Below are 1,153,433 nucleotides of genomic sequence, written 5' to 3'. Positions count from 1 at the left end.
GTAAGCTGCAAACCAAGGATTATCCCACACATCTGGTGAAGAGAGCATACAAAAGAGCGGGGAATAATAATAGGGACCAACTACTACAACCACGCACTAGGACGTCTGACACTGAACAAATTGTGTGTGTGACTACCTTTAACCCACTATCCAATAAGATTCAGAAAATCATCAAAGATGAGTGGAAAATCCTTATATCTGGTGGTTTACCTTTTCAGCAGCCACTACATGCGTTTAAAAGAGCCACAAACATACGGGACATGGTTGTCCACACAAGACCCAAAGAAGAAAAAAACAATTCCCTAACGACACAAACCACACTATGGGGCCTCCCACCACCAAGAGGACACTACCCATGTGGCAACTGCAGTGTCTGCTGTTTCACCAAAAAGTCAACCACAATAGACCTAGACCTTAAGACTCCATGGGCTCAAAGATCCCTAACCAACTGTAACAGCAAAAACGTGATATATTTGATTAGATGCCCCTGTAACCTTAAATACGTGGGAATGACATCTAGAAAGGTCGCCACAAGAATCTGTGAACATAGGAGTACGATCCGTTGTAAACGAGAGGCTACTAAATTGACTAACCACTTCCTTCTGGAAAAACATTCGGCAGATGACTTAAACTGGACGGTCATTGAGCAACTATCTCCATCGTCCTCCAATATGACACAGAGATTGCTCCAGACCGAACAACGTTGGGTCTGGAGATTACACACGGACACCAATGGTCTTAATGATGAGATCCCCTGGTTCACACTCAATAAATGATTTCTCTGACTAATTTATGAGTCCTCTCTTCCGTCCGCTTCTGCTCTATCTTTGTCTTTCCCTTTCCCCCCCCCCCCTGGTTGCATTTCTTCTACAATATCCATGTCTTTCCCTCTTCTTCGTTTCCCCCTAAAAAGAAAATCCTTCATCTCCCGCTCTCCTCTCTTTTTCTCGCCTTTTTTATTTTTTAGTTTTATTTATCATTAATATTTTTAATTTTATTTCTCTCCCCTTTTTCCCCCCCCCCCCTTTTTGTTTTTCCCTTCCCCCCCCCCTTTCTTCTACTGCCCCCTCCCCCTGGTTGTCACCCCCTCCCTCCCTCTCTTTTCCTTTTTCTTCCCGTTCTGTCTCTCTTTCCCCCCCCCCCCCCCCGGTTGGATTTCTTCTACAACACCCAACCCCCCCCCGTCCGTTTTGTTCCCCCTTCTCCCTCCTCCCTTTCTTTCGTCCCCCCTTCTTTCCCCCCCCCCCTCCTTCCTTTTCTTTATCCTTTCCCACGTTTTCCTCTTCTTTTTTTTTCTTTCTTTCTTGGCCCTTTGGGCTACGGGACCGCTGGGAACTACATTTCCCAGCGGCCACTGGAAACGCGAGCCTTCCGCTGGTGGCGCTCGGGCCGGAATCTTCCGGCTCGGCCCCACCCTTGCACTCGCCCGCATTCATGCCGGCGCCCCGGCACTGCTGGGGCGCCCGCGGGTGCGGTAAAGCACATCGAGGCCATCAACCTAAAGAGGCCCGCCTTTGCACTCGATCACATTCATGCCGGCGTCCCGGCTTGGCCGGTGCGCCCGCCATTACGGCAATCATATCGAGGCTAGAAACGCAAAGAGGCCCGCGGCGGAGATTAACATCAATTGAACTCCAATTTACGCGCTAACAGGGCGCACCTGGAATTTCTTACAGCCATAAATAGACCGTTCTCCCTCAGCCACTTGTCACAAGCGGTCCAAGGAGAGGACGAAGTAGGCGCACGGCGAGCGTTCCCCTTTGATGTAGTGAGTGGCACACCGGATCACAGGCAGCACAGATAAGCCCTTATTGCTTTTAATCTTACTTTTTTTGTCTATAGTCACTTCGGTTTCTCTTAACCAGTATTTTTCTACCAGCAATAGTGGGTTCCTAATGGGAACTTTCTTTCCCCCCCCTAATGCTCCCTCTGTATCTATTCTGCCTACTTCTGTTCCTCTCCTCACTTCGTCTTTATGTTCATCTCTATCCCTTAGTGTGTGACTATAAGGGGACACTCCCCCTCCTGGATACCAGAGGCTAGCTGCCTCTAATAAAAAGGGTAAGAACTATAATTCCTCTCAGTGATAGGACTGTCCACTTGTGTAGAAATACCCACTCAGTCACTCCACGCATGTATTTTACCTTTTTTGAACATATGTGTTTCGTGCATGAATGCATCCCCTTGACACGTGTGTTGTTGGTTGGTTTTGCAGTGCTGTGTGCCACCAGAGTGCTAATTAATTGTTTTTCTCCCCATAGGCCGCCTCAAGGTAATTCCTTGGGTAATGTAGATCATTCATTTTTCATTTTCTCACTCTTTGATTTCCCCATAGAGTATTTTCCTCCAACGTGAGACGTAGGGATCCTAGGCCCTGACGAATGCCCCGAGACCTTCATTGGCTCACTTTTGAGGGCAGAAACATGTTGGCTAGTAATTAGTTAGGTGACCCTGTGAGTCCTTGTCCTCACAGAGGTGTCCCAACCCCCCTTTTTAACTACACCAGTCAGACACCACCATTAAATTTGTTGCTCTTCACAGGTGTCTGCTTAGGTGTTTTTAGTTTTTCAGTAGATTAGCTGGATCCCGATCTTTCCAGAAACAAGTTTATTTACGCACTCCCTCCTGTTCCTTTAACAGTGAGGTTGAGTCCGCCCAGGTGGCACTGTCCTACCTGGGTGGGTCTAGGTGGTCAAATGATGAAGCATGACACTATATAGTGTGTGAGACCACCTAGTCCGTAAAAGGAAATCCCTTTCTTCCCACCCCTCGCTGTTCCACTCGGTAATTTCCAACTGACATTCCACTGACTTTACCCTTCCAAATAGGAATACATACAACCCAGGGCTACGCTAATATCCGCGACGTCCGCTTTTAGAGAACCCCGTACTTTCGTGTGTATTTTGAATTATAGGGAGCCAAGTACGGAGTGTTCCTCCATATTTATCCCCCCTCCTCCCTCTTCCTCTCTCCATGTGTAATGATAGTTGAGCAGCTGCTAGCTGCGAGAGTCCCCCCTCTAGTGAGTAATTATTGCTCCTTTGTCCAGGACCACACACCAACACTAAGGTTGTTTGTCCTCTTCCCTTTCTTTTCCCCTCTCCCCCTACTGCCTCATATCGGTGCTCTTTCTTCTCCAGTATGGCGGAAGGACTCTCCTTCAGTGATGAGGATCTGACAGCCATTCTGTCGGCCCCCTCACTTCTTGGTGATACCACCCTCTCCAAGAGTTTGTCCCAGTTGGGCGACTGGGATACACTAGTAGAACTAAAACGATCTCATGTCAAAACTATTCTCCACGGGGCCGTTCTGACTGAATACCTCCGGAGCAATACAGCACCAAATGGACTGTTGGTCACCAATGCCCCACGTATATTCCTTGAAGATCTAGAATTTAGAAAGGATTGGGCTTTGATAGCATGGAAGTGTACTAGAGATTGGCTCATCCTGATCATAAAAACAGCGACAAGGTTATCCGAGGCACTCCTAATTCAGATAAAAACGAGTGAGAATAACCTAAAATCAGGGATGAGCATTCTCTCCTTTAAAAAGAAACTAGAGGAGGTAAATAAAAATATGAACGAGCATAAGGAATATCTCACTCAGCGAAAGATTTCTAAATTCCAAAAAGATCTCGATCGGTTCTCCCACGAGAAGATATACCCTTATACCAAATCGGATTATGTAGCGAAAACTAACAACATATCCGACACCTCATCTGGTGGTAACACCAGTTCAGATAATGATAGTTCATCATCAGATAATTTGCGGCAACGTCGTGGACAACGTGGGCAACGCCGGGGAAGGTGGAATCACCCACCTATGTTACCCCCCTGCCATCCATACCATAATCAACAATGGGGTTGGCCTTCCCAATATGGACTCCCACCTCAATACCAGGCGCCCTTTTTCCAACACCCTGCACAATGGTCTTTTCCTGAGCCACCGCAGCCTTTTTTAGACAGAGGCAACGGGAGGGGAAAAGGAAAAAGGAAAGAGGTACATTGGAGGCCAAGAGAGGACACCCCAGAGAATACTGCACAAAGGGAACCCCTCCCAGGGACAAGCAAAACACTGTAACGAGCCTGACGGATAATCAAACAGATAACATTATCAATCTGAGTAACCGGGTTCTGAGTGAAATTGAAACTAAGGCACTGAAAAGGGCTTAAACTTTGTGCCCACGCCCAAAATTGACTTATTTAAAACCCGAACAGAACTAGCGGGTTTGTTTCGAAAGATACGCTTGAAAACGTTCTTCTTGGAGAAACATTACGAGGCTTTAGACAAAAACACTGGCCTACGCCCAAAGTCCACTTTCTGCCCAACCACGGGACAGATGCCCCCCGAGGTCCTGGCTTTTGAGAAATCAGTATCCCTAAAAGTCAACGCACTTACTGGGGACCACCAAAAAAACATACCAGAATATGAGTACGGCCGAGCTTTCAGCTCTGAAAGGCCTGACATCTGACCCCATGATAATCATTAAACCAGCAGACAAAGGGGGAGCAACGGTAATTTCTCCACTTAAAATGTATAGAGATGAGTGCGAACGTCTGTTGGGTAATACCCACCATTATAAACGCTTATCTCGAGACCCCACACCTGATATTCAAGACGAAATTTCCTTTTTCGTGATGAAGGGCATAGAGAACGACTGGATTACTCGACATGAGGCAGACTTCCTGATACAGGCTAACCCTAGGATTCCCTATTTTTATATTCTCCCAAAAATGCATAAAGGGAAAATTCCCCCACCAGGGAGACCTATTGTATCCGGGATCGGATCGGTTCTAGAACCCCTGTCTCAATTTGTGGATTTCTTCCTTCAGCCATTGGTCAGAAGAATTCCTACTTACCTAAAAGACACGACGGATGTGTTAGTCTTATTAGACTCTGTGGCTTTTGACACAACTGGAGAACTGTTGATCACCCTGGATGTAGAATCCCTATACACCAACATTCCCCAGGAGGCCACTCTGCAGGTCATTAGCGACCTTTTGGAAGCCAATAGAGGAGAGTCACGTACACCGCCTGACTTCATACTTGACTTGGCACATTTGGCTCTCACAAGGAACTATTTCAAGTTTGAGGATAACTTTTTCCTGCAAATACAGGGTACATCTATGGGTAGCACTTTCGCACCTAGCTTGGCATGTCTCTATGTTGATCACTTTGAGAGACAGGTAGTCAACCACGATGACAACCCGTTTTTCCAGCAGATTAAACTCTGGAAACGATATATAGATGACATTCTATTGGTCTGGACAGGAACTAGAGATGAGGCGATGAATTTTGTAAATTGGTTAAATACAGCTAACCCTTTCCTGAACTTCACCATGACCATAGGTGACAACCAACTAGCATTTCTTGACCTATCAATCTATGAAAGCAATGGGGCTCTAGCCACAGAGGTCTATTATAAACCGACAGATCGGAATAATCTGCTCCAATTCAAAAGCTTCCACCCAAGGTCCCTGAGGGAGAATCTCCCTGTTGGTCAATTTTTACGTCTACGACGGAATTGTTCCACCCTCACAGACTACCGCAAACACGCTGAGAAATTGGTTAGTAAGCTGCAAACCAAGGATTATCCCACACATCTGGTGAAGAGAGCATACAAAAGAGCGGGGAATAATAATAGGGACCAACTACTACAACCACGCACTAGGACGTCTGACACTGAACAAATTGTGTGTGTGACTACCTTTAACCCACTATCCAATAAGATTCAGAAAATCATCAAAGATGAGTGGAAAATCCTTATATCTGGTGGTTTACCTTTTCAGCAGCCACTACATGCGTTTAAAAGAGCCACAAACATACGGGACATGGTTGTCCACACAAGACCCAAAGAAGAAAAAAACAATTCCCTAACGACACAAACCACACTATGGGGCCTCCCACCACCAAGAGGACACTACCCATGTGGCAACTGCAGTGTCTGCTGTTTCACCAAAAAGTCAACCACAATAGACCTAGACCTTAAGACTCCATGGGCTCAAAGATCCCTAACCAACTGTAACAGCAAAAACGTGATATATTTGATTAGATGCCCCTGTAACCTTAAATACGTGGGAATGACATCTAGAAAGGTCGCCACAAGAATCTGTGAACATAGGAGTACGATCCGTTGTAAACGAGAGGCTACTAAATTGACTAACCACTTCCTTCTGGAAAAACATTCGGCAGATGACTTAAACTGGACGGTCATTGAGCAACTATCTCCATCGTCCTCCAATATGACACAGAGATTGCTCCAGACCGAACAACGTTGGGTCTGGAGATTACACACGGACACCAATGGTCTTAATGATGAGATCCCCTGGTTCACACTCAATAAATGATTTCTCTGACTAATTTATGAGTCCTCTCTTCCGTCCGCTTCTGCTCTATCTTTCTCTTCCCCTTTTCCCCCCTCCCCCCGGTTGCATTTCTTCTACAATATCCATGTCTTTCCCTCTTCTTCGTTTCCCCCTAAAAAGAAAATCCTTCATCTCCCGCTCTCCTCTCTTTTTCTCGCCTTTTTATTTTTAGTTTTATTTATCATTATTATTTTTAATTTTATTTCTCTCCCCTTTTTCCCCCCCCCCCTTTTTGTTTTTCCCTTCCCCCCCCCCCTTTCTTCTACTGCCCCCCCCCCCCTGGTTGTCACCCCCTCCCTCCCTCTCTTTTCCTTTTTCTTCCCGTTCTGTCTCTCTTTTCCCCCCCCCCCCCGGTTGCATTTCTTCTACAACACCCAACCCCCCCCCCCGTCCGTTTTGTTCCCCCTTCTCCCTCCTCCCTTTCTTTCGTCCCCCCTTCTTTTCCCCCCCCCTCCTTCCTTTTCTTTATCCTTTCCCACGTTTTCCTCTTCTTTTTTTTTCTTTCTTTCTTGGCCCTTTGGGCTACGGGACCGCTGGGAACTACATTTCCCAGCGGCCACTGGAAACGCGAGCCTTCCGCTGGTGGCGCTCGGGCCGGAATCTTCCGGCTCGGGCCCCACCCTTGCACTCGCCCGCATTCATGCCGGCGCCCCGGCACTGCTGGGGCGCCCGCGGGTGCGGTAAAGCACATCGAGGCCATCAACCTAAAGAGGCCCGCCTGTGCACTCGATCACATTCATGCCGGCGTCCCGGCTTGGCCGGTGCGCCCGCCATTACGGCAATCATATCGAGGCTAGTAACGCAAAGAGGCCCGCGGCGGAGATTAACATCAATTGAACTCCAATTTACGCGCTAACAGGGCGCACCTGGAATTTCTTACAGCCATAAATAGACCGTTCTCCCTCAGCCACTTGTCACAAGCGGTCCAAGGAGAGGACGAAGTAGGCGCACGGCGAGCGTCCCCTTTGATGTAGTGAGTGGCACACCGGATCACAGGCAGCACAGATAAGCCCTTATTGCTTTTAATCTTACTTTTTTTGTCTATAGTCACTTCGGTTTCTCTTAACCAGTATTTTTCTACCAGCAATAGTGGGTTCCTAATGGGAACTTTCTTTCCCCCCCCTAATGCTCCCTCTGTATCTATTCTGCCTACTTCTGTTCCTCTCCTCACTTCGTCTTTATGTTCATCTCTATCCCTTAGTGTGTGACTATAAGGGGACACTCCCCCTCCTGGATACCAGAGGCTAGCTGCCTCTAATAAAAGGGTAAGAACTATAATTCCCTGCAGTGATAGGACTGTCCACTTGTGTAGAAATACCCACTCAGTCACTCCACGCATGTATTTTACCTTTTTTGAACATATGTGTTTCGTGCATGAATGCATCCCCTTGACACGTGTGTTGTTGGTTGGTTTTGCAGTGCTGTGTGCCACCAGAGTGCTAATTAATTGTTTTTCTCCCCATAGGCCGCCTCAAGGTAATTCCTTGGGTAATGTAGATCATTCATTTTTCATTTTCTCACTCTTTGATTTCCCCATAGAGTATTTTCCTCCAACGTGAGACGTAGGGATCCTAGGCCCTGACGAATGCCGCGAGACCTTCATTGGCTCACTTTTGAGGGCAGAAACATGTTGGCTAGTAATTAGTTAGGTGACCCTGTGAGTCCTTGTCCTCACAGAGGTGTCCCAACCCCCCTTTTTAACTACACCAGTCAGACACCACCATTAAATTTGTTGCTCTTCACAGGTGTCTGCTTAGGTGTTTTTAGTTTTTCAGTAGATTAGCTGGATCCCGATCTTTCCAGAAACAAGTTTATTTACGCACTCCCTCCTGTTCCTTTAACAGTGAGGTTGAGTCCGCCCAGGTGGCACTGTCCTACCTGGGTGGGTCTAGGTGGTCAAATGATGAAGCATGACACTATATAGTGTGTGAGACCACCTAGTCCGTAAAAGGAAATCCCTTTCTTCCCACCCCTCGCTGTTCCACTCGGTAATTTCCAACTGACATTCCACTGACTTTACCCTTCCAAATAGGAATACATACAACCCAGGGCTACGCTAATATCCGCGACGTCCGCTTTTAGAGAACCCCGTACTTTCGTGTGTATTTTGAATTATAGGGAGCCAAGTACGGAGTGTTCCTCCATATTTATCCCCCCTCCTCCCTCTTCCTCTCTCCATGTGTAATGAAAACAATTTTGAACACCAATTTGGAAAACATCTAACTAAGGTCTCTAATAAAACATACAGCAGTTGGTACCTAGAAAGAAAGGCAAATGAATTTTCATTAGCAATTTTATAATTACCCTCCTCTGATTAAGTCAGCATTCAGGATCAGTCTTCGTCTTCAGGACATCAGTCAGATCGCCATCAGTCTATCTAAGTTAGAGGCAAGACACTCTCCTCGTAAAGAGAAGAGTGTAAGGGACAGTAATATGGGCAAGGATGGTTTGTCTAAGTCTCGAGTCACAAAATAGTGTGACAGAGTTTCGGGATGCAATCATTATGATTCCCTACCTAATGATGATTATTTCCTGTGTCATGGGTTTTTATCCCTTTCTAGTAATTCATTCCCCCAAAATTCTATTGGTTAGTCAATACACCCCATCATTGTTAATCTATCAAATTATACATTAAGTAATGCATTTGTCATCTCTCGATTTTGTTTGGTCTTCTGATTGGTCTTCATAATCGGCTTTCCGTAGGTGGCATATCCGGGGTTACTTCATCATCTTGGCACACGTCTCAGGTTAAAAGTTCTCTTTCCCTCGTCTCATTGTCCTTGGAAGTATCTACAAATGTTTCGAAGCACATCATTTTATACTAAAAGATGCTAGCATGCGGATGGGAAAATGTCCCCATGTTTCAAACTAATACAGAAAGAACAATAGCTGGGTCATGGTCGTTTGCAAGTCCGCACACTGAAGAGACAGGAAAAATACGCTTTTAATATGAGAGCTACACAGCTTCTGCTTGGCTCATGCTAACTTAAGATATACGAGTTCTAATGAATGCAGTTCTATACGTTTTAATGTACTCAGTTAGGCAAACTATAAACGATTATTTCTTACAGTTGACATTAGTTTATACATATTAACGATTCTCCATATTTGTGAATACGCTTTAATGAATGTTTTATTTAGTACAGCATTGTTAGACACAAGCATTTCACGTCTATAATATGTAATATTAAATACGCTCTCTCAGTCCCTCCTCTGATGACGCTCGTCATCACAAATCTTCCAGGTTTTAATTCTTCACTTTACGCATAATGCGCATTTCAACATCTTTTCCTTTATGTGAGCTTTCCCATATTTCATTAAACATTTTCTCTCTTTCACTTTCTTCGTTTCTTTTTGTTCTGTTAGCCAAATTTGTCTTCACTTTATTATTAATTTTGCATGCTCCCCAAAATCCCAGTAAACAAATCAGAACAATTAATAATCCCATCATAATTTTTGCAAGTACCCCATTCCAAATGTTGGTAAACCAGCTTCCCACTCGGGCAATTCCCTTTCCAAATTTCTCCCAAACACCAAGGGGCATATTTATACTCCGTTTGCGCCAAATTTGCGTCGTTTTTTTCTACGCAAATTCGGCGCAAAACTAACGCCATATTTATACTTTGGCGTTAGACGCGTCTAGCGCCAAAGTATGAGTAAAGAGCGTCATTTTTTTGCGTGAACGCCTTCCTTGCGGTAATGAGATGCAAGGTAGGCGTTCCCGTCCAAAAAAATGACTGCGACGCAAATGCGTCGTATTTATACTCCCGGGCAAAAATCACGCCCAGGAGTGGGCGGGCCAAAAAACCCCGCATTTGCGCCTCTTTTTAACGCCTGGGTCATGGCAGGCGTTAAGGGACCTGTGGGCTCAAAATGAGCCCACAGCTGCCCTCCCATGCCCCCAGGGACCCCCCCTGCCACCCTTGCCCACCCCAGGAGGACACCCAAGGATGGAGGGACCCATCCCAGGGACATTCAGGTAAGTTCAGGTAAGTAATTTTTTTTTTTTTTTATATTTTTTTTTGGGCATAGGGGGGCCTGATTTGTGCCCCCTACATGCCTCAATGCCCAATGACCATGCCCAGGGGACATAAGTCCCCTGGGCATGGCCATTGGGCAAGGGGGCATGACTCCTGTCTTTACTAAGACAGGAGTCATGTAAATGGTATCTGGGCGTCGTTAAAAATGGCGCAAATCGGGTGGAGGCGATTTTTTTGCGTCAACCTGACTTGCACCATTTTTAAGACGCCCTAACGCCATTTTTCCCTACGCCAGCGCTGCCTGGTGTACGTGGTTTTTTTTCCACGCACACCAGGCAGCGCCGGTCTGCTTGCGCCAGCTAACGCCATTCAATAAATACGGCGCCCGCATGGCGCTTCAGAATGGCGTTAGCCGGCGCAAAATTTTTTGACGCTAAACTGCGTTAGCGCAGTTTAGCGTCAAAAAGTATAAATACGGGCCCAAGTTCTTTTAGATCCTTCAAATCTATACTATCTCTAGTCAAGTTAGTAAGCATGTTTCTAATTTTCTTACTATTGTCAGGTATATACGAGCAGCAATGTCGTTCATTAAGCATTTTGCACACACCTCCACTCTTTGCTAAAAGAATGTCTAAAGCAAGCCGGTTTTGAAGAGTCATAGCTCTTTCTGCAGCAAGTTCAGTATCCATCAGAAGTATAGCTCCTGTAAAGTTTGTCAGCATGTTATCCACAATAGTAGACAACTTTTGAATTTTCATAGAATTTAGAATAACCCCCACTGAAGGGATTATAGCTCCAAATATGTCACCAATGACAGCCGCCACTGATTCTCGTTTTTGTCTGGTATGATGTAATTCAGACGTTTTAGGTAGTTGTTTTAAGTCATCAATCTGGTAAATCTTTGGGAATATTATTCCCAAATAACATGTCCCATACCATCCCTTAGGGAGACGGTAATATGCATTTAACCCACAGATGTAATAGATTCCAGGAATCGCTGGGTCTTGTCCATTTAACATAAAGGTCCATTTGCTCTGAAACAAAAACACATGCCTACATTCACTCGTTCCCACAAACAAATTATCTTGATCAGATTTTGGTCTATATACTGTATACAGAGTCTACCTACGTGTAATGCATCTATAGCTAACTTGCCTTGTGTTTTAATTTCAGTATAAGCATAATCATTTGCATAAGTGCGTTTTTCTAAACCTTTTTCTAATCTTTCCTTTAATGCCTTTCGTCTATCATCGGTGTGATCTAAAAAGCTTTTCTCAACAGGAGACAGTAAGCATGTTAAGTTATTGCGATGTGCATAAGCAGTTCCAAATGTTAGTGTTGGCTCAAAGAATCCTCTAACTAATTTTATATCATGCTGTTTAGCTAACTTATTTAAGAATTCAATAACAGGCACAAAAGAAAACACAACGTCTAAATTTGAATAAAAATATTGCACATGCTCTTGATCATAAAATCTTGTTAGTAGCAAGCTACAACTGATCCCATACGTAAGAGGGAGGCTATGATAAGTAACTCCCTCCTGCACAGATGAAGGAATTTTAGTGCACACATAACAGTCTTTCGCATTCATAGTTTCCACATACTCATTTAATAGGCGATAGAAAACATTAGTAGAAAGCTCCCCTTTTGCATTAGTTCCCTCATGCAGATGTCTTGTGTCTTGCTCAAATTTCTCCCATGGTGATAGTTTATTAGTTGTAGTAGTAGTCTCAGGTTTTGAAGTTGCATTAGTAGTTTCACTCTCTCTCCATGGCATTCCCACAATCACTCCCACAATCATTATTGCGCATACAGCACCTATCATAAGTCCTAACCAACCACACACTTCACTTCCTTTGTTACTATAAGCCATGTTTGTATAGAATCAAATAGCGGATTAACAATCAACTCTGAGTAGCAAACTCTTTCTGCGTAATTTACAGCGTCTTCACTCACTCCAGGACCCTTTTCGTCAATTCAGGTTAGCAGCTTGTCGTAATCAGGTTTCTATAAGTCAAATCCAGGTTTAATGTCACTTTCCGGTAGTTTTATTTCTTCTCTAAGATTCTTGTTTATTATTTTTCAGCTTTCGCAATTTTCGATGTTTTTATCTTCAGTTTTCTTGTTGTATTTTCTTCAGGTACCGTAGTACTGTCCTGGTATTTCTCGATCAAAACAGAATGCTAAGAATTCTTGTTGCCATTCAGAGGTTGTAGCGTATGCCCATTCAGGACCGGTATATCTTCTGTTTGCTATTCTTTTTCTTTTTATTCTTCGTTCACCTTGCTGTTCTCCTTCACTCAGATCGTCTGCTCGTGAGGTATCGCTTTCCTCTATTATTGTTTCGTTTGCTATTTCTCTTATTCTAAAGTGTGATTTGTCACCTCTGTTCGTCTTACTTCGGCGTTTTCCTTCAGTACCTTGGACAGCACCCTCCTCTGATAATATGGTGTTTTCTCCTGATAGGCTTGGAACTCGTTCGGCAGATCTTGATTCGTTCTGATTTAAATTTGCCACTTCTTCATCTCTCTCTCCTTGTTCGACACTGTATTCAGATTCTGAATTGTATTCGTCTGCTTCTGGGAGAACCTCTCCTTGACTTTGTTCTCCTGCTGCCTCCACTGAGATTGGCACTTCGTCACCTCTCTCGAACTCACTGATAGTTTGAGGGACACGGCTGTTCTCAGCGGGCTCTCCTGTAGTCTCAGATCCTTCTTGACTTATCTCTGACTCTGAGACTTCTCCTCTTGAAGTTGCTGTACCGGAATTTTCAAGTTCCTCTTCAACAGGACACGCTACCCTTTTTGTATGACTGGCATGTATCCAGTTGGGAACCCCGGCACACTTCACAGCAGTGGTGGTCGTCAATATCACTTGATATGGCCCTTTCCAACGCGGCTCAAGACACGATTTTCTTACGTGCTTCTTGACAACCACCCAATCTCCAGCTTGCAGAGAGTGTCCTGGTTCGCCGATTGGTGGTAACGTGTTAGCTTCCACCTGGTGAGAGAAAGAGCGAATCACGTCAGCCAAACTTTTGCAGTAATCCAACACCATATCATCTGTAACATTCACTAGTGCATTTGCAGGTACCGCCGGTAACCTCATTGCTCTGCCCATGAGGATTTCATGTGGGGACAATCCCGTTTTCTTATCTGGCGTGTTTCTCATAGACATCAGCACTAGAGGTAATGCATCTGGCCACTTCATGTTTGTTGCTGCACACATTTTTGCTATTCTTGATTTCAAAGTACCATTCATCTGCTCGACTAGTCCTGATGCTTCAGGGCGATAGCTACAATGCAGCTTTTGTTCAATGTTGAGTGCGGCACACAGAAGTTTAATCACCTCATTGTCGAAGTGTCTTCCCCTATCCGATTCTATAGAAACCGGAAACCCGAACCTGGGTATTAATTCTCTGAGTAGTAGTTTTGCAACTGTAAGACTGTCATTCCTACGTGTGGGATATGCCTCAATCCAATGGCTAAAAACACACACAATCACCAGCACGTATCTCAGACCTCCACAAACAGGCATTTCAATGAAATCCATTTGTATCTTATTAAATGGACCACCAGCTCTCCCAATGTGGCTCAAAGTTACCACAGTTCCTTTTCCAGCGTTCATCTGTTGACAAATGACGCATCTGTGACAAGTAATCTCTGCGGCATGTCTGAATTTTGGATTGAACCAATCAATCTTAAATGATCTGATCATGGCATCTCTTCCCAAATGTGCCTGCCCATGATACAATCGGGCAAATTGTGACAGAAGACTGTTTGGCAAAACTAGTTTTCCCTCTCCTGATACCCAAATATCGTCTGCTCTCTGTACACACTGCATTTTCTGCCAGGAACGTTTTTCTTCCTTACCAACGTGGCTTTGTAATGTCTTTAATTTGTCTAAAGTATCAACCACTCGTAATGCTAGACTTAAGGCTGTGTCATTCTCAGGTTGTGGTAACAGTTCCCACTGTTCTTTAAAAGATATACAGTTCAATGCACACAATCTGGCAACTTGGTCTGCATAACCATTCCCCATTGACACAAAATCTTGTGATCTGGTGTGAGCACTGCACTTCACCACAGCAATTTCGAGAGGCAACTGAATCGCATGTAACAAATCTCTTATCTCTTCTCCATTTTTCACTGGTGAACCAGAGGATGTCATGAACCCTCTTTGTGACCAGAGTTGACCAAAATCATGTACAATTCCAAATCCGTATCTGCTGTCTGTATAGATTGTGACTTTCAGATTTACAGCAGCATGGCAGGCTTTTGTGAGAGCTATCAATTCTGCCACTTGTGCAGAAAACACTTTCTCGAGCCAGGAGGCCTCGACTATACCGGATATGGTACATACTGCATAACCAGCTCTCAGGGTTCCTGATGAATCTCTTAGACAGGACCCATCAACAAACATAATGTAATCGCTTTCCTTTAACTGGGTATCTTTTATATCTGAGCGAGGTTTGGTACTGAGCTCAGTTACCTCCAGACAATCATGCTCAAACTCTTCCCCATCCTTTATTTCTGTATTTTCAATGGGAAGTAGAGTTGCCGGGTTCAGTACAGTGCACCTTTTCAATGTGACATTTGGTGACCCCAGAATAATTGTCTCATATTTGGTAAGTCGGGCATTTGTCATGTGTTGTGTCTTAGTTCGTGTCAGCAGAATTTCAACAGAATGTGGAACCAATACTGTCAAGGGGTATCCCATGACTATGCCTTCACATTGTGAAAGGCTTTGACCAACTGCTGCGACTGCTCGCAAACAACCCGGTAAGGCTGCTGCGACAGGGTCCAAAGTAGCTGAAAAATATGCTACAGGGCGATTTGATTCTCCATGGACCTGTGTTAAAACAGACAAAGAACAAGCATCACGTTCATGACAGAACAACAAAAATGGTTTCTCATAATCAGGCATTCCTAATGCTGGAGCCCTGCACATGCATTCTTTCAGCTCTAGAAATGACTCAAGCTCTTCTTTTGTCAATGTGATTGTGTATGGTTCATCCTTAACTTCCTTTCCTGTCAGTTTTGTTAATGGTTTTGAAATGATCGAGAAGTTGGGTATCCACTGGCGACAGTAGCCCACCATTCCCAAGAACATTCTGACTTCTCTCTTTGTTGTTGGCGGATTCATTTGTAAAACAACTGTTATTCTCTCTTTTGATATTCTTCGAGACCCTTTTTCAATCAGATGCCCCAAATATTTTACTTCTTTTTGGCAGTACTGCAGCTTTTTAGGTGACACCTTATGTCAGTTTTTCCCTAAATGATTCAATAAGGCAATGGTATCGTATTTGCAGCTTTCTCTGGTTTTGGATGCAATCAACAAATCATCAATGTACTGCACAAGAGTCGAATTATAAGGTAGCACAAGAGGTTCCAAATCCTTCTTCAATATCTGATTGAAGATGGATGGTGACTCAGAAAACCCCTGAGGAATTCTGCACCAACTGTATACCTTATCCAGGAATTTGAAACTGAACAAAAACTGTCTGTCTTCGTGAAGTGGAATCGAGAAAAACGCTTGTGATAGGTCTACTACGGTAAACCACTCAGCATCACAAGGAACCTGGTACATTATTACTGCTAGGTTGGGAACCACAGGGCAGCATTTTATCACGATTTCGTTTATTTTTCTCAAATCCTGCACAATTCGAACTTTCCCACAGGGCTTCCTCAAACCCATAATTGGAGAGTTACACGGACTGCTCAGGACCTCTTTCAAAACTCCCTGTCTGAGAAAATCTGCAATTATCTGTGTTACTTCAATAAGGACATCCTGAGTCATGTGATATTGTGACACTTGTGGGAACACTGCGTTCGGCTTTATCTGCACCGTGACTGGTTTCACTCCCTTTATTAATCCAACCTCCTTTCCAGTCAAATCCCACACCTTCTCTATCACCGATCCTTGCAGATCAGCAGGTAGATCGATCAAGGTGAACACTGGGAAAAGGGTAATTAGAGGGTAATCTTCATTCATCTCTCCTTCTTCTTCCATGAGTTGACCTTCATCTGACTCATCATCACTGTTTGTCTGAACCTCTATTCCACCATTGGAACAGGTAATTGAACATTTGGTTTTGCATAATAAGTCTCTTCCTAACAAGGATACTGGACTTGAATCGCATACAACAAATCTATGCAGGCCCTGGAAATTTCCAATTTCAACCTGCACTGGGTCAGTGATTGGATTAGTCAGGTACTGATTAGCCACACCAACCACTCGTATGGTGCGCCCTGAGAGAGGTAATCTTGGTACCTCTGCACTGCGAACAGTAGAGCGTGTAGCTCCTGTATCGACTAAAAATGAGACTTTGTAGCCCATTACTTTTCCCTCCACATATGGGCCTCTCTGGTCTACCTCTAAGGATGCGGTGAGTCTGCACTCTTCACTGTCTGAGCTATCATCTGACCAGTCCTCATTCATCTCATTTTCACCTCGTAATGGGAATTGTTGTACAGTGTTGTTTTGATTTGATACTTGACCTGTGACCTGTTGAGGAAGCATCACCTGTTGCTGTCCCATTGGAGCTAGGGGTAACTGCATTTGCTGTCTAGGCACCATAGGGATCTGCTGTTGCATTGGTTGTACTGACACTGTTTGGAAACGCGGCATTTGCATTTGCTGCATAGGTTGCACCCCTGACATTTGCACCAAATTATTTTGATAGTTCTGATTCGGGTGTCTCATTCTTGAACCTCGTGAATTTTGCAATGTACCGGCATTGATACTCTGCTGAACTGTACCATCCTGTATTATATTTGGACAATCCCGTTTCCAATGTCCCACGCCCCCGCACGCATGGCATGGTGACATCTTTTTCACTCCTTGACCATCACCTTGAACAACAACATTATTCATGTCCGAACCACGGTTCACCAACCCTCGGCCTCTACCTCTTGGCTGTGCCTGAAACACACCATTCAATTGCAGTTGTTGCTGTATCATTTGCTGAACACCATTTCCCTGTATTCCAGCCTGTGCAGCCCTTATCTGCATCACCATTACCATTACCTTCTCCTTCAACTTTTTCTGCTTTAACTCAATTTCGTCACTACAGTATTTCGCGTACTGTAATTCTTCATCAATCGTTTTAGCTTGCCAACAAATCAAATGATTTTTAATCATTTGGCTGACCTCCGGTCTCAGCCCTTCGACAAATCTGAACACAAGATGATTCATGTCCTTCGGTTCAATTGTGTCAGTACCACTGTAATGTTTGAATGCCTTCAACAATCTTTCATAATATGCATGTATTGACTCTTTAACCTCTTGAGAGGTCCGGTCGATTTTCTGCCAATCAGTCACCTTCGGCGACACCTTTTGTTTCAAAAACTCAATTACTTTATGATAATATTTCATCACCTCTTCAGAAGGTGCTCCAGTCACTTTATCCCTTGCTGGTTCCTTTGTGGGCCAATCTACCCCTCTCTTGCACTCAAGCCACAAGTCTGCTGGAACAATAATCTCAAACAAGGTATTTAAGTCTTCCCAGAGACATTTCGCAAGCTTCACGAATCTATCTGTCTGTTGATACCACTCGATCGGTTTTTCTCTTAACCTGGGATAATCATTCGTAAAGGACAAAATGTCTCCCCTGGACCAAGGCACATGCACCAAAACACCACCAGCTGTTTCTCTCATAGGTAGGATTTTCACTGTCTCTAGGTTTGGTGTGACTGTTGTTTCATTAGATACTGGACTATCTCTTTTCCCCTTATCTCTTTTCTTCATCCATCGGCCTTCCCATTTCTCTAGTGCTCCCCAAATTTGCGCGCTTTGCAGCAGCTCTTTCAAATGTGTCTTCATGCCTGCAGATCTCATGTGTTCAAAATCTTTTGAGTCAAAATCTAATCTGTAACTTCGTTTCAGATGTTTTGTGTTTCCAATGTCGATATTGTATTTGTCTGCCAAATTCGTTAATTTCTGGTGTACTTTGCCTACCTCTTTGGTGATTTTAGGGCATAGGTACCTTAATTCTGCCTCAGTGTAAGACTCCAACCTATTTACTCCCATTGTTCCATCCACCAATTCAGCAGCTTCTGCTCCTAGTCGTACTAGATTTAGGTATTCATCGTGTTTCTCTTTCTCAGGTTCGATTGCCGTTGCTGTAGCCTTTTGTGATGTGCAAGTTTTCTCTAACCACTCATTTAACTGTTGTACTGTAAAACCCTGCAGTGAAATGTTCCCTGCATGTATCATTGGAGTATATGAGGTATTTGTACTCATAGTTTGGGGAGTCAGGACTCCCAATCCTGCTTGTCGCATTGCCTCAAGAGGTGCCCCTATTGGACTAAGGTCCATTAAGGGTCTTGATTGTTCACAAGCCTGTCCTCTCTGTGCCATTATTTGTGGGGTTATAATAGGCCCTCCTCTTATCATTTCATTAGTTATGACTCCCTGTTCACACATCCTTGTTTTCTCCTGTGCATACAACGGCACCGGGGGACCAACTGTAATGGGTAGTGATATAGCGGCAGGTGTCTGGCCTGCTCCCAAGTTTCTTGGAGCTTCAACACCATAGGTCTGATCTAATAATCCTGGTGCAGGTTCTTTTAAAGGACCCGCTACTGGGTTATACCCAGGTATCAGTCTTGGCGGTTGTGACACTAACTGCGGAGTTGACTCAATCTGCATTAACCTTGGCTTCGTATATATCGGGTCTGGCTGCACCACCAAGTTCGTAGTAGTCTCAAGCACTGGAACATCGGGATAAATTCTTTTTATCTGTGGTGGAGGCTGTAACTGTATCGGCGGGTCTGGAGCAGTGGGTACACTGACACCATTCTGTATCAAAGCTGTATCGCTAGTCTGCACTGTATCAGTAACACCCTTTTCTTTCGTCTGGTTCCCAGGATCCAAGCTAGTACTTGGAGCACTGTCGTTCACCGCGTATGGTGGCGGACGATCATGTAACAATCTATCCATAAACGCCTCATCATCTGAGTCGTCCTCTTCTTCCCAAGATCTTTTATTCTCTTTGTTTTTGCCTGGTTCTTTGTCAGTTTTGTAAGAAGCTTTCTTTCCCTGTATTTCCTCTCCCTGGGTTATTGCCGGAAACAGCTTCAACCCATCCACTATTCCTCGTCTCCACATTTTGTTCTCATTGTCCCATCTAGCCTCTGCATAGGATTTTTCTGCTCTTGTCAATCTCCTGTGAAATCTTTCTTGTCTATGTTTAAGAGCCATCAGGTCCCAAATTGCCAAAGCCTCATATTGTGCTGGTCGAGGAGGTGGTTTCTGCGTACTTAACATCCACCTCAGATTTTCTAACACCTTTTGATTAAACGTTCCATGTTCGGGAAACGCTAGACACCCTTCTTTCTCTGTTAGTTTACACTATTGTTTTATCCATAAATACGGTGCGACACCCTTTTCCTCCATAACCGTGTAAGCTGGTGTACCCTCAGGTGGTGTAGGTTCCCCATCAGTTGCAACGATATATACATCTCCTTTCAAAGCGCTTTTGAATGCCTTAACAAAATTCATTTTATTTTATTTTTACTCAGAAAAACGGCTTAGTTCCCAGGACACTCTTCACCTACCCTTTGCTCAACCTATTGCCTCTCACGGACGGCAGCCAATCCGTGCGCGACCCCTCTCGACATCTGACCTATCCCAGCGCGGCACCACTGACGTCACACTCACACACTGCAGCTGACAAAGTCTTGCGGCTTGTCCACACCTTACTAACTCCTTACAACTCATACAAACTAATGCAAATTATTGCTAGCACTTAAATGACAACACAAATCTGCCGGTTTACTACATGAAGGGTAACACATTCGCGTCAGAACTTTACAGAGATTTCACTTGAAGCCTCGGCCACTACTCTCTCCTTCTCAGTTCCCTCATACGCAAGCAGAATTTGACCTGCAAATCCTACTCTCGACTTGTCAATGACTCCTTCTAGTGCACTTTAGAACTTGTCAAATCTCCATCGAAGGTTACACACATGCATCATAACTCGAAACTCGACCTGTCAACCACGCCGATTGACCTATTAAACCGCACAGATTACAACATAAACCCTTTTAACATCATACTCCGGAGTCTTAGACCTCAATAGGCCCGTATACAACAACCAACCACGTGGATAATTTTGAGCAACAAGCGCTGCATTCACATGAAGTACGCCGACTTCCCTACTCTCATGCTGTGGAGTAAGCCCACTCCTTCTAACCAACACTTAATTTGGCCTAATCATACTCAAATATTCACAATCACCTGCAAAAGTGCATAAGATTTAATAAGCGCAAAAGTCCCTAACCACACATACTATGGCGCCGAGAACATTCCCAACTCATTTAGGCAGGCTCCGAGATCCCGGGAAAGCCCATGGCAGATCTAGCAACTCATCATCTTTCCAGTTTGCATTATCACAAGAAAACAATTGAACAGTGAAAACTCCGTCCTAGGGCCCCCAAGGGCCAAACCGTACTCTGCTACCAGAACTGCTAACGCGTCCGTCTATGTTAATTTATACACATCAGGACTCGTTTTAGGCCAATGAATCTTTGGGCCCAGTGGTGAGACACCGTAGGACGAGATAACTGATCAAAATATCAATCAATATGTCAATAACATTGTCAAAGTTTAACACCAAAATATCTCTTACTGTAGTCATTAATAAACATTCGGCGCAATCATGACCTTTCAGTCATGAATAACCACACCTTTGAAGTTTATGAGTTTTATTCCCTATTGATTACAATCTAGTAGCAAAGGCATTAATCTCAAGGTCAATAAGCATATAAGCACGATTACAAGATGACAACCACAATAAGCTTTCGATAATGCAAAGATCCGTAGCATAGACAATCAGATAGATATAAGCAGTTTATAACACATCGAACTTTCTAAGATACTAGTTCAGCATAGCACCATGTCAGTCACGTCAGTTTGTCAGTCAGAATGAATACCTCGTCTAACCTCTAATTAGCATTAGCATGTTGGGCGTCATGCAAAACAATTTTGAACACCAATTTGGAAAACATCTAACTAAGGTCTCTAATAAAACATACAGCAGTTGGTACCTAGAAAGAAAGGCAAATGAATTTTCATTAGCAATTTTATAATTACCCTCCTCTGATTAAGTCAGCATTCAGGATCAGTCTTCGTCTTCAGGACATCAGTCAGATCGCCATCAGTCTATCTAAGTTAGAGGCAAGACACTCTCCTCGTAAAGAGAAGAGTGTAAGGGACAGTAATATGGGCAAGGATGGTTTGTCTAAGTCTCGAGTCACAAAATAGTGTGACAGAGTTTCGGGATGCAATCATTATCATTCCCTACCTAATGATGATTATTTCCTGTGTCATGGGTTTTTATGCCTTTCTAGTAATTCATTCCCCCAAAATTCTATTGGTTAGTCAATACACGCCATCATTGTTAACCTATCAAATTATACATTAAGTAATGCATTTGTCATCTCTCGATATTGTTTGGTCTTCTGATTGGTCTTCATAATCGGCTTTCCGTAGGTGGCATATCCGGGGTTACTTCATCATCTTGGCACACGTCTCAGGTTAAAAGTTCTCTTTCCCTCGTCTCATTGTCCTTGGAAGTATCTACAAATGTTTCGAAGCACATCATTTTATACTAAAAGATGCTAGCATGCGGATGGGAAAATGTCCCCATGTTTCAAACTAATACAGAAAGAACAATAGCTGGGTCATGGTCGTTTGCAAGTCCGCACACTGAAGAGACAGGAAAAATACGCTTTTAATATGAGAGCTACACAGCTTCTGCTTGGCTCATGCTAACTAAAGATATACGAGTTCTAATGAATGCAGTTCTATACGTTTTAATGTACTCAGTTAGGCAAACTATAAACGATTATTTCTTACAGTTGACATTAGTTTATACATATTAACGATTCTCCATATTTGTGAATACGCTTTAATGAATGTTTTATTTAGTACAGCATTGTTAGACATAAGCATTTCACGTCTATAATATGTAATATTAAATACGCTCTCTCACCAGTATAACAAGAGGCTGGGAGTCAGCTCCCTCTAGTGTCGTCTGGACCCTTCCCCAGGTTGGAGGCTTTCGGAGGGTGCCAGCCATCGGGCTGGGGGGGTGATTGGGCGTTTGTCCTGGTTGCTGTGGGGCCCGTGGAGAGCGCTGGTGGCGTTCGCAGGGGGCAGACTGAGATACTTGGAATTATATGGGCTATGCCCAGATGTAGCTGAGAGGTCCCCTGCTCCACGGACTGCAATATAGGGAAGACAGATAAATCGTAGACTAAGCTGCAGTTTGAGGCACCGAAGACCCATAGAAGCAAAGAATGGTGCAGAGAAGAGCTGGGAGCGGTCTTGGAAGACCAGGAGTCAGATGCTGAACCTGAGCTGCGTCATATCCTAGCAGCAATGCAGAATAACTTGGCTACAATCGATGGTAAAATCAATTCACTATCTTACAGAATGTATAGAATGACTGAATGACTGGATAACCAGGTGGAGCGTATGGATGAGGTCGAACGCAGAATGTCTGCGGTGGAGGACGAATGTAATAACGTGTTCCAGACACAAACACAAACAGACAGGTCAGTGGCTGCACTGCGGGCGAAGGTAGAAGACCTCGAAGCCCACTCTCGCAAACGCAGCATACAAGTGGTGAGCATAGTAGAATAGATGGCTATTGATAATAGGGAACTTTCCGTGGAGTGACTCCTGATCAGACTACTAGGCCGTGAGACTTTTTCAGACATTTTTATAGTGGAACGAGCCCACCGCTCTTTGGCACCCAAGCCGCCCCCAGAGAGCCGCCTTGTCCAGTGATAGCCAAGCTACTAAATTATAGGGATCGTGATGCAGCCCTACAGAAAGCACGAGAACTTAAGACATTGCAGTATGAAGAGTCGGACATTTCCCTATACCCAGACTTCAGCCAACAGGAGGCTAGAAGATTGTTTGTGCCTATGAAGCGCCGTCTCCAAGAACTTAATTTGGAGTATCACATGCTTTATCCAGCAAAACTCAGAGTCACAGTGAATGGCAAATCAATGCTATTCATTGACCACAAGCAGATACAACAATTTCTCAAACAGAGAGACTCTCCCGGCAAACAATGAAGTATACGGGCCCCTATGCCTTAGGGGGCACGTGATTATGGATTTGCCAGACTTGCAATCAGGTGCTTTCATATGTGCCTTCATTCGGAACAAGATTCAACAGCACTGATAATGATTCGCTTTTAAGGAACTATGTGTAACATAAGAAGTTTCTGGAACTATAGAGAATCAGGTTATCCTGAGCATATGAGACTTAAAGTTTAACACAATTTGTTTGGTATAGCCGCAGAAGGGATAGGTCACAAGTGGGGTGCAATAACATACTATTATTATCACCAATTAATCAAGGGCTGTTAAAGTCGTGGCACAGCGGCACATGGGAGGGCTAATCTTACTACTGCTAGGCAACATCTTCCCCTGTGTGCACTCCACAGAGTTTGTATACATTAATGGGGGGGAGATGGGTGGTATTGGTGTGGATTATGTTACATTTGACATGCCATTTGGGGGTTTGCTTGTCAAGGGAGTGGGGTGGGTGATTGGGGGTGTTTTTTTATTTAATGCTGTTTCCTCCATGCAATTATAGTTGACACTATGTCAGACATCGTTGGGACCATCACCACATGTGCACACTCCACAGGGCGAGGGTTGAATCAGAACAGGGCACAGCCACTTCACGCATGTTCTTGAGGCTTCTGATGTGGAATGTTAGGGGCCTCAACGACTACAAGAGGGTGAGGGCAGTTATTGCATATCTTAAACGTAATTGTTAGAAATGGGGTCTCTAGTTGACAGTCGGTTTGCACCCTGGCCAAGTAGGGACCCTCACTTTAGTCAGGATAAGGGAGATACCCACTGAGATAACCCCTGCTCACCCCCTTGGTAGCTTGGCATGAGCAGTCAGGCTTATCTCAGAAGCAATGTGTAAAGCATTTGCACATAACACACAGTAATAAGAGAAAACACTACAAATGGACACCACACCAGTTTTAGAAAAATACCTAATATTTATCTATATAAAACAAGACCAAATACAATAAAAATCCAACATACAGTAATTAAAATATGAATTCTGCAAGATTTACTCAAAAATACAGTTCCTTGAAGTCGATAGCTCCACCTGGGGCTATCACGGCATCGTGATCAACAAAACCAACAGTTCAGGCCGGCCATGGCTTTGCGGGCCAACTACGGTGTCGTGAAGACACACAAACAGTACCTTGGATTTGCAGGGTGTCGTGATCCTCACAGTGAACTCCGAGAGCGTCGTCGCTGACTTCCCGGTGTCGGTATCAGAGTCGGTGCAGGAGTCATCGGGCCCTTGAGGTCACACTCATTGCCGATCGAACTCCAGGCTGTGTGAAGTCTGGTGCGCCGGCAGTGCTGCGATGCGAAGTGGGACGCTGCAACCTGTGGTGCCCACAGGTCACGGTGCAGGCAGCGGCTCGGTGACGGCATCCAGCGGCGTCGGTGAGACCAGGGCTGCGGTGTGAATTGGGGTGGTGTGACGTGCAGTGTCCACAGGTCACGATGCAGCCAGCGTCGGGGTCGTTGCTGAAGCGCTGTTGTCGGTAGGCCCAAGCCAGCGGTGCGGGATAGGACGGTGCTTTGTGACCCTCACAAGCGGTGTCCACAAGCCACCGTGCAGGCAGGATGCCTGGTGACGACACAGGAGTCGATGGTGCTGGCGTCGTTAGACCGGGGGTGCGGGACGGGAGGGTTCTTTGTGTACCTCACTATCAGTGTCCACAGGCCACGGTGCAGGCAGTGGCGCTGGTGTCAGCAGGAACAGCGTCATCGGGGATACCCAGGCTGCGGTGTGAGCAGGCAATGATGGACTGCAAGGCCCACAGATCGCGGTGTGAGCAGCGGCTCGGTGAAGTCGTCCGATGACGGCGTCGGGGAGACCAGGGTCACGGTGAGAAGCAGGGCAATGCGACTCTGTGTGGCATCGGCAGGTCACGCTTCAGGCCAGCGGTGTCGTTGGCGGCGTTGCAGTGGTTTCTTCTCTTGAACAGTACAAAACACACAGTTCCCAGTGCTGCAGGTCGAGGAAACTGAAGTCTTTGGTGTCCCTGAGACTTCCAACAGGAGGCAAGCTCACTCCAAGCCCTTGGAGAATTTTCTCAAGCAGGCCACACAACAAAGTTCACCCTTTGCACTCTTTTCAGGCAGAAGCAGCAACTGCAGGCTAGTCCAGCAAAGCAACACAGCAACAGGACAGTACTCCTCCTTCAGTTCTTCAGCTGTTCTCCTGGGCAGAGGTTCCTTTTGGTTCCAGAAAGATTCTAAAAGTCTGGGGTTTTAGGTCTTCTTCTTATACCCAGTTCTGCCTTTGAAGTTGTCAAACTTCAAAGCAAAGTCTCAAGTGTTTGCAAGATCCTTCCGTGTCCAGGCCAGGCCCCAGACACTCACCAGGGGATCGTAGACGGCATTGTGTGAGGGCAGGCACAGTCCTTTCAGGTGTGAGTCACAACTCCTCCCCTCCCCTCCAGCGCAGATGGCTAATCAAGCTATGCAGGCTACACCCCAGCCCCCTTTGTGGCACTGTCTAGAGGATTGGTGTGAACAGCCCAACTGTCAAAATGACCCAGATGGGGAATCCACAAACAGGCAGAGTCACAGAATGGATTAAGCAAGAAAATGCCTAATTTCTAAAAGTGGCCTTTGCAAACTAACAATCTAAAAACCAACTTCACTAAAAGATGTATTTTTAAATTGTGAGCTCAGAGACCCTAAACTCCACATTTTTATCTGCTCCCAAAAAGAATCTGCGCTTTATTGATATTTAAAGGCAGCCCACATGTTAACCTATGAGACAGATAGGCCTTGCACAGTAAAAACCAAATTTGGCAGTATTTCACTGTTAGGGTATATAAAACACACTAGTATATGTCCTACCTTAAACATACACTGCCCAGGGAGCTACCTAGTGCCTAACTTAGGGGTGCCTTACATGTAGTAAAAGGGAAGGTTGAGGTCTGGCAAGTAGGTACACTTGCCAAGTCGTATTGGCAGTTTAAAAACTGCACACACAGACACTGCAATGGCAGGTCTGAGTCATGTTTACAGGGCTACCAATGTGGGTGGCACAACCAGTACTGCAAGCCCACTAGTAGCATTTGATTCACAGGCCCTGGGCACCTCTAGGGCACGTCACTAGGGACTTATTAGTAAATCAAATATGCCAGTTATGGATAAACCAATCAACAGTACAATTTACACAGAGAGCATATGCACTGTAGCACTGGTTAGCAGTGGTAAAGTGTCCAGAGTCCTAAAGCCAACAAAAACAGGTCAGAAAAAATAGGAGGAAGGAGGAAAAAGACTGGGGATGACCCTGCAAAAAGGGCCATTTCCAACAGTAATCAAGTGGACATAGCAGTTCTACAAGAAGCACATCTAGCTCCCAACAGCCCAGTGCTTACCACTCGTCGATTACAGTGCAGTTTAGTGGCAGCAGGCTTTAACTTACACTCCCAGGGGGTTCTGATATGGACTAGCAGATATTCAGGGGTACAGTTCCAGGAACTCGCCCGAGACACATATGGCAGGTATGTTATTACACACTGTAGAAGCAAGGACTTAACATTCACCTAAACCGGCATTTATGGCCCCAATTAGGACAACCCCCAGTTCTATAGGGACCTGTCAACATTATTGGCGAGATGTAATAGCACAATGCAATTTTGGGATGGCGATTTTAACTGCATAATAAACCCAACAGCTGACCATTCGGCCGGACCCCCTCAGCGCCCCTCAGAGGCGGCCTGTGCATTGCATACAATGGCAGCAGAAATGGGTTGGACAGATGTATAGCGATGTAGATACCACACATTAGACGCCTACACACATTATTCAGCAGTGCATAACATAAAAATATGAATAGATTATTGGCTTGTGTCCAGAAACCTAGTCCCAAGAATAACTGACTGTGTAACGATGCCTGGAATGCTTTCGGATCACTCACCAGTGCTTGTAACGCTGGAAACATATGGAGGCAAGGTTGGTCCATTTCTGTGGTGGTTCCCACCCTATTCACTGCTAGACATGGGGCAAGCAATAGAGGAATATTATCGTAATACTATAGGGACAGTCACTAAATTCATCGTATTTTTGGAGGCGTTTAAGGTATTCTTCAGGGTAGTCACAATAGCTATGCATGCAGGGGTCCTGAAATCTATACTGTAAAGGGTACGTCCGCGGTCGTAATAAGGCAGATTGTACCGCCAGCCTGTTGCCGGTACAATCGCCAAAAAAGACCGCCAGGGTTGTAATGAGGCCCAAAGTCTCTGAATACTGCAATAATCCTCAAGCTGAAGTGAAACACTTGGGCAAATATGCAGTAGCTCATACTTATGGAGAAGGTGAACGCCCTGGGGGGGTGTTAGCGGCTCTGATGAGACCTAACAGAGACTTGGAGGTGGTACTGGAAGTGGAGACAGCAGGGGGACAATGCGTTAATGACTCTCAGGGAGTCCTAAATAGATTCAAAGACTACTATAAGGAACTATACACCACTAAGACAGCACATAATGATTCAGGCATTACAGATTATTTCGCACATATCATGATGACATGGCTAACTAATGAAGATAGAGAGCGCCTTATGTCTCTGAGCGCCTTATGTCTCTGCAACAACGGCCGAGATTTGAAAAGTACTTAAGGAATTGGCTGCTAGTAAGGCCCCAGGTTCAGACGGACTAACAGTGGCATTTTATGAGGCATACCAAGAGCTTCTTATTCCTCATTTGCAAACTTTGTTTCGTTAAATCGCTACTGATGCTATCCTGCCATCAACCATGAGGGAAGCTTTGATTGTCACAATGCTCAAACCTGGTAAATCTCCTCAGCACTGTTCATCTTTTAGGCTTCTATCTTTGCCAAATGTAGACACCAAAATATACGCTAAAATTCTTGCAAACAGGCTGGCCCCCCTTTCTTCCCCAACTGATCGGCCAAGAGCAGTTGGGCTTTGTCCTGGGTCGCTCTCACACAGTGAATCTCAGGACAATTTTCGGTACATTGTAACAAATAGACCCAGCGGTCCGGGCAGTTGCGGTATTTCTAGATGCAGAAAAAGCTTTTGACTCTGTAGAATGAAATTTCATGTTTGCGGTGCTGTGACGCATCGGAGTGGGGGATGTATTTCTACAAATGGTGAAGACCCTTTACACTGAACCCGTGGCCCGGGTGAGGGTTAACGACACAGTATCTGACACCATAGAAATTACAAGGGGAACACGGCAGGGTTGTCCCTTGTTCCCGCTGCTATACGCTCTAGTGGCGGATTCACTAGCATATGCCATACGCAAATACCACAAAAACAGAGGTATCCGCTTCCCTGGGTACACTTTGTCGATTTCCACTTATGTGGATGACACCCTGTCGTATATACAAGAGCCAGAGTGCAATCTCTCTCCCTTACTCCGGGAGATAGTCCTATTTGGAGGTTGCTCGGGGTAAAAGTCAAATTGGAGCAAATCACTGATATTCCCTCTCACACCTGCCACAACACCAGTACAGATGGATTTCCCACTTAAGTGGACAGAGGATCCCATCCAATACTTGGGGATTCAGCTGCATGGTGATCCATCAATGGTTTTATTGGAGAATTATGGCAGAGCAATACAAAAGTTGACAGAGGCAGTAGACAGATGGAGCAGTCTTTCTCTCTCCCTAATGGGACGTATAGCCCTCATGAAGATGGTGCTCCTGCCGAGATTTATTTTTCTTTTCCTCAACATACCTATACTGCTCCCCAAAACGATGTTTAAGATGCTGAGATCTCTGCTGGTTAAGTTAGCCTGAGCGGGAAAACAACCCAGAGTCAGTTGGGATGTGCTCACGTTACCATATGAGCTTGGCAGATTAGAGGCCCCAGATTTGAAGATCTGCTATAAAGTCACTCGGGGCATGATAGCCCATAGTTGGATACATGGGCCACATGACACCCGTATACACATATTGAGCATGACATTTCATACCCCCAAGAGGCGGCATGGTGTTATAGATTCAGTGAACACCACAGTACACGCTTTTCCGAGACTGTAGAATGCTTACTGGGGAAGAGTGTTTCACAGATATAGAGTTGAAGACTCCACTTTTGGAATATCAATATTACAGAGCTAGGCATTCCTTTCATGAGATAGTAGAAGACGATTTCACTGAGCTTCCCCCGAGCTGCCTACTCTCACATTAGTGATACAAGGAACATCAGAAAAATAAATTAGTGACTAGGGGCCAGATGTACGAATAATTTTTCTAGTTGCAAAGGAGCCGATTCACAAAATGGGCCCGTTTGCGACTAGAAAAATGCTTTTTAGGATGTACAAAGTTTTGTGATTCGGTATTAGAAAGGGGCGTGTCAAGGGCGTCCCTTCCTAATAACCAATCGAAATGGTATGTATGATTGTTTTGTGACTGCGAATGTGGTCGCAAAACAATCGCAGTTAACACCAGTTTCAAATTGGTGCTAACCCATTCAAAAGGGAAAGGGTCCCAATGGGACCCCTTCCCCTTTGTGAATGCATGCAAAAACATTTTTGCAGAGCAGGCAGTGGTCTCAGGGACCACTGCCTGCTCTGAAAAAATGAAAAGAAAACGTTTTCTTTTTGTTTTCGAAAAGCATTCCATTTTCTTTTAAGGGAAACGTGCTGCATTTAAAAAAAAATACTGCTTTAACTAAAAGCAGTCACAGACATCCCTGTGAGTGCCACCATTCCCAATGGAGTTGCGAATTGTGACCTACCTCAGGAATATTCATGAGGTAGGTAATTTGTGACCCCATTGTGAATCGCAGACAGTGTCATTCACACTGTTGTACATCCGGTTTTGCGAATCGCAGTTTGCGAGTCACAAAATCGGATCTTCGTACATGTGGCCCTTGGCTATACGCTCTTGCACAAGAGGCACAGACACCTGGGGTACTAAAGGCCAGATTAGATTGACAGAGGGACATAGGCAACACAATATCTGACGAGCAATGGCTCTGCTGTTGCTCGAAGACCTGTACTATCTCCTTAAACGGGAGGCACAGTGATCCACTTTAAATATATTAACAGAGTTCATTACACCCCTGCCGGGCTATGGAAATATGGACTCCGAGACTCAGCCGAGTGCCCAAGATGTGGTGCGGGGGAAGCAGACTTCCTGCATATGGCCTGGGTCTGCCTAGGCATCCAAAAGTTCTGGTCAAAGGTAATTGCTGAGCTGGAGCGGATAGCGGGTATGAGGTTCAGGGCTACATCACTGCTGGCCTTGTTAGGATACGATAAAGATGTGGGGAAGCTAGTTGCTATGGGTTTGCTGTTGGCAAAAGTGCCGGGTGGCAATACAGTGGGTTCGGGGCCACTACCTACACTGAGTGACTGACCTATTGTAACACCCAGACTGATACATACAATGAACCATCCCCACCACAACTCTGCCCAAATAACTACTGGGGGCCATAGAAAATGTATTTCATTGGTAAAGAGACAGGTGAGGCAGAAGGCTGAAATTCAGAGTAACAACCATGAGCAGGTATTCGAGACACCAGCGTCACAAATGGGGGGACCCGGGAAGGGATCATGGGGAGGTGGTGGACAACTAAGGATGCAGAAAATTAAATGGATAAGGTACCTTACTAAACTGTGAATGTGAAATAACATTGTATACGATTCTCTGCCTGTAAGATACTGAGACACTTTGGATGGGATTGTCATAATGTATTGTAATCAACGTACTAACTGCTGATATATGAGCTATAAGTGGAAGATTTGGCACTTATATCCTGTACTTGGAGGATTATGGTTGAAATTGCAAATAATATATATTTTTTAAACTATGTATTTCCTTTTTAGAACAGAAACCCATATCTCACCCAGATCTAATGCCTCCCATCTGCTTTGTTTAGCAAACTTTTTAGTTGCACCATGGGCATGCTCTCTGAAACGTCCTCTTGTATCTGAAACATCTTCAACGCGTAAGCAACATTTCTGAAAACAACTGTATATTAAATGTTCTTATTTTAAGTTTCCAGACATGTTAAGTTTCTTAAGGTGCTCTCTTCACTCAGGAGCAAATGGTGACTCCCAACGAATCAGACCAAGTGCTTACCTAATGGCCTGAGTAGATGCATGTGTATTGAAATTGCACAGTTTACGAAGAATTTAGTCTTTGGTTCTCTACATTTAATTCAATTTTTCTTCTTCAATTATTTCTGTGTCTTATAAGAGAGTTTGGGGAACTTTTAGGCACTAGACCAAGATTTAGTGAACAAATTTCATATGTCCCAAACATGGGCGTTGCTTAAAGGGGGAGGGGTGTTACAACACCCCACAATAAGTGTATTTTGTGATAAATAGTTGGGTACAGGAGCTTTCAATCGGATATGGTGAGGTGTCTGTCGGAGTTCACCAGGAATTTTTACACACAGACAAAAATGTACACACACATTTTATCCCTCTCTGTTTGGAAAGACTTCAACATTTTTTGTTTATTCCACAAAACAATGCACCCTCTCTCACTTAGTACGCCTACCATACACATTCCTCTCCCTTTCCACTGCCTCTTAAGCCCCTCTCGTATGCATGGCTTGTCGTATAATGTACTTTAACATCTTGTGCCAGCGAAATTGTCAGAAATCTGAAGCTAATAATCCCTATATATATATATATATATATATATATATATAGGGAGAACAATAAAGGGGCAATAAACATCCCAGTTTAAGGCCACTGTAGGTAGGAATTCTAGTGAAAAATCCCTGGTCTCCTCCAAGGAGCACCTGACACCGGGTAAAATAGTGCAGGGGTATAATTAGCCCACTAATGTCAGTGATTAGAAGTGGCAATCTGTCTCTGTTCTAGCATGTAATGCAACACATTCCCTCTCTGTCTTCTGTGTGTTTCACAGGTGAGAGGAGGCCACTGTTTGGCAGGCAGAGGATGCGGGTCATCGAACGCTGCATGTAAGTAACCAGCAGTGCTTAATTTGTAAAATAATAACTGCCAGTGCCCAAGACTTTCACAGGAGGCCATTGCTCCTTGTTCCTCTTTATGTCCCTGCCAGCGCTGCCAAATACCAGTACCAACAAACACCTACTTGCCATCAATGTCCTACAAGTGTTACAGTTTGGACTGGTACAGGTGACCCAAAGCGTTAAGAATGGTCTAATACTCTGGTATTATTATTTTAATTGTATATGCAATTATTAAACATTTTGCATACCTGGTTTGTTTTCAAAGGAATAGACTGACAGCGCCACCATGTGGTAAACTGCCTTAAATATGTGCAGGTGTTTTGAAATGTGTGCCGGTGCAGGGCACCAGAAAACACCGGCACAAAATAAGCACTGGTAAACAGGGTGTTTGTGTTGGTTCGGGCTAGCTACAGTAAAATGTGCACACGACAACTGTTGGGCTGTTTCAGGCCACACATATTCACCCCTGCTCCTGTCCTTGACATGCGGGTGCTACAAGGTTTCCAACTTTACCCTGGGTTTATTAGTAGTCTGACTGACCAGACCATTCCAGACTTGAGCCCTCCCCTTAGCCCCAGTTCCCCATGTTGTAATCATGTGGAAAGCCCTAATACAGGCCAATCCCCAGTTTCAAGGGGCTACTTTAAAACATTAATGTCTCCTCTCCCCTTGGTAGGCACTATGAGAATGAGAATGCCCGCCTGGAGGAGGACATCCAGCATGTGATCTCCAGGGCAGCGGTCGGCGAAGCCATTCATGCCCGCCTAGTGTCTGAGTATCAGCACCTCCAGTTGGAAAAGACAAGGTGAGAGTTAATAGTTGGTTTGTGAGGGATAAAGAAGACTTGTATGGGGGGGTGATGCGAAGAAGCAGAGTTACGCTTTGGGCGAACTTGAGATGTCTAGAAGAGACTCATAGGACCAAGTAATACAATTTATTTTTAAAATTATGTTTTACTGATAAACAACAGTTACAGTTGGTGGAGCCCATTAGGGAAGAAGAATTGAACAGTGTACATCACAAATAGTACATCTGCTGTGAAAACATGAAGTAAAGTACACATGAAGCAATAATACACAGGCAGACTCAGTCAGGAGTCAATAGGAATGGTGGAAGTGTGGTGCTGTAGTAATACAATTTGGCGGAGTCTATGAACTGGGGCAGAAAGGGGGTGGGAGGACCAGAAAACTGCGGCAGGACTTGTCTGTGCAGAGTACGTCGGTGGGGTAGGGGGTTGGCAGCGGTGCAGTGGAGGGGCACGCAAAGGGACATATAGTGGGTCATTTAGACAAACGCCTGATTTTGAGGTTGACGGACAGGTTACTCCATCACAAACGTGATGGATATCCTATCTGCCGTATTATTATCTCCATAAGATATTATGGAATCGTAATACGGTGGACGCAATATCCATCATGTTTGTGATGGAGTAACCCCATACGCCATACTCCAAATCAGCCCCATAGAGAGGACCAAGTGTTACCGTAAGAGGTAGGTCCTGCACCCCAACCCAAAGGCCCAGGAGTCATGGCATGTAATGCACAACGTCACGTACCCCATTAGACATCTCACCACCTCCAATAGATGACTTTCTATTAGCAAAAGGTTTGGCACGCATTCCTGTATGGAATATAGACAGCAGTGAGAATTGCAACAGGAAATAAAAACAAACAAAAAAAATGCAAGTACATGCCCCATAAGGCAAAAACTGTACACCGACTAAAATAAAAAAACGTAATACAGGGTAGAAAAGTCAGAGTTCTAGTGACATATCAAAAATAACGCACCTCTCCCTCCGTGGTTAACTGCCAATGGTGTGAAAGTAGCACCAGGGACCAAGGCTATGTGTGGTGCACTGCACCCTATTTATGCCTGTGCTTCACTGTCAAGTTCAGGTAGAGGTTAGGATTAGGGTTAATATAAATAGATTTAATTGCATCCAAACCAACTCATATCAATGTATTTAATTTTTGGTTTACGCTATAGACCTGACTTACAGAGGTGTAACAAAGGCCCCTGCAGCTCCCGCGGTGCGGGGGTGGGACTCTGAGCTCCAGGGGCCCTCCTCAACACAGTACTCTGGCCTGATAGCTCCTGCATGAGTTTGGAGGAGGGCCAGACCATGTACTTTGCAGGGAGCCCCTAAAGTTTTGTCACGCCACTGCTGACTTAGAGGATGGTGATTAAGTATAATTTGACTGAAATGGCGGATTCAGCCTCTGCATGTCCAGCCGTAAAACCCTATTTAGTGTAGCCAGGTGGTGGACGTACAGCTGGGAGGGATGCCATCAGTTCTGAGTACTAGGCAGTGGTGGCTGGTGACATTTGAAAGTGGTAAGGCATAAAAATTTGGTATGACTTTTATGTAGCAAGTGAAGTGAGCAAGCCTAATAGACAAACTTGGGGTCCAGTGTGGGTCCTCCTCCCAAGAACAAATTTAAAAAATGGACAAAGGGTGCATTTGAAAGCAAATGAATTTAGTGAGAAAGCATGGTTTATAAACCAGTGCAAATGTATAGCCTTGAAATATTAAACACATTAAAAACAGCCCTATATCTTACTGCAATAACAAGTTCAACGATTATTTTAATGTGCAAATTGTACAGCGTGACAACTTCAGTACCTTTAAAGTGTGTGCTTGTGCAGTGTCTTGTCCTGAATTAAATATTATTGAAGCCTGTGGAAATAGTATGGCCTTCAGTTATGTGTGTTTTATGTTAGCTATGTATGCCCTTTTTCTCTGCACATCTCATCCATCTTTATTTTTTTAATCTCCTCTTTTTCCTCTTCAGCACCCTCTTTTAACTATCGCCTGAATGCATTTCTTCACATCTCACTCATTTACCATCTCAAACATACACTGCACTCATACACATTTGAGCACTATATTTCCTTTTGCTTTTGCCTTCTAAATATTTTGACCTCTTTGCACAACCTTCGCACACATTTACACTGAATTTCAATTGTAGCTGGAATACATGACCATTGGTCTGTGTGCTCTGCCGAGGCCCCAGCACACTGACAGGCACTGTGCTTTGCCAGCTTCAGCCTCAGTGCCAGCACACTCGCTCAAAGCCCTTCATAAACACTCTGCACACAAGAGTAATAAAATGCATGAAAAGAAATGCAGAAACAGAGCCTGGTGAAACAGCTAACTCTCTGGGCAAATGCAACATTAAGTAAATATGAAAAAAGAGAGGAACAAAATCACTGACACACACTGCCTAACCGTTTTTAATATTCATTGTTTGCAAATCAATCCATGTTTTTGGCATTAATGTTAAGGCATAAAGATAGGAACAGTTTTAACCCATACAGCAGATAAATGCCTTTCCTGTAAGCATGTATTTCTCACTTTGAGCTCGACTCAGATATGTGGATAAACTTTGCAAGGGAAATCAGAACCCTGCTCGTCTTTTGGAACAACTTAGCAGAGGACCTGGGGTGTCAAAGTGGGGAGGTTAAGGTGACAAGGGGTTTCAGTACAACATAAAAATCACAAGATTAGCATAAGAACACTTAACAAGGCACTAAACCAGACGTGCTTGCATTCACGCTTACTGCGTGACGGATGGGAAAGGGTGAGATCAATGTCTGTGAATGACAGATGCCTGCCCTCGCATAGGGATGAACAACCCAACGCCCAAAACTATGACGCTAAAAGCGTCACTGGCCTATAGTACTGTTGACCACAATGGAAATGAAGGGCTTTAAAAAGCTAAGCCCTGCATAGTGTGACACAGAGCAGAGACGTTGATTTACTGCCTAGCTTCCGTCTCCTACTTCAAAGCGAGGCAGGGCAGGCAGTCTGGGACAGACATCCCAGAGTTAAATACATCTTTTTGTTTAGAGATACGATCGTATCTCTAAACAAATGGATCTATTTAATATTTTTTTACTGTTGATGTGCAGGAATTTCAGAGGGGCGCAGCCCCTTAGCCTTAGAGGAGAAACCACCCCTGGTCCTATGGTTCTGAGCTGGATCCGTCATTCCAGTCTATGGAAAATCATCTCCACCTTTGCAGGTTTACTCCATGATAGACCACCATGGAAAGGGTGGTTGACTGTAAAAAAAAAGATGCAGGTAGTGTCTCGAATATGCTGGAAACTCCCAACCCACTATGTCGATTTCTTTATTACAGAGAATAATTCATATATAAATGCAGCAGTGCTACAAAACAGAATCCGTGTTAAAAATAGGTTAAAAATGTTGACAATATACAAAAGTTAAAGCCTTTATATCCTGTTCACACAATGTTTATCTACAAACGAGTCATTCCTACTACTACATATAATATTTGGCAAATTCAAATCAAAACAAAAGGTCTGAATCAAGTCTATTATTTAGGAGAAATAAAACACCTTAGTAAAAAGATCTTGCCCGTATAATCCTAATATAACTTCCATTTCCAATTGTGATGTCAAAGTGCTTCAAAGAATATAAAGTGACTTGTGCATCATTATGTCCTCTAAATTCCAAGTTTCTTTAACACAGGACGGAGGGCCTTTTTTCTCTCACCCATGAAAAGTACACAATCTAATAAGAGGTGTAACAGTTAATATTTCAGTTTAAATTCAACAGACAATGGCCATGGTTTTCATGGACTTCTCTCCTGCAACCTACAGTTCTCCAGCTTAGTTCAACACCTACTCCAAATCGTAATATTTTACTCTTTAGCCTTCCGAATGATATCCTATACGTACACTGAAATATCCCAGTGTCCCCAAGACTAGTTGTCATGAGCACAGTGCTTAATTTGAGCCAGTGGTTTCTGATGCTTACCACCAGCAATCATTTGTCAACACTGACGCTTGTGACAGCCTACCACAAGGTGGTGCTGTCCGGCTAATTTACAGATGACCACAACAGCATTTAAGCATTATTTCAATATACATTAAAAGTGGCTATTGTCTGCCGCCCAAGTCATTCTTACAGCTTTGGGGGCCTGGAATAGTCCGAACTGTCACACTTCTAGGCAGCGTCGCAGGACCAATGTTTGGTGCAAGCTTAAGTGGCCTACTGAGTAGAGCCTTGGCACTTATGTTTTTTTACAAATTGAGCACTGCCTCAGTGCTACTGATTACCGCCATGGTGAAGTGGCAGATATGGTAGTACTTACAATGCTGTCGACTTTGGGGGTATATCTTGAATGCACACATGTGGTAGTGGACAGTTGGCCAGTAGTGACAGAAGTGGGCTGATCTTCAGCCAGAGACCTCATAAAACATCTTTTCCCATGGTGGTTTCCTTCACTATGGAGAGGAACCCTCCTTTGCCTCGGTGAATTAGGTCCACATCCATGGAATTTCTCCTGCAAAGGTTGATGGACAGACAGACAGCCAAACTGTCAACTCTTCTTAAGTGACTTGCAAGCTGTTTTTATTTAATTTAATTTAGTGCGGCATTAATAAAAGAACTTTGCACTACACAAAACAATGTAAAAAAATAGGTGGAACATAACACTGATTAAAATAAATGTATTGAAACTACCAAGATAATATAAAGTTACTCATCGACCTCGCCCTTATCACTAAAATAATAAAAAATGAATCGAGCAACAAGGTTCGTTAATTCTTACATATTCCAATAGTTCTCAGTTCCATGCATTTCTCAACGAATTGGCCGTCCAAAAGGGATTTAACTATGCAGCACAGAAGGCCAAATTTACAAGAAAGTGGTACATCAGCTGTGATGCACCACTTTCCCTGCGCCCCCCTACCAGCATATAACGTCACGGTGGTAGCGTTGTATTCACAATACGGCACACCATAGCGCAAGTTAGGACTGTAGCATCATAATTTATAATGCTATTGCGGTACTTTGCAGGATTAGCACCATAAATAAAGGCACTAATCCTGCAAAGTAAAGGGAGGCCCATTGAAAGTAATGGGAGCGCCATTTTAATGCCTGCTGTGAGCAGGCGCTAAAAATGACGCTAAAAATGGCGCAGTGAAATGTAGTAAATTTCACTGTGCCATTTTTAAAGTCTCCCTCCGCCGGAACGCCCCCCTTGCATACATTATCTCTGGCGTAGGCATAATGTGGCGCAAGGGGTTGCAAAGTGGCACAATGCAAGCATTACGCCACTTTGTAAATATGGCTAAGGAGTATGGCCTCCTTAACTCCACATTAGCACAAAAAAATTATGCTAGTGTGGCTCTAAGAGGCGCTAGGGCCTTGTAAATCTGGCCCAGAGTATTTTTTCGTGCTAATCAAATGACTTGGAGTACCTGTGCCTCTCTTGAAATGCACTGGAAGGAGCAATGGGTGGGCTGGCACGCTTGTTTATTGGGCCTCCATCTTGGAAGGCCTCGCTGACCAGTATCTGCTTTATCTTGGGCCCACAGCTTGGCTCCATGCCAAAACGTTAATGATGATTTGAAAGAGGACCTCGAAGAGCTGGAGCACACCCTGTGGAGGAGTCGCCGTGAGAGCCAACGCATAGAGCAGGAAGTACAGAGGCAGGTGAGGACTTGAACATTTAAGTCCTGTTTTATTTAGGCAGCGTGCTTAAAGGGCGCCATGGCGTGATGGTGGTCACGGGTGCATGGTCCTGTTCTTGGGACTGTCTGTGGCTGTATGAGTTATCTGTACTTTCAGAGGGTAGAGCACCAATTGCAGGAAGTTGTGTTTAACTTGCAGTTGATAGGTTCAGTTTTGGTTATGTCAGATTCGCACCCTTATTTTTCTGAAGTCGATATAATGAGTTTAATTGGGATGGGTAATAACAATGGCCTTAACTGAAGTGAAAATAGATACTTCCGTTTTTTATGTGCTTCATTTAAGAGGTCTCATTACAATTCAGGAGAAGCAGCATGAGTTTGCCTCCAGTGCCTCTGGGTGAGTCAGTGGACATACAGACACAGGTGACACCTAGTGTCAGTGTTTAGCTATAGCATGGTATTAGCTGAGGTCCAGGCCGCTAGCAGTATGACATAGGCTGAGATCTTGAAGGAACTACTCACCGGTGCAGTAGGGACGAACAGTGAGTGGTCACAGTAATGCATAGCTCCTGAAGGGAGCAGACACTAATGCAGAAGTCACACAGTATGGTCAATCACACCAAAACATCTTGTGAAGTCCCGAGAGAGCAGACCTGGTGCAGCAGTGTGACCCTAGTGTCAAAGCACAGCACTGAAATGGCCAGATTTACAAGCTCCTTGCCCCCTAGTGCATTGAGTTAACCTATACTAGCTCACTAAAGTAATTTATGGTAACCAATAATAACATCATTACTTTCAATGAAATGAATGCTCAGATTAATTTAAAAATTGTATATTAACCTTTTTGTGTTAACATAAACTATCAGACGTTAAAATAGTGTTTGTATCTCATATTTTTAGATGCACTAACATGTTTTAACATGGCTGAGATTATTAATGTAGCTTCTATTACTTAACTCATGTTAACTTAACATATGCCTAGTTAACTTATGCTAAAACAATTTTTATTAATCTCTCTTAATTTATACTAACAAAATTATATTGACTTCACCTATCTTAATGTATCTCGTAGTCATTATGTCAAAAGCGTGGTTATGCAGTCATAAAGGAAATGTGCCACCCTAACAACAAATTAGCATAATTTATTTTACGCTAATGTAGCATTAGATGGCCAAAAACGCTGCATCATACTTACAAAGTGGCGCAATGCATGCATTGCTCCACTTTGTAACACTTTGCACTACATTATGCCTGCTCCATGCGTTCCCACTTTAGGGGGACCAAAGAAATGGCACAAGGAAATCAAAAAATGTTTGCGCTACTCCTGCAGAGTGCATTAATAGAGTCAGGAATTCTGATGCTATTGCCCCCTACCCTGTGCCATGGTGCACCAGATGTTAAATAAGGCGCACACATAGTGGAGGTGTGGGGGTGAAGGGGTGCAAGGAAAGTGGAGCCCCATTCGGTTCAGCACCCCCTTTCTTAAATCAGCCCCTTTGTGTTTTTACTCCTGTCACTGCTAAAAAATAGCAATTCCCCCATTCACTTAAATTATTTTACATTTTGTTCTAGGAACAAGCAAATCGGGAGCTGAGTCACACCATTCACCTCTCGAAGAAGGAGGTAAGAATCTCCTCCCTCCCGGGCCTCCAGACCTGGGGTCTGGGAGATCTGAGGGGCAGAAGCTTTCAGGTGACTCAAAGTGGTAAGGAAGTACAGAGCTCCTTTATGGGGAATGGAATATTTCCCATAATGCACTCCCTCAATGGTGTGGCACCATCCCTTTGAAAGCCTTCTTTCATGGTCTAAAATCCCTCACCGTCCTGTAGGATAACATGCATCTGCTGTACCTAGCAGGTCACAGATTTAAATTCAGCAGGGATGACTTGGCTTCCAAGATGGACATAACAAGTAAATTTAATATTATTATTCAACAACCAAGAGTCCTTCAGTTAGTAGTATGTGTCATGTAAATAGTCAGAGTTAGTCATCCTGTCCCTCATCCTCACCAACTCTTTTGACTCAACAACCCTGCCCGCCAAGCTGTTCAAGCAGCTACCGAATGTTTTGTTTTCGTGGCACTGATGCCATGCCTGGGCTGCAAGTGCAAGGCCAAGCCCGCACAACACTGACCAGAGAAGGAAATTCTCTTTTATTTGTTAGTAAAACATCTGTAAGGGCCAGATTTACAAGAAAGTGGCCCATCAGCTGTGATGTGCCACTTTTCTTGTGCCCCCTTACATGCACCTAACGACACTATAGTAGCACCGTATGTACAATATGGCGCACCATGGCCCACATTAGGATAATAACGTCATAAGTTATGACGCTATTGTGGTTCTTTGCAGTCTTAGCGCCATAAATAATGGCACTAATTCTGCAAAGTAAAGGAAGGTGCCATTGAAAGTAATGGGCATGTCATTTTAACGCCTGCTCTAAGCAGGTATTAAAAATTATGCTAAAAATGGCACAGGGAAATGTTGTAAATTTCACTGCGCCATTTTTACGTGCCTCCCACCGTCGGAACCCCCCCTTGCATACATCATGCCTGGCGCAAGCATAATGTGGTGGAAGGGGTGCAAAGTGGCGCAATGCAAGCATTGCACCACTTTGTAAATATGGCAAAGGAGAATGGCCTCCTTAACACCACATTAGCATAAAAAATAATGCTAGTGTGGCACTAAGAGGCACTAGGGCCTTATAAATCTGGCCCTACGTTTCTCCACTCTCTTCTTCACACCTGCATACCACATCGCCTCCCAGCCCAGCATTCCACAGACAAAACAAGACATTGGAGGGGTTGTGAAAGGTACAGCATAGGAGAAGAGGGAAACTGACAAACAACAGGTGCATTATTGATTACCCAGGTAAAAAAGATTAGCATGCTATTAATTCATTTTACAAGAGAAGAAGCTAGAGTATTAACACAGCAAGTGCATAATCGCGCCAGTTTGCTCCAGGCAAGGTCACCATCCATTTTGCCAGCAGGATAGCTCCCTGAATTGGGTGCTTGGCACTGAGATATGCTGTGATGTGGGGGTCACGATTTTGTATCCTGAAAGAGGGGAGTCAGAGTTCAGTTGTTCCAAATTGTGGGTAAATTGCATATCATTGAACCTTAGCCTGTGAGTTGGTTCTTCTATTTTTTTATACATTGTAGGCCTCTACTAAGTGTTGCATAGTGGTGTGTGTGTGTGTGTGGTGGGGGTTAATGTCCACAGACCTAATTACCATTACTGTGCAACAACACCCCACCACTACTGTGCAATTATTCCCCTCGGAATGTGGATGTGGACAGGGAATTACCATGTGGTATTCAATTTACCATCTGGTTTGAGCAGGTGGTAAATGTGTATGGGGGCTTCTCTGGGGGTGACAATATATGGGGAGGAGGATAGGGCAGGGAAGGTGGGAAAATTGTTCTGGTGGGGAGAGCCTTGCATAAGGAGCAGGTTGGGGGAGAGAGATGGGAAGATGGAGAGAGACCTACACAGAATCTAAAATAATGGAATACATGAGGGAGCAAGAAAAAGAAGATGGGGAGGGAGACATGGGTGAGGCAATGGAAAAAAATAACTGACAGTAAGAATGATGTGGAAGGAGGTGAAGGGAAGTGAGATGAAATGCTTACAGAAAGAGGTTAGAGGAAAAAGAATAACATACCAATAGAAAGGAGGAGCAGGTGTAGGCTGGTAAAAAGCAAACAGACAAGACAGGGGTCCACGGGGAGCGTAGAGGGAGTAAAGCAAACAGGTATGAGCAAGATGGAGCTGAAGGGGGGAGGGCACAGAGGCGAGAAAGCAACATGGGGAAGAAGCACCAGGGCGAGAGAGAACAACACTTTGCACAGAGAGTGCAGAGCGGTGAAGGGAAGCACATTCAGGAGGCAGCTGAAAAGCAAAACACATGCACTCTCATGGAGTGCCTAATAAAAAAGAAACCAGCATTTGTAATGCAATAGGTCTTGCATCTGCTTGAGTTAGAGCTATTGGCATTGTAAATTCATAACTATACTTTTCTTGCCACATAAATTGTTCAACGCTGCCTCACAATTTAGTCTTTTCCTGCCATATAATTCCAGTAGCCCTGCATATAAATAAAGCACTTCCATTTACCTTCTTCCTATAGCTGCAGCAAAAAATTTAAATGTTGTCATTTAGCATCCTAATTTAAATCTGCCATGCTAATTCCAATAGAATACAATTTTCCCCACTCCACCATCAGAGTTGCTGGCTGGCTAACACAATTCCCCCAAAAAAGACACAAGACAGCCACAGAGGAGAAATAAACTAGAAGGGTCACTTAAACATATCAAGAGTGTTCAAACATATCAAGGGTCACTCAAACATATCAAGAGTGTACGAAGGGTGTAATAAGGATGTTAAATTGGCCTGAATTATGGTCATAAACGTAATAAGGAGAGATTATTAAAACATATACAATTATCATTTAAACCTTTATCAGGAATAAAAGTTTGGCATTAGACTATAATGCTCAAGGCAGGCCCTAGAAAGTACCATAACAAAAACATCATGTGTAAGAAACATGGTCATGTAACCATATTATTACCCCTATAGAGCATAAGCCCGCAAAAAAATAGAAAAAAATAATAATGCAGTGTAACCATATATTTAGCTCCAAAACAGCATTGTTAGAGCTTGCAGACCTATTACAATGATATTACAAACAAGACCTCTAAAACAAAACTTCTCCTAGCTGTAAAACAAAAGTTCTAACCAAAAGAACATTTAAAACACCTTGAATGGTGGGAGGGGTTATTATTTTGGGGTCCCCACTAACTATGTTAGTGGGGACGCAGAGATGATATATAGAGAAAGCGCACATTGTGGTCAATGTTTTGAAGATGCTCCAATTGTCCTAGGACCACTACAGGCTGAGTTATGAGCAAAATGTTTTGTAAAAATAATGCCCTACAGAGCATTATGTGGCAAGTTTCCGTGCCAAGAATATTTTAATATGTTGACATGACTGTAATTCTCAGAACAGCCCCTAGAGAACAGCACAATGAAAATAATATTTGTAAAAAAACACAGTCATGAAACTATATAGTTAGCCCCTAGAGAGCAAAACCATACAACAAAAATGGCAATACATAATGCAGAGTAATCATATATGTAGGGCCTAGAAAACATATTGCATTGCATATTGTCAGGAGTAGCAGGCCTGTACCAATGGTATTACAGAGAAAGCACTTAAAACACAAGTTATTTCCAGCTGAAGGACAAAAGCTCCAACTACAAGAATGCTTAAAAATACACTAAATGGTGGGAAGGGTTAGTATTTTGGGTTCCCCACTAATCTAGTATGGGGACTCAGAGATGCCCTAGACAGAAAGAGTGTATCTTGATAAACGTTTTGGTTGTGGTCCTATTGTCCTAGGACGGCCACAGACTGAGTTATGGGCAAAAATGTTGTGAAAAAGAATGCTGCAAAGCATTATGGGTTGCGTTTTCCTGAGTACAGTGAATATTGTAGCATCAGCTCTCCCGCAGAGCTGGGGGAGCTGAATTCCCTTTGAGGGTTTCTTTTTTATGTAAAGCATTTACCAATGTCCAGTGTTTTAAGGGTAGAGCCACAAGAAATGACTGATTAGATAACTGTGAACAATATGAACAGCGCTTCAATACCACAGATCAAGTTCACGCTGTTGTGCTCGTTCGTGCTGTGAGCACCATGGCTGCCAAGCAGCACGAAGGGGACAGACAAAAGAAATAGTTCAACCATGCTGAAGTATATTGGCAATGTAACGGGCAGTCTGCAAGGCGTGACAAAAACAGCCTCAAGGTAGGATGAACGTAAAGGACTTACCAATGACATCAAGGGATTTTTGAAAGGCAAGCACACAAACGAGTGAAAGAGATGGCCGTGACACGAGCATGGTTAAAGCCCACAACACTTACAACAGGTCAAAGCACTTGCGCGCTTGACCTAAACAGCAGTCCTAAAGTAAGCATTAAACAACACAAGTAAATTAGTAATGCTTCAAGTGAAGGACAAGACATCAGATAAACAAGGCAAACCATTAAATAAGAAGCAGGTAAACTACAGTGACAGAAAAGTCAACCAGTTTTAGGCAGTGGGAGTCCTGCAAGCTCCACCATGTTCTCGGCAGCTGTGCTGTTGGTAGGCTCAACCTAACAATGGTTGCAAGAGAAAGGAAGAAGAGGAAGAGTCAGGTTAGAACGGTGACAGAAGAATGAGGGGGAAGAGGAAGGCAGAGAGAAAGTAGACTGAAGGGAAGAGAGTGGAGGAGATTGCTTTATATAGAGGAAGATTGCATAAGAATGATCATAGGAAAAAGAGAGATAGTATCAGGGGGCAATGAGTGCAGGAACGGCCGTGAACAAGAGGGTGTCAAACTGACAGGGAATGAGAGATTAAGGCTGAAGCCAAAAACTGGCCTTACACGTTGGTATAGAAATGCTGCTTCTCAACAGGACTCCAAACAGAGAAACATTAAATACTGCTGGTTTGGGAATGGGTGTGGGAGCCAAAGCCATTACACAACTACCTCTTTGGTATGTGACTGTTTATAAAGATGATACCCATCATCATTATTTGTAACACAAAAACACAATGCTTGCATGGCCGTAGAGGATGTTCTGCCTGCTCAGCGCTATTAGTAAGTGGTATAGCGCACAAAGAGCCCAGGTGCTTTCCCTTCCGTCTCTGGATTGTGCCCATGCAGAAATGCCAGATGTAACCATGAAATCTTTCACTGATTGTTGGGCGGCCATGTCGCTTCTCACTGATGAGAACCTGCTTGCTGTTTGATGTCTAGCCCTGCTGCTCCTCGCAGGCTTCTACTTTCCTTAGGAAGTTGGATTATTGCATCTGCGAAGACCAGAAAAGAACCAGTAAAGTTGATACATTCTTGGTCACACCTTCACTAGACTCACTTTCTTCATGTACTCGTTAACTACTCTACCTCTTTTTTTCATATGTGTTTTTTTACTGAGGCAGCATATAAACTGCTAAAACCTTACCACTGCTCCAGTGAGCAGAAATATTCTCACAGACCTGGTAGACTACATTTGTGATCTTCCTCTATCTTTTTTCCTTCAACTATAGTTCACACTCCCAGCTGCTTCAAACAACGCCAAAAATGTGTAAACCTGCTACAGGAGATACTCACCATACTCCTCTCTTACCGCTCTCACGCAACAAAACTACCAAACCTCACCATGGACTCCTATCCTCATCCCATCAATTGGGATCCGCTCTTCTCCAAGACGAATATTATCCTACAAGAAATCAGCCGTCTGTCCACTGATGTGAAATGGATGCTCTCAGCCCTACAATCTACGGATCTAATTATTCCCCGTGTTTTGCTGCCCTTCTGTTCATACAGATATCTTTTCTCCCTGGAACAACAAGGAAACAAGACCCACGAGATCGACACAGTACATCACTGTAGAAGTTATTCAACCTCTCCTAGCAGAATATTGCAATCAACCTTGCCAGAGACATGACTAAATGATTCATAGCATACCCACCGTATCTGGCCGAAAGAAGAATCAACAACCCTTCAAAATAAGAAAATCCAAGCTAAACAACCTCGCCAAAATTCATACTTCAGTTCCCTCTGTTCACTATTTGCAATGCTCCCTTAAATGCATTTTCCCTAACTGTAGATCTATGGCAAAACACAGATTACAATTTCAAAACTCGTCACAATCATAAACTTTCACATCTTATCTCTCACAGAGACCTGGCTCCAAAAAGTCTTTCACCCAGCACAAGACCTGATTCCTCAAGCATACTCCATTCTTTGTCTAGAGAGGCCTGAACAAATTGGAGGTGGAGTGGCAATCATCCTACAAAAACTCCATTAAGTACATAATAAACAAAAACAACAATGTACACACTTTACAATGCCTCTAAATTGAAATCCAGTACACAGACTCCACTCTAAGTTCCACTTAATCTACCACCTTCCTGGAGGCAGCCGCTCTATCGTAGAACACGAGACAGAACTTACCCTTCACTAGCTATCATACTCACCTGGACCACATCTTCCTTTGTGAATTTAATTTGCATTGAAATGCAATTAATGACTCACATGTCTCACAACTGAGCACCTTTGTAAACGACAACGACCCCTTCCAACTATCCATCACTCCTACCTATATGAAAGGCGCAGTCCTAGGCCTGGTGATCGCTAACAAAGATTAAATCAAAATTGAAACACTAATTCTAGTATAATTTTCTGACCACCTGCTAATTCAATTCTCTCCTCCTGTAAAATGATCTTGAAGGGCCAGGATCAACACTCCAAACAATGGGCCAGAGACTTTTCTACTATCACCTCAAAGGATCTACATACCAACATATGGTATGTTATGTTAACAGATTTTATAGAGTGCACTATACCAAAATGTCTCGAAGCGCTATGATAAGCAGAACAGAGCAGTTAAAAGTAGTTCAAAGGTTGCCTAGTCACTTCTGCAATCTAAATTCTATACAATGAATTTACTCCATTGGACCCCGGCTAGACTCCATAAACTAAGTCTGCAAGATGATGACATCTGTTGGAATTGTAAGCGGGAGACTGGTTCTCACCAGCATATGTTTTTCCAGTGCCCACTACTTGACTCCTTTTGGAACCCAACAGCTATCTGAGATTTTTCCAACTCCTATTATCCTCGATTTCCCTATAGTAGTCCTAGATCCTTGGGCCTCCAGATATACTCTTTCTTTAAAAGATAATGATATGGCCTTACTTGACTTTTTGTTAATGATCGCAGTAAAAGTTATTCTCTCAGATTGGAAATCTTTCAATCATATTTCTCACCATACATGTTGGGCGTGTGTTTCATTCCTTAGGAGTGCAGATAATTCTCAATCTTCTTGTTGGGTTTACCCTCATATATCTAATGTGATCCTGCAGTCATTGGACAAATACATTGCCCTAAAGTCGAACACATCATAATCTCTATTTGAGATCTTGCTGTCACTGACCATTGTCTCCAACTATGGCTTCTACTCTCCTACTGATCTACCCCACTTAATTTTTCCTCTATTCTTCTCCTCCCCCTTGAGTCTTATGCTGCGATACCCATGCATAACAACTTCACCTTTGTCACACAACAACAACCCTCACGTTATATTCTAATCTCTTGCTCGAACAATAATAAATTATGTCCACCCTGTTACGAATATCTATCGCTTCGTACAATTTTCTGTCAATGTAAACTTTAGAATTTAAGATGTGCACACGTCATGTTCATATTGACAAGTATTAGTACTGCTCTGTCATTATATTTTGAATCGCTGTAATTTTATTTTAAAAACAATAAAAATTATATTTCCAAAAAAAAGTAGGTTGAAGGACAACTACGGGATCTGGGAAGAAAAGAGCCATGTTTTCAGCAGTTTTTTTTAAAACAGAAAAGGAATCAAATCCAGACATGTGGGCCGGAAGGGTATCCCAAAGTTTGGCAGCGGCTACTGAACTGGAGCAACCGCCCCATATGGCCATCTAGAATCTAGGAATTAATGCCTTCTTCAAAGAGGAGGATCCAATAAGTCTGCTAGGAATGTAGCAGTCGAAAAAGAGAATTGAGTTGACTTGGTCCTTTCTGATGTAAAGCAAGGAATGTCGTACAGAGTGCTTTAAAATGTATTCTTTTTTGACAGTGAGCCAGTGAAGAGAACGAATCCCCTCCCTGACTGAAAGGTGTCTGGGGGTGTTAAGGTCCAAACGGGCTACTGCGTTTTGAAGCTAATTGAGACAATAGGTTTTAATGTTAAGATAAAGAGAATTGCAGTAATCCAGTTGTGAGGTAACCAGGGTAATAATGACAGATTGGCGCAATTCCAGAAGAATGTAAGGAAAGATCTTCCATAGGATCCTGATAATGAGGAAGCAGGTGCTTGTATTGCGTCTGACCTGGATGTAAAAGCTCAGAGTGTTACCAAAGATGACACCCAGGTTTTTGGCTGTCTGTACCGGAGAGGTTCACAGTCCTTCGGCCACAAGATAATGGACCAAATCGATTCCACATACCAAAAACTAGAACCTCGTTTTTTCTGCATTCAAATTTAGAGTATTGTCATTCATCCACCTGCTGATGGTCATTATACATTGGTAGAACTTCTCTGCAACCGATGCAGGGTCGTTTGAGATGGACACAATAACCAGGGTGTCATCGGCATAAGATAGTACAAGGAACCCAAACAAGCTCACCACTTCTGCCATTGGGGACACATATATATTAAAAAGAGTCAGACTTAAGGATGAGCACTGGGGCAATCTACAGGAGAAGCTAAAGGCTTCTGCTCTGAATCCCCCACAACTGACAGTTGCGGAGAAGTTTCAAGGCGGTACCACAAACACTGACTTGCTGTAGACGTCGGTCTAACCGAACCAGTGAGATGGTGTCAAATGCCTCACATAAATCAACCATTACCAAGATAGCCACCTCCCCAATCAACCTGATGCCAGATACTGTCTGCAGCAATGATGAGAGCCGATTCTGCACCATGGCCACTCCTGGACCCGTTTTGCGAGGGGAAAAGGACATTGTGAACATTAAGGAATTTAATTAGTTCCTGATTCATGTATTTGTTGATTATCTGAGCAAGCAGTGGTAACAGGGATATGGGGCTATAATTTTGTAAGTATTCAGGGTTGGCATTACCTTTTTTAAGAAGGGGAGTCACAAAACCTCCTTTCCAGAGACTAGGGAAGATTCCTGATTGCAACGTGAAAGTTAGTAATTTATGCAAAACATTGGCAGTCGAATCAGGGACAAGATGGAGAGTCTTTGGAGGACAGGGATCCAATGGAGAACCAGATTTGATGCTGAGCACTAAGTCCTTAGTTTACTGCTGGGAGATGGAGGGAAATTCTGCAAGTTAATTGAGATGGAAACAACTGGCGGTAGTTTCAAAAAGAGGCTCATTTTCTCCCAGCAGATTGAAATATGCATAGATATCTAGAATATTTTCCCTAAAGTAAAAGCGACTCTGTCATAAAAATCTTGAGAAGGCTGTATGGAGCCCTGGGATGAGGGAGTGGATACCTCTTTCACTGCATTAAAAAGTGATTATGTGGAATTGTTAGCTGCCCTGATTTTTTCTTGTCTGTGAAAAAGGATGTTTTAGCTGACTTAATAGCTCATTTGTAGCACCATATGAGAGTCTTATGCTGCTCTATTTCAGCAGGGCCAACGTTAGCTCTCCATTTCCACTCTTGTCTGCAGCATTCCTGCATTCTTGTCGCAGGCCCTTAAGCTCATCAGAGAACCAGAGTGCAGAGGATTTAGATCCAGTAAACCTGTTGACCTTCATAGGTCCTATAATCTCTAGGGCATTACTGACCCAGGCATGGACGCCTTCTGCCGAGAAATCATTAGGCCTAGTTCTGGAAAGGTTGAGCGCCTGTTCATGACTTTCCGATGTAATTTTACCCAGATGTCTACAAATTAGAGACTTGAGAGTATCCACAGCAACCCTGAGTGGAGGTTGTGGAAGGAGGACTGTCAAGGTAATTGCCAGGTGGTCTACCCAACTAACGAAATGGGCACAGTAATAGTCAGGTCATTATGATGAGTGAATATACAGTCAAGGGTATGGCCAGCAGCATGGGTAGGAAACGAGACCTGGTAGGAGAAACCTAAGTTAGATATTAATTCAAGAAGAGAAGCTGTATCTTCACATAGGGAATCATTAAAATTAAAATTAAAATCACCTAGAATAGTAAAATGATGGTGCACCAGAAAAGGCCCCAATGTCTGTGCCCAAGCCTCTGGGAAGGTAGACCGTGTACCCAGAGGGTGGTACACCAGGAGGCCAAAGAAAATACTGTTGGCAGAAAATTTAATCCTGAAGAAGGCTACCTCCGTGGAGTCTTCTTCACACTTGGTCACAGAGTCTAAGGTACAGCAAAGCGTGCCACATGCTATAAAATGGCTAATCCGCCTCTCCTATGACCTCAGAAATTGAACCTGATCCAAATCACTGTCTCACGTTTCATCATTTCAATGGGTAGATCACATTACTCATCAAAATTTGAACTCCTTCTCCACAATTTTTAGTGAAGCTGTCCATTTCAAACTGAAGCAACTAAAATTGAAGCTGACCACATGATGGTTCAAGAAACAACTAAACTTTGACAGAAAGGTAATAATAATAGTTGTAAGCAAATGGCGACAATGTCCCACCATTAGTAACCTAGAGAAGATCCAAAATGACAGAAGAAAGTACAGGAAACACAGATTTGAAGCCAAAGCATCATATGTATGATCAGATATCAACCTAGGAAAAAAGTGACTTAAAAAATGTTTTGACATAGATAGACAAGCAACCAAGCCTTCGTCAATCACACTTCCAAACTTTACACCTGATAGAACCAGTGAGAACTTTATCTTAGTTTCTAAAGAGTAAATTGCGAACACTGTCTCAGGGATTCTCCATCCATTCTAGCCCCTTTGTGATCTTACCCAAATCGACTGCCACTTGATCAGAATTCAAGGTCGTTTTGGAAACCGACCAAGCAAAACCACCTCCAAACTAAAAACACTATCTCTTTTCTCTGATCTCATTCCCACTTCCAACATAGAGAACTTAGGCTCAGCCTTTGAACCTCTCTGGGCTAAACTTATTGGTTTCAATCTTTATCACAAGGTGTGGTACAACATATATTAAAATTGGCAAGAGCAACCCCCAATTTTGAGAAAACAAGGGTCTGCTCAAGAATACATAAAAACATTCTCAAAACTTCCCTTCTGAGCTAATGCCATTGAAAGCTGTGGGGAATCTCAACTAAAACAAATTATCAACAACAACAACCAACTTGACCATTCACACTCCGGTTTCAGATCAGGCTTCAGTACTGAAATGCTAATACTTCACATTTTTATGATGCTCTTCTAATGTTAGCCAAGGGGGAATCCTGCCTCCATAGCATCCTTGATTTCTCTGCTGCTTTTAACACAGTCAGTAATTCCACTTTTCTCAAAACCTTATTATGCGAAACAAGAGAGTATGGAACCAAGCCTTAGAAAAAAATGTTAATGCAGCCTGTACATTGGCAAACAGATACTGAAATGCAGCCAGGATACTGGGAGTAAATCGTTTAAATTTAGGTAGGATTATCATTTTGATTAGTGCAGTCCTGCCTACTGTGGAGAATGGCAAATGAATCCACCTATCTAATTGGCAGGTGAACTTCTCAAGCGTTGAATAACAATTGGCTCTGACTACTGTGTTATGAACTCTATTAATCTTAATTCCAAGATATTTAATCATATATTCTCATCACTGCAATCAGAAATCTATTTCAGAGTTGTCTATACTAGGTGTAACTGGGAACATCTTCCACTTTTCCCAGTTTATTCTTATTCCAGAGAAGATTCCAGACTGAATTATGTCTCTGTTTATAAAAGACAGGGTTTCTTCTGTGTGCCAGGTGAACTGCAGTATGTCACCAGGATACACTGATATCAGTATCGTGCCTTGATGGAATTGCTTTCCTCTGTGTTCCTGATGTTTCCTGAACCAGTAGGCTGTGGCCCACACAAATATCAGTGGGGAGCAAGAATAACCCTTGCTCGTCCCTCTAAAGATCTCTAGTGGCTAAGAGATTACAGCACAGGTTGACTATAGCAGCCTGGTAGGACTGATGAAGGAGTTGCCTAAGCAGGCACACTGAGGTCTAAACAAATGTATCAACAGTAGACGTGAGTGAGAGGTGGTGCAAGGTTAACAGTATGCCCTCTCTTTACCACATAAAATATCCAGAGTATTGCAACCCTGCCTCAGCTGTGACTGTGCTTTCCTGTACAAGTGGCCAAAAGATTTATAAAAAGAAGGTGCACCCTGTCACCCACAATGTGTTGGGTGCTTTATCATAGGGATGAATTATACTATGGGGCAACCCTGTATTTATAGGAACTTGTGTTAGCAGATAGAGAGCAAAAGTTCCTTCAGAATTATTTAACTGAACTTTCAAATGTAATCTAGGGCTCACTCAACATATTCCTATACAGCATCAATGTTAAAAGAAACTCACAGTCACATTATCAAAACTATATGGAATCCTTTAATGCAAATAAGCATCTACTTATACTGTACTTGGTATCAATACAGAAGAAAAAGTAGTCTAGAAAAAAGTGTAAAAGGACGCAGTGCATATGAGCTGTGCTATGGTAATAATGTTAAACGACAACACAATTAAATGCAAATGATTGACTGCATTTAATACTTCTGAGTAAGCTGTTGCCTTGTCAAGCCTTCTCTGTAAAGCATTGTTTAAAAAAGTTAAAGAAAAAAAGTAAAATACTTGAGGAAAAGCAAACATGTATCTTAGGATCATTGAGTTCCATTTTTTCAATCCTTATAAACAGCATGGTTTGTTTTTAAAATGTTAGGCCGGAAACTCTGAACCTGAAGCATCCAAGAATCTGAGTGCATGTATAGCTTCTCTGTTGAAGTCTGTGATCTAGGGATTAGTGTAGCTACCACTCAGGAATATAAGCTTTATGAAGCAAGCAAGCAGCCTGTTTGTTTACCACTTTCGAATGGAATGTTGCTGTTCACCAGGAACTAAGTAATGCCTTCCCTCTTCCAGTCCAGATATGTTAGTACCAGTCACATTTCAATTTGGATTATCAAGTCATTTACATTTCCAGATAGTAGAGTGAGCTGTTTGCATCTAACTGTACCTGACATTAATCTCTGCTATATTTTTTATGAATCTTACATTTAAGGTTCTTTGTAAGTCTAGAATTGGAGTAGAGTCTTTGAAAGTTCAGTATGCCAATAGTTTCTTAACGAATCGGGCACCTTCTCAAGCATCAGTGAATCGAGCATGCTTTCCATTAAAGATTAATTTCAGAGTTGCTGGGTGGAGCATAGAAGACCTAATTTCATGTCTCAACAAATGTGAAAGTCGTTCTGGCCGTCTGCACCACAGCAGTGAAGTCTGAGTACAATGCGATTGATGACACTTGGTATTTCTCATTCCCTTTTCCCTACCCAGCTGATGGCTGTATCTCAATGAAAGTCGTTTCATTTGACAATGATCAGTCATAGAGGTGGTGGTTTTGGTGCGATACATTACATTTATTTAACATCATCCATCCATCTCAAAAAGCTCATAGCCTGCACCGACCTCACTGGCCACTGCTTATGGCAAACTCTTGATTAAAAGCCTTTGCTCTCTCCTGATAATTCAAACAGTGCCCTTATTGGGGCCAGCCCCTACTCAAGCTTGAAGCTTACATATCAACAGTTAAATATTTTTGTAATACAGGGAATTCTACAATCCCTGTATAAAAACCTGTCTCTAATTTCTTTATAGTTCATGAGATTATGCAACCCCTATATAAACACTTGTCTCTAATTTCTTTATTATCGGTGACTTGTGACACACCCAATCTTTAATTATTAAGAAAAGACCCCAGAACTTGACTGTGGTAAGTTATTGCAGTCACGTTCTGATGACACAATACCTACTACCAGAGCCAGCAGCTGAGGTGTAAGGCAGGCCAGGTCACGGAGCAGCTGTTCAAAGTAACGAAAATGAAATGTTGATTTTCTTTCTTCTTCAAAGAACAAGATTATTTTTGGCATTCCTGGATAATTATAGCAAAGTTAGAATCTTTCTGCATGTTTCTAAACAGTCTGATCTGCTGCAGCTTTTTTTCTTTAAAAAAATACTCATATTAAATATCTTTTCGCAACAAATATCTAACAGGTTTTTGATGTGTTAGACTTTACACTTGACATTCTATTTTTATCAGTTTGCAAACATACTCTCTCTGGAACATGCAAGAACTACACACCAAGGTTTTACATGATTTGAGGGAAAGGTGATGGTGTGATCATGTATTATATGTACCCCCTGCAGTACATGTTAAGTACATTGAAAGTCACCACAGAGTTCAATAACCTTAAAAAGGAACAAGGCCAAAGGCTGAGTTCCTCTACATGGTCATGGAACTCCTCGGTGACTTGCAATAGCCTTATAATGTACAGCACGGGGTACCTTAATCCTTATATAGTAAGCGACTTGTGACGCATACGGTCACCGATTTTAAAGAGATGATGTCAGAACTCAAGTCATATCTTATTACAGTTGAGTTCTGACTTGACAATTCCTGTTGCCAGAGCCAGCCACGGAAAAGTAAGGCTGGTCACAGAGCATAAATAAATCAACTGTATCAGGAATAAAATTCAACAGCTTTTCTTACTCCTGCTCTGTTTTTAGCTAAACATTTACTAGACTAAAGGAGATATTTATGACAACATCTTTGCCGTATTTTTTATATTTATGACTAGTACTTATTCTTGGTTAATAAATTCTTGTTTTTTTAGAATTATTTTTGACTGGCCAAATCAAGGTTGCAAGTCCAACGCGTTTATTTTTAAATGTATGCAATTTAAAACTTTTTGTGGGACATAGTTTAGTTAAAAAATAGCTAATTATCTATATATTTTACAAATCTAGTTTAATTCTCACACCTGGCCATAACTTCGACTTGAGCCATTACCTTTCCTGCACTATTCCACAGCTGGGCAGATATAACCAGCATGAGTGTTACAGTCTAGTTGTTGTAATTTTCATTTGTAGTGTTGGCCAAAGTTCAAACTTCATTTTTTTCCACTAACATTTGCTTACTAAATGTTTTTCAATTTGAATGGTTTGAACGAAATGCTTTTTGGGTCAATCTCTGAGCTTTGACCTCTAGCCATAAGTTGAGCCAAGTACACTTTAGAGCACTTGTTGCTCACCTTTATTTGTGAATTGCTGAGAGTCGCTGTTGTGAAAGCTCAAGTACAACTCGTGATTTACTAAATCATCCTCTTCTACTAATTGTGTAACATTCTTAGAGTTTGCATTTTTCTTTTTGACCCTATGGTTTGTGTGTTTATGCCATGTGTATAGGGGACCATACATGGACATAAATCCCCTCTGTTCTCTCATTTTATTTTCTCCCTTTTTAAGGTTTTCGCAAAGCGCCAAGAAGTGCGAGTAGAGAAACAGCGGCTCTTGGAATTGAAGGTGTTGATGGTTGCACGAGAGGTAACTTCAGAAGAGGGAAGGGTGCAAAGGGGAGAGGTTACAGATGAGGTGGGGAACAAGGCATGGGTTAAGGGAGGAAAGGTTAGCATGGAGGACGATGTAAATTGGGTGAGAATGACAGAATCATGGGGTGCAAGAAAAAAAAAGCTTAATGGAACAGGGAGACAAACAGGAGAGGAGATACAGTGAGGGGGTGAAATTAATTTGGATGGGGGACAGCAAGGATGCAGAAGTAAAAGGAGGACCAGGGGTGCAGAGGTGCATGGTGAAGAATACTGAAGGGCAGAGGGAAACAGAACAAATAAAGGGCGCGTGGGTCAAAGGGCGCATACTAGAAATGGTGTCAGGCGGAAACAATTGTCCTGTAACTCCCAGTGGCTGTATATTAGCCATCCCCGTACTGAGACCAGTGCTTTTGTGCTTTCACATTCTCTGTAATGCCCTGTCCCTCTGTGCTAACTGGTCCACATGATTTTCGTAGCATGGTTACAGTTACTTGTCAATGCCCAATCCCTATATAGCACATGACCTTGTGAAGATTTATAGGTCGTGATCAACAGAGTCTGAAGACAATTGGCGCCGCTCCCCATAATGTAGCTCCACCTGAGTGTCGGCAAGTATAAACAGCAGAACTTTACAATGGGAGGGGAACGGGAGTGAGGGGGACAAAGGCAGTTCGAATGACTCTGATTCATTAATCATATGTACTTCATACTTCAGATGATTATCAGTAATGTTTTCAAAGGTGACTGCCAAAAGTTTACTTAAGGTAAATAAAACAAAGTTTTACTATGTTGTAGGACCATTGGAATACGTTCAGAAAGTGAAGTGGTAAATATGCTTACCGACTTTGCAATTGAGGGTCACAGTGACCCTAAGCCTCGGATAAAGGAAGCCAATAACAAGAGTGGAATTCCAGTCAGATAGCAAACCTGGAATTCAGGGGAGCAAGTAGACCAAGCACAGCATGCAACACCAATACGTTATTCAGAGGGGAGACAAAGTTCAGCAAACACAACCAAATGGTATTCTAAGAGGCAAGTCAAGTTTTAGGCAACAGGTCAGTAAACAGTACCACATCATAATCTAGAGAGCAGATAAATCTTAAGGCTATGCGGTCACAGAACCGAGGGAACAGAAAAGAGAAGAAAAAACAAAGGTGAGAGAGGCAAACAGTGATGAATGAACTTTACCAAAATAAAAGGATCCTGTACATCATGGAAAGGCTGCCAGACACCATTCCAAGTGGAGTCATTTGCTAATTTAGCCATGCTACCACTCATAACTTTGAAGTACCTCCACTTGATCTCCTTCAGTGATGTTTATGATGCTCAAGCCACCACAGACTGATCCTTCACAACCCTTAATGCATTCCTGACCACATTCTGTGATCACCAGTCCAAGAAGTGAATCCTCAAGTTTGCATAACTCCCTTACTCCTTACAGTGTTCCTGGTCCCCATATCTCTTGCTTTGGGATGACTCCTTGGGCAAAGGAACATGCATCAGTTTCCACAATGAAAGGAACCTTACAATGGGAGCAGTAGTGAAAGAGGTTTTCAGTTTGTGAATGCTTCTTGCTGAGTTGTGAACCAGTGAAATGGAAACCCTCTTCTGGAAGTAGAAAACGATTCAATAAAATTACAATAACAATTAGAAAAACCCAAGAACATCTGCATCTCCTTCACATTGTAATGTCTAGCTACCCTTTCCTAGGGTGCATACTGATTCCTTTATCTGAGGGGACAAATCCCAAAAAAGTTCCATTTGGACTTCAAAGGTGCATTTCTCTAATTTAGCATATACGTTTGTAGTCATCTCAACCAGTCAGTAAACAGTATCAAATTGTAATCCAGAAAGCAGGTCAGCATGAAGGTTCAGTGAATCAAGGGAACCAAAAAGGGAGCAAAATGACAAAGTTGAGGGACCCAACAGTGATGAATGAACTGATCGAAAATGTAGAAGCCAACACAACACGGAACAGTTTCCAGACACCTTCCCAATGGAAGTGTACTGCTTATAAAGCCCTATTACCACTCATGACCTGGTCATTGCTTCACTTGGCCTTCACCAGTGCAGTGATGCTTTCGATGCCACAGCCACCACAGGTTGGTCATTCACAACCTTCCAGGCATTCCCGACCATATTCTAAGGTCACCAGTCCCAGAAGCCCAACATTCACCAATTTTAAAGAAATTACGTCAGATCTCAATATTATTCCAGTTGAGTTATGATATCACAATTCCTGCTGCCGGAGCACACATGTTATTGTAAACAATACATACTGCAATGTACCCATTCGTCAGCATTACATGAACTAACAAAAAAATGACGTTTCCAAGTGGACCAACGAATGTGATGAAATGACTCAATAACATAAATGAGGAGGTGGCATCTAGGAAACACGTTGCCTATTTCGATCCTCAATTATGCACAGAATTATTGTGGGTACGAGCCCTATTGGTGCAATACGTGAATAACACATACCTGGCAAGGATGCTCCAAGATGCCTAATTTCATACGCAAGCTTCAGTTTAACAGAAGCGGGACAGGCATATTTTCGAGCAGAAAAAGAGAGTTATGTGAACTACCCGAGTTCGTATAACTTCTGTATTCCTAACCAACACTATATAAAGTTCAAGGAATGTATGATAGGAGGTCTTGTGCTGAGGGCTCTCAAGGAATGTGAACAGACAAGGTTTGACGAGGTATATGTGCATGTACCTAAAGTACAGCTTAGCACCCTCAGACTGTGTGTGCCTTCATCTTAACTGAGCAGACACGTGAAAATCAACATTCTAATAATATCTACAACACTTTAAAAGCTGCAGAACGTTCACTTAAAGAGACCACATTCAGTGTGAATAGTGGACGAGACATTAAGGGCCAGATGAATCAAACATTTGTGCATTTGTAAACGGTGCGAATCGCAAAAATCGACCGTTTGCGAATGCAAAAATGCCTTTCAAGATGCATGAAAGGCATTCGCAATGCAATTTTAAGCACTTGATAAAATAGCGATTCCCTGAAATTGCGACACCATTTAGAGAATCGCAAATTGCGATTCTCTAATTAGGAAATCGCAAATAGGGAATTCCTATTTGTGATTTCCAAAGCACACGTATCAAGCATTTCCTAAATGCGAATTGGGCATTTAGGAAATGCAATTACCACCAAATCCAAGTTGGTGGTAAGCATGTGCAATTTAAAAAAATGCATTATAAATGCATTTCTAAAAATGACATGTAGCGCACACATGCCCCTAGGACATGTGTGCGCTTCACATGTCTGCAAATATTTTTTCAGGTGTATCAGAGGGGGCCTTAGGCCCTCAGCATCCTGGGGTTTGCATTACCTAATTTGCAAATGCCTAACTGGAATTCGCAAATTAGGTAATGCAAAACCATTAGTGCCTATGGGCCTACAGGCCCATAGGGATGAATGGAGTCTCATTCCCTAATTGCGATTCGGTAATAGCAATTGCGAATATTAAGAAATCGTCATTATCGACTCGCAATTTTCATACATCCCATTATGTATTTCTTAAATAGCGATTTCTTAAAATTTGCTATTTAAGAAATGCAAACCAGGAGCTTCATACATCCGGCCCTAAATCTTCTCCTTTTTCAAGGTGTATTAGAGAAAATAAAAAAATCTAAGAAAGAGAAACTCGGACAAAAGAGAAAGAAAAGAAACAAGAATAGAAAACAAACAGGACACAACTACTGTTATTTTCCAATGAACATCACATTTGCTCTCTCAAATGTTGTGGGTGCCCTGTGACCCCTGTGTATTTACGAACAGACATGCCACCAGCATCCACTGACAATGTCACCCCTAATGTGTCAAGTTCAAACAGGATATATTTAACCACATGTTTAAAATCAGACATGTTCCTGGGATAGACTTTGTCATTTGTGGATAGCATAGGTCCTCTGTTTTGATCTACTTGCAGTAGATTATCTCGAAAAGGAGCACCAGTCTTTCTGAACTGAGGTAGTTTTTACCAAAATCCAATCCCCAGGTCTGATAGTTGACTCCTTTGCATAATGATTAGCATCAGCATAGTTTTTCATTTTTTGCTTTGCTCTATGGTCATTTTTGAAAAACGCTTTATAATCAGGAGGCCCACGGCGCTGACTTTGGGGCAGTTTTATCTGACTACCTCACCCAAACATTAGCTCAGTTGGTTATTATCCCGTTCTGGTTGGTGGGATCGCTTAATAAATATGTAACACTTGACATTATGATTGATGGAACGTAAATTGCATTACTTTGACTCTCTGACTAGTTGTTTTGCTAGTAGCCATGAACCTATCAGTGATAGTATTTGCCTGCAGATACAATATTGTAATTTACATATGATTAATACCAAGATTATGCATAAAATGTCAAAACGCTAATCCAGTCATTCCCAAACTGTGGTCTGGGGACCCCTGGGGGTCAGCGAAGTCTCCTCAGGGGGTTTGCAACTGCTTAGAAAAATAAATATTCTTAACAGATTAGGTCCGCATCTTTAAGTATTGACTCAGTGGGGGGGGGGGGGGTCGCCAGATTCCAGTAATGATTCATTGGGGGTCCCCGGCTTTCAGTAATTCTAAAGTGGGGGTCCACAGAAGTCAAAAAGTTGGTGTACCACTGCACTATTCCATTAAATGGTATTCATTTTCCGAATCAAGTGTGACATTCCCCATTCAGCACATAGGTCATCTGACTCCAGGAATCCTGCCACAACGGCGTTGGATATAACTTGTGGGACCATCGGAATGCAAGACAGTCAGTCAATGTGGATAAACAAATAGTGTTCCACATCTGTTGGCCCATAAAAATCTACAGTTTCAGTAGATGCGTTTATGGTCCGGGAGTTCCAACATCATTCATTGTTTCTGGGGATGTGGCCTTTCAGTGCTTTGGCAAAGATAACAAGATCGTATTGTCTCTTCCACTAAGCAGTCCAAGCCAGAGACTCAGACCTGTTCTCGTGATTTTTTTGGGAGTTGAGATACCCCTGTGACTTTTACAAGCAGTTTCAGCCACTCTTTTTCATAATATTTAATGTATCACAGCCCCCGTCCCTATTAACAATAGATGTTTTGTTGACATTGTCAGTTCACACTGTATTTCTTTACAGGCTACCATCTTAGTACTTTTTATCACTTTTTGCATCCTCATTGCAGATTCTGCGTGCTACTGTTTATTTTACTGAATAGTTATGATTGCTTCTTCTAGTGGTATCTTCCTTTGAAGCTCTCTCTAATTCTTACTCTCTTATTCTTTCTAGTGCTGATTGTCTTATAATGACGTTTATATTTTCGTTAGCAAAAGTGGTGTTTTCTCTAAAAATGGGCAAGGAATGGCATGAAATATAGTCTGCTAGGATGTAATCCTTGGCTGTTTTGTGACTAATCTTGTAGTCATAACCATTAAATCTGATTCCCTAGCTTACGATTCTCTGTGGCATTTTCGGTTTGTACTACCATAAACTGTGAGCAGTGCCTGATGATCTGTGGACATTGTAAATGGCTTGGTATACAGGAATAGGTGGGGATGCTTACAAGTCCAAAGAACAGCTAAACTTCCCTTTTCTGCTTTAAAGTATGGCGTTTCCACTTCTGTTAAACTGAAGATTACGTATGAAATTATGCATCTTGGAGAATTCTTGCTATGCATGTGATATAGAAGTATTGCACCTATAGGGCTTGCACCCATAATAATTCTGTGACTAGTTAGGGATCGAAATAGGCCAAGTGTTTCTTAGTAGCAACTTCCTCTTTTATTTTATTGATTGCTTCATCACATTCGTTGGTCCGACTGGTAACGCCCGTCTTTTGTTAACTCACGTACGCTGCAGAATGGGCAAATTCTGTTATGTACTGTGTACAATAACTTGCCATTCATAAAGAGGATCATACTGCCAATAAATCAAAAGATACTTTGGTTTCATCAATTAAATTACATTTGTCAAGATCTGGCAGCATTCCTTTGCTTGGAAATATATGTCCAGAAAACGTATGCTATGTCTATCAAATGGACACTTATCTGCAGTTAATATGAGGCCTGCATCCACAAGCCTTTTACATACTTCACCCAGAGCGTCATCGTTTTCTTTCTGACTCCATCCAGCTATAAGGATGTCATCATTGCAATTTTACAAGTTTTTTTTCCCTGGTTTATAATTTTTCTGAGTATTTCTTGAAGGAGTTCCATTGCTGACGATATTGCAAAGTTCAGCCACTTGATCTTAAAAGAGAAAAGGCCTAAATATATCAAGTAAATAGTGACACATCTCAATGATTCACCTACCCAAGTTGATGAGATCCTTTTCAGAAATCTAATTTTGATAAGGTAACATCTCCATTCAAACTGCTGATCCTGTCTCGTAGTAAAAGCCTTAGGTTTTGTTTTCGTTGAATCGTTTTTTATAGTGTTCTCATATCTGCACATACGCAAATTTTATCAGTTTTAATTTTTGTACTACCACAATGGGGTCTCCAAATTCCTTCAATTATGTCCTGCTCTGATAAACTATTTATTTAATCTTCTACGTTCTTTCGTAGATGGTCCAGCCCTCTTCTATGATTCTCTGCTATCGGACCAATAGCGTCATTGGTGTGATATTATTTGCAAGTTCTTTAGCTTTCCAAATCCTTCCAATAATTGAGAGAATCTCTTTGAAATTCAATGCTTTTCTGTTACCTTGAATGTCATGGCCGCCAGACTCATGTCTTGTATAGTGACATTGCTCAAGGATATTTCATCTTTCAGTACATTTATTTCTACTTGCAAAGCTGAATTTTCATATGTTATAATTCCTTAAAAGTTGCCCAGATTGATGACTGGGTGATGTGCTCCAAGTTGATATATGTATATATAAAGGATGGCTCAAGTGTTAGCTTGTGACTCGTCCTTCTCATACTCTGATATGTTTTATTACAATTTGCTCTTCTGTCAAGAACACAAATCACTTTCTGATGTCCTAGCTGTAATTCTGCTGACGCTTTTTAAAAAATGTACTTCAGTCTAGTAAACTCATATATTCATATTATCTTCTGTCCATCAAATACACATGTTCTGTAACTTGTTTTTTCTGGTGAGATGAACAGAGTTCTGTTTCATCTGGCTCGCGTTCTCTCATTTGTCTATTATACTATGCACCTTGTCTATTTTTTCATATTTCGTTAAAATGTCTTCTGGTTTTACATGCAGATGGAAAGTGGGTGCCATTCCCAACATTTATAACATTTTTTCCGGAAGCTGGACATGATTCCAAGTGGGGAAATGTTAGTATGTTTTTGTAACATAATTTGTTCTCCTATTACATTTTCTTTGTTTGTTTGGGTTTTGTTTTTATATTAATCTGAAACACTTGTTCTATTATTTCTTTCATCCTACTTCCATGCCTCGGGCATGTGCTACTGCTCATGCCTTTATTTTGCCATCTGTAGAATATTGGCTAGTTCTGCACGTTCTTTTAATAACTCAGTTCTGAAAGCAGTAAAATGGCCTTTTATGATCTTTAATAGTATTGCCTCTTCCTAATTGTATTTGTGAAATTCAGTGAGTGACTCATTTACATAGCCTTGTTACAAGCCATTCATGACCAACTCTTATTTTTCCATTCAGTGTTAAAAGTATATAGTTCATAGTCAATATTTCTCTGTGGGTGTAACCGTTCAATTGAGCATTTGAGTGTATTTGTACAGGTTTGTATCTGATCTGGTGGATAAGTGACTAGTAGAACTACATTATCCCCTACTAAACTTATCAACATGCCTTGTGCCTGCTCGACCTTATACCATTTCCAGTTTGCTTGTAAATAAAGTTGAAATGTACGTCTCCATTTTGCCCACATTAGTCCCAACATTTGAGTATCTGACATACTGAATAGTGCACACACCTTGTCATGCTGTCTCGTCCTTTGCAGTGTTGTACCATCCTTAATGTTTGCGTCTACTATCAAGCGTTAAGCTTGATTATTTCTTTCTGTGGATCCTATGTGGCCATTGTTGCCTGGATCTCATAGCAAAGGAATAGACATAAATCAAGCTAGATTGTACAAGATATGCTTTCAGCATCGCAGCCTCAGACTGTTGCCATCATCTTGACTGAATGCCCTCTTCAAATATATATTAATGTCATCAAGAACATTCTACACTTACTTAAAGAGGCCACGTTCGGTGAAAATACTGGGCAAGATATGATAACATTAAACTTCCAGTTCCTTGATATCAGTGGTGTCAAATAAAAGATGAGGATGCTTGTTTAATGCCTATTTTTAAGGACATCCATCTAAGATACAGTAATATCCATTTACTCTCAATGGAATAGTCTTGCATTTTGTTGCCAATTTCCATTTGCAGCCTCTGTTTATTATTACTTTCTATTAACAACTATTCTTTTTATAGCACCAATTACATTTTATGGCCTGTGAATATACAACCAGAACTATATAATGTTCATTATCATTGTATTACTTTCCCCATATACTTGGCCTCTTGCTATGCATGACCATAATACCTGGATTACTTAATGGTAATATTCATTACTCCGATTCTTCATTACTTGTCCCATTACTTACTATTGGAGTGAAGGTGCCTATATAGAATCCACTACTGTAAAGTTGTTTTATCTCTATTAGTGGTTGAAGGACCGCCCATAAGTCGCACCCTCACCCAACCCCTATCCTGTTTATGTCAAGCCCTAAACTAGAGCTGGTGAAGGAACAGGATGAGATGAGGACAGTCTAATGTAATGGGACCAGTCAGGAAGAATTGGAGTAATGAAGATTACCGGTAAGTAACCCAGGCATCACCTTTTCTTCCATCCTCATCCCACTTCTTACTATTGGTAGTATGCCAAGGCAATACCGTCTTCATCAGCCCTAAAAGACCACAAAACTGTACATTTTAGGGAAGAATTTTATGGTCATTCAATCCCTCTACTCATCTTAATCAGGCTTGTGTTTTCTTTTCTCCTTTACACCATGCCAACATATAGAAACACAAGAAAAAATACAGTCATGTGCCAGCAGGAACTAAAGGAAAAAAATAAGATTCCTAAGTAGACATTGATCCTATAATCAGCTTCTCCCATGAGAAGCAAAGGATAACTCAGAACGTTGAGCAACATTCAGTCTGTAGTGTGACACAAAAGTTGAAGAGGAGGCCCAAATTCCAGCTCTACAAAAGTCCCGGATGGAAACACCTGCTCACTCTGCCTTTCAAGATGACATATCCCTAGTAGATTGTGCATTGATACTACCTAGTATTCCCTTACCTTCTGCCTGATATCTTGAGAAAATAACCATAATAATTTATCTTGCTAGAGTGGAAGGGTCACAATTAATGAATAGACTTTCAGATTTTCTAAACTCTGCTGAACTTGTGAGATACATATTTTAGGGGCCTTTGCCAAATCTAAGGGGTGTAATAACAGATCAATATATTCCCCTGCTGTTGTAACCCAGGAATAATTATCTCTTGGTAGTACTGACCTTTGGTAAAAACTTTGGATCCAAAGAAAGGACTATTCTGTCATTGAAAATCTTCAAATAAGGGTGACCACAGACCCAACTATTTAGCTTGTCTAACCTACTTATAGCAACCAGAAAATAACACTTCAGGGTGAGGAACCTCTCTGACACCTCCTCTAAAGGCTCATAAGGATGTTTCTGGAGGTGGGAGAGGAATAGAGCTAGGTCCCAGAAGGGAAAAGGTGCTCAGACTGTGGGTCTTAGGAGTTCAAACCCTCCCAATAGCTTGGATAACATCTACTCTGCCAGAGGAATATTATCCCAGGGAGATCAAAATGCCTTAATTGAAGACCATTGGAGTCTAAGGGTAGAGGTGGCTAGCCATTTATCATACGCTCCTGGAAGAATTGAAAAATGTGAGGATTGGGTGCAGAAACTGGGGCTAAAGATCTTGAAATGCACCAAGCATCAAATGTAGTCCAGTGATATTCATAAGATTTATTGGCGGACATCCTTCTGGATGCTTCAAGAGACAGAGAGGCTGATAAGGAGAGACCCTTATTCCACATACTCTTCCTCTCAAGCTCTAAACCAACATTCTTCATCAGATTAAGGTATATAGTGGAAGAAGTGGATAACTCAGCAGTCGTGGCTCGCAGGGTTACAAATGGAAGGGTGGCGTGCGTGGGATAGTGGGGGTAATATCAATAATATTAAAAAATAAATGTAAAAAAAAAATTACCTGCGTGCCGCGCTGCTGGCGGTCCTCCATTTCCTCAGTAGGGACATTCTCCCAGCCAGCAGTGCGGCCAATCCTGACACTGCTCAGAGTTGGCTGCGAGCGCCCAGCCAGGATGCTCCTAAACAGACTAGGAGCCGTGCCTGCTCTCTCCAGCCCGGCAACGCATTGCCAGGCTGGAGAGAGCACAGTGCTCATGTGTGTTTGGCCGGCCTGAAACATCTGGCCAAACACACATGGGCACTGAGAGGAGTGCACAGTGCACTCACATCGTCCCCGTAATCCCCAATGCCCCACCCTTTTAACAACGAAAGGATAATAAACTTAGTTTATCATCCTTTGATTGCTAAAGGATTTGCAACGGTTGCTGCTGGCGGGGGGGCAACGCTTCTCTGCCATAGCAGAGGAGCCGCCACTGTAACTCGGAGGGGAGGGGACCAGAAGAAGAATTCACTTGTCTTCTCCCAGCAGAAGCCTGAGCTGGGGAAACCATGGTCTCCTTACCCAGAATGGAAGAATCATGATCATTTCTATCATTCTCTCTGAAGCCTTGCAAGGATCCTCAGGTTTAGGAATATTGGAGGAAAGGCATGCAGCAGGCCGGCTAGCCAAAGGCTCCTCAAGGTGTTCATGCCCATTGTCCCCTCCCAGATCCTGGAATCTCGAGAAAAAATGAGGCAACTGGGGGCTCAGGTAAGAGGTGGAAATGTCTACTATGAGGTTCCTCACCTTTCACAAATTTCCTAAAGTACTAGAGAGCTGAGAACAAAGTCCTGGGAGGGCAGAATTACTCGACTCATATAGTCTGCTTCAGAGTTTAAAAGCTATTTTGATGTGCATAGACGGGATATTCTGTGAAATGTTCTACCACTCCAAGAGCCGATGAGGTGAGATAACTGATTTAGAGAATTGGAGCTGGTCCTGTGCTAGTGGTATAAATGTGACATTGCTACCAGGTTGTCTGTGCATATCACAACTGACCCCTCTTACTTTAGATGAGTCGCAAATTAGTTGATTCTCAAAGAACTGTAGAGCTTTGCAAACTGCCATTAACTTCCTCCAGTTGGATGAGTTGGTCCAGGCTTTGAAAAATCATAACTATGTTACTAGACCTGCAGGTCTTGTAAATTGAATAATCTACTTGATTTAGCTGAAATGTACTGGACCCATAAACTGGTCTCACATTGTGTAATCCTAGGCAAATATTTTGATTTATGATGCCGCCTTTTTCTTTATTATCACATATGAGAGCACCTTCAAATATCCAAGTTCACATTTTCTGCTGTAAAAGAACGTTTTTTATTTACTAGACTAAACATTTGATCCATGTATAATAAGAATCAAGCCCATGTATAGGGTACACATAACTCCTGGTATGCCTCTCAGTTCACTAATAGCTTTGTTTTTAGGGCAGGGGCAGAAATATTTCCCAGTTCATGTACCGTTTTAATAAATATATTACTAAGTGCACTCACATTCATGGATAACTCATTGAAATGGACACAAACGTTGCCACTACATGCAGTTTTAATGATCAAGCTGGATAGTTCAGAAACAATGTTTGAAAATTTGGTTTCAGCTAAAATATTTAACAATTGCACATCACCAAGTGTAATGTTCTGATTTGTCTTCTTCTTATAAAATCGTTTTTACCACACAGAATTACAAAAATGTGCCTACACAACTAGTGAAATATATTATGAAATGTTTGTACACTTCACCTATTAGCTATTTCAGTGTTGTGTTAGAATAAAAGCCAGACATCTTTCAGCCTTCATTTCACAGCTTTGCACAGCACGATTGTCACACAGTTCACTTTACAAAATCCTCTAACTCCACAGTCAGGGAAAGAAAAATAAATATGGGAAAACAAACTGACTTTTGACCTCTGTCTCTAAATGGCGAGCAAATGTGACAAGATAAAAACAAGAGTCAAAGGCATTTGTTTTGCTCATTCACTTTGTGAGTGAACAGAACATCTGTTACTTGTCAGCTTGCCTGAAAGATGAGTAGGCCCTAGATATAGCTCACCCTGATGAAATCTGACTCGCCATGGCAAGTGAAGAGTAGATTTTTCTAGGCCTGTGGTCTGCTCTGATGCACTCCAGAGTCCTTGTGCTGTCTGGTTTCCAAGGACTGCCCCACCCTCGGGTTGGGATATGCAAAGGGAGTTCCTCTCTTAAGGGACAGGGTAGTTAACCACCAAACAACGCATTCTTGAACTGGTTTAGTCACAGCAATTGAGTGTTTGCAATCCTCATGAAGATGTTGCTAGTGGTCCTAACTGTGGTGAATCCATTGGCCCAGATGGAGCCGGGCCCATGGCACTATGCTCATTGTTGCTGATTAGGAATAAAAAAGGGCAAATACAATGAGAAATACATCCATTCTCCCCAAAACGTGAGCTTAAATAGACAAAACTCAGGGCTGTCTCTTTCCATATTTCCATGGATCTGCAGCCACTCTCTAGCTTCCAAATTCCCAATCAAGTCCTGTACCAGACTCCTCACCTTGATCCTCCTTGAATTGGGAAGAAATACTAATCCTTGGACTGTATCAAATACCGCCGGTCCATAATCCAGTCTCTGGGATGGTAGAAGAAGGGATTTTGGTTGGTTGATCAAACATCGACCTCCTGGAGTGTCTGCACTGTCAAGTTTGTGTTCTCTAAGGATTTGTCTTGAGAGAGAGCCTGAACTTGCAGGTTGTCCTTTTAGGGATGAACTAGAATTCCTCAAGAAGGGAGGAAACCAGGTTCTGGAAGAAGTCTCCATGCAAACTGGGAGAATCCGGAACTGCCAGTGGTGGGTCCCCACTGCAAGCTTGAGGAATTTCTGAGAAACTGGAGCTACAAGAATATGTAGGTATGGATCCTGCAGCTCAAACTTTGTCAGAAAATCTCTAGAGGAAATTAGCATCATGACCTGCTGAAGCATATTCATCTTGAAGTGTGCTTTTGGGATAAATGTGTTTAGAAACCTGAGTTCTGTTATCCGTGTACACTAAAGATCTTCCTGATGAGGAATATCTTTGAAAAGCAACTGTAGCCTCTCTCTTGAAAGGGGACTTTGAATATTGCTCTTTGGTTAAAAAAATAAAGAGATTCTGTCACCCAATACCTTTCTCTTTATCATCTCTGCGGTCAAGGTGTGTGCATAAAGAGTGTGTTCTGAAGCTCTGGTGAAACGTCATTAGTGTAACTTTAGGTGACAATTTGCAGAACCCACTCGTCAGAAATCCACTCCTTCCAAGTTTGGTGAAATTGGAGAAGGCGACCTCCCACAAGAATGGAAGAAATCCAAGCTTAGTCAGGAGTTCTGCTTCACACCCTCTTTACCACTTAAATGGGAAGATGAATGGCCTGATTTTGAACCCATAAGTTGAAAACAGGCTCTATTCTGGTAAAAGTCTGTTCTCTTCCTCATATCGTGTTCACACTTTTTTCCTTCCTTTATGGTATAGTTTTTGATTCCTCTGGCAGAAAAGCTGAGTGTGCTTTTGGCTTCTGAATGACAATTTTAGTACCACTTCCAAATCTTAGCTAAAATGCCTACTACTGGAAAAGCAAAAAGAACAGATGATGGACAGAATATGGAGCATATGAAACATTCACTCCCAGCCACAGATCTGGGTTTAATCCATAATTTTGTATTTCTTCTGCATTCCGTCCTTTATCTGTTCTTCTTGCTTTTATCGCCTTAAGTGGGAAGGTTATGCCCAGACATAGGTCCTGTGATCACTGTACAACTGGATTCAAGCTTGCCTGAATGATGAAGGCTGATACCCCAAAGCAGGATGCTTGTTTCAGGTCTACTGAGGACATGGCCTGGCAGTTCAAGCTGGACTGTTCCCATTTGGAGAAGGGTCAATACTGATTTGCTTATGGCTAGGTCCAATCTGTGGTTGAGAGGTGAGCAAAAAAACTGATGGATTAAACCCAGATCTGTTACTGGGGATGAAAGTTTGATTTGTTCCACATTCCAACCTTCATCTGTTCTTTTTCCTTTGGTTGCCCTAAGTGGGAACGGAATGCCCAGATGTGGGTCCTGTGCTCACTGTGCCACTGGATTCAAGCTAGTGTGGCTGAAGAGGGGTGATATCTGGAAACAGGTCCCAGGATGCTTGTTTCTGGTTCAGAGAGAAGCTGGCCTGGCAGTTCAGGCTGGACTTTTCCCATGGGGAGCAGGGTCAAGACTGATTTGCTTATGGCTAGGTCCAAACTGTGGTGGCAAGGTGAGCAAAAAAACTGACGGATTAAACCCAGATCTGTGATTGGAGGAGAATTTTTGATCTTCTCCACATTCCATCCATCACATGTTCTTTTTGCTTTTGTCACCCTAAGTGGGAAGGGCATGCCCAAATGTGGGTCCTGTGCTCACTGCGCCACTGGATTCAAGCTAGTGTGGCTGATGAGTGGTGATGCCCTGAAACCGATCCCAGGCTGCTTGTTTCCAGTCCAGGGAGGACCTGGCCTGGCATTTCAAGCTGAACTATTTCCATGGGGATCAGGGATGAGACTCATTTGCATATGGCTGGGTCCAAACTGTGGTGGTATGGTGAGCAAAAAAACTGATGGATTAAACCCAGTTCTGTGACGGGGGTGTATGTTTGATTTGTTCCTCATACCATCCAATCATCTGTTCTTTTTGCTTTTGTTGCCCTGAGTGAGAAGGGTATGTCCAGACATGGGTCCTGTATTCACTGTGCCACTGGATTCAAGCTAGCCTAGCTGATAAGGGGGTGATACTTGGAAGCAGGATGCTTGTTTTGGTCCACAGAGGAACTTTCTGGCAGTTTAGGCTGGATTATTCCCATGGGGAGCCGGGTCAAGTCTGATTTGCATATGGATGGGTCCAAAATTGGATGGAGTGGTGAGCAAAAACTGATAGATTAAACCCAGATCTGTGACTAAGGGTGATTGTTTGATGTGTTCCACGTTCTGTCCATCATCTCTTCTTTTTGAATTGTCACCCTAAGTGGGAAGGATATGCCCAGACGTGGGTCCAATGCTCGCTGTGTCACTGAATTCAAGCTAGTCTAGCTGATGAGGGGTGATAACCTGAAACCGATCCTTCAATGCTTGTTTCCAGTCCCAGGAGGACTTGGCCTGGCAGTTTGGGCTGGACTGTTCCCACAGGGAGGTTCAGGACTGATTTGCATATGGCTGGGTCCAAACTGGGGTGGTGTGGTGAGCAAATAAACTAATGGATTAAACCCAGATCTGTGATTGGGGTGAATCTTTGATTTGTACTGCATTCCATCCATCATTTGTTCTTTTTGCTTTTGTTGCCCTAAGTGAGAAGGATATACCCAGGCATGGGTCCTGTGCTCGCTGTGCCACTGGATTCAAGCTAAACTGGCTGTTGACGTTTGATAACCTGTCCCAGGATGCCTGTTTCCGGTCTAGAGAGGATCTGGCGTGGCAGTTCAGATTAGACTGTTCCCATGGGGTGCAAGCTTAAGACTGATTTGCATATGGCTGGGTTCAAATTGAGGTGCATGGCGAGCAAAAAAACTGATGGATTCAACCCAGATCTTTGACTGGGGGTGAATGTGTGATGTATAATGCACTCCGTCCATCATCTGTTCTTTTTACTACTGGAAAAGGGTATTCTTAGGAAGCATTTTTTTGAGCTGCCTCGACTTTCTAGTTTTTCAGGTGTAAGTAGTGCCTGGTGGCCAGAGCTAGCAGAAGCTAAAGCAGAAACCCTTAGGGTGTCAAACATAATGTCCGAAAGGAGTGCTTTCACATGGTTACAAAAGCATGTCTAGAACAGACTGATTAAAGGGAAAAAACAACTCCATTTGTATGACCTGGGGGCCTTAGACAGTAGACCACTTAACTGCAAGCACAGTCATACTCAGATATATAGCCTCTTAAAGTAAAGCAGTTAAGTAAACTTGCCCTCTCCCTTGAGAAATAGGATTATATGTATTATCCACCTTACCTTTGTAACAAAATAAGAAAACACAGACACTGGAAAGGCCAACTGCCTATGTTATAAAAGGAAAAGGTGGGAGGGGCTCTGTAAGCACACTACCATGAGAGGTTGGCCTGATGTGCATGGGTCAGGCAGGTAAGAGAAGCTAAATCAGCATTTAACTTTGCACCTTTGAATTCATATGCTGATGCGATGCCAAATGCAGCCCCCTCAGTTTAAATATATACACATGCAGTGCAGTAAAGAAACTCCTCACACTGCTAACACATCAGAGGTGGTGCATGATGCCCTCGCAGCCACTAAAACAAACAAGGAAGTGGCGTCCTCGCAGTTTCTTCATAAGCAAAGGCAGCAGTATTTGGGCACCTGCTATATGTTGGAACAAGGGGTGCCCGAGCAGCCACTAACAAAGGGCCAGACTGCAAACCCAGAGCAGCCCTGGCAAATGTTTCAGACGAGCCCCCATAGGGTGCATAGCGAGCGGGCCTAACCACTACAATGGGGCTTAATTTGGGAGAAAATGGCAGAAACCATGCATTCGGCAACACATTTTTTATTATATATTCAATTGTATTCTTTTTTTAAAGGAAAGTAAGAGATCGGGAAAGTAAGAGATCACCTTACAGTGCACCAGGATAGAGCAATCTTAGGGCTCTTCAATGAGTCCCTCGCATTCACCCTCTAACAGAGCCTCTCATCTCTCCATAGCCCCTCTCTCACATGTATTTCATTTACTTTATAGCACTTCTCTTACCAGCATAGGGTGTTGGAGTGCTTTACATCACACACATAAAGACAAGGAAACATGCATGTGTAAATCAGTGTATAGAAAATGTTACATAAAACAAAGGGGGCTACAAGGTGTAGGATTCACATGTCATTCATACTGGTAGGCAAGAGTGCTTGGTCTGTGAAAGCATAAACTCAGGACTCAGAGAGTAGCACAGTGGTTAGGGTTGACTTTACTAAAACAATCTCTTTTTACCCAGACAAATCCTTTTTAGTTAAATTAGGATAATCAAAGATGGGGGGAAAGCATACTTTTTTAACCTGTACCATGCAGTTTGCATGCAGCTCTTTGATGGCAGTTCATAGTTCACTGTGCTATATTATGATTGTAATTAATGAACTCCACAGTAACAAAAGGAGCTCTGTGACAAAAGCTGTATCTCACTGAGCTAAGCACATAAAATACTGTTACATGCACTCTTCTGCACTGCTACAAAACCGGCCCTTAGAAACAAAAGCGGCCCTCCACCCTTCCAACCTCCTGGGGAAATGCCCAATGCCTGGTCCGGCCAGACTGCCCTTGGCAATAATAAGCAGGGTTGCTGCAGCTGCTTTGTAGATAAAGTGAGAAGCCCCCGTGCAGCCCCTAAAGAACAATAATACACAGTCCAGGGAGGATGGTGGCACCTCCGCTCGAAACCATGCTGTAAATCAAAACTCTGAAAGCGGCACACATGAGAGGTGCCATTTTCCTTAGGTACTGTGTTGGAATAAATCGAGCTATGCTCCGGGGCCCCGCACCACAAGAATTACATTAGTAATAAAGAAATACCTACCTTAATTGGCGTACAAACGTTCTAAAGGGAAGTGCCACCTCAGCCTCTAACCGCCCTGAAGGCAGACAGGGCATAAACAAAACAAGCATTGGAAAAGCCAATAGGTCTCCGCAACCTGAGAGCAATAGGCATTGCCAGTGTTAATGTCTACAGGTGTTTTTCAATGCATTGTCAATGCTGATGGCACACCAGCGCAGCTTTACGCACTTGTTGCCAGGTGAGGCCTGCCCTCCTCGCAGCGTGTAATGTGCCCTCGCCACTCCGGGGCCCGGGGCACTGAAAGGAGCGCAGCAGACACACATGGGCATGGAGAAGCAACATCTCCACAGCAGTTCTCATGGCATCATGAAATAACAATGTTATTTACATTAGTTGGCATAATGTAAGCAATTGTGTTTTGTTATTGTGGTCTCCTTGCATGCATGGAACAATATATATGTTCCTACTGAGTATGTTTGTTTTCACTGTATATTTCTTGTTCCACCACGTGAAAGAGATTAAGAAAAGGTATAGAAACGAAATGCATAGTGGTAAATATAACATAGTCGCTGTTGTTTCCATGTGGTGGTCCACCTTTAATTTGATGGACGTGACAATTGAAAAGCAAGCCCACAGGCATGATAAACTAATATGTCAAAGGGAGATGTAAATATAAACTTGCACTTCTGTGTATTTCATATATAGGCTTTGTGCATGTTTGAAAACTCTAACGTGAAACCGATGTAAAGCCTTTTTTAGTGAGTATTTTGAAAGTAAATCAGAATTAAAAGTAATGTTGCACTGGCAAATCATTACGTTCATTTGAACGCTGATTTGGTGGTGAAACATGTTTGAGACTGTACCAAAAACACACACTTAAATCGCGCTTCTATCACTGTAATGGAAAGAGCTTATTTAGGCATATATTTACAAAGCAATTAAAAGTCTTTGTTTAAGCATACGTTTTGCAATTAAATCATATGCAATTAAAAGTAATCAAAGTAAACAATAAACGCCGTATGTTGAAAGTATTTAACTCTGATTTGCCGGTGCAACATTACATTTAATTATGAATAAGTGTGAAAATGTGCTTCAACAAAGGCATTGCACGCTTGTTTGTAAACATGCCGCCAAATAAAGTCTTTAAATTGAAGTGATAGAAGTGTAATTTAAACACATGTTTTAAAAGTTCATCACGAGCACTCAGAATCACAAGTATATCATACCGAAGTGTGAAATAGCTAAATAGACACCCTCAGAAAACAGCGTCTGGTATTTGACCTCGGTCTTTGAATGCACAGCACACATGATGAGATAAGAACAAGATTTACAAGCCTTTTGTAGAATCAATTAAAAGCCTTCATTTAAGTGTATATCTTTAAAAAAAAATCACATGCGCTCAGAATTAAAGTAATGTTGCACCGGCAAATCGAATTAAAAAATTAAAACAGTATGTTGAAAGTATTTAACTTTGATTTTCCGGTGCAACATTACATTTAAATATGAATTCTTGTTAATTACTTTTACAACATGCGTACAAACAAAGGCTTTGCATCACTTGATTTTGTGTGTGAACACGCACCCAATTAAAGTCTTTAAATTGAAGTGACAGAAGTGTCATTTTGCCATGTGTTCCGAAAGTCAATCACGGGCACTCAGAATTAGAGGCATATCATATCGATGCCAGACATGACTGTTGACGTACACCATTCATGTGTGAAATAGCTGTGCATGCACTCTGAATAAACAGCATCTTGCATTTAACCTTGGTCTTTGAATGTACAGCAAATGTGACGAGATAAGAAGATTCACAGGCCTATTTACAGAGGAGTTTGGAGCAGCCAGTGAAACACAAGTTCTCATGTTAAGTGCTCCTCAACAAAGAAAAAAGCTGTTCCTGAAACAGATCCTAAAATAGAAGCAGTGGAGGGATAGTATAATTGGTCCATGTTTTCAGGGAGGGCTAAACACAGGAAGAAGCATGACAAATGCATGCTATGGACAAATGGGGAGAAAGAATATGATAGCAATGATGAAGACAGCAAATGGGAAGTATATCAGTGGGCTGAAGCCCACAAATTATATACAGGTCTCTTCAAGACAGCACATGTGCAGTCTAGCCGAGACCTAAAAACAGGACCGGGGTTGGAGGAAGGAGGAATTTATGGGAGGTCTTTTGACCTCTAAAAGATAGTGAAAACAACTTAGCGGTGGTGGACTCTATAGAGTAAATGGCTAGTACCTGTATATCATTGGACCTATATAATGCCCATTCCTTATTTGTTACTAGTCTCAACATTCCTAATCAGAATTTTGCTAAGCCCAAATAATTCCCAATCCCTGTATTTTAACACATGCAGGACACATTGCAAATGTATTACATAACTCATGGTGCATATGTGTTAGCCTGTTCTGTGGAACAACTGCTTACTTTGGTACTACATTTCATCTCCCTGTTACTTAGAAAATTCTGAAGAGAGAGAAATTAAGAGAAGAAGTGAAAGAGAGACTACGAAAAAAGGTGATGGGACGTTTTAACTTATTTAATGCACAACACAGTGGTATAATCCACTAATGGCAAGGGATGATTCAGTCATTTTTCACATTCTGTAAGTACAAAACAGAATAGTTTATTTCAGATACATTGTAGGGTCCAATTAAACAGACTACAAACTAACATAAAAAGCTACTGTTCATTTGCATGCGTTATAGATGGTGCAGTTAACTACACCATAGATTAACATAAACTTGTATAGTCTTATCAGACGCATTACCAAATAACAAAGGATGTTACTGTCCAATTAGATAACACCGTAAACTAAGCTTAAATAGTATATTCCAATTAGAGATCACAGTGCATGCACATAAAGTGTAGGCTAACATATAATGTTACTGTCTAATTAGACACATGAGAGATATAATGGTACAGTCCAATTGCATGCATTACAGCCTAAAATAGAAAGGTGTAGTCTAGTTCAGCATACCAAAGATCAATAGAGGATAGTTTATGCAGTCTGTTTAGACACTCTACAGGCCAACATAGAATATTACTGCTGACTTTAATAACTTTAGACCAATGTCAAATGACTTAGTTCTATTCACTGCACTCCAAAATAGAATTGTCTAATATAGTTAGATATACTATAGAGTGGTAAGGTTCAGTTGGATACACAGTAGGCCAACACTTAACTACAAAATAATACAGTTTTATTAAGAACCTTATTCCTCTTTTAATTTCAGAAACAAAGTCACACAGAGGAGCTGATCAGGGCCATTGAGGAATACACCTGTAGAATGGAGGTATGTGGCAGGCATGTGACTGGCAGTGGGATCAGCTTCAAAACAGGATATTGTAGGTGGACTTGTGACATTTGTTGGTCGGTGGTAGATAGACCTTCTTGCCCTGTTTCCATTTTCTCTCTCTTCTGTTCTTGTAAGTTGGCGTTAGCTTTACTATTCAACCCAACGTTCATGCAGGCAGGGTACCCGAAAGTGAATTTCAGGTATTCCACCAGTTAATGCTATGTGAACATCTTCACTTTATTTTTATTAGAAAGTCCAACCTCAGCAAAGGTGGCATTAGCACACTTTAAGTTAAAATGAAAATCTTCAAGAAACTCTAGAATTGATGGCCAGATGGTGAAAGCATGCATTGCAATATGTCCAGAGTAATATGAAACCCAATGTGTATGTAAGATCTGGGCAAATACAGGTTCACAAACACAGCTGAGGCATGTATACATAGTTGACAAGTACACAAGGTTTGTCCATGAATATGAAAACAGTGAAGCTCTGGATGTAATCAGAGTGTATGCCTGCAGGCCAAACTGACTAATGTGTACTTTGAACAATATTACCAAGTGCATGAATTCTGAATGGAAGTTGCCCCGTTATTGTCATATGAGACCCAGGGCCAGCTGTTGAATCCAGGACTTTATTGGCAAAACATCCACCACTGTACATTCTCCTCTATCACGAAGTTCATACTAGAGAACAGGATTTACTGCCCCAATACGAACTTGCTGAACCATCCCTATGTCAACTTTCCAAACCAGTTAATTATCTTCTTAACATGAGATGTTGCAAGATAAGAAACTAGTAACAACTTCATTGCCTCAATGCCCCTAACTATAACTTTGATTTGAAAAGAGTTTGTTGATGCAAGCTTTGTGTAATGTGACTTTTCATGGCTATCCAACAGGTTCTTCGCAGGAACATCTCTTCCCGGAAGGATGAGGTGGCAAACAAGGAGCAGGAAATGGTCATGTAAGTGTGCCTGCGGTGTTCTGAAAGGCAGCACACCTGAAAAATTCTAATATGTGCTGGGCTTGAGGCTATTTTGGGACGTGGCAGGTCTGAGGTATTTTGCAACCTGTTACGTCCAGGCCAGACTTTGTTGGTATCATGCAGAGATGACATGCCTGAGTTTTCATGTCTAGGGCATTAGAACATGTGCTACCCGCCCATTCTGGTGTTGCTATTCTTGTGTACTGTGGGAAGTCGCATGCCTAAGGCATTTTTGGAAATGTCATGTCTAAAGCATGTGAGGAGTACCATTATTGTTCATTGCAGAAAGGGATATGTCTTTGGCATTGTAGGAGTTGCCATGTCTATCGCATTTTAGAAAGTCTCATGCCTGAAGCACTGTAAAAAGTGTAATATTTGGGTTTCTGTGGGTCTTGACATGCCTGTGGCATAGCTGGAACTTTGAACACTGCTGCAGTCTGGAGTGATGTCAAATCAGGTTCATTGTGGGAAGCACCACATCTACTGTAGTCTGGGAGCTGTCAAATCTAGGACATTCTGAAAAGTAGCACAATTGTTGCATTCTGGGAGTTGTTGTGTCTAGAGCACTCAAAGAGTCATTGTGTTTTTGAATGTAGTAAGAATCATCAAGTTAGTGTCGTTCAAACAATTATTTTGTTTGGGGCGTTGTAAAAATCATTGTGTGTGGGGCATTATAAGATCATTGTCTTTGGGGCAATATAAGAATCATTAAATTTGGAGCATTCAAACAATCACTGTGTTTGGAGCGTTATCATATTCATTGTGTGTAGGGTATCATAAGATCATTGAGTTTGGGATAATATGAGAATCTTTGTGTTTGGGGCATTTGAACAATCATTGTGTTTAGTACATTCAAACTATCATTGTGTTTTTGTCTGCAAACAATCTTAATTATGGGGGTGTTCTAAGACGTTTTACGTTTATAGCTCCTAAGAATCATTGCATCTGAGGTATTTTAGGTACCATTATGCTTTGGATATTCTAACTATCATTGTCTTCAGGGCATTCTAACAACCATTGTTTTTAAAGCTCTGAGAAAGTGGGTTATTAATTAGGGTGGGCATTAACGATAGCAACTTGTCAAGGGGAGCACCAAAGTCACTAAAAGTAACCCGAGTTCAATCCCCTGTACCAAATGTGCAGAGCAGACAGGCTTAACTTAAGGCAATGTGTAATGTACTTATGCAGTACCAAAAACAGTTATACCTACTTTGAAATTTAATAAACAAAATAACACCAACACAACAAAAAGCCAATGTTTTAAAAGTTTTACGTGAGAATATCTCCCAAAAGCACAAATTGCCAAAGAGAGTCTATGGTTGTTATAGGCTAGGACCTACATGTGATTTCAGGCTGATCGCAAAGAAGCATAAATCAGATACATCAACCAGATTTGTCCCGTCAAAGATTTTACCTTCTGGCTTAGGAGCCGACATATTTTGGCAGAGGTTTTGTCGTCAAGGTGACTGAGTACTTTACACTTCCGCCTTGACTGCACCTCCACTTGCCAAATCATGAAATGACTTCAAAGCTGGCAGTCATTTCTTAAAGCATTGACAGAAACCATTGTCACAGCGGTTCCTGTAAATTCTTTGTTTTTGCAGTTTGGTGCAGGCCTTGATCAACATGATGGAGCCCTGCACCAAACTGTATTCTTTTTTATTTTCAAAAAGAGAATCCTGAAGCTGGATTTTCTTTTTGAAAATAAGAAAGAAAATAACCCCAGTCATGGGAGTCAATTCCCATGGTGATGGGGGCATTCTTCGTTTCTTACTGCCCTGTACCGCCAGGGTTTGCCTGGCAGTGACAGGCAGAAAAAAAATGGACCTATGGCCATCTATTCTAATTGGGCGAATGGACACATAGCTATTTCTCCGATGGCCCTTAATTCGTTGGGCAATTGGAGCAATTTGGCCACTGCAGAGATGGAGTAGTCTCCACTGTGGTCAAACTGTGGTCCGTATACTTTTAAATTTGGCAGACGGACAATGATGTTGGCAGTAAGAACACTCAGTCGCCCTTATGACGGAATATGCTTACGACCAACATTTAAATCAAGCCCTTAATCTTTTAAGTCCCACCTTATCTGGGAGCTGGAGCAGCTCCTCTGGGTCACCTCTGAGGCCCCCAGGACCTCAAGGACAACATGTAGGGGCCAGGACTCACTCCAACAGAGGCCAGCATCAAGGTCCACAGTTGGTCTAATTGCTACTGGTCAGCTGGGCACACCAGAGAAAAGGCCTCTTGCAGCTTGTTATGGCCATGTAGGCACAAATGAGGTTAGCCAACTGACCCCTGGAGTCCAGTTCTTTGTCCTGGGTACACAAGAGAGCAGGTCCAGTCCTTTCCAGTCCTTCAGGGCTCCCCTCGGGCCACAGACAGCTGGTCCAGTCCTCTTCTAATCTTTTACAGGTCCAGAAAGTGATCTGAGGAGGGTGACTTGAGATGCCACATTTATGGATGGCACCAGCTAGTAGGTGGAGGTGACTCTTCCCTAATTGATCCAATAAAGTTTCCAAGGAGTAGTCCTATCCACTTTTTCAGACGTTCCTGTTTGCCTTATTGCAGATAATCCCATTGTGCCTCTCACTCCTACAATCCAAGGTGGAGAAACTCTTTCTCCCTTATGGAGAGCTCTTGTGTCCACCTACAGACATGGTCAGGCAGGGAAAAGATAACTTTATATAAGGTAATTTTCTCAAATATGTTTTAAAATCTAAGCTCCCCAGTTAACTGGACTTTTAGTAAATATGAAAACTAGTCTTTAAAATGACTAGTTTACCTGGTTCCTATCAAAAGGTACAGGTTAAAGTTTATAATTTGCAATTCATCATTCTCTAGGATCCAGCTGCAACTTACCAGTAAAAATAGGTGTTGGGCTAGTCACTGGAGGAACATGCCCACTTTAATTTTATGCATGTTCCACCTTTAAATATCATGTACCTTACCTTGTGGGAAACAAGTTGTACTTAGGGGTGACTTATTAATATTTACAAGCATGGTTTTCTGTCGGTCAAAGGGGGTTATTGTGACAAGTTGGACTGCAGGTTTAAACTACAGCAATCAGGCCATACAAGGTAGGCAAAAAGCCATGTTTTGCATGCCAACCCTGTGGATGGCACAATAGGCACTGCAGTCCACAGGTGGCATTTAACCTCTAGGCCCTTGTTGCATTTTCCGCACCATACACTAGGGACCTACTGGCAAGTTAACCATGTCAGTCAGACGTAAACCAATTTAAATGTGCTTAAAGTGGAAATGCAAGAATTTTTCCTGTTTAGCTGGGGTAAAGTGCACAGAAGTTTAAAACCAGAAAAAACAATAGGATCCAGAAAAAGGTCATAAATCTGGGGTGACCACACAGAAAAGGCAAATCTCCCACATGAGCATTCTAAGAATTTTTTTTTTTTTTTTAACCAGAATATTTTATCATATGTCAGCAGAAATCATACAGTCAGATTCAGAATAGGAACTGATAGCTGAAGTGTTCACTCATTCCCCATCAATTGCACACGTATTTCCATCAAACTAAAGGGACATTTCTATTATATAAACAACTTTCCCCAAACATCCCCTCCCCCACCAACTGTTAGGCCTTCAACATATACCACCCATGACATCATGCACATATTTTCATTAGTACAGTAGGGTGCTCCTTTCAGCTAATCATCTATCATTTAGTGCAGGGTCCCTGCTTTCTACATCATTTTTGGTAATCTCAGGAGGCTCCCCAGAGCATTCCCCTCAGAGTGTTGACCATTTTGAAGCCTTCAACTTTGGCAAGCATGACCTTGAGGGAGCCCCTTCTGACAAACATTTCACCAGTGGGCACCACAGTGCTTTAAAGTCCAGAGTACTCTTGGACATGTTGCATGTTAGCTTTTCCATCAACATAATGTTTTCAGAGGCAGTGTTGCCTGTATGCACCATTAGGGGTTTCTTTTTTTTCCAAAATGCCAACACAGTGGTCTCTGCAACTCCCATGCAAATTCATAGTAGCACTATATTCCCTTTAGTCTGTCTCCCAACAGAACACAGGACAGCTTGTCCAGCATAGAGTATCTCTTCTTCCAGAAGGGTTTGATTTTAAGACATCCGCATGAAATGTGGAGCATGTCCTCAACCATTCTGCAATCCCTCCAACACTTTGGACTGACTGTAGAGTAACACCTGTGTAGTTTGGTAGGGTAGGGATTCCAGTCAAACAGTAATTTATAGTGGGCTTCCCTGCCTAATATGCTATGTGTAGTTTTGGTGAGGTCTTGCCAAGTATGTAAACTCTCCCCCCATCTGCGAGCTCTGTTCCAAGACATTTGCCAATTTATATCCATATGTGTGGGAACTACCCATGGATGCCTTCAGAAGAAGCTCATATAATGTGGAGATGATCCCCTTTATTCCATTGGCTTGTCAAATAAACGTCTCTGTTGGGGAAAGTTCCCTTGTTACTGCCTCTCTGGGTGAAGGATCGGAGGCAGTGTCGTAAGTGAGCGCAGTGTAGCATGCCTCTTTCTCCCATTTAGAACTCTCTATTTCAGTCATTAAAAGTTTTAATTACCCTGTTATGATATATATATTGATCTCCATGAGGTAAACACCCGTGGGCAAGGCCTGGAAAGGGACCTGGCAAGTGCTGGCGGGAAACAGGACTTGAAATGGTTTGGGGTGTATGGAGAGGGATGTGTGGCTTTTTTGTTGTTTATTCATTGTACCACAAACTGTCAAAATGGTGCCCACTGGGGTACTAAGGAGTACATCCACAGGTGTGTCTTGTCTGGTTTCCAGATTAGGTCCCAAAGTGTGGGTCCTGATGTGGCTCTGTCCATGTTTTCATATTCACAGATGCTCCATCCTGCCAGAGGCTGCTTTGTAACATGTGTAGAGTCAGCCCTCCCACTCAATACTTTATACAAAATCCTTGGTCTCCCTCTACCCCAGATATATTTTGAAGTAGGGACAATGTTTTCTGGTATCACTATGGTCCAGGCCTGAAATAAACAAAGTAACTTTGGGAGTATTTTCATTTTAATGCTATTGATCTTGTCGGTCCTGATAAGGGCAGGTTTGCCCACCTCCGAATGTCCTCTCGACCTCTGTCAGGAAGGGAACCAGATTGGCTCTATATGAATCTAGAACATTTGCCCTGATCTGCACCAGAGAAGTATTACCTATGGAGGACCATTTAAAACAAGTGCCGTCCTTAATTCTGTCTACCCCTAACTGTGGAAGCGTCAACTTCAGTATCTCAGTTTTAGATGTATGTTTAACCATGTGACACTCTCAGGGCTTTTGTGTACGTTTTGCAGATTGCAGCAAACTAAGAGCCTGTTGGAGACTCAGGCTGCGGTGGGACTACAGCCCCCAACCACCTTTAATATCAGGAGAGGCGGGCCCTTTCATTCGCTCTTTTAAGCACTTGGTGCCTCCCACAGCATGGGATCCATTTTGTGGATTGCAGCAAAACTGAGGTCCTGTTGGAGATTCAAGCTGGGGTGGGACTAGGTACCCCAGCCACCTTTGATATCAGGTGAGGCGGTGCCCTGTCACACGCGCTTTTAAGCGCTTGGTGCCTCCTGTGGCACGGGACACGCCTTGGCATGCGCCCAGCCAAGACCTGGTTGGGGGGGGGACAAAGAGGGGTGGCGGGGGTTCCCGGCCTATGCCCTTATTAATAATTAGCTCGTTATTTTTTTGAATGAACTTGGTTACCCTGGAAATTTCCCAATCTGTAGAGGTGACAATATGGTAAAGAAGGTGACTGGGAATGCCCTTTCCCAGCACTTCTGGCGAAACCAACTAGAATTGACCACATGCTGGAGTGTGTTGTGGGCGTCTTAAAAACAAAAATGCCTAAGCTCTCCTTGAATCTTGGTCTGAGCTCTGGGTCTGGGGTTGGGCCTCACTGTATCCTGCCTTGTGAGGACCCGACTGCTGAGTCTAGGTCGGTACTTGCTAGTGGTTTCATCTCCACCATTTCGCCTATTGGTAACAAGGCCTTTTGTCAAAAGGCAGCCAGTCCCCTTTTGCCGGTTGTGCATGTTTTATCCCCGGTCCCTCCTAGGAGAGCCAAATGCGGCAATCGGCCAAAGAATTCCGATAATAGAATATTAGCCCTGCGGGATACTGAAGAGTTGACCGTGGACATGGAAGCTTCTTTCTCTTACCCGATTTTGAAAATAACTAAGAAGGATATTCTAGGGTAGTGGAAGGTATTGTGACCAGCTTATTGGCAGGGCCTTTTGAGTGATTAATGACATTTTTGGAGACAGGGATATCACCTTTGGTTTCGGGTTTAAACACCATTGAGTTACAGTTGGCAACCCTTGCCTCGGGGTGGTCTCTTCTAACGATGCAGACACCAAGTGCGAGTTGAGGGGTGTGAGTTAAAAATAAAGATTGGCAAGCTTTTGTTTCTAGGTATGATATTATCGCATTGCAGGAGACCTGGGCCACAGACCCCATATGTTGTGAGGGCTTTTCGGGCTTTTTTAGCCCAGCCACACCCTCTATGAGGGGCAGGGCTAAGGGATGGCTTGCCATTTGGTTCAGTTTGAGTTTGCAGGTCGATGTTACGGTAATAGGCCACAGGAGCCCGGCTCTGTTACCCTTGCGTGTACAAGCTAAACTGTCACGGTTTTCTTTTTATATTGTTAATTTTTATAATAATGAATTTCTGAGCAGCAACTGCCCTCATTTTAGTATTCTTTTTAATATTTTAGCCACATTACAGGCTTCAGGGGACGTTGTTAAAGCTCAGCTGTTAGTCTTTTTGTGTGGGGATTTTAATGCAAAGTTGGGGGACTGTAATTTGGACATAGGAGGCCTCAATGATGTGCTAATTGGATTGGGCAAAGATGGAAGTGAGGTAGAACTAGCGGCATATATTGCTGCTTTGGTCCTGGTCAATCTCATTAGCAGTCGCAGAGGAGATAATCCGACCAGGCCGTCCTTTAGAGGTCAGGGTAAGGATTCAGTCATTGTCTATATGTTTGTAACCCAAAATTTCGCGCCCTGGTTCTCTGATGGGGAGGTAGTTCAGAACGAGTGTGGGGACCATACTGCCCTCTTAGCTAGGGGGTTATTCCTGATAAATAGGCACACTCCCCACAATAAATCTGTAGGTATTACCCAACATTCTGCAGATGGTTTAAGTGTTACTTGGCATCTTAAAGATCCAGAAGGGACCCTGGACCTTATGCTTAAGGCGATACAAGGCCCTTTTTAAAAATGCTTGGGAAGTGCGAGTGGTGGTGATATGCTCGAAATGTATGACTGTTTAATGGAGGGCTTCAGAAACTTTCTCCTCAAACCCATTTGACTCAGTGAAGGAGGTCAGCATTGGTTTGATGCTCAATGTTCATTTGCCAAGCGCAGACGGAGGAAGGCTCTTACTGCTATCCCACGGGTCAGGGATGAGGTATGGGCGGCACGCTTGGCTTATAAAAGTGCTTTGGATTGTAGAAAGAGGCCCCTACTGAAACATGATTGGGAGCGCTTAGATCATGCAGCTGTGGGGAGAAATAGTAAGATCTTTTGGGACACCGTGAAAAAATTCAGAGATAGAAATGCCCCCAAAAGCCTGCTTTTGCACTGTAACATTTTGGGGTCAGACTGGGTCTCCCATTCTAGTGCCATATATTAGGTGGAGGAGGACCTAGACATGGGTATCTCCTTGGAACTAAGGTTGCGGAATTCTTAGCCCCTTTTTGTTTCCCTATGGGAAGTTCAGCAGGCTATACAGCAGTGTTCGGGGGGTATGCACTGGGGCACGATGGGGTACTAATGGACCTCATAAAATGTAAAGTAGATCTGTGGGGCCCATTGATTACTAACATGTTTAATAGTTCGTTTAATGTTAAGATTCCCTGTTCATGGGCCCTTTCTACCATTGTCCCCATATTTAAGAAGAGAGACCGTTCTTCACCGAAATGTTATAGACCGATTTCCCTAATTGACAGTGCTGTCAAAATTATAGGCAGGGTGGTATTTAATTGTATTTCCACCTGGGCCGAAGAAAATATTATCCTGGGCCCCTTCCAGTTTGGTTTTGAGTCAGGGCGGGTACTGTGGAGCAGTGCCTACATCTCATTGTTACTCAGTAAATACACATTGATTGGGAAAGGCCCTCTGTACCTGGCCTTCATGGATCTCACCACAGCTTTTGACTGTGTGATCGAACCAAACTGTGTTTGATGTTACTGGACTTGGGGATGGAACTATTATGTAAATGTTGCAGCCAATGAATGTTTATGGGGATATGACTACTGCATTTTCCCTCAAACAAGGGGTTCACCAGGGTTGCATAATGACTCTGCTACTTTTATCCATTTATATAAATAAATTATGTTTCAAGTTGACCCAGACTTCTGGGGATGTCCCCAGGATTGCTCGCATTCAGGTCCCGGCGCTCTTACATGCAGATGATACGGTGCTGCTGGCACATACTCCCAACACACAGTGGTTGCTGGTTGACCGTTTCATTTCTTTTATGAGTAGTTTGGGCTTGTCCACTAATTATGGGAAGTCACACATAATGGCGTGTGGGCCAGGCAAGGGTACCTTTACCAGGCTCACAATTAAGGGCCAGTCTCTGTGTAGCGTAAATGATTTTAACTATCTAGGAGTCAATTTTAATTCTATTGGATCTTGGCAGCCCTTGATGTGTCAAGTATGTTTAAAATGGAGTAGAGCAACTGGTGCACTATTTAATTTGCCTAGTGGAGGGTTGAAGGGCTCAAGTCTCCCTCTTTTAAATTATTTACAATGTTCAGTGTGTCCCAGCTGCTACATATGGGGCCAAGATTTGGGGATTTTGTAGTACCCGGTCCCTTTACACTGAGGAAATCTGCATTTGTCGGCGGCTGTTGCAGGCACCGCTATCTAGTTGAAGTTTCATTATGCACTCAGAGGTTAACTTAAAATATATTGTGGGCAGGGTTACCCTGGTTCCCTTACTGTTTTGGGTTAGAGTATGTTTGAACCTGGCAGCGTCCCTTTGCAGGGACATAATAAAGCATTGCTTTATTTTACATAGGGGGCGTTCCATCCCCTGGATCAACTATGTGTAATGATGTAACATGGCTCCATGCCAGAACACTGGGCATGGAACCAGCTTGTTCTGAGGTTCTGTCATGCAGGGTTCTCTGCATGACAGTTGATATGCTGGCTGTTGGTTGAGGCTGTAATAAATACCTCCTACCACATATCTTCATCTGGTGTGGATTCACTTTATTACACTGGCGACGAGGATGGGCGGAGAAAGGAACACAGAGGAAGGGACAGCCTCAACAACAACAAAGAAGGAAGAGCTTGGATTATTTAAGAGAAAAACGGAGATAACTTACAGAGACGTGCTGGGAGAGGATCGAGCGTCTTGCAGCATGTTCTAGCGGAGAAAAGTGTGAAATTGCGGTTGTAGGGGCTTTGTGGAAAGCTGTTTGAGCATTTACTGAGGATCAAAGTGGTCTCTGTATGCTTCACGACGTCAGAAGGTCAGTGAGCAATTGGAAAAGGACTGAAAGCTGTGGGAATTGTTGGCGGCCATCTTGAGTGTGGTGAAAGGAGAAAAACAAGCCAGATTGACTGAAGAAAATAGACTGGATGTTTGGTTGCGGCCATTTTGAGTGAGGAAAACGATCCGAAATTGCTCAAAGAGAAAGCAAGCCCAACTGCCTGAAGAAAACGGACCAAATGTTTCGTGGCGGCCATCTTACATGAGGAAGAAGGACATTTTTTTATTTAAAAAAAATTTGTTTTAACAGCGCTATTGTTGGAGGACATCGAAGAAGAACATCGACGGTCTATTGGAAGTTGAAACTTAGACGGAGACTGGATAAGGATCACTATATTGGTTTGTGGTCACGGGAATACACATTTCTTTGGAAACTTTATTGCACTTGTGGAATACAAGTATTGGGCGTTGTAAAATGAATTAAACTGAAAAGGTCGTCTCTGCGGTGACAAACACACCTGAAGACCCGTGTTTGATATAGCACACCTTTTGGACTTTAAGTACTTTTAGCAACTAGTAGGGTTTGGAATATATTGTGGGGAAGAAGTGTTTTACACCTCTTGTGAGTATGCAGAATGTTACGGCGGCGCCGTTTTTCTTGTCAGATCCAGGAGAACCGGTTATTAAGTGGAAGAAATGGAAAAGGATTTTTGAGAATTATGCCAGGGTGTGTGGTACGAATTTGAGTGGTGAAAGGAAGCAGGCACTTTTGTTACATTGTTTAGGGGGTGAAGGACAGGAGGTGTTAAAAAATCTACCTCCATTGTCGCAAGCTGATCAGAGGGGGTTGAATGAATATGAAATATGTGCAAGACAACTAGATTTACATTACTTGCCAAAGATTAGTACTATTATGGAAAGGTACCATTTTGGTTTGCGGGAGCAAGGGAAAGAGGAGAGTGTTGAAGAATATATTATGGCTTTACGGAAGTTGGCTTCAAGTTGTAAATTTGGGGCGTTGGTAGAAGAAAGGATTAGAGATCAGTTTGTGCTGAGGTGTTGCAGAGATAAAGTGAGGGAAGAACTCTGGCTAAAGGGCGAGCCACCGTTGGATGAGGTTGTTAGTATTGCAAAAAGGGTAGAGCATATGTTAAAGTGTGTTGGAGAACTAAGTAAAGCACATAAAGAAGACAAGGTCAGTGTAAAAGCACAAGAAGTGGAGTGTCAAGTCATACAAAAAGATGAGAAGGAAAAAAAGTATGAGGGTGTCCGTGAGAAAGGTGTTGTAATAGAAAATAGCGCAGGAAAGACACAGGGGAATAGGAGGTTTGCAACACCTTTTCAAGGAAATTGCTACAGATGTGGAAGATTTGGACACATGGCTAATGCAAGTGAGTGTCCTGCTAATAGGATTACTTGTAATGTTTGCGGAAAAAGAGGACATTTTGGAAAAAATTGTAGGATGAGGAATAGGAGAGATTCTAGATCAGAAATAAAGGAAGTCAGTTTTCAAGTTAGTGAGAGTGAGGTGGAACATCCCTCTGAGTGGGTTTTGGTGGGGGATGTTAGAGTCAAAATGAAATTTGATTTGTGCTCTCACATCACGTTTCTCTCAAAGGATTTTTTTATGAAGAATTTTCAAGGAAGGAAGAAACTGTTCAAACCTAATATTAAACCTACGGGTTATGGTGGGTTGCCAATTAAGTTATTAGGTTATTTTGATGACTGCATTGAGTACAATGGTAGGTTCACTGATGCTAGGATTTATGTTGCTGAGAGGGGTGATAATTTGTTGAGCTGGAGTCATCAAGCACGCTTGGGTGTCATTCTCAATCCTAATGCACATCCATTTGTTCAGGTACAATCTATTGAGGGTGACGAAAACAAGTTTGTGAGAGCTTTTGGTGAATTGTTCAGTGACACCTTGGGGTGTTTAAAGGGATACAATCACCATATTAAGTTGAAACAGGGCGCAGTACCAGTTGTGGCAAAAGTTAGACGCATTCCCATTTGTGTCCAAGACGCTGTACAAAAAGAGATAGATAAATTGTTGTCCACTGGTGTTATACAGCCTGTAGAGGCAACGGAGTGGTTAGCTCCCATTGTTGTGGCACGTAAACCAAATAATGAAATCCGTCTATGTGTGGATCTTCGTGCCTTAAATAAAGAAGTGGTGGTTGACAAGTTCCCACTTCCCAATATTGAGGAATTAGTATCATCGTTGGATGGTGCTTGCTATTTTACCACTCTGGATATGGCATCAGCATACCATCAGGTTCCGTTGAGTAAAGAGTGTCAAGAATTAACGGCTTATATTACGCCAATGGGGGCCTTCAAGTTTTTGCGTATGCCGTTTGGGCTGGTTTCTGCGGCCTCAGTATTCCAGAGGATTATGGAAGATCTTTTTAAAGGCATTTCAGGCGTAAAGTGCTACCAGGATGATGTATTAATATGTGGGAGAAACGTGAGAGAACATGATGAGAGGGTGCATGCTGTGCTTAAAAGGATGCTTGATGCTGGGTTATCTCTTGGGCGAAGCAAATGTAAATTTGGAGTCACTGAACTGGACTATTTGGGTCATCATATTTCACGGCAGGGGGTGAGTCCTAAAAAGGATTTGGTGGACACTATCGAAATGTTAAAAGAACCGTGTACAAAAGATGAGGTTTCTTCATTCTTAGGTATGGCAGAATTTTATAACAAATTTATACGAAATTTTGCAGATAAGACAGTAAATCTAAGGAAGTTGATGTGTAAGAATGCAGAGTTTGTTTGGACGGAAGAGTGTGGTACAGAATTTAAACAAGTAAAAAATGATCTCACGAATGCACCAAACTTACAAGCTTTTGTACCTGGGAATCCCACTTTCATTGTTACTGATGCGAGTATAAAGGGGCTGGGTGCTCTTCTTTTTCAGATCAGGAAGGGCCAAGAGGTGCTAATAGCTTGTGCTTCAAGATGCTTGAAAGGGGCAGAGATATGTTATTCTGTTATAGAGAAGGAAGCGTTGGCAATTTTCTGGGCCATAAACAAGTTCAGAAAATTTGTGTGGGGATCTTCTTTCGTAGTCAGGTCTGATCATAAACCCCTGAAAGAAATTTTTGAGAAGAAGGGTTTGGACTCGATTTCCTCGAGGATCAGGAGATGGGTCATTTCCTTACAGGAGTATAACTTCATGTTTGAATACATTCCGGGAAAGACAAATGTAACGGCAGACTGTCTGTCGAGATTGGTGGAGGTGGTAGAGAATGATAAATCTCAGGATGAAAATGATCAATGTGATGCTGAGTGTGGCATAAGAGTTTGTGATGTTACGCTGGGGACTGTAAAGGAAGATGAATGGAGGGATGAGTTGCAAAAGGACAGTGAATTGTGTTCTGTGATGTCTCTTTTGGATCAGCATAAGTCTCGAAGTCTGGTTAAACCTTGGTCGTTAGTTGCGAATGAGTTAGCCGTTGTTGATGGTGTTCTAATGAGGGGCACAAGAATGATTCCCCCATTGAGTTTGAGAGAAGTCATCGTGAACATGGCTCATGAAGGGCATATGGGCATTTCTAAAACCAAAGAGCGCATCTGTCAGGATTTCTGGTGGCCTGGATTAGATTTGATGGTGGAACGTACTGTTAGGGAGTGTACACCTTGTCAAGCTAGTGATAAGGTACTCAAACCAAGATGTTCACCTATGGTTTGTAGAAGTTTACCAAAAAGTCCATGGGATGAATTAGCTATCGATATTGTGGGGCCATTGCATGGAGAACATCAGACTCCTTACCTGTTGGTGTTGCTGGATTTGTATTCACGATGGGTGTAGGTGAGTTTGGTGAGAGAGATCACTTCTCAATCTGTGATCAGTTTTTTAGAATCTGTGTTCAAACGCGAGAGTTTTCCTAACTCTATTCTTTCTGACAATGGTCCGCAGTTCTGTTCTGCTCAGATGGAGGAGTATTTTGTAAAATGTGGAATTGTACATAAAAAAATTGCGTTATATCATCCAGAGGCGAATGGTGCTTTGGAGAGATTTAACAGGACTTTAAAGGAGAGTATACAATTAGCAAAGGTAAACTGTTTAGATTGGAGAAAAGAACTGCAGGGTCGTATAACAGCTTACAGGTACACTCCTCATGCATCAACGGGGAAGACTCCTTTTGAACTGCTCAGGGGAAGGTCTCCAAATACTTGTTTGTGTCCTGGCTGGATGGTTGCTGGGAAGGGTTTGAAAAACAATGGTATTGGGGAATGGAGAGACAAAGAAGTGTCTCTGCAAAGCAAAAGGAAGATTTATGTTGATAAAAGGAATAATGCGAAAGTTACACATTTTGAGGTTGGAGATAAAGTAAAGGTCAAAGCTCCTGTTGGGTGTCAAAATTGGTCAAAATATACCTCTCCAAAAACTATCATTAAGCTGTTTAAAAATGCTGTCAAGACGGATGATGGTCGCATCTGGAATCATAGTCGTGTAGCACATATTGGGGGGTGTGGTGTGGCCGACAGGAGAGATGATACTTCTTATCGTTTTCCCTCTGACATTGATTTAAGGTCTGATAATACTCGTAGGAGTGTCAGAACACGCAGGTTTCCTTTACATTTGCGTGATTTTGTGTAGTTCTTTCTACCCTCTTTTTCTTTCTGTTCAAATGTGTTTTTTGTTCTCATGTTATTTCTGTTCTAATGTAAAGAGGAAGAAGTGTAATGATGTAACATGGCTCCAGGCCAGAACACTGGGCATGGAACCAGCTTGTTCTGAGGTTCTGTCATGCAGGGTTCTCTGCATGACAGTTGATATGCTGGCTGTTGGTTGAGGCTGTAATAAATACCTCCTACCACATATCTTCATCTGGTGTGGATTCACTTTATTACACTATGTATCCAGAACTTTTTGCTCACTGGGATTGGAGGACCTTTTTACAGTCCCGGCGACTATTAAAAGAGGCGACAAGCTGAAAGTAAATCTTCGTTTCTTCGAGCACTGTGCCGTAAATAGGCTGAAATCTGAATTAAGCAAAGTGTCTGTTTACATTATTATAGATCCTTTGAAACTTGTGAGCCCACGTTATATATGTCTTTACCCCTCACGAATTGGGAGAGGTCCCTTTTGTTCCACTTTAGAGCAGGCACAGTGCGGAGGTTACTTTGCTTCCATGGCAAAATTAGCTCGCTTGGAGATTCTGTCCTGCCTTATCCTTGTGATGATTAGTGGGAGTAGTCTTTGTTACAATCTATGTTCTTTTGTAGATTTTTCAACTCTCAGTTCAGAATCTTTCTTAAACCATTGTTGAAAAAGTTGGGGCACCATGGGTGCAGAGAAGTGCTTTTTCATCTATAAATGTTGAACGGCGAGGAAATATGTCTGAGAGTAAGTTCCTTTCTTTGTGCTGCAGTAAGATGTAGAAAGTCCATGGAAGGGTAGGATGGGATATAATTAGTCATTTGCACTTTATGTTATGGACGATGATAGGTGCCCTTATGGAATTTTGGGCTTACTGCCTATTTTAGGTTCCCTTTTTAGACTATTACTTGGTTTTATTTATATGTATGCCTTGTACATCAGGGAGTTTTGTGGGGGAATATGGTTGTGGTGATTATTGCTGCTATTGCATTCAGCTATGAATTGTAGTTGAGCTTGTTGTGAATTTTTCCATGCATTGTATGATGTAATTGTTTTTATATTCTTTTATGGTCAGCACTTGGCCGAATAAAGATTTATGAAATTGAAAAAATGGTGTGTTTATTACTTTTTGGTATTCACAAACTACGTGTGGAGATTTATGACTCCATATACTTATGTGTGTGGAGTTCTCCACCCCGAATGTGGAGTCTCCAGATGCGGAGAACTCTGCACACATAAGTATAGGGAACGCGGAGTCATAAAACTCTGCATGTAGTTTGTGAATACCAAAAGTAGTAAACATACATAAAAGCGTGAGTTTGCCTTTGTGATTCGAGCCCAAAAAGCCTCCTAAATGGGACTATAGCCTAGGTAGGGATCTCACCGGGTTTGTCAGTGTTACAAGTACATTGACTGCAAACAGCATAATCTTGTGCTAGTCCTGGCTAAACTGCAATCTTGTAACCCTTTTGTCTTAGCTTTTACGATTCACTAATGGTTCAGTGCTTGAGGCGAACAAAAGAGCAGAGAGGAGAAAGCCCCAAAGTGTCCACCTCCCCAATGTAAATGGCCAGGAGATCCCTCCATTAAGTAAGACCCTTGATGTGAGTGTTTGGTCTCCCTCTGGCGCTAGTGTCATGAAGTTCAGACCAAGGCCACCCCTTTTTAAGCATCTTTGCTAAGAAGCATCATCCCACCCGAAAGCTTATTAGCGCAACTGCAATCACTGATGTTACTTTCTTTTTTGCTTTCTCGACCAGTTGGGATATCCTCCTAATATTGTCGTGGGTTTGGGTGTGTTTATAATCCGTAATTGATAAGGGTGTGTGCGATCTAGAAGTATATATATTCCAGTCTCATTACTAGTATCCTTGTAAAGATTTTCACACTGAAATTTAGAAGAGCCGTAGGTCTATAGGATGAGCAGTTCACACGATCCTTCCCCTATTTATGTATTGGAGATATAGAGGCTTCAGCCATCCTGGGCATCACCTTTCTGTTTTTTTAGAATGGGTTGAACACCCTCACCAACAAATGTGATAATACAGTAATCCTGCAAAGGACTTCTAAAACCCTCCTATGGAGCCATCAGGCCTAGTGCCTTATTTGTTTTCAGCATTTAATTGGCCTCTTTCGTTTCACCTTCTGGTATGGGGGATTCTAAATCAGAGGCCTGCTAGGGTGTAACACTTGATATATGTGGCATTTGTTTAAATATGTGTTTTATAGTATCTCTGTGATCTGTGCTGCCACATATAGCTGTGAATAATAATCAAAGAAGGCGTTTACTTTCCTTTCTTCCATAGTGGCTCTCTTGCTGTTAGGTAGGGCTATTTCTTTAATGAATCTCCGCTCTTGTTTGAGTCTGAGCCCCAAATTTAAGAAAAGTGGTGCTGCATTATATGCACCACTTTTCTTGCGCCCCTTAGCCCCTCCCCCCCCAATGCCACCATATGTGTGCTGTATTAAACATACAGTGCACCATGGCGCAGGTAAGGGACTGTAGCATCAAAAATGTTACGCTATTGTTGTACTTTGCAGGAATAGCACCAAAAATGTTGGCGCTAATCCTGCAAAGTACATGGAGGCCCATCATAGATAATGCTGTGCCTTCTCTTAACGCCTGCTCTGTGCAGGCGTTAAAAAATGCAGCAAAAAAATGGCGCAGTGGAATCTCACAGATTCTACTACGCCATTTTTGCGCCCCCCCCTAACGGGGAAGTCCCCTTCCAGACATTATGCCTGGCACAGGCATAATGTGGCGCAATTGGTTACAAAGTGGCGCAATGCATGCATTGTGCCTCTTTGTAAATCAGGTGCGGCAAATTAGACCTCGTTGAGCCACATTAGCATCCTAAATGTGGCGCTAAGCATTCAGGGGGGGAGGCACCTACAACAGTGTGCTTGGTATTGCGTTTACTTCCTCTAATGTCTGTTCAGTTCAGGTTTTCCTCCTGTCTCTTTGTGACTTTTTGCTCACTTTGCAGCAGCCAGATGGGTCCTTCACCACAGTTTCTTTGAGTTTTTCTCTGGGCCCCTCATTATGTCGTTCCTCTCGGAGTCTGTGGACGCAGGGTCCCTGGCTGATTCTCCCATTGCTTTGGTTCATAAAGAATTTGAGGCATCCACCGGCTAGTCTTCGAGTTTAATACCCATGATTTGTGTTGCATCGTCCTTGCCTTGTTCAAATCCCATCAGTGACGGCTCTTCTGCTAGGGTGGAGGAGTGTTGCCCTAACCCCCACCCCACCTGCAGCAACCACTGCAAATCCTTTCACAAGGAAAGGATAATAAACTATGTTTATTATCCTTTCCTTGTGAAAGGGGCGGGGCCTTGTGGGATGACCTGGACGAAGGGAGTGTACTGTGCACTCCCCCCAGAGCGCATGTGTGATTGGCCGGCCGTCTTGGGCCGGCCAAAACACACATGCGCAATAGGCTGTCTCCAGCTCCGAACCCTCCCCCCGCGTGCCGCCCCGCCCCCAGTTACATCCGCAAGCCACGACTAAATCCCATACTAAAAAGGAAACAACCCGCAGAAGCGTGCCATGCGTTGTTATAACTTCTCAGTTGTCGCCTGGAATTATTGTTGTCTGGCAGCATGGAGGGGGAGTATCCTGAGACAGAGAGCATTGCAAACCATTCTCTCTTATCTGGCCACGTTTTCGTGCTGTTTCTATCACCTTCTCTTCGACCTTTGACTTGAAACCTGTGAATATATCACAAGGTCTAGTTATTTCTTCACTTTTTCGCAGCCAAACTCTATGGGCTGTCCAAGGTGAGTTGTCTCTGGCTGCTATCTAGTAAGGCAGAGAAGAGATTTTTATGAATGTTTCTAAGCCCCAGCCTTCAGCATTCTTGTGGAGGCCTCACACTCTAATGTTCTCTCTTCCTGTACAGTTTTTGAGGTAATGACCTCATTTTGCACTAGCAGGGTCGAGAGTTGCTCTTCTTGAAGTGTGCTTTCTCCTCCAGCATCTTTGTATTTGCCCTTCCATCTCAGCGACACTGCTGCCAGCTATGCCTGTATCTGCTCTCAATGTACCAATCCCACCTCCTTCCCCCAACCCCTCCGTTCTGACTGTAAAAAAAGCAAGCTCCATGAGATCATGAGATATCAGTCTTAAATTTAAAATCCTCTCGCAATTCACTTTAAAAGACTGAAAGCTGGCAAAGAGGTCAACTTTCGTCAAGGCTAGCTTTGTATGTTCACCTGTGTCTTGTTATCGGCACATGGGAGCTTCATTATCTATAAGGGACTGGTGCAAGAGGCAGGTGTATGTCTCTAGGTAGATTGACCCCAACCACGCCTCCCAGCAGGCAGTTTTAGGGTTTACTTTAACAGCTTACAGTATCTCTTCAGAGCCTGCCAGCTCCAACCTGAATCACATCTCTTTTGCTCGAGCTTTGTCAAATGTGGTCCGCGCCCGCAGGTTTGTGCTCCACTGGGGACCTGAAACTTCAAATTAATCCCCCCTCTCTTCATGGCGCCCATCTATTGCCCCCTGAACTCCTCCTGTTTGCCTTCAGGTCGTCGCGTTTTATTCACTTCAGGGGCATTACGAGATTAGGTCCCAGGCTCTCTTATATCTGTCCAAATTGGGAGTGGAATCAATCACTGCAGGATACTGGGCCCTGCGATGGCCTGGAGGCACCTGTCTCTTTGTGCCTCTCAATCCGTAGAGGTCACCCTGGGCCCTTACTCGCAGTTCGCAGAAATGGAAGGCAGCATCCCGGCATCTGCCTACATCGAGGATTTACCTCGTTGCTGTCCCTGGCACCACCCAGAGTCCCTGCTGCCACTCTTCTGAGACCACATTGTGTTTTATCAGTGGGCATCCCTGGTTCCAACCTCTACGGTTAGAATCCCGTGATGTCCTCCTTGGAGCAGCTTCAGAATGCAGCTACATAGGTCCGCCTCATGGCTCTGCCCCAGAAACATTAATTTTGAAGCATCATTTCTCCACTTCTTGTTTGGGGCAGCTGGGCTGAAAGTTCTCTTACTAGCTCGGTAAATCTATGCCTACCTGCCCTTGTACATTTTTCAACCAGCTCAGTGCATTTTTCTCTCAGTAAGCTGTCCAAACCTGTAAGTCCACTAAAGGTACTCAGAGCTTGGCTGATGGAGAAGGTGGCACTTCTCTTTACAAGGGTCACCAGTGGCCTCTTTACCCAGGCTATGGGAGAGTGGCAGAGATGGCAGCATAAGTTTCTAGTCAGGGGCAAAGGCCTCCGAACATCTTTGGGGGGATATTATCTCCATACTCATTCCTGGTCAAATAACTGGTGTCCTTTGCCTTCATTATGTCTGTGCCATACATGAAAGTCACTTATAAATGTTTGTGGATAGGTAATTGGTGAAATCCACTGAACTCCACATTTTGGGATGCTGCGGGAACCCGCAGCGTCCCTCTCACGGGCTGCGATCGGGTCGGTAGTCCGTGTTTCGGGTGGCCTATCCTGCCGCAGGCCGTTCTTTGGGCCGTGACCTGTTTTTTTTACTGCGGCGTGGCCCATGGATTCTCTGGGCTCTGGGTCGCGCCATGTTTGCTTGTGGCCCCTGTAGTTTTTCTTACCTGCATGCTGGAATCCTTTTTCTTTTTTCTTTCTTCTTTTTCTTTTTTCTTCTTGTGGCCATGTTTTCTTTTTCCCAAGTGTCTGTGGTTCTTTCCCTGCATGCATTACTTACTACCTTTTCTGCAATGCATTTTCTCTACTCTTCTGTATGTGACTTTCTCAATCCAAGATGGTATCTTTAGTTCTTCCTGCATGCCACTTCCTGTTTGCCAGTATAAAAGCACAGAAGGTCTTCTTTACCTTGCGTTGCAAACAATTCCGTCCTGGTGGAGATCCTCGCTCCTACTCCCCATGATTCTGGACCTCTATCCTGTTTTTGCCTGCAGTTTTGTTGTACCTGATTCAAAGTTTTTTTTCTGCTTCTCTTTTTGACTCTCCTCAGGAGTTCCTGTGGTCTGAGGTTTTTTTGCATATTTAGGGTTTTTCCTCTGGGACCCTTCTGGAGGGTACGGCCTGCTAGGCATAGTATTGTCAGCAGCACCGTGGCTACTGGAAGGGGTCGCCCTTATCTTGGCCAATCCAGAACAAACAAGAAACCAGGTGGTGCCCTGAGACTTACAGACTGCAGCGGTAAGAAGAGTGCAAACTGTGATACATTTGTGTGTGCTGCTCAAGATGGTGGTTTCTAGTATGCAGGGCTGATGTCCTTTTCGGCGTCATAGTCTCTACATATGCATATTCTGTCCCGTGCTCCAAAATTAGATAAGCCTGTTGGGTTTGAGAAGGTAGCCATCCCCATGATGTGATGCTGCAGAAATTCCAACTTCACCGAGAGGGCCAGTTCCCCATTTCCTGTTTTGTAAATACACATTTCAGAATGACCAGCAGAGCAGCAAGCACAAAACACGAGGGGAAAACCCCTCTCCAGGATTATGAAGGGGCCCAAAGAAATTCAGCGTTTTCAGACCACCTGATCTGTCAAGCTGGCCAGCAGAGGAAGATAAATACGGACTTCTCCAGTGCTTTGTTCATTGTTTCATCTCACCACTGAAGAGGTTTTGTGGGATCTTCCATTAAAGAGGTGTGAAGACTGTTTTGGGCACCTTCCTGGGTTATAAAAAAATCATATTTCCTTTAGGAAATCTCTGTTGAATTTTTAATGCCCTTCTTGTGTGCCTGAATTCCACATACAACTAGTAAAACTCTTATCTTACTTATGTATAACCTTCTGAAACTTATCCATGGTAACACCTGCTTAGTCCATGAGTCTTGGCTCACTCCAGACTTCTGCATAGTAACCTGTGTTCGCAGCTAAGGTAAGGTACGTAATATTGTTTGGTGATGTGCCACAGTTGCTGCTGTTCAATTTCTGATCCATGTCTTCCAGGAACATTCTGGGAAAGATAATTTTGTGCAACAACCAGTAAGGAAGCTCTCTTTTTGTGTTCTGTGGAACCCCCAACACTAATACCCCCCTTTTCTTTTACTCCTGTAACAGGGACATGCATTCATCAGTCTTCAGTTTTGAGGTGGCCACGGCTGACATGGTGAATATTGATCTTTTTGTCTTGCAAGACCTGCCCACAAGCTGCCCTCCTCTGCTCTTTTTATTGCCAGTTGTGAACCATGGATTGTGCTCAGATCAAGCAATGTCTCTAAATGCCTGCCCCTGCTGCCCTATCACTGAATTTGAGTTTTTTAGACACATTATGTAACAGTAGTGTGAAAGAACCGCGTGGTTTTAACCCCAATTTCCTTATAATGGACAGATGGTGATCGGAGCCGCCATGCTCTCCAGAGGAGGCAGGACTCAATGGAACTCGTTACGGAGGTAAGACTTTCAAGGGGAATGTAAAATACAGAATACTACCGCAATTAGCAAGGCTAATGACAATGACTCATTCTAAAGCTGCAGTATTCAACATAGGGCCAGGAGGGGCTAGATCCATGCCCGATTTTCAGAATACCCAAGTAAGATAAATTAACACACAGTAGGCTTAATGGAACTCATATACAGAATGAGTGGTTATCCTGAAAACCTGGCATGGGTCCGGCACTCTTGGACATCCCTTGCCTGACGTGGAAGGGACAGGACCCCGGGGTCCACTCCCCCACGGTTCCAGTATTGAGTGAGCTTTTGTATATCTTAAAGGGTAGATGTGAGGCAGAAGCAAATAGGAGGAGGTGTTTGGTGAGCCAGCACTGTATTTAAGAAGGGGTAACAAACTAGCAGGTGGAGCAATGAACCAAGAAGTTTGGGCGTGGTCTATCACAGGAAGGTCTGTATTTCAGCAGCGAGCCTCACTTTGGATACTGAAGAATTGGACAAACTGAGCTTCTGGGAAGTAGGGGCACGTGCCTTTCTGAAGTCCAATGCACAGCCCATTTAAAACCACTGCAGTAGTCAGAAAATTAAAATACCCCAATCCTCACTGTGATCCGTCCTGTAGAGTCCTGCTGGACTCATACTAGTGTTTCTATAATGATTGATTCCACCAGCCACTCCTTGAAGACTGGCTTCCACACTCACCCTACACCCATCCATCATAGGTATCACCGGTGAAGTGCCCCTGCTAATAAAAGAGGCCGTGCTCACGTTCTTGTGGCCAGTTACCAGTACAGCTACCATGTGTCCGTGTCATTCCTGAGCTAGCATGAGGGCCTAGGGCCCCCAACACTACATTGGTGACGAGGCGGGTCTGACCTCACCTGCCAAGGAACTGGGTGCACAGCATTTCCTCGTGGGGAAGGAATAGCACCAGGTCGAGTGACCACGTAGCCTGCGAGAAAAGGAGGAGGCAGTGCTGACATCGGATGGACCCCGGGCCATCGATTTAGGATTTGGCCCAGAGCTTACTTTGTCCTATGCCCGATGTGTGGACATAGACTGCCCCCCACTGAGGACTTAAAATAAAAGTGATGAGGGGCCCCGTGACCCACGGCCGCAACTACTGCGAGGCCATGGCAGACCAAGACAAGTGCCCGTTCACCACCAGGTGTGAGGTGAGCCTCATGGGCAGAACAGAGGTGAAGCTGTGCGAGAGGCTTGTGAAGAAAAGGGGTGAATCGCTACAATGATACAGAGCAACAACCCCGGGCACCTACACTGCCCAAGTGGGGGGAAGAGACTGTGTCTGCAACGAGGAGAAAGAGCAGTGCAGTGCCCCAGTAAGAGGCACACCTGCTGCCTGCTGAAGCTCTTCCCTAGGTGAGACAAAGACAGGTTGACCCACGACTGCCTAGTCGTGTTCCGGTGATGAGAGACAACATCTGCCTGCATGTGATGGAAAAGGAAAATGCACTTACCTTGGGAGGGAGATGAAAGAAGCCGCATCTGCAGGGCAATATATTCCCCACATCTCTTCCAGTGACGCCTGCGTGGGCAAAACGACCCGCAGTCTCAAAGAAGACTACCACAGCCTCCAGGAATGTAAGTGCTGCAGCGCCACCTAGTGCTGGCTCAATGAACCGCACCAGTGCAAAGTGGCCAGTGTACATGAAATGGCCCGCAAGGTGGGGAAGGAGTAGCTGCAGCGCTGCAATAAGTGTCTCCCCGCCCCAACCTCACTTACCAGGTCAAAGTGAGAAGATCAAGGCGGAATTCTGAAGGTGCAAAACACCTGCTCCTGCATGCCTAGTGCCCGGTGAGGACAGCACCACCCAACCCAGTGTTGGCTGCCTGTCGTTCAATGAGACAGAGAGACCGGCAGTGCCCTTGTCCCAGGCCGCAAGCACAGAGATTATGTCAGAAGGAAGTCAGAAAGGCTGCTTAGTGTACTGCGCACCTCTGGTGGTTGCCTGATGGTCAATGCATCACAAAAGGAAGTGAGTACGCTCGCTACTGCGCCCCAAGCCGAGCAGCAGCACCATCACACAGTTAGAAAGGCACCATTGGGCTTGCCTACACTACCTGCAGCAGCTGGGTGGACTGTGAATCCCTGTACATAGAGACTGACGACCCCCACTGCTCATCAGCCTGTAAGTACTGCCTGAATCCTGTCTCGCATGAGAAGGCTGAGTGTGCACTGGCCTGAAGAAAGAGGCCCACGGAAAGGAGAAGGAGAAGCAGAAGGGGAGAGGGAGAGAGAGAGAGGGAGAGAGAGAGAGGGAGAGCGAGAGAGAGAGAGAGAGAGAGAGAGAGAAAATCAAAGCAAAGCAATTCTAATTGAAAGAGGCCGCACGAGTACAAGATTTGGAGCATGTCACTTGAAGTGACCGACTCTGCTAAGCAAACTGGAATGGAGGAAGGAGCAAGCAGTCTCAAGGCACAATCACTATGCCCTAGAGTGAAGAGAAGAATAAGGAAAAAGGTAACCCTCCAGTCAGGGAGCAGAGCACCGAGAAGATCCCTGAGGAAGGAACAGGGCTGGCAAGAGGGCCACGCGGACAAAGTCAAGACCTGCTGACAGGACTAAACCAGCTAGAGGCCGCACGATACATCATCCTAGGAGCAGGACACAACCAGCGAGACATCCATGTGAAGAAACATGTGACCCGTGGTACAATGTTACCTCATGCAAGAAAATGGAAACAAAGGAGAGAGGAGTGTGGCATGAAGCCACGGTGTGAAGAAGGTTGGAAGAAGAAACGTGTGTGACAGACGTGTCATACAGAAGATCCGGAACACCACAGGTGCGCAAGAGAAAAGGGAGACGAGCGATAAGACTGAGGACTCATACCAACACCGAAGAGGGCATCAATCAACACATGCCAGCCACCTGGGTGCACAGATGTCACTGGAGACAGCTCCACGGCTATACCGACTATAAGCTGCCAGTAAGCGTGAACCACGTCCAGGCCCCACGCTTCACAGTGCGACCGTCCAGACACCTGCCACCAGCTGCTTCACATGGATGGCATTCCTACTGGTAACTGTACATGCTGAACAATAACTGCAAGTGGCTACGGAGCCCACCTGGTCATCCTTTCTCCAAATGAGACATCGCCACCTGTTGATCAAGTTTTAGATGGTAAGATTGTCATCATTACCAGGTGTATCACCAGAGCCACCTAAGGAGCATAGCACCACCAGTGTGGAGCTACACATTCACAAAACAACCAGGTGTCCCTGACCACCCAGAAGTCCTCTGCGGGCCCTGTGAATCTGAGATCAGCCATAGTGAGCACACTCGACCATTGAACCATCCACCCTTGGGATTGCAAGAGGCTTGGACATGACTCTGTTGGGAGTTCCGCAGCGACCACTTGGCATGGCCTATGATAGGCCCTGCACAGCCCATGTGGTTCCATGGCAATCCAGGGGCAAGGGCCTCAAAGAAGTCCAGGTGAGAGGGGAATCCTGACAAAAGAGAGATGTGTCAGAAACAGCTCCACAACAGACACCAGGAAGCACAGAGGTTGCGGATGGAGACTGGTCACCCAAAGACTATCGGATGAAGGCCTGTGCACCTGAGTCCTGATGACCCGAGCACACAGTTCCTGCGACAGCCACCCTTGTTGCTGCATGTACGACTTGGATGTGGTGCTATTGGCAGTTCCTCAGTGACGCCTTTGTGCGGCCTATGGGAGGCCCCACACAGTCCTGTGGCCACCCGACAGAAAGGGCTTCAAGGAGATTCCTGTTAGAGGGGTATCCTGGCACAAGAGGGAAGTCTGAAGCTGCTATACCAGTTGGTGCTCGTAGGCATCATGGCCTTCAAGGAAGATGCCCATTTATCAATGTCGTCCTCAGTCTTTGCAGGTTTGCCATCCATGAAGCCTGAGACCCTTCAAAGAGATCTTTGCAGTGGACTCCCCCCACCGCCTCTGATGCACCCACACTGAACTATGTAGATACATTCCACCACTGCTCAGGATGCAGCATCACAGTGGACATTGTAAATAAACTCCAATACCATGAGCCCAGGCGGGACAGGAGCAGCAGTGCCCAGGGGGACTGTAACCTCATGGACATGCAATTGAAAGATCCAGACTTCATCAACACTGCCATTCGTGCCCGAGCAGTCTAGTTAAACTACAGAGGTGTGCCGTTATACCAGGTGTCCCCAGCTGTGCCTGTGAAATCATGTCCGGCGGACTGCCAGAAGAGACTCAGTGGTGTTTATTTTAGTGTTCATTCTTTCCCACAGGCTGGACTTGTTTGTTTGTTTTTTCAATTAGGTTTAGGAGGGATATAGAGTCCTGCCTGACTCATAGTAGTGTTTCACACTCATACCACACCCATCCATCACAGGTGTCACCGGTCAGGTGACCCTGCTAATAAAAGAGGCTGAGCACAACTGCTCGTCGCCAGTTACCATTACCGTAACCATGTGTCTGTGTCATTCCTGAGCTAGCATGAGGGCCCCGTAACACTACACATCCCTCTAACTCCATCAAGTCAGGGAAGCAAGTAAACTCTATCCACTCTACATGAGGTCCCTTCATCCTGTCTTCCTCCTATCTGTCTCTCCATCTTTTAAACCTTTCATGCATCCGTCCGTCTTTTCATGCTTCCACCCATCCATCCTTTCACCATTCCATTCATATACCCTTTTGTCATTAGTCTTGTATCCATCCTTCCATCCTCCTGCTCACACGTCCAAACATTCATCCATACTTTCATCCATCTATTTATGTTCATCTATCCGCCAATTCACATTCCTTATATTAATCCACCAATCTATCCTTTCACCCTTACATCCAGCCGTCCATTCATCCATCCACCCATCTATCCATCCTTTCATCATTCCAGCCACTTTCTTTCATCCACCCATTTAAAACGTGCTTTACCTTCCATCCATCAGTCCGTTTACCCTCTCATCCAACCTTTCATCTACAGTTTCTTCCTTATATTCATAGGTACTTCCTTTCGCTCTTCTTTCCAACCCTCTCCCTCTCTCTCTTTCATTCATTCTGTTAATTTATTCGCTGTGCTTAACCCCTGATCTCTGTTATCGTTTTTCTTTACTTTTTGATTTTTTTTAAAGAGTTTTTGTCTGTAGAGCTTCAGACCAGATAGGCTCCTAAATAATTATAAATGTAAACATCAACCCCGATAAGGGTGAAGTGGTGGGGGCTTCTCGGCGCTGTTTATAGCACATGTTGCCCTCGCCATTTTGTGCCAACAAGATGGTTCGGCTGTTTGAGCCTTCGCTACTGATATCTGCTGTTTAATTCCGGTAAGGCCATCTTAACATTCCATTGTTCCCAGTAAACTGAGTACCAGTAAATCGGATAGTTGTAACACCTTTTATTTGCAGCACATATGAAAAGTTGAAGTGTGGCAGGAAGTAGAATGTCAAAAAGCTAATACTTATTACCTGAAGGGAGTGTGTGACGCAAAAGACTCTAGGGACTAGAGTTAATAAAATGGGCGTGTTAGGGACGGTTCAGTGGTGCTTGGGATAAAACGTGAAATGATAACAATAAGAAAGGGGAAATGAGCAAGGCATATGGATACCAACCAGTAACACCCGCACAGAGGGACGCTACAGCTCACTACCGAGCCACCAAAGGGGGTGGAGGCGTTGTGGGGTGGGACACCTGAGCTTTGGAGAGAGAGGGAAGTTGATAAAGTATCGTGGGCCTGAGTGCTATCTAGTTTTGTTGACGTAGAGACTTGTCTTGTTTCCTCATTGCCTCTGGCCCACAGGTGCTCTTCTCTCCTTCCTATGACCTGGACCAGGCTGCTGGTACTGGTTGTGCTGCTTTACCTGTTTCTGCTCTCTGTGGCATTCTTCTGGCTCAAAGCCTACAAACAGATACACCTCGGGAGCCAGCCTCATGGCCGGCTGTATGAGGGTGCAACTTCAGGCCCGGGTGGACTGCTGGGTCTGGTCCTGTGGAGCCTGTTCGACTTGCCACCCTGGATATCTTCCTTCAGTCTCAGAAGTGAGGAGCTCTTGCCTCTGTGACAGGACAGCCAACAACTGACGACCCTGAAACCGGCCAAAGACTGTGCAACAACAAAGTGGTAAATAAAGTATTGGAGAATTAGGTATATTATTAAGCATGTAAACAATGCAGAGTGTTTTTTCAAATGTCATTGTGTTATTTACAGTTATAATCCGTGCTTTATTTTCCGAAAGGAAATGCGCATAATTTAATTTTTATATTTAATTTCCTCTTCAAATCATGCTGCATGTGCAGTGCAGTGATTTCTTGTAGTATGGGGTTCCTATTGACACTGATCTTGATATGGTAGAGCAAACAGAAGCTGGGATAGAGTCTTCTGTATTCGTTAGTCCCCATTGCTGTCTGGTTGGAGAATATGCCTGGTTATAAAGCAGGTTAATGCACCACTTATTTGGTGGGTCTAATTTGTTAACTTAACTCCGAGTTTCAAACCTAAGACCTCATTTAGACTTTGGCAGGAGCTCGGCCCTAAATTGGTGGTACTTTCACTCATCAAACATGCAGCTTTTCTGTATCAACGGAGGTAGGGGAATAGATAGGTTTCCGATGGTGGCACATTAGTTAGCTCCACCGCCAGAAATCGTTGACTTGGCATTTCCACTACCGGACCACAAGCCACAGTCAATGAAGCCCCGCCCTGGTTGAGGCATGAACACTATAGGAAAACCAGCTTCTCTAGGTGGTGGCTTTTGCTGGACAATATATTTTTGCTCGTTTTAGAACCTTGCACTTTAGCCCTGTTAATCAGTAGCAAAGTGACTGTGCTTCCCCTTTTAACATGGGTGTATTGGCACATTCCTAATTGTTATATTTAGCTTACATATAACTCCCTAGTATGTACCTTTGTAATGTGCCATCCACTACACTGACAGTGTAAAACACAGCTTAAGGCCTACCATTATAGCCTGACTGTGGCTGTCTAAAGACTGCAATTCGACCTGTCCAAATAAACCTCTTTGACAGATCACAGCCACTCTTTTAAATATTAATTAGACACCCCTTTGTACCTCTTCCACCTTCAAGGTAAGGTGCATGCTATTTAAAAGTAGGATATGTAGAAATTAATTGTTCACATGTCTCTATACTGACTAGCACCCAAAAAACATTTTTCACTGTGGCAGGCCTAGCTGTCTTATGTGAAAACCAGACTACAGGTAAAAAAAAAAATTAATGCTGTATCTTGGGAATGGGACTAACTAGGAACAGACAGAACAATTTTATAGTTATTAAAAATCTAATTTAATGGTGAAGTCGGAGTTTTATTACATAAGAAGAAAATGTATTTTATAGTTACCTTTTCACTGCCTGAAGTTCCTAGAGACTAAATTTGCATTTGATGTCCCACTTCTGCCAGTCAGTAATTAGCATTTAAATAGGTGTTGAAAAGGTGCTAAGTGTTTCCCAGGATCAAACAATATGTTGACTTGAAGGGGCAGAGATAACTCATTTGAACCTGATAGAATATGCAGGTTGGAAGTGGAAGTACTCCTTTTGACAATACAGTGTCAAAGCCTGCTTGAATGTCAAATCCTTCTTGGCAGGTCTGTTGGGTTTTCACAAAACACTGGAGAGTACACTTGAAAGGAAAGTAAACATGATGTCAAAAAAGTATTGTGTATCAACTGTCTGGTTGGTAGAAAATCCTACTTTTCTACCAGATTTCTGTCTCTGGGTTTATTGGGGGTATATTGACTGCCCCAACTTGATTTTAGTGTTAATTGGGGGAGGCCACTAAGATGTCCATAGTAAAGCACACACACTCACACACACACCTGCCCACATGTTGCGTTCTGCTTATGTTTTCCTATTCATTTCTGTGCATAGTTTTTGTGACTATGATTGGTGACTTCAGTCACCTCTTGATTTCAGCAGCATCAACCAACTGACCAGACTCCTTGCTCTCTGCTTGTCATCCGTGTTCCATGGGCAGCCATCCCAGTGTTTCATGATATTTTCTTAACTTTTTGTTTTGCTGACACATGTAAGTACAACACACTGCACTTGTTTCAGGGCTCCTCCAATGGTGATGGCTAGATATGAAAAATGGAGAAGCTGTGGGTAACCCGGTACTCTCATCACTCTGTCTGTCTCCGGTTCCCACAGAGGTCCGGACTTAGGCTACACACGACCCACATGTGCAGCTGTAGCATATTAGAGCATATGCATAAGGCATGCCTCCAATCAAAATAGAAGACACTCAGAGGGGCTGACCTATCAGACACATGGATGCAAACTTTCTCCTGATTGACTCTCTGTATCATAGGGAGAAGAAAACTTTAAAGCTTAGGAAGAGCTTATTTTTAAAGAACACATCCTGTCTGATTTGCATGAGAAATCTCAAATGTTGCTCCAATGCGGGGAAAGTACCCAACATGTGTTACTATAACCCTCAATGAGTGACACTTGGCAAGTATAATGAGGAGAATCAGAAGAGGTCTGAACCTGCTATCTGCAATCTGAGAAGAGCCCTGTAGGGCTGGACCTGCTATCCCTTGTACTCAGGGCAAAAAAGTGGACTTACAAGGTCATTGGGCTGACCCTCTGTTCAAGATACAGGGACACAACAAGGTACAGGAGGCCTTTTCCTGCAACTACCCAGCTGATAAATGGCAAGCGGACCTGGACTGGACCCTACTGTTGACCTCTACCCAACACACTGGGGGCCTGATTACAACTTTGGAGGAGGTGTTAATCCGTCCCAAATGTGACGGATATACCACCAGCCGTATTACGAGTTCCATAGGATACAATGGACTCGTAATATGGCTGGTGGTATATCCGTCACTTTACCATCACTTTTGGGACGGATTAACACCTCCTCCAAAGTTGTAATCAGGCCCTGAGTGTCTATGCTGCCCCTGAGGTCGTAGAGGACTTTAGAGGTGTACTGCTGTGGTGATTTGGGACTTAAGGATCTAAAGTCAGAAGGTAAAATCTTTGACCAGAGTGAACTTCATTGGTGTATATGATCTGTGCTCCACCGTGGTCAGCATCAAACTGCATCTAGGTCCCAGTCTACCACCACCATTGACTATCATTGGCGCTGTATGCTTCATGGTGCTATGTCTATTTAAAAATTGATATGTTTGGTTCTACTTATTGGAATTTTGCTGTTTTTGTGTATTTTGTACATTAATGTTTACACTATGGCCCTCATTACAACTTTGGCTGTCAGCTGACCGCCACGCCAGCAGTTGTATCGTCGCCAGGCTGGCGGTGAAGACCGCCATAGTATGACCACAGCAGTGATCCCACCCACCCACATACAGCCAATGCCCCGCCAGTGCAGTCCGGCAATCGGCGACGGCGGTTGCCATCTTCAGGCCGGCAGAAGATCATTCACCGCCCACCATATTATGACATAGCAGACCACCAGGATTTCCAGGGCGGGACCACCACCACGAAAAGCCTGGCAGAAACGAGCCCTATAAAAGGAGACACTCGCCTCCAGGGACACAGAGGAGTCCACAACCGGCATGGAACCCGAACTGGCAGTCTTTCCAATGCTGTACCACAAGATGGAAGTCCAGGAGCAGCAACGTCGACGAAAACAACAACTGAGTACAGCCGCCTAGCACACAAGGGAGAGAGGGGAGAGTGATACAACACACACACCCGCCCGAACTGCGACGCATACATACACCCCAAACAAACACCTGTCCCGATATACACACACACCACTACACACAAACTACAGACATGCACACCCAACAACACACACCTTACACACATACCACACACATGAAGAACAATCAGCTGTAAAATACAACAATCACATAAGACATAAGAAACGAAATATACCTATGATGCAACCAATGTATTGTGCTGGGTATTGATCTGAAAATAGGCACTTATGAAAGCAAAAACTATAAACAAAGGGCTATTGGCCAGTCCAAAAGTTCTGTAACATCTCGGGTACAAATGGCCCGCAATTAGGCCCAACTTGACTCCAGACTTGAACCTAATTGACTCCACTGGGCGGGGGGTGTGATTGGCTACTTTGTGCCCCGTAGAGGGTTTTTTTTTTGTGGGGGAGGGACACTGGAAGCACTAGGGGGGGCCACTGGATGCCTGGGAGCTTGAGGGAATGGGCTGGGGCAGAGGAACCTGGTATTTATGGACAACACGGGGTGGGGCATGAGGAGGGAAGAGGTCAAGGCGGGCAAGGAAAAGTTTTTTTTAGGTACATTGGGGCTGACTGTGGGAGCAGGTATGGGAGTGGAGGTAGAGGGAGTGGTCGTAGGACCTGTAGGTGTGCTGACCATGGCTGTAGGTGCATGCAGAGTGTGCTTGTGTGAGGTGGATTACTGTTGAGTGTCTGCGTGGGAGCGTTTCTATTTTAGGAGGGGGGAGAGAGGGAGGGAGAGGACAAACAGGTTGTGTGAATGTATATTGGGGTGGTGTCTGCAATTAAGGTGGGTGTGCTGCATGTGGTTGTGATGGTGGTGGTGGTGACTGCCCATATGGTGAATGGGGTGTAGTCTGCGTGTCTGCTGATGTGATGACTGTGGGCTAGGCTAAACAGGTGGCAGGATCTGGGACTGAGGATACGGTGCTTGCAGGTGTGAGTGCTGATGTGACTGTGAGGAAGGAGGTGGAGGGGGAGACAGTGGAGGCAGTGGCTGTTGTTGTGTGTGCTTCTGTGTGTTGGCTGTGTGTATGCTTGTGGTGTGATCTGTGGTACGTGTGATTTTCTTTGCGAGTCCTGTCTGTTGTTTTGGGTGCATGCTCGTCTGATTGTGTGCTTGGGATGGGTGGGGAGAGAGGGGGTGGGACTGAGTACAGGTAGTTGGAGGGGGGACGGAAGAACTCGGGACACTGGCTGCCATCAAAGAAGAGGCCAGAGCCTGAAACAATCTCTGTAGGCCAGCCAAGCCAACGTGAATGCCCTCCAGGTAGGAATTGCATTGCCGCATCTGGGATGCCAGCCTCTGGATGGCATTCACTATGGTTGACTGCCCTACAAAGATGGACCTCAGGAGGTCAATAGCCTCCTCAGTGAGGGCAGCAGGGCTGACAGGGGCAGGGACTAAGGTGCCTGCGGCAAAGGAGACACCCACCCTCCTAGGTGAGCGGGCACAGGCAACTGGGTGGGTGGCCACTGGGAGGGCGGTGCTGGAACAGGGGGTGGCGGAAGATAATGTTGCTGGGGTGGTCCCAGAGGGGTCCACCACCACCAGGGAGCTCCCATCGGAGGAGGAATCAGTCAGTTGTAGCAGCTCCTGTCTCCCCCGTGGTGCTCCCCTCATCCTCCAATCCACTGGTCCCCTCGGCGTTGGTGGACACTGCCTCCTGGGTCTGTGGGCTGCAGCTCCCCCACTCACCTGTGCCATTGCTTTGTCACCAGATGATGCTAATACACACAAGGACAGAAAAAGAAAACGAGGAAGGGTAGGGGAGAAAAATAGGGAGCACAGGGTCAATCACAGCAAAAACAGCACATATGGCATACACATCATAATGACTCACAGGTAAATTACACTATGCAGTGACAACCACAAGACTGCACCATTGTCTGGGAACAACAACTGAACATGTTATCTGAAGAAACAACCATCCTCCATAAGCAACTCTGTACTTTGAAATCTGCACACCTATTAAGAATCACTAATCCATGTCTGCCTGTTGACAAAGGTACAGCTACACTTACTCCATTACAGTGTCTGAACAACTTGCAATTACCAGGACATAGCACTTAAATAGTGGACATCAGAGTATCACTCCTACACGGGAGAGTCAGGAAGTAAGCCCTTACTAATGTAGAAACCTTAGCAAATAACTTATACCAATTATACATACCACTCACCATTGCAATGCAGAACTATTCAACATTACCAACAATGGCATACTGAGGCATGCATTGACTAATACCTTGGGATCCAAAGAACAAGCCAGTCACAAGGAAAATAAATGGAACACTGTGAGTACTCACCCCCTTGTGGCTGCTGTGCTGCCCTCAAGAGCCCATCCAACTCTGGGTCGGCCACTGCCAGTATGCGGGCAATTAGGGGGTCAGGGTCCGACGGGCACAACTACCTTCCAGCTGGGCCTCTGCAGTCTTCTGGGACCACCGTCTCAGGTCCTCCCACCCCAGGGTTCCATTGTCCTTGACGATAGCACACCATAACCCTTTCTACTGATGGGCACTGACCTGCATAGGAGACACAGACAGAAGTACGCCATTGACTACATACTTCAGTCAGTTACAGTAATGGACTACATACTGTATTGATCTCACAATCATCATACAAATCACTTGTACCTCTGTGTACATTTTCCACATACCAGACAATACTCCCTAAAGGACACACTGCATGCACACACATTCATCAGCATACAGCCATGTCTCATCTAAAATACCCAAATGTGCTCACCTGTTGATCTGGAGCCCCATACAACTGTTCATATAAGGGTAGGACCCCATCCACAAGCTTCTTGAGTTCTTTGGATGTGAAGGCTGGGGCCCTATCCCCAGTAGCCTGGGCCATTGTGGTGTCCAGACACAGGACACAGCAGCTCATGCAGTGGAGGTCTTGAAAGGGTGAGAGTCATGAGTAAAGTGAAATGGGCTTATGAAAATGGCAGTCACGTCCGCGCTGGTAATCACCGTCACCACCGGCAGTGATCATCATTGGCCCCTATTCTCCATAGATATCAATGTTAAGCAATGAGAAGCTGCATGGTGGTTCTGACAGCGCTCCGCCATGACGACTAACGCCGTCGGAGTGAGGTCACTTCCACCCAACCCCTGCATGCAGGACAGGCGGATGTCATTTTCTGTAGATTGTTATCATTGTAGTCAATGCTATTTGCGTCACAGGTAGTTATAGTACACACCAAGTCAATTCCTGCACATTAACATTGTACATTTGGTGGCAGATATCTGCCACACAATATTAGTGCACATACCAGTGCACTGCTTGAATTTGAGTAGTTTACGAACATTGAAAATGTTATGATACAAATAACGTCTCACTACTGAGACTACCACTGTGGAGCAGTATCACCATATAATTTTATTGGATGGTAATAGAAGTCTGTTTGCATGTTGAGGCAACCAGAGCAGAATTAAAACATTGGTTGTCTGAAATGTATGTGAAAGCTCTATTTACTGTGATTTTGTGTGTTGAAATCCTTCATGCTTTCTCACACTTGTGATGTTTGGTTTGTTTTAATACCAACCACTATGAAGGAAGAGGAATGTACCTGTGTACAGACCCCTAGTTGACTTGGCTACAATGGAGGAATGCCATATTATTCTCACCTATCGTCTGAACAGGGCGACAATCATTGAACTGTGTGCACAATTGGAGCCGGATCTCATTCCTACTCTTCGTAGTCCTCCTGCAATACCTTCTACAGTACAGGTGCTGTCAGTGCTCCACTTCCTGGCCAGTGGATCATTTCATGTGACAGTGGGATTGGCTGCAGGTATGTCTCAGCCAGTGTTTGCTAAAGTGTTGAAAAGTGTTCTGAAAGCCTTGCTGAGACACATGTACAGCTATATCACAATCCCCCAAAGTGATGATTTGCCCACAGTAAAGGCTGCTTTCCATACAATGGGACATATTACACATGTGATTGGGGCCATTGATGGGACCCATATTGCTTTGGCCCCTCCCAGGATGAATGAGCAGGTGAAATAGGAAGAATTACCACTCCATTAATGTGCAGATGGTGTGCATTGCTGATCAGTATATTTCTCATGTTACTGTCACGTTTCCAGGATCTGTACATGAAGCCTAAGTAATGAGGAACAGCAGTGTCCCCCAGATGATGGCACAACTACAGAAAGAAAGATACTGGCTCATTGGTGAATATGATGTTTTAACTCAATGTATGTCATAGTCTCCTACCTTTGAGTTGTCCTCTGTAGTATTGTACACATGTGATGTGAGATGCTTACTATTTCCAGGTGACTCCAGCTACCTGAACCTATCCTGCCTTTGACACCAGTGAGGAATCCGAGGGCAGAGGCTGAAAATCGCTACAATGAGGCACATGGTCAGACCAGAAGAGTGATTGAAAGGACATTTGGCCTTCGGAAAGCCAGGTTTAGGTGCCTGCATATTTCTGGTAGATCCCTACTCTACTCCTCTGTAAAGGTCTGCCAGATAGTTGTGGCCTGATGCATGCTTCTCAGTTTGGCCCTAAGTAGGCATGTGCCAATTCTGCTGGAGGAGGGGGAGGCAATGCACCTGTGCCAGCAGAGAAAACTCAGGACAGTGATGAAGATGGGGAGGAGGATGATGTAGACAACAGGTCACATCTGATACACAGTACTTCCAATGGTAGGCAGGTAAGTCTGTAGTTCTGTTCATACCACTATTTTCATGAAGAGCTGTGTGGCAGCTATGATGTACATAGCTCTAATGGGTGCATCTTAAAACCTAAAACTGCAGGGCCTCCAATCCAATAGCTGCAGCAGATTTAGAGGGCTGGTTAGTTCTCTGGCTAGTGGAAAGGGCCCACTGGTTGTAGACTCATGCATAATTGTGGCAATTTCACTGAGCTCTCCTGCAATGGAGGCCATGTTGGCATTGTGGGCCTGCAACTGCTGCATGGCCTACTGGTGTTGTTCACTCTGCAGCCTCTGGTTCTCCTGCAAAGTGGTGAGTACCTGGCACATCCTGTCCTGGGATTTCTGGTATGCTCCCAAGGCTTGTGACAGTGCCTCCTGGGCAGTCGGTTCCCTGGGTTGGCCCACCCCTTGGCGCACAGATACCCTCTCACTGGCCCTGGCCCTCTGTGCCTTGGTCCCCTGAACTATGTGCCCATTCCCACTTGCACCAGGACCTTCTTCATCTTGCCTGGAAGGTGTTGACTCCGGTCCCTGTACAGTTGGGCACCCTGCAGGTTGACGTGTCCTGGGGACAGAGGTTTGGGGACGTTGGGTGACTACTGTTGTAGTGGAGTCCGATGTGGGGTGGGCTGTGAGATGCTTGTGGTGTGTGACTGACCAGAGGTGCCTGATGGGCCAGGGAGATCTTTCAGATCCAAACATTCAGAGTAGCTGTCATCATTGGGGCCTTCTTCTGGTGGAGAACTGGGTAGACGTGGCGCATGCTGCTGGCTGACATTAGCTGAGGTACCTGTGGACCTGTAGTTGTTCATATCATTCTCAGATATTAATATAGCTAATGTAGAGAATTAGTGCAGGGTGCTTGCTCCCCAGGTATGGCATTGGCAATTGACGATGATTTTTTACTGTCTTGCCCAAAGCATTTTCACATTAATATTTTTAATGATAAAGTCATGTTGTACATATGTCTTTGCAGTAACTGTCATTGCCATACCCTGGTTTTGCTATTGCCACCTCAGGTGTTCCAGGTGTGGATTTGTTCTGCATTGACAGGTTTCCCTATGGGATGGGTGTTGTAATTTCAACCTTTGGTTTGTGTATGGTGATGCATTGTGGGATTGGTAGTGCTTCAGGCAAACCATGCTTTGATGTTGGAGAGGTGTTATTTTAGTGTGTTGTGCATGCAAGGGAAATTGATATGGGTGGTTAATGGGGTGGGTATGAGTTTGGGATGGAGTGGGTTACAGGGAGATAGGGTGACAGGGAGACATGTCATGCAAGTGTACATGGTGATAGGGCAGTATGGGTGACTTACCAATGTCCAGCCCTCCAGATATTCCAGTGAGGCCCTCAGGATGCAGGATAGCCAAGACCTTCTCCTCCCATGATGTCAACTGTGGGGGAGGAACTGAGGGACCACTGTCAGTCTTCATGACGGCAATGTGGTGCCTGGATGCCATTGCATGCACCTTCCCTCGTTGGTCGTTCCACCTTTTCCTTATGTCTTCCCTTGTGCGTGGATAGGTTCCCATAGAGTTTACGATTTTTTGCCATAACTCCATTTTCCTGGCAATGGATATCTGCTGCACCTGTGTGCCGAACAGCTCTGTCTCTACCCTGGCGATTTCGTCTACCATGACCTGCAACTCCTCATCAGTAAAACGGGGGTGCTTTAGTAGGGACATGCTGATTGTGTAGTGGGTGTAGTCTGTGTGTTGTGCAGAGGGTGGGGGTGCAGGGTGTGTGTGTATATGTGGGATTCTGTGAAGTAGTGATTGTGTGCAGTGGTGTTGTGTGTTCAGTGTAGAGATAAGATGTGTGGTGTGTGATGCGTGAAGGATGTAAGGGTGGCTGTGGTTTGTGTGTGCAGTTCTAGGGATATATGGGCTGGCAACGTGTAGCAGATTTTGTGCATTTGCAAGGAATTGTAGGTTTTGTGGGGGGGTGTTTTATAGTGCTGTTGGTGGGTGTGTACGGTGTGTGTATGGGTATCAGATGTGGGTTTTTCAGTTTGGCCAATGTTGGCTTTTGTTGTTGTGAAGTGGCTGTATCGACTACAGAGGTCCGCACCGCCAATGGGTGACAACCATTGATGGACCGCTGTGGTGATTCTTGCTTTGGAGCAGGGTTTGTTGTTGCTGTGGCGGTAAGGGTGGTGGGACCGCCTCTCTCCTGTCATCGTTGGATCTGGCGGTGTTGTTTTTGGGCTGCTTTCTTGCGGTTTTGTGTTTGTGACTTATAATACAGCGGGAGGATTACCGCCTATATGGCAGTCTTTTGGTGGCCGTCACCACGACGGTCTTTCGATTAGACCGGCAAAGTTGGAATGACCACATATGTTTCTAACTGAGTTTGTCATTTTTATCGTTTTGCCTTCTGACTTTCTTACTATTCTGGTACAGCATAAAAACTTTACACATTGCCTCTTGGTTAAGCCTGTTTCCTCTGTGTCGTAGCTACCAGGGAGGTGAACTCAGATTAATTAAGTGCCTTTAAGGGTTCACACTGACAAGGCTTGCAACTATTCTTTGAAGTGAGTAATCACCCACTCCGATTAATAATCCATTTTTTTACAAACACCCCCACAGATTTTTCCTTCCTGGAAACCTTCGTTAAAACTGATGGATTTGCACTCGTCTTTCCACCAAACCCCAACCCCACTACAGGCAGTGTGTACCCACTCAGCCTGGTCAAAGGGGAAGTGATGACATTGAGAGATTGCAGCAGCGAGGAAGATCACCATGGAAGCTGTGGTTGTTGTGTGTAAGGGTAGCGTCCACACAGCAAGGGCATCCGTTGGGCGGCCTGCCAGAAAGTGAATGAGCTCCTTAATCACGAACTGTGTCCCTTGCAGTTGCGTGTCAGCCTTCTCTGTGGGCAGCTGTCTGACGAAGTTAGAAAAGGTAGAGCAACAAACAGATACTGTAGGTCAGCAGTTGCTCTTGGGATACATTGGTAATACCAGTGGACACAGCTTGTGATAAAGTGAGTGAGTTTTACAGCAATCTATTAGGGTCTGGTTCACAAAGGTAACTTACACTTTTGAGTAAGTTTACACTTTTTAATAAGTTTACTACATTTCTGCATTCACAAACTGCACTTTTGTAGTAACTTACACTTTTGTGTAACTTGCACTTTGTAGTAAGTCCAGCACCACACATGGCCAGCCACTGGTACTGCAACACCCTCCCATATATAATAATGGAGGTAGGGACTTACAAGAAAATTTTAAGTTACTGCCAAATCGTAAGTGCAGTTTGTGAATATGGAAAAGTAGTAAATGTACTCAAACTTGTAAGTTACTTCAAAAGTGCTGTTTGTGAATAGCAGTTGGTAGTACGTTTTGTAGTACTGGTATAGTACGAAAGAATTTGCCATAAAGTGTAGTTTGTGAAAGAGGGCCACTGTTGAACTACCACTGCAAAATGGTGACAAAAAACTTAGGCCCTCATTATGACATTGGCGGTAAATCAACCACGGTAAACCATTGGCGGTACATACCGCTGCGCTCAAAATACACACACACATACAAAACAACACTACATTGGACAATACCAAACACACACACCTGACACCCATACACACACCACACCCACACTCCCACAGCACCATAAAACACACACCCATATTACCCACAACTCCTTACAAATACAAACCATTGGCACAAGACAGACACCACGACTACAGACAAAACCAGAGCCACACACGACCTACATCTATACACCACCCACGCACCATACATCACACATCCCAACACATCACCCTACACACCCGCACCTACACAACTCACACAACACCCATGGCACCACGAAGACACCCCAGATTCTCAGAGGAGGAGCTAAGGGTCATGGTGGAGGAAATCATGTGGGTAGAGCCTCAGCTATTTGGAGCACAGGTGCAGCAGATATCCATTGCTAGGAAGATGGATCTATGGCAGAGGATCGTGGACAGGGTCAAAGCGATGGGACAGCACCCAAGAACAAGGGACTACATCAGAAAGAGGTGGAACTACCTACGGGGGAAGGTACATTCCATTGTAGCAAGACACCAACTTGCTGCACAGAGGACTGGCGGTGGACCTCCACCTACCACCCCACAGCTAACAACATGGGAGGAGCAAGTCTCGGCAATCCTGCATCGTTAGGGCCTGGCCGGAGTAGCAGGAGTACTGGACTCTGGTAAGTCAACTCTATACTACTATCACCCCCCTTACCTGCATGCCATTACTATCCCCCACCCTCACTCCCATCACTTCACCACCTCACACACACCCCACCATCACATCTCACTCATCCCAATGCCTGGCCCTGCATGCCATACCAATGCATGGACACCTATCACTAAGGCATACACACTAGAGAGAACTAATCATCCCACCATACACCAGCGTACAAAAGTAAAAGCTGCCAGGGCAAATACAAACAAAGAGGGCAATCCACCGATGCACAATATGTCACACATAGAAACAATAATACTGCACTTACATCCCCACAGGTATCCCAGCCAATGTCAGCGGCGAAGAGGTGCCAGCAATATCCAGTCCCCCTGTTGAAGAGGCCCACAGTGATGACAGCAACTCTGGTCGTCTGGATCTGGATGACCAACCTGGCCCATCAGGGACCGCTAGACAGTCGGTTACCCAGGCACAGTCACAGACAACCACAGAGCCTCACCCATCTGGAAACACCACCACAGCACCCACCTAGCGTACCCATACCTCTGTCCCCAGGACACGTCATCAGCAGTGTGTCCATCAATACAGGGACCCCAGAGCACACCTCATACCCAAGACAATCAGGGACCTGGGGTCATTGGCAGTGGGCACACGGTTCAGGGGACAGAGGCACAGGACATCCTTGGAAACTGGGAGGAGTGCTGTGCGCCAGGGGGAGGACAGGCCCAGGGAACTGACTCTCCAGGGGGCACTTGCAAAGATCCCAGGAGCCTACCAACATTCCCAAGATACGCCAGGCCAGATCCTGGACAACGTGCAGGAGAACAGGCGGCTGCAGGAGGGACAGTACCAGGGGATCAGGGAGGACTTGCAGGACGTCAACAACACCCTGGTCTCCATAGATGGCAGACATGGCCAACATCATGAGGGAGGCAGCCTCACAACAGCGGGCCTCTGCCAATAGCCAGACATCTGAACTGCCTTCCACCTCCGCTGCTGCTAGTGGACAGGAAGCCCCGCCACAGGACGAACAGGCCACCAGCACCCATCCCGCTGCAGAAGGTGAACCACCCTGCAGACGTTCTCTGCGATCCAGGCAGAAGCCAGAGACACATGCCAAGACCCCCGCCAGGAAATTAGACTCTCCTGATTGTCACCCTTATGTCCCACCCTCTCACCCTGTCCACCTTGGACTGCCATTGCTCCCCTTCCTATGTCCCCTTGGACAAAACACCTGTGCTACAAATAGACTGGAACAATACCCTGGCCTTTCCTCCATCATCACCCCCATCCCAATGCACTTTCCCCTCTACTTCTTAGCACTTAAATAAACACCCTTTAAAAAAATACAAGTACGGAGTATGTCAAACTTATTTAAGTATGTATTCGTTTAACCAGGTTCAAACATTGCAATTCAAATCTACAGTAATGTTCAAATCAGAAAGACCTGTAGTTGCCTGCAGTGATCACACCAGGAGCGATAGTGGGGTGCCAACATCTGCAAAATGAGTTGCCAAAGGGTACAGTGAGTGGGCATAGAAGTGGGAAATAACAGCATGCCATTCCAAAGATAATCTAAATAATGACAATAAATGTGAAGTAACACTGTCTTACCTGTATGTCATTGTAAGTATTGTTGAATCACTGCAGTTCTGTTGTCCTCTGCCTCCTCATTCTCACTGTCCACACGGTCCACTGCTGCCACAAGGCCATCTCCAGACTCCTCCTCCTGCCGAAAAGGCACATGGCGTCTCAAGGCAAGGTTGTGCAACATGCAGCATGCCACGATTATCTGACAGGCCTTCTTGGGTGGGTAGCACAGAGATACCCCAGTTAGATGGAGGCACCTGAACCTGGCCTTCAGGAGGTCAAAGGTCAGTTCGATTATCCTTCTTGTTCACCCATGTGCCTCATTGTAACGTTCTTTTGCCCCTGTCCTGACATTCCTAACAGGGTTCAGTAGCCATAATAAGGTTGGGGTAACCTGAGTCACCTGCAAATATCGAGGGACAACATTTAGGCACACACTATCCTATAGGGCCCACACCATACCCATACACCAACATCTACTGGGTGGGAACCAGAGCTCACCTATTAGCCACACATGGTGCCTCTGTAGTTGGGCCATCACATTTGGGATGCTGCTATTCTTCAGGAAAAAAGCATCATGCACCGACCCAGGATACTTAGCACTGACATGGGAGATGTACTGGTCCACCAAGCACGCCATCTGTACATTCATGAATGGAAATTCTTTTGATTTCTGTACACCTGTTCATTTTGCCAGGGGTGGGGGACAAATGCAATATGTGTTCCATCAATTGCCCCAGTTATGTTGGGGATATGTCCCATTGCATAGAAGTCAGCCTTCACCGTGGCCAAATCCTCCACCTGGGGGAATACAATGTAGCTGCACATGTGTCTAATCAGGGCAGACAACACTCTGGTCGGCTCTATTGAGAACATTGTCTGTGGCATTCCTGCTGCCAAGCCCACTGTCACTTGGAAAGAACCAGTTGCCAAGAAATGGAGCACAGATAGGACTTGCACAAGAGGAGGGATCCCAGTGGGATGACAGATAGCAGATATGAGGTCAGGCTAAAGATGGGCACACAGCTGTGACTGTGGCCCTGTCAAGTCTATAGGTGAGGATAATGTGCCTGTCCTCCATTGTTTCCAAGTCCACCAGGGGTCTGTACACGGGGGTATGTCTCCATCTCCTATTCATCTGCAGCGGTTGCAGTCTAAGGGACAAAAGAGTGAGGAGCCGGTCACAAACTGAACATCGGAGTCACAACAGTACAATGCTTGATGTTAATTTGTAATGGGTAAGTGGTATTTGTCCTGTATGTCCAATTTTTAACTGTGACACAGTTATTAGCCAGGGCGGCCCCCCCTCCCAGCCCCTGAAATGGTGTCCGCCTGTCCTGTGTGGAGGGACAGATGGAAGTGAGATAATTCCGCTGAAGTTGTACGCCTTTGCGGTAGGCGGTCGGTAACCGCTGTGCAACTCCTCATTGGTTAACATTGGGTCCCATGGGGTACAGTGGCCAATGGTGATGTACTCCGGCGGTGACGGCATGCAACGCTGCGGACGTGACTGCCATTTTCTATCTGATCACTCACTAGCTACCTGACCTTTCATAGGAGAGAATCTTCACTGGATATGCTGCTGTGACCTGAGCCTGGAACCTACTATGGCTCGTGTGACTGGGGAAAGGGCCCCTGCCTTCACCTCACTGGAGTTGGAGCAACTGGTGGATGGGGTCCTACACCAGTATGGACTGCTGTGTGGGCCTCCAGACCAACAGGTGAGTACACTGTGAGCACAATGCATGTGGCATGAATGCATGGAGTGGTGTCTGTGTGAAGGCCTTGTGTAAGGGGGGGTGGGTGGATGTCCCCTGGGCGGCGTACAGCTTGTGTGCTGGGCCATGTGAGTGTGTAAATGACGATGTGAAGGGGTATGGTGGGCCATAAGTGTAACAGGCAGGACGGTGTGACTGATCCCATTTCCTTTGTGTATTTCTATGCAGGTCAGCACCCATCAAAAGAAGGGTATATGGCGTGCCGTCGCAAAGGACGTGCGGACCCTGGGGTCTATGGCAGGCGGATCACCCACTGTCAGAAACGGTGGGAGGACCTGAGATGCTGGGCACGGAAGACGGCGGAGGCCCAGCTGGGGATGGAGGCTCAGCTGGGGATGGCCTCCCAACGAGGAAGGGGTGCCCGTCGAACCCTGACCCCCCTGATGGCCCGCATACTGGCGGTGGCCTATCCGGAGATGGATGGCGCTTGAGGGCATCACAGCAGCCAAAAGGGGGTGAGTACAGTGCCCATCATTACAACTTATGCATGGTAGGGGGGTACCCGGGTAGGGGATGTGTGTCATTGGGTACCCCTAGGCCAGGCCTGACATTGCAGAGTAGGTCCCATGTTGGTCAGGGTTCTGAAGTCATAATCCTGCTACCTAGCTCGTAGGCATCCACAACTGGTCAGGGCTGTGCGGGTCCCAGGTGTGCTGCATTTGGTGGTATGTGCCCCTCCCCATACCTTGGTGGCTAGCATTATAACTGGCAGTGCAATGCATAGTGTGTAGGGCTGTTCCCTATGTGTGACGGTGTGTACGCCAGCGGTAGTGTTGGTGCAGCCATTGACCCAGTGTATCCTTTGTCTCTTCCCCCCCTTTTCGTTTTGTCACCCTGTCCTTATGTGCATTAGCATCATCTGGCAGAGGAGCAGAGGCACCGGTGACGGAGGGAGCTGCATCCCACAGGTCCAACGAGGGAGAGCCCACCGAGGCTGAAGGCACCAGTGGGATGGAGGACGAGGGGAGCACCACGGCGGAGACAGGAGGGGACAGTTTGGACACTGATTCCTCCTCCGATGGGAGCTCCCTGGTGGTGGTGGACATCTCTGTGACCACCCCAGCTACAGGTACAGCTGCCACCCCCGTACCAGCACCTCTCTCCCAGCAGCCCCTCAGCGAGTTGCACGTGCCCAGTCACCCACGAAGGTGGGCATCTCTTTTGCCCCAGGCACCTTAGGCCTTGCCCCAGTTAGCCATGCAGCCCTGAGTGAGGAGGCTATTGACCTCCTGAGATCCATCTCTGTAGGGCAGTCAGCCATTGTGAATGCCATCCAGGGGCTGGAAGCCCAAATGCAACAGACTAATGCATTCCTGGAGGGCATTCACACTGGCCTGGTGGCCCAACAGAGATCAATCTCTCTCTGATGGCAGCCATTGTCCCTGTTTCCACCCTCCCCCCTCCAACTTCCTCTTCCCAGTCCCATTCCCCTCAACCCCAACCTATCCCAAGCACACAGGCAGACAAGCATGCACACTAGACAACACACAAGAGTGGCACAGGCAAACACAAGCACCACACTTCATCCCACAGGCTCTCACACAAACACCACCCAGATGCATATATACCAACATCCACAATTTCCACTGTCTCCCCCTCCTCCTCCACCTGCCTCCCAGTAGCGTCTACATTCACACCTGAATGCACTACATCCTCATCCACTACCAGCATCACCACCACACCAAGCAGAACACACACCTCACTGGCAGACACCTCCACAACAGCCATGCACATGTTCCCTGTGTCCGGTCCCACTTTGTCACCTCCCCTCCCAAAGTACACAGATGGAAGCACTCAGACACCCAACAGCCATCCACCTCACAACAGCATCCAGTCCATGTACTTGCACCCAAACACAGCAGACAGACAGACACCTCCTACAACTACTCCCTCTTCCTCCACTTCCAAACCTTCTCCCTCTTCCCGCCCCAAGTTCCCTAAGAAGTTTTTCCTCTCCACCATTAAGCTCTTCCCTCACCCCCTCCTCCCCATTCCCCCTTTCCTTCACATCTGGCCAAGGTGGCAAAAACCCAGGCAAGCACCTCAGCCACCCAGTCCACGGGCTCAGTAGTCTCAACACCCACTCATGGTGGGAAAGGATCCAGGGCACCAGGCATTCTCAAGGAAAGGGTGCCTGCCCCAGCTGCTGCCCGGAAGGGCAAGGAGCTATCCCCAGCTGCTGCCAGGACAGGCATGGAGCATCCACAGCTGCTTCCAGGAAGGGCAAGGAGCCATCCACAGCTGTGGGCCAGAAGACCAAGGAGTCATCCCCAGCTGCTGGTAGGAAGGGCAAAGTCATCCCCAGCTGCTGCCAGGAAGGGAAAGGTGCCTGCCCCAGCTGCTGCCAGGAAGGGCAAGGAGCCAGCACCAGCAGGCAGGAACTCAGGGACTTAGATGGAGCCCCCACCACCAACCACAGTTATGCAGCCGTTCGAGGCTGCAGGGGATGGGCTGGAGCTTCCCCCCACCACCACCACCAATGGGCAGCAGCCTGAAGCTGCAGGCAGTGGGCTGGAGCCTCCCCCCACCAGCGGCTGCAGCAGCACCACCACCACCACCACTGAGCAGCCGTCACCGCCGGCGGACGGTATGAAGTCCTGCCTCAATGGGCTGCTGTGCGGCCTAGCTCCTGTGGGTATGACACCCAGCTGAGAGACTGTGACCTTGCACTCCCCAGGATCAAGAGCACAGGGCACAATGCCCCCTCCGGAACCAGTGGGTTACACACCGACCAAGCCCAGTCTTCCCAGGATCAGGAGCACAGAGCACAATGCCCCCTCCAGAACCAGTGGGTTAGACATCCACCAACCCCAGCCTCCCCAGGATGAAGAGCACAGGGCACGTTGCCCCCTCCAGGACCAGTGGGTTAGACGCCCACAACCCCAGCCTCCCCAGGATCAAGAGCACAGGGCACAATGCCCCCTCTAGAACCAGTGGGTAAGACACCTACTAACCACAGCCACCCCACGATCAAGAGCGCAGGGCAAGATTCCCCCTCCAGAACCAGTGGGTTAGACACCCACCAACTCCAGCCTCCCCAGGATCAAGAGCACAAGGCTCGATGCCCCCTCCAGAGCATGTGGGCAAGTCTCCCACTTGAGAGACTGTGGCCTTGCATTCCTCAGGGCCAAGCACAGGGCATTTTGCCACCTCCAGAGCATTTGGGCAAGTCACCCACTTGAGAGACTGTGGCCTTGCACTCCTCAGGACCAAGCACAGGGCATGTTGCCCCCTCCAGAGCATGTGGGCAAGTCACCCACTTGAGAGACTGTGGCATTGCACTCCCCAGGACCAAGCACAGGGCATGTTGCCCCCGCCAGTACCAGTGGTGTTGTTCCATCTGCTGGCTGAGGTGCCCCCCGTTCCCCATCCCCCTGAGGTGCCTGCCTATTTTCCAACTGATGCCCCTGCAGTGTTCTCTCCATGGTGCAGGTGACAAGTGGGGCCTTGGACTTTGGCCTGTGGCCCACACACAATATGGACTGGGCAGTGTCCCTTGAACTGTACATATGTATATACCATTACATTGCATTTTCATTTTTCTACTGTGTTGTTATTATTACACTCACTTTTGCACAATCCTGTTGTCCTTGCATTATTCCTCAGGGGTAGGGGGTAAATATGTTTTATTACTGCAGTTGTATGTGTGTAGGGTGGGAGGGTGGAGGTTGTGTGGGGGTGCCACTCTCTTTTTCCTCCATCCCTCCCCTGTGTGCTAGGTGGCTGTACTCACCATGGTCGTCTTTGCCGTCATTGGTGTTCGTGGTGGAGCAGGACATAGAAAATCATTGGGAATATTTGAAGTTCGGGCTCCATGGCGGCGTGGTTCTTCCCTGTGTCTCCAAAGGTGAGTTCTTTCCTTTCTGAGTTCTGTTTCCACCAGGCTTTTGATGTTGTTGGTACCACCCCAGAAAAGAAGGCGGTTTCTAGGGTCTTAATATGGTGGGCGGAACTTTGACTTCCGCCTGGCTGTAAGTGGCTACTGCCGTGGTGGCTGTTGTATCCGCACTGGCGGTCGATGTGGTAAAGTGGCTGTCTATCTGAGTTCTCACTGCCATGGTCATAATTTGGTTGTAGTTATCGCCAGCCTGTTGGCGGTATTACCGCCACTTTATCACCGACCGCCAGGATTGTAATGAGGGCCTAGGTGTTTAAACTATGTGGACATACAGCTTGTTATCTCACTTTTCACATTTCATCTCTGCCAAATCATTGCTGGCTCTCCATATTGTTGTGTTCAAATGCAGTGAATTTAAAAGCTGGTAAATCACTTGGCCATGCACACCATTCCATACATCCCATTTCAGACACAAGACACCACCAAGCAGAACATTGCTACGTAGGTTCCTGCCATGCAGTGTCTTACAGTGTGCGTGAGTGCCTCGAAGTACACCCTTTTTCTCAGCAGTGGTTTACAGCGTGTGCTTCTATCACGAACTATACTGTCAGTGTCTGTTCTTTCAGGAAGAGCTATAGCAATGCCAGATCCCTTAAGGCCATACACTGTGTCACTGTCACTTTACTCTCAGTGGTGGCCTGTAAACAGGAGTTTCTTCTGTGGATTTCCTTTTCTGTTTTTCATTACTGTAGGACCATCAGCACTACTCAGCCAGTGCTATCATACTCCTGCAGTGTGATATTTCTCCAGCAGTGCCCTGTCAGTTCTCCAGCAATAGTAGAACAGCAATAGTGCCATTGGTCATCTGTTATGATGATGCTCAATTCTCTCTGCCACTCGAGCCTCGCCTTGAAGAGGACCAGGTGTCTCACTTCTTGTGTATAAGTATATATTTGTGTTATTATACATGCTGGAGTGTTGTGCTTCAGAATATAAGATAATGCCTGTATCTCCAGGGGCTCCTGCATGTCCTCAGCCAGAAGCTGTGATGGTTATCTTGTTCAGTCCATGAAAGTCAACACAGAGACGCAGTTCTTTTGATTTCTTTGGAACGAAAAAAGAGGAGCCCCAGCAGGAGATGAAGAGGGGGAGATTAAACCATTCTGTTAATTATCATCTAGGTATTCTTTAAGTCTTTAAGTACCTTCTTTTCTTGTTTGGTCAACAAATACCTCCATCCAAATGGAACCACTTCTCCCGGAATCAAAGGAATGGCGCAGTCATAGACTGGATGTGGAGGTAAAATGGGTTTGCTAGGCTTCTGGAATACATCACAGTATTTTTGATAACAACTTGGTACTCCCTGTATCATGTTAATAGAGCAGCTCGGATCTTTGGAAGAAAGGATTGAACCTTTAGGGGACCAATAAGAGTTTGTGGAGTAACAGTTCTGTTGGCAAAACTGTGATGATAAAGATATTGTTCATGTTTCCCAATTAATCTATGGGTTGTGCCGAGGCAGCCAGTGAATTCCTAATATCATGGTATGATTTGGAGAGGACATTAAATCAAAGGTAATGTGTTCCTGACGTCTTCCAAAACGCAGACAGAGGGTAGATATAGTATCTACCACTGGTTCTGACGTTAGCGGGGAACCATCTACTGTGTGGACTTGTTCCGGCATCTCTTTAGGAACTCGTGGTATACCTCTTAGGCCCAAGTCTCATCCAAATATATACCACCAGCTCCACAATCCAATAGTGCAAATACCTGCTCTTCTTGATTCTGGGAACACTGTACGGTAACGGACAGTATAAACAGCTGTGGTTTTCTCTTTGGAGGAACATATTGAAGGTAAGTCTACTCCTCCCAACCCCTTCCTCCTCACAGGGGGCGGGAGCTGGCGTTTCCCATAGGTCTGGAAGGACGGACAGGACACATCCGGATCAAGTGACCAGCCTTGACACAATAAAGACAAGGGCCCTTTTGTTGCATATCTTCTCTTTCTGATTCAGATAATGGACAATGGACTAGGTCTATCTGCATGGGTTTTTCTTCTGTAGACTTATTCTCCTCAGGGTGGACTTCGTCAGAATGACAGGCTGTGGAACGGGGTAATCTGGACTGATACTGTAATCGAGTCTTTTGCCTTTCCATCTTACGTTCCAGTAACCCATACTCTATGTTCAATGCTTGATCCATTAGTTCTTTCAGGGATCCTAGTTGAGTAGAATGGACCAATTCATCCCTTCTTTCTTCTTGAAGTCCTTGGCGAAACAGGGTTACAAAAGTGCGTTCCAATTAGATGCTAACTGTTTAAATCGGGTTATGTATTGCAATACATCCTGATTACCTTTCTGTATATCGCATAATGCTTCTTCAGCAGCAGCCTCCAACCCAGGTCGTTCAAACATCTGTTTAAAGTTTTTAAGAAAGGCAGGATAATTGGATAACACTGGATCCTCAGCAGATACCAAGGGGGTTGCCCAAGCTAGTGCGGGACCAGACAAGGCACTGATCAAATACCCCACCTTGGCTTTGTCAGATGAAAATTTGAAAGGTGGAAAGACAAAGAGGCCAATAAAAGAGTCAAAAAATTCCTTTACTTTATGAGGATCTCTGGAATATCGTGGTGTTGAGGTGGATACAGGAGGTATATCCATAGGTCAAGAAGTCAAGGCTTGCCGTAGTGTGGCATTCTCAGCACGCAGCTGTTGTAATTCTTGGGCTTGTTGTTGCACAGTATGAAGCATGGATTGTGCATTCTCTATGACATCATCATGTGGTCCCTCCATGGGTTTCACGCAATGCTGATTCTTTTGGCGTTGCAATCTGTCAAGGTCTGCACGTCTCTTAATGCTGTAGGTTGCAGTACTTGGAGGGACGCCTGGTTTCTTACTGGTTCTGGTCTGGCAAAGACAACGGCGAACCCTTCTAGTACCCATGGTGTTGCCGACTGAAAAAAAACACAGAGGCAGCCGTACCCTCCAGAAAGAGTCCCAGAGGAAAAACCCAAGTAATGGGAAAAAACCTTTATCACAGGAACTCCTGAAAAAGAGGAAAAAACTATTAAAAAAAGGCACAAAATAGAAGTCAATTATGCAGGGAAGAAGCAGGAGCGAGTAGAAAACTGGAAACAGGAGTGAGGATCACCACCAAGACGGAAGTGTTTGCAGCGCAAGGAAGGAGGGAACTGCAGTGCTTATGTACCATGAAACAGGAAGTGACAAAACAGGAAGAACGTAGGACACCATCTTGGATTGGGAAAGAACACTTAGAAATGAATGAGAATGAAGACCAAGTAGAAAAGTAAAAGGAAAAAGGCATGCTGGGAAGACAAACATCAAGGAAGAAGCAATATGGAAGACCAAGAACAAAGAAGACATGAAGACAGAAGAAAAAGGAGAAAAAAGAAGAAAAAAGAGAAAGGACTCAAGTAGGTTAGTAGGAAGGGAAAGTCAGGGAGGCTGCCAGGGGCTGCAGCTCGACCCAGAGAATGGAGTGTGCCTCCTGGCCCGCACTGCAGCAAAAAATGGCAAACAAGCACAAAAAAACAGGCCGCTGCAGTTCCGGCGTCCTGTAATGTGGACTGCCGGCCCGACCGCAGTCCGAACAAGGGACGCCACGGTAGTCCGCGGCATCACACATCCGTGAAGAAAAGTTTAGGTCATGGAATTTGCCTCAACGTTTTCGATGGTCAGATCCGGCATTAAAGTAAGCTGAGGTAAATAGGGAGGCAGCAAATTGCCCCTTACCTCACCGCTATCATCGGAGCTCTATCAGGCGAGCTGCCATTTTCCGTGACATCAAGCTCCACCCGTCTAGTAATTTTGATCTAAAATTTAAATTTTACTTGCACAAAAGCACTTTTTGTAAGGCAGGGTGACTTGCCAGCAAATAGCAGCTACCAGACCCTAGAAAAGAATTAAAGGACAGCGTGTTGAGGACAACAGAGTGCACGGTGGGGGGAAGCAACAGGCGTGTCAAGAGAGCAGCATAAGCATTTGACACTTGGCCCACGAGAAGGAATGAAATAGATGAAGAAAAAAAGTTAGGAGGAGTAGGGAAAGCAATGGACGAACTTGGGTGGCGGGTAGGTGGATGAGAGAGCAACACTGAGTATGCATGGGGGACTGGTGTTTGGGGGAGGAAGCAGTACATGTGAGAGAGTGAGTTTGAATACCAGTGCACTCTAAAGGAGTGCTGAAAAAAAAAAAAGTAGCTTCCTGAGTGGAAGAATACAAGTCATCCAATAAAAAGGATGGTAAAGAGCCTATGGTCCATGGGAGGGACGAAAACAAGAAGAGGAAGGTAAGCCTTTGAATTGGAAGCAAGCAAACAAGAGTGACAATGAAGCTAACCAATGGTAAGGAATTGACAGGCTGTAAACACATGCCAGCCTGAATCTTATAATTTGATGTCATCAAAAATATTTAAGCCCCGAGCAAAAAGGCGTGTCCTCTGAAACGCGTATTGGCTGGCTGTACACTTGTACTTTATCTGAATTAAGGCCCTCATTATGACATTGGCGGTAAATCCCGCTTACCGCCATGCTGACTGCTGCAACATAATGCTGCCGCGGCGGATAACCGCCAACCATATTATGACACACACATACCAATCCGTCACTATACAGCCACACACAAGTCCGCCAGCCCAAAGGTCAGTGATAAACTGGCGGTAGCAAAACCCACACCGTTACGCCAACAAAACTACGCTCACAGCATTATGACCCATGAATCACCGCAGCGGACATTCAATGGCGGTAAATCATTGGCGGTACATACCGCTGCGCTCAAAATACACACACTCAATCAAAACAACACCACATTGGTCAATTCAAACTACGCACACCTGACACACACCACTCCCACACCACTATGAAACACACACACATATTACCCACAAACCTTTATGAAGACAAACCATTGCCAACAGAGAGAGAGCAAGAGCACCCACACAACCAGAGCCGCATAACATCATCACCTATACACTATCCACGCACCTTACATTACACACCCCAATACATCACCCCATGCACCCTCACCCACACCACTCACACTACACCCATGGCACCACAACGACACCCCAGATTCTCTGAGGAGGAGCTAAAGGTCATGGTGGAGGAAATCATCCGGGTAGAGCCACAGCTATTTGGATCACAGGTGCAGCAGACATCCGTTGCTAGGAAGGTGGAGCCATGGCGGAGAATCGTGGACAGGGTCAACGCCGTGGGTCATCACCCAAGAACAAGAGACGACATCAGGAAGAGGTGGAACGCCCTACGGGGGAAGGTGCGTTCCACAGCAGCAAGAAACCAACTAGCTGTACAGAGGACTGGTGGTGGACCCCCACCTCCTGCCCCATAACTAACAACATGGGAGGAGCAAGTCTAGGCAATCATGCATTCTAAGGGCCTAGCAGGAGTAGGAGGAGGACTGGACTCTGTTAAGTCAAATCTCTATTACTATCACCCCCCCACCTGCATGTTATCACAAACCCCCATCCTTACCCTCACTCCCATCACTTCACCACCTCCCACATACCCCACCATCAGAACCCACTCATCCCAATACTAAGCCCTGCATGTAACACCAATGCATGGACACCCCTCACAGAACTGCATGGACACCTATCACCACTGCATGCACACTGGAGAGAATCACCTAGGCAAATCTAACAGGGCAACAACAACCATAGAGGGCAACACACCCATGCACATGATGTCACAAGCAATAACAATAACACTGCATTTACATCCCCACAGGTCCCCCAGCAAATGTCACTGGAGAAGAGGTCCCAGCAACATCCAGTCCCCTCCCCAGAAAAGGCCCACAGTGATGACAGCAGCTCTGCTCGCCTGGATCTGGATGTACAACCTGGCCCATCAGGGATCACCCGGACATTCGGTTACCCAGACACACTCTCACACCACCATAAAGCCTCCCCCTCAGGAAACACCACCACAGCCCCCACCCAGCAGGCCCATACCTCTGTCTCCAGGACACGTCAATCAGCAGTGTGTCCACCAGTACAGGGACCCCAGGCAACCCCACAACCACAGGACAATCAGGGACCTGGCAGTGTGCACACGGTTCAGGGGACAGAGGCACAGGACAACAGAGAAGCTTGGAGGACCGCTGTGTGCCAGCGGGAGGACAGGTCCAGGGAACCGACTCTCCAGGAGGCACTCACCGCGATCCTGGAAGCATACCAACATTCCCAGGATACGCTGGGCCAGATACTGGACAAGTTGCAGGAGAACATGTGGCTGCAGGAGGGACAGTACCTGGGGATCAAGGAGGACTTGAAGGACATCAACACTGCCTGGTCTCCATTGCAGGGGTGCTGGCAGACATGGCCAACATTATGAGGGAGGCAGTGACACCCCACCGGGTCTCTGCCACTAGCCAAATCAATGAACAGCCCTCCACCTCCACTGCCTCTAGTGGACAGGAGGCCCCGCCACAGGACCAACAGGCCACCAGCACCCCTCCCCCTGCAGAAGGAGAACCACCCCACAAACGTTCCCTATGATCCAGGCAGAAGCCAGAGACTATTGCCAAGACCCCTGCCAGGAAATAAGACTCTCCTGATTGTCCCACTCTGTCACCCTGTCCACCTTGAACTGCCATTGCTCCCCTTCCCATGCCCCCTTGGACAATGCACCTGTGATGCAAATAGACTGGACTCTAACCTGGACTTTCTCCACCATCACCCCAGCCCATTGCACATCCCCCTCTTCTTCTTAGCACTTAAATAAACACCCTTTGAAAAAAGTATGGAGTATGTCAAATGATTTAAGTATGTATTCATTTAACAAGGTTTACACATTGAAATTCAACTGTACAGAAATGTATACATAGGAATGACCTGTAGTTGTAGTTGGCTGCAGTCAACACACCAGGAGCGATAGTGGGGCACAAATATCTGCAAATAGAGATGCCAAAGGGTACAGTGAGTTGCCATAGAAGTGGGAAAATCAGCCTGCCAGTGACAATGTCAAACACAGAACAGTCATTTAAATGTGAAGTTACACTGTCTTACCTGTGTGTCATTGGAAGTATTGTCAAATCATTGCACTTCTGTTGTCCTCATCCTCATCCTCTGCCTCCTCATCTTCCCTGTCCACAGGGTCCACTGCTGCCACACAGCCATCTCCCACCTCATCCTCCTTCAGAAAAGCGACGTAAGGCAAGATTGTGCAACATACAGCAGGCCACAATGATCTGGCAGACCTTCTTGGGTGAGTAGTACAGGGATCCACCTGTTAGATGGAGGCAACGAAACCTGGCCTTCAGGATGCTAAAGGTCCTCTCTATAATTCTTCTTGTTCGCCCATGTGCCTCATTGTAACGTTCATCTGCCCTTGTTCTGGTATTCCTCACAGGGTCAGTAGCCATGAGAGGCTGGAGTAACCAGAGTCACTTGCAAAACTGAGGGACAACTGTTAGCCACACACCAACCCTTTGGGCCCACACCATACCCATACACCAACATACTGGGTGGGAACCAGGGCTCACCTATTAGCCACACCCTGTGCCTCTGGAGTTGAGCCATCACATATTGGATGCTGCTGTTCCTCAGGATAAAAGCATCAAGCACAGACCCAGGATATTTTGCATTGACATGGGAGATGTACTGGTCCACCAGGCACAGAATCTGCACATTCATGAAGTGAAAGCTCTTTCGATTTTGGAAACACCTGTTCATTCTGTCGGGGGGGAACAAAACCAATATGTGTACCATCAATTGCCCCAATAATGTTGGGGATATGTCCCATTGCATAGAAATCAGCTTTCACTGTGGCCAAATCCTCCACCTGGGGGAAAACGATGTAGCTGCGCATGTGTTTAATCAGGGCAGACAATACTCTGGTCAGCACTATTGAGAAAATAGGATGAGACATTCCAGCTGCCAAGCCCACTGTCACTTGGAAGGAGCCAGTTCCCAGGAAATGGAGCACTGATTGCACTTGCACAGGAGGGGGAATCCCGGTGGGGTGACGGATAGCCGAGATTAGGTCAGGCTCTAACTGGGCACACAGCTCTATGATTGTGGCCGTGTCCAGTCTATAGGTGGGGATAATGTGCCTGTCCTCCATTGTTGCCAAGTCCACCAGGGGTCTGTACACGGGGGTATGTCTCCAGCTCCTATTCATCCGCAGCGGTTGCAATCTATGGTGCAAAATGGTGAGCAGCTGATCAGTATCTCTTATTTCTAACCACTACACTTCACTGCAGATTGTGATTGTAACAGTATTTTGTTGGAGAGGTCCAAATGGTGCATATGTATACTGTGCCAAAGGTAGGAGCCATGGCCTGTTCTCCCCCGCCCCTGAAATGGCGTCCTCCTGTCCTGTTTTGAGGGACTGGTGGAAATTAGGTTATTCTCTGAAGTTGTGCGCCGTTGCGGGAGGCGGTCGAAAACCGCCGTGCAACTCCTCATTGGTTAACATTGGGCCCTATGTGGTACAATGGCCAATGGTGATGTACGCCGGCGGTGACAGTATGTATTGCCACGGACGGCACTGCCATTTTCTATCTGTTCACTCACTTGCTACCTGACTTTCAACAGGAGAGGACCTACACTGCATGTGCTGCTGTGACCTGTGTCTGGAACTGGCCGTGGCTCGTGTCACTGGAGAAAGGGCCCCTGCCTTTACCTCGGCGGAGTTGGAGAGACTGGTGGATGGGGTCCTACCCCAGTACCGAATACTGTATGGGCCTGCAGACCAACAGGTGAGTACACTGTGAGTACGATGCATGGGGCGTGAATGCATGGAGTGCTGTGTGTGAAGGCCTCATGTGGGGGGGGTGGATGGGCCCTGGGTAGTGTGCAGCATGTATGGTGGGCCATGTCTGTGCTAATGGGGATGGAAAGGGGCATGGTGGGCCATGACTGTAACCAGCAGGACGGTCGGACTAATACCTTTCCCTGTGTCAATTTCCCTGCAGGTCAGCGCCCATCAGAAAAAGCGTATATGGCGTGCCATCGCCAAGGACATGCAGACTCTGGGGGTCTACAGCAGGCGGAGCACCCACTGTCGGAAACGGTGGGAGGACCTGAGACGCTGGGCACGGAAGACGGCAGAGGCCCAGCTGGGGTTGGCCTCCCAACGAGAAAGGGGTGCCCGTCGAACCCTGACCCCCCTGATGGCCTGCATACTAGCGGTGGCCTATCCGGAGCTGGATGGGCGCTTGGGGTCATCACAGCAGGCACAAGGGGGTGAGTACAGTGCCCCAATATACAACTAGCGCCTGGTGGGGTGGGATCCGGGTGGGGGATGTGGGCCTGTGGGTGTCCCTAGGCCAGGCCTGACATTGCAGAGTAGGTCCCATGTTGGGCAGGGTTCTGATGTAAAATACCTCCAACCAAGCTAGTAGGCATCCACTACTGGGCAGGGGTCTGTGGGTCTCAGGTATGCTGCAATTGGCGTTAGGAGTCCCTATCCATGGCCTGGTGACTAGCATTGTGACTGGTAGTGCATTGCCTAGTAGGTAGGGCTGTTCCCTGTGTGTGTGTGTGTCGTATACTCCAACGGTGGTGTTGTTGCTGCCATTGACCAGGTGTATCCTTTGTCTCCCCCCCTTTTTGTTTTGTCCCCCTGTCCTTATGTGCATTAGCATCATCTGGCGGAGGAGCAGAGGCACCGGGGACGGAGGGAGCTGCATCCCACAGGATCCAGGAGGCCGAATCCACTGACAATAAGGGCACCAGTGGGATGGAGGGTGAGGGGAGCACCACGGCGGAGACAGGAGGGGACAGTTCGGACACTGATTCCTCCTCCGATGGAAGCTCCTTGGTGGTGGTGGACACCTCTGTGCCCACCCCACCTACAGGACAGCCGCTACCCCGTACCAGCACCGCCCTCCCAGCAGCCCCTCAGCGAGTTTCCCGTGCCTGCTCACCCAGGAGGATGGGCATCTCCTTCGCCCCAGGCACCACAGGCCCTGCCCCAGTTGGCCCCGCTGCCCCGAGTGAGGAGGCTATTGACTTCCTCAGATCCATCTCTGTTGGGCAGTCAACCATTGTGAATGCCATCCAGGGGCTGGCAGCCCAAATGCAACAGACAAATGAATTCCTGGAGGGCATTCACACAGGCATGGAGGCCCAACATAGATCAATCCAGGTTCTGGCCTCCTCTCTGATGGCAGCCATTGTCCCTGTTTCTAGCCTCCCCCCTCCAACTTCCTCTACCCAGTCCCATTCCTCTCAACCCCAACCTATCCCAAGCACACAGTCAGACGAGCATGCACCCAGGACAACACACAAGAGTGGACATGGCAAACACAAGCACCACACTTCATCACACAGGCACTCACACAAACACCATCCAGATGCAGACATACCAACATCCACTGCCTCCACTGTGGCTCCCTCCTCCTCCTCGTCCAACTCCCTTCCAGTTGCGTCTACACTCACACCTGCATGCACTACATCCTCATCCTCTACCCCCATCACCAGCACACCAGAACACCTAACAGCACACGCCCCTCACTGGCAGTCACAACCCCCACTTCCATGCATACGTCGCCTGTGTCCTCTCCCACTTTGTCTGTCACCCCCCCCCCTGAAGTACACAGAAGGAAGCACTCAGACACCCAAAAGCCATCCACCTCACAACAGCATCCAGCCCATGCACCTGCACCCAAACACAGCAGACTGACACCTCCTACCATCACTCCCTCTTCCTCCACTCCGAAACCATCTCCCTCTTCCCGCCCCAATGTCCCATGGAAGCTTTTCCTCTCCACCATTGACCTCATCCCTAGCCCTTCCCCCCGTCCCTCACGTCAGGCCATGGTGGTGAAAACCCAGGCAAGCACCTCAGCCACCCAGTCCAGGGGCACAGTAGTGTCCACAACTACACCAGGTGGGGGAGGATCCCGGGCACCAGGCAGCCATACTGATAGGGTGCCTTCACCAAGTGCTGCAAGGAAGGGCAAGGAGGCAGCCCCAGCTGCTGCAGGGAAGGGCAAGGAGGCACCCCCAGCTGCAACAAGGAAGAGCAAGGAGACACCCCCAGCTGGAAAAAGGAAGGGCAGGGAGCAATCCCCAGCTGCTGAGAGGAAGGGCAAGGAGCAGTTCCCAGCTGCTGCCAAAAAGAGCAAGGAGCCATCCCCAGCTGCTGGCAGGAAGGGCAATGGACCTGCACCAGCAGGCACAAAAGTCAAGAGGCCTGGTGCTGGGACTCAGTTGGAGCCCCCACCACCAACCATGGTGGTTCAGCCGTCCGAGGCTGCAGGGGAAGGGCTGGAGCCTCCCCCCACCACTGCCAGCACCGCCACCAGCACCACTGGCAGCAGCCCTAGAGCGCAGCCATCTGAGGCTGTGGGGAAGGACTGGAGCCTCCCCCCACTACTGTCCGCACCACCACCAGCACCACTGGCAGCAGCAGCAGCCCCAGTGGGCAGCCGTCCGAGGCTGCAGGGGAAGGGCTGGAGCACCACTGGCAGCAGCCCCAGTGGGCAGCCGTCCAAGGCTGCAGGGGAAGGGCTGGAGCCTCTCCCCACCACTGCCAGCACAGCCACCAGCACCACTGGCAGCAGAAGCAGCCCAGTGGGCAGACGTCCGAGGCTGCTGGGGAAGGGCTGGAGCCTCCCCCACCACTGCCAGCACCCTGCCAGCACCGCCACCAGCACCACTGGCAGCAGCAGCCCCAGCGGGCAGCCGTCCGAGTCTGCAGGGGAAGGGCTGGAGCCTCCCCCCACCAATGCCAGCACCACCAGCAGCACCACTGGCAGCAGCAACAGCCCCAGTGGGCAGCCATCGAGGCTGCAGGGGAAGGGCTGGAGCCTCCCCCATCACTGCCAGCACCACTGGCAGCAGCAGCAGCCCCAGTGGGCAGCCATCTGAGGCTGCAAGGGAAGGCATGGAGCCTCCCCCCACCACTGCCAGCACCGCCACCAGCACCACCACTGCCACCACTGAGCAGCTGTCACCGCCGGCAGACAGTGTGTAGTCCTGCGTCCATGGGCTGTAGTGCAGCCTGGCCCCAGCAAATCCTGTGGGTATGACACACAGGTGAGAGACTGTGACCTTGCACTCCCCAAGCTCTGCATCACAGGGCATGTTGCCCCCTCCAGAACCAGTGGAGAAGACATCCACTCACCCCATCCTTCCCAGGATGAAGCTCACTGGGCACAATGCCCCCTCCATAACCAGTGGAAGAAGCCATCCATTCACCCCTTCCTTCCCAGGATGAAGCTCACTGGGCACAATGCTTCCTCCAGAACTAGTGGGCAAATCACCCACTTGAGAGACTGCGGCCTTGCACTCCCCAGGACCAAGCAGTGGGCAAATCATCAACTTGAGAAACTGTGGCCTGGCACTACCCAGGACCAAGCACAGGGATTGTTGGCCCCTCCAGGACCAGTGGCGTTGTACCATCTTCCGGCTGAGGTGCCCCCCCTCATTCCCTGTCCCCCTGAGGTGCCTGTCTATTTTCGTCCTGATGCCCCTGCAGTGTTCTCTGCATGTTGTTGCAGGAGTGAGGTTGGGCCTTGGAATTTGTGATGTTGCCCTCTGGCCCATGGACATTGAGGACTGGGCAGTGTCCCTTGCATTGTAAATATGTATATATGTTTTGATTTGGATGCACGTATTTCACCTATATTTATCTTATAACAGCCTTTTTACACTATAGTACTTGTCCTTGCATTATTTCTGCGCAGTACGGGATATATATGTTATGTTACTGCATCTGGTTGTGTGTATGGTGTTGGGGGTGGGGGTGTTGCATGATGCGTGTCACTCTCTTTTTCCTCCCACCCTCCCCTGTGTGCTAGGCGCCAGGACTCACCGGGGTCGTCTTTGCCGGCATTGGTATTCGTAATGGAGCAGAAGAGCATGGGGAAGACATGCAGCTAGGGCTCCATGGCGGTGTGGTTCTTCCCTGAGTCTCCAGAGGTGAGTCGTTCCCCTTCTGTGCAGTGTTTCCGCCAGGCTTTTGATGTTGTTGGTACCGCCCCGGAAAACGTGGCGGATAGGTGTGTCATATTACTGTGGGCGGCACATTGTCTTCCGTCTGGCTGTTGGTGGTTACCACCGTGGTGCCTGTTGGTTTCGCCCTGGCGGTCAGTGTGTTAAAGTGGCTGGCTGTCTGAGCGTTTTCCGCCGTGGTCATAATTTCATATTTATTACTGCCGGCCTGTTGCGGCATTACTGTCGCTTTATCACCGACTGCCAGGGTTGAAATGAGGGCCTAAGTGTTTTAAGAAATAAGAATATGGACTATTGTGAATTACAGTTAAATGAATTAAGCAAAACAATGAAATAGGATAAGAATTGAGTGTGTACCTCCTTCTGAAGGACCTCAACTAGCACTAAACCAGTGGAGCTGGTTTGGAGGAAAAAGCACCAGGATATAGATCCCTGATCCCAATATTTTCTTTTTTGTCACCTTTTGGGTATTTTCCCCTCATTCTTGGTTTATGTGTTGGTATATACTGTATTTTATTGTGACATACGTAGTTCTAACAAATTAGTGATGAGGGTGTGGAATGGCAGAGCGATGGATGTGTTAAATGAGTGAGAATATGGTTCTTTTTTGTGTTTTCATTGAAGGTTTCTGTACTGCAGAATGCTTGCACTGTTTAATATGGAAAACATTCTTTTCTCTGACCCTCCATCCTAATAATTTGTGTTTAAAAAACACTGCAGATCAACCAACTATTGGCCAGAAGCTCTGCCTCACATGGCTCCAGGGCCTTAGCCCCGTGGAACACCAAGCCCCTGCACCAATCCCTGATGGGCAAGTTCTCACCGCCACAGTGGAGGCCATATCCTGGCCAATCTGCAAACCCCACTAATATGTTTGGTCATCTTCTCCCTCCTATTTCTTTCACATCCTCAGTGCATTGTATCACTTTGGCATTTGCAATGGGCAATGGTGGACACAGACATGAGTGTCAACTGCCTCTCAGTTCTCCATTATCGTATGCCTCATAAATTCTACAGAACTCCCCCTACTTACAATCTCACTCACATCACACAAATGCACATGCTACCTCCACACAGTGTACAGCAACCTCATCACACACACACACCTACATAGTGCTTTTCAGTTTTCTCTGTCATTTGGATTTTAGTGGTGTATACTGTAGAATCCTACCTGTGAAGCTGCATGCTTCTGAAAATCCAATAGTATTTGGACCAGAGCCCTTAAATCTCCCTATGGTGGTCTCTCATACCTTAGAAGCCATTTGGTAACCCGTCAACTGGTATGTGCCACATGAAGGGAGAGAATGCATAGGACCTTTTCAAGAAGATATTACAAAACTTTCAGAAGAACTCCAGCCGAAGCAGTTTCAAATTCAACTTCTACCTGCTCCTCAAAAGGCATACCCTTTGTTTCCACACTGTGGAGCCACCACTACATGTGTTGTCTACATAACTATCGTTAATGGGCCTAAGCTGTCACTGCAACCTAACCTTCCAGTTCAGAACCACAAATGAAGACAGCAAGATTGAATACAGATTTTATTTGTTGTTTCACAACTTATAGATGTCTTTTTGCGAGACTTATTGCAGTATTATTTGAAACATAAAGCTTTATTTACAAGTGGTGTGCCGAAACAAAATATGAATTGGTGTTGAAAATGTCGGTCTTAACATGATCTAGAGCCATGTGGAACTGGTGTGTTAAGGACAAAGAAGGCCCTTCTTGCAGTTGTTGGTTCATGCCCTGGCAATCACTTCTTTCCTTTCGTAAAACAACCTGCTGCTCTACCATAGCGTCTGACTTAGGGCAACCAGCTGACACTATTTTTGGCCATGGGGTTGTTATTCCACATTTACAAATATGGTGTGTAGAGGGAGTTAATAATCATATATTATTTCTCTTGCGACAGAAGGTTTCTTTCAGATCGACACCAAGGAGTGGCCGTGCCAGTGAAAGATGGAGGACAGGCTGTGGAGAGTGTTACTTAATGAGCATAGGAATATTTTCCCCTTTCTGGAGAGTGAGTCCAGCGCATCACTTGTTTTGAGGATTGTGCTCCACGCCAGTTGAGCACCGCTCATTCACTCTTGTTCGACCCAATGTGGCAGAAGAGGACGAGGGATACCACCATAGCAGCTAGCTGTGAAGACAGAAGGGCACAAGAGGCAGAGTTATGTTTAGTAACAGGCAATAGGACAGAAGTTATGAGCGATATCTTAACATAGAAAAGACCCAACTGAGGTCAGTAAAGAGGTTGGAGCGCTATGTCGAGCAATATGTTTTCCAGATGCCTAAAATCACTTGAGCAAATATAACATAGAAGTGGGACCAGTCACCCCACTTGGTCATCAATTAGGAGTAGCCAGATGCAGAAGCTGCAACCCCTCACTTGTCCTTTGCTACTCATGGCAGTACCTTTGCTATCCTTGTTCTCAGAAGTCACAATGGAAGCAGAAGGAAAAGAGTGCAAACAGGAAACCAGGACACCAATCCCGAAGGTCCTTAAAATCAAACAGGAGGGTGTACAGGGGCTAAACGCAGGGCAACGGGTCAACCCTATAATGTGAATGATGGTCAAGGGGTGCATGATGTCACTTCTGCTACATTTGGCATTTTGAAGAATTAATGCCCACATACCCGCCGCTAACCAAGTTAAGAGCCCCACAACAGAAAGTCAACATGTAGCCTACTTGTGGTCTAGTACAAAAAGCATTGTATTGATCAGGCAGTAGGTAGCCCCATGGCCCCAAGACAATTTGTTTATTGCCTCAACAATAGGAGGCCTCTGTGTAAAGGGCAGAAAGTACATGCATCATTCAACAGCTCTTCCCCCGAGCCTCAACAGAAGAAGCACCCAAAGCTACTTATCCCGCGGACCTATGCTCTCAGCACAGCCAGGCTTTATTAACAACCTTCTACTGCCTGAAGAAAGGCCCTTTGAACAGAAAGCAGGTGATCTACTACCCAGTGCCGGGCACCATGTCTGTTGCGCAGGTAGCCACAACTATTCAGCATGTTCCTTGTTAACACCAATTAGTCAATGGTAGGCTTCCCTCTGTTCAATCAGTGCTTTTCCACAATGGCCTTTTTATCTGACCCTCACCATGAGTAAATGGGACCTTTAAGGAATGGTAATATGACACAATACGAGACAAGGACATCAGACTAATGGCCAGAGAGTTTGACGTCAAAAGATGGTATTTCCCTTTAGTAGTGGTCAGGCGCGCTTACAGGAAGATTCCACTTTATCCCTCTCTGGATTACAATGAGCATTCCAAGTCCTCAGACTTACTGGATGGATGAACGTGGAAGTCCGTTTTATGTTTCAGTTTATTGTGTCTGTTCTTTGTTGCAGGTGTTCGAGAAGTTCCTCACATCCTATGGTTAAAGGCTATCCTAGGAGTAGCTATTGGCCAAACTGTTTTTATTCACTGTTTAAAATCACATTTTTCTAGAGTTCTTGTAGATGCTACAGTTGCAAGGTAATGGCCTGGTGTTGGTTTAGTGAGACAACGTTGGCCCTTTGCAGCTGTAGACAGATTTGCTGGGGCTAGGTCCCGGTGGTACTGCATTTTTATCTTCCCCTTTAATGTTTGTAGGAAAGTGCCCTCTTTCTTGGCGTGGTTACTCCCATTTTCTCCCTGTTGTCAGTATGTTTAACTGTGTCCACTGGGATCCTGCTAACCAGGACCCCAGTGGTTATGCTCTCTCCTGTAAGTTTTGGTAACTGTACCTTTTTCCCCACATTTGGTATACTGGTACCCACATGTAAGTCCCTAGTATATGGTACCCAGGTACCCATGGCATTGGGGTACCAGGGGATCCCTATGGGCTGCAGCAGTTATTCTGTCACCCATAGGGAGCCCATGCAAAAGGTTCGGCATACCTGCTATTGCAATCTTGTGAAACGGGTGCATGCACCCATTTTCACTACAGGTCACTGCACCAGGTCACTGTAAGTCACCCGTATGGTAGGCCCTCTCAGTCCAGAGAGCAGGGTGCAGGTGCCTGTGTTGAGGGCACCCCTGTGCTAGCAGAGGTGCCCCCACAAACTCTAGTTAAATTTTTCTGGACTTCGTGAGTGCAGGGATGCCATTTTACGTGTTTACTGGACATAGGTCACTACCTATGTCCAGCTACATAATGGTAACTCTGAAACTAGGCATGTTTGGTATCAGACATGTCAGAATCATACCCCAATACTGTTGCAAGTATTGGAAGTATGATTCCATGCACTCTGGGGGCTCCTTAGAGGACCCCCAGCATTGCTACCACCTGTCTTACTGGGTTTTCTAGGTAGCCTAAGCTTCTGCCACCCCTCAGACCGGTTTTTGCCCTCCTTCTGCTTTATCTAATCAAGCCCAGGAAGGCAGAACAAAGGATGTCCTTTGGGAGATGGAGGTAACACCCTCTCCAATTGGAAATAGGTGTGACTGGCTTGGGAGGGGTAGCCTCCCCAAGCACTGGTATGCTTTAAAGGGCACATTTGGTGCCCTCTGTGCATAAAGCAGTCCACACTGTTTTAGGCACTCCCAGTCCCTGCTCTGGCTTGAAACTGGACAATGGAAAGGGGAGTGACCACTCCCCTGTCCATCATCACTCCAGGGGTGGTGCTCAGAGCTCCTCCAGAGGGTCCCTGATTTCTGCCATCTTGTTTCCAAGGTTGGCAGGGAACTCTGGGAGCATCTGAGTGGCCAGGCAGGTGATGTCAGAGCCCCCTCTTGATAGGTGCTTACCTGGCTAGGTGACTAATCCCCCTTTCAGGGCTATTCAGGGTCTCTCTTGGGTGGGCCCTCTGATTCGGCTTGCAAGATTCCAGCAGGATTCCTCTGCAATCTGCACTTCCACTTCTGGCCTCCAGAACTGCGACTGGACCATCCAGGACCCGACAATCTGCCTCCAAGAAGAAGAACTCTTCTGCAACATTGTTTCCAGGGCTCCTGCCAGCAACTCCAAAATTTCCACTGGCTGTGCATCCATTGAGGGTGGCGTGTCGTCAGTGTGCACTAGAACAAAGAAGGAATCTCCCTTGGAGTGAAGGAGTCACTCCCCTGCATTCACAGGCGCCTGCTGCAATGACAACCGGCTGCATGGATCTTCCCTCATTTTGAGCTCTGGAGTAATCCTCTTGGTCCTCTCTGCCAGCTGTCCAACTTTGGTCGAGGTAAGCCTTTGCCTTCCCATGCAGGACAGTACCCCCGTGCAACACATCTCTTGCAGCTGCCATGGCTTGTTTGCATCTCCATGGGATCTTCAGACTCCGTGTGGTTCCAGTCCCCAGCACTCCTTCCTGCGAAGCACAGCCCTCTGGGTGGTTCTCCTGTGGCCTGGGATCCCTTTCTGTAGTGCTGTGTGGGCTCCTTCTGCAACTTCTGTGTCCCCATCCTGCGGGACTCCTGTGGGCTCTGCCTCTGCTCCTGTGGACTCTCTGTGTCGCTGATGGCCCCCTTTGACTCCCCCTCCCGGGTTGAGTCCTTCTGAGCCTTGTTGGTCCCCTGGCAGCACCACTTTTTCACTAACAGTGAGTTTGTCTTTGCCAAGGCTTGCTGGTTGAATTCCTGCACAACACCCGTCTGAAATCTTCACTCCAGTGTGGGACATTTTCTGCGTCCTTCAGGAACTCTTCTCCTGACCTGATCATCATCACTGTCGACCAACTCCTGCAAGTACAGCTGGGTGGGTAGTAGCCTCTACTCCTCCTGGACTCCACTGTGACTCTTGGACTTAGTCCCCTCTTTCCACAGGTCTTCCCCTCCTGGAATCCACTGCTGGTTTCCTGCAGTCTTGCCTGGGTGTTGTGTCTTTTCCTCTTTTTCTTCCTTTTGAGTGGTTTGGGGAAATTCAAGTGATTTACTCCTGCTTTCCTGGTTGCTGGGGGTACTGTGTTACTTACCTCTCTGGTTTGCTAGTACTCCAGGCTCCCCTCTACACATTCCACTTACCTAGGTGGGGGTCCTGTGTGCTCATTCCATTTTTTTAGTATATGGTTTGGGCTCCCCCTAGGGTCACTATTGCTTATTGTTATTTGCACTGTTTTCTTATCTTTTCTATCCCTATTACTGTTTACTAGTGTATATATTTAGTGTATTACTTACCTCCTATTGGAGGGTTGCCCTTCTAGTAATTTGCGGTATTGTGTGACCAAAAATAAAGTACCTTTATTTTTGTCCAACAGAGTGTTTTCTTTCATGTGTGTAAGTGCTGTGTGACTACAGTGGCTTTGCATGAGCTTTGCATGTCCCCTAGATGAGGCTTGCCTGCTCATCCGCAGCTACCTCTAGGGAGCCTGGCTTCTAGACACTGCCTACACTTCACTAAGAGGGGATACCTGGACCTGGTATAAGGTGTAAGTACCCTAGGTATCCACCACACACCAGGCTAGCTTTCTACAATGTTACATGGTCAGAGGTTACTTTTTAATCAAATGGGCAGGTTACTTTTTAATCAAATGGGCAAATTGTGTGGTTTTATTTGTAGATGGTGTTTTGGAGGTTGTATATTGAGCTTGTTTTTCCTACACACCACAGGTGGGCTTGTCCTCTTTTATGGGCCATGTGTGGACCTATTTCTTTTGATTTGGGAGCTGCACATGGCTTGGTTCTTCTCTTTTTCTCATTGAAGTCTGACTTGAGATCTTGACTTCTGGTCCATACTAGGCCCGGTCTCTTTTATTCTTGGTTGCATCCAGCAAGGTCATCCACTTTTTCTCTAGGACACACTTGACCAAACTTTCTTTTACTAGACCACAGATGGGTAGGGCTCATCCCTACATCTCAGACTTGTATTAGCTAGATTATCATCTTTTACTTTGGGCGTCATTTGAGATATTGTTGTGCTTCAGGGCTGCGCTTTTGCAGGTCTCTTATTCAAGCCTAACTTGAACAAGTTGTCTTCTCATGTACACAGCATTTGGGCCAAGTTTTTTTCTTCTATGTGCAATTGGGACATGTTTTTTTTACTTTTGGCCTCACTTGAGGCAGTTTTTCCTAATTTGTGGGCTGCATTTGGGGCAGGTTATTTTCTTCAAGCCACACTTGGGTCTGATTACCTTTTCTTCTGGGCTGAACTTGGGGCAGTTTTTTTCCTTCTAGTTCCAATTGGGTCAGGTTATTTCCTTCTATTTGCACTTTCGCCAGGTTATTTTTTATTGAAGGCAACACAGTTTATTTTCTTCTAGTCATGCTTGGGCAACGTTCTTTTCTTCTAGATGCACTTGGGTCACATTTGGGTCAGTTGCAATTCGCTTGAAGGCTGCTCTTGGGGAGAATATGTTTCTCTGGGTGCACATAGACCAGGTTATTTATGTTTGGTTGCAGTTAAGCCAGCTTCTCTTTTCTAGTGGGCTGCGCATGTGTGAGGTAATTTTCTCCTATTTGCACTTTGGTCAGGCTCTCTTTCTTGAGGGTTGCACTCGGGCTTGGTTAATTTCTTCTAGTCAAACTCGGGCCAAGTTCTCTTCGCTGTGGGCTACACTTGGGCCAGGTTCTCTTCCCTGAAGGCTGCACTTGGGCCAGGTTCTCTTTGATGAGGGCTGCACTGGGGCCGGGTTCTTTCTGTCTGGTCATAGTAAAGCCACGTTCTCTATTTTTGCTGCCTGTAATTTGGGCTACGTTCTCTTCTCTCGTTGACTTCACACGGAATTCTTACAAACGACACCGGGGCCAGTTTCTCCATATTCCTGGGCCTTGATTCCTCTTTTTTTCAGGGCTAGGCTGAGTGCATTCCACTTTCATTCAGGACACAACATCTGAGAATTAGATTACAGGAGAGGCCTGTTCTGGTCAGGATCAAGCAGCATATGCCTTCATCCACACAACTCCCACTTAACTAATTTCCTTTCTCTAGGCTGCTAATCCATTTTATGCACCATCCGAGCCTTTCAGCCAACAAATAATCAAACAACTGGCCCTATCGTCCAGACTTCTGACTTGCCTGACAACTCTCCTTAAACACTGCCTTCAGGCAGCCATCTAGCCATCATGTTTCAAGCCCTTTGTAATCTTGCCCTCACTAAAAAAACACTGCTCACCCTTCATGTCCTGCAAACTTTTGTCATGTCCCCTGCTTTCCCTTTTAGTAAAAACAAATCTGGTGCAATTAGCATTCATTTGTGTCACCATCTTTATTAAGTTCTATGACCTACTTTATCCCCTTCAGCGTGACTTCTTTGCACTCCACTCCACTGAAACCACCCTCTTGCATGTATCCATCTTGTCCACCTCTCGCTTTTGTGCACACTTCTCAATCTCTCCCACCCTGCTATCTATCTTGGTGTCATCGACTGTCCTCGACTTATAACTGGCTTATATCCTTTCTCCCTCTAATCCCTTTGTGCTCTTCATGTGCTGCTATAAAGTGGCCCACAAGGCTCAGTTCTAGGCCCCCCCTGCTTCTTTTTTTACACATCCTTCCTTGGCAACATCTTATCCTCCTTTTGACTTCTCTTGTCATCCTTATGCAGTTCACACACATTTCTTTCATTCCCTTAGTTTACTCAACATTTACAGAAACTAATCTCACACTGCCTCACAGGAATCTGTTACGGGTAGCGACTTGCTCACTCATGTTGGATGTTTCTAAAAATGAAAAAATGTTTCTGCCACATAAGCACCTACTATTCCCCGCCTTCCTGTTCACTTACCTCCTGACACCCTGAATTCAACATCGTTTGCCAGAAACCTGGGAGAATACTTGAACTCCTTAGTACATGTGGAAAAAATCATAACCACACATTTGGTCCACTCCAACACATTTATACACTGTGATGATTTATCCTATAGAGACAGGAGGCAAGGGCTGTGCTTTTGAGACTTAATGGCTGCAATTCTATTATCATGTATGATTGACACTTATACGTTGTTAAGAACATACTTTACTTTTTTCATAAATCATCTATAAAAGGGTCATAAGTCACCTTTGACAGGTCATAAATCACTTTCGACAGGTCATTTAAGGTCATAAATTATTTCGAAAGGCTTTACTCTTGGCCATTAGCTGTCATAAATCATACAGGTTTCAATAGTTGTTATGTCATCCATCATGCATATCAATTCTGTGAGGTCAATAGAGTCTCTGTGTTGGATTTATCCTCTGCCCGTGATGTGGTGGGGGTCACCTATCAGTGCTGTTAGGCTCAAGTTTCTACCTTGTATGCTCCCTTGTGCCCTGCCATCCGGCAAGTCTGGACTGTGCTGCCATGCTCCTCGTACTCCCCCTGTTGGCTGACTCACTCTGCTGTAAGGTATCCCGAGGTAAGTGGCCTTAATCCGGCACACCCCCTGCTGGTGTGCCTTGTTTTGCCAACAGTTGTTCCTTGTTTTAATTCTTGTTCTCCACCTACTGTAACATAGTTTCTTCTCCAGGTGTGGGTGGGTTTCCGCTTGAATAGCACACTGCTCCCGCTCCTCGTATTGAGTGTCTTTTTGCTATGTTGCTACCCCCTCATCCGGGGTTCAAAAATACCAGTCCTCTGATTGGCCCACAATTTGCCCACCCTTTGTTACCTTCCTGGTGTTGTTTTGACACCACAACCCAAGTTTCCTGTGAGGGGGCCTCCCTTGCACGCTAAGGTACCCAAAATAGATTTTTCGGGGCCAAAGCAGTTGTTAACGCGTCGGCCCTCTACACCCCCTTTTGGGGCGACCTCTGCTATAACCCTGCACTTGGTACACTCCAACAGATACACACTGTGATGGTTTATCCTATAGAGACAGGAAGTGAAGATTGTGCATTGGGGACTTCATGGCTGGAGTTTTATTATCATGTATGATTAGCACTTAAACGTCATTACGAACATACTTTACTTTGACATGTTTCGTAATTCATCTTTGACAGGGTTGTAAATCGCCTTTGACAGGTCATAAATTTTGACAGGACATAACTCATTTAGACAGGTCATTGAAGGTCACAAGTCATTTAGACAGGCCACTAATTATTCACTCTTGGCCATAAGCCCTGTCATAAATCACACAAGTTTCAATTGTCATGTTGTCCATCCTACATGTCAGTTCTGTGAGGTAAAAAGAGTTTGTGTTGGACTGCTGTTAGGCTCAACTCGCTAGCTTGTATGTCCCCTTATGCCCTGCTGCCTGCCGGATCTGGGCTGCGAGTGCATTTCTCCACGTACTCCCCCGTCGACCAATGCACCCTGCTGTAAGGCATCCCCAGGTAAGTGACCTTCATTTGCCACACAGCCCTGCCAGTTTGCCTTCTTTTGCCAACACCTGCTCCTTGTTTTACCCCCATGGTGCCTGTGGGGCTTATGTCCCCAGACGGTTCCCCTTACTTGCAGAGGTTTCTCTTTTTAGCAACAGCCAGCCATTGCCATGACTGACCATAGGTTCACACAGAACACTCCAATGCCTTCGTCTGAGAGGTGCACTCCATCTCCTGCGTAGAACTTCGGGCGCCTCAAATTAATCAGCCCATGTCTAATACTCTCCAAGACATTTGCCTTGCAAAACCTGCTGACTGTTATGTTAAGTTTTCTCCTGGAGTTATCCACCACCCCATTTCATAAGGCCTCCCTCCATTTCTGCTTGGTGATCTGACCTTATGATGGTGGTGCTGCTGAAGGCTCTAGCTGCCTCTGTTAGTCCAGTTTGAATGTCGCGCAGGAGGTCTTTTCTCCCAAGCTGGATGGGGTTGCAATGCCCAGGTGCATTATTAGACTATCTGAGTGTTATGCAGCCATAGCTTAGAGCTTGGTCAGGGTTGTTGCCAGCTGCCTCCATCTCATTCCTGGGATGCCCCACCCCCTTATGTTGGTGGCCTCTGCCTGCTTTGCCCGACCACTGCGTCTGTGGTTCTACTAAGCATGCATCCGGTGGATAAAGGAGTGACTGACCACCCATGCTGTCCTGAGCCTGTCCCTTGTCAAGGCAACAACAGCAACTGTCAACTTGCCCATTCCCCAATCCATGCTTGGTCATGATAGCTGGTGCCTCACGTAGGTTTTGTAAGCGTGGAGTACCATCTGCCCATCACTTTAATCCCTGCTTCTGGCATCTCGTGCTGTGCGGCCATTGTTGCTATCCCTATCTTGAATGGGTGAGATTGAAATAAGGATGCCGCTAAATTGAAATATGCTCCGTAGATCCCCACTCGCCTGAACAATAGCCCCTCACAGGGGTGAGCCACTCTGCCATGTAGGAATACAAGCAGCAAACTTGGCAGTACTTGGGATCAGCCAAGCGCTTCAGTTTTACCCAGGCCTCCTTGCCTTGCTGGTCGGTTTTTGACTTTCTCAACAGTAACTCATCTTGCCCAGAGCCCGATTTTACATCCGTTGTTTGTAAGGATGCTGTAACTGCCTTCTTGTTTGCAAGGGCCACTAGCTCCCTCACCCTGAATGCTCCAAAAACCGCTGTGGTGAAGGCTGCCTTGAAAAGGGTGACCTCCAGATGGGTCTAGGGCAACTAGCTCAATTGCATCCATGACCTGGATCTGCTTTCTGAAGTCCAAGGGTGACTTTGAGTCCTGCTTTTTTCCTTCCAGGCGCCTCCAGCCTTTCATCACTGCCATGATATAGTGGGATGCTGTAGGGTCTTTTCCTGAAATTAATTTGGCAAAATGTGCTACTGCAGCTATGTGGGTTTGTGCCCATGATTTTGACGACTTCTAGTCGTATGCCCACCTGTGGAATGTTTCCACTGCTCTGGCTTCTGTGTCCCCCAGTGTCTGGAGCCCTGTCACCTCCATCACTGTGTTTGTGTATTTCCTGTAGCGCACTGCAGAACTGGGTGGGAGTGTGTGTTTGATCAGATTGGAAAAGCCTGTTCTGCCAACTTCCAAATAGCTTGAGGGAGAGGGGGCATCTGCTGCCTTGTGTCTGGTGCTAGTTTCCTGAACTAGCTCAGCTGGAAACAAGAAAATGCCAGGGTGAAGCTGTCACCAAGCGCTGGATGGGCAAGGTGCCCCAGAGCTGAAGCCAGCTCTCCACACATGCTGGGGCTTCGAAGGGGCACTTGAGGGGGGCAAGAGGTGCCCCAGCACACAAGCAGATAATCTTAATGGCGGCCTCTCCTGGCAGTCCAGCAGTCCTCCAGCAATATAGCCATCAGTGTATGGTTACAAATCCCACACAGTATCTGGGCAGAAATGTGTCAGGGAGTAGCTGGCAACAGGGCAACACACAGAAAAGCAATCCTGATGAGTCCTTTGGGCCACCCAGTAGACACCTGGAAGCAGGGCAACAAACAGAAGAGCAGTCCAGATGAGTCCTTTGTGCAGTCCAGCAGTCCTTCTGACAGAGGTTCGGTACCAGTTCCAAAAGTGCTCTCCAAATCAAGAGGCTACATCCCCTCTACTTATACTCAGAAATGCCTTTGCCTCAGGGGGTAACTTCAAACAAGGCCTTTCATGTGTAGCACCACACCCTTTCAACCCAGCCCTGTCTTCAGACATCAGTAAGGGGTAATCAGTCCATTGTGTGAAGGCAGGACACAGCCTATTCACATGTACGGTGTAAACGACCCTCCCTCTCCCCAGCCCAGGAGGACTATCAGTATGCAGATGTCTCTTCTGTCACACCCAGCCCCTCCTGTGTGATGGTGGTCTGGAAAATATGCACCAAGTGAAGCTGTTACTCTGTCCCAGATGTGGATTGGAGTCAGGCTGCAAGGCACTAGAGTTATAAGCTCAGAGAAATGTCCACTTTATTTAAAAAGTGGCGTTTCTACATTGGTGATAACAAAATCCACTTATACCAATAAGCAGGATTTCTCACTACCATTCTAAACAGACCAGACATGCCCACTCTATCCCTCATAGATCAGAAGATACCACTTAGGCATGTATAAGGGCATTTCCAAAGCAATCCTATGAGAAGAGCAGCACTTACAGTAGTGAGGAACTGAATAGGCGTTTTTTCACTACTAGGGCACGGAGCACATAAAGACATGTGTCCTACCTTTTACATACATAGCACTCTGCCCATAGGGTGATCTAGGGTCTACCTTAGGGGTGACTCAGGTGTAGTAAAAAGGGAGTTTAGGCCTTGGCAAGTGGTTTAGCTTGCCAAGTCAGTGTAGCAGTAAACTGTGCACCCATGTCCTGCTGTGGCAGGCCTGGGACAAGTTTGAAAGGCTACTTCTGTGGGTGGCACAGTCAGTGCTGCAGACCCACTAAAAGTATTTAATTTACACGCCCTAGGTATATGGTATACCACTTTACAAGGGACGTATAGGTAAATTACAATAAGCCAAAAAGGTGTAAGCCAATTATACCAAGTTGTATGGGAGAGAGAACATGCACTTTAGCACTGATTAGCAGTCGTAAAGTAACCACAATCCTTAGGCCAACAGAAAGAGGGTCAGAAAAATAGGAGGAGAAAGGCAAAAAGTTTGGGGATAACCCTGCAGAAAGGGCCATTCCCAACAATGAGCATACCTTGTAACGAATGAAGATAACGGGTTCCCCTCAATGGTGACTGGACAGTTTTGTCTCCAAAGATTTCAGCCTCAATAAGTACATCGTCTATGCCACATCCTCTGAGATAACATCCTGCACACCGCAACACAACATTTGTCATGTGGAAAACGCCCATCATTGGATAAAGATGATCAAATTCTACTGGATTGCTCATAAAAATGTCAGCTACAATACAAAAAACACCTTTATTGCAGAAAATGGGCAGAATAGGCTGGTTTTCACGCTCAACACACACATATAGGAAATTTGATAGAGCTGTGTATACTGTTGCATAGTTTGTGACCGGAGATGGTAACACTGGTAAAAACCCAGCCTTCTTCAGTGGGACGGTATTCTGGGAGATAAGAGGATGAATTCCCTCCCACAGAGGAACTGGCTTTTCTTCATCCTTCTATCTGCACCGAATAAGCAATATGATAAATTCAGTTATATCAGCTTTGTGGACCGCAGCATCAGGTAGAAGAAGATCCATGTCCTCAGCCACTTTGGCACTTTCTGGTAGATTGGGACGTGTTGATGGCTTGTAGTGATTTTGCACACGTTGGCAAGGCAGTTGGGTTATAAGTTTGCAACTTTGTTTGTTTATTCCTACAGCTGACACAGCTTGTTTTCCAGCAGCTACTTCGTTGGTACAGTCTTGAAAAAACACTGTGGCAGTATCATGTGTGCTGGATGTCCCAGACAATGAAGAGCTGTCTTCAAAATCAAAATTATCAAGGGAAGAAATTGTAAATTCTTTCCTGGTACAGTTACTTGAAAGTTTTGTGCAGTCAAATTCACAAGATTTTACAGCATGACACGTTCCTGCTCCGTACTATGTCATTATAACTTGTTGATACACCAATCCTATTCATTGAAGTGATAAGCTCTCTACTTTTGAACTTGCCATAGATTGCGTGGGCAGTCATCATGATTTGGAAAAGACAGTAGATTTGCACAGCATAAGCCTGTCAGTTAGTGGGATTGTCTTCCAATACTTCGCTAATATCTTCGAAGCCATCATCAATGTTGTTGGCTTTTGTTCCGAACTCAAGAACTTTAGTTTGTAAAATTTTTGATTTGCTGATATTAAATAATTATGTAAAAAATATTAAGACTACATCAGGCATTCTTGTTGACTCTCATGATTTGCAGAGCTGCTCTGGGGCAGCACAATGTTTGTCATTAAGTCCAAAATCTAAATCTTTCAGGATATTTCTTAAATGGCTCCTGCTGATTTTACTGTATCCTGTGATCATATGTGTTAGAAATGAGGTCTTTGGTTGACAGTCAGGTTACCCCCTGTTCATGCAAGGACCCTCATTCTAGTCAGGGTAAAAGAGAATCACCCTCAGCTAACCCCTGCTTACCCCCTTGGTAGCTTGGCAGAGCAGTAGGCTTAACTTCAGAGTGCTAGGTGTAAAGTATTTGTACCAACACACACAGTAACTTAATGAAAACACTACAAAATGACACAACACCAGTTTAGAAAAATAGGAAATATTTATCTAAACAAAAAAAGACCAAAACGACAAAAATCCACAATACCCAAGTCCAGTTATCAATAAAAATGCAAAAAGAGTCTTTAAGTAGTTTTAAACACACACTAGCGCTGCTAGCGTGAAAATGTACCTGGTGCGCGTCAAAAATAACCCTGCACGGGCGAGTGCGCGTCAAAAAGGGCTTGCGAGGCGTTGATTCCACTTACGAGCGGGACCATGCGTTGTTTTTCCTTTCACCAGGTCGGGCGTGTCAGTTCTTCTGCTCTCCGCAGGAGAACTGAGCGTCGATCCGGTCAGCACTCTTGGGTCCGGGCAGGCCTTGCGTTGTTTTTCTTCAGCCGCAGATAGGAGTTGCGTCGATCTTTTCCCCCACACAGCACTCTGTGCGTGGATTTCCTTGTCTTTAGACTGGCAGCTTCTCCTTTCAAGGTCCCAGGAACTGGATGGACACCACATGGCAGAGTAGGGGTCTCTCCAGAGGCTTCAGGTGCTGGCAGAGAGAAGTCTTTGCTGTCCCTGAGACTTCAAACAACAGGAGGCAAGTTCTAAATCAAGCCCTTGGAGATTTCTTCTCAAGATGGAAGACACACAAAGTCCAGTCTTTGCCCTCTTACTCTGGCAGAAGCAGCAACTGCAGGATAGCCCCACAAAGCACAGACACAGGCAGGGCAGCTCTTCTTCCTCAGCTCTTCTCCAGGCAGAGGTTCCTCTTGTTCCAGAAGGGTTTCTAAAGTCTGTGGTTTTGGGTGCCCTTCTTATACCCAATTTCTCCTTTGAAGTAGGTCTACTTCAAAGTAAAGTCTCTTTGGAATGCGAAATCCTGCCTTGCCCAGCCAGGCCCCAGACAATCACCAGAGGGTTGGAGATTGCATTGTGTGAGGGCAGGCACAGCCCTTTCAGGTGTGAGTGACCACTCCTCTCCTCCCTCCTAGCACAGATGGTTCATCAGGATATGCAGGCTAACCCCAGCTCCCTTTGTGTCACTGTCTAGTGTGAGGGGCAACCAGCCCCACTGTCAAACTGACCCAGACAGGGAATCCACAAACAGGCAGAGTCACAGAAATGGTATAAGCAAGAAAATGCTCACTTTCTAAAAGCGGCATTTTCAAACACACAATCTTAAAATCAACTTTACTAAAAGATGTATTTTTAAATTGTGAGCTCGGAGACCCCAAACTCCACATATCCATCCACTCCCAAAGGGAATCTACACTTTAATCAAATTTAAAGGTAGCCCCCATGTTAACCTATGAGAGGGACAGGCCTTGCAACAGTGAAAAACGAATTTAGCAATATTTCACTATCAGGACAAATAAAACACATAACTATATGTGCTACCTTAACCATACACTGCACTCTGACATTGGGGCTACCTAGGGCCTACCTTAGGTGTGTCTGACATGTAGGAAACGGGAAGGTTTAGGCCTGGCAAGTGGGTACACTTGCCAAAATCGAATTTACAGTTAAAACTGCACACACAGACACTGCAGTGGCAGGTCTGAGACATGATTACAGAGCTACATATGTGGGTGGCACAACCAGTGCTGCAGGCCCACTAGTAGCATTTGATTTCCAGGCCCTGGCACCTCTAGTGCACTTTACTAGGGACTTACTAGTAAACCAAATATGCCAATCATGGATAAACCAATTACATACACATTTTGTAAAGGAGCACTTGCACTTTAGCACTGGTTAGCAGTGGTAAAGTTCCCAGAGTAACAAAAACAGTAAAATCAGAGTCCAGCACACATCAACAACCTGCGGAACAGAGGCAAAAAGTTAAGGGAGACCACACCAAGGACGAGAAATATAACAATATGCTGTTCTCAGTTGATTTGACTCCTGAAGGTCCTGCTGACAAAATAAGTAACTCATTCTTTTTGTTAGACTGACAAAAAACAATTCTGCCATTGTACATTCTCACCAGAAAAATCTTAATTTCATTATTATGGATCAATACAGTTTCACCAATGTTGACCATTATTTTGCTGATCTCACTGAGTGTGAACCCATAGCCAGCACTCAAGAGTCGCTTTAAAACTTAATTTGCTTTTTCAAAGAGAGCACACTTAACTGAAGGCTGGGGAGTACGTTGATGCTGGGAGGTCCTTGTACATTCATATTTTCTCTTGTATGCACACATTCAGTTCGGGTGGGCATACAAATCTGCAAATACATTACCCTCGCTGTTTAGATCAGCAATTCTGCTGAAAATTTCATCTTGGAAGAAACTAGCTGCTAAAAGAAACATGTTTGCCCTTTGAGACTCACATACTCTGGACTTTGCTCTTTCATCAATCCCTGTGGCCCTTGTTATGACTAAACCACAGATAACACATTGAAGATCCTTTGCTTTCTGATCAGTTGTTGAAGGTGGACGATGGGTAGCCATTGATCTTTTAAGTGGATAGGCACTGGGTTTGGTTGTCGTCGCTTTCTCAGAAGACTCAAATTTTTGTTTTGATTCACTGGTTTCTGCTTTTTTGACAATTTGTTTCCAGGCTTTTTTCCATTGTATATGACTTGACTTGTAGCACTTGTTGTTACAGTGATAAATTATTTGATCCTTTTCACTCATCATCTTACCAAATTTCTGCAGCATCTCAAACTCTCTTCTGTCCAGCCGCAGTTGATGTTAGCTTTTCTTTCAGATTAGTTTGGCATGTGATACATTTTTCTTTGTTGAAGGAGTCCTCAGATTTCTCTGCCAGGAGGTAAAGATCCTTTGCTACCACTTGATTCGCTCATGTTTACAAAGTTGAATCAAAGGAAATCTTGAAACAAAAACAATATTAAAATAAATTACCAATATGATGGCAAAAACACATTATAGAGCCGCCATTATGGAATATGGCAGAAGGGTTGCTCTGAGGAGTTACTTTATGTTTCTATAAGACTACTTGACCCCAAAACCTATGTTTTGACACCAAAATGAAGTATATAGGGCTCATGGTTCCTGAACTATTACAGCAACACATCCACCATTTAAAAAAAATGTTGTCCAGAAAAAATCGGCCCTGATTAGCAATGTCTACCCAAGCTAAATTACTTCTCTAATGATAAAAAACACAAATCAGGAATTAACATCTCCGGACAACAATTATTTTATGGAGATATTTCAAGGGGCCAGGGCTAAATACCTTTAATGGTAGAATTCTGGCAGTTCTCAGCACTGCTGCAATACCTTTAATGGGAGAGTACCGGCACTTCTCAGGTGCAAACAGGTATACTCAGAAGAGTGAGTACCTGCACTTGTTTATTTCCATTTAAATCACTGCACATAAGCAAGCTCACAACGGGGTGATAGTCAGAGAGTATATCCTGAAGAGGCAGCTCAACCCATTATGTTATGTGAGTGGGTATTTTTACAACACAGCATTCATCAGTTGCTTCAGGGGGCATGCAAGAGTACATGAAGTGAGACATGAGCATGTACACTTCATCAACAAGAAGGTACTGCTTCAGGTTATTTAAAAAATACAGAAACCTTCAGCCTCGCTGACGCAGCTCTTGCTACAGCATGACTGAACCCTGGGGAGTGCAGTGACTTGTCACTGGTCCAAGTGTTTCCCGGTATCACCTTCTTCATAACAACAAAGCATGAGGACCTTTGGGGCTTGCATACACTGTACTTTCCTGATCTGTACCTTGGCTGCAAGCCGAACTGTCGCTCTGGAGCAAAGAGGATGAACTACCAAAATGCGTATATTTTACAAAGAAGCAAAGATGACATTAGGGCCAGACATTCGACACATGCCTTGTTATTGTTCACGCAATACGGTAAATGGGCAAAATGCTTTTTATGTTCTCGCTTCCAATACTCTCCTTCGGCAGGGCAAATAATGTTTTCACAACTCTCTCTGGGGCTGGGAAGAGTGGGGTCAAGTCCACTACTGTCCTGAGTGGAGGAGAGCCACATGCTTTCCACCAGGCTTCCGTGCAGAGTTTTAAGGAGGAGCGCAAGATGGCCAATTACAGCCAACATAATTGTCTTCTGTGGGCATAGTCCTACATACCAACATTTTGAAACTTTAAAGAGGGAGATTTTGAAACATAATTTTGGAACTTTAATTTCCTCATTGAATCGAACTGAAGCAAATACAATTGAAGGCAGGAGACACCTAAAATAAATTCAGTTTTGGCTTAAAAATCGGGAGTCACTCATCTGAATCGGATTTGTCGGCATGTATGCATAGTTATTGACATGATAAATGTACAACAGAAGCCTGGTTGTGGACTGTAACTGCCCTATAGGGGCATGTTTACTGGCACAATACCTGTGCATCTTAGGCAACTCTACTGACACAATATGTAGAGGGGGGAATCATTACTGGCATAACAAGACACATTTTCCGCTGCATTCACAGAATGTGAATAATTTGCACAGTTTTGTGTAAGGAAAATTACGTAAAATGTTGGAAATTACAACTGCATGAAATTGGGCACAGTGTTTTGCTACAGAAAACTGGTAGTTGCAATAAATGCCTCACAGCAGACAGGATGGAATAGAAAATGAGTTGCAAGAGGCCTTTTTCTCAGCAACCCAGACCTCTCGTCACTATTTCGAGTGCCTTTCAAACAAGGTTTACTCTCACATTCAATTTTCACTCAAGATAACACGAAGTTGCATTTTGTATAATTTCTATGGAATTAAGAGTACGTTTCTGATAACTTATGAAGCTTCAAGGAAAATGGGCTATGTTGCACACTCTTACTTGAGACCTAAATTAGAGTTTGCTGGATGGACCTCCAGGCAGCTGGGACTGCGAAAGCATTGCCTCTGTTGCCCTTGTCCAAGCTCATGCGGTTCACCCTATGTTTTCTGCCAGCATGGCAGGGTTTAATTGCTGAATCTAATTCTGACCACACAGAAGCTCTTTTGACTTTCTTGAAAAACACAATTTCAAAGTACTCCTGAGAAGCTATGACTGTACCAGGTTTACAGAATTACTCACAAGTGTAAGTATTTGTATGTTTAATAAACCAGCATCTGTATATTTGTGAGTGCTGTAAAGTATGGGTACTCGCAAACATTTTCCCAGGGGCCACAAAGTGAGGTCTGTGGTGTCCCCGAGGGCCTCATTAATGCCAGCACGGTGGCAGTGGGGCTTTTTTTTATGCTGTATGGGAGTCACAGTCCTCTACCGCACCTTGGGGGAAGCCTTCTCTGCTTGCTATCACTGCCTTGGGAGAGTCAAGTGTGAAAAGGAAGTAAATTAGTTTTTGAATTGGAATGAAATAGAATTGTGAAACCATAACACCTGGGATTAATCATAGCTTCCACACTTGACCAAATTGTGTGATCCTAGGCAATTGTCTAATTTCACTTTGTCTCCTTTGCATATAAGAGCACTTTGGAATACATATGGTCAAGATATACGCTGTATAAAACTTTCTCTTGTGCCTGCTTTATTAAACTATAATGTTGTCCACCTATAATAACAAACCAGAGCACTCATGGTTCTTTGTGTTAACTATCTTGTTTCTTAGTTTAGTACTGGCATTGCTGCCAGATTGGGAGGAGGCATGACTGTTTCTGTGTTCATTTTGAAAACTGTCACGGTTAGAAAATACATCTCAATGTACTTAAAGCATCCAATGTACTAAGGTGAAACATGTTAATAAAATACACTTTTTAAAAACATTTTTGAAGAGACTTTGGGGGTGATTCTAATTCTGGCGGGCGGCGGAGGCCGCCCGCCAGAATTCCGCCCCCATAATACCGCTCCGCGGTCAGAAGACCGCGGAGGGTATTATGAGTTTTTCCCTGGGCTGGCGGGCGGTCTCCAAAAGACCGCCCGCCAGCCCAGGGAAAAACTCCCTTCCCACGAGGATGCCGGCTCGTAATCGAGCCGGCGGAGTGGGAAGGTGCGACGGGTGCAGTAGCACCCGTCGCGTATTTCAGTGTCTGCAAGGCAGACACTGAAATACCTTGCGGGGCCCTCTTACGGGGGCCCCTGCCGTGCCCATGCCATTGGCATGGGCACGGCAGGGGCCCCCAGGGGCCCCGCGACCCCCCCTACCGCCATCCTGTTCATGGTGGCTTTCCCGCCATGAACAGGATGGCGGTAGGGGGGGTCAGAATCCTCATGGCTGCGGAGCGCGCTCTGCAGCCATGGAGGATTCAAACGAGCAGCGGAAAGTCGGCGGGAGACCGCTGACTTTCCGCTTCTGACCGCGGCTGAACCGCCGCGGTCAGAATGCTCGTTGGAGCACCGCCAGCCTGTTGGCGGTGCTCCCGTGGTCGGTGGCCCTGGCGGCCACCGGCCGCCAGGGTCAGAATGACCCCCTTTATTTTTACAATTTTGTTGAAAGATGTCTTAAAAATGAACGTGGTCCTAGAGTTAAATGGTGCAACACACCTTATTTGCTTTTTTTCTTTTATTTAGGTTGGTGTAAATAAACGCTTGCCTTTTAATTGACAGCTTTATGAATGTTCGTGCTCTCAGCAGCCCACTGCGATCTTTCACCTGGGGACCGTACTTTGTGTATCACTGCTTTAAAGTAAGGCATACGAATTCATGAATTTGCACCAAGTAACGATTTTTTCCACGAAAAGAAAACACCTCCCCTAGTCCCTCACTACCCACTTATTTTAGTAGTGGCCCTCCCAATTCAACCCTAAAGACCGGATTTGCTCCGATTCCTACTCTTAAAATAAAACTGCAGTGGTTTAAGAGTGAGAAACTACCTGCAAATGGTGGGGCTGCCACCTTTTCCATGTCCATACATGGCAATACACATAGGGGCATATTTATGGAAAAGTGGTGCATCATTCATGATGTGCCACTCTTCCAGCGCCCCATTATGTCCCCTTAATGACATTATGTGTGCACCAAATTTACAATACAGTGCACCATGACGGTCTTGTCCACATTAGTGTCATAAGGTATGGCGCTAGTGTGGCGCTTTGCTGGATTAGGGCCATAAATTATGGCACTAATGCAGCAAACCACAGGGAGGCCAATTGTTTTCAATGGAAGCATCATCTTTATGCCTGCCTTAGGCAGGCATTAATAATGATGCTACAAATGGCGCAGAGAAATCTAATACATTTCACTGTGCCATTTTTCTGGGCCTCCCTACGGGGGAATTCCCCCCTTGTATATATCATGCCTGGCTCAGACATAATGTGGCGCAAGGGTTTACAAAGTGGCGCAGTGCTTGCATTGTGCCACTTTGTAAATATGGTGAGTGGGAAATGCCACCGTAACGCCAAATTAGCATTAAGAAAATGACACAAATTTAGCACATGATGGCACTAGGGACATCATAAATATGCCCCATGGTTTCAGTAGAAGACTCACAGAGTGTGATTCACAAAGGTAACTGACACTTTTGAGCAATTTACTCTTACACTTAGAGTACTTTAAATTACATTGACATTTTGTAAATAGCCAAAAGCAGCAAGCATATTCAAATGTGTAAGAGTAACTTAGATATGTAAATTGCTCAAAAGTGTAAGTTATCTTTGTGAATGGCCCAGGCAGTTTGTGACTAGCCCCTGGGCCCTTCAGTTTGGTGAAAACATGTAAGTTACACCTTTGGAGTAAATTTGCACTCTGATTTTGTGAATAGTCAAAAAGTAGTAAACTTACTTAGAAGTGTAAGTTACCTTTGGGTATCAGGCCCACAATTTTTAAACTGAAAGATGGCATTGTTTTAGTTTCCTGCAATTTAGCATTTCCTCCACTTCAATGCAATGTGAAGCAACATTCTTTTTGATTTTCTTTCCAATTCACTGCTTATCTGTTCCTCGATGTTGGCATGTGTGAGTGTCGGCACCGTAAGCCGCCCCTATGAGGGGATTCACTTACACTTAAGATGACAATAAACCGGTGTAATTTTATATGTGAGTAAATCCACATCCAAGTGCAAATTCAAGTTTTATAAATCGCTACAGTGAATTTGTATTTGCAATTATGCCTCCTATTAACACCTGAGTGTCACCAGGAGCGCAGAGTGCATACAAACAGGGGAAGAAATCAATTTGACAGGCATTAGATAGATTTATGTAATAAGGTAAAAAATGGGCCTTGGCACCATATTAGATATATTCATGCAACAGGGTAACGGGACAGGGCACCACATTAGATGTATTTATGTGGCACCATATTAAGACTTTTCTTTCGTGGACACAGTTTAGCATTGAACAATACACTGAAATCAGAAAGTCCACAAGTACCTCTAGTGCACAGATCCCCAGGGCGACGCCACCGACAATCTTGCCGTTCTTGTTCAGAAAGTTCTGGAATGCAATGTCGCAGCCCTGGGAAAGAGAGAATCGGAAATGGGTGAATATATCTGCTGTCACAGGCAGGGTGTCACCAGGGGCAGAATGTTCCAGTTCGGAGAGTGACTGAGCCCCACCGCCCACAACAGAAAGTTCACCCAGAGCAGAGAGTGGCTGGGGCCTCCTCATGAAGGACTGGCTTCTCCTGTTCCGAGGCTCACTGAACTCTCATTCATTATGGACAGGCTGCCCCAGTTCTGAGGGTGAATAGTCTTCCCCTCACTGGGGGAGTGCTCCTCCAGTTCTGAGTCAGACTGACTAACTGTCATGGGCGGCTCCTCCATGAGGGCAGAGGAGCGTTGTCCCCCGCCAGCAGTGGCAGCTGCAAAACCTTTACAAGGAAACAATAATAAACAGTGTTCAATTGTAAAGCGCCGGGGCCACGGGAGTTACAAGTGTGAGGGGGAGTGCTCAGAACTCCCCCTCAAAGCGCATCTGTGTTTGGCTGGCCATCTCGGGCCAGCCAAACACCCGTGCACACAGGACTCTCTTCAGCCCAGCAACACAGTTGCTGGGCTGGAGAGAGCATGCACAGACTCCCAGTCTGCCTGGGAGTGCCCTGGGTGGGCGCTCCCAGCCAATCCTGGTGCTTCTCTGAGCAGTGTCAGGATTGGCCGCAGGGCAGGTTGGGAGCCTGTGCCTGCCTGCAGCCAGCAGAGGAGCGGGGCAAGGCTTTCAGGTAAGTTTAATATTTTTTATTTTTTTATTTTAATAATATTTTCTCCCCCTGCAACCCCTACTGCCCCCTCGCCCCCTCCCCATCCCACGTGCCATCCCGTCCCTTTTAACTCTGTGAGCCACAACTGCTAACTGTGTGGCTAGGGACTGGCTTCTTCGGTACTTAAGGTGACTGAGCTCTAGTTCACTATGGACAGACTCTGGCAGTCCTTAGGTTCACTCAGTTCAGCTGCGTGGAGGCCTCTGATTGCCAATGTCCCCTCTGCCTGTCTCTTCTTCTCCTTGGGATTTATTGCGACAGACAAATCGGAGGTAATCATGCAGAGAAGAGGGAAAGAGAAAGAGAGTGAGAGTGAGAGAGGGGAGAGGCACAGAGAGTGGCTGGATAGAAATTGAGACGAGGAAAGAGGCAGGGCTGGTTTGAACATTATTGTAGGGCTCCTTTTGGTTCCCCAGTCTGGCTCTGGTGCTGGCTTACATATTATTCTGACAGTACAGTGGTGCTCTCGTAGTCCAGACAAGTGTGGGTTTTCCTGTACTGACTCACGGGCATAGCTCACGGTAGGGAAAAAGGGCGGGGCGTGGCAGAGAGGGTGGGGGGGCCAAAAACAAACACAAAAAAACTAAATATAAGTAAAACTTACCTTTATCCAAGCCAACCCGCGCCACTCCATCCGCTCTCCTTTGTCGTTGCAGGCAGTGACTTCCAGCCTGCCCTGTGGCCAATCCTGGTGCTGCTGAAAGCAGCATCAGGATTGGCTGGGAGCACCCAGCCAGGGTGCTCCCAGGCAGACTGGGATCCTCTGGCTTGTCTCTCCAACTTGGCAATGCAGTGTTGGGTTGGAGAGACTCTACTGTGCATGTATGTATGGCTGGCCTGAGACAGCAGGCCAAACATACATGCGTATTGAGGGGGAATGCTGTGCACTCCCCCTCCGTCCCCGTCACACCCATGGCCCACTCACTTTTATAGTAAAAACATAATGAACAGAGGTTATTATGTTTTTACTATAAAAGTTTTGCAGCTCCTGATGCTGGCGGGGGGGTTTGACGCCTTAGCGGAGGAGCCACCCCTGCTGACTCGATTATTCCTATCACTACCAGAGCCCACTCTAGTCACTCTTCTACAGCGGTAACACTAAGTGAATCCTAAAAAATGCACTTGTGCTGGAGGACAAGAGAGTAGTCTAAAAACACCATAACATAAAGTGCAAGGTCACTCTAAGGGGTTTCCTGGAGCTATATATAACAGATGTGTACTGTTCTCTAACTCAATGGGATTTGTTTTATAGACTCCAGGAAGATGAAAAGATGAGTGGACCTACTGGCATTCGATCCATGGACCACTGGGTCAACACAGCTCCCCATAGTAAATGCATTATTCTCATGGCCATCGATCGAGTGGCAGAAATGCTGGCTGATTTGCTTCTTTTTTGTACTGCCTCAACCAGTGGTTCTTAACCTGTGGCCCGGGGATCCAGGACAACTACTCAAATTAAACAAAATTAGTAGATTATTAAAGTGTATACACATAAAAAAGCAAAATGCAACATTCAAAACATTAAAAAGGCTCTGTAAATTTGAATTCATTTGAAATTTGGGCCTAAAAATTAAGTTGGTATCTTTAGCTTGATTGCTGGGAGTGGTACAAGTACAGCAATCAGTAGTACAGGGATTGGAAGCCTCAATTAAAGCACAAGTATGCGTTGACTCAAAGGGAATAATGCTTTAGGTGAAAAAAGGCAAAGTGATATGTGGATGAGCTTGTCACTTCATCGTTTAGAAATAAAAACAAATTTTAAAAAGCTCCACCCTTCCCATTAACATTTAGATTTTTGTACATTTTTTGTTTGTTAAATTAAGACAATATGTTAAAGGTTTTGTATTTGTTTGATGTATACGTGTTTCTCCAGGTTTGTGTGTTTTTTGATATTCACATAGTAGGTATTGCATAGGCCGTGGTCCCCAGCTTACAACAGTCATTCAGTGGGGTCCACCAATGGTAAAAGGTTAGGAACCACTGCTCTAAATTGCAACATTACTTTTGCCTGTATAACCCATTTATATTCACTTGACCATACTGGCTGTACACCGTGACTTTTTATTCTTACGTCTCATTAGATGTCATATTTGTCCTGCTTCCATGCATGTCCACTGTGTTCTCATAGTTCTATGCATGGAGTATAGCCAGTGCTCCATTGCCACCAGCCTGTTTAACCCTTTCTGACCTGCCCTACAGACCAAAGACCAAAATGTTTCTTGATCCACTCTAGCTTGCTCCACAGCTTCTCTCCAAAACAATATGTTTGCCTTTAGCCAGAATGGACAAAAATCCCTAAAATATGCTGACCTTCACATTCTCGTCCACAGTGCTAAATGTGCATGGATCCTTGTTGGAGCAGCAGACAGGTGGCAGATGGTTGTTCTTTTTGTAGTATACTGACTCATTGAAATCTGAGTAGTTGCGGAAGCCGCAGCACTTCAGCTGGAGCAGAAGAGACAATTGGTTAATACCAGACACATGATCACAAGAAATGAAATTAGAATACAAAGAAGGGACAGGGCTTCTCTTAGACAATCGGTATAATGAACATGAAGTAACAGTTGTAGTTTATTCCAATGTAAATAATAATACACAGAGCGAAACAAGACTAACATAAATGTAACTCAGCTCAGCCCACTGCAGCCCAGCACACAGCTCAACACAATTCTACCTAGCCTTAAGTCTTACTCTAACTCAATCCAATTTTACTCAACCTAAACTTAACCCAACCTTAACCTCATCTACCCACACAGGAACTGACATCACTGAATTTCCATCATCCATCTCAACAGGAATCCATCAGCACAGGAAGTGCAATCACTCACTGGTTTTAAGTCAAAACTGTCTCTACTTAATAGAGTAGAGGCTGCAGCGCAGACATTTGCTACAAAATGAATGGGGGAGAGCCCCAGTATCCAAACTATACCTGGGCTAATCAACAGTAGTAATAAAGAACTGATATATAGTAGGGACAAATACCCATGAACTATGCATCACAGTGAAGACCCGAAGTAATCACAAAAAATATTTTAATTCATGAATATATTCTTTATACAAATCAATATTTGTCTCCTTTTGTCTCGCCCCTCCTCATAAACCACAAAACATATAATAAATACTCAAATACACATCACTAAAACAAATATATACATATGTATCACACCAAAATATACATAAGAATTTACAAACCAAAAAACAGGTACTAAAGTGCACACAAATTAGCACTATAGGCTTCCAAGTAAAAATTCACTGTTGTGGGCTGCCAAGCGACTTTTTCAAAAGCAGTCCTCCAATTGAGGTAGTGGTGATTAATACTGTCTGTAATAGATAGTTATTAAATATACTTAAATGCGGTATAATCATATCGCACCAACAAAGCCACAAGAACCAGACCGCAAGTATTCTGGTACACAGAAGAGCTTAGGCTCACCAAATGCCACTGCAAGCAACCAGAATGACACTGACAAGAGCAGGTACAAATCTGACCTCAGACTGTACCATAAGCAAATCAGAGCCATCAAACACTCCACTCCTACTGACTTCATTCAAAGCAGCACCAAAAGTGCCACAGAAATCTTTGCTATAGTGTAAGACTTCACCTCTCCATCGGTAATCTCCACCAGCCTAGTCACCTCCCAGGACCTATGCATCCAGCTGTCCTTATTTTTCTGCAACAAGGTCACCAGCATCAATGAAGACTCCAAGCCTTGAAGCTTCCACCCTTGCAGCTCTACATCCCATCAGTACTAACAGACAAAGGGCCACCCTGACTAAATATCATCGTGCAATAAAGAGCAACAACTGCAGAACACTACTGAACCCCTGCCCTCACCACATCTTTATTAAAGAACTAGACCCCTTCAGCACAACACTCACCCCAATCCTGAATGAATCAATCATCACAGCCACCTGCCTGGAAACATGCCACTGTACTCCCCCTCCTCAAGAACCCCTCTACAGAACTCAAGAAGCTAGACAACTATTGGTCTATCTCTCTAGTACCCTACCCAGCAAAAGTCATAGAAAAGATGATACACAAACATCTAGCCACCCACCTCAATGACAACCACTTCTTCGACAACACTCGATCAGAATTCAAGTCCAACCACATTACAGAGATCACCCTCATCACTACCATGGATGACATCCGGTTGCATGGACAGAGGTGATTCCATGGCCCTCATCCCACTGGATCTTTCCTCAGCCTTTAACACTGTCTCCCACTCGATCCTTACCCAACAACTGCGCAATGCCGGCATCCAAGAACCCATGCTTTTCTTGATGTGTTTCTTTCTGATTGGCTGCACCCAGCCAATCAGCCTGGCATTCTTCACCTCATATGCCCTCAACATCATCTGTGGAGTTCCACAAGGATCCTCCCTCAAACCCACTCAGTTCAACACCTACATGACCACACTCTCTAGCATCATCTGCTCCCACTGAATCAACATTAGACCCTATGCTGACAACACCCAGCTCATGCTCTCCGGTTTCTGAGACTGCATGACTGAAGTTGCCAGGTGGATGAAAACCAACTGTCTAAAGCTTAATAAAGACACACCTTGCTCTGGGACTTTACCTGGAGGTCTGCCAAACTCAGACCCACACCTCTTTTAGCAACCCACAGAAAAAAACACAGAATAGTAATCCACAGCCAACTCACCATGATCGGCCAAGTGAATTCAGTCTCATGCTTCTGCTTCCACACACTCAAGAAAATATTCAAATGGCCCTTCACTAACACTTCCAGAATCGTCCCCCAAGTTCTCATCATCAGCAAGCTGTACTGTGGCAAGGAACTCTATGCTAAAATCACCGCTCAACTGACCAGAAAATTCTTGACCAAATAAAACTCTGTGGCCCAGGCCCATCCTCAAACTCACACTCAACCTACACATGAACTTGAACTTCAAAGAGCTGCACTGGTTCCGAATCCATAAACAAGAACTTTTCAAACTCCTGAAGCACACACACAAAACCTTGCACAGCATTGGGCCCACATACCTCAACAACCATATAAACTTCCACAAACCTACCAGACACCTTCGCTCAGCCAAACTTCTACTTGTGCACACCCCCTGCATATGCAGAACTAGATACAGCAGTTGTGACTTCTCATACCTAGCTCCCAAAGCCTGAAAGACCCACCCCTGCCCTTCAGAACCCTCCTTATTTCTTGAATTTTGACGAAACAGAATACATGGCTCTTCACCTAGCCTTGACCCTGGATCGGCCCCTACAGCTCGTGCTTCAGTGCCAGGATATATTCCTGGGTGAGTTGTGTGCTATTTAAATAAACATAACAGAACATAACATAACATAAAAAAACTCAACTCAACCCAACCATAACACATCCCAAATTTACCTTAATCCAACCTTAGTTCAACTCAGCCATAGCTCAAATAAACTTAACCCAATCAAACTATTGTAATAAGTTCTGGAAGTGATAAGGCTACCATCAACCAATGGTCTTAGCATGTATGTTGAGACTGTGCTAGCTTCAACAACTGACTTTCATAGGCCACAGGATAGGGGGTGGCTAGGACCCCCTGGACATCATAAAGTATCGCAAAGGGCAGGCTACTATTAAATGACCTGTGAGAGAAAGAAGAGGGGCTAACATATGTAATTCCCATAATAGGAGATAAAACAATCTTGTAGTTGCCCCGTAGTGCTCAGGTAGTGTTTAATAGAATATAGATTGTCTGCAGGGACATACAATCATGCAGGGTGGGATCCCAAGGACCCCCCTTCCCTGATCCAGATACACTTCTTGCCTTGTCGATCTCTCATCCCTCATGTGCTCACCTCATTCATAGTGGTGTTCCAGATTGTGGTAATATCACTTTTGTCTTCCTGCCCATAATCTTCTTTCAAGGTTTTTGTCGCCCAGGTGCTGAGGTACTCCACGAATATCTGTGACTGAACAGGTCATGAAGCAAATATTTTCATTATGTTATGTGACAATCCCAAAATAGATAATTCAACTATTTCCCCTCATTTCAGCACCCACTTAAACCGTCCTGACCTGTACTGACAATTTCACCTGTTTTTCTCTTAGGGGATAATTTACACAGCCATGCTGGAGTAGTACTCCTGTTTAAATCTTTTACATACCCTTACCTATCATTGTGACTTGGTCCCACAACATGTAAAATTGTATTAAAATTGGGAATATTCAAGGAATGTTGGTATGCATAGAAAGGACTGTGCCCTGTTTGTAATGTTAGTAAAAGTGGATTGATTTTTCTGCACCAATTCAAAAAGGCATGTAAAAGTAAGTAAAAATGTACTCCTGCAGTACCACTTCCTGTACTCTTAAATGCTTTTGTGAGTAGGTCCCTTGCTTGTTTAGCCAATGCGCTGTAATTGGTTAATGTTGTTCATTCACCAAACAAAAGACTGCGTTGTTACACAAACATGCTACAACCAAAAACCAGGGTTATCTGTAACATGCAGATAGGTCTGTTTGGCCCATGCGGGTTGTTAGCCAGTGCAAGAGTGGTACAGTTTGGGTTGTTGCAGTGTAGAGACATTTTATGTGTTAGTCTATTAAATGTGTTGGATGTAGCGCACAGCTACCTCCAAGAGGTAGTGGAGCACTTTCCAGCAGGTATGGCACCTGATGCTACAGCTGAAAGCGGTTGCCCCCCAGTTGCACAGCATACCCCTCTCAGTGTACCCCACAAGAAACACTTCTGTGCCAAGATGATCTGATGCAGAAACCAAAGACGTATAGTCTGCAATACATCTCTTGGACCAGGAAATCATCCAGTGCTTTATCACTTTCAAAATCCTCACCTACGCACACAGAGCCCTCCACAACTCCGTACCTGCCTCCCTTAACCAGCGACTGAACCTCCATGTACCCTACGCTCAGCCCAGCTATCTTTTGCAGAAGTACCCCGCATCAGGAAAACCAGAACAGGAGGACGCTCCTTCTCCTACCTCGCCGCCACCACCTGGAACGCCCTACCCATCCACATCAGACAAACCACCTCCCTCCCCAGCTTCACGAAGGAACTGAAGCCCTGGCTTTTTTAATCCACCTCCGGGACACGCTACACCCCCAACCCCTAGCACCTTGAGACCCTGACGGGTGAGTAGCTGAGCTTTATACATTTTTATTGATTGATTTCTGGACTTACAGGTCTATTTAAGAAGGATATTCCAATTAAAGCATTATCCAGTGTATCCTAGGGCACCTGTGGACACAGATATCACTGTGCTCTCCGTTCTGCACAGAGGTTACCTGATGCACAAGCATCCTTTTACTAAAGTCAACACACTATAAACACGAACTGTGTAGAAGCAGTGCTTAATTTGTGCCTGTGTTTGCAAGTGGTGGGCACTGGAACTCATTTTTGCGGACCAGGATTTTTTTTCATTATCAGAGTTTGACTCAGAGTGAGAGAGAGGGAGAAATAAGGAGGAAGTAAAAGGTGGGACAGCAGTTTGAGGAGGAAAGCTAGGGTGGTGGGCAATTATCTCACGTTAATGCCCCATAGTGCATTCATTATTTTGCAGTACAATTCTTTAACAACATCTCTGTCTTGGGAGGCAGTGTTACTTCAAAAAATAATTGATTTAAAACAAGGGTATTCCAGCATTCGCTGGTGAATTTAAAGCACAACCCCCTACTATTAGCCAATCGATGTAAACATCCCTCCAAATTACAAACAAATTGCCAGAATTTACAGAGATATGAATAGGAAAATTGAATTAATCTTTATACATCAGAAAAGTCTGAAAGCAAGCCTGCTTGGCAAAAACGGAGATACTGATCTTTCGCTTTTAAATTATTAAAGACATGTTGAGTAGGGGTCTGCATTCAATAACAGTTTGAGCACACAACAGAATAGGTAATGTTAACTATGCCCTTGTGATCAACACAATAAATTGAATGCAAATGAGGGAGTGTAATTCTACATTGAGAATTCATTTCTTTACACTCCGAATACATACAATCTGACTTTGATAGCAATTACTTTTCCTTTCTGCTTCTGTGATTAGACATGTGGGAAGGTTGTGGAATGTTTACTTGAAATGTTTGAAGTTTGCTTTAATTTGTAATGGACCAATATTTGTAGTAGATAAGATCTTCAAATTAGTTACTAAACATATTGCAATGAATCTACAGAATATGGTGCAAGGTGCTGTATTAAGCTAACGCAAAGCACTCTAACAAAACAATTAGATTGTTTTTATCCACCACCGCCTCTAAGTTCTGGACCAACCGTCACCCAACTACACATTCCAATCACAAACATTCAGCTGCATGTCTGTGGACACTGCCCCGCCAACCCAGACACCAGAAAACAAGACCCATATTTGGAGACTTGAAAAGAGTCAATTCCCTACTGCTGCTCCTGATGATGTATTTTTTCACGTGTTCAGCGCTTCCTTAATCTCTAGCTAGGCTTCTGCTATATAAGTATGCCTACAAGGGTGCCTTCAGTGTGTTTTCAGGTTGCTCAGAGATAAGCTGACCAACCGAGTTGTGAAACAACGCTATCACCTTGTTATGCAGGCTGGAGTCAGCGTTTTACCTTGATAAGGCTGGGTGAGGCCTACCAGGTGGCCCCTACTTGCAGCATACTCTTTTTGTTCAGGGTTGAGCAGGGCCAAGCGGGTAGACACTCATTCAGGCACTAGGGTGGTCTGTATTTGACAGCCAGTGCAAGGTGGCTCCCTTAATAAGTGGAGCAAGGCAGGTGGAATCACGACCTGGAGGTGGTCGTAGTGGTGTCATGGTTGGCCATATTTAAAGGATGGCGCTACGAAAGGACTAGTTAGATGATGTCCATCTGTGCAAGGTGTCATAAGGCATTACAAAAATCTTCCCAGGTCTGGTGCACCTCGTCATCAGTATACATCTGAAGTACTCAGTCAGGGGTTGAGGCTTTCCTGCCCTTTCTGCTGCTTGTAAATGATACAATTCTTGCAGGTGGTCATGCATAAAAGTTGGGATGATGTATGTATTAAATGTAGAGACTTTGAAGTATTTTAGAATATTTTCAACCGCTTTCTGTTTTTTTGTTTATTTATTTTTAGTGTTGTTTATCACGAACCAGCCACTAAGGACTTCTGAGCACTTTTTTACAGAGATCTGTGTTGTAAAATAAATATAGCGTAACATTTGCACAGAAATTAGTTTACATAGCACTTAGCAGTGCCAGCGTGAGTTGTTTGTAACAACATATTTGTAGTGGAATACGTGGGACAGTATCCCACTAATCAGCCAACATGACACCGAAACTCACCAGCCATGTGAAATGTGAGAAATTAATAAAACCATAACAGCTCATGTGAATTTGTTGTTTTTAGATGTTGGCTACACACAGATTTAGCTGCTTGTTGGGAACCTATTTGTTTTCCAATATGTGACATATACTAAATGTGGGCTTTGGTCAGCCCCTTGCTAATGATTGGATGTCTTTGTTGTCCATCTCACATCTCTGTTTCCTTGCATCATAGTGTAGGAGAGGGACTTTTTTATCCTCATCCCTTTTCCTTTCTACTCCCTTAGTCCCCACTCCACCCAGAATACACTCCACCCATTCCCAGCCCCTGGCACTTTTAACTCACTGTGTGGTCATTTTAAAATAGTTTGTAACCATTTTTAAGATTGCTGCCCACACCTGTGCATGTGCAGGCATGTGTACTGGGATGTTTTTATATATACACAAATCCAGGTCAAAGATGGCCACTGTGGGTGCCGAGCAACCACATCGGCCATTTTTAACAGGATTTGTTAAAATATCAAAATATTAAAAATACTGTATATTTAAAAATGCATTCAAAGATGGTATTTATAGATACACGAGCAGGGGACACCTTCACCTGTTTCCATAGTCACTAACATGTGTTGGACTTTTTTGCTTATGCAGGGTCATCCCCAATCTTTTTGCCTCCTGCCTCCTATTTGTTCTGACCTGTTACTGTTGGCTTTTGAACTCTGAGCACTTTACCACTGCTAACCAGTGCTAAAGTGCATTTGCTCTCTGTGTAAATTGTATGGTTGATTGGTTTATCCATGATTGGCATATTTGATTTACTAGTAAGTCCCTAGTAAGGTGCACTAGAAGTGCCAGGGCCTGTACATCAAATGCTACTAGTGGGCCTGTAGCACTGGTTGTGCCTCCCACCTAAGTAGCTCTGTAATCATGTCTCAGACCTGCCACTGCAGTGTCTGTGTGTTCAGTTTTAACTGTAAATTCGACTTGGCAAGTGTACCCACTTGCCAAGCCTAAACCTTCCATTTTCTTACATGTAAGGCACCCCTAAGGTAGGCCCTAGGTAGCCCCAAGGGCAGGGTGCAGTGTATGTTTAAGGTAGGACATATAATAATGTGTTTTATATGTCCTGACAGTGAAATATTGCTAAATTAGTTTTTCACTGTTGCAAGGCCTGTCCCTCTCATAGGTTAACATGGGGGCTACCTTTACATCTGATTAAAGTGTAGATTCCCTTTGGGAGCTGATGGACATGTGGAGTTTGGAGTCTCTGAGCTCACAATTAACAAATATATCTTTTAGTAAAGTTGATTTGAAGATTGTGGGTTTGAAAATGCCACTTTTAGAAAGTGAGCATTTTCTTGCTTATACCATTTCTGTGACTCTACCTGTTTGTGGATTCCCTGTCTGGGTCAGTTTGACAGTTGGGCTGGTTGCACCTCACACTAGACAGTGACACAAAAGGAGCTGGGGTGTAGTCTGCATTTCCTGATGAGCCATCTGTGCTAGGAGAGAGGGAAGGAGTGGTCACTTACACCTGAAAGGGTTGTGCCTGTCCTCACACAATACAGTCACCGACCCCCCTGGTGAGTGTCTGGGGCCTGGCCAGGACAAGGCAGGATTTCACATTCAAAAGAGACTTTTACTATGAAGTAGGCCTACTTCAAAGGAGAAATTGGGTATAAGAAGGGACCCAAAACCACAGACTTTAGATCACTTCTGGACATCAAGAGGAACCTCTGCCTGGAGAAGAGCTGAAGAGCTGAGGAGAAGTCCTGCCCTGCCTGTGACTGTGGTTTGTGGAGCTATCCTGCAGTTGCTGCCGTGACTGCCAGAGTAAGAGGGCAAAGACGGGACTTTGTATGCCCTCCATCTTGTGAAGAAATCTCCAAGGGCTTGATTTAGAGCTTGCCTCCTGTTGTTTGAAGTCTCAGGGACAGCAAAGACTTCTCTCTGCCAGCACCTGGAGTCTCTGGAGAGACTCCTGCTCTGACAAGTGGTGCCCTATCCAGTCTCTGGGCCTTTGAAAGGAAAGCTGGTGGAAATCCAAGGAAATCGGCTTCGGACGACTTCTGACCGACGCCGCTGCTGAATCCAGTGACGCCGCCTGCAGCCGACTCTGTGATCTTCGCTGGAACGCGACGACCTTCGCAGGCCTGACGCCTCTGCAGCCCCGCTGAAGTCCGCGACTCTGTGGAAGTCGCCGCACCACGTCGTGACCGACGCCGCTCGAAGTGCGCAGATTCAACGTTTCGCACATACGCCACGATTCCCGACTTCGCGCATCGACTTGTTTTCACTCTTCACCAAAGGTACTGTACTTGGGGGTCTACTCCACTCCAGGTCCGGCGCCGCTGGTGTCGGATTGTTGAGAACGACTCCGTCACGACGCCGTGTTAACACCTCATCGAAGCATTTTGTGTTTCTAAGCGCTATTTTTTTGTTTAATCTTTAAAAATTCATAACGTGCCTTTGTATGTCGGATGTTTGTCGTTTTGGTCTTGTTTTGGTTAGATAAATACTTCCTATTTTTCTAAACTGGTGCTGTGTCATTTTGTTGTGTTTTCATTAAGTTACTGTGTGTGTTGGTACAACTACTTTATACCTAGCACTCTGAAGTTAAGCCTACTGCTCTGCCAAGCTACCAAGGGGGTGGGCAGGGGGTAGCTGAGGGTGATTCTCTTTTAGTATGACTAGAGTGAGGGTCCTTGCTTGACCAGGGGGTAACCTGGCTGTCAACCAAAGACCCCATTTCTAACATTGGTGATCAGCGGTTGGGATTTAGACTTGTATTTTTACTTGACATACAGCAATTAAGTGTACACTACTATTTTGAGTGCAGACCACTACCTGACCACATATTACTTGTTTGGTGATCTTTTGCTTTTTCTCTTGAGGACTCCTTTTTGTTCTACTTCCATGATTTTGCTGATCCCTTGACTGATTCTTTTTACTTCATTGGGAACTTATTTTCTGCCTTTGGAACTTTGCACTTGTGACCATCATGTCTCAATCTGGAGATACAATAGCTGGAGCTGTCTTTGAAATAGAGAAACTGAAGGAGTACTCAGTTGCTCAATTGAAACAGTTCCTTAAAGATCTTAACTGTCCCACTGAGTGCTCCACCAGGGAGTGGGAGCTGCAAAAGGCACAGAGGGCCTGAGTGACAGTCAAGGAGGCTAGAGGGCACACAGAGGAGGAGAATGTGGGTGGGGAAGTGCAGAGGATACACAGTGGTGTAGTAGAGGTACCTGTTACGCCTGGGGGGAGGGTCCCCAGGAGGGGTAGCAGGGTGTCACCCAAGGGTCTGACTCCTGAAGAGTTACAGGACAGACAGGCAGAGAGGGCTTACCTGTTAAAGTTCAAGGAGTTGAAGATGCAAAGGGTGAACTAGTTGGAAGAAAGGAGGAGGGACTTAGAGATCAAAAAGAGGATTTGGACTTATGAGCCCAAAATGAAGGAGCTGGAAGTCAAAGGGGCTGAGTCCAGCTGGAAAGGTGGCAGCAACAATTTTATATCCAGTGCTGCTGAAGAAGTGCACATGCTCAGAGATGTGGTGCCCTACTTGAAGGAGGGAGTTAACACATGCCAGGAGGTTCAGGGGTATGAGGTAGCTCCAGTGATGCACAGGGTCCCTGAGGTGGATTGGGGAACTGGCAGGGGGAGTCATATTCCTACTGGTGGGAGGAACTCTCTACTGACTCTAAGTGAGAGTGACAGGAAGAGGGGTTCCCCCCCAGGTAGAAGTCCTGATTATGGAGTGTGAAGACATCCCAGAAGAGTGTGGGTTGAGTGTCAGGGACAGTCAGGCACTGTTTCACCAGTCTCAGGAGGGTGATGTGTGGTGCTTTTTCAATGCTTAGTCACTGGATGGTTGGGTGAAGGGTAGTTTGGTTAATTCATGTGAGGGGCTGAGTGATGTAATTGCTGGAGAGCATATGTCTAGTCCTTATTTTCCAGAGCTACGCCAACACCAGGTGGAGTGTGAGTTCTCTGACCCCAGGGAACTTACACTGGAGGCAGACCTCTGGGTGAGTACCAGAGAGTCTGAAGAGGCATTTGGGGGGGGGGGGGGTGCTCTTTAGAGGAGTGGTCTAGGTATTTCCCAACCAGGTGAGGTAGGGAAGGATTGTAGTGTCCCAGGTAGGTCCCAGTGTAGTGGGATGGGTGAGGGACCCCATGTCCAGTCTCAGAGGAGAGAGAATGGGAATGGGCTGCGGCCCAAGGTGCCTGAGATCCGGTCCCAGGTCCTGGAGGGTTTCATGAGGGAACACCAGGAGGGGAGCCTAGCCTGTACCGTAGGGCCATCTGTTGAGGGAGACCCCACAGTGTCAGGAGAACTTGGGGGGGCGGCTGTAGCCAGCGCCCCACCAGTTATGGTGTCTGGCAGTACCACTCCTAGTGAGGGGTTGCAGAAGTCCAGACAGAGGGTTGAGAGGGGGTTGTGGACCCCAGTGGAGAACCTGGAGGGTCAGAGGTCAGCTCTGAGTGCAGAGCCCCCCAGGAATGACCTTGGTGAAACCATTTCTAGGTTGGGGGGAATCAAGACTCTGTCAGATGGGCAGAGGTCAGGAGACCTGCGCCAGCCAGACTCTTGTGTGGCCCTTGGGGACAGTGTGTCTCTTGAGGGGGGTAAGTGTGCCCCCCTGGAAGTCCTGGTGCGCCAGGCAATGGTTCAACCGCAGGGTGGTGACTCTGGGTTGAATGATCAGGTTGAGGGGGTAAACTCTGACCTGATGGGGGGTAGGTGTCCTCCCAAGGAAGTCCTGGTGCGCCAGGCAGTGGTTCAACCGCAGGGTGGTGACTCTGGGTTGGATGACCAGGTTCAGAGGGTAAACTCTGACCTGGTGGGGGGTAGGTATGCCGCCCAGGATGTCTTGGGTTGCCAGGCGGCGGTCCAGTCTGTGGGTAAAGAACCTGGACTGGAGGATCAGGTGCAGGAGTAAACCCTGACCTGAAGGGGGGGATGTTTTGCCCAATCACCCCCCTTGGTGTGATCTCAAGGGGTACTCTCCCTGAGGGGGGGGTGCTGAACCCTGAGAGTAGGGGCAGGGAAGAGAGAGACTCACCCCTGACCCCAGTGCAATCTAAAGGTACAGACCCTGAATTGGAAGGCCAGGTTCAGGGTGCCACCCCTAACCTGGAGGAAGGGGCTACTGCTAACAGTGCCCCTACCATGTTGTCTTCTTGGGGGGCCACTCCTAGCTAGAGGGTGCAGGACCCCAGAAGGGAGGGCAGAGAGAGGGAAGCCTCACCCCTGGCCCAACCTGAAGGTACAGATCCCAGGTTGGAGGACCAGTTGCAGGTTAACAGCCCTGCACTGGTGGAAGATTTTTGCAGGACTGCTTCTACAAGCACCCTGACAGTTTTTGACTCTGTGGGTGCCGCTCCTGGAGGGAGGGTACAGAGCCCCAGAAGGGAGGACCAGGGTCAGGTTGTCATACCTGACCTGGTGGAAGAGATAGTGGTCAAAGGGTGACAGGCACCTGTGGCTACCGCCCCCCAATCTACACAGTCACAGTGGCTAGAGAGGCCTGAGGTCGGGCTCTCATCCCTGACAGTTGTCAGGGGTCATTGTGGCTTGCTGTCCTGGTGGACAGAATTGCCCCTGGGGGGGGGGGGGGGGCGGGGCGAGAGTCACACCCTGGGGGTGGAGTGGGCAACACCACTGCCCATTGGGATACATCTGTGAGCAAAGTAAAGTTAGGTGCTGCACAGATGGTGTCTGCAGATGTGGAGAAGGGTTCCCCATGGGTTAGCTTAGTAGGCCCTGAGAGTATGGACAGAGGGATCCAACTGGAGTCAGGAAGGCGTAGAACTGGAACATGCCCCTGCTGTTGTGGGCCTGGGTCCTTGTTCTATCGCCTCAATCAGGGAAGTACATCAGACTATTGATTGTTCTCCCCTGGCTTTAGGCTGGTAGGGGGTCGTGTTGGACTTTTTTGCTTATCCAGGGTCATCCCCAATCTTTTTGCCTCCTGCCTCCTATTTTTTCTGACCTGTTGCTGTTGGCTTTTGAACTCTGAGCACTTTACCACTGCTAACCAGTGCTAAAGTGCATATGCTCTCTGTGTAATTTGTATCGTTTGATTGGTTTATCCATGATTGGCATATTTAATTTACTAGTAAGTCCCTAGTAAGGTGCACTAGAGGTGCCAGGGCCTGTAAATCAAATGCTACTAGTGGGTCTGCAGCACTGGTTGTGCCACACACCTAAGTAGCTCTGTAATTATGTCTCAGACCTGCCACTGCAGTATCTGTGTGTGCAGTTTTAACTGTAAATTCAACTTGGGAAGTGTACTCACTTGCCAAGCCTAAACCTACCCTTTTCTTACATGTAAGGCACCCCTAAGGTAGGCCCTAGGTAGCCCTAAGGGCAGGGTGCAGTGTATGGTTTAGGTAGGACATATAGCAATGTGTATTATATGTCCTGTATTATATGCCCTGACAGTGAAATATTGCTAAATTAGTTTTTCACTGTTGCAAGGCCTGTCCCTCTCATAGGTTAACATGGGGGCTACCTTTAAATCTGATTAAAGTGTTGATTCCCTTTGGGAGCGGATGGACATGTGGAGTTTAGGGTCTCTGAGCTCACAATTTAAAAATACATATTTTAGTAAAGTTGATTTGAAGATTGTGGGTTTGAAAATGCCACTTTTAGAAAGTGAGCAATTTCTTGCTTATACCATTTCTGTGACTCTGCCTGTTTGTGGATTCCCTGTCTGGGTCAGTTTGACAATTGGGCTGGTTGCACCTCACACTAGACAGTGACACAAAAGTAGCTGGGGTGTAGTCTGCATTTACTGATGAGCCATCTGTGCTAGGAAGGAGGAGAGGAGTGGTCACTTACACCTGAAAGGGCTGTGCCTGTCCTCACACAATGCAGTCTCCGACCCCCTGGTGAGTGTCTGGGGCCTGGCCTGGGCAAGGCAGGATTTCACATTCAAAAGAGACTTTTACTTTGAAGTAGGCCTACTTCGAAGGAGAAATTTGGTATAAGAAGGGCACCCAAAACCACAGACTTTAGATCACTTCTGGACATCAAGAGGAGCCTCTGCCTGGAGAAGAGCTGAAGAGCTGAGGAGTGCTGCCCTGCCTGTGACTGTGCTTTGGGGAGCTATCCTGCAGTTGCTGCTTCTGACAGAGTAAGAGGGCAAAGACTGGACTTTGTATGCCTTCCATCTTGTGAAGAAATCTCCAAGGGCTTGATTTAGAGCTTGCCGCCTGTTGTTTGAAGTCTCAGAGACAGCAAAGACTTCTCTCTGCCAGCACCTGCAGTCTCTGGAGAGACTCCTGCTCTGACAAGTGGTGCCCTATCCAGTCCCTGGGCCCTTGAAAGGAAAGCTGGTGGAAATCTAAGGATAGACTTCGGACGACTTCAGACCGACGCTGCTGCTGAATCCAGTGACGCCGCCTGCAACCGAATCCGTGATCTTCGCTGGAACGCGACGACCTTCGCAGGCCCGATGCTGCTGCAGCCCCACTGAAGTCCGCAACTCAGTGGAAGTCGCCGCACCACGTCGTGACTGACGCCGCTCGAAGTGCGCGGATTCAACGTTTCGCACAGACGCCGCAATCCCCGACTTCGCACATCGACTTGTTTTCACTCTTCACCAAAGGTACTGTACTTGGGGGTCTATGCCACTCCGTGTCCGGTGCTGCTGGTGTTGGATTGTTGAGAACGACTCCGTCACGACACCTTGTTAACACCTCATTGAAGCATTTTGTGTTTCTAAACGCTATTTTTGAGTTTAATCTTTAAAAATTCATAACTTGGCTTGTGTATGTCGGATTTTTGTCGTTTTGGTCTTGTTTTGTTTAGATAAATACTTCCTATTTTTCTAAACTGGTGTTGTGTCATTTTGTAGTGTTTTCATTAAGTTACTGTGTGTGTTGGTACAACTACTTTACACCTAGCACTCTGAAGTTAAGCCTACTGCTCTGCCAAGCTACCAAGGGGGAAGCAGGGGTTAGCTGAAGGTGATTCTCTTTTACCCTAACTAGAGTGAGGGTCCTTGCTTGACCAGGGGGTAACCTGACTGTCAACCAATGACCCCATTTCTAACAACATGCATACCTCAGTCTACTGCTGAGACCTGGCGAAGTTGCCGCACAGTTGTCACTCACTAAGACCAAGCAGGAGAAAGTCCTTCCATGTGGTTTATGACCAATAAACATACTCCAGGTAGCAGGCTTGTTCCTGTGTACAGACCCTTGCTAGTACCAATGACTTACCACTGCAGAGAATGCCAGTACCACCACCGCGCCAGCCACCTCTGCGATGAAGATAATGAGGATTATGATGAAGAACTGTAATGGAAGAAAGAGAGTCTTGGTACAAAGTATTAGGACAACACAGGGATCGTTCTTTGTTAGTCTGAGAGAACATTAACCCAATCAATCAAATTTGACACTTCTACCTATGGGACCACTGAGAGTCTGAGCCCTATTCTTTGGCTGTGCTACCACCTCCTTTAACTTCTCTGCTTTTGGCCCAAGTTTTAGGATAGTTAGAAACTGAGATTACCCAGGATCTGAACACTAGCTCCCTGCCCCTCCCCTCAAGACTGATCAGCTTCTTACCCTTATCTCAGGACTCTCCGTCTTCATTTCAGAACTTGCCTAATATTGAGTCTCAAGGTTTGCCACCTACACCCATGAGATGACCTGGGACTTTACCTCTAATCCCAGGATCTTTTGACTCTTTTCCTGGGAACTCTCAGGGTGCTTTCCTCAGAGTTTTGTATCCCTAGACTGCTCGGGCCCTCTCCCAAGTCTCATGTTTACATATATCTTTCTCAGGATTCTCCAGCAACTCTCAGGGTCAACTCCCAAGTCTCATAGCTATCTATCTCCACCCCTGATGCCACCCGGGACCACTAGAGTCCTGGGCACAGTCTAAGGAGTCCCTTTCTCTGTCCCTTCAACCTCCAGAGTCCTACTGCAGAAACCTATCTGTATCCGGTCTACTCACCACCATCAGTAGGCACCTACTCTCCTTCATGGCACCACAGCAGCCCAGGAACCCCATGAGGAGCAGGAAGCATCCAATGGCGATGCAGAGGTACCCCACGTTCGTCAGCTGCACCAGCTGTGGGGCGGCCGTCCCCAGGATCTTCACAAAGGAGCCTCCATCAACCTTGACCCATATTCCAATACCCAGCACTGCAATGCCACCCACCTAGGAGGTCAAAGAAAAAGGGCACAGCGAAGCACAGAGGGTTACTCGCTGGCACCATTAAGAGTCACATGAATGGGAGGTATTGGTGAGAACTGTTTGTGTGTAGAAGGGTGAGGTATGAAAACCTACAGTGCTCCAGGTCTTTAGGAAAAGTTTGTAAGAGTCCTAAGGTGCCCAAAGCTCCAGGCCACAGGGGACATGCAGTGTAAGCACTGCAAGCGCACAGCCCCAGGCCCCTGCTGGCTGTTTTTAGTGCTGAGGGTGCAATGCTTCTGGAGCTGTATTATGTAAAGTGCCCCTGGGGCCCAATGGGTGTTTGCACCCGCATTGCCCTCCCCCAGGGCACTTTGGTATTACGGAAGTGGCTGCAGAAACTTGTGCGGTTCCTTCTGTAATACAGATAGTGCTGGTGCACATATAGCGCCAGCGCTATCATTAGGGTGCATTCCCTCATTTGCATCGGGGGCATGGCCCCATGCAAATGAGGGAAGCTCTTTGCCTCTGCGCCTGTGCCAACGTGGGCACAGAGGCAAGCATGCCTCAGCACAATATAAATAACCCAAGGTTAGCATTCTAACACTTACCATTACTGAAGCCAAGGCACCAAGTTACACATGCTTGCGTTCACTCCTACTGCCTGACGAATGGGAAAGGCTGGGATCTATGCCTATGAATGATGGATGGCTGCCCTCACGCAGGGGTGAAGAATCCAACGCCCAAAATCATGACGCTAAAAGCATCAGTGGCCTATAATAGAAACTGCCATAGACCACAATGGAAATGAAGGACTTTAGAAAGCTAAGTCCTGAGTCGTGTGTCAGTGTAGAAAGTTTATTTACTGCCTGGCTTTCATCTCCTACTTCAAAACGAGGCGGGGCAGGCAGCCTGAGACAGACAGTCCAGACTTAAATGCATCGATTTCTTTATAGGTACGATCGTATCTCTAAACAAATGGAGCTGTTTAATATTTTTTTTATGTTGATGTGCAGGGATTTCAGAGGGGCGCAGCACCTTAGCATTAGAGGAGACACCACCCCTGGCAGAAGGGAGATCCAGTCCTTAGAGGCACACTACTCCACTATTGTAGGTGGGGGCCACAAAATCAGGTCACTAGGGATAGTCCTTGTAGGCACAGATCCCAAGGTCATTGGGGGCTTGCTGCTGAAGCCATGGGACAGACCAGAGCTCAGGCCGGCAGGACACACTGTTCAAGTACTGTAAGGAAGGGCCGCAGATATCAGGCCACTAGGATCAGGGTGCTGCAGCAGTGGGACAGTACAGGACTCTGTCCATAGGGACACGCTGCTCCAGCACCATATGCAAGGAGCATAGAGATCATGTCTCTAGAGACAGGTTGTCCAAGTCCTGGGAGCACATTTCCCATGGTCAGTGGGGACATGCTGCTGTAGCAGTGGGACAGAGCAGAACTCGGATTCATAGGGACATGCTGCTCCAGTACTGTAGGCATGGGGTTCGGATACCAGGTCACTAGGGACTGGCTGCTACAGATCTGGGGAGAGCAGATTCTAAGGGCACTAAAGATAGGCATTGCTGCTTGCTCAGTTATTTATAAAGGAAGCTTCCAGTTTTTGTCTTTTGCTAATTCAGACATAAAAAACGTCCATTTCTTCATATATTTATAGATATGGAAAAATGAAAATAGGCATTCTTTTGGATGACTCCCAAAGCTGTCAGTCATGACTCCCAAACCAACACTTGTGCAGGATGGCATACAGTTGAGGAAAATGAAAAGGCACTAGGGACATATTTACATGCGCCGCCTTAGCATCAAATTTTTTTTACGCTAAGGCGACATTAAGGCGGCCCCCACCTTGCGCCTAATTTACAAAGTGGCACCCCTTGCATCACATTATACGTGTGTCAGGTATAATGTATGCAAGGGAGGCGTTCCCCCATGGGAAGTCCCCAAAAATGGCATCGTGAAATTTACAAGATTTTACTGCGCCATTTTTTCCATCATTTTTAAGGCCTGCTCAGGGCAAGCGTTAAAATGACACTGCCATTATACCCTATGGGCCTCCCTGACCTTTGCTGGACTAGCGTCAACATTTTTTATGCTAATTCAGCAAAGCGCCCGCACAATAGCGTCAAAAATGTTGACACTATTGTGCTAAAGTGTGGCATGGTGCGCTGTATAGTAAAAAGAGTGCTACCATGGTGACGTTAAGGGGCACAGGGCGACACAAGAAAAGTGACACATTGGAGCTGATGCGCTACTTTCTTGTAAATATGCCCCTAGGTCTCTTAATGAATATTTAAACAGCTGCAGCTGTGCAAGTGTTTGTACTACATTGTGACTGTTTATGTCTGAGTCTATTGCATAGAATTAATGCGACATATATGGCTTCTTATAACACTAAAACCCAACAGGCATCCAAATGTAAATGTACACTTATTGGTTAAATACATTTGTAAATACACTAGTTGCAGTGTCATTGGTTCATCAAAAAATACAAATACATACAAATATATCTGTAAAAACTGAAGAGCCTACGAGGATGCTAATAGTAGAAAAACTCACATTTTTATACATTCTCGTCATCCAAAAGCATCAGAGTAGAAAAAGATAATCGTAGGTAGTGGCTGCCTACACCCAAAAGTGGTAAGATTACCAGGCATGTGATGCTTGTGGCAGGAATGGCTGTTCACACCCAAAATCTCCCTACGCTGCTTCTGTCATACTTACAAAAATGATGCCGTTAAATACAAACATCATGGTCTTCAGAAAGGAGAAGCAGCCCATCTTATCTTTTGTCCTGCAACAGAAGCGAGAATGTGAGCATTGCAACCAAAGTATATTTTATTTTATTTGTTTATTTTGTACAGAGCAGGCCCCACAGCCTCATACCGGTGGAGAAAGAACAACGGTATAAAAAAAATGGAAATCTTGTAATAAAGGTAGTTTTATAGACCAGAAAAAAACGTGATGCTCTGAAATGAATGGGGCACTTCTGAAAACATCAATTCATTATTAGTCTTCTAAAAGTCAATATTTTTTTGCTCAAGCTTTCCGAAATAGAGAATAACATTGTCCCACTTGCTTGTGGGATCTTCCGGGAGCATGTACAAACTTCACAGAGAAAGGCTAAGAAATAAAACATTACCTTGTAGCTTCTAACAGTAAAGACTTTGAGATATCATCAGCTCTTAAAAACATAGGGCCACATTTCTGGGGATTTGGCGTAGGGTAGCCCAGCAGGTAACCTTGCTGCACTGCCCTATGCCAAAGTGAAAGGACAAGAATGTGGCAGCATAGCGCCAACGCAGCCACACTTGCACCATAGTGCAAGGGTGCCTGTGTTCTCAGCAGGATTGTTTTTGTGCAGGAAGGGGCATCTACCTGAACAGAAACAAACCACAGAGGTATTTTTCCTCTTTAGTACACATGGAAAGAGTTAAAACACAGAGAAATAAAAATGTTCTCCTCGTTATTCCTGCTCTGGGGAGACGTAAGGTTTTGGTGCATCCCCAGGTGTACATCCTCTCCTAATTTTGGGGATATGTGAAAATCCATGGGTGTTGGTGGGAAAACCCACCGCAATGCTCATAGAATGCCTCCCTGGCACAGAGTTAGGCAACACAGCAACTTGCATTGCCTTGCTAAACTCCATATCTATGAGACGGTCCAAAGCTACGCAAAGCGTGGCCTCATAGATATGGGTTTGTAGTCTGCGCTGCCAAAGAGTCAAAAAAGTGACGCTCTGGCAGCACACAGGGTTCATACATATGCCTCTACGATTTCTAAGTCCTTCCTTTTACCTTTGGGTGACACTACATTAGCCATGGAGGGTGAATAAAGCACTCGTGTGAAACACTCCCTTCTCAATTTCCACTTATTCATTTCACATAGTTCTGTGTTAAACATTTGAGACAGCAAAACAAACAAACAGTGCTCATTACTACGATTCAAATGTGTTTGTTGGGATGTTAATATATTCTATCGTTTTTATTAAGCCAAATCTAAAGAAAAATAATTTCGGACTTGAGAACAAATATATAAACAGTTAAAAATGAATCTAAAAATTGCAAATGTGCATTGAATGCAGTTCCATATCTGCTCTGAATTCAATTCCTAGATTGCATCTACAAAATGCAGATTTAATGTTCGTTGCACAATGTGAAAAATGCAGGATGCCTAGGCCCTTGAAGTGGAAACATTCACAATCTTATGTGTGTGTTGGCCACTATATGTTTCCATGGACAATAGCTAGCCGGGTTATTTCTCACACATGCTAAGCATACTTTCACGTTGTTTACTATGTCAGCTGTTTATTTTTCAAAGGTGAGGTTGTTGACTATGTAATTGCCTGTTTAGTGCACTCTTAATTGCACTGTGGTTGCAGGCATGCCCTCATTTACATGCCAGCTGTACTGCTTATTGCTGCTCGTCTCTCAGATTAAGCCGTGACTCTGCACTCTTTCTGGGTCTGGCTCAGAAGCAGCTTGGTGTCAGGCTTATGCAGTCACGACAAATCATAACTAACAACCATTTGCAAAGTCACTAGGTCTGTGTTGGCTCACAACTTTTTGAATTTCTCATTTTAAAAAAAAATATATTTGTAAAAGTGTATTACAAAAAGTGTTTTGGTTCATCAAACAATCTAATCCATTTTGGTTTCATCACCTTTGGCAGTCCCTTGCTTTAAAACTGACCACTTTTTCTATGTAAGTGAATGTTATGAAAGACCAGAATGCCATCGCTCACAGTGAAGTTGGCCTGAGGTTAAAGTGGGCTGACCTATTGCCTTATGTTGCCTGCTGTAGTGGGCCTACAAGAAATATGTGAATGACATAAAATGACACACTAACAGACCAATGGATGAAGAGGACTTGTTGAAAGTCCCTAAAAGTAAGTACATTACATATATAATTTTACTAAAATCAAAATGCATATGTTTACACTCACAGAGGTGATTTGAGTCAGCTTACTTCAGCTATAGGCTCTCTTCTACTATGAGTAATGGCATTTTGTTTGATCATTTGAGCAGATACATTAAAAAGTAGACTTCAGTGTCACAATTGATAAGGCAGTACATTACTTTGCCAGTGATTTTTTTCTTTCAAATTTTTTAACGTTGTAGCCATCTTTTTGTGTTTAAACTATGTCTTCTGGTTACACTAATTCAAAGTTAATAATACCTTTTCTTTCCACCAATAAGAATCAGATTTTCCTGTGATGCACAGTAGAATTCAAATGGATGTATGTACCTGTTGTAAGTGCCTTTGCCTGCTAGAGAGCACTTGTACTGATCTCTTAAAATTATATAGAGTGGTTATTATTTATGTGTATTTTTGTGTATTGAAAAAACATACCAAACATGTTGAGGCACCCGAATGTTTTATTTTTTTCTTCTTTTTTTTTGTAACATAGTTGCAATAAACATAAAAAAATTAACCATTGTACAGATTTCCTAAGGCCAGACCAATTTTCTTTGCTAATGCTTTTTTAGAGATGAGGTAATTTCCAATTAAATAAATCGAAATACTATTTGAATTACGCTTCCCCCAATCATATATATCATATATATATATATATATATATATATATATATATATATATATATATATATATATATATATATATATATATATATATATATATATATACATATGTCCAGTTAAAAAACAAGGGCAGTTCAACTTCTAGAAACACAAACGAAATCAATTAGAGACAAATAACGAATTCCAGGATATGATGGAATAACTGGACTTTCTTCCACAACAGTAGTAGATGTAGAAAAGCCAACAACTGTAATTTCCTAGGACGAACTAGCCAGTTGCAAGCTGCCTGAGTAGCATCTTTAAATGCACACTGCGTCTCTGCAAGTCTCAATACAGGTTTCAGACACTTTTCCTTAGGAGTACCATCAGTCAGTTTTTTGTGGGTGGTTGATGTTGAGTCTATTTGTATCAGCCCTCCACTAAGACGTTTGAGTTTTTTGAGGGTTGGTGGGGGGTTCGTGATGAGAAACTAATCAGTTTAAAAATCTCTATGAGGAGATCAACCTAAGGGTGTAGCGAAGGCCCCTGCAGGGCAGGGACACTCCCACCTTTCAGGGTAGCCCCACTCAGCCCTAGGCCTATGGATATCTGTGATATAGGGAAGTCTTAGGGGCCCCTCACAACATTCTGTAGTGGGGCCCCATCATTTTGTGTTACCGGATCTACCCCCTCTATTTTCCGGAGGAGATATTGTTTGACTAGGACTTTCTGAAAATAGTCTCAGCAGCCAACTAGGAACTAGTACATATAAAGCATGGGAGGCAGCTTATACCCTTAGGGAGCCAGGGTTGGGCTTAGTGTTGGTGCAACCAGTGCGGACGTACCTGGTGCTGACCTGTGAAGGGGGGTGGGGAATGCTCTGTTTAATGTTTATAAATACCTCATGGGTTTAAAAGCACCTGCTGCAGAGTTCCTCCTGTGTCAAACTGTTTCTAGGGACCAATAAAGATGCTAAGATAACTCTGGTAATGCTCCTGGTGGAGGGAGATCAAGTTTTTCTAGTGGCAGCTTTGACTCATCATGAAGTAGCGCCGACGGCTAATAGGCAGGGGCATAGCTTGGACAGTAATATTGAGGGAGTTTGAGCTTCACGTTTTCCAACAATCACCCAAGCATATAATGTTCAAATACATTATACAACAAGCAGGGCGCACCAGAGGGTCTTAAAGGGCAGTGGGAAGTGAGCGGAATGTGGATTGGTACGGGTACTAAGTGAAGGAAAACACAATACTTTGTGAACTAACCAACATTTTTGAAGACTTTCAAAACAGAGAAAGGGAGAGAGTGTGTGTGTGTGCGTTTTTGCCTGGCGTATATCAAAATCCCTGGTGAAATCCGACAGACACATCACCATCCGCGACTGAAAGCACCTGTACCCAACTATTTACCAGAAATTACATTTTTTGGGGGGGAGTAACACCCACCTCCCCTGAAACTACCACCCCCTCTGTAAATATGTCTGCCGCACAGAAGGGTACTGTGCAGACCAGAGAGCTATATTTTGTGTGGCTAGCTTTGTAGGGTACTACTTTTGTCACAGTCATCTTTTGTTACTTATAGGTTACAATACTAATATAGCACAGTGATCTATGAATTGTCATCAAAGAGATTCATGCAAACTGCATGGTATAAATTAGAATGTTATTTTCCTCAGTCTCTCATTATTCTAATATTACAAAAAGGGTTCATTATCAGTAAAAGCCAAATCCAACCACTGTGGCAGATTTTTGATCCTATGTTTATGCTTCTCCAGACCAAAGTATCTTAAAATATACCGCTTACTAGCATCTATAAGATGTAAAAGCGTGCGTGCTCACTATTCCAGCGTACTTGTTTGCTGGAATATGTACATGTACACTCCTATTAAAAGTATTGACCCTAAAAAAAGTGCCAGTACTCTCCCTTTCAAATTAAAGACGTGCCAGTACTGAGTTCCTGCTCATTTAAAATACTGCGCTCTCCAAAATCCGTCAAGCTTTAATGAAGGCCTAAGCGACGAACAACGTGGAAAACGTGAGGTGCGCGTTGCCGCCATCTAGTGGAATTTTTTTTTTAACATCTCAGAGGTTACTATTGATTTTTTTCAGCCTTTGTCTTTCACATACATGAAAACACGGACATTTCTTGGCAGCGAAATGAAGTGAGAAGTATATAATTTCAAATTATGCTTTGCGAGAAAATGTTAATGTGACTGAAGATATATATATATATATAGATATAGATCTATATATATATATATATATATATATATATATATATATATATATATATATATATATATATATATATATATATATATCTAGGGTCGCAGATAGAAGAACTTTAGCCACTTGCCAGGCTTTGATTTGAAGTGCTGCGCTTCATGGGAAAAACAGTGCAGCAGGCCCCAGCGGGTGTATTGAAAGGGTGGCAATATTTACGTCAGGTGAAAAACACACTCAGGGGACCGCCTTCATTACATTCCCACGCGCAGCGCTGTGATGCTGTCTGCTATGGCAACGCCTCTTGACATCCCCTGATACAGTTCAGAACCAAACTGTCTGCTATTTTGGTGTCGAAGTGAAGTGAGGTTAAAAAGGACTCCCATGTTTATGTTTTTTCTTTGGAGTTTTATATAACGCGAACTCGAACCGAAGGTATTGGAGGGCTTTACATGTGGACCGTTACATTACACGAGGACACATTTATTTTTTGGTAGTCACCATAGATTAAATGATTTACCCAGAATCACAGGATGATGAGCTAACACCGAGGCCTAGTACACCAACACCAAAGTAGGCAGCTATGGCCCTCATGCCACAGCCTCTCGTGCTTATAATTTTAAGTACAGGGGTTGTATCACATAAAGTGCCCTGTTTACACTTGCTTTGTGCACCCAGGGGCACATTGATACTATAGAAGGGGCTGTGACACTTGTGCGTCCCCTTCTGTAATACCAATAGCACTGGCACCAATAAAGCACCAGTGTGAGTACCAGAGGATGTGGTCCCATGCAAATGAGGCAATCCCTTTGCCTCTGTGTCCACGCTGTGTCATACGCACGGGCGCAGAGGCAAAAAAGCTGTCAGGAGGCACACTAACAGTGCACCACATAAAAGGTGGCATGCTGTCAGTGCGCCCCTTGATGGCAGCCCTCTAGAGGGGGGACAAGGGGTTCCCATGGACCCCCAGACATCCCCTTACAGGCAGGTGCAATTACTCCCTAGGGTTCAGTAGTGGGTACAAATTAAGGAAGGTGAGGGTGATTTGAGGGTGGGCAGAGGTAAAGGGAGTTGAGGGTGACTTGAGGGTTGAAGGGTGGGGAGAGGTAAAGGGAGGTGAGGGTGACCTGAGAGTTCAGGAGTGGGAACAGGTAAAAAGAGATGAGGGTAAATGGTGAGGGTGACTCGAGAATTCAGGAGTAGGTAGAGGCAAGTGAAGGTACGAGTGACAAGGGTTAAGGGGTGGGTAGAGGTAAGGGAAGCAATGGTGACTTGAGGGGACTATGGAGGTAAGGATAGTTTTAGGGTTTGGGGTGGCTAGAGGTAAAGGGAGGTACAGACACATTTTGTGTTCAGGGGTTTGTAGAATTAAAATGAGCTAAAGGTGATTTTAGGGGACAGGGGTGGGCACAAGCAAGGGGCAAATCAGGATTTGCTTATGATACAGCAGTGTGCCTACTGATTTAGGTGTCTAATTGAACTACCAACTTTTAAGTCAAGAAATCAGAGTATGCAAGCGTGTGTGTGTGTGGGTGTCTGTGTGGAGCGACGGCAAAGTGAACTTTTTTTTTTTTCTTTTCTAAAGTACAATAGACCTCACGGTGACAGCACATAAGCTGTCTCAGCCGAGGCCTAAAAAGTGCCTTTGCTCCACACATTCCCGATCTGGGGCGGCGCACTTGTGGGCAAACCATCTGGCCTTCAGAAGAGCTTTAAAGTCTTTGTTTTTTAATTCCCTCACCCCTTTGTCGGTCCTGTATACATTTGTGCTGCTTGCCTTACTTTGTTCGTCTGCGTGTCTTTGTGTCCCAGACCATGAAGCTACTCTGGCGTAACAGAGCTTTATAAATAATCAGATAAACTAAATACAAATAAAATATATATCTTATCTGATACAATAACGCAACCCGCGAGTGTCCCATAACAGGCATCAGTTACATCACGTGGCAAGCACCGGTCTTTACTGTCGTATGACACCCCCTTTGGGGCACAGTGACATTGTTTGGATGGATGGTGAAAGCCCTTTGCCTCCTACAATCCCTTCGTTACACACCACTCTCCAGCACTGCCGCACACACATGCAAAGCAGAAAGGTAGCATTTCTGGCCTTTGTGGATAGCAAGGAAAGCTTCTGATGTTAGTATACTTATCAACCCGAAAAAGGAGAGCTGTACTGGCAGACGGTACTCTCTCTAATGTACCAGGTTCTATGCTCACCAGAATCGAAGCTCCTTGTCTCTATGGCCCTGAGGACCGGGTGCCTCCCCTGCCCATCACAACCAGTCCGTTCCTTCCACCGGGAGCGGGACACCTTGTTCTGGTCCTCAGAGGCTCTGGGCTCTCCATGCCAGTCCCTACTGATCTGGAGTCCTGTGCACCCTAACACTCGATCGGCTTCTCCCCTGTGACCTGAATTTCTGCCTCCCCTGGAATAGAAAACCTGGTCACTACTGCCTAGAGGCTCTATTGCCCCATGACTGGATGAACTTCTTCGTAGGGCCTGATGAATCTGCGTGCCTCCAAAGACTGGGAAAGCAGTGACAGGACCCCCATTGAAGGAACAGTCCACCCCTAGGCAACCGGGCTCAATGACCACCTCCAGTACGGGAGACGCCCACAGAGGCCTGGTGCTCTGTCTGACTAGGCCTGGAGCAGCATGCCCCTTGTGACTGGAGCCAGTGCTTTAAATGGGTCGGTACTCTCAGGTACTGAGTACCGGCACTTTTTTATTTTGAGAGGGAGAGTACTGGCATATCTCAAGAAAAACGTAATACTTTTAATTGGAGAGTACCGGCACTTCTCAGAAACAAGCAGGTACTCTGTTACAGAGTACCTGCAATTCTATTTTTTTTCTCATTTAAAGCACTGACTGGAGCACAGTTCCCCAATCCAGCCTCACGCTGCGCAGGAGCAGCATGCCCCTAGTGATCTTGGGCTCAGAAGTTGGGAAGCATGCACCTAGTGACCGGAAGCTCAGCAATGGTGAAGCATGCCCCTAGTGTCCAGCAGCTCAGGAATGGGGAAGCATGCCCCTAGTGATATGAAACTTAGCAATGGTGAAGCATGCCCCTAGTGACCGGAGGCTCAGGAAAGGGAAAACATGCACATAGTGACTGGAATCTCAGGAATGGGGAAGCATGCCTCTAGTGACCGGAAGCTCAGGAAATGGGAAGCAAGCCCCTAGTGACGAAGCAGCTCAGGAATGGGGAGCTTGGCCCTAGTGACCGGAAGCTCAGGAATGGGAAAACACGCCCCTAGTGATCTGGGGCTCAGAAATTGGAAAATGTCCGTATTGACCGGAAACTCAGGCATGGGGAAGCATACCCCTAGTGATCTGGAGCTCAGGAATGGGGAAGCATGCACCTAGCGACCGGAAACTCAGGCATGGGGAAGCATACCCCTAGTGATCTGGAGCTCAGGAATGGGGAAGCATGCACCTAGCGACCGGAAGCTCAGGAATGGGGAAGCATGCCCCTAGTGATCTGGAGCTCAGGAATGGGGAAGCATGTCCTTATTGACCGGAATCTCAGGAACGGGGAAGAATCCTAGTGACCGGAAGCTCAGTAATGGGGAAGCATGGCCCTAGTGACCGGAAGCTCAGTAATAGTGAAACATGCCCTTAGTGACCGGAAGCTCAGGAACGGGGAAGTATACCCATAGAGACCAGGAGCTCAGGAGGTATGCACCTAGAGACCGGAAGCCAGGAGCGGGGAAGCATGCTTCAAGTGACCAGAAGCTCAGTAATAGGGAAGCATGCCCCTAGTGACCGAAAGCTCAGTAATAGGGAAGAATGCCCCTAGTGACTGGAAGCTGAGATATGGGGAAGCATGCCCAAAGTGACCAGAAGCTCAGGAACGGGGAACCATGCCCTTACTGACCGGAAGCTCAGGAACGGGGTAGCATGCTGCTGCTGACCGGAAGCTCAGGAACTGGGAGGCATGCCCCTAGTGACCGGAAGCTCAGGAACGGGGAAGCATGCCCCTAGTGACCAGGAGCTCTGTGATACACAGTGCGGGAATACCCACCCCTAGCGACCTGCTCCTCTGATCTCCCCAGGAATGGGAATGGAGAAGCGTACCCCTGTGACCAGTTCTGTGAACCCCCAATTTCCTCATCCTAGTCAACAAGTGAGATGTTCCAGTGACCTGGAGCTCGGTCTCTACAGGATGTGTATCGAGCATCAGGGCCCTAGTGACAGTGAACACTACAAATTCCCAGATCACACCCCCGTCCAGAAGCAGCAGGCCCCTAGTGGCAGTGACCTCACCCCTGCCATCACCTCGTCGCAGGATCAGAATGCCTCTAGGGACAGGTAACTCTACCAAGCACCGGCCCGCACACCCGCCCCGGGGGAGCAGGCGCCTTTAGTGGCCAGGCGCTGTGTCCCTAAGGCCGGGTCCCAAAGTACGGTCCTCTGTGTCAACTCACCGGAATAGACCCTCCTAGTGAATGGGAGCGTTGTTCTCCCCGAGTCTGAAGTAATCTGTCCGAACTGACCCTGGTGCTCTGGTATCCCCAGTGCAGATGTCTCCCTCTGGTGTCCTGGAGCTCGATGCCCTGACACAATACCAGTGACTGCAGCTCTGTAGTACTCACACTGGGACAGCTCCTGTCTCTCACCAGTGATCCGGAGACTCAGCCACCTCATCTTACCTAAAGTTTATCCAGGAGAAGAAGTCCTTACGGGCGCTTGGATACCTCGAGACATAGGGCAAAAGTTAACCAGTCCTCTTAAACAATAACTTTTTTCAACCACAAAAATGTTCCAATAACTAGCTTGCACAAAAAATTAACCCTTTGGTGTCCACCATACTCGTCACTTACGAAGACTTTATCCTGCCTTCCCAGTTTAAGAGCCCAGTCCAGAGACGGACTGAACTTGCAAAGAAAATGTAGGGCCATTCCACTACACTGGAGCGGGGAGCTGGAACAGGGGTCATCAAATCTGCAGTACTGGGGCAGATTTGGTTACTTTTCAGGTAAACTGATAGGGATGGGGCAGAGTCGGTCACATGTTGGTTCACCCAGAGCCTGTGCGTGGTTGTCTTACCTTAAACAGCTGCAATAGGAGGTGTGGGTGCCTTTTCAGGCGTCTCTTCTTTTAATGGTGCTTCTCTTTCCTTCTGTCTCTTCACTTCACTTCAAGATCTCCTTTCTTCTGTATCTCACTGTGTCAGCCTTTATCTCTCCATTTCTTATCTGTTTGTCTCTTCACCTATTATCTTCCTGCTTTTGTCGATCATCTTTCTGTATCACTCATTCATCACCTCTTTACCTGTCGCTCCTCACTCCTTCATCACACCTCCAATACTCTCTTGCTTTTTTCTCTCTGTTAATGTCAAACCTGTGATTTTCCTTATTTCCTCAAATTCTCCGTCTGCCTCTAACACTCAATTTCTGCTTCTCTCTGTTGCAGCCCCCGCTCTAAATCTGTGCCTATCTGGCACTCATTCCTCTCTCTGCTTCACATTGCCCCTTACTGTGCACCTTCCAAACCCTCTGGGACTCCGGCAATCTCACTCTTTTTCCTTCTGGTGCTTGTAGTTGAGGTCTCCTGCTCCACAAGTCTCCCACTCTTCCTGCTCCTTCTCAGTCTCGTGGTATATTGTTGCCAGGACAAGATAATGATGCAGCACCAGGTATCCCCTCTTCCCGCTGTCTGTTTCCTAAGCCCTGCTAGTAAATGTGAAGCCAGCGGTATAAAGTCAGTGAGTCATGTTGTTGAGGCTGAAATCTCTTCTCCTAGCTACACCATGAGATGTACCTGAAGTGCGTCTCTGGGATTCCAGATCACAGCTGATGCCTCCCAGGAGGACAGCCAGGCTCTGTACGCACATCTTCATCTTCTAACTTTAACCTTTTCCTTGCCACACTGGTCACAAGACTGGCAATCAATCAATAGGGTCAGAGAGCAGTGCTATGCAGGGAGTGTTTTTTGCATTTATTGAATGTTGTTAGGTTTAGTGCAAACATTTATGTTTCGAGATCTCATTTCATGTCTACAACCCTCATTGTGGCTACTTCATGTGTGTTTTGCCTTAAGGTGCAACAGGAGCTCTGCCTGACTCAGCCCCCGTTGTGGACAAGAGTTATGTTTTGAGAGGGAATCTGCACACCGCACTACACAACCAACACTGGGTGTCGTCTTAGTCTCGATCTCAATATGAGATGTGGTATCCATCTACTGCAGAGCACTATTAAACTAGAGGTATCTAGGGATGAATTTCATATCTGATGTGAGAGATTTGATCACCCTTCCTTGCTATCCTGTAGAATTAATGAGAAAAGTCCCTAAATGTAAAGGTTCTGCAGTACTTAATTTGAGCAGGTGGTTGCCGGTAGTGCCCAGAGGCATTTATTTTTGGGGACCGGCACTTATTTATCCTCTTCACATATTGACCAAGAACAAGAGAGGGAACGCACACAATGGTAAAGAAGGACACTTGGAGGGAAGACTGTCACAAATGGAGGGAGCAGAGACTGACAAGAGTGCAATAAAGGGGCAGGGAGGGTGCAGTAGTGGATTAAAGAGGCTGGAGATTCAATTGCACCTGCCGCCAGTTTCTGAGCGGAGCTTTGGCACCGGCACTCATTCTGTAACAAATTAAGCACACAGTAGTTAAGGGCAGAGTCAACCTGGTCAAAGACTTGTCTGTTGAAGGGGCTATCATCTATTTGCTGCATTTCTGGTAGTTTGTTTCCAAGAACATTCTTCCACACTTCATGGAAGAGGACACATTCACCTAACACAGGAAATAATCCATTCACAGTACATCTTTGCAGGCCGAAGCCATCTCCTGTCTGCAATAGAAACCTCCATTCTGTCTAAAAAGACATCCCTGGACTATAGGAATTGTTGCAAAACCTTCCCAATGGCAGATTGTCTGCTATACAAATGGCATTGACACAACATAACAGAACAAAGCACTTCTGTGTGGAATTTCACTTTCTTTGCTCTCTGTTTGTTTTGACTCAGCTTTGCTTCGTGGTTGAAAGCGCTGTGACTTAGTATTAAGTACTTAGTGGATTGATAGTGTGGTTCTGCAGTTTGTGGGTAGATAGGGATTTTCGCCATTGTTCTCTATAGTTGAGACACAGAATTTTGAAATTGATTCTTTGCCTCAAAAGGAGCCAAGCGATATCTGGAGAATGTGATCTTCGAAGTTCTGCTTTTTGTGATTAAGGCTCACTATGGCACCAGGGATCCATCTCTCCATTGTATGTAGGAACAATTTTTAGTTGGAGGGGCAAAAGACAATTTTTGGAACGTGGGGTGTTAGAGTCAAGGAATAGTAGTGAATTGCTGTGCAAATGTAAATACCATAACTTTTGTTACAAGACCCAACATCCCACTTTTGGGACCCGTAAAGGTAGGGAAAGGTGATAAGACATCAATTTATAAAATGAGACATAGGGCCTCAGCTTTAGGAGGAAGAGCTAAGGGACCCCTTTCACGACTTACATGATAACATCTCATATTTGACATGGAGAAAAATGAATTACATTTAAAGTGGGGGTATAGCCCAGGGATCTCAATCTGTCTCTGTTAGTTGAAAGAAGTGTATAACAACATAACTTACATAGTGTAGTCTTGCATTTATAATAGAATATGAATCCTTTAGGTAAAAGAAAGATAAAATGAGATCTGAATGATACATCCATGATTTACAGACTAGGTGAGCTGTTCACATGGACATAGGACAGCTTAAGATCTCTACAGTGGGTGAACTACTCACACCTGACATTGAACAGTTTGACATCTCTGAATGAAATACTCATGCCTGACACAGGACAGCTTGAGATCTCATGATTGGGTGGGCTTCCCACACCTGACAGAGGAAGTCCTGAGATATTTCAGGTGAGTGAGCTCCTCACAGCTAGCAAGGAAAAGTCTGAGATCTCAGGACTGGGAGAGCTTCTCACACCTGACGTGTAAGTCTGCTTTTCCTGCGACTATTTGGGTTGCAGATTGTAACTTAGGGCCTGATTTAGATTTCGGCAGACGGGTTACTCCGGCACAACCATGTCAGATACTCCGTCTGCCTAAATGTAAATCCCAGTGGAAATAATGGAATTTATATTTCGGCAGACGGGATATTTGTCACTGTTGTGACGGAGTAACTTGTCGACCCAACTCTAAATCAGAGGGCCTGATTTAGAGTTTGGCGGATGGGGTTACTCTGTCACAAATGTGACGGATATCCCATGTGTCGTATTATGATGCCATTATATCCTATGGACACAGTAATACGTCAGACATGATATCCGTCACGTTTGTGACAGAGTAACCCACCCATCAAACTTTAAATCAGGCCCTCAATCTCTTGCCGCATTGCAGAAGACGTGTACAAAATAGGGATTTAATTGGGTGAGGGACAATTTCAGCTTTCATCCATTTTAGAAATATGATTCAATGCTTATCACTGGTATGTTTTTCAACGCTTGCCCTCTGTTTTATTTTCTCTTAGTTATTTTAAAAACTCAGTAAAACTTTGAACATAAAAAGAAATACCGTGAGTTTGATTACATTTTAAGACCATATACAAAATTCACCACAAACAATTGTTTGAATTTCGGACGATGGTTCAGCCTGTCTGTTGGAGAAGATCACAACTTTCTGAGCGGCACAGCTGCAGCCGGGCAATGTGCGTAACATGAGTGTAATTAAATCTTCAAGAAATTTGATTGCAGCAGTTTGTAGTGGACATCAGAGAGTTTTCTTGTTGGGTAAGTGACATGTATTGCATAAAGTGTATTTTTTAGTTAGGGACACTGTGCAGAAATCATAGTTTCGAATCAGTTTACTTATTTTTTTACTGGTTGTTGGTCTTTTACAGAAGCAGATTGTGGTGCAAACACAACAGACTCGCAGCACTTGTACAAAAAAATGGGTGTTGACAGAAATTCTCGGACTGCTGAAGGAAGTGCAAACCTAGTGGAGAGCACAACCAAAGATTTTTCTTGACCTTACGATCCAGACGGTGGAAGAAATTCTGTTGATGGATTCTTCTGTAGATTTATCACTTGCTCCACAAATCGGTTTTTTTTTCCTGTTAGAATCAAATTATACATCAACCACCACAATTTCGCGATACATTTAGAGAGGTGGCATTCATATTAATACTTTGAAATATATAGCTGTTGAGATTATGTATTTGTAGGTCCATAGATGCTAGTTTACATTTCTGGCCAACTAAATAACTTTTCTTTTATCCACTTCAGAACTGTGAAAGGCCCTGCTGGTATTCGAAGTGTGCGAAAGCAACAAGCATCTGAACCCACTGAGCTGCCTCGCATGGATATTAGCTGTACCCATCGAACGTGCAGTCGTTGTGCCCTTCCCATGAGAAACTTTTACTGACTGTTCACTGCTCCTGACAGGTCCTCCTAAGCACAGGATGTCTATATTATGTGGCAGAAGGAAAATAATGTTCTTCCCACCCCGCCCCCACCCCCGCAGAATGTGGTGAGGGGCCCTGACACTCGCATATATCTCACAGATATTTATAGGCTTGCTGCACCGGAGGAGCTGACTGCAGGAACCAGCATTTTGCTGTTTCTCCAGAAAGACCATGTTGTGCCTTGGTCAAATGTGCCACTGTTTTTGTTTTGTTTGTTTTGTTTTTGATGTTTTTAAATAACGTTAACTTGATGCGAAGGTACTCGATCACTTTACACGAGCAACCGTTACATTTCAAACACAGTCTAGAATGCATGCTGCGCCCTGCTTCTTAGAGCAAGCACCCCAAAGCCATGAGGCCCTACTCATGGTTTTGAGGCACTTGCTGTGCTGCACTCAGCCCCTACCCCGAGATGTCCAGTGCTAAATCTCAGAGCAGGGTTGGATTGACAGGGCGGGCAATCGGCCAGTGCCCGAGAGGATAGTGGCAGAAGCCAGCTAGTGGGCTGGTATTTTCTCTCTGTGGATAAATGCTCCACATAAATGAACTGATTTTTCTAACAAATCGACTGCTGCAGCTGAAGGTGAAAGGTAGCCTGAGTAAGCTACATATTATGCCCATTAATTGTTATTTGCAGAATGACAATTTGGCGGCCAGAGGACGCACATCATTTGGTGCAACTTCCTCCATCCCAGTGGTGAGGATGCTTTTGTTCCTCACAGCAGGTCACAACGATCTGATAGAGAAGCCACAGGTCCCTGCTGTCAGGTTCCTCTTCTTAGATTGGGAGTTGCATTCAAATACTGTGCAATGGAATGAGAGAAAATCACACAGAGAACTGCACACGGTATAACTTTGCAATTAAAAGAAAATCTGAATAGACAACAGATTAAAAAACACAGTTCTGACAGTGATGCTGTATTAAAAAAAAAACGTATTCACCCTCCATCCTGGAGTCAGAAGGGAGAGAAAAGGGAATTGAGATAGAGACAAAAGGAAACAAAAGACAGGATGAAGAGCGGAGAGACAGAGTGGGGAAAAGAACAAATTGAGTGGAGAGAAGGGTTCAATGATAGATTGGTATATAGAGAGAGTGAAGAATGTAAAACAAAAGTGAAGAGAAAAGGAGATGGCAAATACATAAACAAAAGTGAACAGTGAATGATGAAACAAAGGGTGGTTGGGGACAGGGCCAGCCTTGGGCTTGGGCAAGCTGGGCTCAGGCCAAGGGCGCCCAGGTTTAGAGGGGAACACAGTGAGCACACCTAATTATTATTATTATTATTATTTTGTTATTGCAGGCAGCAGCTCCTGTTCATTTTCCCTGTAAAACTTACCACCCTCTTCAGTTGTCTCCCTCCATTTTCTCCTCTCCTCTCCTTCCCTCTCACTCTCACCCCCTCCCCAATCTTCTCACCATTAATTTAGCATATAAACAGGTGATTCAGGAGAGGGGGAGGTGGAGAAATGTGTGTTCATAGGCTGGTTACTGCTAAGGTATTCAGCCAGAACTTCACTGACCAGTGAACACAAAATGCCTTGAAAATGGCAGGACATAGACTTTTCATACCCCAATAATGCGCCCTTTCTTACCAAGTCTTGATCCAGAGCATCCACTGCTAGGTATATTTTGATAAAGGTAGAGAAATATACACCACTTAGAAGAGGCAGAAGTTGAAATGTAAGGGTAGGGCAGAAATAGAGGAGGTGCCACATTTGATTTTGCCCAGGGCTCTATTTGAGCAAAGGGCGACCTTGGAGGGTGATCTGTAATGGAATAATGGTGATTCCAATCTTTGATTATGATGCTACTGGCCTTTGAAACTTAAAATAAAAATAATTGACCACACATTTCTCTCCTAAGTAAGCCTCTGGTGTTAACCATACAATGATTCATGAAAGGTTGCCACAAATGTGGTCCACTTTTTTTAGGTTGACCATAGCAGTGCACAAGCGCTGCTTTTCTCATGGGTTGGTATCTATGTGAGCTTTTAACCACGCCCACCTCATGCCCATCACTTTTACTTGTTTGTGGGCTTCCCTTTCAAATATCCTTTGATGACATTCGTAAATGCTTTAGGTTTGTCACTCCTTGGGGAGGAGGGGGCGACCCTGTTACATCGATAATTGCATGTTCGCTGATATGTTTGACTGCGAGCAAACTTCTTTTTACTTGTGTTTCTCTTCTTTACTCTCAAGGCAGCCGTAGCGCTTTGAATTGACTTGCTTATGACAACTGTTTTACTTTTCGTTTTCAATTTATGTGGCAAGTAAAGTCCAGTTACGGATTTACACCGCCAAATGCCTTATCGCGAGCAAACATTAGACCCATTGCATTGCAAATCCTTTTTTTGGGGGTATCCAGGCCAATTTTCCGTCCCAATCCTATCCTGCCTCAGGGGGTCCTGATGTGCACTCTACCCCTAAGAAAACCGGTGTTCCGTCGGTCTGTGCTACCCATCCGTCCTGGCTCGCTCTGACCCTTACAGGCAGTTCTGTGTCTTGCCACTGGCAGAGTCTGCTCTCCCTGTCACACTGCTCTTCCATGCACCTGTGCCACCCTGACCCGCCTCTTGGTCGGATGACCCGGCGCCTGAGTGAGTGGTCTTTGTTCGGCCTCCAGTCTTAGAGAAGCCCACCCCTCCGCCCCCAGGCCCGCCCCCGTGTCTGACCGCTCCTCCCAGGCCGCACTGCCCGGGGAGGCCTGCAGGCGGCAGCAGAGCCCCGGCCTCGCGTAGAGGAAGTGTCCGGCCGGCGAGGGAAACGGAGGAGGGGCCGGTACGGAGAGGCCGGGGAGAGAGGAGCTGTCCCAGCCGGGGATCCGCAGGCCATGGCGGCGGCCGAGAGGAGAGCCTTCGCGAACAAGATCAATCGGTAAGGAGCTGGGTGACCCAGGCTCCTGGGCGAAAGTGTGTGGAGAGACAGGAACACAAGGGGAGAATGGGAGACTGGGGGTGACATGCGTGGCAAGACACCGGGAAACATACGGGTGAGCTGGGCACCCCTGGGAGATACCTAAGGGAAAGATGTATACATATCAAGGGAAGGAGAGCTGGATGTTTGGGGGCAGAGATGTTGCCCCGATCCAGACGTGTGGGTGGGGATAACAACTAAAGTGAAGCTGGGAAAGACACCCAGAAGTTAGTGTGAGGAGCGGGGGAAAAGAAAAGAGAGCAAAGGTAGGAAACGCATGGTAGGAAGACACCGGTGAAGCCTAGGAGGGGGTGTCGGAAACTGGGATTCTGTGCAAGGAGGCACAGATGTACTGGCGTTTAGAAAGATATTTAGTGAGTTGAGAAGTATGGTTGTGAAAGGGCTGAAATCTTGTAGACAAGAGTATAGGGGCCGAGTTTTAACCCAGGTGGAGGGCAGAGAATGGTGTTAGAGTGATAACGAAAGTAGCAGGTGAGATCCAAGTGGCAGACTGCGTGGTTGTATTCCCAGGTAAGCAGTTTTTGGTGGGGTGGGGCAATGGGGCATTGGTGGAGATTTGAATTCTGATATGAAGTAGCGGGGGTTAGGAGAGGTATAATGTGAAACATGTCTTTTTGGGAGATTATTGTGTAGTAAATACATATTGAATACTACTCGGTTTGTGTAGGTTCAAAGTGGCAGAGTAGGTGATGTGCTATCTTTGATTGTGTTCTGTGTTGGTGGCCAGAGAGGTGGAAGGGGTCCCCCCTTGGGCAGAGTAGGGGCCAGGGTGAAAATCTGGCAAAGAGAAGGCAAGATGATTGAGGGTTAGATGAGAAGGAGACGGGGGTCAATCAGAATCTTGTGTTGCAGTGTCTATAGAGGACAAAAAGGGATGAACATGGGGAAAGGAGTATTGGAGTGGGTGGGCTTGCCCTTTGGTATCAACATTTGGGCTCTGAGGGCATCTCTGTTTAGGCTTTGATGGCATCTCCATTTGGGCTCAGATCGTGTCTCAATTCAGTCTCTAATGGCTTCTATATTTGGATTCAGTTTTGCACTGGGGATCATTTATGGTGTATTGTTTTGGCCTCTGTGACAGGGTTTGGGCTTTGTGATGGCGACTGTGCTTGGGCCTTGTGATGGCGACTGTGCTTGGGCTTTGTGATGGCGACTGTGCTTGGGCTTTGTGATGGCGACTGTGCTTGGGCTTTGTGATGGCGACTGTGCTTGGGCTTTGTGATGGCGACTGTGCTTGGGCTTTGTGATGGCGACTGTGCTTGGGCTTTGTGATGGCGACTGTGCTTGGGCTTTGTGATGGCGACTGTGCTTGGGCTTTGTGATGGCGACTGTGCTTGGGCTTTGTGATGGCGACTGTGCTTGGGCTTTGTGATGGCGACTGTGCTTGGGCTTTGTGATGGCGACTGTGCTTGGGCTTTGTGATGGCGACTGTGCTTGGGCTTTGTGATGGCGACTGTGCTTGGGCTTTGTGATGGCGACTGTGCTTGGGCTTTGTGATGGCGACTGTGCTTGGGCTTTGTGATGGCGACTGTGCTTGGGCTTCGTGATGGTGACTATGATGTCGCCTGGGCGCTGTGATGGATCTGGGCCTGGGCCTGGGCTCTGTGATGTTGCCAGTGCTTTTCCCCTGTGATTGCACCTGGGCTCTGTGCTTGCACCTAGGCTGTGAGATAAGCCTGGGATCTCTGATGGCTCCTGTAATGGCGCTCTGTGATGGTGCCTGGGCTGTCTGATGGTGTCTGGGCTTGGGCTCTGTGGTGCATCTAGGTTTTGACTCCACCATAATGTCTAGGTTTCGGCTCCCAGCAGCATCTGGTTTAGGCTTTGGTGGGTCAGTTTGTGTCCTGATGGCATCTGGACTGTGATGGTGCCTGGTTTTGGTTTCTAACCACATTTTCAGTTGGGCCATGAATGGCACCTCTAGTTGCTTTCCGATGTCATCTCTGATTGTATCTCCATTCATTGACCATTATTTGTCTCCGATTGTGGCCTGAAGGGTTCTCAACTTGTAGTCAGGGAGCATCTCTTTGGTCAGAGGGACGTCTGTTTATTGTCAAAGGGGTTGTCTCTGTGGCTTAGAGGGGTGTCTGTGTTTGTGGCAGTGGTGGAGAATCTCTCTTTGTGGCCATCGTGTGTTAGTTTATGCTCAGTGACGGTGTGTGTATGAATGTATCTGTGGCTAGAGTCTGTGTCTTTTTGTGAGTGGAAGGCCAACGTTTTTTGCTGGAGGGTTCTTATACTTTTGTGAACAGGCTGGGAAGGACATCTCCATTGTTGGTGAGGGTTGTCTACCTTTGAGGCTGTGGCGAGCGCATCTCCAGACTGGCTTTTTCTTTTAGGGGTGTGTCTCTCCCTTTGCAACAGCCTACGGCGCATATGCTTTTGTGGCTGCTGGCTGAACATCTACATTTGTTGCCAGTAGTGGCTTCTCTGTGTCTGGCTGTGGCTGGTGGAGGAATCTTCCTTTGTGGAGGGGACACATCTCCTTTATGTGGCCAGAGAATGTTCCGCTGCATCTGTGGCAGAGGAGATGTCTCGTTTGGTGGAGCGTCCTCATATGGCGCTGGTGTGGGGACATCTCTTTTTAAGGCCAGGGAAGGCACGTCTTTCTTTCGGGCCAGAGTGAGTTCGTCCCCCTTTGGGGCATCTCCCTTTCTGGCTGGATGTTATGTCTACTTTTTTGGATTTATGGAGAGTCTCCATCTTCTGATGAAGGAAGCGCCCCTCTTTGTGAATGGAGTGGGTATCTCCCTTTGTGGCTGGTATATCTTTTTTTTTTTTGTGGGAGAATGGAGAGTCTCGTGTGGCAAAATATGGAGTCTCCTCTTGTGGCACTGGGGGTGTCTAGAGGGAGGTTGCTTCATTTTGTGGCTGATAAATCTCTTTTTTCCTGACTGGAAGGGGCATCTCCCTTTATGGCCAGAGTGGTGGTCTATTTGTGGGCGGAGGAATAGTGTACACAGAGATTTTATTTAATAATGTTCAGGAATCTTCATAAAGTGATGTAGAAGACGCACAGTGCACTATCCTTGACTAAAATAAATAATTTGCTAAAATAAATACTTTGAAGAACACAGAGCACTCTAGGGAGACCAGTCTCCAATATGGTAAGATTGAGTCATATTGTCCCTGCCGTCAAATTGCTACGCTGGCTACTTGTGACCAGTAGGATGTCTTTCAAAGTTGTCTTCCATTTAAAAGTATTGACTGGTGCTTGGATTCCTACAATTGAAACTCAGACAGTATAACCAAAAGAGAAACCTCATTTCAAGAATGGCCTCACTCCTGATAATTTCTGCACTCCATAAAGCCTGTGTTGGAGGTAGCTGTTTCTCAGTACAGGCATGCAAATTATGGAATACACAGGCAATGAAAATTGGATCCATCAACATTTCAGAAGAGTCTTAAAGTCCTGCTCTTTCCATCATTCAAGAAGACAAAGGTTCTTAACTTTTAGAGTTCTGTGGACCCCCACTGAATCCCTACTGGAATCTGTGGACCACAGCATAAATGTTTTGTAAGATTTTAAACTCAAAGCAATATACAGAAACAAGTGTAAATCAAATGTATACATAAGTGGTGAATTATTTTAATTCAAAAACAGAGGTAGAAAATTTGAAATTATAATTTTAATGGGAAGGTTGAATCTTTTCTAAATTTGTTTTTCAACTTTAATTGTAAAAGCTGAAGTTGTATACTTATCTCTAGCAAATAGCTCATAAGGAATACCCTTTATTTGTTGGTTCTTCAATTGATGGCACCCATCATCATGTATTTGCTATATTTGCACTGCTCCAACAAATCTAGCTAATGATACCAACTTAATTGTGGTCTCCAATTTCAAATCCCTTCGCATTTATACCAAGTATTACATTATAAAATTTTACAGTATGCTTTTTTATTTGCATATATACTTTATTAATCTGCTAATATTATTTAATTTCTAAACAGTTGCAGGCCTCTTCAGTAGATGTTGTGGTCCCTGGGGCTCCAGGGACCCCAGGTGAAGGACCATTGATCTGATTTAAAACTCACCTCTAGGACTACAGTCCAACTGATTTGTGTGCGCTGCTTGCAAACCAATCCTCTTGTTTTTCGCCATGTGTAAAATGTGATCACATGCCTCTGCGCCAAGCTTAAAGCACACAATTTCAACAACAAGCATGGTAACAGTACCTTAATAAGTGAGAATGTTACCAACATTGTTCTCTCACCCATGCGCTGCAGAATCAGAACCCCTGACCCCTAGTGTGACAAGCATTTTGGAACTACCATAAAAGACTTTAACTGCTATCGAAATGATGCAATACAACTCTACATGGATATGTGAAAGACGTCCAAAATGGGGAAAGAAAACTGGTGGGCATGCTATTGGCGAAGCGCAGGAGACGTCGTAGAATACGTTGTAAATCTGACTGGCAGCAGGATGCAGCATATTGCCAAGAAAAGTTACAAACCTACTTGGACTTGATGCCTGCAGGATCACGCCTTCAAGATATCTGGGCTCCCCCGGTGTCTTACCATGGAGTGTGCATTACTGACTCGCCGGAAAGGAGACCTTATACATGTAATGTTGCTTTCACTGAAGTTGCCTGAAGGTGTAGTCTTCATCCAGACACAGCACCCATGTCTTAACTGATGTTTTGAGTGCATATGTCGCACCACTTTCCTCTTAGTCACCCCTCCCTGTGGGCTCTCGCTTTTGCCTCCCTCGTGCCTTGTTACCCTTGCTGCCCCATATAGGAATCAGATGTTCTACTTTATGTGAAGACCTGTCATGTTTTGCATTTTGCATAATGTATGCCTGATTGTGCTGCGTACTGAATCACATCCCTCCTCCCCTGTGTTGTTTCTGTGATTTTTGCAAAGTTCTTAAAGTAAAAAAAAAGAAATGATGCAATGTAATACTAATACAAATTAGCAAAGATGTGCCTTCAGTGAAAGCTAGCACAGGTGAATTGAAGAGAAGTGTGCATGATGCGTTATTCATAAGTTGACAAGGTGTGTATACAGGACCAGAGCTCCCACTATCGATGCTTTGGGTTGCAAGAAACGGTAGGTGCCACATAGAGCAAAAGCCACCTCAGAGTACCGATGAAAGGAGGTGTTAAAAAGAATTAATAAAACTGGTAACTTATTCAGAATATTGGTAGATAAGAGAGGAAAAGTCCAAAGAATGAATTCCTTGTGGAACAATATGGTAGAGTGGTGGATGCTAATTTGCGATAGTTCTCTAGATCCACAGACCTTGGCCTAGGTGTTGGATCATGTTAGGTGACCGGTCGACGACGATGGATTGTAAATGAGATTGAGAAGCAGAATATGTGATTTTTTTGTTGCCTTCTGCCAGCAGGGGCTCAGCTTTGGGGGTGGTGAGTGTTTGGGGGTTACACCCCCCCAATCTATTTTGTGATAAATATGTGGGTACAGGTGGTTTCAGTCTGGTATGGTAAGGTGCCTGTCGGATTTCACAAGGTTTTGTTTACACATGCATACTCTCTCCCGCTCTCTGTTTGGGAACAGAATTTAAAATTTTTTGGTTATTTCACAAAATAATGTGTTTTCTCTCACTTAGTACTCCTACCAATCTGTATTAGTCTCCCTCTCCACTGCCCCTTAAGCCCCTTTAATCGCTCTGCTTGTCGTAATATATATTTTAACGTTATGGGATCAATTTACTAAAATTTTGCGTTGTGCTTCCATCACAAAAGTGAAGCAAATCAACGCGAAATCAATTTTGCCAATTTACTTTCCAGCGCAAAACAAGTTGCGCGCTGGAAATTCGCTTGAAAGTTATGCAAGAAAGCGCATAGCGCTGATTTGCATTACTCAGCACCAAGGGGGCATTCCACTCGTGGCGCCTGGACTGTCCCATGCAACCTCCAGTGGTTTTTGACGGAAAACCCTATTTACTAAAAAAAAGTAGACAGTTATGTGTCAAAAAATAACACTAGTTTCAAACAGGCAATATCAAGGAGAAATGCTTTTATTTCTCCTATCTTTTTTGACTTTGCATGTGTACTGCACACATACAAAGTAGGAAAAGTTTTAAAGTTAGTCTAAACATTGTGTTTTGTACTGGAAGACTAACCTTCCAGTACAAAACCTATGCTAGACTCACGTAACTAGACTTGCACTACAGTGCAAAGAAGTGTGCCTGGGGAACGGCAACCTGATTGTGCGCTATGTAAAGGGTAGGAGCATGGATGTCATTTAGGGGTCGCAGCTGTGACCCCTCGCTTGACCCTTATGACCACTGGCGCTGTCTCTGCGACTCCTGGCTTCAGAGGTAGCAAAATCAGTGCCAGAAACATAGTGGCAGGACGTCGTTATGGACGATGGTTGGCGCTCCACAGCTTTGTTTCCTCCCATTTTTAATACACTGATGGTTTATAATGTTTAATCAGTCACGATTAGTGTAATAAAAAAATGGAGTACAATTACCTTGATTAGACCCTCCCTCACAGCTGGGGTAAACTGAAAAAAAGCTTTTAAACGTATATTGGGAGTGAATGTGTAAGCATGTGTTTTTGAGTGGAACTGAAGGTCAGAATAGGTATGTGACATAATTTCTGCTACCCATGGCATTTTGGTGAATTGACGTTCATGTGGGGGAGAGTGCCATAACTATGTAAATCTGGCGCTCTCCTCGCACAGCACATAATTTTTGTCTGCTGCATGAGAATTTGGTAAATAGACCCCTATGTGCCAGCATGATTGTTCTCATAACCCTCCAATCGTACTGACCAAGCTACACGCCTGTCGTTTGTGACCGACCGCAGTATGCAACAGAGGATTTCAGAATTTTTTTTTTTTGGGGGGGGGCATTTTTTTAAAAGAACCTGGCAGGGGACTTTAAGACTTGATTCTTGGACACCTAATGGTCTCCCTAAATCTCTTTTCAGTGTGTACGGAAATAAGGTTGAAGCTTTACTTGTTAGGTGGATACTGATCGCAAATCCCTCTTTGGCTAAGGAAGAAGGGCGCTTTTTCTTTATATAGTGACAGGTGTGCTTTGAGAAAAGTGTTTTAAACGGAGTTTTCTCCTGGACCAGGAGCCAGTAATGTGCAACGAGGACAGGTGTGATATGGCCACTGAGTTTCACTCTCGTCTTTGCGAAACCAGTGTTTAAGGCTATTACCAATTGTACAATATTCGAAGCAAGGATGATTACTGCAAGAATTGGTAGCATAGTAAAATGTTGTACACACATGATTATTAGTAAATAAGTTATTAATCAAAGGTGTCCAGGACACGCACAAAAATGCAAATAATGGATTAGCGTGGCAAGTATCCGACGCCTTTTAGAATTGTGCATGGCGTTCTTTCTGTTGTAAATTGCGGAGAGAACGTTAATGAAAAGTGGGGGTGTTGACTTAGTCGAAGGCACTATCGACAGTGAGTTGCCCCTCGAGAAGCCAGGCCGCTCTTGCTCAGTTGACAAAGTGCGCAGTGAACACGGAACGTGCAACCCTGCGTGCGTTCGTGGAACCGCCTTGTTTGTCATCGAATGCGGCCTTTTCTGTCATCCTTTCCCAGCCCTGTCCGGTTCCACTAATGTAATTTTGCACATCCTGCTGCAGCTTCCTGCGTTGAAGTTTCTGATTAGGTGTTTTTTTTTTTTTTAAAGTTTTCCTCTCATTCTTGTTTGAAAGTGGCTTTTGGGACTCACAGAATCCTTGTACTGACCTCTTTAAAAACCGAGAAAGTACAGTTTTATGTTTTTATAGACACAAATATTTAATTTTTATGTTGATTGCTTAAAAATTTGGAGTAGTTTCTAGCACTGTGTGCACGAGGGACCACAGTTTTTTCGCCCCGGATCGACGGCCCTTCCTTCCTTTGTGTGCGCCAGCAGCAGTGCTGTTGATGGGCCTAGCAGATGGCTTTGCATTATTCATTAACCACGCCTCCATCCCCCGAAGAACGACCTTCTCTCAAACGGTAAATAATAATTTAGCTTTTCGTATCTTGTATCGACGTTGTGGAGCTTTACATGCACTAACTTCTACCGTTCCATTTTATCCCTCTCCAGTCTGGTTGGGAGGAATTCCAGCCTGCGACTTGAAGTTAGGCTAGATGTTTGTCGCAAGAGTCCAGCCCACAGGACTGTATTACTTGAAGTTTAGCCATTGACCTACAGATAATGCACACGTCTCTGGATAAGGTGCTTTATCTCAATTAGTTACTCTCCCAAGCACTGGAACCTGCGAGCTGCTTAGAAGACGTACACATTTCTACATTATTGTGCCTCAACTCACTAAACTCCATTTTCATGGTTAGAGCCTGTGATCTGGTTATACTCCAAGGTGTTTTACTCTCCTGCCTACAGGAGCTATTTTAGTAGCATTGGGGCAAGTGACCTTCCCGAATTACAGTTTTTGGACTCCAAACCCCATTTTCCTCACTTCGACTGGGTTTACAGAGTTAATTTGTCTCAGGGTTCCTTCACCTCTATACGTAGGTCGTGGAGATCCCGCTGGGTCAGGTTGGACTGGTCCAGCTTCTTGATAAGGCATTGTAGGCTCACAGCTGCCAAGAGCTGGTGTTTGTCACCAGGGGTGTGTTATGTACTTGTGCGCATTCCACACTGTAGTAATGCCAAATTAACAAGAATGGAATAATTGAAGAATTCTCTCACACATTACTAAATAGTATTAGATTACTTTATTACAGTGCATTCACTGCAGGTCCCAAAAATCTATACGCTCTTACCTCTTCTTTACATCTCATGTAGGCACACGGATGGGATAATAATAAAAATGCCCATCCCTACAGATCTCTCCACTTCTCTCTGCCTCCATCCATGCTAGCCCAAGACCACAACTATACACACCAACTCAGATTGGACAATCCACTGCAGTAACCAGCTAAAGAGACTATGGGCCTGATTCTAACTTTGGAGGACGGTGTTAAACCGTCCCAAAAGTGGCGGATATACCACCTACCGTATTACGAGTTCCATAGGATATAATGGACTCGTAATACGGTAGGTGGTATATCCGCCACTTTTGGGACGGTTTAACACCGTCCTCCAAAGTTAGAATCAGGCCCTATATCTTGTCAAATCCTATAAGGGGACCTGCAGAGCAATTAAAAGCTAAGAGCATACTGAAAACCATAAAACCGTGTCTGTCTCTTACTCTTAATCTACCAACACTACCAAGCACTGCTTCCCATAACACAGTAAATGCACCTCATAGCTCATCACACATGACAAGGAAACACTTCCCACATTTGATAAAAACAACATCCTTTAACTGCACACCGTACATGGTGAAGCCTGCTACTCATGAAGACAAGCGCTTCAGCCCCCCACCCCCTTAGGGTTAATAAGCGATATATAAATGTGCTATATAACATAATACAATACCTGAATTAACATCATTCATTCATCTAATGTCTTCCTTTGTGTCTACAAGATGTGCTTGTCTGTGGTCACTGGAAAACATATCCTCTGATGAGAGGTGCCACTCCCCCAATATTGGAATCCATACCCTCTTGTTAGAACTGCTCCCAGGTTTAATAGGAATGTATACCCTCTGATAAGAGGTGCCTTTCAGTGAGTATAGGAACCGGCAGGAATGTGTACACTGGCAGGAGTCGCCGGTCTGTTACTAATAGAATATACACCCTGTGATGAGAGGTGCCGCCCAGTCTGTATGGGAGTAGGTACTCTATAGTGAAAACTGCACTCACATATAATAGGAACGCATACCCTCGGGTGAGAGGAGCCCCTCAGTGATTATTGGAATCTATTCCCTCCGATGAGAGGTGCGCATCTCAGTGACCATCTGTATTTGAATACCCTGTGGTGATTTTTTAGCAACCTGTGGATTGAGCAAGCTGCCAGTGGTTGACAGTAGTGTCCTTCACCTTACCTTGATCTCTTCTCACACTGTGACATACATATTGGGATGTCGCTTCTTGTTATTTCTAGTTAAGCCTCAGGTGAGATCTGGGTAGCGAGAGAGCATTCGCACTGAGAGTCTCAAGAGACTTCTGAGAACATCTCCAAGACTACTGTGCCTGGCGTGGGCAGGTGTGCCCTAGCCTCAGCCTTTTACGACGGCCGACAAGCGGCACGGATCAACTAAGCTCTCCTCTGTTCCATTCGTGTCCGACACATGTCTGCACTGTGGTCATGCGTGTCCTGCCGGTGTGGGGGCACGCTGTCTTATAAAAGGTACCAGATTTCCATCTCACTGTTTTTAGCGTGTCATTTTAATGCTGCACAGTGGTGACATAGATCATACAACGAGTGGGATGGGCATATTCTGTAGTAAAGTTCTGGTTTAGTTCTCTAGCGCTGTCTCGCTCATCATCTGTAGAACAGTTCTGGTCATATTCTGTAGAGCACTGATGATCAGTAACTGCAATCCTGGTGATATTCTGTAATACTAATACTGTAGTGGTCTACCCGTAGAGTGGTACTAGTCATAATCTGTACAGTGCTAATTATCATGTTCTGCTTTGCTGATCATGTTCTGTAGAGCGGTGCTGATGATATTCTGTAATAACGTTAGTGATGCTGCTCATATTCTGTAATACTGTCAGCAGTGCTGGTGATATTCTGTAATATTAAACCTGTAGTGGTCTACCTGTGGAGTGGGGCAGGTCATGTCCTGTAGAGCACTGATGATCACTTTCTGCTGTGCTGGTCATATTCTTTAGAGCGGTTCTGGTGATATTCTGTAATACTGTAGTGGTGCTGCTCACATTCTGTAGTACTGTTAGTGATGCTAGTCATACACTGTAGATTGCTGATGATCACGTTCTGCTATGCTGTTCATGTTCTGTAGAGCGGTGCTGATGATATTCTGTAAAACGTTGGTGGTTGTTCTCTAGAGCAGTACTGCTCATATTCTGTAGGGTGCTGATGATCACTTTCTGTAGTGCTGGTGATATTCTGTAATACTGTTGTGGTCTGACTGTAGAGCGGTGTTGGTGATATTCTCTAATACTGTTGTGCTGTGCTGTAGAGTGGTGTGCTGGTGATGTTCTGCAATACTATAGTGGTCTGTCTGTAGAGTGTTTAAAGGTAACTTGGTTTTCATTGCAGCTCCCCACCACTTTTTGCCTGGTTTTTAGATGCAACTTTGACTGACTGAAGTGCACTGAGTTCAAGCTAACCAGGTCCCCAGTGCCAGTGTTCCTTCCCCAAAACAAGACACCTGGTCACTTGATCCCCAAGTGACCAGGCCCTTTAGCGCCTCTGTAATTCCTTAGAAAATGGTACCCCTGGTACTTGGGGCCTCAGGTACTAGAGAGGGTCCCTAAGGGGTGCAGCATGAATTGTGCCACCCTAAAGGACCCCTCACCAAGCCCATAGCAGGCTGTCATTGGAGGCTGCATGTCTTGGTGCAGACAAAAATGAAGCATGACATGGCACACAACCTATGTGCCATGTTCCCTAACACTGCATGCGATAAATGTAAGTCGCCCCTCTAGCAGACTTTGCAGCCCTAAGGCAGGGTGCATTATATTACATGTGAGGGGACATTTGCAAGATCAGACATGTCCCTTGTATGTCTTTGTCAATTTTTAGACATGGTAAGTGAATAGGGATGCTATTTTAAAAATATGTGGTGGATACTGGTCAATACGAGTTCCCCAGCTACATGATGGCAACTGAAGATAGGGACGTTTGGTATCAAACATCTCATATTGATAAGCCCACACTCATTCCAGTGGTGGAAGTATTAATACATGCACCCAGAGGGCACCTTGGAGGTGACCCTGAACTACCAGCCTCTGGTGTGCCCGCTCATTTTGATATGTTCACACTTTTTCCAGTGGTGGATTTATCAATACATGCACCCAGAGGGAACCTTGGATGTGCCCCCTGAACTACCATCCTCTGATGTGCTTGCAGACTAGTTTGAGCCAGCCGCCACCACCAGACATGAGTCTGACCCCATACAATGAGATTCTTTGCTGTTGGGCGGTCAAATACAAAGTCTGCTCTGGAAGGGGTGTTATACACCCTCACCCAGCAGAATGACCTGCAAATCTACATTCCAAGGCGGGAAGCTTCAAAGAAGCCCACCTCTCTTGGTATGCAGATCTGGCTTCCGTCAAAAGGGAAATGCCACTATCTCAGGGCCTGTTGCCACCTGGACAGGAGAGACCATGAAGAGTTGCGAAAGCAGAAGAGGAGAAAAGAAGCAGCTGACCTGGTACTAACCCTGCCGGCCTGTCTGCATCTCTTATTGAAAATCTGCACCAAAGTTCACTCTTCCTGCAGCTGTACCTCCAGAAACCTGGGATGACTCGCTGCCTTTGAAAAAGACTCAAGACCTCCAGTGAGCAGCAGACCTGTTCTTCAGCAAACTCCAAAGAAGGGACTCAGAAGCCTCCCAGCTGCCAAAGCCAGACACCTCTGCACCCGCCTTCTCCAACTCGACTTGAAGTGGACCACCGGTGCCAGCAAGAATCCCCAGCACTCCAGAGTCTGAGTCCATCGTGGTTTCACCCTTCCTGGACTCTCCGTCGACGCCTGTAGCATGTGCATGCAGCCCCAATCTACAGCGACCGCTCCGGTAAGAAAAATCTGATACCGAAAGACACCTCTGCACCCGTCGCTCCTGAGCCATGGAGAAGAGGACCAAACGTGCCTACCTGTGCCGGAGCATCGTGAGACATGAGCCCCGCTGTTGGATCAGCCCGACTGGCCTTTTGGCCAGGACCTGCAGCCTCTTTTTGCAGTGACTGATCTCCATTGAAACATATTGGGCACCTGATGCTGTTTTGGCCCCGCTGCCCCATGCCACTGGTGGTGTACTGCTGGTGCTGCCTTGGACCTTCCCCACTACTCATCACAACTCCTGGAGATTGGTTTTATAAGTCGCTGTACTTTACCTGTTTGCAGGACTTGTTTTTCCTCTCATAGGATAACATTGCTGAACTCTGAGACTGCACTGTGTCCTCTTTTTAAAGTGAAAAGAATTCCTATTTAAAAAAGTAGTTACCTGAGCGATTTTTCTCTGATGCCTAAACATAAATAAAGATACTTGCTATTTTTTTAAATAAATACGTGTGGATCTCCTGTTTGAGTCATCTGTAATTTATTGGCTATTATGTGTATTTGTGGATGCCTTGCACTCCTCTGTTTTAAACCTAAGGCTGCTTGACCACACTACCTCCAAATACAGCACTTTGGGATTGCATAGCAAGCCCCTGTCCACTCATTAGGGAACTCCTGGGCCCTTTCCACGGTATTGACATACCACATATAGGGTGGTGGGATACAAGACTTGTCATCTACTGTATTACCTGGTTGATAAGTAATTCCACAGAGGAATTCAAACATCCTCTCTGGTTCAGAAATATTTTTTCCAGTTTTCAACTTTTCCAAATTTAAAAAAAATAACTGCAGGGCCTTCATCAAGTCCCTTTGCAAAACTGTTTAAAATTTAATATAGTGACGTGAGAGGTCTTTTTTGGAAAGTGCTTAACATCTTTTTTGTAAGCCCTTGTTAGAAATGGGATCTCTAGTTGGCAGTCGGTTTGCACCCTGCACCCTGTCCAAGTAGGGACCCTCGAGACCCTAGAGAGTCAGGATAAGGGAGAATACCCGCTCAGATAACCCCTGCTCACTCCCTTGGTAGCTTGGCACGAGCAGTCAGGCTTATCTCAGAAGCAATGTATAAAGCAGTTGCACATAACACACAGTAATAAGTGAAAACGCTACAAACGGACACCACACCAGTTTTAGAAAAATAGCCAATATTTATCTATATAAAACAAGACAGAATACGATAAAAATCCAACATACAGTAAGAAAAATATGAATTCTGCAAGATTTCCTCAAAACTACAGTTCCTTGAAGTTGATAGCTCCACCTGGGGCTATCACGGCGTCGTGGTCAACAAAACCAACAGTTCAGGCCGGCCGCGGCGTTGCGGGCCAGCTATGGATTCGGGAAGACCCGCAAACAGTACCTTGGATTTGCAGGGCATCGTGATCCTCGTGTTAAGCTCCGGAGAACGGCATCACTGACATCGTAGTCTTAGTTCCGGAGTCGGTGCAGGAGTCGTCGGGCCCTTGATGTCACACGTGTTGCAGATCAAACTTTAGGCTGATGAAGTCAGGTGCGCCGGAGTGCATGGCGTCGGGGCTGCGGTGCGAAGCGGGACGATGCGACGTGCAGTGCCCACAGGTCATGGTGCAGGCAGCGGCTCGGTGACAGCATCCGGCGGCATCAGTGAGACCAAGGCTGCGGTGTGAAGTGGGGCGGTGTCCACAGGTCACGGTGCAGGCAGCGGCGGCGACGTTGCTGAAGCGCTGCCGTAGGTAGGCCCAAGCCACCGGTGCGGGGCAGCACAGTGCTTTGTGACCCTCACGAGCGGTGTCCACAGGCCACGGTGCAGGCAGCAGCGGCGTCGTTGCTGAATTGCTGTCGTCAGTAGACGGGCTGCGGTGCGTGATGGGACGGTGCTTCGTGTACCTCACGAGCGGTGTCCACAGGTCACAGTGCAGGCAGGATTCCTGGTGACAACACAGGAGTCTATGGTGCTGGCGTTGGTGGACTGGGGCTGCGGTGCGGGATGGGACGGTGCTTCGTGTACCTCACGAGCCATGTCCACAGACAGCGGTGCCGGTGTCAGCAGGAGTGGTGTTGTCGTGGATGCCCAGGCTGCGGTGTGAGCAGGCGATGCCGGAGTGCAGGTCCCACAGGTCGTGGTGCGAGCAGCGGCTCGGTGAAGTCTTCCGATGACGGCGTCGGTGAGACCAGGGTTGCAGTGCGAAGCGGGGCAGTGTGACTCCGTGTGGCGTCGGCAGGTCACACTGCAGGCCAGCGGCGTCACAGTGGTTTCTCCTCTTGAACAGCACAAAACACACAGTTCACAGTGCTGCAGGTTGAGGAAACTGAAGTCTTTGGTGTCCCCGAGACTTCAAACAGGAGGCAAGCTCTACTCCAAGCCCTTGGCGAATTTTCTCAAGCAGGGCACACAGCAAAGTTCACCCTTTGCACTCTTTTCAGGCAGAAGCAGCAACTGCAGGCCAGTCCAGCAAAGCAGCACAGCCAAGGGACAGTGCTCCTCCTTCAGCTCTTCTCCTTGCAGAGGTTCCTCTTGAGTCCCAAAAGATCCTAAAAGTCTGGGGTTTTGGGTCTCCTTCTTCTTATACCCAGTTCTGCCTTTGAAGTTTGCAAACTTCAAAGCAAAGTCTCAAGTGTTTGCAAGGTCCTTCCTTGTCCAGGCCAGGCCCAAGACACTCAGCAGGAGGTCAAAGACAGCATTGTATGAGCAGGGCAGACACAGTCCTTTCAGGTGTGAGTGACCACTCCTCCCCTCCAGCGCAGATGACTAATCAAGCTATGCAGGCTACACCCCAGCCGCCTTTGTGTCACTGACTAGAGGAGAGGTGTGAACAGCCCAACTGTCAAACTGACCCAGACAGACAATCCACAAACAGGCAGAGTCACAGAATGGTATAAGCAATGCCTACTTTCTAAAAGTGGCATTTTCAAACAAACAGTTTAAAAACCAACTTAACTAAAAGATGTATTTTTAAATTGTGAGTTCAGAGACCCTAAACTCCAAATGTTTATCTGCTCTCAAAGGGAATCTGCGCTTTAAGGATATTTAAAGGCAGCCTCCATGTTAACCTGTGAGAGAGATTGGCCTTGCACAGTGAAAACCGAATTTGGCAGTATTTCACTGTTAGGACATATAAAACACACAAGTATATGTCCTACCTTAAACATACACTGCACCCTGCCAATGGGGCTACCTGGGGCCTAACTTAGGAGTGCCTTACATGTAGTAAAAGGGAAGGTTGAGGCCTGGTAAGTGGGTACACTTGCCAAGTCGAATTGGCAGTTATTAACTGCACACACAGACACTGCAGTGGCAGGTCTGAGCCATGTTTACAGGGCTACTAATGTGGGTGGCATAACCAGTGCTGCAGGCCCACTAGTAGCATTTGATTTACAGGCCCTGGGCACCTCTAGTGCACTTTACTAGTAAATCAAATATGCCAGTCATGGATAAACCAATCAACAGTACAATTTCTATAGGGAGCACTTGCACTTTTGCACTGATTAGCAATGATAAATTGCATAGAGACAATAAACCAGCAAAAACAGACCTCAAAAATAGGAGGAAGAAGGCAAAAAGTTTGGGGGATAACCCTGCAAAAAGGGGCATTTCCAACAGCCCTTTAAAAGTTTCTAACTATTTTAAGCACCATGTCTGATCAAAGGCCTCTGCAGGAACACAACCTAGCACTCTGTCAGCACCTTAAGTTACCCCAACTTAAGGAGCTCTGTAAAGCATGGAAACTTGCAATCGGTCCTAAACCTGCAAAGAGCCCATCTGCAGCAGTTGCTGGCAGAAAATGACAAGGCTTTGGCAAGTAGACATTGCCCCCCCTACCCAGCCCACGGGGAAGAGAATGATAACACGGAGGTGGAGGAGGTTGACGATGGCTCCATCTCTACCCCCTCAGAGAATACCTCCATTTAGAACACTCTTATTTGTGTCTCAGAAGGAATAGATACTGAAGATGCAGATATTCAGAAGCTAACCAAGAGGATAACATTAGAGGCTTAATTTTTAGCATTAGAACAAGACAGAGCTGAGAAGGGCCTAGGACCCATCTCTGGTGGCAGCTAAATCATAAATAGGGAGGAAACTTGTGACCCTAAAATACCCAAAGGGATTGTCCCATAATAATCAGAGGGTGATGATATCACCAAATGGTTCACAGCTTTTGAGGGAGGCTGTAGAGCCAGGAAGATCAGCCAGAAGTATTTGGGCTCTCTCCTATAGGAACTGTTCTCCAGTAGGGGAATAGACTTCTGACTTTGAATGAGGCAAATGCTGAGTCCTATGACCTCGTGAAGGACACCCTGATTTAGGGGTTTGCATTCGCCACCGAAGAATACAGGATCAGGTTCTTCCAGTGCTGTCATATTCTGTAGAGCACTGATGATCACTGTTTGCTATGCTGGTTATATTTTGTAGAGTGTTGCTATTATATAATACTGTGAGTGGTTCTGCTCATATTTTGTAATGCAGTCAGCGGTGCTGGTGATATTCTGTAATACTGTGGTGGTAGTTCTGCAGAGCAGTGCTGCTTGTATTCTGTAATACTGTCAGTGGTGCTGGTGATATTCTGTAATACTTTAGTGGTCTGTCTGTAGAGTGGTGCTGGTCATATTCTGTAGAGTGCTTATGATCACTATCTGCCATGCTGGTCTTCTTCTGTACAGTGGGGCTAGTGATATTCTGTAATACTGTCAGCGGCACTATTCTGTAATATTATCAGTGATACTGGTGATATTCTGTGACAATGTAGAGTTCGTTCTGTACAGTGGTATTAGTCGTATTCAGTAATACTGCCATGCTTCTTCGGTAGATTGGTACTGGTATACATAAAATGTGGTATAACTTGGAGTGAACACATTCTTCAACAAAGTCGCTTGCAGATGTTAATAAAGCACAAGACAATTACTGAAGCGTCACTTATATTTTCAGAAGATCTGGATCTTAATCATGCTTTTTGATTCCGATAGTCTGATACAATTGAAAGTCTTCTAGAGAACGTACTTCCGCTATACTCAATTGGACTCGAAGCCAATGCAACATGACTGAAAAGCAAAAAAAGTAGACATTAAGGAACATGATATGGGACTGTGACCACGTCGAGGTATTGTTGGCAGTGCGTGGGAACTGTCAAATTAATGGATCCACAACTGCCTTAGTCCTCAGTCAGGATGTTACTGGCCATCATGAGGGAGACAACTCTCTTGAAATTTAGATGGGTCTTTCACTCCGAGGTTATCATGGTGTCGTGAAGAGATAGCAAGTCACTGAGGAAGCAACATATGTCCATATATTAACACATAGTGAAGATGTATGGACTACAGGGAGCTAGAAAAGTAAACCCTATGAGGTAAGAGGATGCCTAAATAAGTGGCAAAGCTATTGGGCGACTGGAAGGCTAGATGGGATAGGGCAGTGTTTCCCAGGCTTTTGACTTCTGTGGACCCCCATTTTATCAACACTGGAGCCCGGGGACCCCCACTGAATCATTATTGGAACCCGGGGACCCCCACTGAGTCATTACTGGTAGCTGGGACTTAATATTATTAAATTCTTTAAGCAGTCGTGGACCCCCTGTGGAGGCTTTGCGGACCCCAGGGGTCCCCGGCCCACAGGTTGGGAACCACTGAGATAGGGCATTCATCTTGTACCTGTTCCCAAAGTGAACACGCCACACAAACGAAAAAACGGTTGTGTCTGAGTGGGGGGAGGCATGTGTGTACTCTGTGAAGTGGGGCGGCGTCTTGGTTCACAGGTGTTTTTGGCGATGTTATTCTAGGGATTACACGATACTGTTGTGGAATGCGTTGCAGTCGTATACCTGTTTTTATCAGCGGACGTGGGACGGCCGTGGGTTTTATTTTTATTTTGTGCTGAACTGATGGTTTTGTTTAGCCTACCAAAACCGCAACAGAAGAGAGCACCAAGAATAGATGGCCTTATAGGAACCTTGTGTTTCAAAATTTGTAACACTACCCTGGTGTAATAGTCCTGCTTTGTAGCAAACAAAAAAAAAAATACATGTGAACGACCCTCACATATTTACTGTGTCCAGAAAGAATCATGGGTGAATTTCAGAAATATATTTGTTGAGCAGTTGAACTCATTCAGCCATAGAGATTGAGCCACAGCTTTTGAAATCTTTTTCACAAATGCAACACAGACATAACTAATGACTCAAAAAACCCATAACGAATTCTGCTATCATAACCGCTGTGTTTCAAGAATTAAAAATTCCCCAAGACACTACTATGCCAAGATAAATGACCCTCAGAATTTGTATTTAAACAATTATTCTGGCAGAACATAGGCATCAGAAAAGGAAGATGTTGAGAAAACTGATAATGTAAAAGCTAAATCCAAGAGACTGGGATGAGGGCAATAGCCGCAGCTGCTCATTCTTGTTTATTTATGTAAACATCTACATAATAAAATACTCTGCTGTGTAACTGTGCCCCTCACGTTACTGTGCTCGCAACATGCACACAGTGTACGTGGTCACACAATTTGGCCACACAATATTGTGTGTTGTATATGCACCCTCGATATCAATATAATTATCTAACCAAATAAAGACAACTTTGTGATATTTTGCAACATGAATCTCAACAAACCGTCCTTCAAACATAATGGCATTTAATTATATGTGGCCTAGTCTTTGAAATTGTTTAATTTCATTTTTGGATACTGTTTGTTTTTGCTACATAGGCTCAGATAAAATGGAGAATTTCTCCAGGGTTGAGAGTATGATTTGCTATTGTTCCTTTATCTAAAATAAATACTCCAGCTTAGTCTTACTAATACCAAGAAGTATTAATGTCGCTGGTCTTGTGAATAACGTGACTCACTGAAAAAGCTGTAAGTATTTCAGAGCTGTGCTGTATGTATTTCCAAGAGATGCAAACAACTCTTTTTGACTATAACTAGAACAACTCTGCTATTGAAATTACATAGATTGACTCATAACTCCTTATAAACAGCACACAATTTTTGGTAGCATATGTTCATTCAGATAGTCTGAATTGGAATACAATAGCAGACTTCTAATTAGAAGTTGATCGATAATTAAAAGTAGCTTTCTAGGTTCATGGTTTCATGCTACCGCTATACAGGAACATAAAAGTCTCGAAATACAACATGAGTAACGAAGTTGAAAATTTGGTGGCATTACACGCTGCCTGTGTCATAAATATACTGCTGTTATGGCCGTCAAGGGAGAGCTACTTACTGTTCACATTATAAAAAGTAAAATGAATTTCACATGTTTGCTTTTTCATTCAACCCAAAATGTGTCCCAGTCATATTCTTGCATTATAGTGTACGTGTGGCATTTGTACTTTAAAAGTTGGCTACATATATTGTAAGTTTTTGAAAACGTTTATTAAGGGTACTAATAGCAATGCGTTCTGCTACTGTGAAATTTAAGTTTGAAATACTTTTCTCTTAAGAATTTTGCTTTCAAATTCCCAGCAAATGTCTTCAAACTTCAAGTTTTAAAGTACAAATGGACACACGTTTTAGGTGAGCACATATGAAGAGATCCCTTCATTAAATCGCAGTGTTTGCGAAGACAGTTCCTCTGTGGTTTGATAAAAGTTAGCCTCTGACAAACTATGAACAGACAAACGGCTGCAAGAGAAAGTAATTCAAAGAGCCTCAGTGTGATCCAACCTATTGCTTAAATCTCTCAATTTATTGTGGGGGTAATGCAGCAGCTGCCGCATCCCTACTTTCAGCGACACTACATTAACCTGCAGCTTATGCCAGCTTTCCTCCTCAATCCTTTTTCTAGCATTTAGCAGCACTTTATTGGGACATGTGGTTAGGTTCTGGTAGTTTGATTTGTTAAAGCACAAAAAGGCTGGGCATTACTTCATGTACCCCGACTCATTTTACTGCCAGCCTTCATCTTTTTTAAGTGGAATTACATTTGAACCTTGTTGAACAGACTGGAAATGTTCACTAATCAGTAAGTAGGGTCTTCCGCTCGTTTGAATTGCAAAAACATTCCCTTGCAGGCTCCCAAGAAACAAAAATACTGACCGTTCTTTACACAAATGTTTTTTGTAGTTTAATGAGTATTATTTTCTGTAGGTAGGTGCCTGACTGATTTATTCTGTAGGATGGTAGCGTAGTAACATCCAACGGATCACACAAAACCCCTTTTACACGCACAGCAAAGCCTAGGTGGTGGAGGATTATGTGGCCTCAACAGCACTTTCCACTGATTTGTGTCACAATACAACATCTGATACAACAAATAGGGCAGAATAGCTCTCTTACCACAATACAGCTCAGCAAAGGTCTAGTTGGTTGTTACTATGCTCATATAGAACTTTACGTCATGATAGGCCACATCGTCCAGCAGAACACCGAATCTCATAGCATTTACCCAATATAGCCCAGATGTGCTGTGTTATCTCTTTAATGGGGACCAAAATAGCACCTACCACCAAAAGAAGCCGCAGAGAGACATACAACATAACACAATAGACTGCATGCGTCAGGCAGACAAACGCATATAACAGCCTGGTTAGAACACCACACAAGCGAAAGGGCTGATCATGTACCATCTTTCTTGACTGTTTTTATCTTAACTAGAGGAGCGCACTATGAACTCGATGTCTACAACAGAATAACTTGCAGTGTTAGTACTGTTTGCATTTATCCCACAGGACAGCTCAGGGTCCAAAAGACCATGAACATCTCACATGCATACCGCACAACACAGATATACCTTAACATCATCTACCACAATGCTACACATAACCTCCAGTAACAAAAGACATCACGCAAATACCCACTCTAGCCTGACTCCATTACACGCTGCCTGCACAATTCAGACACCTTTACGGTCGACTATCAAACTCTCAAAAGCATTTATCATGCACCATTTCGTACTATTCGCTACTGCCAAATACTCTTACAGAACCAAAAAGCCTGAAATAACTGTATTAAAAACCTGTCTCGAATATTCTTATTACAGTATAGTAATAACATCACTAGCCACTTGTAAGAAAGTTTTATAGATGCTCTACTGCAGTTGTAACGCCACTGTGCCTTCTGCCAGAGCCAGCAGACACTGTCAAGCGGGTCAGGGGCAGAATTACAACTGCTGTTTGAACCATGAAAATGAGAACGAGCACTATTCTGAACTTTTTTTCCTGAAAGAAGCAGCAATTAGCAAAAAAAAAGCCATTTATGGAAGCATGTTTATTTTTTGCAGAACTATAGGAATGCAGAAATCTCCATGCATGTTGCCACACATTATGAACTATGGCTTAGAAACGGATTTAGGGTAAACTGCTTATAAACTGTCTTTTGCAACAAATTAGCAGTAGGATTTTTGAATGCACAATGTCTCACTGCAAAATGTTTCTACATATCTGCAACTATACTCCTTCATGTGAAGCAGCAAGTGTCAAAGAATGCAGACTTTTCGGGTGCAGAGCTAAGATGTTACCTTGTATTATAAGGAACAAAATACCTTCTGTAGTACAATAAAGGGATACTGTAAGTCAGTTTGGAGTTCCATGCTTTTAGAGTTACTCCCCACTGACTTTCATCATCCTTATAATGTAAGGCAGACAGTACTTAATCCCATGTTGTATGTCCAGAGAACTCGTTGCAGACAGTGAATCGCAGCCCGGTTTGCACAGTATGGCATCAAAGCCATATAGCTGGGAAACTCTGCCACTTTAACAACACAGTCCTCTCACCACACCTACCTGCATATTTGAATCAGTCAAAAAAGTTAACTTAAATATACCACACCCTCACGAGCAATATTGTTTTAAAGCTATATAATTGTTTAGCAATGCTAATTAAGGGGATAGGCTGTTCTGGACAGGCGGGTACTGCTGTTCACTCCAGTGGAAACATATGATGAAGGCCTGTGCCACAAATCCCTATACCTAGTGCACAACAAAGGCGGGCTGACTCTATTTTATTTTTCTTGTAACCATTATGAAAAATACATAGGACAAACATGACTTCACACACCGACCAAAACTGGGTGATGAAAATCTCAGAACGATATGGAAAGGGCACCAAGGCGTCTGTAGTGGCACTGTTCCATGAAGATGGTAGAAGTGCACCTTACTAATGCTGATAACGTAACATGTTCTGCGGTAGAGAGGTAGGGGTCTTTTTTGGTGCAGAGATGGGCATGTACTGCGGTGCAGAGATGGGTGTGTTCTTCGGTGCAGTGGTAGGCATGTTCTGCAATGCGTAGAAGGATGTGTTCTGCGATGCATGCCAAGATGGGCGTGTACTGCAGTGATGAGGTGGGCATGTTCTGCGGTGCAGCGATGTGCCTCTTCTGCGGTGCAGCGATGTGCCTCTTCTGCGGTGCAGCGATGTGCCTCTTCTGCGGTGCAGCAATGTGTCTTGTTCTGCGGTGCAGCGATGTGTCTTGTTCTGCGGTGCAGGGATGGGCCTGTTCTGCGGTGCAGCAGTGGCGGTGTTCTGCGGTGCAGAGGTAGGCATGTTCTGCAATGCATAGAAGGATGTTTTCTGCGGTGCATGCCAAGGTGGACGTGTACTGCAGTGTTGAGGTGGGCATGTTCTGCGGTGCAGCGATGTGCCTCTTCTGCGGTGCAGGGATGGGCCTGTTCTGCGGTGCAGCGGTGCAGCGGTGGGAGTGTTCTGCGGTGCAGGGATGGGCCTGTTCTGCGGTGCAGGGATGGGCCTGTTCTGCGGTGCAGCGGTGGGCGTGTTCTGCGGTGCAGCGATGGGCACGTTCTGCAGTATATTCACAAGGATATTCCTCTGTACAGTTACGTGCTTGTGGTGCAGTGAGGAATCTGTTCTGTAGTGCAAAGATTGGCAAGTTCGGCAGTATAATGATGAGAAAGTTCCTCCTTATGGTGATGGACATATGGTGTAGTGCGGAGGATGATCTGAGGTGCAGTGATGGGCACTTTCTACAGTGAAACATTGGGCATGTTCTTTGGTGCAACCGTGGGCACGTACTGTGGTGCAACCGTGGGCACGTACTGTGGTGCAGCCATGGCCACGTACTGTGGTGCAGCCATGGCCATGTACTGTTTGGCCACGTTCTGCGGTGCAGCCATGGCCACGTTCTGCACTGCAGCCATGGCCACGTTCTGCTGCGCTGCAGCTATAGCTATGTTCTGCGGTGCAGCCATGTGGCTGTGTTCTGCGGTGCAGCCATGTGGCTATGTTCTGGGGTGCAGCCATGTGGCTATGTTCTGCGGTGCAGCCATGGCCATGCTCTGCAGTACACAGACAAGAATGTTCCTCTGTATAGTAACGGGCATCAGGAGCAGTGAGAAGAATGTTCTGCAGTGGTGACTGCCTATTGTACGAGGCAACGATGGGCATCTTTTGCAGTACAGATGTTGGTCTGCTCAATGCACAGTGACAAAGGTCTTCCACCACAGTATGTCATACATGTATTGTGGGGTAGTTATTCGATATTCTGCAGACGTGGGAGAGAGTAGGGCATTGATTAAAGCAAGGCTAAGGTTTGTCTGAGTATTTAATGGCTTGGGATGGACGAGAGTGTAGCTGCTTACGGGCTGGGTCATTCCAGTATCCTGGCATTGTGTGTAAAATTGTAAGCTTCCTGAGGGTTTTTTTGTGGCTGGGCCACTGCTTAAGCATTGCACCAGATTAGGGCTGGGTATTATTGCACAGCTTCAATCTAGAGAATAGGGCAGTCACATAACATAGGCCCCTGTGGTGTGGGGGGGGGGCAGCAATTCTTCAGGGGCCCCCACACTCTTCAGGGGGACCCCATTCGGTTCAAGGTCAATGAATATCTATGAGATTTGGGAGATTCAGACCCCCTTTCACGTTCTGCAGGGGGTCCATTATGTTACGTTATTCCACTGGAATAGGGAGGCACTTGGTGATAGTTTTTTGGGGCTGGTGGGGGTGGTGCTTGGGGTGTTACACCCACGTAATAATTGTATTTTCTGATGAATAGTTGCCTGCAAGTGCTTTTAGTCGGGTACGGTGAGGTGCCTGTTGGATTTCACGTGGGATGTTTTGCATGCACACACTGCAGTGCTTAATTTGTAAATAAAGAGGTGCTGGTGCTCAAAGCCCTTCTCTTAAACACGAGGATGCTGTAATTAAATCTGCCAGCAGTGAATACTGAGGCAGTGTAATATTGAAGCCACCTCGGGCCTCTTCAATCCATTTACGGCCACCCCCTGCCCCTTCAGCTCATTCTGCAACTTTCTACTTTCTCCCTTTATGACGCTTTTTAGTTTTTCCTTCTTCCGTCTTTTTCATATGTGTCTTTTACTCGCAGCAAATGCTTGAGGCAGAAGAGTAAGCCCCGGCCCTCACAAATAAGTGGCGGTGCTCAGCACCGGGAACAACAAGCACAAATTAAGCACTGAGTCACACTGACAAAAACACGCACACGCTCATCTCTGTTGTAAAGGTCCTCACAATGTTGACTTATTTTTACAAAGTGTTTTGTTTCTTCCACTTAGTACTCCTACCATTCCGCATTCCTCTCCCTTTCCGCGACCCTTCAAGTCCTTCTCATGCACCATATAACATACTTTAACTGCTGCTTATGCCAGCATGATTGTTGGGAAATCTGAATATCACACCCCAATCTTACTGACCAAGATACGCCCCTCCTGTGTTACTCACAGCTTCCATGTGAACCAAAGCAGACATTTATGGTCGCTGTTATTAAAACTGGTGATGTCCCTGCAATTAATTTGGTAGTTATCTGTAGAGATGTTTCAAAGCCTGCAGCTGCATCCGACATCCTCCTCTGTGAGCTTGGGGGCACACAAACTCACATTTCCTGTTTTGCTTTCCCACGAGGACAGCCCGAGGAGGGAGGCGATGGGAGGATGAAAGCAACGCTGGGCCATGCACATCATAAGTTGTAGACGAGTACGTATCCTCAGCCTTCTTACAGTCTTCAATATCTCGCGAGGCTGAAAAAAAATCGTTGTCCATTCTGGAATAACAGAGTTTGCAGCTTGTCAAGGCCGCGGTGCACTTGTAGAGCTGTGTCTGGATAACTGTACTAACGAGCATTGGCAAAGCCAGTAGGTCTCGCCTTGTTGACCTGTTGGCTTTGCGAATGCCATGCAGCTTTGGGGAAAAAAACAAAACGCTTTTTGCCGATTCCGTGCAGCATCAGCAAAAAGAAAAAAAAAAGGCATGCTCATGCTCTACCATTCAAACCTGCACCAGCCCAGTGAGCCAAGCGCCATTGTCACAGCTTTTTTATTTACTGATCCAAGATGGCAGATGCCCCTTCGATCAGTATTTTTTCTTTATAGCATGAAAATGCTTTCTGTACTGCACCATGGCGCAGCCCTAAAAAACATAATTACAAATAATATTTGGGAAACAACAGGGATAGGCGTGAGGGAAAACAACGAATATGGAGTCAAATAGTATTGAAGGCAAGTGGGGAAGAGGACTAATGCATCACAAGAGGCAGAGAGTAGCTCACAGGGTGGGGGACAGTTGTCGGTGGTGTAATCACATGGGGACAGGAGCAGCACATCAGGGAGAAATCAGCACAGATGGTGGGAGACTATTTAGCAGGGGAGAAGCACAAGGGTAACAGCTTGAAAAAATATGCCCTCTCATACTGTGCTTAGCCACAAAGAAAAATGTAGTTCCCTAAAAGTGAGCAGTGAAAGTTCAAAGCAGACAATCAAAAGGATGGTAAAGAGGCCATGCTCCAGCAGTGGGACAAACACAAGAATAGGAAGGCGCGCCATCAAAAAAACAAGCAAGCAGTCAAGAGTGAGAAAAAGTCAGTCATTGGTAAGCAGTGAGCGGATCTGCGCCCACTGTAAGTTTTTGATAAGCTCACAATAGGTCTTTTGCAACCAGACAGCTTGCCTCGTCATGTAAGCAAGAGCTAAAAAGTACTGCATGCTGCAGGAATGGATTCAATAGCAGAGTGGTGCATATCAATCTAGTGCTACACCATCTTCTCTAAGTGCCTTAAAAGGTATCTGGCTCTTAGAACCAGAAAACAGTATCTTGCCGTTGACAAATGAAATGCATTAATGGAGCGGTTGCTGGCCCTAGTATTGGAAAAGTAGGGAGCGCTAAAGATCAAGTTTGAGGTGGGTTGGCAGGCGCTGGACGGGAGTACTAATTACAGAAAAGTGGCAGAGCCACAGGTCAGGATTGAGACATATTGGCTGAGTTGTGTGTGGGCCCCGTACTGGAATAGCATGGGGTGCTGCAGGTTAGTTTTGAGATTAACTGGTTAGAGCTAGATAGGTTTGTTGTGCCGGAATAGCATGGAGAGATGCATGTCAGAATAGAGGTGCTAAAATTTAGCAGAGCTGCGCATGGGGCGCAGTGGTGGATTAGCACAAGAAGCTAACGGTCAGGGCTGGAATTCACTGACAGAGTTGTGTATGGGTATAAGGCAGTAGTTCCCAAAACTTTTAGAAACACAAGATACTTCTTCGAACAGCTAACTTTTGCGACCCACCTAACTGTAATGGATATAATGCAGGTGATTTTTTTTAAGGTAACTAAAGAATTGTGTGGTAGCACGTTGTTGTTTACAAACAGCACATTTTCCATTGAAATGGCCACAAAATGTGCACAGACGTACAGTTTTACTGAAAAAACTATACTGCACTCTAACGTTAATATGTGGAATTTGGGTTTCAGCTATATTTATCATTGGTGCATTATCTAATAAAGTGTCTTGCCTTGTTTTGAGCCTATCAACCTCTTTGTTTCCATCACACTTCAGAATTACAAAAAATTGGCTCCTTTTTTGCTTTCCTAGCTGCTGAATGTGTACTGTTCATTTACAGGTATTTACATGTTGCTGTGTGTTACAGAAAATACACCCTATAGCCTTTTCTTTTAACATTCCCTGTATCTTATCAAGATTGTCACACTTTTCACTTTACTTTTCTTTCTCTGACCGCAAAGTGAGAGGAGTTTGTAAACTCTAATCCAATGTTAAAAAAATGATAAGCAGCAATTTTTCAGAAGAGGTAGCCTAACAGTTGACTGCTGCCTTTGAAGTGCAGCAAAATTGACAAAAATTACAGAATTTAATAGGGTCTTCGTTTATTTCTTGAAGTTTCATGACGGACCAAAAATCGGCTGATGACTCACCAGTGGGTCATGATCCCGCGTTTGGGGAACCCTGGTCTAAAGGCTGGCATAGCACGTGGTACTAGAGCTGGGCGTAGGTGTCAGTGCTGGATAGCACGTGATGTTGCACTTCAGGATTGAGGTACTGTCACTTTGTGGTTTTGGTTTTAGATGTGTAATAACGAGGGAAGTGGTGTTGGTTAGGTTTGAGAGCCCCGATGCTTTTGAGTGGTGTTAATGTGGACTAGCGAGCAGTTTATGAAGTGTGTGTGTGGGGGGATTAGAAATGCAGACACTCGGTTTGGTTCGGTCTTGGCTCTACTTTTCTTACCCCGTCATTTTTGCACTTTCTTTAAAGGGGCCCTGGGCTGCCTCTGCTGTGTTCGCTTCGTTGCCTGACTCTTTGTTTGGATGTCGCTTGTCTATATAACTCTGTTCTTCTCCTTGCCCAGTCCTTTTGCTGTTTTTCCATCAAAAGGCCATTATGCCTGTGCCTGCCGGCTGGCCTGCCTTTGCCTGTGTTCGCATCACTGCTTCCCCCAGTTTCTGGATCGGCGCCTGCTCATCTTTTTGACATGTCCAATTGTTTGCTTTAATCCTGCTTGATCCCATGGTTTCCTGCCATGTGCTTGGCGCGTGCCAGGAACCGTGCGGGTGGGCTTCTGTTTAGCATCAGTGCCCACTTGTGTTGCGGAGGTCACAGAACACCATCAGCTCGAGTCCCAAACTCATCTGTGCCCAAACATCCAAAATGGCTGTAACTAACATTACAAAGTATAACAAGGCTAGATGGTGTATCAAAGAGATTGGGATGAGCCGTATGGGACAGTGCAAAGCTTTGCTGCAAGGATTTGATGTCATCTGGATCTTTTTGACAGCATGTATCACATAGTGTATTGAGCCTGCTTGTCCATTTAAACTCCTATTACCCATCGTCATGCTGCGGATTTTTATTGACCTCGAATGTGTCAAGAGTTTTTTAAGGCTCTAAAACCTGCAAGAGACAGTACTTTTTTAGGAGTTTGGGATGGTAGTTGAAGCAAGCCATTATAGTAATAGTGTGATTATCCATAGATATGCAAGCGTCGGGTACGACCCTCAGGGCTTTCACTTTGTTCTTAGTCTCAGTTTCAGATATACTCTTTTCTTTCTGCCTTTTCTTAGCCATACTTCAGAGCCGATTGCGAAGAACTTTGTTTTTGTCTCATTGCAGTCCACCATTGATTGAATTTTCTAAAGTACCACCTCTACCGTTTATGGTCTTTTATTAGTATTATTTGTGAAAGGTAAGGTGAGGGTCATCCGCTAAGTTTTGGTGGTCAGTTCTAAGACCCTTTAATGGTAAATGTAATGGCTGCATATATATTGGTACTGCATATATGCATGTGTGTATATCGGTACTGGATAGCAATCACAGAATCATTTTTTGCCCTCACAGACCCTTGTCTTTATTCCTCTTAGGAAGGAATCAAACATTAAGCAAGTAATACCGGACACAGAGATCACTTAGACCCTTTTGAAAAGGTGGGGCAGTCGAAGGTGATGAATGCTGTTCAGAGACCTACTAGCATCAACCCCCCTAGCTCGCTGCAGTCCTGATTAGAGGATGCAGGCGGATTTCAGTAAGGGCAGTTTCGGTTCCCCTGTTTGTATAAAACCCGATCGACAATTTCTTAATATGCACTTTCATCTCAGATAACTGAGCAATTGAATAGTAGCTGCCTCTGCTCCACCCTTTAGGTAAGAGTGGAGTATTTGTAATTGTGCAGTATATTTTTAAGTTCACAGGGTCAAAGAATGTGTTATCTAGGAGACTGTAACCAGGCCTGCTTAAGCAGGCCAGTGGTGTTCTTGAGCCTGAAGGATCTCTACACTCTCTCCAGTTTATATAGGGGCAAAGATCTTTATGCCCATCTTTAGATATTTTAAATAGATATGATGTGAGTGTTATAGACTAGTTATAAATAGAGGAGCAGCTTAGCTTCTTCTTCACCCTTTGCCTTGGAGTTTTTGTTGATCAGAATATTTCCTGTTGGGAAGGGGGGTTGATCCTTTTTTACACAGGTAGTTGTACCATGACTTTATATCAGAAATGCCAAAAATTGACACCTCCTGTGATAGCACTATCCAGAGTTTGGTTTCCACAAATCAAAAGATCTAAACCAGTTGATTGACACATTGTATTTCTTGTAATATTTGATACATATATATATTTGGGATAGTAGTACAAGCATATTTAAAACAAAGACTGTACACCTAGAACATCTAGCAAAGGAGAGTAATTAAAAAAGTGCAGAAGTATGTGTTCCATCTATAATTAGTGAATAGCAATAATAAACTAAAACAGTAAATTCAATAAAAAAAATTGATTCCAGTTCCAATATTTCAATCTGAGCAGTATGGAGGCTGATGATTTTAATGATTTGAGTCTTACACTATTTTATAAATATACAAGGGATTATTGCAGTGGTTTCAAGTGGAAGTTCTGTTTCATTACTACAGCCCTTTCCAATCTCTTCCACTGGAGAAATAGTTCCTAATTGCCTTGAGTTGCAATGTCAACGCCTTTTGACCCTTTATTACTGGGGGTCTCATCAGGACTAGGGACTGTTAGGCCTTATTAGAGTTGCCTATACTTGGGTAGAGGATTTATCCCTAAGAATCGTCATTGTCCTTACACTTGTGATGTAATGTTCAGATGATTTCTTTATGAGTTGTATCAGCACTCATCTGCATGATCGGGTGCAGTGCATGCTCCCATTCGGTTACTGTGCGCGTTTTTTTGCCAGGTGCACTGTAGTTGCTTGCCCAGATGTTGTAGTATGTGCCAGTGGAAAAGACGCCAACCAGCATTGACCGGAGATGCTACTCGAACTTGCAATACGCACACTTTACTGGAATCGAGATGCATGCATTTTAAGTGAAAATGTTGTTTGATAGTAGTCAAAAACAGTATGTATTGTTTAACTGCTTTGTTGGGTGAAGAAAATTGTTGTGAACATCTCTAATATTTGTACCATCTTTCTTTGGAATCTAGTAAGACATTTTACACATAATGTGTTTCTATGGAATGCTTAGACTAATGGTTCACTTAATTGTGGCTGAAGGAGTAGTCTCCTTTTTCAGCTTCTCAGAGGACCTGAATTGATATAAAATTTTCCTATTTGGTTTTAATATATATTTTTTTAGGCAGGGCCCAAATAATTGCACAGCTAGTTGACGTCTCATCTTCAGCTGCTAAAACTTTGTTGTTAACATAGAATACAGTAAGTTTTGTCAATGCTTCTGCCACATCTGAACAGTTAAGGTGTTTTCTATGAATAGGTGTGCTTTTACTTGTTTTGTTGTTGAATACCGTAGAATTCTCCTTACTCTTAGAGCATCATACTATACAGCATTAATGGTCTAAAAAATGAATCCTCTTTATGTGTTATTTTTTGGGGAGCAGCAGTAGTTCCTCGTTCAAATAGATGCTAAAATACTGGCGATATCTGAGTTTTTGGCATTTACCCTATAAGGTGATGGAAGACAACTCATTTGAGGAGAGAACCGCTTCAAGATGGCTGCCACCCGGGTGTGGATATGCACCATGCCAGTAATTTCAAAGAGCAATTCAACAATCTCTAGAGATTTCCTTTCGTTGTTTCCAACAAGCCGTAGGTCGGTGCCTTTGACTGAAAACAAATATAACCTAATTAAGCGCTGGCTGAAAACTGGGGCAGAAAATACTGCACGAGCGGTCTACAAGATGTGGTTCAAACAAATTGGATGCACTTAGTTTATTAAATCAATATTTCACTGTGTTGTTTCTTTAAGATAGTGCCACTATATATAAATATCCTACAGAGAGTATAGAAGGATGGAAGAGAGCTTACTGCGGAGTCATAGTAACAGATATCGTTCATCGACAGGTGATAAGAGGCAGCTCCCAGCAGAGTTTACAGTAGCACAGGAAGTAAAGCGCCGAGGTCGAACAAGCTCCCTGCAGAGTTTCTCATAACACAACTCCTACACACACAGGGTAAAAGGGAGTTCTCTGTAACGTTATGGTTGCCTGCTGTGCTTTAAATGGGTAGGTACTCACGGGTACTCAATACCAGCACTTATTTAATTTGAAATGGAGACCACCTGCACTTCTTAGCAAGGGTGCAATACTTTTAATTGGCGAGTACCTGCACTTGGCAGACGGGGACTATGGGATAGTGAGTACTTGCATGTTAATATTTCCAATCCATGCACTGGTTGCATGAATTATATAAGCAACTCTTCGCTTTCATTCCTTTTCTCTCCTCCATCTTGCCTCCTGTGCCTCGTGCCGGTCCTGTGAATTGGAGCGGCTGTGTGCCAGTGGGGTTGAGGGCGCTCTCTGCAGACGTGACAGTGACGCAGATTTTACAGGCGCGGGTGAAGACTCTGCAGACCTTACAGCCATTGTTTTAAATGGAAATCTAGATACAGAAGTGTTGGAGCTCCCGATCTAGAGTACCGAATCCTGAAAAGTGGCGGTACTCGCCTATTAAATGTATTACAGCAGTGTTGAAAATTGCTCGTACTCTCCCATTCAGATTAAAGTAGTACAGGTCCTCTGCACCGCACAGTACCTGCTCAGTTAAAGCACTGCTTACAGCAACACGTCATAAGGACACGGGGATTACAGGGGGGGGTTTCGAGAAAACTTTACAGTTACATCTGTAGACCCTACTGTAACGCCCGTCATGCCGCTGCCGAGCTCACGTCATACACCTGCAGAGCTTATACAAATACATGTCAAAGAAACACATGGGAGTGAAGGAGCTCCCTGCTCGTGAGTTATGTGAACCCGGAGCAAAATCCTTTGTCTCCTGTCGTTTTTTTTTTTCTTCGCCGCCCCCATCCTCTCCTCCCTCCGCTGCTTCTTCCCCTAATCCCCCATGAACGTGCAGCAGCTGTGTGAGGGGCATACTCTGTTTGCTGCTGATGGTTTTTGTGAGCCAGGAAATACTTAGCAGCTGAAGAGACATCTGTCTGAAGGCAAGCGGGTGGGAAAAGAAAGGAAGGCATGAGCTCCGGATCCACACTGCACCGGACCGCCGAGAGCCAGCGTTGGACTGGCCTATAGGGCAGTCAGGCAGTGTCCTGTGGCCTTGTCTGATAGATCAAAGAGGCTTGGTGGTTTGGCGCTTTGAAACTCTGTTTTATAGTCTAGGGAGCTGCTTTTTACTGTTGATTTTCCCAACATGACCACAAACATTGTCTGCATCAGGTCAGATCCATGCATTCGTGTATGCCTTGCAAAACTCGTACACACTTTACAAATTCATAGCTGCTCCAGTTTACAAACATGGGATGCATTTTTAGCTTTTTATTCACAAATGGGGCTACTTTTATGTTAGTGCCCGGGCCTATTTTTTGCCCCGGACTCCCAGCACGACCTTGCCGGAAGCTCAGGCTGAGAGACCTCATCCACCCACCCTGACTGACGGGGTTCCGGGCCCTCGACTGTTTCGGACTGACGGGACTCAGAAGGCCAGGCTGCAAACTGAATACAACCTTGTTCTTCAGAATGGACCCTCTCTCTAGGTGTTATATTTGTTTTTCAGTATTCTTAACCAGGTTTGGACCACCAGCCGGTACCTAGACCGGCTTGTGATATTTGCGTTAAGTCTGAGTGGCCAGAGTTAGAGGTTCATGCGCCACCCTGACTGACTCGCAGGCTCTACACGTCAGTCCTACTGATCGTAGAATCACGACAGACCAGGGCTAGTATGTAGTAAAATGAGCAATGCTTACGTCACCACGCCCGAGCGGCGCCAAAAGGCCCACTGCTTGCCTTTGACGTAATCGAAGCTAAGGGCTCGGTCCACACATTCTTATGACCACTGCTGACAATACCTGGGATAATCGAATACTTTACATTTCATTAATTTCATTTTAAACACGAATAAACGCAAGATGAAAACGTCGCAAGAAAGTGGGTGCATACGCTCAGAAATGCTATGAGCACAAGATTGTAATTATTAACTCGCACGCAGAAAGCGTGACCTCCAAAGTTCAGCAGCAGCCCGGGTTGTCTATAAACTAGTGCGCCCGGACTCAAGCCTGTATTTCCGGCATGCAACGTCACAGGCTTCCAGCAACAACTGTAATTACTCACACATCCACGCACTTTGACATCTGGCTTCAGCTGCAGCCCGTTTCCTGCTTTAATGGATGCACCAAGGTCACAGGGCTCCCAGCAGCTGCCCGTGTTACACGCGGAGCACGCATGCAGCTGCCAGACCATCCTCAGCCTGTTTTGCCCTGCAAGTATATACCTTGACTAGCAGTAACTGGTATACTCAGGCATGAACGGACACCAGACTTTGGAAGGCTCCCAGCTACTTCCTGTGTTGAAACACAAAATTCTCACTGCTACAACCTTCATTACCCTAGTGTATGCCTACACTGTGACAGCCTCTCTTCTGTGTGCGGGCGCATTGTGACCACCACGCATGCTCAATGACCCTCATACTCCTAAATTCCTTGCAGCATGCATGTACCGTAACCACTAAGCTCCTACAGCAGCCTGCAATCGCTGTACAGTCGCATGCACTATGACACCAGGCGTTTAGCAGGAGCCTGTGCTCTCTCCGTGCACGCACATTGTCCAGCAGTCTGCGTTCCCTGCATGCTTCCATGCCCCATGATAACTGGTCTCCCACAGCAGTCAGAATTCCCAGCATGCTTGCATATATTATGATAACTGGGCTTCATGCTCCAGCCTGTTTCCTCCTTATTCCCTCACCCACAGTCCCCCCCACCCTCCAGTATTTCCTCCCTTTTGACTTTGATTTTTCTTTGTTTAATATTAATCTTCTATAACCAAATCCATCATTTCATCAATTCATCTTGACCTGCTTGTATTCGAGCTTTTGTTTGTCAATATGGTTTTGAACCCCCTTCCATATGCCAAGGCATAGGCTTTGCAGGATTGTTGTGTACCAGTAGGGCAGGGAGCTCTTCTGTGCACCTTCAGTTACACTATTCAGACTATGTGCTTTGACTGTCTGTGTTGTGAGTATCCCGAAGAGAGAGAGAGAGGTATTTACAAGAATAAAAGCAGGATAAGCATGGTGAAAAAGTTTGATGGTCACTTGCGTGCTGGGCATGGCCTGTTTGGCTTTGAGTCTTTTAGAAGAATGAGTACTTTTTTTTTTTTTTTTTTTTTTTTTTTTTTAAAGACCTGATCCACTTGTCTGATTTCCTTCTTGCTCTTCCTCTGGCAGGACTGTGGCTGCTGAAGTCCGAAAGCAGGTGTCCCGGGAATATGGCGGATCCCCACAACTGTCCAAGAAGCGCAGTGGCTCCCAGTCCACGGTGAGTTACCCAGTCTCGATATCCATGCTGGTACGTTCATATTCCACCAAGAGGAGTCTGGGTAGGCTCTGACCAGTCTCAGATGATACTTTCCTGCTAGGGAATTGATAGCTGCAGACGCAAATATGAACAGCAGCAAAGTTTTATCACTAGCATGTGGGAGGCAGAATGCTGTATGAAGTGCCCCGAAGCTCTGGAACAAATTACCTCACGAGTTACGGAAGATAACCAATTTGAAGCAGTTTAAGAAGCTTCTAAACTACCCTCAAATCCCCCTTTTTAGGTTTCACCAGCACGCGTGCCAGTGAAATCTTTTGTTAATCAAAAAAAAAAACTTATTAGGGACTTAGGGCCAGATGTATCAACGGGTTGTACCCATTTTGTGTCTATGGAAAAACGCTTTAGTACATATGGCCCTTAGAACCAGCCGCTTACTTACCTGAACTTGCGATTGGCTTACTCCAACGTCACTCTGATTTACGTGCTTGTGATTGCCCAGCACAATGTTTGCACGTCATTTCCTGTTGTCTTCTTCGCCGATCTTGCTGTAGAGTTGCTTCTGGGCCAAGTGCTTCTTCCAGTAACTTCCCATTGGACACTAACCAGTGTCCTTCCTCTGGCTATGATGCTGAAGGTACTTCTTTTTTCTTTCTGTTTGTCGTCCATTCTTCGATGATGTCTTATTTCTTCACTGCTGTCTTTCTCTTCTTTCTTTGTTGCCATCTTTTTTGTTTTTTTTGTTTTTGATGCTGTCTTACTTCGCTGACATCTTCTTTCTTCGTTGCCGTTTTTCTCTGGTTTCTTTGTTGGCTTCTTCTTTTTTCTTTCTGATGCTGTATTCTTACATCCCTGTCGTCTTCTTTCTTCGTTGCCATCTCTGTTTTCTTTCTTCGTTGCCGTCTTTTTTTATTTCTGATGCTGTCTTCTTTCTTCGCCGCTGCCATCTCTGTCTTCATTCATCGTTGCCATCTTTTTTGTTTCTTTGTTACTGTCTTCTTTTTTCTTTCTGCATGCCGTCTTCTCTGTCTTCTTTCTTCACTGCCATCCTCTTTCTTCACTGCCATCCTCTTTCTTCTTCACCATACACATGCTGTTTTCTTTCTTCTTTCTAAATGTCTTCTTTCCTGCATGCCGTCTTCAGTCTTCTTTCTTCTTTATTGCATGCTGCCTTCTGTCTTCTTTCCCGCATGCAGTCTTCTGTCTTCACTGACTTCTTTCTTCTTTTCCACATGCTGTCCTCTTTGTTCGCTGTTTTCTTTCTTCTTTACCGCACGCCATTTATTGTCTTCTTTCTTTGCTGTCTTCTTCCTTCTTCACCGTATGCCCTCATGCCAGTAGGTTTCAGCTTGTTTATTTTTCTATCTAACTGGATTACAAATATTAGAAAAATGCTATTAAACAGTTTGTTTTACATTTGATAAACCATCAATGGTTTATACAATTTAAAACAAACATTATTATATTTTTTTCCTAATCTTAGAATCCTGTTAGATGGAAAGAAAAAGCAAAGGTGAAATCTATTGGCCCTGCCAATGCTTGTTTATTGTGGTGTGTTGAGGCCTGGTAGACTTCTAGCACATGATTACGTCTGGCTATTAGTGCTTTAGGAATGTTTTCCTCTTTGCAGTGCAACTGGGTCGACTCCCACGTATATAGAGTTGGGTAACAATAAACATCAGTTATCCAGCCCAAAAATACCCTTCTGGGGGAAGGTGTGCTTTACAAATACACGTTACGTTGTTACAGGGTGAGACCATGTGCCTGAATTAAAATTCAGGAATTCTAGCAGCGAAACGCGCTCAAGCACAGTCACATCTTTCCTTGTGCCTTGGCAGCAGGCTCCGAAACTGCCCACAGAAAAAAAGGCCCTTTGTCCATCTTGTTGTGCTCACTCCCAGGTGCTGTTAGCCATCTGATACCTGTACCTCGCTCTCGTCCTCCTGGTGTAGAGCCAAGGTGACGCTTGCGTTCTTAGAAGCATCATCTTCTCGATTGCCTCAGTATTTCAAAATGGTTGCCACCTGTTCTCTAGTTTTAATGACACAATACATAATTTCTAATTCACTTAAATATTTTGTTGTTGTTGAGATGACTACAGTTTGTTAATATTCGGATAAAAATACAGGTTGTGCAGCTTCTGAATGGTTTCGATGCTGTTCTGGTTGTCATCAACAGGATCTTCCTTCCATCCCTAAGCCCAAGTTCCCCAACCTCAGTTTTGAGAGACAGCCTTTGCCTATTCTCTTGCTGCCTATTATTTTTGAAGAGGAAGCTCACCGTCAGTTTATTGTTACCCGTGGGCTAGAACTGGGATTAAAGTAAAGACTGTTGATCAATGAATCAAAAGTGGCCAGTATCTACCTAAAATGCAAACTTGTTTAAACCAAGCAAAGGGAGGGAAGAAGGGTTGCTGACTGGACTGCTGCAGCCAGAAGACCTCCAGAGATGGCCACGTATTTTGTGCCAACCACAAGTTGAATTGAAATTGTTTTACAACACAACTGAATGCTGCAACCTAAGACGGATGGATGAGTGAGTCTATCCTACTGAGATTCGGACCTTTAACCCTCAGGCAACACACTTGCCTGTGCATCAGACACAGAACCCACTGAGCTATTTGTAGCAGGATGGATTTGAATCTGGGTCCTGCTGTTTAAATCATGATGTCTGCTCCTGTGCGTTTTATCTGGTTGTTATATAAAGTTAGTTGTGTAATTTGAAGCTGTGGAGCTATGAACTTCTAGGTAAGCTTTCTAAACTTGAAAGGGGCAATTGTACGTGTTTTTTCACCTCTCTATATTTGTATTGCATAACGTCTCACATATATATATTTTTTTTAATTTCGGGATATGTTTCAGAGTAAATGTTACTGTTCCCTATTTGAAAACCACCTTCCTGTGTTGCTCTTACCTGGACAGTGTGCCTCTAATTTATATTTTTTTTAGATGCCCGTTACATATGTGCCCAACTTACAACTGATTACTAATTGTTTTATTGTATAACGACGCAACTCTTGCAAGAAAATGGCCACAAAATAAGAACCCTGGAACGGATGTGCCATTGCCAGTCTCACTGGACGGGTTGCTTCAGTCCAAAACAACACGCTAAGAGTCTGATACCAGTACAGCACTGCTTGCTCGTCACTGCATCATCTCCTGCCCTCAATTTATGCAAGTGTTCCTTTGTCAGTCCCTTATGACCCCTGCTCACCTTGTTCTCCAGAGTTTCCCAGGCACACCTCTTATCCTGACTGCAAACTCCTTTCCTTGGTGTCCTGGTCTTTACTCCTCTTGATCCCTCCCCTTCTCACTGTGGTTTGCTTGTTCACGTTCAAAAACCTCTGGACTCTTTCCTTCTGTGTTAGCGTGCCTCCAAGTATTACTGTGCTTCTGGTTCCTAAGTCTGTTCTTCTTAATTTTTCCTTTCTACTTGATATGTTTGTTGGCTTATATATTGTTTACTTTTCTCTTGATAAATTTCTGTATATCCTCTTCTTGCTAGTCCTGTTCTGTATGCCTCCCTGTGTTGTACCCCGTGACATTCCTTTATTTGGCGGCTTGCAGATCCTCTTCTTCCTTGTCAGTCTGTCCCTCTGTATTCCTGTGCTCACCAGTCCTTTCATTCCTTCCCCCTCTCTCTGCCCTTGTCCATGTTACTTGTCCCAGACTCCTTACTTTCCTCTCTGTGCCAGCCTGTAATCCTGTGCTCAGCGCTCCCTGGATCCCTTACTTATCAGGGTGCCACTGTATTTACTGGATCCCAGATTCTTTGCCCTTTTGTTACATTTCTGAAGTACTTGTATTTATCAGCTTCCGGATCTTGTAGTTTGTTCTCAGGCAGTCTTTCTATTCCTGTGCTATCTTCACCCTTTTAATGGTGTCCCTCAGAGCTGGAGTATTTGTTGTGTTTGAATCCCTTACTCTCCTCAGTGTTTACTTTGTCACTGGAAAATCTGTTGTGCCACCAATTCACTCCTCTTCTGTAAGTGGTTGCTGTGCGCGTACTACTGGATCATTTCCTCTTTTGCCTTGCTAGTTCCATTGATCCCACTCCTTGATCCGTTCTTTGCCTTCTTTCTGTGTTGATACCTGTCCCTCCCTGCCCAGGTCCCCCTTTCAGAAGTGGTGGAGCCCGTGGACTTCGAAGAATACCTGGGTAGCCACCCTCCAGCATCCGAATCCGAACCCCTGAGGGAGCTGATTGACTTCCCTGCTGATGACATTGAGGTGATTCTTGAGCCCCGGGAATGCCGCACCCTGGAGTCTGGGATACCGGAAGAAGGGTAAGTGTGGCACGTTGCATGTTATCTTGCAGCAATTCAATGTTCTCACTGTTACGCATGGGGGGCTCTAGCTACGGAGAGAAGGCTAGAGATCTGTATGTAACCTGTGACATTAATCTGGACACCAATGACCTGTCAGTCCTGACCGCTCAAATGTACTTGTCTCTTCACAGGAAGCTGGATGCTCGAGTGCGAGATGCTTTGCAAGTTTATACAGATGACTGGGTCATTGTGCAAAGAAAGTAGGTGATCCAAGAATATGCTTCCTTTTTTCACCTCCCTTTCTATCAGTCTTTCTCTCTAGGGCCCCACTTTTGTGACCTTATTGAAGCTCCGGAATCAGGTAAATTGTGTTTTGTTGGCATCCCTTGCAGATTTTCAAGTATTGCTACAGCTGAAGATATTACTAGTTTACACTTGTGAATTTGAGACAGGGCCCATGCATTGCACAAACGTTGTCACATGGTTAGTGCCTGGAGATCATTTGTTAATTTTGAAATTTGGGTGTTTAATCGTGTCATTTGGTGTTGGGATTCCTTTTCTAAATACCAACGCACTTGTATAAGACATGCATACACGTTGTCTACCTTAATCCATTCATATTTTGAAGTTTTCTAACATCCTTTGAATACTGTAAGACTCTGCATTGGCCTTTGTGTCCTCTTGTGGTTATTTGCCTTTGTGAGTAACAGTAAGATATATTAATCTTCTTAAAACGGTTGCAAATTCAGACTGTGCTGTTTGGTAGTGCTGTAAATAACAGTCGTTATTGCTACCCTGCTTGGTTTCAAATCTGACCACTAACTGTTTTTTTAGTGTCCATTGTTATTTGGATGTCCTTTTTTTCCACTGGTTCAGTGGTATAGCACTCACTAGTCTTTGGGTAGCTCACATATTGGTCTTTTGGTGTATTGTATCGTCCTTTGACCATTGCATGCCTTTGGGTATGCTTGAGACGTCGTTTGGTGTATACTGCTTTTTGCTTCTTTTTGAGTCTTTGGGTGACCCATATAATCCTTTGGGTACTGCTTATAACGTATCATCCATTGGCCTTTTGATTCCTTATTTGGTACATTGTTCAGTGGGTGGTTTATATGTACTTTTGTGCTTGGTATGTCTTACTTTCCATTTGCTGTAATCAGAGGTTCTTGTAATGACCCTACGTTAATGGATAAACGGTAGGATCCATTTTGTTTCGTTTGGTGTCTCTTGGTCTTAAGGTGTCTTACTTCTGACTACTAGACTCGCTGCATTGCTAAATAAAGGACAGTGTTCTTGCTGTACAAATGCCAATTCTGTAACTTTGAATATCCTATTTGCTCAATGGTCCTAAAATAGATACAATTTAAGTACAAATGCTGTGGAGCCCTATTTAGCTTTTATATCCTTGCACACTGATTGTACAGCAATGACGCAAGTCAGGCTGGGGAAACTACCTGTTAGCTGTGATGTCTTCTTGGGAGAAGAATCTGTGCAAACAATTTGATCCAACATGTCTGTGTGTTGAGTACATGATGGAACTCATTACTCCTTTTTTACCTGTTTCTTCTCGGCGCAATTCTAGTTCCTACATCGACTGGCAAAGACCAAATTTATACTTTCATGTTAGGATGCCCTAGGGGTAAAACACAAGTTTATTAGTTAATTAAAACCATAAAACTTTCCTTCCACATAAACATTTAACAGAACAATTTTAGTGCAAAAAGGCAATTAAAGTTCTTTAGCTTTAGATGAAGTGGTTAGTGAGTTTTTCTTCTATATACAGATTTTAAGAAAGGAACATACTGGTGCTATGAGTATTAATAATGAGACAACAGAACAATCCTTTTTTTTTTAAATGTAAAATGAATACAACGCCGGATAAAATCCTATGTTTAAAATGAAAAGCTATATGAGATATCGTTCCCCCGAGATATTTAACGAAAACAGTAGCAGACAACTGAGACATTGGTAAAAATAAGACAAAGTGGGGGGAGGCCTTCCATCAATTTTATCTACCCCTACTTACGTCTGATTGTTGAAGCCGGACTTTATTATGACACGAGCTAAGCAACTACATAGGAGCCTTCCCTTCTTTAGGATATATAAAGCAGATTATATGAATTTCGCTATCGTTTCCGCCCTCCCTCTATCTGGAAATTTCGAGAGGTCGTGGTTTTATGAGTGAAAATTTCCAGAAATTGAACCAGCCTAATGTTCAATATAGTATTTTGAGGGTTAAAGGCTGCAATTAGTGCTTGTCTGCAGGATCTAATTCTTAAGACGTTAAATTCTTTTTTCAGCAAGAGTCTCCTTTCAGCCGCCAGGGCTGGACAAATGCAGACCATATGCATCAGGTTTTCATCTGCTAGATGGCAGAGACGGCACTCCTGGGAGTCTGCTTGCCGTTCCTTCATCCATTTTGGCATAAGGTCTAAGGTGGGGACCTCACCCAGCCTAAATCTGAGAAAGGATTGCTTGATTTTCCGTGAGTACGGGCCCGCCATAAGTGGTGATTCTTTAAATGTTTTGTAGGAGTTAAGGATCAACCAACTATGTCCCCTTTGGGACAATGAGGTCTTGTCTTCTAGCCGGCTCTGTAATTTACTCGCTTTATTCACTACTTTATTGAAAATGGGGATGGGTAAGGACCTGTTCCATACCTCATCTAATTTCAGAAGACTCTTACTCTCTTACTAGGAATTTTATGTAGTTGGAGTTCCCTCTTTCTAGGATAATTTCCTGCCAGACTAGATTGGCTAAAGACCCCTTTGAAGCGCGGCTCAATTTGTAGCAGCATTTAATGTATACCGCTGGACGGGCTAACGACTGTTTGACCAGCATGAATTCCAGTCTGACCTGGGCTGGCGATGCACGCCCAGGTAGCCGAAAAACACGTTTATAGGTTTTTATCAGAAGCTTTTCCAGAAGACCTACTTCCATCCCCCTCATTATTTCAGTCCCATAGGTGATCGTTGGAAGAAGCTTCGCTCTCATTACAGCTGTTAATGGGTTCAGAGCATGACCACAGATTGAATTTGCTAGCTTACAAAAGGCGTAAGTAAGGGCCTGCGTTTTGTTTTTTATTGCTTCTTTTTGTGCCGTGTAATTACCTCTAGCATCCACCACCAATCCTAGGTATCTGTATGATGTTACTTCCTCTAGGGTTTTCCCATTCATATGCCATTTACCTTGGGTGGATGGCCTGCGGTTTAAGGTAATCATTTTAGATTTTTTATGATTAATTTCTAAATCATTGGAGCCTGAGTATTCTTCTAATGCCTTTAACAATTTCTGCATTCCTATTCTGGTATTACTGATTAGTAATAGGTCATCTGCATATAGTAGATTTGATACTTGTCGGCCGCCCAGTGAGGGAGAGTGAGATGAGTGACCATTTAACTTTGTGGGGAGGTCTGCTATGTACAGGTTAAAGAGTGTTGGGGCCAATACACAGCCTTGCTTCACCCCCACTGTTGTTTTGACTGCCCTGGATAGGTGAGAGCCATCCCCAAGTTTAACCTTCACCCAAGTATAAGAGTATATCATTATGATGGCATTTAAAATAGAATGTGTCAGCCCCCACTGAAGTAGTTTGGCCCACAATTTACCGCGGGAGACACAGTCAAAAGCAGCTTTAAAATCAACAAAACATAAATAGGTTGGAGTCCCCTTTGCTTTTGCTCTGTTTATAATCAAGCCTAGCCCCATAAGATTTGTTAATGTTCCTTGGTGCTTGGTGAACCCGGTTTGATTGAAGGGTAGAATATTGTTATCTGTGATCCAGGCTTCTAGATGTTTTAGCACACAGCAGGAAAAGTATTTTAGGTCAACGTCTAAAAGAGAGATTAGTCTGTAGTTGCTTGGGGAGAGCACGCACCCACCCTTATATATGGGGTGGATTACTGAGCCTTTCCAGGATGCCGGGACGTTGCCTGTTGTGATCACGTCATTAAACATTGCTGCCAGGAAATTGGCCCATCTTTCTGTTTTTTGTTTAAATAGTGCTTGCGGTAGGCCATTGGGGCCGGGAGCGCAGTCCATTCGTGACTTCCCAATGATTTTTAGTAATTCTGGTGCCGTAAATTTCAAAGGTTCCGGGATGTTGGGAACCCAGCTAATCATGTGCGACTGAATTTGAGGGCCTTCTTCGATGATCCGTTCTTTTAGATGGGACTTTAAATGGGATACCCATACTTCCTCTGTTATGTTTGCGTTATTGCCTGCTTTTGCGCCATTGTCTATTATATTGATGATTTTCCAAAATCTTTTGGAATCAGATGTTTTAGTCGCAAAATGTAGTTTGGCCCACAAGACCTCCTTTTGGGCTTTTTTTAAAGGTCCATAGCTACCTTTTGTACAATTTCCTTTGCTCTCTCAGGGCAGTTAGTATTGATACATTATCTGGGGATTTACGTAGAGACCTTAGTAATTTCCCTACAGCTGCTTTCCTTTTGCGCACTGGCAGCGGTAGAAGTGAACTTTGGCGATGGTTCAATTGCGCTCCCTTTCTTGTGTTACATAAGGAATCTTTTTTAGTGAGATCTAGGGCAAAGTTCTCCCAGACTGTTGTCAGCTTTGCCCCACTTGTGGTATTTGATTCTAGGTTTCGTAGGGCCTCTTCTGCCTGGGTTTTGATGGTGTCTGAGGACCATTTGAGTCGCTTTAGATTTTCGGTGCCTAGTGTCCCGTTTAGGGCTGCCACTTTCTCCGCTTTTTGCGGTGATGCACAGATCCCCAATACCTGTGGCTTATGGTCGCTTTCCGTGCGGTCTATGATGGTGAAGGTGTTTACTAACTTATATAAAGCAGGGGACACTAAAGTGTAGTCTAGATAGGAGACTGATTTCCCGGAGAATCTTGTCCATGCCGGTGGGATATCGGGGCATTTCCGTCCGTTTAGCGCGAAGAGGCCTACTAATTCACAGGTGCGTATAAAACTCTCCCCTATTTTGTCTTTCCTGAGTTTTTTGGGGAGGGTTTGACTAGGCATTCTTGCCACTGTTTGGGTGTGATCCTCACTGGGGATGTGAAATAAGCCGAGATTGAAATCGCCCGATATTAACCAGAATGCTGATTTTACTATACCTTTTATCCTTAATAGTTGCGTTAAAAATGTATTTGCCTCGATTTTTTTATTTTTAGGATTGATGTATGTGTTGACCAGAATCAATGGCTCCTGTGTGTTTTTTCCCCAATCGTCTAGCTGTAGAAATTGGAAAGGTTGGTTTTCCTCCTTACGCTCAGAGATTTTTACTAAAAGGCTGGTACTAATGTAGATGGCAAGGACTCCCTTTGGCCTACCGGGTCTATTTGTTTTCGTTGCTGGGTTATGATATTCCATGAATCCGATTATCGGTATTGCTTCCATTGCCCAGGATTCCTGTATGAGTAAGATGTCAAAAGTGCTGAAAAAATGTATTACGGCGGGATCCTCCAGTTTTGACCGAAGGCCACCGATATTCCAGGAGCAGATGGATAAAATGCCGTGTGCGGGTTGATCCTTACCAATTCAATTGTTGCCCATCGGTCTTGGGGGTAAAACCGTCGCTACCCGTTCCCTTTCTGGGTACTTTTGTTGACCCAAAACCACTCTTTCCCTCCCTTCTTCTCTCCATACTTGGACTGTCAGCGGGTGTGTAGATGGGTTCTCCTCACTGCACCTTTCTTCGATGGGTCTGCTGGCCTGATGTACTCCTTTCAGAACCGACCATGCGCCTTTGGAGTTTCCCAGGTATTGTGGGGCTAGTAACGGGGTTGGATAGCGGTCTCCTTTGTAGATGGTTAACTCAATGCCCCAGACTTTCAAAAGGTCCTTTTTTTTCATGATCCGCTCTGGGATATCTGGAGCCGAGAAGATGGTAAGTGTTGGATCTGTGTGTTGGTTGCCTCTTGCTTGAATAAATTTTATAGCTGTGAGGTCCTTCGAGGCCACAAACTGAAGATCCGGTAAGGCTTTTATGATTCTTAAGATAGAAGATCGATTAAGAACATCTGTGGAGGACCTGGAGGTGAATTCTGGAATCCAGAGTAACTGGAGGGTATTCGTGTCTGTTATAAGTGACTGATTTTGCTCTGTGTGCCGGTCTTGAACCTTATAGTCATCTTCTCTCTGACTAATTGCAGTCTTGCTGTCCACATTGACCAGTGTTAATTGGGGGACAGCGCAGGCGCAATTGGTTTAAATTTTTTGCTCTGCTGACCCCTTGTGGGGCTAGGTCTTACGTTTGTTGTAGTGCCAATTGTTTCGTGTGGTCTCGGGGGGGACTTTGTTAAGTGGGTAGTGTCTGCTGAGGCGGGGAATGTTATCCCATCTACTATTGTGTTAGAGTTTGTACTTATGTGGGTGATAATGTCTCTATTGTACCCACCATTTGACGTCGCCTGGTCTTTAGGTGGATCCTTTGACGAGTTGAGTTGATAAAGTTGGGCGGACTTCCTACCCTTCCTTGCCCGCTTTCGTTCTCTTTTTGAGAGGGTCCGGGTTGTGGTAGACTCAGGATTCCTGGGCTTATTGATGGACTGTAGCGGAGGATGATTCACCATAGGTTCCATTCGAGCGCTTGCTAGTTGGCGGCTGTCAGCCAAAGTTCTCTCCTCACTTAAAATTGATGGAGCGGGCGCCAGGGAGGGAAGGGGCTGCTGCTCTTTTTGTTTCGGCTCCCTCGGGGTGGGTTTCAGAATGGTGGCGAGCGGTTTAATACATGTATATTCATCCTTCCTGGTGGAGCGTATTTCTTGAAGTATTCCCTCTAAGATTTGCGGCAGTTGGGATATCTTTTCTACTACCTCTTTACAGGAGCAGATTGCAAAGTCATTGGAGTGATTGACTTGCGCCCTTGTTATAAGTGCGTTTAATTTTTCCAACTTACTGTCGATCCCGGAGACAAATACTGCCAGGGTGTTTAGCAGGTCAACTTGAATGTCCATTTTATTTGAATGAAATTGCAGCGCCATGACCGTTGCTTGCATTGAATTTAGGATTGCAGCCCACATTTCTTCTGATCTGACTGCCCCTGGGACTCGGGATTTTGAGTCGGGCTCTTGATTATCACTTGGTAGTACTTTGTTTAATGTTGTTTTATGGGGGGCTTTCTGTGTGGCTGTCACTGTTTCTGCTTTTGCTGGTCCGTTTATGGATACCTGTTCTATATCCCAGAGGTCCTGTTCTTCTTTTTCAACGTTGTACGTTGGGAATGAGTGAAGTTTTGGACTTTGACAGAATGGGCCACCTTCCTGAGATTCTTGTTCTAAATGTTCTGCGATTGCTACCAGTTCTGAGTCCAGGATGGGTAGTTTCGCTGGGCTAGATGTCCATTGGTACTTAGTGGCGTCTAGGGGGTTATTACATAGAGTTATGTCTTGCCTAGGATTGAAGACGAATGCTGGTGTAGGAGTTGGTGGTACCACATTGTCCTGGACTATACATGATGCGTATAGTTTCGTGGGGAGATTTTTCCTGATCACTACTGTTGGCGTTAGGGGGAGGCGAGGGGGTGAATTCATTCTGAGTTTCTTTTCGCTGCTTCCTTGCTGTTGCCAGTCTTGGCATGGTGAGGTTATTTCCCCAAAACTTGTTTGGGATGGACCCAGGGAGTCGATCCTTTTTCTGGTGGTGTTGGTGCCAGTAGTAGTGAAATAGTCAGTTATCTTGTGATGTTTGTGAGAGACTACGGACTCTGGAGCCCCCTCCTGCTGGGTCGCTTCCTTCCAAAAGCCGGGTTCTCTCCAGATCGTTTCTTCCATGCTGGAATTTTGTTTGCCTCCCCCGAGTGTGCCCTTTGTTAGGTTTTGCCTCCTGCATGGGAGGGGGAGGGGGAGATCCTGTTCGCTGCTTGCTCTCCTTTTTGGGGTTGCTTCATCCGGAGCCAGGTCTCCTTTCCTTTTTCTCTTTCCTTGTTTTGCTGGACGGTTTGTAATACTGCCTCGTGCTTTGCCTGATCTCATGGTCGGTAGGTTTTGCTGCCTTTAGAGCGGGGTGATTTTGGGCAGGCTGTTGGGGTGAGGGAAAGGGCCTTGTTGAGTTTTTTTTTTTTGTTCCCTTTTGTTGTTTAGAGGCAGTTAAGGGTGCCGTCCTTTAAAAAGAAACTTTAATGGACGTTTAAATTCTGAGTGTGTGATCACCGCCGGGGGGGTTAGGAGCTTTTGAGGGCCTGGGTCCTGGGGAGGTGCAGAGAGTACAGAGTTGCTGGACCGTGCCAGTCCTTGGTGGACCGTGGTGGTGGTGGTCCCTTCCGCTCCGCTCCTGGGCCCGGCTACCCTGGGGAAGGTGCCGGGTGCGGGGGGAGCAGGGCAAAGGGGGGATGGGGTGAGGCAACGAGCTGCCTGGTGGGAGTACCGGGGGTGTGTCAGGGGTGTGTCAGGGTGAGGAGTGCTGCACGCCCTGGCGGGGAACCGGTGCCAGGCCCTGGTACGGCTACCCCCCCCCGTTGCCCTCCTGTTGCCCTCCTTGACCCCCACACACTTGCCTCCTTCTGGGGGTCACGTCGCGGGCAGCACCTGGAGCAGAGGGCCGGTACCTGGTGGACTGAAGCCTGGCGTCGTCCTCGGAGGGGCCCTCCTCTCTTGCCACCAGAAATTTGTGGCCCCTAACCCCTACCCCCTAAGCCCCACCGCAAGCCGCACCCACGATCGGGCCGCTTCCGCGGGGGTCCGCAGAGGGGGGGGGGAGCTGGTTGCTCCGCTCTGTACTCCGCGCTCCGGCGCGCTGATCCGTGCTGTCAACCACTGTTGACCCGGAACCAGAAGTCGAGAAAGTGCTGCGATCCCCGAACTGCAAATGAGGTTAAGTGATGCCCTAGGGGTTCTCATTTGTCTCAAGATCTAAATGTGCTATGCAACTTGCTCATCATAGAAGTGTGCTTCTGAATTGGTAAAACAAAATGAAGGATTCAGGTCCTTATTATTGTTTGCTTGAATACGATATTCATAATACAAATAGTTGTGGTCATACATGATTTGTTTTGCACTCTCTTATTTTGCTTTAATGAATCGATTTTTTGTCTTTCTTTTTAAGCTCGGCTTTAATGTGTCTATGATTGTATCACAAGTATGGACAAACCATACATTGTTGACTTCTATGATAATGTTGGATGCACTTCAAATTCTCGAGATGTGATGATATTGTTTTGAACAGTGTTTTTTTTTTTTTTTATAGTTTTTTACCAAAAATGGCAATGTATTTTAATTATGGTGACTATGAACTAAAGTCACTTTTGCCTGAATTTATATTTTGCTGTCTTGTTCTGTGTGATCGTATTATGGTCTGGAATTGGTTGTCATTGGTTGTCATTGGATGTTGAATTTCATACAAAGTCCATTGGGCTTTCAGGATTTTACTGTTTGTCTTTAGCTTTCTTTTAAATGCCTGTAGATCCTTAATTGTGATGTAATGTTCATTTAGTCTTTCAGTGTCCTAATAGTCACATTTTGACAAGCTTATAGTGTTTTGGTCTTTAAATGTTGCAATTACTTTTGGTGGCCCTTAGTATTTGGTCTTCTCATGTGAAATGTATTGGGCTTGTTTATATAGTCGGTTGGTCTTTCAATATCCTGTAGAATCCATGAGCATTTCCAAGATAGCTGTCCTGTAGTATCTGTTGAGTAGAGTGGGTGGGTCGCTTATACAGCAATGTTAGTCATCATCAGGTTGTCCTATGAGAATCAAATGTGGCCATGTTACTAAGTGAGAGGGTGGCAAAATGTTACTTCACATAGATCTATACAGATCAATGGCATTGCTGTTGCCTTCTTGCGTTTTGAGATTAATCCTGGGCGATAGATCATTTGCTTCCTTTCTGTGTCACAGGGAGAGTTTTCTTTTCTCTTATAGTTGGGCACGGTCTAGTGAAATAATGTCATTTTTTACATGGTTCTGGACCCACTGCTGACCTATTAGGTTTGTTCTCCAGAGGTGTCTATCTGTTTCAAACACTCTCCCTTGTCCTTGGAGACACTGTAATCAATCGGTTTGCCTGTGTTTAGGATTCTCCACCATGAGAAGATCTCCTGCTTGGGTGCAGCCTTTGCTTGGTGTTCCATAGCAGCTTTTCTCTGTGTCTTTTTTGCTTGATGAGCTTACTGAAGTTACTACAATCTCCTGCTTCATCCATACACAGGCTGAGAGCTCACAGCTCCCTCTAACTGGGTCTTTGGCCATCTTTCCCTATAGTAGGAACAATTTAGAGGGTGAGAAGAATGGCTCGACTACCTTCCAAAATGTTATAGGTAACACAACAATAAGGACAAGCCTGCCATATAAACTTTCATATTTCAGTCATGTCAAATGCATTGTAAACATACAAACCCAATAGAGTTTTTAGAAGAACCCTCTCCCACCAACCTAGTTGGTTGCATGCTTCATCATCTGGTTCCCATGTAAGTTGCCAAGTGCAGTGTAGGTGTGCTGCAACTCCTAAATACAGCGTATAGAGTTTTTTCATTTTTTCAAAGTGAGGTGAACAAGTGACAGTGCAAATGTTAAAACTACCTCATGGATGTTTGCTAAGTAGCCAATGTATTTAGTCCAGGACTCCTGGGGTAGGATTAAAACCAGTGGTGGATGTCAACTAAAACCATAATCCTCTACATATCCTGGTGATTGATCAGTAATTGGTTGACATGTTTCAGCCAGAGAAATTGTGCTAGTTAAGTCATTATGGCTTTCTTTGGGAGCAAGAATCCAGGGACTGATTTAGCCCTAAAAACATACAAAACGCACACACACTAAGGCATACGTAACTAAGGTGTTTTATAACTAACTTAAGCTCTTTACCCTCTTTTTGCCTTTATCCTTAAAAAGCAATTAGAATCAAGTCCGACATGAATTTATCAAGATATAATTAAATTTCGAACTCTGCATGCAAAATTCCATACGAGGCAGGTGTCATGCTGCGCAAGCCACTGGCCCAATTAGTGTAGGTTGAAAAACACACGTGTTGTGTTAAACTCATGCATATCATGCACACTGTGTTCAACTCAGCCCTCTTCCTACTGTGTCCGTGTGTGTAGTAAACACAAATGCCCGAGGGTAACTCAACTAATTTAAGCACTCAATAAAATAGGTTAAAAGCCACCCAATTCTAATGACCTCTTGTGCTCCATGGCGCTTAGTGTTTGTACTTGCAAAATGCAATCAGGCAGTAATAGTGCAATGAAGTCTTGTAATGTGTCAAGCGGCGGAGTTGCCCCACCAACTTCATTCGTGATCGCACATATATACTAGAGTTACTCTTAATATGGGGAACGTGGGTCTCAAGGGGGCGTCTGTAGTCACACACTATCAAATATACAGGGGGAATTTATTCTGGTGGCTCTGAAGCTTTGGCTTTCAACTTTGTGCCACCATCGCAACCCCCCCCCCCCCCCTCCCCCCCACCAACACATTTCCCACTTACTTCATCAAGATCGACCGCCCATGATCCACCTACTGAGGGTCCTGCACAGGAGCCGGATGTTGCTCCGGTCCTCATCTGTGCTGATTAACTATCAGCATTTTTACGTTCTCGCACTTCCAGGTTGTAGGAAGCTGGCCTGGTGGGTGGTGGATACCTATGGTACATACACCTTATAACAGGTCCAGGTATCCCCTCTTAATGAAGTGTAGGCAGTGTCTAGAAGCCAGGCTTTCTAGAGGTAGCAGTGGATGAGCAGCCAAGCTTTATCTAGGAGACATGCAAAGCTCATGCAGTGCCACTGTAGTCACACAGCACTTACACACATGAAAGAAAACGCTGAGTTGTACAAAAATAAAGTTTTTTTTTTTGAAGGGCAACCCACTAATCGGAGGTAAGTAATACACTAAATATATACACTAGTAATTGGAAACAGGCATAGAAAAGGTTGAAAACAGTGCAAATAGCAATAACCAATAGTGACCCTGGTTGGAGCCCAAACCATATGCTAAATAAAATGGAATGCGAATAAGGCACCGTCACCTAGGTAAGTAAAATGTGTAGAGGGGAGCTAGGAGTACCAGAAAATCAAAAAGGTAAAGCAGAACACCCCAGTGACCAGGAATGCAGGAGTAAATCACTGGATTTCCCTCAAACCACCCACAAAGGAGTAAAAGAAGAAAAAGAAGAGACCCAGACAAGACTGCAAGAAAACCAGTGGTAGATTCCTGAAGAAAGACCTGTGGAGAGATGGGACCAAGTCCAAGAGTCACAGTGGAGTCCAGGAGAAGTAGGAGCTACTACCCACCCAGCTGTAGTTACAGGAGTTGGTCGACTGAACAGGTCAGTACTGCAGCCCTGGAGCAGGAGAAGAGTTCCTGATGGATGTAGATGAAGTCCCACGCTGGAAGGAAGATTGCAGACGGGTGTCAGTGCAGTAATTCAGCCAACAAGTCTTGGCAAAGGCAAACTTGTGTTTAGTGGAAAAGTCCTGCAAGGTCCAGGAGGACTCAACCCAGGAGGGGGAGTCACAGGGGACCTTCAGTGCCGCATAGTCTCCACAGGAGTCCCACAGGACGGGGACACAGGGGTCGCAGAAGAGGCCCACACAGCACTGCAAAAGAGGATCCCATGCCACAGGAAAACCACGCAGGAGGCTGGGCTTTGCAGGATGGAGTGCTGAGGGGCTGGAGCTACACGTCACCTGAAGATCCCTTGGAGGAGATGGAAACAAGCCTTGGCAGCTGCAAGGGTCATGGTGCACGGGGGTACTGTCCTATATGAGAAGGCAAAGGCTTAGCTCCACCAATGTTGGACAGCTGGCAGAGAGGACCAAGAGGGCTACTCCAGACCACCACCCATGAGGCAGGATCCACGCAGCTCAAGATGAGGGAAAATCCACGCAGCCGGTTGTCGCTTGTAGGTGCCTGCATTTGCAGGGGAGTGACTCCTTCACTCCGAGGGAGATTCCTTCTTCTTCTCGTGCAGGCTGAAGAGTTTCAGTCTTCTGAGGATCCACAGCCAGGGAGATGTTGCAAAGCTAGCAGGAGACGTGAAAACAAAGTTGCAGAAGAGCCTTCTTTGTTTTAGCAGAGTTGTCGGTTCTTGGAGCGTCCATCCGTGGTTCCAGTGGCCAGAAGTCAAAGCAGAGGTTGCAAAGGAGTCGTGCTGGAATCTTGCAAGCCGAATCCGAGCACCAACCTAAAAGAGAGACCCTAAATAGCCCTGAAAGGGGGATTGGTCACCTAACCAGGTAAGCACCTATCAGGAGGGGGCTCTGACGTCACCTGCCTGGCCTGGCCACTCAGATGCTCCCAGAGTTCCCTTCCAATCTTGGAAACAAGATGGCAGAACCCAGGGACCCCCTGGAAGGGCTCTAGGCACCACCTCTGGGGTAGTGATGGAGATGGGAGTGGTCACTTCCCTTTCCATTGTCCAATTTCACACTAGAGCAGGAACTGGGGGTCCCTAAACTGGTGTGAACTGGTTTATGCAGGAAGGGCACCAAATGTGCCCTTCAGAGCACAACAATGGTTTGGGGAGGCTATCCTCCCAAGCCAGTCACACCTATTACCAAAGGGAGAGGGTGTTACTTCCCTCTCCCAAAGGAAATCCTTTGTTCTGCCTACCTGGGCTTCATCAGATCAAGCAGCAGAAGGGCAGAAACCTGTCTGAGGGGTGGCAGCATCTGGGCTGCCTGGAAAACCCTGTAAGACTGGTGGTAGCAATGCAGGGGGCCCTCTGTGGAGTGCATTGAATCATACTTCCAATACTTGGAACAGTATTGGGGTATGATTCAGATATGTTTGATAACAAACATGCCCAGGTTCGGAGTTACCATTATGTACCTGGACATAGGTAGTGACTTAAGTCCAGTACATGTGTAAAATGGCATTCCCGCACTCTCAAAGTCCAGGAAAATGGATTTGGAGTTTTTTGGGGCACCTCTGCCAGTGCAGGGGTGCGCTCACACACAGGTACCTGCACCCTGCCCTCTGGGATGAGAGGGCCTACCAAAGGGGTAACTTATAGTGATCTGTAGTGAAAATGGGTGCATGCACCCATTTCACACAGACTGCAATGTCCCTTGTAAAAGGTACCAGTGGTACCAAGTGCTCTGTGACCAGGGAGGATCCCAAAGGACTGCAGCATGTATTGTGCTACCCTAAGGGACCCCTCACCAAACACATTTATACTGCCATTGCGGATTGTGTGTGTTATTGGGAAGGGAAAGGTAAAGTCGACATGTCATCCCTTTCATGGTGCCATCCCCACAAACCACTGCCTGTGGCATAGGCAAGTCACCCCCCCTAACAGGCCTTACATCCCTAAGGCAGGGTGCACTATCCAACAGGTGATGGCACAGCTGCATGATCAAAAGGCCCCTACAGTTTCTAAGTCTATTCTTAGACATTGTAAGTGCAGTGTAGCCATACTGAGTATATGGTCCAGGAGTTTGTCATTGCAAACTCCACAGCTCCATGATGGCTTCACTGAAGGCTGGGAAGTTTGGCATCAAACAACTGAGCACAATACACCCACACTGATACCAGTGTGGGATTTATTGTAAAATGCATAAAGAGGGCATTTTAGAGATGCCCCCTGTATTTTACCCACCCCTTTAATGTAAGGCTGGCCAGTCTGTGCCAGCCTGCCACTACCAGAGAAGTGTCTGACCCCATGGTGGGAGATCCTTTGTACTCTCTGGGGTCAGAAACAAAACCTGCTCTGGGTAGAGGTGCTTCACACCTCCCCCCTGCAGGAACTGTAACACTTGGCGGTGAACCTCAAAGGCTAAGGCCTCCAGTTACAGTGCTTCAGGGCACTTCAGCTAGTGGAGATGCCTGGCCCCCACAAACCAAGCCCCCACTTTTGGCGGCAGGTCAGGTGGAAAATTAAGTAAAACAAGGAGGAGTGACCACTGCAGCTAGGGCCACCCCTAAGGTGTCCAGAGCTGAAGTGACCCTCCTCCTTGCAGAATCCTCCTTCTTGGTTTGGAGGAAAGGGAACCATAGGGATAGAAATGTGCCCCCCTCCCCGAAGGGAGTGGGCACAGGAAGGGTGTAGCCACCCTCGAGACAGTAGCCAGTGGCTACTGCCCTCAACCTTGTAACGCCCCTAAATCCAATATTAAGGGCACCCCTGAACCTTAGTCACCAGATTCCTGGTGGCCTCAAGATGAAAGAATAAAGACTGCAAAGCCAACCCCAGCAATGAAGACTCCAGACGACAACTTATTTGGCACAAGCCCCACTGTCCTGTCTGCAGCTGTAAGACTCCTACTCCAAAAGACTATGCATCCTGCAGGACCAGCAACCTCTACAAACCCTCAGAGGACTTCCTGCCCAGCAGAGGACCAAGAGCTCCAGAGGACAGCTGCCCTGTCCAGAAGAAACCTTCAAAAAAGACTCCAGAACCGCCCAGGTCTGCAAGCCCTGCCCACTCTGCACCCAACGCCCATGGCCTGAGTCCAGGTGTTCCCCTGGTCTAGAGAAGGTCCCCAGGCAATTCTGACCTCAAATCCACCCTGGGTTGACCCCTCCTGGCCAACTCAACAACACCTACAGCCTTAATCTGGAGGACTCCTCCCCCCCGGACTGTGACCGGATCCGATGAAGAGTCCCGACAGACTAGGAAACCCCTGCACTCGCAGCCCCCTGGCCTTGTATAATCTGACAATCCAGCAATGTCCAGCTGGCACCTCCCCTGCTTGTCCAGCCTTTGGCTTCCCAGAACCGACCCCCTGGACCCAGCCTGCAGCATCTTTTGTGACCTTCGGGGTCCCCCCCCAATTCAAAAGCATTGGGTGCATAGCTCTGTGTTTACACCCTGCACTCGGCCGCTCCTGAGCAGCGGATGGTGTGGATTTGGTGTAGACCTGTGGCCTCCCTGATGCTTACCTAAACCTCCCAGACCTGTGTCCTGGAACCGCGGGTACCTACCTGCAGTCTGCTTTCTACCGAGCCCCCTAAGTCCTCATAGGATTCCATTGAAAACCAAATGCCAGCTTTGACCTCTGCATCCAGCCATCTCCATGTTGCTGGTGGTGTACCTTTGGGGTCAGCCTAAACTTTGAACTGTGGACATCCTAACCCCCGAACACCGTAAGTCAGGTACTTACCTGTTAACCATGCTAACACTCCCCCCCCCCCCCCAGGTTTCTATTGACTCCTATGAAAAATGGCACTGTGTCAAATTTTGAAATTGATAAGTGTTATTTACTTGTATACTGCTTTCCTGCAAAAAACAAAGTTAATTTGATACATATGCTTGATACCGATTTACAACTGTGCTTTCCTGCAGCAAAGACCTTCTGGTTCTAGTAATAAACTAACTAAACACATTTTTTCTATATAAAAAAATTGGCCTGGAGTTAGTCTTTGAGTGTGTGCCTCATTTGTTGACTGTGTGTGGACAGCAATTACTTTGCACTCTCTCTGATAAGCCTAACTGCTCAACCACACTACCACAAAAGAAAACATTAATATTATCTACTTTAGACTCTGTTAAGCCTCTGGGGAACCCCTGGACTCTGTGCACACTATACCTCATTTACGTTTAGTATATACAGAGCCAGCTTCCTACACTTGCGTTCAATCCCTCACCGCACGTTTATTGTAACCTCTTTGCCTGATTGCTGTAAGGTCAATGCACCTTCATTACCTAAGTAAAAAGGTAACCTTACAGGGCAGTGTTTTTTAAATTGGAGCGGGTCAGGTTGTTTGAAATTGGAGCGGGTCAGGTTGTTTGAAATTGGAGCGGGCAGACTGTTTTTTGTTGGAGCTGGGAAGACTGTTTTTTGTTGGAGCTGGGAAGACTGTTTTTTGTTGGAGCTGGGAAGACTGTTTTTTGTTGGAGCTGGGAAGACTGTTTTTTGTTGGAGCTGGGAAGACTCTTTTTTTGTTGGAGCTGGGAAGACTGTTTTGAACTGAAGCGGGCAGACTGTTTTGGATTGGAGCGGAGCAGACTGCTTTGGATTGGAGTGGGGCAGATTGGAGTAGGACAGATAGGGCAGACTGGAGTGGGGCGGGTTGGGAAAATTAGAGTGTCTGGATTGGGGTGAGTGGTTTGGAGTGGGGTGCATTGGATTGGTCTGGGATCAATTAGATTGAGTGGAGTGAATTAGATTGAGTGGGGTGGGTTGGTGTGGGTTGATGCGCCGTGGATTTGAGTGGGATGGATTGGGATGTACTGCACGATTATGTGTTAAAGCACAATTTCAGAAATTGTACATAAGAAACAATATGGCTTTGCAATATTTAGAACTAGAAGATAATCATATTTTGAGAACAGCATCCTCAAGCAAAAACAAAACATAAGTGCCAAGTGTGAAAAGACTTGCCAATATAAAAGAAAAAGTTAACTATGGAGCATAAAACTTTGCAATTTTGTTTGTCCTGCTAGGCACATTTTTGACACAGATTGTATTGGGTGGATTGGGATGGTTTGGGGTGTATTAGATGGGACTTGGGTGAATTGGGATGGAGTAGCATGGATTGGATTGGGGTGAGCTGGATTGGATTGGAGTGGGGAGTATTGTTTTAGATTGAAGTGAGTCAAATTGGAGAGGGGTGGATTTGAGTGGGGTAGACAGTTTTGGATTGGAGTGAGGCAGACTGGAGTGTGATGGATTGGAGTGGAACAGATTGTTTAGGATTGGAGTGGGGCACATTCGAGTGGGACAGATTGTTTTGGGTTGAAGTGAGGCAGATTGTTTTGGATTGCAGTGCAACAGATTGGAGTGGGGCACATTACTTTGGATTGGAGTGGGGCAGATTACCTTGGATTGGAGCGGTGCAGACTATTTTTGATTAGAGTGGGGCAGATTAGATTGCAGTGGGTTGGGAGGATTGTAGTGGGGCAGATTGGAGTGAGATGTATCGGGGTGTACTGCACAATTGTGTTAAAGCATCATTTCAGAGATAACACATAATAAAGGAATGATGTCGCTTTGCAATATTTCAGACAAGTTAATTGTCATCTTTTGAGGAGAGCGCCCACAAACAATATCTGAAGAAAACTAGTGGAAAGTGAGAAAAGATGACTTAACAAAACAAAGTATCTTTAAAAAAATACAACTTTGCAATTTTGTTTGTCCAGCTGGGCACGTTTTTACCAGTCAAAAGCCTTCTCTCTGCAGGACAATAGAAGTTAAAAAGAACAAAATAGTACATTGATCACGTCAGGAACAGTGGAATGGCACTAATTAAGTTGAATCAATCAGTTCTTGGTCCCTGCTCCACACAGAGAAACAGAAATAATGCCAGGCGTGCCTTGAGGAATTACAAGGCTGTAAAGAAGAGTGCTATGCAAACCAACAAATGGTGAGAGACAGGCGGGCGCCAAGCCCTGTGCTGTACTTAAGAGTCTCGCGAGTGAGACGCATGCGTTAGCACATGCACTCGCAGGCTCGACCCTGAAAATGGCACAATTCTTCAGCACAGCCATCTACCTATACATATAAAACACTGCAAACATCTTAAGCCGAGTCATAGTCATTTTACTTTAACGTTAACCAACACAAACCAACTAAAATCAATACAAAAGTAGCCCTACCAAGTACCACACATCAGGGGTTAGACTAACACATTCTAGTGCTAATATCCACATCACTGCACTAGAATGTATTAGTCAAGCTTGTAGAGCTCCCTGGCACGCTCTGGGGTTCATTAGGCACTCCAGAAAGCAGCCCCCCGTGTAGCACCTAATCATGCATTGCCACTCTTCCTATGAAAGAACTTCGCTTTCTGTGGGGCCTGGGAGACTCGTTGACACGGTGTCCTGGCACAGTAAATTTCATTGTTTCAGTCCTGTGGCCCCAAAACAAAGTGTGCTCCCTCTGTCAGCCCTGCCTCTCTGAAACACGTGTAGTTCCCGGATCATCGGTGCGGGCGGGGCTGCTAAATTGTGGACATTGAGTGGGGGTGGGTTTCCTCTGGTCTGTGGCTGGTGCATGTGGCCTCAAAGTGCACAAAAATTATTACAATGTAACAGAGTGAGACACTCCTGAGCAATGAGAGCTGCCTGCTGCTCTCCATCCCCTCGGACACCGCCTAGAACTGCTGCCTGCTGCTTCAAGATGCGTTTCAGCCAACAAAGAGCCTAGCCTGGAAGACGCACTCCCCAGACACTTGTGGACTATCAGCAGTCAGGTGAGTCACCTCATCGGATCTCTGCAAGTTGTGCTTAACACAACCATACTAGGCCGCAATAAAGTGTAATGGTGTGGCGGTGACTGAAAAATTTTGTATCTTTTCTTTATTTGTTTATCCTTTGAGGAGCACAAATCTAAAGTAGTGCCTGACTAACGTTTCACTCATATTAAACACATCCCTGTGTTTGTTTGGTAAACTTGCAATTTTATTTGTAGAAAACCTTTGACCAAGTGGGCAGCGCATGCATTGTGCAGGATGCATTTAAAAGAAAAAAAAGAAAAAAAAAAGAATTACGGCCAGAGTCTACACCTGACCACAGTCAGAATCATTAGACTGGTGCCAATGGCCTTCCCTTCATGTTTGCAAAACTTCACCAGCGTAGGAACTAATGTTTCCACTTTAATGCAATGAAAATAACGAACTTCTTCTGGTACAGGTGGCTTTGTACCTTACAGTCCAGGCAATCCTTGCCCAGACTGTATGCTGCAAACTTTCTCTCTCCTTTCTTGAAAGTGAACCACAGTGCACGGGGCAGCAGGATGTTTTCGACTGTGTCCACTAAATTCCTGGTGGGGTCAGTGGGTGACCGTCCTGTTTTGCCCTAGCAGGTCGCAAGCAGCTGGCCCGACTCTGGAGTTACAGCAGCAGTCCCTGAGTAGCGCTGAAGCACTCAGACGGTAGCTTGTGCACTGAGGCTAGTCCACGCTGCCGCAGGATCAGCGGGCCCTGCAGTGTGACCTATCTGAAAGGGTGACTCGTGTGAAGGGGCCCTGCAATGTGACCTGTTTAAGTTTTCCAGCGTGCAGCCCATCTGAAGCTGCACCCTGTGCTATTGTTATGCCGCGTGGCTGTAATGTGGTGACCTGCTACAACCTGACCCCGCTGGACCTAGGCTGGAGTGGTGCCTCAGCAGGCAGCTGCAGTGCACTCCAGCTGCCAAGAGAATGCTGCTGCACAAGTTGTTGAGTCCTGGACCGGGGCGACTGCTTGCAGCCCGTGCACTGGGGAGTCGTGGCGGTGTGCTGGCCCGTACCATCTGATGGTGCTGCTCTTTGCAGACTAGTACGTTTCACCAGTACCTTCTTCAGTCCTTATTTAATTTACTTTTAGCACATCATGATCATGAGCCTAAGTAAATGAGAGCACTAGGTTAGTGCTCTTCCATTTCTGGTGCTTTGAAGCAGTTTTAAATGGGTGTAATTTCTGGTACTTATGTATGTCACTCATCTTAATTAATTGATTTTGCTCGCGAGATACTGTCACTCAAAGTTGTTGAATGTCACCATAATTACAATGAAATTATGGAAATGTAACACATAAGCAATCTGAAACCTTGGCAGCTATGCAAAAGCATAATTAAACTAACATTGAACAAATCTCTACTATGTACCACACGCAACCAAAAAATCATACTCAGGAGGAGAAGGGTGTGAATGTTACGAAATAGCTAAGATGACATTCTAATCGTAGAAATTGCTATAGAAACGTGGATAATCTAAATATCTACATCTGTTCCTGCAGCAAACTGGAAGAAACCCTGACTTCTCATCTTTCCTTTGAGATATGCCGTAAGTGACGATCTCTTAAGTTCAGTCCCAATAGCGCTTTGCCATTTGTACAGGGTGAGTACTCTTGTGAACCTGATGTCCTCAGAGCTCTTTCGAAGGCTAAGATGCCCTTGATTGTAACTTTCTTTGCTGCAGTTGTACCTCAAAACAGTGGACGCGACCGTTTCAATAGCCACAGTTTCTGTTTGTTAATATAACAGCAGTAGTTTGTCCAAAATCGAATGTCAGGAAGTATACGTCGTTTTCGGTGCTTCATGCAAACAACCATTTTTTTCCACGTAGAGTGAAAGGCGGCCATTTTCATGTGCTGCTCGAAGTAATTTGTACGTGGTGCCTTAGTTAACCCCGTTTTACAGAAGCACCGGCGCCGAAAGAGGGCGATGTGACTGCACACCGTTAGCACTAATGCTAACAATTTAGAATATAGTGTAAGATTTTGAAGTGAAATTAAGATAATGTATTTCTCTCATTGTCTTATATTGAAACATGGGCAGTAAAAGGTGGGAGGCAGGTCAAATGAAGCCATATATTTGGCTTCAAAAATCAGGAGCCTCTCGTCTGAATCGGGCCTGTTGCTATTTATACGTTAGCGCTCTGTCCCATTGGCGGAGATGTACGCTTTATTCGATATGCAAGCGCTCTACCAAAAAAGATAATTTTCGCAAACGTGCCTTATGATTGCACAAATTCGCTCACCCTCGTGCCTTAACTGCCGCTCATTGTGTTGGAAGGATGTTTTGGAGATGGGAAACACCCTGCAGTTGGGTTCGAAGTAAGTTTTGACCCTTTCCAAGTAATTGATAATTAGCATACGAGGCAGAGAAAGGAGACAAACCAGTCTGCCGTGCTGTCAAGTGCTCAGAGGCAGGCCGGGGAGTTATTGCAGGTCTGGATCAATACGTTTCCCACAGTCGAAGTTGCAGGCTTGTTTTGACAGCATTTCTTGGGGTGTGGTTGGACCAGCTCCCTGTCACTTAAGGTGTTTTGGGGTTGTTCTCATTCTGTTTCGAAACCCGTCCCACACCTTAATCTTGAATTGGTTACAGCGCGCAGACTATTTTATGGGAAGAAAAAAAAGGACCAAGTTCACAGGCCTTGTGTTAGCAAACTGCTTATTAACGCATGTTTTCTCAGACGTCTGCTTAATCATACATATTTATTTATTTTGCTGTGAACTCAAAGGACCGAATTCCAAAGCATTACAAAAGAACTTGGTGCGCCTCTGTGCTCCTTGTATGAGACAGCTTGTTGGTTATCCAACCTCCAGCCTACAGTTTCTGCTCCGTAGGTTTAAGGAGCCCGAGGTCTTAACTCATGTTTTGGTTATACGTCATTTGAGCTTTACTGTGAGATAAATTAATATGATGTAGCAGACCCCTACCTGAGTGCATAAGCACCATATATTTTATATGGGTTTACACGGTAATGCAATATCACTTTTTTGGTAATATATGGTGTATATATGGAGAAAATTAGTAGGTTTCTCTAACTTCCCCTTTGTTTTGTCTTTATCTTTATTGTGAAAAGCTTTTGTGTTTTTTTTTAGCAGAAAAAAATTGCTCTAATTGTATAATACGGCTATTTACAAAAAAGGGGGGTATAGACTTGTAACCATTCTGCTTTTACAGACCTTCACCAAACATATGTAAATTTATCTTATCCATGCCCCAAATAAGTGTCAGGCCTAATCTTCTCACAAACAGTCCCATACTTGTTTCAGTTTCACTGGGGCTCGGCTGTGACACTAAGTCGTTGAGGTACAGAAAGATACTTGATCAGTATCTAGAAATGTCTGTACTACCTAGAGTGACTCGCAGAGAACACCAAGATGCAATGGCTGAAATATTGGAATATATAATATCCAATGCTTTTACTTCGGATAACGTTCCGTTCAATCCCTTTTTTGCTCAATGCACATTTGGAGACAAGAGCCAAAAATATAGTTGGGTTTCACACCAGAAGTCACAGACAAACTCGAAATTCCGATATACAAGCAAATCCCAGGAACCTTATGATTTTTTAAGCCTCATAGGTTAAGTGCGAGAAGTCTCAGTGGCGCAGATGGCTATGGCACCCAGAACTACCCATGTTCATGTCACTCAGAGTGAGTCACAGAAAACCACAAAATAATGTGATGGTGGAATGCTTGAATTAATCACAATCTTTGTCTGGAGTTCCACTCAGTTTTTTTGCTCACTTTATAATTTACAAAGGCATGCCAATGGGTCGCCTTTGACCCTGTATCTAAAGGGACAATCCAATGCCAAAGGTTAGCACTTCTCATTAATTAGGTGAAAGAGACATACAAGATCATGCATAAAAAGTGTGGATTTAGGTGTTTGAAAAAAAATATATATGTGTGTGTGTGTGTGTGTGTGTGTGTGTATATATATATATATATATATATATATATATATATATATATATATATATATATATATATATTCTCGATGGTATATGTGGCTGTACATACAAATGCTTTGCATAAGTCTGCCATCTAGTGTTGGGTCCAGAGTGTTACAAGTTGTTTTTGTTCGAAGAATCTTTTCAAGTCACAAGATCAAGTTCTTGGTGATAATGCACATGGGCATCCAGTCCTTTGTTAGATTGTTTCTCTCCGTCGTCTGGTTCAGACAGGTGTTCCTCTCGCTCCGGCATTCCCTCAGCTCGGTCTATCCCAAGCGCTTCTCTTCAGTCTTTCTCTCAGCGACGGTATTGTACTTCAAACGGGTTTTCTATATATTTTGTATTCGGTTGAATTTCCGTACTGTGAGCCGGTTCACCGCCCTTCAGGGTGTCCACGCCTGTCTCTTGTCTACCCCTCCATGTGATATCGGACTATGCAGGGCTAATGGAACGTACTCCATTTTGGTTCTGCACTCGGTACTACACTAAATTTCCACACACCGACCAACATCTGGTGTGTAATTTGTGTCTCTCCCTGGACCACAACGAACAAAGTTGTGACGCCTGTTGTTATTTTTGATCCAAGAAGATACTCCATGACGGAAGAGCTTGTTGGTAGGAAATGGCATCCTAAACTCTAGCGACACTTCAGGTATCTTTGAGGAAGAGGACGCTCAGGAGGAGCCAGAACAGGAGGAGGCCTTCTCCATCAAAGACTCAGTCGGACGTCCAATCAGATATCGAGAGCCAAGCTGTCACCTCTGCGCAACCTGTGAGCAGAACAGCCCCAATCCCCATACAAAGACTCTAAAGAAACCCCAGAAGCAGGTCACCGGACTTTCACTGCCTTTGGGCCATGGTCAGATCTGAAAATCACCTACACAAGCCCCGCCTTCTGGCTCAGCACCAAAAACAGCCAAGACGTCTTCGGCATTGACCTTCGACTCGGCAACATGACAAGCACCTTCTGGGTTGAGCAGATCATTGAACCAATAAAAGCCTCCGCAACCACTTCAGAGCCGACAGCTTCGACCCGACCCAAGACTTTGGCTCCGAAAATTGCAGAACATAAGACTATGCCATCTAGAGACTCCAGTCATTCCCCTGAAGCAACTTCTCATGTGGAGCCTATTTTAGAGACAATGGACATTCGTCAGTGCCACCTCCATATTCAGTAAGGAAAAGAGAGAATAGTTTCTCCCCGCCTGTTCCAATTAAAAGGAAGCTCACCTTTGAAGAGGCCTTGGACACTGCTCTTCCCCCTAAAAAGTTCTCCAAGGACAAGGCCTCAGTCAGACCTCAGCTTTCTCCACCACATTTGCCAGTGCATTTTTCTACCCCTCCGCCACCTCCCCAATCTTGTACACCACTTATCGAACCACAGTTTTCACCACAGGGTTCACCGCCACCTCAAGGAGATGATTTGTGTGACAATCCACACAACATAGACCCATGGGATTCATATGATCCAGGTCCTATCCTGCCAAATGACCCAGATTTATATCCAACACGGCCATCTCTTCTTGAAGAAGCAGCATCTCATCAGCAGGCCATAGCAAGGGCAGCCCCATACCACAATGTCCTGCTGCACACTGACCCTGTTGAAGAGGATTTCGTCTTTGACACCCTGACTATCACACATAAAGAGTCAGGTTCTCCCTATGTTACCCGGCATGCTTAGATAGGCTAATGATATTTTTAAAGAACATGTAAGGTCTCGGGTTATCACCGAGAGGGTAGATAACAAATACAAAGCAGCACCTACAGACCCTCTAATTATGCGGGCTCACATCCCTCCAGACTCATTAGTGGTCAATACAGCACAAAAAAATGCTAATATTCAATCCTCAGGAGATTTGCCCCATCCTGACAAGGAAAGTAACAAATTAGATGCAGCAGGAAAAAGAGTAGCTCCACAAGCGGACAATTATTGGCATAGCATAGGCACTTTTGACACGCTGCAATAGGACAAAATGGAGGATCTCCTTTACTACCTCCCAAAGGAGCATCGCAAAAGGGCACTAGAGATAGTACCAGAAGGACAAACTATCTCCAATAATTCCATTAGGTGTGCAACTGATGCTGCAGATACCGCAGCACACAGTATTAATACCAGTATCACTATAAGCAGGCATTTTTGGCTTAGGTGTTAAGGGTTCAAGCCAGCAATACAGCAGGCAATCCTCAACATGGCATTTGACAGAAAACACTTATTTGCCCTAGAATTGGATAACACCATAGAAAAACTTAAAAAAGACTTGGAGACAGCAAAAGCTATGGGGCCATTTCTCACCACCACACAATTTGGTAATTTCCGTCGCCCACAATTTAGGGGAGGCTTCAAACCATCCTCTACCGAGACTTCTACCTCTCAGAACAAACAAGGCTCTAATTTCTACAATATAGGTTCCTTTAGGGAATCCTACAGAGGTTCAAACAACAAAGGCAGAGGGAAGGAATTACCTCCAGAGGATCTGCCTCCACTGCACGCCAGTGACTACTTGCACTTTCCACCACCTCACACCTCTCCAGTAGGGTGAAGACTCAAAAACGTCTACTCACAATGGTCCGATATCACCATAGACCAGTGGATACTCTCAATTATCCTGCATGGTTATTGGGTGGAGCTCAATTCCACTCTACCAAACATTCCCCCTAGCACTCACAAATTCTCACACAAACATCTTACTCTCCTCAAAGATGGGGTACAATCCCTTCTTCTCAAAGGGGCTGTAGAACCAGTTCCTTTCTCACAGCAAAGATCAGGAGTATACTCCATATCCTTCCTTATACCAAAGAAGCACAGGTCACTCAGGCCAATTGTAGATCTGAGACCACTAAATCTCTACGTTCTCTCACAGCATCTCCATGTGGTCACTCTCCAAGATGTAATTCCTCTGTTACAGCAAGGCGACTTTATGACAGCTTTAGATCTAAAGGACGCTTACTTTCATTTTCCGATTCACCCAGAACACCGCAAATATCTCGGATTCGTAATTGCAGGGAAATACTATCAGTTCAAGGTTTTACCTTTTGAGGTCACAACCGCTCCAAGGGTCTTCACAAAATTTCTAGCAGTAGTTGTCACATATCTCGAATGTCAACACATTCATGTCTTCCCTTACTTGGACCACTTGCTCATCAAAGTGCGTACGTTACGACTGTCAGTCACACTCAACTCACAGTGGATCTCCTTCACACTCTGGGATTCAATATCAACTTTCTCAAATCCCATCTCCAACCTTTGCAGATACAGCCTTATCTAGGAGCAGTGCTCATTGCGCACATAGGGTTAGCATATCCAAGTCCAGCTCGAATTCAGATTTTTCAAACTTGAATTTCCCAATTACAGGAAGACCAGACTTAACAGTGATGCTGCTATTAGGGATGATGCTGTCTTGCATTGCCATCATACCTGATTCCAGACTGCACATGTGTCCCCTACAATGTCTGTCTCATCAGTGGTCTCAGTCATAGGGTAATCTCCAAGATCTAGTGTTCTTGGACCGCCAAACTCACAGCTCTCTGCAGTGGTAGAACCCCACATCTCCAAGGGTTGGCCCTTTCAGAACCCAGTTCCTCAGATCACTTTGACTACAGATGCATCGTAGAGAGGTTGTGGCGCTCACCTCAACAGCCTCACAAGACAAGGACTATGGGATCCAATTCAACAAGCTTTACATATCAATTACTTGGAGCTACAGCAATTTTCTTCCACAACTCTCCCACAAAGAGGTTCCAGTCCATACAGACAACATGACAACCATGTATTATCTGCCGAAAAGGGTGGGGCACATTCTTAGTTGTCCCATCTTGCTCAGACAATATGGAAATGGGCAATTCACCACCACATTCACTTAGTGGCAGAGTATCTCCTAGGCATGGACGACGAGTGTGCAGACCTCCTCAGCAGGATGCAGCAACAAGTCCATGAATGGGAACTCCACCCACAAGTCCTTCACCAGTAGTTTCAAAATTGGGGAACACCCCAAATAGACCTCTTCGCCACTGTAGAAAATACAAAATGCCAAAACTTTGCGTCCAGATACCCACACCCTCAGTCCAAGGGCATTGCTCTATGGATGAATTGGTCAGGGATATTTGCTTACGCTTTTCCTCCTCTCCCACTCATTCCATTTCTAGTATGCAAATTGAGGCAAACCCCACTCACCATGATCCCTTTAACTCCCACATGGACACGTCAAGCGTGGTTCACAACACTTCTGTATCTATCAGTAGTTCCACACGAGAAGCTCCCCAATAGGCCAGACCTTCTCACTCAAAATCAAGGGCGGATAAGGCTCATCCAGACCCCAAAACTCTAAACCTTGCAATATGGCTTCTGAGCTCATAGAGTTTGGTTACTTAAATCTACCACCAGAATGCATTGACATTCTAAAAGAGGCACATAAACCTGCAACCAGACAGTGTTATGCTGCAAAATGGAAACGTTTTGTATGCTACTGTTGAACCAAGCCCATTGACCCAAAGTCTCAGTCAAAGACATTGCTTTCTGTAAATGTAAGGATAACAAACAAACTTACCATACTCCTCTATTCTTCTTCATTTAGCAGCCTTAGCTGCTTACTTCCAAAAACAGACAGCACATCTCTTTATTCAGAATTCCAGTTATCAAAGCCTTCATGGAAGGTCTCAAAATAGTCATTCCACCCAGGGAACCTCCAGCACCATTGTGGGACCTTAATGTTGTCCTTACTAGGATCATGAGTCCACCTTTTGAGCCAGTGCATGCATGCCCTTTACAATTCCTTTAATGGAAAGTGGCTTTCTTAGTAGCTATCACTTCCCTAAGACGTGTAAGTGAACTCCATGCTCTAGCTTTAGAAGAACCATTCTTCTGAATACACAGGGATAAAGTAGTTATTTGAATAAACCCCAAATTCCTTGCAGAAGCAGTGTCACAATTACATATTAGCCAATCAGTTGAATTAGCAGTGTTTTTCCCACAACCAGACTCAGTTGCAGAGAGAGCTCTTCACACACTAGATGTTAAAAAGGCTCTTCTGTATTATATTGACAGAGCCAAACAGTTTAGGAAATCTTAACTTTTTGTGGCATTTGCAATGCCCAATAAAGGCAACCCAATATCAAAAAGTGGTATAGCCAGATGGATAGTTAAATGTATTCAGACTTGCTATGCTAAAGCTAAACAACAGTTACCTGCTAGCCCCAGAGCACACTCCACTAGGATCAAGCATTTGCAATGCAACAGGTCTCGCATTTCTCTGAGTTAGAGCTATTAGCAGTTGTAAACTCCCAACCGGACTTTTCTTGCCTCATTAAATGGAAAAAAAAGAAGCACGATGGGGCTGCTAAACAAGCTAGATCACGCTGCGAAAAAAAAGAGAAAAACCGAGCCTCGTATGTTTTCAGTACTTGGTCGCTGTTCTCGAGGAGGGCTAACCACCGGAAAAGGCATGACGTAACATGGGCAGGGCTTCGATCCCTTTTCTAACTACTACAGCATCTTGCAAGCGATACGCATGCTACGCAGGCTCGACCCTAAAAAGGGTGTTTTTGTGGCTTTTTTTTAGTCAACATCCCAATAGCAGACACATAAAAAACTGCTACTTGGTCTACACCACATACATTTACTAAACACTATTGTGTTGATGTTTTAGCACGCCAACTAGTCAGTATTGGCCAAACAGTGCTCAAAACACTTTTTCAAGCAACTCCAACTCTTACCGGCTAGCCACTGATTATTTGGAGGGACTGCTTTACATTCTGTGCAAAGCATGTGTATCTACAGCCACACATAGCATTGAACGGAAAAGTTTACTTACCCATTAGACATCTATTTGTAGCATGTAGTGCTGTAGATTCACGTGTCCTCCCTCCTACCCGGATGCCTGTCCCTGTTGTAGTTGCATTGTCATATAAATATTGTACATATGTAAATACATTGCATTGTCATCTGTTTCTCTTTACTATGTATACACTCCTTAGCTCACCTGCCTGCAGGAAAACAATCTAACAAAGGACTTAATGCCCATTCGCAGTATTACCTAGAGAAGGAGTCACTCAATCCTGTGACTTGAAAAGATTCTTAAAACAAAAACAACTTGTAACACTCGAGGCAACAGATGTTTGCTGGGTAACATATTTATATGTATATTATTTTTTTTTACCTACGGGTGGTCATCAGTAGGTAGTTATAGTTAGGACCTACTTTCCATAGGAAAAGATTTTTTTAACTTGCCTATATCTTTGGCACCGTTTGACCAATCTTCACGAGATCCCCCCCCCCCCAAAAAAAAGTGTTGCAGTGATTATTGTTGCACATGGAAAGGTTCGGAGTGATCCGTCAGGTGGGGGCCGAGAGAAAGGTGGCTAAAAAAAATGCTGTGCTTCCCATGTTAATTTCCATAGGATTATTTCGAAACGACTGCAGACCGAACTACTGGATAGAAGTTCACCAAATTTGGCAGAAAGCTAGCTGTTGGTTCGCTGATCACACTTGCTTATTTGGAGTATGTCCGTTCAGTAGTTTTTGATAAATTTAAGAAAATTCTAATTTGTACATCTCTGGCTGCGAAGTATTCACAAATAAAGACAAGCTTGTGCAGGGAAATGCACAGTTCTGATTAAATGCAAACACTTCAAACCAGGAAGTGTTGGCAGCCATCTTGGGACTTGGCTTAAGCCGAGTCACAGAAAAAAAGTTAAAATAAAATAAAAGGAGCCAGGGTAAGGACCCACTGACCTCCTTAGCACTGGTGGGGACCCTGCCAGAGCAAAAAAATATTTTTTTAAATTATTTTTTGGGCGTGAGATTTGCTGCAAAAAAACGGAAAAAGGCAAGCTCAGGCTACTGTGCTTGTTTTTTTTTTGTTTTTTTTTAATAGTCCCCGGGCGGGCCAGGTCCCGGGGCATCAAAAATTTAGTGTGGGGGGCCACCAGCCTCCCCCCAGCTCCGGGAACCTCCACCTCTCCCGAGATTTTACTTCTTTATATTGCGGACCACCATCTCTCCTGAGCTTTCATTTTTATCTTTCCGGGGGGGGGGGGGGGGGGGCTGTGACCCCTACCGCATGCTGACGTGGGGACCACCACCTCTCCAGGGCTTATTGAATTCATTGCAGGGGATCATGCGGTGCCCCGTGGGACCCCCCCTCCCCCCCCCCTGCAAAGTGTAAATCAACCGAAGGCCCCAGGGACCACCAATCCTTGGGACTATTCCAGTTGGAGGGGGGCCACTTGGCCCCCCTCTGGAGCTTCTAATGGCCCGGGGACCGCCACTCCATCTCCCCCAGCCCCCCACCCCCCCGGTAGACTCCTGCAATGTCCCTGGGTGCCCACCGCAGGGACATAGCTGTTTGCTGTGTCTTGGCTGCATCACTGCAGCCAAACCACAGCAAACTCTTTGGGTTTCGACAGCGGGACATGTCAAGCAGGTCCTGCTGTTAAAATCTGAAGTTTCATCTCTGTCCCCTGCACGCGTGCATGGGACAGAGATGAAATGCTTCAGCAAGAACGAAGCTGCTTTCAAAGCAGCTCTGTGCTTGTTGAAGCGATGGCACTGCGGGAGAAACCTTAAGGTTTCCCCTGCAGTGTTAGGTAGCTCGTAAATGGCATTTATTAAATAAAAAAAAAATAACAATAATAATTATTAAAAAAAACAAATAAGGAGGAACCACGGAGGGTTCCTTCGTGGTCGCAGATAGCCCATAAAAGGCTAAAAAAAAAAAACATAAAAAGAACAAACACCGTAGCTCAGTGTGAAGGTTGCAGACCTTCACACTGAGCTCCAGGGATTCAAATCCAGCTTGACTCATTTTTAACATTATTATATATATTTTAAAAATTACAATTTTGATTTTAAATTGGAAACAATTAACTCTTTTTAAGTTTATCAGACATCAAAGCCTAAAAAACGATCTCTCTCCTTCCCACTTTCTGTCTCTTTCAATCAGTTCTCCCACTCACACATGCACTCACTTATACACCCATTTACAGTCCTACGCAGACACTTGCGCACCCACTCACAGCCCCACCCAGACCCTCATGCACTCATCCAGAGCCCCAGTCAGACCCTCACGCACCCACTCAGACCCACTCAGATAGTTACGTACCCACTCACACCCACTGACACCTTGATGCACCCACTCAGACTCTCATGCACTTACTCACAGCCACAGTCAGACCTTCACGCACCCACTCAGAAAGATACGCACCCACTTGCACACCCACTGACACCCTGATGCACTCACTCAGACTCATGCATATACTGACGCACCCACTAAAACACTGATGTATGCAGTCTCACACCGAGACAAACACTGACATGCACTCTTACCCCCAGATACATCCTCTCACACCTATTTTCACACCCAGAGAGGCCACGGACAACTTCTGCAGTGCATGCACAAAGGGCCATGACAGCATCGGGTTGGGTGGTTAGAGGGGTTGGCAGCAGGGACTGGCTGCAAGCCAGCCCCTGTGGACAACCTCTTATGGTCATGGTTGTAGGCTGTGCACGATGCAAGGTTGGGTGCTTATAGGACGTTCGCCCCAGGACCTGGCCGCAGGCCAGGCTCTGTGGCCAAACACCATCCCGTGGCGGTGGTTGAATTAACATATAGTAATGAAAATTATTATACGTAAAAAAAAAAAAAGGTAGAAATTCACTGAAAAAAACTAAGGTTACAGAAACGTTATAGTTAACTTCTGAATTTATTCGTACAAAACTATAGAAATTCAGCAGTTCTAGTTAGAGTTCTTTCAAGTAACTGAAACTCGTGCCCTAGGGTAACTATAACTTGTGCCTTTGCCATGCACAGCAACTACTCCACGTTCCATCATTGATGAGATATTCTATGCCATCTTTCATATTCTCACTGCAAAATTTGCAATAAAATTATTGAAAAGACACCAGTGCGTGGCGAGGCTGAGAGTTATAGTTACCTTAGGGCGTGAGTTTTAGTTACTTGAAATAACTCAAACCATAACTGCTGAATTTCTATGGTTTTGTATGAGTAAATTCAGAACCTAACTATAACGTCTCTGTAACCTTTGGTTTTTTTCAGTGAATATATATAGAGATGAGCAGCTACAGCCTCATCAATTATTCACTGCTCCTTCAAGGAGTGCCCCATAATTTCGTGCAAGGGCTGTTTACTTTTGTTTTGTGATGTCACCACAAAACATATTTTTAATGTTGTGGAGTACTACAGGGAGTTTTCCAGCCCCCCAGCAAAATTAGGAAAAGAGCACTAAGTTTCCTGTGTCATTAAATCCGTGGCACCAGGAGAACTTATCATGTTTTTTTTTTTTAAAGAACTTCCCGGGCTTGAGGTTTTGCTGTACAGCTGGGAGTGCCGCACCCTCTAGGGGCTGGTTGTATGGCTCCATCATATGTGGCCTGAAGATGTATAAAAAAAGACTGCAGGTCCTCTTGTGGTTATTTTTATGACTACATTTTCGGGATTAAAAATATTAAAAGAAAGACTCAGGCAAATGTTTTTTTTTTTTTTAAATTTAACAAAAAATTGTCTATTTACTTTCACATTTTCCACCCAAAAAATGTAATAATAAAAACTATGCAAAAGGAGTCACTTTTTAAAAATACAACTTTGTTAATCATTTTCTTAGTAATCAAGACTAATAAACTTTACATTGTGTGAATTATTGGAATATACATTTGAATAAAATTGTGGGTGATTTTTAGAGAAAGATAGATCCACTATGTGTGTGTGTGTGTGTGTGTGTGTGTGTGTGTGTGTATATATATATATATATATATATATATATAGTATTATACTCACCACTCGATAAAGCCAGTAGGCTCACTTTTCATATTTTGATGTTGCAGAAGGCCATGCGTGGCGCAGGATTGCCTGCTTAGAGGCTGGGCTCTGCGGCCAACCACAAGCCACACACAGGTGAGTCTGTGTACCTGTGGGGGGTGTTGGCAGCAGGTCAGGCCCTGTAGCCAAACTCCTGTTGCGCACGGCCAAAAGCTGTGTCGTGCGAGGGGTTCGCTGCCAGGAGGGAGGGGGGATTGGCCATGTGCAGGAGGTGTTGGCTTCCTGCGAAGGGTTGGATGCAGAGGCTGCCTGCAGGCCAGGTCCTGTGGCCAATTCCCTGCCTCTCACAGCTGAAGGCAGTGTGCAGTATGGAGGGGTTGACTTAACGTACGGTAATAATTTATTGTGTGTGTGTGTGTGTGTATGTGTATGTGTGTATATATCTCGAACAAACTGCCTAGAATTCACTATATTTAGTCAAGTGCAGAAGATTAAAGAGATTAAATCCCAGGTACCTTTCGGCACGTCGGCGGTATGGACATTAGACAGATCTCCTACCACAGTTCTACTGATGTTGGAGGCTTCGAGAGAAGTGACAACAGTGCTGAACCTGTTTATCAGTATTTTGCAATATAATATATACACAGCTTCCAACATACGGGCTTTCCATCCTATGGCTCTTTTTTTATTTCGTGCTCTTTCATTAGAAGAATCCGTCTTCACTTCCAGCTGCCCTCTGCTCTTAATTTTGTTACTTGTTTCTTGCTTTTTCAAAGCCTGAACGTTAAGCAATCTACTTTTTTGCTGACAGAGGCACAGACCATAGGGTGTGACAGGTCTAACTGACAGCAACATGCTGCAGCTGTAAGTCAGCATGGCTCAAGCCCCTTTCTTTGTATATACCCACTTAGTGCTTTTGTTAGCGAGATTTAAACATTGCAGTATTTTTCCATTTAATTATAAAAGTTTGTGCTTGTTCTCTGATAAAAGTGCAGCACATAACGCTTCAGCCGCAGCCTGGGGTACCTATTGGATTTTTGTACTGTGTCGGACTTTGTCGGGCAGGTGAGTTTGAAATTCTGTTGATAAAGCACAGCATCAGTGAAACGTGTAGCTGGCATATGGCATGTATTTAGGGGTGGGGATAAAATGTCCCTTCCTCTACAACTTAATTTATAAAAGAAATAGTGCCAGTGCTCAAAGCTCTGGTCAGAGCCCCCTGGATCGTGCAATTAAATGTCAGCGCCCGATTTTCAAAACTAAGTTTTCTTCATTAGACCGCATATCTCTAATCTATTATCAAACACTCCCTTCCCCCTTTGTCTCACTCTTGCAGGCCTCTGCTTTCTCCCTTTGTAACGTTTTTTCTGTCTTTCTCTTCCCCCGTATTTTGTGTGTTTCTTCCTTTCTTGCTCTCCGTAAATGTTTGATGTGGGAAAAATAAGTGCTGGTCCTCAAAAATAAGCACCAGTGGCCTCCCCTCTGGCAACCACCAGCTCAAAGTAGGCCTTGCCTTCATCCGTGGTGCATGTACACAGCATTTACAGGCTGTTTAGGTTGAGCGTGCAAGCGCCTTGACCTGTTATAAGTATTGTGGGCTTTTGTCCACTCCCATGTCACACCCATCACTTTCACTTGTTTAATGGCTTGCCTTTCAAAAATCACTTGATGTCATTGGTAAATGCTTTGTTTGTCCTGCCTTGAGGCTGTTTTTGTTGCGCCTTGCAGACATTGATTACATTGATTATTGCAAGATTGCTGATATACTGCAGCATGGGCAAACTATTTCCTTTGTCTCTCCCCTTTGTGCTGCATGGTGGCCATGGCGCTCTCAGCGCGAATAGACAACAACAGCGTGAACTTGATCGGCCATATTTGAGCGCTGGTCACAGTGTTCACAGTTACCTAATAAGAGTAATTTATTTTGGCTCCCCCCTTAAAACACTTGAAATTGGTGAATACTTAACAGAAAACAGAAATCCTCAAAGTGAAAGCGGCTCTCCCGGCACAGCGGGAGAGCAGATACTACAATATTCACTGCACACAGGAAAACTCGACCCATAATGCTTTGCAGGGCATTACATTTCCAAAACATGTTTGCCCATAACTCAGCCCGTGTTGGTCCTAGGACAATGGGACCACTTTCAAAGCATTGACCATAATATGCTCCTTCTGTCTACATTATCTCTGGGTCCCCACATAATGTTAGTGAGGAGTCCAAAATAATAAGTCCTACCACCGTTCATTATCTTTTTAAGTTTACTCATGGCTGTAACTTTAGTTTTATAGCTGAGAGAAGTTATGTTTTATGGGCCTTGTTTGTAATATCATTGCAATAGCCCTGCTAGCCTTAAAAATGTGTAACACACTATGCCCTCCAGAGGCTAAATATATGGTTACACTGGATTACTTTGTCTCATTCTTTTTTCATTTGGTTATGCTCTATAAGGGCTGACTGTAGGGTTACTGGACCATGTTTCTTCCAAATGCTATTTTTGTTGTGGGCTCCTCTAGGGACTGTTCTGAGCATTGCAGTCAACATATTATAATATTTGTGACATGAAAACCTGCCTTATAATGCTTTGCAGGGCATTACGTTTACAAAACCTTTTTGCTCATAACTCAGCCGTTCGTGGCCCCAGGACAATGGGACCACCTTTGAAATGCTCTGTCTACATCATCTATGGGTCCCCACACTAAGTTAGTGGGGACCCCAAAATAATAACTTCTCCTACCATTCAGTGTCTTTTAAGCTTTCTTATGGCAACAACTTTTGTTTTACAGCTGGGAGAAGTTGTGTTTTAAAGGCCTTGTTTGTAATATCATTGCTATAGGCACTTTAACCATAAAAATGCCCTCTGGGGGCTAGGTATATAGTTACACTGTATTACTTTCACCTGTTTTTCATGGGGTTATCCCCTCTGTGGGCTACCAATATGGTTACATGACCATGTTTCTTAACAATGATATTTTTGTTATGGTGCCCTCTAGGTGCTGTTTTGAGGATTATAGTCTAATGCCAAAAGTTAATTTCTGTTAAAAGGTTTATATGATAATTGTATGTGTTTTAATAATCTCTCCTTGTTACAGTTATGGCCATAATTCAGGCCAATTTAACATTCTTATTACACTATGACGGTTTGAACACTCTTGGTATGTTTGGGGGGGGGGCTTCTAGTTTATTTCTCCTCTGTGGCTGTCTTGTAATTTTTTTGGCAGTTGTGTTAGCCAGCCAGAAACTCTGATGGTTTAGTGCTGAAAGTGGTATTCAGTTGGAATTAGCATTGCAGATTTAAATTAAGATGCTAAATGGCAACATTTTCATTTTTTGCTGCATATAGAGGACAAAGGTAAAAAGAAGTGCTTTAGTTATATGTAGGGCCACTGGAATTATATGGCAGGAAAAGACGAAATTATGAGGCAGGGTTGACCAATTTATGTGACAAGAAAAGTCCAGTAATTAACTAACAATGCCAACAGCTCCAACAAACAGATGCGAGGTCTATTGCATTGCAAATGCTTGTTTTACATTTGGCCTTGTACCTGCTTCTGCCCATGGATGCATAAATGATAAATATATCTTGGTGTTTGTGTAGTGCCTTCCGTTACTGTTGCCCATCTCTTTCTGCAGCGTGGTTCATAGACTTGGAAAGAACTATCTTGGTTTGAAACCTGTGACTTTCAGGTTCTTCCACAACATGAGGTTAAATCACTGAGCCATCTTGGCGTGCCTTTCCAAAGGCTATCTGAATCTACACAGCGTAAAGTACATGTGAGACGTGGGTTACTCAAAAGAAAATTATAATTCCAAGTGTGAGTCGCATATCTAGACTCAAAATAAGTATGATTTTGCCACAAAACTAATCGGAAAAGTATTTTGCTGGCCTTACTATGACTGGTAGACTCATAAAGCAGGCAATGCACATTGTGGATTTGTTCACTGGGGGCTTGTCAGAATTTTAGCAGTCCCATCACATATTTCACTGTTCCTGCATTCTCAATCCACCAGAGTAAATCCCAGAAACAACCCATGCAAAACGTGGGGAAACGGTTTAGCGAAATGTTGGGGTGCTACATATTAGCTGCAAATCTGTGGCAAAAGGAAGCTTAGGGCGAATGTTTGAATATTCAAAAACACATAAACTTGAGAACTTAAGCTTTTGTAAAGCCGCCCTGTTCTTGTGAGATTGTTGCTGGTGTCCGTTGCTGTTTATTAGATGCGGTTGAATAGCACAAAGTACTCATTTTAGCTGATTGTTAGGAGTCTGGTTGGGTCTGGATCCTGCTCTTTGCAGCATAGAATGCATGGCCGTCTGGCATTTCCTGACAGGCATGACATTTGTAATTGGTTGTGTGCTCCATAATTTTCTCATTTATCCGAAAATAGCATATTCTGTCTGTCTTTTTCGGTAAATCATAACTGTTTTTTGTTTAATTTTAGCCTTCACAAGTTGCATTTGTTTCTCCGAATAATCTGACTTTTGTCACCGGCCTTGTTCTGTTGCAATGACAGCCTGTTAGAAGTAGATTATTTTTGCGCCTGCATTGTAGTACGATAATGATGGTGTTGAGCTGCGACCGTCTTTACCTTCTTCATTGTTGCCATCACATAACTGTGCAAACTCATCAGGTGTACCATAAGCAGGTAGAAGATTGGGTTGATTGACACCAGCAGGTGGAGTCCGTCCCTCTGGGAGGAGGATTGATCCCAGTCTGCTCCTTTAGACCAGTCTATACCTACCAGTACTGATGGCTGAAAGAAACTAGTCAGTATCTACTTTCACAGTTGATGCAAGACAGGTCTTTTCTTCGCAAGTGTTGCACCATGATTGCTTTGATTGAAGAATAGGAATGAGAACTGACTGGGGCTCTGGTCACCTCCGGAAAGCTGTGCTCTTGAGTCCACAGATTAGCTACCACTCAAAGCCCTAGAATTTCCACAAACACCTATGTCCAGCAGAACAATGTGCTGGGAGGGACTAGGGGCTCTCCACAGTGAGGACAACATGATTTACCATCGTCAAAGAGCTCACCGAACCCAAATCCAGCACCATCGACCCCCCTCACACCCAAAACCTTTGCAATTCTCTCTCCAACTACTTTCACCTCAAAATCATACACATACACAACAGTTTCACAGCATCTGCACCCACCGTCACCACCACTGACACCACCAACATGACCAACAGCACAATGTCCCCCCCACACCAACCAACTACACACCTGGACCCCAACCAACGACAAAGAAAATGAAAAAAACATGAACTCCATCCACTCCGGCTCCCCCACAGACCCCTGCCCCCACCACATATTTAACAAGGCCTGCCAAATCATCGCTCCCCAGCTCCGCGCCGTAATCAACAGCTCCTTCGACGCCGCAACCTTCCCAGACACCTGGAAGCACGCCGAAGTCAACGCGCTCCTCAAAAACCCCAAAGCAGACCCGGAAGACCTCACGAACTACTGCCCCATCTCTCTTCTCTCCTTCCCCGCCAAGGTCGCTGAGAAGATAGTGAACGCCCAACTGTCTCACTTCCTAGAGGAAAACAACACACTCAACGCCTCCCAGTCTGGATTTCGCAAGAACCACAGCACTGAAACTGCCCCCATCGCCTGCACAGACGACATCAGAACCAGAGTGGACAAGGGCGAGACCGTCGCTCTCATCCTTCTGGACCTCTCCACAGCTTTCGACACAGTATGCCACCAAATCCTTCGCGCACGCCGTTTCGACGCAGGAATCCGTCACAAGGCCTTAGACTGGCTCACCTTCTTCTTCACCGAAAGAACCCAAAGAGTTCGCCTCAGTCCCTTCCAGTCCCCAGCCACCAAGATAATCTGCAGGGTCCCCCAAGGATCCTCCCTCAGCCCTACCCTCTTCAACATATACATGGCCCCCATCGCCAACATCCTCTGCCCCCACTTTTTCGTGCTTATACGCAATCCTTTTCATATTTGTCACTCAAGAGGATGTCCTGTTTGCAGTCCAAGTACCCAATCTCTGCAGTCACTCGCCTCTTTGCAGCAGAACTCTTTATAGACTTGTTGTATGGTGTACCTGTAGGCCTTTAACATTCACCACTACTCAGCGACTCATTAAATAGCTTAGTAAGAGTTGAGAGCACAGATGCTAGTATCTCGATGCTTGAGTAGAGCTTACAGATGGATCCATACCCTGCAAAGATTTGAAGTTCATTAGAACCCACTTAAACCGCAGTGATAAACTCACAATTAGCTAGCGTAGATCCGGCAGAAAACAGGTTGTGTCCTTGATGTGAGATACCCTCTTTGGCATTCAGGCATCATCGACCTGCACTCATTGGGTCATATGTGATTCGACATGAGGAACATTTTGCTTCAATGCTTTTCTTGTAATAAGCATGTCAACACAGAGACATGATCAGTGACTCTGGGTTTATGACTTTAAGGAGAGGGTGAAACTGCTAAGGCTTCCATGGATAAGCAAACTTTTCCAGGTTATCTGTCTGCACTCAGTTGAGAGTGGTTGTTATGTTAAACAAGTCTGTCACATGCAGCCCTCACCCTAGCGTTTCGTGTCACTATCATTGGGCTAAATTTTAGCATAAGGATTGACATTTTCTCTGTCATGGTTTGATGTTCTTTAACACAACCAGTTTATTCTCAGGCACCACATAATTCTTACTCTCTCACTCAGTGACCAATTTATTCTCTCGGTTGGTGGTTGACTTATACTCTGGAGCAGTTATGGGCATATTTTATGGAACAATGAAGGTGTATACTTTAGCATAATAATGTAATTTCTTGCACCGTCATATTCTATGGTGCAATGTTTGTGATATTCTTTAGGACAGTTAAAGTCATTGTCTCTGGCAAAATGATTAAAAAAACTCTTGCTCACTACCTGGTGTTCCAACAGACTTGTTGAAAAGCTGAGATTTCAAATGGTTTCAAAAGCGTAGATTGTCTAAAAGTGCATGGCAGAGTGGCAGAAAATTATTGCATATATAGACCTGACATTATGTAAATCACCCAGGCTGGTATGAGGAGTGCTTTGGATTCAAGGAGCGAAGCATTTGTGGATGTTTTAAGTCCTCATTGTATGAGTGTTTTGTCTTAAATCAAATGCACTTAGTAACTGTGAACCAGTGCCACTTCTTCAGTACTGGAGATGTATGGGTCTAGATTGATGTCCCAGAAAAACAGTTATCTTTTCAAAGAGCATTGATGGGCAATCCCTATTTTTACAGCTGTCACCACTGAGGTGACAGTTTCAGTCCACCATCAGATGAGAAGCAACGGTGTATAAGACTTTCAACGGGTGTGGGGCAAGGAACAAGCGCAATGTTTGAAGAAATTAAATGTTGCTGGTGGGGTTTCTCATTGGCATAATCTCTGTTGTCTGTAGATTGAGTTTGGGAAAATTATCGTTCATGAGGTTATCCAAAGAAGTCAGGCACTTTGAAAAATCTTAGTTTTTACTAGATGGGTCAAGACTTTGAGATACGGAATTGCCTGTGTTTCCTTGGCATAATTCATAAACCCAAGTACAACTGAGTAGATCATCAGCACCAAAAGCTTAATAAGCGACTAAGTTAGTTCTTGTGGTATCGTACATGTAACCTCTTGAAGCATAGAAAAATAGAGGAAAAATAAAAATTGCAATCTGTTGGGTTGAAATGATTAGATCTAATCTAGTGCATTGACATTAGACCTTGCTACTCTCAACCTAGAATGCAGGCTATAGTGTTTAGAGGCCTCGAAGGCTGCTTTAAGATTTACCAACATATATTTCAGAATATGATACATCTCAATACATGATTGATTTTTCTTGACAAGTAAATATTCTGAGTAGCTCTGAGGGAATCAGTAGTGCCCTGATTGGCCTGTATTTAGGAAGATCTATCCAAGCCAGACAGGTTCTTCAGTAAAGGCGTTACTACCGATGGACACCATACTTGGGGCGTACACTAATGCAATTTGTGGCTTCTTCAGTTGCACAGTGATTGCCTTATTTTCTGGCACAATGATGTTGTTGTGTTTCTGTTATAGTTTCCTGCAAATTCCTTTATTTATCATGAGACTGTACCGGACATGTTCTTTACCACGGAAAAGCTTCATAAAATCCTATTATATTGCCAAAAACTGAAAACCAGACAATTTCTAGAGTTTTCATTTAAGGAAAACCTCTGTGTACATTCCCAGGGCTTGTTTTACTTCCATATTGTTATTCTCTTCTGTCCACCTTTTTCCTCATTTACGTTTTTGCTTCTGTCTTCATTCCCATCATCCTCCTCTTTCTGATGTCCTCCTCATTTCCACTTTCCCATGTCTCATGTGCGTTAAGATTTTTTTTTTTGGCGTATCAGGCCTTGAATGTGCTCAGGAACCCTAGCCTGTTCCTACTAGCACGAAAGCGTTTGACACTGAAATGCTTTTCTGCCTTCTCTCTAGATACCAGACACTCAGCACAGTTTACAATCCCAACACAGCTGAGCGCCAGCGGGATCGGCAACGGGGGCTTTCCCGGCAGGTTTACGAAGTGGACGAGGCATCAGAGGACCGGGGCAGCCAGGAGGAGTCGGTATGGCCGCCTTGTAATGAGCTTCCTTATCATGAGATTATAACTTGTGGAAACATGCAGCATGATACCTTCCCTAGGTATCCAGAGCGCCGTGTGACGAGCACCCACACCTTTCATCTCTGTTTTTCAGTTTTCCACCATCATATTCTATGTTGATTATTTTGTGTCCATTCTACCACATTTTTCAACAAAGCCACATCAATGCAGGAACCACACTGGCACTTTTGAGGGCATTCTCAGCACAAAGACAAAGATTGAGTGTTGTATAGACAATGGGCATCCTTGCATTCAACATAGCAGGGTATATGCCCATGGATAAAAATGTTGAAGACTCGACATTGGTAGGCACTGTGGCAAAGTGGCAGAGTTGGGCAATGTAAGGAAGAAACGCCCATGGGCATTGAGTTGCAGCCACCATTGGGCATTGTGGTGATCATGCACTGATTGGTGATTTCAGAGACTGGCATTGGTATGAATGTCAGGATCTCATATAGATGGCCATTTAATGTACTCGCACTGCATGCCTGTGTCATACAAAAACTAAATGGTAGTGGGAGAAGCTTGCATTGGTAGGTCATGTGAGAAGCTGGGTGTAGTGATCAATATCAAGAAGTCAATCTAATGTTGCAGTTTGTGCAGATAGCCCTAGCAGGCTGTGTATAAAGCTGGAGCACTAGCAAGAAACAGACAGAGTTGGCCCATGGCTGGTACCACCACTACTAGGCAGAGAGAAGTTTGCAGTTGTGTAGCGTTGGCCCTGGTGGGCAGGGTAGAAACTGGTTCTTCTAGACCATGTGAGACAAGGGCATCTATGTAAGGTGCAAGGATCTGCCATGTTGGAAAATGGCAGAAGTTGGAACTGTTGGGCAGTATGTGAAATATGGACTTTTCCCATGTAGGGAGGTAACCCTGAGGAGCAGTGTGAGAATATGGTACCTAAGACGCCTTTTTCAGAAGGTACTGATGGACACGGAGCGAGGTGACACTGGCTTGAATTGTGAGAAAGTGGAACAGGCAGGAAGTAACACTAATGAGCAGGGTTAGAAGTTTGTACATTTGTATGGACTATGTTTCTGGCATGTGTAGCTGCAGATACATATACTGTGCATGCTCCTGCTATTTAGTGTTGGGTTCAGATGTGTGCAACTTGTGAGTGTTTCAAGAATTCCTTTCAAGTTAGGAGGTGTGCTGACTCCACCCATTGTAGGCAATGCACATGGGCATCAGCTCCACAGTCTGATAGTTTTTCTCTGCCCTCGGGTTCTGACGTGTATATGGAAGCTCCAGTTAGATGCCAGTTGGTGTTCTTTGCGGACCTTCGGCACCGTCCCACATCAGTCCAAACAGTCCCACTTTTTTTAGACTACGTCATGTGTTACATCAATGCTGTTTTTTGTGGTCAATAAATTCTCAGCAGTGAAGCTTTGCCCCTTTGACTCCCATCACCGTTGACAGTCGAGAATGGCCAAGGATGAAAAGGACTCCTTTTTGGTTGTCCCCATCTTGCTATGCCCAGTAGCCAAAGACAGATTTGCACAGATTTTGTAACCTGTGTCTATTCTCCTGACCACTGAGAGAGGAATCCTGTTTGGCGTGTCTTGCGTACAGTAACAAAAAGACCCTCCAGAAAAGTAGGGTGTGTCGCATTGCCTCAGCTTCAGTGGCACAGTGCCGGGGAGAGGAGGACACTGGCATTTTCGGTGAAGTCGAGAAGGAAGTTTTGCAGCAGCCAGGCACATCTGGTGCTGAGATCGGTGAGGTGTTCTTGGAGGAGGCGGCCTCTAAGTCTGATGGTGATGGTCCCCTGCTGGCTCAATGCCTGTTGCCGAGGACCACAGTGAGAACCACTACCATCCTCCTTGTGAGACACCAGCAGCATGCTCTCTGGCTTTTTCAGATGGCTTTGGACCACCACTGCCTTATGGCCATGGTTGGCACCAAACTACTGAACTGCACCAGATGTCCTTGCAACTCTCAACTCCGAAGTCGACCTGAAAGCCATGGCCCTTGACATAGACAGCCACTTCGTCAATGGATCAAGAGACACCCACTCGGCCACACTCAGAGATGAAAGCGTTTGAGCTGAAACCCACTGTGGGTCATTCTGGACACCAACCCTCTTCAGCTCCACCCCAGCCACCGTTGGCGAAGTTCGACTAGCCCACCCAGCAGAGACTCCAGGAACATCTTGACCAGGCTTCTCCAACAAGTACCTTGTGAGCTACTGGTAGATCTCCTGGTGCCCGTAGTTAGCTACTAAATTACAAGATTTTGATTGACTGAATTCATGTATACCAAACCTGAAAAGCATGTATTAGAGGAAAATTGATGTTTGAATTTCCAAACTATGTTTAAAGCTGCTATTTGAGTATTAAATAATGGGAAGGTTTATGGCTAATATTATTACCTTGGTTCCAGAAACATTTAAGCAATGGCTGTTATGTATTATTATCCACATAAAAGCAATATTGTCTGATGCACAGAGGTGATCACCGGGGATAATTTTACACAGGATTATCACTAAAATAATATTGTCTGATGTAATCACGGTTACAACAATAATGATATCAGTAGTTCAGGAAAAAGTTTAATGGTCACAAGTAGCTCTTATTACAGAAAATGTTGGAGACCCCTGATCTAGACCCTGGAGGATCCACATCCGCATGGGCAGGATACTGGTTTAGCCTGTTCCACCACCCAGCGACCCCAACAAGAGGAGACTGACATTCGACCAGCCCTTCAAACCTCCATCGCAGATGATGACCAATAAGCCTTGTGCAAAGACAGAGGCACCTCTCTATTGCTGCCTTGCCCTTTCAGGCCTGTTCCCCCTGCTCCATCCCCTCCTATTCCTCCCTCCCCCTTGCTTCTTAGGGATGCTCTACTGAATTCACCAGAGGGATCTTCGTATTCAGGTGATGGGGACAGTCCAGAGACTCCCTTTGATCCCCCTTACAACCCCAAGTCTCCTGAAAGAAGGACACTAATACAGCTGAGGCCATGGGTACCCCTCAGACTCCCACTGCCCACGGCTCCTTTTGCTGCCCACAGTAATGCGGCACAGCCAAGACAGCTGCCACACCTGAGACTTCAACCACCCTCATCAGACAACAGCAGCAGACCCTTTTCACAGGGTTACTACAAGGGAGGGTAGAAGGGGGGCAGTGGCAAGGGTAGATGCAATGGGGCAGTTCTTGAAGGAGCCACCACCCCAAAAACATTGACCCCACTACAGACACCCCAACCGACCATCCAACACCTGTCAGGGAAAGGTTGCAGGGATTTTTCCCTCACTGGGAGCCAATTACCTCTGACCATTTGGTTCTGTACATCATATTGGAGAGGTATTGTTTAGCACTCACACAAACAACATCCAATTTCCCCCCGCGCACACAAGTTGTCCACATAACACCAGCGTCTGCTCCAAGAGGAGATGCAGGCACTACTTGCCAAAGGGGCCATAGAGCTTGTGCCATCACTACATTGCGGAAAAGGGTTGTACTCCATGTACTTTCTCATTCCCAAGAAAGATGGCTCCTTCAGGTCTATACTCGTTTTCCGGCCCCTCAACAAGTGAGTCCTTTCGGAACATTTCCACATGGTCACACTTCAGGATGTCATCCCTCTTTTGCAGCAAAGACGACTTCATGCCTGCCCTCGACGTGAAGGATGCCCACTTTCCTGTTGCCATCAACGTCACCCATCGAAGATTCTTGCGGTTTGTGTTGAGTGGACAGCATTATCAGTAAAAGATGCTGCGTTTCGGGGTCACAACAGCCACCTGGGTCTTTGCCATGGGTCTAGCCATGATAGCCACTACCTCAGGCAAGGTGGCATCTTTGTGTTCCCTTATCTTGAAGACTGGCTGATCAAAAGTGCCACGCAGCAGCAATGTCTGGCGCACACCCACACAACCATAAACCTTATTCAAAAGTTAGGCTTCCTGTTAAATATAGCCAAATCACACCTTCAACCTCTCCAGGAACAACCCATCCTCGGTTCTACTCTAGACAGGGTCATAGCTGTCCAAAACCTAATACCTCTTTGTCAGACAGATAATGATGTAATGGTCAGGACAGTAATGCATTCATAAGGCATGATGGCGTCCTGTATTGCAATAGATCCTCATTCAAGATTACACATGCGTCCCTTGCAGCAGTGCCTAGCAGCACAGTGGTGTCGGAAGGAGGGTCTGTAGGGGGAACTAGTGTTGATTTGGGGCCATACACATTACTCTCTGCAGTGGTTGAACACCAACCACATGCTACAGGAACAGCCCTTTCTACAACCAGTTCCACAGGGCACCATCACCACGTACGCTTGTCTCACCAGATTAGTAGCACTTCTGAAAGATCACACAATCGGGGCTTGTGCATGCCTGTGCAGCAGGGCCTTCACGTCAACCACCTGGAATTGTTGGTTATTCAGTTTGCTCTTCGAGCATTTCTTCCACTCATTTATAACAAGATCGTTTTAGTCTGGTCAGGCAACACCACTGTCATGTTTTACCTACATAAGCAAGAGGGCACGAACTTGCCCCAGCTGTCTGCTCTAACTCACAGAGGTGGCGTGATACATCACAAGGTGCAGTTGGTCATACAGTACATTCTGGGTCTGGAAAACAACTTTGCCGACCTGTTCAGCAGGGTGCATCAACAAGTCCATAAATGTGAACTGCACCCGCGTTCCATGGGCAATGCAATATAGATGTCCTGGTCAGGGATATTTGCCTACGCTTTTCTGCTTATCCTACCATTTGTAGTTTGCAAGCGGAGGCAGACATCGTTTACCCTCATCCTAGAAGCCCCACATGGGCACCCCAGCCTTGGTACTCCTCTCAGCTGGAACTCTGTCCAGTTCCTCACGAGACCCTTCCCAACAGGCCAGACCTTCTCATGCAAACCACTGAACTCTCTGGCTCTCCAGTACTCAGCAGGTCAGTCTTTGTCTGGCTCCTGAGGTCTTAGAGTTTAGTTATGTTAACCCACTGGAGGAATGTATGTCTGTTCTTCACAAGGAATGCAGGCCTACTACCAAGGCCTGCTGCATAGTCAAATGTAAATGTTTTGTGCACTATTGCCTTCCAAAACATCACTTCTCTCACACCATCTGTACAAGACATTGTCTATTACCCTCTTTACCTTCAACAGTCAATCCTTGCTTAGACCTCCATTCTATTACTTTTGGCTGCTTACCTACAGTAAAGTCAGCACACTTCGCTCTTAAGAGTAGCAGTTATTAAAGCCTTTGTGGAAGACTTAAGCAGGTTTTCTCACGCTGAACGCCTTCTGCTCTAGTGTGGAATCTCAGAATACTCCTAAATAGGCTCTTGGGCCCTCCTTTTGAGTCCCTTTTACTCTTGCCTGCTTCATTCAGTTTCATTCATGAAACATAGCCTTTCCTATAGCCTTCACTTTCCTTAGGTGAGTCAGTGAGATACCCGCTTGCACCTTTGAGGAGCCTTTCTCACAGGTTTATCCAGATAGGGTGGTCCTCAGAGCCAACCCCAATTTTCTCCCTAGGTTGGTTTCCAGTTTTCATCTTAATTAAGCGACTGAGTAGCTGGTTTTCTTTTCACATACAGTCTGTAGCGGAATGCGCCTTGCATACCCTGGATATCAAAAGGGCGCTAATTTGTTATGTAGATTGAACAAAACCCTTTTAAAAGGCAAATGACTCTTTGTGTCCTACTCCAGTCTTCATAACAGGAGCTTCAGTGGCTTTCCTAGAGAATATAACATATGATGTGTAAAGCAGCTGCTTGGTCCACTCCTCACACTTTCACTAAGCATTATTGTGTGGATGCCCTGGCTAAACAACAAGCTAGAGTTGGTCAGGCTGTTTTACGCACACTGTTTCAGTCTTCTGCAACATCTTCCCATAAGCCACTGCTTTTGGGGAGGACTTCTTTACAGTCAGTCAACCGGATGTGTATCTACAGCTACACATGACACGGACAGAAGATGTTACTCTGTAAGCATCAGTTTGTGGTAGTGCTGTAGACTCACATGCACCCGCTCTTCCACCCGGCCACCTGGAAACTGTTGCAGATACTCTTACCTTAATTCTTTACTTCACATGGTCATTGCTTCTGTGTCTCTATGCTCCATCTGCATCAGGAGGAAAAAACAATCTGACCAGGGAGCTGATGTCCATTTGCATTGCCTATGATAGGTAGAGTCCCCACACCTTGTGACGCGAAAAGACTTCTTCGAACAACAGCAAGTTGCAGACATCTCACCCCAACACTAGATGGCACGAGTATGTGCAGCATGTTAATCTACAACTCTACATGCCACCAACATATGCTTAAAAAGTAAGTAACATTTTCCTGTCATTGTAAAGCTCACTTGTCAGCCTTTAATTCTATTTCTTCCCCAGGATGACTTAAAACGGCGTTCTGTCTCGCTGGATGACACACCCCGTGGTAGCTGGGCCTCCAGCATCTTCGACCTGAAGAACTCAACACCAGATTCACTGCTGCCTTCCCTGCTGGACCGCACTGCCATTGAGGAGGTTGACCACCGAAACGAGGAGCTACGGAAGGAGAACCGGCATCGGGAGATCATGTCACTATTCTCTGCACCTGATGAGGTACATATTGTCAGCTTCTATTCCCCCCACACCGAGTCTCTTTCACAGAGCCTAATTGAAAGTGTGGCTGGCGTAGACATGTGCTGACTTCATAATCGTGTGGCAGGATGACATTCACTAATACTTCCCTTTTCTAAAATATCTCACAGCAGTTCTTCTGCTGCCTCTTTTCCAGAGGAGCAGGCTACATTTTCTCATATGAAGACATGAAATGAAGATCAGTTATGTTATCCCAATTTCGTTCTAATAATAATGAAGTGAAGATTATTAGTCAGCCTTTCATTCTAGCGCAATTGAAGGAGAGAAAATAGAACAGATCATTATTAGCCTTTGCTTCTAGCAAGGAAGGCAGACTTTCATTCTTCCAAAAAAAAGTAACATCTGGACAGATTTTGTGTCAACAAGGTTTAAAACTTGCAGCTTATTTGCAAGCTTCTAATTTTATAGGACGTAAAATGCAGGCTAGTTGTATGTCTTTCATCCTCAGAGTCCGAGAAATTAAATGAAATGCAGCTAAGATGGTTTAATAGCAACATTTTTAGCCGTTTCTTCTGCTTCAGCTGGCTCGACACTCTAATTGCACATATTAGCCTCTGGGTATATTAAGCCTACTGAAGTCATTAGGGATGGACCTTTTCCATGAGGAGCAGAGTCAGTACTGATTTGTATAACGCAAGCTTCTGTCTGGAGTGGCACATTGGTTGAAAAAGCAATTCGCTGATATGCTACCCCGAGCAACTGCCTAAGGTTTAGTCTATTTGCAATAATATCTCTCATCACCTTATGGGTGATTGATATTAAGACTACTGACCTGAACTTGGTCTCTTCAGCTCCTCCAGTATGCTGTGGAGTTTTTCTCAGTGATTAGAGAATTTTCTGGGAGATCAGCTAACTCATCAGTTGGCCAGAGCATTTCTGAGATTTTAGAGAAGAGGGAGTGTAGGAAGCTGGCTTTTTGTATAGTGGACCAAAATGAGGTACACTTTGCAATGAGTCCAAGCAATCCTCAGAGGTATCACAGAGGCACAAATGACATCCAAAATGCTCTCTTTTTAGATAGTGTGGTCGAGTAGCTAAGCATATCAGAGGGTAATGTTAAGCTTGCAAGGCACACACTCGTGCAGTAAGTGAGACACATACTCAGTAAAGAAATCTGACACCAATTAAAAAAAAAAAAAAAACACACACACTTTTATATAATCTTTCATTCCAAGATCACCGGAGTCGGGTGAGTACTTTTCGAGTTATGAATTTGTAGAGTTTTTAGATAGTACATTTCTCAGATAGCTGCAATGTAGTCCTATGGAGGAAAACAAAGACGGCAAACCAGATGTAGTACAGCGACTTACAGGACCAAACTCCCGAACTTAAGATGAGTTTGGGGCATGGTCCAAGGCCACACCAACAGGTCACCTCTGGGAGCTCTGGTGGTCTGGGTGCAGAGGTATGTTACGGCGTTGGGTGTCCCATTTAAGCCTGTAAGGATCGGTCCAGTTACAAACCTGCTGCAGGGATGGACTGGAAGGACAGTCCAGGTGAACCCACTGTGGGGCTCGACCCTTAAGGTACTCGGGCTTGTGGGGACACCATCAGTCCACTCTTCTTGCTCTAGGGCATGAGTGCAGGGGTGTCTTCTGGCGTCTGGTATGGTACTGGAGTTCCTTGCGGTTGCAGGGGGCCCTGTAGAAACATTCTGCAGGTATGGACTGGGGTCCAGTCCGACCAAGCAAAAAAGTGGGCTCAGTTCTCATGAGGTTTAGAGATGTGGGGACACCCTTGGTTCTCTTCTCCTGGGTCCTGGTCAGGAGGTGCAGAGATGTCCTTGGGAGTCAGGTCTTTGTCTCCTGGTCACATGCGGTTACTGGAGGTCTGCAGAAACAGTCTGCAGACATCGTCGTGAAGTTCACAGTGGGCGAGCACAGGGTGGGCTTCTTTTCTGGAGGGCCTAGGGACAACGCTCACACCTTGGCCCACTTCAACATGGGCTGGGCGTCTTGGGTGTCTTGGGTGCAGTGTTAAAGTCAGATGTTGGGTTTCTCTGTTATCTCAGATCTTTCTTGGGTGCCTACGGATGCAAGGAAGCAGCTTCTCTATTCCAATAGAGTCCCTCCTGGTGATTGGTGTACACTGGTAGCTCTCCCAGTTTCTTGGAGGCTGCAGCAGCAGGACAGGTCAGTTGCATCTCGAGGATCGGGTGCAGCAGGCAGGCCGTCAGGGTCGGCACCAAGTCAGTCATGCTTCTTGGTTCTCGGGTTCAGCAGGCTTCTTGTCCACTCCTTAGTTTTGGGTCCAGGGCATATCTGAAGGTCTGGTATGAGGGGTTTCCCTAAATACTCAATTTAGGGGGTGTTAAGGTGAATGAAGGTAGTCGCCAACGGGCTACTTATCCTTGGGGTCACTACACCCCCTAGATGACCACTTCCTGTGGGGAGTGGGCATCACCCTGTTCCGAGTTCCTAATTTCCGAAAACACAGGATGACGGAATTTCCACTTCAGGCTGGTCACCTTAGGGGTGTTCCCAGTCTGGTAGTGTGACACGCCTCCTGCATCGCCAATTTTCTGATCTGTCAAGGTGCCAGTTGGGTCTTGGGGCAGGGGAGGTTGGCATCTTCCTCTGAGGAAGGCCAGATCTGCATACCAAAGTCGGTGGGCTTCTTTGAAGGTCCTGCCCTTGGTATGCAGGTCATGCTGTGGGGAAGGGTGGGTAACACCGCAGCCCGGACAGGCTTTTGTTTCTGACTTATGGAGAGTGGAGGCTCTCGCCCTGGGAGGTCAGATTCTTGTCTGTTGGTGGCAGGCTGGTCAGAACCAGTCAGTGAGCTCACCCACAGTTCGTTGGTTTTTGGGGGCACCTCTAAGGTGCCCTCTGGGTGCATGTGTTAATAAATCCATCATTGGAATCAGTGAGGGTTTAGTAATACGAGATGTTTGATACCAAATATCCCTCTGTTCAGAGAAGCCATCCTGTAGCTGGGGAACTCGTGTTCACCAGTGTCCAGCATGAATATAAAATGGTTCCCCTGCACAATTACTATTTCTAAGAATCGACCGAGACATAATAGGGGCATATTTGCCCTCATTTGCAATAGTAGGGTTGAATGCCTGCTGTAGGGGGTGACTTACGTATATTAAAAGCTGTGATTTAGGGGACATGGCACACAACTGTATACCATATTGTGTTTTCAATTTTGGGCGCACCCTGTAGTGGTAGTCTGCATGAGGTTGGTGTTGAGTCCTTCAGAGTGGCACAAGTTGTGCTGCAGCTCTTAGGGGCCCTCTTCAGTACCCATGCCCTAGGTACCATGAGTACCATTTGCTAGGGACTTCTGGAGGTGCTGAAGGGCCTGGTCACTTGGGTGTCTTGTTTTGGGGGAAAGGAACATTGTCACTGGGGACCTGGTTAGCAACAACCCAGTGCACTTCAGTCAAAGTTGCATCTAAAAACCAGGCAAAAAGTAGGGGGTACTGCAACCAGAACCCAGCTTCCTATAGAGAGTGAAGGTTGGGGGGTCCACGTAGCTCACAGACTGCCAAAATATGTTTTGCAAAAACATATCATCCAAAGTACAGACTGCCAAAATCGCAACCTTATGTAAAAAAAAAAAAAAACTCCCCTGGAGAATTTTCAATCTGTATTTCATTTTTAAATCCAGCCTAAACTACTTTTTTTTTAAAAACATGTACAAATTCTGCATCGCGCCCCCAAGGTGAGATGTCGTAGCAAGTCAAATGTCTGAGACAATGACAATAGGGCCAACTGTCAGGAATATCCCGTCTCCTCTTTGCACTGTACCCAGAGCCCTACTTACAACATATAAAAAGTAACCTAACATGGTTGTCAAAATGAATATCCTTAACAAATTCTACTATTTATTTCACGCAGTTCCATTGCATATGCCTAACTTTTTCCTCAAGCGCTTAGACACTGCAGTAGGTAGCTGTATTTGGAGTTAAGAGAGACCATAGGGTTCAATCATATATATCAAGCTACCCCTCCATAGAAAGGGATAGTCATTTCTTGACTTAGACATTTTGGGACAGCTTTTGCTGCCTTCTTATAGATAGCAGTGCGATTAAGAACCAGCTGACCTAGCAAATAGGCGTTGGTGCAGATAGGAGGTATCTCCTGTGCAGATATAATGACCCCAGCTATTTCAATTGGATTTGTTTCAGGGTCATAATTGAGGTTTTGAAATTATGTGGGGAGAAGTAGTGTAAATAATATGAGATTTCTAATATTAACTTGTACAATCCTCTCTGGGGTAGTGCTTGCTCCAGTCTATTTTTCAAGATTTGATAGTTAGGACATGGCACCATAAGACATTAAAATTTTTTAGGCAATTGTATAATCGACTTGTCTTTCGTACCTTTGTCGATTCAAAAGTTGAGTTTAAACTGCTGTAAAGTAGTTTCTTTAAATATCTACAAATACTACTATGTGTGGGAAAGTGCCCCTTTTTGATATGGTCACCCCCCACTTTTTTGCCTGGTAATTTATAAAGTTTTTACTGAAAGTGCCTTGAGGTTCTGCTAACCAGGTCCTCCGTGCCAGATCTCTTTCCTTAAAACTGTACAAGTGTTTCCCAATTGAAAATACCTTTGGCACCCATGTAAGTCCATAGTCAATGGTACCCCAGGTACCCAGGGCATGTGCACCAAAGGGGGTCCTCGTGGACTGCAGCATGTATTGTGCTGCACTCGGACCCCTCACTCAGCACATGCAGACTGCCACTGCAGGCTGCGTGCCCTGGGGCAGCTAAAAGCAAAAACAAGACATGGGCACACAGCCTGTGTGCCATGCCCACCTACACTGCATGCAATATATGTAAGTAACCCTTCCAACGTATTCCAGCGCTAAGGCAGGGTGCATTATATTACATGTATGGACATATCTGCAAGGGCAGATGTGCCCCTATTATGTTAGTTATTAGACTTAGTAAGTGATTGGGGAAGCCATTTTAAATACATGTGCTGGACACTGGTCGATATGGGTTCTCCAGCTACAGTATGGTGTCACAGAAACTAGGGATGTTCGGTATCAAACATCTCAAATTAATAAACCCTCATTGATTCCACTGATTAATTTATTAATACATGCACCCAGAGGGCACCTTAGAGGTGCCACCTGAAAACGTATCAGCTGCTGTTGTACTGACCGACTAGTTTTAGCCAGCCTGCCACCAACAGACATGTTTCTGACCCTCAGGGGTGAGAGCCTCCACTCTTGGGTGGTCATAAACAAAGTCTGCTCTGGCAAGTGTATTAATGCACCCCTCCCAGCAGGATAACCTGCAAATCTGCTTTGCAAGGCAGGGGGCTTTAAAGAAGCCCCGCCGCCCTTGGTATGCAGATCTGGCTTCCCTCAGAAGGGAGATGCAGACCCCACTGCCCTAGGGCCCATTTGGCACCTGGGCAGATGGAAAAATTAGAAGTCAGAGAGGCGTGTTCACCCCTCAGGTCAGTTCCATCTCTAAGGTGAGCAGCCTGATGTGGACACAACATTTAGAAATCTTGCATCTTGATGATGGCAGAATGAGGAACTCATGACAGGGTTATGGCCACTTCCCACAGGAAGTGGTCATATAGGGGTTGTAGTGACCCCAGAAGTAGCCCATTGGCTCCTGAACTACACTCCCAGAAATGCCCCTACATTCAGTATTTAGTGGCGTCCCTGGCATCAGAATCTCAGATCCTGCTGACCTTAAGACGCAAAAGCGAGAACTGAAGACCAGTGACTGACACAGCGGCAACCCTGCCTACTGACTTCGACGGCTGTGCAACTGGCTGAGCCTCCAAAACTTTGGATGATTGCCAGCCTTCACCCAAGAACCAGGAATTCCCGTGGAACAGCGGAACTGCTCCCCATTATCTTGCAGGTAACTGAAAAACCCTTTGAGGACCCATGACTGCCTAACCGGACAGTGGACAGCACCACTCCACCTAAGCCTCCAACCCCGAGATGAAGTGGGCTAAGGTTGTCAGCGTTGTTCCCAGGTCCTCCAGAGATGAGGCCTACCTTGAGATCCCCCATTGTGGACTTCATGATGACGCCTGCAATCTCTTTCTGCAGGCCCCCCCCCTCGACTGTGACTGCCTCCAGTGGCGGCCACCCAACTGTGCACTGCACCTCTGCCCCAGAATATTGAGAAAATGACCACTAGTGTCCCTATGTCCCCACGGCTCGTGAGACCTGAGCCCACTTCTTGGTTTCAGACCCCCAGTCCACGCCTACAGCCTGTTTCCGCTGGCCCCCTCCACTGTTCCTGCCATTGGTGATGGAAACCCGACAATCCAAGAACCCTCCGCACCCGGACATCCTGGACCGAGGAGAAGAGGACCACTGGTGTCCCCACGTCCCCTAGCATTGCAAGAACTGAGCCCACTTGGTGGTTCACCCTGACTGGTCCCCAAGTCCTCACCTGCAGCATCTTTTTGCCCAGACCGATCCCCCCTGACGCTCCACTGCACCTGGCCCCTCGAGTGCCGCCTGAGCTAACCTGTTGACGCGGCCTAGGACCCTGCCCCCTAGTTCCCTTAACTCCAGAATGTTGGGCCTGTAAGTTGCTGTGAAGTACCTGCTTGCCCTAAATGTTATCTCTCTCTTAGGGTAAAATTGCAGCTTCAGAGAATTGCACTGTCAACTTTTCAAACCTGTGATAATTTCTATGGCAAAACATACTTACCTGATCGTATTGATTCTGGTGCCTAAACATATATAAATATATTTGTTATTTTTATTAATTGTCATGGATCTCCTTCTTGAGTCGTGTATCTCATTTAATGGCTGGGTTTCTGTGGTAAATGTCAAACACTCCTCTCTGATAAGTCTAAGACTGCTCAACCACACTGCCCCGTAAATGAGCACCTTGGGATTTCTAGCGCAAGTCCCTCTCTACTACTAAGGCAACCCCTCGACTCTGCACAGTATACCTCATTTTGGTATACTATATACCTACAGCACACGGTAAGAAAATTAAGCCAGAATATGCCAGGAACTGAGTATTATTGGTTATCACTTATATATTCCACCAGAGAGACTGCAGCGATTAATGAATTCTACAAAATAATGAGTGAGAAAGGACAGATGATATAACTATGCTGGGGTATAATGTTAATACGGGGAAGGTTATCGTGTCAGACGGTTCTAACTAGTTCTCTGGTTACTTCTGTTAACTTAAAGGTTCAGCCACCTAAAACTGTGTGCATGTTGTTTTAAATTCCAGAGAAAATAGCAAAGTGGTGCAACAGCAACTCGAATATTAAAATAATTTGCCCTAGATAAGCATTGCAGGCAGCTGATATAATGCATGTTTGTTAGCTATCCACATCGATTTGGGTACTGGTCCTCCACTACCCCATTTCTTTCAGAAAGTCTGCATTGTGAACTGGAGCTAACACCAACTAATATAATGTTGGGGATGAAATCAGGCGTATAAAGCCATATGTCTGCACTAATATCCATCACTATTATTGTTGCATGATTATGCATTGCACAAGTATGAATAAATAAGTTAACCCTCTTCATTCACGGAATGGTGTTCGCTTATGTGTCAGACCTTTGAAACTAAAGCAGCTGTTCTAAAATTAAAGGGGAACAAGGAGCTTAAACGATTAAATCAGACATGGTTACTGCTGTTTTAGAACTAGGGTATGCAAGAGATATTCACATCTCCTCTATTTTGTTTTGAGATTATATTTTGGACTTGTATCTCTCAATCTATCTCCGTGAGGATTTCTTTCATTCTGTTTTTGTTTTCAATCTGGAATGAACTGAAAGTATTGCTTAGACTGATAATGGAATTCATGTACTTAAAAACAATGCAACAGGTCTCACCAGACTTTTCTTGCCACATAAATTGAAAGAAAAAAACAAGCGCGTTGCGCGATCACGCTATGTAAAACCCAGCGTGATTGCACTGCGTGGAAAATAAAAAGATAAAGTAGTGCTGAAACCAGGCTGAAAACATGGAGCCTCATATGTTTTCAGTATGTGGCCGGTGCGCTCGAGGAGGGCTAAACACCGGAAAAGGCATGACATATGCATGCCTTTCACTAATGAAATCAAGCGGATTTTAAAAGGCAAGACCACCAACCAGTGAAAGTGACATTCGAGACATGGGTGTGATTAAAAGCCCAAAGAGAGATTACAACAGGAACGGAGCACTTGTGCGCTCGACCCTAAAAAACAAAAACAAAAAAAAAACACAGAATGAAGTATTGGGGAAGATTCTGTGTCAGATGTTCAGAGCTGCATTAGGCTGTCTCTGGGGCTTCAGCTAATGAACATGGTTCTTGGAATACAAAGATTCAAGAACCGAAAGTATGAGACTAGTCGTAGTTTAAGGTAAATGTTTCCTGTCAACCAAGCCTTCTACCTAAGGCGGCTGACAACTGCCCTTTTTAAGCACAAAAGATATCAACACATTTTAATGCTAAGTGAACTTGCAGTGGCAAAAACATAGTCACAAGCAAGATGGAGCTAAACCGTATATTCTTTAATTAAATGAATTTACCAGAGTATTCGATAGCTCGCATATTGAGTGATCATGTCCACATCATGATTGTACACTTCTAACAACTACCCTCTTATGCCTGAAGCTCACGGCTTGTTGTGCTGGTATGTAGAGAGGGGGTGGCAGTCTTGTTTCCAAAGGCACTAAACGGTTGGCTGAGTAGGTAGCAGGCAGAGTGTGTTTGGATGTAACATAAATATTCTGGGGTCATAATTTTTATGCCCCACTCTTCTGTCCTGTCTTTCCGGGTTGCTCCCTCAACATAATTTTTTTTGAGATTTCCTTTTTGCACAGAGACCGTTACCTGTTTAGGGAAATAACTAACAACGTCTAGAATTGATTTTATGGCTCATACAGCCAATAAGTGTTTAGCATAAAATGACAATTTAAGTATTTGCATATGTTTTTTGAACATCAAAGCATACAGATTTCTTCTGAACAGTTTAGAACATTGTATGTTTAGTTGCCATGAGGGTGTGTTCTGGAGACTGATGTGACTGCTCTTTGTTATTGCTCTTTTAGGATGAAGCGGTGGAGCGCTGCAATATCCCTGACATTCCCAAAGAACATTTTGGGCAGCGGATATTGGTGAAATGCATCTCACTAAAGTAAGTCTAACTTTGGTCAATTGACGGGACTCCCCCAGTGTTGCTCCCATAGGTTCGCTCCTGAGGAATCTGCTTGCTGACAGCATTCCACCGGCTTCGCTCAAGCAGGTCTTTGCATCTCTCAAGTACACTACCGTTTCAACCCACTCCTTAACATTTCAGAGAACACCACATTCATAAAAGGCTTTCTCTGGAAAAAAAAAGTTTCATTGAAAAGCTGATTAGAGAAAACCAAATCAGAGGAATGAGTGTATTCAAAATAAGTAGCAAATGAGGGATCTGGGCCAAAAGACATGCATATTATTTCAAAATAATACATTTTGTTAGTGATGGGTGGATTATCATTACAAAAATTAATACTGTTTTTCATGAAAAAAAAAATGTCAGCCAAGTCCTTTTCCTTGCAGTGTCATTTCAGTACAATGTACAGCAGTACCCAGCATTTTGATTGAAATAGTTTTCAGCTAAAAAGTCTCTGTGAATTGCATGATGAAATCATATCACTCTGCCCCGTTTTAGGAGTTTCTGCAGGCAGCCTGGCTCATCTGTATGTGGGGGGTGGGGGGAGTTGACTTGGTTTGTTTTTTAGGTGATAAGTGTCTGCACTGAGTGCCTGTGTCCTACAGATTTTTCTTATTGCTCAGGCTCTTCTGTGCCCTGTCTCTGTTCATGTTACGGACTTTTGTCTTTCTCTAGGTTTGAGATCGAAATTGAGCCCATCTTCGGCATACTGGCTCTCTACGATGTCAAGGAAAAGAAAAAAGTGCGTACACTTGTGATTGCAGTACATTTCTAAAAATATGCTTTGTTTACAGGCTTGCTGCAAGACTTACAGCTTTCTAATTCTGTAAAAAAGTATTATCATTTCTCTCCCCAGTACTGTGTATTGCCCGGATATCAGGAGGGTGGGAAGACTAATCATCCCTGCCGTGATTCGAATCTGCAATCTTCTGATTTTGCAGTTTTCTGAGATAGATACTTCTGACCTTCTGATTTAGTTTACTGGCAGTAGTGAATTTCTGATTGGCAGGATTTCAAGCAAAGCTACCCTGAATGTAGATTTCCTATCTAGCTCCATCAAAAGACAATGTTTTAAGGAGGAGGAGCATATTAAGGACACTGCACGGTGAGAGCACAAAGTACCTGGTAGTGATGACCCCATAGGATGGGACATAGCTCTTAGTAGTAACTTCCCCGCAGGAGGGCACAGAAACCTGCTGTTCCCCAAGGATGTCATAGAATACGTGGTAGTGATTTACCCTTAGGGTGGCACAGTCATGATGGGATGTGCTTACAAGCTGGTACCAGAGTATTTGGAAAGGGTATTCCCCCAGAACGGACAGAACACCCAAAAGTATTGAACCTGAAGGTGATCAGGCCGTTCTTAACTTCACTAACTCTGAAGTCTAGTGTCTGAAGGGACTAACCTGTTTCTCCAGTCTGTATAGGTGAACCTGGTACCGCAGTGTTAAGTGACTGAACCCTCGGTGCATAGTGCCGAGTAGATGATTGCCCCAATACCGTACAAACAGTCCTCAAAGCAAGCACCTTATCCTTCACTTCCAGACGTATCGAACACTTGAGAATGCGATTTGACATCCTGCATACCAGTGGCGCTGTCCATTAATTCATCACTCATTCACTTCCATAAATAAATCAGGTGAGGTAACCACAGTCGGAGGTTTTCTCCCCCTTTAAAGCAATTGGCGTCAGGTAGGCACCGGAGGAAAGACTGGCAGAAGAGGTTCCTTTTGATTCCTAAAGCCACAGTCCTTCCTCACTGTCAACTCTTTAAATGGCATCATCTTAGGCTTTTTGCAGATCCAAGACGTAGACAGGGAAAAGAGGTGGGCCTTACATCAGAATCATGCACCTTAGGACCATGTTTGTGGCTCTGAATTTATTTCAGTTTCTCCCTTGAAAAATTTGATTTTATTTGCACTGTAACATTCTGTCTGAACAAGCAGGCGATTGCTGTGTAAATCTATCAGTATTTGGGACCCTGGTACTGTGCTTTCAAGCAGAACGTTTTCCCCATCTCGGTGTGTCTAGTAGTAGCATTCGCAGTCACTGGTCATAGACTTTGAGTCAGCCGTTTTGCAGTATAAATAAATACTCTATTTGTATAATTTCAAAAGTAAAATAAATACTACTCATTTATTGCAAGAAATTAATAATAGAATATGCTGCACACCGCTTCATCAGTGCAACAAAGCTGTAGTAGTAACAAGCATTGCAGTCCCTGTAGTTCTGGTTAACAAATGAAGAGCCCCATCAGTCACTGGTGTTTAGGGACTTAATAAATCATCATACATTCGCTCCGCCACTCACTCTTTCACTCTTGGATTCTTTCATCCGCTCACTGTTCCGTTCTTGCAAACACACATTAATCCAGCCACAATAAAACACACATACAAAAATCAATAAAAATGCAAAAGATAAACTGAGATGAAAAGGAGAAAAGCAGAATAATACTGCTGCCTAATGTGCTTGCAATAAACAATATGTCAAAACAACAAAAAAGAAACATGGCAGCGATCTTGTAATTGGATTTTTTCAATATACATGTTATGCTAATATTCCACCCTTCAAGGTCTGTTTGATTTAACATATGATTTTCACAGTAAATACTTCTGGCCTACAACCTGCGCCCTTTGGCTTGTGTCATCTGAAATCACATTTCCCAATGTACTAATCTGTCCTACAGCCTTTATTATTGGTTTTCCACCTTAACCAGTTCAAGCCTACTGTGTGGAGCATAAGCTTTTCTTCAAGGAAACCATCGGCTACACAGTCATAAAAGTATAAATGTTTGCACAGTAACAGAACAATAGAAATGGTAACAATTGTCAGAATGCAAATGTTCTAGCCTCCGAGTTTATCAGTGAACATAACCAATACCAAAACTCTTATCAAGCATAGTAATGTGCAAGTTTTTATGTAATTAAATACCTGCATACAGACTTTAACACAGTACAAAAACAACCTAACCACATAGGCCGATTGCCTTTAACAGATGCTTTTCACAATAAATAAAAACAGTCTAGTTCCTTTGTCATAACTCTTCATAAAGAACAGGATAGCTTTGATAATTGGCTGGCTACTATGAACAACTCCAGCCTATTGTCTTAAGCATAACCTTCCTCACTAGGAAAGCAGTACATTACAAGCACTCTCTTTCGCTGGAAGAAGAAACCTTCTGCCCAATCAAAACTTGTAGAGAGGCCGATTAGCATGTAGGAGCAGCCCAATTACTTCTGGCAGTCCTGTTTTAAAACTCTTGTCTGTGGAACGCATAAAGTAAGAAAAAGTCAGTAAAATATTATCTTGCCAACCTCAGAGCAGCTGAGAGCTGACCCACTTGCCTGCCAGCCTCCAATCCTAGGTGATTTAAATACACATGATTTGGATTCAAATGTGATCTCTCTTTAGCTACCATTCCTGGTAAAATATGCTTGATATGACTTAAATCCATCCCCAATCCACTATTTAAGACATCAACAGCACATGAAGAAGCACCCTAAAGAGACACATCAGTTCCTGCTTTCTCTGTGTAAGTTGTTTCCCTGATGATAGAACAGTCGTCTAACCAGCAAATGATTTACCACAGTGAGGGTTCTCTCACGGTAAACATGTTCTCTGTTTTGTTAATGTTTTTCCATCTATCCCAGTTTCCACTACAACTGACTCCTGTGTGGAAAATTCACTTTATTCAAAATGTAGGTATGTTCAAACGTTCATGCTTTAGGGCCCAATTTAGGACTTGTCGGATGGATTGCTCTGTCACAATGATGACGGAGATCCCATCCGCTGAAATCTAAATTACACAGGGTAATTTGGGATTTAGATATTGGTTGACGGGATATCCTTCACAGGTATGATGGTGTAACCCATCTGCCAAGTTCTAAATCAGGCCCTTAATCTTTAATGTCAGATTGTTTCTTACATACCAGTTGCTTACTCCCAGCAATTCAGGTTTGTTTGAGGTTGGACTGTGATGGCAGCCATTGGCACTATACTAAAAAAAATCTCCTACTATACATTACTTATAAATACCTTTATTTCCTGGTGCCACGTCATAATAAATGTAGACAAATACATGTGGTACGTTTGTTCTCAGATGTTCTGTTTGTTTTCAGTATGTTACAAATCCTCAGACATTTATACGTACAAAAAATCATCTTTCCTTGAGAGTACTTTACCACGAGGATATAAACGATAGAACAGTCACTTTTATTTCATAGGACGGTGAAGGTGTGCCAAAAATAACCTCTTAACTTTTCTTTTTTTGTTCTCTCTTCGCCAATGCAGATTTCAGAAAACTTTTACTTCGATGTGAACTCTGATGCAATGAAAGGAATGCTGCGAGCACACGTCGCTCATGCAGCTATCTCTACCCTGGCACGATCTGCTCTCTTCTCTATTACCTATCCCTCGCCAGATATTTTTCTTGTCGTTAAGGTATATATTTACTTCTTGGCAAAGATTTGTTTTCTTCTTTGTTCAGTATCTTTTAGATTTGTTAACATATTTTTTAAATTTCATGAAATGGCCATTTTTGTTTACTGTTCTCCATTAAATTTTCCTTGATTTAAATACAGTTAACACACAATTCACATGTAAGTTTGTATTTTAACATGAATAAATATTTTATACAATGTCTTAAATATATAATGTGTTTATATAATTTGCATGCTGTTTAACTTAAAGATTTCAAATACTAATCTACTTGGGTTCAGGAGGTACAAATAACTATACGTTCACCTTTAAAAAAAATATTTTTAGCATGAAATAACAAGAAAGGGCCATTTAAATCCACCAATTGACCCGCAGCAGTGTACGTCCGAGACAACCAGCAAAAGTGAAGACAGGGCCCACCTTAGGGTGCCCAGTTAAAAGGCCCACATGATTTCTGAATATATTTAAAAAACAATACAAATAAAATACATATAAACAATAACGTACATAAAATGCCTATTAATACACATTTTAAAGTCATCTAAAAGCATTAGCCTGTAAAATGCAATGTTAATATACTTTAGACATAGTTATTGTCTAACTTATGTGAGCAATTGAAATTCTACTAAACTAAACATGTGTTCTCTTACGCTAATATACTTATAAAAGTAGTGTTCACTACAGGTTGTGTTGTCTTGGCCTCATTAAGAGTGTAGTCAGTAGCCTCCCTCCCTGCTGAGTGAGTGGAGTCCCTCCTTGCTACCCTCTGGCACAGGACAGCCCACCACAGTTGGAGAACCCTCTTTACCTGGCTGATATCATTGCCCAACATACACAGTAGGAAAAATAGATGTACCTTTGGTAGAGGTGACTACTGAGTGGGCTGTCATGCTGTTGCAATGTCCAGGACCTTAAGGGGCATTTCTCCCTGTGCCTCAAGGACATTATTCACTTTTCCTTCCACGAGCTGTTGCTGCACTGACATTGAGCAAATTATTGCTCTGCTGAGCAAATGAAGATCTCCTAATTTGTAGGATTCTTAGAAAGATACTAGTGAAATATAATCCCTTTAAGAAATACCTTTTGTTAAACATATTCAGTAGATGAAAATGTGTCATAAACTGTAGAACCTTGGTTGCTACCTGTTCTTTGTCCTGAAGAAAACCCAAGTAAACCTGTACTGTGGGTCGAAACGTCAACAGCTTGCTGCTTGGTTACTCATTAATTGTGGACAATATACACCAGGGATCTATTATATCTTCTGGGATATAGATGAATTTATCTGTGCGATTATTGTAAACTATATATCTTTTGTTCACTTATCAATTTCTTCACTACTCCCTTGTGCTGCACCAGCACTAGAAGCACTTGTATGTTGGTTCATTTTGTTGTGTTTGTAATACATGCTTATCTAGGTATTGAAGCGTATTGTTCATTTATTGAAATGAAGGGTTTGTAATAGCGCTCACTGAGGCTCTCCAAGATAGCATTGCATGTAAACTAATCCGAAAGATTGTATTTCACTTTGACATGTGGGTATGAGTGGAAGAAATTAGTAATGGATACTCTGCGATATATAAAATGAGGCTTCAACCACGGTGATCAACTAGCTGTTCACCTAATGGGATACTGTTTCAAGGGTTTCTAATTGCAGACCCTCCCCAGGTTCCAGTGTTGGAAGCTTGGTGATTCCCCTCCTCTAAATGAGGTATGAGGAGCATGATTGACGCCGATTTGTGTGGGGATCTCGCACCACTCTACCCTAAAACTCTAAGATTCTGTTGAGAATGGAACCCTCTGTAACATCACTTGGTTACTCTGGGAGTAGAAAGATCATCTAGAATTTATTGACGTATGTCATGGATTTATCTCACAGTTTGGCTGGACTGCCTCGTTTGGAGTGAAGTCAAAACTGATCAGCTTATGATTGTTCGTAGTCAGTTATGCAGTGTGCTAAAAGCCAGAGGAATAAAAATGCTTTGAGTAATTCGTTTTGGTGAAGATTCAATCAAGTATGTCAATGTGTTGCCTATGTGAGTTGCTGTAAGTGAAATATCACCACCAAGACCTGAGTTGTGAGTTTTCTGTAGTTTAGCGACTAAAGTTGTGCCTCTCGGACATGATTGAATAATTGATTCAGAAGTATTGTTAATAATCTTTTTTTTTTTTTTTTTTTAATAAATGAAGCATGCAAAAATAGAAAACCAATGCAAAATTAAAGTAAGCTAAAGACTGAAATTATCATACGGTATAGAGGACTTGAACCACATTGCTTTTTTTGTGAACTGTTGTGTCTTAATTCTGTCTGATTTCTAAATTAGTCCCGATATTCGTAGCCAGATTCACAAAGCATTTCCTGTGAGCAGTGGTGACTTGCTCATGAATTTATACTTGCAAATGGAGTTGTGCAAAGTTCTTTTGGCGCTGGTAGAACATACTGCTGCAGGAAATCGGAGGCTGGACGATATAAAACCTTGCCTTGGATGAAGTCAGGACACTTTGTCGGCCTTACAAATGATGAATTTTCCCAGCTTTGCAGGCAAAGGTTTAACCTCTGCTCATAATAATTATGTGGTTGATTGTGAAATACATTGAGTCTTCTGGAACAATATTTTAGATGCATAAAATAATTTTCAGCTGTTAGATTACGATCCAATTTAGGTTTAATATACCAGCACCTATTGTAATGTGTTAATGTTCATTCATACTTGTTATTTCCCTAACTCAGTTTCCAGCTGACTCATGTTTTCACAATTAGACTTCCAGTATCATACTCCGTGTTTGTGCTTTTTCAGTTATGTTCAGTAGAATTATCTATTTTCATTCCTTCATTTCATTTTCCATGTATTTATGAACAAAGCTCTGTTATCAAAAGCATAACTTTCTCTTGTCTATTTGTTCAGTGCTATCTGTTTTGAATGGAGCATTGTTTACTCTAAACATCAGTGCTACGTTTGCTCTTGTGATCTCAAACTTTCTGTGAAATAGGGTTATTTCTCCACTGTAGGCCTTAGTGCACATCTTACTGCTGTTGTCTGTTTTTGTTGAGCTTTTTCTACGCTTAATGGAGCTACATTTTCTAGACTAGTTTTATAATTCTCGGTGCTGCGTCTTGCTATGTCTGTATGGGCTCTGCTGACATTCTGTGTGGGGTGGGGTTTTGTTCTTATTCCCACATCTTGCAGCTGTTGTCTATATGTGCTCACCTCTAGCAGTGCTCTCTGCTCTAGTTGTCAGGCTGGTGCTTGCAGTTGTCAGTGTGTGTTATTTCTCTAGCTGCAGTTATTTTGAACTTAGGCCCGTATCTTCCTGCTTTTTGCTATTGTTGTTTATATGTGCTTGGCTGTCTGTTTATACAGAAAGTTTGGTTATGATCTTTGCCCTGCTTCTCAACACTGTTTCCCTCTGCTTTTGTCTGTGTGGGTTTAGTGCTCCCTCTGTGTGAAGTGGAGCAGGATTCTGTTTTTGTCTTCAGATCTTGTGGATGTGAGGGACATTCTTTCACTTTAATGCAGAGCTATAGTCTCTGTTCTGGTCCTCAGTGCCAGATCTTACTGTAATTATCAGTAATGTGCATATCAGGTTCTTTTCAGCTTATATTCACCTGCTGGCAGCCGTTGAACCTTTATCGCATTTTTTTGAGTATTCCTGGTTTCAGTTATAGGTATCTAAGTGTCTTCTCGTTTGTTCTGTTTTGGAAGATTGTGAAATAGGCAAAGAGCCTAATTTAGAGACTGGCGGATGGAGTTACTACCGACCACCATATTACGATTCCATTATATCCTGCGGAGATCGTAATACTTTAGATGGGATACCTGTCACATTTGTGACCGAGTAACCCATCCACCATACTCTAAATCAGCCCCAAATGTCTGCCCTGTGGTGCATGTAGTGATAAACCGTCAACCCTCTCCATGGAGGACAGGCCCTCAACATCTAACATTCTGGCGCACACTCTATTGCCGGGCCTTTTGCTGTGGTACAACCTATTTAATTTTATAATTCTATCACAGTGTGCTATTCCCTCCGAAAGGATTGTGTTTTGATAAGCGTGCAGCAGGAGCATTGCAGGCTATTGATATGTTGCAGTGGGCACTGTGCAGCGATATAGCCATTGTCCCCTCACAATTGAGTTTATATGCTTTATTCTGGGGATGATTAACCACTGGTCATTACTCATCCGTCAGTGATTCAGACCAGGATCCTATTTATTATTATTAGTAGTAGTAGTTGCATTTTCACTTAATTTCGAAAAATCACATGCAAATCTCGAATTTCCTTTTTTTGTAATTTAGAGGGGAATTCCATTTGCAAACCCCCTCAACCTTTTTTTTTCTAGTGTTATGCTAATTTTATCAGTGCTAAATATATTAATTCATTTTTTTCAATTTAAAAATGTTAATTTACCTTTTTCATCATGGAAGAGATCATGTTACCCTTCCTTTAACTTTTTGAATTTCCATTAACCTTAAATCTTCCATATGTTATAACCTACCCTGCTCTTATCTTACTTAACCCTTACACAAAAACCCTTACAACGTGCCTGTCCCTTAATGTTTTTGTTTCCCCTCTGTAACCTCTGTATTTTTGTGTCCAGATGTTAGAATGCTGACAAAATGGCACATCTCCCCTCTGATGACAAGTTGTGCAGTTCGTATGAATCTGAGTGTCTGTTGGTCTGTTTGCTCTCTCTGTGCCTCATTGTGTGTTTTTTGGTCCCTCCAGCTGGAGAAGGTCCTGCAGCAAGGGGATATTGGGGAGTGCTGTGAACCTTACATGGTGATGAAGGAATCCGACTCTTCCAAAGTAAGTGATGTCGCTATGCGGAGAAGAAAAGGTATTATAGTTTTGCAGCAGAGGTCAGAATGGGTCAGTTCAATGGTAACTTCTGCGAGAGAGAGATCAGAACAGCAGTCACTGCTGTAGCCTGAGAGACTGGTGATGTTGATAGTAGCTGGAGTGGATCATGGCTCCCTCTCATTAAAATTTGAGAGGCTCTGCCTGAGATCACATACGCTGCCACAACCTTTCTGGCTATATCAGAGGACTGACTCAGTCTCAGCCATACTAGCCTTCCAGTTGTGAGCCCGAAAGTGAGTGACTTTTTCTCCAATCTTTCGGAAGCACTATAGATATTTGGGTGTGTCTGTCCCAGCCCTTTTGGCACATCGGAGCAGAAGAATAAAGAAATCTCCTGATAAGTTATTCTCCATCCATTGGCCCTTGTTCGAATTGTATACATTGCACATCTATCGTGGCTGTCCAAGGACTGTCATGTGGCTCTGTATTAGCATGGCACAAATACCCAAGCTTCTTTTAGTACCCAAGCTGTAAACACATCGAGCTTACATTGCTACTGCCCAGGCCATAAAAAACAAATCAAGCTTACATTGCTGCTGTAGAAAACAGAGTGTGATGGTAAATGTAAATGTTTTACGATAACAATGGTGTCAACAAATATGTATTGTGTTTTCGCTACTTATGATGTTCTTATCATCGGTAAGATACATCAAGTCACCTGACTTGCGAGTGCATATATGATATACATTGTGATACACTGTGAAGAAGCTGTTATAGCTCTAGGTTGTTGTTTCAACAAGGCTTTAGGGCATCCTCTTCTTGTCACAGATGTGACTCTTCAGAGTTAAATCTCTCTTGTGAGCTGGCCGACTGTTCTGCTGTGCAGAATTACTGTGATGAGGTCTTTGGTATCTCATTACTGAAGCTTCAACTCAGTGCTTGACACTGCTGACTAGCTTCATGGCTTTCAGCTGCTTCCACCTTCACAGTGTATGGCTGGACAAAGACCGCTCAACTCCACTGTACTGGCTCATTGAATTATCTGGGTGCTTTACTCATGAACAAACCTTGGTTAAGGCTTACCTCCCTCCTTTCATTTAGGAAGTAGTAGTTATGTCTAGTTAATGTTATGTTTTAGAGACCAGTATAGCTTGCAGCAATGTCTTCTTTGCCTTGTTGCCCAATAGGACATTTATGCATAGAAATTAAGGCAATTATATGTTTTTTATAATCGGTCTTGCATGCACTGTCTTTTGTTATCAATATTGATACACCTATATGAAATCCAAATTAAAAATAGACGATTCCATATATGCCCCCAGGTGCTCTTTTCGCAGGCCACCTAGAGAGAGATAGAAGTTGGTTACCTAAAACCGCTGCTGCTCCATCTTTGTCCAAAAACTGTTTGGCCTTGCCTAAATGCTGAATACTTTATGCAATTTGTTTCCTGAGAAGTGGGTATAATAGCTCTCTACCATTCTCTTTACATATCAGAAGCCTACTTAGCTGAGCCATAACTTTTAGCCTTTTTTGTAGGATCTGCATCAAAAAATGTGTTTGGCCCACTCTGAATAATTATAATAATGAGCCTGTTGGAGATTGTTCGAAAAAGTAACTATTCAAACCTCCAATCTACATGATTGTGCAGGAGTAACTTGAAATGTCTGCAATGAACTTGAGCACTATTATTATCCTGTTAGGTGAAACTCTGATCTGCTGACTTATAAAAGGATGATTAAATTCCATTTACATCCCTGTGAGGTATCTTTATCTGCTTTTCGTTTAGTTGAAACCACAAGAGGGCAGCAACTATGGATACAATGAATTGATTGTATGTCCCTGCAAAACCACCAAAATTCTCTAAAAATGCATTTGTAGAGGTATGCAAATGTTGATGAGCATCAAAAGTCTCAATATTTACCCATTAAGGTCCTGAAACCCCCTGTTCTGGGTGTACATAGGCATTCATTACAAGCAGCCCTCATTTATATACAGTGCTTGTGTTGGATCTGTGGAAGGGTGTTAACTTGGTGTAGAGCCCTTGCCTGGTGAATTGTGAAACCTTTGAAATGCTGTTGTCAGAAAAACTCCCTGTTTTTTCCATGTGGATATTATTTGTAGTTTTCAAAGCCTTGTGCTGCTGATTTTCAGATTTGGGAGTAGCACCTATTTTCTCCTCCATTGTGCAGGGCTGTGTTATCACAAGTACACGAGTACTGGGTGGCATATAAAGAAATTGTCTTAAGCAGCAATCATAAACATATAGAACTTGGTGTAGAAACCAGCAGAGAGAGACTGGATTTCGTGAGAGCTTTATAAAATTATTAAGAGTGGAAGTGGTCATTTCCATATTGATCTTGTTGTGAAGTACTGCAGTGTCCGTAATGATTCCCCTGAATACATCACCCATTTGTAATGAACATTATTGGATAATTGACCAGGCTTTACAGTGTCCTCTTAGAGTGTTTGATTTATAAAATCTGTAATTATTTTTATGTAAATGGTTTGCTGCAGTCTCCTTGTTGGTTCTTTGCATAGTAACCCACTGCTAGACTTTCAAATCTTGTTTTTCTTTTCCAGAATAAGGAGAAGCTGGAAAAGCTGCGGGGGCAAGCTGAGCAGTTTTGCAGTCGCTTGGGCCGGTACCGCATGCCGTTCGCATGGACAGCCATTCACCTCATGAACATAGTCAGCAGCACTGGCTCCCTGGAGAGGGGTGACTCAGACTCTGAGAATGGTAATGCAAGGCCAACAGTCTTAGCCCCAGTTCGGTATTACAAAGGCATGTACACTCTGAGGACAAACAGGGACCTATTCAAAATCAGCTATTACTCTATAGCAGGGACGTTCCACATCACAGCACATTTGCAGACTACACAATTAGTCAGTCAAACCCAAACAACTCTATGTATTCTTGAGAGAATTGGAGTTGGACTTCTGTGGTCTGATTTCACTGGTTGTTAAAATGATTCAGTGACATGCTAGGATGCTGAGTGCACAGAAACAGTGTTTGGACATAGACAGAAATGTATTTGTAGCAAAATTATAACCAAGCATTACCCTAATACACATCAATGATGAGACCCCATCTTATTTTTTCCTGTTATGGAAGGTAAGTATTGTGTCTTGATTTGTAAGATATATCTGTGAGTATTGTGTATTGTCCTGAAGGCCATGTCTCTAGTACTGTATAGCTTAAAAGCAACAACTTGAGGCAGCAGTTCTGTGCTAACGGTGTTTACCATTTGCGGTGACCACATCCACGGTATTGCTTCAAACCCTAAGACCATTTCTGGAGTGTTGTGTCCAGTTCTGGAAGCCACAGCTTACAAATTGTTTTCAGCTCTAGAGGTGCCAGCTGGAGTAATATTTTCGGTTCTGAGAGAACAGCTAAATTTGGATCCTCCATTTCAGTATCAAATGAAACATCTTCCAAGACCTTGTAAAATTGCAGTCCTGTCATTTTTTCTAAATCAGTTACTAAACCCCGGTGTAATAAAATGCTCCAGTTCATTCTGTCCAAAAACGTCCGCTTTCTCAGAAGCGCTGAATTGCTTTTTACAAATCAGTCCTTAGGGCAGCCCTGACGGAAGACATGTTTGTGCTTTTCTATTCTCTCACCATGGCCTTATGCCAAGTAGACTGCTGCCCAAGGCAAAATGGGTTGTTTGTGCTGTAAAGAAGAACCTACCTTAAAAGTGTCCGACAACTCTTTCTCCACAAATCTGTTTCCATGAATTTATCCAAACTAACGGCATTCCCAAAGCATAGAATCCGTCTTGTTGTATTGCTTCATGTGGGAAAAATCTCAGAAGTTGTACTTTTTAGGATTTTGCGGATCCCTTGTCTTTTAATAAGGAGACCTCTCAACTTCTTTATTCCTTTTCAATGTCTACCTTTGCTTGGTCTTATTTTGGAGGAGTGATGTCCACCTCCCTTTTCTATTCTGTTTTCATGCTTATTCCTATTCTGAAGTGCTCCGTCCCTTCTCTCACAAGTATTGGTTTACCAGTTACCTAAACTCCGCCCGCACTAATCGTACACACAGCCTTGTACCTCTGCCATTACCTATACACTACTGCTGTTTTCATCTTCACTTGCCACTGTTGCTCTTGTCTTCTGCGAGGTGTATGGGTTTCTGGCTTTAAGGTGTGCAGACATGAAGTTGGCACCTCTGTCTGACATCACCTCCTTAGCAAAACCCACCCTGGAGAAGATTCCAAGGAGGGCCCTGGCCACTGCAGCAGCTGTAGTGGTCCTAAGGAGAATTGCTTCTGGGTACCTGGTGGCCTGGTCCAACAACACCAGTATAAACCTGTTTCCAGCGGGTCCAGAGGGCCAACCATGTCTACCCCACCCTCTCAAAGGGTACCCTAACCACTGGTAGTGGAATTAAGGGGGCCTCTGGGGTGCCACCTGTCCTGCCACTGGCTTGACAGGTTACACAGGAGCGACAAAACTAATTTGTATCCTCAGACATGTGGAAGTGAGGAACAAGTTTGTCCCAAGTCTTGGTTTGCCCTAAATGATCTGCAAGGGGGATATGATGTGCTTAGGCCAACAAAAACTCCCTAAATGTTTGAGGCATGACCAACCTCCTGGTGGCACCAGATTTGAGGTCCCTTGTTTCAGAATAAAGGAGGTTGTTATCCCAGTAGACTCTGTGGGTCCCACTGACATCCCCTGCTTACTGAGCTTCAGCTTGCTGCCTCAGACTTTCTAGAGTAGGCTGAAGTCTGCATTAGACTAAGTTCTTCCCTGGTGGGTCCTCCTGCTCCTAATTGCTCAGCTATATTAGCTTTAAGCTCTTCTGGTGTAGGTTGCACCCAAGGGTCAGTTTCCTCTCCCTCAAGAGTGGGATCCTCATTGGAAGTCTGAACAGGGGGTAACTTTTTACCCTGCCTGCTTCTCTTTTTTGGAGCTCCCTGGGCCATTTTTCCAGGCTCCAGTGCTCCTATTTCTCCATGCTTCTTGGCCTGTTTTCTCGTTACAGCAAAGATGTACCCAGGAATACCCAGCATTGCTACATGGGCTTCCAACTCCACTTCAGCCCAAGTTGAAGGTGCCAAATCATTACCTAACAGACACTCTACAGGTAGATCAGTGGCTCCCACAACTTTCTTTGGCCCAGTAAGTGACACCCACCCATCCCCCTCCCCCCACCCCCCCGACCACCCAAGATAAGGTCAATAACAGCCATGTGGTCGCACTGAGTGTTGTTGTGAGCGTCAGTAACTTTAGTAAGTGTGACCAAGTATGTGTTGTTCAGGTGACCCCAGCTTTTCAGTCACCATTGTGACATTGGCATCTGTGTCCCTGTAGGCATCAGCCTCAGACCATTTATAAGGGGATGCTGCCTGTACTTACCCATATTAAGGGGACAAGCAGCTAGGGTGGCAAGGTCAATGCCACCCTAGGAGACCAAAACTGCCTCTGTGGTCTCCCTGTCTGACCCAGAGGTGACTACAGTCCCCAGGATGAGCCCAGCTACACTCTTTGACTGACTACTACTATCATTGCTATTGCTACTGCTTGGGGCCACTAGATGTAGAAGTGGTAGTGGTAGTAGCAGGCTTGGTGCTCTTTCTGTCTAATGAAGTAGCACCACGGTTTCTTGTGGGAAGAGGAAGAGGACTTAGACCCACCCCCAGAAGAGTTTTGTGGGCCTGATGAGGACTCTTTTTTTGTTTGATTTGTCCCCTCCTTTGTCCTGATTCTTGGAAGAATCTTTCTTCTTGTGGTCACCCCCTGTGGCCATTTTCCTTCCTTCCCTGGTGTGATCCCATTTGTCTGCCTTCTTATCCAATTCTTGGGTAGAGGTCATATCTGAGTCCACCAGGAACTGATGCAGTCTATCAGATGTGCAATTATTAAGAATGTGATCTCTCACAAGAAAAGTGTACAATCACTGAAAATCATGCACATTGCTGCAATGTCACTATCCTTCCAGGTACTTGACAGAGCAGTCCACAAAATCAACCCAATCCTGGAAGGACTCCTTCCTAGTCTCCCTGAATTTGATTCTATATTCCTCTGTGGTTAAGCTCAATCCATCCAGGAGTGCATTCTTAAGTGCTTGATAGTTATCTGCAGTCTCTTCTTTGACAGTGAGGAGTTTGTCTCTGCCTTTATCAAAAAAGGAAAGCCTCAACTTGGCTACCCACTGTCTTTGATGGACCCTCTAAACTTCACAGGCCTACTCCAAGGCAGTGAACCGCTTGTGGGTATCATCCCCAACCTTCTAAGGTGGGACAATTTTACTTCGGTTCCTGGAGTCATAGGAGTCCTCCCTGACCCTGGTGTCCCTAAAGTTGTTGCTGCCACCATGGGGTGTTTGCCCTAAATTCTGCCATTCTCTTTCAACTGACAAGGCCTCCCTATCTAGGGCTAACTGTTGCTGCTGCAGCCTCAGTCTGGCCTCCTCTAGCCTCAGTTTGCTGAATTCCCTATCTAGGGACCCCCTCTCCGGGCTAGAATGGTTAGTCTCATAGGATACTGCTGAGAGATGGGTATGGTCAGGACCTACTGTCCTCCTTGCACTAGCCCCCGGGAGTAAAAGTTAACCTACTGGTGTCCCCCGCATGTCCCCACCCCCCACCCCCTGTTTTCACTGCCATGAGTTCTCCCTGCAGGACTAGTGTGTTCTACAGTTTCTTCCTGACCCACCACAGTGAAGTCTGTCTGCCCTTTTTAAGACTGGGGGATCAGTCTCCAGCCCCCCTACTCTTCATGTCCTGCAGTGCTCTGGCTATCAGATCGGAAGGGAACCCACTGTACAGTGAGGCTCAGACAGCACTCCAGGATAGGAGACCCACATCGCTGGAGCAGCAGAGGAGAGACTGTCCTTGCAAGGATGAAGTGCTGGAGGTCAGGTTCACTTGGAGCCTAAAGATCCCTTGGAGCAAGAGTCAACAAGCCTTGGTTGATGCACAAGTTGCGGTGCACAGGGGTACTGTCCTGCAAGGAGAGGCAAGGGCTCACCATCTCCCAAGTTGGACAGAGAGGACCAGGAGGACCACCACCTGTGTTGGAAGATACACGCAGGTCCTGTGGAGAGCAGATCCCAGCAGCCGGACGTCGTTGCCTTAGGTACATGTGGATGCAGGGGAGTGATTCCTTCTCTCCAATGGAGATTCCTTCTTGCTTCTTTGGTGCAGCTGAAGTCTTGCCAGCCCCAGAGGATACACAGCTGTGAAAAATTTGCAGTTACTGGAAGAAACCAAAGAAACAATGTTGCAAGTCGAGGTTGTCTCAGGAGTAACAGGCTTGTTTGGTTCCTGTAGTTGGACCACCTGTGGCCAGTAAATGGGTAAAGTCACTTCCCCACACTTACGAAGTCCAGTGCATTGAAACCTGAATTCATAGGGGCATCCACGCTCATGCAGGGGTGCCCTCACACACAGGGACCTGCACCCTGTCCTCTGGGCTAGGAGGGCCTTCCATAGGGGTGACTTACAGTGACCTAGGGCAGTGACCAGCCGTGAAAGAGTGCATGCACCTTTTCACGCAGGTTGCAATGGCTGGCCTGCAGACACAGTTTGCATGGGCGGGCTTCCATGAGTGGCATAATGCATGGTGCAGCCCATGAGGAACCCCTGGTGTACCAATCCCCTTGGTAGCTAAGTACCATAAACTAGGGACTTACAGGGATACACCAATATGCCAGTTGTGGGGTGTAAAGGGTACCAAAGCAACCACATTTAGAGAGCACAGTCACTGGGGTCCTGATAAGCAGGATCCCAGTGAAAACAGTCTAAACACACTGATAAAGAGGCAAAAAGTGGGTACAACCATGCCAAATAGAGTGACTTTCCTACAGTTGTGATCTGTGATTCTGGAAGCATTGTTCATCCAGGATACTCTAATTTTTTCTGGCTGTGTCCATTAGGTATCTGTTGTGGGTGCGGCTTATGCAGTGTTATTTCCTGCCCTTATGAATTAGGACTTCAGTTGCATTCATATTAGTGGATCATTTCATGACTCTTAGAAACCACAGCAAAAGTACAAACAGAGGAGGCTTTGTACTAGTTTCTGAAAATTAAATATTCTTCAGGGATCCTTCAGGGATGTGTCCTCAGCCATTTTACAACTTTCTTGCCACAGAGCGCAAAGGAACATGGAACGAGCGCAAAAGAAAGATGCTTGAGTTCAGCAGCGCAAGTGACGAGATGTGCAGCTTCTCCACCTTCAGGCCAGCAACACTGACAGTCACCAACTTTTTCAAGCAGGTAAGAAAGTAGAGTCTCTCCTCTTCTGCCCTTCTTCTCCTTTTCGGATTCCTGATTTTCTCAGGCACCTAAGAGGCATTTGTCTTTCTCCTTTCTTATTTTCATACTCACCACATCTCATTATATGCTACTGTCTTTCTGTATTACTGTGTCATTCCTTGTCTACCTCATCTTTTTTCTCTTTAGCACCACCTGTGCTTGTTCTCTCCTGGTCAATCTTTCCCATTTTTCATTTCCTTCTTTTCATCCTCTGTCTCTTTCTACCTCTCACATTCTTTGTCCAGCTCTGTCTTTCCTATTTTATACTATCTGTTGCTCCTTTTACATTTCTTTCCCTCGCTCCTTACATTTATTAAAGTGTAGCTGTGGGTCTTTCTCTACCCCCTCTCCTATTCTCCTATTCTATGAATCCCTCTCTGTCTCCTTTTGTTGAGCTCCGTCCTGCTCTTCTTAACTCATTTATTCTGTATCTGTCTGACATTCTCACTTTGTCTCTCACTGTATTTGGTCAGTTTGTCTTTCTTACTCCAGTATTGGAACTTTCATAGATTCACATGCTTGAATCCTTCCCCTTCGTCGAGTTGTGAGCCCCCGGTACATCAAAACAGCAATATAGAAGCTAATGTAATGAGAAAAGGCCCAAAGGCTTTCACTTCAGTAGCCTATTATTGTCTTTATGAGTAAAAAGGACCAAGCAAGTCCCAGCCAATCAGGCTTTCCCTCCCTCTAGAACCCTCCTGTGAGAAGCTCCATTCCCTCAGATTTTCTACCGCACGTCATGCTAGGGAGTCTCCATTGAGCTCTGCTCAGTCAAATCTCAAGAGAAGATTATCTCTACTGTTTTTCCTTCAAAAGAAAGAGGATTTCTTCGCCAAGTAAGGTGTCATCTTCTTACTTAGCCTAAGAGAATTGTATTTTGTCAAAATTCATTCGACATTCACCATGTCAGGTAAGGAAAAGAAAAGCCTTTTTAGAGCCTGCAAAAGCTGTGGGAAGAAAAGACTTCACTTTGAAGATCCACACAAGGACTGCATTTATTGCCTCTATTCTAACCATGTAGCCAAAGACTGCAAGGTATGCAGAACCTTTTCTAACAAAACCCTCAAGGACAGGGAGGGTAGGCTACTGATTTGGCACCAGAAATTGAAATCCAGATCAAACCCACTGTCTGCTTCTGACAGTGAGGAGTCCTCCTCCTCATCAAGAACATTCCAAAAAAGAGGCAGATCTGCTCAACCTCACCATTCTGAGGATCCACCTAGAAAAGATCATAAAAAGACAAAACAGGTGTCTTCTAAAGCTGGCAGTCCTTCCAGTTCTCCACACAGGAGTTCTGTTTCATCCAAAAGACATTCTAAGGAAGGTTCTGTCTCCTCAGAACGCAGCAAAAGAGCCTTGCCTGAGCCTCAAACGCCACCTCCTGTGGTAAAACATGTCATTAAAAAGCCATCTGGAAAATTTGCGATGACGACACCATCGACGACAACAGCGTCGACGGCAGCGTCAAATGGAGTTGTTGTTGACTACGACAATGTCCACTGTCTCTACCCCTGCTTCCTCTTCAATGATGCTCATATCGACAACGTCCTCGTCGACGGCGTTTGCGGTCCCTTCGTCGACGATCAGTGCACCCATCGCTTAGCCTCCATCGATGATGCTGCCGGTGAGACCGTCGACGATGGTGCTACCATCGTCGGCCTCCTCATCAACAAGACTTTCTCCGTTGCCAGTGCTGCTTCCGTTGGCGCTACCGTCGACGATGCCATCCATGATGGTTAAAAAACATAAGAAGTCTGATTTACTCTCGCCACTGACTACATCTCCAAGTAGGGTATCAACGTTGGTACCTACACATATTTTGGAACAGGAAGATTCTGAGGACGAGGGCCTGTTTGGGGTTGCGCATAGCCCATCAGAACTGCATGTGAAGTGCCAGGATCTAGAGGAGGACATTCAGCATGATCCGCACTCATTTTATTCCCAACCACAGCATTATCCTTATCAGGAGCAGATGGTTTCTTTGCCAGGGTCACTCCTAGCTGATTTACAGCTAATGTTGGATGACTTCAGAAGGCGGTTTCCGTCAGCCAGCTCGGGAGTGCAGCAACCATCGATACCACCCTCTCTGCCTCTTCCTTCTACTCCGGTTCATCCGGGGGTCCAGCCGTTGCATGTACCACCACAGTCGACAGTTTCAGTTCCAACACAAGATCTGTCTTCATCTGACGATGACAGAGAGGAGCGGGAATTGCCGGATGACATAACTGAGTGGGATGATTATCAGATTCCTACCCCGTCCTCACCCTCCCCGGTTCCAGTGGATTCCCCTCCTGGTGACATCGGGGGCTTTCTCAATTTGTTGGAAAGGGCTGCAAAGAGGTTTGAGCTACCCATGCCCTCGAAGCAGATGACTGTTTCCTGTATGATTTCAAAGAGCCATTTCAAAAGAGTGTAAAGTCGATCCCAATTGTGAACTATATATGGGATGAGGGCATCAAGGTAGTGAAGAATCCGGCGACTGTCACCCCTCTTTTGCCTCGCCTTGACAGGAAATATAAGGCCCCGGAAGACTCTCCAGCCTGCCTCACGGGCCATCTCAAACTGGACTCAGTCATTGCCCAGACTGCACAAAGTAGATCCAGAAACCCTTCAGCGCCAATATCTACTCCACTGGACAAGGAGGGTAGAAGGCTCGATAATATTGGGAAGCGTTTCTCTTTGATGGCTGCGCTTATGATAAAAGCTTCTAATTCTTTGGCTATCATAGGCAGATATGATAGACAGCTATGGGTGGACATTGCTCCCTACCTAGATCAGCTGCCAGAGGGCTTTAAGTTGGAAGCCAAGAAAGTCTTGCAAGAGGTTAAGACGTCTTCTGCTGAAGTTATAGACTGTGCGATGGATATCGCCACCACGGCTTTCTGAAAGATGGCAGGAGCCGCGGTTCTAAGAAGGTAGGGTTGGCTCGGGGCAACTTCGTTTAGGCCTGAGGTTCAAAACAAAATTCTGAACCTTCCTTTTGATGGTGAAGCCCTATCCTGGAAGCACATTGACGCACTTCAATCAATAAAAACGGATACCAACACAGCCATGTCCCTTTGCGTGCTGCAGTTTAAAAAATAGCCCTTTCGGGGAGCTAGAGGTCAGGGATATTCATCATATGGAGGAGGCTTCAAACAATATAGATACCCCTCTGTCTCCACGGCTTCTCAGTCCTTTCGTTCCCAGTTCCAACAGAGACTGCCTCCGTAAGCGGCTTATTCAAGAGCTTCTCAGAGAGGAAAAGCAAGAAGGCAAGCGAAGGACACAGGATGCAGACAATGACTTTCAGGTGTCACCGGCTGCGAACCTTTCCTTGGATACAAGAATAGGGGGAAGGATTTCTCTTTACATTCACAATTGGTCAAAGATAACTGTAAGGAAATGCCTCCTTGGCATGGTTACCCCCCTGACCTTTTGCTGATGCCTGTTATGATTGAAAGTGTGCTTGGACCCTGCTAACCAGGCCCTAGCACCAGTATTCTTTCCCTAAACTGTACCTTTGTTCCCACAATTGTCACAGCGCTGGCACTTAGTTAAGTCCCTTGTAAATGGTATCCCTGGTACCAAGGGCCCTGATGCCAGGGAAGGTCTCTAAGGGCTGCAGCATGTCTTATGCCACCCTGGGGACCCCTCACTCAGCACATGCACACTGCCTCACAGCTTGTGTGTGCTGGTGGGGAGAAAATGACTAAGTCGACATGGCACTTTCCTCAGAGTGCCATGCCAACCTCACACTGCCTGTGGCATAGGTAAGTCACCCCTCTAGCAGTCCTTACAGCCCTAAGGCAGGGTGCACTATACCACAGGTGTGGGCATATGTGCATGAGCACTAGGCCCCTACAGTGTCTAAGCAAAACCTTTGACATTGTAAGTGCAGGGTAGCCATAAAGAGTAGATGGTCTGGGAGTTTGTCAAACACGAACTCCACAGTTCCATAATGGCTACACTGAAATCTGGGAAGTTTGGTATTAAACACTGATGCCAGTGTAGCATTTATTGTAAAATACACCCAGAGGGCATCTTAGAGATGCCCCCTGAATACCAGTCTGACTCCTAGTGCTAGGCGGACCAGTTTCTGCCAGCCTGCCACATCAAGACGAGTTGCTGGCCACATGGGGAGAGTGCCTTTGTCACTCTGTGGCAAGGAAAAAAGCCTGTACTGGGTGGGGGTGCTTTTCACCTCCCCCTGCAGGAACTGTAACACCTGGTGGTGAGCCTCAAAGGCTCATGCCTTTTGTTACAGCACCCCAGGGCATCCCAGCTAGTGGAGATGCCCTCCCCTCTGGCCACTGCCCCCACTTTTGGCAGCAAGGCTGGAGGAGATAATGGGAAAAAGGAGTCGTCGTCACCCACCAGTCAGGACAGCCCCTAAGGTGTCCTGAGCTGAGGTGACCCATGCTTTTAGATATCCTCCATCTTGAGATTGGAGGATTCCCCCAATAGGATTAGCCACCCTCCAGGACAGTAGCCATTGGCTCCTGCCCTCCTGACCTAAACACACCCCTAAATTCAGTATTTAGGGGCACCCCAGTACCCAGGAAATCAGATTCCTGCAACCTAAAAGAAGAAGGAGGACTCCTGACCTGAAAACTCTGCAGAGATGACGGAGACAACTGCTTTGGCCCCAGCCGTACCGGGCTGTCTCCTGACTCGAAGAAAACTGCAACAGCAACACATCCAACAGGGACCAGCAACCTCTGAAGCCTCAGAGGACTGCCCTGAAACCCGAAGGACCAAGAAACTCCAGAGAACAGCGGCACTGTTCACCCAGAGCAACATCTTTGCAACAAAGAAGCAACTTTTAAAGAACTCACTCTTCCCGCCGGAAGCATGAGATTTCACCCTCTGCACCCGACGCCCCCCGGCTCGAGCCCCAGAGAACCAACACTACAGGGAGGGCTTCCAGGCGACTGTGACCTGGTGAGTAACCCGAGACGACCTCCGTGGACCCCCACAGCGATGCATGCAGAGAGAATCCAGAGGCTCCCCCTGACCACAACTGCCTGTAACAAGGAACCTGATGCCTGGACCAAGCACTGCACCCGCAGCCCCCGAGACCAGAAGGAAGTGAACTTCAGTGCAGGAGTGACCATCAGGCAACCCTCTACCTAGCCCAGTTGGTGGCTGGCCCGAGAAGCCCCCCCTTTTGACTGCCTGCACTGCTAGAGTGACCCGCGAGTCCCTCCTTTGATTCTAATACAAAACCTGATGCCTGCTTTGCACACTGCATCCGGCCGCCCCTGTGCCACTGAGGGTGCATTTTGTGTGCCTACTTGTGTCTCCCCCAGTTCTCTACAAAACCCCCCTGGTCTGCCCTCCGAAGACGCAGGTACTTACCTGTAGGCAGACCGGAACCGGAGCACCCCTGTTCTTCGAAGGGCCCTCCTTTGTCATCTGCACCTGACCGTCCCTATGTTGCTTTTGCAGTAACTTTGGGGTTGCATTGAACCCCCAACGTGGGCTGCTTATGGCCAGGAACTTGAACTTGTAAGTGCCTTACTTACCTCCCCCAGGAACTGTTGATTTTTGCACTGTCCACTTTTAAAATAGCTTATTGCCATTTTAACTAAAACTGTGTATGTTATTGCTCTAATTCAAAGTTTCTAACTTACCTACATGGAATACCTTGCATTTTATGTATTTACTTCAAATCTTGATCTTGTGGTTCTAAAAATAAATTAAGAAAATATATTTTTCTATATACAAACTATTGGCCTGGAGTTAAGTCTTTGAGTGTGTGTTCCTCATTTATTGCCTGTGTGTGTACAACAAATGCTTAACACTACCCTCTGATAAGCCTACTGCTCGACCACACTACCACAAAATAGAGCATTAAAATTATCTAATTTTGCCACTGTCTTACCTCTAAGGGGAACCCTTGGACTCTGTGCACACTATCTCTTACTTTGAGATAATATATACAGAACCAACTTCCTACAATAACATCAGACCAATGGGTCTTAAATCTCATTCAATTTGGCCATACTTTGGAATTCTTACAGTACCCTCCTACAAGACCTCCCCTCCCTCGAAGGGTAAAGCATTTGCACTTACTCAAGCAGGAAGTCGAGTCAGTGCCCCTCAAGGGAGCTATAGAGAGAGTTCCACATCAGGACAAAAGAAAGGGATTCTACTCTCTGTTCTTCCTGGTTCCAAAGAAGTGGAAGAGTTGGCCCCCAATCCTAGACCTCAGGGATTTCAATACTTATCGCAAGAAACAATCATTCCATATGATCACCCTAACAGACATCCTGTCCCTTCTCAACCCGGGAGATTACATGTCCACCCTCGATTTGCAGGACGCATATTTCCATATCCCTATACACCTTTCCCACAGGAAATATCTCGGAATTGTAGTAGTTGGAGACCATTTTCAGTTCAAAGTGCTACCCTCCAGTCTGAAATCGTCCCCCAGAATCTTTCCCAAATGCTTGGCTCCAGTAGCAGCTTTCCTCAGAAGGCAGAACCTTCAAGTCTTCCCCTGTCTGGACGATTGGCTGGTCAAGGCCAAGCCCAGGTCTTAGGCACTGAAGTCCACATGCGCCTGCATCGAGCTGTTCACGAGCCTAACCTTAACAGTCAACCACAACAAGTCTGCCTTCCAGCCCTTAAGAAGGAGAACATTTCTAAGGGCGATATTGGACACTTCCACCAACAATGCAACTCCTACAGAGGGGAGACGGAAAAAACTAATATCCCTCGTGAGTCACCTATGAAAAAGAAAGTATGTTTCAGTTTGCCTCTTCAAGTCCCTGTTGGGGGTGATGTCCTCCTGCATTCCACTGGTACCATTCTGTCGTCTCAGAATGAGGCCCCTACAGGAGCAGCTACACCTTCGGCGGACACAGTCCATAGGGTCTTTCAACAAGGTCATCAGAATCACAAAGCCCCTGATATCACCTCTGACTTGGTGGACTTAGGAGTTTCACTTATCGAGGGGACTTTCTTTTCTTCCCCAACCAGCTCCGTGGGTAATTACTACAGATGCTTCTCTCGAAGGTTGGGGCGCCTTCCTCCAGCACCTACAAATCAGGGGCAAATGAAAACCACATCAGAGAGTGCTTCATGTCAATTACCTCGAATTGAAAGCGGTTCGATTAGCGCTTCGTGCTTTTCTTCCAAAGATAAAAGGTTCATCAGTACTCATTCGGACGGACAACACTACAACAATGCATTATATCAACAAACAGGGAGGAACCAGATCTCTGCTGTTATCGAGAGAATCTCAACGCATTTAGGAATGGTCTATCAGTCAGCAGATAAACCTTCAAGCAGAACATGTCCCAGGTGTACAGAACATCATAGCGGATTCGCTGAGCAGGTCTCGATTGTCCAACCACGAATGGGAGTTGGATCAAGGAGTGTTGAACCAAGCCTTCTCCCTATGGGGAAAACCAAACCTGGATCTCTTCGCCACACTGCAGAATGCAAAATGCCAATTCTTTGCAAGTTGGGATCACCATCGGGGCTCTTGGGGGAATGCGTTTTCCATGGCATGGTCATGAATGTATGCTTACGCCTTTCCTCCCATTCCCCTAATACCGAGAGTTCTGGCAAAGATCAAGAACGAACGCTACAGGCTTCTTCTGATTGCTTCGGCTTGGCCTCGCCTTTTCTGGTATACAGAGCTCCTTCTCTTCTCACAGAGCCACATCATCCCTCTACCAGTGATGCCATCCCTGCTAACAATGAACGAGGGTCAAATTCTCCACCCTATCCAGCTTCACTTCACTTGACAGCCTGGCTCCTGAACACCATGAGTTTGCACATCTAGATATACCTTCCGATTGTAGAATCATCCTCGCCAGAGCGGCAGCTGAGAGTACCAGCAAATGCTATCTTCCGAAGTGGAAGAGGTTTTGTTCATGGTGTACACAAGCTCAGGTGCATCCTTTCTATTAATCGCCAGAGCAAATACTGCCTTATCTTGTCCTTCTGGCCAGATCGGGTTTGGCTATCTCCTTGAATAGAGTCCACTTGGCAGCGATTTCCCGCTGTAGGTGTGCAGATAACGTACCTCCTTTGTGGTCCGTAAGGGTCATAAAGCTGTTTCTTAAGGGACTGTTCAGGTCTTTCCCTCCAGTCAGGCCTCATCCTCCATCGTGGCAGCTTAATTTGGTCTTGTCCCAATTAATGAAACCACAGTTTGAGCCAATTCACAAGGCAGATTTAAAATTTCTATCCTGGAAGGTCTCTCTCCTTCTCTCTCTTACCTCAGCCAGAAGAGTGAGCGAGATTCAAGCATTCACTATCCAAGACCCTTTCTTGCAGTTCAAGAGAGACAAGGTAATTTTACGGACAAATCCAAAGTTTATACCTAAAGTCCCTTCAGATTTCCATACTAACCAGCCAGTGGTACTGAAGTCATATTTCCCAAATCCATCAACACCGGCAGAGCAAGCTCTGCATTCTTTGGATGTTCAGAGAGTTTTATCTCGATAGAACTAAGCAATTTAGACAATCAAACCAACTTTTTGTGGCGTTTAGTGCTCCTCGTAAAGGCCGAGCATTGTCCAAGCAAGGGACTGCAAGGTTGATAGCCTCTGCGATTAACTATTGTCATACAGCAGCAGGAAAACCTTTACAGAATCCAGCGTGTGCGCATTCGACAAGGAAAATGGCTGCATCCACAGCGCTTTTTGCAGGAGTGCCCATCCAGGACATCTGCAGGGCAGCCACTTGGAAGTCAACGTATACATTTGAGAAACATTACTGTTTAGAAGAGACACAGCAGGGTGATGTGGCGGTAGGACAAGTGGTTTTAAGACATCTGTTCCATTAACTGTGAGCTCTTGTATTTCTTCTTTCCTTTTTCCCGCCAGCCCAGTATACTTTGCACACATTGTATAGCATTGTTTCTTCCTTTCAGGTTATGATAATTTTTCTATGTTTCTGCTCAAGATGCTGTTCCTTTATTTTATTATTGCTTATCAATATTTTGTCTCTCCTGCATGAACATGTTTCTTCAATAATTCTGGATATACATGTGGGTTCTATGAATATATGTTTAGATATGTATGTGTATAGGTATTGATATATATACTATACAATGTGCTTCATTACTGCTTGCTATTCTGATTCAAGCATGTGAATCTATGAAAGTTCCAATACTGGAGTAAGAAAATGTGTTACTTACCTGTAACTGTAGTTCACCAGTATTGAAATCTTTCATAGATTCACATGTGACCCTCCCTCTTCCCCTGGGAATCTCACCGTTACCTGTGTTCTTCAGATACTCTGGCACTCGTGCTTGGGAAAATCTGTGGGAATGGAGCTTCTCACAGGAGGGTTCTAGAGGGAGGGAAAGTATGATTAGCTGGGATTTGCTTTGGTCCTTTTTACTCATAGAGACAAGAATAGGCTACTAAAGTGAAAGCATTTGGGCCTTTTCTCATTGCAGTAGCTTCTATATTGCTGTTTTAATGTACCCGGGGCTCCCATCTCGACAACGGGGAATGATTCAAGCATGTGAATCTATGAGAGATTCCAATACTGGAGAAGTACAGTTACAGGTAAGTAACCAATTTTCTTATTATTGCTCCCACTCTGCCCTCCCTCTTTGTCTCTCTCTTAATTTGTAATGTACTCTGAAACAGCCACAGAAGTATTTCAACAAAACACTATTGTAAGCACACACCTCACTCACCCTGCAGGTCGATAAGATGAAAATATATTCTTTGTGTTCAAGCATATGTTTAGCATGGGCCAAGTCTGAACCCTTTCAGTGACTCATCAGTCTCTGGAATTATTTCAAAGCTTGTTGGTCAGAATGACATTTTTAAGTGAGATCTGACAAAGTAGGCACAGAAGTTAAGCCCCCATAAAAGGTTGCATTTGGCTGAAAATCTAACTGAGTTTCTGCTGAAAATATGTAACCTTTACAAGTAAGGATGATTCACTGAGAATTTGAATGTGAGCTTGAACTGTGCTGTTTCTGTGGTACTGTACTCCCAGGTGTCCCTCAAAATTCCCCAAGGGTTGACCCAACTTCCAGGCTCGTAAGTAAACTATTATGGAACAAGAGCCCTCATGATGAGGCTTCTATAAACTTGTGTTGATTCATTTGAGAGAGGGAGAAAGAGAGAAAATGAGAATGAATATTCCTCAGTAGGAAATCGACTTTGGGGAAAGTACTCGTGGTCTGCTCCCTCTTGCTTAGACTAGAAATATAGAACCCCTTCACTAGTAGTTTGATTCAAGTCCTTGGCTGAGTCTACCCAAAGGCTTCATTAGGCCACCCGCTAACACCCACACTTTCCTTTTCTTTTTGGTAAAACCAGTGTTAGAGAGAGCATCAGTACTTGACCTTTTACGTTGGGTTCCCATTGTCTTCTCCAGTCCTTGAAGAAAATGACCTGATTTACCATCTTTGCAGAGTTAAACACTCCTCCCCAAGTAGCACCACCTAGCCACTTTTGCCTTCAACTTGGCAGGTGGTCCGTCATCCACACATTCCTCTGTATGTAATATTGTTATTCTGCTCGATCTAGCACAGAGCATTACTCACTTACAGTGCAGCTGCTTCCTCAGATCTGACACTCAATCCTGCATAGCGGTTCCAACCTCCTCATTTCTCCACTACATGGCGCATCCTTGTCTGTTTCCACCTCACTCTCCACTCTTCAAACCCTTCCATAGTCCAGTATGTCTCATGGGCTTCAAGGGGAATGTGAAACAGGTTGGTCTTTGGCTAGAGGGACATCTGTATGACAACCCCTATTTACTCCATACTCCAAAGAATCATTGACTCAGATTGCACTATCACTCAGTGATCAATACCCCACCCACATTCATATTCTCATGTACAGTGCTCCCACTGTATCTCTGTGGTCCTGTAAACATGTCCAATTGAGGTACATAAGAAGTAAATAATTTAACCTCAAAATACTTCAAGAGCAGTAGCAATATTGGGGATGGGTTTAAATGTTCTTTGCATAAATGTTCTTTGCAAGCTAGGCTGGTAAAATGGCACATGGTATTCTTGGTGCAGAAACTCAGGGCAGAGAAAAGAGAGATGCAACCTCTGATCGACACAGTGACATTTCTCGTGCAGTTTTACCTTTTGAGAGTTAGTTTGTTAGTGGAGCTAGACCGGCCCTGAAGGGTTTCAAAACTTACATTGTACTTTAGTTTGGGAGAAAACAAATACATTCAAAAGAGAAATGATACACACAAGTTATGTGTTTTCCTTCCTATTGGAATTCTGTGTTGAGAATCAGTTTTCCTCACACCATATTTACAAACTGTAAGATTTGTCATGCCTCTCCTTCTCATCCTCAGTTTCCAAGTCTGGCTCTTTATCACTCCTTTAACTCCTGTTTTACTCTCTCTACTCCCTTTATCGCTCACTTTCATCCCGCTAACTCCATCTTACATATCTCTTTTACCAGTTTAATTCCACTGGTATGCCTTTCCCTCTCTCTTGTCCCCTCCTTGTCAGATTCATTCCACTTAAGTTAAATGCCAGAGTAATTTCACAACTCTTTCTTAGATTAATTCCACTTATTTGAAGGCTACCATGGTCCCTCATCTCTAACTTTCTGCTTGTTTTATCTGCCCCATCTCCACCTTGATTTCTCTTTTTCAGGTTCTCAATGGTTTAGTGGACTAAATCATCCACATTCTGTGTTTGACCTCATAGTCACAGGTTGAAATATCAATATATGCACTCAGCCCTTCATTCTTCCTAAATTGATATAATGAGTACTACAGAGTATTATAACAATGAACATATGCCATTTAGTACCAGAATCCCTTGGTGGGGGGAGGGAGGGAGCCTTTACAAATATTGTTTATTTTCTTCCATTTGTTCCCCATATTTCTCTTGTGCACACTATTTTTCCTCATTTGTTTGTTGGCTTCCTGAAGGAAGGGGATCGACTAAGCGACGAAGACCTGTACAAGTTTCTTGCAGACATGAGGCGGCCATCCTCAGTCCTCCGACGCCTGCGCCCTGTTACAGGTAAGATGAATAGGGATACACTAGCTCTCTAATATCAAAATAGAGAAGATGTAATTTGGTCAGTTAGTTTTCATAGATTTTAAAGTACATCAGGGAGTGGCTGTAAACTCACCAGCGTTTAGGGCTGAAATGGGTGAACTGCTCACAGCTAAAATGAAAAAGCTTGAGATCCCTGGACGGGGGGATGGGTAATTTCATCAGATGTGGGAAAGCTTAAGACATCCTGATATAGTGTGCTACTCACAGCTGTCATAGATAGCAGATCATCTCTGGAATGAGTGATTACTCAGACTTGCCATTGGACATCTTGGGATCTGTGGATTGAGTGGGGTACTTGCACATGATTGGAAGAAGCTTGAGATCTTTGGAATGGGTGAGTTACTCACACCTGCTGTGGGGCAACTTTTGACAACGTTAGAACCAGTTGAGATCTCTGCAAAGGTGCATGCCTCAAAATGCTGCTATTGGATATAGTATGCCCCTTTGATGAAGTGTTCACTCTTGCCTTTTAATAGTGGCTCAGTTACATTACCCTTCCTTTGTCCCCACTTCCAGCTCAGCTGAAGATTGACATCTCACCAGCTCCTGAGAGCCCGCAGTACTCACTTTCCCCAGAGCTTCTCCATGTCAAACCATATCCAGACCCCCGCATCCGACCCACCAAAGAGGTCCTGGAGTTTCCTGCCCGTGAAGTCTACATCCCGTACACCACCTATAGGTAAGGTGATCTCCTAAACAAAGAGTGTATTGTCTTACTTGAAGGGCCAAGAATTGCACTCGGCTTCGTATGTTCTTTGTATACAAGAAGCTTGCACATCTGTTACCCAAGTGATGCCCGTGTGTGAGGGAAGCTTGTGCTGGCTATTCTCTGCCTACTCTGAGAGGTAAAATTGGTACTACTGTGTTTTGTGTAGAGTTCTACATATGCACGACTACAAGCCTTACTATGTGTTCGGGTATGTCTGGGTGTGGGTGTCTGTGTGTGAGAGAGAACATTTTGCCAGATGCAGTGCGTTGTCCAGGTTACTTTGCTACTGTCTAGGTTGTGCTCACTTGAAGGTAGAAAGACGTTCTCTGAATCCAGACCATAATCCCCATGTAAAGCCTCACTTTGCTGTTTAATACATTTGTAGCATATTTATTTCCATTATGTTTCGGCTCTTTATAAAATGGCTAGCAGCAATTATGATATGATTTTCTTACAGATCCATGGTCTTCAAATTATTACTTTGAGAACATATTGGTGCAGATCCTTTGGCAGTTCCTGTGTGTTGAATCTGCAGTCTTTTGGGGTTAATGTAAAGTGTGTGTTCTTGGAGTGAGACAAAGAAACGCTTCTTTGCTGAAATGTTTTTGTTGCCAAATTTGGCAAGGAGGACTCCATGTGAGGAGGGGTAATGGTCCAGAATCCTGGAATGAACAGGAAAATTGCACCAATCCCTGGTGGTTTCAGAGTTGACTTATTTCCTGATTATTTGTGATCTGTGGATAGAAAGAGCACAAGGAGTTATTGGAGCTGGTGTGTTAAGCATAGAAAATGTTACAAAGCTGGACTAATAGTGTTGAAGGCACTCTTGGGCTGTTCTTATTGGCTTGTGGGCTGAAAACAGGACTTTCAGTACTGTGGGCCAAGGTGCATGATGCAGGTCGTCTTTGAGTAGACAGAGGTCGCAACTTTCGTGCCCTTACACTTCATATTACTTTCACACTTAATGCCCCTTTACCTCTATACGTACCAGAACCATCATGTTGAGTTTAACACTAATCCTATAACTAGCCCTAACCTATGAATCTTTTTAAATAAAATTAAATGCTTTTAATGCGTTTAAAAAAAAAAAAAAGCAGCCCCAGCCCTCTAAACCTTTAGTTCATGCTTGTCCTAAACCTGTCTGTCAGCCACGATAATATTCAATTTAGGTAACTTTAAATCTATTAAAATAAATTGCTGTATTTAATTATCTGGAGCTCTATACCAAAACCCAATGCAATAAATATGTTTTAAATTGTTTTCATTAGTAAACTCAATGCAGGGTAGAAATTTAGTCAACTTGAAAATAATCACTGAAGGTATCTCTCACACTAACCAAAGTATTAGGTATTACCTGTGTCTACAAACCCCATCCCACAGAATAGCCTAAAGACCCCAAGCAGTTTGCTCCCCCTTGGTGCTTACAGCCCTAGATTGTGTCTCGTGAGCCCTGAGACAGTAATCTTCCCCACCCCCAAGCTCTCTATCAAGGTTTTTACTGTCTGGCTGTTATTACAGTCTTGGCCTATGTGGGAGCTGGACGCTTTCATATTTTATCTCCACACCAGTGGACGGCACTCACCTGCTCCTGGATCTGGGACAGCTGTTGCCTTTGCTGGGCCATCTGCCATTGCTGATGCTTTACCATGTCCATCAGGGTGCGTAATGTCATGTTCTGCTGCCCAGTTTGTATCTGGAGTAGAGATTAACACAAGATAGGTTAGTAATCAAGGAGCATGCTGTTATGGCTAACCTATCTGAGAAGTGAAAGATGTTAGGACATTTGGTGCTCTATCTCGGCCTGGGATTTCTTTCTGTATCCTTTTTTCGTGCTTGTATTAATGATCTGTCAATAAATGCCCTCCTCTAAGAAGGTACAGCACTGGCTGGGCATTGATGTTATTGAGTATTACTCTCTGTATTCTGCAGTTTCTGAGTTTCCAACCCCCTTCTAGAGTAAGACTTTACTATTTGACTTCACCACTTGAAAGATCATTAAGGTTTTAAGTGGAAAGCATTGGCCCTTAAGGTGGAGTGTGGTGGCACATCAGTACCAAACAATATCTATCAAGGATACTGTCCAATAACTACTCACTGCCTCAGGATCTCCAGAAAAGGCTCTCAAACTCTGACTAGGGAGTGGATTGCACCAAAAGTTTGATAACCCTCCAGTATGTTTTGAAGTTTATATATGCTGTTGTAAGTTTGAAGTAATCTGTTCCCAACTTGCTAGTTTGCTGTTACTTCGGCACATCCTTTCAGCAGTACTCTCACTTTCCAACACGCTGACACACTCCCACACTTCTGGTGTTGTCTTGCCAAACCATTTTCACTGTTACCTTCAGGTGTGACAAGTATGATGACCTGTTCTTCACAGCTGGCCTGCTCGACCGGCTCAAGTGCTGCTCCAGCTTTCTCACTTGTTCTTCCAGGGCCCTGTGGCTGTCAAGCACTTCTCCAAAAGATTTGAAGATGTTGGATGACTGCCTTTGAATGGCTTCTTCCTCCATCTGTTTGAGAGAAAATGTGTTTTAGCCACAGAAACAGTCAGATGCACCCATGCTATTTAGCCTATCCACAGCTGTGCTTGTGTCCAAAATTCTGAGTCCCCAGAAACGAAGTGCCTCTTGTTTCTCTCCTACGTACAGAATATATGTCTCATGTTGGAATTAAACTGCAGTCTTAAATTCAACGGGTGTGCCTTCTGTGTTGAATAATTCATAGATTCACATTTTGTAATAATTTCCCATTGTCAAACTGTATTCCCAGCTTGGTGATCGGCCATAATTCATTCATATAGTATGACTTGCAGATTTATTAAGTCGATTTTTACTGTAATATTGTTGCCTCTTGATTGCATTATGTTCTTTTTGACTTTGTAGAAGTCTCAATCATTTGACAATTTCTTTCACACATTTATTATAATATATTAGAGGTACGACTGTTGTTCCTGTTCGCTGGCCGTAAAATATTTTCCATCTGAAATCTCTCTGAAAGAAGTAATTGATAAAAGTCGCAATACAATAAATCACACCCACAACTTGATTTTTGTTTCATGTCATCCATTTCACGTTGCTCAATGAATTGTATTGTTTAGTAATTACATTTTTATGACATATCATACCAGTGATGAATCAGCAACACAATAGGGTACTACTCTTGGGAGATGCAGTCTTGCATCAGCCGTGTAACATTCTTGAGGTCTAAGGTCTAGATTGCAATCCACAGAAAATTGCATTATGCTACCAATCATATTATATAGTCTGCGAAGTCGAGCCAGGAGCAGCAGGTGGAGACCAGTAGAAATTGAGAATTTACAGCTTGCTTCAAGGATGGAATTGTGGGTGTGAAAGACTACTGGATTTCTGGTCCTAGGCTGCTTTCAGATCCTAATGGGAAGGATTCCACAATAAGAGGGACTTAACATTTGAGCCCTTGACCTGAATGCCTGGGCTGGCTACTTTGGAAGGAGGAGTTGAATAGGGGAAAAGGGAGCTGGTGAGAGAAAGGATTAGCAGCCCAGCAAGGGAGAAAAACTTCCTATAGTTTGGTTAGTATCCCAAGAGAAGTGAATGCAAACAAGGTTAGGCTTGAGTTGGACTGTAAATAAAAGGGGGAATCAGGTTCAATGAACACATTCCAACACATACCCCCAACAATCAACCCCCATCAGACTCTCTCCCCCGACTCTTTGTTTCCCTTCCAGCTGCACACACCCATGCAAGATTGAAACCATAAGATAAGACGGTAAAGGGAACATGACTAGCCATGGACAGGAGTGCATTAAAAGAATTGTCAGATACAGCTGTAGTTCCCCAAAGAACGACCTTCACACTTGATATAGAAATCAGTGTATCACGCGCAGGTCACGCAATTGATTCCATCTTAAATCATCCATAACATTAATAAAAATGAGTATCAAAGAAATGGAAAATAAAGATGCCTATCCAATAATGACCTAGCTACAATACAGTTTGTAATGCGCTTTGAATAGATGATCACTTAGTCATATTGTAATATTGTTGATCAGCGCTTAGACCTTTTCTTGTGCTCTTGGGGCAGTTGGGGGTTACTGGGTGGCATTAACTGCTACAATGATATTTACTACTTGTATTCCGGGGCCCTAAAGCTGTTGCAACCCACCTGGATGTCTCAGTATTCCATTTTATCACTGCTTATCACCGCTTACTCTAGGAGGTAATGCGAAGAGGCCAGGATTCATTTACTGCAGTTTCAAGGTCAGTAGCCACTGGCTACTTGTGGAAGGGTCACTGCTCAAGGTTGCCAGTACACCATATGTATTTCTTAGTGGCAGGTGGATGGAAGGGCCTCTATCTTAAAATATACTGTCCTGGTAACATTTTTATAATGGTGAAGGTACCCACTGTTCCAGGATCACCAGGGAGCACAGTATTCACTGCACGGCTGACCAGTGCCTGGGACTCCTGATCTCAGTTTTTACTGGTGATATCTAAAAACTGTGAGGGTTAAGAAGACAATTCTGTTTCTGAAATCAGTGTGATCACCTTCGCTGATGGCACATTACCACTGGCTCCAGGATCAAAGTTGATGTTCATTAGGAGTTGTACTCATCATCTGGAGAGCTTTGTATAGGCACCTGCGGGATCGGGGACCGAGCAGGCTCACCCTTCTCTATGGCTAAGATGGGTGGAGCCTTTTCTGAGACCAGATGTTATTTCGTTTAATGTTGCTTCTTCTGGCCATCTGGCTAGGACGGCGACTTCTGACGGGCAATAGGCTCAGTCCGTCAAAGCTTGTCTTATGCAGGTCTATCCGTCAATTGGGCTTTGACTGTCTGTGAGAAGGGTCACCTCTTCTGGTGAGGGCACTCCAGAAGACCAGTACACCTTCCTTTCTGCACACCTCTGCAGATGATTCACAGAAGTAAATCTAGCCTAGGGGGCTGACACATAGTTCATCCTTAGTTGCACCTAAACATTGAGAGAAATGCTGGCTGGAGAGACCAGTACTTACAATCCCATTATTAGCTAGGACTTGCCAATCAGGTGAGTGGGGTTAATCCAAACAGGAGCCATTTCTAGGGATATGTTAAATACAGCAGGGAAAGGTAGGTTTTCCACTAGCAAGGAAATTATGGCAACATCAAAGTGTGATTGGAGGCTACCTCCGCCCCCACCTACAGACACAACTGTTTTCATGGAGCAAGACAGGCGATGACTACATGTAGTGTGCGGTGTCCGAGAGAAACATTAAAAGCTTCACAAAAAGGTGACCACTGTAGTGTAAAAAAGAAAGAATCTCAGCCTCTTCATCTGTCCCTGCCATGAACTCTACCATGAATCTGTGTAATTAGGCTCTTACAAATCAATACAAATATTACAGTAAAACCTCATTTATTTCCCAGACATCAGGGAGGCAAAGAATCCTTGTTAAGGGAGATTACATAAATTACCTAGTGAAGGGCTCTTCCTTATGAGTAGAGGTAAAACAAAAGGTTGTAATCCCACTACAAATTGAGCTAATACCATCCAGCGCCTCATAGCTTGGATTGATAAGACCAGACCCACTTTTTAGAAAGAAGGGGTGCTCTTTAGGTGCCCCATCAACATCACCGCTCAAAAACAGTCGGCTCATAAGAATGTCACAAGAATGTCCAGCTCTCTGGAGGCAAAAAGTGTGGGCCTAGCAGGAAAACGTTCAATGGCAGGGTAGCAAAGTTTCACAAATCCATATTTAGCACTTGTGTGCTACTAAGCACTCTATTCAGTCACAGCACTCTCTCGTCAATCTCTGTTACTAAAATGTTCGACGTGGTCCCATAAATGTGGGTTTTCTTTTTTGAGTCAATAATGGGTTAGCTTTCCCACAATTGCAAAAAAGTAAAAACACATTTTATTTTCTTGATTCACAGAGTCTTGTAAGACTGAAGTAATAAATTAACAGATATCTACTCAACACAACAATATAACTTTTTTAATTTCTTGTCAATTAATGATCTATAGCTGAAGATTGAATGGAGAGGGGAAGATATTAATTTTATGTACGAGGTGTTTATAAAGTCGTCAACTCCACCTCACCACCCCTCTCCTTCACCCCAGTCTCTGGGAAGAAAGCTGTCTGCAGAGGTATTCTCTTAAGTATGACTGGAGTAGCATTTTCAGCAGGTGGAATTGAGTTTTATAACCAGTTTCCCCACCTTGCTTGATCCTGGACAACTAATGAAGGGCCTAATACTCAAAGGTATTTGTGGTTGAAAACCTTGCGATTTGCAAAACCACAGTGTATGCACCTGCAAAAAAACACCTCTCTGCAGTCTACAAATAGGAACTGCTTTTCTGGCTTATAAAAGAGCGTTTGCAATACATTCCGAATCACAAACAGGAGGGGAAGTGAAAGTTGTGTTACCTGCTCGGTGCGAATTGCAAACTTATTCATCAGTTGTTTGAAACCACAAATGCAATTATAAACCATGGATGAATTATCAACTCCCGAAGTGGGGAGGTAACTGATTAGCAAAGCAGAAACTTACCCTTTCGGAAATTGTCTAACGCTCAACATACATGTTCCCCCAATCCCCGCTGCCTTGCCTGCCTGAAAACATTTTTTTTTAAAGAGGCACCTTTCACTTTGTTTGACACAGTTTTTAAAAACTGTGTTTGAGCATGGAATGCAAACTCGTGGATCGGAGGTCTGCTGGGCCTTATAAGCCTCCATCACTGTTTGCAACCATTCAGTGGGGGTGCAAATGTGCTTCATGCCTCAGTAATACTAATGAGTAGGTCTGGGTGGAGTTTGCGTGGAGTTCCGCGTAGCAGAACTCCACGAAGTGTCAAAAAAACTCTGCTGCGCTACGCAGAGTTCAGCAAGCAGCGTGTTTGGGTAAGGCGCATTGTTCGCACTGATTTACAGCGCCGGAGTTTCTCCCGCACTGGAAAATTAGCGTGAACGGTATTACCGGCAGAGGGCACTAACTTATTTTTGCCGCTGAGTAGATCATTTTTGTGGTTACGGTACATTGTCACGTGTTAAAATTAAGGGCAGCTTGCAAAGCAGTTTGTGACTAATTTGCCTATGCCTGTTTCCAAGCTGCCTTTAGTACAGTTAGGCTCCTAGTTTCACTGTGCTCCCCTCTCTACCAGAAATATTAATTCTAAATGTTAAGCATCATGTATATAATGAGGCATTAACATTTATGCTACAATGTAGACAAATCTAAATTTTAGCAAAACTGTCATCTTTGCACGGAGAGGGTTTCCCCACAAACTAGCTATAATCCATGTACCTGGTGTTTAGCCAGTTGACTGTCTTGCTGGCCCTTTGGTTCTTTGGTCTCTCAGCTGACTGTGGCTTCTCCACTGGCTCTGTGGCCCTTGGCCTATCTGGCTAACTTTACATCTCACCATCTAGACAGTCTCGCTCTTGCCCCTTGCTTGTCTCCTCCTGGCCCCTTGACTCTCTCTCTCTCTCTCCCTCTCTGGCCCCTATACTGTGTCCCTGACCCCCCCTATGCTGGCAGTCTGACCCCTATGCTGACCGTGTGATCACCAGACTAGCCGTCTGGCTCTTGGACAGGCTGCCATCCGCCGACAGTGAATCCCTACTACTGCCCTAGTCAGCCCCCCTCCCTCTAAAAGACCCTGATCCAGTCACTCCCTTAGCACCTGGTCTTGCTGAGTCACAGGTGACCTACCTGCCTGTGTTGCAGTGAGGGTAAACAGAGGACGCATTGCAAAATGTGTCTGGGGCACAGGGGTGATGTAATGTCAAACTTGCCTTGCTCGTAGTTGGGGGAGGGTTGGTGGCATTCTCACCGGCAGTGTCAAGCTTCTCAAGCGGCTCGGTCGCTGCTGGTATCTCTCCAGATACCTTTAAGTGCAGACTAGTGAACCAAATTAGAAGCTTTTGCTTGGCGCAACTCATATATGTATGCCAAATTTGAAGAGCATATATTCGAAAAGAAAGTTTGTGTTTACTGATTTGACTTAAACTGTGTAGAGAAAAACAGTTGAATGTCCAAACTATATTTAAAGATGATATTTGAGTAATAAAAATAAAGCGGTGTTGGGGAGACTATTACTAGTATTAAGTTGGGACTAGGAGCATTGCAGCTGTGGCAGTTATTTATTCCCATGTAGAGGCATTCCACATTGACAAGGCATTTTTACATTAATGCTAGCAACCGTGCTTAAAGCATGGAGGTGAACACTGCTGGTAATCTTGCATATGGAGGCGACTACTGTAATCTTGTCTGATGTAGTTAAACCTACATCTCTAATACTATTAGTAGCTTGGGAGGATTTCCATTGAAAATAAGTAGCTCTTATTGCAGAAATGGTTGGAGATCCCTGGTTAAGCTCCATTCTTTCCCATTTTTAAGCCTTTTCTGTTTGTACCCTCTCCCCTGAAACAAACTGCATATTGAAAATGTAGATGCGTCTGTTGCTGCGTCTTGTCTTCACTGAGCTCTGAGGCGTGGCTGTTCTTAGTGTGCCACAGACATCTCCGGTCATACGTTTTACAGACCCAAACTTAGACAGCAGAGCATTCACTTGTGGTTGAAGTTTAAGTTAGCGAGCCACTTACCACATTTCACAGGTCGGAAAGGCTTAGTTGTGAGAAAGCAGCAGTGATTTCCCTTAGGCTTCACAGCTTTTAGAGTCAGATAGCAGAGGTATCCCTCATGTTACACTGCTGCTTGTGCTTGTACAGGACAGTTGTCAAACTTTTCTTTACTAAAACAGCGTTAGACACACTCAATAAACGCATTTCACGTGGTCGGATTTCAATTACCAGAGCCATTCACGAAATTGTGTAGGTTTTTCCAAGATGACACTGCAGGGGTGACTCAATTTACACAAGCTTTCCAGCCTGGGACAGTACATAACTGCAAAGAAGCCTCATTAAACTAATCAACATTTTCATTTTCATTCCTGAATTCTTGCACTTTTTTTGTTCGAAAACGATGTTGTTGCTTGTTTGAGGAGAGGGAAAAATAGTAAAAGATTTTTAAAGAAAACTAATAGCTCTTGATAAAACAGGCATGTCTCAAGCTACAAAGACCATAAAGGGGGCAGAAACCAGCTACTGCTTGGGACCATTCAGGCCACATAGCATACAGTAAGTTTATTCTCACCAATCTTTCGCCTTGGATAACAGTACTGTTAGTTTTTAGTGAACTCACAGGCTCAAAACTCTCATCTTACATGCTCAGGCTTTAGACAGCTGAGCTATCCCTCTGATTTCACATATTGTACAAGGACAGTCCTTAGTCTGCACATCTGCTTCTCCAGTTGCACTGATAAAAGATTTACACCCGCCAACTTCTAGGCTTATGCCTCCTTACCTGCAATCCCTTGATGGTCGTTTTCAGCTGTTCTGCATCCAGTCCAATTTGCCTGGTCTCCCGATCCAGCATGCCTAAAGTCAGATTATATGTACTCAGGCTGCTGTTAACCCGCTGGAGTCTGCGCTCTGTGTTGTGATAGGTGTCATGCAGGGCCTGGCTCAGCTGTAAGACCCCGTACACCAGCAGGTTCACATCCTCCTGTAGGGCTGGCCTTGGCGATGAGAGCAGCGTCGACATCATGGGTGTTGGCGGTGAAGTGAATTTGACGTTGTCCTCTGCTCGCCACACAGGCACAGCCTCGCAGGTCCAGATGAGGCTAAGTAGTAGCGTGGGCCACATGCCTAGGATCAATGGAACCTCTGAAAGCAGCAGTGCTCCAGGATGTGCTGGGACATGGGAGTGCTCTCCGAAAGCACCAGCTCCAATGCAAAGGCTGGGACAGTCTCTGCCCGGTTTCATGTGTCAGCAGATTGTTTTGGCAGTCTTCCAACGCTTCGTGTCTCGTTTTTTTCTACTACAGTCAACTGTGGGCATATTTCAGTTTGATAAACCTGCCAAAAATACTGTGTTTGGGAGGGAAAGGCTTTATGTCTCGCCAGGAAGTCTAGTCCACTGGTGAAAGGGCATTCTCTTATTGGGAAAGGCTCGTCACTAGTCACAGAAAGCGTATCATTAAGTCCGATGTGCCTCCCCGTGCTTTACCGAGACGGAAGCCATGTGGGTGGCATGCTGTGATCCGTGTTCTACCACGGACTCCTTGTTCTTTAGTATTACACCTGCGCTGCTACAGACAGAAAGCAGTCTGCTGACCACACCGGTCTTTTATTATTTCTGAGATCAGAATGCTGGGCTATCCGTTTTTGAGGTGATTTTGTACTGCACCGAGCAAATGGCCACATATTGACAGGACATAGGGCCTGATTATGACCCTGGCGGACGGCGGAGGCCGTCCGCCAAGGTACCGCCGCTGAATGACCGCACCGCGGTCAAAAGACCGCGGCGGCCATTTAGACATTTCCTCTGGGCCGGCGGGCGCTCTCCAAAAGAGCGCCCGCCGGCCCAGAGGAAATGCCCCTGCAACGAGGACGCCGGCTCAGAATTGAGCCGGCGGAGTTGCAGGGGTGCGACGGGTGCAGTTGCACCCGTCGCGTATTTCAGTGTCTGCTTAGCAGACACTGAAATACTTTGCGGGGCCCTCTTATGGGGGCCCCTGCCGTGCCCATGCCATTGGCATGGGCACGGCAGTGGCCCCCAGGGGCCCCGCGGCACCCCCTACCGCCATCCTGTTCCTGGCGGGCGAACCGCCAGGAACAGGATGGCGGTAGGGGGTGTCAGAATCCCCCATGGCGGCGCAGCAAGCTGCGCCGCCATGGGGGATTCTAAGGGCAGCGGTAAACCGGCGGGAGACCGCCGGTTTGCCTCTTCTGACCGCGGCCGAACCGCCGCGGTCAGAATGCCCTGCGGGGCACCGCCGGCCTGTCGGCGGTGCTCCTGCCGACCCTGGCCCCGGCGGTCTTAGACCGCCGGGGTCAGAATGACCCCCATAGTGTTCTTCCCATTCCTCAGCCCCTCCCCGGGCAGCCATGCCCTTGCTACGACCCTGTTCTGTAGCTTTTTGATACTTTATTTGCCAAAGCCTTCCAGACGTGCACTGCACCCCCATTCCCTCCACTCTGTGGTGTTACTTTTGGTCACTGTGATGAAATCTTTTTCAGGCAAACACACCTGACTCCGATGCACTGATGTAATCTGGTCTGCTTGGCAGCCCTTCCATTGGCTGCCCGCCCCCTATGGACAATGGACCATGGAGGCGCTGTCTGCCTAGGACCATCACAACAAACCAATCAGAGGTGGAGGAGGTGCTGTAAGCTGTTGCAGAGTTTGATGACGAAATATGTAGAAAAATATATGCATGTGTATCCTATTTGTACATTTTAACTAATAATGTTGTAACATTGCTCTTGTAGGAAATTTCAAATCATTTTTTTAACCTACAACTTTTAAAATGTTATACACTTGTTTTCTTATGTTTACATATATGCTCTTGTATTCAGCATACATGTATACATGAAGCCTAGATAACATTTTTGCAGAAGTGAGCTTATTAAAACTCTAAGTAGCGTTTTACAGTTTGTGACAGACCTTTTCATGGACCACCTTTATGCGCACATAGCTCAAAGTGTCCCATCAAATTTCCACCAAATTTGCCAAGTCCATAGACCTAGTGCCTACCTCAAAAATGGTGCATACTATTTCTAGTCGTTTAGACATAAAGCATAGAAAAAACAGTCATATTAGGTAGTTTACAAAATATACAACATTTATGTTAAACTACAAAGCCATTATAGATTGAGGTTTTGCTGCTATGAGGTCATAATGACTTTCACATTAGGTGTTGAAGAGTTCCTTTAGCATCTTGCAAACACTGCATGAAGCATAAATAGGTGTGGCTTTTAGTCCCGTTAAGAACATTTGTATAAGCAATTGACATTTGCAAGCAACATCACAAGTGAGTCAACAAAACCTGTATAAAATGAACCCGATTCAACAGCTGTGAAGACTAACCTGCGATAATTTAAGAAGCATTAAGAAATTTACATTAGTAATTTACATTAGTAAAGTATCAACACACATGAATATTAGAAACATTTATCAAAATTATTCCAAATGTCTCAAAAATGCGGTGCCCCACTGTAAATTCTTCACGTACTAAAGAAAATTTCCAGATTTACTGAAACTGGTTGGTTTGTTTTGTTTTATCCCTCAGAACACCAGATGCAGATCAAGATGCCGTAGTCGACTATAGACTAGTGGCACATCTTCCCTCACTTGGCTAAGTGATAGAAAGGTGTAACAGACCAACGTGAATCACTCACACCGTCACAACAACATCCATCATATTTAACCATGGGGAAGCCTGTCTGCTGCATCCACTAGATGTAGTGGCAGCCTTTGACACCAGAGATTACCAGAGACTGATCAAGACCATTTAACCCTGTTTCGGATTGACATGAACAGTGCTACTACCATTGTTTGCTTCGTAGCCCTCCCCATCTTAAAAAAAAAAAAAAGAAAACAATTACTTAAAACTGGTGATACTTGCTTTGCTATTCCACTAGCCGCTTATGTAGTACTATTTAGGCTCCCACAATTTATAACCACTTGTAGCTTTCTTGAAAGATTCGTAGGTGTACATCCAACAATATGTGAATTACACACAGCTTTAAATCAAAATCACAGATTTCAGGAATGTCATTATTCTCAAACAGTCCCCAACTAAAATTAACAAGCATTTACAATGCATCGGGTCTCGCGTTTGCTCATGTTAGAGCTGATCGCGTTGTAAACTCCTAACCCGACTTTTCCCCTATCGGGCAAAAGTGCATTTATGTACATAACCCGCATAAGTGAAATCAAGTACGTAAAGCGCTCGACTTCTGCCAAGCGAGATCGGGCTCGTAAATTAGAGAAAAAGAAGTCCACGAGCCCGATGGAAAACAGCGAGCCTCGCATGTTTTCTGTACTTGGTCGATGCGCTGGAGGAGGGCTAGCCACCGGAAAAGGCATGCCATATGCGTGCCTTCGACTAATGAAAGCAAGCGGATTTTATTAGGGAAGCCCACCAACCAATAAAAAACGCTGATGTGAAGTTGACAGGGCTCCGAGCCCTTTATAAATACAAAAGAGTCTCCCTGCGAAACGCATGCGCGAGCGCATGCAACGCAGGCTCGACCCTAAAAAATGAGTGTCTTTAAGTTTCCTGAAGCTATATCCAGAAAAGACGGACATCATTGAACTAGGCAGAGACTTGCCCTCCTAAAACTGACATCTGTTGGTTAGCTGAACTCAAATCTTAAAACTACACCCCCGAATTAAAGCAAGAGGTGACATCTCAGGAGTTGTGAATTAACCTAAAACTCTTATCAACCACACAACCAAAGAAGCCAGAGCAGATCTGTTCTCTCTAAAATGCCTTAAACCAGTATTTTCTCGATCAGACTTTTCTTTCCGTAATCCAAGCAATAGTCTCAAATTGTTTACAGAACTTGCCTTCTCACAATAATAATGAAAACCTCAATGCCACTCCTGAAAGACCTCCTTATTTCCGATGCGCGCCTTACAAAACATCACTCCCATTCTGAGAGACCTCCAATAGCTGCCGTTTGAGGCAGTGATTAAAATTGAACTTGTGTGTTACTTGGCCTACTGTCAATCCTTATTCTACATATCCGGTGGTAAACGAATGTAGAGAAGGGAAGAATTAGTCTTGAAATTAAGAAATAGAACTCCTGCCAAGCCTCACAAATATCATTCTCCAGTACAACCTCCAAACTCTGGAACTCTCTCTGTGACAAGCTCTAATCGTTACTGAAGCTTCACATCTCGTTGTTGCCCCTACCAACATTCAACAGTGGTAATGTTGAGTGTGGATCATTGAGTTGAAGACTGTCGGACAGATTTGGGCTTATGGTCTTGAGTCATACTGTGAGTCATACCAGGGTGAAATAAAAAATGCAATGGAAGACTAATATTGAAAGATGTCTTAAGGACCAGAAAACCCCACTTTCTTTAAAGATAAAAGTGTACCAACAGCGCATGCTGAAACTCGATAAAATCTGGCGACCTAGAAACTATGACTGGAAGCCAAAATGCCAGCATTCATGCAAAAGAAAAATAAATTTGATTAGAATATGAGTCCTTTTAAAATCCCATCATAGGCATGATGAAAAAGACCCAGGGAAGTACATCTGAAAGTTCACATTGCGATAAAGTCAGTCACATCCACCACAGCAGGAAAATAAGAAAGTTGGTGTAAAGGAGAATGAGTCACAGGCCCCCAGGGTCACCTTAATAAGCGTATGGCTACGCATTTCACGTTTCAAACCAGAAGCCCACACTAATACTAATACAGAGACTCAAACAAACAAGGGTTTCTACAAAGCATATGTTTAATCCCAAAACAATTCTTTACTCTAAGACCAGTACAATTATAAACAAGTTTCTGGGGACGAAAAAGTTCCATATAACAAAATTACAAGGAGACTTTCCATTGCTGGAAGAAGGGGATTACTTTGGGATAATTGGTAGATGAGCTGGAACTAAAGACTGTTTCTGGCAGTAAAATATTTCCAAGGGCAGAGCGTGGGAAAGATAGGCAAATCCAAACAGACCTCATTGGAGCCATGTTCATTACAAACAAGCAAGGAGGAACAATATATTACGTTCTATCCAAACTAGCACGTGAGATTTGAAAATGTGCCATTCAAAAGCAGACCCCACATTAGTACATTTATCAGGAGAACAGATACATAATATAAAGCTGTGATGGAAAAAAATCCACAATGCATGCCCAGCATTTACACACCAACCAATCAACACAATTCCCTAAATTCTTCCTACAGCCTAGTACAGCAGCTGGAAGAGTACTACATACATAAACCATGAAAAGGGATTTAATGTACTACAATCGGAAAGATAAGGACATAGAAAGACAGACCTTTTTGTTTCACATACTCCATAATGAAGAGGCTTACCAGCTGCTAAGGCAACTATAGCAAGATGCTTTAGACAAACAATCTTGCCATGTTACTCTAAGCCTAGACTTTAAAACTAGGGCAAGTTCACCAAGGTAAAAGAGCAATGTGACCTTAGTTTAGGATGTTTCTATTAAAGGCATATGTGTGGCAACTAGGTCATCAGCACATATATTTACTAAACTCCACTGAGTTGATGAATAGACCGAAAATATGCTCAAGTGGATCAGATGGTGCTAAACATATATTTTAAATACCTACACTTCAATCCATCCTCTGCAGAAGGCCAATACTACTGCGTATTCTCTGCACCACTTAATTCTATAGTCAGTTCACACTAAAAACGAATTGGTTACTTAATTATAACACTCGTTTTGCAGTTTGAAATTCTTCTGGATTCATGTGACCCTACTGCTTTCTCAGTGATGGAGGTGAGCCAGTGCCGAAAAATGTGTGTGGAGTATGATTAAGAATATTTGTAAGAAAATACGGAAAAATAAAAAAAGAATCTTAAGATAAACATGATATACTGGGACGTTGAGGGATAACACTCTTGAGTCACACTGACACGGCCTGTGGTCCACACCCCAATAAAGTGTTATTTAAGTCAAGAAACGTTTATAGGACAAACAGTAAATGATGGAATAATGAGCAGCATGTAAATGTAGAAAAAGTTCAAGCAGTAAAACTACTGTTACAAATAAATAAAAAAAATCTTTCATAGTCGAGTTTGGTACCTTAATAACCTTGGACTAGTTTGATTGTGCGATATTATGATCAGAGCCTTAACCTGCTGAAAACTCTTATAGCTGTATTTTCTGTAAGTTATTTTACTTCTAATGTTGAAAATTTTGAAACCAGTAAATCTTGAGAGAATGATCCATGGTGTCAGAAGTGTGATAGGCTTAATGTGTCTGGTAAATTTCTTGTTTTGTGCAGCAATTGATATCATAATCTTGCCATCTCTAGCCAATGTAAACAACAGACATTGCTGTTACCCCTCTTAATGAAACACACCTTAACAAGCTTCCAATGTTGAAGGCTGTGTTGGTCTTACTGGTGTTCAAGTGAATGAGCTGTTTTACAATGCTAACTTTTAAACCATGGAGCTATCCTCCTGGCTTAACTAGCAGTAAATATTAGAAAGGAAGTCTCCAGTCCTTCAAATTTAGAGTTTGACATCACCTCTTTGTTTGTAGGAGCAACTATGTATGCTTTAGTGATGTTGAATAAGATAGTTTGATATTTGACCCACTGACATTATTAAAACAGGTTTCAGTTATACAAATACATTCAGATGAGCCATGTGTTCGGCATACTTCAACAAAGGGACACTTATCCAAGTCATGTGTGCACTTTCTTCACCTCTACCAAACACCACTTCATGTCCAGAGAGGGGCCTTAAAGCTGCAGGACCTCTTCTTCAGCTCCTAGAAGACCTGAGTCATTGTGTTGTAAGGAATTGGCAATAGTCTCCCCAACACAGTTTGATTTTTATCACTCAAATATCAGCTTTAAATATAGTTTGGAGATCCAACTGTTTTTCTCCACACATCAGCTTGTGAATTCAGAAAACACATTTTCATTTCAAATATATTCACTTCAAATTTGGTATACATATATTAATTCAACCAAGCACAAGTTTGGTCTGCACACAGGAGAGCTACATATAGGTAGCAGGAGAGCTAACAGTATCTCACAAGCTACTTGTTGGAGAAGCTTGGTATGTAGGGTGTTGCGTAGAGTGGAGTAGGTGGTTGTAGAATAGAGTGATGTAGAGAGGTGTTGATCGTCATAGAATGGAGTAGTGCAGGAGAGTGGAATGGCATAGAATGGAGTAGAGTGTTGTATAGTGTGGTGGCATATAGTGGGGGAGAGTAGAATAGTGTGTTGTAGAATAGAGTGGAGTGTCATAGGAGGAGTTGCGTAGGGCATCATAGAGTGGAGTTGAGTGGCATAAAGTGGACCAGAGTCACCTAGTGGAGTAAAGTTTAATGGAGTACAGCATCATAGAGTGGAATATCATAGAGTGTAATGTTTGTACAGTGGAGTGTCCTAGAATGGACTAGAGTGTATGTAATGTAAAGTACGGTGGTGCAAAGTAGTTTGACGTAGAGTGCATTGGATTTGAGTAAACTGGTGTAAAGTCCACTGGTATACAGTGCAGTGACATAGAGTAGAGTGGTGCAGAGTAGATTGTATTGGCGTAAAGTGCAATGCCGTAGAGTGGAGTGGTGCTGACTAGAGTAGAGTTGCATAGACTGCAGTGGCATAGAGTATATTGTTTAAGAGGAAAGTGAAGTGGCATAGAGTGGGGTGGTGCTGGGTAGAGTAGAGTGGTACAGGGCAAAGTGAGGAGTGCAGTGACATTGAGTAGAGTGGTGTAGAATAGATTTAAGTTGGGTAATGCTTAGAGTTGCATGGAGTGTGGTGGGGTGGCATGTAGTGGAGTGACGTAGAGTAGAGTGGCGAAGAGTGTAGTCTTGCAGAGTAGAGCGTCAGAGTGCAGTGGTGCAGAGTACAGTTGCAAAGAGTGCAGTAGTGCATAGTAGAGTGTGGTAGAGTGCACTGGCATAGAGTACAGTGGTGTAGAGTAGAGAGGCGTCAAGTGAAGTGCCGTAGAGTGTAATGTCAGAGTGCAGTGGTGAACAGTAGATTAGAGTGGCGTAGAGTGGATTGGCTTAGAGTTTAGTGGCGTGGAGTGCATTGGCATAGAGCGCAGTAGAGTGGTGCAGAGTGGAGTTCAGTGGTATAGAGTGCAGTGGTGCAGAGTAGAATGGTGAGAGTTCAGTTGCAGAGAGAGCAGTGTTGCATAGTAAAGCGTTGTAGAGTGCAGTTGTGTGGAGTGATATAGAGTACATTAGTGTAGTCTGCAGTGACGTAGAGTGATACAGAGGAAAATGACGTACAGTGTAGTGGCGTAGAGGTAGAGTGTTGCAAGGTAGAGTTTAGTAATGTACAGGGCAGTGGTGCATAGTAGATTGGCGTGGAGAGCAGTGGTGTAGTGTATTGGTTTTGAGGAAAGTAACAGAGTGCAGCAGCATAGAGTGCAATAGTCTAGAATACAGTGGCGTAGAGTGCACTGGGCAGAGTGGAGCAGGTTAGATTGCAGTGGCATACAGTGGAGTGCCGTACAGTGGATTGGTACAGAGTGGAAGAGAGTGGCATAGAGTTCTGGGCATAGAGCCGATTGTTTCAGAGTTCAGAGAAGTGGTGTAGAGTGTAGTGGTGTAGGATGCAGTTGTGCAGAGTAGATTAGACTTGTTTAGAGTGGCTTGGCATAGTCTGCAGAGGAAAAGAGTGCAGTGGTGCATAGTAAAGTAGTGTGGAGTAGAGTGCATTGGTAGAATAGAGTGGTGTAGAGTAGAGAGGCATCAAGTGAAGTAGTACATAGCAGAGTGCAGTGACACATTGTGAAGTGGCATGGTGTGAAGTGGTACAGAGTAGAATGGAATGGCATGTGCAGAGTTAAGTAGAGTGGGTAAAGTGGAGTATGCATGGCGTGGTAGTGTACTGCCATTATAGACAACACATATTCAATCAAAGGGACCATTACATTTGCACAGACGTACAGTTTTACTGATAACAATATACAGTGCACAAACGATAAGGTGTGGAAGATTGATTTGTTCTGATCATATTAAAATATTTGTTTCCACAACACTTCAAAATTACCCCAATAATATGCTTTATTTGTGCTTTCCATATTCTGAAATCTCTGCACAGTTAACTTAGAGACATTTACATTTTGTTTTGTGCTAGAAAAGAAAATAACATCCTACAGCACACCCTGAGAAGCCAGCATGATTGTTGAATAAATTCCTTTCACTTTGAAGTCAAAGATAGAAAAGTAAACATCTGACTCCGTGGAAGAAAGAGTCTGACGTTACATTTGACCTCTGTCTTTGAATGTACAGCAAATGTGACAAGATAAGAACACGATTTAAAGGCCTGTTTACAGAAATTCAGTAGTGTTGGAAGAATACAGTTATTATGGCTTGGGCAAGGGAAGGTACGAACACAAGCTGGACAGCCGAAAACAAATAGAGCCAGCAAATAGAAGCAAATGTGAGTAGCAAACCACAAAGCCAATGATAAGCGGTGCGTGGAATACATTCCCAGGGAAGCTTTCAGAATGTCCCCAAGATGGTGTTAGCTAACTGGACATCTGTGCTGTCTGGTAGGCTTCGACCTAAAAGTCTTCACGCAGAATTGGTCCTTGCACTTCAGATTCAGCATCCATTCTGGTACTGGCAATAGTAAACCAGGATTCTAACCTGTCCGGCTAAGCTTCATCGTCTTTCCTCCTGTGTGTGATTGTATTCACGTCTCCCTGAAAAAGTTTACAAAGCTTGTCATGGATCTGTCATCAGGGATCAGAGCTAGAGGCTGGTAACAATGACCCCAGTGATCAGATCATTCAAGGAATTTTAACTATTGAGTTTACATTTGCTTAGCGGGGTGTGCAACGGTGTATATTTGTTTGTGTAGGTACACAAGTTATATAAGCCAGCTTAAAGGACCATAGTGTCTTAAAGGAAATTTGATCCAGATTGGTTAACAGGCTATAGTCACAATCTGTAAAAGGATATTTCTTTGAGTGAAATAAATGTGTTGTTCTGGGACCTTACCCTGTGTATAACTGTGCTTGCAGGAGGTCTGTGGGGTTCCAATTCCCATTTGGGGTGTTTCAGTTGTCACTGTACTCTGTATTCTTGACAGTTCTGCCACTGGTCAATGTAGTTGGCCCTTGAGCTGAACTGAAAAAGCATCTGTGGTTGTGGGAGAACAGTCTACTTACTACATATATTATATAGGCCACTTGATTGTATTGTTGATGAAATGGAAGTTCACCTTGTAGCTGTCTGACTCCAAAACTCCATTACTGGTGATAATCAGAAGGTGCTCCAGAATTTGGGGAAATTGGATGGTAGAATCGCAGTTCATCTGGTTACGGGGCTGCAGCTAATTTGTAACCCAATAGTCATGGTGGCTATTGGTCGCACAGGCTAGTCTGTGGAGTGACTAGTGATTGATGGGAACTGATCAGAGTTGTAAGGGAATAGCTGTTTCTGCTTCCACTGTACCCTAAAACTCCAAGCCTGAAACACAATAACCTATGTTTGATTTCTGTCTTTTTCGTTTTGCAGGAACTTGCTGTATGTTTATCCACACAGCCTAAACTTCAGTAACCGCCAGGGGTCAGTGAGAAACATTGCAGTCAAGGTCCAGTTCATGGCTGGAGAGGATCCTAGCCAGGCCCTGCAGGTGAGGGAGGAAGAGCTGAGTTTTGATGGATGAGGATGATGGTATCCTGAATAGTGGAAAAGAAACATGTTGTGGAAGACTACTTACCTATTGCTCCAGAATTCTCATAGGCAGAGATTAAGTTTGTACTAAGACAAACTAAGCCAGCAGTGTTCAGCATAGATCCAGGCGGGTCAGATACAGCCAAGATATTCAACATAGCAATCCACTGTGCCGGTGATTTGCATTGACAGTTCTATATCCTTCTGCGATAGCCTAAAAATATGCCATGCGCATACTTAGCCCAATGCACTGTGCACTTGTCACCGGGGTGTAATTTGTGCGTCTGAGGTTGGAACTCAGACCCTGGTAATAACCAAACCTCAGACTGTGTATTCATTAAAACTATGTGGTGAAAGGGTGTTATAATTACTAATGCAAATGTGTTTTAAAGATGAAAAACAAATATACTCGCCCAAGATACACTTGACGAAGGGGAGAATAAAACTGTAACTTATGTTTGTGACTGTTGCAAGGGTGAGGGGTCTCTGAGGATCAATGGTCAGGCTGGCACACACCTGCGCAGCTGGATGGAGAGTTTAGTGGGGTGGAAGAAGGGTCCTCCCGTCATATATTGGCCTAGAAATATGCCTGGTCCTCCCACGAGCCATTCCAGCAGACTTCCATTTTGCAGTGCTGAGTTGAACCCCTGTCACTCAGCCTCACGCTCCATGCTGCCAGCTCTTCCTGTATGGGCAGCATCTTGTGGTAAAATTGTCTTTCCTTTGTGAAGTACTGTCATAAGAGAACAGCTTATTTAACATTACATCAACATATTAAGGTGGAGTAGGCCTTGGCACGAAGCACAGCCCTGGCACATAGAATCTTGGGGCACACTATGCTGTCCCTCTGCACCTCATTTCTGCTCTCTATAGATTACAGAAGGATATGTTTTGGGAAATGCAAGTAGCCTCAACTATGGCTTCATAAAAAAGCCAGCCCAAAATGAATTTTCCAGACCCCTTCCACCCCTAGCACATAGTGACAAAGACATCAGGTGATATCAGACTATGGCAGACACTGTCCTCCCCGACACCCTGCACATTCATGGGTGAACCTGAGAGTAGGGCAGTTCACATGGGTTGTTGAACATACTGAGAGCCTTGGAAGCCGGCACCAGTAGGGTCTTGAGCACTCTGAGGCCCTCCTGATTTAGAATTGCCTCCCTTTTCAAGAAACGTCTTCTATTTCAAAAGCACACATGGAATCTGAAGTCTGTCTTTCATTGGCATGTGCATTCTCCTCTTGACAGGCTTCACAACCTTCTGTGGTACTTTACTACTTAATGTAATTTAAGACCACCCCAATAGAGCCGCTGTGCTACCCTATTTGAAGCATGTGGGATTCATAATGAACGCACACTCCTTGAATTGACTGTACTGTGTGGGTGGGTAGTTTTAAGTTTAAGCATGACCCGAAAGAGGCTGCTGATGTCAGGACTCGGCTGTCCCCTAATGCCCTCTTTCCGTGGTGTTGTTGTGATTTACTCAGATAAAGGCTATGTAAAGTGCCTCCCCAATGGCACCACCTATAATTTAGGCAGCTAATAATGGCTTTGTTGCCCTTGGCACAAGAGCACACAAAAGTCCTCTAATATCACCCTGTGTGTGACAGGGCCAGCTGTAAAACAGTTGGCCAGTGAAACCCTTTACTAGCTCTTTTGTGATATGTGGTTGCGCAAAGGAAGTCTTACAACCCTATATTGAGTTTTACACCAGCTACATCTTACCTTGCTAGGATAAAAAAATGTGAACCTTAGGAACTGTGTTATAGCTAAGGCTAACCTTTTAAGTTGAAACATAGGGGTGAGAGAAGTTATGTTACAACCCTTATGTGAGATTGAACCTAATCTCTACCTTCTCTTGATAAGACAAGGGCTCTGGAATGAGGCATACATTCCTGGCTCCTAGAATAAATTACAAACATGTTTGGGAGAAACGATCTCTCATCACCCTTTTGTTACATCTCATTTGCTGTCCAGTTTTTGTTGGGACACAACAGAAGAAGGTCGGTTTGATCCTTCAACGTTGCATTCTGGCATCTACCACTGCACCTGTCTTTATTAATCAGGGCCACTATGAGGTTCCTTGTTTCAAAAGATTACTTTTAGCAAGTGAGGGGTTCGAGTTGAGCCACCCTGGAGCAAATGACCACTAGAGCTAAGAATGATGGAAGAGCTTGCGAGCTTTTAGAATAAAAATGTACAAATATGTTTTAATGTAGGTCATCGTGCTCTGGCATCACTTGATTACCTACTGCTCATTTTTGGGGTGGTCATGGCTCAAGAAGGTTCAGTTCCTACCTCTACATTTAAGCTTTTCACTTACTAATGGAAGTGGGGGTGGAGAAGCTCTGAAGAACCCGAGATGTGAGACTGGACTTTCGTGCTTCTTGCCTTTATTTCAAAAACATGAACCAACAAAGCTGTCTTTCAGCTTTTAGGGTCTGGAGACCCCCGCCCACTTCCCCTTCTTCTTAAACAAAAAATAAGTCACGTAGAGAGAAGATCTCTTTCGACATTAGGAGAGTGACTGGTTTGAAGATGACTCTATGCCAAGAGGAACACCATATCCCTGCTGTAGACTTTTCTTTTAATAGTTAAAAGGACCAAATTGGACCACATTGAACCAAGTAAACTAATTTTGTAGATTTCATTGATTTGAAAAATGGAAATCTTTGCTGCAGTATGTTATCCCTGATGAAACGGAGTCCTCTGATGTACAGGAAGGTCAGTCTGAGCCTGTCCCGCATCTCTTTGATGTGAGATCCCAAAATTTTTAGGACAGATCCAGGTGGACCCCAAAGAAAATAACAACTTTTGGAAAGAAAATATAAGGTATTTCCCACTCTAAGTTATACTTAAAATTCCCACAAAGAGAGAGTTTCTCATGGCACGTTGATTGCCACACTTAGTTGAAAACCATGTGTTCGATGGCATCTGTCGCTGTAGATACACATGTTCTGCATAGCTCGCCATCTGGTGTTGGGTCGGAGTGTTACAAGTTGTTTTTCTTCGAAGAAGTCTTTCGAGTCACGGGACCGAGTGACTCCTCCTTCTGTCTCCATTGCGCATGGGCATCGACTCCATCTTCAATTGTTTTCTTTCCGCCATCGGTTTCGGACGTGTTCCTGTCGCTCCGAGTTTCGGAACGGAAAGTTAGTAAATATCGGAAGATTTTCGTCGGTATTGTTGCGTTCGGGATCGGCGTAGTTAGATTCAACACCGCATCGAAGATCGACGCGCTCCGGTGCCCTTCAGGGTAGTTTTCGATCCCCCGTCGGGGCCTGGTCGGCCCGACCGCGTGTCGAACGACGCCGATGGAACGGACCCCGTTCCGTTTTTGTCCCAAATGCCACAACAAATACCCGTATACAGACCAACATTTGGTCTGTAACCTGTGCCTGTCACCTGAGCACAGTGAGGAGACTTGCGAGGCCTGTCGCGCGTTCCGGTCCCGAAAGACACTCCGTGACCGTCGAGCCAGGAGACTTCAGATGGCGTCCACGCCGACAGCGCACCGAGAGTTCGAGGAACAAGAGGAAGAAGAAACCTTTTCGATCCACGAATCGGACTCCGAGGAATTCGACGATCAAAGAGCCGTGAGTAAGACGTCGAAAACAACACATAAGAAAAGTGACAAGGCCCAGGGGACGCCACTGCTCCACCCATAAATTCGGTGACCGACCATCGGCACCGAAAAAGGCCCAAACAGTGCCGAGATCGTCCGACTCCGGTCGAGACACCGGCACGCAGCCTTCTCGGGATCGAGAAAGTGCTGGGCAAAAGCAACGACACCGAGATAGCGGTGTAGAAACGGCTCGACACCGAGACAGCGGCACCGACGAAGATCGACGCCGAGAGGTTTCGACTCCAAAAAAGAAAAAAGCCACCTCGGAGCCGAAAAAAGATTCAGGCAGGGTTTCGGTGCCGAAACAACCCGTAACCGACCCAGGTCCAGGCTCTTATACAGAGGAGCAATCACTGTCCTCTCAGATGCGAAAGCATAGGTTTGAGGAAGAGCTGCAATCCACCGAAGTGGACCATACGCAAAAACGTATTTTCATACAGCAGGGAACAGGAAAAATAAGCACCCTTCCCCCTGTTAGGAGAAAAAGGAGACTGGAGTTTCAAACAGACCAGGCGCCACAAACAAAAATGGTGAAAAAGGTGACTCCGCCACCCTCTCCTCCACCTGTAATTAACGTCTCACCAACGCAAACTCCGTCACATTCCCCGGCTCACACCACCATGAGCCAAGGTGACCAGGATCAAGACGCTTGGGACTTATATGACGCCCCAGTGTCGGACAACAGTCCGGAGGCATATCCAACAAAGTCCTCACCACCAGAAGACAGCACACCATATTCTCAAGTGGTGGCTAGAGCAGCACAATTCCACAACGTAAACCTCCGCTCAGAACAAGTCGAGGATGACTTTTTATTCAACACCCTCTCCTCCACCCACAGCTCCTACCAAAGCCTGCCTATGCTGCCAGGTATGCTTCGGCACGCAAAGGAAATCTTCAAGGAGCCGGTCAAAAGTAGGGCAATAACGCCAAGGGTGGAAAAGAAATATAAGGCACCTCCTACAGACCCTGTTTTCATCACCACACAGCTGCCACCAGATTCCGTCGTAGTAGGAGCAGCTCGGAAAAGAGCCAACTCCCACACATCTGGGGATGCACCACCCCCAGATAAAGAGAGCCGCAAGTTCGATGCAGCTGGGAAAAGAGTCGCAGTACAAGCTGCAAACCAGTGGCGCATCGCTAACTCTCAAGCACTACTTGCGCGCTATGACAGAGCCCATTGGGATGAGATGCAACACCTCATCGAGCATCTACCCAAGGAACTACAAAAAAGGGCAAAGCAGGTGGTTGAGGAAGGACAGAACATATCAAATAACCAGATACGATCTTCTATGGACGCAGCAGACACAGCTGCAAGAACAATTAATACATCTGTGACCATTAGAAGGCACGCATGGCTAAGAACGTCTGGGTTCAAACCAGAGATACAGCAGGCAGTGCTCAATATGCCATTCAACGAAAAACAACTGTTCGGACCAGAAGTGGACACGGCAATCGAAAAACTTAAAAAAGACACTGACACTGCTAAAGCCATGGGCGCACTCTACTCCCTGCAGAGCAGAGGAACCTACAGCACCTTCCGCAAGACACCCTTTAGAGGGGGGTTTCGGGGTCAGGCCACACAAGCCAGCACCTCGCAGGCAACACCGTCCAGCTACCAGGGACAGTACAGGGGAGGCTTTCGGGGCCAATACAGAGGAGGGCAATTCCCTAGGAATAGAGGAAAATTTCAAAGCCCCAAAACCCCTACAACCAAGCAGTGACTCAGATGTCACTCATCCCCGCCACACAACACCAGTGGGGGGAAGAATAGGTCATTATTACAAAGCATGGGAGGAAATAACTACAGACACTTGGGTCTTAGCAATTATCCAACATGGTTATTGCATAGAATTCCTACAATTCCCTCCAAACATACCACCAAAAGCACAGAATTTATCAAAACAACATTCCAAACTTCTGGAAATAGAAGTTCAAGCACTATTGCAAAAGAATGCAATCAAATTAGTACCAAACACACAAACAAACACAGGAGTCTATTCACTGTACTTCTTAATACCAAAAAAGGACAAAACACTGAGACCAATCCTAGACCTCAGAATACTAAACACCTACATCAAATCAGACCACTTTCACATGGTCACGCTACAAGAGCTGTTACCATTGCTAAAACTACAGGACTACATGACAACCTTAGACCTCAAAGACGCGTATTTCCATATACCAATACATCAATCTCACAGAAAATACCTATGGTTCATATTCAAAGGAATAATTACCAATTCAAAGTATTGCCTTTTGGTTTAACAACCGCACCAAGAGTCTTTACAAAATGTCTAGCAGTAGTGGCTGCACACATCAGAAGGCAGCAAATACATGTATTCCCGTATCTAGACGACTGGCTAATCAAAACCAATTCACTAACAAAGTGCTTACAACACACAAATCAAATCATACAAACCCTCTACAAACTAGGTTTCACCGTCAACTTTGCAAAATCCAACATTTTGCCGTGCAAAGTACAACAATACCTGGGAGCCATAATAGACACAACAAAAGGAGTAGCCACTCCAAGTCCACAAAGAATTCAAAATTTCAACAAGATCATACAACGCATGTATCCAACACAAACAATACAAGCAAAGATGATATTACAACTCCTAGGCATGATGTCTTCATGCATAGCCATTGTCCCGAACGCAAGACTACACATGAGGCCCTTACAACAGTGCCTAGCATCACAATGGTCACAAGCACAGGGTCACCTTCTAGATCTGGTGTTGATAGACCGCCAAACTTACCTCTCGCTTCCATGGTGGAACAGTATAAATTTAAACAAAGGGCGGCCATTCCAAGACCCAGTGCCACAATACGTAATAACAACAGATGCTTCCATGACAGGGTGGGGAGCACACCTCGATCAACACAGCATACAAGGACAATGGAACGTACATCAAACAATACTGCATATAAATCACCTAGAAATGCTAGCAGTTTTTCAAGCATTAAGGGCTTTCCAACCAATTATAACTCACAAATACATTCTTGTCAAAACAGACAACATGACAACAATGTATTATCTAAACAAACAGGGGGGGACACACTCAACGCAGTTGAGCCTTCTAGCACAGAAGATATGGCGATGGGCAATTCACAACCACATTCGCCTAATAGCGCAGTTTATTCCAGGGATCCAGAATCAACTTGCAGACAATCTCTCTCGAGATCACCAACAAGTCCACGAATGGGAAATTCACCCCCAAATTCTAAACACTTACTTCAGACTCTGGGGAACACCTCAAATAGACTTGTTTGCAACAAGAGAGAACGCAAAATGCCAAAACTTCGCATCCAGATACCCACACAGGCAGTCCCAAGGCAATGCCCTATGGATGAACTGGTCAGGGATATTTGCCTACGCTTTTCCTCCTCTCCCTCTCCTTCCTTATCTGGTAAACAAATTGAGTCAAAACAAACTCAAACTCATTTTAATAGCACCAACTTGGGCAAGGCAACCCTGGTACACAACACTGCTAGACCTATCAGTAGTACCCCACATCAAATTGCCCAACAGGCCGGATCTGTTAACACAACACAACCAACAGATCAGACATCCAGATCCAGCATCGCTGAATCTAGCAATCTGGCTCCTGAAATCCTAGAATTCGGACACTTACAACTTACCCAAGAATGTATGGAAGTCATAAAGCAAGCCAGAAGGCCGTCCACTAGGCACTGCTATGCAAGTAAATGGAAGAGGTTTGTCTGCTACTGCCATCATAATCAGATCCAACCTTTACACGCAACTCCAAAGGATGTAGTGGGTTACTTGCTTCACTTACAAAAATCTAACCTAGCCTTCTCTTCCATTAAAATACACCTTGCGGCAATATCTGCATACCTGCAGACTACCTATTCAACTTCCCTATATAGGATACCAGTCATTAAAGCATTCATGGAAGGCCTTAAAAGAATTATACCACCAAGAACACCACCTGTTCCTTCATGGAACTTAAATGTTGTCTTAACAAGACTCATGGGTCCACCTTTTGAACCCATGCACTCTTGCGAAATACAGTTCCTAACCTGGAAGGTTGCATTTCTCATCGCCATTACATCTCTAAGAAGAGTAAGCGAAATTCAGGCGTTTACAATACAAGAACCTTTTATACAACTACACAAAAAGAAAGTCGTCCTAAGGACTAATCCCAAATTTTTACCAAAGGTTATTTCACCGTTCCACCTAAATCAAACAGTGGAACTACCAGTGTTCTTCCCACAGCCAGATTCCGTAGCTGAGAGGGCACTACATACATTAGATGTCAAAAGAGCATTAATGTACTACATTGACAGAACGAAAAACATCAGAAAGACTAAACAACTATTTATTGCATTCCAAAAACCTTATGCAGGAAACCCAATATCAAAACAAGGTATAGCCAGATGGATAGTTAAATGCATCCAAATCTGCTACCTTAAAGCAAAACGACAACTGCCCATTACACCAAGGGCACACTCAACCAGAAAAAAAGGTGCTACCATGGCCTTTCTAGGAAACATCCCAATGCAAGAAATATGTAAGGCAGCCACATGGTCTACGCCACACACGTTCACCAAGCACTACTGTGTAGACGTGCTATCCGCACAGCAAGCCACAGTAGGTCAAGCCGTGTTAAGAACATTATTTCAAACCACTTCCATTCCTACAGGCTGAGCCACCGCTTTTGGGGAGATAACTGCTTACTAGTCTATGCAGAACATGTGTATCTACAGCGACAGATGCCATCGAACTGAAAATGTCACTTACCCAGTGTACATCTGTTCGTGGCATCAGTCGCTGGAGATTCACATGTGCCCACCCACCTCCCCGGGAGCCTGTAGCAGTTCGGAAGTTAGCTTCAACTTTGTACATTTGTATATATATTATTTTAACCTTAAATAGGTACATACTTAGTCACTCCATTGCATGGGCACTATTACTACAACACAACTCCTACCTCACCCTCTGCGGGGAAAACAATCGAAGATGGAGTCGACGCCCATGCGCAATGGAGACAGAAGGAGGAGTCACTCGGTCCCATGACTCGAAAGACTTCTTCGAAGAAAAACAACTTGTAACACTCCAACCCAACACCAGATGGCGAGCTATGCAGAACATGTGAATCTCCAGCGACTGATGCCACGAACAGATGTACACTGGGTAAGTGACATTTTCATTTCATTGGAAGCATTGGAGAAGTATTAGTTTACTTATTAGCCAATAGACTTGTTATAAGTACATCAGCAGAGGACAATGCCTCAGCCCATACAAATGTTCAGCAGGTAAATGGAAAACGTATCTTTAGGTCAAGCAATGTGGAATAGAATGTGTGGCAGTTTTGCGCACACATAACATTTCACCAGCTTGTTCATTATAAAGCAAATACATTTATATTTATTTGTAAGTCTGAATTCCCAGTCTACCTCATTTATGCTAAATAAACACAAAGCCTCATACATCATTCAGTGCACAACACATACTGTGTGAGAATGAATCAAGTCATGTAATGTATGTTAGCACTATCAAACACGTATACAAAAATGCAGTACACAAGGCAGGTTTTTAGTCTAGTTTATGCAGCCAGTCTTTTAAAGGGCATGCCATAGAATGTGCTCTGGGGTGGATGTTTGATTTGTTCAGAATTCCGTCCAACATGTGTTCTTTTTACATTTGTCACCCTAATTGAGAACGGAATGCCTAGACATGGGTCCCATGCTTGCTATTCCACCAGATTCAAGGCTGATGAGGGATGATACCCCGAAACCGGTCCCAGGATGCTTGTTTCCAGTCCAGGGAGGACCTGGCTTTGCAGTTCAGGCTCGATTGGTCCCATGGGGCTGGGTCCAAACTGGACTGGCATGGGGAGCAAAAAAAAAGATTAATTAAACCCAGATCTGTGACTGGGAGTGAATGTTTGATTTGTTCAGCATTCTGTCCATCATCTTTTCTTTTTACACAAGAAATCAAACAGCAGACAATTAATTTGTTGGTTTCATCTCAGAATTGAGGCAAGGGTAAGATTATGCCCTCGGGAAGTGATGGGTTATAAATCAGAGGGCACTTTGGTGGTGCGCAGAGAGAGAAAGCCTTTGATTGGACATTTGGAGCACGCCCTTTGATAATGGAACTCTTTGCAATTTTTTCCAGGTTATTTTTGGCAAGTCAAGCTGCAGCGAGTTCACAAAAGAGGCCTGTACTGCAGTTGTTTACCACAATAAGTAAGTACAAGGAGAACAGTCAGTAAGGAAGCTGCCTCATGGCCTTCATGCACACCATCTTTAAATGAGGCATCCTGTTCATTCATGGTACAAGCTAGGAATAACTGCTGGTTGTGGGGTTTTTTAATAGTTATTTTGCTGACCTGTTGGATATTCCTGGAGCAGTAACAGAAATTTTGTGGCCCTTGCAGTGGGTCTAAGCTTTTTGTTGCATGCTTTGTAAACCCAAGGTGAGGTAACTGTGCTTTTTTCCAGATCTCCTGAGTTCTATGAAGAATTCAAAATGAAGATTCCAGGAAACTTGACGGACAACCACCACCTGCTTTTCACCTTCTACCATGTCAGCTGCCAGCAGAAGCAGAACACACCTTTGGAGACTCCAGTTGGCTACACAGTGAGCCCTTCTGACAATTCTCCCTGGTGCTAGGCTGGTCCTCTGGCTCCAAAATCTACTGTTATGAATCCTCACTGCCAGTCTTCTCTGCCACTAGCTCGCTGCCCCATATCTATCGCACCTGCTGCCATCATTCTCCCTTAGCTGTGGGCACCAATCCTACAACTAATCCTTGAATCTCCACAGCCCTAAGAACTGCCATTGTATTTTGGCTCCACTCTTTTCCAACCCCCGCGCCCTCGCCAATCCCAAGTCCCAGCCCTCCTGCTACCATCAAACTAACCAGGCAACTGCCACCAGCATCCTCAACACATTGGCACCAGCCCTGTCACTATTTGGTGACATTAGCCAGTCACCCTTGCACCTACTTTGCTGCTGGTTCCCTGACTAAAGTTATTGCTGCTGGCTCCAGCCCAGCCTCCTGTCACCACTACTAGCAGCCCTAGCTACAGCTGTCAGACCTGCAGATGCCATCCTTAAAACCTCTCCTTGCTCACTGCCTATGTGCCTACTTGCTCCTAATCGCTCCTCTTTCTCTCCATCTCTTTGCGCAGTGGATCCCCCTGATGCAACATGGTCGCCTGCGGACTGGAATCTTCTCGCTTCCAGTGTCTGTGGATAAGCCTCCGCCTAGCTACTCTGTGCTTACGCCTGATGTAGGTACCACACACATCAGGATGCCAGTGATGCGCTCACTGTGAGCAGGGATTCAGCAATTTTATCTCTGAATCTGTATTTGATGGGTCTTCCACATGGGGTAAATATATGGGCATTGTTTACCCTTAGGGCCACAGATTTGTTATTGGGTAAGAATTGTGGTCCCAAGGAGGGTTGTAGAAGGGAAGGACAGAGTACCAGCAGTCATTCTCAAACAACAGGTACTCAGAGCACTGAAGTTACAACTCACTCGTAAGGTCTTTAAGTGAGTTGTAACTTCAGTGCTCAGTATAGAATCTTGTGAGATCGTGAAGGGAGCCGACAGGCACCTGTGACTCTCTGCATTTTTGCCAGTGTATTTTTACCAGCCAGGTGTGTGTTTTTTAATGTCCGGACTGTCTTCTCCCTCTTTTCTCCACCGCACACATTTCTCTTTGCACCTCAGCGAACGCTGCAGTCGAAGCTGTGTGGATATTTGTCTAGTGCTCGTGATTAGTTTTACTAAGTTAAGCTGTTTGTGCACTCAACCAGTGGTGGAATTGAACTTCGTTCCTAAGTCAAGGCCTTCTGGGTGAACGTTCCATGTAGTGTGTAGAAACCGTGATCCTTTAAGCTTCCTGTCTAAATAGATGAATGTTCTGCTGCCTTTGTTACTTTGGCTTTTGTTTCTCTGGTGGATTCTGTGAGGGCGACAGTATGGTTTACTGTGAACCAGTGCCATGCCATGCTTTCCCTAGATGTTAAGAGCTCTCCACTGTGGGGCCTCACTGACCCTGGTGAATAACTATGGCCATTAATGGTGGTGGGCACCTTTTTATCAGTGATACGATGTGTGAGTCTTATCAAGATTGGGTAAAGTTCTCTGTGAAAGTCAGGCTATATTGACAATTTTCTTTGTGGCTTAAGTTGCCTTTATTAAGTGAAAGTATGAGGTAATCAGCGGTCAAAGGAAACCACATCCCTTAAACCACAAGAAGATACTTTCGTGTGGCAGGCTGTGTGCTGCGTCTGGTGTAGAGACTGTAGCTTCCTGCATTTGGTCTTGTGACTTCTCTTTTCCATAGACTGTGGCTCTGACTGTCACTCAGACTGTTGCTTTCCATCCAGTTTTACTGTTGACTCTTCGCTGCGACTGACAGAACATTTTCACATGTAGGGATATTTTTTAACACGCAGGTGTCAACATAACTCTCTTCCCCCTCTTAAATTTGGTATATTTTGCCCAATTGAGATTATGGAGTTTACGTCAGTTATGCAGACACAGAATAAATGATTGTGCTACATAAACCTATACACATTCAGATTTCCTTTTCCATTGTGTCAGTGAGGTTATGCCCTCAAAGCTGTAAATAAAAGGGCTTGTCCATGAAACAAAGTGCTTGAAAACTAGAATTGCTCAATGTAATCTTCACACAAATCTAATTTAGGTAAGGTCTGAAATTGTGCAGAAAAACAAAAGCAATTGGTGATCATGCAGATGAGGATTGAAGAAGGAAGGCAGTTACTGCCAGTTTATTGCTTCAGTGTCTGTTCCCCAGTACAGTGTTAGAAATAGAAGTGGATACTTTTTCAAAAAATCTCAACATACAGGGATAGGGGCTTCTAGTGCTTTTTCCTTCAATTGTGAATGTTTTGAAAAAAGCTGTTTTGAAATCACGTTGGTGAAAGGCTGTAGTAGAGTCCAATAAATTCTAATATTTATCTTTGACAACTTTTTTCAGCTCTGGAGTTGACAAGACTTAATCAAACAACTCACATGGTCTTAGATGTGACAAAATGCTTGTGTTAGCGAAAGTCCATTCGGCATCATTTGACCCTCAATAGCATCACAGCCTTCAACTCTGTTCCCACTGTTCACCAATTTACAGATTCCTATTTGCTGCTGAGGGGCCAGGCTAACGCTAAGTGGAAACTTCAAAAAGTGAACATGGTTTTGAGACCTTTTTGCATACCAAGGATACGTAGGTCCTACTGCCAGCTAACCTTAATTGATGTCTAGGTGTCTCACACCCCTAAGCAGGACTCAGTATTCTGGGTATTGAGTTCAAATTTTATAATAACTTGGCCCATATTTTGAAGTTTGAAACATTCTTTGAAGCAAGTGCAGATGCAGCTATAGAAGTCTATACAACTTTCATAGCTCTAGACTGCCAGGGGAAATAAGTATTTAATTTGATATTATTAGGAAGGCACGGTTCTGCCAGACAAAGGGCTCATGAAAATACAATTTAATTGACTTTCATTCAAGTGTCTTTTTTCCTATTGTAGGAACCCCCACCCAACTTTACACTGATTAATGCATTGTTGTTTTTGTGTGCCCCACTTAAATAGTACTTCTCAGTTGTCTCTTCCTGTTCCTCATAATGTTTGGCACTCTTCTGTGATTGAAAGCAGTAGTCATTCTCCTGTGTCTTTATTTGGCCTAGGGGCGGTGATAGGTCTCTCTCTGTCCCAATTTGCCAGCGGTTGTCCCAAATTGTTGTGGGTTTAGTCATGTAGAATGATGTGTCTGGCCTTGTGAAGAAGGGGTGTCCTTTTTTGAGATATTGGTATAGTTATGACATGCAAATATGGAATAGACTGGTCTGTACCGAGGATCTGATCTTTACACTCTGAAACCTCTTTCACCCCGTTCTCCCTCCATCCCCAGGTGCAGCTCCCAGGCATGAAATGGGTGGACAGCCACAAGGGTGTGTTCAGCGTGGAGGTGGTGGCTGCATCATCAGTGCACACACAGGTAATTTGTTTGCCAACAGTGGCAAGAGGGAAGAGACTACAGGCCGAATGTTTGTAGTCGTGCCTTCAAGCGTGCTTCATCTACACCTGCTTCTCAGTAGACTTAATGCTGATTTCCCCTTTTCTCCCGAACTTCTGTTTCCTGTCTCTCGTGATTTTTTTTTTCCCCAAACTCTCCCAAACCCCCTTTCCCTCTCTCTCCCAAACACCTTTCCCTCTCTCTCCCAAACACCTTCCACTCCTTTCCCCCAATCACTTCTAATCCACCTTTCTCCATCTCTGCCGTTCTCTGTCTCTGCTGATTTACCCCTTGCTCATTTCTGCCGATCCCCATCCCCATGTCTAGAGATCACTTGAATGCCTTGTCTGTCTTCATTGAATTGTATGCGACAGTTCTTTGTTCATAGAGATCTAGAACTAATTTTTCGCAACTAGAGCTTCAGTGAACTCTTTAGGAGAAGTCCTAAAATTCTGTGCCTAAAAATGTGGATGCTTTTTATTTTTTGAAAATTCTAAGTACATTGTTCTTGAAATCGGTGATTAACCACTTTCTGTAAAAATAGAAACAATAGAAGTCATTAGTAGGCGATAGAAGTCATTAGTAGGCGATATGAAGCCCTACTGTCTTCTGTTTTCCAAGTCTAAGACCAAACCAATTGGATATCTAAGCAGTCAGCACCAACATAAAGGAGGGACTTGTGGAGACTATGAGAGACCTCGCAGAAGGAAGTCTGGTTTTGACCATGCTGCCTTTCATCAGTGTCAAACTACCTGGTTTCCGTGGTTGTCAGTGGTACCTCGTTTGCCAATATCTTTGTATTTTGCTGGTAAAAACATGTTCATATTCTCCTCTGTCTTCAGTGCGGCAGACATCAATGATGACCGTCTGAGCCAACATCCTCATTTAAATTGAAATACACCAAAGCAATGAGGAGGCTCTAGTTTCAATTTTATAAAAGGGGTATTAAGGTAACGCAAAGCCTGACATACCAAAACACTCCTCCTGGAGGCTGCCGAATTTTCCAGTTTTCCCAGTGTGAATTGTCCTGGGGGTATATCACTTTGCCATTGAAGAGGGTTTACTGAGTGCCCACCACGTATTTTTGCTGCATGGTTTGCTGATGATTACTAGTTTCCTGATGCATTGTCAGCAAAGACTCATTTTCAGGTAACTCTCCTCTTTCCATCGTGGAATCACCTAAGGAACTGTAAAAGGTGATTCATCCCCTTCTTATCACTGAGATCACCTGTTCAATTTTTCCTACAGTGTTCAAAAGTTGGTTCTGATGTTTTGATTTTTACATGATTGGGTTCTGGTTATGGAGAGTGGGGGGTTATAATAGCAAAATGAAGTTCAAATGAAAAAAATCATGCTTTGTTTGAGGGGACGAGGACAACTGAGATAATGATTGAAACTTGTTGATGCTATCAGATTGCACTTCCCTTCTATCTAAACACCCATTTGCTTGTCTCTTTCAACCCCCATGTCTCCTGAATTTATTGTTGAGATGATCTCCTGCTAACTTATTGCATGTTGACATAACATCTTAATGAATTGATTAAGTCCTCTGTATTCCCAAAGTGGATGCAAAATAGTGTACCCAAATACATCTGCATCTCCACTAACTTATACAGATGACCCACTCTGAAATAAAACATTTGCCCAGGGATTCTCTTGAATGGACTCAAATGCTGTGAATGAACTCAAGTCAAGTATGTGTTTTTATCTTTCTCAAAATTGCTGAATTGATTTCTAGTCACCAAGCCATCTCTCCCATGTAACTAAACAGTATTTTGCGAGAACCCTGTCTCCATTTTGTGTGATGTATCTTTTCTTTTTAATTTAATATTCCCCTTGTCTCACCAGGACCCCCACCTGGATAAGTTCTTCACACTGGTGCAAGTGCTGGAGGATTACTCCTTCCCATTCCGCCTCAAAGACGCTATCATCAGTGAAAACAACGTGGAAGCTGAGCTCAAGTCCAGCATCTCCAACCTACGCCAGGCCTGTCTGGGGCCACTTGTGGCCTTCCTCCACCAGCTTCTCAACAAGCTTATCCTACTCATCGTCCGGCCTCCGGTCATTGGCGGTCAGATCGGTTAGTAACCTTCTGTGAGATTGTGGTCTTTTCCTGTTGCCCTCTTACTTCCACCAAACGCATCAGGCTCCCTTTTCCAGCATCGGAACAAGATCTGACTCCAGAAGAAAGGCAGGGCACAGTTTATGCTGCCCCTGGATAGAATGCAGTAGAAGTCCCTTCACATCACCCAGATTGACAGAGACTTTGTGCTGAGGTTATGTGAACTTGTGCTCACCCTGTGAATGATGTCCCTGAAGAGCAAGATAGGTTGATTGGCAACGCAGTGCAGTTGTAGGAAGACTGTGAGTGCTCCTCCTGCTGCATTTCTAAGAGCAGCTTGCACTTCTGATCCTTTTGCTGTATATTGTATGTGTAAGGAAATATGCCCATCCTCACCCTCTTCTGTCTTTGTGTGAGTGTAGTTTGTGCTTCTGCTGCTTGCCGCTTACCTGTTCTCTTTTTGTGTGACAAAACTTGTGCGTCTGCTGCCCATGACGTACCTGTTCTTTGCTTGTGTGTGCGATACTTGGGCTACTGCTGCGTCGCCCTTCTCCTGCTCTTTCTTTGTAATAGAAGCTTACACTGCTGTTGTCCACCTTTCACTTATTCCCTTTTTGTGTGGGGAAGTGTGAAAAGCTTTTGCCCATCCTATAACTGTTCTCTCGTTGTGTGAGTGAAGCTTGCACTGCAGATGGTTGTTCTTCTATCTGTTCTCTCTTTGTGTGAGTGAAGCTTGCTATGCTGTTGCATGTTATGTTTTATTGTATGTGTGAAGCCTGAAATGTTTCTTAATGCACTGTGCTTGTGTGCGAGGAAACCTTGCCTGGAAGCTGTACATCCTAGGCCGCTTCTGCGTGTAAAGGGAGGGTGTTCCTCTAAAACCTCTACTGCACAAATGTTGAAGCCTTTGATTTGATAGAGACATCTAGCCGCAGATTCCTCACTTTTAGAATCCTCGTCAGGAGCCAGCCTGGATCCAGAAGCTTTTTTCCCATAGCACATCTGAGCGTTGGAAGAGGGTTTCGCACTACACCGTCTCGTTGTCGTCCACCAGATGTGACTTAAGCAGAGTCTGTATAAGCCCCTCACTGACACGCTGTCATTTCCTTCTTTTCTGCAGTTGCAATGCGGGTTCTGTAAGAGTTAGTCATGCCGTTTTTGGCCTACTTCTATGTTTTCATCATTAGAACAGTGTGGTTTTTCCTGCAATGTCTTCGGGGTTCAAACCCTGTAGGTCCTGTGCACGACAAATGTCAGTTACGGACCCCCACTCCATTTGTATGTGGTGCGTGGGCAAACACCATGACGCTGAAGAATGTGACTCCTGTCATCAAATTGGGCTGAAAGCCCTGCAAGAGCGTTGTATGAAACTTCTGGCAGTGCGGATGTTGGAGCCGTCCCGAACATCCTGTCGACCAAGGTCTCCTTCTCATACTGATGTCCGTTTGCGGGCCCGTTCATGGAGTCCTTGTTGTAAATGCTATTCTCCATCAATGTCAAGAAGTATGTCTCAACGCAAGTTGTCAAAGTCACAGAAGTTTGCTGACTTCACCACATTTAGCCTCCCACCATTCCTTGGTTGAGGAGTCATGGTCAGAGTATACCCAGGGTCTCCCTCCCTTTCCAGGGGCTGGGGCGACTTTAAACCAGATGCCTGAGTACTACATTTTCATTGATGCAGTCTTTGGTGAGTCACCTTCCTCTGGGAGTGCCTGTGGGTCTCAAGTAGGTGCAAAGTGCCTTAACTGTGTCCACACTGGCGGGTTCACCCTCCGCTTCAGTTAGGCCTTCAGCATCAGTTGACAAAGCCATTACCACCTTCAGTGCTGGTATTCGATCAGCTGACTCCAGCGGCTCCGCTGGTGGCGCCAATCGAATTTGAATCCCTCTCTCGGTCTGAAGTCGAAATTGACATTGAGGAATTGCCTTCTCGACATCGGGTACGGTGCCAGTCATTCCAGTTATCCCTGATCTTCCTCCACATTCTGGAGAGTTTTCATTTTTATCCTTCTGAGGGACATGGTAGAGAGGCGGTAGAGGAGTTGGATATTCATCATCCTCGTAGAGACAGCTGGCTAGCTGACATATCTGCAGCTAGTGGCATGGATTCTTCCCCAGCTTCAGGCCTACTTCCCTCTCCTGGATTTGCTACGGAGGCAAGCTCCTCTCCTGCTGACATGCTGAGAAGGGTTGCTATAGTTTTGGATCTAACACTTCCTTGATGTCCTCCATCAAGGCCAAACAGGGGTTGAACCAATGCTTCCTTACAGCAAAGCTCTACATGACTTTATGTTGGGGGCTTGGGTTAAGCCTAATGCATGGGCCCCTGTTGATCGTGCTATATCTCATAGGCACTGACCTGCCCCTGGTGATCTGGCTTGTCTCCTAGGACATCCTACAAATCGCAACTTGGTGGTACAGGTCGCTTTGGCCTCCCATGATATTGATTCTCTTCCACATGCCCCATCCGATAGAGATTCCATTTTAGGCATCTGTGCCAGGCATATTGTTTCATCCACATGTTCTGCTCTTTACTCAGTAAATACATCTTGTGTTCTTGGTCGTTTCTCTCATTCATTATGGAACTCATTGGCAAACATCTTGCCTACGCTTCTAGAAGATATCAGGAGCACTCTTACCCCTATAATTCAAAATGGGCAGCAAGCAGCTAAACTAATCATTTTATGTGTTATGGATACTACTGACTGTGTGGGCTGAGCTGTGGCTTCCTCTGACACGTTACATCACTGTGCCTAGTTACATACCTCCAGATTTTCAGAGCCAGTTCAAGCCACATTAATTGCCATGCCATTTGATGGTGCTCAATTTTTTGGCAGGTAGGCAGACTCACCTCTCTGTCGTTTTCGTGTCAATAGGGGTGGAACGGTGAAGTAGCTTGATTCTGTTATACCCTTTGGTCTAGTTGATAACTCCTGTACTGACTGGTAGGGGATTATTTGTCTTTACTTATTTCACATATGAACCCTTCTTCGGCAGGACCGTGTGGCTTTTTCAGTTCTATATCTATTCATCCTAATGGTGGCACTCAGTGGGTGTGCCTGATTTCGGCAGGCTTTATTTTTCCTTACATTTTTATTGGGGTGTAGAGTGCCCTGGAATCCTATAGTACGTTTCATGCCCAATGTTTCAAGGCTACTTTCATTATTGTCATCACTTGGTGTAGAGTGATGGCTTTCATCTTAATTTTGTCAATAACAGCCTCTAAGAGGGTTATCGCTTTTTATTACGCTTGATATAAAGGTGATATTGTTCACTTTACTCTGAAGAAGAGCTTGTGCTTAAGAGTTGTTACCTTCATGGTATATACCATACTCTGAGTGGCGTATTTGCTTGTATGCCGGTTAGCATTCATATATATGTTCAAAGTCGGGATTCCTTAACTTATGGGCTATTACACTTTCATTTGGGAGTAAGGAGTAGCTCCCTTTGTAGAGAGTTAGTTTTCTATCTTGAGAGTTCATGGGATTATTCTAGTCCCTCCTAGGAAACTTGTAATATAATTAGCTCCTTGTGTGTCAGTATATTGTTTAATCTCTATTTAAAGAGGTTTCTTTATAAGGATTCTACAGCACTAAGGGTGTCTGTTTGCTAACTCCTTCTTGTACTTTCAGACAAGGTAGCTGTTGATCTGCACTATTTGCAGTTTATGTTCTACTTTTACCTATGATATGGTAGTATCAGTTTTTTTTTTACTTTAGGTAGATTGGATACTTTAGAAGCTAGAAAGGATCGCCTTTGGCACTTTAAGACTTTCCTTGTTTTGGTCTTGAAGATTTTATATTAGAAAGCCATCACAGTTTGGTGTGTTTTCTAAACTTTGGTGTAGACATTTGTATGGTGTTGACATGTTCTTTGAACATTATTCTTTTCTTAGCTTATGTCAGTTTATTAGGGGACTTCATTGAGACGTATCTCTGTAGATTCTGTTCAGTCTCTTGTATTGACTCTTTATAAGTTGCTCTGCTCTTTTGCGTTTGCATTCAAGACTTCCTTCCTTTTGGAAGGTGTTTACCCTCTTCAGGGGTATTTCTTTTTCTCTATGAAGATATTTATATCTCTTGAGCATAAGGAGGTTTGATGTTAATACCTCATCTATGTACAATTGTTTACATCATTACCTTACTCTAGTTGTTGTAGGTTGGGTTCACACTTTTATAAGTATTGTCATAAGAAGGCATATACAAAATAGTGTATGTTTTATCTGCAAGAGATAAATATTCTATGTGTGACTTATAGTGTAGGTCTTGTTATGACATACTTTTATATCGTAAGAGGTATTGCTCAATGGCATGTTATGCTTCTCTGTGTTCCAACAAGGTAGAACATGCAGTTTCTGTCTACATGCAAGGACAAGTAGATTTATCTTCACTAGCTCATTTGGCAATACTGTCTTACGGTCATGAGTAGGGTTCCTTACCCATGTTTTCTTTGTCTACATGACTTTTATTGCTGTGGTCCTTTCCACAGTACTTTTGGGGTGCTCATGCTTGGATTCAGATCCTATTAAGGGAGTAAGTAGTTTTATATTAATTCTGTTAGTTCGCCTCTAACACCAATTGGTCATATTAATATGGATTTTGTTTATTCCATGTTTTGAATGTTTATGACTCCTTATCTGTGGCTCCTCCCATTAAATATGTAAGGGCTCACCTACATTCTTATGAATGCCTGGTCTTTTTGAATTATTCCAAACCGGTTTTGTCCTAAGGACATATTTTTAATGGTCTCAATCATGGGTTATGCTATCTTAATGTTTTTATAACTTTTTCTTACTGTGGTCCTTTACAGAAGTTCTTTTAGTAAAGAGGATGTGTTTCCTTGTTGGTAGTCTTATGAAAACACGGTCTATTTCTCTTGTACGAGAACCATTTTCTGCTTGTTAGAGACTCTCAATGTTGTTGGGTCGCTTCTGACTTTGTTGTGTACAGTAAAGGGCTTGGAGCCTGCCTGTCGCTCAACTTTTGTTGGCGTGCATGGCACCCTTCTTTACAGCCTCATAATTTGTCTACTTCAGGCCTGGCATCATTTCCGTACCTCTGTGGCACAGGGACCAAGCACTGATTGCTTCAATGTAATCAGTGCCCAACCGCTGCTCCCGACGTGATTGAGGTGCTATTTTGTTCGTTTTAACTTCTAGTGCCCTGCAAACAGAAGACTTGTGACTGGCCAAAACTTGCCCAGCAGGAGAAACAACATTGAAATGTTGTCTTTTTTCATAGATGTCTTTTATTTTGCCAAGTCTTCTTTTCTCACTTTCCATTCATGTTTTATTTTGTTATTTCTCATGGATGCTCTTCTCAAAATATGACGATTATCTTGTTCAAAATGTTGCAGTGTAATGTTGTGTTCGATGGCATCTGTCGCTGTAGATACACATGGTATGCATGAGCTCGCCATCTGGTGTTGGGTCGGAGTGTTACAAGTTGTTTTTCTTCGAAGAAGTGTTTTCGAGTCACGGGACCGAGTGACTCCACCTTCTGTGCTCATTGCGCATGGGCGTCGACTCCATCTTCGATTGTTTTCTTTCCGCCATCGGGTTCGGACGTGTTCATGTCGCTCCGAGTTTCGGAACGGAAAGATAGCTGAAGACGGAAGATTTTCGACGGTATCGTTGCGATCCGGTTAGAGATAGACACATACGACGACGCGTTGAACATCGAAGCGCTTCGGTGCCCTTCGGGGTAGATTTCGGCACCCCGTCGGGGCCTAGTCGGCCCGACCGCGTGGAGGACAACGCCGATGGATCGGACCCCGTTTCGATTCTGCCCCGAATGCCACAACAAATATCCTTATACGGACCTGCACTCGGTCTGTAATCTGTGCCTGTCACCCGAGCACAGTGAAGAATCCTGCGAGGCCTGTCGGGCGTTCCGGTCCCGAAAAACTCTGCGCGACCGTCGAGCGAGAAGACTGCAGATGGCGTCCACGCCAAAAGAGCGTCGACAGTTCGAGACAGAAGAAGAACAGGAGGAATCCTTTTCCATCCAGGATTCAGACTCCGACGAGCTACACTCTACAAGAACTGTGAGTAAGACGTCGAGATCAAACCTTAAAAAAGGAAAGAAGGCCCAGGGGACGCCACTGCCAACCGGCCATGGCTCCACCCAAATTCTCGGTGACCAACAATCGGCACCGAAAAAGGCCCATTCAGTGTCGAGATCGTCCGACTTCGGTCGAGACACCGGCACGCAGCCTCCTCGGGACCGAGAGAGTGCTAAACAGAAGCATCGACACCGAGAGTTCGGTGTCGACACCGATCGACGCCGAGACAGTGGCGCCGAAGACCATAGAGGCCAAGAATTTTCGGCACAGAAAAAGAGGAAGGTTACCTCGGAGCCGAAAAAACAATCGACAGGGCTTTCGGAGCCGAAAAAAGCGACATCAGACCCTGTTTCTGGCTCCTATACCGAAGAGCATTCTATGTCTTCTCAACTGAAGAAACATAGATTTGAACAAGAACTGCAATCCACTGACGTGGATCACACGCAAAAGCGTATCTTTATTCAGCAGGGGACTGGGAAGATCAGTACCCTTCCACCTGTCAAACGAAAGAGAACGCTTCAGTTTACTCCTCAGCAAGAAACAACACAAAAGGTAACACCTCCTCCCTCGCCTCCACCTGTAACTCCGGCTTCGCCAACTTACACCCCGTCACATTCGCCAGCTCACACCGCCATGAGCCACGACGACCAAGATCAGGATGCGTGGGACTTGTACGACGCACCAGTGTCTGATAACAGCCCAGACACATACCCAACTAGGCCATCACCACCGGAAGACAGCACAGCCTACTCACAAGTGGTGGCTAGAGCAGCTCTATTCCATAATGTGGAACTACACTCAGAACAAGTAGAGGATGATTTTTTATTTAACACCCTCTCCTCAACCCACAGCTCCTACCAAAGCCTGCCGATGCTCCCAGGCATGCTACGCCATGCAAAGGACATTTTCAAGGAGCCAGTTAAAAGTAGGGCAGTGACGCCTAGGGTGGACAAAAAGTATAAGGCGCCTCCTACGGACCCTGTCTTCATCACCTCTCAGCTGCCACCAGACTCTGTGGTGGTAGGGGCTGCCAGAAAACGGGCAAACTCACACACTTCTGGGGATGCACCTCCCCCAGATAAAGAAAGTAGGAAGTTCGATGCAGCCGGGAAGAGGGTTGCTGTCCAAGCAGCAAACCAGTGGCGCATCGCAAATTCACAAGCGCTGCTAGCGCGATACGACAGAGCCCACTGGGATGAGATGCAGCATCTCATTGAACATCTCCCAAAAGATCTGCAAAAAAGAGCAAAACAGGTTGTTGAGGAGGGTCAAAACATTTCCAACAATCAAATACGCTCCTCCATGGATGCAGCAGACACGGCCGCAAGAACCATTAATACGTCGGTTACCATCCGTAGGCACGCATGGCTCAGAACGTCTGGATTCAAGCCAGAAATTCAGCAGGCAGTGCTTAACATGCCAGTAAACGAGAAACTTCTGTTCGGTCCGGAGGTCGACACAGCTATAGAAAAGCTCAAGAAGGACACTGACACTGCCAAGGCCATGGGCGCACTCTACTCCCCGCAGAGCAGAGGATCTTATAACACCTTCCGCAAAACACCTTTTAGAGGAGGGTTTCGGGGTCAGGCCACACAAGCTAGCACCTCACAGTCCGCACCGCCCACCTACCAGGGACAGTACAGGGGAGGTTTTCGGGGCCAGTATAGAGGGGGGCAATTTCCTAGGAATAGAGGAAGATTTCAAAGCCCCAAAAACACTACCAACAAGCAGTGACTCACACGTCACTCACCCCTCCCACACAACACCAGTGGGGGGGAGGATACATCAATATTACGAAGCATGGGACAAAATAACTACAGATACATGGGTCCTAGCAATTATCCAACGTGGTTATTGCATAGAATTCATGCAATTCCCTCCAGACATACCACCAAAATCACAAAATTTATCAAAATACCATTCACAACTTCTAGAGATAGAAGTTCAAGCACTACTGCAAAAAAATGCAATAGAATTAGTACCAAGCACACAAATAAACACAGGAGTTTATTCACTGTACTTCTTGATACCAAAAAAGGACGAAACACTGAGACCAATTCTAGACCTCAGGGTAGTAAACACATTCATCAAATCAGACCACTTTCACATGGTCACACTACAAGAAGTGTTACCATTGCTCAGAAAACACGACTACATGACAACCCTAGACCTCAAGGACGCATATTTCCATATACCAATCCATCAATCACACAGGAAATATCTAAGGTTTGTATTCAAAGGAATACATTACCAATTCAAAGTATTGCCTTTTGGTTTAACAACCGCTCCAAGAGTATTCACAAAGTGCCTAGCAGTAGTCGCTGCACACATCAGAAGGCAGCAAATACATGTGTTCCCGTATCTAGACGACTGGCTAATCAAAACCAGTTCGCTCACACAATGCTCAAACCACACAAATCAAGTCATACAAACCCTCTACAATTTAGGGTTCACCGTCAACTTTGCAAAATCAAACATTCTGCCAAGCAAAGTACAGCAATATCTAGGAGCCATAATAGACACAACAAAAGGAGTAGCAACGCCAACTCCACAAAGGATCCACAATTTCAACAGGGTCATTCAACACATGTCTCCAAACCAAACAATACAAGCAAGAACAATACTACAGCTCCTAGGCATGATGTCCTCATGCATAGCCATTGTCCCAAACGCAAGACTGCACATGAGGCCCTTACAACAGTGCCTAGCCTCACAGTGGTCTCAAGCACAGGGTCACCTTCTAGATCTGGTGTTGCTAGACCGCCAAACTTACCTATCGCTTCTATGGTGGAACAGTATAAATTTAAACATAGGGCGGCCTTTCCAAGACCCAGTGCCACAGTACGTAATAACAACAGATGCTTCCATGACAGGGTGGGGAGCACATCTCAATCAACACAACATAAGAGGACAATGGAACATACATCAAACAAAACTGCATATAAATCATCTAGAATTATTAGCAGTTTTTCAAGCACTAAAAGCTTTCCAACCAATCATAACCCACAAATACATCCTTGTCAAAACAGACAACATGACAACGATGTATTATCTAAACAAACAAGGAGGAACACATTCAACGCAGTTAAGCTTGTTAGCTCAAAAAATATGGAAGTGGGCAATCCACCATCAAATTGGTCTAATAGCACAGTTTATTCCGGGGATCCAGAATCAGCTGGCAGACAATCTCTCTCGAGATCACCAGCAAGTCCACGAATGGGAAATCCACCCACAAATTCTGAACACCTACTTCACACTCTGGGGAACACCACAAATAGACTTATTTGCAACAAAAGAGAACGCAAAATGCCAAAACTTCGCGTCCAGATACCCACACAAGCAATCCCAAGGCAATGCCCTATGGATGAACTGGTCAGGAATATTTGCTTACGCTTTTCCTCCTCTCCCTCTCCTTCCTTACCTAGTAAACAAATTGAGTCAAAACAAACTCAAACTCATTTTAATAGCACCAACGTGGGCAAGACAACCCTGGTACACAACACTGCTAGATCTGTCTGTAGTACCACACATCAAACTGCCCAACAAACCAGATCTGTTAACGCAACACAAACAACAGATCAGACACCCGGACCCAGCATCGCTGAATCTAGCAATCTGGCTCCTGAAATCCTAGAATTCGGACACTTACAACTTAGCCAAGAGTGTATGGAAGTCATAAAGCAGGCCAGAAGGCCATCCACTAGACACTGCTACGCAAGTAAGTGGAAAAGATTTGTTTGGTACTGCCATCATAATCAGATACAACCACTAGAGGCAACTCCAAAACACATAGTAAATTACTTGCTCCATTTACAAAAAGCAAAGCTAGCCTTCTCTTCTATTAAAATACACCTTGCAGCAATATCTGCATACCTGCAAACTACATATTCAACTTCCTTGTATAGGATACCAGTTATCAAAGCATTCATAGAAGGGCTTAAAAGAATTATACCACCAAGAACACCACCTGTTCCTTCATGGAACCTAAACGTGGTTCTAACAAGACTCATGGGCCCACCCTTCGAACCCATGCACTCTTGCGGAATACAATTCCTCACCTGGAAAGTTGCCTTTCTCATCGCCATTACATCTCTAAGAAGAGTAAGTGAAATTCAAGCGTTCACAACACAAGAGCCTTTTATACAAATACATAAAAATAAGGTCGTCCTACGACCTAATCCAAAATTTTTACCAAAAGTTATTTCTCCATTCCATCTAAATCAAACGGTAGAATTACCAGTATTCTTCCCACAGCCAGATTCTGTGGCTGAAAGAGCACTACATACATTAGATGTCAAAAGAGCATTAATGTACTACATTGACAGAACGAAGAACATCAGAAAAACTAAACAGCTATTTATTGCATTCCAAAAACCTCATGCAGGTAACCCAATATCAAAACAAGGTATAGCCAGATGGATAGTTAAATGCATCCAAATCTGCTACCTTAAAGCAAAAAGACAACTGCCCATTACTCCCAGGGCACATTCAACAAGGAAAAAAGGTGCTTCAATGGCCTTTTTAGGAAACATCCCAATGCAAGAAATATGTAAGGCAGCCACTTGGTCTACGCCTCACACATTCACCAAACACTACTGTATAGATGTGCTATCCGCACAACAAGCTACAGTAGGTCAAGCTGTATTAAGAACTCTATTTCAGACAACTTCTACTCCTACAGGCTAAACCACCGCTTATGGGGAACTAACTGCTTACTAGTCTATGCATACCATGTGTATCTACAGCGACAGATGCCATCGAACTGAAAATGTCACTTACCCAGTGTACATCTGTTCGTGGCATCAGTCGCTGAGATTCACATGGACCCACCCACCTCCCCGGAAGCCTGTAGCAGTTCAGAAGTTACCTTCAATTTTGTACATTTGTATATATATTACTTAATCCTTTAATAGGTACATACTTACATTTTTCATTGCGCGGGCACTATTACTATAGTACAACTCCTACCTCACCCTCTGCGGGGAAAACAATCGAAGATGGAGTCGACGCCCATGCGCAATGAGCACAGAAGGTGGAGTCACTCGGTCCCGTGACTCGAAAACACTTCTTCGAAGAAAAACAACTTGTAACACTCCGACCCAACACCAGATGGCGAGCTCATGCATACCATGTGAATCTCAGCGACTGATGCCACGAACAGATGTACACTGGGTAAGTGACATTTTCATTCTTTATTATGTGTAATTTATTAAACAATGCTTTAACAAATAATCATGCAGTACACCCAATCCACCCCACTTCAATCTGCCCCTCTGCAATCCACCCCACTTTACTCCACTGCAATCCACCCAACTTTACCCCACACCAATCCACACCACTCTAATCCAAACCACTTACCTCCATCCAGTCCAACCTACCCACTCCAATCCTCCCAACCAACTCCAGTCATCTCCACCCACTCCAGTCTAATCTGCCCCACTTTAATCCAAAACAATCTGCACCACTCCAAAACAGTCTGTCCCACTCCAGTTAAAAAAATCTGCTGCCTTCCAATCCAGAACAATGTGCCCCACTCCAATCTGCCTTACTGCAATCCTAAACAATCTGCCCCAGCCCAATCCAATGTTCCCCATCCCATTTCAATCGACTCCACTTAATATACCCCACTCACTCCAATCCCACCACCCTCTACTCCAATCCACCCATTCTATCCCACTCCAATCCAGCCAGCCCACACCACCCCACCCCACCCCAGTCCAATCCAGCCCACTCCAGTTCAGTGAATCCTGTCCACCCCACCCCAGTCAAATCTAAGCCACTCCAGTCTAATCTAACGCACCCCACTCCAATCCATGCCACTCCAGTCCATTCCACTCCAATCCACTCCACCCCAGCCATATCACTCCAATACAAACCACCCACCCCCAACCAACCTAATCCACCCCAATACCATCCACCTCATCCCATTTCAATTCACCCAACTTTAAGCCACCCCACTCAATCCACTCCAGGCAACCCCAGTCCAATCCACCCTACTCTACTCCAGTCCAATCCACCCCACTACCTCAATCCACTCCGACCCACTTCATCTTATTCCACCCCATTCTACTTCACAACACTGTCTGCCACTGAACTTTACTTCCCTCTATGACATTCTACTCCTCCTACCCTACTTTACAACATTCCAACAAATCCACTCTACGACACTCTACTCCCCAGTCCACTCTGACACTCCACCACTCTAACTTTTAGCCATGCTGATCAGCAGCCACACTGGTGTACAACATGGCAAAACACATTGCCAAAGCCAATAGCTCGTGTATAGGCGGGACCTATTGGCTTTTCCAATGCTTGTGGGGTTAGGCGTGTATGGTGCTTGTGTCATTCATGACGAACATATTGTCTTCAATATTTACTTTAATGGGCTTTGGGGCAGCCTCCTTTAGTCATTTGCATATTTTGCTACCGAAAATTCAATCATTGACTTGATACATTATCAGTTCTGTCTTAGATTACCCTATATTTGTTTTTTATTTTCAAATTTTGTTTGTTTGTTTGTTTGTGAGTGGCTTTCTGCCTCCATTGGGATGCATGAGGCATTCTTTTACACCTGAAATCATTAGGCAAGTGATCCAGTAATACTAGGGAATGAGTGCTAACAAAAGAATCTAAAAAAAAAAAAAAGGTTGGCACAGAAAAAAGGGTTTTATTGTTCAATGGCATGTGTGGCTGTACATACACATGCTTTGTATAAGTCTGCCACCTGGTGTTGGGCTCGGAGTGTTACAAGTTGTTTTTCTTCGAAGCATCTTTTCGAGTCACATGATCGTGTGACTCCTCTTGGTGATAGTGCACATGGGCATTGATTCCTTTGTTAGATTGTTTTCTCTCCGCTGTTGGGTTTGATGTGTTTCCTCTCGCTCCGGTGGATCTCAGTGTGGTATCTTTCGAACTTTAATTTCCATCTTCCTATTGGTGACGGTATAGTTTTCGATTGCGTATTCCCAACTTTTACAAATCAGTCCGATCTTCATAGTCGAGGTCAGTTTAACGCCCTTCGGGGCATCCACGCCCTTCTTGGGCCTGCTTATACGACAGTAGTCAAAGAATGATAGGTTAATGAATTGTACTCCGTTTAGGATCTGACCTTGATGTACGGATCAGAACTCCAAGTTTCTCTACACGGATCAACACTTGGATTGTAATTTGTGCCTGTCCCCGGATCATAAGGAGGATATTTCTTCTGTAGAGTCTATTGTATAAGTGGTGAACGCTCAACAGTGCTAAATTCACATACAGAAGGGAATAGGAAGAATCATGACTTCTCTTAGTCCAATCAAAAGGAGACTTACATTCCAAGGAACATTGGGCACTGGCCCTCTCCATAAAAAAAGTCTCCAAAGAAAAAGATAAGGCTCCAGAACAACCTTTTCCTTTGCCATCTCACTCTCCTGTACTTCCCTCCACTCCACCACCACCACAATCACCTACATCCTTTATTTACCCACAGTTCCCTCCACAAGCAGCATCATCATCACCTCATAGAAATTACTTAGGTGATTTTCCACAAGACGTGGACCCATGGGATCTGTACGATCCAGATCCCATTCTCACTAATGACCCTGACCATTATCCAACAAGGTCTTCTCCCCCTGAGGATACAACTGCATATAATCAAGTCATTGCAAGCGCAGCAGCATATCATAATGTGCAGATGCATACAGACCCAATCGAAGCGGATTTCCTCTTTGACACTTTAACACACTCAAAGAGTCTCAGTTTTTACCCATGCTACCAGGCACTGACATATTCAAGGAACCTGATAGGGAAAGATTCATTACACCAAGGGTAGACAAGAAATGTAAAGCTGCACCCTCAGCCAACTTTTATAAAAACACAACTACCACCTAACTCTATAGTGGTAAGTGCTGCATGAAAGCGTGCTAACAGTCAGTCCTTCTCCAGATAAGGAGAGCAAAAAACTGGACGCAGCGGGCAAAAGAGTGACTGCTCAATCTGCTAACCATTGGAGAATTGCAAATTCTCAAGCACTCCTGGTGAGGAATGAGGGGTCAACTGAGATGAAATGGACAATTTGTTACAATATCTTCCACAGGAACACGAAAAGAGAGGACAGGAGATAGTTGCAGAAGGACAGGTCATCTCCATTAACTCAATCAGATGTGCCATTGATTCGGCTGACACAGCAGCACATGGGGTGAACATTAATGTGCTCATAAGAAGATATGCCTGGTTGACATGTTGATGATTTAAGCCAGAAGTACAACAGGCAGTCTTGAACTGAAAATGCCAAAACCTTGCATCCAGATACCCACACCCTCAGTACAAGGGCAATGCTCTATGGATGAATTGGTCAGGGATATTTGCTTACGCTTTTCCGCCTCTCCCACGCATTCCTTTTCTGGTACACAAATTGAAACAAACATCACTCACCATGATCCTTGTAGTTCCCACATGGGCACGTCAACCTTGATACACAACACTATTGGATCTGTCTGTGGTTCCCCATCACAAACTTCCCAATAGACCAGACCTTTTGACTCAAAAGAAAGATCAAATCAGACATACAAACCCCAAAAAACTCAATCTTGCGAAATGTCACCTGAAGTCATAGAGTTTGGATATTTACAACTTCCTTCTGAATGTTTGGACATTCTTCAAGGCAGTGTTATGCTGCAAAATGGAAACGTTTTGTACGTTACTGTCAACCTAAACACATTGATCTATTCAAAGCGTCAGTACAAGACATTGTTTGTTATTTGCTACATTTACAAAAGGCAAATTTAGCATACTCCTATATTAGACTTCATTTAGCAGCCGTAGCTGCTTATCTCCGAAACAGACAACATATTTCTGTGTTCAGAATTCCTATTATTAAGGCCTTTATTGAAGGACTTAAGAGTTATTCCACCCAGGGTTCCTCCAGCACAAGAATGGAACTCTAACATTGTTCTTACTAGATTTAAGGGTCCACCATTTGAACCCATGCATTCCTGTTTCTTTCAATTTCTTTCATGGAAAGTTGCCTTCTTAGTAACTATAGCTTCACTAAGATGTGTCAGTGAAATACAAGCGTTCACCTTAGAGGAACCTCTTTTCAAAGTACAGAAAGATAAAGGAGTTCTTAGGACAAACCCCAAAGTTTTACCTAACATAGTTTCACCATTTCACATTAATCAATCATTTGAGTTACCTGTTTTTTCCACAACCAGACTGAGTTGCTGAAAGAGCTCTGCATACACTAGATGTAACAAGCTCTTATGTATACATCGATAGGACAAAACGTTTTTGAAAATCAAAACAACGTTTTGTAGCTTTTTCAATGCCTCACAGCGATAATCTGATTTCAAAGAATGGTGTAGCTAGATGGCTAGGCAAGTGTATTCCAACTTCATATCTCAAAGCTAAAAGACAATTACTAACGACTCCTAAAGCACACTCTACCAGGAAGACATGTGCTTCTGAGGCCTTTTTAGGAAACATTCCAGTAGCAGATATCTGCAAAGCTGCTACTTGGTCTATACCTCACACATTTACTAAACACTATTGTGTAGATGTTTTAGCATGCAACAAGCAAATGTTGGTCAAGCAGTTCTTGGGGCACTTTTTGAAGCTACTCCGACTCCTACAGGCTAGCTATCGCTTATTTGGAGAGGACTGCTTTGCAGTCTATGTAAAGCATGTGTATCTACAGCCACACATGCAATCGGATGGAAAATGTCACTTACCCATTAGACATCTGTTCATGGCACATAGTGCTGTAGATTCACATGTGCCCTCCCTCCTCCCCAGAAGCCTGTAGTCGTTGTAGTACAAAATATTGTAAATATGTATGTTCGATGGCATGTGTAGCTGCAGATACACATGCTGTGCATTATCCTGCCATCTAGTGTTGGGCTCGGAGTGTTACAAGTTGTTTTTCTTCGAAGAAGTCTTTTCGAGTCACAAGATCGAGGGACTCCTCCCTTTCGGTTCCATTGCGCATGGGCGTCGACTCCATCTTAGATTGTTTTCTTTCCGCCATCGGGTTCGGACATGTTCCTCTTCGCTCCGTATTTCGATTCGGGAAAGTTAGCTAGTTATCGGAAAATTTGACGGTATTGTTCGCGCTCGGTACCGGTTTAGTGTTAGCACATCGACACCGAAACAAAGAAGCGCTCCGGCGGCCCTTCGGGGCTTCCACTCTTCAGCGGGGCCTGGTCGCCCGACCGCGTCCATCTTCAAACCTCATGGACCGGACCCCCTTCCGTTTCTGCCCGAATTGCCACGCAAAGTATCCTTATACAGACCAACACTTGGTCTGTAATCTGTCTTTATCTCCGGTACACAGGGAGGATACTTGCGAGGCCTGCCGGGCATTTTGATAGAAGAGGACCCTACGCGATCGAAGAGCTAGAAGACTCCAGATGGCGTTGACACCGGCCGAGCAGATTGATGTCGAGGAAGAGGAGAGATTCTCCTTTCGAGATTCGGACTTGGACGAGTCAGAAAGTGAGCAGCCGAAGACGCAGCAACAAACTGTGAGTAAACCAGCCCCGGCAAAGACTCACTCAAAAATAATAATGGCCAAGGGGATGCCACCGCTCCCAGGCCATAGCTTAACCCGAAAACACGGTGACCAAACATCGGCACCGAAAAAGGCCTCCCAGCAGCCGACTCCGGTCGAGATACCGGCTCCGAACCATCTCGGCACCGAGAGTTCGACACCCCTAAAGTCAAGAAGGGTTCCTCGGAGCCGAAAAAGACTGTACAGAAACCTTTGGTGCCGAAACATGCAGCCTCGGAGCCGAAAACAGGCTCCTAAACAGAGGAGCAAGGCCTTTCAAGTCAAATGCAAGGGCACAGATTTGAACAAGAACTGGGCATGGCAGAGCCAGACCATACCCAGAGGAGGCTGCACATACAGAAGGACACAGGGAAAATCCAAACTCTTCCTCCAATAAAAATCAAGCGAAAGCTAGCATTCCAGGAGACGGAAACGCAGCCAAGGGCAAAAGATAAAACACCACCAAGGTTCTCACCACAGCATTCACCACTGCATTTGCCACACCTGTCCTCGGTAGCAACACCCCCAATGCAGTCGCCGATATACACGGGGATGACACAAGATGACCCGGATGCATGGGACTTATATGATGCACCGGTCTCAGACAATAGTCCCGATTGCTACCCGGCAAGGCCATCACCACCCGAGGACAGCACTGCGTATATGCAAGTGGTTTCAAGGGCAGCTACATTCCATAATGTAGCAATGCATGCGGAGCCCATAGAATATGACTTTTTGTTTAACACCCTGGCATCCACTCACAGTCATACCAAAGTTTACCAATGCTACCAGGCATGTTAAAACACGCCAAACAGGTGTTTCAGGACCCAGTAAAAGGCAGAGCCATCACGCCTAGGGTGGAGAAGAAATTTAAACCTCCCCCAACGGACCCTGTGTTTATAACACAGCAACTAACTCCAGATTCGGTGGTAGTGGGAGCAGCCCGAAAGAGAGCCAACTCCCAATCCTCAGGAGACGCACAACCGCCCGACAAGGAAAGTCGGAAATTCGATGCAGCAGGCAAGAGGGTAGCAGCACAGGCAGCCAATCAATGGTGGATTGCCAATTCTCAGGCTCTACTGGCTCGCTACGACAGGGCACATTGGGACGAGATGCAACATATCATCCAGCACTTGCCCAAGGAGTACCAAAAACGTGCCCAACAGGTTGTTGAGGAAGGACAAACTTTCTCAAACAACCAAATAAGGTCTGCAATGGACTCTGTAGACACAGCAGCAAGGACAGTGAACACTGCGGTAACCATTCGTAGACACGCATGGTTACGGAGCTCGGGTTTTTAACCAGAAATCCAGCAAGCTGTGCTAAATAGGCCGTTCAACCAAGAACAATTGTTTGGGCCGGAGGTGGATACGGCAATATAAAAACTCAAAAAGGACACAGACACGGCCAAAGCCATGGGCGCGCTCTACTCCCCACAAAGCAGAGGCACTTTTAGAAAGCCGCACTTTAGAGGGGGGTTTCGTTCCCAAACCACAGAGCCTTCCACCTCACAAGTCGGACCCACATATCAGGGCCAGTATCAAAGAGGAGGTTTTCTAGGAACATACAGGGGTGGACAATTCCCAAAGGCAAGAGGGAAATTCCAGAGCCCAAAAACCCCTCAAACCAAACAGTGACTTCAATGTCACAAACCCCCACCACTCAACACCAGTGGGGGGGAGACTTACCGCATACTACCACAACTGGGAAAACATAACTACGGACGCATGGGTCCGACCCATTATCCAACATGGTTATTGCATAGAATTCCTACAATTACCACCAGATGTGCCCCCAAGAGCACACAATATGTCCAAACAACACTTAGACCTGTTACAACTAGAAGCCCAAGCATTGTTACAAAAGCAAGCAATAGAACTAGTACCCAGCCATCAAAAAGGAACAGGGGTCTACTCCCTGTATTTCCTGATTCCAAAGAAAGACAAAACGCTGAGACCCATATTAAACCTCAGAACACTGAATCTTTACATCAAATCAGATCACTTTCACATGGTAACACTTCAAGAAGTGATTCCCTTGCTCAAAAGACAAGACTACATGTCAACATTAGATCTCAAGGATGCATATTTTCACATACCCATCCATCCTTCCCACAGGAAATACTTAAGGTTTGTAATCCAAGGCATACATTACCAATTCAAGGTGTTACCATTCGGGATAACAACAGCCCCAAGGGTATTCACAAAATACCTTGCAGTAGTAGCCGCTCACATCAGGAGGCAGCACATGCACGTATTCCCTTACTTGGACGATTGGTTAATAAAAACCAGCACTCAGCAACAGTGTCTTTTACACACACAATAGGTGATAGAAACTCTACACGAACTAGGGTTCTCTATAAATTACCAAAAATCACATCTACAACCATCCCAAATACAACAATACTTGGGAGCCACACTCAATACACAAAAGGCGATTGCCACCCCAAGTCCACAAAGGGTACAGTTGTTCCGCGATACAATATTAAATATACAGCCAAACCAACACTACCAAGTGAGGTTTGTAATGAGACTTCTAGGCATGATGTCCTCATGCATAGCCATCGTCCCAAATGCAAGACTACACATGCAGCCCTTACAACAGTGCCTAACAACACAATGGACACAAGCACAGGGTCAACTCCAAGATCTAGTGTTGATGGACCACCAAACACACCTCTCGCTTCAATGGTGGAACCCTATAAATTTAAATCAAGGGCGGCCATTCTAAGACCCAGTGCCTCAATACGTGATCACAACAGATGCTTCCATGATGGGATGGGGAGCATACCTCAACCAGCAGAGCATACAGGGACAATGGAACATTCAACAAAAACAACTGCACATAAATCACTTAGAACTGTTGGCAGTGTTTCTAGCATTGAAAGCATTTCAACCACTGATAGCCCACAAACACATTCTTGTCAAAACAGACAACATGACAACAATGTATTACCTCAACAAACAGGGAGGGACACACTCCTCACAACTGTCTCTTAGCACAAAAAAGTTGGCATTGGGCAATTCACAATCACATTTGCCTAATAGCACAATACATCCCAGGTATTCAAAACCAGTTGGCCGACAATCTCAGTCGAGCTCACCAACAAACACACAAATGGGAAATTCATCCCCAAATCCTACAAATTCTACTCTGGGGAACACCACAAATAGACCTATTCGCAACAACAGAAAACGCAAAATGCCAAGACTTTGCGTCCAGGTATCCACACCCTCTGTCCAAGGGCAATGCACTATGGGATGCGTTGGTCAGGGATACTTGCTTACGCTTTTCCCCCTCTCCCACTCCTTCCTTATCTGGTAAACAAATTGAGTCAAAGCAAACTAATACTCATTGCACCAACCTGGGCTCGCCAACCGTGGTACACAACACTGCTGGACCTGTCAGTAGTACCTCATATCAAACTACCAAACCGATCAGATCTGTTAACACAACACAAACAACAGATCAGACACCCGAATCCAGCATCGCTCAATCTAGCAATCTGGCTCCTGAAGTCTTAGAATTTGGACATTTAGACCTTACACAAGAATGTATGGAGGTCATTAAACAGGCTAGAAAACCTACTACAAGACATTGTTATGCAAACAAATGGAAAAGATTTGTTTATTACTGCCATAATAATCAAATTCAACCACTACATGCTTCTGCAAAAAACATTGTAAGCTACTTATTACACTTACAAAAATCTAAACTAGCATTCTCTTCTATTAAGATACATCTCACAGCGATATCTGCCTATCTGCAGATTACACATTCAACATCACTTTTTAGAATCCCCGTCATCAAAGCATTTATGGAGGGATTAAAAAGAATCATATCCCCGAGAACACCACCAGTCCCTTCGTGGAATCTCAATATTGTGTTAACACGGCTTATGGGACCACCATTTGAACCCATGCACTCTTGTGAGATACAGTATTTAACTTGGAAGGTAGCCTTCCTAATAGCTATCACATCTCTTAGAAGAGTAAGTGAAATACAAGCATTCACTATACAAGAACCCTTTATACAAATACATAAACTTAAAGTGGTTCTCCGTACAAATCCCAAATTCTTGCCAAAAGTTATATCACGATTCCACCTAAACCAAACAGTGGAACTCCCAGTCTTTTTTCCACAACCAGACTCAGTAGCCGAAAGAGCCTTACATACGTTAAACATTAAAAGAGCACTAATGTATTACATTGATAGAACAAAACAGTTTCGCAAAACGTAGCCTTCCAAAAACCTCATGCAGGGAATCCAATATCCAAACAAGGCATTGCCAGATGGATAATGAAATGTATTCAGACCTGCTATATCAAAGCAAAAAGAGATCTACCTATTACACCAAAGGCGCACTCCACTAGGAAAAAAGGTGCCACAATGGCTTTTCTAGGGAATATACCTATGACAGAAATCTGTAAGGCAGCCACATGGTCTTCGCCTCATACATTCACAAAGCATTACTGTGTAGATGTGTTAACAACACAACAAGCCACAGTAGGACAGGCTGGTCTACGAACATTATTTCAAACAACTTCAACTCCTACAGGCTAAGCCACTGCTTTTTGGGGAGATTACTGCTTACTAGTCTATGCACAGCATGTGTATCTGCAGCTACACATGCCATCGAACGGAAAATGTCACTTACCCGGTGTACATCTGTTCGTGGCATGAGACGCTTCAGATTCACATGCGCCCTCCCACCTCCCCGGGAGCCTGTAGCCGTTATAAATTGGTTGAAAACTGTAAAACTTGTAAATTTGTAAATAAATACTTTTTTAAGACACATTATGTACATACATACTTACTCCATTGCATGGGCACAATTACTATATTCACTACTCCTACCTCACCCTCTGCGGGGAAAACAATCTAAGATGGAGTCGACGCCCATGCGCAGTGGAGCCTAAAGGGAGGAGTCCCTCGATCTTGTGACTCGAAAAGACTTCTTCGAAGAAAAACAACTTGTAACACTCCGAGCCCAACACCAGATGGCGGGATGTGCACAGCATGTGTATCTGCAGCTACACATGCCATCGAACATATATATATATATATATATATATATATATATATATATATATATATATATATTGTAAGGAAATGCCTCCTTGGCATGGTTGCCCCCTGACTTTTTGCCTTTGCTGATGCTATGTTTACAATTGAAAGTGTGCTGAGGCCTGCTAACCAGGCCCCAGCACCAGTGTTCTTTCCCTAACCTGTGCTTTTGTATCCACAATTGGCAGACCCTGGCATCCAGATAAGTCCCTTGTAACTGGTACTTCTAGTACCAAGGGCCCTGAGGCCAAGGAAGGTCTCTAAGGGCTGCAGCATGTCTTATGCCACCCTGGAGACCTCTCACTCAGCACAGACACACTGCTTGCCAGCTTGTGTGTGCTAGTGAGGACAAAACGAGTAAGTCGACATGGCACTCCCCTCAGGGTGCCATGCCAGCCTCTCACTGCCTATGCAGTATAGGTAAGACACCCCTCTAGCAGGCCTTACAGCCCTAAGGCAGGGTGCACTATACCATAGGTGAGGGTACCAGTGCATGAGCATGGTACCCCTACAGTGTCTAAACAAAACCTTAGACATTGTAAGTGCAGGGTAGCCATAAGAGTATATGGTCTGGGAGTCTGTCAAACACGAACTCCACAGCACCATAATGGCTACACTGAAAACTGGGAAGTTTGGTATCAAACTTCTCAGCACAATAAATGCACACTGATGCCAGTGTACATTTTATTGCAAAATACACCCCAGAGGGCACCTTAGAGGTGCCCCCTGAAACTTAACCGACTGTCTGTGTAGGCTGACTAGTTCCAGCAGCCTGCCACACTAGAGACATGTTGCTGGCTCCATGGGGAGAGTGCCTTTGTCACTCTGAGGCCAGTAACAAAGCCTGCACTGGGTGGAGATGCTAACACCTCCCCCAGGCAGGAGATGTGACACCTGGCGGTGAGCCTCAAAGGCTCACCCCTTTGTCACAGCCCAGCAGGGCACTCCAGCTTAGTGGAGTTGCCCGCCCCCTCCGGCCACGGCCCCCACTTTTGGCGGCAAGGCTGGAGGGAACAAAGAAAGCAACAAGGAGGAGTCACTGGCCAGTCAGGACAGCCCCTAAGGTGTCCTGAGCTGAAGTGACTCTAACTTTTAGAAATCCTCCATCTTGCAGATGGAGGATTCCCCCAATAGGGTTAGGATTGTGACCCCCTCCCCTTGGGAGGAGGCACAAAGAGGGTGTACCCACCCTCAGGGCTAGTAGCCATTGGCTACTAACCCCCCAGACCTAAGCACGCCCTTAAATTTAGTATTTAAGGGCTACCCTGAACCCTAGAAAATTAGATTCCTGCAACTACAAGAAGAAGGACTGCCTAGCTGAAAACCCCTGCAGAGGAAGACCAGAAGACGACAACTGCCTTGGCTCCAGAAACTCACCGGCCTGTCTCCTGCCTTCCAAAGATCCTGCTCCAGCGACGCCTTCCAAAGGGACCAGCGACCTCGACATCCTCTGAGGACTGCCCCTGCTTCGACAAGACAAGAAACTCCCGAGGACAGCGGACCTGCTCCAAGAAAGGCTGCAACTTTGTTTCCAGCAGCCTTGAAAGAACCCTGCAAGCTCCCCGCAAGAAGCGTGAGACTTGCAACACTGCACCCGGCGACCCTGACTCGGCTGGTGGAGATCCAACACCTCAGGAGGGACCCCAGGACTACTCTGATACTGTGAGTACCAAAACCTGTCCCCCCTGAGCCCCCACAGCGCCGCCTGCAGAGGGAATCCCGAGGCTTCCCCTGACCGCGACTCTTGGAATCCTAAGTCCCGACGCCTGGGAGAGACCCTGCACCCGCAGCCCCCAGGACCTGAAGGACCGGACTTTCACTGGAGAAGTGACCCCCAGGAGTCCCTCTCCCTTGCCCAAGTGGAGGTTTCCCCGAGGAACCCCCCCCTTGCCTGCCTGCAGCGCTGAAGAGATCCCGAGATCTCTCATAGACTAACATTGCGAACCCGACGCTTGTTTCTACACTGCACCCGGCCGCCCCCGCGCTGCTGAGGGTGAAATTTCTGTGTGGGCTTGTGTCCCCCCCGGTGCCCTACAAAACCCCCCTGGTCTGCCCTCCGAAGACGCGGGTACTTACCTGCAAGCAGACCGGAACCGGGGCACCCCCCTTCTCTCCATTCTAGCCTATGTGTTTTGGGCACCACTTTGAACTCTGCACCTGACCGGCCCTGAGCTGCTGGTGTGGTGACTTTGGGGTTGCTCTGAACCCCCAACGGTGGGCTACCTTGGACCAAGAACTGAACCCTGTAAGTGTCTTACTTACCTGGTAAAACTAACAAAAACTTACCTCCCCCAGGAACTGTGAAAATTGCACTAAGTGTCCACTTTTAAAACAGCTATTTGTCAATAACTTGTAAAGTATACATGCAATTTTTATGATTTAAAGTTCCTAAAGTACTTACCTGCAATACCTTTCGAATGAGATATTACATGTAGAATTTGAACCTGTGGTTCTTAAAATAAACTAAGAAAAGATATTTTTCTATACAAAAACCTATTGGCTGGATTTGTCTCTGAGTGTGTGTACCTCATTTATTGTCTATGTGTATGTACAACAAATGCTTAACACTACTCCTTGGATAAGCCTACTGCTCGACCACACTACCACAAAATAGAGCATTAGTATTATCTATTTTTACCACTATTTTACCTCTAAGGGGAACCCTTGGACTCTGTGCATGCTATTCCTTACTTTGAAATAGCACATACAGAGCCAACTTCCTACATTGGTGGATCAGCGGTGGGGTACAAGACTTTGCATTTGCTGGACTACTCAGCCAATACCTGATCACACGACAAATTCCAAAATTATCATTAGAAATTGATTTTTGCAATTTGAAAAGTTTTCTAAATTCTTAAAAGACCTGCTAGGGCCTTGTGTTAGATCCTGTTTAGCATTTCTTTTAGAGTTTAAAAGTTTGTAAAAGTTTATATTAGATTCTAGAACCAGTTGTAGATTCTTAAAAAGTATTCCAACTTTTAGAAGCAAAATGTCTAGCAGAGATGTGACTGTGGTGGAACTCGACACCACACCTTACCTCCATCTTAAGATGAGGGAGCTAAGGTCACTCTGTAAAATAAAGAAAATAACAATGGGCCCCAAACCTACCAAAATACAGCTCCAGGAGCTTTTGGCAGAGTTTGAAAAGGCCAACCCCTCTGAGGGTGGCAACTCAGAGGAAGAGGATAGTGACTTGGAGGAAAATTCCCCCCTACCAGTCCTATCTAGGGAGAACAGGGTCCCTCAAACCCTGACTCCAAAAATAATAGTCAGAGATGCTGGTTCCCTCACAGGAGAGACCAACACCTCTGAAATCACTGAGGATAACCCCAGTGAAGAGGACATCCAGTTAGCCAGGATGGCCAAAAGATTGGCTTTGGAAAGACAGATCCTAGCCATAGAGCGGGAAAGACAAGAGATGGGCCTAGGACCCATCAATGGTGGCAGCAACATAAATAGGGTCAGAGATTCTCCTGACATGTTGAAAATCCCCAAAGGGATTGTAACTAAATATGAAGATGGTGATGACATCACCAAATGGTTCACAGCTTTTGAGAGGGCTTGTGTAACCAGAAAAGTGAACAGATCTCACTGGGGTGCTCTCCTTTGGGAAATGTTCACAGGAAAGTGTAGGGATAGACTCCTCACACTCTCTGGACAAGATGCAGAATCTTATGACCTCATGAAGGGTACCCTGATTGAGGGCTTTGGATTCTCCACTGAGGAGTATAGGATTAGATTCAGGGGGGCTCAAAAATCCTCGAGCCAAACCTGGGTTGACTTTGTAGACTACTCAGTGAAAACACTAGATGGTTGGATTCAAGGCAGTGGTGTAAGTAATTATGATGGGCTGTACAATTTATTTGTGAAAGAACACCTGTTAAGTAATTGTTTCAATGATAAACTGCATCAGCATCTGGTAGACCTAGGACCAATTTCTCCCCAAGAATTGGGAAAGAAGGCGGACCATTGGGTCAAGACAAGGGTGTCCAAGACTTCAACAGGGGGTGACCAAAAGAAAGGGGTCACAAAGACTCCCCAGGGGAAGGGTGATGAGACAACCAAAACTAAAAATAGTAAAGAGTCTTCTACAGGCCCCCAAAAACCTGCACAGGAGGGTGGGCCCAGAGCCTCTTCACAAAACAATGGGTACAAGGGTAAAAACTTTGATCCCAAAAAGGCCTGGTGTCATAGCTGTAAACAGCATGGACACCAAACTGGAGACAAGGCCTGTCCCAAGAAAGGTTCCACTCCAAACTCCCATCCAGGTAACACTGGTATGGCTAGTCTCCAAGTGGGATCAACAGTGTGCCCAGAGCAAATCAGGGTCCACACTGAAGCTACTCTAGTTTCTGAGGGTGGGGTGGATTTAGCCACACTAGCTGTCTGGCCGCCTAACATGCAAAAATACAGACAGCAACTCTTAATTAATGGGACTAGAATAGAGGGCCTGAGGGATACAGGTGCCAGTGTCACCATGGTGACAGAGAAACTGGTTTCCCCTGGCCAATACCTGACTGGAAAAACTTACACAGTCACCAACGCTGACAATCAGAGAAAAGTACATCCCATGGCAATGGTTACTTTAGAATGGGGAGGGGTCAATAGCCTGAAACAGGTGGTGGTCTCCTCAAATATCCCAGTGGACTGTCTGCTTGGAAATGACCTGGAGTCCTCAGCATGGGCTGAGGTAGAACTAAAAACCCATGCAGCAATGCTGGGTATCCCTGAACTGGTGTGTGTGAAAATAAGAGCACAATGCAAGGCACAGGGTGAACAAGTAGAGCTGGAGTCTGGAAGAATGGCCCAGCCTACCAAGAGGAAAGGAAAGTCAGTTGGGAAACCAACTGCAACACAGCAAAAGAAAGGGAACCTCTCTTCTCAGGAAGAAGTTCTGCCCTCTGAGGGAACTGAGCCTTTGGAGCTTGAACCTTATCAGGTTGAGCTCTTAGGCCCAGGGGGACCCTCAAGGGAGGAGCTGTGTAAGGGACAAGAAACCTGTCCCTCTCTTGAAGGCCTTAGGCAGCAAGCTGCTGAAGAGTCCAAGGGCAAGAAAAATGGAACACATAGGGTCTATTGGGAAGATGAACTCCTGTACACTGAGGCCAGAGACCCCAAACCTGGTGCCACTAGGAGAGTGGTAGTGCCTCAGCTGTTCAGAGAGTTCATCCTAACATTGGCCCATGACATTCCCCTTGCTGGACATTTGGGACAAACCAAGACGTGGGAGAGGCTAGTCAACCACTTCTACTGGCCCAATATGTCCAACATGGTTAAGGAGTTTTGCCTCTCCTGCCCCACCTGTCAAGCCAGTGGTAAGACAGGTGGGCATCCAAAGGCCCCCCTCATTCCACTTCCAGTGGTGGGGGTTCCCTTTGAAAGAGTGGGTGTGGACATAGTTGGTCCACTAGAACCTCCCACAGCCTCAGGAAATATGTGTTCGATGGCATCTGTCGCTGTAGATACGCATGTTCTGCAATAGCTCGCCATCTGGTGTTGGGCCGGAGTGTTACAAGTTGTTTTTCTTCGAAGAAGTCTTTCGAGTCACGGGACCGAGTGACTCCTCCTTTTGTCTCCATTGCGCATGGGCGTCGACTCCATCTTCGATTGTTTTTTTTCCGCCATCGGGTTCGGACGTGTTCCTGTCGCTCCGAGTTTCGGAAGGGAAAAAATAGTTAATTTCGGAAGATTTTCGTCGGTATTGTTGCGTTCGGGATCGGCGTACTTAGATTCAACACCGCATCGAAGATCGAAGAGCTCCGGTGCCCTTCGGGGTAGTTTTTCGATCCTCCGTTGGGGCCTGGTCGGCCCGACCGCGTGCTGAGGAACGCCGATGGAACGGACCCCGTTCCGTTTCTGCCCCAAATGCCACAATAAATACCCCTACACAGACCAACACTTGGTCTGCAACCTGTGCCTGTCACCTGAGCACAGCGAAGACACCTGCGAGGCCTGTCGTGCGTTCCGGTCCCGAAAAACACTCCGAGACCGTCGAGCCAGAAGACTTCAAATGGCGTCCGCACCGACAGCCCGACGGGAGTTCGAGGAACAGGAAGAGGAAGGTACCTTCTCGATCCAAGACTCAGACTCCGAAGGATTCGATGATACACAAACCGTGAGTAAGACGTCGAAAACCACACAAAGAAACATTTACAAGGCCCAGGGGACGCCACTGCCACCAGGCCATGGCTCGACCCATAAATTCGGTGACCGACCGTCGGCACCGAAAAAGGCCCAAACAGTGCCGAGATCGTCCGACTCTGGTCGAGACACCGGCACGCAGCCTTCTCGGGACCGAGAAAGTGCTGGAGACAAGCCTCGACACCGAGATGCCGGTGTGGACACGGCTCGACGCCGAGACAGCGGCACCGAAACAGATCGACGCCGAGAGGTTTCGGCCCCGAAAAGGAAAAAAGTCACCTCGGAGCCGAAAAAACACGCAGACAAAGTTTCGATGCCGAAACAAACTGCAAGCGACCCAGCTTCGGGCTCTTATACAGAAGAGCACTCGCTAACCTCCCAAATGCAAAAGCATAGGTTTGAGGAAGAGCTACAAGCAACTGATGCGGACCATACGCAAAAGCGTATCTTCATTCAGCAGGGGACAGGAAAAATAAGCACCCTTCCCCCCATTAGGAGAAAGAGAAGGTTGGAGTTCCAGACGGAACAAGCACCACAACCAAAAGTGGTGAAAAGAGTTACACCACCACCCTCTCCTCCGCCCGTGATTAACGTTTCACCAGCACAAACGCCATCACACTCCCCAGCTCACACCACCATGAGCCAGGGTGACCAAGACCAGGACGCATGGGACCTATACGACGCCCCAGTGTCAGATAACAGCCCAGAGGCATACCCTACAAAACCATCTCCACCAGAAGACAGCACCGCGTACTCTCAGGTGGTGGCTAGAGCAGCACAATTTCACAACGTAAGCCTCCACTCAGAACAGGTCGAGGATGATTTCTTGTTCAACACACTCTCCTCCACCCACAGCTCCTACCAAAGCCTGCCTATGCTCCCTGGTATGCTCCGGCACGCAAAAGACATATTTAAGGACCCGGTCAAAAGTAGGGCAATCACACCAAGGGTGGAAAAAAAGTATAAGCCGCCTCCTACGGACCCGGCTTTCATCACAACACAGCTGCCACCAGACTCTGTTGTTGTAGGAGCAGCTAGGAAAAGGGCCAACTCTCACACTTCTGGAGATGCACCACCCCCAGATAAAGAAAGCCGCAAGTTCGATGCAGCTGGTAAGAGAGTCGCAGCACAAGCTGCAAACCAGTGGCGCATCGCGAACTCCCAGGCACTACTTGCGCGCTATGACAGAGCCCACTGGGACGAGATGCAACATCTCATTGAACATCTGCCCAAAGACTTCCAAAATAGGGCAAAACAAGTGGTTGAGGAGGGACAGACCATCTCCAACAACCAGATCCGTTCCTCCATGGACGCTGCAGATACAGCTGCACGGACAATTAATACATCTGTAACTATCAGAAGGCATGCATGGCTCCGAACGTCTGGATTTAAACCAGAGATTCAACAAGCAGTTCTCAATATGCCTTTTAATGAAAAAGAACTGTTCGGTCCAGAAGTGGACACAGCGATTGAGAAACTCAAAAAAGATACAGACACTGCCAAAGCCATGGGCGCACTCTACTCCCCGCAGAGCAGAGGGAATTACAGCACATTCCGTAAAACGCCCTTTCGAGGGGGGTTTCGGGGTCAAAGCACACAAGCCAGCACCTCACAAGCAACACCGTCCACTTACCAGGGACAGTATAGAGGAGGTTTTCGGGGACAATATAGAGGAGGGCAATTCCCTAGAAATAGAGGGAGATTTCAAAGCCCCAAAACCCCTACTACTAAACAATGACTCACATGTCACTCACCCCCTCCACACAACACCAGTGGGGGGAAGAATAGGTCATCATTACAAAGCATGGGAGGAAATCACTACAGACACTTGGGTTCTAGCAAGTTCGATGGCATCTGTCGCTGTAGATACGCATGTTCTGCAATAGCTCGCCATCTGGTGTTGGGCCGGAGTGTTACAAGTTGTTTTTCTTCGAAGAAGTCTTTCGAGTCACGGGACCGAGTGACTCCTCCTTTTGTCTCCATTGCGCATGGGCGTCGACTCCATCTTCGATTGTTTTTTTTCCGCCATCGGGTTCGGACGTGTTCCTGTCGCTCCGAGTTTCGGAACGGAAAAAATAGTTAATTTCGGAAGATTTTCGTCGGTATTGTTGCATTCGGGATCGGCGTACTTAGATTCAACACCGCATCCAAGATCGAAGAGCTCCGGTGCCCTTCGGGGTAGTTTTTCGATCCTCCGTTGGGGCCTGGTCGGCCCGACCGCGTGCTGAGGAACGCCGATGGAACGGACCCCGTTCCGTTTCTGCCCCAAATGCCACAATAAATACCCCTACACAGACCAACACTTGGTCTGCAACCTGTGCCTGTCACCTGAGCACAGCGAAGACACCTGCGAGGCCTGTCGTGCGTTCCGGTCCCGAAAAACACTCCGAGACCGTCGAGCCAGAAGACTTCAAATGGCGTCCGCACCGACAGCCCGACGGGAGTTCGAGGAACAGGAAGAGGAAGGTACCTTCTCGATCCAAGACTCAGACTCCGAAGGATTCGACGATACACAAACCGTGAGTAAGACGTCGAAAACCACACAAAGAAACATTTACAAGGCCCAGGGGACGCCACTGCCACCAGGCCATGGCTCGACCCATAAATTCGGTGACCGACCGTCGGCACCGAAAAAGGCCCAAACAGTGCCGAGATCGTCCGACTCCGGTCGAGACACCGGCACGCAGCCTTCTCGGGACCGAGAAAGTGCTGGAGACAAGCCTCGACTCCGAGATGCCGGTGTGGACACGGCTCGACGCCGAGACAGCGGCACCGAAACAGATCGACGCCGAGAGGTTTCGGCCCCGAAAAGGAAAAAAGTCACCTCGGAGCCGAAAAAACACGCAGACAAAGTTTCGATGCCGAAACAAACTGCAAGCGACCCAGCTTCGGGCTCTTATACAGAAGAGCACTCGCTAACCTCCCAAATGCAAAAGCATAGGTTTGAGGAAGAGCTACAAGCAACTGATGCGGACCATACGCAAAAGCGTATCTTCATTCAGCAGGGGACAGGAAAAATAAGCACCCTTCCCCCCATTAGGAGAAAGAGAAGGTTGGAGTTCCAGACGGAACAAGCACCACAACCAAAAGTGGTGAAAAGAGTTACACCACCACCCTCTCCTCCGCCCGTGATTAACGTTTCACCAGCACAAACGCCATCACACTCCCCAGCTCACACCACCATGAGCCAGGGTGACCAAGACCAGGACGCATGGGACCTATACGACGCCCCAGTGTCAGATAACAGCCCAGAGGCATACCCTACAAAACCATCTCCACCAGAAGACAGCACCGCGTACTCTCAGGTGGTGGCTAGAGCAGCACAATTTCACAACGTAAGCCTCCACTCAGAACAGGTCGAGGATGATTTCTTGTTCAACACACTCTCCTCCACCCACAGCTCCTACCAAAGCCTGCCTATGCTCCCTGGTATGCTCCGGCACGCAAAAGACATATTTAAGGACCCGGTCAAAAGTAGGGCAATCACACCAAGGGTGGAAAAAAAGTATAAGCCGCCTCCTACGGACCCGGCTTTCATCACAACACAGCTGCCACCAGACTCTGTTGTTGTAGGAGCAGCTAGGAAAAGGGCCAACTCTCACACTTCTGGAGATGCACCACCCCCAGATAAAGAAAGCCGCAAGTTCGATGCAGCTGGTAAGAGAGTCGCAGCACAAGCTGCAAACCAGTGGCGCATCGCGAACTCCCAGGCACTACTTGCGCGCTATGACAGAGCCCACTGGGACGAGATGCAACATCTCATTGAACATCTGCCCAAAGACTTCCAAAATAGGGCAAAACAAGTGGTTGAGGAGGGACAGACCATCTCCAACAACCAGATCCGTTCCTCCATGGACGCTGCAGATACAGCTGCACGGACAATTAATACATCTGTAACTATCAGAAGGCATGCATGGCTCCGAACGTCTGGATTTAAACCAGAGATTCAACAAGCAGTTCTCAATATGCCTTTTAATGAAAAAGAACTGTTCGGTCCAGAAGTGGACACAGCGATTGAGAAACTCAAAAAAGATACAGACACTGCCAAAGCCATGGGCGCACTCTACTCCCCGCAGAGCAGAGGGAATTACAGCACATTCCGTAAAACGCCCTTTCGAGGGGGGTTTCGGGGTCAAAGCACACAAGCCAGCACCTCACAAGCAACACCGTCCACTTACCAGGGACAGTATAGAGGAGGTTTTCGGGGACAATATAGAGGAGGGCAATTCCCTAGAAATAGAGGGAGATTTCAAAGCCCAAAAACCCCTACTACTAAACAATGACTCACATGTCACTCACCCCCTCCACACAACACCAGTGGGGGGAAGAATAGGTCATCATTACAAAGCATGGGAGGAAATCACTACAGACACTTGGGTTCTAGCAATTATCCAACATGGTTATTGCATAGAATTTCTACAATTCCCTCCAAACATACCACCAAAAGCACAAAATTTAACAACACACCATTCCAATCTCCTGGAGATAGAAGTGCAGGCACTATTGCAAAAGAATGCAATCGAATTAGTGCCAAACACACAAATAAACACAGGAGTTTACTCACTGTACTTTCTGATACCAAAGAAGGACAAAACGCTGAGACCAATCCTAGACCTCAGAGTAGTGAACACTTTCATCAAATCAGACCACTTCCACATGGTCACATTACAAGAAGTATTGCCATTGCTAAAACTGCACGACTACATGGCAACTTTAGACCTCAAGGATGCTTATTTCCATATACCAATACACCCATCGCACAGGAAATACCTAAGGTTTGTATTCAAAGGAATACATTACCAATTCAAGGTACTGCCTTTCGGATTAACAACCGCACCAAGAGTCTTTACCAAATGTCTAGCAGTGGTCGCAGCACACATAAGAAGGCAGCAAATACATGTGTTCCCATATCTAGACGACTGGCTAATCAAAGCCCATTCGTTAATAGAGTGCTCAAATCACACAAATCATATCATACAAACCCTCTTCAAACTAGGGTTCACCGTCAATTTCACAAAATCCAAAATTCTGCCACGCAAGGTACAACAATACCTGGGAGCCATAATAGACACATCAAAAGGAGTAGCCACTCCGAGTCCACAAAGAATTCAAAATTTCAACACCATCATACAACGCATGTATCCAACACAAAAGATACAGGCAAAGATGGTATTACAACTCCTAGGCATGATGTCATCATGCATAGCCATTGTCCCAAACGCAAGACTGCACATGAGGCCCTTACAACAATGCCTAGCATCACAGTGGTCTCAAGCACAGGGTCACCTTCTAGATCTGGTGTTAATAGACCGCCAAACTTACCTCTCGCTTCTGTGGTGGAACAACATAAATTTAAACAAGGGGCGGCCTTTCCAAGACCCAGTGCCACAATACGTAATAACAACAGATGCTTCCATGACAGGGTGGGGAGCACACCTCAATCAACACAGCATACAAGGACAATGGAACGTACATCAAACAAAACTGCATATCAATCACCTAGAACTTCTAGCAGTTTTTCAAGCACTGAAAGCTTTCCAACCAATAATAGTTCACAAATACATTCTCGTCAAAACAGACAACATGACAACAATGTATTATCTAAACAAGCAGGGAGGGACGCACTCCACGCAGTTAAGCCTGCTAGCACAAAAAAATTGGCATTGGGCAATTCACAACCAAATTCGCCTAATTGCACAGTTTATACCAGGGATACAAAATCAACTCGCAGACAATCTCTCTCGAGATCACCAACAGGTCCACGAATGGGAAATTCACCCCCAAATTCTGAACACTTATTTCAAACTCTGGGGAACACCTCAGATAGACTTGTTTGCGACAAGGGAGAACGCAAAATGCCAAAACTTCGCATCCAGGTACCCACACAAACAATCCCAAGGCAATGCCCTATGGATGAACTGGTCAGGGATATTTGCTTACGCTTTTCCTCCTCTCCCTCTCCTTCCTTACCTGGTAAACAAACTCAGTCAAAGCAAACTCAAACTCATATTGATAGCACCAACTTGGGCAAGGCAACCCTGGTACACAACGCTGCTAGACCTATCAGTGGTACCCTGCATCAAATTGCCCAACAGGCCAGATCTGTTGACACAGCACAACCAAAATATCAGACACCCAGATCCAGCATCGCTGAATCTAGCAATCTGGCTCCTGAAATCCTAGAATTCGGGCACTTACAACTTACCCAAGAATGTATGGAAGTCATAAAACAAGCAAGAAGGCCATCCACCAGGCACTGCTATGCAAGTAAATGGAAGAGGTTTGTTTGCTACTGCCATATTAATCAAATACAACCATTACACACAACTCCAGAACATGTAGTGGGTTACTTGCTTCACTTACAAAAATCTAACCTAGCTTTCTCTTCCATTAAGATTCACCTTGCAGCAATATCTGCATACCTGCAGACTACCTATTCAACTTCCCTATATAAAATACCAGTCATTAAAGCATTCATGGAGGGCCTTAGGAGAATTATACCACCAAGAACACCACCTGTTCCTTCATGGAACCTAAATGTTGTCCTAACTAGACTTATGGGTCCACCTTTTGAACCCATGCACTCCTGCGACATACAGTTCCTAACCTGGAAGGTGGCATTTCTCATCGCCATTACTTCCCTCAGAAGAGTAAGCGAGATTCAGGCGTTTACTATACAGGAACCTTTTATACAACTACACAAAAATAAAGTCGTCCTAAGGACCAATCCTAAATTTTTGCCAAAGGTTATTTCACCGTTCCATCTAAATCAAACAGTGGAACTTCCAGTGTTCTTTCCACAGCCAGATACCGTAGCTGAAAGGGCACTACATACATTAGATGTCAAAAGAGCATTAATGTATTACATTGACAGAACAAAGAACATCAGAAAGACTAAACAACTCTTTATTGCATTTCAAAAACCTCATGCAGGAAACCCAATTTCAAAACAAGGTATAGCCAGATGGATAGTTAAATGCATCCAAATCTGCTACCTTAAAGCTAAACGACAGCTGCCCATTACACCAAGGGCACACTCAACCAGAAAGAAAGGTGCTACCATGGCCTTTCTAGGAAACATCCCAATGCAAGAAATATGTAAGGCAGCCACATGGTCTACGCCTCACACATTCACCAAGCACTACTGTGTAGACGTGTTATCCGCACAACAAGCCACAGTAGGTCAAGCTGTATTAAGGACATTATTTCACACTACTTCCACTCCTACAGGCTGATCCACCGCTTTTGGGGAAATAACTGCTTACTAGTCTATTGCAGAACATGCGTATCTACAGCGACAGATGCCATCGAACTGAAAATGTCACTTACCCAGTGTACATCTGTTCGTGGCATCAGTCGCAGTAGATTCGCATGTGCCCACCCGCCTCCCCGGGAGCCTGTAGCAGTTTGGAAGTTACCTTCAATTATTTATATATGTATCATCTCAACCTTAAATAGGTGCATACTTAGTCACTCCATTGCATGGGCACTATTACTACAATTCAACTCCTACCTCACCCTCTGCGGGGAAAAACAATCGAAGATGGAGTCGACGCCCATGTGCAATGGAGACAAAAGGAGGAGTCACTCGGTCCCGTGACTCGAAAGACTTCTTCGAAGAAAAACAACTTGTAACACTCCGGCCCAACACCAGATGGCGAGCTATTGCAGAACATGCGAATCTACTGCGACTGATGCCACGAACAGATGTACACTGGGTAAGTGACATTTTCATTATCCAACATGGTTATTGCATAGAATTTCTACAATTCCCTCCAAACATACCACCAAAAGCACAAAATTTAACAACACACCATTCCAATCTCCTGGAGATAGAAGTGCAGGCACTATTGCAAAAGAATGCAATCGAATTAGTGCCAAACACACAAATAAACACAGGAGTTTACTCACTGTACTTTCTGATACCAAAGAAGGACAAAACGCTGAGACCAATCCTAGACCTCAGAGTAGTGAACACTTTCATCAAATCAGACCACTTCCACATGGTCACATTACAAGAAGTATTGCCATTGCTAAAACTGCACGACTACATGGCAACTTTAGACCTCAAGGATGCTTATTTCCATATACCAATACACCCATCGCACAGGAAATACCTAAGGTTTGTATTCAAAGGAATACATTACCAATTCAAGGTACTGCCTTTCGGATTAACAACCGCACCAAGAGTCTTTACCAAATGTCTAGCAGTGGTCGCAGCACACATAAGAAGGCAGCAAATACATGTGTTCCCATATCTAGACGACTGGCTAATCAAAGCCCATTCGTTAATAGAGTGCTCAAATCACACAAATCATATCATACAAACCCTCTTCAAACTAGGGTTCACCGTCAATTTCACAAAATCCAAAATTCTGCCACGCAAGGTACAACAATACCTGGGAGCCATAATAGACACATCAAAAGGAGTAGCCACTCCGAGTCCACAAAGAATTCAAAATTTCAACACCATCATACAACGCATGTATCCAACACAAAAGATACAGGCAAAGATGGTATTACAACTCCTAGGCATGATGTCATCATGCGTAGCCATTGTCCCAAACGCAAGACTGCACATGAGGCCCTTACAACAATGCCTAGCATCACAGTGGTCTCAAGCACAGGGTCACCTTCTAGATCTGGTGTTAATAGACCGCCAAACTTACCTCTCGCTTCTGTGGTGGAACAACATAAATTTAAACAAGGGGCGGCCTTTCCAAGACCCAGTGCCACAATACGTAATAACAACAGATGCTTCCATGACAGGGTGGGGAGCACACCTCAATCAACACAGCATACAAGGACAATGGAACGTACATCAAACAAAACTGCATATCAATCACCTAGAACTTCTAGCAGTTTTTCAAGCACTAAAAGCTTTCCAACCAATAATAGTTCACAAATACATTCTCGTCAAAACAGACAACATGACAACAATGTATTATCTAAACAAGCAGGGAGGGACGCACTCCACGCAGTTAAGCCTGCTAGCACAAAAAATTTGGCATTGGGCAATTCACAACCAAATTCGCCTAATTGCACAGTTTATACCAGGGATACAAAATCAACTCGCAGACAATCTCTCTCGAGATCACCAACAGGTCCACGAATGGGAAATTCACCCCCAAATTCTGAACACTTATTTCAAACTCTGGGGAACACCTCAGATAGACTTGTTTGCGACAAGGGAGAACGCAAAATGCCAAAACTTCGCATCCAGGTACCCACACAAACAATCCCAAGGCAATGCCCTATGGATGAACTGGTCAGGGATATTTGCTTACGCTTTTCCTCCTCTCCCTCTCCTTCCTTACCTGGTAAACAAACTCAGTCAAAGCAAACTCAAACTCATATTGATAGCACCAACTTGGGCAAGGCAACCCTGGTACACAACGCTGCTAGACCTATCAGTGGTACCCTGCATCAAATTGCCCAACAGGCCAGATCTGTTGACACAGCACAACCAAAATATCAGACACCCAGATCCAGCATCGCTGAATCTAGCAATCTGGCTCCTGAAATCCTAGAATTCGGGCACTTACAACTTACCCAAGAATGTATGGAAGTCATAAAACAAGCAAGAAGGCCATCCACCAGGCACTGCTATGCAAGTAAATGGAAGAGGTTTGTTTGCTACTGCCATATTAATCAAATACAACCATTACACACAACTCCGGAACATGTAGTGGGTTACTTGCTTCACTTACAAAAATCTAACCTAGCTTTCTCTTCCATTAAGATTCACCTTGCAGCAATATCTGCATACCTGCAGACTACCTATTCAACTTCCCTATATAAAATACCAGTCATTAAAGCATTCATGGAGGGCCTTAGGAGAATTATACCACCAAGAACACCACCTGTTCCTTCATGGAACCTAAATGTTGTCCTAACTAGACTTATGGGTCCACCTTTTGAACCCATGCACTCCTGCGACATACAGTTCCTAACCTGGAAGGTGGCATTTCTCATCGCCATTACTTCCCTGAGAAGAGTAAGCGAGATTCAGGCGTTTACTATACAGGAACCTTTTATACAACTACACAAAAATAAAGTCGTCCTAAGGACCAATCCTAAATTTTTGCCAAAGGTTATTTCACCGTTCCATCTAAATCAAACAGTGGAACTTCCAGTGTTCTTTCCACAGCCAGATACCGTAGCTGAAAGGGCACTACATACATTAGATGTCAAAAGAGCATTAATGTATTACATTGACAGAACAAAGAACATCAGAAAGACTAAACAACTCTTTATTGCATTTCAAAAACCTCATGCAGGAAACCCAATTTCAAAACAAGGTATAGCCAGATGGATAGTTAAATGCATCCAAATCTGCTACCTTAAAGCTAAACGACAGCTGCCCATTACACCAAGGGCACACTCAACCAGAAAGAAAGGTGCTACCATGGCCTTTCTAGGAAACATCCCAATGCAAGAAATATGTAAGGCAGCCACATGGTCTACGCCTCACACATTCACCAAGCACTACTGTGTAGACGTGTTATCCGCACAACAAGCCACAGTAGGTCAAGCTGTATTAAGGACATTATTTCAGACTACTTCCACTCCTACAGGCTGATCCACCGCTTTTGGGGAAATAACTGCTTACTAGTCTATTGCAGAACATGCGTATCTACAGCGACAGATGCCATCGAACTGAAAATGTCACTTACCCAGTGTACATCTGTTCGTGGCATCAGTCGCAGTAGATTCGCATGTGCCCACCCGCCTCCCCGGGAGCCTGTAGCAGTTTGGAAGTTACCTTCAATTATTTATATATGTATCATCTCAACCTTAAATAGGTGCATACTTAGTCACTCCATTGCATGGGCACTATTACTACAATTCAACTCCTACCTCACCCTCTGCGGGGAAAAACAATCGAAGATGGAGTCGACGCCCATGCGCAATGGAGACAAAAGGAGGAGTCACTCGGTCCCGTGACTCGAAAGACTTCTTCGAAGAAAAACAACTTGTAACACTCCGGCCCAACACCAGATGGCGAGCTATTGCAGAACATGCGAATCTACTGCGACTGATGCCACGAACAGATGTACACTGGGTAAGTGACATTTTCAATATCCTGGTAGTAGTGGATCATGCTACCAGGTATCCTGAAGCTATTCCCCTTAGGTCGACTACTGCCCCTGCAGTAGCCAAGGCCCTCATTGGTATCTTTACCAGAGTGGGTTTCCCTAAGGAGGTGGTGTCTGACAGAGGTACCAACTTCATGTCAGCATACCTGAAACATATGTGGAATGAGTGTGGAGTGACTTATAAATTCACTACACCATACCATCCACAAACTAATGGCTTAGTTGAGAGATTCAACAAGACATTAAAAGGCATGATCATGGGGCTCCCAGAAAAGCTCAAAAGGAGATGGGATGTCCTCTTGCCATGTCTGCTTTTCGCTTACAGAGAGGTGCCACAGAAGGGAGTAGGATTCTCACCCTTTGAACTTCTGTTTGGTCATCCTGTAAGGGGACCACTTGCTCTTGTTAAAGAAGGCTGGGAGAGACCTCTTCATGAGCCTAAACAAGACATAGTGGACTATGTACTTGGCCTTCGCTCTAGAATGGCAGAGTACATGGAAAAGGCAACCAAAAACCTTGAGGCCAGCCAACAGCTCCAGAAGTTTTGGTATGACCAAAAGGCTGCACTGGTTGAGTTCCAACCAGGGCAGAAAGTCTGGGTTCTGGAGCCTGTGGCTCCATGGGCACTCCAGGACAAATGGAGTGGCCCTTACCCAGTGCTAGAAAGGAAGAGTCAGGTCACCTACCTGGTGGACCTGGGCACAAGCAGGAGCCCCAAGAGGGTGATCCATGTGAACCGCCTTAAGCTCTTCCATGACAGGGCTGATGTGAATCTGTTGATGGTAACAGATGAGGATCAGGAGGCAGAGAGTGAACCTCTCCCTGATCTTCTGTCATCAGACCCAAAAGATGGCACAGTAGATGGAGTGATCTACTCAGACACCCTCTCTGGCCAACAGCAAGCTGATTGTAGGAGAGTCCTACAACAGTTTCCTGAACTCTTCTCCTTAACCCCTGGTCAGACACACCTGTGTACCCATGATGTGGACACAGGAGACAGCATGCCTGTCAAAAACAAAATCTTTAGACAGTCTGACCATGTTAAGGAAAGCATCAAGGTGGAAGTCCACAAGATGCTGGAATTGGGAGTAATTGAGCGCTCTGACAGCCCCTGGGCTAGCCCAGTGGTCTTAGTCCCCAAACCTCACACCAAAGATGGAAAGAAAGAGATGAGGTTTTGTGTGGACTACAGAGGGCTCAATTCTGTCACCAAGACAGATGCTCATCCAATTCCTAGAGCTGATGAGCTCATAGATAAATTAGGTGCTGCCAAATTCTTAAGTACCTTTGACTTGACAGCAGGGTACTGGCAAATAAAAATGGCACCTGGAGCAAAAGAGAAAACAGCATTCTCCACACCTGATGGGCATTATCAGTTTACTGTTATGCCCTTTGGTTTAAAGAATGCCCCTGCCACCTTCCAAAGGTTGGTGAATCAAGTCCTTGCTGGCTTGGAGTCCTTCAGCACAGCTTATCTTGATGATATTGCTGTCTTTAGCTCCACCTGGCAGGATCACCTGGTCCACCTGAAGAAGGTTTTGAAGGCTCTGCAATCTGCAGGCCTCTCTATCAAGGCATCCAAATGCCAGATAGGGCAGGGAACTGTGGTTTACTTGGGCCACCTTGTAGGTGGAGGCCAAGTTCAGCCACTCCAACCCAAGATCCAGACTATTCTGGACTGGGTAGCTCCAAAAACCCAGACTCAAGTCAGGGCATTCCTTGGCTTGACTGGGTATTACAGGAGGTTTGTGAAGGGATATGGATCCATTGTGACAGCCCTCACTGAACTCACCTCCAAGAAAATGCCCAAGAAAGTGAACTGGACTGTGGAATGCCAACAGGCCTTTGACACCCTGAAACAAGCAATGTGCTCAGCACCAGTTCTAAAAGCTCCAGATTATTCTAAGCAGTTCATTGTGCAGACAGATGCCTCTGAACATGGGATAGGGGCAGTTTTGTCCCAAACAAATGATGATGGCCTTGACCAGCCTGTTGCTTTCATTAGCAGGAGGTTACTCCCCAGGGAGCAGCGTTGGAGTGCCATTGAGAGGGAGGCCTTTGCTGTGGTTTGGTCCCTGAAGAAGCTGAGACCATACCTCTTTGGGACTCACTTCCTAGTTCAAACTGACCACAGACCTCTCAAATGGCTGATGCAAATGAAAGGTGAAAATCCTAAACTGTTGAGGTGGTCCATCTCCCTACAGGGAATGGACTTTATAGTGGAACACAGACCTGGGACTGCCCATGCCAATGCAGATGGCCTTTCCAGGTTCTTCCACTTAGAAAATGAAGACTCTCTTGGGAAAGGTTAGTCTCATCCTCTTTCGTTTGGGGGGGGTTGTGTAAGGAAATGCCTCCTTGGCATGGTTGCCCCCTGACTTTTTGCCTTTGCTGATGCTATGTTTACAATTGAAAGTGTGCTGAGGCCTGCTAACCAGGCCCCAGCACCAGTGTTCTTTCCCTAACCTGTGCTTTTGTATCCACAATTGGCGGACCCTGGCATCCAGATAAGTCCCTTGTAACTGGTACTTCTAGTACCAAGGGCCCTGAGGCCAAGGAAGGTCTCTAAGGGCTGCAGCATGTCTTATGCCACCCTGGAGACCTCTCACTCAGCACAGACACACTGCTTGCCAGCTTGTGTGTGCTAGTGAGGACAAAACGAGTAAGTCGACATGGCACTCCCCTCAGGGTGCCATGCCAGCCTCTCACTGCCTATGCAGTATAGGTAAGACACCCCTCTAGCAGGCCTTACAGCCCTAAGGCAGGGTGCACTATACCATAGGTGAGGGTACCAGTGCATGAGCATGGTACCCCTACAGTGTCTAAACAAAACCTTAGACATTGTAAGTGCAGGGTAGCCATAAGAGTATATGGTCTGGGAGTCTGTCAAACACGAACTCCACAGCACCATAATGGCTACACTGAAAACTGGGAAGTTTGGTATCAAACTTCTCAGCACAATAAATGCACACTGATGCCAGTGTACATTTTATTGCAAAATACACCCCAGAGGGCACCTTAGAGGTGCCCCCTGAAACTTAACCGACTGTCTGTGTAGGCTGACTAGTTCCAGCAGCCTGCCACACTAGAGACATGTTGCTGGCCCCATGGGGAGAGTGCCTTTGTCACTCTGAGGCCAGTAACAAAGCCTGCACTGGGTGGAGATGCTAACACCTCCCCCAGGCAGGAGCTGTGACACCTGGCGGTGAGCCTCAAAGGCTCACCCCTTTGTCACAGCCCAGCAGGGCACTCCAGTTTAGTGGAGTTGCCCGCCCCCTCCGGCCACGGCCCCCACTTTTGGCAGCAAGGCTGGAGGGAACAAAGAAAGCAACAAGGAGGAGTCACTGGCCAGTCAGGACAGCCCCTAAGGTGTCCTGAGCTGAAGTGACTCTAACTTTTAGAAATCCTCCATCTTGCAGATGGAGGATTCCCCCAATAGGGTTAGGATTGTGACCCCCTCCCCTTGGGAGGAGGCACAAAGAGGGTGTACCCACCCTCAGGGCTAGTAGCCATTGGCTACTAACCCCCCAGACCTAAACACGCCCTTAAATTTAGTATTTAAGGGCTACCCTGAACCCTAGAAAATTAGATTCCTGCAACTACAAGAAGAAGGTCTGCCTAGCTGAAAACCCCTGCAGAGGAAGACCAGAAGACGACAACTGCCTTGGCTCCAGAAACTCACCGGCCTGTCTCCTGCCTTCCAAAGATCCTGCTCCAGCGACGCCTTCCAAAGGGACCAGCGACCTCGACATCCTCTGAGGACTGCCCCTGCTTCGACAAGACAAGAAACTCCCGAGGACAGCGGACCTGCTCCAAGAAAGGCTGCAACTTTGTTTCCAGCAGCCTTGAAAGAACCCTGCAAGCTCCCCGCAAGAAGCGTGAGACTTGCAACACTGCACCCGGCGACCCCGACTCGGCTGGTGGAGATCCAACACCTCAGGAGGGACCCCAGGACTACTCTGATACTGTGAGTACCAAAACCTGTCCCCCCTGAGCCCCCACAGCGCCGCCTGCAGAGGGAATCCCGAGGCTTCCCCTGACCGCGACTCTTGGAATCCTAAGTCCCGACGCCTGGGAGAGACCCTGCACCCGCAGCCCCCAGGACCTGAAGGACCGGACTTTCACTGGAGAAGTGACCCCCAGGAGTCCCTCTCCCTTGCCCAAGTGGAGGTTTCCCCGAGGAACCCCCCCCTTGCCTGCCTGCAGCGCTGAAGAGATCCCGAGATCTCTCATAGACTAACATTGCGAACCCGACGCTTGTTTCTACACTGCACCCGGCCGCCCCCGCGCTGCTGAGGGTGAAATTTCTGTGTGGGCTTGTGTCCCCCCCGGTGCCCTACAAAACCCCCCTGGTCTGCCCTCCGAAGACGCGGGTACTTACCTGCAAGCAGACCGGAACCGGGGCACCCCCCTTCTCTCCATTCTAGCCTATGTGTTTTGGGCACCACTTTGAACTCTGCACCTGACCGGCCCTGAGCTGCTGGTGTGGTGACTTTGGGGTTGCTCTGAACCCCCAACGGTGGGCTACCTTGGACCAAGAACTGAACCCTGTAAGTGTCTTACTTACCTGGTAAAACTAACAAAAACTTACCTCCCCCAGGAACTGTGAAAATTGCACTAAGTGTCCACTTTTAAAACAGCTATTTGTCAATAACTTGTAAAGTATACATGCAATTTTTATGATTTAAAGTTCCTAAAGTACTTACCTGCAATACCTTTCGAATGAGATATTACATGTAGAATTTGAACCTGTGGTTCTTAAAATAAACTAAGAAAAGATATTTTTCTATACAAAAACCTATTGGCTGGATTTGTCTCTGAGTGTGTGTACCTCATTTATTGTCTATGTGTATGTACAACAAATGCTTAACACTACTCCTTGGATAAGCCTACTGCTCGACCACACTACCACAAAATAGAGCATTAGTATTATCTATTTTTACCACTATTTTACCTCTAAGGGGAACCCTTGGACTCTGTGCATGCTATTCCTTACTTTGAAATAGCACATACAGAGCCAACTTCCTACATATATATATATATATATATATATATATATATATATATATATATATATATATATATATATACACACACATATGTCCAATTGAGTACTACAACAACTACAGGCACCCAGGGATGGCGCACGTGAATCTGCAGCACTACATGCCACAAACAGATGTACACTAGGTAAGTGACATTTTACGTTTGAAAGCATGTGTAGCTGCAGATACACATGCTGTGCATAGACTGAAAAGCAGTTCTCCCAAATAAGCGGTGGTTAGCCCGTGGGAGTTGAAGTGGTTTGAAATAGTGTTTTTAGAACTGCTTGTCCAACATTTGCTTGTTGTCTAGATAAGAAAAGTAACCCATAAAGTAGGTGACCGTCTATCGGCACCGAAAAAGGGCGCGCTGGTGCCGAAGTCGTCGGACTCAGGTCGAGACACAGGCACGCAACACTCTCGGGACCGAGAGAGTGGTGCAGAAAAGGCTCGACACCGAGATAGCGGCACCAAAGCTACTCGACACAAAGACAGCGGCACCGAAGCTGCTCGGCACAGAGATAGCGGCACCGAAGATGGTCGGCACCGAGAGGCCAAGACACCGAAAAAGAGAAAGATCTCGTCTGAGCCGAAAACAACTAAAGACACGGTTTCGGTGCCAAAACACCCGGCAACCGAACCAAAAAACAGTTCCTACTCACAATCACTTTCCTCCCAACTAAAAAGACACAGATTTGAGGAGGAATTACAAACTACAGAGGTAGATCACACGCAACAGCGGATCTTTATTCAAAGGGGTACAGGGAAAATCAGCACTCTTCCCCCAATCAGAAGGAAAAGGAAGCTTGACTTCCAGCAACAAGACAAGCCACCACAAGCAAAGGTGGTAAAGAGGGCAACTCCACCACCCTCTCCACCCCAGTCAACTCATGTATCACCAGCACAGACTCCACCACCATCACCAGCTCATACCACCATGAGCCAGGATGATCAGGCAGCATGGGACCTCTATGATGCTCCAGTATCGGACAATAGCCCAGAGTCGTACCCAACTAAACCCTCACCACCTGAGGACAGTACAGCATATGCACAGGTGGTAGCTAGGGCAGCCGAATTTCATAATGTATCTCTACATTCGGAGCCTATTGAGGATGACTTCCTCTTTAACACCCTGTCCTACACCCACAGCCATTATCAAAGCCTTCCCATGCTCCCGGGAATGCTAAGGCACGCTAAACAGATTTTCAAGGAGCCTGTTAAAAGCAGAGCAATAACTCCAAGGGTGGAGAAAAAATACAAGGCACCGCCCACAGACCCTGCTTTTATTACATCACAACTGACACCAGATTCAGTAGTCGTAGGAACAGCTCGTAAAAGAGCCAACTCGCAGACATCAGGCGACGCACCACCTCCGGACAAGGAGAGCCGCAAGTTTGATGCAGCTGGGAAAAGGGTTGCGGCACAAGCTGCAAATCAGTGGCGCATCGCCAACTCGCAAGCACTCCTAGCGCGATACGACAGGGCCCATTGGGACGAGATGCAACATCTCATCGAGCACCTCCCCAAAGAATTCCAGAAACGAGCGAAACAAGTGGTTGAAGAGGGGCAAAATATCTCCAACAACCAAATACGTTCTTCTATGGATGCAGCAGATACAGCTGCAAGAACAATAAATACTGCTGTGACAATAAAGAAGCACGCATGGCTGCGCACATCTGGCTTCAAACCTGAGATACAACAGGCAGTGCTCAATATGCCGTTCAATGAACAGCAATTGTTTGGCCCAGAAGTGGACACTGCAATTGAAAAATTGAAGAAGGACACTGACAGATAGCCAAAGCCATGGGCGCACTCTATTCCCCGCAGGGCAGAGGCACATTTGGCACATTTCGCAAAACAACTTTCAGAGGAGGGTTTCGAGGTCAAGCCACAGAAGCCAGCACCTCACAAACAAGACCACCTACCTACCAGGGACAATATCAAAGGGGTGGCTTTCGAGGCCAATACAGAGGGGGCCAATTCCCAAGAAACCGGGGAAAGTTTCAGGGTCCCAAAACCCCTCAAAATAAACAGTGACTCACAAGTCACACAACCCCTTCACACAACACCAGTGGGGGGGAGACTAAGCCAGTTCCACAAATCATGGGAGGAAATAACAACAGACACTTGGGTCTTAGCAATTATCCAACATGGTTATTGCATAGAATTTCTCCAACTCCCTCCAAACGTCCCACCGAAAACACACAATATGTCAAAACAGCATATAGACCTTCTAGGACTAGAAGTTCAAGCATTACTGCAAAAAGACGCAATAGAATTAGTACCAAAAACACAAAAGAACACAGGAGTTTACTCTCTGTACTTTCTAATACCGAAAAAGGACAAAAGTCTGAGACCAATATTAGATCTCAGAACACTAAACACCTACATCAAATCAGACCACTTTCACATGGTCACGTTACAAGACGTAATACCACTACTGAAACAGCAAGACTACATGACAACGTTAGATCTAAAAGACGCGTATTTCCATATACCGATACATCCCTCGCACAGGAAATACCTAAGGTTCGTATTCAAAGGAATACATTACCAATTCAAAGTGTTGCCATTCGGAATAGCAACAGCACCAAGAGTCTTTACAAAATGTCTAGCAGTAGTAGCTGCACATATCAGGAGACAGCAAATACACGTGTTCCCGTACCTAGACGATTGGTTAATCAAAACCAACTCGCTAACAAAGTGTTCACACCACACAGATTATGTTATACAAACCCTTTACAAACTGGGTTTCTCCATCAACTATGCAAAGTCACACCTTTTGCCGTGTCAAACACAGCAATACTTAGGAGCGACAATCAACACAACAAAAGGGATAGCCACTCCAAGTCCACAAAGGGTTCAAAATTTTCACAAGGTGATACAAGCTATGTATCTAACACAAAAGATACACGCAAAGATGGTATTAAAACTCCTAGGCATGATGTCCTCATGCATAGCCATTGTCCCAAACGCAAGATTGCACATGCGGCCCTTACAGCAGTGCCTAGCATCACAATGGTCACATGCACAGGGTCAACTTCTAGATCTGGTGTTGATAGACCGCCAAACATACATCTCGCTTCTATGGTGGAACAGTCCAAATTTAAACAAAGGGCGGCCTTTCCAAGACCCAGTGCCACAATACGTGATAACAACAGATGCTTCCATGACAGGGTGGGGAGCACACCTCAATCAACACAGCATCCAAGGACAATGGGACGTACATCAAAGAAAGTTTCATATAAATCACCTAGAATTGTTAGCAGTATTTCTAGCGTTGAAAGCATTCCAACCAATGATAACCCACAAATACATTCTTGTCAAAACAGACAACATGACGACAATGTATTATTTAAACAAACAGGGGGGAACACACTCGACACAGTTGTGTCTCCTAACACAAAAAATATGGCATTGGGCAATTTACAACCACATTCGCCTAATAGCACAGTTTATTCCAGGGATCCAGAACCAGCTAGCAGACAATCTCTCTCGGGATCACCAACAGGTCCACGAATGGGAAATTTACCCCCAAATCCTGAACACTTACTTCCAAATTTGGGGAACACCTCAAATAGATCTATTTGCAACAAAAGAAAACGCAAAATGCCAAAACTTCGCATCCAGGTACCCACACCGGCAATCTCAAGGCAATGCTCTATGGATGAATTCGTCAGGGATATTTGCGTACGTTTTTCCCCCTCTCCCTCTCCTTCCATATCTAGTAAACAGATTGAGTCAAAACAAACTCAAACTCATACTAATAGCACCAACATGGGCAAGACAACCTTGGTATACCACACTACTAGACCTGTCAGTAGTACCTCATGTCAAACTACCCAACAGGCCAGATCTGTTAACACAACACAAACAACAGATCAGGCATCCAAACCCAGCATCGCTGAATCTAGCAATTTGGCTCCTGAAATCCTAGAATTTGGACACTTGAACCTCACACGAGTGTATGGAGGTCATAAAACAAGCTAGAAGACCATCCACTAGACACTGCTATGCAAGTAAATGGAAAAGATTTGTTTGTTACTGCCATAATAATCAAGTCCAACCATTGCATGCATCTCCAAAAGATGTAGTAGGATATTTACTACATTTACAAAAATCAAATCTAGCTTTCTCTTCCATAAAAATACATCTCGCAGCAATATCTGCTTACCTGCAGATTACTCATTCAACTTCCCTATTTAGAATACCTGTCATTAAAGCGTTTTTGGAGGGCCTAAAGAGAATTATACCACCAAGGACACCACCTGTTCCTTCATGGAACCTCAACATTGTCTTGACAAGGCTCATGGGTCCACCTTTCGAACCCATGCATTCTTGTGAAATGCAATACTTAACGTGGAAAGTTGCATTTCTCATTGCCATCACATCTCTAAGAAGAGTAAGTGAAATACAGGCGTTTACCATACAAGAACCATTTATTCAAATACACAAAAATAAGGTCGTTCTAAGAACAAATCCAAAATTCTTACCAAAGGTTATCTCACCGTTCCACTTAAACCAAACAGTGGAATTACCAGTGTTCTTCCCACAGCCAGATTCAATAGCTGAAAGAGCACTACATACATTAGACATCAAGAGAGCGCTAATGTACTACATTGACAGGACAAAACAAATTAGGAAGACAAAACAACTATTTATTGCCTTCCAAAAACCTCATACAGGAAATCCAATTTCAAAACAAGGTATCGCCAGATGGATAGTAAAGTGCATCCAAACCGGCTATCTTAAAGCAAAGAGAGAACTGCCTATTACACCAAAGGCACACTCAACCAGAAAGAAAGGTGCTACTATGGCCTTTCTAGGAAATATTCCAATGACCGAAATATGTAAGGCAGCAACATGGTCTACGCCTCATACATTTACTAAACACTACTGTGTAGATGTGTTATCTGCACAACAGGCCACAGTAGGTCAAGCCGTACTAAGAACTTTATTTCAAACTACTTCCACTCCTACAGGCTGAACCACTGCTTTTGGGGAGATAACTGCTTACTAGTCTATGCACAGCATGTGTATCTGCAGCTACACATGCCACCGAACGGAAAATGTCACTTACCCAGTGTACATCTGTTCGTGGCATTAGTCGCTGCAGATTCTCATGCGCCCACCCTCCTCCCCGGGAGCCTGTAGCCGTTTAGAAGTAGATCTTGAACATTTGTACATTTGTAAATATATTACATTAAACCTTAATTTTGTACATACGTATTTATTCCATTGCATGGGCACTATTATTAGCATACACAACTCCTACCTCACCCTCTGCGGGGAAAACAATCTAAGATGGAGTCGACGCCCATGCGCAATGGAACCGAAGTGGGAGGAGTCCCTCGGTCTCGTGACTCGAAAAGACTTCTTCGAAGAAAAACAACTTGTAACACTCCGACCCAACACCAGACGGCGGACTATGCACAGCATGTGAATCTGCAGCGACTAATGCCACGAACAGATGTACACTGGGTAAGTGACATTTTCATTTACAAACATTGGGAGGAAATAACAACAGACACTTAGGTCTTAGCAATTATCCAGCATGGTTATTGCATAGAATTTCTCACATTCCCTCCAAACATCCCACCGAAAACACACAATATGTCAAAACAACATATAGATCTTCTAGGACTAGAAGTTCAGGCATTGCTACAAAAAGAAGCAATAGAGTTAGTACCAAAACAACAAATAAACACAGGAGTTTACTCCCTGTACTTTCTGATACCCAAAAAAGACAAGAGTCTGAGACCTATACTAGATCTCAGAACATTAAATACCTACATCAAATCAGATCACTTTCACATGGTTACATTACAAGACGTAATCCCACTGCTCAAACAACAAGACTACATGACAACACTAGACCTAAAGGATGCATATTTCCATATACCAATACATTCTTCACACAGACAGTACCTAAGGTTTGTATTCCAAGGGATACATTACCAATTCAAAGTGTTGCCATTCGGAATAACAACTGCACCAAGAGTTTTTACAAAATGCTTAGCAGTAGTAGCTGCACATATCAGAAGGCAGCAAATACATGTGTTTCCGTACCTAGACGATTGGTTAATCAAAACCAACACGCTAAGACGGTGTTCACAACACACAAAATATGTCATATAAATCCTCCACAAACTAGGTTTCTCAATCAACTACACAAAGTCACACCTTCTGCCGTGTCAAACACAGCAATACTTAGGAGCAACAATCAACACAGCAAAAGGGATTGCCACTCCAAGTCCACAAAGAGTTCACACATTTCACAATGTGATACAGACCATGTATCCAAATCAAAAGATACAAGTCAAACTAGTGATGAAACTACTAGGCATGATGTCTTCATGCATAGCCATTGTCCCAAACGCAAGGTTGCACATGCGGCCCTTACAACAGTGCCTAGCATCACAATGGTCACAAGCACAGGGTCAGCTTCTAGATCTGGTGTTGATAGACCGCCAAACATACATCTCGCTTCAATGGTGGAACAGTATAAATTTAAACCAAGGGCGGCCTTTCCAAGACCCAGTGCCACAATACGTAATAACAACAGATGCTTCCATGATAGGGTGGGGAGCTCACCTCAATCAACACAGCATCCAAGGACAATGGGACATACAGCAAAAACAGTTTCACATAAATCACTTAGAACTGTTAGCGGTATTTCTAGCACTCAAAGCATTTCAACCCATAATAAGCCACAAACACATTCTTGTCAAAACAGACAACATGACAACAATGTATTACCTAAACAAACAGGGAGGCACACACTCAACACAGTTGTGTCTCCTAACACAGAAAATATGGCATTGGGCGATTCACAACCACATTCGCCTAATAGCACAATTTATTCCAGGAATTCAGAACCAGTTAGCAGACAATCTCTCGGGATCACCAACAGATCCACAAATGGGAGATTCATCCCCAAATACTAAACACTTACTTTCAAATGTGGGGAACACCACAAATAGACCTATTTGCAACAAAGGAAAACGCAAAATGCCAAAACTTCGCATCCAGGTACCCACAAGATCAGTCTCAGGGCAATGCGTTATGGATGAGCTGGTCAGGGATATTTGCTTACGCTTTTCCCCCCTCTCCCACTCCTTCCATATCTAGTAAACAAATTGAGTCAAAACAAACTCAAACTCATACTAATAGCACCGACATGGGCAAGACAACCTTGGTACACAACACTACTAGACCTCTCAGTAGTACCTCATGTCAAACTACCAAACAGACCAGATTCTGTAGCTGAAAGAGCACTACATACATTAGACATCAAAAGAACACTAATGTACTACATTGACAGAACAAAACTAATTCGAAAAACAAAACAACTATTTATTGCTTTCCAAAAACCTCATACAGGGAATCCATTTCTAAACAAGGCATTGCTAGATGGATAGTTAAGTGTATTCAAACCTGCTATCTTAAAGCAAAGAGAGCTGCCTATTACACCAAAGGCACACTCAACCAGAAAAAAAGGTGCTACCATGGCCTTTCTAGGAAATATTCCAATGAACGAAATATGTAAGGCAGCAACATGGTCTATGCCTCATACATTTACCAAACACTCATTATTTCAAACAACTTCAACTCCTACAGGCTGAACCACCGCTTTTGGGGAGATAACTGCTTACTAGTCTATGCACAGCATGTGTATCTGCAGCTACACATGCCATCGAACGGAAAATGTCACTTACCCAGTGTACATCTGTTCGTGGCATTAGTCGCTGCAGATTCACATGCGCCCACCCGCCTCCCCGGGTGCCTGTAGCCGTTTAGAAGTTGATCTTGAACATTTGTAAATTTGTAAAGATATTACTTTAAACTTCATTATGTACATATGTATTCACTCCATTGCATGGGCACTATTACTAGCATACACAACTCCTACCTCACCGTCTGCGAGGAAAACAATCTAAGATGGAGTCGACGCCCATGCGCAATGGAGTCGAAATGGGAGGAGTCCCTCGGTCTCGTGACTCGAAAAAAGACTTCTTCGAAGAAAAACAACTTGTAACACTCTGAGCCCAACACCAGATGGCGGGATGTGCACAGAATGTGAATCTGCAGCGACTAATGCCACGAACAGATGTACACTGGGTAAGTGACATTTTCCATATATATATACACTTCATATCAGCGTGCCGGTCCTGCTCCTGACCGTCAGCGGTGCTCGTCCGATGGTGCGCGCTACCTCGCCTAATTCTCCACACTTTTTTCCTGTTTGAAGGAAAGACGGCACTCCATGGGCATATTAGTTTATCAGGATTTATTTGCACAAGAATGCGTTTCGGTGTTACCGCCTTCGTATGTGTATATATATATATATATGTTCGATGGCATCTGTCGCTGTAGATACGCATGTTCTGCAATAGCTCGCCATCTGGTGTTGGGCCGGAGTGTTACAAGTTGTTTTTCTTCGAAGAAGTCTTTCGAGTCACGGGACCGAGTGACTCCTCCTTTTGTCTCCATTGCGCATGGGCGTCGACTCCATCTTCGATTGTTTTTTTTCCGCCATCGGGTTCGGACGTGTTCCTGTCGCTCCGAGTTTCGGAACGGAAAAAATAGTTAATTTCGGAAGATTTTCGTCGGTATTGTTGCGTTCGGGATCGGCGTACTTAGATTCAACACCGCATCGAAGATCGAAGAGCTCCGGTGCCCTTCGGGGTAGTTTTTCGATCCTCCGTTGGGGCCTGGTCGGCCCGACCGCGTGCTGAGGAACGCCGATGGAACGGACCCCGTTCCGTTTCTGCCCCAAATGCCACAATAAATACCCCTACACAGACCAACACTTGGTCTGCAACCTGTGCCTGTCACCTGAGCACAGCGAAGACACCTGCGAGGCCTGTCGTGCGTTCCGGTCCCGAAAAACACTCCGAGACCGTCGAGCCAGAAGACTTCAAATGGCGTCCGCACCGACAGCCCGACGGGAGTTCGAGGAACAGGAAGAGGAAGGTACCTTCTCGATCCAAGACTCAGACTCCGAAGGATTCGACGATACACAAACCGTGAGTAAGACGTCGAAAACCACACAAAGAAACATTTACAAGGCCCAGGGGACGCCACTGCCACCAGGCCATGGCTCGACCCATAAATTCGGTGACCGACCGTCGGCACCGAAAAAGGCCCAAACAGTGCCGAGATCGTCCGACTCCGGTCGAGACACCGGCACGCAGCCTTCTCGGGACCGAGAAAGTGCTGGAGACAAGCCTCGACACCGAGATGCCGGTGTGGACACGGCTCGACGGCGAGACAGCGGCACCGAAACAGATCGACGCCGAGAGGTTTCGGCCCCGAAAAGGAAAAAAGTCACCTCGGAGCCGAAAAAACACGCAGACAAAGTTTCGATGCCGAAACAAACTGCAAGCGACCCAGCTTCGGGCTCTTATACAGAAGAGCACTCGCTAACCTCCCAAATGCAAAAGCATAGGTTTGAGGAAGAGCTACAAGCAACTGATGCGGACCATACGCAAAAGCGTATCTTCATTCAGCAGGGGACAGGAAAAATAAGCACCCTTCCCCCCATTAGGAGAAAGAGAAGGTTGGAGTTCCAGACGGAACAAGCACCACAACCAAAAGTGGTGAAAAGAGTTACACCACCACCCTCTCCTCCGCCCGTGATTAACGTTTCACCAGCACAAACGCCATCACACTCCCCAGCTCACACCACCATGAGCCAGGGTGACCAAGACCAGGACGCATGGGACCTATACGACGCCCCAGTGTCAGATAACAGCCCAGAGGCATACCCTACAAAACCATCTCCACCAGAAGACAGCACCGCGTACTCTCAGGTGGTGGCTAGAGCAGCACAATTTCACAACGTAAGCCTCCACTCAGAACAGGTCGAGGATGATTTCTTGTTCAACACACTCTCCTCCACCCACAGCTCCTACCAAAGCCTGCCTATGCTCCCTGGTATGCTCCGGCACGCAAAAGACATATTTAAGGACCCGGTCAAAAGTAGGGCAATCACACCAAGGGTGGAAAAAAAGTATAAGCCGCCTCCTACGGACCCGGCTTTCATCACAACACAGCTGCCACCAGACTCTGTTGTTGTAGGAGCAGCTAGGAAAAGGGCCAACTCTCACACTTCTGGAGATGCACCACCCCCAGATAAAGAAAGCCGCAAGTTCGATGCAGCTGGTAAGAGAGTCGCAGCACAAGCTGCAAACCAGTGGCGCATCGCGAACTCCCAGGCACTACTTGCGCGCTATGACAGAGCCCACTGGGACGAGATGCAACATCTCATTGAACATCTGCCCAAAGACTTCCAAAATAGGGCAAAACAAGTGGTTGAGGAGGGACAGACCATCTCCAACAACCAGATCCGTTCCTCCATGGATGCTGCAGATACAGCTGCACGGACAATTAATACATCTGTAACTATCAGAAGGCATGCATGGCTCCGAACGTCTGGATTTAAACCAGAGATTCAACAAGCAGTTCTCAATATGCCTTTTAATGAAAAAGAACTGTTCGGTCCAGAAGTGGACACAGCGATTGAGAAACTCAAAAAAGATACAGACACTGCCAAAGCCATGGGCGCACTCTACTCCCCGCAGAGCAGAGGGAATTACAGCACATTCCGTAAAACGCCCTTTCGAGGGGGGTTTCGGGGTCAAAGCACACAAGCCAGCACCTCACAAGCAACACCGTCCACTTACCAGGGACAGTATAGAGGAGGTTTTCGGGGACAATATAGAGGAGGGCAATTCCCTAGAAATAGAGGGAGATTTCAAAGCCCCAAAACCCCTACTACTAAACAATGACTCACATGTCACTCACCCCCTCCACACAACACCAGTGGGGGGAAGAATAGGTCATCATTACAAAGCATGGGAGGAAATCACTACAGACACTTGGGTTCTAGCAATTATCCAACATGGTTATTGCATAGAATTTCTACAATTCCCTCCAAACATACCACCAAAAGCACAAAATTTAACAACACACCATTCCAATCTCCTGGAGATAGAAGTGCAGGCACTATTGCAAAAGAATGCAATCGAATTAGTGCCAAACACACAAATAAACACAGGAGTTTACTCACTGTACTTTCTGATACCAAAGAAAGACAAAACGCTGAGACCAATCCTAGACCTCAGAGTAGTGAACACTTTCATCAAATCAGACCACTTCCACATGGTCACATTACAAGAAGTATTGCCATTGCTAAAACTGCACGACTACATGGCAACTTTAGACCTCAAGGATGCTTATTTCCATATACCAATACACCCATCGCACAGGAAATACCTAAGGTTTGTATTCAAAGGAATACATTACCAATTCAAGGTACTGCCTTTCGGATTAACAACCGCACCAAGAGTCTTTACCAAATGTCTAGCAGTGGTCGCAGCACACATAAGAAGGCAGCAAATACATGTGTTCCCATATCTAGACGACTGGCTAATCAAAGCCCATTCGTTAATAGAGTGCTCAAATCACACAAATCATATCATACAAACCCTCTTCAAACTAGGGTTCACCGTCAATTTCACAAAATCCAAAATTCTGCCACGCAAGGTACAACAATACCTGGGAGCCATAATAGACACATCAAAAGGAGTAGCCACTCCGAGTCCACAAAGAATTCAAAATTTCAACACCATCATACAACGCATGTATCCAACACAAAAGATACAGGCAAAGATGGTATTACAACTCCTAGGCATGATGTCATCATGCATAGCCATTGTCCCAAACGCAAGACTGCACATGAGGCCCTTACAACAATGCCTAGCATCACAGTGGTCTCAAGCACAGGGTCACCTTCTAGATCTGGTGTTAATAGACCGCCAAACTTACCTCTCGCTTCTGTGGTGGAACAACATAAATTTAAACAAGGGGCGGCCTTTCCAAGACCCAGTGCCACAATACGTAATAACAACAGATGCTTCCATGACAGGGTGGGGAGCACACCTCAATCAACACAGCATACAAGGACAATGGAACGTACATCAAACAAAACTGCATATCAATCACCTAGAACTTCTAGCAGTTTTTCAAGCACTAAAAGCTTTCCAACCAATAATAGTTCACAAATACATTCTCGTCAAAACAGACAACATGACAACAATGTATTATCTAAACAAGCAGGGAGGGACGCACTCCACGCAGTTAAGCCTGCTAGCACAAAAAATTTGGCATTGGGCAATTCACAACCAAATTCGCCTAATTGCACAGTTTATACCAGGGATACAAAATCAACTCGCAGACAATCTCTCTCGAGATCACCAACAGGTCCACGAATGGGAAATTCACCCCCAAATTCTGAACACTTATTTCAAACTCTGGGGAACACCTCAGATAGACTTGTTTGCGACAAGGGAGAACGCAAAATGCCAAAACTTCGCATCCAGGTACCCACACAAACAATCCCAAGGCAATGCCCTATGGATGAACTGGTCAGGGATATTTGCTTACGCTTTTCCTCCTCTCCCTCTCCTTCCTTACCTGGTAAACAAACTCAGTCAAAGCAAACTCAAACTCATATTGATAGCACCAACTTGGGCAAGGCAACCCTGGTACACAACGCTGCTAGACCTATCAGTGGTACCCTGCATCAAATTGCCCAACAGGCCAGATCTGTTGACACAGCACAACCAAAATATCAGACACCCAGATCCAGCATCGCTGAATCTAGCAATCTGGCTCCTGAAATCCTAGAATTCGGGCACTTACAACTTACCCAAGAATGTATGGAAGTCATAAAACAAGCAAGAAGGCCATCCACCAGGCACTGCTATGCAAGTAAATGGAAGAGGTTTGTTTGCTACTGCCATATTAATCAAATACAACCATTACACACAACTCCAGAACATGTAGTGGGTTACTTGCTTCACTTACAAAAATCTAACCTAGCTTTCTCTTCCATTAAGATTCACCTTGCAGCAATATCTGCATACCTGCAGACTACCTATTCAACTTCCCTATATAAAATACCAGTCATTAAAGCATTCATGGAGGGCCTTAGGAGAATTATACCACCAAGAACACCACCTGTTCCTTCATGGAACCTAAATGTTGTCCTAACTAGACTTATGGGTCCACCTTTTGAACCCATGCACTCCTGCGACATACAGTTCCTAACCTGGAAGGTGGCATTTCTCATCGCCATTACTTCCCTGAGAAGAGTAAGCGAGATTCAGGCGTTTACTATACAGGAACCTTTTATACAACTACACAAAAATAAAGTCGTCCTAAGGACCAATCCTAAATTTTTGCCAAAGGTTATTTCACCGTTCCATCTAAATCAAACAGTGGAACTTCCAGTGTTCTTTCCACAGCCAGATACCGTAGCTGAAAGGGCACTACATACATTAGATGTCAAAAGAGCATTAATGTATTACATTGACAGAACAAAGAACATCAGAAAGACTAAACAACTCTTTATTGCATTTCAAAAACCTCATGCAGGAAACCCAATTTCAAAACAAGGTATAGCCAGATGGATAGTTAAATGCATCCAAATCTGCTACCTTAAAGCTAAACGACAGCTGCCCATTACACCAAGGGCACACTCAACCAGAAAGAAAGGTGCTACCATGGCCTTTCTAGGAAACATCCCAATGCAAGAAATATGTAAGGCAGCCACATGGTCTACGCCTCACACATTCACCAAGCACTACTGTGTAGACGTGTTATCCGCACAACAAGCCACAGTAGGTCAAGCTGTATTAAGGACATTATTTCAGACTACTTCCACTCCTACAGGCTGATCCACCGCTTTTGGGGAAATAACTGCTTACTAGTCTATTGCAGAACATGCGTATCTACAGCGACAGATGCCATCGAACTGAAAATGTCACTTACCCAGTGTACATCTGTTCGTGGCATCAGTCGCAGTAGATTCGCATGTGCCCACCCGCCTCCCCGGCAGCCTGTAGCAGTTTGGAAGTTACCTTCAATTATTTATATATGTATCATCTCAACCTTAAATAGGTGCATTCTTAGTCACTCCATTGCATGGGCACTATTACTACAATTCAACTCCTACCTCACCCTCTGCGGGGAAAAACAATCGAAGATGGAGTCGACGCCCATGCGCAATGGAGACAAAAGGAGGAGTCACTCGGTCCCGTGACTCGAAAGACTTCTTCGAAGAAAAACAACTTGTAACACTCCGGCCCAACACCAGATGGCGAGCTATTGCAGAACATGCGAATCTACTGCGACTGATGCCACGAACAGATGTACACTGGGTAAGTGACATTTTCAATATATATATATATATATATATATATATATATATATATATATTCCATTTGCATGGACATCTCTTTTCTTTATACGCTATCACTCCTACCTTACCCTCTGCGGGAAAACAATCTAACATGGAGTCGATGCCCATGCGCAATGGAGCCGAAGAGGAGTCGTCACTCGATCCTGTGACTTGAAAACACTTCTTTGAAGAAAAACAACTTGTAACACTCGGAGCCCAACACTAGATGACAGACTATGCACAGCATGTGAATCTGCAGCGGAACATGCCACGAACAGATGTACCCTGGATAAGGGACATTTTCCATATATATATATATATATATATATATATCAAAAACGAAGTTGTCATCATGTGAAAGCGCACTCCCAACAGGTTATATAAACGGGAAGAAAAAGCAAAGCCAGCAACTCACAGTGAATTCTTTAAGCAGTTTCATTATTCCAGGCCTTAAGTTATAAAATCATCTCTGGACACGTGTTTCAAGGTCAATCCTTTCTTCAGCAGAGAAAAATATTAAAGTGTTTCACCCTCGTAGGTGCAGCCAGTGCTGGAGGTGTTCCAGGCATCTCTTTCATACTGAAAAGACCAGCATGGCTTCAGCTTGTCTAATTACAGGCACCTGATTAGTCTCTTTAAATACTAGTCCGCCCCAGTGGGCCTCTCAAGTGAGCAGTGCATGCTGGTTGTGGTGGTCCTGCAATTTTTTCATTTTGCCCCAAGTGGGTTGCTGCAGCCACTTGAGAGGCCCTCTGGGGCCGACTAGTATTTAAAGAGTCTAATCAGGTGCCTGTAATTAGACAAGCTGAAGCCATGCCGGTCTTTTCAGTAAGAAAGAGATGCCTGGAACACCTCCAGCACTGGCTGCACCTATGTGGGTGAAACACTTTTATATTTTTCTCTGCTGAAGAAAGGATTGACCTTGAAACACGTGTCCAGAGATGATTTTATAACTTAAGGCCTGGAATAATGAAACTGCTTAAAGAATTCACTGTGAGTTGCTGGCTTTGCTTTTTCTTCCCGTTTATATAACCTGTTGGGAGTGCGCTTTCACATGAGGACAACTTCGTTTTTGATAATTAACCGGCCTGTCCAGCCGGGAAAGCAGCTCCACTGCACATCGAAGCAGGTCTGTGTGACTAAAAATGGATTGTCACATAAGAGCAATCAGGTTGGGTTATTCACAGCAAATCTGACAATTTTACTTTGGATTCGCCTACAAAGGTTTTGCACTTTGGTTCATTATTTCGTCTGGCTCCAGCCACCCACTTGGGGCAAAATGAAAAAATTGCAGGACCACCATAACCAGCATGCACTGTACTCACTTGAGAGGCCCACTGGGGCGGACTGGTATTTAAAGAGACTAATCAGGTGCCTGCAATTAGACAAGCTGAAGCCATGCCGGTCATTGCAGTAAGAAAGAAATGCCTGGAACACTTCCAGCACTGGCTGCACCTATAAGGGTGAAACACTTTTATATTTTTCTCTGCTGAAGAAAGGATTGACCTAGAAACACGTGTCCAGAGATGATTTTATAACCTAAGGCCTGGAATAATGAAACTGCTTAAAGAATTCACTGTGAGTTGCTGGCTTTGCTTTTTCTTCCCGTTTATATAACCTGTTGGGAGTGCGCTTTCACATGAGGACAACTTCGTTTTTGATATATATATATATATATATATATATATATATATATATATATATATATATATATATATATATATATATATTTGCATGGCCATCATAGTTATTTCTTATATATCTATAGTTGTACATACACAATCTTTCACTCCTTACTTCATCCTGCGGGAAAACAATCTAACAAAGGAGTCAATGCCAATGAGCACTATCACCGAGAGGAGAAATCACTCCATCTCGTGACTTGAAAAGATTGTTTGTAGAAAAACAACTTGTAACACTCCGAGCCCAACACTAGATGGCAGATTTATGTAAAGCATGTGAATCTACAGCACTACATGCCACAAACAGATGTCTACCGGGTAAAGTAACATTTTCCTTCTGTAGCTTCAGTGTTTGCAGGAATTGCTTCTTTAGATCATATGCAGGTTATTTTTGTTCAAAGTAAAGGTTTCAGTTTTGACGCCCCAAGATTTAAACTACACCTTAGATTAGGCAGTGGAATATGTACATAGCCTAGTCACAGGAAACATTTTAGCATGTCACAACAACCTGCACCACCTAGCCCACCCCTTGTAAACAAAAGAAGGCTCACATTTGCAGAGGATGTATTAGAAGAGCTTAGAACTTTCTTATCTCAGACACACACAGGCCCGGAAAGAGTAGCCGACCACCAGGTCAGTCACTGGAACAGTCTCAGTCACTGTCACAGTCTTTTCAAGCAGATTCTGACGCAGTGCCTACCATGCATCTTTCAGACCCTTACAATGACTTTGTCCCATTGGATGGTGGAGATAACCCCAGCCATGACAATAACGACGACCCCAGTAAGACCAGTCTTAGGAGCTGCACCCTGTCAAGCTATCACCACCTGATGGTGCCACTTGATATCCTACAGTCATCCAAAGAGCGGCCAACCATGATAATGTGAAACTCCACATGGTGGATGAAGACAGTGACTTCTAGATAGAGGCTTGTTCCAAAACTGAGTGCTCAGAGCAGTTCATGTCTATGTTTAAGAGTATGATCAAGTGTTCAGCAAGAAACTTCAGAGACCTAGTGAAAACCAGGGTCATTACTCCAAAAGTGAAGAAAGAATATAAGGCTGCGCCACAGAATTCCCTATACATTAGAGGCTATCTGTCAACAAATTCCATGGTTGTTCATAAAGCCAGAAAAGGGGCTTCTGCAGAGCACAAGGGAAGCCCCTCCTGATAAGGAAGGCAGGCAAATTAATGTTGCTGGAAAGGCAGCAGCTGTAGAGGCAGCCACTCACCGGTGTATATCGGACTCAGTAGGCCTGCTATTGAGAAAGAACAGGTACCACTGGAAGGAAATGGAACAACAGGTTAAACACCACTTAACCTCCACTATCGCTGTACCCATATGTAGTGAGGAAAATAAGGCTGGCATCAGTGAGACTTGTCATCATCGCAAGACAGCCATATTATTCAGTACTATCGAAAAGATTGGTACTTCCCTGTGAGAAATGAACTTGGAACAAACCATCATCCACAGCATGAGGGTCAACTGCAACATCCAAAACTGAGAGCACCGACTCTTCAAATTTGGCACCTGAAATCTCAGAGTTTTGGTACCTTCAACTTCCAGAAGAGTGCATGCATATTCTGAAGAAAGTTCATCAGCCCACTACAAAAACTTGTTATGCCGCCAGTTGGAAAAGATTTGTTCACTACTGTGTTTGTCAGTCTTAACAAGCAGACCTAAAGTATTCGGTAGGAGACATAATGTACTACTTGCTACTTGGCCCACATCTGGCAATAACCATGGTCACTTAGTACATTACATCAAACACACAAAAAGCAATGGGAAGAATGCTTGCAAAAAGTCTCATCATGACAATTGGTCGAGATAGCAATCCAACTGATCGTTTTTTTACCCACGATGCCACCTCACATTAGTGTTCTTATTTGTTGTAACACCCCAAGTGGCCAAGGTTATACCCAGATGTGGGACCCATGCTCACTGTGCCACTGGAACCAAACTGCACACAACTAAAGAGGCACAAATATGCCAAAACGAGACTTGAATTGCTTGCTTTCCTGTTCAGAGAGGGCCTGGCTTGGCAGTTTTGGCTGGACTGTTTCTCTTGAGCAGAAAAAAGGTGTATTTGCATATTGGTGGTTCCAATCTAAGGTGTCCTGGTGCACAAAAAAGCAGTGGCTTGGAATGCTACCCGAGCGATTGCCAGTGGCTAGACTATTTGAAAAATTTCATCCCATCAGTTTTTGTGTGCTTGATTTCCTTGTCGAAATCAAACTTCCAGACAAATGTAAAGCTTCAACATGGTCTACCACACACTCTTTCACAATGCATTATAAGTGGGCTTCCACACTCGCAAAGGGCCACAAACTGAGCAAACTGTCCTTAAAAATTTGTTCCAAACATCTTCCACTACTGCTCGAAAGCCACTGCTTTAGGGAGAAGGGAATAAGGCACTGTTTACCAGTCTGTGCAAAGCAAGGTATCTACAGCAGCAAATACAGCAAGTGGGATATACTACTTACCTGTAACAATCGGTTTGCGTTTGCAATATAGATTCACAGTCCAGTAGCACATATAGATTGTCTTGCTTCGCCACACTATGTATGTATACTTTCTTTGACTCGTAAAGGGAAAACACAATTTAACATGAAGTTTATGTCCTGTTGGATTGTGGATTTCGAGAAGGGATCACAAGTCACCCTGAAACCAAAATGTCTGCTTTGAACAAAAACAGTTTGCAACAATTGCACCCATTAAAAGTGTAAGGAAGCATGTTTATCAAAAGTCACAGTTCACATAACATATAATTGTCAAACCTATTTGCTTTACCAACGCTTGTTTTAATTTCTTGTTGTATGGTGACTGGGATGGTAATTGCCTAATCGCCTTACACATCAAACCTAGATAGGTTGCATGTGATGTTGTAGACTACAGAAATAAAAGCTCAGAAATGTAGACTGTAAAATTAAACACTGTATAAAACACAGCTCTAGTCTGATTATAACTCCCTCTTCCCCTACAAACACTCAAAATGATGGGTGCTGCAATAAGCGGATGTGAGATAGTCCCAGTTCGGGAGTTTGAAATACTTTATATTGTTGAAGGTAAATGTTTTGGTTAGTCTTGTTTTCAGTAGTGCATGTACTTGAAATGTACTGAATTGATGGAGTGTTGTAGTGCAACACTTTTACACACAGCCCAAGACGGAAGGACTTAAGTGCTGCACTAAGAGGCGCATCTTCATAGCTTCGAGATGTGCTGCCTAATTGCCCAGGCAGCAGTGCTAATGCTGTATCAGTTCCTTCATACCCACGACTTGTGCAGGTATTGCTACACTGGCCAACCGGCTGGAGGAACCTGCGCAACCTCCCAGTCTAACATATGCAAAATGGCCTCTCCAACAGCTCATATTTCCCTTAAAGCCTCAAAACCTTGCACACATTTCTCCCACCATACCCTGCAAGTCGTCTGCTTGTTATGAGAAAGGCTGATGCTCACCTGATCGGGCAAGTCAGACATTCGAGGTGTGATGTTTGGAAAACAGGGGGACACATTTAAAGGAATGTTATATGTGTGCAGACGTAAAAGGTGCCATGTTTACATTCCTCCTGCTGTTGTGCAGCTATCAAGCAAATTGTTTGGTGTCTAAGAGTCGCCCAAATCGAGCTGGGGAGTCATGAACTCTGACTGGGCGGACCTTCAAAGCACCTTGATTTTACTTCTCCCTGACTAACAGGCACCAGCTGCTGGTACTAGGCCATTGTGGGAGCATGTTATTGTGAGTAGAGGGGTTGTGCCTTTCTCAAGCATACTTGCACTGCAACTCCTCTCCTGTGTCTGTCTCTTCCTGGTAGTGAACCTGGGACGTGCTGCCTTTGAAGCCATGGCACACATCGTAGACCAGATTCACAAAGACCTGGAGGCGAACCAGGACCAGCACGGCCGAAACCACTTGCTGGCATCCTATATCTACTACAGCTTCCATCTGCCCAGTGCGGAACCCGGGCTCACTGCGACAGGTGAGGGATGCCTGGTCAGGGCTGCATGGCTCTTGATCCTCACTATATAACATTTGTTCTCCCACTGCTCATTCTACCTGTTTCTCTCTTTTTCTCCTTACATGTTCCTCACTCTTTTCCTCTGAGTCATCCTGCTCATATTTTCTCTTGGTTTTTGGATATCAGTGGCTGGGGCTTCCCCCCATGGGGGTCAGATCCAGTACGCCACCTTGTCACGGGCCACAGCTCGGCCAAGCAGCCTGAACCTGTCCCGGTCCAAAAGCATCAGTAACAGCAACCCAGACCTTGCAACTACGCCAAACTCTCCAGACGAGGAGGTACAAAGGATAATTGGAAGCAAGGTAAGGTGATGGCACTTTCACCCTGTATCATCCTGTTGGGACAGTGTTTTTGTGGCTTGGGTATAGACACAAGGAAGGGTTTCAGACAGTAGTATATTCTTATATCAGAATAGCAAGGATTCTGCATGTCAGCATTGAGGTGCATTAGTAGAGCTCTGTGTTGATTTCAGTGCAAGATTAGAGGGGGTGCTGCAAGGAAGGGTTGAGTTGCTTCAGTTGAGGTATGTGGGAACCATCCACTCTGCTTTAATGATCTCCTTTAAAGCATACCCAGACCTGTCCAAGGTAGGGTGGTTTTCCTGTGAGGCTTGGGACGTCCTGGTGATGTGGGTGTGAGCTGTGAACACTTGAAATGGGTGGGATCTGTATTGGCTCAGAGGTGGGTCCCAGCTAGTTCCTGTCCAGACAGTGGATGTATGCTACTGGGGTGGAATGTTCAGTGGGCTCTAATTCTGTGGTGTATACGTGGAAAGTGTTGGCTCTGTTTCTTAGTGGGTTACGTTTAACATGGGAGTTTCCATGGGTAAAAGTGGATGGATTGTTCACATCTTTTCGGGGAATACTGTTGACTGCTGTCTGTCGTCTTATGTGCTGTGGACTTTCTTCTTGTCTGGGAACCCTGGATTACACTGTCTTTCTCTTTTGTGACAAATCTTACTGCTCTCTCCTGGACGCCGCCCTTCGCCTTTCCACAGGGAATGGATCGTTCTCACTCGTGGGTGAACTCTGCATATGCCCCCGGAGGCCCGAAGGCTGTGCTACGTCGGAACCACCCCAACTCCAGTGCAGACCTCAAACAGGTGCCAACATCACATCCTGCCAGTGGGGCTGCGCCCTCGCACCCTCCACCCTGTACCAAATCCTTATCTCTGTCAAAACCCCATCAACCATCACTCCTTCATTGCCATTCCATCCTTTTGCTCCTTTCTGCTCATTCCCATTCTTGAGCTCCATGGATTCTGTTTCTGGTTTTCCATGCTGTCATCCCAGAGATGGTTAGAGCTGGTCTGAGAGTGCCTTGAATAAGTATGCCCCCGGCAGTGAGCACGTCCTGAGTTACTGCAGGCTGGAATATGAGTGCTATGAGATTATATGGGCTAGGACGCGAGAAAAGCTGAAAATAAATATGCAATAAAACTGAAAATTATTTGAGCATGTGTGGACCCCAGTAGTGGTGCAGGTTAAAAGGTAAAGTGCCTTCACCTGATTTGTCAAGTGGGTGGGTGCACAACAAAATGTAGCTGCCAGAACATGAGCGTTCCTGAAAAAGAATGACAGCATTTTCCTGCTCTGATGATCTGACTGAGGGGACGAATGTGTAAATGAAAGTTATTGAGTCTCATAACCTTCCCTAAAGGCTAAAGGGCTGGAGGATTTGCCAGCATAGCCAGCAGATTTTTGGGAAGAAAATATTTTCTGGACATTGTTTATCCCAGTGGCGGTGCCTACTGCAGATGGAAGCCTCAGCATTTACTTCTTTATGATGAAGTTGACAGTGTTGACGCTCATACTGCTAAGGTCTCAACATTTCTTGAAAGAGATTGAAGGTACGCATAGAAATAGCAGTGATCTCAAGGACTAGCGTTCGAAGTCTGTGTTCTCCTTGCACTGTTACTCCTAGTATCTGGACCCCCAAACCACCCAGTTTCTGAAGAAGCACACTACCTCTGTAGATCTACAAGTCAAGCACCATTCTTTCATAAACCATTGTTGGATGACAGCGTGCCCACAGAATGTACAGATGAGTGGCCCCACCAATGAGTGATGCTGCTGTTCCTTGGTTTGACTCAGATGTATTTGGGGCGTCGCTTAGTTGTTCCATGGCCAGAATCTGCAACCAGTTCACAGGCCATCATCTGTGAAAATGTACAGTCGTCCACAGTCAGTTACAGACGAATGATGCCAGTGTCTCCACCTACTAGTAGTTCTGGGGGACCCATGTTAGTGGTCAACACCAGAGCTGTCTTTCAGCAGCTTGATACAGTTCCCATGTGTCTGTACTAGGTTGTGTGTGGTTAATTAATAAATTACACAAGTACTTCCCAGGCTTTCTTATCAAATTATGTAAATGTTATAGCTCATTCCTAATGTTGTTTGAGATATTCGAGTTAAATCACTTAAGCAAGAAGGAGCCCCTCTTATGTTGGACAGTATAGCCAAGACTGTTCTTCGTCTTGATATGTTGAGCTGATGGGTGTCAAAGAATTGTTGGTTGTGGTACTTCGTTCTGGAGTCCCTCTTGCTGTGTTTTGGATCCTTGGGCCAATTCCAGGGGCCCCCAAGTTACAGTCATCATTGTTGGAGGTAACCATAACAAAGGTTGTGGAGATGGAGGATAGTGATTAAAAGAGATAAGAATTTGCAAGGTACTTGTAGTTGAAAGAGAAAGATCATTTCACATTTGTTTGTGGCAAAACCAAAGGGCCCAGATCCATTGATCCACCAGGGGTCCTCTTACATATAGGGCACACTTTTCCTGTTTGCACCACAGTGCAACTTCAAAAAGGGCGCTGTGCGCACACAGGGAAAGTGCACCCCATTATGCTATCAGGGCAGTCCTGAACTTGTGCTTCCCTGAGGGCAGATCATTCAAATGAAATGCAGAGCTGCTACTTCAAAGCCACTGGATGTTGCACTGTGCAGGTGGCAACCTGCCTGCACTTTTATGAGGGGAGAGAGATCCCTTTGCTGGCGGGTGCAGTGAGAGACTGCGCCCTTCTTCCAGGGGATGTCTGAGTGGATCCATAGTACTCCCTTGACCCCCTCCAGAGGGTTGCCATCAGGGGCGCACGGTCAGTGCGCCTTCTGACACCTTCATTGCCTTTGCGCTTGCGTCCATAGTACATCGCTGGTGCAGAGGTAAAGAGATTCCATTATTTGCATGGAGCCACTAATGAGGGACCACCCTGTTGTGATTCTTCAGGCGCTACATGTGCGCCAACGCAATCTGTATTACAGAGGTGGCCGCACAAGCATTTGTGGCCCCTTGTGTAATACCAAAGTGCCCCGGGGCTTATAAAGCAAGCACAAATGCCTGTTGCTGTCTGAGGGCACTTCTGTCACAGGACTTCTCTGATCCTTGCCTTGACGGTGGCTGAGTAGGAAGGACCAAGGGCCAAATGGAGAATGGTGTTTGTTGGGGCATTTAAATCCTCCATTTGTCTACAGCTCAGTGACTCCAAGGTGCACTGTGAAGGGGTATGCAGGAATATGGACCCTTCACGTCACAAAGTAAACTTGTCAGGTGTTTATTTCTAGTTTCCGTGCCGTTCCTTCTGGTCTGAACACCGTAACATTGCTCAAAAGACTGAACTGCTCAAGTGCCCTGAAGAAAGTAAACAGAATGTCAATATTTGGAATTGGAACTTGTTAAACATTGAAAAGTCGAAGATTTACCTTGCTTTCTTTGAGTTATTTAAAGATATTTCACTTTTTTAATAGCGATTTCAAGGATCATTGCCTTGGTACAAAGCCGACATGGTAAATACATGAGCTAAACAATCGCTCTTTAATTCTGTGTGTGTGACGAGCAGGCCGTGAGTTGAAATCATACTTGTTAAGTTGGTCACTGGAGTGGCATTAAATTGGGCAATAATAAACTTTATAGAGCAAAACAGATATTTTCACCATATAAAATGTTACTAATATTATCATCCCCATAATTTTAAGAGTTCTGTGAATTTCTGAACAAAGGCATTTGATTTATCGTATATATTTTAAATTATCATTTTAAAACTGGTGCATAAGGTATGTACTATATTCCACATGTCCTTGCAGGAGATCTCCCAGGTTGGTAATCTTTCTGCCATGGAAAGCCGATCTCTGATTTAGAAATCAATCACTTGAGAAAAGCCAATAGTGCTTCGTCACTTGGGTATGTTAAGCAAATTGAACATTGTTGATGAGGGGAGTCTGCATTGTGCACCATCTTCCTTGCCCAAGACTTCACTCAAAGTTTGGATTGGCCCCTGGCTTTTGCTTTGTCAGCAAATATCAAGTTAAGCCTTGTTGGTGGTTATGGACAATTCCTATCTTGTGCTAGACATAATTTTCCCTAGAGATCTGATGCCTTTCAACAAAGGTCCTTCCACTTCATTGACCAAGGACCTAAATAAAGTACTTGTTTCCCTTCTGACCGAGGGAACATGCATACCGTGTGCGTGGGATGACTGAGGACCAGGATAGCAGGATCCTTACCAGATTTTCAAGATCAAATGAATTTATAAATCAACACATTTACAATGTTGGTGGTTATCAGAAACATCAATCCTAGAGCTGTTCTAACTAAACCATCGTTGAACATGCGAGCCTTAGTGAGAAGGTGATACCTACTTGTATTTTCTTCATTCAAGCCACAGAGTCAACACATCAAATGACTAGATGAGTGGGAGGTTGGGGTACTTTGGGATCTCATCCACATTACAAACCTCAGACAGTACTGTATGCCAAAAACATAAGACCCACATGCTAAATGTCTTAATGCCCCCCCCCCCTAAAGTTTGAGACTTAACCTGGCTGCCTCAGTTCTTGGGCTACCTGCACCTTACATTTCAGACTGTAATAGAATAACTTGCAGGGTATCCAAGCTGTTTTGCTGCATTGTGTTTAAGGTTGACTTCACAGGGATTCAAAATGACTGCCTATCTACAAAGCACAAAATTAAGACTTTAACAGATCCGACCACTAGATGGTAGACAGTTTGTGAACGTAGAAGCGTTTCAAGCTCAAAACTATTGTTACAGGTATTTAACTAGTTGATCATGTACATTTCTCTTAGTTAATCGTATTATGCTGTAATTGTTTTCAGAGAAGGTGTCCTGGCATGAGAATTCATGAGCATTTGGTCAAGAGAAGGGAGGGCAGAATTCTAGAATGTGGGAGAAGCCATGCTCAAATGTCTTAGGAGAGATCACTGAGTATACGGAGGACGGGCGAATTGTAATGCAGTAATTGAATTAATGCTGTAGTATTTCTAAATCACAGCAAATAACCGTTCACGGTGTCCTGGTGTTAGCTGTGAGAAAAGCGTGATGATGTTCTCAAACGAATAGCCATGTTTTAATTTTCTTTCTGAAGATCAAGTTATTGTGTTCTACTCTGATGTAGAAAATGATTGTTCTAGGTTTTAGTGGAGTGGAGGAAGAAAGGTCTTCCTCCAGTTTGAGCTTTTTTGTACCTATGAACAGATAGTATCTTGCTTATGAGGAACTAAGAGTCTGCACCGAGCAGTGTGGTGTAATGTGTGCCTTATATCAGCGGACCTTTGCTTGCTAGGGCTTTGTTACAGATGCACATAGCTTTAAAAATCACTCTTCTCTGAACTGAAGGGCAGTGTCAATTGCAGATATGTTCCCTGATGGTTTTACATTGTAGATTGTTTAGCAGCAAACAAGCGGCGCTATTCTGAATAAGCTACAATCTATTTAGGAGTGTCACAGTGAGAAAGAGCTAGACAGCAAGAGACAAATGACTGTACAAGAGCAGGGCTGAACTGAAAAAAAACTTGCTTTTTATACATGGTAGTTGGGAACGTGTATCTTTTCTCTCAGCTACTATTCTCAGCTTTTACTTTTTCTGTCTGTTATAAAGATCTTACTTGAATTTCTTTTTTTTTTTTTTTGCCAGCATTTATATAGTGTGAGCCTTGCCCAGAAAAATACTAGGAGGATTACTTAGAGTGCAGGATTATGACTTGTGATTTAACAATTGGAGAAGTATAGCATACCTTTCCAAAGTTAACTTCTGAAGGATGCTTCCAGTTGTAGATTCCTCACTTTTGGCTATCTCAGGAGCCACGCTGAATCCAGAATCGTCAGACATAGCTCCCCGGCACCGGTAGATGACACTGGCTCCATCTTGACTCTGAAAGTGGAGTTGCAATGAGGTTGTTGGGGATCTTCAGCATCCACCCAGACATCTGTTTCTTTTTTTCTACACCTTTCAGTGCAGGTCCAGAGCGTCTCTCCTCAGCGTTGACGTGAAGATATTTTTGCTTTCCTAAAATGTTATGGTACACTTCTAATAACATACCGCCACCAAAGAAGTCAGGGATCAAGCCCTGGTGCAGGTGTGATGGAGAGATGTCCATTACAAATCCACATGATGATTGTCTGCGGTGTCTTGTATCAAGGCACAACTCATCATCATCGTACCACCTCTGCCTCCAGATAAACTCCAAGGCCATCAAGGAGCAGGAAGTAAAGCTGTGTTCGGTGGCATGTGTAGCTGCAGATACACATGTTGTGCATAGTCCGCCGTCTGGTGTTGGGTCGGAGTGTTACAAGTTGTTTTTCTTCGAAGAAGTCTTTTCGAGTCACGAGACCGAGGGACTCCTCCTCCTTTGTTCCATTGCGCATGGGCGTCGACTCCATGTTAGATTGTTTTTTTTCCGCCATCGGGTTCGGACGTGTTCCTTTTCGCTCCGGGTTTCGGGACGGAAAGATAGTCATAACTTCGGAAAACTACGTCGGTATTGTTTCGTTCGGTATCAGGTTAGAATAGAATCGACACCGAATCGTGAAGAGCTCCGGTAGCCCTTCGGGGTAATTTCGATCCCCCGTCGGGGCCTGGTCGGCCCGACCGCGTGTAACATTGACACTGATGGAACGGACCCCGTTCCGATTCTGTCCTAAATGCCACAATAAATATCCATATACAGACCAACATTTGGTCTGTAACTTGTGCCTGTCGCCCGAGCACAGGGAAGAGACGTGTGAGGCCTGTCGTGCATTTCGGTCCCGAAAAACGCTCCGAGACCGGCGCGCCAGAAGATTGCAGATGGCGGCCACGCCGACAGGACAACGAGGGTTCGAGGAACAAGGAGAAGAAGAGGAAGCCTTCTCCATTCATGAATCGGACTCGGAAGAATTAGACGTCGAAGAAACCGTGAGTAAGACGTCGAAGCAAGCACCACACAAGAAAACAGACAAGGCCCAGGGGACGCCACTGCCAACAGGCCATGGCTCAACCCATAAAGTAGGTGACCGTCCATCGGCACCGAAAAAGGCCGAACCGGTGCCGAGATCGTCCGACTCAGGTCGAGACACAGGCACGCAGCAATCTCGGGACCGAGACAGTGCTGCCGAAAAAGATCGATGCCGAGACAGTGGAACCGAAGCTGCTCGACGCAGAGACAGCGGCACCGAGGATGATCGACGCCGAGAAGGCTCGACTCCGAAAAAGAGGAAATTCTCCTCGGAGCCGAAAACAAGCAAAGACACAGTTTTGGTGCCAAAACGACCAGCAACCGAACCGACTGCCAGCTCGTATTCAAAGGAACGATCACTGTCCTCTCAAATGCGCAAACACAGATTTGAGGAAGAGTTGCAGACCACTGACGTGGACCACACACAAAAGCGGATCTTCATACAAAGTGGGACAGGGAAAATCAGCACCCTTCCCCCAATCAGGAGAAAAAGAAGACTCGAGTTCCAAACACAGGAACAAACACCACAAACAAAAGTGGTTAAAAAGGTAACCCCGCCACCCTCTCCTCCACCTGTAACTCATATATCACCGGCACAGACTCCGTCACATTCACCGGCTCATACCACCATGAGCCAAGATGACCAAGACGCTTGGGACCTATACGACGCCCCAGTATCAGACAATAGTCCTGAGTCGTACCCTACCAAGCCCTCACCACCTGAGGACAGCACAGCGTATGCACAGGTGGTAGCTAGGGCAGCAGAGTTCCATAACGTGTCGTTACACGCAGAACCTGTCGAGGATGACTTCCTTTTCAACACCCTCTCTTCCACCCATAGCACCTACCAAAGCCTGCCTATGCTTCCAGGAATGCTAAGGCACGCAAAGCAGATCTTCAAAGAACCTGTCAAGAGTAGAGCGATAACTGCAAGGGTGGAGAAAAAATATAAAGCACCGCCCACGGACCCTACTTTTATCACCTCACAGCTGCCACCAGATTCAGTCGTGGTAGGGGCAGCTCGCAAGAGAGCCAACTCGCACACATCAGGCGAGGCACCACCTCCGGATAAGGAGAGCCGCAAGTTCGACGCAGCTGGGAAAAGGGTCGCAGTACAAGCTGCAAACCAGTGGCGCATCGCCAACTCTCAGGCGCTCCTAGCGCGATATGATAGAGCCCATTGGGACGAGATGCAGCATCTCATCGAGCATCTACCCAAGGAATTTCAAAAACGGGCAAAACAAGTGGTTGAGGAGGGACAAAACATCTCCAATAACCAAATACGCTCCTCTATGGACGCAGCGGACACAGCTGCAAGAACAATAAATACCGCAGTAACCATAAGAAGGCACGCATGGTTGCGCACATCTGGCTTTAAACCAGAAATACAGCAAGCGGTGCTCAATATGCCGTTCAATGAACAACAATTGTTTGGACCCGAAGTCGACATGGCAATTGAGAAATTGAAAAAGGACACTGACACAGCCAAGGCCATGGGCGCACTCTATTCCCCGCAGGGCAGAGGCACTTTCGGCACCTTCCGCAAAACAACTTTCAGAGGGGGGTTTCGGGGTCAAGCCACACAAGCCAGCACCTCACAATCAACACCATCTACATACCAGGGACAGTACCAAAGGGGAGGCTTTCGGGGCCAGTACAGAGGAGGACAATTCCCTAGAAACCGGGGAAAATTTCAAAGTCCAAAAACCCCTCCAACCAAACAGTGACTCACAAGTCACTCAACCCCTTCACACAACACTAGTGGGGGGAAGACTAAGTCAGTTTTACAAATCTTGGGAGGAGATAACAACAGACACTTGGGTCTTAGCAATTATCCGACATGGTTATTGCATAGAATTTCTCCAACTCCCTCCAGATGTCCCACCAAAAACACAGAATATGTCAAAACAACATCTAGACCTTCTAGAACTAGAAGTTCAAGCATTACTGCAAAAGGACGCAATAGAATTGGAACCATGTACACAAAAAAACACGGGAGTTTACTCACTGTACTTTCTAATACCAAAAAAGGACAAAACACTGAGACCAATCCTAGATCTCAGAACACTAAACACCTACATCAAATCAGACCACTTTCACATGGTCACGCTACAAGACGTGTTACCACTGCTAAAGCAACAAGACTACATGACAACCTTAGATCTAAAGGACGCGTATTTCCACATACCGATACATCCCTCGCACAGGAAATACCTAAGGTTCGTATTCAAAGGAATACATTACCAATTCAAAGTGTTGCCGTTCGGTATAACAACCGCACCAAGAGTATTTACAAAATGCCTGGCAGTAGTAGCTGCACACATCAGAAGGCAGCAAATACACGTATTCCCGTACCTAGACGATTGGCTAATCAAGACCAACTCCCTAACAAAGTGTTCACACCACACGGATTATGTCATACAAACCCTCTACAAACTCGGTTTCTCCATCAACTATACAAAATCTCACATTCTGCCGTGCAAAACACAGCAATACTTAGGAGCAACAATCAACACAACAAAGGGAATAGCCACTCCAAGTCCACAAAGGGTTCAAAATTTTCACAAGGTTATACAAGCCATGTATCCAACACAAAAAATACAGGCAAAGATGGTATTAAAACTCTTAGGCATGATGTCCTCATGCATAGCCATTGTCCCAAACGCAAGACTGCACATGAGGCCCTTACAACAGTGCCTAGCATCACAATGGTCACATGCACAGGGTCACCTTCTAGATCTGGTGTTGATAGACCGCCAAACATACATCTCGCTTCTATGGTGGAACAGTATAAATTTAAACAAGGGGCGGCCTTTCCAAGACCCAGTGCCACAATACGTGATAACAACAGATGCTTCCATGACAGGGTGGGGAGCACACCTCAGTCAACACACCATCCAAGGACAATGGGACGTACATCAAACAAATCTGCATATAAATCACCTCGAATTGTTAGCAGTATTCCTAGCGTTGAAAGCATTTCAACCCATCATAACCCACAAATACATTCTTGTCAAAACAGACAACATGACAACAATGTATTATCTAAACAAACAAGGGGGAACACACTCGACACAGCTGTGCCTCCTGGCACAAAAGATATGGCAATGGGCAATTCACAACCACATTCGCCTAATAGCACAATTTATCCCAGGGATCCAAAATCAACTAGCAGACAATCTCTCTCGGGATCACCAACAGGTCCACGAATGGGAGATTCACCCCCAAATTCTAAACACTTACTTCAAGATTTGGGGAACACCTCAAATAGACCTATTTGCAACAAAAGAGAACGCAAAATGCCAAAACTTCGCATCCAGGTACCCACACAGGCAGTCTCAAGGCAATGCTCTATGGATGAACTGGTCAGGGATATTTGCGTACGCTTTTCCCCCTCTCCCTCTCCTTCCATATCTAGTAAACAAATTGAGTCAAAACAAACTCAAACTCATACTAGTAGCACCAACATGGGCAAGACAACCTTGGTACACAACACTACTAGACCTGTCAGTAGTACCCCATGTCAAGTTACCCAACAGGCCAGATCTGTTAACACAACACAAACAACAGATCAGGCATCCAAACCCAGCATCGCTGAATCTAGCAATCTGGCTCCTTAGATCCTAGAATTCGGACATTTAAACCTCACCCAAGAATGTATGGAAGTCATAAAACAAGCTAGAAGACCATCCACTAGACACTGCTACGCAAGCAAATGGAAAAGATTTGTTTGCTACTGCCATAATAAGCAAGTTCAACCATTACATGCATCTCCAAAGGATGTAGTGGGATTCTTACTACATTTACAGAAATCAAATCTAGCCTTCTCTTCCATAAAAATACACCTCGCAGCAATATCTGCATACCTGCAGATTACCCATTCAACTTCACTATTTAGGATACCTGTCATTAAAGCGTTTATGGAAGGCCTAAAAAGAATTATACCACCAAGAACACCACCTGTTCCTTCATGGAACCTCAACATCGTCTTAACAAGACTCATGGGCCCACCTTTTGAACCCATGCACTCTTGCGAAATGCAATTCTTATCGTGGAAGGTTGCATTTCTCATTGTCATCACATCTCTAAGAAGAGTAAGTGAAATTCAGGCGTTTACTATACAAGAACCTTTTATTCAAATACACAAAAATAAGGTAGTCCTAAGAACCAATCCTAAATTTTTACCAAAAGTTATTTCACCGTTCCACTTAAATCAAACGGTAGAACTACTAGTGTTCTTCCCACAGCCAGACTCAGTAGCTGAAAGGGCACTACATACATTAGACATCAGAAGAGCATTAATGTACTACATTGACAGAACAAAAGAAATTAGGAAAACAAAACAACTGTTTATTGCATTTCAAAAACCTCATACAGGAAACCCAATATCAAAAAAGGGTATAGCCAGATGGATAGTTAAGTGCATCCAAACCTGCTACCTCAAAGCAAAGAGAGAGCTGCCCATTACACCAAGGGCACATTCAACCAGAAAGAAAGGCGCTACCATGGCCTTCCTAGGAAACATTCCAATGAACGAGATATGTAAGGCAGCCACATGGTCTACGCCTCACACATTTACTAAGCCTCACACATTTACTAAGCACTACTGTGTAGACGTGCTATCCGCACAACAAGCCACAGTAGGTCAAGCCGTACTAAGAACTTTATTTCAGACTACTTCCACTCCTACAGGCTGAGCCACCGCTTTTGGGGAGATAACTGCTTACTAGTCTATGCACAACATGTGTATCTGCAGCTACACATGCCACCGAACGGAAAATGTCACTTACCCAGTGTACATCTGTTCGTGGCATTAGTCGCTGCAGATTCACATGTGCCCACCCGCCTCCCCGGGAGCCTGTAGCCGTTTGGAAGTTATCTTCAACATTTGTACATTTGTAAATATATTACTTAAACCTTATTTGGTACATACTTATTCATTCCATTGCATGGGCACTATTACTAACATACACAACTCGTACCTCACCCTCTGCGGGGAAAACAATCTAACATGGAGTCGACGCCCATGCGCAATGGAACAAAGGAGGAGGAGTCCCTCGGTCTCGTGACTCGAAAAGACTTCTTCGAAGAAAAACAACTTGTAACACTCCGACCCAACACCAGACGGTGGACTATGCACAACATGTGAATCTGCAGCGACTAATGCCACGAACAGATGTACACTGGGTAAGTGACATTTTCCTTATGTCCTGTAGCAGGGAACTCAGTAGTGGGCATCAGAGGTTAAGGACACAGTCTAAAGACCAGGGTAAGGTTCCAATCCCTATCTCGCTTTTCCTCTTTCTCGAAGTCTTTTATGGAACATGAGGCGATATCTCAAGAAGAAAAATAACTCCTCTTATTCCAAAGGAGCCGAGAAGTAAGTCTCTACCTCATCCTTCACCCTCAGCTCCCTTCTCCCCAAAGCCGGAGTTAGTGCCTTTGTCCCCTAGGATCTCCAGCATCTACACTGGCAGCCTCACACAATACCTCTGATGAATCCAGCCAGCTGGACTGCTACAATGCTGGACAGTCTCTGGAGAGAGGCAGCCACCTATGGTCTGCTGAACGGCTCTGTGGGACTATATGGGTCCCTGCTTAACATACCTCGTCCAGCTCCAAGTGTCCTGTTGTGCTGTTCAAATTCCTCCTTCTCCTCCAGGGTTCAAGCCAATGCTGGGACTCTTGAAGCGGTTGCTACCTTCAACATTGATTCTGGCACTAATCTCAGCGCCATTTGCAACAGAAGCCCGATCGCAGTGCTTTTAGGACCTCCCAATCCACCTAAAAAATCTATACTGCCCCCATTCTGGAGGATGAAGTCCAGACAAGACACTCTGGCCACCAGGAGAAGAATATCAAGAGGCAGCCAGTGCTCAAAGTCCGTACTGGGACACAGTCTATACAGTTTTTAGCTCAGATTTCGACCAACAATCCCCAGATGGTCAGGGGACCTGTATTATGTTGAGCCCTTATCCTCCTCTGAAGCATCAGATCATTTTACCTTTCGGAATGCCAGCGGGCTGGATACGTCGTCAGGCATTGACACTGATCCATCCCTTGCCCAGGGGCAGCAGAAATGGCTTCCTTCTACACCTTTACTTAAGATAGCTAAAGTGTTTGAACTCCCATTGTCCTTAGTTGAACACAAGTTTAATGCCTGACTGCTATGCTGCAGTTGACTGCCTCTGTTGTAGAAACTCTCATCCCCCTTTAACGAGGCTCTTGTAGAAACTGTCAAAGAGCTGTAATCTAAGCCCACCTCATGCCAGCGGTGAACGGAACCATACCACAGTACTACAGGCCAGCTCCTGGAGACCCCACTTCCTTGTCTTTTAATCTTTCCCCTCCTCCCCCCGAAGCCCAGTGTAGCAGGCATCCTCAAAAACAAAGTTGAAGCCAGAAGCCTTTTTTTACCCTTCTCCAAAACAGGGAATCAAAAAAGCTGAATGGAGAGGATAGAAACCTTGTTCCTCTGGAAACCATGAACTAGGTTGGCTAAATAAGCTTGTTTATTGGGGCACTACTCCACCACTTTTTAATCGATGGCAGTGATAGATGCCTTCAACTTAACTGAGCCATCTCAGGGGCCACTTTGCAGAGGTCCGTGATGGGCAGGATGCTTCCTGCATTGTAATCAGGGCAGGCCTGGATACAGCTAAATGCATTTCCAGTGCTTTGAGTTTTTCTGTGGCATTAAGATGATATGCCTGGCTGCACTTTACAGGGTTCTCGGCCAAGGTTCAGAGCTCATGGACATGCCCTTTGACGATCAGGGCTTCTTTTCTCAGAAAGCAGATGCATCACTGAAACTGTTAAAGGAAGATATAGCTACTGCAAGATTAAGGCTGCAGTCATGAACAAACAGCTTTCGTTCCTTTTGTAGACCAAAAGCTTTTGTTAGGAGTTTTCAGTTCAGGCACCGCCAATCTATTCAGGCTGGCCAGCAAGAGCAAAACCCTCTTTTTTGGCAGTACAGGGGCAGAGGCCAGGAACACAGCCTTCTAGTTCAGTCTTCCTAATCTTTCTCCTCCTTCACAGCACAAAGAAAGTTGCAGTAGTTCATTGAATGTTAGGCTGGTGGGAGGACGGGTAGTCTTTTATGCAGGCTTGTAAGGCCGTAACTTTTGACCAGTGGGTCCAGTAGATTGTGTAATAGCGGTACACCTACTCTTCCAGCAGCATCCTCCTCCATAGTCGTCCACAGAATTTCCTTCCATCTGAAGACTTTCTACCGATCATGCAGCAGGAAGTGTCAGTCCTGCTGCATAATGGAGCAGTGGAATTAGTACCAGAGCAGGAAATTGGGCGTGGGTACTATTATGCATAGATCCTGGTTCCAGAAAATGGCAATGGTGGACTTTGTCCGATCATAAACTTTAGGGTCCTGAATTTTTAACTGCACAAGGGGAAGGCCAAAATGCTGTCCCTGTCTCCAGTCCTTTTGGTGCGAGATGTTGAAGACTTGATGCTGTCCCTCGACCTGCAGGATATGTACTTATGTATACTGGTCCTGCAGTCACACAAGAAGTATCTGTGGTTTGTGAAAGAGCTCACTCAGTACCAGTTTACAGTTCTTTGCCACAGTGATGGTGGTGTTTGTGGCCCATCTTAGGAAGTCGGGATTGTGGTGTACATGGATAGAGCAGGGTCACAGCGCGGTCCCTTTGTCTTTGTGTGCCAGTGCAGCAGTCTGACCAGGAGTCTCATTTGTTTTGAGGCTTCAGAAGGTGCTTTGCACAAAGACACCACCAAGGCCCACATCCACAGCAACAGATTCCCCAGTCTTTTAGAGATTGTGGAAGGGGATCCAGCTGAAAATGTTCAGACCCCCCCAGGGGCAATGCACTGGCCATTCCCCCACCCACTATTGCCACAACACCGCTTTAGTTTGAGCTTACAATCACATGGCCAAGCTGTGGGAGGCAGGATGAGGTATTACCACAACAGGTGGCAGGGCGTCACATTCAACAGATGGGTACTTCAAATAGTATGCCAAGAATATGCCCTACCATTCCTTCCCACTCTTCCGCATATTCCACTTGCACCATAGCAGCTATCAGAGGACCACTTGCCCATTTTACCATAGGAAGTCCTGTCTCTCTGGGGAAAAAAGAACCATTGAGAGGGTCCCGTCATCAGAAATAGGGACTGAATGTTACTCCCTTTATTTCCTAGTGCTGAAGAAGGACAGAGGCCTCCGTCACACCTTATATCTTCACCTGCTCAATCTCTTTCTACGAAAGGACTAATTCAAGATGCTCATGTTGACCCAAGTTCTATCTATCCTGGATCCAAAGCACTGACTGATGCCAGTGGACATTTTCATTTTGCGCTGCTCCTCTTCTGCTTTACCATTGCCCCTAGAGTGCTCACATAAGTGATGGCATTGTTTGCAGCAAATCGTCAGAGGTTAGGAATACCAGTCTTCCTCTACCTTGATGAGCAGCTGTTAAATGTGAGCTCTCCACAGTTAGTTGCAGACTACCTCCATATGACAGTGATCTGCCTCACATCTTTTGGTTTCTGTTTCCTTGTTGCAGACAGTCCTGTTCATCAGAGAGGTAATTTAGAGCCTTCCTTCCAGTTTAGCGAGTCCAGGACATTCCAGCTATGAGCCCAATGGTTTAGCTGTAGTCCTGGGTCTAGGTGAGAGTGCCTCTTTTACTCTTGCCTTCCTGCATCCTGCTGGTGTACTACACCAAATGGCACTAGTTGGCTCTACAGTGTTATCTGAAGACTCAGTTGGCTCAGAACGTAAGGAACCTGTCAGATTCCACCAACGTTTTGAGGAGACTAATAACCTGCTGTGATGGCTGCTTGACTGCAATTGGACTAACGGCAGACCCCTCTGTTTTTCCCACCGGTGGCGGTGGTGATGATTGCCTTACTGTTACGTTGGGGCGGTTATCTGAGAGAGGTAGGATTAGGGGACTCTGCTCTCCTGTGAACACACACCTCCACATCAGTCTGTTGGAGTTGCTGGTCATTTGCTTGCGTTGACAGACCTATTACCATCTGTCAAAGGGAAGCTGGTCCAGGTCCTCAGAAGAAGCACCACTTCTGTGTGGTATTGCAAAAAGCAGGACGGAATGGGGTCCTCGATCCTGTCCCAGGGGGCCATATACCTCTAGAACTAGCTGAGCCAACAGGGCTTCTGTCTGTTCGGGAATAGCCTGGTGGGGACTCTAAACAACATGCAGACTAACTCAGTAGGCATCTTCCAGCAATTAAAAGTATCCTAGCTATCACTGAGATCATGCAAGTGTCAACACTTTCTCACATTGGAGTTCCGAAGAGGGCTCTCAGTTGAGCTTAGAGCAGAGTTTGGGACTCCTATATGTTTTCCCACTGTTATCTCTCCCCTCTGTAGAAGATCTGGTTGACAAGGCTCAGGTCATTGTAGTGGCTCTGGATTTGGCCAGGAAAGTGTGGTCAGAACTTCTGGGAATGAACATATGTCCTCCAGTTAAGTTACTGCATCAATAGGAACTTCTTTTGGCAGCAGCTGAGCAAGATACTGCATCCATATCACACAGCGTACATCTCCATGCATTGAGATTGAGTAGCTACAGTTGACTGCATCCAGTCTCCCTCCTGAAGTAGAGGATATTGTTCTGATGGCTATGCTGCATCTATGAAATCTGTTTATGCTGGTTGGTGGGTCATGTTTGTGGCCTGCTGGAATTCCTGCCACACAGACCTATTGCAAGCACATTTTTGGATGTTCTGCTTTTTGTGCTGTTTGGCTTAGCAAGACTTGCCTTTGGCACGGTTGAAGGTACCTGTTGTCACTTCAGCCTTTTCACATTTACTAGACCAACCTTCATTGTGTAAGTCATCTGAGTTTGAGTTTCCTTAAAGTTCTGGTCCACCCAAACCTTTTGTAATGTCACAGTAGGGCCTTCATTTGTCCTCATCTTCCTGGTGTTTATTCTATTAGAGCCTATGTGCAGCTGTCCGTTGAGGCTTCTGACTGTCAAAGCAGTCTTCCTCGTAAGGATAACCTCAGGTCGACGCATGAATGAGCTTTCAGCTCTATCTGTTCATCTTCCGTATACCACAGTTTTCCAGACAAGCTGGTGTTGTATATTAGGACGCCATGTCTACTGAAAGTTGTGATGCCTTTTCATGTCAAACAATCTAGCACTCTTCCGGCATTCTTTGCTCCCCCTCCCCCTCACCTTCTAAAAAAGTAGTAGAGGCTCCACTGTTTGGACCCCCAAAAAGCTTTGAGCTTTTATATCGAGCAGACCAAAGACCATTGAGTGGGTGGACAAATAGCTCTTTGTGGGATTCAAGGATTAAAAAAGGGTAAGGCAGTGCAGAAAAGGACCATATCAAGATGGATCGATCTCTATGTATGCAATGGTTAAGAATCTGCCTCCAAAATGTCTGATGGCTCATTCAACCAGAGCTGAGGCTGCCACCATTGTGTTTGCATGTGGAGTGCCTATTCTGGACATTTGAGCATCAGTTATATGTTCACAAGGCACCACTGCCTTGATAGCCAGGTCTAATGGGAAGGGCTTTTGCCCATTTAGTCCTGCAGGATTTTCTGGTTTGCACTATTCAACAGATCCTCCACCTGGGGAGGTACTGCTTTGGTATCTATTTACATGGTGTGAAATGTGCAGTTAGAAGTATCCATCAGAAGAACAAGTTACTTAGGGGGTCATTCTGACCCCGGCGGTAATTACCGCCATGGCGGAGGTTGGCAGTAGCACCGCCAACAGGCCGGCGGTGCTCCGCCGGGCATTCTGACCGCGGCGGTACAGCCGCGGCCAGAAGCGGAAAGCCGGCAGTGTACCGCCGACTTTCCGCTGCCCGTCAGAATCCTCCATGGCGGCGGAGCGTGCTCCGCCGCCATGGGGATTCTGACACCCCCTACCGCCATCCTGTTCATGGCGGTTCTCCCGCCAGGAACAGGATGGCGGTAGGGGGTGCCGCAGGGGCCCCCGTAAGAGGGCCCCACAAAGTATTTCAGTGTCTGCCTAGCAGACACTGAAATACGCGACGGGTGCAACTGCACCCGTCGCACCTTCCCACTCCGCCGGCTCAATTCTGAGCCGGCATCCTAGTGGGAAGGTTGATTTGCCCTGGGCTGGCGGGCGGTCTTCTGACGGCCGCCCGCCAGCCCAGGACAAATCTCAGAATCACCGCCGCGGTCTTTTGACCGCGGTGCGGTGTTCTGACGGCGGTACCTTGGCGGACGGCCTCCGCCGTCCGCCAAGGTCAGAATGACCCCCTTAGTTTTGGTAAACCTCTTTCTTGTTGATACTCTATCTAACTCCACATTCCTCACTGCTCTTCCTCATCCCCATTCTGTGGAATGGGCTCTTATTCACCATCCATAAAAAGATTCCAGATTGGAGATTCACTCCCTGTCATATCCAATCACTTAATAAGCTCTGTGTCCGATAGTGTGGACAGAGTCAAGAAAGAAACTGATGTTGTGCACAAGGGTGGTGGAAATATGTGACTGTTATTACTTGTGGGTCAGAGCAAAGCCAACCTGCTGCTGCACGATACCACCTACTGGCATGCAGGAGCAATGCCAAGAAAAATCTTTAGATCTTGTCAGGTGCCTTGGGGTATTCACAAGCTGTGCAATCTGTGATTAGATAGGGTATCCACCAGAACAAGCATTATCGAAGGAAAGTAATTTGTTCATATGTTCCACATTTTGTATTCATTTTTTAATAACAGCTTTAAACTGGTAGCATGTGTAAGTGATAGGGTTAGTGAAGAAGAGATGGGGTAAAAATAAACCATTTTTTACTTTAAGTGGTTAAGGATTGCACGTTGAAGAAATGGCAGGAAACTAATGATTTCTAGAAGAATCATGGTTAAAGTATTGATATGCAACTGTCTGTGTAATCAGTTCAAGGATTTGAGAAACTCTGAAAATCGGAGGGTCTCAACTGAGCGAGGCAGTCGGAAATAGTTCCAAAGGGGTGGAAAAGTGAAGAGAAGCCTTATGTAATAGTACTTGCATCTATATAGTACATACTAACCCTGCGGGGCATGAAAGCTCTTTATGCTGGGCAGCACTCTACTCCATGATACCAGGTTATTAGTTAGTCTAGGGTTATTGTTGGCTGTTGGGATTATTGTTATGTGCTCAAGCAAACCATTCCCGGCATGTGAGCTCATGCAGATGGTTGGTGCAGATGCTTGGCCGGATTCATAGGTAATCTGGAGGAGATTACATATTGTTAGGTCGCAAGGGTATGACTTTCAGAGGAGCGGTTGTGATGTAAATGAGTTATGGGCTATTAGCAGAAATACAGTAATAGACATTAAGGCAAACATGCATGTGACACAGTAGGTTGTTCTCAGAGAGAGGAGGCTTGCAGAGGATGGAAAGTAAGAAGAGGCCCCATTTGAAATAAAAAAAAAAGATGAATAGTGTAAGAAAACATATGGGTAACAAATGCAAACATTGGAAATGATAAGTAGATATATTCTGATGCCCATCTTCCAGTCTGGCTCACAGTATTAATTACAAAAAGGCAAAGAGGGCTTCAATAGGATGTGTTTGGTTTGACATGGCACAAGATGGATGGTTAGGGCTCCTACACCAGACAGTGGAAATGTACTGTGGTTAGAGATCTAGATACTGAAGTGAGGAGGATGGTGACTAGGCTCTCTATAGAAATTCAGTGGATACTTTGTTAGCAAGGGGCTCCTGAGTGGACCAGTTATTTTGCAAATGTCTGAAAAGAGGGATTGTATCTCGCGAAGCATTGAAGGCCTCCAGGTTCTGTTTGAATTTCAAGAAACAGCGGTAAGGAAAATAACCTGGGTCAGGTGTAGTGAACAGTGCTGTACAAGTCCTTTAGCTCAAAAGGCCAGTTGGATTTCAAGGGCGTGGACATGATAATACAAACATAAAAAACACAGAGGCACCTGATAAGGCAAAGGGGGCTTCTTGGAATAATGAATATTAATGTCTGTGCATATGTGTGGCTATTTCACATAACCTCCATAAAACAGTGCTTACCCTTCCATTGCAAACCAGATACCAGGAATGTGGACAATGTCTTAATTTTGTTGTTCATTGCCCATCATCAGAATATTGAGGTGTGAGCTGTTGTTGAGGTCTTTATATAGCGCTGTATGGAAAGATGCCAAAACCATTGTCTTTGTGCTTTATGTTCTAAGCCCAATAAAGGAGTCACTTTTTCAATGTGCAGTTTATACCTGCCCCATGACTTTGTTGTACTCGTTGCTCAGTTTGGTAATCTGGTTTTAATTTTAGATTGTAACCCTTACACAAAGGCTGCAGTACCTGTCACAAAAGTTCTGAACTATGCGCAGATGAAGAGATTCCCACCTCTCTCAGTTTGTTTTATCACCCTTTCTGCCAGGCTTTCATATTTGTTCCAAAGTGCGTTTTGGGTTTGTGGTCTGAACATATGGCTGACAATTCATTTTATAGAATACCGAAATCCCACTCCGCCAATTCGAAAAAGATGATAATCTAGCCTGTCTACATTCTTTTGGTACATTGTTTTTTCTAGGTGTCTTACCAGTAGGCTCCAACAAAACAAAATATATGAGTTCACAAATGTAGTGGCCACTCCTCCTCAACAGCTTCCCACAACCTAATTCCTCTGTGGGAATTGTGCTAGTGATGGGCTGCTTTGAAACCTGTGTGATACAAGTACATTTGTTTGAATGTTAGTCTTTCCAATTTGGAAAACATTTTCTTTGTTTTTGCTAAAGTTGCCACTATTGTTTCCCCTAAGAGATGTTGCTTGATGCTGGCCTCTGTATGTATGTCTGTTAGTATTGCCATGATGATTTGTGTAATCCTTTGTGTCTTGTTGAATTGGATGGTTGCAGTGCTCTCTTCTAAGAGCGGTCTTCCCTGGGTGTGAGTCTGGGCTTCATCTCATGTTGTCTTTTTTACATCCTGCACCTCTTACTGGTTAACATCTCCTTTCTCCACCATCTTTCTCCTCTTTTTCCATCTCCCATGTCACTTTTCACAGACCACGGAGCGGAGTCCAAACCGTATCTCGGCCTGTATCGAGAGCTCATCTTTCATGGCATCCGGCCAGATGAGAGCGACGTTCAAGAAGGTAGCAAGAATGTAGGGACTCTTAATAATCTGCTTAACCCACACATATGCAAAAGGTTTTGTCTCAGTACACATAAACAATCACAGTGCTGGCTTGCAGGCTTTCATCAGTGCTTCTATAAAGCAAAGGTCACTGCAAAACCTCTGCAGTCTTCTATGAAAGCTTTGCTTTATTGTACATGGGAGGTCGCATTGCTCCCATACATACCCATTAGTTGTTCTGTAACACAAGGATACCCTCACTGTTCACTTACACACAGGGTCACAGAGTTCCTACAGACAGATGCATACACATCTAAGATCACTAAAATCTCAAAGTATTGCCAATATTTGTACATTCTAAAAGCAGTCTAATTCAGTAACATTTTTGTGTGCAGACATTAAGTTACACACCACAGATTATTCTTTGCAGTTCTCAATGCATGCACAACTACAGACTAACACAATGCTTCTTTCCAGGGAAACTTGCAACATTAGCGGGAAGTGAAAGTAAACTACATATAGGTTCTGTGAGATGCTCACCTCGTTTCTCTAAGCTCTAGACTGGATCCCAGAGGGTAGGCTAGGGACGCCACCATATGTGACACGAGGAGCCAGGCACACACAAATTTGACATTGATCTACATCTGGACACAGAGACCCAGAAGAATTGTCCAAAGGTAAGGAATGACTTCACAGAAGGAGATGGGGTATGGTTGAGCTGTCCCTGTCCACAGTCGAGAGCGACGGGGCATTATTAACTGAGTAAATGTTGGTAGTTAAAGTAAATGGGTGAACACACGAGCTTATTATTGACAGTGGGGATTAACATATGATGGTGAAGGATCTGTTTGTGAACCCTCACCAACTTCATTAGAAAGATTAAGTGTCACGTTGCTCTGTGGAGAGGCAAAGTGTGTCATTTTGCAAATACCCTTCCATGTGGAGCAAACCCCTTGCACCTTTCTTTGCACACCCTTTCTTTAGTGTTTTTATTGCTCTATGAAGGTGCAGTGTAACAACGCTATTATGTACAGTCTGGTTTGCTTTTTTCAAAATGGTCTGAAAAAACCCTAACCATTCTGGAAATCTTGAAACTCCTATGTAAACAATTGTTCGATGGCATCTGTCGCTGTAGATACACATGGTATGCATGAGCTCGCCATCTGGTGTTGGGTCGGAGTGTTACAAGTTGTTTTTCTTCGAAGAAGTGTTTTCGAGTCACGGGACAGAGTGACTCCTCCTTCTGTGCTCATTGCGCATGGGCGTCGACTCCATCTTCGATTGTTTTCTTTCCGCCATCGGGTTCGGACGTGTTCCTGTCGCTCCGGGTTTCGGAACGGAAAGATAGCTGAAAACTGAAGATTTTCGACGGTATCGTTGCGATCCGGTTCGAGATAGACACATACGACGACGCGTTGAACATCGAAGCGCTTCGGTGCCCTTCGGGGTAGATTTCGGCACCCCGTCGGGGCCTAGTCGTCCCGACCGCGTGGAGAACAACGCCGATGGAACGGACCCCGTTTCGATTCTGCCCCGAATGCCACAACAAATATCCTTATACGGACCTACACTCGGTCTGTAACCTGTGCCTGTCACCCGAGCACAGCGAAGAATCCTGTGAGGCCTGTCGGGCGTTCCGGTCCCGAAAAACTCTGCGCGACCGTCGAGCGAGGAGACTGCAGATGGCGTCCACGCCAAAGGAGCGTCGACAGTTCGAGACAGAAGAGGAACAGGAGGAATCCTTTTCCATCCAGGATTCAGACTCCGACGAGCTAGACTCTACAAAAACTGTGAGTAAGACGTCGAGATCAGAACTTAAAAAAGGAAAGAAGGCCCAGGGGACGCCACTGCCAACCGGCCATGGCTCCACCCAAATTCTCGGTGACCAACAATCGGCACCGAAAAAGGCCCATTCAGTGTCGAGATCGTCCGACTTCGGTCGAGACACCGGCACGCAGCCTCCTCGGGACCGAGAGAGTGCTAAACAGAAGCATCGACACCGAGAGTTCGGTGTCGACACGGATCGACGCCGAGACAGTGGCGCCGAAGACCATAGAGGCCAAGAATTTTCGGCACAGAAAAAGAGGAAGGTTACCTCGGAGCCGAAAAAACAATCAACCGGGTTTTCGGAGCCGAAAAAAGCGACATCAGACCCTGTTTCAGGCTACTATACTGAAGAGCATTCTATGTCTTCACAAATGAAGAAACATAGATTTGAACAAGAACTGCAATCCACTGACGTGGATCACACGCAAAAGCGTATCTTTATTCAGCAGGGGACTGGGAAGATCAGTACCCTTCCACCTGTCAAACGAAAGAGAACGCTTCAGTTTACTCCTCAGCAACAAACAGCACAAAAGGTAACACCTCCTCCCTCGCCTCCACCTGTAACTCCAGCTTCGCCAACTTACACCCCGTCACATTCGCCAGCTCACACCGCCATGAGCCACGATGACCAAGATCAGGATGCGTGGGACTTGTACGACGCACCAGTGTCTGATAACAGCCCAGACACATACCCAACTAGGCCATCACCACCGGAAGACAGCACAGCCTACTCACAAGTGGTGGCTAGAGCAGCACTATTCCATAATGTGGAACTACACTCGGAACAAGTAGAGGATGATTTTTTATTTAACACCCTCTCTTCAACCCACAGCTCCTACCAAAGCCTGCCGATGCTCCCAGGCATGCTACGCCATGCAAAGGACATTTTCAAGGAGCCAGTTAAAAGTAGGGCAGTGACGCCTAGGGTGGACAAAAAGTATAAGGCGCCTCCTACGGACCCTGTATTCATCACCTCTCAGTTGCCACCAGATTCTGTGGTGGTAGAGGCTGCCAGAAAACGGGCAAATTCACACACTTCTGGGGATGCACCTCCCCCAGATAAAGAAAGCAGGAAGTTCGATGCAGCCGGGAAGAGGGTTGCTGTCCAAGCAGCAAACCAGTGGCGCATCGCAAATTCACAAGCGCTGCTAGCGCGATACGACAGAGCCCACTGGGATGAGATGCAGCATCTCATTGAACATCTCCCAAAAGATCTGCAAAAAAGAGCAAAACAGGTTGTTGAGGAGGGTCAAAACATTTCCAACAATCAAATACGCTCCTCCATGGATGCAGCAGACACGGCCGCAAGGACCATTAATACGTTGGTTACCATCCGTAGGCACGCATGGCTCAGAACGTCTGGATTCAAGCCAGAAATTCAGCAGGCAGTGCTTAACATGCCAGTAAACGAAAAACTTCTGTTCGGTCCGGAGGTCGACACAGCCATAGAAAAGCTCAAGAAGGACACTGACACTGCCAAGGCCATGGGCGCACTCTACTCCCCGCAGAGCAGAGGATCTTATTACACCTTCCGCAAAACACCTTTTAGAGGAGGGTTTCGGGGTCAGGCCACACAAGCTAGCACCTCACAGTCCGCACCGCCCACCTACCAGGGACAGTACAGGGGAGGTTTTCGGGGCCAGTATAGAGGGGGGCAATTCCCTAGGAATAGAGGAAGATTTCAAAGCCCCAAAACCACTACCAACAAGCAGTGACTCACACGTCACTCACCCCTCCCACACAACACCAGTGGGGGGGAGGATACGTCAATATTACGAAGCATGGGACAAAATAACTACAGACACATGGGTCCTAGCAATTATCCAACATGGTTATTGCATAGAATTCCTGCAATTCCCTCCAGACATACCACCAAAATCACAAAATTTATCAAAATACCATTCACAGCTTCTAGAGATAGAAGTTCAAGCACTACTGCAAAAAAATGCAATAGAATTAGTACCAAGCACACAAATAAACACAGGAGTTTATTCACTGTACTTCTTGATACCAAAAAAGGACGAAACACTGAGACCAATTCTAGACCTCAGAGTAGTAAACACATTCATCAAATCAGACCACTTTCACATGGTCACACTACAAGAAGTGTTACCATTGCTCAAAAAACACAACTACATGACAACCCTAGACCTCAAGGACGCATATTTCCATATACCAATACATCAATCACACAGGAAATATCTAAGGTTTGTATTCAAAGGAATACATTACCAATTCAAAGTATTGCCTTTTGGTTTAACAACCGCTCCAAGAGTATTCACAAAATGCCTAGCAGTAGTCGCTGCACACATCAGAAGGCAGCAAATACATGTGTTCCCGTATCTAGACGACTGGCTAATCAAAACCAGTTCGCTCACACAATGCTCAAACCACACAAATCAAGTCATACAAACCCTCTACAAACTAGGGTTCACCGTCAACTTTGCAAAATCAAACATTCTGCCAAGCAAAGTACAGCAATATCTAGGAGCCATAATAGACACGACAAAAGGAGTAGCAACGCCAACTCCACAAAGGATCCACAATTTCAACAGAGTCATTCAACACATGTCTCCAAACCAAACAATACAAGCAAGAACAATACTACAGCTCCTAGGCATGATGTCCTCATGCATAGCCATTGTCCCAAACGCAAGACTGCACATGAGGCCCTTACAACAGTGCCTAGCCTCACAGTGGTCTCAAGCACAGGGTCACCTTCTAGATCTGGTGTTGCTAGACCGCCAAACTTACCTCTCGCTTCTATGGTGGAACAGTATAAATTTAAACATAGGGCGGCCTTTCCAAGACCCAGTGCCACAGTACGTAATAACAACAGATGCTTCCATGACAGGGTGGGGAGCACATCTCAATCAACACAACATAAGAGGACAATGGAACATACATCAAACAAAACTGCATATAAATCATCTAGAATTATTAGCAGTTTTTCAAGCACTAAAAGCTTTCCAACCAATCATAACCCACAAATACATCCTTGTCAAAACAGACAACATGACAACGATGTATTATCTAAACAAACAAGGAGGAACACATTCAACGCAGTTAAGCTTGTTAGCTCAAAAAATATGGAAGTGGGCAATCCACCATCAAATTGGTCTAATAGCACAGTTTATTCCGGGGATCCAGAATCAGCTGGCAGACAATCTCTCTCGAGATCACCAGCAAGTCCACGAATGGGAAATCCACCCACAGATTCTGAACACCTACTTCACACTCTGGGGAACACCACAAATAGACTTATTTGCAACAAAAGAGAACGCAAAATGCCAAAACTTCGCGTCCAGATACCCACACAAGCAATCCCAAGGCAATGCCCTATGGATGAACTGGTCAGGAATATTTGCTTACGCTTTTCCTCCTCTCCCTCTCCTTCCTTACCTAGTAAACAAATTGAGTCAAAACAAACTCAAACTCATTTTAATAGCACCAACTTGGGCAAGACAACCCTGGTACACAACACTGCTAGATCTGTCTGTAGTACCACACATCAAACTGCCCAACAAACCAGATCTGTTAACGCAACACAACCAACAGATCAGACACCCGGACCCAGCATCGCTGAATCTAGCAATCTGGCTCCTGAAATCCTAGAATTCGGACACTTACAACTTAGCCAAGAGTGTATGGAAGTCATAAAGCAGGCCAGAAGGCCATCCACTAGACACTGCTACGCAAGTAAGTGGAAAAGATTTGTTTGGTACTGCCATCATAATCAGATACAACCACTAGACGCAACTCCAAAACATATAGTAAATTACTTGCTCCATTTACAAAAAGCAAAGCTAGCCTTCTCTTCTATTAAAATACACCTTGCAGCAATATCTGCATACCTGCAAACTACCTATTCAACTTCCTTGTATAAAATACCAGTTATCAAAGCATTCATAGAAGGGCTTAAAAGAATTATACCACCAAGAACACCACCTGTTCCTTCATGGAACCTAAACGTGGTTCTAACAAGACTCATGGGCCCACCTTTCGAACCCATGCACTCTTGCGGAATACAATTCCTAACCTGGAAAGTTGCCTTTCTCATCGCCATTACATCTCTAAGAAGAGTAAGTGAAATTCAAGCGTTCACAACACAAGAGCCTTTTATACAAATACATAAAAATAAGGTCGTCCTACGACCTAATCCAAAATTTTTACCAAAAGTTATTTCACCATTCCATCTAAATCAAACGGTAGAACTACCAGTTTTTTTCCCACAGCCAGATTCTGTGGCTGAAAGAGCACTACATACATTAGATGTCAAAAGAGCATTAATGTACTACATTGACAGAACAAAAAACATCAGAAAAACTAAACAGCTATTTATTGCATTCCAAAAACCTCATGTAGGTAACCCAATATCAAAACAAGGTATAGCCAGATGGATAGTTAAATGCATCCAAATCTGCTACCTTAAAGCAAAAAGACAACTGCCCATTACTCCCAGGGCACATTCAACAAGGAAAAAAGGTGCTTCAATGGCCTTTTTAGGAAACATCCCAATGCAGGAAATATGTAAGGCAGCCACTTGGTCTACGCCTCACACATTCACCAAACACTACTGTATAGATGTGCTATCCGCACAACAAGCTACAGTAGGTCAAGCTGTATTAAGAACTCTATTTCAGACAACTTCTACTCCTACAGGCTAAACCACCGCTTATGGGGAACTAACTGCTTACTAGTCTATGCATACCATGTGTATCTACAGCGACAGATGCCATCGAACTGAAAATGTCACTTACCCAGTGTACATCTGTTCGTGGCATCAGTCGCTGAGATTCACATGGACCCACCCACCTCCCCGGAAGCCTGTAGCAGTTCAGAAGTTACCTTCAATTTTGTACATTTGTATATATATTATTTAATCCTTTAATAGGTACATACTTACATTTTTCATTGCGCGGGCACTATTACTATAGTACAACTCCTACCTCACCCTCTGCGGGGAAAACAATTGAAGATGGAGTCGACGCCCATGCGCAATGAGCACAGAAGGAGGAGTCACTCGGTCCCGTGACTCGAAAACACTTCTTCGAAGAAAAACAACTTGTAACACTCCGACCCAACACCAGATGGCGAGCTCATGCATACCATGTGAATCTCAGCGACTGATGCCACGAACAGATGTACACTGGGTAAGTGACATTTTCATTATGGACTTGACATGCAGTGATTGCGGTTCTGGAGCACAGAGTGCCTAAAGCTTGTTGTGGAGGTAGAAATGGTGGTGTCTGCTCTCTTACTTGGAAATGCCAGCATGCTTTTTCTGGCAGCGAAAAAGTGTTGGATCCTGGTAAGAATCTTCATTCTGTCCATCATCTCATTTGTCTCCTCACCTACATTCTTCTGTGTTCATGTAAACACCATTCAGTGAGATATGGCAGCAGTCCGGGTGAAGGTCTTGGGAGAGAGGGTAGGTGGGAATCAGAGATTGTGCTTCAAAGTACATTTCATACCCACAGTATTTCCATTAAAAGTACAGTAACACTTGTCTAAAAGACACAGTGGGTCAGCTTTTAAAACACACACACAGTTTTTGTGCATGATATATTTTTATTTGTGATCTGGTTCTCAATGGGCTGTAAAGAGGGTCCTCTTAATACAAGTCTCTTAGAGTACTGGGCCTCTGGATTTAGGGGGTCACTGTTGTTACAGCACAGTGTCAGTCTGACCACATGCCTCAGGAGGAGAGGCCTGATTTGGTGCATATATTCAATGGGGGTTCGATCCTTGGTTGTGTATATGGATGTATATTCTATCCATTGGTTGCCTTTATAATTAAATTCCTGGAGAGGAGGCTAGTTCCTCGAGGGGCACCATTTTTACGTTTTGCACTCACCGTGCAATAGGCTTGTATACTTGATGGTAGGTTTGGGGTGTGTGTTATGCCTCAGCATTAACTACATATTTTTCCTTTTTTTATGCAGCTTCTCCATGAGGACCTGGCACTGCAGTGGGTGGTGAGCAATAGTGTTGTGCGTGAGACTGCCCTGCACCAGGCATGGTTTTTCTTCCAGCTGATGGTAGGTATCTGCCTTATGCCAGTTTAATGCTGGCTTCTGGTCCACCTCCCATTTCACAAAATGTTTTTGCTTCCTGTTAGGGCGGGGTGATGTTCGGGCTAGTTGCTGTCTCTGAGGCACTGACCTGTCCCCTCTTCTAAGGCTTCAGGCATTGAGCTCCTGCTGTGGTGCCCATTGTAGCGTGCACCCATTTCCTGATCAGACTCCTGCCTCTGAATGCCCCTGTTCCTATGGAGGTGTGCTTCTTCCTTACCTCCCCATGCTTTCCTGCCCACAGGTAAAGAGCATGGCGCACCACCTCTTCCTTTCTGACAAACTGGAGACACCGCGATCTGACCGCTTCCCTGACCGGTTTGTGGATGACATCTCTGCCCTTGTGTGCACAATCAGTGCTGACATCGCTGGGCGACATCAGAAGGTAAGCAGATAGCCCCAGCTGCTAGTGTGTGTCATGTCTTCAGTCTGCTTCTGTTTCCTATCCTCTGTTTCGTGCTTTCTCTTTCTTTCTGCTTAGCAGCCCACTCTTTAATTCTCCAATGCACTGATTTTCCTGTTTCCTTACTGTTTACATTCCTGCTTGCCTTCTCTTTGTCTCTCCTCTGTGCTGCTGTTTTTTCTCCCTTTATTTTTGGTTGGGCTGTTCCTCTTTTTCCTTGCTATCTTTTTCTTTTCCATACCTTTCCATCTACTGTTGTTCTGTCACAGTTCTTTCATTATTGATCGCCTGCCTCTACATGATCCTTTCTCTAACATTTCTCCTTGTCACTTCCACTCCCCTCTGTTCTACTCTTTCTCATTTTTCCTCTCCTTTTTGTCTAGCTGTTCATGCTCTTGCCTTTCTGTTTCACCCTCTATCTTTCTGAATGTCTCTCGCTCTGTCGTGCTCTGTCTCTTCTTGCTCTTATGTCCTTATGCATTTGTATGGCAAGCCTTGGTTCATAGATGTTAGAAAACACAAATTTAAGCATGGGAGTGCCATTAGACCCCTCCTTCATCTTTGTTCTTTCCTCCCACACAGCTGTATATTGGCATGCATTATCTCTTTTTACACAGAATATTATTTTGTATTTTTGACATTGATTGGCAGAAACACTAGATTTTGGAGATGATATGCTGTGGTGTGTGAAGATGAACTGGAGGCTGAAAATGACAAGGCACATTACTCTGTACTTCTTCACCTCACCTGGTCCTCCTGCCGAACAGTGCTCCCACTATATGCTAGTTTGTAATGCAAATCAGTGCATCACCACCTGCCCAGCCATTAGTGCATTGATTTGTTCCCAGGTAGCCTCCTTTGTGAAATTGTGTTTCTCTGTGGAGTGTAATCATTTTGATAAATAAGGCATAGGAGGGGTCCCAAATGCCTATCTCCAAAATATCTTACTCCTATGTCTTGCCATACATTCACTGTTGGCATTCCTGCAATGAAGACGCCTCCTTTAGACTGCCTCCAGGTAGGCGACAGACCAAATATAAACATATCAGAAGTCTTTGGAGGTGGCCATGTTGAAGATAGATATAGAAGAACCCCAAGGAACAGTCTCCATCTCACAGTGTCCCTCTGCCTGCCCATCTTCGTGAACTAGTACCCAGGCTTGAGGCAGAGTGGTCAAAGAATCGCTGCTGGTAGGCAGACGTTTCTTAAGGCAGGGGAAGGCTAATAAGACTACAACTCCACCCACAGCAAGTTTACGCCGCAAATCTCTCCATGAGCCATTCAGGTTCCTCTAAATGCCTGGCTAACTTGGTGGGTCCTGTGCTGTCTCATTCTGCCAAAATGTTTCGCACTGTGGTTCTCTGACTGCTGTTGTCTAATCAGATCTCTTACTCTTATGAGGCAATTTCCAGCTTAATGCAGGCAGGTAATTTTCCCTTTTCGCCACAGGTCCAGTAGCACAGCAAATCTGCAGACTTGGTATTAGTACAGGGACAGTGGTAAATCAGCAGCAGTTTTTTTCCTGGATTTTCGGTTTCCTTCTCGTAGGTAGTAGTACTCAAGTTCTCCTTGGTGGCAAGATGAAACATTAACTTGCTAATCAAGAGGGGCAATATTATGTTCAAGACTGGTAAGGCAGGTGGGCTTTACCTTTTGAATTTCTACAGACCTCTTCACTTCTGTAGGGGCCTGGTCCCAGCATGATCACATCTCATTAGTTATGTAGCCAGGCTGCTCTGCCAGTGACCATTTTTCAGCTAGCTCAGGGGAAATGTGCAGTGCTTCCAGTTAGTGAGTCCTTCTCGAACCGTCAGGAAAAGGGGCAGGTTAGGTTTTACTCTGACAGCGGGACTACAGCCTCTTAATAGAGGTCTGCTTGGTTACATCCTCAACCTAATAAAAAAATGGTTTGGAGAGAGGAAAAATGAGTTTTCTTGGCAGCCCCCAGTGTCTTAGATGGTTATGGGGAGGCAACAGTTTGGAACCACCACATACATAGAGTCCAGTGGACTCCACCCCACAGATACATGTATGGCCTTCCATTCATTTCCCAGACATTGTGAAGGCAATAGAACACAGTTGCGGGGTACTGCTCAGAACTTTGTTGAGGAGCCAGTAATCCATCCCTCGATATCTGTACAGATAATAAGGCCTATGCATCTGACAAGAATCTGTGCTGGCATCACTGGCAGCTTCACATAGACAGGCTAGAGGGGACAGTGGTCATCTGAAAAAGAGATTTGCATCTTCAGTGGTGGCCATCGATATCAGAGCCCAGCTCTGATATCTCTGGTGGTGGAAACAGAAGTACTACTTGGTTGTAGAAAAGGCACAGGCCTGGTTACAACAACTCCAAAGCAGCTACATAGGTTTACCAAGCCATGCAGATTTGTTTTGCAGAATCTGCCCTGCTGCTGCTTGCTCCATACCTGTTCTTTGTATTTTGGGAATTTAACCTTTTACTATTACTGCTGGTGCTGTGTGGTCTGTGGGTGTGAGTAAAGTTAGCATTGCTGATGCCCTTATGATACCTGTTCAATGCACGTAGGATGCAGGCACTGCTGGTGTCTGTGCATTACCTCTTCTGTGTTTGTGTGGAAAGACGATGACTTATTCAGTGTGTGTGCACTCCTTTAACTGTTGTCAAATTTACCACACCTGCTCTTTGCATGTATATGTTTGCTTCTGTTAGTACTGCAAGTGGCGTAGTCACCCATTCCCTATGCCTACCCAGCTGTTGTCTTCTTATTTTCAGCACTTCTCATGGGGACTCGAAAGAGTAACTCTTAGTATAGAGAATACTAGTAACTCTTCACACTGCTTTCTTTCCAGTCTTCAGAGGCATTTTGGTATCCTACCCTCGTCCAGGTTATCTTGACTTAAGGGAACTTCCACTTCCCAAAATCACTGCTGCTCCCTTGCTTGCTTAGAGCATTATTGGAGCCCATCTGAAGTACAGCATGTCAGAGATTTCCTATCCTAGCAAGATGTTTGTCTCTTGGTTCTGCCCACGTGTGTTACAGATTAGGTACAAACTGAGCATTCTGACCACATACCCTTAAAATGGTGTCGCAGGAGTCTGGTGCCATACTATGCAAGTGATTGTTGACCCATTCCAGCCCTAGAGTGCATGATAACTATACAGATACTGTTAAAACTTTCAGGTAGTGCAAAATTACCTCTATTTCAATATACAACTGCTCTAAAAGTTACAGTTTTTGCTGCAGTCAGTACTGTGCCCTGTAGTGTAGCACTAAGTGGCTCATCATAATACTGCTCGGGAGTGTCTCTGTATCGAGACCTGCTTCAGGCATGAAAAAAAGGCAAGTGGCACTAACACAAAATGACAGACACTCTGTTTAAAATGAAAAATAAAACTGATGAGAGGAGGGGACTCAACACAGAGAAGCTTTTGCCACTCAGGCTTCCATCTTTCAGCTTGAAGCTTCTTTTGACCCCCTGCTATCACTACAAAGGAGGCAAGAGGGCAGTGGTTAAAGGTGCAGATAAAATGCATCCTAATTCTTTTACTTAAGGATGTCTTGTGTTCACCTTCAAAATGAAGCCGCCCCTCATTAAAGGGCACAGTGGAGATGTTTTCTCTGACACTGCAGTAAACTTGTCACTTCCAGCTGTTCAGAACCAGAGATGCTAATAAGGATGCTCCACACAGAGCTTCAGCCTCCAGCTGTGGAGCCATTCTAAAGTCTTTTTCTCCTTCTGTACTCACAGAAACAGTTCAGCTTGTGCCTGGTCCAAAGCTGCCTCTTCAGAATGAAACACTGCCTGTTTTGTTGGTTACAGTGTGATCCTTGTCCACACCACTGGCTCCAGCTTGAAATCCTTCTGAGAAATTGTAACTCTGGTGTGGAGCCATTGGATTCAAATAAGGTTGCAGAGGATTTTCTTCTCATGTCAGAATATCATCTTCACTAGTAAAGTTGTGTCTGGTTCTTTTCTGTCTGTAAATTCCCCCCCCAAAAAAAAAAATTACACCCAGCCATGAGAAACATTCTGTTCGATGGCATCTGTCGCTGTAGATACGCATGTTCTGCAATAGCTCGCCATCTGGTGTTGGGCCGGAGTGTTACAAGTTGTTTTTCTTCGAAGAAGTCTTTCGAGTCACGGGACCGAGTGACTCCTCCTTTTGTCTCCATTGCGCATGGGCGTCGACTCTATCCTCGATTGTTTTTTTTCCGCCATCGGGTTCGGACGTGTTCCTGTCGCTCTGAGTTTCGGAACGGAAAATTAGCTAATTTCGGAAGATTTTCGTCGGTATTGTTGCGTTCGGGATCGGCGTACTTAGATTCAACACCGCATCGAAGATCGAAGAGCTCCGGTGCCCTTCGGGGTAGTTTTTCGATCCTCCGTCGGGGCCTGGTCGGCCCGACCGCGTGCTGAAGAACGCCGATGGAACGGACCCCGTTCCGTTTCTGCCCCAAATGCCACAATAAATACCCCTACACAGACCAACACTTGGTCTGCAACCTGTGCCTGTCACCTGAGCACAGCGAAGACACCTGCGAGGCCTGTCGTGCGTTCCGGTCCCGAAAAACACTCCGAGACCGTCGAGCCAGAAGACTTCAGATGGCGTCCGCACCGACAGCCCAACGGGAGTTCGAGGAACAGGAAGAGGAAGGTACCTTCTCGATCCAAGACTCCGACTCCGAAGGATTCGACGATACACAAACCGTGAGTAAGACGTCGAAAACCACACAGAGACACATTTACAAGGCCCAGGGGACGCCACTGCCATCCGGCCATGGCTCCACCCATAAATTCGGTGACCGACCGTCGGCACCGAAAAAGGCCCAAACAGTGCCGAGATCGTCCGACTCCGGTCGAGACACCGGCACGCAGCCTTCTCGGGACCGAGAAAGTGCTGGAGACAAGCCTCGACACCGAGATGCCGGTGTGGACACGGCTCGACGCCGAGACAGCGGCACCGAAACAGATCGACGCCGAGAGGTTTCGGCCCCGAAAAGGAAAAAAGTCACCTCGGAGCCGAAAAAACACGCAGACAAAGTTTCGATGCCGAAACAAACTGCAAGCGACCCAGCTTCAGGCTCTTATACAGAAGAGCACTCGCTAACCTCCCAAATGCAGAAGCATAGGTTTGAGGAAGAGCTACAAGCAACTGATGTGGACCATACGCAAAAGCGTATCTTCATTCAGCAGGGGACAGGAAAAATAAGCACCCTTCCCCCCATTAGGAGAAAGAGAAGGTTGGAGTTCCAGACGGAACAAACACCACAACCAAAAGTGGTGAAAAGAGTTACACCACCACCCTCTCCTCTGCCCGTGATTAACGTTTCACCAGCACAAACTCCATCACACTCCCCAGCTCACACCACCATGAGCCAGGGTGACCAAGATCAGGACGCATGGGACCTATACGACGCCCCAGTGTCAGATAACAGTCCGGAGACATACCCTACAAAGCCATCTCCACCAGAAGACAGCACCGCGTACTCTCAAGTGGTGGCTAGAGCAGCACAATTTCACCACGTAAGCCTCCACTCAGAACAGGTCGAGGATGATTTCTTATTCAACACACTCTCCTCCACCCACAGCTCATACCAAAGCCTGCCTATGCTCCCTGGTATGCTCCGGCACGCAAAAGACATCTTTAAGGAGCCGGTTAAAAGTAGGGCAATCACACCAAGGGTAGAAAAAAAGTATAAGCCGCCTCCTACGGACCCGGTTTTCATCACTACACAGCTGCCACCAGACTCTGTCGTTGTAGGAGCAGCTAGGAAAAGGGCCAACTCTCACACATCTGGAGATGCACCACCCCCAGATAAAGAAAGCCGCAAGTTCGATGCAGCTGGTAAAAGAGTCGCAGCACAAGCTGCAAACCAGTGGCGCATCGCGAACTCCCAGGCACTACTTGCGCGCTATGACAGAGCCCACTGGGACGAGATGCAACATCTCATTGAACATCTGCCCAAGGACTTACAAAATAGGGCAAAACAAGTGGTTGAGGAGGGACAGGCCATCTCCAACAACCAGATACGCTCCTCCATGGACGCTGCAGATACAGCTGCACGGACAATTAATACATCTGTAACTATCAGAAGGCATGCATGGCTCCGAACGTCTGGATTTAAACCAGAGATTCAACAAGCAGTTCTCAATATGCCTTTTAATGAAAAAGAACTGTTCGGTCCAGAAGTGGACACAGCGATTGAGAAACTCAAAAAAGATACGGACACTGCCAAAGCCATGGGCGCACTCTACTCCCCGCAGAGCAGAGGGAATTACAGCACATTCCGTAAAACGCCCTTTCGAGGGGGGTTTCGGGGTCAAAACACACAAGCCAGCACCTCACAAGCCACACCGTCCAGTTACCAGGGACAGTATAGAGGAGGTTTTCGGGGACAATATAGAGGAGGGCAATTCCCTAGAAATAGAGGAAGATTTCAAAGCCCAAAAACCCCTACTACTAAACAGTGACTCACATGTCACTCACCCCCTCCACACAACACCAGTGGGGGGAAGAATAGGTCATTATTACAAAGCATGGGAGAAAATCACTACAGACACTTGGGTTCTAGCAATTATCCAACATGGTTATTGCATAGAATTTCTACAATTCCCTCCAAACATACCACCAAAACCACAAAATTTAACAACACACCATTCCAATCTCCTGGACATAGAAGTGCAGGCACTATTGCAAAAGAATGCAATCGAATTAGTGCCAAACACACAAATAAACACAGGGGTTTACTCACTGTACTTTCTGATACCAAAGAAGGACAAAACGCTGAGACCAATCCTAGACCTCAGAGTAGTGAACACTTTCATCAAATCAGACCACTTCCACATGGTCACACTACAAGAAGTATTGCCATTGCTAAAACTACACGACTACATGGCAACTTTAGACCTCAAGGATGCTTATTTCCATATACCAATACACCCATCGCACAGGAAATACCTAAGGTTTGTATTCAAAGGAATACATTACCAATTCAAGGTACTGCCTTTCGGATTAACAACCGCACCAAGAGTCTTTACCAAATGTCTAGCGGTAGTCGCTGCACACATAAGAAGGCAGCAAATACATGTGTTCCCATATTTGGACGACTGGCTAATCAAGGCCCATTCGTTCATACAGTGCTCAAATCACACAAATCAGATCATACAAACCCTCTTCAAACTCGGGTTCACCGTCAACTTTACAAAATCCAACATTCTGCCGCGCAAGGTACAACAATACCTAGGAGCCATAATAGACACATCGAAGGGAGTAGCCACTCCAAGTCCACAAAGAATTCTAAATTTCAACACCATCATACAACGCATGTATCCAACACAAAAGATACAGGCAAAGATGGTATTACAACTCCTAGGCATGATGTCTTCATGCATAGCCATTGTCCCAAACGCAAGACTGCACATAAGGCCCTTACAACAATGCCTAGCATCACAGTGGTCTCAAGCACAGGGTCACCTTCTAGATCTGGTGTTAATAGACCGCCAAACTTACCTCTCGCTTCTGTGGTGGAACAACATAAATTTAAACAAGGGGCGGCCTTTCCAAGACCCAGTGCCACAATACGTAATAACAACAGATGCTTCCATGACAGGGTGGGGAGCACACCTCGATCAACACAGCATACAAGGACAATGGAACGTACATCAAACAAAACTGCATATCAATCACCTAGAACTTCTAGCAGTTTTTCAAGCACTAAAAGCCTTCCAACCAATAATAGTTCACAAATACATTCTCGTCAAAACAGACAACATGACGACAATGTATTATCTAAACAAGCAGGGGGGGACGCACTCCACGCAGTTAAGCCTGCTAGCACAAAAGATTTGGCATTGGGCAATTCACAACCAAATTCGCCTAATAGCACAGTTTATACCAGGGATCCAAAATCAACTCGCAGACAATCTCTCACGAGATCATCAACAGGTCCACGAATGGGAAATTCACCCCCAAATTCTGAACACTTATTTCAAACTCTGGGGAACACCTCAGATAGACTTGTTTGCGACAAGGGAGAACGCAAAATGCCAAAACTTCGCATCCAGATACCCACACAAACAATCCCAAGGCAATGCCCTATGGATGAACTGGTCAGGGATATTTGCTTACGCTTTTCCTCCTCTCCCTCTCCTTCCTTACCTGGTAAACAAACTCAGTCAAAGCAAACTCAAACTCATATTAATAGCACCAACTTGGGCAAGGCAACCCTGGTACACAACGCTGCTAGACCTATCAGTGGTACCCTGCATCAAATTGCCCAACAGGCCAGATCTGTTGACACAGCACAACCAAAAGATCAGACACCCAGATCCAGCATCGCTGAATCTAGCAATCTGGCTCCTGAAATCCTAGAATTCGGGCACTTACAACTTACCCAAGAATGTATGGAAGTCATAAAACAAGCCAGAAGGCCATCCACCAGGCACTGTTATGCAAGTAAATGGAAGAGGTTTGTTTGCTACTGCCATATTAATCAAATACAACCATTACACACAACTCCAGAACATGTAGTGGGTTACTTGCTTCACTTACAAAAATCTAACCTAGCTTTCTCTTCCATTAAAATACACCTTGCAGCAATATCTGCATACCTGCAGACTACCTATTCAACTTCCCTATATAAGATACCAGTCATTAAAGCATTCATGGAGGGCCTTAGGAGAATTATACCACCAAGAACACTACCTGTTCCTTCATGGAACCTAAATGTTGTCCTAACTAGACTTATGGGTCCACCTTTTGAACCCATGCACTCCTGCGAAATACAATTCCTAACCTGGAAGGTGGCATTTCTCATCGCCATTACTTCCCTAAGAAGAGTAAGCGAGATTCAGGCGTTTACAATACAGGAACCTTTTATACAACTACACAAAAATAAAGTCGTCCTAAGGACCAATCCTAAATTTTTGCCAAAGGTTATTTCACCGTTCCATCTAAATCAAACAGTGGAACTTCCAGTGTTCTTTCCACAGCCAGATACCGTAGCTGAAAGGGCACTACATACATTAGATGTCAAAAGAGCATTGATGTATTACATTGACAGAACAAAAAACATCAGAAAGACTAAACAACTCTTTATTGCATTTCAAAAACCTCATGCAGGAAACCCAATTTCAAAACAAGGTATAGCCAGATGGATAGTTAAATGCATCCAAATCTGCTACCTTAAAGCTAAACGACAGCTGCCCATTACACCAAGGGCACACTCAACCAGAAAGAAAGGTGCTACCATGGCCTTTCTAGGAAACATCCCAATGCATGAAATATGTAAGGCAGCCACATGGTCTACGCCTCACACATTCACCAAGCACTACTGTGTAGACGTGTTATCCGCACAACAAGCCACAGTAGGGCAAGCTGTATTAAGAACATTATTTCAGACTACTTCCACTCCTACAGGCTGATCCACCGCTTTTGGGGAAATAACTGCTTTCTAGTCTATGCAGAACATGCGTATCTACAGCGACAGATGCCATCGAACTGAAAATGTCACTTACCCAGTGTACATCTGTTCGTGGCATCAGTCGCAGTAGATTCGCATGTGCCCACCCGCCTCCCCGGGAGCCTGTAGCAGTTTGGAAGTTACCTTCAATTAATTATATATGTATCATCTCAACCTTAAATACGTGCATACTTAGTCACTCCATTGCATGGGCACTATTACTACAATTCAACTCCTACCTCACCCTCTGCGGGGAAAAACAATCGAGGATAGAGTCGACGCCCATGCGCAATGGAGACAAAAGGAGGAGTCACTCGGTCCCGTGACTCGAAAGACTTCTTCGAAGAAAAACAACTTGTAACACTCCGGCCCAACACCAGATGGCGAGCTATTGCAGAACATGCGAATCTACTGCGACTGATGCCACGAACAGATGTACACTGGGTAAGTGACATTTTCATTCCAATTCATGATAATCTCATTTCTTGAGCAACATTTTTTCAGGAGGACCATCTCCTGACAGAGTGCTACAAATGTACTAGGCAGTCCATCCCAGAGTTACATTTGTAAGGAATTCACTTAGTGAAAATGAAGAAACCATGTTAAAGAAATACTCTAAAATTTAATCCAGAATAAATACCACAATGAAATAAATAATAGCATACAAACACATACAGTACCTATATATATATATGTTCGATGGCATGTGTTGCTGCAGATACACATGCTGTGCACAGTCCGCCGTCTGGTGTTGGGCTTGGAGTGTTACAAGTTGTTTTTCTTCGAAGAAGTCTTTTCGAGTCACAAGACCGAGGGACTCCTCCCATTTCGATTCCATTGCGCATGGGCGTCGACTCCATCTTAGATTGTTTTTTTTCCGCCATCGGGTTCGGACGTGTTCCTTTTCGCTCCGTGTTTCGGGTCGGAAAGTTAGTTAGAATCTCGGAAAAAAACTTCGGTATTGTTTGCGTTCGGTATCGGGTTAGTAAGAACAAATCGACACCGAATTTTGAAGAGCTCCGGTGGCCCTTTGGGGTTTTTTCGATCCCCCGTCGGGGCCTGGTCGGCCCGGCCACGTGCGGCTTCAAGGCTGATGGAACGGACCCCATTCCGCTTCTGCCCAAAATGCCATCACAAGTATCCGTATACGGATCACCATCTGGTCTGTAACTTGTGCTTGTCCCCCGAGCACAAGGAGGATACTTGTGAAGCCTGTCGAGCGTTTCGGTCGAGGAAGACGCTGAGAGACCGAAGAGCCAGGAGACTACAAATGGCGTCCACGCTGACAGGTCAAGATCGTTTCCAGGAGGAAGAAGAAGCTTTCTCCGTCCACGAGTCGGATTCTGAAAAACTCGACGCCGAAGAAACAACCAAAACCGTGAGTAAGACGTCGAAAATCAAGACTCACGAGAAGTCTACAAAAGCCCAGGGGACGCCACCGCCAACAGGCCATGGCTTAACCCGAAAAATAGGTGACCCATCCAAGGCACCGAAAAAGGGCATGCTGGTGTCGAAGTCATCCGACTCCGGTCGAGATACCGCCACACAGCAACCTCGGAGCCGAGACAGCGGCTCCGAGAAACTTCGGCACAGAGACAGCGGCACTGAAGAATTTCGGCACCGAGACACCACGCCGAAAACAAAGAAGGTTTCTTCGGAGCCTAAAAAGACTTCCGAAAAGGTTTCGGTTCCGAAACAGCCAGCCTCGGAGCCGAAAACTAGTTCCTATACAGAGGAACAAGGATTAACCTCCCAATTACATAGATTTGGAGAGGAGCTTCAATTTGTAGAGCCTGACTACACACAAAGAAGGCTTCATATTCATGAGGACACAGGGAAGATAACCACTCTTCCCCCAATCAAAATAAAAAGGAAACTTGCCTTTCAACAAAAGGACAAGCAACCACAGGCAAAGGTGGCAAGGAAAACAACCCCACCACCGTCTCCACCACCATCAATACATGCATCACCAGCAACAACTCCACCACTGATGCACTCACCAGCTCATACCACAATGAGTCAGAATGATCCCGATGCATGGGACCTCTACGATGCTCCAGTGTCTGACAATAGCCCAGACTCTTATCCTACAAAACCGTCACCACCTGAGGACAGTACATCCTATACACAGGTGGTCGCAAGGGCAGCCGAGTTTCACAATGTCTCCTTACATTCGGAACCAATTGAGGATGACTTTCTTTTTAACACCCTATCCTCCACCCATAGCCAGTATCAATGCCTTCCCATGCTCCCAGGAATGCTAAGACATTCAAAACAAATTTTTCAGGATCCAGTTAAAGGCAGAGCCATAACTCCAAGGGTGGAGAAAAAATATAAGCCACCTCCCACAGATCCAATATATATTACAACACAACTAACACCAGACTCAGTGGTTGTGGGGGCAGCTCGTAAGAGAGCCAACTCTCATACCTCATGCGACGCACCACCTCCAGACAAGGAGAGCTGCAAATTTGATGCTGCCGGAAAAAGGGTTGCAGCACAAGCAGCAAATCAGTGGCGTATTGCCAATTCACAAGCACTTTTGGCAAGATACGACAGGGCTCATTGGGATGAAATGCAACATTTCATCGAACACTTACCCAAGGAGTTCCAAAAAAGAGCGCAACAGGTGGTGGAAGAGGGACAAAGTATCTCAAATAATCAGATACGGTCTTCCATGGATGCAGCAGATACAGCTGCAAGGACAATAAACACTGCAGTCACAATACGAAGGCACGCATGGCAGCTCACTTCTGGGTTCAAACCGGAAATCCAGCAGGCTGTGCTCAATATGCCGTTTAATGAACAGCAATTGTTTGGGCCGGAGGTAGACACTGCCATCGAAAAACTCAAAAAGGACACCGATACAGCCAAAGCCATGGGTGCACTCTACTCCCCGCAGAGCAGAGGCACATTTCGGAAAACACCTTTTAGGGGAGGGTTTCGAGGTCAACCCACAGAAACCACAACCTCACAAACAAGGCCTACCTACCAGGGTCAATATCAGAGGTGAGGTTTTCGGGGGCAATTTAGAGGGGGCCAATTCCCAAAAAATAGAGGAAAATTCCAAGGCCCCAAAACCCCTCAAAATAAGCAGTGACTCACAAGTCACACACCCCCATCACATAACACCTGTGGGGGGAAGACTAAGCCAATTTTACAAACTTTGGGAGGAAATAACAACAGACACTTGGGTCTTAGCAATTATCCAGCATGGTTATTGCATAGAATTTCGCCAATTCCCTCCAAACGTCCCACCGAAAACACACAATATGTCAAAACAACATATAGATCTTCTAGGACTAGAAGTTCAAGCATTGCTACAAAAGGACGCAATAGAATTAGTACCAATTCAACAAAAAAACAAAGGAGTTTACTCACTGTACTTTCTAATACCCAAAAAGGACAAAACTCTGAGACCAATACTAGATCTCAGAACACTAAATACCTACATAAAATCAGACCACTTTCACATGGTCACATTACAAGACGTAATCCCACTGCTCAAACAGCAAGACTACATGACAACATTAGATCTAAAAGATGCGTATTTCCATATACCAATACATCCTTCACACAGGAAATACCTAAGGTTCGTATTCCAAGGAATACATTACCAGTTCAAAGTGTTGCCATTCGGAATAACAACTGCGCCAAGAGTTTTTACAAAATGCCTGGCAGTAGTAGCTGCACATATCAGAAGGCAGCAAATACATGTGTTCCCGTACTTAGACGACTGGTTAATCAAAACCAACACGCTAAAACAGTGTTCACAGCACACAAAATATGTCATACAAACCCTTCACAGGCTAGGTTTCTCCATCAACTCCGCGAAATCACACATTTTGCCGTGCCAAACGCAGCAATACTTAAGAGCGACAATCAACACAGCAAAAGGGATTGCCACTCCAAGTCCACAGCGGGTTCAAACATTTCACAAAGTAATACAAGCCATGTATCCAACACAAAAGATACAAGTCAGAATGGTAATGAAACTACTAGGCATGATGTCTTCATGCATAGCCATTGTCCCAAACGCAAGATTGCACATGCGGCCCTTACAACAGTGCCTAGCATCACAATGGTCACAAGCACAGGGTCAACTTCTAGATCTGGTGTTGATAGACCGCCAAACATACATCTTGCTTCTATGGTGGAACAGTAAAAATTTAAACCGAGGGCGGCCTTTCCAAGACCCAGTGCCACAATACGTCATAACAACAGATGCTTCCATAACAGGGTGGGGAGCACACCTCAATCAACACAGCATCCAAGGACAATGGGACATACATCAGAGACAGTTTCACATAAATCACTTGGAAATGTTAGCAGTATTTCTAGCGCTGAAAGCATTTCAACCCATAATAACCCAAAAATACATTCTTGTCAAAACAGACAACATGACAACAATGTATTATCTAAACAAACAAGGAGGGACACACTCGACGCAGTTGTGCCTCCTAACACAGAAAATATGGCATTGGGCGATTCACAACCACATTCGCCTAATAGCACAATTTATTCCAGGGATTCAGAACCAGTTGGCAGACAATCTCTCTCGAGATCACCAACAAACCCACAAGTGGGAAATTCACCCCCAAATACTAAACAATTACTTTCAAATTTGGGGGACACCTCAAATAGATCTATTTGCAACAAAGGAAAACTCCAAATGCCAAAACTTCGCATCCAGGTACCCACAAGATCAATCCCAAGGCAATGCTCTATGGATGAACTGGTCAGGGATCTTTGCATACGCTTTTACCCCTCTCCCTCTCCTTCCATATGTAGTAAACAGGTTGAGTCAAAACAAACTCAAACTCATACTAATAGCACCAACATGGGCAAGGCAACCTTGGTACACGACACTACTAGACCGTAGTACCTCATGTCAAACTACCCAACAAACCAGATCTGTTAACACAACACAAACAGATCAGACATCCAAATCCAGCATCTTTGAATCTAGCAATTTGGCTCCTGAAATCCTAGAATTCAGACACTTGCACCTCACACAAGAATGTATGGAGGTCATAAAACAAGCTAGGAAACCTACCACTAGACACTGCTATGCAAACAAGTGGAAAAGATTCGTGTATTACTGCCAGAATAATCAAATTCAGCCATTACACGCATCTCCAAAAGATATAGTAGGATATTTACTACATTTGCAAAAATCAAATATAGCTTTCTCTTCCATAAAGTTACATCTTACCGCAATATCAGCTTACCTACAAATTACTCATTCAACTTCACTATTTAGAATACCAGTCATTAAAGCATTTATGGAAGGCTTAAAGAGAATCATACCACCAAGAACACCACCTGTTCCTTCATGGAACCTCAACATTGTCTTAACAAGACTCATGGGTCCACCTTTCGAGCCCATGCATTCTTGTGAAATGCAATACTTAACGTGGAAAGTTGTTTTTTTGATTGCCATCACATCTCTAAGAAGAGTGAGCGAGATTCAAGCATTTACCATACAAGAACCATTTATTCAAATACATAAAAATAAAGTAGTTCTAAGAACAAATCCTACATTTTTACCAAAGGTTATCTCACCGTTCCACTTAAATCAAACAGTAGAATTACCAGTGTTCTTCCCACAACCAGATTCTGTAGCTGAAAGAGCACTACATACATTAGACATCAAAAGAGCACTAATGTACTACATTGACAGAACGAAACTAATTAGAAAAACAAAACAACTATTTATTGCCTTTCAAAAACCTCATACAGGAAATCCAATTTCAAAACATGGCATTGCTAGGTGGATAGTTAAGTGTATTCAAACCTGCTATCTTAAAGCAAAGAGAGAGCTGCCTATTACACCAAAGGCACACTCAACCAGAAAGAAAGGGGCTACCATGGCCTTTCTAGGAAATATTCCAATGAACGAAATCTGTAAGGCAGCAACATGGTCTACGCCTCATACATTTACCAAGCACTACTGTGTAGATGTGTTAACTGCACAACAAACCACAGTAGGTCAGGCTGTACTGAGAACATTATTTCAAACTACTTCAACTCCTACAGGCTGAACCACCGCTTTTGGGGAGATAACTGCTTACTAGTCTATGCACAGGATGTGTATCTGCAGCTACACATGCCATCGAACGGAAAATGTCACTTACCCAGTGTACATCTGTTCGTGGCATGAGTCGCTGCAGATTCACATGCGCCCACCCGCCTCCCCGGGAGCCTGTAGCCGTTTAGAAGTAGATCTTGAACATTTGTAAAAAAATTTTGTAAACAAATTTTATTGCATTTCTTAACGGCAATAAGTAGGAAATTCAACACTTGTGAGTACATAGCAATAAAAAATTAAAAAACAACTTTTACATACTCATAAGACCAGTGATCTCCAACCTACTCATTCCCACTTATCTAGCATTCTATTGTCATGTTATCTACCCTACTCCCCATCCCTCTACTTCCCCAACTGTACCCTCCCCCCAGTGATGATACTAGTAGTATGCCTAGATTGTCGTTTTGTGTGTAGATGTGATATGAAGGAGTCAGCCCTCTGCTCTTAACGTGTACGTGGTTCTCCGAATAGCCTACACCTAGAATCTCACCTCTGGGTCATCTTGCACTGCAACTATTTGTTGGGACTATTGACAGTTTCAAAATGGCATCTTATCACCCTTCGCTTAGAGGGACTGGTTCAACCAGGCTTTCTTCTTTAAAGGAATCAAGTATTGTATCCCAGCATTGTGCCGCCCCCAGGGGCCGTCTACCCCTTCTCTCCTCACTATGAAGGACAGAGCTCTCACATCCAGCCCATCTAATTAGCTCTCTGGACCATTGGGACAATCTTGGTCCAATCGGCTTTTTCCAGGATATCGCTATTTCCCTCTTGGCCAACACGAAGGCCAGATCCCTGAATCTGTTGGTTATTTTGTACTTAGCCGTGCGTGGAAACCACCCTAGCAAACATTGCCCTATCGTGCAAGGGGCTTCTCTTCCCATTGCTCCAGACACCAGTCTACACACCCCTGCCCAAAATCCCTCCGCAACAGGGCAGTTCCAGAACATATGTCCAAATTCAGCCCTGTCCAACCCGCAGCTCGGGCATCCCAATCCCTCCACTCCAAAGTATCTGCTGATCCGTTCAGGAGTGAGATAAGCCCTATGTAGGACATAAAAATTAATCAGCTTAAATCTGGCATTGCGAGTCATCTTAGGGAAACCACCAAGCATACGCTCCCAATCCTCGTCGGATATAGCTGTGCCCAGGTCTACCTCCCAGGACGATTTGAGCTGAGACAAAGGTGTGGCCATATCCTCCCGAATTCTGTTGTAAAGGTTAGAAACTGCTCTGAAGGCCCCCGAAGAGGTCACCAAATATGTACAGGTTGTTTGTGTTGCGGGCCCCCCAGTTCCTGTTAACCAATGTTTTCTGATACTAGCCGCCACAGAGCCGAATAATAAAAAGTGTCCCCTCTGTAGATTAAATTGTGACCGCAGTGCTTCAAATGACATCTGTGTTCCCTCCCTAAACAGTGCTCCCACCGACTGTATCCCAGCTTCCACCCAGGACCGGAGGCCGCCCAAGTCTCCACGATGAGGTAAAGCCCTTAAGGACATGAGGGGCAGGTCCGGGGAGTAAGGAGTCCTTACTTTGATTTTACGCAAAAATCTCCTCCAACATCGCGCAAGGTCTTTAAACTTAGGGGAGTCATTCTTCCCCATACTCGGGTACCCTAGTAACAGTTCGTATAATCTAGCTTCTGGGGGAGTAAACGCCTTAACCCTCAACCCTGTTGCAGCCCTGCTGGATATCCATTGTGCCAACCATTGAAGTTGCGCTGCCAAGTAATAAGCCTCAAAATCCGGGACTGCTAGGCCACCATCTATTGAACGCCTCTGTAGTTTGGACAGAGCAACTCGCTTTCGACTGTCTCCCCAGATAAATGCTATGACCATGGTCTCCAGTTCTGTAAATATGGCCTTAGGAACCCATACCGGCAGGACTGTGAAATAGTACAGGAGACGAGGCAGTACCACCATCTTAAGGATGGCTACCCTCCCCGCCACAGATAAAGGCAAGGTTTGCCAAAAAGCCATGTTGGATCGGGTAGAACTCAGTGCGCCTCCAATATTGCTGTCGATTATATCCTGTGGGTCGTGAAAAACCTTGACCCCCAAGTATGAGAGGCATCTTGCAACCCACTGGACATTTCCCAATTCTAATGGAGGCGTTACTGTAGCATTCAAAGCAAACAAGCCGGTCTTACCCCAATTCACCCGTAGACCAGAAAGCTCACCAAACTGCGAAAGCAACTGTTGGGCCCGGGGTAGGTCTCTGTGTATATCGTCTAGGAAAATCAATAGATCGTCTGCATACAACGCTATTTGATGTCTCTTGTCCCCTGCCACTATACCAGGGCCCCCTCTCCCCCCCCACGCCGCCGCCGCCAACGGCTCCATAGCCAGTGCAAACAACAGCGGCGAAAGGGGGCATCCCTGTCTGGAACCCCGTTCAACGACATAGGGGTTGGATATGATCCGTCCCGTACGTACTCTAGCAATGGGTTTAGTATACAGCAGTCTGACCCAGGCAATGTATTCCGGTCCAAATCGAAGATGGGACAACACTGTATAAAGGAATGACCACTCCAAGCTGTCAAAGGCCTTTTCTATATCGACTGCGAGGACTCCGGGGGCTGAGCTGGACGATTTTCGATCATTCATGACTGCTATAAATCTGCGTATGTTATCCGCTGTGCTGCGCCCCGGGATGAACCCCGCCTGATCAGTATGAATTAGTGTTGTCATGTGGGGGAGCAGTCTGGTGGCCAGAACCTTACTGAGGATCTTGTAGTCCAGGTTCAGCATGGATAGAGGTCTGTATGCCCCAGCTTCCGTTGGATTTTTCCCTGTTTTAAGCAAGGGTATTATTACTGCCTCCCTCGCTGTTGCCGGTAAGATTCCCCTATCTCTGGCAGATTGATATAGAATCTCGAGTCTAGGAGCTAACTGATCTATATATGCGGCATAGAATTCGATGGGAAGACCATCTGTACCCGGAGTCTTTCCCCTCGATAGCTCACTAATGGCCTTCCGAATCTCTGGTTGTGTAATGGGGCCCTCAAGTTGTGGTGTAGCATCTGGCGGCAGTGTCTGCAACTGCAGTCCAGATACATAATTATCGATAGAGCTACCGTCTGTACAGAGAGTGCTTTTATATAATCGTTCATAAAAGGCCATCAGGTGAGAGTTAATTTGCTCCTGCCCGTAAAGGGAATTCCCATCCTCCGAGATCATTTCCAGGATGGGCGACGTCTTATGTGTTTGCGATACCACCCAAGCTAACATCCGACCTGCTTTGTCTCTCTCCTCATGTGCCCGTGTAATATAGTTTTGGTAGTCAAAACATCTAAGGCGCTCCTCACAGTCAGCCACCGTTGCTCTAAGCTCAAAGATAGAAGGCTGAAGGAGCGGATTTTCAGGCCTTTTTTTCTCCATCTCCCGCAGTTCACTCTCTGCTTTTTCAGTATCCCTAAGTAAAGACCTTCGGACCCCCACAGCACCCGCAATACAGCGCCCTCGCACTACCACCTTTAAAGCGTCCCATTCAATCAATGGGTTATTTGTCGAAGCCTCATTATCTATAAAGTAATGGACAATATGCTGTCTTAGCTCTTCCTGAAAGGGTTTGTCTTCTAGGGATTCAATCTTCAGCCGGCAGGTGGGGATGCGGGAAGGGGGTGAACCCCAGCCTATCTCCAATAAAAGAGGATTATGATCGGAGATAGTGCGGGACAGGTATTCAACATTATGCACTCGAGGGGAAATGTCTGGCGAGCAGAAAAACACATCTAAACGGACATGGAGCTCGTGCCAAGGGGAGAAGAAGGAATAGTCTCTGGCCCCCGGGTGCAGCTTTCTCCAGACATCCACAAGTCCCCAACTCGCCTGCCAGGAAGAAAATAATCTTGCTACTCTCATCAACGGAGAATCGTGTAACGGGGGGTGGGAGCGATCTCTAGAAGGATCGGCCACACAATTAAAATCGCCCCCCATCACGAGGGGGAACTGCATATAGGCGGCCAAGTGGCCCGATAAGCGAGTGAAGAACTCCCCCTGATCCCCGTTCGGGGCATAGACATTAATCAACGCCAGATCCCTTCCCTCCAATCGCCCTCGGATTGCTACAAAACGACCCTCCGGGTCTATGAGCTTGTCCAAAAGTTGGAATGGGACCCCAGCTCCGATCCATATCAAAGTACCCCTGGCAAATGCAGAATAAGAGGTATAGTATGTCTGGCCTCTCCACCTTTTCGGCAGAGCAAGCCCTTCAGACTGGGTTAAGTGTGTTTCTTGAAGCAGCGCAATCTGAATCCCCCTCCGCTTCAAATGAGAAAATACCTTATATCTTTTAGCCATTGTGTGCATACCCCGTACATTCCATGATAAAAATTTATAATTGCCTAATGACGCCATAGCTGTGTTTCAAGCCCCATCTGTGTCCAATCCCGTGTAGGGCTAGCATTTACCACTAGGAACCCTGTTCTCACTTCACACACCGTCAGTAGATCAGAGGTAGATACCCACCATTCATCACTCCCCCTAAACATACCCCAACAATTAACACCCCAACTCCCTCTCCCCAGGACAAAAGTTAAAACAGCTCTCATCCAAACGACTCAAAATCTTAACTAGCTTATTGTAATTGGGGTTACTTCAAGTTCTTCGAAGGAGTGGGCCATCCCTCTGATCCCCACTACCGGATTACAGGGTGTCGTAGTACTTGTGGACCCATTTTCTCGCCCATCTGGTGAGGATAACCTCCACAGCAACAGCCAGTGCTCCCTCCTCACTAAGCACCACGATGTCCGCCACTGGAAACCTTCATTACTAGGACAACTGCCACAAGAGCAGTTTGGTATGAGGGCTTTCATATGATACAGTCAGAGGTGCCCGGAGTTATGACTGGTCCCGATCCGTCGGATACCCGAGAGGACTCTGACTCATGCTCTGAATCAGATGGTTCACAGTTCGCTGCAGACTGCACTTGTGACCCGCGATCCGAGCCGTTCAATGAAGCTGCTGCCTCCATGGCTTTTCGCCTCTCCGTTTGCATCTCCCCATGCGAAGGACTGTTTACAGTACGGGCCGTTTTGCGTTTAGCCTCTCTCTTCCGCCCATGACCGGGGACTTGTCCCGGAGGACCATTCCCCTCTTGTGGAAGCTGGTCAAGCCATTGCCATACCTCTTCCGCCGTAGTGAAAAACTGTGTCCCTTCTTCGGTTACTACTCTAAGTTTTGCCGGGAACATCATGCCATATTGCAGACCTAATTGGCGCAGTTTCTGTTTTGCAGCACTGAAGGTGGCCGTTTGTTTCTGAACTTCCCGGGAAAAGTCTGGGAAAATACGAACCTTGTGGTTGTCCATTGTACGATCCCCTTTGGTTCTGCTTTGATGCAATAGGTAGTCTCTGTCTCGGTAATGGAGCAGCTTGGCTATTATAGGCCTCGGGGGGGTTCCCGGTGGGGGAGGGCGTGCCGGTACTCTATGAGCCCTTTCAATGGCAAAAAAGGGAGAAAGTCCATCGCCCGCTAAGCCCTCTCGAAGCCATTGCTCGAGGAACTCCGCCAGGCCTGTTTGAGGGACACTTTCAGTCATTCCAATCACCCGAATGTTATTGCGCCGTGACCTATTCTCGGCATCTTCTGCTCTTAGTTCTAAGGTCCTAATTCTGGACTCCAGCAGTTTTGTGGCCTTAGTAGAATCCTTGACCTCCGGGAAGAGCTCTTTAAGTTGTCTGTCTGTGGTGGACACCTTTTCAGCCAGGCGGCGGTGATCGTCTCGTAGTACTGTAAAATCCGTGGCTAATGCATCAATTTTCCCCTCCAGTGCTACCCGGGAAGCCGTTATAGCTTGCAGGATATCTTGAAGTGTGGGATCGGTATGTTCACCCCCCGAGGCGTCATTTCTGTGTTCGGGCGTATCTGCCTGTGTCTCAACTGTGGGCCCCTCTTTTTGTTCTGTGTCTCTTCGGCGACCGGTTTTACCCATTTTCTGAGGTGTAGCTTCAACAACGACTGTTCAATGGTCATTAAACATTTATTCTTTCATCCCAACTCGGTGCCCTGCTCCGCCAGGGGGATCTCCAGTCCTTTATTAATAAATTGCTGTTTCCAGCACACTATGCCCGCGTGTGAGATTTATCGCCTCTTGTTACCAGCCATCCTCCTCACTCTAGACTACTGACCATTCCCGAGGGGTATTTCACTCCAGAAGGATGGGCCCCTCACTCCCTCCTCCTAGTCAGGGTGCGATCACATCAAGCCCAATTTCTTCACCGGTCATGGGGGGTACCTTCAAGTCTGACTGGCTCTCATCCTGGATTTTGGGGTCGCCTGCGCTCTTATGCTCTCAGCACCGCGCAATTGGGGGAATCTCCGCAGCACGGGGTCCTTTGTGCCGCTTCACTGTCTCGTCCGTGAGTCAGGGTGCGATCTCATCCAGCCCGATTACTTCGCTGTTCATGGGGAGAACCTTCAAGACGGAGTGGCTCTCAACTTGAATTTGGGGATCTCCTGCGCTCTTGTGCACACAGCGCCGCGTCATCAGGGGGAATCTCCGCAGTACTGGGACTTTTGCGCCGCTTCTCTGTCTCGTTCGAGTTCGCCCCTTCTAACCATTAGCTTTGCCTTTCTCACTCCAGCCCCCTTCCGGCGGACCAAGGAGTCGGGCCGCACCGGAAAAGGCCCCTCGGATCCACCGCGTCTCTCTCAAGCAGTCGTCGCCAAAGGTAGGTTGTCTCTGGAGCCCCAGGAGAGATCCCGGCGCTATCGCCCCTTATCGAGTCCCATCCGATTCAGCCTTAGGGCGCGGGACGCCGCGCCGCGAATGCCCCGCGGTCCCTATTTGGTCTCCGCCGCAGTACTGGACCTCTCTGTTCGTCGCTATGAGTCCCCAAAAGTATCCCCTAGTGCACCCTTCGTTCTCTGACTCCCGGGGGGATACCCTGGAAGGGAGCAAGAACCTGCCTTTACTGGGTCCTCCGCCTCCAAAAACGCCGTTCAAGTCGCGGCCGCCATCTTCTTTTTTTCTCTCCCTTCCTCGCGGCACTCCGTCGGGCGCTAATTCGGCCCCGAAATTCTCCTTTTTCCGGGGTCGGACCCCGCCAAATGAGTCTCCGGACCCCCCCCACCCTACTGATAGTCCGTGGGGCGTGCAGGGGGTCCACCTCCTTTCAGACTGGACCGGAGTGGGGATCACTGGTAGGAGCCTCACGGAGAGGCTTCCACTGCCATCGGCGTCAGGCCACGCCCCTTGAACATTTGTACATTTGTAAATATATTACTTTAACCTTTATTATGTACATACGTATTCATTCCATTGCATGGGCACTATTACTAACATACACAACTCCTACCACACCCTCTGCGGGGAAAACAATCTAAGATGGAGTCGACGCCCATGCGCAATGGAATCAAAATGGGAGGAGTCCCTCGGTCTCGTGACTCGAAAAGACTTCTTCGAAGAAAAACAACTTGTAACACTCCGAGCCCAACACCAGACGGCGGACTGTGCACAGCATGTGAATCTGCAGCGACTCATGCCACAAACAGATGTACACTGGGTAAGTGACATTTTCCATATATATATAAAAAAGTGATTCATTTGAAATACGTATTGTCTGAGTTAAAAGTAGGGTTAGTGTTAGGGTTACTAAGAATGGCAGGAAAGAGCTGAAGTGTGTAAATACAGCATTATAGGGTATTCCTGAATGAAGTTGGAGGGATGGAAATAAAATGTAATGCATGGGGTTTGAGTATAATACGTGTAATGGTTAAAGATAGGGTTGGTGCCATCCGTGTAACATAATGTCTTTCTTCATTAAGGTTTCTCCATTATGCTTAACTTAAAGCAAAATGTAGTTATTTTGATGCTCTTTTAAAAGCCATTCTTCTTTGTCACTTTAATCGTTCTGTGACATCAGGTAAAAACAGAGTTGAAGGGCTTCTTGTTTCCCCACTCAGAGGAAGACGTATGTAAATTACACCCTGAGCAAAAAGTAACACTATTAGTCTGCTCTTGGTGGTGCTTTCTTTCTTACACAGTAACTTGTTGAAGTTAAGTGCCTTCTAGATGGTGAAGCAGATATTACATGTGATGTAGGCACGGTGGAAACGATCTAGAAAGTTTTTGCATGGGGGGGCAATATGATCACTACTACTTCATTCTTTAAAAAAAAACTCCTTGTTGTAGCAAGGGTGTCCAGAATGCTGGTGAGAAGAGTGTTGAGCTGGTTACAATCTTTCTTGGACTTCAGAGGTCTATTCACCCGTCATTAGGTCTCCATCCTTATTTTTCAGATTGGACATCACCCTCCCAGCAAGTTTATTAGAAAAACATATTCCATGTACTTAAATTGTAGAACAACTCATGGATATGTTTGCATGTTAAACAAAAGCATAAATGGTCTTTTCTCATAGATCTGTTGGCATCAGAGAATTAAAGGTGCTGTGTTATACTGTTCTCAGAAGACATAGGACTTCAGAGGCAGAGACTGAGTCATCCTACAGCATATGGAACTGTTGGCCCAATTCCTAGCTAGCTAGCTCACAGTGCCTCATCTGAACCCATTACCATACCAGAGTAACAGATGATTTTGGCAGCCTTCAACATGACAACTTTGACTCCCAAGGAAGCTGTGGAAAAAGATCTTACCCTTTGTAAAGAAATGGCTCCTTCTTGCAGTTACCCCCCACTTTTTGCCTGATACTGATGCTGACTTGACTGAGAAGTGTGCTGGGACCCTGCTAACCAGGCCCCAGCACCAGTGTTCTTTAACCTAAAATGTACCATTGTCTCCACAATTGGCACAACCCTGGCACCCAGGTAAGTCCCTTGTAACTGGTACCCCTGGTACCAAGGGCCCTGATGCCAGGGAAGGTCTCTAAGGGCTGCAGCATGACTTATGCCACCCTAGGGACCCCTCACTCAGCACAGACACACTGCTTGCCTGCTTGTGTGTGCTGGTGGGGAGAAAATGACTAAGTCGACATGGCACTCCCCTCAGGGTGCCATGCAAACCTCACACTGCCTGTGGCATAGGTAAGTCACCCCTCTAGCAGGCCTTACAGCCCTAAGGCAGGGTGCACTATACCACAGGTGAGGGCATATGTGCATGAGCACTATGCCCCTACAGTGTCTAAGCAAAACCTTAGACATTGTAAGTGCAGGGTAGCCATAAGAGTATATGGTCTGGGAGTCTGTCAAAAACGAACTCCACAGCTCCATAATGGCTACACTGAATACTGGGAAGTTTAGTATCAAACTTCTCAGAATAATAAACCCACACTGATGCCAGTGTTGGATTTATTAAAAAATGCACACAGAGTGCATCTTAGAGATGCCCCCTGTATTTTACCCAATTGTTCAGTGCAGGACTGACTGGTCTGTGCCAGCCTGCTGCTGAGAGACGAGTTTCTGACCTCATGCGGTGAGAGCCTTTGTGCTCTCTGAGGACAGAAACAAAGCCTGCTCTGGGTGGAGGTGCTTCACACCTCCCCCCTGCAGGAACTGTAACACCTAGCAGTGAGCTTCAAAGGCTCAAGCTTCGTGTTACAATGCCCCAGGGCCCTCCAGCTAGTGGAGATGCCCGCCCCCTGGACACAGCCCCCCCTTTTGGCGGCAAGTCCAGGAGAGATAATGAGAAAAACAAGGAGGAGTCACTGGCCAGTCAGTACAGCCCCTAAGGTGTCCTGAGCTGAAGTGACTCTGACTTTTAGAAATCCTCCATCTTGTAGAAGGAGGATTCCCCCAATAGGGATAGGACTGTGACCCCCTCCCCTTGGGAGGAGGCACAAAGAGGGTGTACCCACCCTCAGGGCTAGTAGCCATTGGCTACTAACCCCCCAGACCTAAACACGCCGTTAAATTTAGTATTTAAGGGCTTCCCTGAACCTAAAACTTTAGATTCCTGAAACTACAAGAAGAAGAAGAAGACTGCTGAGCTGAAAAAACCCTGCAGAGGAAGAACAGAAGACACCAACTGCTTTGGCCCCAGACTTACCGGCCTGTCTCGTGCCTTCCAAAGAAACGTGCTCCAGCGACACTTTCCAAGGGACCAGCGACCTCTGAATCCTCTGAGGACTGCCCTGCTTCAAGAAAGACAAGAAGCGTGAGACTTGCAACACTGCACCCGGCGACCCCGACTCGACTGGTGGAGAACCAACACCTCAGGGAGGACCCTCCGGCGACTCAGAGACCGTGAGTAACCAAAGTTGAGCCCCCACAGCGACGCCTGCAGAGGGAATCCCGAGGCTCCCCCTGACCGCGACTGCCTGAACTCCATTTCCCGATGGCTGGAAAAGACCCTGCACCCGCAGCCCCCAGCACCTAAAGGAACGGAACTCCAGTGCAGGAGGACCCCCAGGAGGCCCTCTCCCTTGCCCAGGTGGTGGCTACCCCGAGGAGACCCCCCCTTGCCTGCCTGCAACGCTGAAGAAATTCCTTGGTCTCTCATTGAAAACCATTGAAAATCCGACGCGTGTTTGCACACTGCACCCGGCCGCCCCCGCGCTGCTGAGGGTGTACTTTTTGTGCTGACTTGTGTCCCCCCCCCGGTGCCCTACAAAACCCCCCTGGTCTGCCCTCCGAAGACGCGGGTACTTACCTGCTGGCAGACCGGAACCGGGGCACCCCCTTCTCTCCATTGAAGCCTATGCGTTTTGGGCACCTCTTGGACCTCTGCACCTGACCGGCCCTGAGCTGCAGGTGTGGTAACTTTGGGGTTGCTCTGAACCCCCAACGGGGGGCTACCTTGTACCCAAACCTGAGACTTGTAAGTGATTTACTTACCTGACAAAACTAACAAAAACTTACCTCCCCCAGGAACTGTGAAAATTGTCCACTTTTAAAACAGCTTATTGTGTTTTATGTAAAAAGTATACATGCTAATGTAATGATTCAAAGTTCCTAAAGTACTTACCTGCAATACCTTTCAAATGAGATATTACATGTAGAATTTGAACCTATGGTTCTTAAAATAAATTAAGAAAATATATTTTTCTATAACAAAACCTATTGGCCTGGAATTGTCTCTGAGTGTGTGTTCATCATTTATTGCCTTTGTGTATGTACAACAAATGCTTAACACTACTCCTTTGATAAGCCTACTGCTCGACCACACTACCACAAAATAGAGCATTAGTATTATCTCTTTTTGCCACTATCTTACCTCTAAGGGGAACCCTTGGACTCTGTGCATACTATTCCTTACTTTGAAATAGTGCATACAGAGCCAACTTCCTACATTGGTGGATCAGCGGTGGGGTACAAGACTTTGCATTTGCTGGACTACTCAGCCAATACCTGATCACACGACAAATTCCAAAAATTGTCATTAGAAATTGATTTTTGCAATTTGAACTATTTTTCTAAATTTTTAAAAGTCCTGCTAGGGCCTTGTGTTAGTCCCTGTTAGCATTTCTTTTAGAGTTTAAAAGTTTGTGAAAAGTTTGAATTAGAACCTAGAACCAGTTTTCGATTCTTAAAAAGTATTCCAACTTTTAGAAGCATAATGTCTAGCACAGATGTGAATGTGGTGGAACTCGACACCACCCCTTACCTCCATCTTAAGATGAGGGAGCTAAGGTCACTCTGTAAATTAAAGAAAATAACAATGGGCCCCAGACCTTCCAAACTACAGCTCCAGGAGCTTTTGGCAGAGCTTGAAAAAGCCAACCCCTCTGAGGATGGCAACACAGAGGATGAAGATAGTGACTTGGAGGAAAATTCCCCCCTACCAGTCCTATTTAGGGAGAACAGGACCTCTCAAGCCCTGTCTCCAAACATAATAGTCAGAGATGCTGTTTCCCTCACAGGAGGGACCAACAACTCTGAAATCACTGAGGATAACTCCAGTGAAGAGGACATCCAGTTAGCCAGGATGGCCAAAAGATTGGCTTTGGAAAGACAGATCCTAGCCATAGAAAGGGAAAGACAAGAGATGGGCCTAGGACCCATCAATGGTGGCAGCAACATAACTAGGGTCAGAGATTCTCCTGACATGTTAAAAATCCCTAAAGGGATTGTGACTAAATATGAAGATGGTGATGACATCACCAAATGGTTCACAGCTTTTGAGAGGGCTTGTGTAACCAGAAAAGTGACCAGATCTCACTGGGGTGCTCTCCTTTGGGAAATGTTCACTGGAAAGTGTAGGGATAGACTCCTCACACTCTCTGGAAAAGATGCAGAATCTTATGACCTCATGAAGGGTACCCTGATTGAGGGCTTTGGATTCTCCACTGAGGAGTATAGAATTAGATTCAGGGGGGCTCAAAAATCCTCGAGCCAGACCTGGGTTGATTTTGTAGACTACTCAGTGAAAACACTGGAAGGTTGGGTAACTGGAAATGAAGTGCATGACTATGTTGGGCTTTATAATTTGTTTATGAAAGAACACATTTTAAGTAACTGCTTCATTGAAAAGTTGCATCAGTATCTGGTAGACCTAGGTCCAATTTCTCCCCAAGAATTGGGAAAGAAGGCAGACCACTGGGTCAAGACTAGGGTAACCAAAACTTCCACTGGGGGTGACCAAAAGAAAGGGGTTACAAAGACTCCCCAGGAGAAAGTGGGTGACACTAGAAACAAAGAAAAAGAGTCCTCTGTAGGCCCCCAAAAACCAGACCAGGTGGGTGAGCCCCAGGACACAACCCAAAACAAAGGTGGGTACCAGGGTAAGAACTGGGATGCCACTAAGGCATGGTGCCAAAACTGTAGACAGACAGGGCACCACACCAAGGACACTCCTTGTCCCAAAAACAAAACCCCTAGCAAAATCCCAGGGGTGACCAGTGTAGCCATTGGGGATGACTCCTCAGATGAGGAGGTCTTCATAGCCTTCAACTGGAAAAAGGGCCCAACAGGTGAGTTGGAGATTCCAGAGGGAAGTAGACACTTCCACCACCTACTGGTGAATGGAATCCCAGCCACTGCCCTGAGAGACACTTGTGCCAGTCACACCATTGTGCATGACAGGCTGGTGTTCTCAAACCAGTACATCCCAGGTGAGATGACCAGAGTAAGAGTTAGCCCAGACAGGGTCACTGATAGGCCAGTGGCTTTTGTGCCCATAGAAGTGGGTGGGACTTTTAGCTGGAGAAGGGTGGTAGTCAGTACAGACCTCCCCCTTGATTGTCTCCTTGGAAATGACTACCCAGAGGTTAGTCAGAGCCCAAGAGAGGAACTGGTCCAGTGCCAGTCCTCTCCCAAGGATTCTGGAGGTCCTGCCCCTGCAGTAACTGCAAGCAGGCCCCAGAAGAAAAAGAATAAAAAACAGTGTAGGAAGGGTGGACAACCTTTAGCCAAGGTCCCAGCAAGCCAAGGAGATTCTGCTCCAGTAGGGGAGAACTCCAAAAGTGGCTCTGATAAAGTCCAACCTGACCCACAAGAAGTCCTGGCTAGTCAGGCAACTGTTAAGCCTGAGTGGGTGGCTCCTGAGCTAACAGAAGAAAGAGTGGAAGAAGGGTGTTTACTACAAGATGTGGTGACCCCCCACTCTAATACAGCAGACAGGCACCCTGAACCCAAAGAAGCCTGTAACTTAGCCCCTTCCCTTGTAGGTGAAGAGCTAAAGGTGTGGTTCTGGGCACTGACAGCTGTCAGTGGCCTCTGCTGGGTGTTAGCCTTTATGGCTGCACTATCCTTGGCATGGTGGTCAGACCCCATGCCAAATAGCAAGTTATGCCCCCTGACCCTGTTGGTCATGGTGGGGTTACTCCAGCTCTGGGTAACCTCTTTGGGTAAGCTAGGGGTGACCCTGGCTAAGATAAGATTAGCAGAGGTGGATACCTCTAACCCCAAAATAGAGAGAATGGGTGAAGACATTAAAAGCACAGACAAGCGGCAGTTCCGATTAAGTCCTATCACTGTGGAAGTGGGTCAGTTCCCCAGAGGGAATGACCTGAACAGGAGGATGTAAAGCAGAGTAGGCCCTGCAACAAACCAGCCTATTTCCTCTACTCTTCCTCGCCTGACAGACTAGGAAGACTCTCCCAGCTTTGGCTGAGTCTCCTGGCCTGTGGGCTGGGGGGGCTTGTGTAAAGAAATGGCTCCTTGTTGCAGTTACCCCCCACTTTTTGCCTGATACTGATGCTGACTTGACTGAGAAGTGTGCTGGGACCCTGCTAACCAGGCCCCAGCACCAGTGTTTTTTAACCTAAAATGTACCATTGTCTCCACAATTGGCACAACCCTGGCACCCAGGTAAGTCCCTTGTAACTGGTACCCCTGGTACCAAGGGCCCTGATGCCAGGGAAGGTCTCTAAGGGCTGCAGCATGACTTATGCCACCCTAGGGACCCCTCACTCAGCACAGACACACTGCTTGCCTGCTTGTGTGTGCTGGTGGGGAGAAAATGACTAAGTCGACATGGCACTCCCCTCAGGGTGCCAGGCAAACCTCACACTGCCTGTGGCATAGGTAAGTCACCCCTCTAGCAGGCCTTACAGCCCTAAGGCAGGGTGCACTATACCACAGGTGAGGGCATATGTGTATGAGCACTATGCCCCTACAGTGTCTAAGCAAAACCTTAGACATTGTAAGTGCAGGGTAGCCATAAGAGTATATGGTCTGGGAGTCTGTCAAAAACGAACTCCACAGCTCCATAATGGCTACACTGAATACTGGGAAGTTTAGTATCAAACTTCTCAGAATAATAAACCCACACTGATGCCAGTGTTGGATTTATTAAAAAATGCACACAGAGTGCATCTTAGAGATGCCCCCTGTATTTTACCCAATTGTTCAGTGCAGGACTGACTGGTCTGTGCCAGCCTGCTGCTGAGAGACGAGTTTCGGACCTCATGCGGTGAGAGCCTTTGTGCTCTCTGAGGACAGAAACAAAGCCTGCTCTGGGTGGAGGTGCTTCACACCTCCCCCCTGCAGGAACTGTAACACCTAGGAGTGAGCTTCAAAGGCTCAAGCTTCGTGTTACAATGCCCCAGGGCCCTCCAGCTAGTGGAGATGCCCACCCCCTGGACACAGCCCCCACTTTTGGCGGCAAGTCCAGGAGAGATAATGAGAAAAACAAGGAGGAGTCACTGGCCAGTCAGTACAGCCCCTAAGGTGTCCTGAGCTGAGGTGACTCTGACTTTTAGAAATTTTCCATCTTGTAGAAGGAGGATTCCCCCAATAGGGATAGGACTGTGAACCCCTCCCCTTGGGAGGAGGCACAAAGAGGGTGTACCCACCCTCAGGGCTAGTAGCCATTGGCTACTAACCCCCCAGACCTAAACACGCCCTTAAATTTTGTATTTAAGGGCTTCCCTGAACCTAAAACTTTAGATTCCTGAAACTACAAGAAGAAGAAGACTGCTGAGCTGAAAAACCCCTGCAGAGGAAGAACAGAAGACACCAACTGCTTTGGCCCCAGACTTACCGGCCTGTCTCCTGCCTTCCAAAGAAACCTGCTCCAGCGACGCTTTCCAAGGGACCAGCGACCTCTGAATCCTCTGAGGACTGCCCTGCTTCAAGAAAGACAAGAAACTCCCGAGGACAGCGGCACTGATCCAAAAGAACTGCAACTTTGTTTCAAGCAGCAGACTTAAAGACCCCTGCAACTCCCCGCAAGAAGCGTGAGACTTGCAACACTGCACCCGGCGACCCCGACTCGACTGGTGGAGAACCAACACCTCAGGGAGGACCCTCCGGCGACTCCGAGACCGTGAGTAACCAAAGTTGTCCCCCCTGAGCCCCCACAGCGACGCCTGCAGAGGGAATCCCGAGGCTCCCCCTGACCGCGACTGCCTGAACTCCATTTCCCGATGGCTGGAAAAGACCCTGCACCCGCAGCCCCCAGCACCTAAAGGAACGGAACTCCTGTGCAGGAGGACCCCCAGGAGGCCCTCTCCCTTGCCCAGGTGGTGGCTACCCCGAGGAGACCCCCCCTTGCCTGCCTGCAACGCTGAAGAGATCCCTTGGTCTCTCATTGAAAACCATTGAAAACCCGACGCGTGTTTGCACACTGCACCCGGCCGCCCCCGCGCTGCTGAGGGTGTACTTTTTGTGCTGACTTGTGTCCCCCCCGGTGCCCTACAAAACCCCCCTGGTCTGCCCTCCGAAGACGCGGGTACTTACCTGCTGGCAGACCGGAACCGGGGCACCCCCTTCTCTCCATTGAAGCCTATGCGTTTTGGGCACCTCTTGGACCTCTGCACCTGACCGGCCCTGAGCTGCTGGTGTGGTAACTTTGGGGTTGCTCTGAACCCCCAACGGTGGGCTAACTTGGACCCAAACCTGAGACTTGTAAGTGATTTACTTACCTGACAAAACTAACAAAAACTTACCTCCCCCAGGAACTGTGAAAATTGCACTGTGTCCACTTTTAAAACAGCTTATTGTGTTTTATGTAAAACGTATACATGCTAATGTAATGATTCAAAGTTCCTAAAGTACTTACCTGCAATACCTTTCAAATGAGATATTACATGTAGAATTTGAACCTATGGTTCTTAAAATAAACTAAGAAAATATATTTTTCTATAACAAAACCTATTGGCCTGGAATTGTCTCTGAGTGTGTGTTCCTCATTTATTGCCTGTGTGTATGTACAACAAATGCTTAACACTACTTCTTTGATAAGCCTACTGCTCGACCACACTACCACAAAATAGAGCATTAGTATTATCTCTTTTTGCCACTATCTTACCTCTAAGGGGAACCCTTGGACTCTGTGCATACTATTCCTTACTTTGAAATAGTGCATACAGAGCCAACTTCCTACACCCTTTCATCATTTACTCATGCATGCCCATGGTAAACACAAGAAAGCTAGGAATAAAAGTTTGCAAACATTTATTGCAATAACCATATTCTTGCTTAGAGAGAATGAGCTACGATTATTAGGCAGATGAAACAAAGCATTGTAACCAGCATTACTAACATGAACAGAATAAATAATCCAACCATGGAAGTCTTATCTCTGTATCTTCCTAGCTATCACTGCATACACTCTGAGAGTATAATGGGTGAACCCTCTGCCAAATTTCGGAGGATAGTCTGTGCCCTCATACCTGGTTAGCTGAGCCAGGGAGCCAGTCTAGGTTGAAGTTGGCAGTCCATCTCTGCAAGAAGAAAAGTTAGTGTCAGCAGAGTTGCATATCAAACACAAGATTCATTCCAGGACTATCACGGTTGGAGTGCTCCTTTTATACCTGTAGGACAGTGCCCCATTTATATAATCAAATCCACACTGTGTTAGAGGTGCATCTCTGATATGATCCTATTTCTAGAATCTGGGATCTCTCTCCAAACAGTCAACGCAAGCACTAGGATATCTTGTTCTATGTTCCTAGCCTCGAACGGAGTGTACAGACTACATGACGAGAAAGGCTTACTGAAACTAAGCAACATGTACCGCATATTTTCAGAATAATATAGTGCAAGCATAGACATGTAAAATAACTTTGATAAAACTATGTCAGCCTAAAAACATGTAAAATGTAAAACTAAAATGAAGAACCAAAATGGGCCCAAGAAGGCCTCGCAACAGTTGTACTGGCTGAAGATCTTAGATGTAGAAGTTGCCCTTTTCTTTTGCAGCCTCTTTTCTTGACCGATTGATCCCATACTTAGCTAGACCCACCTTAATTCTTCCTCTCCCCCAAGTTGGTGCCATCCTGTGTCTTGGTAGGATATGAGTTCCAAGAAAATAAAATTGCTGCAAGCTCTAAATTGTCTTTTTGGAAAGCCTGTGCCCGTAGGCTGCCACAGTTGTTTCAGCAAACAAGTCCATGTCTCTCCTGCACCTTCAATATGATTAACCCTACTGAACCTTTTGCTCCTAAAGCTTGCTTGAGTATCCTGATTGTATCAAGTAAAGTTTACCTCACAACAGCTAGTCCTGCATTAATATTCCAGAGGTGTTATTACCGTCATAGAATGAAGTAACTTGTAAGGATTTTGATCATTTTTTAAAATTCAGGATGCTTGAAGGGTGCTTATGCATGAGTCATCATGGCCACTTCAGGGTACTGACCAGTTGTGTAAACATGTGAACAAGGCGTGTTATTAGCTGTTCAGTGACCTAATTTGTTGTTGAATTGGTTTGTCATTTCCAAGTACGCTCAATTGATGCATTTAGTGATTTTACAATAGAAGGGCCCAGACAATAACATTCTTGATGGTTAGATGTGCTGGGGTGACTTGGGTTATGCAGTATACATAGATATCTCATTGTACTTAACTTTATTCCCTCATGCTGAGAAGAAGCCTTTTCCATCTCAACTTGCTTGCAATGTGAACCCGAGGCCTCCTGTAATATTAAACGGATGACAATGGAAGTCCAACGTTTTTTCGGGGACCATATCAACCAGCTAGTTTAGAGAGCTACATGGTCTCTTATCTGAGGAGCTATAAACAGTTATTCTGAAAGCAAGCTGCCTTCCAAAATTAAAGTCTAGTGAATGTCATAACAGTTTCACTTTCTCGCAACCTTTTTTAATTCTCTCATGGGCTCAAAGAGCTCTCTTTTTTTTTTTTTTTTTGACTCAGACAATTGGGAGTACGATTGTGCAATGCAAAATGTCCTAGGACTAGAGTTTGACGGATGGTATACTCCATCAGAAACATGACAGATACCACATCGACGTATTGCAAGTGCCATGGGATATAATGTAATATGATGGACGTGGTATTCGTCACATTTGTGACGGAGTATCCCATTTGCCAAACTCTAAATCAGACCCTTACTTATCCATGGCAGCCATAGTTTGCCACCCCCATCACCAATCCATACCAGTGCAATCAGAAGTTAGGCATGAAATGTGATCTTCACTGATTATATATATATGTATAGCTGCTAGCTAGACTTCTATATATACCTTACATAAACACAGTATATTTAATGTTAGATCAGTGGCTGAATCCCAGTTTGGTTAGGGAATGCCAAAGAATATGTTTTAAAACATACATACAAGGTGACCTTTTACAACCCCACAAACAGTGGGTAGATCATAGGAATTCTGTGAGCCTAGGATGGTAGTGTCTATAATGGAAATATGTAAATGTGACTCGCTTTAGTAACTGGCAGTTTTAGTCTTTAATCCCCTTCCTTCACAGGGCCTCCTTTCAAACCCTTTACCCCGTCACAATCATAAAGCAGTTTCCACTTGGGCAGTGAAAGACACTGGTTAGAAGGACGCAAATTAGTATGTGTGGTGGAAGACCCTGCTCTTCTCCCAAATTGTTCCTTAATACTGGATGCAAAATGTGTCGGAAGGAAGGACATGTGGAATGAAAAATTAGAGTATTACTATTGGGACAAATTTCTTCATCAGCTTTTCTCCACTGAGCATTCATTGTCCCATGTTTATTAAAACCAGATTTACTTAAAAATATTGTTCTTTACAACTGCCATAGTCTTTTCTGTTATTTTTCTCTTTTCGTCCTTTAAGTGCTACTGCTCAGCTTTCCCCCTATTCTTCCCACTCGTCTCTGCTTCATTCACTTTTGGTTCCTCTGGGTGACTGTTTGTGTTCGTGGATATATTCTGTCTCACTGCTCATGTCACTCTTCCTCACAGGACACTGAGCTCGTCGAGCGTCTCAACATCAGCCTAGCTTTCTTCCTTAATGACCTCCTGTCCTTGATGAACCGGGGCTTTGTCTTCCATCTACTGCGCTCCTACTACAAGCAGGTGAGGATGGTGCATTTCCACTGGCATGGTAAAGGGTACTCTGCATCGCTTCCTCGTGGTTTCACTTCAAATCCTCGCGGTAGGTCTTAGTGGCCTAAAATGGGATGGGCCCTAAACTTACCTGCCAGTACACTCCACTCTTTACTGCCAGGACAAATCAGGGACTTCTAAATTACTAATCAAATTCTGATATTTACATAGATATGGATAGTTAGATTATCCAAACCTTCATCTTTATATTAAGTGAAGATGCTTTTCTTCCGTGCTTAGTTTTTAAAACATTATTCAGAATTTGAAAAAAGCATATCACAAAGTGATCTATTTCAGGTTCTGCACTCATTATTATACTACTGTAACTAGATCAGGATTTTCATGATCACAAAAGCAAATAGTCCAGCAATTTTTTTGTTGAAACATTATATCTATCTATTTATATATATATATATATATATATATATATATGTGTTTGATGGCATGTGAAGCTGCAGATACACATGCTGTGCACTATCCTGCCATCTAGTGTTGGGATCGGAGTGTTACAAGTTGTTTTTCTTCGAAGAAGTCTTTTCGAGTCACGAGACCGAGGGACTCCTCCCTTTCGGCTCCATTGCGCATGGGCGTCGACTCCATCTTAGATTGTTTTTTTTCTGCCATCGGGTTCGGACGTGTTCCTCTTCGCTCGTGTTTTGGTTCGGAAAAGATAGTTATTAATCGGAAAATTAGACGGTATTGTTTGCGCTCGGTACCGGGTTAGTGCTAGCACATCGACACCGAAGAAAAGAAAAGCTCCGGCAGCCCTTTGGGGCTTCTACTCCTCGGCGGGGCCTGGTCGGCCCGACCGCGTGTATCTTCAAGGCTCATGGAACGGACCCCATTCCGCTTCTGCCCCAAATGCCACGCTAAGTATCCTTATACAGACCGACACTTGGTCTGTAATCTGTGTTTGTCCCCCGAACACAAAGAGGATACGTGCGAGGCCTGTTGGGCATTTGGATCCAAGAAGAAACTGCGGGATCGTAGAGCTCGAAGACTTCAAATGGCGTCGACACTGGCTGGACATCTCGACGTCGAAGAAGAGGAGACATTCTCCATTCCAGATTCGGACTCTGACGAGCCAGAGAGTGAGCAGCCGACAAGGCAACAAACCGTGAGTAAACCAGCCCCGGCAAAAACTCACTCAAAAATCATGAAGGCCCAGGGGACGCCACCGCCAACAGGCCATGGCTTTACCCGGAAGCACGGTGACCAAACATCGGCACCCAAAAAGGCCTCCGAGCAGCCGAAGGCATCCGACTCCGGTCGAGATACCGGCTCCGAACAAACTCAGCATCGAGATACCGGCTCCAACCAGACTCTGCACCGAGAGGTCGGCACCCCAAAAACCAAAAAGGTTTCTTTGGAGCCCAAAAAGACTGCAGAAAAGGTTTCGGTGCCGAAACACGCAGCCTCGGAGCCGAAACCCAGCTCATATACAGAAGAACAGGGCCTTTCCTCACAGTTACAAGGCCACAGGTTTGAACAAGAGCTGGGCATGGAAGAGCCAGACCATACCCAGAGAAGGCTCCATATACAAAAAGACACGGGAAAATCAGAACTCTTCCTCCAATTAAGATGAAGCGGAAGCTCGCATTCCATGAGGCAGAAATGCAGCCAAAAGCTAAGGTGGCTAAAGAAAAAACACCACCACAGTGTTCTCCACAGCCATCGCCACCACACTCACCACATCTGTCCCCAGTAGCAACACCCCCAATGATGCAGTCACCAACGCACACAGGGATGAGCCAGGATGACCCAGATGCATGGGATCTTGTAAGGAAATGCCTCCTTGGCATGGTTGCCCCCTGACTTTTTTGCCTTTGCTGATGCTATGTTTACAATTGAGAGTGTGCTGAGGCCTGCTAACCAGGCCCCAGCACCAGTGTTCTTTCCCTAACCTGTACTTTTGTATCCACAATTGGCAGACCCTGGCATCCAGATAAGTCCCTTGTAACTGGTACTTCTAGTACCAAGGGCCCTGATGCCAAGGAAGGTCTCTAAGGGCTGCAGCATGTCTTATGCCACCCTGGAGACCTCTCACTCAGCACAGACACACTGCCTGCCAGCTTGTGTGTGCTAGTGAGAACAAAACGAGTAAGTCGACATGGCACTCCCCTCAGGGTGCCATGCCAGCCTCTCACTACCTATGCAAGTATAGGTCAGTCACCCCTCTAGCAGGCCTTACAGCCCTAAGGCAGGGTGCACTATACCATAGGTGAGGGTACCAGTGCATGAGCATGGTACCCCTACAGTGTCTAAACAAAACCTTAGACATTGTAAGTGCAGGGTAGCCATAAGAGTATATGGTCTGGGAGTCTGTCAAACACGAACTCCACAGCACCATAATGGCTACACTGAAAACTGGGAAGTTTGGTATCAAACTTCTCAGCACAATAAATGCACACTGATGCCAGTGTACATTTTATTGCAAAATACACCCCAGAGGGCACCTTAGAGGTGCCCCCTGAAACTTAACCGACTGTCTGTGTAGGCTGACTAGTTCCAGCAGCCTGCCACACTAGAGACATGTTGCTGGCCCCATGGGGAGAGTGCCTTTGTCACTCTGAGGCCAGTAACAAAGCCAGCACTGGGTGGAGATGCTAACACCTCCCCCAGGCAGGAGCTGTAACACCTGGCGGTGAGCCTCAAAGGCTCACCCCTTTGTCACAGCCCAGCAGGGCACTCCAGCTTAGTGGAGTTGCCCGCCCCCTCCGGCCACGGCCCCCACTTTTGGCGGCAAGGCTGGAGGGAACAAAGAAAGCAACAAGGAGGAGTCACTGGCCAGTCAGGACAGCCCCTAAGGTGTCCTGAGCTGAGGTGACTCTAACTTTTAGAAATCCTCCATCTTGCAGATGGAGGATTCCCCCAATAGGGTTAGGATTGTGACCTCCTCCCCTTGGGAGGAGGCACAAAGAGGGTGTACCCACCCTCAGGGCTAGTAGCCATTGGCTACTAACCCCCCAGACCTAAACACGCCCTTAAATTTAGTATTTAAGGGCTACCCTGAACCCTAGAAAATTAGATTCCTGCAACAACAAGAAGAAGGACTGCCTAGCTGAAAACCCCTGCAGAGGAAGACCAGAAGACAACATCTGCCTTGGCTCCAGAAACTCACCGGCCTGTCTCCTGCCTTCCAAAGAACTCTGCTCCAGCGACGCCTTCCAAAGGGACCAGCGACCTCTGAATCCTCTGAGGACTGCCCTGCTTCGACGACGACAAGAAACTCCCGAGGACAGCAGACCTGCTCCAAAAAGACTGCAACTTTGTTTCAAGAAGCAGCTTTAAAGAACCCTGCAACTCCCCGCAAGAAGCGTGAGACTTGCAACACTGCACCCGGCGACCCCGACTCGGCTGGGGGAGAACCAACACCTCAGGGAGGACCCCCGGACTACTCTACGACTGTGAGTACCAAAACCTGTCCCGAGGCTTCCCCTGACCGCGACTCTCTGAAACCTAAGTCCCGACGCCTGGAAAAGACCCTGCACCCGCAGCCCCCAGGACCTGAAGGACCGGACTTTCACTGCAGAAGTGACCCCCAGGAGTCCCTCTCCCTTGCCCAAGTGGAGGTTTCCCCGAGGAAGCCCCCCCCTTGCCTGCCTGCAGCGCTGAAGAGATCCCTTGATCTCTCATTGACTAACATTGCGAACCCGACGCTTGTTCTAACACTGCACCCGGCCGCCCCCGCGCCGCTGAGGGTGAAATTTCTGTGTGGGCTTGTGTCCCCCCCCGGTGCCCTACAAAACCCCCCTGGTCTGCCCTCCGAAGACATGGGTACTTACCTGCAAGCAGACCGGAACCGGGGCACCCCCTTCTCTCCATTATAGCCTATGCGGTTTGGGCACCACTTTGAACTCTGCACCTGACCGGCCCTGAGCTGCTGGTGTGGTAACTTTGGGGTTGCTCTGAACCCCCAACGGTGGGCTACCTTGGACCAAGAACCGAACCCTGTAAGTGTCTTACTTACCTGGTAAAACTAACAAAAACTTACCTCCCCTAGGAACTGTGAAAATTGCACTAAGTGTCCACTTTTGAAATAGCTATTTGTGAATAACTTGAAAAGTATACATGCAATTGAAATGATTCAAAGTTCCTAATGTACTTACCTGCAATACCTTTCAAACAAGATATTACATGTTAAATTTGAACCTGTGGTTCTTAAAATAAACTAAGAAAAGATATTTTTCTATAACAAAACCTATTGGCTGGATTTGTCTCTGAGTGTGTGTACCTCATTTATTGTCTATGTGTATGTACAACAAATGCTTAACACTACTCCTTGGATAAGCCTACTGCTCGACCACACTACCACAAAATAGAGCATTAGTATTATCTATTTCAACCACTATTTTACCTCTAAGGGGAACCCTCGGACTCTGTGCATGCTATTCCTTACTTTGAAATAGCACATACAGAGCCAACTTCCTACATTGGTGGATCAGCGGTGGGGTACAAGACTTTGCATTTGCTGGACTACTCAGCCAATACCTGATCACACGACAAATTCCAAAATTGTCATTAGAAATTGATTTTTGCAATTTGAAAAGTTTTCTAAATTCTTAAAAGACCTGCTAGGGCCTTGTGTTAGATCCTGTTTAGCATTTCTTTTAGAGTTTAAAAGTTTGTAAAAGTTTGAATTAGAACCTAGAACTAGTTTTAGATTCTTAAAAAGTATTCCAACTTTTAGAAGCAAAATGTCTAGCACAGATGTGGCTGTGGTGGAACTCGACACCACACCTTACCTCCATCTACAGATGAGAGAGCTAAGGTCACTCTGTAAACTAAAGAAAATAGCAATGGGCCCCAAACCTACCAAAGTACAGCTCCAGGAGCTTTTGGCAGAGTTTGAAAAGGCCAACCCCTCTGAGGGTGCAACTCAGAGGATGAAGATAGTGACTTGGAGGGAAATTCCCCCCCTCCAGTCCTACTTAGGGAGAGCAGGGCTACTCAAGCCCTGACTCCACAAATAATAGTCAGAGATGCTGGTTCCCTCACAGGAGGGACCAACAACTCTGAAATCACTGAGGATAACTCCAGTGAAGAGGACATCCAGTTAGCCAGGATGGCCAAAAGATTGGCTTTGCAAAGACAGATCCTAGCCATAGAGAGGGAAAGACAAGAGATGGGCCTAGGACCCATCAATGGTGGCAGCAACATAACTAGGGTCAGAGATTCTCCTGACATGTTAAAAATCCCTAAAGGGATTGTGACTAAATATGAAGATGGTGATGACATCACCAAATGGTTCACAGCTTTTGAGAGGGCTTGTGTAACCAGAAAAGTGAACAGATCTCACTGGGGTGCTCTCCTTTGGGAAATGTTCACAGGAAAGTGTAGGGATAGACTCCTCACACTCTCTGGAAAAGATGCAGAATCGTATGACCTCATGAAGGGTACCCTGATTGAGGGCTTTGGATTCTCCACTGAGGAGTATAGGATTAGATTCAGGGGGGCTCAAAAATCCTCGAGCCAGACCTGGGTTGACTTTGTAGACTACTCAGTAAAAACACTAGATGGTTGGATTCAAGGCAGTGGTGTAAGTAATTATGATGGGCTGTACAATTTATTTGTGAAAGAACACCTGTTAAGTAATTGTTTCAATGATAAACTGCATCAGCATCTGGTAGACCTAGGACCAATTTCTCCCCAAGAATTGGGAAAGAAGGCGGACCATTGGGTCAAGACAAGGGTGTCCAAAACTTCCACAGGGGGTGACCAAAAGAAAGGGGTCACAAAACCTCCCCAGGGGAAAGGTGGTGAGACAGCCAAAAATAAAAATAGTAAAGAGTCTTCTACAGGCCCCAAAAAAACCTGCACAGGAGGGTGGGCCCAGAGCCTCTTCACAAAACAATCCTGGGTACAAGGGTAAAAACTTTGATCCCAAAAAGGCCTGGTGTCGAAACTGTAGTCAGTCTGGACACCAAACTGGAGACAAGGCCTGTCCCAAGAAAAGTTCCACTTCAAACTCCAATCCAGGTAACCCTGGAATGGCTAGTCTCCAAGTGGGATCAACAGTGTGCCCAGAGCAAATCAGGGTCCACACTGAAGCTACTCTAGTCTCTGAGGGTGGGGTGGATTTAGCCACACTAGCTGCCTGGCCGCCTAACATGCAAAAATACAGGCAGAAGCTCTTTATTAATGGGACAAGTGTAGAGGGCCTGAGGGATACAGGTGCCAGTGTCACCATGGTGACAGAGAAACTGGTTTCCCCTGGCCAATACCTGACTGGAAAAACTTATACAGTCACCAACGCTGACAATCAGACTAAAGCACATCCCATGGCAATGGTAACTTTAGAATGAGGAGGGGTCAATGGCCTGAAACAGGTGGTGGTCTCCTCAAACATCCCAGTAGACTGTCTGCTTGGAAATGACCTGGAGTCCTCAGCATGGGCTCAGGTAGAACTAAAAACCCATGCAGCCATGCTGGGTATCCCTGAACTGGTGTGTGTAAAAACAAGAGCACAATGCAAGGCACAGGGTGAAAAAGTAGAGCTGGAGTCTGGAAAAATGGCCCAGCCTACCAAGAGAAAAGGAAAGTCAGTTGGGAAACCAACTGCAACACAGTCAGAAAAAGGGAACCTCTCTTCTCAGGAAGAAGTTCTGCCCTCTGAGGGAACTGAGCCTTTGGAGCTTGAACCTTATCAGGTTGAGCTCTTAGGCCCAGGGGGACCCTCAAGGGAGGAGCTGTGTAAGGGACAAGAAACCTGTCCCTCTCTTGAAGGCCTTAGGCAGCAAGCTGCTGAAGAGTCCAAGGGCAAGAAAAATGGAACACATAGGGTCTATTGGGAAGATGGACTCCTGTACACTGAGGCCAGAGACCCCAAACCTGGTGCCACTAGGAGAGTGGTAGTGCCTCAGTCGTTCAGAGAGTTTATTCTGACCTTAGCCCATGATATTCCCCTTGCTGGGCATTTGGGACAAACCAAGACGTGGGAGAGGTTAGTCAACCACTTCTACTGGCCCAATATGTCCCAGAAGGTTAAGGAGTTTTGCCTCTCCTGCCCCACCTGTCAATCCAGTGGTAAGACAGGTGGGCACCCAAAGGCCCCCCTCATTCCACTTCCAGTGGTGGGGGTCCCCTTTGAAAGAGTGGGTGTGGACATAGTTGGTCCACTGGAACCTCCCACAGCCTCAGGAAATATGTATATCCTAGTAGTAGTGGATCATGCTACTAGGTATCCTGAAGCTATTCCCCTTAGGTCGACTACTGCCCCTGCAGTAGCCAAGGCCCTCATTGGTATCTTTACCAGAGTGGGTTTCCCTAAGGAGGTGGTGTCTGACAGAGGTACCAACTTCATGTCAGCCTACCTAAAACACATGTGGAATGAGTGTGGAGTGACTTACAAATTCACTACACCATACCATCCACAAACTAATGGCTTAGTTGAGAGATTCAACAAGACATTAAAAGGCATGATCATGGGGCTCCCAGAAAAACTCAAAAGGAGATGGGATGTCCTCTTGCCATGTCTGCTTTTTGCTTACAGAGAGGTGCCACAGAAGGGAGTAGGATTCTCACCCTTTGAACTTCTGTTTGGTCACCCTGTAAGGGGACCACTTGCTCTTGTTAAAGAAGGCTGGGAGAGACCTCTTCATGAGCCTAAACAAGACATAGTGGACTATGTACTTGGCCTTCGCTCTAGAATGGCAGAGTACATGGAAAAGGCAACCAAAAACCTTGAGGCCAGCCAACAGCTCCAGAAGTTTTGGTATGACCAAAAGGCTGCAATGGTTGAGTTCCAACCAGGGCAGAAAGTCTGGGTTCTGGAGCCTGTGGCTCCCAGGGCACTCCAGGACAAATGGAGTGGCCCTTACCCAGTACTAGAAAGGAAGAGTCAGGTCACCTACCTGGTGGACCTGGGCACAAGCAGGAGCCCCAAGAGGGTGATCCATGTGAACCGCCTTAAGCTCTTCCATGACAGGGCTGATGTGAATCTGTTGATGGTAACAGATGAGGATCAGGAGGCAGAGAGTGAACCTCTCCCTGATCTTCTGTCATCAGACCCAAAAGATGGCTCAGTAGATGGAGTGATCTACTCAGACACCCTCTCTGGCCAACAGCAAGCTGATTGTAGGAGAGTCCTACAACAGTTTCCTGAACTCTTCTCCTTAACCCCTGGTCAGACACACCTGTGTACCCATGATGTGGACACAGGAGACAGCATGCCTGTCAAAAACAAATTTTTTAGACAGTCTGACCATGTTAAGGAAAGCATCAAGGTGGAAGTCCACAAGATGCTGGAATTGGGAGTAATTGAGCGCTCTGACAGCCCCTGGGCTAGCCCAGTGGTCTTAGTCCCCAAACCTCACACCAAAGATGGAAAGAAAGAGATGAGGTTTTGTGTGGACTACAGAGGGCTCAATTCTGTCACCAAGACAGATGCTCATCCAATTCCTAGAGCTGATGAGCTCATAGATAAATTAGGTGCTGCCAAATTCTTAAGTACCTTTGACTTGACAGCAGGGTACTGGCAAATAAAAATGGCACCTGGAGCAAAAGAGAAAACAGCATTCTCCACACCTGATGGGCATTATCAGTTTACTGTTATGCCCTTTGGTTTAAAGAATGCCCCTGCCACCTTCCAAAGGTTGGTGAATCAAGTCCTTGCTGGCTTGGAGTCCTTTAGCACAGCTTATCTTGATGATATTGCTGTCTTTAGCTCCACCTGGCAGGATCACCTGGTCCACCTGAAGAAGGTTTTGAAGGCTCTGCAATCTGCAGGCCTCTCTATCAAGGCATCCAAATGCCAGATAGGGCAGGGAACTGTGGTTTACTTGGGACACCTTGTAGGTGGAGGCCAAGTTCAGCCACTCCAACCCAAGATCCAGACTATTCTGGACTGGGTAGCTCCAAAAACCCAGACTCAAGTCAGGGCATTCCTTGGCTTGACTGGGTATTACAGGAGGTTTGTGAAGGGATATGGATCCATTGTGACAGCCCTCACTGAACTCACCTCCAAGAAAATGCCCAAGAAAGTGAACTGGACTGTGGAATGCCAACAGGCCTTTGACACCCTGAAACAAGCAATGTGCTCAGCACCAGTTCTAAAAGCTCCAGATTATTCTAAGCAGTTCATTGTGCAGACAGATGCCTCTGAACATGGGATAGGGGCAGTTTTGTCCCAAACCAATGATGATGGCCTTGACCAGCCTGTTGCTTTCATTAGCAGGAGGTTACTCCCCAGGGAGCAGCGTTGGAGTGCCATTGAGAGGGAGGCCTTTGCTGTGGTTTGGTCCCTGAAGAAGCTGAGACCATACCTCTTTGGGACTCACTTCCTAGTTCAAACTGACCACAGACCTCTCAAATGGCTGATGCAAATGAAAGGTGAAAATCCTAAACTGTTGAGGTGGTCCATCTCCCTACAGGGAATGGACTTTATAGTGGAACACAGACCTGGGACTGCCCATGCCAATGCAGATGGCCTTTCCAGGTTCTTCCACTTAGAAAATGAAGACTCTCTTGGGAAAGGTTAGTCTCATCCTCTTTCGTTTGGGGGGGGGTTGTGTAAGGAAATGCCTCCTTGGCATGGTTGCCCCCTGACTTTTTTGCCTTTGCTGATGCTATGTTTACAATTGAGAGTGTGCTGAGGCCTGCTAACCAGGCCCCAGCACCAGTGTTCTTTCCCTAACCTGTACTTTTGTATCCACAATTGGCAGACCCTGGCATCCAGATAAGTCCCTTGTAACTGGTACTTCTAGTACCAAGGGCCCTGATGCCAAGGAAGGTCTCTAAGGGCTGCAGCATGTCTTATGCCACCCTGGAGACCTCTCACTCAGCACAGACACACTGCCTGCCAGCTTGTGTGTGCTAGTGAGAACAAAACGAGTAAGTCGACATGGCACTCCCCTCAGGGTGCCATGCCAGCCTCTCACTACCTATGCAAGTATAGGTCAGTCACCCCTCTAGCAGGCCTTACAGCCCTAAGGCAGGGTGCACTATACCATAGGTGAGGGTACCAGTGCATGAGCATGGTACCCCTACAGTGTCTAAACAAAACCTTAGACATTGTAAGTGCAGGGTAGCCATAAGAGTATATGGTCTGGGAGTCTGTCAAACACGAACTCCACAGCACCATAATGGCTACACTGAAAACTGGGAAGTTTGGTATCAAACTTCTCAGCACAATAAATGCACACTGATGCCAGTGTACATTTTATTGCAAAATACACCCCAGAGGGCACCTTAGAGGTGCCCCCTGAAACTTAACTGACTGTCTGTGTAGGCTGACTAGTTCCAGCAGCCTGCCACACTAGAGACATGTTGCTGGCCCCATGGGGAGAGTGCCTTTGTCACTCTGAGGCCAGTAACAAAGCCTGCACTGGGTGGAGATGCTAACACCTCCCCCAGGCAGGAGCTGTAACACCTGGCGGTGAGCCTCAAAGGCTCACCCCTTTGTCACAGCCCAGCAGGGCACTCCAGCTTAGTGGAGTTGCCCGCCCCCTCCGGCCACGGCCCCCACTTTTGGCAGCAAGGCTGGAGGGAACAAAGAAAGCAACAAGGAGGAGTCACTGGCCAGTCAGGACAGCCCCTAAGGTGTCCTGAGCTGAGGTGACTCTAACTTTTAGAAATCCTCCATCTTGCAGATGGAGGATTCCCCCAATAGGGTTAGGATTGTGACCCCCTCCCCTTGGGAGGAGGCACAAAGAGGGTGTACCCACCCTCAGGGCTAGTAGCCATTGGCTACTAACCCCCCAGACCTAAACACGCCCTTAAATTTAGTATTTAAGGGCTACCCTGAACCCTAGAAAATTAGATTCCTGCAACAACAAGAAGAAGGACTGCCTAGCTGAAAACCCCTGCAGAGGAAGACCAGAAGACAACAACTGCCTTGGCTCCAGAAACTCACCGGCCTGTCTCCTGCCTTCCAAAGAACTCTGCTCCAGCGACGCCTTCCAAAGGGACCAGCGACCTCTGAATCCTCTGAGGACTGCCCTGCTTCGACGACGACAAGAAACTCCCGAGGACAGCGGACCTGCTCCAAAAAGACTGCAACTTTGTTTCAAGAAGCAGCTTTAAAGAACCCTGCAACTCCCCGCAAGAAGCGTGAGACTTGCAACACTGCACCCGGCGACCCCGACTCGGCTGGTGGAGAACCAACACCTCAGGGAGGACCCCCGGACTACTCTACGACTGTGAGTACCAAAACCTGTCCCCCCTGAGTCCCCACAGCGCCGCCTGCAGAGGGAATCCCGAGGCTTCCCCTGACCGCGACTCTCTGAAACCTAAGTCCCGACGCCTGGAAAAGACCCTGCACCCGCAGCCCCCAGGACCTGAAGGACCGGACTTTCACTGCAGAAGTGACCCCCAGGAGTCCCTCTCCCTTGCCCAAGTGGAGGTTTCCCCGAGGAAGCCCCCCCTTGCCTGCCTGCAGCGCTGAAGAGATCCCTTGATCTCTCATTGACTAACATTGCGAACCCGACGCTTGTTCTAACACTGCACCCGGCCGCCCCCGCGCCGCTGAGGGTGAAATTTCTGTGTGGGCTTGTGTCCCCCCCGGTGCCCTACAAAAACCCCCTGGTCTGCCCTCCGAAGACGTGGGTACTTACCTGCAAGCAGACCGGAACCGGGGCACCCCATTCTCTCCATTATAGCCTATGCGGTTTAGGCACCACTTTGAACTCTGCACCTGACCGGCCCTGAGCTGCTGGTGTGGTAACTTTGGGGTTGCTCTGAACCCCCAACGGTGGGCTACCTTGGACCAAGAACCGAACCCTGTAAGTGTCTTACTTACCTGGTAAAACTAACAAAAACTTACCTCCCCTAGGAACTGTGAAAATTGCACTAAGTGTCCACTTTTGAAATAGCTATTTGTGAATAACTTGAAAAGTATACATGCAATTGAAATGATTCAAAGTTCCTAATGTACTTACCTGCAATACCTTTCAAACAAGATATTACATGTTAAATTTGAACCTGTGGTTCTTAAAATAAACTAAGAAAAGATATTTTTCTATAACAAAACCTATTGGCTGGATTTGTCTCTGAGTGTGTGTACCTCATTTATTGTCTATGTGTATGTACAACAAATGCTTAACACTACTCCTTGGATAAGCCTACTGCTCGACCACACTACCACAAAATAGAGCATTAGTATTATCTATTTCAACCACTATTTTACCTCTAAGGGGAACCCTCGGACTCTGTGCATGCTATTCCTTACTTTGAAATAGCACATACAGAGCCAACTTCCTACCGATCTGTACGACGCACCAGTCTCAGATAATAGTCCGGATTGCTACCCGGCAAGGCCATCACCACCGGAGGACAGTACTGCTTACATGCAGGTGGTTTCCAGGGCAGCTACTTTTCATAATGTAGCACTGCATGCAGAACCCATAGAAGATGACTTCTTGTTCAATACCCTGTCATCTACGCACAGCCAATATCAAAGTTTGCCAATGTTACCAGACATGTTAAAACACGCCAAACAGGTGTTTCAAGACCCAGTCAAAAGCAGAGCCATCACACCTAGGGGGTAGAAGAAATATAAACCTCCCCCTACGGACCCTGTGTACATTACACAACAGTTAACTCCTGATTCGGTGGTAGTAGGAGAAGCCCGGAAAAGGGCAAACTCACAAACTTCTGGAGACGCACCACCACCCGACAAAGAAAGTCGGAAATTCGATGCAGCAGGCAAAAGGGTGGCAGCACAAGCAGCCAATCAATGGCGAATTGCCAATTCGCAAGCTCTACTGGCAAGATACGACAGGGCACATTGGGACGAAATGCAACATTTCATTCAACACCTTCCCAAAGAGTTCCAGAAACGTGTTCAACAGGTTTTCGAGGAGGGCCAAACTATCTCCAACAACCAAATAAGGTCGCCTATGGACTCAGCAGACACGGCGGCCAGAACAGTAAACACGGCGGTAACCATTCGGAGACACGTGTGGCTACGTACCTCCGGATTTAAGCCAGAAATCCAGCAGGCTGTGCGGAATAGGGCTTTCAACTGACAACAATTGTTTGGGCCGGAGGTGGACACAGCAATAGACAAACTGAAGAAAGACACTGACACGGCCAAAGCCATGGGCGCGCTCTACTCCCCACAGAGCAGAGGCACTTTTAGGAAGCCGCACTTTAGAGGGGGGTTTTGGGCCCAGACCACAGAGCCTTCCACCTCACAAGCCAGACCCACATACCAGGGACAATATCAAAGAGGAGGTTTTCGGGGACAATATAGGGGTGGACAGTTCCCTAAAACAAGAGGGAAATTCCAAAGCCCACAAACCCCACAAACTAAACAGTGACTCCAACGTCACAAACCCCCACCACACAACACCAGTGGGGGGGAGGCTCACAGATTATTATCAAAATTGGGAACACATAACTACGGACGTGTGGGTCCTAGCCATTATCCAACATGGTTATTGCATAGAATTCCTACATTTGCCACCAAATGTGCCTCCAAGAGCACACAACATGTCCAAACAACATTTAGATCTGTTACAACTAGAAGTCCAAGCATTGTTACAAAAAGAAGCAATAGAGCTGGTACCCAACCATCAAAAAGGAACAGGTGTTTACTCCCTGTATTTCCTAATTCCAAAAAAGGCCAAAACGCTGAGACCCATATTAGACCTCAGAACACTAAATCTTTACATCAAATCAGATCATTTTCACATGGTGACACTTCAAGACGTGATTCCCTTGCTCAAACAACAGGACTACATGTCAACACTAGATCTCAAGGATGCTTACTTCCACATACCCATACATCCTTCCCACAGGAAATACTTGAGGTTTGTAATCCAAGGCGTGCATTACCAATTCAAAGTGTTACCGTTCGGGATAACAACAGCACCAAGGGTATTCACAAAATGCCTTGCAGTAGTAGCTGCTCATATCAGGAGACAGCACATGCACGTATTCCCTTATTTAGACAATTGGTTAATAAAAACCAGTACTCAGCAAAGGGGCTTCTACACACCAAATATGTCATAGAAACCCTTCACAAACTAGGGTTCTCCATAAACTACCAAAAATCACATCTACAACCGTGTCAAATACAACAATACTTAGGAGCAACAATCAACACACAAAAAGGGATTGCCACTCCAAGTCCACAAAGGGTTCAAGCCTTCAAAAATGTAATACTAAACATGCACCCAAACCAACACTATCAAGTGAGGTTTGTAATGAAACTTCTAGGGATGATGTCTTCATGCATAGCCATTGTCCCAAACGCAAGACTACACATGCGGCCCTTACAACAGTGCCTAGCAACACAATGGACACAAGCAAAGGGTCAACTTCAAGATCTAGTGTTGATAGACCGCCAAACACACTCCTCGCTTCAATGGTGGAATCCTATAAATTTAAACCAAGGGCGGCCGTTCCAAGACCCTGTGCCTAACTACGTGATCACAACAGATGCTTCCATGATAGGGTGGGGAGCACACCTCAACCACCACAACATACAGGGACAATGGGACGCTCAACAAAGACAACTTCATATAAATCATCTAGAGCTGTTAGCAGTGTTTCTAGCATTGAAAGCATTTCAACCGTTAATAGCCCACAAACACATTCTTGTCAAAACAGACAACATGACAACAATGTATTACCTAAACAAACAGGGAGGGACACACTCATCACAACTGTGTCTCTTAGCACAAAAAAATTGGCATTGGGCGATTCACAACCACATTTGTATAATAGCACATTATATCCCAGGGATTCAAAACTAGTTAGCTGACAATCTCAGTCGAGATCACCAACAAACACACAAATGGGAAATTCATCCCCAGATACTAAAAACGTACTTTCTACGCTGGGGAATTCCAGAAATAGACCTATTCGCAACAAAAGAAAACGCGAAATGCCAAAACTTCGCGTCCAGGTGTCCACACCCACACTCTAAGGGCAATACATTATGGATGAGCTGGTCATGGATATTTGCCTACGCTTTTCCCCCTCTCCCACTCCTTCCGTATCTGGTAAACAAATTGAGTCAAAACAAACTCAAACTAATACTAATAGCACCAACCTGGGCTCGACAACCGTGGTACACAACACTACTAGACCTATCAGTAGTACCTCATATCAAACTACCAAACAGACCAGATCTGTTAACTCAACACAAACAACAGATCAGACACCCACATCCAGCATCGTTCAAACTAGCAATCTGGCTCCTGAAGTCTTAGAATTTGGACATTTAGACCTTACACAAGAATGTATAGAGGTCATTAAAAAAGCTAGAAAACCTACTACAAGACATTGTTACGCTAAAAAAATGGAAAAGATTTGTTTATTACTGCCATAATAATCAAATTCAACCGCTACATGCTTCCGCAAAAAACATTGTAACCTATTTACTACACCTACAAAAATCTAAATGAGCTTTTTCTTCCATTAAAATACATCTCACAGCAATATCTGCCTATCTGAGGATTACACATTCAACATCACTCTTTAGAATCCCAGTCATCAAAGCATTTATGGAGGGTTTAAAAAGAATCATTCTCCCGAGAACACCACCATTCCCCTTGTGGAACCTCAATATTGTATTAACACGACTCATGGTTCCACCATTCGAACCCATGCATTCTTGTGAGATACAATATTTAACCTGGAAAGTAGCCTTCTTAATAGCTATCACATCTCTTATAAGGGTGAGTGAAATACAAGCATTTACTATACAAGAACCCTTTATACAAATACATAAACATAAAGTGGTTCTCCGTACAAATCCCAAATTTTTACCAAAGGTCATATTACCGTTCCACCTAAACCAAACAGTGGAACTCCCAGTCTTTTTTCCACAACCAGACTCAGTAGCTGAAAGAGCCTTACATATGTTAGACATTAAAAGAGCACTAATGTATTACATTGATAGAACCAAACAATTTCGCAAAACAAAACAATTGTTCGTAGCTTTCCAAAAACCCCATGCCGGTAACCCTATATCCAAACAGGGAATAGCCAGATGGATAGTTAAATGCATTCAGACCTGTTACCTTAAAGTTAAAAGAGAATTACCCATTACACCAAGGGCACACTCCACTAAGAAGAAAGGTGCCAGAATGGTTTTTCTAGGTAATATACCAATGACGGAGATTTGTAAAGTAGCCACTTGGTCTACACCCCATACATTTACTAAGCATTACTGTGTAGATGTGTTAGCAACACAACAAGCCACAGTAGGACAGGCTGTATTAAAAACATTATTTCAAACAACTTCAACTCCTACAGGCTGACTACCACTTTTGGGAGGATGACTGCTTTGTAGTCTATGCACAGCATGTGTATCTGCAGCTATACATGCCATCAAACGGAAAATGTCACTTATCTAGTATACATCTGTTTGTGGCATGTTGTGCTGCAGATTTACATGCACCCTCCCACCTCCCCGGGAGCCTGTAGACGTTTTAGTTGCATGTAAATTGTATATATGTAAATAAATATTCCTTTACTACAAACTATGTACATACATATCTACTCCATTACATGGGCATCTTTAGTATCCTTATTTTACCAACTCCTACCTCACCCTATGCGGGGAAAACAATCTAAGATGGAGTCGACGCCCATGCGCAATGGAGCCGAAAGGGAGGAGTCACTCGGTCCCGTGACTCGAAAAGATTTCTTCGAAGAAAAACAACGTGTAACACTGGGAGCCCAACACTAGATGGCAGGAACAGTGCACAGCATGTAAATCTGCAGCGCAACATGCCACAAACAGATGTACACTGGGTAAGTGACATTTTCCATATATATATATATATATATAGATATATATATATATACATATGCTGTAAAATTCCATTTTGGACAGCAGTGCAAATCTCAGTGCTCAGAATGAAATTCTGCACTTACAGAAACATCACCTTGAGAATAGAATGTGAGTCAAGGTTGGCGGTAGAGAGTTCTGGCGGGATTCAAGATTGTCACATTGCCTTTAATTCCTTTTCCGCCTTTCTAGATCAACAACAAGCTGCAGACAACGCAGAATCCCAATGCCCTGATTGCTTTGCGCATGGATTTGGTGCGGATCGTCTGCAGCCATGAGCACTATGTGACCCTGAACCTGCCGTGCAGCACCCTGTCACCTCCAGCCTCGCCATCGCCATCCGTCTCATCTGCCACCTCACAGGTACAAACACTGCATGACTCTTAACCTGCACTTAAGCATCCTCCCACATTGGGATCGTAAATCTACTCAGCTGACACTCTTACTGCCATCTATGCAGTCTGTCTCCTCTGCCATCTGCAAGATACAAACACTGACCCATAACCTGACCTCCTCCACCCCCCCTTGCGCAGCCCTCTGTTTCTCAGCCACCCATGAAAAACAATGCAGATGCACCTCACATTTTGGTCAATAGTGCCTCTACTATGATTATCATAACTACTGACAGAATATAAGATGACCAGGTCCCAGTGGTTCAAATACAGACAACTATCCCATGCCCTGAAAAATAACATCCCTCCAGATGAGGCGATGCAAGATAATTCCCCACTGGAAAACAGTTTGCTGAGTGGAAGAGTTGAGAAACAAGATTAACTGACGAAGCTGTGAGATAGGTGGTAATTAGACGCAGGGCATCTGGAGGATGACGATTGGGTGGACTCATTAGAATTCCCCAAAAAAAAGGAAATAAAAGGAAGCTTCCAGCCTATCCAGCTTAAAATATTACACTGCATGTACTATACACGACCTTCCTATATAAGATAGGATGGATAGGCGGCGCGGGCAGCAAGAGAGATTGCAGAATGGAAGGCTCCTTTCTGCACATTATATGGAGCTGCCCACATCTTCATGGGTACTGGGGGAAGGTGGAAAGTACACTGGCGGCTGCAATAGGGGGGCCTTAAGTCTGACACCAAGAATAGCATTACTGGGCATATGGGAGACCTCAGACTATACACGTCATCAAAAAACGCTCATCAGCATGAGTTGTTTGGTGGCCAAGAGAGAGATAGCCAAGAGATGGGGCTTGGCAACGCCCCCTACGTATCAGAACTGGGAAATAGGAATGGAATACTGCAGAATTATAGAAAAAGTAGTGTACAAGAGCAGAGGATGTATGATGAAATATGAAAAAATATGGGGTGGATGGGAAATGGAAATATGAAAGAACACAGACTTGAAACAGAGACTCACCTCTGTAATTCAACTGTATAGAATTAGATGGCAAAAGCACCGCAAGAATGGCAATAGAGAAATCATATATTACTGGAATAAAGATATTTGTGAGTGGGACCAGGGTCGAGCAGAAGGTGAGATGAAATGTTAATGATGTTTATTTTATGCATGAATTTACTATCGATAAAACAATTTTTAAAAAAATAGTGTCTTAAACATTGAAATGACTAGGTGCTGTCTCTGGGACTTTACAGTGTGTCTCTTTGTATTGTGGGGAGGAAACTCATCATTAGCTAAGGTTCTCCTCTGCCTGACAAGTAACCTGTGAGATTTATCTATATTTTTTAAATATCTTCTATCGTTGTGAATGTGGATGATGTTCTGACACTTCTCTGTGCAAGGCAGATCATTTATATGCATTAACACGAACAGATCAAAGTGGAATATGCCACGCAAGTGGACACAATTAATTCTTAGCAACTGAGGCTTTTCCAGGATGGTGGAGCTTGTTGCTTCTTCGCTCCTAATTGTCAGCTGTCTTTTCCAGGGCTCGGCCTTCTCCACTCATGTGCAAGACCTCCGGATTGCCAACATGTTCGAGCTGTCTGTGCTGTTCCGTCAGCAACATTTCTTGGCAGGGTTGGTGCTGACTGAACTGGCACTGATCCTGGAGCCTGATGTGGAAGGGTAAGCGGATCACCAGTGTAACCATTCCTCTCAATCCTAGGTGTTTTCTTTACCATTAAGTATGTAAGGAAGAGAAATGTGCTAAGAAATGGCGAGTGAAGAACCAGTATGTTTTGCAGTTATTTAGCCTACGGCTCGTCTAACACTGGGAAGTGGTAACACTATGTTAATTAAGCAGGGCTGCTGCAGAAGAGGAGGAACTGTTTTTAAAAGTTTGATCCATCTTAGAAGGCTGAGTAGCTGTGTTGGAAAGAGTAAGCAGTTTGTTATGAAAACAGGAGGGCACATTTATAAAGGTGAAATATGAGGTATACCTTTGTCCCTCTGCTGGTTGCCCCAGTATATTTCAAATGTGTCTTGCTCTTGAAAACGGTGCTTGCTTAACAACTGCAAATGATGGACTGAGTACCAGGAAATGGCCAGAAGGTGACTAGCGCCCCTCATGAAAAGATCACAATAAAATGTATTTGATCTCTTAGTGCCTTGGCGCAGAGCTTACCTGCAGTTGTGGGTTTGCCTGGTTTGCTGAAGTGATTAGAGTTAGGTAGGCATACTGGTAGGAATGCCATTGTCCAGTTGAAGTGTCGGGTGTGGAATAAGTGTAGAGTTTGCTGCAGTTGTGGTCCAGGTGTGAGGTGGTGGGTAGGTGGAGGACGGTGGGGGTTTCGAACTGCCTTTAGAGTTCATTTAGGTCTGAGTTCACTGTGTGCAGTGTAATACAGTGTGTGTTGCCCTTCTCTCTGTCTTCCTAACATTTTTCCAGGGCACAGGCATAGCTGGTCAGTCTCTCACCTGATACTGCAAGCACTAAATCACTGCCTTTCCTAATTATCGTGGGTGATTGTGCTGGTGTTGGAGGAGGTGTGCTAATATCCCTTCTCTAGGTGTTCTCAGGAGCCTACAGTTTGCATATTTTTAGAGTGGATTAATTCCTCTAGCTTTGAAGATGAATTCAGCTGCAATGTTTTGCTTGGGTATTGAAAGTGAATCCTTCCAGAGTTCTGAGCTGTGTTCTACCTGGCCCCACTACTTGAGTTCCAATGTCTCCCTGTTAATGCGTTCCTTCTGTTTCCTTAAATACCCAGTTCACCTTCCTGTTCAGATCTTTTGAGTGGTGTGAACCAGAAGGTGTTAAAGGGAGAGGGTATTCCACTCATGCACATCATGGCTTCCTAACCCTCTCTGTCTGTCCTTGATAGAGTCTTTTTCCTGCATAAGAAAGCCATCAGCGCAGTCCACAACCTGATTTGCAGCCATGACACAGATGCACGCTTCTCTGACCATACCGTCAAGGCCCAGGTGGCCCATCTTTACCTGCCACTCATCGGCATTGTAATGGACACCCTACCGCAGCTCTACGACTTCACCGGTGAGCATGAATGGAATATGTTTGTTCATATATTTGGGGCTATGGGTAATGATAGCAATGTTGCAAGGGGGCTTTAGGCATTAACTCCTCCCCTAGCACCCAAACCCTCACACAGATTTCAGGATCATTCGTCCACCATTGGCAAAACCCTTTAACACTTCAGCTATTACATGCCTTTTTGCCCTCCCCTGGTTTGCCCTAAGTATAACAGAGTTTCAGTACATTACCTGTCATACACAAAATAATGTTTTTCTGAAGTTACCCCTGTCCGCCTCTCTCTTCCCACAGTTTCCTTTGAGGGCCACAAGCCAGAGCTGAGGTAGCATGTTGATAAACTAAGGACCAAGGAATAATCCTAATAGACGGATGCCCCTCCAAACCTGGGAGTAGTGATAACCCTTTCCTCAGACTGCTGTTATTCACTTGTTAGGATATACCTTATATGTGAATGATTGAGCCTCGGACAAGTAACTAATTCCACCTCAGCCCAACAGCTGTGTCTAGACACCACTATCTATTGGTTTGTGACAGACTTCAACCCAGCTCTGACAGTCACTCAAGAAGTTTCCCTGTTTCACTTAAATCCAGTCATCATTCTTCCAGCTATCTGCAGAAAGGTTGGATCATGTCATCATGTGTACTGTCCATTTTTCATTGCAGACAGCCTAACTTTGATTGTCCTGTATTTTCCTCTCTTCTAGAATGCCACAATCAGCGTGGTCGCCTGGTATCTGTGCCCAGGGATGAGGGGGGCGATGCAGATAATGGAAATACCATCAGCCCTTCAGTGGCCATGGCCATTGCAGGGTCACCTCTTCCCCATGTCTACAAAGTTAACCCTTTCCAGCTGCCCAACGTGGTGAGTTTTGAGGGCTCAGAGTTGTGAAAACAGCATGTTTCAAGGGCAGAAAACCTGGTAGGTGGAGAACCCTGATGGCAGAGAGCCTTGAGAGTTGGGGAGATTCATGAGACAGATATTTGTTCTTTGTCGTTGCCATTTGGGGGTTCACTGCAGCTCTAATTTTGTTCCATTCAGCGGTGTTTTTCAGGACCTTGATTGTTCAGTTGCTAGTTTAAATGAACCAATTCAGCTTAAGTGTAGGATTTAAATGTTGGCATGTTTGTAAAATGTCTTCTTTTGCATATTGTCCTTGTATTTATGATTTTTATATTTATTTACTGTAAACCGTGTTTTCAATATATTGCCTCATATGATTCTCCCATAACTTTACGTGGGGAGTATTTGAACTTTTTTAGAATACAGCTGTCTGTTACCTGAATTGATGTCCTAGTCTAAAAGGCAAATTCAATTTAGCTGCATAGATGCAGAGGTCACCTCATTCAGTTCTCACCTGAAAAACTGAAGAAATAGTCTTAATATAATTAATTTGTGCTGTGCACTTAGTACGTACTTACATGTGGGTACTACACATTTTGGCTTACTAGGGCCATAACATTATTAAGGAATCTTCCAATAATAAGATAATGCTACTTAATTGATCTAGAACTCTGCTTCCAAAGCTTTTGGTTTCACCACCACTTCTAAACTTTCAAACAGTGTGCTAGAGAAGGATGTTCCCACTAAATACAACAGGCTTCAAGCTGCAGGAAGCAGATGTCGGTCACAGATCTGCAATAGGTGTGCCTTTGCTGCATGGCCTTAGGACCTGATTCTGAGTTGAATGATAAGTGCGTCTGTGCACCTAAAACCAATTCGAGACAGGGAGACAAAGCTACATGCCGCCAAGCACAAGAAGAAGCTGCAGCCTTCACGTAGTTCCTGCTTTATGATGCAGCTCCAGACTCTGTATGGGTCATGCTCCCGTGACTGCTCCAGTTCCCTCTCAGTCTTCTTGTATGTCCAAGTCTAAACGCAAGCATAAAAAAGTAAGGCAGTTCCAAACCTCAACCCTCTACTCTGACTTCAAGCAGTTGGCGTAATGGTGTCAATATGCAAGTCAATCTCTGTTGAGGCTGGCTGTTACCTAGCCAGTTTCTCAGCAGAACCTGAGGCGCCCTGATTTCCTGGGCCCTCATGGACACCACAGCAGATTGAGGCCATCAAAGAGGGTATGCTGCAGATAGTCATTGTGCTTCCAACTACCTCTGATGTGCATTTGAGTCTCAAGGGACCAGAAAGGACTCTAGTGGGGTTACTTCCAGCAGGCCCTTGCAGTACAATTTCCTCTCAGGCCCTGCTACTAGGTCCGAGCTGTCTCCAGTACAGACTTCCACACTGACCCCAATAATGCTAGTTACAGCTGTCCAGCATTTAGACTGAAACAAATGTTTTGACTGAAATCTTCCAGCATGGGACAGCAACATCTGAACCTTTGATTCCTTTCAATGATGCTCTCACAGATGCTTTGATGGCTATCTGCTTGAACTCATGTTCTCACCCGCCTGTGAACAAGCAGGTAGGCAGATGTCCTAGAGGGTGCCTAGTGATCTGAATTTTCTCACTTATCATCCCTTCCCAGAGAATCTCCATTTATTCCCTACTGTTCCCCACAAATGGAATCTAAGAGGATTGACACCTTTAACAAACATATGTTTTCTTTAGCCCATCTAGTGTTGTGGTCTGTCATTTCATTCTATCTGTTGGGTCATTATACCCATGCCCTTTGGGACATTGTAGGAAGCTGGCTCTTTGAATAGTATACCAAAATGAGGTGTACTGTGCAAAGAGTCCAGGGGTTCCCTTACTAGTGGACATGGGCTTGCTCTAACAATCCCAATGTGCTTTCTTAGGGGGTAGTGTGGTTGAGCAACCTTGGGCTTATCAGAGAGGAGTGTTAGACATTTACAATAGCCACACAGTCAGTAAATGAGACACACGACTCAATAAGAAGATCCACACCAATTTACAAAAATAACAAGTATCTTTACATATATTTAGGCACCGGAATCAATACTATCAGATAAGTATGTTTTCCAAGAGAAATACTTTCAGGTTTCAAAAGTCGACACTACATTGTTCAGAGACTGCAATGTTATCGTATGGAGGAAAAACAAATACTGCATACAGGTATAGTACAGAGTCTTACGGGTCCAATCTCCTGGATTTAAGGTAAGTATGGGGCGAGGTCCAAGGTAGCACCAGCAGGTCACCTATGGAAGCACTATGGCGGCCGGGTTCAAAGATGCTTGTCAGCGTCAGGTGCTCAATGAAAGAAAAACATGTACTGCATTCAGGCACTTGACAGCGACTTACGGGACCAATCTCCTGGACAAGAGGTAAGTATGGGGCAAGGTCCAAGGCTGCACCAGCCGGTCACCTCGGGTGACACTGGGGCGGCTGGGTGCAGACATCCCAGCACAAAATTCAGTTATGCCAGGTGCTGAGAGAAATTTGTGACCTGGTGTGGTGCCCGATATAGAGACCCCTTCAGATGATGTTGTAGGATGTCCTGTTAATTGTATTGTCTTTAGCCCAGGAAGGATGTAGGATGTGGATTATTTGAGGTGTACAAATGTATACCTAGATGCTAGGTATCAAATTAGATAACCTAAATCTGTGCTCATTCCCTCGTACCGTGACACAAAACAATCAGGCTTAAATCGAGGGCATTGTGTAAATTATTTAAGCAGTGCATATACTGTAGAAAATGTCACAGAAAAAACAGTAAAATTCCACAACTAATATTAAAATAAAGAGATTGCTCATAAGAGAAATAATATCCGAATGACAAGAATGCAATAAGGGAACCAGAGATATGATGTTTTATACATTTAAGTGAAAATTGCATCAAAAAGCGCAAAGCACCGGGGATTGTCAATGCGTGATATGAGGCTGATATCGATGGATCCCTGATCAAATATAATAAGTGGATTGGCCCTGGTGAAAGCTTGGAAGTCAAAACGTTTTTAAAACGTTGTAAGTCCCAACGCAGAAAGGGACTTTGTCACTTCCTGAAAGAAAAACCTTCTTGAGCTGGCCTCTACTGAAATTGTAGCTGATACAGTGAAACCAAAGGCTGGATACTTGAGGCAGGTTGGTGATGTTGGGATTCTGGAGCTTTGGGGCCTTTTTCATGAAGATTTTGAAAGTCCCAACATAGAATGGGTCCTTTTTTTCAGAGGTGCTCACAGACTTGATCAGGGCGAAGCAGAAATTCATTTGAATGCTGACGAACTGCCATTTGGATACTTTTTTCTGCAGGGCTCCCTCAAGCTCTGGAGGAAACGTTTTTCAGTCTTTTCAAACTTTCTTCTGGTGAAACAACCACAGGAGTACACTTACAATGCCCCCAGGACCTCAGGGAAGGGGCTTATAGACTGTCAGGGTATGAGGCAGAGGTCAACAGCAAAGTCCAGTTCATGTCCATTTGCTACTAGTCAGCCCGATATTTCCAGGAAAAGATCTCTTGCAACTTGTTGTCTCGCTATATCCATACAGGAGGTCAGACAACGGATCTTTGGAGTCCACTTCCTTGTTTTGGCTTCAAGAGTGAACAGTTCCAGTCCTCCAGGGCTCCTTTCGGGTCACAGACTGCATGTTCGGTTGTCTTCTGATCTTCGACTGGTCTTGTCTTCTAAGAATGGTTCCTGGGTCCCTAATCAGTGGGGTAAAAGCTCCCAGAAACAATTTCTACTCATTTTTGTCAGCAGTTCCTGTTTGTCTCTACTGCAGACAATCCCCCAGTGCCCTTCCCTCTCAAAATCCGAGACAGGGAAACCCTTCTCTTGTGAAGAACTTGTGTACCCACCCAGTGGTGTGGCCAGGGTAATGAGCAGTCTTCTCCACTGTAGCCACACAAAACAAGTTCTGGGGTTGGTTTTCTTCCCACTGGGCTTGGTGCCAGCGTGACTAGGGGAACAAAAACTAGGGCTTTTTCAGGTGTCACCTAACATCTCCTTGTGACGGGCAAGGCCCCCTTGAATTAAAGTTAGTTCCAGGGCCCACCCCATCTGATCTTCCTGCCTGTGGAAGAAAACATCTCTGCACTCCAAGGCCATTGTCTCTGTTTTGGTAGCAGTTTTCTCACCTCATTCACACTTAATTCAGGCCAACCACAGCTGTGCAGATATTGGATAGCTAATGCAATTTAACCAACAACTTCTGGTAAAAATAACTTTTTTAAAGTTACATTTCCAATGTATTTTATAAAATCTGGCTTCACCTTTATATTTTGTAAATTTAAAAATAAGTTCTTGAAGGGAGACTGTAATTAGTACAGGTCAAAGGTTATAGAGTAAAGCGTATAATCTATACTTAAAAATTTTCTTTGTGCCAGCCACAGTTTGATTAGTGACAGTGTCATTTTGGGTTTTGTCACTGAGAGGAAATGTCATTTCTAAAGTCATACACGTTCTGCTCCTAAATGTTATGCACCCTTCCTTTTGGGCTGCAAGGTGGGGTTTTCTTACTTGTCAAAAAAGAGATTTTGACTAATCTGCGCATCACAGTTCAGGCTGCTGCTGCCAGACTACATAGGGTAGACCTGAAGCCATGTTTTCACTGTAGTGGATGGCGCAACAGATACTGCAGTGCACAAGTGGCATTTAACATTCCATGCCATGGGTTTACTTCTATGCCATATACTGTGGTCTTTTAGCAAAGTTAAGTGTGCCAAACAGGTTTTCATCCAATTTCAACATGTTTTATGAGTCAGAGTACATACATAGGGTACCAGATAGCCATGTCCCAATGTTAGAGTTCAGGAATACCAGCAGCTGAGTCTAAAACAAAATGAAAAACTGGGGGTGACCAGGCAAAAATGGCTCGCTTTCCTACAAAGGCTTTGCAGTAGCCACTATAAAAGTTATTTGTTGGGCCTTTCTGCCTTTTCCAGACCAGCTGTCCTTGTTCAGATGACCTGTTGTGATAAAGTTTATTAAAGGTTTGACTTGCATGTTTTCTTTCACGCCATTTGTGATGACATCAGGTGTTAACGTTCCTCATGTGTGCACCCTTCGAGGCAATGCATCTCTGCTTCTCCTGACCTTAAAGACTGTCTTGCCCAATGCTATTACGTCAGCTGGTCATGTGAGTAAACTACAAGCATTTTCAGTGCAACTGCCCCATCCTGGACAGATTGGTGCTGAGGACTGTGCCCGCCTTTTTATCTCAGGTCACAACTCCCTTCCAGGTTTGGCAAGCCATCACTCTACCAGCGTTTTTGGCTCACCATGACCCTACTAGTGAGGAAGAGAGAGATGCAATTTATTGGACTCAAAAGGGATCTGAGATTTTACATAGATAGGATAATTGAGAGGACGATCAGCTTCTTGTGAGGTTCTCCGAGCAAAGAAAGGGAAAGCTGTGCGGAAGACGACGTTGAGGTGGCTAGTCCTCTGCATTAAACTCTACTTTGCACTGTCCAAGGAGCAGCCCACAGAGGGTGTTAAAGTCAATTCCACCAGTGCTGAGACTGCTACCACTGTGTGAGGAATTCCTGTTCTTGATCTTTGCCAGCCTGGGACACGGCCATAGGTGCATATGTTTACAAATTCTTACTTCTTTGACAGCCATGTCCAGTGATAAGGACATTTTGTCTGTTCAGTTCTGCTAGACCTTTTGGTCTAAGTGCACTTTGACGACCCTCCATCTTGGGGAGGTACTGCTTTTGTATCTATTCTTTGGTGAGGTAAAAGTATTAGTCAGAAAAACAAGTTACTTACCTTTGTTAATGCTCTTTCGGTTGTATATTCTTATCTAACCTCAGATACTTCACTGCCCTTTCACCTCCTCATTCTGTGGAGTGGCCACTTATTAACATCTAATAAGGTCCCAATCTAGTATTTAGTACATTGTTCTCACTCAATGTCTGAGGGCATGGAAAGGAGGGATAAGAAATTAAAGTCAGTGTGTAAAATGATGCTTGAATTTGGCTCTGCTCTGTCACTTTCCGGGCCAGTGTGGAGCCATTGCAGAACCGTATGGCACTTTCAATCACAAGAGCATTGCTGTGAAAAATCTCCAAATTCATTCTGGTGCCTAAAAGATATTCAAAGGCTAAGAGTCTGTGGTTAGATAGAGTATCCACCAGAAAGAGTGATACTGAAGGTAAGTAACTTGTTCATCAAATGATAAGTACATCCAAGGATTCTTCTGATCTGACAGCACAAGATATGTTTCATATCTTTTCCCTGGGACATAGTTCCTAGCTGCGGCTCACGTCCTTGACACTTCAAGCACAACTTAAGGGTCTGCATATACCTTTCTTTTTAGCCCTCTCTGTTCAAGCACCCCAGTGGAGTGGAATATATCCAACAATTTTCCTACTTGGCAGAAAATAAAACAGGTTAGGTGCTTAATGTAGGAGGCTGGCCCAGTGTGTGGTGAACAACTATGGTGTTACACCTTATACTAGCTCTAGGCATTGCTTATTAGATAGTGTTACAGTGTTCAAATAGCCAGGGCTCTCTAGTGGTAGCTGTGGTGAGCAGCCAATACTTGTCTAGCAGGAGGGCGAAGCACTTGCAATACCACAGCAGTCACACAGTAACTTATCACGCATGAAAGGAACCACACGGTGTTGCAAAAATAAAGGTACTTTATTGCAGGATCACCAAAATAGATTACTATTTGCAAACCCCCATCTGCAGGTAAGTACACACAAAATATGCACAGGTACGTATTGGGAAATAGCAAATAAAATTACAAGGGCCCTATAGGAGGGGGCCAAACCATATACTAAAAAAGTGGGATGGGGGAATGGGTCCCCCAGCAGAGGATATGGAGTAGTTAGCCCAGGGCTGGAAGAGAGTGGAACCCCAAGAGGAAGATTTCAAGCGACCTGGAGAGAAGAGGTAAGTTACTTGGGCGTCCCGTAGGCTAACATGAGGACTCATAAATGGACTATTGCAAAAGCAGGTCCTGGCCGGTGGAACCCAACAGTGGATTCTGGATCAGGTGGACCTGCAAAAGTAGGGGACAGAGTCCAGTCCACGCAGGAGTGTCCTGGTGGGGCAGAAGGCAATGCCCACCCTTCAGTGGGTGAAGATCCCCGTTGATGGTGATGGATGAAGTCCAGCTGCAGAGTCTAGGAGCTGCAGATGAGTCCCTAAAGGTACCTAGGAGCTGTCCCTTGTTGGTCACCGGATTGCAGGTGGGTCAGTGGTCAGGAGGACCACCAACAAGCAAATGCAGCTGGAGCTATTGGAGATCGGGGGGGAATCGAGGCTGAGCCTCAGCAGACAGGAGAGCCAGCGGAATATGTTTGAGCACCCACAAACAACCCACTGGCAGCAGGCACAGTAGGTTGCAGTGAGGCCCAGGCAGCACACCTGAAGACGAGTCCCACATTGCTGGAGCAGCAGAGAGAAGACTGTCCTTGCAGAGGTAGAGTGCTAGGGGGCAGGGCTGCTTGGAGCCTGAAGATCCCTCACAGCAGGAGTAAACAGGCCTTGGTTTCTGCAACAGTCATGTGCTCAGGGGTTCACTCTTGGAGGAAGAGGCAAGGGCTTACCATCCCAAGCTGGACAGAAGGCAGAGTGGACCCGGAGGCCCGCTCAAAACCACCACCGGTGTTTGAGAATCTTTGCAACTCCTTAGGACAGCAAATCTCAGTAGCCGGACGTTGTTGCCTTAGGTGCCTGCAAATACAGGGGAGTGACTCCTTCACTCCAAGGGAGAGTCCTTCTTGCCTCTTTGGTGCAGCTGAAGTCTCCCGACCACAGAGGATGCACAGATGTGGAAACGTTGCAAGTTGTTGACAGGAGCAGGAGAAACAATGTTGCAAGGAGAGGATGTTCAATGCTGCACTCTTGTATGGTTGCTGTGAAGTCCAACAGCAGTTCCGGTGTCCAGGAGCAAAAGATGTCTTTGCAGAGAGGTCCTCGCGGAGTCTTGCATGACGAATCTGGGTCCCACCCACAAGGGAGTCCCTAAATAGCCCAATAAGGGGCTTGGTCACTCTCTGAGGTGACCACCAATCAGAGAGGGTCACTGACGTCAACTACTTAGCCTGAACAGTCAGATGCTCCCTGGGGCCTCTGCCCATCTTGTTTCCAAGATGTCAGAATCAAGTGGCCATCTGGAGGAGCTCTGGGCACCACCCCTGGGGTGGTAATGGACTTGGGATTGGTCACTCCCCTTTCCTTTGTGCAGTTTTGTGCCAGAGCAGGGACCAGGGTTCCCTGGACTAGTGCAAACTGGATTTGTCAAGGAGGGCTCCACATGTGCCCTTCAAAGTAAACCGATGGTGTGGGGAGGGCTACCCTTCCCCAGCCCAGTAACACCTATTTTCAAGGGAGAGGAGGTTGCATCCCCTTTCCCACAGGAAATCCTTTGTTCTGCCTTCCCCTGCTTGAGCTGGTCAAACAGCAGAATCCTGTCTGAGGGGCTGCAGCAGCTTGGGCTGCTTGCAGACCTTGAAAGATTGGTAGGAGCTGTACTGCGGGGTCCTCTAAGGAGCCCCCAGAGTGCACGGAATCATGCCACCAATACTGGCATCAGTAGAGGGGTATGATTCTGACATTTTTGATACCAAACATGCCTAGGTTTCGGAGTTACCATTATATAGCCAGACCACAGGTGAAATTATATAGCCAGACCACAGTGGCCATTACATAGCTAAAATGGCTTCCCCGCACTTATGAAGTCCAGGGATCTGGATCTGGAGTTCAGAAGGGCACCTCTGCTCATGCAGGGGTGCCCACACACACAGGGTCTTCCACCCTGCCCTTTTGGGCTTGAAGGGCCTACCATAGAGGTGTCCTACAGTGACCTGGTGTAGTGACCACCAGTAAAAGGGTGCATGCACCTTTTCACGCAGGCTGCAAATTGCGTAGTTTGCACAGGTCCCATGGGTGACATAATACATGCTGCAGCCCGTGGGGGACCCCTTGTGTATCAGTGCCCTCGGTACCTAGGTGCCATATACTAGGGGCTTACAGGGGGTACGCCAGTGTGCCAATTGTGGGGTGTAAGAGGTATCAATGCAAATATATTTGGAGGAGAGCGCACAATCTCTGGGGTCTGGTTAGCAGGATCACAGTGAAAACAGTCTAAGCACACTTACATCAGGCAAAAAGTACGGGTAACCATGCCAGAAAGAGGAAACTGTTCTACATTTAGTATTTTCTAAACAAGATACAAACTCAAATTCTTTTCTCCTGCTTCCACTTCAAGTGTATTGTACTTCTTGTCAAACCTGAGCCCGCAGATCAATTCAGCATAATTGCTTCTTTAGCCACCGATTATAGTACCTACAAGCCACAATACATTTAGTTCTAACAAAAGTTTCACCCTTTGTAGGAGATACTGCGATATGTGCTTTTGAAGATTCTTCCTCGGAAATCGACCACTTTTGCAACAGTCAGACAGATTTTAAGTCTTAACATTTTTCATATCTCCAATGTCAAGCTTCAGATGCTTCCCTTACAAGAATACTTTGAAAATATTATACTTTCCAATCATTGTGTCTACTTGGATGTATTTTTCAAATCCTAGAAAAATTAATAAAGAAAATTCTGCCTCCCATAGTCATATTTTTTTACTGAAAGTTGGTATTTAAAAAAAAGTATTCTGAAGATTCTGCATAAGCATGGGAATACTTTGCTGTTTATGGATTCAGAGAGAATAATCATGACAGACAACTGAGATTACAGGTAAGTAACTTTTCCATATATGGTCATCCAGGGCCGGCTTTAGGACTGATGGCGCCCTGTGGGACAGTTTATTGTAGCGCCCACCGCCCCCATGACCTACTCCTCTGTTTAACTCACTACCACCCGGCAAATGTGCCCCTCATCTCTCTGTCGCTCCCCTTTCACATACATTCATGTGTTTTAAAGCACTTGTAAAGCCTGGCTTTACTAATCCACTCAGCTTGCCACATAAAATATAGGGGCATATTTAAGATCCCCTAGCGCCATCCTAACGCCACATTAGGCTCTTTATTTTATTTTTTACTTTAATGTGGCGTTAGAAGGCCAAAAACGCTGTGCCATATTTACAAAGTGGTGCAATGCATGCATTGCGCCACTTTGTATCCCTTTACGCTACATTATGCCTGCGGCACGCATAATGTGTGCAAATGTGGGATTCCCCCATTAGGGAGGGCCAAAAAAATGGCGCAAACACATCTGACAAGATGTCGTTGCGCCTTTTTTTTCTGACACTTTAAACGCATGCTCAGAGCATCTGTCGGTTACAATGGGCCTCTGGGTGCTTTGCAGGATTAGCATCAACAAGCGCCGGACCAGCGTAAAAAGTTCTGACACCAGTCCCCTAACTACCGCCATGTTGCACAGAATTTTAAATACAGCGCACACATGGTGGCGTTAGGAGAGGGCTAAGTAGCGCAAGAAAAGGGGTGCAGCACCACTGTTTTCAAATGTGCCCCATAGGGGCATATTTAAGAGCCCCTAATGCCATTCTAACGCCACATTAGTGTTTTTTCTTTTAAGCTAATGTGGCTTTAGAAGGCCAAAAATGTTGCGCCATATTTACAAAGTGGCCCAACGTAAGCATTGCGCCACTTTGTAACCTTTTGCGCTACATTATGCCTGCGCCAATGGGACTCTGGGTGTTTTGCAGGATTAACGTCAAACTTTTTTATGCTAATCCTACAAAGAGCCGGATTAGCATAAAAAATTCTGATGCTAGTCCCCTAACTACTGCCATGGTGCGCCATATTTTATATATGATGCACACATGGTGGCATTGGGGGGTGCTAAAGGGCACAAGAAAAGTGCAGCGCCACTTTTTAAAAATATGTCCCATAGGGCAGAGCTAAATTTCTAAATAAAAAGGTGCCGGTGCTGTGAGAAAGTAGCCTCTTTCTAGCCTTGTTACCCCCACTTTTGGCCTGTTTGTGAGTGTATGTCAGGGTGTTTTCACTGTCTCACTGGGATCCTGCTAGCCAGGGCCCAGTGCTCATAGTGAAAACCCTATGTTTTCAGTATGTTTATGTGTCGCTGGGACCCTGCTAGCCAGGACCCCAGTGCTCATAAGTTTGTGACCTATATGTATGTGTTCCCTGTGTGATGCCTAACTGTCTCACTGAGGCTCTGCTAACCAGAACCTCAGTGGTTATGCTCTCTCTGTACAAATTGTCACTAACAGGCTAGTGACCAATTTCACCAATTCATATTGGCATACTGGAACACCCTTATAATTCCCTAGTATATGGTACTGAGGTACCCAGGGTATTGGGGTTCCAGGAGATCCCTATGGGCTGCAGCATTTCTTTTGCCACCCATAGGGAGCTCTGACAATTCTTACACAGGCCTGCCACTGCAGCCTGAGTGAAATAACGTCCACGTTATTTCACAGCCATTTACCACTGCACTTAAGTAACTTATAAGTCACTATATGTCTAACCTTTACCGGTAAAGGTTGGGAGCTAAGTTACTTAGTGTGTGGGCACCCTGGCACTAGCAAAAGGTGCCCCCACATTGTTCAGGGCAAATTCCCCGGACTTTGTGAGTGCGGGGATACCATTACACGCGTGCACTATACATAGGGCACTACCTATGTATAGCTTCACAATGGTAACTCCGAACATGGCCATGTAACATGTCTAAGATCATGGAATTGCCCCCCCAATGCCATCCTGGCATTGGTGAGACAATCCCATGATCCCCCGGGTCTCTAGCACAGACCCGGGTACTGCCAAACTACCTTTCCCGGGGTTTCACTGCAGCTGCTGCTGCTGCCAACCCCTCGGAAAGGTTTCTGCCCTCCTGGGGTCCATCCAGGCCTGGCCCAGGAAGGCAGAACAAAGGACTTCCTCAGAGAGAGGGTGTTACACCCTCTCCCTTTGGAAAAAGGTGTCAGGGCTTGGGAGGAGTAGCCTCCCCCAGCCTCTGGAAATGCTTTGATGGGCACAGATGGTGCCCTTCTCTGCATAAGCCAGTCTACACCGGTTCAGGGATCCCCCAGCCCTGCTCTGGCGCGAAACTGGACAAAGGAAAGGGGAGTGACCACTCCCCTGACCTGCACCTCCCCTGGGAGGTGCCCAGAGCTCCTCCAGTGTGCTCCAGACCTCTGCCATCTTGGAAACAGAGGTGCTGCTGGCACACTGGACTGCTCTGAGTGGCCAGTGCCAGCAGGTGACGTCAGAGACTCCTTCTGATAGGCTCCTTCAGGTGTTGCTAGCCTATCCTCTCTCCTAAGTAGCCAAACCTCCTTTTCTGGCTATTTAGGGTCTCTGCTTTGGGGAATTCCTTAGATAACGAATGCAAGAGCTCATCAGAGTTCCTCTGCATCTCTCTCTTCACCTTCTGCCAAGGAATCGACTGCTGACCACGCTGGAAGCCTGCAAAACTGCAACAAAGTAGCAAAGACGACTACTGCGACCTTGCAACGCTGATCCTGCCGCCTTCTCGACTGTTTTCCTGGTGGTGCATGCTGTGGGGGTAGTCTGCCTCCTCTCTGCACTAGAAGCTCCGAAGAAATCTCCCGTGGGTCGACGGAATCTTTCCCCTGCAACCGCAGGCACCAAAGAACTGCATCACCGGTCCTCTGGGTCTCCTCTTAGCACAACGAGCGAGGTCCCTTGAACTCAGCAACTCTGTCCAAGTGACTCCCACGGTCCAGTGACTCTTCAGTCCAAGTTTGGTGGAGGTAAGTCCTTGCCTCCCCACGCCAGACTGCATTGCTGGGAACCGCGTGTTTTGCAGCTACTCCGGCTCCTGTGCACTCTTCCAGGATTTCCTTTGTGCACAGCCAAGTCTGGGTCCCCGGCACTCTAACCTGCAGTGCACGACCTCCTGAGTTGTCCTCCGGCGTCGTGGGACCCTCCTTTGTGACTTCGGGTGAGCTCCGGTTCACTCCACTTCGTAGTGCCTGTTCCGGCACTTCTGCGGGCGCTGCTTGCTTCTGAGTGGGCTCCTTGTCTTGCTGGACGCCCCCTCTGTCTCCTCACGCAATTGGCGACATCCTGGTCCCACCTGGGCCACAGCAGCATCCAAAAACCCTAACCGCGACCCTTGCAGCTAACAAGGCTTGTTTGCGGTCTTTCTGCATGGAAACACCTCTGCACGACTCTTCACGACGTGGGGCATCCATCCTCCAAAGGGGAAGTTTCTAGCCCTTGTCGTTCTTGCAGAATCCACAGCTTCTACCATCCGGTGGCAGCTTCTTTGCACCCACAGCTGGCATTTCCTGGGCATCTGCCCACTCCCGACTTGATCGTGACTCTTGGACTTGGTCCCCTTGTTCCACAGGTACTCTCGTCTGGAAATCCATTGTTGTTGCATTGCTGGTGTTGGTTTTTCTTGCAGAATTCCCCTATCACGACTTCTGTACTCTCTGGGGAACTTAGGTGCACTTTGCACCCACTTTTCAGGGTCTTGGGGTGGGCTATTTTTCTAACCCTCACTGTTTTCTTACAGTCCCAGCGACCCTCTACGAGCTCACATAGGTTTGGGGTCCATTCGTGGTTCGCATTCCACTTCTAGAGTATATGGTTTGTGTTGCCCCTATCCCTATGTGCTCCCATTGCCTTCTATTGTGACTATACATTGTTTGCACTGTTTTCTATTGCTATTACTGCATATTTTGGTATTGTGTACATATCTCTTGTGTATATTTGCTATCCTCATACTGAGGGTACTCACTGAGATACTTTTGGCATATTGTCATAAAAATAAAGTACCTTTATGTTCGATGGCATCTGTCGCTGTAGATACACATGTTGTGCATAGCCCGCCATCTGGTGTTGGGTCGGAGTGTTACAAGTTGTTTTTCTTCGAAGAAGTCTTTTGAGTCACGGGACCGAGGGACTCCTCCTCTTTGTCTCCATTGCGCATGGGCGTCGACTCCATCTTCGATTGTTTTCTTTCCGCCATCGGGTTCGGACGTGTTCCTTTCGCTCCGGGTTTCGGAACGGAAAGTTAGCTAAATATCGGAAAATTACGTCGGTATTGTTGCGTTCGGGATCGGCTTAGTTAGAATCAACACCGAATCGAAGAGTGAAGAGCTCCGGTACCCTTCGGGTAGTTTTCGATCCTCCGTCGGGGCCTGGTCGGCCCGACCGCGTGTGAAACAACGCTGATGGAACGGACCCCGTTCCGTTTCTGTCCTAAATGCCACAACAAATACCCGTATACAGACCAACATTTGGTCTGTAACCTGTGCCTGTCGCCCGAGCACAGTGAAGAGACTTGCGACGCCTGTCGTGCGTTCCGGTCCCGAATAACACTCAGTGACCGTCGAGCCAGAAGACTGCAGATGGCGTCCACGCCGACAGCTCACCGAGAGTTCGAGGAACAAGAGTAAGAAGGAACCTTCTCGATCCATGACTCGGACTCCGAGGAATTCGACGAACAAAAAACTGTGAGTAAGACGTCGAAGCCAGCACACAAGAAAAGTGACAAGGCCCAGGGGACGCCACTGCCACCAGGCCATGGCTCGACCCATAAATTTGGTGACCGACCATCGGCACCGAAAAAGGCCGAAATGGTGCTGAGATCGTCCGACTCCCGTCGAGACACCGGCACGCAGCCTTCTCGGGACCGAGAAAGTGCTGCTGAAAAACGTCGACGCCGAGATAGCGGAGCCGAAACTGCTCGACGCAGAGACAGCGGCGCCGAGGAAGATCGACGCCGAGAGGGTTCGACTCTGAAAAAGAAGAAGGTCACCTCGGAGCCGAACAAGAGTACAGACAGGGTTTCGGTGCCAAAACGACCCGCAACCGACCCAACTACCGGTTCCTATTCAGAGGAGCAATCACTGTCATCTCAGCTGCGAAAGCATAGGTTTGAGGAAGAGTTGCAATCCACCGAAGTGGACCACACTCAGAAACGTATTTTTATACAGGAAGGAACAGGGAAAATAAGCACCCTTCCCCCTATTAGGAGAAAAAGGAGACTGGAGTTTCAGTCAGACCAAGCACCACAAACAAAAATGGTGAAAAAGGTAACTCCGCCACCCTCTCCTCCACCTGTAACTAACGTTTCACCGGCACAAACTCCATCACATTCCCCGGCTCACACCACCATGAGCCAAGGTGACCAAGACCAAGACGCTTTGGACTTATACGACGCCCCAGTGTCGGACAACAGTCCAGAGGCGTATCCTACAAAGCCCTCACCACCGGAGGATAGCACAGCATACTCACAAGTGGTGGCTAGAGCAGCAGAGTTCCACAACGTGTCCCTACACTCGGAACCAGTCGAGGATGATTTCTTATTCAACACCCTCTCCTCCACCCATAGCTCCTACCAAAGACTGCCTATGCTCCCAGGAATGCTTCGGCACGCAAAGGAAATCTTCAAGGAGCCGGTCAAGAGTAGAGCAATAACACCAAGAGTGGATAAGAAATATAAAGCACCTCCCACAGACCCTGTTTTCATCACCTCACAGCTGCCACCAGATTCCGTCGTAGTAGGAGCAGCTCGCAAGAGAGCCAACTCCCACACATCTGGGGATGCACCACCCCCAGATAAAGAGAGCCGCAAGTTCGATGCAGCCGGAAAGAGAGTCGCAGTACAAGCTGCAAACCAGTGGCGCATCGCTAACTCTCAAGCACTACTTGCGCGCTATGACAGAGCCCATTGGGACGAGATGCAACACCTCATTGAGCATCTACCCAAAGAGCTACAAAAAAGGGCGAAACAAGTGGTTGAGGAAGGACAGAACATATCTAATAATCAGATACGCTCCTCTATGGATGCAGCGGTCACAGCTGCAAGAACAATTAACACATCTGTGACTATAAGAAGGCACGCATGGCTACGAACGTCTGGTTTTAAACCAGAGATACAGCAGGCAGTGCTCAATATGCCATTTAATGAGAAACACCTGTTCGGACCAGAAGTGGACACGGCAATTGAGAAACTAAAAAAGGACACTGACACTGCTAAAGCCATGGGCGCACTCTACTCCCCGCAGAGCAGAGGCTCTTACCGCACCTTCTGCAAAACAACCTTTAGAGGGGGGTTTCGGGGTCAGGCCACACAAGCCAGCACCTCACAGGCAACACCGTCCAGCTACCAGGGACAGTACCAAAGGGGAGGCTTTCGGGGCCAATACAGAGGACAATTCCCTAGGAATAGGGGAAAATTTCAAAGCCCCAAAACCCCTACAACCAAACAGTGACTCACATGTCACTCATCCCCTCCACACAACACCAGTGGGGGGAAGAATAGGTCAGTATTACCAAGCATGGGAGGAAATAACTACAGACGCTTGGGTCTTAGCAATTATCCAACATGGTTATTGCATATAATTTCTACAAATCCCTCCAAACATACCACCAAAAGCACAGAATTTATCAAAACAACATTCAGACCTTCTGGAAATAGAAGTTAAAGCATTATTGCAAAAGAACGCAATAGAACTAGTACCAAAGACACAAATAAACACAGGAGTTTATTTACTGTACTTCCTAATACCAAAAAAGGACAAAACACTGAGACCAATCCTAGACCTCAGAACACTAAACACCTACATCAAATCAGAACACTTTCACATGGTCACGCTACAAGAAGTGTTACCATTGCTAAAGCAACAGGACTACATGACAACCTTAGATCTCAAAGACGCGTATTTCCACATACCAATACATCCGTCGCACAGGAAATACCTGTAAGGAAATGCCTCCTTGGCATGGTTGCCCCCTGACTTTTTGCCTTTGCTGATGCTATGTTTACAATTGAAAGTGTGCTGAGGCCTGCTAACCAGGCCCCAGCACCAGTGTTCTTTCCCTAACCTGTACTTTTGTATCCACAATTGGCAGACCCTGGCATCCAGATAAGTCCCTTGTAACTGGTACTTCTAGTACCAAGGGCCCTGATGCCAAGGAAGGTCTCTAAGGGCTGCAGCATGTCTTATGCCACCCTGGAGACCTCTCACTCAGCACAGACACACTGCTTGCCAGCTTGTGTGTGCTAGTGAGGACAAAACGAGTAAGTCGACATGGCACTCCCCTCAGGGTGCCATGCCAGCCTCTCACTGCCTATGCAGTATAGGTAAGCCACCCCTCTAGCAGGCCTTACAGCCCTAAGGCAGGGTGCACTATACCATAGGTGAGGGTACCAGTGCATGAGCATGGTACCCCTACAGTGTCTAAACAAAACCTTAGACATTGTAAGTGCAGGGTAGCCATAAGAGTATATGGTCTGGGAGTCTGTCAAACACGAACTCCACAGCACCATAATGGCTACACTGAAAACTGGGAAGTTTGGTATCAAACTTCTCAGCACAATAAATGCACACTGATGCCAGTGTACATTTTATTGTAAAATACACCACAGAGGGCACCTTAGAGGTGGCCCCTGAAACTTAACCGACTGTCTGTGTAGGCTGACTAGTTCCAGCAGCCTGCCACACCAGAGACATGTTGCTGGCCCCATGGGGAGAGTGCCTTTGTCACTCTGAGGCCAGTAACAAAGCCTGCACTGGGTGGAGATGCTAACACCTCCCCCAGGCAGGAGCTGTGACACCTGGCGGTGAGCCTCAAAGGCTCACCCCTTTGTCACAGCCCAGCAGGGCACTCCAGCTCAGTGGAGTTGCCCGCCCCCTCCGGCCACGGCCCCCACTTTTGGCGGCAAGGCTGGAGGGAACAAAGAAAGCAACAAGGAGGAGTCACTGGCCAATCAGGACAGCCCCTAAGGTGTCCTGAGCTGAAGTGACTCTAACTTTTAGAAATCCTCCATCTTGCAGATGGAGGATTCCCCCAATAGGGTTAGGATTGTGACCCCCTCCCCTTGGGAGGAGGCACAAAGAGGGTGTACCCACCCTCAGGGCTAGTAGCCATTGGCTACTAACCCCCCAGACCTAAACACGCCCTTAAATTTAGTATTTAAGGGCTACCCTGAACCCTAGAAAATTAGATTCCTGCAACAACAAGAAGAAGGACTGCCTAGCTGAAAACCCCTGCAGAGGAAGACCAGAAGACAACAACTGCCTTGGCTCCAGAAACTCACCGGCCTGTCTCCTGCCTTCCAAAGAACTCTGCTCCAGCGACGCCTTCCAAAGGGACCAGCGACCTCTGCATCCTCTGAGGACTGCCCTGCTTCGACGACGACAAGAAACTCCAGAGGACAGCGGACCTGCTCCAAAAAGACTGCAACTTTATCCAAAGAAGCAGCTTTAAAGAACCCTGCAATCTCCCCGCAAGAAGCGTGAGACTTGCAACACTGCACCCGGCGACCCCGACTCGGCTGGTGGAGAACCAACACCTCAGGGAGGACGCCCGGACTACTCTACGACTGTGAGTACCAAAACCTGTCCCCCCTGAGCCCCCACAGCGCCGCCTGCAGAGGGAATCACGAGGCTTCCCCTGACCGCGACTCTCTGAAACCTAAGTCCCGACGCCTGGAAAAGACCCTGCACCCGCAGCCCCCAGGACCTGAAGGACCGGACTTTCACTGGAGAAGTGACCCCCAGGAGTCCCTCTCCCTTGCCCAAGTGGAGGTTTCCCCGAGGCAGCCCCCCCTTGCCTGCCTGCAGCGCTGAAGAGATCCCTTGATCTCTCATTGACTAACATTGCAAACCCGACGCTTGTTTCTACACTGCACCCGGCCGCCCCCGCGCTGCTGAGGGTGAAATTTCTGTGTGGTCTTGTGTCCCCCCCGGTGCCCTACAAAACCCCCCTGGTCTGCCCTCCGAAGACGCGGGTACTTACCTGCAAGCAGACCGGAACCGGGGCACCCCCTTCTCTCCATTATAGCCTATGCGTTTTGGGCACCACTTTGAACTCTGCACCTGACCGGCCCTGAGCTGCTGGTGTGGTGACTTTGGGGTTGCTCTGAACCCCCAACGGTGGGCTACCTTGGACCAAGAACTGAACCCTGTAAGTGTCTTACTTACCTGGTAAAACTAACAAAAACTTACCTCCCCCAGGAACTGTGAAAATTGCACTGTGTCCACTTTTGAAATAGCTATTTGTGAATAACTTGAAAAGTATACATGCAATTGAAATGATTCAAAGTTCCTAATGTACTTACCTGCAATACCTTTCAAACAAGATATTACATGTTAAATTTGAACCTGTGGTTCTTAAAATAAACTAAGAAAAGATATTTTTCTATACAAAAACCTATTGGCTGGATTTGTCTCTGAGTGTGTGTACCTCATTTATTGTCTATGTGTATGTACAACAAATGCTTAACACTACTCCTTGGATAAGCCTATTGCTCGACCACACTACCACAAAATAGAGCATTAGTATTATCTCTTTTTGCCACTATCTTACCTCTAAGGGGAACCCTTGGACTCTGTGCATACTATTCCTTACTTTGAAATAGTGCATACAGAACCAACTTCCTACATTGGTGGATCAGCGGTGGGGTACAAGACTTTGCATTTGCTGGACTACTCAGCCAATACCTGATCACACGACAAATTCCAAAATTGTCATTAGAAATTGATTTTTGCAATTTGAAAGTTTTCTAAATTCTTAAAAGTCCTGCTAGGGCCTTGTGTGTTAGGTCCCTGTTTAGCATTGTCTTTTTAGAGTTTAAAAGTTTGTTAAAAGTTTGAATTAGATTCTAGAAACAGTTTTAGATTCTTAAAAAAAGTATTCCAACTCTTAGCAGAATAATGTCTGATACAGAGATGCAGGTGGTGGAACTCGACACCACACCTTACCTCCATCTTAAGATGAGGGAGCTAAGGTCTCTCTGTAATATCAAAAAAATAACCATTGGCTCCAGACCTATCAAAATTCAGCTCCAGGAGCTGTTGGCAGAGTTTGAAAAAGCCAACCCCTCTGATGATGACATCACAGAGGAAGAAATTAGTGACTTGGAGGCCAATGTCCCTCCTCCAGTCCTAAATAGGGAGAACAGGACCCCTCAAGTCCTGTCTCCAACTGTGTTAGTCAGAAATAGTGAGTCCCTCACAGGAGGGTCCCACATTTCTGAAATCACTGAGGATGCTCTCAGTGAAGATGACCTCCTGTTAGCCAGGATGGCCAAAAGATTGGCTTTAGAGAGACAGCTCCTAGCCATAGAAAGGGAAAGACAAGAGATGGGCCTAGGACCCATCAATGGTGGCAGCAATATAAATAGGGTCAGAGATTCTCCTGACATGTTAAAAATCCCCAAAGGGATTGTGACAAAATATGAAGATGGTGATGACATCACCAAATGGTTCACAGCTTTTGAGAGGGCTTGTGTAACCAGAAAAGTGAACAGATCTCACTGGGGTGCTCTCCTTTGGGAAATGTTCACTGGAAAGTGTAGGGATAGACTCCTCACACTCTCTGGAAAAGATGCAGAATCTTATGACCTCATGAAGGGTACCCTGATTGAGGGCTTTGGATTCTCCACTGAGGAGTACAGGATTAGGTTCAGGGGGGCTCAAAAATCCTCGAGCCAGACCTGGGTTGACTTTGTTGACTACTCAGTGAAAACACTAGATGGTTGGATTCAAGGCAGTGGTGTAAGTAATTATGATGGGCTGTACAATTTATTTGTGAAAGAACACCTATTGAGTAATTGTTTCAATGATAAACTGCATCAGCATCTGGTAGACCTAGGACCAATTTCTCCCCAAGAATTGGGAAAGAAGGCGGACCATTGGGTCAAGACAAGGGTGTCCAAGACTTCCACAGGGGGTGACCAAAAGAAAGGGGTCACAAAGACTCCCCAGGGGAAGAGTGATGAGACAACCAAAACTAAAAATAGTAAAGAGTCTTCTACAGGCCCCCAAAAACCTGCACAGGAGGGTGGGCCCAGAGCCTCTTCACAAAACAATGGGTACAAGGGTAAAAACTTTGATCCCAAAAAGGCCTGGTGTCATAGCTGTAAACAGCATGGACACCAAACTGGAGACAAGGCCTGTCCCAAGAAAGGTTCCACTCCAAACTCCCATCCAGGTAACACTGGTATGGCTAGTCTCCAAGTGGGATCAACAGTGTGCCCAGAGCAAATCAGGGTCCACACTGAAGCTACTCTAGTTTCTGAGGGTGGGGTGGATTTAGCCACACTAGCTGTCTGGCCGCCTAACATGCAAAAATACAGACAGCAACTCTTAATTAATGGGACTAGAATAGAGGGCCTGAGGGATACAGGTGCCAGTGTCACCATGGTGACAGAGAAACTGGTTTCCCCTGGCCAATACCTGACTGGAAAAACTTACACAGTCACCAACGCTGACAATCAGAGAAAAGTACATCCCATGGCAATGGTTACTTTAGAATGGGGAGGGGTCAATGGCCTGAAACAGGTGGTGGTCTCCTCAAATATCCCAGTGGACTGTCTGCTTGGAAATGACCTGGAGTCCTCAGCATGGGCTGAGGTAGAACTAAAAACCCATGCAGCAATGCTGGGTATCCCTGAACTGGTGTGTGTGAAAACAAGAGCACAATGCAAGGCACAGGGTGAAAAGGTAGAGCTGGAGTCTGGAAAAATGGACCAGCCTACCAAGAGAACAGGAAAGTCAGTTGGGAAACCAACTGCAACACAGCAAAAGAAAGGGAACCTCTCTTCTCAGGAAGAAGTTCTGCCCTCTGAGGGAACTGAGCCTTTGGAGCTTGAACCTTATCAGGTTGAGCTCTTAGGCCCAGGGGGACCCTCAAGGGAAGAGCTGTGTAAGGGACAAGAAACCTGTCCCTCTCTTGAAGGCCTTAGGCAGCAAGCTGCTGAAGAGTCCAAAGGCAAGAAAAATGGAACACATAGGGTCTATTGGGAAGATGGACTCCTATACACTGAGGCCAGAGACCCCAAACCTGGTGCCACTAGGAGAGTGGTAGTGCCTCAGCTGTTCAGGAAGTTCATCCTAACATTGGCCCATGACATTCCCCTTGCTGGACATTTGGGACAAACCAAGACGTGGGAGAGGTTAGTCAACCACTTCTACTGGCCCAATATGTCCAACATGGTTAAGGAGTTTTGCCTCTCCTGCCCCACCTGTCAAGCCAGTGGTAAGACAGGTGGGCATCCAAAGGCCCCCCTCATTCCACTTCCAGTGGTGGGGGTTCCCTTTGAAAGAGTGGGTGTGGACATAGTTGGTCCACTAGAACCTCCCACAGCCTCAGGAAATATGTATATCCTGGTAGTAGTGGATCATGCTACCAGGTATCCTGAAGCTATTCCCCTTAGGTCGACTACTGCCCCTGCAGTAGCCAAGGCCCTCATTGGTATCTTTACCAGAGTGGGTTTCCCTAAGGAGGTGGTGTCTGACAGAGGTACCAACTTCATGTCAGCATACCTAAATCACATGTGGAATGAGTGTGGAGTGACTTATAAATTCACTACACCATACCATCCACAAACTAATGGCTTGGTTGAGAGATTCAACAAGACATTAAAAGGCATGATCATGGGGCTCCCAGAAAAACTCAAAAGGAGATGGGATGTCCTCTTGCCATGTCTGCTTTTCGCTTACAGAGAGGTGCCACAGAAGGGAGTAGGATTCTCACCCTTTGAACTTCTGTTTGGTCATCCTGTAAGGGGACCACTTGCCCTTGTTAAAGAAGGCTGGGAGAGACCTCTCCATGAGCCTAAACAGGACATAGTGGACTATGTACTTGGCCTTCGCTCTAGAATGGCAGAGTACATGGAAAAGGCAACCAAAAACCTTGAGGCCAGCCAACAGCTCCAGAAGTTTTGGTATGACCAAAAGGCTGCACTGGTTGAGTTCCAACCAGGGCAGAAAGTCTGGGTTCTGGAGCCTGTGGCTCCCAGGGCACTCCAGGACAAATGGAGTGGCCCTTACCCAGTGCTAGAAAGGAAGAGTCAGGTCACCTACCTGGTGGACCTGGGCACAAGCAGGAGCCCCAAGAGGGTGATCCATGTGAACCGCCTTAAGCTCTTCCATGACAGGGCTGATGTGAATCTGTTGATGGTAACAGATGAGGATCAGGAGGCAGAGAGTGAACCTCTCCCTGATCTTCTGTCATCAGACCCAAAAGATGGCACAGTAGATGGAGTGATCTACTCAGACACCCTCTCTGGCCAACAGCAAGCTGATTGTAGGAGAGTCCTACAACAGTTTCCTGAACTCTTCTCCTTAACCCCTGGTCAGACACACCTGTGTACCCATGATGTGGACACAGGAGACAGCATGCCTGTCAAAAACAAAATCTTTAGACAGTCTGACCATGTTAAGGAAAGCATCAAGGTGGAAGTCCACAAGATGCTGGAATTGGGAGTAATTGAGCGCTCTGACAGCCCCTGGGCTAGCCCAGTGGTCTTAGTCCCCAAACCTCACACCAAAGATGGAAAGAAAGAGATGAGGTTTTGTGTGGACTACAGAGGGCTCAATTCTGTCACCAAGACAGATGCTCATCCAATTCCAAGAGCTGATGAGCTCATAGATAAATTAGGTGCTGCCAAATTTTTAAGTACCTTTGACTTGACAGCAGGGTACTGGCAAATAAAAATGGCACCTGGAGCAAAAGAGAAAACAGCATTCTCCACACCTGATGGGCATTATCAGTTTACTGTTATGCCCTTTGGTTTAAAGAATGCCCCTGCCACCTTCCAAAGGTTGGTGAATCAAGTCCTTGCTGGCTTGGAGTCCTTTAGCACAGCTTATCTTGATGATATTGCTGTCTTTAGCTCCACCTGGCAGGATCACCTGGTCCACCTGAAGAAGGTTTTGAAGGCTCTGCAATCTGCAGGCCTCTCTATCAAGGCATCCAAATGCCAGATAGGGCAGGGAACTGTGGTTTACTTGGGCCACCTTGTAGGTGGAGGCCAAGTTCAGCCACTCCAACCCAAGATCCAGACTATTCTGGACTGGGTAGCTCCAAAAACCCAGACTCAAGTCAGGGCATTCCTTGGCTTGACTGGGTATTACAGGAGGTTTGTGAAGGGATATGGATCCATTGTGACAGCCCTCACTGAACTCACCTCCAAGAAAATGCCCAAGAAAGTGAACTGGACTGTGGAATGCCAACAGGCCTTTGACACCCTGAAACAGGCAATGTGCTCAGCACCAGTTCTAAAAGCTCCAGATTATTCTAAGCAGTTCATTGTGCAGACTGATGCCTCTGAACATGGGATAGGGGCAGTTTTGTCCCAAACAAATGATGATGGCCTTGACCAGCCTGTTGCTTTCATTAGCAGGAGGTTACTCCCCAGGGAGCAGCGTTGGAGTGCCATTGAGAGGGAGGCCTTTGCTGTGGTTTGGTCCCTGAAGAAGCTGAGACCATACCTCTTTGGGACTCACTTCCTAGTTCAAACTGACTACAGACCTCTCAAATGGCTGATGCAAATGAAAGGTGAAAATCCTAAACTGTTGAGGTGGTCCATCTCCCTACAGGGAATGGACTTTATAGTGGAACACAGACCTGGGACTGCCCATGCCAATGCAGATGGCCTTTCCAGGTTCTTCCACTTAGAAAATGAAGACTCTCTTGGGAAAGGTTAGTCTCATCCTCTTTCGTTTGGGGGGGGTTGTGTAAGGAAATGCCTCCTTGGCATGGTTGCCCCCTGACTTTTTGCCTTTGCTGATGCTATGTTTACAATTGAAAGTGTGCTGAGGCCTGCTAACCAGGCCCCAGCACCAGTGTTCTTTCCCTAACCTGTACTTTTGTATCCACAATTGGCAGACCCTGGCATCCAGATAAGTCCCTTGTAACTGGTACTTCTAGTACCAAGGGCCCTGATGCCAAGGAAGGTCTCTAAGGGCTGCAGCATGTCTTATGCCACCCTGGAGACCTCTCACTCAGCACAGACACACTGCTTGCCAGCTTGTGTGTGCTAGTGAGGACAAAACGAGTAAGTCGACATGGCACTCCCCTCAGGGTGCCATGCCAGCCTCTCACTGCCTATGCAGTATAGGTAAGCCACCCCTCTAGCAGGCCTTACAGCCCTAAGGCAGGGTGCACTATACCATAGGTGAGGGTACCAGTGCATGAGCATGGTACCCCTACAGTGTCTAAACAAAACCTTAGACATTGTAAGTGCAGGGTAGCCATAAGAGTATATGGTCTGGGAGTCTGTCAAACACGAACTCCACAGCACCATAATGGCTACACTGAAAACTGGGAAGTTTGGTATCAAACTTCTCAGCACAATAAATGCACACTGATGCCAGTGTACATTTTATTGTAAAATACACCACAGAGGGCACCTTAGAGGTGCCCCCTGAAACTTAACCGACTGTCTGTGTAGGCTGACTAGTTCCAGCAGCCTGCCACACCAGAGACATGTTGCTGGCCCCATGGGGAGAGTGCCTTTGTCACTCTGAGGCCAGTAACAAAGCCTGCACTGGGTGGAGATGCTAACACCTCCCCCAGGCAGGAGCTGTGACACCTGGCGGTGAGCCTCAAAGGCTCACCCCTTTGTCACAGCCCAGCAGGGCACTCCAGCTCAGTGGAGTTGCCCGCCCCCTCCGGCCACGGCCCCCACTTTTGGCGGCAAGGCTGGAGGGAACAAAGAAAGCAACAAGGAGGAGTCACTGGCCAGTCAGGACAGCCCCTAAGGTGTCCTGAGCTGAAGTGACTCTAACTTTTAGAAATCCTCCATCTTGCAGATGGAGGATTCCCCCAATAGGGTTAGGATTGTGACCCCCTCCCCTTGGGAGGAGGCACAAAGAGGGTGTACCCACCCTCAGGGCTAGTAGCCATTGGCTACTAACCCCCCAGACCTAAACACGCCCTTAAATTTAGTATTTAAGGGCTACCCTGAACCCTAGAAAATTAGATTCCTGCAACAACAAGAAGAAGGACTGCCTAGCTGAAAACCCCTGCAGAGGAAGACCAGAAGACAACAACTGCCTTGGCTCCAGAAACTCACCGGCCTGTCTCCTGCCTTCCAAAGAACTCTGCTCCAGCGACGCCTTCCAAAGGGACCAGCGACCTCTGCATCCTCTGAGGACTGCCCTGCTTCGACGACGACAAGAAACTCCAGAGGACAGCGGACCTGCTCCAAAAAGACTGCAACTTTATCCAAAGAAGCAGCTTTAAAGAACCCTGCAATCTCCCCGCAAGAAGCGTGAGACTTGCAACACTGCACCCGGCGACCCCGACTCGGCTGGTGGAGAACCAACACCTCAGGGAGGACGCCCGGACTACTCTACGACTGTGAGTACCAAAACCTGTCCCCCCTGAGCCCCCACAGCGCCGCCTGCAGAGGGAATCCCGAGGCTTCCCCTGACCGCGACTCTCTGAAACCTAAGTCCCGACGCCTGGAAAAGACCCTGCACCCGCAGCCCCCAGGACCTGAAGGACCGGACTTTCACTGGAGAAGTGACCCCCAGGAGTCCCTCTCCCTTGCCCAAGTGGAGGTTTCCCCGAGGCAGCCCCCCCTTGCCTGCCTGCAGCGCTGAAGAGATCCCTTGATCTCTCATTGACTAACATTGCAAACCCGACGCTTGTTTCTACACTGCACCCGGCCGCCCCCGCGCTGCTGAGGGTGAAATTTCTGTGTGGTCTTGTGTCCCCCCCGGTGCCCTACAAAACCCCCCTGGTCTGCCCTCCGAAGACGCGGGTACTTACCTGCAAGCAGACCGGAACCAGGGCACCCCCTTCTCTCCATTATAGCCTATGCGTTTTGGGCACCACTTTGAACTCTGCACCTGACCGGCCCTGAGCTGCTGGTGTGGTGACTTTGGGGTTGCTCTGAACCCCCAACGGTGGGCTACCTTGGACCAAGAACTGAACCCTGTAAGTGTCTTACTTACCTGGTAAAACTAACAAAAACTTACCTCCCCCAGGAACTGTGAAAATTGCACTGTGTCCACTTTTGAAATAGCTATTTGTGAATAACTTGAAAAGTATACATGCAATTGAAATGATTCAAAGTTCCTAATGTACTTACCTGCAATACCTTTCAAACAAGATATTACATGTTAAATTTGAACCTGTGGTTCTTAAAATAAACTAAGAAAAGATATTTTTCTATACAAAAACCTATTGGCTGGATTTGTCTCTGAGTGTGTGTACCTCATTTATTGTCTATGTGTATGTACAACAAATGCTTAACACTACTCCTTGGATAAGCCTATTGCTCGACCACACTACCACAAAATAGAGCATTAGTATTATCTCTTTTTGCCACTATCTTACCTCTAAGGGGAACCCTTGGACTCTGTGCATACTATTCCTTACTTTGAAATAGTGCATACAGAACCAACTTCCTACAATACCTAAGGTTCGTATTCGAAGGAATACATTACCAATTCAAAGTATTGCCCTTCGGTTTAACAACTGCACCAAGAGTCTTCACAAAGTGCCTGGCAGTAGTGGCTGCACACATCAGAAGGCAGCAAATACACGTATTCCCGTATCTAGACGACTGGCTAATCAAGACCGACTCACTGACAAGGTGCTCACACCACACAGATCAGGTCATACAAACCCTCTACAAACTCGGTTTCACCATCAACTATGCAAAATCACACATTCTGCCGTGCAAGGTACAACAATACCTAGGAGCCACAATAGATACAACAAAGGGAATAGCCACTCCAAGTCCACAAAGGGTTCAAAATTTCCAAAAGATTATACAACGCATGTATCCAACACAAAAAATACAGGCGAAGATGATATTACAACTACTAGGCATGATGTCCTCATGCATAGCCATTGTCCCACACGCACGGTTGCACATGCGGCCCTTACAACAGTGCCTAGCATCACAATGGTCTCAAGCACAGGGTCAGCTTTTAGATCTGGTGTTGATAGACCGCCTAACATACCTCTCGCTTCTATGGTGGAACAACATAAATTTAAACAAAGGGCGGCCTTTCCAAGACCCAGTGCCACAATACGTGATAACAACAGATGCTTCCATGACAGGGTGGGGAGCACACCTCAATCATCACAGCATACAAGGACAATGGGACGTACATCAAAGAAAGCTGCATATAAATCACCTCGAACTACTAGCAGTTTTCCAAGCATTAAAAGCATTTCAACCAATCATAACTCACAAATACATTCTCGTCAAAACAGACAACATGACAACAATGTATTATCTAAACAAACAGGGGGGGACACACTCGACACAGCTGTGCCTGCTGGCTCAAAAAATATGGCAATGGGCAATTCACAACCACATTCACCTAATAGCACAGTTTATTCCAGGGATCCAGAATCAACTTGCAGACAATCTCTCTCGAGATCACCAACAGGTCCACGAGTGGGAAATTCACCCCCAAATTCTAAACACTTACTTCAAACGTTGGGGAACACCTCAAATAGACTTATTTGCAACAAAGGAGAACGCAAAATGCCAAAACTTCGCAACCAGATACCCACACAGGCAGTCTCAAGGCAATGCCCTATGGATGAACTGGTCAGGGATATTTGCGTACGCTTTTCCCCCTCTCCCTCTCCTTCCATATCTAGTAAACAAATTGAGTCAAAACAAACTCAAACTCATACTGATAGCACCAACGTGGGCAAGGCAACCATGGTACACAACACTGCTAGACCTATCAGTAGTACCCCACGTCAAGTTGCCCAACAGGCCAGATCTGTTAACGCAACACAAACAACAGATCAGGCATCCAAACCCAGCATCGCTGAATCTAGCAATCTGGCTCCTGAAATCCTAGAATTCGGACACTTAAACCTCACACAAGAATGTATGGAAGTCATAAAGCAAGCCAGAAGACCATCCACTAGACACTGCTATTCAAGCAAATGGAAAAGATTTGTTTGCTACTGCCATCATAATCAAATTCAACCGTTACACGCATCTCCAAAAGATGTGGTGGGTTACTTACTACACTTACAAAAATCAAACCTGGCCTTCTCTTCCATTAAGATACACCTAGCAGCAATATCTGCATACCTGCAGATTACCCATTCAACTTCACTATTTAGGATACCTGTCATTAAAGCGTTTATGGAAGGCCTCAAAAGAATTATACCACCAAGGACACCACCCGTTCCTTCATGGAACCTCAACATCGTCTTAACAAGACTCATGGGTCCACCCTTTGAACCTATGCACTCTTGCGAAATACAATTCCTAACATGGAAAGTTGCATTTCTCATCGCCATCACATCTCTAAGAAGAGTAAGTGAAATTCAGGCGTTTACAATACAAGAACCTTTTATCCAACTACACAAAGATAAAGTAGTCCTAAGGACCAATCCTAGATTTTTGCCAAAGGTTATTTCACCGTTCCACCTAAATCAAACGGTAGAGCTACCAGTGTTCTTCCCACAGCCAGATTCCGTAGCTGAAAGGGCACTACATACATTAGACGTGAAAAGAGCACTAATGTACTACATCGACAGAACTAAAAACATCAGGAAAACTAAACAACTGTTTATTGCATTTCAAAAACCTCACGCAGGAAACCCAATATCCAAACAGGGTATAGCCAGATGGATAGTTAAGTGCATCCAAATCTGCTACCTTAAAGCAAAAAGACAACTGCCCATTACACCAAGGGCACACTCAACCAGAAAGAAAGGCGCTACCATGGCCTTCCTAGGGAATATTCCAATGCACGAAATATGTAAGGCAGCCATATGGTCTACGCCTCACACATTTACCAAGCACTACTGTGTAGACGTGCTATCAGCACAACAAGCCACAGTAGGTCAAGCCGTACTAAGAACCTTATTTCAGACTACTTCCACTCCTACAGGCTGAGCCACCGCTTTTGGGGAGATAACTGCTTACTAGTCTATGCACAACATGTGTATCTACAGCGACAGATGCCATCGAACTGAAAATGTCACTTACCCAGTGTACATCTGTTCGTGGCATCAGTCGCTGAAGATTCACATGTGCCCACCCACCTCCCCGGGAGCCTGTAGCCGTTTGGAAGTTAGCTTCAACTTTGTACATTTGTAAATATATTAAATCTTAGATAGGTACATACTTATTCACTCCATTGCATGGGCACTATTACTAACAAACAACTCCTACCTCACCCTCTGCGGGGAAAACAATCGAAGATGGAATCGACGCCCATGCGCAATGGAGACAAAGAGGAGGAGTCCCTCGGTCCCGTGACTCGAAAGACTTCTTCGAAGAAAAACAACTTGTAACACTCCGACCCAACACCAGATGGCGGGCTATGCACAACATGTGAATCTTCAGCGACTGATGCCACGAACAGATGTACACTGGGTAAGTGACATTTTCATTTTAGTATATCTGTGTATTGTGTTTTCTTATGATATTGTGCATATGACACTAGTGGTACTGTAGGAGCTTCACTCGTCTCCTAATTCAGCCTAAGCTGCTCTGCTAAGCTACCCTTTTCTATCAGCCTAAGCTGCTAGACACCCCTCTACACTAATAAGGGATACCTGGGCCTGGTGCAAGGTGTAAGTACCCCTTGGTACTCACTACAAGCCAGTCCAGCCTCCTACAGGTGCCCAAACCGCTCCTCTTAAACATGCTGCTGCAATTAAATGTGTGAACATGGAATACAGAGGCAGCGTACCCTTGAAGCCATCTCGGGCATCTTCAAACCATTTACAGGCACTACCTGCCCCTTCAGCTCACTCTAGTGGATTTCTGCTTTTTCCCATTGTGACGCTTTTTCGTTTTTCTCTTCCTCCATCTTCCCTATATGTGTCTTTTTCTTGCAGTAAATGCATGAGGCAGAAAAATAGGCCCCGGCCCTCAAAAATAAGTGCCTGTACATCGGAAACAACAAGCACAAATTGAGCACTGCCATAGGGGTATATTTACGAGCCCCTAGTGCCATTCTAACACCACATTAGTGTCATTTTTTTACACTAATGGGGTGTTAGAAGGCCAAATACGCTGCACCATGTATACAAAGAGGGGCAATGTATGCATTGCACCACATTGTAACCCTTTGCGCTACATTATGCCTACGCCAGGCAGAATGTATGCAAAGGGGGCATCCCCCCATTAGGTGGGGGGGCAAAAAAATGGTGCAAAGAAATCTGTTAGATTTCATTGTGTCATTTGTTTCCTGCACTTTTAACGCAGCTCAGAGCAGGCATTAAAAGGAGGCTCCATTGGTTACAATGGGCCTCTGGGTGCTTTGAAGGATTAGCATCAACATTTTTTACGCTAATCCTGCAAAGCGGCGGACTTGCGTAAACAAATTCAGGCGCTAGTCCCCTAACTACCGCTGTGCTGCACTGTATTTTAAATATGATGCACACATGGTGGCGTTCAGGGGGTGCTAAGGGGTGCCCCATAGTTCTGTTTTTTACAGCAGGCGTATTAACCCTCTATGCTACTTTATGTTGAGTCCAAGCTGCCACTAGACAAAACTCCCATCTCTCTCTCTAGCAGGAACATTAATCACAAGAGGTATCTTGACATTTTAATTGTTACTTGAAAGCTAAACGCACAAGGAACTTTTCAGCAGGTGCTTTTAAATCGCAAGTTTTGAAAGTTATTGATAAACACAGCACCCCCCTGAGGTCAGTGCCCGGTGCGGTCGCACCGCTCGCACTGCCCAAAAGCCGACCCTGTGGTCATCTGTAGATACCGAAGAGCTTACGTTCTAGTGTTGAACTAATACACTGTCACATTGTGTGACACTGTGCTAATCTTTGTGCTTCAGGTTTCATATGTAGTTGGGAGCATCTTGGAACACTAACTCACAGTATTGAGTGGAAAAATCAGAAAGCAATAAAGGCCTTTATAGGCTGTTTTCACAGCGAATTCCTGAATTATTAAAAACAATAATGTGTTATCTTCAAGCTGAAAACTTTGTCTGTCTCTTGACAATCTTATCCAGGTCTGGGTATCTCACATACTCATTTTAAAATGCGATTGAACTTTAACACTACTCCGCTACATAGAACATAGAAGAAAATGTAAATCATGTGAACCGTGTGAAGCTGCTGAATCACTGTTTCAGGCTGTTCTTTGATTCTTAAATATCCTAAAGGTATAACAGTAATAAGGACTGGGTAACAAGAACAGTCTACAAAAGGTAGCTTGGTTCAGCACATCGAAACGTCTGTGTTCTCCTGTTGGATTTGGCTGCTGTTGCTCAAGGTCCCTTTATGTATCTTCCCAAGCATCCTCACATCCGCCAGTGGCTTTCTCTCTATTTTCCTCCACCCAGCCTCCACGGCAGAGCAGCAGTTTGTCAGCAGAGTCAAGCCGAAACTTATTAATCTGCCTGCTCTGGGTGCTAAAGAATGCAGAAGAGGACGTGCTGGAAAAATGGTTCACTGACCTTTCTACGCTGCACATCAGCCGGCTGCTGGACCTGCTGCACCTCTGTATCTCTTGCTTCGAGTACAAGGTAAGGAAAGAAGGAAAAGCCTGTGATTTCTGATTTACTCAAGAATATAGGTAAGAGCTGATGGAGTTGTACAAAGAAAATGCTAGAATTAGCAGGTTTATGCACCTTGGCATAGCTGTGTGCAGAGGGTCATAGTAGGTGGAGATAGTTTTAGACTGCGAGAGTACACCACTCTTCTGAATAGGCAATTGTTCAGTATTTAAGAAGTCACCACGTATTGGAAAGAGCAGTCAAACCTCACTACTTAGAAATCATTGAAATTCTGCTTCTATAACATTGCTTTGGTGACTTTGGGGTTAGTACATCCATAGATCAACAAAGCCTTGAAGCTCATCTCCTTTAGAGTTGATGACATCTGATATGGATTGCAGAAGGCCAGCTCATAAAACATTGGATTTAGCATGTATTGGAACAGTTGTGCCTCCTTTGGCACTGGCCATTCTTATTCCTTTTGCCACCCTATGATGAAGAATGTGAGAACTGCTATTCCCTTGGTGATGTATTAAAATGGGAATGTCCAGACCAAAGGGAGCGTCCAAGAGCACAGTGTCTCCGCATCTCCCAGTCTGCTTCATAATGAGCATAGAGTGTTATGTTAGTGAAAGTTGCTTCTTGCATTTGATGTATCTAAAGGTTTACTTTGGAGAACAGAGTCTGGTCGTTGATGTGTGTGTGTGTGTGTCTTACCTACACCCCAGACCACTTGTTTCTGCCTCTTACATCGGCTAAATGTATGCTGGGCTGCAGTCTCTCTGTGCATGCACCTCACCATGTGACAGAATAAATAGCTCTTTCTTTACTGTTATTGCTTTTGTGCAACTCTGATGGACTTATTGCCTCCATTCTGACATCTGTCAGACCATTTCTACCATCGTTTAGGGGTCATCTTTCCTGGGATTTCTTTATGAAGTAGAGATGAGCTGGCATACTTGTGTCTAGGCCAGGTCTGTGCTAGATGTTGTAGCTCTTATAGGCTGAAGGCTGTTATGATGTAATTGCTTCCAGGCTGGGATGATATCAGTGGAATGAAGAGGCATGTTTTTTACACTAGCACCCCGCAGGAAAATTTGAGGTAGATAAGTAGAGGGACTATCTCTCAAGGGAATGACCACACTCTGGGCCTTTCCCCAGGCAGGCACGGCGTTTTGCACCATTCATTGCTATGATTGGCTTCCAGCCTCGCATGCCTGCATGGAGGACCAGCCTGCCAGCCAGCCTGGAGCTGTGCAAGCTTGAGATTCAATATAATACTGTATTGTGTGGTTTTAAGTAAAATGCTTAACTCTGATAAGCCCAAGTGCAGTATTAGGCGCCACCATGACACATCAGATCCACTTGTGAAAGAAACAGCCACTAGGTTCTGCACTGCTGTAATTGCCAGGAGCTAAAGCTGCACGTTTAGTTACAGGTTCCTTCATCCAGATGTGTTGTAGGTGAGCTTTATTGTTTTTGCTCCACTTGGACGTCTGTAATATGGTTATACCTAAGCCTTTCCATGTTGTAATTGTGGCAATAGAATATCTTGGCTTCCAGCTGTGCTGTATTGGGTTCTATTAAAGTCTATTTCTGTGTCCCAACTTCAAGATGCAGATTATTCCCAACTAAGATACCCAGTAAGTACATTATTGGGAACTGCTCTGCTCACCTATGAAAGGTAGTTTGGGAAAACAGCTTCTGGAGTGCTTTGAAAGGTGTGCTAATAAGATTCAGCCAGACGTCCTGCGTGGTAGATTTGGGAGCATGAGCTGGTGGTGGTGAGGTGTAAAGCCTCAGCAAAATGCATCTCCATGGTCAGATTGGCAAGACAGTGTTTAGATTTCAGGAATGGCTTGTTAGTGGTTGACGTGTGGAGCTTTGTGGGACATCTCTTCTATGAAGCAAATATGAAAGTATGTCCATCCCAGAGAATGGTGGAGGCACACTCTATACATGTGATTGTCTGCTGGCTCTTCCAGCCAGGTTTAGCGGTATCCCGTCCACCCATTCAGATGGTCTGCCAAATGGTAAAAGCCTTTATAAAGCTCAGTGGCCGCTGCAGAGGTCTAAGCTGAGTTTTTAAATCATTGGTTCCAATCCCTCTAAAGCTAACACATCCTCACATCCTTCTGAGGTTTATAAAATGTATACCTATGAACTAGGTAATAGTTGACATTGTGTTATAACATTTCGATGTTTGAGTTTAGCTCTGTTAAAAAGACAAGTTGTTAATTTTGTTATCATTATTACATTTACTTCTCTCTCTTTTTCCTGTGGTGTATCTCTGTCCCATTACAGGGTAAGAAGACCTTTGAGCGCATTAACAGTCTGACCTTCAAGAAGTCCTTGGACATGAAGGCCCGATTGGAGGAAGCAATCCTGGGCACGATTGGGGCGAGGCAAGAGATGGTGCGGCGCAGCCGAGGTGAGTGCACATGAAGGTTTATTGTATAGTAGAGTGCTTAGTCTCTGCCTGAGCTTATGTCTGGCAGTGTCTCCCTTCACCCAGCGGTTCTCCCTCCTATGGTCTTTGTCTAGCGCAAAAGGCCACTTCAACATTAGTTCTGAACTTCCCAACCCTTAAACCCTTAGAAATGAAGCTGGAATTCACAAACACTACTTGGTCTCTCTGACATGTAATATTATCGATCAACAGTGCACTTCTGTGGCCACTGAGTTCAATGAGAAAACAGTTGTTTTATCCCCGAGAAGGAAAATTGCAAAAACTGACCGCTTTCTAAAAGATTTAGGTCCTACATTGCTTTTTACCCCAGAGAGGCAGGGGAGTGTGTGACAATGCCAGAGAATTTGTATGATTTATAGAGGAGATGCTGGAGCAATGTTCTGAGCAAAGGTCTCACTACCAAAATATCAATGCAGGACTGAGGAGATGAAAAAAGACGCCTGACCTGAACACTGAAACATGGATGAGCGTTCTTCAATTCTGATGTAAGATGTGCTTTGTATATTATTTACTGCAATTTAAATCACACTGCCTGTTTCCAGTGGTGGTTTGCTTTTTCACCCTCTAAAAAACATCAGGTTGGGTTTGTTGGAAGATGTGTGCTATTGACTCCATAGAACATTTCCAGTTAGTCTTGTACCCTGGGCAGAGTTCTACTACTGGTCTCTAGTTCTTGTCAATTGTTGTGGCAAGGAGGAATAACAGATGAGGACTGTGGATGATAGAATATTTAGTTTAAAGGGTTTTTCATTATGCCTTGCATTCTTGGAGTAGGCTTTCTACTGCCGTCAGTTTGCATTTTTCTTCAAACACCTTAATTAAAGAAAGATAGTCTCAATGTATTAAGCTAAAAACAGCAGAATGCATAAAAGCTCTTGAAAGTAATGAAACAAATTCTAAAAAATTTAAACCTGAGAGATCAGTTTGCTGGGATGAATATGGAGAGCTATTTAAGTTGGATAGCTGCTATGCTCTTCTAATTTATAATGCGCATAGCTAGCCAAGGGCTTCCCAGTGCTGAATGAGTCATAGCATACACTTGCCAGTTTCTGAGGCAGTACTTTTCCAGAGCTAGTGGGGGTATAACCATGTTTTAAGCATTTTTCTGAAACTTGTCTTGTTCATTTAGTTTCTGAGCTAAGCGGGTATAGCATTCCATAGTTTAAGGGTCAAATGCAAGAAGGACATACCTCCCCATCTGAGTCTAGATTTGTGGAACCTTGAGTAGTTGTGCATTGGAGGATTTTAAGGTCGTGCTAGGAGTGTAAAGTGCCACAGGGTCCCTTATCAACGAGGGTCTTTTAAGGTTTATTCCCTTATGAGCCAGATAAAGTGCCTTGAACTCCACTGGAAGTCAGTGCATGGAGGCCAGTGCATTTTGTGCTGAGGTGTGTTTGGGTCACTTGGGGATAGTCCTTGCTGCTGTGTTTTGGACTAACTGTAGTCTCTTAATAATGTATTTGGGTAAACCCATATACAGGAAGGTTCCATAGGCAAGCGGGAGAGAATCAAGCTTGGACCACTATTCTCCTAGATTGTACAGGTAGTAGGTCTAGGATTTTGTGTACGGTTCCGATCAAGCCAAAGCAAGATACTGTTCGTAGTTTTTACTTGGGCCTCCATAGATAAAGAGCTATCCAGCCACACACCTAGGCTCTTTATGGGAGAGGATGTGGTTGGCGGAGTTCCTAGGTGCTCTGGCCATCCAGTGGTTGTTTGCAGTGTTGGCTTGTTTCCTAAAATAACCAGCTCTGTTTTGTCTCCGTTCAACCGAAGTTAGCAGTTAGCCACCCACTATGCAACTTTCTCTAGACAAGGGTCCAGTTCTTTTTGTCGTGGGCCTGTCCCTGGGGAAAAGGAGATGATCAGTTGGGTGCTGTTAGCATAGGAGACAATCGGCACCCCATGTTCCTTGATGATATCTGCCAGTGGACGCAGAAGAATGTTAAACCGGGTGAGGCTCAATGCAGAGCCCTGCGGAACCCCACATTTTAAAGGAAAACATATGCGTAGCAATCAGGTTTTCAAATTTGAAAGGACCTTTCTTTTAGGAACGAGGAGAGCCAGTGCAAAGTGCATTTTTAAAAAAAATCCTATTTCACTCATGCTGAGCACCAGAGTCTCAAGGTCAACCGTGTTGAGCGCTGCACTCAGGTTGAGAAGGATAATGGCTGCAGAACCTCCTTTGTCCAGAAATATTTTCAGCTCCTCTGTTATTGTTAATAACGCGGTTTCTGTAAGATGTTGTGGACGGAAACCACTCTGACTGGGGTTGAGAAGAAAGCTACCCCCCAGGAATAGAGAGAGGTTTGATTAATGTTTTTCTACTACCTTCCCATTGGCTCAGAGCAAGGAGGTAGGTCTGTAGTTGTCGGGACATGCATGATCAAGATTGGATTTTTTTTAGCACAGGCTTGAGTACTGCATGTTTCCAAGATTGGGGAGCTACTCCAGTACAAAGGGATAGATTAAAGAGATCCAGAAGTGTTGGGAAAATCTCTTGAGCTCCTTGCAACAGAATGTAGGGTGGCACCTGATCCAAAGGGGATCCCAATTTAACTTTGCCAAATAATGTTGGCAGTGCCTCAGTTGTGCAGGGGGATAGTCTGAGATACATATCCTCTCCTTGTGCAAAACATGTGTCTCCGGCAGAATAGACAAGGCTGTTTTTGTCTACAAACTTTATCTTGTAAGGACCCTTCAAGCTCATTGCAGCCTCCTACTGTAGGGGTAGGCAGTGTATTTTCAGCGTTTTGAGTCGTAAGTGACTTGACAATTCTGAAACGTTCTCTCAGGGCATTGCCTGCATTCATTATTACATCTTCATAATATGCCTGTGTAGGAAGCTGGCTCTGTATGTACCATACCAAAATGAGGTATAGTATATGTACTAAATAAAACAGTTTACAAGTAAGTAGCAATTTTCTATTTCAAAAGTTGACACTTAGTGCAATTTTCCATAGGAGTCCATAAAGTCCTGGGGGGGGAGGGGGGAGGGAGGGTAGTACAGAAAACAGGTAAGCACATGACTTAAGATTCCAGTCTTCAGGATTTAGGATGTCCACAGGTCAAGATGTAGGCTGACTCCAAAAGTGCACCACCAGCAACACAGGCCAGCTGGGTGCATAGGTCAAAGTTGGCTGCAGGTTTGTAATGGAATCCTATGAGGACTGGGGTGCTCAGTAGAAAGAAGATTGCAGGCAAGTACCCACGGTTTCAGGACACAGGCCTGTGGGTTTAGGTCCGCACCGGGTCGGGAGGGGGGCACAGGATCACACCAAACTCAAACCCTCAGCGGCACAGGGGCGGCCGGGTGCATGGAGCAAACACAGAGCTGGGTGCCCACTGCTTTTTAATCAGTGGACCCACAAAAGATGGTGCAGGCTGGGTCCAGGGGGTCATTTGTGGGAAACGTTGGACAGGTAGGGGAGGCGCCCGCTGGACGTTGCTGGACCGTCTGTCGGATTCCCCAAGGCCAGGGGGCTGCGGTTGCAGAGATCTCCTTGAGCATCAGAAATCTTCATCGGATCAGGTCGCAGTCAGGGATTCAGGCTGTAGGCTTTGTTGTGTTGGCTAGGAGGGGTCCACCCAGGGTGGACTCAAGGTCGGAATTGCCTGGAAACCTTCTCTGGACCGGTGGGCCACCTGGACTCGGGCAGGGGGCATTGGGTGCAGAGTGGGCAGGGCTCGTGGATTCGGGGCGGTTCTAAAGTCCTTTTTGGAGCTTTCTTCTGGATAGGACCTCTGTCCTCGGGAGCTCTTGGTCCTCTGCTAGGCAGGCAGTCTTATTGGGGTTTTTAGAGGTTGCTGGTCCTGCAGGATGCATCGCTTTTTTGGAGCAGGGGTCTTTGAAGCTACAGACAGGCCGGTAGGGCTGGGGCCAATTCTGTTATCGTCTGGAGACTTCACTGCTGGGGTCAGCTAAGCAGTCCTTCTTCTTTCTTCTGAGTTTGCCAGGAATCTGGTGAGTGAGGTTCTAGGGAACCCCTAAATACTAGATTTAAGGGTATTACAGGGGTCGGAGGGCAGTAACCAATGGCTACTGTCCCTGAGGGTGGCTACAACCTTCCTGTGCCCACTCTGGTTTTGGGAGAGGGGCACATTCCTAACCCTATTGGTCCCTGTCCTCCAGAGGCTAACGTAGATAATACTAATTCTCTCTTTTGTGGTAGTGTGGTTGAGCAGTTAGGCTTATCAGAGGGTAGCACAAAGCATTTGTTTGTACACACACAGGCAACAAAGGAAGCACACACTCAATGACTAACTCCAGGCCAATGATTTTTGTATATAAAAAATATATTGTTACTTTATTTCTAGAACCACAAGATTGAGTTTGCAGGTAAGTTCATTTGCAAGCAAGTATCCAGCATATCTAACAATACCACTTTGTTTCAAATTGGCAAGTTATACGGTTTTCAAATAAATGGCAATAATCTGTTTCAAAAGTCAACACTTGCAATTTTCAAATATAGTTCTAAGGGGAAGGTAAGTACAAGGCTTACAGCTCCAGTCTTTGGTAGTTTAGGATGTGCACAGGTTGGGATTCAAGTTAACCCCAAACACCCACCACCAGCAGCATGGGGCCGACCGGGTGCAGAAGTCAAAGTTGAAGTCAATTTAACATGGCCTCCTATGGAGGCTGGGGCACTCGGAATCAGTGCCCCTGCTTTAAGTACCCGCATCTTCAGAGGACAGACCTGGGGGAGTTTAGAGGAGCACCGGGCGGCCACAGGTGAGCACCAAACACACACCCTCAATGGCACAGGGGCAGCCTGGTGCAGGGTGAAAACACCGCGTTGGGCTCCCAATGCTTTCCTATAGGGGGCCCCTGGGGGTTACAAAGATGCTGCTAGTGAAGTCCAGGGGGCCGGTTCCAAAGGCTGGACAAGGAGGAGGGCCGCCTGCTGGTCATTGCCGCACAGAAGGTTGGATTCTCCAAGGCCAGGGGGCTGCGGGTGCAGGCGTACCTCTATGTCCTGTTCTGTCGCTTTCAGGGGGGTCCTCCGGATTTAGGCTGCAGGCGTTGTCGTGTTGGACAGGAGGGTTCAACCCAGGGTGGACACCAAGTTGGAATCACCTGGGGACCAGCTCTAGTCAGTTGAGCCACCTGGACAATGGGCCATGGGCGTCGGGTGCAGAGTGGACATGACTCGCAGATCCAGGGCGGTTCTGGAGTCCTTTGCTGGTGTTTCCTTCTGGACAGGGCCGCTGTCCACAGGGAGTTTGTGGTTCTCTGGGGTGCAGACAGTCCTCTTGAGACTTTTAAGAGGTCACTGGTCCTGCAGGATGTATCACCTTTTGGTTGCAGGGCTTCAGAAGCTGGAGACCAGCCTGTAGGGCTGGGGAAAAGTCACTTGGTGTCTTCAGGCTTCTCTGCTGGGGGTCAGCTTAGCAGTCCTTCTTCTTTTCTTCTTTCTTCTTTTTGAGGTTGTCAGGAATCTGGTGAGCTGGGTTCGGACAGGCCCTTAAATCCGGGATTTAGGGGTGCTACAGGGTTCAGAGGGCAGTTGGCCAATGGCTACGAACTTTGAGGGTGACTACACCCTTCTGGTGTCCGCTGCCTTTGGGGAGGGGGACACAGACCTAACCTTTATGGTCCCTATCCTCCAAACCAAAATGGTGGATTCTGCAAAGAGGGGGTCACTTCAGCTCTGGACACCTTAGGAGTGGTCGCAGCTGAAGTTGTCACTCCCCTGTGTTTTTCCTACGTTTCCCGCTGAGCTTGCTGCCAAAAGTGGGGCTTTGTCCCGGGGGGGAGGGGGCATCTCCACTAGCTGGAGTGCCCTGGGGCATTGTAATAGGAGGCCTGAGGCTTTGAGGCTCACTGCCAAGTGTTACAGTTCCTGCAAGGGGGAGGTGTGAAGCACATCCACCCAGTACAGGCTTTGTTCCTGGCCTCAGAGAGCACAAAGGTTCTCACCCCATGCGGTCAGAAATATGTCTCTTAGTGGCAGGCTGGCACAGACCAGCCAGTCCGTGACTAAAGGACTAGGTAAAACACAGAGGACATGTCTAAGATGCCCTTTTCAATAAATCCAACACTGGCATCAGTGTGGGTTTATTGTGCTGAGGAGTATGATGCCAAACTTCCCAGACTTCGGTGAAGCCATTATGGATCTGTGGAGTTCGTAATGAACTCCCAGCCCATATACTCAGTATGGCCACACTCCACTTACAATGTCTAAGAATGAGCTTAGACACTGTAGGGGCATATTGCTCATGCAACTATGCCCTAACCTGTGGGATAGTGCACCCTGCCTTAGGGCTGTAAGGCCTGCTAGAGGGGTGACTTACCTATGCCAAAGGCAGTGGTTTGTGGGCATGGTACCCTGAGTGGGATGCCATGTCAACTTTACCTTTTTCTCCCCACCAGCACACACAAGCTGCTTTGGCAGCGTGCATGTGTTTGGTGAGGGGTTCCTTAGGGTGGCACAATATATGCTGGAGCCCTTAGGGACCCACCGTTGGTACCACTGGTACCTTTTACAATGGACTTAGCTGTGGGCCAGGGGTGGGCCAATTGTAGAACAATGGTACCGTTTTAGGAAAAGAACACAGGTGCTGGGGCCTGGTTAGCAGGATCCCAGCACACACTCAGTCAAGTTAGCATCAGTTATCATGCAAAAAGTGAGGGAACTGCTAACAAGGGGACAGTTTCCTACAGGGGCCTTTGTTCTTTTGTACGCCACTGGCTATGCAAATGAACACTACAGTACTGACCTCACTGGCGTCTCTTTGGTCAATAATTTAAAGTGCAAATGCAGACTCTGATCAGGCTACCAAGTGCACAGTACCATTAATGCTTTCTAATTCCCCCTTTATGTACAATTCACACTCAAATTCAGGTTTTCAGTTTCCGCTTTTAAAAATGATCATTCAAACAGCATTCTAAAATATTTAAAAACGGTTAAAATGTGATTCTGTCTGTGTGATTTAACTTTCCAGCTCCTGAACAGTCGTAGTGTAGTACTCTACTCACAACAACAATTTGGAAATAGCAGCCTGGGTAAATGTGAACACATTTTCTGCCTCTACTTATTAACACGCCTGACATGGCCTCGAATTGATGCAGGATTTGTATTTCCATATACATTTGAAGTTTCCTGGCAGACCTGAGTTTGTGACATCCAACTATGACATGTTTTGAACATTATGTTCGGGTCCATGTGTAAGATTGAGTTGTATATAATTCCATAATGTGAAGATTTTGCATATCAAGATAAATTGCAGCAGAGCCAGAAGGACCTTGTTCGATGAGCTGGGAGTCTGTGGCTTTGTATGATTCTGTACAGTGCCCTGTTGACTGCTGTTAATGTTGAGGGGTTTTGCCTTGTTCTGAGAGTCATGGCTGTCTGGTGTGCCGCCATGAGGGTTGTACTTATTAAAATTGAAATAAAAAATGTTTTCTTTACAGAGCGGAGCCCCTTCGGAAACCAAGAGAATGTCCGCTGGAGGAAAAACATCACTCACTGGAGACAGAACTCAGACCGCGTGGACAAGTGAGTCTGAAGTTGTGCATGTGTTTCATTGGTCGTTTAGAGGCTTTTGCGTGTCCTCCTTTAATACTTTCCATGTTCGGTGGCATGTGTAGCTGCAGATACACATGCTGTGCATAGTCCGCCGTCTGGTGTTGGGTCGGAGTGTTACAAGTTGTTTTTCTTCGAAGAAGTCTTTTCGAGTCACGAGACCGAGGGACTCCTCCTACTTTGGTTCCATTGCGCATGGGCGTCGACTCCATGTTAGATTGTTTTTTTTCCGCCATCGGGTTCGGACGTGTTCCTTTTCGCTCCGTGTTTCGGGTCGGAAAGTTAGTCAGAATCAACGGAAAATTAGTCGGTATTGTTTCGTTCGGTATCGGGTTAGATTAGAGTCGACACCGAATCCAGAAGAGCTCCGGTAGCCCTTCGGGGTAATTTCGATCCCCCGTCGGGGCCTGGTCGGCCCGACCGCGTGCAACATCAAGACTGATGGAACGGACCCCGTTCCGATTCTGTCCTAAATGCCACAGTAAATATCCCTATACAGACCAACATTTGGTCTGTAACTTGTGCCTGTCACCCGAGCACAAAGAAGAGACGTGTGAAGCCTGTCGAGCGTGTCGGTCGAGAAAAACGCTCCGAGACCGAAGAGCCAGAAGGTTACAGATGGCGTCCACGCCGACAGGACAACAAAGGTTCGAGGAAGAGGGAGAAGAAGAAGCATTCTCCATCCACGAATAAGATTCGGAAGAATTCGACGTCAAAGAAACCGAGAGTAAGACGTCGAAACAAACATCACAGGGGAAAACAGACAAAGCCCAGGGGACGCCACTGCTGACAGGCCATGGCTCAACCCATAAATTAGGTGACCGTCCATCGGCACCGAAGAAGGGCGAGACGGTGCCGAGATCGTCCGACTCAGGTCGAGACACAGGCACGCAGCAATCTCGGGACCGAGAAGGTGCCGCGGAAAAGGGTCGACACCGAGATAGCGGCACCAAAGCTGCTCGACACAGAGACAGCGGCACCGAAGCTGCTCGGCACAGAGATAGCGGCACCGAAGCTGCTCGACACAGAGATAGCAGCACCGAAGATGGTCGACACCGAGAGGGTGCGACGCCGAAAAAGAGGAAAATCTCGTTGGAGCCGAAAATAACAAAAGGCACGGTTTCGGTGGCAAAACGCCCAGCAACCGAACCGAAAGCCAGTTCCTACTCAGAGGAACAATCACTGTCCTCCCAACTTCAAAAACACAGGTTTGAGGAGGAATTACAAACGACTGTAGATCACACGCAAAAGCGGATCTTTATACAAAGTGGTACAGGGAAGATCAGCATCCTTCCCCCAATCAGAAGAAAAAGGAAACTAGATTTCCAACAACAAGAAACAACACCACAAGCAAAATTGGTGAAGAAGGTAACTCCACCACCCTCTCCACCACCAGCACCTCCTATATCACCGGCACAGACTCCGTCACAATCACCAGCTCATACCACCATAAGCCAAGATGACCAGGACGCATGGGATCTCTATGACGCCCCAGTATCGGACAATAGCCCTGAGTCGTACCCCACTAAGCCCTCACCACCTGAGGACAGTACAGCGTATGCTCAGGTAGTGGCTAGGGCAGCAGAGTTTCATAACGTATCGCTACATTCAGAGCCTATCGAGGATGACTTCCTTTTTAACACCCTGTCCTCCACCCATAGCAATTATCAAAGCCTTCCTATGCTCCCTGGAATGCTAAGGCACGCTAAACAAATCTTTAAGGAGCCAGTTAAAAGCAGAGCAATAACCCCAAGGGTGGAGAAGAAATACAAGGCACCACCCACAGACCCTGCTTTTATTACATCACAACTGACACCAGATTCAGTTGTCGTAGGAGCAGCTCATAAAAGAGCCAACTCGCACACATCAGGCAACGCACCACCTCCAGACAAGGAGAGCCGAAAGTTTGATGCAGCCGGGAAAAGGGTTGCAGTACAAGCTGCAAATCAGTGGCGCATCGCCAACTCGCAGGCACTCCTAGCGCGATATGAGCCCATTGGGACGAGATGCAGCATCTCATCGAACACCTCCCAAAAGAATTCCAAAAACGGGCAAAACAAGTGGTTGAAGAGGGACAGAACATTTCCAACAATCAAATCCGTTCTTCTATGGATGCAGCAGATACAGCTGCAAGAACAATAAATACTGCTGTAACAATAAGGAGGCACGCATGGCTGCGCACATCCGGCTTCAAACCCGAGATACAGCAGGCAGTGCTTAATATGGCGTTCAATGAACAACAATTGTTTGGCCCAGAAGTGGACACTGCAATTGAAAAATTAAAGAAAGACACTGATACAGCTAAAGCCATGGGCGCACTCTATTCCCCGCAGGGCAGAGGCACATTTGGCACATTTCGTAAAACCACTTTCAGAGGAGGGTTTCGAGGTCAAGCCACACAAGCCAGCACCTCACAAACAACACCGCCTACCTACCAGGGACAATACCAAAGGGGAGGCTTTCGAGGCCAATACAGAGGGGGCCAATTCCCAAGAAACCGGGGAAAATTTCAAGGTCCGAAAACCCCTCAAAACAAGCAGTGACTCACAGGTCACTCAACCCCTTCACACAACACCAGTGGGGGGAAGACTAAGCCAGTTCTACAAATCTTGGGAGGAAATAACAACAGACACTTGGGTCTTAGCAATTATCCAACATGGTTATTGCATAGAATTTCTCCAACTCCCTGCAAACGTCCCACCGAAAACACACAATATGTCAAAACAGCATTTAGACCTTCTAGGACTAGAAGTTCAGGCATTACTGCAAAAAGACGCAATAGAATTAGTACCAGGTCCACAAAAGAACACAGGAGTTTACTCACTGTACTTTCTAATACCCAAAAAAGACAAAACTCTAAGACCAATATTAGATCTCAGAACACTAAACACCTACATCAAATCAGACCACTTTCACATGGTGACATTACAAGACGTAATCCCACTGCTGAAACAGCAAGACTACATGACAACATTAGATCTAAAGGATGCGTATTTCCATATACCGATACATCCCTCGCACAGGAAATACCTAAGGTTCGTATTCAAAGGAATACACTACCAATTCAAAGTGTTGCCATTCGGAATAACAACAGCGCCAAGAGTCTTTACAAAGTGTCTAGCAGTAGTAGCTGCACACATCAGAAGGCAGCAAATACACGTGTTCCCGTACCTAGACGATTGGCTAATCAAGACCAACTCGCTAACAAAGTGTTCACACCACACAGATTATGTTATACAAACCCTTTACAAGCTGGGTTTCTCCATCAACTATGCAAAGTCACACCTTGTGCCGTGTCAAACACAGCAATACTTAGGAGCGACAATCAACACAACAAAAGGGATAGCCACTCCAAGTCCACAAAGGGTTCAACATTTTCACAAGGTGATACAAGCCATGTATCCAAATCAAAAGATACATGCAAAAATGGTATTAAAACTCCTAGGCATGATGTCCTCATGCATAGCCATTGTCCCAAACGCAAGATTGCACATGCGGCCCTTACAACAGTGCCTAGCATCACAATGGTCACATGCACAGGGTCAACTTCTAGATCTGGTGTTGATAGACCGCCAAACATACATCTCGCTTCTATGGTGGAACAGTACAAATTTAAACAAAGGGCGGCCTTTCCAAGACCCAGTGCCACAATACGTGATAACAACAGATGCTTCCATGACAGGGTGGGGAGCACACCTCAATCAACACAGCATCCAAGGACAATGGGACGTACATCAAAGAAAGTTACATATAAATCACCTAGAACTGTTAGCAGTATTTCTAGCATTGAAAGCATTCCAACCCATGATATCCCACAAATACATTCTTGTCAAAACAGACAACATGACGACAATGTATTATTTAAACAAACAGGGGGGGACACACTCGACACAGTTGTGTCTCCTAACACAAAAAATATGGCATTGGGCAATTCACAACCACATTCGACTAGTAGCACAATTTATTCCAGGGATCCAGAACCAGCTAGCAGACAATCTCTCTCGGGATCACCAACAGGTCCACGAATGGGAAATTCACCCCCAAATCCTGAACAATTACTTCCAAATTTGGGGAACACCTCAAATAGATCTATTTGCAACAAAAGAAAACGCAAAATGCCAAAACTTCGCATCCAGGTACCCACACCGGCAATCCCAAGGCAATGCTCTATGGATGAATTGGTCAGGGATATTTGCGTACGCTTTTCCCCCTCTCCCTCTCCTTCCATATCTGGTAAACAGATTGAGTCAAAACAAACTCAAACTCATACTGATAGCACCAACATGGGCAAGACAACCTTGGTATACCACACTACTAGAACTGTCAGTAGTACCTCATGTCAAACTACCCAACAGGCCAGATCTGTTAACACAACACAAACAACAGATCAGGCATCCAAACCCTGCATCGCTGAATCTAGCAATTTGGCTCCTGAAATCCTAGAATTTGGACACTTGAACCTCACACAAGAATGTATGGAAGTCATAAAGCAAGCCAGAAGACCATCCACTAGACACTGCTATTCAAGCAAATGGAAAAGATTTGTTTGCTACTGCCATCATAATCAAATTCAACCGTTACACGCATCTCCAAAAGATGTGGTGGGTTACTTACTACACTTACAAAAATCGAACCTGGCCTTCTCTTCCATTAAGATACACCTAGCAGCAATATCTGCATACCTGCAGATTACCCATTCAACTTCACTATTTAGGATACCTGTCATTAAAGCGTTTATGGAAGGCCTCAAAAGAATTATACCACCAAGGACACCACCCGTTCCTTCATGGAACCTCAACATCGTCTTAACAAGACTCATGGGTCCACCCTTTGAACCTATGCACTCTTGCGAAATACAATTCCTAACATGGAAAGTTGCATTTCTCATCGCCATCACATCTCTAAGAAGAGTAAGTGAAATTCAGGCGTTTACAATACAAGAACCTTTTATCCAACTACACAAAGATAAAGTAGTCCTAAGGACCAATCCAACAGGCCAGATCTGTTAACACAACACAAACAACAGATCAGGCATCCAAACCCTGCATCGCTGAATCTAGCAATTTGGCTCCTGAAATCCTAGAATTTGGACACTTGAACCTCACACAAGAATGTATGGAGGTCATAAAACAAGCTAGAAGGCCATCCACTAGACACTGCTATGCAAGTAAATGGAAAAGATTTGTTTGTTACTGCCATAATAATCAAGTCCAACCATTGCATGCATCTCCAAAAGATGTAGTAGCATATTTACTACATCTACAAAAAGCAAATCTAGCTTTTAATTCCATAAAAATACATCTCGCAGCAATATCTGCTTACCTGCAGATTACTCATTCAACTTCCCTATTTAGAATACCGGTCATTAAAGCGTTTATGGAGGGCCTAAAGAGAATAATACCACCAAGGACACCACCTGTTCCTTCATGGAACCTCAACATTGTCTTGACAAGGCTCATGGGTCCACCTTTCGAATCCATGCATTCTTGTGAAATGCAATACTTAACGTGGAAAGTTGCATTTCTCATTGCCATTACATCTCTAAGAAGAGTGAGTGAAATTCAGGCATTTACTATACAAGAACCATTTATTCAAATACACAAAAATAAGGTAGTTCTAAGAACCAACCCAAAATTCTTACCAAAGGTCATCTCACCATTCCACTTAAATCAAACAGTAGAATTGCCAGTGCTCTTTCCACAGCCAGACTCAATAGCTGAAAGAGCACTACATACATTAGACATCAAAAGAGCACTAATGTACTACATTGACAGAACAAAACTAATTAGGAAAACAAAACAACTATTTATTGCATTTCTAAAACCTCATACAGGAAATCCAATATCAAAACAAGGTATAGCTAGATGGATAGTTAGTTGCATCCAAACCTGCTATCTTAAAGCAAAGAGACAGCTGCCTATTACACCAAAGGCACACTCAACCAGAAAGAAAGGTGCTACCATGGCCTTTCTAGGAAATATTCCAATGAACGAAATATGTAAGGCAGCAACATGGTCTACGCCTCACACATTTACTAAGCATTACTGTGTAGACGTGTTATCTGCACAACAAGCCGCAGTAGGTCGAGCTGTACTAAGAACTTTATTTCAAACTACTTCCACTCCTACAGGCTGAACCACCGCTTTTTGGGGAGATAACTGCTTACTAGTCTATGCACAGCATGTGTATCTGCAGCTACACATGCCATCGAACGGAAAATGTCACTTACCCAGTGTACATCTGTTCGTGATATTAGTCGCTGCAGATTCACATGCGCCCACCCGCCTCCCCGGGAGCCTGTAGCCGTTTGGAAGTAATCTTCAACATTTGTACATTTGTAAATATATTACTTTAACATTCATTTTGTACATACTTAGTCATTCCATTGCATGGGCACTATTACTAACATACACAACTCCAACCTCACCCTCTGCGGGGAAAACAATCTAACATGGAGTCGACGCCCATGCGCAATGGAACCAAAGTAGGAGGAGTCCCTCGGTCTCGTGACTCGAAAAGACTTCTTCGAAGAAAAACAACTTGTAACACTCCGACCCAACACCAGACGGCGGACTATGCACAGCATGTGAATCTGCAGCGACTAATGCCACGAACAGATGTACACTGGGTAAGTGACATTTTCCTTTTGTAATTTTAACTATCCATTTCATGTTGGCGAATATAGAACTTTCAGGTACTTGCGTTCCCAACTGTATAAAGAGTATGCTTGTTCTTACACCTAAACAAATACCACCTGCCAATTTAGAGATGACCTTCCTTGTTACTTTAAAACTAGCCGTTCCCTGCCATCGCCTCTACGGGGTGTGATTTTACTTTGTCCTACTGACTGCAGAAAATGTTGCCCTCTTTGCCTCATTAGTACGTTTGTTAGTGAGCTCAGTCAAATCGTTGTGAGATTTCAGTGCTACAATTATGCAGTGCCTGCTCTCAACATGTTTGTTTTTAATGGCGATAGGGAAATATATACCTGACTGAGGGTGAGAGTACCTTTCCGTCACAATCAGGTGCTTGTGTGCTACACTGTGAAAGGATCTGTGCATCTTTTCTGAATTTTCCTAGTTAGATTGTTAATAGCACAAAATCCACTCAAGCTAATAATTAGACTGTTTAGTAGACTCCTAATTGTAGTGTTGACTTCACCTTTTGCATTCAGGAATTTTAATGGCACTTTTCACTTTGTGGCACCCTCATTTGGTTAGAAAATGAAACTGTGACTTATGATGCAAAGTATCACTGCTAGCAGGGCGGTAATGGCAGTGCTTCTTGTGCTATCAGTGGAACTACTTACTAGGCTGGTGTTGGTGTTGTTCAGTAGGCATTGCATTGTTCTCTAGGCTGTTAAAGACACTCTTTGCTAGGTGTTAATCACTTTGCTCACTACCTTGCTAGTGGCCGTGCTCGCCAGTTTGTTGATGTATCGTTCACTGCAGTATTTATGGCACGATACTCTGCAAGGCTATTATTGGCACCACTCACTAACCTGTTAATGGCACTGCACTTGTTGCTTGCAGGACGAAAGGTGAGCTGGAGCTCGAGTCTCTGGTGGATGGAAACCTGGCTACCGAGGCCAACCTTGTGGTGCTGGATACGCTTGAGATCATTGTTCAGGTAGAAGCACCAGATCAGTCTTAAATCTTCAAATAACATGAACGCACTTGCAAGCAGTATAATATTTAATTTTGAATTTCTATTTGTCCTCTCCCTTTTCATCTCTTCCCATCCTTCTCCCTCCTGGTCTCCTCCTTATTCCTCCTTGTCTTGTCCTCATTCCTCTCTCTTTGTGACCCTGCCTTCCTGGTTTCTGTTTTCAGACGGTGTTGCTGTCAGAGGCCAAGGAGAGTATTCTGGGTGGGGTCTTGCGGGTGCTACTGCATAGCATGGCCTGCAATCAGAGCGCACTCTTCCTGCAGCACTGTTTCGCCACGCAACGCTCTTTGGTGTGCAAGGTAAGTATTTAAGTGACACTCAGCTAAGCAGAATGATCTCTTCCAGTTTTGCGGGAATGCCTATTGATCTTTAAATTGGGCCATCCTACATTGTTCTTTGGGGTGTACAAGTTGTCTGGTGGTCTTCAACAATTTCTCGTGCTCTAATGTGCTTGCTCTGTTGTGTAGTGATGAACGCAAAGCTACAGTTGTGTGTGTGTCTGTGTGTGCATTTGTGGGTATTGGTAAGTCCATAGAACAGTAGTTATTCTTTAATTATTTTCAATGCCTGTACTGTAGCATAATGAATATATATATTGGTTTTGACTGAATTCATTTAGCACTCAGTTTATTAAATGGAAGTTTTAGTTGTAGTTTATTAACAAAATATTGTTTTTAAATATGATAGTTGTATTTTTATGTGAAACATGCAGTTTATCTTGACTTAATAGGTCTGATTCACAAACTGCACTTTGAGTATATTTTGTAGCACTAAAAAGTATACTACAAATTGCAATTCCAAAACTACTTGTGGTGTTTAATGCCTCCTCACTGCGGTGTCTTCCCATATGTAAGAATACATATTAGTAGTAAATGTGGAAGGGACCGGAGTGAGTGGGTAGGAAAGGGGGCAGACTTAATACAAAGGGGAATGCAATTAGGGGGGAGTTAGAAGAGATTATGGAGGGGTTTAGAACATCACCCACTCACACAAGAGCAAGCCAATTGCTCTACTCAGGGGGTGGAGTAATGTATCTTACACTTTTTGATTTCCAGTGAATCCATTTGACTAAATAAAATGCGTTGAGTTTTAAATGAACCATTTTAGTTTTGATAAAGACTGTTTGTTTTAATAGAGAATATTAGTTTTTTTCTATGTTGAATTGATCAGATTTAGTTTTCAATTTGAGTAGAATACATTTAGTGTTTATTGAGAAATAGTAGTTTTTGTTTATATTAAGTAAATCATGAAATAAGATTGTCTTGATTTGACAATGTATTACATTAATAAATTGATCTAATTTTTTGTGATTGAATACATTTGAGTTTTGTTTATATTGAATGTATATCATTTTTCATTGAAAACATTTAGTTTTAGTGAAAAAGATTACCTTTTGATAGAAACTATTTCGTTTTAATAGAATAGATATTTCTAGTGGATACTTCAACCAGCAGATTGCTCACCTTTTGAATATCTCAGGCAGGAGTTTGGATCCAGAAACTCTTCAATAGTTCTCACACGCTGGCGGCGGGTGCCTGCTGCACTTTGGTGCAGTATGCAACACCTTGTGACAACACTGAAGCCATAGAGCGCCCTTATGGGTGTGATGTCGGTATTTTCCTTTTTTTTTCTGCACCATCTGTGCCTCCTGGAGCTCCCATAATCTCCTCAGGAGTATCAATGTTGTTGACAATTTCTTAACAAAATTATGTTTTGGGGCAATTTTCATCTTGTTATGTCACAACTTAAGCTGCCTGAACTTAAACCTTGTTGGGATTTTGACAGCCAGATGTCCATCACAGACCCCCCTTGACATCTGCCTCTGGTGCTTGGAATTGTGACTATGACGTTGGAGTCTGTGTGTTGTGCCAGAAGATGTATCCCAGAGCACTTAAAGACAAAGAGGCCAAAATATGTATGATCCGAGCACAAGAAGAAATAACTGGATGACGTAAATCACGACCATGGTCAAAATCTCTAGTCTTTGCATACAGTGCCAAAGTGGAGCCAGTGCCCCATACAGGAATGGGAGAGCTATTGAAGAGTTTCCGGATCCAGGCTGGCACCTGGTATATTCAAATGATGAGGAATCTGCAGGTAGATATAGGGCCCGATTCCCAAAGAGCCTCTGCACTTGTGGGAGAGGCTGCGTAGTTGTGGTGGGATCTCAGCACTCATGGCAGGATCTCTCCACTCATGGCGAGATCTCCTCAATGAGAAACAGCACTGCAGAGATACCACAAGTGCGGAGATCCTGCCACAACTGTGGAGCCTCCACCATGAATGTGGAGGCTATTTGTTAATCAGGACCTTAGTATGCACCAGAAAGAGCATTACCGAAGATATAGAACTTTTTTGTTTGTCTCTTAATTTAATATATTCATGTGTGTGGGGATTAATTTATTTTTAACCAAGCATTGCATTTTAAGTTTAATTGTTAAGTTGTATTAATTTTGATAGAGCAGATCTTGGTTTGACTATTTTCAGTTTCATTTGCCCTTGATAGTAGCGAGTGAATATTTGATTTGTTCAGCAGATCTTAGACTTGAATATTTTACTTTTTGGTACATGTTATCTATTTTCAGTTTGGTAGATTTGTGATTATTGTTGCCACAGTTTTAAACAATTGATGTGCTTACTGTTATGGATTCATTTTGTTTGACTTAAATGCATAAATTAATTCCAAATTATCTGATGGAGATGTCTAGTTGCAGGCTCCTTACCCTAGAATTTTTCCCAGGTGTCAGACTGAATCCAGAGATCATTCTTCGAGCAGTACCCTTGTGCGCCCTCAGGTGGTGTTGGTCCACTCTGTGTGCATCAATGGTGTTGTGTTCACTGTGATGACATCGTGGTCATATATATGCGCCACCCACATCAGTTCTTTTCTTTCTGCGCCAGCCTACGTGCAGATCTGGAAAGAGCCACCCTCAGTTGTTTTTTGATTGACTTCAACTGTTTTGTCGAGTTCTTTGACATTTTTTGGTGCATCAAGGATGTCACATAAGACCGTTTTCAAGCCGTGAGTCTCCTGTCACTGCATGAATTCGGTGACGAATCTGCACCTTGTGTATTTGTGGTGCCTGGCACGCGACCATGATCCGAAGTCATGCTCAGAGTGTCCGGCCATGAACCAGAAAGCTTTAAGGGAGCAGTCCCTAAAGCTCGTGGCAGCCCGGCGCTCGACTCCCTGTCGCTTTCAGGATTGATTAAGAGGAAGGTCACAAGACTGCTCGCGGACCCATCATCATTCTTCTTCGTCCCACTTAAAGTCTTTGGGAAATTCGGGTCACAAGGAGAAGCAGAAGTCGAAGAAGAACAAATGTTCGTTGAATTCACCCCGTCGCTCGGGCGATGCAATGCAGGAAAAGCATCAGTGCTCTCGACCGCCATCTTCGTAGCCTGTTTCTGGGTCGACTCTGATCCTCCCTGAGTTTCGGGGAGCTGGAGCCACCCCTGCACAAATCAATGAATTCTATAAGGCCATGCGCCTCATTTTTGGGCAGATCGATCCCCCTGCGATGCCTTTGGGCATATAGGGGTTGCAGGGGCCCCGTTGAGTTACGTGCCAGCAGCTTTGGGCCTGACTGGCCTCTTGGGATGTTGATCATGCCAACTCGACCTTACCTGGCACCAGCAAAGACATTGACATTTCCAACGTCAATCGGGCCCACGATCGATATCGAACCCATACTTATAACCGACTCCGAGGCGGACCGGTGTCACTCGACCCTGGTCCCATCTTTGATGGGGCCCTCATTCCCCAGGTTGAATCCTGACCCTTATTCTTATGGGTACGGATACTGGTAAAGTGTGGACGGGTCACAGGACCTTTTAGAATTCCAGTTGGAAGACCCTGAAATGGACTGGGCCCATGGGAATTGGGCAAAACTAGTGGTCTGGATACCTTTCCTGACACTGGCATGCTTTCTCCTCGTACTGTGGCTACGGAGGAAGGAGCATCATATTCTATGGTGGTGAGAAGGGTGTCTGAGATCCTCGGCCTTGAGCTGCCTTCTGTGGCAGTTTGGACTAATCATCTGACTGAGGTGCTTCAGCCTGAAGTTTCCATCTCAGAACCCGTTTTGCCTTTTTATGAAGCCCTCACTGATGTCCTTCTGGGTACCTGGTCCAGACCCAGCACAGGGGTTCCTGTGAACAGGACAATCGCCCGCCGCCATCGGCCTGCGCCGAACGACCCTAAATTCCTAGCCCAAAACTCTACACCTGAGAGTCTTGTCATCCAGGCTTCTTCATCAGGCACATTCCCATCTGCACCCAGGATAGGGAATCAAAGAGACTGGATCAACTTGAGAAGAAAATGCACTCTTCCTCCAGTCTGGCATTGTGGTCTGTGAACACTGCATGCCTTTTGGGCTGCTATTCCCATATCCTAGGGGATACGGTCGCGCAGGTGCTGTCGCAGGTCCCGGAGGAGGCCTGGGCCTTTCTCCCAAGCCATTGCTGACAGGAGGGATGCAGCCAAGTTCACTATAGGTTGTGGGCTGGACATGACCGACTCACTGGGAAGATCGGTTGCGTTGTCTGTGGCCTTATGTCACCATGCTTGGTTGAGAACATCTGGCTTTTCGGGGGATGTCTAAGAATCACTCATGGACATGCCCTTGAATGGCACCCGTCCCTTCAAAGACAAAGCAGACTCTGCGCTCGAGTGCTTTAAGGAGTCCCCTTGCCTTACAGCCGCACCTCACTCACCCCCACCCCTGTCTGCTTTTCACCTCTTTCATGGCTACGGAAGGGGCACCCAACCACGTCCATTTCCATCCAGCCACTAAGCTGCTCAAGCTGCACTGCCTCTGTGTGGCCGTTGACACAGGATCTCATATGCTCGTGGATCAGGGAGACAGCAGTCCATCCAGTCCACCAACTTGCTGCAGCCTCCAACCCTTCCTAGTCCAACACTCTATCCTGCACAAGTTGCAGGATCTGCTGTCACCTGTCCCATTGGGAATCGCTCACAATGGACAGGTAGGTTTTACAAATGGTCCGAAGTGGCTACTCCCCCTCCCTTTACCAATTACCCTTCCGAGAAAGCAGCACAGGTCTGGCCGGCAAGATGGCTGGCGCGATCGGAGGAGAGACCGGCCCGGACAGTGAGTGAAGGAACCAGCGCTGAGGGGCTCGGCGTGTGAGCCCCCCTGAATGCTGGGTGAGGCAGCGCACTGAGACTGGGCCACTGGGTCGGAGTTTCTAGCAGTGCACTTCCCCGAGCAAGGTCGTCTGAAGCGCAGCGCCTGGCCTGCGGAGGAGGAGGAGGCGGCAGTGAGTGTGGCCTACTGCGGTGCAGAGGGGCTGCGGCCTGCAGGGCCTGACCCGGTGATGGAGATTGAGGCAGGGGCTGCAGGGGTTCGGACTCTGTGCTCCCCCATGGCCCCTCCTCTGATGCGAGTGCAGCAGTGGAGGAGACTGTGCTGTGGCCCCCCGCCGCCCGGGGGGAGAAGGGCAACAATCGGGGCAGTAGTCGCGACCCCAAATAAAAATTAAAACAAGAAAACAAGCAACAGAGCAGCTGAGGCTTGGCCTGTGGGTTGGCCTGCGCGATTGGCAGAGAGACTGGGCCCGGAAAGGGAGAGGAGGTACCACTGTGAAGCTGAGGGGCTTGGCCACGCTTGGAATGCTGCGGAGGAGGTAGCGGTGGCGGGAGAGGCCTAGCACAGCACGAAGGAACTGCAGTTTGTGGGGCCCGACCTGGGGACTGGACTCTGCCCCCCCCATCTGTTTTTTACCATTTGGTGGCAGGGGTTAACGCCGGCTGGGGGGAGTGAGGCGGTGGGGCCACCTACAGCGGGGATGTTGGTGCTCCTTGATGAGAGCCGCCGTTGGACAGTGAGTGCAGGGGTGCAGATTGGAACTGCTGGATAGCTGCTGCGGGTGGACCTTGGTTGTCCCCACTACCCCCCTCCCTTGCTGCACCTCTTGGTGCTCAGAGGAGTTCGGTCATGACCAGGAGCAAGCCGTGACGGTAGTGCCGGCTTGGTCAGTGACACTACTGGGCTTAGTAGTGCTTGATCCTGGATGGCACGCACAAATCCTGGGATTCTTACCTGTTGACTGCTTACTCATAGTGCAGGTCCGGGACGCGCTACACCACGGCAGGCACTATGGACAAGGAAAAGTGGACAAAGGGTGTGAAGCAAACTAAGATGGACCAATTCACAGTACAGCCGGCAGGAGAAGGCTCACAGCGCACTATTGGTGGACTGCCAGGAGAAATGAGTGAGCCCGCTGGGGCCCAGATTCTGGCAGCCATAGAGGCATCTGGGCAAGCTTTACAGACACAGATTGCAGCAGTTGCAATAAACGTTAACTTGTTGAGGACAGATCTGCACGCTGTGGCAAGAGGTCTGTGGCCACGGAGAAACAGGTGAGCACCATACGAACAGAGCTAGGCAACTTAAAGGATATTGTGGCTACCCTAGAGGCCAAGACAATAAAGTTGAAGATTAAAGTGGAGGATGCGGAGGGACGGTCCAAAAGATGCAACCTGAGGGTAGTAGGCTTCCCGGAGGGTGTGGAAGGGGCTGCCCCAGAAGCGTTTTTGTAGGACTGGATTCGGACGGCGTTACCTGAGGCCCCCCGTCAGCTGTGTTTGTAGTAGAGCGGGCGCCTAGGGCCTAAGCTTCTCAACCACCCCGAGGACAATTATTGCTAAGATACTCAACAATAAAGTTAGGGACACTATCTTGCAGGAAGTGCGTAAACAAGGTGACCCCATCTTCGAGAATCATACCATACGATTATTTTCTGACTATACAGGATGTTCAACGACATCAGTGGCATTAAGCACAAACTGAAGTCACTGGGCTACACATACATGCTGTTATTTCCTGCTAAGCTGAAAGTTTTTTCCAAATGCCGGAGGCAGCATGGGACTCGCTGGAACTTGGAGGGAGAGGGGGGGCCTCAATTACCCTTTCTGCCGGAGGGGGCCGGGGGGATGTCAAGAGGGCCGGTGACTCTATGGCCACCTCACAAAGGAAAAGTAGACAACTATGCCGCGGCAGCGCTGAGCCCAGCTTGATTGTGTGCCTGATGGTAGCTTGAGTTTGGAGCAGCGACGGCATGAGTGAGAGGAGGCCAGGATGCTGGTGGAGACAGCTATCTCTGCGGTGTCCTCATGGAAGGGGTCTCTGCAGGGAGAAGAGGGCTCAGCCTTAGACCTGGACGAGGGCTGCACCTGAAGGAGATGCACACATGGGGAGTCAGTTGGGACAGACGGAGTGCGCCTTGAAGCACCTGAGAGACTGTTGTGCATAACAGACAATGTGTGAAGGTTAAAAACAGGAAACGAGATTAAGAAGGAAAAAAGTGACCATGCTGATCTGTTGATGTGGTGTTAGGCTGGTCCACCCTGCCCATTTCCCCCTCCCGCCACTCCCAAAATATGTGGAGAAAAATTGCAGTATTCGCCCCCACTCCTATTTCCTTCCTGGCTCTGAGCGGGGCAGCAATAACAAGAGGGGGATAGCACTACAAGGAGGAATACCCCTTGATCATCTTTGTTTGCTTTTCTTTTGCTTCTTCCTCTGTCCCTTTTTGGCATATTGGCTGTCATCTGTGGGGTGTGTGAGTGCGAATCGAGTATTTGTGGGGGTAGACTTGATGCACGCTATCCTAGGACACCTTGAGCTTCCTTGCAGTACGGTGGGAGTTTCTCTTGCGTTCCTTGCTGCAGAGCTGTATGCAGCTGGGGAATGCAGAATACACAGCCAAACTGGGTCCAAACTTGGATGGCATGGCAAGCAAAAAAACTGATGGATTAAACCCAGCTCTGTGACTGGGGGTGAATGTTTGATTTGCTCTACATTCTGTCCATCATCCGTTGTTTTTGCATTTGTCGCCCCAAGTGGGAAGGGTATGCCCAGACGTGGGTCCCGTGCTTGCTATGCCACCAGATCCAAGCTAGCCTGGCTGATCAAGGGTGATACCCTGAAACCGGTCTCAGGATACTTGTTTCTGGTCCAGGGAAGACCTGGCCTGGCAGTTCGGGCTGGACTGTTCCCATGGGGAACAGGGTCAAGACTGATTTGCATATGTCTGGGTCCAAACTGGAATGGCATGGCAAGCAAAAAAACTGATGCATTAAACCCAGATCTGTGACTGGGGGTGAATGTTTGATTTGCTCTACATTCCTTCCATCATCTGTTGTGTTTGCATTTGTCGCCCCAAGTGGGAAGGGTATGCCCAGACGTGGGTCCTGTGCTTGCTCTGCCACCAGATTCAAGCTAGCCTGGTTGATGAAGGGTGATACCCTGAAACCGGTCTCAGGATGCTTGTTTCCGGTCCAGGGATGACCTGGCCTGGCAGTTCGGGCTGGACTGTTCCCATGGGGAACAGGGTCAAGACTGATTTGCAAATGGCTGGGTCCAAACTGGAATGGCAGGGCAAGCAAAAAAACTGATGGATTAAACCCAGATCTGTGACTGGGGGGTGAATGTTTGATTTGCTCTACATTCCGTCCATCATCTGTTGTTTTTGTACTTATAGAGCGAGGTACAAGGCAGGGTTGCCCGCTGTCCCTGCTCCTGTTCGCATTAATGATGGAGCTCCTGGCAGTAAAACTTCAGGAGAGGTTCCAAGCTTGGGGTATAAAGGTGGGGACATGGATGCATACTATTGTGTTGTATGCAGATGATGCTTTGGTGTATGTAATGGATCCGGTGTGCTCAGTCCTTCTCCTTTTAAGCTTTTGAACGATTTTGGTGCAGGTTCGGGTCCTTGTGTTAACAGGCGCAAGGTGGGGCTCTACCCAATGGGATCCCTTGTTGATTTGAAGGTGACAGAGCTCCCGCAGGTGGATCTGACATGGGAGACAGAGGCATTTCAATACCTAGGCATACGGGTGAGTCACTCCCCTTGGCTACAGTACAGTTTGAACATGGGCAGAGTGATGGATGGACTACTCTCTTCTGTCCAATTTTGGACCACACTCCCTCAGTTATGGGTCGGGTCGCCCTTAGTAAAATGGTACTCCTCCCTCGATGCCTATATGTAATGCAGAACTCTTTCTGTGGCCTCCCACTTACATTGTTCCGCCAGATAGACAGGTCATTGGTGTTCCTGATCTGCTCAGGTAAGAGGAGTAGGGTCCACCTCGAGGTACTTGAGCTCGACCTGGTGGATGGTGGATTGGGCATGCCGGACCTTCATTTATATTATAAGGCCGGTCTGTTACAATATGCGGCTCTCTGGTGCGACGATGGGCTTAACTGGGAGAAAACCCTGCTGGACGGAACAGTACTAATATCGTAGCTCCCGACACTCCTTATGGGTGATGCAGGGCTCCCTGTGGGTGCTCAGTTTGTGGTCTTGCAGGTGGCTCGGATATGGGAGCAGGAGGTCATACAGGTGATCCGGCGAGCGCCTTATGCGTGCCTGCTACCATTATGGTGGTTGCGCCCCTTAGTGTGTATCGCAGAGGCAATGGACTTCATTGTTTGGCGAGCAGGTGGCTGCGATAATGCAGAGGATTTGTATCAGAATGGCACATTAGTTACATGGGAGGAAGCTGAGACACACTTCGGAGTTGAGCAGGGACAGTTTTTGTAGTATGCTAGTATATCGAGCACAGCTACAGTGATAGGGATCTCCTTCCCGGAGGAACCCTCAGAGTCTCATTTATTGCAGGTATTGTTAGATCCTGGCTCAGCTCAGGGGCTTCTCTCATGGGTATATGCTGCCTTAAAAAGGGATAGATGTGTAGATATCTTCGGGGTGCGTGCACTGTGGGATGCTGATCTAAAGCTACTATTGGAGGACGGGGACTGGGCCAGGGCACGTGCATTAGTGCAGGAAGGATCTAGTAATGCCAGAACTAAACTGGTGCAGTTTTACTATTTGCATAGGGCGTATCTGATGCCACAGCGACTGCATAGAATATTTCCGGCATGAACTGACAACTGCAGCCTCTGCGGTGCTTCTTCTGCCACGTTCGCCTGTGTAACTTGGCTATGTGGTCCCTGCTGTCGTTTTGGTGTGAGATGATGAAAGTGCTGAGAGGTGTCACCATAGTTAAAATAGACGTGACGATGTGACACTGTTTGTTGGGATTGCTCCCTCCCCCCAAAAAAAGGCAAAAAATGACCTATGGGTTTGCACAGCTGGGGTTGATACTAGTGAAGCACCGCATTGCTATTCATTGGGCTAGCCCAACTACTCGATCTTGTGGAAAATGGATGGCTGATCTGTGGAATTGGCTACAGATGAGTATAGACTCCAAAGGTTAGGACTGAAGAGAATGCTGAGCGAGATCTGGAATGGGGCATACAGACAGGTCCCTGTGCCAGAGGTAGCTCGTAGTTGTTATTCCTGCTCCTTCCTGGTGCCCAAAAAGGACCAGGGTCTTCGCCATATCTTAGACCTCTGGGCCCTCAATCTCTTCCTCAGATAGAAGTTCAAAATACTCCTTCTAGTTCAGTTCCTATCTGCCTTGGATCCTGGAGTCTGGATGGTACCACTGGACTTGTAAGACGCCTACTTCCACATTCCTGTACTGCCTGCCCACAGTTGTTACTTGCGGTTCGTGGTAGGTTACGAGCACATTCAGTTTACCATGCTCCCTGTAAGAAGCTGCCTCTGTATATACTATATCAAAGTGAGATATATTGTGCACAGTGTCCAGGGGTTCCCTAGAGGCTTGACAGAGGCAAAAAATAGATACTAATGCTCCATTTGTTGTAGTGTGGTCGAGCAGTTAGGCTTATCAGAGGGTAGTGTTAAGCATTTGTTGTACATACACCAGCAATAGAAGAAACACACACTCGGAGACTTAACTCCAGACCAGTAGGATTTTATATAGAAAAATATGTTTTTATTTAATTTATTTCTAGAACCACAAGGTTCAGTTTGCAGGTAAGTACATAAAATAAAAGGTACTTTGCATAAATATGATCAGGTCTTTGAATAGAAACGACAATGTATACAGTTTTTCTTAAAATGGGAAAAATATATTTTAAAAGTGGACACTCTTTTTCAACAGTTCCTGGGGAAAGAAAAGACAGTACAGTTTTGCAGGTAAGTATACAACTTACAATTCGCCTCTCCGGGGTGTAGGTAGTCTGTCGTTGGGGGTTCAAGTTAACCCCAAACACCCACCACCAGCAACACGGGGCTGGTCGGGTGCAGAGGTCAAAGAGGCACCAAATTAACGTGGGCTCCTATGGAGACAAGGGTCACTCAGAACTTGGTCTATTGGCAGGTAAGTACCTGAGGTTTCGGAGGGCAGACGGGGGGATTCAAGAGAGCACTGGAGGGGCCCCAAGTAGGCACCAAACACGCACCCTCAGCGGCACTAGGGCAGCTAGTTGCAGGGTGCAAACGGGGCATCGAGTTTTCAATGCAACTGTATGAGGGAACCCCAGAGGTCACTCTGAGGCTGCAGGCAAGGTCCAGGGGGGCTTCTGGGGCACCACCGGCTGGGCAGGGAGGAGGGTCGACTAGTGGTCGAAGCTGCACCGGGATCGGTTCCTCCAAAGCCTGGGGGCTGCGGATGCCATGGTCCCTCTGCAGGCTTCGTGGTGGAGGCGTCAACCCAGGGTGGGCTCTTGCTCAGAATCTCCTGGGGTCCCTTTCTTGCTGGGTGGACCCACCTGGACATGGGCCGTGGGCTTCGAGTGCACAGGGGTCAGGACTCACACATCTGGAGTTAGGTCGTCCTTAGTTGTAGGTTTCTTCAGACAGAGCCACAGTCCTGGGAGTTCTTGGTCCTTTTGGATGCAAAGCAGTCCTCTGGAGTTGGCAGAGGTCGCTGGGCCCGTTGGACGCATCGCTGGTCTTTTTGCAGGTTCTCTGAAGCAGGAGACAGGCCGGTAGGGCTGGGGCCAAAGCAGTTGTCGTCTTCCTTCTTCTCAGCTGGGGGTTTCAGCTTAGCAGTTCTTCTTCTTGTAGGTCACTAGGAATCTGGTGAGCTGGGTTAAAAAAAGGCCCTTAAATCCTAGATTTAGGGGCATGTTAGGGTCAAGGGACAGTAGCCAATGGCTACTGTCCCTGAGGGAGGCTACACCCTCCTTGTGTCTACTCCCTTTGGGAAGGGCGGCACATTCCTATCCCCATTGGTCCCTGTCCTCCAAACCAAGATGGAGGATTCTGCAGTGAGGGGTTCACCTCAGCTGTGGACAATTTAGAGGGGATCCTGGCTGGGATGAGCACTCCTCCCTGTTTTCTCTAATTTTCCTGCCAGACTTGCAGCCAAAAGTGGGGCTTTGTCCGGGAACGGGCATCTCCACTAACTGGAGTGCCCTGGGACACTGTAACCCGAGGCTTGAGCCTTTGAGGCTCACCCCCAGGTGTTACAGTTCCTGCAGGGGGAGGTGTCCCCCAATCCTCTTACCTTTTCTCCTGCAAGATTGGGCCATTATTCTAGGCTCCAACACTTCTTTTTCACCCTGTGCTCTGCTCTCTGGTTTTCACACGCGCCAATTCAGGGATTCCCAGCATGGCTTTTGAGCCCTACCTCAGCCCATGCTCAGGACTCCTGATCATTCCCTAACAAACATTCCACAGGGATTGCAGAAGAGACCACTGCCTGTTTCAGGCCAGTAACCCCTCCCCATTCTAAAGTCACCATAGTCATGGGATAGACTTTAGTCACATTGTCAGCATTGGTAACTGGATAAGTTTGTCTAGCCAAATACTGTCCGAGGGAAACCAGTTTCTGTGTCACCATGGTGACACTGTCACCTGTATCCCTCGGGGCTTCTACCTTTGTCTCATTTATCAAAAGCTGCTGCCTGTATTTTTGCATGTTAGGCGGCCAGGCAGCTAGTGTGGCTATAGCCACCCGACCCTCAGAGACTAGTGTAGCTTCAGTGTGAACCCTGATTTGCTCTGGGCACGCTGTTGATCCCACCTGGAGACTGGCTATTCCAGTACTAACTGGAGTAGAGCTAGTGGGATCTTTCTTGGGACAAGCCATGTCTCCAGTTTGGTGTCAATGCTGTCTACAGTTGTGACACCAGGCCTTCTCGGGATCAAAGTTTTTACCCTTGTACACATTTGTTGACTGGAAAGTGGCTCGGGCCCACCCTACTGAGCAGGTTTTTGGGGCCCTTGAGAAGACTCTTTGTTTTTGTCCTTAGGAGGCTTTGTGACCTATTTCTTTGGTCACCTCCTGTGGAAGCCTTGCACACCCTAGTCTTGACCTAATGGTCTGCCTCCTTTCCCAATTCTTGGGGAGAAATTGGACCTATGTCTACCAGATGTTGATGCAACTTATCATTGAAGCAGTTACTTAACAGGTGTACCTTCATAAACATATTATAAAGTCCATCATAGTTATGCACTCCACTGCCAGTTATCCAGCCATCTAGTGTTTTCACTAAGTAGTCTACAAAATCAACCCAGGTCTGGCTAGAGGTTTTGTGAGCCCCCTGAACCTAATTCTATACTCGTCAGTGGTGAATCCAAAGCCCTCAACGGCCTTCATGAGGTCATAGGATTCTGCATCTATACCAGAGAGTGTGAGGAGTCTATCCCTACACTTACCAGTGAACAGTTCCCAAAGGAGAGCCCACCAGTGAGATCTGTTTACCTTTCTGGTTGCAGAAGCCCTCTCAAAAGCTATGAACCACTTGATGATATCATCACCCTCTTCATATTTTGAGGCAGTCCCTTTGGAGATGTTTAGGATATCAGTATTCTCTCTGACCCTATTTATGTTGCTGACACCATTAATGTGTTCTAAGCCCAATTCTGCTCCATCCCTTTCTATAGCTAGGAGTTGTTGCTCCAAAGCCAACATTTTGCCAAACCTTGCTAAAAGGATGTCCTCTTCATTGAGCTGCCCTCAATGTTCCCAGAGGAGCTGGACTCCCCTGTGGAAGATCCAGATCCAGTGAGTTATCCTTGAAGACAGGGATCTGGGGACCCTGATTTCCCTAGTTAGGTGAGGAGGAGGGAGTTCATCCTCTTCATCTCTAACATCTTCCCTGTCTGAGTGGAGTTCAGCTGGGTGGTCCCTGGTGTACTCTGCCAAGAGCTCCTGCAGCTTGACCTTGGTATGGTTGGAACCAGTTCTAATCTTTTTCTGCTAACAGAGGGACCTTAGCTCTGCCATCACTAGATGAAGTAAGGGGTGAGGTTGAGTTCCTCCACCATGTCCTCTGTGCAGCTCACTATGTTACTAAAAGTTGGGATTACGTTTTGGAAACTAAAGACTATCTCTAGTAACTAAATCCTAACGTAATAATAGCTTTTGAACTTACAAAGTGATGCTAAGGAGATAAAACCAAGGCCTTTTCAGGAGTTTTAAAAATGTAGAAAAAATAGTCAAATTCAGAAATCAGTTTTCTAAAGACAATTTTGGAATTTAGTCGAGGCGTGGACAGTCAGGTCTGCAGAGACGGCTACTTTGGCCTTTCGGTCCTGCAGGACTTTTCAGTCTGATCTTGGTTCTCAGCCCACCTCTGAGGATGGTGTTGCTTGGGTATCTATCCTAAGGTAAGAAGTCTCTATCAGATGAACAAGTTACTTTCTTTAGGTAACTAATTATCTGTTAGAGACATATTCTAGTTGCATATTCCTTAATGACCCATCCATCCTCCCCGCTTTTGAACTGATTTCTAGGGACAGGACTCCCTTTTCAGGGCCCTACTTTTGGCGCACCAATATCAGTGCTCTTCGTGGCTCAGCGCTTCTGGTGTGGAAAGTCGTGAAGAGAAACCGATGTCAGCGCACCGAGGTGGCGCCTATATATGACTGCGACGTCATCACAGCCATCACAATGCCAACGACGTACGAGGAATGGACCGACGACACGCAGGTATACTGCTCGAAGAAAAATCTCCAGATTCAGTCTGATGCCTGGTGCAAATTCTAAAGTAAGGAATCTGCAACTAGAATACTTCTCTACCAGATCATTTGTTACTGAAGTTAAGTAACTTGTTCAACATTGACAGATATGATTTAAAGTGCTCATATGATTTAGTTTCACTTTGATGGTTAAGTTATGATATGGATCAGTGTATATGGTATCTTTGAATTAATTTATTGGCTGTTCTTGTGTAGTCAGTCGACTTTGATTTATTCATGAGTGTTGAAAGTCCTCTTTAACTCCAGAGACATTTTTGCCTGTATTGATATGCATTCTGCTCTCCCTGGCATGCAGTTTCCTGAGATGCTGTTCGAGGAGGACACCGAGCTCTGTGCGGACCTGTGCCTCCGACTTCTCCGCCACTGCAGCAGTAGTGTGGGCACTGTGCGCACCCATGCTAGTGCCTCCCTCTACCTTCTAATGCGCCAGAACTTTGAAATTGGGAATGTAAGTGTTTGGAAAAACAAAGGGGTATCACCAATCATTATTGCTGAAGTCTCCTGCAAATAGCAAAGGCCACCATTTCGTCCTTTAAAAAGTATTGAATTAGAAGCCTTTTACCTAAACCATAGAATTCACTGCTTTTATTATAATGGTAAAGGAAAGGATGGAAAGTTGTCATGACACAGTAAAATACATAGATGATACATTGCAAGTGTCATTGGCTTCACTACTATTAAGGAGTGCTGGGGTCATTAATATAAATATGAAGAACAAAGGTTGTGTGGTTCACTTAAACACTGTCTTGGCATTCTAGAATCATAAACGTTGCCCTTTATTGACTTTTTTTGTGCAGTACATGGGTGTCTTCTTTGCATTTGTCCAGGTTCTATTTCATGAACATCTTAAATACACTGTGAGCGTGTGATCCTGATCTGGAAAACATAAATAAAGCATGTGTCCTGTAATCTCTATATTCAATCGCAAACACTGCATAGGGAAGCCTTAACATATTTTTTGTAAATCACATTGAATATTCAAAAGCATGCACTACGTTATTGTTTTTTCTAAACAAGGAATGCATGTTGAATTTTAAGAAGCAGTCCAGAACCCTTCCCTTTCTAATGCCTCTTTCGGATTCCCTTCCTGGCAACTCTAAATTAACTAGACCAACACTGTCATTTTCACTGTGTGCACAAGTAGCAGACTGCTGATGGGATTTGAAGTCCCAGAGGTGTTATAAATGCTGTTTACTCAAGTTTTTATGTTTTTTTTCAAACTTGATCTAGAATCCCAGATTTGAACTCAGCCTTTTACCTTTATGTCCAGGACATAGGCTATAACATGTCTACTTTTATTCACTGTGCAGAAAAGAGAGATCGAAGCATCGTAAAGAAAGAGAAAAAAAAAACTCATCCCAGAGTCATACTTTTTTAACTGATTTTCTTCATTTCTGAAGTCCATTTCTTCTCTTGCCTAAATGTTTTCGAATATTTTGCAGACTTGGGGTCTGTTATATTTCAGTAACCACGTGTTCACTGTATTAAAATTTGTTAAAATCGCCTTATGGTTGATGTTAGCATAAAAATATGTCCTTGAGAATCCGGTTTTGACACTTTAGTATGAACCGTATTGTTTAAAAGAGAACCTAAAAATGGTGGTTGAGTCCCAGCCATGCACAGCCATACTTCATTGATTGGTAAGTGGCATCCGATTGGCAGTCGCATGACATAAATAATCCTTTCTATGGGAACCAATACGAGGGCAGCAGCCAGTGAAGTCATTAGCCAGTCATGCTTTCTTATTCCACTGTTAAAAGCTTGTCCCATATAAGACTAGTCTTTTCTGAAGGGCTGGTTTGGGGGTACTGCTGTGTCATTGCTATTTGTTAGCCAAACATGTTTATTTCAATTTGCCTATTAATAGTGTGCAATGTTTTATTTTCAACCGTTCAGAATTTTGCACGCGTGAAAATGCAGGTCACCATGTCACTGTCTTCCCTGGTGGGGACCTCTCAGACCTTTAATGAGGAATACCTGCGCCGTTCGCTGAAAACCATTCTGACTTATGCTGAAGCAGACTTGGATCTCCGGGAGACCACATTCCCCGAGCAGGTAGGAAAGCAATAACCTTGCCATCCTATTTGGAGGCACCTGTATGAGACAAGGCCTCTGTGGAATCTTGCCGTGCCAGGAAACCCTGGATCTAGTCCTTACTTCCCACTTTACCGAAATGTATGAGCCTCTATAAGGGAACAGGGAGAAGTTCACAGAATTCATACTCATTTGCTCTTTGTGTTTCAGGTGCAGGACCTGGTCTTCAACCTGCACATGATCCTGACAGATACAGTAAAAATGAAAGAACACCAGGGAGATCCTGAAATGCTGATCGATTTAATGTACAGGTACAAGGAAACTTCCACCCTACTAATGCATTTGTCTAAAGCTAGGTCTCTGATTTTTAGTTTTTTTTCCTCTTTGCCTTCCTTCCGGCCCACCTCTCCCATCCATCATTTCTTTGCCATAAAGGTAAACTCTATTCCTGTTCCAGCTCAGAGAGTATCTACAGAATACATTATAAGTTGCGGTCACAGAACCAAAATCACCCTCCTGGGAGCATGAGTCTGGATCATTCTTTGTGAAGTAAAAAACAGTTTATGAAGCAGTCTCTCCTTATTCAACACACTCCCTCATTTTCAAGTATGATTTGAGCTTCTTCCCCAGAGGTGAGTGGCTAATGTTAGGAGAAACTGAAAAAAATCATCATTGTTTTTCCACTTCCATTGGGGAACCTTTAGGATGAAGTGACATTGTTCCGAAAGTCAATGGCCTGCATCATTTGCTTGTTTTAATTGAAGACCTTATGCTCCACATGACTTTGAGATGAGGTTGAAGAAGCCAAACTCGCTGCATACCACCATACTGAATGTGACCCTTGAAAGTTAACTTTTTGAAATGAGAGAAGAGGTGAGAAAATAGAAGTCTGCTACAGCCTTTCAGATCCTGGCCTCCACCTGTAAGGTTGGGCTGCAGCAAAAGTAGCACATCGGCACATCTGCAAACCTTTTGTGCCGCACTGTAGGGTTTGGAAGCAGTTTGAAAAGTTTGGCTGACTGAAGGTGGTGTGCACATGGTCAGGAGTGCCTGTGAGAGAGAACATCAATAGCTTCTGGACAGCAGATGTCAAGTACAAGTGTCACTGCAGAAAAACAACTACAGCAAGAGAGTATGTTCCGCTTATAAAAAAGCATAACAAACAAAGGACCTGATTTAGAGTCGTAATATGGTTGACTGGATATCTGTCATGTTTGTGACATAGTAACCTGTCCGCCAAACTCCAAATCAGGCCCTAAGTGACACCAAGCACTGGCAATGAATATGTTTCCGTGCCAGCTTTGCTCCACTTGAGCAAATGCTATTAATGATCAGGATACACGGATCTCCATATTGGAGTTCTACCCAGGCAAGAAAATACACAAGTTTTGTTAGTGAAGCAGCGGCCTATTTTATTACCTGTTCATATGGTGTGACTTACGTAAGGATTTGGAAGTAGCCAAGAGAGGTGGCAAAAGCATGCATCTGATTTACAGAAGAAATATTTGAAATCTATTGTCCAAATACTTTTCCAAGAAAAAGAATAGTAATTTGAATCATACGCCTTAAGCATTACATTCTGCTTAGATGGAGATAATAGAAGAGGTGTCATCCAAAGAGCATGTTGGTTTAGGTACACTAAAGTTGTAATGCCTCAGGCCTTGAAGTTTAAATTCATTGTACTCAAAGCGGTTAGTGCAGCTGAAAAGTGAGGATATGAGGTAAGATTATACTGTTTGATGTCCTTCTTGGTTCTCGTTTTTGTCCAGCCAGTTGGGCCATGAAGTTCTTGTCAAATGCAACTGCTACTGTTTTCTATACTAGAGCATGCTGTGGGCAGTGGGCAGGTTGTACATTTTATTTATTAAACTATTTTTATTGGTCTTCAAATCAATACATAGACAGTAATGAAATGTTCATTTCATCATAAGTAAAGCTAATGACAAGAGCAGTGTATAGTCATAAAAAGGCCATAAAGACTTCCCACCAACTAACACACTAATAGAGAGCTACATCCATGGCATTGCATCGCCACATATACCTGTAGAAACCAAAAGTACATGTAAATAACACATTACAACCCAAGTGGGGTAACAGTGACAACTTGCATGATTAGTTTTCAACAACAAAATGTTCTGTGAAGGGTAGATCGGGCGGGCAGTGAGGGGTACATTCAGCAGAGCGTCACGAGGCCCCTCTCTATGAGAGTCCAAAGAGAGGATCATATCTGAAGAAGGTGAAGGAACCTCGTGCGGGTGGGACACGAAAACAGGGGAAGGCCCCTCAAAAAATACTCAACCAGAGGGCCCCATATTTAATCAAAATATTTTCTGGAATCAGTCATAATATCAGTTAGCCTCTCCATGGTAAAGGTGTGCCACAAGCTTGTGTGCGATTGTGACAGAGATGGAGCTTCAGGTTTCTTCCAGGCGGACACCAAAGTCATCTTGCGGATCAGAGGCACAGCCAAAGAATAGACCTATCCCCATGTGTCTGGTGTTTAAGGGAGGGATCTCTAAGGCCCAATAAGATATTTCCTGCTGTCAAGGGTATGGGGTAACCCCATCTCTCTTTAATTTGAGCTAAAATTTCCTCCAAGGAGGGGCGTATGGTTGGGCACTAGTCATGGATAACTTTATAATGGGCTTCACGTAAGCTGAGGGAATGATAAAATCTAGAAATATCACACCATAAACTGCGCCATTGTCGATCTTCTATCGGTGTCCCCACTATTTGTTCCCAAAATGTCACACGTCGCAGGGGAGGGGCAAGTGTGGCAGATCGAACAAGAGCATATAAAAAGGAGATGCAACCTTTGGAGGAACCAGCCTTCTGAACATACTGCTCGGTGGGGAGGAGACCCCTTGTGGCAGCCTGTCACACTTCTATAGTAAGGACCCAGTGTTTCAGTTGAACATAATGATAGGCCTCAGATCTGGGGAGGTTGAAATTGTGGCAGCAATTGTCAAATGTTAATATGTCCCAATTGTGAAATAGATCTGCTATCAGTCAATCAATTTTTGTAAAGCGCAGCTACTCACCCATGAGGGTCTCGGGAGGGGTGGGGGTGGCCTCATCCGAAGAGCCAAGTCTTGAGGTTCTTCCTGAAGATGGTTGATGCTATAGTGAGGCAGCCCTCATCTCACCACTTACCAAAGGGGTCAGGGAGGAGTGGGGCAAGAGGAAGGATCTCAGCCTATGGATCTTGGTGACTATATCACAAGTTTTCAGATGGTTGCTGTTGGAGTGCTTTAAGAATGTCCCAGATGGTTTTATCCACTATCGCTTGATCCATATGCAACCAGTGTTTGTCAGACACTTTCATAGACCATTCAAATATGACTCGCAGCTGAGCCGCTCCATAATAGGTCAAGAACTCTGGGAGCCCCATATCCTACCACTCACTCCCCCCCCCCCCCTTCTTCAGGGAGTGCCAGGAGGCAGTAATTCAGGCAAGCTCAGCAGTTTTGCCACATAAATTTTGTAATCTGTGAGCAAATGCTACTAAAGAATTCCTGGTCAATAGCAATCGGAGTCCCCTGAAACAAATATAGTACCCTAGAGAGCACTATCATTTTAACAGCATTTATACAACCTATCCAGGTTAAGTATAACGGGCCCCATTTCTTCAAGTCAAGCTTGAGTTACTGCAGTAGGAGAGGGTAGTTTGCTTTATAGAGATCAGATATTGCGGGAGTCAGTTTGATCCCCAGGTATGTTATTTCTTTCCTTGCCAATTGGGAGAGGGATGTCAGTTGTGCAGGCTCGGCAGGAGGGACTGGGAAATTAAGCATAAATGATTAGTTGAGATTAACTCGAAAGCCTGACACCTCTTCATAGTGACAGAGTTAGATTTGGAGTGCCGGAAGAGAGGTTAGTGGGGAAGTGAGAGAAAGCAAATGTCATCTACAAATAACGAACGCTTGTGTTCCTCCGACCCAAAAGGGATCCCTTGGAATGAAGGGGTAGCCCATATCTTTGCTGCCAGGGGTTCAGTGCTAAGAGGAAAGAGTAAAGGAGAGAGGGGGAAACCCTGGCGTGTGCCCCTAGTAAGAGAGAAGAAATAGAAGGCTGCCCGTTCACTAATACGCTAGATCGAGGGTGGCTATCCTTAGCTTGTATCATGGAATCCAAACCGTGATAGGGTATGGGATAGGAAGGCACAGTCCACCCTATCAAAGGTCTTCTCAGCGTCTAGCATGAGCAAAATCATCAGGAGGTATTTCTTCATAGGTGTATAACTCACCGTAGATTGTCATGAGTTTGGCACCCTGCGATAAAGCCCGATTGATCTGGATGAATCAGCTCTGGCATCACCTCCTCCAGCCTTTGCACCAAAATCTTAGTATACAGCTCAGCATCTAAATCAAGGAGGACTATCGGGCGGTAGGACGCACACAAGTCTAAGGCTTTCCCTGGTTATGGAAGAATCGAGAACAAGGCTTCTCCTATAGAGGGGTAACTGCATAAGTGTTGGCTATATGGTTGAAGAGTTCTGTTAAATGAGGAACAAATTCTGAACTGAATGTCTTATAAAAGAATGGATTGAAACCATCTGGGCCAGGAGCTTTTAAGGTTTAAGAGAATCAATGGCAGAGTGTACTTCCTCTGGGGTAATAGGGGCACTTAAAAGTTGAATGTGGGTCAGAGAGACCTGGGGCACGCCGACATCTGCAAGATAAGCTTGCTGCTCATTATCATCTATTGGATCTGTGGTATAGAGATGCTCATAGACATTTCTGAGCGTTTGTCTCTTCCCCTGTTCTGTGTGTTGAAGCCTTCCTGCTTCATCTCGAAGCTGCTTAACCCGTAGGGTGCCTTGGACGAGGTGAACTTGTCCTACACCCGGGAACTGGGGGGGGGGAGCGCTAGCACTCCCTCCCCATGTGCACCCCACCCACCCCCCCAAGGCAGGGATGGAAGGGGAAGCCACATTATTAGGCCAATCTGACCCCAGGGGGGGCAGAAACCTCTAGGCACCAGGGATCATTTTTTTTTTTTTTCCTCTTTGTGTTTTGTTTTTTTAGAGGTGGGGAGCGACCCCTTAGGCAAGGGTCGCTCCCCTAGGGGGCAAATTATATTTAGGCCATTTCTGCCCCCCTTGGGGGCAGATTGGCCTATTTTTATGAGGCCAATCTGCCCCCAAGGGGGACAGAAACCACTAGACACCAGGGAGTTTTTTTTTTTTTTTTTACGTGAATTTCACGCAAGGGGAGCGACCCCTTAGGCAAGGGTCGTTTCCCTGGGGGGCAAATTTATTTTAGGCCATTTCGGACGATTTTTGCTACGCCAGTCTGCCCCGGAGGGGGGTAGAAACCACTAGGCACCGGGGATTTTTTTTTTTTGCGCCAATGTCACGCACAGGGAGTGACCCCGTAGGCAATGGTCACTCCCGGGGAGAGGGTGGGGGGGCAAATTTATTTTAGGCCATTTCTGCCCCCCTGGGCTAGAGGCCAAAATCCACAGGTAGGCACTTTGCAAAAAACACCTCTGTTTTCTGTGAAAAAATGTGATGTGTCCACGTTGTGTTTTAGGCCATTTCCTTTCGTGGGCGATAGGCCTACCCACACAAGTGAGGTACCATTTTTATCTGGAGACTTGGGGGAACGCTGGGTGGAAGGAAATTTGTGGCTCCTCTGCGATTCCAGAACTTTCTGTCACCGAAATGTGAGGAAAATGTGTTTTTTTTTAGCCAAATTTTGAAGCTTGCAAAGGATTCTGGGTAACAGAACCTGGTCAGAGCCCCACAAGTCACCCCATCTTGGATTCCCCTAGGTCTCTAGTTTTCCAAAATGCACAGGTTTGGTATCTTTCCCTAGGTGCCGGCTGAGCTAGAGGCCAAAATCTACAGGTAGGCACTTTGCAAAAAACACCTCTGTTTTCTTTCAAAAAAATTTGATGTGTCCACGTTGTGTTTTGGGGCATTTCCTGCCACGGGCGCTAGGCCTACCCACACAAGTGAGGTATCATTTTTATCGGGAGACTTGGGGGAACGCTGGGTGGAAGGACATTTGTGGCTCCTCTCAGATTCCAGAACTTTCTGTCACCGAAATGTGAGGAAAACGGTTTTCTTAGGCAAATTTTGAGGTTTGCAAAGGTTTCTGGGTAACAGAACCTGGTCAGAGCCCCACAAGTCACCCCATCTTGGATTCCCCTAGGTCTCTAGTTTTAAAAAATGCACAGGTTTGGTAGGTTTCCCTAGGTGCCGGCTGAGCTAGAGGCCAAAATCCACAGGTAGGCACCTTGCAAAAAACACCTCTGTTTTCTTTCAAAAAATGTGATGTGTCCACGTTGTGTTTTGGGGCATTTCCTGTCACGGGCGCTAGGCCTACCCACACAAGTGAGGTATCATTTTTATCGGGAGACTTGGGGGAACGCTGGGTGGAAGGAAATTTGTGGCTCCTCTCAGATTCCAGAACTTTCTGTCACCGAAATTTGAGGAAAACGTGTTTTTTTAGCCAAATTTTGAAGTTTGCAAAGGATTCTGGGTGACAGAACCAGGTCAGAGCCCCACAAGTCACCCCATCTTGGATTCTCGTAGGTCTCTAGTTTTAAAAAATGCACAGGTTTGGTAGGTTTCCCTAGGTGCCGGCTGAGCTAGAGGCCAAAATCTACAGGTAGGCACTTTGCAAAAAACACCTCTGTTTTCTATCAAAAAATGTGATGTGTCCACGTTGTGTTTTGGGGCATTTCCTGACGCGGGCGCAAGGCCTACCCACACAAGTGAGATATCATTTCTATCGGGATACTTGGGGGTGAGATATCATTTCTATCGGGAGACTTGGGGGAACATAGAATAGCAAAACAAGTGTTATTGCCCCTTGTCTTTCTCTACATTTTGTCCTTCCAAATATAAGAGAGTGTGTTAAAAAGACGTCTATTTGAGAAATGCCCTGTAATTCACATGCTAGTATGGTCACCCCGGAATTCAGAGATGTGCAAATAACCACTGCTCCTCAACACCTTATCTTGTGCCCATTTTGGAAATACAAAGGTTTTCTTGATAGCTATTTTTCACTCTTTATATTTCAGCAAATGAATTGCTGTTTACCCGGTATAGAATGAAAACGCACTGCAGGGTGCAGCTCATTTATTGGCTCTGGGTACCTAGGGTTCTTGATGAACCTACAAGCCCTATATATCCCCGCAACCAAAAGAGTCCAGCAGACGTAACGGTATATTGCTTTAAAAAATCTGACATTGCAGGAAAAAGTTACAGAGTAAAACGTAGAGAACAATTGCTGTTTTTTTCACCTCAATTTCAATATTTTTCTTTTTCAGTTATTTTCTGTAGGAAACCCTTGTAGGATCTACACAAATTACCTCTTGCTGAATTCAGAATTTTGTCTACTTTTCAGAATTGTTTAGGTTTCTGGGATCCAGCATTGGTTTCACGCCCATTTCTGTCACTGACTGGAAGGAGGCTGAAAGCACAAAAAATCGTAAAAATGGGGTATGTCCCAGTAAAATGCCAAATTTGTTTTGAAAAATTGGGTTTTCTGATTCAAGTCTGCCTGTTCCTGAAAGCTGGGAAGCTGGTTTTTTTTAGCACCGCAAACCCTTTGTTGATGCCATTTTCAGGGGAAAAACCACAAGCCTTCTTCTCCGGCCACTTTTTCCCTTTTTGTTTAAAAAAACGAAATGTTCACTGTATTTTGGCTAATTTCTTGGCCTCCTTCAGGGGAACCCACAAAGTCTGGGTACCTCTAGAATCCCTAGGATGTTGGAAAAAAAGGACGTAAATTTGGCTTGGCTAGCTTATGTGGACAAAAAGTTATGAGGGCCTAAGCGCGAACTGCCCCAAATAGCCAAAAAAAGGCCTGGCACAGGAGGGGGAAAAGGCCTGGCAGCGAAGGGGTTAATATAGGTCTGCTTCCCGTTTGGCTTGTAATTGCTTCGCTAAGTGTGAGCTTATCTTATTACCCTTCTCATATGTATTATGTTTTAGCAGTAAGAGGGAGAGCTCAGTCCTATTAGCGTAAATAGCTTTAACTTTCCCTCGAAGGGCCGTGAACTTCCTTTGAAGGCCAAATGTAGGGGTCGCCTTATAAGCGATCTCGGCCTTGACCAGTTCTACCTTAAGCATCTCCCTCTCCTTGTTCTTCTATTTAACATGGTTATCAAAGATAGACATTCCACATTAATGCCAGCCTTAAAGGCATCCCAGAACAGAACAGAGGGGAGGTCCACCTTACCGGTTTTGTTGAGCTGAAAATACTCACTAATCAATTTCCTGAGGTCAGTGCGGAATGTAGGGTCCCTTGATAGGACATTAGGGAAGCACCATCTACGAAAGGAGGAGTTCTGGGGAAGCCATTTGAGAATTGTTTCCAGAGGGGCATGATCAGAGACTGTGATTAGGATGGATGGTAGTAGTTAAAATGGAGTGTTCTAGCTGTTGGCTCATTAATGTATGGTTGATCCTGAAGTAATTTCTATGTGAGTGTGAAAAGGATGTGTAGTCCCTCATAGTAGGGTTCCGTAGTCTCAATGCATCAATCAGGCCCAACTGGCGTATTGTCACTTTAATGGGTTTGGGGAAGAGTCCTGCATGGGTTCAATGAGAATGTGTGGTGTCTAGGCTGGAGTCTCATATTAAGTTACAATCTACCGTCAGGATGATATTGTAGGAAGCTGACCTAGTGTGTTTTGAACACCTATGGTGTTATTGCCTTATACCAGGTCCTGGTATCCCGTATTAGTGAGGTGTAGTTAGTGTCTAGGAAGCCAGGCTTTCTAAAGGTAGCTGTGGATGAGCAGCCAAGACTTATCTAGGAGACATGCAAAGCTTATGCAATACCACTGTAGTCACACAGCACTTACACACATGAATGAACCACGCAGTGTTACAAAAATAAAGGTACTTTATTATAGTAACACAAATATTAAAATACTATATAGGCAGTGCTCTACTAGCAGGTGAGTCAACACACTATTATATATATATACCTTAGTAATCAGAAATGGGCATAGAAAGCAATAGAAACAGTGAAATAACAGTAACCAGTTGAGACCCTAGGGATAGACCAATCCATATACAAAAAAAATGGAATGCAAGAGATGGACCCCCACCCCCAGGTAAGTGGAATCTGTGGAGGGGAGCTGGAGGAACTAGGTACCAGGGTGCCCCTCTCTCACCCCAGCGACCAGGAGAGAAGAGGTAAGTACCTCTTTTTTTCCCCAAACCCACAGATCTACTTTGTAAAGGGACTGTTCAACACCCAAGCAAGACTGGAAGAGACAGAAGATGGATCCTGACAGAGGAGGGCCTGCAAATGAAGGGGACCAGGTCCAGTTCCAGTTGGAGTGTCTGGTTGGGGCAGGAGCCACTACCACCCTTCTGGGGATGCAGGACCAGGTCGACGGTCAAGACCAGGAGTCGGCTGTGCAGCACAGAAGCAGAAGAAGAGTTCTAAGAGTGATGCAGTCGATGTCCCACATCGGAAGAAGAGATGAAGTCTGTCAGTGGTGTGGAAAAACCACTAACAAGAATTGGCAAAGGCAAGAGTTGCAGAAGAGTTGCCGAACTGCTGGGGACCAGGAAGGTCCGAGGGGACTCAACCCAAGGAGGAGAGTCCCAGGCGACCCACAGCAGTGAGGAGAGTCAGAAGTCGTGGATGCAGCCCCCACAGGTAAATCACAGGCAAGAGGCACAGGAGTCGCAGTGAGGCCCACTCAGCACACCTGGAAGGAAGTCCCACGTCGCTGGAGCAGCAGGCAGGAGACGGTACTTTGCAGAGAAGAGTGCTGGAGTCAGGGGCTACAAGGAGTCATAAGATCCCTTGGAAGAAGAGCCAACAAGCCTTGGTAGCTGCAAGAGTCACAATGCACAGCGGTAATGTCCTGCAAGGAGAAGCGGAGAGTCACCACCTCCCAAGTTAGACAGCTGGTAGAGAGGACCACCATCTGTGTTGCAGGATACACACAGAGTTCTGTGAGAGAGGAACCACGTGGCCGGTCGTCATTGCAGTTGGTGCCTGCAGATGCAGGGGAGTAACTTCTTCACTCCAAGGGAGATTCCTTCTTGCTTCTTGGTGCAGACTGAAGACTTGCCGCCCTCAGAGGATCTACAGCCGGGAAAAATGTTGCCATTGGTGGAAGGAGCTGGAGAAACAATGTTGCAGGGCGAAGTCGTCGATGGAGCTGCAAATTGTTTGTTCCTATGAAGTCCAGTTGCAGTTCCAGTGGCTAGAAGTCAAAGTAAATGTTGCAGAGGAGTCCTGCTGGAATCTTGCTTGTCGAAACTGAGGACCCACCCAAGAGAGAGACCCTAAATAGCTCTGAAAAGGCGATTAGTCACTTAGCAGGGTGACCACCCATCAGGAGGGGGCTGTGATGTCACCTGCCTGACCTTGCCACTCATGTGCTCCCAGAGGCCTCTGCTCATCTTGGATTCAAGATGGCAGGATCAAGTGGCCACCTGGAGGAGCTCTGGGCACCACCCCTGGGGTGATGAACAGGGGAGTGGTAACTCCCCTTTTCATTGGCCTGTTTCCCACCAGAGCAGGGACCGGGGGTCCTTGGGGTCCTTGGACTGTTTCAAAGTGGTTTATGCAAGGAGGGCTTGAAATGTGCCCTTCAAAGCATACCACTGTCTTGGGGAGGCTACCCGTCACAAGCCATGTAACACCTGTTTCCAAAGGGAGAGGTTGTTGCCTCAATCTCCCAAAGGAAAGCCTTTATTCTTCCTTCCTGGGCTTAAGCTGCTCAAGGAGCAGGAAGGCAGAAACCTGTCTACTGCCTGGGAAAACCCTGCAAACTGGTAGGAGCAAAGCTGGGGGTCCTCTAAGGAGTGAATGAAATCATACAACCAATACTGACAACCCTATTGGGGTATGATTCCGACATGTTTGATACCAAACACACCGAGGTTCAGAGTTACCATTGTGTAGCTGGACATAGGTAGTGACCTATGTCCAGTACACAGGTAAAATGGCTTTCACGCCTTCACGAAGGTGCATAGGCACCCATTTGTGAAGCCCTTAACCATCATAAATCTCCCCGGCTTATCTGATTTACTTCCTAGAAAGTTGAGATTGACATTGGAGTGGACAAGTATCGCGACCCCTTGTGTTTTGTGTTAGCGGATGAAGCATAAATATAGGTTCGATGGCATCTGTCGCTGTAGATACACATGTTGTGCATAGCACGCCATCTGGTGTTGGGTCGGAGTGTTACAAGTTGTTTTTCTTCGAAGAAGTCTTTCGAGTCACGGGACCGAGGGACTCCTCCTCTTTGTCTCCATTGCGCATGGGCGTCGACTCCATCTTCGATTGTTTTCTTTCCGCCATCGGGTTCGGACGTGTTCCTTTCGCTCCGGGTTTCGGAACGGAAAGTTAGCTAAAATATCGGAAAATTACGTCGGTATTGTTGCGTTCGGGATCGGCTTTGTTAGAATCAACACCGAATCAAAGAGTGAAGAGCTCCGGTACCCTTTGGGGTAGTTTTCGATCCCCCGTCGGGGCCTGGTCGGCCTGACCGCGTGTGAAACAACGCTGATGGAACGGACCCCGTTCCGTTTCTGTCCTAAATGCCACAACAAATACCCGTATACAGACCGTATATCGGGACCGAGAAAGTGCTGCTGAAAAACGTCGACGCCGAGATAGCGGAGCCGAAACTGCTCGACGCAGAGACAGCGGCACCGAGGAAGATCGACGCCGAGAGGGTTCGACTCCGAAAAAGAAAAAGGTCACCTCGGAGCCGAAAAAGAGTACAGACAGGGTTTCGGTGCCAAAACGACCCGCAACCGACCCAACTACCGGTTCCTATTCAGAGGAGCAATCACTGTCCTCTCAGCTGCGAAAGCATAGATTTGAGGAAGAGTTGCAATCCACCGAAGTGGACCACACTCAGAAACGTATTTTTATACAGGAAGGAACAGGGAAAATAAGCACCCTTCCCCCTATTAGGAGAAAAAGGAGACTGGAGTTTCAGTCAGACCAAGCACCACAAACAAAATTGGTGAAAAAGGTAACTCCGCCACCCTCTCCTCCACCTGTAACTAACGTTTCACCGGCACAAACTCCATCACATTCCCCGGCTCACACCACCATGAGCCAAGGTGACCAGGACCAAGACGCTTGGGACTTATACAACGCCCCAGTGTCGGACAACAGTCCAGAGGCGTATCCTACAAAGCCCTCACCACCAGAAGATAGCACAGCATACTCACAAGTGGTGGCTAGAGCAGCAGAGTTCCACAACGTGTCCCTACACTCTGAACCAGTCGAGGATGATTTCTTATTCAACACCCTCTCCTCCACCCATAGCTCCTACCAAAGCCTGCCTATGCTCCCAGGAATGCTTCGGCACGCAAAGGAAATCTTCAAGGAGCCGGTCAAGGGTAGAGCAATAACACCAAGAGTGGATAAGAAATATAAAGCACCTCCCACAGACCCTGTTTTCATCACCTCACAGCTGCCACCAGATTCCGTCGTAGTAGGAGCAGCTCGCAAGAGAGCCAACTCCCACACATCTGGGGATGCACCACCCCCAGATAAAGAGAGCCGCAAGTTCGATGCAGCCGGAAAGAGAGTCGCAGTACAAGCTGCAAACCAGTGGCGCATCGCTAACTCTCAAGCACTACTTGCGCGCTATGACAGAGCCCATTGGGACGAAATGCAACACCTCATTGAGCATCTACCCAAAGAGCTACAAAAAAGGGCGAAACAAGTGGTTGAGGAAGGACAGAACATATCTAATAATCAGATACGCTCCTCTATGGATGCAGCGGACACAGCTGCAAGAACAATTAACACATCTGTGACTATAAGAAGGCACGCATGGCTACGAACGTCTGGTTTTAAACCAGAGATACAGCAGGCAGTGCTCAATATGCCATTCAATGAGAAACAACTGTTCGGACCAGAAGTGGACACGGCAATTGAGAAACTCAAAAAGGACACTGACACTGCTAAAGCCATGGGCGCACTCTACTCCCCGCAGAGCAGAGGCACTTACAGCACCTTCCGCAAAACAACCTTTAGAGGGGGGTTTCGGGGTCAGGCCACACAAGCCAGCACCTCACAGGCAACACCGTCCAGCTACCAGGGACAGTACCAAAGGGGAGGCTTTCGGGGCCAATACAGAGGACAATTCCCTAGGAATAGGGGAAAATTTCAAAGCCCCAAAACACCTACAACCAAACAGTGACTCACATGTCACTCATCCCCTCCACACAACACCAGTGGGGGGAAGAATAGGTCAGTATTACCAAGCATGGGAGGAAATAACTACAGACGCTTGGGTCTTAGCAATTATCCAACATGGTTATTGCATAGAATTTCTACAAATCCCTCCAAACATACCACCAAAAGCACAGAATTTATCAAAACAACATTCAGACCTTCTGGAAATAGAAGTTCAAGCATTATTGCAAAAGAACGCAATAGAACTAGTACCAAAGACACAAATAAACACAGGAGTTTATTCACTGTACTTCCTAATACCAAAAAAGGACAAAACACTGAGACCAATCCTAGACCTCAGAACACTAAACACCTACATCAAATCGGAACACTTTCACATGGTCACGCTACAAGAAGTGTTACCATTGCTAAAGCAACAGGACTACATGACAACCTTAGATCTCAAAGACGCGTATTTCCACATACCAATACATCCGTCGCACAGAAAATACCTAAGGTTCGTATTCAAAGGAATACATTACCAATTCAAAGTATTGCCCTTCGGTTTAACAACTGCACCAAGAGGCCTCACAAAGTGCCTAGCAGTAGTGGCTGCACACATCAGAAGGCAGCAAATACACGTATTCCCGTATCTAGACGACTGGCTAATCAAGACCGACTCACTGACAAGGTGCTCACACCACACAGATCAGGTCATACAAACCCTCTACAAACTCGGTTTCACCATCAACTATGCAAAATCACACATTCTGCCGTGCAAGGTACAACAATACCTAGGAGCCACAATAGATACAACAAAGGGAATAGCCACTCCAAGTCCACAAAGGGTTCAAAATTTCCAAAAGATTATACAACGCATGTATCCAACACAAAGAATACAGGCGAATATGATATTACAACTACTAGGCATGATGTCCTCATGCATAGCCATTGTCCCACACGCACGGTTACACATGCGGCCCTTACAACAGTGCCTAGCATCACAATGGTCTCAAGCACAGGGTCAGCTTCTAGATCTGATGTTGATAGACCGCCTAACATACCTCTCGCTTCTATGGTGGAACAACATAAATTTAAACAAAGGGCGGCCTTTCCAAGACCAAGTGCCACAATACGTGATAACAACAGATGCTTCCATGACAGGGTGGGGAGCACACCTCAATCACCACAGCATACAAGGACAATGGGACGTACATCAAAGAAAGCTGCATATAAATCAGCTCGAACTACTAGCAGTTTTCCAAGCATTAAAAGCATTTCAACCAATCATAACTCACAAATACATTCTCGTCAAAACAGACAACATGACAACAATGTATTATCTAAACAAACCGGGGGGGACACACTCGACACAGCTGTGCCTGCTGGCACAACAAATATGGCAATGGGCAATTCACAACCACATTCGCCTAATAGCACAGTTTATTCCAGGGATCCAGAATCAACTTGCAGACAATCTCTCTCGAGATCACCAACAGGTCCACGAGTGGGAAATTCACCCCCAAATTCTAAACACTTACTTCGAACGTTGGGGAACACCTCAAATAGACTTATTTGCAACAAAGGAGAACGCAAAATGCCAAAACTTCGCATCCAGATACCCACACAGGCAGTCTCAAGGCAATGCCCTATGGATGAACTGGTCAGGGATATTTGCGTACGCTTTTCCCCCTCTCCCTCTCCTTCCATATCTAGTAAACAAATTGAGTCAAAACAAACTCAAACTCATACTGATAGCACCAACGTGGGCAAGGCAACCATGGTACACAACACTGCTAGACCTATCAGTAGTACCCCACGTCAAGTTGCCCAACAGGCCAGATCTGTTAACACAACACAAACAACAGATCAGGCATCCAAACCCAGCATCGCTGAATCTAGCAATCTGGCTCCTGAAATCCTAGAATTCGGACACTTAAACCTCACACAAGAATGTATGGAAGTCATAAAGCAAGCCAGAAGACCATCCACTAGACACTGCTATGCAAGCAAATGGAAAAGATTTGTTTGCTACTGCCATCATAATCAAATTCAACCGTTACACGCATCTCCAAAAGATGTGGTGGGTTACTTACTACACTTACAAAAATCAAACCTGGCCTTCTCTTCCATTAGGATACACCTAGCAGCAATATCTGCATACCTGCAGATTACCCATTCAACTTCACTATTTAGGATACCTGTCATTAAAGCGTTTATGGAAGGCCTCAAAAGAATTATACCACCAAGAACACCACCCGTTCCTTCATGGAACCTCAACATCGTCTTAACAAGACTCATGGGTCCACCCTTTGAACCTATGCACTCTTGCGAAATACAATTCCTAACATGGAAAGTTGCATTTCTCATCGCCATCACCTCTCTAAGAAGAGTAAGTGAAATTCAGGCGTTTACAATACAAGAACCTTTTATCCAACTACACAAAAATAAAGTAGTCCTAAGGACCAATCCTAAATTTTTGCCAAAGGTTATTTCACCGTTCCACCTAAATCAAACGGTAGAGCTCCCAGTGTTCTTCCCACAGCCAGATTCCATAGCTGAAAGGGCACTACATACATTAGACGTCAAAAGAGCACTAATGTACTACATCGACAGAACTAAAAACATCAGGAAAACTAAACAACTGTTTATTGCATTTCAAAAACCTCACGCAGGAAACCCAATATCGAAACAGGGTATAGCCAGATGGATAGTTAAGTGCATCCAAATCTGCTACCTTAAAGCAAAAAGACAACTGCCCATTACACCAAGGGCACACTCAACCAGAAAGAAAGGCGCTACCATGGCCTTCCTAGGGAATATTCCAATGCACGAAATATGTAAGGCAGCCACATGGTCTACGCCTCACACATTTACCAAGCACTACTGTGTAGACGTGCTATCAGCACAACAAGCCACAGTAGGTCAAGCCGTACTAAGAACCTTATTTCAGACTACTTCCACTCCTACAGGCTGAGCCACCGCTTTTGGGGAGATAACTGCTTACTAGTCTATGCACAACATGTGTATCTACAGCGACAGATGCCATCGAACTGAAAATGTCACTTACCCAGTGTACATCTGTTCGTGGCATCAGTCGCTGAAGATTCACATGTGCCCACCCACCTCCCCGGGAGCCTGTAGCCGTTTGGAAGTTAGCTTCAACTTTGTACATTTGTAAATATATTAAATCTTAGATACGTACATACTTATTCACTCCATTGCATGGGCACTATTACTAACAAACAACTCCTACCTCACCCTCTGCGGGGAAAACAATCGAAGATGGAGTCGACGCCCATGCGCAATGGAGACAAAGAGGAGGAGTCCCTCGGTCCCGTGACTCGAAAGACTTCTTCGAAGAAAAACAACTTGTAACACTCCGACCCAACACCAGATGGCGGGCTATGCACAACATGTGAATCTTCAGCGACTGATGCCACGAACAGATGTACACTGGGTAAGTGACATTTTCATTATATGCTCTATGGTGTAGTCTGTCCATTTCCTCCCGTTTGAGGTGGGATTCCAGGAGCGTAACGTCAAAACAGCTGTACAGCAAATATTTCCATATTTGGGGGAAGTTGACCACCTTACCATTCCATGTTAAAGTATTTAACACCATCTGCATAAGTATAAAAAAAGGTATCTGACGGCCATTGCCCCTTGAGGGATTTTTCCTGACGATCTTCCAGTCTCCGCCCCTCCCCCCACCCCCAAACCACCCACACTCCAAAAGTGAAACCCCATCATGCAAAAAACAAACAAACAATACAAATTGCAAGCTGGGAGCATGTGCTCCTTCCATCTTGCCAAAACCCTTGGCGTTTGAGGACTAGGGGCATAGTGGGCCTAAACCCACCAAGCGACCCCACATAGGCAGACAGTTGCCTTGTGGGATGTATCATCTGGGCTTAGCGTAAGCAGCTGCTGCATTCTCCATCCTCCATGAGGACTTAGCCAGAGACAGTTTAGGGCTCTGCATTATTTCCCAGCCCGTATAGTGCTTCGATTGTCAGTTTATGAGCCTCAGTCACTAGGGCTTCTCATGCCCAAGATCTGCACCCTGCGGCATCCAAGGATGGCCCACCACGTGGTGAGTTGGAGTGAGTCAAGGTTTACTTTTCCCATTCCGTTTAGTTTTCCATTGTGTTTGCCAAGTCCCAGAGGAGGTCTCGCCCGGGCTATTGTGCAGCACCTCTCCGTCTCAGTCTCTGAAGTCTGTAGATGTGTTGAGGCCCAACAGAGCAGCCGCTTTATCCAGTTCTGTGAAGTGGTGTTTATTGTGGTATTCAAAGTAGATTCCAAAGGGGTAAGTTCAGCGATATTTTACCTGTTCTCGGCGAAGTGCATCTGTGACAGGTCTAAACTGTAAGCGCCTCACTAATGTCGCTGGAGCGATGTCCTGATACAACAATCATGTCCTCCCCTGGAAGTCAACAGTATCCTTCAGTTGCGCTGCACAGAGGATCATTTCCTTTATCTTATAAGAGCTTAGCTTTGCCAAAACATCTCTGGGACGCTTCCCCCTCAACACCACCATCGGCCCCTCATGGACCGATTGTCTAAGTCCTCACACTTAAGGAGCGCTGTGTGAAGTTGAGAGTGAAGGCTCATCATGTTGCGACCCAGTGGGTGTGTTTGCTGCTCCAAGTCCTGCACTTCCTTTTCCAAGTCGAGAGTACGCACCACCACGGAGTCGACATCTGCCTGAATTGCTATCAGCCCAGATTTAACATCTTTCTTAAAGGAGTCAAAGGCTGCAGGTATGTCTGCCTTGAGTTCCTCCCGGAGCTCTGTGTTGAATTCACAGAGGGAGGATAACAGATCTTCCTTTGTAAGAGCCATGGTATCGTCAGGGACGGTATCAATTGAGCTCAACTGGGCCAGGGGTGGAGTAAAGTAGTTGGACATCCGATTGTGTTGGATCATTTTGAGTGGCGTAGAAATAGTTCAATTATGCAGTAGGCCAAGGCATATATAAGTAGCATGTTCCACACTGTGACGGCTTTAAAAGGTGTTTCCCTATAGGAAATTCATTCTTGACTAATTGAGATATGATCTTGCTGAGTCTTGTTGGGAGTAGCACCATAATCCCCATACATCGGCACTCAACGAGGCAATTGGGATGGAGGGCCAGTGCTGTGCGCGAGATGGGCAGCACCAACCTCGTTCAGCAGCGCCCCACCTCGGGTCAGGTCAGCACCATATTGGTGTCCAGCAAGGAGCAGTACTCGGGCTGAAGCGGTCTCCTGAGCCGGTACTCCAGCCGCTCATGTATGGACCTCACGCTGCCCCATCTGGATCTGCTTTTGGTAGAAGCAGGCCACCCTCCATGCCGGAGAAGCACCTTTACAGCCGCGGGCCTCAGCGAAACAGCACGCCCCTCCACGCAAGTAATTTAAAGCCGCAGGGGAGAAGGGAAGCTCCAATGCCTCTCACCATCCGTGTCGGGACGAAGTTGCCACTGCCCACTGAGCCGACTCTAGGCCGCCGGTGTTTCTTCAAGCCTGGCGTCGGTAGTCGTTCCCGGCACTCCATTGCCTGTCCACCATCTTGTCTCTCGGCTCAGGTCTTGATGCAGTGCTGATTCAGTGCCGCATATCAGTCCGTGGGGCCCCCGGGGATGCTCAAAAGGAGTGTTGCAGCAGTCAAGCCACACTCCTGGTCCCAGTGTGGGGAAAAGAGCTCAGTGAAAACATCCCGGTGTTGACGGATGTGGGGTGCTTGCTGGAGTCTGTGTGGTTCACATCCACCCAGCCATAATGGCTGGCAACACCCCCTCCCCTCCCCCCCTCCCCCAGGTTGTGCATTTTTTAGCAAATTATCATCCAGGGGTTAAGTGAAGTAGCAGCGAGCTTTTAGCCCTTGAATGAACCTTATGTGATTGACTGCCTGCCAGTCAGATGTGACAGGTTAGTGCCAAATGAAGTGTCATATGGTGGTTAGTGTCAGCGGTCAGTGAGTGACATTCCAGAATATAATGTACAAAGCAAAGAGTGCAAGGTAAGTGCTAGTTGTCTTGACATCACAGAAAAGTAACTATGAGGGCACATCTTAATCATTGTTCTTGTAGTTCAAGTTTATATCCTTCCTTGTCACCGCAAAGAAGCGGTGAAGTTCATGAATTAGGTGTTTCAGTGGGAAGGTTCCCCCAGATCAGACCCATTATCTCATCCATGAACCAACATATCAGTAGAAAGGCTCAATTTATTCATAGTGGAGTGCATTTGGATGAGGTTGACTGTTGTTGTGGGCCTGGACAGGTAAAAGGCCGCAGAGACTATGTCCCTCATTAAAGTTGTCCCAATACTTCTGATGAGACCTATTAGATTAGTTACTGGCTCCATTAGAATTCTATCTCCTTTGTATTTCACTCCATGATTTTTCCTCCATGAAGTAGACAAATTGTCTCAGTGAAATACTGTTGAAAGAAAGCTGGAATTGGCTCAGTAAATCAGATTCCTGCATATTTTGCCCCTCCCCCCATAGTACCACTCTCAGGTAATTGTAAATCCGTTGGGAAGAGAAATAATGGGGATTTTTCCGGGCTACTCATGCCAAAGGCCAGCGAGTTGGAACTACAGCAATACCATATGCTGCTATTGTAGAAATCCTCCCTTAGGTGGTTTTGGGGATTGCAGGCCTGATCCCTAGTTGTTGAACCTAACTTGGAGAGTGGTACGCAATAGTGAGTCATTGAAGAGGCTAGAGAGAGATGTAAGGACACCTTTAATTCACACAAATAATTCTGGGTTTATTCCGTCATAGATTATTTGTTGCGTATGAAGTTTCCTAGTTGCGTAGAGGTTTTTATATGTCTTCCAACCATCACAGAGTGCTGGACTAGATTAGGAAAGTGGTGAGGTTGTCATTCTGCAAGGTGTTGAATGAAAGCATCATCACAATATTTTCAATGGTTTAAAATGTTAATACTATAAATTATAAAAAAGTGGCAGAGTGGTTGAATATTCATGTCTTGATACTGAGCCATTGGATGAATGTCAGGATTCTAGGGTGACAGAATATTTGCAATCATTCGAAATGGGAGGTATTTTCAGTGTTGTCACGTATGCTCAACCCCGTCTGTTGTGATCAGTAAAGAATGTTGTGATGATCTGTTAAGCACAGACCATGTGAATGTTGTGTTTGGAAAAGGACACATTTATCTGGTGCAGTAATTCTTTTAACAAAGGACGTTTGTATTGCTATTGGCCTCTGCTTCCATTTTACCAATCACAGCATTCCTGTCATGTGGAAGAATGGTGATGGACATAATTTCACCCTCTTTTGTTTTTCTTTTCTCCTTGCAGGATTGCGAAAGGTTACCAGGCGTCACCTGATTTGCGCTTGACCTGGCTGCAGAACATGGCCGGGAAGCACTCGGAACGCGGCAACCATGCAGAGGCAGCCCAGTGCCTCGTCCACTCAGCAGCTCTGGTGGCGGAGTACCTGAACATGCTGGAAGACTGTCGCTACCTACCTGTTGGCTGTGTGGGCTTCCAGGTATTATTTTTGTGGAATGTAAATGGTGACCTGTTCGGACAAGAAGGGAAAATGTAACTTAGGAAACTGCACTATCTTAAAACAAGCCTTCCTTGAAGCCAACTGTGTACTCAATTTGCCTACATATGCTTCCATGATAAACACCACATAAGTCAGGTAAGTAACAGATTTCAAGACTGCAGCCATTGTATTCCTCATAGTAATGAAGCACAACACCTTTGTGATTTAGCTGTAAGACAACACCCCAGTATATCAGAGCATGGAATTTGTGCCTCATTACTGCATTGCGTTAAGGGCCTAAATAGACTATTTCTTCCACTGTCATACTTCTATAATAGATCACGCAGGTCACCTTGGACCAGGTGCGCCTCTGGACAGGGATTCAATAATGAACTGTGTTTCGGATACTTGGTCCCTGATGAGTAGATTTTTTACAATTTTGACTGCCATGTTATTTGTTCTCTAAAGTCTTTTGAAGACCTTCAGCAGCAGCCCTAGGTGGAAATGCACTAATCCAGGTTAGATTTTATGAAAGCCCCAACCATTTCCTTCAGACAAAAAGTAGACCTGTTTGCTGGGATTGCTTATCAAAATAAAATGACATAACCACTTAATGCTGCTTATTAAGGTTGTGGTCCTTATCTAACAATGCTCCAAGACTTTTAACCTTTTTTGATGATGCTGATTGGGTGCTCATTAGCTTCATTCAATCAATCAATAATATTTATAAAGCGTGCAACTCACCGTGAGGGTCTCAAGGCGCTAGGGGAGGGGGTTACTGCTGCTCGAAGAGCCAGGTCTTGAGCTGCCTCAGAATGCGAGGTGGTCCTGGGTCGTCCTGAGGTTGGCGGAGAGGGAGTTCCATGTCTTGGCCGCAAGGTAGGAGAAGGATTTCCCACCTGCCGTTATGCGGCGGATGCGAGGGACAGCGGCGAGTGCGAGGTTGGCGGAGCGAAGTTGACGGGTGGGCGTGTAGAAACTGAGGCGACGGTTGAGGTATTCGGGTCCCTTGTTGTGGAGGGCTTTGTGTGCGTGGGTGAGGAGCCTGAAGGTGATCCTCTTGTTGACGGGTAGCCAGTGCAGATGTCTTAGGTGGGCGGAGATGTGGCTGCTGCGGGGTAAGTCGAGGATGAGGCGAGCGGAGGCGTTCTGTATTCGCTGAAGACGTTTCTGGAGTTTTGTGGTGGTTCCTGCGTTTAGGGTGTTTCCGTAGTCCAGGCGGCTTGTAACGAGGGCGTGGGTCACAGTTTTTCTGGTGTCGGCGGGGATCCAGCGGAAGATCTTACGGAGCATGCGGAGAGTGAGGAAGCAGGAAGACGAGACGGCATTGACTTGTTTGGTCATGGTGAGAAGCGGGTCCAGGATGAATCCGAGGTTGCGTGCGTGGTCTGAGGGGGTAGGAGTGGTGCCTAGGGCCGTGGGCCACCAAGAGTTGTCCTAGGCGGACGGGGTGTTTCCGAGGATGAGGACTTCCGTTTTTTTATCTGAGTTCAGTTTCAGACGACTGAGTTTCATCCATTCTGCGACGTCTTTCATTCCATCCTGCAGGTTGGTTTTGGCGATGGTAGGGTCCTTGGTGAGGGAGAGTATCAGCTGGGTGTCGTCGGCATAGGAGATGATGTTGATGTTGTGTTTGCGTGCGATGTTGGCGAGGGGGCTCATGTAGACATTGAAGAGAGTCGGGCTGAGCGAGGAACCCTGTGGGACGCCGCAGATGATCTCGGTGGGGTCTGAGCGGAACGGCGGGAGGTAGACTCTTTGGGAGCGGTTAGAGAGGAAAGAGGTGATCCAGTCCAGGGCCTGTCCTTGGATACCGGTGGAGCGGAGGCGGGATATTAGGGTTCGGTGGCAGACGGTGTCGAAGGCAGCCGAGAGGTCGAGGAGGATGAGGGCGGCTGTTTCTCCGTTGTCCATCAGAGTTCTGATGTCATCGGTGACTGCGATGAGGGCGGTTTCTGTGCTGTGGTTGGCTCGGAATCCGGACTGGGAGGGGTCGAGTAGGTTGTTGTCTTCAAGGAATTTGGTCAGTTGCTTGTTACCGGTCTTCTCAATGACTTTGGCAGGGAAGGGGAGGAGCGAGATGGGGTGGAAGTTCTTCAGGCCGTTGGGGTCCGTCGTAGGTTTCTTCAGGAGAGCGTTGACTTCCGCGTGTTTCCAGCTCTCGGGGAAGGTGGCAGATGTAAACGAGCTGTTGATGATGGTCTCGAGGGGGGGGGGGGGCGATGATGTCGTCGGCTTTGTTGAAGGTGAAGTGGGGGCAGGGGACCGAGGGGGCGCCGGAGTGAATGGTGTTCATGATAGTTTTGGTCTCTTCCGCGCTGATGTGGGTCCAGGCGTTGAGGGTGATGGCTGGGGCGATGGGTTCTGGGGTGGTTGGCTAGGTCTGGGGACCAAAGCTGTCGTGAAGGTCGGTGATCTTTCGATGGAAGAAGGTAGCGAGGGAGTTGCAGAGATCTTGTGAGGGCGTGATGGAGTTGGAGTTGGCGTTAGGATTGGAGAGCTCTTTGACAATGTTGAAGAGTTCTTTGCTGTTGTGAGTGTTCTTGTCCAGTCTGTCTTTGAAGGATGTTCTTTTGGTGGTGCGGATCAGCTGATGGTGTTCGCGGGTGGCGTTTTTGAGGGCAGACATGTTTTCTACGGTGCGGTCTTTTTCGCCAGGCTTTCTCGAGGGTACGGCAGTTTTTTTGGGATTCCTTGAGGGTGTCTGTGAACCATTGAGGTTTCCTGGCGTTGTTCTGTCTTGGGAGGCGTCTGAGGGGTGCAAGGTTGTCTGCGCAGTTGGAGATCCAATGTGTGAGGCTGAGGGCTGCGTTGTTGGCGTCGGTGGAGATGGTAGGTTGGTTGTGGCTGAGAGTAGAGAGTAGCTGTTCCGTGGAGATTTTGTTCCAAAGTCTGCGTGGGATGGGTTGTGTGCGGAGGTGGAGAGTCTTGCATCTGAAGGTGAAGTGGACAAATCCGTGGTCGGTCCAGTGTATTATGGAGGAGTGGCTGAAGGATACGTGGTTGCTGGCGGAGAAGATGGGGTCGAGGGTGTGTCCGGCAATGTGGGTGGGGGTGTTCACCAGTTGCTTGAGACCGAGGTTGGCGAGGTTGTCGAGCAGGGTGGTGGTGTTGGGGTCGTTGTTCTGCTCCAGGTGGAAGTTGAGGTCTCCGAGGAGGATGTAGTCTGGCGAGGCTAGGGCGTACGGGGAGATGAAGTCCGCGATGGATTCGCTGAAGAGGGCGCGTGGTCCAGGGGGTCTGTAGATGAGAGTTCCTCTGAGGGTGGTCCTGGGGTCGGTGTGGATCTGGAAGTGCATGTGTTCGGCGGCGAGGGTGGTGTCTTCGGTGGAAGTGGTGACGTTGATGGAGTCCTTGAATGTGATGGCAATTCCTCCTCCGACTTGGTTGGTGCGGTCTCTCCTGGCGATCTTGTAGCCGTCGGGGATGGCTATGGCGATGTCGGGGCCGAGGAGGCATTCATCCAGGTCTCAGTGATGAAGGCGACGTCCGGTGCGGTTGAGTCCAGGAGGTCCCATAGTTCAATGGCGTGCTTGTGGACGGAGCGTGCGTTGATGAGGATGCATTTGAGGTGGTTATTGGCGCGAGTGCGTTTGGGGTTGGCTTGGAAGCAGGTTCTAGAGCGTCCCGGGTTGAGTGCGTGGAGGGAGGTGGGGTCGTAGCGGCGCTGCGGGGTTTGGGAGTGCTGGGGGCCAGGGGTCGTGGCGCTGGGCGCGGTCCAGGCGCGGACGGACTTACCTTTGGCGTGCCAGCGGCGCGCCCGCTGCGCGCGACCGCCATAAGAGGAGGAGGGGGGGAGGAGGGGTCAGGTGGGGGCGACGAATGGGAGCAGGGGAGGGCGGGGCCGAAAGGATGGTGGTGGCGGGAAAGCAGAGGGTTGGGGGTCAGATAGAGGGAAGGGAAAGAAGAGAGGGATTACAGAAGAAGAGAGGAGAGGGGTACAGGAGAAGAGAAGAACACAGAAGAAGAAAATTACACGACGGATCGGGTACAGGAGAAGAGAAGAACACAGAAGAAGAAAGAACACGAAGGATGGGGTGCAGAGGAGGAGAGGAACACCAGAAGAAGAGCAGAACACGAAGAAAATGCGGTGAGGAAGAAGAGCAGAACACAGAAGAGGAAAAGAACACGACGGATCGGGTACAGGAGAAGAGAAGAACACAGAAGAAGAAAAGAACACGACGGATCGGGTACAGGAGAAGAGAAGAACATTCTGTAGGTGGAAGCTGCTGCTGCACTCCAAGAACTTTGCAAACAGCTCTCTTAACCTATTAACACATCAGCCTATCTTTTTGGATAAAATGTTGTCTATGTGCTAAAGAATATAGCTTTCTGTAGCGATCAGTCTCCTCGTCATCGGTCTACCTGTCTTTCTGCATGTCTGTTTTTTTTGCTAAGCTGGCTGCCTGTCCAGTGCCTGCAGGACAATGATGGTTGTGCTCTGTATGACACTGTCTGTTCCCAGGCATAGTGATGATATAGTCACTGTCAAATTAATGAAGTATTGTCTTTTTTATTTTCATTATTTATCATTACATTGAATGTAATACACAACAATAAATATTAATCTTACAGAGACTTCTAGTTGCAGATTTCTTAACTTAGAATTTCCCCCCAGGCGTCAGTCTGGATCCGGAGATTTTTCTTGAGCAGTACCCCTGAATGCTGTCAGGTGATGTCAGTCTGCTCTGCATCCGGCATCGTACGTGCCGGATGTGAGATCGCAGGACCCATATTGGCACCACCCCAGTGCACTGGCATCAGTTCTTTTTGTGCCAGCCAGCACTGATCCAAAGAAGACCTACCCCTCCGTCACTTTTTGACTGGTCTTTATTAACTTTTTGTCAAAGGTTTTTGGAGTGTCTACACTCCTGGTGCGTCGAACATGTCATCACGTAAGACCAGGTTCAAGCCTTGCGGATCCTGTCATCGAGCAATGTCTGTGATGGATCCACACCTCGTGTGCTTGTGGGGTTTGGAGTGTGACCATGACCTGAAGTTGTGCTCAGAGTGGCAGGCCATGAATCCAAAAGCTTTGAGGGAGTGGTCCCTAAAGCTCATCGCAGCCCGGCACTCGGCTCCACGTCACTCCCGATCTCAGTCGAGATGAAGGTCCCGAGAACAGTAGTGGTACTCCGATTCATCATCGTCCTACTCTAAATCCTTAAGACGGTCGGGTAAGTCAAAGCACAAGAAGAAGTCAAAGAAGAACTGCGTTCTTTGACTTCACCCTGTCCTTCAGCCGACGAGATGAGGGAGAAGGGCTCCATCCTCAGACCCTTCGTCTGGGTTGAGCTGGAGCGACCCCTGCCTAATTCTGAGAGTTTTATGAGGCCATGCGCCTCATATTTGGGCAGTCCGACACCGCTGGAGCGCCCTCAGGCCCATCTGTGTCTGTTGGGGCCCCCTCATGTTTCTCACCAGTGGCTTCAGCCTCTGCTCCAGGGAGCACATTTGGATCCAAACAGGTGTCGGTTGTACCACCTCGCCCTTCCCCAACACGGGTTCCGATGTAGATGCTCCTGACATCACCCATACCCCTGGGTGGCATCAACCCCATCCTTATTGCCGACTTAGCCGGACTGGCGTGTTGCATCTCCGATTCTGACTTCGACAGGGACCTTGCTTCCTAGGTCAGATCCTCACCCTTATTCTTTTGGATTGGGTTATGGTGAGGATTGGGAGAGGTTGCTGGATCCTTTAGAATACTAGCTAGAAGATCCCATGGGCTGGCAGACAGTGAAGCCAGTAATCTGGACTCTTAATACTGGCATGCTTTCTCCCCCTACCTCACCTCGGAAGACAGAGCATCTTACTCAGTGGTGGTGCGAAGAACAGCCAAGGTCCTGGGCCTCGAGCTTCCTTCGGTGGCAGTCAGGACTAACCTCCTGATAGATGTGCTTCAGCGTGGTGCTTCCTTTTCTGAACCCCTTTTGCCCTTCAATGAAAACCATAATGATGCCCTGCAGGGGACCCGGTCCAAACCCATCACAGGGGCTCCTGTGAACAGGACAGTTGCCAGCTGCCATAGACCTGCTCCAAGTGACCCAGTGTTCCTGACGCTACACCCAACCCCTGAGAGCTTGGTTAACCGTTCCTCCACGTCCCCGGGCCATTCCCTTCCGCAACCCTGGAAAGGTAATCCAGGAGTCTGGACCTACTTGGGAAGAAGATGTTTCCTTCCTCCAGCCTGGCATTGTGGTCCGTAAATACCACATGCCTTTTGGGGGCCGTTACACCCATACTTTATGGGACACAGTTGTGCAGGTGCTGCCACAGGTCCCGGAGGAGGCCCAGGCCATTCTCTCCCCCAAGCTGTTGCTGATTGGAGAGATGCAGCAAAGTTCACAATACAATGTGGGCTGGATAAAACCTACTCACTATGCAGATCGGTTGCATCGACAGTGGCCTTCAGGCACCATGCCTGGTTGAGGTCGTCTGGCTTTTCAGGGGATGTCCAGTCCACCTTTATGTATATAAATAAACAATAAGACCACCCTATTGTAATGTTCATACCATTACGGATTTATAAATAATATACATAGAGCCCATAGATAGATTTGACTACTTCTCTTTATTATATATAAATTTACATCGAAGTAATTATAAACATCAATATTGCTTTAGCAGAATAACATTAATAAACAAAACATTATACACATTAAACTAAATCAAGAAGAGAAATACCCCCCTAAGTCATTCAAACATCTCACACCCATAATCAAACTCATCTATCACTCACACCCATTCAGTCAATTTTCCCCTAAATCAGAATCCCTTTCATCTGCATAAAATCACTCCCCTTCTATAACAACAGTGTATTGTCTTTCAATATCTAAAATATAATATTGCCATCTACTAAATCAAAACATGCATGTAATCATATTTGATGTTCATTGTTGTCTCGGTCGTTCTTCCCTGGTTGTATTGTAGACCATAATAATATTAGCTGTCCTTCAAACATCAGAAATGTATTCCTCTTGATACAGAGCATATAGTTGCAAAAGATAATACTAGCGCCGAGGCGCATTTTGGTGTCACACTGACATGGAAACCCCCTTCATGAGGGCGCAACTGGATCAGACACAACACACTGAATAAGAAGGGGGTGGTTTATTTTAGTACTCCCTCTGAAATAAGTGAGAAAAAAACAGGGCTCAAATTAAAACCATGAAATTGAAAACAAATAGGTTTCACATGTGGATAATTCCAGAAACCATCATCACTCAGGTGTGCATATGCTTCAGAATTAAATAGGTGCATATATTTTACAAGCACAAAATGAGTATCAAGGAAAAAGTAAAGTAGATTACACCCAGTGTACACCCATAGACCATATCCCGAAACAAACATGCAGCTACCTTCTAAATGTCCACTTCTAAACAAAGATCATGACCAAAAAGGCACCTATGTGCCACCAAACACAACAAGATCAACCCGTGCCACTGTGTCATCCAATAGCTAAGTGATCAACTAATCTACATTTATGAGGTCCTAAGCAGAGTCAAATACCTTCCATTTCAATATTGAACCAGACATCTAAGGGTCATGTATAGCCCTCCGGAGGACAGAATGGAAACGCTGGATTCCCACAACAGGCTCCTTCCTATGATGCTCCCGAGCGAATGAATCCTTCCTTGGGGAAGCAAAAACAGAAGGAAATGGAACAGTCAGCCATGGTCCTATATCAAATACGGACACCTTTGCCTCTCTAAGAGTCCCCATAAAAAGACCAGTGCCTGTTTGTTCAGTACCTAAACACTCCCCTCAACTATGGCAGGTAGGGCATGTATTATTCAAAGAGGGCCCGCACACTTAATGGGAAGGGTCTTTTCTGAATTCGTCTGATGTCAATAAATCGGATAGTTGCTAATCCAATCCTCCTTAGATGTCTGAGAGCCCCCAAGGAGGCGATATACGCAGCCAGTGTCCATTAGCTCACTTGTTACTATAATGGGCACTCAAGAAATGGCCCCTACGGTTGACCTATAGGGTAAAGAAATGAATGGTAAATAAAAAAATCTAGCCCGGTGAAGCTGCCATACACTAAATGCTCTCCTAAACAAAGCTAGTACTGAATAATAAGCATGACACAAGCTGAAGAAAACAGAGGGAGGTGAAGAGAGGTATCCCTGATACGTAAACTAACATTGGAACATATATTTTGCCAAAAACTTGAATGCTTCAGAGATGCGAACCTTCAAAATAGTATTTTCCAACCATGTTTTGTAGTACACCATCCAACACTCCTAGAGGCACTTACTCATCTACATGCGTTGTTAGAAATGGGGTCTCTGTTGGCAGTCAGTTTACACCCTGTTCAAGTAGGGACCCTCACTGTAGTGAGAGTAAGGGGGATACTCAGCTCAGATAACCCCTGTTCACCCCCTTGGTAGCTTGGCACGAGCAGTCAGGCTTATCTCAGATGTAATGTGTAAAGCATTTGCACATAACACACAGTAATACAGTGAAAACACTACAAAAGGACACCACACCAGTTTTAGAAAAATAGCCAATATTTATCTGTGTAAAACAAGACCAAAATGAGAAAAATCCAACATTGAGTAATAAAGATGTGATTTTTGCAAGAAGTACTTAATAACACAGTTCCTTGGAAACGTTGGGCGTCATGTTCCTCGCGATAAGATCCGTAGTGCAGCGTCGCTGGTGTTGGTGGGAGTCAGTTCTGGAGGTCAGTGCAGGGGTCATCGGATCCTTGAAGTCACAAGCATTGCAGACCAAACACCGGGCTGATGATGAAGTTAGGAGCGCTGACGTTGATGGTGTCGGGGCTGCGGTGTGAAACGGGACGATGCAACCTGCAGTGCTCACAGGCCATGGTGCAGGCAGCAGCTCTGTGACCATGGCCTGCGGCGTCGGTGGGACCAGGGCTGTGGTGTGACGCGGGGTGGTGCGACGTGTGGTGTCTCCAGGTCGCGGGGCTGGCAGGGGCATCGTTGTTGCTGAAACGCTGTTGTCAGTAGACCCAAGGTGGTGGTACAAAGTGGGGTGGGCTCCGTGCGGCACCCACGGGTTGCAGTGCGGACAGAAGCGTCTGTTGGTGATGCTGGAGTATATGGCGCTGGCGTTGGTGGACCGGGGCTGCGGTATAGGATGGTGGTTTGTGTTCCTCCCGAGTGGTGTCCTCAGGCCACGGTACAGAGAGTGGCGTTGGTGTCAGCATAGAGCATCGCCGTCTGGGATACCAAGGCTGCGGTGTGAGCTAGATGATGTGGACTGCGGGGCCCACAGGTCACGGTGTAAGCAGCGGCTCGGTGACATCATCAGGTGGCGCTGTCAGTGAGACCACCTTTGCGGTGCAAAGCAAAGCATGGCTCCGCGCGGTGGCATCAGGTCACTGTGCAGGCAGAGGCGTCATTGATGGCATAGTTGTGTTTTTTCTTTTTTTGCAGCAGAAAACACACCCTTCCCAGTGCTGTAGGCAGATGAACCTGAAGTCTTCCTATCCCTGAGACTCCCAACAGGAGGGAAACTCTACTTCAAGTCCTTAGAGAAACTTCACAAGCAAGATACACAACAAAGTCCAACCTTTGTCCTCTCTAAGGCAGAAGCTGCAACTGCAGGCCAACCCAGCAAAGCACACGCATCAAAGGGGCAGTACTCCTCCCCCAGCTCTTCTCCTTGTCCGAGATTCCTCTTGATCCAGAAGTGTTCTAAATATCTGGGGTTTTGGGTACACTACTTATACTCATTTCTGTTTTTGAAGTAGGCAACCTTCAAAGGAAGGTCTCTGTTGTTCACAAGATCCTGTCTTTCCCGGTCCTGACCCCAAACACACTCCAGGGGGTTGGAGACTGCATTGTGTGAGGACAAACAATGCCTTTTTAGGTGCAGGTGTCAGCTCCTCCCTCCCCACTCTAGCCCAGGAAGACTCATCAGGATATGCACCTCCCTTTTTGTCACTGTCTAGAGGGAATCCGCAAACAGCCCAACTGTTAGCCTGACCCAGATGTGGATTCCACAGGCAGGCAGAGGCACAGAATAGTTAAGAAAAAGACCACTTTCTAAAAGTGACATTTTCAAACAATCTAAAAACCAACTCTACCAAAAGATGCATTTTTTAATTGTGAGTTCAGAGACCCCAAAATCTACATCTCTATCTCCTCCCAATGGAAAACTGCACTTAAAAGATATTTAAGGTCAGTCCCTATGTTAACCTATGGGAGAGGTAGGCCTAGCAATAGTGAAAACCAAATCTGGCAGTATTTCTCTATCAAGACATGTAAAACCTATCAGTACATGTGCTTCCTTTTACAAACACTACACGCTGCCCATGGGGCTACCTAGGGCCTTCCTTAGGGGTGGCTTACATGTAGTAAAATGGAAGGTTTGGGCTTGGCCTGGACGAATTGGCAGTGCAAGACTCCACACACAGACAGTGCAGTGGCAAGTCTGGGACATTTTTATAGGGCTACTCATGTGGGTTGCGCAATCAGTGCTGTTGGCCCACCAGTAGCCTTTGATTTACAGGCCCTGTGCACCTCTAGTGCAGTTTACTAGGGATTTAGTAGTAAATCAAATATGCCAATTGTGGATAACCCAAACACCCATACAATTTACACAGGGAGCACTTGTACTTTAGCACTGATCTGCAGTGGTAAAGTGTGCAGAGACAATAAACCAGCCAAAACAAAGTCCAGCATTCCACAAAAACAGAAGGTCAGAAAGTAAAAAAAGACTAGAGGAAACACGCCAAAAGGTGCCAGGTCGAACATGAGTTATGACCCTTTTAGTCGTATCCGAAGAATAGAGGGCATTAGATAACAGATAGGTGAGGAAACAGGATGGAGACAGCGGGTGTCCCATTACCAAAATAGGCATAGGCAAACGTTTGGAAGGACCCACCAATAAATATAGACCAGGTGCCAGAATAAAACCTGAAATTACGTGTCACTCATTCACGCCGAAAATACACAGGTAAAAGCAAAACAATAGGCATCATCTTGGAAGGGTTATGTATAGAGAAACGCATGAGGTTTGAAACAACAAAAAGAGAGCACAGTCCAACGTAGGGACCAGCATCTTCGTACATAGATTCGTAATGACCATGTATGGAGGTCAAATTAACATAACTACTGGGGATAGACATTCATCATTATGTATAAGCACCTCACTCAATGGGGAGAGAACAAACTACAGCCTCCACTACTCGTCCTGGATCCAACTAGGCCCACTCCTACATACAGGTTGGATCGGCGGGAGGAATACGGACATGAAAGGCCAAAAATCAGGATGATGAACACAACAATATTCCAGCATGCACCCCATCTCATAGGAAAGCATTCTCCCACAGAACATGATCATTAAAACCGTGTATCCTTGTGTCCAATATAAACATCCAGAATATTTATTTTCTTTTTTTCCTGATTTCACTCTCATCCTTTCCATTTGCTGCTTTAACGTTTTCAAATATGGTCCAGGTCAAATCTTGTTCTGTATGCTTCGTGCTTCTCCAATGCTCCACCAGTGGTGCTTCCACCTTGTTTTTGCGAATTGCAGATTTATGCTCAGCGAACCATGCTCTAAATTCCCATCCCGTCTCTCTTACATAGCCCAGTTCACATAGGCAACAGATCTAGTACACTACATTCGCTGTCTTACAATTGGTCATATCTGACATCATGGTCTTCATTTTCCCCCACTGCAACTCACTTGACGCTATCGCTCCAGAACTGGCCTGACACGACCCACATTTATGGTTACCACAAATGGGGGGTCAGTCCAGGGATAGATCTTTGACTATATTCACTACTTTTCATAGGACCAACTTTGCCAGGAGACTCCATAGATAGCGATTCTGCTTGAAAGCAAACAACGCTTTCTGCAACTGTGGCGTATCAATGTCCGTATTAAGGAAATGCCAATGTGTTTGCACAATCTTTCTGATTTTGTGGTTTAAATTAGAATGCTGGACCACACAGACAATTTGTCTTCCTCTTCTCTGCTCGTGTCCTCAAACATGCTTTCTCTATTGTAATATTTGGCTCGTTTATAGGAGCCCTTATAAGGCATTTAGGGTACCCTCTTAACAGTAGCTTCTGTTGTAGGACTTCTGCATTCTTACTGAAATTCTGTAAATTAGTGAAATTTCTACAAAACCGTAGAAACTGACTAATTGGGATCCCCTGTTTCTGCCATCTTGGATGAAATCTATCAAAATGGAGAATAGTGTTCCTTGCTATAGGTTTGGTGTACAATTATACCTCAATCCTGTGATCTTGATGTTGTATCCATAGATCCAGAAACACCCCCCTCTCTCTGCTCTTGTTGACAATAAATTGCAAATTGGAGTCACATGCATTGATTCTTCATCCCCTGTCGAGATAAAGAATATATCATCAATATATCTGGACCATTGCTGGATGTTCTCATAGAGAAGGATATTTCATTGTAGATGTGTCTGTCCCCAAATAAAATAAACCCATATAAAGGTTTGCCACACTCTGCTCAGGCACCCTTCATGTGTTGATTCATGACTGCATCAAACTCAAAGTAATTTTCTTCCAGTACAATCTCAAAGTTCTGTCCTGCAAAACAAAATCTCATTAACAGCTTCCAGTGCCTGTCTCTGCGGTATGTTTGTGTATAACTCTTATATATCCATTGTGACAAGGATCTGCGAAATGGGATTGAATTGCTTGCCTTCCAGTTTAGATAGCATGTGGCCTGTATATTTTACATATGCTGATAGGGCTACTGACAGGGGCTTCAAAAACACCTCCACATATTTTGATAGGGGCTCTGTAGTCAATGCAATTGTGGACACAATAAGATGTAAGGGGGGGGGGCATCTAATGCTTATGTGTTTAGGCACTCCATAAATGACTGGTAGCTTTATGTTGGTAGGATTCAAGAACTCATATTCTTGATTGCATATAATGTCCTTCTCCAATGCCTGTTGACTAATATTTTCATTTGTAAGTCTAGTCTTTCTTTCTTGGTCCCCTCTCACTTTATAGTAATGTTCCGGGACACTTAACATGGAGTGCATCTTTTGTTTATATCATTCAGTTTCCGTCAAGACAATTTCGCCACCTTTATCACAGGGCTTGTCTGTTATATGTTTGTCTCCCTGCAATTTTTTCAAGGCATTATACTCATCCTTCGAGAGATTGTACTGGGGCTAAGGAATGAACTTCATACACATTTTGAATTTTCATCATCACTACATTCTCAAAGACCCCACTTCCGGTCCAACTGAGTCCAAATTGTATATAAACAATGATATAGGTTTGAGTCCTGACCTGTTGGTCTCTACAATATTTGGTCTGTCCAAAAATAATTTTGGAACCGGATTCGTATGAAGAAGGCAAACATCTCTCTCATGAGACCAAATCTATCTATATTACTGTTCGGTATAAATGACAAGGAGATCTCTAGTGTCTTGATCAGTGTTTGTCTGACACAGGTTAAACACTGGAATCGTAGTTAATCCCTCCAGTACTGTTGTTGTCTTGTCTGCAACACGTGGGGGATTGTCGGTGTTTTGGTATCTCCCCACCTTTATGGACATGCCCTATGATGGCACCCGCCTCTTCGGAGACAAAGTAGACTCGGCGCTCAAGCACTCTAAAGATTCTTGGGCAACTGCCAGGTCTTTGGGCTTTGTAGGTGCCCCTAGCCCCCCCCAAGTCTGCTTTTTGTCCCTTTCGTGGCTACAGAAGTGGGCCCAACCTCCAGCCACTGTGGTACGCATGCTGCCCGGCCTCTGCGTGGCTGGGATGGGATCCAATGTCCTTGTGGATCAGGCAGACAGCGGTCTAGCCAGTTCACTTCTTCCTTTTCTGCAGCGGCCTCCAAACCTTCCTAATCTGATGCTTCCCCACAAGGCACCAGTTGGAGGCAGAATTCGCCATCACCTGCCCCGCTGGCAGTCTTATCATGTCAGACAGGTGGGGTTTAGCAAATAGTCCGAAGGGGGTACTCCTTCCCCTTTGTGACTACTCCTCCATCCATGCTACCATCCTACAATCGGATGATGGAGGATCACCTGATACTTCTCTGCAAGGAGGATATGGCTCTTCTGGCCAAGGGAGCCATAGAGAAGGGTCCCTGTGCCAGAAGTAGGTTGTGGTTGTTATTTCCGCTACTCTCTAGTGCCCAAAAAGGATAAGGGCCTCCGCTTATCCTAGACCTTTGGTCCCTCAATCTCTTCCTCAAGAAGTTCCAAATGCTCACTCTGGCTCAGGTTCTTTTTGCTCTGGATCCAGGAGACTGTCTGGTAGTGTTGGACCTGTAGGACGCCTGTTTCCATATTCTCGTCCTGCCTGCCCACAGACGTTACTTGCGGTTCACCACAGGCCACGAGCATTTTCAGTTCACCGTACTCCCCTGTGGCCTTACCAGCGCCCCTCTGGTGTTCACCAAGGTGATGGCGGTGGTGGCAGCTTATTTGCGTAGGTCAGGGGTTTCAGTCTTCCCCTACCTTGAGGACTGGCTGTTGAAGGCAGGCTCACCCCCAGGCTGTCGTCTCTCACCTCCAGACTAACGCGGACCTCCTGCATTCACTGGGGTTCACTATAAACGTGTCGAAGTTACACCTGACTCCCCCCTCAGATGCTCCCTTTTATCAGACAAGTCCTGGACACAGTGTCGTTTTGGGCTTATCCTCCCAAGCGGCAAGTCTAGGATATTCAGGCTATGATATCAATGTTGCGGCCTCTAGCCTGGGTTTTGGTGAGAATGACTCTGAGGCTGCTGGGCCTCATGGCCTCCTGCATCCTGGTGGTGACACATGCCAGATGATGTATGTGGCCTCTTCACTGGGACCTGAAGTTCCAATGGGCTCAGCATCTGGGGGATTTTTCCGACATGGTCCACTCGGTGGGAATTGTGCAAGATCGGCAGTGGTGACTCTTCAACCGCAAATGAGTCAGAGGCAGATACCTCTCTGTAGGAAGTTGGCTCTGTATGTGCTATTTCAAAGTAAGGAATAGCATGCACAGAGTCCAAGGGTTCCCCTTAGAGGTAAAATAGTGGTAAAAATAGATAATACTAATGCTCTATTTTGTGGTAGTGTGGTCGAGCAGTAGGCTTATCCAAGGAGTAGTGTTAAGCATTTGTTGTACATACACATAGACAATAAATGAGGTACACACACTCAGAGACAAATCCAGCCAATAGGTTTTTGTATAGAAAAATATCTTTTCTTAGTTTATTTTAAGAACCATAGGTTCAAATTCTACATGTAATATCTCATTCGAAAGGTATTGCAGGTAAGTACTTTAGGAACTTCAAATCATCAAAATTGCATGTATACTTTTCAAGTTATTCACAAATAGCTGTTTTAAAAGTGGACACTTAGTGCAATTTTCACAGTTCCTAGGGGAGGTAAGTATTTGTTAGGTTAACCAGGTAAGTAAGACACTTACAGGGCTTAGTTCTTGGTCCAAGGTAGCCCACCGTTGGGGGTTCAGAGCAACCCCAAAGTCACCACACCAGCAGCTCAGGGCCGGTCAGGTGCAGAGTTCAAAGTGGTGCCCAAAACACATAGGCTAGAATGGAGAGAAGGGGGTGCCCCGGTTCCGGTCTGCTTGCAGGTAAGTACCCGCGTCTTCGGAGGGCAGACCAGGGGGGTTTTGTAGGGCACCGGGGGGGACACAAGCCCACACAGAAATTTCACCCTCAGCGGCGCGGGGGCGGCCGGGTGCAGTGTAGAAACAAGCGTCGGGTTCGCAATGTTAGTCTATGAGAGATCTCGGGATCTCTTCAGCGCTGCAGGCCGGCAAGGGGGGGGTTCCTCGGGGAAACCTCCACTTGGGCAAGGGAGAGGGACTCCTGGGGGTCACTTCTCCAGTGAAAGTTCGGTCCTTCCGGTCCTGGGGGCTGCGGGTGCAGGGTCTCTCCCAGGTGTCGGGACTTAGGATTCAAAGAGTCGCGGTCAGGGGAAGCCTCGGGATTCCCTCTGCAGGCGGCGCTGTGGGGACTCAGGGGGGACAGGTTTTTGTACTCACAGTCTTAGAGTAGTGCTGGGGTCCCTCCTGAGGTGTTGGATCTCCACCAGCCGAGTCGGGGTCGCCGGGTGCAGTGTTGCAAGTCTCACGCTTCTTGCGGGGAGCTTGCAGGGTTCTTTAAAGCTGCTGGAAACAAAGTTGCAGCTTTTCTTGGAGCAGGTCCGCTGTCCTCGGGAGTTTCTTGTCTTTTCGAAGCAGGGGCAGTCCTCAGAGGATGTCGAGGTCGCTGGTCCCTTTGGAAGGCGTCGCTGGAGCAGGATCTTTGGAAGGCAGGAGACAGGCCGGTGAGTTTCTGGAGCCAAGGCAGTTGTCGTCTTCTGGTCTTCCTCTGCAGGGGTTTCAGCTAGGCAGTCCTTCTTCTTGTAGTTGCAGGAATCTGATTTTCTAGGGTTCAGGGTAGCCCTTAAATACTAAATTTAAGGGCGTGTTTAGGTCTGGGGGGTTAGTAGCCAATGGCTACTAGCCCTGAGGGTGGGTACACCCTCTTTGTGCCTCCTCCCAAGGGGAGGGGGTCACAATCCTAACCCTATTGGGGGAATCCTCCATCTGCAAGATGGAGGATTTCTAAAAGTTAGAGTCACCTCAGCTCAGGACACCTTAGGGGCTGTCCTGACTGGCCAGTGACTCCTCCTTGTTATTCTCATTATTTTCTCCGGCCTTGCCGCCAAAAGTGGGGCCTGGCCGGAGGGGGCGGGCAACTCCACTAGCTGGAGTGTCCTGCTGGGTTGGCACAAAGGAGGTGAGCCTTTGAGGCTCACCGCCAGGTGTGACAATTCCTGCCTGGGAGAGGTGTTAGCATCTCCACCCAGTGCAGGCTCTGTTACTGGCCTCAGAGTGACAAAGGCACTCTCCCCATGGGGCCAGCAACATGTCTCGGTTTGTGGCAGGCTGCTAAAACTAGTCAGCCTACACAGATAGTCGGTTAAGTTTCCGGGGGCACCTCTAAGGTGCCCTCTGGGGTGTATTTTACAATAAAATGTACACTGGCATCAGTGTGCATTTATTGTGCTGAGAAGTTTGATACCAAACTTCCCAGTTTTCAGTGTAGCCATTATGGTGCTGTGGAATTCGTGTAAAACAGACTCCCAGACCATATACTCTTATGGCTACCCTGCACTTACAATGTCTAAGGTTTTGTTTAGACACTGTAGGGGCACAGTGCTCATGCACTGGTACCCTCACCTATGGTATAGTGCACCCTGCCTTAGGGCTGTAAGGCCTGCTAGAGGGGTGTCTTACCTATACTGCATAGGCAGTGAGAGGCTGGCATGGCACCCTGAGGGGAGTGCCATGTCGACTTACTCATTTTGTTCTCACTAGCACACACAGGCTTGTAAGCAGTGTGTCTGTGCTGAGTGAGGGGTCTCTAGGGTGGCATAAGACATGCTGCAGCCCTTAGAGACCTTCCTTGGCATCAGGGCCCTTGGTACTAGAAGTACCAGTTACAAGGGACTTATCTGAATGCCAGGGTGTGCCAATTGTGGATACAATGGTACATTTTAGGTGAAGGAACACTGGTGCTGGGGCCTGGTTAGCAGGGTCCCAGCACACTTCTCAGTCAAGTCAGCATCAGTATCAGGCAAAAAGTGGGGGGTAACTGCAACAGGGAGCCATTTCTTTACACAAGCCCCCCCCAGCCCACAGGCCAGGAGACTCAGCCCAAGCTGGGAGAGTCTTCCTAGTCTGTCAGGCGAGGAAGAGTAGGAGAAATAGGCTGGTTAGTTGCAGGGCCTACTCTGCCTTACATCCTTCTGTTCAGGTCATTCCCTTTGGGGAACTGACCCACTTCCACAGTGATAGGACCTAGTCTGAATTGCCTCTTGTCTGCCTCTTCAATGTCTCCACCCATTCTTTTTATTTTGGGTTTAGAGGTATCCACCTCTGCTAATCTTATCTTGGCCAGGGTTACCCCTAGCTTACCCATAGAGGTTACCCAGAGCTGGAGTAACCCCACCATGACCAATAGGGTCAGGGGGCCTAACTTGCTATTTGGCATGGGGTCAGACCACCATGCTAAGGATAGTGCAGCCATAAAGGCTAACACCCAGCAGAGGCCACTGACAGCTGTCAGTGCCCAGAACCACACCTTTAGCTCTTCACCTAAAAGGGAAGGGGCTAAGTTACAGGCTTCTTTGGGTTCAGGTTGCCTGTCTGCTGTATTGGAGTGGGGGGTTACCACATCTTGTAGTAAACACCCTTCTTCCACTCTTTCTTCTGTTAGCTGAGGAGCCACCCACTCAGGTTTAACAGTTGCCTGACTAGCCAGGGCTTCTTGTGGGTCAGGTTGGACTTTATCAGGGCCATTTTTGGAGTTCTCCCCTACTGGAGCAGAATCTCCTTGGCTTGCTGTAACCTTGGCTAAAGGTTGTCCACCCCTCCTACTCTGTTTTCTTTTCTTCTTCTTCTGGGGCCTGCTTGCATTTACTGCAGAGGCAGGACTTCCAGAATCCTTGGGAGAGGACTGGCACTGGACCAGTTCCTCTCTTGAGCTCTGACTAACCTCTGGGTAGTCGTTTCCAAGGAGACAATCAAGGGGGAGGTCTGTACTGACTACTACCCTTCTCCAGCTAAGAGTGCCACCCACTTCTATGGGCACTAAAGCCACAGGCCTCTTAGTGACCCTGTCTAGGCTAACTCTTACCCTGGCAGTCTCACCTGGGATGTACTGGTTTGAGAGCACCAGCCTGTCATGCACAATAGTGTGACTGGCACAAGTGTCTCTCAGGGCAGTGGTTGGGATTCCATTCACCAGTAGGTGGTGGAAGTGTCTACTTCCCTCTGGAATCTCCAACTCACCTGTTGGGCCCTGTTTCCAGTTGAAGGCTATGAAGACCTCCTCATCTGAGGAGTCATCTCCCATGGCTACACTGGTTACCCCTGGAATTTTGTTCTGGGGTTTGTTTTTGGGACAAGAAGTGTCCTTGGTGTGGTGCCCAGACTGTTTACAGTTGTGGCACCATGCCTTAGTGGCATCCCAGTTCTTACCCTGGTACCCACCTTTGTTTTGGGTTGTGTCTTGGGGCCCACCCACCTGTTCTGGTTTTTGGGGGCCTACAGAGGACTCTTTTTCTTTGTTTCTAGTGTCACCCACTTTCTCCTGGGGAGTTTTTGTAACCCCTTTCTTTTGGTCACCCCCAGTGGAAGTTTTGGTTACCCTAGTCTTGACCCAGTGGTCTGCCTTCTTTCCCAATTCTTGGGGAGAAATTGGACCTAGGTCTACCAGATACTGATGCAACTTTTCATTGAAGCAGTTACTTAAAATGTGTTCTTTCATAAACAAATTATAAAGCCCAACATAGTCACACACTTCATTTCCAGTTAACCAACCATCTAGTGTTTTTACTGAGTAGTCTACAAAATCAACCCAGGTCTGGCTCGAGGATTTTTGAGCCCCCCTGAATCTAATTCTATACTCCTCAGTGGAGAATCCAAAGCCCTCAATCAGGGTACCCTTCATGAGGTCATAAGATTCTGCATCTTTTCCAGAGAGTGTGAGGAGTCTATCCCTACACTTTCCAGTGAACATTTCCCAAAGGAGAGCACCCCAGTGAGATCTGTTTACTTTTCTGGTTACACAAGCCCTCTCAAAAGCTGTGAACCATTTGGTGATGTCATCACCATCTTCATATTTTGTTACAATCCCTTTGGGGATTTTTAGGATGTCAGGAGAATCTCTGACCCTATTTAAGTTGCTGCCACCATCGATGGGACCTAGGCCCATCTCTTTTCTTTCCCTTTCTATGGCTAGGAGCTGCTTTTCCAAAGCCAATCTTTTGACCATCCTGGCTAACAGGGGGTCATCTTCACTGGAGTTATCCTCAGTGATTTCAGAGGTGTTGGTCTCTCCTGTGAGGGAACCAGCATCTCTGACTATTATTTTTGGAGTCAGGGTTTGAGGGACCCTGTTCTCCCTAGATAGGACTGGTAGGGGGGAATTTTCCTCCAAGTCACTATCCTCTTCCTCTGAGTTGCCACCCTCAGAGGGGTTGGCCTTTTCAAACTCTGCCAAAAGCTCCTGGAGCTGTATTTTGGTAGGTTTGGGGCCCATTGTTATTTTCTTTATTTTACAGAGTGACCTTAGCTCCCTCATCTTAAGATGGAGGTAAGGTGTGGTGTCGAGTTCCACCACAGTCACATCTGTGCTAGACATTTTGCTTCTAAAAGTTGGAATACTTTTTAAGAATCTACAACTGGTTCTAGAATCTAATTCAAACTTTTACAAACTTTTAAACTCTAAAAGAAATGCTAAACAGGATCTAACACAAGGCCCTAGCAGGTCTTTTAAGACTTTAGAAAACTTTTCAAATTGCAAAAATCAATTTCTAATGACAATTTTGGAATTTGTCGTGTGATCAGGTATTGGCTGAGTAGTCCAGCAAATGCAAAGTCTTGTACCCCACCGCTGATCCACCAATGTAGGAAGTTGGCTCTGTATGTGCTATTTCAAAGTAAGGAATAGCATGCACAGAGTCCAAGGGTTCCCCTTAGAGGTAAAATAGTGGTAAAAATAGATAATACTAATGCTCTATTTTGTGGTAGTGTGGTCGAGCAGTAGGCTTATCCAAGGAGTAGTGTTAAGCATTTGTTGTACATACACATAGACAATAAATGAGGTACACACACTCAGAGACAAATCCAGCCAATAGGTTTTTGTATAGAAAAATATCTTTTCTTAGTTTATTTTAAGAACCATAGGTTCAAATTCTACATGTAATATCTCATTCGAAAGGTATTGCAGGTAAGTACTTTAGGAACTTCAAATCATCAAAATTGCATGTATACTTTTCAAGTTATTCACAAATAGCTGTTTTAAAAGTGGACACTTAGTGCAATTTTCACCGTTCCTAGGGGAGGTAAGTATTTGTTAGGTTAACCAGGTAAGTAAGACACTTACAGGGCTTAGTTCTTGGTCCAAGGTAGCCCACCGTTGGGGGTTCAGAGCAACCCCAAAGTCACCACACCAGCAGCTCAGGGCCGGTCAGGTGCAGAGTTCAAAGTGGTGCCCAAAACACATAGGCTAGAATGGAGAGAAGGGGGTGCCCCGGTTCCGGTCTGCTTGCAGGTAAGTACCCGCGTCTTCGGAGGGCAGACCAGGGGGGTTTTGTAGGGCACCGGGGGGGACACAAGCCCACACAGAAATTTCACCCTCAGCGGCGCGGGGGCGGCCGGGTGCAGTGTAGAAACAAGCGTCGGGTTCGCAATGTTAGTCTATGAGAGATCTCGGGATCTCTTCAGCGCTGCAGGCCGGCGCTGTGTACTCACAGTCTTAGAGTAGTGCTGGGGTCCCTCCTGAGGTGTTGGATCTCCACCAGCCGAGTCGGGGTCGCCGGGTGCAGTGTTGCAAGTCTCACGCTTCTTGCGGGGAGCTTGCAGGGTTCTTTAAAGCTGCTGGAAACAAAGTTGCAGCTTTTCTTGGAGCAGGTCCGCTGTCCTCGGGAGTTTCTTGTCTTTTCGAAGCAGGGGCAGTCCTCAGAGGATGTCGAGGTCGCTGGTCCCTTTGGAAGGCGTCGCTGGAGCAGGATCTTTGGAAGGCAGGAGACAGGCCGGTGAGTTTCTGGAGCCAAGGCAGTTGTCGTCTTCTGGTCTTCCTCTGCAGGGGTTTCAGCTAGGCAGTCCTTCTTCTTGTAGTTGCAGGAATCTGATTTTCTAGGGTTCAGGGTAGCCCTTAAATACTAAATTTAAGGGCGTGTTTAGGTCTGGGGGGTTAGTAGCCAATGGCTACTAGCCCTGAGGGTGGGTACACCCTCTTTGTGCCTCCTCCCAAGGGGAGGGGGTCACAATCCTAACCCTATTGGGGGAATCCTCCATCTGCAAGATGGAGGATTTCTAAAAGTTAGAGTCACCTCAGCTCAGGACACCTTAGGGGCTGTCCTGACTGGCCAGTGACTCCTCCTTGTTATTCTCATTATTTTCTCCGGCCTTGCCGCCAAAAGTGGGGCCTGGCCGGAGGGGGCGGGCAACTCCACTAGCTGGAGTGTCCTGCTGGGTTGGCACAAAGGAGGTGAGCCTTTGAGGCTCACCGCCAGGTGTGACAATTCCTGCCTGGGAGAGGTGTTAGCATCTCCACCCAGTGCAGGCTCTGTTACTGGCCTCAGAGTGACAAAGGCACTCTCCCCATGGGGCCAGCAACATGTCTCGGTTTGTGGCAGGCTGCTAAAACTAGTCAGCCTACACAGATAGTCGGTTAAGTTTCCGGGGGCACCTCTAAGGTGCCCTCTGGGGTGTATTTTACAATAAAATGTACACTGGCATCAGTGTGCATTTATTGTGCTGAGAAGTTTGATACCAAACTTCCCAGTTTTCAGTGTAGCCATTATGGTGCTGTGGAATTCGTGTAAAACAGACTCCCAGACCATATACTCTTATGGCTACCCTGCACTTACAATGTCTAAGGTTTTGTTTAGACACTGTAGGGGCACAGTGCTCATGCACTGGTACCCTCACCTATGGTATAGTGCACCCTGCCTTAGGGCTGTAAGGCCTGCTAGAGGGGTGTCTTACCTATACTGCATAGGCAGTGAGAGGCTGGCATGGCACCCTGAGGGGAGTGCCATGTCGACTTACTCATTTTGTTCTCACTAGCACACACAGGCTTGTAAGCAGTGTGTCTGTGCTGAGTGAGGGGTCTCTAGGGTGGCATAAGACATGCTGCAGCCCTTAGAGACCTTCCTTGGCATCAGGGCCCTTGGTACTAGAAGTACCAGTTACAAGGGACTTATCTGAATGCCAGGGTGTGCCAATTGTGGATACAATGGTACATTTTAGGTGAAGGAACACTGGTGCTGGGGCCTGGTTAGCAGGGTCCCAGCACACTTCTCAGTCAAGTCAGCATCAGTATCAGGGAAAAAGTGGGGGGTAACTGCAACAGGGAGCCATTTCTTTACACTCTCCCTTCCTCAACCAGATCTGACAGTAGTTACAGATGCTTCACTCCTGGGATGGATCGCCCAAATGGGAGAGGAGGAGATCCGAGGCATCTGGTCTCTAGCGGAGTCCAGGACCACATCAGTCTTTTCGAGATCAGGGCGTTCAGACTGGCATTGAAAGCATTCCGTCCCTCTCTTAAAGGTAAAGCAGTGCAGGTGGTCATGGACAACACCACCGCCATGTGGTACTACTACAAGCAGAGAGGGTTGGGGTTGTGTACCCTTTGTCAGGAGGCTCTGCGCCAGTGGGCATGACTGGAACATCAAGGCATTTCCCTGATGGTTCACTACCTGGCGGGCTCTCTGAACACCTAAGTGGGCGAACTAGGACGACAATGCCTCGTCGATCACGAATGGCATCTCCTTCCAGAGGTGGCGCAAATTCTCTTCCAGTAGTTGGGAGAGCCTTGGTTACATCTGTTTGCCTATGTAGAGAACGCGCAATGTCAGCAGTTTTGCACGTTCGAGTTTCCAAGGCGGCACTTGCTTGGCGACGCTTTACATCTCAAGTGGAGCTCAGGCCTCCTGTGAGTCTTTCTGCCCCTACCACTTCTGTCAAGACTTCTCAAGAAGATCAAGAACGACCGAGCCCAAGTAATCTTTGTGGCTTCAGCCAGGGCATGAAGAGTCTGGTATCCCAAACTATTGAGCATGGTCATCGATCCTCTGATAAGATTGACTCTTCGGGAGGATCTTCTGTCGCAGCATAGGGGAGGGTTCTCCACCCGAACCTGTCCAGTATATACCTTCTAGCGTGGAGATTGTGCAGCAACAGTTTACAGCTTTTGACCTTCTGCCCGAAGTATGTAATGTTATCTTGGCAGCCAGGCGTCCCTCCACCAAAACGGTACCAGCTCCTTGTTGGCATACATTTGTGGCATGGTGCACAGACAAGTCGTTGACCCCCTCTCTGCCCCTCTTTCCAAGGTCCTCTTGTTAATACTTTATTTGGCCCAGCAGGACTCTGCTTTTGGTACCCTGAAAGGTTATTTGTCTGCTATGTCTGCGATTACCTGACCAACTCTATTTGTTTAAGTCTCCTATTGTTAGTAGGTGCCTTAAGGTTCTTACCCACATGTTTCTTCCATCACCATTCATCATGCCCTAGTGGGATTTGAATTTGGTTCTGACATTTCTCATGTGTGCTCCTTTTGAGCCTCTTCACAATTATCCTCTAGGCTTCTAACATTAAAAACAGCCTTCCTTGTGGCCATTACATCTGCCCGTAGGGTGAGTGAGCTGAACACATTGTCATCTAAGTCACTCTACTTTTCCATCTATCCTCACAAAGTGGTGCTTCACACCCAGGGCTTCCTTTTTGCCAAAAGTAGTTTTGCCTTTTCATGTAGGCCAATCCATCACCTTGCCTACTTTTTATGCTCCTCCTCATCCTTCTAAGGAAGAGGAGAGACTCCACCGCCTGGACCCAAAAAGAGCGTTGGCGTTCTACCTTGATCGTACTAAAGAGTTCAGGTTGATCAACTATTTGTTGGTTAGGTGGGAGTGTAGAAAGTTCAGGCTGTGCAGAAGAGAAACATCTCTAGATGGGTCATTCTCTGAATTAAAGTGTGCCACGAGCACTCTACCAGAGCGACAGCTGCAACCACTGTGTTAGGACTCAGAGTTCCAGTCCTGGACATCTGTCAGGCAGCAACGTGAACATCCCTGCACATATTCACAAAACATTACTGGCTAGACAGTCAGGTCCGAAGGGGCGGGTACTTTACCTGTTCAGTCCTGTAGGACTTTCTAGTATGATCTTGGTTTGCAGACCCTCCTCCAGGGATGGTATTGTTGGGTATCTATTGTAAGGAAAGGAATAAACATATTTTAGGGTAAGGAATCTGCACCTAGAATATGTCTCTACCAGATTAGGTGTTACTGAAGGAAACTAACTTGTTCTGCAATCCTGCTAAGCCCAACCATACCCAGATAGTTTGTCACATTTGCCTACATGCCATAGATTGAGCACCCCACACATCAAAAGCCGGTGATGTGCATCTATTTAGACTAACAGTACAGTCTACCTTAATTGTTCCATCCTGCCAATGTCACACCATTTGGGTTGTTGTTAAGACACCCTTTTGCTTCCAGAGGTTATTTCGATGTAGTGCCCTTTGAATGTTTGAGATGTGCCATTAGTGGCACTCGTATTTCCTTCGGTATCGATGCCTCTGGCTGCAAGGTGGAAAATGTTACCACATTTGCGTTGCAGTCGGCAGCCCTTCTGAGCCATCTAGCATGTGACGGCAATGGACCATTCGTTCACTGGATGGCTAGTTCCCTTTTTGCCAGCAGAAGTAGTATTTCAGTTAGCCGTCTCACGGCTTTAGACATGTCACCCATGTATCTTAATATGGCCACAACTGGAGACCTGGGTCTATCCTAACCCACTATAAGAGATATGGAGTCTCTTCTCTCTACACAGAATTTAGTAATATACCCGTAGGTCCATGTCAAGTGAAATAAATGTGCCTGAGGGTGATTGCATCGGCGGCACTCATGTTACCTGGTGCTATCCAATGTATGTAGTTCAGCAAGAGTGTGATGTAGCTAGCTGTGTAGAAATGTGTAATGTAGGAGCTTGCATGTTTAGCTCATTGGTATGGTTTCACTACCAAGCGCAACAATAGGATTATTTGTGTACATCTCATAGCTTGCCCAGATCGTTTTCCCGTAGTGGCAATGCTGTTATATATTCAGCCACTCTGGCATCTTTAACCAGCTTGTAAACCTGAGAAACCCAGCCTCTACTAAACTTTATATTAATAACTGCTGTGAAGGGAATTAATTTTTATTGAAGTGCTGTACAGTATAACCTAACTGCATGCCTCAATCTGTAATAGCTAAGAACACCTGAAGTGTTGGTGTGAGCTCTGCCTTTATATTGTAACAGTGAAAGAAAGAGCCCATCTATCTATGTATGTGTGTCATATCTCATGTTCTGTTCATTTAGAGAGTCCTTTACCACTCTCTGTCATCAGAGTACATTCGGTGTATATTTGCCTGCCTGCTCATTCTGTGCTTGCCCTTTTTGGTTACAGCTGTACCAGTGCCATCCCTGGGATAAAGTGTTCGTTTAAAGAGAGAAGTCTGGAGAGCAGCTCTCTCTCTCCTGTCAGGCTCTGCAAACTTGTGTGGTTTGAGTGGCTGGGGGGACCAGTATATTGTAAAAGCAGGCCTGTGCTGATAAATAGCATGGCCCTGGGTCTTGGACAGTAAACCACCCCCGCCCTGTGACACCAGTCTACTAAACTCAATTCACCAGATTTTATAAACCACTTTGCGACAGTGGGATAGGGATATTCAGAAACAAATGCAAGAACTTAGGGTAAACAACCATTTTCCGTAGGGCTGTGTCAATTAAATATTGTGGGACGAAGGTATACAGTGACTAGTTTGGATTCTTACAATCAATTTTAATAACATGGTTTAATTTACATTAAGTTGAGAAAGCTGCCCAAAATTTGAAATAGTTTGAAAAATAGAAATAAAACCTGTTGTATTCACCCATGTGATATGCAAAGTTGTTTTTGAACCAGCTGATAAGAATTATTCCGACAGAATCTCTGCTGGCAGTGTAATGCCCAATTTCCCTAGTACAATTTTGACAACATTTCTGGCACAGTCATCAGTATATTGTCTCGTGCAAATATGTGTGTGTTTTGCACAATTATAGAGCTCTTCTTTGGCACATTGAGAGGCATGTTGTCTGGTACAGTGGAGAATGAAGAGCATATTCTCTGGCACAACAATGAGCACATAATCTGCACAATAGAAATGTTCTCTGGTTGAACAGTGGACGTCTACAACAGTGCTTGTTTACGTGTTTTCAGATGTGCCAGAAACACCATTGTACGTCAAACTAATTGGTCCTGGGTATCCAAGTTAAGGACTGTAAAGTCTTCCTGGTTAGGTTTTTTCAGATAACGGAGCTCGCCCTGTGCTAGTAATGATGGTTGTGATATTACTGATAGAGGCTCAGCTCCTGAGATATTGAATATTGTGAACGAACTTCCCAATGGGAAAGGGGCATTGGACTGAAAAATGTACTTAAGGTTGTTAAAAACTAGAACTCACGTGCAGTGCGACAAGGCACAAATCGGGGTGGAAGCAGGTCTAAAGAGTTCCTCTACTATTTTTAGAAAGGGGACTCAGTTCCCCTTATCCATAGACTGAGAAATGCCATCCTGTGCCTCTCCTTTGCAGCTGCTTGTATTTGTGAACACTGTAAGGGTGTAACCTTGCCTCGGTATAGGAAGCTGGCCCTTTCTGTGGTATGTGAATACCGTGTAAAGGGTTCCTTAGTGAGTGGACAGGGCTTGCTGTGCAATCTCAAAGTGCTCTCTTTAGGAGCAGTGTGGTTGGGCGGCATTAGTCTACAAATATGCCCGATAGTCACTAAATGAGACACACGACTCAAAAAGGAAATCCACACCAATTTATAAAAATAGCAAGTATCTTCATTTATGTTGAGTCATTAGAGAGAAATCGTTCAGATAAGTACGTTTTTAAATAGTAATTCTTTTCACTTTAAAAAGTGGAGACCGTGCAATTTCTGAGTTCTGCAATGTTATCTTGTGGGAGGAAAAACATGTTTTGCAAAATGGTACTTAGCAGTGCCTTATAGGACCAGTCTCCTGGAGTTAGAGTACGTATGGGACAAGGTCCAAGGCAGCACCAACAGGTCACTTCAGAAGGCAGTGGGGTGTCCGGGTACAGAGGTGCTTTTCAACACCGGGTGTCCAGTGTTATCCTATGAGGCAAAAGCATGTACTGCATTCAGGCATTTGACAGCGACTTACGGGACAAATATGGGACAAAGTCCAAGGCAGCACCAACAGGTCACTTCAGAAGGTGCTGGGATGTCCAGGTGCAGAGGTGCTTTTCAGCATCGGGTGCCCAATGGGTCTCAATGAAGATGGGTCACCGCTTGTGCAGGTATTCCCTCACATGTATTATAATGCACCCTGACTTAGTGCTGTAAGGCCTGCTAGAGAGGTGTCTTACATATATTGAATGCAGTGTTAGGTGACATGGCACACAAGCTTTGTGTCATGCAGTGTTTTCGCTTTTGTCTGCACCAAGACAAGCAGCCTGCAATGGCAGCCTGTCATGTGCTTGGTGAGGGGTCCCTTGGGGAGGCACAATTTGTGCTGCAGCCCTTGGGGGACCCTTTTTAGCACCACAGGCCCTAGGTACCTGGGGTACCATTTACTAGTTGCTTACAGAGGGTGCTAAAGGATTTTTGGGGAAACAACTGTGCAGCTTTGGGAAAGAGCTCTGGCACTGGGGACCTGGTTAGCAGGATCCCAGTGCACTTTCAGTTGAAATCACATCATGTACCAGGCAAAATGTGGGTGGTGACCATGTCAAAAAGAGCCACTTTCTTACACTCGGGATGTGTTTTTTAATTGCTGTGTACTTTCGGCATTCCCTTTATTTGAGGGAATGGCCCAGTATGGGGCTATGTTTTAATCTCTTAGCAGGACAAGTTACTTCTCACCATTAACCCTTCTGTTGCTTAACAAATTGATTATTTTAAAGACTTGACATCACTTCTTGTGACGTCAATTCCCATGTCATTTGCGATTTGCATATGATAACCTCCCCCTCATCCCAAGTTTTCTGAGGACTGTTTGGCAGAAACGATGGCTGCCTTATCAAGTACGATGGACATTCTCTGTTACAGTGGGATAATAACGGCGCCCATACAGTGTTGACAGTATACCATGGCAAAGAGAACTTATTCAGTCTTCAAATATATCCCTAAAAAGTGCCTTGGCTTTCTTACTTGTTAGAAGATCGGGTTGGGTGGCTCGTCTTATACAGTGAGCTGGAAAATCTCTAGTTGCTCTCAGTCATAGTTTGTTTTGTTTTAAGACTGCAGCATCCTGTTACGGCCAGCAGGTGGTGGCGTCCGCACGCATGACACATCACCTCTGCGCGGCTCTTACTGCAAACCTAATTTGTGTATATTATTCATTTTACAAAACGGGAGCGTTGCATATCAAATAGCCGTTTTCTAGGGATTTGGCGACACACGTGGTATTTAATCTTTTTGTTGCCAAAATCGTGGTTCTTTGGAGAATTTTTTCATGACAAAGTGAAGTTTGAAGAAAGTGACTGACATTTGTTACATGGATTCATGGAATACTTTTTGAGAGAGCGATCCCGCCCAAACTACTTCACAATTATTTATTAAGAAACGATGCGACATATCTCCTGTCATCGTGTTAACAGGGTCGGACTGAGAAGAACATAGGCCCCTGCATCAAAATAAAAGTGACCCTATTAGCGAACCAGAAATCTGCAAAAGTTGCCCGCATTCGCAAATCAATAAAGTTATGAACGGGTAAAAAAAAAAAGACACATTGTGTAGGTGTTTTGCAAGAGGTAGAAGACTGCATACATTTCTGCTTGTGTAGGCAATGTTTATGGTAATATAAGATAAATCAGCAGTAAAAACCCGCCCACCAGACCACAGACCAGGACCACAAACAACATCCAAAAAGTAGTCCCACACACTGATCTGTCAAACCAGCTTTCATGTCATGCCAGATTGCCCTATACCCTGAATGAGGGTGAAGTACGATAATTAGGAGCGAAAGCCCATTAAAGTGAATGAAAGATAAACCATTTCAGGATGGTGATGCTCGTATGCAAATAGGATGACACTAGTAAAGTGTATGGACGCATGTCAATTTTTAGGACAGTAAATATGAATGAAAAGACGGTGATACCCTCAGATAATGGCGAATTAACAGGTCTGATGTGTTCCGATTCCAAATGATTGTGGACTGTTGTAAGCCACAGGATTAAAGAAGGAAGTGGGACATTGGCAGACTTCTAGCCCACCAACACTGTCACTCAGGAAGACCACAAGATCAGTTTGTCGTAACCTTAGGCAAATCAATGACAGGGTGTTAGGGGTTAAACCAGTGGTAGAATGGTATGGGTCAAACCAATAGTAGGGAGGTGTGGGTGAAACCAGTGGTAGTGTGTGTGGGAGAGTGCCTCTTTTGACATGGTCACCCCCCACTTTTTGCCTGGTTTCTGGTGTAATTTTGAATGAAAGTGCACTGGGTTCCTGCCAACCAGGTCCCCAGTGCCAGATCTCTTTCCCCAAAACTGCACAGTTGTTTATCCCAATTGGCAAAACCTTTAGCACCCACTGTAAGTCTCTAGTAAATGGTACCCCTGGTGCCTGGGGTGCTAAGGAGGGTCTATGAGGGCTACAGCATGAATTGTGCCACCCTAAGGGACTCCTCACCAAGCACATGACAGGCTGCCATTGCAGGCTGCATGTCTTGGTGCAGACAAAAGTGAAAACACAACATGGTGCACATCCTGTGTGCCATGTCCTCTAAATACTGTATGCAATATATGTAAGTCACCCCTCTAGTAGGAGTTATAGCCCTGAGGCAGGGTGCATTATGTGACATGATTGTCTTTGTGGATTCTCAGACATATTAAGTGACCAGGGAAGCCATTATAAATGCATGTGCAGTGCTGGACACTGGTCACTACGAGTTTCCCAGCTACATGATGGCTTCTTTGAATATAGGGATGTTTGGTATCAAACATCTCAGATTAATAAACCCTCACTGATGCGAGTGAGGGATTTATTAATAACTACACCCAGGGGGCACCTTAGTGGTGCCCTTTGAAAACCTACCAGCTACTAGTGGGTTGACTTGACCAGTTCAGTCACAACAGACACATTTCTGGACCCCACAAGGTGAAAGCCTGCGCTCTCTAGGGCCAGAGACAAAAGCCTGCACCGGGTTGGGGTGTTATCACCTCACCCAGGCATGATGGACATTCCAGGTCGAGAAGCTTCAGAGGCCTAGCAGCCTTTGTAATTCTACCCAGGTCTCTCCAGATGGCGGAGATGACCAACCCCCCTCTGTCCCGACCCCACCTTTGGTAGCAGGACAGATGGAAAAATTAGTCAGATTAGAAGTTGTGCCCGCTTCATGCCAGTCCCACCCGTAAGGTGGATGAGCGGAAGTGGACACCACATTTCAAGTTCCTCCATCTTGTTTGGAAGGAATTAGGCCACTAGGGTTAGGGCTAGAGTTATGCTGACTACCCAGAGGAAGTGTTCATAGAAAGGGTGTAGTCATCCTAAAAGTGGACAGCCCAGTGGCTACCACCTGGCACTCCCTGTAACGCTCCTAAATTGAGTATTTAGGTGGCACCCCTGAACCATAGAACTCCGATCCTGTCGACCTAAGAAGCAATAGACAAAGAAGACTTGCACCTGCAGAAGACAAAAAGAAGCAGCAGCTGGTCTGCCTGATGACCTTGACGGACTCCGCCCAAAAAGACGACTGTTCCTGCAGCTGAGCCTCCAGAAACCCAGGAGGGCTGCCTACCTGCCTTACATAAAGATTCAAGCAAATTGTAGCAAAGTCTCAAAGGACTCTGCAGCCTCCAGAACAACAAAGACCCGACACACGGCCTGGTTCTGATCAGTGCCCTGTACTTACCTTACCTCCCTGAGATTGGCCTTGTAAGTCATTGTTAACCCTTAATATTGTTTTTCTCCATATGTTAATATTGAAAAACTCTGAGAATTGCACTGTGTTGATTTTAGAATCTGAAAAGTATTTATGCTTGAAAAAGCACTTACCTGATTACGAAGTACCTGGATTTGAAACATTTATAAAAAGAAGTGTTATTTTTCTAATCTGGTCATAGATTTATTCTTTGATTGTGTCTCATTTATTGCCTCTCTTAGTACGACAAATGCTTAGCACTATCCTCTGATAAGCTGAACTGCTTGCCCACACTATCACAAAATAGAGCATTAGTCCTATCTACTTTTGCCTCCGCAAACCAATTGGGGATCCATTGGACTCTCTGCACCATGTACTACATTTTGGGGGTGAGCGTTTGCATTGTTCAACACTCCGTCCATCATCCTTTTGTGTTGCTAAAGTTGCCCTAAGTGGGAAGGATATGCCCAGACGTGGGTCCCTTGCTCACTGAGCCACTGAATTCAAGCTAGCCTGGCTGATGAAGGGTGATACGCTGAAACCGGTCCCAGGATGCTTGTTTCCGGTCCAGGGAGGACCTGGCTTGGCAGTTCGGGCTGGACTGTTCCCATGAGGATCAGAGTAAAGACTGATTTGCATATGGCTGGTGTGAGAAACTGGGGCTGATTGCAGAGGCCCCCTAACTTTTTGCCCCCATTTTCCACTTTATGCTGGTGTTTTCCTGACTCTGATGGTGCCCTGGGTACTGCTAACCAGTCCCAGGGCCTGTGCTCTGTGTAAAATGGATATGCAAATTAGGCTAATTATAATTGGCTAAGTTAACCTACCTATAAGTCCCTAGTATATGGTAGGGCATGTAGGTTTAGGGACCACAGCATAGGTGGTGCACACCTAGGTGCATTGCTGAGGTGCCCAGTGTCATTTTAAAAGCAAGCCTGCCTTGCTGGCTGCTTTTAAATTAAAGTTATATGCAAATTCGACTTTGGAATTAAAGGTACTTCCAAAGTCTTAAACTACCTTATTTTTACATATAAGTCACCCCTAAGGTGTGCCCTATGTGCCCCTAGGGCTGGGTGCCATGTAACTATAAGCAGGGACTTTATAAAAATAGATTTATAAGCCCTGGTGAGGTAAAAACAGCCAAATTCGTTTTTCCCTCATTGAAGTAAATGGCCTTCATAGGCTAGAATGGGCAGACTTTATTTTAAATTTTAAAGTCTCCTTAAATGTTACATACCAAGAATTTGGTATCAAATTGATTGTTATAATAAATCCCACAACTTCCAGTTGTTGGATTTAATATAACTAGTGCAGGTAAAAAGTTTAGACTTTACCTAAAAAGTTGCCAATTTCAGCTCTGCATTGTTTTTGCTGCTGTGCTCTGATTGGCCAGCCTGCAGCAGCTTCTGCCAGGCTACTTTAATGAGGTGTGAAGTGGCCTGACTTCACACAAAGGAATGTGCTTGGGGGAGAGAATCTCCCCTCAGCAGATGGGGAAGCAGGAAGGGGGAGGGCTGCCAAACTGGTCTTCAAAGGCAGAGAAGGACATCTGGAGCACCCAGCAACACCCCCACATCCTGCAACCCCAGACAGCTAGGTGCCCCCTTGATTAGATTAGGAGAGGGCAGGAGAGGGGTGTGTTTATGATTTTTAGCCACACCAGTGGGTGGGCTCAGCCAGATCTCTCCTCTAAAAATCAGATTCATCCATTTTGGATTTTTAGAGACTGTTGCCTTCTGGGATGGATTTTTGCCACACTTCCCAGGAAGTGGTCATCACAGGGGGACGACCCTGTCCCTGATTGGAGGACCAGGGCCCCCCTGCTTTTCACCCAGGAGCAAGGATAAAACTGGCAGACCTGCACCCACACCTCAGATCCCCACCAAATTTCAAGAAGAAAGAACTACAAGGAGAAGAAGGACTGCCCTGCTGGACCCCTGGCCTGCACCTGGACCCTGCACTCAGAAAGACTGCACCAGCTGCACACTTGGGCTTCACCACAAGAAGGACTTTGCCTGGCTTCCACTGGTTCAAGGAGGGACTCCCTGTTTGCTACAGGTGAAAAATTGCTAACCAGAGTCCCCTGCACCAACTCCTGAAGAAAGCGACCAGCTGACCACTGTCCAGTGGCCAAAAAGGAGTTTGCGCCAGGTGCACTCTGGGAATTGAAGTCCGCACTTCCCAAGGACCATCACAGAACTTCTGGACCCTTGGGGTGAGCTGTGGACCCCAAAAGAACCTTAAAAGAACATCTGGGTGAAGCCCCAGAAGTTTGGAAAAGATTGGAGAAATTTTAGAAAAAAGCTCCATAAAGTGACCGACTCGACGCGGAAATTCTAGCCGGCTTGCCTCAACCGCGACCCGGCCTGACTTCGTGGTTCGTCCCGGTCAAGAAAAACATCCGAAAAAAAGACTAAGTCCGAACGTAAAAAGTTGACCGGGACCTTCCAGCCATCGTATCCGAGAAGGGCTCCACGGACGTCGGATCAAGATCCAGGTTTACCCCGGTCGAAGGATTTTCATCTCGAAAAAACGACTAAGTCCGAAGGTAGAAATCACCACCGAGGAAACCGACTTCGCGTATCCGGACAAGGGCTCCAGGAGGTCGGATCCAACTGGCAGGTTCGTCCCGGTGAAGAAAAACTTCAAAATAAAGACTAAGTCAGAAGGTAACTTTTTAACCGAGGCTTCCCGCGACCTGTATCCGAGCAGGGCTCCATCGCGGTCGGCCTGAAAGTTTGACTTTGTCCCGGTCCTGGTGCAACCAGATGACCCGATTGGCACTTTTTGTTTCTATGCGCTAGAAAATAATAATACTTTAAAAATTCATATCTCCGGTTCCCCTGAACCGATTTTAATCGTTTTTGTGTCATTTTAAAGATAAAAATATAAGCTATTTTTATAAATTGGTTTTGGATTTTTAAACTGTTTCTTGTGTTTTATTTTATTACTGTTGTGTGATATTTGAATGCTTTACACTTTGTCTCCTAAGTTAAGCCTTGACGCTCGATGCCAAGCTACCAAGGGTAGAGCTGGGATTAATTTACTGAGACCTAACTGTACTTTTGTGGAGGTTTGTGGCTTGTTGCTAGGTGTAGGTACCTACCTGCCCTACCAATAACCCATTTTCCAACATAATTGGAGGCAGCGACGGGATCCTGTACTTGTGTTCAATATCACGTTACAGTTTTAGATAAAACAAATTAAAAATCCTTTAAATTGTCCTAGTGCAAAAATTGTTTTTAATTTTTAATTTTAATTTTTTTTTTTTTTAATTAATTTGGATTAATTTCAATTATTGAATTTTTGTAATTTTTCTAAATTCCTGTTACCAATTTTTGCAAAAAGTTTTTGTTGACACAAAACTAGGGAACCATGGAGCTTGATCTGGCTAGCCTACCTACACTGACAGTAGTCCAGCTTAGGGGGCTGTGTGTTGAGAGAGGGTTGCCTGCAACCACTAATCTCAGGAAGGAAATCCTAATTAAATCCCTGACAGCATGGGCTGAGGCCCAAGGGGTAGAGACAGAGGAAGCTCCAGAGGAGGAAGAAAAAGAGGAAGATGCTAACTCTAACCATTCAGGGGAGGGAAGGCATCAGACCCCAAGTGAGGAAGAGGAGGAACGGTCCTCACTGGACACAGTCACTAGGGGCAGACCCAAAGCTAGTGGTAGGAAGGGGGTCCTTTCAGGAGGAGAGAACCCATCCATCAGGGAGAGAGAGCTGGAAGCCCAGCTAGCCTACATAGCTTTGGAGGCAGATAAGCTTGCCCTAGAAAAAAAGAAGTGGGCAAGCAAAGAAAAAAAAGATGGAAGCAGCGAGAAAGAAACTGAGGTGTCCCTGGGTGGGGGTTTTGCCCCCAGATTACCCAAAGGGGTGGTTCCTGCCTATGTAGAGGGGGATGACATCGATAAGTGGCTGGGGGCCTTTGAGAGGGCCCTCCAGATGAGGAAAGTCAAGCCTCAGTACTGGGGTTCACTCCTTTGGGAGTTAGTTCCCAACTCTGGGAGGGATAGGCTCCTAACCATGAGTGGGGAGGATGCAGACTCATACCCCAGTATGAAGAGTTGCTTGACTAAAAAGTTTGGTCTAACCCCAGAGCAGTATAGGCTTAAGTTTAGGGACACCCAAAAGACAAGCACCCAGTCCTGGGTGGACTTTGTGGACATTTCAGTAAAAGCACTGGAGGGCTGGATTATTGGCAACAAAGTTAATACTTATGAGGGGTTATACAATCTGATCATGAGAGAGCACATCTTGACCAATTGTATCCAAGAAAGGTTACGCCAGCATCTAGTGGACTCTAAGCTGACCAACCCTAGAGAGCTAGGGGAGGCAGCTGATGAGTGGTTGAGAACCAGGGTGGTTGTCAAGTCCCAGGGGGGAGACTCCAAGAAGGGGGGGACAGGTCCCCAAAAACCTAAGGAGGGAGGTGGTAAGCCCACCACAGAAACTCCCTCTGTACCCCAGAACCCTAAGAAGGAGGAGAGTAAATCCCACTCCCAATCTGACATGCAGAGACAGGGAGACCCAGGGTTAAAAAAGCTCTTGGACAGTAGGGCTTGCTTTGACTGTCAGCAGACAGGTCACTTCAGAGGAGATGCAGCCTGTCCAAAGAAGGTGGTTAGCACTGGGCTGTCCAGTGTAGCCATAGAGGAGGATTCCTCAGATGATGAAGTCCTCCTAGCATTGTGCTGGGAGACAGGACCAGATGGTAAGCTGGTGATCCCTGAGGGTGGGAGTAGGCACTTCCACCACATTCAAGTGAATGGGATCCCTACCACTGGCCTGAGAGACACCTGTGCCAGTCACACTGTAGTGAGTGACCGGTTAGTGACCCCAGACATGTATGTCCCAGGAAAGACAAAGAAAGTCAGGATAGCCACAGGGGAGGTCACCTCCAAACCTGTAGCCATAGTGCCCCTAGAGAGGGAGGGTATCCTTGACTGGATTAGGGTGGTAGTCAGTGCTGACCTTCCCCTAGATTGTATCCTGGGCAATGACCTCCCAGAGGTGAGTCTGGTCACAGATGGGGTGGTCGCCCAGGGCGCCCCCCCTACCCAAAGTCCTGGGGAGTCAGTCCCTACAGTTAGGAGACAGGGGTCCCCAAGAAAAGGAAAGAAGAAAAGGAAGGGTAGGCCACTCTTAAAGAGAGTTCCAGGGAGCCAAGGGCCCTCTGCCCCAGTAAGGGGGGAGCCCAATGTTGGCACTGGTGAGGCCTCACCTGACCCCAAGGAAGTCCTGAGTAGTCAGGCAGCTGTCCAGATGCAGGGTGTTGCCCCTGCACTGACAGAAGGGAGAGTGGAAGGAGGGTGTCTGCCACAGGAGGTGGTAGCCCCCCACTCTAGACAGCAAGAGGGGTACCAGGACCCCAAAGATGCCCCTAAAGCAGCTCAGCCACCTGTCAGTGGAGAGCTTAGGGTGTGGTTCTGGGTACTGACAGCTGTCAGTAGCCTCTGCTGGGTGCTAGCCTTCCTGGCAGCACTGTACTTGGCCTGGGAGGCAGACCCCAGGGCCAATAGCAAAGTAGGCCCCCTGACCCTATTGGTCATGGTGGGGTTGCTCAAGTGTTGGGTGACCTCTTTGGGTAAGCTAGGTGTTGCCCTAGCAAAGTTAGGAGTAGGGGAGGTGGGCACCTCACTACCCAAGTTGGCAGAGAGAGAGGAGGAAGACCCCCCTAGAGGGAAGTTTCAGTTTGAAATGGGTCCTTTCATTGTTGGGGTGGGTTCACTACACAGAGGGAGAGACCCTGACAGGAGGATGTAAGGCAGAGTAGGCCCTGCAAAGGGACAGCCAGTTTTCTTCACTGTCTTCCTCGCCTAACAAGCCAGGAAGACTCTCCCAGGGTTGGGCTGAGTCTCCTGGGCGTGTGGGCTGGGGGGGGGTTGTGTGAGAAACTGGGGCTGATTGCAGAGGCCCCCTAACTTTTTGCCCCCATTTTCCACTTTATGCTGGTGTTTTCCTGACTCTGATGGTGCCCTGGGTACTGCTAACCAGTCCCAGGGCCTGTGCTCTGTGTAAAATGGATATGCAAATTAGGCTAATTATAATTGGCTAAGTTAACCTACCTATAAGTCCCTAGTATATGGTAGGGCATGTAGGTTTAGGGACCACAGCATAGGTGGTGCACACCTAGGTGCATTGCTGAGGTGCCCAGTGTCATTTTAAAAGCAAGCCTGCCTTGCTGGCTGCTTTTAAATTAAAGTTATATGCAAATTCGACTTTGGAATTAAAGGTACTTCCAAAGTCTTAAACTACCTTATTTTTACATATAAGTCACCCCTAAGGTGTGCCCTATGTGCCCCTAGGGCTGGGTGCCATGTAACTATAAGCAGGGACTTTATAAAAATAGATTTATAAGCCCTGGTGAGGTAAAAACAGCCAAATTCGTTTTTCCCTCATTGAAGTAAATGGCCTTCATAGGCTAGAATGGGCAGACTTTATTTTAAATTTTAAAGTCTCCTTAAATGTTACATACCAAGAATTTGGTATCACATTGATTGTTATAATAAATCCCACAACTTCCAGTTGTTGGATTTAATATAACTAGTGCAGGTAAAAAGTTTAGACTTTACCTAAAAAGTTGCCAATTTCAGCTCTGCATTGTTTTTGCTGCTGTGCTCTGATTGGCCAGCCTGCAGCAGCTTCTGCCAGGCTACTTTAATGAGGTGTGAAGTGGCCTGACTTCACACAAAGGAATGTGCTTGGGGGAGAGAATCTCCCCTCAGCAGATGGGGAAGCAGGAAGGGGGAGGGCTGCCAAACTGGTCTTCAAAGGCAGAGAAGGACATCTGGAGCACCCAGCAACACCCCCACATCCTGCAACCCCAGACAGCTAGGTGCCCCCTTGATTAGATTAGGAGAGGGCAGGAGAGGGGTGTGTTTATGATTTTTAGCCACACCAGTGGGTGGGCTCAGCCAGATCTCTCCTCTAAAAATCAGATTCATCCATTTTGGATTTTTAGAGACTGTTGCCTTCTGGGATGGATTTTTGCCACACTTCCCAGGAAGTGGTCATCACAGGGGGACGACCCTGTCCCTGATTGGAGGACCAGGGCCCCCCTGCTTTTCACCCAGGAGCAAGGATAAAACTGGCAGACCTGCACCCACACCTCAGATCCCCACCAAATTTCAAGAAGAAAGAACTACAAGGAGAAGAAGGACTGCCCTGCTGGACCCCTGGCCTGCACCTGGACCCTGCACTCAGAAAGACTGCACCAGCTGCACACTTGGGCTTCACCACAAGAAGGACTTTGCCTGGCTTCCACTGGTTCAAGGAGGGACTCCCTGTTTGCTACAGGTGAAAAATTGCTAACCAGAGTCCCCTGCACCAACTCCTGAAGAAAGCGACCAGCTGACCACTGTCCAGTGGCCAAAAAGGAGTTTGCGCCAGGTGCACTCTGGGAATTGAAGTCCGCACTTCCCAAGGACCATCACAGAACTTCTGGACCCTTGGGGTGAGCTGTGGACCCCAAAAGAACCTTAAAAGAACATCTGGGTGAAGCCCCAGAAGTTTGGAAAAGATTGGAGAAATTTTAGAAAAAAGCTCCATAAAGTGACCGACTCGACGCGGAAATTCTAGCCGGCTTGCCTCAACCGCGACCCGGCCTGACTTCGTGGTTCGTCCCGGTCAAGAAAAACATCCGAAAAAAAGACTAAGTCCGAACGTAAAAAGTTGACCGGGACCTTCCAGCCATCGTATCCGAGAAGGGCTCCACGGACGTCGGATCAAGATCCAGGTTTACCCCGGTCGAAGGATTTTCATCTCGAAAAAACGACTAAGTCCGAAGGTAGAAATCACCACCGAGGAAACCGACTTCGCGTATCCGGACAAGGGCTCCAGGAGGTCGGATCCAACTGGCAGGTTCGTCCCGGTGAAGAAAAACTTCAAAATAAAGATTAAGTCAGAAGGTAACTTTTTAACCGAGGCTTCCCGCGACCTGTATCCGAGCAGGGCTCCATCGCGGTCGGCCTGAAAGTTTGACTTTGTCCCGGTCCTGGTGCAACCAGATGACCCGATTGGCACTTTTTGTTTCTATGCGCTAGAAAATAATAATACTTTAAAAATTCATATCTCCGGTTCCCCTGAACCGATTTTAATCGTTTTTGTGTCATTTTAAAGATAAAAATATAAGCTATTTTTATAAATTGGTTTTGGATTTTTAAACTGTTTCTTGTGTTTTATTTTATTACTGTTGTGTGATATTTGAATGCTTTACACTTTGTCTCCTAAGTTAAGCCTTGACGCTCGATGCCAAGCTACCAAGGGTAGAGCTGGGATTAATTTACTGAGACCTAACTGTACTTTTGTGGAGGTTTGTGGCTTGTTGCTAGGTGTAGGTACCTACCTGCCCTACCAATAACCCATTTTCCAACAGCTGGGTCCAAACTAAGGTGACACGGTGAGCAAAAGAACGATGGATTAAACCCAGATCTTTGACTGGGGGTGAGTGTTTGCATTGTTCAACACTCCGTCCATCATCCTTTTGTGTTGCTAAAGTTGCCCTAAGTGGAGAGGGTATGCCCAGACGTGGGTCCCTTGCTCACTGAGCCACTGGATTCAAGTTAGCCTGGCTGATGAAGGGTGATACCCTGAAACCAGTCCCAGGATGCTTGTTTCCGGTCCAGGGAGGACCTGGCTTGGCAGTTCGGGCTGGACTGTTCCCATGAGGAACAGGGTCAAGACTGATTTGCATATGGCTGGGTCCAAACTGGGGTGGCATGGTGAGCAAAAGAACAATGGATTAAACCCAGATCTGTGACTGGGGGTGAGTGTTTGCATTGTTCAACACTCCGTCCATCATTCTTTTGGGTTGCTACATTTTAGTGCACCATATAGATAGCCAGCTTGCTACATTGTGGTATAGGTCAAATCAATGCTATGATGATATGGATCAAGCCATTGGTAGAGTGGTGTGGGCCAAACCAGTAATGTAGTGGTGTGAGTCAAACCAGTGGTAGGGTGGTATGGGGCATACTAGTGGTAGAGTGGTATGGGTCAAACCAGTAGTAGGGTAGAATAGGACAAATCAATGGTATGGGTCAAACCAGTGGTAGAGTGGAATGGGTCAAACAAGTGGTAAAGTGGTTTGGGTCAAATCAGTAGTAGGGTAGAATAGGTCAAACAAGTGGTAGAGTGGTACGGATCAAACCAGTTGTGGAGTGGTGTGGGTCAAAACAGTGGTAGAGTGGCATGGATCAAACCAGTGGTGGAGTGGTATGGGTCAAACCAGTAGTAGGGTAGAATAGGTCAACCCAGTGGTTGAGATGCATGGGTCAAATCAGTAGTAGGGTGGTGTGGGTGAAACCAGTGGTGGAGTGGTATAGGTCAACCCACTTGTAGAGCATAATAGGTCAAACCAGTAATGGGTGGTATGTGTCATCTTAATGCAGCTTTTACCTGTTGGTGCCCCTAATCAAGCCTGGATCTTCTTAATGTTCCAGGGAATCTCCTCCAACGTCCTGGAAGAATCTGCTGTGTCTGATGATGTCCTGTCCCCTGACGAGGAGGGCATCTGCTCTGGAAAGTACTTCACCGAAGGGGGCCTGGTGGGGCTGCTGGAGCAGGCCGCATCGTCCTTTACAATGGTGAGTGGCAATTAGTAATGGGGCTGGTCATTTAGCAGACGAGTTGCACTTCACTGTGGTGAGACCCTTGTGGGGTGGGTGGTTGTTAGGAGTAGTAATGAGAAAGGAGACGGTGGGACTGAAGCCACATTTTCTTCCCCTATGGGGAGGGCTGCGGGAGGCTTTGACAGGCTATGTTCTCCAGCCCTGGTGAAACCACGGTACAAATCCCCCCTCGAGTCTTCAGGTGTTGTAGTGGGATGGTGGTGCATTCTGAATGGCTGGTGGGTGCCTCAGTGGTAGGTGCAGTCATTGATGGACGGGTTCTTCTGGAGTTTTCGGTGGTAGGTTCACCGTGGGAGGACAGAGTATGGGCCTGGTGCGCCATGCCAAAGGCAGTTTTCGGCCTGTGCAATTCTCCATTTTTACCCCCTCCTGCAGGGCGGTCTGTTTGAGGCGGTGAACGAGGTGTATAAAATTCTCATCCCCATCCACGAGGCCAACCGAGACTTCAAGAAGCTGAGCATCGTGCACGGCAAGTTGCAGGACGCCTTCCACAAAGTGACCAATCAGGTGAGTCCTTGGATCAGTTGTTAAAGCCTGTACTGGCTTGGAACCCACTGTTGTTCAGTTCAAAGTGATTTTGGGTCCCCAAGACGACACACAGCCTACATATCTAAAATTATCAGTAATCTAATTCATGCAGCGCAGTGCGCAAGTAAAGCATAGGAGCTGTAGTCCAATGGTCGAAGTGCTTAAAGGAAGGTAGGGGAACTGTGATCCCAAGTACAGTGGGGGCGTGGTCAGCGAGTGTAGGGTTGGTGTAAGAGATATGGCTATAAAGAACAAAATAGTCTATACGTTTTTTGTTGGCCTTTCACCTACCGGTAACCACATATACATATAATGCGCACAACGTACATGGAAAAAAATTGCAACTTAAATTTGATCTTTGGGGTATGTATTTTTCACGTAGTAAAGGTTTATGGTTAATGCAATCACTTCCTAGGTCTGCGGGTGTAACTCGATGATCGTGGTGGATGCACTGGGGAAATCGTGGCATGTATTTATAGTGCTAATAGTTCCCAAGCGTGTGAAAGAAAGCACTATGTAAATGCTAGTCAGTACTATAGTGATTGTACCGTATGAAAACCTTTTAAAAGGTTTTGATTAAAAAGGCAAATTCCAGATTATTTCAGTTGAAGCCTATACTGGCCCCAAGCATCCTTTAGGTTTGCTGAGTAAACAGTTGCACACATTTACAATTATTTGAAGCATCAGGGGCCCTGGAAAGAAGTTGTGTTCTTCTTTACCTGCCTGTCCCTTCTCTCATTAACAGTAGCAGCAACTCAACCTTTTGGGATCGGTTGTCCTTTAACTAAAAAGTATGGGGGCTGTTCTGATCAAAATAATAAAGCTTGGGGACGTCATTCTCCCGCTCCCCTACTGCCCACTTCGACCTCTGCTGTAGTCCATCTTGTCGCCCTAGACGCTGCTCTTAAATGAGTTGAGATTTCGTAGTCTGAGAGAATTTATGATTTCACGAGTGTCAAAAGAGGAAAAGATGACCCGGTCCTTTGAAATGAACAGAACACTATAGAAATGTTGAAAGCCTGCCTCTAGGTTGTTTTATTTGAGATGGCATGCCCCTTTGAATTTGTTATATACATTTTCAATATTTGCTGAGCTCCCATGCATTATAGCCCAATAGCGTACTCCCGAGGTTCAAAATTAATCCTGTCAACCAGATGCATTTTGCTTGTGACACAGTGAAATGTGAATTATAGCCCTCTCAGGTGCATCGTCTGAAATGAGGAACAGTACAAAGTGGGTGTGATTTCTAATGTCTTCTCTCTTGCTCTCTCCCTCTCTCTCTCTCTCTCTCTCTCTCTGCATTCCGTCAGAGTACTGGCTGGGAGGTAGGCCACAAAACTTCTCTTGCTTGTTGTAGAAGCTAACGATGCCGCATGGGACATGCGCAGATGGGTGGCATGTGTGCGCGTGTTTGTATGGCCGGGACACTGTGCTGCTGCATGGTTCACGCTCTCCTTGCCACAAGGGTGTTTGCATTTTAACCCGCCTCACAGTGGCTGAAAGTGTGCTGCACAATCATGCACCCCCTCACCTAACCAGAGAGAGCCCGCGGGTGACCGCATCTGCCAGCGAGAACCTTCTGTGATATCGCCAGGGCTGGATGCTCAGACTGCTTAAAGGAGAAAGGAGCTGTATTTTTTGTGCTATAGATGCGTCATCTCAAGAGAGCTTCCAACCTCCCATTTGTATGCTTTCTAAATCGGCCTTTGTTTTTGGGAATCCCACATTTTCATATTCGTGAAACTTGTCTGTTCATCGCAGTAAACTTGACACTAATTTAGACACATTCTTGGTCTGCCAAGAAAGCTGCCATGATTAATGAAAAAAATAAAAACTTGTGAATAGTTGAGATCTGCAGCGTGCCTGCTACGCCACAGCGTACATACCCTTCCGAGGAATAGTATTAGAAATGCATGCCGCCTTAAGCAGCAGAGATGCAGGTTTAGAAAATGTATGATCAGTCAAAGGACAGAGCGGAGTAGTGACCCGCGGGGCACTTGGGTAAGTTTAGGTTCTTCACCGAAGGTGCAGTGCCGCCGCAGCTTGTGCAGCACTCTTGCAGTGTTGTCGTAAGTCCGGTTCCAATCTGATGACAGGGATCACTGCTCTGTGAGGGCCGGCTCTTCCAATCAACATGCGTTAACCCTAAGCAGCTGGGCACCGGGCCAGGTGCCACTAACCCTAAAGGATTGTGCAAGGATATGAAGGTGGTCACTTCCTGGCCACGCTTCCAAAGGGTTGGTGCCTTCGGCTGGCACCGTGGCTGTTTTCAGCAGCTTTTGTCTCCGCCGCAGGGTGGAGAAAGCTGTTGGAAAATAAGTATTTGCAAATAAAATAACCACCATTGACCAGGTTTTGAAGAGCTGCTGCTGATTTAAGAGGGAACACAAACCCATTAATTATAACACTGCTCATTTACAGTGCATGTCACAGTTTCAGCGCCTGGCTAACGGGCATTGCAATCCCATTCAATGATGTTCCTTCTGACTTTGGAAAAATGAAGGTCTGCGTCAACCCGCTCAATTTCAGTCCCATCTTGTTTACAGATGAATTGGTAATTTGCACATGTTGAGTACAGGATTTTGTGGCTAGCGTACAACCCACCGAGTTGCCTGGCTGCATCAGCTGATGTCCAGAGCTCTCCTCCTTTGCTCCCCTGTATCTGTGTGCCAAATTGTTTTGATGTTGCAAAAAAACTCCTTCGGGGAGAGGTACAAAAAATCGATGTGTTAGGAGTCCTAAGGCCTCGAGACTGGCCTCAGCGGTCCTACGTTTTCCTAGAACTCCCCACTCTCTTTAGTACTTAGTGCTCTTCATGTTGCTAAAAAATCTAATTTAAAAGACATGAATAATCAAAATATACAGGGCATGGCTTCTCGTTAATGAACCCTTCAGTAAGGGCACCTGAATCTGTCAAGGTCATCAAAGCCTTCTGGGATTGCCCATAAATATGGCCCCAGTCACTGCCCTAATGTGACTGAGTTGTCAAACGTTGCCTCTAAATTGTCAGAAGCTCTTAACAATTCAATCTGCAATTCCATCGCCTTCACATTCATCACTTTCATTCTTAAAACAATGTTTGAATGTTTCTGTCTTGATGTTGCTTGTGTTGGAGATTGACTAGAAGTGTTGTGTGGAAAAGTTGCATGTCTGTAAAAGGTGGAATTTAAGAGGTGGGTATAAGTGGAAACATTAGAAATGTTGATCCCACTGGAGTTCAGGTAGGGTGGTCACCTCGTTGGATGTCTTTGGATACTATGTGCCTTGGGCTTTTGATAGCAATCATTTAGTTAAAAGGAGGCAAATGAAAACGGCGTGATGGAGAAACATAGGGTGCAAAAGTATTGTTTGCAAAAATAGACCCCACGATATAGGCTACCAAAATCTCAAGCTTGCATTAATCTGTCCCCTCGAGTTTCGACCTTCTCCAAATTTCACTAGCAAGCATTTGCCCCCAGTTCTGCTTGGATTGGTGTAGAAAAGTTCATGTCCATAGCATGTGTAGCTGTAGATAGACATGCTTTGCATGCTACTGCCATCTAGGGTTTGGCTTGTACATTGCAAGTTGTTTTTCTTCAAAGAAGTCTTTCAAGTCACACAGTTTTAGTGACTCCTTCTCTATATGTAGATACGCATGGTCACCAACTCCATTGTAAGATTGTTTTTCTCCGCCATCGGTTTTGAACATCATCCAGCATGCTCCCGGTCTCAACCAGTTTGCTGGCCTCAAGTGCGCTAACCTCCACACCTTCGAGAGAAGGCTCTTTAATGCGTGTTTTTCCACTTGTAGTGCCGGTTCCATTTTTCAGTCCCATCAATAGCAAGCGTCCGTGCTTCTTGACCCTCGGGGCCCTTTGGGCCACCACTTGCTCCAGACTCGCTTTGGAGAATGAGACACTTTTGAGGTAATGGAACGGAAACACTTCAAGAGATGCCCGAGTGTCAAGTATGCCTTGACTACCCTCCACAATATCCGCAACTTGTGCCTCTTGCAGGACCACAACAGCTGCTGCAACTACCACTTGGCTTTGCTCTGCAAGAAGACTTTTTGTTAGCACCGGATCAATGGTGGGCACACAGCAGGATGGCCCAGTCCAGTTTAAAGACGTCCAACATCTTCGATGAAGTTGATTCCCTAGGTGTGGAAGAAGAGGAGGAGGAGGCGTTGAGTGACTCGCTCGAGCCCTCGGCCATCAGTCCAGCCTCGAATACTTTGACTGCGATACTTCAGAGTCTGGTGGGGAGTTCTTCCAGGAGAAAGAGTATGAGTACCATTGATACCCCAGTTCCCACTAGCCTTCATAAGCAGCTGCATGTCCGAGCCATGCAGTGCGCCTCCAGAGTACAGACACTGAGCCTGGTGCCAAAACCCCCACCACCTTCTGGTGCCCCCTGGTCCACAAGTGCCGACCGACACTGAAGCAAGGCATTGCAGTCAAGGACACACTCAGCCAAAGCCCTTGATCCTCAACCGGCTTTGACCCCAGAGACCAATGTAGGCATTGACAAGCCAGCTTTACCTTTGAAACCAGAGACCGCCAGGCAATAGCCGCCCTCGCAGCAGAAGCCTTTGTCGGTGTCCAAACCACTCTCTGCGCATACGTTGTTGTCGGCACTGAAGGCTGTCACCCTTGATATTGAGGAACAACCCATTCCTGAGAGGCTTCAGCCCGAGCTGTATGAGATACAAAGAAAAGTCATCCACCCACATACAGGCAAATTTGTGGCATCAGATAAGATGCTGCCCTAGATAGACAAGCTTGCCTCTGAAGAAGTCCAGCAATCAGACACGCACGGGCCCCCTAAGAGGACTAAAGACAAACCTTCTCCTCTTCCCCTTGCCCCTCCATCACCACTTCTCCCTCCTCCATCTCCACTTCTCCCTCCTCCATCACCACTTCTCCCTCCTCCATCTTCATCTCCACATCCTTCTCAATCATCTTCCCCTCCTTCTCCCTCATCTTCCATAGTCTTCCCCTCTAGGGTTCCCAGAGTGTTATTCCAGCAGCCCAAGCTCTTATTGGCCAGCTAAGGATTCTGGGCTTCAGGTGTCACTATCTGGACACCACCACAAATCCTGATTTATAACATCCCTATCAGGGCCCCATTCCTAGGTGAGACTTCAGCATACCACAGCATCATCCAACCCTCTACCACCTTCCATAAGGTCTTCTTGTACACCTCTTCTGAGGAAGAGGACTTCCTGCTGGAGACGCTCTCCAAAAAAAAGCGTTCTGTGCAGTATCTCACATGCTCAAGGAGATTATCAAATCTGCCCCTAACATCTTTAGGGAGCCAGTAAATCTCACATGGTTACGACATGAATTGAGGACAATTACAAACCAGCTCCCTCAGACCCACTTTTCATCAGGGGTCATTCCCCACCTTACTTACTAGTGGTCACCACCATTAGGACAAGGATAACAGCCCAGGCCACAGGGGATACTCCATCTTGTAAGCAGGAGAGTAAGCAAATTGATGCTGCAGGGAAAAGAATACTAACCAAATGATAGACGGAATGCAGCACAAATCAAACCTTCACCCACACTCACAGATCTGGGTTGTATCCATCAATTATTTTGCTCACCACACCACTCCAGTTTGGACCCAGCCATATGCAAGTCAGTCTTGACCCTGTTCCCCCACGGGAACAGTCCAGCCCGAACTGCCGGGCCAGATCCTCCCTGGACCGGAAACAACACCCTGGTATATTTTGTTCCAAATGGAATGGTGAGCAAAAGAACAATGGATTAAACCCAGATCTGTGACTGGGGATGAGTGTTTGAAAAGCTTCAGCGCTCCGTCTATCATCCTTTTATATTGCTAAAGTCACCCTAAGTGGACAGGGTATGCCCAGACATGGGTCCCTTGCTCACTGTGCCACTGGATTCAAGCTAGTTTAACTGATAAGGGGTGATACCCCAATACCGGTCCCAGGATGCTCATGTCCGCCTAGGGAGGACCTGGCCTGTCAGTTCGGGATGGTCTGTTTCCACGGGGAGAAGGGTCAAGACTAATTTGTATATGGGTTGGTCCACACTGGGGTGGCATGGTGAGCACAAGCATGATGGATTAAAACCTGATCTGTGACTGGGGGTGAGTGTTTGAAAAGTTTCAGCACTCGGTCCATCATCCTTTTGTGTTGCAGGGAAAAGAACGGCAGTCGGTGTGCTACCCATTGATGCATCTCAAACTTAGTAGGCTCCCTCTTTAGGTACGACAGAGCTCACTGGGAGGAAATGGTGGGGCTCTTGCAGCACCTCCCTGATCAATACCGTAAGAGGTGGGAATTATTAGTTGAAGAAGGCAACGCTATCGCTGATGCCAACATGAAGTGTGCCTTAGATCTGGCTGATACTTCTGCAAGGGGAATGAACACCTCAGTTATTTTACAGCTCCACTTCTGACTCTGCGTGTTTGGTTTCAAGTCTGAGGTTCAAGATAGCCTTGTCAACCTGCGGTTCAATGGGGGCACCTCCTGGGACCTCAGGTTAACACAGTGCTTAAGAATATTTTAAAAAGTCACTGAGACCGTCCAGGCAAAAGGTGCCTTGCAGATCTTCTCTGGCTGGGGCAATGTTTGGAGGCAACAGTCCAGAGGAGGCTTCATAGCCAGTTCCCCAAAACCATCCACCAAACATCCCCCCTTACACCTTAAGCCTCGAGCATCTCACTCTGCTTCAAAACAGCGTTCAGATGATCCTGTTGAAAGGAGCCACCGAGCCAATTCCCTATCAACAGCAGGGCACAGGCATCTACTCCCTATACTTCTTCATCTCCAAGAAAATGGACCCTTCAGACCAGTCCTCAACTTCCATCCTCTCAACAGATATATCCTATCATAACACCTTCACATGGTCACCCTACAGGATGTCATCCCTCTGCTACAGCAAGGGAACTTCATGGTCACCTTCGACTTGAAGGATGCCTACTTCCACATCCCAATTCACCCAGCTCATCAATGCTGCTCTTTGGAGTCACCACGGCTCCTAGAGTCTTCACCAAGTGGTTTGCTTTGGTAGATGTCCACCTAAGAAGGAAGTGAATCCACATTTTCTTTGATCTCAATGACTGTCTGATCAACAGTGCAAGCAGACAAGAGTGCCTGGCTCACACACACGCCACAGTCTCCCTCCTTCACAGTTAAGGGTTCACAGTAAATACCACAAAATTCTACTTGAAACCACTCCAGGTCTAGCCCTTTTTAGGAGCTGTTCTCAGTTCTGTTGTGGGTAAAGCCTGAAAGTACAACCAAAAAACAAGAGCCCTACTCAAACATGTGGGCAAATCCTCCCTTTAGAAAAAGCAAAAAGCTTTTTAAATGTATAACCCTCACCCACCAGGATGACCACTTTGTGGCATCTTCATTATTGGGTTCTTTCCGTTCCGCTGTGGAAGTGGGTATGCTGCTACTTGTGGATTACATGCGAGCACACTGTAGTATCTAATCACAAAATGATGGATGATAGGAGTGGAGGGGTTCTAGTCAGGTTAAAAATACCCATCTGGTAGAAACACCTGTGGTTTTTTCCAGTCCTCCAGGCTATATGATTAAAATATGGGAAGAAAAGGTAGAAAGTATCCTCAGGTTTAATGACCCTGCTTTCTTTCTTAAAACTCACTCTACGTGTTTCTGCCACTCTTCCTGTGGCTTTCATCAATATCATAAATCTCACTCCCTGAGACCACTCCTCATTTTTACATTAATATAAGTACTAAGTGTTATACCATCACACACACTGGATGCAAATATAAATCATACACCTACTTGGTGTTTGTTCTGACATGTATAAAGAAACACTAATAGTACTTCATAGGTCCCATGGTGACAAGGCAAGCCTGTTGTCACTCTTTCGTCGAGGTCTTGCCTTCTTTAGAAACCTAAAATCTGGAGAATCAAGGTTTTTAAATCAGGTGAGACCTTGATGAAAGTGAAATTCTAGGTCAGTAAACTTAGGATAAGCCCTCCTTTGTAATAACTCTCATTTCCCCCTAGTCCTGATATAGATATGGGTAAAGACTGCCCCAGGCCGCAGAGGGTGCAGGCGTTCTGGGATGCAGGCATTCCAACAGCTGCTGACTCAGTCAGCTGTCAGTCCGCACTGTTATGGGCTTAGTAGGAATGATAGCCTCATGAATTGCTGTATTGTCCCACACCAGGCTTTATATGCACCTGCTTCAAGAGTGCCTCAAGAGTCAATGGTCACAAGGGGATTGGCACGTTGAAGATCTAGTATTGGTAAGGGTGCACTGGCCTCTGCAGTGGTGGAACAACAACCTGTTGCAGGGCATGCCCTTTACAGACACAGTCCCACAGGTGACGATCACCATAGACTCATCCCTAGCCGGCTTGGGGGGTGGGTGCAAACATAAACAACATGACGGTCAAAACACTTGGAGCTGTTACTCATTCAGCGAGTTCTCAAAGTGTTTCTCCTCAGATTCAAGGCAAAGTAATCCTGGAGTGTAAGGACAGCATGGCCATTTTCTATATTTAAAATGCATGGAGGCTCTCACTCACCTCCCCTGTTGGCCCTAGTCCAACAGTTTTGGCAATGGACCATCCATCACCGTTCATCTCCTGGCAGAGTATCTACATGGAGTCGACAATGACTTGCAGACTGGCACAGGAGGACACAGCAACATGTCCATGAGTGGGAACTCCTCCTGCAAGCCCTGCTTTCTTACTTCCACAGGTAGGGTACCCTGGACATAAACCTTTTTGCCATGGCAAAAACACAAAATGCTGAAACTTTGCCACCAGATTTCCACACCCCCAGTCCATGGGCAATCCTCTGTGGATTAATTTGTCAGGAAACTTTGCCTATACTTTTCCTCCTGTCCCTCTGATTCCTAATGTGGTTAGGAAGCGAAGACAAACATCCTTCACCCTCACCTGGTGGCTTCATCATGGGCCAGACGACCATAATTTTCCACCCTGCCTAAGAAGTCCATTGTCCCATAGGAGGAGATCCCCAGCAGGTAGGACCTTCTCACTCAAGACCATGGCAAGGACAGGCGCCAGGCAACTCAAACTAGTAATTTGGCTCCAGAATTCTGAGTTTGGTTACCTTGGAATCCATGGACATACTCCGAGTGGCCCCCAAGCCCACTTCATGCTCTTTCTATGCTGCTAAGTGAAAATGGTTTGTGTACTATTGTACACCAAAGAACATTAACCCTCTCACCCACTACAGTGCAGAATATTCTGTTACCTCCTACACCTTCAGAGATCGGAGTTGGTTTATACATCATTCAGGCTACACCTAACCGCTATTTCTGCATACATGCAGAATAGAGAACACTCTCTTTAAAATCCCTATAATTAAATGCTTTATGGACGGCCTTAAGCGGGTGATCCTACCTCAAGGGTACTTTCTGCCCATGTCTGGAATTTTAACATTGTCCTCACTAGACTAACTGGGGCCACCTTACCCTACCTTCCTGCCCCAGGACCCACGCCACAAGCAGGGTGCTACTATGGCTATCATAGGGATCATATATATTGCAGACATATGTAGAGCTGCCACTTGATCCACTCTGAACACTTTTATGAAACATTACTGTGCGGACATCCTGTCAAGAGAACAGCCCAGAATTGGTCATGCTCTTCTCAGGACATTTATTCAGACCTACGCACTATCCACTGGCTAGCCACAGCTTGAAGGAGTACTGCTTTTCACTCTATGCAGAGCATGTGTATCAACAGCCATACATGCTACAAACCTACTATGTTACTTACCTTTAACCCCTTCGCTGCCAGGCCTTTTCCCCCTGAGGTGCCACGTCTTTTTTTGGCTATTTGGGCAGTTCGCGCTTAGGCCCTCCTAACTTTTTGTCCACATAACCTACCCACGCCAAATTTGCGTCCTTTTTTCCAACATGCTAGGGATTTTAGAGGTACCCAGAGTTTGTGGGTTCCCCTGGAGGAGACTACAAAATTAGCCAAAATGCAGCTAACATTTTGTTTTTTTTTAAACAAAAATGGGGGAGAAGGGCTGCAGAAGCAAGCTTTTGGTTATTTCCCTGAAAATGGCATCAACAAAGGGTTTTCAGTGCTAAAATCACCAGCTTTCAGGAACAGGCAGATTGGAATCTCAAAACCACATTTTTCAACACAGTTTTGGCATTTTAATGGGACATAAATCATTTTGACTATTTTTTGTTTTTCAGCCTCCTTCCAGTTAGTGACAGAAATGGGTGTGAAACCAATGCTGGATCCCGGACAGCTAAACATTTCTAAAAAGTAGACAAAATTCTGAATTCAGCAAGGGGTCATTTGTGTAGATCCTTCAAGATTTTCCTACAGAAAGTAACAGCTAAAATAAAAAAAATAAAAATAATTATGTGAAAAAAGAGCAATTTCTGTCCACTTTTTCTTCTATAACTTTTTCCAGCTATGGCAGATTTTTGAAAGCAATATACTGTTACTTCTGCTGGACTCTTCTGGTTGCAGGGATATAAAGGACTTGTAGGTTCTTCAATAACCCTAGGTACCCAGAACCAATAAAGGAGCTGCACCTGGCAATGGGTTTTCATTGTATACCAGGTATACAGCAATTCATTTGGTGAAATATAAAGAAAACCTTTCAAGGAAAGGTATCAAGGAAACCTTTGTATTTCCAAAATTGGCACAAAATAAGGTGTTGAGAAGCAGTGGTTATTTGTACATCTCTAAATTCTGGGGTCACCATACTAGCATGTGACTTACAGGTTATTTCTCAAATAGTTGTCTTTTTAACACACTGTCCTACATTTGCAAGGAAAAATGTAGAGAAAGACAAGGGGCAATAACTTTTGTTCTTCTATTCTGTGTTCCCCCTAGTCTCCTGATAAAATTGGTACCTCACTTGCGTGGGTAGGCCTAATGCCCGTGACAGGAAACGCAACATGGACACATCACAGTTTTACATTGAAATCTGACGAGTTTTTTTGGAAAGTGCCTAGCTGTGGATTTTAGCCTCTAGCTCAGCCGGCACCTAGGGAAACCTAGCAAACCTATACATCTTTCAAAACTAGACACCTAGGGGAATCCAGGATGGGGTGAATTGTAGGGCTCTCACTAGGTTATGTTACGCAGAATCCTTTGCAAACCTCAATTTTTGGCAAAAAAAAACGCTTTTTCCTCACATTTCGGTGATAAAAGGTACTGGAATCTGAGAGGAGCCACACATTTCCTTCCAACCAGCATTCCCCCAAGTCTCCCGATAAAAATGATACCTCACTTGTGTGGGTATGCCTAGTGCCCGTGACAGGAAATGTCCCAAAACACTACATGGACACATCAAAATAATCAAATACAAAACTACCTGGTTTTTTTTGGGGGGGGGGGGGGGCACCTGCATTTTTGGTCATGGGTTCAGCAGCCATCTATGGAAACCTACCAACCCCAGACATTCCTGAAAACCAGACACCCGAGGGAGTCCAGGGAGGTGTGACTTGCATAGATCCCCCAGTGTTTTCTTACCCAAAATCCTCAGCAAACCTCAAATGTAGCTAGAAAAATCAAATTTTTCCTACATTTCTGTGTGGGATCAGCACACATTTCGTACCACTGAACGTTCCTCTCAGTTTCCCGATAAAAATGATACCTCACTTGTATAGGTGGGCCAAGTGCCTGTGACAGGGAAGAGCCAAAAATATGTTGAAATTGAGGGGGAACCAAAGCGGTCCAAAAGGACAGTTTGTAAAAAAAAAAAAACGCTTTAGGCTGACAAGTGGAGCAGAATTTTTATCAGTAAAGATGCGATAATGCTGGGTGGTAGGAATTTTGTGGATTCCTGTAGATTCCGGAAGGTTCCATCACAAAGATGTAGGGTAAATGTGTTATTTCAAGCAAAGTTGGAGGTTTGCAGGGCATTGTGGGTAGGAAAATGGTGCGGGTGCATGTGAAGCACACCACCCTGGACTCACCCAGATGTTTAGTTTTCAGATGTGTCTAGGTCTCGTAGATTTTTCTACATGGAAGAGTCCGAAAGTCCAAAAACTGCAGCCCTCACCATTCCAAGTGGGATGATTTTGAGAGGCAAGCTCTCATGGCCCAAATGTACAGCCAAAACCCAAAATAATCAAATGTCCTCTTGCTTGCCGTTGGGATAAGATCTTTCAGTGTGTGGGGGAGAGCAGAAAGACTGTTACCCTCTTCAGTTGGGGTGGGGGCATAACCAACAACTTTGTCCCGATTTATTTGGGGTGGGGGTTCCCCCTCCTTCCAAAAGCAGTGCCTCCGATATACCATGTGGTCTCATTATGCAACCGACCCTGCTACTTTTCAACGACCGGCGCTCGTGCTGCAACATTTATTGACTGATTTTGAAGCAAGCCTGCTTTATTTGTTAATGACGAGTCATATGACATGGTTAATAAAAGTAGATGGAGACTAAAGCTGCGAATTTGTAGATCAAGGGACCTTAAAAAGTTCTGACATGCATTCTGGGATACGTAGTCATGTTTTGCTTCAGTTGAACTAATTGGACTGACACACCTGATAGAAGGTGCTTGTAACAGAAAAACACAGCCACCTTGTTCCAAAGCGAAGGGCTATTGGCTCTATTATTCATCAATGCGAGAAAACAACAAACCTGTAAAAAACCTAACACAAACTACCCGTATCTCCCTCGTTGTCCTACGCTTTCTATAAAATACTCAGCGTGCCCTGGCTGTACAGCTTGCATCACTTGCGTGTAGGGGCATGTGAAGTTTTGATATTCATGTCACAACTTCTGGCGTTGTTAAACCTTGTTAAGTTTCTCCTTTGTGAGCTACGTGAAGATTTCCAACTCGTAAAATTGTTTTTCAAAAAAACCTTACGTACAAGGTTAATTCCCTTGAAGAGGGGAGAAGCCAGAAGTCGGCAGACCGTACACTGTTTGCCAAACTGGCACACCCCAAGCTTGCTTTTCAGTGTCGGTGCTGGACTGCAAGCACCAGAGTGCAAAGTGTTGCGAGCTGAATCTCCAGGCCTTTGCATATTTCACACTTGGTGTGGGATAACTTAAAAGCCCCGAGTTGGCTTGGCCATTGTATGGAACGCAGGGGAATTATTGTCGTGTCATGAGTGGAACAGTTAGTCGCCCTGTTACAGCTCTTCCTCTGCTCGCTAAAGGGTGGCAGAGATGTGCATTGTGTGCCAGTCTGGGAGTGATCCACCACTCTCAACAAAGATGTCACTTTTATGTTCAGCCGTACTGCGGCTTTGAACAATATTAAACGCCGATCGAGTGAACACCAAAATAATGGATGAAGGGGTCCTCGTGTACCACTGGAGGGCGGTGTTGGTTCAGAAGCTGTTGTTCTGGCCGAAACTGGAAGTTAGGTCTGTCCACTGCACAAAATGTGCGGATTGCACAGCCCTGCACTCAGCAGCTGGTCACACTCCCTGTTCCAGTGCCCTGTGGCTGACTGCGCCGCCCTCACTTTATAGTTTCAAGAGCAAGATACCCTACGCTTCACCTAAAATAACATGTTTTGCCCGAGATGTGCCCAGCCACAAATATGTGGAAGGTCTCTATTTGGGTAGCTGCCTTGGCAGGTGTAGGGGTGCGCAGGAGAATAACGTGTAAAGTGGGTGCAGGATTGTTGGGTTGGGAACTGCATTCACATGAAACATTATTGGCAAAGATTTGTCTTTGGTAGCTGGGAAGGCATCTGTGTGAACACTTCAGCTGCCTAGGGCCTGTCCAGGGGCACAGGCACTCAAACCCTTTTTCTGCGGCAGCGCAGGGCAAAGAAGGCAATGTCTAGCCTAGAACAGTCTCCTTGCTTCTGCTACTGCAATGGGAGAAGCTTCCCAACCCCGCTGACGCATACTGTGACCCTGGGTCCTCAGCCACATCCCTTATGCGAAGGGCGCATTGCGAGGGGCACAGGGATTGGTTGCGGAGGGTACTGTGTGTTAGACGCGGAATTGCACCGAGCAGCCATGGTGTGTGAAGCGTGCTGTGCGCGACAGAAAGACGCATTCTGCATTGCAAGAGGCAGAGGTATTTGATCTGCACTGCTAGTGGTAGAGGACTGCAGTGTGCACTGCAGGAACCAGAGATATGCTGTCTGCAGTGCCAGTGGTAGAGGGCTGCAGTGTACACTGCAAGAGCCAGATGGATTTGGAGTGCACTGCCTAGCAGTAGGAGAGAATTACAGTGGGCACCGCACGAGTCAGAGTGAATTGGTTTTCACTGGTAGAGAGAATCAGTGTGCACTGCAGTAGAGAGGTATGCGTGTTGTAAGTGGTAGATGCAGTGTGCACTGTAGTAGATAGAGGTATGCGTGCTGTAAGTGGTAGAGAGAGGCAGTGTGCACTGCAGGTGCCTGATGGATGTCGTCGGTGCTGTCAGTGCTAGTTGGATGCAGAGTCATGGCAGCAGCAAGTGGTATGCAAAGTGTACTTAGAGAAGTAGAGGCCTGCAGTGGGCACATCAAGAGCCAAAGAATGTGAAGTGCTCAGCGACAGCCAGGGTTATGCGAAGTGCCCCGCTAGTGGTGGAGTGACACACTGCACTGGAAGAGCCCAGAGGGATGTGCAGTACACTGCCTGGCAGAGGAATGCAGGGGGCACCGCAAGAGTCAGAGTGGAGGTGTTTCCACTGCTTGAGAGATGCAGTGTGCACTGCGTGAGCGATGGTCACTGCCAAGTGCAGCGTCGTGCCTGTGCTGGGACCTATGTGGTGCTGAAGTCGATGCATGTGAAGGTGGGGGTGGGCGGGGTTTGTGTAGGCGCAGCCCATGTTTTTCTCATAAATATTTTCTTTCTCTTCTCGGCGGACCCCCTCCTGTCGCCTGGTGCTGAACCGTTTCGGTAAGTTTTCCCTCCCCCTCCCCCCTCTCTCCCCTCCCCCAGTTGTATGGCCGTACAGCTTGCGTAGGAAGGGTTAGCTACTCACCCAGACCAGTGGGAGCTCAGGCGAAGAGGCCCCTCAGCCACCAGAGGCCTCCTTGGCAGTACTGACCCTTCCGCCACTCCGGCATGTTCCGCTGGGTAGCAGGCTAGGGGCTACTTCCAGAGCAGGATGGCATCCATCACCCAATGCCTCCTTTGCCTCGGTCTAATCGCGGCCTCCTGCAGCGTGCTGCTGGTTGACAAACAGACAGTGGTAGGTGCTAGACCCCTCCCCCCTGCACGGTCTGCAGTGAGCGCTAAACCTCCTCGGGTTTCCCACCACCTATCAGATTAATGCCGCCCCCAACATGCTGTCTCTTTTCTGGTTGTTTCGTGAAGCTCACCTCAGCCCTGCTCCGTCCAGATGAACTATATTTTCTCCGATGGGACAATTACTAGAGAAGTGGAAAAGAGAAGTGCTGTTAACTGTGTGCTGCACTTTAGGAGCTGCTTCCACTGGACCCCTGACACTTTGAAAACTTTGCACCACTCTGTTCAATTGTTGCACCACTTACCTTTACGTTTGTGGTTTTCTAATGTACTGGGTGATTTATGCTACTATCCGAATTTGTGTAGCACACAGTTTGTCATTAGTTTGACCTTGTAATTCACATACAACAAAGTAACTCATTGGGAATGGTTGTGACTTTAGTTATGTGGATTTTGTGTGGAACAGCTTTTGATAATACCTTGACTTCCTGGCACATTTTAGGAGCATACGTCCTGGCTGTCATCTGCAGGCCCTCGATTTCCCTCCAAAAATAGATTATATAAGAGTGGGAGGTGTGTGGCAAGGGCAGGGGATGGTAGTGTTTCAACCTACCATTTAACTTGTGTGTGTTAAGTGTTGTTTGTAGATTGTGTTTGATTCCCACTGGAGTCGGCCTTGTATAGAGAGCAAGGTGGCATTCTTCCACCAGACCTGTGTGTGTGTGTGTCTGTGTGCCGTTATGATTACAAAAGACGTCGGTTTTCAGCTACCTTTCCACCCGAGTGTGGTTACATAGAGCATTTCCCCAATGGTGTTGCTTATTAGGGGGGACACGTATTTTGACCTGAACGGTGAGTGTCTGGCTCTATTCTTTATAGGTTGTAATTTTTCTCTCTGATGGTGCTTCATGGGGGCAAAAAACACTTCCTGCGACCTTCCAATTGACCTTTGGTAAAGTGACCATGTTGTGACTGTAGGTTGGGAATTTTTGCTGTTGTGGTGTTCTCGTTAAAGGGGCGTACATCTAGTGACCTTTAACTTGACTTTTGTGCGTTCATGTTAACTATAGGCTGTTGGTTTGCCTGCCTGTGATGGCATTCTGTAGATGGCCCAATTCTGATTACCTTGTATCTTACCTGTGTGAGTGTGGTTTTGTTTACCATAGGCTGTGTTTTTCTTGTAGTGATGCTCTATAGAAGGAACATGCCTAGAGATCTTCTATCTCACCGTGTGTAGAATGGTCATGTTGATCGTATGCCTTTTGATTAGGATTCATGAAGGCAGATCTCCCATTTGACCACAAACCTTGAGTTGTGCTAGTGTGATCTTGGTAGCTAGATTGCAGCTTTTCGGCATCCTACCTCACCAATGTGAAAGTGATTATGTTGCCTGCAGATTTTGGGGTTTCTGTATGGTGATGCTTCTCAGAGAAGGTAGTGTTTTTGTAGTGATGCGTCTTAGAGGCAATGGTGTTTTGCAGAGTAGTAGGTTCGTCATGTAGTGGTGTTTCCTGGTGGGGACCGTGGGCGGATCTTGTGAATTTATACCTGATCCGTGCAAGTGTAGTTACATAGACTGTACCTAGGGAGCTACCTTTGTGTTGGCGTTCCTTAGAGGATCACAACTATTGGAACAGTTCAGCTGACCTGCACAAATGTGGTTATTGACTATATGTTGTAGGTGTACCTCGTGGCTTTCTCTGTAGAGTGGAATATGTGTTGCAACCTTTCACCTGAACTCTGTTGGTTGTGGATATATTGGGGTTTCCATGCGATGTCCAAGTGTCCTCTGTGAACGTAGGTTTGTGTGACAGTGGTATTCAACAGGGAAGCCTGAGTCCTGTGACATGCAGTAGAGTGGTCATGTTGAAAGCAGGTTGTGGGTGTCTCCTCCTTGTGGTAATCCGTAGAAAGAACAGGTCTGATAACGTTAGTCCTGACCTTTGGGAGTGTGATTGTCTTGACTATACTTTATGGGTTTCCACTATAGCGGTGTTCCATAGATGTGCACAAGTCTTGGGAACTATAATAGAGCGGTCAGAGTCTACTGTGGTTGGTTGTTTGGGCTATAGATGTATCTGTCTGCAGAGTGCTGTGTTTGTGCCTCCATGCCTCCCTTTAGCATGGGTTTTTAGTTTCTGTGCCCCCCCCCCCCCGTGGCTTTTTTCCTCAGATTTGACCCCGTACCCCCGTGCCACGCTGTTGCAAACTCCCTGTTTCGCCATTATATTGTATATAATTTTCCAAAAATCATATTGCCCCCTCTCCTCGAGCCTGGTGTACCCTCCCTGTGACGTGTTTTCCAAGCTCCATGTGCCCTTGCATACGTACCCACCCTCCCTCTCATTTGCAGATTGTCCCCCTGTCTCACATCAGTCTGTGGGCAAACAGGCCTCCCATTTTCTTCCCACACCCCCTCCTCGAACGTTGGAGTTGTTTCTCTCGCCCCACAGTTCATACCACCACACTTACGGGGGAATCAGAACGTCTCCTGTGTGTGACGCCTCTTAGACTGGAATTGGGGATTCCCAGTGTCAGCAAGTACTTTGCGGTGTTTTAAGGCTGCTGTAGTAGGGATGTTTACCCTCATGTTTAGGTGGCACCTAGATAAGTCCGTTCTTTGGGCATTAGAAACATGGAAGCAAAGCGGGTCTGGAAGGAAAGGTATAAAACGCGAATTGTGGGTGAATTGTCAATATTCTACCTCCACCAATACATGTAAATAAATGCTAGTGTCTGACAGCAAACCACCCGAGGTAGAGAGAGTGTAACAGTGTTTGAGAAAAGGGCGTGCCTCGGGATTTGGAGGGGTTAGATGGGAACAGGCCAAGTCTTGGTCCTTCCACTGAAGTGGCCCTTGAGGTAGCCTCGGAATGCTTCACGTATTTCATAAGTGGAAAAATACAGCTTTCTGGTAGTGTTTGACCATCGGGTGGGTGCGAGGAAGTGCTACATGACTGTGGCTGTACTTGCACATGGACATTGTTTGTCCATCAAGTTATCGGCAAGCTGGCTTCTGTGAATCCTTTGCTGGGTGGTGAAGGTTTCAGGGTTCAGTAGACGGTCTGCCCCTGTACGTTTCCCTGCCTTTCACCCCCAGACAGGGTGCCTTTCAGGCATTGGAATCTAGGTGCAACAGTGGCCAGAGCCAGGATCCTTCCTGCAGAATCAGGACATTCAGAAAAGGTGCTGTGGCAAGATGGCTGCCTTCACCCACGCCGCCTATGCAAGTCTCCTTAGCCCCTCTCCATAGACCCTCCTGCCCTAGGCCCCTTTTCTATGTCAAAGATGATACGTCTCCTGAGTAGCCTGTTATGCCACAATGTATACATGAAGGCGAATGAATGATGATGTAAAATTGAAGGAAAAGAGCATTGTAAGTCCACGCAAGTATAAATCGTTTTTTTAATTAATAAACCTTGTTGTGACAAATCGATAATAAACCAGTCATTACCATAAAATAGGACGTTTTTAACGCTAAGACGTGTAAGCAAGTCACAGTAACACATGGTATGTGTAAGAGAGGCTATTAAAAGGGACAAACCTTTCTAAGGAGGGATAATGTGTGCAGAAAACATGGCCTGTCCCAAGGTCGACTTGAGACGGAAAGGGAGCCCGGGCATCAAAATAAAAGCGGCCTTCATTAGTGAATCAGATTACTAAACAAGCATTGCCATTGCCAATAGGTTTGGCTTAAGAATGCACTGTCAAGCCAGACGTAAAAATCCAAGTGGGTTTATAACAGCATCTGTGCTGCTACCAGAGGAAAAAACACTATAAAGTTATTGAAGGCACTTTGATGGCGTTTCAGTGCTATGTGGGCGCCCCTGAAAGGTCAGCATCAGGCTCCTGGATAAATAAACACAATCATCACAGCTGTGTGAATGGCACGCACTTTAAAAAGTGGGCAACATTAGAAAATTGTGGCAGTTCAAACTGGTAAAGACACACTGAATAGATGTTTTGCAAGGTATGGAAGACTGCATGAATTTTTACTTGCTGCAGGCAGTGTTTGTGGTAATATCGGAAAAATACCCAGTAAAAACCGGACCACCAGACCATAAAACAGGTCCACAAACAGCCAACAAAAACTGATCTGACCTGTCAGATCAACCCAGTTCAGCACTTCGGGCACTGCCAGATTGTCCTCAAGTCCAGTTCGACCATTGTCTGTCCAGAGAAGAGCTTTAAATCGCCCCTGCGAGGGGTGAGCTGCCTATCGAGCTCATTGTGCTAGAGAGGGTCCACCAAAGAGCTGACGGCTCCCGTTGGAGGTGCGAGGTAGCGAGGCCCCAAAGCCCTTTTAAAGCGCCGATCCGGGCGAGGGAACATTGGTTTGTATTGAAAAAGCCTTAGACTGTCTGGCATGTGCCACACAGACTATTGAGACATGTCCTGCTTGGGAACAAGGTGCTGTCATGTAACGAATGCATCTTTGCTGGAACCGCCATTTAAAAAGCCGATCCATGCTAGAGAAAGTGCTATGTATGTAACATGTTTGCTTTGCTAGAGCTGCCATTTAAAGGCTTGACCTGTGCTGGAGGTGAGGGGTGTTGGGCGCATTGTCTGTGCTAAAGAGACCATTCAAAGAGCTGGATCCCACTATGGAGATGGTCAGTGTATTAAACGCATGCCCTGCGCTAGAGTCCCTTTAAAAAGACGATCTCTGCGCGGGGTGCTGTGTACATCATCCTGCACACCACGGGTACCTGGGGTTCTCGCTGCCCTTGCACATTCCTGGCCGCCTTTCACCGCTCCTTGCATTCTTTCTGTGTTGCCTGGGGACCAGCCCACCTCCTGGTGTTTATTATACCGGGAGATGTCTGCAGGGCTCTCCTTCAGCCGCCGTCGACCCAGCAGAGGGTGCATGGGGTTTAGGTGACCTCGTATGTGAACCTCTCGACTCTTACAACCGGGCGGCCTCAAAGCAGCAGAGGGCGCCCGACAGCCGGAGGCTCGGTGGTAATGGCTGCTGCACCTCAGACAAAGTGAGAGCTCCAGTTCTTAGGAGTGAAGGGAGCTCTGCACATGTCCCGACGCAGTGCCTTGCTCCCCACAGAGTGACGTTCTCCGTGAGAGATGGTTTACTCCTTTACCATGGAGGGAGCAGGGAATCCGCACCTCGGAGTGAGTGAGGGGCCTCGCAAAGAGTGAGGCCCTCTGCCTCTCACCAGGAGCACAGTATTTTGGATTCCTATGTGAGTGAGGACCTCGCGTCTTAGAAAGGCGCTTCCTGCATCTCACAGGAGTGATGTAAATCTTCACCTCAAAAGTAGCGAGAGCCTCCGTATCCAAAGGGAGTGACGTCTCCACCCCTCAGAGAGAGTGAGATTCTGTGAAGCTCGTCACCGCTCAAAGTGAGTGAAGGTTCTTGCATCTCAGAGGAAGAATGTAAACCTGCACCTCAGAAGGAGCCGGGCCTCTGGGACACCAAGGGAGTGAGGTACTCTGCAGGGAAGCGGTACCGTGCATCTCAGGCGAATGAGGATTCCGGAACCTTGCAGAACGTGTAACTCAGGCAAGGTGTTGAGGGTGTCTGAGGTGTTGCCAGAGATTGTTAGTGGGTATTCCTTGTTTTGGAGTGAGTTCCCCGCCAACTCTGTGTCCACAAGCACCTGTTCATACTGTAATTTCCCTGGATGCCTACAATTTCTCTTCTTCGTTAATACATCTGCGGCTCTGTTAGGTTTACAGTTATCTCACGATCTTACTTGGACTCATTCTACACCCTACCCTTTGAATGATTTACAGACCCCTTCTTCTGAAGAGCCTGCACAGATGGGCTCGACTCCAAAGTGACTCCACATACCCCTGTGTGCCCGAATGCCTATAATACGATGTTGTCCCTGAATGCCTGTACATTCATACACCCTTTGGTCTTGAGTACCTGTGCGACCCCTTGTCCTTCAGTGTCTGTACAACCCACCTTTTCCCGGATGTCTACAGAAACCCCGTGTACTCGAGTGTTTGCACAGACCCCCGACGCCCCAAGTCATTACACAGACGTATGTTTTTTTTCTACACATCCCATTGGACAACCCCAAAGCTTGCATTCCAGGACAGGATTTCCCAGCGCCGCTTCGTATTAAAAACCACAGGAGCGAGCGACTGCCGGCGTTCAGGAGAGGCCAAGTCTTTGGTGGGGGGCTTTTTGAGCCTGGGGAATACCTCATTTTAATTGGTGAAGCCCGGAGTTATTCAGCGGCACAAACATAAGGGGGGCACATAGTGCAGCGACTGCCAGCAGTTCCTGCTCCATTAGAGAACCGAGGCCCTACGGCCAACTCCCTGCACTTCTAACAAGGAACAACCGGGGGCCGCAGTGACACCCACAGACCTTTCACTGTTTGCGTTATTGGCAAAGATGAGGTCCTACAGACACAGCTATGGAAGTGATACCCAGTGGCCAGATACAGTATTGCACCAGGAGGTAGCAGACCCCTGGGCAGTAGTGACACCCAGAGACTATTTACTTTGTGTGTTATTGGCAAAGATGAGGTTCTGGACGGAACAGACACGGGTGCAGAAGTAACTCCCAGTGGTCAGATACAGTCTGGTAACTGGAGGCAGAAGAAACCAGTGAAGCAGAAGTGATACCCAGTACCCAACCACAGTACGCAACTGAATGAAGTCCTGGGATGGAGCATGCCCTGGGGCAGCAGTGACATCCAAAGACTAGTGAGTGTGGAGGAGGCAGTGGTGCATCCAAAACGCCCTTTGACTGATCCATATCAGTATGACATTGGCTGTGGTCCTGCAGAGAGTGAACAGACACTGATGTATTCATTATTGACGCCTTCTGACCATTCTCAGTATGGCATTGGCAGAGGGCTCAGGGTACACTAGTGCAGCGGTAAATAAGAAACTCAGTGAGTGAGATCCTGGAGGAACCAGTTCACTTTCCTACACTGCTGAACCAATGTTTATTATTTGAGGTGAGCAGTCATCTAACTTTAGGAAATAATAGCACTAACTTGTCAGGGTGAACCCGAAAGTCACCCAATTAACCTAAGCCCTGCCCCTGGTACCTTTGGCATACAGCAGACAGGCTTAACATAGGGCAATGTATAAAGTATTTATGCAATACCAAAACAGTAAAAACATCAAAACACTAAACAATAAAAATCCCAAACCAAATTAGAAAAATAGAGCAAAATGACAAAAAATCAAATAAGGCAAACCGGGAACATGAATTCTTAAATGTTTGTCAAAATAGTGCCAAAAATAACTAAGCAGTAATGATAATCAGTGGAAGCTTATGACCAAGCCCTAGACGCAGTTTCAAGCCGACTGATAAAGAACTCTGGTCAGAAACTCCAATGAGGTTCATCCTGGTCAAAGTTTTTACCTACTGGCTTCGTTTTTAAAGGATGTCAAACTACTCCAGCAAGGCAAGCCCAAAGCTGTATCAGATGAAGTTGCATCGAAATCGGACAGATTTGCTGCAAGGCCTCCCTGATAGTCCTGGAGGTTTTTGAATCCAAACATTTGCTTAAGCCCCAGCTTTTCAGAAATTCTGCTGCAGCTCCTCTGGGACACTTCTAAGGCTGCCCGGATCTTATGGATGAAACTTAGGGGCCAGGACTCACTCCAGCACGGGCAACACACAAGGTCTAGTCCAGGGCTAGTTGGTAATGGTCACTTCAGGAAAAAGGGCTCTTGCAGATTGTGTGGTCCCTGTAGCCACACAGGAGGTAAGGCAACTGATCCTAGGAGTCCCTTTCTTTGTCATGGGTACAATAGGGAGTGGGCCCAGCCCTTCAGGGCTCCTCTCAGGTCACAGGCAGCAGGTCCAATCCTCTTCTGATCTTCTGCAAGCCCAGACTATGTTTTGAGGTGGGTTTCTTTTGGTGACACTTTTATGGCTGGCACTAGGTAGTTAGTGGAGGTGACTCCTAGACACTCCCTAGCCAATGGAAGAAAAGTTCTTGGGGCAACTCTTGCCACTGGTGTAGCACACCCTGTTTGTCTTATTGTGAACAATCCCTCACTCCTAAAATCCAAGATAGGGGAACGCTTCTTCACTTTTGCAAAACCCTTGGGTCCACACAGAAGTGTGGCCATGGAAATGAGCAGTCCCCTCCTCTGTGTTCATTCCACACTAGTTCTGGGGGCAGGTTCCCTCGCATGGGTTTGGTGCCAGCCTGGTCAATATGGTAGCCTTGGGGACAAAGGCTTTTCCTTCTTCAGGTCTCCCTTACATTAAACTATGAATGCAGGCTTCATCTCTGTCCTCAGGTTAATGACATTTCTGAGCACACCTCAACTTTGTTTCGTGATCTGATAGGGGTTGAACACCCCACATTTTGTCACAAGCCATTGTTCTACTCTAGAAGTAGGTTTCACACCACATTAAAGGTCAATTAGTGACTGGACAGCTGCTAGAAGACTAAAGCAAACTAGCCTCCAGGAGTTTTTATCAGGGAAAATGTAACATTCTAAAAGTTACTTTTTCTAAATATTCATTAGAAGTCTAGCTTCACTAATGATTCAAACTTCTTTGGATGATATTGTTAGCAATTTTCTGTCAAAAGTTACAAGCTAAAGTTTATAATCTGTACTTTGACATTTTCTAGGATTCAGGTACAGCCTTGCCAGTTAAAATAGCTCTTTGGGTCTAGTCAATGGAGGAACATGTCAGCTTAAAAGTGGAACATATGCAAAATGTATATGTCAAGTACTCTACCTTGTGGGCAACAAAATGTGCTTTAGGGTGACCTATTAATAGTTACAAGCACGGTTTTCCACCTGTCTAAAAGGGTTATTTTGACAGGTGTGACTGTAGGTTTTGGGCTGCTGCAAACCTGCCACACACGGTAGGCCCGAAGCCACATTTTGCATGCTAACACTATGGATGGTGCTATAGGTGCTGTAGTCCACACGTGGCATTTAACTTCCAGGCACTTGGTATACTTTCTGTACCATATACTAGGGCTTTATAGGCAAGTTTAACATGTCACAAAGGAGTAATCCAACTCAAGCATGTCTGTAGGAGGATCCCAAACATGTTACTCTTGCTTGCCAGGAGTAAAATGGTCAGAGTTCAAAACCAGCAAAAAAGAGTCCTGAAAAGGTAAAAACTCTAAGGAGACCATGCAGAAAAGGCAAATTTGCTACAAGCCGGAATAGAGTGTGGCTAGTCAGCAGGGGAAGGCTGCCCTATAGTGCAGTTATACAGTGCCCAATGGGCTGGTCTAACAGATCAGTGTGTGGGTCATTTTTTTGTGGGCCTCTTTTTTGGCCTGGTGGGCTGGCTGGTACTGTTAATTTCCCTGATATTACTATAAGCATTGCCTGCAGCAACACAAATTCATACAGTCTTCCATACCTTCGAAAAACAGCTATTCACTGTGTCTTTACAAGTTCAAAACTGGCCTGATTTGCAAATACGGGCAACTTTTTTAGCTATCAGCTACACTAATGGGGCCACTTTTAGTTTGATGCCCGGGCCTGACCAGACCCTGCTTGTCAGGTGTGTAATTAACTAAAGTTACAGTGATGTGGCTTAGTGCTTTAGAATCCGTGGATCATGATTGGGTAAACAAAAGGCCATGCACTTTGACCCATCCTGTCAATTTGTTTCTGACAAGCATTGAGCGCCATTTTAACAGTTGGCTAAAAGTGATGTCAGTGAGTCCCAAGAACTACTTGCTGACCATAGGAGTTAGGTGCTGGGTTCTCTGGGTGAAGCACCCTGTTTTACGGTGCCTGACATCTTTCTTACCCCTTGCAGGGCTTTCAGCGGATGTTTGGAACCTACTTTCGTGTCGGATTTTATGGCAGCAAGTTTGGGGATCTTGACGAACAGCAGTTTGTGTACAAGGAGCCGTCCATCACCAAGCTTGCTGAAATTTCACACCGGCTGGAGGTAAGGCCTTGGGGTTCAGGATTGGAGGCTGTGACAATATTGTGCTGGTTCTCATCCACAAGCCCCACCCTCTCTCTCTCTCTCTCTCTCTCTCAGAATAGAGAATCTTACAATCTCAGACCCTTTCAGTAACTATTCAGTAGAAAATGCTCTGTATAAAAACGTGTGCACTGGAGCGTCAAGGAAGGACGGGGTGCAGTTGAATTGTAGTCTATATATTCACCCGACGTTTGGTTTAGCAGACAGAAGGCCTAAGGACTTTAGAGGTATAATTTTGGGGTACTTTGATAATTTTGTTGAAATGTGATACAGGTGGTCTAGTATTACCCTTTCCCAAAGCACCACAGGTAGTTTTCTGGCAAAAAATGACTCCCCGATACTGAAAGGGACAGAATTTGCACTGATGTGTAGTTCGAGGTTGACCTTCCTATGACAAGTCATTTCTGGTGTGTGCTTTCTGTCCTGACCCTTTAATTCCTGTCCGAAAGTAAGCAGTTGAGCTCCATATTTTTCCCATAATTTCACACCTGGCCATCTCTGCTTCTAATCATGCATACTTTGAAAAGGATATACTTTATTTCATCCTAGCTTGTGGTGCTGTCCAACAGTGCCTTAGGCCAGTCAAGTCACAAACCTGGATTCCACATAAAACGTTGATGTTGGTGGGATGTCAGTGCTGAACAGCCACCAGCTCAGGCTTTTTCTTGTTTTGAACTTATCTCCATGGACATGGCTGCTTCTTTTGGAGGATGTTTTAGTTTGTCGATCCAGACAAAACCACTCTTTTGTTGTGTTTTTTTAGTCTTTTTGCCACCTGTTAGCCTGTGGATGGTAGGACAAAAGGACCATGAATGTTGTCTTTATTGGTCACTGAGAATAGAACATAGGCACTCCTCTAAGGACAGACTCACTTAATAGTGCCTGGCAGCGTCTCTTCCAGACACAACCTTTTTATATTCTCTCCATCCACATCCTCTCCCATTGTGCATTGGATGAGAATTTCAGACTTGTGGTGGTTAGTTTTTAAATATACAGTAACCATATACTGCATAAAAACCCCAAAAGTATTTTTTCAATTCCTTTACAGACCTGCCAACTTGTGAACATTATTAAGCGTGTGAAGGGGAAGGGGCTAAGTGCCAGGCACAGCCCGAGGCACTTCTAAATGCACCTCCAACAATGCCCCCCTCCCCCACCACCCAGTCTATACTTAGACTTGGACGCTGCTGCTGATGTCCTGGGAAGGTTTCACACCCCCTAATGGACATCTGCTGAGCAGACTATATCCAGCCAATTAGCTGGAAGCCTGCTCTCTGCAGACGTTTCCAGCTAATTGTGTGCACACTGTGTGATATTGGCTCCTCATTGGTTGACTGTGTGATGAGAGCCAAGGCGCTATGTTGGAAGTTGGAAGGTCTGCCTTCAGATTTTCCAGGTGGCTCCCCTAGCACTGACCTTGTGATGAGGGTTTGATAGTCTATGACTACTGCATGCTGGCTGCCAGGGTGCCCTTAACAGAAGTAGCAGGTTCTTGTATCAAGTTCAAAGTGCTTTAGTTATTAATTTTATACCCATTGCGTTGGCAGGAGTTCTACGCCGAGAGGTTTGGCGATGACATGGTGGAGACTATAAAGGATTCTAACCCAGTGGACAAAAGCAAGTTGAATGCCAACAAGGTAACTTGTGGTGTTTATGTAATAAGTTCTGTGTCCTGTGTGTATATATGATAATCTATGTTTGGGTGACTGCCTTGTGTCCTAGGTTTGTTCGCCTTATGTATGTGCCTTATTTTTCTGTGCCTGAATCTTTCTGCATGTGCATGTAACGGGGCGGTAGGAGGTTGTGTGTGCTTGCCAGTCTTGGTGGAATACATTTTTTTGTAATGCCTAGTTGTCTAACAAGGCAGTATTTGCATGTTTGTGCATGGTGCCTCTATCTAGTTGGTTTTAAAAGAAATACCCTGAAAATGTATTTTGTCAGACAGGGTGAAGGTGACTGGCTTTGTACCACTCTCTGGTATGGCTTGTAGCCTGTTCACATTGTTTATTTATGCACACCTTTATTAAACGTGTTAACGTGTTCAGAAACAGTCACACATGACTACTCCCTGCAAAGGAGTAAAGGTGCTGTGGGGACTCAGAGACCACTATGGTGTAGCAGGGCCGGTTTCAGTGCCAGAGTCTATTCCAGCTTTTCACTGTGAGGGCTAATAGCAAGAGACTCTTGGATCCAGCATGGTTCCTGTTGATGCTTATGGCCTTGCCAAAGCCTGAGCCTATTCCCACTTTTTTGCAGTGCGGCAAAAAAAAAAGTACTTGAGATCAGCATGGTGACCAATGACTTTGCCACGTTCGAAGCTGGTTTTTTTTCCAGCTTTTCACGCTGAGGACTAATGGCAAGGCACACAGATTCAGTGTAGTGCGTGTTGAGGCTGGTTGCCTTGCTGTGTTCAAAGCTTGGCTCTATTCTAACTTTTCACAATGGTGACTAAAAGTGTGAGACTTGAGGATCAGCATAGTGCCCAATGAGGCTGGTGGACTTGCCAGGGTCAAAGCTATGGTGTATTACAACTTCCTACATTTTAGGCTACTGGCAGGAAATAACTGGGGTCGGTGTCCAATGAGGATGGTGGCCTTTCCACTGCCAAAGTGTAGGCCTCCTCCAACTTTGCCCAAGGATGGTGGCCTTTCCACCGCCAAAGTTTAGGCTTCCTCCAACTTTGCCCAACAATGATTAAAGGTGGGTACTCGGAGACCACCATTGGGCTCTGGTGACTCCTTCAACCTTACCATGTTCCAGGCCCGGGCCTAGTCAATAATTAGATAGCAAGGCTTAAAGATGGGGTGGATGGCCTAGAAATCACCTTTAGGCATGGGGGTGGTGGAGGCCTGAGCACATCCATGGCCTGGGTCTGCTCTTGATCGCAATAATTGTATCCAAAGAAATGGAAGCTGAGCCAGGATAAATCATCTTAGGCCAAAGGCTTTGGCTTACTCTAGCTTTTTACACATAGGCCCAGAGTAGTAAGCTTTTTAGAGAATTTATTGGTGCTGACGAGACCAGGGAAGATGACCTAAAATGTTTGGGATTCATTCTACTTCCCCTTAGTTCCCTGGTGAGGTGAAGAGGTCAGAGGCTTTTGATTTCACTAACTCTCTTAAAAGGTAGGGCGACCCGATTTCAAGAGCCAAGGACTAGAATATTCAACATAGAGGTAGGACTACAACTCTACATTGGCCGAGGGGCAAGGTATGCATTAGTTGAGCAGTCACCAAAATAGTAAACAGAGAAGATGAGGCAGTAAAGGACACTACATGCAACTTTTACATCTGCGTTAACAAGATTGCTTTTTGCTAGTGACCGGAAACGTTTTTTGCACTGGCACAAATGAAAACGTGCCTACCTCTATATTTAGTTACGCTCTGCAAACAGGAATGGATTAAAGTTTCAGAATTTTACCGGGTCAGATGGTAAAAAAACACGATTGCCACGGCAAATCCTGGATGCCTGCTCAGCCTGCTAAGGGAAGCCAGTGGTCAGCAAAAGTGTTAGCATAGGGTGCTGTGTCACAAAGAGGCGCCAAAAGGTGTTCGAAGGGCCCCGCCTTTGTCCCGGGCCTGCACTGTTTGTCAGAGGGAGGCCGCACGTTGTGCTCGGCGCCAGCTTCCCGCCCGGGCGAGCGCCTGTTACTGTATATGGAGACGTGGATATTCCCGGTGGGAGGGGTCCGCCCTACTTCAAGAATGTTTCACGATCTCCCCACTTCCAATGGTTTATGGTTTATAAGGACACGTAGTTATAAACAGAGCGGTGGGTGGAGTTTTCTAATCAGCCTTCTGGTTCCCAGTGCCGGGTCTTATAAGGATTGCCACACTACAGTACAAAGAGCGCGCGCACCAGGGGTGCAGCTAACAGTAGTGCTTCAGGTCCAGTGGCACCAGGGCGCGGGTACGTGATATGGGACACACTACAGCACAAACGGCTTTTTTTCTTACTACTCAACCAGGGAACTGAGCCATTTCCTCACTTACATTACGGCCCACGTCACATTTACTATACCACTGGAACGTATCGTACCGTCAGTTATCACAAGAGGGGGGCACTGGCAGAGGTGTGCTAGTAAGCTTATGACTGCTTGGTTTTCATTAGGTCAGGGGCTGCAAAGAAAATATAAATATTAAATAGTAGATGTTCTGCTGTCTCATGCAGGCCTCAACCCATCGTCCGCAACAGCACGCAAAGAGCCACAAGCTGAATGCTACATCATTAATATTTATGAGCAGGATGTTTTCAACCTGTCCCTTAGCGGCACGCGGGCTTTGCACGTCACGTCAACCGCACGAAGAGCAACTTGGCACGTAGCAATACAAAAATTGTGTTCAGCCGGGCTTTTTCTTACACGTCAGGCTCTAAGTGTTATTTTTACTGGTGGTGTAATTGCAAAGTTTTTTTTAATACTCCCGAAAGAGTGTGAAAACGGTATATTTTACAGCGTTTTTTCCTTGGGCCATCAGCATGAAAATCGGTTATTTGGTCACAATTTATGTCGTTAAGGCCTTTAACTTTACAAAAATACAGATGGAAAAGGTATACTTTGTGGTCCTTTTCCCTGCAAAACTACAATGCAGAACGTACACTTATGTATCTCTGCGTTCTTTTTCGGCACGGAATTGTGACACATACTTAATAAAATAGCGTGAATCGCACTGGCTTGGCTTGGTTCCATTAACGAGAAAAATATCTTGCTACGAAGAGAAAAACTCGCCAAAGGAAAATCGGGAAAGTTTATTGAAGGGTGTAAATTGGGACCTGCACAACCCTCGTCGTTATTTCTAGACTCAGCTGTGTTCATTTTGTTAGCCTGCTTCTTTGTCCTTCCTTCTGTACTTCTCTCCAAGCCTCTGGCACACGCTCATACTTTTCTCTTCTAATCCTTTTCCTTGCCCTTTCTCTCCTGTCTCCCTCCTTCTTTCACCCATCTCCACTCACCTTCACTTATCTCCTCGTTTCATTCCATCCTTAGCTCATAACCTTTTTTATGCCTTCTTACCTTTGATTTACCCATCTTTACTCCCTTCTTCTCCCTCTACTCTCCTCTCCTTTCTCTTTGCCTTCTCTAACCCTCTTCTGAGCCTTTCGTTTTCTCCATTTGCTCACTTTATCTCATCAGCTCATTTTGTCGTTTCCTCTCCCTTTCTATGCTTTTCTTCTTCTCTGCTTCCTTCGCTCGTTCTCGCCTTTGCATTCTCACTCTACCCTTTGCTCCTAGTCAGTGCTTTAAATGGTCAGGTATTGTCCAGTACTGAGTACCTGCACTTCTGTAGTTCGAAGGGGAGAGTACTGGCACTTCTCAGGTGCAAGCAGGTACTCTGGGTAGTGATTACCTGCACCGTTATATTTCTATTTGAAACACTGCTCCTATTCTTTCATAACGTTTCTCTTTTCATCCTCTGCACCATATCCCCCTTTTCTGTCTCCCTTCTATAGTCCCTCATTTTACCACTTTCCTCTTCTCTTCTCCCCTTTCCTTTCTTTCTCATTAGTCTCTTCTTTTCTGACTCTAAACTCGCCCTTTCTCTTGCCCCACTTTTCTCACCCACATCTAATTCTCGCCCTTTCTCCTGCCCCTCTCTTCCTCACTCACATGTCATTCTTTCCTTTTCTATTCTCACTCCTTCCAACTGTAATCCTCGGCCCTTCCCCTCTTTCTCTGCCTCCTACCTCCAACTTCTTGCCCATTTTACGTTCCTGTTCTGTCTTCCATTTGTAATCTTTTCTCCCTGCACACATTTGCCCCCACCGCTCCCCCAATTTCCCCCATTTCGCCATTCTTACCCGTCCCAGCTTCTTCCCCATTCCCTTTTATTTTTTAATCATCTTCTCTTCCGCTCCTATAGTCTCTTTCTAATTCTCTCTCCACCCCAACTCGTCATCCCAACTATCTCAACACTTTCATTCTCTGTCCCCAGGCTTATATCCAGATCACCTACGTGGAGCCCTACTTCGACACGTACGAGTTGAAGGACCGCATCACATACTTTGACAAGAACTACAACCTGCGGAACTTCATGTTCTGCACGCCCTTCACCCTAGATGGGCGTGCCCACGGCGACCTGCATGAGCAGTACAAGCGCAAGACCATCCTGACCACCTCGCACGCCTTCCCCTACATCAAGACTCGGATCAACGTGGTGCACAAGGAGGAGGTACGGGCCTGGAGTTAGAACCCAGTCCCCAGGGGAGAAGGGATGGGCTTGGGTGTGTTGAACCATGGGTCCTTAGGAATCTCCCAACTCCCTACACCAACACCATGCTCTACACGCGTGGGGAGGTGATGCAGGGTCCACAAGCACGAGCTCAAGGCTATAGAGTAGAAGGAGCATTTATAGAAGTGAGAGACAGTGCATTTAATAAGCAGGTACTGTCTGGCACTGAGGGCTTCTTTAATTTGAAAGGGAGAATAACTGCACTTCTCAGCGCTGATGCAGTACATTCAATGGGTAAAGTACCGGCACTTCCCAGAAGCAAACAGTTACTCTTAATTGTGAGTACCTGCACTTCCATATTTCCATTTAAAGCACTGGTGAGAGAGGTCCGGAGGCTCCACAGCTTCAACATTAAATCTGCTCTATAGTGCTAAATGTAAGGTGCGGGACCAAAGTGTAAGGTCCCAGCATCCGGAGAGGAGGGTACAGAAGGGCCCAGTGGAATCATTTATAGAAGGAACCCGGTTCAGCTTAGTGCACTAGCAGGTGGTACCAGCCGGGAGAACCCAGGGTGGGAAGTTGCACACATGGGTGTGAATGAAAGAAGGGCTTTAACCTCCTGCATCAAGTCTAGATCATTGTGTACAAGGAGAAGGTGCCATACTAGAGGGGACAGAGGCCACAAGCAAGGGGCGAGGGGAAACAGCCTTTACCACGCAGGGGTTATCACACATACCTTTACCACGTATCGCTGCTGGGTAGTTCTAGCTAGGCCTGGGTTTCCATAGGAAATGGCTTTTTTAGTTTGCAAACTTTGGCGCCATTTGACAAATCTTCATTAAACTTTCCAGAAAAGTGCTCTTTTTTTGCATAGTTCTTCATGGAAAGTTTTGGGTTGATGCGTCAAGCAGGGACTAAGAAAAAAGGGTATTCCAAAATGTACAGTCCCCATGCATTTTCCATAGACTATCACTACCATAAAAACTGCGGAATGGAATTAGACCAAATTTGGCAGGAAGCTAGCTCTTGGTCTGGAAAGTGTGCTTTTTTTGTGGTTTGTTGTCGAACTGTTCAATAGTTTTTGAGAAATTAAGCTTAAAAATATTTGTATATCTGGACTGTTGGGTTCTAGGGAGTCTTGCAAGAGTTCTGCAAGCTCAGTTTTAAAAAAAGCTGAGTGTTCTGACTGCCCTCAAGGCTTTTTTCCCTTGTGCCACCTCGTACCCACGGGACTGAGGATCCAATTGCAGCAAGTGCTCTGATTGGTTTGGCTCAACCTGAAATGTTGCAACAGGCATTACAGGAACTTGGGACTTAGTCCCCTGTCCTAAAAATATTATTTAAAAAAGCTATAAAGAGGCAGGGTAGGGGTACTTTGCCCCCATAGCCCTTTGTAGGCAAGTGGGGGGGGGCGTTCTACGAGGCCCTGGGTACCCCATCCTCTGAGGTTAAACTGTAATAAAGAAGGGTGAACACAAGCCCCTTCCCCAAGCCACTTTTGGGCCTGCGAAACAAATCTAAGAAGGAGATACCATACCAGAGGGGGTGCAGGCCATAGGCACAGGGTGAGGGCCCTTGCGAAGTAGGGGCATATGCTAGACTGGCAAAAGGTCCGGGGAATCCACTATACTACCCCTCTTTTCACATCAAGACCCAGATCAAAGTATTCCGCAAGGAATAGTTGCAGGGCCCAGAGGCAGGACCCCATGGGAGAGTGCCATACATAGGAATGAAAGAGGGGCCAGAGCGGAATCCTCAGATCCCTACACGAAAACAGAATTGACACGCTACATATGGAACCATGGGTATGGGGAGAAGACAGGCTTGCAGGGAACCAAAAGAGCAACCTTGATGGGGAGTGGGGGTAGGCTCCCCACTCCTTCAAGACCATGATCTAGCTGGTGTCCTTGGAGGAGGACTCAGCCTGCTCTCCTTTGGTGATTCTAGGAGCGTAAACGCTGCCTGTCATTTTCCTCCCTCATCTTGGGACTATGTGCCATCGTGCTGCCAGAATCATCCTGTTTCCCTCCCAGGACCTTTGTGCTCTTGTAATCCTCACTTCTCCTCTCATGGTTTCTTGGTGATCCCAGAATCCTAATCTCTTCCGCATGAGAAAATCTTCCCGCAAAGCCCAGCGGTATTTCTCCAAGATTCATCTGCTATCCTTCAGGGGTTGTTTTGTTCCCAGAATCCTTCTTTTTTCTTCAAGGTTTCCTTCTGCTCCGGAATCATATTCTCTGCCCCCAGACTTCCTTCTGCTCCTAGAAGCCTCATCTCTTCCTCTTTTGCAGATCATTCTGATCCCAATTGAAGTAGCTATTGAAGACATGCAGAAAAAAACACAAGAACTGGCATTTGCGACGCATCAGGACCCTGCCGATGCCAAGATGCTGCAGATGGTGCTGCAGGGCTCTGTGGGCACCACCGTGAACCAGGTACTGTCACTGAAGTATCCAGCAGGTAGAATGAGAGTTGGTCTACCCAGAGTTCGTTTAACACCACCATTATCCAGATAGTCACCTCCTGATCCCATAAAAGTAGCTTGTAAGCATTTTCATATATCCCATTGTGTTGTATTGCAAACTTATTATTTATTCACATGCTGTGCATTATTCTGCCATTTAGTTGTGTAGTCTGGAAAATAGGTTAGAATATAATAAACTCTATTTTGGGTGTTGTAAGGAATTGTATTATTAATTGGGGTGGATGTCTAGCCATCTTAAGGTGTGATCACAACTCTAGTCAGGGGTAACCTTTAAAGTCACTAAATTAAAATGAGCTCAGTCCCCTGTTAGCTATGGCACAGATCAGACAGGCTTAACTTAGGGTAATGTGTAAAGTACTTACGCACTGCCAAAACAGTAATACATTTGAAATGTAACACAATAAAAATGCTGAAGCAAATTCGAAAGATAAAGTAAAATTAAATAAACAAAATGGAAAAAATCCAATAAGGGGAGCTGGAGATATGCATTTTTTAAATTCTAAGTAGGAATAGCACCACGAAGCAAAAACAAAGTGCCAGATATAGTCAGTGGTCATGGTAGACTGGGACCCTGGTGCAGGCTAACACTGCCTGCGATGGAGTTTGAGTCGGCCAGGTTCATCCTGGTCAAAGATTTTACCTTCTGACTTTAGTCCTTCAAGCCACAGTCCTCCAAAGGAGTACACTTCTCATGTCCCCAAGACCTCAGGATAGGCATTTAAAGACTCACAGGGTGTCAAACAGAGGCCAAATAGAGTCCAATCCAGTTACAGTTTCCTCTGGTGAGGTGGGCAGCTTTAGAGACAGGCCTCTTGTAGCTTGTTGTGTCCCTGGTGCTATGACAGGAGGTCAGCCACCCTTGGAATCCACGTCTTTGTTTTGGATACAAGAGGGAGAATAGGTCCAGCCCTTTAGGGCTCTTCTCAGGCAGGCAGCTATCTCAGTCCTCTTCTGATCTTCCACTTTGTCCAGTAGTGTTCTGAGGTGGGTACCTGGAGATGCCACATTTATTTCTGACATGAGCTAGTGGGGGACATTCACTCCTAGGCATGCCCTCATCATTGGGATAAACGTTTCTGGGGCCTCTCCTACCCACTTTAGACATTTTCAAGATGGCAGAGGTCTTCCACCACACTGAACTTGGGCTCTGAAGGCTGTTTGTTTGTGTATGTTTGAGTAGTGTATTATGGTAATCCTAGTGTACTTCAACATTAAACACTAAAATCCAGTTTGGGCAGTCACTGTATCCACAATAAACCCAGACACAGAATCCCGGTCGAATAAAGCAGCGTTTTCTGGCAACCAGACAGTGGATACACAGGAATAGTTTTGGATTACTGTGTCCTGCACTAATTGTGGTCCTAGTGTTTTATGTGTAAAAACCAAGCAGATCTGTCAAGATTGACACTTTTCATGACAAAAAGAGGCCCATTGGGGGGTGAGTTGGGAGGATGGGGTGACAAAGCAAGGACTATGCCCAGGTGTCAGCTAACATTTGCCTGTTACAGGTGAGGCCTCTTTGAAGTTAGTCCAGGTCTTGGGACCAAACCCACTGGCCATCCTGTCAGAGGAACAAATTCTACTCCCCACACTTGGGCCTATGTTTTCTGGTCTGGGAGCACCTTTTCACACCTCTTTAAGTGCTAATTATATTACTGGCTGGCAGAAGTAGGAGGACAAATGGAAACTGAGCCTCCAGGAATTTCAGGCAGGGAAAATGTAACTTTCTAAAAATGACATTTACTTAATATTTATTAAAAATCCGTCTGCACCCTTGTAATGGTGTTTAATAACTATTAAAAATAATTGTTTGATTATGTTTCTCACTAGGCCCATTCTCGAGATACAGAATTATGATTTTTATTCTGTACTCTGTTTTACTACATAGGACAGCTAGGCCTGCCACAGTAAAAACAGATTTTGGGTGTCTGCCATTGTAAGGACATGTTTACATTCATTTTCTACATGTCACACTTTTAAGTACCTTATGGGCTTCCAAGCCTACATAAGGGGTGACTTACTAACCTTCAAAAGGGATGTTTTTGACCTGTCAAAAATGTTTATTTTGATGTCGAATCAAAGTTTTACACTGCTGCAGTTGGCTTACAATGGTAGACCTGAATCCATGTTTGTACTACCTCTGTAGTGGATGACATAGTAGGTGCTGCGGTCCACTACTGACATTTAACTTACAGGCCCTCAGTATTTAATGTTCCATATACTAAGGGCTTATTTGTAAGTTAAACATAGCAATTAGGAATGTACCAATTTGTACCAATTTGACCATGCTTAAAGGGAGAGCTCAGACACTTTGCTACTGGTTAGCAGGGGCAAATTGCACAGAGTTCTAAAACCAGAAAAAACATAGTGTCATAGTGTCCAGCAAAAGGCAAAAAAAAACGTGGTGACCATGCAGAAAAGGCACATTTCCTACAGGTGTCAATCAGAGGCAGTGTTAGTCTTGAGCTGCAAACCTATTGTTACTGTTAGTGAGGAATTTATCCCATTAAGGATATAAAGGATCCCCACTGTGTTATGGGCAACTGCAGCAATTAGGTAGGGTCACTACCATGTCTATGTGGAAACAGAGGAGACAGTCGATTAGTCTAGAGCCAAATGTTTCAGATGGTAGGACTTGAATCTGATTAATCTCTAATATCTCCTATTTAACTCCTCCCCCCTACTCCACCAGGGACCTTTGGAGGTGGCCCAGGTTTTCCTAGCAGAAATTCCAGATGATGCCAAACTCTTTCGGCATCATAACAAACTGCGGCTCTGCTTCAAGGACTTCACCAAAAGGTAAGACAGTCGTGGGCAGGGTCACTCTGGTTAATGCAAGTACTATTTAGTGCATGCATCTGGGTAGTCTTGGAGGTAAGTTACCTGGACTGGTCCGCTCACATCCTTGGTGTATCAGGGCAGCAGGGAAGTTTAGCAGAAGGGTAGAGCCCCGGTTCAGTGCAGAGAGTTAGAGAGTTGTTAAAAGAGGGTCTGGGAATGGTAGACTGTTTCACTGCAGATTAGAGATTTGATGATAGTAGAGAGTATGTGAGCTGGTCAGAGAAGGGTGGAGAGTGGGAGTGCAGATGCAGAGTATTTAAGAAAAGTATAAAGTGAGTGCAAAGCAGAGACATTTAAGTTAGTGTATATGGTATGATGGCAGGATTGAGAATAGAGTTTGCAGAATGAATCATGCTATAAGAGGGTTATTGCAGGGTGAAGAGGGTGATTGCTGGGTAAAGAGTGAGAATACAGAGTAAAGAATGTAATTTCAGGATGAATAGTATATTTTAGTATAAAGAGTGTTTCACAAGATAGTGTATGGTTGCAGTACAGAGTTTGCAGTACAGAATGTTTGATTACAGTGTAAAGAGTGAATGCAGTATACATTGTTTTATTCCAATGTACAGTGTTTCAATATTGAAACTTTGTGTGCAGTGTTGATAGTTTTCTGAATACAATGAGTTTGATTACACAATGTAGTGATTCTGATGGAAGTACAGAGAGATTTAATGCAGTACAGAGAGATTTACTGCAGGGCAAAAAGATTGTAGCAGCACAGAGTGTGAATGCGGGATAAAGAGTGTGAATGCGGGATAAAGAGTGTGAATGCGGGATAAAGAGTGTGAATGCGGGATAAAGAGTGTGAATGCGGGATCAAGAGTGTGAATGCGGGATCAAGAGTGTGAATGCGGGATCAAGTGTGTGAATGCGGGATCAAGAGTGTGAATGCGGGGTTAAAGAGTGTGAATGCGGGATCCAGAGTGTGAATGCGGGGTTAAAGAGTGTGAATGCGGGGTTAAAGAGTGTGAATGCGGGGTTAAAGAGTGTGAATGCGGGGTTAAAGAGTGTGATTACAGCATAAAAGACGTGATCTCAGAATAAAGTTTTATTGTGGGGCAGAGGGTTTGATTGCGAGGTGACACATTTGATTGCAGCATAAAGAATTTCATTGCTCCAGCTAGTGTTTGAAAGCAGACCTGAAACTTTGAGAGCGCTATAGGCTAGTGATTCATTAGAATGGTCGGCTACTTTGAGAGTACTACATTTTGAGACAGGCAATTTCTTTTTAAGTACAGGATGTTTTTTATTTACAAGACTTTCCTTGCAGTCCAGTACTAAGTGGGTAACCTAAACATGCTTTGCTTTTTAGGTGTGAGGATGCCCTCCGAAAAAACAAGACCCTGATTGGCTCAGATCAGAGAGAGTATCATCGAGAGATGGAGAGGAACTATCACCGCCTTAAGGAAGCACTGAGCCCACTGATCAACAGGAAAATCCCCCAGTTATACACCCCACTCATACCACACACAAGCCACAGGTGAGCAATGTGACACATCTGCTGCGGGTGGCAGTGAAGGTTATCGATCATGCAAATACAGGGTGTGTGACAGTGTCCCAGTTTATTGCACACATCCTGTGCAGGTCAGAGGCCAATGAATATAATCCAAGGACGGCATAGGGCATTGGATACGCTCCATGCAGATCCTATATAATCTAATACAGTCCCCAAAAATCCCTTGAAGATGGTGTGTGGGCCGATTGAATTCATGTATGACATAGGTCATCAAATATACTTGATGGAGGTCATAGGTCATTAAAAACACTTTTTGGTAGTCATTAGATAAACCTATGGAGGGAGTAGGCGATCAAATGCACCTTCATGAGGTCATAGGCCATCCAACACTCCTGAAGGTTTTAGAGTTTGAAGTCCGTCTTCTGAAAGTGATGTCATTGTATGTAAAGTGTGGCGGTCAGAAGTTATCTGATTCATCCTACTGAGGCCGTAGGTCAGTGGTCATAGTCAGTGGACACCATCTCCAATGGAAACATTGATCATTGAATATACCTCATTGGATGTCATTAGACATCACCTTTTCTCCATAGAGATCATACATCATCAAAACCATCTCAGAGCGGTGAAAGCTTATTGGATATTCCCAATTGAAATCAGAGTTGTCTGATTTATTCTGTGGAGACCACAAGTCAGCAGATAGATCTCATGGAAGAAACAACCATTGGATATATTCCAGGAAGGACATGGCATCAGTTACACTCCATGAAGACTGCAGGTCATCAGATAAAGTGTATGAATGTCACACAGCTTTGTATATAAACTATACAGGTAAAGCATGCACACTTCACAGAAGTCACAGTTTAGAAACTACAGCCCATATAGACAAAGGACATTGATTATCGCCTTTAGAACTGTGGGACCCACTGAATGATGAAATAATTGATAAAGTCATGTGGGGATCCAGGTGGTGATTCTATGCATGCTTATGACCTCACAATATTTAGACGAATAGATAATGACTTAAAGAGCAACATAGTTCAGTATCAGCAAATGCTAAAACCACTAAATAATGCGACATTCAGACAGATACTTCTAACTGCAGATTTCTTACGTTCAGTATAATCCCTAGGTGTGCCTGACTGGATCTATAAGCTTTTCACAGCATTGCCCCAGCACTCTAATTGGTGGCGTTCTGCGACTTCACATATACTTCATTCCACCCCGGAAGTGACGAAGCTGAGTTGATATAGGCGCCACCCCTGCATGCTGACATCAGGTCTTTTCTTTCTGTGCATTTAGATGCAGATCCGGAGCTCCACTCTTTCTTTTCCTCATTATTTCATTAACGTTTTGCCAAGATAAAAAAAAAAAAAAAGTTAAACTAATGTGCAAGGGTAGATATTGGGGAAGTGGTGGGTGTATTTTGGCCTAGGACTCCTCACAGGCTGGTGAGGCCCCTCCCTTCGTGGACTGCAGTGTCCTTTTGTATGTAATGTACTGTATTCTATGCAATGCCTGTACAATGGTCTGTATTTTCTGTTCTCTCTCTAAAAATAAAAAAAACTGTGTTAACAAATAAAACATAATTTGCAAAGGAACTATATCCACTCTGAAGACTACAGGATTTAAGCCATTCACGGACTGTTGCACACAGATGTCCATGAGAGACCCCCCAGTGGATATGCCTTTGACGTTTGGGCTTAAGACATGAGACTCACTCATATGAGGAATGTGCCCTATTGAACCAGAAAGTGATCCGGGATCTTGAAGCAACACTGTACGTTGCTGAACACCAGAAGAAACTGCACAGGTCCTGTTTCCGTTCAGAGTCGAGAGCACATTCCTGTTCCTGTGAAGGGGCCTTGTCATGTCGGAGTCTTCGGGTAAACCCAAATCAAAGATGAAAGACAAGAAAGCCAAAGAGGACTTGTACCTATCCCACCACGCTTTATCTCCAGAGAGGTCGCAAAGGTGTCCACTCAATCTCTATCTCAATCGACTGAGGAGTTAATTCTGCAACTGGTCCCAATAGACTGCGAATTCTCTGGGTCATCAGCGATGTTGCAACAGATGGAGGCCTTCAGGGGGATCATGTTGTGCATCTTTGGCACTCTCTTGGATCCCTCTGATGCACCTTTGGGCCCCAAGGATGTACAGGGGCCTCCACTTGGGTTACCACAGTCGATGACCCTCAAATCTGCATGGGGTTCTGCTCCGGCATTGGTTCTGACTTTTCCTGCCAAGATCCATGCCCCAGTCCCTTTGACATCTATACCAGCGCCGATGCTGCCACAGGAAGGCTTTATTCTGACTTTGGTGTCTGACTCTGAACCAAACTCAGCTCAGGTTGGACCAAGATAATAGCTGGAGCCCACTTTGACGTGCCAGGTCCTCATTCAGCTTGATTCTAACATAACACTACCCCTGAGGGGGCCGTGTCTCAGGTGCTCCACCATCTTTTTGGTTTATCCCCTGATCAGTCTTGCACCATTTGGAGTTGACAATGCTGATGATGTGGATGTTGCCCTCACACTGTGACAACAATTTTATGTGGACGTGCAGAAGGCCAGTTGGCTTGCTACATCCCGTGCTACTGAGTTTATTTGTTCCCCTGGACAACCAACCGAAGAAAGTGCTTCCTTCACTGTGAGCATTAGATGGGCAACAGAGGCCTTGGATCTATAACTTCCCTCTGTAAAGGTCAAAACTAACATCTTTACTGAGGTTCTATAGCTTGGGTAGGCTTTCTCTGAGCCTTAATTACTTTTTAATGAAGCCTTGACTGACACACTGATGGGTACGTAGGGAAAGCCTTTTTTTTGCTCACCAGTGAACATGGAGCTCGTCAGATGCCACGGGCCAGCACCACACAACCCTGACTTTTCTGACTCTGCATCCCACTCCTGAGACTCTGGTGGCTCAAGCTTCTACCAACAAGGTGAATCCCAACTCTTTCCATACTCTTTCCCAGACAGAGTTCAAATAGAATGGAACATTCAGGAAACAAATTGTTCTCATCAGCTTCCATAGATCTGAGGTTAGTCCCCACCAGTTGTTTGCTTGGCCAATAAATGCAGGTCTTTTGCAACATGGTCAGCAAGATCCTGCCTGCAGTCCCTGATGACCTTTGGATCACCCTGGTGAAAACTACTTAGGAGGTCAAGGATGCACCAAAATACATTATTCGGTCTGGTTGAGACACTACCAATTACTTAAGCCAAGCAGTTAGTACTAGCCCAGTCACCAGTCACCACGCTTGTATGAATGGCTAATCTGTTAAAGACTTCTAACTGCAGATTCCTTACCTTGTAGTTATTCCAAGGCGTCAGACTGGATCCGGAAACTTTTAGTGAGCAGTAACCTTGTGTGCTGGTATATCTTTCTAGCATAGTTACCCCAACTTTTTGCCTGATGTCAGTATGTTTAGACTGTAGTGCACTGGGATCATGCTAACCTGGAACTCAGTGCCTGCCTATGCTCTCTCCTCTAAATGTGATTGCTGTTAAACTTATCATACCCACAATTGGCATACTGGTGGACCTATGTAAGTCCCTAGAATATGGTACTTAGGTACCCAGGGCATTGGTACACCAGGGGACCCCCATGGGCTGCAGCATGTATTGTGCCACCCAGGGGAGCCCATGCAGACTGTCTGCAGGCCTTCTTTTGCAGCCTGTGTGAAATGGTAAATGCACCTTTCACCTAAGATATAAGGCTTGTCTTATATTCTGGTCACTGCACTTAGGCACTGTGAGTCACCCCTCTGGTAGACCCTTCAGCCCAAGGGCAGGGTGCATGTCCCTAGTGCTAGGGTACTCCTGCATAAGCAATGTACCCCTACAAAACATAGACTCCATTTCCTGGGATTTGTAAGTACGGTAAGCCATCTTAAGGTATGTAGTGGACACTGGTCAATAAGAGTGGTCTAACTACATAAAGGCTTCTCTGAATCTAGGCATGTTTGGTTCCAAGCAAATTGGAATCATGCAACTACACCCATTCCAGTGCTAGTTGCTTGATACCCTGTACTCTGGGGGTTCCTTAGAGGATCCCCTAGTTCTGCATGTGCAGTCTTACGGGGTCTCGCTGCCAGCCCATGCTGCTCCTGACCCCAGACACTGTAGCGCCTTCCTGTTGGTGTATCAGGTGTCTAAGTGCTGGGGTGAGGTGGCCTCTAAGCGCCACCAGACTGCTTTGAAGGGCACATTTGGTGCCCTCCTTGCATAATCAGGTTTGCACCAGTTCAGGAACCCCCAGTTCCTGCTCTAGTGCGAAACTGCACAAAGGACAGGGGAGTGACCACCACTCTGTCCAGCTCTCCCCTAGGTAGGTGCACAGAGCTCTGCCAGGTGGCCACTTGATTGTGCCATCTTGAAAGTAAGATGTGCAGAGGCTCCTGGGAGCATCTGACTGGTTAGTTCAGTTAGATGACAACCCTAACCCCCTCTGCTAGGTGGTTCACTTCAGAGAGTGACCAATCCCCTTTTAGGGTTACTTAAGCGCTCCTCTGAGGGTGGGTCAGATTTGTCAAGCAAGACTCTAAAAGGAACTATTTGCAAGACGTCTTCTGCTCCTGGCCTCTGGAAATGCTGCTGGTCTGCTTTGGAACCGAACAAGTCTGCTTCTGGTGGGAAGGCTCCCATTGCAACATTGTTTCTCCTGCAAGAATTCTGCAACATCCACGGCTGTGCCTCCACCATGGTCACAAGGACTCTGTTTTCACCTGGAAGCAAGAAGGAATCTCCCTTGGAGTGAAGGAGTCGCTCCCCTGCATTCGCAGGCACCTCAAGACAACTTCGACCGGCTGGTGGGGTCTGCTGTCCCATGAACATCGAAAGGTTCTGCATCACAGGTGGTGGGCCTATGGCCTCCTCTGGGTCCTACTTGTCTTCTGATTAACTTTGGAGACTGTGGGCCCCTGCACCTGACACTGGACTGAAATCTTCAAGCACCCCAACTGTTTCTCTTGCCAAGGCTTGTTGACTCATTCTCCAGCAGACCTTCAGGCGTCAAGAAGCCCTGGCCTCCAGCACTTTGCAACTCAAAGATCAGCCCTTGTCCTGCAACTCCAGCGATGTAGAACGTCTGTATGTTGGTAGTGTGCTGCTGAGGCTGTCACATAGGTTCTCATTATCCTAATGAGACTACTGGATTCGGGTGTCAGAATCACCTGTACTGCGGGGGACTGAGTCTGATCCCGCACCATGTGACACCTGTCAGCCTAATCCGGGTTTGTTCCAGCTAACCAGCAGTGCCTCATCTCCACCCAAGAGCAGGGATGATTGGGGCAACCGGGTGCATGACATACATGACTCCTCAGGGTAATCGTGGTCACTCAGATCTCATCCGTTTCTCTCAGTTACATTGGTCTCACATATACAAGGACAATTAGAGGCAGAGTATAGTTCAATAAGGTTTTAATGAAGGAACTGCATCTTAGATAATAAAGCATGTATTGCAGTAACTAGGATGATGGAGCACAATAAGATTAAAATAGTGACAAGGAGAGTAAAACACACAAATAACGCTACCATACTGTCACTAAGGTTTGTGGAGATAGTTCTAGACAAGCTAGACTTGTTCCTCCACCTACTTGGAGGAACTTCACCTCTAGGATAGAACCTGTCCTTTCTCTGCCAGGAAGTGACAGCTCTCTTGGCCTAGGGAGCCCTAGAAAGAGTGCCAACACCAGAAGTAGCTCTTGGTTGCTATTCCTGCTACTTTCTGGTGCCGAAAAAGGACGGAGACCTTCATCATATCCTTAACCTGCGCCCTCTCGATTTCTTCCTCAAGAAGGAGAAATTTAAAATGCTCACGCTACCTCAGGTCCTGTCTGCCTTTGACCCGGGAGACTGGATGGTAGTGTTGGACTTACAAGATGCTTATTTCGATATTTCAGTCATGTGTTCCCGTAGGCATTACCTGTAGGCCATGAGCACTTTCAGTTCACAGTTCTCCTCTTTGGCCTCAACAGCGCCCTTCCCTCATATTCACGAAGGTGGTGGTTGCAACTCATCTGCGGAGATCAGGCATGCCAATCTTTCCTTATCTTGACTGGTAGTTGAAGGTGGGTTCGCCCTAATACAACAGACTTCTTGCACTTGCTGAAGTTCATTATAAATGTGCCGAAGTCACACCTGACTCCCTCTCACTCCCTCTGAGACGCCTCTTTTCATGAGAGCCTGTTCTGGACACGGGGCATTATCAGACCTAACTTCCAGCCTGGGGAGTCCTGGATATTCAGGATGTGATACCGATGTTTCAGCCTCTATCCTGGATTTCGGTGAGTCTGACTCTGAGGCTGCTGGGACTCTTGGCCTCCTGCTTGTGACACATGCCTGCTGGCATATGCGGGGGACCTGAAGTTTCAGTGGGCGCCTCATCAGTGGAATCTCTCAGCATGGTCCAGATCCTGGGGGGAAGTGTGAAAGATCTGCAGTGTGTGGCTGAGGAACCGCGGGTGGGTCGGCAGCAGACCACTCTCCCTTCCCCAACCAGATCTGACAGTAGTGACAAATATATCAGTCCTGGGATGGAGCGGCCATCTGGGAGAGGTGGTGATCAGAAGACTTTGGTCTCCAGTGGAATCCGGACTCCACATGATCCTGTTGGAGCTCCAAGCAGTCCTAATGGCATTGAAAGCCTTTCAACTCTCCATCAAGGGAAGGCTAGAACAGATGTTCGCAGACAACACCACACCGCCATGTGGTACTTCAACAAACAGGGTGGGGTCGTGGACCCATTGTCATGAGGCCCTGTGTCTCTGGACAATGCCTGGAACATCAGGGCATATCCCTGGTTGTTCAACATCTGGTGGGCTCTCTGACCACCAGAACATATAAACTCAGCTGCAGATGCCTCGCTGATCTTGAGTGGCGTCTCCATACAAAAGTGGTGCAAGGTATTTTTCATCACTGTAAAGAGCCTTGGTTAGATCTGTTAGCCACTGCAGAGAACGTGCAATGTCAGCAGTTCTGTGTGCTGGAGTTTACAGGGATGCTCTCACTCAGAGATGCTTTTAGTCTCAAGTGGAGTTCAGGCCTCCTATATGCCTTTCTCACCCATTCCACTCCTGCCTAGAGTTCTCAAGAGGATCAGGAACAACCGGGCCCCAGTCATTCTTGTGGCTCCAGACTGGGCTCCTCCAATCAGGGTGCCCCTTCGGGAGGATCTTCTGTTGTTGCAGCAGCAGAGGAGGGTCCTCCCCCTAAACCTGAAAACTCTTCGCCTTCTTGCTTCAGCTTTCGACCTTCCTCCCGAAGTCTGTGACATTATCTTGTCAGCCCAGCGTCCCTCGACAAAGATGATATTCGCCTGCCAGTGGGAAACATTTGTGGCATAGTGTACAAAAAGACAACTGGATCCCCTCTCTTCCCCCCTTTCTCCGGATCTTCTTTTCATCCTTTCTGTTGCCCAGGAGGGCTCTGCTCTAGGCACTCAGAAGGGATCTCTCTCTCTGCCATTTCTGCTTTTTGGTAGGTTGCCTGACCAACCATCCCTCTTTAAATCACGTGTTGTGCATAGGTTTTTGAATGGTTAACATCTGCCTGGAGGGTCAGGGAGATTCAGGCTGTGTCATCCAAGCCCCCTTATTTCACAAGCTACTCAGACAAACTAGGGCTTCGTACAAGAGCTTCCTTTTTTTCTAAACTGGTTACCCCTTTTCAGGCTGGTCAATCCATCACTGTGCCTACTTTTTATTCCCCGCCACATGCCTTCTAGCAGGAGGAGCGACTCCATTATCTAGACCCAAAAAGATAATTGTTGGTTCGATGGCATCTGTCGCTGTAGATACGCATGTTTTGCATAGCTCGCCATCTGGTGTTGGGTCGGAGTGTTACAAGTTGTTTTTCTTCGAAGAAGTCTTTCGAGTCACGGGACCGAGTGACTCCTCCTTTTGTCTCCATTGCGCGTGGGCGTCGACTCCATCTTCGATTGTTTTTTTTCCGCCATCGGGTTCGGACGTGTTCCTGTCGCTCCGAGTTTCGGAACGGAAAAACAGCTAAATTTCTGAAGATTTTCGTCGGTATTGTTGCGTTCGGGATCGGCGTAGTCAGAATCAACACCGCATCGAAGATCGAAGAGCTCCGGAGCCCTTCGGGGTAGTTTTCGATCCCCGTCGGGGCCTGCTCGGCCCGACCGCGTGTAGAAGAACGCCGATGGAACCGTTTCGTTTCTGTCCCAAATGCCACAAAAAATACCCCTATTCAGACCAACACTTGGTCTGTAACCTGTGCCTATCACCTGAGCACAGTGAAGACACTTGCGAGGCCTGTCGTGCGTTCCGGTCCCGAAAAACACTCCGAGACCGTCGAGCAAGAAGACTTCAAATGGCGTCCACGCCGACAGCGCACCGAGAGTTCGAGGTACAGGAAGAGGAAGAAACCTTTTCGATACACGAATCGGACTCCGAGGAATTCGACGATCCACGAACCGTGAGTAAGACGTCGAAAAGCACTCATAAGAAGATTGTCAAGGCCCAGGGGACGCCACTGCCACCAGGCCATGGCTCCACCCATAAATTCGGTGACCGACCGTCGGCACCGAAAAAGGCCCAATCAGTGCCGAGACCGTCCGACTCCGGTCGAGACACCGGCACGCAGCCTTCTCGGGACCGAGAAAGTGCTGGAGACATACATCGACACCGAGATAGCGGTGTAGACACGGCTCGACGCCGAGACAGCGGCACCGATGAAGATCGACGCCGAGATGTTTCGACTCCGAAAAAGAAAAAAGCCACCTCGGAGCCGAAAAAAGATGCAGACAGGGTTTCGGTGCCGAAACAACCTGCTACCGACCCAGTTTCAGGCTCTTATACCGAAGAGCAATCAATGACCTCCCAAATGCGAAGGCATAGGTTTGAGGAAGACCCGCAATCCACCGATGTAGACCATACGCAGAAACGTATTTTTATACAGCAGGGGACAGGAAAGATAAGCACCCTTCCCCCTATTAGGAGAAAGAGAAGACTGGAATTTCAAACTGACCAAACACCACAAACAAAAATGGTGAAAAGGGTTACTCCGCCACCCTCTCCTCCACCTATAATTCACGTCTCGCCAGCACAAACACCATCACATTCCCCGGCTCACACCACCATGAGCCAAGATGACCAGGATCAGGACGCATGGGACTTACACGACGCCCCTGTGTCAGATAACAGTCCGGAGGCATACCCTACAAAGCCATCACCACCAGAAGACAGTACTGCATATTCTCAGGTGGTGGCTAGAGCAGCACAATTCCACAATGTAAGCCTCCACTCAGAACAAGTCGAGGATGACTTTCTATTCAACACCCTCTCTGCCACCCACAGCTCCTACCAAAGCCTGCCTATGCTCCCTGGTATGCTTCTGCACGCAAAAGACATCTTTAAGGAGCCGGTCAAAAGTAGGGCAATCACACCAAGGGTGGAAAAAAAGTATAAAGCGCCTCCTACAGACCCTATTTTCATAACTTCGCAGCTGCCACCAGATTCTGTCGTTGTAGGAGCAGCTAGGAAAAGGGCCAACTCCCACACATCTGGGGACGCACCACCCCCAGATAAGGAAAGCCGCAAGTTCGATGCAGCTGGAAAGAGAGTCGCAGCACAAGCTGCAAACCAGTGGCGCATCGCTAACTCACAGGCACTTCTTGCGCGCTATGACAGAGCCCATTGGGATGAGATGCAACATCTCATTGAACATCTACCCAAAGACCTACAAAAGAGGGCAAAGCAAGTGGTTGAAGAAGGACAGAACATTTCAAACAACCAGATACGCTCCTCCATGGACGCAGCAGACACAGCTGCAAGAACAATAAATACATCTGTGACCATCAGAAGGCATGCATGGCTACGAACGTCTGGGTTTAAACCAGAGATTCAGCAGGCAGTTCTCAATATGCCATTCAACGAAAAAGAACTGTTCGGTCCAGAAGTGGACACGGCGATTGAAAAACTTAAAAAGGACACGGACACTGCTAAAGCCATGGGCGCACTCTACTCCCCGCAGAGCAGAGGAAATTACAGCACCTTCCGCAAAACACCCTTTAGAGGGGGGTTTCGGGGTCAGGCCACACAAGCCAGCACCTCACAGGCAACACCATCCAGTTACCAGGGACAGTACAGGGGAGGCTTTCGGGGCCAATATAGAGGAGGGCAATTCCCTAGGAATAGGGGAAAATTTCAAAGCCCCAAAACCCCTACAACTAAGCAGTGACTCACATGTCACTCACCCCCTCCACACAACACCAGTGGGGGGAAGAATAGGTCATTATTACAAAGCATGGGAGGAAATCACTACAGACACTTGGGTTCTAGCAATTATCCAAAATGGTTATTGCATAGAATTTCTACAATTCCCTCCAAACATACCACCAAGAGCACAAAATTTATCAAAACATCATTCCGAGCTCCTGGAGATAGAAGTTCAAGCACTATTGCAAAAGAACGCAATCGAGTTAGTACCAAACACACAAATAAACACAGGAGTTTATTCACTGTACTTCTTAATACCAAAGAAGGACAAAACGCTAAGACCAATCCTAGACCTTAGAATACTAAACACATACATCAAATCAGACCACTTTCACATGGTCACACTACAAGAAGTGTTACCATTGCTGAAACTACACGACTACATGACAACATTAGACCTCAAAGACGCGTATTTCCATATACCAATACATCCATCGCACAGGAAATACCTAAGGTTTGTATTCAACGGAATACACTACCAATTCAAGGTACTGCCTTTCGGTTTAACAACCGCACCAAGAGTCTTTACCAAATGTCTAGCAGTAGTCGCTGCACACATCAGAAGGCAGCAAATACATGTATACCCGTATCTAGACGACTGGCTAATCAAGACCCATTCGTTAATAACGTGCTCACACCACACAAATCAAATCATACAAACCCTCTACAAACTAGGGTTCACAGTCAACTTCGGAAAATCCAACATTCTGCCGCGCAAGATACAACAATACCTAGGAGCCATAATAAACACAACAATAGGAGTAGCCACTCCAAGTCCACAAAGAATTCAAAATTTCAACAACATCATACAACGCATGTATCCAACACAAAAGATACAAGCAAAGATGATATTACAACTCCTAGGCATGTCTTCATGCATAGCCATTGTCCCAAACGCAAGACTGCACATGAGGCCCTTACAACAGTGCCTAGCATCACAGTGGTCACAAGCACAGGGTCACCTTACAGATCTGGTGTTAATAGACCGCCAAACTTACCTCTCGCTTCTATGGTGGAACGATATAAATTTAAACAAAGGGCGGCCTTTCCAAGACCCAGTGCCACAATATGTTATAACAACAGATGCTTCCATGACAGGGTGGGGAGCACACCTCGATCAACACAGCATACAAGGACAATGGAACGTACATCAAACAAAACTGCATATAAATCACCTAGAACTACTAGCAGTTTTTCAAGCACTAAAGGCTTTTCAACCAATAATAGTTCACAAATACATTCTCGTCAAAACAGACAACATGACAACAATGCATTATCTAAACAAACAAGGGGGGACGCACTCAACGCAATTGAGCCTGCTGGCACAAAAGATATGGCGTTGGGCAATTCACAACAAAATTCGCCTAATAGCACAATTTATCCCAGGAATTCAGAATCAACTCGCAGACAATCTCTCTCGAGATCACCAACAGGTCCACGAATGGGAAATTCACCCCCAAATTCTGAACACTTACTTCACGCTCTGGGGAACACCTCAAATAGACTTGTTTGCGACAAAAGAGAACGCAAAATGCCAAAACTTCGCATCCAGATACCCACACAGGCAGTCCCACGGCAATGCCCTATGGATCAACTGGTCAGGGATATTTGCCTACGCTTTTCCTCCTCTCCCTCTCCTTCCTTATCTGGTAAACAAACTCAGTCAAAACAAACTCAAACTCATATTAATAGCACCAACTTGGGCAAGGCAACCATGGTACACAACGCTGCTAGACCTATCAGTAGTACCCCACATCAAACTGCCCAACAGGCCGGATCTGTTAACACAACACAACCAAACGATCAGACACCCAGATCCAGCATCGCTGAATCTAGCAATCTGGCTCCTGAAATCCTAGAATTCGGACACTTACAACTTACCCAAGAATGTATGGAAGTCATAAAGCAAGCCAGAAGGCCATCCACCAGGCACTGCTATGCCAGTAAATGGAAGAGGTTTGTTTGCTACTGCCATATTAATCAAATCCAACCAACACACGCAACCCCAAAACATGTAGTGGGTTACTTGCTTCACTTACAAAAATCTAACCTAGCTTTCTCTTCCATTAAAATACACCTTGCAGCAATATCTGCATACTTGCAGCCTACCTATTCAACTTCCCTATATAGGATACCAGTCATTAAAGCATTCATGGAATTATTCCACCAAGAACACCACCTGTTCCTTCATGGAACCTAAATGTTGTCTTAACTAGACTTATGGGTCCACCTTTTGAACCCATGCACTCCTGCGAAATACAGTTCCTAACATGGAAGGTTGCATTTCTCATCGCCATTACCTCTCTAAGAAGAGTAAGCGAGATTCAGGCGTTTACAATACAAGAACCTTTTATACAACTACACAAAAATAAGGTCGTCCTAAGGACTAATCCTAAATTTCTACCAAAAGTAATTTCACCGTTCCATCTAAATCAAACAGTGGAACTTCCAGTGTTATTCCCACAGCCAGATTCCGTAGCTGAGAGGGCACTACATACTTTAGATGTCAAAAGAGCATTAATGTATTACATTGACAGAACAAAGAGCATCAGGAAAACTAAACAGCTATTTATTGCATTCCAAAAACCTCATGCAGGAAACCCAATATCAAAACAAGGTATAGCCAGATGGATAGTTAAGTGCATCCAAATCTGCTACCTTAAAGCTAAACGACAACTGCCCATTACACCAAGGGCACACTCAACCAGAAAGAAAGGTGCTACCATGGCCTTTCTAGGAAACATCCCAATGCAAGAAATATGTAAGGCAGCCACATGGTCTACGCCTCACACATTCACCAAGCACTACTGTGTAGACGTGTTATCCGCACAACAAGTCACAGTAGGTCAAGCCGTATTAAGAACATTGTTTCAGACTACTCCCACTCCTACAGGCTGAGCCACCGCTTTGGGGAGATAACTGCTTACTAGTCTATGCAAAACATGCGTATCTACAGCGACAGATGCCATCGAACTGAAAATGTCACTTACCCATTGTACATCTGTTCGTGGCATCAGTCGCTGTAGATTCGCATGTGCCCACCCGCCTCCCCGGGAGCCTGTAGCAGTTCGGAAGGTACCTTCAACTATTGTATATATATTATTTTTACCTTAAATAGGTACATACTTAGTCACTCCATTGCATGGGCACTATTACTACAATACAACTCCTACCTCACCCTCTGCGGGGAAAAACAATCGAAGATGGAGTCGACGCCCATGCGCAATGGAGACAAAAGGAGGAGTCACTCGGTCCCGTGACTCGAAAGACTTCTTCGAAGAAAAGCAACTTGTAACACTCAGACCCAACACCAGATGGCGAGCTATGCAAACATGCGAATCTACAGCGACTGATGCCACGAACAGATGTACACTGGGTAAGTGACATTTTCATTCTGCCTTGACTGCACATGAGAATTCCGGGTGGATGACCAACTTTTCGTGGGATATGGCAGAGCTGAGAAAGGAAGGGTCATGCAGAAGCAGTCCATCTCCAAGTGGACTGTGCTCTGTATGAAAATCTGCTATGCACTGGCCAAAAATCAACCCCAAGGACTTGCATGCTCATTCCACTAGAGCTCAAGCTGCAACCACTGCGTTAGCACGCAGAGTTCTGGTACAGGATATCTGCCACACAACAACATGGGTCTCCTTGCACACATTCACAAAACACTACTGCCTGGTGGTCAGGTCCGTTGAGGGTTCTGCAGGACTTCCTCGTATTAAATTGGTTAGTAGACCCATCTCCGGGGATGGTATTGCTTGAGTATCTTTTCTAAGGTAAGGAATCTGGGCTAGAAGTTTGTAGCTGATGAACAGTTACTTACCTTCAGTAATGCCTTTTCTGGTAGAGACTATATCCAGCCAGAGATTTCTTACTGGCCCACCAATCCTCCCCGCTCTGTGAGCAGGATTTCTAGAGACAGGGTTACTTCCTTTCCGGGGCCCTAGTTTCCCAGACCAGTGGCCAGTGTTTTTCATGGCTTTGCACTCCTGGTCTGGAAAGTCACAAAAAGAAACAGATAGCGCACAGGGGGTGGCACCTATATAGGTACCACAGATGGCACTTCCAGCGCAGCTGACGGCGCCACGTGGAGCTGAACAATGCCACCTTCCGGCTGGTCATGAAAAAATATTTCTGGATCCAATCTGATGCCTGGGAATAATTTTAAGTTAAGGAATCTGCAGCTAGATAGAGTCTCTACCAGATAAGGCATTACTGAAGATAAGTAACTTGTTCTTCTGGGAATATCCAGACCTCCCATATGGATATACCATTTGATAAGTCCCACCTGTTTGGCAAGAAGGCTAATTCTGCCCTGGAACACTTTAAGGAAATCCGAGCAACAGCGAGTTCCTTGGGCCTTTTATCTCCTACCACCCACCCAACTCACTCGGCAAACCTGTCCCCCTTTTACAGAGGGTTAGCATACAATGCTTGCCCTCCTACCCCACCCTACCACCCTCTGCCATAGCAAGTACCTCATTCCTTTTGAGGTAGGGGACAGGGATCCAATAGTAAATGTACTTGTCAGCAGGGACACCAGTCCTCTCAGTTTTCCAGTCCTGCAGCAGCAGCCTCCATGTGGCTTTAGCTTGCTCCTAGCGGCTCACTACCAACCTGTAGAAGGCTAGATACAACCTTTCTCTGAGGATGGCAACCGATCATATTAGACAGATATGACAATCAGACAGATGCCAAATTATCCAGTAGGGCTACATTCCTTTTTGACCCACTGCATCTTCCACCTACATCAGAGCAACCTTTAGAGGATCACAAAGCTGTTTTACTGCAGGAAGGGCAGGCTCTCTTGTCCAAAGCAGCCATAAAGATGGAGCATGTCTCGAAAATAGGGATTGAATGGTATTTCTAATATTTCTTAGTGCTGAAGAAGGATGAATGCCTTTGTCCTAGTCTAGATCTTCTTTCCCTGAATGCCTTCCTGCAGAAGGACAAATTGAAGATGCTCATATTGGCCCAGTGTAGGAAACTGAGAGTCTTTGCAGAAAGTGTTCCTCACAATTTGTGCCCCCTTTTAGAACTGCCAGATGCTGATTTTTGACTCTGACAGTGCACTGAGGCCTGCTATACAGACCTCAGTGCCAGTGCTCTTTCCTTAAAACAAAGTATGTCTAGCTGTATCACAATTGGTAGAGGACTTTAGCACCTCTGTAAGTCTGTAGTAAATGGTACACCTGGTACCTAGGGCATGGGTACTACAGAAGGTCCTTAAGGGCTGCAGCATAACTTATGCAACCCTAAGAGACCCACACACAAATTGCACACAGCCTGCCATCGGAGACTGCGTGTCAGTTTGCAAGCCCTGAATGAAAACATGACATGGCACACACATCGTGTGTCATGCCAAAGTTACTGCATGCATTATATGCAAGTCACCCCTACAGCAGGCCTTAAGATCCCTAAGGCGCAGGGTTCATTATAATACATGTGAATGCATACCGGCATGAGCAGATAAGCCCCAGTGATGTCTAGTTCTTTCCCTAGACATTGGAAGTGACCGGGCAGCCATCTTAAAGCATGTACTGGACACTGGTCAGCATGGGTAACCCAGCTACGTGATGGCTGCATGGAAACAAGTGTTATTTGGTATCAAACACTATGTCTTAATAAAGCCATACTGATGGCAGTATTGGATTTATTATGACATGCACCCAGGGTGCCCCCTGAAACCTTCCAGTCCTTCAGTGTGGTGGCTGACTGGTTTTAACCAGCCTGCTACCACTGAGTTTCTGACCCCCTGGAGGTGAGAGCCTCTGCTCCCCGAGGTCAGAAACAATACCTGCTCTGGCAGGAAGTGTTATCACCTCCGCCAACTGGATGACTGGTAAATCTGCTTGCCAAGGCAAGGGACTTCAAAGTCCCTGCCGCCTTTGGTATGTGATCCCCTAGCTTCCCCCAGACCTGGGAGAGGCAACCTCCTGCCCTGAGACCCAATTGGCACCAGGACAGGTGGGAAAATTAGCTGTGCAGGAGGCATGTTGCACTGCCAGGCTGAACATGCCCATAGAGTGGCCAGGCTAAAGTGAATACAAAATAATTAGGAATTACACTATCTTGTGTGTGGTGGAATTAGGAATTCTGGGACAGGGTGAAGCCCACTCCCAAAAGGAAATAGTCATATAGGGGGTGTAGTGACCCCAGGGGTAAGTAGCTCATTGGCTACCACCCTCCTCTCCCCTTAATGCCCATAATTTGAGTATTTAGGAGACCCCCCTGATACCAGGACTTCAGATTAGCTGGACTAAAGAAGGAGGAGGACCTGGAGAGCCGGAAAAAGAAAGAACTAAGGAGCTGCAACTAACTTGGCCCCAACCCCACCTGTCTGCCTCCCTTCCTCTACAGTTGTGTTAAAGATGACTCGTCCTGCAGCTGTTCTTCGACCAAAAGCCTGGCCAGCACTTCAGGTAGTAACCAGAATCTCCCATGGAGTAGAGGAGCTGCTTCCCTGCACTCTGAAGGAACCAAAGAAGACTCAGGAGGACTCTGAACTGCCAAAACCTGACACCAGACAGCACCTTTGCACCCATGGCATGATGTTTTATTATTTGTTATTTGTTTTATCTTCCATCCAGCAAGGAATTACAGTGGGCACCACTGAAGTTCATCTGTTGCTTCTTCAGACTTTTTGGCATTTGAGGACCAGAAGTCCTTATTTACATCTCCTGGTATGAAGAAGATTTTAGAAGGTTTGGCATATGTTTCGTCTAAATCCCTTTGTGATGCCACAGTCTGATCTAGCTTTAGTCTTGACATTACTCATGTGCTCTCCCTTTGAGCCAGGCACAGGTGCTAGTTGCATCTCCTCCATTTAAAAACGATTTTCCTTGTCACAGTTACTTCAGCCCGCCACAAGAGTGACTTTCTGGCCCTGTCCATAGAACTGCTTACACCACCCTTTTCCAGAATAGGTGATGAGGAGCTATTGAGCTTTTACATTGATCGCCCCAAAGACCATCAAATAGACAAGCAGTTCTTTGTGGGCATCTCTGCAGCAAAGAAAAACAAAGCTATGCTGAAAAGGACTTTGTCAAGATCTGCTACATATTGCCCAACAACTCACAAGTATGGAGGGCTCATTCCACCAGAGTAAAGGCTGCAACTACTGTGCTAGCTCTCAGAGTGCCTGTTTTGTGCATTTGTCGGGCTACAAGGTGTGAGTGTCTATGCACATGTTAATGAAGCACCACTGCCTTCACAACGAGGTCCAACAGGAACAGCATTTCACCCATTCGGTCCTGCTGGACGACTTCTTGTCTGAGCCCATTCTACAGACCCTCCACGTAGGGAAATACTGCTTTCATATCTAGATGATGAGCACATGGTTAGGAGTAGCCATCTGAAGAACAAGTTACTTATCTTAAATAATCTTTCTGATTGATACTCTGTCTAACCCCAGATTCCTTAGTGCTCTACCACCTCCTCATTCTGTGGAATGGTATCTTCTCCAGATTAAAAAGGACCCAATGTAGAGATCTGCACACTGGTACTTCAATTCCTTGTGTGAGGCCGTGTACAGAGCCAAGAAAGAAATTCACATCAGGGTGCAGGGGTTGTGGGTGCATTGGCTCTGCTCCATCACTTCCAGGGAGGAACGAGGTCAGTGCAGAGCCATACGATGCCACAGAACGGCACGCAGAAGTAATACTGTGAAAAGATTCTGGATCCAGTCTTGTGCCTTGGCATTATGCTAAAGACAAGGAATCTGCGATTAGATAAAGTATCCACCAGAAAAAGTGTTACCAAAGGTAAGTAACTTGTTTTTCATAATCGTCTCTTTCATAGTGTTAAGGGTAATGTAATAGGTAATCTAATCTATAAGATTACATACAACGTATTTAACTGCTGTTGTCACATCAAGGATGAGTTCATAAACATTGCCTATGGGGAGCTGGTTATAGTTTACATGGCTGTTTTGCATGTTATGGATTGTGATAATCTTAGCTTGGAAATGTTAGTGTTTTTTAGTTTTAATTTGTAACCATAACTGCACTTTAACTTTTTGATTGAATTTGAGTTTTCTTTAAAAACATACATTATGGTGTTTTAACTAAATCCGTTTTTACGTTGTTTGGAATCTTGGTTCCTTTATCTTGTCGGTCACTTTGAGTGAGCCTGTGCTCCCAGTGGATTCAGCATTGGAGTGGATTGGCCTTAAATGTCCAGAATTCTCTAGATTCTGCAAAAAATCTGCAGTGGTGGTCAGTGATTTGGCCTTGATTGTGACAGATGACTACACTCAAGGGTTAAGGTGTTCATCTGTAGGCATTGGAGGTCAGAGTACTTTAATCTCCATTGGAGCAGAGGTGTCATGTCAACCATCAGTCGATTTACCTGGGCTCAAGGCAGTCTTGCCATCCTCCACAGTCTGTTACTTCAGGTCCCCATGGACAGCACAACTGCAATGTGATACATCAAGAAATAGGGTGGGTGGGTTAATGTCTTCTGTACCTAGAAGCGTGGAGGCTGTGAGCTTGGCTCAAGCTCACAACATGTGAGGGATGGTAAATCATTTGTCAGATTTCTTGATCATGAGGACCAACAACTTAAGTCAGTGTCATCTTGGAGACCTCAAGTGGTGTCTCCATCCACACGAGGGTCATGGTTCAGTTCATCTTTTCCGATTGGGGCACCCCTCAGTATAAATCTTTTCCAACAGAGAGAATATGCAAAGCCCACTGTTCTGCACCCTCCAGTTTACAGTGCAGGCATGTTAAGCATACACATTCAGTTTGAAGTTGGACAATTCCCCTCTTTACGCATTTACCCAATCCTTCTGATTCCTCTGTTTCAGAGGAAATGTCAAGATATGACACAAATTATTTTGATTGTGCCAGACTGGTTGAGGAGTTTAAGGTATGCGAATCTGATGCATTGGACCCTGTATCCCCAACTCTTGCATCCGCTCAGATCGGACCTTCTCTCACAGTTGGAGAGGAGGGTCCTGCATCCCACTTCCGAGTGGTTCCACCTTAATGCCTGGAGATTGGTGTGGGGAATTGTAGTTTGTGCGGTTTACTGTCAGGGGTAATAGACCGTTTTCTATTAGCACATGTCCTCTCTACCAAATCTGTCTATTAGGGATTTTGGTCCATTTTTGTGTCTTGATGCACTGGGGAGAATGTTGACCCCCCCATTAAGGTGCTTATGTCAAATGTGTTATGATTTACCTTTTCTTTAACCTAAAAAGATTTTTCAGTGGGCACTATGAAAGGTTCTCTTTTGGACTTTCTTGGTTTATCTGACCAGCTGTCACTGTTCATGTCCCCAGTTTTCATGTTGCTTCTCAAAGGGCTGGCCTACATATTTTCTCCTTTACTGTTCACAAAACCTCAGTGGGACCTTCAATTGATACTAAGTTTCCTTAGAAAGCCCATGTATTGCTACTCATTGCAGTTGTTAACTAGCTTGATGTGTTGGTGAGCTCCAGGCTTTATCTAGTCATTCCTTGCCCTAAGGACAAAGGCTTTCTTTTTGCCAAATGTAGTTGCCCCTTTTCATGTAGATCAGTCAATCAATCTGCCTTCCTTCTATTCTCCGTAACATCCTACCAAGGAGAAGAGGCCCTACTGTAGGAGGCTGGACTGGCTTGTAGTGAGTACCAAGGGGTACTTACACCTTGCAGCAGGCCCAGGTATCCCTTATTAGTGTAGAGGGGTGTCTAGCAGCTTAGGCTGATAGAAAAGGTAGCTTAGCAGAGCAGCTTAGACTGAACTAGGAGACGAGTGAAGCTCCTACAGTACCACTTGTGTCATATGCACAATATCATAAGAAAACACAATACACAGATATACTAAAAATAAAGGTACTTTATTTTTATGACAATATGCCAAAAGTATCTCAGTGAGTACCCTCAGTATGAGGATAGCAAATATACACAAGATATATGTACACAATACCAAAATATGCAGTAATAACAATAGAAAACAGTGCAAACAATGTATAGTCACAATAGAATGCAATGGGGGCACATAGGGATAGGGGCAACACAAACCATATACTCTAGAAGTGGAATGCGAACCACGAATGGACCCCAAACCTATGTGACCTCGTAGAGGGTCGCTGGGACTGTAAGAAAACAGTGAGGGTTAGAGAAATAGCCCACCCCAAGACCCTGAAAAGTGGGTGCCAAATGCACCTAAGTTCCCCAAAGAGCACAGAAGTTGTGATAGGGGAATTCTGCAGGAAAGACCAACACCAGCAATGCAACAACAATGGATTTCCAGACGAGAGTACCTGTGGAACAAGGGGACCAAGTCCAAAAGTCACGATCAAGTCGGGATTGGGCAGATGCCCAGGAAATGCCAGCTGTGGGTGCAAAGAAGCTGCCACCGGATGGTAGAAGCTGAGGATTCTGCACGAACGACAAGGGCTAGAAACTTCCCCTTTGGAGGATGGATGTCCCACGTCGTGAAGAGTCATGCAGAAGTGTTTTCCCGCAGAAAGACCGCAAACAAGCCTTGCTAGCTGCAAGGGTCACGGTTAGGGTTTTTGGATGCTGCTGTGGCCCAGGAGAGACCAGGATGTCGCCAATTGCGTGAGGAGACAGAGGGGGCACCCAGCAAGAGAAGGAGCCCACTCAGAAGCAAGCAGCACCCACCGAAGTGCCGGAATAGGCACTACGAAGTGGAGTGAATCGGTGCTCACCCGAAGTTGCACAAGAGAGTCCCACGCCGCCGGAGGACAACTCAGGAGGTCGTGCAATGCAGGTTAGAGTGCCAGGGACCCAGGCTTGGCTGTGCACGAAGGAAATCCTCGGTGAGTGCACAGGAGCCGGAGTAGCTTCAAAACACGCGGTTCCCAGCAATGCAGTCTGGCGTGACAGAGTTGCTGAGTTCAAGGGACCTCGCTCGTCGTGCTGAGAGGAGACCCAGAGGACCAGTGATGCAGTTCTTTGGTGCCTGCGGTTGCAGGGGGAAGATTCCGTCGACCCACAGGAGATTTCTTCGGAGCTTCTAGTGCAGAGAGGAGGCAGACTACCCCCACAGCATGCACCACCAGGAAAACAGTCGAGAAGGCGGCAGGATCAGCGTTACAATGTCGCAGTAGTCGTCTTTGCTACTTTGTTGCAGTTTTGCAGGCTTCCAGCGCGGTCAGCAGTCGATTCCTTGGCAGAAGGTGAAGAGAGATGCAGAGGAACTCTGATGAGCTCTTGCATTCGTTACCTAAGGAATTCCCCAAAGCAGAGACCCTAAATAGCCAGAAAAGGAGGTTTGGCTACTTAGGAGAGAGGATAGGCTAGCAACATCTGAAGGAGCCTATCAGAAGGAGTCTCTGACGTCACCGGCTGGCCCTGGCCACTCAGAGCAGTCCAGTGTGCCAGCAGCACCTCTGTTTCCAAGATGGCAGAGGTCTGGAGCACACTGGAGGAGCTCTGGGCTCCTCCCAGGGGAGGTGCAGGTCAGGGGAGTGGTCACTCCCCTTTCCTTTGTCCAGTTTCGCGCCAGAGCAGGGCTGAGGGATCCCTGAACCGGTGTAGACTGGCTTATGCAGAGATGGGCACCATCTGTGCCCATCAAAGCATTTCCAGAGGCTGGGGGAGGCTACTCCTCCCCAGCCCTGACACCTTATTCCAAAGGGAGAGGGTGTAACACCCTCTCTCTGAGGAAGTTCTTTGTTCTGCCTTCCTGGGCCAAGCCTGGCTGGACCCCAGGAGGGCAGAAACCTGTCTGAGGGGTTGGCAGCAGCAGCAGCTGCAGTGAAACCCCGGGAAAGGCAGTTTGGCAGTACCCGGGTCTGTGCTAGAGACCCGGGGAATCATGGGATTGTCTCCCCAATACCAGGATGGCATTGGTGGGGCAATTCCATGATCTTAGACATGTTACATGGCCATATTCGGAGTTACCATTGTGAAGCTATACATAGGTAGTGACCTATGTATAGTGCACGCGTGTAATGGTGTCCCCGCACTCACAAAGTCCGGGGAATTGGCCCTGAACAATGTGGGGGCACCTTGGCTAGTGCCAGGGTGCCCACACACTAAGTAACTTAGCACCCAACCTTTACCTGGTAAAGGTTAGACATATAGGTGACTTATAAGTTACTTAAGTGCAGTGTAAAATGGCTGTGAAATAACGTGCACGTTATTTCTCTCAGGCTGCAGTGGCAGGCCTGTGTAGGAATTGTCAGAGCTCCCTATGGGTGGCAAAAGAAATGCTGCAGCCCATAGGTATCTCCTGGAACCCCAATACCCTGGGTACCTCAGTACCATATACTAGGGAATTATAAGGGTGTTCCAGTATGCCAATGTAAATTGGTGAAATTGGTCACTAGCCTGTTAGTGACAATTTGTACAGAGAGAGCATAACCACTGAGGTTCTGGTTAGCAGAGCCTCAGTGAGACAGTTAGGCACCACACAGGGAACACATACATATAGGTCACAAACTTATGAGCACTGGGGTCCTGGCTAGCAGGGTCCCAGTGACACATAACAAACATACTGAAAACATAGGGTTTTCACTATGAACACGGGCCCTGGCTAGCAGGATCCCAGTGAGACAGTGAAAACACCCTGACATACACTCACAAACAGGCCAAAAGTGGGGGTAACAAGGCTAGAAAGAGGCTACTTTCTCACACCTACAAATTGCATTGCACCCAGCTTTTGCGTTAACAGAACTTGCCCAGTCCTGGTCCCAGTCCAGATCTCCATTCACAGTAAGCCAAAGGATAAGACTAAGCATAAACCAAGAAGCATAGTCTGCAGTCTTCTTCCCCTCTCATCTTCTCCAATAAGAGATAACACAGTTGACAGTCTGTCCCAAAACGTCAGCTGACTGCGACCCAGTTCGCCCACTGGAGTCGAAGTGTTTTTAATGAGGCTATTATGCATCTTTTTTTTTAATGATCTTGAGCACTCTAGGAATCCCGTGAAGTATTTTTGGGTCCATGAATATCCAGCCAAAGAAGCATCAATAATACTGACTGGCCCGTTAAGTCTCTGCCTGGCTCCCCACTAGTGCCATCCATTCTCCACCACCTTGGGAAGGCCACACCGGTTTCAGCCATATTTATGCCAAAGCCATTTGCAGAGGTGATAGTTCCGATTCTGATGCTGTGTATGGACCCGGAGCAGGGTTCAGCTGGCTTTCAAGATGTGTAATGCAAAGCCCATGGCGCAGGAGGATTCCCCAGCAGTGCCCTAGCCTAACCTCACTATTTTAGGTGCTTTGAGGCCTTGTTTGGATTCAGATGCAATGCAACATCTTCAGAAGGTTCGGTGTGATGAGGAGGAGGCTGACAATTAGTTACTTCATCTCTGTTCTGATGCTGGTCTGTATTTAGAACGTCAAAATGTGAGTGGCCTTGGTACCTCACGAAAGATAGAATTGGCCTCTCTTTGTTGCCCCTCACCTCCTCGAGGTGGTCCATAGAGCCACGGAGGTGTTGGAACTACAGTTGTCATCTCTGGAAACTAAACCTAACTTGCTTACAGACATACATTTTGACGTGTGGGCCTTCTAATTTAGTCTTTGTTACCTTAAAAGAAGACTTGACAGAAACACAGACGATTGTGGTGATCACAGCCTTAGTCGGTGCTGCAGGTTAATCACCCCGTCATTAGGCTCAATAGGTCGGCTCTTGGTGTTACAGCCTTTTTGACCCAACATCTCTCACGGAAAGCTTGTTGTGCAGATTTAAGCCAGCAAAGTCAAACTGAATGACCTCCCTAATGGCCTTCTGACAGAGAATCAAAGCACACTGGTGCGCTTGAGAAGTGGTGTTGTCTTCTGCTAGTTCGGCATTGTGGATGCAGAATGCTGTCTGCTTATTGAAAAGATACACTCATACCCTGGAGGATATGACGATGAGTTCCAAAATACCTTCTCCCAGATGTTCCACAACAGACAGAATGCGCGCAAGTACTCTTTACTGATGGGTCTGGACACCACATACCTTTTGGTCTGTGCTATGGGCACTAGCTCAGTGGTTCACCATCACACCTGGGTGCGCGCCACAAGTTTCTCCGGGAAGGTGCAAGCATCCACTATGGCTATATCCTTTGATGGCTCAAGGCTGTTTAATACAAGGCAGATTCACCTTTGTAGTGGTTCAAGGATAAGAGTGCTATGCCCCACGCCATGAGCCTGCTCTCTCCAGCTTACCATTTCCATCAATAATAACAGAAGTTCAGGGGCTTTTCTTGAGCTTTGTTTACTGCCAGAGGAAGCCATCTCAATCTAGTAAGCAACCCGTTCAGCCTTTTTTATGCTTCAGGAGGCATGTTGAAAGTGGGCACCAGAAAGGTCAGTCCTCTTGTCCCCTTCCTCTGCTGCTGCAAGCTGCTCCATTTCCCGCTTCAGAAGTCATGTGCTGCCAGTAGGGGATAAGATGTTATTACCTACCCTGCCAGCGAGCAATAATCTCGGCCTAGCAGGCCCTGCAGGTTGTTTATCATGATTACGCCCATCCCTTTCTGTCAGAACCACATCTCCGATTCGTGCTATTTTCACTGTGACTTGAGCTGAACATATCTCCATTCTTGCCAAATAGGTCCAGTCTGGTGCCTCAGCGTTCAAAAGGTGAGTATATTTAGTTAGTGTCCACCAGAAAGAGAGATACCAAAGGTAAGTAACTTCTTCTTTAAGTAAGTACTTGGCAGGACTTAGGGCATGCTATATGTGTTGTCCATCATCCCCCTGCCTCTTCTAGCACCATATGAAGGCGTTTTTGCCTTGATGATCTATTCTGCCTCTACACTGAACTTCACATTGAACCCCAAGTTGCCTCTGGACAACAAATACAGAACATTAAATACAATTCTGTGTTTGTAAACCCTCTGATTATGTCAGTGATGCTAATGGCATCCTCCCTGAAAGTTAAAGTATCAGCCTCTTGTTTCAACATTGACACCAAGGCCCGAGTTAGCCCCCACAACAATCTGTCTGTCCAGTGGCCCTCTCAGCAGGACTTGCCAGGGTCAAAATCTTTGTGATCAGCTACAGGCACGGTAATAGATTTGCCATCTTTCTGCACATCTCTCCCTAGCAATTTATACTCGACTTCAGTAAAGAGGCCGCTGAGCAGAAACTGATGATGTAGCGAGATCTAATTGTTACTGCAACCATGAACTTGATCTCTGCAAGAGGCTAAGGACCAAGCCATCAGACTTGTGTTTCATGGGATTAATCTCTGTGATCCCTTGACATATACACGGCTCCAGACGTACAAGCTGCTATGGTCACAGCCAAGTCTTTGAGTTCCATCGATATAGAACCAACTATAAACTGCAGCTTTCCTTCTAGTCGTCAAGCCTTGCTACAGCTTGGAAAAGTGCTCTTTTTCATTTTCAGTCTTTGCCATCCCCTTTGCCACTGTTCCTTCCTTTTGTGCCAAGAATACAGGAAGCCTAAGCTTCCTGCCACAGCCTTGTCAGTAGACAGAAAGGTCCAATGAGTTTGCTGGGAATCAAACACCAATTTATCTTCCACTGAAGGTGACGCGCACACCATTAGTGGGACATAGAGTGAGGTCCCTCTACCCTTCCACATTAGTCTTCAATCCTACTGAACTCATGGATGGTTGTCTGCAAAGGTTGCATTATACTGCTGCCTGCAAGACTCTTTCTTCCTCAGTCGGTATCTAAGGGAGGTTCAGAAATGCTTCCTTTTGGGGGCAATACAGCCAGTCATGCTTCCTGAACAAAAGATTTTTATTAATTGTTTTTTCTGGTCTCAAAGAAAGGGGGGTATGTTCCCTGTCCCGACACTGTTCATTCATATGCATGACCCTCAATACATAACTTACCTTTCCTACTTGATAAAGTGATGGTTTTCCAGTAGACTGCTTATTTTCCTGAGGCTCAGAACATTAATGGTCCCAGGGGCTTCTGGGCTTTGAGATGTCATGGATGAGGTTACCAGGCTGTATTAGGAAGCCGTGCATTGTCTCCAGGCTTGATTGGTTCACCCATACAATCTCATCTCTGAGGTGGCAGACACACTCTCCATACATATTTGTGAGCTTCCACTAGCATCTCTAAGTTCCCAGAACGTAATTTTGGCTGATCACTACAAGTTAAGTTAGGCAACCACTGCCAAACAATTTATGGTACGGAGCAGATGTAGCCCTTTGTAAGCATGTGAAAAATTATTGGTTGGTCTTATGAATAAAGGCAGCGCCACAACCCTGTTGTACATCTGAAAGAAACTACTCAACTCAGCTGATCTTCCTAGAAGATCTTTTTAGTTTCACGTGCTTCAGGGCTGCTCCACCAACAGCATTCTGGGTAGATATTTTTACACACCTCTTTATCGGGGCACTGAAACAGGCAGGCCTCGCCTCCATCTCTATTATCTGTGGACAGTTGGTAGTAGATTTCTGCAGACCATCTGTAACCCAAATGCAAAAATATTTCTTACTGGATGAATGGTTCTTGATTGACCAATGGAGGTACTTCATCTATGCCTCCCCCCGCAGCTCCCTTATGTATCAAGGTCAGGGTGCTCAATTCATCTTTGTATTTCCAGCTTAGCACTGCCAGTTTGACAGTCTAACGTCCTGCACCTCCAGGAGGCCAGGTCTCCTGACAAGAGACAACGCAATAATCTTCCAGTAATACCTGGAATCACTGCTTTTATATTCTGGTCTTTCGTATATTATTTACCTTTTAAACTTGCTTCCAGTTCTTCATCAGTAATGAATGAAAATTTCAAATGACATGTTCAGTAGTTTATATCTGCTTTAATAATCTTGCAATTAAATTCATTAGCCCTTATTCATGCACATATATAGTGCTTTCCTATTTGTTAGGTGTTATCACCTACTGGAAAATATGAGGAAATAAGCCGCAGCCAAAACTCCTCAGTTAAACAATTACATTCAGCATTAACTGCAAACTCTGTGTGGGGTGACACTCATGATTGTTGACGCCACTCATACCATAATTTGTTTATTGTAGCCTCACATCATGAAGTGCGTGATTCCTGAACAACTATCCTACGACCAAATAGACCTCTCTCTTTCGACTACCTGGATGCTCTGGCAGGAAATCTTCACTGAGGTCCCAAGATAGGTGCATGTGGCCCTACTTCAGCCAAAGGGCAGTCAAGAGAATGAATCCCCAACTTACTATGTGGACAATGTTAGGTCCTTCTTGGGACATTTGACTAAACCAGACAGCCAAAGTGACACTTTCAAGAACTATTTAAAGGTAGTAGATGCATACAAAATCGGGCAGGGAAGTTGTTTCTTCTCCATTGAGGCCATCAAACATCATCTGACCGGACACCTCTCCTACGTTTTCCTGGCTGAGAAGCCAGCAGCTAGATGGGTTCAGAACTTAATGCTTTCCTGCCTCAGGCCCTAACTCTCTGAGCCCGTGGCCTAATCTGTGCTCGCTTCAAAAACAACTTTCCTTGTCACCATCACTTTTCCGAGTTCCTGCGTATTTTAGAAACCTACATAATTTTCCTTTTGTTATCTAGTTTTGACCCGTTGTTGGTGCCTCTTTTTTGGGGATTAGGAAATTGTTATCAAAATTAAGACCTTTGCTCCTGTGAGAGGTGGGGTGGTTGCAGGGAAGGCGGCCAGGGCCACCAGCACTGCATAATGGGTAACTTGATGTGCCTTGTCTGTCCTCTGCTGCCTCGTTCCTTCTTCCTTTTGCTTAGAATCCACAGTTAGTTGGGACTTATTGAGATCCAGGGTATAGGTGTGGGCTAAATTTACCTTCATAGTCGCTCTGATATACCCTGCCACGCACCCCTTTGGCACCAGTCAGAATATTACAGTGATGGGCCTTTCACATGTGGGAGCTGGTCAGAGCGCATATTGTCATAGCCACCGCCCCTCGTACTAGATGCACATGAATTGTCGCATCGAATGCGTAGAGCAACGAGAAACAGTTTCCAGTCCCACCTCAAGGTGCCAAAGTACCCACTGTCTGTGTATATGAAACCACCTTCCATTTTGAGTAACGTAGCCACCAAAAATGTATATTTATCTTTTCTCTGCATCTTTTTCCTTTCCACAGAAACTCCCTGAACCGCTCAAGCCTCCGTAAGATTGACGGCTGAGGAAGGAACACTACCATCCCAGGATATGAAGGACCCGCCCCTGCCATGGAGGGAATAACCACTAAAGTGAAAAGGTTTACCAGTGGCTGACTTTCCGGGGTCCCATGCCCCGTCTTTCACGAACACTAAATGATACCAAGGTGCCTTCCTATTTTTCGCACGATTTGACGATCCGTTCTGGATCAGCAGTGGCATAAGGCCTGTCTCCTAAACAGGCCTGCCAAGTGCCGGAACCATTCTCTTCTGCCTCCGACGTCGTTTGGGTCTGTGCCTCACTTCTCTGGGCTCTAGACTGACTGGAGCAACGCATAAACACTGCTGAAAGTAGTAACGTGGGGCATTCAAATTTAACTGGGAAACCGGGGCACCAGTTTCTCCTGTTTTGCCAGGTTCCTCCTCAGTGCACCTTGTTTACGGCAGTGCCCAGAAGGACCAACTGTTTTGCCGACCTGCCTTCTTTTTTTTATACTTTAATTTAAGCTTTAACGTTTTTGGCCTAATTCTGGTGGCTTTCTCTCCGATATTTACTGTATTACGACGTGCTTTATTTTCAGCTTGATACGGGTCGCAATGGCGGAAATCGTGGCTCTTTCACTTTTCTTTTTCCCTGCTAGTTTGTCTTTAGCTTAACGTTTTGCGCCCACATCAGCCTCTGATATCCATTCCACAAGCTATATAGGAAAAACAGATTGGGGTATTATTTTATCCTATACTGACATTGAGAATCTCCTTTAAATGTTGAGCGGCATGATGTGTTTTGATACGTAAGTAAACACTGACAGGACCCTTTGCTGTTGCTAATATCGAAGGACTCAAGGTGAGATTTCATGAATTGTCATCTCTCACGGACATTATAGGATGGTAGGTATCTCTGGGGCTGCAAGCAGTGCCACAGCCGGCTTGGAAATGCTTAAAGGATTCCTGGCAGAGAAGCAACATCATTTTAGACGATTTGCACAATGATGGGACCTCAATGTAGTATACGGGGTTGTGTGGTGGATGTCATCTCTTTGCCATAGATAAATGAGCGGTCTCATATCTGTGCATTCAGAGATGTCATCTCAATCTGCTTTTCCTAAACATCATCATGCGGAATGCCACTGATCCTGAAATGTTATTTCTTGGTGGCATAAGGACATTAACTTAAAGCCTGCAAGAAAGTTGGCTCAGGATTAGCTTTCATTTTATCCCCCTAGGAAAATTGTCCATCCCTTAAATGATCTGCCTTCGGCGTCAGACACTATAAGCGTTTTGCACTAAAGGGTTTGAGTGGAAGGGAACTGAAGGAAAGAGGAAAAGTAGTAGGTTTTTTTGTTTTTTAACCAAATCCTGCCCTGCTCAACCCAAACCACATTTTTTTTACTCAAAAATTGAAACTTTAAAAAAAACTGATTAAGATTTAGCAACGGTTTTTAGAAGCCTGGGAGATGTCTTTGGATGAACACTCTCTTCTTTTAATCAGAAAAATATATATTTTTCGTATAATTATTCAACAGTTATATTGAAGGACGACGGTGCTATGCATGTCTTTTTTTCTATAGACCCCTGTGGTTTTAAAGGGAGTTTGTGTGCCTTTTAAAAAGGGCCTCACACTCCGCGTGTTAAAAACGATTCTCCCGTATGAAAACTCCACATATCACGACTTGATAATCTCTTCCCATCTTGAAAACCACTTTCAAAATAAATATTTAAATTACTTGTACGGCCAAAATAAAAATAAATATGTATCTCTTAATTAACCTCATGAAAGTAGGTTTAAGGCTACTGCTATAATTAATAGCTATTTCTGAAAAAATATATTTTGGTTTGTATAATTGAAAATAGTTTTGTCTATAGAAGGTTACTGCCTTTGGCAGGGTTTTCATATTTCCAAAAGGGGCTACGTTTTCAGAATAGCTACATAAACCAATTTGCATACAGTGAGCCAAATGCAATTAATTTACTTAGTAGCTATCTTGAAAATATGGCACAGATCTACCCTCCAGATCAGAGCAGAACACTCCAGCCGTAGGATATCACACCTTGTTCTCCTCTAGACTTCTCCTTATCCATCGGCCCCTCCAGTGCTTCCCACTTTCCGCAGCAAATACTAAAAGTAGGAAGGGATGTCAGCTTAGGTCTTTTAAAACGTCTCTTATTAACTCAATAACCACAGGCAAATAGTATTTGCTTCTGAAAATAAAAATGGAAATTAAAAATTAATTTTAAGTAGTTAGACAATATGGAGGTAAGGTACCATAAAGGTCATTGTATTTGGTAATACGGGCTGAGATGTTTTTTGAAGCTGAAGTGGGCATTAATGAGGCTTTAATAAAATGGGGAATTGTCAGAATTAAAAAGGGTACCCATTTAATATTGCTTTTATGTTAATGTATCCTTCCTATTTTTATGTAGCTGTTTAAAGAGGAATCACAATAAAATGCACCTTTTTAATCTTTTCTATAAAAGTGGGCATGGACAGAATTCAGCTTCAGAAATGGGGTATGTCCGTAAGGTGTTCACCTTTCATTACAAAACCAAGAACTTGTGTGAAAAATAGAATAGTATTGCACCAAAATAAGGAGTGCAGCTAAACTGATTTTTGACCTTGACCACCTCGGGCACAAGGTTTACCATCTGGCACAAGGAATAAGAAAATTGAATTTTTTGGTTTAGGGTTTTACCCCATCTGAAAACTGCTACTTTGAGTTTTGGTAGATGCCTTTGAAAAACTGATGTGGAGGCAAGGTGTTAATGCCCCTCCCATTCAGACATTTCCCAAAACATATGAGCGCTGTACAGAAAAGTCACTAGAAAGTAAAAATGTGTATCCCCACTAGGCTGCAGTAATGAAGGCAAATGTATAGACGATGTTAGGTAGTTTTGTCCTTTATTCTTTCACCATGAAAAGCACTAGAGAGCGCACTACATTTTGAAAGAGGTAAAGCATATTTATTTTAAAATATACATAAATTTAATATGAAAAGTATGAAGGATGTATGAAAGGCAGTAATAAGGAAAAGAAAACGTACAATGTCTCTTAGTTGAGAATTTCGATTTTGGTATTGAAGATAAGAGTTGAGTTGCAAAATCTGCATAAAATCTAGTAGCCAGCTGCTGGAAGTTTAGAGGGAGAGTGTCTTGTGGTGTTGCAGGATCCAAGATGGCTTCCCCGGTGGCTCTCCTGATTATTATAGCCTCTTACCCAGTGAAGGGTGGGGTTATGGAAATGTGCATCTTATCCAACTTCAACTGAAGACCCTGAGTTTCTTGGGCCGTTAAATGCCTGGTGCTTGAATACACCCCATTCGTTCTATTTAATTAATTAGTAGGGGGGAGCAAGCTGCAGGAAGATCATGTTCACCCTCAGAATCCAGAGTGGAATTGTTGCTCAACAACTCAAAGATCTAACAATATTGTCCTAAGGTGCTTAGATGCAAGAATGGGAATTTGCTGCGGATGTTGTAGATGTGAAACTGATGGGGAATAATCACATCTCTGGTCCAGAAAGTCAGTTAGTGATTTTTAGTCTTAAAGTAATTTTATTGGCTCAAGTTGTTATGCACTGTTGATCGTGAACAGTAATTTCTCGTGAAACGGTTTTATATCATATTTTCAAGGTGAAAATTAACAAAGACCTTTGTCATAGGGCTGAGAAGGTTGAACTGCTTTAATGAAATCTAAAGTCTTCTTAAACAGAATACAAATGTATCACTTCGTTTGTCTTACGTGTTACAACCCAGTTATTGTGGGGGACGGGAGTAAGCAGAGTGAAAAGGCAAAAACACATAATGTGTCCTAATGTAGTTTATGGATTAAAATTGACACCATAGACCTTATTTGGAGGGGGGTGCAGCCTTTGTTTACTGCGGATCAGGCGCATTGGGATTCTTGGCATTCTCATACTGCTCTGATTGCACATAATTTCGATCGGCCAAGACAGTGATACTACTAAGCATGTGTATGCCAAGAAAAATGCCTTGAACTATGATTTTCCTCTGTGACGCACCCGTTCCCAAAAAAAAGTCTGGCTGCTCCCCTCAAAAACACTACAGGACCAAAAGTTTAAATACCCGATTCTTAGGCATAGCTGTATATTTAATCCCTTTCCTCTGCACCTCTGCCACCTCTTTTCACCCTAGACAGGATAGCTGGATTTAAATCCACTTCCGGTTTCTAGAGTGTCTCTTTCAGTGTATGTGGCCTGTCTAGAAATCCCAGCATGCACTGCACTAAGTTGGTGTCCTGCTCTTCGGCTAGGTTGAGTATTGAATGATTAGACTGGAGCTGTTGCTGGTCTGTAGTTGCTGCATGTTTGACTGCAATGTCTCAGTGTTGGTTGAGAGGCTCAAAAATGGAGTCATGGTAGGTGCCTTCGTGTACGCCCATCTCCACAATTGATGCCATTTTGCCTTATTTCAAGCATCATTGTTCAGCAAACACCACCTTAACCCTTTGCTAAAACTGGCACCAAAAATCTAAATAAATAAAGCTGCCTACATGAAGGAGGGCATATTGGGGGGTCAGGTGCCCCCAATAACCTGTGCCCACTACACTTTGTACAGTATTGTGCATTTTTCTGATATGATTGTCAGCTGCTGTTTTTTTGTTGTTTGGAATTGTTTTTTATTGTGGAGGTGTTGGGGTGTGATGGAGTGTTGCACAGCACCCTTTCAATTGTTTCTGAGGGTGTCACAGCATCTTCCTGGCGGGACTTTGCAAGTCTACTGTAAAATAACCTATTATGATATTTATGGAGCAATAAACATCTTTTTGGATACTTTCAAACGTAATGAGTCTGTCTTTTTATGAGTGCAAGCGCTGTTAGACGCGGGATTTAATGGCATTGTAAACTGTTTACCTTTGCTGTATTTGGTCAGAGGCTGTCGGTTTTGAGATTTGATGCAGACCCGCAAAATATGTGTTATGTTTGTGATATACTATCGTAATGTCTTCTTTTGGTTCTTCGAATGGGTAAAAGCGGGACTCATTTCATTTAAAGGAGGCTCTGTGCATTCCAGGGGCAGCAAGAAACAGGCCCAAGAGTAACGGAAGCACTTAGAAATGCAGGGAAATCGCATGCCCTCATTGCCCTATGAATGCATCCCCCATTGTATTATGAATGTAACAGTTGTATCATTGAAGTACACTGTCTACCTTTAACATGCTTTTTGAGTGTCATCTTAGAATTTTTTGGGCCATGCGCAAGAAACATTTTTGGGGCCCCTCTTTGAAATAACTTTGAATTTTGTTACCCATTTTTTGCTAATTCAAGTCCTATGCTGCCTAACAGTATTGAATAATACGTTAAAGATTAAGATACAAAAACACACAGAATTGAGCTCGAGAGAAAGTTCACTCTCCTGTGGAGGCTATTGGAAGCTGGGGGCCCTGGGCAATTTCCCACTTTGCCCATGCCTTAAATCGTCTCTGGTTTTACTTGCCCCAAGTCTGCTGTGCTATGGCTGGAGTGGTAGCATTGTCCATTATAATCTGATATAGTCTTCTAGTTGCAGATTCCTTACCATAGAATTTCCCCCAGGCATCAGACTGGATCCGGAGACTTTTCTTCGAGTAGCACCCTTGCGCGCCGTTAGGTGGCGTCAGTCAACTCAGCATCCGTCGTTGGCGTCGTGGTCACTGTGATGATGTTGGGGCCGAATATAGGTGAAAACAGTTCTTTTCTTTCTGCACCACGAGCTGATCCTGAGAAGAGCTACCCTGGTCACTTTTTGACCGGCCTCAACACTTTTGTCAAATTTTGTGGTGACTGTTGGTGCACCTAAGGATGTCCCCGAAGACCAGGTTTAAGCCTTGCGAGGATTGTCACCAAATGAAGTCGGTGACGGATCGATATTGCGTCTATTTGTAGTGTCTGGAGCACAACCCAAAGTCGTGCTCCGAGAGCCAGGCCATGCACCCAAAGGCTTTGAGGGAGCAGTCCCTAAAGCTAATGGCGGCCCAGCGCTCGACTCTGCATCACTCCCAGTCTCGTTTGAGAGGAAGGTCTCCAGACTGGCCATGGACTCACATTACTCGTCGACCTCGAAGTCATTGGGACAATCAGGTAAGAAAAAGAAGTCATCGAAGAAGGCCAGGCATTCTTCGACTTCACCCCATCGCTCAGATGATGCGACGTTGAGGATCCGCACCGGCCACACCACTGAGACCTTCCTTAGCACTGGCGAAGTCGTCGACACTCCTGGTGTCGGTTGGGCCGACAATCAACTTAGACCCGATCGTGATCCTCGAGGAGCTGGAATTGCATAGGCCGATGCTGCTTCCATCTTCGATGGAGCCTAGCCACCCCAGGTTGGATTCAGACCCTTTTTTCTATGGGTATGAATGCGAGGAAAGGTTGGAGGGATTGTTGGACCCTTATGAATACCAGCAAGAGGACTCAAACCTGGACTGGGCTCAGGAATTGGGCGAGGCCAGTGGTCTTGATACCTCCCCAAACACTGGCATGCTGTCTCCTCCTACCGTGGCTACGGCAGAGGGAGCTTCTTACTCCATGGTGGTCAGTAGGGCAGCCGAGGTCCTGAGCTTTGAACTGCCTACTGTTGGGTCAGGACTAATCTTCTGACGGAGGTGCTTCAACCCGGATCGTCTGCTTCAGAGTTTCTCTTTCCATTCAATGAAGCCTTCACCGATATCCTTTTTGGGTACCTGGTCCAAACCCACCATAGGGGCTCCTGTGAATAGGGCAATCGGTCGCCACCATCTGCCTGCTCCAAACGACCCTAAATTCCTGACCGAACACCCCATGCCTGAAAGCTTGGTGATTCAGGCATTTTCATCATCTGGCACATTCCCTTCCGCTCTCCTGGATAGGTAATCGAAAAGAATGGACCATCTGGAAAAGATGTTTTCTTCCTCAAGTCTGGCATTGTGGTTGTTGAAAACTGCATTTCTCTTGGGCCGTTATACCCACTCTTTGTTGGACACGGTTACGCAAGTTCTGCCGCAGATCCTGTAGGAGGCCTGTGTGATCGTCTCCCAGGCTGTTGCTATGGGAGAGACGCGGCAGAGTTCACCATTCAATTTGGGCTGGACACGACCGACTCTCTAGGTAGATCGGTTGCATCAACAGTGGCATTACGACACCACAATTGGTTGAGAACTTATGGTTTTTCGGGGGATGTCCAGCAGACCCTCATGGACATGCCCTTTTGATGGCTGTCATCCCTCTGGAGTTAAGGCGGACTCGGTGCTAGAGAGATTTAATGACTCCCGGGCTCAAGCTCAGTTCCTTGGACTTCCCAATAGCCCTCTTCCCACACAGTCAGCCTTTCGCCCTTTTTGTGGCCATGGGAGGGGCTTCCTGTTGCGTCCCTTCCCCAGCTACCATGCCACTCATGCCGGTCAGTCTCTGCGTGGCTGAGGGCGCGGAATCCCACAGGCTCCGCCTACGCTGCAGCCTCCAAACCTTCCTAGTCCGGCCCCCCACCTCTGGCCTGTTGGCAGCAGGATATGCCATCACCTGCCCCACTGGGAATCCATCACGATAGATAGGTGGGTTTTGCAGATCGTCCGAAGAGACTACTTCCCCCCCTTCGAGATTTTCCCTCCGGTCATGCCTCCATCTTTTGGCCACCTGATGGGGGATCATGTGGCAATTATCTGCGATGAAGTTGCAACTCTTTTGGCCAAGGGAGCCATAAAGAGGGTTCCTGCGCCAGAAGTAGGCTGTGGTTGTTATTCCCGCTACTTTCTGGTGCCCAAAAAGGACAAGGGCTTACGTTCTATCCTCAGTCCCAGGACCCTCAATCTCTTCCTCAGGGAGGAGAAGTTCAGATTGCTCACCATGGCTCAGGTCCTTTCTGCCTTGGACCCAGGAGACTGGACGGTGGCGTTGGACTTGCAAGACGCTTATTTTCATATCCCCGTCTTGCCTGCCCAGAGGCGTTACCTACGATTTGTGTTAAGTCACGAGCACTTTTAGTTTACCATGCTTCCCTTCGGCCTCACCAGCACCCCTCGGGAGTTCACGTAAGTGATGACAGTGGTTGCAGCTCATCTGCACAGGTTGGAGATTTCAGTCTTCCCCTACCTCAGTGACTGGCTGTTGAAGGCAGACATGCCCCAAAAAGTAGTTTCCCACCTTCAGACTAGGGCAAACCTCCTGCACACCCTGGGGTTCACTATAAACATGCCAAAGTCAAATCTGACCTCCTCTCAGACACTTTCTTTCATTGGAGCTGTTCTGGACACAGCGCAGTTTCGGGCATATCCTCCCGATAAGCGAGTCTGGGATATTCAGGCTATGATTCCCATATTTCAGCCTCTATCCTGGGTTTCTGTGAGAATCACTCTGAGGCTGCTGGGCCTCCTGACCTCCTGCATCCTGCTAGTGACACATGCCAGATGGCATATGCGGGCTGTGCAGTGGGACCTGAAGTTCCAGTGTGCACAGCATCAGGGGCATCTCTCTGACATGGTTTAGATCTCGGAGGGGACTGCGAAAGATCTGCAGTTGTGGCGTTCAAATCAGGGTTGGGTCAAAGGCAGATCTCTCTCCCTTCCACAACCACAATTTACAATAGTGACAGACGCGTCACTTCTGGGCTGAGGCGGCCACATCGAAGAAGCAGAGATCAGAGGCCTCTCGTCTCTGGTGGAGTCCGTACTTCACATCAGTCTGCTGAATCTCCGGGCGATCAGACTTGCATTGAAAGCATGTGCCTCTGGACATGGCTGGTACATTATTGCATTTCTCTGGTGGTTCAACATCTGGTAGACTCTCTGAACGCCAGAGCATACAAACTCAGCCGTTGATGCATAGTCGATCATGAATTGTGTCTCCATCCGGAGATGGCTCCAGGCCTCTTTCAGCAGTGGGGAGAGCCTTGGTTAGATCTGTTCGACCCAGCAGAGAACGCGCAATGTCTGCAGTTTTGCGTGTTGGAGTTTCCAAGGCGGTTTTCGCTCAGCGACGCTTTTCGTCTCAAGTGGAGCTCAGTCCTCCTGTACGCCTTTTCGCCAATACCACTTCTTCCCAGAGTCTAAAGAAGATCAAGAACATCCGGCCCAAGTCATTGCTGTGGCTCTGGACTGGGCACGAAGAGTATGGTATGCAGAGATACTGAGCATGGCCACAGATCCTCCAATCAGACTGCCACTTCAGGGAGGATCTTCTGTCGCAGTAGCAGGTGACGGTTCTTCACCTGGACCTGTGGAGCAGTTGACAGCTTTTGACCTTCCACCTGAATTCTGCGATGTTCTCTTGGCAGTCAGGCGTCCCTCCACCAAAGCGGTATACGCTTGTAGTTGGCATAAATTTGTGGCATGGTGCACGGACAAGTCAGTTGATCCTGTCTCTGCCCCTCTTTCTGAGGTCCTTTTGATCATTATTTCCTTAGCCCATCAGAGTTCTGCTTTGGGCACTCTTAAAGGCTACTTATCGGCTATCTCAGCTTTTCTTAGATCAACCTTCTCTTTTCAAATCCCCTGTTGCGGGGAGATTCCTCAAAGGTCTTACTCATTTGTATCCTCCCACTCCATTTATTGGGCCTCAGAGGGACCTCAATCTTGTCCTCACTTACTTGATATGTGCTCCATTAGAGCCATTACACAATTGTCCTTTGTGTCTCCTTACCCTCAAGACTGTCTTTCTGGTGGCTATCACCTCTGCTCGCAGAGTGAGTGAGCTCCAGGCTGTTTCTTTGAAGCCTCCATTTTTGTCTGTACATCCTGACAAAGTAGTGCTACGCACGAGGGTCTCCTTCCTTCCCAAGGTTGCCACACCTTTTCATATGGGCCAATCCATCACTTTGCCAACATTTTACGCTCCCCCCACATCCTTCTCATGAGGAGGAGAGACTCCAAAAAGAGCATTGGCATTCTATCTTAATCGCACTAAAGATTTCCGAGTGGACGATCAACTCTTTGTTGTGTACGTGGGTGCGAAGAAAGGGAAGGTGGTGCAGAAGCGTACCATCTCACGATGGGTGCTTTTACGCATCAAAATGTGTTACGCTTTAGCAAAGAAACAACCTCCAGAGGGTTTGCGTGCTCATTCAACCAGAGCATCTGCTGCTATCACAGCGTTAGCACACGGATTTCCTGTCCTGGACATCTGTCAGGCAGCAATGTGGGCGTCCTTGCACACGTTTACTAAACATTACTTCCTGGATAGTCAGGTCCGCAAAGACTGCTACTTTGGTCGTCCGGTCCTGCAGGACTTTCTAGCATGGTTCTGGTTTGCAGCCCTCCCCTGAGGATGGTATTGTTTGGGTATCTATTCCAAGGTAAGGAATCTGCAACTAGAAGTCTCTATCAGATGAACAAGTTACTTACCTCCAGTCGCGATTTATCTGGTAGAGACAAATTCTAGTTGCAGATTCCTTGCTGACCCACCCATCCTCCCCGTCTGCAAACTGATTTCTAGGGACAGGGTTTCCCCTTTTAGGGCCTTAGCTCTGCCGCACCACTTCAGTGTTCTTCATGGCTTCGCGCTTTGGCATGGAAAGTCGTGAAAAGAAACTGATTATGCCGAGGCAGCGCCTATATTCGACCCCAACGCCATCACGCGACCATGACACCGATGACGAACGCGGAGCCTACTGACTCCACCTAATGGCGCGCAAGGGTACTGCTGGAAAAAAAGTCTCCGGATCCAACCTGACGCCTGGGAGAAATTCTAAGTTAAGTAATCTGCAACTAGAATATGTCTCTACCAGATAAATCATTACCGAAGGTAAGTAACTTGTTCGTTTAGTAAGCCTGATATGACCTCTTATGTCCCCCAACACCAACATAGTGACTATAGTCTGCAGCTTCTGGTGCCTCTTGCAGTGTTCCATATCTCCCTCGCTATTTGGGCATCACACACATATTGTAAAAGCTAACCCTGCCCTATTCCCTAAAAATTCTGTACCTCTGTGTATGCAGTAAACCGGCCATTTGGATAGAAGTTCCCTGGCAATTCGCACCCGCCTGTTCGCCACCTCCAGAACAAAATTTCCTGCCAACTTTTTAAAGGTTATGATGCTCCACAATGGCAAGTCTGGGCATGCGCTTACTGGAGACTTCATTATATGAGTGACTGCTTTTTCCCAAATCTGATACAACTGTTTAATTGCAAATGGAACGTGCCCTTGGATTGATGAACCCAACATTGGGCGGTCTTTCAGTGCTATGCGTTCCTTTTAACGATGCTGCTTCCCAGTTTTTCCCATTTTCCAGCCAGTGTACTGACTGTTGCAGCTGTGTTGCCTTCTGCCCCAGTAGTATAATTCGAGGTCCGGGATTTCTAGCCCTACAGTACACCAGGGGTGCCCCATAGTCCCTAATTTAACCCGGATGCGTTTCTTAGCCCATATCAGTTGAATCAGCAGTTTATCCAATTTCTTGAATGCTGTGCAGGGTATTTGGAAAAAGGATCCCTGAAGGGGTGTATAGACACCTTGTTAGGTTGTATAATGCCTACCCTGCCCTTGGCCGAAATTTGGAGTGTGTTCCTAACTCAGCTGAGGCCTGCAACCCTTTTCTGACTCTGCTCATGATCGCTTTGTGGCTAATATCTGGGTCTAGTGTCACCTGTATTCCCAGGTATCTAAAGCTTTTAGACACCCATTCTAGGTCTGGTCTTGGGCATTGCTCATCATCCACCGTTCTCAGCCCCTCCTAGTGGAGACAGTTTGGACTTAACCCATTCCCTTTTAAAGTCAGACAAATTGCAATATAGTTTCTGTTCAGTCCTGTAACAGTATTAGAAGCAGGTTTGCAAGGTTTGTGAATTAACCCAGTGCATCTTACTCCTCTAGCGACACAACTTAATTTATCTTGCCCAAGGTTTCACCCAGGTGCCCAACAGATTGCCTGAACCTGCCAGCCAGCCAGCAGGAACAGGAGTGAAGATGCGCCATCTCTGCCTCATAGCCCTTTTCAGAACAGTGCTTTCTGAGAAGACTTGCCTGGTTCTGATTTTCACCCTGGATGAGGTGCACAATAATTTCACCCATTTTAGATAAACGGACCCAATTCCCACTTGTTTCAAGACCTCCCAGAGATATAGCCAATTAAACATATCAAAGGCTTTACTTGTGTCCATTTGGCAAGCTCATAGTGGTCATCTGTCCCTTTCAGGCTATCACATGTGCCAAATGTTGCAGATTACAGAGTGCTTCTATGCTATATAAACCCACACTAATCGTAATGTAGCAGTGTTCTATTTCTGGGAATAATCTCTTAGCAAGTGCTTTGTTTTTTTTGTATAGCATTCATATTGATCATTGACTACAGCCTATTGGAGGCAATGTCGCTAGGATCTTTGTCAGTATTTGGATGACCTCAAAAAGTGCTTCTCTCATAGCGGCCAGCAGCTGTTTTACTTGCTACTCCTCTGTAAGAAAGTGGATTATTAATTGTGGTGGATGGTGGTCAACCACGAGTGATAAAGTCCCCAACCCTTTTAGGTCCAAAATAAAGTTTCAGTATTTTAAACCGAAACTCAAGCCCTGGTAGCTCTGGTACAGACCAAACAGGCGCAACTTAAAGTCAATGTGTAAAACATTTAGAAGAACCAAAACAATTAAAACGTCAGACCCACAACACATTAAAACCTCCCACTCCAACTTAAAAAAAAACAGAGAAAAAAATAATAAACACATTGACACCAAAATGACAAAATCCAATGAGGGAAACCTGAGCAATGAATTTGAACAGATTTAAGAGAAAAAGTGCAAAGAAAAGTAAAGAGCCAATTGAAAGTACTATTTGCCTGTGATGGAGACAACAGTGTAACTTCAGGATGACTGCAATAGTACGCAGGTTTGATACACAAAGCAGGTTTGTTCCAGTCAAAGATTTTACCTGCTGACTTAGTATCTGAAATGGAAGTCAAAGTACTTCAGGGGGGTCAAGTTTGCAGTCTGGATCAAACGAAGTCCTCTCAAACTTGATAGCCATTGGAGGTTGTCCCACTGAAGCTGTTGGTTTAGGATAGAAAAGTTCAAATTTCCACGCAGGGAAAGTCCACTCGTCAGCTGGATACTTTTCATGCTTTTGTCTGGTCAAGATTTCTTCTTTCGGGCACAATCTCGTTCTTTGGAACTCAGAATGCAGAGCAATGCAGCAGACTGTATCTGGTCAGCTAAACAGGATTTTCGTACAACAAGAAGCTCAAAGCAGGGCCAGTTTGAATTTCTTGCCCAGCAAGTTCGTGCCTTGGGTGGATTGACTTGGGTGGTCGACCTTGGTCTTCCAGTGGTCTGGAAGTCCAAAATTTGTAAAGTCCACATTTTTCAGAGATTTTGTAATATTTCCTTCTGGACACCACTAAAGCTTTCAGCATGAGCAACCCGCATGATCCATTTGCAACTAGTCATTCCAGGAAAACAACCTCTTGTAGCTTTTGATCTCCCTTTAGCCACACCGGAGGTCAGGCAGCTGACCCTTGGAGTCCAATTATTTGTTCTGGGTACAAGTGAGAGCAGGTGCAGCCTTTCAGGTCTCTTCGCAGGTTTCAGACAGCAGGTTCAGTCTTATTTTTACCTGCAGGTCTGAGGAGCTGGTGGTTAAGTTCATTTTTGTGCAGTTCTGTAGACAGTGGGAGGAGGTGACTCATGGAAATTCCTAAACAATGTGGAGAAATTTCTGGAGGGCAACCCTACCTACTTTCGTAGCACAGCCTGCGTGCTTTACTTCATACTGGTCCAGAATGCGGTATTGTAGGGGGAATCCAAAATGGCACAGGTCTTCTGTCCGTGGATGGAGTTTATCTGCCAGTCAGCAGTGTACTCAGGGAAATGAGCAGTCCTCTCATAAGCTAACCATACTAGTTCTGGTACCAGCTCACCACCCACCGAACTGGTGCCATGTTGGCTATCTTGGGCCAAAAGAACAAAGGGTTCCCCCTTCCGGAGGTCACTCACTAAACTATAAATGGCCAGGCTTACCTCACCAGTTGCCTATCCTAAGCTGATATGGATTTTCTGCCCGCACCCAGCCCACTCTGTCACTAGGCCTTAGGGACGGTCCTGCTAGGAGAGCAGTTTTTACACACCATTAAGGTCAAACAGTGACAGGGGAGTCGGTGGCAGGCTAATGCAGATAAGCTCGAGGCGCTTCAGGCAGGGACAGGATAACTTTTCATAAAGATTTATTTGAAAAAATATTTAAAAAAATCTAACTTCACCATTAAATTCGATTTTTAATACATGGTAAAAATAATGGTTGAACTGTTTTTCTAGCTTGTCCCAAACCTAAGGTAGCAAAATTATTATTTAAATCTATAGTGTAGTTTTGCTCATAGAACAGCAAGAACCTAGGGAAAAAAATCAAACTCTTTTCTAATGAGCCAGTGTATATTTGGGGCAGATTACACCCAACTCTCTTGTCACACACAGCCCACAAGCATGATGATGATCCTCCTCCAGACAAAGTGAGCAAAAAGAGCAATGCAGCTGGTAAAATGGTGGCTGTTAGAGCAGCAGCTCATTGGGTAATAACTAATTCTGTGGCACTTTCTTCTCACTACAACATGGCACAATCAGGGGATATGCAAGGGCTGCAAAGGCATCTTCCAGAGCAGTAAAGGAAGTGCAGCGAGGATATGGTATCTGAGGGGAAAGATGATATCTAACATCAACATCTGTTGTCCCTCGGATGCCGCAGACAGTATGTCCCGTGGCATCAGCACAAGTGTGTTGCTCAGAAGGCCCTGTATCTCTGGTTTCAAGTATGAGGTTAATGTGTACCTCCTCACCTCCTATTTGACGTGAGTACCTTTTCATGCCTCAGGTTAATCTGATTGAAATGATCTAACAAAAGGTTTCGGAGGCAGCGGAATGAATGGTGGGAGGAGGTGGGGGTCAGCGCAACCTCATTATTATCAACAGCAGCAGCAGTCCTTTCACTAGCAAGAAGGAAGGGGCCATAGTTAAGGGCTCCTACAATGATAACAGAAGGGGTAGGGGTAAAGGTAGCTCCAGAAAAGAAGTCCCCACAAAGCACTGACTTACTATTCCTTGCACCTCCACCACCAACCGATCATACGCCACTTGTCAGGGGGAAGTTTGTAACTCCTCTCTGTGGGAGAAATGCAGGTCCAACAAGTGGGTCTTAACTATTATCCGGCAACGCTTTTGCCTAGAACTACCCATAACCTTTCAAACACCCCACCTCGTTTACGCACACTCACAATAGAACATCTCACTTCTTCAAGGGGTTTGTTTCCAAATTGCCTTTTGGAGTCACCATGCCTCAAAGGGTGTTCCCCAAGTGCCTAGCAGTAAGGGGGGGGGGCTGCGGGGCGGTGAGCAGGGGGCATTCAGATTTTTCCCTACCTCAATGAATGGCTGATCAAGAGCAGCATCAATCTGCAGTGTCTAGCTCTCACTCAGAAACATCTTAGGGTTCACCATAAATGTTACTAAGTCTTACCTCCAGCCTCTCCAGATCAAACCCTTTCTATGTTGAGTATTGAATGCAACTATTGGGAGGCTTATCCCAACCAGCAGAGTCACAGCTTTCGAGCAGCTTCTACATTTGTTTCAACCCAATAGTCAACTCAGTGATGCCTGGCATGTGACTTCTAGGGATAATGGTGTTCTGCATCACCATTGTCCTATATGGAAGGCTTCATATGCACCTCCTGCAAGTGTGCCTTTCAGTTCAGTGGTCTCAAGCGGAGGGTCACTGGGAAGATTTACTGTTGGTTCAGGCCAGGGCCTATCTCTCTCCGCAATGGTGAAAGAGTAACAATTTGTTGCAGGGCAGGCTTTTTCCTGACCCAGTAACACAGGTGACGATCACCACAGATGCCTCTCTACTTGTGTGAGGCTTGCATCTCAACAGCCTGGCTGTCTAGGTGATGTGTCCGTCTCAACACCAGGGTCGCAGTATGACCTACCTAGAACTACTTGCCATCCACTTAGCTGTAAAATCCTTCTTATGTCATCTGTCACTAAGTGGTCCTTATCAGGAGAGGCAGCATGACCGTTATGGACTGCTTAGAGACGCAGGACTGAATGCACTCTCTTCATCTCTTTCCGCTAAGGATATTTGGCATTAGGCAATTCACCACAACATTCACCTCATCAGTGAATATCTTCCGGGGTTGGTCACCTTTGCAGACTTGCTCAGCCCGACACATCAATAGGTCTACGAGTGGGAAGATGTACCAAAGGATTTTACCCATTCTGTGTCTATGGGAAAAAGCTTTCGTACATATGGCCCTAAATCTTAAGACTTACACGTGCTCAACAATGGGGCATTCAAACCATAGACCTATGTGCCATCCCAAAAAATGCAAAATGGCAACAGTTTGCCTCCTGCCCATGGTGTAGGAAGCTGGCTCTGTGTATATACTATAGCAAAATGAGGTATAGTGCCACAGAGTCCAGAGGTTCCCCAGATGCTTTGCAGAGGCTAAAGTAGATCATTCTAATGTTCTCTTATGTGCTAGTGTGGTCGTGCAGTTAGGCTTATATGAGGCTAGTGCTGAGTAATTTTTGTACACAGTCAAGAAATGAGGGACACACACAATGACTAACTCCAGTCCAATGTTTTATGTATCAAAATATATATATTGTTACTTCTTTTCTAGAACCAAAAGGATCTTTGTTGCAGGTAAGTACAGTTTCAAGAATATGTATCACTTTCAAGTATCAAATGCACTTTGTAATTCACAGTTAAACAGTTTCAGGTAAGTGATACTTTTCAATATCAAAAGTAGACAGTGCAATTTTCATTGAAGGCAATGCAGTCCTAAGGGGGAAAAAGTACCTACACAGTTTACAGGTAAGCACTAGACTTACAGTCCCAGTCTTCGGGGGTTAAGGTGTCCACAGGACAAAGTTTAGGAAGACACCAAGGGTGCACCACCAGCAACACGGGGCCGGCTGGGTGCAGAGGTCATAGTTGGTGTCGGACAGCCAGTGGAATCCTATGGAGACGGGAGGCACTCGGAAGTGAACGGTTTGCAAGTAAGTACCCGCGGTCTCAGGGCACGGGCCCTGGGTGGTTTAGATCAGCACCGGGTGGGCAACAGGTCAGCACCAAACACACACCCTCAGCAGCAAAGGGGGGGCTGGATGCAGGGTGCAAACACAGCATCGGGCACCCAATGCTTTTCAATGAGGAACTCCGGTTTCACAAAGAGGCTGTAGTGTGGTAGATGTCATGTATGTCATCCCATTGGATGGTAGAATGTAAGGGATTCCAGTCCTGAGGTAGATGTCATGCTTGACATCACATTAGATTTTGAAATATGTATGATTCTATTGCTGAGGCTGCGAAGGGAGAAGGATGTACATCAGTTGTGAGTGGATAGGATACTCTTATTAAAGAACCTACTTTACATTTCTAGATTCTGCATCATCTTTACATTTGGCGACGAGGTGAAGACTTTGGAGTGTCCTAACACGGTTACCATAGTTTAACTCTTTGAATTAACAATTTGGGACTATCTCCAACAAGAAACCTAAGGACTTTAAATGAAATCTAAGAATTTCAAACCTCAACTTTCCAAATAACAGGGTGAGCAAGTTTTACTTTTCATTCTTGAACTGCCCCGGATACTTATTTATTAAGAGCTTTCAATCAAGGAACGTTGACATTTCTTAAACGAACATACCGTTCTCGAGCCTGCAGTTTAACGCGCGGCTGTACGAAAGAAAGGATTTCTCCTTGTGCTCACTAGTGCACATACTTCAAAAACAAACATACCGATATCGTGCCTGCAGCTGACCGCGCGGCTGTACAAAAAAGAAGATTCCTCCTCGTGCTCACTCGCACGTGTGCCTCGGAAGTTCTGCGCATTCCGAACTGTCCGCGCATTTGAAACTATGCGCGTCCTCTGCGGATCGGAAGGGCATGTAAAGGATACTTCTTTTAAAAATCAACCCGTTTATTTTGGCTTGTAGGAACGACGTAGACAGTAACAGAATTACAACATATTTCCTTAGAAACAAACCCACATGTTTTCATTTGTGTGAATGACGGAGACGGAAATGATACAACAACAAGAGTTGTTTATTTTTTTTATATATAGAAACTTCGCTTAGAGTTTCAATAATATAAGGAATTGAATTTTTTTGTTTTTTTTTAACTGTGCACAAGTTGTTTTATAATCTTTAAAGCTTTATTTTGGAAGTTGCAATGCAAAATATTTCGCCTCCTCCCTTTTTCTTAACCATGCCAGGAGAGCCACCCATAAAATAGTCCAAATGGAAAAAAACATTTCTTCATTACTCCAGGGTATGTGGTACTAATCTGTCCAATGAAAGGAAAACAGCATTGCTTGGGCTGTGAAGGACAGGAAATTTTTGAAACTTTATCAGACCCTGGTGATGAAGGTACTGATTTGAATGAGTTTGAGATATGTTTAAAAAAAACTAGACCTACAATTCTTACCTAAAATTAGCACCATTTTAGAACGTTATCATCTTGGTATGAGAGAGCAAAAATCTGGCGAGAGTATTGAAGAATACATTACTGTCCTAAGGAAGTTAGCATCTACATGTAAATTTGGAGCTACTATTGATGAGCGGATCAGAGACCAGTTTATGTTGAGGTGTTCAAGTGACAAAATAAGACAAGAACTATGGAGCAAAGATGATCCATCTCTACATGAGGTTATTATCTTAGCCAAAAGTGTGGAACACACTTTAGCTTGTGTTGAAGAGCTAGAAAGCGGAAAAAATATTGTGATAAATAAAATTACTACAAGAAAAGAACAAAATGTAGGAAAAGAAGTAGATGGAGACAAAGAAGATGAAAAGTTTAATCAAGGACAGTGGGCCAGATTCAAAGACACTAAGTGCTTCCGTTGTGGGAATAATGGCCATTATGCCTCATATAAGAAGTGTCCGGCCATCAATATGACTTGCAAACTATGTAACAAAAAGGGACATTTTGCTAAGTGTTGTAAATCTAGCAAAAGTCTTACATCGGTGAAAGTTGTAGAAGACTGTATATTATCAGTCAGTACGTGTGCTGGAAAAAAAAAAAAGCATCCTAAAGATACTATTACTATTTTAGGTGTGGAGAGCGAAGTACTGTTTGACTCAGGAGCATGGTTGACTTTAATATCTAATGATTTATTCGACAAATATTTGAGTCACAAGGTTAATTTGAAAGATCCTGATGTTATACCAGGTGCTTATGGGGGACAAGTGTTTGAACTAAGGGGTTATTTTGAATCTGAAATTTCTTTCAAAACGAACACAATCTTTGGGAAACTTTATGTTCCCGTTAAGGGTGATAGTGCTTTTTGCTGGCCACACCAGAAGGAGCTGAATATTATTCTAGACCCCAATTCACCCACACCTGTTATGATCAAAAATGAGTTTTTTGAAATGCTGCGTGGTGTGTGTGTGTGAGCTTTCCATACAAGATGAAAAAGGAGAATCTGTACCTGAATTTGTTAATGAATACAAGGAAGTTTTCAGTGACAAATTAGGTTGTTTGAAAAAGTATGTCCATCGTATAAGGATAAAGAAAGGGTCCGTTCCTGTGGCAGCTAAAGTACGTCCCATTCCCATATCTATGAAAGATGATGTTGAGAGGGAAATACATAGATTATGTAATAAAGGGATAATTGAACCAGTAGAATCTTCTGAATGGATCTCATCCATTGTTGTTGCACGCAAACAGATCGGAGAAATCAGACTATGCATTGATTTGGGAAACCTTAATAAGTGTGTAGTCAGTGATCAATATCCGTTACCCAACATAACTGAGATGGTCACACTATTACATGGGTCTAAATATTTCAGCAAGCTAGATTTGACTTCAGCATATCATCAGGTTATGTTGCATGCTGACTCGAAAGACTACACCACATTTATTACACCATTTGGAACTTTTAGATTTATAAGGATGCCTTTTGGTTTGGTGTCTGCTGCCGCTGTATTTCAACACATGATGTACAATTTGTTTGTTTCAGAACCTGGATTAAAATGTTTCCAAGATGACATTTTAATACATGGTCGAACAGAAAAAGAGCATGAGATGAGAGTTAGAAAGGTTCTAACTATACTGAGGGATCATGGCTTGACCCTCAAGTTAAAGAAGTGCTCTTTCTGCAGAACTGAAATTGAATATCTAGGTCATAAAATCACAGCCAAGGGTTTATATCCAAAGGAAGATTTTATTATGAACATCTTGAAACTACGTAATCCTGAAAGGAAAGAGGAGTTAGTGTCTTTTCTTGGGATGGTAGAGTTTCATGCTAAGTTTTTACCTAATCTAGCCTCCAAGACAGTACACATGCGAAAATGCTAAAAAAGGGGATTGAGTTTACATGGGATGATGAGTGTAAAAAAGGAATTTGAAGGGATAAAAAAAGAACTGTCGACAATTGGGAGCTTGAATTCATTTGACCCTGATAAGAAATGTGTGCTCTTGACAGATGCCAGTATGAGAGATCTAGGGGCAGTTTTGCTACAGGGTATGGGAGATGGTGATCTCAAACCCATAGTGTATAGTTCTAGGACTTTATGTGGGGCTGAGATGAATTATTCTACTATTGAGAAAGAAGCTTTGAGTGTATTTTGGGCAGTTAACAAATTCAAGAATTTTGTGTGGGGAAGAGAATTTCAGATTTACACTGATCACAAGCCGCTTGTGGAAGTTTTTATGAAGAAAGAACTAGATATGATCTCTAGTAGAATTAGCAGATGGATTGTTAACCTTCAAGATTTCAGTTTCAGTGTATTCTATGTTCCTGGACCTAATAACAGGATTGCTGATTGTTTGTCAAGACTTAGTTCTGAAACTGAAGAATGCTTTGAAAAAAGTCATGAGAGTGAAATTAGTGTGTGTAGTGTAACAGGAGGAATTGTGGAACAGGATGAATGGTTAAGAGCGGTAGCTGAAGATTCTGTGTTGCAGCATGTGTGTGAGGGACTTAGGTATGTTGTGGAATACGAATGTGAAACAAGATAAAGATGTGTGAGGATTTTGGAAAGTGAAGGTTTGCTGAATGTTATCATGACTGACAATGGGCCACAGTTTCTTTCTTTTGAAATGGAAGAATATCTTAAGTGCAGAGGAGTTAAACATAGAAGGTGTTCTTTGTATCATCCGGAAGGAAATGGTGCTGTGGAGAGATTTACCAAATGTATAAAGGAATGTATACAATTGGAAGTTGTGGCAGGTAGGAATTGGAAAGATGGCCTCAACAATTTCCTTCATGCTTACAGATTCACACCTCACTCTACTACTGGTGAAGTTCCCTTTGAACTTTTTAGAGGTCGTAAAGCCAACACTCTTTTAGCACCAGGTTGGGTGTTTTGGGGAAAAAATGACAGTGTCTCATGGTGTAGCATGAGTGGAGGGAACGAGTGTGAGAAGAGATGTATACAAAGAAGGAAACAATATTTTGATGAAAAGAAGAACACACTAAACATTGGTGTGAAGGTTGGAGATGACATTTTAGTCAGGAAACCAACTCCGTGTAAAAGTGGAAGTAACTTCATGGGTCCATTTGAAGTCATCAAACTTTTCAGGAATGCTGTCAAAATTAAGGATGGAAGGGTGTGGAATCTCAATCGAGTTGTGATTTCAAAGAGTTTCATGAATATAAATTTATTTCGGTGTATTTCTTCTCTTTGTTTTTTTTGTATTGCCTTTTGTTTGTTTTGTTGAACATTATGAACCTTGTATCTTATCTTTAAGAGGGAAGGTGTGTGGTAGATGTCTTGTATGGCATCCCATTGGATGGTAAAATGTAAGGGATTCCATTCCTGAGGTAGATGTCATGCTTGACATCACATAAGATTTTGGAATGTGTATGATTCTATTCCTGAGGCATCAAAGGGAGAAGGATGTACATCAGTTGTGAGTGAATATGATACACCTAATAAAGAACCTTCTTTACATTTCTGTATTCTGCATCATCTTTACATGTAGGCCTGGTCTAGGGGGTTGGGTGAAGAAGATCAATGGCTGGACAGGTAAGTTGAGGGTCCTCTAGATGTAGATAGACTGTTAGCTGGGTTCCCCAAGGCCAGGGGTCTGCCAGTGCAGGCATACCTTCGGGAGTCGGGTATCTTCACCGGATCCGATCGCGGTCAGGGGGGTTCTCTAGATTCAGGCTGCAGGCGTTGTCGTGGTGGCCAGGAGGGATCAACCCGGGGTGGAATTACGGTCAGAATCGCCTGGGGGCTCTCTCTGGTCAGGTGGGCCACCTGGACTCGGGCTGTGGTCGTTGGGTGGAGAGTAGGCAGGACCCGCGGGTCCAGAGGGCTCTGGAGTCCTAGTTGGAGGTTCCTTTGTGGCCAGGACCGCTGTCCTCGGAAGTTCTAGGTCCTTAGGTAGGCAAGCAGTCCTCCTGGGGCTGGTAGAGGTCTCTGGTCCTGTAGGATGCGTCGCCTTTTTGTAGCAGGAGTCCTGAAACTGCAGACAGGTTGTTGGGTTGGGGCCAAGCCAGTTGTCTTCTCTGCTGGTACGGCTCTTCAGTCCTCCATCTTTAACGTTGCCAGGAATCTGAAAAGTAAGGTTCAAGGGGGCCCCTAAATACTAGATTTAGGGGTGTTACAGGAGTCGGAAGGCAGTAGCCAATGGTGCCTGACCCTGAGGGTGGCTACACCCTTCCTGTGCCCACTCCCTATGGGGAGGGGGGCACATACCTAACCCTTTTGGCTATTTCACTCTAAAATAAGATGGAGGATTCTGCCAGGAGGGGTTCACCTCAGCTCCGGACACCCTAGGGGTGGTCCCAGCTAGGGTGGACACTCTTCCTTTTGTCTGCTAACTTTCCTGCTGGATCTGCCACCAAAAGGTGGGGCCTGGTCCGGGGTTGGGGGCGAGCATCTTCACTGGCTGGAGTGCCCTGGGGCAGTATAATAAAAGGCAGGAGCATTTGAGGCTCACCACCAAGTGTTGCACCTAGTGAAGGCTTTGTCCCAGACTCCTGAGACCACAACGGCTCTCACCACATGGGGTCAGAAACTTGTCTGGGGGTGTTGGCTGGCATAGTTCAGCCAGCCACACACTAGAGAGTTGGGTGAATCTCAGGGGCATCTCTAAGATGCCCTCTGTGTGCATTTAACAATACATCCAACATTGGCATCAGTGTGGGTTTATTGAGCTGAGAAGTTTAATACCAAACATCCCAGTCTTCAGTGAAGCCATCATGGAACTGTGAAGTGCGTAATGACAAACTCCCAGCCCATGTACTCAATATGATTACATTGCACTTACAATGTCTAAGAATGGACTTAGACCCCGTAGGGGTATATTACTCATACAGCTATGCCCTCACCTGTGGTGTAGCGCACCCTGAGTTAGGGCTGTAAGGCCTGCTAGAGGGATGGCTACTATTGCCACAGACAGTGGTTTGTGGGCATGGCACCCAAGGAGGGATGCCATGTCATCTACCTTTTTCTCCCCACCAACACACTCAATTTGCAATGGCGGTGTCCATGTGTTTGGTGAGGGGTCCCTTAGGGTGGCATAACACATGCTGCTGACCTTAGGGACCCTCCCTGGTCACAGGGCCCTTGGTACCACTGGTACCTTTTACAAGGGACTTAGCTGTGTGCCAGGGGTGTGCCAATTGTGCAAGCAATGGTACAGTTTAAGTAAAGAGCACAGGTGCTGGGGCCTGGTTAGCAGGATCCCAGCACATAGTCAAGTTAGCAAACAGTGTGGCCAAAACGGGCACTTTCCTACACATAGACAATGCACTTTGGATGACTTGGTAAGGGATATCTGCCTACTCCTTTCTGCCTCTCCCACTACTTCCACAGGGGGTGAGAAAGCTTAGGCATACATCACTAACCCTCATTGTAGCAGCATCAAATTGGGCGAGACAACAATATTACTCCTCTCTCCCAAAGATGTCCCACAATTCTCATGAGGACCACGCTCAAATCAGACCTAGGATAGTTCAGTCTTGTGATTTGGAACCCAAGGTCCTTGAATTTGAGTACTTTAACTTTTCTCAGGAGTGTTTGACTATATAAAAGGAGGCCTGACAGTCCACAACACGTGCCTGTTAGAAAAGGATGGAAAAGATTTGTTTCCCACTGTATTCCTTTAAAACCTACAGTACAAGTTGTTATTGCATACTTTTTGCATTTTTAAATAGCAGTCCTCGTCTATACTTCCACCAGTTTGCATTTTGCTGCAATTGCAGCCTACAGGCAAACTAGTGAGCTTCAACCCCTTTTTTGGGTTCCATAATTAAGGTTTCCATAGACTGTTCCCAAATGAGTCCCTCCCGCTTCTCCGTGGAACCTCCATATAGACCTCACTTGGCTTATGGAGCGGTCTTTTGACCCGCTTAATTATGTCCCCTTCAATTATTTTCATGGAGAGAGGCTTTCCTAGTGGCTAATACCCCTCTCACAAGAATTAGTGAACTGTTAGTATTAAAGCTCCAAGAGCCTTTCATACAGGTCCCGAAGGACAGGATGATTCTTTGAAACAACCCTAAGTTCCTGTCTGAAGTAGTGTCACCTTTCATCTTAGTCAAACCACAGAACTTCTAGTTCTCTTCCTGCAACCCAAATCCGTTGCAGAGAGAACACTTCATACACTGGATGTTAAAAGCACTCATATATTACAGAGACAAAACCAACCCATTTCTAAAATCAAATCAGCTATTCCCATGGATACTTGTAGGTTTCTGAACTCTTGAATAATCCCCAGGCTCCAGACTGTTCGTCATAGTTCTCCCTCCGAATATAGGGGTTGCCGGCTGTGTGTGAGACCGAAAACGGTGTCCCTGTGACGTCGTTGACCCCATTTAGTGTCCCAATTCCACCATTAGTTCTCCTTTTGTGTGCCTTGCAATGCGGTTCCAGAGCTTGATTATCCTCATAAAGGTTCAATACTTATGTGCTACATAAAATGTCCCCACCTAGCTTGTCAGGGTTTAAACACTGTTGGAATTTCGAGGGGTAGATATCTATTACAGGTCCTCTAACTGTGTGTCTCTGGTGCCTAAGCGCTGATCATGATGTGAAGTAATGCGAGTCATAACAGGTTATGCACTCTAAGGCCATAAAAGGGCAAGAAGTGTTCATTAGGGCCAGGGCCAAACACAGCAGACACAGGTGTAGACTCAGGTCTTCCCACAAAAAACACAAGAACAAGAGGAGGCACAGCAAACAAATGAGGTAAGTCACCGAGACTACCCTCGAACTCTTCTTCAAAACCAGTTTGAGTTGCTTGGGAATCCTCAGTCCCCTGGTTCGGCACCACCAATGGAGGGAGAGATTCTGGCTCTGCCACCTTCGGCACTAGCTCCCCAATTGTAGCAGGACTTTCTTGTGCCTAGCTCCGATCTGGCACTGTACCTCAATGCCATGATTAAGGTCCTGGCTACGATCCCGTCGTATGTGCCTAGGGGTCTCATGGAACCGCCATTGAAGACATTTCAAGGCCTACCCCAAGGACATTGGCAGCTTCCCAGTACTAGGCTTTTCGGACCCATTTGGGCCCTTCTGCCCAGGTGCATCTTCCTACCATTCAGTTAGTTCAAAGGCTGCAGACTTTCTTGAATTGCCTATGTTCACAGTTAAAACTAAATGCACCATTCTCACAGTGGCCTTCCAGTCTATATAGCTCTCTTAGGCCCTATACTACCAACCTAGACAAGGCCATTGTTTGACTTGGCCGTTAATAGGTCAATATCCAGGTGGTACAGAGTGGATTGGGGGCTGTATTTGTGTCAGAGCACCCTTCTGCCCTGTGGATAAGCAAGTAATAAAACCTGGAGGTTTATGCCAAGAAAATCTTTGCAGCGGGAAGCCTGCCACTCGCGTCCCTAAATGCTGTATGCTTATTAGGTCTCTGTGTACATGCGCGTTGGAATGTGATGACATCTCAATGGCCAATAAGAGGGCCATTCATACAACAAAGTATACTTAGTCCAGATCTTTCGTCATCTGTGATATATGACGCATTGAATTAAATCATAAGAATTTAACACAACCAAGTGTTTAACCATATTAAAGACTAACTAAACAAATCAATTGAATTGGATAAACAAAATCAATCCTGGGTAATAAAATGAATGAAAGAAATGATCGAAAAACAGGCATCCAAAAATAAAGCTATTGCATTCACTGTATGTGCAGTACAGAATAACAAGGAGAGAAAATAAATCAGACGTGTGCAGCATCTAGTTCATCAATGTTACAATAATCATGCGCGAGGCAAATGTTTGTCAACTCCACTCTCAAAAAACAATCAGAAGAACATATGAATGAGCTGCAGAATTTGTTATAATGGTAGGTATATTGCAGAAGAGTACTGGAACCACGTTGACATTTCATACTCTATAGTATTAAACATGTGAGCGCACCCTCAGGATTAATCGTGTTTGTGAAATCAGAGGTCCCGTCAGATGTCTGTTAATGAAAAGAAAACCAGGATTTAAAAGTATGTCTGTTTGTATGAGTAACTTAGAGTGAGCACTGGAAAGGCGAAGGCACACATCTCACTGCAGCTTTATGGTGCAGTGCCTAAAAACGTGTTGAAAATGTGTAAGTGATCTTAACTATGCACTAAATCAATAGCAAGATGTCTAAAAGCATACCATTCCTGATGGAGCCAGAATTTTTTTTTTAAACAGAGTATTCACATGGGAAGTGCAGGACCAAAAAGACAGTCAAGTCCCTGAAATGGCAGATAAGTACTCACTAATTAACACTTATTATTAAATATGCTCAGCAATGGCGGAGCTATAAACTGTATTTTTGAAAGGCATTAGCAGTGAAAAATAAAATGGGTGAAAAGACATTAAAAAATAGCACCACGGTCTCTGGGCTGTTTATCAGAATGGAAGGTAACCTGTACTGTACTTACCTCTAGTATGATGTGTAATTAATTCCAGCAATAGCCAGCCATGACTCAAACACACATGCTTTCCTTCCTCGGAGTTGGAATAAGTACTGCGCATCAACTTGGTGTCCAGTGTTAAAAGGCCATGTGACATGCACTTTTCATACTCCCTTTTTGCAACTCTAGAGGATAGCTGAGCATGGTGGCCATGTTAGGTTTGGACAAATAAAATAAAAAAACAATGGTAAATCATTCAAATATTTCACCAGAGTATGAGAAAAGTGGTCCTATGAGAGTGAGAAAAAACACATTTTCTGATGTAGTCCTTTGAACAAAACTGCAAAGATTAACGATGCAATATATGGAATAGATTCCCAAAATGAATGGCAGCCATCTTGAAAGTACTTCACGTGAACTTTATTGGAGGGCAAAGCCAAAAGCAGACATAATTTGAAAACACATTTTCAGATGTGGGTCTTGGATCGAGACTGGTAAAAGGTAAAAAATGTAGTATATGAAAAAATGATTGTCAAAATAAATTGTGGCCAACTTATCAAATTTGCAAGAGGTTATTGAGTTGCCCTGGCTTTGTAACACACTTGGGATATGCTGGGCACTCTAATCTCCAGGAACTCCAGGTCTGCTTCCAAGACCTCACCATGGACGGGCAGCTAGCATCTGGACAAGTAATTCAGTCAGGACTGGATTTGGCCGATTCAGGTTCCAGGTCTACAAGCATATTTGTCGCTGTTCACAAGCATACTTAGCTCAGAATGTCCAGATTTCGCATTGATGTCCAATCCTATCTGATGACCCTTCAATTTGAAGGCAGCAAGCTATTTAAGGAGAGATCCGACTCAGCCTGGGAACATTTTATGACTAATTCCACCATGGCCGTTCGCTTGGTCTGAAGCCCCAAATTAAGGACTTCTATGGGTATCTGAAGTTATGTGGTTTTGGGAAAGGGCTCAACTTCTGTCAATGCCAAGCGGAAGCTGTTAGCAGCAAGCCTGGAACCCCATTGTACACAAGTTTAGGGGCTGCGAAAACGATAAAGGACATCCAACCACCCAAACATTCACCTCCTTCTCCTCCCCCAGCCAAAGCAGGGAGAAGCTGTAGTTCTCCCTTGTGAGTTCACTCACAACTGATGGGAGGTTAGCTTTTCCACACGCCTGTAAAGCCATAACTTCAGACCAGTGAATCTTACAAATTGTGGAAAAAGGATACACTGTACCCTTTCACCAGGATTCCGTTTTTTACGTACTTGGACGATTTGTTTAGAAAGGCCATGACTTCGGAGATGGTGTGTTTACATCTGCAGTCAAATGCATCCCTGCTGCGTGGCTTGAGGTTTTCCATCCATATGCCAAATCCCACATCCCACCTGAAGCCCTCTCAGCGCATCCTGATCACAGGGGCAGTACAAGATACTACTTTGGGTCGAGCCTTTCTCCCAGAGCAGAGAACGACATCTGTCTGTTGCTTCCACAATTCCAGGAAAGGGCTTCAATTCCAGTCCTGTGCATCCTTCACCTGCTAGGTCTGGTAGCATCTTGCACTATCCTAGTCATCCATGCCCGCAGACACGTGGGCATACTAATGCTGCTTTGACAGACAGTGGTTCCAACATGGGGGGCAACCTCACAGGCTCCATATTTGTTCCCAGGGGCACTGCTGCACAGCTTGCCTGGTGAAGTGTGGAAGAGCACTTTCCAACGAGGTGAACTTTCAGCCTCCGCAGCTGGGATGACATTAGTGATGGATGCTCCACCTTGTGGTGGGGTGCTCATCTGGAAGAACTGGAGATCAGCTACCTTTGGTATCCAGAAGAGCAGAGACTTCACATAAATCTGCTCAAACTAAGGGCAATTTGCCTGGTGCTCTTGGCATTTCTCCTTTCCCTTTCCGTCACGTCCTTTCCCTTCATGGTAGGTCAGTCCACATCTTCACAGATGTACTATATCTAAAAAAAAGAATGAGTAGTGTCCCAGGTTCTCTGGCGAGAAGCCCTAAAGAGCTGGCTGTGGCCACACAGCCACAGAAAGTGGCTTGTAGCGAATCACCTAGCAGGTTCACTGAACACCAGTGCAGACGACCTGAGTCAGCATCTTCTTGCTGACCACAAGTGGCGTCTCCACCAAAGATCATGAAGATTATCTTAGATCTATGAAGCATGCCCTTCATGGATCTTTTTGCCACTCTTTCTGAGTCACAAAATCCCCCCGAATCTTTATTCTCCAGCAATCGATGAAGAAGTTATCGAGGCGGTAAAGTGGAACTCTGCAATACGCTTTTCCTCACGTAGCCATGATTCATTGGGTTCTAAGGAAAATCAGATCGATCTCTTGAAGGAGCACTTGTCTGACATTTTTAGATTGAGCGCCAAGTGCTCTGACGTGTTGTAATCTATCTGTGGGCTTTTAACCACGCCCACCGCACAGCCATCACTATCGTTCATTCGTGGGCTTGCCTTCCAAAAATCATTTATCATAATTTGTAAATGCTTAACGTTTGTCCCTCCTTGAGATGATTTTGTTACCGCCTAGGCCAACAACCATGTTACATGGATAATCGCACATTTGTCAATACGTTTGACTTTTGTCTCTTCTTTATGCTCATGGCGGCTGTGGCGCTTTGAATTGGCTCACTTATGTCAACTGTTTTACTTTTAATTTTCAATTTATGTGGCAAGAAAAGTCCAGTTAGGAATTTACAAAGCCAATAGCTCTAACTCAAGCAAACGCGAGACCGATTGCATTGCAAATGCTTGTTAGATTAGTGCTTTCACTAGCGCAGGAAAGACTGTGCTTGTGGGTACGATGAAGAGGTATCTGGCAACCTGTTCCCCCTTCCTCAGTTCCTTTTGTTATTTCACAGTGGGATTTCAGTTTGGTCTTACTGTTTTTTGATAGGGGCTGTTTGAGCTTCTTAAGTTGCTCATTACATATTTTAGCTACTAAAACTGTTTTTTCTGGTCGTTGTCAGTTCTGCTAGGCCTGTCAGTGAGTTGCAAGCACTGTCCATAAAACTCCCATTCACCACTTTTTACTCCAACAACATAATTCTCAGAACCAGAGCTGCTTTCCTCCAAAAGGTAGTAATCCCCTTCTATCTGGATCAATCAATAACATTGGCATCTTTCGCCCTTGCCACACCCTATCAAGGAGGAGGAGAGGCTGCATAGGCAGGACCCTAAGAAAACGATGAGTTTTTACACTGACTACACAAAGGACTTCCACTAGGATAACCAGCTTTATGTAGGGTATGTAGGCATGAGGAAAGGGAGAGCAGTGCATAAAAGGAAATTGTCCAGATGGATGATTTTATGTGTCAAAATTTGCTATCCATAGCCCATAAAGATCCACCGGAGGGCACTAGAGCTCACTCTGCAGGAGCTATCTCATCAATGTTTGCATTGTCCGGAGGGCTCCCTGTAGACAGCATCTGCAGAGCGGCTACTTGATCATCCCTCCATACCTTCACTAAGCACTGTTGCATGGAATTCAGAGGCAATGAGGGATGGGTATCTCACCCCCTCTGTGCTATGAGACTTCTTGGTATAACCATTAAATAAGTCCCTCCCTCCCTCCCATAGGTGGCTATGCCTTGGGCATCTATTCAAGAAGTGGGGGAATCTGCAGTTAGAAATATGAATCGGAAGGAAAAGTTGCCTGCGGTAGTGGATACATTACCTGAAGCTTCCTCACAGATGCCTCCACCTCCCCTTTGATGTATGAATACGGGCCAATTTTTCTGTTGTTGCACTGTTTATCTTACCCAGTGTCAATCTCATTGTACTGCCATGTTGGTGCAAAAAAATGAATGCGCTACTGACATTGGTATGACAGTGGGGGGTGCTATGTGGGCTTGGCGATGTCACAGGGATATCACTTCTATCATCACAAGGAGCTGGCACCCCCGCCTTTCGGGGGTGAACTATGAAGAAATCATTTCTGAACCAGTTTGACACCTGGAAATTATTCAGAAGGTCAGGAATCTGCAGGTAGATAGAGTATCCACCAGAAATATCATTACCCCCAGATAAGTAAATTTTTCTTTGTCTCCTTTACAAAGCTGCAAGAAGGATAGCCCATATCTTAAGCAGGTATAGCTAGGTGGATAGTCAAATGTATTCAGCCCTGCTATCTTAGAGTAAACCGGGCTCTCCCCTTCCCATCTAGTTGCACTCCACCCTTAAGAAGGGAGCAACATGGCATTTATGGGAAACATCCCAATATTGGATTTTTTGTAGGGCCTCCACCTGGTCAACTCCACACACTTTTACTAAGCACGCCTGAGTGGATATTTTAGCCGGTCAACAAGCCATGCTAGGGCATAAGGTATCAAAAACCTTATTTCAGATATGTGCATCATCCAGATGCTAGCCACCTCTTCAGGAAGGTACTGCTATACCACCTATGCTAAGCATGTGTATCCACAGCCACACATGCTAGGAAAATGTTACCTGCAAGTATCTTCATAGAGTGTGGTACTGTAGATTCACATGCACCCTTCCTTCTTCCTGGAAATGCGTATTTATTTCAGATATCCTCTTTTCTATTTCATGATACACATTGCACACTATCACTTTACTTACTACTACTGTCCATAAATACTCTTGTCCACTGCATGAAAACAATTTATTATGGAGTTGGTGCCCATTCACAATGTAGAACATGATGAGGAGTCACACCATGTCTTGTGACTCAGGAGACTATCAAACAAAAACAACTTTCAAACATCTGAGGCCAACACTAGGAGGCAGGAGTATGCTAAGCATATGAATCTATGGCACTACACACTGCGAACAGATTCTTACAGGGTAAGTACAATTTTCCTTTCTACATGTTCCCCTTTTAAATATCATACACCCTTTCTTGTGGTACTACAAGGTGTAACATTAATATTTGAAAGAAGGGTTATTTTCTCTGTTTATTTTGACAGGGCTGACAGCAGTTTTAAACTGCAGCAGCCAGGCTACAACGGTAGAACTGAATCCATGTTTTCCTTGTCACACTAGTAGATGACACAATAAGTACTCCATCCAACAGGCGACATTTAAATTTCCATTCCATGGATGTTTTTTCTACACCATAATCTATGGTCCTTAGGGTCCCTCTTTAGTACCCCAGGTCCTAGATACAAGGGGTACAATTTACTAGCGACTTACTTACAGTGGATGCTAAAGGTTTTGCCAATTGGAAAAACCATCTGTGCAGTTTGGGGGAAAGAGATCGGGCACTGGGGACCTGGTTAGCAGGAACCCAGTGCACTTTCAGTTGAAATTACACCAGAAACAAGGCAAAAAGTGTGTGTTGGGGGGGTGACCATGTCAAAAGAGGCACTTTCCTACATGACCCCCCTCCCAAACGAAAGAGGACGAAATTAACCCTTCCCAGGAGAGTTTTCATCTTTTAAGTGGAAGAACCTGGAAAGGCCATCTGCATTGGCATGGTCATTCCCAGGTCTGTGTTCCACTGTAAAGTCCATTCCCTGTTGGGAGATGAACCACCTTAACAGTTTGGGGTTTTCACCTTTCATTTGTATAAACCATCTAAGGGGCATGCGGTCAGTTTGAACTAGGAAGTGGGAGCCAAACAAGTATGGCCTCTGCTCCTTCAGGGACGAAACCATAGCAAAGGCTTCCCTCTCAATGGAACTACAACGCTGCTCTCTGGACAGTAACCTGCTGATAGCGACAGCAATAGGTTGGTCATGGCCATCATTATTGATTTGGGACAGGACTGCTCCTATCCCAAGTTCAGAGGCATCTGTCTGCACTATGAACTGCTTGGTGTGACCTGGAGCTTTTAGAACAGGTGCTGAGTAGATTGCATCTTTCAGGATGTGAAAGGCCTTTTTTGCAGCTCACTGTCCACTTCTCCTCTTTGGGCATCTTTTTGGAGGTCAGTTCTGTGAGAGGTGCCACAATGGTGCCATATCCTTTCACAAACCTCCTGTATTACCCAGTCAAGCCAATGAATGCCCTGGCTTGGGTCAGGGTTGTTGAAGCTACCCAGTCCAAAATTGTCTGGATGTTGGGTGTTAGTGGTTGAACTTGGCCTCTACCTACAAGGAGTACCAAGTATACAACCTTACCCTGCCCTATCTGGCACTTGCTTGCCTTGATAGTGAGGCCTGCCTTTCTTAGAGCCTCAAGAACCTTCCCAGGGTGGATCTGGTGTCCCTGCTAGGTGAAGATAAAGACAGCAATGTCATCAAGATATGCTGCTCTAAAGTCTTCTAACCTACCAAAGACTTTGTTTACCAACCTCTGGAAGGTGGCAAGGGGATTCTTCAAACCAAAGGGCATAACAGTAAACCGATATACCCATCAGGAGTGGAGAATGCTGACTTTTCCTTTGCTCCAGAGGTCAGACCTATCTGCCAGTACCCTAATAAGGTCAAATGTATTTAGCTACTTGGCTGCCCCTAACCTGTCAATCATTTCACCAGTCCTAGAAATTGGGTGAGCATCTGTTTTGATCACAACTTTGAGACTCCTATAGTCTACACAAATCTGTGTTTGTTTCTTTCCACCCTCGGAATGAGGCTTGGGCAGTAGAACAACTGGGATGGCCCAGGAGCTCTCAGAGTGCTCAATGACTCCCAATTCCAGGATATTGCTTACCTCAGCTTTTATGCTCTGTTTGCCGTGATCAGACTGTCTAAATGTTGTTCTTGACAGGCAAGCTATCCCAGTGTTCACATCATGCGTACACCAGGTAGTCTGACCAGTGGTCAAGGAGAAGAGCTCAGCATACGGATGCAAGACTTGTTTGCAGACAGTTTGCTGTTGGTCAGTGAGGGTGTCTGAAAGGACCACTCCTTCAACTGAGCCATCTTTTGGGTTGCTGGAGAGGAGATCAAGGAGAGGCTCACTCTCAGCTTCTTGTCCCTCATCAGTGACCATACGCACAGTCATCTCAGCTCTGTCATGATAGGGTTTAAGGCTGTTTACATAGATAACCATTTTGAGGATCCTGCAAGAGCCAAAGTCCACCAGGTAGGTGACATCCCCTTTTCTCTCTAGGGTAGGGTAGGGTCCACTCAATTTATCTTGGAGTGCTCTAGGAGCCACAGGCTCCAACACCCACAACTTCTGCTCTGGTTGGAACTCCACCAGTGCAGTCTTTTGGTCATACTATAGCTTCTGGGGCGCTTGGCTGGCCTCTGGATTTTTAGATGCTTTTTCCATGTACTCCTGGAATGAAGGCCAAGCACATAGTCCATAATATACTGCTTGGGTTGTTTGAGAGGTCTCTACCATCTCTCATTCACATGACAAGGTGGTCGCCTTACAGGGTGGCAAAACAGAAGTTCAAAGAGGGGAAACCCCTACCCCCTCCTGTGGCATTTCTCTGTAAGCAAAAAGCAGGCATGGCAGTAAGACATTCCATCTCCTTCTGCGTTTTTCAAAAAGTCCACCAATCATATCTTTCAATGTCTTGTTGACTCTCTCAACAAAGCCATTGGCTTGTGGATGATATGGGTGTAGGAGGCTGGCCTGGTTTGTAATGGGTACCTTTGGTACTTACACCTTATACCAGGTCCAGTTATCCCTTATTAGTGAAGTAGTGTTCTAGCAGCTTAGGCTGATAGAGGTAGCTATAGCAGAACAGCTTAGGCTGAACTAGGAGACATGCAAAGCTCACGCAATAGCACTTATAGTTACACAGTACTTATACACAAGTAAAGACAATACTCAGTGTTACCAAAAATAAAGGTATTTATTTGGGTGACACAGTACCAAAAATGTCGTAGAGACAATACTCCTTCTGGAGATAAGTATTATACACAATATATACTAGACACCAAAATTAGACAAGTAAATAGTCATAGAACAATGCAAACAATAGGAAATGCTGTAGAATGCAATGGGAGAAAATAGGTCTAGGGGCAACACAAACCATAAGAAAGTGGAATGCAAATCACAAATTCCCCCCTAGACAAGTGTAGTGAGTGCAGAATCGCTGGGAGAGTAAGAATACAGTAAAGGTAAGTAAATGACCCCACCCCAGAGCCCAGAAAAGAAGGAGTAAAGTACTGCACCTTTTCTTAGGATACACTACACCTCGTGATTTGGATTATGCAGTAACCAATCAAGTCTGCAAACAACTACTGCTTGATTCCTGGACCTGAAGACCTGCTAAAGATGGGGACCAAGTCCAGAAGTCAAAAGAAGTTCCAGGAAGGACATGATCCCCTGCCAACCCAGATGAGGGTGCGAAAGAAGAGTCCACGGTTAGTCAAGGACTGCAGGAATGCACCCCAGGATGATGCCAGTGGGTTCCTGCATAATGCAAAGGATGTCCCACGATGTGAAGATGGATGCAGACGTGATTTCGTGTTGGAAGTCGCCAACAAGCCTTGGTTACGACAAAAGTGTCTTTTGCGTCAAAATGGCACTGGCTGGACCCAGGAGGAACCTGGGGGCCTCAACTCTATGTGAGAAGGAAGAGGGGGCTCTCATCACTTTAGAGAGCCGTCAGGATGCCAGACAGCACCCACAGGAGTCCTAGGACATAGGGACAAAGAAGGTGCAAAATGCAGTTGGTGCAGCACAACAAAGGAAGGTCCCACGCCGTCAAAGAACAACTCAGTGAGTTGAGCCTTGCAGAATGGAGTGCTGGGGACCTGGGCCAGGCTGTGCACGAAGGAATTTTGCAAATAGTGCCCAGAGGCCTCAGGAGGTGAAGAAGACCCAGTACGCAGGGGTACCGTTGCTTTCAGGGAAGGCAAGGTCTCACCTCCTCCAAATTGCATCAGCAGGACCTCAGAACAGTCTATGTCGATGGGGTCCATTCTCTGTGTCCCTAGGAGCACGCTCGTCACTGTGAGAGGAGTACAAGGGTACCTGTTGTTGTCTTAGAAGGTGCCTGCTGGAGCAGGGGAGTGACTCCGTCATCCCACTGGAGATTTCTTCGGTCCTTCAGCTGCAGGATGAAGACAGGGAGTCCTCAGAGCCTGCACACTGGAAACTGTTGCAGTTGCTGGATGGAGCTGAAGTTGCAGAGGAAAAGTATCCCTTGTAGATACTTTGCTGCTGTTACAGTGGTTCCTGGAGCAGGCTGCAGTTGATCCGAGGTCAGAGGATGATGAAGTAGTTGCAGAGGATTCATGAAGGAAACTTGCAAGCAGAATCTGAAGAGAACCCACAGGAGGGACCCCAAATAGCCCTGATAGGGGGATTGGCTACCTTATCAGGTATGGACCTATCAGGAGGGGTCTCTGACTTCACCTGCTGGCACTGGCCACTCAGAGCCCTCCAGAGTGCCCCCCCACCTTGCAAAGCAAGATGGCTGAAGTCTGGGAAACACTGGATGAGCTCTGGGCACCACCCCTGGGGTGGTGATGGACAGGGGAGTTGTCACTCCCCTTTCATTTGTCCAGTTTCGCTCCAGAGCAGGGGACAAGGGGTCCCTGAACTGGTGTAGACTGGCTTATGCAAGGAGGGCACAATCTGTGCCCATCAAAGCATTTCCAGAGGCTGGGGGAGGCTACCCCTCCCTAGCCTGTAACACTTATTTGCAAAGGGAGAGGGTGTAACACCCTGCTCACAGAGGAAATGCTTTGTTCTGCCTTCCCAGGACTGGGCTGCCCAGACCCCAGGAGGGCAGAACATTGTCTGTGAGGTGGCAGCAGCTGTAGCTGCAGTGCAAGCCTCAGAGAGCTGGTTTGGCAGTACAGTGGGTCCATGGTGGAGCTCCCAGGATGCATGGAATTGGCTCCCCAATACCAGATATGGAATGGGGGGACAATTCCATGATCTTAGACATGTTACGTGGCCATATCGGAGTTACCATTGGGAAGCTACATATAGGTATTGACCTTTATGTAGTGCACGTGTGAAATGGCGTCCCCGCACTCACAAAGACCCGCGAAATGGCCCTGAACTATGTGGGGGCACCTTTGCTAGTGCAAGGGTGTCCTCACACTTAGTAACTTTGCACCTAACCTTCAGCAAGTGAAGGTTATACGTATAGAAGACTTATAAGTTACTTAAGTGCAGTGAAAATGGCTGTGAAATAACGTGTGCGTTATTTCACGCAGGCTGCAATGGCAGGCCTGTGCAAGGGTTTGTCTGAGCTCCCTATGGGTGGCAAAAGAAATGCTGCAGCCCATATGGATCTCCTGGAACCCCAATGCCCTGGGTACCTAGGTACCATTTACTAGGGACGTATAACGGGGGGTCCAGTGTGCCAATTGAAATTGGTAAATTAAGTCACTAGCCTACAGTGACACATTTAAAAGCAGAGGAAGCATAAGCACTGAGGTTCTGGTTAGCAGAGCCTCAGTGACACAGTCAAGCACTACTGACAACACATACATTAGGCCACAAACTATGAGCACTGGGGTCCTGGCTAGCAGGATCCCAGTGACACAGTAAACAACACACTGACATACACTCACAAACAGGCCAAACGTGAGGGTAACCATGCTAGAAAGAGGCTACTTTCTCACAATGGGGTAGTGAACTTATAGGCTGCACCACATTCATCCCACGTGTTTCTGGTAACCAGACATGAAGTTTGTACCTCTGCCTGACACCACCTCCTTTGGAAAGGCCACTCTGGTACCTACACCAATGAGGGCGCTTAATACTGCAGGGGCAGTAGTACTCCTCAGGGTAATTGCGTCAGGGTACTTGGTTGCATGATCCACTACAGCCAGTATGAATCTACAACGTTACAGCACTTGCTGCACCCAATTATGGTGAAAGACTTTTTGAAATATTATTCAAAATCATTCTAATGACTGCATTTATCATGATGCTTTGGGGCTATTCGATCTGAAATGTAAGACAGGGTGCTCCCTTTTGGATTGTGTGTTTAACGGCTCCTGTGAGCCTTTGAGCTGACGAGCTCTGGTGAAGCACCTGTGCGCCTACTGAGTGGTACAAAAACCTGAGAAAATGTTTAGGCGGCATTTCAAGCAACCCCGTCTGCCACACTTTGCTCTCCGCTGATGACGGCCGAAAGCCAGAAACACGTGTCCGGAGATACTGCATTCGCCGCACCGACTTATGGTGAAAAACTTTCTACAACGTTACAGCACTTGCTGCACCCATTTATGGTGAAAGACTTTTTGAAATATTATTCAAATTCATTCTAATGACTCCCTTTATCATGATGCTTTGGGGCTATTCGAGCTGAAATGTATGACAGGGTGCTTCCTTTTTGGATTGTGTATTTAACGGCTCCCGTGAGCCTTTGAGCTGACGAGCTCTGGTGAAGCACCTGTGCGCCTACTGAGTGGTACAAAAACCTGAGAAAACGATTAGGCGGCATTTCAAGCAACCCCGTCTGCCACACTTTGCTCTCCGCTGACGACGGCCGAAAGCAAGAAACACGTGTCCGGAGATACGGCATTCGCTGCACCAACTTAAGGTGAAAAACTTTCTACAACGTTACAGCACTTGCTGCACCCATTTATGGTGAAAGACTTTTTGAAATATTATTCAAATTCATTCTAATGACTGCATTTATCATGATGCTTTGGGGCTGTTCGAGCTGAATTGTAAGACAGGGTGCTCCCTTTTTGGATTGTGTATTTAACGGCTCCCGTGAGCCTTTGAGCTGACGAGCTCTGGTGAAGCACCTGTGCGCCTACTGAGTGGTACAAAAACCTACGAAAACGTTTAGACGGCATTTCAAGCAACCCCGTCTGCCACACTATGCTCTCCTCTGATGACGGCCGAAAGCCAGAAACACGTGTCCGGAGATACGGCATTCGCCGCACCAACTTATGGTGAAAAACGTTCTACAACATTACAGCACTTGCTGCACCCATTTATGGTGAAAGACTTTTTGAAATATTATTCAAATTCATTCTAATGACTGCATTTATCATGATGCTTTGGGGCTATTTGAGCTGAAATTTAAGACAGGGTGCTCCCTTTTTGGATTATGAATCTGTTCCCTGATGCAGTTGGAGGGTCAAGAGGACTGACGATGTTAATCCCTACCTGTTCAAAGGAAACCCCAACCACTGGAAGTGGAATTAAGGGGGCCTTTGGGTGGCCACCTGTCTTACCACTGGCTTGACAGGTGGCACAGAAGTTACAAAGCTCCTTATCCTCCAGGGACATTCCTGGCCAGTAGAAGTGGTTCACCAACCTACTCCCATACTCCATGTTGTTGCCTCGCCAAGATGGTCCCTTGCCCACTGTGCCACTGGATTCAAGCTAGCCTGGCTGATGAAGGGTGAAACCCTGAAACCGGTCCCAGGATGCTTTTTTCCGGTCCAGTGAGGACCTGGCTTGGCAGTTCAGGCTGGACTGTTACCATGAGGAACAGGGTCAAGACTGATTTGCATATGGCTGGGTCCAAACTGGGGTGGCATGGTGAGCAAAAGAACAATGGATTAAACCCAGATCTGTGACTGGGGGTGAGTGTTTGCATTGTTCAGCGCTCCTTCCATCATCCTTTTGTGTTGCTAAAGTTGCCCCCAGTGGGAAGGGTATGCCCAGACGTGGGTCCCTTGCTCACTGTGCCATTGGGATTCCAGCTAGCCTGGCTGATGAAGGGTGAAACCCTGAAACCGGTCCCAGGATGCTTGTTTCCGGTCCAGAGAGGACCTGGCTTGGCAGTTTGGGCTGGACTTTTCCCATGAGGAACAGGGTCAAGACTGATTTGCATATGGCTGGGTCCAAACTGGGGTGGCATGGTGAGCAAAAGAACGATGGATTAAACCCAGATCTGTGACTGGGGGTGAGTGTTTGCATTGTTCAGCACTCCGTCCATCATCCTTTTGTGTTGCCTGGCCAAGATGCCCAGCTAGGATATCACGGGCCAAAGTGAGGAGAAATGTTCTAAATCACTGAGGCACTACCACTCTCCTAGTGGCACCAGGTTTGGGGTCTCTGGCCCCAGTGTAAAGGAGTCGCTCCTCCCAGTAGGTCCTGTGGGAGCCACTGATATCTCAGTTTTCCTGATCAGCAGTTTGCTGTCTCGGGCCTGCCAGAGTGGGACAGGTCCTCTGTCCCTCGCACAGATCCTCCCTAGAGGTTTCCCCTGGTCCCAAGAGCTCTGCTGTGTAAGACCCAAGCTCCTGAGGCTCATTTCCCTCTGGGGCTGTCAGGCCTTCTCCTTGGGGAGAGGGGACCTTGTCTGGTGTCTGACTGGAAGCTGCATTCCCAGACCTTTTGGTAGGTTTGGGCCATTCTTCCTTACTCCAAATCTTCTTTTTCACCCTGGGCCTTGCTCTGTGCCCTTGGTTTTACACAAACTCATTCAGGGATACCCAGCATGGCTACATGGATTTTTCTTTCGACCTCAGCCCATGTTGAGGACTCCAGATCTTTTCCTAGCAGACATTGTACAAGTATTGCAGGAGACACCACCACCTTCTTCTGGCCACTAACCGCTCCCCATTCTAAGGATACCATCACAATGAGATGCACCTTAGCTTGATTATCAGCTTTGAGTACTGTATATGCCTCACCAGTCCGATATTGGTCAGAGGACACTAGTTGTTCAGTCACCATTGTGACATTGGCATCAGTATCTCTCAGTGCTTCAAACTTAATCCCATTAATATGTGGGTGTTGACTGTATCTCTCCAGATAACTGGGCCAGGCAGCTACATTCAACCTACCCTTTGAGAGTAAAGTTGCCTCAGTAGGCTCATTGCCATGTCCAGGGCCTAGCTGGAACCCCATCTGGAGACTTACTACATTATTTACTGCAGGAACACTAGAGGTATTCTTTTGGTTGGGACAGGTAGGGCCTCCAGTTCAGTGTCCAAGAGGTTTGCAGTCATGGCACCAAGCCTTTTTGGAATGCCAGTTTTTCCCTTTGTACCCACCCTTGGATTGTGAAGAGTCTCGGGCCCACCCTCCTGTGCAGACATTTGGGGGACCTTTTGGAGGCCCCTTACCTTTATCCTTGTTCTGGTTACCCTCTTTCCCTTGTGGGGGCTTTTTGTCCTCTTTCTTATAGTCCCCCCACCAGTGGAAGTTTTGGCCACACTTATTTTGACCCAGTGGTCTGCCTTCTTCCCCAATGTTTGAGGAGAAAGTGGACCTAGGTCTACCAGGTACTGATGCAACTTCTTTCTCTTGAACACAGTTACTCAACAGATGTACTTTCATCACTAAATTGTAAAGCTCTTCATAATCATGCACATTGTAACCTTTTAACCAGCCACCTAGAGTTTTCACTGAGAAATCCACAAAATCTACTGAGGACTGACTTGGTTTTTCGAGTCTCCCTTTATTTGATTCTATACTTCTCAGGAGTGAACCCAAATCCCTCAATCAGAGTATCCTTCATGGGGTCATAGGAACTTGCATCTGCCTAATTAAGTGTCAGGACTCTATCCCTGCACTTTTCTGAGAACAATCCCCAAGGGAGAGAACCCCATTTCTTTTTACTAACATCTCTGGACACCCAGACCTACTCAAAGGCTGTGAACCTCTTGGTGATATCATCACCACCCTTGTATTTGGGGACACTTCCTTTGAGGATTTTAGAGTCCGAGTGCCCTACTCTGTTCATAGGTATTACATTTCTGCCACCATTCATTGGTGCTAAACCCATCTCTGCTCTTTCCCTTTTTATGGCCAGTGTCCTGTCCTCCAGGGCAATTCTTCGAGCTATACTTTCTAGGAGAATCTCCTCTTCAGAGAGTTCTTCTCTGGACCTTGCGGAACCTGGTCCATCCTCACTAGAGGCAGGTGCTCTAGGCACCATGGACTGTTTGTGGGGTGCAGGCTCCACTCTTTCAAGTGGTGGAAAGTCCAGGTCCTCTTGTTCACTTGAGCTGCCCTAATCTACGGGGTCAGTGGCTCCATCTGTAGGATGGGCCTGGTCATACTCTGCCAGCAGTTCCTGGAGCTATAGAGATGTAGGGTTTGAGCTTGTTTTAAAGTTGTACCCTTTACACAGGGCTCTTAATTGCTTGAGAGAAAGCTGGAGGTAAGGAGTAAGGTTTAGCTCCTTATCCACCTTGTGGTAGTCATTTTTGTTCTAAAGTTGGGGCCTTTTTGAGCTAGAGATATAAAAAAATCCTAAGTTTTTACAGTCCTAACTAAAGTAAGTTTTTAAGATGTGTCTATTGTTGAACTACAGGGACACAACCAGGGCTCTAACAGTTACTTTTGAGAATTTTGAAAATATACCGAATTCAAAAATGCAATTTAACTAAAGGCATTTTTTGGATTTACTTGTGTAGTCACTTACTGACTAAGTGGTATTAGCAAATGCAAGTCGCAGACCCCTCCACTGGGGTGACGGATGCAGGGGTGTCCTTAGGCATTGGGTTTCCCTGTCTGGAAGCACTCACAGTCAGGGGGTCCTGTGTTTTGAGGCTGCAGGCGTTGTTGGGGAGTCCAGCAGAGTTGAAGAGGAGTCAGGGAATGTTATTGGTACCAGTGACCCACCTCAGATTGGGTTGTGGGCAACAGGTGCAGTGGTTGCTGGAGATGTAGGGTTTTCTCTCACCCAAAGGCTGCGGGAGAGAGGGGGCTGCATGCAGAGCTACAGGCAACTTAGGGGAGTCCAAGAGAGGTGGGACCTTACCTGCACTGTTGGTTTGCTCCACCTCGGGTCGTGGACGTCCGGTGCAGTGGTCACTTCGGATGTCGGGTCTTTGTTGTTCCGGAGGCTGCAGAGTCCTTTCTTGAGTCTTTGTTGCAGAGCAGATCCGCTGCTCACAGGAGTCTTAATCTTTCTGGAAGGCAGGCAGTCCTCCTGGGTTTCTTGGCGGCTCAGAAGCGGGATGAGTCGTCTCTTTGGGCAGAGTCCGTCGAGGTCAGCAGGTAGGCCGGTGGGGCTGGTACCAAGTCAGCTGCTTCTTTTTTCCTCTTTTGCAGGTGTGACTCCTCTGTGTCCTTTTCTTCGTAGGTCATTAGGATCAGAATTCTAGGGTTCAGGGGTGCCACCGAAATACTCAATTTAGGGGCATTATGCGGAGTGCCAGGTGGTAGCCAATGGGCTGCCCACCTTCAGGGTGACTACACGCTGTCTATGACCACTTCTGCTGGGAAGTGGGAATAACCCTAACCCTAGTGGCCTAATTCCTTCCAAACAAGAGGGAGGAATTTGAAAAGCGGTATCCCCTTCAGCTCATCCACCTCAAGGGTGGGACTGGCATGAAGTGGGCAGACCTCCGAATCTGCCTAGTTTTCCCACCTGTTCTACCACCATAGAGGGGTGAGGACCGGGGGGTTGGTTAGCTTCACCAGCTGGAGAGCTCTGGGTTGCATTACAAAGGCAGCTAGGCCTTTGAAGCCTCCTCCCTGGAATATCCATCCTGCCTGTTAACATTCCCCTCTCACCGCCACCCCATGCAGGCTCTTGTCTCTGGCTCTCTAGAGTACTGGCAGTCTCCTTTGGGGGAGATCAGGAATTTGGCTAGGGTGGCTGAACCGGTCAGGACCAGTCAGTGGACTCCCCAGTAGCTCTTAGGTTTTCAGGGGGCACCTCTAATGTGCCCTCTGGGCGCAGGTATTGGTGAATCTAAAACTGCCACCAGTGTGGGCTCACCAATACGAGATGTTTGATACTAAACATCCTTATTTTCAGTGAAGCCATCATGTAGCTGGGGAACTCAGTGTCCAGCACATGTACTTAAAATGGCTTCCCTGGTCACTTACTATGTCTGAGAATCAACAAAGTCATAGCAGGGGCATATTTGCTCATGTAGATATGCCCTCGCATGTAATGTAATGCACAGTGCCTAGGGGCTGTAAGGCCTGCTACAGGGGTGACTTACATATATTGCTTGCAGTGTTTAGGGGACATGGCACTCACAGGCTGTGTGCCATGTCGTGTTTTCACTTCTGTCTACACCAAGACACACAGCCTGCAATTTCAGCCTATTGCGCTTGGTGAGATGTCCCTTAGGGTGGCACAATTCGTGCTGCAGCCCTTCGAGACCCTCCTTACTTCCCCCAGGCTAGAAGGAGCCAGTGTAATTTGAAAGTGGTGGGATGCAAAAACAGTGAGCGCAAGCTAGGCCGATGTTTATGAGGTGAGGGGTGGGGGGTTCTCCCTCGAGAAAAGTTTTGAAAATTGGTGAATATTGATGCAATTTTCAACAATAGTTTTGTGATAAATGAAAACAAAATAGTGCAACCCTCCCTCTACCCAGGATGTGGTGCTAAGGCTTAGAGACTAGGGAACCATGTTTAATTCTTAGCATGAATTTCCTGTGACTCTGGTCAAATCACTTAATCTCATTTGCCTGTAAAAATGAATGTGACCTTGTATAATGTAATTGGTGCTCATGAAAGCGCTAAATTTCTTTGGATCAAGTTTGCGCTATATAAAATCTGCAGAAAGATGTTAAAAACAAAACCTTAACATAATGAAAGACAAATAGATACCCACTGAGTGGCTGATATGTACAAAGTGAAACCATATTGATAAATCAAAACTACTGTCATTAAATTGTGTGACCTTAGGCAAATATTTTATTTCACCAAAACTTAATTTTCGTTATTTTCACGTATGAAAGTACTTTTAAATATGTAAGTAAAGAATATCAATTGTACAAAAAATGTGGCTAAAAAACTAAATATTCTTTAAGTTTTACCGTCATATAAATTAATGTGCAAATTAAATGAAAAGTTACTCAGTGGCAAATGCACTATAATACATGATGAAAGTCTATATATATATAATTAAATCTTGGTCTGTGCAGTGGAGAATATTAACTTGTGTATTTTTAGTGCTACGATGTAACAGCCTGTGACAGAAAGCATGGTGAATATGTAATTCATTACTTTAAACTTACATTAGACACAATAAAAGATAGACGCTACAAAATATGTAAAAGATTTTAAGATATAATGGTGCTTACACATAGATTTTAGTACTATCGATACTATACTTAATGCCATTTTTTTTTATTTACATAAATGTCCCTTCAAAACCTCATCAGGCATGGTAAGCAACGCTATAAAAATACAATTGCAATTAAAAACACACACTTCAAAGATCCACTACTAACTGTTTGCACTACCGCTCAAAAAGAATAAGGCCCTCATTACAACCCTGGCGGTTGGTGTTAAAGCGGCTGTAATACCGCCAACAGGCCGGTGGAAAAAAAATGGGATTACGACCATGGCAGAAACCTCCAACATAGATAGCCACTTTAACACTCCGACCGCCACAGCGGTACAAACAAACAGCGCGGCGGACACCGCCAACAGACAGACGGAAGACAATGTACCACCCACCCTATCACAACACGGCTATCCGCCACCTTTTCCGGGGCGGAACCAACGCGAATAAAAACACAACGGAAACAGTACACAGAAGGGAAAACACTCAGCTCTCCACACCTCACGAGGAACCAGGACACCATGGAGCCCGAATTGCAGATCCTGCCGGCGATTGTCTTCCTGCTCCTCTATCAGGAACTCCAACGACGGCGGCCATGACCACGGTGAGTACTGCACCAAAAGACAGGGGAGGGAAAAGAGAGTGACACACACGCAACACCCCTACCCTCACCCACAACACCATACACACAAATACATGCTGCAACATAAGATATACACCCCCCATCCCTCCTGGAGAACGCAAGGACAAAAGGAAATGATTGTAACGAGTGTAATCAATAAACATCCATTAGTCAAAAGTCAAAATCCAGTATATACAAATATGTACACCAACTACACAAGTCCGAGTAGTGCACCAATCATTGTCCGTGGACCACTGGGCCCAAAATGCATGGGCGAGGCCCACACATGATACCTGACTCCAAACGGAGAGAACACTGGAGGGGCATCACATAGAAAATACATAGGCACCTCAGGGGGAAGGAGAGGGGGGGCACCTCAGCCTGATGAATGCACAACGCCACTGCTCCACGAGGGGGCTCCATGCCCATTGATGTATCCTGGGGAGTGCAAAGCCACAGTCTCTCAAGTCTCTCAAGTGGGTGGTTTGCCCACTGCTTTATCCTGGGGAGTGCAAAGCCACAGTCTCTCAAGTCTTTTCAGTGGGTGGTTTGCCCACTGCTTTATCCTGGGTAGTGCAAAGCCACAGTCTCTCAAGTCTTTTCAGTGGGTGGTTTGCCCACTGCTTTATCCTGGGGAGTGCAAAGCCACAGTCTCTAAAGTGGATAACAGTCTCCACTGGTTCTGGAGGGGGCTTTGTACCCAGAGTGCTTCATCCTGCCAAGGACTGAGGTAGTAGATGCCTTTCTCCACTGTTTCTGGAGGGGGCTTTGTACCCAGAGTGCTTCATCCTGCCAAGGACTGAGGTAGTGGATGTATCTCTCCACTGGTTCTGGAGGGGGCTTTGTGCCCAGAGTGCTTCATCCTGCCAAGGACTAAGGTAGTGGATGCCTTTCTCCACTGGTTCTGGAGGCCCCCCCCCCCCAGAGTGCTCCACATGCAGTGTGGCCGGTACGATTCCCTCACCTGGGGGTGTGTGCCACGGGATTGCCGAGGTACAGGTAGCATGATACGCCATGGAGGCAGCGACATACCCCACACTGCTTCAGCTTCGCATTCAATATGCAGGTGACAACTGTGATGAGAGTGATGCTTCATGGAAGCTGGCCAGGGTCCTGGAACTCACCACCAGCCTCGGATGACTGACCACTGGGGATGGTAGCCATGTCTGCGGTGGTGCCACTGGCTGATGATGTTGCGGGGCTGCTGGTGGTACTTGCGGTGGTGGCAGTCGCGGCAGTGCTTGCAGCGGTGGCAGTCGCGGTGGTGCTGGCTGCGGGCTCTGCGGCGGTGGTGCTGGCTGCAGGCTCTGTGGCGGCGGTGCTGGGTGCGGGCTCTGTGGCGGTGGGCTCTGGCGACGGTGCTGGCGGCGGGGTCTGTGGCGGCGGTGCTGGCTGCGGGGTCTGTGGCGACAGTGCTGGCGGCTGTGCTGGCTGTGAGGTCGCTGGCGGCGGGGTCTGTGGCGGCGGTGCTGGCGGCGAGGTCTGTGGCGGTGCAGGTGTTCTCCGCCGTACAGGTTGGCATTGACGTGGACAGAAGGTGTGACACTGGTTCCTCAGTTGGTGCCACCATGCCCTCTCCTGACCTGCCCTTCAGTTTTTGGCCCTTCCCCACCTTTGATGGTGGCGCAGCTGTCTTGCCACTATCCCCTTTCGTTTTCCCTGACCCCTTGTTTTTGGCTTCTCCCCCCTGGATGTGGAAACCGTTTTCCCCTTGGCAGGTGGCGGAATGTCCTTGCCCTCGCTCCGTGGCACACTGGCAGCCCTGATGGTTGGCGCACTCCATGACCCCGCAGTTGCTGGCACCACTGTACCTGGGATGTGGTGGCTGAGGTGCTGGGCTGGGACCTGGAAAGCCTGGCCCTAGGGGAAGGACGGGGTGGAGGGAGGTGTAGGGAAGAGGTCAATATTAGCCAGGAAAAGTTTTTTAGACACACTGGGATGGGTAGATGGAGGGGTTTTGGGGCTGGAGGTAGAGGTAGTGGTTGTAGGAGGTGTACGTCTGCTGAATTTGGGTGAAGGTGCATGGGCTGGAGGCTGTTGTGAGGTGGAGGGCTGTTGGGTGGGTGTGTGCCTGCGTTTGTGTACTTTGGGAGGAGGGCTCACAGACACACTGTGAGAGGACACGGGATGTGTGAATGGTAGTGGGGGTGGTGATTGCACGTGAGCAGTGTGTGGTGATGGGCGTGCTGGTGATTGAGGTAGTGGCTGAGGATGTAGTGCATGCAGGTGTGAGTGGAGACGAGACTGGGAGGGAGGAGGGAGATGTGGAGGAGGTGGACACAGTGGAGGCAGTGGATGTTGGTATGTGTGCATGGGTATGATGCTTGTGTGAGTGCCTGTGGGATGTGTGGTGCTTATGTTTGCCTGAGCCACCCTTGTGTGTTGAGGTGTGTGCATGCTGGTCTGATGGTGTGCTTGGGATAGGCTGAGGTACAGGGGATTGGGTCTGGGTGGAAGAAGTTGGAGAGGGAGGCTGGACACAGGGACAATGGCAGCCATCAGTGCTGAGGCCAGAGCCTGAAATGCTCTCTGTTTGGCTGCCTAGCCAGAGTGAATGCCCTCCAGGTATGCATTTGTTTGTTGCAAATGCCTCTCAACACCCTGGATGGCATTCATATTGGTAGACTGCCCAACAGTGAGGGATCTCAGGAGGTCAATATCCTCCTCACTGAGGGCAGCAGGGCTGACTGGGGCAGGGCCTGAGGTGCCTGTGGCGAAGGAGATGCCCACCCTCCTGGGTGAGCGGGCATGGGACACACGCTGAAGGGCTGCTGGGAGGGTGGTGCTGGTAGGGGGGGTGGCGGCTGTACCTGTTGATGCGGGGGGCACAGAGGAACCCGCCACCGCAAGGGAGCTCCCATCAGAGGAGGAGTCACTGTCACTGCTGTCTGCTCCTGTCCCCGCCGTGCGGCTCTCCTCGCCCTGTGTCCCACTGGTGGCTTAAGACTCTGTTGTTTCGCCCTCCAGGTCCAAGTGGGATGCAGCTCCCTCCTGCTCCGGTGCCAATGCTCCTCCGCCTGATGATGCTATTGCACACAAGAACAGGCAGACCACAAAAAAGGGGAGGAAAGACAGAAGAAAGAATGTTCAGTGCATGCAACACCACTACCGTTGGTGGACACTACAGACACAGCAGCCCTCTGCACTACGCCATGCACTTATAGTTTCTAGATTAATCAAATGCCCATGGGGTACAAGGCCTAAGCCCGATTTCTGCACACATGGAAGTCACAGGAGCCTGACTAAGTGTAGATGGCACTAACCACTAGTGGGGTTGGGGTGCCATGGAGCCTGCCTCACAAGGGACCTTGCCTACCAAGCTCGCCCTGGCCTAGGGGAACCCACTGCCCACCTCCTCCACCCAGACACCTCGTAATGCACCCAGAGTCAGCTGAATGAGAGTGTACTCATCCCCTTGTGGCTGCTGTGATGCCCTCAAGTGCCCATCCAACTACGGATACGCCACCGCCAAGATCCGGAACATCAGGGGGGTCATGGTGCGACGGGCACCCCTCCCACATTGAGAGGCCATCCCCGGCTGGGCCTCCTCTGTCTTCTTGCTCCAGCGGCAAAGGTCCTCCCATCTTTTCCGGCAGTTGGTGCTCCGTCTGTGATGGACCCCCAGGGTCCGGACGTCCTTGGCGATGGCACGCCAAATAGCCTTCTTCTGGTAGGCGCTGACCTAGAGGAATAGTACAGGGGAAAAGGAAAATCTTTACCCGTCTGGACCATCATACTCATTGGCCCACGTTCCCACCCTTGCCCTGACGCACATACACTCACCGTCCTCACATGCAGGCCTCAGTCCGCGCCCCCCCTTTATCTTCCATCTACACCACTCCAAACAGGCATTGCCCATGCAGCATGCTCACAGTGTACTCACCTGTTTGTCTGGAGGACCGTACAGTTGTGTGTACTGGGGGAGGACCCCATCCACTAGTTTCTCCAACTCCTCCAAAGTGAAGGCAGGGGCCCTTTCCCCAGACACATGAGCCATCTTCGCTTCTAGACTGAGGTCACAGCAGCACTTGCAGTGTAGGTCCTCTCCTGTTGAAGGTCAGGTATCAAGTGAGTGAACGGACAGAAAATGCCGGTCACGTCCACGGCGGTGCGTACCGTGGCTGCCGGCGCACATCGTCATTGGCTCCTCGGACCCATAGGGTCCAATGTTAACCAATGCAGGATTGCGCCGCGGTCTTTGACCGCCTACCGTGAGGGTGTACAACACCAGCGCAGTTACCTCATATCCCCTTGTCCCACCTTACAGGTCAGGCAGCCGCCATTTCAGGGGACCACATGGCATTAATCTAACTACATCACACCAATGTAGGCCTTGAAAACACACTGTAACAGGCACATTGCAGATTAATAAATGTGTTCAAATGACATTTGTGATACCTCATTGTTGGCTGACTCTCTGCTCGCTGTTCTCCTCCATAGGGCACGTCTGCTGGGGCAGGTGATGAGATGGCGGCATCCTCCGGTGTACAGACCGCTGGTGGACCTGTCGACAATGGAAGAGAGACACGTAATAGTCACCTACAGACTTGATCGTGCAACAATCCATGAACTGTGTGCCCAGTTGGAGCCAGACCTGATGTCAGCTATCCGCCATCCCACAAGAATCCCCCCTCTAGTGCAGGTCCTGTCAGTACTCCATTTCCTGGCAAGTGGTTCCTTTCAAACTACAGTGGCCATTGCATCAGGGATGTCCCAACCAATGTTCTCTAACGTGTTGTCCAGAGTGTTGTCTGCCCTGCTGAAACACATGTGCAGCTACATTGTGTTCCCTCAGGTGGAGGATTTGCCCACAGTGAAAGGTGACTTTTATGCCCTGGGACATATCCCCAACATCATAGGTGCCATTGATGGGACACATGTGTCCTTGGTACTCCCCCGCAGGAGTGAACAGGTGTACAGAAACCGGAAGAGCTACCATTCGATGAATGTGCAGAAGGTGTTTTTGGCAGACCAGTACATCTCCCATGTGAATGCCAAATTTCCTGGCTCAGTGCATGACGCTTACATTCTGAGCAGCATCCCTTATGTGATGGGGCAACTCCAGAGGCACCGTGTGTGGCTAATAGGTGAGGACAAGGACCCTACACAGTGTGAATAGTTTTCTGGGTATGGGGTTGTCCCTACGGGTTAGTGTGTGTCTGACAGTTGTCCCTCGATATTTGCAGGTGACTCTGGTTACCCCAACCTGTCATGGCTACTGACCCCAGTGAGAAATCCCAGGACAAGGGCAGAGGAACCCTACAATGAGGCACATGGGCGAACTAGGAGAGTGATTGAATGCACCTTCGGCCTCCTGAAGGCCAGGTTCCGGTGCCTCCATATGACAGGTGGTTCTCTCTACTACTCACCAAAGAAGGTATGCCAGATCATCGTCGCCTGCTGTATGCTGCACAACCTGGCTTTGCGATGGCAGTGCCTTTTCTGCAGGAGGATGGTCCAGCTGGTGGTCTTGTGGCAGCTGTGGAGCCTGTGGACAGTGAAGAAGAGGAGGCAGAAGAAGAGGATATCGACAACAGAAACAACATAATCATGCAATAATTCCAGTGAGTCACAGGTAAGAAGATGTCACTGCCTCCCACATCTCATACTATTGTTGGAGCTAGCGTAAGTCTGTCATTTTCACTCAGTGTTTGGACCCTGATTTGTCACTTTGCCTTTCCATTTCACAGATGTGGGTCCCATTTTGTGCCCTCTGCTATATTTCCTCCAGCCCTACAGCTGTGTTACATCGGTATGTGAACAATTAAATTGACATTGCTATATTCCATGGTTATTGCAATTACGTTTGTGAAAGCACAGACTGACTCCAGATTGTTTTGTGATTGAAGTGTGTTTATTTCTGTGCAAATAAGTGGAGGGGGTTGTAAAATGGGCAGGGGGGATGGTGGAGGAATGTCCATGGCAGAGTCCAGTCCATTTGTTTCACAGGTGCATTGTCCAAAGGGGCATAGGAAGTGGAGCAATGGCAGTTGAAGGAAGGACAGGGTGACAAAGTGGGACAGAAGGGTGACATTCAGGGGGGTCTCATTTCCTGGCGGGGGTCTTGGCAACATTCTCTGTCTTGTTCCTGGATCTCAGGGACCGTTTGTGGGGTGGTTCTCCATCTGCAGGGGGTGCGGTGCTGGTGTTGTGTTCCTGTGGCGGTGCCTCCTGTCCACTAGCGCCGGCGGAGGTGGAGGGCTGTTCATCGTCCAGGCTAGTTTGTTGTGCCACAGTGTCCCTCCTGGTGTTGGCAAGGTCTTGCAGCACCCCTACATTGGTGACCAGGGTGTTGTTAATGGACTTTATGTCCTCCCTGATCCCAAGGTAGTGTTCCTCCTGCAGCCCCTGGGTCTCCTGAAACTTGGCCAGTACCGTTACCATCGTCTCCTGGGAATCATGGTAAGCTCCCATGATGTTGGAGAGGGCCTTGTGGAGAGTGGGTTCCCTGGGCTTGTCCTCCCCCTGTCGCACAGCAGTCCTCCCAGTTTCCCTGTTTTCATGAGCCTCTGTCCCCTGAACCGTGTGCCCACTGCCACTGCCCCCAGGTCCCTGATTGTCCTGGGTTAGTGGGCTTGCCTGGGTTCCCTGTAGTGGTGGACACACAGCTGATTGACGTGTCCTGGGGACAGAGGGATGGGCCCGCTGGGTGGGTGCTGTGCTGGTGTTTCCTGAGGGGGGAGGCTCTATGGTGGCTTGTGCCAGTGTCAGGGGAACCAACTGTCCCGAGGTCCCTGATGGGCCGGGCTGGTCAACTTGATCCAGTTGTGCAGAGCTGCTGTCATCACTGTGGGTCTCTTCTGTGGAGGGACTGGACATGTCTGGTACCACCTGTCCGGTGACGTTGGGTTGGGGTCCTGCATGGGTGTAAGGGCATGTTTATTGCATCTGTGTGTGCCATTGTGTGCAATGGGCGAGTGACCCTGTATTCCAGTGCTTGCATTCTTGTCTTGGTCCTCATGTGATATTTGGGTTGGGGTCTGTGTGAGTATCTGTAGTGGACATGCTTTGCTGATGGGTGTCCATGCTTTGGTGTTGCATGCAGGGCTTGGTGTTGGGATGGGTGGGTTGTGATAGTGGGGCATATGTGAGGTGTTGGACTGATAGGGGTGAGGGTGGGAGTATGTGATGGCAAGCAGGTAGGGTGGGGGATATAATAGTAAAGATTTGCCTTACCAGAGTCCAGTCCTCCTGCTACTCCTGCGAGGCCCTCAGGATGCAGCATTGCCAAGACCTGCTCCTCCCATGTTGTTAGTTGTGGCGGAGGAGGTGGGGGTCCACCGCCAGTCCTCTGTACAGCAATCTGGTGTCTGGAGACCACGGAACGCACCTTCCCCTGTAGGTCATTCCACCTCTTCCTGATGTCATCCCTAGTTCTTGGATGCTGGCCCACTGCATTGACCCTGTTGACGATTCTGCGACATAGCTCCACCTTCCTTGCAATGGAAGTGTGCTGCACCTGTGATTCGAATAGCTGTGGCTCTACCCGGACGATTTCCTCCACCATGACCCTGAGCTCCTCCTCAGAGAACCTGGGGTGTCGTTGAGGTTCCATGATGTGGTGTGGGTGATGTGTGAGGTGGTGTGTGTTGTGATGTTTGAGGGGATGTGTTGTGTGTTTTTGAGGGGCGTGGATGTTGTGTAACTGATGCTGTTATGTGTCTGTGGATGCTGGTGTTGATGGTGGTGTCTCTCTCGGGCGTGGTATCAGAATTCTGGTAGTAAGCGCTTGTGGGTGATGTGGGTGTGTGTTTTATATTGGATTGGGTGTGTGGGTGTGGTGTGTGTATGTGTATCAGGTGTGTGTATTTCGAATTGTCCAATGTGGTTGTGTTTTGTAAATGTGTGTGTATTTTGAGCGCGGCGGTGTGTACCGCCAATGGAATACTACGGTTGAAAGACCGCCGCGTGGATTCGTGGGTCTTGATAGTGTGGGTGTATTCCTGTTGGTGTGACGGTGTCGGTTTTGTTATCGCCAGTTTATCAGTGACCTTTGGTGTGGCGGACTTGTGTGGGTGTCTGTATTATGGCGGATTCCGAGCTGTGGGTCGTAATAGCTGTAGCGGAATTCCGCAGGTGCAGTGGTATGTTGGTGGTGTTCTGCACGGCGGTAAGTGGCATTTACCGCCAGGATTGTAATGAGGGCCTAAATCTTTATCATCAAAACTTTCAAGTTATTTGATGAATTAAATCCAGTACCGCCTACGAGCATCCTTTACATTTGTAGAATACCCTTAACATTTGGAGATTAACTGGTAGTGCACATTTGCATTTCTTTAAGTCAATCAGGCACCCTGGCAGGAAGGCATGATTAGCTATTTGCCCAGCTTCGGTGTCACAGCTTCGTAGACTCACTGAAGGACAAAGGAGAGAAAATAAATTATGGGAAAATGAGAGAGGGGCAGGCCAAGGTCAGTGGGGAAAAAGGAAGAAAGGAGGGGGTTGAAGGGAGGGAAAGTGCACCCGACAACGAAGGAGAGATGGGACCACTCACCCCAGCAGTGTGGTTTTCCGGTGTTGTAGTAGAAGGAGGCACTGCACACAAAGAGTCCATGGCTCTTCCAACAAGGCCCAGCTGCAGTTCCTGGAAAGCTCTAAACCGAATGCATGAGGCACAGAAGCATGCACAGTGTAAACTGTTTAGAGCACATGAGCATCTTGCTAATGCTACAACCCCTCCTTTTTCAAGTCATCACTCTGTGATGAATTGGAAAGGGAGGAGTGGTAAAAGGCAGCTGGTAATGGACCAGCAGCCCCAGAAGTACAGGGCTGATACAGAATGTGACGCTTTTAAGCATAATTTCTGTGCGATCCAAGAGGCCCTCAGTTATTGCAGTCAGGCTCACAGCTTGTCGCCCCTTATTGCTTAACTTTCCTTGCTGCCAACTGGCACCTCGTCTGTTTTGTAGAACGGACTAGGCAGGCTAAAACAGAGAATGCTTTAGCATACTTTAAGTAGGATGGTAATTGCTTTTTGCCACCCATCACATTTAATTGAATGGACGTAGCCCTTTGCCCACCCGCAGAATCCGCCAGTTCACCAAGCCTTAGGTACCAGGGGTACCATTTACTAGGGACTTACAGCGGGTGCGGAAGGTTTTGGCAATTGGGAAAAAAGACTGTGCAGTTTTTGGGTGAAAAGAGATCTGGCACTTGGAGCCTTGTTAGCAGGAACCCAGTGCACTGTCAGTCGAAATTTCACCAGAAACCAGGCAGAAAGTGTGGGGGTGGTGGGAATTTCAAAAGAGGCAGTTTCCCACAACCCCTACTTGCAAGCCGTTAATTGCGTCCTTTTCACTGTTGGCATGACACGTATGGTCTCCAACACAAAAAGTTTATTTTGTGAGGGTGGCATCTAATGCAGCAACCTGTTCATCAGCAAAGCAACTCAAAGGAGGCCCCACAAATAGTCCAATATCTGATTGACACTAGCCATGCCGGTATCATCATAAAGTCTGGCCATATGGGAGTCAAATGCTGTATTGGATTGCCCTTTGGGTCATTCTGTTCTTTCCATTGAAACCTTAGGTGCATTATAGGGGTACTTGGCTTCTTGCATTTCATAAGCCATGCCAGAAGCCTCTCAGTTTTGTTGAGATGCTTAGTGTAGGTACATAAAATACATTTATCGATTGTGTCCCATTTGTGAAATATTTTACCTTTTAATCTTAGCTAGTTGTGTATATGATCTGCATGGGTAGGCAGGTCCTTCTCAAGCAGTATCATATCTGCTTCCAATTTCTTTAGTGTATTTTCTATTTGGCGCATGGTACTGTGCACCCTCACCCCTACAGAGCAACCTTCAACATTTCCTATTCAACAACCCTGCTAGCCGGGTTTCCCCAGGTTAGTTCAAGGCACTGCATAATTTTATCATATACCCATATCTCAAAGACCCTTCTGCAAGTACTTCTAATGTCAGTTTCCATGTTGGTATTTTGGCTCCAAATTTACTACCTTCATACATAGATATTAAGGTACAATCATCAAACAAGAACCATGCTAGGTAGGCAGGCTTAATACATTTATAATATTGGTCTTTTTGAACTAGGACCATGTCCAGTCTACTGTAGGTGGCAGCTGTGGAAGTGTGGCAAGAGTAAGTTCTGTCAGTTTGGTCAAGAGCTCTGTGTGTATGTTTATTATCTCCGCTCCCACCATCACTTACCTTAGCGTTTTTGTTATTGATCATTTTGTATTTTCTTTCAAGGGGAATCTATACAGTAGTCTATCAAGTGCATTGTTAAAGTTGACCCTCCAAAGCTCAATTTATTCCTCCATCTATGTATGACTTTTTAGGGAATTGCAATTTATTCACCATCATCCATGCTAGGGGCATCGCAGATGACTGAGAAAATTCTCTGTCCATCGAGTGTTTCATGTATTAGGTGATGCCTCCCCTCTGGGTCAGTTTCTATGTCCGTTTATACTCTGCGGGCATAGGTAGAGTAGCTAGCAAATTCCATCTGCCCCCTCCAGTTTTTTTTTTACCTATTGAGGTGACTTCTTCCTGCCTGCAGGTGGGTGTTTTGGAACATTACGATTTTTTCTTCAGGTGTGATTGTATCCTATGTCTTTTGTTATAGCTATTAAAATCTGGTATGTTACAGGTTCCTCTAGTTACACCCCAATGTGACCTACTTCCCTTCTGAGTTGTTCTCCCATCGACCACATATCCCTCACTTACTCTCCCGTACGTCGGTGCCCTGCCATGTTGGACTTGTGATGTCTGGCTGCTGATTACCATCAACAACACTCCACTAATAACAACTAATTCCAACTCTCATCTTTCCACAAGTGCCTCCACAATTTCAACTGTATAACATGTAATAAACTTTCACTTGGTCAACAAACCACAAACTCCCAGTCCTGCAGGCCAGCAGCTGCACAGTGCTTAAATTGAGCCGGTGGTTGCAGGTGGTGACCACTCGCACTCGTTCAGGGATTTATTTTTCCTTAACAGACTTTGGTCCACAGCAAGAGAGAGAAAAACACCAAAGAGTAAAGAAGGAGGAAGAACAACACAAGAACAGTGACTAAGGGAGAAATCAGTGAAGATAGCAGGTGAGACAAAAGAAGCCGGAGTCCCTGGTGGTGCATGAAAGAGGTGTGACGTGGAATCAAGGCTACGCAGCCTTTGTATTGAGCAGTGCCAGTCACAGACGTCTCAAAACTATTTGGGCCCGACTCCTATTATTTTACAAATGAAGCCCCATCTGGGAGCAAACTGCAGCACTAAACCATGCAGCTGCTCCTGTCACCTCAGCACAGGTGTGTATTTTACCTATGCACCATCCAATCTGCACCTTTAGCTCTTCTGTACAGACAGTTCATCCTCCAACCTCTTACAATGAACATCAATTTACAGTCAGTAATATGGTTTCCAGCACACCCAATCAATCATTGATCACCGTTGTGGCAACAATGTTGTCTAAGACAGTGGTTCTTAACCTGTGGTCTAGGGACCTCGGGGGGTCAGTGACTGCTTAGAAAGTCAAATTATATTAATAGATTAATGAAGTGTATATAAACAGAAGCATAATGTAAAATTCAAAATGTTAAAACATTCTGTAAATGTAAAGGACTTTGAGATGGGACATGAAGCATTAAGTTAATATCCTCAGATTGATTTGTGAGAGCAGTGCAGGTTCATCAGATAGAATATAGTTTGAACGATGTGTGGCCTATTTTGAAATTAGAAAAGCTACAATCTTCCTATTAAACTTATTATCAGGCCTGCCAGCCTTAGGGTGGTCATTCCCAACGTTTTGCCTGCCTGCCTCCCTCCACTTTTCTGACACTGTTTTTGCTGGTTTTAGGTCTCTGCACACTGCTAGCCAGTGATAAAGTGCATATGCTCTCTCCCTTAAACATGGTAACATTGGTTCATACCCAACTGGCATATTTAATTTACCTATAAGTCCCTAGGAGAGTGCACTCCATGGTCCCATGGCATGTAATTTAAATGCTGCTATTGGGCCTGCAGAACTGATTGTGCCACCAACATAAGTAGCCCCTTAACCATGTCTCAGGCCTGAATTTGCAAGGCCTGTGTGTGCAGTTTATTTGCCACTTCGACTTAGCATTTAAAAGTACTTGCCAAGCCCTAAACTTCCCTTTTCCTATATATATGTCACCCATAGGGTAGGCCAGAGGTCTTCAAACTTTTTGATGCCGGGACCCCCTCTCAGAACTTTTTAGGCATAAGGACACCCTCCTGACAAAAATTTCTAGAACCTGGTACACCTCATCATTGACAATCATAAACTTCCCCAATTCCCACTGCAAATACTTTTTATGTTGAGGAAATAATATGAAACAGTGTTGTCGTAGTTTGGACCCTTGCTCTGGGCAAGACTGCTGGTTTAAGGATGACAGTACTTATGTTTGTAGGCGACTATGCCTATCCTACAACAAGTTGCAACTGTAGTCCCAACCCTTCCGGCTCACTAGCAGTACCTCACCAACAATCAAAACAGTTAAAGGTGATTTGTGGCAACTTTTACGCATGGACTCAGAAGTATGACATCTCAGGGAGTGTCGTGGTTAAACTGAGATTACCCCTTTACCACAAATATATTACGTCTCAACCAAACACAGGCAATAACGAAGATGCAGTAATGTTTCAATAGTTTTTATTTAATACAATGCGGTAAATTGTATTGGCTGCAATGATTAAGATAATGAACAGTACAAGAGATAGAATTGTAAAGACAAGGGTCATGATTATGAAGACCCCCACCATCTTGTATTAGCATAGAAAGACATAAAGTGTATCATATGCCCATGTACCCTATCCTAATAGGCCTAACCCCCGACCTAGAGGAGAGCTGGGTATGTTAAACCTAATCTGCCAATGCCATGTCCCTGGAAGGAGCCCCCAACCCTGGTTACCTTGAATGAGGTCTCGAGCTCAAACTTCGGAAGAACACGAAGTCTGGGTCAGCGTTAAGGCGACGTGCAGCAGCGATGGTATCTGGTCGGAATCCTTCTCATTATCTGTCTAAAGTGTGATGTATTTATACAGATCTACTTGGACACCTGACGTAGGTTCTTCCAAAACAATAGATAGCGCTGTATGCTTGGGACGGTAATTTCTAATGTGAGCACCTACAGTTTGTTTGTCTTTGTTGCATGAATTGACGCCTTAGCGCGGTGACACTGATAACATAACTCTAAACAAAAAGGCCTAACTATAAACACAGCAGCCATCTTAGAAGATTTAATTAAATAAGTGGCCTAAGACAGAGCAAGCTAATTAAGTTAAAAGTCACTAGGTGACGGGGGCACAAGTCTGCAAGCAAAGGCTATGCTAACTCCTGTTATCCCGTTAAAAGAAACTAGGATTTACTACAACCTCCCCATTGCCGTAACAAGTATGACGCCAGTACTGGCCGCCACCAAAGGTGAGGTAATCCAAAAGCTGCTCTGAACTAAAAGCAAAGCATATAAACCAAAGTTAAAAACAGTTAAAATTGAATGTTTAAAGCATACTAAAGAGACTTAAAGTCAACCATGACAAGCACAGCAGGCCAAAGTAAATCATTGTGGCGTGAAACTATACAGGGAGTGCAGAATTATTAGGCAAATGAGTATTTTGACCACATCATCCTCTTTATGCATGTTGTCTTACTCCAAGCTGTATAGGCTCGAAAGCCTACTACCAATTAAGCATATTAGGTGATGTGCATCTCTGTAATGAGAAGGGGTGTGGTCTAATGACATCAACACCCTATATCAGGTGTGCATAATTATTAGGCAACTTCCTTTCCTTTGGCAAAATGGGTCAAAAGAAGGACTTGACAGGCTCCGAAAAGTCAAAAATAGTGAGATATCTTGCAGAGGAATGCAGCACTCTTAAAATTGCAAAGCTTCTGAAGCGTGATCATCGAACAATCAAGCGTTGCATTCAAAATAGTCAACAGGGTCGCAAGAAGCGTGTGGAAAAACCAAGGCGCAAAATAACTGCCCATGAAGTGAGAAAAGTCAAGCGTGCAGCTGCCACGATGCCACTTGCCACCAGTTTGGCCATATTTCAGAGCTGCAACATCACTGGAGTGCCCAAAAGCACAAGGTGTGCAATACTCAGAGACATGGCCAAGGTAAGAAAGGCTGAAAGACGACCACCACTGAACAAGACACACAAGCTGAAACGTCAAGACTGGGCCAAGAAATATCTCAAGACTGATTTTTCTAAGGTTTTATGGACTGATGAAATGAGAGTGAGTCTTGATGGGCCAGATGGATGGGCCCGTGGCTGGATTGGTAAAGGGCAGAGAGCTCCAGTCCGACTCAGACGCCAGCAAGGTGGAGGTGGAGTACTGGTTTGGGCTGGTATCATCAAAGATGAGCTTGTGGGGCCTTTTCGGGTTGAGGATGGAGTCAAGCTCAACTCCCAGTCCTACTGCCAGTTCCTGGAAGACACCTTCTTCAAGCAGTGGTACAGGAAGAAGTCTGCATCCTTCAAGAAAAACATGATTTTCATGCAGGGCAATGCTCCATCACACCCGTCCAAGTACTCCACAGCGTGGCTGGCAAGAAAGGGTATAAAAGAAGGAAATCTAATGACATGGCCTCCTTGTTCACCTGATCTGAACCCCATTGAGAACCTGTGGTCCATCATCAAATGTGAGATTTACAAGGAGGGAAAACAGTACACCTCTCTGAACAGTGTCTGGGAGGCTGTGGTTGCTGCTGCACGCAATGTTGATGGTGAACAGATCAAAACACTGACAGAATCCATGGATGGCAGGCTTTTGAGTGTCCTTGCAAAGAAAGGTGGCTATATTGGTCACTGATTTGTTTTTGTTTTGTTTTTGAATGTCAGAAATGTATATTTGTGAATGTTGAGATGTTATATTGGTTTCACTGGTAATAATAAATAATTGAAATGGGTATATATTTGTTTTTTGTTAAGTTGCCTAATAATTATGCACAGTAATAGTCACCTGCACACACAGATATCCCCCTAACATAGCTAAAACTAAAAACTACTTCCAAAAATATTCAGCTTTGATATTAATGAGTTTTTTGGGTTCATTGAGAACATGGTTGTTGTTCAATAATAAAATTAATCCTCAAAAATACAACTTGCCTAATAATTCTGCACTCCCTGTAGTCATGATCTTGAAGACTAGCTCAGAAGTCATCTTGCAAAAAGTCATTAAAAAATGAGGCCAAATCGTCTGATGTAAGATCGATCACTTGGGCGGATGGATTCATGGAGCAAAAGTGTGCAATAGTCTCATGTGCGGGTCCACCTGCGTCAGTGCCATTGTCCATAGATGGTAGAACCAACTCTGAATGTTCATAAGTGGCCTCCCAGGTCAGCCTTAGTCTCATGGGACACGACCGTGTATGACCCCTCATCGGGGACATCAGCCGTTCTGGGTCCACAAGAGATACTGGCAGGACGGCAAGACACACAGTTGGAAAATGTTCGAAGAAGCACCATATGCAGCGAAAGACCGGCTGCACGCACCAGAGGAGTGGTCGAAATGACAATGACCAATTCCACTCTAGTTCCTCCAGCAATGAAGCATCGAAGATCTGAACCATCCGTCCACAGCACAGTTGTGCTTGTGGCAGTGGCTCCATCGCTCCTGGTAGCTGTAAAGAGACAACCACTGCGAATCAGAAAAAACTGCAGCAGTATTCCGCCAAATAATGCCAAAATTATAGGAAAGCCACCAAACACACTTGAAAAGAGTGAATGAATGGCCGACGGGATGACTCCGAAGATAGCCTGGAAGGCGGTTACAAATCCAGACCCGACAGCCTTAAAGAAGTGGACAATCCCAGTAGTGCTCGAAGCATTGAATAGTCCAAAGTATTTGGGGAAGTTGGTATTTAATAGGGATTGTATCTCTGCTGATGATCTTGCAATCTGGAGCGCATACGTCTCTCTAGCAGATGTCAACGCGACCTGTTTCTGAAACAGTAGCGCCTTTAGTCTACCCAGCTTGTCATAATTCACATTAATAGTATCAATGTGAGGACACATCTCTGATACTTTTATCTCTTGTGTGGGGGGGGGGAAATAAAACATGTCCACAACACGTAATGACCTTCGAGACCGAAATTGTGTAGGCAATGCCCGGTTGCATACCGCAACAGCTCTGATCGCCCAGCACCACGTAACTGCCATTGGTAAGTACATGAAATGCTGGTCGAATCAAAGAGACAGGAGTACCCTTAGGAAAATAGGCCAAGTTCGCGACCCCCAGCATTCCAGATTGTAGAAAGACTAACAGTAGTCTCATAGTCGCTTCCGCAAAGAAAGACTTCTGTTTCGCCGTTCAGACATTTATAATCAAAAGGCAACTCTCACTCTTCCTTAATATAGCCATCACCCAAACGTTCATACCTGCCCACGGCAAGATGTTTCAAGCACTTCGAAAAACGAAAGGTTGATATGGGCAGGTTAATAATGCCACGTTTAAGCCAGACAGTCTAAGGACTCTCTGCAACCGTAAAAGGCAACTTTTCAAACTTTTCTATATGAAGCATGGTGAAACTCGCTGCCCTTTTTGCCATTGTCTGTTGTTTCTCAGAGAGATTAAAAGGAGCTAACAGTTCACTACCGTTAATGTACCTCCATGGAACACGGCCATTTTTCAATGTTTCTCACGTCCAACCAAGCTGCGTGATAGAACGCAGCTGACTTTGTCTATGGTATAAACGGGACATGTCTGTCTGAATAATATCAATCGTAGATGACACTATATTTGTGAGCGAATAAATTCTGTTGGACAGGGTGTTCATGCCGTTATCGACAACCGCCAAAGTTCTTTCTATGTTTTCCTTATCTATCTGCCTTAAACGTGCAGTGGCTTCTATCTGAGAAAGTTTCCATATCTCATTATACATCGCATATGCAAATCTTTTAGAGGGCTGTTTCCTAGGGCCTAACAGGAAGTCCTGCAAGTCTATAGTTTCCGAAAGTGTGTTCAGGTGTTCTTTAACTGCAGCTAACGTGTTAGACTGTACCCATTGTTGACACAGTTTACCAACACTGTGACTAGTCCCGAGTGTTGACCTGTGATGAAGCGAGGATCTGGCCGGCTAATCTTAAAACCCCCTGAGGAATTTAAAAAACGAGCCTGTCATCCATTGGTGTCTATTGGCCAAACTAACCACCCGCCGGGACTGGAAAGTGAAGAATTATAGGTACCAGCCTGAACTTTTGCTTCTAGCTCTTCTTCAGTGTTATTCAAAAAGAATTGCCAACCATTAAATTTAGCCAGTGTGGGGATACTGGGCATGTTCATTTCTTTTATTTTTGCTAACCCGAGGCAGGACATCTGTTGAACAGTGTCATTTAAAAAAAATCATTTGTTCAGGAATCAGGCATGCCCTAAACAAGGCCTTCTTACCCTGTATTTGCCAATCCTGTGTCCCCCATACACTCTTTAAATCAATACTGTTCTTCCAGTGATCGTACCCTTCAATGGTAAAACGGGAAACAAAGGCATCTGAATATATCAGTTAGCAAACTTTTCCTAATTTTTGAACGAGGCAATTAAAAAAATATGACTCAGAGTTTCTTGTATCATGCCCAGTGAAGTAAGTGAATTTTTCTAAATAATTTTTAGGGCTCCCCACTGGTGGCGTTGAACAATGTTCCCACTGTGTGTAATTAAGTGCAGGTCTATGTCTAGTTGCACGGTGCAGGTAGTAATATCCCCAATTGTTGCAGCATAACATTTCCCCATAATTCATTGTATTTACATACACATCATCACTTTTAAATATTGAATAGTCCTTTATTTCAGTTAACATAGTCTCAACTGTCTGGACATCCCAATCATCAGAAACAACACCGGGTGTGATGACATCTGTCACGGATATTTTGAATACATATGGTATTTGAATGACCTCAGTAGGCCAGTATATTGCAAAAGGAACTTTGTCTCACACAATCCCATCAGAAATGGGTACTGCTGAAATGTTCACCGGGGACAAGTCTCTGCGGACCTTGTGTGAGGAATGATGTGGAGTCAAGACTTCATCTATTGGTGTTATAATTGCGTGTTCAGGGATGTAATGACCATTTATAAGCAACAAAAAACAGTCACAAAACCAATCCAAAAAAATAAGGTAATGAATGTCAAGCAGAACCAAAAATAGTTCCATGGATATATCAAGTAGTTCTTTTTAAGCTATTGATATAGCTTGTGTGTCTTCGAAACATTTTCAATCGTATGAGTCTGAAGAAAAAATCATCAATGTCGACGAAGTAGCCAGAGCCAGTCTCTGCAAAAACAGGAGTAAGTTCAGTACTTGTAGATGTGTGGACTTCTCGTGGGGGCTCATAGTAAATTGTGCCATCAGTCTGTGTTGCATTGGTGTATAAGACTGCCAACTCTTGATCAGATTTTGTCGTGGAAGTGTTGACTGGAACCCGCAGGACCCCCTGACCTGCTTTGGGCCAGGAGTGCACTTTGGCTCCACCAGCCTGCCTCCGTGCCCCTGACCCCGCTGTTTTTGCTGCAAAAGAAGTTTGAGGCCCTCCACCACCCGCAGGCACCCGCCTGCGCCTCATCCCTGGTGCCTAGTGGTAGGTGTGCCTAGTATACCGTGTATTTCGTTCCATAGCTCGTATTTCATTTCTTGTATTTGGTTTTCCGTTTTTCATACTGTTTTTACCCTAAACTGTGCCCATTTTGTGCTCCGCTTTGCATTTGCGCTTTATAATTGTGCCCGTTATCTTTTCCGGCTCTCACCGGTTCCTCTAAACCAGCCGCTGCGGCCCCGCCCCCCTCGCACCCCCATTGGACACTCCCTTCCGCCTCCCAGCTGCTCCTCCCTCCCACCTCCCCTGCTTAATGTCGCCTGCTGCGCGGCTGCGCCAGAGGCGTGCCAGAGGCAAGCCCGTCTACGCCCGTCCGTGCCTGGACCGCGCCCAGCACCTGTCCCCCTGGTCCACGCTCTTCCGACCCCCCCAAGCACCACTACTCCTCCACAGAACTCCTTGCTCTCAACCCAGGCCAGCACCCCACCTGCACCCAGGCCAACCCCAAACACACACACGGACCTTTCACATGCCACTCATGCCATTTCTCCTGCACTCACACCAGCAACACCAACAAGCACCGCAACAACACCAAACCCCGCAATCACCTCAACTGCATCCTCCTTAACACCCGCTCTGTCCACAAGCACGCCATTGAGCTTTGGGACCAGCTCACCACAAACTCTCCTGACATCGCCTTCCTCACTGAAACATGGATGAACCCCTCATCAGAACCCGACATCGCCATAGCCATCCCAGAAGGTTACAAAATCACCCGTAGAGACCGCACCAACAAACCAGGAGGAGGTATCGTCATAATACACAAAAACTCCATCAAAATTTCCACTGACACCCTAGACAACGCAGAACACCTACACTTTCAAGTACACATCAACACCAACACCACTCTTAGAGGAACCCTCATCTACAGACCACCAGGACCTCGCCGCCCCATTCTGTGACACCATCGCCGATACTATCAGCTCCCAAGCTCTCACCTCCACAGACTACATACTCCTTGGTGACCTTAACTTTCACCTGGAAAGCACCCACAACTGCAACTCCGCGGCCCTGCTGGACAACCTCGTGAACCTCGGCCTCAAGCAACTGGTCACCCCACCCACTCAGTGGGACACACGCTAGACGCCATCTTCACCTCCAGCAGCCACATCACCTTCACTCACACCACTGAACTCCACTGGACAGACCACCACTGCGTCCACTTCTCCTTCATGAAACCCACCACCCATCACCCACAACACACTATACCCTACCGCAAGTGGAACAAGATCTCCAAAGAACAGCTGATCTCCAACCTCGAACAAGCTCCACCTCCTATCACCAACAACCTCAACACGCCCTCAGCCTCACACGATGGCTAGAAACTTGTGCAGACTCCCTCGCCCCTTTGAAAACAAACAACAACACCCGCACCATCAAGACCGCCCCCTGGTTTACCACAGAACTTCAGTCTTCCAAACAAGAATGCCGAAAAATTGAGAAAGCCTGGCGCCAAGAACCCTCAATGAGCAACTTCTCCGCCCTCAAAACCGCCATGTGCAAACACCACCAACTCATCCGGACCACCAACCGGTCCTTCTACAAAGAACGCATAGACAACAACACGCACAACAGCAAGGAACTCTTTGCCATCATCAAAGAACTCACCAAACCCAAATCCTGCACCATCGAGCCTCCACACTCCCAAGACCTCTGCAACTCCCTCTCCAACTACTTCCACCGCAAAATCGCAGACATACACAACAGCTTCACATCATCAGCACCCACCATCATCACCACCGATACAACCTACACCATAACATCCTGCCGCACCAACCTACTGAACACCTGGACCCCCACCAACGACAAAGAAATTGGCAAAACCATGAGCTCCATCCACTCAGGCTACCCAACAGACCCTTGCTTCCACCACATCTTCAACAAGGCCAGCCAAATCATCGCTCACCAGCTCCGGGCCGTCATCAATAGTTCCTTCGATACCGCAACCTTCCGAGATATTTGGAAGCACGCCGAAGTCAACGCTCTTCTCAAAAAACCCAAAGCAAACCCTGAAGACCTCACAAACTACCGACCCATTTCTCTTCTCCTCTTCCCCGCAAAGGTTGTGGAGAAGATAGTAAACGTACAACTGTCTCGCTTCCTAGAAGACAACAACATATTTGACGTCTCCCAGTCTGGATTCCGCAAGACCCACAGCACTGAGACCGCCCTCATCGCCTGCACAGACGACATCAGGACCAGATTGGACAAGGGCGAGACCATCGGCCTCATCCTCCTAGACCTCTCTGCAGCTTTTGACACTGTATGTCACCAAACCCTCCGCGCACGCCTTTTCGATGCTGGAGTTCACCACAAATCCCTGGTCTGGCTCACCTCCTTCCTCTCCGAAAGAAGCCAAAGAGTTCGCCTCCCTCCTTTTCGGTCTACAGCCACCAAGATCATCTGTGGGGTCCCCCAAGGATCCTCCCTCAGCCCCACCATCTTCAACACCTACATGGCTCCTCTCGTCAACATCCTCCGCCCCCACAGCATCACCATCATTTCATACGCTGACGACACTCAGCTCATCATCTCCCTCACTAAGAACCCAGCCACCACCAAGAATAACCTGCACGCCGGACTCCTCAACATCGCCTACTGGATGACAGCAAGCCACCTCAAATTGAACTCAGACAAAACAGAGATCATCATCTTCGGCCCCAACAAGGCAGCATGGAACGACTCTTGGTGGCCCACCACCCTTGGACCACCCCCAACACCCACCACCCACGCATGCAACCTTGGCATCATACTGGACTCGTCTGTCTCCATGACCCAGCAATTCAACGCCTTATCATCCTTTTGCTTCAACACCCTTTGCATGCTACGCAAGACTTTCAAATGGATCACTTTAGAAACAAGAAGAACAGTCACCCATGCCCTCGTAAGCAGCACGCTGGACTACAGCAATGCCCTCTACTCAGGGACCAGAGCCAAGCTTCAAAGAAAACTCCAGTGAATCCAGAACGCAGCCACACGTCTCATCCTCAGCCTCCCTCGCCACGAACACATATCCACCCACCTCAGATCCCTACACTGGCTGCCCATCAACAAAAGGATCATTTTCAAAATCCTTGTCCATGCTCACAAAGCCCTCCATGACACTGGACCGGCCTACCTCAACGAACGAGCCAACTTCCACATACCAACTCGACAGCTCCGCTCCGCCGACCTCGCCCTCGCTACCATCTCCCGCATCCAACGCACCACCTCCGCGGCAGATCCTTCTCCCACTTTGCCGCCAAGACCTGGAACTCCCTCCCCACCAACCTACGCAAGACCCAGGACCTCCTAACCTTCAGAAAGCAGCTAAAAACATGGCTTTTCAAGCAGTAACCCCCCCCCCCAGCGCCTTGAGACCCTACCAGGTGAGTAGAGCGCTTAAGAAATTATTTAATTGATTGATTGATTGATCGAGGAGGAACTTATAGCATTGTTGGACATCGTAACATAGTCCATAGTAGTATTGGTCACTCTATTCTCAAGAGGAATGTCCTGTTGGGTAGTGAGAGGGGATCGGGAACCACCCAAAGGACCTTTGGGTCTACTGTGCAGGATCAGCCACATGGTGTAGTTTGACATTGTCAATTGAAACAAATCTGTTTCCTCGGGAACCAGGCAACGGTGGCAATATTACAGTTTTGGTACCTTGTGTTCCCAAGACTGAGACTGGTGATCTGTAGGACGGACCAAATTCCTTTTTTAAAGCAATCTTTTCACAAACCAGATCCCCAACTTTAGGAATCCAGCCAGTGTAAGTTGTTGGAATATCCCTTATTCCTAAGGTGGCAGCACTGGTGGATGATTTTTCATATCAAAATAGTTGAAGCTCCTCTAAGACAGTGAGACGTTCATTTATGTCAAAAGGTGTTTCTGCAGCCACCATACCAGAACCATCAAGATCTGGGACATACATAGGTATCCCAAAGAGAACCTCATAGGGAGTTCGTCCCCCCAAGGACCGCCTTGTCAGATTATTCAGTGCTTTCTGGACCCCATATAGGTGATGAAGACAGCTGTGGCCAGAACCTAATACTCTAGCTGTTAAGGACTGCTTTAGATCACAGTTCTGCCTCTCCACAAGCGAATTTCCCTCAGGATGGTATGGTGAGGAGTAATGGAGTTCAACACCCATCGTCCCCATGGTGTCCCCGAATACTTTAGAGGCAAATGCAGGGCCCTGGTCCGAGTGAAATGCTGCAACCGCATATGTACCGATAAAGATGAGAAAATCTTTGATAACAGTACAAGCGTCAGCCAACCGCTGCGGCCATACCCACAGGAATCTAGAACAAGAATCTACAGCGTCTAAAATGTATTTGTATGCGCCATCCGGTTGGAGTGGACCGCAGTGGTCCAGGTACACACATTGTAATGGCCTACTGGACAATACGAGGGATGTCTGTGGTGGGCGTTTGATATTAGAGCCCTTTATTTGCTGGCAGATGTCACAACAAAGGACTTATTGCTTTGTCTGTTTATATAGACCTGGCCACCAGAATCTTTTCTGCAAAAGTGTTACTGTGGCCGAAATGCCAGCATAAGCAGAAGCAACACCCTCATGCGCTGCTTTCACTAGATCTAATCTCTGGTCTTCGTTGGGGATTGCTCGATCACCAACCCCTGGAAGTGTTGCATAAGCAACATTCTGTGCACTGATGTGGTAGGAATATTTCGTAGGGTATCCTTTCAGGAGAGACTTGCCTTCAGCCGAAGCTTTCACAGCAGTCATTATTTCATTATCCAATCTTGTGTGGGAACGAGTCACTGCAGCCACAGAAGCCGTAGCTACTGCGGATTTGGCTGCTTCGTCAGCCAAAGTATTACCAATAATACTCCCACATGTTGGTGGCCCAATGTATGTTCGACATGGACACACAGCAGCTTATCCCTAAGATCAGCCACCCTCCCACCACAATGTCTTGTGTTTTATGGTGTTCCTTTTAGAATCTCTGAACCCGTTCAGTTTCCAATGATTAAGATAATCATTGTAAGAGTGAACACAGTAATATGAATCACAGACTATCAAAGTCAGTCTTCCTGGCTCAGTTTTTTCCAGCGCTAAAATAAGGGCTTTAAGTTCAGCCAACTGAGCTGTCCAGTCCCCGAGGGTCTGCGTGTAGGTATTGTGAGGGTGGAAAATTCCATCTTTCATCACTCCACTCACGGCTGTGCAAGCGGCTGAGTATTGATGTTTGGTACCCACAGCTGGTTGGGCTGAACCATCAGTATAAATTACAGTATCATAATTGTCTAAAGGTCAAAGATGTAGCAGAGCGGGGCACTCTTGTTCATATTGGAGAAATTCTTGTGCCTGAAGTTTCGAATCAAAAATATAATCTACATCGGTAGCTGTCAGAGAAGTTGCCCACTGAATCCAGCGTGGGTGTAGTGCTGTAGCGTTAGGAGCGCTCGCTTTGGTGACGGCCTCTAGTGCCGGCACCGGGGAAATGACAATGATGCGTTTCCCCTGGGCAAGTGGTCTCTCTTTTATGACAGCCATCTGAACTGCAGTTAGAATTTTTTCTATGGGCGCAAAGCGTTGCTCTGCATTCGAGTATTGATGAGATTTATATGCTATGGACACTGTGTCATCCTCTTTGAAGATGACATACGTGAACCCAAGGGCACCAGCAATTATTCTGAAGACCAAATTTCTCTTGTTGTCACGGGTATGTAAGAGTTTGGCTTCTAGCATGTCCTGTTGCAAAGCCCTAAGGATACATGTATGTTCAATTGCCCAGTGTATGCTAGAAAAGTCTGGACGTATTAAGTCATATAGTGGCTTAATGCGTTGGGCATAGTCAGGAATGTAAGTTCTGCCAAAATTAAAGAAACCAGGCAAAGACTGTAGTTTCCTTAGCGTATTTGGTGGGTGCAGTTGTGCAAATTTTTCTAGGAAGTGTGGAGCTAGGCTCTTTCCTTCGTTCGATAGCTCATATCCCAGGAACAGTACACTGAGAAAGGCAATCTTACTTTTCTTAAAGTTGAATTTATAACCGACTTCTGCAAACCCCCAAATTATGCGGTCGACTCTCACAAGATGAATGTTCAGGTCGTCGTCTGTGAGGTAAATGTCATCCACATAGGATAACACCTCCGGTTCAATATCATGTAATATTGACGTTACTCAGGCTGAGAACAGCCCTGGGCTATTCTTATAGCCCTGGGGTAAATGGCAAAAGCATTTTTGTGAGCCAAATGAGAATGCACTCAGGTCCCTACTTTCTTCAGCCTAAATTCTGGCAGAAGAACCCGTTGGATATATCCAACATCGTTTTATATTTCTTGCGCACTATGTTATTTATTAGTGCTGTGCTATGTGAATTTTGTTAAGCATATGTACGGGTATGGCTGTTTAAATGTCTGTAATCTAAGACTATTCTATAGGAATAGTCTGGCTTTGCGACTGGGAATAACGGGTTATTCATTGCAGAGACACAGGGCTCAATTACCCCCTGATATTCCAGCTGAGTGAGGATCTCCCTCACTGGAGCTTTCACCTCATGTTTAACTGGATATTGTGGCTGAGGCTGTGGTGTAGACCTGATAGGTATTATATTGCGATATAATGCAGTTGCCTGTGCTAGAGCCTAACTGACAGCGTAGGCTTCCTTTTTAGCCGCTGGAACAAGTTCGGAGAAACAAGGTATAATGAAATTTTCCCCATGTGGGAGCTTACGGACGTGTTTGGACGGCCAATCTCTTTTGGCCAATAGGTTGTCACAATAAAGTTCATCCCAAAAAAATCACACCAATGGCGCGTTCCACGTCTCCCTCAATTTGGATCTTTAGATCATAAAGTCTTATCTGGTGGGAGCATGCGCCCGTCCGCCGTTTCAACTGCAACAAAATCGCTAGTTGCTGTCACATCCAGATGTTCTCTCAGACTCTGCTGACATATCGTGACCTCTGCTGTGCTGTCTAGCAGTGTCACTACCCACGTCTTGTTCTTCAGCAAAGTTCTCAAGTGTATTGGCATTGTTAAGCGATATTGCTGCCACCTTTTTCTTTACAAACTGTGGCTTTTGTTGTGAAGTCTTCTCTTCTTTCTTAACCGTAGACTGTGGTGAGTCTTTCTTTTGTTTCACGTATTCAGGACGTCGGTCAGGACGGCCCCCTCTCTCGCTACGCCTATCTGGAGCGTCCTGAAAGGAACGAAAGGGATGTGAATCAGTATATCTATCAGGAGTTCTAATATTCTCCCTATTTCTGAGAGTATATCTCCTTTCGGAGTTCTCTGGATGTGGAGAATCTGCTCTCTGCTTCTGTCTTTCTCTAAATTGTTTTGGCTTCTCCCAGCGCTTTTTCGAACTCTCTTGTGTCTGTTCAGTACCTTCCTTAGGGGTGGTACTGTGTACTTCCAATTTCTTTGGCTTGGCTCCCAAACTATCCCGTCCTATTCTAGTATAGGTATCGGAAATAATTTTTGGTAGCTGTCTCTCTTGTTCCAAATGTGGAGTTCCTCGGAGACGCTAGCATATAGCCAGTGCTACCGCTTCCCCTTTAATGTTACTAAGTATTATCGAGTATACCGCGTCAAAATTACGCATTAATTTTATCCCCAAATCTAGGGCCGGGTCTGCCCGGTGCTCATTCTGAATTTGTTTTAACGCTTCCGGTAAATTGGCAAGTGTCGGGTACCATGTGTGGTAGTATATATTGCAGCGAAGACAGAACCCCATGTGGCACAGTCATCCACCAAGGGAACCATCCCAAAGGGCAAGCACATTGTTAGAATTCTATGTTTCTCCTGTGGTCCCGCATGGGGAAACACAGCTTCCAGCTGATTTGTTTTCTGGGTTATCCAATAAGGTATTTTCTCCTGTTCTGTGGATACTTTACCCATAATAGTATGTACTGTTTGTGGATTAATCCCAGTAGTCAATTGATATCCAGCAGGTGCTGGTGATGCTGGACGTGCTGGTGTTGTGTTCAAAGTCCGCATTTAAAACTGAACAAGCCTTCTATATAATGTTACAATTTCATTACATACTTTCCGCAGATCTGCTACTGGTATATTCTGTATATCTGGGTGAGGTGTGTATGTGGCAAACATAGGCCATGTTGGTCCGTCGTTACCTAAAGGACCTAATCTCACTCATTGTATAGCCTGTGGTAGGGCACCTTCAAACCAGTTCTGATGCTCTGTATAGGTGAGCGGAATTTCGTGATACTGGTATGCTTGGTACCGTTGAGGTATATTAGCAATTCTATATGTGTGAAAAGTTGCTGACCTGGCGTCTTCCTCAGGAAAGGTGTCCCAGGCATAGAACGTTTCTGTTTGATAATCTTCATTAGCTTGTACTATGAAAGTGACTTCCCCGCCCTCTTCTCTTAAGCCATGCGCTACTAGATGTAATGTTAATGCTTGTCTAGCATTTTCAGGAATGTCTGTGGTGTTAGCCATATTAAAAAATGGGTAAAGAGATGGAATACCAAGTGGGGAGTATAAAGTCCTTTTTAAGAGTTCGAGCTCGAACAACCTACAGCCTAATGTTCCCTGTTCAGCTGAGGAGGATTTTCCCAAAGACCATGGACGTCTCCGTATAATGGTACTTAGGGTACCTGTCGTTTTGTGAGACAGTGATATTCGGGGTGCCCGTAAATTAGTGCCTAAACACCATCGTTGGTGGCCCCATGCCATAGTTTGGACTCTTGCTCTGGGCAAGAATGCTGGGTTAAGGATGACAGTACTTATGTTTGTAGGCGACTATGCCTATCCTACAACAAGTTGCAACTGTAATCCCAACCCTTCCGGCTTACTAGCAGTACCTCACCAACAGCCCAAATAGTTAAAGGTGATTTGTGGCAGCCTTTACGCTTGGACTCAGAAGTATGACATCTCAGGGAGTGTCGTGGTTAAACGGAGATTAGCCCTTTCTCACAGATATATTACGTCTCAACCAAACACAGGCAATAACGAAGATGCAGAAATGTTTCAATAGTTTTTATTTAATACAATGCAGTAAATTGTATTGGCTGCAATGATTAAGATAATGAACAGTACAAGAGATAGTCACGAGGGTCATGATTATGAAGACCCCCACCATCTTGTATTAGCATAGAAAGACATAAAGTGTATCATATGCCCATGTACCCTTTCATAATAGGCCTAACCTCCTACCTAGAGGAGAGCTGGGTATGTTAAACCTAATCTGCCAATGCCATGTCCTTGGAAGGAGCCCCCAAACCTGGTTACCTTGAATGAGATCTCGAGCTCAGACTTTGGAAGAACACGAAGTCCGGGTCAGCGTCAAGACGATGTGCAGCATCGATAGCAGGGATGGTATCTGGTCGGAATCCCTCGGATTATCTGTCTAAAGTGTGATCTACTTGGACTCCTGACGTAGGTTGTTCCAAAACAATAGATAACGCTGCATGCTTGGGTCGGTAATTTCTAATGTGAGCACCTACAGTTTGTTTGTTTTTGTTGCATGAATTGACCCCTTAGCGCGGTGACACTGATAACATAAATCTAAACAAAAAGGCCTAACTATAAACACAGCAGCCATATTATTAGAAGATTTAATTAAATAAATGTAAATAAGACAGAGCAAGCTAAGTAGGTTAAAAGTCACTAGGTGACGGGGGCACGAGCCTGCAAGCCAAAGGCTAAGCTAACTCCCGTTATCCCATTAAAACAAACTAGGATTCACTACAGTGTTTAGTAAACCAAAGGTCAGTGAGTGTTGGGGCATGGTGAAGGGTGTGGCTAAAAACAAAGGTCCTCATTTATGAGGAATTTGTGTGGGGCAGTGCCGCAAGACTTCTTGCTACACTGCCCTACCCAAATATAAAAGGGCAGGAATGCGCCTTATTTATGAAATACAGCAGAATGCAACACAAATGGAAAAAGGAACAAAATAGGAGAAATGAAGACATTTCTCCTCATTATGTCTGTGTAAGGTTTTGGCACTGCTCCAGTTTACGTGATTTTGTAAATCTGGGACAGTGTCAAAATCCATGGGTGTTGCATGGGAACTCCCACTGCAACACCCCTGCAATGCCTCCTCAACACAGAGTAAGGCAACGCAGCGGCTTGCGCTGCTTTTACTTACTCCATATCTATGAGGCCATGCAAAGCCACTTAGGGTGGCTGTGCGTCACCTCATATGTATGACTGAGAGGCTTCTTCCGACAGAGCGTCAATAAAAGTGATGCTCTGGTGGTGCAAGCCTCTCATAAATATGCCCCAAAATATTTTGTACGTTTTTGTTTTTTTTAGGTCTTTCACAGTCAGGTAGCAGTATATAAAATAACAGGCAGCGTCAAAGAAAAATAAATAAAAGAGAGTGGTTACTCTTTGGGAAATGCACTGTAGTGCATTATGAACCCTCTTTTATTTAATGCACTGCAGAGGTCTCTGTGTAACCAGACAGCCACAGAATTAAATCTTGGTTGGTGCAATGGATAATAGTGACTTGTATTTTTAATGCCACAAGGTCACAGCCCGTGACAGAAAGCACTGTGAAAATGTAAGTCATTATTTTATATTTGCATTACACACTGTATAAGATAGGCCACTACAAAATGCACAAAAAGGTTTAAGATAAAATGGTGTTTCCAAAATGTAGATTTAAGTAATACCAGACCATATGTAATAAATGTTTTAATAGCTGTCCCTTCAACACCTCCTCAGGGGTAATAAGCACTATGTATATACAATTACAATTAAAAGCACACACTTCACAGCCCAGTTGTTAACTCTTTGCACTACCACTCAAAAAGAACAAATCTTTGTCATCACAAAGCTTTGAGTGATTGAATCGTTTTGTATACTTTACCATTTGCATTTGCAGATCAACTCATAGCTCACATCTGCATTTAATTTAGAAAGCAGGCCCCCTGGCAGGAAGGATTCTTTAGCTATCTGTGCAGCTTCATGTCACAGCACAGGAGACTCATTCAATAAAAGTTCATCTGAAGCTTTTTACGATCGGCTGGGGGAATGCCGACCCCCTTTCCCGGACTCCATGGCACCCCTGGGGGTCGCGACCCAGAGATTGAAGACTTCTGGGGTAGGCCCTAGGTAACTCATAGGGCAGGGTGCGATGTAGGTAAAAGGCAGGACATGTACAGAAGTGTTTTATATGTCCTGGTAGTGAAAAACTCCTAATTTTGTTTTTCCACTACTGTGAGGCCTGCTTCTTTCATAGACTAGCATTGGGACTGCCCTCATATATTTTTTGAGTGGTAGATTCTGATCTGAAAGGGGTAACCAGGTCATATTTAGTATGGCCAGAATGGTAATAGAGAATCCCTCTTATTGGTGAGGTTGGATTTTATATTACTATTTTAGAAATGCCACTATTAGAAAGTGAGCATTTCTCTGCACTTAAAAACCATCTGTGCCTTGCAGCTTGTCTCCAATCAACGTCTGGGCTGGGCTGGTTGACAGCTCCCTTGTGCATTTCACCCAGACAACCACAAACACAGGACACTCAGTCACACATGCGCTTATCTGCATATTGAATGGGTCTTCCTAGCTGGAAAGGTGGAGGGCCTGACACACTTCAAAGGCTGGTGGCCTGCCCTCACACAATGGACTGCCAACCCCCCTACTGGTACCCTGGAAGATAGGACTGTACTGAAAGGGGAACTTGTGCACTTCAAAACCACTCTTTGAAGTCTCTCCCACTTCAGAGGCATTTCTGGGTATATAAACTGGGTCTTTGACCCCACCAACTCCGGCACTTCTGGCCCTACACCTGCTCCCTGTCCGGAGAAACTGCCTGGCTGCCCAAAGGACTCATCTGGACTGCTGCCCTGTTGTTTCCCTGCTGCCTGCTGGCCTCTGACTTTGGAGAGAAGGACTCTACCTTTCCCAAAAGTGCTCTCCAAGGGCTTGGATTGAGCTTGCCTCCCGTTTTCTGAAGTCACAGGGCCAAAAAGACTTCATCTCATCAGGAAACTCCTAGCACCTGCAAAATCGCCACGAAGCCTGCTTTGCGACCGAGAAATCTTCGCACAGCCAACCGCAACAACGCAGCCTGACTTCCCAAGTGGAAATTCGACGCTGTGCCTACCTTGCAACAGAATAATTGACGTATCGCCTACCGGATCGATGCAGCGCCCGTGCCTTCTTCCAGCGCATCAAGGATTTTCCCTGCATCGTCCCTGGGCATCAAAATATCCCTGCATCACAGTGAGAAACCAAGACTGCGCACTGAAAAACCACACAAGCACCTTGCAGCGTGGAAAGAAACAACGCATCATCTGTGTTGTGCCGGAAAATCCAACACACACCTTATTTTCCCATGTATCTCCTCCTCTGCGATTTCTGCGCGTCGTTATTTTTGACGCATACCAGGTACTGTGTGTAACAAGGAGACAACTGTTTATTTCTAAGGATTAAGGCTCTTTTAAACCTTTCAAAAGTGATATTTCAACTTGTGCCTATTGAATATTTGTCATTTTGACCTTGTCTTATTCAGATAAATATTGTCTATTTTTCTAAACTTGTGTGGTGTATTTTTGTGGTGTTTTCATTGTGTTACTCTATGATTTATTGCAAATATACTGTACACATTGCTTTCTACGTTAAGCCTGACTGCTCAGTGCCAAGCTACCAGAGGTTGGGCACAGGATAATTTAGATTGTTTGTGGCTTACCCTGACTAGGATTGTGGTCCCTATGTGGACAAGGGTGTATACCTCTGCCAACTAGAGACCCCATTTCTAACAATTATTATTTAAATGTTTTTGTGAATTAAATAAAATATTTAATCATTTGTGTATTTGATGAATATTTGTTTCTGGATCTTCATGTGTATTGCTTTGTGGTTCACATAATCAAAAATGCTTAGCTGGGGTTCCAGCCTTCCACTAATTAATTCATGGCGGTTCCTTGATTCCAATAATGACTCAGTGGGGCTCCCCAGGTTCCAATAATGGTTAAGTGGGGGTCCACAGAAGTCAAAGGTTTAAGAACCATTAGTCTAAGGCATGAAATAATGCATATATTCCTTTGCACTACTTAGTGTGGCATAAGCCTAATCTCATTGCAGTACCGAACATTGTTTTACAGCCCAACTAGTATTATTCATGGTATAGTTTGAATGTCCATATGCTTTTCTAGCTTGGTGCAGTTTTCTATAGTTTGCAATTTGTTTCACCCATACAGGTAATGTTCATTGAGTGCAGTATTTCATTTGTAAAAGTATCAAATTTGCCAGGGCCCAAAGTTTTGCTCAGAACCCCACAGCTGGCCTCAGCTATGTAGTCTTCATTTAACCTCATGCCTCTTCGGTCCACCACCAGACACATCCCGCCCCTTTATATCACCCTTGCAGAGTCTTTTTCATCCCTGCTTTCTCCCTTTGTCATTTTTCCATCTTTCACTTCCTCCTTCTTTCCCATTTGTGCTTTCCCCTCTCTTGCTCTAGGTCAACATCTGATAAGGAAAAATAAAGGCTTGTCCCTTAAGCACTGATCCAGTGTTTTTCTGGAGTGTGTGAGTAATCAACAGGCACCACTTTTTAGGTTTACATCATGTGTTTCATTCATGACCATAGCTTTGCCATCTGGCTATAGTGTCACTTCCCCAGTGCTTACCCCAGGCAGTGCATTTTGCGACATGGAGACCTGGAAGTTCTCACCTCCATGCCTGCCACTTGTTTGTTGCTCAAGTTTCTGAGTTCTGATTTACACCATCTCTAGCTTTTTGTCAGTTCCAGCCATTCTCAATCCTCCTCTGAGATTGTACAACAAAATAGGCTTTTCCTTCATGCTAGATATGTATATGTAACTTGGTTGGGAACATCAGACTGTACTTTATTTGCATGTCTTGTATTTCATTTTAACTGCAATTTAGGGTTTGCGCTGATTTGTGACTTTTTTGGTTTAGTGCGGTAACACCTGTATGGGGTGATCTTCATAATGTGGCACTCTAATTTTACGCGCACATGCTGCAATTTAACATTCCCTACCGGCAACTATAGAACATGTAAAGCAAAGACTTAGATAACACTGAAGCAATTGATCACTGGATAACTAGGAACCATTCCTATTGCAAAAACAGCCATTCGCTCCTCACAGATCCACGGGCAAAGTATCTGTGCCATCAATGCAGTAGACGCGTTTGTTGCACCGGATATTTCTTCAGCACCACCCTACGTCTTACACCTCTGATCTGTTTTAGACTTTCTTGCGCACACTTCTACCGCTTCTCCCCTCATCACTGTTGCAACTTATCTTAAGCTGCCCCTTTACGAAAACCCAGAAATCTGACACATGAAACAGCTGATTCCCCTTGTTCAAAGCAATCCTTCAGCAAGTTGAGCAAGTTATGTCACAACACCACCAACATCAAGGGCCTCCTCAGCCTCCCCACGCCCCCCCTATCTTGCCCACCGTTTTATGATTCTTCTCCTCCAACCCCCAGCCGTAGGCTTGTGGTGCCACAATAACTTACTATGAAATGCAGTTACCCGCTTACTAGCTTACCCGCTATGGTGACGGGGGCTGCCCTCTTTCAATCATCATCAGAATGAACATAAAAACATCTTTCCGCCACCTCTGCCGACGACTCGTTGCTCCTGATAAAAACTCCACCCATGCTTTTGTATATGCACTTCTCATTGATGCAGCTAAGAGGCCCTCAATCAATGTGACTATCCATTTCCTCCTAATCTCCATTGTTCTTGTGACATTGAAGTATTTGCCCAGTCTGCAGGTGGGTCAAACCCTTGGAATCTCCTCCACTGCACACGAGAAGAGGCATATGCATTGTCACTGTGAAACATATTTAAATGGAAGCAGCCTAAGACAGAATCTCATATCAGTTCCAAACCCTTGCATCACAAGTAGACTGCCTACAGTATTTATAGTGTGTACCACTGCTATGTTGTCAACATGAAATAGAACTCACTTGTATCTGAATTCCTCTGCCCACAATGGCAATACCACTACAGTGGAAGAAAACCTCCATAAAAGCAATGTTCCTGCCTTCCTTCTTCTAGTCCTCCTGCATACCCTCTGCCTGCCAAAACAATTCAAAGCCTGTCCCACCCGCTGCATCAGAGTAAATCTGAATTGACCATTGTGTCTCTTGCCCTAGATCCTATATAGGGATCTTGTTGAAAAGTTTCAAAAATACACTCCACACCATCAAATCAACTCACACCCCTGTTGACAACTTCACCCTGTGATGCAGCAAGTCCTGGCCCGCTAGTGCAAAACCAACCCTCCTTCAATACCCACTTCCATACCACCCTACATACTGAATGTAAGTGGCCGAGCAATACTTGAACATCTCTCACTTTTACCTTTTTCTCCAACACTCATCTAACAGTTACAACATGGATATCTTTTTTCCTCTGGTAATCTGGCTTGCATGTGAACCAAATCAATTTGAATGACTAGAAAAATCAAGGCTGTGGTTGGACCTACCATTTTTTCCTGCGCCAAAGGAATGCCCACACCCAACATCAAATCTTGAAGCCACTCTGAGCAAACTTTGAAATTCTGAGGATCAACAAAAAAGAAATCATCCAAATAATGCAAACAGGCGACACACCCGATATAAATGTAAAGAGCCACAATAAACTGGAACTAAACTTCTCAAATAACACACAGGATCTAGAACAGCCCAGGGGCAATCATTTATCTACAAAGAGGTGACTGGCAAACTGCATCCCGAACAACTCAAAATCTTCTGGATGCACTTGGAAAAGTCTGAACGCTGACTTTGTTACCCTTTGCCATACACACTCCTGTTCCAACCTCTTGCACTAATTGCATGCCCACATCCACTGAGGAATAACTCACAGAACTCAGCTCTTCCAGTATGAAGTCTTTAACTGAAGGTCCTCGGGCCATGACAAATGTTGAATCAGTCTGTATTCACCTCTCTCATTCGTGAGGTCATCAATCCAACAGCCATTGCTCAAACGGGCCCTTCACCCTACATTTCCCCATCTCTTTTTCCAACTTCAGTCGAACAACTTCCACATTCTCTATGAATGATCATAAATTGTCTGCCCGTCTCTTCTCCTTTGGCCTGTCATACCCCAAACGAAACCACACATCGGAACTCTGTATGAATAACTGTCCATCCTCTTTCTTGACATAGTATAATTAAAATGCAGCTGCTCCTTTGTAACTGGTGTACTTGCTCTTTCCTAAAGACCCCTAATTGCCCCTACTGCCTCCCCTGAGGGGCTGCTGCTAAACTCCAATTAGCAACCTTTGACCTCCTCTGGATTGAGTACCGAAGTGTGTGAGAGGGTTTTTACTGCCACATTTTGAACACTGCAGGAACCTGCAACATGTCCTATTACGAAAGAGTTTGTTGTTAACCCAATAAGTCCCTGACTGCTCTGTTTGATCTTTCCTCCACCCCTGTTTGAGCGCCATCTCCCTCAAACTGTCGATGAAGCAATGGAAGGCCACTGGCTGTATACATTGTTGGGGCCGTCCAGGATGGCGCCATCCATAAGTAAATAAAAATCTCCCCCTTCCCTGTCTTCAGAAGGATATGCCTGCATATCTTTGACACAACAAATACAGGAGTAACCCCCAAATGTTGACTTGTACCTTCCATACTACACTGATGTACTTAAATAACACGAAAAGGCATTCAGGGACCTTCTCGCAGTACAATCTGGCATGTATTGAATGTGCCGTTGTCCAATTTTGAATGGCAACTGGGACCTTTGGCTTCTTGGGCAACTTGAACTGCTCCTCCTTTGAATCGTATAGCTCTCACCTTCCTGTGTCCTGTGAAGTAACTTGAACACATCTATATACTCTTCCTTCCATATCTTCTTTTTTGTTAACTCCCTCAAATGTGCCCCAAAGGTTTAGTAGTTCCCATGTAAGACAACTTCTTGTGCTTAATCTCTTTACTCTCTTTCTTCATCCCCGTTGTCCCGCTCACCAATCCTTTTACTATCTACCACCCCACCACCCGCTCTCCACCTTACTCTTAGTGCCCTGTTTAGACTTTATGGTTGTCTCTTGACCTAACACATACTTCCTTTGACAAAATTCAGTTTTTTCTCTGGCTCCTTATTGTCACTGCCCACACCAATTGATTGAGGCTCCACATTAGCTGCTGCCAAATTCTTTTCCACCAAGTTCTGAACCAGTAAACAAAAAGCTCCTCCAGATTTTTATTAACCCCTGCTCGCTTTCAGGTCTTCTACCAAACCACTCATCATGCTTACTCCCTTTTTCATGAAGCATCTCCTCCACAATTTATCATTCTTCCATTTTACTGTCCCCTTCATCATAATCCAATTCTGGCTCATACAGCTTCGCCTAATTGACCGATCACAACACCACCCGTTGGGCCAAGCAGCTGTCAGTCATCAACCCGGACATCCACACCTTTCAAAGTCCTTTGTTTAGCCGTTGAAAAAAAGGAGACTGCACTAAACTTCCCTTGTCTGCTTCGATACAGGACCTTTGCTGCCACTGGGTTAACCACATCAGATTCATCCTGTCCGTGCTCCGGGGTGCTTGAGCCACACCAGATTTTCCCAGCTGTGCCACTCAATGTAGTGTACCGCTTTGTACTGCCTTTGACCATTCTCCAAAACTTGTCTGGTCGCCATCCCCTTGCCACCTACTTTGCTCTTCCTCCCCATCTGATCTGTCTTCCATGCATACCCACTTTTCACCTTTACCCTGCCCCCTCCATTTGTCATTGTGCTGCCCCTTTCCTTCCTAAAACAATTTTTTTTTAAATATCTTACCCAAAATCCTTATTACCGCCTTCAAGCCCTCCACAAGCGCTTCCTTCCCTTTGCCGTCAGCCCACACTTTCTCCTAATCCCACTGCCTGCTAACCTGCCACCTTCCACGACCTCATCAATTCTTTGCCACCATATATCCATGTACTCTCTTCCTCTTAACCCTTCATCCCCACTTTCCTTCCCCTCCGCTTCCTGCCCCCACTCAATCTCCTTCCTCCTGTATGCTCCATATGAGAAATGTCACTATCTGGCACACACTCATTCATTTTGGCCCTTCAAAGAGTCCTTCCTATCTTTCAGCCACTCTCCTGATGGCCATGTGCTGATGTCATTATGCACGCAATCAACACATTAGGCGAGCTTGAGTTGCAGCACCACGTTATTGCCTCCTGACAGGCAACACAGTCACAGACTTTGGTCAACAGACTGTGACTCCTCCCTGCGGCCCACCACATCCCTGCTGACACCAGTTTACATGGAGACACGCCCACAGGTAGGCCTCAGATACGGCCACCCTGGAAGCCTTCTCCATGTCACCTGCATTTGTTAATGCCAAGTAACGAAGCTGATCAGCCCAGGAAGAGCGACCCAGATGTTGACCTAGCTCTGCCTCCTCCACCTCTTGTGTCCCACCCAACTTCTGCCTCCCTCGTCTTCCGTCTATGGTGACAAAAAAGCCAAACTTACCACCAAAATGCCCTCTGCAGACCTACACAGGGCTGCTCCCTCTGCCCCACCTTTATCCACAAAAGTAACCAAGGTCTTAAAAGACCCTATCTCCCTGCCTCTTGCAGTACCCAAGCTGCTTTCATGACCTTGCCCACCATTTCCCATGTAGAGTCCCTTATGCTACTACCACTGAGACAAACGTAATAACTACCCCTACATGACCAGTGACTAATGTGCCTACATACCAGGAAAGAGACCACTAACTTCCTGACCCCAGCTCACTTCAAGGAAAGTGGTTTATTATTTGGTGTGCCAGTCAGTGGTGTTCAGTCAGTTGTGGCTACTGTCTAAACAAGGTGAGCTTCTTCAGCTTTTGTGTCCTGGTGCTGAATGGGAAGTCAGCTAACTAACTCTTGGAATTTACCTCTTTTTTTCTGGGCTCAGGGACAATGTTTCCTCTAGCAGGGCACCACAGGCACAGTTCTGCCTTTGCGAGCAGCAGGTGCAGTCCAGTCTTAGGTGCAGCCTCTCTTTGCCAGGGCCGAGGAACAGCAGGAGAGTTTTTCTTTGGTCCTCTCTCCAGTGCAGACATGATCTGAGGTCTGGGTGCCCAGGGCGCCACATTTATGCCCAGACAGTGCCCTCATGCGATGCAGCAGTTACTAGCCATTGGGCTACTTTGTCCCTTCCTGCCTGATGACGAGTTCCTATGATGTGTGGCATCTATCTATCCTAGAATGCAATATCCTGCCCACTCCCAAGATGGCAGAATCCCTCCCTTTGTGTGTGAAGCTTGGTAGCCCATCCTAGAGGTATGGCTACCTTGGGACTTTGCACCACTGTTTACCCCTCTATTTTCCTGATGTTAACAGAACAAAAGAGCAGCCGTCCTTCTTGTGTGCGTCCATCATTTGCCCTTCAAAGGCAACTGCTCCTTTGAAATCACATATTGGGCTCACACCATGTGAGGCTTCCTGCCCGGGAGAGGTGACACCTCTTCCAACGGCTGGCTTCTATTGTTTCCTTTCCTGGAAGTCTTTGAGACTTTTATCCAGTAGGGCAGAAGGCTGTCTTGTGTCCAACATCTGCAAATGGCCACTAGAAAACATGGCCAACAGGGTGGCAACTTTCTCATGTTGCCTTTTACTCACAAGTTACAATAAATTCGACTTGGGCACATGGACGTCATATAGGGGTCGCCCGGGGAGCAGTTGCAGCCCCTGGCTTGCCCCTTGCAACCCCTGGCACCGCCTATGCAGCCTCTGGCCTCTGAGGTGGCAAAATCAACATCAGGAAGACAGGAGGCAACTCATCCTTATGGATGTTGTTTGGGGCTCCAGTTTCCTTATTTTCTGGAAATGTTATATTACACTAATAGTGAATAATATGTTATTCACTATTGGTGTAATAAAGATTGGAGTACAATTAGTGGGAATATAACTCTCTCTGGTAGCAGAGGTAAGTAAATAGTGTTTTTAAATGTGTGTTGTGTGCATTATTGTGGGTGAGAGTGTTTATGTGAGAGTGTGCGTGTCTGTGTAAGCATATGTGTGTGAGTGAAAGCAAACGTCAAATGGCATGTGATGTGGCTTCCAAAACCCCCCACATTTTGATAAATTGACGTTCATGCTTGGGCATCAACTCAGTTTTAATGTAATGAGTGTTTTGATACCTTGAAGTACCAACTTCAGTAGTTTAATTCAGGAGTTAGCACAGCTGAGTTATCAGCAGGCAACCCTGCACTCACCAGTGGGGCGACCATCCTTTTCACAGCAAAAACGACAAGTTGGGTTTTTTACTGTTATGACATATACAAATATACGTCAAACTTTAAAATGGCACACTGCCCTAGGACTAGATAGGCCTGCTGTAGGAGTGCCATATATATTAGTTTAAATGACAAAGTCAAGTTAGCAGTTTACAGCTGCTCTACCAGTATGTAGTATGAGTGTGGAAACATGTTTTACTTTGTCACACTCAGGGTGGCACAATAAATGCTGCTGTCCCTGAGGAACACTTTAAGGTACAGGCCCTGGGTACACCTATTAACATATACTAGGAAGTTATGAGTAAGTAAACTTATACCAATTGGACATAAGCTAAACAAACATACACTTGTAGGGGTCAAATCTCTAGCACTGAGATGTGGTTAGCAGGCCTCAGTGCACTCCGAGTCAAAAAACCAGCAGCATCAGTCCAAAACTTTGGGGTGATCAAACAAAATGAGGCATTTCCTTACTTTCACCGTACCGCACTGCCTAGTCCAGCACAGAAATCACACAATCCCCTTGGCTGTACCACCTGCCCAAGAACTCAAATTTGCCTCCCCCAGCCCCATACTTGTATGCACCGTTTACACTAACCTCCAGGGTCAGTCTTGAACACCAAGAAGCTCAAAGTGATAATGGGTGTTGCAAGGCCAACAGCCCATACACCTGCTTAGGTGCCTCTACTTTCAGGCCACAGCCCTGCTTGCACATGCTGCCAGCATTTAGACCCACAACACCACCAATATGCCCGCCCACTGCCAAGCAGCCAGACTGCCGCCTGGTTGGGGAGGATGGAACGGAAAATAGCAGGGATTCCCCAGCACCACTACTATGTACAGCCCCCCCATGCCAGACTTCAGCATCCAGCACGGGTACATGTGGCAGCTAAGTATGGCTTGTGGTACTGTTTTCATTGTTCCTGGTAGGCACATTCCATAGTTGCTCAGAACCCGTATTGTACATGGGGCATACCTTTCAAAAGGTGTCCTTGGAGCAGACTGGGATATTGCACCCTATTGCAAATGCTTTGCTCCCAGGGCTGCCATAAACTTGCTGCTGCCTGGGGGCAGCACTTTCAGTGAAATACAGAACAGCTTCTTAGAATTCGCTTAGAATTCGAATTTGCTTAAATGAACAAGGCACCCAGGACCAGTGCAACCTAAAAATCTTAGCCGTGTACAGGTGATAAGTTTGTACACGTCTGAGCGCATCACATGATCTCCTATTAAGTTCCAGGGGCGACAGGCTCAGGACATCTGTACCAGTTCCTTAGCTCTTAAGCCCCAGGTCTTCTTTGTGTTTCCTCTATCTTAGTCTCCTTAGCCCATTTTTTTGCTTTTTTTTATTGTGGTCCTGGAGTCGTCGGGGGCACTGAGACGTATCCTGCACGGGAACTCTTGTTTAGCACTGTTCAACAGCCGTGTGGCCTTGTGGCAGACAGGCTCAGTATTGCTATGCCAGTCCCTACCTCTGCCAGGATCTCGGTTGGAAGATCTTCGGTTAGCTCTGCCAAGGTGACAGACTTTGTATCTCTATACCATTCCGTAAATATGTATTTTGTGACGGGTTCCCTATCACAGTATGTATCAAAAGTCAAAAGACTTCCAGTCCGTTATGATGAAGTTCTTTCTCTTTTGAAAACACAACTGTGATGGCTGGATGGTTTTCTAAAAGTGAGACCAGTCTTCGCCAAGTCCATCGATTTTTACCCAAAATACCACATAGCCCAGTTATACGCAAATCAACAGTGATCCTGCTCCAAAAGCAAAAGACCGCCCTAGCCGAGCCCAAACTAGCCCACTTAGGATTCCTCAGTGTGGCAGAGCTTGAGCCCTTTGGCACAATGAGCACAGAAATCGCGTCTAGGTGACTCTATTCAATAAGCCCTACGCACCTAGACCTGGACGTGAACTGGCACTCTGTACCAGAATGCCAGTCCTCTGAGTCCTTCCAATCCTTGAGGCAACGGGCTCATTATCCCTGCACTCTTCCCAGGGGGAATCCCGGTGTCATAACCTGCTGGGTTCTGCGGATAAGAGAATCTGTGTTCCTTATCTTACATAGAGCTGGAAGACTCGGTATCCCTAGACTGGTCCAATGAAGTCCCCTTAGCTATAGAGATGGAAGGCTCCGTAGCTCTGCTCCAGTTCCATAAGGATGCCAGGCATAGAAGATCTTTTGCTCTGCACCAGCTGCCCCGCACCCACCAGAGCCCTTGAGGTTCAAGGCTATGTAGCCCTGCACTGGTCCCAAGACGTCCCTCACCCATGAAGTCAGAATGGCAGCCACATGAGGTCACGCAGCCCTTGATGTGACAGGCTTTATAACCCTGCAACAGGCCGGTTCACCCAACCTTAGAGACAGAAGGGTCTGTTGATTTGTACCAATCCTATGGGGCCACTCAGCCGTGGAAGTGACAGGCTCTGTAGCTCCGAACCACTCCCATGAGCTCCTAACCATAGAGATGGAAGGCTCTTCAGCCCTGAACCACTCTTTTAGGCACCTAACCATAGAGATGGGAGGCTCTGTAGCCCACGTCTCCCATAGAGATGGGAGGCACTGTAGCCCTGCACCACTCCCATAAACCGCTAATCCTTGAGATGGAAGGCTCTGTAGCCCTACATCACTCTTTTAGGCACCTAACCATAGAGATGGGAGGCTCTGTAGCCCTGCACCACTCCCATAAACTGCTAACCCTAGAGATGAAAGGCCCTGTAACCCTGCACCAGTGACAGAAGCCCCAGCCACTGAGGCGCCAGGCTCTGCACGTGACATTACCCAGACTCATGCACCCCGGTACGTCCGCTGCTACCGATTCTCACCTCCTCTGCTCATTTGCATGTTTCCTGCGAGACTTCTCACTCAGACGCCTGCCAGCTGCACGCATAACCAGCTTCACTTCACACCATATGCACCTCGCTGCATAGGAAAAGAATGTGCCGTTTTCATACAGGCGTGAACTTCGTTACGTGTAAGGATAGTATTGACTACAAGTCGGCGTTAGCAAGCAGAAAAACATGTTTTGTTCTTTTTCCTAATGAAAACGATCACACGCGCGCGGGCTTTACAATCAAAGCCTAATTGTGCAACTTTAATCTATAACGCCACTCCTTGGGCTACTTTAAGTGCCTGGGGACATGGGTAAAGTCACTGTGGGTGGCAGTTACTGCTGTGCACTTATAGTCAGAAGGGGTACCCGAGACACCCCACTATATTGAGACCGCAAGCTTCTGTGACACAGTAATTAAGAGATGAAAACTGTTATGTGGTAGAAACAGTGCTAGGACCAGTGGAATTATGCGGCTGGAGAAAGCCAAATTATATATCAGTGTTGCCTAAATTAGGTGGCAAGAAAAGGTACATTACCCAGTGTAATGTGGGACACTTTATGATAGTATTACTTTATCATCTTTACATTTTTACACTTACCTGGAAAGGTTATGCCACACTAGTACCAGTTTAACACCGGACTACAGTTATAAGCAACTGGAAGGTGAAGCAGTTAACCGTTCTACAGGGCCTTCTGCTGCTCATCCATTCGAGGTAGAAACATTTTTTATGTTGAAATCTGCAAATTATACAGCAGATGATAATTTGAGACAAATGTGGCAAATCCATAATTATGCGGAATACACTGTAGCTGCAGGATCGCATAAATATGGTGGCCCTGCTTGTGACATTATATTAAGCAAGAAAGACTGACATTGGCCACGTGAAAAAACGTGTCAAGTTTCGCTAATGCAACTCAGATACAGTATGGGAAGAGGCAGTGCAAGTGTCCATTATACATGTGCTGCCGCTGCCCTTCCTACCCTCAATCTCCCGAGGTGCTCTCGGAAGGTGGAGTTTGCTAATATGATTAGAAGGAATTTAAAGAGCACATACTCCACTTTGAGGCACCAGTGACTGCATTTATTGTCTTCCAACAAATTCTCTCACTTTACGTCATGAATAGACAGTGAAGTATTGCTGCACAGTGAAAGACCCTTTGCAAATGTTTACTGATCACTTTTCAGATTCTTATTGCTGTAGTTGTGTTTTAAACTGGTACTAATGAGGTGAAACTTTTTTCCAGACAGTGTTAACATGTGTAAAAAGCAATACTAACCCACATTACACTGCATAATTGTCAACCCTGCTGCATAATTTGTACCTCTTATTGCATTATTCCAGTTGCCCTACTTGTAGTGCTAATGTTACTCCTTGGTCCTAAACTGATAAAATAATATTATGCGCTAATGCACTTGCTGCAGAAATGGTCCTACAATCTGCTGCTTCACAGGTTAAAATCTTGGTAATCAGCCTTTCATTTCTGAAAAAAAGGATACAGAAAGGAATCTGCTTTTTCTGCATGGTCACCCAAGATTTGTTCGCCCTTTTCTACACACTTTACCCCCGGTAAGCATTGGTGAAGTGCCAATTCTCTCCTTTAAACATGTTTAAATTGGCTTATTTTTAAAAAGCATATTTAACTTGAATATAAGTCTCTAGTATATGGTCTAGAAAATGCACATAGGGCCTAGAAGGTAAATGGCACATGTGGATTGCAACAACAATTGTGCGATCCACAGAGTGGGCCTACAAAACATTTTTTGACAATGCTATCTTGGGTTTGGGACCAGCAAGGAAAATGAACCATAATTTCATTCGTTATTAACCCCTTCCCTGCCAGGCCTTTCCCCCTCAAGTGGCAGGCCTTTTTTTTGGCTATTTAGGGCAGTTTGCGCTTAGGCTCACATACATTTTTGTCCACATAAGCTACCCACGCCAAATTTGTGTCCTTTTTCTCCAACATCCTAGGGTTTCTAGAGGTACCCAGAGTTTGTGGGTTCCCCTGGAGGAAACCAAGAAATTAGCCAAAATAGAGCAACATTTTCGTTTTTTAAAAAAAAAATAGAAAAAAGGGCTGCAGAAGAAAGCTTGTGTTTTTTTCCCATGAAAATGGCATCAACAAAAGGCTTGTGATGCTAAAATCACCATCTTCCCAGCATTCAGGAACAGGTAGACTTGAATCAGAAAACCAAATTTTTCAACACAATTTTAGCATCTTACTGGGACTTATCCAATTTTTACTATTTTTGTGCTTTTAGCCTCCTTGCAGTTAGTGACAGAAATGGGTGTGAAACCAATGGTGGATCCCAGACAGCTAAACATTTCTAAAAAATAGACAAAATTCTGAATTCAGCAAGGGGTCATTTGTGTAGATCCTACAAGGTTTTCCTACAGAAAATAACAGCTGTAATAAAAATAATATTGACATTGAGGTAAAAAAAACATACATTTTTCCTTACATTTTACTCTGTTACTTTTTCTTGCAATGTCAAATTTTTTAAAAAGTAATATACCGTTATGTCTGCTGGACTCTTCTTGTTGCAGGGATATAAAGGGCTTGTAGGTTCATCAAGAACCCTAGGTATCCAGAGCCAATAAAGGAGCTGCACCTTGCAATGGGTTTTCATTATATTCCGTGTATACTGCAATTCATTTGGTGAAATATAGAGTGAAAAATAGATATTGAGGAGACCTTTTTACTTCCAAAATGGGCACAAGATAAGGTATTGAGAAGCAGTGGTTATTTGCACATCTCTGAATATGGGGGTCCCCACACTAGCATGTGAATTACAGGGCATTTCACAAATAGATGTCTTTTATACACACTGTTTTACATTTTGAAGGAAAAGATGTAGAGAAAGACAAGGGGCAATAACACTTGTTCTGCTATTCTGTGTTCTCCCAAGTCTCACGATAAAATGATACCTCACTTGTGTGGGTAGGCCTGATTGCCGCAACAGGAAACGCAACATGGACACATCACATTTTTACCCTGAAATCGGGCATGTTTTTTGGAAAGAGGCTAGCTATGGATTTTGGCCTCTAGCTCAGCCGGCACCTAGGGAAACCTAGCAAGCCTATACATTTTTGAAAACTAGTCACCAAGGGGAATTCAGACTGGGGTGACTCACCAGGTTCAGTTACCCAAAATCCTTAGCAAACCTCAAAATTTGGAAAAAAACACTTTTTCTTCATATATCGGTTACACAAAGTTCTGGAATCTGAGAGGAGCCACAAATGTCCTTCCACCCAGCATTCCCCTAAGTCTCCTGATACAAATGGTACCTCATTTGTGTGGGAAGACCTAGTGCCCGCAACAGGTAAGGCCACAAAACACAACATGGATACATCACATTCTCCCAAAGAAAACTGACCTGTTTTTTTTGCAAAGTGCCTAGCTGTGGATTTTGTCCATCACAAAAATGTGAGAAAAATGTGTGATTTCAAGCAAAGTTGGAGGTTTGCAGGGCATTGTGGGTAAGGAAATGGTGCAGGGTACATGTGAATCACACCACCCTGGACTCACCCAAATGTTTAGTTTTCAGATGTGTCTAGGTCTTGTAGATTTTTCTACATGGCAGCGTCACAAAATCCAAAAAGTGCAGCCCTCACCCTTCCAAGTGGGACCATTTTGAGATTTAGACAAGCTCCCATGGCCCAAATGTAAAACCAAAACCCAAAATAATCAAATATCCTCTTGCTTGCCGTTGGGATAAGATATTTTAGTATTGGGGGGGTAGAGATGAAAGACTGTTACCCCCTTCACTTGGGGTGGTGGCATAACCATGCCCATACTAGTTGGTAGCCACCACCAATGTTTCCTGTAAGGTGTGCGCGCATCCTTCCTTCCCCAACCGCGCAGGGCCCTTTGCCAAGCACGCACATTTTTGCAACGTCACATCGCTGCCTGCATCATGTGGGAGAGAGGACGTCAGCGCTGCGCTTAAAAAATAGAAACAAAGCGAAAACAGGGTCACTCTTCGTGGCCGACCAGGACAAAAAACGACAGTGCAGCCACCCGAGGACAGATCACTGCACAAAGGGAGCACCTAATTAAAGGAGGTACGTGTATTTAGAGGGCCTCGGTGTGGGTGGGTATGTGTCTTGGGTGGAGGGGTGACCGAGAAGGAGAGGGCGCGGAGAGCAGGGAAGGGCAGGCCGGAGGACTGGGAGGATGGTGCAGGTGGGAGAGATAGGATGGGAAAGAGAGTGACTGTACATGGAAGGGGGTGGAGAAGAGAAGAGGCATCGGAAGGCCCCATCGAGTGAGGAGCTAGTGGGGCACAAGAGGAGGAAACGGTAGGAATGGAGAGAAGAGACGATGAGGACACAGAGTGACCGACAGACACTGAGTGATGGCCGCACACCTACGCCAACTATGAGCCCAACAGATACCCCAAGCAGGAGTAACAATGTACGGACAGTGCAGATGCCCCATTGTATGTACTTGGCCCAAATCCACCGCTTTAATACATGTCATGTGTGACAGCGCTGGAGAACTCGTGCGCGCGTGCTGCCAGTATAACACAAGGGACTGACAAAGGAGTCTACCACTCAGTGTGAGTGGAAGAGGGCGGGGCGTGTGCAGCACTGAGAACAGGAGCGTAAAGCACTGGAAGTAAGTACTGCACCAAGTGCAAACACACTGAGTGAGAAGAGATGCAAGACTGAGAGCAAGAGCGCACGCAGAACTGGACTGGACCAGCTACAGCACCAAGAGCGTGTACATCACTGAGAACTGGTGCACGACTGCAGCCCAGAGACACCTTACAGCAGCACATAGGCCAACCACAGAAACCACACAGTGCAGGCCCAAGAACATGTAGTGTATGAGAAACAAGTGCGTCCGAGAACATGAATATCAATTACAGCACCAAAAACTAGTGTAGATCAGATACCGTGTACAACTCCAGACCCAAGTGCTGTCGGGAGAACACGTTCAAGGCAGCAAAAGAGGGCAGTGGCAAGAACAAATACTGCACTGTGAAGATTCGCAGCACGGATAACCAGTACAGAACTAAGAGCCATCATGAACCTGGATGCAGTGAAGCATAGAGTAGAAATACAGTACAGAGAAAAAAGTGTCCTGCGAAAATAAGAGCAGGGCCCAAAACAAGAGAGGTAGTGTAGTATGTATAATCATGCAATGCAAATGCCACATAGATATACACAGGTTCCCAAATTATAAATTAGTTTTTAGCTTGCTACTTCGGACTATTCTTCCCACTGTGTCATGTTCAATTGTCGTAATTGATTTCAACTATTTAGAAATTGTTTGGTGGGTGTGAGGTTGGATGGAAATAAAAATAAAGACAGTGTGAAAAATACAATAAGATATTTAAAAGTGATGGAAAGCTAAGCAATCGTAGCCTCCTTTCATTTGTGCCTTTTCCATCAGAGAAAGAGAAGTGGGGAAATAATTTGACTGTAAGGCAGGGTGCTGAAAATTATGAATTCCGTTACAATGCTGCGAAACTTGAATTATAGGCGCTCTTGGAGTTGCACATGTCCCTACCTGCAAACTCCCCACTTAGCAGCACCGGAACGGAAGGGACTGACATGGGCGTTGGGGCTGTGCTGGATGTAAAGACTGGTGTCAGCACAGGGTCGGTGAAGGGTCATACTGCGACAGATACCACTGGAAGACCCTGTGGCTCAATGGAGCACAAGGCACTCCAGAGGAAGCTGGTAGCATCTTCAAAATCTGAAGCATGACCTCCATCTGCTTCGTGGTCAACAATGGCTCAGGAAATTCCTGGCACCCTGGAACCAATTTTGAAATGGTGTGGTAGAGGTTCGTGTTGGAACAGAAAGCCTCTTAGAGTGCTGGTTACCTGGCTTCTCACTGGACTTCAAGAGGCAAGAAGGAGGCAAATACAGCTTGGCCTTCTTGCATTTGTGATGCCTTTCCGATTTTGAATTACCTGAGGACTTTAAGCAGTACCAGAGTTTAGCACTGGACCATACTCAAAATCTGTAGTGGAGGTGGCCCTTGACCTCTTCCTATGTCCAGTGACAACTAACTTCAATTCCAACTCTCTAATCGCTTTCAGGATCATCATGCGACACTTTGTACATGACTGATTTGTGCTCGGGGCCAAGCACCTTAGACACAAGTAGTGGGGATCCATAACTGAAAAGCTTAAATAATGTAATTTTTGGAGGAGGCATTTTCTATGGCACACTGTCTGAGAACTAGTTCTGGGCAGAGCACTGATTCTGCATGGAAAGTAACTGAGATCAGCACACAGTGGTGGTGCCTATATGCAGCTCTGCTCCGTCACTTCCAGGGCAGTGTGTGGGCACCGTAGAGACAGTGGCACTCAGAAGCTATTGCTTGAAAATCTCTGGTCCAATCTGGCACTGGGTTATAGCTTTTAGGGTGTGGAATATTATAAAAGGTAGGAATCTAGATTTGAAGTATCATAAGACATGACAATACTTCTAGTATTAAATGTGTAACAGTTGAAACGTTTGTCAGAGGAGACATCCATATAAGTACAATTTGAAGAATCAAACATAATTGGACCTCAAAATACTTAGAAAGAACAAATTAACTCAAACATGCATGGCGGCTTGAAGAAATATATTCATTAGCAACCAGAATTTGCAACACATCTATTTGACAACACTGTTCAATACATCTAAATATCTAAATATTTTAGTGCAAACTCAGCTAAAAGGAAGAGCTACAGGCAAAGATATAGTCAACGAGGTAGCTGAATTTTAGGTGAAGAGGAGGACCGTTAATGTATTGGGATGCATTTCCTTTACAGAGATGTGTCTTCAGGTCTTATCTAATTTGAACCCCAGGGTGATCCTGATGGACTCAGATATATAGGTTGAGCTAGATCGTGGGTGCACATATTGAGAAGGCCTATTGCCTTGTTATTTCTTTTTTTCACTTGTTAAGCACCAGTGTAAAGGCACACTGGCTTCGGATGAGCAGAGACTCACCAGCGATGTTAAGCATCTCCGCTAGATATACAGGAGTGCTGGTCAGGATTGCTTTATAAATGATGTAGCTCGGTGGTTCCCAACCTGTGGTCCGGGGACCCCTGGGGTTCCCCGAAGCCTTCTCAGGGGGTCCGCAAGAGCCTAAAAAATAAAAAAATATTAACAAATATTGACAAATTAGGTCCCCAGCTTCCAGTAATGACTCAGGCGGGGGTCCCCGGATTCCAATGATGATTCAGTGTGAGTCCCTGGATTCCATTAATGTTAAAGTGGGGGTCCACAGAAATCAAAAGGTTGGGAACGACTGATGTAGCTAGTTTAAAAAATGGTGTGTCAGGTAGCGGAAACCAACAGTGTTCTATCAATATGGCATTGATGTGGTCCTATTCTTTGAGCCCTGGATGAGACACTCTCTGGGGTGTAGCATGTGTTTAAGGGGTGACAATGTGAAGTGTAGGAGGTCAAGGTACAGAGTAGATGATCAAAGCATAAGATAGGTTTTTTCTCCAATCATAATCCGCGAGGTTGCCCACCCCTTACAGGAAATTTCTCCCTGTCTTTCTATTTTTCATGCAAAAAAGGTCTCAAGATCTGTCTCATTTGGTGTCCTCCTAAATTGAGTCTAGGTCCCAAATGACACCTGTCAATTCTATTTTAGTTTGAGCACATCAGAACACTCAGCCTTTAACTTTGACTTGTCTTTATTCCAGTAAGACAGAAGATATTTTATAGATTATCTGATGATTCAGAGCCTGAGCTGGTCATCCTACCAGCACACCTTGTAATTATTATAGTATTGTAGCCCCAGCATTGGATGCATGTCTACTGTAGTCCACTGTAGTCCACTGCACTTAAACCTGTGCTCACTCTAGCAGCTTTCTACTTTCTTCCTTTGTGACGCTTTATTGTTTTTTTCCCTTCCTCCATCTGTCCCATATGTGTCTTTTGCTCGCTAGCAAATGCTTGAGGCAGAAGAATAAGCCCCGGCCCTCAAAAATAAGTGCCGGTGCTCAGCACCGGAAACAACAAGCACAAATTAAGCACTGCTTTCTAACTGTGAAGGCATATGACACTCAGATAGGTACACTCACATATTTGTTTTTGGCCATCTTATTGGTATTTATCCATATTTATTTTGTGTTTTGAGAATAAATGGAGTCATAAAATATTATATTCCCATATATATTTAAGGGATAAACATGCCCTCATACTTTGACGCCGGTCACATTTTAGCAAACTAAGCTTTAAGATATAGCAAAAATTATACCCACAGGTCAAGGGCAATGCAAGGGCAAAATTAATACTCTATAGAAATGTCTGTATCATCATGTCTCTAACTCCACCCAATGGCCACGCCCTCTAGCTCAATTTAATTAGTACCACTGCTTCATGTAATTGTTCTGTGGAGGATGCAGAAGTAGAGTAATGTGAATTTAACCTTTTTTTCACTGGTTTTATGGGGGACAATTTGTTCAGAATGAAACCAGATTTGTGTTTTTAACCTTCTACCGCCCAGGCACATTGAATCTGGAAGCAATGTATAGCGAAATAGCATTAATTACTGCAGTGTTTTATATCACATTGTTGTGTGTCTCATCAATGCAAAAAAAAAAAGAAGGTGGTGTGTTATTGCGGGTATGTAACTGAAGGCAGTGTCACTCACGTCAGAGCTTTACGGATGTAGAATGTGAATGCTCATGGTTCCATTAGATTCTTCCGCCTTAGTGATGAGATCTCCCAGGGGGCTGGATAGCTCTCCCCACTTTCAGCTGGGGGGTGGGGGGTGCACATGTTAGACCTGACATCCTTGGGGTGGTCATCCCAAAACGTTTTGCCTGCCTCCCTCCACTTCTTTGACACTGTTTTTGTAGGTTTTAGGACTTTGCGCACAGTACCACTGCGAACCAGTGCTAAAGTTCATATGCTCTCTCCCTTAATCATGGTATCTTTGGTTCATTCCCAATTGGCATAATCTATTTACCTATAAGTCCCTAGTGAAGTGCAGTACATGTGTCCAGGGCCAATAAATTAAAAAAGTAAAAGGCAGGACTCTGTCTGCGCCGAATTAGCGTGATTGTTTTTACGCTAATTCATCGCAAACTGAACTCCACAGCACACTTTATTAAATCCTCTAACTTTGCAGTCAGAGCAGAAAAGTAACCATTAATCTCCAGGATAAAATAAGCAGCAAATTGTAAGGAGAAATAAGCTGGCACTGGACTTCTGTCGTTGAACCAAGAGCAAATGTGACAAGACAACAAGACTTGAAGGCACCTTCATTGCTCATTCACTGTCTGAATGAACAGAACACTATTTTTTGTCAGCTTGCCAGAACGAGCCAGTAGGCCTAAAAATGTCTCACCCTTATAAATCCAATTAGTCATCGCAAGTGGCTGAGCAGATTACTTGAGGCCTGTAAAGGCTGCATCATCGAAGGTCCAACGTGTGATGTAGGTTTCCAAACGGATGATAATATGGAACCAGAGTTCATCTAAACTGAAAGCCCAGGTAACTACTCAATTGGTCTGGAACTGTCATGCATAATGTTTTTGTAACTCCTATAACCTATGCTAAATATCTTCTTTCCAATTACAGCCGGTCAACATTTGGATTTGAACGGCCAGGCGTGAGTACCAAGGAAGACCAGGTAATTCTGTAGACGTTCCAGGTGGGACTAAGGGTCTCTACATAAATCACGTTCATGAGCCACACCTTTGCTTCTATTACAGGTTTGTCGGACCGAGAAAGTTATAGATTTGAATGGACCAACATGTGTAGAAGCATTAGGACCAGGTACTTATTTGGTAGGTATCCCATCTGGGTCAACTGGCACATTATAATATGACAACCAGCTGTTAACCATCTTTTTTTTTGCTGCAGGCATCTCAGACAGTACTGGTCATAGATGAGGACGGGCAGACCGGAGTAGCAGCAGAAAGAGCAGGTTATTATTTGATAGTTTTTTGTTATGGTGCATCTGAGACATGGAAACGTTCAGGTGCTTTAATCCTTTTTTCCTCTTGTACAGGCATCTTAGACCCTGCTACACAAATTTGAACAGGCACACCTGAGTAGAAGCAGAAAGACAAGGTAATAATGTAGCAGATTTTCATTGTGGTGCACCTAGTACAGTGGAATATGACAACCTACTTTAACCACCTTACCCACCTTTTCTTCTGTTAGAGGCATCTCCGACAGCACTACTCATATATTACAAAAAGGCGCATGTGAGTAGAAGCAGAAAGACAAGGTAACTATTTGGTAGATTTCACTTGTGATGCACCTAGTACATTATAAAATGACAACATTCGTCAACCCTTTTTTTGTTCTTTTGCAGGCTTCTTAGACAGTGCTAATATTGGTTATAAAAGACAGATGTGACTACAAGCAGAAAGACCAGGTAATTATTTAGTAGTTTTTCCGTCTAGTACATCTGAAACACTGAAACACAAGCATGTGCTGTAACCATTTTTAGTTTTCTTCTATTGCAGACATCTTAGACAGTGTTACATCTACACGCAGGTGTGAGATCAAACAGAAAGGCCCAGGTAATTACTTGCTACATTTTCCAAAAGATAGCTCAGTCTTGTCTGGTAGATTACATTCAATAGCATAAAAATCAACTTTAAATAATGTTCCTCACTTTAAATAATGTCCCTCTTTTTTTTGCAGTCTTTGCAGCACAGTAGGCTCAGACTGGTTGCCACCAAAATGTTCAAGTGCAAAGCTGTGACTTCTGCAGAGAGCAGTGCTTCACCACAAAGGAAGAAATGCTGTCTTGTGTTCAAAGAAGAATGGCTGAAAGGAATTGTGGAGACTGAGACACAGAAGTCCCGGAGCAAGGTTCACGTACAACTGGGAGAGCTATTTCTATGCAATCCAGAAGTAGGCCTTGTTTGCAAAGTATGTGCAGAAGCAACGACCGCAGGGGACTTTTCTACTGGGAAGAAATGGAGTGATGGCTAGAAGCTGGACTACTTGAAACGCCATCTATGTAGCAAAGTTACTCCTAACACTCCTAACACTCCTAACACTCTCCCCCCTCCACCCTTAAACCCCCCTCCCCCAGCTCTTCTCACTCTACCTGTCCCCCCCCTCCCTCGCGCTTTCCCGCCGCGACCTCCTGCACGCCCCCGCCCCACCAGCTCCCATTCGCCCCCAGCTGACCCCTCCCCCCCCCTACCTCACATGGCGGCCGCTGCGCGACAGTGGTAGCCACCCTTGACCCAAGGGTAGGTCGCTCCCCCTGCCGCTGCAGCTCCTCCAGCTCCTCCAGGTTCCTGAGTTCCTGAGACCCACCTCACAGTAAATACCCCCCACCTCCCAGCCCCTCGCCCTGCCCCGCGCTACTCACCCTCTCTCCTGCTCCTGCTTCTTTTCTTCTTTTCTTCTTCTCTGTTCTTCCTCCTCGCTCCTCGCCTGTAATCTTCTTCTGTACTCTTCTTCTCCCCGTCTTCTCTCTTCTTCTGTGTGCTTCTCTGCCTCTCCCGTCGCCTCTCTTCTTCTTCATCTTCTTCTGAGGTCTTCTGCCTGTCTTCTGCCTTCTGTTCTTCGTATCTTCATCTGTGATCTTCTGCTCTTCTGTGAACTTCTGCTCTTCTGAGTTCTTCTGGACTCCTGTTTCTTCCGGTCTTCTGTTCTTCTGTTCTTCCGGTCTTCTGTTCTTCTGTTCTTCTGTTCTTCTGTTCTTCCGGTCTTCTGTTCTTCTGTTCTTCTGTTCTTCTGTTCTTCTGTTCTTCTGTTCTTCCGGTCTTTCGGTCTTCTGTTCTTCTGTCTTCTGTTCTTCGGTCTTCTGTTCTTCTGTCTTCTATCTTCTATCGATTTCTCTATCTAGCCATTTTCTCTATCTATTTCTCTATCTCTCCCCCCCTTCCCGCCACCCCCTCTATTACCTATTCTTCCTATCCTCTCACTCTACCTCTCACCCTCACCCACCTCTACAACCCCCCTCCCCTATCTTCACAACCCTACTCCTATCTCTCTTCCTAATCTCCCAAACCTCCTAACACTCTCCCCCCTCCACCCTTAAACCCCCCTCCCCCAGCTCTTCTCACTCTACCTGTCCCCCACCCTCCCTCACGCTTTCCCGCCGCGACCTCCTGCACGCCCCGCCCCCCCAGCTCCCATTCGCCCCCAGCTGACCCCTCCCCCCCTCCTACCTCATATGGCGGCTGCTGCGCGTCCGCGCCGCTGGCGCGCCAGAGGCAAGCCCGTCTGCGCCCGTCCGCGCCTGGCCCGCGCCCAGCGCCACGACCCCTGGTCCCCAGCTCTCCCAAGCCCCGCTGATCCGCTACGACCCCACCGCCCTCCTCGCCCTCAACCCAGGACGCTCCAACACCTGCTTCCAAGCTCACCCCAAATGCACCCATGGACCCTTCGCCTGCAACTCCTGCAAACGCATCTTCCACCACTCAACTACCACGACCACAAGCCCACGCGCCATTAACCACCTCAAGTGCATCCTGGTCAACGCTCGATCCGTCCACAAGCACGCCGTTGAACTCTGGGACCTCCTGGACTCCACAGCACCGGACGTCGCCTTCATCACGGAGACCTGGATGAACGCCTCCTCTGCTCCAGACATCGCCACCGCCATCCCCGAAGGCTACAAGATCTCCAGAAAAGACCGCACCAACCAAGTAGGAGGAGGTATCGCCATCGTCTTCAAAGACTCCATCAGCGTCACCACCTCCACCGAAGACACCCCTCTCGCCGCTGAACACCTGCATTTTCAGATTCACACCGACCCGAGGACCACCCTCAGAGGATCCCTCGTCTACGTCCTCCCGGACCGCACGCCCCCTTCAGCGACGCCATCGCCGACTTCATCTCCCCGCACGCCCTCGCTTCACCGGACTACATCCTCCTAGGCGACCTCAACTTCCATCTGGAACAAAACAATGACCCCAACACCACCACCCTGCTCGACAACCTCGCCAACCTCGGCCTCAAACATCTGGTGAACACCGCCACCCACATCGCCGGACACACGCTTGACCCTATCTTCTCCGCCAGCAAACACGTCTTCTTCAGCCACACCTCCGCTCTACACTGGACCGACCACAGCTGTGTCCACTTCACATTCCGACGCGAGACCCGCCACCTCCGCACTCAACCCATCCCTCGTCGACAGTGGAACAAGATCCCCGAAGAGCAACTCTTCTCAGCACTCGCCGCCAACCAACCCACCCTCACCACCGACCCCAACGACGCAGCCCTCAGCCTCACAAACTGGATCTCCAACTGCGCAGACAACCTTGCTCCCCTCAAACGCACGCATCGACAGACCAACACCAAAAAACCTCTCTGGTTCTCTGACGCCCTCAAAGAATCAAAGAAAACTTGTCGCGCCCTCGAGAAGGCCTGGCGCAAGGACCACACCGCTGACAACATGACCGCCCTCAAGAACGCTACCCGCGAACACCACCGCCTGATCCGCGCTGCTAAAAATAACTTTTTCACCGACAGACTGGACAAAAACAGCCACAACAGCAGAGAACTCTTCAGCATCGTCAAGGAGTTCTCCAACCCCAACGCCAACGCCAACACCAACGCCCTCACAGGATTTGTGCGATTCCCTCGCCACTTTCTTCCATCGCAAGATCAGCGACCTCCACGACAGCTTCGGACACCAGACCCAACATAACCCCCCGAACCCGCACCCCCGGCCATTACCCTCAACAACTGGACCCACATCAATACTGAAGAAACCAAATCCATCATGAACTCTATCCACTCCGGCGCCCCTTCGGACCCCTGCCCTCACTTCATCTTTAACAAAGCCGACGACATCATTGCCCCGCACCTCCAGACCGTCATCAACTCTTCTTTTTCTTCTGCTACCTTCCCCGAATGCTGGAAACACGCCGAAGTCAACGCCCTACTAAAGAAACCTACGGCTGACCAGAGCGACCTGAAAAACTTCCGCCCCATCTCTCTTCTGCCTTTCCCAGCCAAGGTAATAGAGAAGACCGTCAACAAACAGCTGACCACCTTCCTGGAAAACAACAACCTGCTCGACCCTTCACAAACCGGATTCCGAACCAACCACAGCACGGAAACCGCCCTCATCTCAGTCACTGACGACATCAGAACCCTGATGGACAACGGTGAAACAGTCGCCCTCATTGTCCTCGACCTCTCGGCTGCCTTCGACACCGTCTGTCACCGCACCCTAATCACCCGCCTCCGCTCCACTGGGATCCAAGGCCAGGCCCTGGACTGGATCGCCTCCTTTCTCTCAAACCGTTCCCAAAGAGTTTACCACCCTCCGTTTCGCTCAGAACCCACCGAGATCATCTGCGGCGTACCTCAAGGCTCATCGCTCAGCCCGACACTCTTCAATGTCTACATGAGCCCCCTCGCCAACATCGTTCGCAAGCACGACATCATCATCACCTCCTACGCCGACGACACCCAACTTATACTCTCCCTCACCAAGGACAACGCCAGCGCCAAGACCAACCTACAAGAGGGTATGAAGGACGTCGCAGATTGGATGAGGCTCAGCCGCCTAAAGCTGAACTCTGAAAAAACGGAAGTCCTCATCCTCGGCAACACTCCGTCCGCCTGGGACGACTCCTGGTGGCCCACGGCCCTCGGCACCGCACCGACCCCCACAGACCACGCCCGCAACCTCGGCTTCATCTTGGACCCTCTTCTCACCATGACCAAGCAAGTCAACGCCGTGTCCTCCGCCTGCTTCCTCACCCTCCGCATGCTCCGCAAGATCTTCCGCTGGATCCCAGCCAACACTAGAAAAACCGTGACCCACGCCCTCGTCACGAGCCGCCTGGACTACGGCAACACCCTCTACGCCGGGACCACAGCCAAACTCCAAAATCGCCTGCAACGCATTCAAAACACATCGGCATGCCTCATCCTCAACGTACCCCGCAACAGCCACATCTCCGCACACCTGAGACACCTGCATTGGCTCCCAGTCAGCAAAAGGATCACCTTTCGACTTCTCACCCACACACACAAAGCCCTCCACAACAAGGGACCGGAATACCTCAACCGACGCCTCAGCTTCTACGTCCCCACCCGCCTCCTCCGTTCCTCTGGTCTCGCACTCGCTGCCGTCCCTCGCATCCGCCGCTCCACGGCGGGTGGGAGATCTTTTTCCTTCCTGGCGGCCAAGACCTGGAACTCCCTCCCCACCAGCCTCAGGACCACCCAGGACCACTCCGCTTTCCGGAGACTCCTAAAAACCTGGCTATTCGAGCAGCAGTAACCCCCCCTTTCCCCTAGCGCCTTGAGACCCGCACGGGTGAGTAGCGCGCTTTATAAATGTTAATGATTTGATTTGATTTGAAAGTTCATGAATCTGCTTTGGTGTCACTGAGAAATAAAAGTGCTGCTGCCAGGCTGGGTTTTGGAGTGTGCCCCAAGCTAACGGAAACCGCCAGTGACAGAGCAAACAGATTAGAAGTGGTTGAATGGCAAAGATCCCTGCCTGAGGAGATAAAGATTCTCATCAACAATGTGTTGCTAGCAGTCAAAATGAACACGTCAATGTTATCTGTTCAAGACATTCATGACCACGTCGCATTGTATGTGAAGATACCAGACAGCTGGAGGAGCAAGAACTATGCCTTTGAGTTTTTGGAGGCCATCAACACCGCGAACGAGGATTCATCCTCATGAACTCAATCAAGTCCAAGTTAAGAAACAGACTAGAGGAGAGTCACCTCGATATGCTGATGGGGACAAAGGCTGACCTCTCAAATGGGAAAGTTGACTTAGACCGAGTTTAGCAGCACTGGAAAAATGGCAAGGGCCGGTGAGAAAAACAAAAATGTCACACATTGAATGTTGGCACCTGACTTGTCTAAACTCTGATGCGGCTCCTCCTACAGTCCATGTGAGGGTGGGGAAGGATCATTTCTCAGCCTGTATCTTGGCAGGGGCATCATGGCATTTATCAGCAGTGTGTTCATCAAATTGTAAATGTTAACTAATTGTACAACTTTCTGTAGTTGATGTGCAGGGCCCTCTGCAGCACTCTGAGAGTATTCATTAAAGTTTCATAATGGTTCATCCTCCTGATTTCTGTTTTTAATAACTGGGGTGTAGGTGGCACTTAACCGGTCATGTCCTTGGGGTGTGCAACCAGGTCACAAAACTGCGTTAATGCCCTATTGCATGGAGCAATGTTTATACAAATATCCCTTTTTTGCTTTAGTGGTATGGAGAGGCTAATGGTCGTGGTAGTTATGCGCTGCGCTCACGTGAATGGTCAATTTCTTGGTGCATGTATCCTTGGCTGCAGCACACAGAGACCTCACACTGCTGCACACAGTGGAAAAAAATTAGAGGGAACATTGGCCACCACCCCACAATGTTTTTTTGAATTCCCTGGCATCTTGTAGGCTTTCTGCCCCCCTGGGGAGTGGATCGGGGGTAATTGCCCCATCTGCCTACCAGTGGGCAGAACAACTTTGTCCCCATTTATTTGGGGTGGGGGTATGGCCATACCACCACCCTCTTTAAAAAAAAAAAAAAAAAAATCCCTGGTCTCTGATGGGCTTTCTGGCACCCCTTCGGGGCAGATGGGCCTTATAAAAATAGTCTGATCTTCCCCCAAGGGGGGCAGAAATGGCCTAAAATATTTTTTTTCCCCCAGGGAGCGACCCTTGCCTAAGGGGTCACTCCTGTTGCGTGAAATTGGTGCCACAAAACAAATCCCTGGTGTCTAGTGGTTTCTATCCTAGTTAGGGGGCAGATTGGCCTAAGAAAAATAGGCTGACCCACCCCCAAGGCGGGCAGAAATGGCCTAAAATAACATTGCCCTCCAGGGGAGCGACCCTTGCCTAAGGGGTCGCTCCCTATCTGTAAAAAACAAAAAGAAAAAATCCCTGATGTCTGATGATTTCTGCCCCCTAATTAATATAGGCTGATCTACCCCCCCCCCGAGAGGGTGCGGGGGGGGTGGCAGAAAAGGCCTAATAAAAAATTGCCCCCATGGTAGCAACCCTTGTCTAAGGGGTCGCTCCCCTTATCAATGTAAAAAAAAAAACCTCTGGTGTCTAGTGGTTTTTGCCCCCCCTCCCCTGGGGCAGATCAGCCTAATTAATATAAGCATATCTGCCCCCAGGGGGCAGATAAGGCCTAATAAGCAAATTGACCCTTGGGGAGCGACCCTTGCTTAAGGGGTCGCTCTTCTTATCAATATAATAAAACACAACATTTTTTTTATTTCAGACCTCCAGTTCAAATTATTCTGTAGTGAAAGTTGAATATTATCACCTAAAACTCTATTAAATCTTTCAACCAATCCATTTTCTCTAGGATGTGCTACAGCAGTCCTAACATGCTTGACACCACACTCCACTAAATAACTTTCAAATTCCTGTGACGTAAACTGTGTGCCATTATCCGTCACTATCTCTTCTGGATAACCCTTCCTTTTCCAAATTTCTTCACAGAATTCAATCACTATATCAGACCTTGTGTTCCTCACCATACTAACCTCTGGCCACTTTGAGTGATAATCTATCATGACTAAAGCAAATTGTTTTACTCCATCACTAAATACAAATGGCCCACACATATCCATTCCCACTTTTTGCCATGGTTTCTTAGGAAAAGGTATTGGTACCACAGGTGTTTTTTCACACAAATGTGTTTTGTCACTGAAAGCACAACTCATGCAGTTTCTGACAAATCTTTCAACTTCCCTGTCCATACCCAGCCACCAAAAATCCTCCCTGGCTTTCCTTTTCATACCTGACATGCCTCCATGCCCATTGTGTAATATTTCCAGCACTCTCTGTCTCAAATCATGAGGTACAATTAATTTGTCGCCTCTTCTAACCAGGTTATTCTGAATCGACAATTCCGACCATACATTCTTGTAATTCCTTACCGAATCTACATCATCACCTATATCAGACCAGCATCTGTTCAAATACTTTTTCACTGCCTGTAACTCTACATCTTCCATTTCTGCCTTCACCCACTCCTCTTCATTTATAGCATTTATCTTCATGTCCTGAATACTCGCCACAATCCAGTCTTCTTCTTCGTCTACATACATACTTTCTAATGGCAATCTAGAAAGACAGTCAGCATTGACATTCATTACACCAGGAACATATTTCACAGTGAATGTGTATTCTTGCAATCTATATAACCATTTTGCAATCCTTGAAGACGCACGACTCGCTCCTGAAGTAGTGAAAATATCTACTAACGGTTTATGATCAGTATGCAACTCAAATTTCCTTCCCCAAACATCATTTCTAAAATGCTGTATGCCCCACCAACAAGCAAGAGCCTCTCTCTCTACAGCCGAGTATGTTGCTTCAGCTCCCTTCAGCGTACGTGAAGCAAAAGCTATCACACGCTCTTTTCCATCATGCACTTGCTTCAACACAGCACCTAGTCCATACATGCTAGCATTGGTTGCTACAATCGTGTGGTAATGTGACACAAATGGATTTAATTCAACAGCATCAACAATGTTTTTTTTCAACTTGGAAAATGCTCGTTGACAATCCTCAGACCATACATACCTTTGATTTTTTTTCGTCAACATCCTCAAAGGTTGTGCAATATCGGCAAAGTTCCTTACAAACTTAGCATAGTATTCAGCCAGTCCAAGGAAAGACCTTAGTTGATCTTTATTTGTCGGCCTAGGTGCTCCTTCAATTGCTTCCATTAAGCTGACCTTAGGCCTAACAACTCTCCCAGAAATCGTATGTCCTAAATATTCCACGCTCTGACGTGCAAATTTACATTTATCCGGTTCGACTGTTAAACCAGCATCCTCTAAAACACGACATACCTTGTTCAACACACGATCATGCATATACATATTTTCTGCCCAAACCAAAACATCATCCTGAAAGAACCTCACACATTTCATGTCTCCCAACAGCTCTTGCATAACTCTCTGAAAAACTGCAGAGGCAGATGCAAGTCCAAATGGCATGCGTACAAACCTAAAGGCCCCTTCAGGGGTAACAAATGACGTGAGATGACGAGAATTCGGATGTAGCATGATCTGGTGGTACGCATTTGAAAGGTCCAATGTTGAAAACACTTCACCCCCTTGAATTCCACACAACAATTCATTAATGTTTGGAATTGGATGCCCATCAATCCATATATTTTCATTTAGATCTCTCAAATCCACACACATTCTTATTTTTCCATTCGGTTTGCGGGCCAAAACAACCAGGCTTAACCACTCCGATGCTTCTATTCTCTCAATTACACCTAAGTTTAATAATCTTGATAACTCCTCTCTCAGTGCCTCTTTCAGAACCACCGGCACACTCCTCACCTTATGCACCTGCTAGGAACCGCCCCATCCTTTAACACAATGAAGTGTTGAATTTTTTTTAGGCATCCTAACTTACTACTAAAAAGATTTGGAAATCTCTTTCTCCACTTCTCAGTATCCTCTTGTATAACCAATACAACTTGTTCTTTACCGTTAGGGTCCAACACTACCTTTAAACTCCTCTGTTCACCCCAGCCCAATAGACATCGCCCACACTCCACTACATACACATCACAAACCACTTGTCTATGATTGAACATCAAATTTCCTTGGAAATACCCCAAAACAGGAATTTTGTTACCTCTATAACCCACCAAATCCACATCGGCCTTAACCAACTCTTGACCACCTACTTTCTCCCATGTAGTTTTATCAATACGAGTATATGGTGAACAGGAATCAGCCCACATGCATACCATTACACCATTTACACAGACTTCACACTTGGGGGGTGAATACCTACTCAGTTCCAATGCAGAAATATTTTTTTCCTCACACACAGACATAACATCAAGCATCAATATTTCAATATGGTCATCATTTAACTCATCACCACTGCCGGAACTTCCATGTTCACATTTTGTTTGTGTACTATCACATAGATAATTCACACTTCTCTTTTTGTATGACCCTTTCTTTTGATTGCACATTTTTGAAAAATGCCCCTTCTTGTCGCATGAGAAACATTTGACATCTTTCGCAGGACAACTTGTTGAAGATGCCAAATGTCTTGTGCTTCCACATTTATAACATTTTTTTTTCCATCCAACTTATTCAGATTCCTAGAAATTTTAACAGAATTCACAGCTTGTACTAATGTATTCTCATCATCTTTCATATTCAATTCTCTTACATACTTCGATGTACTTTCTACCCGTTTTGCAACCCTTATTGTCTCATCCAAAGATGGATTCTTCAAATGTAATAACTTTTCCTGAATCTTCGAACACTTTGTACGATTAATCAATTGATCTCTAATGATTTCCTCATGTAAATCTCTGAATTTACAAGTATTCGCTAATGTGCGTAATGCACTTACAAACTGATCCACAGATTCATGCGCAGCTTGAGTTCTGGAAAAAAAACGATGTCGCTCAACAACGATGTTCAGTTTCCGACCAAAATGTTCTTCTAAAGCTTCTAATGCCCTAGTATACACATCGTCAACATCACTACTCTCATCCTCATCTGAACCCCTACCTTCGCTAGTTGATGAACCTGCAGAAGGTAATGTTTTCAAAATTTTCCTACCTTCCACCCCCAAGTTGTGCTTTAATAAAGCAAGCTTCCTCTTATCAGTAAAAATCGCCCCTCCTAATGCTTCCAAATAAGTTTCAAAAGTCTCCCTCCAATCCTCCCATGACATGCTTGGTTCACCTGGAGTGCCTAAAAATATAGGTGGAGGTGCAATAGACTGCATTTTTCTACTTATACAGTATATTATATTATGAAGTCTGTCATGTAAAGTGATGAATTTAATGACTCACTTAGTATACACAAAACAATAAACCAACACAAAAAATGTAGTCACTGTTGTCTTTTGATAAATCCACATGGAACTGTAATAAAATAAATGTTCAATAACACCCAAGTCTTGTAGTTCAATGCGCGATCAGCATAAAATAACTTTAGACAATATCGCAAACAAAAACAATGCTCTTCCACTTAGAACAACCGATCCATGTCTTTGTAAGAAAACAAACCAATAGGTTTGTTTCTATGGGTGGTTTCCCTTAATTATTCACAGACGCGGCGTAGTGACGCAGCCTCACCGATCTGCACTTTCCACGCGGACCCGGTGAATCAACACGCGCGGTAAGAGACACGCGGCAGACGCGCGACTCTTTAACTGCAAATGCGCGTGAGCTCTGTAACGGCAAACGCGCAAGCTTAAAAGTTAAAAATGAATACTTCTTTCCACACTACGCTGCCGGTTTTCAGAAAATATCGCGTCAATCAAATATGGCTAGTGTCAACAGTCTCCTCTGCTCTCCTCACACGGCCGCTCAAACAGCTCCTTCCGCTCCTCACCAGGCTTGTCCACTGCCTCCAATTTCAAGACTTTGAATTGACGAATCCCAATTCCACGCCATGAATCTTCCATTAAGTAGCATTTTAAAAAAAAATCAAACAGCTCACTGGTCTTTAACTAACAAAAACGTGTTCAGCAAATAAGCAGAAGGAAAAAAAAATACGTCATCCATCAAAACCAGATGCTCTGCCAGGGTTGATCCTTATACATGACATCCCATCCTCGTCGCCACTAAAGGAGCCAACAACGCAGCATTCCTTAATTATATCTTCTTTATTCCAGTCCAGATGTATACATCCAACCCTGGCAGATCACAGCAACAAACTGAGTCCGCCTCACATTCTATTCCACATTCCACAAATTGCTAAGCACTCATAGAATCTTAACGAACACCCACTATAATACAACATATAGAATGTATTTATTTGTAGTGGATTGTCTGCCAGCCCTCTTCATTGTTCTTTCCGTCTGTTCTGTCATTCACATTTCGTCCGCTTCCTACAGCATGCAGCTTGGGCCATTTGTTCAGCTCTGTTTCTCAAGAAGCATATTTGTATATAATGTAGTAATGTTTAGTGCCAGGGACTGCTATCGAATTGTGTGTTTTTGAGACCAAAAAATATTTGTGCTATTAACCAATTTTTTGCCCTATTGATGATGGTTGAATAGCTCCCCCAGTAAAAGGTTTAATAAAAAGGATGACAAAACAAAACAGCATTGACAAAGTCATAAGGCCGGCAGCCAGCGCCAGGTGTACTGGTTTTGCCAATTCTTGTTTCTTATTAGGGCCAGATGTAGCAAAGAGTTTTTCCCATTCTGTGTCAATGGGAAAATATGTTTCTACATATGGCCTTTTCTGTACTTTGTTCGTGTTGTAACCTTGACAACAACGGAAACTGGTTGTTGATAGCACAAATGTACGGTGACTTTTGCTTTATATAGCACTTCGTACAGGAGATTGCCTCAGCCAGCTCATTGATACGTTTTATAAATCTACGAAGGAGGAAAGGCTGTGGGTCCCCTGCTAGAATTCATAGTTGTGCCCTGTAGGGAAGACACAGATTTAAAAAAAATCATAATACTGGCACATATACCCACATTAGACATGGGCAAAATGTTCATTACATAAAAGACATCTTGTAAAATTCACAAATTCTATGCTGACAAAATTTGCAAAATTGCTTAACGTTTAACCAGTACAAAATTTCACATAATTTTGTCTGTGAGCCAAACATATAGCACAGAAAAGCACTGGTGCCACAAACTGTAGCCGCTTGCTAGCTGTTGTTTCATTGTTTCTCTGTGCTCTCCCTAAGTTTTTTACCACGTACAGCGTGTAGTTACAGAACATGGGGCCAGATTTACAAGAAAGTGTCGCAGTGCGGAGCTGTGCCAAAATTGCCAACGCCGCGCTGCGTCACTTCAGAAACGCAGGGATGCACCTTACTTACGAAAATAAGGCACACCCCTGTGTTTCCTATAGCGCTGGTGCTAAATTTAGCTGCCTAGTGCCAACACAAGCACAGTTGCACCATAGTTCAAGGGTGCCTGCATTGCAGGGATTGATTGTTTATGTGTAGCAATTTGTCCCTTCATGCACATAAACAATCAATAATGGCGATTTGTTACTCCTATGTGTGCTGCAGAATGAAGCACACATAGGAGTAGCAAATCATCATTATTTAATGATTGTTTATGTGCAGGAAAGTACGCCTTCCTGCACATAAACAATCATTCATGGCATTTTTTTCTTTCTGTGGGTGCTGCAGAATAAAGCACAAATTGAAAAAGCAAAAACGAGGTAAACTAAAAGTATTTCTCCTCATTGTGCCATGCTAACCCCACCCCTGGGGTAGCGTTATTTCTTTTTTTTTAAACATCTCTTTATTGGGTACATAGTTATCATCAGAAAGCATTACAGTTACCAAAGCCATATCAAGGTAGTAAAACAGGTATAGCGGTCTATTCCCTGGGCACCAGCCCCTTAGAGGTACAGTTGTAACATAACAACTATCCATTTCTTCGATGTATTTGGTGTATAGAAGTACATTATGCATCCGGAACCATTGTCAGGATAGCAACCCATGGACTGCCCCTATAAGTATTCCACTGCCCCAGATCTTACCCCATTTGCCAGAGCAGGCTCTATTCTCATACACCACTTTCTCTGCCGCCCTACATCAATCCATGTCACGCTTCCATTCAATGAGGAATATATTTCGTTTTGTGATAATGAGTCCCAAGATGACTCAAATCTGCTCCATGTGACCCAAGTCTGTGGCCTCCCACATATTCAGAAGACACCATTTTGGCCAAGGAATCATATCTCCACCACAAACACTACTAATGCATGCGACCACTGCCATTCAGAAGGTCTGGATCATGGGACAGTCACATATGATGTGGAAGAAGGACCCCTCATTCCCACACTGCCGACTACAAGCTGTGTCTGATCTCTTGCCCATTTTGACCAGGGAGTTAAAGAAAAAAGGTACGCTTGGTTTAGAATTTTAACCTGCACCAATCTAAATCTTGCTTGGATTGCTACCTCTTTCGGGGAGGCAAGTGCTTCCGACCATTCCTCAAGTGTTAGATCCCACAGGTTGGACTCCAACCGATGGTGTAAATGAAGCAAAGTATCTGGGGAATTGTTAATTAATTTCTTATCTGTCAAGGAGATTGCCTTCCTGCTTATGTGATTGTCTAACAATCTGTCTTCCAGTGGTGATGTTTCTGGAAGTTTCTCCCCTTTAGGGATCATCTCCTGGAGGGCATGTTGGACCTGCAGGTACTGAAAACACTTTGCAACACATAAAGGAATCTTGGTAGTGCCATCATTTTAAACAATGGCGCTCGCCTGAGCAGGGAGAGCGGGAGTGATCTCGAGTGCTATACATCTCCCATGAGGCTGTGTAAAGGGCCCTGTAAGTTAGCTGTGTAGAATAAGTTGGGATCAGTAGTAGCATAGATCCCAAGATAGTGGAACCGATCAAACGCTACCCACGCCTTGAAACTCGATGGCAGGTTTGGAGCTTGCCCATAAAGGACATATACAGTGGATTTAGACCAGTTGATCATATACCGTGATCATTTAGTAAAACTATTGAGGATATCCAGTAGTCTACAAAATGAGTTGCCCGGCGATTACATGTATAAAATAATGTAATCAGCATATAAAGATATTCTATCTTCCCACTCTTCTGTCCAGCGCAGTCTGCCGATCAAGGGGTCTCCACAGACATAGGATGCTAGTGGTTCCAATATTAGGGCAAATATGAGTAGTGATAGCGGGCAACCCTGTCTTGGTCCCTTGCCTGAAGAGGAATACGTGAGAGGTTCTGGCATTTACAACTACTTGCCCCAGGGGTTCGGCATACAGCAGCCGCACAGAAGCCAGAACTTTGGGGCCGAAGCCCATACGTTCTAATACTGCAAAAGGTATGTCCATTCAACAGTGTCAAAGGCCATGTGGGCGTCCAGTGACAGGATTACTGCATCCACTCGGACTCTTCCTGCACACCCCAATACTCCATGGAGTTGACGCAGATTCAGGGCCGTGTTTCTGCCCGGCATGAAGCCGGAATAACCAGGATGGATTAATTTAGTGATTATCTGTATGAGTCACAGATCCAGTATTTTGGCCAGAATTTTGCCCTCTGCATTGATGAGGGAGACTGGTTTGGAGGAAAAGCAGTGTTCTGGCAGCCTACCTTCCTTGTGTATAACAACTATTAAAGCCAGTCTCTGGGGGAGAATACCCTTTTCAAAACTCTCCTTATACATCTCTAAGAGATACGGTGCTTCCAGGGGTACTGTAAGTTTAAACATCTCAATGGGGAAACCGTTGGGCCCCATTGCTCTGCCTGACTTTTTTGTACAAATCTCTGAGGCTATTTTCTCTTGTTTGAGGTCATTATCCATGAAGGACCTATCTTCATCTGAGAGGGTCAGGAGTTGTAAGTCTCAGAGGAGACCACGGGAGTCGTCTGCTGTAGTGGTACAAACCGGGTAGTAGAGATGGGGATAGTAGTCTGCAAAAGTGTTCACGATTTCTTGTAGGTTACAAAGCCACTCCCATCTGGGCAGAGACTCGGAACTCATTGGCTTGCCCTCTCTCTTTTGTCAAACCACGTAAGCGAAATTTCCCCGCCTTATCCCCTGCCTCATACACTCGATGTTATGTTGCGTGGTGGCTGTTTTTGGCTGTATTTGTCACTAAGTCTCTGCACTCTTATTGTTTGAGGCCCAATGTACGTCTAGTGTCTCTGTGGTGTCTACTCCAAGCTGTATCTCTAAAGCGAGGCTACCATTGCTGGAGCGCTGGGGTCCCGTAAAATTCCTACTCTCCAGTTCCTGGCTCAACTACCACCAGCGCTCGGGGAGGGGTGGTGAGACACTATCACAAAGCTCACTCTGAGAGGTCCATTAAATCTTTGGACTTGGTGATGGTGGCAGTAGTCAGAATCATACAATCTGAAATCATTGACATGAAACCATAAACAATGCTATACACCGTAACAATTTAAACACTAAATCAAAACTCCAAACTGAATAAAGTTTCAAACCGTTATTACAATCCCAAAATCAATGTCACATTAATGGTGCACAAAAATAAATTATAGACAAACAGGAGAACCACAGGCTGACCAAAACATCTGAAAAGATTCAACCTACCAAACATCAATACTGTTAGACACTCCAAAAGAATGGTATTGATTAGCAACAATACAATATGCATATTATTATTAGAGTTCAATGCAGATGATGGTGACAGCAGTAAGTCATCAAAATACAGTTTTAACAATTAATTTCAAAGCTGGGCCATTCCTAGCAATAACTTAAATTGGGACTTGCATGTCTGGGAACAGGCTAACACATGCAGGCAAAAGCAAAAATAAATGAAGACAAAAATAATTTGGAAAACACCTTACTAGTGCAACTCCCTACAAAATATGCTGGTGTAGGTGGCTAAGCTAAAAAGGAACCAAAAAACCACATTGGTTATACCTCTCCTCATAAGACAGCAGACAGGATGATTCCACAGGAACAGTCACTTTCTTCCAGCATCAGTTGAAAGCAGCATCAAGATGGAACAGAACACGAGCTGCACATAGGACAGGTCAGCAGTTCAGAATTAGTTGGCCTTATTAGTACTGAACCACATAACAGAATAGGGTAGTTAAGACTATGATGAGGAAACTCAACAGGAAACTCAGAGAAGAGAATGTAATAGCAAACTTTAGCAAGCGTGGAACTCATTCTAAGGTGATTTCAAGACGAACTACAGACGAACTGACTTCAAGAGGGCAACTAATTTCCATTCAAAAGTTCTTCACTAATTAAAATACACAAAATTCATTCATTGGTTCTTCAGGTGGACACATTCTGGGCATCAGTTTCAGAGTCCAAATATTGCAGATGGCATTCCCAATTTCTGATACTTTTAAGAATATTCCCAGTAAAAGTGTGTTGTTTGCTTACAAAGCTGCCGAAATATTACATTTTCTAATCATTTGCAACTTACAGCTCCTTTCACACGATCTACAATAAACAAGGCTAGTATTTTTTCACATGAACACTGTGTATTTCCTGTCCAGTTCAACAGCTAGAACAAATGCTGTTACATTAGCTTTAACTTGAGACATGCTCTTCTCCTGCAACACAATAGAACATTCAACATTAGGTCAGCTGCCTAAGAAAAAATTCAGGTCAGAGGGGACAGAATAAACAAATGAATTTTCTGCTTCAGGCTTAGTCAAGCCGAGGAAGCCTTAATACACATTAATACATTGAATGCATTAATAAACCTATTGCACATCTTACAATTCAAATCAATTATGCAAAGCAAATTATTTAAATGCAAATATTATTCATGTTATATCAAAGCAATTTTAAACATATATTAATTTAATACTCATAATACATTTTTTATTTCTACTATTTCTACTTGAAAACAATACTTCCAGGTTAATATTTATTAATAATTCACTCAAAAAACAAATGCATGTCTTCATGTTAAATGTGATGTCAAAATACGAATGGTAGGCACAAATATCCACCACAAATGTGACATTTTCATTTCTATGTTATTTTCTCTGTTAGACCTTTGAAAATACAGATTTATTAGCTGCCATATGCTACTTCCATGCCACTAGTTTTTTAATAAAACTAGCTCTCTCTCAGTCCCTCCTTTCATGGCAATCTATGCCGACACTAGAAAACTAGTCTCATTTACAATGAGACAAGTCAAAACCTTGTAGTTTGATAAGGAATTGGTCTAGGTTTGCGATAATTGTCAATTCTCTTCATCGTCTGATAATACCTGTTTCTCATATTCTCCATTTCCATTTCTTCCCTCCTGTTTATTCTTTGCCTTTTGTCTTTTCCAGAAATTGCAAGCTTTGTAAAATCCATGTGCACATACTGTGCACACTGCCACAATCAATACAGTTTTCAGGATCATCTTCACAAAACCATTTCCCAAGCTTCCAAACCAAGATCCTATCTTAGAGAATCCTTCACCTATTGTTTCCCAAACATGTATCTCTTTTAGGTCACTGAAGTTATTTTTCAGACTCGTCAGATTAGATAAGTATCTCCTTATCTCTTTACTGTTATTAGGTATGTCGGTGCATCAGTGTTGTGATTTCATAGACCTTGCTGCAACCATTTCTGTGTCAATTAGGAGCATTGCATCTGAAAAATCAGTTGACATCTTATCTATAATCATTGATAACTTCCTTATCTTTATGTCATTCAATATCACACCCACTGATGGAATAATAGCTCAAAAAATATCTTCTGTAATCTTTGAACCACTTGCTCCTCTTTTAAACCTTATTTTAGGTGTTAAAATCCCTTCTGAATTATCAATGTTATCCACTTGGTAAAATTTCAGGAAACCCACTTTCAAATACCATGTACCATACCAGCCTTTCGGCAGCTGATAATAAGCGTTCTTACCACAGACACCAGGTACAGCGGGGTCTTGTCCATTTAATATAAAATCCCATACACTCTTGAACAGAAACACATGTCTGGATTCACTCGTTCATACAAACTTGTTGTTAGCCTTTGACTGCAGTCTATATATACACAAAGCTTTCCTACATGTTGCCAATCTAGAGCTGAGTGTCCATGTGCCTCAGGTGTTATGTGAACTGATTTCCTCTTACTACCTATACCTTTATCTATCCTTGCTTTCATTGCTTTTCTTCTATCATCTACTTGGTTAGTTAACTCCTTTTCTACCTGGGTGAGAATACATGTCAGGTTATTCTTGTGTGCATATGCCAAAAGTCAATGTAGGCTCAAAGAATCCTCCTACTATGTCTATTCTTCTAGCTTTTGCAGTGCTGCTCAAATGCCGATTAATGGGAACAAAAGATAAAACTACATCAAAATTAGAATAAAAATACTGGATGTACTCTTGGTTGTACAAAAGTGTTAATAATAGACAGCAACTAATCCCATAGGTTAGTGGCAAGCTGTGATTCCTTTTTGTACTGATGAAGGAATTTGTGTACACACGTAACAATCATGCACATTCATTGTGTCCACATACTCATACAGCAAACTATAATACACATTGGAAAATAAATCTCCCTTTGCGTCATCTAAATGAAGCAATCCCTCATCCTTATAAAACTTATCCTGCTTAGATGTTGTCATTCTCTGTACTAGAGATGCTGTTTTTTTAACGTCTCCTTTCAATGAAACACTCATTCCTGCAGTCAATAAAATGCACGCAGTCATACATACTGCAATCAAACCAATACACACATATTTACATTTACTGTGTTTGCACTGTCCAGGAACCATGGCTTCTGTAGAATCAGAAAAGGAAAGAAAAATATAAAAAGGCAAAAAGTGAGCAAAATCAAAACAAAAATTTCTTTTCACAGTCTCTTTGCACTATTTACAGCAGTTCTTGATCTTCAAGAAAGTTCTTGAGCTCAGCAAAAAGTCGTCAAAGATCAGTTCAAATGTCCGTTTTCAATAGAACACAGTCTGTTGGTCGCTAATTATTACTTCCAGAGTTTAATGTCTTTGTTGATCAATTGGCAAGGATATTTCAAAGCTCAGTTCAAATGCAATTTGAAGTTCCAGAATGTTCAACTGAATTCTCACTGTCAAAACAAAAGGCCATAAACTCGTTCTCTCATTCATTTGTGGTCAAATAGATTAGTGACTTGGCACTCTTTTCTTTTTCGTTCTCCTTATAGTATATCTTCATCTTCACTCTGATTTGACTCTTCGACCCCTTTTGTTACTGATGGGAGTTTATCAGCAACCAGTTCATGTGCAGCTGTAGGCCATTCGTCTCCTTTTACAGTTCTTTTTCCAGGTGCAACATTTGCTGCATTGGCAGGAATCAGTTGACATTGCTTTCCTGCACGTTTGCCTGTTTGCAGGCTGCTTGCACCTTTGTCTGCTCCTTTATTTGAACTTTTATCTGCACGTTTATCTGCACGTTTATCTGCGCCTTTATCTGCATGCAGACTGCTTGTGCCTTCACCACTTTGCACGTTTTCTAGTTCCACCACAGGTTCCGTCCTTGCAGCTTGGTTAAGTCGAAGCCCTTCTTCATCAGCATCTACTCTTGCAGGATCAGACTCTGTGTTTTCGAGAGAACACAAAACTTTGTGTGTGGCTTGCATGTACCCAGTTCGGGAGACCAGCACACTTTACAGCTGTCCTCGTCACCAAGGTGACTTTAAATGGGACTTTCCACCTTGGTTCCAGGCAAGTCTTCCTCACATGTTTCAAAACCAGCACCCACTCACCAGCCTTCAGGCTGTGGCACTGTTTTTGAGCTGGTTGATCTGTTGCTGCTTCAACCTGATGAGACAAAGAGCCAACCACATCGATTGAACCTTTGCAATAATCCAGCAGTAAGTCATCTGTTATGTTCAAAAGTGCATTTGCAGGTACTGCTGGTAGCCTCATTGCACGACCCATCAAGATTTCATGTGAAGACAGTCCTATCTTCCTGTCAGGGGTGCTACGCATGCTCATCAGGACAAGTGACAATGCATCAGGCCATTTCAATGCTGTTGAGGCACAAAACTTTGCCAGTCATGCTTTCAGTGGTCCATTAATTTGCTGTACTAATCCAGATGCCTCTGGTCTGTAACTGCAGATAAATTTTTGCTCAATGTTCAGTGCCGCACACAACAACTTTATGATCTCATTATTAAAATGAGTTCCTCAATCTGATTCCAAAGAAGTCAGGAATCCATACCTAGGCATTAGTTCCTAGAGCAGCAGTTTAGCTACAGTGAGACTATCATCCCTACATGTTGGATAAGCCTCAATTCACTTGGAAAACACACACATGATGACCAACACATACTTCAATCCATTGCAGGCAGGCATCTAAATGAAACCAAGTTGCATTCTGTTAAATAGACCTCCTGATCTGCCGATGTGGTTCATATATTAACCACTGTGCGCTTCCCTATGTTAATTTTTTGGCATGTAACACATCTGTGACAAAACGCTTCTGCAGCCAATCTAAATCTGGGGTTGTACCATGTCTGTTCAAATGTGCGAATCATTGCATCTCTGCTAAGATGAACCTGACCATGATAATACCTAGCCATTGAGTTCAGCAAACAGTCTGGTAACACAACTTTCCCTTCATTTGAAATCCAAACACCATCTCCATCTGTTTCAGCGCAACCTGCTTTTATCCAAGTACCTTGTTCTTCCTCTGTTGCCGCTTCCTGCAATCTCTTAATTTCATTTCATGTATCAACCACTGACATCAAGAAATTTTGATCTATCTCACTGGTTTCACTTTCATTACTCCACTCTTTATAGAAGGTGACGCAATGAAGTGCCCAATATCTGGCAATTTGGTCAACATAGGCATTACCCAATGATACATAGTCATTTGACCTTACATGTGCAGTAAATTTTACAACCGCAGTCTTCTCAGCTAATAGTAAAGCATTTTCAAAAATCATGAATTCTTTCACCATTTCGAATAGGTGATCCAGTAGAGGTCATAAAACCCCTCTGGTGCCATAACTACCTGAAATCTTGCACCCCATCCAAATCCATATTGACTATCTGTGAATATTGTCACTTTGAGCTGCTCTGATACGCAGCATGCTCTTGTAAGAGCAACCAATTAGACTACTTGGGCAGAAATGACTCCTTGAAGCCATGAGGCTTTGATCACTCCTGAGAGGGTGCAACCTGCATAACAAGCTCTCTGAGTACCTTCACTGTCTGGTAAGCAGGAGCCATAAACAAAGACAACTTGGTCATTCTCCTCTAAAGGAGTATCCTAAATATCAGGTCTGGGTTTGGTCACAGTTCAGTGACATCGAGGCAGTCATGTTCCATTTCATTAACATTAATTGACTAATCAACATTTACGGGCATTAATGTGGCTGGATTCAAAGTGGAACATCTCTTGAGCACAACATTGGGGGAATCCAAGAATTAATAACTCATAATAGGTAAGGCACTGGTCAAATATTCGGTCTTAAACCTGGTAAAAATAATTTCAACTGAGTGTGGGACATAAATATTTAAAGGGTGTCCCATTACAATGCCTTCACATTGGCTGATATTTACACCAGCCGAAGCCACGGCTTTCAGACAGCCAGGCAAAGCAGCAGCGACAGGATCCAGTGTGGCAGAAAAATATGCCACTGGCCTGTTTGTTCCTCCATGTGACTGCAACAAAACAGAAAGAGCACAGCCATCATGTTCATGACAAAACCTTTTGCGTAATCAGGCATTCCCAAAGCTGGAGCTCGGCACATACTCTCTTTCAACTCAGTGAAAGCTTTCATGCACTCTTCATTAAACGGGACAGGTTCTGTGATTTCCTTATGTGTTAACTTCTGCAACGGTTTGGAACTTATGGAAATATTTGTGGTCCATTGGAAGCAATAGCTCACTATGCCCAACAACATTCTAACATCTCTCTGTCTAACTGGGGGATTCATTTGAAAAATTGCTGCAACTTGCTCTCAAGACACTTTCCTCGCACCTTTCTCAATTTGGTGTCCCAAGTACCTCACTTCTTTCTGACAATACTGTAACTTAGCTGGGGAAAGTTAGTGTCAGTTCTCACCCAAGTGATTCAATAACGCTGTGGTATCTTGCCTGCAAGCTTCATGTGTATTGGACGCAACCATCAGATCATCAATGTACTGCACTAAAACAGACTGTAATGGCATGTTCAAGGACTCTAAGTTCTTCTTCAGGGTCTGATTAAAGATGGACGGTGGTTCTGAAAACCCCTGTGGAGTACAACACCATGAATACACATGGTTGCTGAATTAGAAACAAAAGAGGAACTGACTATCCTCATGCAATGGCACTGAGAAAAATGCTTGTGACAAATCAATGACTGAAAACCATTCTGCTTCACATTGAATCTGGAATAAAATCACTGCTGGGTTTGGTACTACGGGACAACAGGATACTACAATTTTGTTCACTTTGCTCAAATCCTGAACTATGCGATATTTCCCACAGGGCTTCCGTAGACCCATAATTGGTGAATTGCCTGCGCTGTTCATCACTTCTTTTAAAACTCACTGTTCAACAAAATCTGCAATTAGTGGATTAATACCTTCAATCACTTCTCAAGGTCATGTGATACCATGGTGATCTGGGGAAAACTGCATTTTGTCTTTACAGTCACTTTGACTGGTTCAACACCTTGAATAAGTCCAAAACCTTTTCCTGACAGATTCCGTACTCTCAACGTTACTGTCTCTTGTAGTTCATCAGGCAAGTCTTTAACTGTCACAACAGGAAACATTGTAATGAGAGGATACATCTCATCAGTTTGACTGGAAGTTTCATTATCGCTATTGGTTTGAATTTCTATTCCTTCTTGTATACATGTAATGTAACATTTTAATTTGCATAGCAAGTCTCTTCCTAACAGACTCACAGGACTCGAATCACAAACTACAAATCGATGTAAACCTTCAAATGTACCTATCTTAACTGGAGTGGGACCTATGATGGGATTTACCAAATGCTGGATTTCTACTCCTACAACCTGAATTGTTCTTCCTGAAAGGAGCACATTAGGGATTTCTGCAGATCTGACAGTGGAACGTGTTGCTCCTGTGTCAACCAAGAATGAAACATCATGACCCATAACACTCACATTCACATAAGAACCACACTGATCTACCTCCACTGAGGCAGCTAACACAAATTCTTCCTCATCTGAACTCTCAATCATGCCTTCTTCACTCACTTCATCATCACTGAAATCAATCAATGGGTATTGTGTGATTAACTGATTTGCATTTGCATTTACTCTCTGGTTCGCATTCTGCTGAGGAACCGTCACCTGTTGCTGTGCCATCTGAGCTTGGGGAATCTGCATCTGTTGTGGGACATGAATTTGCTGTTGGGGAATTGTACTTGTTGCTGTGGAACCTGCATTTGGACTGTTCCATTAGGGATATTCATGCTTTGATTTTGGGGTCTTTGAACTTTCTGATTTTGAAATTGACTTTTGTCAACCATCTGCGCAACCCCACCACCTTGCACCAAATTATTTACATTACTAAAAGGACACTCCCATTTCCAATGCCTGACGCCGCTGCAAGCATGACAAGGCAGCATTTTTTTCATGTTCTGAACATCAGCCACATTTGCATTTGGATCTACTCGAACTCCACGACCTCTACCTCTGAACTGAGGCACTATATTGCCCTGCTGTTGCATTCCTCCTGTATTCACCATACCTTGCGACCTCTGCATACCTGCAGCTTGGGAAGATTTAATCTGCATCACCATTACCTTTTCCTTCAACCTTTTCTCGTCCATATCGATCTAATCACTACAGTATGTTGCGTATTGCAGCACTTCATCAATCAGCTTTCCTTGCCAGCAAATCAAATGATTCTTAATCATATTGCTATTTCAGGCTTTAATCCTTGATGAAAACCTAAACACAAAATGAATCATGTCTCTCGGCCCAATAATTTTTGTGCCACTGTATTGTCTGAATGCTTTCAGCAGCCTCTCATAATAAGCATGAACAGACTCCTTTGCCTCCTGAGATGTCCCGTCAATTCTTTGCCAATCATTGTCTTTAGGGGAAACTCTAACCTTCAAAAACTCAATCACTTTGCAATAGTTCTTCATCACCTCTTCAGACGGCCCACCTGCTACTGCATTTCTTGACGGCTCACGGGTTAGCCAATCAACACTCCTCTTACACTCAGCCCACAAATCTGCCAGAACCACAATGTCAAACAAAATGTTCAGAACTTCCCACAAACACTTCGCAAGCTTGACAAACCTCTCTGTTCACTAGTACCTTACGACTGGTTTCTCCCTTAACTTTGGGTAAGCATTTGGAACTTACAGTATGTCGCTTCTACTCCAAGGGACATGAACAAAAGTTCCTCCAAGAATCTCTCTCATTGGCATCATTTTTACAGCTCCTTCAGCCTGCTATACATCACTTAAAGATGCAGCTGACTTCTTATTCTGATCTCTTTTCTTTGCCCATCTGCCTTCCCATTTATCTAATGCTCCTCATGTTTGAATTTTTTGCATAAACTCCCTAATGTGAATTTCATTCCAGGCTATCTCATGTTTGCAATGTCTCCTGTATCAAATTCTAATTTGTAGCTCTTCTTCAGCTGCTTGGATTTATTCATTTCGAATTCATATTTCTCAGCCAAATTAGCCAATTTCTCGTAAGCGTGTCCTGCACGAAGAGTGACATCTTTGCACATGAAGGGCAATTCATTTTCATTGTAAGAATCTAATCCATTCAATTCTAGTGTTCCCTCAATCGTTTCATTTAATTCCAATTTTAATCTAGCCATGTTTAATGCCCTCTCTCCCTTTGGTGTGTTTCTTGGAACTGATGCCCCGCTCAAATTATCTAACCATTCAGTCAGTTGTTGGGCTATCAATCCTTGTAAGCTAATGTTATTACCATTGTTACGGGGCACAAGCAGTGGTATATTACATGGGGCTCTCATGACCGGCTCTTGCATCATCACAGATGATCCCACGGAACATGGGGGACATGTCACATCATTTAGCAGACCAACTCCATTGTGTGTCTGGTTCGAGCCGAAAGAATTCATAGGGGTCATGGCTGGCACAGTTGTGCTTAGTCACTTCATTCCTGCATTCGTTCCAAAAAGTTAATTTGTTGCTGATACTGGATTTGAAATCTGGGTTCCATTCTCATTATTACCCTGGGCATACAATGGGATTACTGGACCTATGGTTATGTGGACTGTTAAAGCTTCTGGACCTGACAAATTTGACTGATTTTGTGGAAACATTAACTCTTTACTTTGGCTAGTCAATACTGTACCAAAATTCTGATTTGGTTGATTCGGGGCAACATTCTGCAGTGTCATCACTGGGGAATACAATGGCATGGTCTGTCTCTGATTACAAATTGTGCAGGTGTCTGTCCATTCGGTGTGGACTCAAACTGAGTCATTCCTGCATTCTGAATTGGCTGTGGCATAACTGGAACTGGGACATGCTGAACTGTGGTAACATTTGGAACTGATGGATAAATCAATGGCAACTGTGCGACTTTAGCAATAGGCACATTTGGAATTATCTGAACCTGACTTTGTGCAACTGGAGCTGTGGCAACACTCGGGACTACTACATTATACGTTGGGGGAGGATTCTGCAGCAACTGAGTTATAAATTCATCATCTGAATCATTCTCTGGATGCACTACTCTTTTATTTGTATCCAATTTCTGTGCTGTAACTTCCTAAGGTCTCTTTTTGGCTTTAGATTTAACACTTCCATCACCTTCCAGAGTAACTGCTGGAAATAGCTTCACTGCATGTAATGTATCTGCTCTCCATATTCTCTGCTCTGCATCTCATCTAGCATCTGCTAGTGTTTTCTCTGCTTTCTTTGTTCTCCTTTCAAATTTCTGAGCCTCTTTTTGTCTTGCAACTAATTCCCAAAAAGCATGTGCTTCAAATTGTGTAGGACTAGGAAGGGGTTTTGACTCCTACAACACCACCCTCGGATTCTCCAAAATTCTCAAATTAAAGGTTCCATAACTAGGAAAAGCTTAGGTGCTTCATTCTCAGTTAATTTACACCATTGATTTTTCCAAAGACCTGCTGAAACTCCTCTCTTTTCTATTACCTTGAATGCTGGTGTACCCTCAGGTGGAGTAGGCTCACCCTCCCTAAATGGGATAAAGACATCTTCTATCAGTGTACTCCTTAAAGCTATAGGTAGAAAGCAAACACTTCAGAAGCTTACAGAAATTTAGACTGTGTCCTTTTGCACAAACAGCTACTCTTCCGGCTGTGGCTTTCTCGTAGATGCAAGATTTGACCTGCAACCTCACTCCAATTAGTACGGATCCTCCATGTGCACTCAGGATTCACCTAATACCAACCACAACAACAAGCATGTGGACAGTTTTTTTAGCACAGAGAGCAGCATTCACTTGGAGTATGTCAACTCCTCACTCTCTTGGAATACCAAACTCCTTACTCAATTACCTTGGAGTACACAAACTCCGTACTTCACTCATACATCACACTTCACCGCAATTTGGCAAAGCATTGCAAGTGCAAACCCTACTCAAAACACAAACCGTACACTTCTAATGCAGTGCTGAGATTTCATCAACCCTTACACTACACCAAAAACTACTCACCATGTGGGCAAATTCTGACTCTCCTCCTCACAAGGTGAAACCATATCTCTGCTACCAAAAACTGCTGGAGCCCCAGAAAATTCCTACTCTACAGCACCGGGCTCAACTACCACCAACGCTCAGTGGGGGGCTGACACACAATCAGAAAGCTCACGCTCAGAGGTCGACTAAATCTTTGGATTTGGTGGCAGAGGCAGTAGTCAGAATCATACAATCCCAAATCATTGACATGAAACCATAAACAATACTAAACACCATAACAATTTAAACACTAAATCAAAACTCCAAAGTGAATAAAGTTTCAAATCTTTATTACAATCCCAAAACCATTGCCACATAAATGGTGCACAAAACTAAATTATAGACATAGATGAGAACCATAGGCTGACTGAAACGTCTGAAAAGATTCAATCTACCAATTATCAATACTGTTAGACACTCCAAAAGAATGATATAGATTAGCAACCATACACTATGCATATTATTATTAGAATTCAATGCAAATGATGGTGACATCAGTAAATCATCAAACTACAGTTTTAACAATTAATTCCAAAGCTGGGCCATTCCTAACACTAAACAGATTTGGGACTTGCAAGTGTGGGAACGGGCTAACACATGCGGGCAAAAGTAAGAATAAAAGAAGACAAAAATAATTTGAAAAACATCTTACTATTGCAACTCACTAAAATAATATGCTGGTATAAGTGACTAAGCTAAAAAAGAAAAAATAAGAAACCACATTAGTTATACCTCTCCTCATGAGACAGCAGAGAGGATGATTCCACTGAAATGGTCACCTTCTTCCAGCATCAGTTGATAGCAGCATCAAGATGGTGCAGAACATGAGCTGCACATAGGACAGATCAGCAGTTTGAAATTAGCTGGTCTTATTAGTACTGAATCATATAACAGAATAGGGCAGTTAAGACTATGATGAGGAAACTCACCAGGAAATTCTGAGAAGAGAATGTAAAAGCAGACTTAATCAAACATGGAACTGCTTCTAAGGAGATCTCAAGACGGACTGCAGACGAACTTTCTTCAAGAGGATTCCGAAGGGGACTGATTTCCATTCCAAAGTTCTTCACTAATTAAAATATGCAAAATTAATTCATTGGTTCTTCAGGTGGACACATTCTGCGTGTCAGTTTCAAAATCCGATCATTGCAGATGGCACCACCAACTTCTGATACCTTTAAGAATCTTCTCGCAAAGTGCATTATTTGTTACTAATCATTTTCAACTTACAGTTCCTTTCACACGATCCGCAATGAACTAAGCTAATAGTCTTTCACATGAACACTGTGAATTTCCTGTCCGGTTAAACAGCTAGAACAAATACTGTTACATTAACTTTAACTTGAAACATGCGCTTCTCCTGCAATACAAAAGAACATTCAACATTACGTTAGCCACCTGGAAAAAGAATTCAGGTCAGAGAGGACAGAATAAACAAGTAAATTTCCATTACTGTAGCAAAATGATTTGTATTTTTCAGGCCCAGTCAAGCCAAGGAAGCCTTAATACACATTAATACATTTAATACATTAATAAATCTATTGCACACCTTACAATTCAAATCTATTATGCAAACACAAATTATTTAATTGCAAATATTATTCAGGTTATATCAAAGCAATTTTAAAAATATATTTATTTCTCTTTGCATATTAATGGAATTTATTTGGTTCAATACTAGTGTGTTTAATTCATCTTCATTTAATACTCATAATACATTTTTATTTCTACTTGAAAACAATACTTCCAAGTTAATATTTATTAATAATTCACTCAAAATACAAATGCATACAAATGCATGACTTCATGTTAAACATGATGTCAAAATATGAATGCTAGGTACAAATGTCCACCACAGTTTAGATGTGAACATTTTCATTTCTCTGTTAGACCTTTGAAACTACAGATTTATTAGCTGCCATATGCTACTTCTATGCCACTAGTTTATTATTAAAACTTGTTCTCTCTCACCACTTTCGATTTTCTCTACTGCAGCCTGTGTCTCTTTTTTGTGCCCCACTGTGAGTGATTATGCTATTTCCCCTAGCCAGATGACGCACATCTTGAAAGTGGCTGACACGGTCTGCCAACGTTAGGACAAGGTCGATACGAGAAAGGCTACTGTGGGCTCCTGAATGGAAAGTGAAGTGTTGCATCACTGGGTTGTGGGTCCGCCTGATGTCTGCTAGTCCCATGGCCAAGAGAAAGTCTGCCAACTAGGTGTGGGAAGGCTTCACCTGTGGCAGAGGCAAACGATCTCTGTGATTACAGAGTGCCATGTTGAAATTTCCTCACATTACCAATGCCCCCTCTGGGAGTTCAAGTAGGAGTTTATGCTCTGGGAAGGTGACACCATGCATGGTTGGTAAGACATATATGGACAGGACATTCACAGCTTCACCCTCCCATGTCCCTGCTAAGGCTGCATATCTACCCAGTAAATCTGTCAAAGTTTGACATATAGTTAGAGGTAGCTGTTTTTTAAGTAATATTCCCATCCTGCTACGGCTCGTGGTGAACCCAGCATGGACCACCATTTTGTACCCCCATTGATCCATGGCCTTGCAAGCATTGCCCCTGAGGTGTGTCTTCCTTAGGATGATCACATCAGGGGAGTGTTGTTTAATATACTGGAGCACCACCCCACATTTAATTCTGTCCCCTAATCCATTGACATTCCCAGAAAGGAGTTGGAACTCTGAAGCATGTTCTTTAGCCATTATTCAATCGTGATGTAGCCCCATGAGGTGTATGTCCACTGAGGAGATCAACACGAGCCACCCATTTCAGCAAGGTTCGCCCACCCCCAACCAGGCAGGAGTGGGTGGCGTGGTAATCAAACCCTAGTACCCTTCCAATGTGTTAACCAGAAAGACTGCAACGATTAAGTAAACCCACTCTCAAACCCTGCCAGAGTAAACAAAACAAAACTATGTCCTTGAAGAAATCCCCCCACCCTGCCACCCTGCATGATGAACATTGGAACTGTCTACTTACCCAAACTCTGCAGAGTGCTTGTTGCCCCATCCCAACACAAACTTGAAAAGGATTGTGGATCACTCTGGTCAACCCTCCGCCCCCCACTGTAAAACTTAAGTAGAACCCAGTCCCCCCACACCTGAATATGTTTATCTGCTTGTTTTGGGGAGCATCAGACTATGGTGTATTCCTTGACTCGGCACATATACGCTGTGTGAGTACTTTTGGATACGGATGGTCTCCAAAACCACTTACATTATTTGTTCCCATCAGGAATAGACAATTCCTCTCCCTTCCATTGCTACTTACGACCCCAAGCTAACCACCCAGTAGCAGTTTCTGTCACAGCAAGAGTTCTACAGGGCTTGCAGTGATGATATTTTGTTTCATCAGGCTCCAATTTGTGGCCTTGGAATACGCCTGATTTGTGAGAGGGACATTGTCACCGCTGTTGCCTCTTCACTTTGTACTTCTTGCCTACCATTGTCCAGCCTTCCAGCCATTCCCAAGTCTCCTCCTGAGTGGAGAAGAACAGGATTTTACCCCAAGACTCCACTCTCAGCCTGGCGGGAAGGAGCATGCAATATTTCACTCCTTTATTCCTCAGTTTGCTTTTTACCGCCTGGAAGCTGTAACGTTGTCTCTAGACCTTGAGGCTAAAGTCTGGGCGAAAAGGTGATCTTTGCATTCTCATATTTTGTTGGGGGAGGACTGCGAGCTATTTGGAGTATCACATCTTTATCGCTGAAGTTGAAGAACTGGCAATTATTGGTCACGAAGGGGCTCCTGGCTGCAGGCGTCCATCAGGGACTTGATGGGCCCATTCCACTGAGAAATACTTGGACAGCCCATGGGATTGCAATACCTTGAGTACCAGTTCCTCGACAAAGAGGTCTTTGGCCGGCCGCTCCGTGCGCTCTGGGACTCCCGGGATATGCACATTATCGCACCTAGACCTGCCTTCATGGTCTTTCAGGCAGGCGTCTATGGTTTTGGGGGTGGTGTTAGCTTTTTGCGCTGCCTCGGGTTTACTAATCCTCGTAAATCTGGGGCAGCATCAAAAAGCAATTGGTGTTGCGTGGGTACACCCACAGCAACACCTATTGCACACCTCTCTGCTGCAGAACACTTCGCCGGGGGGCCCATATTTACAAGGTGACATTATGCCACAAAAATTGGCTTAACGCTGCCTTGTAAATATGGCACAGGGCATTGCACCACCGGAGCGTCACTGAGAGTGATGCTCCGGTGGGGCAAGGGGCTTGTAAATAAGCCCCATGGTGTAATAGCTTCATCACAGGAATTACTCGTAACAAGCGGACTCAAATCTACATGAGATTACGCTAGCGTAAAATACATTCTGCCTGGGCCTAGTTGTAAGGGGAGCATTGTGCAATACATCTGATGTTTATTTGATAATTGGGGTCATTGTTTCTTTGCATCTATCCCAGGCACCTTATTTAGCTAGGTCAGTATTTATTATGATATAAGTGAAACTTTGAGAGCAATGAAAAAAGAAAACATAAAAGAAACAGAGGCCAATAAAGCTATAAATGGCTCTTCAAATCCTAGCAGGATGAGATTGAAACTTTGATCAGTCTGTCCGAGCCCAGCCAGACCATCTTACTGCTGCTGACAGGTGTGTGGGAGGCCTTAGAGCCCTTCAGCCCAATGGGTGTTGTGTTCCTGGTAGGCACATGCACGTGTAATTGTACATGTGCACACATACGACATGACGATTCTACGGTGGTCATTTTGGCTTTTGTTTCTTAACTTACTTCTCCAAGATGGCAGGTGCACATATTGAATTGGTAAGTCTAACTAAAAAATATAAAATAACCACAAAAGCACATTGTGGCATGAGGAATGACTTGGTAGCAAACTGCAGCTGGCAGCAGCCCCTCCTTAATAAAATGGGATGTGGAGGGGCAGAGAGTGATGGAGGAGCTTGAATGTAAGATGAGAGCAAGTATACATTGCCAAGCAGCACCACAGTGAAATAGTGAACGGGGGTCGGGAGAGAATGTAGGGGTGGGAAGAATAATGCAGGAAAAAAACAGGGTGGAACAGGAAGATAGGGGGGAAGCAAAGGACAAGCCGGGTGGAAGCTACATGGAGATCACAGGATGTGAGATGGAAACAGAATACAGGACAGTGATCAAAAACACAAATATTCCCATAGAGTCCTGAAAGATAAAGATAAAAAGTACTTCCTTGATGTAAACTGCTTAAGGATACAAGTCATGAAGCAAAGGGATTGTAAGGAAGCTGTGATCCAGGGGAGGGACAAACGTAAGAGGAGGACGTTATGCCATCAAATATGAAGCAGGCAAATGAGCTTGAGAAGAAATTCAACCAATGAAAACCAGTGGGCTGACCCAATGACTTCTTTGATAATGTACACAATAGGTTTTAGAGAACAGACAGCTAAAATCTGTAGATAAGAATGGAAAATTGAGGCCACTTTACTACATTACATCATGATCTCTTTCTGGCATTGTGTTGAAATGAAATGAAGAAGTACAATAATCCCAACACAAAATTAAGAAATATCATAAAGAAGAATTGCAATAACAAAGAAAAATAAAGAATGTTAAGGGAATGTAGATTACTGGAATAACAATGTAACAAAAAGGACTTGTGGTTGTGAATAGGGGAGGGGTGAGAGGTAACAGCTTGGACAATGTTATTACATGTTCAGGAATTGTCACACTTTGTATCCTGTGCAGCTAAATAACTGCTTCAGGCTTCTTGCACCCCACAGAATATCTCCTTTATTTTAGAATGAAAGTAATCTGTGCTTTTTTTAGATAAACCAGAGGGGAAAATGTTTTATTACATCCTGGTCCTTACAAAACCATATACATTTCACAATTAAAGGATAAAGAGGCAGGTAAATGTGTGCCGACTTTTCTCCTCTGTTTCACAAGGCACTGGACAGTCTTATCCACTTCTGGGTGGCACTTTTGGGAAGCCAAGGCCAATAGAAAGATGTGTTATTTTGGTATATCAGAGTGCTAGCAGAGGAGTGCTGCATTTATCTTCACATGCATTTCAACAAAGATACTAGTGGGCAGGCACCCAGTGGTCAAATGGATGTGTATAGAAGGACTGACTGCCAAGTTTGGTTGCTCCAATTACCAAACATAGGAAATGAGCTTTTTCACCTTTTACAGGACCCTGTTTTTTGCTGGCTTTTGAATTTTAACCCTGCTAAACAGGGGAAAGAGCCTTTGTGCACCCTTTAAACATGGTCAAATTGGCATAACCCTACTTGGTATGTTTAACTTACCTATGAGTCCCTAGCATATGGTACAATGTGTACCCAGGGTCTGGAAGTGAAATGCCACTAATGGACTGCAGGCCTAAAACATGACTTTAGGCCTACCATTGTAGCCTGAATGAGACAGTTGAAACACTTAAATTCAGCCTGTCAAAATACACTCTCTTGACAGGTCAAAACCTACAATTAAAATATTTAATGTCACCCCCTATTATGTCACCCCTCTATATGTCTTGTCACTCTCAAAGCAAGGTGTATGGTATTAAAAAGTAAGAGATGTAGAAATTTAATATGAACATGTCCTTACAGGTTGTACGACGGAATACCGATTTCCTAAACAACTAGTGCCGTATCAACGAGGTCAGAACACCGACCTCGTTGCTACTACTAATGATTTTACCACAAATGCCTTAACAACGATTTTCGTTGTAAAGGCATTCCTGATAAAAGCATTACTAATAGGCACCATTGACCCTTCATCCCTCACCCCACCCCCTCCCCATAACCAAAAACGCCCCACCCCCCAACCCCACCCCAAAACCTAAAACCCCCTGACCCCCCACCCCCTCCCCAAAACCAAAAACGCCCCACCCCCCAACCCCGCCCCAAAACCTAAAACCCCCTGACCTCCCACCCCCTCCCCAAAACCAAAAACACCCCACCCCCCAATCCCGCCCCAAAACCTAAAACCCCCTGACCCCCCACCCCCTCCCCAAAACCAAAAACGCCCCACCCCCCCAACCCCACCCCAAAACCTAAAACCCCCTGACCCCCCACCCCTCCCCAAAACCAAAAACGCCCCACCCCCCAACCCCGCCCCAAAACCTAAAACCCCCTGACCCCCCACCCCCTCCCCAAAACCAAAAACGCCCCAACCCCGCCCCAAAACCTAAAACCCCCTGACCCCCCACCTACTCCCCAAAACCAAAAACCCCCCACTTACCTTAGTCGACCCCTTGTCACCTGCGTCCTCCTCCTTCGCCAACTCCCTTCTTTGTACCTTAACCACGCATGTTTGTAGTTCAGAACATACGTAGTTAAGGCACAAAATAACGGAGTCGTGGTTAAAAAAAGCGTTGTTGCGCTTTCGTTAACCACGACTTCGTTAAAAAGACTTCGTAATAAAGGATGTTTCCCGTCCTTACAGTGACTAGCACCCAAAAGCTATTTTTCACTGTGTCAGGCCTAGCTGTCCTATGCAGAAGATCAGAGTACAGATGTAAAATACTAATAGGAATGTGACAATCTAGAAAAATAGTTATATGTCTATTTTTAACAGTTATTAAAAAATCAATTCAATGGTGATGTTGAATTTTTAATAAATATTAAGAAAATGTATCTTTTAGAAAGCTATCTTTTCCCTACCCGGAAGCTAAATTTGCCTCTGCTTCCCCACTTCTATGAGCCAGTAATTAGCTATTAAAGAGGTGTCAAAACTGCTCCCAGGGCACAGAACAAAGGCTTGGGTGTGGGGAGGTGCTGGTTTTCTCTTGACAGGATGACCAGTGGAATTGGGCACAGGAACTGGATTAACTTCAATGATGGCAAATGTTCGCTAATACCCAGGCAGGGCCCTTCCTTTGTTCTCCCAGAGAGGCAGGCACCAATGACTTTTTGACATCCCAGAGTCCAATCCTGCTAGGGTGTCAAATCCTGTTTGGCAGATCTGCTGGGTTTTACATATAAAAAATAAGGGTGCACTGGAAAGGAGGGGAAACACAATGTGAAGACAAATCTTGCGTATCCATTGTCTGGTTGCTAGGAAACCCTGTTTTATTCTACCAAACTTCTGTCTCTGGGTTCATTTTGTGTATAGGGACTGCTCCAAACCAGAGTTTATTGTTAATGTGGGAGGACACTAGGATTACATATTATACCCCCATAGATCTGCCACCCCTCAGAGTCCAAGCTTAGTGTGGACAAAGCTTTTTGCCATCTTGAAAATGCCCAATGTGGGTAGGTTTGGCTCTGGCAACTTTTACCCCATTGATGCAGGCATGTTAAGGAGTCATTCTCACCCATTAGCTCATGCTAGCCATAGATGTGGCACCTCCCGACTCTGACTACAGAACTTTATTGGACTTAAGGATGATCATTAGGGGACTGAACCCGCTTTCTGGGATTTGAGAAGAACCCTGAAGGACTGCAATACATCTCTGTTATACCCAGGTCAAAGAAGCAGACTCCATGGGTTATATGTTTGACCTGCTGTTCAAGCTACAGGTATACAACAAGCTAAAAGGGGTCTTTCCTGTAACTGCCCAGCTGATCAGTGGCAACTGGATCCTTGCTGTTGGCCTTTGCCTGACATTCTATGAGTCCATGAGTGCCTCCCATGAGGTTCTGGGAGACTTTAGAAGTGTACTTCTATGGTGTTTTGAGACATAAAAGACTTAAGTCAGAAGGTTAAATGTTTGCCAGGATGAACCTGGCTGGTGTAGCTGATCTGTGCTCCATTGTGGCCAGCTTCACTTTGTGCTTTATCATTCTATTGCTACCTAAAACCTTTAAAAATAATATCTCTGGTTCCACTTATCATATTGTTATCATTTTGTTTATTAATTTTTACACTAGTTTTCTAATCCAGTTTGGGAATGTTATTGTGTTGTATTTTGACTTTCTTATTGTTTGGTACTGCATAAATACTTTACGCATTGCCTTAAGTTAAGCCTGCCTGCTCTGTGCTATAGCTACCTGGGGGTTGAGCTCTGGTCAATTTAGTGACTTTGAGGGTTCACCCTGGTAAGGGTGGAAATTATTCCTTGAGGTGGTAAGTCACCCACCCCAAATAACAATCCAATTTCTTATAGTATTCACTAGTGGAATACCCTGGGGTAATGGAGGTTGAGACTGAGTTAGAGTGGCTTCTGCACCAGGGGATAAGTGATACAAGGAGCAGAGGCTTACAATACATAGACAGTATGGAAACTGTGATTCTGAGCGCAGTGGGGGTGAGGTAAAACGCAGAACTAAAAAGAACAACATTTTCTATATTTATATTATTGGACTTTCACCTGCATGTAACTGCATATAAAATAAAAAACAACCACCAAGTATAAAAACCAAATGCAACTTAAACTGATCTTCACAGTGCTAGATACCCCCTTCTTTTAATCTGAGGCAATTCAGAGTTGTCTATAATCATGCAGTAACAGGTATTCTTTGTCAAAAACTATGGGAACACTTTTGATAAAAAAAATTAAAAAGCTTGAGAACATTGTTCCAAATAGATCCTGCCTACTTTATCCTCTCATAAGGAAAGGTGTGTGTGGGCTCTTTGTAGCGAGGGTGTTACTGCTGAATAACAATAAAAAGGGTGTTATTGTTATTGAGCCTCACTGGCAGAGATGTGTGTAAGTATCCAGAGTCAAATCTTTTTGCCAGAACCTTATGAATGTTCATAATCTGGTGGTGAAAATGTTGGTGAAAATAAAACTTTTTAAAGCGACCTTCCCATACTTCTTCGAAATCACTAGGTCCATACTCTTGTCAAGAAGCAACAGGGCCCCTGTAAGTATAAAGTGCCCCTCTAAGTTGCCCATAGTTGAGTAATTATCATGAAATCAGCTGATAGAAACATGGACACTGAAATGCTTACGAGAGGATTGCGTTATTGAGTAAATGCCTTGCCTAAGGCCCATAAGGATGCTGTCTTCTGTCCTGAACATTTCAACTACAAATCATTAATTTCAGGTGTGTTAGTCTTATGAGTTCAATTAACGCAAACAAGACTACAACACCAAAATGCATTAGGCTATCATACAAAATGTCCATGGCTGAAAACAGTGCCTGTAATGTTCTGGAGGGAGGTGGTCACCATAGCTTCACCTGTTTCACCAGCACTACATAGTGACTTGACAAGCCAGGCCATCAGTTATTTCAAGAAGCAGGGCTTCTCCAAAGACATCATAGTACCAGAAGGAAGATATGTTGGTTACATCAAGGATTATGAAGGAGCCTCATTAATGGGATGTGAGTTTAATGCCAAGGTTCCCTACACCTAATTCTCTATCATCACCAAGAAGCAAAAAGAAGTGGCAGCTTACACCGTGTGGGAGATCAGCACATTGACAATGCAACGTATTTGTTGTAATTTGGTTATACCAAACCATTATTCAGTTCAAAGGCACCCTTTGTTTTCTTACGCACCTCATTTTAATACTGTGATTTCCCTAATAACACTTTCTTGACTCATTCCTCCTCTATCCCTCCTTTGACTCTTCCCAAACCTCATTTTACTACTATGATCTCCCAGATTACAACTTCTATACTCTTCCCTCCTCTATCCCTCCTGTGTCCTGTTCAATCCAGCTAACAGGCTCACATGTCCACTGCTCAAATTAACTACTTATATTTCCCTATACTAATGCACCAGTAATCCTTTTTGGGTTCTGGAATAGTGTGCTACTTGCTAAAAAGTGCTTTGACACCTCGTCTGGAGTAGTAAGCACTATATAAATACAGTTACAATTACAATTACAATATTAAACATTCAAGATTTCTGGCACTCTTGAAATGCCACTGGCTAAAATAGCTGGAGATCAAGATGTGTCTGGTTCTGTTTGGGAAATAATCAGCAGAGACTGGGTAAGATTACACATGGAGACAGGATAGAAATAAGTACACAACTTGAAACGGAGACAGTATATAAATAAAATATTATTTATGTACATAAAAATTAGTTAAATAAAATGAAATTGATTGAATACAACTATTTATCAAATTTTAAATATTTAAAATGTATATATTTAGATAAAATTAGCATATAATAAAAATTCAAGTTCATTGAATCAACGACAATATACACAATAAAACAAAATACGTTCCTGGAAATGGTGGAATCATTAAAGAAAACAGTTGAGATGATTAATGGGACAGCCAATTATTAAAAGCCAAGCGGGCAGTGTGGAGAAACTTGCATACTATGCATGAATCTCTAACTAGTGGGGATGTTTAAATGAGATTGGTGTCTGTGGTTAAGCTCGGGGAGGGGTGTCTTGAAACATCCTTTTGTTGCTATCAGTATTCCACAAGCTGGGACATTTACTTCCGTCTAATGGAGAGTGTCAAACTACAAGTCCAAGGATCTCAAATGTTTGTGGCTAAAAAGCCAAGCTTGGCTGAAGATGACCATAGTGGCATAGGGCAGCTCATCACTACCGGGCACAGAGAAGAAGGAGCGCGTGCTTTCACTAACTTTGACCATCATTATGCTGAGGATTAGATATGGAGATGTGTTCAGGGTTTATTGTAGATAGGGCAAGGGAACAATGCAGAAGATAAGTGAGAGATGCAGAGGAGGGGTGATGAAAGGATGAGAGAACGGTGGCTGCCAAAAGACTGCATGACGCGACATATTTTGCCAGTCATGGCTCTTTGTATGCTGAAATGTTTAAGAGCATTCTTATAATGAGATGATAAGACAAGTCTCAGAATTCAAGATCAGTTGGCCAAAAAGCAAAGACTGGCTGATGATAAAACACATAAAAGGGCTGCTTGATATCTATGGTGAGTGTCATGCATGGGAGATGTGCAAGTACCGGGAAGAGAGGAGTGGGTGTAGGGGAGAGTGGCACTGGTAAACAAGCATTTGCAATGCAATGGGTCTCGCGTTTGCTCGAGTTAGAGCTATTAGCATTGTAAATTCCTAACTGGACTTTTCTTATCACATAAATTGAAAATCAAAAATAAAACAGTTGACATAAGCAAGTCAATTTAAAGCGCCACGGCCACTGTGAGCATAAAGGAGAGACACAAAAGGAAAAAGAAGTTTGCTTGCAGTCAAACGTATCGCCAAACATGCAATTATTCATGTAACACGGTCCTGAAAGCGGTAACAAAACCGCCCCAAAGCGGGACAAACGTAAAGCATTCACCAATGTCAATAAAGGAGTTGTGAAAGGCAAGTTCCCGAACAAGTGAAAATGATGGGCATGATGTGGGCGTAGTTAAAAGTTCACATAGATATGCTTGACCTGAAAATGGTGTTGCAAGAGGAGCATTCTATCTGTCCCTCTTAACCCACTCAAATAGGGCAGTGACATGAGCTCTGGTAACTACCAGGCCAAGAGAAGAAAAGATCTCCATGAAAGAGTTGCAATTTTTGGGAGTCTGCTTGGTATTACAACGTCCACCCAGCGAGGAGCTAGCCGGTTGATGAAGCAAACCACCTAGGTGCGTGAGGGCAATTCCATCCTTTACACAAGATCCTCCACGGTGAGTCGATTCTGCCTTTTGATGGTGAATCAGAACAGCACACCAGAATATTTACAGATTATCTTTTGGGGAGGACGGGTGCTTGACTGCATTAAAGATTCCTTCTCAATCCCCTCTCTTGTTAAATTGTGCTACCTGTATGGTACCTGTTATGTGCATGTTGTGGAAAACAATGCTGCTGTTGGACTGTGGTTAAGTGCAAAATAAGCTGTCATGTACGTGCTGCCCCTTTTATAACGGTGCAGGGGTGGTGTGCACTCCTGCATCATGTTCTGTGCCTAAAGCTTCCAGTGATTCTGCTACGTGTGAGGGACGCCTGCACTGTTGCTGACCTTGTTTGGTGCGTGAGAAAAGCTAGCACTGGTCCTATGCGCATACATAAACCTGATTCAGGCGGGTGACTCCGGGTTTTTGAAGCCATAAATGGCTTTATGTTGGTGTCCTCCTACATGAAATTGACTCTGCTTCAATAGAAGTCAAAGGGGCAAATACATTATCCAGATTTTTTTTTTATCTCCCACTTACCTCTCCTAGTTGTTGGCATGTATGTACGTTTTTGCCACCCATTCTGTTTCGGGGGGAAATTTCAGTTCTGTTCTGCTTAGTTAGTGCTATAGCCCTGGGAGGTGTGTGAATTGGAAGCATATACTTGCTTGGGTGCAAAGGAAGCTTGCAGCACTACCTACACTAGATGAACAACATTGGACCCCACCCACTCCCCCCCACACTGCTTCATAGACCAAGCAATGCGCATGCGTGCTGGTGCTCGACAACTGCCCCGTGGCTTATCCCCAGCAGATGGTGCTGTTCCACGTGCAGTGACGCTCGCATGACACAGCGCGGATGGACTTGGAGTTTCAGACTCAGCTGCCGCTCGAGCAGCGATGAATCCCAAGCGTAAGCACGGCGCGTGGGCAGCTAATGGCGCGGCGAAGCGCACGGGGGGCGAGGGAGTCGCATCCTGCCGCGCTTGAGCGCTCTAAAATGAGCTATTTATATTGTTAGCCGGGGTTAATCCTGTCTTGTCGATGGGTGCGCGAAGCGCTCCGGTGCTGCTGCGGCCACGGACAGCTTTATTAAGCGTTGATGCTATAGAGTAAAATATATATATATATATATATATATATATATATATTTGTGATAGAGCCATAGCACTGCATCAGTACGGTACCTCAGCGCTTTTGGTTGTCCGGGGACAGAACAAATGAACTGCTGCACGGGTTACGTCATCTCAAATAGTTGTGGTCTTTCAAGTGTAACACACTCGTGGAGTTAAAACCAACCCTTTCAAATACATATTAAACATAGTAATCAAATCTTTGTGCATAACTATCGAGTTTCTTGACCTGGGAAGGATGAAGGTGTGTTTGGGGCTCAAGGCTAGGTTCGAACACTGGCGTGAAGCCCTCGCCATCGCATAATCTTGCATTTTTCTCCTAATTCTACTCATCACTGCCTTTTAAACACTTTTACAAGCGGTGCCCTCGGACAGGCTTCTTGTTCCCTCAGCGTCTGTTCCCTCTCTCGCTTCTTGCGGACCGCCCTTCCCTCGCTTAGCCCATTATAACTGCTTCCCCGACCCTCCTCTCTTCCAGCCCCTTACTGAATGTTCCCACACATGTCTATTCCGTAGCATTTGTCATTCCGCGTCTCACACTCCCTTCCCCTTACTTCATCGTTGTCTTCTTTTGTCTCTGTCTCTCTCTACATTTTACCTCCTCACTTGTCATGCCTCTATCTCCCTGACGTCCCTGTCCCCTGCCTTTCTTATTCTCTCATTTCACCTCCCTTTCTCTTCTGTCTTTCTCTAGCCTATTCTTCACACCTGCCTCTCTTACGACCTCCTCGCGTTTCTTTTTGATCCTCTGGGTTCACTTCTCTCCCGCTCCATTTATTTTCGTCTCACTCTGTCCTCTGTGCTTCTTACTGTCACTTTCCTCTTCCATCTCTTTCGTACTCACTCCTTGCCTCACATTCTCCTCTTCCCCGCCCGCGACTCGCTCTTAGTTCCCCTTCTCTTTCCTTTCTTGTTTCTCTCATTCTCTCCCTCTGCTCTTTGTCTATAATTAACCCTCTTTCTCGTCTTATCTCTCACAGTCGTCTCTCCTGTCTCTTTGTTTCTCCCTCTATCACTTTGTACGCCCTCCATACCCCTTTACATGTATTTTACCTCTCACTGTCCTTTCTGCCCCTCCGTCGCGCCGCTCTCGTTCTTCTTTCCTCTGTCTCACTCCAGGTTCCCATATCTGTCTCTCATCCCCTCTTAAGCTCTATTTCCCCCGTGTCACTCTGTAAACTCACCAGTCTCCCCTTCTTAATATTCTTCTCTTTCTCACTCATCCCTCCAGGCCCCCCTTGCCCACTTATCTCCCCCCACTTACTGTATCATCGGCCGCACTCCCCCTTATAACTCTCCTCCATATTATCACCCACGCCCGCTCCCCACTTCCCGATCTATCTCATTCGTTCCCTGTCTGCCCCTCCCTATTGTGCCTCTCCTTTCCACCCTCTCCTCCCCGTGTCTCCGTTTTTGCCACTTCCCTCCATCTCACTCCTTAATTTATCTCACCCTCTTCTCCCACTCTGTAGTTCCTACCTCTCACCTTCTGAATGTTTACGTCCTCTTACGCCCCGCCCCCAGCCATGTCTTCGCTTTGTACTGCCTCTGTTCGCCATCTTATCCCTTATTTCTTTCACCCTTCCTCGGCGAGTTTGTAGATCCCTCACACCTCCTTCTAATTGCTTCTCCTTTTTCACGATCTTCCCCTTTCCACCCTCCTCCTTACTGCCTCACCCTCTCTTGCATTCTTCCAGCTGTCTCAACACATTGCCAGACTCCAGCTCTAAGACACTTACTTCCCTTGAAGTGGCTTCTATTTTTAGCTACTTTCAGCCAATTTGTGAGCAGTAAGGGAGGAGTGGGCGGGGGTGGGGGCACCCAAGGATGACAGCCAGGTCTGAAGTCCTGAGTCTATTGTGTTGTAGCATTTATATAGCGCTTTTTACCCATATTGGGGCACCAAATGGGCAGCAAGCATGTGGGGTGTGTGGTTGGAAGGGTGTTGATCCTTTGTGGTGATTGTTTCCATATTGTGCGTGATGACCACAGAGGAGCTGTCATTGTGCTATGGTATGCAGCACCTAGCAGTATGGTGGATGATGAGGTGTGAGAGAGAAGACATACAGTTTATGGTTTTCAGTAAGCTGGCAGTTTTGAACAGCTCTGCAAACCTCTATATGGTACTTCTTATGATTGGTGGTTGTATGACAGAAATACGCATGGCAGAACCATGCATGGCTTAACAACGCGGTAAACTGTAAACTTCGCACTTGTATAGCACACTACTCACCCGTTAGGGTCTCAAGGCGCTGTACGCATACCGCTGTGGAACCCCTCCTGGCTTTTCCCTGTGAGGTGCCCACTCCTGGGCAACCTCCAAGGTGAAGCCAGGCATCCCAGCGCTGTTGGGGCCGTTGTGGAGATTAAGCAAGTTGTTGCCCAGAGTGGGACCCATGAATTAGATTAGGCACCGATGCGAGAATTATCAGGTCTGAGGAAATTGAGCCCAAGACCCGCCGAGGCGGGAATTGAACCCTGGTCCCGGGCCAGATTTCTGCATCATGGTCTGCCGCTCTAACCATTGAGCCACACTTCTCCACTCATTGAGCCACACTTCTCCACGGTCAGAACCATGGTCGCGTCTTAACCACGCATGCCTTTCCTTTACTGTGCATGCCTTCACTACGAATTTTGTTGTAAAAGCACGCTTAGTAAAAGTATATGTGGTAATGCCATGTGTGGTTGTATGATACAACCACCCTGACCCCCTCGCCCCAGCCCTAAACCCTAAAACCTACCCTGCCCTGTCCTAAAAACTACCCTGACCCTAAACCCTTAAAGCTACCATACCCTGTCCTAAAAACTACCCTGACCCCCCACACTCCGGTCCTTTTCCCTACCCTGTCCTAAAAACTACCCCAGCCCCCACCCTAAACCCTAAAACCTACCCTACCCTGTCCTAAAAACTACCCCAACCCCCGCCCTAAACCCTAAAACCTACCATGCCCTGTTCTATAACCTACCCTACCCTGTCCTAAAAACTACCCCACCCCTGCCCTAATCCCTAAAAGTGACCCTGCCCAAAACCCTAAAAGCCACCCTCCCCTGTCCTAAAAATTACCCCGACCCCAGCCCTAACACCTAAAAGCTATCCTGCCCTGTCCCAAAACTTTCCCCACCCTGCCCTAAAATCTACCCTGACCCTCTGCCCCTGCCCTAAACCCTAAAACCTACCTTGTCCTAAAAACTCCCCCACCATGTCCTAAATATGACCCGACCTTGCACTGAACTCTAAAACCTACCCCTCCCTATCCTAAAAAATACTTTACCCCTCCACCCCACCCTAAACCCTACAACCTACCCTGTCCTAAAAACTCCCCCACCCTGTCCTAAAAACTACCCAACCTCCCACCCCTGCCTTAAACACTAAAACATACCCTGTCCTGAAAACTTCCCCGCCATGTCCTTAAAACCCCACCCCCACCCTAAAACCTAAAACGTACCCTGTCCTACGAACTACCCTACACTGTCCTAAAACTACCCGATCCCCGCCCTAAACCCATGTCCTAAATATGACCCGACCTCGCGCTGAACTCTAAAACCTACCCTACTCTGTCCTGAAAACTACCACAACTCTGAACCCCCACCCTAAACTCTACTCTGGCCTGTCATAAAAACGACCATGCCCCCGCCCTTCCCTAAACCCTAAAACCTACCTGTCTTAAAAACGACCCCACACTGTCCTAAAAACTATCCTGATCCCTCATCAAACCCTAAAACCTACCCTGTCCTAAAAACTACCCCGACCCCAGCCTCAAATCCTAAAACCTACCCTGTCCTAAAAACTACCCTACCCAGTCCTAAAAACGACCCCCGTCCTGCCCTAAACCCTAAAGCCTACCCTATTTTAAAAAATACCCCACCCTGTCCTAAAAACTACCTGACCCCCACCCCAAACCCTAAAACCTACCCTATTCTATAAACTACCCCACCCTGTCCTAAAAACTACTCCAACCCCCTTCCCCCACCCTGAATCCTAACACCTACCCTGCCCTGTCCCAAAAACTACCCTGACCCCCTGCCCTTTCCTATACCCTAAAACCTACCACACCCTGTTCTAAAAACTATCCCGCCCTGTCCTAAAAACAACCCCATCTCCCCACCCCTGCCTTAACCCTAAAACCTATCCTACCCTGTCCTAAAAACTACCCTGACCCCCTGCCCCACCCTGAACCCTAAACCCTAAACCATCCTGTCCTAAAAACTACACTGACCTCCCAACCCCTGCCCTGAACTCAAAAACCTACCCCACCCTGTCCTTAGAAATGCCCCCACCTGCCCCAGCCCCACTTACCCAGCCGCTGCGTTCCTCTTACGGATGTTCCTCCTGTGTGCCTGAACTATGTAAATGCATGGTGCCTTAACCAAGCATTTGCATGGTTCAGGCGCATGCATGGTTCAATGCAACCGTGGTAATGCTTGTGTGCTTTCGGCCTGCGTGGCTCCGCCCTTGTTGTAAACGCCCGTTTCCGCTTATGATTATATCCTGATTAGGTGGTTATTGCACTGGGATGTCTAACATGAAATTTTGTTTATAGTTGTGCTCCTGTGCTGGAATGTTTAGTGAGAGAGAAAAAGTGGAGAGATCTTTTGGGATAGGTATTGATACTGTCATCTCATATGTAAGTGTCACTGTGAGATGTAAACAAGCAGTCGTAGTGTATTGGTATTTGGACCTGCAATGCTGGACTAGATTAAAGATCTCTGATTGACTGGCAGTGTATGTCAGATATTTTCAGTTATTCCATTCCTGTTTGGTTATGGTTGATTTTTTGTCTGGCAAGGTACTGGCGATGGACAACCCCTGTAGCAAATATGAATTATATGAGTGTTAGGGGTGTAAGTTACAGTTGGCTGTGGACTGCTGCATGTTATTATATTCGTGTTGGGCAGAAATGTTATATAGATATTGACATACCCAGGCGATCCATAGGTGAGCCCTTTTTTAGCTTACCTGCATATAGAATAGAGTTTGCTGGTTGGGTTGTTACCTGTGAGTTGTAAGCTGAAGATTGAGCTTGAAGATGTGATCATCTTTCTGTGTCCTAGCCCCGTTAATGCGGGATGAAGTTGTTATCTTTTAAATAGCCATGTTTCTGTCTTCTAAAGTATTTATGCTCCTGGATGCTTCGAATGTTGGTTGGTAGTGACTTCCAGAGGTTAGTGGCTTGTACTAGGAAAGCAGTGCCTCCTATGGGCGTCTTATGGTGGGTGGTATGATGATAGGTGGCACAAACTTGGTGCCAGTGCTTAATTTGTTTTAAAAAAAAAAGTTGCTGCCAGGGCACCTTGTCAGGAGGTTACTGCAGCTTCCATCACCCTTTTCCCCTGCCAGCGCTACCAGTGACAGTACCACCATACCTTCCAGTCATCACACACATACAAGTATGACAAATCAGACAGTTCCAGGCCACCAAATCTATAAGACTGGTTTGGGCTGCATGTATTAGTTGTTTTTAATGTATATTGAATTAATAAACACCTGTTGTGCTCATCTCTAAATTAGACAAACAGTGACTGTGATAAGTGCCAATGTTGACAATTAAGTGCTGGTGCTGAGCACCAGAAACCACTGGCTCAGATTAAGTGCTGCTTGGTGCGCATTGACCTCAACACACACCCCCAGCCTCTATTCACTTCTATGGGTCCTAGTGCCTTTATAGGGCAGTGAGCATTACTTGACCTCCAGTCTTTTCTGCTCTATCCCTTATGAATATACAAACAACCAAATGCAGCAAGGGAATCCCTAAGGCCATTTTCCACATGGCTGCCATTGTCCCTTCAGGTGTCTTAAGAATGGAGAACCTGCACTCAGCAACTAGATGGTCAGGCCTTAGTGACAAGAGAACTGATTGCAGTTGACAAGAAGGGGCCAGACATTGGATCACCTGAACACAGGACTGCAGGTTGGATGGTAAAATGGGAAGAAAATAAGTCAGTTTTGTCCCTCCTGTCCTTCAACCAATGACCTACCATGCCTCACAGCTAGAAGTCACTGCAGCACTATGCCTACTCTCTCCACAATGTAAGCCAGTTGCATATTGTAACTGGCCTCTGGGTATCACTACTGTCCCAGTTTCTGCTAACTTAAGACCGTAGCAGTTGCCACACTGTGGTTGGTCACTAGGTGCCAGGGCTGGTTGGTCACTAGGTGCCAGGGCTACCTACTACTAACTGGACATCAGCATGTGACTGCAGTGGCTGTTGGTGCTGCACCAGTGTCTTCTCCTTCCAGAACCTCAGGTGGTGCCACATGTATGTACTGGGATGTATATCACAACTCTGGCTATCAAACAACTGAGAGTAACTATTTGTGGCCCTATGCCAGTGGGGGTTACGGTGGTCTCCTCTAGCTGAGCCCAGAGGTCGGGATTTGTTCAGTGTTCTTTTGTGTACAAAACTGTCAGCTGGGTATCACTGCTGGCCCAGTTCATCCCCTCTAATATCTCTGGCACTGCAATACTGCCCCTCGCCACAGAGGCGCTGCTGCTCGGTGTCTCCTCTAAGAACCCTTCTGCTGCCGGAGTGTCTCTGACCACTAGGTGTCACTGCTGTACCAGTGCCCGCTCCCCACAGAACCTGCTTATTTAAATGTCTTACTCTGACCGTCCACTTGGTGTCCCTGTAAAAACAACCATGCGACATATTTAACCTTCATTTTTTGCTTCTATGACCCCATGTTTGTCTCTATTTTGATTTAGAAATAAAAGGTTCCCGTGTTTGATTTGAGTAATAAATATAATTGTGAGCGCCGTAGTATGTAGTGGTCATGACCTGATAGTCCTTTTGCATCCCCATGGCCCCTTTTGAGGGTAGGGTCCAGACTTTTAGAGTTTTCCTCACTTTTCTTTCTTACAGTTTTGTCAATCCACGTGATATCAAAGTCACAGTTTTGTTTACAGTGCAATCTTTCTAGGGCAAAGTTGGGCGAATTCCCAGTTTAGAAAGTTAATACTTCCCGTTTCCTCTCGTTTTGCTGTTCCATTAAATGAGAGTTTTACTGTTTCTTGCTTCCCCTGATGGGGTCTGCGGTGCTCAGCCTTCTATCGTTAATGTAAACACTTCTTAGAGCTATCGTTGGCTCCCAATGGAGGAGTACGGTTTCTCTTTTCTGTGGGGGGGTGGGGGGTTGACATCTGGTTCCAGAGCACATCCTTACCCACCTCCCCCCCCCCCCCCCCCCCCCTCACCTCCCACCAGGTCCTCGGCATCTCCCTGAAACGGATGTAGTGGCCGGATGTTCCTGAAACCCACACATGTCACCCAAAATGTCACTGAAATAGATTTAAACAATATGAAATGCCAGAGATGCGATAGCCCTCGCCCATGCCTGTTTCGATGCGCTGTATCCTACAGAGCACTCCCTGAACTCACCCAAAGAATATTAATTGAACTCCGGGTCTGGTCTATGGGCGAAGACATGAACATATATTTAAACAATATAAACTCCCGTTCCTCGTAAAACTATGGCATTTCAAGAGTAAAACGCATCTGTTTGAGACCCCGCTCTGTGGAGAAGATGAGAAAACAAACTTTGGAATCTTCACTTGCACATTGAACCGTGCCTTGAAGCTGGCCCTTTAAAAGGGGCGGGGAGGGTCCCTGGCTCTCCCAGCCCAGTTTTGGAGGATTAGCTTGGCTGTGATGAGCCGCCAGAGCTGGGGGGACCTCTGGACCAGCAGCAGCAAACGAGGTAAGCGAGTTCACGGTGCTGCTGGTGTGTTTGCCATCAGTCGCGTAGGTAAGACAGGACCGAGCTGGAGGCGCCTGGCAAGAGGGAGGAGAGGTGCAGGGCAGTGCGGAGCTGGTTGCCAGTAGTAGTGAGAGAGTGTCGGTGTGCTGCTGGGCTGCTAGCCGTGAGCAGTGAACACAGGGAGTGAGTCGATTCTGCTGCTCTGTTTGTCATCAGAAGTTAGCGAAGGGCCAGGAGCTCCAGGGCCAGTCGCGGGAGGTATGAATACGGGCAGTAGTATTGAGGTATTTCGCATGGGGCGAGTGACGGCACGAGCCAGGGTGCTGTGTAGCTGCTGACCGTCAGTGATGTGCTTCTGAGCTGTTAGACATCCGTCTAAAATGACGTGGAGTTAACATTCACCAACGTGGCGATAAGCAGCGGCGAGGTTCTGCTGTGCAGCAGGATGGGCAATGGGGCGGCCCAGAAAGCCGTAGAGCTGATGGTCGTCAGCGTGGCCGCAGGAGAGGCAGGGAGCTGCTGAGCTGTTCGCCATCAAAAGTGAGCAATAGGCAGGGATCTGCTGATGAGATATTACAGAAGGGAGACGGAGGACGGAAGAATGCTGCTGTGCTGTTGTCCATCAACAGTGTATTGTAAATACTACAAATGCACAAACCACCCAGACCCCCCACTGTCCTACCCCATATCACATCCGTTCGCATGCCCAAGTCCCAGATTTCAGTGCTAAACTCTCCGCCTTCGCCGTTTCTCTTCACTTTCAGGGAGTTCCACCGACGAGACTAGGGGCAGAAATACACGAGCACATCTGCACTGTGCAGGGCAGCTGCTGCTGGAGGGCACACGGCACGTCGGCGGGTAAGCAGTGTGCAAATGCACAATATTTAGGTGGCGTTTTGTTTCTACAACGCTCATAACCGTAGTTGCCTGTGTATGTATGAAAATGTGTTCATGTATAATTTAATGTACGTCATCTTTTGAGGCAGTTGAAAGAAGTGGATAGCTCTCTTTACATATTTAATGGTACATTGCACTTTGCACTGGAATTCGAAAATGCGCTTTGCCACAACGTTCATCGCTGAATAAATCTTGAGATTAAGTTCATATGTATATTTAAGACAGTAGCCTCTCAAAGCAGCAATTTAGAAAATCCTTTTATCGCAACATCGCTAATGACTCATTTTACCCTTAATGAGTCTGCGTAGACCTTATATGCCAAGATATTTTAGTAGAGTCAGGGCCCAAGAGTTTAATTTCGTGCTGTGAGAAAATCACATTAAACAGCCGTCCGTGTTGTAGTTAAGAGTGTCTTTTCACAGTAGTTGAGATTTACTTTGGCAATAATTTATAATCTGACTTTGAAGCAATGAATGAGAGGTTGTAGTTTACAAGTTCAAGTTATGTTCATATGATACACAATGGCTGACTCTGTAAATACATTTAATATTGACACAAGGGTTGACTGTGTAATAACATTCAATATTGCCCGCGAGGGGCTATTGGGTACGTCATAAACCACTCACCCTAAGGCCGAGTGGATTGTAAATGTCTCCAGAAGCCCGGGATGGAAATATAGGACCCTATGACACGTTACCCGTTATGTATTTTTTTAATATTACATGGCTCTCATGATGCTTAGCTTGAGAAAGCTGCTTTCTTCAAAGGAGAGCTAACAATGGCACTGATTGGCATTAGATTTTTTTTAACCTTTCATAAATAAATGTAAAATAAAAGAATGGTGAGGGCCAGTGGATTTATGTGATTCTGTTGCTGTAATGTTTACCGCATAATTATGGGTTTAGCCATGTGTTACTTATTTTCCATCAATTGCAGATTTCACAAAATAATATGTTTGTGGCACAACTGGTCGAAAATACTACTATAAAAAATCAAGGTGCATAGTTTGTGTTTTTTTGCCATGTAATTTAGATAACCTTGCCACATGATTTTGGCCTTCTATGTCACATACTTCCAGTAGCCCTAGCTATCAGTAGCAAAGTTCTCCGGAGTGGGTTGGGGATGCCCTGGCGATGAAACCCATATTCTGTAGCAAACCATGACATTTTTTCCATATTCCACGGTTCCCCGTGAAATATAAGATTTTTTGCCCCTGCACTATGTATGCAATAAAATCACATAAACATGTAACATATTTATTATATATAGTCTTCACCCACTGCCTCGAGTACGCCACACATACCACAGCTTCATGTTTTCACCACTAAATGATGTTAAACAACCTGACACATGCTGCCTGAAACCTCAGTCAGAAAGCATCATGTTGTTTTGCCTCATTAAAGGGTGACGTACTTAAGACGGGGTGTGTGCGGAGTTCTTGAGGGAGTGGGCGAAGAATACAGAAAAGGTGGCTTTCTGTCACAGATTTGCCGTTTCTAAGCGCTGATTTATTACTTTTGCAGACACGGAGAGGCATCCTCCTGGCCGGGTGAGGCGGTTGGTTGGTGGCGCGGACTTTTGTGGGATGTAGCTGGCCTGAGGTTTTTTTGGGAGGGGGCCGCTCAGCCCATGCAAGAGGCAATTTGATATGTTTTCAATGCGAGCTTGGCTCCTTTCCTGGTTCTGGGCTCTCTCTTGAGGAAGAAGGGAAGGTTTGGAGGAAGGGGTGGGGGGCAGGTCTGGCTGGCCCCATTTTTTTCTGCTGACCTGGCTCCCCCACCCTCCTCCACCAGTACAGATGTTTGTCATTAAGTCTTAGCCCTGGGATGCCTTGCAAAACCTCCACAGCGGCGAATTTGGTGTGCTGCACGTTCCCTGCCTGTTCACCTACCCCCGGGAATGAGAAGTTCCCCACACGCCCTCACCCCTCTTTCCTCTAGAGTGCGGCATTTGCTGGATATCATTGCAAAGCCCGTTTCCTAAATGTTTGCTTCCCTTCCTCCTGCGTTTTCACTCTGCTGAAAAACCCCCGAGATGCTCCTACACAGTGGATAAGTGGCTGGCCCATTATGTGGGGAAAAACGCCTTTTTCTTTTTTCGATTTCGATTTAATCTGATGTTATTGATCCAATTTTTTTTTAACTCAGATTTACTTTTAAGGGTGCATAATGGGGGTCAGAGGCAGGGCCCCAGGATTGTGGCTGTGGGCACCCGCTCGTTTTCCTCTTAAAAACGGATTTACTGCACATGGTACACATTCAACCATCTCCTGCATAATTTCCAGATTTCAAGAAAAATAGTTTTTTGCATAAATTATAAAAAGAATCTAAAAGAAAGAACGAACTTGTGGTGCAGTTCAGGGGCAGACACTTTGCAACAGTTATTGATTGCTGCATTCAGTTACGGAACTGATAGCAATGAGATAAAACTTGTGCCCAGATTGCATTAATGTCCCAAGTTGGTGGATTGGAGAATGACCTTTGTCTGCATCTTCAAAAATCCTGACATATTTAAAAGTAATTTGAACGTTCTGTGAACGATTCCCTCATTCTCATGAAAACGTTTTGTTTCATTGTTCTTGGAAATGTATGTTACTCCAGAGACCCAGTTTTTAGAACAGCAGTTATTTCAAGAGGACACTAAGAGCCCAGAAAAATCTCAACCATGTTTCTTATGTTTTTGATGTCTAATTTAGTTGAATCTTACAGTACCTCCCAGCCAGAAACTTTCATTGTGCAATGATGTTCCACAGTGCTCTTTCTAAATGGAATGAGTTGCTTCGAAAGCTGCTAGTGTGGACGCAGAATATGCCCTGAACCAGTGCTTGAAATGAGAAGTGCCGGCACTCTCCGAATTAAAGTGTTACGTTTTTCTTGAGAAGTGCAGGTACTCTACCTCTCAAAATAAAAAAGTGCCGGACAGCACTGGCCCATTTAAAGCACTGCCCTGAACATAAGCCCAGCCCTAAACTATAAGCTGGGCCCACAGAATAGAAGAGTCACTCATTTTATTACAAGAAGTAGGCGCGTGAAGGCTTGTTTTCTGCTGAGTGCTAGAGTAGTGCAGCACTCACTGGTAAACAAGATTACACGTGCACACTTCTTTTAATACACACCGCTATACTCTGGGAGTCTAAAGGGCTGTATAAACCAAGGAGTGGTCCTGAGCTTCCATTCAAGATAACATCTTATTTGTTGGTGAATAAAAGGTTCGATTCGCTCTTTTGAATGTGTATATTTTTCGTTCTTAATAACCGTTTATATTTTATATACTGGTTGGAATGCCTTTTGTGTCAATGTATGTTAAGAGGACCAAATAGAGCTAGAACAAAGTTATTGTATATACTTACTATAATTAACTAACCAGGTGGAAGGTCTGTCAAGTCCACCCAGATGCCGTGAAGTTGCAAAGCCTCGGATATCCAGGCACCGCAGTAGAGGGTCTGGTAGGGCACTCAAAAGCAGTGGATGCCCAGCCCGCAGTCACCTCCGCAAATGGCCTATGATGTGCCACCCAGGAGAGATAGGTGACAAAAGCTCTAAAAATCTCCTCCTCCAAGCTCGTTTTCACTCCCAAGACTACAGGGTCATGAAGAGCGTCCTCCAGCATCTGTACCTTCTTTGAGGAATCCTGCCCATGCTCACTCTACCTCCTCAGAGTGCCCTGCTTCTCACGGTGGTCACAGCTAGACTGGGCTACTCCAATCTACACAGGACTTCTGCCCAAAATCATTGACAGAACAGAGGGGCCAAGGATGATCCTACAGCTTTCACCTAGAAACTGCGTAACCAGAGCCATCTTGGACCAGTGCTAAAGGCCCAGCACAATTCATCGTTAATTAAGAGAAACTGCTTCAGACCAATGTATATCATCCACAAGGTGATGAGGGAAGGAACACTTCTCACTCAACCACGATTTTAGCATTAAAGGTGCAGACATGGTAGGGATAAGGAAAAATACCACTTAAATATCTTCTGCGTCATCCTCAAAGTGTAATACGGAAGGACCTTTTCTCGTCCAGTCAAGGCCTTCAGAAATGACCAGGTAACCAGAAGCTCTGAGTTGGCTTCTCTGAGCCTGCTTGACTTCCAGCCTGCGAGATACAAGCTTTCCAGAAGAAGAACCCCCTATTCTCAAGGCTCTCTTCTCTGGAATTCCCTTCCGTCTAAGATTTTAAGAAGAATTACTAAGACATAGGAAACGCCTGAAACATACCTACTCTTGACTAGCTAGGGCTCTGCTCACCATGAGATAATCCCAAGATCTGGCACTGGTCCCACCCCCGTAGGGACCAGAACCCCAGGCATCCGCCATATGAACCTTGAATCCCTCCTAACCCTCTTTCAGTCACTCTAAAGTGGCTATCAAGAAGTACGAGCAAAGTATTGAAAATCAAATAAGGTAACTATACACACGATATTGAAAACATCTGCATAAAAAGTAACTTAAAGCATAGAATTAAAAACGAAAAAGTAAACAAATTAAAATGTTAAGCAAAAACTGAACCACATTTTGGAAGCACACTTAACACCATATCCGTGGCATGCTCCCTCAGTGGGCTGTACTGAAATCTAACAATATACACATGGCAAACCATTCAGGACATAGGAGGTGCTGCTTTTATAATCCATGTGTATACAGTGCTTAATTTGTGCTTGTTGTTTCCGGTGCTGAGCACCGGCATTTATTTTTGAGGGCCGGGGCTTATTCTCCTGCCTCAAGCATTTGCTGCGAGCAAAAGACACGTTTGGGAAAGACGGAGGAAGAGAAAAACGAAAAGGCGTCACAATGAGAGAAAGCAGAACGTTGCAGGTGTGAGCTGAAGGGGCAGGGAGTTGCCGTAAATGGATTGAAGAGATCCGAGATAGCTTCCGGTTTACGCTGCCTCAGCATTCCCTGTCCGCAGATTTAATTGCAGCAGCCGCGTGTTTAAGAGGAGGGCTTTGGGCACCGGCACCTTTTTATTTACAAATTTAGCACTGTGTGTACATATAACATATGTATATCGACTCAGTCTATGGCTGACCCTGCCTGTGTCTTCAAAACGTGTCTATGTATGGTCTCATATTTATCCCAAGTGACTTAATGCACACAGTTGCAACCAGGCTCCTCAGTTAAATTTACTTTTACGTTTCACTGTAGAATTTTCTTTACATCGGTTAGTCGCATTTAAAGTAGGAGGGTCGCACTTTAATGGTAATCAGTTCAGACAACTCTTGAAAATGGCAGGCTTAGTTGGCCTTACCTAGATTTGAACTAGTAACATGCAGCTAACCGCATATTTCAGCGGCAAACGTTGAGCTCACGGAGCCATTATTCCATGCAACAAAAACAAAAGTCCAAGGCTCCGCGAGTTTGAAGGGTCTTAGTAGCTTTAGGAAATAACTGTGACTGCGTGTGTGTGTATATGTATGTACAACAGAGAGAAAGAGTTTACACATCTCTAGTTTAGATTGAGACAAGAGCTGCACAAAAATGTGGCCCCATATAACCAATGTCCCAAACATTCCAGAAAGTGTCTCCGCCCTCAAATATGTCTGCTGTATTTTTCTCCCATTACAATCCTGAAATGTGTCGTCATGTGATGAAAATTACAATCTTGTGCCACATTAGTGATGTTACTGATGATGTCACACGTGGGTTGACAAGCAGTGTATAGCAGTGACAGAAGGTAGACTTCAAAGCTGTCTAAACTGGTCATTTTCACAGGATCTCTGTTTCAAGGTCACAACGTAACACTCTGGCGGCCCTTGCTGGCAGCAGTGCTGCACTCCACCTAAATCACTCCAACCTCTAGGCAGGAAGCAAAGGTGGGACGGGAGTCCCCTTAACCTATAGGGGCCCTGCCCCTCACCCTTCAAAGGGTCTATTCAGCCCAAGGCCAATGAATATCTGTGAAATACTGGAGACTTAGAGGAAACCTCCTCAAATTCCGTAGAAGGGCCCCATCATTGTTCTGTTTCGCCAATGCTTCTAGGCTAAAGATGGGCTCAAGAAGGGGGCTGCTAACTCATTGTGGATTTATTCTCAGTGTCTCTTCATACACTTTAGCCTCTTCTCACATTGTTCTGGTAAATATCTTTTTGACACAGGCATTTGTTTATTGAAAGAGCATTAACATTAGCCCATTTGGAGTGGGATTCTTGCTAACCTCATCTAAAACATTGCCTCTGCCCTCTAACCCACTGGGCTCTGTAACCCTAGGTTGTCTACAAATTAAACAAGCATTGGCAAAGCCAACAGGTCTCGCCTATACAAGAGCTATTGGCTTAGGCAATGTGTTTTGCCATGTTGTACACCAGTGTAGCTGCTGTCTAGCATGGGTGAAATTGGTGTGGAGTGTCAGAGTGGAGTAGGGGAGTAGAGTGTCGTAGAGTGGATTTATGGGATTGTTGGATAATGGAGTACAGGGAGATGAGTGTTGCAGAGTTGAGTAGAGGGGAGTAGAGTTCAGTGGTTTAGTGGCAGAGAGTGTCGGAGAGTGGGGTGGAATAGGGTGGAGTGGTTTGGAGTGGATTATAGTAGTGAGGGAGTTGGACTGGAGTGGGGTGGATTGAGTGGAGTGGGTTGGATTTGTGTGGGGTAGATTGATTGGGGTGGATTAAAAAGGGGTGTATTGGATTGGATTTGGGTGGGTGGTGTTGACTGAGTGATAGGGCTAGGGTTGGGTGGATTAGAGTGGGTGGGTCATATTGGACTGGAGTGTGGTGGATTGGATTCTCTGGATTGGAGTGGGGTGGGTTGGACTGGAGTGGGGTGGATTGGGGTGGGGTGGATGGATTGAAGTGAGGTGGATTGGATTGGAGTGGGCGGGATGGGTTAGGATTGGAGTGGGGTGGACTGGTCTGGGATAGGATTGGAATAGAGTGGAGTGGATTGGAGTAGAGTGTGATGGATTGGAGTGAGTGGGGTGGAGTGAATTGGAGTGGGGTGGACTGAACTGGTGTGGAGTGAATTGGACCGTCATAGAGTGTGGTGACTTGGAGTAGTGTGGTGTTGGATTGGAGTGAGTGGGGTGGATTCGAGTGGGGTTGCAGTGGAGTGGAATGGATAGGATTGGAGCAGGGTGGATTGAAATTGAGTGAGGTGGATTGGATTGGGGTTTGGTGGCCTGCAGTGGAATGGATTGGATTGCACCGGGTGGGGTGGTGTGGACTGGACTGGGGTGTGTTGTACTGGATTGAGGTGGAGCGGGGTGGATTGGAGTGGGGTAGGTTGCATTGAGGTGGGGTGGATTGGAGTGGGTTGGGTGGACTGAACTGGGCTGGGGTGGATTGGAGTGGGTTGGACTGGGGTGGATTTAATTAGCGTGGGGTGGAGCGGATTGCTGTAGATGGGATTGGAGAAGGGTGGAGATGGGTAGGCTGGATCGATCAGATTTGAGTGCGGTGAACTGAACTGGGATGGGATGGGGTGGGGTAAATTGGATTGGGGTAGAGTGGGATGGATTGCAGTAGAGTGGGGTGGTTTGGAGTGGATTGGAGTGGGGTGGAGTGGATTGAAATGGGTTGGGGATGCTGGGGGAGGTTGATTGGATTGGGGGCGTAGGGTGAACTGGATTAGAGTGGGGTGAACTGGAGTGGAGTGAACTGGATTGCAGTGGATCGGATTAGGGTGGATCAGATTGGGGTGGATAGGAGTGGATCAGAGTGAGGTGGATTTGAGTGGGGTGAATAAGATTGAGTGGGTGGATTGGACTGATTGTGGGGGTTTAGTCTGGAGTGGATTGGGATGGATTGGGGTGGATTAGATTAGGGTGGATGGATTGGAGTGGGGTGGATTGAATTAGAGTGAGGTGGAGTGGATTGGATTAGAGTGGTAGGATTGGATTGATTTGGAGTGGGGTAGATTGGGTGGGGTAGATTTAGGTGGTTTGGAGTGGGGCGGCTTGGACTGGAGTAGGGTGGATTAATGTGGACTATATTGGACTGCAGTGGGGTGGATTAAAGTGGATTGTATTGGAGTGGGGTGGATTGGAGTGGTATGGGTGGATTGGACTGGAGTGAAGGGATTGGGTAGCAGTGAACTTGATTGGAGTGGGGTGGATTGGCGTGGGTGGATTGGTTGTATTGGATTTATATAGTGTACATTGTATTAGAGTAGCGTTGGTTGGATTAAAATGGATGAGATGGATTGGAGTGGGTTGGATTAGAGTGGGATGGATTGGACTGGAGTGGATTGGGGTGGGATGGGCTGGATTGGATTGGGGTGAGGTGTATTGGTTTGGAGTGGGGTAGACTGGGCTTGGGTGGTTTGGGGTGGGGTGGACTGGATTGTAGTGGACTGGATTGTACTGGGGTGATTGGGATAGAGTGGGTGGACTGGATTGGAGTGGGGCAGATTGTTTTGGATTGGAGTGGCTTCCTTGGGATTGGAGTGGGGCAGGTTGGAGTGCGGTAGATTGTTTTGGATTAAACCGGGGCAGATTGAAGTGCGGCAGATTTAAATGGGTTGGAGTGGGGCGGTTTGGATTGGAGCAGATTGTATTAGGGTATCCTGGGGGGGTGGATCGGTTTGGAGTGAGGTGGATTGGATTGGGGTGGAGTAGTGTGGGGTTGATTAGAAGGGAGTGGGGTATATTAGAGTGGGGTGAATTGGGATTGAGTGGGGTGGATTGGATTAGGGTCAGGTGAATTGGATTGGAGTAGGGCATATTCTTTTGGATTGGAGGAGGGCAGATTGGAGTAGGGTGGATTGAATTGGGACAGATTGTTTTGGATTGGAGTGGGGCTGACTGGAGAGGGGCGAATTAGAGTGGATCGGATTGTTTTGGATTGGAGTTGGGCAGATTGCAGTGGGGCAGATTTTTTGAATCGGTGTGGGGAAGATTGTTTTGGTTGGCAGTGGGACAGATTGTTTTGGATTGGGGTGCACCAGATTGCAATGGAGCAGATTGTTTTGGATTGGGAAGATTGGAGTAGGGCAGACTGTTTTGGATTGAAGTGGGGCAGGTGGGAGTGGGGTAGATGAGAGTGGGGTGTAATATTTTGGATTGGAGTGGGGCATATTGTTTTGGATTGGAGTGAGGCAGACTATTTAGAGTGAAGTAGATTGTTTTGGATTGAATGGGGTGAACTTGAATGGGGATGAATAGATTTGGGTGGGTTGTGGTGGGGTATATTGGTATGGGGTGAGGTGAGGTGGATTGGGGTGGATTGGAGTGGGGTGGATCGGGGTGTACTGCACTATTATGTTTTAAAGCATAATTTCAGAAATTTCACATAATAAAGTAACAATGCCACTTTACAATATTCAGAACAAGAAAATCTTCATCTTTTGAGAACAGCGCCCACAAGCAAAAACATGAGTGCAAAGTGAGAAAAGACAACTTGGCATACTACAAGAAAGTTTGCTATAAAAAATAAAACTCTGCAATTTTGTTAGAGCTGCTGGGCATTTTTTGCCAGTCACCCACCTTCTTTTTGCAGGGCATAAGAGTTAAAAAGGACAAAATAGTACCTCAATCACCTAGGGAGCAGCTAATGGCCACTGATTAAGTTGAATCCATCAGTGCTTGGTTCCTGCTCCACACAGTGGAACGGAAATGATGCCAGGCCTGCAGTGACGAATTATGAGGCTTCAAAGCAGACTGTCACACAAGCCAACAAATGGTAAGCGATCTGCAAAATAAATTTAGTTTCTAGCTCAGACGGGCCCAGTAGTAATTCTGAGCATTGACAGATTCTTTGCAAAGTTTAACCAGTCACCATTCAGTTTCTGATTGCTGTATGTGTTAAACTGGTACTAATGTGGTTCAGCTTTGTCCAGTCACTTGTAATTGTTGCCAGAAGGTCAAAATAAAGAAATAATCCTGCTGCAGATTTTGTTGCATTATGCCTCATAGTTCACCTTTCCTAGCTGCATGATTTTGTTAGTCCTATCACACAATTTGGCCGTCCACTGCTGCATAGTTCCTGCAGCCATGCATATAATACCATCAGCCAATCCTGCTTTTCAGCCAACATCATGTTGCACGTGGAGTTTATAGTTTTGCTGTGAATGGTGTCATTATTGTCTCAAAACCCCAGCATGTATGGATAGTGCCATGGGCTAAATACCAAAACTGGCCTAAGATGGTATGTATCACATTAAGCCACTAGTCAGCCATTTTTTACATTTTTAAAGTTATCTGTTTTGTTTGGGAAAAAATGCTTCTTTCACACACAAAACCAAAAGCAAATTCCGCTCACATATTTCCTATTAGATATTCCTTTCTCTCACTCACTTGCTTTTTATCCAGCCACTACCTCTATTCGTTCTCTCCTGTCCTACATTTTCCATCTTTCTCATTCTCTTTTCCACCCTCTCTCTTATGTCCGTCTTTGTGGCTTACTTTTCTACCTCTTCTCAGTCTCTTCTCATTCTCTCATGTTTCACCATCATTTGTCTTTTCACCGTTTTCTCTTACCCTCAGCACCCTCACACTCTTCATTCACAGCCGCCGCTCTCTTGCCTAGTCATCCTCCTAGTACTCCCTTCCCCGAAAAATCCCCCTGCTCTCGTGTCTCTCACTTCCCTCTTTCTTCACAGCTATTTCTAAGAACTCTTTTTTTCATCCTACACCCCTTCCTTTCCTTAAATGCATGAGCCTGACTTTTTCTTCTCAACACCCCACTTCCCTTTTCCTGTCGCACATTCCGTCCTCTTTCACCCTTTAGGATCACGTGCCAATTTCTGTCCATCACCGGACACCCTGCTGTCTCTGTCCTTATCATTTCCTTCAAACCAACCACACACTCCTCCTCTGGCAGCCTTCTCGCTATTGTATCTCATACACTCCTTTCTCACGCCTTCTTTCACACTGCCGCTAGTTTCACTTTCTCCTCCCACCCTTCTCTGAAAGGCTCTTTCCTGTACCACACAATCCTCAGGACGTCCCATTTCCACTCTGCCACTCTGTCAAAGAGCCATGCACACATTCCAATCCTGCTTTCACACTCTTATTACCCCTTGCACTCAGGGGTGCTGGAAGGAAGGCTGCTTGGGTGCTGCAACACCCCCAAATAACCGCGCTGAAGGTCAGAAGGGGAATGAGCAGTAAGAGACATTTGGGATGAGTTGAGTTTTCTGTGCGTTCCAATACAGAGGCCAAGATTCCTGCAGTATTTTCTGACAAACTGCCTCCTGTTTAACATGAAGATTGGTGTTTACTTTTCCTTTCTTTTACTGCAAAGTGATGGGATGTTGTAATGTGAACGACCTGGCAGTATTGCTGGTGACTAGAAGTTTGAAAGAATAGGCTACAGGATATCAAATGGTTTCTAACACAAGACAAAATGTAAATACTTGTAAATGCAGCAATAATTCGAAGTACATCAGCAGCAAGAAACCTTCAAATGAAGCATATAGTTATTTGGTTTATTATGAGGTGTGATGGAAACAAAGATTGGCAGACGTAAAAAACAAGACACTTTACTTGTATAATGGGCAAATTATGAGTATACACTGGAATTAGATTTTAGCATGGTATTGTTTGTGTGCTACCTAAGTATAGCAACAAACCTGAGTGATGCATGCAAATTTAATAATATTTCAATGGGAAATGTGCTCTCTGTTAAAAGCAGTAACCCAGCACAACATGCTTTATTTATACATTTAGGGCAACGTGGTCAAACTACACCACTACATTCACACTTTTCACCCACCATTATTCTGCTGATTTGTTTTACTTTACGAAACACTTTGATTTTTCACAACTCCGACGGATTTACTGACATAATATTGATGGCAGCACCCCCACTGTGGAAACTGTCCCGTTTCCACTGCTTAAAATGAGGCCTTTGTTGCTGTTCCTCAGCTCGTTTCTCACAGGCACTTTCACTTTTCAGTCTGTCTTCTGCAGAGGCGCGCACTTAACGGTGGCTTTTTGAAAATCACTGTGACGAAAACAAAGCTGTGTTTTACAGTTTGGCAGTACTGACTCAAAGTCCCTCCTGGTCAAATCTGAAGAGAAAATCCCATGCAGGGTTGAAGACTTAAATCAACGCAGTGATGATTTCATGATGCAAGATGGACACCTAGTTGGTAAACTGGAGCAAGATGAAAGTTTGGGGGCATTTACAAATTACTTGGGTTTGTGTTGATTCCATGCTTTCCCACATATTCTTCATCATTATTTGGACTAGCCAGGCAACATCCTAAGATCTATGCTCTCGTCAGGCACACGGTTGCTAAATGCTGGCACCTTTGTGCCTGACTAAAGCCTGGCACCATCTAGCTGTGCACCAGGTACTGGGTGCACAGCTCACAAGGTGCTGTGCAATCCCAGCCTCGGTTTCTGCACCTGTTCAAAATATTGAGGGCACCCAGTGGCCTAACACCAGTTCACAGGGAGGCTTTTCAGGGATTTTCAGAGGCTCCCATGCTGAGAAATCAATGGCCGACAGCTTCCAATTCAACGTTAGCTCTTCTATAATTAAGTTCTTAAGTGAATAGTCGTGAATTATAGTATTTTACTTTCGCGAGAAGACTTATGGGAAAGAGAATTATGGGAAACGGACAGTCCTTTTTCCCTCCCCAAATTCCAATTTCTTTGCTATACTGAGCCTGTCACGTCACAGGTGATGTAATTATGAACTCATGGGCGTCTGTTAACCGCCGAGTTAACATTTTGGGGCACAATGTTCACGGTTCTTGTCATTTCTGAGCTTAATGTTCTTTGCACAAAGTGTGGTGTTCTAGATGTGGAATAAACAGTGCGCCCCCTTAACAGAGAGGTACTGACGGGTGTGCCAGGGTGAGTGGGGAGACGTGTCCACTGTCCACGTGTTTATAAAGGGCCTTTCCCCATGCGGTGTGACGACATGGGGACGTGCGAGGCAGTTATATGCATACGCCATGGCAGAGAGTTAGTTTAATGTGAAAGTTCTACGGGGCTATCAAGGCAGGGAGCAGTGTCCTCACGGGCAATGCAGTGTCTCCCACGGCAGGGACTCTGCATTCTGTGAGCTGTGTTGGGGCGAGAGGGTAGAGGGGCCCATATCAGCTGGGTGCGCAGGGTGATGGCAGGTGCTTCTGTGCTGTGGGGTGTGGCCGCGTGCCGTGCCCCGGAGGTGTCTGCCAAGCTTGGGAGCTTGTACACTGCGTGGAATTGTGTGCCAGGGTAGCGGACTGTGTGCCATTACAAAGGCTATCTCTCATGGCAAATGTATGAAGAAGTCGAGCTCCTGGGCTGTGTTTCTGTGCAAGGGGTTGCAGTGACGTACCAAGGGTGCCAAGGCAAGGCGGCGTAGCAAGGGCGCAAGGCAAGGGTGCTTAGTGCATGCAAGGAAGAGCCCCTCCCAATACTGCAGGATGGATAGTAACAGACTGAAAAACCCTAAATTCACTCGGCCCCTTTGGCCACTGTGCCCGGGTGCCACTGCACCTGCTACACCCTTGATAGCTACGCCCCTGAGAAGTTGTGCAGCGAGGAGAGATGCCTAGCCCCCCAAGTCCTCAGAGTCACATTGCTTCGTAACTCCGCCGCATGCTTTGACTGTTATTCATCGAAGTCGTTTTTACAGGTGGTAAACTGCTTTCAGACTGTTTTTGACATTTGAGGGTTTGGTATGTGGAAAACTATTTTTCAGCATAAAAAATGCGTGCCTCCTTGAGCGTGAAAGCGGCTCTTACTTCTAACAGATGGGTTTTCATTAAAAAGAAGCGTGTTTCTTAAATGTGGCCGCTATGCAGTACTCTGTGCAGCTCTGCTCCCTAGAGGCGAGTCATTGAATAGCACCCGCACGCACCCGTGTGAGGTAGACAAGAAATGTTGAATTACATCTACAAGAAAGTGGTGCATCGGTCCCGATGCGCCACGTTTCTTGCGCTGGCTCTGCTCCACCTAACAACACCATGGTTGCGTCCTATTTACAATGTGGCGTCCCACGGCGCTTGTTTCCACAATAGCATCATAATTTATGACGCTATTGTGGCACTGCCCTAGTGCAGCAAAGCAGTAGGAATGCCTATAGACTACTGTGAGCCTGTCACGTTAATGCCTGCCCTGAGCAGGCTTTAAAAATGACAGAAAAAATGTCGCAGTGAAATCTTGTGGATTTCACTGTGCCATTTTCTGAGGCCTTCATGCCTGAGAACACCCCCCTTGCATACATTATACCTGGCACAGGTATAATGTGGCTCAATGGGTTACAAAGGGCCAGATTTACAAAGCACTAGCGCCTCCTTGCACCACACTAGCATAATTTTTTTTGTATGCTACTGTGGCTGAAGGAAACAATTTTCGCTGCACCATATTTACAAAGTGGCGCAATGCAGGCATTGCGCCACTATGCGACCCCTTGCGCCACATTATGCCTGCATCGGACATGATGTGTGCAAGGGGAGGCGTTCTGGCATTAGGACATCTGCAAAAATGGCGCAGTGAAATCTACAAGATTTCACTGTGCCATTTTTGGCATCATATTTAATGCCTGCTCAGAGCAGGTGTTAAAATGACGCATCCATATTAACATATGGGCCTCCTTGCACTTTGCTCCACTAGAGTCAAACTTTTTGACGCTAGTGGAGCAAAGCGCCACAATAGTAGCAAAAATTCTGATGCTATTGGCCTAGCGATCGCCATGGTGCGCCGTATTCTAACTATGGCACAGACATGGTATCGTTAGGTGGGGCAGGGATGCTGCAAGAATACTGGTGCATCAGTGCTGATGCAGCACTTTTTTGTAAATCTGACCCTGAGTGTTGCAGTGCTCGCATTGCGACACTTTGTAGATATGGTGAAGGAGAATGGCCTTCTTAACGCCATATTAACGTAAAACAATTACGCTAGTGTGGCGCTAAGACCTTGTAAATCTGGCCGTTGTATAGAACTGACACCAAGTGGCCCGTCAGCGTGGGGCTGAGACTTTGGGAAGAGCTTGCTGTGGTAGTGTGTAAGTGCTGGTGACTGAGGGCACAGCTCTGTGCGGCATTGGGTTCTGCGCCAGGTGAAAGCTTAAGTACCATGGCAGCTGCGTGTAGATCTGTGTTCAAGGGATTTAGACCAGCTAAGGCACACCTGGGTGTTGGGACATGGGTTCTGTGCCAGGGCAACTAGCTGTATGGGAGGGCAACCTGCTGCCTGACAAGGCTATGGAACTGAGCTGTGTGCATGGCAGTTAGGACATGGTCGTGTGTGCGTGGGAGGGGCATGGTAGTTCAGTTGTATGTAGGGGTTGAGGACTTGAGATAGATCCACTAGGTTATACGCGGGAAACACTGCTCTGGCCACTAGGCAGTGTGGCAGGGCAAGCGACTGTGTTCAGTGACACGGGCTGTTTGCCAAGCGTGTACCGTGTACCCACAGTGTGCCATAGCATGCGACCACGTGCCAGTACAAGGGCTGTGTGCCGAATCACGGGTGTATTCCATGCTAATTTGCTTGACCACGCTGTGGCAAGCAGGCGCTTCTGTGTAAGTACATGAGCCGTGTGCTGGGGAAGAGATGGTGCGCAAGACATAAGATGTGTGCCATAGGCAGGGCTTGTGCGGCACTCAGTGCCAAGACACAGTTTTCTAATCAGGGGCCGTGTGCTTGGGCTGAGCGCCAGACTGGGCAGGAGCCTACCACAGGCATTCTTAAGAGTCGCATTCCTGCTACATCTTTTCTTCATTGAATCCATTAAAGTGTTTTCTACAGGTGGAACCTGCTTTATGTCTGTTTTGGAACTGAAAGGATTAAGTGCCTGGGAATCTGATTTTCAACTAAAAATAAAATCAGTCACTGACTCTTATTTAAACATTCTTTTTTTATTTTTAAATATGTTTATTTTTTTAACGAAGCGCAGCAAACAACCAAGTATACACCATACAGTATTTCTGTAGTATACATTCAGCGCCCGTAATAGAGAGAACAGTACTAAAAAGCACCCCCTCCGAACATCCCCCAAATACTCAAGGACCAAATCAGGTACAGAATCTCGCCATCTCCATGAATCCCATCCGTTTAAGCCATAATTTACTCCCTCCCCTGTCCGTGTACTCCCTCATTTTGTGAGTCCTCGATCTATGTTTCCAGGGAATGGAATTGCATCAAGGCTCCTCAAACGCTACCGAATTTTCCAGGACAACTCCTGCTAGTATAGGTAACCTTCTCAGCCATCATACAGGGAGTGCAGAATTATTAGGCAAATGAGTATTTTGACCACATCATCCTCTTTATGCATGTTGTCTTACTCCAAGCTGTATAGGCTCGAAAGCCTACTACCAATTAAGCATATTAGGTGATGTGCATCTCTGTAATGAGAAGGGGTGTGGTCTAATGACATCAACACCCTATATCAGGTGTGCATAATTATTAGGCAACTTCCTTTCCTTTGGCAAAATGGGTCAAAAGAAGGACTTGACAGGCTCAGAAAAGTCAAAAATAGTGAGATATCTTGCAGAGGGATGCAGCACTCTTAAAATTGCAAAGCTTCTGAAGCGTGATCATCGAACAATCAAGCGTTTCATTCAAAATAGTCAACAGGGTCGCAAGAAGCGTGTGGAAAAACCAAGGCGCAAAATAACTGCCCATGAACTGAGAAAAGTCAAGCGTGCAGTTGCCACGATGCCACTTGCCACCAGTTTGGCCATATTTCAGAGCTGCAACATCACTGGAGTGCCCAAAAGCACAAGGTGTGCAATACTCAGAGACATGGCCAAGGTAAGAAAGGCTGAAAGACGACCACCACTGAACAAGACACACAAGCTGAAACGTCAAGACTGGGCCAAGAAATATCTCAAGACTGATTTTTCTAAGGTTTTATGGACTGATGAAATGAGAGTGAGTCTTGATGGGCCAGATGGATGGGCCCGTGGCTGGATTGGTAAAGGGCAGAGAGCTCCAGTCTGACTCAGACGCCAGCAAGGTGGAGGTGGAGTACTGGTTTGGGCTGGTATCATCAAAGATGAGCTTGTGGGGCCTTTTCGGGTTGAGGATGGAGTCAAGCTCAACTCCCAGTCCTACTGCCAGTTCCTGGAAGACACCTTCTTCAAGCAGTGGTACAGGAAGAAGTCTGCATCCTTCAAGAAAAACATGATTTTCATGCAGGACAATGCTCCATCACACGCGTCCAAGTACTCCACAGCGTGGCTGGCAAGAAAGGGTATAAAAGAAGGAAATCTAATGACATGGCCTCCTTGTTCACCTGATCTGAACCCCATTGAGAACCTGTGGTCCATCATCAAATGTGAGATTTACAAGGAGGGAAAACAGTACACCTCTCTGAACAGTGTCTGGGAGGCTGTGGTTGCTGCTGCACGCAATGTTGATGGTGAACAGATCAAAACACTGACAGAATCCATGGATGGCAGGCTTTTGAGTGTCCTTGCAAAGAAAGGTGGCTATATTGGTCACTGATTTGTTTTTGATTTGTTTTTGAATGTCAGAAATGTATATTTGTGATTGTTGAGATGTTATATTGGTTTCACTGGTAATGATAAATAATTGAAATGGGTATATATTTTTTTTTGTTAAGTTGCCTAATAATTATGCACAGTGATAGTCACCTGCACACACAGATATCCCCCTAACATAGCTAAAACTAAAAACAAACTAAAAACTACTTCCAAAGATATTCAGTTTTGATATTAATGAGTTTTTTGGGTTCATTGAGAACATGGTTGTTGTTCAATAATAAAATTAATCCTCAAAAATACAACTTGCCTAATAATTCTGCACTCCCTGTATATGTGTCCATGCCCCGTCTCCATCTGAACATCGTCGGGCACCCAATGGCACCCCAATGTCGAACATTGTCTCTTTTGGCCCCTACCGGGCAGCTTAGTATGGGGGAAATGGGGCAAGTCTATGTCAATAGGGATGCCTAGGAGAATACATTTCGAACCCAACAGAATTTGTTCTGACAGTACTCACCCCTGCCCCCCAAAGCTCTTCCACAATTTCCATCCAGTAATTCTGGATCTTCACACACTCCCAGATCGTATGAAAGATGGAGCCAGTCTCCCCCAGCATCTTAAGCAGTGTGGGTGTTGTGCTCCTATTTAAACATTCAAGCATCCCTTTGCAGTCACTTTTGCAGCAGAAACTGGCCACTGTAGGGCACTTGCTGAGTTTTTGGAGTTACCATACAGATAGTGGTGCATCAGTGACACCCAGTGGCCATTCACTGTTTGGCAACACTTGAAGTCCACAAGGAGTAGACAGCTTGGTAGTAGTGTCCCCCAGTGGTCATTCACAGTGTAGAAGTGACTGAGATCCTGGAGGCAGCACAGAGCCACTGGTGCAGTAGTGACATCTAGTGTAGGGTGACCAGATTTACATAACAAAGAAACAGGACAGCGGTTGGCATACAAATAGGGCCGAAGGATGGAACTGGTCACTAATCCAATCAACATATATGTATGTATTTATAGAGATATAGATCGAATGGCCAAGGGAGTCTTCAATTTGCAGAGATGATGTAGACAGAGAGAGCAGAGTGTGGTCAATGTTTTGAAGATGGTCCCATTGTCTTAGGACCACCACCAGCTGAGTTATGAGCAAAAATGTTTTCTAAAGGTAATGCCCTGCAAGCATTATGGGTTGAGTTTTCCCAAGTGCAGTGAGTATTGTAGTATCGACTCTCCTGCTGTGCTAGGAGAGCCGATTTCACTTTGAGGATTTCTGTTTTACGTAAGCATTCACCAATTTCAAGTGTTTTAAGGGGAGAGCCACATGAAATTACTCTGATTAGGTAACTGTGAACAATGTGACCAGCGTTCCAATATCGCCAATTGAGTTCACGCTGTTGTGCCTGTTTTCACTGTGAGCGCCACGGCTGCCATGCAACACGAAGGGGAGAGACGAAAGAAATAGTTAGTCCATGCTGAAATATATCGACAATCGTGCAATAATCCACATAACAGGGGCAGTCTGCAAGGCGTGACAAAATCAGCCTCAAGCCGGGACAAACGTAAAGCATTTAACAATGGCATCAAGTTTTTTTTTTGAAAGGCAAGCCAATGAACGAGTGAAAGTGATGGGCATGACATGGGTGTGGTTAAAAGCCCACACTTCTTACAACAGGTCAAAGCGCTTGCATACTCGACCTAAAAACTCCTTCAGCTGTGCTGGGGTGTGTTGTAATGGCAGCTTTGTGAGTCTGGCCTCAGGTAAAGGGGCTCTGCAGGTGTTGATTCATTCTTGCTGTGCTGCCTGAGGGAAGTCAGGCAGCACAGAAGGAGACTCCTAAACAAAGCTCTCTCCTGGTGTAACGAAAGGGCCGGTGTGAAGGGAAGCCTTCACAGCACAGTGATAAATGTGCGTGCCCATCAGACCCTCTTTCAAAACCTGGGCATCTATTGGGTTTTGTCAAATGTGTCGGATGCTAGGTCAGTCCTACCTAATCCAGATGTTTGATCCGCCTAATCTACTGAAAAGTCATATTTTGGCACTGCCTGAGTTCTGGAGGAAGTAGGCATCTCTGTAGTTGTGAAACCCAATGGCCAGTTGCTGTATGGTGAGAGCTGAAGTCCTGTAGGTAGCATACAGACACTAGTGCAGTAGTGACTCCCAGTGGCAGTTTGGCACCACCTGTGGTCTTTAGGAAGGGGACACATATGCAGCAGTGACACCCAGTTTTCAGACATAGAAGGGAGTGGTATTTGTTATGACACCGAGTGTTTAGTCATGGCATTGCAGTGACAGTCTCATTGAGAAAGTCCTCATTTGTACATCTGTGACAACCAGTGGCCACTCACAACATGCAATTGGTTGAGGTTCTGGAGAAAAAGAGACTCCCAGTGGTCAGTTATGGTATTGCAGTGTTTGAGGTCTGAAGGGAACAGACACCTGTGCAGCAGTGGCTGGTCACAGTATTGGTACAGCTTCGTTTGGGGAATGTTGGGGTGGGGGGTTCTCTGTGTCTGTGTGTGCTTATGCTGAGGGTTGGCATGAAATACCCACAGGATCAGCACCCTAGAACTAAAATAACCACAAAAGAGCAAGTTGGGCAAGACTAGCATGGAACAGAAGTCACAAACTGAAAGCGTTCCCAACTGGCTTGTAAGAAGTTCCCCTGGGTAACAAAAATCCTGAGAAATAAAAGCTAGTATGGCCCACAACTGTATAAAAATCCCAAGGGGAAATGTCACTAAAGCTCAATTAAGCAGGTCCAGGATTCACTCCATATGCTGGTGGATTTAGTTGCACGCTTTACTGAGATTTTGCCCAGGATTAGTAAGAGTTAAAACAACCCAGGGCAGCAGGTAAAGTTTCTGCGTTGCGAGAACTGAGCCATATCTACAAAACATTGGTGCAGTTCTTGTCTCTCCATATGCTGTCGCACTTTGTGAAGCCACGTGCTAATGCAGGCACTCTTGCCCCATACTGCAAGAATATCTGCATTGTGATCAGGGTAGCTTTTGTGCAGAAAGGAGTCCCTTCCTGCACAAAACCTATGCTCCGTTTATTCAGTGAATGTGTGCTGGAGGATGCAGCACACATGCAAAGAGGAGAAAAGAAGGAGAAACAGGATACTTCTGCCAGCCTCTCACCTTAGTTGAATGTCATTCTTTTTGTTTACTTATCCATCTCAGATTGGCAAATAAATAAAGGGTGCCCAAGTCATTTTGTATTTACACATGCACGATGACGCATGACCATGCGTACAGCTGCATACATGTGCACACCTATTAAATGAGAGCAGCTGCATCATGGTGCCCTTTTAAAAAAAAGTCTGATGCTATGCAGCATTGGCAATTTTTTTTGCCAAAGCTGCAGAGCATCGGCAAACAGCAAAGACAAAGCCAAAAGATGAGAGCTATGGATGTTGCCAATGCTTGTTTTTTATGGTGTGTACTTTACATATCATATACTGGTACCAATAAGTAAGAGTTATTAAGAGTTATTTTAACTAAGTGTCTGACCCCGGCGCCACACTCACTGAGTCACCTCCATTATGCTGTGGATCACAGTTACGTTTTTTTATGCAGTTCAACAGCTGTTTGAAATATACAATACACTGATCTAACTAACCAGCTTATGTGGATCTGGGACTCTCTCTTCATGCCACTCTCACACTAGCTACACTATTTGCAGGCCCTCCACCTCTGGGCAGTGTGTCTTGAAGTTTACGGCTTGAAGAGTGTGTGGTTTGGATCCTTTCGACCCCCTCCCTTTCAGTTAAGCACAAATGATAAATTTGGTTAAGGGAGCATGAAGAAGCAAGCATTTGCAATGCAATAGGTCTCACATTTGCTTGAGTTAGAGCTATTGGCATTGTAAATTCATAACTGGACTTTTCTTGCCACATAAATTGGTCAGCCCTGCCTCATAATTTCGTTTTTTTTCTGCCATATAATTCCAGTGGCCCTGCATACAACTAAAGCACTTCCATTTACCTTCTTCCTCTGTCTGCATCAAAAAATTAAAATGTTGCCATTTAGCATCCTAATTTAAATCCATCATGCTAATTCCAATAGAATACCACTTTCACCACCTCACCATCAGAGTTGCTGGCTGTCCAACACAATTCCCTAAAAAAGAAACAAGACAGCCACGGAGGAGTAACGAGATAAATAAACCAGAAGGGTCACCCAAACATATCAAGAGTATTCAAACAGTCATAGTATAACAATTATGGTCATAATTGTAATAAAGAGAGATTATTAAAACATATATATTTATAATATAAATCTTTATCAGAAATCAACTTTTGGCATTAGACTGTAATGCTCAAAACAGCCCTGAAGGGGCACCATAAAAATATCATTTGGAAGAAACATGGTCATGTAACCATGCAGTCAGCCCTTGGGGAGCATAACCACATGAAAAAAGAATGGGAGAAAGTAATGCAGTATAACTATATATTTAAGCCCCTAGAGGGCATAGGGCCAGACTAATGAAAATTGGCACTACATTATATGTAGCGCCACTTTTCTCGTGGCCCCTTGCGCCCCCCTACTGCCACCATGTGTGCGCTGTATTTAAAATACGGTGCACCATGTTCCAGGGCAGGGGGCAATAGCATCAGTATTTATGACGCTTTTAAAGTACTGTTCAGGGTTAGCGCCAACATTTTGGTGCTTACCATGAACAGTCAATAGTGGCCCATTGTAAACAATGGTGTCCCCCCTTTTAACACCTGCTCTGAGCAGGCGTTAAAAGTGCAGCACAAAATGACGCAAAGAAACCTCTTAGATTTATTTGCGCCATTTTTTCGCACCCCTAATGGGGGGAACGCCCCCTTTGCATACATTATGCCTAGCACAGGCATAATGTAGTGCAAAGGGCTACAAAGTGGCACAATGCATGCATTGCGCTTCGCCACTTTGTAAATATGGTGCGGGGACAAGGCTTCCTCAGCGTAAAAAAAATGACACCAAGGCAGTGCTAAAGTGGCGCTAGGCCCTCTTAAATCAGGGCCATAGCGCATTACACATTTTCAAGGATACCAGAACTATTGCAATATTACAAACAAGGCCCATAAAACATACCTTCTTTCAGCTGTAAAACAAACGTTACAGCCATAAGAGAGCTTAAAAAGATAATGAATGGTGGTAGGGGTTATTAATTTGTAGTCCCCACTAACATAGTGTGGGGACCCAGAGATGTTGTAGACAGAAAGAGTACATTGTGGTCAATGTTTTGAAGGTGGTCCCATTGTCCTAGGACAGGGGTCTCCAACCTTTTCTGTAGTGAGAGCTACTTCTGATCAGTGAAAATCATTGTGAGCTACGGAAGGCCAGGGCACTCGTGCAGTGTTACTATCAATCAATCATCGTTTGTTAAGCACAGCTACTCACTCGTGAGGGTCTCAAGGTGCTGAGGTGTGGGGGGGAGTGGAGCATCCATCAGTGCAGTGGTTCTTCAACTACTTTCCTCAAACAGCCATGTCTTCAGCATTTTTGTTTTCCATCACAACACTTGTTGCTTTTGATGTTGCCCCAGATTTATGAGTAATTGTAAATCTGTGGCAGGGCTACAAACAAACGCCACCCCAGGGGTGGCGTTAGTATGGAAAAACGAGGAGGAATGCTTTTATTCATCCTCATTTTTTTGCTTTTTCTATGTGTGCTGCATTCTGCAGCACACATAAAAGAAGCAAAATGCCATGGATGATTGTTTATGTGCAATAAGGTGTCATAACCTTAACATAAACAACCATTCCAAAATGACACTTTGGTACTTCTATGTGTGCTGCATTTTGCAGCACACAAAGAAGTGCCAAATCACCATTATAGATTGTTTATGTGCAGGAAGGGACACATTCCTGCCCATAAATAATCAATCCTCTCGATGCAGACACCCTTGCACTATGGTGCAATGATGCCTGCTTTGGCGCAGGCAGCTTAATTCAGTGCCGGTGCAGGGGGAAACGCAGGGGTGTGCCGTATTCCTGTAAATATGGAGCATCCCTGCATTTCAAAAGTGGTACAGCCCGGTGCTGCTATTTGTGGTGCAGCATCACGCTGCACCACTTTGACATAAATCAGGGCCATAGTCATGTAACTGTATAGTTAGCCTTTAGAGAGCATAACCACACAAAACATAGCAGAAGGTAATACTGTAAGGACATAGTAGATTACACATATTCAGTGCTAACAGTTCTATAAGCAATGATATTACAAAGAAAGACCTTAAAACACAAACTACTCTCAACTGTAAAACAAAAGTTCCAACCATATGAAAGGTTAAACAGATGCTGAATGGTGGGAGCAGGTTATTATTGTGGGGTCCCCACTAACCTAGGGTGACGGAAAGAGCAGGTTGTTGTGAACGTTTTGGTGGTGGTCCCGTGTCCTAGGACCACCACAGGCTGAGTTATGAGCAAAAATGTTTTGTAAAAGTAATGCCCTGCAAAGCATTATGAGACAATTTTCCATGCCACAAATATTTTAATATGTTGATATGACTGTAATGCTTAGAACATCCCCTAGAGAACCCTACAACGAAAGTATCATTTGTAAGAAACATGATTATCTGACTGCATAGTTAGCCCCTGGAAGACATAACCATACAAAAAGTGACAGAAAATAATCCAGTGCAGCTATATAGGAGGAGTTATTATTTTGGGTTCCCTACTAACCTAGCTTGGGTACACAAAGATGCCATAGACAGAAAGAGCATGTTGTTGTAAACGCTTTAGTGGTGTCCCATTGCCCTAGACCACCACAGGCTGAGTTATGAGCAAACTGTTTTTTAAAAGAATGCTTGCAAAGCATTATGGGATGACTTTCACGAGTGCAGTGAATATTGTCGTATTGGCTCGCCTGCTGTGCTGGGAGAGCCACTTTCCCTTTGAGGATTTCTGTTTTAGTAAAGCATTCACCAATTTCAAGTGTTTTTAGGAGAGAGCTACAAGAAATGTCTCTGATTAAGTAACTGTGAACAATATGACCAGCGCTCTAATACCGCCAATCGAGTTCACGCTCTTGTGCCTGTATGCACTGTGAGCGACATCGCTACCATGCAGCATGAAGGGGAAAGACAAAAGAAATAGTTCTCCAACGCTAACGTATATCGGCAATCGTTCAATAATCCATGTAACAGGGGCAGTCTGCAAGGCGTGACAAAAACAGCCTCAAGGTGGGACAAACATCAAGCAATTACCAATGACATCAAGTAATTTTCGAAAGGCAAACCCATGAACGAGTTAAAGTGATGGGCGTGAGGTGGGTGTGGTTGAAAGCCCACAATACTTATAACAGGTCAAAGCACTTGGCCTCTCGACCTAAAAAGTCAAATGCTTTGAGTCTCATCAACCGAAAGGGTGAAGAATGTGAATTGGGAGCAACATCTGAGTCCTGGAGGCAAATGGGCTCCTCCTGGGCTCTGGGTGGGGATTTTCTCACACTGGGGAGAGAAGGGGCAGTTGTTCTCTCCTGGTAATGTCATCACACACCAGGCCAGGTGTGGCGCAGTGATATGACTGTGTACTGAGCCTCTTACCATTGCACATATAAAATGCCGTGGCTTTAACCGCCAACTCATTTTCACCCAATGTAGCACCTGAGCCTGCCAGCATTTTTTTCAGTTTGCTACAACCATGTTCTGTATTACCCTGCTTTCTTTCTCTCTGAGTTAAACGTGTGCTCTTTTTATCCCTCAGTGATTAACTCTTGAGATGGCTCGAATGTGTTTCTGGGTTAGAACATTAGTGAGGTTTAAAGACCCTCTAGAAAATGACACCACAGTTTGATTGTTGTGTCAATGTCTAAACAGAGGTGCTTTTCAGACTGCACAAATACATTCCCCATCTGTGTAGTTGCAGAACTGGAGTACCACGAAAACCTGGTGTGTCAGTATGTTTTTGAGACTTTATCTTGCTTCTCATGCAGCACCTTAAAACTTATTTTTTGACACTGTGTTATGTGTACCCCAGAATCTTTTTTCAAAGGTGTGGGAATGGTGGATGTGTTGTGATTCAATCAGTGGTCAAAGTGCAATTAAAAAAGGTATGGAAACAGTGATGCTACATGTAGTTGGGTGGGGTCAGTGAGTCTGAGGGTGGGGTCAAAGATGTGGCTCAAAGAAAATATTCTATTCGTTTTTTTGGTCTTTTGCCATCAGGTAGCCACATATAAAATAACATGCAGCTTAAATGAAAAATACATTTTAAAAAGTTGTTTCTCAGTGGAAAATGCACTATAATACATTATGACACCTCTATTAGTTGATGCGCTGCAGAGGCCTGTGTGCAACAAGAGAGCCACAGAATCAAGGCCCATATTTATACCTTTTTTGCACCGCATTTGCATTATTTTTTTATGCAAAAACAGCGCAATCTTAGAAAATACAATTATATTTTGTAAGTTTGCGCTGCTTTCGCGTCAAAAAATGACGCAAGTGCGGCGCAAAAAAAGTATAAATTTGGGCCTAAATCTAGATTGGTGCAGTGGAGAATAGTGATGTGTATTTTTAGTGCTACGAGGTCAGAGCCTGTGTGAATATGCAAGTCATCATTTTCAACTTGCATTACACACGGTATAATATAGACTGCTACAAAATTCACAAAAAGGTTTAAGAGAAAATGGTGCTTCCAAAATATGGATTTTAGTAATACCCAGACTGTACGTAATGCAATTTTTGACATACTTCGACACCTCTTCGGGGATAGCAAGCGCTATATAAATACAGTTTCAATTAAAAGTACACACTTCACAGCTCAGTTGTTAACTCTTCGCACTACCACTCAAAAATAACTTTTTGTCATCACAAAACTTTGAGTGAGTCCATCAATTAAAACCAGTCCTGCACCTAAGCTTCCTCTACATTTGCAGATTACCGTATATACCTGGCGATTAACTGGTGGCTCACATTTGCATTTATTTCAGCGAAGCAGGCTCCCTGGCGGAAAGGCTTGTTTAGCTGTCTGTTCAGCTTCCTTTCACAGCACAGGAGAGACACTGCATGGTGCACCAGCTGAAGCATTTAAAATATAAGAATTAACCATCCGGGAACAGTTGCTTTTTTTTTTTTTTTTTTACAAAAAGTTGGGGAACGATTTTTCATAAAGCAGAAAAGTAGGGGACAGGTCGGGTCCCTCCGATCGCTCCCACCTCGACCACTGGATTCAATGCAAGGTAAATTGCAGGGTTTTTATAAGTGCAATGTTTATCTACTGGACTGACTCCCTAGGTCCCTGTTTTGATGTGCAAAGTGAAAGGCAAGCGGGGGTCACCCGCCATCGGTTTAAAAAAACGTATTTCATGTGTTTATTTCATGGGCGCTTCAAATGTTATTTCTTCTATTTTTGCAACAACAAAAATGCTTTAGCAAAGTCCGTCCTCTAGTTGGTGGATAGAAGCCAACGCGAAAATCGATCAGCACTCCTGAATAGTTGGCAGTGGAGTTAAGGATTGTCAGGAGCCTTGTGGCCTTTGGAGAACGAGAACAAATCTGTTTATTATTTGTAGCCATCAGTTCTCAATGGCCCACCCACCCTTGAACCACCCACTGTGTTTTTGTTATCCTGCGCGCGCCCCACCCAAAACGGCTTGTTTTTAAAGCGTTTTGGCAGCGGGGAGCCGTTAAAGCGCAGATGTCTGGTGACCAAGATTAGGAAAATGTTGATATCGATGCGTGGCTGACGGCAGGGCGCTAGGGATGGGCAGCCGGCAGCACAGGAAAGATGTGGAGGATTCTGGGAACTCGCTTTGGCCTTGTGGTAAAGACCTTTTGGTTCGAAGAAACGTAATTTGGTTTCAGGTTGTGTTTCGAAATTAGGCAGGCACGTGCACAAGGGCCTACGCATGTTCTTGTGCCTACTGGCTGTTTGCGCCTGGAAACGCTGCTTATAATTGATTAACAGGGTTGCCTGTTCGGTCAGTAATGGCATAAATATGTGCCAATAAACTAGTGCTGTGGGTTTACGCTCCAAGTTCATAATGAACTGCAGTTTACGGGCTCCACTGCCAGTAGCTTTAGGACGGAGTGGGGCAGGTGGGAAGCACACACACACTCATTCTTTCACACACACGCACATCCATTAACAACACTCATAACATTCAAACATGCACGCAGGCACGCACCAAACATTCCTTTTAAAAGATCACATACACACACACTCATTCTTTCACGCATGCACGCACATCCATTAACAACACTCATAACATTCAAACATGCACGCACGAACGCACAAAACATTTATTTTAAAAGTTCACACACTCATTCTTTCACACACACACGCACGCACATCCATTAAGAACACTCATAACATTCAAACAAGCACTCTCACACCAAACATTCATTTTAAAAGATCATACACACACACTCATTCCTTGACACATGCACGCCCATTAACAACACTCATAACATTCAAACATGCACGCACGCACCAAACATTCATTTTAAAAGATCACACACACACTCATTCTTTCACACAGGCACGCACATCCATTAACAACAGTCATAACATTCAAATATGCACGCATGCACCAAACATTAATTTTAAATGATCACACACACACACTTATCTTCAGCCTCGGAGGTCCCAGGAGGGTTGGGAGGGCTGCCTTCCCTCATTGGCTGCAGCAGTTCCAGCCTCGTCACAGAGTGGGATGGGGTCAGTGAGACTGCTGATCCCACCCCACTCTGTGATGAAATGTCACTGATTGACATTCGCCGTGGGCGCTTCAGGGCTTAAACCTGAAGCTCCCAGGTCGAAGTTAGTGGGTGACGCTTTCCTCGTCACCTAGAGGAGGGCCTCGAGGCACCTTTGCTGAGCTGAGGAGGTCACACCTATAGGAGCTGTGACCTCCTCAGCCCAGCAAAGTTCAGCTCAGGCAGCCAGGAGTCTGCGCAAATCACGCATGTCTGCTCCTGGCTGCCTGACCTGAACATGAAGAGTGTCTGTCAGGCTGACCTTTGTTCAGCCTGACAGACACTCTTCATGAGGGGAAAAAGGTGGGGAGGTGCGCGGCCCCTCCGCCCTCAAGGACGGGCCGCACCTGCCCACTGCTAAGATGCCGCAGCAGGTTAATGAGCTTGCTGTAGAGATGTTGGTCTGTAACATCCAGGTTGCAGGTTTTAAACCATGCAATACAGTCTCTGCATTTGAGGAGTCAGAAGCAGATAAAAGATATGGCACTGAGCAATGTAACAACATCAGCTGCTGTACAGTGCTTTGAAGTGTCAAGAATGTGGTGGCAGCAAGCTCTATGAAAACAAGAAGGTGCGAGTAAAGTTTCAGACCCTTTTTAAACGTTACACTAATGTTAATCAGAGATCCCATAGCAGAAAAAGATCTAGAATCCTACCTGGAGGTGAACTGATGATGTACTGGAGCGTAATCTGTATCTGACTGTGACGCGCGGGTTCTATCTTCCTCTGCTGGAGACACAGAGTAGAAGGTTCTCCCTTTATAAAGCACCTGTAAGCTCCGCCCGCTGAACCACGCCCCGTCCACCCTCGAAGTAGGTAAATGAATTCCCGCCTTTTACCAGGATGATGGACAGCTTTCCAAAACGACCCCAATGCGTTTTACCGCCGATTCCGGTGGTGCGTTGTTGATGCTCAGAAACACGAGGACATCTCCACAAAGACGCACTAGTAACAAACATATTGCCAAAGGAACACAAGGTTGCTGGAGACGTTTACCCCGTGGCCCATCACGTACCCTTAGTGTACAATATAAACGGGGCGTATAAAAACATGCTAGGTTACGCTTACTGACATACTCGTAGAAAATACTCCGGTTGGGTAAGCCACGATGCTCATTTTACAGAAACTAAACCTCAAAGGAAGCACTTACAAATATAATCGTAGCAGGTGCCGCAGTTGAAGCTCAGCTTCTGAAAAGGACAAGCCACCCTAACTCTTGGGCTTGGCAAAGATAAAGCAAGGCTGTGCGCTCAGAGATCCCATAGCAGAAAAGATCTAGAATCCATCCTGGAGGTGAACTGATGATGTACTGGAGCGTAATCTGTATCTGACTGTGACGCGCAGGTTCTATCTTCCTCTGCTGGAGACACAGAGTAGAAGGTTCTCCCTTTATAAAGCACCTGTAAGCTCCGCCCGCTGAGCCACGCCCGGTCCACCCTCGAAGTAGGTAAAGGAATTCCTGCCTTTTACCACGATGATGGACAGCTTTCCAAAACAACCCCACTGCGTTTACCGCCGATTTCCGGTGGTGCGTTGTTGATGCTCAGAAGCACGAGGACATCTCCACAAAGACACACTAGTAACAATCACATTGCCAAAGGCACACAAGGTTGCTGGAGACGTTTACCCCGTGGCCCATCAAGTACCCTTAGTGTACAATATAAACGGGGCGTATAAAAACATGCTAGGTTACGCTTACTTACATACTCGTAGAAAATACTCCGGTTGGGTAGGCCACGATGCTCATTTTACAGAAACTAAACCTCAAAGGAAACACTTACAAATATAATCGTAGCAGGTGCCGCAGTTGAAGCTCAGCTTCTGGAAAGGACAAGCCACCCTAACTCTTGGGCTTGGCAAAGATAAAGCAAGGCTGTGCGCTCAGAGATCCCATAGCAGAAAAGATCTAGAATCCATCCTGGAGGTGAACTGATGATGTACTGGAGCGTAATCTGTATCTGACTGTGACGCGCGGGTTCTATCTTCCTCTGCTGGAGACACAGAGTAGAAGGTTCTCCCTTTATAAAGCACCTGTAAGCTCCGCCCGCTGAGCCACGCCCCGTCCACCCTCGAAGTAGGTAAAGGAATTCCCACCTTTTACCACGATGATGGACAGCTTTCCAAAACGACCCCACTGCGTTTACCGCCGATTTCCGGTGGTGCGTTGTTGATGCTCAGAAGCATGAGGACATCTCCACAAAGACGCACTAGTAACAATCACATAGCCAAAGGCACACAAGGTTGCTGGAGACGTTTACCCCGTGGCCCATTACATACCCTTAGTGTACAATATAAACGGGGCGTATAAAACATGCTAGGTAACGCCTACTGACATTCTCGTAGAAAATACTCCGGTTGGGTAGGCCACGATGCTCATTTTACAGAAACTAAACCTCAAAGGAAGCACTTAGAAATATAAACGTAGCAGATGCCGCAATTGAAGCTCAGCTTCTGGAAAGGACAAGCCACCCTAACTCTTGGGCTTGGCAAAGATAAAGCAAGGCTGTGCGCTCAGAGATCCCATAGCAGAAAAAGATCTAGAATCCTTCCTGGAGGTGAACTAATGATGTACTGGAGCATAATCTGTATCTGACTGTGATGCGCGGTTTCTATCTTCCTCTCCTGGAGACACAGAGTAGAAGGTTCTCCCTTTATAAAGCACCTGTAAGCTCCGCCCGCTGAGCCACGCCCCGTCCACCCTCGAAGTAGGTAAAGGAATTCCCGCCTTTTACCAGGATGATGGACAGCTTTCCAAAACGACCCCAATGCGTTTACCGCCGACTCCGGTGGTGCGTTGTTGATGCTCAGAAGCACGAGGACATCGCCACAAAGACGCACTAGTAACAATAACATTGCCAAAGGCACACAAGGTTGCTGGAGACGTTTACCCCGTGGCCCATCACGTACCCCTAGTGTACAATATAAACAGGGCGTATAAAACATGATAGGTAACGATTACTGACATACTCGTAGAAAATACTCCGGTTGGGTAGACCACGATGCTCATTTTACAGAAACTAAACCTCAACAGGAAGCACTTAGAAATATAAACGTAGCAGGTGCCGCAGTTGAAGCTCAGCCTCTGGAAAGGACAAGCCACCCTAACTCTTGGGCTTGGCAAAGATAAAAGCAAGGCTGTACGCTCAGAGATCCCATAGCAGAAAAGATCTAGAATCCTTCCTGGAGGTGAACTGATGATGTACTGGAGCGTAATCTGTATCTGACTGTGACGCTCGGGTTCTATCTTCCTCTGCTGGAGACACAGAGTAGAAGGTTCTCCCTTTATAAAGCACCTGTAAGCTCCGCCCGCTGAGCCACGCCCCGTCCACCCTCGAAGTAGGTAAAGGAATTCCCGCCTTTTACCAGGATGATGGACAGCTTTCCAAAACGACCCCAATGCGTTTACCGCCGATTCCGGTGGTGCGTTGTTGATGCTCAGAAGCACAAGGACATCTCCACAAAGACGCACTAGTAACAATCACATTGCCAAAGGCACACAAGGTTGCTGGAGACGCTTACCCCGTGGCCCATCATGTACCCTTAGTGTACAATATAAACGGGGCATATACAACATGCTAGGTAACGCTTACTGACATACTCGTAGAAAATACTCCGGTTGGGTAGGCCACGATGCTCATTTTACAGAAACTAAACCAATAACAATAAAATACACACACACTCTTTTAAACCTGTCTGACTAAGTATTTTTTACCCATGATTCTAATTATGTATTGTATGTGCATATGTGTGTGTATTCATGTGTGTGTGTGTATAAATATATATATATATGTGTATGTATGTGTATATGTTGTTTCTGTGCCTGGCATGTTTGTGGATCATTGCATGGGTTGTTATACTAGATATCTATGAATTTCTGCTCTCTTTTTATCACACTTATCTACTCATCACTCTTATGTCATGTCTCTATCAAACTATCCTCCATTCTCACTCGGACTCATCCCAAATTCCTTCGACCACTTTCATCTCCTAAATATCTCTGCCTAAGCTCTTCCCTCCACCTCCACATCTAACTCACCAAACCTCACTCTACCTCTGTGACCTCCCACACAACCCTACTAAATTCTCCTGCATTCATCTCACCCTGCTACTATGCTCTCCCTAACCCTTCCACATCCTCTTTCTCCTCCGCTCCCCTTTTATTCATCTCAAGCCTTTGGATTGAGTAAATGAAGGATAAACTCCCAACTAACACTTCTGGATTTCTTTCCTCCTCCACCCCTCCATTACTCCAGTCAATCTAACTAACAAACTCTCATATCCGCAACTCAAATTAACTCATAAGAATACTAAAACTGTACTCCTTATTTAAATTATACTAATCCATCACTAATTCTTGTTGGGTACCGGAGTAGCGTGCTACTCATCGAAAAGCGCTTCGACGCCTCGTCAGGGGTAGTAAGCGCTATATAAATACGATTACAATTACAATTACAATTACAATTAATTTGTGCAGAGTTCACGTTCACTACCAGTTCTGCCCATGTTTCTTTTGCTTGCCTACATGTACACTTTTAAATGTCTATGCATTTTAATTCTTCTGTTTCAGCTCTACTTCGTTTTCATGCTTATTTCCCCATTTTATTTATTCCCTTATTTGTCCATTCCTTGCCTTCTGTCCTTTAGCACTTTTGATTGTTAAATCTTGCCAACCAGACAGCTTTTAGCTGTTTGTAGGTGTAAAGAGTCTTGTGGACCATACTTGTGGACGATACAAAAAACTTATACTGGACCTGGAGCCCGTCCGTTACTTACTATTCACTGACTTTATTGCCGCTCTCATTTGCTTGCTTTTTCTATGGCTTAGCTTCCTCTTTAGGTCGAGCCTATTAAACAGCACTTGTACTGTCTGTTGTGAGGCATATTGTACCTTGCCAACAGCCTAGAGCCGGCCCAGTAATTACCGTTGGTTAGCTTTCCTTGCCGCTCGCATTGGCTTGCATCTTTTTTAGGCCCCAGTTTGTCAACTTTGTGTTTGTACCTCCCATGGGCATTGTCTCTTTAGCAGCGCTTTGATTGGCTGACTTCTCTACTTCCATTGCTTGCTTTACAAGCACTACTTTTTTCTTTTCTGCTGAGCACTCCATCCCTCCATGTGAGTGCATGTTTTCAAGCTGCATCTCTCGTGTACTTCACTCTCTGTGCTGCTCTGCCACCCGCCCCTCTCCCTATTGCGATCACTTGTATGCACCTGCATAGTTTGGAAGATGCGTGCATGCATTGTGTGCACGCCTACAAAACGACGCAGGCTGCCACATTTCAGGATTTTTTTTTTTTTAAACTTCAGACGTGATACAAAGAAACTGGGATGTTGTACAGCATGGCTAAAAAACACTGAACAAGCTTCTAAGAGGTAAAAGCCCCCCATGGGACCTTCTGCTTCAGCCTCAACTAGTGGTCTCTTCTCATATACTCAAGAGAGCTGCCTGGCGTTCTTGTGGAATCAGTCTGGTAAGCCAGAGTTTCAAACACCACATGCATTGGTACACACCTTTGCCCAATCCTGAAGAGGCCTAGAATCATCAGGCTGAAACATGTTTACTACAAATCTCAGGGGCCCGCCTGACAAGATCTCTAAAAACACAGTTCTAGTGAAGATCATTGCTCCAACCGACCAGAGACATTTGATATATAACTCTATGAGCTAGTCTTTGTTTCTGGGCAGCAGATGACAGTAACAAAGCCCAAATAATGGACACGACTGTCACCTTTCTAATATAGTGCATTTAGCAAAGTTTGTACACACATTTTGAACAGTATTATGTTATTGTGAAATTGTTTTTACTTGAACAAAAATCTTGATGTAAACTTTTTTGCTCTCTTTTTTGTTTAAATTTAAGATCAAAGGAAAAAAAACTTTGTTACGTCTATGTGCATTGCCTCACTGTACAATACAAAATGTCTTGGTCAACATATAAAAAATATTGTTACTTGTGAAAGTGTTCAAGAAACCTATTGAGATTCTCCTACGAATACCAAATAGGTTATTTTGGTATATTCATTTTGTTTATTGACCCTGCTTGAGCTGCCCCCTTTTTAGGATACAGCCTACTAGACAGCTATTTTGCTAAATACATCTCGGGGACATTCAGAAAGTTGACCTAAGAATGCATTCTGCCCATTGCTTGCTTTTGGCTTTGTGGGTTGTATCTCAATTTTTTTTGCTTTCCAATTGCTGGCTTTTTAGACTATCCAGCTTGAGTTCGTACCTTCCCTTGACCAAACCTACTTTACACAATCCTTCCAAGTACTCCCTTTCTGTAAACAGGCCTGCAAATCTTGTTCTTATCTCTTCACATATGCGGCACATTAAGAGACTGAGGTCAAATGCCAGGCGCTGTCTTTTGAGGGTGCTTGTTTACTTTTCTTTCTCTGGCTTCAAAGTGAGAATATTTATGTGACAATCTTGCTGGATACTAGGGGTAGGGAAGGTTTTGTTCTAGCACACAACAAGATTTAAATGAACGGTGTAAGAATTTCAGAATATATCAGAATTAGGAACACAGGTGAAGCACATTTCTTGTTATTTCTGAAGTGTGTTGGAAACAAATTCTTTAATATGATCAAAACAAATCATTACACTAGGTAATGCAATGTCCACAAATTTTCATTTGTTCACTGTATAGTCTTGCTAGTAAAACTGTATGTCTGTTTCAATTGAAAATATTTTGTATGTAATGGCATTGTGCTACCACACCATGAATACTCCACTCTATGCCACTCCACTGTACTCCGCACCACTCTACACCACTCCACACCGATGCACTCTACTGTACTCTGCACCACACCATTGCACTCTCCACCCCTTCCAACCGTCACTTCACTCTACACCTCTACTCTACCCAGTACCATTCTATGCCAATGCACTCTTTACCACTCAGCTCTACACCACTGCATTTTTCACCACTGCATTCTACACCACACCACTCCAGTGTAGGGCACACCAATCTACTCTGTACAAATCCACTCTACGGCACTGTACTCTATGACACTCTGCAACACTGAACTTTATGCCAGTGGTTCTCAACCTGTGGTCCGTGGACCATGGGGGTCCGCAAAGCCTCCTCAAGGGGTCCGCAAAGCCTCCTCAGGGGGTCTGTGACTGCTTAGAAAATTAAATAATATTAACAGATTAGGTACCCAGCTTTCAGTAATGACTCAGTGGGGGATCCCCAGATTCCAATAATGATTCAGCGGGGGTCCCCGGGTTCCAGTATTGATAAAGTGGGTGTCTACAGAAGTCAAAAGGTTGAGAACCACTGCACTATGCCAATACACTTTATACCAATGCATTTTACTTTGTAACACTCATCTCTATGCCCCTGCATTCTACACCAGTCTACTGTAGGCCACTCTAATCTACTCTGCACCACTGCACTCTATGCCACTGCACTCTACACCACTTTGCTGTATGCCATTACATTATGCCATTCTACGCAACTGTACGCTACTCTGCACCACTCCACTCTACGCCCCTTCAGTCTATTCTGAAACAATCTATTCTACACCACTGCACTCTATGCCACTCTCCTGTACTTTGTGCCACTCTATTTTATGCCACTACACTCTGTCACTCTTCTCTTAACCACTGCGCTCAACCCCAATGCGCTCTCCAAAACTGCACTCTGTCACAGCAGTCTATGCCACTGCTAACTACTCTGCGTCAGTGTATCCTACGCCACTCCACTCTTCTCCACTGAATCTGACACTCTACTCTGCAACACTGCGGTCTCCGCCAATGAACTCTGCTCCTCTCTACTGTGCACTGCTTCACCGTACGCTACTCTACATCACTGTGCTCTATACCACTGATGGACCTATGCTGTACATCACTCCATGCTACTCTGCTCGGCATAACTCTACGCTACAGCACTCTATGCCACTCGACTCTACTCTGTGCACTGCCCTGTGCATTACTCAACTCTATGCCACTCCACTCTGCACCACTCTACTCTATGCCACTCCACTCTGCACCTTTCTACTCTAATCTGTGCCACTCTGCTCAATGCCACTCTACTCAATGCCACTACTCTTCACCACTCTACTCTGCACAACTCCACTCTACGCCACTGTACTCAACACTCTGCAACAGCACACTATGCCACTGCACTCTATGCCAATACATTCTACGCCAATGCAATTCACTCTGTAACACTCAACATAATGCCCCTGCACTGTACACCAATCTGCTGTACGCCACTATACTCTGCACCACTGCACTCTATGCCACTGCACTCTACACCACTTTACTCCCTTTACTCCATACCATTACACTCCTTGCCACTACGTGACTGAAGTCTACCCTGCGCCACTCCACTCTACGCTACTTCATTCTACTCTGAAACAATCTGCACTCTATGCAACTCTACTTCACTTTGTGCCACTCCACTGTGTGCCTCTACACTCTACTCTAGACCAGTGCACTCTACACCAATGCACTCTCCAAAACTGCCCTGTCACTGCAGTCTGTGCCCCTTCACTTTACTCTGCACCACTTTACTCTATGCCACTGCTCTCTACACCACTCCACTCTTCTCCTCTGCATTCTGACACTCTACTCTGCAACACCGTGCTCTCCACCATTGAACTCTATGCCGCTCTACACCACTCCATGCTACTCTGCTTGGAACCACTCTACACCACAGCATTCTGTGCCACTCGACTGTACTCTGCACACTGCCCACTGCATTACTCAATTCCTTGCCACTTCACTCTGCACCAGTCTACTCTACACCACTGCACTCTCTGCCATTCTACTCTAATCTGGACTACTCTACTCTGTGCCACTCTACTCTGCACCACTCTTCTCTACACCACTCCACTTTAAAAATACTTTTCACCACTGCAATTTACACCACACCACTCCAGTCCAGGCCACACCAATCTACTCTGCACAACTCCACTCTACACCACTGTACTCTACAACACTCTGCAACACTGCAATCTGTGCCACTGCACTCTATGCCAGTACACTCCTCACCAATGCACTTTACTCTGTAACACTCAACTCTATGCCCCTTCACTCTAAACCATTCTACTCTACGGCACTCCAATCTACTTTGCATCACTGCAATCTACACCACTGTACTCTATGCCATTACACTCTATGCCACTCTGCAGAACTGCACTGTACCCTTAACCACTCCACTCAATGCCACTTCATTCTATTTTGAAACAATCTGCACTCTACCCACTCTGTGCCACTCCACTCTATACCTCTACACACTACTCATAACCACTGCATTCTACGTCAGTGCACTCTCCAAAACTGCACTCTGTCACTGCAGTTTACTCCACTGCACTCTACTCTGCATCACTGTACTCTGCGCCACTTCTCTGTACACCACTCCACTGTTCTCCACTGCACTCTGACACTCTACTCTGCAACACTGCTCTTTCCGACACTGAACTCTATTCCACTCTAATCTTCACTGCTCCATTTTATACTCCTTTACGCCAATGCACTCTATGCCACTACACTGTATGGCACTGTACTCTACTCCACTCTGTGCTACTTTGCTCGGCACCATTCTACACCACAGCACTCAGTGACACTCAATTCTACGCTGCACACTGCCCACTTCATCACTCAAGTTTATGGCACTCCACCACTCTACTCTGCTCCACTCTACTCTGCACCATTCCGCTCTGCACCACTGCATCCTACTCTGCACCACTCTTATTTATACACTCCATCCTATATGACGTTTCATTGTACACAGCTGAATTAAATGCCAATACACTCAATGCCACTGCACTCTATGCCACTATACTCTGTAACACTCTACACCAGTGCACTGTACAACAGTCCACCACACTCTTCGCCATTCCACTCTGCGACACTCCATGCCCCTCTCTTGTATACCACTAACTTTTAACCATGCTGAACAGCAGCCACGCTAGTAAACAACATGGCTAAAACACATTTGCAAAGCCAATAGCTCTTGCATAGGTGAGACCTATTGGCTTTGCCAATGCTTTGCCATTGCTTTGCCAATGCTTGTTGTGCATAATATTTCTCTTTACCAGCCTTTTGATTCACTGACTTGTATCTTTCCACTGGTCACTTCTAGGGAACAACTTTTTTTTTTTGTTAAGCACTCCATGAGTACATGTTTTTGCAGCTCTCTCTGTCTTGTGCTGCCACAGCAATAGATACACCTCCCACCAAGCTCCACATCGCTCTATCCTGCATGTGCTGCTTTTGACTCTGCTTATTTACCTCTTTTCCCCCTAATCTGCTTTACTGGTATTGTTAGAAATGGGGTCTCTAGTTGGCAGTCCGTTTACACCTTGTCCAAGTAGGGACCCTCACTCTAGTCAGGGTAAGGGAGATACACAGCTCAGATAACCCCTGCTCACCCACTTGGTAGCTTGGCACAAGTAGTCAGGCTTATCTCAGAGGCAATGTATAAAGTATTTGTACAAACACACACAGTAACACAGTGAAAACACCACAAAAGAACTCCACACCAGTTTAGAAAAATAGCCATTATTTATCTAAATCAAACAAGACCAGAACGACAAAAATCCAACATACACAAGCCAAGATATGAATTTTTAAAGTAAAAAGAGTCTTAACATATGTTATATTAGCATAAAGTACTTGGTATGTGTCAAAAATAAAGCTGCACGGGCGAACGTGCATTGGAAAAGCAAGCAAACAGTTGATTCCTTACTCGCAAGTGAGGCAGAGCGTCGATTCTTTTCACGCAGGGAAGGGACGAGTCGATTTCCAGACACGCAGCTGCAGGTCTGTGCGGTGATGTGGAAAATGTTGACACCCAGGGTCGATGCGTGGAAAATTCCAACGCGCTGTGTAAAGGGTCTGCGTTGAGAACAGGCGCTGCGTCGATTCTCCAGCCGCGAGGCAGGCGCTGCATTGCAATTTTCAGCCACTGGACACGCGCTGTGTCGATTTTTCTGATGCACACACAGTGGTGCACGGAATTTCCCTTGCAGGTTACCAGCTTCCACTTCTTAAGGCCAGGCACTGGATTTGGCTCCACTTAGCAAGTCAAGACTCTCAGCAGAAGAACCCAGGCACTGGGAGATGAAGTCTTTGATGTCTCTGAGACTTCAGAACAGGGGACAAGCTCAGTCCAAGTCCTTGGAGAAACTTCACAAGCGGTTTTCAGAAAGAAAAGTTCAGTCCTTTCCCTTTTCAGGTAGATGTAGCAGCAGCAGGCCAGCACAACAAAGCAACAGGCAGAGTGGCAGGTCCTCCTCAAGCATCAAGCTGTTCTCCTTGGCAGAGGTTCCTCTTGATCCAGAAGTAATCTAAAAGTCTGGGGTTTTGGGCCCACTACTTATACTCATTTCTGCCATTGAAGTAGGCAAATTTCAATGGAAAGTATTTGTAGTTCACAAGACCCTGCCTCTTCCTTGCCCTGCCCCAAACACACTAGGGGGTTGGAGACTGTATTGTGTGATGGCAGGCACAGCCCTTTCAAGTGCAGGTGTCAGCTCCTCCCTCCTACTGTAGCTCAGGAAAACTCATCAGTGTATGAAGGGTCACTGTCTAGAGTGAATTCACAAACAGCCCAACTTTCAGTCTAACCCAGACATGCTTTCAGCAGCCAGGCAGAGGCACAGAATGGTTAAGCAAGAAAATGCCCACCTTCTAAAAGTGGCATTTTCAAACAATCTAATAACCAACTTCACTAAAAAATGTATTTTTTAATTGTGAGTTCAGAGACCCCAAACTCCTTATCTCTATCTGCTCCCAGTAGGAAACAGAACTTAAAATATAATTAAAGGCAATCCTCATGTTACCCCATGGTAGGGATAGGTCTTGCATAGTGAAAAATGAATTTGGCAGTATTTCACTATCAGGGCAGGTAAAACACAACAGTGCATGTTCTACCTTTTAAATACACTGCACCCCGCCCATATGATTTCCTTGGGCCTGTCTTATGGGTGACTTATATGTAGTAAAAGGGAAGGTTAGGGCCTGGCAAGTGGGTACACTTGTGAATTGGCAGTGCAAACCTGCACACACAGACATTGCAGTGGCAAGTCTGAGACATGTTTCCAGGGCTACTCGTGTGGGTGGCACAATCAGTGCTGGAGGCCCACTAGTAGCATTTGATTTACAGGCTCTGGGCACACATACTGCACTCTACTAGGGACTTACCAGTAAATCAAATGTGCCAATAATGGTAAACCAATTACCAATATATTTTAGACATGGACACTTGCACTTTAGCACTTGTTAGCAGTGGTAAAGTGCCCAGAATATCAAAACCAGCAAAATCGAATTACAGCGCAGGATCCAAAAACAATGGGTCAGAAGCAAAAAAAAAAAGTACAGGGAAACCACGTCAAGAGCAGACGGGTCTAACAGTTATTTTAATGTAATCTCCCTCCACACTTCCAATTGCTTCCCTCAGCCACTCCTCTGTTGCTCATTGCCTCCATGGTCTTTTCAATATATATATTTTAATTACTTTCTTAGTGGGCCCGCACCTCCGAATTGCTGCTGGGTCCTCCACTTGCAGAAATGCTCCATGACTCAATTGAAAATTTATTTTTTTATTTGCAGCGTCAAACAGCATCCACTGTCTTGGATCAGTAAATTTAAAAAATAATGAAAATGGGACTTGCATCATTATGTAGGTGCACGTTTGTATGGTGACGCATTCATGCACAGCACGCATGTTCACACCTACTAAATGATGCGGGTGCCAATAGCATCATGACATGAAAACCCTATGCATATTTTTCTTTCTTTTGCCAATGCTGAACAGCATTGAAAAAAAGCATTTTCTTTTTAACCGATGCTGTACACCAATCGCAGAAATCATTGTCAACCACAGTAGGTCTCAAAGCTGAGACTTACTGGCTTTGACAACATTTCATTGATTTACTTATTTATTTTTGTTTCCTTGCTCCCTTATTTTTACACCCCTAACGCTAACCCTCTTCACTGACATCTCAAACCTGGACAAGGCATGTTACTGATGGTTTTTGGGTGTGGACGGGAATGAACATTTAGAGACCCACGCGCACGTGGACTCATCTTCCACTACTCCCACAAAGCCACGCACTAACCGTCGCACCAAAGGACACACGCTTGGGAGGTCAGTGACAAATGCATTTGAAGATTATCACGCGAGATATGTGCACAGACACCAGCAACGAGACACATACTACTAGAGCAACAGTGAGACGCAGCGACCATCAGGAAATCATATAGTCGCAGACACACCGAGGCAGTCAAAGAGACGCCTTAACCTTTAGAGACACAGGCACAATATGTGCGAGATAGCCCCAGAAAGAGCGACCCTGTCCCCATTACACAGAGAATGCACGGAGAGAGACCGCATCTTGGGAACAGTCACAAATCAGTTAGACACCTACAGAGGGAGGTACCCTGAGGTAGTCCTTATGGGAGGGTCTACCAGAGAGACGCATAGAGACAGTCACTCAGAAAAGACACCTTCGAGACAGTCACAGAACAAGGAGCCCAGTCAGTCATATAGATAGATGTTCAGAGACTGTCCGGCAGTCAGGGAGAGAGATGCCCCGAGACAGGCAACCGTTGGGATAGTCAAAGATACGCACCCCCTCGGAGACAGTCATGGAAAGCGATGAAAGTGAAACCCATGAGTTTTAACCAGTAGGCTGTGTTTTTAACTTTTCGTGGTTCTTATTTCTCTTCTCACAAATTAATTTTAGTAACTCTGTCCTCTTTGTAATCTTTTATTGGTTGGTCACTCCGATTAACATCCATTTTGTTTATCTTGCATGTAGATCCGGCTTCAATTTCGTTGTAATGTATGCTCGTTTGGTTGCTTTGTTTGGTATTTAATATTGTTTTATGATTTTATTCATATACAATAAACTTTGTACCACATTGGATGGTGCATGGTTGTCTAAGGCATGTCCAGGAGGGCCAGATCCATGTCATTTTTTTCAGAATAACTACTGTGTAAGTGATTGCCATTTAAAGTCATGATAAGTGTGTGCATCCCAGGTGGATATCCAGAAAATCTGCTGTGGAGCCACATTGGACACCTCTGAGTTAGAGCGTCCAAAGTTTCTTGTTTCAAGTCCGGGAGGACAAAGCAGCGTGAGAACATTCAAGTATGAATGTTGGTGGTGGAGCTGAAAAGGCATCTGCTGGGCCTTGCGCCATGAGGTCAGTGGCAGGAATTTTGCTTAGTAAAATGCTAAGTTGGAGGCTGGACTCATAATTCCTGAGCGGGGGCTGGTGTTTACAGAACAGGTTGGTATGAGGAGCAGCAAGGGATGAAGGGTCCCTGGGGGGCTCTCAAGTGCACGGGTGGTCCAGGAGTGAACTTCCATTCTGACATGCCATGGTTTGTTTTTCAAGGAGAATTGATTCCAGTTGAGTGTTGGATTTGTGATTTCAAAGTCTTCTAACCACCAATAGACATCGATGCCCTGCGTTACAACTTTAGAAATGTGATCTACCACTTGTGAAATACTCAAGGAGTTCTGTTCTGCGCCTCTTACCTCAGAGTATAGCAACCCCTCCTCGAAGTTTTTGACACTGAAATGTCCACTGTCAGCTCAAACCTGCAGCTTCCAAGCCAAAGACCCACAGCTCTTTACTATCGTGATGAGAAGGGTCTGTGCCTTATCCAGTCTAAGATTTTGCTTTAGATACTTGTACTCTTGTTAACTTTATTACAAATTCTGAACTACAAGTACCAGAATGCAAAGAGAAAAGCGGGAGTTAAGGGATTGAGCTACTCACTCAAGGAATCTCCACTTGTGAGGGCAATGAAGGCAAAGCTTCAAGTGCAGAATCATATGGCTCACCTCAACCTCAAAGAGACATCACTCAATATTATCATGTTTTGAGCATTTTAAACGATCTTGATCTCCCACAGCAAACCCCCTGTTAAGCCCCCTCAACTGCCTCCTGTTTGTTTCTTGGACACATGGAGAAGGACAATAAGTAGAAACTACAGAAACGAAACATACTGTAGCGCTTGGAGCCCTCCTTACTTTGCATGTATGTAAGTGGTAGCACATCAGCTAAAAGTTAGCAGTGCGCTGTACGGGTAAAGATAAAGTCAACAAATGATTGAGATAGCTGGGCTCAGAAGGTAGAGGTAGACTGTTACTGCATCATGATGTTGACGTGGCACTCTCTAAAGAAGTGCATCTTCTCCTCTTCCATACTTTGGAAAAGGAGCCAGGGCCTGACTGGGAACCAAACGTAGCTCAGGTAGAAATGTTCAAACATGCCCTTCCTCCTCTTTCTTAACTTCTCTCTGCCTTAGTGTGGTTGAGCTTCAGGTAGCTGTGTCCCATCCAGGTCTGGATGAGGGTCAGGCTGTGTTTGAGGTATTGGATGCCAGGCACGTAGGATAGATTAATGTACTGTTGTGTATCTCAGCATATTTATTTTTTATGCTGTGATCAGTGAGATGGTCCCTAAGGGGCTCCATATAAAGGTTGAATTTGACAGAATACAAATGGAACCTTGAGGGACTCCACTAGTGATGGGAGCTTGCTGGGGCCTGGAGGGGTGCATGTGAACGAACTGGTGTTGGTTGGATAACCAGGAGGAAAACCAGGGAAGGATGATGCCAGTGAATCCCATTTCAGGCTCCAGGGTGTGGATGATGGAAGGGGAACTGACTGTGTTGAAGGTGGCTGAGAGGTCCTGCAGAATCAGAGACAGAGGTCCCCATTACTTGTGGTCAGGAAAGCATTGATGTGATCTTCCAGCTGCATGCAGACTGCTTTAGTAATGATGTTGCAAATTAATAGTAGGTGAGTGATGAGCTGAAGTTTTCTCTTCCTACCGAGGCCTCTTTGACTCCTTAAATCATGGGTAAGAGGGGTGTAGCTATTTGTGATGCATGCAGCTGGTACAGTGGCATCGGGTTCCAGAGGTGTAAGAGGCCCAACTGCTAAACTGCAAAGGCCATTTCTTCAAATGTTTTTTATAGAGTAGCTGCAGCCTTGCAGCCAGTAAACATGCATGAGCCATGTCATTGTGTGCATGCGCAGCAGGCTGTCTGCCATGTCGAGTACTGCTTGTGATCCCTGCTGCAGAGTACCTTTATTAGTGGACCTGGTTTAAAAAGAACTTCATGTGACTCTGGTGCAGGGGTGCACGTCGGTCGGTAAGGCATGGTTGTGTGGGGTCTGATGCAGAAGGTTAAACATTGGTGTGCCACCTGAATATCAAAGACAAAATATCATGGTAAGAAATATCAAGAACAAATTATCAAAACTGAAATATCAAGTAAGTATTACTTTTTATCAACGTAACTTCACATATACAGGGTTGTGGAATTTAATGAAATATCTATTTGCCCATCGATCAGGTTGCTTCATAAAACTTGTCCTGTAAATTAATCTATGTGTCCCTTTGGTGCCTTCTAGCGCAGCGATCAATTATGGCAGCAATCTCATTAATAAGATCTCTGACAATAGCATCTCAGATTATGCCATGACTAATAACATTGTAGGGCTTTAATACTAGCATTTTCCTTATTTTGCCACCTTTCCACAGATCTACATACTGGGGTTGGAGGTAGCAATAAGCAGTAGTTCAAAGGTTGGAATGCCCTTTCCTACTAACTTGCATGTTTAGAAATTTACTCCATGGTAGGGAAAAAGTAGTTGGAGGGAAAGTGAACTTGTACACGCTCAATAGATTTTCGCATGAGTAAATCTACACATGCATATTTGCTTGTGCTAAAATGCAGCCCACAAAGTTTTTTAGTAGTACAATTTTCTGTCTACTTATGTAAATACCTTTGAATTAATGAAATAAGTAAATCTGCACTAATGCAAAGACACATACCATGGGTGTACTTTTGTGACTTTCTTTAAGAATGTGGCCCCTACTTAGGTCTGGCGTTAACCAAGACATTTTGTTTTTATTAAAATTCTCTCTCTCTCTCTCTCTATCCATCTATCAGCTGGTTTCACTGAAAGTGATTGAAATCTCCTCATTCAGAAGGATCATATCAGCACACAAAGTAATTTTGTTCAGTGGCAGGAATTACTGTATTAATATGTGTTTTTTGAGACCAAAAATATTTTTGATTTTTGCTAATGTTTATTAAAGTGGTGAGGGCTTGCCAGCTCACACAACAATATAGTTTTGTTAAAGCTATGTAAAAATTAGACACACATTGACAAAACTAAAAAACTGACCACCAATGTCGGTCCTATTGGCTTTGCCAATGCTTGTTTATTCTCCTGTTTCCCATCATCTTGTAGAAACTAGGTACACTGATTTTCCACTATGAATACTTTCTGGAAATACCAGCATGCATCAATACTGTTTACTAAATGATGCTTCAAAGAAATGGTGCCTAAAATTTTACAGTAGTTTAGCAAAACATTTTTTTCCTAGTTGCATTTTTCTGTGAACTTTTTGTTTTGAAAGCAGTGAATCATCAATCTTGGTTTCAAGCTCCTGCGAATATTTGCATTTAATCAGAGAGCATTCTGGGAGTTTTATATGTACCCTCTTGTTGCACTTTGCAAACGTGTGTACACTTTTTTTTTTGTACTGGAACCAGTCAGTAGTGCAACCCGAGCTTACAACATTTATTTAGAGCAATCATCCTAATAATAAAGGCTTTGCATTAAGGAACCTTAAATACCAATTTGAGCAGCTCTTTGCAAACAATTCCTTTCTGTGTTGTTTAATGTGGTACTTTAGGTTGACAAACAAAGGGTTTGTGCTGCATGGGATTGTGCTTACTTGACCCAAGGACAAAGTAAATATAAAATCTTGCTGTTGTTGACCTCAAACAATGTGTCCTGTGTGTCAGATAATAGGAATTCCACACACCTGCATATATGTACCTTGATTATTATACTTTCTGTATAGGCACTCACCTTTTAATGTATTTGTCTGCATAGTTGTATATGACTATATTTCTAAGTTTGATATTCAGTAGTACAATTCTAAACATTCCGCCTTTTGATTTGGCAATTATGAAAAATGTCTTTGTAGCTGCGCTTTCGTACCCCTCTACTTTTGATACTTGAACCCCTTTGGCACCAAGGACATAATGGTTATGTCCGGTGACGCTGTGCTGGTTCCCCAGGGCCGTAACCATTACATTCTGGTACCGGCCCACGGGGGAGCGCTAGCGCTCCCTCCGTGGGCCTCCCACCCCATCCCTTGGGCAGGGATGGAAGGGGAATTGCTTCCCCTTCCACCCCCAGCCCCCTCCGCCCCCATGACATCTGATGACTTCAGCGAGGGATTGCTCAGCTTCTAGCCTGATTGGAAGAGAAATGCTTGCATTTCTCTTCTGATCGGGGGATGGGGAAGGCAGAGAGACATGAAAGGAAAGGCCTTTCCTTTCATGTCTTTCTGAGCATTTCTGCAGTCCAATCTTAAAGCGATCGGGATGCAGAAATGCCCACTAGACACCAGGGAGTTTGTTTTTTTGTAAATAAACATTGAAGGGGAGCGACCCCCTTGGACAAGGGTCGCTCCTTGGGGGGGAGAGGGGCATTTTTTATTAGGCCTTTTCTTCCCCCTCTGAGGGCAGGTCGGCCGATTTTAAATAGGCCGATCTGCCCTTGAGGGACGGGGGGCAGAAGCCACTAGACACCAGGGATCATTTAAAAATATATATTTTTTAGATGTGGGAAGTGACCCCTTAGGCAAGGGTCGCTCCTCTTAGGGGCAACTTGTTTTTAGGCCATTTCTGCCCTCCTTGAGGGCAGATCGGCCTATTTTTATTAGGCCAATCTGCCCCCTAGGGCAGAAACCACTAGTCACCAGGGCCTTTTTTAATCACAATTTCACGCAAGGGGAGCGACCCCTTAGCAAGGGTTGCTCCCCTGAGAGGGAATTTAGGCCATTTCTTCCCCCCTGAGGGGCAGATTGGCCTATTTTAATTAGGCCTATCTGCCCCCAAGGGGGCTAGAAACCACTGGGTACCAGTTTTTTTTTTTTTTTTTTACAGATGGGAAGTGACCCCTTAGGCAAGGGTTGCTCCCCTGAGGGCAATTTTATTTTAGGCATTTCTGCCCACCTGGGGGGCAGATCCTTCTATTTTTCTTAGGCCAGTCTGCCCCCGGGGGACAGAAACCACTTAGGCACCAGTGATTGGTGTGTGTGTGTGTGTCTTTTATTTGGAGAGCAGCCCCTTGGGGAAGGGTCGCTCCCCCTGGGGGCATATTACTGTTGCCCATTTCTACCCCCATTAGGGGCAGATCTGCCTATTTTTGTAAGGCCCATCTTCCCCCAAGGGAGCAGAAAGCCCACCAGACACGAAGAAGGAATTCTTTTTCCAAAAAAGAGGGTGGGGTATGGCCATACACCCGCCTCAAAGAAATGGGGACAAAGTTGCTCTGCCCACCGCTAGGCAGATGGGGCAATTACCCCAATCCACTCCCCAGGGGGCAGAAAGCCTACTAGATGCAAGAGAATTAAAAATCAAAAAATAGTGGGGTGGTGGCTACCAACTAGTATGGACATGGTTATGCCCCCACCCCAACTGAAGGGGGTAACAGTCTATCGGCTCTCCCCTCACACTAAAAGATCTTATCCCAACAGCAAGCAAGAAGACATTTGATCATTTTGTGTTTTGGTTTTACATTTGGGCCATGAGAGATTGTTTAACTCTCAAAATCATCCCACTTGGAATGGTGAGGGCTGCACTTATTGAACTTTGGGACGCTGCAATGCAGAAAAATCTACGAGACCTAGACACATCTGAAAACAAAACATCTGGGTGAGTCCAGGGTGGTGTGCTTCACATGCACCCCACACCATTTTCTTACCCACAATGCCCTGTAAAGTTCCAACACTGCATGAAATCACACATTTCTCCCACATGTTTGTGATGGAACCTTACAGAATCTGCAGAATATCCAAAAAATTCCTACTACCCAGCATAGTCGCATATTTACTGAAAAAATAATGCCCAACTTGTCAGCCTAAAGATGTTTTTTTTCAAACTGCCCTTTTGGAACCACTTTGGTTCCCCCTCAATTTTAACATGTTTTTATCTCTTCCCTGTCACAGGCACTTGGCCCACCTACACAAGTGAGTTATCGTTTTTATCAGGAGGCTGAGGGGAACGTTGGGTGGTAGGAAATTTGTGCCAGTGTGGTGATCCCACACAGAAATGTGGGGAAAGTGTGATTTTTCTAGCTAGATTTGAGGTTTGCTGAGGATTCTGGGTAAGAAAACACTGGGGGATCCACACAAGTCACACCTCCCTGGATTCCCTTGTCTGTCTAGTTTTCAGAAATGTCTGGGTTTGGTAGGTTTCCCTAGACGGTTGCTGAGGCCAGGACCAAAAACGCAGGTGCCCCTTCCACCGCAAAAACAGGTAGATTTGTATTTGATAATTTTGATGGGTCCACGTAGTGTTTTGGGGCATTTCCTGTCGTAGGCACTAGGCCTACCAACACAGGTGAGTCAACATTTTATTGGGAGACCTGGGGGAATGCTGAGCGGAATTAAATTTGTGTCTCCTCTCAGATTCAATAACTTTCTATCACTGAAATGTGAGGAAAAAGTATTTCTTTTGCCAAATTTTGTGGCTTGCAAAGGATTCAGGGTAACAGAACCTGGTGAGAGCCCCAAAAGTGTCTAGTTTTAAAAAATGCACAGGTTTGGTTGGTTTCCCTGGGTGCCGGCTGAGCTAGAGGTCAAAATCCACAGCTAAGCACTTAAAAAAAAAACATGTCAGATTTCAATGTAAAAATCTGATGTGTCCTTCTCGCGTTTCCTGCCGCCGGCATTAGGCCTACACACACAAGTGAGGTACTGGTTTTATCAGAAGACTTGGGGTAACAGAGAATAGAGGACCAAGTGTTATTGCGCCTTGCCTTTCTCTAGATTATTTCCTTCCAAATGTGAGACTGTATAAAAAAGACATCTATTTGAGAAATGCCCTGTAATTCACATGCTAGTATGAGGACCCCAGAATTCAGACATGTGCAAATAACCACTGCTTCTCAACACCTTATCTTGTGCCCATTTTGGAAATACAAAGGTTTCCTTGATACCTATTTTTCACTCTTTATATTTCACCAAATGAATTACTGTATACCCAGTATACAATGAAAACCCATTGCAAGGTGCAGCTCCTTTATTGGCCCTGGGTACCAAGGGTTCTTAATGAACCTACAATCCCTATATATCCCTGCAATCAAAAGAGTCCAGCAGAAGTAACGTAAAAATCTGCCATAGCTGGACAAAGTTGTAGAAGAAAACATGGACAGAAATGGCTTTTTTTTTACCTCAATTTCATTTTTTTTTATTTTAGCTGTTACTTGTAGGAAAACCTTGAAAAATCTACACAAATGACCCCTTGCTGAATGCAGAATTTTGTATACTTTTCTGGCATTTTGAGCTGTCAGGGATCCAGCACTGGTTTCACACCCATTTCTGGCACTAACTGGAAGGAGGCTGAAGGCACGAAAATAGTAAAAATGGGGTATGTCCCAGTAAAATCCCAAAATTGTGTTGAAAAATGTAGTTTTCTGATTCAAGTCTGCCTGTTCCTGAAAGCTGGGAAGATGGTGATTTTAGCACTGCAAACCCTTTGTTGATGCCATTTTCAGGGGGAAAAAACACAAGCTTTCTTCTGCAGTCCTTTTTTACCGTTTTTTTAAATACAAAATTGTAGTTGCATTTTGGCTAATTTCTTGGTCTCCTCCAGGGGAACACACAAACACTGGGTACCTCTAGAATCCCTAGGACGTTGGAAAAAAGGACACAAATTTGGCCTGGGTATCTTATGTGGTCAAAAAGTTATGAAGGCCTAAGCGCAAACTACCCCAAATAGCCCAAAAACTGCTATTTGGGACGGGGGGAGGAGGTAGTCCTGGCAGTGAAGGGGTAAACAGAGAATTCTCCTGTGAAAAAAGCCAACCACATCCCCATTCTGGCTTTAGCATGTGCTACAGAGAAAAGTGTGCTAGCTTTCTAAAAGTTGAGCTCTCTATCCAGAGGGCTGGGGGATGCTAGAGAGTGAAAGAGAATGCAAGAATGCAGAAAAAAGAGAGGGGGCAATTAATTGTTGGAGTGAGAGAAGGTCTGAAGAAGAGAAGAGAGGGAGAAAGAAGAGATAAGCTTGGGAGGCGGGAGAGTGCAGAGGTGCAGTTATGCATCGTGCAGCTGGTGCTTTGGCACCAGGGCTCAAGATTAATATAGGGCTATAGCACGCAAATATTGACTGGCTTTTTCTAAAGAACTAGTGTATGGCTGGCCCATTTTCTGCATTTTCTGTGCTTGCGCAACGGCCCATGATATCCCTGCTACTCCACTGATGGGCAGCACAAGACGGACCAAAGGCCAGACCAGGGTTGTAACCAAATTGACCTCCTTGGACCATCAGAACGCCAGAGGTTCTAAAAGAGAGAAAGCTTAAGATTCTAGGTGGTGGGCAACTACAGCATCTATTAGCAGGGTCTTCCTTTGTACCCCCACCTTCTACCGGAGAGGTCCTCTCTGCGCTGGAGCAGACTCCAGCAGTCTGCCTCAGCACCAAGCAGCCAGGCCAACTATCACTGCGCCAGCTCTCACCTCTTCCTCTTGCGTCCTCCGATTACTAGCAGAGCTCCAGGGGTGGCTGCGCCCTTGGGTTTTAGGGATCCTAAGCCGTGTGCAGGTGATGGTGCATGGGCCCGCCCAGTCTTCATTCTCCCCATCTGTCCCGTAGGCGAGGCCAGTGTCCGGGCGCTCTAGGAGGCTCGGGTTGCCTGGCGCCCTGCCCACATTCCCTGGCCTAGCGCTGCACGCATGGCTTCGGTTTGTCTCGGCTCTTGTTTCTCTGTTTTCTCTTCTGAATATTCCATTGTTAAAAACGTGGCTCTTAAAGGGACGGCGCCCGGCCCAGAGCTGCAAGGGCCTGGTTGTTTAGGACCAGATCATCATAGCTCAGCTGCCTCAGGCAGCAGTTTTATGGCCTATGTAGCCACGGGGCGGCGCTGGCTCCCATACTGTCAAAGGGTGTGAATGGGGATCCAGGCAGCACTGCCAGGACCCATAGCTCCAGTTGCCTGACATTGACACACAAAACAGATACAAAATATCCACAGGACAGACTCTAAACAGATGGCCTCTTAGAAACAGTCGCAATTAAAGAAAAATCGAAATGGTACTGGTAACAGCGTGGGCCCTATTCCCAAACTGCCTTTTGTAGTACATAAAGTAGTACTGCAGGGGGCGTATCACGGTAACTGGCCCAGGGCTTTGTGTGTCCCGCTGGCACTTTGGTATTGCAAAAGGAGCCACAGATGCTTGTCAGCCCCTTCTGTAATACTGCTATCCCTGGCGCACATGTAGTGCCCGTGCTGTCTTCAGACGGTGTACCCTTATTTGTATGGGGGCACGGCCGTATGCAAATGAGGGAAATCTCAATGCCTCTGTGCCTGTGCTGTATTACAGAGACAAACAGGATCTTAGGAGGGACACAAAGTGCCTCGAAAAAAGATGGCACACTGTCAGTGTGCCCCTTGAGGGTAGCTACCTGGAGGAGGAAAAGGGAATCCTATGGCCCCCGAAGACATCCCCTTGCAGGCGGGTGCAGTCACTGACTGCGCTCGCCTGCAGGGGATCTCTGACCCTCCTCTAAAGCGCAGACTGGTTGCCCCCTGCAGAGAGAAACACGGACTGGCTTTGAAGCAGCCAAACTGTATTTCACTAAGTTCACGGTGGCCGTGGGGGCAAGGCATTTATTATAATAGGGTGCACTATACACGTTTGCCCCTGGTGCACCTGCTTAAAGTTGTGCTGTGGCGCAAACAGGGAAAGTGCACCTATTTCTGTTAAGGCTTCACTACTACTACATACTGCAAAATGCAATTCACAAACCTCACCATAAATCTCCACTTTCACCTGCCCTATCTTTTCTATGGAGAGAGCTTCACACATGGAAGTTTACTACATCATGGTAAATGTGGGAGGGACTGGGGAGAGTGGCGGGAAAAATGGGAATATTTACTAGTAAATGAAAGTGGTTTATTGAGGAGCACGGAGGAATTTAGGAAGGACTAAGGAGGTTTTAGGGAGAGACAGACACTCAACCACAAAGATATAAACCTGTTGCTATGCACAAATTGCACTTCTAGAGTTAATAATACAGCCAAAAGGAACCCAAAAAACAATATTAAATGTATCCCATCTCAGAGCCTTGGAGTAAGTCTAGCACCACACATGGCCAGCCACTGGCACTGCAGCACTCTTCCATAGAAAATACTGGACTCAGGAACCCCATAGGAAATAATGTTAAAATAAATAATTTTATTTAGATTTTTTTTAAAAATATGTATAAATTGAATTTGATGAAAACAATTGTATATAAAATATTTTATTGTAAAATATTTTGATAACTTTTTACATTTAAAAATAAATGTAATTTATACTTTTTAGAAAAATAAATTAATTTCAAACATTTCTAGATATTTGTTATTTTTTTTAATTTTCAACACATAAGTAAATATAAACATTTTATTTTAGGTGTGTTTTTTTTTAACAAATCTTTGAAAAATTAGCTTATTAGATATGTTTATGTAGTTCAAAATTAAATAATTATTGCAGTATGATTTTATTATAAATATGTTACATTAATTTACTTTAATATTTAACATAACATTTTTACCATTTAAAGGTTAATACAATTTTAAAATGTTCTCTTTACCCTAGAGAGACCTTTGCTCTGGTGACTCAGAACTCTGCCCACATGTTAAAAGTTAGTAGAAGTAACTTTACACTAATAACTTAATTTTGAGTGAAATTGTTAATTAATTTAAATATATTAAATTTTAAAGATTTGTTTGAATAAATATTCAAATATGTTCATAATTATTGTTATTCATTTATATATAATTGTATTGCCATAAAATACAATTTACATCTATTTTTAAGAAGTCAAAATAATTGATTTCCACTGTAAAAGTTTTCAAGCGCTACTTTTTTCTTTTTGTTTAAGGACTCTGAGGATGCGTGTGTTTTCCACCTGACTCCCTTGTGTACTTCCTCTTTTTTGCTCTTCCTTGGTTGCTCTTCCTGCTTCCTTCCCTTTCTCCTTTTCTTGTTGGATTTCTTTCCCTACCACCCCTATGTCCATTTGCTTCTCAAGCCCGGCCCACGCACCTTCAGTTGTCCTTGTTTTCTCATTCCCTCCTGTCTGTTGTTTGCATGCGTCCCAATCCCCTCCCACCTGCCCTCCATTGTCTGTGTGCTTCCACATACCCAGCCTGCCATTTTCCGTGTGCTGCCCCAGACCCACCCACTCTCCACTGTCAGCTTCCTTCCTCAGACCCCTTATTTTGCCCTCAGTGGTCTTTTTGCTTCCCCAACCCCTCCTGCGTGCCCTTCGTTGTGAGCTTGCTGCTCCATCCTGTCCTGCTTGCCTTTCTAAAGTATACAAAAAGTGCGAAATAATGATGGACTGGGATGTGGCCTTGAGTAATTCAGTGGCTGAGATTAATTCAAGCCTTCAGTCCATCATCTTTTGTATACTTTAGTTTGTTGCCCTAAGTGGGACGGGGATGCCCAGACCTGGGTCCAGTGCACACTGTAGCGAAAATGGTCTTGGGTTGCTTGTATTCTGGTTCAGGAAGGACCTGGCTTGGCAGTTTGGGCTGGACTGTTCCCACTGGAGCAGGGTCAAGACTGATTTACATGTAGCTGGGTCGAAACTGAGTTCGCATGGTGTGCAAAATAATGATGGATTGGAATGCGGCCCCAAGTATTACTAGTGGCTAAGATTAATTCAGTTGTTCCTTCTATCACCTTTTGTATACTTTCTTCTGCCTTCCTTGTCAGCGTGAGTCCCCATCCTCTCCCGTGCATCCTCCATTGTCCAGTTGCCCCTCCTGCTCATCCTCTGTTGCTAGCTTGCTTTCCCAGTCCCTCTCACATACCCTTTGTTGTGCGTTTGTTTTCCTAGCCCCTCTAGCCCACCCTCCTTTATCCAGTTGCCTCCACAGCCCCACCTGCCCACCCCTCCTCTGTCCATGTGCATCCTTATTGTCTCTATTGTTTGTTCTTTCCCTCACCTGCATCATTGTCGCCCAGCCGCCCCCTCCTATGTAGCCTCAGCCCCCAACTCACTCCTCAATTTATTTATTATTATTTTTTTTTTAGAAAAAAGCACGTTTGTGCTGGGCACATCTTAGAACTTTTGTGGGGTTGCTTTATTTATTTATTTGCCATGCTGCACAGCAGACGTGCTTCATATTCCAGGCCAAGGATACTACTTTTTTGGGTCATTTTTGGATCTACTAACATTACTCTCATAAATTTGGCTCCATCCCCTGTTTCAGGGAATGGTGATATCTAAGTTAAAACATCTAAGTCTACACTTTGTAGAATATGTATACTTTGAAATGGTGAAGAGGCAAAAGTAGTACATTTACTACAAAACATAACAGTGAATTTATACGTGTAGATTTACTCATGTATAATATGACCTATATGAATAGGCCCATACAAGAATGATTTTGTGCTTGCACAATACTATGACTGTGTTTGTGTGATACTCATAGCATGATGAGAAAATAAAGAAATGCATAAGAAGGGTAAAAATAGAAGAAAAGTGATATCATTTTTATTTTTGACAATAAGGGCAAACATTTAAATGCATTTTGCAGTACGTAAAGTAGCACTACAGTGGTACTACTTAGTTGCCACAAAATTCAATTTACAAACCTACGAGTGGAAATCTGCCCCTCTTTTCTTTTCTACGGGTAAATCCTAAGAAATGTGAATTTACTACTTATTAGTAAATGTACCGCCAGCCAGTTCCCAACCGCCTTATCGGCGGCTGGGGAATAGCAGCTGTCAGAGGGCGGTGCTAACAAGGGGACCACTGTCCAGATCACAATGTGCTTTCCTGTCAAGCTGACTGCGGCGGGAACCCCCTGCTTTAAAATGGGAGAATAATTACATGGGGTGCTAGCCCCCCACCATTCCCTTCTTTTTCTGTCAGTCTCTGACCTGGATCCCTTCTTCCAGGGCCTCCCCTTCACATCAGAAACTCCACCCCCAAAAACAAAATAAAAATATCCAGGTAAGTACCTTATGCATTTTCTGCCATTGACTGAACTGGGCATGTATGGCCCAATCTCCAACAACGGATTGATACATGTACAAAGTATTGTTACACATGAGTCATGCATATGTGTACATTTTTGTCAAAATGTGCATACCTGCATCGATACAAATGGAAAAATATACCTTGTATTGCTGACCGCGTCCCCCGCCATTCCACATTTGTCAGGAACACTGCCGCTAGGCCAGCGGTAACATTGTAATACTGGGGCGGGAGACCGTCACCTCAGTGGTCTGTTTGGGACTGTTACCTTGGCTGTATGCGGTCTGACCACTAAACTTGTAATCAGGCCCTTAATCTTTAATGGGGGGGAGGGTTAGGATGGGCAAGCATATGCACTTAGGAAGGGACAGATACCCACCCACAGAAGAGTAAGCCCATTGCTATTCACAAACTGACTGTCTGAAGTTAATTCAGAAAAAAAGGGCCCAAAACAATAGTAAATGTATTCCAGCACAGTCCACTACCACACATAGACCACCACTGGTATAGCAACAAAGGGTGGGCATAGCTCTCTGAGCTCTAGTCCGAAGAAATCAGTGGAGCTAGCGTAAAGCTCTGTGAAATTCCACTGAGTTCCGCGTGCAGTGGAATGCCACCTGCCCTACCACTCTGGCCTGAATGTGCCCGACCTCAGAAGCGCTAAGCAGGCCTGACCCTGCTTAGCGCTTCTGAGATCAGGCGCATTCAATAGTACTAACGAGGCCGACCCTGCTATGCGCTTCCGAGATCGGGCAAATACAGGCCATTTTGGTATGCCGTAGGCAGCAAAAGCTGCTGTCTCAGGCCTTTTGTGCTGACACAGCCCACCGACCTGGAGCCTGCGGTTGTCAACCGCACCTGCACACTTCCCTTCACCAACTGCCCTCCTTCACAAACTTGCTACAGAGGACCAAGCACACCCCTGTCTTGCACCAGCCTTGCAATCACTTCCTCTGCAAGTACACACAGCCTCAGACCACCCTTTAGGGCCCAGCACTAGCAGCTGCAAAACAGCTCAGCTCACTACCAGCAGCCTGGTATTTTCACAAAGTGCCTAGTCTTGCTTGCCACAGGGCTCTAAGGCACTCTTTCAAGCCACACACATCTCCATCTGGTGGGGACTGCCGGACTACCACTCAGTAGCTGATGCTTCCCTAGTCTCAAGCTCTTTGTGCTGGCCTCAGCATAGTACCCCATAACACCACTTTCTTTCCCAGGGGCTCTGGGGTGACAGGTTCTTTTCAAGTGAAGCTCTGACTGCAAGTTAACTTTTTTCCAAGCACAGACCCCCTTCATATGCAAATCCTGTTCATGCCCAGTGCTGGCCCCCGTGTGCACAGATAGAAGAGAAAGCAAAATGAGGGACATCTGACCTGAGTGGTGTCTGGGTCCAGGGTCCCCGTTGCCACCGGCCTGGCTCTCTGCCTCCCTTTGCCCCCTGCTCCCAGGCTGCTGAGGACAGTGAAAAGAGGGAAGCCTAGAACCGGAGCTGGTGCAGCCCCTAAGCAGCAGCTTGCAGCAGCTCCACACCGCCGCCAGAAAGCAAAGCCTTAGCAAGCAGTCTTCTTGCCTGTCGTAGGGCAAATGTCTTCATTTTGTGCAGAGTGTAAAACACAGCCCACACAGCGCAAGGGCAATGCACTCCGCTCCACTGCCGGCTAGCAGAGTTTATGGCTGAACTCTGCGCTCCAAAAACTCAGTTAGCTCTGCCAACCAACATTTTGCAATAGAAAATAATGCATACAGGGCCTTAAGAAAGAACCCCCAAAGGAAATAATTAAGAAATATATTAATTCATTTACTCTTTTCTGAAGCATATATACATTTAATTTAATGTTTAAAAAAATCTATAAATATAAATAAATAATTTCATTATGATAAAATACTGTAATAACTTTACTTAATGTAAAAACAAATGTTTTTTTGAAACATAATTTCCGGCAGCCTTTTCATTGCGGTGTCCACTGCATAAAAAGGCTGGCATAGAGTGGGGTTGTAAGTAGCCTGGCGGTGCTGAGTTCAGCACCGCCATGGCTGATTACGAGCCCGACCGCCGTCACCCCGTTAGAATCTGTGAAATCTGGGCGGGGATGTCGGTCTTGCAAGTGCATCAAATGGAAATAGTATGGACGATGCGTGGCCTCAATTGAATTTAGGAAAGCTCCAACCTTCCTATTAAAATTGCTATTTGTTTTTAATTTGTTTGTGAATTTTCTATGTTTGTATATTTGTTTGATGAAATCTTGTTTCTTTACTCTTAGTGTATTGCTTTGTGATTAAAATCATCGAAAATGCTTACGCCGGGGGCTTGGCTCTCAGTAATGATTCATTGGGGGGGTCCAGATTCCAATAATGATTCAGTGGGGGTCCCCGGGTTCCAGTAAAGAGTAAGTGGGCGTCCGTAGAAGTCAAAAGGTTGAGAACCACTGCTCTAAACCGTAACCAGACTGATCATTGCCCCCCCAAAAAAATACACAAATAGTTTGTTTTTCAAGCACAATCATTAGATTGCGGAATACTGTGAATCTAGAATAGTCCACACTGCAAAATGCAAAGCAACCAAGACCGAAATTATGACTCAGCATCCAAATTGAAAACTCAAGTCTGATGACAGACATCACCTTTTGTTCCGCTCATAAGTCCGAGAGCCACAGTATGTGCCTTAATGAACCTTTGACCATGATCACCCATTTTGAGTACAAAAGGGCGAATATATGCTGTGGGCTGCTAGGAATGTAGGCGAGCATTCTTTCCATGGCCATCCACCTACACAAAGGTGTTACCAGCTTTGTTGTGAGCTCACAGTAGTATTATGGAGCCTTTGGTTGCTAGGAGGGAAGAAGACGCTACTCAGTAGATGGTGTTTGGCCTCTGTGCACAGCTGAGGAGCAGGGTAAGACTGGCCTATCCGGCAGTTAGGCAGTGACCAAAGGGCTGGTTTGACAGATCAGAATGTAGGCCGGTTTTTGGGCTATTTGTGGGCTGGTTTTTACCATTGATTTCTCTGATATGACCACAAACATTGTCTGCAGAAAGCACAAATTAATGCAGTCTCCCTTACTTGCAGACACACACAGTTTGTCTTCGCAAGTTTAAAACAGCAACTATGGGCCAGTGTTTGAGCTATCTGATTTGCTAAGGGAGGTGGGTCACTTTTAATTTGGTGCCTGGGACTGTCTTCTGTCTCAGTCCGGCCCCGCTGAGGAGACGACATCATATTTTGGAGGCTATATGGGCGTGCCATTGATTGACTCCAAGTCAAATGAAGGGTAAAATTAAAATGTGACTGCTTTATGCACAACCGTCTCACCCAGAAACACCCACGCGATCTAGAGGCTACACACGGCCATTCCACAAGAGCTTTGTGCTCTTCAAACAGAAGGCCAGCACAGTGTGGCCGCTGCCCCCTAAACTAGCTTCGGAGACTACAGGGATCACTGAAAAGAATGTAAAAAAGAAAACCATAACATAGCCGTCACGTATTTTTTTGTATATGAAGGCCTAAAAAAATGAGGTGAGCATTTCTTCATGAATTTGAGATGGATTTGTAAATAAAAAAGCAAAATGCACATTTTTGAAACCGCGCTAATGAGCTGTTTTTTTTTAAAAGAAGGAATGGGTTTGGGTGGAAAGCGGGCTGCGGACGAGGCAACATAGAAGGAAGGAAGGTGAGAACAATACAGGTGGGAGAAGAGTAGGACAAGCGAGAGACAACAATGAGGCAGCAAACTGACAACAGAGGGTGATGGTCGGGGAGACACACCGGACAGCAGAGCTGTGGGAGGGAGGGAATAGGGAAGCTCATGGAGAACAGAGGGCGGGTATAGACGGGGAAGAATGTGGACAACCAATGGTGGTGGGGAAGCAAGAATGGTAAAAGGCTGGTAGGGAGGAAGCAAGACGGCAACTGCGTAAGGAAGGAAGGGCACAGTGAGAAACGCACAAGTGAGAAAGAGGAACACAAAGCACTCTCGTAGCATGCTTGACCAAAAAAACATAGTAACATCCTAAAAGGGAGCAGTGTAAGAAACCAAGTAAAGGTTCCATGGTGGAGGAGCGGGACAAACCCCAGGAGAGGAAGGAAAGCCCATGGACGCCGACAAATAAGAAGCACGCAGATTAGCGTGACAATAAAGCCGCCCAGTGGCAAGCAATGGGTGGGCTCTAATCCCACTGTACGATAACAAATTGCCTTGCAATAGACAGCCCATGTGCTCTCTTAAGGGAGACCAAAAAAGGAAAACAAAATTGAACGCCAGCAGGTGAAGTAAGAGTGGGCTTCTGGCGGTCAACTTTACGAATCAATTAAATAAATGTATAAAGCTTTCAACTACCCTGGAAAAGGTGGACCTGGTGCTCATCTTCTTGGTTTTATGAGGTCAGCAGCTTCTTGAAGTAGAGGTGTTAACGTTTGAAAAGAATGCTGCATCCTGAAAGATCTATCACCAATCAGAGCAAGCAGCTCTTGAATTGACCAATCAGAATGCTTACAGAGAGGTCTCTAATTACTGATAAAACACTTGTTTCTAGAGTTGTGATCCTTGTGAGATAATAATTCTCCACCTACCAATCAGATTCTGAGCACCATAACTTTTCCAGTTGCTTTGCGCTTTTCTTTGTCATCATAGCCTCTCATCTCAGGGCTGTCAACCAACATAACTCGGTAAGAACACTAAGCAAACACTCAAATAGCCTTAGAACCCGCCGTAGCGGGCTCAACCGGCTATTAAAGGCCCGCTCCCCGCGTTAAATGCCCGAGCCGAAGGCGAGGGCATTTAACAAGGGAGAGGGACTTTAATAGCCGGTAGAGCCCGCTACGGCGGGTTCTAAGGCTATTAGAACATTCTGCCACACAGGGCAGAATGTTCTATTAAAAAAAAAAAAAAATTCACGGAGCCCGAGGGGATTTAAATCCCCTCGGGCTCCGTGAGGCTTTGTTCACAGCTGTTGCTGTGAACAAAGCGAACATTGGAATGTTGGCGCTGCGGGCTTTTACCGGCCAGTAAAAGCCCGCAGCAGTCTATTGTCTTCAATGGACATGCCAACATTCCAATGTTCTAATATGTCTTTAAATACTTTTTAACGAAACACCTAGTGGTTTCCTAAATCCCAGCTGCTCCTAGTGATAATGTTGTATGCACGGACACCCAGTGTAAAAGTCAGTCTTGGAGGATTTTGCATAAATGAACAAAACACTGCAGTTTTCGGCATATGAACTCCTATGGTATGGTAACAAAAATGAGAACAACACATCCAGTTTAACGTGTTCTATTGATTAATGTCACCCGAGTCAAGGAAGAATAGCTGCTTTGTGCCTCGGGCATTCTCTGGCAGAATTAGTATTAATACCATGGACCGTAGGCGGAGGCTTTTGTTTTAAATTTGACTTTATCAGTCAGAGACACAAACCCTTTAGGCATGATCAAAAATCAGAATCAAGATATATCCTGTTTATCCTTCGTCACTTTAATGTAGATATGCTTTGATAGTCGGGAATTTTGAATTTAGATAGAATGTCGAATTTCTTACATATATGTCTGAGAGGAGGGGAAGCCTGGTCGTATGGGAGCATTTCTTCCAAACTTTTTCAGCATTCGTATGCGTTTGAAAACTGTGAGCTGATAGGGCTTGAGTTGCTATTCTGCCACTCTGTGAGGCTGGCATTCTCCTGGTGGCTAAGGACTGCAGAGCAGTTCGGCCTAGCATTACACCACCAGGCCCTATGGCCCGATACATGTTGTGACTGGCAGTGTAAGGCCGGTTGGACCGGTACTGGTAGTTGAGGGTGGAAATCTTGACTGGGTGTTGTGTCTGGGGAGTGGAATGGGGGTTGGCAGGGTCTGCTTGTTAGTGAGGCGATGCTCAAAGGCAAGGCTGCTGACTAGGACCCTGGTGTGGGAGGTTGGCTCAATTTATGGAGTACACCTGTGGTGTGGCACCCTATACTGAGGTTTAGGTGTCTGGATGGCAAAAACTCTTTAGGGATAGCTGTGGTGAGCAGCTAAAGCTTATCTAGGAGGAGTGTAAAGCACGTGCAATACCACAATAGTCAGTCAGTAACTGTTTGCCAGAAAGAACCACACCAGGTGTTGGATAAATGTCTTTATTACAACACTAAACTTACTCTAACATTAGTATAACTCCACCTGGAGCTATCAACACACAGAAATATACCCTTAGCTGCCTATATTATGATGTGTGTAATGCATGCTTAAAATAAGGACTTACACATTCACTGTTCTTTCAGGGACCTCAGTACCTCATACTACTAACAAGCATTGGCAAAGCCAATAGGTCTCGTCTACGTAAAAGTTATTGGATTTGCCAAGTGTTTTTGCCATGTTATACAACAGAGTGGCTGCTGTTCAGCATGGCTAAAAGTGGTAAAATGGTGTAGAGTGGAGTACAGTGGCATAGGAGCAGTGTCGTAGAGCACAGTGGTGCAGAGTAGAGTGCAGTGGGGTACAGTGTAGTTGTTTAGAGTGCATTGGTGTAGAGTGCAGTGGTTTAGAGTGCAGTGGCATGGAGTGGGGTGGAACAGAGTCGATTGGTATAGAGTGCAATGGAGTAGAGAGGCATACAATAGAGTGGCAGAGAGTGCAGTAGCGACAAATGGTGCAGAGTGGAGTGGTGTAGAGTGGTGCAATGCAGAGTAGAGTATAGTGCTGTAGAGTGCAGTGGCGTAGAGTGGTGCAGAGTGGAGTAGTGTAGCATGGTGCAGAGCAGAGTATAGTGCTGTAAAGTGCAGTAAGTAGAGTGGAGTTATGCAGAGTAGAGTGATATTGAGTGCAGTGAAATAGAATGTATTAGTGCAGAATGCAGTAGTACAGAGTAGAGTGGTGTAGAGTATAGTGGCGGCCAGTGCAGTATTGGAGAGCAGAGTGTCAGAGTGCTGTGGTGTATAATGCAGGTGTTTAGAGTGCATTGGCGTAGAGTGCATTGAAGTAGAATGCAGTGGTTTAGATTGCAGTGGTGTAGAATAGATTGTTTCAGAGTAGAGTGCAGAGGCATAGAGTAGAGAGGTTTAGGGTAGAGTCAAGTGGCATAGAATGCAGTGGCGCAGAGTGCAGTGCCGTAAACTCGATTGTTTCACAGCAGAGTAAAGTGGAGCAGAGTGGAGAGCTGCGGGGTAGACTGGAGTTGCATAGAGTGGCATAGTATGTGAGGGCATGGAGTAAAGTGGTGTAGAGTGCCGTGGCATAGAGAAGATTAGAGTGACGTACAGTGTATTGATGTAGAGTGCAGGGGCATAGAGCTGAGTGTTACAGAGTAAAGTGCACCAGCATAGAGTGCAGTGGCATACAGTGTAGTGTTGCAGAGTGGCAAAGAGTGGAGTTGTGTGGACTAGATTGGTGTTGCCTAGTCTTGAGTGGTATAGCATGCAGAGGCGCAAAGCACAGTGGTGTAGAGAGGCATAAGGTGCACTGGCATAGAGTACAGTGGTACAGAGTAGAGTAGAGAGGCATAGTGTGAAGTAGCATTGAGGTCAGTGGCATAGAGTGGAGTCGTTCAGAGAGGAGAAGAGTGCAGTGTCCCACAGTGCAGTGGCATGGAGTGATGTAAAGTGGAGTGATGCAGAGTAGGGTGCAGTGGTGTGGAGTGGTGCAGGACAGAGTGGAGTGGAGTATGCATGGTGTGGTAACACACTGCCATTACAGACAACACATTTTTTATTGAAATGACCATTACATTGCACAGACATACAGTTTTTCAAATAAAACTATACAGTGCACAGATGATGATGTGTGGAAATTGCATCACACAATACAATGATTTGTTTTAATCATATAAAGGTATTTGTTTCCAGCACCGTTCAAAATTAACAAAAACGGCCTTCATTTGTACTCCTGATTCTGATATATTCTGAAGTTTATTTAAATGTTGTCTTGTGATAGAAAAGACTCTTTCCTAATCCCAGTATCCAGCAAGACTGTCGCATAAATCCTCTCACTTTGAAGTCAGAGAAAAAAAAGTAAACACTAAGTTCCCATCAAAGACAGCACAGTAGATGTGATGAGATACCAACAAGATTTAAAGGCCTGTTTACAGAAAGGGTGCATTCAGAAGGATACTGTAAATAAGGTTTGGGCAAGGGAGGGGACAAACTCAAGCTGCATAGCCTAAAACAAATAAAGCCAGCAATTGAAAGCAACAAAATGTGAGTTACAAATGACAAAGTCAATGGCAAGCAAAAAGCGGAATGCATTCCAGAGGAAGCTCCATGAATGTACTTAAAGTGACAGCCGTGGGATACTTTGTGGGGAAAGTCCAGTATTTTTGTCCGGTCCGTATCTTGCAGAGGTTTGGCCACATCCATCACACAGGTAGTATGACGAGAAGACCTGGAGTGGTCACAATGTTGCAGGAAAGGTCTGTACACCCATTCTATCAGTTTGCCACCAGTCCCTATTGTGTAGAGGTACCCAGCAACCAAATCAGATGTGTGGCATGTCTGAAGAAGGAAAGAATGACGAGCAGGGGAAGGATTGCAAAATAATACTATCACCATGGTAGCACACCATCTTCACTAGTGCCACGTCGCCCACTACAGAAAGCAGAAGAGAAGACCAAAAAGCAAACTGGGCTCGGAGGGACCATGACACTCTGCCGAGATTTCCATCCTGCAAATCAGTGGGAGAATGGTAGTTATTAATCACTAGGTATCGAAAGGTAACTGGTTCCCAGTTTAATCAGATGTCTAATTGTATATAAAGGGAAAAACAGTGCCATATGTTAAAGAAACACTAATTACATTTTAACATTTTTATATTTTGTTTTTGAAATTTACATCCCATTACCACTTGACAATGCCTCTTCTGTTTCTCTACGGTCTGCAAGGACAACTCCCAGGTAGCCAATATCTTCCGAGAGTCATGGTGCACCCATTTTGTCTGATTTTAGCAATTGACCGACCTTGTTGTTCTCTTCCTTTTTATATGGTTCTTAGCAACAGCCTCCCATTTGATCTCAATTTCATCCTCCTCTTTTATCATCTTTGATTGGTAGTCTGTGCTCCCGGTTCTAAGAGATAAATGGAGAGTCCCAGACATACACTCTAGTGCTGTGAGACTACAGACAAGTTGTGGGTACCTCACATTCTGCCATAAGGTATGAGACTGTTGCCCACACAATCTGCCCTGCTTCATTACATTTTTTTAGGTTGACAGTACATGGGCGGTTGGGGTGAGCCAGATGTTTTTGTTCAGTTTGTTTAAACTAGCATAAGGTCAATTACCATAATGCTTCCCAAACTGTTTACCATGGGTTTTAAAATGTTCAGAAACATAATCAAAATGTTGTTGTTACTTTCTCTTTAAGAAAGATTGGGTAGATTTGGGTAGGGGTGATGGCCTTGACACTGTGCTGAAGGGCATTAATTTACTACTGAACAAGGACCTAATGTGACACCTGAATGTAGCATACCAGGAGGCCATCACAAAAAGACCACAGTGAATAAATAGTGCTATGTTAAAAAAGAGTAAAAAAAATGTGCTGATGTAACATAATGGGGCATGGTCTCTTGTGGGTGTGTCTGTAAAACTGATGTTTGTTCTTGAATTTTTGTCCTGAATTTTGACCCTTCCTCCTGAATTTTTGTCCTGAATTTTGACCCTTTGTCTTGAATTTATTACAGTCCTGTCCAGAATTTGCCTCAATGCCAGGTGGTCACCCTAACTTGGGCACCTGTGGGATTTCTAGCACTTTCCTCTGGTAGTTTCCTACTTCCCCAGCTCCTGGGATCCTAACACACTTACCTTCATTGGACAACTCCATTCTTATACCACTTTCTAAGTATACGGTTTGCCCCCCCTCCCAATAGGACCCCAGGTATTTTTATGATTTTACTGATTATTACTAAGGGTATATTTCTGTGTGTTGATAGCTCCAGGTGGAGTTATACTAATGTTAAATGAGCAAATACATTTTGGCTAAATAAATAAAAAGTCCTTCTAAAATACAGATTGAATAATATACAGTTTATACCTAGTACTAACATTTTTTTAATAACAGTCCAATAAAACCACACACTCCTTAGCAAACTCCTACACTCCTTGTAGTTCCTGAGTAGAGGGCGTTCCCGTAGTTGAGTCTGTTGGTGACGAGGGCCTGGGTAACGGTTTTTCTCGTGTCGAGGGGGATCCATTTGAAGATCCTGCTGAGCATACGGAAGGTGTTGAAGCAGGACGCGGAGACGGCGTTGACTTGCCTGGTCATGGAGAGAGTGGAGTCGAGGATGACCCCCAGGTTGCGTGCGTGGTCCGTGGGTTCCGGGGCTGTGCCTAGTGACGTGGGCCACCAAGAGTCGTCCCAGGCTGATGGGGTGGGTCCGAGAATGAGGACCTCCGTCTTTTCTGAGTTCAGCTTCAGTTTGCTGTCCTTCATCCAGTCGGCTGCGGCCTTCATTCCTCGGTGGAGGTTAGCTTTGGCGGTGTGGGGATCTTCGGTGAGGGATATGATCAGCTGGGTGTCGTCGGCGTAGGAAATGATGTTGAGGTTGTGTTGTCGTGCGACGTGGGCGAGGGGGGCCATGTAGATATTGAACAGTGTCGGGCTGAGGGAGGATCCCTGTGGGACGCCGCAGATGATCTCGTCGTTTTGGAGCGGAAGGGTGGGAGGCGGACGCTCTGGGTTCTGCTGGAGAGGAAGGATTTGGTCCAGGCCAGGGCCTTCTCTTGGATACCGGCGTCATGGAGGCGTGCTGATAGGGTGCGGTGGCAGACCGTGTCAAAGGCTGCTGATAGGTCCAGGAGGATGAGGGCGGCTGTTTCTCCTTTGTCCATCAGGGTCCGGATGTCATCAGTGGCGGCGATGAGGGCGGTCTCGGTGCTGTGGTTACTGCGAAAACCGGATTGGGAAGGGTCCAGGATGTTGTTGACTTTGAGGTAGCGGGTCAGCTGTTTGTTGACAATCTTCTCGGTCACTTTTGCCGGGAAAGGGAGCAGGGAGATGGGCCAGAAGTTCTTAAGGTCCTTGGGGTCCGCCTTGGGCTTCTTCAGAAGGGCGTTGATCTCGGCGTGCTTCCAGCTTTCTGGGAAGGTTGCTGTCTCGAAGGAACAGTTGATTGTTTTCCGGAGGTGGCGCGCGATGGCTGCGCTGGCTTTGTTGAAGTCGTGGTGAGGGCAGGGGTCCGATGGGGATCCAGAGTGGATGGAGTTCATGGTTTTGATGGTGTCTTCGTCGCTGACGCTGGACCAGACGGTCAGGCGACTGGTGTGAGTGGTAGTCGCAGGGGTGGTGGACTCGGTGGTGGGTGCGGGGGGGTCGGGGTTGAAGCTGTCGTGGATGTCGGTGATCTTGCGGTGGAAGAAGGTGGCCAGGGAGTCGCCCAGGTCTTGAGATGGCAGGATGTCGTTGGTGATGGAGCTGGGGTTGGAGAGTTCTTTCACGATGGTGAAGAGCTCTTTGGCGTTGTGTGCGTTGTTGTCTAGGCAGTCCTTGAAGGCGGTCTTCTTGGTGGTCCTGATGAGTTGGTGGTGTCTGCGAGTGGCGCTCTTGAGGGCTGTGTGGCTGTCTGATGTTCGGTCGTGGAGCCATTTCTTCTCCAGCTTCCGACAGGTGTGCTTGGAGATTCGGAGGTCCTCGTTGAACCAGGCGGCTTTCTTGTTGGTGTGGTTGGTTGTAGAGGTCTTGAGAGGGGTGAGGGTGTTGGCGCCGTCGTTGATCCACTGTGTGAGGTTGGTCGCGGCGGTGTCTGGGTCGGTGGGGTCGGTGGGTGGTCTCAGGGCGAGGGTGGCAGTCAGTTGGTCCCCGGTGGCCTTGCCCCAGCAGCGGCGTGGTAGCTGTTGGGTGCGGTGGTGTGTGGTGGGTTTTCTGAAGGTGAAGTGGACGCATCTGTAGTCGGTCCAGTGTGGTTCGGTGGTGTGGTTGAAGGAGACGTGGGGGCTTGCGGAAAAGATGGGGTCGAGCGTGTGTCCAGCGGCGTGAGTAGGTGTCGTTACGAGCTGTTTGAGTCTGAGGTTGGCGAGGTTGTCGATCAGGGCGGTGGAGTTGGCGTCGGTGTTGTTCTCAAGGTGGAAGTTCAGGTCCCGAGGAGGATGTAGTCCGTGGAAGCGAGGGCGTGGGTGCTGATGAGGTCGGCGATGGTGTCACTGAACTGTGGGTGGGGTCCGGGAGGTCTGTAGATGAGAGTTCCTCTGAGGGTGGTGTTGGGGTCGGTGTGGATCTGGAAGTGCATGTGCTCGGCGGTGGTGAGGGTGTCATCGGTGTTTGTTGAGATTTTGATGGAGTCTTTGTGGATGATGGCGATTCCTCCTCCCACTCCGTTGGTGCGGTCTCTGCGGGAGATCTTGTAGCCCTGTGGGATGGCCTCCATATGAGGGCAGAGGGAGGGAGGAGCAGCTGGGAGGTGGGAGCGGGGCGGCCAATGGGAGTGAAGGGGGCGGGGCAGCAGTGGCTCAGCGGCGAGGGAAAAACCCGGGGAAAAAACGGCGGGAAAAGAAAGCAAGAAAAGACGGCGGGAGAGGGACAACAGAGCACAGGGGTACAGAAAGCAAAACACAGGGGCACAGAATGAAAAAACGAAGTGGCACAGAAGCCAAGCGCAGGGGTACAGAAAAAAAGGGAGCGAGTAGTCAGACGGCAAAAGTGGCAATGGAGGTTCAACCCACAGGGGGCTGCGTGGCAGGTGGGGGGAGCGACCTGCCTGGTGACAGTGAAGGTAGAAGTCCAGCTGCGAAGTCTAAGGGGACGCAGGAGGTCCATGTAGTTGCTCATGAGCTGTCCCACGTCGGCCGCCGGATTACAGGAAGGCCAGTGGCTAGCAGGACCACCAACAAGCCTTGGCAAATGCAGATAGCTAATGCAAGGAAGATTGCACGTTTTGGAAGACCAACAAGGTTCTAGTGTCTCAAACCTTGGAGGGAAGACAGGGCAGCCCTTCAGCAGCTAGGAAAATCAGAGGAGCCCCCACGAGAGACCCACTGGCAGCAGGCACAAGGAGTCGCAGTGAGGCCTCAGCATCACAAAAAATCAGGAGTCCCACGTTGCAGGAGCTGCAGAGTGGAAGCTGAATCTGGCAAACAGTTTGGGAAGTATTATGGTAATTAACCTTATGCTAGCTTAAACAAATTGAACAAAAACATCTGGCTCACCCCAACCGCCCATGTACTGTCAACCTAAAAAAATGTAATGAGACAGGGCAGATGGTGTGGGCAACAGTCTCACACCTAATGTCAGGATGTGAGGTACCCACAACGTGTCCGTAGTCTCACAGCACTAGAGTGAGGACTCTACATTTATCTCAGAACTGGGAGCCCAGGCTACCAATCAAAGATGATAAAAGAGGAGGACGAAATTGAGATCAAAAGGGAGGTTGTTGCTAAGAACCGGATAGATAGGGAAGAGAATAACAAGGTGGGTCAATTGCTAAAATCAGACAAGATGGGTGCACCAAGACTATCAGAAGGTATTGGGGACCTGGGAGTTGTCTCTGCAGACCGGAGAGAAACAGAAGAGGCACTGTAAAGTGGGTGAACAAACAGCACCCATCCACATTGGCAAACTCCTCTGGTGCAATGGTTCGCTGTACATGCTTGTGAAGGGTGAGCAGGGGCCAGACCTGTTGCAAGGTTGGGCAAGGCAATAGCCCGCTTTGTCCATGTCTTCAAATGGTTTTGAAATTGAGCAAAAGCCAAACTAGTGATCTGGGTTATCCCTAAGTGTCAAGTACACATACAAATTTCAAAATATTTGGGATGTAAATTGCACAAACAAAGAATACAAATGTTAAAATGTAATTAGTGTTTCTTTAACATATGGCACTGTTTTCCCTTTATATACAATTAGACATCAGATCAAACTGGGAACCATTTACCTTTCGATACCTAGTGATTAATATCTACCATTCTCCCACTGATTTGCAGGATGGAAATCTGGGCAGGGTGTCATGGTCCCTCTGAGCCCAGTTTGCTTTTTGGTCTTCTCTTCTGCTTTCTGTACTGGGCCACGTGGCACTAGTGAAGATGGTGTGCTACCATGATGATAGTATTATTTTGCAATCCTTCCCCTGCTCGTCCTTCTTTCCCTCTTCAGACATGCCACACATCTGATTTGGTCGCTGGGCACTGTAGGGTAGCTCTTTCTACTCTAAAGCTAGCCATGACTGCGGGTGGATTAGGCCTTCTGAACATAGAACTCAATGATTCAGCTGCACAGGTCCAATTGGTGGCTCGCTGGCTTCCTGCCCCCGCATGAGATGGGGTTTGTCCGTAAAGACTTTTAAGGAAGGCTTACTGCACTGCTCATTGTTTCCTTCTGACCATTCTACGGATCATCATATCGTGGACAGCATTCTCTTGCCTTGCTAGAACGTGTAAACTCACTGACAAGAAGAAACCCTGTGCTCCTGCACTACCTTTGCTAAGCCTTCCCACTAGCACAGGACAGCTGTGCTCAGAGCATCTCCATCAGTGGCATGCTGCAGGTGTCTCAAAATTGGGGGATTTGTTTTTGGGTGGCGAGCTACTAAATTTCCAAACCCTTGTGGCAGACTACCATCTTCACCCCGGTCAACTCCTTACTTACACCCACCTTAAACAATCATTAAATGCCCTATTTCATGTCTGCCACCTAGCACTAAACCTACATGAGGTGTGCCAGAAGCTCTACACCTTAGGGACTGGTGGGAAACTGATAGAATGGGTGTACAGACCTTTCCTGCAACATTGTGACCACTCCAGGTCTTCTCGTCATACTACCTGGGTGATTGATGTGGCCAAACCTCTGCAAGATACGGACTGGACTAAAATACTTGACCTTCCCCACAAAGTATCCCACGGCTGCCACTATAAGTACATTCATGGAGCTTCCTCAGGTATGCTTTCCGCCTGTTGCTTGCCGTTGACTTTGTCGTTTGTAACTCACATTTCGTTGCTTTCAATTTGCTGGCTTTATTTGTTTTAGGCTATGCAGCTTGCGTTTGTCCCCTCCCTTGCCCAAACCTTATTTACAGTATCCTTCTGAATGCTCCCTTTCTGTAAACAGGCCTGCAAATCTTGTTGGTATCTCATCACATCTGCTGTGCTGTTTTTGATGGGAACTTAGTGTTTACTTTTTTTTCTCTGACTTCAAAGTGAGAGGATTTATGCTACAATCTTGCTGGATACTGGGGTTAGGAAAGAGTTTTTTCTATCACATGACAACATTTAAATACACTTAAGAATATATCAGAATAAGGAGTACAAATGAAGGCCATTTTTGTTAATTCTGAACTGTGCTGGAAACAAATACCTTTATATGAATAAAACAGATCATTGCATAATGTGATGCAATTTCCACACATAATCATCTGTGCACTGTATAGGTGTACTTGAAAAACGGTATGTCTGTGCAATGTAATGGTCATTTCAATCAAAAACGTGTTGTCTGTAACGGCAGTGTGTTACCACACCATGCATACTCCATTCCACTCCACTCTGCCCTGCACCACTCCACACCACGGCACCCTACTCTGCATCACTCCACTTTACACCACTCCATGCCACTGCACTGTGGGACACTGCACTCTTCTCCACTCTTCTCCACTCCACTCTATGCCACTGACCTCTATGCTACTTCACACTATGCCTCTCTACTCTACTCTGTACCACTCTATGCCAGTGCACCTCATGCCTCTCTACACCACTGTGCTCTGCGCCTCTGCATGCTATACCACTCAAGTCTAGGCAACACCAATCTAGTCCGCACAACCCCACTCTATGCCACGCTGCAACACTGCACTGTATGCCACTGCACTCTATGCTAGTGCACTTTACTCTGTAACACTCAACTCTATGCCCCTGCACTCTACATCAACACACTGTACGCCACTCTAATCTACTCTATGCCACTGCACTCTACACCACTTTACTCTATGCCATCACATACTGTGCCACTCTATGCAACTCCAGTCTACCCTGCACCTCTCCACTCTACTCCACTTCACTCTACTGTGAAACAATCCAGTTTACGGCACTGCACTCTGCACCACTGCATTCTATGCCACTGCACTCTACCCTACACCTCTCTACTCTATGCCACTGCACTCTACTCTGAAACAATCTACTCTACAGCACTGCCCTCTAAACCACTGCATTCTACTTCAGTGCACTCTACGCCAATGCACTCTAAACACCTGCATTATACACCACTGTACTCTGACACTCTGTTTGCTAACACTGCACTGGCCGCCACTATACTCTACACCACTCTACTCTGTACTACTGCATTCTGCACCAGTACACTCCATTCCACTGCACTCTATATCACTCTGCTCTGCATAACTCCACTCTACGTCACTGCACTTTACAGTACTATACTCTGCTCTGCACTGCACCATGCTACACTACTCCACTCTGTCCCACTCTACACCACTGCACTGACACTCTACTCTGCAGCATTGCACTCTCCGCCATTGTAGTCTACACCACACAACTCTGTACTACTGCATTCTATGCCACTGCACTCCATGCCACTGCACTCTACAGCACTATACTCTACTCTGCACTGCACCACTTTACACCATGCTACGCCACTGCACTCTATGCCACGTGAGTCTACTCTGCACTCTGTGCCACTGCACCACTCTGCACTACTGCACTCTCTGCCACTCTATTGTATGCCACTCTACTCCATTGCACTCTATACCAATCTACTCTGTTCCACCCCACTCCATGCCACTGCACTCTACACCAATGCACTCTAAACAACTGCACTGTACCACACTGCACTCTACTCTGCACAACTGTGCTCTACGCCACTGCTCCTATGCCACTATACTCCACTGTACCACTTTTAGCCATGCTGAACAGCAGCCACTCTGGTGTATAACATGGCAAAAACACATTGGCAGAGCCAATAACTTTTGCATAGACGAGACCTATTGGCTTTGCCAATGCTTGTTAGTACTATGAGGTACCGAGGTCCCTGAAAGAACTGTGAATGTGTAAGTCCTTATTTTTAACCAGCATTACACACATCATAAGATAGGCTGCTACAAAATGCACAAATACATTTCGGCTAAATAAATAAAAAATCCTTCTAAAATACAGATTGAATAATATACAGTTTATACCTAGTACTAATATTTTTTTAATAACAGTCCAATAAAACCACACACTCCTTAGCTCATCTAGGAACACCCTTACAGTATCTCTCTAAAAGAAAATGTCCTTGACATCAGAAAGCTTTAAGTGACTCCTTTGATTAAAGTCAATGCAGGTTTCCAACCCCCTTTACATTTGCAGATTTATCAGTTGCGCACATTTGCATTTCATTAGGGAAGGCAACACCCTGGCAAGAAGGCCTTTTCGTATCTGTCTGCCCCTCCCTTCTTCAGAGCACATGAGACTCCCTGCCTTACACTCCAGCTGGGAAAACTGATCTGTCCTAATTACATTTTGTCCTTTAGGTGAAAGGCTAAAATTAAGGACAAATGCCGTCTGTTAAGCCTTTCATCACGGACAACAGACGGCAGGGCAAAATTGCCAGCAGTGCATGAAAATCACAGTCAGTTGGTCACCCTAGCCCGAGTGCAGAGCTGTTATCGAGCCAGGTCTCCCATAGGCTAACACAGGACCATCACAGTTGGAATTTTATGGATTCTGGACCCTTCCCAGTGGACCCCAAAGAAGCCAGTTTGCACAAAGAAGGTTGGAGAGTGCTCCCACCTGTGGATATCTAGAAGACCAGAGTACCTACACCAGGGAGCCCTCGTGCATAGGGGTGAAATAGTGTTGGAAACCCTTGTTGAAGTCAATGGAAGCCTTGCTTTGACCAGCTGCTGTGGTGAGCTGTGGACCAGGCCAGTGGAACCAGGAGGTGAATTCCAAATGTGCAGAGCTTAAAAAAGAAGGGGACAGCGTCCAGTCCACTCGGGGATGAACAGGCGGTGCAGGCAGGGAATGCCCACCCTCTTGGAGGTGAAGTTCCTGCAGGACAGTGAAGGAAGAAGTCCAGCTGCGAAGTCTAGGGGGATGCAAGAGATCCTTGGAGTTGCCCATGAGCTGTCCCACGTCGGCTGCCAGATTACAGAAGGGTCAGTTGCTAGCAGGACTACCAACAAACCTTGGCAAATGCAGATAGCTAGTGCAAGGAAGATTGCAGGTTTTGGAGGATCAACAAGGTTCTAGTGTTTCAACCCTTGGAGGGAAGACAGGGCATCCCTTCAGCAGCTAGGAAAACCAGACGGAGTCAGAGGAGCCCCCAGGAGAGACCCATTGGCAGTAGGTACAAGGAGTCGCAGGGAAGCCTCAGCATCACAAAAAACAGGAGTCCCACATTGCAGGAGCTGCAGAGTGGAAGCTGAATCTGGAATTATAGAGTGCTGGAGGCTGGGGCTTCTAGGAGCTTGTAGATCTCTTGGAGGCAGAGCCAACAAGTCTTGGCAAGAGCAACAGTTGCACAGGAGTTCTGTTCCAGTGGACCCACCCAGAGACACCTATTTCAAAAGGAGAGATGGTCACATCTCTCCATTGCAGGAAATCCTTTGTTCTGCCGTTCCCTGCTTGAGTTAGACTCAACAGCAGAAGGGCAGAACAGTGTTTGGGGTCGTCAGCAGAATTGGCTGGCAGCCAGACCCCGTAAGGCTTCACAGGAAGAACTGGGAGATCCTCTAAGGAACCTCCAGAGTACATGGGATCATCATCTAGCACTGGAATCTGTGTAGTTGCATGATTCCAACATGTTTGATGCCAAACATGCCTAGGTTTGGCGAAGCCATTAGGTAGTTGGACCACTTATGTTGACCAGTGTTCACTACATACCTTACAATGGGTTCTCCGTACTTACAAACCCAGGGACTAGACTCTTGGGTTTGTATGGGTACCCCACTTGGGTAAGGGTACCCTAACACTTAGGGACATGCACCCTGCCCTTGGGCTGAAGGGCCTACCAGAGGGGTGACTTACAGTATCCAAGTGCAGTGACCGCGATATAAGATAAGCCTTAAATCTGGAGTGAGAGGTGCATGCACCATTTCACGCAGGCTGCAATGGCTGGCCTGCAGACACAGTTTGCATAGGCTCACATTGGTAGCATAATACATGCTGCAGCCCATGGGAGACCTCTGGTGCACCAAGGCCCTGGGTACCGAAGTATCATATACTAGGGACTTACATTGGTGCACCAGTATGCCAATTATGGGTGTACAACGTTTACCAGCAACCAGATTTAATGGAGAGAGCACAAACCCTGGGGTCCTGATTACCAGGAGCCCGGTGTACTACAGTCTAAACACACTGACACTAGACAAAAAGAGGGGGTAACTATGTCAGAAAGATGCTTCTTTCCTACACTTGAAGTTGGAAAGGAAAGGTAAGGTAAGGAAAACCTGAAAAACCAATAAACTAATCAAGACCAGCAAGCCCTGCCAAAAACTGCACAAACCAGTCAGCGATCATGGAAAGTGCTGGAAATGAGTATGTAAAGCGTATGTGCATGTGCTGTGTAAAGCCGGGACGTGTTCATTTGTATCAGTGGAAGGTGGGCCAAGAAGTAGATTGGAGGCACACCCTCGCCGGAAGTAGCGTACAACCTGTCACAACCTGTAGCACTTAGCAGTGACAGACTACACCCGCAGTTTATAAACAGGTATAATCACCGGATGTCTACTTGTACTGCTTGTAAGCACGGGAAACCTACGTGCTGAATGTAAACTGGTAGGCAACACGCACTGTTTGTAAACAAGAATTACAGTGTTTGTAAGCATTTCTGCGCTCCATCTGAGCAAATAAAAACTGTACGCTAGGACTGTTACAAAGTAGCGGAAAGGACGTAGGAGAAAATGTTAGGAAGAGTGAGGCTGATGTTTTTTAACATGAATGTTTGTGGTGGCTGTAGTGATAAAACCTGAGAAATAGAGAAATGCATGCACTTTAAAAGAGTGATTTTACTGAAAAAAAAGTTACTGGAAAGCAGACACTTGTGGGCGGATAAAAGGAGCCAGTCAGACGAATGGTGAACAAGATATGCTTCACAGCAGGAATGAGCAGGAGATGGACGGGCTACATCAAATACCCCCATCAAATATAAAGCTAGAAAATAGAATAGAAAATAAAAGTGATAGAAAAAGGCAAATGAAAAGCAGTGAGTGGGGTTACTTCCTATGTCAGCTAGCAACACGTCCCCAAAAAGTATTTCACAGGCAGAAAGCTGCTCTGTCTGGCAGGTTTCCACCTAAGAAGAGATGAGATTTCCCTAGATCAGTAGTTCCCAACCTGTGGTCCGAGGACCCCCGGGGTCCGCAAAGCCTTCTCAGAGGGTCCACGACTGCTTAGAAAATTAAAAAATATTAACAAATATTGACAAATTAGGTCCCCAGCTTCCGGTAATGATTCAGACGGGGGTCCCCGGAATCCAATGATGATATAGTGGGGGTCCCTGGGTTCCATTAATGTTAAAGTGGGGGTCCACAGAAATCAAAAGGTTGGGAACCATTGCCCTAGATGTCTGCAAACAACAGGTGTTTCATTACATTATATGTGGCTGCTTATAATGATAATACCCAACAGGGATGCAAGCATGGATGCACATTTAGCTGTTCAATGGAATGTGGAACTACTCGAACTTCTTTTTTTTCACTCACTGTCAACTAAATACAGTTAAATATTGAAAAGATGAGTGGAAAATAAATATGGATAAATAGAGATGGAAGTGCTCCGAAATACCATAACACCTGAAGGCCCAGTTATGACTCACGCTGCTGTCAGAGGTTTTTGAGGACAGACTCCATACATTTAAACATTAAAGCACTGTAAAAGGCACAACACGTGTATGGCACTGTTAAGGTTGGAGAAGACTCGGTGTGACCCTGGTTCAAATCAAGGTACCATTCATTGTACTCTCTGTTGATGAACTAAGTTCAAAAACCTGTGTCCGGAAATACTCAGCACTGGCGAACACTTCTATCCTTGTGAGCAAAGTAAAGTGACTTATCTGTTCACTGCATTTACCATAATGCATCTGCAATATTGTGCTGCTGTGCCAGGCAGTGTGCTCACTTCCTCTGTTTGAAAGGATTCAGTGTAGAGTGTTACTTGACAGTTAGTTGTAGGTAAACCAAGCATTGGCAAAGCCAATAGGTTTGATATTCGCACCCTAAACACTGACAAAAGCAATAACAAAATGCCTGCTGCAGTACAAAACGATGAAAACAAAGATTTGTAAAGCCAAGTCTGGAAATAATTTGATGACAAATGTCTAGGCAAGCATGCACAAGTGTGCATTGCTTCAGGACAAGGAGCCGCCAGAGAGAGAGAGTGGTGGGGAGGTGTAAAATATTCCCTTGTGCACTGCAGTACACCCAGACAATTAATGGTATCAGAGGGAGAGGTTTTACCTCTTTGGGCTGAGATGTAATAGACGAGTTTCACGCCAATTGCTGAAAGGGATGGTTATTAAAAGACAGCAAACACAAAGCCCACTCTACGTATATTGAAAAGAATAGACCTTTTTAGACAACTGCACTGGCAAACCCAGACCTAAAAAGAATTGCTTTGTTACACAATGTATGGATAGGATAATTAAATGTATAATGTCAGACTGCACTTTTCAGATTGAAGGTAGTTCCTCGTGCATATCAATTGGAAAAGGAAGGATACATCTAAAAATCCAGTAGAAATACCGCAGAACTAAAATACTGCTATTGGCAGATCCAAGATGTGCTTGAAAATGTCGCAAACCAGTGGTGGGGGTGTTCCTCAGCCAAGGAAACCAGCAGTTTAAGGAGGCTAAACCGGAGTCAGTTAGAGAAGGCATAGAATACAATATACTGGCTGTGAAAGGCTCAAACGCCATTACGCTTTAAACCTATTGCAGAGCATTAGCATGAATGTTGAGTGACTTCTATAAAAGCACCTCAGTGCCGTCCATGGTTCTTGCAACACTTTACTGGGACACGTTCAGCACTGTTCTCTTGTAGGAGAAGTAGCAGTATTTTTTATTTCTCCATAGGCCAGGCACCTCCAGTAAAACATGTTCAGAAGTAAATATTCACAAGTTGTTGGAAGCTTTTGTTTTACTCCATTGGTTCCCAACCTTTGGTCTAGGGACACCTGGAGGTCCGTGAAGCCTCCTTATGAGTTCCGCGACTGCTTAGAATATTAAATAATATTAACAGATTAATAAAGAGTATATAAATAAAGTTGCTAAATGTAGAACTGAACATTTTAAAATGTACCGTAAATGTCAAGGAATTTGAATTGGAGGCTTAAACTTAAATTAGTATCCTAGGATTGATTTATGGAAGCAGTGCAGGTCCATCAAACAAAATATTGAACGTAGAAAAGCTCCAACCTTCCTATTACAATTAGAATGTTTAGGCCCATATTTATACTTTTTGACGCAAAACTGCGCTAACGCAGTTTTGCGCCAAAAAAATTAGCGCCGGCTAACGCCATTCTGAAGCGCCATGCGGGCGCCGTATTTATTGAATGGCGTTAGCCGGCGTTAGTCGACCGGCGCTGCCTGGTGTGCGTGAAAAAAAACAACGTACACCAGGCAGCGCCGGCGTAGGGAAAAATGGCGTTTGGGCGTCCAAAGATGGGGCAAGTCAGGCTGAGGCAAAAAAATCGTCTTAACCCGATTTGCGCCATTTTTTTGGGGCGCCCAGACGCCATTAACATGACTCCTGTCTTAGCAAAGACAGGAGTCATGCCCCCTTGCCCAATGGCCATGCCCAGGGGAATTCTGTCCCCTGGCATGGTCATTGGGCATAGTGGCATGTAGGGGGGCACAAATCAGGCCCCCCTATGCCACATTTTTTTTTTTTTTTAAACTTACCACAACTTACCTTTTCTTCCCTGGGATGGGTCCCTCCATCCTTGGGTGTCCTCCTGGGGTGGGCAAGAGTGGCAGGGGGTGTCCCTGGGGGCTTGGGAGGGCACCTCTGGGCTCATTCTGAGCCCACAGGTCCCTCAGGGCCATATTTATACTCCGTTTGCGCCGAATTTGCGTCGTTTTTTTCGACGCAAAACTAACTCCATATTTATACTTTGGCGTTAGACGCGTCTAGCGCCAAAGTTCATGGAGTTAGCGTCATTTTTTTGCGTGAACACCTTCCTTGCGTTAATGATATGCAAGGTAGGCGTTCCCGTCTTAAAAAATGACTCCGATGCTATTGCGTCGGATTTATACTCCCGGGCAAAAATGACGCCCGGGAGTGGGCGGGACTAAAAAACCCGCATTTGCGCCGGATTTTAGCGCCTGGGTCAGGGCAGGCGTTAAGGGACCTGTGGGCTCAGAATGAGCCCAGAGGTGCCCTCCCAAGCCCCCAGGGACACCCCCTGCCACCCTTGCCCACCCCAGGAGGACACCCAAGGATGGAGGGACCCATCCCAGGGAAGAAAAGGTAAGTTGAGGTAAGTTTTTTTTTAAAGTTTTTATTGTGGCATAGGGGGGCCTGATTTGTGCCCCCCCTACATGCCACTATGCCCAATGACCATGCCAGGGGACAGAAGTCCCCTGGGCATGGCCATTGGGCAAGGGGGCATGACTCCTGTCTTTGCTAAGACAGGAGTCATGTTAATGGCGTCTGGGCGCCAAAAAAAAATGGCGCAAATCGGGTTAAGATGATTTTTTTGCCTCAGCCTGACTTGCCCCATCTTTGGACGCCCAAACGCCATTTTTCCCTACGCCGGCGCTGCCTGGTGTACGTTGTTTTTTTTCACGCACACCAGGCAGCGCCGGTCGACTAACGCCATTCAATAAATACGGCACCAGCCGGTGCTAATTTTTTTGGCGCAAAACTGCGTTAGCGCAGTTTTGCGTCAAAAAGTATAAATATGGGCCTTAACGCCTGCCCTGACCCAGGCGCTAAAATCCGGCGCAAATGCAGGTTTTTTAGTCCCGCCCACTCCCGGGCGTCATTTTTGCCCGGGAGTATAAATCCGACGCAATAGCATCGGAGTCATTTTTTAAGATGGGAACGCCTACCTTGCATATCATTAACACAAGGAAGGTGTTCACGCAAAAAAATGACGCTAATTCCATGAACTTTGGCGCTAGACGCGTCTAGCGCCAAAGTATAAATATGGAGTTAGTTTTGCGTCGAATTTGCGTCGAAAAAAACGACGCAAATTCGGCGCAAACGGAGTATAAATATGCCCCTTATTTTTTTTATTTTAATTTGTTTGCAAATTAAATAAAATGTGTTGTCATTTATGTATGTGTTTGATGAATGCCTGCTTCTTTATTATGTGTGTATTGTTTTTGCAGTTCAAATCATCAACAATCTTTAGGCCGCGGTCTCCACCTTTCTGTAATGACTCACAGTGGGGGGGGGGGGGGGTCCCTGGATTCCAATAATGATTCATTGGGGGTCCCTGGGTTCCAGCAATGATAAAGTAGGAGTTGACGGAAGTCAAAAGGGTAGGAACCACTTGTTTACTCTATTTGTGTTGATGCTAATTTGTAACACAGGCCTGGGATACCCGAAATTGTTCGTCCTGTTGCTGCAATCTTCATCCTGCATGGCTCCTTTAGTTTGTTCCCTGGGACAGCAGTTGACACCAAAATGGCACTTTTCACATTTTTATAACTTGCTCTGTTTCTCCATTGTTGTAATACTTGCTGTGATGGACCGGTTTCGTTGCTTATTCAGTGCTTCGTTTTTCTTATGGTGAGTAGTAGTGACATTGCAGTTTTCAACATTATTCGTCTAGTGCTGTTTAGCGAAACGGTTCCCTTAATACTTGATTCCAGTTCTTCTGAATATATTATCAACAGTGACAGCAAACACATGTTTGCTCGCGTTGCTACAACCATTTAATCTTTCGCGTTCATCGCTCCTTGTTCGTCATTCAGTTGAAACACTTACGACCGAGTAAAGCCTCTCCAAAGCTGGATATCCTATGAGCTTGACTTCCGGTCTGCGGGTACTGTCAGTCTCAGCTCACAAGACTAACGCGAGCACTGCCAGCTTTAGAGATGCTACGCCTGCAATCAGCTTTTTACTGCATTTACTCGACAGGAAACAAAGTAAAGGAGCCATGCAGGATGTAGATTGCTGGATGGACGTGGTGTTGCCACATGAAACGAGTGTCAGCTGACAAAGGGCCACCTAGAAAATAGTTCGATTAAATAGTGGAAAATGACGTTCAACACTGCAACAACAATAATATTAAGTATTACAAACACAAAGCAACCGACATGCAGTAAAACTGGTCCTTCACAGCAAGTGCTGTTATTTGTTTGTATAAAACAAAAATGGTATAAACTGAGCAATTAACAAAAAAAAAACAACAGACTGCTAAATAAAAGATTATGGCCCATATTTATACTTTTTTAGCGCCGCATTTGTGTCATTTTTTTGACACAAAAGCGGCGCAAACTTGCAAAATACAATTGTATTTTGTAAGTTTGCGCCGGTTTTGCGTCAGAAAATGATGCAAATGCAGCGCTAAAAAAAATATAAATATGGGCCTAGGTGTCAACCACCCCCCCAGCTTATGTTATTGAACTATTGCCTGGATATGGGTGCGACTACCCCTGGGAACGATTGAAGCGCTCTTCGTGGAGCCCAAAGTTAGGGCCTGATTTAGATCCTGGAGGAGGGGGTTACTCCATCATAAATGTGACGGGTATCCCATCCTCCATATTACGATCCTATTATAACCTATGGGGATCGTAATACGCAGACTTGATGTCCGCCACATTTGTGATGGAGTATTTCCTCCGCCAGGATCAAAATCTGGCCCCTAGTTTCTAGTGCTCATTGTAAAAATTGACATATATATATTGCCAGAATATCACACTCACCTTAAATCTCAGTAGATTTTACAGATACTTTCAATAATAGCCATTCCAGGCTCCCCTGGTGCCTGCACTTGGACAGCCCGTTGGAGTCCAGCCTGGAGCCTGGCTTCTGACCGCAGTGTCCAGTCAGTTTATACAGTTATATTTGGTGTCCATTTGGCAACCTGCATCACTATGATTGTTTTTAACCTTAAAGGCTATTTCTAGGCATGGGTTTGACAATGCACCTCTCTAAATACACTTTTTGTTTTTAATATGCAGAGTGGGCTTTGGCACCACTCGTTTCAACCATTGGCTTTTTTCACTCAGCCTTTCAAGAGCAATATTTCTCACTCCCCTAATGACATTAGCTGTTTGGATGTATTCTCCCACCTCCAATAGAAGGTATGCTTTGCAATGTATTAAGGAGTATTTTACATCTCTCTTCTTCCATCACCCCCTCGCTGCTAATGCATACAGAAATGGATACCTGTGTATGCCTGTCTTTAAATGTGTTAGCACATTAAACCACACTTTAGCAACTGATGAAATAACTATTGACTTTCTCATCTATTTTTTGTCAAAGTTTTTTTAACCTAACCATATCCTTTCTTGATGCATGTGTGGAGTTGTGTGTTCCACTCTTGACTTATCTGAGTTGTCAGTCCACCTTACTCATCCATAAATATGGCCTAAGTACAACTGAGACTACCTCAAAACCTGGAACCAGAGCTCAGGATTTCCTTTTATGTCCAAACCCCATTCATTATTTGTGTCTTAGGGCCTCATTACAAGTCTGGCGGTCTTAAGACCACCAAACTGGCAGTGGCGGTCAGGCCACAGCACGGCAGGCGGTCTGACTGCCTGATTACAACCCTGGCAGTGGGCCGACCAGGGGACCACTGTCACTGCCAGGAACGTGGTTCCCGACGGGGTGACAGTGGTCGGAATTGTGCTCAGCCACAGCGGCGCTGAGTTCAGCGCCGCCGTGCTGATCATGAATCCACTTTCTGCCAGCCTTTTTAATGTTGAGGTCCCCGCCATGAAAAGGCTTGCAGAAAGCCAGTTTGCCAGTTTGCACCATGCTGCAAGGGTGCTTGCATTGCATGCAGAATTGTTTATGCAGGAAGGGACAACTTCCTGCACAAAAGCAATCCCCTGGGGCATTTTGCTCTTTCTATGTGTGATGCAAAATGCAGCGCACATAAAAAGAGGAAACATGCATTTGCAATTCAATAGGTCTCGCATTTGCTTGAGTTAGAGCTATTGGAACTGTAAATTCATAACTGGACTTTTCTTGACACATAAATTGGTCAACCCTATCTCATAATTTTGTCTTTTCCTGCTATATAATTCCAGTGTCCCTGCATATAACAAAAGCACTTCCATTTACCTTCTTCCTCTATCTGCAACAAAAAATGAAAATGTTGCCATTAAGCATCTTAATTTAAATTGACCATGCTAATTCCAATAGAATACCACTTTCACCACCCCACCATCAGAGTTGCTGGCTAACCCAATTCATCAAAAAAGACACAAGATAGCCACACAGGAGAAATAAACTAGAAGGGTCACCCAAACGTATCAAGAGTGTTCAAACAGTCGTAGTGTAATAAGGATGTTAAGTTGGCCTGAATTATGATCGTAATTTTAATAAGGAGAGATTATTAAAGCATACACAATTATCATATAAACCTTTATCATAAATAACCTTTTGCCAATAAACTGTAATGCTCAAAACTGCCCCTGGAGAGCACCATAACAGAAATATCATTTGTAAGAAACATGGTCATGTAAACATATTGTTAGCCTCTGGTGGGGATAACACCATAAAAAGGAGAAATTAATGCAGGTTAACTATATAGTTAGCCCCAAGAGGAAAATTTTAGGACTAGCAGGCCTACTGTAATGATATTACAAACGAGGCCTTTAAAACAAAACTTCTCCCAGCTGTAAAACAAAAGTTGTAGCCATGAGAAAGCTTAAAAGACACTGAATAGTGGGAAGAGTTATTATTTTGGGGTCCCCACTATTCTAGTGTGGGTACTCAGAGATGATGCAGACATAAAGAGTGTTTTGAAGGTGGTCCCATTGTCCTAGGACTACTACAGGCTGAGTGATGAGCAAAAATGTTTTGTAAAAGAAAGCAAAGCATTATGGGGTGGGGTTTCGTGCCACATATATTATAGTATGTTGACTACAATGCTCAGAAGAGTCCCTAGAGAAGACCACAATAAAATAGTGTTTGGAGAAAACATGGTCATATAACCATAAAGTCAGCACTTAGAGAGCATAACCATATGAAAAAATAATGGAAAAATATAATGCAGTGTAGCCATATATTTAGCACCCAGAGGGCATAGTGCATTACACCCTGTGAGAAGTAGCAGGACTAATAAAATGATACTACAAACAAGACCCATAAAACATAACTTCTTTCAGCTATAAAACAAAAGTTCCAGCTGCAAGAAAGCTTAAAATTATAATGAACGGTGGTAGATGTAATTATTTTGGAGTCCCCACTATCATAGTATGTGGACTGAGAGATTATGCAAATATGTTGACTACAGTGCTCAGAACAGCCCCTAGAGAACACCACAATAAAAATAACATTTGTAAGAAACAGGGTCATGTAACTATATAGTTAGCCTCTAGAAGGAATAACTACACACAAAGAAAATGACAATAAATAAAGCAGTGTAACCATATATTTAGCCCCTGTAAGGCATAGTGCATTACATACATTCAGGGATAGCAGGCTTATAATAATAATATTACAAACAAAGCCTTCAAAACAGAAACAACTCCCAGCTGTAAAACAAAAGTCCCAGCCATGAAAGAGCTTAAATAGACACTGAATGGTGGGAGGTGTTATTGGTTTGGGGTCCTCACTAGCCTAGTGTGGGGACCCAAAGATGATGTCAACAGAAACAGTGCGCTGTCGTAAACATTTTGGTGGTGGTGCCATTGTCATAGGACCACCACAGGCTGAGTTATGAGCAAAAATATTTTGTAAAAATAATGCCTTGGAAAGCATTCTGGGTCGAGTTTTTCCGAGTGCAGCGAATATTGTAATATTGGCTCTCTTGTTGTGCCGGGACAGCAACTTTCACTTTGAGGATTTCTGTTTTACGTAAAGCATTCACGATTTTCAAGTGTTTTAAGGGGAGAGCAATTAGAAATGATTAGGTAACTGTGAACAATGTGACCAGCGTTAAAAATACAGCTGCTTGAGTTCACGCTGTTGAGCCTGTTCATGCTGTGAGCGCCTTGACTGCCATACAGCATGAAGGAGAGAGACAAAAGATATAGTTTGCCCACTTTGAAGTATATCAGCAATGCTGCAATAATCCATGAAACGGCCAGTCTGCATGGTGTGACAAAAACAGCCTCAAGGTGGGACAAACATAAAGGATTTACCAATGACATCTAGTGATTTTTGAAAGGCAAGCCCGCGTACGAGTGAAAATGATGTGCGTGACATGGGAGTAGTTAAAAGCCCTCAATACTTACAACAGGTCAAAGCGCTTGCACGCTTGACCTAAAAACTAGGAAAAATAAAGCTATTTCTCCTTGTTGCGCCTCCCCTGGGAAGGCGTAGAGTTTTGGCACATCCCCAGGCTTACACGGTCTTGTAAATCTGGTGATGCATCAAAATCCATGGGAGTTGTGTTGGAACACCCACCCCAATGCCTATCGAACCCCTACCTAGGGCAGAGTAGCGCAAGCTACCCCAGATTTAGGAGGCCACTCAAAGCCAGGCATAGTGGCTTTGCGTAACCTCATAAATCTGACTGAGAGCCTTGCATCATGCATGTACTACTTTACGTTGTGAAAACATGTTGCAAGGCTCTCATACATTTGGGCCACTGTTTCTAAAGAAAGCAGTCATGTTGGACCTGTAAAACCATTACACACCATGCACATTACTATTTTCAAGATGGCTGTCTGCTTCTGCGTTTAATTTTTTCCTTACTTTTCATTTCAACCACATGCCCACCAGTATTAATTATTAGACGTGTTTTCTTTTTTAATTGTTTTAATTTATCTTGCATATGTTTGTTGAGTTTGTGTGTACGTGTGTGTTTCATTGTGAAAGGAGTGTGAGTGGGTGAATGAATGCCTGAGTGCAAAGATGCGTGACAGAGTGCATGTATAATGAGTTATTGAGTGTCAAGCTCATCATGGACTGAAGAGGCACTTTTATAGGCCTTCGAGTAAGAGCATTGCTTACACTTGTTTTTGTTGGTATTTCTAATGCTTGTTTTTATTTATTTAAGCATTCTTTTATTGTTTTTGTCAGTGCTTGAGTGTGACTCTCAAACCTTTTAGCTGTGCCAATGCTTGTTTGTGTTTAAATTGCGACATTCTCAGATTAATGGGTAGTCTTGCTTTACCCTTCTGTGAGAGATCTGTTTTGCACTGGTTCACCTCTTTGGCCTAATTGTGAGTTGCATGCTCGTTTTATAAGTATTATTTTCATTCATACATCCATCACTCATGCTAAACACACCATGGGTATAGTTGCATGATGCAAAATGATGTGGCTGCCCTGCAGAGCGCGGTGAGAGCCTCCTAAGGCTCCATTGTCTCACAGATATTCACTGACTATAGTCTGAATGGGCACCCTGAGGGATTGGGGTGCCACTGAAGCCCCGCCCCTTCATCTGCTGGGGCTTGTGTTATGCCCCTGCATAGGTTAAGGACACCGTAGACTGTCATCCTAGGTTAACCATGCAATTGGTGCCAGTGACTGTTTTTTTACTCAAATATGGACGGGGCAACTTACCTCTGGGAGTGATATGGTTTTGGAATTGCATGTATGTAATACTTGTTGTCCCAGTGACAAGGCACTGAAGCGATTTATGGCGAGTAATCTGCTACTATGGGACCCAAGGTAGTGGTTAATTTTCTTGTTTTGATACAACCCTCCAGATGTTGATAACTCCTCCTGGCCCGGTTATCATTGTTTTAGATACAGCAGGGAACGTTGTTAAGGGCAGGGACATTTTAAGGATTTTAGAGGCCCTGGGCCAAAAGTATTTTGGGGGCCCCTTTGTGGAACAGCTTTGAAGTTATGATCCAGTTTCAGCTCTTTTATGCCCTCTTTAGTCAGGTCACTATTTCAAATTCTAAATGTGTTTACATCTAATATTCAGGGATACTGAAGTGTGTGTTCAATATTTTAACACAGCAGCAGCTCACTAATATTACTGCAAATAATCACCATGACACCATCCCATTTCTCATATGTGATGTCCTGTCCTGATCTAAAAGAAACTCTTTATGGATGTTGCATGAAACATGAACACAACATTTTGCTGCAAAATGTGTGTAATAGACTCATGCATCACCCTCATTAAAATAAGTTAAAGGAAAGCATTTAAAACAATCTGTTTAGAATTATTCAAGATAATCGAGGTAAGACTCTCTGCAGAACAGAGCTGGCTCTATCAGGCCCCCCCCTGACCTGAAACACAGGGGCCCTGGGTCCAAGCCCACTTTGCCCATGCCTTAAATCATCTCTGGTTTATGGAGCAGTGATAGCCTCGATGAGACCCCACATGTCTCGGCTGTGGCCCTTCTGTTCTCCCGTGTTGCATCACCTGGAAAGGTTTTGTTCCAGATCTGGTTCCCATCATCACAGTAGACAGATATAGGGTTGCTGCACTACTTCTCTTGGACCTCTCATCTGCCTTTCACACAGTTGACTAAGACACCCTAATACAAAGACTCTACGAAGCCAGCATAGAGGGGACTACTCTCCACTGGCTCACATCCTACTTTCAAAACCAAAACAAATCATCCCTACTTCCCCTTTCTTATTCAAACTGTACTTCACAAAAGCAGGGGTTCCTCGAGGCACAGTCATCTCTCCCATGCTTTTCAACATCTACATGAAGTCATTACAAGCAATGATCAATGAATTTCAGCACACATACTACAACTATGCAGCTGACACACAAATATTCCTTTAACTGGATAGCCCCAAAGATATTGGAAACTAAATAATCTTCAGTTGCCTCAGAGCCGTTGATCAGTGGATGGCATGGAGCCATCTCAATTTGAATGCTTCAAATACAGAAATACCCACATGTGGTGATTGGAAAAATTGACCCACTTTGCGACTGGCCTGATGTTCTGAGAGCACCTCCTAAAGTATCTTAAGGAAGTAAGAAACCTTGAAATTACCATGGACTCCAAGTTAACAATGAATGCCCAAGTGGACAAATTAGCAAGATCAAGCTTCATCACAAGCTTCATCACCATAAAAACTCTGCAACACTTCTTACCCCACCTCAGGTTTCCACACAAGGTCCAGGCTACTATTTCTCTTGTACTGTCTAAATTAGATTACGCCAATGGCCTCTACCATGGATCATCTCTAACAACTAGGAAAAGACTACAGCGAATTCAGAACTCTGCAGGCAAACCACTCCTACATGTAAAGCCACAAGCCCACATGTCATCTGCCTTGAGGTCCCTACATTGGTTACTGGTTGCCAGAAGATCAACCTACAAGCTACATTGTATCACCCACAAATCAATTTAAGGAACAGGACCAATATTCACCAGGAATAAAATCGCCAAATACATTCAACAAAGGAATCTCTGCTCAAAATTGGCACCTCGCCTTAAAACCCTACCATACAAGAAAAAGACAATAAGTGGTAGATCTTTCTCTGTTCAAGCAGCCAAACTATGCAGTCCCAAATATAAGATCCACAGATAAATATATTATCTTCAGAAGACTACTCAAGAGTTGGGTCTTTCCTACAGAACCACCATACTCAAACTCTAATGTACAGCATATCCTTGTGCATATAAGCATTTATAATTTGATTATATGTATATATCTAGATATGTGTACTTGTTTGTACAAATAAGTATAATAACTATGTTTTTTTAAAATATGTAGATACTCTTTAGGTCTGCTAAACAAAGGTATATATTACTTATGGTTAAATATATGTTTGATGGCATGTATACTGTAGGTACACATGTTCTGCATACTTCCGCCATCTAGTGTTGGGTCCGGAAGGTTGCAAGTTGTTTTTGTTTGAAAAGTCTTTCAAGTTACAGGACATAGTGACCCCTCCTCTTGCTTGCAATGATGATGATCCTTGCCTTCATGTTCAGATTGTTTTCTTCCGCTGTCGGGTCCGATCGTGTTCTCTCGGAGCTCCTGTCTGAGAACGTCACAGGCCTATTTTGTTCGGGAAAACCTCTCCAAACCTGTTGGTATTGTTTTCGATCAGAATGTGCTTTGTTACATTGCGTCCTTGGATTGAAGGAACTATATTTAAGTGACTTTTTCGATCGAGGCACTTCGGGCCGTACTCTTAGGGCAGTCATTTTTCTCTATTCGACATACTGTAGAATGTAAAACTGATGGAAAGGATGCCATTCTCTTTCTGTCCGAAGTATCAGGTCTTTAACCTCTGCCTGTCACCGCAATACTGAGAAGAAGACTTTGAGGCCTGCCAGTCGTTCCAGTCGAAGAAAACTCTGTGAGACCAAAGAGCTAGTTGACGTGAAATGCAGAGGAAGGAATTGGGGAAAATGCCACATTTTTTATTTTATTTGATATTTTAGGCATTCAAGACATCAGGTCAGACACAGAGCAGGAGATTCAAGAGGCATCAGCCGCTGAAGAAGAGGCATTTTCAGTCCAAGATTCAGATTCAGAGGCCCAAAGCAAAAAGCAAACCTGCTTTGGTACTGTGAAAACCTGATCCGAAATCACTTTCAGAGCCAAAAAATCTGCCAGAGCCAATTCTTCACAAGATGAAGCAACAGTTCCAAGCCAAACAGTCTCGATTAAACATCAAGCATCATACCAAAAGAGTACTGGTTAAAACTACTCCTTCTAAGAGACAGCTCACTTTTGAGGAGGCTTTAGACACAAATGAACCTCAAACAAAACAGAAAAGAGTAGGCAAGGAACTGCAGGAGACTCATCCACCTCTGCCTACAACCCCACCAATTACCCCTCCACTGCCACAAACCCCTTCTCCACACAACTCTACAGAAGACCCATTAGACATATCTCCCCAAGGGTATCCACACTCAGGTCACAATATTCATGACACTAGTGATGACACATCACATGAGCCTGAGGACATAGATCTGTGGTCACAGTATGATGTTGACACATACACCATACCCAGTTGGACCTTCACCACCCGAGGACACAACATCTTTATAGGAGTTACTGGGGTGGGCTGCTATATATCATCAGGTACCCCTCCACAAAGACCCTATACAGGATGACTTTTTTATTTGAGACACTAACAGACTCTTATAAATCCACACAATATCTCCCTATGCTGAAGGGAATGCTCAGACATGCAGATGATATTTTCCAAGATCCAGCTAGGGCTTGCATAATTACTCCAAGAGTGGAGAAGAAATACAAAGCTTCTCCTTCAGATCCAATATACATCAAAAGTCAAATTCCAGCAGACTCTTTGGTTGTCTCCAATGCTAGAAAAAGAGCTGATTCGCAAGCTTCTCAGGATGCACCACCTCTGACAAGGAGAGTAAGCTTATTGAAGCATCTGGTAAGAATGTTGCTGCTCAAGCAGCAAATCACTAGTGTATGGCTAATATGCAGGGACTTCTAGCCAGATACAATCGTTCCCACTGGGACGAAATGGAGCAGTTACTCCAATATCTCCCAGAGGAGCATAGGAAAAAGGGACAGGAAATCGTTAATGAGGTTCAGCTCATTCCAAATAATGCCATTCGCTGTGTGCTAGACGCTGCTGATACAGCAGTCAGAGGGATTAATACTAGTGTTTTACTACGACACCATGCATGGCTGCCTATTTCTGGCTTTAAACAAGAGGTACAGCATACAATCCTAAATGTCCCATTTGACAAGGAACACTTTTCGGGACACAAGTAGATCAGGCCTTAGAAAAGATGAAAAAGGACAACGAGGTGGCGAAGTCTATGGGGGCACTTCAACTTCCTTCCTCGTGGTATTTTTCGCAAAACACAGTATGAGCCACCCTCTAAGACTGCGGCAGGTGAGCCATCGCCCTCAAATAACAAAAGTCAATCACAGACATCCTCCAACAGAGGATTCTACAGAGGATCTTGTAGGGGAAATGAATATAGCGGTAGAGACAAAACATTTTCCCTTCTTGCATCTACCACTGTCCCCAACCTGTGACTCTCTACAGCTTCCCACAGATCATTTAACAACAGTAGGAGGGCACCTTCAGTTCTTTCTATAAAACTGGCAACAAATTATAACAGATCAATGGGTGTTGGATATTATCCAACATGGCTATTGCCTGGAGCTCATTTCCACGCATCCAAACATACCACCTCATCGTCACAATCTTTCATAGGATCACATAGTTCTTCTTCAAAAAGGGGTACACTATTTGCTTCTCAAAGGGACAATAGAACTAGTTCCTATTCAACACCAGGGAACTGGAGTGTACTCCCTTTACTTTTTCATATCCAAAAAGGACCGCTCACTAAGACTCATACTAGATCTCAGACCCTTAAACAATGACATCTTATTAGAACATTTTCATATGGTCACACTACAGCATGTGCTACCTCTATACAACAAGGTGACTTTATATCAGCATTAGATCTAAAGGACACCTACTTCCATATTCCTATGCATCCAGTGCATCACAAATGCATCAGATTTGTCATTCAAGGATGACATTATCAGTTCAAAGTGCTTCCATTCGGGGTCACCACAGCACCAAGAGTGTTTAAAAAATGCCCAGCGGTTGTAGCAGCTCACCTACCCAGGCAAAACATTAAGGCATATCCATACCTAGACGACTAGCTGATCAAAACCACCTCTCTTCCACAATGTCGCAACCACATTCAACCCACGATAGACCTGCTTCACCAGTTAAGATTCACAATGAATTTCCAGAAGTACCATCTCACCCCACTACAGGGACAACATTACCTATGGGCCATAATCAATACACAGATGGGAGCAGCCTATCCAAATGCAGCAAGGATACAAAACTTCCAAACACAACTTATTCACTTTCGCCCCAATCAATGGGTTACAGTCAGATCAATCATGAAACTTCTAGGAATGATGGCCTCTTGCATTGCAATCGTGCAACATTCACGCCTTCACATGCATCTGTTGCAAGAATGTCTCTCACGCCAATGGTCTCAAGCACAGGGTCATTTGGAGGATCTAGTGTTGGTAGATAACCGCACCTTTCGCTCTCTGCAGTGGTGGAACATAACCAATCTTTTCAAAAGGCGGACATTATTAGATCCTATTCTGCAAGTCATTCTGACAACAGACGCTTCTCAGATGGGATGGGGTGCTCTTCTCCACAACCTTACAACACAGGGTCGTTGGAATCATGTGCACAAACTTTTGCACATCACCTATCTGGATATGCTAGCAGTTCACTCAAAGCCTTTTTCACACATCTCAAAAACAAAGTAGTCCTCATCCGCACAGACAACATGACAACCATATGTTTTATCTGTAGAAACTGGGAGGACACATTCACTACAGTTGCCTCGCCTTGCACAAACAATTTGGCACTGGCCATTCGTCACAACCAGAGTCACACAACACTTTTGTCGACCTCCTCAACAGGATGCAGCAACAAGTCTATGCATAGGAACTCCACCCCAGAGGCCTCTAACCTTACTTCCAAAAATGGGGTTTTCCAAACATAGATCTATTCGCAACAAGAGAAAACACAAAATTCCCAAACTTCGCCTCCAGGTTTCCACACCATCAGTCCAAGGGCAATGTTCTATGGATAAACTGGTCAGGGATATTTGCCTACTCTGTTCCACCTCTCCCTCTTCTTCCATATGTGGTTCGGAAACTCGGACAAACCTCTCTCACAATGATGCTGGTGGCACCCTCATGGGCAAGACAACCATAGATCACCACGCTACTAGATCTTTCAGTAGTACCACACAAGTAGCTTCTTCTACAGGTGGAACTTCTCACTCAAAGCAAATGCCAAATCAGACACTCAAACCCCTAGGATTCGAATCTTACAATTTGGCTCCTGAAGTCATAGAATTTGGGTATTTAAATTTACTTCAAGAATGGATTAACATTCTTAAAGAAGCAAACCATCCACTAGATCTTGTTATGCAGCCAAGTGGAAGCGTTTTATTCACTACTGTATTTCTCAAAACTGGAACCCTTTCCAAGTGTCTACACAAAATAATATTTTGTACCTTCTTCATTTGCAAAAAGCAAATTTAGCATATACCTCTATAAGGTTACATTTTGCAGACATAGCGGCTTATCTACAGAACAGTCAATGTTGTTCTCTTTTTAGAATCCATGTCGGAAAGGCTTTTATGAAAGGACTAAAATGGGTAATACCACCAAGACTACTTCCAGTTCCTTCTTGAAATCTGAATATAGTACTCACTATACTTATGGGACCACCCTTTGAACCAATGCATTCATGTCTTTTATAATTTATCTTGTGGAATGTAGCCTTTTTAGTTGCAGTCACTTCCCTGAGATGTGTAAGTGAGCTTTAGGCATTAACATTACAGGTACATAAAAATAAAGTGGTTCTTCATACTAACCCAACCTTTCTACCTAAGGCTGTGTCTTAGTTTCATATAAATCATACTACTGAATTGCCAGGTTTCTTTTCCAAAACATGATTTAGTTGCTGAGAGAGCCCTACACACATTAGACGTGAAAAGTGCGCTTATGTTATATATTGATAGAACTAAAAAATTTAGGAAGACAAAACATCTTTTTGTTGCTTTTTGTCCACCGCATAAAGGTAAACCTATTACTAAATCTACTATAGCAAGATGGCTTGTTAAATGTGCAATTTGTAATTGTATTTATGTAGCGCTTACTACCCCTGACGAGGCTCTGAAGCACTTTTCAGCGAGTAGCACACTATTCCAGAATCCAAAAGGATTAGTGCTGGATTAGTATAGTGAAATAGGAGTATAGTATTAGTAAGGGAGTTATGAGATAATTTGAGTGGCGGGCATGTGAGTCAGTTAGCTGGATTGAATAGAATAGTGTAGTGATAGAAAAAGGAAAAATCCAGAGCTGTTAATTGGGAGATCATAGTAGTAAGATGAGGTTTGGAATGAGTAAACGAGAGGTGGAGGAGGGAAGAGTCTGTAGAAAGGGATTAGGGAGATCATAGTAGTAAACTGAGGTTTGTGACATGTCACATGAGAGATTCATGAGGGTTGTTTGGGAGATCATAGTAGTAAACTAAGATTTGAGGTGAGCCAGGAGGGGTAGAGGGCGGAAGAGTCTAGGAAGGGTTATTTTGGGGATGATAGTAGTAGAATGGGTTTATGATGAGTCAGAGAGTGGAGATAGAGGATTGATTGATAGAGGTATAGGGTGAGGGTGCAAAAACTAAAAGGCAACTACCTATTACTCGTAGAGCACATTCAACACGTAAAAAGGTGTATCTATGGCATTTCTAGGTAACATACCTATAGCTGAGAATTGTAAGGCAGCTACATGGCCAACACCACACACTTTCACTAAACAATATTCTGTGGACGTTTTAGCATGCCAACAAGCCAACGTAGTACAGGCAGTACTACGTACTCTATTCCAGAATACTGTAACACACACTGGTTAGCCACTGCTTTTATGGAGCATTGCTGTTCAGTCTATTCAGAACATGTGTATCTACAGCTACACATGCTATCAAACGGAAGATGTTACCCAGTAAGCATCTGTTTGTGACTTGTAGTTCTGTCAATTCACATGCTCCCACCCGTCTCCCCGGTCACTTATGGTTGTTACAGTACATAAATGCACATTATCACGCACCATCATTTAGTTTATCTACTTATGAATTACACGCCATCAATCACTGCCTACTGGAAAACAATCTGAACATGGAGTCGAGCATCATGCGCATTGCAAGCAAGAGGAGGAGTCACTATGTCCCATGACTCAAAAGACTTTTCGTACAAAAACAACTTGCAACCTTCCGGACACAATACTACATGGCAGAAGTATGCAGAGCATGTGAATCTACAGCATTACATGTCACAAACAGATGCTTATGGGTAAATAACATTTTCCATATATATGTAGATATAATTCTATGCTTAACATTTTTATAGATAATTGCATAGTTGTTTATGTCTGTTGTTTGAGTAGATGCCTATGGGTCTCTGCTTTATTTATCTATCACAATAGGGAAATATTATCATAACTATCTACGGACACTTCACTATTGAAATATTGAGGAAAAGATCAAATTTAAAATAAAATTGAGTTATAAAAATACACAAATAATTTACCTTCATGTACTACAACACTTGAAAGCCTGTGTTTATACAACTTTAAATCAATATATTATCTTCCTTGTACATATATAACCTTTCCATGTAGTCATGTATCTATATATTTATTACTTTACTCCTATATTAGAAGAAGAAAAAGTTTGCTGTCTCCAATGCACTACTGTCTCACCCTATATCTCTCTCAATCTATTCTCTATCTCATTCTTCTACTATGATCCGCCAATTAAGACTTTTTACATTCTTCCTTCCTCTATACCTCCATTATTTTTTTAAATCCAACCAACAAACTCACGTCCTCCACTCAAATGAACTCATATTTCCCTGGGTACCAGAGTAGCGTGCGTGGGAAAGCACTTTGATGCCTCGTCAGGGGTAGTAAGCGCTAGATAAATACAATTACAATCTCAAACCCACGTGTTGGTCTCCTGTTCCATCCTTCAGTTCTCCCACACATAGCCACCGCCCGTTCTTTCCTAGGATTCAAGAAGGGTCTAGAGAGTGGGCGGGAGACAAGGGAGAGGTTCCCGCACATGGTCTGGTCCCAAAGCCCTGCGGGCCCGCCTCTTGGCGCTCGACAAGCCGCTGAGTCAGCTGGTCTGGCTGAGAGGATCGTGTTTGCATGCTGCTGCCAAAAAACGCGGGAAAGTTTGGATCGGTCTGTTTCACATTAGTTGAAAGTTCTTGGTTTCCTTCTCCGTGAAATGGGGCTTGGAGCAAAGAGACCCTCCAGAGAGCAGGGCCTTACCGGTGGATTATGGTCCGGTCTGCTGATGGATCTTTCCTTGCCAGGGCGTGACACGGTCTTTAACTCTGCGCCCCTGGGGGCGCAGCTGAGGTTGGTGTATCATCGGTGAGTCAGGCCTTCCCTTCTAACTTTGGCCAAACATCTTGTAAATTTAGCATGAAGTCCCTCACTTTTTTTCCAAAGCAGCAGCTTGAGACCGAAAAGTGAAAAACAACTACCTTACTGGAGGCAAGAGATGAGGAGCGTAAATGCTGGGGTGAAAGCTTAGCTCACGCAATATTGAGGTGCAGGGTGTGAGAGGGGTCGTCTTGCAGAGCTTGCAGTAATACAAGTCGCACAACTGCAGAGGCGAGAGTCTGGCTGCACAAGTTATAGAGGCACAAAGTGCTAGGGCTCTTCCTGGCAGTAAAACGTTTCAGGCTCAGAGGGCGTGAGCTTAGCTGCACACACAGACACAGAGTGATGGGGAGTTGCCTTCACAGTTTCTTAACACAATACGAGCTCAGCGAGTGTGAGTTTAGTCGTGTAAGCTGCATATGTGCATGGGAGTGTCTCTTCCATCAAAGCTTACACTAAACAGTGCCCACTCACCCCTTCCTGGGGAGATGTGGGAAGGAGCCCACTGCACTGCAGTAGCCCAGGGTGTGCACAGGGGAAAGAGAGCACTCCCTGTAGAGCTTACAGTAACACAAATCATACAGGATCATCTGAACAGGTAATGGGAGGGGTGCAGAGGAAGGCTGCCCCCGCCAAGAGTCAAAACTCTTTATAAATGTCCTGTCCATGAGCTCTGAACTTTACCCGACCCAAATCAGCCTACAGTCTGGTGAAAGTACTTTCACCAGTGGGCTAAAGCTGGATAAACACCATAAATACAACAACCACTCGTGATAGGGCCGTTGATCCGGACACCACGTTTCAGCTCTTGAGTTTTCCAGTGCAGTCGTTATCTGGTCTTTCCCTTCAGTTGGTTCAATGGAAACAAGCTAAGACTACTACACCCAGAATGCATTATGTTGTGAAATAAAAGGCCGGGGCTTACCAATACGTGCTCACGTTTGTTAAAGGCAGAACAACAAGGACAAGGGTCCCACAAGGATTATGGCAAATGAGCACTTCCTGTACCAGCGCTCAGGTGCCATGGCAGCCCCTGTCCTTAGGTGCTTGGATGAATGACAGGGACCTGCCCCGCATGCAGATTTTATCATATTAAAATTACATAGTACGTCATCCTCCAATCGAGGTGCTCAAAGACATTGGGTGGATAGAATGCAACACTGAAGTGAGAGCTTAAGTGGAAGGGTATTCAATCATTCTGTCACAGTCCCAAAATGGAGAAAAGCAGCCTGACAAAAAACACTCCTTTTGGGGAAACATCATAATGATGAAATTAAGGCCCATATTTATACTTTTTGACGCAAAACTGCGCCAACGCAGTTTTGCGTCAAAAAAATTAGCGCCGGCTAACGCCATTCTGAAGCGCCATGCGGGCGCCGTATTTAATGAATGACGTTAGCCGGCGTTAGCCGCCGGCGCTGTCTGGTGTGCGTTAAAAAAAACGACGTACACCAGGCAGCGCCGGCGTAGGGGGAAAATGGCGTATGGGTGTCCAGAAATGGTGCAAGTCAGGCTGAGGCAAAAAAATCGCCACAACCCGATTTGCGCCATTTTTTTACGACGCCCATCCCCCATTGAAATGACTCCTGTCTTAGCAAAGACAGGAGTCATGCCCCCTTGCCCAATGGCCATGCCCAGGGGACTTCTGTCCCCTGGGCATGGTCATTGGGCATAGTGGCATGTAGGGGGGCACAAATCAGGCCCCCCTATGCCACAAAAAAAAATACTTACCTGGACTTACCTTAATGTCCCTGGGGTGGGTCCCTCCATCCTTGGGTGTCCTCCTGGGGTGGGCAAGGGTGGCAGGGAGTGTCCCTGGGGGCAGGGGAGGGCACCTCTGGGCTCATTCTGAGCCCACAGGTCCCTTAACGCCTGCCCTGACCCAGGCGCTAAAATCCGGCGCAAATGCGGGTTTTTTACACCCGCCCACTCCCGGGCGTCATTTTTGCCCGGGAGTATAAATACGACGCATATGCATCGCAGTCATTTTTTAAGACGGGAACGCCTACCTTGCATATCATTAACGCAAGGAAGGTGTTCACGCCAAAGTATAAATATGGAGTTAGTTTTGCGTCGAATTTGCGTCGAAAAAAACGAGGCAAATTCGGCGCAAACGGAGTATAAATATGCCCCTAAATTTTTTGGAAAATGCAAATATTTTGGTGAAAAAAAGTATGCAGGAACTCAGTGTGAATCCCAGGACCTGGGTCTGAATCCTGGGTTCCAGCTTTAAATCCTGGCTCAGGCATTAAAAGGTTTATTACAATTCCTTAAACATTAAGAATTGTGAAAAATACTTTTTTTGTCTAACGTGACTTAGGAAGTGAAAAAGATGACGACACAGAGAATTGAGGAGAGGAGACCAAAACAAAGGTAACAAGAGTAAAGGGATAAAAGGGGTGAACATTGAGGATGGTGGTGGGGTTGTTTAGGTGAAGTAGGGGACAGTTGCTAGGAGCTCTTCTCCAACAAAAATAGTTAATAGTAACCCCAAAGGGGGCACCGATTGCGGGGAGGGGGTTGGGTAAAGGGAGGCGTTTCAGAGGGTGAAAAGTAGGTTGAGAACCCACTTTAAAAAAAGTAAAGCAAACAAAATATTACCTTATATATATATTTTTCCTGGTAAGTGGATTCGGTAGTAGGCTTTGTTAGCTTGAGGATAGCCGTTTTAGATGAAAAAAAATAATTAATACTGGTTAGACACAAATGATTCCTCAGGTTATACTTTCGAGGAATAGGCGTACAACACATTGGAAGACTGCTGAATTGCACATTGCAGCGAGGTTAATGGAGGGAGGATTTGGTTTTGTGAGTGAAGAAGGCGAGAGTGCTGCTCTTATCCTGTCGTCTGTCTCTATGCTTAAGCATGTGGTAGAGTGGATAGGAGTGAGCCGTATAATCTTTGAGTCGGGTGTGGCCTATCTGAGAAACTGCCATCTTTGTGGGAGAATAGGTTCCAGTTCTTTGTGTAAAGTGTAGTCTTGCATCTTTATAGTCCAGGGTCATGTGATGTCGGTGGGACTTGTGTGTGCACAAATAGATCTGTTTATTGGTCAGTGCGAACTTGATGCCCCTGTCTTGAAGTAGCCAAGCTTCCCTGAATTTCAAGTGAGTCAAGATATACTTTTGTCCTTGCTGGAGTAGGTGGGCTGCATGATTTGCTGCTTGGATGGCGTGGGAGATTCTGCCATTGCTCTTCTTCATGCATGGGGCATGATCAGCTGAGGGGCCAGTCTACTGTGGAGCGTTCTGTTCTGTGAGTATCTTTGGAGCTTTACTCGGTTGATGGAGGGACCTTACCAATGAGGGTTCTTGTGTCAATGCAGAGAATCTGGATCACTGCCGTATTGCCTTCCTGGGTGAAGGTTTATATGTTGCCTTGCTGCCATGAATTTGATCCTTTCCAGTTTTTGGAGTAGGAAGAATGTGGCCTCGATGTAGTAACCATTTTGTCATCTAAAATAGGCTGGGTGAAGGTGGCTTAAGGCTTTTTATGTGGGTGCCTTGATGAAGCAAGACGTGTTGAAGAGCTTGCATAGTGTAGAATGTGTTTCTTGTAACTAAATTTACTTCTGGAACAAGGCAAATGTTGGAGTCCGTGAATACTCAAAGATTTTTGATTTCAGTTTATGATGCTGGGGGTGAGTCTTGTTCCTATGGCCAGATAGTTGTGGGCTAGCAGCTCTTCCATTCTCTACCGAGTCAAGATCTCTGTTAAAGAGGGTTTATGTCCATGGTGGTTACTCAGCATCCATCAGCCGATGGTCAGAGGCAGTGGTCCAGTCCAGAAGTATCTGGAGTCTTCAGTTTTTCTGTTTTAGCAGAGCCGTGGGGCACTGGTGAAGCTGGAGCAAGTTCTATTGAAGGGCGTGCTGTCCAGTTGCAGGGTGAGATGGAGATTGACGAGGAGTGGTGCGATGGCCAAGCCTTGCGGTACTCCAGCACCAGTGATGAAAGGCGGTAAAGTAAACGGGCAGCAGAATGATACTAAACCTCTACGTAGGCAGAATGAGGTCCAGTCTTGGATACCTACAAGGATGCCAATGTGGCAGACAGATCCAGCAGTACTAGTGCACCCACTCCTTTAATGTCCACAGTCATTGTCGGGCCTTCCCAGGCAGGTATCAGGCGGATCAAGGGCCTTTGTCTCGTTTAGGCCTCACCCCTTAGAGAGCTCCAGCTCAGACCCAGGGCCATAACGGAAGTCCCTGCTTTTCAGCCTATGGTATATGAATGTCTCCGAGATCTCGGAGCTCAGGGCTCTTTAGCGCATTCTGCAGGGGAGTGAGGGCGCCACATTCTGTGTAATGCCTCTGCTCAGCCCATGGTCTCTGTATAGCCGGGATCGGGGGAGGGAGGGGCAGGGCGAGGCTTTAGGAAATTATACAAGGAGACTGAATCAAGTTGCATTTGACCTCTGTCTCAGGACTTGGGGGAGTCTCTGCAGACAAACTGAACTTGGTTCAAACAAACAGCACAACTTTACTTAAACAGATATGGAATAAATGTAAGGGTTTCTTTAGAATTCTCACAAAATACCAGGCTGCTGCGGGATTACTAAGTATGACATGAATACTGTATGTAACATGCAAGACAGTGGAAAGTTATGCCCGTTGGCACGGTTCTTCTAATAAAAAGATGTGCAAAAAGAAAAATCCCGGGCGTGCCCCTGGGGAGCCGGGACAATGGCAGCTTGTCAGGAGAACTCACATCCGCAACCAGTTACAGGGCCACAAAAGCGCATGTAGGCGAACCACTGATACTTCGAGCCCGAAGCGTGGCTCTGGCGGAGCTCGAAGTCTCCTTGGGCCCTCAAGCCGAGCTTTCACGTCGCGTCTGCCTACCACCAGGCACTAACCTCGTTTACCGAGAACTGAAGACAAAGCATTAACGGTTGATATAAAGCACTAGACAGGAAAAAGATACCCATCTAGGGACTGAACTGCACAATGTGCACAAGAAAGCCAGTGATCAATCTCGCTGCCATATTCGCAATTTGTGTGACGCTGTGCAGATATTTACTTAACCGAGCCCCCTTTTTCTCTATCAGCGCATGAGGGCATCTTCAGATTTGTGATTTTAGGATGTGCGCTGTTCAACATCCAATTGTGTTTGATTTAATAGACTATAATGTTGCTCCATTTAAAATAAGAATCTTGGCCACTTTTAGGGTATGTATGACAACTGACTTGCCTCTTAGTTTACCATTCTAATCCATCTCTACTTGGTATACATTCATGTAAATATCTTAGCAAAAGTGTGCACTTTATTCAGTTTTTTCTGTTTTTTTTAACCATTGGAGACCTCCTTTTCCACATCCTACCATTTATAGCGAGGGATGCTCTCCGTTCCCAACTTAGAGATATACTACTGCCCTTGACAGAAGTAATTTTCCGACCCTAACCATCCGAAGCTTTTGAAAACCACTACTTTAAATTTGGGGGTCACAGCACACATCGTGTGCCCTTACACGCAGCCAGCCCCTCACTCGGGAGGGATGCGAGTGACGGAACGGTGTTGCTCGCTGCAGGGGCCTGTGAAATAAACAGGGTTATCTGGCTCCGGGAGCAGTGTTGGCACGGGAAGGGTAGAGTGGGCAGGGCAGTCCAGTGTTGGCGGAACATCCCAGGCACAAGGCGGCCAGGGCACATTATTTTGGGAACACGGAGACATGGAAATAGTTCACCAAAGGCGGAAGTGGGCATGTGAGCTAAGGAAGAAATAACAGGGCACGAACCCAAGCCCAGTCTCGAGTGCCCATTATGGTCCCCAGGGCTGAGGAGCATCGGCAGAGCTGTGAGAGGGCCCCGGGTGGACTCTGGTACTCTACTGCGTGGCGGGTGCCGCATGTTTGGACGGAGATGCTTTGGCTGAGCTGGGCGTGGGTCTCAGTCTTTGAGTGACAGTATCTGCTGCTTCTCATGCCGAGGGCCCACCTGCAGGCAGCTGCGCGCGTACCCCATAAATGGCACAGCAAGAGGCCCTAGGTGCACAGGTTGGGCTGTTTGTATGCTTCCGCGATAGAAGAGCAGGGGATGGTGCAGGTTTAGAATGAAGCTCATTGCCAGCGCTGCCCCTGGCCTAGGGTGACCAGATTTTGAGGAGCGAAAACTGGACAGGTCAGACATAAAAGAAGGACTAACGACTTTTCACTCACTTTTATATCTGGCCTGTCCCGTTTTTTGTTTAGCTTTGTGAATGTGTGCATATACGTATGTGTGTGTGTGCATGTATATATATATATATATATATATATATATATATATATATATACACACACACACACACACACACACACACACACACGCACATTTACAACACTATACATATAAAATTAGCTATGGCTTGACCTCCCACCCTGCACCCCAACCCACCCCCACCCACCTCTCTCTGCCCCCCACTCCGTCTCTCTGCTGGGAGCAGACAGAGAACTGTGTTGCCTGACAGTAACAGATAAATTACATACTCTGTAGGTCTGTTAAAGGAGAGAATACCTTGAATCTATGCTTTCCTAGATAATCTGACCTTTGTCCCAAAAACAGGGACATTTATGTACTAATTTGACTTTTGTCCCAAAAACGGGACATTTGTTTAAAATTAAGAGAAGCGTCGGGACACCGGGACAGTCTTTTAAAAACCGGGACTGTCCGGGGAAATCCGGGACGTCTGGTCACCCTACCGTGGGCCCCATGGTGGGGTCTGCGGGTGAGCACTGGGGGCAGGGTAGGGCGCTGTCAGAGCTTTGTGTGCATCAGTGCACTGCCATAGCCGGGTGCACTGTCTGTCCCGGGGAAAGAGCCCAGCTGGAACGTTCTATTCCCGGACACCCTCCATCCCCAGCCATCAGCACCGCCCACCCCTTCCGACCCATCCATCATGCTACGGGTCTGGGGGCACATGCTCTTAACGGTGCCAGAGCGAGACAGGCCCTGCTGTTTATAAAGCCTGCTCTTCGTCAGAGGCGTGCGAGAGCGCCTGCTATGCGCAGAAAGGTATTTTGGGTAATTTTATAGTTTTTCACCCCACGAGCACTGTTAAGTGTATGTTTTAAAAAGTGCAGTTCTGCAGCGGCGCGAACCATCTTTTCTGCTACTTCTTACACAGCAACAGGCGACTCAGTGATACATTCCAGAATTTCTGGCTGTCCTCTTGCATTTACATTAATTGTACGTCATTTTTCTGAGACTAATATCCTGATAGATTGGCACGGATTTGGGCCTCCAATACCTATTTGACACAGGGATACCACGCCAAACGGGGAAGACGTTGCATCAGACACTGCAGCACAGCACTAGTATCGTTGCGCCTATTATTTTTAGTGCACCTAAAAAAATGTGGCAAATGATTTTTTAGAAAAATAATAAAATAGTTATTTCAAATGGACACAAGCGGATAAACGTAATGTCGTAAAATAATATAAATATCCGGGGACGACATTTCACAAAAACATATCCTGGCAATCTCATCATCCGCTAGAGATGTCTTTTGAATTAGGGGTTAGCTAGCCGAAATGGAATTTAATTTTCCAGCCACTGCAAAAAAAAAGAAAAAAAAATCTTGCCTTGAATCTTGTATCAAACCAAGATTCCATACACCTTCATGTGAGACCTAGAATGTGTTTCTTTGTGCCTCCTTGTTGAGCTTGAACGAGTAAAAGTTAAAATCCACAAAGTTATTGAAAAATGGACAGAGTAGGCCCTTCAATTACAGCAGTAGTAAAAGAAAATGCAGGCTTAAGAAAAATAGCCTTAAAATGTTCTACCACGCCTAAATATTTCCCTACAATAATTCCGAATTGTATGGTACCTGATCCCACTATCAACCCATGCTGCGAAATGTGCTAGGGCTGAAGTCTGAATAATAAATTGAGCCCTACAATAGGTCGATATTTTGGTAGGATGATATTTTTGCAGGAAGATATTTTAATTGTTGATAATTTCGTAGGCACTGCTTTTGAGTATTTTTTTATTCTCTGTGTTTTTCGTTGTATGTTTTCACATGGAATGGGTTAGAGATGGGTATGGCTATGTAACTATGTTGAACGGTCTGGGTCTACAACCTAGAATCACCCATTGTTAGAAATTGGGTCTCTAGTTGGCAGAGGTGTACACCCTTGTACAGGTATGGACCACAGTCCTAGTCATGGTAAGTCACAACACAGTCCAAGTTATCCTGTGCTCACCCTCTGTTATCTTGACACAGAGCAGACAGACTTATCTTAGAAGGCAATGTGTAAAGTATTTGTGCAATAACTCATAAAGTAACACAGTGTAAACATCACAAAAAGTACTCCACACCAGTTTAGGACAATTGGTAATATTTATATGAATAAAAATAGACCAAAAGATCAAAAATCCAAGATGCACACATCAAGATATCACTTTTTGAAGGTTTAAATAAGTCTCAATCCTTGTAACACACAGTACCTGGGATGCGTCAAAAATAACAACGCACAGGGCTGCAGAGGAGGAGATGTGTTGAAAAATAAGGTTTTGCATTGGATTTTTCGGCTTGGCACAGACAATGAGTTGTTTCTTTCCACGCTACAAGGTGATGCATCGATTTACAGGAGTGTGGCCTTGGCTCCGTGGAGATTTGTTGAAAAATAAGGTGCTGCATTGGTTTTTCTGACACAGCACTGACGTGTGTCCCATTCTTCTACACTGCAAGGGGATGCGTCAATTTCCAGGGGCGCAGCCTTGGTAGCTCACTACGATGCGGGGATATTTTGACACCCAGAAATGATGTGCTGAAAATCCTTGACTCCCTGGTAGGAAGGAGCAGGCGCTGCGTCGATCCGGTAGATGATGTGGTGATTTTTCAGCCTCAAGGCATGTGCTGTGTCAATTTCTGCAGGTGCTGCATCAATTTTCCGACATACTTGGATTTTCTTCTCTTTGGTGAAGTCTTTGTGGCCCTGAGACTTCAGAACAGGAAGCAACGCAATCCAAGCCGTTGGAGAGCACTTGTAGGGAAAACAGAGTCCTTCCAGCAGAGTCAGGGGCCAGCAGGCAGCAGGGCAACACACAGGGCAACAGTCCTTCTCAGCAAAGCAGTCCAGATGAGTCCTTTGGGTAGACAGGCAGTCCCTCTGACAGAGTCCAGTTGCAGGTCCAGTAGTGTCTGATTTGGTCAGGTCAGAAACCCAAAAATGCCTTTGAAGTGGGAGAAACTTCGGAGTGGTTTTGAAGTGTACAAGTTCCCCTTTCAACACAGCCTTGACTGTCAGGATCCCTGTGGGTTTTACCAGTCCTTTGTGTGAGGGAAAGCCACTGGCCTTTGAAGTGTAAGAGAGAGCCCTTCCTACCCTTCCTGCCCAGGGGACCCATTCAGTATGCAGATGAATGCAGATCTGACCAAGTGTCCTGTGTTTATAGCTGACTGGGTGGAATGCACAAGGGGAGCTGTCAACCCACACAGTCCAGGTGTGGATTGGAGACAGACTGTAAGGCACAGAAGGCAGTAAGTGCTAAGAAATACCCAATTTTTTAAAGTGGCATTTCTGAAATAGGGATATTAAATCCAACTTCAACAGTAAGCAGAATTTTCTATTACCATTCTGGCCATATTAAACATGACAGGGCTACTTCTTTCAGATCAGAATCTACCACCTAAAAGTATGTAAGGGGAGGTCTAATGCTGGCCTATGAGAAGACCATGCCTCACAGTTGTGAGAAATGAATTTCTGAGTTTTCACTACCAGGACATTTAAAACACACATGTCCTGCCTTTTACTTACATAGCACCCTGCCCAATGGGTTACCCAGGGCCTATCTTAGGGGTGACTAATATGTAGAAAAAGGGGAGTTTAAGGCTTGGCAAGTAGGTTTAAATTCCAAGTTGAAGTGGCAGTAAAACTGCACACACAGACCTTGCAATGGCAGGCCTGAGAAATGGTTAAGGGGCTACTTTTTTGGATGGCACAATCAGTGTTGCAGGCCTACTAGTAGAATTTATCTGACAGGCCCTGGCCACATCTAGTGCACTTTACTATGGACTTACAGGTAAATTAAATATGCCAATTGGGTATGAGCCAATGTTATCATGTTTTAGGGAGAGAGCACTTTCACTTTATCACTGGTAAGCAGTGGTAAAGTGCCCAGAGTCCTAAGGCCAACAAGAATGAGGTCAGAAAAAGAGGAGGAGGAATTCAAAACTTTGGGGGTGACCCTTCAGAGAGGACCATTTTCCAACACCTATCAACAGTGTACACGTTGGTTTTTAGATTAGGCCGAGAACTTGGATCAGCCTTTAGTTTTTTTAAAATATCTTCTGGGAAGGTCCTAGTAAGAACCTCTTGTTTGTTTCATATAGCACCTTGAGTTGTGCAGGGTAGCTGTTGCTGGTGCCTATTGGTTATTTTACTTTTTTTCAAATCCCAGCAGCACTTCTTTTCCTGTACTGTTTCATGGCACAGATCCGGAAACAAGTACATCTGGATTTCAGATGATGCTGGGTCTATCCCTTTTGCTACCAATCAGTGAATACTATCCCGGTCTCCACAGGGTTTCAAAATCGGTATGACGCTGGCACTGCCTTTCTATTTATCGGACAGTCTTTGGAGGTAGGCTGAAGGCTCCATCAATCATTGCCACTTGTGAGTCCCCGTGGCTGCTCAGAAGTTCAGTCTGACCTGCGGTAACATTGTAATACGTGTTCTGCCAGGCTACAGGGCAGGAACAGTGCTAGGATACTGGCTGTGGCTCCCTTAAGGAAGCCGTGGCCAATACGTAGCACACCAGCACCCTCGGAATGTACACTGTCTGCAAAGCAGATAGTGCACATTCCGCCGATGCTGGCAGGGGTCGCCTGGACTGCCCTGTGCTGGGGCCCCCCTGTGACCCTCAGCACTGGCTTACCACCAACCTGGCAGTGAAAAGTGGGATTGTAATCAGCCAGGTTGAGTACAACCCCGACCGCCATCACCGCACTGGGAACGATGTTCCTGGTGGGGACAGCGGCCTTAAGGTGAGTCTACTCGTAATATGGTGTTTGGACTGCCTGGAGTGCAACAGTCTGACCATCCCCGCGAGTGTTGCGGTCCTCAGACTGCCACACTCATAATGAGGCCCTATGTCCGAGTAGAGGTTTGTCACTTCTGCGACATTGCAGTGCCTAGTGTCACGTGCAATATGAAATGCCCTTTTTTCAGCTGATGGCAGATTTGCTCCATATCCAACCTCACTCCATCACTACAGAAATAATTGGATTGAATGGAGCAGTCCGTTAAGAGATTCTGCACAGATCTGAGTCAAAATCCCACTGCCACTTGTCGTTAGCATCCCACCTTCACTTTCGTCTTGCAGCAAACTCGATATGCATGGTTTGGGGGGCCACAATCCACAACTCAGTTATGCCAGAGCGTCCATGAAACGGCATCACAGCCCTCACCCGGCCTCTATGTCCCCTCCAGCTCTATGCCACCTACGAAAGCATGGTGCAAATATCAATCTTGGTAACTAGACACTACCATCTTAGTCTTGCTGAAGTACCAAGAGGAACAAGAGACCCAGTTACAGCCAGCCGTGGGCTCCACTCAGAATTAGGTCACCAGGTCCTGTATGGGTTCATCCAAATGAGGACTAGGCACCCAACTTCCTCAAGCTTCCCTACGGGCTGGACTACTGTAGCGGTGGAAATGTCCCCATATAGTGTGACCATTTTCACGCTCCTTCGGTTCTGCCCCCAACATGGTTTAGTTCATTTGGTGGACCTTGGGATACAACGTTTTTCTATGAATTTTATATCCAATAACCTTTCTAGTCTCACAAGTGTAGGTGCCTTGGCATGGTTCGCTCTATTAAAAAGGGAATATGTCACTGTCGTGGTAGTGACTTTCAAGGACTACAGCATGGAGCTGCGAGGGCCGAACAGAAAATAATGAGTTGTAGCAATAAAATTCCAATTACATTACCACTGCAATCGTGGAATTGTATTATTTGTTATATTCTGCTGTGGATATTTGTTTTAAATTGCATAATGGAATTAAAATTGTAAATATGTGTGGGTTGCGTCATGAAGGGCCAACAGCACATTAGCTTCAAAACTTCAAAAATAATTACATTACTTACAAAGAAGGACACATAATTTGTCTAGCCTGATGTCCTAGACAGGACGTTTGTCACTAATGCCAATTTTAGATCATTTTTGCGACATCTTGGTGGTGCTGTGATGAAGTTAGCCACAACTCAGCATGCGCCAGGGGCTGGACTGCCCTTCCTGGTATTTTACGGGAGGGCTGCAGGCTGGGGGCGCTTCTTTCACACCTGGATGGGCTTCCATGACCCAGCCATGAAAGCCCTCACTAGGTCGAGAGCGCAAGCGCTTTGACCTGTTGTATTCTGGGCTTTTACCAACACCAACCGCACGCCCATCACTGTCACTCGTTCGTGGGCTTGCCTTTAAAAAATTCCTTATCATCATTGGTAAATGCTTTACGTTTGTCCCTGGCAATTTTGTTACCGCCTTGTAGACTACTCCTGTTGCATGATAATTGCACAATTGCTGAGACGTTTGACTGAGAGTGAATGTCTTTTTCTTTTTGTGTCTCTGCTTCACATTAATGGCAGCCATAGTGCTTTGAATTGGTTCACTTATAGCATTTTTTTACTTATCATTTTCAATGTATGTGGCAAGAAAAGTCCAGTTAGGAATTTACAACGCTATTATCTCAAACTCGAGCAAATGCGAGACCTGTTGCATTGTAAATACTTATTTTCCCAATCTGGTCGTGGCCTCCTCCGGCATGGGCCTGGCTCAGATGTTTTTGCAAGCGCTGCTTTTGCTTCCCGGTCCAGACCTAGCGGGTGCTTCTGTGCCCAGTTCAGCAGTTTGGGCAGTCAGTCACATGTCAGCGGGTGCCTCTGACAGCCACTGGAGCATAGGTAGGTAGCCACGTGTCAGAGAATGAGCAGTCGCTAGGGCAATGTTGGTCACGTCAGGTGAAGTGAGGCTGTAGGGATGGGGCAGAGTCAGGTTGGCTGCCTCTGACAGTGTGGAACCATTCGCTCTGGTGGAGTCACTCACATGCCTTGAAATGTACAGCCACCAGTAGATGGGACCTCGTCACTGGGGCAGTTACATGTTGGACGGTGCCTTTAACATCAAACCGGGTTAGTGTCAGGCCAGTCAGTTAAGTGTGTGGAGGATGCTTCCGGGTGGCTCCACGTTTCATAGGCTGCCTATACGAGTCCTTGGGCCCACTGGCATTACGAGGGATCCATAGGTCCCAACGCTGGCAATAAAACTGCTCCATTCCCTATTTTGGTAGTAAAAATCAGCCACCAATTTGGGTGAGATTTGCCCCTCACAGCTCAGGACCCCCGCACCACTACATATGCTGCATTATCGATAGCTACGCTCTTGATTGGGTCAGTGTCAGGTCAGTCCCTGTGACAGAGTATGCTCCGAGGGTGCCTGTCGCCAGGGGCGCAGCTTTGGGGGGATGTTTAGGGTGTTACACACACACACACCCACACACAAAAAATGTAATTTCTGATAAATAGTTGGGTGCAAGGGCTTTCATTCGGGTATGGTCAAGTGTCTGTCCGATTTCACCAGGAATTTTTACATACACACAGAGAAATGCACACACACATTTTGTCCCTCTTTCTAAATCCTAAAAATGTTAATATTACGAAACATTGTGTTATCTCTTGCCCAGTACTCCTAACAATACCGACTCCTCTCCCTTTCCATTTCTCCTTAAGCCCCTCTCATGCACCCTGCTTGTCGTATAATGTATTTGTAACTTTGTAGGCCAGCGTGATTTTGGGAAAATCGGAAGCTCACACCCTCTAGCTCTTACTGACCAAACTACGCCCCTGCCTGTCACTCGCTAAGCAGCCTAAGTGTTCCATCATGCGAGAAGGCAGGGTGAGGACAGTGTCTGGATAATGCCTTTCACCAGCCACTGGGGCAGTCGCAAGGGTGCCTCTAAGGGACATACTTATACTCTGTTTGCACCGAATTAGCGTCATTTTATTTTTACTCTAATTCGGTGTCTAGCATCAAAGTATAAATATGGAGTTAGTTTTGCACCGAATTAGAGTTAAAAAAATTACGCAAATTCAGTGCAGAGTATAAATATGCCCCTTAGCGTCAAAAAATTACGCTAATCTGGTTAGAGTCATTTAGTTTGACTCTATCCTGCCTAACTTCATTTTTTTTTACGCTAGTCTACCCTTTGCACCGGCTTGCACCATTCCATAAATATGGTGCCCAGCTGGTGCTAATAAATGGTGCAAGCCGGTGCACTAACGCAGTTTTGCACCAAAAAGTATAAATAAGGCCGTAAGTCCCATATTTATACTTTTTGACGCAAATCAGCGGCAGGCCAGATTTGCGTCAAAAAGTTTACCGCCGGCTAACGCCATTCCAACGCACCAGCCGGGTGCCTTATTTATGGTATAACGTTAGCCGGAGCTGCGGCCTGTTTTGCGTCAAAATAAAGGACTCAAACCTGGCAGCGGAGGCGAAGGGAAGACTGGGGGTTGTGCGTCAAAGAATGGTGCAAGTCAGGTTAGAGTCGAAAATATTGGCTCCAACCTGACTTGCGCCATTTTTTTACGCACAACCCCCATGGAAATGACTCCTGTCTTAGCAAAGACAGGAGTCATGCCCCCCTGCCCAATGGCCATGCCCAGGGGACTTATGTCCCCCTGGGCATGGCCATTGGGCACAGTGCCATGTAGGGGGGCCCAAGTCAGGCCCCCCATGCCACTTAAAATAAATAAATAAAAATACTTACCTGCACTTACCTGCACTCTCCATGGATGGGTCCCCCCTTCCATGGGTGTCCTCCAGGGGTGGGCTAGGGTGGCAGAGGGTGTCCCCGGGTGCAGGGAAGGGCACCTGTGGTCTGCTTCCATGGTCACCCACCATGGAAAAGAGCCCACATGTCCCTTAACGCCTGCCCTGACCCAGGCATTAATTTGTGACGCAAATCAGGGTTTACGTCATTTTCCGGCTCCGACTACCAGCCGTACTCCATTTTTGCCCGGTTGGATAAATATGGCGCACTGGTGTTTAAGTCATTATTTGGACTGAAACGCCTACCTTGCATGTCATGAACGCAAGGCGGTTTCATGCATCCAGAAAATGACACACACTGAGAAATTTTTACGTTTGCGGGGTCGGGCGTCAAAGTATAAATATGTTCTTAGATTTGCACCGAATTTGTGTACAAAAAATTATGCAAATCTGGCGCAAGCAGAGTATAAATATGCCCCTAAGAGTCTCCAGGTTAGTGTCCTGCCAGTCATTGGGATAGTCAGTCGGATGTGTCTCTGTGCAGGGGCTATCACCCCCATGGGAGAGAGCGCCTCAAACCGTAGTCGTGTCAGTCAGGTCCTCCCCTGTGGCAGTCATTCTGTGCTCCGAGGGGGCCTCTGTCCGTCGCTAGGGCAGTGTCAATGACCCATCAGGGGAACTTGTAGGATATGGCCTTTAAGCAGCGGAGCGGTATCGGGCCGGGGGCTGAAGTGGCGTCAGTCACGCGTCTGGAGAGTCACTAGGGCAGTCAGTCTCAAATCAGGCTCCCAATCCCTGAAACTTCGGCTGTTTTCCGGACAAGCAGGCTTCTCTGCTCTGAATGCTGGGGTCTGCCACAAAACAGGGGAATGAAGCCGGCGACCATGTTTAGTGCAAGGATTTCAGTCATTGGGGGCGGCAAAAGAACCCCCACCATTGCCCCGGTTATATCAACAAACAGCTGCTGGGCTGGGGGCGGTCAGGGCATCTGCTGGGCTCTGGCAGACATTTCCTGTGCGCCTGTCTTCCCGAGTTCCAAATATGTTTTCTTTCGCTCCACAGTGCGGTCTTTAATGTAAGGTCGGGTGGCCGTGGGGGAGAAAGCGTTCGGGCGGTGGAGTGAAATGAGCTCTCACTTCCGCACCCTCTAACCATAGGTATTCACTTCAAGGAGTGAGTGTAAAAATCAGCGCAGTTTATTTCTAGTGCCGTCTCACTCACTCTCTGACTGTGGCCTCATTTGGAACTGTCTCGTATATCCGCGACTCCCTGGCCCACCCGCCTGTCGCGCTCAGGTTTTCTCTCTGTCCTGACCTGTTCTCTTCACGCCCCCTTTCTCCACTCTGCGGAGCCTCCACTGTCCCTCTTTCCCCTCAGCTTGCCTTCATCCTAAAGGTTATCGGTCTCCGCTCCTTCTCTCCCCTCAGCCGGCCTTTCTCTCTTGACACCACGGCCCTCCTTTCCTCAGCCCCTCTCTCCACGCCATGAGACATCATCTGGTCCTCCTCTCCCCTCAGCCTGCCCTCACCCCCGAAGGCCGTTGGCAACCGCCTTAGCCCCACATCCCCCCCGTCTGTCCTCTCCCGCCAGCCTGGACCTTTTCTTCCCTCCTCTGGCAAAAGACTGTCCCCTCTCCCTGAGAACCTTGTTCCCTGCTTGCTTTCCACTCCTCCGCTGGCCTCTCCGGGAAAACCGTTGACCCCCCTCGTCCACCTGTCCTCCCAGCCTGTCCCCTCTCCCGCTAGCCTCTGGGCCCCGCCCCCTCTCTGCCTTCTCTTCTCAGCAGAAATCTGACGCCTCTTATCTGGCTGATAGAGGACTTGTATTATGCTTGTAGTTATGCCAGCCGTGTGTTATTTTGTAGGTTTCCGCCAAGGAAAAAGCCTGTCATACCCCAGAATAGCATCCAAAGGCAATCTCGTGGACTCTCCATACCTCTTACCCACCCGAACCCCGCCCCCTCCCCAGTCTACCAGTGCCAAATGATTTCGGCCTGTGGGAATGTGCAGACACTCTTTTGACCCTCATTTTCTGAACCCAAAACAGAAACAAAATACCTGGGCCTAAACATTCCTGACCCTTACCATAATTCAGCACACACAAGCAATATTTTCACACACAGGCAAACATTTTGCGTGAAACGACTTTACCTAGTGCTTTCTTTAGTTTTTCTCAGTAAGGAATAGTGAGTTGGCCCATTCTTGGCTTACCTTCTTGACTCGCTGTTTGGTCAGAGGAGATGACCGTGTCTCCTCGACCGAAATGTGAGCGCTTTACATAGGATTTCAGATCACATTATTTGTTTTTATGTTTTGTAAAGCGCACTATTCCCTGAGGCGTCAAAGGGCTGATTATTGGAACAAAAGAGCCCCCAAAGAAGCACACATAAGAATTAGAAAACAGCCTTGTTTTTAATTGTTTACGAAAGGCCAAGTGTGAATCATTCCAGAGTTTGGGTGCTGCTATTGAGAAAGCGCAGCCTCCCCATCTGACCTTCCTGAACTTAGGAATGATCACCTTCTTTATGTGGGATGATCTCAAGTGTTTTACCGGATGATCCCAATGAAATGCAGACTTCATAGCATGTGAATTTTGTTGATGCGATGCCTTATGCACTATGCAAAGGGCTTGGAAATATACTCTCTGAGAGATTGGAAGCCAGTGCTAAAAGCGAAGGCGCTTCCTTACTAAGAGTCGCTTGGGAAGATTTAAAACTAAGCGAGCCGTGGCATTTTGAATAGGTTGAAGTCACTCAAGATGGGATTTACTGATGTTGAGATACAGTGCATTACAATAATCCAGTGTAGAAGTTACCAAAGATAGGGCCACAGCGACTTTTGATTCGGGTGGTATGTAAGGAAATATTTTCCTCAACATCTTAATATTGAAAAAGCAGGAGCTTGTTGTTTTATTCCCTTGGGACTCAAAGACCAGCTATTGTCAAATATAACCCCCAAATTCTTCGCAGTATCTGCAGGGACGGGAAGCTGGCTACATGTCTCAGACCACCACACGCGCGACCATATGGAATTCTGTGTACCGAACACTAAAGTTTCTGCATCTCTGTTTTTCAACATTTAGTTTAAGACAGTTCTCCTGCATCCAACCACTACTATTGACCATACATTCCTTAAACCTTTCAGCAAAAGCCTCAATATCCTCAGGTACTGAAACATTAATCTGAGTATCATCTGCATACGACTGTACTTGAAAGCCAAAAGACCACACCAGGGATGCTAACGGAGCCACATAGATGTTAAATAATGTAGGGCTTATTGAAGACCCTTGTGGAACTTCACATGGAAGTCGAAGTGGGGGGCTTTAAAATTGCCACAACTGACTATGGGCCTGATTCTAACTTTGGAGGACGGTGTTAAACCGTCCCAAAAGTGGCGGATATACCACCTACCGTATTACGAGTCCATTATATCCTATGGAACTCGTAATACGGTAGGTGGTATATCCGCCACTTTTGGGACGGTTTAACACCGTCCTCCAAAGTTAGAATCAGGCCCTATATGAGTTCTAAATGGTAGCAAAAGAACTCGATAAATCTAGTGTGGTGTCCCTTACCCTCACCTGGTGCAAACTATGCAGCATGTGATTTGGGAACACCGTGTCGAATGCTGCTGACAGATCAAGCATCACCAGGATGGCTGTTCCTCCCTGGTCCACTTGAGTCTGAATAAGATCTGCCACAACCACCATAGCCGATTCCTTAATGTGTTCATTACGAAAACCATTTTGAGACACATCTAAGATATTCAGTGTGGAAGCGAATTCCATTAAAGTCTGGTTCATATGCTTCTCTAGAATTTTTATTGGGGCAGACAAGAGTGAAATGGGTCTTGAATTTTTTAGATCGTCAAACACTACGTTAGGCTTTTTCTTTAGAGGGATAACTATAGCCTTGTTCCATAACTGATTAAAGATCCCAGGACAGATCACCTGATTGAGGACTGTAACTAGGCACATAGCAGCCAAATTCGGTGCAAGTTGGAGGATTTTCGGAGGGCAAGGGTCATCTGGGGAACCTGTTTTCAATTGTATTAAGAATTTCTTTGAGTGTGGGTAATAAGAGGGAAGGAGGTTAATAAGCTGAGGGTTCCTTTATCATTAATCCTCTCCATCTCTCCTAGATGGTAAACCTCATCTGCAGAAGGATTCATTCCTGAGTAGAGTTTCGTTATTTTTTCTTTTAAAAAATCTGCTATACTGTATGCTAGACATAGTGTCAACAAGCATACCTTACTGCAGAGTGCAGCCTAGTTCCAGGCATCTTGGTAATGTAAATGACATTTTTTTGACAGGGATGGAAAAAAGTGCATGGTAATATAGTGGGTGAAGGGTTATAATTTGTTTTTCAGATCACAAAGGTAGATTCTTCAAAGAAAACTCACAGGAAAACAAGCATTTGCAATGCAACGGGTCTCGCATTTCTCCAAGTTAGAGCTATTAGCAGTTGTAAACTCCCAACCGGGCTTTTCTTGCCTCATTAAATGGAAAAAACGAGCACGATCGCACTGCTAAAAAAAGGAAATGGAAACTGGGTTGAGCTTGAGCAATTAGCATTGTAAACTCCTAACCGGACTTTTCTTGCCACATAAAATGAAAATAAAAATAAAACAGTTTCACATAACTAACTGGACTTTATTTGCCATATAAACTGAAAAGTAGAAGTTTCACATAAGTGAGCTGATGGCCGCCATCAGTGCAAAGCAGACACGCAAACGGAAATAACAGTTCACTCATAGTGAAACCTATCGGCAAAAGTGTAATTATCTACGTAACCGGCAAAAGTGCAATTAACTATGTAACAGGGTCGATGTCATGCAAAGCGCACGACTTCTGCCAAGCGTGATCGCGCTGCGAAAAAAGAGAAAAAGTAGTCCACAAACCGGACGCAAGCAAGCATATTTTAAAAGGCAAGCCCACGAACCAATGAAAGACACTGACGTGACATGGGCGGGGCTCCGAGCCCATTTCTAACTACTACAGCGTCTCGCAAGCGATACGCATGGGCAAGCGCATACTACGCAGGCTCGACCCTAAAAATGATTAACCTCGGCCGTGGGCATGCCTGTTTTTAACACTGAGGCTGTAGAGATATGATGGGATATTTGTGTGTGACTGTTGTTTCTTCTAGAAAATGTTTTGCAAGAACTTTTTGCTCAATAGATGTTTTATCTATCAATCATTTGTCATATCCTGTTTCCATGCCACAAAGATGCTGTGTATCCCATATTCCGAGTTAACTCTTTGTGACCTTGCTTAGACACTTTTTACCAGCAAAAAAAGCTATGGCTGTGCTAGCACAAACGAGCCCTACAGGTCCGACTAATCTGACTTATATTGAACCATGTGTTCAAAGCACTTAAGAAGCTCAGTGGCAGCACAGTGTTTTTTTGCGCCCACTGCAGAGATCTGTGAGCAGCCTCCTGTTAGATGTGAAGCAGAATTGACTCAACCTTTCCATTGTTGCTAAAATGAGGCGCATGGCCTAGATCAGGGTAATATCTGTTAGTTCACAGTGGAGAACGTGTTATAGGAACAACACGTTATTGTTGGTGTGATTTCTAGCACAGCCTGTACAGAGCTCCTCGGCCTTTTGGCTACCGCATACCTACATGCATCTAAATGACTAAGCACACAAGATATATATTTTTTAATGTAGAAACGCAGCACCTTCATGGCAGCCTACTCCTTTTTTTGCTGTTGGGCATGAGGCGCACGAATCGCCTTGCCCCCTCAGCCTCTCTCGCCAGCGGGTGGAACACTCTGGAAAACACGAGGTACCTCGACTTAGAACAGGCCCAGAACGCCATTGGAGTGAACTCGGGCCAGGGACCTGCCGAGCATGTTGGGTTCTAATGTAACACAGAAGCTGATGACGAAGCAAGTCTTTGCGGGGGCTGGACTTACGCCTTCCTTCACAAACATCATAGATTCAGCAAAGGCTGTGTCTTGTCTTGTGTTTTTAAAGTTGTACCGCTCTAAAAGTGCCACACTGCAGAGCAGTAAACCTTGTATTGTGGAATTGGAAAATATATACTCATGGTTAGTGGCATTGGAATTATGTGGCAGTGGAGGACCACATTATGTGGCAAGAAAAAGCTGATTAAGTAGCAATTACGGGGATCTCTTTCCTTTGAAAACCTCTCTGGAGAACAATATTTTGCATTTCCTATTTGCTATCCCTCTTTTATTCAATTTTTATTTAGCATGAAATTGGTAAAAGGGCTCTAGAGTGCTTTACATGACTACCCGATCATATTACACATTTTTTAAGCATGGAGTGATTAAGTGATTTACCCAGAACCACAAGATGTTAAGCAGATGCTGGGACTGGAACCTGGCCCCCCCAGTTCTAGTCAGCAGCTCTGCCGGTTAACTTCCCTCCCTCTCTTTCAGTAGATACTCAATAATTAGATTAAAGTCTTGTCACTGTTGATGTAGTTTTGGCCTCTTTCTTCAAATGATAATGGTCTTTTCTGAACAGTATCACTCCTTTAAAACTTAAAGAATTAATTTCCATTTGAAGTGTAAATGTGCATATTCCTGGATGGCTAACTCTAATCTACTGTTATACCAGATTTTCAGATTAATCTGGTTATCTGTCCTGTCTCTTGCAAGTCTGGCCTTGAAATCTCATTTCCAATTACATTTCTGTTGAATATTCACTCCTCGAATGTGCCACCATTACTAGTGAGTACTATCAGTGAACCAATGGTGTGTTAAATCTGTCTGTGCATCTTCCCTCTCAGGAGTATTCTGACGTTACAGTCATTGTATAAAATTGTAACCTCTAAAATCATATTTTTTTTAGGTTTGGCCTTTGATGCACCTTTATTTGTCCTGCTAGTCTATTGTTTTCCAAACAACAACAATAGTACTACTAATAATATATAATAGACAGGAACAAACGGCCTTTGATTTTTAAATATTCATTCACATTTTTCTTAGCACAACAAAAAGGAGTGACTCAGCTCTCTTCTACAACTGGCTTCCCTCACGTTAAGTGACAACATTTTGCTTGTGCACATCTGCCATGAAAGTAGCCCCCTTTGGTCCAAACGCTATTAAGAGCTTTAAACATATGGGTTCCTCACTCATTTTTATTTTTGCTAGTCCTGGCTCTGCAGATTGTGTTCATGGTTTGCCACACATTAACAGCGGAGTTCATTTTGCCCTTAAAATCTGGCAGTTTGTTTCAGAGATCAAGGCATTTTAAAGTCCTTTGATTGGACAGTGACAAGCACCACTTACATTTGAAGCACATATGAAGATTTATGGGAAAATGATTACCGCACATGAATATCCTAACCGTACATTTTGATAGTTACTTCACATTGCTAGTTATGCAATAATGTTTATCCTCCTTTATAGAGCTTTTTTTTTTTTAGCATTTTTGATTTATTATGGAATTTAAAGATGTGTTGAATTTGTTTCAACTGCATTTATGTTGTAGGGATTCTCATACTGATTACATATAATTGTTAATTTGTAGTTTTTCCCGTTGTATTATGGAATTGAATGGGAATAAACAAGAATCATGAACACATAAGAAAAAATAAGTAAGCTCATGATTGTGATGTAAGAAATCTAGATTATGTAAAGTATAGACAGTGTTTGAAATGGAAAAATTTAAAGTTCAGGTACTCTGTGCTTCTGAGAAGTGCCGGTACTCTCCAACTGAAAGTATTACGTTTTAATTGAGATGTGCCGGTACTCTCTCGCTCTCTCAAAATAAAAAAGTGCCGGTACTCAGTACCGGAGAGTACCGGCCCTTTAGCGCACTGAGTATAGATGGAAAGCACACAACGCCGTGAAGAAATAAGAGAAATCTAATTGAAACAAAATCTTGGAATATAAATCTTAATTTCATCCAGCATTGCTGCAATAAAGTAGTGGGCTTGTGAGAATACTTAGCAGGGATATGGTAGTATGCGTAAAGGCTGTGCCAGGACAGCACGCGGAATACTTCTTAAAGTGATATTCTTCTGTGAATTATCAGGGTGTGCAGTGCAATCCAGGAACCTGCTGGAGTGGCGCTGGCACACTGTACGGTAATGGCGTAGTTCTCGCACTCTGTCGTGCAGTATCCAAGGGTGGGGACGTGTCTTTGACACACTGTAATACAGTATTCCTGTGGTAATGCTGTGGAGTAGGCACAATACAGTGCAGAGTTATGGAACGCTGGCGTAGAATTCCTTCTGTAATGCTGTGAGTTTGGTACACAGCAGTGCGGTATTCCTGTGGAAATTCACTGGTTATGTCACACCGTAGCACCGTGGCAATGCTGTGCACTAGTCACGCTGTTAGGCATTATGTCAAGCTCGGAGGGTCGCCCAGAGCCCCTTGATGAGGCGTACTTCAGCACTAAGGGCGCGCTGTAAGGGAGAAAGTAATGGAGGTCATTTAGGGGTCGTCAGGGGTCGCAGCTGCGACCCTCAGCTTGCCCCTTGCGACTTCTAGCACTGCCCCTGTGGCCCCTAGCCTCGGAGGTGACAAAATCAGTGCCAGAAACACAGGGGCTGCTCCTCCTTGGGGACGTTGATGGGGCTCCACTTTTTTAAATCAGTTTTTTATTACACTAATAGTGAATAATATTTTTTTTGCTATTAGTGTAATAAAAATTGAGTACAATGAGCTTGATTATGACCCTTCTTCGAGGCTGAGGTAAGTGCAAAACACTTTTATGTGTATGGTGTGTGCATGCTTGCGGGTGAGAGTGTGCTTATGTAAAAGAGAGTGCGTGCATGAGTGTGTATTTGTGTAAGCATATGTGTGTGAGTGAAAATAAAGATGAAATGGCGTGTGATGTTACTTCCACTACCCCTGGCATTTTGGTGAAATGACGTCAATGAAGAAAGTGGGATAGAGTCTGGGATCCCGCGAGCAGGCCTGTATCTGCAAGGACGGGTGCTTGCGGGGCTACCTTGACCTCATGCCACACAGGGTTTCATCCTCCCCAGCAGGGGCGCCGATCACAGATGCTCTTATTTTTGGTTGTCTCACTGCCTTGTGTGTGCGGCTGCGTGGGATCCTGGAGAAACACCTACTTGGTCGCCACAGTGGCAAATGCTGTGATATAAACTAGAGCAGTGGTTCCCAACCTTTTGACTTCCGTGGACCCCCACTTTATCATTACTGGAGCCCGGGGACCCTCACTGAATCTTTATTGGAATCCAGGGACCACCCACTGAGTCAGTACTGAAAGCTGGGACCTAATCTATGAATATTATTTTGTTTAATACTCTAAGCTCTCGCGGACCACCTGAGGAAGCTTTGCGGACCCCCACGGGTCCCCGGATCACAGGTTGGGAACCACTGAACTAGAGCAAAGAGGGACACACCGTCATTATCTGGGATCTGGTGATGTCCAGAGATTAGAAGCTGGATCACTTGACCTTGTTGAGAAGCTGGGTGGTCTTCTATTTGTAATTGACCATTTCAAATAAAGGAAGGGGTATTTTGGATGATAAGTACTGAGGTTGTTGGGGTCGAAGTGGGACCTTTTCAGGATGAGCAGCTCTTGCGTTCTCAAAAATGCTGCTTGCACTTCGAAGTGCTTTAAAGAAACGAAAAAAATCATAACAAATAAATAGGAATAAAAACAAAAAAAGACCATCTCAGCTGCGCATACAAATATGTTCAAAAAGAGCGATCCTGCAGGGGGCGTATGGCTACACCTTATCACTACTCTAATTCACCTTCAGTTGTGTAATTTGACATATTGTGTGCTGCGTTAGGTTTAAAACACTGCCCCATAGCTTCTGTTGTGAGGAAAAATTGCTCTATTCCATTCTCCAATTTTGCCTGTTTTACCCATGCCTAAAAAGGTCTAAATTAAAAAAAGAAGGTTTTTCAGAACTAGACATTTTGAGAGGGAGAAAAGAACAGTGTATAAACCAGACCCCAGAGCTGTAAAGCTGAATAGAGAACAACTGCCAGTGTTGATAACACACCAAAATCGAGGTTGAGGGTCAAAGGGTAAAGGACAAACCTGCATTTCACCATTGAGTAGGGGTTATATACAAGCAGAACTCTAATTTTTTACTATGTTTTTAGTCAGTTTGTGATTTGTTTTGGTCTTGGGTGAGACAGTCCCGAGAAGGAATGAGGTGTGCTGGGAGCAGAGGAAGAAGAGGGCGCAGCGGGTTGAAGAAGGAATGGAACATCCATAAGGTAATGAAGAATTAGGGCCAGCTGGTGGGGTGTGGTGTATGGGTGGGCCATCCTCCGACATCTGGGGTAAATCTTCTACTCCTACCCCGTAGGTGTTCCTCTTCAGTGATAACACAAAAGGTGATGTGAGGAATGCTTGCAAATAGTCTAGCCACTGGCAACCACTCAGGGAAGCATTCCAACCCATCGTTTTTCATTCATTGTGCCTCTCTCGACAAAGGACCACCATATGGAAATCAATGCTGACCCTGCTCCTCACAGGAACAGTCCACCCTGAGCTGCTAGACCCGGCCCTCTCCAGAAAGGGATACAAGCAACCCCCTCATCTTTTGCAGTGTCTATATGAGACATCCCAGAAGTTATTTCCACACCTGGGCTACAGGTTGGAATCTGTGATCATGTGTCCTCTTGACAGCTTGATAAGGCCTTGCTATTGAATCTCTCATGCCAAATTGTCCTGCGAAGCCTCTAGGCAAAAATCTACAGAGCGAGGGTTCACCAGTGGCAGGCTCCTCTAACTGAGCACCTTAAAGGGTAACAAACCAGAGACGTCCTTGGGACCAGCAATGTCACATAATCACCCTACAGGGCAACAAATCGGAGGCGTTCTTGGGACCTACAATGTTACATAATCCCCCATGGGGCAATGTCACCTTGAGTAGCCAGTCTGCAGAAACAGAGTTTCCCTTGCTGCTCTGCCTGAGGAACTGCTCGCAAAGCTCAAAAGCAGAGAACCTGGCGGCCTTCGTTAAATTTTAAGGTTTCTGGTTTAGCATCAACTTGTTTCTTGGCTTGATATAAATTCACATCCACAAACCCAAATCCTGTTGCGGCTGGACCTAATTAAACACTAAAAAGTATCTTTGTCTGCTGCTTGGAGAAACCACCATATGCTCCAGATTAACATACAAGCCGAGTGATTGAAATAACACATCCAACAACTAATATCCATCACCACCCGCCAAATCATATGTCTGCCATAATGAAATGCGGCCCAGCACATGAACCTCTATCCCCCCTCCAGCAACCAATGCATTGAAACTGACTAATTCCCCGAACCAAATCTCATTCCTCAGGGAGGGTCAGTGTTCTGTAACACTCTCAGGTACCTGGAACAAGTGACCTTTCTAAATTCGAACACAAGAAAAGACAAACATGGTTTTACTTAGCAGATCAAACTTTTCACTCCTGCCTGCCAACACCATTGATGTCGCTTCCATGCTTATCATCTCCCCATTTGCAGTAAAGCCATGCCCTGTCGCTGGGTACAGCTTTTTTACCCCACAGCCCCAGAATCACCTGTTTGGTGGCACATAGCAGTAAGGTTATCAGATAGCTCCCAGGGATCCAGAGGGATATGAATGCCACACAGCCCCCACTATGACTCATGGCAGGAGTCTAACCATTGTGATGTTAAAGTCGGGTCAGTATTATCTGGGTTGCCCCTAATATCTTTGAAGTTTGGGGCAATGCCCCATCAAAAGGAGGGGAGAGCCCGAGTTCTCACATTTCCTCCAAAAGACCGTAATCTTGCGCCTGTCTCACACAGTTTCTGATTTAGGTGTTTCTGTCATAGCCAACGTTTTGCAAAATGCTTTTCCGAACTGAATATTCCAACCTCAGCCCTCGTTCCTTAGATGCTGGAAAAGTGCCAATCAATTTAAATACACATGAAAGCTGAAGGGGGTAATAAACTGAGAAATAGCACACATGTTTGGCACACTGTCCATAAAAGTTGTGCCTTTTCTGAGCATGAGCATGTTACTGTCCCATACCTATGTCTTCTTTTTAACGAACCCTTACATCTTTTGCTTGACTTTAGAACGCAGAACGATGCTCTGTGGGGTGACATCTCGGGAAGCTTCTTCATGCAGTGTGGGTAGTCAGTGACATCACCATGGTTGCAGCAATGTTTTTACTCTCTTGGCATTAAGGAGATGAAAGTGGTGGAAGTCACCACTGATAAACTTAGCTGTCAGGTCCAAGTCTGCCTTTGAAAGCAATCAGACACGTCACATTCTTCTAAAGTAGGGAGGTCTCGGGATTGCAGCACCAGAGAGGGCATGGAATTATTAAACAGACCTGGGCAAAGTCAATAGGTCTGGCTTTTTGTTACAAGAAATGTTTGGTAAAAGTTGAGTGACTTTGTGTGTCGCTCTCGCCTGTCCTACAAATAAAATCTCTAAAAGAAAGCAACCCATTTGGCTGTAAGAATATGTTAACGTGCTGTGCAGCATGACTAAAACCCACTGCCAAAGCTAAAAGGGCCCAAAGGAGAAAGCTATGGAATTTTGCCACTGCTTGTTCCAATGTATCACTTAACCCATGGCTCCCTCTTTTTTTCTTCCTACTAATTCTCCTTTACTGCTCAAGTATCGCTTATTGAGGCTCCTTTTGTGTTAATCTGTATTCTCTCTCTACATCTTACTAGCTCCTCGACTCTCACTCTCATTAATGCCACTCTCTTTTCTTTAACTCTGCCCGACTCATCCGTCTCTTACTACTTCTGCACTTCGCTCACACCGCTCCCTGTCCCCAGCTCACCGCTCTTCCTCCTCAAGACTGTTTCTGTCCTTGCATGCGTTGTCACATCATACATCTTCCTTTGTCTCACTTCATCCCAGCACTTCTCCCTCCACTGCCAACCCTCTTTCATGTATGCTCCTCACCATTTGCACCCCCATCACCCAAATTCACTACATCAAAAACCAGAGAGAAGCCATCACTTCGAAAACTACACCTATATGTAGTACCACTACATCTGCATACCACTAGTTTTATTGATTGAGAGTATTTACAAAGTGCGAACCCAGCCTGAGAGGGCAGCGAGCAGTGAGCATGTGAGCTTATAGAGACTATTAAAGCACAGAAGAGACCAGAACCACATTTTCACAGCAAAGAGCGGTAGACCGGGAAGCGACCTACGGTAGAATGGTGATGGAGAATGTGTAGAGTTTGGTTTTGAGATTTGTCCTGGCATCTACTGTTAGTAATGGGGCTTCTAATTGGCTAGGGAATGCACCTAAGCCAGGCAGAACCGATGTATTCTAGTCAGGGCGAGGCAGTTACACACCCAAGATAACCCCTGCTCACTCCCTTGGTAACTTGGCACAGTCAGTCAGGCCTATCCCAGAGGCAATGTGTAAAGCGATTGCACAACACACACAACACATGTGATGCAATAAATACAGCACAAAGGAAACACAAAACCCAGTTACATAAAAATAAATTGTATTGCATAAAACCTCATTAGACCAAAAAACCAACATGTATCAGTAATACTCTGCTACACAAGCAGTTGTCAGAACGTTACACAGGTTACTAGTACTAGAGAAAGCAATCAATGCACAACTACGGAATTTCATGGAGCCCAACAACTCCCTGGACAGCTCCCAGTCTGGCTTCCGCAGCAACCACAGCACGGAGACAGTCCTCCTGGCAGCCACCGACAACATCTGATTACTCCTAGACCACGGCCACACCGCAGCACTCATACTCCTCGACCTCTCAGCAGCATTCGACACGGTCCCCCACAGCACTCTGCGCACCAGACTCCATGACATAGGAATCCGCGAAGAACCCTGGAATGGATCCACTTCTTCCTCTCCAGGAGGAAGCAGAGGGTCAGACTCCCACCCTATACTTCCAGACCCACAGGAGTCAACTGCAGAGTCCCCCAAGGATCCTCACTGAGTCCCACACTGTTCAATGTATACATGGCCTCTTTTGCTGCCATTGTCAGAAGCCACTGTATGAACATCGTGTCATATGCCGATGGCACACAACTCATCATTTCCCTCACCAAAGACCCAGACATGGCCAAAAGGAACTTCCACTCAGGAATGGAAGCCGTCGCCACCTGGATGAAAGAAAGCTGCCCCAAGCTCAACTCCGACATGACTGAGCTCATCATCTTCGGAAACGCCACCTCAGCTTGGGATGACTCCTGATAGCCCAAATCCCTCAGCGCCCCCCGCACTGACCGACCACGCCCGCAACTTAGGAATCATTCTCGACTCCTCCCTATCCATGACCTGCCAGTTAAACTCTGTCGCCTCCTCCTGATGGCACATACTCCACAAACTTTGGAAGATCTTCAGATGGATCCCAGCAGACTGTCGCAGGACAGTCACCCATGCCTTAGTCTCTAGCAGGCTCGACTACGGCAACACCCTCTACGCCGGCACCTCAACTAGGAACATCAAAAAACTCCAGCTCATCCAGAACGCTGCAGCCAGACTCATTCTGGACCTCCCTCATCGAGAACACATCTCCCAACACCTGAGGACCGTCCACTGGCTACTGGTCGAGAAGCGAATCACCTTCAAGCTTCTCACCCACATGTATAAGGCCATAAACAATGCAGGACCAGCCTACCTGAACCACTGCGTCTCCTTCCACACCCTGCCAGATCCCTTCACTCTGCCCAGATGGCCCCGGCCACCAACCCTCGCATCTTCAAAACCACCACCGGAGAACGATCTTTCACCACTGCAGAAAGGAACTGAAAGATCTTCAGATGGATCCCAGCAGACTGTCGCAGGACAGTCACCCATGCCTTAGCCACTAGCAAGCTCCACTACGGCAACGCCCTCTACGCCGGCACCTCAACTAGGAACATCAAAAAATTTCAACTCATCCAGAACGCTGCAGCCAGATTCATTTTGGACCTCCCTCACCGAGAACACATCTCTTAACACCTGAGGACCTTCCACTGGCTACTGGTTGAGAAGTGAATCACCTTCAAGCTTCTCACCCACATGTACAAGGCCATAAACCATGCAGGATCAGCCTACCTGAACCACTGCGTCTCCTTCCACACCTCGCCAGATCCCTCCGCTCTGCGCAGATGGCCCTGGCCACCATCCCTCGCATCCACAAAACCACCACTGGAGGACGATCTGTCACCACTGCAGCAAAGAACTGGAAGAACCTCCCCCTGCACCTCAGACAAAGCCCGTCACTCACCATCTTCAGGAAGAACCTCAAACAATGGCTCTTCGGATGAGGCCCCTCCCCCTGTACCTTGAGACCCTCACAGGTGAGTAGCCACGCTTTACAAATATTGATTGATTGATTGATTGAGTATTCTGCAAAAATAGGCAGTAGTCAGGTAAACATATAGGTTACTGGTATTCTGCAAAACAAGCAGTAGTCAGGTTGCCATTATCTGCAAAAAGGCACATGTCAGAATAAACACATTATCAGGAATGCCAGGACATCCTCATGAACGCACATAAAATGAGACATTCCTTTCTGACACATGTTCTAAAAAAACGTTGCCAACAAGGTACGTGTCATAATGACCACATTATCATAAATGCCAAAACATTGTCAGCACTGAAGGTAGGGAGCAATATGCACGTCATAAATATTTCCTTCCCTGAGTATAGGTCATCATAAAAACCCCACTCCCCAAGCCTGCATTGTAGCCCCTGAAATGCTTCTTAATGCAACACTGCCAGAGGAGCATAACCAATTGTTCAAGGTCATGAAACACAGCCGACTATAGGTAAGGCAGCATACCATATACCCTGAGAATACAAGACATTCAGTGCCTCTCTTACAGTATATACGGAAATCTACGCAGAGGAAAGTGGCCTGCTCCTCTCATGGGGGCCCTAACCACTGAAATTATGCCCCCCACTCTAGGAGTGTCCCTGGCAAGGGAAGGACAGGGGAAAAGCAAACACCCACTGCTGAGCTCTGCGGGGAAGATCTTGCCAGGTTCCCTGCCAGTCTCACAAAGGCTAGCTGCCGTCTCGTCTCACATATAGTGAGGTGTGAAAAGAATTACCCCAAAGGTATGCTGCCACAGGTGGGGGTCCAAACAGTGCCCCTGTAGGTGGTTAGACCCCTCTGGTACCCCCACGTAGGGCAGAACTTTCGACAGTCGCCCGCCTCCACACGGAGGTGGCTATCTGCAGCTGCGACTTCCTCTCAGCTGAGCTTATCTGGGGAGCGTGTCCGGGGCCTTCCAGGGCCTCCTAGTCCTCAACCTTCTCTGCGCAACAGCTGGGGGGGCAGGCCTCTGATGTATTTGGCTGCAGGCCGGCTACTCTGCTCCTTCGGGTGGCCAAAAACATCTAACAGAGAACTCCTGGGCCCGGCGGTGAGCTTTCTCACAAGTGGATGCCTATGTGTGCCCCGAGGGCACCAGGCAGGGTATGCTGCTATAGTGTCACGTTTTGGGACACAACAAACATGCACTACATGAAGAGAACATTGTGTGGCATTATTTCAGTGGTGCTGGACCAGCCACCCCTGTGTTATTGTGTTATATGAGCGGCACTCCGGGTCAGGTGACCAGGGTAATAAAGACGAGACCCGAAGGGGCGGTGAGGTCACTAGGGGTCCGCCAGAGTCGAACTGTGAACCCATACACGTGTGTCTGAGTCATTTGTAGGCCTCCGGCCTAACAATAGGCAACGTGCACCTAGCCGTACGGGCCCCCATAGTCGCCTGCCCATTGGTAGTGCTCTAGCACGTGCAGCTGCGCCCCCAACAGCTGCAATCATGCTGGAGGGGACGCGGCCGGTGAGCTCCCCGACACTCTTCCCTCACCACAGTTCTCCTCGTACACTGGGGGCCCTGGTCCAGCCAGAAGTTATAGCGCTTACCCCGCGCTAGAAAACATGAGACAGCGTGGGAAGAGAGTGCTCTTCATGTGCTCGAGGAGAAAATGAGAAAAGCGTTGTAATAGGAAGTTACCCAGCACCCTTCAGGTGCTTCTGTTTGAGGTATAGCACGCCCCAGGCTCTTTAGTTCCAGTACCAGGCAGCAAGTCCTGGGAGAGCACTGGGGTGCAGGGATCCCAAGCAGCAGCCCAGCACATCAGGGTCCTTGGGGCAATGTTGCAGTCCTAACAAGTCACAAGCCAGCACCTTTACAGGTCAGTCCTGATGGTGGTCTCTTTTTGCAGCATAACAGCTCCTTCTTGCAGGTCCACTCAGTGTGTCCAGAAGTGGAAGGGGGAACTTATACTAATTTTGCACGGCCCCCCCAAAAAGGGGAGAAAGGGTTCTAACCTGTACTAACTGGTTCCAGGAGTATCCCCTCTCTCCTCCAGCACAGGCTCCAGACATCAGTTAGGGGTACGTAAGACCTTTGTGTGAGGCCAGGGCACTGCCTTTACAGATGCAGGCCGTCTGAAAAGTATGCCCAAAGCCCAGCTGTCACTCTGCCCAAGACATGGACTGGAGTCAAGCTCCAAAATACCAGAGCCATAAGCACAAAGAAATGCCCAATTTCTAAAAGTGGCATTTCTATAATGGTAATAAAAATCCAACTACACCAGTAAGCAGTATTTCTCACTACCATTACAACCGTACCAAACATGCCTACCCTACCCCTCATAGATTGGATAATACCACTTAGACATATGTTAAAGCATTTCCAATGTAGTCCTATGAGAGAGGCAGCACTCACAGTAGTGGGAAACCAAATAGGCTGTTTGTCACTAGGACATGTAGTACATAAACACATCTGTCCAAACCTTTACATACACCGTACCCTGCCCATAAAGCTAGCTAGGGCCTACCTTAGGAGTGACTTATATGTAGCAAAAGGGGTGTTCCATGCCTGGCAAGTAAATTTAGATGCCAAGAACCTGTGGCAGTAAACCGCGCATGCAGGCTCTGTGGTAGCAGGCCTGAGACAGGTTTGAAAGGCTACCTCTGTGGGTTCCACAAGCTGCGCTGCAGACCCACTAGTAGCATTTAATTTACAGGCCCTGGCTATAGGGATACCACTGTACAAGAGACTTTACAGGTAAAATAAATGTGCCAATTAGGTGTTAAGCCGATCATACCACGTTTAGAAGGGAGAGCACATGTACTTTATCACTGATCAGCAGTGGTAAAGTGCCCAGGGTCCTTACATCAACTAAAATGGTTAGAAAAAATAGGAGGAGGAAGGCAAAAAGTTTGGGTAAGACCCTGTAAAAAGGGCCAGGTCCAACATTTAAGGAAGAAAACATTCTGAGGGGCAGAGGAAGGTTGGTCTAGAGTACTGGTCCCTATACAAAGTGTGGCATCCTTTATGTTTCTGGCCTTGCCGGAGAGGTACGTTTGCTAGTGCAGGCACCACCAGACATGCTAGGTGTAGAGGCAATGAAGGCCGGTTTACTCAAGTCAAGTGTCTTATAGATAAAGGGCCCAGTGCATTGCTGTACACTACATTTACACTGCAAGGGGTATGCTAAAAGGCATTGTTAGGTTAAGAAATTGAATTAAGGATAGGATCTGGGTTGTAGTGTGGTTTGTGGTTAGGTTTAATGTAAAGGTAGGCTTCGTGATAAGGTTGGGCTTAGCATTAGGTGCAAGGGGTAGCCTTAGGTTTAGGGTAAGGGCAGGCTTAGATTTAAGGTTACAGTTAGGGTTAGAATAACTGCTTGGGAAATGTTTAGGTTTAATTTTGGGTAAGGAAAAAATGAGTGTTCAGTCTAATGTTAAGATTTTAGATTAGGCTTATTGTAAAGTTTGGGATGAGTTCTAGGTTTACAATTAGCATTGACTTTGGCATTAGTATAGTCACTGTAAGGTGGAGGGATTTGTTTAAGGTTTATGCTTGATATAGCTGTACATGCATGTTTGAATTAGTGGCTTGTATGTAGGCGTATTTTACTAAACCAATGCCTCCAAAGCCCCTTTCAACCTCACTTCTTTTTTCTAGCTGCTGATTGCCGCACTTTACTTGTTTTCATATACCTTCTCTTGCCTCATCCAAGCCTCTTCCTCCCTCTTGTGGTCCCTTCGGGTCTCCCTCTTTCTCCCCACCACGTCTTTGTCTCTCACATCTACACCTATTGCCTTTTTTCCCTCTATCTGGTGACCTCATTTTAACCAGGATGTCTCCCCATTCCTCTAGTCTACTCTCATGCCCTGTTTCCATGCCTCACCCCTCCCCCTTGCTTCTTTTTCCCCATTTCTCCAATATTTGTCTCTTTGCCCCATTACCTCTTGCATGCCTGCTTGCCCTTGTTGGCCCTTTCCAGGCCTCACTATCCATCAAAGTCGGACTGGGACAGAAAATAGGCCTGGGAAACAAAATAAAAGTGCCCTCTATTAGTGAATCAGACCTTTGCAAAATGATAATATACCAGTTTTGAACTTGTAAAGACACAGTGTATATGTGTTTTGCAAGGTGTGAGAGGATGCATGCATTTGTGCTTGCTACAGGCAATGTTTGTGGTTATATAGAGGAAATCGACATTAACATGCATTGGCAAAGCCAATAGGTCTCACCCATACAAGAGCAATTGTTTTGGAAAAGTGTTTTGCCATGTTGTAAACCAGTGTGGCTGCTGTCCAGCATGGCTAAACGTTAGTAATGTGGAGTGCCAGAGTGGAGCGGAGGAGAAGAGTGTCATAGAGTGGATTTGATGGAGTGTAGTAGAGTGGAGTATGGGGAATAGAGCTGAGTAGAGGGGAGTAGAGCTTAGTGTTTCAGTGGCAGAGTATCACAGAGTGGAGTGGGGTGAAATAGGGTGGAGTGGGTTGGAGTAGATTGAGGTAGTAGGGTGGATTGGATTGAGGTAGATTGGGGTCGATTGAGCAGAATGGGGTGGACTGGATTCTTGTGGGTGGACTGAAATGAGGTGAGGTGGATTTGAATGAATTTGATTGGATTGAAGTGGGTGGTTTGGATTGCAGTGATAGGGCTGGTGTGGGGTGGATTGGAATGGGGTGGATTGGATTGGAGTGGGGTGGATTGGATTGGAGTGGGGTGGATTGGATTGGAGTTGGGTGGGTTGGATGGATTGGATTGGAGTGGACGGAACAGGGATCAGGTGGGGTGGATTGGATTGGGATAGAGTGGGGTGGAGTGGATTGTAGTAGAGTGGGGTGCATTAGGGTGGGTTGGAGTGGGGTAGATTGGGTTGGAGTGTTGTAGATTGGATTGGAGTGGGGTGGATTCGACTGAGGTGGATTGGATTGGATTGGGATGTGGTGGGCTGCAGTGGGATGGATTGGATTGCAGTGGGGGGGGTGTTGGACTGGGGTGTGTTGAAGCGGGGTGGATTGGAGTGGGGTGGAGTGGACTGAAGTGGGAAGTTGGATTGGTGCGGGGTGAAATGAACTGGGACAGGGTGAGTGGATTGGAATTGGTTGGGGTGGATTGGAATGGGTGGATTGGATTGATGCAGGGTGGATTAGATTGGAGTGGGGTAGGCTTGATGGATTGGATTGGAGTGCGGTGGACTGAACTGGGATGGGGTGGGGTGGATTGGATTAGGGTAGAGGGGGTGGATTGAAGTAGAGCGGGTGGATTGAAATGGGGTGGGGTGAATTGGGGTGGGATGGACTGGAGGGAGTGGATAGGATTGGAGTTGGGTGGATTGGATTGGGGTGGCGTAGGGTGAATTGGAGTGGGGTGGTGTAGATTGTTTTGGATTTGAGTGGGGCAAACTAGATTGAGACATATTAGATTTGGTTGGGTTGAGAGGATTGGGGTGGGTTGGAGTGGATTGGGGTGGGGTGGATTGGTGTGGGGGGTAAGGTGGGGTGGATTTGGGTGGATTGTTGTGAAGCGGGTTGGAAAGGGATGGATTGGGGTGTACTGCACTTTTATGTGTTAAAGCGTCATTTCAGAAATTACACATAATAAAGAAACTATGCTGCTTTGCAATATTTAGTACAAGATAATCATCATCTTTTGAGAACAGCACCCACGAGCCAAAACCAAAGAAAACAGGAGTGCTAAGTGAGAAACAATGACTTGGCCAAAAAAAAGAAAGTTAGCTATAAAAAATAAAACTTTGCAATTTTGTTTGTCCTGCTGGGCATGTTTTTGACAGTCACAAGCCTTCTTTTTGCAGGGCACTAGAAATTAAAAAGAACATCATAGTACCTCAATCACAGAGGGAGCAGCGGGCGGGCACACATTAAGTTGAATCAATCAGTGCTTGGTTCTTGCTCCAAACAGAGGAACAGAAATGATGTCAGGCCTGCAGTGACAAATTATGAGGTTGTAAAGAAGAGTGCCACGCAAGGCAACAAATGATGAGCAACAAGCGAGCTTTGCTGTACACAACAGAGTCTTGCAAGCGAGATGCATGTGCTTGTGCATGCATTCGCAGGCTATGCCCTAAAAACCGGCCCCCAAGACCAAAAAACAAGCCCACAAACCTAAAATAAAACAGTCCACACAGATCAATTAGACCAGCTCCTAGAGCACGACCTGATTGCCCTTTAGGCCAGTCCGTCCCTGCCCTCCATCCTTGTAGTCTGTGTCTCGATGCCCCTTTGGCTTCTTGCCTATCTCCACAATGTAGTCTCCATCTTTCTCCTTAAGGTTCCCCTTGCTCCCATTTCCTCAAAATGTCCCCTGCTCTTTGCCTCTTACCCATTGCTCAAGTTGCCATTTAATATAAAGTGGCGTAGCTCCAGGGTGGGTATTTTGGGTGTTTGTAGGAAGCTGGCCTGGTGTGTGGTGGGTACCTATGGCATTATCATCTTATACCAGGTGCAGGTGTCCCCTTATTAGTGAAGTGTAAGCTGTGTCTAGAAACCAGGCTTTCTAGAGGTAGCTGTGGATGAGCAGCTAAAACTTATCTAGGAGACATGCAAACCATATGCAATACCACTGTAGTCACACAGCACTTACACACATGAAAGAACCACACAGTGTTACCAAAATAAAGGTACTTTATTTTAATGACACAAATACCAAAGTACTAGCTAGGCAACGCTCCAATAGGCAGTAAGTAAACACACTATTGTATGTACAGTGGCAATCAGAAATTGGCATAAAAAGCAATAGAAAACAGTGAAAATCAATAGGTTATACTGAAGGCTCAGGCACCAAACCATATGCTAAAAAAGTGGAATGCAAAGGTTGGGTCTCCACCCAGGGAATTGGAATCGGTATAGGGGAGCTGGAGGTACTAGGAAACCCCAAAGGTAAGTACGAAAATGCCCCCCAGCAACCAGGAGGAAAGAGGTAAGTTACTGGTTCTACCCAAACCAACCCAAAGGATTTCAGAGAAGGATATTGCAAGACCCAGACAAAACTGCAAGAAACCAAAGGTGGATCCTGGAAGAGAAAGACCTGGAAAAAAAGGGACCAAGTCCAGTTCATGTTGGAATGTCTGGTGTTGGCAGGAGCCACCACCCACCCGTCTGTGGAGGCAGGTGTTGGTCAATGGTGAGGCTAAGACGGTCAGCAATGCAGCACTGGAGCAGAGGAGGAGTCCTTGGGTGATGCAGTCGATGTCCCATGCTGGATGAAGGATTGCAGCAGTCTGTGGTGTGGAAAAACCACCAACAAGCCTTGGCAAAGGCAACTGTCGCGGTTGGTGGAAAAGTGGAGCTGCCGGGGACCAGCAAGGTCCAAGGGGACTCAACCCCTGGGGAGAGTCCCAGGCAACCCTCAGCAGGGCAGAGAATCTGAAGAAGAAGAGGAAGCCCCCACAGAAGACCCACAGGCAAGAAGCCCAGGAGTGGCAGAGAGGCCCACTCAGCACACCTGAAGAGAAGTCCCACATCGCAGGAGAAGCATGCAGTAGGCTGTGTGTCACAGGGAAGAGTACTGGGGGCAGGGGCTACAGGGAACCTGAAGATCCCTTGGAGGAGATACCAACAAGCCTTGGAAGCTGCAAGAGACACGGTGCACGGGGGTACTGTCCTGCGTGGGAAGGCAAGGACCTACATTCACCAAAGTTGGACAGCTGGCAAAGAGGACCAAGGGGACCACTCCAGACCACCACCCGTGATGCAGGATTCACACAGCTCAGGATGAGAAGAGAACCACACAGCCGGTCGTCATTGCAGTTGGTGCTTGCGGATGCAGGGAAGTGACTCAATCACTCCAAGGAAGATTTCTTCTTGCTTCTTGTGCAGACTGAAAACTTGCTGCCCTCAGAGGAAGCACAGCCAGCGAAATGTTGCAGCTTCTGGAAGGAGCCAGATAAACAATGTTTCAGGTTTAAGTCATCAGTGTTGCAGCAGATTGTAGGTTCCTGTGGAGTCCAGTTGCCGTTCCTGTGGCAAGAAGTCGAAGTAAACGTTGTAGAGGATTCCTGCTGGAGTCTTGCATGCCGAATCTGAGGACCCACCCAAGAGGGAGCCCCTAAATAGCCCTGTAAGGGAGATTGGTCTCCTAGCCAGGTGACCACCTATTAGGAGGGGGCTCTGACGTCACCTGCCTGACCTGGCCACTCAGATGCTCCCCGAGGCCTCTGCCCACCTTGGATTCAAGATGGCAGAATCAAGGGGCCATCTGGAGGAGCTCTGGGCACCACTCCTGGGTGGTGATGGACAGGGCAGTGGTCACTCCCCTTTCCATTATCCAGTTTCGCGTCCGAGCAGGGACTGAAGTTCCCTGAACCGGTGCAGACTGTTTTATGCAAGGAAGGTACCAAATGTGCCCTTCATAGCACACCAGTGGCTTGGGGAGGCTACCTCTTCCAAGCCTAGTAACACATATTTCCAAAGGGAGAGGGTGTTGCTTCCCTCTCCCAGAAGAAATCTTTTGTTCTGCCTTCCTGGGCTTGAGCTGCTCAAGCAGCAGGAGGGCAGAAACAGATTTGGGGAAGTGGCAGCAGCTTGGGCTGCCCATAAAACCCCAGAAAGCTGGTAGGATTAATGCTGGGGGTCCTCTAAGGAGCACCCAGAGTGCATGGAGCCATACAACCAATACTGGCAACAGTATTGGGGTATGATTCTGACATGTTTGATCACAAACATGCCCAGGTTCGGAGTAACCATTAAGTAGCTAGAAATAGGTAGTGACCTGTGTCCAGTACACATGTAAAATGGCGTCTCTGCACTCACGAAGTTCAGGAAAATTGAACTGGAGTTCGTGGGGGCACCACTGCTCATGCAGGGGTGCCCTCACACACAGGTACCTGCACCCTGCCCTATGGGCTACGAGGGCCTACCACAGGGGTGACTCATAGTGACCTGGTGCAGTGACCTAAAGTGAAAGGGTGCATGCACCTTTTCACGCAGGTTGCAATGGCAGGCCTGCAGACACATTTTACATGGGCTCCCATGGGTGGCTTAATACATGCTACAGCCCATGGGGAAACCCTAGTGCCCCAATGCCCTGGCTACCTGGGTACCATGAACTGGGGACTTATAAGGGGGCAACAGTATGCCAAATGTGGAATGTTTGTGGTCCAACCAACCAAGTTTAAAGGGAGAGAGCACAGTCACTGGGGTCCTGCTAGCAGGATCCATTTGAACACAGTCAAAACACACTGACAGGCAAAAAGTGGGGGTAACCATGCTAAAAAGAGGCTACTTTCCTATATCGTTACATCCCAAAAAATGCATTCTGTACTAAATAGTTGGGTACAAGTGCTTTCAGTGGGGTATTTCATCTGTGATTTTTTTACATGCCCTCAATGACAAAAACACATTCTCTCGCCTCTATGTTTTGAAGGCCTTAAGAAATGTTGATTAGTTTGAAAAATATTGGTTTTAAGTACCCCTAACAATCTGCACTCTTCTCTCTTTACAATGTTTCTTAAGTACCCCTCATGTCCACTTATTCATATAATTTGTTTTAACAATGTGTCCCAGCGTGTTTGTTGGGAAAACTGGAGGTCACATCCCCACCCCCAATCATAATGGCCAAGCTCCGCCTCTGTTACCAAATCCCATGCGATGTTCATGTCATTACTCGCTCTTTCTTCAAGCCTCTCTCCTCTCTGACCCGTGGTCTCGCTGATTCTACCCTCTCCTCCTTGGCTTTCCCTGTCCCTCTATTCTCGCTCATTCTTCCTCATAGCCCTCCCCCTCTCTCTCTCGCAGTCCAGCTGTGGGAGTTCAGCCTTTATAAAAGTCTCTTTGTTCTGGCCTCACATTCTTGGGCCCTGCTCTGATACAGAACACTCTACACACATCCCACTAAAAATAACCGGGCTCGACAACCTCCTATCTCACTGCTGACCCTGCACCCGTCACCGAGAACCCGTGCCCTCCACTGGCATGGACCTCCCTGCAGACCCGCTCCCAGCCTCCTGCCACCAAACCTGTGCCTTCGGCTCGGGCGGGCCTTTCTCCAGGGACCCCTTAAACTCCTTGGACAACAAGTACTACCCGCCAGTACCAGTGCTGTAGGTCACCTCGTGCTTCTGATTTCCACAGCACACTCTCCCTGACCCTTTATCTCACTTTTGAGGACTGCTTTTCATCCATCCTTTCTCTGTTTGTCACTGTTTTTCCTCTTCCTTTACCCATTTGTTGCCTTCTTCTCTCTTTTTCTGGGTCAAAGTCTGATGACTAAAAATAAGCTGAGGTCCCAAAAAGATAGTGCCAGTGGGCTCCACTTGCAACCACCGGCTCAAATTAAGCACTGACTGGAACAGTGCCACATCCTGACATATAAACCCTAAAGTCTTCATTCATAGGAGCCTTATTGGCATCCTATCTAGAATCCACCCACTGACTAGAACTCGTGTACCATCTGGTGACCCAAGCTAGAGTTCAGCCGCCAGCATGTTCTAGGAGCCCTACAGCTTTACATAAAAGTCCACAACCACTACCTGACGTAGAACTCCTTCACCACCTTCACCTACAATTCAGTCACCGCCTCCTCACCCACAACCGAAATCCAGCGCTTCCGCCAGAGCTCCCAATCACCACCTGAACTTTCGTAGAGTTCATTGTTGGTGAAGGGCATCCTTCTGAGGGACCAGCGTAGGTGGAAAGCACCATACCAGAGAGTTAATTGTTTAGTAACAAAGCACCATAGCAGAGTTCAGTGCTTGTTTGCGAAGCACCATACCAGAAAGCTCAGTGTTTAGGCGCAAAGCACCATACCAGAGAGCTCAGTGTTTAGGCGCAAAGCACCATACCAGAGACTTCAGTGTTTAGGTGCAAAGCGCCATACCAGGGAGCTAATTGTTTAGTAGCAAAGCACCATAGCAGAGTTCAGTGCTTATGTGCGAAGCACCATACCAGAGAGCTCAGTGTTTAGGCGCAAAGCACCACACCAGAGAGTTCAGTGTTTAGGTGCAAAGCGCCATACCAGAGAGCTAATTGTTTAGTAGCAAAGCACCACAGCAGAGTTCAGTGCTTAGGTGCAAAGCAAAATACCAGAGTTCAGTGCTTAGGTGCGAAGCTCCATACCAGAGAGCTCGGTGTTTAGGGGCAAGGCACCATACCAGAGCTCAGTGCTTAGGTGCAAAGTACCATACCAGAGAGTTCAGTGTTTAGGAGCAAAGCACCATACCAGAGAGCTAATTGTTTGGTAGCAAAGCGCCATAGCAGAGTTCAGTGCTTAGGTGCAAAGCTCCATAACAGAGAGCTCAATGTTTAGGCACAAAGCACCATACCAGAGAGCTCAGTGTTTAGGCGCAAAGCACCTTGCCAGAGTTCACTGCTTAGGTGCGAAGCTCTATACCAGAGAGCTCAATGTTCAGGCACAAAGCACCATACCAGAGAGTTCAGTGTTGAGGTGCAAAGCACCATGTCAGAGAGCTCAGTGTTTAGGCGCAAAGCACCATACCAGAGCTCAGTGCTTAGGTGCAAAGCACCATACCAGAGAGTTCAGTGTTTAGGAGCAAAGCACCAAGCCAGATAGTTCAGTGTTTAGGACGAAAGTACCATACCAGTGGGTTTAGTGTTGCATCGCTCGAAGGTGTTGGGCGGGTGGTGCGTGGTCAGCTCACGGAGGAACCAGGGTGGATATAATGCATGGAGGGTATAAAGTGGGTCCAAAGTATCCCATTTGAGATTTCAGTATGGGCGTGTGGCATTAGTCGAAGGTCGCCCCGGACCTATTTGAGACTGCTACTTAACAAACAGATCGTGCAGCAAGTGCATTAACTTAGCTATCCTTTCAAAATTCCTGCCTGGAACCTTCATAATGCACGCAGTTTAGCGCTGCAGGCGCATTCACTGACTGGGTTTTCTCGAAAAGCTTTGCAGAGTTTCATTTATGCCCTGGTGCCTTGGTATTTAGCCAGTCGCTCTCTCATTCCCGTACCTCATCGTTTGGTGGCACGTGCCTGTGGATGAGGAGACCCCAAGGGTCACTCGTGGAGTGACCCCCCCTGCCAGATGAGGCGGCGCCCCAAGACTTCTCAGCTGAGTGAGAGCGCCAAAGCGCAGAAGTCTGTGTGGGGCTGGTAGGGACGGCGCTCACGCCCTCACACCAGTTGTTAAATGGGTCATGTGCAGTGACGTGATTTGACATTTTCCATAACCAAAAGATGATGGAAAGAGGAGGAGGTGGGGAGGGGCTGGCCCCTGTGATTCAGCCCGCGCAGAGCCCAGTCTTTGCGAGAAACACATGTTTTCGTCTTGAAATAATTAAAAAGCCAGCCAGAGAGACGGGAGGAACCCAAAAAACACAAGGAGGCGGCACATCGGTGAGAGGAACGAACCAGCGGGAACTGAATGCAGAAGCGGACCGCTGCAGACGGTGGCTTTGAAGGCTTACTTAGAGGCTGCCACGGGGTAGTCGCTCCTGAGTCGGGTAACAGGGAATTACTCCAGAGGCTGGTGCCAGGGAGTTGCTCGAGACGCTGATTCTGTACTTTGGATCCAGAGCCTGGCACCAGGAGCCTTTAGAGAAGCTGGTACCAGGAGTCTTTCCAGAAGCTGGCACCGGGGTGTCGTTGCAGAGGCTGGTACCAGGAGTCCTTCCAAAGGCTGGTGCCAGGAGTCCTTCCAGAGGCTGGTACCGGGGTTCCGTTGCAGAGGCTGGCACCAGGAGTCCTTCCAGAGGCTGGTACCGGGGTTCCGTTGCAGAGGCTGGCAGCAGGAGTCCTTCCAGAGGCTGGTACCGGGGTGTAGGTGCAGAGGCTGGTACCAGGAGTCCTTCCAAAGGCTGGTGCCAGGAGTCCTTCCAGAGGCTGGTACCGGGGTTCCGTTGCAGAGGCTGGCACCAGGAGTCCTTCCAGAGGCTGGTACCGGGGTTCCGTTGCAGAGGCTGGCAGCAGGAGTCCTTCCAGAGGCTGGTACCGGGGTGTAGGTGCAGAGGCTGGTACCAGGAGTCCTTCCAAAGGCTGGTGCCAGGAGTCCTTCCAGAGGCTGGTACCGGGGTTCCGTTGCAGAGGCTGGCACCAGGAGTCCTTCCAGAGGCTGGTACCGGGGTTCCGTTGCAGAGGCTGGCAGCAGGAGTCCTTCCAGAGGCTGGTACCGGGGTGTAGGTGCAGAGGCTGGTACCAGGCAGCTACTACAAGCTCCAGTCCCAGAAAGTTGATTCAGACTCTGGTACCAGAGAGCTGCGTCAGACCCTCCTACAGCAGAGATAGCAAACTTTCGCCACATAGCACAACAGAAGTATACTAAATTAATAATTTGGATACTTCTACTGGAACAGTTGTGTAATACTGTGAGTGCTCCGGAAGCAGGTACCAGGGAGTCACTTCGAATGCTGGTTTGGCTGAGAGACTGCGAAGATCCAAGAAATTGCTTCAAAGGGCAGTAGTGGATATTTGGACACATATTGGATGCAGTTACCAGGGATTCCCAGTAGCTGAAACAACAATCGCTTTGCTTGCTGGTACTCCAGTCCTGAGCACGAGCAGGCTTTAATAGTACACCCCAGCAGCAGAAATCTACACACATCCATCCATACATTCCAAGTCTTCTCTGGGGAATACAGTCCCTTCGTCCAAGCAAGCGCTGCAGCTGCTGGAATGAAAGAAAGATCTGTTTGCTGGTGAGTTTTAGACGATCGCAGAGGAGAAAGTTGACGGCTCTTGGGAGGAAGGAGTGGTGGTGGTGAGGGAGGGTGGAAGTGGGTAACCACACAAGAAATGCAAAGAAAAGTGCAGTAAAATGCAATACATGTTGCTCTTCTATTCTATCAAACGTATCACTAAAAGATCCTACGTTTGGGCGCCGATAATGAAAGTTGGGAATGTTGGGGTGGATCAAAGGGATCGAGCAAAACTTTATTTCATTGTACTATAGACAAAAGGCCATTTTAGGAGTGCTTTGGGACTGCATACACACAGGTGAAAAATGATGCACCATTACTGAGGTTATATGATTTATCACGTTTTGGTGTAATTACTAATGCTATTTAATGTTTATTTGCAGGATAATAATTATTATGCATCTCCAGGGTAAGAATGAGCCAGTTTTCACTTAATTACCCAAAACATTCTGCCATTTGAGCGTGGGCTCGCTATATGCACTGAAGTGTCAGATTACAAATGATTGCAGAATTAAAGTGCATAAGGTAACACAAGGTTCCGGTGACTTGGAGACTTATGGGAGCCCTAGTTACACTACCAACTGTAGTGGTGCCTTTGGCAAGAAAAGTGGTGGGCTTGTTTCTAGCAAACTCTCTGCTTGCCAGCCACAGATCTTAAAATGAATGAGATGCGAGATTGGATGTTTTTGTTTGAGAAATGGCTTTTCAATAAAAAAATGATAATGCTCAGCATTATGCTGTCTTACAATATCCAGGGCTTCTGAGAGAGCATAAAGTGTTAGACTTGAAGGACTTAAGGTTTACATGTCCTTTTGCATGAACTCGGGGGGAGCCTGGAGGATATGTGTTCCTTATTTAGAGATCACTCAGAGAGGTCATTGGGATCTCGTTACTCCTAGGGTTCACTCAACTGTCCATTCAACGCTTCTGTGGGAGAAAAGGGCAGATAGCATTAAATGAACATTCCGACTTAGAATGTGAGTCATGTAAGTGTATAGCAGCCCTCTCCCCTTTGGGAGACATCATTTCATTGCATTAAGCTGCAATGGGACAACACTTCACATGGCGAGACTTGACAACTGCTGCCCTTTCCTGGTTGCATGGGAGGACACAATCACGTAGCCATCATTGTAAGCAAGGACCACACTGTGAGGGAGGAAACAACTCAAGCGCTCTTCTCTGAGCGTAATCTGGATCTCCTATGCCAGGAGGAGTGGGAGTGAGAGACGACCATGTCTTGACTATATAGTTATGAAATCATTGAGGAGAAAATGTCACATTCCTTGCTTGGAGAGACAACCACTCCACATACAATATATTGTATTGGTATGACAGATTAAAGAAGTGTTTCCAAAGTTTTGATGTCAAATATATGTATTAAATAATACAGTCTGTCCAGTGGTGACTTTCAGTTTCCTGAAAGGTTTCCTAAGATGACACGCTGTTGTTGCCTTTGATTGAGTTGAGTATAGCAGCACGCAAGCGCTGCTTTTCCGACGTGTTGGTATCTATGTGGGCTTTTAACAATGCCCACCTCACGCCCATCACTTTTACTCGTTCGTGGGCTTGCCTTTCAAAAATCCTTTGATGACATTGGTAAATGCTTTACATTTGTCCCACCTTGGGGTGGTTTTCTTACCACCTTGGGGACAAACCCTGTTACATGAATAATTGCATCTTTTCTGATATGTTTGACTGCGAGTAAACTTCTTTTTCCTCTTGTGTCCCTCCTTTGCGCTCACTGTGGCCGTGGCGCTTTGAATTGACTTGCTTATGTCAACTGTTTTGGCAAGTTAGGAATTTACAATGCTAATAGCTCTAACTCGAGCAAGTGTGAGACCCACTGCATTGCAAATGCTTGTTTTACTAGTCAAGACTTGGCTTTTCGTTGCAGAATGTGGAGAAGTAAGTGTCTGAGTGACTTTGTAGGCAGGAGAAAGTGTTTCTCAGACTCTGCTTCTCCCAAGTGACACTATTGGAAAATTCTACGCTTGCTGGGTTTGTGGTTTGATCTGTGTCAGCCAATCTCTATTTCCAGACTGTGGGCACTCGGTCTATATTTGGTGAATGTTTGTGCATATGGATTTCCACCACAGAGAGGTAGGTATTCAGCACTACTAAAGTTTCTTTCCAGTGATCAGTGGCATTCTAGCTTGTTGCAGTTTTTTTTAGTTGTGTCTCCCAACAAATTGTGTAGTGCGTTTTTTTGGTCCAATCAAGGTTTGTCCCAGGTCCTTCCTTCAGCTTTAGGTTTCATATGCCAGGAGGCCTTGAGTGTTGGTCCAGAGAGATTGCAGTGCTTTGAGCAAACATTGTAAAGAATCGTTGAGGGTTTGGCATTTTGATACTAATGATGCCCTTCACTACTAGGACCTGGTGGTGGTGGAGGGCATCTGGGTCACCGTTCTTGACTGGGACCAGGATTGAAAGATTCAATTTTGGACATTGAGCTACTGGGTAACACTCCTGTTGTTCAATATCCGTATGTATACACCCATCATCGTTAGCAAGACACTGTTGTCCTGACAAGATAGCCACTACAGCCCACAGGATAGAACACTTCGAAGAGCACATGAACAACAACAAGCTCATCTCTGCTAGTATCACATTAAGAGAAGACAACTACTCCGCTGTATACCTCTGGAAGGAAAGCACATTTTCAAGGCAACTCCAGCCCTTGCCTTTAACAGAGTACCATACTATCAAGAGGACACAATCACCCCTCTACCGCTTGTAGGAAATTGCTTTGTTAACTAGACAACTGCTCCCGTCCTCATCTATTAAAGGATGTTACATTGTCAACAGGTGACACAAGCTCCATCCCTTACCCCTTAAGGAACATGACTTTCTCAGCTAGAGAACACCTCCAGTCCTAGCTGAGGAGACAATAACTCCACTCATAACTTCTGGGAAGACTTTCACACTAATGGGTACATCTACTCCAAGTCTCTCTAATAACATGAAAATCCAAGTTTCTCTAGTTACAGGAAAAAACATTTAGCGCCAGATTTAAGAGAAAATGACGGTGTGTGGCGCCAAATTTAGCAGCATCTTGCACCGTAATTTTCAAAACACAGGGATGGGCCGTATTTAGTAGAATACGGCGCACCCCTGTATTTCCCCCTGCGCCGGCGCTAAATTTGCTGCCGTGCGCTATTGCAGCAACCCTTGCACCATAGTGAAGGGATAGCTGTGTTGAGGGGGAGATTGTTTTGTGCAGGAACCTTCCTGCACAAAAGCAATCTTAAATGGCGATTTTCTCTTTCTATATAGGCTGTAGAATGCAGCACACATAGAAAGAGCAAAAAAACAAAGAGACATGAAAGCACTTCTCCTTGTTGCGCCATGCTAACACCACCCCTGGGGTTGTGTTAGATTTTGCCGCTGCCTCAGGTTTACCAAAATTCCTAAATCTGAGGCAGCATCAAAATGCAATCGGTGTTGCTGTGGCATGCCCACAGCAAAACCCATTGCACGCCTCTTCCACGCAAAGTGCTGCGTGTGAAGGGGACGTATTTACAAGGTGGCATTAAGCCACAAAAAATGGCTTAACACCACCTTGTTAATACGGCGCAGTGCATTGCGCTACCGGAGCGTCATGAAAAATGACGTCCCGGTGGTGCTAAGGGCTCTTAAATATGCCCCGTAATCTGAAGAAACAGAGGCTTAACCCTTTGAGCTAATGGGCCAGTTTGTTGCCTGAAGGTCACTGCCTGCTATCTCAGTTAAATTCGAGAAGTGTAAGTAACTTGATGTTAAAGGATGGGCTGCAGTTTTAGAATGCAGCAGATTCGGGTTTAGGTAGATAGAAGGCCTGCAACCAGGTTACAAGTCGGGGGTACACGCGGGTACACAGTGTCCACCCACTATTTTCACAAGGTGGACGCCATCCACCCTGCCAAGTAGTTGTGCTGCACTGTAATATGCTGAACTTGTCCCGTTTTTATGTGTAAGCACCGCAACACATTCAGCAGCTCCTGCATTTTGTCTGCTTTCCTTCTGAGCAGCAACGTGCAGGCAGCAGTGAGGGGGCTTTTTTATTTCAAATTCAAGCTGGGACCTATCTGCAAATGCATGTAAATTATGTAACTGTAAATCTATGTATATGATGCGTTACATAGGATAGTGAGGGTTACAGGGTGTGTAGGAGTCACATGTCCTTCATAGCTCACTGCGCTATATGAGAAGGAGTACAATTTATGAACTGCTAGTAACAATAAGATCTCTGTGTAAAAAGCAGTAGCCCACTTACCTATCTGCATTAAAAAAAAAAATCTGTCATGAGGTGCTTTGCAGAAGACATGTTAACTCTATATGCTGCTTATATTTAACATTTGTACTAGACACATCACACTTCTCTCCAGCAAATGTTTTAAGCCACAGAGTTATCTTACCATTATTATTATTCCCCGAGATTTACAGGTCATACGAAGATCTCTCCGCAGTACGTGCCTTCACCCCTTAAGACTTTTTAAAACGCAGTCTTTACAAACAATTAAGCAGAAAAGATGTATTGCCATGTGTCTCCTTGTGTCAATTTCTTTGTTTCCAGAGATTTAGAAAAATAAATGTTAAAATTGAGGCCCAGATTTTGTGCTGGGGTTGTGTCACTTTTTTGGCACAACCCCAAATGCAAAATTGAATTTGTTAAATCTGGTAATTCACTCAAAGATTCTCCTGCTAGAGATGCTAGAAAATATGTGTGAGGACTTAAGATCAGATGTCATGACTTGTGATGTCACTTCCTGTGAGGCTATGGCTTGAAATGCCACTCCGCGTGATGACTCTTGCGATGTCACATGCCATGATTTCCCATGCTGTGATAGCACGCACCATGATGTCCCTTGTATGCTGTCTAACTTGGTTAGTCTCCCCCAATTCATTTTTTAGGACTTTTTCCCAGCCTGCAACCCTTTCTGCTATCACCATTTGGAGACATCCCAAATATATACCAATTCCACAGGAATTTGGCCTACAGGATGCAAGACTCCACTACTGCTTACAGTACCCATATGCCGGAAAAGTCTCCACCCATTCCACACCATGCTTATTCTTTGGGCGATGGCCTCTCTGATCAAATTTTGGTCACCTGAAAATTATCCTAAAGCACTTTGGTTGTCGCAGTAAAATACTTTCACTTTGACTTGCCTATTTTTTTCTAGGATGTATTTTCTTTTCGATAGAATCTCTGTGGAAAACCTTTATATACGATTATCTGTTTCGGATATCATTGTATTTTTATCCGGGCTTGAAACCCTCTCACACATGAGTCATAAGTTGAACCTGTGCAACAGAGCTGCTTGAGCAGGGATGTTGGAATGCATGCTGACCTTGTAAGTTTTGGGCGTTAAAGCACCCTCCGAGGTTTGTCCAGGAGAAAAGGTTCTATCCAGATTTGATCCCGTGCACGTAGCACTTTACATGCTCGTAGTTTTGCCTTAATGTTGTGCATGTAGAATAAAAATTCCAAGTCCCAGAATGCTATCTGTGGTTAGCCAAAAAGCCCGGACTGGCTAGATGTGTATCATATGGCCTAGCGATACTTGGCTGCTATAGAGACATAGTTGCAAATACCAGGCCATCAGCTAAAGAGTCATTTAAAATGTTATATACCAATATAAGATATTATCGAATCATTTTTTCGTTCTTTTCTTTCCAGATATAGCTAATAAAAGTGAAAAGCAAGTGTGAAGTTGTTTGGAGGAATAACGGAAAGAAGGAAGAAAGTTACTGACTCGTCTGTTAGATCAGTATGCTGGGGCAGTTTCTCATAGAAGAAGAGTCTCAGACTTAGGTAAGGAGACAAATCCTATTTCTTTTTATTATTGTTTTTGTTGTAATAGTACAGCATGGTGCATCATTTAAAATTCACCCACTGACAAAGCCAATTGCTATGTCTTTTGTATAGCACGTGCACATAGGGGAACACAGTATGCACAGACAGGTGAAGGAGAGGATCACAGGTTAAGACCCTAGAGAAATCAAAGAGTAATGAATGCCCATCAGAGGAGGCGTGGATGCTTTGTGTGCTGCAAATGATTTGCCATGGAAACACGGGATGATGTACAGTTCAGAAGCACAGGGTCAGTGCTTTAAATGGGCCGGTACTGTCCGGTACTGAGTACCGGCACTTTTTTATTTTGAGAAGGAGAGTACCGGCACATCTCAAGAAAAACGTAATACTTTTAATTGGAGAGTACCGGCACTTCTCGGAAACAAGCAGGTACCCTGTCACAGAGTACCTGCACTTTAATTTTTCCATTTCAAGCACTGCACAGGGTGATGTGCAACTGAGGTTATAGATGATGTGCAATAGAGGGAACATGTCAACGTGCCCCAGTTGTGACACTTTCAGCTAGGTCTGTTTTTTTTCTTTTTACCAGCAGCATTTCGTATGCTGTGATTATTAAAATTATGCGTAAAAATTGTGAAAGCAAACTCAAGAGGTGTGAAATGCATAGTTTGTAGGTTACAAAGGTCAGAACTGGCAAAAGGTGCCACATTTCATGGGCCACTCGGCAGCGATCGATGCACATAGACAAACGAATCGACTTTTAAAAAAAAAAAATCAAAAAAACATATCTTTTCTCTTTACGGTATTGACAGTTGGGCGTTTTGTTGCTTCAAACTGTTGGCTGTGTTGTGCAACATTCTGAGCAGAAAATGTGTGCCTTGGGTGGCTAGTTCGTGTTTTTCGTTTACTGTGCTTAAATTTTTTTTTCATAGCAAACGGCTACATTTCATTGCAGGCACGAGGGGTTCCCTGCAATAAATGATTGTAATGGGATTGCCGACTATAGGTGGCACATTGACTCTTTTTCCTGTCAGTCAGTGCATTACCTGCCTTGAACAATGTCGGTGAAGACTAGATCTCCTTCTAACAGTGCTTCAGTGAAAACATCAGATACCATTTCAGCTTGATAAGGGAGCTAAACTCCGTCCCTGAAGCATGCTTCTGCAAAATTAAGACGCCAGAAATTCCATATAGCACATCTTGAATGAGGAATTTCAAGTGGCATTCGTAGAGCCTAACTTTAAAAAAAATGAAAATCCGATTGTTAATGTGTCCGTGTATAGAAGTGTTAAGTCTCTCTTTCAGTTAGTCAGATAAGGCATTTCCAAGAAAAGAATAAAACAAAGTGACAACCTCTGAGGTTTGGTGTGTGTGAGAGAGATAACTGAATTGAAGGAAGGCTAAAAACTGTAAAAACTTTGCCCTTGTATAGCGCACTACTCACCTGTAAGGGTCTCAAGGCACTGTACGCATACCACTGTAGAACCCCTCCTGGCTTTTCCCTGTGAGGCACCCACTCCTGGATAATCCCAGGGTGAAGCCAAGCATCCAAGCACTGTGAGGGCCATTGTGGAGATTAAGAAAGCTATTGCCCAGAGTGGGACCCATTAATTAGAGTAGGCACCGAGGTGAGAATTATCTGTTCCAAGGGAATTGAGCCCAAGACCCACCAAGGTGGGAATTTAACCCTGGTCCAGAACCAGATCTGTGCATCAGGGTCTGCCGCTCTAACCATTGTGCCACACTTCTCCACTATACTCTGCTAAAGCTATAGAGGGCTGCCGAGGATCACACAGCTAGAAACCAAAGTCGCAATTCGAGTATTTGGTTTCAAAAGTAGTAACCTTTGAATTTTTCTCCAGCATCCTGTCTTAAGACAAGAGTGTCAAACTGGTGCTGAAGTGGTCCTCAGAAGCTACAAGACCACAAGCCCAGAATGTTGTGGGTATTGAAACCTCAAGAAAGCCTGATAATGCAAATCACTGCGCTTGAACCATTTAAAACACATTTATCAAGTACTTGCATGTTTTTGTTAATAATGTATAATGGTGAGGTGGCCCCAGGGTCAACGCAATTCCTGTTGTGGGATAAACACTTCCACTAGTACGTTAATTACCAGGAAATGACTGCCACACATATCTTCAGGCTTCACTGCAAGATTGGATGACTATCAGGGTATTTCTGTGTTTCGCACTTTGTTCACAGCTCGTCATTGCATCTGCAAGCGGCGGGTGATTGCTGCCAGGAGGCTGGCGTCTGGCAGTATGCTTTCCTTGGCTTTTAAAAGCTATGTCTATTGACAGATTTTTGTGGTGTGAACCTGTTCTAGATTCATACGTTATGCACCACTCTGCCATCGAGAGTATGAGCTCCAAGTTACTTACCTGTAAGTATTATTACCGGTAACTTGTTCAATGGCTTCAGCCGACAAAAAAACAATTCTTTAGGATTGGGGCTGTGGGGGCTCCACTTTAACTGTGAGGTCTTGACTCATTTTAACCCATTGACCATATCGGCAACACCCCTCTAAATTGTGCACTCTTGATTCCCCTATAGTCTACCCCTCTGCTATTCTACTAATTCATTTTGGCTGTTCCAATGAGGGAAGTGACATTCTGAACTTTGTTTAATTTCACATTTTCAGGAAGGGTTTCAAAAGCTGTGGTTATCCGATTGTTAGGTCGAGTCTACTAGACAACAAATGTGCTGTCTGTTGTGATATATGTGGCTTACCATAAACACCGAGGTGCTTTGAACCCTCTTATTGCTTGCCATTGGTTGGCTTTCCTTGTCATTTTCATTTGACTGCTTCTTATTTGTTCTCAACCTTGTGTGTGCTCTTCTCCTGAGCCATTGCCTCTTTACCATGTGTGAATTTGCCTGGTGTCCATTCTCGATGTTAGGGACCTACTTTTTTCTTTTTGTGTAAGCATTCACAGAGATTGCATGTTTTTGAGCTGTCTCCCTCATGTATTTCTCTCCCAACTCATGCTGCTGCCTATCCTTGTGAGCTTCTCATCACCTCCTTCCCAGGGGCGTAGCTTCAGGGGGGTGTTTGGGGTGCTAAACCCCCCTCATAAATGTATTTTCTGGAAAATAGTAGGGTACAGGTGTTTTCAGTTGGGTATGGTGAGGTCTGTCGGATTTCACAAGGAAATGTTACATAAACACAGACAAAAACGCGCACACACTCTCTCCCTCTCTGCTTTGACAGTCTTCAACCATCTTTTATTTTACACAATATTGTATTTTCTCTCACTTACTACCCCTACCAATCCGCACTCGTCTCCCTTTCCACCGCTCATTAGCCCCTTTCATGTGCCCTGCTTGCCGTATAATGTATTTTGACATTATAAACCAGCGTGATCGTTGGCAACTCTGAAGCTCACCCCCCCCCCCCCCCCAATCTCACTGAGCAAGCTATGCCCCGGCGCCCTCCCTCTTACACTCACCCATGTGCTATTCCATGTTGCATCCTCCACTGCCAACCCCTGTGTTACATCTGCATCCCACACCCTACTTTTTGTTTCCATTGCCATTCCTTCCCTCCCTGTGTTGCTACCAACAACCCCTGTTGCTTCCACCCCTTTTACTTCTGCTTCCTCCTTCTGCTTAATCTGCTTAAAAAAATAAAAACAGCCTTTGCACATTTTTTTTACTTACTGATCTGAAAAGAAGTGACTGTGTCATTTTGTCATGCTTGATGTGCACACCTACAAAAAAAATGTGGGCCGCTGCATAAAAGTTTTTAATTTGTTTTACGTTAGCCATTCTACACAGCATCAGGAATGCTGTGCAGCCTGGCTGAGAACGATTGGCTTTGCTAATGCTTGTTAGACGTCTTGTGGTTCAGTCGATCATCCTATTTGACATCCAAAGAGTAATGACAGCTACAGCATTGACAGCAACTGTGGTTTTCCACTACTGGTTTAGGAAATTGATTTGTAATGGAAACGTGACCAGGAGGGATTTACTAAATCCTGAGCAACAACTCTCCGTCTCTGCCCCTAACGCTTGCTAAAAAAGTAAATGCCATGTGCTCAGAATGTAGCGGATATTGTGACCAAGTTGAAAAGTAGTCCACCAAGGCAAGAAACACACCTGAGCCAGATTTTTTCTTCAAACAGATCCTTTTGAATCTCTCAGTCAAACTTTTTGTCTTATTTTGTCAGTCAAACTAATATCCAAGTGAATAGTGAATGCGGTGCCCCCTCTCTGCCTCAAAAAAGCAACATCTGCTGCCCAAATAAAATTCAGCCTGTCCTGGCACTTCCATCCAGATGCCACCCCTCTGCGTATTCCTCCTACATCAAGTTCCACTTGACTTTTTAATGAAGAGTTTTCAAGTTGATCCTCAGCAGATGTGATAAAGCTTATTTTTGGTTTGTTTTCCCTTAAGTACAGCACAGTCAACATTTTAAGGCAATCATGCAAGGCCCTCCCCAGTCAAAATGTGGCCATGACAAGTAAGCGTTAGGTTAGGAAACGGACAATGGCTTCCCCATTGAAAAATATTGTTGATGTTGACGTTTTCTCTTATTGCCTGTTATAAGACTTTATCTGGAGTAGTGGTCTGTCTTACAGTTGCCCACTTCAGGGCTATCTACGTTGTTTTTCGCAGAATGGACTTTAGTTAGTGTTTGACATCCAAGAAGCATTGGGGCAAGAGACTCTCACGAAGAGCACGTAAGTCCTGGCTCTTAACAGACTGAGCTGTGAGGCAACAAAGCAATTTGCTGGGTGGCGGCCATTTTGTTTCTGGGATACTCACAGGCTGGGCCCCTGTCTTTGAGGTTTCCACATTCCATCAAGCATGTCCTTTCCACTCCCGTAAGCTTTAGAAGTAGTAACGCTGCACTGACAGCTGCGCCATCTGGCAGACCAGAACAAGTTGGAAAACCGATCGGAGTGTGAGAGCCTGTGTGGTGTGTCGAAGCCAAAGAATGTCTCTCCGGACAGCTGATGTTGACTGGACCCCAGCCCTGAGATCGGAGTCCTGCCTGAGACAAGCTCTGAGAATTGTTTTTTTTTAGATTAAATTATCTTTATTGACTTTTACAAAGAAATAAGCAGTAACTACACTGCATATCAAAGTCCAAACACGGACAGGATCATTATCCCACCAGTAAGATCATACAAACATGCTTAACATCCCCCCACCAAGCGCTTGTGCAAATTATCCCAGTTAACATACTTCACTGTGTAATCATGAGTACATACAGGAGGTGATAATACAACATTGCGACCCAGTCTTAAGTTGGACCCTCCCCCAATTGTATGACCAGTGGACATGTCCGTAGAGGGATCTTTGAGGGTAGCTAGCATTTCTGCCTAGGTTCTGAGACTGTCTTCAAGTTTATCACCATTACGAATATGCTTCATCCAGACTTCTTCTTCTACAGCCCATTCTGTGACATCCCTCAGCCAGTCTGTATATTTAGGAGGTTCAACACACCCACTTTGTTGCTATTTGGCGTTTTGGTAATGTGAGACCCAACAGAAAAACCTTCCTGCTAAGCTTTTTACCAGAGGGGTAGGGGATTGGACCTAGTATCACTTGTCTGCTATCTAACGGCATCTGCCACCCAGAAGCTCTTTTTATATGTTCCAGGACTGATCGTCAATAGGGCGAGAGGGCTGTACATTCCCAAAATAAATCTATAAAATCTGCGGTTATGCCTCTGCATTGGGGACATGTATTGGGACGTGCAGGGTAGATAGCATGTAAGGTCTTTGGAGATAGGTTTGATTGATAGAAAATCAAGCATTATAGCTAGCGATGCAAACCCACTCATGAATACGGATCCAGTTCCTTCCTGTTATTGACTCTGCTATCCATTACTCTCATTTAGTCTGAACCGGAAGGGGTTCCTCCGGTAGGTCCTCGCGCAACGCCCTTTAGAGATGTGAAATTGGACGTCGCCCACCTGCCATTTCCAACATTGCGGTTAACATGCTAGAGCAGGGTGGGGAAGTCAGAAAGGTAGGCCAGACCCCCGTGCCATAGCAGAGATTTTCATATATTGTAAGAATTGACCTGTGCCTAGTGCAAAGGACTCTGCAGCAGTGGCTATTGAGATGAAGCGACTCTCTGGGTATGAGCCCCCCAGAGTGGTGCAACCCCCATCTTTCCACCTCTGGATCGACATGGACTCCGATATCCTGTGAAAAGGTTGCAGAATCCAGAGAGGCATGTCCGGGGCATAAAAAGCACAACAGATCACCCATTTATCCACCCTCTCCCACATCTTTGCCACCTGTCGTATCAGGTAACATGTATCATGGGGGACTTGGGTTGAGCCAGGTAAAGGCGTGTTGCAAGTGTGGCACCTCTAAGCCACCCCGAGTCCATGGTCTCTTTAAAGTGGAGAGTCCCACCCCCCCTACCTTTGTCCGCCCACAGTAGATTGACAATAAGACTGGAGATCGTTTTAAAGTACCATTTAGGATTTGTACAGAATGTGCCCTATAGTATATAGATGCACCAAGGAAGCATTTTTGCGACTGGAATTTTTCCCATGAGAGATAAAGGTAAGTCTCTTCAAAACCTCACAGAGGCTCGCAGTCCCTGCACCATTCTACTGATATTGAGGCTAAAGAATGTCTCCTCAGTAAGCGCTAGTGGAATTCCCAGATATTGGACGTCACTCAATTCCCAAGGGAGTTTCAGTGGTCGTAGAGCTTGAAGCGGTATCTCGGTCAGGGACCCCAGACGGTAAAGTTTGGACTTGGAGAGGTTCATCTGTAGCCCGGAGACCTCCCCAAACTCTTGCATCACGCTCATCAGTATCAGTGCAGAGTACATTGGGGGACGAAAATATATCAGCGTGCCATCTGCATAAATGGAGACCAGGTGAGTGGCCTCTCCTATTGTTATTCCCCATGAACCCAACGTCTGGTTAAGTCTCTGAGCCAATGGCTCCATCGCAAGCGTGAATAGGAGCGGTGAGAGAGGGCACCCCTGTTGGGTGCCCCTGTATAGGCTAAACAGGTCCGATACCTCCCTACCCGAGCGCACCAGAGCGCACGAGTCCACATATAATAACTGGACCCATTGAAATAATTTAGGGCCCATCCTAAACTTCCTCTGGACGTGCCAAAGCTATGTCCAATTCAAAGAAACAAACGTTTGTTCGATATATCTAAAAGTGCCAGTGCAAATGCATCGTTCAGGCACTGCAAAGAGTAGTAGATGTGGGAAAGTCGTCTCGAATTATATAAGGTGGTTCTCCCAGGGATAAACCCCGATTGGTCTGAGTGCATAAGGGATGGGAGACACAGAAGCAAAGCCGCCAATATAATGCTAAGCAGTTTGACATTAACATTTGAAAGGGAAAGAGAAAGAGACCTGAATACTGAGGGCATTAATGAGTCCTTGGTGGATTTGTTAATCATTACTATTAGGGCTTCATGTAGCATGGGTGAAAGGCTACCCTGCCAGAGGGCCTCCTCTAAGATCTCCAGTAGTTTATCTGCCAGGGTGTCTGCATATTTGCAATAGAACTCAGCAGGGAGTTTTAGCTGTTATCAAGGCCCGGATCACGGTAAGGACTTCCTCATGTGTAATAGGTCTATCTAAGTTGTCTCAGTGGTCAGAGGCAAGACAGGGGAGCATAACCTCCGTCAAGTAATCCATGATGTTGCATGATTGGGTCAGTGCCCGGTCAGTGTAAATGACACTAAGATGAGAACAGAAAACCTAATTTCTGGCCTGCTGCATGCAAACTCGGCTTCTCGTTTGATTGTTCAAAGTCAGAATTGGGGTTCAGGATTCCTCCTTTTTGACCGGGCGTGCTAGCAACACTCCAGTCTTGCCCCCTTCAGCATGGAGTTGTTGGCGATACACTGTGTAGATGTGCTTCTCTAATCCATGTCAATCATCTAGCAGGGTTTTACGGGTACCCCACCATTCCACCAGCCTTTTGGAATACATGGCTACTTCTTTTTCTCTATAGTCTAGCCCCTGCTCGCACACCTGAATGCCCCTCTTGAGCTGTTACCGGACCCCGTATGTCATTTTAAGGCAGACCATGCGGAGGACCGACTTCATCGCCTCCCACACCATTGTCTACTTCCTAAGGTGCTTCAGTTCTCATGAAAATAAAGTGTGTGTCTGCAACAGTGTTTTCAAAAGGGGGATCCGTCAGTGCTTTCACACAGAGATACCAGAGTTGGATCGTTGGCCTACCATTCGCTCTCCCCAGAATTAAAAGAACAGGGGAGTAGTCCAACAAATATGGAGGCAAATAAGATATGCTGGACATCTGTGGTGGAAAGCCACTGGAGAATAGGCAATAGTCAAATCAACTATGGGTGCCCACAGCTGGACTGTAGCATGAGAATTGTTTGATATGTGGGTGTCGGACCCCCCAAATGTCACTGAGGGTGCAAGTTATGTATCATGTCCCTCAGTGGCTCTGTCATATGGGGATTAGTGTACTGTCGGGGTGGAGTCCTGTCCTGCTGGCCATTTAGAACACAATTACAGTCTCCCCCAATGACTATATCTACCGATAGATAGCGGGAGGCAACCTGCGCCACATTAGAGTAGTAATCAGGACAGTCATTATTGAGTGCATTTTCATTAATTAAACAGATATTGTGACCATCCAGGGTACCATACAGGATTATACACTGGCCCTCAGGGTTCAGGATGTGATCCCAAGTGAAGAAAGGGCACCCCAGAGTCACCCGAATTAACACTCCACCCGGGGCTTAACTGGAGTAGAAGGTGGCATATAGTTGCCCCTCTAACGTTTCTGGAGAGATTGTAAACAGTACCTCCAAATGTGGGGTCTCGTAAGACTGCAGTGGAGACCTTAAAACGCTTGAGATATGCATACACCTGCCTAGGCTTCTCCAGCTGGGCAATACCACAGACATTCCACGTCATAGGTTTAGCCGTGTGTTCTGCATCTGTTAATTTTGTTAGTCTCTCCCATTCCCCCATCTGGGACAGCCACACCTCCAACCTCTCCTTGATAAGGTGGTCCAGTAGCCGTGATTAGGCCTGCAAATTACAAAGGAAGTAAATAATACCCAAACTCATCAACCCCGTAACTGTCTCCCAACTCCTCTTCCCCATGGGCAGCTGCACCATGTCCTCCCACCCAGCATTTTGTCGGCCAAAGGCCAGACACAGACGCCCCATTACCCTAAAGTAGAAAGCAAACTATATCAAAACCCAGGCAAAATAATAATCCTCTATGCTAGAGGTGAGGGTGCGAGAGAGGGAGCGAGGCAAAAAGCAATCAAGCTCCCGCTGTCTTTCTCTTAACTCTCACCTAGAGCCTACTGTCTATAGAATTAAACAACAAGGAATAACCAACATACCTCACTATTGTCCATCTAATTCCCTCCCCCCAATGTTAGTTCAGTAGTAACTGCTGTCCACAAATATCATTGTCCCAGAGACTGATGCAGTTCCAACCGGTTCCACCTCGGGGAGTGGAAAATATTGTGCCAGCAGGGCCCCAGTCCCCATTGCTCTCAGTACTCACTGTTTGATGTGCAAGTCCCTGGAATCATCCCATGCCAGTACTGTCACTAACAGTGCTAGGATCACTGCGGCATCATTGGAAAGACTCCATTGAATCTGGGTTCCCATCTATAGCTCAGAGTGTGTCATCAGAGCAAACTTAGATCCTTTCTGATGGCCAATTGCTATCCAGATGCTTCCAATGCCCATTTTGCCACCAGGAACAGGCAGACTGTTGCTGAGCTTCAGGAAGACCTCGATCCCGGTGACCTGTGCTTTGACCAGCGATTCGCCGTAGGATATCCAGCCAGTCACTACCTTCTGCGGAGCTGAAAAAAACAAGACTGAACCTTCATGTTGGACTCGGAACTTCACTGGGAAAAGTAGACTGTACTTCAGGTTCATATTTCTCATTCACTTTTCAGCTGCAAGAAAAGTCTTTCTCCTGTCTTGAACCCTTTGGGTATAATCCAGCAATATAGAAAATAGGTTTTCCCTGAAACAGTGGAGGGCCCTGTACCCTGACACATTGGAGAGTGGCATCCAATCACAAAAATTAACAGGTGGGCAATTATGGCTCTCAGGGGGACTCCTGGTTTTTGCTGAGGAGCCAGCTCTCTGTGATCTGGTTACACCGTAGAGGACTTGGAAAGTCTGTTGGGTAAAAGGGCTGTAGTTATCAATTCAGTGAAGGACCCCTCCGCCCACTCCAAGGGAGATTCCTTCTTGCTTCTTTGGTGCAGCTGAAGACTTGCCGACACCAGAGGATGCACAGCCATGGAAATGTTGCAGGTTGCTGACAGGAGCTACAGAAACAATGTTTCAAGGAGAGGTTGTCTCAGTTGTTGCAGTCTTGTTCGGTTCCTGTGAAGTCCATCAGCAGTTCCAGTGGCCAGGAGCAGAAGAGGACTTTGCAGGGGAGTCCTGGTGGAATATTGCTCAACAAATCTGGGGACTTACCCTCAAAGGAGTCCCTAAACAGCCTAAAAAAAGGCTTGGTCCCTCTCTGAGGTGACCACCTATCAGAGGGGTCACTGACGTCTGCTACCTAACCTGACCAGTCAGTTGCTTCCAGGGGCCTCTTCTCATCTTGTTTTTAAGATGGCAGAACCAAGTGGCCACCCGAAGGAGCTCTGGGCACCAACCCTGGGGTGGTGATAGATAGAGGAGTGGTCACTCCCCTTTCCTTTGTGCAATTCACGCCAGAGCGGGGATTGAAGGTCCCTGGACTGGTGCAAACCGGATTATGCAAGGAGGGCACCGAATTTGCCCTTAAAAGCAGTCTGGCGGCGTAGGGAGGCTACCCCTCCCCAGCCCAGTAACACTTATTTCCAAGGGAGAGGAGGTTGCATCCCTTCTCCCACAGGAAATCCTTTGTTCTGCCTTCCCCATCTTGAGCTGGTCAAGCAGCAGGAGGGCAAAATCCTGTCTGAGGGGCTACAGCAGCGTGGGCTGCTCGCAGACTCTGAAAGACTGGTAGGAGCAGTAACTGGGGGTCCTCTAAGGAGCCCCTTTAGTGCATGGAATCATGCCACCAGTACTGGCATCAGTATTGGGGTATGATTCTGGCATGTTTGATACCAAACACGCCTAGGTTCGGAGTTACCATTATGTAGCTGGGCCACAGGTAGTGAATGACCTGTGGCCTGTACATAGCTAAAATGGCTTCCCCGCACTTACGAAGTCCAAGGAATTGGAACTGGAGTTCGTAGGGGCACCTCTGCTCATGCAGGGGTGCCCACACACACAGGGACCTGCACTCTGCCCTTTGGGATGGAAGGGCCCACTGTGGGGGTAACCTACAGTGACCTGGAGTAGTGACTAGCACTGAAAAGGTGCATGTACTGTTTCACGCAGGCTGCAAACAGCAGGCATCCAGACACAGTTTGCATGGGCTTCCATGGGTGGCATAAAATACATGCTGCAGCCCATGGGAGACCCCCGGTGTACCAATGCCCTGGGTAACTAGGTACCATATACTAGGGACTTACAGTGGTACACCAGTATACTAGTTGTGGGGTGTATGAAGTACCAAAGCAACTAAATTTGGAGGAGAGAGCACAATCACTGGGGTCCTGGTTAGCAGGATCTCTGTGAAAACACACTGACAGAGGGCAAAAAGTAGGGTTAACCATGCCAGAAAGAGGGGACTTTCATACACCGCCAAGCTGCCCTTGGTTGCTGAAAGCTGCCACCTCCCCCCCCAGTAAGAAACCAGTCGGCCAGGACCCCGAGGTTATGGCAGGGGTTCGCCTCTCAGGATTGGGGTCCTTCCAGTTCCAGGAGTTCAGAGGTGATTCAGGTCCTCGATCACAGGGCCCCGAACACCCTGCATCGGTGCTGTGCAGCACATCGCCTCCAAACGCGATCCTGCGGAATCACTCATAGGCCGGGTGCTGGCTCTGCTGTAAGTCTCTCTGACGTTTTCCAGTCCCACCAGGCACTCGGGGCACTGAAAGAGCCCCACCATTCTGGGGAGCACCCCCCAAGGGGGGGCACTACAGCCGCTGACACTACGGCCGCCCCAGTGCCTCAGCCAGCAGCCGCGAAACACTCTGCCACCAGAGCAGAACAGCCCCATGCTGATCAGGCTGCAATAAGTCCATTGTCTGCAGGCGAAGGCCACAGAAAGCATACCCCAGGGCCTACCTACTGCACAGGCAGTTTAGGCAGGCTGGGGTCGGGGTTGGCCACACACTACATAGGATTATTGCAGGTTTTAAATTGTGAAGACAGGAGCTCGGAAAGGAACGCCTATTTGGCCATCTTGCCTGGCCAATTCCCCCAAAGCTTTGAGAATTGTGTAAAATATGTGTGCCCAGGTTTCCAGCTGATGGTGGTCTTGTTCATTCATTTCTAAGGGAGAATGATTTCTGGTGCAATTGCGTCTAATGGTTCTATCAGATCAGATCAATTTCTGCAAAGTTATCTTGGGGAAGGAGGTCCTGGCTCGAAGATTCTAGATTGGGAAGATTTCTGGTAGCTTTGAATCTCTTCCATCAACTCAAACCCTGGAGCATCACAAGGTCATATGAGCATTTTTAAAGGATCTGCGCACGTGTATTTCTTCAGGTGGCTTTTCCTGTTCTTCTACATGAAACACATTTACCGAAGGCAGAAAGTATTTCCCAGTACTGATGTTGTGCTCTGGTTCATAGTGTTTGCTGACCAGGCCTCCATACATCTTTCACTTGAGGTTTACCAAATATGGTTCAGTGTTCAGCAAACAAGCAGGTGTCCAGATCTCCCAATGCCAGTGGTCGTGCTAACTTCGCCTACACAAGCAGATGCCGGTCACAACTTAAGTCTCTGTTATTGTATTGTAATTGTATTGTAATAGTATTTATATAGCGCTTACTACCCCTGACGAGGCGTCAAAGCGCTTTTCAGCGAGTAGCACGCTACTCCGGAACCCAACAAGAATTAGTGATGGATTAGTATCGGGAAATATGAGTACAGTTTTAGTATTATTATAAGTTAATTTGAGCCGCGGATATGAGTGTTTGTTAGTTAGATTGACTGGAGTAATGGAGGGGTGGAGGAGGAAAGAAATCCAGAAGTGTTAACTGGGAGTATATCCCTCATTTACTCATCCCAAAGACTTGGGAGGAGTAAAGGGGGATGGAGGAGGGAAGAGTCTGTGGAAGGGTTAGGGAGATCATAGTAGCAGGGTGAAATAAATGAGGGCAAATTTAGTAGGGTTGTTTGGGAGGTCATGGTAGTAGAGTGAGGTTTGGTGAGTTAGATGTGGAAGCGGAGGGAAGAGCTTAGGCAAAGTTATTTAGGAGATGAAAGTAGTAGAATGGATTTGGGATGAGTCAGAGTGGGAATGGAGGATAGATTGATAGAGACATGACATATGATGATGGGTAGATAAGTGTGATAAGATGAGAGCAGGGATTCATAGATATCTAGTATAACAACCCACCCAGGAGCCATAACCTACCACCTCTAGGGGTCGATGTTCCCATAAGTCTCAACTTGTATGTCACGCCTTCCCTCCATTGATGACCTCAGACGTCACTGGATTCCCAGTCATTCCATCAGACGTCAATAGATCTTAACTCATTCCTTCCTCCGATGACATACTCTGCTATGGGCGTACCCCTTATTTACCGACACACTTGCTTTGTGCTTTTATTGTAGTTCTACATCCGCGGCCTCATACTCTTGAGTGGAGCCTCGGTCGTTCCTTTTTTTGATCTCCCACTCTTCAAAGGAGATCTCGCTCTCCGTCACTGGCCTTCTGCCCTTTAGTGGAGTCTCACTCATTCTCCATCAAGAGAATCAGACACTTCAGTGGGGTCTCACTCATTCTTCATCAAGATAATCAGACACTTCAGTGGGGTCTCACTCATTCTTCATCAAGACAATCAGACACTTCATTGGGGGCTCGCTCATTTTCCATCAAGAGAATCAGACACGTCAGTGGGGTCTCACTCATTCTCCCTCAAGAGAATTAGACACTCCAGTGGAGTCTCGCCCGTTTTCCATCAGGACAATCAGGCACTTCAGTGGTGTCTCACTCATTCTCCATCAAGAGAATCAGTCACTTCAGTGGGGTTTCACTCATTCACTTCAGTTGGGTCTCACTCATTCTCCCTCAAGAGAATCAGACACTTCAGTGGAGTATCGCTCACTCACCCGCAAGAGAATCAGACACTTCAGTGGAGTCTCGCTCAGTTGCCATGACGGGCCTCAAGCACCACATCGGTATCTCAGTCATTGCTTACCGGTCATACATTTAGGGGAGTCTCGCTCGCTCCCCATTGCAGACCTCAGTGGAGGTTCACTCACTCTTCTTTGCAGGCAGTTTACACTTTAGTGTAGTCTGTCTCGCACAAGCTCATTTACTCTGAGTATTTCTTAATTACGACGTGTCTCACCATATCCAGGCCTGGGTCTGGAGCCACGAGGCTTAATTCATTGTCTGTCACCCCCCTCCTGGGTATTTCACGATAAATTCGCTCTGTTTTACATTTTTCGGGAATGTTAATCTCCCGGAATTCAGTGGCCCTCTTATCAGTGGTGGCCAGTGGCTGACCTCGATGGAGGACGTGGAGGCCGCCCCCTGCACAGCCCCTCGCTCGCCTGTGGAGTGACCCCTTCTTTGGCCGGAAGCTCCTGTCCCATTGACTCTACGCCGTTATTCGAGGCGCTAGCTCAGCTTACTGCTGACGCCTTCCTCTGCGTGTACGTGTAGGACGGGAGTGGCTGTCTTCTCCGAGACCTCCTGCAGGACTAGGCTAACGTCACTGAGTAAGATACATCCCTGCATTGCGAGGACTTGAATGACTGTCTCCTCGTGGGCAGATATGTTCTTATTATAGTGTACTCCGGATCTGGCGATATTGTACAGACGAGTTTTGTGTTTATACAAATGCTATTTTGTACAGCGGTGCTACAGCGATTGGGCCCTCCTGGGCAGTGTGGTGCTACTGTTCTGTATTGCTGTACAGGAGTATAGGGCAGTCGTTGTCTTGTTTATTCAAGGTGGTCTCTGATGGCGAGGGCTGTATCGCGGGTCGCCCCTTAGCTAAGGGGTCATGGAGTCGAGGTGACGTGATGTCATCAAACACGCTGCAGTTGCTCTTCTGGGCGGGAAGGTGTCAGCTGAAGTGCCCCGCCTCTAGGCAGGAGACGCTTCCCATGCCAGGAGACTCCTCGCCGTTACAGCTTCTGGGCACGGCCAGTGGGACTTGCGACCCAGTGCCGGGGTGGGGGAGCAAGGCACTCCCTGCAGTGAACTACGCCATCCACCGGTAGTCTGCCACTAGCCCCCTGGGGCACCTCACTCTGTAGGCTTTCATTCTCCCTCGAGCACACGAATTGCTCACGCCCCAGCCCAGGCTGCTCTCACCTGAAGGGTGCAGTTCTTCATGGGCACATGAACACGTTCGCCACACTTCTCTGGGGGCGTACTGTATGTTCGGTGCGTAATCTCGTCTTCGGTATAGCCTCGGAATGCTCGATACTCTTCGACCCCCTTGGGCTAAACTGTCCCGAAGGGTGCACTTCCACGACAGGGTGTCCATAGACCGCTAGAGGTCACTCATGTCTATGTCATGCGTGCGATTGCGGGACAGTCCTGTGTTTTTTCAGCCAGTGGCTCTTGAGTGCTAGGACTTGGACTTTCTATTTTCTCATTGTACTGTATGGCCCGACAAGTACCCCCATGCCCAGTGCTGTGGTCGGAAACCCCTGGTCTGGCTCAAAGTCCCACTCATGGCACATGACAGGGCAAGCTGGCAGCGGTGCACACTGCCCCGTTCCCTCTCCACTCTGACACCTGGCCCAGCAATGCCGCAGTGATCGTGAAGTCCTCGCGTCCACAAGGGAGAGTTCAGAGAATTCTGTGCCAAAAGTTGACTTTGTAGCAAAAACACTTATTTCCAGCTGTGAGTTAATTGATGTCAAGTGGGCCTATTTGGAACAGGCCAGGAGTGAGCTTATGCTACAAAATGTGAGGCCCATTTATAGCTGTTGGAACCCTGTAGTCTAGCCTCTGATGATATGTGTTCCAAGGTGTCAGTTAGTGAGTCCCAGTATAAATGGGCCACTCTGAAACTCGTTCCGACTGAGCATCTCTGTGCTCCGCGGAGTGAGACACCCACTGAATGTGTGACTGTGCTGCAAGTGGGAGACATCCCAATGAGCGAGAATGTGGCCCAGCGTACTAGTCTCTGACTCAATGAGTGAGGTAAAGCTCCAAGTTGTGAGACTTGGTCCCAAAGAAGGAGCATCGTGCACCGAATGAGCGGGACGCCTATCCAATGAGCGAGATTCTCATTGAATGAGACTTGCATAGAAAGGGCCTGGCCGTGCTTCGAGGGCTGAGTCTCATACTCAATGAGTGAGACAGTGCTCCAAGGTGTAAGATGCCTACACAATGACTGAGACTGCGTTCGAAGGGGTGACATGCTAGCTAGGTGAGAGAGGTTGTCCTCCCAAGGTGTGACACGACCGTCCAGTAAGTGAGACTGTTTTCGGAGTGACACGCTCACCCAGTTACTGCTACTGTGTTTGAAAAGGTGACACGCTCCTCCAAAAATAAGATTGTGTCCCAAGGTGTGAGGCAATCAGCTGGAGACCGTGTCCGCTTTCCATGCCATGCGACTTTATTTTATTTTTGCATTCTGTGTTCTTATTTTGGCGTTTATCTTTACAAATGAATGATAGGGTAATACTTAAAGGTAGACCTTAATCCGAACCACAGATTTTTGAGTGGGGGCACAGGTTTATTACATTTCTGCATATTTTGGAAATTCGCCACAGGGGTTTAGTCCTTTTGATACATTTCCATCAGATATTTGCAATTTTTGAAAATGTCCTGCATATTTTACATTGCTGCCTCGGTTTGCAGGCAACGGGGCAGTCTGCAAAAGCCTCAGAAAGCAAGGACGAATGGTGGGGCTCAAGGGAGCGGGCCGGACTGGCAGCTGTCAGTGTTTGCAGCACAGGCTAGATCTGACCCAGGTTCTGATGTATTGTAATTACAGCTCGGCAAGCTGGACTGAGTGCTGGGAGCATGATAAGTTAAGTACGGCTCTACAAGGACGCCACACAGCTACAGTTACTCGGGCTGCTTAGGCTCTTCCCGACCCCTTGCATGGAATCTAGCAAGAAAAATGTGCTCTCTTAGGAACCCAGACAAAAGGACAACTTAAGGATTTTGGGGGCCCTGGACCAAACGTATTTTGGGGCCCTGTTAGGCCAGCGCGCTGGTCCAATTTCTAAATGTTTCTGTCTAATATTCAGGGATATTGATGTGTATTTTCAATACTGAAATATAGCAGCAACTCACTAATATTATTGCAAATAATCTCTGTGACAGACTGACATTTCTCATACTCGAGGTCCTCTTTTGAGCTAAAATTAACTTTTTTTATGGATGGTTCATAGTGTTGAAAATGTCTCTCCAAATTGTCCGTAATAGACTTCCAAATATTTTGCGTCAAGTCTGACATAAAAGCAGAACTGGGTGAGATAGTTACATCTGACCGATGAAAACCAAAGATTTGTTGCTGTTCTTTAAATATACTTTGCAGTTTAGTTTTCTAGATCTTTAAACTCGACCCAAAGAAATTGGAGCACTTTATGTGAACACCAGTTACATTCATTATTTTTTAACCACGGGACACTAAGCGATTTGCCCAGAATCACAGGATGTTGGTACCCAGATTCGAACCAAGTTCTCTGGGTCCAAAGTCAGCAGCTTCTGTCGTAATACCACATCCTCTCCCACAGATGCCTGACTAGTGCCAACTTTCAGTGTGAGTGTACAATACATAAGGTAATACTTACTTTTTTGCAATTTCATATAGTGCAGACGTGGGTCGGGGAAATATTTGAGTACTTTACATGCGAACCAGATTACATTACACATTTTCTTTTTTTATATAGGTATAAGGTGATTAGTGATCTGCCCAGGATCACAGAATGGTGAGCCAAGGCTAGGATTCGAACCTGGTTCTCCAGTTCCAAAATTGTGCAAATGTATCTGTAACACAGTTCCAGCACAATTCTCCTGTTTTCCTCAAAGCTGGGGAGAGGGAGGGTGGGGGGCGTGTGCGTGTGTGTGTGTGTGTGGTGGGGGGGGGGGGGGTGTAAATCAAAGATCAGCACTTGGACATCTTCTTTGATAGCATAACACAATAAAAGTAATCTCTAGACTCAAATAATCCTATTGCCGTTGGTGGCACTATATAGAAATCTCTCGATCGCTCAGTTAAGCAATAAATCGCTAGCCAAAGGCGTCGAGCGTACGTTTTTGTCACGGAATCCAAGTTTGGGCACTCCAAGATGGCTCCCACCGCCTCCCTCGACTTCTGCCGTCCTCCATCACCGCCCCCCAGGAAGTTCTCATATTCCAAGTCCCACAACTGTTTATTTTTGGAGGAAAATTGTTTCCATCTACGGCGCTCAAGAGGTTTTTTTCTCCTTTAGGTCTCTCTGAGATTTCGTGGCTATTTTTTTCTAGTGGATCCAGGGTTTTCTCGTCCTCCCATGTCTCAAAAATAACCCCCAGATAAACGCGACATAGGAAATGGAAAGTTATGTTTTTGAATGACCCCTCCTTTATTCACAGCCGCTTCCTTCCCCCACGCAGTCTTCCAAAATATTAGCCCCACTGAGCAGGCTCGGGGGCTCAGAAGGTTTTACTGGTTTGTGCATATTTTGGCGGTGCCTCTTCCGAATCTGTCAGAAAAAAAGATTGTTTATTATATATTTAGGAGAGCCGAGAGAGGAGAATGATGCTGGAGGGAGAGTGGTTTGGAGGAGGGTGGAAGCCAGAGAAGCCAGCCGGATGAGACGCAATTTGTAGAACATTGGGCCAATAGAGGTCAACCGTGAATTAAAACTCCCATAAAACCTTGGGTGTATTTATTTATCGTTTTCTAGCGCAGGGTGTGGATCCTTTCAGTTATTTCAGAATGCAAGATGAGTAATACAATTAAGTTAATTCAAACCTAAAATCGATGCACGGGAAGAGCACATCCTGTAGGGTAGGCGCCCGAAGCTGATGTCCTGCGGAAGGCTGGTGGGACACAGCTTTCACGCAGGCGCAGACTCGTGCTTTGGTTCAGATGGGAAGCAGGGGTTGAAGCAGCTCCGGGCGTCTTCCGTGCTTCATCCGTTACAACGAGCTTGATGAAAGAAGCTGGTAGCCGAAGAGCAGAGCTCTTTTTAGCCGGAATGTAGCGAGCTTTTGCGGGTACTTCAGGTCTTTTTTTCCAGAAAGGGTGTTACATGAATGTTAAGAAAAGGAATAAGGTGACCTTGGCCAATAGTCACTGGGGACTTTTTATTGTAAGAGCAGGGAAAAAGATGTTGAGGTAGAGGGAGAAATCCACGCCCTCCCCCATTGAGTGTGCGTGCCCGGGGGGTGTGTTCGGTGGGATGGAGGTGGGGGGGGACTTTGGAATTTGGAGGTCTCTGGGATTGAGAAACAGACCATAGATTGGTAACAGCAGTGGTATATTCGTCCAAGTAATGATGTGGCAAATGGAATGTTACACAGCAAATATAAGGGCCATTGAGGTAGAGCTGCATGTTTGACACCACTAAAAATAGCACTAATTTGGAAGGGTCGTGTGATGTACAGGTCCTAGGTGAGTCCAGGGTTTTGATTTTCAGGTTGATGGATTAGCATGTCCAAGTCTATAAAGTCAGTTAAAAGGAGAGCCATGAAGTGATGTGTTCTCAAGAGTCGAACGTCTCCTTTTTTCACTATTTAAGCACCCAGTGTTTGTGTGGACCAAGAGGACTGGATCCTTGTCAGAGTTTCAGGATTAACACCGACTAGGTGAATTAATTCAGTTTAGACTAATTTTCTGTAAATGTCGCTTGCAGGGATATAATGAAAATCTGACATGCGTCGGATATCCTGGGACCTATGTTCGACATCCCTGTTGTGAACAGATGTGGATTGAGTTTGGTCTGCTCACATCTGGAAGTGGTTCTTCTACCAGACTAGCAATTACGACAAGGGACACACACAGAACCATTAACGAGCATTGGCAAAGCCGGTAAGCCTGCCTTGCCTTTTAGTCCTGGGTAAAACATTTAAAAAGTTTGCTGTTGTGTAAAAGCAGAACTACAGCTATTGTTTTCTGTACTTCATGCATCTACGAAATAAAGAATTCAATGTCTGGTGATTCGGAGTATATTTGGTATATAAACAGTCCCTAATGGATTTTAATGCAAGCACCCCTTAAGACACAGAACGATGCACCAAACAGCCAAAACCATGAGGTGAGAGTATGCCTGAATATATATATATGTTCGATGGCATGTGTAGCTGCAGATACACATGCTGTGCACATCCCGCCATCTGGTGTTGGGCTCGGAGTGTTACAAGTTGTTTTTCTTCGAAGAAGTCTTTTCGAGTCACGAGACCGAAGGACTCCTCCCATTTCGGCTCCATTGCGCATGGGCGTCGACTCCATCTTAGATTGTTTTTTTTCCGCCATCGGGTTCGGACGTGTTCCTTTTCGCTCCGTGTTTCGGGTCGGAAAGTTAGTTAGAATATCGGAAAAATCGTCGGTATTGTTTGCGTTCGGTATCGGGTTAGTTACAACAGATCGACACCGACTTTTGAAGAGCTCCGGTGGCCCTTCGGGGTTTTTTCGATCCCCCGTCGGGGCCTGGTCGGCCCGGCCATGTGTCTCTTCAAGGCTGATGGAACGGACCCCATTCCGCTTCTGCCCAAAATGCCATAACAAGTATCTATATACAGATCAGAATCTGGTCTGTAACTTGTGTTTGTCGCCGGAACACAAGGAAGATACTTGTGAAGCCTGTCGAGCGTTTTGGTCCAGGAAGACACTAAGAGACCAAAGAGCAAGGAGACTGCAAATGGCGTAGGCGCCGACAGGACAAGAGCGTTTCGAGGAGGAGGAAGAAACATTCTCCATCCAGGAATCGGACTCGGATGAGATCGATCCCGAAGAAACGCCAAAAACCGTGAGTAAGACGTCGAAACACTAAACTCACGAAAAAACCACTAAAGCCCAGGGGACGCCACCGCCAACAGGCCATGGCTTAACCTGAAAAATAGGTGACCGATCATCGGCACCGAAAAAGGGCACGCTGGTGGCGAAGTCATCCGACTCCGGTCGAGATACCGCCACACAGCAATCTCGGGCTCGAGATAGTGGCTCCGAACAGGTTCGGCACTGAGATAGCGGCACCGAAATAGGTCGGCACCGAGAGACCACGATGCCGAAAGTAAAGAAGGTTTCGTTGGAACCGAAAAAAGCAGCAGAAAAGGTTTCGATACCGAAACATCCGGCCTCGGAACCGAAAACAAGTTCCTACACTGAGGAACAAGGACTGTCCACACAAATTAAGACACATAGGGCCTGATTGCAACTTTGGAGGAGGTGTTAATCCGTCCCAAAAGTGACGGTAAAGTGACGGATTTACCACCAGCCGTATTACGAGTCCATTATATCCTATGGAACTCGTAATACGGCTGGTGGTATATCCGTCACATTTGGGACGGATTAACACCTCCTCCAAAGTTGTAATCAGGCCCATAGATTTGGACAGGAATTGGAAACAATAGAGCCAGACTATACACAAAGAAGGTGTCGGTCTCCCGGCCTTCCAGTTCGAGAATTGGGTCTCACTTCAGTAGAGACCCGATTCTCGAACTGGAAGGCCGGGAGACCGACATCAGACTTACCATGGTCTTTGGACTCCCGTGTGATTCATATTAGATCCTGCCTACTTGTGCAACACCTTTAACAACAGTAATCCCATATGAGTATAATACCTCTATATTATTTAAGCCTTGAGAAAGTCCAGTTGGACGAAACACGTGTCGGCTGTTTTCTTTCAACCACCAGAAAATTGTATTGGCTCACTATTCACTTACCTAGAGTACCTTTGTTGGACCTAGGTCACCTACTTTTTGGTAACAATACCAAGGAATAAATGATTCAGACTTTGACCTCAAGATGTGCTGTGGTTTTCTTCACTTCATTAATGGACTGTGACCTGTTTAGGAAACAACCTTCACACCCTGTGGCTGGGTGTCATACCACTGAAGCACTCTTCATCTTAAACTATGACTTTATCAACATGAACATTAATCACTCATTATAAGCAGACACTTTGGAAGTGCGCACCATTTGGACACAGTCACAACTGTTGCTTATTTCTGGAATAACTACTGCGCCAAGAGTTTTTACAAAATGCCTAGCAGTAGTAGCTGCACATATCAGAAGGCAGCAAATACATGTGTTCCCGTACCTAGACGATTGGTTAATCAAAACCAACACGCTAAAACGGTGTTCACAACACACGAGGTACGTCATAGAAATCCTCCACAATCTAGGTTTCTCAATCAACTACACAAAGTCACACCTTCTGCCGTGTCAAACACAGCAATACTTAGGGGCGACAATCAACACAGCAAAAGGGATTGCCACTCCAAGCCCACAAAGGGTTCAAGCATTTCACAATGTAATAAAGACCATGTATCCAAAACAAAAGATACAAGTCAAAATGGTGATGAAACTACTGGCATTATGTCCTCATGCATAGCCATTGTCCCAAACGCAAGGTTGCACATGCGGCCCTTACAACAGTGCCTAGCATCACAATGGTCACAAGCACAGGGTCAACTTCTAGATCTGGTGTTGATAGACCGCCAAACATACACCTCGCTTCAATGGTGGAACAGTATAAATTTAAACCAAGGGCGGCCTTTCCAAGACCCAGTGCCACAATATGTAATAACAACAGATGCCTCCATGATAGGGTGGGGAGCACACCTCAATCAACACAGCATCCAAGGACAATGGAACACTCAGCAAAAACAGTTTCACATAAATCACTTAGAACTATTGGCAGTATTTCTAGCGCTAAAAGCGTTTCAACCCATAATAACCCACAAACACATTCTTGTCAAAACAGACAACATGACAACAATGTATTACCTAAACAAACAGGGAGGGACACACTCAACACAGTTGTGTCTCCTGGCACAAAAAATATGGCATTAGGCGATTCACAACCACATTCGCCTAATAGCACAATTTTATTCCAGGGATTCAGAACCAGTTAGCAGACAATCTCTCTCGGGATCACCAACAGATCCACGAATGGGAGATTCACCCCCAAATACTAAACAAATACTTCCAGAATTGGGGAACACCACAAATAGATCTATGTGCAACAAAGGAAAACGCAAAATGCCAAAACTTCGCATCCAGGTACCCACAAGATCAGTCTCAGGGCAATGCGTTATGGATGAGCTGGTCAGGGATATTTGCTTATGCTTTTCCCCCTCTCTCACTCCTTCCATATCTGGTAAACAAATTGAGTCAAAACAAACTCAAACTCATACTGATAGCGCCAACATGGGCAAGACAACCTTGGTACACAACACTACTAGACCTCTCTGTAGTGCCTCATGTCAAACTACCAAACAGACCAGATCTGTTAACACAACACAAACAACAGATCAGACATCCAAATCCAGCATCACTGAATCTAGCAATTTGGCTCCTGAAGTCCTAGAATTCGGACACTTAGACCTTACACAGGAATGTATGGAGGTCATAAAACAAGCTAGAAAACCGACCACTAGACATTGCTATGCAAATAAGTGGAAAAGATTTGTTTATTACTGCCATAATAATCAAATTCAACCCTTACACGTATCTGCCAAAGACATCGTAAGTTACTTACTACATTTGCAAAAGTCAAAGCTAGCTGTCTCTTCCATAAAGATACATCTTACCGCAATTTCAGCTTACCTGCAAATTACGCACTCAACTTCACTATTTAGGATACCAGTCATAAAGGCGTTTATGGAAGGACTAAAGAGAATTATACCACCAAGAACACCACCAGTTCCTTCATGGAACCTCAACATTGTCTTAACACGACTCATGGGTCCACCTTTTGAGCCCATGCACTCTTGTGAAATGCAATACTTAACATGGAAAGTTGCATTTTTAATTGCCATCACATCTCTAAGAAGAGTGAGTGAAATTCAAGCATTTACCATACAAGAACCATTTATTCAAATACACAAGCATAAAGTAGTTCTACGGACAAATCCAAAATTTTTACCAAAAGTTATATCACCGTTCCACTTGAATCAAACAGTAGAATTACCAGTGTTCTTCCCACAGCCAGACTCTGTAGCTCAAAGAGCACTACATACATTAGACATCAAAAGAGCGTTAATGTACTACATTGACAGAACAAAACTAATTCGAAAAACAAAACAATTATTTGTTGCTTTCCAAAAACCTCATAGAGGTAATCCAATTTCTAAACAAGGCATTGCTAGATGGATAGTTAAGTGTATTCAAACCTGCTATCTTAAAGCAAACAGAGAACTGCCTATTACACCAAAGGCACACTCAATCAGAAAGAAAGGTGCTACCATGGCCTTTCTAGGAAATATTCCAATGACCGAAATATGTAAAGCAGCTACATGGTCTACGCCTCATACATGTACCAAACACTACTGTGTAGATGTGTTAACGGCACAACAAACCACAGTAGGTCAAGCAGTACTACGAACATTGTTTCAAACAACTTCAACTCCTACAGGCTGAACATCCGCTTTTGGGGAGATAACTGCTTACTAGTCTATGCACAGCATGTGTATCTGCAGCTACACATGCCATCGAACGGAAAATGTCACTTACCCAGTGTACATCTGTTCGTGCCATTAGTTGCTGCAGATTCACATGCGCCCACCCGCCTCCCTGGAAGCCTGTAGCCGTTAAGAAGTTGATCTTGAACATTTGTAAATTTGTAAATTTGAAAATATATTACTTTAAACTACATTATGTACATTACTCCATTGCATGGGCACTATTACTAGCATACACAACTCCTACCTCACCCTCTGCGGGGGAAAACAATCTAAGATGGAGTCGACGCCCATGCGCAATGGAGCCGAAATGGGAGGAGTCCCTCGGTCTCGTGACTCGAAAAGACTTCTTCGAAGAAAAACAACTTGTAACACTCCGAGCCCAACACCAGATGGCGGGATGTGCACAGCATGTGAATCTGCAGCAACTAATGCCACGAACAGATGTACACTGGGTAAGTGACATTTTCCATATATATATATTTTTTTTTTTTTAAGAATCAACACTAGCAAGCCTTGCAGACAGCCTTGCTTTCAAGCCATACCTAAAAAAGTAGCAGACGAGTAAAGAACCCTGTGGAACTGACCAATTTAGTCCACAAAAAGAGAATTCTGATGATCACAAGTGTACATGTTGTGGTCGGTCACTGAGAAATGATATGGTCCAGTTTAGTCAACTGTCAGACATCCCAAAACCTTCCCTGTTTAGTCAGCAGCATTTTATGGTTATGGTGATGTAAACAGCAGACAGGTGAAGGAGAAGCAAGGCATCTTGTTGGTCACAAGTACCTTTGGACGTATCCCCATTCAATTGTGGTGCATTTTGTTCTTAAATGTACCTTTCATTGTAATTTGGCTTGCAGCCCTGAATGCAAACATTCTTATTGCAGTCAGCTACTGTTCTGTCTGGGGTTTAGATTTCCAAATTGAGCGGTAGTCATGACATTCACCAAAGCTCCAATGCTGATGATCATTTTGGTTTTAGGCCAGTCGTAGTATGGAGTGAGCTCCAGTTGTGACTGCAAACCAGGTGAGAAGTATAATGGACAGTGGTGGGAAGGCTGCTAGGATCCTATTAGCTCTATCGGCAGCCTTCCACACCGTAAATCATCAGATTTTAATTGCCTTCCTGACAGAAATTAGAATTGGAGTCTCGGCCTTAAAATTGTTCCGTTCCTTTCTCTCGCTTCACGTTACCCTGTGGGGTTCCATAGGGTTCATCATTGAGCCCCACTTTATTAATATCTATGTGGCTCCAATGACAAAACTAATTTGATTTTCTGGCTTTGCCCCTTGAGCATACCCAGATGATGCACACTTTATTGTGTCCATTTCAAACAATGTTGCAGAGACGGCCAAACATTTCCATAGCTCTATAGGGCCATTGTGCAATAAATGTGTGTAAATAGCCTCCTGCATAGCTCAGCTAAAAGGAAGGTTCTTTTTTTTGTTTTTTGGAAGAACTCATCATCCTTAAACCAATCTTGGTGGCCACAAAAGCTAGGTGCTCTAACTACACCTGTTAAAAAAATGGGAATAACTTTTGTTTCCACTCTGCAGTTCAACTCCCAGATAAATAATCTCACTTTCACCTGTTTCTTTCTATTGCGTAAAATTAAGAAGATATATTTGTATATACCTTTTAAACTACAGAAAACAGTAATAACAGCACTTGTGCTATCAAGCCTACTACAATGTCATATATATATATATATATATATATATATATATATATATATATATATATATATATATATATATATATATATATGTGTGTGTGTCTGTGTGTTCATCAGTGTTCTTTGAAAAAACTTCAGTACCTTCAAAATGCTGCAGCCAGACTGCTCAAGACAATTCCTAAATTAATATCTGCATCTGGGACAATAAAAGAGCTTCACTGGATGGATGGAAGAATAGAGTTAAATTTAAGGCTCTCTGTATTGCTCACAAAACCCTATACAGAACTGCACCAGATCACCGAAAAATAAATCTTAGTTGGTAAAACCCCAGTAGGTCACTAGGCTCGACCAATTCTAGGACTGTCAATGTTGCTAAAATCATGAGATCTAATTGAGGTGGAAGGAGCTTTACCCACATTACAGCCCATCTGTGGAATACTTTTCCAGAGGCCAATCTAATTTTTTGAGTTTTAGAAAACTTCTTAAAACTTTGCTCTTCACTTACTCATTTGAAAGTTAAATAAATTAAGTTTCCACCCTTAGATCCCAGTCTAATAGGTATGATATGCACTAGCTCCAAGAATGGCATTCACGCGCTTTAGAAAACGTATCAATATCACTATGATATGAAAGCCTTGAACCTCCACTTTGTACCTGTTGTGTTTTCCACCACACATATTGTCTTGACCCACCTAGGTTTTAGAAATCAAGATTATTATTCAATTTTCTCTGTCTCATGTAGTTGATTTTTTTAAGTTCCCAGCTACTATGCTTTTCTCTCTTCCTGTTGACTGAGTGCATTTCATTTTTTACAGAGTTTGGGAACAACGGTTGAGGTTGGCACACCTTTGCATAGTGGTTCTGGTTACCACATTGACGGCTTGTTCATTTGTTTGCTGGGCATTAGCCATCATCCTACAATAGCCCTACTGTCAGTCTTTGGTCCTTGCTTTAAATCCTGGATGTTCCTTGTCTGAACCAAATTTGTCTTATCTTTACACCCTCAAATCTCATATTAGGGTTGTTCTGCCCTCCACAGATCCAGGATGCTTTCCATGGAGATTGCACATGGCCAGTAAATTGGCATTCCAGGATGTTGCTTTGGGGTTTGATATCTGGTGTGACATCATTCCCCGGATGCCCTTTTGAAAACGGTGGGAAGCGGCACTGAACATTGTGTGCGGACATTGGTTGTTATTATTAGAATGTGGAATCGACCAACACGCTTTGTGTGCGTTTCATTTTGCCTTATTTCCACATTTCTTACCCCCGCCGGGATTCTTCCAGCAGAGAAAACAAGCGCGGATAAAACAATTCCACAAGCGCAATTTCCTTAATTGGCGGAGCGGATTTGGGGGCGGCGTGGGAGGACAACGGGGAAGGTTTATTTCTAGAATTTCTGCTTTATTCAGATTTTTGGCTCGCGGGCGGCGGGCGCCTGATGATCATATGAGGAGCAGGGATGGGTCGAGGAGCCTGCGTGTCAGGGGAAGAGCACAGAATTGAAAGCGCGTGCCCGGAGCACAGAACTGAAAGCGCGTGCCCGTCCAGGGGTGCGCATTACAAACCCAGCAGCACAAGGCGAGCGTGAATGTGAGTCAGACACAGGAGGACAGGCAGACGAGTGTGAGTGGGATGTGCATTTCGCACTCCTATAAAGACAAACTCGAAAACACAGCTCTGTGTGTGTGTGTGAGAGATAAGGACTGAAGTCAGTCGTGTATGTGAAAGAGATGTGTATTTAAACGATATAAAATTGCAATCAAGAGTTGTGTGTGAGAGAGAGAGGCATGTAAACGCGGACCAGGCTTGCGTGAAGTCTTTGGCGCGCGCATTTGTACAGACTCATGCAGCCGTGTAGCAAGGATGCCAGGATCCCTATTGCTAGTAAGGTATTGAGCCCTTTATATTGAACTTCGGGGGGATTTTGTGTGTGTGTGCGGAGACACTTCGCCGACGAATAATGCATGCGCAAACAAACTTTGATAAGACCCCACATGTCGCAGCCACTCATATACGAGCTTTCATACAGTCCTGAGAGTGCCAGCACCTCACCGCAAATTTAGACAATTCTATCTCTATGCATTACTACTTCTTAGTGCAGGCAAGTTTGCACCAATACAAAGACACAGCTAGGTATGCAAGAGCCATTTGAAACGCCAAAGACATCTCAAGTCTAATAGATTTTCCTAAATGCATGTCATTGCAACTATAACATTTTAACTTCTAATAAACAATAAGAAAACACATATTTTATGCATAGAAGACCTTTCCTTTAAATATTGAACAGCCCAACCATCTCTGAAAATCACTAAATATACTTCAATTATTTTTAGACCTTGTGCCTGCTTTAAGAACTGCTATTCTGCTATCTCCATTTCCATCTAAAAAACTGAGTTTTTTCTCTCTGAATTGAGGTCAATCACAGAGTGGCACAGAACAACTACATGCGTCTTCTTTTTTTATTTCCGTATGTCTGCTGATCAGTAAACAGGGCCACTGGAATTATGCTGCAGTAGAGGGCCCAATTATGCAGCAGCGTTGAGTAAATTATGTGTCAAGAAAAGTATGCTGCATAATGTGGCACATTTTATAATAGTATTGCTTCATTATTTTGTCATTTGTAAACTTGAAAACACTGTCTGTACATTGGTTGCACCTCATTCGTTCCAATGTAACACCCAGATAAAGCAATAAGCAACAGCAAGGTAACCAGTTCAGCTTTGTGAAAGGCCACCCACCACGCAGCAAGATATGTTGCTGCATTTTTAGTAACATTTGATCCGTTTGAGATAGAAACCACATTGTGTTTGTTAAAAACTGCAGAATATGTGTCAGATGGTGGATTATGCGGCATATCTATAATTATGCAAAAATGCATAATTCCAGTGGCCCTGTAAATAAGCCTCTGTCCTGCCTCCTTTTCTATGATGCTAGATGTATATAGAAGTGTAGCTGCCCTTCATAGTTTCCCTTTACAAGCACTGGCATCTCTAGAGAGGGGCTAGATGTGGTCCGTGCATCAGCTGCATTTGTCCTGGCTCCATTGTACCCCACCACCACAGCTGTTAAGTGTGCCAAAAGTCTACACAGAAAGACAGACAATGCTCCATGCCACACACATTGATTTGCCCCCCTACCATTTGCTTCAAATTAGTGTTTGCTTAAAATGTTTAATTCTGATTTTTTATGAATAAGTATATAGCTATATATGCATACATAGAAACACAAAGTCAGATTTAAACAATCTAAAAATACTGATCCACTCACAGCATCTATACAATATATTGTATGCTACCTATTTCATGTACAAAAATCAAATTTAGCTTTCTCATACATCAAAACCCACCTTACTGCAATATCTGCACATTTACAACATATTCAACACACTTCTCTGTTAAGAGTCCCTGTTATTAAAGCTTTCATGGAGGGATTAAAATGCATTATTCCACCTTGGACACCACGCGTTCCTTCTTGGAATCTAAATATTGTACTTACCAGACTCATGGGTCCACTTTTTGAACCCATGCACTCTTGTCAAATTCAATTTTTAACATGGAAGGTTGCCTTCCTTGTAGCTATTACTTCATTAAGAAGAGTTAGTGAAATACAAGCCTTCAATATTGAGGAACCTTTTTTCCAAGTACACAAACATAAAGTCGTACTTAGGACAAATCCCAAATTTCTACCAAAAGTAGTATCTTCTTTTCACATTACTCAAACAGTGGAATTGCCAGTCTTCTTTCCACAGCCAGACTCAGTTGTAGAAAGAGCTCTTCATACTCTAGATCTCAAAAGAGCTCTTATGTACTATATAGATTGAACTAAAGACTTTAGGAAAACAAAACAACTTTTCGTTGCTTTTCAACAACCACATAAAGGCAATCCTATATCTAAACAAGACTTAGCAAGATGGATTGTTAGATGCATACAGACATGCTACATCAAGGCAAAAAGACAACTTTTGATCACTCCTAGAGCGCATTCTACAAGAAAGAAAGGTGCGTCAATGGCATTTTTAGGAAACATACCATGATATATGCAAAGCTGCCACATGGCCTACTCCTCATACATTTACTAAACACTATTGTGTTGATGTTTTCTCTCAGCAACAAGCCACTGTAGGCCAAGCTGTCTTAAGAACACTATTTCAATCAACTTCAACTCCTACAGGCTAGCCACCGCTATCTTTTGGGAGGACTAACTGCTTTGTAGTCTATGCATAGCATGTGTATCTGCAGCTACACATGCCATCGAATGGAAAATTTCACTTACCCAGTGTACATCTGTTCGTGACATGTAGTGCTGCAGATTCACATGCACCCTCCCTCCTCCCCGGAGCCTGTAGTTGTTTAGGTTTGTCATTTGTACATATGTAGATACATTTACACCTGCATGGACATCTCTCTATATTCTTATACTCTATCACTCCTTCCTTCACCCTCTGCGGGAAAACAATCTAACAATGAAGTCGATGCCCGTGCTCACTGTAACTGAGAGGCGGTGTCACTCGATCCCATGACTCCGAAAATACTTCTTTGAAGAAAAACAACTTGTAACACTCCGAGCCAAACACTAGATGGCAGAAGAGCTATGCACAGCATGTGAATCTGCAGCACTACATGCCACGAACAGATGTACACTGGGTAAATGACATTTTCCATATATATATATATATATATATATATATATATATATATATATATATATATATATATATATATATATATATAAATATATATGTATATATATTACTATAGCATTATGGAATTTCATTATTTTGCTTTTATCCGTATTAACCTTCAAATAATGCTGCTGCTAGGGCGTGAAAGTGCTTCTGCAACCCCTTTGGAGTTAGGTTTGATATTATAATATCATCAGCATATAGGAGAGTCCCTATCAGGGACAACCAGACCGTAGGGGTGTCTCTACCTACGGGGTCCATCTGTTGAGGTAAATCAGCAGCATATAGTGAGAAAAGAAGAGGCAATAATAAGCAGCCTTGCTTTAAACCATTTTTTGTTTAGAGCTTAGATGTGAGCCCTCAATTTCCCCCCTGCATTACTTGGCAACACGTGTCAGTATGCAAGGCTATTATTAATTTTAATAGGCCCTCTGTGATACCCAAGTCCTTAAGCTTCCTCCATAAAATGTGCCTGTCCACTCAGTCGATAGCGGTGGAAAAGTCAATGAATGCCGCGTAAACAGGCATACTCAGTTGAGGTGTTATATAGTTATTCTATCCATGGTAGAGCAATTTGGGCGAAAGCCTGCCTGTTCCAATGGCAAAATTTGGATTTCCTTCACCCAACCCTGCAGATGATTTAGTACAGACTTTGCAAAGATTTTCCTGGTTGCATGTCGCAAAGTAATATGTCTGTAATTCGCGGGAAGATCAGTGGAGTCTTTTTTATCTAAAGGGAGGATGATGCTGCCCCTCCAGGAATTAGGTATCTCACCTGAGTTATAACAAACTTTCTTTAAACAGAGTGGACAAATAAGTGGCCCATAAATCTGCCTCTAACTTAATGATGGTCATAGGCAGCAGATCAGGCCCTCTCGTCCAGAGCTTCTGGTGCCCTGAATGATTTTTATGACTTGAGCCTTTGTGGGGTAAGGAAGAGTAAGATCGTCCCTATTTCTGGACCTAGATTTTGACAAACACTGATCTTTTAAACATCCCCTATGCCATTCGAGCCATACAACAAACTGATATATTTGCTCCAGACTTCACTTGTGATATTATTCATTTTGGGCTTACCTTGACTGCCGGAACATTCCTCGACGATATTCCAAAATAGCTGTGAATTCTTCTGTTTGACGGTTTTAGTGAATTCTATCCATCTTCTATCAGCTTCTTTCCTTTTTTTACCTTAACCACCTTGATTTCCTCCTAAGACAATTAATAATTCTGTTACATTCATTAGAAGCAGCCTGGTAATACCAATGTCATAACCTACCAAACACCAGCTCCCAGGGTTCCACAGAATCCATGGTTGTTTGTACTAAAAGCAGCCCTAGGTGCCTGTCTCTGTGGCGATAATATTAACATTTGTGGAGAGCAGTTTTCAGTTTAAACGTTTTTCAAATATTTAGTGGGATCTTGTTAGTTTTGAAAAAAATATGTTTTTCTAATGTTAATGGGTTTGTACAGTAAAGCTCCTATGGGAGAAAGTACTCCCTGTGTACATTATAAGGATATTGCAAGTCACTAAGGTGTTTCATGACCTGGTAATGGAAAGAGTCCGAAGGCTAAGTTCCTTTTATAAGGTGATGGAACTCCAAGATGACTTGCAGTATCCTTATCATGTATGGTAGGGGGTTCTTAACCCATATAATACATGCTCACACCATCATTGTTCCCACAAACCACTTAAATCCTTGACGCGTCGCTCTTTCTTCTAAAAGAGAGCATGTTTGTAAACATGAAGACTCAAAACAGAATATCTAGTGCAAAATTAAAAACATCAAAAATCTGTTAGATATTTGTTGTAAAAAGATATTAGAATCTGTTTAATACAAGTTATTAAAAAAAAAGATGTAATAGTCCGGTTTGTGTAGAAACATGCAGAAAGATTCTAATTGTTCTATAATTACATAAAGAGTGCAAACAATTTGAAATTGCCATAAATATCTGTTTTCTGCTTGTCATTTTACAGCTAAAAAAGCAGCATAGTAAAAAAAAGCCATGTTTTGTTTTGTGCTCCGTGACCTGACCTGATCTGTCTTTCTCCTTGGCTGCTGGCAGCAGGCATTATTACATCAGCACTCAACTATAATAAGTTATTACAATGAGTTCTGACCTCATTTTTTTAAAGTGGGCAACCGGATGGATCACAAGTCATCTATTATAAAGAAATTGGAGACAGGTTTTTAAAAGGGATTGCAGAATCTCATGGATTATATCACCTATAAATGAACAGGCATGTTGAAAGATTCAATATGAGATTGAAGGGATGAACTTGGTTGATTCACCAAGACCAAAATAAAACACAGGGTAACATATGAAAAACAGTGAGGTAAGTCAGCATTCAGTGGATAATGGAAAAAGGGTGATATATCCACACAATGAGGCAATGGCCCATCTTTGTTTTCCAGTCCAGTGATGGGAAATGAGCGATATATATATATAAGCAAATTCAAATAGCTGCTGATAAAGTGTAAAACCTGTAAAGAGTCTATGTGAATGTTAGAGGGGTGATGAAGGTTTGGATAATGTTCTTGGTGGTGAGAATGATATAGAGCAGTGGTTCCCAACATTTTGACTTCTGTGGACTCCCACTTTACCATTACTGGAACCCGGGGACCCCCACTGAATCATTGTTGGAATCCGGGGACCCCCCACTAAGTCATAACTGAAAGCTGGGGACCTAATCTGTTAAAATTATTAATTTTCTAAGCAGTCGCGGACCCCCTGAGGGGGTTTCGCGGACCCCCAGGGGTCCCCGGACCACAGGTTGGGAACCACTGATATAGAGTGTCAAAATGAGAATAAGTATAAGAAATGTGGAGTGGAAGCTATAGCTAGAAAAAGTGAACACGAAAAATTCTCTAAATTTGCCTCATGATTGTTTCCTGTGATCTGACTTTGCAGTTTTATTTTTTTAAACTTTGGAGTTTTGTTGTCTGCGTGTGTCTGGTATAGTGTCATGATTGTTTTGTTTACTATATTTTAGCACATTCCAACTGGTTGTTCTTAGCATCCCCAGTGTGCTGTGCCCAGCCTTTTGTAGAGCGGAAGAGGTGCCCTATTCTCCAAAAGCATAGGAACCGCACTTCCCAAGTGTCTTGTAGCTGCGATGATACTGGTGCCTCATGCTGGAGGCCAGCTTGGCCCTTAGACAGGTCTTCCCCCATTGGCTGACCCCTACTCCAGGGCAGGCATTGTTGTCCTCTGACATGCCGTCATGCAGGCACCCCTATGTTTATGCACACATCATATATACACTGCAGCGCCCACTCACTGTGCTTTCTAAAGAGGACAAGAACACACACAAACAGCAGGGGGAAACATCTCAACCAGGGTACCCCAGCCAACTATCCAACCAAAGTTACGAATGGCAGATGCGCGTCTGCATACGCGGGGACTTTAATTTTGTTGGTTCTTATGGGCGGCGAGGATTACGTAGGCCTCCAAGAGCCAGCAGCCCACGGTTGTCTGGTTTGACCGCACTGGAATGCAAAGGCACGCCTGGCCCATGTCTCCCCTGCTGTGCACATCACCTCGCTCCAGCACGCACCCATACATGGTCACATAACTATCATAACTCTGAACACATAAGCTGTATTGTCCTTTTCTGTATGAAATGAGCGCACCAGAGGAGTAGAACCTTGACAGTGTGGTTTGGGTGCCTTGTGTGCATCAAGAGGAATTGTAACAAACTGACCAACAGCACAGGAGTTTTATTCACATGTATGTACACATATGTCTTCTGTGATGAAGGTGGTGTGGCCGAGGCAAGCTTAGGTGTCCATCAAATGGTTGCAACCTATAACAAAAACTTGTCATGTTCTGAACAAGAAGACCCAGTAAATATTTGCTTTTTCTTGATTTTTTTAAATTTTTTATTCAGATGTTTGCCTCCACCCTGATCCCCTTACTAAAATATAGTCACTCGCGCCCTTCTTCTGATGAGCCTTATCTTCTTTTCAGTCATTTCTACGGATGCAGAGTCGCAAGTTGGAGTGAAGTCCCTTTTGAATACGCTTACGGATTCCATGAAACGGTGAAGAAGGTGATAGAGGTGACAAGATGGCTCAGGTGCTGCACATGGAACCGGCCTTCCCAGGTACGGCAGCATGATCTTTAAAAACTCCCCAGAAATGGTTGTGTGCTTGAGCACAACCATAGGTTTCTGTATTTTAAGATGGCATGTTATGTCATGTAAACGTAGAGATGGCAGCCCAGTTTGCTTCACATCACCACACTGGGGACCTTATCTAGAGTTTGGCAGAGGTGAGATATCCACGAAAAAGTGGTGAATTTACCACCGGCACTAAACAATTGCAGTAATTGGATCCTCTAGCTCTGTAGATGTCCAACAGAGGTACTCATTTCTTTCAGTCACACAGCAAGATTGATAATATGTGGAATTAAATAAAATTCATGCTGTTTGTATTGGGTGAGAAATTAGTAATTTGATTAATTAATGCAACAACAAGAACCAACTCTTGCATTACTTCACTGTTACCAATTGCTTTGTTTGTGGTTTGAAGTTGCAGGTGGTATGCCGCGAGGCTTATTTTTTGCCATTGGACTTTTAGCGTAAAGGAGTAAAGGAGAAGAAAGGGAAAGAAGAGAACAAAGGGAGAATAAAGGGATGGAAAAGATACAGCAAAAGTGAAATAAAAGCTAGAAGTACAGGGTGACGGAAGAAAGAAGCACGAGGTTGTTTGAAGACTAGGCAGCCGCGGTATTTGATGACCTCGACATTTAGCTAGCTCCTACGACAAACTGCACAGCTGCGTTTACTTTATTTTCATAAATGAAAAACATTGGCTTGGGGCACTTAATCTATTATGCTGCTGCATATTGCAGATGGTCTAAGCAGTATAATTGACCATAGAATTCTATTCTGTCCAACACACCACTCACCGTTCTTTAGATTACCCCCTGGTAACATCTTTCACAAGGGGAATCATTCTCATTTATTACATTTTCTCGTGACAGATAAACAGTAATTTGGGAATTTAACCCCTGTCTTTAGGTGATGACACTTTAATTACCCTGCTAGTCAGTCAGCACTCACTGAAAGTTAGATGAGCCTTCTAGGAGTCCATCTGTCTCTGCCATTGAGAAAATACGGGGGTCAGCATCCGCCCGAGCAAGAGGATGTACACCTGGGGTCCCCAGAGTAGAAAAGCAGAGTCTCTGAAGTTCAATGAAGAGCCTAACCTTGAGGTACAGGTCTCTTCAAGCCTTGACCCTGCATCTTCTGCTCCCCAACTACTTGGTTCAATCTCCAAACGCCGCTCCTCTCAGATCAGTGTTCCGGGCAACTGTGATGACACACATATATATCAGCTCACCAGCCAATCACCACATGACTTCAGACAGTGGGCATGTGCTCTCCACCTTCTGGCTCCATGGTATAAGAACCTCCAGAAAACATAGTCCTACAATCACTCGCCCAGGAAGACATTCAATTGGATTTATATGGTAAAGGAGCTCCCTAGTGATAATACTGTTTGCACACAAGTATCCATCACTTAGTATCTGGGCTTCTAAGGCTTACCCTAGATAGTTTATACACCTCATCAGGTGCTCTGGAGAGAAGCTGTGGCCTGGTGCCCATTAAGGGCTTTCCTGCGTGTTGGCTGGTAAAAATAGGTTGGTAATCCCATGCCAGAACTGCCTTTACCCAGTGATGGTGCCTCTTCATTTACCAGCAATTAGAAGTGTGAGGCCTTGGAATGGGGAATATTGACTCACCAGGATTCCCAGGCTGTTTACTGCATGTGCCTCCAAACGTCTGTGCCCTGTTTCACTTAGGATATTGCACCTACTAGAACAGCTGACGATAGGTCCAGGTGTGACATCACGAGGTGCTGTATTACTGCTTAGTTTTTCGATCACCTATTAAAACTTGTAATTGTACAGAGTCACATTTCAACAGGAAATACCTCTCCACACAACTTGTAATGAGGCTGAAAGGGTTGCCTAATACAGCAAGCTGTCACATGAAACTCAGAACTGTTTTCTACATGCTCTGATTTCTAGGTAACTACTTTAGCTAAGCCAATCGACTGTCCCTGTTCCGTGTTTGGATCACAACCCCCCTCCGGTGAAATCTAGACATTTCTTACCTGTCGTCTAATAAGTAACTGTGTGTAACAAAATAACCCTCAACCTTGCCCTCGAAATTGTGAAGCATAATTTGTTGTCGAAGTGTATTTAGTGCAGAGTACAGGCCCAATTCTTTAAAACACCGTTTCATTTAAGTCACACACCAATAACCCTTCCCAGCAAACAATCCAAGCTGCTTAAAACGCTAAACTAATATTTGAAATGCAAACAATGGTACCCTTTTTAAAATTCTTCTAAGCTAGTTTGGCAAACTATCCCAACTTTTTAAATAGTCCTTAACAACATATTTAACAATTTAAAAAATCTCTTTGAAGGAACGACTTCGCCATGCTAGGTTCTCATCTTCCTGAAAACTTTTGAGGAGTTGTCAATGATGTAAAATTGCTTCGGTCGCCCATTTTGAGAGCAGCAATGAGCTAGGGAGCTCAGAAACTGCACGGCTCTGCATTTATTCGACTGATTTGTAGTTTACATGCCTTGAGTCAGGGGAAAAAACTCCAGTAGGTCACTGAGTGATGGTAAGGGTAGAAAGATAGCAGGGATTGGGATGCCAATTCTGTCAGCTTACTCTGCCTTCTTTAAAAGCGTTTTTAAATGGGAGCATGAGATTTTGCGGCTGGCAGATTTTTGTGGGGGGAGGGATTGGTTTACTTTTTAATTCGAGAAGTTCTGGCAGAGAAGGGGGAAAGAAAAGGGTAATCTCAGTAGATAATAAGTAGCACATCAGTAATTCCTGCATCCTGCTTCCATCTTCCACTGGCCAGCCGCCCCCTGCTTTGATCTATGCATTCCTCCTTCTAAAGAAAACATGAAAAATATCCTTGGAATGCTCATAAGAGGGAAATCTTGAGTTCGGGTATTGGAGGAGTCAGGTGTGTTAAAGCAGTTTACTTTCTCTGATCTGAACGGTTGATGCATATCTGGTGTCTCACTATGTTCCACATGGCAGGTAGGAAACATCAGGTACTTTTAGTTAAGAAGACAGACACATAAATTAAACTTTGCTTCTAGTGCAACAAAAAACAAACCTACGAAAAGAATGCCTGAATTAATCTCATGTCCCGGTCATCACTCAGGCCTAATTCCAGTCCATCATTTTTCACCCACTGATCTACTCTAGACAGGCACTTGCCATATATAAATCAGTCTTGATCCTGCTTCAATAGAACACAAGGAACCCTAGTTTTCAGCCTATTTTGGCCTCATAAGTGAGGTATAGGTTGAGTCCTGTGGCACAGTGAGCATGCATCTCGTGTCTAGGCATGCCTGTCGCACTTAGGGTGTTTAAAGTAACATTCATTAAAGTGATGGATAGAATGCTTGGCTTAATCTCAGCTACAGACGATCTCTCCGGACACATTTCAGTCCATTGTTTTTCATTCGCTGTGCCACTCTAACAGGGACTTGGTCCTACTCCACCCTTCAGCCTGAGCTGCCAGGCCAGGTACTGGGAACACAAGCAACCCCATATTGTATTCAGCCTCAAAGAATAGCATAAGAGTCCCCAAATACTTACGCTCAAGAAGATACACATGAAACCATGCCATTGGAGTGTATGGCCTACTAAAAATAGTTCAATCACTTACAAAAAATCTGATCAGAAAAAAAAGAGGAAACGCTTCATGGAAATTAAAAAGGAAGCTTCTAGGCAAAAAACTCTTAAAGTGCTTTTACTTTTATGTGTTTGTGGTAAAATGTCCACCCATTTTTTGGGTTGGATTGCTATTAGTGACAAAACAGGTAAACATCAAACTAAATCAAAATCACAACGGTGCACTGCAAACAGCAAACCTTTAAGCATTCTATAACCTTAAATCTCCTCAGAAGTAATTTTACCTAACGTTATTAAGCATCAGTGGGGAAAAAACGGAAAACTCTGTCTTGAAATGGCTTTTTTTAAATGATAACTTATTTTAGAGAAAAACTGCTTTAAATTAAAAAGTTTACATGCTACTATGTAACTAACATCTACAATTTAATAGGGTTAAATGCAGTAAGGTAAGTAGAATTACCCTAGATTTATTTATGCTAAAAATACTACCTAACTAAATAGTTGTACTTTTTAAATCAAAAGCCTGCATTTGTTGTCACAAGCACGAAAGGAAATTGCTTTTGTATGATATTTCCTTATTTGTCTGTCTGTGTTTGCGCATCTGAGTAAGTGTGTGTATGTATGTGTGTGTTTTATGTCTGTGTACACATGTGCCGCTGACAAAAAACTTTATTTAAGAATAAGTTTGTATTAGAAGTAGTTCGGTGACATAATAAGACATAACGTTATTGTGGTCCAGTGTTTACACCACAAAACCTAAAACCCGTTGACATTAATCAGCGAACATAACCTTAGTTCCCGCCATGCACTGCCAATGACTTAACGTATGCAGTCACGGAAAACATCACACACGACATCCTGTATGACATCACTGGTAGCACCAAATATTACATCATCATTGAATACATCACTTAAACTCCTGTAAAGGTATGGAGCTGGGCCCATGTAGAGAGGGGTCTGGGAGGAGTGCAGTGTCCGGGTTATACGTATAGCACCTGGCTAAATGCCAGACCACGATCTTAGCAGTCAAAGTCGTCCCCGGCTTCTGCAAGCATTTATCCTCCGTGTAGGAATGACCCAAAGGTCAGATCCTGGGCCCAATGCCTCCAAGCAACTGACAAAGCGGTCTCTGCTCCTAGTCCCCTTTATTTTGTCCCATAGTTTAGCCAAAGGCCTGCACCCCCTCGAGGACCCAGGTAGGGACGGCCATGTTTGTGCCGAATGGACTGTGCTGCAGTGTCCTTCAGCAGCTGGAGTGATGATATGAGTCATGTAAATGGTGATGTGATATGTGATGTCACCAATGATGTCGTTAATGGTGTCATTTGTTATGTAATATGTGGTGTCATGTGTGCTACTGCGAGCAGTGCACCTCAAGGGATTTTAGGTTTTGTGTAATTGGTAGACACTGCAACATGACACTGTGCTGGATTACGTCCTCCAAATGCAGTGAATTCGTGGGGTAATCTCTGCCTACATATCCAGTTCCAGTGCCTTTTGCGAAAGAACTAGTTTCAAAATACCATCCAAGTCTCGGGGGTTACATTTCAGTAATGCCCCCATGTTACAATGGGACCACTATTATAGGTTTTAATTTGCATCCACACCTCCGATAAAAAGAAATTTCAAGCTACTGTAAGCAGCTAGTACTTTAACCTTGTTGATTAAAAGATATTAACAAATATTTTTCATAGCTAGAGTGATCAGTGAATAACTCCCGGATCATCCCGTCCACCTATGTCTTCATGTAGCAGCTCTAATCCAATTGCTTTTAATTGTTTTTATTCTCTGTTTGCTCTCACACTTTGTCATTTTATTGTGTTGTTTCATTTAGGGAACTCCAACCCAACATCCCCAACAGTGTTCAGTGGGAAGGACCAGGGCTTGCCCTATTCAGTAGAGACCCCCTATGGCTACCGGCTGGACCTCGACTTCCTTAAATATGTTGATGACATTGAAAAGGGCCACACAATCAAACGGGTGCCAGTTCACCGTAAGCCACGCTTCAGCTCCCTTCCACGGGGCTACACAGGATCATGGTGGACCTCGACCGAGTCCTTATGCTCCAATGCTAGTATGGACAGCCGGCACTCCTCCTTTTCTTACTGTGGTCGTGGATTCTATCCCGCATACGGCATGGAGAACCGCCCACCACTTATAAGTGGCCTCAATGCAAGGGTTGAAAAAACATTGCTCGATGCCAAGAAGAAGCTTGAAGCGGACAATAGTGATGTGAGTGATGGTGGCAGAGCCAGGTTGACAAGTTTTGGGAGCTTGCATGGCAGCCGGTCAGGATCCACTAGTTCACTGGTTGGTGCCGGCCTCAACCAGTCATTCTCCAAGATGTGCTCCCAGAATGGATCACAGTCTGGGGCCTCTGGCGTGTACACACCAGTGAGCTCTGGCATGTCCACACCTGTGTCACCAACCCCAGGGCACCTTCAGCATGTCCGTGAGCAGATGGCTGTAGCACTGAAGAAGCTCAAGCAGCTGGAGGAGCAAGTGAAGATGATTCCAGTGTTGCAGGTGAAGATATCTGTGCTGCAGGAGGAAAAGCGCCAGCTCAGCGTGCAACTAAAGAGCCAGCGGTTCCTGGGCCATCTTGGTTATGGTAAGAGCAAGTCCAGAGGTGAGCTGTATATCGATATACCAGAGGAAGAGGTTGACCGGGGTCGCCATGAAGTGGGCTCTCCACCACCACACAGTAGCTCCAGGCATGATTCAGGATGCGAGACAGCTGAAGGATCTGTGATACAGAGCCCTCAGCCAGTTCTGAAGAAAGAGACAAAGTCAGTATGTATTGGGACAGAGGAATGTGAGATGGGAAGAGGGAGTGAGACTGAGGGAAAAAAAGAAGTAAGAAGTCAACTAGAGGTGAGGAGCTTAGGAGTCTCTGTGAAGGAGCAAGATCTAGGCATATCATCTGTGGCTACCAACGTGGAGGTGGACAAGCAGCGACAGATGATCCAAGCACTGTCAGCCAAGATAGCTGTACTTGAGAAGCAACTGAGGAAGGCTTTGCATGAGCTCCAGGTGGCCCACCAGAAGTTGGACCAGCAGGTGAAGTCCACAGAGGACAAAGGGCAGGATGCCAAGCCAAAAATGGCAGACGCCACTAGCATGACAAGTGTAACATGGCAGGAGGCACTTGCAGAGCATTCCAGAGGAAGAGATTTGAGCTCCCAAGAGCACCAGTGTACCCAGAGGACTGTGGGTGTGCAAGTGTACTCAACTGAGCCTCCTTTGGGCATCCTCTGGAAGCACAAGGAGGTTCCCATCAAGGTGGACACAGTCAAAGTGGTGCAGACCCCACGGGAGCCTGAGATTGCTGCCAGCACTGCTACTGGCATGGACATGAAACCCCAGAGGGCCCAGAGTTTGGAGACCAAAGAATCATATGTCAGCTTCAAAACCTTCCAGACCAAGGAACCCGAAGGCCAGAGTGATTCAGCCACCTCTCCACACTTTGCCATCTATAGAACTGATGAAGTTATGGAGACATCTTTCCCCTTGCCAGCCAACCACACCAGCAATATCTTCCACATGGTCAAGAAGATCAGCATCACATCGAACCGCGAGGAGTTGGGAGGAGCAGAAAAGACCCCCGATGACCAGAAGGGTAAGAGCTACGAGGTCACAAATACCTTTTGACTTGTGCATTCTAACCATTTTCTTCCAAATAAGAGAATTATTTACCTGCAGCAATGGTTCAAGATATTGGAAATGTTTATTTAAATCTTAATCTATAGATTCCTTCTCCCTTAAGCCCAAAGGCTAGGAATCATTCTATCCAAAACCCAAGAAAAGTTTGTACCAAGTCAGATTTATTTTGCTTATTGTGTATCTTCAGGTAACAATCTTATTTTTGTACAGTGTGCTTGCATTGTCTTTCTTTTCCACCAGTGGGTGCAGGGGAGAAAGATAAACTCATGCAGTGTGAGGGCCATCCCCTCACTACAAGACCGTGGTGTACCTACGAGTCTGCAAGAAGTCAACAGTAACTTAAGAGCTCGGGGATAAGGACTCAAGCTTTCACAGCTGAAAATGCAACATCTAGACTGGCGGAATGCACCGTGGGGCCACTGTTGCATCTCGGGACTTCATTCTCGTGCTGAATGTGACCCGAGCATACAAACATGTTATTGTCTTCTGTATAAGATGCACTTTCTTGGTATTTATTTTTTCTGAATTTTTTGGCAGTCTGCTGGTGGCATGTGATTCGGACATGAAGCACGCACCCTCCTCAGAAACTCAAGGGGAGGAGTCCAGAAATCATGTCTCTATTTGCCTCTGAGCTTACCTCTTTCACTGCAGATATTATGCCAGCAAAGTAGGTTCCTCAGCTCCAATCGCCAATGTCCCAATTTTCAAGTCTCGCCTGTAGGTAAAAGACTTTTGTGGATCATACAAAAACTTGCAGTGGGCTTAGAGCCCATCTGTTGCTTACTATTGGTTGGCTTTATTGTCATTCTCATTTGTTTGTCTCTTATTCAACGGCGTCCATTCCTCGTCTTGTGTTTGTCCCTCTCGTTGTTGCATACAGTAAAGCTCTTCCATCAGAGCTGCTCCATCAGAAGCGTGCCTATTTTATCAGAATAATAAGCTGCCCCATAAGTGGCACAGCCCTTCCATGGATTGCATTCTATATTAGCGCTCTTTAGTTGAATGATCGCTGGATCTTTTGCAGCATGAACCTATTCCAAATTCACAAGCAGCTCATTATCAAAGTGCAACTGCTAAATGATGGAATTCTGCATAAGGGTGATTTACGGACTTATTCAACATATTTCTAAACATTCGGGGTTAGTCAGTCTGAGATAGATTTTAGGACAACAACTAAACATGGTCAAGGTCTGCATAAGCGTAATATGGCCCCTTAAAGGCTCTCACATACCAACAGCAGAAAATCAAGCTGCAAGTAGAGTCAATTGCATGAGTAGTTCCTGGCCATAGAGACGAAATTGTTGGAGGATATTCATGAGAGGGGTAGGTTTGCAGGCAGAGAAAGCATACTAAGAAGGTGAGTAAACAGGCATACATTATGATGACTCAGAGAAGTGGCAATTTGTATGGTACTAGCAGTTTGGAACACCTGCATGCAATCGACAGTGGTGATTTTACATACCCTGGAGCTAAATATGCACATGATGTTTCTTTGGCTGTCTTGCATTTTGAGTGACAGCATTTTGCATGAACGTTTGCAGCGTCCCGGAAAAGAGTCCACCTCTGCGGCAGGGTTGGTGTGCCTGGGCTGCTGGGACTATCTCTTTTATGTTTGCCATTATTTTGACATGCATGCGTATTCAGGAAAGGAACACAATCATACTCTTGCCATGGCCAAAGCTTGGGTTTGCTAATGCTTTTTTCTGTGAACTGGGCTCCAAATATTCTTGATCTAAGTGCCTGCTACTCCATCATCCCTGAGCTGTCTGCCGCTTTAAAAGCTCTTAACACTGATCCAAAGGCCTGTTTCAGACTGTTGTTAGCAAAACAGCAAATCACAAGACCCCACCTAACCCTGCCCAATAAAATAGATCATGCTGAAGACCAGTTCTGCGTCACAGCATCAACTGCAGACATTACAGACCTCTTGAAACAAGAATTTTGTTGTCTTCTTGAGACCTGGATAACTCCTGAAAATGTAGTTGCAAACGCCTGTCTTGTTCCCCTAGATTACCACATATTACATCAAGATAAAGCCCAAGGTCTCAGAGGGGGGAGTCACTCAATCTGACTGCTTTCCCCTCTGGTGGGATGACAATAACTAATCAATAATATGTAGCTGTGCCTGAAATCCAGTAAAACATTGGTAAATCGCTGTTGCTATTGCCGCTATTTACTGGGAGGATTTAACCTTTTGCTTGAAGACAACAGAGAGAAGCTACGAGTTTATCTGTCTCTTCAGCACCACCGTGAATGAAATTGGCTTCTATCAATTATTGTACTCCCTCGCGCATGGCAAAACCACAAGCTAGATGCAGTTTCAGACATCACCATCGTGCATTTGGTCAGATCACTTGGGTCAGTTTTCTGCTCTTTACTCCCCCCTCTCCTCATCCTCTTAAATTTTATAATGCTTCCATGTGGATAGACTTGAGGGATATTTACGCTTCAGGGATGTCAACAGCTCACTCATAAAGAAGCTTCCTGTATCTTTTAACAGATATGACCACTATGGTAACATCTGTCCCATATAAATATAGGATGAAAACCTCTGGACCCCCTTTGTTCAGTTGTCTGCTAAAAGAAATGAAACAGACCAATTTGAGGATGGAATCGCTGTGGAACAAGCACAGCTTACCAGCCAATAGCGAGGCATATGTAGTGATAATTAGAAAGTGTAAAATGGCCACTAAGGAAGCAAAGAAGAACCATAGGGTGAAAGGTTATCAGATCTTAATGTCAACCTGGGGGTGGGGTCTTAAATCGGTCTATGCTTTGTTGCTATGCAAGTCTTTAATATAAGCTCAAATATGTGAGGATCCTGTCTTTCATAGACAAATAAACTAACGCATGGTATTAAACAGCATCCCTCTTTGTCAAGTTATGGATATAATTTTCTCTTGAAAAGCCTTCCTCTCTAAAGGAAGCTGAAGGCTTGTTACCAACTTAGAAACTAAAGATGCCCCCATTGATCCTACTTCAGCATGGCTTCTTTAAACAGTGGGAGCCTGTTATCGCTCCCACAGTCTGTTTCTTTTTAATCATTTTAAAACAAGGCATCCACCTATTGAAAAAAGATGCATAAGAGACACACTTAAATCCCACCATCGTGACTAACTAAAACAATTATCACCTACTTGCCAGTCCTGGGCAAGAATCTTGAAAATAATGTTTGTTTCCCAAATACTAAATCACTTGGATGCGGCCAACTGTCCCTCATCCCTCCTACCCCAGACATGGAACAGAAAGAACCCTGTTAGAATTCTGGTATGATGCCCTTAGTGAGATGTGTGGACAAAGCAGCAGGCTATCTACTGAACATTCTGGGCTTGCACGTCGCCTTCAAGAGGTTGCTACACCAACTTGTGTTAAAGAAGCCAGCAGTGGTTGTCCATGCTGATGCCACCACATTGAAATGGTTTAAATCCTACATAAATGATTAAACCCACCAAGTTTCACTTAGACCCTTTCAGTCCCAGGAAGCCCAGCTTGGACAGTACCACTGGGCTCCTCCCCCACTCTTGTGCCCTCTTTAGCATCTTAACGACCCTCCTTTTTTTAGCACCTCTTGGGATTCACCAGCATGTTCTCCTACACCAATGACACCCACGTCTACATTGGGTCTACACAAAATAGAGCACAACTGTAGTCTCCTCTTAGAAGCATAGTTGTGGACCTGTAACACCTTCCTACCACTCATCTCCACCAAGGCAGAGATTAATCCTTTTGGAACCAAAGAATTGGCCACTCTAGTCTCTCTTCCAAAGCAGAAGAGGAAAAGCCTTCTCAGCACAACCCTTCTTATGGAACTGTCTTTCTCAAAAACGTAGGCTTATGTCTGACCATACCGCGTTTAGAAAAGCCCTGAAGACTAATCTATTTTGTGTGATTAGATGTCCAGCTTCAATGCCTGTTGGCGGTGGACTTATTATTGCAAATGTTATTGATGATGGTTGTAATTCTGTCACTGTAAAGATTTAGGTCAAAAATGTATAATTTTTCTTCTTGACTATCGTCAGCATTTTAAGGAATCATGTGATCTATCTATACAAAGAAATTTAATAGGAAAATATGTCGGAAAATGAATTATGTGGTGGTATAAATCATGTAGTGATGTGACTGAAAGAGTCCGATCACCTTGCCTCCATTTCAAGAAAATGCTAGTTTGTGGCGAACCTTTGCTGAAGATAGAGTACTCAGGGATGGTCACCATGACAGCAGCCTGACATTATTTTGCGGAATTAAAGGTTGCATTGGGATTGTTTTTTTAAAACTGATTAATGAAACGATTTCTGGAGTTATATGTAACAGAATATGAAACATGGAAGACATTGATGATAATCTGATGCAATTTAATGTTGAGACCAGGCCAGTTCCTGCTGCACCCAGCCAAAGGCTGTTTGCAGCATGGAATGGATATTTGATAGGTGAATGCAGTATAACGTTTTAAAAACCCGGATGTTCACTAAAAAACGGTTAAAGATTAGTTCTGCTTCAGCGAACACACAACCCAAAAAACAAATAAATTCACCAATTATGCTGTGTAGCACACAGACACGTCATACCACTCGCCCCTCCCCCCCTCCAAGCTGAGGACAATCTTTTGCCAAAGGTACATGGACAAAAGGCAGAGAACGAAGTAAAAACCATGGTGGGGGCGCGAGTTACGAAGCGTTGTTCATTGCATATCATATCTGATTAATTTGATTGGTTTTGTGTCTGCAGAACCACAACTAACTTTTCACTGTTTTTCTGAGATAGATGTATGTGCAGTGTTGAATTCTGACACAAGAGCAGGCCAGCACTCACGCAAATGGTACAAACACAATTTGTTTTACAGCTTTTTCTGTGACCACTTGCCTTCGTTCCAACTCCCTGCTGGGAGCCTTTCTGAAGATTGAAAACCTGATCACGTTACATCTTTTTTAAAATGTATTTAAAAAAAAATGATTGACAGAAGAAAAACAATTTATAAAAAATGTTGTGGCATAGATTTTCTTCTTCCTCTGTCAAGATCATTATTGTTTTAAACCATTTTTATGTCACAAACCTGAGAGTAGCATATTATCCTTCCATTCATTCAACAGTCGATTGGCATAGAAGACATAAAACGCACATACAACCTCATTAAAAGGGTAGCACCTCGACATAGTAAAAATATGTTATCACAATAGTAAGTTAGAGAAAAAGGTAATCACTGCTATGTCCCAAATCTCCCAATATATTACAAAAGGACATGTAACCTTTATACTAAAGGTGTGCAGATGTTTCCTCATACATCAATTTGAATTGCACCTTAATAAAACACCCATAACCTCATATGGATCCTGAAGTTGAATGCCCATATTGAGCCCAAATAAGCTAACAGCACCTATCCTAATTCACATTACATTACAAGAGCATTCTGTTGGCTAGAGCGCCCCTTCCTGCCTTCTTGAAATAACATATCATCCGATTACCTTTCCTGCTCCCCCACCTCTCCTTCCACATGGTGCCTTAGTAAAATCATGAATTTATTATTGAAGAAGGTGAAGATAAAACAATTTGTCAAAGCTGAAAGCGTTAGCTAAAATGATTTGAAAAGGGAAAGGCTGTCATGAAACTATGTCGCATAATTTCTTAGAATGTGACTATTTCTTTTCAGTGTTGGCAGTTTGTACTTTATGCTAACTCGCTTTGTCAATGGATAAAGTATTTTTGGATTGTTAAAATCTCTGTCCCATATGTTACATCTTCTTGTAACATCTAAGAACTATACATGAAAATTAGATTCATCCCAGAAATAGAGATTGGTTAAGGGAAGTGACAATAGATAGGTGTCCTAATAGCTATATTAGGACACCTATCTATTGTAATCCATGTATTTTATTCAATCTCAACATATTTAAAGACTTCTGAACAGAATTAGACCACATTGGACATTTAGAAAGAACTTAGGCCTTCTTAGTCTTACTACTTGTCTTGATGTAAGTTGCTTGAGAAATCTGAAATACAGAAATTGTTATATCTGATCAGTGGTTTATAAAGCAGTCCATAGACCCAAATTTACACCATCTGTCTCATGGTTCGTATACCGGTCTGATCTGTTGTGAAAAACATTGTTGGGGCCTGCTCAGGACCAGGGCACACTCCAGATGGGGATTTTTTTTTTATCCCCCAAAAACTAAAAATTAAGATGAAAGGCTCTTGAACTGACCCTCCTGGTTCATTATACATTTGTGGGGAAAAATGAGTGTGGTTGGCATTATGAAGTGTAACATACTGTATTTGTGGTTCTGTTGTTGTTTACGGTACACGCGCTTTAATACTTGGAAGGTCGATGATTGGTATGGCCAAAGATTCTAGTGCCAGTCAGAGATCATTTGCTTGTGCATTGCCTGATGTCATTCTGTGTGTGAACTGGCATTAGTAGTGACACCGGAGAGTCATGATACCCATCTGCAGTATGGGCAGTCGCCCATGGAGCAATTTTACAAGGATTCAAACCTGTGAAAAACAGATTAGATAGAGATCTTTGGGGTAGCAAAAATTAACCCACTGACATACCTTACAAGGATTCATACTGAGACAAGCAGGGCTGTGACCTATCTAAGGCAACAAACAGGTAACATGAGAGAGAGATGTCTGCAGCAGGGACATTAATCACTGAGGGACTTTCTAGGATTCAAATCTGTGACCGGTAGATGAGACTAGCCCTCCTGTTGTAGGCAGTGTGACCCTCTGAACTATATTACTAGGATATGAAACTGAGATTTGCTGCAGCCATGTTAACACACTGTCATACCTTACAGTAATTCAAACTGTCTTCAGCAGGCTGTGCACTGATCCTGTCAGTGGACGCATGAACGTGATCTTCTTCCTTACTGGAACTATTAAAAACTGTAACCTTCAGAGTATCCCACAGAGAATCTTTCCACTCTTGTTTGGTGTGAGTCCTTATTGCTTTCTAGTAAAAAGCATTATGTAATTTTCCCTAACATTCCACAGATCAGCCCACAGCCTCCTTGGCAGTGCCTTATTCTACCTGTCCGGACGTCATTAGAGCTGCCAAAGAACGAGCATCTGCACAGCAAAATACCCAATTCACTTCCCAAGGGGCAGCTTCAGAGTCCTTGGTGGGGGAGTCAAAGAGGCCCACACTTGGTCCGAATGAGGAAGACCAAGGTAAGAAAGATGGATACAGGGTGGGCACAAGTTGTAAGGCTCTGTAGAGGGTGACTTGCAACCAATTCCTGCTCTCCTTAAATGCCCCTTGATGCGTGTTCATGCATATCTTGCAAAATGTCTATACCAAGACCACAAGATTCGCTCAGTATTCACTTACCATCTTAGCAGAAGTGTGAACGTTCTTAAACCCATTCAAAATTCCTGCACAAAAGGTGATACAAGGGCAAATGATCTGGAGCATTGTCCAAGTTGCACTCACCTTTTAAGATACATGGGTAGATGTTTACAAGCCCTGTGCTTGTTTTCCTTCTCTGCCAGGCTAGATGGTCTTCAGCCCCATTCACAGCTGGCGTATTTTCACAAAAGACTATGCTGAGCCTTTCGCTCTGAGCCTTACTGTCATTCTTCTAGAGTCCTGTTTGATTCGATGCCTTATTCTGATGCTGGTCTACTATTTCAGCTCTATCCCAGGTGAACGTCAAATCCATCATGAAGCGAAAGGAGGAGGGGGAAGATTCGCCAAGTACCAAGAAGAGTCTGCAGTTTGTTGGAGTGAACGGAGGGTACGGCAAATGCTTTTTTCTTTCTGACATTATCATGACTGTCCTTCCACTTTAGCCCCATCATTCAATATGACCTCATTGGATAAGAGTCTTAACTTCATTTGGTAGAGGATTGAGATTTGATTACAGAAGCAGAGAGAGAGAAATAAAAGGGCTGAGTGGTTGGGCGTGCCAAAGTTGATGTTGCTAATTATAAAGATAGAGCTAAATTTAAAAAAACAAAACGCCTCATAACAGATCCAAGCATAGCTGCTTGGTAAACGGTTTCTTCTTAAAATGATTGATAAAGTTTTTTGTACAAGTCAGTATATTTTATTTTGTTTTGAATTGCCAGTTATGTAATTTAGAAGCGGAGAGTATTTTGATTTCTGCTCTGTGCTGTAGCTCACTATGGCGGACTTCTGGGATTAAGGCTTTTCAAATTCTCCATGATAGCGGCACCTGTAGAAAATCACTCATCTTGCACCCTCCTCTATAAGCCCACTAGAAATGCTCAAATACTACACGTTATAGCACTCCTCCCATAATTGTCCAGTCCTGGTGAAGACTGTTCATTCAGGGCCAAAATTCATTCTTCATTTCAATTCCAGGTATGAATCCACATCTTCAGAGGATTCCAGCACTGCCGAGAATGTTTCAGACAATGAAAGCACAGAGAGCGAGTACCACGAGGCGAGTGAGGCAGTACCTTCGGCACATGGGGAGCACCGGCCTTCAGCGGCTGAGTCCAATAGGCAGAATAAAGAGGGGCCAAGATTACCGGTTGCAGCTGACGCTCCAGCAACAGAAGCGGGCATCAATGCACGAGTGGCAGAAGAAACAAAAAAAAGGTATCTGTAAAGAGTGGTAGACCTTCTAGCATTCTGTTTGTTCTTATGCCCCATCTGGCTCATTCACCTACGTCCTCCGCACACTTTCCCCATTTGCTTACCCAGCTCATGTGCTGGCTCACCAGCTAAGAGCACATTCGTAGCGTAGGGTCTTGTTCAAGATGGAGAATGTAGGACGCCTCTGGATGACCTTTCAGTATTCGGTGAACAAAGTGGTATACCTTTCAGTTAAGGCTTTAAGTGGTTGTCTGCTTCCAGCAATACTTTGTTGTCCCACAGGAGAGCTTGGAGTATTCATCTCCTCCTTACAACGAAGGGAACAGTCGAGTCGTTGCAGGGATGTGGTGCTTGGCAAGCGCGAGTGCAGTTGTCTCATCATGATTTGGGGTCTTCAGCCAAAGGCTAGAGAAGGTACATTACTTTAGAACACAGAGGAAGAAAAAGCTGTTCTTGGCTGAAGGGAAGGTTGCGTTCTGATGAAATGGCAAAAGTAATTGTCTGGAAATAAGATTATGTTTTTGGTAGTAGCGTGGAAGATGAGCTTTGAGGGCCATCAAATAATTATGATTGAGTCAATAGAAAAGTATAATTTGTATTCATTAAATCGACAAATAGATTATTGTTATGGGTAGTAGAAATTTTACATTATTATTGGGGCCAATAAAACATAACACTTAGTAGTCAAATGAAAATAATTTATATTGAGCAGTGTTTAGGATGAATATTTCGAACTGATGTAAATAGAGCACTAATATTAAAGCAAAGGAAAAAAGATCATTGCCAATGGGAAAAAGATTGTTTTAGAGTGTGTATTTCTACTATATTCACATATTCTACATTGTTCCACCATCCATTGGAATGGGTCTGGAAATGCCTTCAGTATCCCTAAAACTTTTTTCATTCATTCTTGTTGTTAACCACTGGAGAAATCATGATGACTCACCATGATGCTGCATGTAAACCCACAATGTCCCTAATGCGTAGTCGCCATCCTCAGATATTTATTTCGACTATTGGATTTGGACGCAAGATTGAGAGCTGTATGTTGAGAATTCTTGGGAGATGAAGGAGACACCAAACATGGGAAGTACAGACATCAAGAACATAAGAAGAAAGGCAGAGTGCAAAGGTGGCAGAATTATTTGACGAGATAATAAGGACACTGACACATGGAAGAAGACTAGGAGGCAGGTTTGCTGGGGGAGTCATTTCAATATAGAGGCAGGGTGTGATGGAAAACATACCTATTAGATTCTGTCCTAAGTGTCACCACAAATTGACTAAAAAAGACATACATAAAATATGTAAACAATGCTTACCCAGGAACCGTAAGTCTGAAGGCTGTTGAGCTTGTGACACATTTTAGCCAAAAACTGTAAAGAAAATAAAGAAACAGTTTTAGGCTCTCTACATCATGGCACAAGTCAAGGACAACTTCCTAAAGGATTTGGGGTTATCAGAGGCTGAGAGATTAACAGTCGATGAGACTGCCTCAGTCTGAGGTTGAGGAATCACTGCTAATAGTTATAGAATTAAGCAAGTTAGTCCCGAAAAAGATCATCCCTGTGCCAAAAGAGCATAGGTACAATGCCTTGTAAGAAAAAGCTTTTCAGAGGTAATTGCTTCTGTGGATTCTAGAGCCAAAAAAGTGCATTCAACACTGATAGAAAACCTAACAGCAGTTAAGGAAAGCAGAAAGAAAAAGGAGCACTCTAATTTGAATGAAAGTGTGGACAAAACTTCCAACTCAGAATCAACTTGGAAAGGAGATCAAGATAAGAGAAAGGCAAAATACCAAGACATTTGTAAGTGTTACACTGGGAAAAGGACATATTTTGATTTTGTGATCTATACTGTCAAATTTTGGCAGAATCGACAAAGGGAATTATTATTGCCAAAATCCTAACATATTTGTCAAAGTCCTTCTAACAGCCTAGAACCTTAGCGGCATACACTTGGGGTACTATGGGAAAAACATTTTTGCTATGCTAGTAATACAAAGATTTTGGAAGGGACAGAGGTCAGTTTCATCCCCAGTAAGAAAGTTCATGCTGGTTGTGTACCAACTGTGAAGCATCCCTTCGAGCCAGTGTACAAAGCCAGCATAAATCATCTCATTTCGAAGACTAGTTTCCTTATAGTAACTATACCTTTACTCAGAATAAGTGAACTAAATGTGCTAACTATTCATTACCTATATATTCAAAATGACAAGGAATAGATGGTGATGAGAGCCAATCCACATTTTGTCCTTAAGTTGTTTTGTTTTTCTTGTAAACCAATGTACTGTTTCAACAACCAAAAAATAAAGGCTAACGGAGCACTTCATATTTTAGATGAAAGGAGAGAAGCCACATATTACACACAGATGACTAAATCAATCAGAAAGACAGACCAGTTGTATGTTTGCACGTAGCATAGTGAAAAGAGTTGCCTGTGTCCAACTGAACCATAGCGAGATGGATAGACCAGACTGTACAGCTATGTTACTATTCTTCAAGAAAACAGAAGGAAGAGAGAGAGCACACTCTATAATTTAATAGGAGACCTTGATGGCATACATTGCTAATGCAATCTAAAAGTATATATGCATGGCAGCAACACGGTCATCTGGACCTACTTTTACCAAATTCTACTGTGTCGACCTTCGTGCAATAAGGGAGTTCTTGGTGAGGCAGAAGTTGTTGAAACACTTATTTGCAACTTCTTGTACACTACCCCGCCACTAATAACTCCTATGTATTCTATGCAAAGCATGCAAATCTTTAAGGATAGTTTTGAAGCTGAAGCACCTCTAGATTCATGTGACCTTCCCACCTCATAGTGAAGGAGTGGAGCAGATGGAAAAATAAAATAAAATGAGGTAATAAGAATAACAGAGTAAAACATAAACACTACATGGCATAAAAAATAATCTGTATCTGGCACCTGTGTACTGGGGCAATGAGGGCTTATGCATGATGTCATAGCAAGGCATCTCAACTCCTTGATTGACAAAAACGTTTTAAGGCACACAAAAGTTGTTGCAGGATCCAGACACTAGATAGCAGAATAATGCACAGCATGTGATACTGCAAGAGAAGGTGGAAACCTATTGTTACAGATAAGTAACCTGTTTATTATTGGACCATTGTGAAGGATGATTATATTTGAGGCAAACGTGAAAGTAAATGGTTAATAAGGTCATAGAAAGATGGCTCTTTATAAAGTGCATTAAAATGAAGTACACTGCGCAGAGAGTCCAGTGAATCCCCAAAGGATTGCAGAGGCAGAAATAGATGGGTCTAGTGCTTTTTTGGGTAGTGTGGGCGAGCAGTTAGGCTTATCAAGGAGTCTTGTCAAGCATTTGTGGTACTCACAGAGGCAATACATGAGACACACACTCAAAGAATAAATCTGAGACCAATTTAGAAAAATAACAGATGCTTTTATATATGCTTAGAACCAAATAACTTCGTTAGAAGGTAAGCAGTTTTTATATAAAAAATACTTAGCTGTTTCAAAAATCGACAGTGCAATTTTCTAAGTCTTTAATGTTAACCTATGGGAGGAAAAAATAATGCAGTTTCACAGGTAAGTAAAGACTTACAATCCCAATCTTCAGGGTTTTAGACTAGCACCGGACAAGGTTCAGGTTGGTACCAAGAGTTCATTCCCAGCGGCACGGGGCGGCTAGGTGCAGAGGTCAAAGTCGGAGCCCAATGTTAAACAATGGAGACTAGGGGGGAATGAAGACGTGCTGCTCCCAGGTAACTACAAGCGGTGTCAGAGTTTCACCGGGTGGGGGGGAGGGGCACAAGGCAGCACCAAACGTACACCCTCAGCTGCACAGGGACCTCTGGGTGCACAGTGCCAACACAGCATCGCGTGCCAAATGCTATCCAATTGAGACGGGGTATCAGCTGAAGCGATGCTTACAGGTGGGTAAATCGGGGTCAAGGGTCGATCTCCTGGAGGTGAGGTAAGTACAAGGCGAGCACAAGGCAGCACCATACTTACACTCTCAGCGGCACAGGGGCGGCCAGGTGCAGAGTGCCAACACAGCGTCAGGCACCCAGTGTTAGAAAATGGAGATCACTTTCAGAAACAGGCTGCATGCTCTGGCCAGGAGGCCAGGGGAGGTCAACCCCCAGTTGCCCAGGTAAGTTCAGATGCCAGGGGTCATAGGGACACCGACGGTCCAGCTCCCAAATGCCCAGGGGCTCCGGACGCAGGAGTGTGTTTTTTGGCATCAGAAACAGCTTACCAGGGAGGTCGCGGTCAGGGAGAGTCTTCGGATTTAGGCTGCAAGTGTCACTGTGGATTCCGACAGGGGTTAGCCCATGGTGGACTCTTGATCAGAAGCGCTGGGGAACCTTACTGGACTGGTGGGCCACTTCGACTCAGGACGGGGGTGTCAGGAGCAGAGGTGGTTCCAGGCGGCAGTTTTGCAGTACCTCAGGCAGACGTCTTCTTCTTTAGAGATGGTTTCTTCTGGACAGGTCCAAGGCTTTGGAGGTTGCTGGACTGTAGGACACTCATCTTTGGGGTGCAGGTTTCTTTGAAGGCTGCAGACAGGCCTGTAAGGCTGGGGCCAAGGCAGCCGGTGTATTCAGTCTTCTCTGCTGGGCGACTTCTGTTTTGTCCGGCTCTTCTTAGGTCGATAGGAGTCTGAGTCTAGGGTTAAGGGGTGCCATCTAAATACTGAATTTAGGGGCATTATAGGGAGTTCCAGGTGGTAGCCAATTGGCTACACTCCATTAGGGTGACTACACCCTTCCTATAACTACTTCCTTTGGGAATTGGCATAACCCCAACCCTATTGGCCTAATTCCTTCCATGCAAGATGGAGAAATTTGAAAAGTAGCGTTCACTTCAGCTCGTTCAGCCTAGGTTTGGCACTGGCATGAAGTGCACACTCCTCCTAATTTACCTAATTGTCCCGCCAGTCCTACCACCAAAAGTGGGGTCAGGCACTGGGGGTCGGCCTCTTCCACCATTTGCAGAGGCCTGGGTCACATTTCAAAGATGGCAAGGCCTTTGAAGCTCCCTGTCTTGGAATGTCCATCCTGCCTGGGAGAGGAGGTCACATCTCTGCACAGAGCAGGCCTTTGTTCTGAGCCCTTGAGAGCATTGGCCCTCACCTAAGGGGGTCAGATCTCTGTCTTAAGGGTGCTGTACTGGTTTCCACTAGTCAGTGCCCACTCTAGGAGTAGTGGATTTTTCAGGGAGCACCTCTAAGGTGCCCTTTGAGTGCATTTATTAATAAATCCATTACTGGACCAAACACCCCTATTGCCAGTGAAGCCATCATGTAGCTGGGGAACTCGTAATGGCAGGTGTCCAGCATATTTACTTAAAATGGCTTCACTGTTCACTTACTGTGTCTGAAAATCGACAAAGGGATAGCAGAGGCATATCTGCTCATGCAGGTATGCCCTCACATGCAATATAATGCACCCTGCCTTTGGTGCTGGAAGGCTTGCTAGAGGGTGACTTACATATATTTCATGCAGTGCAATGGGGACAGGGCACACAGGCTGTGTGCCATGTTATGTTTTCATTTTAGTTCTGCACTAAGACACACAGGCTGCGAAAGCAGCACTATGTGCACTTAGACCTATATTTATACTTATTTAGCGCCGCATTTTGCGCCACTTTTTGACGCAAAAGCGGCGCAAACTTGCAAAATGCAATTGCATTTTGCAAATTTCCGCCGCTTTTAAGTCAAAAAATGACGCAAATGCAGCGCTAAAAAAGTATAAACATGGGCCTTAGTGTGAGGGTCCCTGAGGGTGGCACAATTCGTGCTACAGCACTCAGGGGCCTTTCTTTAGTACCCCATTCCCTAGCTACCAGGAGTACCATTTACTGAGGACTTATAGTAGTACCTAAAGGGAAAGAAAGAGACCTGTTTAGCAGGGGCCCAGTGCACTTTCAGTCGAAATTGCACCAGAACCAGGCAAAAAGTAGGAGGGTGACCATGTCAAAAGAGCCACTTTCCTACAAGGTTCGATAGTAAGAAAGATCAATAATTGGACCTCTTGAAAGAACAATTAGTATAGAGGCTTAGGAGAAGGAATATTACTTTCGGAACATTTGGAAGGCCAATTATAAATGTACATTATTACTAGGCAAATTGAAAGGGAGATTTCTACTTGGTCATTAGGAAGGCATAGGATGTTTTAGTAAACTGGAATTAAGCGTACTATTATGGTTAATGGGATGGAACATATTTGTTCCCCAGGATGAATTTTGTTGTGGCAAATAAAATAAATGGCACTTATTAATTAGGAAGCAGGGTGGGAGGTTAGTAGTAGGGCCAAAGATCAGAGTTATTAGCAGAGGATCAATGAAAAGTGTTCTGTTATTGGCAAACGAGAAGAAAGATTTATATTGTGGTCACCCGAATTGAACAGTAGTATTGGTAGAGTGGGAGGCAATAATATTAGTGGACCAGTGAGAAGGATGATTGTTACTGATGCTATGAAACTGACTAGTATTATTAGGTCAATCAGGAGGGAGCCTATCATTGAGCTAGTACCAAGGAAAATTGTTATTGGGTCAATGGAAAGTAAGGTTATTAGTGAGTTAGCTGGAAGGACGATTATTGCAGCAAATTAAAAAAAGTACCCTTTTATCAGACCATTGAGTGGTGAATATTATTTAGTTAATGTGATATAAAATTGGTATGAAACATTCTAAATTGTCCATTCAGTTGAGAGAGGGAATTGGGGTCTGTTTAACAATCACGTCTAAGGGCACTCTTGAGCCAACAGAAGAATGACTAACTGGTTCTCACCACAGGGTGGAGCTGAATAAGGACCTCCTTGCTGCCTGCGTGACCCTGCAGAAGCATCTGGAGAACCGAGAGGCTGTCCCGGAACCGAACATGGTAAGAACTATTGCTGTGTCTGTGGTAGAGGTATCTCGTCATGTCTACAGTACACCTCAATATGAACCTGCGGTACCCACGACTGCTTCACAAGGGACGTGCACATATCTCCTCCAATGACCCTCATTCCTGATGTGTAGCACCTCCTGGTACTCAGGCAATGAGGCACTCACACAGCTGAAAATACCCCTTAATCCTGAAATGGGGCACCCACTACTGCTCAAACACTGAGACCCACAATAAGCATTCCAGTGCAGTCTTATCCTGACCAGTTGCAGCCATAACTGCTCCCACAAGGGACTTGTACACAGTTCTGACAATGCACATGAATCCTGCTAATCCCATGAGGAGCCCTAACGTGGTGTGGCTTCAGGCGTGGCTCGCGGGAGGGAAAAGGGGCAGGGCGGCGCAGGGAGGGCGGAGGGGACCTAAAAAAAAAAAATTAAAACATACCTTTTTTCTGCGCCACTCTGCTCTGCTCCGCCCACTTCTATAGAAAAAACATAATAAACACAATTTATTATGTTTTTACTATAAATTTTTTGCAGCTGCTGTTGCTGGCGGGGGAGGGGGACGATCCTCCGCCATAGCATAGGAGCTGCCCCTGTGTGGCTGATGTACCTCAGTTCCGACCCCAGACACTTACTCTATCACTGGGCCCACACACATCTCTGCCAGCGCACCCCAGGTCTGAGCTATTGTATCCACAGCTCATTCCTCATGTGACCTGCACAATCTCTGCCAGTGCACCTCCTCACACTGCTACTCCCACATAAACCTGCACATAAAACTAACGCACTGCTACCTCCACATAAGACCCCCCACATAGTTATATCAATACACCTATATAACAGTGGGGGAGACACAGCTTGACAATGCATCTTAATCCTAAACCCCATCTCTTCCTATTGTTCTGCACTGGGTGCACCGAAAGCTCTGTCCACGCACCTCGGTTCGAGAGAAAAATGATGTCCTAACATAAATATCCCAGTTTGGAGCCTGCATTTAACCAAACTTACCCCATACCTTTAATGATTGTGAGACCGCATCTCATTCAGTAGTTTGCCATTTCCTGTGAGTTAAGCCAGCTGTATTCACACATCCTTCTGCCTCACTAGAAAGCTGCGTACACCACAGTGCTCCAGGAGTGGCTGCGGATACTGCGGGTCCAGGATGTGGACACAGAAGTGGTTGGGCACCACCTGAGCGTCTTCAAGGGTATCTCCCCACAGCTTCTGGAGTACATTATCAACATGGCTGACAGCAACGGGAACACCGCACTGCACTACACCGTCTCACAGTCCAACTTCGCCATTGTCAAGATGCTTCTAGACACAGGTAAAGGATCTGAACAAGATGGCGGATTTTTAAGCTGGTGGAGCGAGTCTCTGGGGCTGAAAATGGCATAGGTAGAAAAAGTGACATCACACACACACTTAATCCTCAGCTGCCTCCTGTTTGTTGGTAAGGGGCAAGGAATGGGGACTACAGACACTACTACTAGTAGAAATAGAACCTTCTTTACTTTCTGTTCCTGTCTCTGCGCCCATGACCCCTGACACCAGGCCTAGCAAGGGCAGTGCAGGAGTACCAGAAAGCAAGACTATGGTAGCAGCTGCTACTGCTTGCAGATGTCCCTGCTTCACAGGAGCTGAATCCATGTGAGTTCCCAGGGGGCTCGGCATACTACTTACCATCTCTCTGTTGCAGAAACAGAATTGACTGTAAAGGTTGTCTGCGAGAAGTGAAAGTCTCTCTTTGATTGGCATACGTTTATCAGACTCAGCATGTATATTGATTCACCAAAATGCTATGGATAGTGGAAGTGGCATCACACACACATGTTGATGGTAGAACTGCACCCTATGGCGCATGTTGCCACTTTTCGGTGTTATAGATCCTGTATTTCAGTGACAACCCGGTCTTGCATGGGGTCCCCAAGTTTTCTGGCTCGATGGGTGAAGGTGGCAGAGAGTCGTAGGCGACGGTGCAGGCTGTGTTTTGCATTAGTCTTACTCCGGGTGCTTCTTCTAGGCGTGTGCAACGTGGACAAGCAGAACAAGGCGGGGTACACGGCCATCATGCTGACAGCGCTGGCAGCCTTCCGGTCTGAAGGGGATATGGACACCGTCCTGCAGATGCTGAGATTAGGAGACGTCAATGCCAAAGCCAGTCAGGTGAGTGTCACTGGGGTGAGAGTCCTGGACCCCTGAGAGAGGGGGCAGCATTGGCACGTGACTGTACAGAGGCATTGCTGCTGCTCTTCTTAGAAGCACTGAAGGAGCTGTTCTGTGTAAGATCGAAGACTTGCACTGCTGCTGATCATGCCAGATATGTTTTGTGTCTTAAGCAGGGATTGCACTGACGCTGCTCTTATTATACCCTTGCTGCAGGGGGGAAGAGACTGCAAGAGGGCTCTTACTGCAAAATGACGTGATATTAATCTTGTATTGCTCTGCGGGTGGGGCAATCTTCCACCACTGCTGCCCAAGTTGGGGGTGCTGTGTGTATGGTGGCGGAAATGTTGCATGATGCTGCTGCCAGTGCTGGATTATATTCTGTGTGTGTGAAATGTGCATTGCTTTTGTCCACGTTAGTTATTTTAATTGAGTGCGAAAAGTTTGCAGTTTTTAGGTCCATCCGAGTCTGTTTGATGCTTGAAGTAAGCTTGCAGTGTTGTGTTGTGGCAAGTTCTGTGACTTAGCGCTCTTGCTGCCTGTGGTTGCCATGTTCTGTGCGCTTGCATTACTGATGCCCATGTTTGGCTTGTTCTCTGAGTTTGCACTTTAGCTGCCCCTGATTGGCCTGTTCGATGACCTTGCACTGTACTTGCCCATGGTTGGCCTGTTCTAATTATTAGAGAAATTTGCACTGCTGATGTCCACTCAGAACCTGTTCTCATTTCAGTGCTTTTTGGTTTCCGATGTTCTCACAAGCACCCTCACTCAGTCAAGAGTTTACATATGACACTGTATGCACACTTGCTGTCCCCCTACCAGCCTGAATCACAGTCTGTATCCTTTCTCCACAGGCTGGACAGACTGCTCTGATGCTGGCTGTCAGTCATGGCCGCCTGGACATGGTGAAGGCACTTCTGGCATGTCATGCAGACGTGAATGCGCGTGATGATGATGGTTCTACAGCACTCATGTGCGCCTGCGAGCACGGCCACGTGGACATAGTCCGTGTCCTCCTGGCCACTCCAGGCTGCGATGTCACCCTGACTGACCACGTAAGCACTGGGATGATTCTAGAGACATTTAGCTAGTGCACCTCTCTGTACTTGGCGACATGGAACTTTTTATTCATCTTCATCTGTCTTTTTATTTGCTTCCCTGTTATGTATATTTCTGTCACTATCTGTGTCAGTCAATGGCTATGTGTCTAAGTGTCTTTAAACATCCGTCTGTGTAATTACTTGTTAGTTTCTAGGTTGAGCGTGCAAGCGCTTTGACCTGTTGTAAGTATTGTGAGCATTTAACCACACCCATCACTTTCCCGCGTTTGTGGGTTTACCTTTTAAAACTCAATTCATGCCATTGGTAAGTGCTTTACTTTTGTTCCACCTTGAGGCTGTTTTTGTAACGCCTTGCAGACTGCCCCTGTTACATGGAATATTGCATGACTGACGATATACTACAGCGTGGGCAAACTATTTCTTTTGTCTCTCCCCTTCGTGCTGCATGGCAGCCATGGTGCTCACAGCATGAACAGGCACAACAGCGTGAACTTGATCGGCGGTATTGGAGCGCTGCTCACATTGTTCACAGTTACTTAATCAGAGTCACATCTTGTGGCTCTCCCCTTAAAACACTTGAAATCGGTGAATGCTTTACGTAAAACAGAAATCCTCAAATCCAAAGTGTCCCTCCCGGCATAGCAGGAGAGCCAATACTACAATATTCACTGCATTTGGGAAAACTCGACCCATAATACTTTGCAGGGCATTACTTTTATAAAACATTTTTGGTCATTACTCAGCCTATGGTGGTCCTTGGACACTGGAACCACCACCAAAGCATTCACAACAACATGCTCTTTCTGTCTACATCATCTTTGTATCCCCACACAACGTTAATGGGCACCCCAAAATAATAACCTCCATTCAGCGGCTGTTTAAGCTCTCTCACGGCTAAAACGTTTGTTTTATACCTGGGAGCTGTTTGTTTTTAAGGGTCTTGTTTGTAATATCATTGTTATAGGCTGGCTAATCATAAATATACATAGTGTACTATCTCCTCTATGGGCTACAAATATGGTTACACTGCATTATGTATTGCCATTTTCTTTTTGTGTGGTTATGCCTTCTAGGGGCTAACTATGTTTACATGACCATGTTTCTTACAAATGCTATTTTCATTGAGGTGTTCTCTGGGATCGGTTCTAAGCATTACAGTCATATCAACATATTAAAGTATTTGTGGCACGGAAAGTTGTCCCATAATGCTTTGCAGCATATTACTTTTACAAAATACTTTTGCTCATAACTCAGCCTGTGGTGGTCCTAGGACAATGGGACCACCTTCAAAACATTGACCACAATGTACTCTTTTTGTCTGTCACTGGGTCCACACACTATGTTAGTGGGGACTCCAAAATAATTACCCTTACCAATTTTCGTTATTTTTTTTAAGTTTTCTAATGGTTGGAAATTTAGTTTTACAGCTGAGAGAAGTTATGTTTTATGGGCCTTGTTTGTAATATCGTTGTAATAGTCCTGCTAGCCTTACAAATGTGTGATGCACTATGCTCTCCAGGGGCGAAATATATGGTTACACTGTATTGTTTTCTCCCATTTTCTTTTTATGTGGTTATGCTCAGTATGGGCTGACTGTATAGTTAGTAACACAACCGTTTTTTCTTTTCCAAATGCTATGTTTATTGTGGTATTCTGGGCTGTTCTGAGCATTGCAGTCAATATACTATACTATTTGTGGCTTGAAAACTCACCTCATAATGCTTTGCAGGGCATTACTTTTACAAATCATTTTTGCTCATAACTCAGCATGTGGTGGTCCTAGAGCAATGGGACCACCTTCAAAACACCCTTTTTGTCTACATTATCCCTGGGTCCCCACACTAGGTTAGTGGGGATCCCCAAAATAATAACTCCTCCCACTATTCAGTGTCTTTTGAGCTTTCACATGGCTACAACTTTTGTTTTACAGCTGGTAGAATTTTTGTTTTAAATGCCTTGCTTCTAATATCATTGCAGTAGGCCTGCTAGCCCTAAAAATGTCCTCTAGGAGCTACGTATATTGTTACACTTCATTACTTTCTCCTCTTTTTTCATGGTTTTATCTCTTCTAGGGGCTAACAATGTCGTTACATGACCATGCTTATTACAAATTTTATTTTTTATTGGTGTCCCTACGGGCTGCTTTGAGCATTACAGTCTAATGCTGAAAGTGTATTTCTGATAAAGGTTTACATTATAATTGTATATGTTTTAATAATCTCTCCTTATTACAATTATGACTATAATTCAGGCCAACATAATATCCTTATTACACTATGACTGTTTGAACACTTTTAATATATTTGGGTGACGCCTCTAGTCTTTTTCTCCTCTGTGGCTATCTTGTGTCTTTTTTGGGAAATTGTGTGAGCCAGCCAGCAACTCTGATAGTGGGGTGGTGAAAGTGGTACTCTATTGAAATTAGCATGGCAGATTTAAATTAAGATGCTAAATGGCAACATTTTAATTTTTTGCTGCAGATAGAGGAAAAGGGTAAATGCTTTAGTTATACCCAGGGCCACTGGAATTATATGGCACGAAAAGACGAAATTATGAGGCAGAGTTGACCAATTTATGTGGCACGAAAAGTCCAGTTATGAGTTTACAATGCCAATAGGTCTAACTCAAGCAAATGCTAGACCTATTGCATTGAAAGCAGTTGTTATTTCTGCAGCTGGGTATCTCTTCTCTTGTCTCGTTGTCTGTCATTGTTTTTGTTTCTGTCTTTGACTCCAACCATGTGTTTTTAACTTTTATGATAATAAAAGAGCTCTCATGTACTACATAGACAGAACAAAATATTTTAGAAAATCAAAACAAATTTTTGTAGCATTTTCAAAACCTTACAAAGTAATCCTATTTCAAAAAATGAATTAGCGAGATGGATAGTGAAGTGTATTCATATTAACTACCTTAAGGCTCCTAAATCGCATTCAACTAGGAAAAAAGGAGCTTCAATGGCATTCTTAGCGAACATTCAAATGTAGGGAACCCCAGAAATAGACCTTTTTGCCACAGAAGAAAACTCAAAATGCCAAAGCTTCGCATCCAGGTACCCACAGCCCCAATCCAAGGGCAATGTTCTATGGATGACCTGGTCAGGGATGTTTGCTTACGCTTTTCCGCCTCTCACACTAATTCCATCTCTGATAATAAAGTTGAAACAAACCTCACTCACTATGATTCTCATAGCTCCCACATGGGCACGTCAGCATTGACACACAACACTATTGGATATGCCTGTGGTACCACATCACAAGCTGTCAAACAGACCAGATCTTTTGACTCAGAGGAGAGGCCAAATCAGACACCCAAATCCCAGTACACTCAATCTTGTGATATGGCTCCTGTAGGTATAGAGTTTGGTTACCTACAACTTCCACCTGATTGTATGGATATTCTAAAAGAAGCACGCAAACCCACAACTAGACAATGTTACTGCTAAACGGAAACATTTTGTGTTATATTGTCAATCCAAAAATATTGATCCACTTAAGGCTTCAGTACAAGATGTTGTCTGCTATTTGTTACACTTACAAATAGCAAATTTGGCATACTCCTCTATTAGGCTTCATTTAGCAGCTATAGCTGCTAACCTTCAAAATAGCCAACATATTTAGGATTCCTGTTATAAAAGCTTTTATGGAGGGCCTTACGGGAGTCTTTCCACCTGGAGTTCCTCCAGCTCCTGCATAAAATCTTAACATTGAACTCACAAGACTTATGGGCCCACCATTTGAACCCATGCATTCTTGTACGCTACAATTTCTTTCATGGGAGGTTGCTTTCTTAGTAGCAATGACTTCTTTAAGAAGAGTTAGTGGTATTCAAGCGTTCACTTTAGAAGAAGCTTTCTTTCAAGTACATAAGCACAAATTAGTTCTTAAAACAAGTCCAAAATTCCTACCAAAAGTGTTTTCACCTTTTCATATCAGTCAGTCAGTGGAATTTCCAGCCTTCTTTCCACAGCCAGATTCAGCTGCAAAAAGAGCGCTACACACCATTGATATTAAAAGAGCTCTCATGTACTACATAGAAAGAACTAAGGATTTTCGAAATCAAAACAACTCTTTGAGGCATTTTTAGAACCTCACAAAGGTAATCCTTTTTCCAAAAATGGATTAGCCTGATGGATAGTGAAGTGTATTCAAACTTGCTATCTTAAGGCTAACATGCAGCTACCAGTAGTACCTAAAGCACATTCCATTAGAAAAAAAGGAGTTTCAATGGCATTCTTAGAAAAAATACCAAAAGCAGATATATGTAAAGCTACTCTATGGTCGACTCCACACACATTTACTAAATGCTACTTTGTAAATGTGTTAGCTCACCAACAACCAAATGTTAGACAGGCAGGACTTAGGACATTATTTCAAACTACTTTAACTCCTACAGGCTGACCACCGCTTACTTTGAAGTGGACTGCTTTACAGTCTGTGCAAAACATGTGTATCTACAGCTACACATGCCATCAAACAGAAAATATTACTTACCCAGTAGACATCTGTTCGTGGCATGTAGTGCTGTAGATTCACATGCGCCCTCCCTCCTCACCGGAAGCCTGTAACTGTTGTAGTACAATATATTGTAAATATGTGTTCGGTGGCATGTGTAGCTGCAGATACACATGCTGTGCATTATCCTGCCATCTAGTGTTGGGCTCGGAGTGTTACAACTTGTTTTTCTTCGAAGAAGTCTTTTCGAGTCACGAGACAGAGGGACTCCTCCCTTTCGGCTCCATTGCGCATGGGCGTCGACTCCATCTTAGATTGTTTTCTTTCCGTCATCGGGTTCGGACGTGTTCCTCTTCACTCCGTATTTCGAATCGGGAAAGTTAGCTAAATATCGAAAATTCGACGGTATTGTTCGCGCTCGGTACCGGTTTAGTGTTAGCGTATCGACACCAATAGTAGAAACGCTCCGGCGGCCCTTCGGGGCTTCCGCTCTTCAGCGGGGCCTGGTCGGCCCGACCGCATCCATAGACGAAACTAATGGACCGGACCCCCTTCCGCTTCTGTCCGAAGTGCCACTTGAAGTATCCTTATACAGACCAACACTTGGTCTGTAATCTGTTTTTATCACCAGAACACAGGGAGGATACTTGTGAGGCCTGTCGGGTGTTTCGATCAAAAAAGACCCTACGTGATCGAAGAGCGAGAAGACTACAAATGGCGTTGACACCGAGAGAACAACTCAATGTCGAAGAGGAGGAAAGAATTTCCATTCAGGGGACGGACTCTGACGAATCCGAAAGTGAGCGACCCACGACGATGCAGAAAACAGTGAGTAAAACTGCCCCGTCCAAAACTCACACAAAGATTGTTAAGGCCAAGGGGATGCCACCGCCAGTAGGCCATGGCTTAACCCATCGAAAAGAAGGTGACCAAACATCGGCACCGAAAAAGTCCAAAGAATTGCTGAAGACATCCGACTCCGGTCGAGATTCAGGCACCGAACGATCTCGACACCGAGAGTTCGACTCACCCAAGGTGAGAAAAGTAACGTCGGAACTGAAAAAGACTTTATCGAAAGCATCAGTACCGAAAAAAGCGGCTTCGGAGCCGAAAAGAAGCTCTTACACAGAAGAGCAAGGACTTTCCAGCCAACTACATGAAAAACACAGATTTGAGCAGGAAATAAGTATGGGGGAACCAGACCATACGCAATGAAGGTTGCATATCCAGAAAGAGACTGGAAAAATACAAACTCTTCCTCCAATCAAAATCAAAAGAAAGCTGGCATTTTATGAGTCAGAAATGCAGCCGAAGGCGAAGGTGCCCAGAGATAAAACCCCACCACCAAGGTTTTCTCCACAACCTTCCCCACTACACTCTCCACAGCTGTCCCCGGTAAGAACACCTCCAATGCAATCACCTACACATACAGGGATGACACAGGATGATCCGGATGCATGGGACTTATATGATGCACCAGTATCAGACAACAGCCCAGATTGTTACCCAACAAGGCCGTCACCTCCAGAGGACAGTACTGCATATATGCAGGTACTATCAAGGGCAGCTATGTTCCACAGTGTAGCAATGCATTCAGAGCCAATAGAGGATGATTTCCTGTTCAACACCTTGGCATCCACCCACACTTCCTACCAGAGTCTGCCAATGCTCCCAGGCATGCTCAAGCACGCAAAACAGGTATTCCAAGAGCCAGTTAAAGGAAGGGCTATCACGCCTAGGGTGGAGAAAAAATACAAGCCTCCCCCGACGGACCCTGTGTTTATAACACAGCAACTTAAACCAGACTCGGTGGTTGTAGGAGCAGCAAGAAAGAGGGTAAACTTTCAATCGTCAGGAGACGCTACACCTCCTGACAAAGAGAGTAGGAAGTTTGATGCAGCGTGCAAACAAGTGGCAGCACAGGCAGCCAATCAATGGCGGATCGCAAACTCACAAGCCCTACTGGCTCGCTACGACAGGGCACACTGGGACAAGATGCAACACATTATACAGCACTTGCCCAAAGAACACCAGAAACGTGCCCAACAGGTTGTGGAAGAAGGACAAGCAATATCCAACAACCAAATAAAGTCTGCATTAGACTCGGCAGACACAGCAGCACGAACAGTCAACACTGCGGTAACCATTTGCAGGCATGCATGGTTACGAAGCTCTGGATTCAAACCAGAAATCCAACAAGCAGTGTTAAACATGCCTTTTAACCAGGAACAATTGTTTGTGCCGGAAGTGGACACAGCAGTTGAAAAATTAAAGAAGGACACGGACACGGCCAAAGCCATGGGCGCGCTCTACTCCCCACAGAGCAGAGGCACATTTAGAAAGCCACAATTTAGAGGGGGGTTTCGAATGCAAACACCAGAGCCTTCCACCTCGCAAACCAGGCCCACCTATCAGGGACAATGCCAGAGAGGAGGGTTTCGTGGCTCATATAGAGGTGGACAATTCCCAAGAGGAAGAGGAAAGTTCCAAACACCTAAAACAAGTCAAACCAACCAGTGACTTCAATGTCACAAAACCCCAACACTTAACACCAGGGGGGCGGAGACTTACCGCATACTACCAAAACTGGACACACATAACTACGGACACATGGGTCCTAGCCATTATCCAACATGGTTATTGCATAAAATTCACAAATTTCCCGCCAGATGTGCCCCCAAGGGCACACAATATGTCCAAACAACACTTAGACCTATTACAACTAGAGGTCCAAGCATTATTACAAAAACAAGCAATAGAGCTAGTACCCAACCATCAGAAAGGAACAGGTGTCTACTCACTATATTTCCTAATTCCAAAGAAGGACAAAACGGTAAGACCTATATTAGACCTCAGAACACTGAATCTCTTCATCAAGTCATATCACTTCCACATGGTAACACTTCAAGACGTGGTTCCCTTACTAAAAAAAGAGGACTACATGTCAACGTTAGATCTCAAGGGTGCCTACTTTCACATACCCATACATCCTTCTCACAGAAAATACTTAAGGTTTGTAATACACGGCGTACACTATCAATTCAAAGTGTTACAGTTTGGGATAACAACAGCCCCAAGGGTATTCACAAAATGCCGTGCAGTGGTAGTCGCTCACATAAGGAGACAGCACATGCACGTATTCCCATACTTAGACGACTGGCTAATAAAAACCAGCACTCAACAACAGTGTCTTCTTCCCCCCAATACTTTATAGAAACTCTACACAAACTAGGATTTTCTATAAATTACCAGAAATCACATCTGCAGCCATCCCAAATACAACAATACTTGGGAGCAACACTCAACACACAAAAAGCGATTGCCACTCCAAGTCCACAAAGGGTCCAAGCGTTCCAAAATATAACATCAAAGATACAGCCAAACCAACACTACCAAGTAAGGTTTGTAATGAAACTTCTAGGCATGATGTCTTCATGCATAGCCATTGTCCCAAACGCGAGATTACACATGCAGCCCTTACAACAGTGCCTAGCAAAACAATGGACACAAACACAGGGTCAACTCCAAGATCTAGTGTTGGTAGACTGCCAGACACACTTCTCGCTTCAATGGTGGAACCCTATAATTATAAACCAAGGGCGGCCATTCCAGGACCCAGTGCCTCAAGACGTGATCCCAACAGATGCTTCCATGATGGGGTGGGGAGCACACCTCAACCAGCACAGCATACAGGGGCAATGGGACAATCAACAAAAACAACTCCACATAAATCATTTAGAACTGTTGGCAGTGTTTCTAGCATTAAAAGCATTTCAACCACTAATAGCCCACAAACACATTCTTGTCAAAACCGACAACATGACAACAATGTATTATCTCAACAAGCAAGGAGGGACACACTCGTCACAACTGTGTCTCATAGCACAAAAAATTTGGCATTGGGCAATTCACAATCACATTCGCCTAATAGCACAATACATCCCAGGCATTCAGAACCAGTTGGCCGACAATCTCAGTCGAGATCACCAACAAACACACGAATAGGAAATTCATCCCCAGATTCTACAAGATTACTTCCTACGCTGGGGAACACCAAAAATAGACCTATTCACAACAAAAGAAAACGCAAAATGCCAAAACTTCGCGTCCAGGTACCCACACCCTCAATCCAAGGGCAATGCGTTGAGGATCAGTTGGTCAGGTATATTTGCTTACACTTTCCCCCCTCTCCCACTCATTCCTTATCTGGTAAACAAACTAAGTCAAAACAAACTCAAACTAATACTCATAGCACCAACCTGGGCTCGCCAACCGTGGTACACAACACTGCTGGACCTATCAGTAGTACCTCACATCAAATTACCAAACAGGCCAGATCTGTTAACGCAACACAAACAACAGATCAGACACCCGAATCCAGCATCGCTCAATCTAGCAATCTGGCTCCTGAAGTCTTAGAATTTGGACAGTTAGACCTTACACAAGAATGTATGGAGGTCATTAAACAAGCTAGAAAACCCACTACAAGACATTGTTACGCAAACAAATGGAAAAGATTTGTTTACTACTGCCACACTAATCAAATTCAACCACTACATGCTTCCGCAAAGGACATTGTAGGCTACCTATTACACTTACAAAAGTCTAAGTTAGCATTCTCTTCAATTAAAATACATCTCACAGCAATATCTGCCTATCTGCAGATTACACATTCAACATCGCTTTTTAGAATCCCAGTCATCAAAGCATTTATGGAGGGACTAAAAAGAATCATACCCCCAAGAACACCACCAGTACCTTCGTGGAACCTTAATATTGTATTAACACGACTCATGGGACCACCATTCGAACCCATGCACTCTTGTGAAATGCAATACTTAACTTGGAAAGTAGCCTTTCTAATAGCTATCACATCACTTAGAAGAGTAAGTGAGATACAAGCATTTACTATACAAGAACCCTTTATACAAATACATAAACATAAAGTGGTTCTCCGTACAAATCCCAAATTCCTACCAAAGGTCATATCGCCATTCCACCTAAACCAAACAGTGGAACTCCCAGTCTTCTTTCCACAACCAGACTCAGTAGCCGAAAGAGCATTACATACATTAGACATAAAAAGAGCACTGATGTATTACATTGACAGAATAAAACAATTTTGTAAAACAAAACAATTGTTCGTAGCCTTCCAAAAACCTCATGCAGGTAATCCTATGTCCAAACAAGGCATTGCCAGATGGATAGTTAAATGTATTCAAACTTGCTATATTAAAGCAAAAAGAGATCTACCTATTACACCAAGAGTGCATTCCACTAGGAAAAAAGGCACCACAATGTCTTTTCTGGGGAATATACCTATGACAGAAATTTGTAAGGCAGCCACCTGGTCTACGCCTCATACATTCACAAAGCATTACTGTGTAGATGTGTTAACAACACAACAAGCCACAGTAGGACAGGCTGTATTGAGAACATTATTTCAGACAACTTCAACTCCTACAGGCTAAGCCACGGCTTTTTGGCGAGATTACTGCTTATTAGTCTATGCACAGCATGTGTATCTGCAGCTACACATGCCACCGAACGGAAAATGTCACTTACCCAGTGTACATCTGTTCATGGCATGAGACCCTGCAGATTCACATGCGCCCTCCCACCTCCCCGGGAGCCTGTAGCCGTTATTAGTTGAATGAAAATTTTAAATTTGTAAATAAACATTGTTTTAATACACATTATGTACATACATACCTACTCCATTGCATGGGCACATCTAGTATATTCACCCTCTGTGGGGAAAACAATCTAAGATGGAGTCGACGCCCATGCGCAATGGAGCCGAAAGGGAGGAGTCCCTCGGTCTCGTGACTTGAAACGACTTCTTCGAAGAAAAACAACTTGTAACACTCCGAGCCCAACACTAGATGGCAGGATAATGCACAGCATGTGAATCTGCAGCGTCTCATGCCACGAACAGATGTACACTGGGTAAGTGACATTTTCCATATACTTTTCATGAACATCTCATTGCTTTACTATCTATCTACATATACATCTACACACTCTTTACTTCACACGCCTGCGGGAAAACAAAGGGCTCGATGTCCATTCACAATATCACCGAGAGGAGGAATCACTCGATCTCGTGACTTGCAAACCTTCATCGAAGAAAAACAACTTGTAACACTCCAAGCCCAACTCTAGATGGAGACTTATGCAAAGCAAATGCCACAAACAGATGTCTACTGGGTAAGTAAAATTTTCCATACGAGCTTTCAGTCTGTTCAGGCACCATTCAGTTTGCTTCTGTCCACACAAACATACAACATGGGGCAGTGGGACAGCCCACTTCAGTTATTAGCTGTCTTGTGGGGTGGTCTCCTTTTTTTTTGCCTGATTATCGGTACATGGCTGCTTGAGAATGAGTGTACTTAAGTGCCAGGGCTGGTATGCTAGCCTATTATTTTTCTGACATTTTAAAGTATTTTGTGCCTTATGTGGTGGCACCTGGTATCATAGTTAATTTTTTACATATTATTTGAAAATACATACATGCAACCTTTAAGCAGAGGCATTTTTACTTTTCAATTTCTAAAATGTATTGCTTAAGCGTTAAAAAGTCAATAAATAAAAAATACATTGCCTACCAAGGCCAGACCTATATGCTTTGCTGTTGGAAAGTAGCCTCTTTCTTTGCATGGTTACCCCCATTTTCTGCCTGTTGTCAGTGTGTTTAACAGTCTCTTCTGGGATCCTGCTAACCAAGACCCCAGTAGTTTTGCTCTCTCCTCTAAACTGTACCTTTTTCTTCCCACAATTGGCATACTAGTCCCCCCATGTAAGTCCCCAGTATATGGTACCTAGGTACCCAGAGCATTGGGGCTGCAGGGGATCCCTATGGGCTGCAGCAGTTATTCTGCCACCTATAGGGAGCCCATGCAAAGTGTTCTGCAGGCTTTCCATTGCAGTCTGATTGAAACGGGTGCATGCACCAGTTTTCACCACAGGTCACTGCACCAGGTCACTGTAAGTCACCTCTATGGTAGACCCTCTCAGCCCAGAGGGCAGGGTGCAGGTACCTGTGTATGAGGGTACCCCTGCACTAGCAGAGGTGCTCCCACAAACTCCAGATCCATTTTTCTGGACTTTGTGAGTGCAGGGACACCATTTTACGCGTGTACTGGACATAGCTCACTACCTATGTCAAGGTACATAATGGTAACTCCGAACCTGGGCATGTTTGGTATCCAACATGTTGGAATCATACACCAATACTGTTGCAAGTATTGGAAGTATGATTCCATGGACCCTGGGGGCTCCTTAGCGGACCCCCAGCATTGCTACCGCCAGTCTTACAGGGTTTTCCCGGCAGCACAGTTGCTGCCACCCCTCAGACAGGTTCCTCCTGCTGCTTGATCTGATCAAGCCCAGGAAGGCAGAACAAAGGATTTCCTTCAGGAGAGGGAGGTAACATCCTCTTCCTTTGGAAATAGGTGTGACTGGCTTGGGATGGTTAGCCTCCCCAAGCCACTGGAACCCGACTGGACCCTGCAGGAACCAAAAAACGCTGCTTCAAAGGAGAAGACTCTTCTGCAACTTTGTTTCCACATCTCCTGCCAGCTTTGCAACATTTCCCCGGCCATACATCCTCAGAAGACTGCAACTCTTCAGCCTGCACAAGAAGAAGTAGGGATCTCCCCTGGAGTGAAGGAGTCACTTCCCTGCAGCAGCAGGCACCTAGAACAAGCGACGACCAGCTGCGTGGATCTTCTGTCATCTTGAGCTGCGTGGATCCTGCGTCACGGATGGTGTTCCTCAGTAGTCCTCTTGGTCCTCAATGCCAGCTGTCCAACTTTGGTGAAGGTAAGCCTTTGCCTTCCAATGCAGGACAGTACTCCCATGCACCACGACTCTTGCAGCTGCCAAGGCTTGTTTGCATCTCTTTCAAGGGCTCTTCAGGTGACATGTAGCTCCAGCCCCCAGTACTCCATTCTGCAAAGCACTGCCTCCTGCGTGGTATCCTCTTTTGTAGTGCTGCATGGGCTTCTTCTGCGGCTCCTGTGACCCCGTCCTGTGGGTGCTGCTTCTGCTCCTGTGGACTCTCTGCGACGCTGAGGCTCCAATGTGACTCCCCCTCCTAGGTTGAGGCCTCTGGGCCTTGCTGGTCCCTGGCAGCATCACTTTTCCACTAACCACGAGTTTGCCTTTGCCAAGACTTGTTGGTGGAATTCCTGCACCAACGCCCATCTGCAATCTTTCTTCCAGCGTAGGACATCATCTGCATCCATCAGGAACTCTTCTCTGGCTCTAGGGCTGCAGTGCTGACCTGTTCTTCATCACCGTCGACCAACTCCTGCATCCACAGCTGAGTGGGTAGTAGCCTCTACTCCCGGTCTCCACTGTGACTCTTGGACTTGGTCCCCTCTCTCCACATGTCTTCTTTCTTCAAGAATCCACTGCTGGTTTTCTTGCAGTCTTCTCTGGGTGTCTTCTTTTTCCTCTTTTCTTCCTTTTGGGTGGTTTTGGGAAAATCCAGTGATTTACTCCTGCATTCCTGATTGCTGGGGGTACTATGTTACTTACCTCAGTGGTTTTTTAGTACTCCCAGCTCCCCTCTACACATTGTACTTACCTAGGTGGAGGTACCTTATTTGCATTCCATTTTTTTAGTATATGGTTTGTGCTCCCTCTGGGGTCACTATTGGTTATTGCTATTTGCACTGTTTTCTAACCTTTTCTATGCCTGTTTCAGATTAATAGTGTATATATTTAGTGTATTACTTACCTGCTAAGAGTGTGTTACCTTTTCTAGTATTTTGTGGTGATTTGCCCCCAAAATAAAGTACCTTTATTTTTGTAAAACTGAGTGTTTTCTTTCATGTGTGTAAGTGCTGTGTGACTTCAGTGGTATTGCATGAGCTTTGAATGTCTTCTAGATAAGTCTTGGCTGCTCATCCACAGCTACCTCTAGAGAGCCTGGCTTCTAGACACTGCCTACACTACACTAAGAGGAGATACCTGGACTAAGGTGTAAGTACCATAGGTAACCACCACACACCAGGCCAGCTTCCTACATTTGTCAATACTTGTTTTTGAAGAGTTTTTTCCTTTGCTTTCCTTTTAGTGTAAAGCGATATTTTGCAGTGCATCAAGGCCACAGAACTGGCTAAAATGACCGATAAAGCTAAAAGAAGGATTTCTAAAGCTTACAGAATCCTATCAAATTAGGTTCTAGTCTTTACAACCACTGGCAGGCTGTTCCATTCCAAAGTCTTGCACCCAGAACTGAGAGTGATTTTCCCCTCATCATGCCTTTCATGAGTCCTAGGACCATGAGCTCAAACGTGTCTAATGACACTTATACTCTGCCCAGCGTTTACAACCAAAAGAAACATGCTCAGAAATAAGGATGCTCCAGACAATGTTTCATTGTATGGTTCTTCCAGTTTTGAATGAAACTTGATTTAAATTAAACTCATTTACTGACTGGACAGCAGTGGAATCTGTGTGGTACTGCGGAGATCTGAGCTTTTTTTGGTACTTTCACAAACCCAGGCTCCACGTGTCGCCCATCTTTTTCAATGTATCCATGCAGCCTTTGCTCCCTTGACTTTCCGCTGTATGACAATGACACACAGGCATTCTTCAAGAAGTGGAGTGATGTGTGTAATAACTCTTCCAAGAATTTTCTACTTCCAAAGGGTGACATAAGATTGAAGTTTAATCCCAGCAAAGCCAAGATTCTGTCGATGAGCAGATCGCGGTCATGTCCGTTCCCTGTGGGGGATGGGCTAGTGGCCGCTGCTGGTTGAGTTAGTTCCAAACCTGGGTTCTGGTTTTGTGCCTGTCCCAAATGAATGCTGTGACCTCCTCATCTTTGTACTGTCTTCGAGTATTACACAAGACTTTTTGAGTGCTAACTTATAAGGGCAAGGTAATGATGGTGACTGCACTTGTAAGTTTGTGTGTGGACTACGCATTCTCTCTGCATTTAGGCTTCCGTAGCTATTTTATCAGCAAGCTCAATCTTGTACAGAATATTAGTGCCAAACCAGTTCTGAATTTGAGGAGATTCAAATCCATCCTTCAATATTTGCCAATCTCCATTAGCTTCCAGTTACTTTACCACCATCTCCAGTTTAAGGGAGTTGCGATCCATGGATCCTCTCCATTTTTACTCCAAAATAAACTTAAGCTCTACTTTCCGGCTTTTCCTCTCGCTCCTTGTGTCGAGTGCTTCTGCATTTCTTGATGCAGTTGTCAAGAGGTAGGCAACTTAGTTTTGCACCGAATTAGAGTACAAAAAGGACACTAATTCGGTGCAAGCAGAGTATAAATATGCCCCTGTATTGGTTAGGACTAAATGGACAAACCAGGTCCAATGCCACACCAAGCGACCATTTAGAGTAAATATCCCCCAGTGATTAACAGTTTGTATTGTGAGGGGCGCAAGATGATATGGTTTTTGAGCTCACCAACATCAGTTTTGTACTAATGCATCTTTTCCTAGCATGTTCTTTTTGTGCTAAGCAGTATTATATATATATTTTAATTACCTACTGGCGATAGCTAGTAGGTAATTATAGTTAGGACCAACTTTTCCCTTAGACAAAGCTTTTTATTTGTTTTGCTAATAACTATGGAGCCATTTGACGAAACTTCATGAAGATTTCTAAACTCGTTTGCCACTTCAGTTGATGTGTTGGGTGATCCGGCAAGCAGGGGCAGAAAAAAAGGGGGGTCCCCAGAATGCCTTTTCCCTATCGGGGCCTGATTAAGGTTTCCTCGGAAGGGTTACTCCTTCACAAGGCTGACAGGTATCCTGTCTGCCGACATTTAAATCCCATTATTTCCTATGGGATTTATATTTCTGCAGACAGGATATCAGTCACCGTTGTGAAGGAGTAACCCTTCCACTGAAATCTAAATTAAGCCCTCTATGTCTATGGGGATTTTGCAATTTTTAGACACAGATACAGATCGAACGTCTTAAAGGCATTACACCGTATTTGGCAGAGAGGTAGATTGTGGTCCAGAAAGCGCCCCTTTTTGTGTTATTTGGCGTAAATCCGTTCAGTAGCTTTGGGCTTTTTAAAGGAAAAAGAAATGTGTATATCTAGCGATGCAGACCCTTCGCGGATCTACTCGTGGACAATCTGCAGTTCCCAAGGAAAAGCAGGGTCCTGATTGGCTGGGCGTAACCTCACAGGAATGTTGTGGTTCCCATTTTGTTTCTTGCATTGGCCCGGGGGAGGTTAAAATAAACTGTATAAACATATAAGGGGTCAGGATACAGGTATCCTGACTCTATGGGACAAATGAAGGAGTTCCTGAGGTACCACTCATAGGCAAAATTTGCCAAAATCTCTTTTTTTGGCAGATCCACCACAGTGCTCAGCGCACAGTCCCCCAGTGTAAACTTCTGAAGGATCTGCGGATCCAACTACCATTGAAAAAAATAAACACCTACTAACACACCAAAACCCACTGCGCACGGGCAAAGGCTGTGTGCATGTGGTTTTGGGTGCATGCCGGGGGGTTGGGCTCGGTTCCTGGCCGTAGACTAGGCCCTGCAGCCAAACCCTATTGCACACGGACAAAGGTTGTGTGTGACAAAGGTTCTATTAAAGTACGGTAATAAATAATGCTTTACATTAAAAATAACATAGAAATTCCCTGAAAAAAACAAAGGTTACAGAGACTTTATAGTTAGGTTGATGTTTTACCCTTACAAAACCATAGAAATTCAGCAGTTATAGTTATACTTATAGTCATACTTATCTAAATTATATATATATATATATATATATATATATATATATATATATATATATTCATATGTATATATATATATATATATATATAGAGAGAGATTTTCTTTTTCGCAAGATGTGGAAGACCTGTTCGATGCCTATGCATTTGTCCATAAGACTGCTCTCTTTGTCCTTTTCTGTCTTTGTGCCTGTTGGGTCGTCCCTGTGTATCTAGTTGTATGTTGATCTTTCTGTATGCCTCATGCAGAGTCTGTGCACGGGCCAGCTTTATCAGAACGATGGAGGAAAGGATCACCATTTTAATGTATCTCATTTACAGGATGGAAGCACAGCCTTGTCTATCGCACTGGAAGCCTCACAGAATGACATCGCTGTTCTACTTTATGCGCACATGAACTTTGCGAAACCACCTTCGCCGGTAAGTTATGGCCTCACTTATATTCATGTGACCTCTGATCATGACATCTTCCTGCATCCTTGCATCTCTGATGGGGCACTAGAGATTTCTCTTCAGGAATTTCCACCCGACCTCTATTGCTGGAATCTCACTGAGCTCAAATTAGTCAAGTGGCATATTGTGCTGGTGGCAAAAGAGGGTATTACTTCAATTAATGACATACATTCCAGGGATCCAAACAAGCTCTTGTCACTGCATGGGATACACATTTGTTATCCAACATACATCTTTCATCGTCAGTTTCTCATGAGTACCATTTACGAATCCGCTTATCTCACTTCTCTTTTCCAAAGGTTTTATCTGCTAAAAAGTCAAACAGTCCGTAGTTCCTAAATAGCCCTACTATCAATCTCCTTTCTTATCACAAGCCACAACCTTAACTGACTGTGACCACCTAGTATGACCTGTCAAATAGACCTCTGTAAACCAAAGACTCAGTCTAAATGCACAACACTAAACATTTATCCATTGGATGTGGAATCCTCTTTGCTTGGGTAGCAAAGTCCAAAAACTAACCAGAAAGGGACACACAGGGTTCCACCACCTCTTGCCGTCTCATGCTTTCCCCGAGAGGGTTCCCGCGGTTCATGTCGTTGGTTACACTGACATGCCACAATTGCCTCACATATTGAAACCTGTCCCGACAGCCACTCTTTTTCCCAGAATCTAGGTCGAACACAAGATGGCAGCTGAACCACAACATAAATATATGCTTTGCACTTCTGGAAGTCTCGGTGTTGCGGAATTTCACTGACTCCAACCAGGTAGCGCCTCGGAAACTCTGCACCTCCTACATTGCAACCATTGGCGCTTAATGTCAACTGACAAAAACTTTCCAAATACATGAAATACCACAGTCCTTATGTTAGCTGAAACCCGGCAAACACTAAAGTGAATGATTAATATACAATTCTTTTGTTGAAAGGTTATAAAAATGTGATCTGTGTCACTAATAAATGTTAATTACAAATTGTGTGCCTCTTCTAAGCATGTATTTCTTTTTCTATGTAGGTCTCCCCAAAAAAGCCAAAGGCAGAGGTTACAGAGCCGACTCCCAGTGCTCAATAAGAGTGAAAGAGCTCCTCCACCCCCGGCTGCCGACTCAAAGCATTTCAAGATAAAAAGAAGGAAGATGTGGGGGGGAGGGGGGAGGTGAGAGCGCCCTCCCCCAAACCCAAACCAGGAGACAACACTGTGACTTTACAGCAGTTTCCAAAAGGAACAGGGTCTGCACAGCTGATGCAAATCAACTTCTTTCCGCAGGAGGCAGTGCACAACATCAGTGGCTGGGAATAAAAATAACTCCACTCTGTCAAGACTTTGGGGGTCACATAAGTTAATATATACAGACCTTACCCATAAATGCTTCAGGGTCTGCAGAGGTGGTAATTTGAGGGTCTCCTCATGTGAAGGTGCCTTAAAAGGCATTTAAAGGACTTTAAAGATGAGGACTGGACTCTGCAGTATTTCATGGCTGGCAACACCGAGCAGTTCACCAGCTGTCCTTAATTGGACAAATTCAAGAAAAAAGTGCCACGTTTCGCCACAGGACTGCGGCGCTAGAGAAAGAAATAAGCTGACTATCATAATGCAATAATAATAAATATAATTATATTAAAGTTATTTTTACAAAGCACTACGGTATCGCAAGACTTGAGGTAGGTGAACATTTATATGAAGAGTAGGAGTCTCGATCCTGTTTGAAGAAGTGGATATTTGGCAGGAGTGCACGTGGCAGTGATGATGGTGGTGCTATTGTGGTATTTCTGCACTATTCGTGAGTGTACATGGAAAGGTCAAGTCCCTGCTATCCAGAGGCCGATGCAGGCCAACCAATGACTTTCTCAAATATGTACCTGCTTTTTCTCGCATTACAAATATATTGGTTTAGTTTGACTTTATAAGGGTTCGTGTTCTCTTTAGAAAACTTTGCCTAGCCATCGTGTAAGTAGATGGTCATTGAAATACAGGCAACTAAGCACCGAGCGGGGCTCGTTATTCACAGGCAGTGTGGTTTAGGCTCACGGTCTTGCATTGTTCCTTCCACCACCGAAGAAACACATGATTCACAACACATTCAGAGCAGTGCCTGTTTTCCTTTGTGAGCACATAGTTGATAAGCTTTGCACCAAAACAGAAGACGACAGAGCAGTGAAACTCAAGTGATCAAGTCTTTTTTTTCATTGTTGGGCCACAATGTGTGTGCTACTAGGTTGCACTACTGTGTGTGTCACCACAACAGTAGTGGTTGATAAAAATAATTAAGAGCAGGACCTAGAGAGTTCTTTGGCCCGGCAGACTTATCTCTAAGAAGATTGGCAGGGGTTGAGAAATTGTGGTAAAGAATTTATTCCGTAGGGAACTGAAAATATACACAGAAATGTCACTTAAAGGAAGGTGTTCTGACCTTGCTGATTGTGGAACCTGGGGGTGGTTTAGCTCTGCCACCTTCTCACAGTGGCAGAGAAGAAGACCGATTAGGATTTATTTCACTGAGATATGCGTAGACTAATATATTTAGCCTCGCGCCTCATCTTAGAACTGCATATGGTATTTGGTTGTTTTTTCTGTAACAAGGTAAACATGTCTGTAGGATCCAGCATATGGATGACTCGACCCCAGCCTCCCTTGTCTGTCAGGAAATTCCCCAATTACTCCGTCTGCCTAGCTGTCTTTTCTGCTTTTAGCTTGTCCGTATATAGAGACTATTCCCATCAGGCCTAATGGAATGTCAGGGAGATGTTCGCCTCTATAAACATTCAAGCCAAAGTTCCCGCCAGCCTGCACTTGTGTACCAGGGCGTTGCTAAGATATGGACAGCAAGTTATACAAAGATGACAAATCACTCATGAACACTGTTTAGATTTCGATGGTGTGAGCTACTTACGGGAAGGAAAAAGACATTGGGATTTGGCAAAGAAAGAAAAGAAGAAAAATAGTGATAATGTTGTGAACTTCACATTGGCGCCATTCCTTGCATCCTCCCACAGCCTTTGTGCATGGCTTGCGTCCTAAAAGCACGTATTTGGACACAAAGCAGGTTCACGAGGGATGGTTTCACTCCACTTGTAGGATATTCCTTAGGAAGGCTGGTACGGCATACCGAATGGGGTTCAATAAAGAAGCTGAAATCCTACTAGCCATGCAAACAAACCTAAAGTCATTTTTTCAGTCAAGAATTAAGAAGTTTCGTTTTATAAACAGGGCCACTGGAATTAAGCCGCACTGGATGGCCAATTATTCGACAAAGTTGAGTCAGTTATGCGGCAAGAAAAGCTACATTTTGTGCAATGATGCAGCACATATTGTGGTAATTTTACTTCATTATTTTGTAATTTTTACACTTGTTAACACTGTCTGGGCGTTAGTTGCACCTCAATAGTACTAGTTTAATACCCAAATATTACAAGTAACAGAAAGGTGAGCAGTCAGACTTTGCAAAGGTACTTCCACTGCGTGACAGCAGGTGCTGCTGCGTTTTTTCTTTTGAACCGTTTGAGATAGATTTCTTTGTTAAAATATGCAGATTATGCAGCAGATGATGGATTATGTGGCAGATGCAGAAAATCTATCTTTATGTGCAAAACGCTTCAACCACAGAATCTCATGATTTCAGTGGGACTGCTTATAAATATTCAATTTTGCTAGGCCAATTAAGATATTAGGTTGTTTATTTTATTCTTATTCAAACAAGCACTAAAGACAAGAACCCGCTCCAGTACAAACAGCCTTCTTGGTAATCCTGAGGGGTATTGAGCCGCCCTGGTAAACAACAAATGGGTAAACAGTGGGAAAGACTTTGAAGAGTTCTACCTAGTTTGGTCATGTATTGTCCCTGATTGCAGAGTGGTCTCTTTTCTTGGCACCATGGTACGAGCTGCAGTTGTGAAAAGCAGAGTTATCTTCCCTGGAGTACACCGGATGGCACATTAAGTGAGACTGGGATTCCCTTCACTTGAAGCTCCAGTGTTTAGGTGGATAAAGCTCCACTCACACCTTGTAAATTAGTATTTCATGGAGACTTGTGGAAAAGACTGTCCTTTATTCTTTAGGATTTTTGTTTTCTTTAAAGTCGTGGATACACCTTTGAACTCAATTTCGGATGTCTCTCTAAAATTTGGAGTACATACATCTTTCCTCTAAACACTCGGCTACACCATTATGTAAGATAGGCAGTACGTCTCTCACTAAAAGTCTGATACGTCTCTACTTTGAAATGTGGGTAGTTTCTCTTCTAAATTGGGACTAGAGTTTCCTCTTTATTTGGGGCATCCTTCTTCTGAAAGTTGCTTTCAAATTGTTCAAACATTTGTTCCACTAAACACAAGAATATGTTTTTTTCTGTAAATTTGGGTGGCGTCTTTTTTTTCTAAAAATGAAAAGCCTTTTCTCTAAACTTTGGGTTGGCTTTTCTCTATAATTGGGAATATATTTTTAATCTAAATTTAGGTATATCCTTTTTTTTAAATTGTGGACAGATATTTCTTTTAAACATGGGGAAAAGTATTTCCTCCAAACCTGGGAATATGTTATCCTCTAAACTCAGAAAGAAAGGGTTTTTCAGACTCTCCTTCAAAGTTGGAAGTATGTTTTCTCTGTAAAATGTGGGATAGGTATTTTCTATAAAGATACTTGAAAGTCTTTCCTCTGAATTGAGAATAATTATTTTCACATAAAATGGGATAAACTGATCTCCTTAACTTTAGGAGAAGAATTTCAGCTAAACTATGGGAGGTTTTCCACCTAACCATATCTGCATATGGACTGACTCATTGGCTCTCCAGGCATGTAGAACCCATTATAAGGATAGGACCCTGCTGTCAAGTGCAACACAAGGCTGCTCTAGACCTCAAGAATTCCTTCTCTATGCCCTCCAGCACCAGAGATTATAATTATGGGAAATGCTGTATTGTGACTACATATGTGTAATCATTTCTTTGTAGTGAGCTGCTCTGTATCGTATTTCATTGCTCGTAGACCATGTAAATCAAGATAGCTGTTTGTGTACTCCGTTAAATGCTGTTCGACATCTAGCAATGTCCACTTTTTCTTGCAAAGTGATCGTCTCTGTATCCCACTGTTTACACACAATTCAAGTCCAGTTAATCGTTTGTAATCCTTAAAAATAAAACCAAAACTTATCATAAAGAGTTTGTTTCTTCTAATTTGTGGTTGTCTATATGTACAATATACATTTCTGTCATTTGCTCACTTCACTCCGAGTGACGGCATTCTAACCTTTCACAAGGAGCACGTAGACACAAAACGATGTCCCTTCAGTGCTAGGGTCTTCTATGGCAATGTTTGCTTTTAGAGATCAAAAAATATTTTTGCTTTTAGCCAATGTTTTTTTTTATATTGATGAGGTTCCGGCTGCTCCCCTAACAATCAACCTTTCCCAAAATATTGTGCAAAAATAAAACAAGCATTGACACAGACAAAAGAACAGTAGCCAACACAAACCTATTGGAATAGCCTCTGCCTTTTTTAAGTGACAATGGGCAAACAGGATATACCTGAGGTTGGTTCATCTGTTGTCCTGCGATTGGATATACCCTGGAAAAATCACTCTTGTGTACCTTAGGAACATCTATACTTATTTACTATACACACCATATTGCCTCCGGCAGGCCTTTATTAGGGCATTTTACACAAGAATTAAGGGGCATATTTATACTCCGTTTGCGCCGAATTTGCGTCGTTTTTTTTTACGCAAATTCGACGCAAAACTAACTCCATATTTATACTTTGGCGTTAGACGCGTCTAGCGCCAAAGTTCATGGAGTTAGCGTCATTTTTTTGCGTGAACACCTTCCTTGCGTTAATGATATGCAAGGTAGGCGTTCCCGTCTTAAAAAATGACTCTGATGCATATGCGTCGTATTTATACTCCCGGGCAAAAATGACGCCCGGGAGTGGGCGGGTCTAAAAAACCTGCATTAGTGCCGGATTTTAGCGCCTGGGTCAGGGCAGGCGTTACGGGACCTGTGGGCTCAGAATGAGCCCAGAGGTGCCCTCCCCTGCCCCCAGGGACACCCCCTGCCACCCTTGCCCACCCCAGGAGTACACCCAAGGATGGAGGGACCCACCCCAGGGACATTAAGGTAAGTCCAGGTAAGTATTTTTTTTTTTTTTTTGTGGCATAGGGGGGCCTGATTTGTGCCCCCCTACATGCCACTATGCCCAATGACCATGCCCAGGGTACAGAAGTCCCCTGGGCATGGCCATTGGACAAGGGGGCATGACTCCTGTCTTTGCTAAGACAGGAGTCATTTCAATGGGGGATGGGCGTCGTAAAAAAATGGCGCAAATCGGGTTGTGGCGATTTTTTTGCCTCAGCCTGACTTGCACCATTTGTGGACGCCCATACGCCATTTTCCCCCTACGCCGGTGCTGCCTGGTGTACGTCGTTTTTTTTAACGCACACCAGACAGTGCCGGCGGCTAACGCCGGCTAACGTCATTGAATAAATACGGCGCCCGCATGGCGCTTCAGAATGGCGTTAGCCGGCGCTAATTTTTTGGGCGCAAAACTGCGTTAGCGCAGTTTGGCGTCAAAAAGTATAAATATGGCCCTAAGACTCAAATTGTGGCGGCCCAATTGTTCACTGGGGGACCTAAAACTACGTTGTTTCAGCAATAGCACAACATAGCATCGTGAAGCAGCTTTGTCTCACACATGATTTGTCAGCCAAAAACAAACCTGTTTCAATTGTGAGCAACAATCACAGGCACATTCCACCCTCTGACATCCCTCAGAGACTTGAAATAATCACAGATGAGTTTCAATCTCAGACATCTCTCCACGATGTTCATCAACCTTTGACGTATTCAGTCTTCAATCATCTCTTAAATGCTTTCAACAATCTTTGATGTATTTCATTCTGAACCTCTCTCAATGATATTCAACAAACAGAAATGGCTGCTATTTTCGGGAGTGCCCCAAGCCGCTACACATATTGTGGGCTTACCTAGAACATACAGGAACCTCGAGCCCACGTATTAGTTCCCACGGGTTGTCATTCATGGCACTCAATTGCCTGCTTCTTATTTGTGTTCCAGCTCGGCAGTATTGTGTTTTTTCTTCCAATGGATCATAGGCTCTTTACAATCTCTTTCATTGGCTGGATTTTCTGCTTCCGTTGTTTGCGTTTAGGGAGCCACTTTTTTCTTTTTGGTTAAGCTCTCCCACAGACGTTATGTGTTTTCCAGCTCTCTTTCATTCCTATGCTTTTCTTCCTTAGCACATCTCCCCTTCACCCACACACGCTTTACGTTGCTGTCTCTCTCATTTGCTTCACCATGAAACACCCCTTGCCCCCCTGTCTGCTAATTATCCGTGCTTCATTTGCTAAGTTTAGCTTAAAGAAAAAAAAAAACTATCTGAAAGCGTTTAACAATAGCATAAAAAGTACAATATGTATCGCAGATTGACTATATATGTAGAACAGCACAAGCATAAATAGCTGAAAAGGTGCCTTTTTATCCAAACTGCTGCTTGGAGTGATGAGCTGGTGATAATGCTATGCATTATGCATTAGCCATCCCAGTCATACAGCAAATCCCTATAAAATACTTTGGGGCATATTTAGGGGCATATTTATACTCTCTTTGTGCTGAATGTGCGTCAAACTTTTTGACGCACAATCGCGCAAACACTGCCCCATATTTATACTTTGACGTCCGACCCCACAGGCGTCAAAGTTCCACCATGTGCGTCATTTTTTAGAAGGGGGAACCAGCCTTGCGTTAATTATATGCAAGGTAGGCGTTCCCTTCCAAAAAATGACTTTAGGCCTGTGCACCTTATTTATACTGTGACGTCATTTTGACGCACAGGAGGGGGCAGGCCTTAAAAAACGGCGCCCAGCCTGATGGGCGCCGTTTTTTAACACCTGGGTTAGGGCAGGCGTTAAGGGACCTGTGGGCTCAGAAGGAGCCCAGAGGTGCCCTCCCATGCCCCCAGGGACACCCCCTGCCACCCTTGCCCACCCCAGGAGGACACCCAAGGATGGAGGGACCCATCCCAGGGAAGTTAAGGTAAGTTCAGGTAAGTATTTTTTTCGTATTTTTTTTGTGGCATAGGGGGGCCTGATTTGTGCCCCCCTACATGCCACTATGCCCAATGACCATGACCAGGGGACATAAGTCCCCTGGGCATGGCCATTGGGCAAGGGGGCATGACTCCTGTCTTTGCTAAGACAGGAGTCATTTCAATGGGGGTTGGGTGTCAAAATAAATGGCGCAAATCGGGTTGAGGCCTGAATTTTGCCTCAGACCTGACTTGCCCCATTTTTTGACGCCAAAGCTCCATTTTCCCCTACGCCGGCGCTGCCTGGTGTGAGTCATTTTTTTTGACGCACACAAGTCAGCTGCGCCGGCTAACGTCATTCAATAAATAAGGCGCCCGCATGGCGCTATGGAATGGCATTAGCCGTCGTTAAAATTTTTGACGCACAACTGCGTTGGCGCAGTTGTGCGTCAAAAATTATAAATATGGGCCTTATACTCTCTTTGCGCCGAATGTGCGTCAAAAGTTTTGACGCACAATCGGCGCAAACACTGCCCCATATTTATACTTTGACGTCCGACCCCGCGGGCGTCAAAGTTCCACCATGTGCGTCATTTTTCAGAAGGGGGAACCAGCCTTGCGTTAATTATATGCAAGGTAGGCGTTCCCTTCCAAAAAATGACTTTAAGGCCTGTGTGCCTTATTTATACTGTGACGTCATTTTGACGCACAGGAGGGGGCAGGCCTTAAAAAACGGCGCCCAGCCTGATGGGCGCCGTTTTTTAACGCCTGGGTCAGGGCAGGCGTTAAGGGACCTGTGGGCTCAGAAGGAGCCCAGAGGTGCCCTCCCATGCCCCCAGGGACACCCCCTGCCACCCTTGCACACCCCAGGAGGACACCCAAGGATGGAGGGACCCATCCCAGGGAAGTTAAGGTAAGTTCAGGTAAGTATTTTTTTCGTAATTGTTTTGTGGCATAGGGGGGCCTGATTTGTGCCCCCCTACATGCCACTATGCCCAATGGCCATGACCAGGGAACATAAGTCCCCTGGGCATGGCCATTGGGCAACGGGGCATGACTCCTGTCTTTGCTAAGACAGGAGTCATTTCAATGGGGGTTGGGCGTAAAAAAAAATGGCGCAAATCGGGTTGAGGCCAAATTTTTGCCTCAGACCTGACTTGCCCCATTTTTTGACGCCCAAGCTCCATTTTCCCCTATGCCGCCGCTGCCTGGTGTGAGTCATTTTTTTTGACGCACACCAGTCAGCTGCGCCGGCTAACGTCATTCAATAAATAAGGCGCCCGCATGGCGCTTTGAAATGGCGTTAGCCGGCATTAAAATTTTTGACGCACAACTGCGTTGGCGCAGTTGTGCATCAAAAAGTATAAATATGGGCCTTTGTTACATGTTTACTTATCCATCAAGTAGGCTGCCCATTCAAACAATAAAGTTCAGAAAGAAGTAAGTTCTTGCTTGGTATCGAGCATCATGCGGAAGAACTGCGGACTTGAAGTCCTATTGGCAGCCAGGGCCAGACTGGGACAGAAAATATGCACGGGCATCAAAATGCTGGGCCTCCATTAGCAAATAAAATGGCTGAAAAAGTGTCCGACATTCTGCAAATCAAGGCAGTTTTAAACTTGTAAAGCCACGTTGTATAGGTGTTTTGCAAAGTATGGAACACTGAGTGAATTGTGCTTGCTGCAGGCAATATTTGTAGTAATAACAGGTAAATCAACAGTAAAAAAGCACAACCCACCTGACCATAAAACAGGCCCACAACAGCGAAAAAAAATCAGCTTATACACTGACCAGCCCTTCCGGCACTGGCAGACTACAATAGGCCATCCGGGCCCTGCTGGCAGCCTTGTTGTACCCATTCCAAAGAGCCCCCAAACCTCCCCTTCCTCTACCAAATGTTCAGGCCTTGTTTGCCTTGAGAATCACAGTAATTATAGTAAATGTAACACATACAAGTGGCTGTCTTTTCTTTTCAATTCAAGCAGGTAAACTTGCTAAGTTGCCTCTCTTGTGCAAAGAAAATGTTTGAACAACCATATAAAGCAAATGAGGATTTCACATGTATCATATGTGTGGTGCATGTTTATTTCTCTAACTTTTTTGTCCCATTAGTCTTTGGTTGTCTTGCCCACAAAATCAGTTTAGGAAACCTGATGTAAACTTCTGGTTTTCTTGTCTTTGGACCTGGGGTTAGTGTGTAGATCATCCAATATTCTGTTTAAGGCCAATGTCTCCAAAGGCCTTTGGAGCCGCACTGAGATCAACTGACTGAACGGCACAGGTGGATGCAGCCATTTATCCCTTCCACACCACTAGCACCACCGTCTGCCTCTGGTCACCGATGCTAACACCCTGGATTGTGTCTAACTTTTGTTCATCAGAATCATTCTTGTCCTTCCTTAACTCAATGGGCAAATGGCACAATAATTGATATGACAAGTAAAAGGCTGTGTATAGTGCACACACGCCCCACACCACTGGCAGAGTTACCCTTTACAGAGCGTATGACCTAGATGTCACTACATATACAGATATACGTCCAAGAAGCACACCTCAAATGTTGGTAGCGACCTGTGGCTATACCATTGTAATATGATGCTCTGGGCTCCATGGGATCATGTTGGGACTGCATTTATGTAAGCAGTGAGCTGAATATCACTTGAAATGTAAGACTGGAGATGTGTATATTGTACGTCTTTACTGAAAATGCCAATAAAAATAATTTAAAAAAAACTCAGGCTCATATTTATACTTTTTGATGCAAAAATTATTGTAGGTCACCCCTACAGCAGGCTTAGTAGCCCTAAGGCAGGGTGTATTATATTACGGGTGACAGCATATCTGCATGAGCAAATATGCCCCTACTATGTCTTTATTGATTCTTAGACATAGTAAGTGAACCGGGAGGCCCTTTTAAATACATGTGCTGGACACTGGTCAATAGGCGTTCCCCAGCTACACCATGGCTTCAGTGAAAACAGGGATGCTTGGTATCAAACATCTTGTATTAATAAACCCTTTCCAGTGTTAGATGTATTGATGCCTGTACCCAGAAGACACCTTAGAGGCCCCCCGAAAACCTACCAACTGCTGGTGGGCTGACTGACTATTTTCCACCTTTCTGCCACAAACAGATGAGTTTCTGACCCCCCCATGGATGAGAGCCTTTGCTCTCAGGTGGTCAGGAATAAAGCTTGCTCTGGCAGGGGTGTCAACACACCCTTCCCAACAGGATGACCTGCAAATCTGCATTCCAAAAAAGGGAGCTTCAAAGAAACCCGCCGCCCTTGGTATGCAGATACTGACTTCTCCCCCCCAAGCACCGGGGCCCATTTGGCAACTGGACAGGTGGGAAAATTAGCCATGCGGGAGGCATATTGCATTTGCAGGCTCGACACATCTCTAGGGTGACCAGCCTGAAATGAACACAACATTAGGAATTCCACCACCTTGTGTGTGGTGGAATTAGGAATTCTGGGTCAGGGTGATGCCCAATCCCCAAAGGAAGTGATCATCTAGGGGACGTAGTTACCCAAAGGGGTAGCCCAAAGGCTACTACCTTTCACTTCCCTTAAGGCCGCTAGATTTAGTATTTAAGGGCCCCCGTGATACCAGGACCTCAGATTCACTAGACTACAGCAGAAGAAGGACCCAGAGAGCCGCGAAAAGCAAGATCTGAGGAGCTGCAACTGACTTGGCCTCAACCCCGCCAGCCTCAGGGCCATAGCCAGGAATATATGTTTTAGGGGGCATGGTCGCCATGATGACAACCCTTTATTTACATACACAAAGTGAACGAAGGGGTCCAATTATGCTGCTGTGCCAATTGATGATTGACATTTTGTAATCACCGAAAATATAAACAAGAATTGAAGCACATCGGTGAGAGGGTAAACCCCTATATGGGGATTGGTCTGTAATATTGTATTATACCTGACAAAAACAGGATCACACACAATTAATGGACTTGTTTTCCTTTAAAGGTTTTAACTTAAAGGAACTCGTTACTTTGATTTGCAGCGTATAAGATAAATCCTAAAAACAGAGCTTGTATTTCCTGCTTGGTGTAGTGGTGCTTTTATCTACCACTGAGATAATTCTCAGAAGAGATATATAGGCCCTTGAATTCCTTCATTAGAAAAGATGGTTCTTGGCTGTATGTTCCACATGTGTGTTCGGAATTGTTTTAGCTGTTATAAAACTGAGTTTTCTTTCTATGGAAGGTATGTTTATGTATATGTACTATAGTCCTGAAGATGATGACAAATGTACAAGGACGCAGTCAGAGTATCTTGGGGGATTCTCAGCTCTACAGTTGACCTGAAGGTTGTGCGATTCTAAGAATATGTTTTCTTCATGTAACTTAAATTATAAATGTCTGCAATTGGTCAATATAAAAATATGCAAAGAACAATTGCATAAGGTATAGTCCTAAACATCATGTCCAACCTACTCCCCATCACAAAATATGGGTTTCTATATTCTGGTGTAATCAAAACCCCAAACATGATATTGTTCTGGCATAAAATCTCATTCTAGAGGTACTGGTGCCACAATCAAATGTTCTTTGCAAATCTCACCTCTGCTTCTTGGAGCTATGTATGTGCTACTTCACATATTTAAAATCAATATTTTTGTTACTATCTTGCTATTAAAATATTTCTGGCAATAGAAGATTTCGTCCTCAATCTCTTACTCAAAAGTGATCTATATGGTTCCAAAATGTTGCTAGCCAACATATCTGCGTTTGTTCATTGGCCAGCAGTACCACCCCATGGGCTCTCTTTGCATAGAGGTGGTAGCTCTGCTATCACTGGATTGATTATGGGTCTTTTAGTTTTTTGGCCTGTGGTGATTGAAGGGGGTGGGGGTTGGGGGCAGGTGGCTGTGGGAAGGCACCTTTCATTTAACTTCAGCTGCAGGTTTTCTTTCCTTTTACCCCCAAACTGAAGTGAAAGAGCGGGTGGGGCCAGGAACAACAGCAGCTCACATTTTCCCCGATATTCTCTGTACTTGTGTTTCTGGGTCCAGTATTGCCAGCCTTTTCTTCCTTATTTTCTGCCTTTCCCTCTCTCACCTGGATTATCTGTTTCTCTCTTATCCCCTTTGTTTGCCTTTTGTTTCCGTTCCAGAATTACTTAGTTGTCATTTTTGTTAATAGGGTCACCCTGTGAAGCACCGTTTAATGAATTAATCACCTGCTTAAGTGTTGGATTTGTTCAAAACAGTGGAACTTTTGCAAGGTTACATGAGATCTATATTGGGACACGTTTTGGAATTGTTGTCCTATTCTATCCTAAATTCAAATAAAAATGAATTTACACTAAATATATTTTCAGGAGAGGTTCACTTCTCTTTTTAGTCGGTGTCATACTGTATAAAATATATAACACAAAAATAGAGCTTGATATTTCAAACACTCAAATCTATGCAGCATGTGCATTAACCCACCAAATACTATTGTTGTTTTTTTTAAACTATGATCCGTCTATTACTCACAGATTACAGCAGCAGGCACTAAACCTCCTTAATTTACTCATTGGACCTGGTATTTGTAGTGTTAATGTGACAGTTTCTAGGGTATTTGTTCAAGTCGCTGGTTTATTGGACGCATATCTTAGTTTCATTTTGCGTACATAGTCAATCAATCAAGGCATTTATAGAGCGCGCTACTCACCCGTGAGGGTCTCAAGGCGCTAGGGGGGAGGGTTACTGCTGCTCGAAGACCCAGGTCTTGAGGCGCTTCCTGAAGGCGAGGTGGTCCTGGGTGGTTCTGAGGTGAACTGGAAGGGAGTTCCATGTCTTGGCTGCCAGGTAGAAGGATTTGCCTCCGGCAGTGGTTCTGCGGATGCGAGGGATGGCGGCGAGAGCGAGGCTGGTTGAGCGAAGATGACGGGTGGGCGTGTAGAAAGCGAGGTGACTGTTGAGGTATTCGGAGCCCATTTTGTGGAGGGCTTTGTGTGCGTGGGTAAGGAGCCTGAAGGTGATCCTTTTGTTGACGGGGAGCCAGTGCAGGTGTTTCAGGTGGGCGGATATGTGGCTGTGGCGTGGTACGTCGAGGATGAGGCGTGCAGAGGCGTTCTGTATGCGCTGAAGACGTTTCTGTAGTTTTGCGGTGGTTCCTGCGTATAGGGTGTTTCCGTAGTCCAGGCGGCTTGTGACAAGGGCGTGGGTAACAGTTTTTCTGGTATCGGCGGGGATCCAGCAGAAGATCTTTCGGAGCATGCGAAGGGTGTGGAAGCAAGATGACGAGACGGCGTTGACTTGCTTGGTCACGGTGAGGAGGGGGTCCAGGATGAATCCGAGGTTGCATGTGTGGTCTGAAGGGGTTGGTGCGGAGCCCAGGGCCGTGGGCCACCAGGAGTCGTCCCAGGCGGACGGGGAGTTTCCAAGGATGAGGACTTCCGTCTTGTCTGAGTTCAGCTTCAGGCGGCTGAGCTTCATCCATTCCGCGACGTCTTTCATTCCTTCCTGTAGGTTGTTGGCGAGGGGGCTCATGTAGATATTGAAGAGGGTAGGGCTGAGCGAGGAGCCGTGTGGAACGCCGCAGATGATCTCGGTGGGTTCTGAGCGGAAGGGCGGGAGGTAGACTCTTTGGGTTCGGTCAGAGAGAAACGAGATGATCCAGTCCAGGGCCTGTCCTTGGATACCAGTGGAGCGGATGCAGGTTATTAGGGTGCGGTGGCACACGGTGTCGCAGGCAGCCGAGAGGTCTAGGAGGATGAGTGCGGTTGTTTCTCCGTTGTCCATCAGGGTTCTGATGTCGTCGGTGACTGCAATGAGGGCGGTTTCCGTGCTGTGGTTGGCCCGAAAACCAGATTGGGAGGGGTCGAGCATGTTGTTATCTTCAAGGAAGTTGGTCAGTAGCTTGTTGACGGCCTTCTCGATGACCTTGGCCGGGAAGGGGAGGAACGAGATGGGGCGGAAGTTCTTCAGGTCGTTGGGGCCTGCAGTAGGTTTTTTCAGGAGGGCGTTGACTTCCGCGTGTTTCCAGCTCTCGGGGAAGGTGGCAGATGCGAACGAGCTGTTGATGATGCTCTGGAGGTAGGGGGCGATGATGGCGTTGGCTTTGTTGAAGATGTGATGGGGGCACGGGTCCGAGGGGGAGCCGGAGTGAATGGTGTTCATGGTGGTTCTAGTCTGTTCGGAGCTGATGGGGGACCAGGCGTTGAGGGTAATGGCTGGGGCTGTTGGTTCAGTGGTGGTCGGCGGGATCTGGGGTCCGAAGCTGTTGTGTAGGTCGGTGATCTTTCGATGGAAGAAAGTAGCGAGGGAGTTGCAGAGTTATTGTGTGGGCGTGATGGTGTTGGAGCTGGCGTTGGGATTGGAGAGCTCTTTGACAATGCTGAAGAGTTCTTTGCTGTTGTGGGTGTTGTTGTCCAGTCTCTCTTTGAAGGATGCTCTTTTGGTGGAGCGGATCAGCTGGTGGTGTTCACGGGTGGCGATCTTGAGGGCTGACATATTTTCTGCAGTGTGATGTTTTTAGACGGATGCGAAGGGCTTCCACAATATATTTTTTTACTTTTCATAATTTCTTCCTGCTGCTGATGGTGCCCTCCTTCCACCCTCCAAAACATTCCTTTCACCCTAAAACCAGCGCCCCATTCAGGTCACCCACCACTATGTTATATTTTTAGTTAAGTATAATTTGAGATGAACATTTTTCCTCACATATGGCAGACTAGAATTATCCTACCTTTCTGTGTGTTAGTTATTCTTCTATGCTGGCCAGAGATCGCTACAAGGACAGGCCTTGGCCCCAGTTTTACTCCAACCCCGATAAGTTACTGCCGCCATGCCAGGCCACGGCAAAGAAGAAAATAAGGCAAACCAGCCAGCACCCGCACAGTGCTTCACAATACACTGTGCATGGTGTGCTTCTGCCTTTTTTGGGGTACTTTTGAAGGAGGCGGTGGACTGTGAGGTTATTGTAACTAGCACCTGGCCCCGCAGAACAGAAGTGAACCATGAAGCACACCTCAGCTACCGCAATGCTGCCGTAGCCTCACTGCCCGCAAGAAGGCGTAGCACCCTAGGCCCATATTTATACTTTTTGACGCAAAACTGCGCTAACACAGTTTTGCGTCAAAAAAATTAGCGCCGGCTAACGCCATTCTGAAGCGCCATGCGGGCGCCGTATTTATTGAATGACGTTAGCCGGCGTTAGCCGCCGTCGCCGTCTGGTGTGCGTTAAAAAAAACGACGTACACCAGGCAGCGCCAGCGTAGGGGGATATGGGGCTTGGGCGTCAAGAAATGGGGCAAGTCAGGTTGAGGCAATTTTTTTGCCTCAACTCGATTTGCGCCATTTTTTTTCACTCCCAACCCCCATAGAAATGACTCCTGTCTTAGCAAAGACAGGAGTCATGCCCCCTTGCCCAATGGCCATGCCCAGGGGACTTCTGTCCCCTGGGCATGGTCATTGGGCATAGTGGCATGTAGGGGGGCACAAATCAGGCCCCCCTATGCCACAAATTTTTTTTTTTTAAAACACTTACCTGAACTTACCTTAATGTCCCTGCGATGGGTCCCTCCAGCCTTGGGTGTCCTCCTGGGGTGGGCAAGGGTGACAGGGGGTGTCCCTGGGGGCATGGGAGGGCACCTCTGGGCTCCTTCAGAGCCCACAGGTCCCTTAACGCCTGCCTTTTGCAGGCGCCAAAAAACGGCGCAAAAGTGGCCGTACGTCATTTTTTTTGACCCGCCCACTCCCGGGCGTGAATTTTGCCCGGGTGTATAAATCCGACGCACATGCCTCGGAGTCGATTTTTTAGCCGGGAACGCCTACCTTGCATATAATTAACGCAAAGTAGGTGTCCATGCTAAAAAATGACGCTAACTCCATGGACTTTGGCGCTAGACGCGTCTAACGCCAAAGTATAAATATGGAGTTAGTTTTGCGTCGCAATTGCGTAAAAAAAAACGACGCAATTCCGGCGCAAACGGAGTATAAATATGCCCCCTAGTGTCTTCCAGTTACTGCAACACGTATTACAACAGACGCGACATGCAGGACGCCCTCTCTAAATAGATTCAAGCTATGTAAACCCTCACAGAGAAATGTAAACCATAAGCACACCACAAAAAAGGCTATCTCATACAAACGAACACCTAGTAAAACCCCCATGAAGGCTCATTTAACTTTGTTATGGCCTCAGATTTAGGGACTACATGCTTGACACTATCATCTAATATACCTAACTGCTCACCCACACTACCATGAAAGAGAGCATTTGGGGTGTAATTTGTGCCTCTGTAATTCCTCTGGGGTTTACTTGGACTATTTACATACTGTACCTATTTTACTTTTTGATCCACTATATAGAGAGCCAGCTTCCTACAGAAAGGTGGAAAAGTTACTAATTCATGAAAAAACAAAAGACCTAAAATAATTTGTTGTCTCGCTTTTACTGCAGTAGCATCCCTGTCTTGTGGAGCAAGTTGAACCACAAGTACTTATGTAGAAGAACAACTTACTACTATGAATCACTGTATACACTGACTGCTCATGATTTTGTTAAATACACCCCAAGGGACATCGTCTTTTGCTTCATTTAAGCACAAGTTATTTATGAACTTCTGTATGTAATTTGCACTTTATCAGGCAGGCTTTATTCGGACTATATTAGTCATCAGTGGTGGGTGTAAGCACTTTTAAAAGGAAGCTTTCCTTTTATGGATCAGGATCTCAATTCTACACATAACTCTTTTTTATTAGATATAATAAGCAATTTTTTTGCTTGCATTTTTATACTACTTTAATGCAGCCCAAGGATGGGCAAGCAATTTACACTAAAGTCATGGCACTGGTTGCACCTGACATTTTTTTGCCGTTCAGGACTGGATAACACTGTAACTTGTCTGGGACCATAGTACAGAGCTTGCCATGAACAATTACACCTAGTCGACAGCTAATTTTACTTTATATTTATTCCGCTTTTGAGTTATTGGTTGGGAAATCCACATATTAAACATAGGTTTCTCTTGTGTAGGAAAGTGCCTCCTTTTGACATGGTTACCCCCACAAGTCCGCAGTGCCAGATCTTTTTCCCCAAACTGCACAGTTGTTTCCCCAGTTAACAAAACCTTTAGCACCCTCTGTAAGTCCATAGTAAAGGGTACACCTGGTACCTAGGGCCCAAAGTACTAAGAGGGTACCCTAAGGGCTGCAGCATGAAGTGTGCCACCCTAAGGGACCCCTCACCAAGCACATGACAGGGTGCCTTTGCAGACTGCGTGTCTTGGTGACATGTCCCTTAACACTGCATGCATTATATGTAAGTGAACCCTCTAGCAGGCCTGACAGCCCTAAGGCAGGATGCATTGTATTACATGTGAGAGCATATCTGCACAAGCAGATAAGCCACTGCTGTTTCCTTATCAATTCTCAGGCATAGTAAGTGACCAGGGAAGCCATTTTAAATACACATGCTGGACACTGTTCAGTACGAGTTCCCCAGCTACATGAGGGCTTCACTGAAGATAGGGATGTTTGGTATCAAACATCTCATATTAGTGAACCCACGCCGATGCCAGTGTTGGATGTACCAATACATGCAGCCAGAGAGCACCTTAGAAGTGCCCCCTTAAAGCCCTACCAGCCTATGGTGTGCTTGCTGACCAGTTTCTGCCTGCCTGCTTCCCAAGACACCGTTCTGGACCCCTAGGGTGAGAGCCTTCTGCTCTCAGGAGGTCCAGAACAAAACCCTGTTCAGGAAGAGAGTGTAACATCCCTTCCCACAGGATGACCTGCTGGTTAGCCTTCCTAAGGTGGCAAGGCTCAAAGGGCTTCCACCTATGAAATGCAAATCTGGCTCCCCTCACAGAAGAGGAAGCCAGCCCCCCCTGCCCAGAGCCCATTAGGCACCTGGACAGGCAGGAAAATTAGCTAGTCAGGTAGGTGTGCCAACCCCAGGCTAGTACCATCCCTAAGGTGGGCTACTGCCAAGTGGACACGATTTTCAGAAAAGCCATCTAGGTGATGGCATACTTAAGAATTCTGGGACTGGGTTGTGCCCACTTCCCACAGGAAGTGGTCATATAGGGGGCTTAGTGCCCCAAAAGTCAATAGCTCTTTGGTAATTACTCTACACCCCCCTGATACCCCTAAATTCAGTATTTAGGGGAGCCCTTGGCACCAGAGAAGCAGATCCTGATAACCTAAGAAGACAAAGGACGCCAAAGAGCTATAACAGCAAAAGAGGAGAAAAGAAGCAGTTGACCCGGTACCAACCCCACAGGTCTGTCTGCATCCCTCGATTAAATCTGCACCAAAGATGACTTGTCTTGCAGCTGTGGCTCCGAAAACATGGGAGGACTGCCTGCCTTCAACAAGACCTCCTTCAAACAGCGGACCTGCTCTACAAACACTTCAAAGAAGGGACTCTGAAGCTGCTGGTACCACCAAAAGCTGGTACCTGAAGCCACCACTGCACCAGCCACCCCCGACACGAGATGAAGTGGACCACCGGTGCCAACAAGGTTCCCCACAGTCCAAGTACATCATGGTTTCACCCCTCCTGGACTCCCCGAAGGATCCCATCTCCCATAGCTTCTGTGGTGAGAGAAACCCAATGCCTAAAACAACCACCTCACCCGTCGCCTCTGGCCCGAGTTGAAGTGGGCCCCTGGTGTCAACAAAGTCCCCCAGCTCTCCTGAGCTCGAGTCCACTGTGGTTTCACCCCTCCTGGACTCCACAATGACGCCTATAGCCTCAGACCACAGGACCTCTCAACCATGAGTGCTCCCAGACACAGAAACCTGACACCAAAGGACACCTTTGCACCCGTTACCCCTGACCTGGTGAGAAGAGGACCAAAGGTGCACCTTCATCCCGAGTACCCCACATTTATAACCTACCTGTTGGTTGACCTCAACTGGCCTCCTGGCCAGAGCCCACAGCCTTTTTCCATGAAGACCGATCTCCATTGAAATACATTGGGCACCCAACCCTGTACTACACCTCTCCCTCCGGTCACCCCAGTGCCGCCCGGAGTGACCTGTTGGTCTGGTCCTGACCCTTGCCCAATACTCACCTTAAGTTTTGGAAAATGGTCCCATAAGTCATCAAACTACCTGATTGCAGAACTTGTTTTTCCTCCCAAAGGATAACATTGCAGAACTCAGAAATTGCACTGTGTCCACTTTTTAAAGTGAAAACAATTCCTATTTGAAACCGTGCTTACCTGAATGGGTTTTCTCTGATGCCTAAATATATATCAAGATACCTGCTATTTTTATAAATTGATGTGAATCTCCTTCTTGAATTGCTTGTCTCATTTATTAACTATTGTGCTTATTTGTAGAGGTGTTGCACTCCTGTGTTAAACCTGAGGCTGTTTGACCACACTACCCCTACACAAAGCACTTTGCGATTGCATTGCAAGCTCTGTCCACTCACTGGGGAACCCCTGGACCCTTTACATAATATTCACATACCACATAAAGAGACAGTTTCCTACATCTTGCACATATAGTTTTAATATTCTGGTTACATTGAGAGCCTGAATGAGGTGTCCCTTGTATGATTAGAATCTGAGCAGCTTTCTTTTATTAAGGCCCACCTTCTAAGCAGTGCAAGCTGTCAGTTTGTGACCTATTATAAGCTTAAGTGTGCTTACAGCCTACTCTTTTCTTACCATTGGTCAGCTTTATTGTCATTCTCATTTGTTTGCATTATTATTTGCTTGCTTGTGTGGGCTTTCCATCCTCTTCTTGGGGTTGTCTCTCCCCAGGAGCATGGCCTCTTTACTTCTGACCTTCCACTTGCTACTTTTCAGGCAGTACATTTTTCTTTTGAGATAAGCACTAAGGGCCATATTTATACTCCGTTTGCGCCGGATTTGCGTCGTTTTTTTTAACGCAAATTCGACGCAAAACTAACTCCATATTTATACTCTGGCGTTAGACGCGTCTAGCGCCAAAGTCCATGGAGTTTGCGTCACTTTTTAGCGTGGACACCTACTTTGCGTTAATGATATGCAAAGGTAGGCATTCCCGTTTAAAAAATTGACTCCGAGGCATGTGCGCCGTATTTACACTCCCGGGCAAAAATCACGCCCGGGAGTGGGCGGGTTAAAAAAAATGACGTCCAGCCGCTTTTGCGTCGTTTTTTAGCGCCTGGTCAGGGCAGGCGTTAAGAGACCTGTGGGCTCGGAAGAAGCCCAGAGGTGCCCTCCCATGCCCCCAGGGACCCCCCCTGTCACCCTTGCCCACCCCAGGAGGACACCTAAGGATGGAGGGACCCATCCCAGGGAACATAAGGTAAGTTCAGGTAAGTAACTTTTTTTTATTTTTATTGTGGCATAGGGGGGCCTGATTTGTGCCCCCCTACATGCCACTATGCCCAATAACCATGCCCAGGGGACAGAAGTCCCCTGGGCATGGCCATTGGGCAAGGGGGCATGACTCCTGTCTTTGCTAAGACAGGAGTCATTTCAATGGGGGTTGGGAGTTAAAAAAAATGGCGCAAATCGGGTTGAGGCGAAAGTTTTGCCTCAGCCTGACTTGCCCCAGTTTTTGGCGCCCAAGCTCCATATTCCCCTACGCCGGCGCTGCCTGGTGTACGTCATTTTTTTTCACGCACGCCAGGCAGCTCCGCCGGCTAACGCCGGCTAACGTCGGCTAACGTCATTGAATAAATACGGCGCCCGCATGGCGCTTCAGAATGGCGTTAGCCGGCGTTAACTTTTTCGACGCACAACTGCGTTGGCGCAGTTGTGCGTCGAAAAGTATAAATATGGCCCTAAGAGAGTGCAGGTGTTTTCCATCTGTCTCCCTCATGTATCTCTCGCTCCCTGACTCTGCTACGCTCTGTCACCCGTGTGCTTCTCCCCTCACCCTGCATTTTGTTCACTCGCCCTCAATAGCTTCTCACCCGACCATTGCTTTCTTGCCCGTGTGCTTCTCACCCGCCAGCTCTATAATACTCTCAGCCATGTGATTATCTTTCCTCCAGCACTCTGAGTGGCTATCCCCACCCGCACCCTCCATGTTGCTTCCCCCACTCACTTTAAAAAATAAAAAAAGTTTTTGCACTACTTTTTTTCTTTTCTTTACCTATCATAGTAAGATTGCTAAATAAAAAGGAAAAAAGCTCCTACATTATTGATAAGCACAATTGTTGTGAGTGATAACAAAATGACATAACTTCTGCACCTTCTCTTTGTTTTCTTCGTTGTCATGCTGCATAGGATCAGGAATGTTGTACAGCATCACTAAAAATCATTGACAAAGCAAATATGTCCCAAAGATGAGACCTATTGGCTTTGTCAATGCTTGGTTTCCTTTTAAAATGAAGCAGTGAGACAATTTTTTCTTCAGTGTAAATATGCAATAAATGTTTCACCCTGTCACAGAAACGTTTAGCTCTTCTACCCATTTTTCCTATGATAATGCATCTTACATTTTTGAAATGTTCAATACAAAACACGTTCACTCTAAATTAATTAGTTAATCCTTATGAAATATGTGAATCTATCTCTATTCATTCTTTGAGTAGCATTAGATGCTACTAAACGGCCATCAGACGTTTACAATTGATGTTTTCTTTCATTTGTGAATTTTAAAAAATCACATTTTTTCATTGTTTTTCCCATTTCGGATATTAGTTTATATTCCAAATTTTTCTCACCAAGAAACTAATTTACTTCCACTAGTGATTCCCATTTACAGCTACGTTTAGTATTCCATGTTCCTTGTTGATCTCCAAAACCCTGAGTGGTTTACAGTCTTAACACGTTTTGATGAGGTCTGTCACACTCGTGGGCTGGAGATCAACACTTCAAAAACGAAATTGATGTCATTTATTTCCCCCAAATCATTTAAAGAGAATATTGTCCTGGGAGGAACTCCACTTGAGATGGTGAAATCTTTCACCTATCTAGGCATAACGATTTCAGAGAGTGTGTCCTGGAAGTCACATTTTGCTAAAGCGGTTATCAAACAAAAGTAGATCACGGGTGCCATGATTAGGGAGTTCTCTGCCTCGCATATCAAACCAATCCGACCGGTCCTTCAGATCTACAAGGCTAAGGCCTCAGGATCCACCCTTTACGGTGAGGAATTATGGGGGTATCCTAATGTGCAGGGATTATCTAAAGTGGAAAATAATTATGTGAGGAATTTAGGGCCCGATTTATACTTATTTTACTCAAATACAAGGGAGGTCGCAATCTAGCTTTGTATCTTATCACTTTAAAACCCAAGTCCTTATAAACAGAGATCAACGAGGTGTTCAATTGTAGAGAGACTAAAGGCCTGATTTATACTTTTTTAGCACCGCGTTTGTGTCATTTTTTGGCACAAAAGCGGCGCAAACGTACAAAATTCTATTATATTTTGTACGTTTGCGCCGCTTTTGCGTCAAAAAATTAAGCAAATGCAGCGCGAAAAAAGTATAAATCAGGCCTTTAGTCTCTCTACAATTGAGCACCTCGTTGATCTCTGTTTATAAGGACTTGGGTTTTAAAGTGATAAGATACAAAGCTAGATTGCGACCTCTATTGTATTTGAGTTGCCTTTGGACCACCCCTAAGCTAGTCCACTATGGTGAACCCTCTAGACTGTATTAAAAGCTGATCATTTTATAAGAGTCCCTTCGCTTAGGAGCACTAAAGATTTCCTGTATTCACTCGAGATGCATGAGCTATTGGATTGCCCAGAGGCTGCCTTATTTCCATCTAAGCCTGACTTGAAAAAGAGTTTCTGGACGGCGGCAGACACTGACGAATTAAGAGGTGCTGTTAGTTCTAAATTGTCAAGTGATTTTATTGATTTTAAATGTGAAAGCAGATATGAGGTATTTTGGGACCAGATTTTGATACCTAAGGACAGAAAGCTCTACTCCCAGTTTAGAGTTGGGGCTTTGCTGTTAAGATCATTCAATCGCAAGTGGTCAACTGGGGGAGTGACTGTATGTCCAGCTTGTAACAGTCACAGTGAACATTTCTCATGTTTTATTTGTCTGTTCAGCTCAGGCTTTGCCTTGCAGGAAATGGCTTCCCACAGCTTGCAGATTAATAGGAGTTTGCAGTCATTTTACTGCTCTTAGTATTCTTAGGACCGACCCCCAACTGGCTCTAGCTATTTCTGTTGCCAAGTTTCTAGGTGCCATGTGGCTTCTTAGAACAAAAACTTAACTTTTACAGATAAGGCCTGACGTTGTAAGATACTCAGGGGCATATTTATACTCTTTTTGCACTGAAATAGCATAACTTTTTATGCTATTTCAGCGCAAACTTAACTCCATATTTATATTTTGACGCTAGACCCGTCTAGCGTCAAAATATTGGAGTTAAAGTCATTTTTTGCCTGTGGAAAACTACCTTGCATCAATGAGATGCAAGGTAGGCGTTCAAGGGCAAAAAAATACCATAAGGCCCAGGTGTCTCATTTATCCTCCTTTGCAAAAATGGTGCACAGGAGGTAGGCCGGCCTAAATAATGGCACTAAGCTTCTTAGCGCCATTATTTAATGCCTGCCTCAGGGCAGGCATTAGGGGACCTATGGGCCTTTTTCCATGGTCAGAGATCATGGAAAGAGCTCACAGGTGCCCTTTCCTGGCCCCAGGGACACCCCCACCCACACCAGGAAGACACGTAAGGATGGGAGAATCCCATTAAAGATAAGAAGGGGTGAGTATATTAAACGTTTTTTCAAGTGACATAGGGGGGGCCTAACATGGGCCCTCCAACATGGCACTGGCCCCAATGGCCATGCCCAGGGGACATGAATCCCCTGGGCATGGCCATTGGGCTGGGGGGCATGACTCCTGTCTTTACTTAGACAGGAGTCATGTCCATGGGGGTTGTGCCACGAAATATGGCACTAATCAGGTTAAAGTCACTTTCTTGACTCTAACCTGACTTGCGCCGTTCTTTGACGCACAACCTCCAGTTTTCCCTTCGCCTCCCCCACCCGGTTAGCATCAACTATTGTGACGCTAACTGGGTCTTACTGCTGGCTAACGTCATCCCATAAATATGATGCCCGGCCGCCGTGTTGTGATGGCGCTAGATGGCGGAATACTTTTTGATGCTGAACTGCATTAGCGCAGTTTAGTGTCAAAAAGTATAAATCAGGGCCTCAATGTAGCTTTTTGGATTCATTGTTTTATTATCATCTCTTTTATATGTTGTGTAATTCGATTGGAGATTTTACTTATGTTTTATTTATTGTTTTACTTGTTGTTTATACCTTGTTTGTATGTTAATGTTTTTAGTAATATTTTTTTGGAATTGTATTGTAGTTGTACTTTTATGGCCCTGGAGGCCGAAATAAAGTTATATCAAAGTATTCCAAGTTACACATCAGCAACAAAGTTTTTATATGCACCTATTTTTGTTGTTTGTACTTTTCATAGTTTAAAATTGATAACTGTCGGAGATATAAAAGGGTTGATCTAACTAATTTTGAATAAGGTGAGTAATGATACCCATCTTCAGAACTGTCTCTCCCCACCGAACCTTCCCTTTGTAGGTCAAGCAAAGCAGTGCACAAGCGCTGCTTTTCGACGTGTTGTTATCTATTTGTGGGCTTTAACCATGCCCCTCTCACGCCCATTACTTTCATTCGTTCTTGGGCTTGCTTTGCAAAAATCCCTGATGTCATTGGTAAATGCTTTACATATGTCCCTCCTTGAGGCTGTTTTGTCACGCCTTGCAGACTGACCCTGCTACATGCATAATTGCACCATTGCCAATATACGACAGCGTGTGCTAGCTACTTTTTCCTTTTGTCCCTCACCTTCGTGCTACATGGCAGCCATGGCACTCACAGCACGAACTCGATCTGCTGTATTGGAGCGCTTTGCATGAGCACAAGTTAAGTCACATGTTTCCTTTCTCTTTCCTTCGCTCTTCAAGGCAGCGCCAGAACCAAAATGTTTTGGCTTGTTTTCTTTATTGTTGGTTTTTACAAGATGGACTTTTGAGAAAGTAAAAAAGTGCAATGTTTTGATGCAGAGAAAATGGTCTTGTTTCTCAATGTTTCTTTTATAATTTTTAACTGAGTGCGGCGGCGTCTTCAAGGCCATTGTGCTTTATCTTTTAGTATAGCAACACTTTCCAAAACTGTTTAACCAGAGGGGGTTTTGTGCTGAGGAAGTGCTTGTATTTGCAGCCGCGGGTGGTTCAGTTCGGTGTTTGCTAGTTTTTCCCTTGTCTTGACAGGCTTATTTTTTTTTTTGCCTCTGCTGCGCCCGTGCATTACTGGGGGCTGGTCATTCCCAGCTGTGGGCAGTGCCAAGGAGACTTTTGCACAAGTCTGCTTTCCTATGTGTTTTTGCTGACGGGAATCATTCTCTTCATTCTGGTGTGAAGTGATGAGATGGATTTTTTTATATGCTTTTATGGAGGGGGGCCCACTTTCCTCACTAAACAGTCTTCACCCCTAAGCAGGCCTGTTCCAAAGTTCAACATAATAACATTGTTTATGTGCTTCTATGAGCGGCTTTGCCCAGTGCTCCCCCAAGGCGCCTCACAAGGTGCACACCCGTGCTGCCTGAAGCTGTCCATGTGATCCGCTGATGCATCTCATACTGTGTTCCTTTCTGCACTGAGCTGAGGTGATTGATAGTTGTTTTGTCTACATTAGCTCAGAAGTTGCCTTAGTGGGTTTTACACCCACGGCTGTGATTTATGATCATCTGCAAGTCACGATTTTGAATCCCAAATCACTGCAAGGCAGACTCAGCCTTCCATCCTCCCTATGTCAACTCATGATTATCATTAATACTGGATAATACAAACATCTGTTCTTTTCAGCACTGTGAAACAGCTAAATTGCATAACGAGGTACTATATAAAAAATATATTATTACAATTCGTCTGATTTGACTTGGTGCCCTTTAGTTATATGCAGGGCCACTGAAATATGTGGCAAGCAAAGTCCAGTTATGCGATTACAACGGCAATAACTCTAACGCAAGTAAATTGGAGACCAATTACATTGTAAATGTTTGTTTGATGGAGACACGTTGCACTAAAGTAGGTTAAAATGTCCACATACCTCTCCGGATACAGAAGTCTGGGTCCTGTAAATTGAAGTTTCCACTGGTGCAAAACAATTAGCAAAATATTTTGCTCCAGTTTTTCCTCCTCAGTTCTAGGACACAAAACAAAACATTTTTTCATCAGTCCACTTTACCGAAAGATTTTTGTACAGGGCAAAACGTTGCGAAATATATTTTTCATTTGTGTGTGTGAACATGATAGGGCATAACAAATACATTACACTCCAGTTTTAGAACGTGACAGATTATAGGGCTTTAGAGGCAAAATCAAAATAGAATAAAGGGGTCGAACATGCACATGAATGCTGTATTTTCTCCAATAAAAATCCCTAACCGTCAATCCTATATCTTGACTTGTGTTTAATTTTATTTCATATAAATCTGTGTTTCAAATTGCACTGCTTTCACGTGCTCAAACTTACAATTTAGTCGGTTCTTGAGCCGTATGCTTTTGTCACTTGGCTATTATGTTACTATAATCACTTATTTGAATAATATTATTTATGTTATAGTCAATTCCAGATCTAACTTCTTTTATCCTGACTTGTCTTAAAAGCCTCCTCAGACAGAAATTGTTTTGCATGCGACCTAGGCAAATACAAAAAACACAAGTATGCTACCGATAACAAAATAAGGGGCATATTTATACTCTGTTTGCGCCGAATGTGCGTCAACAATTTTGACGCACAATCGGCGCAAACCCTGCCCCATATTTATACTTTGACGTCCGACCCCGCGGGCGTCAAAATTCCACCATGTGCGTCATTTTTTGGAAGGGGGAACCAGCCTTGCGTTAATTATATGCAAGGTAGGCGGTCCCTTCCAAAAAATGACTTTAAGGCCTTTGCCCCATTTTTATACTCTGACGTCATTTTGACGCACAGGAGGGGGTGGGCCTTAAAAAACGATGCACAGCCTGATGGGTGCTGTTTTTTAACGCCTGGGTCAGGGCAGCCGTTAAGGGACCTGTGGGCTCGGAAGGAGCCCAGAGGTGCCCTCCCCTGCCCCCAGGGACACCCCCTGCCACCCTTGCCCACCCCAGGAGGACACCCAAGGATGGAGGGTCCCATCCCAGGGAAGGAAAGGTAAGTAAAGGTAAGTATTTTTTTCAGATTTTTTTTGTGGCATAGGGGGGCCTGATTTGGGCCCCCCTACATGCCACTATGCCCAATGACCATGCCCAGGTGACATAAGTCCCCTGGGCATGGCCATTGGGCAAGGGGGCATGACTCCTGTCTTTGCTAAGACAGGAGTCATGTCAATGGAGGTTGTGCGTAAAAAAAAAGGCGCAAATCCGGTTTGAGGCCTGAATTTTGCCTCAGACCTGACTTGCCCCATTTTTTGACACACAACACCCATTTTCCCATACGCCGGCGCTGCCAGGTGTGAGTAATTTTTTTTGACGCACACCAGTCCGCAGTGCCGGCTAACGTCATTCCATAAATAAGGCGCCCGCATGGCGCGTTGGAATGGCGTTAGCTGGCGATTTTGACGCACAACTGCGTTGGCGCAGTTGTGCGTCAAAAAGTATAAATATGGGCCTAAATCTTCTGAGTGCAAAAGAAAGGCCATTTTACAATGTTGCGGCTCAATCACAGGTTTTCCATTTATACTTCCAATATGTGCAGTGCTTTAAATAGAAATATAAAAGTGCAGGTACTCAGGCTCTGGTTTATACTTTTTTTGCACTGCATTAACGTCATTTATTGACACAAAAGCAGCGCAAACGTACAAAATACAATTGTATTTTGTAAGTTTGCGTCGCTTTTGCGTCACAAAATGACGGTAATGCAGTGCAAAAAAAGTATAAATCAGGGCCTCACTGTTTAGCAGGGTCGACTTTCCTCCGTTAGGGTGGAGGAGCGCTGCGCCCTCCGCCAGCAGCGGCAGCTGCAAAACCCTTAAAAGAAAACAATAATGAACTTAGGTGCAAAACTGCACTAAGGCAGTTTTGCCCCAAAACATTTTGCACCGGCTTGCACCATTTTTTAGCACCAGCTGGGCACCATATTTATGGAATGGTGCAAGCCGTGCAAAGGGTAGGCTAGCTTAAAAAAAAATGACGTTAGGCAGTTTTGAGTCAAAATAAATGATTCTGACCAGATTAGCATCATTTTTTGACGCTAAGGGGCATATTTATACTCTGTTTGCACTGAATTAGCGTCATTTTTTAAAAACTCTAATTCAGTGCAAAACAAACTCCATATTTATACTTTTGTGCTAGACCCGTCTAGCGCCAATTTTATGGAGTTAAAGTCATTTTTTGGAAGAGGAAACCTACCTTGCCTTAATGAGATGCAAGGTAGGCGTTTCCGTGCAAAAAAATGACTCTATGGCCTTAACACCATATTTATACTCCCATGTAAAAATGGTGCAAGGGACGGAGGAGGGGTCAAAAAATGGGGCAAAGCTTGCTTTGCCCCATTTTTTAAGACCTGGGTCAGGGCAGGCGTTAGGGGACCTGTGGCCCTATTTCCATGGTGGAACACCATGGAATAAGCCCAGAGGTGCCCTCCCTAGGCCCTAGGGGCACCCCCACCACACTAGAGGGACTGCGAGGGTGGGGGACCCCATCCCAGGTAAGTACAGGTAAGTGCATTTTATTTTTGAAAGTGCCATAGGGCGCCCTGAAATGGGCCCCCATACATGGCACAGGGTGCAATGGCCATGCCCAGGGGAGCCCTGTCCTCTGTGCTGGCCCTTGGGGTGGTGGGCATGACTCCTGCCTTTTCTAAGGCAGGAGTCATGTGGCATGGTAGGTTTAGGACCATAAAATGACGCTAATCTGGTTAGAATCATTTTTTTTTTACTCTAACCTGCCTAAAGCCATTTTTTGGTGCTAAACCCTCTTCTTCTATACTGCCAGCCCCACCTGACTAAAGTCATTTTTTAAAACTCTAGTCTACCCTTTGCACCGGCTTGCATGATTCCATAAATATGGTGCCAAGCTGGTGCACAGAAATGGTGCAAGCCTTTGCTAAACTTTTTGGTGGAAAACTGAGTTAGTGCAGTTTTGCAGCAAAAAGTATAAATAAGGGCCAATATTTTGTAAGTTTGCGCCACTTTTGCGTCATAAAATGATGTTAATGCGGTGCAAAAAAAGTTTAAATCAGGGCCTTTGTGCTAGATGGGTCTAGCACCAAAGTATAAATATGGAGTTAGATTTGCACTGAATTAGAGTTTTAAAAAAATGACGCTAATTCGGTGCAAACAGAGTATAAATATGCTGCAGAGTATAAATATGCCCCTAAATATGGCGTTAAGGCCATAGAGTCATTTTTTGCACGGGAACGCCTACCTTGCATCTCATTAATGCAAAGTAGGTCTCCACTTTCAAAAAATGACTTTGGCCCATATTTATACTTTTTGACGCAAAACTGCGCTAACGCAGCTTTGCGCCAAAAAAATTAGCGCCGGCTAACGCCATTCTGAAGCGCCATGCGGGCGCCGTATTTATTGAATGGCGTTAGCCGGCGTTAGCCAACCGGCGCTGCCTGGTGTGCGTTAAAAAAAAACACGTATACCAGGCAGCGCCGGCGTAGGGAAAAATGGCGTTTGGGCGTCTAAAAATGGTGCAAGTCAGGCTGAGGCAAAAAAAACGTCTTAACCCGTTTTGCGCCATTTTTTTACGACGCCCATCCCCCATAGAAATGACTCCTGTCTTAGTAAAGACAGGAATCATGCCCCCTTGCCCAATGGCCATGCCCAGGGGACTTCTGTCCCCTGGGCATGGTCATTGGGCATTTTGGCATGTAGGGGGGCACAAATCAGGCCCCCCTATGCCACAAAAAAATAAAAAATAAAATACTTACCACAACTTACCTTCTCTTCCCTGGGGTGGGTCCCTCCATCCTTGGGTGTCCTCCTGGGGTGGGCAAGGGTGGCAGGGGGTGTCCCTGGGGGCTTGGGAGGGCACCTCTGGGCTCATTCTGAGCCCACAGGTCCCTTAACCCCTGCCCTGACCCAGGCGCTAAAATCCGGCGCAAATGCAGGTTTTTTAGTCCTGCCCACTCCCGGGCGTCATTTTTGCCCGGGAGTATAAATCCGACGCAATAGCATCGCAGTCATTTTTTTAGACGGGAACGCCTACCTTGCATCTCATTAACGCAAGGAAGGTGTTCACGCAAAAAAATGACGCTAACTCCATGAACTTTGGCGCTAGACGTGTCTAACGCCAAAGTATAAATATGGAGTTAGTTTTGCGTCTAATTTGCATCGAAAAAAACGACACAAATTCGGCGCAAATGGAGTATAAATATGCCCCTTAGTTTATTATCGTTTTCTTTTAAAGGGGTGGGAACACGAGGGTGACGAGCAGTGATTGCGCATGATTGTTTGGCCGGCCGTCTCGAGCGGCCAAACTCACATGTGCAGTAGGCTGTCTCCAGCCTAGCAACACAGTTGCCCCTTCCGCACCTCGAAAGCCGCTCCTGCTTTTTAGAGTACATGTTTGCTCCCGAGAAGTGCAGGTTCTCTCCTATTAAATGTATTGCTGCAATGCTAACAAGAGCAAGTACTCTCCCTTTCAAATTAACAAAGTGCAGAAACTGAGTACTGGACAGTACCTACCCATTTAAATCACTGAGGGCCATATTTATACTTTTTGACGCAAAACTGCGCTAACGCAGTTTTGCGTCAAAAAAAATTGCGCCGGCTAACGCCATTCTGAAGCGCCATGCAGGCGCCGTATTTATTCAATGACGTTAGCCGGCGTTAGCCGCCGGCGCTGCCTGGTGTGCGTGAAAAAAAACGACGTACACCAGGCAGCACCGGCGTAGGGGGATATGGAGCTTGGGCGCCAAAAAATGGGGCAAGTCAGGCTGAGGCAAATTTTTCGCCTCAACCCGATTTGCGCCATTTTTTTCGACTCCCAACCCCCATAGAAATGACTCCTGTCATAGCAAAGACAGGAGTCATGCCCCCTTGCCCAATGGCCATGCCCAGGGGACTTCTGTCCCCTGGGCATGGTAATTGGGCATAGTGGCATGTAGGGGGGCACAAATCAGGCCCCCCTATGCCACAAAAAATAATAATAAAAAAATACTTACCGAACTTACCTTAATGTCCCTGGGATGGGTCCCTCCATCCTTAGGCGTCCTCCTGGGGTGGGCAAGGGTGACAGGGGGGGTCCCTGGGGGCATGGGAGGGCACCTCTGGGCTCCTTCCGAGCCCACAGGTCCTTTAACGCCTGCCCTGAGCAGGCGCTAAAAAACGGCGCAAAAGCGGCCGTACGTCATTTTTTTTGACCCGCCCACTCCCGGGCATGAATTTTGCCCGGGAGTGTAAATACGGCGCACATGCCTCGGAGTCAATTTTTTAGACGGGAACGCCTACCTTGCATATCATTAACGCAAAGTAGGTGTCCACGCTAAAAAATGACGCAAACTCCATGGACTTTGGCGCTAGACGCGTCTAACGCCAAAGTATAAATATGGAGTAAGTTTTGCGTCGGAATTGCGTCAAAAAAAACGACGCAATTCCGGCGCAAACAGAGTATAAATATGCCCCTGAATATGTGTGTCGGTAGGGAGTTTTACACAGAATTACGGTTTTGTAGTTTCGTTGAATAAGACCAGAAAGACAGTTTCATGAGCAGAGAAAGGAAACGGTACAAACTGAAAAATGCAGATTGATTTGAGGCATTAGATAGTATGACCACGCCCCTTCTAATTGGCAAGGTAAAATTGGGTGCTCTGAACAAATAAATACTGTTATAGCGAAATTCGCTGCTTTAGATAATATTTTGTGCACTCTCCTGACATCTAGTGCTCCGCTCAGAATATTACACTTTGTTTTTCTTTAAAGTCTGCTGATTTGAGTTAGGTGTGTGTCAAGTGACCAGGAGACATGCAGATTTTCGTGCAACTCAGCACAGTATCCACATTTGCTGGAAGGGGAGGGTAGTGGAATACTGTACATATAGGGTGATCACAATTCTAAAGCCAAAAAACGAGACGTTTCACAAAAACAGAAGGACTGCAATTTTACTTCAACGGAGTGAACAGGATGGCAGCACTCATCAGCTTAGACATACATAAGAGCCACTAAGACGATAAAAAAATAAAAAAGTTAAAGCCAGTGTTTTGCTGGTTAATGTAATAGATTTCTTATAACAGATGCTAACTGTTCCTGCTTTGGAAAACATAAAAAGGCACCTCCCACTGTTTTCAGTTGACCCGCTCCAAAAACCAGGCCATTACGTAAATTTCCCACAATCTGCTGGGACAGATGGTGGAAAACCCGGACTGCCCCGACAAATCCAGGATTCCTGGTCACCCTAGCACAGAGCCATATCTATTAAGATTGACCAGCTGTTGCTGACATCCCTTGCTCGTGCGCTAATGGTGGCCCTCAACATTTTGAACAGGTGCAGAACAAAGACTGGCATTGCTCGGTGCCTTGCAGGCGCACATTTAAAGCCTCAAAAATGTTGCACCTGTATGCCTGTCCAGATCATAGTAACTTAGGCCCATATTTAGGAAAAATTTGTGTCACCTTAGCGTCATTTATTTTGACGCTAAAGCGGCGCTAACTTAACTTCATATTTATATTTTGACGCTTGACCCGTCTAGCATCAAAATATTGGAGTTAGCACCATTTATAGGAAGCGCCAACCCACCTTGCTTCAATGAGATGCAAGATATGTGTTCCCTTCCTAAAAATGGCACTAGCCCCATGCCATATTTCACTCCAGACGCTAAAACAACACGTAACTAGGAGGCAGACCTAAATAATGGTGCTAAGCACAATTAAGGTAATTATTTAACACCTTGTCAGACCAGCCGTTAAAGGGCTGGTAGGCCCATTTCCATGAGGAAACACCATGGAATGGGCACATAGATGCCCACTCAACCCCCCAGCATATCCACAACCAACACCAGAGGGACACTACTGGAGGGGTGAGACCATCACAAGTAAGTGTATGTGTGTGGTGTGACACTGGGGGCCCCTTACATGGGCCCCCCTGCCTGGCACTGGGTATGTGGGGCTTGCCCTGGGGACACTAATGCCCTGTGGTGGGCTTTGGGGTTGTGGTAATGACACCTGTCTTTATTAGACAGGAGTCATTTTTGGCTGCTTGTGTGTCAAAAAATGATGCTAGGCTGACTAGCGGCAGATATTTTGCCGCTAATCAGCCTACCCTCATTTATTACCCACTAACGCTATTTCCCCTAGCGTCTTTTTTTGAGACACTAGCCATTCTTTAGCACCATAGTGCGTAGTTTCTTAAATATGGTGCAAGGACAGCGTTAGGAAATGGCGTTAGCTTGCCTTAAGAAAAATGACGCATAACTGCGCTAGCGTAGTTGTGCGTCATTTTTCATAAACATGGGCCTTAGTCTGTGACTGGGCTCCTTAAAAAAATGGCCTAGTAAGTACCGGCAACCTACGAATACCAAAAACAAAGAATTAACACAAATAGAAGTTCTCTTACTGACGGCATCAGAACTTTCACAATGTTGACATGAAATATCACTTGACTGAGAATGGTGTCAGAGCTTGCATACTTGCTCACTCATCAACCTATACATTCCTCACAGTGACTTACCCACTCACTTCAGAGAGCTGTCTGCAAACTAAATGTCACTCATGCCTGAACTGTATATATTTTATGAGTGATAAACGATTGTACTAGTCAGGTGTGCTGGATCTGTTCTGTGAAGAATGAAAGGTTGTACTTCCTGTACTCTGAGAGAAGTTCTGCCTGCCAAGCTTAACCAGTCAGAAAACGTACTTGTCCCATTCCCACCTGGATATAATTTAGACTGCACTATCAACAGTTCTAATCTTTTCATAGTAGAAGTCCATGTTGTAGTGAGAGTGGCATGAGGGAACTGACATTGTAAGATACTCAGGGACACAGAATTCTGGGGGCAGATTAACTAGAATTTTGCACCAGTTTATATCACAAAAAGTACTCAAAATGTTTATTTGAAATTTACCTTCCATGGCAAAACTTGTTTTGCACTGGAAATTTGCCTGGCAGTAACAGATTAACAAAGCATTACTTTACTTTGCGCCAAGGTAACGTTCCCATGCTCCCTCCAACTGGATGAGTTCTCTCTCTCTAACCAACCTCATAGGTCTTGGATCTTGAATTGACTCAGGGTGACCCTCCAGCACATGGTGCTTACATCTGTGGTTATTATAATTGAGGGAGGAAGGGAAAGAGGGACGTCCTTTTCTAAAGTTTGAGGCCTCTAGTCTCCACCAGTGGAATTATTGAATGGACTGAGTCACAGGAATGATCTTAAAGATGTTGTACCAGAGGCTTTAAGTGACTATTGGGCATATTTATGCTCCTTTTGCGCCGAATTTGCGGCATTGTTTTTTTATGCAAATTCAGTGCAAATCGAACTCCATATTTATATTTTGACGTTAGACATGTCTAACATCAAAATGTTGGATTTTGAACTATTTTTTGGATCCGTGAACCTACCTTGCGTTAATAAGATGCAAGGTAGGCGTTCCCATCTAAAAAATGGTGCTCTTCCTATAGCCCCATATTTATCTCCCCATGCTAAAATGATGCACGGTGGGAGGAGGGGCTAAACCATGGAATGGGTCTGCAGATGCCCTCCCCAAGCTCTAGGTACACCCCCACCAGAGGATGGGGGACCCCATCCTAGGTAAGCAGAGTAACTATATGTAAGTATTATTTAAATTTAAATGAAAGTGCCATCGGGGGCCCTAGTGGGGGCCTCCTGCATGGCACAGGGTGCAATGGCCATGCCCAGGGAACACTTGCCCCCTGTGCTGGCCATTGGGGTGGTGGGCATGACTCCTGTCTTCTATAAGATAGAAGTCATGTTTTTGGTTGTTGTGCGCCAGGAAATGGTGCTAGTCTAGTTAGAGGCATTTCTTTGCCCTTAACCAGGCTAGAATCATTTTTTGACACACAACCCCCTCCTTCCCTGCTGCCACCCCCACCCGGCTAGCATCTCCTTTTAAGACGCTAGCCCAAGTTTAGTGTCAGCTTCCGCCATTCCTTTAATATGGCACCCGGCTAGCGCTGTGGAATGGTGCAAACCGGCGCTATACTTTTTGCCACAAAACTGCGTTTCCCTCCTTGACACCAAAACTAAGACTCTCCCCACACTTCAGTCAGAGTGCTCTGAGGAACCGGAGACAATGGGTTGGTGTCAGGACTGACTTCTTATAGTTGATCACCCAGGAAAAACATTTGGCCACCTGACACACACTCTGCACATTTTCAATTCTCTTCGAAAAAAGAGGGTGAAGAAAACATCCATTCATCCAAGTATGAGAAAATTTGAATTCCTTCAAAACGCAACAATCCTCATGGCAGCTGGAACTTCAGTAAATACCCTTGGTGGTGAAGGGAGTTCAAAGGGTAGAACCAAAAACTGGTGATGTATTCCCATTACACAACATGTCTCTGTAATTCTGTGACTGGAGATGTTTCACTATGTCCAAATCTCAAATTCAGTGAAGCTAAAAATTCTCCTAGAGTTATCTTTTACCTCTGCAATGTTATCATATTGAAAGGAACCTGCAGTGCACATTTGTTCACCCTTTACAAACCTAAGACTGGGTAAAAATCACTTATAGTTTCTACACTAGAAACAGAATCAAATACCAACCTTGTTTCTGTTCTTCTGTTGGCATTAATGCAATTAGCTGACTTTTCTCACAAGTCTTCAGCCCCCTGGAGAGGAGGTTTCTAGAGTTTTGGATATAGCTAGACTGGAGTCTTGAGGACATTTGTGGGGGTGGGGAAATGGGACATTGTGTAAACTGAATCCAGTATCCCTGATTTACCCTATGGGCTACTCAGGATGTTCTTTCTCCAAATTTTCTTGAAAAACTTTTAACTTTTTCCAATCGGAATCTCTCTGGAAGTCTCATCTGACAAGTAGTCATGATCTAAGGGTTGTCGTTGATGCTGCTAGCTGGTTGGCTGTAGGGACATGGGACATTGACTTTTCAACTAATGACCACAACCCAATAGATCAAAAGGGCTGAAATTCTGGTTTTCATGATGTGCATGACCAAAAGCTTTTCTGGCACCAAAACCTCTACTTCTGAAAAATGGTTGGGCAGGAGCAATTATCTTGTGATCCTCTGGTGACTTCTAAACCAAGTCATCTACTCGTGGACCAAAGATTTTAGTAACAAGAAAAGGTAGATCCATCAACATTGCCGTCTGGGAGTTATACCCTCTCCATGACCTCTTTCACAATTGTTGTCACGCAGAAATATCTGGACCTGATGCTGCTGACAAAGAATCAATAGAATTTTCCACCAAAATCCTCATTTTCTGCTCCATCAGCAACAAAAAGAGTTGGCTTCCCACTTTATTGCCAACAGTCCACAAACCTTTGAAAGTCTCTAGGCAACAATTGTACCACATATGTGGCAATATGCATTTTAATCTATCACAAAATTGGATGCTGCATATGATCTCTTAAAAGTAGCATACATTTTCTTATCCACAGAATCTTATGGTGCTGCATCTTGGGAAATTGTCAAACCGTGTGTTGCCAGACCCATCATCAAGGGTCCACCTTGACTATGGGTGAAAACTCACCATTAAACCCTTCTGGAGGCCATTATTCACTAAGAAGCTTGTGAAGTTGGATCTTTTTGCTCCTTTCCATTCTTTTGCTAATATGTTGCTTATCGTATTATGAAAGGAAGTTCTTCCTGATTCTTTTGATGGTTTTGTTGAAAGAAATCATTTTCCTCCTCATTAACCAGCAACTCCAGAAAGGTACAAAGGCCCATATTTATACTTTTTGACGCACAACTGCGCCAACGCAGTTGTGCGCCAAAAATTTTACCGCCGGCTAACGCCATTCCAACGCACCATGCGGGCGCCTTATTTATGGAATGACGTTAGCCGGCGCTGCGGACTGGTGTGCGTAAAAAAAAATTACTCACACCAGGCAGCGCCGGCATATGGGAAAATGGGGGTTGTGCGTCAAAAAATGGTGCAAGTCAGGTCTGAGGCAAAATTCAGGCCTCAAACCGGATTTGCGCCATTTTTTTTTACGCCCAACCTCCATTGAAATGACTCCTGTCTTAGCAAAGACAGGAGTCATGCCCCCTTGCCCAATGGCCATGCCCAGGGGACTTATGTCCCCTGGGCATGGTCATTGGGCATAATGGCATGTAGGGGGGCCCAAATAAAAAAAAATCTGAAAAAAATACTTACCCGAACTTACCTTTACTTTCCTGGGATGGGTCCCTCCATCCTTGGGTGTTCTCCTGGGGTGGGCAAGGGTAGCAGGGGGTGTCCCTGGGGGCAGGGGAGGGCACCTCTAGGCTCCTTCCGAGCCCACAGGTCCCTTAACGCCTGCCCTGACCCAGGCGTTAAAAAACGGCACCCATCAGGCTGTGCATCGTTTTTTTAAATGCCCACCCCCTCCTGTGCGTCAAAATGATGTCAGAGTATAAATATGGGGCACAGGCCTTAAAGTCATTTTTTGGAAGGGAACGCCTACCTTGCATATAATTAACGCAAGGCTGGTTCCCCCTTCCAAAAAATGACGCACATGGTGGAATTTTGACACCCGCGGGGTCGGACGTCAAAGTATAAATATGGGGCAGGGTTTGCGCCGATTGTGCGTCAAAATTTTTGACGCACATTCGGCGCAAACAGAGTATAAATATGCCCCAAAATATTTTTTCAATGATGGAGGATTGCTTCCAAAACGGCCTCCGAAGAATGCGGCCTCAGATTTCTTGGCCTTCATCTAAAACCTCATCAGTCTCAGATTGACTCCTGCTTTACTATGCTGCAGCCTCCTCATTGGATATTTAAGCTCCAGAAACCAGCTCATCAATCAGGGCTTGAAGAAGCTCAAAACTGGGTTACTACACCATACTGCCAGTGGTAGCCTCACCCACTCGTTGCACCCTTCACTAGGTTCATTAGTATACCTCTCCTTATCAGGGTACTTCGTAGACTTCATTCTTAACATTATAAGCATCTGCAAAAACAAGTTGTAGCCTGCTTCATCCAGTTCATAAGAGACAGATCTGGAAATGGGCCCAGGTCTTGCAAGTCCTAAACACTATAATGCTTTGTTAATCTGGTCGCTCAGTTTGACAGGATTAGAATGCGCTCCAAAATAGCTTCATAGAGTGAAAATTTTGGAGCCACTGAAGCAGGCTCTCATGCGATCCCATCTTAAGCGCTCACTCAAAAGGAGATGTGCCGCAGGCTAACCTAGTTATAAAATATGCCCTTTAAGGTCGATAGAGCAGACCATTTTATAGAAACCTCTTTCCAAATAAGGTTGCTAAATCAGACCGTTGTCACATACATCATCATCAACAGTAATCAGCCCAGAGTCACTATAGCAAAATGTTTTTAATCATAACTATCTATGTACTTAATAGAACAATGGCCGTTAAACAGACCGAACTTAAAACATAACAACACTTGGGGCCTGACACACAAAGGTCACATACTTTTGGGTAAGTTTACGCTTTGGAGTAAGTTTACTATTTTCAGTATTCACAAACTCTAAGGGCATGGTGTACTAAAAGAAGGCCCCTGAAGGCTGCAGCACAAATTGTGCCACCCTCAGAGACCCGCTCACTAAGTGCATACAGTGCTGCTTTCAGAGTCTGCGTGTCTTGGTGCAGACCTAAAATGAAAACACGACATGACACACAGCCTGTGTGCCTTGTCTCCTTTAGACTGCATGCAATATATGTAAGCCACCCTTCTAGCTGGCCTTACAGCCCTAAAGGCAGGGTGCATTATATTAATGTGAGGGCATACCTGCATGAGCAGAAATGCCTCTGCTATGTATTTGTCGATTCTCAGACATAGTAAGTGAACAGTGAAAGCATTTTAAGTACATATGCTGGACACTGGTCATTACGAGTTCCCTAGCTACATGATGGCTTAACTGACAATAGGGATGTTTGGTATCAAACATATTGTATTAACAAACCCTCACTGAATCCGGTGATGGATTTAGTAATGCATGCACTCAGAGCCACCTCTGTGCCGCTGAGGGTATAAGTTTGGTGTTACCTTGTGACCTCCCCTTGTTCTTACCTCTACCCCAGGAGATCCACCCCTGACCCTGTTTACTCACCTGTATGCAGTGCTTCAGTGGGTACCACTTATTGGAAATGGTCATTTTTGCAGAGTCATGCCTAAAAGATTTGCCTACTTCCTCCTATTTTTTCTGATCAGTGCTAAAGTGCATATGCTCTCTGTGTAAATTGTACTGTTGGTTGGTTTATCCATGGTTGGCATATTTGATTTACTGGTAAGTACCTAGTAAAGTGCATTAGAGATGCCCAGGGCCTGTAAATCAAATTATCCTAGTGGGCCTGCAGCACTGGTTCTGCACCCACATTAGTAGCCCTGTAAACATGGCTCAGACCTGCCACTGCAGTGTCTGTATGAGCAGTTTCAAACTGCCAATTCGACCTGGCAAGTGTACCCACTTGCTAGACCCAAACCTTCCCTCTTTATACACGTAAAGCACCCCTAAGGTAGGCCCTAGGTAGCCCCATGCGCAGGGTGCAGTGTATTTAGTAGGTAGGATATGTCCTCGTGTGTTTTACATGTCATAACAGTGAAATACTGCCAAATTCGGTTTTCACTGTTGCAAGGCCTATCTCTATCATAGGTTAACATAGGTGCTGCCTTTAAATAACTTTAAAGTGCAGATTCCCTTTGGGGGCTGATAGAAATATGAAGGTTGGAGTCTCTGAACTCACAATTTAAAAATACATCTTTTTGTGAAGTTGGCTTTCAGATTGTTAGTTTGAAAATGCCACTTTTAGAAAGTAGGCATTTTCTTGCTTAAACCATTCTGTAACTCTGCCTGTTTGTGGATTCCCTGTCTGGGTCAGTTTGACAGTTGGGCTATTTACACTTCTCCTCTTGACAATGACATAAAGGGAGCTGGGATGTAGCCTGCAAATCCTGATGAGCCATCTGTGCTGGGGGAGAGGGACATGTGGTCACTTACATCTGAAAGGACTGTGCCTGCCCTCACACAATGCAGTCTCCAATGCCTTGGTGTGTGTCTGGGGCTTGGCCTGGACAAGGAAGGATCTTATAAACACTTAAGACTTTGCTTTGAAGTTTGCCAACTTCAGAGGCAGAAAGGGGTATGGGTATTGGACCCATAAGCCCAGACATTTAGAATCTTTCTGGAATCAAGATGAACCTCTGCTAAGGAGAAGAGCTGAAGAGCTGGAGGAGGATTATTGCCCCTTTGCTTTGTTGCTTTGCTGGGTTGGCCTGCAGTTGCTGTTTCTGCCTTAAAAGAGAGCAAATGGTGAACTTTGCTGTGTATCCTGCTTGAGGAAGTTCTCCAAGGGCTTGGAGTAGAGCTTGCCTCCTGTTGGAAGTCTCAGGGACACCAAAGACATCAGTTTCTTCGACCTGCAGCACTGGGAACTGTGTGTTCTGTGTGTTATGTGCAGTAAAAGAAGGAAAACCACAGCGACGCAGCCAACAACACCGCTGACCTTCACAGAGACCTGCCGACACTGCATGGAGCCACACTACCCCGCTTTGCACCGCAACCCTGGTCTCATCGATGCCATCATCAGACAACTTCACCGAGCCGCTGCTCGTACCCTGACCTGTAGGCCCCATACTCCAGCATCGTCTGTTCACACCGCATCTTGGGCATCCCCGACGCTCCTGCCGACACCGGTGCCGTTGCCTGCACCATTGCCTGTGGACACCGCACGTAAGGTACACGAAACACCGTCCCATCCCTCACCGCCGGCTTCAGCCTACCGACGACAGCGCTTCAGCAACGACAATGCTGCTGCCTGCACCGTGACCTTGTGACACCGTACGTCACACCGCCCTGCTTCACAGCGCAGCCCTGGTCTCACTGACGCCACTTCTCCTGACTAGAGTGAGGGTCCATACTTGGACCGAGTGCAAACCAACTCATAACTAGAGACCCATTTCTAACACTGCCCGTCTCTATTGGATAGCATTGGGCACCCAATGCTGGGTTGGCACCTTGCCCCTGGCCGCCCCGGTGCCGCTGAGGATGTATGTTTGGTGCTGCCTTGTGGCCTCCCAGTGCTTGCCTTAACCCCCAGAGACCAACCACTGACACTGCTTGTTCTTACCTGGGAGCAGCACATCTTCACCCCTCCCAGTCTCCGCTGATTAAAATTGGGCACCAACTACAACTTTGACCTCTGCACCCAGCACCCTGTTCCTCTATGGGTGCCCTATTGGTACCAACCTGAACCTTGCTCAGTGCTAGTCTAAAACCCTGAAGACTTAAGTGGTATACTTATCTATAAAACCTCATCCTTGTCTTTCTCCCATAGGTTAACTTTGAAGACTCTTAAAATTGCACTGTGCCAATTTTTGAAACAGCAAAGTATTTTTTATTTAAAAACAGCTTTGGTTCAAAGCATATATAAAAGCAACTGTTATCTTTTTAAATTGGTCTCAGATTTATTATTTGAATGTGTGTGTCATTTATCGCCTCTGTGAGTACAACAAGTGAGTAACACAACTCCTAGATAAGCCTAACTACTCGCCCACACTACCACAAAAACAGCACTAGAGCTATCTTTTTCTGCCTCTGCAAGCCTTTGGGGATCTTCTGGACTCTCTGCACAGTGTTCTTCATTTTATATGAAGCCGCTTCTTTTGATGTCATTAAGGTCAAAGGGTGTGTGATGTCACTCCTGATTCCTTTGGCATTTTGGTGAATCAACACCCATGCATGGAATGCCGTGGACTGAATGCAGAGCTGGAGTAAGTTTAGGCAGATCACCACATTGGATTGAAAGCAGTAACAAAATGTTCATGCATGGGCAAACACAACAAGAGTTACAAAAGAAAGAAGATATGCATAAAAAAGGGAAGGCCATACACTAGCAGAAAGACAAAAATCATACCCTGACAGGAATCAGAAGGCTGTAGTCTTTAGAAACTGAATTGGTGTCATCTAACAGCTGGGGTACTAGACTCTTCCTCCAGGGTACAGTGACAAAGTGTTGACACTGGATTGGACTAATGACATTGAAATGTCAGTCATCAGACCTGAAGAGTAGCTATGATAGATGGCAGTGTGAGGAAACCAGTAAACCATGTCTCTCATTTTCGTATCAATCAGTTCATTGAGTTATTGGCATTTTTCTTCAATCCAAACTGTGGTAGAGAGATCATTACATCCACTTGAATTTAGAAAAGCTTAAATACCACATTGATCATCTCAAACTAATCTGCAAGAGGAAGCTGCTCTCTGCTACCTTGCAACCACATCAGGGCAAATATATTTCTAATGCTGGCTGTAATGAAATGGGCCATTAGTTGTGTGGCCTGCACAAGTAATGGGTCCACATTTGTCCTCCACTGGGAACCAAACACCCCAATTTAGCATTTGACTCTTCCAGGGTAGCGAAGTAGAGCAGTCTAAGGCCTACTCAAGGGAGGTGGTGTGGGCTAGTAATCACCATTCGCTGGCATGCAATAATAACACTCAATAGATGATGGTCCAGTCTGTGCTTTTTCTAAAAAAAAGGAAAAGTACATTTATTACACACACACACAAACTACTCAATACTAGGCAGTAATTTACAAATATACATAAAGCTGATGAAAGCACCTTTTGATACCATTGTATAATCACCTCTGACACTCTAATGTGGGCCAGTTCAACAAACCACATGTCAAAACATTATCTTGTACTTAAATATAATATTTGAAAATAATCATGTATAAGTGCACTTAGTAATGTTAATGAAGCATCTACCTTTTGATCAATGATCACTGTCAAAATTATTCTTTCAATAAAAGCATTTAAAGACGATCCTCATGTCTGTGTGCTTCATTATTCACTTTTAGCATTAAAAATGGAGTTGTAAAAAATAGCCCATAGAGGGCATCACATTCTGATCACAAATCACATGTAACCATAAACTTCGCCCATAAGGAACATTGCACTAGCTGTACATTTTTTAACACATTTAGCACACAGTAATTACAACCATAGACTTGTTATCTACTTTTAACATTGGAAATGCAATTATAAGACCATCCCCTAGAGAGCTTTCCACTTCATTGCAACTACATCTAAACATAAACTTTACCCTAGAGAGTGCTGCCCAACATGTACATTTCTTTCACCACCTTAATACCACAGCAACTACAGCCATAGACTTCACCTCTATAGAGCACTGCACGCTCAGCTAAAGAGCACATTCTCCAGCAGGAGGAACATTTAAAAACTTAACCAAAGCCTGGCATGGTAATCTTTTTCCAGACCCTGCAGACTGAAGGGCAGCACTTTGTTCAGTTCGGTGGGGGGAAACTGTGCAATTCTTGCTGCTTCCCCTCACTTCTCTGCCATCGTTGGTGGTGGCCTTGCTGTCCTGGGGCCACCACGAGGGAAGAAAAATGGACTGATGTGTAAATCCCAGCAGGGCATTATGGGGTGCTCCATGTGAGCTGTGAATAATTGATGAGAGGCTCTGCCGCTGCTTTTGTATTCCTGGTTTTCTTTGCCGTGTGGCCATTTTTCTTTTTCTTTTTCTCACCAAGTGTGAGAAAGTAGCCTCTTTCTAGCATGGTTACCCCCACTTGTGGCCTGTTTGTGAGTGTGTGTCAGTGTGTTTTTACTGGTCAGGACCCCAGTGCTCACAGTTTATGGCCTAATGTGTATGCCTGTGTAGTGCCTAACTGTGTCACTGAGGCTCTGCTAATCAGAACCTCATTGCTTATGCTCTCTCTGCTTTTAAATTTGTCACTGTAGGCCAGTGACTTCACTTACCAATTTCAATTGGCATACTGGACCCCCCCTTAAAAGTCCCTAGTATATAGTACCTAGGTACCCAGGGCATTGGGGTTCCAGGAGATCCATATGGGCTGCAGCATTTATTTTGCCACCCACAGGGAGCTCTGACAAACCCTTACACAGGCCTGCCATTGCAGCCTGCGTGAAATAACGCACACATTATTTCACAGCCATTCTCACTGCACTTAAGTAACTTATAAGTCACCTATATGTCTAACCTTCAGTTGCTGAAGGTTAGGTGCAAAGTTACTAAGTGTGAAGGCACCCTTGCACTAGCAAAGGTGCCCCCACATAGTTCAGGGCCATTTCCCTGGACTTTGTGAGTGCGGGGACACCATAACGTGCGTGCACTACACATAGGTCAATACCTATATGTAGCTTCAGAACGGCAACTCCGAATATGGCCATGTAACATTTCTAAGATCATGAAATTGTCCCCCCATTCCAAATCTAGTATTGGGTAGCCAATTCCATGCATCCTGGGGGCTCCACCATGGACCCCCAGTACTGCCAAACCACCTCTCTGAGGCTTGCACTGTAGCTACAGCTGCTGCCACCTCACAGACAAGGTTCTGTTCTGCCCTCCTGGGGTCTGGGCAGCCCAGTCACAGGAAGGCAGAACAAAGCATTTCCTCTAAGAGCAGGGTGTTACACCCTCTCCCTTTGGAAATAGATGTTACAGGCTGGGGAGGGGTAGCCTCCCCCAACCTCTGGAAATGCTTTGAAAGGCACAGATGGTGCCCTCCGTGCATAAACCAGTTGTAGGAAGTTGGCTCTGTATGCACTATATCAAAGTAAGGAATAGTATGCACAGAGTCCAAGGGTTCCCCTTAGATGTAAGATAGTGGCAAAAAGAGATAATTCTAATGCTCTATTTTGTGGTAGTGTGGTCGAGCAGTAGGATTATCAGAGGGTAGTGTTAAGCATTTGTTGTACACACACAGGCAATAAACACACACTCAGAGACAATTCCAGGCCTATAGGTTTTTGTATAGAAAAATATATTTTCTTAGTTTATTTTAAGAACCACAGGTTCAAGATTTACAAGTAATGCTTCAAATGAAAGGTATTTCAGGTAGGTACTTTAGGAACTTTGAATTAGCAAAATAGCATATACAGTTTTCACATAAATGACATATAGCTATTTTAAAACTAGAAACAGTGCAATTTTCAACAGTTCCTGGGGGAGGTAATTGTTTGTTAGTTTTTGCAGGTAAGTAAACCACCTACGGGGTTCAGGTTTGGGTCCAAGGTAGCCCTCCGTTGGGGGTTCAGAGCAACCCCAAAGTTACCACACTAGCAGCTCAGGGCCGGTCAGGTGCAGAGGTCAAAGTGGTGCCCAAAACGCATAGGCTTCAATGGAGAAGGGGGTTCCCCGGTTCCACTCTGCCAGCAGGTAAGTACCCGCGTCTTCGGAGGGCAGACCAGGGGGGTTTTGTAGGGCATCGGGGGGGACACAGGTCCACACAGAAAGTACACCCTCAGCGGCACGGGGGCGGCCGGGTGCAGTGTGCAAACAAGCGTCAGGTTTTCAATAGAAAGCAATGGGAGACCAAGGGGTCTCTTCAGCGATGCAGGCGGGCAAGGGGGGGGGGGGGCTCCTCGGGGTAGCCACCACCTGGGCAAGGGAGAGGGCCACCTGGGGGTCGCTCCTGCACTGAAGGTCAGATCCTTCAGGTCCTGGGGGCTGCGGATGCAGTGCCTTTACCAGGTGTCGGGTCTTTGAAGCAGGCAGTCGCGGTCAGGGGGAGCCTCGGGATTCCCTCTGCAGGCGTCGCTGTGGGGGCTCAGGGGGGTCAACTCTGGCTACTCACGGTCTCGCAGTCGCTGGGGAGTCCTCCCTGAAGTGATTGTTCTCCACAAGTCGAGCCGGGGGTGTCGGGTGCAGAGTGCCAAGTCTCACGCTACCGGCGGGAAACACGAGTTGTTTCAAAGTTGCTTCCTTGTTGCAAAGTTGCAGTTTTTGGTGAACAGAGCCGCTGTCCTCAGAAGTTCTTGGTCCTTCTAGATGCAGGGCAGTCCTCTGAGGCTTCAGAGGTCGCTGGTCCCTGTGGAAAGCATCGCTGGAGCAGTGCCTTTAGAAGGGGGAGACAGGCCGGTAGAGCTGGGGCCAAAGCAGTTGGTGTCTCCGTCTTCTCTGCAGGGTTTTTCAGTTCAGCAGTCCTCTTCTTCTTAGGTTGCAGGAATCTGCGTTCCTAGGTTCTGGGGAGCCCTTAAATACTAAATTTAAGGGTGTGTTTAGGTCTGGGGGTTTAGTAGCCAATGGCTACTAGCCCTGAGGGTGGCTACACCCTCATTGTGCCTCCTCCCTGAGGGGAGGGGGGCACATCCCTAATCCTATTGGGGGAATCCTCCATCTGCAAGATGGAGGATTTCTAAAAGTTAGAGTCACCTCAGCTCAGGACACCTTAGGGGCTGTCCTGACTGGCCAGTGACTCCTCCTTGTTTTTCTCATTATCTCCTCCGGCCTTGCCGCCAAAAGTGGGGCCGTGGCCGGAGGGGGCGGGCAACTCCACTAGCTGGAGTGCCCTGGGGTGCTGTAACAAAGGGGGCGAGCCTTTGAGGCTCACCGCCAGGTGTTACAGTTCCTGCAGGGGGAGGTGTGAAGCACCTCCACCCAGTACAGGCTTTGTTACTAGCCACAGAGTGACAAAGGCACTCTCCCCATGTGGCCAGCAACATGGCTTAAGTGTGGCAGGCTGCTAAAACCAGTCAGCCTACACGGGTAGTCGGTTAAGGTTTCAGGGGGCACCTCTAAGGTGCTCTCTGGTGTGTATGTTACAATAAAATGTACACTGGCATCAGTGTGCATTTATTGTGCTGAGAAGTTTGATACCAAACTTCACAGTTTTCAGTGTAGTCATTATGGTGCTGTGAAATTCATGCATGACAGACTCCCAGACCATATACTCTTATGGCTACCCTGCACTTACAATGTCTAAAGTTTTGCTTAGACACTGTAGGGGCATAGTGCTCATGCACCTATGCCCTCACCTATGGTATAGTGCACCCTGCCTTGGGGCTGTAAAGCCTGCTAGAGGGGCGACTTATCTATACCTGTAGGCAGTGTGAGGTTGGCATGGCACCCTGAGGGGAGTGCCATGTCGACTTAGGGGGTGATTCTAACATTGGCGGGCGGCGGAGGCCGCCCGCTAATGTTCCCCCGTCAAAATACCGCTCCGCGGTCGCAAGACCGCTGAGGGTATTTTGAGATTTGCCCTGGGCTGGCGGGCGGCCGCCAAAAGGCCGCCCGCCAGCCCAGGGCAAATCTACCTTCCCACGAGGACGCCGGCTCAGAATTGAGCCGGTGTAGTGGGAAGGTGCGACAGGTGCAGTTGCACCCGTCGCGTATTTCAGTGTCTGCTTTGCAGACACTGAAATACTTTGTGGGGCCCTCTTACGGGGGCCCCTGCAGTGCCCATGCCATTGGCATGGGCACTGCAGGGGCCCCCAGGGGCCCCGCGGCACCCCCTACCGCCATCCTGTTCCTGGCGGGAGACCCGCCAGGAACAGGATGGCGGTAGGGGGTGTCAGAATCCCCATGGCGGCGGAGCGTGCTCCGCCGCCATGGAGGATTCTGGAGGGCAGTGGTAAACCGGCGGGAGACCGCCGGTTTACCCTTTCTGGCCGCGGCTGAACCGCCGCGGTCAGAATGCCCTTGGGAGCACCGCCAGCCTGTTGGCAGTGCTCCCGTGGTCGGTGACCCTGGCGGTCACCGGCCGCCAGGGTCAGAATGACCCCCTTAGTCTTTTTATCCCCACTAGCACACACAAGCTGGCAAGCAGGGTGTCTGTGCTAAGTGAGGGGTCCCCAGGGTGGCATAAGATATGCTGCAGCCCTTAGAGACCTTCCCTGGCATCAAGGCCCTTGGTACCAGGGGTACCAGTTACAAGGGACTTACCTGGATGCTAGGGTGTGCCAATTGTGGAAACAAAAGTACAAGTTAGGGAAAGAACACTGGTGCTGGGGCCTGGTTAGCAGGCCTCAGCACACTTTCAAATCAAAATTTAGCATCAGCAAAGGCAAAAAGTCAGGGGGTAACCATGCCAAGGAGGCATTTCCTTACACAATCCCCCCCCAAACGAAAGAGGATGAGACTAACCTTTCCCAAGAGAGTCTTCATTTTCTAAGTGGAAGAACCTGGAAAGGCCATCTGCATTGGCATGGGCAGTCCCAGGTCTGTGTTCCACTATAAAGTCCATTCCCTGTATGGAGATGGACCACCTCAACAGTTTTGGATTTTCACCTTTCATTTGCATCAGCCATCTGAGAGGTCTGTGGTTAGTTTAAACTACAAAGTGAGTACCAAAGAGGTATGGTCTCAGCTTCTTCAGGGACCAAACCACAGCAAAGGCCTCCCTCTCAATGGCACTCCAACGCTGCTCCCTGGGGAGTAACCTCCTGCTAATGAAAGCAACATGCTAGTCAAGGCCATCATCATTTGTTTGGGACAAAACTGTCCCTATTCCATGTTCAGAGGCATCTGTCTGCACAATGAACTGCTTGGAGTAATCTGGAGCTTTGAGAACTGGTGCTGTGCACATTGCTTGTTTCAGGGTGTCAAAGGCCTGTTGGCATTCTATAGTCCAGTTTACTTTCTTGGGCATTTTCTTGGAGGTAAGTTCTGTGAGGGCTGTCACTATGGATCCATATCCCTTCACAAACCTCCTGTAATACCCAGTCAAACCAAGGAATGCCCTGAATTGAGTCTGGGTTTTTGGAGCTGCCCAGTCCAGAATAGTCTGGATCTTAGGCTGGAGTGGCTGAACTTGGCCTCCACCTACAAGGTGACCCAAGTAAACCACAGTTCCCTCCCCTATCTGGCATTTGGATGCCTTGATAGAGAGGCCTGCTGCTTGCAGAGCCTTCAAAACCTTCTTCAGGTTGACCAGGTGATCCTGCCAGCTGGAGCTAAAGACAGCAATATCGTCAAGATAAGCTGCACTAAAGGACTCCAAGCCAGCAAGGACTTGATTCACCAACCTTTGGAAGGTGGCCGGGGCATTCTTTAAACCAAAGGGCATAACAGTAAACTGATAATGCCCATCAGGTGTGGAGAATGCTTTCTTTTCTTTTGCTCCTGGTGCCATTTTGATTTGACAGTACCCTGCTGTCAAGTCAAAGGTACTTAAGTATTTGGCAGCACCTAGTTTGTCTATCAGTTCATCTGCCCTTGGAATGGGATGGGCATCTGTCTTGGTGACAGAATTAAGTCCTCTGTAGTCCACACAAAACCTCATCTCTCTCTTTCCATCTTTGGTGTGAGGTTTGGGGACTAAGACCACTGGGCTAGCCCAGGGGCTGTCAGAGTGCTCAATGACTCCCAATTCCAGCATCTTGTGGACTTACACATTGATGCTTTCCTTAACTTGGTCAGACTGTCTGAATATTTTGTTTTTGACAGGCATGCTGTCTCCTGTGTCCACATCATGGGTACACAGGTGTGTCTGACCAGGGGTTAGGGAAAAGAGCTCAGCAAACTGTTGCAGGACCTTCCTACAGTCAGATTGCTGTGGGCCAGAGAGGGGGTCTGAATAGATCACTCCATCTACTGAGCCATCTTTAGGGTCTGTGGAGAGGAGATCAGGGAGAGGTTCACTCTCAGCTTCCTGGTCCTCATCTGTTACCATCAACAGATTCACATCTGCCCTATCATGGAAGAGCTTGAGGCGGTTCACATGGATCACCCTCTTGGGGGTTCTGCTAGTGCCTAGGTCTACCAGGTAGGTGACCTGACTCTTCTTTTCTAGCACTGGGTAAGGGCCACTCCATCTGTCCTGAAGTGCCCTGGGAGCCACAGGCTCCAAAACCCAGACTTTCTGCCCTGGCTGAAATTCAACCATTGCAGCCTTTTGGTCATACCAAAACTTCTGGAGCTGTTGGCTGGCCTCAAGGTTGTTACTTGCCTTTTCCATATACTCTGCCATCCTTGAACATAGGCCTAGTATATAGTCAACTATATCTTGCTTAGGCTCATGAAGAGGTCTCTCCCAGCCTTCTTTCACAAGAGCTAATGGTCCCCTTACAGGATGGCCAAACAGAAGTTCAAAGGGGGAAAGCCCTACTCCCTTCTGAGGCACCTCTCTGTAGGCGAAAAGCAGACATGGCAAGAGGACATCCCATCTCCTTTTGAGTTTTTCAGGGAGCACCATGATCATGCCTTTCAATGTCTTGTTAAATCTTTCAACAAAACCATTGGATTGTGGATGGTATGGTGTGGTGAATTTGTAAGTCACCCCACACTCATTCCACATGTGCTTTAGGTATGCTGATATAAAGTTGGTACCTCTGTCAGACACCACCTCCTTAGGAAAACCCACTCTGGTAAAGATACCAATGAGTGCTTTGGCTACTGCAGGGGCAGTAGTCGACCTAAGGGGAATTGCTTCAGGGTATCTAGTAGCATGATCCACTACTACTAGTATGTATTGGTTCCCTGAGGCTGTGGGAGGTTCAAGTGGACCCACTATGTCCACACCCACTCTTTCAAAGGGGACCCCCACCACTGGAAGTGGAATAAGGGGGGCCTTTGGGTGCCCACCTGTCTTACCACTGGCTTGACAGGTGGCACAGGAGACACAAAACTCCTTGACCTTCTGGGACATGTTGGGCCAATAGAAGTGGTTGACTAGTCTCTCCCACGTTTTGGTCTGTCCCAAATGACCAGCAATAGGAATGTCATGAGCTAAGGTTAGAATCAACTCCCTAAACTCCTGAGGCACTACCACTCTCCTAGTGGCACCAGGTTTGGGATCTCTTGCCTCAGTGTAAAGGAGTCCATCTTCCCAATAGACTCTATGTGTTCCTGTTATTTTTCCATTGGACTCTTCAGCAGCTTGCTGCCTACGGCCTTCAAGAGAGGGACAGGTTTCTTGCCCCTTACACAACTGCTCCCTTGAGGGTGCCCCTGCGCCTAGGAGCTCAACCTGATAAAGTTCTAACTCCAGAGGCTCAGTTCCCTCAGAGGGAAGAACTTCTTCCTGAGAAGAGAGGTTCTCTTTTTCTTGTTGTGTGAAAGCTGGTTCCCCAGTCTTCTTTCCTTTTCTCTTGGTGGTTTGGGCACTTTTTCCAGGCTCCAACACCACTTTTTCACCCTGAGCCTTGCATTGTTCCCCTGTCTTGACACACACCAGTTCAGGGATACCCAGCATGGCTGCATGGGTTTTCAGTTCTACCTCAGCCCATGCTGAGGACTCCAGATCATTTCCAAGCAAACAGTCTACAGGGATATTTGAGGAGACCACCACCTGTTTCAGGCCATTGACCCCTCCCCACTCTAAAGTTACCATAGCCATGGGATGTACTTTGGTCTGATTGCCATCGCTGGTGACTGGATAAGTCTATCCAGCCAGGTATTGACCAGGGGATACCAGTTTCTCTGTCACCATGGTGACACTGGCACCTGTATCCCTCAGGCCTTCTACACTTGTCCCATTAATTAAGAGCTGCTGCCTGTATTTTTGCATGTTAGGGGGCCAGGCAGCCAGTGTGGCTAAATCCACCCCACCCTCAGAGATTAATGTAGCTTCAGTGTGACACCTGATTTGCTCTGGGCACACTCTTGATCCCACTTGGAGACTGGCCATTCCAGTGTTAGCTGGAGTAGAGTTTGAAGTGGAACCTTTCTTGGGACAGGCCTTGTCTCCAGTTTGGTGTCCAGGCTGATTACAGCTACGACACCAGGCCTTTTTGGGATCAAAGTTTTTACCCTTGTACCCAAAATTGGTTTGTGAAGGGGCTCTGGGCCCACCCTCCTGAGCAGGTTTTTGGGGGCCTGTAGAAGTCTCTTTACTATTTTTCCCTTTGGATGTCTCAACACTCTTCCCCTGGGGAGGCTTTGTGACCCCTTTCTTTTGGTCACCCCCTGTGGAAGTCTTGGTCACCCTAGTCTTGACCCAATGGTCTGCCTTCTTTCCCAATTCTTGGGGAGAAATTGGTCCTAGGTCTACCAGATGCTGATGCAGTTTATCATTTGAACAATTACTTAACAGGTGTTCTTTCACAAATATATTGTACAGCCCATCATAATCATTTACACCACTGCCTTGAATCCAACCATCCAGTGTTTTCACTGAGTATTCAACAAAATCAACCCAGGTCTGGCTCGAGGATTTTTGAGCCCCCCTGAACCTAATTCTATACTCCTCAGTGGAGAATCCAAAGCCCTCAATCAGGGTAGCCTTCATGAGGTCATAGGATTCTGCATCTTTTCCAGACAGTGTGAGGAGTCTATCCCTACACTTTCCAGTGAACATTTCCCAAAGGAGAGCACCCCAGTGAGATCTGTTTACTCTTCTGGTTGCACAAGCCCTCTCAAAAGCTGTGAACCATTTGGTGATGTCATCACCATCTTCATATTTAGTTACAATCCCTTTAGGGATTTTCAACATGTCAGGAGAATCTCTGACCCTATTTATGTTGCTGCCACCATGGATGGGACCAAAACCCATCTCTTGTCTTTCCCTTTCTATGGCTAGGATCTGTCTCTCTAAAGGCAATCTTTTGACCATCCTGGCTAACAGTAGGTCACCTTCACTGAGGCTGTCCTTCGTGATTCCAGAGTTGCTGGACTCTCCTGTGAGAGAACCAGCATCTCTGACTATCACAGTTGGAGTCAGGGCTTGAGGAGCCCTGTTCTCCCTAACTAGGACTGGAGGGGGGGAATTCTCCTCCACATCACTAGCTTCCCCCTCTGGGAGGTCACCCTCAGAGGGGTTGTCTTTGGCAAACTCTGCCAATAGCTCCTGGAGCTGTAATTTGGTAGGGTTTAAACCAGCTTTAATATTTTTTAGTTTGCAGAGAGACCTTAACTCTCTCATCCTAAGATGGAGGTAAGGGGTGATGTCGAGTTCCATCACATTCTCTTCTGCATTAGACATTATGGGGGTCATTACAACCTCAGCGGTCTTTTTACAAGACCGCCGAGGGACCGCCGTGCTGAAGACCGCCAGTGGTGGCGGTTTTCCGCTCGGCGTATTATGACTGTTGGCAGATCTCCGTCGTTTTTCCAACGGAGAGCCGCCAACAGCCATAGTGACGGGCGGCGGGAAGTGGAGGTTGCTCCACCTCCACGCCACGCCAACAGAACACCGCCCAGCGAATCACATCCTGTGATTCGCCATGGCGGTGTTCTGTTGGCGGTGTGGTGTCGGCGGAGCTGCCCCCATGGCTCCCGTCCCCTCCCGGAGGATCGACGAACCAGGTAAGTCGATTGTCCGTTAGGGGAAGGGGTGTTAGGGTTTATACACAGCAAAGAGCATGTCCCCTCTCACTGCACTAGTGGGTTCTGTAATAGCTCCCTTTTAAACTTACTATTCAAAGCCTTTCTTGTTATCTCACCTTCCCCCCCCCCTAGGCTTCTGTGTATGTTGTTTAATGTGCTGTTTTGTTTACACATTGGGCCTTGCTTTTACCAAGGCTTCTTTAAAACACTCCTCCCTAGGCCATGTGTTAATCCAACTCATTTGCATAATAACTGAAACTCTGCACACCTTTCAAGAACATGTGCAGCATGTGTTGTACACACACAGGCAATAAATGAGGAACACACACTCAGAGACAATTCCAGGCCAATAGGTTTTTGTATAGAAAAATATCTTTTCTTAGTTTATTTTAAGAACCACAGGTTCAAGATTTACAAGTAATACTTCAAATGAAAGGTGTTTCAGGTAGGTACTTTAGGAACTTTGAATTAGCAAAATAGCATACATAAATGACATATAGCTATTTTAAAACTAGACACTGTGCAATTTTCAACAGTTCCTGGGGGAGGAAAGTGTTTGTTCGTTTTTGCAGGTAAGTAAACCACCTACGGGGTTCAAGTTTGGGTCCAAGGTAGCCCACCGTTGGGGGTTCAAAGCAACCCCAAAGTTACCACACCAGCAGCTCAGGGCCGGTCAGGTGCAGAGGTCAAATTGGTGCCCAAAACGCATTGGCTTCAATGGAGAAGGGGGTGCCCCGGTTCCACTCTGCCAGCAGGTAAGTACCCGCGTCTTCGGAGGGCAGAGCAGGGGGGGGTTTTAGGGCACCGGAGGGGACACAGGTCCACACAGAAAGTACACCCTCAACGGCACGGGGGCGGCCGGGTGCAGTGTGCAAACAAGCGTCGGGTTTTGAATAGAAAGCAATGGGAGACCAAGGGGTCTCTTCAGCGATGCAGGCCGGCAAGGGGTGGGCTCCTTGGGGTAGTCACCACCTGGGCAAGGGAGAGGGCCACCTGGGGGTCGCTCCTGCACAGGAGGTCGGATCCTTCAGGTCCTGGGGGCTGCAGATTTTTTTAAAATGGGTTATTGGTAAGGGCAGGTAGGTACCTACACTTAGCGATAGGCCACTAACCTCCACTTAGGTCCAGTTAGGTCTCAGTAAATTAAACCCAGCTCAACCCTTGGTAGCTTGGCAACGAGCGTCAAGGCTTAACTTAGGAGACAGAGGCCCATATTTATACTTTTTGACGCAAAACTGCGCTAACGCAGTTTTGCGCCAAAAAAATTAGCACCGGCTAATGCCATTCTGAAGCGCCATGCGGGCGCAGTATTTATTCAATGACGTTAGCCGGCGTTAGCCGCCGGCGCTGTCTGGTGTGCGTTTAAAAAAAACGACGTACACCAGGCAGCGCCGGCGTAGGGGGAAAATGGCGTATGGGCGTCCACAAATGGTGCAAGTCAGGCTGAGGCAAAAAAATCGCCACAACCCGATTTGCGCCATTTTTTTACGACGCCCATCCCCCATTGAAATGACTCCTGTCTTAGCAAAGACAGGAGTCATGCCCCCTTGCCCAATGGCCATGCCCAGGGGACTTCTGTCCCCTGGGCATGGTCATTGGGCATAGTGGCATGTAGGGGGGCACAAATCAGGCCCCCCTATGCCACAAATTTGTTTTAAAAAAAATACTTACCTGGACTTACCTTAATGTCCCTGGGGTGGGTCCCTCCATCCTTGGGTGTCCTCCTGGGGTGGGCAAGGGTGGCAGGGGGTGTCCCTGGGGGCAGGGGAGGGCACCTCTGGGCTCATTCTGAGCCCACAGGTCCCTTAACGCCTGCCCTGACCCAGGTGCTAAAATCCGGCGCAAATGCGGGTTTTTTAGACCAGCCCACTCCCGGGCGTCATTTTTGCCCGGGAGTATAAATACGACGCGTATGCATCGCAGTCATTTTTTAAGACGGGAACGCCTACCTTGCATATCATTAACGCAAGGAAGGTGTTCACGCAAAAAATGACGCTAACTCCATGAACTTTGGCGCTAGACGTGTCTAACGCCAAAGTATAAATATGGAGTTAGTTTTGCGTCGAATTTGCGTCGAAAAAAACTACGCAAATTCGGAGCAAATGGAGTATAAATATGCCCCAGAGTGTAAAGCATTCAAATACCACAAAACAGTAATTAAATAAAACACAGGAAACAGTTTAAAAATCCAAAACCAATTCATGAAAATAGATTATATTTTTATCTTTAAAATGACACCAAAACGAATAAAATCGGATAAGGGGAACCGGAGATATGAATTTTTAAAGAATTTTTTTTTTTTTAGCGCCTAGAAACAAAAAGGGCAAATCGGGTCATCTGGTTGCACCTCAACCGGGGCAAAGTCAAAGTTTCAGGCCGACCGTGATGGAGCCCTGCTCGGCTACAGGCCACGGGAGGCCTCGGTTAAAAGTTTACCTTCACACTTAGGGGGTCATTACAACCCTGGCGGACGGTGTTAAAGGTGCGGTAATACCGCAAACAGGCCGACGGACAAAAAAAGGGAATCATGACCCTGGCGGAAACCGCCAGCAAAGACAGCCACTTTAACACACCGCCCGCCACGGCGGTACAGACAAGCAGCGCGGCGATCACCGCCAACAGACAGGCGGAAGACAATGTACCGCCCATAGTATCACAACCCGCCAATCCGCCACCTTTTCCGGGGCGGATTCACCGTGGATAAAAACACGGCGGAAACAGTTTCTGCAATGGGAAAACGCTCACCTGAACACATCCCACGAGGAAGGAGGACTCCATGGAGCCGGAATTACAAATCCTACCGGCCCTTGTATTCCTACTCATCTACGAAGACCAACGCCGGCGCCGGCGAAGACAACGGTGAGTACTGCACCTACGACATAGGAGAGGGGGGAGGCAAAAGTTAGGGGGACACACACGCAACACCCCCAACCCCACCCCCACCCTCGCATATTACAACACACACACCAATGTATTTACAAAAATCACAGTAACAACCCACAATCCCCCCGGAAGAATGCAAAGACAAAACAAAATCAGTTCAAACATTGTAATGTTTCAATATACATGTCTCAAATATATACAGATATATTATAAAATCATTCAAAAGTATATACATTACGAGAAGTAGTGCAGATATGCACATCCCAATGTCCGTGCACCACTAGTCCAAAAATGCAGGGGCGGGGTCCACAAAAGATACCTGTCCACAAACGGAGAGAACACTGCCGGGGCATCAGATCGAAATACAACAGGCACCTCAGGGGGAAGGGAAGGGGGGGCACCTCAGCCGGATGACTGCAAAGCCAGATCCACGACGGGGCTCCATGCCCATTGATGTATCCTGGGAGTGCAAAGCCACAGTCTCTCAAGTCTCTACAGTGGGTGGGTTGCCCACTGTTACATCCTGGGAGTGCAAAGCCACAGTCTCTCAAGTCTCTACAGTGGGTGGGTTGCCCACTGTACCATCCTAGGGAGTGCAAAGCCACAGTCTCTCAAGTCTCTACAGTGGGTGGGTTGCCCACTGTACCATCCTGGGGAGTGCAAAGCCACAGTCTCTCAAGTCTCTACAGTGGGTGGCTTGCCCACTGTACCAACCTGGGGAGTGCAAAGCCACAGTCTCTCAAGTCTCTACAGTGGGTGGCTTGCCCACTGTACCATCCTGGGGATTGCAAAGCCACAGTTTCTCAAGTAGATAACAGCCTCCACTGGTTCTGAAGGGAGACTGGTGCCCAGACTGGATAAGTCTCCCCGTGACAGTTCCTGTCCCGTCACTGTCCCAGCTGCACATGGGATAACGATGCTTGATGTGGCGGTCTTTTCGTCTTCACCGGTGCATGCCCTGTTCAGCGGTGCTTTGCCATGGCGGTTCTGGACTGTTCAGCGGTGCTTTGCAATGGCGGTTCTGGACTGTTCAGCGGTGCTTTGCCATGGCGGTTCTGGGCTGTTCAGCGATGCTTTGCCATGGCGGTTCTGGACTGGGCATTGGTGTGTGGCATGACGTTCTCTGGACTGGGCATTGGTGTGTGGCATGATGTTCTCTGGACTGGGCATTGGTGTGTGGCATGACGTTCCCTCATTGCCCAACAGGGCTGTGGCAGCCGGGGCCCTCCTGGGCAGTGACTCCGGCGGTGGTCTCCTGACCAGTGACGATACTTGGGCCCTCCTGGGCACTGACTCCGGCGGTGGTCTCCTGACCAGTGACGATACTTGGGCCCTCCTGGGCACTGACTCCGGCGGTGGTCTCCTGACCAGTGACGATACTTGGGCCATCCTGGGCAATGACTCTGGCGGTGGTCTCCTGACCAGTGACGATACTTGGTCCCTCCTGGGCACTGACTCCGGCGGTGGTCTCCTGACCACTGACGATACTTGGGCCCTCCTGGGCAATGACTCCAGCGGTGTCGGTGGTCTCCTGACCAGTGACGATAGTAGGGCCCTCCTGGGCACTGACTCCGGCGGTGGCGGTGGTCTCCTGACCAGTGACAATACTTGGGCCCTCCTGGGCAATGACTCCGGCGGTGGTCTCCTGACCAGTGACGATACCTGGGCCCTCCTGGGCAATGACTCCGGCGGTGGTCTCCTGACCAGTGACGATACTTGGGCCCTCCTGGGCACTGACTCCGGCGGTGGTGGTGGTCTCCTGACCAGTGACAATACTTGGGCCCTCCTGGGCAATGACTCCGGCGGTGGCGGTGGTCTCCTGACCAGTGAGGATACTTGGGCCCTCCTGGGCAATGACTCCGGCGGTGGTCTCCTGACCAGTGAGGATACTTGGGCCCTCCTGGGCAATGACTCTGGCGGTGGTCTCCTGACCAGTGATGATACTTGGGCCCTCCTGGGCACTGACTCCGGTGGTGGTCTCCTGACCAGTGACGATACTTGGGCCCTCCTGGGCACTGAATCCGGCGGTGGTCTCCTGACCAGTGACGATACTTGGGCCATCCTGGGCAATGACTCTGGCGGTGGCGTCCCAACCGCCGAGAAGGATGCCGCCCTTCTCCGCCGTGATGCTCACACCAGGCTGTGCAGACTTTCTCTGGCCCTTCCCCACCTTTAGCGGAGTCACAGCTGACTCTGCAATCCCCCTGGGACCCCTGTGAGTTGTTTTGCCTCCAGGAGTCTTCACACGGTCCCGTCAGCCACTTTCCAACTTCAGAGCCTTTACAGGGGGTGGGCTGCCAGTGCCTTGGCTCCGGGTCACACTGCCTGCCCTGGTGGCAGGTGCACTCCACACACCTTGAACTCGCACCACTGGTACTGGAGGCTTTTTGGCTGAGGCGCTACGATGGGACTGATGAATTGGAGGGGGGGTGGGGGCAAAAAGGTCAACTTTGCAGAGGGACAGTTTCTGACGAACACTGGGATGGGTAGTTGGAGGGGGTCTGGGAGTGGAGGAAGAGGAGGTGGTTGTAGGAGGTGTCACTTTAGGTGTTTTGGGTGCAGGTGCAGGTACTGGAGGCTGTAGTGAGGTGGATGGATGTTGGGTGTGTGGGTGCCTGCGTTTGTGTACTTTGGGAGGGGGCGTCACAGACACACTGGGAGAGGACACAGGGGACGTGTAAATGGGAGTGGAGGTGTGTGGTGCTGGGTGTTCTGGTGCGAGTCCTGGTGCCTGTAGATGTAGTGCATGCAGGTGAGAGTGTAGACGAGAATGGGAGGGAGGAGGGAGACGATGAGGAGGGGGACACAGTGGAGGCAGTGGATGTTGCTGTGTCTGCATGTGGGTGATGCTTGTGTGTGTGCCTGTGGGTTGTGTGGTGCCTATGTTTGCCAGAGCTTCCCTTGTGTGTTGACGTGTGTGCATGCTGGTCTGTAGGTGTGTTTGGGATGGGCTGGGGTACTGGGGATTGGGTCTGGGTGGAGGAGGTTGGAGGGGGGAGGCTAGACACAGGGACGATGGCTGCCATCAGTGCTGAGGCCAGAGATTGCAGGGTTCGCTGAAGGACAGCCTGACCAGAATGAATGCCCTCCAGGAATGAATTACCGTGTTGCAACTCCCTTTCTACACCCTGGATGGCATTCACAATGGTAGACTGCCCAACAGTGAGTGACCTGAGGAGGTCAATGGCCTCCTCACTGAGCGCAGTAGCGGTGACTTGGGCAGGGGCTGAGGTGCCTGGGGCGAAGGTGATGCCCACCCTCTTGGGTGAGCGGACACGGGGCGAACGCTGAGGGGCTGCTGGGAGGGAGATGCTGGTAGGGGAGGCTGTACCTGTAGAAATGGGGTGCACAGATGGTGCCGCCACCATAAGGGAGCTCCCATCGGCGGACGAGTCTGTGTCGCTGGTTGGTGATCCGGTGGCCGACGTGAAGCTCCCCTCGCCCTCCGTCCCACTGGTTCATTCTGAGTCCGTGGTGTGGCCCTCCATGGCCATGTGGGATGCAGCTCCCTCGTGCTCTGGTGCCACTGTACCTCCGCCTGATGATGCTGATGCACAAAAGAACAGGGAGAGCACAAAAAGGGGGGCGGGGGGGAGACAGAAGAAAGACAGGTTGAGTGCATGGCATACCGCTACCGTTGGCGGACAATACAGTCACAGCAGCCCCCTGCACTACGCCGTGCTCCTGGCCTCTGCAGATGCAATTTCTGGGATCTGGCCTACATGGCTATGGTGGACATCTGCACACATGGATGCCACAGGGGCATCTATACCTGTACTTGGCACTCTACTGCGGTGGGGTAGAGGGACACATGGCCTGCATTACGGAGGAGCCTAGCCTACATATTTCTGCCTGGCCTAGGTACATCCACAGGCCTCCTCCCCCACCCAGACCCCTCCACTGCGCGCAAAGTCCGCAGAATGAGAGAGTACTCACCCCCTTGTGTCTGCTGTGATGCCCTCAAGCGGCCATCCAACTCAGGGTAGGCCACCGCCATTATCCGGAACATCAGGGGGGTCATGGGGCGACGGGCACCCCTCCCACGTTGGGAGGCCATCCCCAGCAGAGCCTCCGCCGTCTTCTTGCTCCAGCGGCGAATGTCCTCCCATCTTTTCCGGCAGTGGGTGCCCCGTCTCCGGTGGACCCCCAGGGTCCGGACGTCCTTGGCGATGGCACGCCAAATGTCCTTCTTCTGGTGGGCGCTGACCTACATGACATGCACAAGGGAAGAAGCAAAGTCATTACCAACTGCACTGTCGATGTGAGTGGCCCCCCGGAACCCTAGCCATGTGGCACATTCATTCACATGCATTCATGTTCCCTGAACTCTGCCCCATTCCCTCTTACAACCAGCCCTCTCCAACCAGGCCTAGCCCATACAACGTGCTACCTGTGTACTAACCTGTTGGTCTGGAGGACCGTAGAGTAGCGTGTACTGGGGGAGGACCCCGTCTACCAGTTTCTTCAACTCCTGAGCAGTGAAGGCAGGGGCCCTTTCCCCAGACGCAGCAGCCATCGTCGCTTCCAGACCGAGGTCACAGCAGCACTTGCAGTGTAGGTCCTCTCCTGTAGAAGATCAGGTATCTAGTGATTGAACAGATAGAAAATGGCGGTGACGTCCGCAGCGGTGACGTCTGCGGTGGTGCATATTATCACCGGCGGCGCACTTGTTCATTGGCTCCTGGGACCCATAGGGTCCAATGTTAACCAATGCAGCATTGCGCCGCGGTCTAAGACCGCCTACCGCGACAGTTGGCAACGGCAACGCAGTTACCCCACAATCCCATTGTCCTAGTTTAGAGGTCAGGCAGCCGCCATTTCAGGGGCCCACATGGCTTCATTTACTTCTGCGTCACACATAGCTAGGCCTACACTCAACACACACACAGGAAGGGTTTTGTGTTTGGTGTCGTCTTCTGTGTAACTGTGGGTACATACCTGGAAAATAATTGACTCGGTGGTCGCTGTTGTCCTTCCTAGATGCCGTCAGCGGGGACATTTGAGAAGATGACGGAATCCTCCGGTGTACCGACCCCTGGTGGACCTGTTGACAATGGAGGAGCGACATTTAATCGTCACCTACAGGTTTGACCGTGCCACTATCCAGGAACTATGTACCCAGTTGGAGCCAGACCTGATGTCACCAATCCGCCGTCCCACTGGAATCCCCCCTGACGTGCAGGTGCTGTCAGTGCTCCATTTCCTTGCAAGTGGCTCTTTTCAGACAACAGTGGCCATGGCATCAGGGATGTCCCAGCCTATGTTTTCCAACGTGCTGTCCAGAGTGTTGTCTGCCCTGCTGAAACACGTAAGGAGATACATCATTTTCCCTGAGGTGGAAGATTTGGCTACAGTGAAAGGTGACTTCTATGCCCTTGGACATATCCCCAACATCATAGGTGCTATTGATGGGACCCATGTAGTTCTGGTCCCCCCCCACAGGAGTGAACAGGTGCACAGGAACAGGAAGAGTTGTCATTCCATGAATGTACAGATGGTATGTTTGGCAGACCAGTACATCTCCCAGGTTAATGCTATGTTCCCTGGCTCAGTGCATGACGCCTACATCTTGCGGAATAGCAGCATCCCTGATATGATGGGTCAACTCCAGAGGCACCGTGTGTGACTATTAGGAGACTCTGGTTACCCCAAACTGTCCTGGCTATTGACCCCAGTGAGGAATCCCAGGACCAGGGCAGAGGAACGCTACAATGAGGCCCATGGGCAGACTAGGAGGGTGATCGAACGCACCTTCGGCCTCCTGAAGGCCAGGTTCAGGTGCCTCCATATGACAGGTGGTTCCCTATTCTACTCACCAAGGAAGGTGTGCCAGATCATCATCGCCTGCTCGATGCTTCACAATCTTGCTTTGCGACGCCAGGTGCCTTTTCTGAAGGAGGAAGGTCCAGATGACGGTTTTGTGTCAGCTGTGGAGCCTGTAGAGCCTGTGGACAGTGATGAGGAGGAAGCTGAGGAAGAAGACAACGACAACAGGGAGTCAGTCATACAGCAATATTTCCAGTGACACACAGGTGAGAACATTTTAATTTTTACCATTACATTCACTGTCACACGTCTTCCTCTATCCTGTGTGTAATTTCATGGTATTATTTGGTAACTGAGTTGTTCCTTTCCATTACGGTTTCACAGGTGTGGTTACCAACGTGTGTCATCTGCATGCATCCTTCAAGGACTTGTGATGTGTGACATAGGTATGTTGCCTTTACAACTAGAAACGCATTTTCACATTGTCATTGATAATACATTTTACCAAATCATAGACTGACTCCAGATTGTTTTGTGGTTCAAGGGTGTTTATTTAAGTGCTCAAAAATGGAGGGGGGTTGTAAAATGGTGAGAGGTGATGGTGGAGGAATGTCCATGGCAGAGTCCAGTCTATTAGTCTCACAGGTGCACTGCCCATATGGGCATAGGAAGTGGAGCTGGGGCAGTTTCAGTATGGACAGGGTAACAAAGTGGGACAGTGGGATGACAATCAGGGTGGTCTCATTTCCTGGCGGGGGTCTTGCCATCTTGCTCTGTCCTGTTCCTGGATCTCAGGGACCGCTTGCGTGGTGGTTGTCCGTCTGCAGGGGGTGTGGTGTTGGTGTGGTGGTCCTGTGGTGGGGCGTCCTGTCCACTAGCGTCGGCTGAGGTGGTGGGCAGTTCATCGTCCATGCTAGTGTCAGGAGCCCCTTAGAGTGCCACGGTGTCCCTCATGGTCTGCTGTATGTCCTTCAGCACCCCTACGATGGTGCCCAAGGCGGAGCTGATGGTCCTGAGCTCCTCCCTGAACCCCAAATACTGTTCCTCCTGCAGGCGCTGGGTCTCCTGAAACTTGACCAGGACCGTCGCCATCGTCTCCTGGGAGTGGTGGTATGCTCCCATGATGGAGGATAGGGCCTCTTGGAGAGTGGGTTCCCTTGGCCTGTCCGCCCCCTGTTGCACAGCAGCCCTCCCAGTTCCCCTGTGTTCCTGTGCCTCCATCACCTGGACCGTGTGCCCACTACCACTGCCCCCAGGTCCCTGTTGTTGTTGGGGTGGTGGGTTATCCTGGGTTCCCTGTAGTGGTGGACACACAGCTGATTGACCTGTCCTGGGTACGGAGGTTTGGGCCCGCTGGGTGGGTGTTGTGCTGGTGTTACCAGAGGGTGGAAGGTCAGTGTTGGGCTGTGCCTGTGCAAGGGGAACCGACTGTCCCGAGGCCCACTCTGGTCCGGGCTGGTCATCAGGCTCCAGTAGGGCAGAGCTGCTATCGTCACTGTGAGCCTCTTCTGTGGGTGGAGTGGAGTTGTCTGGACCCTCCGGTGTGGTGACGGTCCTTCGTGATCCTGCAGGGGCATAAGATCATGATTATTGCATGTGTGTGTGTCATGGTGTGCAATGGGTGGGTGTGCTTGTACCCCCGTGCAAGCATTCCTGTGTGGGGGCTTGTGTGATGATGGTTAGGGGGTTGTTATGGGTATGTGCAGTGGGCATGCTTTCGTGATGAGTGTCTATGCTTAGTTGTGTCATGCAGGGCTTGTTGTTGGGATGTGTGGTTTGTGTTATGAGTACATTAGTGAGGAGTTGGAGTGATAGGGGAGGGTGTGAGGGTGGGGGTGTGTGATAGCATTCAGGTAGGGTGGGGGATATGATAGTTAAGAATTGACTTACCAGTGTCCATTCCTCCACTGACTCCTCCGAGGCCCTCTGGATGCATGATGGTCAAGACTTGCTCCTCCCATGTTGTTAGTTGTGGGGAAGGAGGTGGGGGTCTGCCGCCAGTCCGCTGAACCGCGATGTTGTGACTGGAGACCGTTGAACGCACCTTCCCCCATAGGTCGTTCCACCTCTTCCTGATGTCCTCCCGATTTCTTGGATGCTGTCCCACAGCATTGACCCTGTCGACTATTCTGCGCCATAGCTCCATCTTCCTGGCTATGGATGTGTGCTGCACCTGTGAGCCAAATAGCTGTGGCTCTACCCGTAGGATTTCCTCCACCATGACCCTGAGCTCCTCCTCGGAAAAGCGGGGGTGTCTTTGGGGGTGGTGTGTGTGATGTGTGGGGCGGTGTGAGTGTTGATGTGTAGTGTGTGTGGTGTTTTGTGCATGGATGTTGTGTGGGGGATGGTGTTGTGTGCCTCTGTGTGGTGGGATTGTCTATTCTGTGCCTTCGTCTCTGAATTTTGGTCGTAGGGGTTTGTGCGTGATGTGGGTGTGTGTTTTATATTGTGTTGGGTGTGTGGGAGTGGTGTTTGTATGTGTATCAGGTGTGTGTATTTGGAATTGTCCAATGTGGTGGTGTTTTGGAGATGTGTGTGTATTTTGAGCGCGGCGGAGTGTACCGCCAATGGAATACCGCGGTTGAAAGACCGCCATGTGGATTCGTGGGTCGTAATAGCATGGGCGTGTTTCTGTTGGCGTGGAGGTGGAGGATTTGTTTTCGCCAGTTTAACACTGACCTTTGGTGTGGCGGACTTGTGTAGGTGTCTGAATTTCGTCGGGTTACGAAATGTGGGTCATAATAGCTGTGGCGGAATTCCGCGGTTGCGGCGGTGTATTGGCGGTCTTCTGCACGGCGGTAAGCGGCTTTTACCGCCAATGTTGTAATGACCCCCTTAGTCTCTTTTTCGAAGATTTTCTTCAGCGGGACGAACCTGCCAGTCCAATCCGACCTCCTGGAGCCCTTCTCCGGATACGTGATGCTGGAATCCTCGGTGGAGATTTTTACCTTCTGACTTAGTCGTTTTTTCGAGGTGAAAATCCTTCGACCGGGGTAAACGTGGATCTTGATCTGACGTCCATGGAGCCCTCCTCGGATACGCTGGCTGGGAGGTCCCGGTCAACTTTTTACCTTCAGACTTAGGTGGTCATTACAACCTCGGCGGTCTTTTAACAAGACCGCAGAGGGACCGCCGTGCAGAAGACCGCCAGTAGTGGAGGTTTGCCGCTCGGTGTATTATGACCGTTGGCTGCCCTCCGTTGTCTTTCAGACGGAGAGCCGCCAACAGCCATACTTGCGGGCGGCGGGGAAGTGGAGGTTGCTCCACCTCCACCGCCACGCCAACAGAACACCGCCCAGCTAATCACGTCCTGTGATTCTGCGTGGCGGTGTTCTGTTGGCGGTGTGGTGTCGGCGGAGCTGCCCCGATGGCTCCCATCCCCTCCCGGCGGATTGACAGAACAGGTAAGTCGATCGTCCGTTAGGGGAGGGGGTGGCGGGTGTTGTGTGTTGTGTGGGTGCATGGGGGTGTGCGTCTGTGTATGTAGGGGGTGTGTGAGTGCGTGTATGCTTGCGGGGGTGTTGCGTGTTTTGGAAATGAGTGCGTGTATGTCTGTAGGGATGTCTGTGCGGATGTGTGCGTGAATGTGTGAATGTGGGTGTACGTGTCTGACTGCGTGTGGGTGTTGGCATGTATGTCAGTGTGTGTGCGTGTATGTGTGGTGGTGATGCCTGCGTGCGTGTCAGGTGTGTATGTGTAAGGTAATGTCGGGGTCGGGGAGGGGAGGGGGGCCCTGCCACCTTTGTGGGGTGGCAGGGTGGTGGGGGATGTAGGGGAGGGAGTCGGGGTTGGGGGAGACCCCTATCAGTGCCAAGGAAGAAATTCCCTGGCACTGATAGTGCTTACCGCCATGGATTTCATGGCGGTTCCTACCGCTGGAAATCCATGGCGGTCAGCCGGGTCAAAATACCGGCGGCGGTATTGTCACGGCTGCCGGGCTGGAGACCTTAATACTCAAAAAAAGACCGCCAGCCTGTTGGCGGTCTTACCACCGCTTTAACGCCGTCCGTCAGGGTTGTAATGACCCCGTTAGTCTCTTTTTCGGAGATTTTCTTTACCGGGACAAACCAGCAAATCAGGCCGGGTCGCGGTTGAGGCAAGCCGGCTAGAGTTGCCGTGGCGGGTCGGTCTCTCTATGGAGCTTTTTTACAAAAGTTGTCCAAACTTCTGGGGCTTCTCCCAGATGTCCTTTTAAGGTTCTTTTGAGGTCCACAGCTCACCCCAAGGGTCCAGAAGTTCTGAGATGGTCCTTGGGGGGTGCGGACTACAACTCCCAGAATGCACCTGGCGCAAACTCCTTTTTGGCCACTGGACAGTGGTCAGCTGGTCGCTTTCTTCAAGAGTTGGTGCAGGGGACTCTGGTTAGCAATTTTTCACCTGTAGCAAACAGGGAGTCCCTCCTTGAACCAGTTGAAGCCAGGCAAAGTCCTTCTTGTGGTGAAGCCCAAGTGTGCAGCTGGTGCAGTCCTTCTGAGTGCAGGTTCCAGGTGCAGGCCAAGGGTCCAGCAGGGCAGTCCTTCTTCTTCTGTTGTTCTTCCTTGTTGGATGTGGTAGGGAACTGAGGTGTGGGTGCAGGTCTGCCAGTTTTATCCTTGCTCCTGGGTGAAAAGCAGGGGGGTCCTGGTTCTCCAATCAGGTGCAGGGTCCTTCCCCCTGTGATGACCACTTCCTGGGTAGTGTGGCAAAAATCAATCCCAGGAGGCAACATTCTCTAAAAATCCATCATGGCTGAATCTGATTTTTGGAGGTTACATCTGGCTGAGCTCACCCACTGGTATGGCTAAAAATCATAAACACACCCCTCTCATGCCCTCTCCTAATCTAATCAAGGTGGCACCTAGTTGTCTGGGGTTGCAGGATGTGGGGGTGTTGCTGGTTGCTCCAAATGTCCTTCTCTGCCTTTGAAGACCAGTTTGGCAGCCCTCCCCCTTCCTGCCTCACCATCTGCTGAGGGGAGATTCCTTCCCACAGGCACATTCCTTTGTGTGAAGCCAGGCCACTTCACACCTCATCAAGGCAGCTTGGTCAAGCTGCTAGAGGCTGGCCAATCAGAGCACAGCAGCAAAAACAATGCAGGGCTGAAATTGGCAACTTTTCAGGTAAAGTTTAAAACTCTTTACCTGAAAAAGTTATATTAAATCCCACAACTGGAAGTTGTGGGATTTATTACAACAATTAATTTGATACCAAAATCTTGGTATTTAAGGAGACTTTAAAAATTAAAATAAAGTCTCCCCATTCTACCCTATGAAGGCCATTTACTACAATGAGGGAAAAACTAATTTGGCTGTTTTTACCTCACCAGGGCTTATAAAACTATTTTTATAAAGTCCCTGCTTATAGTTACATGGCACCCAGCCCTAGGGGCACATAGGGCACACCTTAGGGGTGACTTATATGTAAAAATAAGGTAGTTTAAGACTTTGGAACTACTTTTAATTCCAAAGTCGAATTTGCATATAACTCTGCAGGCCTGCCTTTAAAATGACACTGGGCACCTCAGCAGTGCACCTATGGGTACACTACCTATGCTGTGGTCCCTAAACCTACATGCCCTACCATATACTAGGGACTTATAGGTAGGTTAACTTAGCCAATTATAATTAGCCTAATTTGCATATCCATTTTACACAGAGCACAGGCCCTGGGACTGGTTAGCAGTACCCAGGGCACCATCAGAGTCAGGAAAACACCAGCAAAAAGTGGAAAGTAGGGGCAAAAAGTTAGGGGGCCTCTGCAATCAGCCCTGTTTTCTCACACGGATGCAGTGCCTTAACCAGGTGTCGGGTCTTTGAAGCAGGCAGTCGCGGTCAGGGGGAGCCTCGGGATTCCCTCTGCAGGCGTCGCTGTGGGGGCTCAGGGGGGTCAACTCTGGCTACTCACGGTCTCGCAGTCGCCAGGGAGTCCTCCCTGAAGTGATTATTCTCCACAAGTCGAGCTGGGGGCGTCGGGTGCAGAGTGCCAAGTCTCACGCTTCCGGCGGGAAACACAAGTTGTTTCAAAGTTGCTTCTTTGTTGCAAAGTTGCAGTCTTTGGTGAACAGAGCCCCTGTCCTCGGGAGTTCTTGGTCCTTCTAGATGCAGGGCAGTGCTCTGAGGCTTCAGAGGTCGCTGGTCCCTGTGGAAAGCGTCGCTGGAGCAGTGTCTTTAGAAGGGGGGAGACAGGCCAGTAGAGCTGGGGCCAAAGCAGTTGATGTGTCCATCTTCTCTGCAGGGTTTTTCAGTTCAGCAGTCCTCTTCTTCTTAGGTTGCAGGAATCTGCGTTCCTAGGTTCTGGGGAGCCGTTAAATACTAAATTTATGGGTGTGTTTAGGTCTGGGGGTTAGTAGCCAATGGCACCAGGGGTACCAGTTACAAGGGACTTACCAGGATACCAGGGTGTGCCAATTGTGGAAACAAAAGTACAGGTTAGGGAAAGAACACTGGTGCTGGGGCCTGGTTAGCAGGCCTCAGCACACTTCAAATCAAAGCTTAGCATCAGCAAAGGCAAAAAGTCAGGGGGTAACCATGCCAAGGAGGCATTTCCTTACACCAGTCTACACCGGTTCAGGGACCCCTTCTCCCCTGTTCTGGTGGGAAACTGGTCAAAGGAAAGGGGAGTGACCACTCCCCTGTCCATCACCACCCCAGGGGTGGTGCCCAGAGCTCCTCCAGTGCGTCCCAGACTTCAGCCATCTTGCTTTGCAAGGTGCGGGGGCACTCCGGAGGGCTCTGAGTGGCCAGTGTCAGCAGGTGACGTCAGAGGCTCCTCCTGACAGGCCCATACCTGATAAGGTAGCCAATCCCCCTCTCAGGGCTATTTAGGGTTTCTCCTCTGGGTTCTCTTCAGATTCTGCTTGCAAGTTTCCTTCAGGAATCCTCTGCAACAACTTCAGACTCTTCTGACCTCGGATCAACCGCAGCCAGCTCCAAGAAACACTGTAACTGCAACAAAGTGTCCACAAGAGACACTTTTCTTCAGCAACTTCAGCTCCCAGTCAGCAACTGCAACAGTTTCCACGGTATGCATGCTCTGGCGACTCCCTGTTTTCATCCTGCACCAGAAGGACAGAAGAAATCTCCCGGGAGTGACAGAGTCACTCCCCTGCTCCAAGCAGGCAGCTTCCAAGACGACGACCAGTACCCTGGGACTCCTCTCACAGTGATGAGAATGCTCCTAAGGACACAGAGGGTGGACATCATCAACATAGACTGTTCTGAGGTCCTGCTGACGCAATTTGGAGGAGGTAAGACCTTGCCTTCCATGAGAACGACAGTACCCCTATGTACTGGGTGTTCTTCGCCTCCTGAGGCCTCTGTACACTCTTTGCAAAACTCCTTCATGCACAGCCTGGCCCAGGTCCCCAGCACTCATCCTGTGACACACAACTCGCTGAGTTGTTCACTGTCGGCGTGAGACCTTCTTTTGTAGTGCTGCATCAACCACATTTTGCACCCCCTTTGAACCCAGATCCTGCGATGCCTGGTAGTGCTGGCTGGTATCCTGAGGGCTCTATAAAGTGCTGAGAGACCCTTCATCCTCCTCACACAGAGTTGAGTCCCCCAGGTCCCTCCTGGGTCCATCCAGGGCCAGTTTGATGCAAAACGCACTTTTGGCATAGCCAAAGCTTGTTGGTGACTTCCAACATGAAATCTCATCTGCAACGATCTTCACGCTGTGGGACATCTTTTGCATCATGCAGGAACCCGCTGGCATCTTCTTAGGGTGCAATTCTGCAGTCTTTGACTAACCGTGGACTCTTCCTTTGCACCCTCTTCTGGGTTGGCAGGGGCTCCTGTCCTTCCTGGAATTTCTTTCAACTTCTGGACTTGGTCCCCTTCCTTTAGGTGTAATAATCCAGCAGTTGTTCTTTGCAGACTTGGTTGGCTGCTGCAAAATCCCAAAAGCGAGGTGGTGTGTCCTAAGGAAACTTGCAGTACTTTACTCCTGCTTTTCTGGGCCTCGGGTGGGGTAATTTAGTTACCTTTACTGTATTCTTACTCTCCCAGCGATTCTAAACACTCTACACTTGTCTAGGGGGGAATTCATGGTTCACATTCCACTTTCTTAGTATATGGTTTGTGTTGCCCCTAGACCTATTTTCTCCCACTGCATTCTATAGGATTTCCTACTGTTTGCATTGTTCTATGACTATTTACTTGTCCAATTATGGTGTCTAGTGTATATATTGTGTATTCTACTTACCTCCAGAAGGAGTATAGTCTCTGAGATATTTTTGGTACTGTGTCACCCTAATAAATACCTTTATTTTTGGTAACACTGAGTATTGTCATTACTTGTGTATAAGTACTGTGTAACTATAAGTGGTATTGCATGAGCTTTGCATGTCTCCTACTTCAGCCTAAGCTGCTCTGCTATAGCTACCTCTATCAGCCTAAACTGCTAGAACACTACTACATTTCACTAATAAGGGATAACTGGACCTGGTATAAGGTGTAAGTACCCAAGGTACCCACTACAAACCAGGCCAGCCTCCTACACCAAGGCACGCCAAGCAGGCTCCAGAGTCGGGATAGCCCAGGGAGCCCACCACTGGCTGCCTCCAGCCAGCTCCCCACATGTGCAGCACTCCTTTGTGCTGTTGCGGGAGCCGGCAGGTTTCTTCACACCCGCCCTCTTCTCTGGGCCAGGAGCTCTGGCATGTGGTGACCTCCCGCTCCCCAAGACCTGGGCACGGGGAGTGAGGAGGGCCAGCCACATCCAGGGAAGCGTGGGGGCTCTCCCCCACAACCTTTTTGACTCAGGCCCCATGAATGGGGTCCTGGGCCCCACCCTTCGTGCTCCTTGTGTGGTGGAAGCGCTGTAGCTCTTTTTTTGATTTTACCACCATCAGGGGCCCAGAGTTCGTGTCCCGGCCCCCATTAAATAAACCAACCGGGGTGATAGGGTCCAGGCCCTTTGGACACCACAGAGGGGGGGGTCCACATATGCCCTCTCCTAGCTCAGTTATCAGGATTCCCCTGAGTGACCTCGGACCCTGGCCCACCTCAGGGGTTTAGAAAGGCTTTGGCAGCAGAGCTCCATGCTCTCCGGGCCTTGCTGGGGGTCAAAGGTCAAATTCTTTGCAGGTTCATATCTTAGACCCTGTTAGGCCGTTCCGTTTGATCTTGTCTTGTATGGCTCCTGGTGGCCTAGCTAGCTGGATCACTTTTCTTTAGGACTCCTGACCTTAGAAGGCAACAAACTTTGCAGGGAGCTTGTTTCACAAAACCAACAACAACAAATGCTCATACAGACAATGGAAAAAAACTAGACATCCAGCAACTCAACACCCACCTTGAAAAAAAAACAATAAACATATGGCTGAAAGACATACACACACACTGGATCGCCACAGCATGGATAAACAGATGCCAACAAAAACCACTTCCAGAGTTGACCACAAAATGGATTAGTTACTGTAGGAAGCTGGGTTCTGGTTGTAGTAACCTCCCCACTTTTTGCCTGGTTTCCTGCCAGAGTTCCTTCCCCCAAAACGAGACCCCTGGTTACTTGACCCCCTAAGTGGCCAGTCCTTTAGCACCTCTGTAAGCTCCTAGTAAGTGGTACTATAGGGAATAGGTACTATAGAGGGCCCCTTAGAGCTGCAGCATAACTTGTGCCACTCTAATGAACGCAGCACCAAACTCATGCAGACTGTCACCACAGGCTGCGTGATAAGGTGCTCCAAAAGGTAAAAATATAACATGGCACCCAGCCTGTGTGCCATGTCCACTAAACTTTGCATTTAATATTTGTAAGTCAACCCTACAGCAGGCCTTACAGCCCTAAGGCAGGGTACATTATATTACATGTGTGGATGTATCTGCAAGAGCAGATATGCCCCTGCTATGTCTGTCGATTCATAGACATAGTCCCTCATCATGACGTTGGCGGTAAAACTCACTTACTGCCATGCTGACTTCCGCCAACATACCACCGCCACGGCGGATATCCGTTCACCTTATTATGACACACCCACACCGATCCATCACTATTCAGCAACACACACAAATCCGCAACACCAAAGACCAGTGATAAACTGGCAGTATCAAAACCCACACTGTTACACCAACAGAACATCACCCACCACGTTATGACCCACAAATCACCACGGTGGACATTCAATGGCAGTAAACCATTGGCGGTACATACAGCCGCGCTCAAAATGCACACACTCAAACAAAACAACACTACATTGGTCAATTTAAATAACACACACCTAACACTCATACACACACCACACCCACACCACTATAAAACACCCACCCACATTACCCACACCCCTTTACCATTACAAATCATTGGCACGAGACATACACCACGACTACAGACAAAACCAGAGCCACACACTACCTACACCTATACACCACCTATGCACCCCATATCACACACCCCAACACATCACCCTGCACAGCCTCACCTACAAAACTCACACAACACCCATAGCACCACAAAGATACCTCAGATTCTCACAGGAGGAGCTAAGGGTCATGATGGAGGAAATCATCCGGGTAGAGCCTCAGCTATTTGGAGCACAGGTGCAGTAGATATCCTTTGCTAGGAAGATGGAGCCATGGTGGAGGATAGTGGACAGGGTCTACGCCATTGGACAGCACCCCAGAACAAGGGACGACATCAGGAAGAGGCGGAACGACCTTCGGGGAAGGTACGTTCCATTGCAGCAAGGCACCAACGCGCTGTACAGAGGACTGGCGGTGGATCCCCACGAACAGCATGGGAAGAGCAAGTCTTGGCAATCATGCCTCCTGAAGGCCTGGCCAGAGTAGCAGGAGGACTGGACTCTGGTAAGTCAACTCTATACTACTATCACCCCCCTACCTGCATGCCATGACATACCCCACCCTCACCCTCACTCCCATCACTTCATCACCTCACAAACCCCCCACCATCACGTCTCACTCATCCCAATGCCAAGCCCTGCATGCCATACCAATGTATGGACACCACTCACAGACCTGCATGGGCATCCATCACTTAAGCATGCACACTAGAGATAACTAATCATCGCACCATACACTGCATTTACATCCCCATAGGTACCCCAGCCAATGTCGGCAGCGAAGAGGTGCCAGCACTATCCAGTCCCACCACAGAAGAGGCCCACAGTGATGACAGCAACTCTGGTCACCTGGATCTGGATGACCAACCTGGCCCATCAGGGACCTCTGGACAGCCGGTTACCTAGACCCAGTCACACACCACCACAGAGCCTCCCCATCTGGAAACACCACCACAGCACCCACCCAGCGTACCCATACCTCTGTCCCCCGGACACGTCAATCAGCAGTGTGTCCACCACTACAGGGACCCCAGGGCACACCTCATACCCAAGACAGGACCTAGGGTCAGTGGCAGTGGGCACACGGTTCAGGGGACAGTGGCACAGGACAACAGGGAAACTGGGAGGAGTGCTGTGTGGCAGGGGGAGGACAGGCCTAGGAAACCAACTCTCCAGGAGGCACTTGCTGAGATCCTGGGAGCTTACTAACATCCCAGGATACGCCTGGCCAGATCCTGGACAACATGCAGGAGAACAGGCGGCTGCAGGAAGGACAGTACCAGGGGATCAGGGAGGAATTGCAGGCCATCAACACCACCCTGGTCTCCATATCAGAGGTGCTGGCAGACATGGCCAACATTATGAGGGAGGCAGCCTCACAACAGCAGTCTCCTGCCACTAGCCAGACTTCTGAACTGCCTACCACCTCCGCTGCCACTAGTGGACAGGAGGCCCCTCCACAGGACCAACAGGCCACCAGCACCCCTCCCCCGGCAGAATGTGAAACACCCCGCAAACATTCCCTGCGATCCAGGCAGAAGCCAGAGACTATTGCCAAGACCCCACCAGGAAATTAAACTCTCCTGATTGTCACCCTTGTGTCCCACTCTGTCACCCTGCGTACCTTAATCTGCCATTGCTCCCCTTCCTATCCCCCCTTGGAAAATGCACCTGTACTATAAATGGACTGGAACAATACCCTGGACTTTCCTCCATCATCACCCCATCCCATTGCACTTGCCCCTCTTCTTCTGAGCACTTAAATAAACACACTTTGAAAGAATACAAGTATGGAGTATGTCAAATGTTTTAAGTATGTTTTCGTTTAACCAGGTTCAAACATTGCAATTCAACTGTACAGTAATGTTGATATAGTAAATACCTGTAGTTGGCAGCAGTGATCACACCAGGAACGATAGTGGGGCACCAACATCTGCAAAATGAGTTGCCAAAGGGTACAGTGAGTGGGCATATAAGTGGGAAATAACAGCATGCCAGTGCCATAAATAATTTTAAAAAATGACAATGAAATGTGAAGTAACACTGTCTTACCTGTGTGTCATTGGAAATATTGTCAAATCACTGCAGTTCTGTTGTCCTCATCCTCATCCTCTGCCTCCTCATCCTCACTGTCCACAGGGTCCACTGCTGTCAGACGGTCATCTCCAGCCTCCTCCTCCTGCCGAAAGGCACATGGTGTCTCAAGGCAAGGTTGTGCAACATGCAGCATGCCACGATTATCTGGCAGACCTTCTTGGGTGAGTAGCACAGGGATCCACCTGTTAGATGGAGGCACTGGATCCTGGCCTTCAGGAGGACAAAGGTACGTTTGATAATCCTTCTTGTTCGCCCATGTGCCTCATTGTAACGTTCTTCTGCTTGTGTCCTGGCATTCCTCACAGGGGTCAGTAGCCATGATAGGTTGGGGTAACCTGAGTCACCTGCAAATATCGAGGGACAAAATTTAGCCTCACACTATCCTATATGGCCCACACCATACCCATACACCAACATCTACTGGGTGGGAACCAGGGCTCACCTATTAGCCACACCCGATGCCTCTGTAGTTGGACCATCACATTTGGGATGCTGCTATTCCTCAGGATAAAGGCATCCTGCACAGACCCCAGATACTTAGCATCGACATGGGAGATGTACTGGTCCGCCAAGCACACCATCTGCACATTCATGGAGTGAAAACGCTTTTGATTTCTGTACACGTGTTAATTTTGACAGGGGGGAGACAAATGCAATATGCCCCAATTATGTTGGGGACATGTCCCATTGCATAGAAGTCAGCCTTCACTGTGGCCAAATCTTTAACCTGGGGGAAAACAATGTAGCTGCATATGTGTTTAATCAGGACAGACAACACTATTGTCAGCACTACTGAGAACATTGTATGTGACATTCCTGCTGCCAAGCCCACTGTCACTTGAAGAGAACCAGTTGCCAAGAAATTGAGCACAGATAGGACTTGCACAAGAGGGGGGATCCCAGTGGGGTGATGGATAGCACATATCAGGTCAGGCTCCAGTTGGGCACACAGCTCTGTGATTGTGGCCCTGTCATGTCTATAGGTGAGGATAATGTGCCTGTCTTTCATTGTCGCCAAGTCCACCAGGGGTCTGTACACTGGGGTATGTCTCCCTCTCCTAGTCATCCGCAGCGGTTGCAGTCTAAGGGACAAAAGAGCGAGGAGCCGGTCGCAAACTGTACATTGGAGACACATCAGTACATTGCATGATGTTAACAAGTAATGGGTAAGTGGGATTTGTCCTGTATGTCCTATTTTTTACTGTGATACAGTTATTACTAGGGCCTGCCCCCCCCAAAAAAATGGCATTCGCCTGTTCTGTGTGGAGGCACAGGTGGAAGTGAGGTAATTCCGCTGCCGTTCTGTGCTGTTGCGGGAGGCGGTGGTGAGCCACCATGCAACTCCTCATTGGATAACATTGGGCCCTATGGGGAACAGTGGCCAATGGTGATGTACGCCGGTGGTGACGGTATGCACCGCCGTGGATGTGACCATCATTTTATATCTGATCACTCACTTACTACTTGACTTTCAACAGGAGAGGACCTACACTGCATGTGCTGCTGTGACCTGGCTCGTGTGACTGGGGAAAGGGCCCCTGACTTCACCTCAGTGGAGTTGGAGCGACAGGTGGATGGGGTCCTACCCCAGTACGGACTGGTGTATGGGCCTCCAGACCAACAGGTGAGTACACTGTGAGCACGATGCATGTGGCATGAATGCATGGAGTGGTGTGTGAAGGCCTTGTGGAGGGTGGGTGGGTGTATGTCTTGTGTGCAAATGGCGATGTGAAGGGGTATGGTGGGCCATAAGTATAACAGGCAGGACGGTCTGGCTGATACCATTTCCTGTGTGTATTTCTCTGCAGGTCAGCGCCCATCAAAAGAAGGGATATGGGGTGCAATCTCCAAGGAGGTGCGGGCCCTGGGTGGTCTACGGCAGGCGGAGAACCCACTGTCGGAAACAGTGGGAGGACCTGGGATGCTGGGCATGGAAGACGGCAGAGGCCCAGCTGGGGATGGCCTCCCAACGAGGAAGGGGTGCCCATCGAACCCTGATCCCCCTGATGGCCCACATACTGGCAGAGGCCTATCCAGAGCTGGATGGGTGCTTGAGGACATCACAGCAGCCACAAGGGTGTGAGTACAGTGCCCATCATCACTACTTACGCATGGTAGGGGGGTACCCGGGTGAGGGATGTGTGTCAGTGGGAGCCTCTAGGCCAGGCCTGACATTCCAGAGCAGGTCCCATTGTGTGCAGAGTTCGGAAGTGATAATCCTTGTACCTAACTTGTAGGCATCCACAACTGATCAGGGCTGTGTGGGCCCAAGGTGTGCTGATTTTGGTGGTATGTGCCCCTCCCCATGCCTTGGTGGTTAGCATTATCACAGGTAGTGCATTGCATAGTGCGTAGGGCTGTTCCCTGTGTGTGAGGGTGGTGTGTACGCCAAGGGTGGTGTTGGTGGCATCCATTGACCACGTGTATCCTTTGTCTCTTCACCCCCCTTTTTGTTTTGTCATCCTGTCCTTATGTGCATTAGCATCATCTGGCAGAGGAGCAGAGGCACCGGAAACAGAGGGAGCTGCATCCCACAGGTCCCAGTAGGCAGAGTCGACCGACGCTGAGGGCACCAGTGGGACGGAGGGCGAGGGGAGCACCACTGCAGAGACTGGAGGGGACAGTTCGGACACAGATACCTCCTCCAATGGAAGCTCCCTGGTGGTGGCGGACACTTCTGTGCCCACCCCAGCTACAGGTACAGCCGCCATCCCCGTACCAGCACTGCCCTCCCAGCAGCCCCTCATCGAGTTGCCAGGAGGGTGGGCATCTCCTTCACCCCAGGCACCTCAAGCCCTGCCCCAGTTAGCCCTGCTGTCCTGAGTGAGGAGGCTATTGACCTCCTGAGATCCATCTCTGTTGGGCAGTCAAACATTGTCAATGCCATCCAGGGGCTGGCAGCCCAAATGCAACTGACAAATGAATTTCTGGGGGGGGCATTCACACTGGCTTGGAGGCCCAACAGAGATCAATCCAGGCTCTGGCCTCCTCTCTGATGGCAGCCATTGTCCCTATTTCTACCGTCCCCCCTCCAACTTCCTCTTCCCAATCCAATTCCCCTCAACCCCAACCTATCCCAAGTACACAGGCAGACGAGCATGCACACAGGACAACACACAAGAGTGGCACAGGCAAACATAAGCACCATACATTATCCCACAGGCACTCACAAAAACACCATCCAGATGCAGATATACCAACATCCACAAT

At 45.7% G+C, this 1,153,433-nt stretch overlaps 4 protein-coding genes across 14 annotated transcripts; 2 read left to right on the top strand and 2 right to left on the bottom strand.

Annotated features, from left to right (window-relative positions):
- Positions 1-139,404: 139,404 nt before the first annotated feature.
- LOC138292837 (tetraspanin-1-like) lies at positions 139,405-193,672 on the bottom strand. Of its 3 annotated transcripts, none has more exons than XM_069231650.1 (8): positions 192,997-193,672; positions 182,930-182,999; positions 180,016-180,222; positions 179,277-179,351; positions 167,614-167,727; positions 164,113-164,247; positions 160,977-161,060; positions 139,405-140,019 (listed from the first exon to the last, which is right to left on the bottom strand). In XM_069231650.1, the coding sequence occupies exons 2-8, from the start codon at positions 182,984-182,986 to the stop codon at positions 139,957-139,959; spliced, it is 735 nt and encodes a 244-aa protein (XP_069087751.1). In that variant the 5' UTR covers positions 182,987-182,999; positions 192,997-193,672; the 3' UTR covers positions 139,405-139,956. The 3 variants fall into 3 exon arrangements, with proteins under 3 accessions (XP_069087751.1, XP_069087753.1, XP_069087752.1); XM_069231652.1 differs by lacking the exon at positions 192,997-193,672 and adding an exon at positions 192,543-192,595; XM_069231651.1 differs by lacking the exon at positions 192,997-193,672 and adding an exon at positions 192,375-192,536.
- Positions 193,673-200,008: 6,336 nt separating this feature from the next.
- On the top strand, positions 200,009-712,192 carry LOC138292835 (dedicator of cytokinesis protein 7-like). 6 transcript variants are annotated; one of them, XM_069231644.1, is made up of 50 exons: positions 200,009-200,221; positions 235,168-235,258; positions 239,365-239,540; positions 239,714-239,782; positions 280,745-280,874; positions 287,256-287,468; positions 296,505-296,590; positions 297,287-297,353; positions 300,902-301,051; positions 305,774-305,854; positions 308,429-308,585; positions 313,952-314,076; positions 325,987-326,080; positions 326,636-326,798; positions 346,841-346,958; positions 356,772-356,842; positions 357,098-357,236; positions 357,791-357,892; positions 360,544-360,630; positions 362,497-362,728; positions 426,397-426,561; positions 426,727-426,902; positions 427,598-427,702; positions 447,828-447,917; positions 455,671-455,766; positions 456,044-456,184; positions 491,208-491,321; positions 508,288-508,458; positions 509,999-510,138; positions 511,338-511,507; positions 512,209-512,366; positions 544,332-544,514; positions 546,789-546,915; positions 554,369-554,453; positions 562,013-562,109; positions 562,313-562,447; positions 577,273-577,425; positions 578,874-579,032; positions 579,222-579,322; positions 599,455-599,647; positions 640,495-640,638; positions 641,059-641,190; positions 642,522-642,536; positions 666,039-666,164; positions 667,751-667,840; positions 672,134-672,370; positions 674,662-674,805; positions 677,548-677,654; positions 679,009-679,176; positions 707,383-712,192. In XM_069231644.1, exons 1-50 carry the CDS (start codon positions 200,178-200,180, stop codon positions 707,423-707,425), a joined length of 6,360 nt encoding a protein of 2,119 aa, XP_069087745.1. In that variant the 5' UTR covers positions 200,009-200,177; the 3' UTR covers positions 707,426-712,192. The 6 variants fall into 6 exon arrangements, with proteins under 6 accessions (XP_069087745.1, XP_069087748.1, XP_069087747.1 ...); XM_069231647.1 differs by lacking the exon at positions 447,828-447,917; XM_069231646.1 differs by lacking the exon at positions 642,522-642,536.
- ANGPTL8 (angiopoietin like 8) lies at positions 327,180-336,581 on the bottom strand. The gene is made up of 4 exons (XM_069233341.1): positions 336,154-336,581; positions 329,168-329,338; positions 328,411-328,521; positions 327,180-327,562 (listed from the first exon to the last, which is right to left on the bottom strand). The coding sequence occupies exons 1-4, from the start codon at positions 336,493-336,495 to the stop codon at positions 327,530-327,532; spliced, it is 657 nt and encodes a 218-aa protein (XP_069089442.1). The 5' UTR covers positions 336,496-336,581; the 3' UTR covers positions 327,180-327,529.
- A 140,096-nt stretch (positions 712,193-852,288) lies between the features above and the next one.
- On the top strand, positions 852,289-1,080,300 carry KANK2 (KN motif and ankyrin repeat domains 2). 4 transcript variants are annotated; one of them, XM_069231640.1, is made up of 14 exons: positions 852,289-852,371; positions 853,136-853,229; positions 997,397-997,531; positions 1,032,466-1,032,601; positions 1,038,006-1,039,790; positions 1,046,822-1,046,998; positions 1,047,462-1,047,564; positions 1,048,155-1,048,394; positions 1,055,181-1,055,268; positions 1,056,387-1,056,606; positions 1,057,303-1,057,445; positions 1,058,300-1,058,500; positions 1,075,015-1,075,113; positions 1,076,164-1,080,300. In XM_069231640.1, exons 4-14 carry the CDS (start codon positions 1,032,565-1,032,567, stop codon positions 1,076,218-1,076,220), a joined length of 3,150 nt encoding a protein of 1,049 aa, XP_069087741.1. In that variant the 5' UTR covers positions 852,289-852,371; positions 853,136-853,229; positions 997,397-997,531; positions 1,032,466-1,032,564; the 3' UTR covers positions 1,076,221-1,080,300. The 4 variants fall into 4 exon arrangements, with proteins under 4 accessions (XP_069087741.1, XP_069087743.1, XP_069087742.1 ...); XM_069231642.1 differs by lacking the exon at positions 1,046,822-1,046,998; XM_069231641.1 differs by lacking the exons at positions 852,289-852,371; positions 853,136-853,229 and adding an exon at positions 990,343-991,737.
- Positions 1,080,301-1,153,433: the final 73,133 nt, after the last annotated feature.

This window comes from Pleurodeles waltl, chromosome 4_2, assembly GCF_031143425.1.
Source record: "Pleurodeles waltl isolate 20211129_DDA chromosome 4_2, aPleWal1.hap1.20221129, whole genome shotgun sequence".
NCBI lineage: Eukaryota > Metazoa > Chordata > Amphibia > Caudata > Salamandridae > Pleurodeles > Pleurodeles waltl.
This window is presented reverse-complemented; position numbering and strand designations above follow the sequence as displayed.

Coding starts and splice junctions, on each gene's coding strand:
- LOC138292837 (XM_069231650.1), bottom strand. CDS start 182,986: ATGGGCTGCTTCTCCTTTCTGAAGACCATGATGTTTGTATTTAACGGC. Junction 167,728..179,276: donor TACTGGCATTCTCTGCAGTG/GTAAGTCATTGG, acceptor TGACCTGTTCAG/TCACAGATATTCGTGGAGTA. Junction 164,248..167,613: donor GGAACACCACTATGAATGAG/GTGAGCACATGA, acceptor CTTCTGCTCCAG/CTGAAGTGCTGCGGCTTCCG.
- LOC138292835 (XM_069231644.1), top strand. CDS start 200,178: ATGGCGGCGGCCGAGAGGAGAGCCTTCGCGAACAAGATCAATCG. Junction 235,259..239,364: donor GCAGTGGCTCCCAGTCCACG/GTGAGTTACCCA, acceptor CTCCCTGCCCAG/GTCCCCCTTTCAGAAGTGGT. Junction 426,903..427,597: donor AAAGGATAATTGGAAGCAAG/GTAAGGTGATGG, acceptor GCCTTTCCACAG/GGAATGGATCGTTCTCACTC.
- ANGPTL8 (XM_069233341.1), bottom strand. CDS start 336,495: ATGTGGCCCACGCTACTACTTAGCCTCATCTGGACCTGCGAGGCTGTG. Junction 329,339..336,153: donor CGACCATCAAGGGATTGCAG/GTAAGGAGGCAT, acceptor TCTCTCAAACAG/ATGGAGGAAGAAGCCATTCA. Junction 328,522..329,167: donor CATACTTGTCACACCTGAAG/GTAACAGTGAAA, acceptor TCTCTACTCCAG/ATACAAACTGGGCAGCAGAA.
- KANK2 (XM_069231640.1), top strand. CDS start 1,032,565: ATGGCTCAGGTGCTGCACATGGAACCGGCCTTCCCAG. Junction 1,047,565..1,048,154: donor TTTGTTGGAGTGAACGGAGG/GTACGGCAAATG, acceptor TTTCAATTCCAG/GTATGAATCCACATCTTCAG. Junction 1,058,501..1,075,014: donor ATGTCACCCTGACTGACCAC/GTAAGCACTGGG, acceptor TCTCATTTACAG/GATGGAAGCACAGCCTTGTC.